The sequence below is a fragment of the Pleurodeles waltl genome, chromosome 3_1 (genome assembly GCF_031143425.1).
Source record: "Pleurodeles waltl isolate 20211129_DDA chromosome 3_1, aPleWal1.hap1.20221129, whole genome shotgun sequence".
NCBI classification, from domain to species: Eukaryota; Metazoa; Chordata; class Amphibia; order Caudata; family Salamandridae; genus Pleurodeles; species Pleurodeles waltl.
Window position 1 is genome coordinate 578014250 of NC_090440.1, and position 1153433 is coordinate 579167682.

General features: G+C 43.9%; 1 protein-coding gene across 1 annotated transcript; it reads right to left on the minus strand.

The window, feature by feature from the left end:
- Positions 1-125699: 125699 nt before the first annotated feature.
- KCNQ1 (potassium voltage-gated channel subfamily Q member 1) lies at positions 125700-869302 on the minus strand. Its single transcript, XM_069223021.1, has 16 exons — positions 867973-869302; positions 571308-571398; positions 457624-457750; positions 448234-448312; positions 446331-446427; positions 432158-432298; positions 413375-413485; positions 411097-411192; positions 391862-391984; positions 376952-377093; positions 367978-368098; positions 277805-277880; positions 259176-259270; positions 255153-255199; positions 252992-253053; positions 125700-127243 (listed from the first exon to the last, which is right to left on the minus strand). The coding sequence occupies exons 1-16, from the start codon at positions 868323-868325 to the stop codon at positions 127049-127051; spliced, it is 1956 nt and encodes a 651-aa protein (XP_069079122.1). The 5' UTR covers positions 868326-869302; the 3' UTR covers positions 125700-127048.
- Positions 869303-1153433: the final 284131 nt, after the last annotated feature.

Here is a 1153433-nt window from a genome sequence, read left to right on the forward strand (position 1 = left end):
CAAATACGTCAGAATGGTTTAGTTGCCCCTGCGCTTAACAACTGCTCCGTAGTGGTTGCTTTTTTTTCAAAATGGCCACACGTCCAGGTCACGACCTTGTGTGCTGACGTGCAGCCCAATGCTCATCCAGACCTCTGCCAACAGCAGATGCGTGCTGGATGATGCGCAGGATCATGCACCCTCACACTCCTAATACGCTGTGGAGTGCAGCAGAAACATGCCGGGTGATGCACAAGTTTACGCGAGCCCTCTTCAGCAGTGTGTAGGCACTCACGAGCACAGCTTCTTTCTTCAGTGCGCTCGTCTTCACAAGGCTTCAACCGCCACTGCTGAAATACTCTTGATCACACGCTGCAACTGGACCGCCAACCACCACAGCCAATACCTTCAACTGCCACTGCCAGAATATGGGCCCAAATATTATGATGAGCCCAAACAACAGGTGACAGCCTTACCATGACGTGAGCTGCTGAGTCTTACCAAAAATGTCAATGAAGAAGAAGAAGCGCCAAATGCCAGCCCAAACGTTCACACATATGTAATCCTTCTATCCTGCAAGGAGAAAGCAAGGTGTCAACTCCTCCTGAAAATGCAGGATAAATACGTTGGTTTCTGAGGTTGCTCACCTTGTCGCCAGGCTCAGTTCTAGAGGGAGAGCCAGCTGGGGCAGGCCCTCCCAAGATAGCTCTGTGGCCCACCTAAAGCCCATTTAAAAACAGAAAACCACAATCTGTTATTTTTCTTAATGAAAAATCACTTGGACCTCCAGGGTCTCAGTCAACAACAAATTGTGAAACTTTCACCTATAACCAATACCTTGAATTGCTTAAAGTGCTGGGGGACAGGAGTGAGGTGAGATCACGGAGAATGGCTGATAATACTGTGCACGTGTAAACAGAAAGGGTACCTAAAACATGCACACTATCTCAAGACCACAAGCTCCTTTCACACAATAATTAAGAGACAAAACAGTTGTAAGGCAGAAACAGTGTGGAGAATTTTGGAACAGCACGAAATGTAAGTGAAATGAGCATACAATTAGGGTATATATCTTATTAGTGGTTTTGTTATATTTTCTTTCTGCTTTGATTTAGTCCTAACTTATGGCCAGGGCTACTAGAACTATGTAGCTGGGTTGAATAATTTATGTGACAGAAAACCCCAAATTATTTGCCATGTTTTGTGTTAGAATTGCTTCATTATTTTTACATGTTAACACTGTCTTGGAAAGGGTTGCATTTTGTTAGCACCCATTTAACACCACAATACAGCAATAGACAACTGGAAGAAGACCCGTCAGCATTCGTGAAGGGCCTTCCCCAACCCTGCAGTACATTTCATTGTGTTTTTAGTAACTTTTGATCATTCTGAGTGAGAAATAACATTTCGTTTTGTTAGAATCTGCAAATATGCAGCAGCTGATGGATACAAATTTGACAAATCCATAACTATGCAGAATACGTTGCTGATGTAGAATCACATAATTCCAGTGGTCCTGTTAGTGACACTACATTAAGCAAAAAAACACTGATAAAGGCAATGTTTTCACACTTTCCAGGTGAAAAGGCCATACAACACAGATACACAAGCGGAAGGAGCATCGCTAGTGCCTATTATATAAAGAAAGTAAATGGCAACAATTCCAATGCAGCACTGGTAACATGTACTGTCATTGTCCTGACTACTGTCAATCTCCGATTTGCTTGCAGAGGGCAGAGCTCAATAATAGTAACAAAAGCACTTAAAGAACAGGCACCCCACTTTGGCTCACCAGTGACTGCACTTTTAGAAGGAGAGTACCTGCACATCTCAAGAAAAACGTAATACTTTTATTGGAGAGTTCCGGTACTGCTCAGAAGGAAGCAGGTATTCTGGCACGGAGTACCTGCACTTCTACGTTTCCATTTCAAGCACTGGTTGGCAATATGACAATGCGCTTTGCTAAACATCGAGTGTTTCTCTTATCCCGACACAAACCAGATCCCATTAAACGCATGTACCAAGAAGGGGTTGCAGCGCCAATGGAGGGTTATGGGTAAGAGACAGCTTCTTAAAAGTACTTGGCTTATCAGCTACAACAGACGCTTCAGTCAATCTCCGTACAACGACTAACTTTAACAATGCTCAGCCTCGTAAACAATGATTTCTGGAACCAGGGCGAAATAATCACGGGCAAGGTCAGTCTCCGAGTAGCCAAGCAGCAAAAGCTGCCTTGACAACAATAGCAATAAAAAAGAAAGGAAACAAGCGCGGGGCCGGGATGTGAACAAGGCCCGGAGCGGCGCATGGTACTGTTGCCCTGGTAACTCACCTCTCCCCTGAAGAGGGTCCACGGGGCATTGTGCACGGGACACAGGCGGTGTCATGCACCAGATGGTCGTGTGCTGTATAACAAAGTTATCTGACTGGACAGAGTGCAGGAATGCAGGCAGCGCAGGGCACCATCTGTTCTTTGAGACTAAAGGCACTTACTTACCAAGGCGCAGCGAACACAATCCAATCCATTTATGTCTGATACACTGGCCATATCGTGATTGAATTAGCCAATAGCTGCCAAATAGTCGTGAAAGGAATTCTTGAATATGCGTCTGCAATAACAATGTGTAATTCTGTCAACCGGCCATGGGACATCTATCCTTCGAGATGTTATCGGATCACACAATATACCGGCTTTTTTGTCTACGTACGGTTTGTTTGGCAACGTAATCTGAAACTTCCCGCGCCATGTGATTAAAAGGTGAATGCAAACTCCGAAAGTCTGTGCTGCCCAAAATGTCAATAAACAGGCACATGATATCCCCTTAATATGCCCAGTAGTAATGGAAAAGGAGATGACGGCAAGTTGGCTAATGGTCCCGAGTCAGCGGGCACACTTTTCTGTGACATCCTGTTTCCCGGAGACACCCAACTCTTCCTATGAAGGGACACTCCCTACTCTGTAACGGGTCACGACGGGTAGTCAAAGGTGTGTGCTCCTGTCTAACTAGCAGCCGATTATGCAAAACCCTCACGGCTAACGCCAACCACTCCACTCACCTCTCCATCAAACGCTGACACCTGTGGCCACGAAAAGCCGCGGAGAACGCTCCCCACTCAAACTTTTCTTGAAGAGCAGGCAAGGATCTGCACTGACATGACCTGATTCACAGGACACTGTTTTGATTATCTCTCTTCAGCTTGGAAAGCACTTTACCTTCTAAACGCCCCCACTCGTATGCTTATAGATTATGGCTGCTCTCTTTCAGGAATTTAAACGGGTCTGTTAGTCGGTAATTCTTTTACTACCGAGTATACAACTTCAAATTCACCAGGTCTCTATTTGTTCTTTAGAGAAAACCTAATGGTTTTAATCCAAACAAACCGTAGGTCAAGTTGCTTGTTAGACCTGACAGCCTTAGGGTGGTCTTCCCCCAACTTTTTGCCTGCCTCCCTCCATCAGACTTCATTTTTGCTGGTTTTAACACTACTATCAAGTGCTAAAGTGCATATCCTCTCTCCCCTAAACATGGTAACATTGGCTTAGCCTGCCACCTTGACCTGGAAAGATAAACCTCTTGCCAGACCTAAACCTTCCCTTTTTATGGGTGAGTGCAAAGCGCTCTGTTCATTCTGTAACCTCTCCTTGGGCTTCCAACCACGCCCAGGTCACGTCAGTCACTTACATTGGTTTGGACTTGCCTTTTAAAATCCCCTTGCTTTCATTTGTGAAAGGCATGCATACGTCATGCCTTTTCTGATGTTTACCTACACAGTACCGGTAAACTACTAAAAACATACGAGGCTCGATGTTTTCAGCCTGGGGTCCGGACTACTTTATCTGCTTATTTTCCACGCAGCGCGATCGCACTGCATTTTACATACAGGGATCGCACTGTGTTTCTTTTTCTTTACAACGCTAATAGCTCTAACTCAAGAAAATGCAAGACCTGTTGCATTGAAAATGCTAGTTAAAGATATGTCACCCCTAAGGTAGTCTATCAACAACCCAGAGGGCAGGGTGCAATGTACTTAAAAAGCAGGACATGTACTTTTAAGTTTTACATGTCCTGTTAGTGAAAAACTGCCAATGTTGTTTTTCACTACTGCAAGGCCGATCTCTCCCATGGGCTTTCATTGGGATTACCTTATCGCATCTTGTAGGTGTCATTCACAACCTGGAAGAGATAAATTTGTCGAGTTTGGTGTCACTGGACTCACAATTTAAAATCACAGCTCATGGTGAAGTTGGATTTTCAATTTGAGTTGAAAAAAGTTTTAAAAAGTTGCCATTTACTTGCTTTAGCCATATTGTGCCTTCTGTCTGTCTTTGGTCAGTCTGGGCAGGGCAGCAGCTGGGCTTTTTGTATTTCCTCTAGACAGCCACACACAAAGAGAACCAGGATGTGACTGCATGAATCTCCTTGGAGGATGGGAGGGAAGAACTGGGTCAGCCTCACACTTGCACCTGAATAGGCTTTGCCTGCACACACACAAATGGCTAATTACCCCCCTGTAGTGAATCTGGAGCCAGGGCAGGAAGGGTGAACCTAGCGCACTTCAAAGCTTTCTTTGAAGTCTCCCTCACTTCAAAGGCACAACTGGATAGAAGTCTTGGACCCATGACACCAGAACATCAGTATACTTCTGGACCTGTGAAGACTCTGTCAGGAAGAAGGACTAGTATGCTGCTTAAAAGACTTCCACTCTGCTGGATCCTTGCCTTGCTGAACTGTTGCCTTGCTGGGCTGCCCTGCTACCTCTGCTGGTCTTTTGCCTGGGTGAAAGGTCTGGACCAGCATCACATGAACCCAGAGTGACTCTAAGAGCTTGGTGGCTTGTCTCCTCTTTTCTGAAGTCTCGAGGACACAAAAGACTTCCAACAATCCTGCAACAGCCCATGGACTCTGCAAACTGTGAGTCCTGCCCTGCCAAGTGATTCCAACCCAGTCCTGGGCCCCTGGAAGTGGGGTTTCTGGCTGAACCAGCGAAGAACCATGCATCAACCTTGTTGCTCAGATTGGAACCAACACACTGCTTTCACAATCAAAGCTTCACTATCACATCACCGCTGCTACGAGGATCAGGGACACTGCATCACCATCGATGACAGCGTGCTGCTGCTGCAAGACTCAGAGCACCACATTGCAGACTGTGCAACCCATTTCCCCCTCTGCGTGGCCCAAGATCGACGCATCACCTTCATCCTCTGGATCGACATCAACGCATCGCTTCACTGCTTTTTTCAGCGGTGACCCAAAACTGCTGATCAGAATCGTCACATCTCAAAGCCCAAGGTACTTTTGCTCATCAGGTCCTACGTGGGTCTTGTAGCCGGCCTGCACTCCATCATGGTCAGCCTGAACTTTTGACTTTTCATAGTGTGACCAGATAGCCCAGGTTGGCGCTTTCTGCTTTTAAGCACTGCAGTTTCCTTTGTTGATTAAAAATTAATATCTTGACTTCTACTTATCAATTTTTTGTTGCTTTGGCCTTGCTTTGTTAATAAAAATATACTTTATTTTTCTAATCTAGTGTGGAGTGCTACTGTGGTGTCTTCATTGTTTTACTGCTTGTGTGTTGCACATTGCCTCTTAAGTTAAGTCTGACTGCTCTGTGACAAGCTACCAGAGGGTGAGCAGAGCATAATTTAGGGTGTGTTGTGAGTTACCCTGACTACGATTGCGGTTCCTAATTGGACAGGATGCATACCTCTGCCAACTAGAGACCCAATTTCTAACATTGGTGATCAGCAGTGAGGATAGGACTTGTTTTTGTGCAGTGCCATAAAGTAACTTAGTATACACTACCCATCCACATCCAAGACAATTTCAAATTTTAAATTCTTTCTGATTGGAGTTTTATTTTTTTCCCAAAATAGTGTTTCTATCTAGAGGAGCTACAGCTGCAGCTGCAAGAATGGAATTGAGCTGGCCAACCTGGAGTGTCATACTGTGGCCCAGCACAAGGACTTCTGCAAGGGAGCAAGTCTTCCTGCCAAGAGTGCCACCAGGAAGGTGGAACTGTAAAAGGTTCAGAGGTTCTGAGCAGCAATCCGTACTGCTTTGAGTGTGACCCCAGGAGAGGATGAAGAGACGGATGACCCTTTAGAGGAACCACCTGTAGCAGTGGGGGGATTAAATTACCCCATAATTGGAGCTTCCTGCAAAGGCCGGGAGTAGTGTCTCTTCCTAGGACTTCTCCTCAGAGGAAGTGATAGAGAGGAGGGAGGATAGAGAATTCAGACTGCAGATGGCAAAGTTAACAATGGAGGAGAAACTTGCTTTGGAAACATTGGCTCACGAGGGGAGCCTGAAAGAGGTGAACTGAGAGGAAGGCAAACAGAACCCAGCAATAGTGGCAGCATACATACAGTACATGATGGCGACAAGAGGGCTTGTATACCTAAGATTTGATGCCCAATTATGTGATGAGAGATGACAGTAATAAGTGGTTTTCTGTTTATGAAGTAGCACTGAGGGTTCACTGGTTTCCTGAGGAGCACTGGGGGGTGGAGGGAGAGGTCTGTGGAAACACATGCCAACACTTGGGAGGGACACACTTCTGACATTAAAGGTTGGGGATGAAATCAAATACACTTCCATGAAAACTATTTTACTTGGCAAATTTGGTCTGACCCCTGAAAACTATTGCCAGAGATTCAGGGACAGCCAAAAGCTCCCCAACCAAACCTGGGAAGATTTCACTGATTACTCCACAGGTTTCGAAAAATCTACTTTCCCACTCACTATGGCAAGTGAGATGTTATCAGGTTGAATTATTTATAGGACCTACAGGTCCATTCTGGCAAGTGAACTTGAGCTGGTAAGGAACAGGTGTTCTGTTCATTCAGAAAATGAATGAGCAATAAAGATGCCTTTAAATCTTGTTTTATCTTGACACACTTGTCAACTGTTTAAGTACAGAGGTCAAATGATAGCTTGCCTTCTTACTAAGTGCTGTTTAACTTAATCTGAAAAATTGTGTTTATGTTATTTTCTCTTATGACAGAGGATTTTGTAAAGTGATCTGTCTGACAATCACTGTGAAATAAAAGGCTGTAGGATGTCAGTTTTTTTTCTAAAGCACAACATTTAAATAGTTTGTCAATAAATAGTACAACTATTTCTAAACATATCAGTTAATTACAAATGCACTATTGTGTAATTCAGAAGTGTGATGCAAAGATTTAAATGGGAGCAAAACAAATCAGAACACTTTACTTGCCGATGTCCAATTGAAAAATATTTACAGAAACTCAATTTCCAAACATTACTGTTTGTACACTATAAAGTTTTATCAGTAAAACTGCATGTCATTTCAATGCAAATGTGCTGATTGGCAATGACAGTATGCTACCACTTCATACTTTAGTTGAGTATTCATTAAAAGTGATAGTTTTGAACCATGATTAGCAAAACATTCTTGCTCCAACCCGATGACAATGCTGTTAATGAACTGGTTAGAGAGCAGGTCCACTGGAATTATGTAGCAGGAGGGATCCAAATAATGCAGCATGGTTGAGTAAATTATGTGGCAAGAAAAGGCAAATTATGCGACATAATGGGGCACATTTTGCAATAATATCACTTCATTATTTAGTCTTTTTTTAAACTGGGCATTGGATGCACCTCAGTATCAATTCAACACCCAAATATAGCAATAAGCAACAGAAAGGTCACAAGTCCAGCTTTGCAAAGGGCCTTTTACTGCACAGAAACACGTATTGTAGCATATTTAGTAACTTTTAAACTAGAAACATTTGTTTTAAATCTGCAGATTATGTGGCAGATGATGGATTATGTGCCAAAGGCAGCAAATCTATCCTTATGCAAAAATTGCCTGTGGCCGCATAACTGCAATGGCCCTGACTAAGAGGCTAGTCAAGGGTCATGTGTATCCCATATGCAGCTAGATTTGTATTCTATATGGAGCAAACATTTAGGCCCTCATTACAACTTCGGCGGTCTTCAAAGACCTGGCAGTAGTTCTGGCTCCCTATTACGACTTTTCCGCTGGCCCAGTGGAAAAGTCACATCAACATTGCTGCCAGCTCGTAATAGAGCCAGCGGCAATGCTTATGTGCAACGGGTGCAGTAGTACCTGTCGCACATTTCACTGCTCGAAATGCAGGCAGTGAAATGTGCGATGGGGCTGTTCCTGGGGGCCCCTGCAATGCCCATGCCAAGTGCATTGGCAGTGCAGGGGCCCCCAGGGGCACCCCAAGTCCCCTTACCGCCAGCCTTTCCATGGCGGTGTCTACAGTTGGGTTGAGTTGATTCTTTAAGTCACTAGACCTGCAGGCCTGGTAACATTTTGATGATTTTTCGAGGCCTACTCCAGTAAGGCAGTGAATGGCTGGGTGAAGGGCAGCAAAGTTAATAATTATGTAGGGTTGTACAAATTAATCATGAGAGAGCATATGCTCAGGTATCTATTTTTCGGAGCTGAGCCAGCACTCACTGGACAGTAAGCTGACTGACTCCAGGAAGCTTGCTGAGGAGGTGGGCCTGTGGGCTAGCACCAGTGTCCAAATAGGTATCTCAGGGGGACACCCACATAGGTGGTCATGGTTACCAACAGAAGAATGGGGGGAAAAAATGTAAAAGTAAGGAGTTCTCAAAAGGTCCCCTAAATAATTCCCACGGGAGTAGTGGTAACCAGTCCCAGTCTGAGCCTAAAAAGAAGAGATTATTTGGCCATAAGACAGGGAGGTTTTCACCTTAATGTACTAAGTGCTACAAGTATAGGCACTCCAAGGGTGATTCCAAATGTCCCAAGAGGGCACAGCCCCCCACCGGTGGACAGGCACCAGGGTTGGTGAGTGTAGCGCTTGTGGAGGAAGTAGTCCTAGTTAGTTTTGGGAGACAGAGGTGACCCTAGTTTCCCTGGGGGATAGAGAAATAGTGCCAAAAGCCAACATGCCTTTCAATACTTCAAAGTATAGGAAGTGGGTCACCATTAATGGACAATGGGTAGAGGCTCTACGAGACACAGGAGCCAGCATGACAAATGTCAAGTGTCAGCTGGTGTATGCAGAACAGGTCCTACCAAAAGCATTCCACTGAGTCATAGTAGCAGACAACCTGTGGCTCTGGTTTCCTTTCAGTGAGGTCTCAGGTTCTCTGAAAGTTGCTGTGAGCCCTGCCTCGCCTGTTGATTGTCTGCTGACCAAAGTCCTAAAACACACTGTCTGGAAGGAGGTAGAGTTAAGGTCTCATTTAGAGATGATGGGATTGCCTGAGTAGGTCTGCATGACCACACAGTCCATGGCTACACGGGAAGGGAGTCAAGGGCATATGGAGCCTGGAACAATGGCCCAGACAGCTGCCAAGGAGGAGGACAAGGTGCACAGGATACCGGTCTCTGCAGTTCCTGCAATGGAGATTGATGGGAGTCACTGAGAAGGAGGTCCTTAAGCTGACCAGGGAGGACATGCCCGTCCTAGGTGACCTACCTGAGCTTAACAGCTTGCAGGTTAAGGGTGGACCCACCAGTGAGGAATTCTGCCAAGCACAGAAAAAGTGTACCACTCTTGAGGGCTTAAGGTGATAGGCCTGAGCCCAGGCAACAAGTGAAGCCTTTGAGGATCACCTAATGTACTGGGAAAATGATCTCCTTAATAGTGTGCCTAAGGTTCTTGGTCCTAGGGCAGCCCTTGTGCTGGTGGTCCCCAGTGTTTCAGGACTTTCCTACTGGGTTTAGCTCATGACATACACCTGGCACAACATCTAGGGCAAAACAAGACATTTGCCAGGCTTGTCTCCCACTTTTAATGACTCCAAATGAAACAGCCTCAGATGCAGTCTTCAGGTCCTGTCTCACCTGCCAGGCAAGTGGGAAATCAGGGAAAAACACAAAGCTCTCCTGATTCCACTATCAGTCATTGGCATCCCCTTTGAAAGGGTGGGCATCAACATATTGGACCTTTGGACCCCAAGACAGCCTTAGGCAACAGATTTATCCTGGCCTTGGTGGACCATGCCACCTGCATTCCAGAGGCCAATCCTCTGAGGTCAGTGATTGCAAATGTGGTGGCCATAGCTTTGATGGGGATCTTTAACCGTTTGAGGTTCCCAAAGGAGGTAGTGTATGACAGAGGCACTAACTTCATGCCGCATATATGAATTCTATATGGGTTGAGTATGGGGGGACTTATAAGTTCACCACACCCTATCACCCCTAAAGCAATGGTCTTGTGGAGAGATTCAACAAGACCTTGAAGGGCATAATTATGGGTCTACCTGAACCCATGAGACATCAGTGGGACGTCCTCTTTGTTTGCCTTCTTTTTGCCTACTGGGAGGTGCCACAGAAGGAAGTAGGGTTCAGTCCCTTGGAACACCACTTTGACCACTCTGTCAGTGGACCTCTGGGCCCTGGCAGGGAGAGGTGGGTGAAAGTTCCCAAGGAACCCCCTAGGATGTGGTCAGCTACATGCTGGCCCTCCGCAACCAGAGGTACTACTTCTGGAAAAAGCCAAAAAGTAATCTTGAGGCCAGCCAAGAGATCATGAAACTCTGGTACATCCAGAAGACCACACTGGTAGCGTTTCACCCTTGCCAGAAAGTATGGGACATGGAACTATTAGAGCCACAGGCTCTCCAGGACTGTTGGACTGGCCCATACAAGATCAAGGAGCGGAAGGGTGAGGCCACCTACCGAGCCGCTCTCTAGATCCATAGGAACAGTCTAAGGGTACTTCATGTGAACAGACTGAAGACTTAAAACGAGAGGACTGACACACACACCATCCCTCGAGCTGATGAGCTCATTGATAGGCTTGGCACTGCCAAATTCCCCAGTACCCTTGACTTAACATCAGGGTCCTGGCAGATCACCCTGACTGAGGGAGCTAAAGAGAAGTCAGCATTTTCGACCCCAGAGGGCTACTTCCAGTTTCGGGTGATGCCCTTTGGGTTGAAAAATGCCCTTGCTACCTTCCAACGGTTGAGTAACAGGGCCCTGGCTGGTAACGTAAATGACATTGCCGTCTATAGTTCCAGCTGGCAGGAACACCTGCACCACCTCCACGAGGAGCTCCAGACCTTGCAACAGGCAGGCCTGACCATCAAAGGCAGTAAGTGCCAGATTGAGCAGGATTCCATGGTACATTTGGGACACCACATAGGTGGAGGCAAGGTGCAGCCTCTCCAAGCCACAATTGAAACGATCATGGTCTAGCAGCCACCTAAAACTGATGTGAGAGCCCTTCTAGGTCTCACTGGATACTACAGAGGATTTGTTGAGGGCTATGACACCATTGTTGCCCCCTTTACTGAGCCAAATTCTAAGAAGCAGCCCAGATTGGTGATCTGGACAGAGACTTGTCAGAAAGCCTTTGACTCTCTCAAGGAAGACATGTGCACAGCACCGGTGATCAGGGCCTCAGACCTTACCATGGAATTCATCATGTAAACTCATCCTTTAAAGCATGGCATAGGTGCAGTCTTAACACAGCTAAATGAAGAGGGACTAGAACAACCAGTAGCCTTTATTAGCAGGAGGTTACTTCCACTGGAACAGAGGTAGAGTATCATTGCAAGGGAAGCGTTTGCTGTTGTCTGGGCACAGAAGAAGTTGAGACCATACCTGTTTGGGACTCATTTGCTAGTTCAGACAGACCACAGGCCCCTCAGATGGCTCAAGCAGATGAGAGGCGAAAAATTCCAAACTGTTGAGGTGGTCAATCTCCCTACAGGGAATGAACTTTACTGTGGAACACCATCAAGGTGTCAGATCATGGCAATGCTGATGGGCTCTCCAGGTTAGTCAGCCTTAGTGAAGAGAACTCCCAAGGAATTGGGTAGGTCTCCCCACTTTCAGCTGGTGGGATACATGTTAGACCTGACAGCCTTAGATTGGCCTTCTACCATCTTTTTGCCTGCCTCCTACCATTTTTCAGAGTTTGTTTTTGCTGGTTTTAGGACTCAGTGCATTTTATCACTGCTGTCCAGTCCTAAAGTGCTTATGCTCTCTCCCCTAACTATTGGCATATTTAATTTACTTATAAGTACCTAGTACAGCACACTCCAAGAGCACAGGGCCTGTAAAATAAATACTACTAGTGGGGCTACAGCACTCATTATGCCACCCAATTAAGTAGCCCTCTAACTATGTCTCAGGACTGCCATTGCAGAGCCTGTGTGTGGAGTGTACCCTGCCACAATGACCTGGCAAGATAAACCTCTTGCCAGGCCTAAACCTTCCCTTTCTATAGATATAAGCCACCCCTAAGTTAGGCCCTCAATGACCCAGAGGGCAGAGTGCAATGTGTTTAAAAGGTAGGACATGTACTTCTAAGTTTAACATGTCCTGGTAGTGAAAAACTGCCTGTAGTATCCACAACTGTATTCTCTTTTCTATTTCTATCTTGTGGAATGTTTATGTGACTATGATGTATGTAATGTTCTTGCGTAGAATCCTGGTTGCCAGGTGAAAGCAGACCGTTCCTTCTCTTCGTCTGGTAAGCAGCGATTCTCCGTGGGTCCTGATGCTTTGAAAATAAACTCTTCAAAAGAAACCATTTCCTCCTTCTTCTGCAGTCCTTTGGATTCTACATTTTGGTACCAGGAGTAGGGTAACTCTAATCTTTCTGCCTGCGGTTGTGTTCCGGGACCCACAGGATTTCTTTATTGACTGCAGGTTTGTTTTAGAGAAAAAAAAAGGGGTCTTTCCCCTTTACAACTGTGGCCCTTTTATGTTTTTCAACTTCAAGGTATTAGAGGAACCTGGCGCAGGTCTGTTTTTACCTTGTTCCAGTATTCCAGCAGACACTGCCTCAATCAACGTGTTGCCCAGGTTTTCTTCAACGGTTGTTGCCCTGCGTGCGCTGGTGCTGTGCCGCGCTCTGCTGCTTTCACGCGCACGGTAACCCTGCCACTGCTGCTGTGCGCGTTGTTTCCTCGTGCACCCTGACGCTGTCACTGCTGTCTACTGCGTGTTTATTCCGGTGCACGCTTCTCCCAATTTGCGGCTGGCAGTTATGTGATTGGATTTAAAGGGACATCACCCTTGAAATTGAACCCCTGTTTTCTTTGGCTGCATATCGTCCTTAAAGGCGCATTCTTGTATGTACGGTGACACACACACCCGTGATTGAAATCAAATGGCCATCGCCCTTAAAAGTGAATTCCTGTTATCGCCGGTTTCATATCGCCCTTACAGATGAACTTCTGTTTTCTTGTCTGTTTTGTGGAGAACAGTTAACAGCGCGGTGATGCGCACACCATTCAGGTGAACTACTGTTTGGAGCACAGTTAACAGCGCGGTGACGCGCACACCATTAATGTGAACTACTGTTTGGAGAACAATTAACAGCACAGTGACGCGCACACCATTCAACATCTCTTCTGCTTTGTGGGGCACATTTAACAGCGCAGTGATGTGCACACCTTGTGGAGAACTATTTGTTAATTATTTTTTAACAGCGGTGATGCACACACCTTACTAATTATTCATATTTTATCTGGATGAAGGTGTACATTTCTCCTGCTTCGACGTAATCTTTGCAAGTTTATTTTCTTGTATGTTGTAATTGCTTGCTCCTTTTGTGTTGCATTATTTGTTTTCGTTCTGGCTTTTGTTACGTACCTATATCATGGCTACCAATGAAAATGTGATACATCCACCACCATTTTTGCAAAAATCTGGCAAACCTGAAATCAAATGGAAGCAATGGCTACGTATTTTTTAGAACTATTTACTAGCTATTGATGCTCTCCATTACACTCCTGCCACGAAATTGGCCTTGTTATTTAGTCATTTAGGTGTTGAGGGACAAAAAGCTTTTGTCAATCTTCCTCTGTTAACTAATTCTGGTGGGGATGGTGACTGGGATGTATATTTAGAAGCCAAGGAAAGATAAAAAAAACAGTATTCTGATGAGGCCAGTGTACTCTTAGAAAGACACAGTTTTTTTAAACGGAAGCAGTTCCCTGAGGAGTCAGTCGAGGAATACACAGCTGCTTTGCGCATTTTAGCTTCATCTTGCGAATTTGAAAGTAGTGTAGACACGTATATCAGAGATCAATTCGTCTTTAATTGTTTTTCTAAACAAATGCAAGAAAGACTACTCACTTGCAGGAACCCTTCATTTTCTGAAGTCATAGACACTGCTAAAAGTATAGAAAGGTCTATAATCTCTACTCAGGCAATGAACAGTCATGAAGGTCTATCACCAGTTTCCTATATTTCTGAGAATGATTCTGTTTCTGCCATAACTATGAGGACAACTAAAAACAGAAAAAAACTGTTTAGATTTTAGCGCTGTTGGTCCAAAAATAATTTCGGTAATAGTTCCACATGAGTAGCCATTGGTAAGAAGTGCACTAGGTGTAGTAAAATGGGGCATTTTCAAGTTGTCTGTAAGTCCCATTCTGCTGGGTCAGTCAGAATACACAATGTTAATGTTCCTATTGATGATCATAATAGTGATATTCAGGAATGCACCAATAAATTTCCAAATGTGCTTCTCTCCATTCAAAATGTTCGAAAAGAAATTAAGGTTAAAGGTCCCATGTGTCAAGCTCTTATTAACGGTAAATCCATCACTGTGATGGCAGATTCAGGAGCGCCTATTACGGTTTTGACAGATAAAACGTTCTTCTCATTGTGGCATAGTTCTGTCAAATTGCAGCAACCAGACATTAACCCTAAAGCGTTTGGGGACAAGGACATTGAGTTATTAGGTTATTTTCCTGCGCATCTCAACATTCTTGGTAGGGACACCTGGACTAAGGTGTATGTTGCTGTTAATGGCAGACATTTGGTAGGTAGGATGGATTTAGCAAAATTAGGTTTACAACTAAAACCTGGTGAAGATAATACCATTGTTGTGGGAAATATGCCAGTTTTATCCTTGGATATTGAGAGTGATGTTCTACCCATATTGATTTCTAAGTTTCCTAATCTTTTTAAAGTTGAGATAGGCTCTATGAAGGGTTTTGAACATTTTATCAGGTTGAAGAAGAATGCCGTTCCTGTAAAGCATAAGGTGAGACCAGTACCTATCAGTGTAGAAATGATTTAAAAAAACTCTTGGGGGTTCTTACTAAAGAAGGAGTTATTTCCTCCACAGACTCTTCAGAATTGGTTTCACCTACTGTTTTAGCCACATCTCTGTGTTGATTTGAGATCCTTAAACAATAATATTATCATTGACTGCCATCCTTTAACACACATTCAAGAAATGTTAGCCAATATTGGAAGTGCAAAATATTTTTCCACAATCGATTTGCACTCAGCTTACCATCAAATAGCATTGAGTGTGGAATCTCAGGAACTCACCACCTTTGTAACACCTTTTGGAGCTTACAACTATCTCAGACTTCCTTTTGGGCTGGCCTCCGCTGCAAGTGTTTTTCAAAAGACTATGGATGTTCTGTTCTCTAATATGACTAATGTTCAGGCGTTCCAGGATGATATTCTTATTTTTACTGATACCAAAGAAAAACATTTTGAAATTTTGGATAAGGTATTACATATATTGGAGGGCACTGGTGTAACGATTAAGCCAGAAAAATGCAAGTTTTTAGTCCAACAATTGGATTACTTAGGGCACACCCTCTCTGCTTAATGTATTAAACCTAAATTCTGCAACTTAGAAGCAATTCTTAAGGTACCGGCTCCTGATAATAAAGATGCTCTCAGGTCCTTTTTAGGTTTATGTGAGTATTATGCCCGTTTTGTACCTGAGTATGCCACAGTGGTACAGCCATTAAGGAACTTATTGAAGAAGGGTTCTAGATTTACTTAGACCTCTGAAATTGATTCTGCATTCACCAAGCTAAAGGATCTTGTTTGTGATGCTCCTGCCGTAATCCCCTTCATTCCTGAAGGGAAATGCATCATCGCTGTTGATGCTAGTGTGATAGGCATTGGAGCAGTTTTCAAACAATTTATCAATGGCAAACTCATCACCATAGCTTTTGTTTCCAGAGCCCTGTTAGAGGCAGAAACTAACTACTGTGCCATAGAAAGGGAAGTGCTAGCTTGTGTTTGGGCCGTTCAAAAATTAAAAACATATTTATGGGGTAATTCATTTGAAATATACACTGACCACAAACCTCTTGTATTTTTATTGAGTGGTGATGGGCTAGGCAAGGCATCCACTCATCTTGTATGTTTACTTTCCAAAATGCAAGAATATGACTTCACTATTAAGTACATTCAAGGAGGGAAGAAGTTTCAGGCTGATTGTCTTTCATGTATGTCCCTACCTCTTCCAGAAAGTATCCAGGTGGAATATGAATGTGTTGTTGCTGCTATTGATGCAGTTGGTGATCTTAATGGTTCAATTTTTTAGATTGAATGGGTGAATGCTACCGCACACAATGAAATTTTAGTGAAAACTATGGATTTTTTAAAGAAAGGTTGGCCCCCAATTCGTAGCATCCCTGATGGTTTAAAACCGTTTGCCCAAATTTCGTCAGAATTATCTTGCCAAAATGATATTTGCATTCACAATGGTTGTTTTATTCCTCCCATTAGCTTAAGGGATAGAATGATAAAACTAGCTCATGAAGGCCATTTGGGCATCACTGCCACTTGCAGAAAGTTGAGGAAACATTATTGGTGGCCGTCCATGAATAAGGAGGTTGAGAATGTTATTAATTTGTGTCCCCAATGCTTAGTTTCTGACAAACATTGGAATACCGTACAGAAACCTCTTCAAAATGTGCCCTGGCCTGATCAGCCCTGGTCTAAGGTAGCATTAGATTTTGCGGGCCGTTCAATTTGCTCCCTGCAACCCAAAGATTTACAATAGTTTTGATTATTACTCAAAGTGGATATATTACTCCTTTGTGGATTCTCCTTCCACTAATTCAGTTATTTAATTTCTTTAAAAAGTTTTTGCATTGGAGGGAGCGCCAAAGGAACTTGTGACTGATAATGGCACTCATTTTGTTTCTAGAACGATGAAAGCCTTTCTCATTAATCATAACATCTCCCACATACAAGTTGCACTGTATAGTCCTTCCACGAATGGTTGCGTGGAAAGGGCAAACTGTTTTATTAAAGATGTTTGCAGTCTGCCCTTTCTTCCGGTATTGCTGTTGAGGATTTCCTTAGGACGAAGTTTGCTTGGTACCATTCTACTCCTCATTCCACTACTGGAGTTACTCCCTTTGAATTGCTGAGAGGAAGAAAATGTAGATCAAGCGTAGTACCCGGTTGGCTAGACTCTTTGCATTTTTCAAACACTAAACATAATAATTCTGCAACCTCCGTGAGGGACGTAGTGGAAAACAGACATAGGGGGTGATTCTCACCCTGGCGGGCGGCGGAGGCCACCCGCCAGAGTTCCCCCCTCCAAAATACCGCTCCGCTGTCGAAAGACCGCTGAGGGTATTTTGGCTTTTGCACTGGGCTGGCGGGCGACCGCCAAAAGGCCGCCCGCCAGCCCAGTGCAAAAGACCCTTGCCACGAGGACGCCGGCTCAGAATTGAGCCGGCGGAGTGGGAAGGTGCGACGGGTGCAGTGGCACCCGTCGCGTATTTCAGTGTCTGCAAAGCAGACACTGAAATACAAAGTGGGGCCCTCTTAAGGGGGCCCCTGCAGTGCCCATGCCATTGGCATGGGCACTGCAGGGGCCCCCAGGGGCCCCACGACAACCCATACCGCCATCCTGTTCCTGGCGGGAGAACCGCCAGGAACAGGATGGCGGTATGGGCTGTCAGAATCCCCATGGTGGCGCAGCTCGTATTCTAATGGGCAGTGGAAAACCGGTGGGAGACCGCTGGTTTTCCGCATCTGACCGCGGCCAAACCGCCGCGGTCAGAATGCCCTGCGGGGCACCGCCAGCCTGTTGGCGGTGTTCCCGCCAACCCTGCCCCCGGCGGTCCATGACCGCCGGGGTCAGAATGACCCCCATAATATTTTGATTTCTTAAAGCATGCTACGGATAGGGGATTTTGTATGGGAGATTAAGTAACCTTTTAAGGTGAAGAAAGGGGAATCTATATTTACTCGTCCTCTTAGGATTGACAAGATCACTAAAAATGCTGTCCTAGTATGTGACAAAGGTTGATGGAATAAGTCTAGACTTGTTCCCATTTCTCATGACAGGCACAGGTATATAATAGAACACATGTTGGTTCTAATGATGGTTCCATTTTATTTGAACCTCAAGAGGCCAGTATCGATAACAGTGTAATTCCTGACGCAACTTCACCTCGTGATCCTTGTAACTTGATTGTGACAGAGGGTGTTTCTTCCATCCCAGAGGTTGTTCAACGCACATGTAACATCTTATTCCAATGCAGTGAATACTCAAAATGCACCTGAAGTTATTTATAGCAAAATAATTTGTAAATTGCCTGTACGTTTCCAAGACTACGACTTAACTTGATTTGTTTTATGGGAAAGGGGTGTTGTAGTATCCACAACTGTATTCTCTTTTCTATTTCTATCTTGTGGGATTTTTTTTTTAAACATTTTATTGGGTTTTGGTACAGGTTAAAAGACAAACATTACAACATGTCGAACATCCCTCTCAAGTAGAATGACAAGATATGGTAATGTAATGTAAATGTAATGTAATTCGAAATTTATAAAGCGCGTTCCTACTCAAAGAGCATCGAAGCGCTGGGAAGAAAGCACGTAGTAAAAAATAGACAGAGGATAAGAAAAATAACAGAAATAATGAAGATAGAAAAACATCCAATAGAAGAAACAGAAACGAACTAAATCAAAGACCCTGATCTTGATGTACCAAACAATTAAAGAGGAAAGAGCCAAGTTTTCACCATTTTCCTAAATTTCATATAACCTGATTCTTGCCTAATATTCTGTGGGAGAGAGTTCCATCCTCTGGCTGCAGCTACTGTAAAAGCTTTGTCTCCCCATTTGGCTTTATGTGTGCGAGGGGCCTGAATCAAGTGAGCTTGGGAAGACCTCAAGCTTCTTTTAGGTACATGCAGGAGGAGTCTAGAAGTCAGATACCGCGGTCCTATTCCATGAACTGCCTTAAAAGTAAGACAGAGTGACTTAAACTGGATACACTGCACCACTGGTAACCAATGTAATTTCCTGAGACTCTCTCTAACTGATATACATCGTGGGAGATTAAGAACCGCTCTGACAGCGGAGTTCTGAACTAATTGGAGTCTTTTTATCAGCCCCTTATCCAGATTAAGGAACAGTGCATTACAGTAGTCTATCTTGGACCTTACCAATGCCAGGATAGCAGATACTCTCCATTCATGTAACAGATAGGGGAAGATTTTTCTGAGCATTTTAATTGGCCATAAACTGATGTTTACCACATGATTAATCTGTTTTTTAAAGGACAGATGTTCGTCGAACAAGGTGCCTAGGTTTCTAGTAACAGTAGTGGGCACAGGGCAGTTACCACATTCAGAGGGCCACCACAGTGAGTTCCATAAGTTCTTTCCAGGTCCAATACATAAAACTTCAGTTTTGGTGGCATTCATTTTTAGCCAATTGGTCTTCATCCATTTACTCACTTCCCCATACAATTACTGAACCGATCTGCAACCTCCTCCCATGGCTGATTAATAGGAATAATAAGCTGGGAGTCATCAGCATAGGAAGATGGAATGAAACCAAAAGTACGAATTAGACTAGCCAAAGGCGCTACATACACATTAATCAATGTGGGGCTGAGGGAAGATCCCTGCAGAATCCCACATGGCAGAAGATAAGGTCTACATTTGAAATCACCACAGCTAACTGTGGTCCATCTATTTGTAAGAAAAGACTTCAAAAGTTTAAGCGCCTTGTCCCTCAAACCCACATGATGCAAACGGGACATTAATAGTGTGGGAGAGATAGTGTCGAAGGCAGCGGATAAATCTAAAAGAACCAAAACGGCTCCCTTGCCTTCATCAACCATCCTTCGAATAGTATCAGAGGATGAGATTAGGGCAGTTTCAGTACTATGCCCTTTTCTGAACCGGTATTCGGAGATATCAAGAGCATCCGCTTTTGTTAAAAACTCGCTCAATTCAGAGTTAAATTTTTTTTCTAGAATCTTTGCCAAAAACGGGAGACGTGCTATTGACCGCAAATTACTCATGTCCTGATTATCCCCCTCTGTTTTTTTCTTGAGGGGTACTACTATAGTTTCTTTCCAGATAGATGGGTACTCCCCAGACATAGCTACCTTTGGTAAATGGGGACCAACATCCGTGCCATTAAATCCGGAACCAAGTGAAAAATGGAAGGAGGACAGGGATCCAGAGGGGAGCCCGATTTAATTTCAAGAATCATCTTTTTAATAGTATCCATGGAAGGGGTTGGAAATATGACATTAGTGACTGGCCATCTGCTGTAGCACTCTCTGTTATCATTTGTGGTAATGCTTCGGGAATGATCTGGGTATCAAAGTTGCTATGTATTTGCAATATCTTATTTTCAAAATGAAAAGCAACTTTGTCACAGAAACCCTGAGAGTTTTCTAGACCAGCCGGCTTCATGGGCACAGTTAGGGCCTTAATAGTCTTAAAAAGTTCCTGGGGGCATTAATAGCCTCCTTTACTTTGGTAGTATAAAATTTAGATTTGGCCATATTGGTTAATTATAGCATTTCTTGTAGGCATTAAGGTCCTCATTACAACCCTGGCGGTCAAAGACCGCCAGGGCTGTTTTACCGATTGTACCGCCAACAGGCTGGTGGTACAATCTGCCATATTACGACCGCAGCGGTAGCACCGTGGTCGCACCGCCGGGACCGGCGGTTTCCCGCCATAGTTGTCCCGGCGGTTTCCCGCCATAGTTGTCACAGCGGTTTTAATCCACCAGGGCAGTGCTGCTTGCAGCGCTGCCCAGGGGATTACGACTCCCCTTCCTGCCAGCCTGTTCATGGCACAGCAGACAGTGAAAAGCGAGACAGGTGCAGCTGCACCGGTCGCACGGCCGCAACACCGCCGGCTCCATTAGGAGCCGACTCCAATGTTACGGCCGACATCCCCCAGGGAATGTCGTAATGCGGCCGGCAGGATTGGGGCTGCATAGGCGGCCGCTCGGCGGTCAAACCTTGGCGGGCGGCAGAAGCCGCCCGCCAAGGTTGTAATAAGGGTCTATATCTTTTTGCTCAGGGTTTCTTCATCAGTGGACTCGTGAATTGACATTTTCATGTGCTACTTCCCGTATGTCTGTTAATATGGAAACAAGCGAAAAATTTCTATTGGGTAATATTGCGGCCCACAAGCTGCTATCGACTTATGAGTTTCCCTTTGAGAGGGTCGAACCTCACCCCTCCCTCCGCACCCTACCCAACTGCCGTTCGAGTGCCCGGTAAGTGCTGTGTGGTAGCTAGTATCTGTAAGAGCTTGATCTCCACTGGAATGGTCTGGAGTATGCTTCGATCATGGGTGGGAGTGATGCATTCCTGAAGGGGTGCTTTAGTAAGATGCATGTATTATGGTAACCTACTGGGGGCTGGGCGAATCCATCTAATTACTCTCAAGGATGTCGGGGTTGTTGCGTTTCTTTAAGTCTCTTTTCCCATTCATCTGTCAGTGTGCTCCGGGCTTTAGCTCCCTCTATGGGACCCTGACATCTCTGTGCTTCTCTATGTCTGATCGTCTCTTCGGCTTTAGCCCATTTGAGGACTTCCCTTGTCCATGCCTGTAATCGTGGACCTGTCTCCGCTTTCCAAGTCATTCCTACCTTTCTTTTGGCCAAGACCAGAGCCTGATCCTGGAATTGATTAGTGTATTTGTGTTTGGGCTGATGCCGATAGTCTCCCAATAGACAATGCCTGGGATTTTCTAATAACGTATGCCCGGTTACGCCAGAAAGAAGTTGTATTATGCTGTGCCAGTACGCTCGTAGTGCTGGGCAGTCCCAGAACATGTGTAGAAATTCAGCTCCCTCCTCCCGGCATCTAGGGAAGCTAGCCCGAGGCCCCAAAATGCCTCTTGATTCTGCCTGGTGTTAGATATGCCCTATGCAGGACGTATATATTAATTAACTTAAATCAGGCATTTCTAGACACTCTCGTAGTCCGGGAGAGGGTTTCCTCCCATGCTTTTTCTTCTATTGTTACTCCCAGGTCTGCTTCCCATTATAGCTTAAGATCCGTCAAGGGGCGGGTTGTAGTAGCTCCGATTTTTCTGTAGAGAGTGGCTACTGCTCTATGTGTCCCCGTAGCACTCACGAGGTACTGCACGGCCTCCGAGGTGGGCGGCACTGTATCCTCTTCTTGCCAGTGTTTCTTCAGCATGTTTATGATTGCTCCGGGCGTGCTAAGTTCTACTATTACCGAACTTTTCTTTGCAGGGTTCGCCAGCCACGCTAACAACTTATTTGCCCGATCCCCTTCTGCATGTGAGCGAGCTAAATACGCTGTGTAATCATAGCAGCGTAAACGATCGGTCGCCAACAGAGTCCTTTCCCGTGCCATAGTGAGTGACTCTCTCAAGCTTGATGTTCTGGGGCATTGTCGTTCTATCTCTCTCTGACTGCATTCAGCAACTTCAATATCCCGTAGAAGTGCTCGTCTCACTCCAGACGCTACTGATATGCACTTCCCTCTGATGTCCACTTTAAAGGCATCCCATTCTATTAATCTGGAGGAAGACGAGGTAGCAAAGTATGTGTCTAGTGTTTCATTGATAGCATGCTTAAATGCTCCGTCCTCTAGCAGGGCCGGTTGCAGTCGCCAGGTGGGTATTGGCATTTTATCTCGGGACCAGCTCAATCGGACAAGGAGTGGATTATGGTCTGAGATTGTTCAGGCCAGGTTTTCGCTCATTTGCACTGTCCTATATACTTCTAGTGAGACGAGAAAAGTATCTAGTCTGACATGTAGGTCATGCATGTGCGAGTAGAATGAGTATTCTTGATCTTGAGTATGTTGGGCCCGCCATATGTCTATCAATCCCAAGTTGTTTTGCCACATTCGGTATGCATGCGCCGTTCGAACTGCTGGGGAAGTAGGGAGGGGAGGGTGTGATCTGTCCAGTGCTATATCCACTATGCAATGAAAGTCCCCTCCCAGAATTATCGTCTCCGATAGGTGCCCCGCTAGCTTTGATGACAGGGTTGTCAAAAACTCTCCTTGATTTAAGTTGGGACCATAGAGACCACCTAATGTATTCTCTTTACCGTCTAGCTTTCCCACAATTACAGTATATCGGCCTAGTGGATCATTAATGACCTTCATGTGTTGGTAGGGAACTCCTGCTCTTACCCAAATAAGGGTCCCCCTAGCGAAGGCGGAGTATGTTGTACAAAAAACCCTGCCTCTCCAACGCTTCTGAAGAGCTTGACCCTCGGATGAATCTATTTGTGTCTCTAGGAGCAATGCAAAGTGGACACCCCTTCTATTAAGGTAAGCAAAGACTTTGTGGCGTTTAGTCATGGATCTGATTCCCCTAACATTCCATGTTAGGCATTTCAGGTCTCTTACACTACCCATCTGATTGATAGAAGATTGTATGTGAACTGTGGATTTGCATCTTACCGCAGGCACTCGGCTTAAACTGCAACATGTTTAAATAACAAAAACGCCAACTCCCCATCCCCAGAGCGAAGGACATAGGGCCAGATGTACCAAAGGATTTTACCCATTCTGTGTCTATGGGAAAAAGCTTTCGTACATATGGCCCATAGTGTCTTTGCCCAAACTGTTAATTAGAAACAAGACTTAAGTTAGTATCCTATTATCAACAATGTTGTACACAACTGTTACGAGACTGCTGAGTCTGTTAACTGGTAGCCAGGAGCTCCGCGGATCCCCCGAGCCAAACTCACCGCACCATCAATCTAAAATGCAGGGGATGTGTACAAATGATGACTCACGCGGGCTGACAATCGCGGTGCTGAGGGCGAGGCTCATCCTGCTCGCCAGGCTCTCTTAATGTGCATCTTGTTCTTCTGTTCGGGCATCTTTCATTAGTGTTTGCTGATCAGATTAACTTGTCTGCTGTACTTGGGGTGACTCTGGGCAACAATACAGTCTACTGTGTAGAAGTCGCAGTTTCGACGTCAGAGTCTGAATGTTCATCCTCTTTCTGAGTGCTCTGAAGCGAGGTGGCTTCCGATCTCCCGGTACTCCTGCCAATCATTGCTGCTGCTTCCATTGCCTGCCTCCTCTCCGTTTGAACCTTGTCTGCTGTTGGGTGGTCACTTCTGTAGGTTGCCTGCCTTCTATTCGATCAGGGGCGCCTACGCTTTGTTCCATGCTGTGTGCTGGCGTTTAATTCTGGGGTTGGTCTGGACTCTAGCCATGTCCAAGTTTCCTCCAGTGTAGAAAATAATTCTGTGCTCAATTAAGTAACTGCTCTGAGCCTGGCAGGAAATTGCATTGAGTAGGAAAGCTCCAGCTCACGCAGTTTGCGTTTTACTGCATTAAAGTTTGCACTTCTGCGTTGTACTTCCCTTGAGAAGTCTGGGAAAATGGAGATCTTGATATTTGCAACTGTTAATTCTCCTCGCTGCTGTGTCTGCCTCAAAATGTGGTCTCTATCTCTGAAATGTAGTAATTTCGCTAATACTTGTCTTGGAGGAGCCGCTGGGGGTGGTTTCCTGCCAAGGACCTTGTGAGCTCTCTCTATATCAAAGAAGTTGGACAGGCCCTCTGGAGCGACTTCAGTCCTCAGCTAGTTCTCCAAGAAGTCTATCATATTGGACCCTTCCCAGTTTTCTTGGAGACCTATAATTCTAATATTATTGCGCCTCGCCCTATTTTCAATGTCTTCCGCTCTGTCTTCCAGTGTTTTGAGGCGAGCTTCAGCATTATTTAATCTATTACTTGTTAGTGTCAACATAGGAATTGTTTTTGCAAGGTCCCTTTCGGTAGTAGCTACTCTTTCTGCCAGCCTTTTGTGATAATCCCTTAAGAGGCCCAGATAGATGCTTAACATGTCTATTTTGACTTCCAGTGCTGTTCGGGATGCCGCTATGGCTTGCAGTACATCTTGGAGTTTGTTGGGTTCTGTTATTAGTGTACCATGTGTTTTGGGGCCCATCCCCTCTGTGCGAGTTCTAGGGTGCGGGGGATCCCCTACATCACAGTCTCTTTTTCTGATGGTCTTCCCCATCTATGCGCTGCATCTGATTACCCGAATAAGTTTCATTTATTTTATTATTTTGCTGTGTTGAGAAATTCCGAGACTGGTATTGATGCCGTGTCGCTGTCACTCAGGACAACGCTGTGAGGTTGGTTTTAGTCTACAAGGTCGCTAATCTGTATGCTGGCCAGGCTAAGGAGTGCTCCCTCTCTCCACTGAGGCTACTTGTTCATAAAGTTGTCGTTTCTTCGATTCCCAGTGGTATCACAGGTTCCGCTTGCCACTCCACAGCTGCAGCTCTGTGTTTCTTGACGCTATTTGGTTATGCTGGGGTCATGCGACCTATATTTAATGCTTCTGTTGTGTTAACATCCCTTTCTTTGTATAGTAGCCTTGATTTGACATCCGCTGTGGGCACTTTTCACATTTCGAAACCGCCAAGTGGTGGACAGGGAAGCGCTTGTTTAGTCTCCTCAGCTGACCCAGGGCCAGATGTAGTATTTCGCCAGTGCGATTGGAGTCATTTACTGGGTACCTCAAGTTTTGTCACCTATCGGTGGGTGTGCGCTCAGGTGGTATTGTTAGACCGCGCGTGGGTCTCTTCATTGAGCATGGTTCGTGAACTGTGCTCTGATGCCTGCCTTGTTAGTTTTCCGTCGCAGCACCAACTTCGTCCTCGATGATTTTCAGAGCCTACCAAGCACGCCGCTTAATTTTTGTGCTGTCCTGCTTCGCCGCTGTAGCGTGGCCGCCATTTTGCGTGCGCCCCAGGTTATTCCAGTAAGGGACCATCTGTTAGTGTGACCCTGTCCTCTGTATGCACATCAGCTTCGCAATCATTCTAATTAAGCATACTCGGTGCTTCACGCAGAGTAATGTGTGAGAAGCCTCTGACAGCTATAATAGTATCATATTCTTTGTGCTTATTACTCCTCAAGGTGTCTCGATCTAGATATCTGGCAGTCCGAGTTCGTAATATCTTGTCGGTAGTCAAATTACCTGTGCTGGGCGCTCACAATCCGTTTTTTCGACCTCGCAGGGTGAGGTGGCTTATCCACTAACACCCATCGCGCCACAGCCCTAGACTTTCTTCGTCATTCCTGTTGCCCATCAGCCTCCGCCATGTCAGTGGTGCCACGCTTGCACGACGGTGCTCTCCACTTTTGTTTTATGTAGTCACCATGTGTTTGCTCTGGTAATGCTCTGCTCAGGTGCTCGCCGAGGCCAACGATCTGGGGGCTGCTCCTCTCTGAGCCGTGTAGGTGGGCTCTTCGGGTCTCACTGCCATTTCCCCGGCCCTCCTACGCGCTGGCATTCAGCCTTCACTGTTCGCACTTAGCACCCACCTCAGCGCTTGATCTGCCGCCTGGGTCTCGAGATCTGACTTCAGGTTCATGCGCGGCTCTGCTATTGTACAGCTTTTATTGCCGACGTGCTTCTCCGTTTAAGAGGTGGGTCCGCCTCGTGGAGTCGCCGTTTAGCTCCGACTCTGGCCGCCGCCGCCATTTTGTGCGCGGCTCCAGCCGCAATCAAAGTTAACTTTATGGGGCTATTATGCCACTTTTGAGAGTGCCGTCATCAGTTCCCTGGTCACGCAAGTCTGCTATCTGCTCCCCCCTTGAGATCTGTTCAGGAGGGGTTATGGTGGTGCAGGAGCAGTCGCGGGTCCCGGAGCTCCCGTATTCTGCTGCTCACACCATGCCAGTCTTGGCCATGCCATCTTGTGGAATGTTTATGTGACTATGATGTATGTAATGTTCTTGCGTAGAATCCTGGTTGCCAGGTGAAAGCAGACCGTTCCTGCTCTTCGTCTGATAAGCAGCGATTCTCCGTGGGTCCTGATGCTTTGAAAATAAACTCTTCAAAAGAAAGCATTTCCTCCTTCTTCTGCCGTCCTTTGGATTCTACACTGCCAAAGTTGTTTTTCACTACTTCAAGGCCTATCTCTCCTAAAGGCTATCATTGGGCTTACCTTATCACATCTTGTAGGTGTAATTCACAACTTGGAAGAGATACTTTTGCTGAGTCTGGTGTCACTGGACTCACAATTTAAGGTCACAACTCACGGTAAAGTTGGATTTTAAATTGCAGTTTAGAAACGTTTTAGAAAGATGGCATTTACTTGCTTTAGCCATCTTGTGCCTTCTGGATGTCTCTGGTAAGTCTGGGCAGGGTGGCAGTTGGGCTTTGTGTATTCCCTCTAGAGAGTCACACACAAAGGGAACCGGGGTGTGACTGCATGCATCTCCTGGAAGGATGGGAGGGAAGGGCTGGGTGAGCCTCACACTTGCACCTGAAGGGGCTGTGCCTGCACACACAAAGGCCTAATTACCCACTGCAGTGAGTCTGGAGCCAGGGCAGGAAGGGTGGACCTCTGTGCACTTCAAAGCTTTCTTTGAAGTATCGTCTACTTCAAAGGCACAACTGGATCGAAGTACTAGACCCATGACATCAGTACTTCAGTACACTTCTGGACCTGTGAAGACTCTGTCAGGAATAAGAAAAGCTATGCTGCTTAAAAGACTGCCAGTCTGATGGATCCTTGCCTTGCTGGACTGTTACCTTGCTGAGCTCCAAAGCTGCCTGCTATTCACCTGCCTGGGTGAGAAGGACTGAACCAGCATCAGTTGAAACCAGAATGACTCCAAGGTCTTGCTGGCTTGCCTCCTGTTTTCTGAAGTCTCAAGGACACAAAAGACTTGAAACAATCTTGCTACAGCTTGTGGACTCTGCCAATTGAGAGCCTTCCCTGCTAAGCGGTGCCAACCCAGTCCTGGGCCCTTGGAAGCGTGTTTTTCTGGCTGCTCCTGCAAAGAACTACGCATCAACCTTGTTTTCTGATTGGAACTGATGAATCGCCTTCTCTGCTAATGCTTCACTACTGCATTGCTCTGCTGCAAGGATCGAGGACACCACATTGCTATCAACAAAAGCACCCTGCTGCTGAGAGAATCGGAGCACCGCATTATTGACTGCACAACGTATAATCCCTTCTGCTTGGCCTGGAATAGACGCATTGACTTGATCTTCTGGATCGACACTGATGCATCGCTTCACTGCGTTCTTCAGCGTGGACTCAGAACCAACTCATCAACATTGTTGCGCCAATCAGAATCAACCCAGCTCAAGGACCAAGGTAGTTAAAAAAAATATATATATATTTATATTGGTTTATTATACAACAAACAAGAACATTTGCAGACGTAATGGTATTGTCACGGAGGGTGAACAGAAGTTCATCTTCTGGAACATCCCATAGACCACAGCAGAATACATACGTTTTTTGCAGGTAACAGTACAATCACATAGGTACAATAATTGAGTAAGAAATGTTACGCACAAAAACCAATATTATCCTGCCTTTATTTTGTTAGTGATCCACGCGTGCATGTTATAACTGATTGTATCATGGTTGAGCGTCCGCCAAGCCAATACCTGGGGGTGCCCCGTGAGTCAGATAAGGAAGGCTAATGCCAGTGTGAAATGTGGCAATGGGAGATGAGCATGGGGAAAAGTATCTACGGAGGGTTCCCCGTGCGGTGATTTACAGTATCATCTATGATTTAATTGGAATCCGCGCTTCTAATACATACGATATTGTGTCAGTGGTATGTAGGTGAAGAAGTGGTGTCTCTATGATTAGTAACCCCTTCATGGTGGGTGTAATTTTTAGTTTCTAACTTCGCCACAAAACATCCCAGCTTTCACTTCCTGTGCGTAGCTGACCTTTATCACATAGCGAATGTAAGACGCTAGCCTCTGCTTTCGCCCACGATAAGACTGTCCAGGACCATTTAGTAGTTTCCGGCAGGAGGGGTGCCTACCACTGCATGGCTATCTGCCTCTTTAACAAAATAAATGCTAGATCAATGAATCTGTGGAGGCATTAAAGACAAAGGTAGTTTTGCAGGCCCTACGTGGCTCTAGTAGCTGGCCTGCACTCTATCATGGTCAGCCTGAACTTTTGACTTTGGCCTGGTCTAGCGGAACCAGTTGCCCCGGTTGGCACTTCCTGCCTCTAAGCACTACTGTTTCATTTATTATTTAAAAATTCAGATCTCAACTTCTTTGTCATTTTTTCTTGTTTTGGTCATAAAAATATACTTTTTTTCTAACCTAGTGTTATGTGTTTTTGTGTTGTCTTCACTGTGTTACTGCTTATGTGTTGGTGTTGCACAAATACTTTATACATTGCCTCATACGTTAAGCCTTACTGTTCTGTGCCAAGCTACCAGAGGGTGAGCGTGGGATAATTTAAGGTGTGGTGTGATTTACCTGATTAGGATTGTTGTCCCTACCTGGACATTGTGAATACCTCTACAAACTACAGACCCAATTTCTAACACTGTCATTTTTATGTCTCAACTGGGACAGCAAATGAACTGTCTCTTGCAAGACATTTCATTTACTTACAGAGAGCTTAGAGCCCACCTATTGCTAACCCTTAGTTGACTTCATTTTCACTCTTATTTGTTTGCTTCTGCTTGATCAATGCATGCCGGCTTCTCTTCCTCTTCTTGTGTTTGGTTTGCCCCTGGAGCATGGCCCAAGTACTGCTCCTTGTCCAGTGTACTTTCAATGCTTGCGCTTTCACAGCATTTTTGTTGTTGTTGTTGAAGTACTACATAGGAGTGAATGTGCTTGCACTCTCTGTTGTGCTGCTTGCCCCTGCCGTCCTCCTCTCTCTATATGTCATGTTGGTTGGCCCCTCCCACCTTCCTCCTGTTGCCCTTCATGTAGCTTGCCCCCCTCTATATCTGTCATGTTACTTGCCTTCTCTCATCTGTGGTGTTGCTTGCTGTTCCTGCTATCTGTTGTGTTGCTTTCTCCCTCCAGCCCTCCTCCCTCTGTTCGTGTTGGCTCCACCCACCATAAGAACAAAAAAAGCAATATGACGCAGTCAGCACAGACCTTGTCATAGTGCTTTTTTTTCTAATTATAATTTTTTTTTCTGCCCTTCACCTGCCTTGGGCCCTCTTATCCAGCTTTGCTTGCCCTCTCCCATCCTGTGCTGTTGCTTGCCCCTGTTGCTTGTCCCCTGCCACCTCTTGCATTGTTGTTTGACACCCTCCCGCCTTGTCCCACACTGTTGCTTACCCCCTCCATCACTCCAGGAACAAAAAAGCATTGGCAAAGTGTAGGAGGCTGGACTGGCTTGTAGTGAGTACCAAGGGATACTTGCACCTTGCACCAGGCCCAGTTATCCCTTATTAGTGTATAGGGTGTCTAGCAGCTTAGGCTGATAGATAATGGTAGCTTAGCAGAGCAGCTTAGGCTGAACTAGGAGACGTGTGAAGCTACTACAGTACCACTTAGTGTCATATGCACAATATCATAAGAAAACACAATACACAGTTATACTAAAAATAAAGGTACTTTTTTTTTATGACAATATGCCAAAGTATCTTAGAGTGTACCCTCAGTGAGAGGATAGGAAATATACACAAGATATATATACACAATAGCAAAAATATGCAGTATAGTCTTAGAAAACAGTGCAAACAATGTATAGTTACAATAGGATGCAATGGGAACACATAGGGATAGGGGCAACACAAACCATATACTCCAAAAGTGGAATGCGAACCACAAATGGACCCCAAACCTATGTGACCTTGTAGAGGGTCGCTGGGACTATTAGAAAATAGTGAGAGTTAGAAAAATAACCCTCCCAAGACCCTGAAAAGTGAGTGCAAAGTGCACTAAAGTTCCCCCAAGGACAAAGAAGTCGTGATAGAGGAATAATGCAGGAAAGACACAAACCAACAATGCAACAACGATGGATTTCCAATCTAGGGTACCTGTGGAACAAGGGGACCAAGTCCAAAAGTCACAAGCAAGTCGGAGATGGGCATATGCCCAGGAAATGCCAGCTGTGGGTGCAAAGAAGCTTCTACTGGACAGAAGAAGCAGAGGTTTCTGCAGGAATGAAAAGGGCTAGAGACTTTCCCTTTGGTGGACGGACCCCTCTCGCCGCGGAAAGTTGTGCAGAAGTGTTTCCCCGCCGAAAGAATGCCAACAAGCCTTGCTAGCTGCAAATTGTGCGGTTAGTGTTTTTGGACGCTGCTGTAGCCCAGGAGGGACCAGGAGGTCGCAAATTGGACCAGGAGGTAGAGGGGACGTCGAGCAAGACAAGGAGCCCTCTTACCAGCAGGTAGCACCCGTAGAAGTGCCAGAAACAGGCACTACGAGGATGTGTGAAATGGTGCTTGCCTGAAGTTACACAAAGGAGTCCCACGTCGCCGGAGACCAACTTAGAAAGTCGTGCAATGCAGGTTAGAGTGCCATGGACCCAGGCTTGGCTGTGCACAAAGGATTTCCACCGGAAGTGCACAGGGGCTGGAGTAGCTGCAAAAGTCACGGTTCCCAGCAATGCAGTCTAGCGAGGTGAGGCAAGGACTTACCTACACCAAACTTGGACTGAAGAGTCACTGGACTGTGGGGGTCACTGGGACAGAGTTGCTGGATTCGAGGGACCTCGCTCGTCGTGCTGAGAGGAGACCCAAGGGACCGGTAATGCAGCTTTTTGGTGCCTGCGGTTGCAGGGGGAAGATTCCGTCGACCCACCGGAGATTTCTTCGGAGCTTCTAGTGCAGAGAGGAGGCAGACTACCCCCACAGCATGCACCACCAGGAAAACAGTCGAGAAGGCGGCAGGATCAGCGTTACAGAGTTGCAGTAGTCGTCTTTGCTACTATGTTGCAGTTTTGCAGGCTTCCAGCGCGGTCAGCAGTCGATTCCTTGGCAGAAGGTGAAGAGAGAGATGCAGAGGAACTCGGCTGAGCTCTTGCATTCGTTATCTAAAGTTTCCCCAGAGACAGAGACCCTAAATAGCCAGAAAAGAGGGTTTGGCTACTTAGGAGAGAGGATAGGCTAGCAACACCTGAAGGAGCTTATCAGAAGGAGTCTCTGACGTCACCTGGTGGCACTGGCCACTCAGAGCAGTCCAGTGTGCCATCAGCACCTCTGTTTCCAAGATGGCAGAGGTCTGGAGCACACTGGAGGAGCTCTGGACACCTCCCAGGGGAGGTGCAGGTCAGGGGAGTGGTCACTCCCCTTTCCTTTGTCCAGTTTCGCGCCAGAGCAGGGCTAAGGGGTCCCTTGAACCGGTGTAGACTGGCTTATGCAGAATTGGGCACATCTGTGCCCAAGAAAGCATTTCCAGAGGCTGGGGGAGGCTACTCCTCCCCTGCCTTCACACCATTTTCCAAAGGGAGAGGGTGTAACACCCTCTCTCAGAGGAAGTCCTTTGTTCTGCCATCCTGGGCCAGGCCTGGCTGGACCCCAGGAGGGCAGATGCCTGTCTGAGGGGTTGGCAGCAGCTGCAGTGAAACCCCAGGAAGGGCAGTTTGGCAGTACCAGGGTCTGTGCTACAGACCACTGGGATCATGGGATTGTGCCAACTATGCCAGGATGGCATAGAGGGGGCAATTCCATGATCATAGACATGTTACATGGCCATATTCGGAGTTACCATTGTGAAGCTACATATAGGTAGTGACCTATATGTAGTGCACGCGTGTAATGGTGTCCCCGCACTCACAAAGTCGGGGAATTGGCCCTGAACAATGTGGGGGCACCTTGGCTAGTGCCAGGGTGCCCTCACACTAAGTAACTTTGCACCTAACCTTTACCAGGTAAAGGTTAGACATATAGGTGACTTATAAGTTACTTAAGTGCAGTGAAAAATGGCTGTGAAATAACGTGGACGTTATTTCACTCAGGCTGCAGTGGCAGGCCTGTGTAAGAATTGTCAGAGCTCCCTATGGGTGGCAAAAGAAATGCTGCAGCCCATAGGGATCTCCTGGAACCCCAATACCCTGGGTACCTCAGTACCATATACTAGGGAAGTACAAGGGTGTTCCAGTAAGCCAATGTAAATTGGTAAAATTAGTCATTAGCCTGTTAGTGACAATTTGGAAAGAAATGAGAGAGCATAACCACTGAGGTTCTGATTAGCAGAGCCTCAGTGAGACAGTTAGTCACTACACAGGTAACACATTCAGGCACACTTATGAGCACTGGGTCCCTGGTGAACAGGGTCCCAGTGACACATACAACTAAAACAACATATATACAGTGAAAAATGGGGGTAACATGCCAGGCAAGATGGTACTTTCCTACACAACCCCCCCCAAACGAAGACTAGCCATGACCTTATGAGTCTTCATTGTCTAAGTGGAAATATCTGGAAAGTCCATCTGCATTGGAGTGGCTACTCCCAGGTCTATGTTCCACTGTATAGTCCATTCCCTGTAGGGATATGGACCACCTCAACAATTTAGGATTTTCACCTTTCGTTTGTTTTAGCCAAAGTAGAGGTTTGTGGGATGTCTGAACAATGAAGTGAGTGCCAAACAGGTATGGCCTCAACTTCTTCAGTGCCCAGACCACAGCAAAGGCCTCCCTCTCTATGGCAGACCAACGCTTTTCTCTAGGGGTCAACCTCCTACTAATAAAAGCAACAGGTTGATCCTGGCCCTCAGAATTAAGTTGTGATAGGACTGCCCCTACTCCTAATTCAGATGCATCAGTTTGGACATAGAATTTTTTAGAGTAACAAGGGCTTTTCAGGACAGGTGCAGAGCACATGGCCTGCTTCAGCTCCTCAAAAGCTTTCTGACAGTTTGCTGTCCATAATACCTTTTTAGGCATTTTCTTGGATGTGAGGTCATTAAGAGGGGCTGCAATGGAGCCATAGTTCTTAGTGAACCTCCTGTAATACCCAGTGAGGCCTAGGAAGGCTCTCACCTGAGTCTAAGTGGTAGGGGGAACCCAATCAATAATTGTTTGGATTTTCCCCTGAAGTGGTGCAATCTGTTCCCCACCAACAAGGTGTCCCAGATAAACCACCTTACCCTGCCCTATCTGGCACTTTGAAGCCTTGATAGTGAGGCCTGCCTTTTGCAGGGCCTCCAAAACTTTCCATAGGTGGACCAGGTGATCATCCCAGCTGGAGCTAAAGACAGCTATATCGTCCAAATATGCTGCACTGAAAGCCTCCAGCCCTTGCAGGACTGTGTTCACCAACCTTTGAAAAGTGGCAGGTGCATTTTTCAAACCAAAAGGCATTACAGTAAACTGGTAATGGCCTCCAATGGTTGAAAATGCAGTTTTAGGTTTAGTATCTTCTGACAATTTGATCTGCCAATACCCTGCAGTCAAATCAAAAGTGCTTAGATACTTGGCAGATGCCAGTGTATCTATGAGCTCATCTGCCCTGGGTATAGGGTGAGCATCAGTTTTGGTTACCAGGTTGAGACCTCTATAGTCTACACAAAACCGCATTTCCTTCTTTCCATCTTTGGAATGGGGTTTTGGTACAAGTACCACAGGAGAAGCCCATGGACTTTCAGAGTGCTCAACCACTCCTAGTTCTAACATTTTCTGCACCTCTTGCTTTATGCAGTCCCTGACATGGTCAGGCTGCCTATAAATCTTACTTTTGACAGGTAAACTGTCTCCAGTATCTATACTGTGCTCACACCAAGAAGTGGTACCTGGCACAGTAGAGAAGAGTTCAGAGAATTGATCTAGGAGGTTTATGCAATGGTCTTTCTGCTCAGCAGTAAGACAATCAGCCAAAACTACACCTTCCACAAGAGCATCTTGTTCTGTGGAAGAGAAGAGATCGGGTAGAGGATCACTGTCTTCTTCCTGTCCCTCATCAGTTGCCATGAGCAGGGTGAGATCAGCCCTGTCATAGTAGGGTTTCAGGCGGTTTACATGGAGTACCCTAAGGGGACTCCTTGCAGTGCCTAAGTCAACTAAATAGGTGACTTCACCCTTTTTCTCAACAATTGTGTGGGGACCACTCCATTTATCTTGGAGTGCTCTTGGGGCCACAGGCTCCAAGACCCACACTTTCTGCCCTGGTTGGTACTGAACCAAAACAGCCTTCTGATCATGCCATTGCTTCTGAAGCTCTTGGCTGGCCTGAAGGTTTTTGCTGGCCTTTTTCATGTACTCAGCCATCCTTGATCTGAGGCCAAGTACATAATCCACAATATCCTGCTAAGGAGCTTTTAAAGGTTGTTCCCAACCCTCCTTTACAAGTGTGAGTGGACCCCTAACAGGGTGTCCAAAAAGAAGTTCAAAGGGGCTGAAGCCCACTCCTTTCTGGGGTACCTCCCTGTAGGCAAAAAGGAGGCATGGTAGAAGGATATCCCATCTCCTGTGGAGTTTTTCAGGGAGACCCATAATCATGCCTTTGAGAGTTTTATTAAATCTCTCCACCAGTCCATTTGTTTGTGGATGATAGGGTGTTGTGAACTTGTAAGTTACACCACACTCCTTCCACATGGCCTTTAAGTATGCAGACATGAAATTGCTTCCCCTGTCTGATACTACTTCCTTTGGGAAGCCCACCCTGGAAAATATTCCCAGGAGGGCCTTTGCCACTGCAGGTGCTGTAGTGGTCCTTAAAGGAATAGCTTCAGGATATCTTGTGGCATGGTCCACTACCACCAAGATAAACCTATTGCCTGAAGCAGTAGGAGGGTCAAGGGGGCCAACTATGTCAACCCCTACCCTCTCAAAGGGAACCCCAACCACAGGCAGTGGGTTAAGGGGTGCCTTTGGGGTGCCACCTGTCTTGCCACTGGCTTGACAGGTTTCACAGGACTTACAACATTCTTTTGTGTCCTCAGACATCCTAGGCCAATGAAACAAGGGGACAAGCCTGTCCCAAGTTTTCATTTGTCCTAGATGCCCAGCTAGGGGAATGTCGTGGGCAAGAGTTAGGAGGAACTTTCTGTACTCCTGAGGAATCACTAATCTCCTGGCAGCTCCAGGTTTAGGATCCCTATGCTCAGTGTACAAGAGGTTGTCCTCCCAGTAAACTCTGTGAGAGTCACTGACATCCCCATTAGCCTGTTTGACAGCTTGCTGTCTTAGACCCTCTAATGTGGGACAGGTTTGCTGTGCCACACTCAGCTCCTCCCTGGCAGGCCCCCCTTCACCCAAAAGCTCAGCAGTGTCTGCTTCAAGCTCCTCTGGTGTAGGTTCTGCACAGGGAGGGAATTCTTCTTCCTCAGAAGTAGAATCCACTGTAGAGGGAGGGATAGTAGGAAGTGGTTTGCTTCGACTAGCCCTAGCTTTAGGGAGCACTTGGTCCATTGTTCCAGGAACCAAGCTTCCCTGTCCTTTTTGCTTTTTGGCCTGAGCCCTTGTCAAAGCAAAAATATGCCCTGGGATGCCCAGCATTGCTGCATGGGCCTCCAACTCCACATCTGACCAAGCTGATGTCTCCAAATCATTTCCTAGTAGACAGTCTACAGGTAAATCTGTGGCTACCACAACTTTCTTTGGACCAGTAACCCCCCCCCCAGTTGAGATTAACAACAGCCATGGGGTGGCTAAGTGTGTTGTTGTGAGCATCGGTTACTTGGTACTGGTGACCAAGTAGGTGTTGTTCAGGGTGGACCAGTTTCTCTATGACCATAGTCACACTGGCTCCAGTGTCCCTGTAGGCCTGAACCTCAACACCATTTATTAGGGGTAGCTGCTTGTACTTATCCATATTAAGGGGACAAGCAACTAAGGTGGCTAAATCAATAGCCCCCTCAGAGACTAACACAGCCTCTGTGGCCTCCCTAACTAGGCCAACCCCAACTAAGTTACCAATAGTGAGCCCAGCTACTCCCTTGGATTGGCTATTAGTAGGTTTGCTCCCACCACCACTGCTATTAGTAGGGACACTAGGGGTAGCAGTAGGGGTTGTAGTAGTAGGAGGCTTGGTGCTTTTCTTTGGACAACTGGGATCTGTTGTCCAATGGCCTTTTACTTTACATAAATAGCACCATGGTTTCTTTTCTTTGTTTTGATTAAAGGAGGATTTGGACCCACCACCCCCACCAGAGTGTTTTTGTGGGCCTGATGAAGACTCATATTTAGATTTGTCCCCACCCTTGTCAGAAGACTTACCATCCTTCTTTTTGTTGCCATCTTTGTCACCCCCCGTATGAACTTTTCTGTTCACCCTTGTTCTGACCCATTTGTCTGCCTTCTTTCCCAATTCTTGGGGAGAGGTCAGATCAGAGTCCACCAAGTACTGGTGCAACAAATCAGACACACAATTATTAAGAATTTGCTCTCTCAGGATCAAGTTATACAGGCTGTCATAATCAGTAACTTTACTGCCATGTAACCACCCCTCCAAGGCCTTCACTGAATGGTCAATGAAATCAACCCAGTCTTGTGAAGACTCCTTTTTGGTCTCTCTGAACTTTATCCTGTACTGTTCAGTGGTTAAGCCATAACCATCCAGGAGTGCATTCTTAAGAACTGTAAAATTATTGGCATCACTTTCTTTCACAGTAAGGAGCCTATCCCTACCCTTTCCACTAAATGATAGCCATAGGATAGCAGCCCACTGCCTTTGAGGGACATCCTGTACAACACAGGCCCTCTCAAGTGCAGCAAACCACTTGTTAATGTCATCCCCCTCCTTATAAGGGGGAACTATCTTGTGCAGATTCCTGGAATCATGCTCTTTTGCAGGATGACTATGGGGAATACTGCTGCTGCCACCATGGGTTTCTAAACCCAGTTTCTGTCTCTCCTTCTCTACTTCTAAAGTCTGTCTATCCAAATCCAGCTGTTGCTTATTGAGCTTCAGTCTGGTTTGTTCCACTCTCAATCTATTGAGCTCCCTTTCTAACAATCTGTCATCAGGGTGGGTGGGAGGGACATGCCTTGAAACAGAAGTATGGTGAGAATGGACAGAAGGAGACCTGTCCCTTACAGAGGACACCCTAACAGCTTGGCTGACAGAAACATAATTTCTACTGTGATGAGAATGAATGCTCTTGCTATGATGTGAGACAACACTATCTGTATGGTGTGACTCCACATCAGTACCAACTATGCTAGACTGTCTAGTAATGGGCAGGCTTGGAAGTTTCTTTCCTGAATCTTTTCCTGGGGGAGTCCCTGGATCAGATTGGGAACCATTAGCTACTTTTTCTACAGATGGGGCACTTCTAGCCTTATCCTGTTCTCTAAGCATGTTAAGTAACAGTTCCAAGGAAGGATTCTTCCCTACACTCAATCCTCTTTCTACACAGAGACTCCTTGCTCCTTTCCAGCTAAGGTGGTCATCTGCAAGTTTGGACAGATCAACATTTTGGCCTGTGCCAGACATTTTTAGAGAGAGTTAAAGTGATAGAAAAAGAGAAAAAAAGTTTTCAGAACTTTTAGAAAGACAGAAAAAAACTTTTTAAACTTTTTAGAACTTTTTAGAAAGTTAGAAGTACTTCTCAGCACTTAGAAAAGAGTGAAAAGAGGAAATGCAAATCTTTTTGGCTATGTGTATATACACTGAACTTGTTTTGTATATTTTTCTCTTATGAAAAGTACAATGACAAGAGTTGTAAGTAGTCTCAAAGCACTTATCCCACCGCTGCTACCAATGTAGGAGGCTGGACTGGCTTGTAGTGAGTACCAAGGGGTACTTGCACCTTGCACCAGGCCCAGTTATCCCTTATTAGTGTATAGGGTGTCTAGCAGCTTAGGCTGATAGATAATGGTAGCTTAGCAGAGCAGCTTAGGCTGAACTAGGAGACGTGTGAAGCTACTACAGTACCACTTAGTGTCATATGCACAATATCATAAGAAAACACAATACACAGTTATACTAAAAATAAAGGTACTTTAATTTTATGACAATATGCCAAAGTATCTTAGAGTGTACCCTCAGTGAGAGGATAGGAAATATACACAAGATATATATACACAATAGCAAAAATATGCAGTATAGTCTTAGAAAACAGTGCAAACAATGTATAGTTACAATAGGATGCAATGGGGACACATAGGGATAGGGGCAACACAAACCATATACTCCAAAAGTGGAATGCGAACCACGAATGGACCCCAAACCTATGTGACCTTGTAGAGGGTCGCTGGGACTATTAGAAAATAGTGAGAGTTAGAAAAATAACCCTCCCCAAGACCCTGAAAAGTGAGTGCAAAGTGCACTAAAGTTCCCCCAAGGACAAAGAAGTCGTGATAGAGGAATAATGCAGGAAAGACACAAACCAACAATGCAACAACGATGGATTTTCAATCTAGGGTACCTGTGGAACAAGGGGACCAAGTCCAAAAGTCACAAGCAAGTCGGAGATGGGCATATGCCCAGGAAATGCCAGCTGTGGGTGCAAAGAAGCTTCTACTGGACAGAAGAAGCAGAGGTTTCTGCAGGAACGAAAAGGGCTAGAGACTTTCCCTTTGGTGGACGGATCCCTCTCGCCGTGGAGAGTCGTGCAGAAGTGTTTTCCCGCCGAAAGAACACGAACAAGCCTTGCTAGCTGCAAATCGTGCGGTTCACGTTTTTGGACGCTGCTGTGGCCCAGGAGGGACCAGGAGGTCGCAAATTGGACCAGGAGGTAGAGGGGACATCGAGCAAGACAAGGAGCCCTCTTAGCAGCAGGTAGCACCCGGAGACGTGCCAGAAACAGGCACTACGAGGATGCATGAAATGGTGCTCACCTGAAGTTACACAAAGGAGTCCCACGTCGCTGGAGACCAACTTAGAAAGTCGTGCAATGCAGGTTAGAGTGCCGTGGACCCAGGCTTGGCTGTTCACAAAGGATTTCCGCCGGAAGTGCACAGGGGCCGGAGTAGCTGCAAAAGTCTCGGTTCCCAGCAATGCAGTCTAGCGAGGTGAGGCAAGGACTTACCTCCACCAAACTTGGACTGAAGAGTCACTGGACTGTGCAGGTCACTGGGACAGAGTTGCTGGAGTCGAGGGACCTCGCTCGTCGTCCTGAGAGGAGACCCAAGGGACCGGTAATGCAGCTTTTTGGTGCCTGCGGTTGCAGGGGGAAGATTCCGTCGACCCACAGGAGATTTCTTCAGAGCTTCTAGTGCAGAGAGGAGGCAGACTACCCCCACAGCATGCACCACCAGGAAAACAGTCGAGAAGGCGGCAGGATCAGCGTTACAGAGTTGCAGTAGTCGTCTTTGCTACTATGTTGCAGTTTTGCAGGCTTCCAGCACGGTCAGCAGTCGATTCCTTGGCAGAAGGTGAAGAGAGAGATGCAGAGGAACTCGGCTGAGCTCTTGCATTCGTTATCTAACGTTTCCCCAGAGACAGAGACCCTAAATAGCCAGAAAAGAGGGTTTGGCTACTTAGGAGAGAGGATAGGCTAGCAACACCTGAAGGAGCCTATCAGAAGGAGTCTCTGACTTCACCTGGTGGCACTGGCCACTCAGAGCAGTCCAGTGTGCCAGCAGCACCTCTGTTTCCAAGATGGCAGAGGTCTGGAGCACACTGGAGGAGCTCTGGACACCTCCCAGGGGAGGTGCAGGTCAGGGGAGTGGTCACTCCCCTTTCCTTTGTCCAGTTTCGCGCCAGAGCAGGGCTAAGGGGTCCCTTGAACCGGTGTAGACTGGCTTATGCAGAATTGGGCACATCTGTGCCCAAGAAAGCATTTCCAGAGGCTGGGGGAGGCTACTCCTCCCCTGCCTTCACACCATTTTCCAAAGGGAGAGGGTGTAACACCCTCTCTCAGAGGAAGTCCTTTGTTCTGCCATCCTGGGCCAGGCCTGGCTGGACCCCAAGAGGGCAGATGCCTGTCTGAGGGGTTGGCAGCAGCAGCAGCTGCAGTGAAACCCCAGGAAGGGCAGTTTGGCAGTACCAGGGTCTGTGCTACAGACCACTGGGATCATGGGATTGTGCCAACTATGCCAGGATGGCATAGAGGGGGCAATTCCATGATCATAGACATGTTACATGGCCATATTCGGAGTTACCATTGTGAAGCTACGTATAGGTAGTGACCTATATGTAGTGCACGCGTGTAATGGTGTCCCCGCACTCACAAAGTCCGGGGAATTGGCCCTGAACAATGTGGGGGCACCTTGGCTAGTGCCAGGGTGCCCTCACACTAAGTAACTTTGCACCTAACCTTTACCAGGTAAAGGTTAGACATATAGGTGACTTATAAGTTACTTAAGTGCAGTGAAAAATGGCTGTGAAATAACGTGGACGTTATTTCACTCAGGCTGCAGTGGCAGGCCTGTGTAAGAATTGTCAGAGCTCCCTATGGGTGGCAAAAGAAATGCTGCAGCCCATAGGGATCTCCTGGAACCCCAATACCATGGGTACCTCAGTACCATATACTAGGGAATTATAAGGGTGTTCCAGTAAGCCAATGTAAATTGGTAAAATTAGTCACTAGCCTGTTAGTGACAATTTGGAAAGAAATGAGAGAGCATAACCACTGAGGTTCTGATTAGCAGAGCCTCAGTGAGACAGTTAGTCACTACACAGGTAACACATTCAGGCACACTTATGAGCACTGGGTCCCTGGTGAACAGGGTCCCAGTGACACATACAACTAAAACAACATATATACAGTGAAAAATGGGGGTAACATGCCAGGCAAGATGGTACTTTCCTACACAAAGCCGATAGGTTTTGCCTACACAAGAGCCTTTTGGCTTTATTATTTTATTTAGCCATGTTGTACGGAAGTGCAGCTGCTGTGCAACATGGCTGAAAGAAAAAGAAATGTGCGAGGATACGTGTTATGGCAGTTTTTTGTTAATTTCAGCCATGCTGCACAGCATTAGCACTGATGCACAACATGGCTAAACAAACATTGACAAAGCCAAATAGCTCTTTCGTAGGCAAGGCCAATTGACTTTGCCAATGCTTGTTTCACTGGCCATTAAGGTCCTCATTATTAGTGTCATGTTAATCCTGATAGGGTAGTAACTTGAATATTAGTCTCCACCAGGATTACAAGATCTGCAGGAACAGCATGGTTCCAGAGTTTTTCCCCTGGACACTTTGCCAGCTGAAAGTAGGCAAAATGTCTGAATACAACCCAGACCAGTTTAGTGGTAAATCATTCCAATTGCCCTAGAATTATCAATGGCTGAGCTATCCGTAGTTCCAGGGGCTGGTGGGGGATAACTATAGATGGAAACATTGAGCAAAATTCTGAACCACCTGTAATGTGCACCACTGGAATGACTGTGCAGTGTTAAGATCAGATAACATGGCTAAATAAAATGAAAAAAGCCAAATAACTCTCATCCCTGATTCTTATTCACATGCATGTTCTCATGGAGTGCTCTGGTCCCATAGGAAGTTATATAGGGGTAACTTGCACAGGGCACTAGTTCTATAAGTCCCTTTGGCATCAGATGAGCACCTGACAAGTGAAAAGAAAACATTGTCTGCTTCCCAACTAGAAAAAGTAAGGCCTAGCCTGATTTTGCTGGATGCCAAATGAGGGCTTAAATTAGGATGCTTATCTGCCCCGGGCACTGCTCCTATAGGCAGCAGGGTCCTTTTTGGCATATAAGGTGACCACAGCATGATTTAAGTTCCTTTGAAGAGGTACACATCTTGTGCATGGTCTGGTATGAGGGCCACACTAACATGCTCACTCCAAGGAGATTCTGCATAGGCACAGTGGTTGGTGAGACTCCCTACTCATATATTGTAATGTGGTTGTCTTAGCCTTCTAACCTATGTCCCGACCTGCTACGGTCTCTGTTGTCATCTGCGAAACAGACCTTTGTGGATATTTCCCTGTAGTTGCACATTAGCAGCAACCATAATATAAAAGGGGAGGCAACTGACTTTTATACTTGGACATTCATTTACATACATGATTCAAATGGAATATCAAATGTTCCATTTTTCGGAGAATGTAGCAATGAGATGACAGTAGGGACACTTTTCTGGATGATGTGCAGAGCCATCAGGTCCGAAGGGTATTGGCCATAGAGAGACTGGGTGCTTGTTTGCATTTTTCAAAAATAAACAAATAAATAAATGATTAAATTCCTGTGTTTGCTATTGTTCTGTTATCTCCTTACCGTTCTCTTCCAGAGTGGTGTGTCAATTATATTTATTCTGGCCATCAGTAGAAAACCGTGCTGAGCAAGATTTTGGGGGCTAGGTGGGATGGGGTTGGAAGGCTCAGTTGGTGGGTGAGCTGACCAGGTGGTTGATCTGGCATTGGCTAATTGATTATAGGTATCAGTAGTAAGACTGTTGTGGGTGAATTCCCCCATGCCGTTGGGCCTCGGGTGGCACCTGCTGTTCACATTGTTTTTTATTGCCTGTCTAGTGGGCCCCAACAGCCATAAGGCAGGGGCTTCAGGTAAACTTCCCACTGCAGATAGGATGGGGTTGTGCTACAATACGACCAAATGCAGTGCATCGCAACCAGAGTACTTGTTGCATTTTGAGCATTTAAGTATGATGTCTGCTCTCCTGATAGCGGTGCTGGCTTCACAGCCCCAGCCAGCCAGATTTACTTTTCTTCGAGGCAAGGGCCCTAAATAATATGTGCTTTGTATGCTTTCTTAGGTTGAGCCTACAGGACAGCGCATACGCTGTCAGTTGCAAGACATATTGTGGACTACTAAGAACAATAAAGGGGCTTGGAGACTTCTCATTGCTTACCATTGGTACACTTTACTTGTCACTCTAATTTGCTTGCATCTTATTCGTGTCCCAGCTTGTCAGTCTTGTATTTTTCCCTCCAATGGAGCATTGCCCCCTTACAATCTATTTGATTGACTGCCTCTGTCCTTCCACTGCTTCCTATTCAAGCATTACATTTTTCTATTGTAATAAGCACTCTATAAGCGTGCATGTGTTTTCAAGCCAACAAAGGTAATAGGTCACAAAGACAAGACCTACTGGCTTTGCCAGTGCTTGTGGGTAGGGTTGTCACGCACTTTTTCAGTCCAATTATATCTTCTAATCCAATTAGCCTCTCAACTGCTTAGGCTTTCCTCCCAAACCAGTGGCGAGCCTTTTTTATGTGTGGGGGCAGTTTATGCTTTAATAACTTTTTTTCGTTCAAAAAGTACCGAAGCTAAATTTGCATTGTTTTCCCCCACCTATTTGTGATTCTAAAGGTACTCAAGGTTTGTTGATTACCCTGGGGGCAACCAAGAAACATAAGGCAAAGTTTTTGTTTGGCAACGGCAGAAAGCGATATCTAAAAAAAGTCTGTTTTTCCTTAAAAATGCCATAAACAAAATGTTTGTTGTGCTATCATAATCTGTTTCCCTGCTTTCAGAAACAGGCAGAGCTTATTCTTTCACCAGAGGTTTTGAATTTTTTTTGTTTGTTTTGATTTTGCCTACTTTTTGGGGTTTCTCCCTAATTACAGTTTGTGGTGGAAAAAGGAGTGAAACTCATGAGTGATCCCAGAACCCCATATATTTTCGAAAAGTGGACAAAATGCTGTCTTCAGCAAACAACAAAAAATAACTAACGGAGCGTTTACCTCAAAGTTTACTTGAAAAGTCTCACTGACTGCTTCAGCAACCTTCTGCCAAAATGTTCCAAGTTGAGGACATTCCACAAACATATGTAGATCATCAGCGGCCGTCAGCCCACATTTTTTACAACTAACCAGCAAGCCTTGCTCCATTTTGGAAAGTCTTGCTGGTGACCAAAAAGCTCTGTGAATTGTAAACAAGTGATTTCTCCTTAAAGCAGCGGGTTTAACTGTTTTTATATAAAAGAAACATAGACACTTGCCATAACTTTTTTAACGGTGTTCCCGGTAATCCTTCACTCCAAATTTCTTATGGGTGGGTAAATTCACCATCCGCACTTTCCGTTATCAGCCAGTACCATCAAGCCACCTCTTTCTTCAAAGGGATTGTCAAATGTACTTAATCCTCCAGATCGTTTGAACCTCCCAGCTCCTCCTTCACACTTTTCGCCCAAACTGTTATTTGGGGGTATTTAAACTTAGAAGGTTTCCCCCGTCTCCCTATTCAGATTTTCATATGACCGTATTTCCCCCTTATAACAGAAATTACTCCATTCTAAAAGACCTGCTTCCTTCAAAGCGGCTGCCAGAACGTCTTTGGTCCAGCCAGGAGAGCCTGGTGAATCCCAAACAGGAGCATTCCCGCTGTGGTATGGCAAGTTTGTGACCCCCCTCACTGCATACCAAAGTCGTGCTGCATTTTGGAGTACCTTAAATCTCACTTTTGAAAAAAAAATGGATCTCCAGATTTATGTAGATAACCCGACTGCCCTCCACCATTTATCTCTATCATTACTTTACGGTGTTTGCATGACTTACCGGCGAGTAAGAGCGATGATGCAAAATTACTTTTCTATGTTATTATTGGCCAGGAGAGAGATCTGTAAAAAGTGGATCAGTTCCTTCCCCTCTCTTTTTATAGAGTAGATGGACTCACTAGTATATCATTTAAAATTCAACACCAGAGAAGAGAACAAGAAAAATAGGTTTTGGAATCCATTGAAAAGATGGCCGAATCAATAGCGAGACAGATTTAACCCTGTACAACTTGTCTGGTCCACTGATTACACGCCCTCCCGGAAGCAATGGCATGCTCTTGCAGTATCCAGTAGAATTGGCTGAAGGTGGGAACAGAGGCAAGACAGGTGGTCCCAGGCAGACCGAGAAATTTGTGAGCAAAACCTCTTTGAAGTGACCCCCTTGGCAGTTAGTGAATGAGGACCTAAAAAAAAAATATAAAGATGTTGACTTCAGCAAGCAATCATTTGTGTATATCACTCATGGGTTTTCAAAGAAACTAATTGTTGAACCCATAGATTCAGGTGGCAATGTTTCCTTCTGTAGTTTTCACCCCAAGGGCAGATTTACACAGTTAAGTCTGTCAGACACTTCTGTTCCAGGAATACATAGGTCCTCATTACAACCCTGGCGATCAGTGATAAAGCGGTGGTAATACCGCCAACAGGCTGACGGTAAAAAAAATGGAATCATGACCATGGCGCTAACCGCCAACAAAGAGAGCCACTTTAACACTCCGACCGCCACGGCGGTAGCAACAAACACCGTGGCAGTAACCGCCAACAGACAGGCGGAAGACAATGTACTGCCCACTGTATTATGACACACCAATCCGCCAGCTTTTCCGGGGTGGTACCAACGCAATCAAAAGCACAGCAGAAACAGTACTTGGAACGGAAACCACTCACCTCTTGACACCCAACTAGGAACCAGGACGCCATGGAGCCCGAGTTACAGGTGTTACCAATGTTGGTTTAACTCCTCTTCTACCAGGAACATCAAAGACAGTGGCGATGACCATGGTGAGTACTGCACCTAGCACACAGGGGAGGGGGGAGGAATTAGAGAGTGACACACATGCAACACCCCCAACCCCAACAACACACACATAAACACATGCAGCAACATTACATTGACACCCCGTAACCCGCTGGAAGAACGCAAGGACCAAATTAAATACTTGTAATGAGTGTAATCATCGAAAATCCAGATAGACCAACATAAATTTAAAAGATCATTATATAAAAATATTCATAGTAAGTACACAAGTCCGGATACTGTTCCATTACATGTCCGTGGACCAGTGGCCCCAAAAAGGCATGGGCGAAGCCCACACATGATACGTGCCTCAAAACGGAGAGGACACTGCTGGGGCATCAGGTCGAAAAAAACACAGGCTCCTCAGGAGGAAGGGGAGGGGGAGGCACCTTAGCCAGATAATAGGACGACGCCACTGCTCCACGAGGGGGCTCTATGCCCACTGCTTTATCCTGGGGAGTGCAAAGCCACAGTCTCTCAAGTGGGCGGTTTGCCCACTGCTTTATCCTGGGGAGTGCAAACCTACAGTCTCTCAAGTGGATGCTGTTCTCCACTGGTTCTGGAGGGAGCCTGGTGCCCAGAGTGCTTCATCCTGCCAAGGACTGGGGTAGTGGATGCTGTTCTCCACTGGTTCTGGAGGGGGCCTGGTGCCCAGAGTGCTTCATCCTGCCAAGGACTGGGATAATGTTCTCCACTGGTTCTGGAGGGGGCCTGGTGCCCAGAGTGCTTCATCCTGACAAGGCCTGGGGTAGTGGATGCTGTTCTCCACTGGTTCCGGAGGGGGCCTGGTGGCCAGAGTGCTTCTTCCTGCCAAGGAATGGGGTAGTGGATGCTGTTCTCCATTGGTTCTAGAGGGGGCCTTGTGCCCATAGTGCTGCACATGAGGTGTGGCAGTTCCCATTCCCTCACCTGGGTGTCTGAGCCACAAGATTTTCTGTGAACAGGTAGCATGATACTCTATGGTGGCAGAGACACACTCCTCCCTGCGGCGACTTAGCCTGCCAACTGCTGGTACTGCCAGTGCTGGTTGTGGTACCTCATGTACTGTTTGCAGGGACTAGGACGTCTCCTGCAGCCTCGGATGACTGCCCACTGGGGTTGATGCTGATGTCGGCTGTGGTGGCACTGGCTGGGCACGTCGCGGGGCAGGTGGTGGTGTCTGCGGCGGTGCCTGCGGCGGAGATGCTGCCGGTGGTGCTGGTGTCAGCACCTGTGGAGGGAGACAGCAGGACGTCTCCTGCAGCCTTGGATGGCTGCCACTGAGGATGATGCTGGAGACTGTAGCAGAAGCAGCAGACGTGAAGGTGGCGGTGCAGGTGGCGGTGGTCACCGCCGTACAGGTTGCTGTTCTGTCTTGCAGAACGGGTGACACCAGTCCCTCACCTGGAGGCTCCGTGCCCTTAGCTGACTTCCCTTTGGCCTTGTGTCCCTTCCCCACCTTGGAAGTCGCTGCTGGGACCTTGGCACTGTCCTCTTTTGTCTTGGAGGAGGCCTTGCTGGGTGGTTGGTGCAGCTTTTCTCTATGGCATGTGGGCCCCTTCTTCACCTTGGCAGGTGGCAGAATAGGGTGATCCTTGGCCTCACTAGGTGGCACACTGGCAGCCCTGATGAGTGCCGCCCGCGATGTTGCTGGACTTGCAGGGACCACAGTGCTCGAGGATTTTGTGGCTGAGGTGCTGGGCTGGGATCTGGACATCCTGGCCCTAGGGGGAGGACGGGGGGGAGGTGTAGGGAAGAGGGCAATGTTAGCCAGGAAAAGTTTCTTTGACGCACTGGGACGGGAAGATGGAGGGGGTTTGGGAGTGGAGGAAGAGGTAGTGGTTGTAGGAGGTGTACGTCTGCTGAGTTTGGGTGAGGGTGCATGGGCTGGAGGCTGTTGTGGGGTGGATGGCCTTTGAGTGGGTGTGTGCCTACGTTTGTGTACTCTGGGAGGAGGGCTCACAGACACACTGGGAGAGGACACAGGGGACATGTGCATGGTAATGGGGGTGGTGATTGCACGTGAGCGGTGTGTGGTGATGGGCGTGCTGGTGATGGAGGTAGTGGCTGAGGATGTAGTGCATGCAGGTGTGAGTGGAGACGAGACTGAGAGGGAGGTGGAGGACGTGGAGGAGGGGGACACAGTGGAGACTGTGGATGTTGGTGTGTCTGCATGGGTATGGTACTTGTGTGAGTGCCTGTGGGATGTGTGGTGCTTATGTTTGCCTGAGCCACTTTTGTGTGTTGATGAGTGTGCATGCTGGTCTGATGGTGTGCTTGGGATAGGCTGAGGTAGAGGGGATTGGGTCTGGGTAGTAGAAGTTGGAGGTGGGAGGCTGGACACAATGACAATGGCTGCCATCAGTGCTGAGGCCAGAGCCTGAAATGCTCTCTCTTGGGTTGCCACAACAGGTGTTGCCAATGTTGGTTTAACTCCTCTTCTACCAGGAACATCAAAGACAGTGGCGATGACCATGGTGAGTACTGCACCTAGCACACAGGGGAGGGGGGAGGAAAAAGAGAGTGACACACACATGCAACACCCCCAACCCCAACAACACACACATAAACACATGCAGCAACATTACATTGACACCCCGTAACCCGCTGGAAGAACGCAAGGACCAAATTAAATACTTGTAATGAGTGTAATCATCGAAAATCCAGATAGACCAACATAAATTTAAAAGATCATTATATACAAATATTCACAGTAAGTATACAAGTCTGGATACTGTTCCATTACATGTCCGTGGACCAGTGGTCCCAAAAAGGCATGGGCGAAGCCCACACATGATACATGCCTCAAAACGGAGAGGACACTGCTGGGGCATCAGGTCGAAAAAAACACAGGCACCTCAGGAGGAAGGGGAGGGGAAGGCACCTTAGCCAGATGATAGGACGACGACACTGCTCCACGAGGGGGCTCTATGCCCACTGCTTTATCCTGGGGAGTGCAAAGCCACAGTCTCTCAAGTGGGTGGTTTGCCCACTGCTTTATCCTGGGGAGTGCAAATCCACAGTCTCTCAAGTGGATGCTGTTCTCCACTGGTTCTGGAGGGAGCCTGGTGCCCAGATGCTTCATCCTGCCAAGGACTGGGGTAGTGGATTCTGTTCTCCACTGGTTCTGGAGGGGGCCTGGTGCCCAGAGTGCTTCATCCTGCCAAGGACTGGGATAATGTTCTCCAATGGTTCTGGAGGGGGCCTGGTGCCCAGAGTGCTTCATCCTGACAAGGCCTGGGGTAGTGGATGCTGTTCTCCACTGGTTCCAGAGGGGGCCTGGTGGCCAGAGTGCTTCTTCCTGCCAAGGAATGGGGTAGTGGATGCTGTTCTCCATTGTTTCTAGAGGGGGCCTTGTGCCCACAGTGCTGCACATGAGGTGTGGCAGTTCCCATTCCCTCACCTGGGTGTCTGAGCTACAAGATTTTCTGTGAACAGGTAGCATGATACTCTATGGTGGCAGAGATACACTCCTCCCTGTGGTGACTTAGCCTGCCAACTGCTGGTACTGCCAGTGCTGGTTGTGGTGCCTCATGTACTGTTTGCAGGGTCTAGGACGTCTCCTGCAGCCTCGGATGACTGCCCACTGGGGATGATGCTGATGTTGGCTTTGGTGGCACTGGCTGGGCATATCGGGGGCAGGTGGTGGTGTCTGCGGCGGTGTCTGTGGCGGAGATGCTGCCGGTGGTGCTGGTGTCACCACCTGTGGAGGGAGACAGCGGGACGTCTCCTGCAGCCTTGGATGGCTGCCCCTGAGGATGATGCTGGAGACTGTAGCAGAGGCAGCAGACGTGAAGGTGGCGGTGCAGGTGGTCGTGGCCACCGCCGTACAGGTTGCTGTTCTGTCTTTCAGAACGGGTGACACCAGTCCCTCACCTGGAGGCTCCGTGCCCTTAGCTGACTTCCTTTTGGCCTTGTGTCCCTCCCCCACCTTGGAAGTCCCTGCTGGGACCATGGCACTGTCCTCTTTTGTCTTGGAGGAGGCCTTGCTGGGTGGTTGGTGCAGCTTTCCCCTTCTTCACCTTGGCGGGTGGCAGAATAGGGTGATCCTTGGCCTCACTAGGTGGCACACTGGCAGCCCTGATGGGTGCCGCCCGCGATGTTGCTGGACTTGCAGGGACCACAGTGCTCGAGGATTTTGTGGCTGAGGTGCTGGGCTGGGATCTGGACATCCTGGCCCTAGGGGGAGGACGGGGGGGAGGTGTAGGGAAGAGGGCAATGTTAGCCAGGAAAAGTTTATTTGACGCACCGGGACGGGAAGATGGAGGGGGTTTGGGAGTGGAGGAAGAGGTAGTGGTTGTAGGAGGTGTACGTCTGCTGAGTTTGGGTGAGGGTGCATGGGCTGGAGGCTGTTGTGGGGTGATGGCTGTTGAGTGGGTGTGTGCCTACGTTTGTGTACTTTGGGAGGAGGGCTCACAGACACACTGGGAGAGGACACAGGGGACATGTGCATGGTAATGAGGGTGGTGATTGCACGTGAGCGGTGTGTGGTGATGGGCGTGCTGGTGATGGAGGTAGTGGCTGAGGATGTAGTGCATGCAGGTGTGAGTGGAGACGAGACTGGGAGGGAGGTGGAGGACGTGGAGGAGGGGGACACAGTGGAGGCTGTGGATGTTGGTGTGTCTGCATGGGTATGGTGCTTGTGTGAGTGCCTGTGGGATGTGTGGTGCTTATGTTTGCCTGAGCCACTTTTGTGTGTTGATGAGTGTGAATGCTGGTCTGATGGTGTGCTTGGGATAGGCTGAGGTGGAGGGGATTGGGTCTGGGTAGGGGAAGTTGGAGGGGGAGGCTGGACACAATGACAGTGGCTGCCATCAGTGCTGAGGCCAGAGCCTGAAATGCTCTCTCTTGGGCTGCCACACCAGAATGAATGCCCTCCAGGTATGCATTTGTTTGCTGCAAATGCCTCTTGACAAAATGGTTGACTGCCCAACAGTGAGGGATCTCAGGAGGTCAATAGCCTCCTCACTGAGGGCAGCAGGGCTGACTGGAGTAGGGGCTGAGGTGCCTGGGGCGAAGGAGATGCCCACCCTCCTGGGTGAGCGGGCACGGGAAACATGCTGAGGGGCTGCTGGGAGGGTGGTGCTGGTAGGGGGGATGGTGGCTGTACCTGTTGTTGCGGTGGGCAGAGAGGTGCCCTCTACCGCAAGGGAGCTCCCATCAGAGAAGGAGTCGCTGTTGCTGGTGTCTCATGTCCCTGTCGTGAAGCTCCCCTCGCCTTCCGTCCCACTGCTGCCTTCAGACTCCGTACATTCACCCTCCTGGGCCATGTGGGTTGCAGCTCCCTCCTGCTCCGGTGCAAATGCTCCTCTGCCAGATGATGCTAATGCACACAAGGACAGGGTGAGAAAACAAAAAGGGTGGGAAAGACAGAGGAGACACATGGTCAATGCCAGCAACAACACCACCGTTGGCGGACACAACACACAGGGAGCAGCCATATGCACTAGGCCATGCACTAACTGTACTTGGGAAAATCACCTGCCCATGGGGGACTGTGCCTAAGCCCATTTGATGCACACCTGGAACCCACAGGAGCCTGACTAGGTGTAGATGGCCACTACCACTTTTGGGGTTGGAGTGCCACAGAGCCTGCCTAACAATGGACCTACCCTAGCAAGTTTGCCCTGGCCTAGGGGAGCCCACAGCCCACTTCCCCCACCCAGACACCTGATACAGTGCGCAGAGTCAGCTGAATGTGACGATACTCACCCCCTTGTGGCTGCTGTGATGCCCTCAAGGGCCCATCCAACTCAGGATGTGCCACTGCCAGGATCCGGTACATCAGGGGGGTCATGGTGCGACGGGCACCCCTTCCTCGTTGGGAGGCCATCCCCAGCTGGGCCTCCGCTGTCTTCTGGCTCCAGTGCCGCAGGTCCTCCCATCTTTTCCGGCAGTGGGTGCTCTGTCTATGGTAGACCCCCAGGGTCCGCACTTCCTTGGCGATGGCACGCCAAATACCCTTCTTCTGGTGGGCGCTGACCTAGAGGAAAAGTGAAGTAAGAATGGATTTTACTCCCCCTTCCGGTTCTTCTAACTCATTGCCCACAACTTCCCACCCTGGCCCAGAAACACATACACTGGCCATCCTCACATGCTGGCCTCAGCCCACCCCCTGTATCTTCCATCCACCCCACTCCATACATTCATGTCCCATCCATCATGCTCACAGTGTACTCACCTGTTTGTCTGGAGAACTGTAGAGTATAATGTACTGGGGGAGGACCCCAGCCACCAGGTTGTCCAACTCCTCCGCAGTGAAGGCAGGGGTCCTTTCCCCAGACACTGTAGCCATTGTCGCTTTCAGACTCAGGTCACAGCAGCACTTGCAGTGTAGGTCCTCTCCTGTTGAAGGTCAGGTATCAAGTGAGCGAAGAGACAGAAAATGGCGGTCATGTCCGCGGCGGTGCATACCGCCACCACTGGCTACATCGTCATTGGCTCCTGGAACCCTTAGGACCCAATGATAACCAATGTGGAAATGCGCTGCGGTGTTTGTCCGCCTACCACGACGCTGCACAATGCCAGCGCAGTTACCTCATTCCCCTTGTCCCTCTTTATAGGTCAGGCAGCCTCCATTTCAGGGGGCCACATGGCAGGGCAACTAACTGCGTCACAGCATTTTTGGGCAGGAATATGGACAGACAGCGCCACACACCGATGACATCACAATTGTTCAAAACACCCTTGTGCAAGCTTTATGGTGTCTGACCCTCTTCTCACCCTTCTCCTCCATAGGGCCCATCCGCTGGGGCAGCTGATGAGATGGCGTCATCCTCCGATATACAGACCCCTGGTGGACCTGTCGACAATGGAAGACAGACACATCATTATCACCTACAGACTTGATTGTGCCACAATCCATGAACTGTGTGCCCAGTTGGAGCCAGACCTGATGTCAGCTATCCGCCATCCCACAGGAATCCCGCCTCTAGTGCAGGTCCTGTCAGTACTCCATTTCCTGGCCAGTGGGTGCTTTCAAACAACAGTGGCCTTGGCATCAGGGATGTCACAGCTAATGTTCTCTAACGTGTTGTCCAGAGTGTTGTCTGCACTGCTAAAACACATGCACAGCTACATCGTTTTCCCACAGGTGGAGGATTTGCCCACAGTGAAAGGTGACTTCTATGCCCTGGGACATATCCACAACATCATTGGTGCCACTGATGGGACACATGTGGCATTTGTCCCACCCCGCAGGAATGAACAGGTGTACAGAAACCGCAAAAGCTACCATTCCATGAATGTGCAGATTGTGTGTTTAGCAGACCAGTACATCTCCCATGTGAAAGCCAAGTATCCTGGCTCCATGCATGACGCTTACATTTTGAGGAATAGCAGCATCTCTTATGCGACGGGGCAACTCCAGAGGCACTGTGTGTGGCTAATAGGTGAGCCCAAGGTCCCAACACAGTTTGAATAGGTGTCTGGGTATGGGAGAGTCCCTAAGGGTTGGTGTGTGTCTAACAGTTGTCCCTCGATATTTGCAGGTGAGACTGGTTACCCCAACCTGTTATGGCCACTGACCCCAGTGAAGAATCCTAGGACAAGGGCAGAGGAACGCTACAATGAGGCACATGGGTAAACTAGGAGGATAATCTGACAGGAGGCTCCCTACTACTCACCGAAGAAGGTGTGCCAGATAATCGTGGCATGCTGTATGTTGCACAACCTGGCTTTGCGACGCCAGTTGCCTTTTCTGCAGGAGGATGGGCCTGATGTTGGTCTTGTGGCAGCTGTGGAGCCTGTGGACAGTGAGGAAGAAGAGGCAGAAGAAGAAGATATAGACAACCGAAACAACATCATCATGCAATACTTCCAGTGGGACACAGGTAAGAGACTGGCACTGCTCCTCTCATATCATACTACTGTAGGACATTGCATGATTCTGCCTTTTTACCTCTGTGTATGGACCCTGACAGTTAACTTTGTCTTTCCATTTCACAGATCTGGGTACCACTTTCTGCCTTCTGCTATGTTTACTGCTGCCCAACAACTGTCGAACATTGGTATGTGAAAATGAACATTGACATTGCTATTTGTCAGAGAGGTCGCAATAACACACTTGTGAAAGTATAGGCTGACACCAGATCTTTTTGTGATTCAAGGGTGTTTATATAAGTGCTATTTAGTGGAGGAGTATGTGCAATGGGCTTGGGTGATGGTGGAGGAATGTCCATGGTGGAGTCCAGTCTATTGGTATCACAGGTGTATAGTCCAAGGGGGCTTAGGAGGTGGAGTAATGGCAGTTCAAGGTTGTCAGACTGACATAGTGGGACAGAAGGGTGACAATCAGGAGAGTCTTATTTCCTGGCAGGGGTCTTGGCAATGTTCTCTGTCTTGTGCCTGGATCTCAGGGACTGTTTGCGGGGTGGTACTCCTTCTGCAGGGGTTGGGGTGCTGGTGGCCTGTTGGTCTTGTGGCGGGACCTCCTGTCCACTAGCGCCGGCAGACGTTGAGGGCTGTTCATCGGTGTGGCTAGTGTCAGGGGCCCGGTTGTGTGCCACTGCCTCCCTCATGGTGTTGGCCATGTCTGCCAGCACCTGTGCAATGGTGACCAGGGTGGTGTTAATGGACTTCAAGTCCTCCCTGATCCCCAGCTACTGTCCCTCCTGCAGCTGCTGGGTCTCCTGCAACTTTGCCAGTACCGTGCCCATGGTCTCCTGGGAATGATGGTATACTCCCATGATGTTGGAGAGTTCCTCGTGGAGAGTGGGTTCCCTGGGCCTGTCCTCCCCCTGTTGCACAGCAGTCCTTCCAGCTTCCCTGTTATCCTGTGCCTTTGTCCCATGAACCGTGTGCCCACTGCCACTGACCCCAGGTCCCTGATTGTCTTGGGTTAGTGGGGTTGTCTCAGGTCCCTGTAGTGGTGGACACACTGCTGATTGACGTGTCCTGGGGAAAGAGGGATGGGCCCGCTGGGTGGGTGGTGTGGTGGTGTTTCTTGAGGGGGAAGGTTCAGTGGTGGTTTGTGACTGTGGCAGGGGAACCGACTGTCCCGAGGTCCCTGATGGGCCGGCTGGTCATCTTGATCCAGGCGTGCAGAGCTGCTATCGTCACTGTAGGCCTCTTCTGTGGGGGGACTGGATATGGATGGCAGCTCCTGTCCGATGACATTGAGTAGGGGTCCTGTTGAGGTGTAAATGCATAGTTATTGTATCTATGTGTGCCATTGTGTGCAATGGGTGAGTTACCCTCTACTCCTGTGCTTGCATTATTGGCTTGGCCCTTGTGTGATTGGTGATTTTGTGGCCTGGGTGAGTCTCTTGACTGGACATGCTTTGGTGATGGATGTCCATGCATTGATGTTACATGCAGGGCTTGTTATTGGGATGTGTGGGTCGTGATAGAGGGGTATCTGTGGGGTGTTGGGGTGATGGGTGTGAGGGTAGGGGTAGGGATTTGTGATGGCCTGCAGGTACGGTGTGGGGGATATAATAGTAAAGATATGATTTACCAGAGTCCAGTCCTCGGGATGCATGATTGCCAAAACTTGCTCCTCCCATGTTGTTAGTTGTGGGGGAGGAGGTGGGAGGTAGTCCTCTGTACAGCTACCTGGTGTCTGGATATCACGGAACGCACCTTCCCCCATAGGTCGTTCCACCTCTTCCTGATGTCATCCCTTGTTCTTGGGTGCTGTCCCACTGCGTTGACCCTGTCGACAATTCTCCGCCATAGCTCCATCTTCCTTGCAATGGAGGTCTGCTGCACCTGTGATCCGAATAGCTATGGCTCTACCTGGATGATTTCCTCCACCATGACCCTGAGCTCCTCCTCAGAAAACCTGGGGTGTCTTTGAGGTGCCATAATGTGCTGTGTGTTCTTTGAGGTGCATGGATGTTGTATGAGTGATGGTGTTGTGTGTCTGTGGATGCTGGTGTTTTGTTTGCTATTCTCTCTCTCTGCTTCTTCCAAAAAAGTCATTGTAAGGGGTTGTGGGTAATGTTGGTGTGTGTTTTATAGTGTTGTGGGTGTGGTGTGTGTATGTGTATCAGGTGTGTGTATTTCGAATTGTCCAATGTGGTTGTGTTGTGTAAATGTGTGTGTATTTTGAGTGAGGCAATGTGTACCGCCATTGGTTTACTGCGGTTGAATGACTGCTGTGTTGATTCGTGGGTCGTGATAGTGTGGGCGTATTCTTGTTGGTGTGACGGTGTGGGTTTTGCTATCGCCAGTTTATCACTGACCTGTGGTGTGGCGGACTTGTGTGGGTGTCTGTACTGTGGCGGATTACGAGATCTGGGTCATAATACCTGTAGCAGAATTTCCGCAGCGGCCATGGTATCTTGACGGCCGTCAGCACGGCGGTAAGCGGGATTTACCGCCAAGGTTGTAATGAGGGCCATAGTGTTTTGTTGGTTGTCCAAAAACAGACGATACCCAGAGCCAACAACTGAGCTTCAGCTTATTATATATATTTTTATTGTGTACTGCTATGCTTCCCCTTGTCTGGTAAAATCTAGCACATGAAAAATGGGTATGAAGGAAACCTATGTATTTCAAAATGTACCCAAAATACTGAGTTTAGGAATAGTGGCCATTTGTACACCTCTGAATTTGGGGTTAGAGGGCATTTTGCAAAAGGTGTTTTTCCTTCCACACTGGTTTAAGTATGGAAGCCAAAAAGGAGAGAAATTCACTTTATAATGACAAATATCCTACTAATCTGTGTTATGACGCTCCTCCCCATAAAATGGAACTCCCCTTGTATGCCTGGGCCCATCACCCATCATAGGAAAATACCCAAAACGCAACATGGAAACATCAAGATCTCACATTAAAAATGTACTCATTATGCTCAATGTGTAGCAGCAGTATATGAGCCCAAGCTCTGCCACCACCCTGGGAAGCCTACCAAACACAGACATTTCTGAAAATTAGACATTCAGGGAAGTCCAGGACGGTGTGAACTGCAGTGATGCCACTAAATGTTCTTACATAGAATGCCATAAAAAGACACAGGGACAGATTTAATGGAAAATGATGGTGGAGAGGGCTGAGACAAATTTGGCAGTGCCATGCACCATCATTTTCACAACACAGGGATGCGCCGTATTTAATTGAATACGGTGCATCCCTGTGTTTCCCCCTGCGCTAAATTTGCTACTGTGCGCAAAATGCAGCACACATAGAAAGAGCAAAAAATGAGGTGGCGTTAGATTTTGGCACTGCCTCACGTTTACAAAAACTCGTAGATCTGAGGCAGCGTCAAAATGGAATGGGTGTTGTTGTTGCACGCCCCTAGCAACACCCATTGCACTCCCCTTCCACGCAAAGTGATGTGTGTGAAGGAGCCTTCTTTACAAGGTGGTGTCCTGCCACAAAAATTGGCTTAATTCAATGTTGTAAATATGGCGCAGGGCATAGTGCCACCCGAGCATCATGAAAAGTGACTCTTTGGTGGCGCTAGGGGCTCTTGAATATGCCCCACAGTTTGGCTAAAATCACTCATTGCCTTACATTTCTGTGAAGTAAAGTTCCGTAATCTGCAGGAATCCACAGAATTTCTACTACTCAGCATTGTCACACATCACCTGATATAAAAAAGTACCCCACTTGCATGGAAAGGCCTATCGCCTGTGGTAGGAAAGGGCTCAAAACACAACATCGAAACATCAAGATTTTGCCTTGCAAATTGACCCATTATGGGGATGCGAGTAGCCACAGTGTTTGGGCCTAGGCTTGACCACTAGGAAACCTGACCAAGCTCAAAGATTTCCAAAGACTATACACCCAGAAGAGTTCAGGTTTGTGAAACATGTATGGACTCCACTATTTTATTTTTTAACCCAAAATGCCCTACAAACATCAAAAGTGTGCAAAAATCACTAGTTTTTCTTACAACTCTGTGGGAAGGTTTGGGAATCTGTTGGGATCCAAAAAAGCCCTTCCACCCAGCGTATCCACACTTCTCCCTGTGCAGTACCTGACGTATGTAGGTGGGTTCACAAAAGCAACTGGTCATAAACCTGAACCTTGTGATTCAGTGTGGTTATCACGGATGGGTACAGTTTTGGTCTGTTCATATGATGTGAATTTGGTTCACTCACAGAAGGGGGGCAACTTTACAATTGGGAGGAGTATGGGAATTCAGAGTGGTAAGATATTGGCCCTTGGCTAGAAGTGCCTGAGTTTTCTGGAACATAAAGTTTGGATAAGAGCCTTTTTTAAACCTTATTGTGATATGCATAGGGCATTCTGAGTAAGAAAAAACATTGGGATCCATGCAAGTCACAGAACCCTAGATGCCCTTGACTCGCTAGGTTGCTGGCTAACCCAGAGTCATCCAAAAAGTACAGCCATTAAGCATGGCAAGTGACAGGAAATTGGGATTTACCACTCTGTGCCGGCCCATATGTGAAGCATGCCCAAATTAACCACCTAAATGTCCTCTAGCTTGGTTGGGGTTTTGGGGTGGGGGTATGCTTGGTGGTGGGATGGGCAGCCTCCCAACCCATTCTTTAAAAAAAAAAGTATCCCTGGGATCCAGTGTGCTTTATGCTCCCCAGGGGTAGATCCTTCAATATTCCTTGTGGGTGGGGCAGAAGGACTGTTGAAGCTTTAGAGAGTGGGTTTGGGGTTATTGCCAAATGAGGGCCAGCCCCCAACACCTTTCTTTTTTCCTTCAAATGAACGTAGGTTTCTAGTGGACCTTTTGTTCCATGGAGGCAGACTAAAGGGTACCCTTCTCGTTATACTATAACTGGCTTTAAATTGAAACTTGAGTAGATCACTGCTATTGGGGAAACCATCTTTGAAAATACAAATTGAGTGATTTACTTGTCTACTGTAACTGCTAAATAGGCCCAGAGGAAGTGATTTTTATTGTGAAACATGTTTTGGCTGATTTGTACTTGGACAATACATTTATTAAGAATATATTTTTCTATTTGCCCTTCACAATTCTTTCTTTGCATGAAATGTTCATACTGTGTTCTTGTGGTGGCAGGCAAGCACATCCTGAGGAAGCATTTGTTGCTGGTCTACATAAATCTGCCACATTTGTGAGCAGATTGGTGGTAAACCTGCAAATCTGCCCTGGAATGAGAGCTGTTGGGCCATTTAGTCGTGGGCATCATGTCCAGTGCCTTGTAAGGCTGCCCACATCCCAATATTATTATTTTTCTAAAGATAATCTCTGGTTTCTAATGGCAGCAAAGCCCAAACCATCCTTTTTAATGCATATAAGTCACCTCTAGGTTAGGTCCTGGACAGCACAGAGGTCAGGGTGCAATGCATTTAAAAGGTATGGCATGTAATTGTAAATTTTGCATGTACAATTAGTGAAAAACTCTTACATTTGTTATTCACTAATGCAAGGTCTACCTATCCCATAGGATAACATGTGAGTTACCTTATTACATTTAGTGAGCTGTAATTTCCAAATGGTAACAGATAACCAGCTCATGTTTTGTGTCTTTGGAACTGTATTGAAATATCCTAACTTATGGTGAAATCGGATTTTAAATTGCAATTTCAAAAATGTCTCTTTTAGAAAGTTGTCTTTTTCCTGTCTTAGCCATTTTGTGCCTGCAGCCTGTTTTCTGGGTCACAACTGGTGTGGGTGGCAGTTGGGCTTTGTTTATTCCTCCTAGAGAGCCACATACAATAGGGAGCTTAGGTTTGCCTGAATGGGCCAATACTGGGGACCTGTTACACTTGAATAGGCTGCGTCCTGCCACCATACAAATAGCTGAATGCCCCCTGTAGTTAGTCTGGAGCCAGGGCCAGGGAGACAGAATACCACTGCACTTCAGAAGCATACCTGTAGGAGCATTTCCCTACTTTGAAAGCACAACTGGTTATAAATACTGGACTTCAAACACCAACTCTTCATGACACTTCTGGACTTGTGAATACTCTGTCAGAAAGGAGGACTGCTGTACTCCTAAAAGAAGTGCCACTCTGCTGGACTGCTGCCCTGGAAGACTGCTGTCCTGTTGTGCTGACCTGCTGCCTTCTTGTCTGGATGAGAAGGACTGGACCTGCACCCCTTGAAACTAGAAAAGCAGAGTGACTCCAAGGTCAAGTTGGATGGCTCCCTAATCTGAAACCTCAGGTACACAACAGGCTTCCAACAACCTGGCACCTGCACTCTGCAATATGTGAGCCCACCATGTGAAGTAGTGCCATCCCACTCCTGGACACTTGGAAGTGGCTTACGGTGCTTTGCCAGCCTCTCTGGTTCCAGTGGAACTGACATATCGCCACCCCATTTTTTGTTTGTTTAGGTTATTTCTGGTGTCTAGTTGGCTCTCTGCTTCCACAGGAAGGCAGATTGGTGGTTAAACCCACAACCAAGGGGGGGGAGAGGGGGTAGACTGTTGGAAAATTTAGTGGGTGGAGGTACATCCCAGGGCTTGCCACCCCCATTCTATTTGATAAAATGTTAAATATTTTTCTTGGTCTAGTGGTCTTTCTGCCTGTCTGAGGAATAGATTTGGGATAGACACCGCGCCCCCTCAAATCTCTCTCCCCAGATGCGCAAAAAGGCTGAACTACGTTTTTGGGGTGGTGGAACACTTGCTTGATCCTGGAGAGCCACTCCTAGTTTCCATTGGTTCGCTCCCTGCTTGTGGATCACCATCCTGCGGTGATACCAAAGAAAGGATCCACTAGAGAAAGGTATTGTTTGAAAGAGGATGGTGCCTCTTCTGCCATAACTTGTGAAATGGGGGGTGAGATATGTCCTCAATCATTGATCAAAGTGAAAACAGCTGATGGCTAATATCAGTTTCACTGTTGAGGTCACTGTTGTAGGAGGCTGGCCTGGCTTGTAGTGGGTACCAGAGGTACTTACACCTTGTGCCAGGTCCAGTTATCCCTTATTAGTGTAGAAGAGGTATTTCTAGCAGCTTAGGCTGATAGAAGGTAGCTATAGCAGAGCAGCTTAGGCTGAACTAGGAGACATGCAAAGCTCCTACTATACCACTGGTGTCATATGCACAATATCATAAGAAAACACAATACACAGATATACTAAAAATAAAGGTACTCTATTTTTACGACAATATGCCAAAAGTATCTCAGTGAGTACCCTCAGTATGAGGATGCCAAATATACACAAGATATATGTACACAATACCAAAATTATGCAGTAATAGCACAAGGAAGTAATGCAAGCAGTGTAAAGTTACAATAGATTGCAATAGGAGCACATAGGTATAGGGGCAACACAAACCATATACTCCAAAAGTGGAATGCGAACCACGAATGGACCCCAAACCTATGTGAGCTTGTAGAGGGTCGCTGGTACTGTAAGAAAATAGTGAGGGTTAGAAAAATAGCCCACCCCAAGACCCTGTAAGATAGGTGTAAAGTGCACCTACGACCCCCAGAGAGGACAGAAGTCGTGATAGGGGGATTCTGCAAGGAAAACCAACACCAGCAAAGCAACAACAGTGGATGTCCGGACCTGAGTACCTGTAAGAGAAGGGGACCAAGTCCAAGAGTCGCGACAGTGTCGAGAGTGGGCAGATGCCCAGGAAATGCCAGCTGAGGGTGCAAGGAAGCTGCCACCGGATGGGAGAAGCTTGGTGTTTTGCAAGAACGAAGAGGACTAGGAACTTCCCCTTTGGAGGATTGATGTCACACGTCATGGGGAAGCTTGCAGAGGTGTTCCCACGCAGAAAGACTGCAAACAAGCCTTGCTAGCTGCAAGGGTCGCAGTTAGGGTTTTTGGATGCTGCTGTGGCCAAGGAGGGACCAGGATGTCACCACTTGGATGAGGAGACAGAGGGGGCACCCAGCAAGTCAGGGAGCCCTCACAGAAGCAGGCAGCACCCGCAGAAGTACTGGATCAGGCACTTAGAAGAGGAGTGAACTGGAGTCCACACGAAGTCAGAAAAGGGAGTCCCACGACGCCGGAGGACAACTCAGAAGGTTGTGCACTGCAGGTTAGAGTGTCGGGGACCTAGGCTTGGCTGTGCACGAAGGAAATCCTGGAAGAGTGCACAGGAGCTGGAGCAGCTGCAAATCACGCGGTACCCAGCAATGCAGTCTAGCATGGGGAGGCAAGGACTTACCTCCACCAAACTTGGAATGAAGAGTTACTGGACTGTGGGAGCCACTTGGACAGAGTTGCTGAGTTCCAGGGACCACGCTCGTCGTGCCGAGAGGGGACCCAGAGGACCGGTGATGCAGTCTTTTGTTGCCTGCGGTTGCAGGGGGAAGATTCCGTCGACCCACGGGAGATTTCTTCAGAGCTCCTGGTGCAAGAAGGAGGCAGGCTACCTCCAGAGCATGCACCACCAGGAAACAGGTGAGAAAGCTGGCAGGATGAAGCGATACAAGGTTGCAGTAGTCGTCTTTGCTACTTTGTTGCGGTTTTGCAGGCGTCCTGAGCAGTTAGCGGTCGATCCTTTGGCAGAAGGTGAAGAGGGAGATGCAGAGGAACTCTGGTGAGCATTTGGTATCTGAAGAATTCCCCAAAGCAGAGACCCTAAATAGCCAGAAAAGGAGGTTTGGCTACCTAGGAAGGAGGATAGGCTAGTAAGAAAAGTAAGAGCCTATCAGAAGGAGTCTCTGACTTCACCTGATGGCACTGGCCACTCAGAGCAGTCCAGTGTGCCAGCAACACCTCTGTTTCCAAGATGGCAGAGGTCTGGGGCACACTGGAGGAGCTCTGGGCACCTCCCCTGGGAGGTGCAGGTCAGGGGAGTGGTCACTCCCCTTTCCTTTGTCCAGTTTCACGCCAGAGCAGGGCTGGGGGATCCCTAAACCGGTGTAGACTGGCTTATGCAGAGATGGGCAGCATCTGTGCCCATCAAAGCTTTTCCAGAGGCCGGGGGAGGCTAATCCTCCCCAGCCTTCACACCTATTTCCAAAGGGAGAGGGTGTTACACCCTCTCTCAGAGGAAATCCTTTGTTCTGCCTTCCTGGGCCAGGGCTGCCTGGACCCCAGGAGGGCAGAAACCTGTCTGAGGGGTTGGCAGCAGCAGCAGCTGCAGTGGAGAACCCGGAAAGGCAGTTTGGCAGTACCCGGGTTCTGTGCTAGAAACCCAGGGGATCATGGAATTGTCTCCCCAATGCCATTGACAATTCCATGATCTTAGACATGTTACATGGCCATGTTCGGAGTTATCATTGTGACGCTATACATAGGTAGTGACCTATGTATAGTGCACATGTGAAATGGTGTCCCCACACTCACAAAGTCCGGGGAATTTGCACTGAACAATGTGGGGGCACCTAGTGCCAGGGTGCCCACACACTAAGTAACTTTGCACCCCACCTTCACCAGGTGAAGGTTAGACATATAGGTGACTTATAAGTTACTTAAGTGCAGTGGTAAATGGCTGTGAAATAACGTGGACGTTATTTCACTCAGGCTGCACTGGCAGGCCTGTGTAAGAATTGTCAGATCTCTCTATGGGTGGCAAAAGAAATGCTGCAGCCCATAGGGATCTCCTGGAACCCCAATACCCTGGGTACCTCAGTACCATATACTAGGGAATTATAAGGGTGTTCCAGGATGCCAATGTGAATTGGTGAAATTGGTCACTAGCCTGTTAGTGACAATTTGGAAAGCAGAGAGAGCATAACCACTGAGGTTCTGGTTAGCAGAGCCTCAGTGAGACAGTTAGTCATCACACAGGGAACACATACAGGGCACACTTATGAGCACTGAGGCCCTGCCTGGCAGGGTCCAAGTGACACATAGACTAAAACAACATATATACAGTGAAATATGGGGGTAACATGCCAGGCAAGATGGTACTTTCCTACAACTGTGTGCAGTGTTCATCAATAATAATCAAAGAATGCCAAGGAAGGTCTTCCCTCACACTTCAAAGTTATTTAAAAAAAAAAAAAAAAAATCTTCTAGTAAGAGTACCAGACTTATTTTCTCTTTCTGTGTGGAAGACGAGATAACCATGTCCCCCGAACTGTGACAATAATTTAGTGGATGTGAGTGCCTTGTCCTTTGCATTAAAATGCTTGTGAGGAAGTGTCTTGGGATGCCAATGTGTCATGGAGAGGTTGGACGCCACTGGAGAGTTGCTGAACTTATTGTGGCTGACCCTGGTGGGGTATCCATGAGCTACCCAAGTAGTTGCACCAGCCAGCGGGGTTGAGCAACAAAGGAAGCTGGTACCCCTATAAAAACTACATTGTCATCTGTTCCTCAGAGGACGAGGAAAGCTGTACCTCCCACAAGCTCGGACCCAGGGCAGGTTTCTAGAGAGGTGTTGCACCTTGGGCAGCATCAGCTCCCCCACCCCCCACTCATGCAGCAGATGTAACTGGTACATTGCCTCCTGAACATTACCCTAGGGCATCCACCCCAATCGCGAACAGTGTGTCTTCTGTCTGTGTGTCTACAGAAACCGGGGGCCTGTCAGAAACTATCCATCCAGTTTAGTTTGACCTGGTATCAAGCTTGGCCCATGTATTGTCTTGGCTCTCCAAGCTGGAAGGTTTGTCTGAACTGGTTGGCAATGAATTGGCAAGTTTGAGCTCTAAGAATGAACACTTGACTGTAGCAGAAAGTTGGTTGCCTTGTTAGAGGTGGAAAATGGATTTCGAGGGCCATCTACTTCACACGCTGGGAGTCACGTTTTACTGTGTGGTCCACCAACTAGTCAGCCACGGATGGCCAAATGTTTGTGCTAGTAGGGTAACCGAACAGCCTCACCTGCCATCTATCACTTCCCCGATGAGCAAATGTTTGGAGGAAAGGATGTTAGGATGAAGCTAATAAAGGTGAGGAGAAGCTCCCTACAACTCAGCCAATGTATTCACTACTGTCTCTCATTGGTTAGTTAGGTCTGCGCTTGTCTGAGGCAAAGTAGGAAAAAAGTTTGGAAAGGAACTTTTTTTGATATCTGAGACTCCAACGGATTAAGAACGCAAGCAAACCAAGGAGTGCTCCCTATAAGCAGCACAAGTCCATGATGAAGAAGACACCAAATAATTGGATAAAGGATTTCACCATTTACAAATCTATTTTGCTGGAAAATTCTTTGATTTGGGACCCTAGTTGTCGTGCTACCAAATCAAAATTGTTAGTGCACAGGGATAGTTTTGAGGGAAATGTTATAAGGCATGCCACAAGGTGTTTTTTTGAAAAAAAGGAGGCTAACCCCCAATATATTCAGGAACTAAACCATGTGAATGTAAGGTTAGAGTAATGCTTAAAAAGGAAAATGGGTCTAGTAACCAGCTGCAGGCTTCTTTGGAGAAAAATGGGGCATGTTGAGCTTACAATAACAAATATTGCAATCCTCCTGCTGGGACCTGTACATTTGAGAACAATTTCTCCTTCTGTGAGCCCTTTCCTACCAGAGTTTACGTGCATTACAACATTAAGGAAATCAAAAAAGTATGGTCCTTGGGCAGCTTTGAGTAAAGGCTCTCTCATCCGAGGATATATAGGCAATGCTGTAGCTGGACCTTTAACCCGATTTCCAGCTAACTCAGCAGGTGTAACATGGCTTTTGCTTTAGCTTTAGGATCCCAGCATAGAGAGTTGTAGGGGGCACCTATGTGAAAAAACCAGCAGCCTCTCTCAGTGAATTGTGAGAAAGCAAAAAGGAAAATTGAGAAGAGAGCAGTGGATTGGAGGGTGAGTCAGAACATTTTGAGAATTTTGTTTGGTCTCCATTGTGAGCTGTGCAGAGAAGGAACTGGGTGAGTTTCACTTTATACATCATCCGTAACAAGAGAAAAATCTGCTAATGAGGTAATTGATCCTCCTTTATGTTCAGTCAAGTATGCCATCTTAGACCAGTCACTGAAAAAAGCAACCATATGAAAGTTAGAAAACATTTTAAGACACTTGCTGATACCCTTTTATGGAAGAAGATTTCGCAACTACTTTTCCAGAATCTACAATATTGGTGAGAAAGCATGATCATTTTGAGGATCTGCCAGAGCCAGTAACAAGGGAGACAAAATGTACATATTATTAGCAAAAGAGAGCTGTTTAAGATCACACAAGATGTTAGAGGGGAAGAGAGACACCCCAATAAAAAAATCCTGCAAAAGGTAACAAAGACAACCAAAGAGCAGGCATTCAAGAAGCAACTCCACATGCAGAATATCTAACATTTGGAGAATGCTAGGCTAACACGTGAGAAAAATGATAACAAACTGTTGCGTAGGCTCCCATTATTCTAATGAGACTACTGGATTTTGGGCAGCAAGATCGTCCACGGTGTGGGAGACTGAGTCTGACCCACTGTGGGTGACACCTGTCGCCCTAAATCCGGGTTTTGCGCTGGCTAACTAGCAGTGCCTCATCTCTACCAGCAGATTGGGATGATTGGGCAGCCGAGCGCATGACATATTGGGCTTCTCAGGGAAGTCGTGGTCACTCACGTCTCATCCGGTTTTCTTATTCACACTCCGGTCTCATAGATAAATGACAATAAGAAGCAGTATAAGTTTTAATGACTGGTTTAATAAAACAACTGCATTTCAGATAGCAAAGCGTGAGCTGCAATAACCAGGACGACACAACATGACAATATTAAAATGGTGACGAGAAGAGTGAAGCATAAGAATAACGCTATCATATTGTCACTAAGATAGATGGACTATTTCCTATCTAAGTCATAATCTGAGCACAGCATGTTAAGCTCTAATTCTGTCTTTCAGGTTCCCCCGGTGGACATCAACTCTCATACCTGAGTAAAGGCCTGTAGTCTGCATTAGCATCTGCAGCAAAGCAATCAGCATACAGTCGTGGTTCCCTGGCTGGAATCTCCCTCTTAACGTGTAATGGGACTAGGAAGTGTTTTTATAATAAAACAGCTGATGGTCTAAGAAAATGTCCCTATGTAAGGCTGTGTATTTTCTACGAATGATGGAGACTAAACTTCTACCACGTTCACCGGCAATGTACCGAACTGTAGCCTTGACTGAAGCACAAAGTGATCAAGAATGTCTTGTTTCAATCAATCAATCAATAATATTTATAAAGCGCGCTACTCACCCGTGAGAGTCTCAAGGAGCTAGGGGGTGGGGGTTACTGCTGCTCGAAGAGCCAGGTCTTGAGCTGCCTCCGGAAGGCGAGGTGGTCCTGGGTGGTCCTGAGGGTGGCGGGGAGGGAGTTCCATGTCTTGGCTGCCAGGTAGGAGAAGGATTTCCCACCTGCCGTGGTGCGGCGGATGCGAGGGACGGCGGCGAGTGCGAGGCTGGTGGAGCGAAGTTGACGGGTGGGCGTGTAGAAACTGAGGCGACGGTTGAGGTATTCGGGTCCCTTGTTGTGTAGGGCTTTGTGTGCGTGGGTGAGGAGCCTGAAGGCGATCCTTTTGTTGACGGGTAACCAGTGTAGGTGTCTCAGGTGGGCAGAGATGTGGCTGTGGCGGGGTATGTCGAGGATGAGGCGTGCGGAGGTGTTTTGTATTCGCTGAAGACGTTTCTGGAGTTTAGCAGTGGTGCCTTACTCAATTAGTATGAAAATAGTAGCATGAAGTAGGAAGGTTAGGGTGTTTCTGTAGTCCAGGTGGCTTGTGACGAGGACGTGGGTCACAGTTTTTCTGGTGTCGGCGGGGATCCAGCGGAAGATCTTTCAGAGCATGCAGAGAGTGAGGAAGCAGGAAGATGAGACGGCGTTGACTTGTTTGGTCATGGTGAGAAGCGGGTCCAGGATGAATCCGAGGTTGCTTGCGTGGTCTGTGGGGGTTGGTGCGGTGCCAAGGGCCGTGGGCCACCAGGAATTGTCCCAGGCGGACGGGGTGTTTCCGAGGATGAGGACTTCCATTTTGTCTGAGTTCAGCTTCAGGCGGCTGAGTTTCATCCATTCTGCGACGTCTTTCATTCCGTCCTGCAGGTTGGTCTTGGCGGTGGTAGGGTCCTTGGTGAGGGAAAGTATCAGCTGGGTGTCGTCGGCGTAGGAGATGATGTTGATGTTGTGTTTGCGTGCGATGTCGGCGAGGGGGCTCATGTAGACATTGAAGAGAGTCGGGCTGAGCGAGGAGCCCTGTGGGACGCCGCAGATGATCTCGGTGGGATCCGAGCGGAACGGCGGGAAGTAGACTCTTTGGGAGCGGTTAGAGAGAAAAGAGGCGATCCAGTCCAGGGCCTGTCCTTGGATACCGGTGGAGCGGAGGCGGGATATTAGGGTGCCGTGGCAGACAGTGTCGAAGGCAGCCGAGAGGTCGAGGAGGATGAGGGCGGCTGTTTCTCTGTTGTCCAGCCGAGTTCTGATGTCATCGGTGACTGCGATGAGGGCGGTTTCCGTGCTGTGGTTGGCTTGGAATCCAGACTGGGAGGGGTCGAGCAGGTTGTTGTCTTTGAGGAATTTGGTCAGTTGTTTGTTGACGGTCTTCTCGATGACTTTGGCCGGGAAGGGGAGGAGTGAGATGGGGCGGAAGTTCTTCAGGTCGCTGGGGTCCGCCGTAGGTTTCTTCGGGAGAGCGTTGACTTCTGCGTGTTTCCAGCTCTCGGGGAAGGCGGCAGATGCAAACGAGCTGTTGATGATGGTCTGGAGATGGGGGCGATGATGTCGTCGGCTTGGTTGAAGATGAAATGGGGGCAAGGGTTCGAGGGGGCACTGGAGTGGATGGTGTTCATGGTAGTTTTGGTCTCTTCCGTGCTGATGTCTGTCCAGGCATTGAGGGTGATGGCTGGGGCTGTGGGTTCTGTGGTGGTTGGCTGGGTCAGTGGACCGAAGCTGTTGTGTAGGTCGGTGATCTTACGATGGAAGAAGGTAGCGAGGGAGTTGCAGAGTTCCTGTGAGGGCGTGATGGAGTTGGAGCTGGCGTTGGCGTTGGGATTGGAGAGCTCTTTGACGATGTTGAAGAGTTCTTTGCTGTTGTGAGTGTTCTTGTCCAGTCTGTCTTTGAAGGATGTTCTTTTAGTAGCGCGGATCAGCTGACGGTGTTCGCGGGTGGCGATTTTGAGGGCAGACATGTTTTCTACGGTGTGGTCTTTGCGCCAGGTTTTCTCAAGGGTACGGCAGGTTTTTTTAGATTCCTTGAGGGCGTCTGTGAACTATTGAGGTTTCCTGGTGTTGGTCTGTCTTGGGAGGCGTCTGAGGGGTGCGAGGTTGTCAGCGCAGTTGGTGATCCATTGTGTGAGGCTGAGGGCTGCGTTGTTGGCGTCGGTGGTGATGGTAGGTTTGTTGTGGCTGAGAGTGGAGAGTAGCTTTTCAGTGGAGATTTTGTTCCAATGTCTGCGTGGGATGGGTTGTGTGCGAAGGTGGAGTCTTGCGTCTGAAGGTGAAGTGGACACATCTGTGGTCAGTCCAGTGTATTATGGAGGAGTGGCTGAAGGATACGTGGTTGCTGGCGGAGAAGATGGGGTCGAGCGTGTGTCCGGCGAGGTTGGCAAGCAGGGTGGTGGTGTTGGTGTCGTTGTTCTGCTCTAGGTAGAAGTTGAGGTCTCCGAGGAGGATGTAGTCCGGCGAGGCTAGGCGTGCGGTGAGATGAAGTCTGTGATGGATTCGCTGAAGAGGGCGCTTGGTCCAGGGGGTCTGTAGATGAGAGTTCCTCTGAGGGTGGTCCTGGGTTCGGTGTGGATCTGGAAGTGCATGTGTTCGGCGGCGAGGGGGGTGTCTTCGGTGGAGGTGGTGACGTTGATGGAGTTCTTGAATATGATGGTGATTCCTCCTCCGACTTGGTTGGTGCGGTCTCTTCTGGCGATCTTGTAGCCGTCGGGGATGGCTATGGCGATGTCGGGGTCGAGGAGGCATTTGAAGGATGTTCTTTTAGTAGCGCGGATCAGCTGACGGTGTTCGCGGGTGGCGATTTTGAGGGCAGACATGTTTTCTACGGTGTGGTCTTTGCGCCAGGTTTTCTCAAGGGTACGGCAGGTTTTTTTAGATTCCTTGAGGGCGTCTGTGAACTATTGAGGTTTCCTGGTGTTGGTCTGTCTTGGGAGGCGTCTGAGGGGTGCGAGGTTGTCAGCGCAGTTGGTGATCCATTGTGTGAGGCTGAGGGCTGCGTTGTTGGCGTCGGTGGTGATGGTAGGTTTGTTGTTGCTGAGAGTGGAGAGTAGCTTTTCAGTGGAGATTTTGTTCCAATGTCTGCGTGGGATGGGTTGTGTGCGAAGGTGGAATCTTGCGTCTGAAGGTGAAGTGGACACATCTGTGGTCAGTCCAGTGTATTATGGAGGAGTGGCTGAAGGATACGTGGTTGCTGGCGGAGAAGATGGGGTCGAGCGTGTGTCCGGCGAGGTTGGCAAGCAGGGTGGTGGTGTTGGTGTTGTTGTTCTGCTCTAGGTAGAAGTTGAGGTCTCCGAGGTGGATGTAGTCCGGAGAGGCTAGGCGTGCGGGGAGATGAAGTCTGTGATGGATTCGCTGAAGAGGGCGCGTGGTCCAGGGGGTCTGTAGATGAGTTCCTCTGAGGGTGGTCCTGGGTTCGGTGTGGATCTGGAAGTGCATGTGTTCGGCGGCGAGGGGGGTGTCTTCGGTGGAGGTGGTGACGTTGATGGAGTTCTTGAATATGATGGCGATTCCTCCTCCGACTTGGTTGGTGCGGTCTCTTCTGGCGATCTTGTAGCCGTCGGGGATGGCTATGGCGATGTCGGGGTCGAGGAGGCATTCATCCAGGTCTCAGTGATGAAGGCGACGTCTGGTGCAGTAGAGTCCAGGAGGTCCCATAGTTCAATGGCGTGCTTGTGGACGGAGCGTGCGTTGATGAGGATGCATTTGAGGTGGTTGTTGGCGCGTGGGCTGGTGGACGGGGTGCAGTCGCGGTGGAAGGTATGCTTGCAGGTAAGACATGCAAAGGGTCCGTGAGTGCGTTTCGGGTTGGCTTGGAAGCAGGTAGTAGAACATCCCGTGTTGAGTGCGTGGAGGGAGGCGGGGTCGTAGCGGTGCTGCGGGGTTTGGGAGTGCTGGGGGCCAGGGTTTGTGGCACTGGGCGTGGTCCAGGTGCGGACGAGCGCAGACAGGCTTGCCTTTGGCGCGCCAGCGGCGTGGCCGCGCAGCAGCCGCCATAAGAGGGAGGGGGGGAGGAGGGGTCAGCGGGAGGGGGGCGACGAATGGGAGCGGGGGCGGGGCCGCACGGGTGGTGGCGGAGGGGGGAGGGGGGTCAGAAGGAAGAGAAGAGAAAGAAGGGAAAGTGGGGAAAAAGAGGAAAAACCACAGGAGAAGGAGGCGAAAAACGAGGAGCAAGGGCAGGAGGAGAGCAGTGGAAAAGCGAAGAAGAATGGACGAGGGAGAGAGCGGAGAAGGAAGAGGAGAAATGGACAGCAGAGGAAGAGCAGAGAACGAAGAAAATGGGGTGAAGAAGAAGAGCAGAACACGAAGAAAATGGGGTGAGGAAGAAGAGCAGAACACAAGGAAAATGGGGTGAGGAAGAAGAGCAGAACACGAAGAAAATGGGGAGGAGAAAAAGAGCAGAACACAAAGGAAAGGGACTACAGCAGAAGAGGAGAACACGAAGAAAATGGGGTGAAGAAGAAGAGCAGAACACGAAGAAAATGGGGTGAGGAAGAAACACGAAGAAAATGGGGTGAGGAAGAAGAGCAGAACACGAAGGAAAGGGACTACAGCAGAAGAGGAGAACACGAAGGAAAGGGACTACAGCAGAAGAGGAGAACACAAAGAAAATGGGGTGAAGAAGAAGAGCAGAACACAAAGAAAATGGGGTGGAGAAGAAGAGCAGAACATGAAGGAAAGGGACTACAGAAGAAGAGGAGAACACGAAGGAAAATGGACACCAGAGGAAGGGCAGAAAACGAAGGAAAATGGACAGAGAGAGGACAGCAGAGGTACGAAGAAAATTTGGAAGAGAGAGAGTTCAGAAGACAGAGGTGAGTAACGAGGGGCTGGACAGGGGGGAGCGCAGGGAGTACTTACGGTTTGCTAGGAGGTGGCAGGAGCCTGGGCAGGTGGAGCTGCAGCGTCGGGGGAAGCGACCTATCCTAGGGTCAAGGGTCGCTGTCTCTGCCGCGCAGCGGCTGCCTTAAGAGGGGGGAGGGGGGCGACGAATGGGAGCGGGGGGTGGGGCTGCACGGGTGGTGGCGGCGGGAAAGCAGAGGTGGGGGGGAAGGGGGGTCAGAAGGGAAAGAAGAGAAAGAAGGGAAAGTGGGGAAAAAGAGGAAAAACCACAGGAGAAGGAGGCGAAAAACGAGGAGCAAGGGCAGGAGGAGAGCAGTGGAAAAGCGAAGAAGAATGGACGAGGGAGAGAGCGGAGAAGGAAGAGGAGAAATGGACAGCAGAGGAAGAGCAGAGAACGAAGAAAATGGGGTGAAGAAGGAGAGCAGAACACAAAGAAAATGGGGTGAGGAAGAAGAGCAGAACACAAAGAAAATGGGGTGAGGAAGAAGAGCAGAACACGAAGAAAATGGGGTGGAGAAGAAGAGCAGAACACGAAGGAAAGGGACTACAGCAGAAGAGGAGAACATGAAGAAAATGGGGTGAGGAAGAAGAGCAGAACACGAAGGAAAGGGACTACAGCAGAAGAGGAGAACACAAAGAAAATGTGGTGAAGAAGAAGAGCAGAACACAAAGAAAATGAAGTGCAGAAGAGGAGCAGAAAACAAAGAAAAGGGACTACAGCAGAAGAGGAGAACACGAAGAAAATGGGGTGAAGAAGAAGAGCAGAACACGAAGAAAATGGGGTGAGGAAGAAGAGCAGAACACGAAGAAAATGGGGTGAGGAAGAAGAGCAGAACACAAAGAAAATGGGGTGAGGAAGAAGAGCAGAACACGAAGAAAATGGGGTGGAGAAGAAGAGCAGAACACGAAGGAAAGGGACTACAGAAGAAGAGGAGAACACGAAGGAAAATGGACACCAGAGGAAGGGCAGAAAACGAAGGAAAATGGACAGAGAGAGGACAGCAGAGGTACGAAGAAAATTTGGAAGAGAGAGAGTTCAGAAGACAGAGGTCAGTAACGAGGGGCTGGACAGGGCAGAGCGCAGGGAGTACTTATGGTTTGCTAGGAGGTGGCAGGAGCCTGGGCAGGTGGAGCTGCAGCGGCGGGGGAAGCGACCTACCCTAGGGTCAAGGGTCGCTGTGTCTGCCGCGCAGCGGCTGTCATAAGAGGGAGGAGGGAGGGAGGAGGGGGGAGGAGGGGTCAGCTGGGGGCGGGAGGCGAGAGGGGGGAGAGACGAATGGGAGCAGAGGGGGCGGGGCCGCACGGGTGGTGTGGCGGGAAAGCAGAGGGGGGGGCAGAAGGGAAAGAAGGGAAAGTGGGGAAAAAGAGGAAAAACCACAGGAGAAGGAGGCGAAAAACGAGGAGCAAGGGCAGGAGGAGAGCAGTGGAAAAGCGAAGAAGAATGGATGAGGGAGAGAGCGGAGAAGGAAGAGGAGAAATGGACAGCAGAGGAAGAGCAGAGAACGCAGAAAATGGGGTGAAGAAGAAGAGCAGAACACGAAGAAAATGGGGTGAGGAAGAAGAGCAGAACATGAAGAAAATGGGGTGAGGAAGAAGAGCAGAACACAAAGAAAATGGGGTGGAGAAGAAGAGAACACAGTGCTGGGCTAAGCAAAAACAGTTAGATAGATGAAAATAAAACAAGACCGTAAAACTGGTTATTGTAAAATAACAATGCGAGGCCGATTAAAATATATCTAGGTCAAAGTGCACAGCGGCCTAGTGTGTTAAACTAACGTGCATGGAGCTATAACTAAAATGGCTACACAACAAAACATGATGTTGAATATAGCACTTCAGAACGCATTATAGCACTTCAGAACGCATTGCAATAGGGCTGAGGTTTAGTAAGATGATCACCCACAGATGCTGTTTTATATATATCAATGAAAAAAACTAAAGGTGAGTATAAATTGCGCTCCTGCCATGCATAGTTTTCTCATCAATAATTTAATTGTAAATGTTGCAGTGATAATATTAATGATGTCGTTCAAGATGTCATGAGTGATATAATATGAGGGGTAGTTAGAAGTGTGTGGTGAGTCATGAGTTATAGTTACCTTAGGGCATAAGTGATAGCTACCTGCGATAACTGGTGAATTTCTGTGTTTTTTAGAGTTTAAAACGTGATGTGGCTAGTAAACATTTCACCTAACTGTAACGTTACCTCAACCTTTTTGTTTTCAGTACATTTGTAGTTTTTTAATGTAAAGCACTATTTTATTACCTTAAAGCAAAGCCCCCTGCTTGGCCCTGCAGTCAAGACCCTGCAGGCAGCCAAACTCCATACTGTGCACGGCAACTGGCCATGTGCAGCTGGGGCTGGTGACAGGGCCTGCCACCAGGCCCTTTGGCCTACCCCCAACAGACTGCACATCCCACGCAGAGCACAGCCTTTGGCATGCACGGCATAGCATTGGCCTTCAAGCCCTAGGGACATATATATTAAGGAACCTATTGAAATAAAAAGAGGAGGGGGGCCACATGGCCCCACTCTCTGAGCCTTAAAAGGACCCGGGGACCCACCTCTCAGGGACAAATACAATTAACCAGGGGATTTGGTGTGCCTTCGTGGGATCTGGAGACACCATCTACAAGGGCCAAATTCTAAGGGGATGGAGGCATGCGGCCTCCCTCCCGAAGCCCCATTAGGCACGGGGGACTCTATCCCCGGGCCAAAATTAAATTAAAAAAGGGGAGGGTGCCATGCCCCTCCCTTCCCGAGCCTCATTAGGCCCTGGGGACCCAATCATCCTGGGCCAAATTCAATCGGTAAAGGGGAGGAGGCTGTAGGAACCCCTCCCTGAGTCTCAATAAGCCGATTGATAAATGCTCCTGCCAGATGGGAGCAAACACAAGTTTTCCTGCTCCTGAAAATGTGGGCAGGAAAACTACTGTGTTCCAGGGGATGGCTCACTGGGACTCAGTAAGTGAGCCAGCCCCAAGGGATGGGGTCCAGGGGCTCATAAAGGCTCAGGGAGGGGGGCCACAAGACCCACTTTCCCTTTAAACTTTATCCTCACTAGGCTCTGGGAGGGTGACTGTGTGCCCCCCTCTACTTAATTACTTGGCACTGGGGGGTGGGGTCCCTGGGGCCTTTTTAGGCTCAGGGAGGGGGGTCACTTGGCTCACCTCCTTTATAATACATTTCAGCCATGGTTGATGGCGTCCCCAGGCCTAGTCAGGCTTGGGAGGCCTCCTGTCCTGAAAAATAACATACCTTTGCCCCCCTGGGTCCTGGCCCACCACAGGTGGGGGGGGGGTGAGGTGGGGAGAGTTAAAAAGAAGAGAGTGGGTGCCCATGCTTTTTTTTATTTTTGCAGTGGATTATTGGATCCATCACAAATTTGTGGAAAGATTTTAAAAATAGAATTTTGGCCCCACCAGCAGGCCTAGCAGGTCAGAGTATTCCTACCCTGCCCCTATGTCTTTTCTTGTATTTTTTCTTCGGTCTCAGGACTGGGTGCTTAGTTCTAAGTTGGCTCCATGGATCCTTTGTGGCCTGATATACACAATTTGTTTTAACCTTAATTGTTCCAAAGCTACTGAACAGATTTACACTAAAACACAAAAACCACTCTTTCTGGACCAAGATCTAGCGTTCTGCCAAATTTGGTGTAAATCTGTTCAGTGGTTTGGGCTGTAACAGTGTCTAAAGTTGCTATGGAAAAATGAATAGGGAAACATGTTTTGGGACACAACGTAAGGGATCACCCCAAACCTCTACCTGTGCAAGCTAGTAAAAAAAATAGCACTTTTTTGGAAGTTTCTGAAGTATGGAAGTATAAAAATTCCTCAAAACTCTCTCTTGAAATTACGTTTCTTTATTTACAGGTGGTGAACAGAGAACCCACAACAAAGAAGCATCTGGTCAGTTCCAAGGGCTGCAAGTGAATGGCCCTTGCAGTTCCAAGAACTCACCCAAAGTTCTAAGAACCCACAATGGCAATATTATGTGATGGAATAATGGCTGCATGAACATTTCATTAACTGCATAAATACTACATCACTCCCCTCCCATATGCAGAACAAAGAAAAGAGAATGTGAAGACAAGACAATAATGGTTAAACACTATGCAAACATGAATACAATTCAAAATCCTGAAATCTAGCAGGTATGGTCTAGAATACACAGACCTCCCATTTTGATGTTTGACCCCTTCTCTAGTGGCGTCTGTAGAGGAGGATTCCATAGAAATTTACTGACAGTCCTGAGATATATAGTGGTAGAAGGTTCAATATGTGTTGTAGGGAACATCAGTGGGCAGCGTAAAGTCTCATTCATAATTTTTGCAACATGTTTTAGAATAAATGTCAGTTTGTGCTTTGGATATTGGTATCACACTGTCTCTGTTCCACCGTCCTTTACATTGCAGTAACAAAGAAGCTTTGCTTGTTTTAATCACTGACAGGTAAGTAAACATGGATTCCACCTTCAGAACTCTATTGGGTGTTTTAATTAGAACCTAATCATTTACCTGTATTTGAACATTTCATGTTTTATGCTTAGAATCAAAATATATATTATTTTTGTTTAATTTGATTAGACAATACCTGAGAGTACAACTAACAGGAGTTCCCTGGTATTTGTGGATAAATGATCCAGTGGCTTTTTTCCAACCATCTAGGTATGAGTTTTGTTCTTGCCTCCCTACCATGTAAACATTGGAACTGTGTTAGTTCAGTGGTGGAATGAGGTGTTGTGAGATATGCTCACATTTTACCACAAAAGTATTTACAACAACATTTGAAGAAAATGCTGCTTGAATGCCCTTTTTCAGAATACAATTTGCTCTTGCAACTAATCCATTTAAGCATGGGCTATATGGTGATACCTGTCTCTCTTCCGTCTTGGTGAAGTCCAGGATATCATCCTGGAAAGATTGTACTTGGGTTGCATTGCTAAAAATATTGTCCAGTAGTTTTTGGAAGACTCTTGCAGCTGAGGCAAGGCCAAAAGGTAGCCTTAGATATTTGTAAGCACCAAAAAGTGTTACAAATGTTTATCAAGGACTGAGACTTTGGACTAAGGGCAATTTGGTGATAGGCTGAGTGTAGACCAAGGATTGTGGAGCATCTCCAATATTTATCACCATCTTCTGAATGCGTGGTAAGGGATGACAGTCCACGACAATGTTTTGATTAAATGACTTAAGGTCCATACACAGCTTCAAATCACCAGACCTTTTTTGGTAGGAATGATGGTGGGAACCCATTCTGAGGAAACTGTAGCAGCAATTACCCCGTCAGAAGTGAGTTTTTGGAGTAGTTTCTTCAAGTTTTTCTCTCACACTCAAGGGTACAGGTCTCACTTTATGTACTACTGAAGTGGTGGCATCTTTCAGTTTCATGCTGTGTTGGAAACCCTTGACTGCCCCTATAGTGTTAATGAACACATTGGGAAATACCTGTACATTAACTGCTTCACATCACTGCTAGCGTTTACACTTAAAACAGGTATTTCTCCTAGTACTATCGGCACATCATGACCTGAACGTAAATAAATTCCCAATTTTGTCAAATCTCTCCATCTTACGTTGTCGCATCCTTTGACAGCAGCACATATTTTTGTATAGGTCTTCCTCCGATGCACTGAAGAGAAGATGTGAAATATCCAAGTAAGTCTACATCTTGTTCTCTATATTATTTATGATTGATGTATGCAGGAATTAATTCAGTATCTTTTGGCCACATTTTATAAGAAGTGTTGTCAGCTGGAATGGTGACTGGTGCACTTGAGTCTGTCATCACAGTTATGTTCTTACCATTGATTGTTGCCTGACAAAACGGTCCCTTAATACTCACATCCAGCAACATTCAATTATTGTTTATTTTCATTATCTATCATCAGTAATACATTAGAAAGGTTATTTATAAACTCTTTCAATTCCCCAGAATCACTAGTAACATTAACATTGTTGATTTTCAATCTGTTTAAAGGTCCTGCGGATCCTTTAATTACAGACTGAAATGACCAATCTTATGTCATTGATTGTATCTTTTCCCTAGTGCTAGACATGACATGTAATTTCCCATGTGGATTCTAGACCCACATTTATAGCAACTGATGTTGCCTTCTCTGGTTTTGTTGCTTTTACCGAAAGCATTGATTGAAACCTCTTCTGAGTCATAATTGACAGGTGATAAACCTTCTTGGCCCACACAATGATCAAGCCTATGGCTCGACATAACATGAGTGGTTAGAATAGATCTCAGAATACTCTTGGCTGTGTCTATGATCTCTGACAATGAAGGATTCCTGCATGTCAAAAGTCTTTCTTGTATTTTTTTGAGTAGCAATAAAATACAAACTGGTCTCTTTTGTAGATATCCACATTGTTCTCAAATTCACATTTAGATGGTAGGACTCTCAAAGCTGCAATGTAGTCTTCAACCATTTTGTTAGATTGTTTACATTTAAAGAAGTTAGGTCTCTCAAGAAGAAAACTTGATTCTTCTGAGTACTATCGTTGCTTGCATTCTTTTGTTTCCAAATAGACAGTCCAATTAGTATTTTCTCCTGTAGGTTCTGACACAACAGGTAGGTTTCAAAAACGCTCTGACTAGCAAAACACATTATTAACCAATAGTGCCATCTTCCTGTCAGGTGAAAAGTCAATTGCATCAATGGCGGTAATGTAATTCTCAAATATGCGCAACCACTCCTTCCATTTAATATCTGATTTACGACATCTTTGTAAAAAAGGTAGTGGCTGAACTACTCCTTCTAATGTGGCCATAATATTCTCATCTGTATACTCCAACAAAAATGTAGATAAAACAGCAAAATATTAATTAAGCCTGAGGAGGAAAGAAGCTGAAGCAATTATTTGTAAAAGCAATCGTACAAACATACGCTCAGCAATAACCACAGGTAACACATGTATTTAATCCCAAACTTTCCTGATTCAGAATGGCTACCAACGTGGTGACGATCCACATGCAGGTCACAAAAAAATTCAACAAAGCCTCCTGGCAGTTTCCCGATGCTTCACCGAGGTAACAAGGCATGTGCACTCTACGATGGATTGAGGTCTCAGCTTCCAGTGCATCACAAAGGCAGCATAGTAGGCGCGCTGTTCAAAAGATCAGGAACGAACGGTTTGCCTGCCCGTAGAACGCCGCTTTGAAGATAAACTCCCTCTTGAATCCTTGAGCCACTCCTATGGGTGCAAAAGAAGGATGCACGTGGAACTGTAGCTGGCACACCCTGAACAAAACAAAGCAGCATCACAGTCTTTAAGACTGACTATGAAGAGTTATCCGGCAGGAGGAAAGAACCAGGGTGGTGTTGATTAAGTAAGTCTCTAATTCAGTTGGCTTGTCGCTGGGTTTGCTGAAAGTGTGATAAGGGGTATCCAGAGAGGCGACAACCTCACTCCTGTTACCAGATGAAGTATGGAAGAGCGATTGTTATGAAAATTCAGCCAAGCGTGCTCTTGAAATTAAGTTTCTTTATTTCCAGTCGGTGAACAGTGAACCCACAACAAGGAAGCAACCGGTCAGTTCCAAGGGCAGCAAGCAAATGATCCTTGTAGTTCCAAGAACTCGCCCAATATTCAAAGAACCCACAATAGCACCATTCCGTGATGGAATAATGATTACATGTACATTTCATTAACCGCATAGATAGTACAGCTTTTTGGAGATTTTGGAATTGACCCAAAGTTGTTAGCAACACAGAAAAAGCATTTCCTATGGGAACATGATCCTAAACATAACTACCCAGTGATGACCATCACTACACATATATGCTCTTTGTAAATCATCCATGTTCCATGTACAGGACAAACATGGAAGGGTGGGCTCTGTTGAGCTGATAAGTTCGGTGATGTTATAAAAGAAAACACAAAGACACTACTACCACGCAACAAGAAATTCCATCTAGGGTGGCAACTGTGCCCATAAATTTCAATGATCAGACAGTAAGCTTCAAGCCTGTAACAACAAGAAACTGAACTCACAAGCAGAGGATGCTTAAGAAATACAGAGGATGTACTTAACCCTGCTCTACATTGTAGCAGCTCAGGAAACAAGTATACACGGAAAAAGAGTTCTAATAAGAAAACACGAATGCATTACTATACAGACAAATACCAGGCTGTCATCAATATGGCTGTGCATCTTAAATTTCCTAATGCGCTCATCTATAAGTAGCTAGTAGAAGAACATGAGCGAGAGAAGGCCATGCGCTTAGGAAAAGATTCCAAAGGTTAGTTTACCTCAGTAACTAAAATCTGTTTTGTCTGTGCTGAGCTCTAACAAATGTTGGGTCATCCATATTCTTGCTCCCGATAGGGTATGTTGGATGGAAAAATTATGCAAGGAGTGGCCTCTAAATCAAAAGTACAATTAGGTGTCATCCACATAGGTGTACAGTTGAAAACCATGTGAACGGACAACTGCAGCAAGTGGTCTAATTGAACAAATAAGATAGAGTGGGGTTACTCCACAGATAATCCAACTGAGCGAGGAGAAAAGTGGGTCACGTGCCACCTTCTGAGCTCTCGGAGGGAGGAGGGAGGTAAACGGCTTTCGCACAGTGCTTGCACTGCTGGCGAGGCGTGGGAAAAAAGAGTGAGGCTGACTAGGGTGACCACCTGGCATTCATGCAAGTTCTGGATAGGACTGTAAAAAAATTCAAGACAAAGGGTCAAAATTCAGGACAAAAATTCAGGACAAAGGGTCAAAATTCTGGACAAAAATTCAAGAACAAACGTCAGTTTTACAGACACACGCGAGAGGCCATGCCTCACTATGTTGTCAGTGGATTTATTTACTCTTTTTTGACATAGCACTATTTATTCACTGAGGTCTTTTTGTGATTGCCTCCTGGTATGCTACATTCAGGTGTTCCATAATGTCCTTGTTCAGTACTAAATTAATGCCCTTCAGTACTGTGGCAAGGCCATCACCCCTACCCAAATCTACTCAATCTTTCTTGAAGAGAAAGTAACAGCAAATTTTTGATTATGTTTCTGAACATTTTAAAACCCCTGGCAAACAGTTTGGGAAACAACATGGTAATTAACCTTATGCTAGTTTAAACAAATTGAACAAAAACATCTGGCGTAGCTTAACCGCCCACTGACTTTCAACCTAAAAAAAAATTAAAGAGGCAGGGCAGATGGTGTGGGCGACAGTCTCACACCTAATGTCAGGATGTGAGGTACCCACAACTTGTCTGTAGTCTTACAGCACTAAAGTGTATGTCTGGGACTCTACATTTATCTCACATGAGTCTACTCTGCACTCTATGACACTGCACCACTCTGCATTACTGCACTCTCTGCCACACCATTGTATGCCACTCTACTCCACTGCACTCTATGCTACTCTACCCCATGCCACTATGCCACAGCAGTCTGCACCAATGCACTCTAAACTGTACTGTACGCCACTGCCCTCTACTCTGCACCACTGTACTCTACACAGCTGCTCTCTGTGCCACTCTGCTCCACTCTACATCACTGCACTGACACTTTACTCTGCAACATTGCACTCTCCGCCACTGTACTGTACACCAATCTACTATGTACTACTGCATTCTAGCCACTGCACTCTATGCCACTACACTCTAATCCACTCTACTCTGCATCACTCCACTCTACGCGACTGCACTCTACAGCACTATACTCTACTCTGCACTGCACCACTCTACACTACGCCACTGCACTCTCTGCAACACAATTCTTCTCTGCACTCTATGCCACTGCACCACTCTACGCTACTGCACTCTCTGCCACTCTATTGCATGCTACTCTACTCCATTGCACTCTATGCCACTCTGCTCTGTCCCATGCCACTGCTCTCTAAACCACTGCACTCTACACCAATGCACTCTAAACAACTGCACTGTACCCTGCACTACAGGGCTCTACGCCACTGCTCCTATGCCGCTCTACTCCACTCCACACCACTATGCCACTAACCTTTAGCCATGAACAGCAGCCACTCTGGTGTATAACATGGCTAAAACACATTGGCAAAGCCAATAACTTTTGTGTAGACTAGACCTATTGGCTTTGTCAATGTTTGTTAGTACTATGAAGTACTGAGGCCCCTGAAAGAACTGTGAATGTGTAAGTCCTTATTTTAAACATGCATTCAATCCCTAGTCAGGGATAGTGTGCGTTATATAAATACAATTACATCATATGTAGGCTGCTACAAAATGTGAAATACTTTTGGTTAAATAAAAAAAAAATGCTTCTCAAATACAGATTTGAATAATATACAGTTCATACCTAGTACTAACATTTTTTATAACACTCCATTAAAACCACACACTCCACAGATCACCTTGGAAAATATCTTTGCCATCAGAAAGCTTCAAGGGACTCCTTTTGGTTAAAGTGGATGCAGGTTTTCAAGCCCCTTTACATCTGCAGATTTACTAGTTGCCCACATTTGCATTTCTTTAGGGGAAGGAGACACCCTATCAAGAAGGTCTGTTTCTGTTCTGTCTGCCCCTCCCTCTTTCTGAGCACAGGAGACTCCCTGCCTTTCACTCCAGCTGGGGAAACTAATCTGCCCATAATTTCGCCCTGCTGTCCTCTGTCCTTTTGGTGAAAAGCTAAAATTATGGACAAATGCCGTCCGTTAACCCTTCCATCACAGACAATGGACGGCAGGGCGAAATTACGGGCAGTCCGTAAAATTTACAGACGGGTGGTCACCCTAAGGCTGACACTGTCCTGTGCTCCTGTCCTCCCCCCTTCCGCTCCGAAGCCACCGACATCATCTGCGGTGTCCCCCAAGGCTCAGCCCGATGCTGTTCAACATCTACATGGCCCCCCTCACTCAAGTGGCCCGACAACACAACCTCAACATCCTCACCTATGCCGACGACACCCAGCTCATCCTCTCACTCACCAAAGACCCCCACACCGCCAAAACCAACCTCCACGAGGGAATGAAATCCATCACCGATTGGATGAGAAACAACCGTATGAAACTGAACTCAGACAAGACGGAAGTCCTCATCCTCGGACCTACCCCCTCCGTCTGGGACAACTCCTGGTGGCCCACTGCACTAGGAACCCCGCCAACACCGTCCGACCACGCTTGCATCCTGGGCTTCATCCTCGACTCCTCCCTCACCTTGTCTAAAAGGCCAACGCAGTTTCCTCCTTCTGCTACAATACACTCCGCATGCTCCGCAGAATCTACAAGTGGATCCCGACAGAAACAAGAAGAACAGTGACACAGGCCCTCGTCAGCAGCAGGCTGGACTACGGCAACGCACTCTATACAGGCATCCCAGCAAAAGACCTACTACGCCTCCAACGTATCCAATACGCCTCCGCCCGGCTGATCCTCAACGTACGCCGCCATAGCCACATCTCCCACCACATGAGAAACCTTCACTGGCTCCCTGTGGACAAAAGGATCACTTTCAAACTTCTTACCCACGCTCACAAAGCGCTCCACGACACCGGACCAGCCTACCTAAACAACAGACTCAGCTTCTACACCCCCACCCGTCAGCTCCATTCCACTAACCTCGCCCTCGCTGTCGTCCCCCGCATCCGAAGAAAGACCTCTGGCGGCAGATCCTTCTCATACCTCGCTGCCAAAACCTGGAACACCCTCCCCACCAACCTGCGACAGACTCAAGATTTACTCACCTTCAGAAGACACCTCATGACCTGGCTCTTCGACCAGTAACACCAGCTCTCCCACTCCCCCCCCCTCCAGCGCCTTGAAACCCTCACGGGTACGTAGCGCGCTTTATAAATTCAATGATTGATTGATTGATTGATTGCACCTGAGAGATCTAGTAGCACCAGGGCACTTACACTGATAGGATCATGTAGCATCGCAGTGATGGCTTCCGTCCCAGCGTGGGGACCAAAACCTGCTTTGCCATCGTCCTGCACTCGATTAAGTTCTAGGAATGAACATAACAGTCAGGACATGTAGGAATCCAACATCTTGATTACTGACAGAAGACGGAGAACTAATTACTGGTATTCAAAGGATTAATGTAATGTTTTAAGAGAGGAGGCAGTATGCAGAGCTTCAGAGAGCGCGGGATGCATAGAGAGGATGAAGTTACCAATAGGACAGTGTACAGCACAGGAAGAAATTGAACAGAATCAGATCCAGAGGTGATATGGGCTTGCGTCGATCTAATAACTGAAGCAATGTTGGCAGACTTATTAACTCAGACTCAACCCACTGTCTAGCAATTCTTTCACCAGAGGGCGAAATAGACGAGTGACAGGATTCCTTAGCGATATTGTCTCCGATTGTGAAGATGTTTGAGAGGAAGTTGGTTGGCACGTCACAAAATAATTGGGAAGTGAATTTCGAGTTAGCAGATTTACAAATGGAGGTTAATTCGTGATAACTCTAAAACGCTTGTTTTGCATATTATTACTAGCAAATAGAATGCAGGAAGACAAGCATTGACGAGCAGAGGATAGCCAATTCAGATTTAGATAAAACGTTTCTATACTCTGTAGTCTTAATTGAGGCTGCAAACATGTTCAATATGCTTGGTGTCTTGTTTTAGCTTAGACAATCATTTAACCGTGGAGGGGGTTTGTTATTTATAATACCCAGTCTGTAAGAAACTACGAATAGTAAATCTAACGTTACTGAAATATGAGCAGAAAACCCAAAGTATTCGGCTGACGGACCATCCTGATTAAATCATCTGGTCAAAGTGCACTGTAGCAAAGGCCTTTGGATCGCTGATGATAGTCTCCAGATTGTGCGTAAACTGTTTGAGCGATCCATATACAATAACCTTGAGTACTTGGCACAGTAAATTCAATTAAAATGTGGTCTGACAAGGTGAAAGGTGAAATAATAGTGAAAACAGAGCCCTTCAGTTTGTTAACCAAACGCGAGTTCCTGAGTATAATAGCTGAGACAAGGTAAATAGATGTAATAGGCTGAGAAAGGTTTGAAAACAGGGCTCACGAGCAGTGTCTTCTTGAGGATTAATTCATCCCAGAGTAATCGAGATACAACGGGTGTTGCTGAAAGAACAAATAGGCTCCCTTATATCACTCATGAAGTAGGAAGCATTACCTTTGATTGATACTCTTACATAAGAGCAAAAATACTAATTGATATATATATATATATGTATATATATATATATATTACACAGATTGCTGAGGATATATATATTACACAGATTGCTGAGGGACTCCACCAAGCCACGGCGTTCTCGGTGGACATGTAAAAGCCATTTGATAGCCTCTCCTGGACGTAGCGTTTGTAGGTCCTCCGTCGTAGGGGGTTTGGGGAGAAGCTGCTGGCCTGGATCTGTGTGTTATACACCGCATCAACGGACTTTGGTGCAGATTGAGTGGGAGTATTCTGAGCAATGATGGCTCCACAGAGGCATACACCAGGTCTGCCCATTGTTGCCTTTTTTGTTTGTATTCGCCATGGTGCCTTTGGTGTGCAGGATGCAAAACCTAGATGGGGCACGGACTGAGTGTGGCGGGTCAGGAACATATTTCTTTATCTGCAGATGACATCCTGGTTTACCTACATGATGTCACATTAGATGTAGTGCCAGTTTTGAAGCTCTTGGAGTTGTTTGGCACATTCTCTGGGCTCTGCATCAATAAACAGAAATCATGCATTTTCTCCCTGACAGACCCACGCACTGCTTTCTTCCGGGGGTTTGGGTCCTATGAGATCCTGAGTGATTTGCATACCTTTCGGTACCTGGGAGTCTATATATGTGAAGATCGTGTGGATGTAAGCAAGGGCAACCTGAGTAGAGTGATCGCCTCTCCATGTGCAAAGTTAGGCTTTTGGTGGACATTACTGCTGTCACCTATGGGTTGCATTAGATTGACAAAAATGGTGGATATGCCACGGCTCCAATATGTCTTTGCCGATGCTCTGATGCTACCCAAATTGGTATCCCGTGACATACGCGGTTGGGGTGCCAATATGATATGTGTGTCTGGCATACATCATGTGGCCCTGGATAAATTGTGTCTACCCTTAGTGGTAGGGTCCAGGGGGGCCCAGACTACAAGCCGTATTATCTAGCAGGTCAACTAAAATGGCTTATGACGTGGATCACCTCAGAGACACCTCTTGAAGTCTTTGGCCCATGGTAATGCAGGAGAAAACTCATGGTGGGGGATGTACCCCCCCCAAGACACGTGGACACGGCTTTTGCTCCACGTTGTTCAGTATTGCTGGTCTTGTTATCTACACTGATTGAGTGACGGGACAGCATACTCTGTGGATCCCTGCCTGTGGTGCCTGCCTTGGCATAGGTGGGGACGGTGGTGTGCCAGTCACACTGGCAACATGCTTCTCTTTAAAATCTGGGTCAGCTGTTTTCAGAAGGATCCTTCCTTTCTATTAGGGAGCTTCAAGACTTTTATGCTAAAGTGTTGCAGAGAGGCATAGAGTGCAGTAGAGTGTCGTAGAGTGGAAAGTTGTAGAGTGGAGTGGAAAAGAGTGGAATTTACATTATCCCGGCGGGACAGTTCCTGATGCATGTGGCATTTGGGGAACAGTGAGGGAGATGTGGGGCCACTCAGGTAGGGAGCCTGACACTGACCCTGGACTAAACACACTATTAACTTGGAGCCCTGCAAAAAATAGTATCTCCAACGTGTAGACAACACTGGGGCAGGCGGAGGGACAACATTGAAAGACTGCCAGAGGCAAAACTTACAACTCGACTTTACCGATGCAGACTGGAACAGCAACTTGAGTCGTACTCTGTAGGTCTTGTGAAATGTTTGTTTGAAGCTGCTGCAGTTCAGTTATGTCCCTCTCCCATAGCTGGCTTATGCGTGGTTGATAGAACAGGATGTTTTAAGCTGTGCCACATAGAAGTCCCAGGTGTGGTGTGGACCATGCAGACTTTTATCATATGACATGGCAGTACACAACACTGTGTACATTCTGGCCTTAAGTTTGTAACTACCTTACAAATATCACAGGGAAACAAAATACCACCCCCGAAACATGTCTGTTGGGTTTGATGCCCCTTCTCAAAATGGACAAGGCAGGGAACAAACTCAGACCTGATGTGGTGAGCGATCATGATGCACTGGTAAGCAGCCTCAGCACCTCTGGTACTGACCTGCCAGCAAGAGCTTCGTTGCTGGGCATGAGATGAGAACAATGCTCTGCAATGACTCCAGCAGCAGGCTGGATGAGGTGCGCAAGTCTCATGGTAAGATGTACTTTTGCTTGCTCCAGACTCTGACTTGCAACCACTATGAGGGCTGACTGTCCATACCATCGGGGCTCCCCGTGAGCAGACCTGCATTGGTGATGCAACCCCCAAATGCTGATGTGGTTCTTAGGCTGCAGCGCTCGCTACAGGCACACCTCCCTTTCCTGCCATGGGTGATGCTGCTCATATCGGCTGCTCTCTCCCACCCTGTCGCTGACATCGCCATGCAACTTCCCGTGCCTCACTGTCAAAATCTCATCATTATACCTCTCTTACACTAGTTGGATATTCTCCCGCCCGAATGACTATTGCAAACTGTGTTTTTTGTGACCTCACGTACTGTGTTCAAGGTCACAATTTGTATGCACCACTGGGTTATATGTTTAGTTTGTGAATGATCATAATTTCTTTCTTTCTTAGTATGTAAATCTTCAATGAAGAAAATTAAAAAGATTTTTTGTGTGTTGGGTGATATTCTTATGACCAGGACTTCTCAATGTGTAAGAGAGTGGGCCAATGGAATCTAGAAACTCAATGCAGATTTTCAAAAATAGCAACTCTGTCACTATATCTCTTGTTGGTTCAAAGTTAAAAAAAGGATGTAGTTGTGGGTTGTGCTAGATTGTATTTACGGTGTTTATATTTTGTGCATTAATAATGGCAATTAATATGACCTTCTACCATTCACTTTGCACATATAGGTTGAGTTAACAATTGTAATTAAAACTAATTTTATAAGTATTCCGTTAAGGATACTAGTCCATTCATTTGCTGAACATTCCATTGTTTAAATGTTTCATATTACTTAGAACAGTGGTTTCCTTCCTGTGGTCCGCTGACCCCAAGGGGTCATTGACTCATTCCCAGGGGGTCCGCAGGCCCTGGCCCACAGGAAGGCACTTCCTCAGCTGGGGCCTCTGGCTGAGTGTTTTTATATTTATTACTTAATTTGTGCAGCAGCTTGAAAAGCATGTCAAAGTCCCATGTACATCCAGGAGCTTACAGGAAAAATAAAAGCGTCAAGATAACTGATGATTAATGTAACTGTTGGAGAGAGATGAGTGTTTGGACTAGTGGCAGTTTTGACTCATCTAAGGTAGCACAGATGGTTAATATGCCTGTTGCAAAGAAAGTATATCATGCAAAGAACAGTCATTTATGTGCATAGCACAGTAGGTTACTGCTTATGTCACAGATTCTTTTGTTGCTGTGCAGTTACAATCGTAATATCGCACAGTGAGCTATGAACTGCAAAGAGCTGCATGTAAATTGCATGGCACAGATTAGAAAGTTATGTTTTTATTCCCTGTCATTCATTATCATTAAGCTGCTAAAAAAAGGTTTGCTTGTGTAGAAATATATTCTTATTATTAAAGTCAACGCCAACCACTGTGTTATGTTCTGAATCCTGAGTTTGCTCTTCTCCATGCTAAGCACTCTTAGAAAATGCCTACCAATATGGATAACATGTGACATGTGAATCCTTCACCTAGTAGTCCCCTGTAAAATGCTCCAACACCCTACACTGGTATGAGAGGTGCTATAAAACAAATGAATAGCATGTGACAGGCTCTGGAAAGATGAGAGGCCCTTATGGCTTTACCTTCTTTCCTCGCCGCATATTTATGTGAAAAAGCTTTGTTAGATCTCATGTAACAAAAAAATAAGAACTGAAATCGTTTGGGAAATGTAGAATCTGACCTGAGGATTCAACTTTCCTAAATAAAACCAAACATTGAAAAGTTAGTCGCCGAGTTGCAGCGCCAACCTTCCCATTAAAATGTTTCGAGTTTTGCATATTAGTCCAATATACAATAATTATATCTTTTGTAATTCGAGTACTTGTTTGGTATGTACTTGTTCATGTATTTTTCGTGAATTATGGTTTTAAAGTTTGAAATTTAAATAGTACAAATTGCTTGGGGGTCCCCGGCTTCCAGTAATGATTCAGTGGGGGTCCTCAAGAGTCAAAAGGTTAGGAACCACTGAGTTAGAATATATCCAGACAATGTCAACACGAAGGAGACTAAGGCCCATATTTATACTTTTTGACGCTAAACTGCGCTAACGCAGTTTAGCGTAAAAAAATTTAGCGCCGTCTAACGCCATTCTGAAGCGCCATGCGGGCGCCGTATTTATGGAATGGCGTTAGCCGGCGCAAGCAGACCGGCGCTGCCTGGTGTGCGTGGAAAAAAACCACGTAGACCAGGCAGCGCCGGCGTAGGGGGAAAATGGCGTTAGGGCGTCTTAAAATGGGGCAAGTCAGGTTGAGGCAAAAAAAATCGCCTCAACCCGATTTGCGCCATTATTTTCGACGCCCAGACGCCATTTAAATGACTCCTGTCTTAGTAAAGACAGGAGTCATGCCCCCTTGCCCAATGGCCATGCCCAGGGGACTTATGTCCCCTGGGCATGGTCATTGGGCATAGTGGCATGTAGGGGGGCACAAATAAGGCCCCCCTATGCCACACAAAAAAAATTAAAAAATATAAAAAATTATACTTACCTGAACTTACCTGAATGTCCCTGGGGTGGGTCCCTCCATCCTTGGGTGTCCTCCTGGGGTGGGCAGGGGTGGCAGGGGGGGTCCCTGGGGGCAGGGGAGGGCACCTGTGGGCTCATTTTGAGCCCACAGGCCCCTTAACGCCTACCCTGACCCAGGCGTTAAATAGTGGCGCAAATGCGGGGTTTTTTGACCCGCCACCTCCCGGGCGTGATTTTTGCCCGGGAGTATAAATACGACGCATTTGCGTCGCCGTCATTTTTTTAGACGGGAACGCCTTCCTTGCATCTCATTAACGCAAGGAAGGCGTTCACGCAAAAAAATGACGCTCTTTACTCATACTTTGGCGCTAGACGCGTCTAACGCCAAAGTATAAATATGGCGTTAGTTTTGCGCCGAATTTGCGTCGAAAAAAACGACGCTAATTCGGCGCAAACGGAGTATAAATATGCCCCTAAATATATATATATATTTTTTTAATGGGATAGTGCCTGTATATGTGTTAATGTAATGATATGCATTTGTCTCATAATTCTAATTTGCCTGAGAGGACATTTTTCGATCGGACCATAATGATCTGATTTTGTTGCTTATTTGGGACTTAGAATAATTCTGATTTTGCATACTCTGACTGATTGCATCTGAGAGCCTTCATGGCATTATTTCTATGCCGCTCGTTTTTAAATTTTATAATAAACTTAACTTTAACTTTATTTGAACTGTTGAACCCTGGTATTAAATGTTGAGGGAGTGTCCTAGTGTACAATTTAACCTGTTAGAAAACCGGATGAGGTAATTGAAGGGTGCTGAAAATTGGGTGTGTCCAAAAGTTTGGGGTACGGTTTTGTTCCCACAGTGTGGCTTCGACAAAATCAGCGTCTGACCAGTCCTTTAGCCATGTCTCCATAGTGGATAAAAGATCCAGATTTTTTTCAAATCTAGAATTAGTTTACAGCATTATAGGGCGTGATTGGGCCCAGAGAAAACAGTAGATAACACAGCATCCGGCCCGTTAGATGTGCTTATTGGTCAGCAGGTTGAGCGGTCATTAACTTGAAGAACAGGAAACTTAATATTCAACCAGAAGAGAGGTGAGAAAAACAATATGGTCAAGGAGAGGGGCAGCTCCGAGTTGGACGACTACCTTCGCCCTTGAATACTGTATGTAGACAGAAAAAAAGTTTTTGGCTGTAGTGGGTAAAAAAAACTAGCAGAGTTTCCGGCCTCGGTTTATGTATGGAGGAGTACTGCACACGATGTGCGAAGTTTGGCCTTTCCTTATCCAAAGGGGAGGTGGCTGTTTCGAAGTGGATTTTGTACGTCTTTAACGCATTGCTCAGTTGTATTAGATTTACCACCTTATCTATAATAAACTCTTGGGTATACCCTGCTCTAGTGTCAATACATGAAATAGGTGAGAGATTCTTAATTTTCTCACACTGCGTGCTAAACATCCAGGACATCAACCCATTGAGAAATAGGGCAAGGCTGGCTAATCAGATTTATTGATGCAAATACAACTTGAAGTATGAATTGTTTATTTAGTAACAGTTTTTATGTAGGCAGAGAACAGCCAATGCTTTAGCGCGACATAGAAGTAAGGATGAGACAAGAGGTATTATCTGCTGACCAGATAATTACAATAAAAGAGACTGGATGATTTCATTTATACAGTGACACTGTCCATAGTAGGTCTCAGGGCGCATAGAGAAAAAGACTGGAAAAGAAAGAAGGACTTCAGTTGTAGGTTTTCTTAACAGGCCTAGGAGCAACACTCCTCCCCTCGGTATTTTGGCCTGTTTGTTTTTATTATTCCAAGAGTGAATAATAACCCATTTGTGATGTGCTAAGCGTTACAGCTAAAGGTAGACATGCCCGTGGCTACACGCCAGTTACCCTGTCACCCCTCCCTTTTCCAAGTCTGCACTGCGTATTTCACATAACTGGTGTCCCACTGGAGCTCCAGTCTGCACAAGGAGTTTAGAGGGACCTGATGTAGCAAGTACCTGAGATTCTATGCATCCAATCTATGTTCTTTAGCTTTGCATTCATTGTTCACTCTGGAACCACATCTAGGCCCAGCTTCCACTTACCTGTGACTAGTCCTCGAACAGTAAAGGTCCTTTTGGACCTGGTTCCTCTGCCCCGAAGCTCCCCGCCTCCCTCCTCCTTCTCTCTCTCTCTTCTTCTGTCCACTCTTGACCAGCTCCCTTTTTGCTGTCTTTCATCTGCTCCTTGACCTCTGCCGAGCTCTTTGCACACTTCTGCACCTTCGTCTGAATCTTTCAACCGCTTGTCTTCTTGCTTTCACCTCTTGTGCCTCTGTGCTCTTTTCACTAATGTTTTCCACTCTTTCACGCACTTTATACTTGCTCTCTTTTTCACCTCCTGCGCCTCGGTGCTCTTTTTCACCCACTTTTGTCACCGTCTTCACCCGTTTTTTGCTGTCTCTCTTCTTCACTCTTTGTGCCTCTGTGCTTGTTCATTCGTTTTTCTGTTTGCTTCTTCTTTCACCCCTTATGCCTCTGTGCTATTTTTCACTTGTTTTTCTACTTGCTTACTCTTTCACTCCTTGTGCCTTTTTTGGTCTTCTCACTCATTTCTTGGGCCTCCTTCACCCCCTTTTCAGGCCTTCTGCCCCCTCTGTCATGCTTCACCCTTCCGCACATTTTCCCACCTCCTCAGCTTCTTACCTGCTTTTCCTGCAGCGTCTCATTCCTGCTTCTTCTTCCTGCAACTTTGCAGCCCTGCCCACCACCCTAACATGCTCCTATCCCCTCCTCCTCGGACCTACATAATGGTAGCTGCTGCATGACTGCACGGTAGGCATGTGGCTGGTGTGCCAAAGGCAAGCCTTTCAGTGCCCGTCCACCCCTGCAATGCACCCAGTGCCAACAAACCTGGTCTGATCACCCCGTGATAGTCTGCAGCATTCCTTTGAGTCACTCAACCCAGGACGCCCATCCCCTGATGCTGTTGTGCCACAGCCTTCACCTGCACCCACTGCCAGTTCACCTACAGCAACCTACCCTTTGAACCTCACAAGCAATGCCAACAATACCACCACCCAACACCACATGCCTCTGCAAACCCACACGCCAACACTCACACGATCACTCAGCAAACAGTTGACCGAAACCTAGGACCTGCTGAGCAGCAATGCACTGGTCTGCCTCTTCCTCACGGAAATCTGGCTCAACCTCATGTCATCATTCAACATCATCAAGGCAATCCCAGTGGGCGACAAGATCGCACAACCAGACCATCTTCACAAGCCAGGAACAGGACTTGCAGTCATCTACAAAGGCACCATCAAGTGTTCAAACAGTACTTTCTGCAACCAGAGAGCAGCACCACCCTCACCCCGCATCATCAACACCTCCATCACATTTGCCACATTCCCGGAAGACTGGGAGCATGCTGTGGTCAGTGTCCTCCTAAAGAAATCATCAACCAGCCCAAACCAAGTGAGCAACTTCCGTCTGATTTCCCTGCTCCACTGTCCAGCCAACGTGATAGAGAAGGCCGTCAACTAGCAACTCACAACTCACCTGCAACTACACCACCTGCTGGAAAACACTCAATCAGGATTCAGAAAAAAATACAGGACCGAAATTCACTGTCATGGCAGCCACTGATCACATCCGGACTATCCTAAACTCGGAAGAGATAGTCGCCCTCATCCTGCACAACCTCATTGCAGCATTCTACACAGTCTCCCACAACATACTCATCAGAAAAATCCATGATTCAACATCCCAAGTGGATCTTCTCCTTCCTCATGGGAAGAACCCAAAAAGTCAGACTGACACTTTCACATCAGAATCCAAGAACCTGATCTGCAGAGTCCCTAGGGACTCTCCATCAGCCCTACACTATTCAGTGCCTACATCACACCACTTGCCAACTCCATCCAATCCCAAGGCATCAACATCATCTCCTACACTAACACACAGCTCATCCCCTTCCAGATTGACAACACAAAAACCACCAGAACAAACTTTACCAACTTCATCACCATGGTAGCAGAATGAATAAGAACCAACTACCTGAAGCTTAACTCTGACAAGACGGAAGTATTGGTCTTTGGAGACAAGACCCTATTTGGAAGCCACATGGTGGCCAATCGAGCCAGGACCAACACCATCTGACCACGCCATAAATCTGGAGATCACCCTGGACAACAGACTCAACATGACAGCACAAGTCAATGCAGTGAATACTCCCTGCTTCCACATCGTATGCATGCTCCGAAAGATCTTCAAATGGCTGTAACAGAATACCAAACAAACCATCATGCAGGCTCTCATCAAGAGCATACTTAACTGTGTCAATGCAGTGTGCACTGCCTGCTTCCACATCATACGCAAGCTCTGAAAGATCTTCAAATGGCTGCCCAAGAATACCAAATTAACCCTCACAAAGGAACTCATCACAAGAAGCACTCCATGCAGCTTACACACAGGCACCAGACCACTCAAAACACAGCTGCAAGACTCATCTTCAAATTTCCACACAGGACCCACATCTCACCTCACTTCAGAGCTCCACTAGCCCCCCATTAACGCAGCCAGTTCAAACTCCACACGCACACACACACACACACACACACACACACAAAGCCTTGCATAACACCAGACCAGCATACCTGAACATCCAAATACACTTCCAGCAGCCAGCCAGACACCTTGGTTCAGACTCACTCTCACTTGCACACACTCGCCACTGTGAGAAAGTAGCCTCTTTCTAGCATGGTTACCCCCACATTTGTCTTGTTTGTGAGTGTGTGTCAGTGTGTTTTTGCCTGTCTCACTGGAATCCTGCTAGCCAGCACCCCAGTGCTCATAGTTTGTGGCCTAATGTATGTGTTGTCAGTAGTGCTTGACTGTTTCACTGAGGCTCTGCTAACCAGAACCTCAGTGCTTATGCTCTCTCTGCTTTTAAATTTGTCACTGTAGGCTACTGACTTAATTTACCAATTTCAATTGGCACATGGGACCCCCCTTATAAGTACCTAGGTACCCAGGACATTGGGGCTCCAGGAGATCCTTGTGGGCTGCAGTATTACTTTTGCCACGCATAAGGAGCTCAGACAAACCCTTCCACAGGCCTGCCATTGCAGCCTGCATGGAATAACGCACACGTTATTTCACAGCCATTTTCTCTGCACTTAAGTAACTTATAAGTCACCTATATGTCTAACCTCACTTGCTGAAGGTTAGGTGCAAAGTTACTAAGTGTGAAGGTGCCCTTGCACTAGCAAAGGTGCCCCCACATAGTTCAGGGCAATTTCCCAGGACTTTTTGATTACGGGGACGCCATTACACGAATGCACTACTTATAGGTCAACACCTATATGTAGCTTCACAATGGTAACTCCGAATATGGCCATGTAACATTTCTAAGATCATGGAATTGTCCCCCCATTCCAAATCTGGTATTATGGAGCCAATTCCATGCATCCTGGGGGCTCCACTACGGACCCCCAGTACTACCAAACCAGCTCTCTGAGGCTTGCACTGCAGCTACAGCTGCTGCCACCTCACAGACAGGGTTCTGCCCTCCTGGGGTGTGAGCAGCTCAGTCCCAGGAAGGCAGAACAAAGCATTTCCTCTGAGAGCAGCGTGTTACACCCTCTCCCTTTGGAAAATCGTTGTTACAAGCTGGGGAGGAGTAGCCTCTCCCAGCCTCTGGAAATGCTTTGAAGGGCACAGATGGTGCCCTCCTTGCATAAGCCAGTCAACACTAGTTCAGGGACCCCTTGTCCCCTGCTCTGGTGCGAAACTGGACAAAGGAAAGGGGAGTGACCACTCCCCTGTCCATCACCACCCTAGGGATGGTGCCCAGAGCTCCTCCAGTGTGTCCCAGACTTCAGCCATCTTGCTTTGCAAGGTGAGAGCCCCCCCTTTCTCCTCACACAGACTTGAGGACCCTAGGTCCCTCCTGGGTCCAGCCAGCGCCATTTTGATGCAAAACGCACTTTTGTCGTAACCAAGACTTGTTGGGGACTTCCAACACGAAATCACATCTGCATCCATCTTCACATCGTGTGACAGCCTTTGCATCATGCAGGAACCTGCTGGCATTTTCCTAGGGTGCATTCCTGTAGTCTTTGACTAACTGGGGACTCTTCTTCTGCAATCTCTTCTGGGTTTCTGGGTTGGCAGGGGCTCCTATCTTTCCTGGAACTTCTTTCGACTTCTGGACTTGGTCCCCTTCTTTTGCAGGTCTTCAGGTCCAGAAATCCAGCAGTTGTTGTTTACAGACTTGGTTGGTTACTGCAATTTCCCAATCACGAGGTGTAGTGTATCCTAAGGATACTTGCAGTACTTTACTCCTGCTTTTCTGGGCTCTTAAGTGGGGTAATTTACTTACCTTTACTGTATTCTTACTCTCCCAGCAATTCTGCACACACAACACTTGTCTAGGGGGTAATTCGTGGTTCGCATTCCACTTTCTTAGTATATGGTTTGTGTTGCCCCTAGACCTATTTTCTCCCATTGCAATCTATAGTATTTCCTATTGTTTGCATTGTTCTATGACTATTTACTAGTCTTATTTTGGTGTCTAGTGTATATATTGTGTATAATACTTACCTCCAGAAGGAGCATTGTTTCTAAGATATTATTGGTACCTTTATTTTTGGTAACACTGAGTATTGTCTTTACTTGTGTATAAGTACTGTGTAACTATAAGTGGTATTGCATGAGCTTTGCATGTTTCCTAGTTCAGCCTAAGCTGCTCTGCTATAGCTACCTCTATCAGCCTAAGCTGCTAGAACACTACTACTCAACTAACAAGGGATAACTGGACCTGGTGTAAGTACCCAAGGTACCCACTACAAACCAGGCCAGCCTCCTACAGCCATCATTTGAAAAAGCACTGTTAAGAGTGTACATGTTCTACTACATTGCACCAGAAACTTGAAACTAACTTCCTCAGCACATCAGAGCCTCCTCCTCCTCACTTCTTGAGCTCTGCAAGAAACTGAGGAAGTAGATATTGAAACAACCTTTTCGGGACCTCTCACCTTTACTCCTGCTCAAGCTCCTGAATACCCTAATGGGCAAATAACATAATTTGTCACAGAGTTTGGAAAGTATGGAGTGAAAACGCAAAGACTGAAACCTGGTTCCTGCAACTGTGCAGGTTCGAGGTTTTAGTTTCATGCCCCAGTGTCAGAAGCTGAAAGTAGCAAGAATCTGAATGAGACTTGCAGCAAGGTAAGTAAAAAAAGTAAAATCTTCGCTGCTTTTAAAAGTTGTGCGCTGTGCATACAGCTAAGAATGTGTGTTTGTGGGCAAGAGTGTGTCGTGTGAGAGAGCATGTATATGTGGGATGTATGTTTGTATTATTGATAGTAAGAACATCAGTAGAGGCAGACAGTGGCTAGGAATGGGTGATAGGAACAGTGAATATGAGCAAGAATGAATAATAGTGAGTTAGTGAGAGAGAATGAGAGTGAGAGTTACTATGAGGAAGAATGAGAGTGAGTGTTACTATGATGGACAATGACAGTAACTGAGTGAAAATGGCATTGAGTGATACTATGCTGTGGATGACAGTGAGTGTTACCATGAGGGAGGATGACAGTGTAATTGTGAGGAAGGATAACAGTGAGTGTGACTGTGCCGGAGGTTGACAGTGAGTGTGACTGTGAGAAAGGATGACAGTGAGTGTTACAGTGAGGCAGAATGACAGTGTGAGGAACTGTGACAGAGAATGTCAGTGAGTGCTACTGTGTGTAGAACTGAGTGAGTCACTTTCTGAACGAGTCCGAATGAATGAGTAAGAATCAGTAAGACTGATTTTGTCAGTGATTCTGAATGAGTGGTGCTGAGCAGGAATGAGTGAGAATGATTGAGACTATGTGAGTTAGTAAAATAGAATGAATCAGAGTAGGATTAATTGAGAATGAGTGAAAATTAGTCTGATTAAGTGAGACTGAGAATGAGTGAGACTGAGTTAATGAGTGAGTCTGAGTGAGTCACAGCTTGAATGATTCAGAGAATGAGTGAGACAGAGTAACTCAGAATGAGTGGGATTAAGTTAAAATGAGTGAGACTAAGGGGAATCAGAGAGATTTAGTGAAGGGTGATTAAGAGGGAGATTGAATCAGAATGAGTGGAGTTGAGTGAGAGTGAATGAGATTAAGGGAGACTGAGTTAGACTGACTGAGAGTGAGTGAGGCTAAGTAAACCAGAGTGAGAATGAGACCGAGTGAGAATGAGTGAGTCATAGTGGCACTGAGTGAGCCCATCCTTCCCCCACACCTACTGAGAAGGCAGGCTCGCTCACTGGAATTTGTGCTAAAGATAACACACTACCATTTTTAAAGGTCACCAGCCAACAATACTCATAAGCCTGAACTGTCAACTGAGGCCAAAAGCTTGTCAGGCAGATGGATCTTCAAACATTTCCTGACTTTGGAAATTGTCTTCAGTGAAGGCGGCAAGGAGGAGAGTTCCAGAAGGCGGGCCATGAGCATGAACTGATTTACCACCAAAACATACACATTCCATCAAATGTATATACAGTTAGTTTTGGACAGCTGGTCAGCTGTTTAGGAAGCAGCAAACTGGCGCGATAGAAAGTGCTTAACCCTGGACGGCTTTGTGCACAGGGCCCTGAATTCCTTTCTATATTTGGCAAGGAGCCAATAAAGAAACAGCAGTAAAGGACCAACATGATTTACTTGCTCAAGGCCAAGAAGAAGGTGAGCTACAAACTTTTGCATTCTTTGGAGTTAAGCCATAGTTATATTAGGAAGTGTTGTAGTTTAGCAGCGATTAGATTAAGCATTAGCAGAAGACATCTTGTATTTAGTTACTATTGTGAACATTTCACGGAATCCATTTTTTATTCATGGCAGCCATTTTCTCTGCCACATGCTGCCATGTGCTCACCATGTGCTCTGTCCTACCTTTCTGTTAACTATTCTTGAAAATCTGCCTAGTGACAAGTTATATTTAGCATCTCCCACTTTTGCACATGCCCAGTAAGGTCTGCAGCTGTTAGTCCTTGAAAACTGTTAGCCCCTCCTACCTGCAGACTGTGCATTTCCACATGACCTTACATCTATGCAAGTCTTGCTTCTATAATTGTACCACCTCCTTTTAGCCCCTGCGTTGGTATAAAAGGACCATGCTCTCTCAGTTCAGTGTGCTACTTCAAACATTACCGAAGGGTGCTGTTTGAACTGTAGTACCACCTCATGAGGTTTAATAAACTTTGTCTTTTATTTCAGTTTCTGTGCCAACTTCTTCCTATATGGTCTGAGGACTTTGTGCAGAGAAGGGTGAACCCCTTGCACTAGTAGGCCTTGCTGAGGCTTACTTCAACAGAAGGACCTACAAAATAGTATGAAAGTTTCTTCTGCTTGTAACAAGCTAGGTCCTGACTGTGCCATAATATGAACCTCTGTTTTGTGGGCAGCAGGGAAATTATAAGCCAAGCTTTGGCAAAGCCAGTAGATCTGGCCTTGGAAATTGGGTGCAATGGTTATTTTTTTTTCTTTATTACAAGCATATGCCATAAAAATAAAATAATTCATTTAGCTGTCTTCGTGTCAGCCATAAGCTTGCAATAAAACATTTAAATTGAAAAAATAACTAGCACACATTATTATAATAGGACAGACTATGTTGCCTATCAGACATAGAACAAGTATAGAAATCTTTTTTTAGTTTCATTGCCTATCACAGGAGAATATGATCCTTACTGGCAGAGAGAAAAGGCAGTATATGATTTGAATTTCTGTAACATGAACGCATAGTTTAACCACACAACGATGCCTATTAAAAAAACAAAAAAACATTGGTAAAGCTAATAGAACGCACCTCTATGCAAGTGCCTAGCTATTGGGTTTACTAATGCTTGCTTGTAAATCATTGTTTAAAAAAACAAAATTAAAAAAGTCAAAATACTGGAGTAAAAGTAAACATATCAAAGATTTTACGAACTGTACATTGAATTTAGTGTTTTCAATCTTTATAAATGGCCTGATTTATTTTCCAAATATTAATTCAGGAAACGTAACATAATTTGAAAAGAAAAAGGAAGTGTCCGAATTTAAAGGAAGATGCTTTCCAAGACCTAAATTACTTTCTACAGAACTCAGAACTGAAACATACGCTAGCCATTTGGTCCTCTGCAGCAGTGGCGGCCGGGCAGCTTTAGGAGGGAGGGGGCGGGCGGGGCACACACACTCATTCTTTCACACACAGACACGCACATCCATTGACAACACTCATACCATTCAAACATGCACGCACGCACCAAACATTCATTTTAAAACTTCACACACACTCATTCTTTCACACCCACATGCACGCACGCACATCCATTGACAACATTCATACCATTCAAACATGCACGCACGCCCCAAACATTCAATTTGAAACATCACACACACACACACACACACACACTTACCTTCAGCCTCCAGGTCCCAGTAGGGTTGGGACTGCTGCCTTGCAGCAGTCCCAGCCTTGTCACAGAGTGGGATGGGGTCAGTGAGAGTGCTGACCCCACCCCACTGTGACGAAGTGTCACTGATTGACACTCGCCCTGGGCACTTCAGGGCTTAAACAGAAGCGCCCAGGGAAGAGTGTCAATTGGTGATGCTTTCCTCCTCACCCAGGGGAGGGCCTCGAGGCACCCTTTGCTGGGCTGGTGAGGTCACGCCCATAGGAGCTGTGATCTCAGCCCAGCAAAGTTTAGCTCAGGCAGCCAGGAGTCTGCGAAAATCGCTCACGCATGTCTGCTTCTGGCTGCCTGACCTGTGCATGAAGAGTGTCTGTCAGGCTGACCTTTGTTCAGCCTGACAGACACTCTGCATGGGGGGGCAAAAGGTGGGGGGGCGTGGCCCCTCCGCCCTAAAGGACGGGCCACCACTGCTCTGCAGTAGCCCAGGAAGCAGAATTATGGGCCTCCAGGAGAATTGACAGTTTCACAAATGCCAACACAAATACCAGCTGAGCGAGCTAGCAGCCTGCCCCTAACCCAGGGCCATAAAAGTCTGTGTGTACAAATCCCTGTGCGTTCCTGCAATATGTGGAATGTAGATGATAAAATAAAAACACTCTTAAAGTCTAGTCTTTAGTCAGAGCCCAGCACAAATATATCTGTTGATGTGCTTTTAACAGAGAAGCTGTGAGTAGGAGGGAGAAACACTTAGAGCAATAGGGAGAGGGGTAGATTTACCACATGAGGGTAAGAGCCTAAAACATGTACAGTGCTAAATGAAAAAGAAAAAAAAAAGCAGTTCCCTAAATGTGAGCAGTGGATGTATACGTCATCCATTCAGAAGGGTGGTAAAGAGGATATGCTCCAAGAAAGGGATGTGCCCCAAAACAGAAAGGAAAGTCATTGAATAAGTAAGCAAATGGGTGCGACATGAAAGTCAACCAATGATAAGCAATGGGTGGGCTCTTAGCCAACACTTTAATTTTGGTATGGTGCACAGAAGGCTTTCACCAATAAACAGTTAAAAGACGTCTGGTAAGGAAGACCTAAAAGAATGAAGAAAGGAAAGAAGGAAGCATTGGCGAAGTAAAGAATTGACCTACTAGAGCTGAACATGTTTTAGGTGTATGTGCACACAGCATGTGGCAAAATAAATGTTGCCACTCAGTGCATGATTGCCTATTGCTGAAGTCTGCTATCCCATTGCCCCTTGCTCTATGCTATGGTGGGTGGTAGCAAAATATGAACAGTTGAACAGACTAATGGATGCAGAGGGCTGGCTGAAAGCCAGACTGAAAATCTGTAAATATATGTATTTTTTTATGTGTGATTTTATTACATTACGAGGCAGGCAGGTGAGACGAGAAAGGCGGTCTCTAGGCCAAAAATAAAAACTAGTCAAATCCTCACTGACAACATGTGGCATATCTCATCATGGAGTTTGCTTCTATATTATGGAGAACTTTATATCTGGCGATGTAAGCGTGGCTACTCTCTCATGTTGTGGTGGTGGATGTGTTAATGGAGATTTTAAGTGAAACACATTTTGTCTTATTAACAATACCTTCTTGCAGCAGAGCTACCGCTGACAATTTATTTCAATAATCTGTCTGCCTGGAAGGTATCTGTTCCCTAAATAGCACCAAATGACTAGTTACAATTGTTTGTAAGTCGGTGAAAGGTATGCCTATTAGTGTCTCTCATAAAATAGAAAACTAAAAGGGTAGTGCTTAGGATCTTTCATGTCGGAGAGCCAACATGTTTTGGCAGCTCACACTGGCCACTTAAGATCAAGCACAAACTCCAGGACTATGGTCAATGTGAAATATACCCTTGCAAACAGTTTTGTAGGCAATTTCTGTTGTGTATGTGTATCCTAGGCTCCAGACTAGTGCTTGTGAGCAATCAGGTAACAGACAACTGAAGAAATGTGTATTTGTGGGCATAGCCTGGTCCTACCTATTTGCAAGCAGATGAGATTTAATAATAACTTGTTTGTTCACAGCTCCTGCCCTCTCACATGCCTCTTACGTGCAATGATATTTGATAGGAAGTCGCTCATATATTCTGTTGCAATAGTCAGCTTTGAAGATGACCAAGGTGATGCTTAGAGACCAGAGACCAGAATGTTCAAATAATGATTCAATGAAATGGGGAATTGTGTTTCTGGTGAAATGCGTTTTCTTGTCATTTTTCACATATGGACCTATTGATATATTAGCATAAAGAACAGCATGTGCTAGGGTTGGACTTATGGAAGACAAATGGGAGAGACAATGGATTGCCTGGTCTTAATAGTGGTCACTTGGTCTTGGAAGCATTAAGGCACAGTTCTTGTACACCCAATTTAATATGTTTGAAAAGCATTCTATAACTTGCTGAAGATACCCAGTTCGGTAGGAAATTTGGTCTACTTAGATGTTGTTAGCATCATAGGATGACTAATGGTAATTATTTAACAAAAAGTTATCAAACAGTTCTGGGTAGATATTAAAGAGGGTGGGATGACCCTTGGGGATTCATTACATGGTGTTAGTGGAGGTGACAGGCAGGGGGGCATTTTTTCCTAACTGTAAGAAATTTGGTTAATTGTTGAGGGGGAGTGAAACCCTACTCAAATGGAACCACAATCCTTGTCAGGGTGAAGTCACAAGCAAATCCTAAATTAACCTGTGCTCAACCCTTGGGAAGCTCTGCACAGAACAGTCAGGCTTAACTTGGAGGCAATGCATAAAGTATTTGTGCAACACTTTAAACAGTAACGTAGTGAAAACACACCACAAAAGGATCCCACACCAGATTTAGAAAACTAGAGTAATTTCTAATATATAAAACAAGACCAAAACAACAAATACTCAATCTGTAGAATCAGAGATATGCAGGTTTAAGTACTTAAGGTGAAGTTAGTGCCAAACAGCACAAAGCGCCAACTGTGGACATCTGGTCATGCCAGACCAGGACAAAGCCACAAGTTCAAGCTAACCAGGATGGAGTGCATGCCGGCTGCAGAGAACCAGTTAGGCCCACTGAACAAAGTACCTTAAAACTTGTTTGTGGAGAGTTGAAAGGTCTTTTGCTGAGGATGTGTTGTGCAGTCGAGGAGATGAGCCGGTTCTGAGTAGCTGCTTCCAGGTCCTCAGTCATCGTGAAGGATATCTTCGATGAGGCTTGCAATGCAAAGTACAGCGTCGGGGATGAATTTCACAGTTGAGGTGATGCGTCGGTTCTGAGGAGCTGTGACTCTGCAATGTGAGAATCAATGTCGTTGTTGAGTCTGCTGTTGACAAGAAATTTGCGATGCGAGGGCCTGCATTGGGAAAGCTTCACACAGATGGCAGTTCCGGTGTGGGCTGCGAGGTCAATGTGGAGTCCTTGTATTGGGAGAACACTCATTGCAGAGGCAATGCATCGGTTCTGTTCGGGACTGCGCCATGCAGTAGAGGAGATGTGTTGGTTCTGTTGGGTCCACAGATGGACAGGCAGAGAACCCTCAGGCCCACTTCTAAGGGTCCAAGACTGCAGCAGCACCACTTAGCCAGGGTAGGACTTACAGATGGCAGATTCTAGGTGCTGAGTTCGAGGATGAAGGAGCCTTCTGTCCCTGAGGCTCTAGTCAAGAGGCCAGTCAACTAGCCCTTTGAGTCACTTTGAGGTCATGGGTTCAACAGAGGCAGGTCCAGTCCTTCTCACCCAGGAAAGAGGGCAGCAGGCAGCAAGTCAGCACAGCAGGGCAGCAGTTTCTTCGGAGCAGCAGTCCAGCAGAGTGGCAGTTCTTCCAGCAGCACAGCAATCCTTCCTGGCAGAGTATCTACAGGTTCAGAAGTGCATAGAAGAGTTGGTGTCTGAGGTCTAATAGTTATACCTGGTGCCCTCCCTCTGGCTTCTAAAGGTTTCCATTTGAAGTCCCCAGGAATCCTGCCTTCCATTTTGTGGCTCCAGACTAGCTACAAGGGGTATGCATCACTTTGTGTGGAGGCAGATAATCCTATTCAAGTGTAAGTGGGGTTGTGCCCAGCTCTGCCCTACCATCCCGTCAGTGATGCCCTATACAGGCACACCTAAGCTCTCTAGTGTGTGAGGCTGTCTAGGAGGATTTCAACAGTCAGCTACACCCAGTCATGTGACTCAGAGGCATGCTACAGGCACTAAATGGCTTTGACAGGAAAATGGCAACTCTCTAAACATGGTATTTTCAAAATTGCAACTTGAAACTGATCCCCCGCTCCCATTTGGAAATTGTAGCTTATTAATTGTAATAAGGTAACTCAAATGTTATCCTATGGGAGAGGTAGTCTTGGAAGTAGTGAAAAACTAATTGGAGTTTTTCATTATCAGGAGATGTAAAACTTAAAATTACATATCCTCCTTTTTAAATGCATTTCACCCTTCCCTAGGGTGTGACTGGTATGAACTAAAAATGAAGGTTTGGCCTTGCCAAAAGGTTTCTTTTGCCAGGTTGAAAATGGCAGTATCAAACATCAAACACACAAGCTGCAATGACAGGCCTGAGAGGTTTGGGGGAAGCCCGTCCTAAGGTTGAAAGGTCTAACACTGATAGTATTGATTAGCTAGAATAGAAGAGAACCGGTGGAGGGCTGCTTAACTGATGGCATGATGGTTGCAAGTTGATATAGAATCCTGCTGGGAGCTCTAAAAAGGATCTGATCTAAGGTCATGTGCAGATTTTCCTCAGACTGTAAAATACTCAAGTAGTTCTGTATGAGGCAATCTAAAACATGGATATTTACCACTGAGTCAAGTATTTTGGCTGTTCAGTGAACACCAGGTACTGAACTCTAGCTGTCAAGAGATTCTAGGTTCACATTAAGCTTCTTCATTAGTGAAAGTAATAACTGGCTATTTAGGTAAGTGTGTATTTGCTGCAGAATATTATTGCAGATTCCTCAGGGGGTTGTGGTGTAGTGTGTTGTGCTCTTATCAGACAGTCACTTTTCTGCAAAACAGCAAGGCACTAGGTATCCAAGGTGTCAGTGTCCAAATATTTAAGTCAACTCAATTATGAAAACAGCCTTTGGCCCGAGGTCTATTGGACAGGCCTATAATAGAGGAGGCATAAGTGAAAGTACCTTTGTAGGAAAATGCCACTGTTGGCATGGTCACCCTGACTTTTGCCTAGCGTTGATGCCAGCTTTGATTGGAAGTGTGCTGGGACCCTGCTAACCAGGCCCCAGCACCAGTGTTCTTTCCCTTAAACTGTACCTTTGTTTCCATAATTGGCACAGCCCTGGCACACAGTTAAGTCCCTTGTAAAAGGTACCCCTGGTACCAATGGACCTGTGGCCAGGGAAGGTACCTAAAGGCTGCAGTATGTATTACACCACCCTAAGGGACCCCTCATTCAGTACATGCACACTGCCAAGCAGCTTGTGTGTGCTAATGGGAAGAAAAGACAAAGTTGACATGCCACTCCCCTAATAGTGCCATGCCCACCAACCACTGCCTGTGGCATAGGTAAATCACCCCTCTAGCAGGCCATACAGCCCTAAGGCAGGGTGCACTATACCACAGGTGAGGGCATAGCTGCATGAGCACTATGCCCCTACAGTGTCTAAGCCAATTCTTAGACATTGTAAGTGCAGGGTAGCCATGTGGAGATTATGGTCTGGGAGCTTCTCATTACAAACTCCATAGAACGATAATGGCTACACTGAATACTGGGATTTTGGTATCAAAATTCTCAGCACAATAAGCCCACTCTGATGCCAGTGTGGGTTGTATTGAGAAATACACACAGAGGGCATCTTAGAGATATGTTAGCCTAACTGATAGTATAAGACTGACCAGTCTATGCCACCCTGCCACTTCCTGACGAGTTTCTGACCACATGGGGTGAGTGCCTTTGTGCACTCTGTGGTCAGAAACAAAGCCTGTCCTGGGTGGAGGTGCTTCACACCTCCCCCTGCAGGAACTGTAACACCTGGCGGTTGTAGGAAAGTACCATCTTGCCTGGCATGTTACCCCCATATTTCACTGTATATATGTTGTTTTAGTCTATGTGCCACTGGGACCCTGCCAGGCAGGGCCCCAGTGCCCATAAGTATGTGCCCTGTATGTGTTCCCTGTGTGATGCTTAACGGTCTCACTGAGGCTCTGCTAACCAGAACCTCAGTGGTTATGCTCTCTCTGCTTTCCAAATTTGTCACTGCAGGCTAGTGACTCAATTTACCAATTCACATTGGCATACTGGTACACCCATATAATTCCCTTGTATATGGTACTGAGGTACCCAGGGTATTGGGGTTCCAGGAGATCACTATGGGCTGCAGCATTTCTTTTGCCACCCATAGGGAGCTCTGACAATTCTTACACAGGCCTGCCACTGCAGCCTGAGTGAAATAACATCCACGTTATTTCACAGCCATTTACCACTGCACATAAGTAACTTATAAGTCACCTATATGTCTAACCTTCACTTAGTGAAGGTTGGGTGCCAAGTTGCTTAGTGTGTGGGCTCCCTGGCACTAGCCAAGGTGCCCCACATTGTTCAGGGCAAATTCCCCGGACTTTGTGAGTGCGGGGACACCATTACACGCGTGCACTACCTATGTATAGCGTCACAATGGTAACTCCGAACATGGTCATGTAACATGTCTAGGATCATGGAATTGTCACACCAATACCATCCTGGTATTGGGGTGACAATTCCATGATCCCATGGGTCTCTAGCACAGTACCCGGGTACTGCCAAACTGCCTTTCCAGGGTCTCCACTGCAGCTGCTGCTGCTGCTGCCAACCCCTCAGACAGGTTTCTGCCCTCCTGGGGTCCAGGCAGCCCTGGCCCAGGAAGGCAGAACAAAGGATTTCCTCTGAGAGAGGGTGTTACACCCTCTCCCTTTGGAAATAGGTGTGAAGGCTGGGGAGGAGTAGCCTCCCCCAGCCTCTGGAAATGCTTTGATGGGCACAGATGGTGCCCATCTCTGCATAAGCCAGTCTCCACCGGTTCAGGGATCACCCAGCCCTGCTTTGGTGCGAAACTGGACAAAGGAAAGGGGAGTGACCACTCCCCTGACCTGCACCTTCCAGGGGAGGTGTCCAGAGCACCTCCAGTGTGTCCCAGACCTCTGCCATCTTGGAAGCAGATGTGTTGGGGGCACACTGGACTGCTCTGATTGGCCAGTGCCAGCAGGTGACGTCAGAGGCTCCTCCTGATAGGCTCTTACCTCTCTTGGTAGCCAATCCTCCTAACCTGGTAGCCAAACCTCCTTTTCTGGCTATTTAGAGTCTCTGCTTTGGGGAAATCTTTAGATAACGAATGCAAGAACTCACCAGAGTTCCTTTGCATCTCCCTCTTCACCTTCTACCAAAGGATCGACCGCTGACTGCTCAGGACACCTGCAAAACCGCAACAAAGTAGCAAGACGACTACTAGCAACATTGTAGCACCTCATCCTGCCAGCTTTCTCGACTGTTTCCAGGTGGTGCATGCTCTGGGAGTAGCCTGCCTTCACCCTGCACCAGAAGCTCCGAAGAAATCTCCAGTGGGTCGACGGAATCTTCCCCCTGCTAATGCAGGCACCAAAAGACTGCATCACTGGTCCTCTGGGTCCCCTCTCATCCTGACGAGCATGGTCCCTGGAACTCAGAAACTCTGTCCAAGTGACTCCCACAGTCCAGTGACTCTTCAGTCCAAGTTTGGTGGAGGTGAGTCCTTGCCTCCCCACGCTAGACTGCATTGCTGGGTACCACGTGATTTGCAGCTGCTCCGGCTCCTGTGCACTCTTCCAGGATTTCCTTAATGCACAGCCAAGCCTGGATCCCCGGCACTCCTTTCTGCAGTGCACAACCTTCTGAGTTGTCCTCAGGCGTTGTGGGACTCCCTTTTGTGACTTCGCATGGACTCTGGTTCACTTTCCTTCCAAGTGCCTGTTCAGGTACTTTTGTGGGTGCTGCCTGCTTCTGTGAGGGCTCCCAGAGTTGCTGGGCACCCCCTCTGTCTCCTCCTCCAAGTGGCAACATCCTGGTCCCTCCTGGGCCACAACAGCACCCAAAAACCTCTACTGTGACCCTTGCAGCTAGCAAGGCTTGTTGGCAGTCTTTCTGCATGGGAACACATCTGCAAGCTTCATCGCGACGTGCGACATCCATCCTCCAAAGGAGAAGTTCCTAGTCCTCTTCTTTCTTGCAGAACTCCAAGCTTCTTCCATCTGGTGGCAGCTTCCTTGCACCCTCAGCTGGCATTTCCTGGGCTCCTGCCCACTCTCGACACTGTCACAACTATTGGAATTGGTCCCCTTGTCTTACAGGTACTCAGGTCCGGAAATCCACCATTGTTGCATTGCTAGTGTTTGTTCTTCCTGCAGAATCCCCTATCACGACTTCTGTGCTTTCTGGGGGTAGTAGGTGAACTTTACACCTACCTTTCACGGTCTTGGAGTGGGCTATTTTTCTAACCCTCACTGTTTTCTTACAGTCCCAGCGACCCTCTACAAGCTCACATAGGTTTGGGGTCCATTCGTGGTTCGCATTCACTTTTGGAGTGTATGGTTTGTGTTGCCCCTATACCTATGTGCTCCTATTGCAATCTATTGTAATTCTACACTGTTTGCATTACTTTTCTTGCTATTACTTACCTAATTTTGGTTTGTGTACATATATCTTGTGTATATAACTTATCCTCATACTGAGGGTACTCACTGAGATACTTTTGGCATATCTTCATAAAAATAAAGTACCTTTATTTTTAGTAACTCTGTGTATTGTGTTTTCTTATGATATTGTGCATATGACACCAGTGGTATAGTAGGAGCTTTAAATGTCTCCTAGTTCAGCCTAAGCTGCTTTGCCATAGCTACCTTCTATCAGCCTAAGCTGCTAGAAACACCTCTTCCACACTAATAAGGGATAACTGGACCTGGCACAAGGTGTAAGTACCTCTGGTACCCACTACAAGCCAGGCCAGCCTCCTACAGCGGTGAGCCTCAAAGGCTCAAGCCTGGTGTTACAGTGCACAAGGGCACTCCAGCCAGTCAATATGCCCGCCCCCTAGACAAGCCCCCACTTTTGACGTCAAGTCCAGAGGGATAATGAGAAAAACAAGGAGTCTCCCCCTCAGCCAGGACCACCCGTAAGGCGTCCAGATCTGAAGTGTCCCCCTCCTTATGAAATCCTCCATCTTGCATTGGAGGATTAGGACCAATAGGGATAGGGATGTGCCCCTCTCCCCATAGGGAGTGGGCACAAGGAGGGTGTAGTCACCCTCAGAAACAGTAGCCATTGGCTACTGCCCCCTGACCCTGAACACACCCTTAAATTTAGAATTTAGGGGCGACCCTGAACCCAGCTCTTCAGATTCCTGATGACCTCAAGAAAGAAGAAGGAATGCTGAACTGAAAAACCCACAGAGAAGAGAAGGAGACAATAACTGACTCGACCCCAGCCCAACCGGCCTGTCTCCTACTTCAAAAAGCTGCAAAAGAAGAAGCAATATTTTCTGCAGGACCAGCAACCCCTGAAAAGCCTCCGGGGACTGCCCGCATCACGAGGACCAAGAAACTCCTGTGGACAGAGGACAGAAGACAAAGAAACCATCTTTAAAGGGACTCTCATCTCACTCCAGAAGCGTGAGTCCAAAACTCCTCTGCACACGATGCCCGCGGCCCGTGTCCATAGAAACCAACTAGTCAGAGAGGATCCCCAGGCGATTCAGACTACGTATCCACCTGGGGCTGATCTCTCCAGCCCCCCCAACACCTGCAGAGGGAATCCTGAGGACCCCCCTGACTGAGACTGCCCGGGATGAAGATATCCATCGCCTGGAGAAGCACTGCACCTGCAGCCCCCCGGCCCGAGAAAAAATGACCACTGGTACAGCAACGACCAGCAGGCAGCCCTTACTCTTTCCCAGTTGGTGGCTGGCCCAAGAAGCCCCCATTGTGCCCTGCCTTCAGCGCCTAAGTGACCCCCCAGGTCCCTCCATAGAGTTCTATTGAGAACCCGACGCCCTGTTTGCACACTGCATCCGGCCGCCCCTGTGCTGCCGATGGTGTGGTTTTTGTGCCTATTTGGGGCCCCTCCATTGCTCCCTCAAACCTGCCTTGGTCTGCCCTCCACTTATTGCTTGTGTGTGTACAACAAATGCTTAACACTACCCTCTGATAAGCCTAACTGCTCGACCACACTACCTCCAATTGAGCATTAGTATTATCTATAATTGCCTCTGTCAAGCCTCTTAGGGAACTCCTGGACTCTGTGCAGACTATCTCATTTTGATATAGTATATACAGAGCCAGCATCCTACAACCTTAGTTTGTGAAATTCTCAAAAAGAGATTAATTCTGGTGGTTCTCTGCAGCATAGTCCCTTGGGAATCACCAAAGCTCTCCCTTTGTATAACCAGTGGAAAAAGGAAAAGAGTGCAGAATTAATCTAGGTTAAGGCAGTGCAATAATGCGCTCCCAAATTGAAATAGATCGGATCTGAATGCTGTGTTTATCAGCATGGAACAGCTTCTTATGCCACATTCAGGGGTGTTTTGGAAGTATATGTTTAAAGTTGAGTTCTATGGGAAAGTGAGGATGGAAGAGGTCACCAAGGCCATACTTTGCATTAGAACATTCTTATCTTCGAATTTCTGGAGGATAGAGACTCTAATAGACATTGTGGTAGACACTGTCTAGCATTTACTGACACTATACAGAAGGGGTCCAGAATATCCTCTGGCCAGGCGTGGTCAGAGGCTATAAAATAAAGGGGATGAGAACACATGTGGTTCTTCGGTCTCAACCTAACTGTCTGTGTCCGTTCTTTTGTGCCAGGCAGTGTGCAAACTAAGGCCTCATTCAGGCCTTTACACTGGCGATGAAGATCCTGTAACTGGGGCATCCTCACTCCGCCAAAGTCTGCCTGTACTGTACTGTACTGTACTGTACTGCACTGACCCAGCCTGCCTGTATTGATTGGCTGCATATCAGCTGAGATAGACGTCGTGCCCCGGCCGACACCCCCTACCTCACCTTTCGCTCCCTTTTCACTGCAACTTCACCAGCGACTGCACTCAAGGCATCCGCAGGAGCACCCAGCTGTCACCTAATCGGCCTGAGACCACACCACCACTCCGAAGCGCAGCCGCATGGCCTCTGAGGTTGCCACATGCACAGTGTTCCTGGCCCAGTTTGTTCTACATCCCCAGCCCAGGTGGGCCTAGTTCACTGCCTCACGCCTGCAAGGACCCACAGTGAGTAGCAGCTTCCTGCCCCAGCCGTCCGCAAACAACTGTAAAGGAAGAGAAACATAAGTTGACAATAACTGTGAGTGCATATAACAAAAAGAAAAAAAAAGGAAAAAATGGAAGCACAATCGCAGTGCCCCCAATACACATCATCTCCCAAGCGCCCACGAGCAACATGGAAGATGGCCACCCAGAACCTGCAACACCAGCATAGTTCCCACAACAGCACACCATAGTAGATGTGCTATCCCCATTAAGCGAACTTGCCAACCCATTGACAGCCTCCCCACCGTGGAAAACATGGGTCAGAAGACTAGAAAACAACTTCATCACTACTCATGAATACTATGGAGTTGTCAAGAAGTCTCTGCTCCTGCACTTCGGCGGCAACAAACTTTTGTAGTTGTTACTGCACCTACTCAACACCGGTGCCACTGATGACTACGACACATCAGTAAAAGCGCTTAACACTCATTTTATCCCGCAACTGAACCCAGACTTTGAGTGATTCAAGCTCCGCCAGGCACGCCAGCGAGAAGGGGAATCAATAGACCAGTTCTATGCGCAACTAAGAACTAGCCAGCACATGCACAACCGACGACCAGCCCAAGAAGATATGCGCTCAGATAATCTAAGTCATGTCTGCCATCACTAAGGGCTCCTTTTGAGATGCAGACGCCCAATTATTGATTGTCTGTAACAGGGTCACCCAGTAGTGTGATCTGAGATCAGGGAGGGCTATGCCTCTGTCCAGTGGTTTCCTCATCAGGGATGCCCATGCTATTCTTGTGGTCCTACCCCCCCTAAAGTAGGCCCTTCTTGATTGCTGCCACTGACCTGAAGAATTCCTCAGGCACTGGGAATGGAGTGTTCAGTAGTACATATAAGAACTTCAGGAGGTCAATCACCTTTTAGAGAGCTGCTCTTCCTAAGAGTAACAGGAAGAGCTACCTCCAACGGTCAGCCTTGCTTTTATGAGTCTTGTATTTTCCCCAAATTTTCCACCAGGAATATGTCTCAGTCTTTTGTTCGAAAGATACCCAGGTATTTAACCCCCTGAGTCTCCCATGTTAAGGAACAGCACTAGGCCAAGTTGACCAACGTCCCTGATAGTGGAAACACCAGTCGTTTGCTCTAATTTGTAGGAAAGTGCTCTCTTTCTTGGCATGGTTACCCTATTTTCTGCCTGTTGTCCGTGTGTTTGACTGTAACCAGGACCTCACTGATTATGCTCTCTCCCTTCTAACTTGGTAACTGTACCTTTTTCTCCCCACAATTGGCATACTGGTACACCCATGTAAGTCCATGGTATATGGTACTTAGGTACCCATGGCAGTGGGGTACCAGGGGATCTCTAAGGGCTGCAGCATTTATTCTGCCACCCATAGGGAGACCATGCAAATGGTTCTGCAGGCCTGCCATTACAGTCTGCGTGAAATAGGTGCATGCACCCATTTTTACTACAGGTCACTGCGCTAGGTCACTGTAAGTCACCCCTATGGTACGCCCTCTCAGCCCAGAGGGCAGGGTGCAGGTACCTGTGCATGAGGGCACTCCTACAGTAGCAGAGGTGGCCCACAAACTCCAGATAAACTTTTCTGGACTTTGCGAGTGCGGGGGCGCCATTTTACGTGCGTACTGGGCATAGGTCACTACCTATGTCCAGCTACGTAATGGTAACTCCGAACCTGGGCATGTTTGGTATCCAACATATCAGAATAATACTCCAATGCTGTTGAAAGTTACTCTGGAGGCTCCTTAGAGGACCCCCAGCACTGCTACCACCGGTCTTACAGGGTTTTCCGGGCATCCCAAGCTGCTGCCACCCCTCAGACAGGGTTCTGCCCACTTGCTGCTTGATCTGATCAAGCCCAGGAAGGCAGAACAAAGGATTTGATTTTGGAGAGGGAGGTAGCACCTTCTCCCTTTGGAAATAGGTGTGACTGGCTTGGGAGAGGTAGCCTCCCCAAGCCACTGGTATGTTTTGCAGGGCCCTCGGTGCATAAACCAGTCTCCACCAGTTCAGGGATCACCAGTCCCTGCTCTGGCACAAAACTGGACATTGGAAAGGGGAATGATCATTCCCCTGTCCATCACCAACTCAGGGGTGGTGCTCCGAGCTCCGCCAGAGTGTCTCTGGGTTCTGCCATCTTGTTTTCAAGGTTGGTAGGGAGCTCTGGGAGCATCCGAGTGGCCAGTCCAGGCAGGTGACATCAGAGCCCCCTCCTGCTAGGTGCTTACCTCGCTAGGTGACTAATTCCCCTTTCAGGGCTATTTAGGGTCTCTCTCTTGGGGGGCTCCTCAGATTCTGCTTGCAAGCTTCCAGCAGGACTCCTCTGCAACCTCCACTTTAACTTCTGGCCCCTGGAACTGTGACTGGACCCTCCAGGAACCAACAATGCTGCAATCAATGAAGAAGACTCTTCTGCAATTTTGTTTCCACTGCTCCTGCCAGCTTTACAACATTTCCCCGGCAGTGCATCCTCAGAAGACAGCAACTCTTCAGCCTGCACAAGAAGAAGAAGGAATCTCCCTTGGAGTGAAGGAGTCACTCCCCTGCATCCGCAGGCACCTGCTGCAACAATGATCAGCTGCGTGGATCCTGCATCACAGGTGGTGATCCGGAGTAGTCCTCTAGGTCCTCTTTGCCAGCTGTCCAACTTTGGTGGAGGTAAGTCTTTGCCGTCCCACCCAGAACAGTACCCCGAGCACCACATCTCTTGCAGCTGTCAAGGCTTGTTTGCATCTCCTCCAAGGGATCTTCAGGCGACATGTAGCTCCAGTCCCCAGCACTCCTTACTGTGATGCTTAGCCCTCTACATTGTTCACCTGCGGTGTGAGATCCCTTTCTGTACTGATGCTTGGGCTCTTCCTGCAACTTGTGTCCCCATCCCGTAGGACTGCTGTGAGTGCTGCCCTTGCTCCTGTGGACTCCCTGCGACGCTGAGGGTCCCCTGTTACTCCTTCTCCTGGCTTGAGTCCTACTGGGCCTTGCTGGTCCCCGGCAGCACAACGTTTCCGCTAATTGCGAGTTTGCCTTTGCCAAGGCTTGTTGGTGGAATTCCTGCACCAACACCTGTCTGCAATTTTAACTCCAGCATGGGACATCTTCTGCATCCATAGGGAGCTCTTCTCAGGCTCCAGGGTTGCAGTGCTGACCTCTTCTTCCTTACTGTCGACCAACTCCTGCAAGTACAACTGGGTGGGCAGTAGTTCCTACTCCTCCTGGACTCCACTGTGACTTTTGGACTTGGTCCCCTCTCTCCACAGGTCATCTTCTTCAGGAATCCACCACTGGTTTCTTGCAGTCTTGTCTGGGTGTCTTCTTTTCCTTCCTTTTGAGTGGTTTGGGGAAATTCCAGTGATTTACTCCTGCTTTCCTGGTTGCTGGGGGGTATTGTGTTACTCACCTCTGTGGTTTTCTAGTACTCCCAGCTCCCCTCTACACATTTCACTTACCTAAGTGGGGGCCCTGTTTCGCATTCTGTTTTTTTTGGTATATGGTTGAGCTCCCCCTAGGGTGACTATAGGTTATTTATATTTGCACTGTTTTCTAACCCTTTATATGCCTATTTCTGATTACTAGTATATATACTTACCTCCTATTGGAGGGTTGCCTTTCTAGTATTTTGTGATATTGTGTTCCAAAAATAAAGCACCTTTATTTTTGTACAGGTGAGTGTTTTCTTTCATGTGCGTAAGTGCTGTGTGACTACAGTGGTATTGCATGAGTTTTGTATGTCTCCTAGATAAGCCTGGGGTGCTCATCCACAGCTACCTCTAAAAAGCTTGGCTTCTAGACACTGCCTACACTTCATTAAGAGGGGATACTTGGACCTGGTATAAGGTGTAAGTACCTTAGAGGGGGCCCGTGGTATGCGTTCTTCTCATACTTGAACAAATTCCAGGGGAAAGCTGTTTGGCACCGAAGACTTTCTGCTTTTCATTTGGCCGATTGGCTTAGCCAGTTCCTTCTCGGACAGTTTTGCATTAAGGGATTTTCCCAGGTCTCCCTGTAACGTGGGCATCGACACCTCAGCTACAAAATCGATAAGGGCTTGCAGGTCGGCCCCTCCCTCTAGCCCGGTAAAAGTTCACCATATGTGCTGCAAAGGCTTGTGATATTTCCCCAGGGTCACCGCCCCGGTCTCCAATTGTCCTTGGGTTTCTGCTACCCATCTTTGGTCCTCCTCCTTTCTACCAAGCCATAACAAAAGCCAGCCTGCCTTGTTCTCAACCTCAAATAGCTTGCCTGCTTTGCACTATAAACTGCCTGTGCATCTTGGTGAAGCAGGCATCTTAGCTCCTCCCTCCCTGTTTCAATCTGGCCTGCCATGCCATGGGTGTGGTCATGTATGTAACCTGCAGCCCACTGAGCCAACGGCAACTCTAGTGTCGCCATCTCTTTGTCCCTCTCTTTTCATTTACCAGTAATGTGATGAGGCATCCTCTCAAGACAGTCTTGTATGTCTCCCATAGTGTGACCTCCGATTTTACGGTCCCTGAGTTCTCCCAAAAATATTGGGTCATGGTCTCTACCACCAGTTTTTTAGTCTATAAGACCATTAAGTCCCAAGGGTTTAACTTCCACTCCCACTCCACTAATGTCTGTCTGCAGAAGGAAGGTCAGCAGTGAAGGTTGGATATGCCCGAAGTGTGCATCTGTGAGTGACAGAAGCAGCATAATTGGTGTCTTGGGGTAAGGAAGTAGTTCAGTCTTGACATGAACTGCACCTGGTTAAAACTGTAGGTGTATTGTTGAGTCTCCTGGTGTTTCTCTCATCACAGGTCTCCTAGACCCATGGTCACCAGGAAGGTCCCTAGGCGTGGATCCATCATCTTTCTTGTGGACCTTCCTCCAATTTCGTCATTCTGTCTCTGTCACCCTGGTGGGTCAAATTAAGGTCCCCTCCCAATCAGCAAGAGCGAGTCTGGCACCGCCACCACCTACACTCCCATTTTGTTTTACCCCATTGACTGTAGGCCTTGGGGGTCAGGGGGAAGTACCAAGTGGTGAAAGTCAGGTTCAGCCCATTTCACTGACTGCTCACTGTGGCATGCCAATTCATCTTGTCCACCCATGTGTAGATAACATTCAGGGGGAGCGATTGGTGAAGCATTATGGCCACCCTTCACAACCCCTACAAGTAGCCTGCGTGTGCCAGTAGGGTTTATATGCTGTGGTGCAGTATTCTACTAAGGATTCCCACGAGATGCATCTCCTGGAGGAGGATATCATCTGGGTCCTGTCATGCAAACTACTTCCACATTATTCCTCACTTCATTTTGCATCCCAGTTAATTTATGGTCCAGGCTAACACCTTTAGGGTGAGAGCCAGTGTACTATGTGATTTGTGCCTATTGTCTGGGATGTAGGGCCTGGGCTCGTATCTGCCCATCTTCATGGTGCCTTGATTTGCTTCGAATTGTCCCCTGAAAGCCCATACCCCCCACCCAATGCTGCGGAGTCAGAACTACCTGCTCCCACAATGCCCATGTTGCCTATACCCCCCCAACACCGACAACAATGCTTGTTTGACCTACAAGTCTCTGCTCAGGAAACAGAGGCAGGACTGGCCTCTTTGTATTGTTTCCATTACTGTCTTACTGGCCCTCCATCTGTTTATTTTCGGACGCTGCTTGGCAGCCTCCCATTGGCCACCTTGAGTTATCACTGATCTCAAAAAGGATCATGTCTGATGTCAATGGAGTGGCCTCCGGTTTGTCACTCTCTTCTGAGCTTTCTCTCTCAAGCCCCCAGAGTCCCTGACATTCTGTTCTGAGTCTTTCATCAAAACCTCCCATTTGTTACTTGAGCCCCAGAATCTACATTGTTGGATGTCCGCTACTATCTGGGCCCTTTCTGACTCGTCCTGGAATCTCATCGGAGCTGCTGCTGGGCCCCTGCGTCATCTCCGTCTCAATTTCTACTTATGCCGATCTATAGGTTGCGCACCTTGGTACAGGGGGAGGAGGTAGCTCCCCCGCTCCAGGTACTCCCAAGTGTCCCCAGTTGTGTGGAAGAAACGTGTCTCCTCATCAGCACACACACACCGTTTTGCAGGGAAAAATATAGCGTATTTAAGTTTCAGTGTGCGGAGATGGTGTTTTACCTGGTGAAATGTTTCTCATTGTTTTTGGACAGCAGAGGTAGATGTTCACCATAGCATCTTCCATGCACGAGGGCCAATGGGCCCACGCCACTTGTAGGATGTGGTCCAGTTACAGAAGTTGTACAGCTGCGCCACTATCAGTCACGTCAGTGCCACAGGCGCCGGGGCCTACTGGGTAATCTATGTGCGCATTCAATCAAACATTTTTGGCTCCCTGCCTTTGAGTACCTCCTAGAGAAGCCAGTCCTCCAGAAACAATTCCATGCTAGGCCCCTCTGTCAATTCTGGGATTCCCACTATTCTTAAGGTGTTGCACAGTGAGCACCCTGCTGTGTCCTCAACCTTTTCTTGTAGTTAGGCTACTGTTTGTTGGAGGGCTCAGATCACTTAGTAGCCGTCCTTAACCTGGTGCCCAGATCTCCGAAAACTTGCTTCGTCTCACCCACTTTTTCCAACAGGTTATTGTGGTTTGTCTGTATGAGATCGAGATCTAGGGCCACTGTGTCTATCTTATTCTTCAAAGTGAGTTTTGTGTCTTTAATTGCTGCCAGAATGGTAGCTGTGTGAGTTTCCATGCCAAAGACTTCTTCCAGTAAATTCTGTGCACTACTTTCTATGGGAGGCTGTCTCTCTATATAGTGTACAAAAATGATGTGCACCATACAGAGTCCAAGCAACCCCACCTTGGATTACAGAGGTAAAAACTAGACCACTTAATGCTCTAATTTTTATGGTAGCTTGGTCGAGCAGTTAGGCCAATCTTGGAGAAGTGCTAAGCATTTGTTGCCCTCACAGTATCAAGAAAAGTGGACACACTCAAAAGAATAACAAGACCAATTTACAAAAATACTTCAGATTTTTATAAAAAAGTGTAAGACCAACAACATCAAAATCATGTGAGTACTTTTCACGTTATGATTATTCAAAGTTGGGATACAAGTTTAAAATGCATATAAAATCAGGCAATGGGTTTACAAGTGTCTCCATTTGTTTTTAGCTCGAGGTCATCAAGAGGTCCTACGACCAGCCTAAGTAGTTAAGGCAGCTCCCGGTTTTGCCAGGAACAGCTGATGAAGTCTTTGGAGCTGGTGCAGGACCACTTAGAGAAGCAATGCACAGTCAAATTACAAGGTGAGTCAGTTGGGTCCCTTTGGAGTGTAGAGGTTGCAAGGGGTTGGAGGCCCTTAGAGCACAGCTGGTTCTCCGGTGTAGGGCCCAGGGAAGCCAGGTGCAGAGCAGATATGTGAGCCAAGATGTGTGCTCAAAGGTTCCCTTGAAAGCAGGAGGCAGGTCACTTTGAGGGTGGATTATAGGTCAGCAGGGCCAATCTGGATGGTGGTTCTTATGTGTCCTGAAGTCCCTCGATAGGGGCTTGCTCTTGGTCCTTTGAGAGTTCAGAGTGGACTTTTCTTCTGGGTGTCTGATGTTGGGGGGTCCAGTACCCCTATATATTGCACAGTTCGGCACACTGGAGGTCGCAGTGCCACCAAACTTGACACACTTACAGGGTCAGGCCTCTGAATCTGTTGAGTGGAATTTGGTCCAGCTAAGATGACAGGTTCCTTGGTCAGTGTCCGGTCAGTGAATTGGACTTCACTGGTCTTTGCTTTTTTTGTTGCAGAGAGTGATGCCTTCACTCTGGAGGAAGATCTTTGGTGATTTTCAGAAGGGTGTAGGTCCTGTGGGGTTTTGTAGAGTCCGTCTGATGTCCAGGCAACCCCTTAGCGGCATTTGTCAAGTCCTGGGTGCTGCAGCCAGGGTTTGATGACTTTTTCTTTGAGCAGGAGGACTGCAGTTCTTGAGCCTTGGGTCTTCTTTGTTGCTGACCTTCTTGTGTCCTTAGAATCTGATCTGTAGGTCTAGAGGTGCCCACTAAATACTGCATTTAGTGGGCAATTTAGGGGAGTTCCTAGTAGTGACCAATGGGTCATCTACCTTAGGGTGGCTACATCCACTATGTGACCATTTCCTGTGGGCAGAGGTCACATCCCTATCTCTGACAGGCTATGTTCCTACCATGCAAGATGGACGAAAATGAAATGGAGAAGTCATCTTGCATGTAACACCTTAGGGGTGGTGCAAACTGGGAGTGGCCACTCCTCCTGTCCTTTGTGCATTTCCCCACTGTCATTCCCGTTAAAAGTGGAGGTTTGTAATGGGGGTGACCATCTGCTGCTAGCAGCAGGGCTGGGTGTCAAATTTCAAGGGCGGCAAGCCCTTTGAAGCTGGCAGGCAGGGCTGTGCACATTCCTGGGGGAGGAGGTGTAACAGCTCTGCCCAGGAAGGGCTTTGTTTTCTGAACCCAGAGAACAAAGGCTCTCCACCCAGGGTTCCAGAACCTTGACTGGTGGTGGCAGACTAGTTGTGACCGGCCAGCAACCATGCCAGGGTTAGTTAGATTTTGCAGGGGTCACCTCTAAGGTGGCCCAGGTACATTTTGCAATAAATTCAATACTGGTACCAGTTTGGATTTATTGTTCTGAATTGTTTGACAGCAACCCTTGTTTCAGAGTGGCCCATAATGTAGCTGTGAAACTCGTACAGACCAGTGTCCACCACATGCATGTAAAGTGGCTGATCTGTTCAATTACTATGTCCCATGTTAAGCAAGGACATAGTAGGGGCATACTGCTCATGCATCTTTGCCCACACATGCAGTATAGTGCACCCTGCCTTGTGGCTGAAAGGCCTGCCAGAGGGGTGACTTACTTATGCTGCATGTAGTGTGTTGTGGACAGGTCACACAGGCTGTGTGCAATGTCAGTTTTGCATTTTAGGATTGCCCCAGGACACTCAGTCTGCAATGGCAGTGCTAGGTGCACTTGGATGCATGGTCTCCGGGGGTGGCACAATATGTGCTTCTGCCCTCAGGGGCCTATCCTTAGTACCCCATGGCCTGGCTACCTAAGTACCATTTACTAGGGACTTATAGTGGCAACTAAAGGTATTGCCAATAGTGTCAATGCATCATAACAGGTTTGGGAAAGAGGTCTGGCCCATGGAATCTGGTTAGCAGGGGCCCTGGGCACTAACAACTTCGAAACTACATCAAACACCATGCAAAAAGTGGGGGGCTAACCATGTCAAAAGAGGCACTTTCCTACACTTTGTTCCAGGAGTCTCAAGGGTTTCCATCGTTGGGCCCATCTTCTGTGGTTTGGGTTGAACCATCCCTGCCTGACCCCAAGGGCGCCCCTGAACAGTCTGATTGTCAGGGTGAATTACAGCGCATTATTTGATGTCTCAGCAATTTCTGCGGCAGGGCCACCTTGCACAGCGAAAGTGTGGGCCTTCTACCCCCCCACCTGGGGCCCCTCTTCTGATCCCCCATCCGTATCAGCAACTTAATTTGTTTCCCAGGGCAAGCCCCAGCAAGGTGTCAAACCACACTCCCCGCTTACCTCAGGGCTCGCCAGCCCAGGGCTCAGTCTTCCACAGAAGCAGCTCCCTTCATCTCTGGTGTCACTAACCCTCTGAATCCTGCAACTCGCTCACTTCTGATGAGGGGATCCAGGGAGTGGAAGGACATTTCTTGCTCTCACTTGCTCACCTTCGCTCCGGCTCCCCTGCAAGACTGCAAATGTCATATACCACCCCTCAGTGCCAGGGGTATCTTGTCTCATCCTCAGCCTCCTCAGATTTTACCAGGGGCCTCATGTAAGCTGTTTTCTCTATGAGTGGCCCTGCAGTGTGTAGGTGTCTAAGAGGGCAGCTCTAGCTCCTTTTATGGCTTCCTTTAGCTCAGGCCTAGTTCGGGCCTCAAGCAGCCAAAGCCATGCTCCATCACTCGGAGTGCTGCAGCCCATAGCGATAGGCCTATAGTCTACACGCTGGCCCCCACTGCCTCTCTGATAACAACCTCTATGTGCCAGGGGTGTGTGGTGAGCAGGGGCCAGTGTATGCAGAATGTTGGGGCAAGGTCATGGACAGAGCTCCTTAAGACATGTCAGTCCCGGCAGCCACCTTGGCCACGCCTCCTTCAATTGCAGTCTTGTAAAGAAAGGTAGGTGCCTCTGGGATCCCCTCAGATACACAAACATTTAATTTGTAGAATGTTCTCCTTTTCCTCTTAGATTTCTGCCAGGTTTACTGGTGTATCAGGGACTAAGCGCTCTCTCCTATCTCATGTTCTACATACATCTTTCTAAAACATGGATAAAGGCACATAATTAGCAAACTTTGTGTTCTAAACTTTTGATTCTCACCACCCAAGTGCCACCCATATGGAATTGTGAAAATTATTGATACCCTTATACATTTCTGAAGAAATCAAACATTGTAAAAAACATTTTGGAGAAACAAAACCTTTTTGAAGATATGAACATCAAGTGTGATAGGACATAGAGTCCATAAAGCACATCCATGCTTTGGGAAGTTCCTATAACAGGTCTGCAGAAATTGATGGCTGATTGTGGAACCTTCTTTTTTAGGTTGAGCTTACCACACAGCTGACTGTCTGGTTGCGAACAATATATTGTGGGCTTTCCAAGAACATTCAGGGTCTTGGAAGCCACACATTGCTTATCATTGGTGGACTTTTTCAGTCCAATCCCAATAATGTTCCTGGAGAGTGGAAGGACCCCAGTACCTTTTGGAATGTCTATAAATTAGAGGATCTGCTAATGTCTCCCCTGAGAAAAGAACGATCCAGCAGTGCCTAGAGAAAGTGAGAAGGTAGAGGGAAGGAGGGCAGCTCCTTGAGTGAAATACTAGCTACTTAGATAGGAGTGTTGCAATATGGTTGAAACAAGCATGCTCCAAACTCACATCTCACCATGGCCTACTCAAACTTTCCTCCTTTTGGGATCAAACCACTTAGAACCGTAACTGCTAATAGATATAAGTATCTAGTCAGCAGATTTCTATAGTGCTTCATGTCACTTTTTGTCGTCTTCAGAGCACTTTATTATAATTAAAACAGACCTACTGAAATATCTTTAGGGTGAAACAAAATGGTATATCTGTGGTATTATGCATTACATAGAAAAACACATTACTAAGAAGGCTGAAGGGGATCACATTGGGAAAGAAACATTTATTATATGGAGGTGATCTTGAAGATGAGGTGTTCAAGATGAAGATTTGAAAGAAGAGAAGGGGGGCTTACAAAGCAAGTGCCATATGGTGATTGAAAAAGTGCTGGGAGTGAAGTTCAGAAGGAAAAGTATAACAAAGGTAGAGAAATGTTTTAGGATGATAGACAGACTAATTGGGGAAAGGAAAATAAGAATAGTGGTGTGATGTTTAATCATAGAGTGGTTCTGGTGACATCACAAATCACAAGACCAAAGTACAAGTCTCCTGTCAATGTCACCAGAACCCCCAGATGGCGACTTTAAACATGTTACCCATTACATAATTATTATATTGAATGCTTATTCTGTCCAGTTCTGGAAAGTGTGTTTTTCAAACTTTGTTGTAGTTAAAATCGTACAGAAAATACTGAATTATAACATATGTCTGTAGAAAATGGAGGATTAAAATATTTAAGTACATAGGGCCTCATTACAAGGCTGGCGGTCTTAAGACCACCAGCCTCGCGATGGCGGTCCGACCGCTGCAGTCAGGTAGTCCGACCTCCCCATTATGACTGTGGCGGAGCTGCCACGGTCCAACTGCCGACAGCACCAGGTTCCAGCCAGCCTGCAGCCTTGCAGTCCCGGTGGTTGTAATCCGCCAGGGCAGCACTGCCCTGGGGGTTACGAGTCCCCATCTGCCAGCCTTTTCATGGCGGTAAACGCCGCCATGAAAAGGCTGGCAGAAAGGGAGTGTTGGGGGGGCACCTGGGGGCCCCTCGCACTGCCCATGCACATGGGATGGGCAGCGCAGGGGCCACCATGCATAGCCCATCGCGCATTTCACTGCCCGATTTACTGGCAGTGAAATTCGCAACGGGTGCTGTCGCACCCGACGCACCACAACATTGCTGCCGGCTCAATTATGAGCCAGCGTCAATGTTGTGCTGAGTGTTCCTCTGGGCCAACAGAACACTCCTTTGATGGCGGGGAAAAGGCCTCCATTACTGATGGTGTTTTGCCTGCAGTGGCGTTGTTGGTCCTGTGAAAGTTGCAGATTTTTTTTTTTTTTTTTTTAGAAATTATGATTTATTTTCTTTAAACTTCAAAACAAACTCTGTCAGAGAAGGGAGAGACTGTTAAAGCTGTTATCTGCAGGGTGCAAGCTAATAATGGACACATTATAGAATTAGAATATTCAGCTTTTGTTTACCTTTTCAGGAATATACTGTTCAATAAACAGTAGACAGCCTTAAAGCTCTGCAGACCGCTTTGGAGCCTTCTAAAGGCTCCGCCATGTTCAGACACCAATTAGCTGTAGGCAAGTTATTCAGGCTGAGTGTACGACCAGATGATATCCACATTTCACAGACATTATATGAATTTCACAAAGCACAGACAAGATTTCACAGGGGCAGCATTCCCGTGAAATATGATTTTTTTTATACCACAATTTTTTTTATTTTGTGCAATAGAACTTGCCACACATGTCCCCTTTTTCATTTATATATAATATATATGTTTATATGTAGCATATGTGTGGCAGCTTTCATTGCACAAAATGCAACAGTATAACAGCAGAGGATAAATATGTATATACATGTACATACAAATTACCTACCGGCGGTCACCAGTAGGTAGTTATATTTAGGACTTGGCTTCAACAGAAAAAGCGTATTTTGTTTTGATAATAACTTTGGTGCCCTTTGACAAATCTTCCCAAAATTTTCAAAACTAGTGTGCCAGTCACTTTAGCTGATGTCTGGAAAGATTAGGGGTGATTCGTCAAGTAGGGTCTGAGAAAAAGGGTGTTTTTCCCCATATAGTTTACCATGGGGACTTTAGACACTACTAAAGCCCAAACCGCTGCATAGAATTACATCAAATTTGACAGAAAGCTAGATCTTGTTCCAGTAAAGATCTTTGTTTGTAATTTGGTGTATATATGACCAGTAGTTTTGGAGTTTGGATCCACTGCGGAGGAGCCACTGATCCGCAACCAGAGAGAAGAGTTGCAGCCACTATTTTGTGCATTGGGACACGGTTCCTGGTGCAGAGGGTGTAAAGATTAAGTAGGATACAAGTGGTCAGGATAGAGGTATCCTGACCCCAAGGGACGGATGGAGCGGTCTCTGAGAGACCGCCTCCATGGGCAATAAAAAGGCCAAAATGTTTTTTTGGAGCACACAAGGCTCCATGGATCCTCCCCAGTGTCCGGCATGGCCCCCACATGTAACCCCAATGGATCCACAAATCCAGACCCCAGTTAAAAAAATACACCCAGTCACCTACACACACACCAACCGACAGACCCACAAAACCACTACCACACTCAGACACAGACCCACCCAACCACTCACACACCCACTTACACTCACATATCCACTAATTCACCCATACAGCCACTCACACACCCACTGACAGACCCACAAAACTACTCACACACCCTCTCCCAGACCCACACAGCCATTCACACACCCACTCACAGACCCACAAACCACTACCAAACCCAGTCACACACCCACAGCCACTCTCACACACCCACTCACACCCTTACAGCCACTTTCACACCCACTCACACACCCACAATCCACTTGCGCACCCACTCACAGACCTAGACAACCACTCACACACCCACGCAACTACTCACATACCCACTCACACATCCATACAGCCACTCACACAGCCACTCACAGAACCACAGCATGGGGCTAGATGCATATGGGGTCTTGCTGCTGGACAGGCCCTGCGGCAACCACCCACTATGCACAACTGAAGGCCATGTGCTGAGGTGGTTGGATTAACACATGGTAATTAAATATCGCTTTACATTTAAAAGAAAAACAGAAATTCACGAAAACAGAAAGTTACAGGAACATTATGGTTAGGTTCAGATTTTACACACACAAAACCATAGAAATTCAGCAGTTATAGTTCTGCTTATCTCAAGAAACTAGAATTTGTGCTCTAAGGTAATTATGAGTCACGCTGTCGCCATGCACTGCTTATTAACCCACATATTACACCAGTCATGGCATCTTCAATAAACTCATTGATATAGCTGCAACATTTGCAATAAAATTATTGATAAAAAAACTGTGCATGGTGGGGGTGCGAGTTATAATTATCTTAGAGCACGAATTCTAGTTTCTTGTGAGAGCTAATATCATGTAAGCACTTTAATCACTGTACGTTCAGGAATCCTCAGGGAAACCAATAAGGAATATATAAACAAAATTATGTAAGTTTATATTAGTATACAAAAGGTCTAGTAGCTTAAATATGTACTGGAATGAGGGGACAAAAACTACATTCTAGGAACTAAAGACAATGAATTCATATCAGGAGAATGAAATGCTGTAAAGATGTATTAGGAAACAAAATTTGGACAACCCATTTTCGACTTGAAATACCACAGTGAACTTCAATAGAAAAATTCAACTTGATATTTATTCCTATAAAACATACAGAAATGCCCGTTGTCCCGTGATACAAGTATACTTCTACACTGTCAGAAGGGTTTTGTCATGACCAGGTAGAATTAATACATCTATAAGGTCACATGTTTTGTTTTACAGTAGAATGCGGAGTCAGTTAAAATCATTTGAGATCTGTAAAAATTTAAATTTAAAAGAAGCACAAAATAAAAAAATACATCTGAAACATTCCTTGTATCCTCAGTTTGATGTGCCCACACACTATATAATTTGACTTTTTCATTGTGAAAGAAATGCAAGAAATATAAAGTGGATGGTGAAGTCATCTTTGAATTGATATTGCGACTTAGTGAATATTGCACAACAGATTTGGAAGTCAACTTCTAAACTAAATCTAAATGAATAAAATTATACGCTTTTTATTTTATTTAGCACTACAGGTGTAAAAAAAAACTAGTCACCCCACTATCCCTGACAATTAATGTGGCTGGCATAAATATTATATTGAAATATTTGACATCAGCAAAGTATTATTCCATGAGAAATTTCTCTTCAAATATACCTATTGTTTTCAAAATTCCATATAACTTTGGTATACACTTGAGTTTAGTTTGCATATATTAGAGCACACAACTATTAGCAAGACACCTTGTATAAACGTTGTTCACCTTTGTTAAAAATAATTTCTTTGAGTAATTTCCAGTTTCATGTTGATAAATATAAAGATTTAGCATTGCTCCTTCTACTTGGCAAAATGTGCCTGCCCAATTGGCATACTCTGTAGTAATGAACTTGTTTTTGGCAAAACTATATGCCCCTTCAATATGTGGTTAAGTGTATGTAGCAGCTACCCAAAACACACAGATTACGTTCTGAAAAATAACGTTAACATACATTACTTCAATATTTGTGCATCTAACTTCTAAAACTAAAGTTCTGTCAGTCAGTTCCAACACAGAATACCTACATTAATCTCACATTTCAAGTATTCTTTCAAAAGAAAATCATAAATTCCTCAAATTCATGCATGTTTAGTTTCTCCATACACATACCTGCGAAACACAAAATATATTTGGTCTTTTAATGCAGATTACTTACATCACCAGCAAAACTAAGAACTTAATAGCACCCATGCCCTGAAAAGATGGAGTTAATGTCCTTCTTTGATCTCTGTTCATTTCAATCATTCAGTTAAGAATGTTTTCTTTGAGGCCCATGACATTTGAGTACAAGTCTTTTTATTCTTCCAATGTAATGCACTCTTTGGTTTTCAAAGAAACCACGTCACCCACCACAACCTTCACTTTGGTTAAATACTTCAACAGCATGTGCCCACTGCATCAAGAAACATTGTCATGTATCCGCAGGGGGGAACTCAGTTGTTCGTAGGTGGGCAGAGTGTTGTTTGGAAGGAATAATTCAGAGTTCACTGCATTGCCCCTTTGTGCTGGCCTGCCGCTCTGACCCTCTTGGTTTGCCATTAGATGGTGAAGCATGTCTGTGATGAGGTTAAGCTTCTGGTCCATTTGGGTCACCTGCAAAGATATCAACATTTGTATAATCTGATATGCTGATGGGGACAACATCAAGCCTATAACAAACTTGAAATCACCATCTAACTTTGGCGAATTTCTTCTGAAGTTTATTTCAGTCACACATTTCCATGTGACAAGTGGGAAGCCTCCAGACATAATGTGTAAACCTTGCATTTGTGGTGTCCTCTAATTATCCAAATCTCACTGTTATTTATATTACCATATTGCATGTAATGCTCCACCACATGATATTTAACAGTCAACAGCATAATCACTGAACCCTCAAAGACTAAAATAGTCCACTTTGGTAAGAGACTAGCATGGGTGAGTGTATACAAACATGTAGGTGTGAATTTGTACACACATTGTATCAGGCAAGATGGACTACCTCAGATGGTGCTCTGGGATTTAGCCCTTGTAAATTTTTAAGAATTATAAGGAATACCCCCTTACTTCTAACTTTCTCTTTCTCTTTTTTCACATAAAATGTCTGAGAATCTTCTTAGATGTCTCACACAGTAAAGCTATACATTGAGTTTGATAGAATTTAAGCTCCAACAGCAGCCTCGACTGATTCAAAAAGTTAAGACAACAGGTATATATATTAATAATAATCAGGCCATTAAAATTGATCACCATTGTTAATGAAACGATTCCAAATGACCAGTAAAAGTACATTTCTCCTTGTCTAAACTTAAATTTCTACAATTGTAACCATAAACCAAGATGTGCAATGCTTATAAAACATACTGTGACTAGACAGGCACATATATGTTTTGCAATGTATGAAACATATCATTCTAAAAACAACTAAAAGTAAATTACAGTCACTTTAGAAACCACACTCCTCAAAATAATTAACAACATCCTATATTATTGATTCATGATTATCATAGATTCTATACAATTTAATCGAAAAAAGATCATTATTAAGCACATTCATCGTATGTTATCCTCCCATTTGACAATCAGAAAACATGGTCACAGCTTTTGGTGGTTAAAGAGATGTGCTCTACCCTCATGAGGACACAAACAAAATATGTTATGTTTCTTCTGATCATGTTTAAATCAAAACAACATTCATGACAAGCTCAGGAATATCGTCTTCTCCAATTTATAATTTGAAAAATTATGCATCTCCATGCCATATACATATTTTATTTCTTTAATCTGTTAAAAATCTATCCCTATCTTGTCCTATAATGAGCATCCAACACTGGAAACTGAGCTAATGTATCTTAATCTAGCAACTCCTTATGAAATAATTTAATTATATTTACACCTCACTTGTAGACAGCTTTAAGCACAAATATATTAGCCAAGTGAGCGTAAACCTTTCTTTATATATTTCCTCCTAAGCTGTTTTCACATCCTCACTGCACTTTTTCTTGCCAGAGGCAGATGTGGATTCAGACATTATTAAAGAACACCCCACATGAGTAATGATTCCATGTGAGTTGTGAAACTCAAAATATTTTGTAAGTGTACTCCTTTTGTTCGAAACTATAGACTTGTCCATTTTAAAAATAATGCGCCAAATACTATTACCATTTTCTAGAAACAAACCCATTTTTTCCCCAAGCATCAGCTTGTATTCTCTTAAAATATACAAAGATTCTCATGTGTTTGCAAATGAACTCTTATCACAAATATATACTTGCTGTTTTCATTATACCAGTGATTAATATCATTTCCTCATAAGTCCTAATATATACTATCCACTGGCATCATATGCTTAGGTATCCTAATATTTAAATCACTGCCATCATCAGCCTCATGTATTGTATTCTATTAAATATCATGATGTTCCTTAGATACCCCAAGATAGTGAGCACAGAGATCCCTCCGGTGACAGCCAGTGTCCACTGTGTGCCCCAAGCAGTCCAACCTACATAATCAATGCTTATGACGAGCCTCACCTGCCAATCAGTGCCTCCCGTTCCCCCACCAGCAATCTCCACATAACAGACAGTGCTAATGTGTCTCGGGTACCACCCACATCGCAGTCATCGTCCAGGATATGCCTCAGATACTCCACATACAGCAATCAGTGGCTATGACAATAGCCAGTATATCAAAACACATGCTGTGCCTCAGGTAATCTCTGATGTGCCAACCAAGCTTCAATATTAATATTCTCCCAAAAATGTAAAATACAGCTGCACCTGAGTTTCTGTATAGTTTTTTGTGCTGTGCATTTCTAAGCAATTTCAAGTACAGATTGTAAGGAAAATAAAAATTCATCGCTCTCACAGCAAACAGGTCTGGCAGAAAAGATCATGGATTAATTAACAGGTCTGGCCACATGAATACTACTTTGTGTTTGTCATGCTACCAGACAGTTAAAAAGATCAGAAATACACTTTGGTGGACTGGTGCATTTTTTTTTTTTTTGGCAACATCTGACTTTTTGGGAATTTACAGAGAGATCCATAAATGTAGCAGTTTTGTATTGAGAAATGAAAAATACTTAATAATTACTTTGTATTTTGACTTTCGAGAGTTTTTTTTTTCTCTAAAGGAAAATATTTTCTAGTGGTGAAACCCCTCCCCCCCTTTCTAGATCTTGAGAGTTCCAACCCACGAAAGAACAAGCTACTTGTCTTTGGTAATGCCTTATCTGGTAGACACTATTCTGCCACAGATTTCTTACTTCAGAATGGTCCCCATGTGTCAGACTGGATCTGGACTTTTCCGAGCAATACGTCTATGCTGCAGTAGGTGGTGTCCATCGACTCTCTGTTGGCTTCATCCACGCCTTAAGTGACATGCACGGTGCCTATACTGGCGTCACCCCAACACTCTGACACAGTTACTTTTCACAACATTTCCTCACTACAAGCAAGAAGCCACAAAGTCTAATGCACAAGTGTTTAGACACAAATGACCTCATAGCGGACACCCTAATGAAGAAACCCGGTTGAAGAGCGGGAAGGATGGTTGGGTCGGTAAGGAATCTGTGACTGGAATATAGCCTCTACCAGATAAGGTGTGTGCAAAGGTAGGTAACTTGTTAATTTGATAGAGACTTCTAGCCACAGATTCCTTACCTTCAAGTAGATACCCAAGCAGTCCCTCTCCAGAGGTGGGTCTGCAAGCAGATTTGGACCAGGAAGTTCTGTAGGATCAGATGGGCAAAAAAAAATTAACTGACCAGGCAGTGATGCTTATTGAACGTATGCAGAGACGTCCATGTCAGAGTGTGACAGATGTCCAGGATAGAGACTCCGCAAGCTGATGCAGTGGTTACAGCCTTGGCTCTAATGGAGTAAGCCCGCAAGCCTGCTTCTTGACTGGTGCATAGCAGATTTTAGTGCAGAGTACAATTCATCTTGAGATGGTCTGTTTTTGCATGGCTTTCCTTTGTTTCCTTTGGCGAACTCAATGAAGAGTTGATTGTCCGCGCAGTGTTCCTTAGTACAATCACTGTAGCATGATAACATTCTTTTTGGGTCCTAGTGAAAGAGTCTCAACCTACTCTTTGGAAGGGTAATGTGGCACAAAGAAGGTCTGCAGTGTAATGGTCTGGCTGACATGGAAGGGTGTCATCACTCTTGGCAGGCAAGTAGCATGTGTTCTCAGAACCAGTTTGTCTAGAAAGAATGTGATGTATGGAATGTGCATGGATAGCACCTGCAGTTTGCTAACCCTCCTGGCCAATTTGATGGCCACTAGAAAGACAGTTTTGATGGTCTAAAGGTGTAAAGGACTGTTGTGCATTGGTTCAGAAGGGCAAGTGCATCAAGAATATCAATATCAGAGTCCCATTGGGGCATAATAAAGGGTTTTGAAGAGAACATATGATGTAGCCTTTTTAGGAAATCTGTCACAACAGGAGACGTACACAGGGACGATTGATCCAGCAACTACAAGAATGTCTATAAGGCCGAAAGATACCATTTAACTGTGCCCAAAACAAAACCTTGCTGGGATAGTAGAGAACATCAGCAAATACTCAGATAAAGGTGCAAAAAGGGGAACAACATTTCCTTAAGCACACCAAGCCACAAATTTGTCTGGCTACCAGAATGACATCACAAACTTTTATAAGGAGGTAAAAAATTGTCAAATGCTGCTGCTCAATCTCCTTGCATGAAAGCGGATCATGCACAGGTTTGGGTGCAGGACCCTACCATGTTGCTGTGGCAGTAGCACTTTCCAAAGGGCAAATTGGAGGACCAATGCTCATGCTCAGGAGTTCGGGATACCATACTCTCTGTGCCCAATTCAGTGCAACAAGAATGATTCGGGTCTGTTCGTTCCTGATCTTCCTGAGAACTCTGAGCAGGAGTGTTATTGGTGGAAAGGTGCACAGGAGGCATGAGCTCCACTCGAGATGAAAAGTGTGAGTGTCGCCTTGGAAATTCTAACATGCAGAAGTGCTCACACTGCTTGTTCTTGGTGGTGGCGAATATTCTAACCAAGGTTCTCCCTTGTCATTGAAGAGACCTTGCACCACCTCTGGATGGAGATGCCATTTGTGCTCTGCTAGACATCAATGGCTGAGTTAGTCCAATCTGAAATTCAGACAGCCTGCCAGTTGTTGAATCACCAGGAATATATCCTAACATTTCACCATATTCAGAGAGACAGGAACTTTTGACACAGGGTCCACGGCACCAGCCTGCTCTCTTTGAAGCAATACCAAATTGTGGAGGTTTTCTTTATGAACACCAGAACAAGCCTTCCCTTGATACAAGAAAGAAAGGCTTTCAATGCCAGGTGAATCACTCAGCTCCCGCTGGTTGATGTGGCGCTGAGACTACTGCATAGACCAGTGTCCTCTGACCTATCCTGCATGGTGACCCTAACCCTGGAGAGACGCATCGGTCACTACAGTCAGCTTTGAGTGGGGAAGGAAGAGGGTTCTACTACTGACCCAATAGGTGTTCGTCATTCACCACTGCAAATCTTTTGCAGTCCCCTCTAATATCTGTCCCAGGTCTGAGAGATTCCTCTGATGCTGCACCCACTGTGACTTCAGGTACCACTGCATAGCCGGCATATGCCAGCAGGCATCTTTTGCCTGCAGGATGGAGGAGGCCATGAATCCTAGCAGCCTCAGAGTCAGTCTCACAGAGATCCAGACTAGAGCCTGAAACATCGGAATCATAGCCTATATATCCTAGACTCGCCGCTAGGTGCAAAACTGCAAGAATAGCTCAGATAAAAGGCAGTGTATGAGAGGGAGTCAGGTGTGACTTCGGCATGTTGCCAGTGAACCCCAGCAAATGAAGGTGGTCTCCTGTAGTCTGGAAGAGGGAGACGACTGCCTAGGGTGAGCCTACTTTCAACTGTCAATCATCGATGTGGGGAAAACTGGAACCACTGACCTCTGCAAATGTGCTCCAACCAAAGCCATCACATTGGTCAACACCCGAGGGTCATTGGTGAGGCCTAAAAGCAGCACAGCAAATTGAAAATACTTGTCGCCCTCTGTCAACTGTAGGTAATGCCTATGGGCAGGCAGGACAGGGATATGGAAGTAGATGTCCTGCAAGGCCAGTGCGACGGTCCAGTCTCTAGGATCCAGGGCAGACAGAAATTGAGCTAACATGAGTATTTTGAATTTCTCCTTCTTCATGAAGAAGTTAAGAGGGCGCGGATCTAAAATAGGGTGTACGCCTCCGTCCATCTTTGGAACCAGAAAGTAATGGGAATATCGACCACAACCTCCTCCTGATGCCGGCACCTTCTGGATGGCTACTTCGGACGAAAGAGCCTGTCCTTCTTGATGGAGCAGGGAAAGGTGGTCCTCCATCAGCTGGTTGGGGAGGGTGACAGGGTTCCAAAAATGTGATGGAGTAACCAGCTGAAAAATATGATGTACCCACTTGTCTGATATCATTGACTGACAGCACAGCAGCTGATTTTGGATCCTTCCCTCCTCAGTGTGCCCGTGATGGTAAGAGAGAAAATGTATAAGTCAGGTATGATGATGGGGTCAGCACTACCATGGGTGAATTGGCAGCACCTGGAATGGCATTTCTGGAACGGGCTCCAGGAAAGTTGCAGTTGTGTGATCAGAGCCATTCCAGATCCAGATGTGGACCCAGGGGGCCCAACTGGTGGCAAGCAGGGGCAAGCTGGTAGAAATCCAGTGGGGCATCCACCAAACCCATAAGACTGGAAGGCACTCCAAAGGGTCAGTACACCCAAAATTCATGGAGATGGGCAGGGGTCGCTCCAGCAAACTCAGGGAGGCACAGATTGGACTCAGAAGCAGGCTCCACATGAGCGGGTCCTAGAGTGACATCTAACCTGCACCTCGTACGATGACATGGACTGGAACACCAAAACTGAAGAGCACTTGGACTTCCTGGATTTCTTTTGGGCTTACCTGCCAGCTTTGAGCATGATGACGAGCCCCTTCAATGGCTATGCAAATGGGCCTGGGACCTTCCTCATGACCAGGATCTGGAACATCATGGAGGAGACCAGCATCTGGCAACACCCCAAGCTTCAAGGTACACTCCTTGAACACCTTTGATGTCTGTGAAAGAAACTACAGGGTTTAAATCCGTCCTTTTTTAGGGGGGCATCCCTAACACACTGGTGGACAAATTCTTAAAAGGCCTCCACAAAACGTTGAACAAAGTTGTACAAAAAGTGGACAGAGGTAGCACTCTCTGGATCTGAGCTGATGTCAAGGAAAGAAAAGAATGTCAGCGCACTGGGATGTCACCCATATAGGCACTGCACACATCTCTTCTGGCACGTAGAGGTACTGTTCAAAAAGTTTCCAGATCCAGTCTGATGCCTGGGGAATATTCTAAGGTAAGGAATCTGCAGCTAGAAGTCTCTATTTGCAATTTATTCCTACCCTTGGGCAAAGTATGTCCCTGTATCGGTTAGGAATTCACCTGCTAAGATTTAATCTATTTAGACAGGCATCTGCCCTGGAGCATCCACTAGACAATGGTTTTAGGCCTGCTGATAATGAAGCCAAACTCAGAAGCTGTGCATGAGCCAAGGAGGAAGAGGAACAGCTCGTATTGATGCATAAGGTGTACTTGAAGGTCACACCCGGTGTTGTGGTGGGTAACCATGGCTTTGATGCGTTCTAGTGTTTTCTTATTTGCAGCTGCCTAGAGGGAAGGTTTGAGTACTAGTTGGAGCACCAGGCATGCAGGCCTGTGCCCAAGTCACTGAACATCACATTGACAGAAGGATGTTACACTTGGGCTTCTTCTTAGACTACCTGGTAAACATCCTGAATTGCAGAAATTGAAAAAAGGAGACATGGTTAAGCCTCATATAATAGCTATATCCAAGATTGTGGGTTGACCATAGAATGTCAACAACAGTTCCCAATCCAAAATGTTGTTCAGTTCTTCCTGTGAGATTATCTTCTGTTAGCCTTATTTTTTAAGTGCCATTTTCAATTGACGGATGCATTTCAACTAATTTGTTACCTATTTTTCATATTGTTTATTGTCCCTTGTTTCCATTATTGTCCCAGTGTTTTGCTCCTAATATTTCTATGATTATTTCTTGAGTTCTTTGCATGGAGTTTGCTTGTCAGAAGGACTTTAATGTACACTATTCAGTGCAGGGTGGCACCATTGCTACTGGCAGGAATTTCCCTTTCTTTGAGCAATCAAGAAGGCAACTAAACACAACTTCTCAATGTCCTGCCTTGACAAATGCCCCTTGTAGCAGGTTTCCGAGCTTTGCTATCTAAAGTTCTTGCATAAACTTGGAGAAATTCAGAGTTAAATGCACATGCAGCAGACACTGCAAACACAAACAAGCATTTGCAATGCAATAGGTCTCGCATTTCCTTGAGTTAGAGCTATTGGCATGGTAAATACATAACTGGACTTTTCTTGACACATACATTAGTCAGCCCTGCCACATAATTCGGTCCTCTTTGCCACATAATTCCAGTGGGCTCTGCATATAACTAAAGCACTTCCATTTACCTTCTTCCTGTATCTGCAGCAAAAATTAAAACATTGCAATTATTATTATTTTTTAAAGTTATTATTTTGGGGTTCCCCCAACCCAGTGTTTGGACTCAGAGTTGACCTAAACAGAAAGAGCGCATCATGCGGTGAGTTATGGGCAAAAATGTTTTGTAAAAGGAATGCCTGACAAAGCATTATGGGGCAAATTTCTGAGTGCAGTGAATACTGAAGTATCTTGAATGCAATGCTCAGAACATCTCCTAGACGGCAACACTATGAAAAATAACATTTGTAAGAAACATGGTCATGTAATCGTTTAGTCAGCCCCTTAACCACATGAAAACAGAATAGAAGAATGTAATGCAGAGTAGGCATATATTTAGCCTCTAGAGGGCGTAGTGCATTACACATTTTTAGGCCTAGCAGAATAATATTACAAACAAGGCCCCTAAAACTAAAACTACTCCCAGCTGTAAAACAAATGATCCAACTGAAGAGAATTTAAAAAGCACTGACTGGTGGGATGTGTTATTACTTTGGGGTCCCCCCCAACCTAGTGTGGGGACCTTGAAATGCCCTAGACAGAAAGAGTGGACTTTAATGGGTCAGAGGGGTTAGTGGAGCTGTGCTAGAACCATCTGATAGGACATAATCGATGACTTAACTCGACATACAAATCCAAATGAAAATGACATACAAATCCAAGCATTATGCTCTATGTTAGCATATAGCTCATAAGTGTGTAGAAAACTACACAGTGTGCACCATTAAATTAAACATTCCCTATCATACACAATAACCACAAGGGAGTTTGAGCATGTGCTATTTTCAAACATAAGAACAGCATTTTCATTTGTCAAGTCAAAATGGCTTCAATGCTTTGAAGAACACCTTTGCTTGTGGCTCATGCGGCCAACTGTACAACTCATCTTTTTGTGCAGTGCTCACTATCAGAATAAGCTCACCAGTACCCATCAAATTAAACTCTGACAAACATTTAAATATCTAATATAGTGGTTAATGTTTTTCAGAAATAATGTTACTGAATTTATTTGCAAAGTACTTAAATACAAAACTAACTTCTTAAGTCTGTTTCTTACAAATAGAGTTATCGTGCAGAGCTTAGTGTAGCATTAAACAGTGTATCCCTCACCAGAAACGTTTTGTCTGTATTTCAAATTAGGACCACAACATTGCAAGGGTCTAATTTTGTCTCCAGAGTAGTCTGCAAAAAGATGACACTACATCTTGTATTACGTAATTTCTGTTTGTCAACATTTCACGACTTTTTGAGGAGCACTGTACACCAGACAGCTTAAGTATTTCTGATAAATGGATTTAAAAATAAAATGAACGAACATGCATATCTCCCACAAAGTACACATACCTTTATTTAGTCTATGCTCCATACTAAAAATATCTCCTCCAGCTAAGCAAAACATCTCAGGTTCTGCTAGCTTCCATTCCACAGACGCTCCTACAGATTGTTATATGACAAGTGTTGTATGGTTGTTTTTAGCCACCGTATCACAAAAATAAAGAAAGCTGAAGCCCCTGTGGCCTGACAGCAAACCCTACATGAAACGGCCATGCTCAAACTACACATGCACAAACTCGGCGTTCATTTTTGAAACATTGTTACAATAGTAGATAAGAGAGGGCTCCCAGAGAGTCCTTAAATCAAGCTGCCCGTTAATTAACAAGAATGCTGTTTATATTTCGTAGGGCGGCGTGCCCATTCGTACTGGTAAAGGATTACTTTTTGTCATAGAAAAACTACAATGGCTTGATTCACGCCCACATCTGCCCTGCCTCGAAGGGAGGGCTCGGTTATCGTTTCAGGATGGGAAATGGTTATTCCATGGACGACTAGAAGAAATGATCTGTTCGTGAGAAAGCAAGCACTTCAGAGAACCAATCTGTCCCATGTCAGGTGCGGGAAGCTCACCAAGGCATGCATTCTGAAACAAGTTCACACTCTATGAAACTTCAAAGTGGCATGGCCACAACGAAGCGCGAAGGAGAGACAAATACCATACCAATACCATCGATTGAGTTTGCGCTGTATGAAACTTCAAACCTCCATGGCCATCATGAGCATGAGCGTGAAGGAGAGAGACACAAAAAAAAAGTAGTTTGCTCCCCTTTTTTTGTTTTACATATTGGTAATTGTGCATGATCCATGTAACAGCGTCCGTCTGCAAGGCGGTAACAAAACCGCCCTAAAGCGGGACAAACGTACAGTATTTACCAATTACAGCAAGTTATTTTTGAAAAGCAAGGCCACAAACGAGCGAAAGTGATGGGCGTGAGGTGGGCGTGGTTAATAACCCACAGAATACTTACAACAGGTCGACCTAAAAACCCCAGGCACCTAACTTTGAACTGAGCCAGAGCAGCAGCTCTTGATGTTGTGGCCCCAGGATGTTTGGTTGTATTTCCGCATTCTGGCTTTAGGTGTAGCGGAAACTGTAGTGCTACAGCACGTACATTACGAACCTCAAAAACAAAATGAATAAACAAACTCCGAATCACTGAAAACAAGTGATCAAGTGATATCACTTTCTCTTCCATACAGTGCTAAATTTAAAAAAAATATAAAAAATAAATTGAAGGTCTTGAGCATAGTAAATAACTTGCCTTTTTGTAATTACGAAACAGTTTTTAAAACCTCTGGAATAGAGTAAACTGCTAATCAATGTTTATAGTCAGCCTGTGCAAGAGAAAGCTTTTCAAGGCTAAGACTAAATGCTAGATTTCTTAGAAAGAGAACGTGGATGCAACAAATAGTAAGACAGAAGAAAACGTGTGTGTTTAGGGTGCTAGAGGTGGAGGATGTTTACCATATTTACCAAACTCGTGCATCCTACAATGGTCATTAGTGGATGTTCTACATTTGAAGAGTGCAGGGATAGTGTACAGTGCTGGAATAAAGAAAGTTATCTTAAATAGCTATGATCAATTAGAATTAGGTTGCACTACTCTTGTGATAACACCGACATTTCACGTAAAGCAGCACTGGTGAGTGTCAGAGTATGTTTCAGTCAAGAGCAAATTTGAAAATGTGAACTTGTGTAAAGTGTGATTCAAATAGAGAATTTTTTGTATAAGTAGATAAGTAGTATTCACAAAACGAAAGCTTCAACTACACGAATAAAAGGACCAGCCACATGTACCGAAAAAAAAAGTTTCAAGCTACGCTCCCAGCTGAAAGTTTCATTGATTTGTTTTGTATAGGGTTGGCCTGTGAGAGATGGACACTTTGCAGCACTAAATGATCGTATGGAAGCATTTTTAGTGATGGCAGAAGCCCCTTCCTAGGCGACTGAAGATCCTCAATGTGTGCACTCAAGGATCTCCCAATGTGGGCTCAGCTACTATCTCAGTGAAGGTCCAACTGCATTCACAGTGTTAGAGTCTTCCGAGCCCGTACACAAGGAAAGGTTGCCACTCAGAAATATGGACAGCTGTTAAAGCCAAATGACCTTGTGATCATTACACAAAATATAGGAATCAGTCAATTCTATTGTATTGTAACATTTAGACAGCACGTACTGACCCCTATGCAGGACACTGAGGTGCTTACACACATGTGGCACATTAACCATGTGCGGTGTAATTTGAAGGGTGTTGTCTTTGATTTGATGGGGGAAGTCAACCGTGGCAGACTTATTGTGTGATTTTGTATCACATTGTGGTATGATAATTGAGGGAGTGAGAGGTATAGATGCACAGTTTATGGTTAGTGGTAAACTGGGATTTCATCATCTCTGTGGCTCCTTTAATTGTATTCTTTAAATCCACAGTCCACTTTGCTGGTAATCACCAGTTCTAAGAAGAGAGTGGTGGGAAGGAGAGATGGACCAACCTCTTCAAATTAATTGCATTTTTGTTTTATCACTACAGTATATAATACCTGGCCCACAAAATTGTAACTGAGTGAGACAGTTGAGTTTCCATAAAGGACGCCACCTTTAGGAAGCATTTGGTGTACTTGTATCTGTTGGTCTTTTGCAGTTACAATATTCTGAACTATTAGACCTTTGGGTGTATTTTTATTTGCAAGTTGACACATCAAAGTGCACCAAAGACAAGGCAAGGTAATGATAGCTGCCATGCTACCTCTTTCTTTGCACCTTGATGGTAGAAATTGTCCATCTTCTTCATTGTAACAATAAAATGTGTCTTTCACTGTAGTACGTGTTTTAATGACTGTTTAATAAACTGTATATCTTTTGTCATTGTTTTGTATTTTGCAAGTATGTATAGCTTACTATCCCAGACGAGGCCCTGCAACGCTTTATACTGGGCAGCATGCTGCTTTGGAACCCAAGGTTAGTGGTTAATCTAGTGTTATTTGTTACTTTTGGTTATTGGAATTCATACTGTTAACTCAAACTATCCTATGTATTCACTACAGTTCTTTGTGGTACATTAAAGGAATAGCAGTTAGAGGTGATTATTACTGGGGTAAGGGGATATGTAATTGTATTCATCTAGAACTTACTATCCCTGAAGTGAGTTCATGTTGATTTACAGGGGCATTAATAGATGAGATACTTGACGATTATACAGTGTTAGGTTGCAGGAGGACACTTTCCATAAAGGAGAGGTTGTGATCTTTGAAATTAGAGGTTTTGAAGAAATATTTGCATGCCATATTTGTTTTTGAAACAGCATTGCAATTTGAGGATGCAAGACTGAATAGAAACATCATTAACTGCATGTGAAGGCAATGCTATATTCGGTAATTTGATAGGCATAAGAATAACATGAACAGTCTGCAACACTAGATCACTATTTCAGCAAGGAGAGCTGATCAGCTCAGGGGTTGGAAGCATAAAGTCATAACTGGATGCAGTCATTGAAAAGCGTTTCAGCAGATGCTGGAGTGGATGTCTTCTGATGGTCATTCTCAATCATGGCTCACAGTAGTAATTATAAAGCACAATGGGGTCCACTTAGGATGCTTCTTGATTGATATGGCACAAGATGGAGGGACAGAGCAGCTTCTCCAGACAATGGTAGTGTACTGTCTGAACTCCTGTGGATGGAGATTTAGACACTGAGGTAAAGGGGTTGTGTAAAAATAAATGAAGCCTTTGTTAGCAAGAGGTTGCTGATTCGATATGCTGCGGTACTGTCAGTTGTTATATGGAAAGAATAAGGTGTGGAACTGCAAAGCCTGCTTGTGCAAGGTGAAGATAACTCTTTAGGTGAGGCCCATCCTTTTGTATGTTTTCATCGGACTTTCAGTTGGGTGGATGACAAGGATGTGCTGACACCTCACACCTCTTTGAGCCTCTGTTGTGGGTGTTTCAAGAGGGAGAATACATATGATATTATCCTAGTACAGGGTAATAGTTAAATTAAAATAAATGTCAATTTTTACAAAACTGTTTTCACAAGGTTGTGTCCTATGAAAACATACAGTTTAAATCACTGTCAGTACCAAAGTGAACAGAGCGCTGTCCCACGCTCACTATTGCTCACTTCTGGAGAGGCCCCTGTGCTCAGAATACTACCCAGAACAGCAATTTCGAATACATGATGTGTGGGATAATACTGTCAACAGTATCAGCAAAAGGCAGTAAATTACATTTCTAATCCCATTTTGTAGCACAAAATCTATGTTGAACGGGTAACTATGGTGATTAAACTCGTATATTTTTCGAAGATCATGATAAAGCTCGGGCATGACTTGCTGCTTATTTAGATTTCAGAAGTAATGATCTTAAAATATTCACCACCTTACACATTTCACCCAAAGAGTCTATATCGACCTAGGCACAAGCATGAACATCACATGTGATTTCTTATTAACAAGGTAGATTTAAACGTTACAATAGATGGGATGTCGAAGAATGTTGATTTTATGTCTATTTTTATTACTTTACCAAGAAGAGCTGGTACATAAATGTACACCAATAATGCACACTATGTCAAGATGTGAATCACTCATCTCTAACCAAAGCGTCTCTCATCTAAATACAAGCTACCACACTTTAGGCTTTAGCTATTCTTCCACAAACACCAATGTCTATGGATAAAGGGTTTAAATGGCACTAATAACCTCCTCTCTGGTGGTCGGGGGCAGTCCTGGTGTCCACTGCTTCTTGGTATAAATCTGCCAATCTTGGCACCAATAGTGCCTTGAATATTTGATAAAAGTTGGCAGGGCCAGGGACCTTCCCCCTGCTAGGCTCTTAATAGCTGGAATAGATTCTTATAAGAATCTATTATGTCAAGTTGGTATACTATAGTTCTTCCCTAAATCCAAGCTAAATATATGTCTTCAAGATAGTTCTGTATGTCCAAATATGTGCCCGCCCTTCTGCGTGCATACAAAGTGTTATAGACGGTCTGAAATTCCCACATAATAGCACCAGTGAGTAATCAAGGAAGGAAAAAGTAAACACCAATCGTAATGCTAAATAAGCAGCAGCCGTCAGACATTGCCTGACATTGACCTTTGCTTTGAACTAAGTGCAAATGGGCAATTAAAAACATCTTAAGACACTTCGGGGGTTATTCTAACTTTGGAGGAGTGTTAATCCGTCCCAAAAGTGACGGTAAAGTGACGGATATACCACCAGCCGTATTACGAGTTCCATAGGATATAATGGACTCGTAATACGGCTGGTGGTAAATCCGTCACTTTTCCGTCACTTTTGGGACGGATTAACACCTCCTCCAAAGTTAGAATAACCCCCTTCATTCCTTGTTGGCTTTTCTGAACCTGTGCGAGGCAGTGGTGTGACAAAGGCCCCTGCAGCCCTCACTGTGCAGGGGTCCCCGAGCTCCAGGGCCTCCCTCCAGGTACTTTGCAGGGGTGCCCCCTCAAGTTTTGTAACGCCACTGGTGCAAGGTTATCTTAGGGCAGAGGTCTTCAAACTGGGGGGCGGCCCCCCCAGGGGGCCTCAAGTGATCCCAGGGGGGCGCCAGACTCTGGCCAAAACAAGTATTAGACAGATAACAGGTCTTTGTTTTAAGCAGAAGAATTTAACTGCATTTAAAAAAAGGTATCCGTACTTAACTGCAATGTTTAAATAGATCTAGACGCATTTAAACATTGCCATCTTTATCAAATAATTGTGAAAAATTCTGAAGGGGGGCCCAATGATTTTTATTTTTGAACCGGGGGGCACGGCATTAAAAAGTTTGGAGACCACTGTCTTAGGGGATATTGCTGCTCCTCCCACATCCCTACTTCAAGCGCCTCTGCCCCGAAACAGCACAATGCAGCTGCAGAGAAAGATGCAATGTAGGCATGAATACAGAAGCGCCACCTGCCAGGATAGCCGGCCCCATGTAATCCACGGCTCTTGTAAACTGGGAGCAGCATAGTAGGTCTTCACATTTCTAGGCCTAACTAGACGTAGAACTCTAATCTGATCCATTTACATGTGCATGACGTACGTCAAAGCCTTTGTATATCAATACTATTCCCTTGCGCACACCTGAACACAAGTGCAGCGCTGCATTTGGGGCCTGCACTTCTGCTTCATTGCACATGAGAGAGGATGTTGCCTCTTTACTCTTGAGCTCTCCTATCCCATGTCGTCTTCCCCCTGTGAGTGTGTCCTTGAGTCTGTGCATCCTTTGTGTGATCCAACTCTTCCAACTTTAGTAGAAATCGTATTTGTTGCTCTGAGGGTCTCACATGTGCAGAAAGGAGGATTCACATGTTAATAATCGATCCCGCTTTCCATGGCTTTGGGGTTTTCTTTCTATATATCAGTTATACAATTTTGTTAGTAAATGCAATCCTTCCATTTTCATTTCCTTTGTCCGAGAGTTGTCAACTGAAGTAAGTGCCTTATGTTCAACTGAAAATGACTGACTGTTAACGTTTCTTTTCTATACTGCTGCTGTATTGGTGCAAAATTATTAAAGATCTTATTTTTGGCACCACCTTGAAATGTATTTTTGTTTGGCGGCAGTTGAAGAGGTCCTGAATGAAAATTAATTTGGGCTGATATTCCTGTTTCAACTGTCAGAAGAGCAAATGATGAAAGGAGACATTGCACAAATAAATATGCCAGACAGTGAAGTGTGATGACCTCTTGTGAGATGAAACAGCAAGAATTCTGAAGGTCTTTGGAATGGACACATTAATCTGCATGAAACTTTCCAAAAAAAAGTTCAGCCACCTCATCTCCTGCATGAAAGGTTTTGCACTGATCTGTGAAGCAGGAGCCAAGAAAAATGGGGGCATAGTGCAATTCACTATGTTAATTCCCATAGGGAACTTAAGTTTTCGATATTGAAAAAATTACTGAACAGAAATAAACCAAACTTGGAAAAAGTTAGAACTTTAAGCAGAAAATGTGCTTTTTGTTATTTGGTGCAGATCTGTTAAACTGTTTCAGAAATTAGCATTTGAACAGGGGCCTGGATTAGGCAAAACGGGGTTAACACTCAGAAAAAGTTAGCTATTTCTGGACAGGTGCTTCCTGGGAATCTCAGTTACTGAACCATTCTTTTTTAAAAAAAATTTAATGATGCTTGCTCACCAAGCAGGTATTCACAATTTTACAATCCCAAAATGCGCATGCAAAATAAGATGCAGCACTGACGTTTTTTCTTTATTGAACTGTGGTAAGCAGTTCAAAAAGCGCTGTTCTGCTGTTTACACTCAAAGCAAAGTTGTATGCAGCCTGGATGTCAGTTTCAGACCACGTTTTTTAGAAGATAAACTCCACAGCAGCACGGTGAGAAAGTGAGGTTTTGGGGGTGGGAGGGCGCTAATTGGAACCTTATCTGCAGAGTCCCTCTTCTGCCTCACTGGGCGAGTCCATTATTGCTGCTGTTAGCAGTGTGGTAAGCAGGAAACACAAATGCAAGTTACCGGTTTATTTTCACAAAGATTTCACAGAAATGTTCAACATAAAACAGATTAAAAACATACATACTGCACTACTGTTTCTAAAAAAACGGCAAATATCACGGCTTCAATGCGCCACTACAGTACGTGTTGAACTGTTTTTTCATATATTTGGTTCAAAGCAGCTAAAAACATTGGCATAGCGTGATTGCTGATTGAAGCAATTTCGGTTTCATCATCTCAGAAAAAATGTGTACAGCAAGAGCTGAGACATGACCAAAAGCTGCTTTAAATGGGAAAAAATCATAAAAGAATGCATGTAAAGGTTTGGGCACAGTGTCTTGAATGAAGGAGAGTGGATCACATTACACCTAGGGCTATGAGAACTGTCATTGACTGCCCCGTAGTGGTGCTCTAGTGCCCTTTTAGTAACACTCCTCTTGCCAATGTAGTCTGTTCTCACGAGTTTCTGAACATCGAAGCACCTTTATGTCCAAGGTCTCCTAGATGAGCATTGTATAGTTAATAGAAAATGTATTTAGTAGAATAAGTATTGGAGTTCAGATTTACCTATAAACGGGGCAAGTGAGTTGAGACAACTCTAAGAGCGCAAAAGTATTGATTGCCAATCCTCCCCAAAACAATCATGGACGTACTAAATAAGGGTTGTAGAAAGAGGCATCTAACTACTAACCCAATAGCTTATTTCCTGTGTGAAATCTAGTATGTGTTCTCAAATGTGATCCACACACTGACCAGCTAGGTGTGCTCCGTGTAAGGAAATGCCTCCTTGGCATGGTTACCCCCTGACTTTTTGCCTTTGCTGATGCCAACTTATGATTTGAAAGTGTGCTGAGGCCTGCTAACCAGGCCCCAGCACCAGTGTTCTTTCCCTAACCTGTACCTTTGTTTCCACAATTGGCACACCCTGGCATCCAGGTAAGTCCCTTGTAACTGGTACCCCTGGTACCAAGGGCTCTGGTGCCAGGGAAGGTCTCTAAGGGCTGAAGCATGTCTTATGCCACCCTGGGGACCCCTCACTCAGCACAGACACACTGCTTGCCAGCTTATGTGTGCTAGTGGGGATAAAATGACTAAATCGACATGGCACTCCCCTCAGGGTGCCATGCCAACCTCACACTGCCTATAGGTATAGATAAGTCACCCCTCTAGCAGGCCTTACAGCCCTAAGGCAGGGTGCACTAGACCATAGGTGAGGGCATAAGTGCATGAGCACTATGCTCCTACAGTGTCTAAGCGAAACCTTAGACATTGTAAGTGCAGGGTAGCCATAAGAGTATATGGTCTGGGAGTCTGTCATGCACGAACTCCACAGCACCATAATGGCTACACTGAAAACTGTGAAGTTTGGTATCAAACTTCTCAGCACAATAAATGCACACTGATGCCAGTGTACATTTTATTGTAAAATACACCCCAGGGGGCATCTTAGAGATGCCCCCTGAAACCTTAACCGACTACCAGTGTGGGCTGACTAGTTTTAGCAGCCTGCCACACACCAGACATGTTGCTGGCCACATGGGGAGAGTGCCTTTGTCACTCTGTGGCTAGTAACAAAGCCTGTACTGGGTGGAGGTGCTTCTCACCTCCCCCTGCAGGAACTGTAACACCTGGCGGTGAGCCTCAAAGGCTCACCCCCTTTGTTACAGCACCCCAGGGCACTCCAGCTAGTGGAGTTGCCCGCCCCCTCCAGCCACGGCCCCACTTTTGGCGGCAAGGCCGGAGGAGATAATGAGAAAAACAAGGAGGAGTCACTGGCCAGTCAGGACAGCCCCTAAGGTGTCCTGAGCTGAGGTGCCTCTGACTTTTAGAAATCCTCCATCTTGCAGATGGAGGATTCCCCCAATAGGATTAGGGATGTGCCCCCCTCCCCTCAGGGAGGAGGCACAAAGAGGGATGTTGCCACCCTCAGGGCTAGTAGCCATTGGCTACTAACCCCCCAGAACTAAACACACCTAAATCGAGTATTTAGGGGCTCCCAGAACACAGCAAGATAGATTCTGGCAACCTAAGACGAAGAAAGACTGCTGAGCTGAAAAACCTGCATAGAAGACGGAGACACCAACTGCTTTGGCCCCAGCTCTACCGGCCTGTCTCCCCACTTCTAAAGAACTGCTCCAGCGACGCGTTCCACAGGGTCCAGCGACCTCTGAAGCCTCAGAGGACTACCCTGCATCTAAAAGGACCAAGAACTCCCGAGGACAGCGGCTAGGCTCCACAAAGACTGCAACTTTGCAACAAAGAAGCAACTTCGAAAGAACACACATTTCCCGACAGAAGCGTGAGACTTTGCACTCTGCACCCGTCGTCCCCGGCTCGACTTGTGGAGAACAAACACTACAGGGAGGACTCCCCGGCGACTGCGAGACCGTGAGTAGCCAGAGTTGACCCCTCTGAGCCCCCACAGCGACGCCTGCAGAGGGAATCCCGAGGCTCCCCCTGACCGCGACTGCCTGCTTCAAAGACCTGACGCCTGGTAAAGACACTGCACACGCAGCCCCCAGGACCTGAAGGATCCGACCTTCAGTGCAGGAGCGACCCCCAGGTGGCCCTCTCCCTTGCCCAGGTGGTGGCTACCTCGAGGAGCCCCTCCCTTGCCTGCATCGCTGAAGAGACCCCTAGGTCTCCCATTGGATTACATTGCAAACCCGACGCCTGTTTGCACACTGCACCCGGCCGCCCCCGTGCCGCTGAGGGTGTACTTTTTGTGTCCCCCCCAGTGCCCTACAAAACCCCCCTGGTCTGCCCTCCGAAGACGCGGGTACTTACCTGCTGGTAGACTGGAACCGGGGCACCCCCTTCTCCATTGAAGCCTATGCGTTTTGGGCACCACTTTGACCTCTGCACCTGACCGGCCTAGAGCTGCTGGTGTGGTAACTTTGGGGTTGCCCTGAACCCCCAACGGTGGGCTACCTTGGACCCAACTTTGAACACTGTAGGTGGTTTACTTACCTGCAAAACTAACAAACACTTACCTCCCCCAGGAACTGTTGAAACTTGCAGTGTCTAGTTTTAAAATAGCTTATTGCCATTTGTGTGAAAACTGTATATGTTATTTTGCTAATTCAAAGTTCCTAAAGTTCCTAAGTGAAATACCTTTCATTTAAAGTATTGTTTGTGAATCTTGAACCTGTGGTTCTTAAAATAAACTAAGAAAAGATATTTTTCTATATAAAAACCTATTGGCCTGGAATTGTCTTTGAGTGTGTGTTCCTCATTTATTGCCTGGATGTGTACAACAAATGCTTAACACTACCCTCTGATAAGCCTACTGCTCGACCACACTACCACAAAATAGAGCATTAGAATTATCTCTTTTTGCCACTATCTTACCTCTAAGGGGAACCCTTGGACTCTGTGCATGCTATTTCTTACTTTGAAATAGTACATACAGAGCCAACTTCCTACACTCCCATTTTGTCTGGGTTTGCAACTGGTATGTCACAAAAGATAGGAAGAGATGTACAGCAGACTACCCAACAAAACCAGAACACTTGCCATCAAATTCCCATTCTGTAAACACCATGCCCCAAGCCTATTCAAGAGCATCCCTTCATATTCTCCCAGGTTCAAACCAAGATGATCAGTAAAAGAAAAGCACATGTGCATCACCATAGATATCCCACCATGCATTGTGTCAGAGGCATCTGTTGTCTCCATAGAAATTAGAAAGTATGTATTTTAGCCAATAAGAGATTGCCTGCTACTATACGATGCGTCACAGAACCTCAGCAACATTCATAACAATGATGAGCAGGAACACCAACAAACGTCATACAAAAACAAGATGGCAGGTGCTGCTTTGCAATGCATAATGGGAATACATTTTAATTCTGCATTCCAAAGGAGTGTTCGATGGTAGAGGATTTGGTGTAAGGGCTAGAGGGGCCGACCTTGAAGCTGGGGAACCAGGTTTGAGTCTCGGTGACAGGCTCAACATCCTGTGATTCTGGGTAAATCACTTAATCTCAACGTGCCATCTGTAATGGAACTGGTGCTCATGTAAAGCACTCTGCTACAGGTCGAGTTCACACCTTGCCACACGGCAGAGGAAGAAAACGGTACCTTCCTGAAACATGTGCAGAAACCAAACAAAAAAATTGTGTGCAGAAACCAAACAAAAAAATTGTGTGCAGAAACAAGCCTAAATGCACACAAGTGAAGTGCTACAAATAATAGGGCCATAATTGGTGGGAGGGAGCAACATACGAGAAGAAGGGACATAAAGAGAAGAATGACAACTTGGCTGCCAGCCTTTTGAAAGGACACAAGAAACTAATAAAAAGCAATGGACAGGATGTAAATCCACAAACTATATACAACATGTCTCAAAGAGACAGTGCAAGCGCAGACGAGGCTCGACCTAAAAACAGTAGGGAAGCAGAAACCAGTGTTTGGAATCAAGGAAATGAGAAAGACAAAGGAAAAAAGTTAAACAGGGAGTAAGATTAAAGGCTAGCTCAGTGCTCTTCAAACTGTGGGGCACATCTCACCAGGAAGGTGAGATGAGATGTCAAAGGGGACTGAAGTTTTTTCAGCCACTTTAAAGATGTGTCTAAAATCAACTGCATTTTGCCAATGTACGTGGAAAGCAAGCTTTTCAACAGTAAAAGTGAACATCCTTCAATTATTTGCTGTATTCAATCAATTATTTTAAGAAAGTAGAATGCAACTTGAGCATCAATTTTTGCCAACATTTCTGATGAACACCCCAGGTTCCTAAGATGCTTCAGCTCCTCGATTTAGAACAAATCTTAACAGGATATATGGAATTATTGTAATAAGAACAGCATCATTTTCAGATTGTTGGACTTTATTTTCAGCATGCCTCTAAGTCTCCTCTCCACTGCTCCACCCTGCTCCTCTCGCTGGAACAGTTTAGTTTTGTTGGAGGCTGGTTATTAGTAGAAGTACACACCTACCACCAGACATAATGCCCCCAAGACAATGTTATGTCCTGTGAAGGTCTCAAAACATCAGCCCCTGGCTCAACCCCTGGTAGCTTGCAATGAGCAGGCAGGCTTAATCTAGGAGACAGGTATGTAAAGCATTTAAATACACCAATACAGTAAATAAGTAAGACACAACACACACAAAAATCTCACACCAATTTATAAACATAGTAAATATTTATATCTCTAAAATGACATGACAATAACAAAAATCCAATATAGGGAACCGGAGATATGGATTTATAAAGATTAAGTAAAAATATGTGATTTCTAGTGCTTAGAAACCAATAGTGCCAACTGGGGGCATCTGGTCGCGCTGGACCAGGACAAAGTCAAAGTTTGAGGCTAACAGCGATAGAGCCCTGCTTGGATACACTGAAGGGGAGGCGTCGGTCAAGATTTTACCTTTGCACTCCTGACGCTGTGCGGTCTCCTTATCAAGTCAATTTCAATGCAACATCATTGGATTGCTTTTCCACGAGCCCCATGTCAAATCCTGGAAGTCTGGAGCTATGGAGATTTCAGCGGGACGAACCTGAAATCCTGGCTGGGTCGCGGTTGAAGGTAGTCGGCTTGACTCACGATGGCGTGTCGGTCCACTTACAGAGCTTTTTCCAAAAGTTGCTCCAAACTTCTGGAACTTCTTCCTGAAGTTCCTCTTGAGAGTTCAACATGTCCAAAACATCAATCCAAAGGTCTAGAAACTCTGAAATGGTCCTTGGAAGTTTAGGACTAGAGTTCCTGTTAGAAATGGGGTCTTTGGTTGGCAGTCAGGTTACCCCTTGTCCAAGCAAGGACCCTCACTTTAGTCAGGGTAAGTCACACATAATCCAAATTATCCTGTGCCCGTCTGGTAGCTTGGCACTGAGCAGTCAGGCTTAACTTAGAAGGCAATGTGTAAAGTATTTGTGCAATAAATCATACAATAATACAGTATAGCACCACAAAAATACACCACACAGTGTTTAGAAAAATATATATTTATTTGATCAGATGCAGGTCAAAACAATTAAAATGCACTAAGTATATCACTATCAAGGTGATTTAAATGTCTTTAGTCTTTTAAAAACAATAAATGTCTCTTTCAAGCACAAAGTACCTGGTTCACATTCAAAATCTCCACAGACGAGGGGATGTGTGGAAAAGAAGGAGGTATGCACCAATTCTTTGGGCCGCCTACGGCGATGCGTCATTTAGTTTTCACGCAGGGACGGCTGTGCATCAACTTCTGGTGCTCGGTCGTGGATCCTCTTTGGGTTGTGGGGTTTTCAGATGCCCCGGTGACGATGTGTGGATTTCCAGCACTGACAGGACGAAGTCACAGGGGCTGCATCAATCCATTGGGCATTGAGTGGAAATTTCTACTGCATGCCAGTCGCTGCGTCGATTCCTCTCTGGAAGTCGGGCTGCGTCGTTCTGGCTCGGCTGTCCGTCGATCCAGTAGGCTGTGCGTCAAATGTCTAGTCGCTACACTGGCGTTGCGTTGATCTTCTTGTTACAAAGTCAGGCTGTGTCGTTCCAGTTTGGCGTGCAGTGAATTTTTCACCTCAGTGCAGGTTGTGCGTCGTTTCTGGCAGGCTGTGTGATGATTTTCGCCGCCCAAGGAGTCCTTCTTGTAGAGATGAAGTATTTTTGGTCGTGAGACTTCAAGGAAAAGGAGTCAAGCTCTATCCAAGCCCTTGGAGAGCACTTCTCACCACAGCTAGAGAGCAGCAAGGCAGTAGTGCAACAGTAAGGCAACAGTCCTTCACAGAAAGCAGTCAGGTGAGTCCTTTGGGCAGCCAGGCAGTTCTTTTTGGCAGGATGCAGGTTCTGGTTCTGGCTCTGTTCTCCAGGAAGTGTCTTGATGAAATAGAGTGTCTACCTCAGAGGTCTCTCCCTTGGTAGGGTCAGAGACCCTGCTTAAATACCCAAATGTGCCTTTGAAGTAGGGGAGACTTCAAAGAGTGGCTTAGAAGTGCACAAGGTCCCCTTTCAGTTCCATCCTGTCTGCCAGGCTCCCAGGAAGGGGTGTGGCACTCCTTTGTGTGAGGGCAGGCTACTGTCCTTTGACATGTAAGTGTCTAGCCCTCCACCCTCCCAGCCTAGGAAGATCCATTCAAAATGCAGATGTATGCAAGTGAGGCTGAGTATCCTGTGTTTGGGGTGCGTCTGAGTGAATGCACAAGAGAGCTGTCAACTTAACCTAGCCAGACGTAGATTGGACGGCACAGAAGGATTTAAGGGTAGAGAAATGCTCACTTTCTAAAAGTGTCATTTCTAAAATAGTGATATAAAATCCAACTTCATCATTAAGCAGGATTTTGTATCACCATTCTGGCCATACTAAATAGGACCTGGCTACTCCTTTCAGATCAGGATCTACTAGTGATTGTACGACGAAACAGCGACTTCAAAAACAACTACTGCCTTAACAACGAGGTCGGCACACCGACCTCGTTGCTACTACTAATGATTTTACCATGAATGCCTTAACAACAATATTTCGTTTGTAAAGGCATTCCTGATAAAAGCATTAGTAATAGGCACCATTCACCCTACATCCCTCACCGCACCCCCCCAACCCCACCCCAAAACCTAAAACCCCCTGACCCCCCACCCCCTCCCCAAAACCAAAAATGCCCCACCCCCCCAACCCCACCCCAAAACCTAAAACCCCCTGACCCCCCACCCCTCCCCAAAACCAAAAACACCCCACCCCCCCAACCCCACCCCAAAACCTAAAACCCCCTGACCCCACCACCCCTCCCCAAAACCAAAAACGCCCCTACCCCCCAACCCCACCCCAAAACCTAAAACCCCCTAACCCCACCCCAAAACCTAAAACCCCCTGACCCCCACCCCCTCCCCAAAACCAAAAACGCCCCCACCCCAAAACCTAAAACCCCCTGACCCCCCACCCCCTCCCCAAAACCAAAAACGCCCCACCCCCCCAACCCCACCCCAAAACCTAAAACCCCCTGACCCCCCACCCCCTCCCCAAAACCAAAAACGCCTCACCCCCCCAACCCCACCCCAAAACCTAAAACCCCCTAACCCCCACCCCCTCCCCAAAAAACCCCTGACCCCCCACCCCTCCCCAAAACCAAAAACGCCCCACCCCCCAACCCCACCCCAAAACCTAAAACGCCCCACCCCCCAACCCCACCCCAAAACCTAAAACCCCCTGACCCCCCACCCCCCTCCCCAAAACCAAAAACGCCCCACCCCCCCACCCCACCCCAAAACCTAAAACCCCCTAACCCCTCACCCCCTCCCCAAAACCAAAAACGCCCCACCCCCCCAACCCCACCCCACCCCAAAACCTAAAACCCCCTAACCCCCCACCCATTCCCCAAAACCAAAAACGCCCCACCCCCCCAACCCCACCCCAAAACCTAAAACCCCCCACCCCCTCCCCAAAACCTAAACCCACCACTTACCTTCGCCAACTCCCTTCTTTGTACCTTAACCACGCATGTTCGTTGTTCAGAACATACGTAGTTAAGGCACAAAAAAACAGAGTCGTGGTTAAAAAAAGCGTTGTTGCGCTTTCGTTAACCACGACTTTTTGAAAAAAAAAGTCGTAAAAAAGGATGTTTCCCTCTACTAGTCAAACAGTATATGAGGGTAGCCCCAATGCTATCCTATGAAAGGAGCTTGCCTCACAGCAGTTTAAAAACTAATTTAGGAGTTTTACACTACCAGGATATATAGAACACACATGTTCGTGTCTTGCCTTTTACCTACAGAGCACCATGCCCAATAGGCTACATCAGGCCTACCTTAGGGATGACATATGTAGAAAAAGGGGAGTTTACGGCTTGGCAGTTACTTTTAAATGCCAAGTTGAAGTGGCAGTGAAACTGCACACACAGGCACTGCAGAGGCAGGGCTGAGACATGCTTAGTGGGCTACTTATGTGGGTGGCACAACCAGTGCTGCAGGCCACTGGTAGCATTTAATTTACAGGCCATGGGCACATGTAGTGCACTTGACTAGGGACTTACAAGTAAATTAAATAAGCCAATTGGATATGAGCCAATATCGCCATGTTTTAAGGAGAGAGCATATGCACTTTAGCACTGATTACTAATGGTAAAGTGCGCAGAGTCCTAAAGCCAGCAAAAATGAGGTCAGAAAAAGAGAAGGAGGAAGGCAAAAAGTTTGGGGGTGACCCTCCAGAAAGGCAATTTCCAACAGTTCCCATAATGCACATGGCCAAATCCTTAAAAGTCCACTGGACGCACTCCAGGCTGGGGACTTTTGTGATAGCTGGTGTGGGCAAGCTCTATTAACCTGTTGCTTTCAGAGAGTCCACTTCTGATTCCTTTTTGAAGCAAGGCAAAGTCCTTAGAGTTGTTGTTCCAGTGTCCAACAGGCGCAGTACTTCAGTGTTCAGTCCGTGGGGTTGCCGACCGGGGTTACAGCAGGGCAGTCCTCCTCCTTTTTGGTTTCAGGCAGCAGATCTGAGTTGCAATGCAGCTCAGCCACTTTTATTCAATCATCTTGGGGGACAGGCAGAGGGGTACCCTTGTCCAATGAGCAGGAGGGTGGCACCCAAAAGCATGACAGCTTCCTCCAAAGTGTGCCATTTTCTTGTCCCATAAAGCACTGCACTTTAAAATCCAAGATGGACGATTTTCCTCCAGAGGAGCAAGACCTGGTTAAATCAACTTACTGGTGTGGCTCATTTCCATTAACACTCCCCCTCTAGACATCTGTAAATCCCTTTCCTGGGCCTATCTATCTATCTATCTGTGGGGTACAGGGTGGAAGACAGGCCTGGCTGGCATTTCTTTCTGAGCTGCTTTCTTTGAAACCCAGTTTGATTTACCCAGACCCTTTTCTGGATTGGCCTCTGCAGCTGCAGATCTCCCCCATCAGATAACCTCTGCTCAGTGCAAGCCACGTATCACCTCATCAAAGCAGCTTGGCTAATCCTGCTAAATCCTGACCAATCAAGACAGGTCACTAGCAGGATGGAATTGGGCCTACAGAGAAGAAAGTCTTATAACTTATTTTCTATATTAGTTATGATAAATTCAACAGTGACAAGTTGCTAGATTTATCATTAATCATTACCAATCTTTTGAGTCATTTTATGACACATAGGGCTCCTTCCTAGAAATGCTTATGCTTATGGGAAATATTTCCATGTTAGCCTATGGAGTTAAGTATCTACAATGAGGACAAATGAAAGGGGCCAATTTCCCTCACCAGAGTATTTAAAACATATTTTATAATGTCCCTGCTTATAGTCACATGGCACCCCACCCCTGAGGCTCTTAGGGAGACCTTAGGGCACACATATGTAAAAATAAGGGAAATTATCACTTTGGAAGTACCTTTAATTCCAAAGACGAAGTTGCACACATTTTACTTTTTAAAGACAGTCAGCAAGGCAGGACTGCTTTTAAAAATGACCGCAGGCAACACGGCAGTGCACTCTCCAGTGCAAGAAATCTACGGGGCCTCTAAAAATGCCTGTCCTATTATATAGTAGGGACTTATAGGTAGTTTAAATCCCTCTTGCCCTATTATCTACCCGGGCCCTACAGGAGTCTGTCATTGCCAATTGTGATTGTACCACTTTACCATATACATTTTATTCAGAGCACTGGCTTGGTTAGCAGAGCCCAGAACACAGTTAGTTACCACCAGCATCAGTCAGAAACATGGGCGTGAACATGCTAAAAGGATGACTTTCTCACAAGCTTGCTTTAACTGGCATGTCATTTTTATAACAGATTGAAAAGCGGTACTGAATTTACATTTCTGTGAGGAAATGCTATTAGGCCGTACTCCGATGTTTCAGTTTGCTGACAATATTAAACATGTTACATAATAACAGTGAAAAAATATTTGAATTTTATTTCATTGTGGTAGAGCCTTAATTATTTATGCAAGGAAGGGTTGGCATGAAAAAGTTCGAGGCCCCCCTAGGTTATTGGGCATTGCTTAATTTGTAAATAAATATGTGCCGGTGCCCAAATACCTCCTCTTAAATACGTGGCTGCTGCATTTAAATGCGCGAGCGCGGAATACTGAGGCAGCGTAATCCTGAGGCCATCACCGGCCTCTTCAATCCATTTAAAGCCACTCCCTCCCCTCCAGCTCACTCTGGCAGCTTTATGCTTTCTACCTTGGTGACACTTTTTTCGTTTTTCTCTTCCTTAGTCTTTCCCATGTGTGTCTTTTGCTTGCAGCAAATGCTTGAGGCAGAAGAATAAGCGCCGGCCCTCAAAAATAAGTGCTGGTGCTCAGCACCGGAAACAATAAGCACGAATTAAGCACTGTTATTAGGAGAGCAGCAACAAAAATAGTCCTGGACAAAAAGCCAATAAGTGAAATGGCAGTAAGACAGGAAGCACTTTCCAGCAGTGCAGCCTAGGACATGGTGATATGTTCATGTTGCTTCGTGCCCTGTCAACTTCAGATAGTACTGTAAGTGTCAAACAAGACCGGAAACTAAGAGAAGCATTATCATCATGTATTTAATTTAGGAGAGGGACCAGTCACACTTCCTTCTGCTCCATGGCAGGCAGTACAGCCACAAATGTCTAGAGGAACTATAGAACTGGGGCCCTGTGCAAGCCTCGGTGTGCTTTCTGTCTCTGCCTCTTGAGCAGCTCAATCTTAACCGACCAAAGTGCCACCAAATCTGTCAGACTCCAGTCAATGAGACATAAAAGGGCCATACTGAAAGGGAGCATTGACCCTGACATCCAACAGTCTACAGAAATGTTCTAAACATATGGACACACATATTGAACCTTGAGTCAGCAGCGTTATACTCTCGGAACCCAAAGGGCAAGGGAGGAAGCATTCAAAGAAATTAAACTTACAAAAGAGACAACATTAAATATAAACAGCGCATTACCAAACTTAACTCTTCCGTTTTCTAAAGCAGTTCTTTGCAATGTGCTTAAATGGTACTTAATTACCCTTTCTTTGTGGTCCTTTACCATAGAATGATTTACGAAACACAGCTTGAAAAACAAATAATCCTCTTTTCATTAACGTGACAGACATTGAAAAAAGCGGGCTTCCCTCAGTAGTTCTGTTTTAGGCAGCATGGATCAACTAAATCTTCAAAATGTAATTTAACATTACAAGACTGACTCGTTTCTTAGCACAAATACTTAAGAGATGTCATTTTCCCAAACAACCAAGCCATCCAGTAAACTATGACTAGTCTTTAATTAACTGACTCCGTGTCTGATGTGGGCTGTCAATGCTATTATGTTTCAATTAACGAAATACTGTCTGTAAGTAAGCTATACCTGGGGGAGTTTAACAATGGTCACTCAGAACAAATACACTCCTATCTGCATTCTTAATTGAGTCTGAACTCAACAGTTCCTGTTTTAATATTGCTTTTAGAATCCATGTTAAGCTGAAAGAGGAGGTAGGCCTCGCCAATACACCTTGTATCCATGTACGTGCATAATTCTGCCATCTGCAATATTACAGTTCCTCTCTGTCAAATTTACAGCCACTGTTTGTGTTTCACATTGAAAACAGTCTCTGCAGCTGGGAAATCCTAAACTAATTAAAACTAGCTAAATGTCACATATCGCCAATTCATACAACAGCAAATGTATTTACATCCATGAATAACATTATGCTTTCAATAGGCAGCTGGTGACAATACGGCACATTTAATTATTTTGTACCCCAGATACCCCACCTTCTCTGGTGGCAGGGGCGAGTACATGAACGTCAATTCACCAAAATGCCCGGGGTAGCAGAAGTGACTTCACACAACTCTTGACTTTCGAATTCACTCACATACACACATTCACACACATTTTCAGTTAAACACACACACACACCCTCAGCACGCTCACAGCATACATCAAAAGCAATGTTTCACTTACCTCAGCTGCCAAGGATAGCCATAGTCCAGTTAATTGTACTCCATTTTTATTCTACTAATAGTAAATAATTAAACATTATTTACTATTAGTGTATTAAAATGAAAGTAAACAAAGAGAAAGGAGCCCCAACGGACGTCCATAAAGAGGTCCTGCCATTGTGTTCCTGGCACTGATTTCCAAGGGTCGCACAGGGCAAGCCAGGGGTCGCAGCTGTGACCCCTGGCGACCTCTAAATGACGTCCATGGGCGAGTAGCTCGCTCTGATACTTGAAGCGCACCAGTTAGTTTGGAAAAGCAAAACGACAAGTACAAGAAGGTAAAGAAAAAGTGCATCACTAAATGGGAGACTCGGTCTTAGCTTAGCAGAACTTATGTTCCTAGGTTTCTAACGAGAACAACCAGAAAACAACTACTTACAGATTAGAAGATAAACACATAAGAACATAAGAGATAAGTATTTATTCCTCCAATTACATTCCTACCCGCCTATCCAGTCAACTGGAATTCAATCGCCAATCAGATGTGGGTAAATTACTCTGGAAAAAAATTGGGATGAAATCGTCTGGATGCCAAACAGTGCAAATAAGATACGATGGTGAATACGATGCTATACAACTTTGAATCATCTACTTTCTTTATTTTTTTATTATTTTTTGTACCATGACTTTCCCAACCAATTTTTCAATACATTCATCCCTCAATAAGCACTACGCCACACGTGACTCCGTCAGCAAGACCTGGCTTTCCAGCGCATGGCATTTTACAGTCTTTGTCGGCCAAACTTCTCAACATGGAGTGCAGAATGACTAGTCCCAGAATGCATACCACTGATGGCTAAAAGGCAAGACTGACTTGAGGCGGCTCACATTACATGAAGCTATTTCGAAGGACAGTCCTAGTTATACTTAATGCTAAATATTCCACAAAGTAATGCACGAGGTGAGCTGTGCTTTTTTGGATAAGAAGCATCGGCACCACCCAAAAACTGCATTTGCGCTAATGAGAAAGAAGGGTGGAGGGAAGGGTTTTGTTAGGCAACAAGCGCCTAGAGTATTGCCGAATGATTGCATGGCTGCCTTCTGTTTGCTAAAGTTCACTGACTGAGCGGGAGGACTTGGTGGTAGCATGTATAACACATCCAGGCAAGCTACAAGCATTAACTGGTGGGAGAGGAGTCGAGGGATGAGCAATATTTAACATAAAACGAAACAATTGGTTCAGCAAAGATCGTTAGTACTAAGGTGGAGTAGAAATCGTTTGTAATCCACCTGATGTTTTACGTGGGCAGAGGAGTCTTTGGAGAATCGGAGACAGAATGTGGTTTAGAGGAAGGGGGTTTGCCTTGCTAAAATATTTAAATTCAGTAGCTGATCTTGGCAGACTACTTCCTTAAAGTCCACTTTGAAAAGAATGTTGTAGACATTGGCCCAGTGTTTGGTTCACTTTAGTGTTGGCCGAACTTAAAACGTTTTTCTTCGCAGACTTCACAAGTGTGAAAATCGTAACTTTTACAATAGTTCGAGCTGCAGTGCAGCATATACTCGTCTTTGACAATAAAAGTAGGCTGGATCCCGAGGGTTGCTTCTAGGCACTAATACCGTAAGCGTTACCTTGTTATACCGAGAACAGCATTCACATGGGTAAAGGAAAACTTTAAGAAAATCATAACCTTCAAGAAGGTTGACAATTAGGAACTTCCAAAACTGCGGCCGAAAAACCTATAACAAATGTGAGCGGCAAACACAGTGCACTGAATGCAGCCGGGGCATGAATGTATCATTCACCTTTATCAAACACAGACTGAAACTTTAAGTGGCAAATCCAAAGAGCAACATACATGGTACAATGCAGAGTAGCAAACACATTTCGCTGTGAACTGTTTGGGGTCTGTAAAGTGGATGGTCTGACATTATACAATGTTTCCCTATACTCGGAGAAATGATTGTGCGATGAGTTTGTGTCAAAAACTGAAGAAAGTCCCGCCCTCTCTATTGTGCTACTACTTTGAAACTATTGATACTTATTTTTTGTGACTCTTAATAGTTCGTACATAACAAAACAAACAGGTTGTTTAAAGCAGAATAAACATTATAAGAGACCCACAAAAAAATCAATTAAAAAGTGATCAAGGTGTTAGTGCCAGTAACTGTTTTTAATCTTGTGTTTAGTTGGAAAGATATGGCAAAACAATGATCCTTAGATTTCTTAGAAGTGGTATGACTACCACTGGGCATCAGGCATGGCAACCATCTGCTAATCGTCTCAAAAGAATACAGCAGTGAATCTGGAACTATTTTTAGAGGGTGGCTGCTGACCCCCAGTGTTGTTACAGTTGTTGTATGTCTGCATATCGACAAAAAATATACTGTGCTACAGGACTATCATAGCAAAAATATTAACAACCAAAATATTGTGGAGATAAGTATATATTGACAAGTATAGACTTACTATCCTTAACTCAGCATCTACGTATCTTGAACTTATATCTATATTAGTAAAGTACATATATGCAGAGTTAAGAATAGTAAACCCATAATTACCAATATATCATCCTTGCCAATATTCTAGGTGCCAATATTTTTGCTATGATATTTTTATAGGACAGTATTTAAAACTCTGTTTCAGCACCATAGCATGTCCTCAAAGTCATGAAGTGATTTGTACATTTTTGATGTACAAAGCAACTGTAGAAATAGACAATTTTATTCAGTGGGAGCATGTGTATCTTTATATATTCCTAAACCAAACTAGCATTTCTTTAAAATTAATATTATATACCATACTATAGTAGGCTGCATTACCGAGAGTAAATTGTCCTTCTAAGTAGGCTCTTCGTGTTGGCAAATAAGCGGAAAGGACCCCTGGAAAGCCAGCTGAAAGACTTACTGAATTAAGAATTGTATCTTAATCACCATATTTGAAATTACAGTGTGGTGCGCACTTTTAAAAGGGTTTTAAAAAATGTCTTAAAGGTAAGTGACCTCGTATGAAACATAGTACCCAGATAAACTTACAGATATGCAAGACAGTCAGTCAGAGGAGCATTCTTGATAATACCCATATTTACTGACTGCGTGTTTACTTCATAATAGACTAAATCACCCAAGAATGTGCTTGGTAACAGCCAGAGTTACTTAGAGGTTTGCTTAAACACTGCTGCAATCAAAGTCCTATTCTAAAACCCCAGATTAATGCACAGTTGTGATAAAAAAAAAATACCAGTCCGCTATGAACTCTGATGCACATATCTCAACTCACTCACTGCCTAACTTTTCATAAAATGCAGACTCGGAGTTGCATCTGAAATACCCAAAACGTATACACTTACAGGGAACTCCTGGTAACTCACATACATACCCAGGCCTGTTTTCGTGATTATAACCACAATAACACAGAGGCCTTGGTTAGAGGTGAAACAGAACAAATAGAAAATGTATTTGAGGTTGAATTAGGGACATCTCATCTAGAGATGGATACACCACTCTTCTTAGGCTGCAGGGAATCTTAGGTGGTTCACAGATTCAGAGGAAGTGACTTTAAATTCTCAGATGTGCAGGAATAGTGTTTAGGAATAGTGAACCCTTGGTACAAAGATGTTCCAGCATAAAAGTATAACATTTGAGACAGGTGATGAGCAGATTCAGAGCAGCTGTCCTCACAAATTACACCAAGCCCCTTGCTCTTTTAGTGCTTTTGGAAGTAATGGCTGTTTCCTAAGAATGTCTCCTAGCAGAGATCTCACCAGGACTGCATCACTGCAGCTGAACATGAGCAGTCAACATGTCAATAGTAGGCTCCAAGTACTGAGAAGGACTGCACAAGACCTGGTCCTTAACAAGAGAGGTAACTCTTTCTTCTCCACCAGTCATTGAAAAGTATGAATCAAAGCCTTTCTTTAACATAACTCTTGATAATAACATTTTGCTGCTTCTTATTTCTATAAATAGAATGTGCCGCTATTACTTTAAAGGTACTCAATTGATTTTTCTCTAAAGGATGAAAGGCTGAACAGGCCTTGCTGTGATTCAAAATCATAGTATTCAGATCACAGGAGTGCCAGCAGCAAATCATTTACTTCCTTAGTCACACTGTTACTTTTTTTCTGATTAATATAAGATAATTGGCCTGAACTATCAATGGGTAAGCGCAACACATGTGGGAGTTTGAGGTCAAGTAATACTTGTGAGATTGAGGTTACTGTTCAAGACTTCATTTAAAATAGCTTTCCAATTGGTTCTCATGGTAAATATCAGCTTGAAGGCAATTATTTTGTACCACCTAAATGTGTATTGAGTTTGAAAGAAAACTTGTTTCTGACACTATGCACAGCCCAGTACACTGGTTGTTTAGACTGGGAGGGCTAGAAGGATTCTTATAACAAGCTAGTAGGAATCATATAACATTTTAAATAGTATGATAGTTCATTTGATACCTCAAAAACCTGCTGCAAAAACCCAAATAAATATTAGGGAGAAAGTACCAATAACATGCATGAAAGTGAGGTCGAATATCAAAACATTGCATGGCATATAGTGCATAAAACAAAACATATCACATGCAAATATGGATTAGACATGTCATAATACCAGAAAATATGTTGCTACAAAATGCAGTGATACCTTTTTATCTGTATAAAAATTTCCCCTGAAATGTTCAAGAAACACAATTGCCTTGTCAAAGTGGTTTAGGTCGCTGTGCATATAGTACACCAAACGTTCCTACAGAGAATACACAACTATCATTTCAATGTCACAGTTTCATTGTTCTGGTATTCCTCATGACATCAAGCCGCTGCAGCACTCCTTGCAGCTCTAGTTGCAGCACTACTCTTACTGAGTTAATAGAAAGGCGAGATATTAAGCACTTTGCTTCTGCAATTCTTGAAGATGTGGGTCGATGGTCGAAGACACAAATAATGGGCAGAAGGGGTGTGATTAATTATGTACACCCCTTGAGCATGGACACTCCCTCTATCTAGCAGAAATACACAGGCGAACAGAGCAATGGGCAATTTAGCCTGTTTTTTGGAGCCACAGCAGAAATGTATATTTTGTGCGAATGGAAGACAACAGGTATTTTCCAAGGGACTCCAAATTCCTTAGAAGTGATGATATTACCAAACATGACTTTCAGACACTTGTAGCATTAGGAAAGTTAAAATCACAAAAATAATTCAGAACCTTCTTACTAGTGAAACATAACTAGCAAAAGAAAAATTGGAGTAAGCTAATATTTCTTAACACAGAAATCATCCTATACATCCACTTCACAAACTGCATATAAGAACCCCATCAAACTGGCCCTTCCAGAATTCCACCTACCAGAATTGGATCCCATGGTGATCAGAATTGTCTATTTGGGTAATTTGTAGGATTAAATCTAAAATGATGTACAGACCTCATCAAGGATGGAGAGCCTTCTCATAACTCCATGGACAATTATGGGTTGGCCACATTTCCTTCAGATACACATGGCTGCTAAGACACCACACAACAGTTGATGTTCCTCAGCTAAGAGATGACAGGCTTTGTATGTTATGGTTCCATACTACGATGAAGTGTGCCTCATCGCTGGACTATAAGTGACTTCCAATTACAGGAGGAATACCTGAAAAGGTCAATGATTGAAAGTGAGCTGGATGTGATGTCAGTTCCAATGATGAGTAAAAGGGGAAACGAATAAAGACTTGGATCTTTGCAAACAAAAATTTTTTTGGGGAATATATAATCCTGTTACATGTGTTGTTCGTGTTCTGGTGACTGAGGTCCATTGTGAGTGCCACACCACAGTGCTTTTGTCTAGATCTCATGATAAGCCACTTTGATATGTTGTCCCAATGTGTCTTCCTTGACAGGGAGGGGGAGTGGGTTTCCATTTGGCTCTCTCCCTTAATGCGCTGCATTCCTGACAGGCTCTATTGCCCATCATGACTGAAAATGACCATACTATCTCTGGGAATCATTATCTGCTCTAAACATTAAATTAAAGATAAATTGTTTTTTAAATTTGAGTTACCATGATCGCTAGAAATAATTTTGAGACTAATAAATATTTGAGCTACGGATTTAGCCATATAAATGCTAATATGTCCAATACAAGAGTTTTATTTGTTTTTTCAAATAAGGCATCCAGACTCTTTTATATCTGAATTGACACACTATGTTGCTATGACAAACATCAAACACTCAACTTTACCATATACCTTGCTCCATCAATTGAACATACTTAAGAAGTTCTAACAACACTATGTTAGCATCGATTTCATAGCGTACTTCTACCATTTCTTCGGAAATCTGGGAACCCTTTCCAAAATGAGCAGATTAATGGTGCCACTGTGTTTTGTCAGTGAAGTGAAAATCAGGAGGCTTGATATATTGTTTTATGATGGTGTACTACGTGCAAAGGTACACACACCATAGCATCTTTCTATATAATTTGTACAACAAAGGTCAATCGTTGTAAATTATTGAGGTTGAACAACATAGGCCCTAATTATAACTTTGGCGGTAAGTACCGCCTACCGCCACGGCAACGACCGCCAAAAGACCATCGCCGCGGCTAACATCGGTCGCCATATTATGACCACAGCCAGATTTCCACCACAAGAAGGGCAGAAATCCGTCTGTGACCATGCTGGCGGATGATGTTAAAGTGTCACTGCTACCGCCAGCAGCGCCACACCAGTAGACCGCCACCAGCCATATTATGAAAAATAATACAGCCTGGCGGTGTTCTGCTGGCGGGTGCTGCTGGCGGAAGCAGCGCCCTGTCATGTCCCCTGCCGGAAGACCCCTGGATTCAGGTAAGTCGGGTTTCCGACAGGAGAGGGGGGTGTGTGGGGGGTTGGGTGTGTGCATGAACGTGTAAGTGTGTGCGTGCATGTGAATAAATGTGTAGTGTTGCTTGCGTGTGTGTGTGCATGTGTGAGAATTTGTGTAGGATTGCAAATGTGAATGCGAGGTTGTATGTGTGTACGGATGTGTGCGTTAATGCATGATGTGTGCCTGTGAGTGTGCGTGTATGGGGGGAGGATTGGAAGAGGGAGCGTGAATGGAGGGGGGTTGTCTGGGGAGTGTTGGGGGGATTGGCCATCTACCAATAACAGGGAAGGAATTCCCTGTCACTGGTAGGGCCTACCGCCATGGTTTTCGTGGCATAACGAACGCCACAAAAACCATGGCAGTAGGCAGGGTCATAATGCCGCTGGCGGGACAGTAGTGGCCGCCGGGTTGGAGATTATTATCTCCAGCCCGGCGGCTGCTACCACCATGGTGGTCGGGGTGGTACATTGGCGGGTTGGCTGTCATAATGTGGAGATATGTACTGAAAGCCTGTTGACGGTACTACCACCACATTTCCACTGACCACCGGGGTCATAATGATGCCCACAATGTTTAAGTTCTATAGATACTGAGCTGTGACATATATGTGGTATGGTTTAGCTAGCACCTTCCGATGCTTCAGAGACAAAGTTGTGTGAGGAATGGAGTAGCTATCGACTAGTTTCTCATTCATCATGTTCAGTGGGAGCAATGCATAGACTCCATGCAAGATACTTAAGCTTTGTGAAACTCTCACTGTCATATGCTTTGGAAATATTTTTCAGCAATTTTAAATGATGGTTGATGGTATTACCAAGACACCAATTAACTATCATGAAGCAGAGGAAAAAAATACTAATCTGGTGTTGCACGATGATCAGTCAAACTATATTGGTTGATATTTGCTGATAAATTATGCTATAGATGCAAGAAAATCAAGCTGATTTTGTAACCCAGTCACCATTAAAACAATTATAAGCTTATCATTCAAATAGTGTGAAACGTTAGAGGCTGACCACATCCTTTAGACATTTTTAATTTTAACTTCACAGGCTGGAAGGTCCTCACTAAAACGGCAAAAGAGTAGTGACGTAACAAAGGCCCCCCAAGGCCCCTATTGTGCGGGGGGAGTGGGAGGGCCCGAGCTCCAGGGACCCCCTTAGCCCAATACACAGTCACGGGAGACAAGCCTTTGACTGAATCCAGGGGGAAGGAACACCCTCCAGGGACTTTTCTGGGGCCCCCCTCAAGTTTTATTACGCCCCTGCAAAAGAGCAATGATGGCAGAGTTCAACATTGTATGAAACCATTTCAGAACATTATGTTAGGAGACAGATTCCCGCTCCCACAATGCGATTTGTATCCATATACCTACATGAAAAATAAAATTTGTAGTATCAAAGTTTTTTGAGTGGTCATCGAGACAGAAAAATTACTTTTGTTTTTAAAATTCATATATTTTTCCATATATCCACTAACAAACGTTTTATCGCAAGTTGCAATGTACTCTAATGTGAACGTGTGTGCTAACCTTCAATTGGCCATCTTGTTAATTGAGGTGTAAACATCCATCCTCCTGCTCTGGAGGGAGTTAGAGATTTTAATAAGAAACTTGTAAGTATAGATTTCTATTATTACCTTAATTACAGAGAGTGATAATGGTGGTCCTAGAGTAAGAAGAACGGCAATTTTTGATTTAAATGTCTTCAACAAGTTAGACAGTTAAGAAAGTCCATCATTCATCACCATCCTAATACAAATTTTGTTTAATTACTTAATACAAAAGTGTGACAAGCTTTTATTTGAGTACAAAGGACAGCATGTTGACCGAGTGGAATTACAACAAGCACTGGCAAAAACTATAGGTCTCTCCTTTGTGATCTGTTGGCTTTGCCAATGTGTGTAGCCAATGCAAAAGGAAAAGAAAGGACAAATGGAGTGATGACACAAATGCGCCCATGATTGTGTATGCATTATGACACTGCTGGTGACCATGTTATTTCATAGACATACACATGAGCCACTACTCTGCAGGCACGTAAGGAATGAGGTAGGCTCCATTTTATTTATCTTTATTTATTTACCAATCCAAGATGGTGGACACTGCTTGGATAAATTAATAAAAATAATTATAGCAACCCAGCACCACTTGGCAGCTGTCATCTATATATATATTTTACTTTAAGGACCACGCTCGGTGGCGGAGAAATGGATGAGTGGTGGGAGGAGTGGGCTGGGGAAAGCAACAGGGAGTAGTTAGGATGCAACAGACAAACTTTAGACAGTGATGGTAATAAATACATTTTAAAAAACGTGGTGGGGTGGAGGGACCAACATGAACTGTCAAAGGGGGGAAAGGTGCACATGACAAAGGGGAAAACACTCCTGCATTATCATTGACTGCTTAAAATTTTTTTCCTAAATCTAAGCAGCAGAAGGATGCAAATCATTCATTCAAATGGATGATAAATAAGATGTGATTAATGGGTGGAACAAACACAAAAAGAGGAAGGAAGAATATTGAAGAAACAGCACGCAATTTAAGGTGACAAGAAAGCCAGCGGGTATAAGCAATGGGCGGGCTCTAAGCACACAGTACGTTTTTGGTATGGTCCAAAGAAGATCTTTTGCAAACAGATACCTAAAACTTGTCTGAAGGGGAGACCTAAAAAGCACTGCAGTTGTAAAGGGTAATGCTGTTGTATGATAGCAGGAACGGCAAGGACAAACATACATCTGAATGCAGTGAGACGCATAGCACATACAAGAGACCAATTTAAAGGGCACATAGCCCTTTGCTTGAGTTATGTATACAAAATTAACATGTTTACACGTTCCACTTTATATAATGAAGTCAATAGTTGAAGTTGAATAGCATTCAAGTTTCAACACGTAGATTTTTTGAAGTTGGCAGAAAGACCAGAATCTGGATGATGCAAAGGTGATTTTGGAGTGGTCATTAGCTGTTCTTAATTTGCATTAAATTATATATTGGTATAAAGAATAAGAAGGTTATTCAGGGCATGATCCTTGAGTGGATTTGGAAACTTGCATGAAAACTTTGTACATAGCCCTTTTCTTGTGAAGAGTGAGTTGCACAATGGTGATAGTGTGAAGATTGAGTGTTTCTGGGACGAATGTATAATACTGCAGGGATGAAGTTAACAAAGGTGAGTGAAGAAGTGAATGTAACGGAACAATACAACTAATGAAATAGTCCAGTTTAAGGATAACCAATGAGTGAGTGTTGTGGTGGTGTGCAAGGCATAGGTAGATGGGGTTTGCTTATATTTGATATCTTGCTGCACTGGATGTTGTGGTGATGAGTTTAAGTGTGCGGAGGGATTGAAGGGAAGTCCAGGTTTCTTGGGGATGCAGCAGAAGTTGGTTTCATGGAAAGTAGATAGAGCTAGGAGTAGAAGTCATCACAAAACAGGATGGAAATTGTGGGACCTCTGCTTTAGGTGAGTTCAGCATGAGCGAACTTACAGGTATACAGTGAGGAAAGGCAGAAAAGCATCAGATCAGTGCTTAATTTGTGCTTGGTGCTTCCGGTGCTGAGCACCGGCACTTTTTTTTTAGGGCCGGGTCTTATTCTTCAGCCTCAAGCATTTGCTGCGAGCAAAAGACACCTATGGGAAAGACGGAGGAAGGGAAAAACGAAAAAGCGTCTCAAAGTAAAAAGCTGTCAGAGTGAGCTGAAGGGGCAGCGATTGGCTGTAAAAGGATTGAAGAGGCCCGAGATGGCTTCAGGATTATGCCACCTCAGTATTCCGTGTTCGCACACATAAATACAGCAGCCGTGTGTTTAATAGGAGGACTTTGGGCACCGGCACCTTTTTATTTACAAATTAAGCACTGCATCAGATATACATTTTGCAAAGAGAAATCTACCCCTCTAAGGCAGCTTTGCCTTTGGCTGTTATGTTGGAAACCCTCAGTGGAGCAGGCAGTGTCCTCTCAAAGTATTCCCAAATGGAAAACATTTTTTGTTAACACAGCACCTGTCCCTTTCTTAGAGATGGGCTTCCCACCCCATCCTTGAACGAAGCTGGCATTCAAGGTCCCGCACGTAGGTGGATTTGGTCCTTCCTTCCTGCTGGTCAGCCTGGCCCCCATCACCTCAGACAAAATCAACCTCACCTGCAGAGTTCCAGAAGGATCCTCACTCAGCCTTACTTTGCTCAATGCATACATGGCCCCACTTGCCAACATCAACTGTGCAACCGGAATCAACATAATATACTGATGACATCCAGCTCATATCCTTCCTCTCCGACAAGATTTAAAAAAAACACCAGGATCAATGTTTTCTCTTGCATGACCGAAGTAGCCAGATGGATGAAAAACAACTGCCTTAACCTCAACACAGACAAGGCGGGAGTAGTAATCCTTGGCAAAGACACCTCGCTCTTGGACTCCACTTTGTGGCCTGCCAAACTCTGAACCACACCTCTCCTGGCAATCCACGCAAAGTACCTCTGAATGACTGGTCAACTGAATTGAGTCTTTGTCTCCTGCTTCCACACACTCAAGAAGAATTCCAGATAACTCCCCACCAACACTTGATGAACCGTCACCAAAGTCCTCATCACCAGCAATCTGGGTTTGAGCAACACACTCTATGTGGTTCTTTATCAACAGATAAAACAACTCCAGACCATAGAAAACTCAGTGGCAAGGCTCACCCTCAACCTCCCACCCCACACTCACATCACACCACACTTCAAAGAGCTCCACTGACTCCCAATCCACAAACAAGCACTCTCCAAGTCCTCAAGCACACATACAAAACATCAAACACAGAATTGGTCCCACTAACCTGAACAACTGCATAAACTTCCACAATCCAACCAGACATGTTCACTCAGCTAGGCTCCTAGTTGAACACAACCACTGCATGCACAGAACCAGGTCTAGCAATCATGCCTTCTCCTACCTGCTTCCAAAGCCTGGAACAACATGCCCCTCCACACTGGATCCTCCTCAGTCCTTGAATTCTGCAAGAAGCTGAAAACCTGGCTCTTCAACTAGCCTTGATCCTGGCTCTGCCCATACAGCTCCTGCTTCAACTTCACTCCCAAGTGACTTGTGCACTATACTCGTACACATAAAACAACCTATCAAATGTATACTTCCCATTTGCAAAAACAAATGCAAGGGTGATGGTCTGTTGCTCTTTGTAGGCCATCACTTCATACACAGGGGTTGAATATTGTGACCGGCCTCAATAAATATTCATTAGGCAGGTCGTTTTGTGATCCTCTCTGAATGAACATTTTGGGACGTGGCTTACTAGTACATAGGTCACATCTCTAAATGACAGGCAGATCACAGAAAGTCAGTGTATAATGTGCCCTACTTTAATTGTCACCTATCTGTACATACTTTAGGGCCTTAAATGCATCCAAAATACTCCATAGCTTCATTCAGAAAAAAGGAATCGGGATCAGTCTTTAAACCACCCCCTCAGATTCCTAGGTCAAAATTACATGTCCAGTCTCATGGTGGATTGGCCATAGGTTCAACTTCAAAGTAAGGACTTTAACTTCTACTGTCTGTTCTACCCAATTTGAAATTATTTGTGAGCACCAAGGATAATATAAATGTTATGCTTTTTAAAACATTCCATGTTGCTCTGTTGTCCCTTATAATTTCTCTTGTTAGAAATGGGGTATCTAGTTGGCAGTGGTTTACACCCTGTCCAAGTAGAGATCCTCACTCTATTCAAGGTAAGAGAGTCACACAGCTAAGATAACCCCTGCTCACCTCCTTGTTAGCTTTTCCCAAGTAGTCTGGCCTATCTCAGAGGCAATGTGTGAAGTATCTGACACACACACACACACACACACTCACAGTAACATTGAAAACACTACAAAAGGACTCCATACCAGTTTAGTAAAATAGACAATATTTATTTGAGTAAAACAAGACCAAAAAAACAAAAATCCAACATACACAGGTCAAAATATCTCTTTTTAAACGTTTAAGGATGTCTTAATCCATAGGAATCAATTGATGTATCTCTTTAGCACTAAGTCCCTGAGGTGTGCCAAAAACAAAGACGATATGTGGGCCATAGGGGAGGTGAGGTACCAGAAAAGCAAAGCATTGTGTTGGTTTCTTATTAGCAGGGGAGGTGATGTGTCAATTCTTTCCTCGCAGGAAAGGTGATGCGTTGTTTTTTGGACATGCAGCCTCAGTTCCTTACTGCAGTGTGGGGTTGATGAAAACCGGTGCCCAGGGATGATGCATGAAAAATCCAGACACGTTGTGTTGATGGGACCATGGTGAAACAGGCGCTGCATCAATTCTGCAGCCATGAGACAGGTGCTGCATTGATATTTCAGCTGCAAGACAGGCGCTGTGTTGATTCTTCTGGCGCAGCGCATTGATGCATGAATTTTCTCTGTCAGATCACCAGCTTGCACTTCCAAGGGCCCAGGGACTGGTGTTGGCACCACTTGGCAAGTTAGGACTTGCAGCAGAAGAGACCAAGCCCTGGCAAATGACCCTTTGATTTCCCTTAGACTTCTTAACAGGAGGCACGCTCAGTCCAAGCCCTTGGAGAACCTTTGGAAGCAGGATGTAGAAAACCAAGTGCAGTCCTTCCAGTTCCAGGATGGAAGCAGAAAACAGCTGGCCAGCACAACAAAGCAACAGGTCGAGTGACACCCCCTTCTACAGCATCCAACTCTTTTTCCTGGCATAATGTTCTCAGTCCAGAAGGATTCTAACTTTGTAGTGTCAGAGGTCCAGTACTTATACCCATTTCTGTATTTGAAGTAGGCAAACTTCAAAGGGGAGTCTTTGTAGTGCACAAGACTCTGCCTTTCCCTGCCCTGGCCCCAGATATACTCTAGCGAGTTATAGACTGCTTTGTGTGAGAACATGCATAGCCCTTTTCAGGTGCAAGTGTCAACTCCTCCCACCACTCTAGTTCAGGAAGACCCATCAGCCTGGTGATGGGCCATCAGGATATGAAGGGCCCACCTCAGCTACCTTTGTGTGACTGTATAGAGTGAATGCACAAACAGCCCAACTGTCCTCCTGACCCAGACATGTATTCAACAGAGAAGCAGAGGCACAGAAATGGTTAAGCAAGAAAATGCCCACTTTCTAAAAGTGGTGTTCAAACTTACAATCCAAAAAACAACTTCACCAAAAGCTGCATTTTTAAATTGTGAGTTCAGACACCCCAAACTCCACATCTCTATCTGCTCCCAATGGGACACTACACTTATATGATATTTCAAGGTAATCCCCATGCTACTCTATGGGAGAGAAAGGCCTTGCAATAGTGAAACCAGAGTTTAGTATTTCACTATCAGGACATGTAAAACACACAGTATATGTACTACGTTTTAAATACACTGGACCCTAGCCACGGGACTGCCCTGTGTCTGCTTAAGGGGTTACTTGCATGTAGTAAAAGAGAACTTTTGGATCTGGCAATTGGGTGAACTTGCCAGGTCGAAATGGCAGTTTAAAACTGCACACACAAACACTGCAGTGGCAGGACTGAGGCAAGTTTACAGGGCTACTCATGTTGGTGGCACAATCAGTGCTGCAGGACCACTAGTAGCATTTGATTCACAGGGCATGGTAACACCTGGTGCACTGTACTAGGGACTTACTAGCAAATCAAATATGCCAATCGTGGATAAACCAATCACCAATACAATTTAGACAGGGAGCACTTGCACTTTATCACTGGTCAGCAGTGGTAAAGTGCCCAGAGCATCTTCTATAGAAACTTATTTTTATAACTCATGTTGAATGCACAGGGAAACGTTCCGCAAAAATAACAGGTGATGAACATAATTCTGAACAATGCCAAACATTCACCCCCAGTCACAGATCTGGGCCTAAAACCATCATGTTTTTTCTCTCCTTGCCATTCCAGTTTGGACCCAGCCATATGCTAATCAGTCTTGACCTTGCTCCCCATGAGAACAGTCCAGCCCGAACTGCCAGGCCCTCCCTATACTGGAAGACAAGCATCCTGGGACTGGTTTCAGGGTATCGCCCCTGATCAGCCAGGCTAGCTTGAATCCAGTTACATAGCAAGCATAGGACCCACGTTTTGGCATACCCTTCCCACTTAGGGTGACAAATGCTAAAAAACAAAAGATGGACAGAAGGCTGAACAATGTCAAACATTCACCCCTGTCACAGATCTGGGCCTAAATCTATCTCTTTTTGCTCACCACGCCATTCCGGTTTGGACCCAGTTGTATGCAAATCAGTCTAGACCATGCTTCTCATGGGAACGGTCCAGCCCGAATGGCCAGGCCCAAACTTCCTTGAGACTTCTTTCAGGTTATCACTCCCCATTAGCCAGGCCAGCTCAAATCAGGTGGATAGCTAGCATGGGACCCATATCTTGCCATGCTCTTCCCCATAGGGTGACAAATGCAAAAAAGAACAGATGATGGATGGAATGCCCAGATCTGTAACTGGATGTGAATGATTGACATTGTTTAGCATTCCATCCATCATCCGTCCATTTTGCATTTATCTCCCTAAGTGAGAAGGGTATGCCCAGACATGGATATGGTGTTCGCTATGCCACTGGATTTGAGCTAGCCTGGATGATAATGATACCCCAAAACCTGTCCCAGGATGTTGGTTTCCAGTCTAGGGAGCACCTGGCATGGAAGTTCGGGCTGGCCTGTTTCCATGGGAGCAGGATTAAGACTGATTTGCATATGCCTGGTTCCAAACTGGAACGGTGTGGAAAACAAAAAAATATGGATTTTGGCCCAGAGCTGTGATAGGATGTGAATGTTTGACATAGATCAACATTACGTCCATCATCTGTTCTTTTTACATTTGTCAACCTAACTGGGAAGAGTATGCCCAGACATGGATCCCTTGCTCTTTGTGCCACCGGATTGGAGATAACCTGGCTGATGAGAGGTGATACCCCAAAACCAGTCCCAGGATGCTTGTTTCGGTACAGGGAGGACCTGGCCTGGCAGTTCCCACGGGGACCAAGGTAAAGATCGACTTGCATATGGCTGGGTCCAAACTAGAATGGTAAGGCGAGGAAAAAAACGATGGATCTAAGCCCAGATCTGTGACTGGTGAATGTTTGACATTGTTCAGCATTATGTCCTTCATCTGTTCTTTTTGCATCAAGGAAACTTTCCGGGCATCCACTACTTCATTATCTCACCAGGGGTAGTAGACTCAGTATAAATTCAACTACAAAACAGTTTGAGTCTTTGTAACTCTGCAAAGCGGTTTCCCATTTACTTTCAAAGGCGGAAAAAAACCTCTTGGAAAATCATCACAAAAAAATCAGATGCGAGTGATTCGGAAAAGCACACATATTTCCATCTGCCAAGATACTTGAAAATAATAAAGAGTAACTCTCAGTGGCGCACTCAATCCCTCGCGCAGGAAGATTATAAGCAAGGTCAGCCTGACATGATGGTGATTTTTACAGGGCCCAAGTGGTTCTGCAGGCCTGCAGCAGGACAGATGCAGCGGAAGCGCCAGCCAGAGGTCAGCGAGTCCAGGCTCGTCAACACGACCACTGCTGCCCGGAAATGAACAGACCCACTCGAGGGAAAGGGTAGTATAATTTACTAAAACGAATAGCAAGTGGCAGCATCCGTTCATTTGGGCCTGTCATTTAAGACAAACCATAACACGGGTCACTATATAATCCGAAAAATATTTTTCTGCTTCTAATATTCGCATTTATACAACAAAAGGTTAATGTGGCTGGTTTTCTCACATTTCATTTTCTTTAAAAACAAAAAAAAATCTCCGAGTTTGGCATTACATTATCAACAAGCAAAACAATCAAATTATTGCAAAAAGCTGCGATTCCACACGTATGATTTAGTTATCCAGTTAAAAATACCAGATGTCTACCACAGATTAGTTTAATAAATTCATCATTCATCACTAAATGAACTGCTGAACTTAAATCTTGTTCTGTTCATTACTCCATTAAAAGCTGAGCATACATCTTGTAATAAAGATACAACTATCCAAGCCTAATGGTTTTAGGCCACCCATTAGGCTGTCATTCATAAACAAGTATAGTAGTCAACGGTACAAATATGATGGGACTATATTGTTCAAGGAATATTTCAGATAAAAGTACATCCATACATGCAAATAGACCCAATTTAGGTAGATTTTTGAAGCCAAAAATGCCTTTATTTTAGGTGTTACCCGCATAAAAGTGCTACTGTTCCAATAAAAGCCATTGGGGAAATACATTCCAGACATATTTTTAAAAATACCCAACTTTACTGATTGAAAATGTTGGCAAAGAGAGTCTGTAGGAGGCTGGACTGGCTTGTAGTGAGTACCAAGGGGTACTTGCACCTTGCACCAGGCCCAGTTATCCCTTATTAGTGTATAGGGTGTCTAGCAGCTTAGGCTGATAGATAATGGTAGCTTAGCAGAGCAGCTTAGGCTGAACTAGGAGACGTGTGAAGCTACTACAGTACCACTTAGTGTCATATGCACAATATCATAAGAAAACACAATACACAGTTATACTAAAAATAAAGGTACTTTATTTTTCTGACAATATGCCAAAGTATCTTAGAGTGTACCCTCAGTGAGAGGATAGGAAATATACACAAGATATATATACACAATAGCAAAAATATGCAGTATAGTCTTAGAAAACAGTGCAAACAATGTATAGTTACAATAGGATGCAATGGGGAAACATAGGGATAGGGGCAACACAAACCATATACTCCAAAAGTGGAATGTGAACCACGAATGGACCCCAAACCTATGTGACCTTGTAGAGGGTCGCTGGGACTATTAGAAAATAGTGAGAGTTAGAAAAATAACCCTCCCCAAGACCCTGAAAAGTGAGTGCAAAGTGCACTAAAGTTCCCCTAAGGACAAAAGAGTCGTGTTAGAGGAATAATGCAGGAAAGACACAAACCAGCAATGCAACAACTGTGGATTTCTAATCTGGGGTACCTGTGGAACAAGGGGACCAAGTCCAAAAGTCACAAGCAAGTCGGAGATGGGCAGATGCCCAGGAAATGCCAGCTGCGGGTGCAAAGAAGCTTCGACTGGACAGAAGAAGCTGAGGTTTCTGCAGGAACGAAAAGGGCTAGAGACTTCCCCTTTTGTGGACGGATCCCTCTCGCCTTGGAGAGTCGTGCAGAAGTGTTTTCCCGCCGGAAGGACGCCAACAAGCCTTGCTACACGCAAATCGTGCGTTTGGCGTTTTTGGACGCTGCTGGGGCCCAGGAGGGACCAGGAGGTCGCAAATTGGACCTGAAGAGAGAGGGGACGTCGAGCAAGACAAAGAGCCCTCACTGAAGCAGGTAGCACCCAGAGAAGTGCCAGAAACAGGCACTACGAGGATGCGTGAAACGGTGCTCGCCGAAGTTGCACAAAGGAGTCCCACGTCGCCGGAGACCAACTTAGAAAGTCGTGCAATGCAGGTTAGAGTGCCGTGGACCCAGGCTTGGCTGTGCACAAAGGATTTCCGCCGGAAGTGCACAGGGGCCGGAGTAGCTGCAAAGTCGCGGTTCCCAGCAATGCAGCCCAGCGAGGTGAGGCAAGGACTTACCTCCACCAAACTTGGGCTGAAGAGTCACTGGACTGTGGGGGTCACTTGGACAGCGTCGCTGGATTCGAGGGACCTCGCTCGTCGTGCTGAGAGGAGACCCAAGGGACCGGTAATGCAGCTTTTTGGTGCCTGCGGTTGCAGGGGGAAGATTCCGTCGACCCACGGGAGATTTCTTCGGAGCTTCTGGTGCAGAGAGGAGGCAGACTACCCCCACAGCATGCACAAGCAGGAAAACAGTCGAGAAGGCGGCAGGATCAGCGTTACAGAGTTGCAGTAGTCGTCTTTGCTACTATGTTGCAGGTTTGCAGGCTTCCAGCGCCGTCAGCGGTCAATTCCTTATCAGAAGGTGAAGAGGGAGATGCAGAGGAACTCGGCTGAGCTCATGCATTCGTTATCTAGAGTTTCCCCAGAGACAGAGACCCTAAATAGCCAGAAAAGAGGGTTTGGCTACCTAGGAGAGAGGAAAGGCTACTAACACCTGAAGGAGCCTATCAGCAGGAGTCTCTGACGTCACCTGGTGGCACTGGCCACTCAGAGCAGTCCAGTGTGCCAGCAGCACCTCTGTTTCCAAGATGGCAGAGGTCTGGAGCACACTGGAGGAGCTCTGGACACCTCCCAGGGGAGGTGCAGGTCAGGGGAGTGGTCACTCCCCTTTCCTTTGTCCAGTTTCGTGCCAGAGCAGGGGCTAAGGGGTCCCTGAACCGGTGTAGACTGGCTTATGCAGAATTGGGCACATCTGTGCCCAACAAAGCATTTCCAGAGGCTGGGGGAGGCTACTCCTCCCCTGCCTTCACACCATTTTCCAAAGGGAGAGGGTGTCACACCCTCTCTCAGAGGAAGTTCTTTGTTCTGCCATCCTGGGCCAGGCCTGGCTGGACCCCAGGAGGGCAACTGCCTGTCTGAGGGGTTGGCAGCAGCAGCAGCTGCAGTGAAACCCCAGGAAGGGCAGTCTGGCAGTACCAGGGTCTGTGCTACAGACCACTGGGATCATGGAATTGTACCAACAATGCCAGGATGGCATAGAGGGGGCAATTCCATGATCATAGACATGTTACATGGCCATATTCGGAGTTACCATGGTGAAGCTACATATAGGTAGTGACCTATATGTAGTGCACGCGTGTAATGGTGTCCCCGCACTCACAAAGTTCAGTGAATTGGCTCTGAACAATGTGGGGGCACCTTGGCTAGTGCCAGGGTGCCCTCACACTAAGTAACTTTGCACCTAACCTTTACCAGGTAAAGGTTAGACATATAGGTGACTTATAAGTTACTTAAGTGCAGTGTAAAATGGCTGTGAAATAACGTGGACGTTATTTCACTCAGGCTGCAGTGGCAGGCCTGTGTAAGAATTGTCAGAGCTCCCTATGGGTGGCAAAAGAAATGCTGCAGCCCATAGGGATCTCCTGGAACCCCAATACCCTGGGTACCTCAGTACCATATACTAGGGAATTATAAGGGTGTTCCAGTAAGCCAATGTAAATTGGTAAAATTGGTCACTAGCCTGTTAGTGACAATTTGAAAGTAATGAGAGAGCATAACCACTGAGGTTCTGGTTAGCAGAGCCTCAGTGAGACAGTTAGGCACCACACAGGGAACATATACATGCACACCTATGAGCACTGGGGCCCTGTGTGACAGGGTCCCAGTGACACATACATATAGGCCACAAACCTATGAGCACTGGGGTCCTGACCAGCAGGATCCCAGTGACACATAACAACCATACTGAAAACATAGTGTTTTCACTATGAGCACTGAGGCCTGGCTATCAGGATCCCAGTGAGACAGTGAAAACAGTGACAAACACCCTGACATACACTCACAAACAGGCCAAAAGTGGGGGTAACAAGGCTAGAAAGAGGCTACCTTCTCACAGAGTCCATGTTCAGTATTTGGCATTAATAATACACTGCAATTTTCTCACGTGAATGTATTTGTGGAACATATCAAATGTCCACATTTTAAGCAAAGACCCACTATATGCCCCCTGCTCCTAGGTATCTGTTTACACACTAAAACGATACCCAATTGTACCAATTTGGTTGTTTAACTTTTTTCTTCGTGGTGGCCACCCCTAGTAAGCATAGTCAATGTGAAGGGGTCACATTCCAGCTAGTCAGTTCCAACAGTCGTTTAAGAAGCATCACCCAAAATGCTTACATCGTAGTTCTTGTTACCTCATGTGAATATAACAGTGCTTAAGTTGTACCGGTGTTTGGCACCCACACTTATTTCTTAACACCAGCACATACATATGACAGTCCACTGAGTGGTAGTGCCACCTACTGTTAAACAGAGGACATTGGTAGAGTGTTTATTAAGCCAATATGCACTGAAAAACATAATACAAGCACATTCGGGGCATTTTTACAGCTTTGAATGACCAGCAATAGTCAACATTATCACATTTGTGCAGTTTGATGGTTTGCAATTAACTTTGGTACTGGCATACTCAGGAGGGACTGGGGATTTGGAAGCTGTAGTGTCCTCCTTGGTGCGTGGAGTTGTATACACGTCTTTGTAGTGGATTCGTTTAGATCTCATTTCTTGATATAGATTTTTTTCTCCTCAAGCCGCTTATAGGTCAACACAAGTGCATACCTTATACAATCTGGGAATTAGTCTGCCCCCGCCTCTAGTTTTAATATGTTTGATTTACTAAATATACGTTTGGTTCCCAACAGGTGATGGGCCATGTTTTGTGCACTCTTGTAGGAATCTTCACATACTTAGGTAGCTTGGTAGACAGTCCAGGCATAAAACGTTAACAATGTGCCTCTTCCTCATGTATAAACAAACTTTGGGAGTTTCTTACAAATGGTGTCCGCATAAATGTGGGTGTACTTAGGTATACTTCAGTGTTCTATAGTGGTAATACAAGTAACTACAGCTCTCACTCCTGGTGGATTACAAACATTCAACGTATGCAGATTTACAAGTGAGGGTATTTTTTTTAATCATAGCATTTATTTGAATCAGTACGTCAAGCCAATTGGATCTATCAAAGCTTTGATTTTCTTAGTCGGCATATTAAGCTCATTTGTTGAAAACTAGAAGGCCACATATTGTGATGGTGTAGAACAGTAATAATTAATAATATATTGAACATGCTTGCTTTCCTCCCCGCCTCAAAGGGTAACCTCAGAACAGTCAGAGCTATTCAGGCCTTTCCGCTTCCTACCCTGAAGGTACTGTAGTGAGGAACACAGAAGTTGCAAAAAAATCATCCATTATTTCCATAGGCATGCTCTGCATTACCAATGGCAATCTAGAAATCATATTAATTTCCAAAAGCACCATACTTGTCATTATCTATGAAAAGTTAAGCTATCCTTTACCTAAGCCCACTATGAGGAATATAATATTTATTTTGTAAACTTCAAAACTCTCATGGATGCCCTTGTATGACCTTCATGAATTGCATTGAAGAGGGTCTTTCCCGAGCTTGGACACATACCCAACCGTGGCCTCTCTCAGATTACCTGCCAATTCTTGATTGGCAAGGACTTCATTCTATAAAGCCTAGAATGTAGGTTCTACCTGTTTCACATATGCTTTGCAAAACTCTATATTCCCTCCTGGAATTTTACCAGTTCCTAGATTGTTAATCAATCTCCTAATATACCCAACAGCTATATGGTGGTTCCGGTTTTCCACTAGGTCATCCACTAGTCTGGGGAAATTAGCCTTGTCTAACAACACAAACATGTGTGTAGGGTCTTCTTAGTCTTCTTGTGTATGGAAATCTTTATAAGATTCCACATATCTATGATCAATTGCCACCTTGACAACCAGTCCATGACTTTAACCTTTGATTGCCATAATTGTCTATAATCTCTTTCTCCCCATTTGCCAGCCTTGGCAACAACTGCCCTGCTTGGTCCCCTCTCTCCTGCTGCCATACTGTTACCTATGTAGTCATGTTTGTCTAACCTATCCATTGACACAAATAGTCCTTTCTATTATTCATTCAAGAAGCTTGAAAAACATCTCTTTCAGCTATCTGTGCTTTCAGCAAATTAATTTCACTAGCCATCCTGGTTACACTATTTGTCAAAAATCATCTCACCCCATAGGTAACTCTTGTACATTTGCCACATATTGGGGGTCATTACAACATTGGTAACCGCCATGCGGGCGCACTCCCGCGGTGCCCATTTGGACATCCCCGCTGGGCCGGCGGGCCGCAACATGGGAGCCGGCTCCAAATGGAGCCGGCAGTGTTGCGGCCGTGCGACGGGTGCAGTTGCACCCGTCGCGCTTTTCACTGTCTGCATAGCAGACAGTGAAAAGCCGCATGGGGCCCTGTCAAGGGGCCCCTGCACTGCCCATGCCAGTGGCATGGGCAGTGCAGGGGCCCCCAGGGGCCCCACGACTCCCCGTCCCGCCATCCTTTTCCTGGCGGTTCAGACCGCCAGGAAAAGGCTGGTGGTCGGGGGCTCGTAATCCCCTGGGCAGCGCTGCTAGCAGCGCTGCCCTGGCGGATTACAACCGCCGGGGCCATTGTGGTGGAAAACCGCTGCGGTCGTAATATGCCAGGAAGCACTGCCAGCCTGTTGGCGGTGCTTCTGTCGAAACAGCCCTGGCGGTCTTGGACCGCCAGGGTTGTAATGACCCCCATTGTCCCTTTACGTCTTCCCAAAGCAGGATAGTTGTATAAACTGAGTCCTTATTAATAGTAAAGTACCCAGTAATTGTCCACTTGATCTTATGTCTCAATATTGCATTTAATAATGCTCTGACATGTAAGAAAGCCCTAATGTAGGCTCCATGCCAGTCCCAAGGGATCAAGATCGGCTAAAAGTCTATCAAAGCACTCCCACTCCCCAAATTCACCAGTTGCTCAGCATTTACAATTGCATCAACAATTCAGGAATTGATTTGGGAGTGGAAGAGTAAGACGAGCAACCCCTTACTGCATGGTGGAGAGTGCCACAGCTGAATCAGGCTCAATATTTTCATAACCTCTAAGAGGGTGGAACATAAAAACCGTAAGCCTATTTACGGACCTTGTGCTATATCAGCTTCTGCCCAACACACAATGAAAATCTTGCGCTAAGATTATAGAATAATCTATAAAAGTTTTCAATACATCTGCTTGGTATTCAGGCAATTTTGGGTGCAAAGGTATTCACTAAAACGATAGACCTCTGATCTAGCTTACCTGCTACCCTCACATATCTCCTGTTCGTGTTTTTTGAGCACATAAGTGACATGCAACAACATTTCAGAGCTAATCTTGAATTTGAGCCAGGTCTGATAGTAAAAATCTTCTAGTCTTTCCATTCTGAGAACAACCCGTTTAAAGTTTTGGAAAAAAAAAAGACTCAAAACCTGGTTATTCAATGAATAATTCAGGGCCAGTTCAGTAATTTTCTTGTTTCTTTGGCTATTGCGCCAAGGCATTCTTTCAGAATTTAAGTGCGCTTTAAAAATATAAGCATAACAAATAAGCAAATAAATGAATTAAATAAATAATCTATAGCAGTAACTCCCCCTTGATTCAAAGTATAAAGCCAGCGGACCAACATAATCCCCTCACTCACATTTACTGCTCAATTTTTCATGCTCTGGATGAGTATGATAAGTTTCCTGCAAAATGCAATTTTAAAATTCCTTTCACAAAGAGAGGACCATAGCCTTTTATCTATCCTTTAAAAAAAGTTCATATTCCATGATAAAGTGAGTTTGCCATGCATTCTTACAAATCCATTTATACTTCTTATACTTAGCATTCACTGTAAATCAGGGTAAAAGGAATTCCACGCCATTCAGAATCCATTTGGTAAGCCATTAGGCAGATAAGGGTTATTGGTATTTTAGAAGATGTCACCTCACTTCTGGGAAACGGGTTGCAGACGGAGATCAGCCATGGTTACACAGCAGATCTTTGAGTACTTGGTGGATAACTCCTTTCCTTGGTCAAGAAGAACTTCGGACTAGAACAAAGTAGGGCGATTTGTATCCACCTTTTATACACATTTTCTAGATAGGAGACGTGTACTCACTGTCTAAGGTTTCAAAACTAATTTGGGTTGGGTCTCTTTGAAATGTCATTTCCAGGCTACTCTGCACACACAGGCCCTCATTATGAAATTGGCAGTCTTCAGGCACGACCGCCATGCGAAATGGTGCCACCATACCACCAGTGGTGGTGGTATAGTGACCTCCTGGATTACGAGTCACAAAACACAAACCGCCTAAAAACAAACACAAAACCAACACCGCCAGACCAACCCATGGCAAAAAAGTGACTGTTCAACCGCCAGCCCGCCACGCTGACACTATTCCAACCATCATATTTAGAGGCAACCTCCAGCACAGTGGTACATGCATAGCGGTAAACCGTTGGTGGTCTGCACCATGGCGGTACAAAAAGGCACCTCCGAAAGTATCCAATACCACATTGGCCAGTTCGAATAACCCACACCAGAAACTCACACACACCACGCACACCTGCACACACCACCATATAACACACCCACCCACAATCCCTAGCGACAACTATGAGCAGCCACAGACACATTCAACAGGAAACACACCACAAACACAACCAAAACAATCACAGCACACATTGTACAAATCACCACCACAGCCCAACAGCACCCACAACCAAACACCCGCACACCACATACCCACCCTGCACTGCACCAGGCACACACACCACATACCCACTCCACAACATGTCACAGCAGAAGCACACACGGTTCACCGTCAATGAGTTGCGTGTCATGGGGGACGAGATCATCAGAGTAGAGCCACAGCTCATGGGAGTCCAGGGACAGCAAACATTGATATGCAGGAAAACTGAGTTGTGGCAGAGGGCCATCAACAGGGTCAAAACACTCGGCACCTACCCAGGCACAAGAGAGGACATCAGGAAGAGGTGGAACAACCTCAGGGGGAAGGTCTGTTCCATGGCGTCCAGGCATCACATACCCATCAACAAGACTGGCGGTGGACCCCCACCTCCTCCCCTTGAGTTGACATCCTCGGAGAAGGCCCTGGACATCATGCAACCTGAGGGCCTGACTGGCATCAGCGGAGGGCTCGACTCTGGTAAGTAAACAATACCCCCAAGCACCAATCACCCCTCCCCAGCATGCCTCCCCACCACTCTCCAACCTACTACAACCCACCCCACTGTACCCGTCCCAAACACCCCACACCCCTCCTCTGCATGCCACACCACCGCACTCCCACCATCCCTACTCACTCACTCCTAATGCATGGATGACAACCACAATGTGAAGAACCACAGCTCCCACAATCCAGCACAAACCACACAGCAACACACCACAGACCCACTGCACAGTGGAATATCTGCATGGACAGCCATACCACAGCCCACACCTACTGGCTGTCTCGACTTCATCCCAACACATGGCAATGACAGCAATGCCAACCACCATCCACAACCCCCCATGCCACAAATCCCTACACCAAATCAATATTTGCAGTGCAGCAGCTGTCATTGCCATCACTGGAGAGCAAGTCTTGCAACTGCATGCATCACAACAGGGACATATCAACTACAGTTACACAACTAATATCTACTGTTTCCATCCACAGGCACCCCTGCCACCCTGCAGAGGATGCCAGGCTCAGACAGCCCTCCCCAGGATGAAGGCCCAAGTGAATGTCTGGATGGGAACGACTTGCCTGGGCAATCTGGGGCCACTGGACAGTACACCAACAGCAGACCAACCCTGAACACACCGGACGCCTCCACCCATGTGGCAACAACACCACAGCCAGCTCCTGAACCCTAAACCTGTGCCCAAGGGACCTCACAATCAGGTGTGCCCCATAGCACAGGGGCCAGAGTCAAGAGCATACACCGCAGACAATGAAAGCCCTGCTGCTACTGGGAGTAGGCAGACTGTGCTAGGGACACAGGCACAGGGGGCCAAGGGTGGTAGGAGGGGAACCATGGTCCAAGGCTCAGGCAGCCACACCAACTGACTGCCCAGGAGGCCCTCAACCAAGTCCTGGGTGTATACCAGCAGACCCCGGACACAGGTCCCAGATCCTCCCTACCGTGCAGGAGATCAAGGGGGAATACCATTAGGAGGCCATGCAACAGTGGCAGGCCGACAATGCAACCATGGCCTCCATAGCAGGGGTGCTTAAGGACCTGACCACTATCCTGCGTGAGTCCACCACCCACCAGCAGGCCCCTTCCACCGGCCACATCCCATGAGAGCGCTCCACGTAAGCGGCAGCCAATGGTATGGAGGCCCTGCCACAGGACCCACAGGACACCAGCACCCCTACCCCTCTAGCTGAGGAACCCCCAAGCAAGTGAGGATGTCCAGATAGACATCCAGCGGGACATGATGCCAAGACCATGACTACCGCCAGGAAGTGACCCTCTCCTGAACATTCTCCCTTGTGTGTGACTGAGACACCCTGTTGACTATCCACTCTCATATCTCCATTTTCCCATGGCCAGCATAGTGGACCTGGACTACCCACAGCTGGCCTCACCACTCCGATGAGCTCAGCTGCCATGATCCCACTCATCAGCCCATTCACTTTTCCCTCCCAAATAAAAACCATTGAGCACAGTTACTGCCGCGGGAGGACAGTGACATATTTTAGAGTGGATGAGACTCAAAGGTGAGCGATTCAATGGGAATATTGATGTCTTTATAGCTGGTAATTCTGTCTTGGGTTTAAATTAACTTGGATACCCTATTTACTTATCTTTAGCGGACTGTCTACTCAATATAATAAGTCGGAAAATTTGGAAGATGCTATATGGGGTATGTAAGAATTCTGCTACACATTTTGAAGCTTATCTGTAACAGAGCAGTTATTTGTTTGTTTACTAATGTTTTGCCATCAAAGTGGGGCTTATTCTGAGTTAATGCTATATTGTAGACACTGGACTACACTTTGCTTGCGATGGGAATCGCAGAAACATTCTTTAAGTATACCGTTCGGAAGTCCCTCTAATTAGTATGGAAGGTATGCCTCATTCTCTTACAGTATTCTCTATACTTATCGTGCACGCAGGTGTCATGATTATTGTGATAGTACTGACCGCTCTAAGTTTGCCTCTTTCTGTGCTCATTCTCTGTCTTTTATTAATGGAGAGATGTTACTCTCCATGTTAACTTAGGTTGCATGATACGTTCAACTTATATTATGGTGGCCTTCTTTGTGACTTAATGCTCCTGTTATTACTATATTATTATTACTGTGTTTCACACAAAGTCACATAATTATTTTTGATAGGTTCTTTCACAGAAGTCACGGGGAGAATGATATGGTATGCTTAGTGGGTTGAGCTTGACTGTAATCTTGGTTATTATTTATATTTCTTACAGCCCTGATGAAGTCTTTGAGATTGCTTATCTCATAGGACGAAACACGTGCATTTAGAATATGTCAAGTCTGATTAAGTAACTGACTGTGAGCGCTGTTTCCTATGTTTTCTTCCTTTTCATTATGCCTACGTCTTTGTCATGAGTACGAATGGAACTGCCAATACATGTGCAACTGGCAACCCATCGCCCAGCACATGCCTGGGAGGGTGACAGAGGGGGGAGCAAAATGCAGGGAGGTCGATTGTAGAGCAGCCAGTAGCTGGAGATATGTGTCAAGGGAGACAACAGGTCAGGCAGGGACCGGAGTACACCACTACAGTGTCCTGAGAGTAGAGCAAGACAGGGACAACAATCACTGTAGGAGTCACAGATGCCAACTCAACACAAATGCACTGTAGGAACAGGCATCCAAGGCAGATATGGCCGTCAAGTCCAAAACCATATGGCAAGTACTAACACACAAAAACAACACACAGCAACCCAAAGGTCCCATCCTCGCAGCACCCATGCCAGACCTGACCCCATACCCACTGCCACCAATAACAATGTAGCACTGCCACCCAATGTTGAGTCCCAGGATAGATGCTGCACAACAGATGCAACAACCCTGTGTGGCACACACATAGCACTTGCACCGCAGCTCAGGGAACATTGTACATGCATGTTGATGGCACTATTGCACACGCACAACAGCTGACTTACTATAGGCCTGACTTTTACAATGTGGCTACCTAAGCCATGGGCAGATGTGACAACCCCCAACCCACCCAGTGTCAGAGCTGCAACCAATACCGTCAGTGGTCACAGACAACAAGTGGTAGCAAGGACAAGGCAGACAGTTGTAGAGGACACTTACCAGACATATGACACATACCTGCATCTCAGTTGAAATACTGTTGAATCAGCTCTGCCCTGGAGTCAGCTGCATCCTTATCATTCTCCTCTTCATCACTCCCCATGTCCCCTTCATCAGCCACTGGTAACAGCTACCCCCTCCTCTGCATCCAACAATGGGATGTGACACCACAGGGCCAGATTGTGCAGCATGCAGCAGTCTACAATGATCTGGCACACCTTCTGTGGGTTGTAGAGCAGGGCACCCCCAGAGATATGCAGACACTGGCCTTCAGTAGGCCATAGCACCTCTCAATGACCTGACTGGTACGACCGTGGGCCTCATTGTAATGGCCCTCTGCATCTGAGGTTGTATGCCTCATGGGTGTCAGGAGCCAGGGCAGTTTGGGATAGCTAGAGTCACTTGTGTGCACAGAGGTAAGAGGCATGTCAAGACCAGGAGCACAATAGCAAAGGGACACATGAGTGCAGAGAGCTGAGGGGCAAACATATGCAGGGGTACATACTGATGAGCCAGGCCCGGTCCCTTGTAAGTGGTGCCATCATGTGTGGGACGCTGCTGTTCCACAGGATGAAGGAATCATGCAGAGCCTGGGAACCTGGCCGTCACCTGGGAGATGTGTTGGTCCGCGAGACATACCACCAGCACATTAACCAAATGAAAGTTTTTGCGGTTCCTATAGACCTGTTCACTCGTCCTGGGTGGCACCAGGGCAATGTGGGTGCCGTCAATGGCCTCAATGACATGAGGGATGTGTTCCACTCTGTGGGAACACAGTCTTGACAGTGGGCAATTCTGCACATTGGGGGAACCGGATGTAGCAGCCCAGATGTATGAGTAGGGCACATAGTACATCACTCAGGACATTGCTAAACATGGGCTGCGACATCCCTGCTGCTAGGCCCACTGTGATCTGGATGGAGCCTGAGACAAGGTAGTGGAGGACTGACAACACCTGTACTGTGGGAGGGATGGCCTTGGGATGGCGAATGGCAGGCAACGGATCCTGCCCCAACTGGGCCACCAGTTGCATTATGGTCTCACAGTTCAGCCTAAAGGTTTGGATGGCATGACGCTCCTCCAGGGTAGCAAGGTCGACTAGGGACCTGTACACCGGTGCATTCCTCATCCTTAACCTTACATCCTACCTGGGAACAGGAGAGAGTTGGTATTATGCTGTGCACCACAGACTGTGTCGACGGTGTTTATGTGGCGACAGGTCACCAAATGTCACCCAGGATGCACTAGCATTTCACCCACAATACACATTGGACATGTAAAATGCCAACCGCCTTTCCTGCATGCATGGGACAGGTCGAAGTGCAGTCATCCTACCAGCGTAACGCGTCATGGTGGTAGGCGGTCATGACCGCCATGCAACTCACCATTGGTTAACACTGTTGCCTATGGGAGGCAGGAGCCAATGGTGATTGCCACTGGCGATGACGGTGACATCCGCGGCGGCTGTGACCGCCGTTTCGCTCACTTGACTGCTGAACCTCGTACACTGAAGACCTCAAATGCGTGTGCTGCTGAGTTCTGACTGGTAGCCAAGATGCCACATCATGCAGGAGATAGGGCCCCAGCCTTCACCCAGGAAGATTTGGAGTGGCTCATGGACGGGGTCCTGTTCCTGTATGGACAGTTGTATGGGGCACCAGGGCAGCAGGTGAGCTCAATATCATTGTTCTGTATGAGAGGGGTGCGAATTGGGGTGGGGTCTTGGTAAGTGGCAGTGTGTCTGGAGCATGGACATGGATGAGGGGCCTAAGGCTAAGTTGGGTGATGACGTGCGGATGTGGAAGTGTGATGTGTGCTGTCCACTGCTGTCCCAGTGATGCCACTCTACATGACTGTGTCCTTCTGTCTGTGTCACCCATGCAAGTCAGCGCCCATCAGAAGAAGGGGATTTGGCGTGCCATCGTCAAGCAAGTGTGGAACCTGGTGGTCCATGCCTGGTGGACACCCACTGCAGAAACAGTGGGAGGACCCGAGTCAATGGGCTGGGAAGACAGCGGAGGCCCAGCTGGGGATGTCCTCCCAACGAGGGAGGGATGCCCGCGGGACCCTGACCCCTCTAATGGCCCGCAAATTGGCAGTGGCCTACCCTGAGGTGGATGGGCGCTTGAGGGCAGCACAGCAGCCACATGGGGATAAGTACTCACTCTCACTTGCTACGTGTGTTGCCATAGTGGCTCTGGGTGGGCACCATTGGGTAGCTGTGGTGTGGGTGCTTGGTACAATGATGTCCACTATGGGTAGTCTCCATCTGGGCAGGATTGGTATCACAAGTGTAGCGGGCAGCTTCCTCCAATGTTGTAACTGTTTGGCCACCTACTGGCTAGATGTGCTTGCCAGCTCATGGCAACAGGAGGATTGGACCTGGGGTGTCAGGCCATTGTGATTAGTCCTTGCCAACCACTGTGCCAGGGGTGGATCCCGGGACCTCAATCAGCTGGCAGGCACTGCATGTGTATTGGGGTAGGGTACGCCAAGTGGTCACAGTGCTAATTGACCGTAGCCAAGTAGGCCTGCCAACCACCCATTCAGGATTCTGTTGGGTGTGCAGTCCATTGCATGCCTGCTTCAATGGCCATGGGTAGTGGGAAGGTACTGGACAGGTGTGGTGGGTATTCCAATCCTCATGTACATGTTTGCATCAGCCAGACCATCAGCGGTGTTCCTTAGTTGTACGATGTGCAGGAGTGGGCATAGCGTATCGTGGCATGGCATTAAATGCTGATGTTCTACCCTGTGTTACTGTTGTCCTGGCACTGACCGATTGCACCCTGTCTCTTGCCCTCTCCCCCTCCCTCACTGTCCTCTGTCTTTGTTTGCATCAGCGAAGGAGAGGGGGCACCAGCGAGTGGGGAAGCTGCAGCCCACAGGACCCAGGAGGCTGACACCAGCGGAGAGAGGGGACCAGTGGGACGGAGGGCGAGGGGAGTGCCACGGTGGAGACAGGATCGACCACACCATCTTCTGATTCCTCCTCCGATGGTGGCTCCCTTGCAGTGGCAGACCCATCTGGGACCATCCCAGCACCATTCTTGTCCATCACCCCCCTTAAAGGCACCGCCCTCCCTGTAGCTCCCTACCCAAATGCCCGTGCCCACTCACCCAAGAGGGTGGGGATCTCCTTCACCGAAGGCACCTCTGCCCCTGCCCCAGTCAGCCCTGCTGCCCTCAATGAGGAAACTATTGACCTCCTGAGTGCCATCTCTGTGGGGCAGACAACTATCGTGAATCCCATACAGGGACTGGCATACCAGATGCAACAGACCAAAGCGTTACTAGAAGGCGTTCACAGTGTCTTGTCTAGCCTACAGAGATAATTTCAGGCTCTGGCCTCCTCCTTGATGGCAGCCAGTGTCCCTTCTTCCGTCCCCCCTCCAGATACCTGTTCCCAGACCAACATCCCTCTCCCCTCACCCATCCAAGGCACACCTACGACAAATAAGTACCACAAATGCCACAACTGCCATACATACATACAAAAGACACATGCAGACATGACAACAGCCACACCCTGTACCGACTCCCCCACCACCTCCCCCTCACAGTCAGAACACCACTCACACCTGCAGTCAGCACCACATCAGTCACTGATCCTGCCACATGTGCCCTCACTGCCACTAAATTATCTGACTCCCATTCATGTACCCCATACACCACTGCCGCAGACACCATGACTGTCAACACACCCACATGCAGCACATCCACCCTACCTGCAGACACCACCCCAACATACACTCACATGCCCCCCCTGCCATCTCCCTGCATCTCCTCCCCACCTCCTCCCAGTACATCTAAACACCCGCACTCACCCACCCAATAGTCCCCCAGCACATGACATCCACCCACGCACCTGCACCCAAGGCACCTCCATGTACACACCTCACAACCATACCCACACCCTCCACTCCCAAACGTCCTTACCTTGACCTCCTTTGTGTCCCCAAAAAACGTTCCCTTCAAGAGTCTTCCCTGTTCCCCACCACTGTCTCAGTCCCTGTTCCCCCCAAGTGCCCTGCTACCCTTCCAAAGCCCCTGCCTTCCGCCTCCCAGTCCACCACTGCACCTCGCCATGCCTCTCCACCACCTGCCACTTCCGGTCCTTTCACTTCCACTGCTCCTCCTGCCAAACTCAAGCCTGTGCCTGCTCTCTCCACTTCCAAGTCCAAGCCCACTCCCTCCACTTCAAAGGCCAAGCCCACTCCCTCCAATTCCAAGGCCTAGCCCAACCCCCCCGGCTAAGCACCCCCTCAAAAGGCAAGCCCAAGGACCCCCTCCAAATCAACCCACAAGCACCCTCCCTCCAAGCCTAGACTAAAAGACTAAAGGACTCCTCCTCCAAGCCCAAAGCCCCCACTGTCCCCACACCCCTCACCCTTGAGGTGCCTGCATACCCTATTGATGCCCCTGCCCTGTGGAGGCCTGCGCTTTGCAGTCAGGAGTCAAGTTAGGGTGTCACCCTGTGCCCAGTGTGCTTTGGGCACCGTGGGACTTATGGACTAGCCCTTGGGCCTGTGTGTACATAGTTTTGCTCCTCATTTTACCATATTATAATATATCTGCGCCACAACACTGTTGGTGTCAATGGTACCTACCTTGTCCTGGCTTTCCTTCCACATGTATGTGTGGTGGTTGTGGGTATCCTTGGTTTGCTTTTGTCTGTCACTCACGCTCTACCTCAAGTGCCGAGAATTAAAAGCAAATAATTCACTTTTATGTCAAATGTGAAACAGTTGCTGAATTGCTCAATGCGAAACCTGAGATCAATCCCGGCTTCTCCATTTGACCAAAATGTGTGGTCAAAGGCAATTGGTTTATTTCATTTTGCCTCATTTTTCTTCATTATCACATATTAAATACATGTGTTCAAGTAGCACACTATACAAAACATTCTCTTGTATTTGATTTAATAAACTTTGGTATTCAGGGTATAATAACAGTTTAGGTCACCCACAGGATGCAACTGACAGGGCATTGTTTTTAGGGTGGGGAGAGGCACTAAGGTTTTTAAGTTCATGTTTGAAAGCTAATACTTAATCAGTGCCTCTCAGTGCAGTTGTCTAATCTGATGTTCTAAGTTGAAATACCTATGCATGTTAATGAAATACACTTTTTAAAAACATTTTAAAGATACTTTATCATATTTAATACATTTGTTGCAAGATGTCCTTAAAAATAAATTTGGTTCTAAAGATAAGTGGTTTCGGACACCTTCTTTCACTTAACATAAATAAATGCTTGCCCTCCTGATCACCATCTTTCTAAACTTTAGTGCTAGTCGAGTAAGGAGCAGCCCAGCGCGCCACATGTAAAGGAGGGCCGGAAGCGGCCCCGAGGCTGCATTTTGAGTATCCCTGGTCTACAGTGTGGTCATATGTATTGCATCAAGTTGCGAAATCTAGAAGAGATTTATGCAAAAGGCCCCACACAAAGTGAAAAGGGTACACAAAATGGACTCTCCTCGGGTCTCCTACTCATTGAAAAGACAGCAGTTAATCTACAATAATGCAACGCGAGGATTTATACTTTCAGGAGCATTTTTTAGATTTAACTAAAGGAAAAGAAACCAAAATCGTATTTTATAGTACTCACTAAATAGAGATTGATTACTAGGGAATGTACAGCTCCTCTCTCGCTAAGCGTGGCATCTTTCCGCAGAGCTGCTAAAGCATCTCTGGCTTAAAACATAACAGTAATCATTGGGCAGTGTGTGGGACACATCGAACTACACGCGTGGTGTCAGCACTGCACAGTGGTTAAACCTACTACACAGACGTCAGTCATGTGTGCAAAGCACATGGCTGGATCCTACACCCGGTTACTGCATTCCTGTTCTGCACTTAGTATAATGTTCACCATAGTTTTGTTGAAATACATCACACAAGTGCTACTTACATGAGTGTGGTTGTAATGGAAAAATAAAAACATGTTAGACCGGTTTGATGCCAAGCAGTTAATGCAATTTTTAAAGTTTACTGTTATTTATATTGAGCTGATGCTTATCACATGAAATTACTTTTCAGTTTTTCAACATTAAAACCAGATGGAAATGCACATTTGCCAGAATTAAAGCTAAGCTTCACCTAACTTTGTGCATCATGTTGCATTTGCTGCCTCTGATTTAAAATCTAGATCTTTCACTTTGTCATTAATCCTTGAGCAGTCATCTTTTTTTTTTTGTTTTAACTTTTCCGGATGACATTTGTAGTCTTGATGACTCCATTATTAAATAAGGAATATTTATCAGAGTTGCTTATGAAAGGAATTAGAAAACTAGGAAGTTGTTGTCAGAGCTCAGTGCTCGGGATTAACCTAAGATTCCTGGTCTCCGTTAAATCAAGTGGTGAAGGTTAGGTACCAAAAATCCCTTGAATACCTTTCCTGCACCCTCCTCTCCCTAAAGTTCACATCAGGAATAAGAGCTAGCATGAGGCTCTCATAAGACTGGAGTTTTAGATTGTATATTCCCTGTAAAAGATGTCCTTCCGTGAAGCCTAAATCAGTGGGCAGCACAATGACACCGTTGATGTAAAATAGATTAGGAGCTGGGCCTTAAGTATAGGTATCTGGCTGAATTCAGCACGCAAAGCTGAAACCAGAGCATTTGAGACATTTTGCTCACAGAAACGCTGAAGGGCAGATGGGAATCTACGTTTAGGTCCGGAGACATTGTGCAGTTGGTAAAGCAGGTGGAAAGCGGTCCTATTTCTCTACTACCTCTAGATCTCTGGGTGGAGTCTTGTGCTTCTGGCAGGGCCAAGTTACCTTTATTGTTGTTTAATTAAAGTGCCAACTACTGAATGCCACATCTATTTGTTTATGGAGAAGTTGTAACTGGACACTTGACATCTGAACATCATTGAGAATGGGGCTAGCACAATAAGATCCGATTAATTTTGATATGTTTTCTTGTTCAAAATAATTAGTGAATCTGCTTTAAGGGTTTAAAGATAACAATTATGGTTAAACCAAGCCACTCTCAAGTTACGAAAACGTGACATTTGGCCGAAAACTACAACATTTGAAAAACATAGACACACCTTTATTTCAGCACGCGCCATCTTTTTCACTAACATTATGCTTTTAAATAAAAATAACTTACATTCCATAACCTGTTGAGTCGTGCAAAGAAGAATTTAATTTTGCTTGGGAACTCTTGATTACTTCTGTTTTTCAATCTGCCACCAGAATGCTTCTCCTTAAATACAGATCAGCAGGAGGGGAGCACTACATATAAATCTGAGACCATATGCTTTTCCATTTACACCAAAGGTCAGAGGTCAGAACCCCAGGGTTTATAGCTCTTTAGCATTGCTGCTTTGAGCCTTTTAGGGAAGATACAGGTAAAAAGTGCTTGACATTTATGAGAAGTGTTCTATACAGAGTGCCTGTGTTTTGGGAACATATGTTTTTATGAACCAAGGCTAATTTTGAATTGTTGCCCGAGGGGGGAATTAGAAATGCAGAGTGAGCTCTGGCTAATCTAGGAAACAAACAAATAATCCAGTCAAGTTTTACTCTTTTGGAAAGAAGCCTCTACTATTCAATACATTTCGCACATGAGAGCTGCCATGCGTGCTCAAATTACAAACACTATATTTTTATTACACTTTTGTAATCCTGCAATCAGGGAGTTTTTAATTGTCACAAAAGAATGAAGTAAATGAATACATCTGTTGGTCTGATCTAAGGCACAAATGTAACATAAATAATTTAAAAGTCAAACTTCAGTCAAAGTTTCTTCATTGTGGTCTTCATAGCGGTTCAATGACTTCTGATAGCCTCGTCATAACATTATAAGACCACGCAGAAGAAATATGACTAAAAAGTCATTTTAAATAGTAAGGGCGTCTCCATTTATTGCTTAGCTCTGATAAAGCACACAGGGTATAGAGGGAAATTGATAGCGCAATCTTACTTCTGTAGGTTAGCTGTGAGCTAAATGCCGACTTGGTTAAGAAATATTTCATCAGGAGACAGGATTAGTCAAGAGACTATTTGTCGGGGTAAAAACCTTCTTGAGTTGTGGTCCGAACGCAAGAAATCATTTACAAGAAAGCCTGATAGAAACAGTTCACAGGTAGTCGATGACTCTGTCATACAGACAACAGAGTAGGTACAGCGCAGCCACCTACCTGTAAATTACAGTGGGGCTGTTTTGTGATGGAAATGTCCTGTGCATGATAAATGGGCATGTACCCCTGTCTTGAGAGCATGGCTGCATGGGAATTGTCATCCTAACTTTTATTTTAGCCTTGGCATCATGCTAATCTAGCATGTGTGTAGATGCCTAGGCCTGTTCCTGACAATGCGAGGTACAGGACTTGCCCTTTACCTGGAGGGGTGTACTAAACATGTCCTCTTGTTGGACACTGGACGTCTGTTCCCACCCTGGGTACATCATGTAAAGTCATAAGGGCAGCGTACAGTGTTTTGTGAATTTGTAGTGTGACCAGACCCTTTTTTCTGTGTTAAGGACAGAGTGATAGAGTGATATATGGTCTCTCTTGTATGACGTTCTGTGTTATGTAAAACCAAGAACTTTATGCTGACATTGTGTGTGTGGAGTGCATGTGTAGCACAGTAGTAAGACTCTTAGGCTTGTGTGAGTCTGAGTATTGGGGTCAGTGGGATCCATTTTGGATGCCCTGGGTTTGACATGGCACACGATGAAGGATGAGGGCAGCTTCCCCATGGTATTGTTTTGTCTGCATTTCTGTGGTTGGCGGGGAAGGGGTAGAGATCCATACACTGAAGTGAGGAGGATGGTGACAGGGCCTGTCTTTAGAAATTTTGGGCCAGGTGTATGGCCCTCAGTATTTGCAACTCGCAATTTGCATTTTTTGTGACTCGCAAAATGCAAGTTGCAAATACTGATGTACAACAGTGTCTGAGACACTGTTTGCGATTCCCAAATGGGTCGCAAAGGACCTGTCTCATTACTATTCATGAGGCAGGTGTCATTTTGCAACCCATTAGGAATGTCTAGCACTCACAGTAATGATGGCCTGCTGGGGTGAGCAGATCACCATGTCTGTGACTGCTTTTTAAAGCAGTTTTTAAAAAAAGGCAGCCCGTTTTCCTTAAAGGAAAACTGGATGCATTTCAAAAATAAAATGAAAAGTTTTCTTCCTGTGGGACCACTGCCTGCTCTGCAAAATTGTTGGTGCCTCCATTCACAAAGGGGAATGGGTCCCTAGGAGACTCCTTCCCCTTTGCAAATAGGTTACTGCCACCTTCAAGGAGTCAGTGAATTATGAATGTTTTGCGACTGCATTCCCAGTTGCAAAACATTCATACATACCAGTGCGACTCGCTATTAGGAAGGGATACCCTTTACGCGCCCCTTCCTTATACCAAATCGCAAAAACAAAATGCAAGTTTGTAACGTTACAGACTTGCATTTTGGCTCTGGTAAATGCATTTTACTGGGATCAAACAGCCAGCCATTTGTGACCGGTAAAATGTGTTGTACATCTGGCCCTCAGTGAAACCCTTATTAACATAAGACTGCTGATTAGGTCTTCCTGAGCACAGAAATGTTGTGAATAGATAGGGTGAAAGATGAGACAGACGTTTCTGGCGTTAAAGTTCAGGAAATTTCTAGGCAGGGCCTGCCCTTTTGTCTGTCTCTGATTACTCCATTAGGGAGGCTGATAACAGCCAGGTGCAAAGACTTCATGCTTTATTGTGCCCATTTCTTTTGGTACTCCTGATTGGAGCCAGCCCCATTCTCATCTGCCGTGAGAAACATCACTTTTTGCAAAGACTGTGGCCCTCATTACGGGTTTGGCAGTCAGTGGACCACCGCAGTGGAGTTGGCGGTCGCACCACCGCAGGCCCGGCGGTGAAGACCGCCATATCACAAGTACTGGGAAGGCACCTGCAGGACACAGCAAAGTTACTGTTCTGACCACCATTGCGGAGGGGCCGGCGTGGCTGGCGGCAGCCATCTCCAGGCGCATGGTCAGGCAGTATCCCACGACCACATTACGAGGTTGCACACCACCAGGATTTCTGGGGCACATCCACCGCCACCAAAAGTCTGGCGGAAACGAACAAAATTTAAAAGGGAACACCCACCTTCAGAAACACAGGCACGTCCGTAGGCGCCATGGCACACAAATTTCAACTCCTCCCAGTGCTCTACCTGGCCATGCAACTGCTGGACCAGCGACATCGACCAAGATACCAACCATAAGTACACCAGCCTAGCACACACTGGAGGGAACGACATTAGTACACAGACACAACACAGGAAGCCACGCCCACACACACACACACGCAAAAATCACCGTACCAACATACACACACGCACAAACGGAAACTAAGGATCAGTTGAGAACCTTGAGCTGTTCCACAGCCAGACATTTGGCTTGAGCTTGGCTGGAGCCTTCAATGGCTCACCTACCTTCATCACATAATGGCAATTAAGGGGACAAAGGCTTCAGAAGGGATATGATTTGACCCTCAAAATAACCCCACAACTCATTGTCTGCATCATGTACATGCTTTGCTGTCCCTATGCTCACCTTATATCCTCCCCGGCCCCCACCCAGCATCAGTATGACCCTCAGTCATGCCACAGGCCATACTTCTGAGGCCCTGACAAAATGTTTGCAAATATCCATGTTGTAGACCATGTCCTCTTAGCACATAAAGTGAAATGCCTAGTGTCCCATTAGATTAGCTTTTATTAAGGCTTGCATATTTGATTTGCTTACTTTATATTCAACAGTTATATTGCTGTGTTATAGCTACTCAGGTCAACAACTCAAGTCAACTCTGTCTCCTCCTCCTCCTTCTTCATCTTTTCTGTCTGGTTCATAAGATATTCAAAGGGCTATCTCAAAGCAGAAGATGCACCATCATCCAGACCCTCATCCCCAGCCGATTGGACTACTGCAACACTCTGTACGCAGGATTGCAGCTCAACTCCTCCGATGACTACAGGCCATATAGAACACCGCAGCCAGAATCATCCTGGATCTCCCTACGTGAACACACACCACCCCTTACCTCAGGGAACTCCACTGGCTTCCTGCATAGAAAAGATGCCAGTTCAAGCCCATGACCCATGCATACAAGGCCCTACACAACTGAAGACATGCCTACTTGAACCACCGTCTTTCTATCAACCCATCAAACACCTCCGTTCCACTTCCCTTTCTCTAACCCTCACCCCCTCATCTGACGTAGCAGACGCGGAGATCTCTCATTCTCCTACCTAGCAATGAAGACATGGAACGAGCTACCCTTTCATCTCTGGACCGCCCCATCTCTTCCAGAGAATTCTGAAAGTGCCTGAAGTCCTGGTTATTTGTCTAATCAACTGGATCCTGCCAGTGTCTGAATACCCTCACGTGCTACAAATCTGCTCACTGATTTATAGCTACATATTTTAATTTGAACCTAGTCCTTTTATGTTTGCCCAAGTTTGGAGTCAAGCGGTTTATAAAGACCTACGTTTCCTTAATAGGCTGATAAAACTTTCTAGAATATTATATTTTTCTTTATTTTAACTATAATTTTGCTGCTGTTAGTCGTAATTCTACATTTCTATGTGTGTTATTCTAATCTAGTCATTCCTTTGCTATGTCCGATGAAGCTGCCATCACAGCAAGTCACAATCAATAACTTATTGAGCATCACTGGCTTCTACTATGCTGTGCTCCACTAGTTTCTAACTGAGACCTATTTCATTATCTAGCCTGGACACAATATTTGGAAGGCCCTTCATGGCAAATGTCAACTCACTTTCCCGAAAGACAAACTGAGCTTCTTAATAAGATGTGCTCTAAGATGCCAAAGTTTTAGTTCAACAGTTACAAAAATGAGACACTCCAGAGACAAGCCATCATAAATACATGGTCCATCACATCAAAACAGCATTATCCCAAACATCAGACTCCCCTTACTACTCACAAATTAGGAGAGAACTCTAAATCCATCTTTGTGAAAACATTAGCTACTTCAGAACGTATAACCTGCACTCACATTCACAGCAAAAGTGGACATTCTGAGTATTTAGCACCCTATTGGAAATTTCCCCTTTACTTCGGTAGAGCTTGACACACTCTCTCCAGGATTTTTAAAACAACCTTCAAATCACATACATGTCTACGTTTCTATTGCTTTTGTACAATATTACGTGCTTTGAAATCCTATTTCTCTTCCTATGTACAATAAGCGATTGTTTCCCGAAATGCGGCTATTCTTTCAATGGTGAGGGTCTTTATTGTCTGGATAACACCCTGTCCACAAATAAGCAAAGGCTATATACTTTTGGCTACAAGACTCACAGAAAGAGAATCCCACAATGAAGCAGCATCTTCGGCTACAACAGAACAAAAGTTGAGTAAGACTCCTTTACTAAAAATACTGTGTTAGCAAAGCTGAGAGGCACATTCAAATAAGTGAGAAGGCGATGTTTGCATGGAAAGTGGTGAAGTTGGAAGACACTCATCAAAACATTTCAAAATAGATATTTTTTTTAATAAATGGCCAGCATTTTAATTGCATCTTTAAGAAAGCCTATATACTTCGTTGTTTTTACTTTCAGAACAAAAAAGTTGTAAATCTAAAAACATGGTATCATGGCAGCAAAGTAAAACAAATACGTATAAAAGGGTGATTAGGGAATACCAGTATATATTTACGATAGCCTAAGGCACCTAAACGGCACCACTTCCTAAGCTAATACAGCCATAAAACAGCAAATAAAATGTCGCTCTTGTGGACAGAGTAAATACATTCAGAGCATAAACTTGCTCCAGCTCATTAAAAGGATTCGATGTTTCCTTGCTAAACAACATTTAATACACAAATGGAATAAGCTAACCTCCCTGGAAGTGCCCATCGAAGCAGTGGAGTTCCATGAAGGACACATAAAACAGTGCTTAAAGGGGGAGGAGCTAAAGTAATCTACAGCCAGGCTGGAAACAGGAGATGGGACGCTATCAGATACTTTCATTTACAGTTTGGCTCACTCACAGTAACCACTGGCATGTGAAAAGGGGTGTTAGAGTAGCTACAGAGAGAAAGCAAGAGAGACCGTGGTGTAACTGCCAACTGCCTTTACTGGGTAGCAAGTAAGGGAGCATTAGCACCCTGAAAGTGGACTTGTAGGCACACCATCAGTCAGAGAAACAAGCTTCTTGCAATGATGTATCATCACGCCTAATAAATGCCTACTGTGGGCTTGATGAGGGTCATTCTACTAAGGGACACCAGCTGCTTGGTTTTGCAGCCTGAGGTGGCATTTGAGAGTGTTGTGTACACTAGGTAGATTGTGTCGGTGGAGCACTGCAGTGTCTGAGGGCCGAATGATCTGATTGGATGATTTAAATAGAAGATCTGTGTGGATGATTAGACTTGGTTACATACTAACTGATCCTGGATACTTGTTCTAATCTTTAACTGCTAAGCAATCTCTACCAACAGGACACCATGGTGGGTATTTGCAAGCTTAAAAAGTAAGAACATAAATAACTAGATAGAATGACAAAATTTCTGTATGTGTGAAGAAGTGTAATAAGAGTTATAAAGAGCGCCATAGAGAAGAGGCATTTAACAGCAAGTGCTAGCTAGAGAATACATAGATGGACGAGGCTAACAAGAGACTAAGGTGGTCATTCCAAGTCTGGCGGGTGGCGGTAGCCGCCCGCCAGGCGGGAACCGCCATTTGGCCGCCACGCGGCCAAAATAGCGCTGCCGGCATTCCGACCTTCCCGCTGGGCCGGCGGGAAGGAGGCCTGCAACACAGAAGCTGGCTCCGAATGGAGCCGGCAGTGTTGCAGGCATGCGACGGGTGCAGTTGCACCCGTCGTGCTTTTCACTGTCTGCTATGCAGACAGTGAAAAGCTTCATGGGGCCCTGTTAGGGGGCCCCTGCACTGCCCATGCCAGTGGCATGGGCAGTGCAGGGGCCCCCAGGGGCCCCTGGACACCCGTTACCGCCAGCCTCTTCCTGGCGGTGAAAACCGTCAGAAACAGGCTGGCGGTAAGGGGGTCAGAATCCCCATGGCAGCGCTGCTTGCAGCGCTGCCATGGCGGATTCGCCCAGCCGGGACAAAAACGGCGGAAAACCGCCGGCCCCGGTTTTCTGACCGCGGCTTTACCGCCGCGGTCAGAATGGGCTTGGAAGCACCGCCAGCCTGTTGGCGGTGCTTCCGTCATTCGCGACCCTGGCGGTCTTGGACCGCCAGGGTCAGAATGACCCCCAAAATGCCATAGGGTGAGACTTCTAAAGGCAGAGTCCTCTTAAGATTCCCCTCTCGGCTATTCAGTGAAGACTCATAGGTACAAACTTTGAGCTTTGGTAGGTGCCAAATTAGAGAAGATCCAGGCAGATTAAGAGGCAGTCCTTGAAATAGCAGTGCTTCTGGCTGTCCCCCGGGTTCAATGGAGATTTGGGTTCCAAAGGGAGATTCCATTTTGGACTGGACAGTGTACATGTTAAGCTAAGAGACCACATGAAATGAAAAAATGAAAGGTTCATAGAATGAAATTGACAAGACGATCTGACTGAAAACACCTTGCTGGAGCTGGTAACTGCATCTAGGTCGGAAAGGCTTGTATTCCACTATTCCTTTTAGAGAGGGAGTTGTTTCCCAATAGAGCTGACTGGATTCCCATGGTTGTGCAGATGTGAAGGCAATAAGTAGGAAAACAAGAATCTCACAAGGACTGTAAGTGAAAGTGACAATGAGAAGATGCAAGTAGTAACCTACAAGATGATGGAGGAAAATTAGATCCAAGCTGCCCAAATTTAATTGTAAATTATGGTATACAATCTGGAAGAGAGTTTACCAACTGTGCTCTAATTCATTGACAGCAAAGAACAGAAACTCTGAATAGTGAGCAATTCTAACAGTGATGTGTAAACACTAGCTAATAAGTTGGGAGCATGAAGGGATTCAAGCAATTGAGTCTAAAGTTGTTGAATAATTGTCAATGCATTGCACGTTAATAATAACAGTGAGGATAAACCAGGCATGCTCCAGTAATCTCAAATGTATCTCAAGACTAGGTCTGGCCTTATTCCTACAGGAGGGTATTTATTTCATGTATCCCAATTCATAATTTTCGAAACATACTATATGTTAATGAATTTTATAAATATGTAATAATGGTCACCCAGATACGTTTCTGTCTGGTATTAGACAAGGAGAAATTAATCACTCCTCGCACCAGGTTTGTGTTCATACACAATAAGCACTAAATATGACTATACATCAAACAATGGAGAAAAAAACACTTGTATGGTCAAATGAGTAAAACAACAAAGCCACCTAAAGACACTGAAAATAATGTCAGAAAGCAGACACAGCTTTTAGCACGCTTTGCTGAGTGAGGCATGTGATTTTGTTTTAAAAAGACTTATTTCCTCAATGTGTACTATACAAAATACAGAACAATGTAAATCTGGATCTTGTTGGTGTGCACGGCTGATAAGCAAAGAGATTCTGGCATTGTATAAAGTCAATACTGACAATGAACAAAGAAATCTAAATCAGACCACGTGCTCTTTAACAAAAGGGCAAAAAAGTGTCCGTGGTACAAAATCATCTATTGAAAGAGAAGATTACGTTAATTTGATAATCTCTTCTCATTTACAATCCCTTTTTGTTCACTTCAAGAAGGAATTTCACCAGTCGGTTGCCATGTCGAAAACAGCAATTGCGATGACCCCTCTTCAGGGGGCTCCTTTCATGATGCTGTCTTGTTTCTATCCCACCCACGTTTTCTCTTCTGCCCTTACTATAAAGGACATTATAGTGAACTCTTTGTTTTCTGTTATGCAAACAAACCTGTTATGATCTAAATAGTATACAAAGTGACTAGGAGTTCTGTTGTTACTCTTCTTGATTGCCAGATTTCATGCTTGGTTAGGAGGCACAAGGCTTATACAAAATCACAAACATTCTTGCGCATGCCAGGGCTAGTATGATAAAGGATCAATTTATTTTTGCCATTGGAACATAATAATTCGCAACACTGAGCAAACTGCCTGTGTTTGGAGTAAATCTGACCACACAGGAAAAAAAGTGTTCTTCCAGACCTTGAAGTAAAGAATTGGAGATCTTTTAAGTTAAGGGTCTAAAATCTTAATCATTCTTGATTAAACTAATTTTTGCTGATGCTGATGTCTTATGCATTTTTTAAAAAAACTTGCTACAATCCTAGGGTCATAATTCATGCAGGGACAACTTGCTATATGGTGCTCTCAGTCTCTCACTCCTGGCTACACATTTACAAAGTACTGTTCATTCTTTGTCCAGTTTGATGTGACTAGGCTTACATGCATGATTAGTACAGTGAACACTAACCCCCAGGTCCTTATGGACACTTTCTAGTTTACATATTTGTGAGATCACCCAACGCATTCTGGGTCTAGTAGTCTTGCCTTGCTTCCATTGAACTAACATACACACTTGAAAACCACGATTTGTAGGTGAAAGTTCAGGACTGGAGACACCTTAAGGCTTAGTTGAGTGAATGTGTTATAGCAAGACCTTTGTGTGAGGTATTGGAAGATTTGTGTATGGGGCATTTGGCTCTCATCTTGCTCCTTTCATTTTCCTTCTTTCTAATTCTTTCATACTTCCTTGCTTGCTTTCAACCAGCGTTTCTTCATCATGCTCTCACTGTTGCGCTTGCTCTTACCTTCCTTTTCCTATCAATCTCTTTACCTCTTCCTGTTCCTGTCTGCTTGCTTCCCACGTTTCTCGCCCCACATTGTTCTTTCCAGTGGATATCTTCCTTTTTTTTCCGTCCCACTCATTATCATGAGCACACAGAAGGCATAACCACAATAGCACCCCCACTATGCTCCCTCCTGTTGTTACTCTGCTTTTACAAAAGAGTGGAGGCTCACACGTGTGCAAGTTGCATAGTACTCTGTGGATGTACATAATCAACTCTGGTCAGTTTTCAGCAGCATGTAAAGTTGTCACTCTCCACAACCTATCCAGACTGCTGGAGATAATGAGAAACAGTAACAAGCTCCACAGTCTCTATATTCTATGACTCGGCAAACATTAGATTCCAATGTGTGCTTAATTTGTGCCGGTGTTTACCAATGCTCAGCTGCGGCACTTACTCCTTCACACCTGCACGTATTTATGACAGCCACCCACATGGTGGTATTGTCAATATGTTTTTAAAAGAGCATATTAGCAGAGTTTTTAGCAATCCGATATACAATTGGAAATAGTATTGATAATAACAGTATCCCTAGGCCATTTTCATAGCATTAGGTCACCTAGTATCATTTAAATTGCCACATTTGCATGAGTATGATGGCTAGTAGGTGGCACTGATACTGGTATTTGCCAGCTTTGGCAGGGGCTGCAGGGCCTGGAAGAGGTGCAAGCTGCAGTGGCATCCCAAGGAATATCTTGGCCCAGGTACTTAATTAATCTTTACTATCTATATATTTTTTATTTTTTCCAAAGTAAGCACCGATTCCAACACATCACTCCTACGTGTGGCTTAATTAATCAATTAATAGCCAACGGGACCAGGCAACATATGGCCATGGAAAGTTTGCAACGGGTTTCAGCTGGCAGAAATTCAATGCCCAATAAGAGTGTAGGTGCCATCCACTGCTACCATTTTTTCGAGTTTCCATTTTGTATAATTTGAAGTAAATAGAAGTATAAGTGAGGAATATAATGCCTGAGTCCATCTGCACAGAATAGCATTAACTAGAGCAATCTCAAAATGCTCCAGACATGATTTACAGGTAACGTGACACTAGACCACAGATGGCAATGAGATTCTCCACTTGTAAGCAGGGGGCAATGCGATTAATGTACACTGTCCTAGAAAATCTTATCAATGAGATGAAAGTAAACTCCGTTTAAAATGATGACATCTGCGCTGATCATTTGGCACCCAGTGGAGACTTACAGCGTAATATAGCTATGGTATTTAACTGGAAGTTAAAGTTCCCATATAGTGGAGAAGTAGCCATGGAGGCTGCTTTTCTGGTGAGGTATCGAGGGTGATGTACATACTGCTAGTACCCTTAAGATGGAACAGATGAGTAAACAATCAATGGAAAAAATGTACTGAACAACTCACCAATAATCAAAAGTTGATGCCTCAGGTTTTGGGCATCTTGTAGTCCATAAAAAAACACTTACTTGAAATTGAGTGATAAATGGCGACACAATTAAATAAACACATTTTAGATGAAAGAGTTCTGCTCCACAGAGTGCAACCAATGGGAGTTCACCACGCAGCTGGACTAATGCGAGTGCCCAGGCTATTGGCTTTGCGAATGTTTGTCTGTACAACAAATGTTTAAAAAACGTTTGAAAAAAAAAGTAGAGGCCATCCTGGAATGGCTTTTTTAATAAAATACCAATCTAATGCATCACAATGGTCACCAATGCATGACGAAGCGTTTTAATGTAATGATGCTTACTCATTTGTTATGACACAGTAGCTGCCATTTTGGCTTTGTTGTTTTTAAGTTTAATTTACTGTTCAAAGATAGCCGACGATCTTTCTCGATAGAGAAATTAAATTTAAAAAAACACTGTGAAGGAACACAAAAAGGAAACAAAGCAGGTCACTGGAAAAACCGTTTTTTTATTTAAAAAAAAGGCAGGGTTGGGGAGGGTGTGAGAGCAGACAAGAGGTGATGGTATGTAGGAATGAGGATGTGAGGGGAGAATGAGCCGATAGGGTTAAGGAGAAAGCAATGAAAGGCATGCTTCAACAGAGTACTAAAAAAGAAAAAGAAAGTTGGAGGGGAGGGAGAGCAATTGAGGTAATGGAGAAAGCAACATGCATAGTGGAAAGGGAGAAGCAACATGCGCAGAGAAAAGGGAGGCAAGAATGTAAAAGAAAACACAAGTGCACAAGGGAGAAAAAGACAACAAAACTCATGCATTCCCACGTGTTGCTGAAAGAAGAAGAAAAATGTACTTCTCTGATGGTAAGCAGAGGAAGTATACAACCCATACAATCAGAAACTTTGAAAGTCCACTGAAGAAGCAAGGAAAGCAAGGCAATGAGATTGACAAGAAGCCAAAGAAAGGCATTGGGTGACCCAAAGCACAGTCCAAGGATTAGTATTGCAACCAATAGGCCTTTTTCACAAAAGTCTATAGATGCACCTAAAACAAAGTAGCACATTTCCTCAGGATGGACAGCTCACCAGCCGCATAAAAAAAGCTGTTCACATTATTTTTAACTGTGTCAAATGTTCAGCTTTGAAATATCTAACTGATAAATGAAACTTTAGAAATACAGCAGAAGACAACGACCCAGAGGTGAAAAATGTTGGTCAGATTAATCGCAAGACTTTCAGAGTGGGTGGTTATGGGCTGGCATATCTAAGAGGTTGAACAACTTGGTCATATCTGGTGAAACAGGCCTTGCATTTTGTTTTAAATGCTCAAGACACATCAATGCTAAACCAACTTCTAACAACTAGATGAGGGGCGATTACAGACAACTTAGTTGTGTCAAGCGCATATAAATTGTAATTATATAAACATTAAATGGGGTTCTGAGTTCTTTAGGTTGCAATCAATTAATCAATCAGGGTATTTGTAAAGCACACTACTCACCTGTGAGGGTCTCAAGGCGCTGAGGGGAGGGGGGCTACTACTGCTTGAACAGCCATGTCTTGAGGTGTCTCCTGAAGGTAAGTATGTCCTGTGTCTGTCGCTTGTGGTTGGGAAGAGTGTTCCACTTCTTGGCGGCGAGTTGGGAGAAAGATCTGCCACTGGCGGTCTTTCTGTGGATGCGTAGGACAGTGGCGAGGGGAAGGTCGGCAGAGCGAAGCTGTCGGGTCGTGGTGTAGAATGAGAGCCGTCTGTTGAGGTATTCTGGTCCGGTTTTGTGCAGTGCCTTGTGAGCGTGGGTGAGGAGTTTGAACGTGTTTCTCTTGTTGACGGGTAGCCTGTGTAGGTCTCTCAGGTGGGCTGTGTTGTGGCAGTGGCGGGGGATGTTCAGGATGAGGCGTGCGAAGGCGTTCTGTATGCGTTGCAGTCTTTTCCGGAGCTTGGCTGTGGTTCCTGCATAGAGGGCATTGCCGTAGTCCAGTTTGCTACTTACGAGGGCCTGGGTGACCGTCCTTCTGGTTTCAGTGGGGATCTTCCGAAGCATGTGGAGGGCGTTGAAGCAGGAGGAAGAGATGGCGTTGACTTGCTGGGTCATTGATAGTGATGAGTCCAGAATGAATCCCAGGTTGCGTGCGTGGTCGGTGGGTGTCGATGCGGTTCTCAGTGTGGCAGGCTACCAGGAGTTGTCCCATGCGGAGGCGGTGGAGCTGAAGATGAGGACCTCAGTTTTGTCAGAATTTCGTTTGTGGCAGCTGTTCTTCATCCATTCGCTGATGGCCTCCATTCCTTCGTGGTGGCTAGTTTTGGCTATGGCAGGGTCCATGGTGCATGGCGTATGAGACGATGTTGAGGTTGTGAGATCGGGTGATGTTTGCGAGCAAAGTCATGTAGACGTGAAAGAGGGATGGGCTGAGGGACGATACCTGGGGTATGCTGCAGATGATTTTGGTGGCTTCAGAGCGGAATGGAGGGAGGCGGACTCTCTGAGGTCTGCTGGTGAGGAAGGAGGTGATCCGGTCCAAGGCTCTGTCGCGGATCCCTTTATCGTTGAGGCATGTGCATAGGGTGTGGTGGAAGACGGTGTCGAACGCTGCAGAGAGGTCCAGGAGGATGAGGACCACGGTTTCACCATTGTCAATTATGGTCCTGATATTGTCGGTGGCGGCGATGAGGGTGGGTTCGGTGCTGTGGTTGCTGCTGAATCTGGATTGGGATGGGTCTAGAGTGTTGGTCTCCTTGAGGAAAAGGGTCAGTTGTTTGTTGACAATTTTCATTATGACTTTTGCTGGGAAGGGGAGCAGGAAGATGGGCCGGAAGTTCTTGAGGTCCTTTGGGTCCACCTTGGTTTTTTTGAGGAGGGCGTTGATCTTGGCGTGTTTACAGCTCTCCGGGAAGGTGGCGGTCTCGAAGTAACTGTTGATAATCTTCTGGAGTTAGGGGGCGATGACGGAGCTTGCTTCGTTGAAGATTTGGTGAGGGCAGGGGGTGATGGTGAGCCAGAGTAGTTGCAGAGATAAGCATCCAATGAAATTTCATTTAGCCCATCAAAACCTGAACTTAATTTCAGCGATTATTGCTTCAGATACTGCATGTTTCGCTCAAGGGAATAAGCAGACTTAATTTCTAATTTCCAAATCGGCAGAGAAGAAATATGCCCTTAATCTCAATACAGAATGCTGTCCATCCTCTTGGCCTCCTACTTCTTAGGCTTCCTCTTTCCTCACCGAGACCTGGATGAACCCCTCCTCGGCACCCAACATCGCCATAGCCATCCCAGACGGCTACAAAATCATCAGGAAAGACCGCACCACCCGCACCAGAGGAGGCATCGCCATCGCCCACAAGAGCTCCATCCGCATCTCAACCTACACCGACAACTCACTGCCCAACGCCGAGCACCTCCACTTCTCAATCAACAGCGACCCCAAGACCACCCTCAGAGGCACCCTCATATACAGACCACCAGGACCACGCACAAAGTTCAGCGAAGACATCGCAGACTTCATCAGCCCACACGCACTCCCGTCCACCAACTACATCCTCCTAGGGGACCTCAACTTCCACCTGGAGAATCGCACCGACAACAACACCACCGCCTTATTGGACAACCTCGCCAACCTGGGACTGAAACAACTAGTCAACACCCCCACCCACTACGCCAGACACACGCTGGACCCCATCTTCTCCTCCAGCAAACACATCTCTTTCAGCCACACCACTGTACTCTCCTGGACAGACCACAGCTGTGTCCACTTCAGCTTCAAGAAAACCAACGTACACCACCACGCCCAACAACCACCAAGAAGACAGTGGAACCGAATCCCCTCGGAACAACTCACATCGACCCTCTCTCAGAACCCACCCACCAGCACTACAGACCGCAACGAAGCCGCCAACAACCTCACGAGCTGGATCTCAGACTGCGCCAACCTCCTGGCCCCCCTGAAGACCCAAGCAAACAGAAACAGCCACAAGAAAAATTCCTGGTTTACCCCCGACCTCAAGGACTCCAAAAAAGAATGCCGCACCCTCGAGAAGACTTGGCGCCTCAACCAGACCGACGAAAACATGGCTGCTCTCAAAAACGCCACCCAAAAACACCACCAACTCCTCCGCGCAGCACGAAAATCAGCCTTCCAGTACAGACTAGACAGCAACACCCACAACAGCAAGGAACTATTTGGCATCGTCAAAGAGCTCTCCAACCCCTACGCCGAAAACAACTCCATCCCTCCCTCACAGGACCTCTGCGACTCCCTCGCAGCCTTCTTCCACCACAAGATCACCGACATCTACAACAGCTTCACCACAACCAACTCGAACCCCCCACCGGAACCCGCCACCGACAACACCACCATCCACACCTGGAACCCAACCTCCACTGAGGAAACCACCCGCGTCATGAACTCCATCCACTCAGGATCACCATCCGACCCCTGTCCGCACCACATCTTCAACAAAACCGACAACATCATCGCACCCCACCTCCGAGACGTCATCAACACATCTTTTTCCATCGCCACCTTCCCGGAGAAATGGAAGCACGCTGAACTGAACGCCCTCCTAAAGAAACCAACAGCAGACCCCACCGAACTCAAAAACTTCCAGCCCATCTCGCTCCTACCGTTCCCCGCCAAAGTGATCGAGAAAATCGTCAACGCTCAACTCACCACCGCCCAGGAAACCAACGACTCACTCGACCCCTCACAGTTCGGCTTCAGAGCTAACCACAGCACCGAGACCGCCCTCATCGCAGCCACGGACGACATCAGATCCCTGACCGACAAAGGAGAAACCGTGGCCCTCATACTCCTGGACCTCTCTGCAGCATTCGACACGGTCTGCCACCGCACCCTGATACGTCGCCTAAGCAACGCCGGCATCAGAGGCAGGCCCTGGAATGGATCACCTCCTTCCTCTCCGGAAGAACTCAGAGAGTCCGCCTCCCCCCCTTCAGATCCACGGCTACGGAGATCATCTGCGGCGTCCCCCAGGGATCCTCCCTCAGCCCCACCCTCTTCAACATCTACATGACCCCCCTGGCGAACATCGCACGCAAACACGGACTCAACCTCATATCCTACGCAGACGACACCCAGCTCATCCTATCCCTCACCAACGACCCCACCTCAGCAAGAACCAGACTACACGAAGGCATGAAGGAAGTAGCGAACTGGATGACAGACAGCCGGCTTAAACTGAATACAGAGAAAACGGAGGTCCTCATCCTCGGCCCTACACCTACCGCCTGGGACGACTCCTGGTGGCCTCCCACCCTAGGCAGCACTCCCCAACCCACCGACCACGCACGCAACCTCGGTTTCATCCTGGACTCTTCCCTCTCCATGACCAGACAGGTCAACTCGGGGACCTCAGCATGCTTCAACACCCTCCGCATGCTCAGCAAGATCTTCCGCTGGATCCCCACCGACACCAGGAAGACCGTCAACCACGCCCTCGTCACCTGCCGCTTGGACTATGGGAACGCTCTGTACGCCGGCATCACCATCAAGCTGCAGAGGAAACTTCAACGAATCCAGAACGCTGCTGCACGACTTATCCTGAACATACCCCGCCACAACCACATCTCCGGACACCTGAGGAAACTCCACTGGCTCCCAGTCAACAAGAGGATAACCTTCAGACTCCTCACCCACGCACACAAAGCCCTGCACAACCGCGGACCAGAACTCATCAACCACCGCATCTCCTTCTACACTCCTCCTCGCACCCTACGCTCGACCGGACAAGCCCTGGCAGCCGTACCACGCATTCGCAAAGCCACCGCCGGAGGCAGGTCCTTCTCTTACCTAGCAGCGAAGACCTGGAACTCCCTTCCCAGCCACCTTCGCGCCATACAAGACCACCTTCACTTCAGAAGGCAGCTCAAGACCTGGCTCTTCGAGCATTGACCCCCCCACCCCCCGCAGCGCCTTGAGACCCTTACGGGTGAGTAGCGCGCTTTATAAATGCGACTGATTGATTGATTGATAGGCTCTTTAGACATTATTATGCAGTATTTCCGCTATGTCCTGCTATACGCATAACTCATCCCCTATGCTTGAGCAAGGCCGCTCTCAGATGCCATCAGCCTCAATCATTTTATCCCACTAACTGACATGCATTTTGGTGCCATTTTTTCTAAATATAGTAACCGGTCTACATTACCTTGGATAAGTAAGTGAGAGCAGACCCCTTAAGACCTGGTATCCAAAGTGTATCGGTGCATCCTACTGCAAGGGAGAGGCCCTCTTTCCCACGATGGATTAAATGTAAAGATGCGTAATGTATTCTGCGTCTTTACATTATTTCCCTTAGTTGTGGCATTTCAATTTGGGGCCAAGGATGGCACTTTTCAGAATATTAGACATAACTGTGTCTTACTACGTTCGATAAAGGCACTATCTTCAAAATAATAGTGCACAGGGATATAAAATGTAGCAATTTTAAGAACAGATTCCTCTACTCCTTTAATTTACGCCCTTCACTAGCACGCATGCAGTTCACATATTTACTCAGTTATGGTGCTCCAGGTCCAATCAAACTCCGGTTGTTCAAAAATATATGAAAGAAATCTACATGGAAGAAGACTCTTTAGTGGCTTCGAGCAAACGTGTCTTTAGATGGAGAAAACAGCTAAAGCTCGTCCAGTTCCATAAAGTGGCAGAGATGTGGGTTATTTTATGTCTAAACTATGATGCTGCCGGCACGGATTCACCGCTAAATTACTTACCACCCCATAACAAAAGACTGCATAAGACGATAATCTTGTTAGAAACTTGTCAAGCTTCTTAGTGAGAGGTGAAAGCAACAAACCTGCCAGAGGCTCCTGCTTTACACGTCCAGAGCAATCAGTTTGGGAACTGTCAGACGGGTGGCCCGTGGTCTTCTTAGGTCGAGTCTTCACGTCTGGCTGTGGCGTGGCATTGACAATGGGAACTGGGTCTTCAAAAAAAAACTCGTCCCTCACCAACGCAGCTTATTTAAACATAAATTCTATTGTGTGTGTAAAACTCTTCCTGCAGCTGAGCTTTACGTTTCTGTATGTCTTACTGAAAACTTGTAAAGGGAGAGTCAATCAGTCATTAAACCTTGATTCAGATTTGCATGAACCCATAAAAGCACAAGCCTAAAAACAAAATTTCACATTTCATCAAAACCACCTCCACATAAATACCATGATTGAATAAGATAAACTGCATATATAACATTCAAAGATATCATAGAAATCTTAAAATTATCCAAAGATCGTCTTCTGTGTTTTATTCTTGGAACATTAGCTAAACAGAAAGAACCTGTTGAAAACAGAATGATTTAAAATTCATGCATTTATCATTTACTTATTTCCATCTTTGGTGGTTTTAGGCCTGGCTTACACTCTTAATTTAAAAGGACCTGCTCATATCTCTTTCTCACGGCCAGAGATTTCCTTATAAAATTAAAAATTGCCCAATAAACATCAACAGGCTCTGCAGGTAAGTTAGGCCCTCCAAATGCGATCTGAAATGTAATTTCCGCAGTATAGGGATTAAAAAGTCATAACTTGGAGCACTGTATTTTTTATTTGTTTTTGCAGTAATGAGTCCGGTTTTCATACAGCTGCTTCATGCCTGTTAATTCAAATGATTTTTTCAAATAAGACAGCCAAGGAATCTGGTCCATCCCCTTTAAGACTAGACAATCAGAAACACAAGAATGAACCAGGGAGGCCTCAGGGTTTGACCATACCTTGACCCATAACAATGACAGGGCAAGACTTAAAGTGTCTGTCAAAAAGGGAAGGCCAAGCTCCTCATGGCATATCAAACTTGCTGTGTCATGGGGCACAATTAATAATCTCCTCAAAAAGGAGCTTTCAACTTTTTGTACGGACTCTATATTTGCATATCTCCATAGGCCTGCATCATACCATCCTGCAGAGACACATTTTGTAAAGGTGAATTATTTCTTCAACGGGCGTTTGGCCTAATTTTTGAGGAAATCTGAAGATAGCTTCTACATTACTTTTAAAATAGTGAGCACTGACAGTTAAAAGATACTGCCAAGTCAAAGAAGAACTAAAGAATGTTCCTAGATAATTAAAACGTATTTACTCCATCACACAAGTTTTAGTTTTAGTGTTTCAGGGCCCATACATCATGACAAAGAATTTAGCATAATTACTTTTAAGGTCTAGTGTGGTCATATAAAAGAGGGATTTGATGACCCCCGATACTAAGAATGTATTTCCCTAGTTTAACCAGATGTTTGGAAATGCCATTGATCTATAGCTGAAATAAAACATAGCCAAGAATACAGCCCTGATTGACTCCCTGAGTAGATTTTATTGGGGGGGGAGGGTTTCACCCTGAAGGCCAAAAAGCACTCTCACAATCAGGTCCTGATTTAAACGCATAAGTATCAATAAAAAAATCAGCCTCCACTCTCATCCCCTCCACCAAGGTCCAGAGTTTAGCATGATTTACTAGGTCAAAAGCAGTAGAGAAATCAATAAATGCATGTGGAGTGATTCCTTTTTAGCAAGGACATATTTATCGGCTATTATGTATAAATTAAGGCACTGGTCAATTATACAAACCCCCGGTCTAAAGCCAAATTGCACACTTGACAATATTTTGTGTTCCATTGCCCATTTTTCCAAGCCCTCTATCTGGCAGGACTCTTGCGAGGATCTTCATGCTTGAACTTATTAAGGAAATCGGTCTATAACATGACGGTGAATGCCTATCCTCTATTTTATTAACAGGCACAATAGTAGCCGACTTCCAAGATTCAAGAATATAGCTCCTTGCAAGGTTCCTGAAAACATAACCACAAGTCTATATTAAACTTAAAGATGTCTGCTGGCACATCATCCGGGCCGTACTCTTTCCCCGATATACAATTCTTAATTGGTGCCTTTACTTCCCTGACTTCAAAGTTAAAAAAAATCTCCTGTGATTCCAAATCTTTTCTGTACTACAGCAGTGTTTGAAGAGGTAGAAGAGGGAAAGGTAGCTTTTTGGTGGAAGATGGCCATAAAATAGGCCTTCCATTTATCTACAGGAATCTCTACTTCTATTTAGGGGAGGCAAGAATCTGAAAAATTAGGCCTATTTATTATATCCCAGTAGGGTCTATTATCATTTAATGTGGAATCTTTCTGCAAATCATCCCAAGCTAGAGCCTTAATCTCCCTTTTACTTTCCTGCAGCTTTCATCTATATGACTGTCTGGCAATTTTAATTTAAGCTAACGGGTGGGGGGAAGTTTTCAATTTTTTGTGGGTTGTTGAGCATTTGGAGTTAAAACCACCTAAAAAAAGGGTTTTCTCTTTCAGGTACGACCATAGTGAGGTTATCAGAGAAAGCTCTACATAAGCCCTCAAACCCTAGTTGTAGACCCTGGCCAGAAACAGTTTCTGCCAGACAGATGAAAACGAATTGGTTGCTCGCAGACTATCAGTCTCATAAAACGTTCAGTATGTATCTTACCCCATTTCATGTTTAAACCCTTTCTATTTGGGTGTATCTCACTACTTTTCTTTTCTACATTAATAGCCTTGAGTTGAAAATTCAATAATAGGTCCAGCGGGTTATGATCACTCAGACAATTTGGTTTGACCATAAAATCCTGAATAAGGGGTGCTAATTCGTGATGCAAAGATAAAATCAATAGTACTTCCTGCGTTAGAGCCTGTGGAAGAGGGAGTAGGTTTTTCTCATTATTTACCAAATCACTCACTGGGACCACAGCTAGTCGTAAGATGAGGCTAGTTAGGAAATTCCTGTACAAAGTATGTGAAAAATTTGTACAATTTTCCTCCTCAAGATCATTAATCCACAAACCCATTTTCCGCTTAGCTTACAAAGCTTTATGTTTTAGTCCCCTGTCCAAAGTAACATTTTGTCTTCAGGAGGAATGATGTCACAAAATCATGAAAGGGATCAAGAACCTCTGATGTCTTATCCTTAAAATTATTATTATTAAAATTGATCACCATAATCTCATAATCCATCAAACAAGACAATAAAAGTACTATAAAAAAGGGGGAAGACCACATTTTACACACTTTGGAAAAGGGAACCTGGACTGAAACCAAAAGTGCCAAGCCACCTTTGGCCATGAATGCTGGGGAAGGATGTGCTGGCTCCCAAAAAACATGGTAACTATTTAGGTAAACATTGTGCATCCATGTTTTCTGCAAACAAATAATAACTTTGTTTTTTATGAATTGCGCCAATCAGGGTTTTTTTTAATTTGGTGCACAAGAGATCAGTTTGTAGTCAACTTTTATTGAAGACTTAGAAAGGCCATTTCCTTTAGCCTCTATAGACTGAAAAAACAAGGGGTCTTTAGAACTCGAGGTGAGTCAATCTATTTGATCCAGGTGTGCAATACACTCAAATATATTTGAAGTTGACACCAGGAAGGGAGGGGGATATGATGTAGGGGGCAAATATGGGGGTGTGCTGGACAGAATGTAAAACCAACCCAAAGGCAGGGCTTCTATTCAGCTTTGAAAGTGTCTGGGGTGCTGTAGTCCAATTAAAGTTTGTTTTTGCAAAATCTTCTAAAATTTACAGGGACACAATTGGTGTAATCCAATTTTGGTACAGTACCTACTCAATCAACTCTCCGTACATGAACAATGTGGTCATATGTTATCCCCTGCCTACTTGAATTTCTATTTAACCAGTGCACGACCTTGTTCTTAAGTTGGTCATGATCTTCATTTGAACCATTTAACCATTAAAGGTGAAACACCTTTTAAAAACAATACATATGGGGTGGCTTGTGGGATAACCTCTGATATGATTGGTGACAGGCCCTAGGTACCTTAGACCTTACACTCATGCTTTGATCAGTCTGATGTACTGAAATATTTTCCACACTAGTGCGGGTATTTAGGGCTTTACGATATCTGACTGACCCCTGCTGTACCCGCTGCATTCCCCTGCCTACTGCTTTGTCTGCCAAATAGTTGAGTAGCTGGCTCATCTAGTTTGTGGGAAACCAGGGCCTTATCTCCCTCTGTTACCAGTGGGGACTGTCTACTTGTGGTAGGAGTGTTCCTTATTTCTAATGTTGTGAAAGGCAGAAAGATGTTCTTCAATCTTGCCGCACAGGTCATTATCTGGGCTAACATTTCATTCCTCAAATCTGAAGGCTTCCCTAAAGTCTTCATTTTTCCTGTCTGATGTAACTTGAGAAGAGTCAGAGGAAGGGATCTGCAGACATTTTGGGGGCGCAAGACAGTCTTTTTGCCTTGAACCCGCAACTCCATCCCTTTTTTCTTACCGTTTTTAAGTTTAGGGGGTTCCGCACAACCCAAAACACATTCAGAATGGGGTTAGGACTTCACAAGAACACTTGACTCTGCTGAAATAGCAAGGCCATCCAGCTGCTGTGACTGCAGTTGGGTCCTTCTGTCCTCAGCTGTGGCGTATTCTCTCCAGGTGTGTAACTATAAGGGCTGGGGGGAGGACAGTGAAAGTCGTCTCTCGGCCAGTTCTATTTTTTTTATTTTAAACCCCCACCACCCCACCACCCACAGAAGGAATTCATTAAGAGTAGAGCCTGTGGAGCCAATTGCAAGCACAGTTCAAACTGAAGTTCCTTTCCTTGTTCACATTTGCCCCTGAAGCCCATTAACCCGCTGGGTGCCTGGGGCAAGATGGTTGGCTCGTCCTGCAGCCGGCTCATCCTACACCCGGCCCATGGGGGAGCACTCCCCTGTGGGCCTCTCACCCACATCCCCTGGCATGGATGGAAGGAGAATTGCTTCCCCTTCCACCCCGACTCCCACCCTCCACATCACCGTGACGTCTGATGACGTCAGCACGCAATGGCGTGCTGACCTCATCAGAGGTTGCCTCCCACCGTGCTGGAAGCCAGCATAGATCGTAAAAGAAATGCCAAAGCATTTCTCTTCTGATCATGGGCTGGGGACGGGAGAAGCATCAAATGATGTCTCTCTAAGCATTTCTGCAGCCTGGTCGTGAAGCGATCAGGCTGCAGCAATGCCCACTAGACACCAGGGACATTGTTATTTTTTATATTTATACATAATTTTGGCAATGGCTGCTCCCCTGGGTGGCAAATTTTTTTTAAAGGCCTTTTCTGCCCCCCCCCGTGGGGGCAGGTCGGCCTACTGTAATTAGGGGTGGGCAGAAACCTCTACACGCTAGCGATTATTTACTATTTATTTTTCTTTTCTTTTTTACAGGAGGGAAGCAACCCTTAGGCACGGGTCGCTCCCCTGGGGGGCAAATTATTTTAAGCCATTTCTGCCCCCACTTGGGGGCAGATCGGCCTATTTTTAGTAGGCCAATCTGCACCCGGGGGGGGGGGGGACAAACCACTAGACACCAGGGATTTTTGTAATGTTTTTATTTTTTACAGATGGGGAGCGACCCCTTAGGCAAGGCCTATTTTTATTAGGCCAATCTGCCGCCTTGGGGGCAGAAACCACTTAGGCACCAGGGATTGGTGTGTGTGTGTGTGTTTTGTTTGGGGGGCAGCCCCTTGGGCAAGGGTCGCTCCCCATGGGGGCACATTACTGTTGACCATTTCTGCTAGGCCTATTTTTGTAAGGCCCATCTGCCCCCAAGGGGGGAAGAAAGCCCACCAGAGACCAGGGAAGATGCCAGGGAATTAAAAAAAAAAAAAAAATTGTGGGGTGGTGGCTACCAACTAGTATGTGCGTGGGCATGGTTATGCCCCACCCCAACTATAGAGGGTAACAGTCTTACAGGTCTCCCCCGCACACTAAAACATCTTATCCCACAGCAAGCAAGAGGACATTTGATTTTTTGGGGTTTTGGTTTTCCATTTGGGCCATGAGAACTTGTTTAATTCTCAAAATTGTCCCACTTGGAATGGTGAGGGCTGCACTTTTTGGACTTTGGGATGCTGTCATATAGAAAAATCTACAAGACCTATACACATCTGTAAACTAAACATCTGGGTGAGTCAAGGGTGGTGTGTTTCACATGCACCCGCACCATTTTCTTACCCACAATGCCCTGCAAACCTCCAACTTTGCTGGAAATCACACATTTTCCCACATTTTTGAGATGGAACCTTCCAGGAATCAGCAGGAATCCAAAAAATTCCTACCACCCAGCATTCTCGCATCTATTCTGATAAAAATTCTGCCCCACTTGTGAGCCTAAAAATGTTTTTTATCAAACTGCCCTTTTGTACCCGCTTGGTTCCCCCTCATTTTCTACATGTTTTTTGCTCTTCCCGGTTACAGGCACTTGGCCCACCTACAAAAGTGAGGTATAATTTTTACTGGGAGACTGGGGGGAACGTTGGTGGTAGGAAGTTTGTGCCGGTGTGGTGATCCCACACAGAAATGTGGAAAAATGTGATTATTTTAGCTAAATTTGAGGTTTGTTGAGGATTCTGGGTGACAAAACACTGGGGAATCCATGTAAGTCACACCTCCCTGGACTCCCTTGGGTGTCTAGTTTTCAGAAATGTTTGGGTTTGGTAGGTTTCCCTAGATGGCTGCTGAGCCCAGGACCAAAAACGCAGGTGCCCCCGCAAAAACAGGTAGTTTTGCATTTGATTATTTTGATGTGTCCACATAGTGTTTTGGAGCATTTCCTGTTGCAGGCACTAGGCCTAACCAGACAAGTAAGGTACCATTTTTTATCAGGAGACTTGGGGGAATGCTGGGTGGAAGGAAATTTGTGGCTCGTCTCAGATTCCAAAACTTTCTTTCACCAAAATGTGAGGAAAAAGTGTTATTTGTTTGCCAAATTTTGAGGTTTACAAAGGATTCTGGGATACAGAACCTGGTGAGAGCCCCACAAGTCACCCCATCTTGGATTCCCCTAGGTGTATTGTTTTAAAAAAATGCACAGGTTTGGTAGGTTTCCCTAGGTGCCGGCTGAGCTAGAGGCCAAAATCCACACTAGGCACTTTGCCATAAAAAGGTCTGTTTTCTTTGGGAAAACGTGATGTGTACATGTTGTGTTTTGGGGCATTTCCTATCACAGGCACTAGGCCTTCCCACACAAGTGAGGTACCATTTTTATCAGGAGACTTAGGGGAATGCTGGATGGAAGGAAATTTGTGGCTCCTCTCAGATTCCAGAACTTTTTGTCACTGAAATATGAGGAAAAAGTGTTTTTGTCACATTTTGAGATTTGCAAAGGATTCTGGGTAACAGAACCTGATGGGAGCCCCACAAATCACCCCATCTGGGATTCCCCTAGGTGTCTAGTTTTCAAAAACACACAGGTTTGGTAGGGTTCCCTAAGTACCGGCTGAGCTAAAGGCCAAAATCCACAGCTAGGCACTTTGCAAAAAACAGGTCTGTTTTCTTTGGGAAAATGTGATGTGTCCATGTTGTGTTTTGGGGCATTTCCTGTCGCAGGTACTAGGCCTACCCACACAAGCAAGGTACAATTTTTATCAGGAGACTTGGGGGAATGCTGGGCAGAAGGAAATTTGTGGCTCCTTTCAGATTCTAGAACTTTCTGTCACCGAAATATGAGGAAAAAATGTTTTTGTCAAATTTTGAGATTTGCAAAGGATTCTGGGTAACAGAACCTGGTGAGAGCCTCACAAATCACCCCATCTTGGATTCCCCTAGGTGTCTATTTTTCAAACACACACAGGTTTGGTAGGGTTCCCTAAGTACCGGCTGAGCTAAAGGCCAAAATCCACAGCTAAGCACTTTGCAAAAACAGGTCTGTTTTCTTTGGGAAAATGTGATGTGTCCATGTTGTGTTTTGGGGCATTTCCTGTCGAGGGTACTAGGCCTACCGACACAAGTGAGGTACCATTTTTATCGGGAGACTTGGGGGAAGCAGGACAAGTGTTATTTCCCCTTGTCTTTCTCTACATTTTGTCCTTCCAAATGTAAGACATTGTGTAAAAAATACATCTATTTGAGAAATGCCCTGTTATTCACATGATAGTATGGGGACCCCGGAATTCAGAGATGTCCAAATAACCACTGCTTCTCAACACCCTATATTGTGCCCGTTGTGGAAATATAAAGGTTTCCTTGATACCTATGTTTCACTCTTTATATTTCACCAAATGAATTGGAGTATACCCGGTACACAATGAAAACCCATTGCAAGGTGTAGCTCCTTTACTGGGTCTGGGTACCTAGAGTTCTTGATGAACCTACAAGCCCTATATATCCCCGCAGCCGGAAGAGTCCAGCAGATGTAAAAGTATATTGCTTTCTAAAATCTGACATCGCAGGAAAAAGTTACAGAGTAAAACGTGGAGAAAATGGCTGTTTTTTTACCTCAATTTTAATATTTTTTTATTTCAGCTGTTATTTACTGTAGGAAAACCTTGTAGGATCTACACAAATGACCCCTTGCTGAATTCAGATTTTTGTCTATTTTTTTTTAGAAATGTTTAGCTGTCTGGGATCCAGCACTGGTTTCACACCCATTTCTGTCACTAACTGAAAGGAGGAAAAAAAAAGAAAAAAATGGGATATGTCCCAGTAAAATGCGGAAAAATCTGTTTTTCTGATTTGTCTGTCTGTTCCTGAAAGCTGGGAAGATTATGTTTTTAGCACTGAAAACCCTTTGTTGATACCATTTTCAGGGTTAAAAAACACAAGCTCTCTTCTGCAGCTCTGTTTTCCCAATTAAAAAAAATTAAATTTTTGCAGTATTTTGGCTGATTTCTTGGTCTCCTTCAGGGGAACCCACAAAGTCTGGGTACCTCTAGAATTCCTAGGATGTTAGGGAAAAAAAGTACGCCAATTTGGCGTGGATAGCTTATGTGGACAAAAAGTTATGAGGGCCTAAGCTCGAACTGCCCCAAATAGCCAAAAAAAGGCCTGGCACCTAAGGGGGAAAAGGACTGGCGGCGAAAGGGCTAAATACCACCATAAATAAACAGAAAATAGCGCTTACTATGGTCTCTTCAAGCTTTGGTGAAGGAGGGGTGGCACAGCCAAGCCTCCAGCAGCCGTTGACGGGCACATATGCTGTCCTGCGCTGCAGTGGTATGAAGGCCCCTCCTCCTTGGATCAAAGCCTGCTGGGCGAGGTCGTTCCACCCCAGAAGGTTCGGCAAACAAAAGGCAGCAGACTGTGGAAATGCACGTCTCACAACCTGGTGGTATGAAGAAGCTCATATAGCGCGATGCCCCCTCCTCCTTGGATCAAAGCCTGCTGGGCGAGGTCGTCCCACCACAGCAAGCAAAAGGCAGCAGCGTTTGGAAAACTCAACTATATGGGAATTCTCTGTTGCGAATATGTGTAATAATTACATTCACAATGAATGGCATTTACATACGAATTGCGTTTTCCTCTCTCTTCATTTTGCAGTTTTTTTTTAGAAATACTAATGATGACAGATTGATTTAATCTGTGGTTGGTTTATTTAGTACAATTTATTTTCAGATACACTTGAACAAAAGGCACCATCTTTTTGAGTTTGCAAGGTTGAAAAACAAGATATAAATCCATTGGCTCACGTGCACAATTTGTAACCAGAAAACCGGTGGTTTAAATCCTGGCTTCCCCACTTGTCCACATTCTGTGATCAAAGTTAAATCACCTCACTGTTTCTCATTTTCCTTAAGCATCACATTCAACAGCACCTCTTCTATACGGTTTAGGAGATTATAATGTTGCTCCATGTATCACAACAATATTGGCAATATATTCGGGACCCATGACATCTCACTACCTTAAGGCAGAGTGTGGGTGTTCATGAATAGTTGTAAGTGCATGTTTAGAAACTACCACATTAAATGTCACTCAATGCGATGATAAAAACGAATGTGTTAAAGTGAAAAACTTTCAAACAATAATAACAAACACGTCATAATGTATCTCTATCACATTTTCGCATGACGTTTGTTGCACATTTGCATAGAAAATGTTTTGATGACTCGGTTCATGATTTGGCTCACGGGGCCAAACTTGATCTCCATTTTGCCTTGGTTTTTGTTAGTGGTTTACCCTCTAGTCATTGTTCATCGCTTTTTTCCCATCCAGATTCTGGCATTTCGCTCACATTTTCAAGCTATAGTTTCACAAGATGTCACTTTTTCTATGTTTGAGATGGTCACTTACACAGAGGATTTTCAAGTCTTACTGTGCCTATTTTTCTCTCTATTTAAGTTTTCCTCGTTTCTCGTACCTCTCTTCACTCACAGTTAATGTATGTGTTTGTTTGCATTGGTTCTTCCAGCACTTTGCACGCAGTGCTAACCCAATGTAGGGGGTCCAAGCGTAACTTCACCCATGACTTCCCATAGCTAATTTGATTGGCACCCATCACATTTAGTGGCCATCACTCTCACACATCGGTAGTACCTAGCATGCTCCTGTGATAGACGTTTACTGGGGGTAAAACCCACAGTCTTAATAAATGAAAGTGGGAATGCTGGAGAGGCACTTTTTTTGTTTGGGACAGCTGAGTGATTTACCCCCACATGAAAGGCTGGCATTTAGGAACCAGATGCGTGTAGTTTTGCTTTCCTGTATAACGATATTTGATTGAAAATTCGCGCTCAGCTACAGGCAATTATAGCGGCCATTCCCTTGGTGCCGGATGCAAACTGCTGCTCTACCTTTAAAACGCGTTTAAGCATTTCATGATTTGTATTAACAAAGAATATCTGACATTATCTTTGCTACTGGTGTCGAAGGACAGCCACTATAATAGTGCAACTTTGCAGATATGTCTGAACCCACAGGGGGTCTGTAACCCAAGCAGTAGCAACAGTGACTGTCAGAAGTTGAATGTCTGCTGTCTACTGTCTGGGATCAGGACATCAGAGTAAGTCTTCATGTTCCTACCTGCCCCCCTCCAAGTATAGTCTTAGTCATAATACATGACTAAAATGTACTTGGAATGGGGCAGCCTAGGAAAAGAGAAAGTGAGTAGTGAAAGAATGCTGTATATATATATTGCATAACGATAGGGGCCAATTTCAAAAGGTACACCCTGATTATGTAGGCTTTCTGCATAACCAAGCGTTCACTTCAGCCAGTTCTTAAAGTGACTGATAAAGTCCCCATTGTCCTAAAGTATTTATCAGGTTTTCTTCGTGGTGAATCCCCAAAAGTTCCAGAGAGCACCAGGGATTCTTTACAACTGCGTGCAAAACAAAAGGCTTAAATAAATGTATTTGAGTAGTGTGCTATGAAACGGAAAATTTTAGTTGACTTTTTTCTGGGTGGAAACACCCTTGGAGAAAGTTGAGCTCTCTAGCTGCACTTGTTCATTCATCAAAATGTAACCCAGCTATTGACGCCCCTCCACTTCACAATTTCACCAACTTCTATTATGTGCATGCTTTGCCTATCTTGGTACACAGGGCTTTTCCACTCCACCTCTGCAACCAAGTTTCGCCCTCTTTTCCCATGTGCACAGTTTCTGCCTGTTTGAATGGCGTCACCCAGCTCCTCTCCGTGCGTCGCGGTGTGAACGTGGGTTCTGCTGGTGTGCATGGGAACTTTTAACCCCTTGGTGTGTGCATGGCGTATCTGTATGTTTGTGCATGTGGTGAACTCTTTCTCAAGCCAAGCAAGTTTCCTTCTGTGCATTTTTGTTGTTCTGACTCTTTGAAGGCGACCTCTACCCACTGTAGTGCACACATTCTCTCTGCGTCTGTATGTATGACTCCCACGTTTGCTTCTCTGTGTGTTTGTTCCCTCCGCCTGGGGACATGGCACCCCAGTGCAGGGAGGTGATTTGGGCGTCCGTCCCCTGATTCGAGAGTAAAAACATGCACTTATTGAGGACAAATGAGCTCCTCACACACCTCCTGTACTACTGATAGCTACGCCGTTGTTGCATCCACAATTTCTCTTGGTGCGAAAGGGGGTCGAGTGAGGCACAAGAAATTGAAGAACTCTTCTCTCTGCCGTTCTGCCTAGGAGAGACTTGTCTCAAAGGCCCTACGCTTAGTAATTTGTAAAGTAATATGGATGCTGCTGGGGCTCAGAGTTTGGCTAGGAAGCTGGTGGCCGGTTCTACTGAATGTAGGCCAAATACCAAGACTGTAGTTTGGATTTCACCACAAGCGTCTCATCAATCACCAGACACTCCCTGGCCATTTATAATACTCTTTCAAGTTCCAGTTTTCCGTTTTTCACATCCTTCCGTGTTTTTCGCTTTCTTGCTCAAAATGTCATGAGAAACGCCGGTTCTCAAAAATGAGCGTGCCACGAGCCCCATCTGAAAGCACTGGCTCGGACTGGGCTATCCCCCTCTCTCTCTGGGAGTGCAGAGCGGGGACAGACGGATTAGTGAAAACAAACGAGTGGACAACGCGTTTAACGAGCACACGAGCAGTACGCGAGTGACTACAGCAGCGAACCACTGACAGAACTGGGCGGGATGCCATTAATGCTTCCAAAACACATATATAGTCTACATTTTCCAGCATGCCTGCCAAACATTTCTAATCTGTTGGCCCATTAATGGCACGATGACACATATATCTTGGAACAAAAACTCCAGCACATTTACTATAGTTGACCTAACAGAGAACCTAATTAACTTGAATCAATGTGTCATTTGCCCCACCTACCCTGGCAGTGTCCCATGAGGATTTAAACAGATTCCCGTCAGCATGGGGAATGCCATCCGCCTTCCCTTCGATATACAACACACTAAGCGATTTCGTGGTCCCAAACCCTTCAGCTCGATAAATCAGAGCATTTATGACTGAAAAGTGTCTTGTACTAAACCCATTTCGCAAATCAACAAATACTTACCACATTGCAAAATTGGTTTAGAAATGGATATGGAATCTAAATTTGGAAACAGTATGTTTCCATCTTAACTTCCAAATTACAATTTGGTATGCAATTTATCAAAGGTTTGCAACTGCAGTTCTGGCTGCAAAAACAATGTTTGAGAGTATGTAGTGGTCCAGGGGACTAATGCCAACTCAAACTTTGGAGAAAAAAATGTTTTTTATAAACACAGCCCTGTTTACTTTAAAATGAGCAGCCTTTACAAAATAAGTTTAATTTAATGAAAGTCAGTCATAGACTTGGTGATGGCTATCAATCGGAGTGAGTCACAAATTGCAAACTAACTCATGAATATTAATGACGTACGTAGGCAACTTACTCTGAATCCTTATTTTGTGAACCGACCTATTAGTAGACAGATTGGTTAGCAAAATCTGATTTCATTCACAAAAATTCAGTATGCAATTTGCAGCTACTTTTTTTGAGAAAGAAATGCTAGTACATCTGGCTAAAAGTAGAGTAACAGGTTAGACAATGAGTTATCAGATTAAGACATTCTTTAGATTGCTAGGTACCTTCTGGAAAGGTGAATGTTTACGTTTCTTCCAAATGCCAACATTCCCATTCTATGCTATACCATACTTTCAGATCACTTTAATGCCCACAGTAACACAACCTATCTCTGACAAATAGAACATACCCTTACTGGAAGGCAATTTATTTATGGACCATAACACAAAGTGGACAGAAATTAGAGGAAAAAATACACACGGGGTACTTCATGAATAGCAATCATAGCAATAAATGTAACATGGCTGCACCAGTTTCTCAATATAGCCAATATAACCAAAAGTCCATGAAATACTCCTACCTATATTTCAGCATATGATGGTAGGCTGGGAGTGATAAGCATCTTCTTGCTCTGGGGGTATGCCCTCATATTCTGCCCCCTTTGTGTGCAAGGGGGCCTTAGTGATACCTTGGATAGGAGAAGCTAAAAGTCTCCACCTCTTCTTACCTTCCCAGGACATTAGAGAAGCAAATAACATGGAAAAAGCCCAAATTCTGAATGGAGACTCCATTTTCCATTTGTACAACAAGACTACCAATCCCGTAGGCTGCCAGGCTTGTCTTCACAACAGAAAGACGCTGTAAGTGATAGAAGGATGAATGCAAGGGGAGAAATGCAGGAGTGGGGAGGATGGGGTTAAACACCCATAGAGGGTGAGGATCAGCACAACTAATGAGGGTGACTGTGCATGCCATTGTGTGGGTGAAGGTTTAGGAAATGTCCCCAAATAAACGAGACACACCAGGATAGAAAAAAAAGAAATTACCTTTGGTTTAAAAAGAACGAGAAAAAATGGGAGAAATATAACTGATTTTCCAGCAGGATCACAACACTTCAACTCAAAGTGCAGCTCATCCTTATAATTACCGCATCCAGAGTCTGATTTACAGCCAAACACTCCTCGGTGTACCTGCTTTTTAGAATGCTTCCAAAAACTGCTTCCTGGGCGACTGTGCTATTCATCTGCACGTGAGGCAACCAGGAACAGGACAGCGACTGCTGAAACCAAACCTTCATTGTCCTTGCTTTATCAGCTTGACAGCAGCCCATCAGTGTCCCTGGTGGGACGTGTAAACCTAGGCACACCTTGGTAGAGATCCCAGTAGCGAGTGACAGAAAGTAACCTCCAAGACTGCACTACAAAGAGCATTAATTTATTCCAGTTTCAAGTGAGGAGGAATTGACAGAATGCTCCTCAACGAGGTGGGATCCTCTCTCATCAATTTCTCTCTTTCAAATGTCCAGGCTATCGAAGATATATCTAACACACACTCGGCCCAGGTTGACGTAATCTGTTAAAAGGTACCAGGACATAGGGGAGGCGTGATAGGAATACAAGTCTAAATATAGACAAATTATGCCAAAACTGCACAGTTCCACCTTCATGTCCTCAAAAAATCAAATCTCTGCTGCCTGACTCCCAGCTAAGAATGGCTGCTCACACTTCAGTTAATTCTCCTCCAGACTACAGCAATGCTAATCTTGTTTATGTGCCTCAAATTGTGTTTAATCCACTTCCACAGCCCTCCTTCTCTCCCAGAATATTTGACCACATGGCCTCTAACCTATAAAACCTGCACTGGCCCCTCTTAAAGCAAGAATCAAACTCAAATTGGGCTGCTTATCCTTTAAAGCGCACCATATGAATACACAAACATACTTATCCAACTTCCTGAATATTTCAGGTGGTCACAGAGGACCTAGTAAAGTTCCTATATTTAGAACAATTTGAGCACCACTACAATCATTTTCAAACTGCAACATCCTCTTGGAATTACCTACAAGTAGCTCACCTGTTTCACCAACACCTGACATAACTATTCAATTGCTTTTTACTTTTTCAAACTGCAAAAACGTTCTTACTGTTCTCTTAATGTTTGATTGTTCATGCTTCACATATTAGATCATAACAGTGGACTGTGAAAATGAGTAATGTACCTGTAGTTGTTTGTTAAAGGATCCCCATATCCTCAACTGTGCTCAAGCACTTCATAAAACTATTAAGTACATTTTGAAAATAAATATACACAAACATGCTATTATGATACTTTGGGTCAGAAATCACAGGGGAGGTTTCCACAGGAGACTGTTGGACTGAGGAAACAGCACATTTTCGATTGTAATCTGCTGTAATCGTTTTAAAAGATACAAGTCAAACCATTTAAGGGCTATGCTGTCAATGCTCATGTATTTTGAGGCTCCTAATGAGCAAGACAGGCTCCACTGTACCAGCAGCTAAACCCAGAAGAAGTAGACATGAGGCAGCAGAATCCAGAATGAGAAGTGCATCATCAACTACCTGCAGTAAGGCAGTTTCAGTGCCATCGCCCTGTATAAGCCAATAGGTCTGTCTTCCTTTTAGAGAAAGCGTCTGGAAATAAATAGTTGGGTGCTGCCTCAGCTGTCTTAAAGTTAAAATCGCACACAGGAGCAGCATGTTGGGCTACACCAATAGGAGAGTTGGGATTAAGACCCCCTTGTTGAGCAGACTGCATTAGGAGAGGTAAACTTTACAATCAAAGAAGAATTTTATAAAAGGAGGCAGACGATAATGCTTGTGCAGCCAGAACTGAACTTAAAACTACTATGCAAGTGAAAACTGCATAGTAGATACTTTTGACAAAGGGTCAGTAATTTTGCTGCATTTTTTATAAAGCTTCTTTGTTTGCATGTTTGTCTTTATTTGAAAAAAATAAGCTGCTAATCCAACAAGTTATGACAACAAAGTAAAAAGTGCTTGCACGAGATCGATTAATAATAAGCACTATTTCTTTACCACAGGGTAAGACATCCAAAGAATACTCACTTTCTAAGCAAAAAATCCATACATCAGCATTTGAAATGTCATTGTGCTCAGCAAAGTAAAATAATCAAAGAGGATGCCCTGGTTTTCCATTGCAAACTAAATGTCGGGTAACACTTGCAGTCTACAAGACGACTACTTGAAGCCCCATCATCAGAACCAAATGACTACACATAAGGGACAATCTAACCATCTGCGAAATGCCATGGACTTTACTGGCAGCTCGCTCTAGCTATTGCAAACCATGAAAAGCACATGAAAGACGATCGCTGAAGGGGACTGACTCATTGCCAATTCTCTGTACTTTTCCTTTCTGTACGTTACTGAAAAACTGATGAGATGAGGTTTTCCAAATTGGTAAAGTTGTTTGAAGCCAGATCTAAAAAGCAGTTTTCCACTTCATTGTCACTGTATGCTCCTGGATGGGGATCTCACTGAATAAGATCGCACAGCATAAGATTTACTTGCTGGACTATGAGGGTATGGGCAGTTTGCTTTGGAATCTGAGTGTAGAACAGTGGCGGCACCTCTGTTTGGGCAGAGGAGCGTTGCCCCCCGCCAGCAGCAGCAAAACTTTTTAAATAAAACAATAATAAACTGTGTTTATCATTGTTTTTTTTAACCCCTTCGCTTCCAGGCCTTTTCCCTCTCAGGTGGCAGACCTTCTTTTGGCTATTTGGGGCAGTTCGCGCTTAGGCCCTCATACATTTTTGTCCACATAGGCTACCCACGCCAAATTTGTGTCCTTTTTTTTCCAGCATCCTAGGGATTCTAGAGGTACCCAGAGTTTGTGGGTTCCCCTGAAGGAGACTAAGAAATTAGCCAAAATACAGCAAACATTTAGTTTTTTTTTTTTTTTAAAATGGGAAAAAAAGGGCTGCAGAAGAAGGCTTGTGTTTTTTTTCCCCCTGAAAACGGCATCAACAAAGGGTTTGTGGTGCTAAAATCACCATCTTCCCAGCTTTCAGGAACAGGCAGACTTGAATCAGAAAACCCAGTTTTTCAACCCAATTTTGGCATTTTACTGGGACATACCCCATTTTTACTATTTTTTGTGCTTTCCGCCTCCTTCCAGTTAGTGACAGGAATGGGTGTGAAACCAATGCTAGATCCCAGAAAGATAAACATTTTTGAAAAGTAGACAAAATTCTGAATTGAGCAAGGGGTAATTTGTGTAGATCCTATAAGGATTTCCTACAGTAAATAACAGCTGAAATAAAACAGATATTGAAATTCAGGTGAAAAAAAGCCATTTTGTTCCACGTTTTATTCTGTAACTTATTGCTGTGATGTCAGATTTTTGAAAGCGATATACTGTTACATCTGGTGGACTCTTCTGGTTGCAGGGATATATAGGACTTGTAGGTTGATCAAGAACCCTAGGTACCCAGATCCAATAAATGAGCTGCACCTTGCAATGGGTTTTCATTCAATACGGGTACACAGCAATTAATTTGCTGAAATATAAAGAGTGAACAATAGGTATCAAGAAAACCTTTGTATTTCCAAAATGGGCACAAGATAAGGTGTTGAGAAGCAGTGGTTATTTGCATTTATTTGAATTTCGGGGTGCCCATACTAGCATGTGAATTACAGGGCATTTCTCAAATAGATGTCTTTTTTTACACACTGTCTTACATTTGGAAGGAAAAAATGTAGAGAAATACAAGGGGCAATAACACTTGTTTTGCTATTCTGTTTTCCCCAAGTCTCCCAATAAAAATGGTACCTCACTTGCGTGGGTAGGCCTAATGCTCGCGACAGGAAACGCAACATAGACAGATCACATTTTTCCATTGGAATCTGACGTGTTTTTTTGCACACTGACAGTCGGTTTGCAGTCAAGGACATCACAAGTTTCAATGTAGGGTTGGGCTGCTAGAGTTAAGTAGAAATTTGTTTCTAAGGGATTGAGTTTAAGCTGGTAGAAGGTCATCCAGTCTTGAAGTATTTGCAGTGTTTGGGCACGGCGCAGAACATCATTAGGTGAGATAAACCTATATATAACTTTTGGATCATCTGCATATTGATGATAGTGAATTCTGAGTTATTGAATAGGGCTCCAAAGGATTCAATATAAAGATTAAAAATCACATGGAACAGAATGGACCCTTGAGGGTCCTCCTTTCTCAGAGTAACTAAAGTTGTCTTGTGTGACAGAGTCTCAGTTTTGGCACTCCGATAAGCATGCAGCTCTTACATCAACTTCAGTTAGGCATGCTCCCCCAAAGAAAAATATTAATTTTCAAACTCTGCCTGAAATGTTCTCACAGCTCATTTTCTTCCTCCTACTTGCCATGAGTCAGTCACTGCTGAAAGGTCAAGTCAGATTCCATCACAAAAAAGCACATACATGATATCCATGTACGAGTCTAGTAATTACTAAGGCCCTGAAGGTCACCTCTATACTGTGGAGGAACCACGTTCCTGGGGCAGTAGGTAGATCGGATGCAAGCAGCCCCATCACTGACTCTGCGGAGCAAACGTTTTTGCGCCCACTAATGTTCCATGGTGACATCATCCTTCCCGGCAGACTTCCCCCAGATGTGCCTCTTGAGGCCCCAGCTGTCATTCAGACACTCCCAGGCCCACTTCTCCCACAGAGCACAGTTTCATGCACCAGCTCCAACTTCTCTTCAATGGCAGCCCAAGAGTCACCCTCCACCAACAGATACAGACCTCACCCATGTAGACACCACTAGCCACAATCATCACATCAATCCATAGATAGATAGTAGAAGCTTTAGCCCCACCATTTCAGTACACTAACACCTCTTGTGCAGTATAGATATTTCAAGCGTTGTGAAACTCCTCCTGTGCTTCATGATGGTCTTTCTTGGAGTGCACAGGCAGCTGGGACACTGCGGCAGGCAAAAGAAAGGAGCTCCCCAGGGGTTTGGCCAAGCTGTGCCCCAATCAGCCAGGTCTACATTAATAGCATGACTAGTGGTGTGTTGTAGTGTTTAGGATTTTCTTATAGCAGTGGTGGGTCAGAAAGGGTTTAACTAGGTTATGTTAAGTGTCTTTGTGTAGCACAATGTTTACAATTCCCATCAATGCTTGATGCTTTTGGGTGGGGTGGCTCAAGAGCTGTAGGCTGCTAGTAAAGTAGAAAGGAGTCAAAAGGAGAAGATCCAAATGAGGATAGTGCAATCTTGTGAACTTTCACCAACCCATGGGATATTATAGCATTTTCCTGTTTTGGGCTAATCATTCTATCCATGTTCTGCCTTTGACTAATGTCAGTGCCATTCAAAGGGCCCATAGGGCCCCCATGTAGCCATTGATTATCTGTGAGATATGGAGAACAAGAGGCTCCATATCATATTTTGCCAGGGGGGAATGTTTTTGCTTTATGCCACTGATCACTGGGTGACTTTTTTGAAGCCAGCTAAAGTAAAGCAAAAATGCAATGGCTAATAGCATATTGTCAACTGTGTCTTCTTGGGAGACAACTTCTGTTTATCCCAAAGGAAGAACCCAAAACTTTTGTCCAAACCTTTTTGTTTTCAAGGATTGACTATAGCAATTCTCTTCTGGGTGGACTTCGTAGAACACATCTATCTCTCCCATAACAATTCTCTTCTGAGTGGACTTCTTAGAACACATCTCTCCCCTTTGAGGGAAGTGTTTCATGTTGCTGCGCGCTTTGTCTCTGGAATGAAACAATGTGACCATATTACACCTTTGTCACTAAGTCTTCAAAGGCTACTCATTGAAACCGGAGCTTTATATAAAAGGGCTTGCATAATCCATAAGGTTCTACACGCCTCTACCCAGTCCTATCCGGAACAAAGTTAAAAGTGCCCTGACGTTTAGATCTTTAGGTAGCTCCGAAACACTACTATTAGGACCACCAGCTTTAAAAAAGGAATGCACAATGCAACAGTCCTTTTCATGCAGTGTTAGTCGAATTTAGAATTCTCTCCCTTCAGATTTATGAACCACCACCTCCCTAGGTACCTTTAAGACTGAGCTGAAATGTATTCTTTTCAAGAGACTTCTTCTCTAATCCACTTACATTTTTCATTCTGATTACTTTTTTCTCTTCATAGTCTCCCAGTCAAGTCACCTCTTTCCTGGTATTTATGTCCTTGAACTGGGCCATCCCTCCACCCTCCGTTCTCTCATTTTTATTCCTTCTTCCTCCTTTTTGTCCCGATGTTCCCTTTGAACGTTCAACTTCCCAAGGTAGGACCTTCCTCTCATTTGTTTCGTTTCCTTTCTTTACTCTGTTGCATATACTCCCCTGTTGATGGATTGTTAATTACTACGTGACCGATGTTAGTTATGATCTGCTTACTTCTGGGTTTCAGTTGTTTACTCTGTGGAATATACACCGCCAGTGTTTTGGCTGATGTCATGTATTTTGTTCCTTGTTATTATTCATACTCTCCACCTTGTTCCCCTTTGTGTGTGACTCTTCATTTTTCTATCTGGTTGTTTTCCCTGAAACTGGTTTAAGCATTTCTTGTTTTTTATGCAGTTTTAAATAGAGCGAACTTGGTCCAACGATACTACAGCTCTTTACATGTGAAAATATGTAGTTTCCACCGGTAAAGGGCTCCAAGATCGTTGGACCAAGTTCGCTCTATCTAAAACGGATAAATAATATTTGCCAGTGCGCGTTTATAATGCAGTATATGCCATCAGTGTTTACACAGCACCGCAGCTCTGCGTAGGCCACCGTGCAATAAATACCCCACCATCCGCACTCTTTGTAATAGGGACCCTGGTTCTCATGTGTATTGTATCTACAACACCCGAGACAGCTTTTCATCTTTCATGCTAGTGTTAACTTTCAAAGCTTTAAACGATGCGCTTAACAAACCAGCAAGATATCAGCACAAACACGAGGAGAGTTTAAGTTGTGTTGATTTTTTTGTTATGTACACACGGCACGAATCATCTCTATGAGAAACCCTTAGAAACCCTTCAGCACAGGCCAGGATGTGAGGGTCAAAGAAATATCAAGGTCAGGCTGAAAAAGATGTAAAAGGGCAGCCTTTGTTAGGCTGAAGTGGAGGAAGTTCATTTAAAAACAGGCAAACCTCAACACCGAGCAGAAGCACACATCAACAAAAGCTGCCCAAACCTGTGCAGTGAGAGAAAGCACAGATAAGAGATAAAAACATTTCTTCACAAGCATTATTGTGTTACATCAAGTATTATTTATGCACGCCACATCCCCCAGTGGCATTAGTGTGGACGGCAGAAATAATAGTGCAAAATATCCCATCCCGGAAACATTACTCGGTTGCATGCCCATCGCTTGGTTTACACTATAAAAGGACATATAGAAATTAAAACTTAAAATGGCCTTTTAGAGCCCAGTTCTCTCCTGCTAGGATTTTTTCCACCTCGCACATATTCTATGATGCATTCTGCTCATCGCCTGTGTAATATTGCCGGAAACTCACCTATAACACAGAGCAGGCACACTTTTAGCTCACCTCTGCTCCTCCCTATCCCCCATAAACGGTTGAAACCTGATGACGTAGTCGTTATTGTCTCCTACCCCCATTCCAGGCCCACGCCATTTGTTCATTCCTAAGAGATGTTGTATTTATTTTAGGAGATTTATTAAATTAGGACGTTATCTTGTTGCCATTACACCAATTACACAGCTTGTGACTCACGACCTGCAGAGTCTGCAGTACTTACTGAGAAATGTGCTGAAGGACAGCCTTAAAGGCCACCACGGGTCAAAGGCAGGAACACGCAGGCTTCTTAAGAGGAGAAATATTTCCCAAAGGACACACTGCCTCATGTTCAAAACTCATCACTCTTGAAACTCAACACACTTTATTAATACTTACGAAGAGGGCGAAGTCTACTTAGGAAATACATAAAGCACCCTTTATAATAAAAACAATCATATCGTTTGAAAAACAAAGAAAACATTTAAGATTTCGAAAGCACTTTGTGCATGAGTACATTTAAGACAGCGCTTAATTTACAAATTGGTAAGTGCCAGGGCCCTTGTCAGGAGACCACTGCAACTTGCACCGCCTGTTGGCCCTGCCAGTGCTGTCACTGGCAATACCAACACAACTACTAACAATCACACTCCTACAAGTACCACAATTCAGAATAATCCAGGCCCCCAAATTTATAAGAATGGCTTCGGTGTCAGGTATAATAGTCATTTTCAATATGCATTAAATTAATAAACAGCTGATGTTGTGCTCATCTCTAAACTACACAAACAGTGCCATCATGGCATACACTCTCATAAATGCTGGTGTTGGAAATGAAGTGGCAGTGCCAAGCCCCAGAAACCATTGTCTCAGGTCAAGCACTGAAGAACGGACTACATAAGAAGTACTGCACATCAGAAATCATGCCAACCTTTTGATACATCTTATATCATGTTCGAATCCCCCCAAAATCACCACCCCTCATTTTGAGAACTATCGTGCCCCATCACCAAACTCTTCAAACTACTGCTTCTCACAGGAACAGAGCCTAAATGCTGTCAAAGGCCTGTAAGTCTCTCCCTACAGAAAAGAAACCATTGAAGACCCATCTACCCGATCCATCCATTGCTCTGGTTCCCTGCATCACTATTTCTACAAATCCTAATAGCAGCATGTCAACACACATACACACTACCTCTTCTCACAGTGCAATGAACCACATCAGCTGGGGGTTCTGTTCCCTCCAAGTTGCTCAGACTGTATTCTCCCAGGTCTTCACCATGAACACCTCTGCTCTTCAGAACTATCTGTTCTCTATCATCTTCTTCCTCAACCTCTACATTTCTTTGGACACAGACTAGTGCCCCAAGTTCCTTGCTACCACTACCGTCTTCCCTTTCAGGGCCCTGCACTGAGTCTTGTCCCCTATGTCTAGATGATTTTCACCCAGACCCGATGCACCGATGCACCATCACTGTGCTAGCTAGTCCTCTCTTTGTAGGTATTCTGTAAGGCTTTGCCCACAGCCATTTCCACGTATCCCTGTACACCACGTTTCTTTGTGACGTGCCACAAAAATCATAGATTGCAACACATCCATATAGATTCTCTGCTGGCTGCTAATTGTTTCTGTTGTTTAATTATATGAATATTGAAGGTTTACATGGAAATTGTATACTGGTTTAAATCGTGGATTTAGTAAAGGGTTAGGTTGTTTGTCCATCCCCAGTACCTTGAAACTGTATTTGGTATGGCAACTGTGGTGTGCATTATAAATAATTACTAGATAGCCATTCATTTCCAAATGGTGCATTCAGACTTTGCTCGGAAAGATAGGAGGAGAACCCAGTGAAAGACACTGCTGGTGAGTCACATTTAAGACTCCTGTGTACATACAAGGGTAGAGTGACTTTTGCTTGTGCGCCAAGTTGCTGTGGTGCGTTGTGCCATATCTACGAGGATATGGCGTTACTGCTCTCTTCCCCTGTACTGGGGCACAGAGATGTTGCCTAGCACCATGCTCACACCTATGCACCATAATGAAAAGATGCGTGTGATGTCTAGCATATGTTTTGAACTTGAACAGTACCCTTTGCAGTATAAAATACTATTCTTAGTCATATTTAAAAAATGTTTATGTGTGCTTGTGAGAAATAGGGTTGTTGGTTGACTGGGGTGTGAGCCTGGTCAAACAGCAACCACAATTCAGGTCGGCGTTGCGTGGAGCCAAGTCAAAGGTGTGCAGCGCAGTCAATGCAATGCGTTGGTTCCAAGATGCAGTGAGGCTGGGGTGCAAAGCTCTGTTCCATCAATGTCAAGGATCCTACCGAAGGGATTGCAATGCGAACGCTGGTGTTGGCAATGCATGCGTAGCAAAGGTGATGAGTCAGTTCCGATGAGCCATGAAGCTGCATTGCAGAGCTTGGGTGTAGTCGTCGAGCTGCCATCAACTAGTCCTGTGAGGTCCTGCTCCAGGGAAGGGTTGCACAGTAATGGTTCTGAAGGCAATGCGCCAAACCCAAGATGTGGTGGCGATGCAAAGCTTATGTGCTGGGTCCAATCCACGATTGATTCTGCTCAAGGATGCGTCGCTCAGCTGAGGAGATGTGTTGGTTCTACTCGGGGATGTACCACACAGCAGAGAAGATGCATCAGTTCTGCTAGAAAGCAACTTAGGCCCACTTCTAAGGGTCTAGGACTGGGATGGCACAGCTTTGCATGGTATATTCACAGATGGCTCAGTCAAAGTGCAGAAGCATGGTGGTTGGAAGTCTTATGTCCCGAAGAGTGCACATCAGGATGCTAGCCAACTAGCCGTTGGACTTACTCTGGGTTCTGGGTTGGAGAGATGCAGGTCCAGTCCTTCTCACTCCCAGGTAAGAAGGCAGCAGGCAACAGGTCAGCACAGCAAAGCAGGTGTCCAGCACAGTGCAGTCCAGCAGAGTAGCAGTCCTTCAGCATCACAGCAGTCCTTCTTCCTGGCTGAGTATCCACAGGTCCAGTGGTGTAATGAAGTGCAGAGTATCCACAGGTCCAGAGGTGTAATGAAGTGGAGGTGTCTGAGGTCTAGTTCTTATACCTAGGATCCTACCAACAGGTGCCTTTGATCTGGAGAAGACTTCAAAGACATCCCTTTGAAGTGCACAGATGTCCTGCTATGGCTCCAGACTACATGGGGTAGACAGCCCTTTGTATGGGGACAGGATAAAGCCTATTCAGGTGTAAGTGAGGCTGTGTCCAGCTCCTCCTTCCCACCCTATCCAGGATGGCCCATCAATCCACCCCTAAGCTCTAATTGTGAGTGGCACTTGTAAGTGGGCTGGGGGGTGTGCAAACTTCATCGCCCAACAGCCAGTGCGACAGGAGGCTGCCCACCGACATCTCTCGCGACCGGAGGTGCTTTAAAGATACTTTGCGGTCCGCTGAACATGAGACACCTGTTACTGGGCCAGGTGGCTGCGCACTTCATCACCCAGCAGTCTGTGCGGCAGGAGGCCGCCCACTGACATCTCTTGCACCCGGAGGCGCTTTGAAGGTACTTTGTGGTCACCCTGTGAGAGATGCGTGCCTGGACAAGGCTGAGCTGCGCCTGCTCTCTTGACCCTGGGACATAATTCAGAGCAACTAGAGTTGCTCAGAGATTGGTTATTGTAAATGTAACTCTACTTTTGAAAGGTGAGCTTTTCAGTTTTTGCTCTTTCTACATTCCAGTGCTTATTGCCAAAATGGTAAAGTGCAAAGCCCAAGTTTGCTCTGCAGTATTTGCCTCTTCTCCTGCCCCGACAACCATAGATGCTTTCCTAACTCGCGCCATAGATATCATCAGCAAGGAAATTGTGTTGGCTGAACGCAGTCTCTCCTTGTCCTCGTTGCCAGCTTTGCAAGAAGCACAATCTGCTAGTTTTGTGAGCTTGGTGACAGGCTCAGGACCTTTCATTGATTCAAACGAAGGGCGTGAGTCTGCAGAACAGGACTATAACATCTCAGAGTTTAGTGCCTAGCCCCAATCCCCAGCAGGCAGCTATTCCTTTAGAGCCAGATATTACGGTGGTTACTCCTTTGGATAAGGGACCAGGGGGTAAAAGAAAGAGACCGGAGGCAGCAACCAGGTCTAAGTGGGCAAGGGTGAATATAACTCAGTCAACAAGTGAGATAATCACAACAACTCGGGGAGTGGAACATCTGGGTCATACCACAGATCCTCCGGATGATTCTTTTTTTGTCACTCTGGACTCCAGATTATAACCCATTTTGGAGCATCTAAAGGCTATAGAGCTGGAACTTAAAAAGCTCTCCCCCTTGCGGCTATAAAAGTGCTTATGTGAGGAAGCTAACTCCATGGCAGCACCCTCCTCTAAACTCACACTGGCAACGGGCCCAGCAATAGAGGATGTCGTCCGTACCCAAGTTATTCCTTCATCCACTCTAACCTGATCCCTCCCACAATGTGCATAGCAAACTGACCAGCAGGCTAATCCTGCAAGTGGAAAATCTAATCTGAAGAGGCATCCATTGATCTCAAACCTTTGCAACAATTCAAATAATTCATTATAAGGTGCCCAGGAGGATCTGTTGATCGCTGTGTAAGGGAGTCAGGCTTTGTGAGTGAGGGCTCTAGAGGTGACATTTCTCTTCCCCGTCCTTATATTCCACCAGAATGCACACAGAATATCATTGTGCTGGCCAATGTCCCCAAAGACAACCCTATGCATTTGGAGTCACGTCACTTTGAGGAATTAAGTACTGCATTGGCTGGGATCTCATAGGTGCAAGCCCTATGTTCTTTCAGAAGAAATTGTTTCCACAAGGACAGTCGCTTGGACTGGCCCATTGCCCAAACCTTTAAAAGGACACTGGGATAATTAACTTTAGAAGACCTACCTTAGTTCAGACTCTTTTGCACTCCCTTTGTTGTAATGTAAATAATCAGTAAAGTATCAAACTTTGCCTGTTGGGCTTTTTCTGTCCTTCCTCGGCTCACAGGCTCCTGGCCTCCATGGGCCACAGTTCCTAGCCTGCTGCAGAAAGGTGTAATCCAGTGTCTCATAATTTGTGTCATAATCCCCCTTTCCATTTCCAATAGGTTTGATGTCTTGTCTTTTCAGGGGCAATCAGACTGACTGACTGCCAAATAGGGGTTCGGCCCCAGAGGGAAGACTTAATTCTTCACTTCCCATGCTCTCTCCGAGTGATCCCTTGGAACAGGCTGGCACACTGGCCGTAATATTTTTGAATGTTGCTGGTCTCCGCACAAAGCAGGAGTCTGATGAGTGGCTGAATATGGTGGACCATTTCCACATCATTTGTTGCCGGGAGACATGGCTAGTGGATACTCCTCACATTAACAGCTTTGTCACTGATTATGTGCCTGCCACCCACTCTACATCAGGTTCGCCTAAGGGGGCTTGGCAGCTTTCGTGTCTCTCTCTTTGGTGGACTGTACTGCTTTTGAAATGGCTACATCTCCATTTTATCATGTGCTATTGATCACTTTACAAAGGCCTTTTGACATGGAATTGGTGAACTTTTACTATAATGTCTTTGACCACAAAGTGACCAACATTGTGGATGGATTGGAAGCATCTTTGCACAAAATCTTGAATGCTCATGTTAAGGAGGTGGTAATGGTCTGGGTGGGAGGCTTTAATATGGACGTTTGTGCTTTTGGTGAGGCCTCTATGTGGCATTTGTGATGAGTTTAATCATACTTTTACACATTTTAAGCACACATCCTATGGCGTCTCATTGAATAGGATGATCTTTACACACAATTTGATATCACTTTTAGATCACTTGCAGCCGAGTATGTCAAAAATCCCCACTTTTATGGGACCAAAATCAAACTCCTTTATTGATCATGTACTCATCTCTAGGCCATTACTATCGGCAGTAGCCCTCTGCAAAGTAAAGGCCTCATGTTTAAGTGTTCATAATCCGCTCACCATGGAACTTAAGTTAGCTCCAAGAAGGGAGACATGCATAATTCCTTTCCCCCAGATAACATACAGCAGCAACAAAGGTTTGAGCATCAAATGGGAGAAGGTCGATAAGGAAGCCTTCCATATAGACCCTGCTATTGCATAACCAATTAGACATTGACACAGTTTTACGTGAGGGTACTATTCCCTTAGATGTTATTGCTGCATTCACAAGGTTAAACACCCATATGGCTGATAAACTTACTAAAGTGGCCCAAAAAAGTGGGGTCAAACCAAGGTGGTTCAACAGTTCTTGCTGCAAAGGCCACAGGCTCTTAAAACTTCCTTTAAAAAACGCCTGCGGGACCACTCAGAAATAGCTCAGGCCAGGAAAATCTATAAAGAGGCAACCCTTAAAAGGAAGGTTGAAATTAGGGTAAAAGCCTGGAAGGATCTGAGAGCAGGCAGTGGTCTGAAAGACTCGCAAAGCTTCTGGCAGGTTGTAAATATGTATAATCCCCTGCCTGAGGCTGCACCAAACGTTGATAGCATTATCACTAGCAAAGATTGGGTGAACTATTTTTCTAATGTTTTTGGCTCTAAAGAGTGAACTCTCATCTTGGGCTCCGAAAAGGTAGTTCCTTGTGACCTACGTTCCACTCATGCACTTGCAGTGCAATTACAGTTCAAGATGTCACCTAACATGTGCTTTGGATACGATAGACCGTTTTAAGCTGTGGTCCATAATGTTGAATCTGAGGATTGACAGTGCTATTGTTTCCCGTCGTAGCGGGCTCCGGGGTCACACAACAGCTAGAGTCTGCTATAGCAATGGAGGGTATCTTCTAGAAGAGTTTCTGTCAGTTACTGGGGTCAGACAAGGCTGTGTCCTGGTCCCTATTCTATTTATAACTTATACTATCTCCTTGGGAGAACATCTGATTAGGGCTGGAACAGATATCCCAAAGGTGGATGCCAGAGAAATTCCAGTTCTGTTTTATGCAGAAGATGATGTTATCATTGTTTGGGAAGCAAACGTCCTTCAGCACCTTTAAGATGCCTTTAATAATTTTAGGGTCAGTCTAAGCCTTAGGACTAATCACGTCAAATACTTCATAATCAAATGCAGCCCAAATCTATCAAAGATCAAAAAGCCTTTACTCAGTTGTGAGGACATTCTAACCCCTCCCCCATTTTACTTATCTCTGGATCCCGTTTGATGCAGACCTCAATTGGGAAGTTTTACTTAATGTGAGAGTGATGCAGTTTCAATGGACGATAGATGCTGTTTTTAGATTCTCTAAGTGGTTGGGCCACAAGCCAGCAAGATAAATTCTCTGCATTTTTTAAAAAAGTAAATGTGTGCCGATAGCCACTTTTGGGGTGGGAGTATGGAGGGGGGGGGGGGTGAATTGTAAAGGTCCTATAAATAATTGAGAACAAGTTTTTAAAAAGATTGCTGGCAGTACCTCAGTCTACCCAGTTATTTTTTGTCATGAAGAGGTTGGGCTCCCTAATATAGAAGACTATATTAGGCTTCAGCCTTTGCTGCTGCAGCATAGGATATGGAGAATCCTTGAGGCCCAATGATACAGAACTATAATAGGGGACTGCATGACTCTTGATAAGCATCAAGCTTTCCCCTGGTTAAAGTATATCACAACTAGTTTTGAAATGCTAGGCACCCATGCTTTTATAACAATCCCAACAGTTTAGACTTCATCTCCCCTAAGCAAATCAAAGAGTTATTCTAAACAATACAACAATTTGGCACGGTCTGGTTCCACACGGGGGTGACTGCCAGCAGCCCTTATGGGCTTTTGGTGCACCCTGCATTATACATACAAATTATTGTCAATGAAAGGCATTTATTTTTATTGATAAGGTTTCACCTCAAAACAATTAATTTTTTGGTGGCCTTTCCCCAAATAGGCACTTGGTTTCCATCTCCTCCACCTTGCCACTGCGAAATGTCAACGGAACAAAGCACATTGCACTTTGTACTGTTTTGCTCTTTTTATTCTGCACAAAGAAGACAGGTCCGGCGCCCAGTATTACATGCTTTAGGATTCAAGCCATATGCTGCTGCTTTTGCTTACTTGCATCAGCTGGGTAATTAAATTATTATATATGCTGTTTTAAATTTAATAATAAATGCTATGAACGAACCCTCTGGATATTGAAGTCTTTTTTAATTTCAGTGCATCTGTACTGCATTGCTTATTTTAAATAGTTTTGTGTGTTTGTACATTTTGTGACTTTTATGGCTCAAAAGAGCTGAATGATGTATTCTGATGATGATGATGAGTAGCTGTCTAAAAAGAATACACAAAGCACAACTGACATACACCGTCATGTGACCAGAGATAGGCTGCAGGCACCAAATGGCTAATCCAAGAAAATTACAACTTTCTAAAAGTGGCATTTTCAGAATTGCAATTTAAAATCCTACTTCACCATAAGTTACGATATAAACTTGTGATTCAAGAGACACCAAATTTGAAGGAGTTATCTCTTCCCGTTTGGAAATTACACTTATAAAGTTTAAAAAGGCAATTCCAAGACTAACCGATGGAAGGGATAGGCCTTGCAATAGTGAAAAACGAATTTAATAGTTTTTCACCACCAGGACATGTAAAACGTACATGTCCTATTTTTAAAATACACTGCATCCTGCCTTTTGGGCTGTCCAAGGTTTACCCTAGGGGGTGACATATATTAAGAAGGAAGGTTTGGGCCTGGCAAAAAGGTTTATTTTGCCATGTCAAAATGGCAGTTCACAACTGCACACACAGACTCTGCAATTATGGGCCTAAAACATGTTTGAAGGGCTACTTAAGTGGGTGGCACAATCAGTGCTGTAGGCCCACTAGTAGCATTTAATGTACAAGCCCTGGTCAGAGGTGGTGCACTTTACTACATACTTATAAGTAAATGAAATATGCCAATTGGGTGTATGCCAATGTTACCATGTTTTAAGAAAAAAGCACAAGCACTTTAGCACTGATTATGATGGGTGCTGGTGGTAGGGTGCGAGGGCAAGGTGAACATGCACGTGTGTGACAGAAGAAGCACCCACATGCTGGAACACAAGGTGAAAGAGTAGGGGTCATGTGCTTACACTGAGTGCTAAAAGTCAAATGCTGTTTACACATGCATAAGATAAGTATATTTCCGGTGTCAGCAGTGGAAGGACAACTCATCCAATCAAGGAGCAGCGAAAATCAAAATGCTCCTCTGGGAGAAGCAAATACAAGAACAGAGACAAATGCCAACCATTCAGAAGTAAGGAGCTAAAAAAGACAAATGAGGAATCAAATCAAGAGCAAGGGGCAGAACCAAAGACCACTATTAAGTATATGTTAAAGTATTGGAACATTAATGTAGGTAATACGCATTTAAAACTGTCTGTAACAAAAATAGTGCACTGCATTGCTTCGACGGCGAGGTAGGTGGAGTTGCGGAGCACCCCAATGAGTCTGAAGATATTTTCAGCAACACACATCCCGGAAGATCCCAGTACCCTGCTCTCCACTAAAGAACAGGAGAGGCCTGCGTCCCGCTGATATCTGTTTCTTTGTGCGAAACTGCTTCACGTGTTGGCGCTAAAACTCTGTTTAAGCTGTAGAAGCAATCAATACAGGCAGGAGCCTAACACGCGCACGGAGGCAGCCACCCCTGCAGGGACCGTCCAATCCTTCAGCAGGGTCCCAATCACGCCAGGCTCAATGAATAACTGAGATATGGGAGGCCCGAGTGCCCCTCGCTCCAATGTGCGGGAGGTGGGCATCATTTTGCGTCACGCTACTGAATACAAGATACAATGAACGTTTTTCTCGTTACTTTTAATCAAAGTATTAAAATGATGTATTATCAGCAGATTTGCTTCTTAGCGTGAAAAGTTTAATTTAAAAGAATCGCTAACACATAAAACATACATTAACAATAAAAGAATGTGCTGTTAAGCAATTGCTTATCTAAATGTTACAGTCAACAACGTTGACATTTACAATCTTAAATGACGCATTGTCTGCCAACCGCCTCGCTTTCACTGGAATTTTGTACAACTGGCCCAAAAATATGATTCAAGGCAGCTGTTTAGAGTGTTGCATTCGACAGGAATTTAATGACCATTATAATCAACGCCTTAGTATTAAAGAAAGCACGCTTAGCAATGTTTTCTATGTTCCTATTGTATCTGACGACCGAATGTAAGCTTGACTGCCACAGAGCTGAATCTCCAGGTACCTTCCAGTGAGAGCAGTCTCTACAATGTGAGCAATAGTTGGCACAAAACTCGATCGGTGTCAGCAGTTTTTTATTCATTTTTTAACCTCCCCCAAGTGCTACATGGTCAAAAGTTATCTTGAAAAAGGCATAGTACTTTGTGGTAGAGCTGTGTGGGAAATGTTAAAGACCTATATGAGGGAGCATATCATCATTCAATCGGGTTGGCGAAGATTGACAAATGCAAGTAGACTACACTACGCCAAGACTGGAGTAGTCTACAAAGGGAGCACATCCTTACACAACTCAGGAGCACATATAAGGGACATATACTAACTAGCATGGAGGCAAACAAAATTATAAGTCAAGAGATCAAGATATTTGAGGTCGGGTACACATCAGACTGAAGAGCACAAGACGAAGAATCAGGCCTACACAAATGAGGGTGGAGACGAAAAGGCTGTGTATGATACACACCAGTTCTTGAAAGTGTTTTCTCAATACTACTCACAAGTACACTTCCACCGCAACTGTGTTTCTGATGGCAACATGAAGCACAACCTCTCAGTGTACACTATTTAATTCACAAGATGGTGGTCCAATGCAGAGTCAGGTGCACTGATGCCCAGCAGTTCCTCTATGGGTTATGAGGGCATTCCTAATGAGGTCTGCAATATATTAGCCAACATAATCACACCTTTATTTTAATTTTTAGAAGTGGTAATGGAAACTAGGAAATGACTTGATTCATAACACAGGCTACTAAGTGTCTTCCTAAAACAAAATCCTTCCCTGAATCTTATAAGACCGTCTTACCTAACTTGGACTACAAATGCATGAGAGGAATTCATGCCATGAGGTTGTTATGCACCATGCTGCACAAGAACCGACTTCACTTATCCATCTCGAGTAAACATACCACCACATGAAACAGCAATGATATTATTCTATATTAAAAAAGCATTTGATTGATTCTCAAGGCAATCCCTGCGGGGGAGATGCTTTGCATGGCTCTCCGTTCGATATTTATTTATTTCAGTTGCTCTATAATACTTTTGTCTCATTTATCCTAAATGGTTGCTACAGTCAACCAGCAATACTAAAGAAACACTCACGCCATGTAAATGGAGGCTTGCAAGAAACCTAGTGGCAAGACGTGCAGCTGTATTTTGTTTGGGTTCTTCTGTCTGCTTCAAGCTCCATTTTGATGACGTTTCCATCCATGCTCATAATGTACAGAATACTTTAGTAACCATTGATGAAGTAGCTGATGCAAATGAGTAACTATTATAGACTCAATGAAAACTAATCAAAGATAAGTTTTTCAGATGGCATGACATGCAGTCATTTGATCTTAGAGTGACTGCGTCAGCCAAACATCTTGGCATACATGTGTCAGCCAACGTTGTGGTCTTCTAAAACCAAAGGCAACTCTTTACTACTATATTGAGTGTATGAACAAATGCAGCACTCCCCTAATTTCTATGGAGGCACATAGTCATTTCATAAGTCAGTCTTCTCAAATGCCTCTACTTACTTGCAGTTCTGTCAGCATTCATAAAAAAAAACTGATATAGCGGGCATGGCCAGCCAACCAACATGGCCACATGGATAGAATCCACAAAGGCTCTGCGGCATTTACAGCCGACGTCAGAGTAATTGGCACTTTTAGCCAGCACATGACAGCAAACCGCAATGCTCCATCAGGTTAGAAGCTGGGAGCATCAGGGGGCCCACTCTACTCCCACCCAGGTGCAGAGCGAATGCACAGAGACACCAGACTCAGTCCGGACCATGCAGCAGGTGGGGTAGGCTCTGTGGAGCGCCTCACCTTACACCGCATCAGGGAGCTACAATCCAGGAACTGGGTGACAGGACTCTGCCGGTAGGCCCGCTGAGACCAGAGTGAAGCGTGGGTGGACAGAGGAGGAGACATGGGGGCAGTAATGCTCACAGCTGCTTGACTTCAAAATATTGCCTGTATACCAGAAGGGACCCACGGAGGAGTGGTTAGCGCTACCTTCAATAGTGCTCTGATGATACTTCGGCCCCTCCAGTGGAGACATGATGGGTCCAGATCACCGCACCTCAGAATACAAAAACAAATAAGCAGACAACTAGAGCTCCCTCATCAGCATTAGAATGAGTGCAGTCATCCCATGCTCACTGGGCCAGCTATCGCCAGAACCAGAGGCTCCCTAAGTTTATTCCTTAACAGACAGGTGCTATAAAGTGCTATACCTGCGAGTTAGGACCTGATTTCTGAATGGCTACTGAAGAACATTGCAGAGTGAGTAGAGCGCATTTCCTGATTATTTTGAGGCCCTTCCCCACGCTTCAAAGGCCTAGACTCCCTAAAGAAAGGACAGTTAGCAGTGTGTATGAAAGACGTATGGAGGAGCTCTGAATATTGAATGTCTCTGAGCACTATCTGGAGTCCTAGAGCTTACAACCTACCCACTCTCTATCCACATGAGACTCTGGGGACAGTGGAGAGAATTGAGATTACCAATGCAAGGCAAGGCCTCTGAAACAACATTCTGTGCCGTTCTTACCCTGGGGGCACCCTCGTTTTCACCCATAGACTGCCTTTATGCCTCCGGAAAAGGACCAATTCAACAGGATACCAAGCTACTTTACACTGGAAGAAGCCAGCAGCACCCACCCTTCTGCCCAACAGTCACAGTCACAGTATGGCACTACTGAAGGAGGATCTTCTCTACTACCTCCAGAACCTCAAAAGGGAACTCAGCAAAGAACTGAAGTCCAACCACGCTGCATCCCGTGGGGTTCTGAAGTCTGATCTCAACTCTAGATTAGCTGCACTACAACAAGATGTTGACTCTTTATGGATGCGCACCTTGGACCTAAACGCTAAGCTTCAAGGACTGAAAACCAAACTGGCCAAGTGGAAGAATCTTCATGCCTCCTCAATACCCAACTGCAAACAGTCCGGTTGAAATGCGAAGATTTTGAGAAGCGCTCCAGATGGGACAACATTATAATCTGAGACTTGGAGGAAGGGTCGGAGGAGCCTGATATAGAGGCCTTTGTAGTGGGCATGTTCTCCGAACTTCTGGGTGACCAGCACATCAAGGTTAAAGGGTGAATGCCTTGATACTACAAGCCACTCAGAAGGTGGAATCAGTCCCTTTCCAAGGTGCCACCTGCACAATCTTCCAGAAATCGCTCCTACTTTGTTAGCATGCCAAATGCAATTTAAACCTGTCACAGGCAAGCTCTGCAAGGAGCACATTTGGCACCGCTGGACCTATCCATTTGGCCTTACTGGGACATTGACTTTGCTGGGGTTTCGGCCCCTGCCATCAGGGGGATGACGAAGACCTGGAATGGTCAACTTCGAGTGAGGCAGAAAAGAGGCAATGGCAGTCATAACACTGGCAGAAGAAACCAGGGAAATGATGGACCTGGGGCAAAGTCGGTCACCTCGACAATCCACAGTGCTTCCTACCACCTCAGGGAGGCCTAACCCTGCCACATGAGTGCACCTGACTTCCTGGGCAGCCATAGCAGACTGATTCACCTGCAACTGGGGTAATTGTCAAGGATTTCTTTGGGGACCATATATACTTCTTGAAAGGAAACTGTGCTGCAAGATGGTAGGTGCTCTTCTGGGTAGCTCACTTAGTCTCCAAGACCATTTCGGATCAGTTTGCCTTGAACTTGTGACACATAAGCTAGAATGCATAAGCAGGTTGTGACCTTAATGCCCGATCTGATACATCCTGTAGTTAAAACAGTTCTCGATTGGAGAACTAGTTTCCTGAAAGTTTTCATTTTGTGGTTTTGGCTTAGGTTACATGAGTGGATTTATTTTGTCACCTTGAAAGGGGTGGGGGGGGGCGACCGGTGGGTTTACAAAACAATGGGGGCGGGAACACTTTTATGCACCAAAGTCCACCAAGGGGGGGGGGGGGAGATAAAACTCTGCACTAAGCTCAGTCTGGGGCTCATTAACAAACAGGTATACAAAAGAATACTATGGTCTAGAGTACCCTGACATGGAACATTAAGGGTCTGAATTCTCAGGCGAAACATCAAACTATGTAAATACATCCTTGACCAGAGGCATGATATAGTGGCATTACAGGAAACACATCTTTGGCGCAGTGAAGATTATAGGCTGCGCTACAAAGATTATCACTTTATCTAAAGGTCCTCCACTCTCATCAAGCACAATGGGTAGCACTATTATTCCAGTCCTCTTTGAAGTTCCAACCCCTGGGCTCTAAGATTGATAAGGAAGGAAGGGTAATCTTGGTTAAGGGTACAGTTGGTGGTAGGCTGTGTACGATAACTGCGATATATGCCCCGGATACCAATCAGGCCACCTTTATACATTCACTCATATCCCTTTTAGGGGGATTTGCAGAAGGAGTGATTATCTTGATGGGAGACTTCAATCTTACCTGGGAACCAGTGTTGGGTAGCTCCCACCTCTGTAGATCTCAGGCTGGGAGCTTTCCTAAAGCCCTGAAACAGGCAGTCCTACAGGTTGGTCTGATAGATGCCTGGAGATCCACTCACCTTACCACCAAGGATTACACATATTCTAGGCTTGACTATTCCTTTATTAGTCAATCTTTAGAACATTCAATTGTGGAGCCAAATTCCACCCCATCACTATCTCTGATCATGCTTTGGTGGAACTCATTTTGGACTAAGAGGCCCCAGTGCCCAAGTCCCGCCGGTGGTTCTTTCCGGGGTCCCTAGCTAGAGATATACTCTTTTGCGATGAACTCCGGAAAGCCATAAAAGGGTACTTACAAATGAATGACCCCAGGATACTAATCCCTCCACCACATGGGACACTTTCAAGGTGGTACTCAGGGGGAAGTGCACCTCCTTGATGTCCACCATGATGAAATGGAAAATGTAGGACTGAATAGCACTAGTGGCCGAACTCTAGGTGGCAGAAAGGGCACATAAAGAGTCTCTGAACCTGCTTCTGCAAAGGAACGTCACAGCACTACTGGGGACGCTTCAGGCAATATACACAAACTGAAGTGATGCACCCTAAGTGAACGGCATATGAACATGGGAACAAACGGGGTCGCACTTAGCACAGCAACTCAGGTCTAAATATGAGAAAAAATAAATTGGTCAGATTAAAGCAAAGACGGGAGAGATAGCCACTACAGAGGACGGTAAAGCACAGGCTTTTCAGGATTTTTATAACCATCTCTATACAGCAGAGCCAGTGGAGGAGGGAGCAAAGCAGGCTACCTCACTTGAGTGGATCTTCCTCAAGTAATGCCTGACCAAATTGAGATCCGGGATGGCCACGTCAGGGAGGATGAAGTTCAGGCAGCCATTAATGCTCCTATGCTCCATTAATCACCAGAGTCAGATGTGTTCTCAGCACAATTTTACAAGACATTTAGCTCAGATCTAATACCTCATCTGACTGCCATCTTTAAAGATATGGTGGATGCTCTCAATCATTCCAAAACCTGGTAAAGATCCTCAACTATGTGCATCATACAGGCCCATTGCTTTACTGGAGCTAGATGCCAAACTCTACACTAAGATACTAGCCACTAAATTGGATCATGACAGACCTGATACAGCCAGATCAGTCTGCCTTTATTAAATGGCAGCAAACACATGACAATTTATAGAGGGTAGTGCACCTGGTTGAAAAAGCTAATAAGAACCACATTCAGGTGGCACTCCTGGCACTAGATGCCGAAAACGTTTTCAACCAAGTGGATTGGTTTTTTCTCTTCCTCACACTTCACAGTTTTGGCTTTGAGAAGTTTATAGCCATGGTCCAGGCTGTCTATGCCAACCCATGATTAAAGTGCTGGTGAATGGGGTGGGCTCTGACTATTTCAGTCTAGTGCAAGGCACAGAACAGGGATGTCCACTGTCTCCCCTCTTATTTTCCCTCAGCATTGAACCCCTAGCAACCAGGGTGCATGCCACTAAAACCATCAAAGGCCTCCCATTTGGGTCTGTAGAGCAAAAAATATCAATGTTTGCAGATGATATCCTCCTTCCCCCTCACGTCCCCTCAACTGTCTTTAGAAGCTCTGCAAAATGAACTACAAGCATACGAGGCAGTAGCTTGATTTCATATGAATCTACATAAGCCTTTCCTGCTTAACCTGTCTCTGCCCGCAGATGATGAAATGGAGACCATAGATAACTGCATCCCTTTTCACTGGGCTATAAAAGACCTTACGTACATGAGCGTTAGGATTACCCCAGGGATGCTGATCTATATAAAGCAGATAATGCTTCGCTCCTCCAATAACTTAAGGCTGACTAGAAAAGGTGGGCTCCTACGTACTTAACATGGCTTGGTCACATTAACGCAATAAAAATGACCGTCCTGCCAAGGCTGCCATACCTTGTCCACAGACTTCCCATTGGGTTAGAAAGTGACTTTTTCCCTATCCTTCGATCCCTAGTGATCCGCTTAATCTGGAGGGACTGCAGGGCCCAACTCCCCTACAAACTACTAAGATTACCAAAGGATGCTGGTGGGCAAACCCTGATTTCCAGCTCGATTTTAGAGCAGCTCAATTGCGAGTAATATCCAAATGGTCTATACGAGAATCAGATGGCCCCATATGGACAGAGCAGTAGTGGGCTGATGTGTATGGGATATTATTTGGAAGCCCAAATCAGACTGCCCCTTAGTGTTTATCTTAGCACACCAACTGGGACAACTCTCAAGCTGTGGGAAACAGTGAACCGATCCACTGAGGGGGCTACCTTCCCCTTCCCCTTTACTCCTTTACACTTTAACCTGCCATTTCCATGCCTTAGAGTATCTGACCTATTATATGGTTGGGGTATCTTAACCTCTGAAACCCGTCAACAGGATTTGGCTCTGCCGAGCTCAGAGAGATACCATTACACACAACTGTAGTATTGGGTGCTTCATCCTGAACTGAGCTGCCATTAGAGACCTCTCCCTCATTGAAAAACTAGCAAGACAGACGGGTGGTCCTAGGGGTTGTATTTCCTTTCTAAACTCACTACTGATAACTACCACACCCACAATCAGACCTTGCCACATAGCTTTTTAGGAACATATACTAGGTGAGACGATCACCGTCGAGAAATGGTGAAAGCTGTGGAGGGATATCCCAAGGTTCAATCATTCTATGGGGATGAGTGTGTACCCTGCCAAACTAAAAAAAAAAAAAAAAATCCAAATACATCTGATCTCTGCTGGAGGGGATGTGGATTATTTGAATACTTTAAAGATATGTGGGGAACTGCCCTTTTATCTGGCTTTTTGGTCTGACATTGTAGCCCAACTTAAAGATATTTTGGGATATTCACTTCCAGCTATGCCAGGATTTGCTTTACTGGGATTGAGGGAGGTCACCCTTAAACACCACCAAACCTCTAGAAATCAATAGATTTTGTGGTTTTGCCTCGTAGCAGCAAAGATGGCCCTGGCTACCTCCTTGAGGAAGGCCAAAGCACCATTGATGCCCCCGTAACATGCACGGCTATGTGAGGCCATTATCATAGAGAGGATGGGCGATATCTTTTTAGACAAGTACAAAACTTTGAATAAATTTGGGAACCCATTTATGCAGTTCCTCTCAACAGACCTACCTCTCCTTACCTGTCTCACATGTACACCGGCGCTTCACCCCCTCCAGATTAGAGGAGCTGGTAACCTTTAGGTTTGGAACCCTTCTCTGAGCCCCCTAATGTTATTAATTGCACAACACACAAGGTGTATGGTTTCAATTATTCCACTCATGTTTTCTTGTTGGGATTATTTGGGGGGGAGTGGGGACAATTTTGGCCACTGACGACCTTGTATTCTTATGCAGAACTGATCATGTTACATCACTGAGAAACACTGTATGCATCCAGAAGCTCAGTTTATGACAGAACCTGTGTATATTATTAGCATTGCTGAGTGTATTTATGGTCTCCTCTTGAAGTACCACTGTCAAAGTAAACATTATGCCTTAAGGAAAATTCAATAAAGAAAGTTCGAGAAACAAACATGATACAGCCATCTCTGGATTTAGCTTAGGCACTGGAACAGCACTGCTATAATTTCACAGCTTCTCCTGCTCAAGGGCATTTGGACTGTTCCACAATGAAAGCTCTATTTTTGAACATTAGTGGGGAAACAACTGATGCAACCTTCCCAATGGCCTCTACAGCTGGACTCCACGATAATTTTTATTTTTTGACATAAGATTGATTGGGTTCTCTATTTCAGTTTGGGAGTCTATGATGCTTCAAACAAGTCAGATGTAGACCTATGTTAACGTTTACAAACAGTAAGCAAGTACAGGAAAATTCCAGTATCATCATCCTTTACACAACTTTGGTAATATGGGGTTATGATCAATTCCCCTCTATTTTCTAAGATGTGCACTGTACGGTATGGCACAACAACTCTATAATCAGGGTGCAGGCTTTCTTGATTGTCTAATGCTTAAATCATTTGCCTTACTCAAAGCCAACTTCGATCTCCCTAGAACTGCCTTTTTGCAGGTGAGGGACTACTTGACTAACTAGCCACAAGTTACAAACATCTTCTGGAATTTTCCATAGTTGAACCTCTTGGATAGGTGTTCCTGTTTATATAAGCCTTCTTAATGACAGGAAAAGTGACCTAAACATTAATTGAGGAAGTGGTCAGGATAGGTAGGCACAATGATTTTAGTGGCAGATTTTGCATTCTACATTGAGGAACTCTACTGTGTTGAAGATTAAGTAGGACAAAATGGACTAGGGTTTCTTGTGTTCCAGTGTGGAAGGGACCTGGCCTGGCAGTTCAGAATGGGTTATTGCTATTGGAGAAGGAGCCAGACTGATTTGCATATGGCTGGTCCCTGTTTAGAATGGCGTATACATTGTAAAATAATGATTCCGAATGTGGCTCAAGTGATCATCAATGTTCGAGATTAATTCAAGTATACTCTCATTCACTTTGGTGTTTGCTACAGTAGATGCCTTCAGTGCAGATATGTCCAGGCATGGATACAGTACTCTCTGTGCCACAAAAGTTAAGCTATCCATCACTTGTTATGCCCACAGTAGGCTGAAACCAGTATGAGGTTACCTGTGTTCTGGTCTGAAAAGGACCTGTCCTAGCAGTTTGGGATGGTCTGTTTCTACTGGAGCAGGACCAGCTCTGATTTGCAGATGGTTGTTCCTGCCTAGAACAGCATAGTGGGTGAAAAGTGATGGACTGCAAAGTGGCCCACATGATCACCAGTGGCTGAGATTAATTCCAGAATTATTTCCATTGGTTTATTCTTTTACTAGACACCGTAACTGCAATGGGTACTCTCAGATATTAGTTATTTGCCTGTTATGCCAAAGAGCTCAAGTTATAACTCACTGGTGATGCTCAAATTGGCTATTACCAGTCTTGGATTGCTTGTGCTCCCATCTGGAGGAAACCAGCCTGGCAGTCCTTTATGGACGGATTATTTCCATCATTTTGTTTTTTATCTAGGGATAAACCTACAGTGCTTCAACATCTCCATTTCTGAGTTGTGCTTTCAGAATACTCCACTAAGCCACAAGTGGAGCTTTCACAATAAAATAACCAAGTAGCAATCAATGAATTTGGCCACAAACAAAAAAATAATTTTACACACCCTCCTCATCAATCCTGAAAGTGAGTAATTGGATAAGAATATGCAACCTGTCCAGAAAATTGAATCTGCATGCCAACACATTTTTTTAACTAAGTGGACAAAAAAAGTAGTGATAAGCAAAAATGTCCCTTATTCATCCTAGCTACTCCAAGTCAGCCATTATTGCCAACTGTGGCATTGCCAAGATGGATGAGAAAACATTTGTGACATTAGTATAAAAAAATAAACATAACTTTTTATACACGACATCTAAGCAAATAAATAAAACTGAAACTACCCTTTTCAATGAACTCATATTTGATGATTTCCACCTAACCTAATTTGTGGAATCCATGGGCTTCACCGTTGGCATCACACTATGTTTAGCACCGAACAGCAGCAAATTAGGCACATTTGAAACGTTTTTCCTTTGGTGGCATGCACTTACTAGGACACCATGTGAGACCCAATCAGGTTAAAAATGCTACTTCTTCAATAGTCATTTCCCAATTTAGACATATGTCAGTCTAGCTGATGTTTCCCAGACATTAATAACCCAAATCAAGGCAGTTTTTCATGATACAGCCTGACTCACATATACAGAAACAAAATTCAACCACGTCACCAGTTTCAGTGGATCTATATTGGCTTCCAATCGAGGACAGAATAAGATATAAAATCTGCGGCCTAATGTAAGGCTGGAGATTTGGGTACACATCCTTATCTGGCAACTCTACTCAACATCTTTGAAGAACTGAGAGGATTAAGGATTAAAGATACCCTAAATCTGGAAACCATATAACTAAGAAGATCTCTGGCACTGAAACAATCATTCAGTGGTGCCACAACTCATTTATGGGACCCTCCACTCATACACAGGGCACAATCAAGACCTTATTGCTTTCAGCAACCTGTTGAAAACATACATGTTCTGACTTTATCTGAACTATGGGTGCACTTATTATCTGCATCTTGCATTACCTCTCGTACCATCCCATCAGGTGAATGTATTAATGGAACTCTTTCCATTTGAAAAATAGTCTATTATTTTACTTAAGGTGTTACTGTTATATTTAACACATACTAACGTCTTTACGTGCACCAGCACTATAGGAAAGATGGAAGATAAAAATAAAATAATATGCAATTGTAAGCACATCAAACCAGTTTCTTCATCAAATGAAAATATCTACTGTTGTTAGAATGATTTTATTGTTGAAAGAAAATTAAATATAATATAATTAATACATTACACTGCTCTTACCTTTTCCTCTACTCTGTTCAATCTGCTACCAATTGTATTATTTCCTCGGTCCTTTGGTTTTTCTGAGAAGAAAGACACATGGCAAAATGAGGATAGAAAAAAACAATTTAAGCACTCACTTATGTTAGTTCTTCAAAAAGTAAAAGTAGGACACCCAACGAGTTATGAAAGGCAATCAACATGGTTGAAAGAAGAAACCAAAGAAAGCAAATCAAGAGAAGGTCTACACCACGGGTTCTCTCTGGTGCTACAGGTAGCTCTCCGGATACTTGTGAGTAGCTCACATACATGCAGCCCTGCCAAGCAAAACAAAACAAAAAGCTTGTATGCTTGAATGAGCTACTTCCAAAACTGAAAAGGACGTATGCATAAATAGAATTTGCGTTTTTTCACGATTGATAAGCAGATATTTGGAGAAAAACATATTCAAGACTAGCAGTTTTTTAGGATTATCTCCCTAAGTATTACTTAAGTTCCTTGAAACATATTGTTCAAGTTGGTTGTTACCAAAAGATACACAACTTCCCAATTAGATGTAAGGGGAGTCACGACAAAATTTAAAAAAAGTTCTGGATAGGGTTGCTTCAGGCATCACAGCAAATGAAGCAGTAGGGCTGCTGACCAGTAGACAACCAATTAAATGCGGGTAATTCGTTAGACTTATGTGGTTGGTGGTGAAGTTCAGGGCACACACCATATGTACAACTTTCTGTTCATAGACACGGAGAGTCCATTTCTCAAAAACGTGTTGCAAATGCATGTTTGTATCTGCAAATAGCTCCATTTACGTCTGCCAGATATTTCAAGGGGAGAAAAGATAACAATCAAATTGTATATCCACGTGCATGCAACTACACACTGAGGAAACCAGCTTTAAAAATTCCCAGCATTACGCTTGGAAAGCTGTATCTGGTGCAACTTTCCAGGCATACTACTGTGAAATCTTTGTGAGTGCGCACAGTGTTTAATTCTACACCCAATCATATATATATATATATATCCACGCCAAAAACAATTCAAAATCTGGCACTCCTTGCAAAACAATGGCCTTCATTTATTTAAAAAATCCATAAAACAGAACAAACTGTTTCAACCTTCACGGTCTTCTTCCTTGGCCCTTCTTACAAGAGTTATAGTTGTATAACTCTTGTAAGAAGGGCCAAGGAAGAAGACCGTGAAGGTTGAAACGCGTTGCCCTATGTTCTGTTTTATGGATTTTTTAAATAAATGAAGGCCATTGTTTTGCAAGGAGTGCCAGATTTTGAATTGTTTTTGGCGTGGATTTAAAATGGGTCCTGTGCCCATTGACTGAGCACCAACCTCAATAGGCGAGCGCTGGAAGAAGCACAGGATTCCCTCTTTGATGATATATATATATATATATATATATATTGCAAAAATGGTAGTCGTAGGCGCATTAATATCCAGAGAGCACGTCCATCTGGACAAATAGCTAAAAAAGCTAACATGATCGCTGTAGCTGATGTACTTGAAATGTATCGCACTTTGAAAATTTTTGCTATGACTGTCTAAAATGATAGACAAAATACACTAATGACTCTAGATTTGAGATGTGTAGCAGCCAGTTGGAGACCATAAATCCTATTAAATGACCCATATAAACTCTAGAACACCCCAGGGCTTAAATTGTAAAAGAATGAGTGCCAGTGCCCAAAGCTCTATTCAGAAGCCCACCATTGGTGCTTTTAAATGTGGATCTTCGAATACCAAGGCTGTGTAGTCTTAAATCCACCTCATGCCTCTTTAATCCACTACCAGACACTCCCTAAACCTTTATCTCTCACTCTTTCTTTCCTCTTTGTTCGTTTTTCACTCTCTTGTTCTCAAAAAAGGACTGATGAGGAAAAATAAGTACTGGCTCCCAAAAATGAATGCCGTGGTCCCCACCATCACCACCAGCGCAAATAAAGCACTGGAAGACTCTAATTTCTGCTCTGTGAGATTGCGGATTGGTATAATATTCCTTACAACGCTGTTATGTTTACAGTGAAGAAACACAATTTTGAACAGCTTTGTTTAACACCAGCTGCCAGTACTATATAAGGGAGAAAGAAACCCAAGAGTGAGGTGCTTCACAAAGGTACTCATGCGTAGCTGGGTATACTGTCCAGTTGTAAGAATGGAAGACTGATTATATTACCTGAGGCAGACAGAAAGAGAGATGGTTTCCCCAGGGACTGGTCCAACCTTAAAGAAAATACACATGCTATTAAGATCTTACTGTTACCCATGTCACAGTCAAATCAGTGATACCAACATTTGTGTAAAACGAGTCCAGGTGTGAAGAGAAAAGAAAGGGCATTTCATAGTAGGATCAATGTGGATGCAAACATTGATAGTGCAAAATAGTTTCTATGTCATGCACTACCAATTTCAGCGTGGTTTAACATTACTAGCTGGGAGTTAAGGATACGCCGTTATTTTATTATGTGCCTTGGAACATTCATCAATCCACACAGTGCTCAAAGTTTTCACAAATGTGTCCCGTAGTCTTAACCCTTCGGCCAAGACAGGTTTTTCCACAAACTCCATGCATCATAACACCAGCAACATAACTCTGTGTGAGAGTCGCTCACTGCGGACATACACTGTCATCTGCAGGTCACATGTTAGTATCGCGCAAGGCCAACTCAGTCCTCCATCCTTCCGAGGCTGGTAAATTAAAATCATTAAATCGAGTGGTTAGCACTTGTTATGTACAATGTTTAGGAACAGAAGGAGTGTAGTATATAGCACTAAATAAAAATACGTTATTATTATAGTAGCCGTCATTTTGTCCGCGTCAGGAAAAGAGGGTTTTGATATGTCTATTCTCTTTACATCCGAGTGTGAACTACAGAGAATAGGCTACCTATGCACAGACAGAGCCCGTACTACAAATGTATAAAACACTCTGTTTTATACACGTAGGTAAGTAAATACACACTTTTCCCATATGCCCTATCCTTATATTTCCCTACCTGTTCTAACTAAAATAAAGTCATCTTCATTAAAATTTGAAGAACTTAGTAAAGTGAAAAAGATAATAAAGGAGCTTTTGACAGTGTATCCATACTTCAGCACAGTTCTGAGAGTTTGGAGATTTCACACAATACTTTTGTTAAAGCAACTGTGACTTCCTCTGTTCTTTGTTTTTGTTCTTAAGAGAAATAGCTTTGATGTGTCTTGATGACACTTCTTAATGTGTTTATTTAAGATATTTGCAACAAGCTGTCTCTTTTCAGAATGGGTTTCCTCAAAGAAGACAAAGTTCTAGCTGTGTACAATGCTTAGCTGAATGCTGCCTTTGTGGAGCAGTACTGGATGATTTTGTACCTACTAAAGCACAATGCCTTGTTTGCAAAGGCCCAGCAGGCACAATTTTGTTTTATTTTTTATCACAGATCATATTTACTATATCACTGATAAGGCTGCGAGATTCTCCCCAGCTCCTTCAAACAGTCCCTTTCAATGCTCACAATTAGGTAATGTGTCCACTTCAGGGGCACTCTTCCGAAATTGAGAATTATTAGCTGTGGTGCTTTGACACCATTTCTGGTTTAAGAGTTTTTTCGAAACAATTGAGTTAAGGATATACGTTCACAGCATGGATTCTTCAGGGAAGGAGTAGTGGAGAGTACACTTCCATTTTACACAGTTACCACTTTTAGACTGCTGATATTTGTAATACGGGAGTGCCATTAGCCAGTGAAGCATGTGAATTCTGAATATATTAAATTGTTTTACAGTGGAAGAGAAAATGTTTCATAGTTAGGTTGTGCCAAAATATTGAAACCATAATTGAAAGGCTTATGTGACTGTAGATAACATTTGATCACATGCCTTTTTCATTGTTCATGAGCTTTTGTATTCATTAAATATATATCTGCAATACTTTGATTTGTACATAAACAACAGCCACCACGGATAGCTTAATCAACCTGGTTTTGTTTGAGTTGTTCATAAGCGAAAGGCTTGATAGAAACCCCATATAGGAAATCCGCAGTTTTGCAATCTCATCATAAATTCACAAATATCTCAATGAAGAGATGCAGTCAGACGAGACCAAGGACGTCGTCTTAATGCCATCAGATTGCAAAACGGCTGAATGTGTACACAGATTTTTTATCAAGCCCTGAAAAAGGTATCAAGCTGAAATTTTGCCTTGATCGACACTTAGAATCAACTGAAAATGGTGGTTTGTATTTATTAACGATCAACTCAAATGAAACACTTGAGGAAACTACAAATATTGTTAATAAAAAATACACAACGTACACAAGTTATGATTTTCTAATGATTGTTTCCATTGAATTCCTTCATTGAAACCACTTTTCATGCCAATTTTTTAGGTTGAGCCCAGGAGTACTCAAGTGCTGCTCCCTTGACATGATGTAATCTACTCTGTGGGCTTTACCCACGCCCATCACTTTCATTAGTTCCTGGGCCTGCCTTTCAAAATTCCCTTGATTTCCTAGATAAAAGCTTTGTGTTTGTCCCCCCTTGCGGCTGTTTTGCTGTTACACCTTGCAGATGACCCTGTTACATGGATCATTGTACTATTGGCCATATACTTTGGTGTGGGAGCACTACTTTTTTCTTTTGTCTCTCCCCTTCATGCTCCATGGCAGCGGGAGAGCCGACATGCTTCGGCTTGTGTTGTTAGTTTCCTGCTCATGTTCTGCTCCTCGTTTCGGGGCACTGAGCTTGTGTCCACGAAACACACTCAGCTAAGACCATTTGCAACCAGAATGTAACCATGTATTTGTGTGTGTGTGTGTGTGTATAAACAAACTTTAATTCCTGATATGCTTTTGAAACCCACGCTGCTCGATGCCATGCTTCATGTTTCACATTATTTTTCTTTTTCAATTAACTTCCCCTTGGATTGAAACTCAAGTTTTATCGTTTTTTTTTTTTAACTGCTGATGCCGAGACCCAAACCCAGATTACCACTTCCAAAGTCGGCAGCTCTTGGACTAGCAGATTTGGCAGCCACTTGTTCCCCTCCTTCAGGTCATTTGGTGGGCATCTTAGAACTGTAGAGTTTCATTTTAAACACATAGTGAACTAAGCAATCAGGCCAAAATTAAACAACAGATTTCAAAGAAGCCCACGTTTTATGTTATTTTAGAAACAAGTTTTAAAGATGGAGGAGTACTCGTTTTTTTAAATAGATGTATAAATTGACTGTCATACTCTGCTTTTTCAAGTGCTTCCCATCGTGTCCCACCCCTTCAGTCCCAATTTATGGATTGTCAGAGTATTCGTTTTCCAATTCCAGCATTGTTGTTGCAAGAACTTAACCCAAATGTCACTATTTACTAAAATGTTAGCTACTTTAATGTTTCCGCAAAACGAAGATTACATACATATTACGTTTTGTAATTCCAATACAACGAACTTCAATAAATAAGGCATATTGAGTGAAACATCTTGTTTGAGAAATAAAGGAACGATTGATTAAAGTACTACAAATATGTGCTTTGCTGCAGATCTGCGTCGACTACACTCGTATGTGCATTCTAAGGTGAACGCCCTATTGGTTACTCAGGCACATGTAGGCAGAACTGCTGAGATTAGTCCTGCTTTACTACCAATAGTGCCACAAGCTCTCCTCCCCGTTGGCGTTTATCTGCCAGACAACAACTATGTCCTTGTGAGTAAACATAGATGAAGGAGAAGACTTCTGTTCTTTACCGAACACCTTCTGTTCTTTACCAAACACTGAGTACAAACAACAACACTGAGACATAGAGGAGTTTCTTCCAATTGTGGAACAGAGAGTAAATGGAAGTGCTGTAGGTATATGCAGAGGCACTGGAATTATGTGGCAGAGAGGACCAAATTATGTGGCAGGGTTGACCAATTTATGCGGTTAGAAAAGTCTAGTTCTGCATTTACAATGCTAATAGCTCTAACCCTTGCAAATGTGAGACCTATTGCATTGCAAATGCTTGTTTTTCAATACAGCTGCCACCAACAGAACTGTTTAATATACAAATGCTGTGTGCAACATCTCTGTTGACAATATAATTTCGCCATTTAACGCCCATGACGTTTTACTTGTTACTGCATTAGTGCAGCTCGTTACACAATGGAGAACAGAAATTAAGGTGCTTCAGAAATGTAACATGCTATTGCATCCCATTTTTCAAATGGGAAAAAACCTGAAGATACATACCTCCTCTGTAACTCTTTTATTCGCACCATTAGATTGAGATGTCCCTGTGAATATTGTTCTATTACATCTCGCACATCATATGGCTTTCTTGCTTGCTGCAAAACAATAAAGGATCTCCAGTCATTGAAAAAAATAGAAAACAAATATTTATAGCAGCACATACTACCTTCACTGAGCTCCTCTTACATTTCTGACCACAGCAATTAATTGGAACGTAGACAATATGAACTTTAATGAAAAATCAAACACCACTTTTTTTGATCGAGATAATAAGGTACAATAGGTACATAAAATAAAAACATATTTGATCTACTGTTTCCTTTGTCTTAAAGTATTTGTAAGCCACTTCATTTTACAGTCTGAGGCAAGCTACTGCAATTGCCATTTTTATTGTTCACATGTAAGGTATGCTTACCTCCTAAAAGTAGTTAATGAATGTGCTTTTTTCAAAGATGCATGAGCACAGTCATTCCAACCAAGTGGCCTGGTTAGGTACGGCCTGACAGCAAGTTTCCCACTGATTATGAAAAATAATTTCAAAGGAGGACAGCTGTCAACTTCGAAATCTTTTTGTGTCCCAAGGCACACAGAACACCAGCCAGAAGTCTATCACAGAAAAGGAACCAGAAAGTTCATGGTCATCCTTTAGGGTAGCATTCCAACTACCACAAACAAAGGATCAATGACCATTCTTCAACTTCTGCTTTACTGATTGAGCTTTATTACAGTTCACAACAAATTAAAGCAAAGTACAGATGCCTAAGACACACCATAAAACCCTGCTATACTGATGTTTGCTATACAGCACCAAAGATATGTAAAGAGTCAAACTGGAATCTTTATTCTTCAGGCCAACCTCAATTTTCTACAAAGCCCCAAAGTATGCACTTCTTTTAAGACTTGCCTTTTGACATTTGTAGCAGTCTGTGGGAGACCTCATGTTATCTATACAGTAAAACAGGAACACAGTACAGAGAGCAGGTGTTTGACCAGCTCCCTTCAGCCATCTCCTGTTAGAATTAGTTTTTAGTAATTGATACTGGCAAGGAATGCTGGCTGAAAAGCATAGGCATTTTGTGGAAGGCTGCACAGAGCCCAGTGCATGATGTGGCTCCTGTCTCCATCTGCTGCCAGGCATCTGCTGCTGGCACCGGGTGAGTTTTTCTTGCTTGTTTGGCAGTGCTTGTTGAATCACTAGCAGTGGCCAAACCATCACAAACTACAGGATATGCATGTGCATGCATATATTGCAGACATCTAGTGATGGATTTTAAGGAACAAGTGGCTGTCATGAATGAACAGCACGCTTGGAGACCATTTGTGGAAACCAAAGAAAAGTAAATATTGGCAAAGCCAGTAGGTCAGAGTCTGATGGGAAAGACAAGACATATCTAGTTACTGATATATAGTTGTTATGACCTACATCTTTTTTCAGTGTCTTGTGCTCTCATTCTGACATGCAAAGGGAGAGGGACAAATGGGAAACAGCAGGCTGAAAACTTAGAGAAGAAAAAAAGGTTTTCTAATGTTGACCTCTGCCCACTTACCCATTGCACAGTTAGCTCTGAACCTTACCATTGCTCTTCTTTTTCTGAAACACAGTCTAATCAAACTTTACAAAATCACTTGAAAGCCTATGCTTCTACTTCAAAAGCAATCACTGTGTAAACAGCTAGGGGACTACATAGCAAAAGGAACCATTTCCAAATGAAGCACATGTGGCAAATCTAGCAAACAAAGAACCAGGCCTTCATGCAAGTGCAACAGTGATGGTCATTAACCAACTCAATGTTTGATTACCATTTATGGGTAATCCTACAAAAGTGTCAGAACAACACTGGCAGACTCACTGAAGGACAACACAAAAGTTAATCGCATATAGCCTGTGCTGATTGGCTTAGGAACTGGCAGAAATTATTTCCCATACTTTTGCAGCAAAGCTGCTTTGTACACCCAAGTTGTTCAAGCAGGTTTGCATTTGGTTTTATACATATACCTTGTGTTTATTAGTGTTTACTTTCAAGTACTGTTATAATTCTGCTGTCTCTAGAGAGAGATTCTAGAATCCCTCTGGAAGGCAGTTTCCGGAGGACGTGTGTGCATGCAGCACTGTGCTGCTACCAATAAAGAAGATTTTATCAAATACACAGCGTTGGATTCAACAAATGGCGACAAGTTATGAAGACATATCAGCCACATTTCAGGCAGCACATGAGCTATACCACCTTAATTGGACCCAAGAGGGATTTTTTTACAAATTCCAAAAATCAATAAACTCATCTTAAAGATTATCTCAGAAGGATAATTACCACACAGCTACTGCGGTTTTTCCGACCCCCTATTGTTTTTCTGCGATTTTTTAAAACTTTACTAAAATTTCTGTCAAAGCTCAATGTTCTGGGAACTGTCTGCACGAGATACGGTGCACAAGTTCTTCTCGAAATATGTTAGCTAAATGGGCTCATGCGCACAAAGGTGTAACCATAGCAATGGATACACACTTATGTTGTGTTTACCAGTGAGGAAGAGCTGTTTCTGTTGCAATACTGACGCCAAGCTCCCGGTCATAAGTGCTGTGCATCTCCTCAGTATGTGTTTTGCATTCCGCATTATGCATTTGAAGATGCGCTTGCGCTTCAGACACCAAGCGCTGCTGTCTGTATGACGAGGGAGTAAAAACTCGAAGTGAGAACAAAGCGCTGCTGAGTGGACATTAATATGGGATCTCAAGAACATAACATATTGGAATACTTCATAAAGAACTGTGTTTTCCTAATTTAAGACATGCAGTTTGATTCTCCTTTGAAGTTACTGTAGAGTAAAGGGAGAGCTACCTATTCAATGAGTGAGGTGGTTGGAGGAGTTTATAACCCATCTCAAGGCTATAGATGGAGAAAGGATGGCAGCAGAAAGAAACAACATTTTCTTACATTGTTTAGGTTCAGAGGGAAAGGTAGTCTTCAGAATCTTACCACAAATAGAGGGGAATGGTGACAGGAATGCTTCTGATGAAGCTATATAGGGATGGAGATTCGCTTTAAGTCCACAACAAGTGTCGCACATAACAGATTTAAATTCTACTCTGCCCAAGATGAAAGTGAAACCTTTGATGATTTGCTCACTGGATTATGAGCCCTATCCACGAACTGTAATTTTGGAACCATTACTGATAAAAAGATTAGAGACCAAATTATTGTGCATGTTAAAAGCAAAAAAGTTCAAGAGCAGTTTTGGATAATGGGCGATCCAAATGTACAGATGTTATTAATACTGCTAAAGCCTTTGAAAAGTCAAAGAGATGGATGAAGTCTTTGAGCGAGGAGAACAATAGTTCTCATAAGGATGTATGCTGGTAACTCATGTGGTGGACAATATTACAAAAGGAATTTAAAAAATATTAATTGCTCTAGGCGTGAGAGCACTAACCCTGTTCTGTCATCGTTGTAATGCTGAGCAGTAGGTAAGGAGTGTAATAAATGAGAGCATATTGAACACTTTGCACACATGTGTAAGGATTTAAAGAGGGAGTAATAATACAATGCACAAGGGAAAGGTGTGGTGTGTGGGTGGAGGCAACATGGATAGTGCTATTTATTAAGAATTTTGGAGGATGTTTGGAATAGGAGGGATCAATGAGGCCATCTAAATGTGTTGTTGGCATATTGAATGTAGAACTGGAAGTAATAGCTGATTCTGGTTCACCATGGACTATTATTCCGAAAGATTATTGTGTGGAACAGTTGGGAGACAGAGTGTATTTGAACAACCTGAAGGAGTCAGATATTATTGCAGAAAAGTTTGATGTTCCAGAATCGATTTTCAGGGGTACGAGGAAGTAGAAATTAAATTCAAGGGCAGGGTAGAACAGATAAACCTATTTGTGGCTGCTAGGGGTGTCAACATGCTGGAAAGGTCAATAAAAGCTGGGAATGATTCTAAATCCAAGAAGTAAAGAACCTGTTCTGATGGCATGGATAAAGATGGAGTGAATCAACCATTCCTCAGGGTATTTGCTGAAGGTTTTGGGAAATTGAAAGGGTTAAGTCACAAAATCAGGGTGAAGGAGAGTGCCATCCCTGTTCAACAAAAGCTCAGTGGTGTGCCAGTGAATGTGAGAGAAGAGCTGAAAGATATGTTAGAGGGTCTGGTCAGAGATGGAATAATTGAAGAAGTAGAGTCTTCAGAGTGGAAGTCCCCCATTGTTCTGGCTTGCAAGGCAGACAAAAGTCTGAGGTTATGTGTGGACTTGAGAGCACTAGATGTGAATTTGGTGGTAGATTGTCATCCACTGTCAAACAGCAAGAAAGTAGTGTGTATGCTGGAAGGAGCCAGAGTATTCTCTACATTGAATCTCCCTTCAGCATACCACCAAATTGATTTAATTGAGCAGTCAAGGTATTTTACTGCATTCATTACTCCCCAAGGTTTATTCCAGTTCATAAGGATGCATTTTGGTTTAGCCTCTGTGGGACCCACATTTCAGAGGGCAACGTTTCACATTTTCAAGGACTTGGTGAAATTTGTAAAATGTTTCCAGATGACATCCTTTTTTTCTCCAGAAATGAAAAGGAACACATGGAACATGTTGTGAAAGTGTGCAGATGCTTTGAATGTCATGGTCTGACACTTAAAGGGGAGAAGTGTAAGGTTTTCTGTGACTTAGTGGAGTATATAGGGTGCACGTTGTCTGGGAATGGTGTGGTTCCAAAGAAATCCTTGGTGGATGCTATCATTAAACAGAGGCGGCCAGCTTTTATTTACAAAGGGGGGGGGCAGGAGAGTGGTACAATAGTAAGAAAAAGAAAAAAACAGCACTTACCTTAAGACGGATGTCCTCCTCTCGATGTCTCTCCTTCTCTCCTGGGTCCTACTCGCGACTGGACCCAGGAAACTGCACTAGCCAATACTGGTGCTGCTTTCATGCTGATTGACAGCATGAAAGCAGCATCAGGACTGGTGGGAGCGGTCTCTTTCAGTGCTCACCAGAGCGCTGGAGGCCTGTGCCTTCTCTAACTCATTTGTGTGAAGATAGCTGGGTTAGAAGAGTTTAAAGTATGCATTCAGGCTGGTGCCACAATATGGCCGGCCAAAGGGGCTTGCACACTTTAAACAAGTGCACAGCTCCTTGCTGCCATTCAGCAGCAATTGCCCCACCAGTTCCTGACACTCGGTTTCAGGACAGGGTGCTGAAAAATAAAATGGTAATAAACAAAGTTTACTGCAAATTTATTTTTCTGCCTGTCGCAGGTCGAACAGTATAAAGACCACTGAGACGTATTTTAGGTGACGGTAAGTGGTTTATTTTCCTTATGATAAGGGGGGGGGGGTGGTTTTGGAGTAGTATACACAAAGTCACAAGTTTTATCGTCTTTCTTAGTCACTTGTTCTTCCTTTGTATTGCTTCCCAGGTTCGTGATGGTATATCCTTGTTTCTTGTTTTACAGGTAACCCAGCTGTCGTACTCGCTCATCGGAGTCCAGGATGGTGCCGGAAATAGAAGGGAGAACGCCAAGGTAAGTATTGGGTTTCAGTAATAGGCTTTTCCTATACTCTTACTTTTGGACTGGGAGGTGGTATACACAAAAGGAGGGGTTGGTGCCAGTGGGGAAGTGGTTCAGGGACTAGTGCGCACACTTCTATTATTAGTGTAGAAATAAGTGACCCCGGTGAGTTACTTATAGTGCCCTTCCTTTTACCTCCCTCTCCAACCCTCCTTTATGACCCCTCCCCAGTCCCTTCTCCCCTATTTCCCTTCTTTCTGTCCCAAAAGGACCGTACCTTGTTAAGCCACGACCCTCCAGGGTCGTGGCTGGATTGGTAGTGTTCCTCCTGCTGGTGTCCTGCTTCCAGGTTCAGGAGCTCTTCTCTTCCCTCTCTGTCTGTCAATTCCTCGTCTGCTTCTTTCCTGGTGTCCTTCTCCTCCTCGCGCTGCTCTCTCCTTGGTCTCTCTGCGTCTTCTTTTCTCTCCTCTCGCCTTTCTTTTACCGCGTTGTTCCTCTCCCTCCACACCCCCGCGTCTCCTGTTTTCACCTTTTTAACCCGGAAAACACACGTCATTTTCCGGGCAACGGTACCTTGTCGGCCGTGTTCCGGCCGCGTCTCCCCGGCAACGGGAAGACGCGGAAATGACGTATCGGCTTCGGCCGATACGTCAGTTCCCGTGTCCGTAGCCGGGTGATCCCGGCTACACTCCCCTCCCCAGGAAAGGTCCTGGTCGAGGACCGCAGCAGCGTCTGGGAAGCGGGATAAGTAGTCAGCTGGGGCCTGTTGGCGACCGGGGATGTGACGGACCTGGAAGGAAAATGGTTGTAGTTCAAGGAACCATCGTAATATCCGAGAATTGGTATCCTTGTGGGCAGATAACCACGTGAGGGGAGCATGATCTGTAAAAAGTATGAAGGGGCGGCCGAGAAGGTAATATTGTAACGTATCCACGGCCCATTTTATGGCCAGACATTCTTTTTCAATAGTCGGATAGTGTTGCTCCCGGGGAAATAGTTTCCTGCTGATGTACACTACCGGGTGGTCTCTACCGTCCCCGTCAGGTTGGGCCAATACTCCCCCTAAACCCACATCTGAGGCATCAGTATAGAGATGGAAAGGTTTGGAGAAGTCTGGGCAACGGAGTACCGGATCTCTGGTTAGGAAGGATTTTAGTTGTTCAAAGCTGGACGTCTGTTGGGCCGAAAAGGGTGCTAGCCGATTAGGATGGGATTTAGATAGAAGGTCCGTGAGAGGGGCAGCTATGGTAGAATACTCAGGTATAAATCTTCTATAATACCCTACTAACCCTAAGAAGGAGCGTAACTCTTTCTTGGTTGTTGGTTTAGGGGCATTTAGTATGGCCTCTACTTTTTTTGTTTGGGGTTTCAGGTTCCCTTGACTAATTTTATACCCCAAGTATGATATGTCGGGAGTTCCTATGACGCATTTTTTTGGATTGGCAGTTAACCCTGCGGTGACAAGGGTGTGGAAAACTTGCTGTAAATGTTTGAGATGATCACTCCAGGTTTCACTGAAAATTACCACATCGTCTAGGTAGGCCGCTGCAAAAGATTGGAAGGGATTTAGGAGTCTATCCATTAACCTCTGGAACGTGGCTGGTGCTCCGTGTAAACCAAAGGGTAGTACAGTGAACTGATACAGACCGGACTGGGTGGCGAATGCTGTTTTTTCTTTATCTTCTGTGTCTAAGGGAATCTGCCAATACCCTTTTGTCAAATCTAAGGTGGTCATATATTTGGCTTTCCCTAGTTTCTCTAATACGTCGTCAACTCTGGGCATAGGATATGTGTCAAACAGGGAGTTTTCGTTTAGCTTCCTGAAATCAATACAGAATCTAATAGTACCGTCGGGTTTTGGTACTAAAACCACCGGGGAGCACCAGGGACTATTTGAAGGTTCAATCACCCCTTGGTCTAACATTTTCTGTATTTCAGTCTCCATAATCTGTTTCCTTGCTTCAGGAATACGATATGGTCGTAACCTCACAATCCTCCCTGGTATGGTTCTTATTTTATGAGTTATCAAGGTGGTTCTACCTGGTAATGCTGAAAAGAAATCCCGGAAATGTTCAAGTACTCTGTATACCTGTTCTTTTTCGGCTTTTGTTAAGGTTTCATTTACTGAGGGTAGATCGTCCCTGTTACTGTGTTCGGTTGGACAGAACTCAATACTTGACTTATTATTGGGACATAGAACTCCTGCCAACACGCCGGCAGTGTTCGAGGGGTCTGGGTCTTCCCATTTTTTTAGAAGATATATATGATAAATCTGTGATTTCCGGGGAGTATCTGATAACTCCACCAGGTAGGTAACTGGAGATACGGCTCTTATTATCTTATATGGGCCCTGCCATTTAGCAATTAGTTTTTGTTCTGAGGTCGGACGCATAATTAAGACCTGATCCCCTGGTTGTAAGACCCGTAACTTGCTTCCGCGGTCATAATATTGTTTTTGAGTGTTTTGAGCTTGTTCCATATTTACCTTGACCGTATCCCATAGATTTTGTAGTTGCGACCTTAAATTGTGAGCATATTCTAGAAGGGGTCTTCCCCCTTCTTCGGCCTCTTCCTCCCATGTTTCGATGGCCATGTCAAGAAGAGATCTTGGCTGTCTTCCAAACACCAGTTCAAAGGGGCTGTGTCCTGTAGAGGACTTTTCATGTGTTCGAATGGCATATAACACTAAGGGTAGTTTTTGATCCCAGTCTCTCCCTGACTCTTCCATTACTTTTTTTAGTAAGTTTTTTATTGTTTGGTTATATCTTTCGACTAATCCATCCGTCTGAGGATGATATACCGAGGTACGGATTTGGGAAATACCTAAGGTTTTACATATTTGCTTCATAAGAGTGGACATAAAAGGAGTCCCCTGGTCAGTGAGTATTTCATGTGGGAATCCTACTCGGGAAAAAACGTTAATCATGGCCTGGGCCACTGTCTTAGTTGTCATACTTTTTAAGGGAATGGCCTCGGGGTATCGGGTGGCATAGTCAACCAGTACTAGGATGTACGTATAACCTTTTGTGGATGGAATTACGGGTCCAATTAGATCCATTCCTATCCTACTGAAGGGAATGTCAATAATGGGTAGTGGTATTAGAGGAGCTTTCTTAGGTCTGCCGGGTTCAGTGAGTTGGCATCTGGGACATTGGGAACAAAACTTACGTATGTGAGCAAACACCCCCGGCCAATAGAACCGTCTAAGAAGGTATTCTTCTGTTTTTTCTCTCCCATAATGGCCTCCCCCTGGTTGACAATGTGCCATCGTTAGGACCTGATTGCGATAATGATCGGGTACGACTAATTGCTTCGTATGTTCTCCGGTATTGGTAGTGGTTACTCGATATAAGAGGCTTTTCTTAATGAGGAAGTAGGGACCTACCTCTTCGGTTTCTTCTTCTCTGGCCGACTTCCAAGCGTGAGCGAGAGAAGGATCTATTCTTTGCTGATGGGGAAAACTGACAGGGACTTCATGTGTTTCTGCAATAATGCCTGTGTCTGGTCCTGTTCTCTCCTTCCCCAAGTAAGTCAATTTTTCTATTCGTTTCTCTCTGCGTGATAACTTCCTCCGGATTGTGGGGCTTTCTATACTGCTATTGGAGAAAGGGGCTTCTCTCCACCAATCCTGTGTCAGTTTGGGTTGTCGAACATAATCCAGTATTTCTTGGAAATGTTCATAATCAGTTCCAATGATGCACTCCTCAATCAGATTGGGCATTATACCCATCGACAAGATATCTCAGTGTTTTCCCCATTCGACTGTGACGTCACGTAAAGGGTATTGTTCTTTATCTCCATGTATGCAACATATATTCACCCATTGTTCGTTTCTCTCATCTTCTACGGGGACTATATCTGTTCTCACCACCGACTGACTACATCCTGAGTCAACAAGGGCCCATATGAGTTTTCCGTTGACTGTCAAAAGCTGTTTAAATTTTGGGTTACCTTTTCCCGTACACAGTACCCTTCGCCTAGTAACTCCAATTTCCATTGGCTCACTACTATCTTGTTTCCTGGGGCACATTCGGGCGATGTGGCCCCACTCCCCACAGTTGTAACATTGGGGTCCTGCTACCGGGGGAGGGTTAGGAACTCGGTGAGGTACTGGTTCCTCCGGGAAGGGTTTAAATGCTATTTTAGGAATGGGAGGTCCTGGTTTTAGGTTGGGTCGGGTGGATATATTTCTTACATCAGTGGAGCGATGATAGGCACACGCTAAATTAATTGCCATGTCAGTAGTCACCTTTGGATGTTGACGTATCCAATGTTTAGTGGAGGTAGGCAGGGACTCTAAATACTGTTCAAGGACGATTGTTTGGATCACTTCCTCCCTACTATTTCCGGAAGACCCCAACCATTTTAAGGCCAAGTCCTTTACCCGATAATAAAAGGTTCGGGGGTCTTCATTGGGTCCCCATTTAATTTTTCTGAACTTAACCCTATAATATTCTGTGTCATGTCCCACGCGTTCCAAAATACTAGTCTTTATCTCTTGATATGGCGTGGTTCCACCCGGGTTTGCTGCTTGATATGCCGCTTGTAGAATCCCTGTAAGTAAGGGGGCGACATACTGACCCCATCTATCCTCAGGCCATTGGGCGGAGGACGCCACTCTCTCAAAATTAGTGAAAAAAGCTTCGGGGTCTTCCCCGTCTTGATACTTCTGTAACACGGAACTTGGGACATTGGGATGTACTTTACTACTAGCAATGGTCTCAGTCAATTTTTTCATGGCGGTCTCATGTACCAGTTGATTATTCGCGAGGATGGTTGCCTGACTTTTCAAAGCCGACTGCAACGCCTCCCTGTCCTCCTTGGCCTCTCGCTGGTGGGCCTCCCACACCAGTTGGAGATGCCGCTGGCCCTCGGCCAATTGCTTTATCATATCCTCTAATGAGGGTTGGTCACTCATGGTTATACTGTTCGATTACTGCGAGGGCTATACAGGTTTAGATCCCACTTCTGACACCACTGTCGCAGGTCGAACAGTATAAAGACCACTGAGACGTATTTTAGGTGACGGTAAGTGGTTTATTTTCCTTATGATAGGGGGGGGGTGGTTTTGGAGTAGTATACACAAAGTCACAAGTTTTATCGTCTTTCTTAGTCACCTGTTCTTCCTTTGTATTGCTTCCCAGGTTCGTGATGGTATATCCTTGTTTCTTGTTTTACAGGTAACCCAGCTGTCGTACTCGCTCATCGGAGTCCATGATGGTGCCGGAAATAGAAGGGAGAACGCCAAGGTAAGTATTGGGTTTCAGTAATAAGCTTTTCCTATACTCTTACTTTTGGACTGGGAGGTGGTATACACAAAAGGAGGGGTTGGTGCCAGTGGGGAAGTGGTTCAGGGACTAGTGCGCACACTTCTATTATTAGTGTAGAAATAAGTGACCCCGGTGAGTTACTTATAGTGCCCTTCCTTTTACCTCCCTCTCCAACCCTCCTTTATGACCCCTCCCCAGTCCCTTCTCCCCTATTTCCCTTCTTTCTGTCCCAAAAGGACCGTACCTTGTTAAGCCACGACCCTCCAGGGTCGTGGCTGGATTGGTAGTGTTCGTCCTGCTGGTGTCCTGCTTCCAGGTTCAGGAGCTCTTCTCTTCCCTCTCTGTCTGTCAATTCCTCGTCTGCTTCTTTCCTGGTGTCCTTCTCCTCCTCGCGCTGCTCTCTCCTTGGTCTCTCTGCGTCTTCTTTTCTCTCCTCTCGCCTTTCTTTTACCGCGTTGTTCCTCTCCCTCCACACCCCGCGTCTCCTGTTTTCACCTTTTTAACCCGGGAAACACACGTCGTTTCCCGGGCAACGGTACCTTGTCGGCCGTGTTCCGGCCGCGTCTCCCCGGCAACGGGAAGACGCGGAAATGACGTATCGGCTTTGGCCGATACGTCAGTTCCCGTGTCCGTAGCCGGGCGATCCCGGCTACAGTGCCCTGGGGCATTTTTCTTAGTGCTCTTGTGGAGGAGCTGTCCTTGTCATTAACACTCCTGCACCTGATAATATGGAGAAGTTGTCATTCGCTGGGCCGTGTAAATATTACAGCAAGTCTATACACGATTTGGCCGCCAAAATGGAACCTCTCAGGGAACTAACAAGAAACAAAACTAAATTCTTTTGGACTGAAAAACAATAAGCAGCATTTAAGCACTGTCAAACCATTTTGTTTTCAAGTTTGCATTGTAAATGTAGATGCCAGCTTTCACGATATTGTATGAGTGTTGTGTTAAGACTGGGAAAGATGAATAGTGTGTGGCATGTACATCCAGGACACTTATTAAAACAGAGAGAAGGTATGCATTCATTGTAAAGGAACTGTTGGCGTGTGTGTGGGCCATTGAACATTTCTGCAACAGTGTGTGGGGGAAACAGGTTCATTCTGAAGACTGACCATAAGCCGTCAGTGGAATTTTGTCACCAGGTAGTGGGTGGAATGCCACTGCGTGTATAGCTAGACTCATATCTAGGATACAAGAATACAGCTTCAGTGTTGAGTACATACCAGGCAAATATAATTTAATGGTGGATTGTCTGTACAGATTGCCATGCCATGACAGAAGTATTGAAGAGCAAAATTAAACTGAGAAGGTTGCAACAGTTAAAGATTTTGTGAGTGCAGAATTCACAGGTTTGTCAGAGGAGGTATGGAAAAGAGAGACAGATGAGGATGCAATGTCGCAACTGGTCAATAAGTATTTGATGGAAGGGTGGCCCAAAGAGAAATGTGTGTCTCCTGAAGTAAGACCTTTGTTCAAGGTTTCTGAGGAGTTGGAAAAGGCAAGAGATCTAATTTTCAAAGAAGGTAAGTGTGTTCCTTCATGCACCATGCAAGAGAAGATTTTGGAAATGGTGCATTGGATGGCGCACACCAAGGGATATCTTCCATGACGAGGCTCATCAGAGCTAATTTTTGGTGGCCTCGCATGGATATAATGGTAGAACGGTTGGTGAGAGAGTGTATGGTGTGTTTAAACAGTGCCAAAATACTCAAGGTGTTACCTGCTCCCTTCAAACTTGTGTTGTGTCTGAATTCATCTTGGGAGAATATGGCTTTCAATATCTCTGGTACGTATAACAGTTTGACCCGGGAAGCCAGATGGGCCTTGGTCATAATTGACTATCACTCCAAGCGGCCAGAAATCAAGTTTGCTGCACATGCCACCTCTCTGATGGTAGAGTTCTTTAGAGAAGTATTTGCTCAGGAAGGCTGCCCAGAGGTGCTGGTAACTTATAACACAGTGCAATTTAAGTCAGGTGAGATGGAACAGTTTTTGATTTAGTGTGGCATCAAGCATGTCACCACAGCATTATTGGAACCACATGAAAATGGTCAGGTTGAGCGCTTTAACCATGTTCTTAAGGATGTATTGAAGTAGCACATAATTCTGGGAGAGGGTGGAACAATTTATTAAGAGGGAGACTTTGGATGTATCACATTACTCCTCATTTGGTTACTGAAATGAGTCCTTTAGGTTTGTTGAAAAGAAGAGATTCCATATCAAAGTTGTGTATACGGTGGATAAAAGAAGATTATAAAATCTAATAGTGTGGATCTTGGTAAAATAGCTAAAAGGGTGAAGGAGAAACAGGAGAAGATGAAAATGAGATGCGATTAAAAATGGAAAGCGAAAGAGCCCACATTTGTAGTGGGAGATTGGGTAAGGATACTCAAACCAGGATTCACTGTTAAAGGAGGTTCGAAGTTTGGTCATGCTTTGAAGGTGAATAAGAACAGTCTGGTCACTCAAGATGGTAGGGTGTGGAATGTGAGTGGTCAAGGGAATGTGAGGAAGAAGTCATTATGTGATTAGAATGGGTAGTCAGCTTTAGGTTCGAGTGACTGGAGTGGAAGTGCTCCTGTTGGAATAGCTTGGGAACAAATGGCGATTCATCATCTGATGCTACAGCTGTTGGACATTCCTTTGAGAATGAATCCGAAGCATCACGGTAAAAAAGAGTTGCAGAACCAGTCATCTGCCAGCAAGGTTTGATGGCAAAGCATTAGTTGCTTTAGTTTTATGTTTGCTGGTTGGGAAGGTGTATATACATAAGCCTTGTGTGTATTAGTGTTTACTTCCAAGTACTATTAGGGTTCTGCTGTCTCCAGGGAGATATTCAGGAATCCCTCTGAAAGGCAGTTTCCAGAGGACTTGTCTGCATGCTGTCCTGTTTGCACTGTGCTGCTATCAATAAAGAAGATATTATAAAATACACAGCATTGAATTCAACAGTATGTTGTTACCTAGGGATAAGAAGCAATGGCGCTAGCATTTTAGGTAATAGAAACATATGTGACATTTAAACCGTACTTTTCAGATCCAGGTTAAAGAACTATTGGCAAAGCTACTAGGTCTTGCCTCTGTAAAATCTATTGGCATTGGCAAAAACATATTTAGCCGAGTTGAACAGCACTGCAGCTGTTGTGCATCATGACTAAAAGCAACGAAGAAGGCAGACTACTGGATGGGAGGGGAAGAAGGATGTGGCCTGGGGCACAGCTGCTGTCTTTGGAACTGGGGAACCAGGTTTGAGTCTCTGCGTCAGGTCAACATTCTTTGGTTCTGGGCAAATCACTTAATCTCCCTTTCCTTCAAAAGATAAAGAATGGGATGTTGTGGAACGGAATTGATGCTAATTTAAAGCACTAAATACAAATAAAGAACGTAAAGCTGTGGAATGTAACTGGTGTTCATGTAAAGCACTGGTACATTCGTCTTGAGTTCACGCTACAAAAAAAATGCCAGTAAAATGAGAAATTGCACCTCAATCACATGGTGGGCAGTGGATGTTCATTAATTAACATTAACCTGCAAATGAACCATATGCTGGCAAACAAACGGAGGTCACACTGCACATGTTCTATTAGAAGGCAGCAAAAAGAATGATAAGGGTGCCAACGAATAGTAAGTAGTCAGTGGGTTAAAAGCCCCTGTTTAGACTTTTTGTTTCTGCAGACACAACATATCATTGCCATAGTAACTGTGGGTAGTGGGGATCTGCAAGTGAGAGCTAAAAACGGAGAGAATTGCAGGCTTTGGCAGTGTCAAGACTCTCATGTGTAGCTTCCTGAATGTAGGAATGCACACCATGGGAGCAAAGCTAGAGCAAGAGGTCTGGCAGGAGTGTAGCTCGAAAAAGAGAAGACATGTAGTTCCTGGGTGAAGGGCTATGGATAGCCCTGTGATAGAAACAGAGAACATTGAACATGCAGTGTTTTTGGATAGGAAGCCAGCGAAGGGTGAAAAGATGAGACCTGGAATGAGACATGCAGTTTAACTTTGGATTAGTTGTAGATATCCAGGCCAACCCACAAAGAGAGAATTGGAGAAGTCTAGTCTGTAAATGATGAGACCCTGAAGCAGGTTTTTTTTTTGGTTGAGCTAGGGAGAAGGGGCTGCATTTACCTGATCACTTTCATAATCAAGAAGCAGGTGGATGTAAGTATGTTGATGTGATTTCCGAAATTTAGGTGCTGATCAAAAACAATGTCTAAACTGCAAGCGAAGGAGCAGGGATGGGTACTAAGCCAAACGAGTCTGGCCACCAATTATGCAACAAGACCAAGGAATTTCCAAAAATCATAACATCTGTCTTGCCAGTGTTGAGGCAGAGGGAGTTGGAGCCCACTTAATGAGTGGATTAGCAGAGACAACTTTTGGATTGATTTTGAAGACTAGCCAGGCCACCGTCTTGTCAGAGGACGACGTGTGTGACATCAGCACACTCAGAAAACTACAGGCCGTAAGACACTATGAGCTTGACCGTAGGATCACAGAGGTTAAATAATGTCTAGCTCAATGAGAAGTTTGTGTTCAGCCAGAAGGCTTGAATATGATCCTTACGAAAAGAAGCTAGCAAGGCATGGTCTAAGCCTTTGAGTCCGATATCCCACAAAATATGTGAACGTTTAGTGAGTGTTACTTTGTCAAAGGCTCCAGAGAGGTCGAAGCACAAAACCACTCATCCAAGCCAAGAATCATATAAATGGCATTGTTGAACTGCTTGTTGCCAAATATATGAGTCAATCAAAACAAGCTAGAAAAATAGGCGTAAAGCTGTAACAAATAAACTTTGTCACAGCATCAACTTCTAAAAAGACATTTAAAAAGACATCATGCATGAACAAATAAGTGAATGTGAAATAAAGTGAAAAGCCTCCATGCTATTCTCCTTTCCAGTGCAAGTAATAACAAATGTTAACTACAGCCCAATATATGTATAAAATTTACAAGGCCAATATTTGCTACCATGATATTGAACAATCAAATTATCCATGTTGTGGAAAAGCCTCCAACAATGAATCACTTTATGAGACACACACTTTTGAAACAATACCAAGGTCCTTATCATAAATACATAAAAGATGGAGTCACTGGTGTCTATGAAGACACCAGTGCTTACTGCTGTGCTTTCACATAACCTTTGATGTTTGTCCCATAGTCACTGACATTTCCCATCTTAGCAGAGTCCTGTGTGAGGCATGCCTCATGTATGAGCTTTTCAGAGGCACTGCCACTGCCCGCTTCAAGGTAAGTCCATTAAGAGAATAGCTATGCCGAAGACAAGCCGTCACATGACAAGTACATTGGAAATGTAACAACCGCTGGACAACCCTTTTTGAACTTTCAGATTTATCTTCCACTAGCCTAGTACCTTCAGAGGAGGGCGGGAAAGGAGAAGCAGCTTGTCTTTCTTCGAAATTGCTCTGTGGGCCTGGAGGAAAACTGCATTACATAGTAGAACTTTAGGCAGATATTTCATTTGCTTAAGGTACTTTCTACAGACGTATCATGTATGATCTGCAGACCACAGAGCTGAATCCTGGTGAGGCCAATGCAGCCTTCAGGATTACAAAAAAGTAGCAGCTCCTCATTGAGTGAACGTAACATATTCTATGAATGCGTTGAAAGTTCAGCGAGTTATTACTATGTAACAGATAACTTCATTTTTAGTTATTATTTAATGTCCATATAAATATTGAGAACACAAGACTTTCAGTTGTATTTGGGCCAATTACGTTCAGTATAAAATTTGTACATTTTAAGGGTCTTGAGACTTTTTTTTAACTTTTCATTTGCCCGACTGAAGCTCTGGTGCATTATAGTATCTTGCTAAAATATTCTCATCTCTCTTCCCCTTACTTGTTTTGAATATTTCAGTTTAATCAGTAGGAATATAATTATTTGACATGTTTGTTGTCGTATTTTCATACAACTCTTTGTTGATGGAGGCTCTTTATTATTTCTGCTGTTCAGTTCCTCTGGTCATGAATAGGGGTCTTTCTCAGATTACATGGCTTTTGTCTATCTTGAATAGAATAAATATGTAAGACAAATTGCTAATAAAAATGTTCTTATAAAAGACACTTTAAATGTTAAAAGACAAATATTGATTTCATGGGCAAACGTGCCTAGCCCATATCTGTATTCTTGGAAGGTCAAGAGTATCTCCAATTATGAGACTACATCTCCTTGGAAACCAAATTACCAAACAATGCTGTACTCCAATTGGAACTGAAATGATCACTAATGTAGAAGTAGTTGCATTCCAGCAACCTTTATTTTCTTCTGTCTTCGCTCCTTTCCCTTCTGAGAACGAGGAAGTGTGTATATATATTTTGGGTGCCTTTTGAGACAGTAAGAAAATTAATAGCTGTCAACTAAAGGATGCTACTTGGGGCTCCTTGGTCGAGCTGAAGTACATAATCTACAAACCTAAAAAAATGTAGTCAGGACATGTAATCGGTAGTGGGTATGTCTGTCAACAGACCGGATGGATTCTGATGAAACTACTGCGATCTAGGGTGGGAAAGCATGCAAGGCCAGATGCAGAAAGATGAAAGACCAACAGCTTGTGGCAGCGTGGGTATATTTTGGGCCACTTGGCTATTCAGAAGCAAATCCCGGTCACAGTATATCCATTTATGGTGGACACTCAACAAAACACGTTTGGTAGTTTAGAGAGTCAACATCTGGTGTTCCCCCGGCTCCAAAACACCATTTGAAGGCTGGGTTCAGGAACCACAAACCTAAGTACAGACCAACTCCACTTAGTCCTCCACCAGATACTACAGCACACCTGCACGTCCCAGTAGTACCTGTATGATGAAAAACTCACTTCCAGCCTCACAGGTGCAGGCATAGCACTCAGAACAATTACGATTGCGTTGATGGGAAAATCCAAATTATACCCACCCTAATTTTTACAGCTGCCTAACCAAGACCTCTCTTAAACACACTTAGGGGCTTATTTAAGGTTTGGCAGGGAGGTACTCCATCACAAACATGTTGAATGTTACATCCACCATATTACAACTACCATTGTCTATAATACACTTTGCAAGATAATGGAAGGGGCATCCACCACGTTTGTGAAAGAGTATCCTGCCTACCAAGGTCTAACAAAAGGCCCCAAGTTATTTAACACTTATAGGTGCAGCGCTAATTGAGCACTTGTATTTTTTTTAAATGCAGTCTTCTTTAAACTTAGCCAGCATTTACCACTCTTTAGAGAAGAATACGTCTCACCGGATTAACAAAAAGATCCTAAGGTGTTTTTACAATTTGAAGCTGTAGGCCAATTTACTGCTTACTACCACACTCCATTATGAAAGTAGGAGGCACCAGTTCGGCATTTTCTATTAAATTACGAATATTTGCACAAATAAATATATTCTGTTCATTTGCAGCGACATTGCAACATTATTACCCTACCCAACTACCCTGAGGAACGTATTATAGTGACTTCGATATCCCTTAGTCAAATTTAAATTCGGGTTTAGGCCCCGTTTGAAAAGTACTTACAGCACCCAGGGAACTGTTATTCTACTTATGTAGGAAAAGTACCTCAGTATTACACAAGACAATGAATTTGTAGACATTGACCATGCCTGCAAAAAAACTAATGGTACATTCAACTCGACGGGGATAGGGGCCAAGTTCAATAACATAATGTCACACTAATGTACTCTTCATGTAAGAGCATTGCCCATTAGATTTGATTTCACAGCCACTCAAACAAACTTTAAACATATCTATTCAAGTCTTGAAAGATCTGACGGCAAAGATACAGAGTGTGATTAAATATTGCTTCACTTTAAGACACAAACCTTTATTTTACCCAGGAAATACTCACCTGAAATTTCTTTTTTGCCACAAAGTACTGCATACGACGAATCACTTTAATAGCTGCACGGTGGTGTTCTTTTAACCTGGTGGACAACCGGAAGACAATTAGTGCATCCAGAAAAGACACCTTTGGCAGAAATTTGACATATATTGAATAAACCAGCAATTCCTTCCATTTGAGTAACTGGATGAGACAGCCTGGCGGTGAGAGGGAGATTTACTCGGCTCTGCAAACAGGAGTTCATTGGCGCATTTTTCAGGTTTTAAAGTGATGTGGAGGGGAGACATTGACTGCAAAAGTTTCCTCTTCGTACATTTGATTTATTGTTGTGAATTTGTATAGCCTGGACATTGCCTAAAGGTGTCCCAGTGTTTTACATGGTCGCACAATTAACAAACATGATTGAAACAATTACCATTAACAAAGACACCATAGACTGCACAATATGAAAAGGGGAAACTGCTATATTTGAGTTGTAATTGGGATAGTGAGGAATATAGTGGGGTTTAGCAAACATATATACTGTTTTCATCAAAAATAAGAATATATGTAATGGTGTACAAATTATAAAATGGGGAAGAATGGTTCAGAGATTATCCATTAGGGAAATCCCTGTTTGACATAACCCCTCTTACAAAGGAGACATCTTCAGATACGCGAGTCTTAAAACATTTTGGTTCATAAAGTTCTTACCTGGATCACTGATTGCGCCAACAGAGTTGCCCCCATGAAGCCCACCAAACTCAAGAGACCCACCAAACATACCAATTAGTACACCACGGAATCAAGAACCGCGAAACGCAACTGCAAGTGACTAGAAGGAAAATGGCACACCAGAAAGGAGCCCACAGACCGAGCTCCAGTCAAGTCGCCCCTCAAACAATACCATCAACTACTGAAAGAGATGGAGAGGAGCTCCCTAGCCAACTGCATCGATGCCAGCTGTAAAAACAGCAAAGAACTCTTCAACATCGGCAGACAATTCTCCAAGCCTTTCAGCCACCGGAAACATCATCAGCCCTTCTCAGGAACTCTGTGACACCCTGGTGGACTTCTTCCATGACAAGATCTCCACCATCTAAAAAAACTTTAAATCCCAGCTCACTGCCGGTGACACACAGACTCCTTGCTCCCACGGATACAAATCTGATGCTATTTACCACCATTTACTCACCACCTGGGACCAGCTCACCACACAAAACAACACAGTCATCATGAATTCTGTACACTCAGGGGCACCCGAGAACCCCTGCCCCAGCACATTTTTAGCCTCGTGAGCAAGATGATCACTGCCATCTTCAACTCAGCCATAACCACCATCACCGAAGTATGGATACATGCAGAAGTCAAACCCCTTCTCAGAACACTTTTCACTGACATTGTGAATTCAAGAACTACCGTTCCAAATCTCTGCTCCCCTTTCCCACCAAAGTTCTTGAAAAGGCTATCAATGGCCAGCTCACAGAACACCTGGAAAATAACAAACTTCTGGTCCCCTCCCAATCTGGATTCCACACCAAACAGCACCTAAATCGCCCTGAACGCTGCCAGTGATGCCATCAGAACCCTCCTCGACCAGGGAGAAATGGCAGCCCCGATCCTCCTCGACCCTTCAGCAACATTCAACACTGTATTCCACCAAACCCTTATCAACAGACTTCATCATATCTGAATCCAAGGAGACAGCCTCAAATGGATTTCATCCTTCCTCAAAGAAGGACAAAGAGAATCCAGATACCATCTTTCACCTGAGAACCCAACAACATAATTTGTGACATCCCTTGAGGCTCATCTCTCAGCCCTACACTGTTCAACCAATACATGACCCCTTTGTGAACAGCGTCAAAGCCCATGGAATGAACATAACTTCCTACACAAAAGATACCCAGCTCATCCTCTCACTACCAGAATACCACTCCACCTTGAAAGCCAACTTCCACAGGTACATGATGGTCATCACCAACTGGATGAAAAAAGACTGCCTAAAACTCAAGAGACAAAACGGAAGTGCTGATCTTTGGGAATAACACTTCCCTGTAAAATGACTTCAGGTGGTCTACTGAATCAGGACCAGCACCCAGTCTGACAGATCACGCTCACATTATCCTGGACAGCAAGCTCACCGTGAATAACAAGAGCAATGCAGTCTTCTGCCTGAATGCTCACTCTCCACATGCTCCATAAGATCTTCAAATGGCTCTCTGTCAACACCAGATGAACAGTCACTCAAGCCCTAGTCACCAGCTACCTGAACTACGGCAGTGCACTCTACATTGGAATCACCAAGCACTTCCTGAAGATATTACAGATCATACAGAATTCAGCGGCCAGACTCATCCTCAACATCCCCAAACAGACACAAACCACTCCCCATCTCAAGAACCTCCACTGGCTCCCCAGTCAGAAGAGATGTCTATTTAAGGTGCTGATCCACACCTACAAGACCCTTCACAATCAAGGACCAGCATACATCAACAACCACCTGATCTTCCACCAGCCCTCCAGACACCTGCGCTTCACTTCCCTCTCCCTTGCACACATACCCAGCATCCACCACAGCAACAGTGGAGGATGCTCCTTCTCCTACCTCACGTCGAAATCCTGGAATGACCTCCCCCTCCATCCACGGACCTCATCCTCTCTTCTGGAATTTAGGAAAGTACTCAATACCTGGCAGTTCAACTGAACCCCTTAGCAGCTATGTTTGCAGCACATGGATAACCTTTGTGGGTGTCTAGCCACGCTCTATAAATTCTGTTTGCCTGATAAAAGTTTGACATAAAGTTAAAAAGAGCCTATTAATCTTACTTTTGAAAACTTTATATGTTCTGATGGCAGGTGGGATGGAATTCCAGAGTTTGGGTGCACTTCGTGAGAAAGACTGAGGTGCTTTACTGACTGTGACCTCAAGTAGATTGTGACCTCATTAGAAGAGTGTTTGAGATGTATAATTACTTTTTAGTACCTGACATGATATCTTTACTGGCAAATTAGTTTGGAGTGTAAGGCTTGTGCATGATACAGGCAAATGTAAGAGCTCCTTGCATCCATGGAAGTCAATTCAAGGAGAACGAGAATATTGTGAAGCAGCTATATTTCCTGGTTCCAGAGATCAATCTAGCTTCAAAATGCAGTGCGGTTTCAGAGAAGAAAGATGTAGTCTTGGCATAACCATCAGCAGGGCATTACCATTGCCTAATCTTTTAAGGAATAGTGATAGAATGATTTTTTTAAAATCATCCCCATATAGTAAAGGGAGATCCACACAAAGTCTAATTTTGCAATTGTGCTCCTTTAGCCTAATCTTTTATCTCCGTCTGGAGGTTTCAATTCTTGTAAAGTATTGGCACACTTAATGATGAATCAGTGACTGAAGGGGCTGAGAGTGTTCAACCATGATGGTAGTGTGGTGGAGCAGTTGGCAAAAGTGATCAGCAAGAACTCTATTTTAACAGGGTTAAATTTAACATGGTGATGTGTCTTACAGGATTGTGCGGAAGAAGGTATCATCAAAGATGGGAACCTGTTAAGTACAACTGGGTGTCTTTGACGTGGAAGTGGTTCAAAATCTTTGAATATTTTAGAAGCAAACCAAGTGACCTATATGTAATTGAAGAAGGTGGAAGATCTGAAGAGCTTAGTGGTATACCAGTTGCAGTAGTAAAGGGATTTAGGGAGTTTTTATGTCTTGACAGCATTTATCGTCATCTCACTTATGAGTAACTCTTATCTTTGTCTTAGGCAGCAACCTTAAGCAATTTCAGGTCAGCCATGTTGTTGTAGAGGCGTCATGTGCTTAGCTTCTCCACTCTGAATAAGACACGATTCAGCACTTTTACATGCAGTGGGTATGACGGCGTTGTGGCAAAGGTCCATAAAAGGCAAGATCATCTGCACACATTTGTGCCCTAGAAGCAATCTGTGTCTTGCATGTCAGATTTCTCACACCATGCTTCTGAAACTGTGTCCAATACATCATCTTTCACACTCCTAAATGCCTCTCTGAGGCTCAGTTTTGCTTATCCTGGGCCTTCTCTCCTTTATCTCGAATTCCCACATCCCCTCCACCCTTTTAGCCTTAAACTTTCACTTCCTCTTCAGTCAAGTGATCTTTGACTAACACTTAGGCAGTCATTATGAGTCTGGCTGTCTCTTCACCACCCGACTCGCAGTGATGGTTTGACCGCGAACAATGAGGCGGTCCAAATGCCACATTATGACCATGGTGGTTGTGCCTCGGTTGGACTGCCAGTATCAGTTGTCCTGGCAGTCTGACAGTTGTGGCGGTCCTAATCTGCCAGGGCCGCACTGCAAGCAGCTGCCCTGCCAGCCCTGGGGATTATGAATTCGTTCTCAGTCAGCAATTTAAAAAAGGCTGGCAGAGAACAGGTGCAGGGGGGCCCAGGGGGGTCCCTGCAATGCCCATACACTTGGCATGGGCAGTGCAGGGGCACCCCTGGCCAGCACTGTCACTATGTTCACTGTCTGCTTTGCAGACAGTGAACATTGGGAGGGTGCTGGTGCACCGTGCATCCTACAGCATTGCCGCCGGCTTGTTTACGAGCCGGAGACAATGCTGTTTCCTGCTAGGCTGGCGAGCGGAAACTTCCACCCGCTGACCTAGCAGGAAACTCATAATGGGCCGAGCGGGGAGGTAGCCATTTTGGGGGCAACCTCCCCGTCGTGAGTTCGGCGGATGGGCAAAACCATCCGCCAAACTCATAATCAGGCCCTTAGTCTTTAAAACAACATGAGTTTTAAATACACAAGTTAGTCCTTGATACAAAGTCAATGTCCTTTTTAGGCCTCATCTAGATAGCACACGTGCTGTCTCTTCGAGGCATATTGTTTTATAAATGAAGGTTTGGAGCCCACCCATTAGTTACAATTGTTTGGCTTCATTGTCCCTTTCATTTTCTTGCTTCTTATTTGTCAGCTACCATGGGTTTCCTTCCTCTTTGTGTGTTTCTCCCTCCCCTGGAGCCTGGGTAGATTACTTGCGTCTTTCCACTGCTCCTTTTTTTAGGTGCTACATTTTTAACTTGTGTAATTTGTGCTTAAGCAGTCTACCAGAGTGAGTCTTTTTTTTGCTGTTTTCGTTGTATTTGTTGTGCCCCATTTGTGTTCTTCCCATCTGCCGACTCTCTGCTTGCCTCCAGCCCCTCCTTCTTGCTGTTGTCCATCTGCTTGCTTGCAGTCCCTTACGTGCACCCTTTGTTGCCATCTACTTGCCACCAGCCCCTCCTTCCAATCTTCCACTGTCCCTCCTCCCCTCAAATGTCATTAGTTTGTCCCCAGTCCTTCCTTCTCACAATCGGTTGTAATCAGCTTGCTCCAACACTCCACGGCTATTGCCTCCCACCTTTCCTCCCACAATAAACAAAAAAAGCTTTTTTCCCCCACACCCTCTACCCAGGTTGTTCCCCACATGCCCTCCCCTCCACACTCAACTGTATCAGCTTGTCCCAAGCCCTCTCTTCTCATTCTTAGTTGTTGTCACCTCCCTCCCTCCGTTGTCCTGGTTGCACTTGACTCACCACAGGTGTTACTTCCAAGCTCCCCTCCTGCAAAAAACAAACAAAAAAAAAAACACTTTTTCCCCACACCATCTGCCTGTGTTGTCCCCCACACGCCCTAACTCCCACCATGTTGTTTCACGTCCAGCCAGCAGAAAAAAAAAAATTAAAAGCTATGATGCAGCCACACTGTTGTAGAACATGGCTCAAAACATTGAAAAAGCCAATTGCTCTCTCGTAGGGGAGTGCTATTGGCTTTGACAATGCTTGTTATCATTGAATTGGAGCTCTATAGTTCGTTCCACATAGAAACAAGATCTCATAGTTCCTCCATTTAAAGGGCCTTTCTATCCTCTTCTAGGCTTTAGTAGTGTACTTCTCTGGTGGACTGGGACTAAAAACACCAAAGGCCTGATTTAGATCTCGGGGGGCGAGTTACTCCATTGTAACAGTGATGGATATCCCATTCACTGAAATATAAATTTCATTATTTCCTATGGGATTTATATTTCGGTGGATGGGATAACTGACACGGTTGTGACAGAGTAACTCGTCCAACGAAAACTAAATCAGGCCCCTAGTCAGTATATAAAATCTTTAACCAGGACAAACCTTGTTGGTGTATTTGACCCATGCTCCATTGTTGCCACGCTCAAACTGCACCTAGGCCCTAGTCAACAGTGAGTATTGACTATCATTGGCATTTTTGTCTCTACTAGACTATAAAACATTTTTAAAAATCATGCCTCCGGTTCCCCTTATTGGATTTTTATCATGTTGGTGTCATTTTGTTTATTAACATTTACACTATTTTGAGAATTCAATTTGGAATTTTTTATTGTTTTGCATTTTGACTTTATTGGTGTTGTGATACCACATAGATACTTTACACATTGCCCTAAGTTAAGCATGTCTGCTCTGTGCCATACCTAATAGGAGGTTGAGCCAAGGTTAATTTAGCAGCTAAATGGTTGTGATTACTCATTGGGCTAGGTAGTCACCCACTACAAATAATAATCTAATTTCTTAAAATATGTTACACCCATCTGAGTAATCAAGAAGGAGAGGTTAGGTCCCAATGAAAGCTACCAGCACCTTTGGAGGGCCACAATAGCACTGAAATATGTTGGCCTTTCATTTTGGATAGAATTATTACCCTAATCCAGGGTTCTGCAAAGTCGGTCCTGGAGAGCCGGGTCCATGCCAGATTTTTAATATATCCACATTTAGAAAACTGTAGATTTCTGAAACATCTTTTTTCTAAATGTGGATATGCTAAAAATCTGGCATGGACCTGGCTCTCCAGGACCGACTTTGCAGAACCCTGCTTCTTTTAACCATACTCACAAAGACCATAAAAAAATTATTTTCATCAACCAGTAGGTATTTCTAACTGGACTCCACTGTACACTTATTACAAATTATCCCCACAGACCACCTTTCTCAGGTCACCTTGACCACTCTGTGACTTTTGATTTTCCACCTCTAGAGCTCTCCTGTTTTCTAGAGTTGGTGTCTACATTGGCCGATCCTTCTACCAATGTGAGGAGGAGCCCTATGTTGAAGAATGGCTCCTTGGAGTGGATGAGGATTGTTTTATCCATTAAGGAAAATACCCCTATAGGGAACACCACTGTTACTTTTGTCCTTTTATTCCCCTACACTCTAGGTACCTTTTTGTACATCTATGTATGCATCCGTCAAACCAATTCTTCCTCATACTTTGACATGTTAAACAGATATTTGCCTAAATAAAATATTTCATTAAATTACAATCTACAGCATTTAGAGTCTCTAGTTAAACCCCCTCTTTACCCCGATCATTTCAACTTTGGATCCAAGATCTTTGCACAAATAGGTGCATGATGCAACACATGTTTTGCCACCATTCAAAGAATGTGATGGTCTTTCTGATTTACAATTTACTGTGCTAGTTGATCAAGCACCATGAACGCCAAAAAATATCAAATTTCACCTTTCTAGTTTATCACACATTTATCCCTTACTAAACAGAGAAGGGGAACCCTTAGCCTAGGAGTGACAAACTAACTAGCACTTTATGTTTAGTTTATACATCTGAAAATCTCATGCTATAATTCATTAACACTGGCAAGTACAAAGGATATACTCCCAGTCCTTTCCCCCACTTTTGCAAATGGGGCATTGAATTTCAATTAGCAGAAAAATATTTTGTATTCAGTAAGGACTCCAATACTGATGATATACAAAGACATACTAATACATCTCCGATTAGCGTAAATCACCTATTTATGCATTAATAAAGTCAAGGTATGTCACTCCCTGTAAGAACTATCCTGATAGGCACTTTCATTTGATATATTCAAAATACCTTCAAGATATGTTAACTGTCCACCAAGTATGTATTTTGTACGCTTGAAATACAGAATCCCAGATGAAGTGCAGAGGCAATCAATAACTTCATTTGCACAGGGTTTATACCTAAATGTACCCACAAATTGTGCAGCTGCAAGTATTTATAAATGTACGTCTCTGCTCAGTAACACAAACTCCTGCAAATGTCCAAAACCAACAATAATTGAGCATTGGTATTTGCCCGGAGCTATCCAGTTCAAAGCACATTTTACCAAGCATTTTCTAGTGTCAGTGGGGTATTTCCCAAATTAACTACAAGTGCTACCGTTTTTTCACAGATCTACCTAAATTTTGAATTTTAGAAACTTGGCTCTGGATGTTTGCAATTCTCTCTCAATCATTCCTACCTAGCTGTGCTATAGGCAATTGCCAAAGCTAGTTAAATTACACCTGGCAGGTACGATTTGGTAGCACCATAATAATAACCCTCAGAGTGCAAAGTTCATTTTTTCAGAGAAAATACAGTTTCTTTATGCTCATCATAGTGTTCTCACAAGTCCATTTAAATTTCAAAATCAAATAATAATGTTCTTAAACGAAAATCTAACAGGAAACAAGCACTAGACTAAAAATTATTAAAAGTGACAGAATAACAATTTTAACTAAATGAGTGTTTCCCACTAATGAGAAGTTTCAGCCACGGTCCTGTTCCTCCCTCGGCTTCAAACTGCGTCTTCAGACACAAAAGGTATATAATTCAAAATGTAAAATCTGAAGATATCAGCTGAGACCTGAATACCTAAATGTTTAACTAAGTGATGTATGCTGTTGATATTGAATGTGAGTGCTATTGAACTGCTCTCCTCAACACTACATTTCACCTCAATTTTGTTGATTCTTAGCCAAGACTTACCAAAAACATCCATATTCCCAAATTCTGAAGAAAAAAAAAAACATTGCTTTTACTCCTACTCTCAATCTGAGAGCATCTTTTTGTCAACTGACACACAGGGCAAGGGGATCAACGACATGACTATGTTGCACTGCAGGAGAAAATTAGGCAGTTAATGAAAACGTTTGCATATTCTACAACCAGCACTTGGTGGCTCCAGATGACTTCTGGAAATACTTCTGGGAACAGCAGCATTTGGAACCCACAGAAAAGGGCCTTGTTTCCTAGATTTATGCTGCGGAACAGATCATGTTGGTGGAGCTACAGGGCAAACAACGTCGAAGGCCAGTGCCATGGTATATATGTCAACTGGTTTCTGTGAATTACAGAGAAAGGTGCAGCCGATGGCGATCTCCACGGCCTCTGACTACAGACTCCGGTAACCTGTGTTATTTTTCTTATCCTGCAGGAGTATCATTTCCGCTGGCTGGCATAGGCACACTCCACAAAATCGGCTTTGATTCATCAAGAGGGCACTTAATGAATCGTCTGGGCTTTAAACACTACTTAGAAATAACTATTTCTGATTAATTACAAACTATGGGTTCATTAACAGAGATTTAAAATGTAATGGTGATAAGCATATTAAAAGGCCTCCTGACACTAACAACGAGGGTCAATGTTGGCTGCATTAGTGGTAGGGACCTGGCACCTTCAGCAGCCAATTACATGGTCACGCTCTATACACTGGAAATAGAGAAATGGTTTCAAACAAGAATTGGAAAAGCCAATAGGTTTAGCCCATGCAAGAACTACTGGCTTTGCCAATGTATTTTAGCCATGTTGTACACGAGCGCGGCTGCTGTTCAGTATGGCTTAAAGCTAGTGGCATAGAGGAGAGTGGCGTGTCAGAGTGGAATGGCGCAAAGTAGAGTGGAGTGGCAGAGAGTACCGCGTATTGGAGTGGCATAGTGTGGAGTCACGTAGAGTGCAATACATTGGAGTCGCATAGAGTAGAGTGGACTGGTGTACAGTGCACTGGCATAGAGGACTGCAGAGTATAGTGGTGTAGAGTGCAGTGACATTCAGTACAGTGGCATTGAATTCAGCAGTGTACAATACATCATAGAATGCTGTGGCATAGATTAGAGTGGTGTATAGTAGAGTGGAGTGGCATAGAACTGGGTGATGCAGAGGGTAGTGGTGCAGAGTAGAGTCGAGTGGCACAGAGTGCTGTGGCGTAGAGAGGTGCAGAGTAGAGTAACAGAGTGGTGTAGAGTATAGTGTCAGGGTGCAATGGCATAGAGTGGAGTAGCAGAGTGTAGTAGTGCAGAGTAGAGTGGCATAGAATTCAGTGGCAGAGAGTGCAGAGTAAAGCATCAGAGTGCAGTGAGGTAGAGTGGCGTTGAGAGCATTGGCATAGAGTGCAGTGACAGTGTTGTTGTGTAGAGTGCACTGATGCACAGCACAGTGGTTAAGGGTAGAATGCAGTGGCATGGCGTGGAGTGGTGTGAAGTAGAGTGGCATCAAGTGCAGTGGCATAGAGTAGATTGTTTCAGAGATGAGTGAAGTAGCAGAGTGTAGTAGTGCAGAGTAAAGTGGAGCTGCGTAAAGTGGCATAGAGTGTAATGGTGTAAAGTGGTGTAGAGTGCAGTTGCCTAGAGTGCAGTGGTTCAGAATAGATTAGAGTGCCGTACAATGGATTGGCATAGAGTGCAGAGGCACAGAGTTGAGTAATACAGAGTAAAGTGCACTGGCAAAGAGTGCAGTGGCATAGACGGGAGTTGTGCAGAGTAGATTGGTGTGGCCTAGACTGGAGCAGTGTAGAGTGCAGTGGCGAAGAGCACAGTGGTGTAGAGTGGAGTGGCAAACAGTGCATTGGCATTGAGAAGAGTGGCATAGGTTATAGTAGAGAGGAATGGAGTGCCGTAGAGTGAAGTGGTGCAGAGTGCAGTGGAGTCATGTAAATGGAGTGGTGTAGAGTAGAATGGAGTGGTGTAGAGAGGAATTTTCATGGTGTGGTAGGACACTGTCATTACAAACAACACATTTTCAATTGAAATGACCATTACATTTGCACAGACAGAGTTTTACTAATAAACCTATACAGTGCACAGACCTAAATGTGTGGAAAATTGCATCACCTAATGCAGTGGTTTCCAATCTTTTCACTCCTGTGGAACCCCACTGAATCACTATTGGAAGCCGGGGACCCCCAAGCAATTTGTACGATTTAAATTTCAAAAATTAAAACTAGTCGATGCTCGTGAGAAGGGGTGGGGTGGTGTGCACGTGGGGGGGAGGGTGTAAATTAAAATTAAATGTAAAAAAATACAAACAAAAACACTTACCGCCTCCGCCGTGCCGCTCCTCTGTCCCTCATCGCTCCAGGCTGCAGGCACAGGCTCCCAGCCTGCCCTTCAGGCAATCCTGATGCTGATTAGAGCAGCATCAGGATTGGCTGGGAAAACCCAACCAGGGTGCTCCCAGGCAGACAGGGAGCCTGTGCGCCGGGCTGGGGAAAGCCTACTGGGCTTGTGTGTTTCGCCAGTCCGAGCAAACATAGATGCACAGTGAGGGGGGAGTGCTGAGCACTCCCTCTCGCTGCTTGTCACCTCCGTGGCCCTGCCACTTTAAAAGAAAAGGATAATAAGCAAAGTTTATTATCCTTCCCTTTTAAAGGTTTTGCAGCTGCTGCTGGTGGTGGGGGGTGACACTCCTCTGCCCTAATGGAGGAGTCACCCCTGATTAAAACAGTAATTCGCAAAAAGTACAGAAACAAGTACACACCAAACAAATACTCAGATTACTAAAGATATAATTGTTTTATGTCGAAAAATATGCAAAAATCCGAAACTTTTAATGGGAAGGTTGGCACTGCATCTCAAGACTATCTTTTCAACGTTTGGTTTCATTTAGGTCAGATTCTACTTTCTCAAGCCATTTGTTTCTATTTTTTAGGTACATAAGATCTGAGAAGCTTTTTCACATATAAAGGTGGTGGGGAAAGGAAGTATAACCATAAGGGCCTCTCTTCTCTTCATAAACTCTCTGTCAAATGTCCTTATAGCATCTCTCATACCAGTGTAGGATGTTGGAGCGCTTTACAGTGGACTACAAGGTGTAGGATTCACATGTCATTTAAACTGGTAGGCATTTTCTAAGGGTGCTTGGTCTGGCGAAGCACAAACCCGGGATTCAGAACATAACACAGTGGTTAGCGTTGACTTTAACAATAAGAATGTATGACTATGCAACCACACATTTTTTACAAGCATTAGGATAATTAAAGACAAGGGTAAAAACATACCTTTCTAATTTGTGCCATGCAGGTTGCATGCAGCTCTTTTATGTCAGTTCATAGCTCACTGTGCTACATTACGATTGTAACTTATGAAAAGCACAGTAACAAAAGAATCTCTGTAACAAAAGCAGTTACCCACTGTGCCACGCACATAAAAAAATGCTGTTCTTTGCATGATATATGTTCTTTGCAGCAGGTATTTTAACCATCTGCGCTACCTTAGATGAGTCAAAACTGCCACCTGACAAAACGCACGTCTCTCCAGCAGGAACATTGATCACCAGAGTTATTTTGACGCTTTTCTTTCTGCATGAAAGTTGGTGCACGTACAAGGATATTTGAAGTGCCTTTTAACCTAACTGCTGCATAGCATAAATGAAGTAATGAATAGACAAACATGCCTTTTAACCTAACTGCTGCATAATTGAAGTAGTGAATAGACAAACATGCACGTGTTTCTGAGAGGCCCCAAATGGAGAAGTGCCTTCCTGCCGGATCAGGCCTACGGACCCCCTGGGAATGTGTCACGTCCTCTGGGGGTCCACGGACCACAGGCTGACCTAGTGGAATGATCTGTTTTGATCATGTTAAAGTATTTGTTTCAAACATACTTCAGAAATAACAAAAATGTGTTTCATTGTGTTCCTAATTCAGATTTATTCTGAAATATTTCAGGTCATTTAAATGTTGTTGTGTCCTAGAGAAAAATTATTTCCTACCCTAGTACCCAGCAAGAGTGTCACATAAATACTCTCACTTTGAAGTCGGAGAAAGAAAAGTAAACATTCACCCTCAGAAGACAGCACTTGACATTCACCTCAGTCTTTGAATGCACAGCAAATGTGATGAAATAAGAACAAGATTTACAACCCTGTTTACAGAAAGGGAGGACTCAGACGAATACTGTAAATAAGGTTTTGGCAAGGGAAGGTAAGAACCCAAGCTCAACAGCCTAAAATAAATAAAGCCAGCAAATGGAAAACCTGTTAATGCAATTTACCAACTACAAAGCCAATGCCAAGCAACAGGCAGAATGCATTCCTAGGCCACCTTTCTCAATGTCCCCAAGATGTCTTTAGCGAACCAGGCAGCTTCACTCTGGTAGGCTGTGACCTATAAAGAGCCCCATGCATGCCTTGGTGGTCATTATTCCATATATGTTATCAGTTCCCCAGGGACAGTTTTACACATTGGCATCCTTGATTTGTTGGCAGCTTCTTATTTAGTGCCTACTGTCTCCAACCCAAACCTGCAAAACATCTTTAGAGATGTTTTCTCATATATAGCATAAAAAGCTTTTGAATGTTAATGTAACCTTGCAGGGTGATTCAGAACCGCCCAGGATACCTCACTGAATTAGAGGGGATGTGTAAGTGTCTCGATGACCTTGACACAATAACCAAACCTCAATATTGTTCTCGGCTTACTTCGTGTGTTTGTCATCTACCCAAACACACAAATCAGAAGGAACAAGAATAAAGGGCTGAAATCCCAAGGAAGACTTGGCATCCAGTTTGTTCATAGGGGATGCAGGACTAGTTGCTGGTGCTTCTTAGGAGATGCGAAGAAACGTGCCGACAATCGCATCCACACCTCCTAATATCGCCTGTGTTACAAGCCAGACTGCGGTGTTTGTGGTGCCAGGTGAGGCTGGCTTTGATTGAATACTTTGGTAAAATAGTGTGACAACAAATAGCTAATTCCTGCTGCCACCGAGTGACACAAAAAATAACTAAAACGTGTGCTGTGGGCTCTTCAAACAATGGCACTGCAGCTTCACGATATAAGGACATGCAGCTGTCAGTGCACAGAGTCGAATCCTGACAGACCTACTCAGGCTGTCTTGCTTTACAGGTGGATAAACTGAGCACAAATGAGTTGGGTAACAGTAAACAGATATGTCACTAGCCAAAGAAAATCGGGGAGTCAACGTGGGCTCTATAAAAATATCTGAGATGTTATGTAAAGTCTTGTTTGAACGTATATAACAAAGTAAATGCAGCTATGTTGCAAAGCAAGTGCCAGCAGCCAGGCTATAATAGTATAGCTTGCTTATATTAAAGAAACATGACAAAAGATTACTAATTATTAAATGAGTTCCCATAGCTAATTGCTTTTCTTAAATTCGATGTGAATGCAGAATAAAACGCCAATCAAATCGATTCGAATACAAATATTTACAAAGTGGACGATGTTATTACTTGAACGCAGCATAACTAATGTAAAACTAGATAATTAGATTTCTTAAGTAAACCTTCTGGTGTGCTTTTTTAAAGCTGAGAGGCATCTCTGACATTACATTTGCAATATTACTTCCTCTTACATATCTATGCAGTTTTCAAAGTCAGCTCTCCGACTAACTCCCAGTTGGGCTTAGAACAGCAGAATTTTCTTCCCCATCTTTTTGAGAAATATACTCTCATGACCCGAGGGTCACCATCTGCGGAGCTGAGTTAGACTGGCACAATGCCCAGTATGCTCGAGGTAATGCCACCATCCCTTATTCACACTGGCAGACTCCTTCCACAGTGTTAACACACAATGGGCCAACATCTCGTGGGGCAGGAGACCCACTGGCAATACTTGGCAAGATAGGGGAACAGAAGAAATAGACACTTTAAGGTGAAAGGTCACCCGGACAAAAGAGTGCTTACCTTTCACTTGCTGAAGGCAGAGTTGCACTATTTATCATCTATGCTACAGTTTTTTAAAAGCGTTTTAATTTTAAAATGAAAAAAAACCCATAACAAGTGATCTTTCAGAGATCGCTGTTAGGGTTTCTGTGCTCGCAATCTCTAGCAACAAATAATGCATATTTAAATAAATATTTTAGGATGATACAGTAGTTTTCCATGCAGGAATAACGTTCTATTCTTTTATTTTTTTAAATCATTTTTCATCTGTCAAGTACTCAACTTTTTATTAACCTGCACAGTAGTTCTAAACGTTTGTCACGACCAAGCAACTCATGACATACCTGGAGCAGAACCAGCGACTTGACGTCTTCCAATCCGGCTTACACAGCAATCACAATACCGAAACTGCACGGATCACAGCCACCGACGACATCCGAACCATTCTCCACCAAGGAGAAACAGCAGCTTCGATCATCCTCAACCTCTTGGCAGCCTTTGACTCCACCACATTGGTATCCAAGGGGACACGCTTGTATCGATCACCTCCTTCCTCACTGGAAGAACTTAGAGGATCCACCACTCATCTTTCAACTCTAGACCCAAGGAGATCACCTGCAGCGTCCCCCAGTTCTCAACCCTCAGTCCCATGCTCTTCACAGCATATATGAACACCCTGGCCAACATAGTCGAAATCCACGGTCGCAAAACAATTCTACGCGGATGACACCCAACTCATCCTCTCACTCACCGATGACCCCTCCACCACCAGAACCAACTTCCAGAGATGCCAGACAAGTGTCGCTGACTGGATGAAGAACAACTGCCTGCAGCTGAACACAGACAAGACGGAAGTACTGATCTTTGGAAATAGCAGCAACACATGGAACGACTCCTGGTGGCCATGAGACCTAGGACGCGCACTGACTCTGTTGAACCATGCCAGAAACCTCAGAATCATCATTGACAACAAGCTCACCATCAAATCACAGATCAACACTGTCGCCTCTGCCTGCTTCCTCACTTTGTGCATGCTTCATAAGATCTTCAAGTGGCTACCCATAATCACAAGACACACTGTGACACAGGCCCTCACCACCAATCGACTGGACTACGGCAATGCCCTCTATGTAGAAATAACTGCACAACTCCTACAGAAAATGCCACAGCCAGACTCATCCTCACCCTTTCCTGCTCACTTCACACCCCACCCTCAGGCAACTCCATTGGCTCCCCGTTCAGAAGAGATACCATTTCAAGCTGCACAACCACGCACACAAGGCTCTACACAATCAAGGACCCGTGTACATTTACCACTGCCTGAACTTCCACCAACCATAGAGAAGACTACACTCTGCCTCCCATTCACTTGCCTTTACTCCCGCATCTACCGAAACAGAAGTGTATGATGCTCCTCCTATTACATCACATCAAAAATTTGGAACTTACTCCCCATGCAGGCCCGTGAGACCATCACCTCACTTCTGGAATTCTGAATGACCCTCAAGACCTAGCTGTTCAAGTAAGTCTGTTACCTGCAAACACCTGGATACCCTATGGGGTAATTAGCCGTGCTTAATAAATCCTGATTGATTGAGCTGTGTAGGATTTTGAAACCAGTCAGAGCTCATTTCATATAAGTGTATTTTCACACTTTAGTGCATGCAAGCACTCAAGTGACACATGCGAGTCCAGCATGTCCCTAAGACAGGAGGAGAAAGAGTGCATCGGCCACTGAGCTGCCAAGCCCACACCATCCCAGCTCCTTCCACTGGCTGGATGTGAGCTGGGTTGGGCTGGGTAGGTCAAGCATTCTGCAAATCAAAAGTATCACCGCTGGAAAAATGCACAATCAATGGCCAAATTCACAGAAACATATGAATTCTGGTATCATAGTTCCCTTTAGTAGGGTTGCATGAATACAGCACTGAATGGTTCAAATTTAAATATACAGTGGTGAATCCAGGTTCATCCAAAGCACACTGTATCCCTCACATTCAGTGTCTCTTGCTATTCTAGTCCATGGATTCCAACTACATTAAAGTATCAGTCGATAAGTGGAAGTTAAATGGTTGCAATACAATGCTGTAGACAAGTTCTCTGTAACAATGGTATTTATAAGCATGTGGATTTTTGTTTCCAGAATTTTCCTGAAGATTTGGAGGCGCAGCAGATAGCTGAATAATGTGGAATACAGGTGTGATGCTGTAAACATGCCTTCAGGATTGTTTGTTATTGTGCTTATCTAAGGAATGTGTATTTTACCAAACTATAGATGATTGTCCAGAAGGCCTGGAAGACATTGTCTTATCAGTGGAAAGGGCATACCTTACAACCTATTAACTGAAAACTGTGGGTTATCTAAAGTCTCTAAGAGGTTGTTCCTGTTAAAGTGGCACTTTTTTAGAGGGTGTTCAAGATTTAAAGAGAGAAGGACCCCATTAAACTCTGAGGAAGCATTTTATTTGTTAGGTGGGTGAATACCAGTACTCACCAAACATAGGTGAATTGACATATGAAATGTGCAGGAGTGTAGCTTTAGAGGGGTGTTTGGAGTGTTGAATCCCCCCACCCCAAAAAAATACATCTATGGCATGGTAGTCAGGTCTGGGGGAATCTGATGGCTGAATTTCAAAATGTGACACCAGATAACCTGGAATATGGCTTCCCTGCTTGTCCAAATTGCGTGATCCTAGGCAAACATATTGTATTACAGAGCCTCCTTTTTAGGTCTTGCGTACACAGCACATGCACTGTAATGCAATATTTGTTGTTTACTATTCAGTCAGCTTACAACCCCCACACAGCATACCATGGATGGTAATGGAGTATAGTGTTGCTCCCACTACAATAAGAACCCAGGCCACTTTTAGGGTTTACAGGACTACTGACTTGCCTCTAAGTTCCCTAATAGAATTGCCATTGGGGGGGGTGAGCCATTAATGTTTCTGAGTTCATGTTTAAAAACTATCACTTTCAATACATGTCTGCCTATGCAGTGATATCATTTGATGTACTAAGGTGAAATGCTTTCACATGTTAAAAAAATATGTTTGAATTTTGAAGAGACTGTATCATATTTTTCCTTTATGTTTTCTGCACGATATACAAGCCAAACGTTTTTATGGTTTGACTTGTGTATGGACTATTGGAGCCAAGCAAGGCACTTGGTTCAGCTCAAGCTTGCCTTGCCCCCTTAATATGCTATTGCGCACACCTCTATTTGCAACCCATAGGGTTCACATTCACTTGATAAAACTGTTTCTTAAGGGTGAGGACTGGAAACATGAAGCCCTGCCTACATGCACTGATTTGACAATCTACCATCAGGCATCTCGTAGCAGAGACTAAGAAAAGTGCTTGGAATGAAAATACATTTTAAACAGGTGATCTCACAGCATGGACTCCAGGCTGTTGAGTGACCGTATCCATGAGTTCCTACAGAGCGATACTATGCTAAGGTGGACAGCCAGGGGTGTAGCTTTGGGAGGGGGATGAGTGACTTGGGGTGTGACAACCCCCAAATGCATTTATGGCTTAGTAATTTGTCTCGGGCAGTGAGTCGGCTATGTTTGAGTCATTTATTTCTTGTTGCCACTGGCAGTAGTAGACCTGGAAATCTGCACCAGTCTCAGCCTTCCAGGCTTGCTACTGTCAATCACCCAAAAGGTGATGGAATGAATGCTTGCCAATAGTCTAAACAGTGGCAATCACTTGGAGTAGTATTCAACCCATCGATTTTCACCCACTGTACCACTCGAAACAGATGCCCACTTAAGGCATCTCATACGTCCTTCCTGCAGCCCAATGCTTTTTTAGTTGGGAAATTTGAGATTCACACCACCCAATCTCACTAACTAAACTATGCTCCAGGCAATGTGCCCAGCACGTGTTCAAAGGTTTTCTATTATCTATTGATTGCTGATAAATCAATTGGGCACAGTTGTAGCATGTTGAATGACTTCAAGTTAAGCAACCCTATTGGATACTGTCACAGTGACTGGAGGATGTCATCAATGAAGTCATTTTACATGTCATGAGGGATGCAATACGTGAGATCATAACCAGTGCATGACGGGGAGGGCAACCTATAGCTAATTCAGTAAACCACAAATGGTGAATTTTAGTGGTTTGTCCTTTTTCGACCCCTGTTACTTTTTTCAGTGAATTTCTGGGTTTTCTGATCATGTTTAAAGTTGACCACACACCCAGCTCATTTGGACAACCAGCGAAGTTGGGTGTATGGGCTGGATTTGCCTGAAGGGCTTTGCTTCTGGCTTAAAGCCCACGGATGCCCAAATCCCCATTAGGCACAGCCTTTGGCTGTGCCTAATGGAGGTTGGCCACATGGCTAGGCCCTGCACCCAATCCCCTGCTGCTCATGGCCTTCAGCTGTGCAGTCTGGCCCAACCCACTGCAGGCAGCCAAATCCCACTGCACATGAACTAACATCTGCACAGTTGTGGCTCGCACAGGATCTGGTATATCACCAGATCCTTCTAATTATGTTTAAATGTTCTTTTTGGTACCTCACTGGAGGCTTCGATTGGTAGTGGGTGCTGGCAACATGGTTCTGGGCATGACAAGATTTGACATCCAGCCAAATCTTGTGCCCACATTTCCATGTCACCCAACCTCCAGGACATGCCCTGCAGCCATCCCTCCCATGCACCTCTTCCTGCAAGTGCCCAACTCCTTGTTGCACATGGCCTTTTGTCATGCGCAGCAGGGGGTTGACCTCAGGGCCTGGCTTCTTGCCAGGCTCTGCACACAACTCTCCCATTAGCATCCAACTCCCCATTATATATGGCCTTTGTTTGTGGCAGCAGAGGTTGCCAACAGGGCATGGCCTCTGACCAGGTTGGGACCCAACCCCATACTGCACGGCCAGCTTCTGCATCCAACTGCTCACTAGCAGCCACACCAGAGCTGCACACGATCTTTGGCCGTGTGCTGCTGGGGTTGGCTGCAGGGCCTTGCCTCTGCCATCAAACTCCATGCAGGCACTCAACCTCTAGCCAGGCCCTTTGCCCATTCCCCTTACACTCCCACAGACGGGCATCCAACCTCACACTGCCGGCCAGGCCCTGTTCCTAACAACACCCAACCCAGTGCTTCACATGGCCTTTACAAGTTATAATGAGGGTTGTATTCAATGAGGCCACTGGAGAAAGACTCCAGTTAGTCTAAAGCTGCACTTGCAGGCACCTTAAACTACAAAACTACATGTGGCCCCCAAATGCACCATCGTCTTGGGACAGTCATCAGCCAACCTAGGTACAATGAGAGGTGCTTTGGCAAACATTGCCCTGATTCTTGGAGTGCTCAATGTGGCATGGTCAGAACAAGTGATTTACAGACTAATTTAACCTTTTTGCCATCATTATCAACAACATAAGTTTTAATTATAATGACTAAAAGTCCATAAAACATCACAATTACAATAATATCACTTATTAAATAAAAACAAACAATATTAAAAGCAATATATACAATATATACAAGTAACACCCTCTCAATTTTCTGCCATTTGACTACTTGGTTAATATTAGAAATAACTGCCACACGGCACATACTCATATATGGGTATATGAATTTATGATTCATCTGTGTATAAAATACCTTTAGGAGTCTTTAAATAGGTGCATATAACAGCTTTCAATTATGATCACAGGGTTATCATCTTCTCTCTTATTTTCCAGGCTAACATCAAGCAGCTAGTGAATGCATAGTTGAAAGATTCCCAAATAAATTGTTTATAGTTTCATTTATAGTTTTCACACCCAATTACCGGACACTCAGTGGAATCCATTTGCATGATAAGACTTTAGATATAGGACATAATACAGATGCTTCTCAGTTTCAACTACACTATCGCAATATACATATTTTCTAGCTTAATTTGGGATTTCTTAACAATACATTTAGATAAAGACAAGGTGATTGATCTCAGATTTATAAGTTATGTTGTAGCCAACCGGGGCTTTACTCAATAGCAATATTTTTCAAATCCCCAATCTTTTTTAAACTGGAGTATTGCAGAGTCAAAAAAGTCAGATCTAACCCAATTAACACATTTCACGAAATCCAATTCATGTAATTAATCCTGATTGAGGCTCAATATTATTTTGTGATCTTCTGCATTATATTTAAATGTCATTATGGCCCATGCTCATTTATGCCCATCTGACATGTCAGAACTATAGTAACTTCTAGGCATCGAAGAGATAGTACATATTATTTAAGGTTACTCTATAGTGCCATAATCTTCCAACAAGGTGCAAAAATTGTCTTGCTCTCAAGACTATCCAAGTCTAATTCAAAATGTACTTTGAGATGAAGAATGAAGACACCAACATAAAGTTTTCTTTGGTAGACAATTCATGTTAATTTGACTAGCCCCACAGCTCAAAGCCAAATAAAGCAGCTACTGCTTTTGCCTAATATGCTTTAATAGTTGATACACAGTTCTCTTCCCAAATTTTACACTGCATTTTTCCAGGTGTCGAATACAATTTTATAGAACCAGTGACTATTTCTCAAAGTTTAACTGCTAGCTTGCTTTTGCACAGAAGCAAAAACACAACTAGCACAACAACTATATTTTATCCATACTTGGCCATCCAGTAAAGTCATCCTATTCTTGGGATCACTTGGTTCATAAACCATACATTTTATGAGATTAACAGACACCTATGATTGTGACAAAGGGCAGAGAATTAAGTCAGCAAGTCAGGGTCCTCACAGGAGCTCTGCATTATCTACAAATACTATAACGTTTTTTGCCTCCCAATTTAGCAGCATTAGTTATAACCTACCTTAGATAATCAAGATTATGGAAATAAATATGGACATTCAAAGACTGTTGTTGAACAAATTCATAAAATCAAAAGCAAGTTGCAGCTGGAATTTTTAAGTTGAAAGACTTTAACAAACAGGTGACAGCGAATGGTACGAAGATCAAAGAGAGATGGAAAGAATACACCAAAGACCTATTCAGTAAGGATGTCTATCTGAGAGGCATTCGCTTTATACAAGGACAACAGAAACATTACAAGCCAAAGAAGATTCAGTGAAGGTGCGTACCAAAATATGGCAACAGATTTGGAAAGCAACACATTGGCCAAAAGATTGGAAAGAGATAATCTACATGCCAATACCAAAGAAAGGGGACCTCATGGACTGTACAAACTGCCAAACAATTCCCACACTTTTCCATGCCATCAAGGGAATGCTCAGGATAATTCAAGGCAGAATAACGTGTTACATGATGTACAAACTGGGTTCAGATACAGCAGAGTACTGCAAAGGAATAAGAGACCTTATTGCTGGACCCACTGGATTATTCAAATGGCAAGGAATATCAAAAGGAAATCAACATGTTCTCTTTTGACCACAGAATGGGCTTTGATTATGTCAGTCATAACAAATTGTAGAAGATCCTTAGGAAACTTGGCAACCCGTTTCATATACTCTGGACATAAAGCCACAGTAAAGACAGAATATGGGAAAACAGAATGGATCCAGATTGGTAAAGGAGTTAGACATGGCTGAATTCTTTCACTCTACCTATTCAACTGGTATGCAAAAAACAAAGAGCGAAGCTGGTCTAAGAGATGAGCATAGATTGAAAATTAGAGGGAGAAACATTAACAATCTTTGGGATGCTGGTGATGCGACTCACAGCTGAAGGCAAAGAAGAACCCTTATAAAAACTGTCAAGGGGCATAGGGAGAAAAACAGGACTATGGTAATAGGTAGAAACAAAAACACAGAGTGATCTCAGTGTGTGCAGCAAAAAAATGTTAAAATGAATGGTGAAGACCTAGATGGGTCTAGACCATTATCGGTTTCCTTCTTCTAAGATAAACCATCGATAATAGAGCTTCTAACAGTCAAGACAAACACTTAAGATTATCATTAGAGAGAGAGAGATTCAAATAAAGGCTTGGAAAAAGAGTTTCAAGTGCACTCATCCAGCTACAATAACAAAAGTCAGAATTTCACAAGTGGTGGTATTCCCACTGTATGGATGGAAGAGTTGGAGAAAGAAAGGAACGTGACAGGAAGAACATAAATGCATTTGCACTGTGCGCATGACAATTCTAATACCAGGGCAGCAGGAAAACAAATACAAGTATCCTTAATTAAATCAAGCCAGAACTTTCAAATCAAAGATGACCACATTTGAAGGTGTCATAGTTTGGCCACATAATGCATGCAAAGATCCAGTTCTCTGGAAGCAACTGCAATACTTGGAAAAAGTTTGATAGGATGACCAAGAGCATGGTGGGTGGGCTCAATCCCAACAGCAATGAATGAAGTGACTCAAATAGAAGACAAGGCATTATGGAAAAAGTATATGTGCGTGGTCACAAGGAGTCATCGTTGACATGATTTGACCACAAATGGAAAAAACATAGTCCTTACAGCTGATAAGTAAGGTAGCACATTATTTTTTCAAATATTTCTCATAAGAAAGGACACTGCTGAAAGCTTCTTTGGTCTGTGTATGCCAGTTAAGGTAACTGTTTCATAAGCTGAACATGTGTGATTAAATGCAAGGGTAATTGTTCCCATCCCTTGTTGGGTACCTGCTTTCAGATGACAATAAACAATTTTTTATCCATTCCTCTCATCTAAACAGAAGAAGCTAAATGTAATTTTCTGAGGAGTCACAGGGTGATTATTTTGTGAGGCATTACAAGAACAATTCTTATAGATTAGAACAGGCCCTACTGCTAACCAAATTTACTAGTCAAATTAGCGTGTGCCAATGTTCACAACAAATCATTATTTTCCTTGTAGAAGTAAATTAGCACTCCAGGAGTTCTTCCAGGTTTTTCTAAGAGTGATATTAGGGCCCGATTTAGCTACACCAGTTGAAATAGCATGAAATCAGAACTATATGCTGGCACAGTTGCTCAAATTGTTACATAAAGTTGTCACTGTACACCCCAGGTCACAGCTTTTTAGGTCTGACCTATGGACAGCTGCACCTGTCTGTCAGAGACCCCATGTTACTAATACAGTACAGCATACATACATGCATGCATGCAATGCAGAGAGCAAGCTATTGGTTAGTCCCTTCTGTTATTGGTTGTTAGAATATTTTTAGTAGTTGCCATTTCATGTGTGAACTGTCCTTAAGCGGTGGCATTTTGTGTACAGACTTTAAATAGTCCACTTTGGTAAAACCTCTACTGCAATGATTCCCAAACTGAGTCGGGGCCCACTAATGGGTCACCAGCCGATTTTTGGTAGGTTGTTTAAATTCTGTATTTATCTTGTCACCCTTGCTGTGCTTCAATGACAAAGAACAACAGTGAAGCTAATCATAATTTAATGTTTAACTGCTGCTTTAGGTTAGATAGAATTTACTATGTTTCCAAGCCTAATCTCAACTGTTGCAGGGGTTGTAGTTGAAAGCTGCATATTAGTGGGGCTGTCTTAAACTGAATTCTTTCAGGAAGGATATACTGGATGCAATGAAGGAGATTAATGGATTGTACCCCATTATGCCCCCATAGGACCTTGGCATGCTGCTGTTGGCACTAGATTATAAAGTTAGACTGCACCTTAATTTGACCAATGCCTAGGAGCGACTTAACTAGTCATTGCTGTTTGATGGAAGAGAAAGTAGCCCCATCAGTCACATAGTGGCATGGTGGACTTTAGAATATATGGGCTATGGAACAACTCATGGCTAGTATAAAGGGGAAGAGTTTGTGGTTTGAAGCCTCTAAAGGCCCAGATCTGATTATACAACAATAGGATAACCCATGCTTAGAAGCAATGAATTTGTTATCCTGGCCCCCTAGTGGAGGTCTTGGCCTCAGTGAAGGGGGACACCCCATAGATATTCTGTCAGGGGACAGAGCTCTCCTGCTACTAATGCTACAGCTACACCATGATGATGCTTTCATTCCTTATAGTTAGATGTCTAGAGAGGTCCATTATTTCGGGCGGGGGGGAGGGAGTTTTCAGGATGTTTTGGGGGTGGTTGTTCGTGCTATCATGGATTAGCCAGTATGAGACACTATACCACCTAAATGTGATCCTGTTGACATACCTATTCCTTGCTGTCTATGACTCCTTTAACCAAGAAAAACACCTTTGTTTAAAAACTAACATTTTCCGTGACCCTAAGAGTTTTAAGTGTGGGCCGTTTAAGAGAGGAGATTAGCGGTGAACAATAAAAGAGCATCTTCTAGAGGGTGCAACGTTATAAATATAATATGATACTGGTGGCCGACCAAAGCGATGGTACTGGGATAAATGCATACAGTAGTTTATAGTCATCAAATAATGTAACAGCAGTGTTTTTAAATGAAGAATTTATATTTTCCTTTTCACGTCACAGGTTTTACCATGTGTTTTTAATCATCTTACTTTTAAAAATACATTGTAGGTAAATCCATAATTTGTTGCACGCATGTTCCTACTTGCAACTAAAATTTAACAATGTTACTTGAAATGGATGTAGAATTAAACATTATCCGAAACAATAGATTTTCTGATTTCTTAAGCCTATTTATCCATTTCATTTATTGGATTTTAGTTTTCTTCATGTGACAAAACCTTGCCTGGTTTAGAGATACACAATTGCACCCTGATTTCACGGTGTACTAACCTACTCAGAGTTACATTCAAGTGAGTTGCATGTACGCAGGACTCTGGTTCTGGAGGCTGCTCACTATTACTACCATTATTTTCCTTCTGATGCTCAATCACCGAAGTGCCAGGGGTAGCGGAAGTGACATCATGCATCCTTTGACCCTCAATGACATCACACAGTTGAACTCTTATCCCTCACTTGGTGCCCTTAACAGCCTTATATTTGCTGCTTAGCATCTAAGACAATGGCACTGAGGGAAAACTACAGGAAGTAGAGTGCTCTCAGATCCCCTGTAACTTTCTACTGCTCCTGCTACCTTCATGGGCACTGAGATCATGGATAGCAAGGGCAGAGCCAGGATGCTAAAAGCACAAGGACGGGACAGAACCTTCAACCCCTAACTAATGTCAATGCATTTTCCAAGGTAATGCCTCTCTGTGGTCTCTAGATGAAGAATGGTCAGCAGGGCTTCGTGCCGAGGAACGCTAGGGCGTTTGCCTCACTGGAGGTGTTGTACAAACAATTTCCCAATGGTATTCTATCTATGATTTATCCAAAAAATATAAACATTCGGGGTTCTTTACTCAGTAGTATGGTGCCATCCACTCGAGTCTGGTTCACCGAAGGTATAGAGACAACCCAAATCATCTGCAGGGCCAAACTGCGGCGTTCTCGGACTTATCTTTGAATTTCAGACCATAATTTGGGACCTTTACAATACGAGCCCTTTGAACTGGAAGACTACAGAAGGGTTTTCACATTACCATATAATGGGTGGTCGATGACGTCTGCAATGACTTGAGGGTTTCACACAATTTGTAATTCCAGTTTCTTTGTGGTTTTACAAGACTGGCCATCAGTACAATAATATGTCATTGAAATGCATAAAATGTACAGAAGGAGGCGGGCCTGCGGCCATTTTATTGCAGAATGTCAAACAAAGGACCTGTGTCTCGGGCCATTCATACATTGTTGTATCGTTTTAAAAGGACAGAAGCCCACGAGGCAAAATTCGAGATAACCAGTAATTAAATGCAACATTCCTACTCGTCCCACAGTACGAAGAAAAACGCCGTCCTTTGTTTTCCACATGTAGTGGGAGAATGTATAGAACTTTTTCACTACCGATGAAGATATATTACGTTCGAATAAATGCCGTGTTCTCTGTAGCTTTGAAATCGGGACCCAACAGCAAGGCATGTGAATTTATAACTTCTGCCTAATGCGTACTCACAATATTATAATTGTTAATATATTCGATATTAAAGCAAATGTAGCCGCAAAGGCAGCTAGTGATGTCAACAGCCTTTTGCTTCTTTGCCAATGGCTCTTAGAGGGAACAAAAGAAACGACTAATCACTGTTACTGGATGGCGTAGCATCTTTTCAGAGCGTTTTAATAATTATAATCATCCAAATATCATTATCTGAGATTAATGTGAAAGAAAAAACGTTCGCTCCTTTTGGAATTAAATTGCAATCTGGTATTATCAGGCACAGAAAGCACGCGCAGACCCAAGCTCTCGCTTCTGCCGCCTTGTGCTTGAGTATTAGTGATGAGTAGTAACACTGGCACGTGGGAGCCTTCCGGGGCAGGGAGGAACGTACAGGAACGTGGTAACACATTTATGGCTCAATGCAGAGATGTATGGTTTAAAAATTTACCACAGATTCTATATTTAATTCTCTAATGTCAGAAGTTTATGCTAAGATTTAGTGTCCGAAAATAAAGTTATTAGTCTAAGTATGGCTTGCTGAGGGGCAGTGTTTCAATTGCGGTTATATCACTTGTCCCATTTTCAGCGGCTGTTTATATCAGAGTTAAGGGGATTCATTTTACCGGGTGGTAATAACTGTTTTGTTTCGCTGCAAAGACATCAACTGAAACATTTAACAATTCCTTTGCACGTTAATGTATTTGTCAATCATGCTGTCAAGCCTGTATGTTGTAGGTGTATAGGCACTTTGTGAAGGTGGGTTTGAGAACTTTCACCCTAATTGTGTAGGTGGGATGTTTCGGATTGTGTTGGTAATGGATCTATCAAGGGGGAGTGCTCCAAAGATCTGCAGGGGTCAACATGCCACTGTCCGCCTAGAGTGGGTGTCAGTGGTCGGCGGGAGCAGGAACGAGAGAATATCTGAGTGTGTGTGAGTTTTTTGTAACCAATCACTATTTGGACTGTGACTAGACCCAGTGAAATCTAGTGCCTATACTGTGTGTGATATTTAAAATACTTAATAGCGGAAGCCACTGGTTAGTTATAGTTAGGACCACAGTTCCATAGGAAAAACATTTGTATTTAATTTTTTTATCCACCTCAGCTCCTTCCTGAAACGTTTAGGGGGCAGAGAAAAAGGAGGTCCTGAAACATGTTCTACCCATTCCTTTTTCCATAAAAAAAATTAAACGCAGCTACTGTTGGGATGGAAAAGTTGTCTGCATGGTAAAAGGTGTGTACCCCTGCACTGTGTGCCCATCAGTACTGTTGTCTGGATCTCTAAATCTGATTTTGGTTGTCGTAGGCATACACAGACCATGCTTGTGCACCAATACCTAGGTCTGTCTCATGGATTGCAGTTTTGCTGGACCAGGAGGGGCACCCAAAGCACTACTCTCCTAGTGGTGGAAGACTACTGCCTTCACAAAGAGTTAAGCAGCACAAGCTCAATGATGGCAGCATACCGTGTAGTGATCACTAGGAGTGAACAGGACCTCTTTACCCTGTATCACTGGATTGAGACCTACACGCTCATTAACCTTTTTAAGTTTCTGCTAATATGTGCTTAACTCACCTTTGGCCTATCTCATGTAGATCTAGAGTACTGCGCAGAGTAGGAGCAGTGATTCTGCGCTGAGTGCATTTGTGCCTGGGAAAGGTACAGTAAAAGGATAGAGCACTGCTGTCCATGTACATAGTGCATGTTCACATATCCCTGACCAGTTCATCCATATCGCATTGGTCAGGGACTGAAGGTGGAGGTACCTACAGGTGACGTGTGGGCATTTTGTGCTTTTGGCAGTGGCAAACAGATCCACATATGGGGTGACCCAGCAGTGGAAGTACAGTTATAAGATCTGCAGGTTGTATTCCCACTCGTGGACTTGTTAATGCACCTTGCTTGGAAGGTCAGCCAAATTTATGGCCTCTCCTGGAATGTAGCCTCTCATTAAGTGAATGTGGTGATGTCTGACTTAGGGACTCAGGGTCCCAAGAGATTTTGCCACAGAGAGAGATGGGGCCAAGGAGGAGGAAGGCTCACACCGTACAGCGCTACAAAGAGCCAATACCATACCCACTGCGCACAGGCAAAGCCTGGACCAAGGGCAGGCCTATCCATACCCAACAAAGCCAAGAGAAGCCAAGAGAAGGCAGGGCAACCCCCTTTGGTTCTGGTTCTCAAGGCCACTTGTTTGTTTTTCAAATTACTGTGATTTTGTTGTCACCTGTTTCTGATAAACATCTTGTGTTTTAAAATTGGGAAAAGAAAGGAGCAACTAGTCGTTCGGGTGCTACTCTTGAGTAGAATTAATATAAACATGCAGCAGAGAATGGTATGGTCAGGAATACAGACAATTTAATAGAGGAAACTGAATATATACTGAAAACAAATGGCCCACACAAAGGGGCTACAAATGGAGGGAAAAAAATGGCTGACCTTTTTAAAAAAAGGCTAAGCCATCCAGTCAAACAGACCAAGCTGTTAATTACCATCTCAGGGGAAAAAGTATTCCCTCAACTATCGATGATTGATTATCCCCCAGCAGTACCCAATATAGTGTGCTCAAATCATTAAAATGTTGTGCAGTGTGACAGCATGCCCTCACAACCAGCCACAGCCCCCATGCATCCACCATGTTTAGAACACAAGCCTAGACCTTATGCTCCAGTAACTGATGCTGGGACACAACACTAGCCCAGGCAGTTGATTTTATAGCGACCATAAGAAGCGAGATTAGCAGATTAAAGCATGCAATCCTTAATCTAACAAACTTGCTAACTATGGTATACAGGGAACCTAGCCACATGTATAATTTAGTGGGTATCCCTAATCAGATTTGATTGCCACCAATCCAATCAATCCAATCAGTTTTTGTATAGTGCAACTATTCACTTGTGAGGGTCTCAAGGCGCTAGGGGGTCAGAGAGAGCCTCATTTGAAGAGCCACATCTTGAGGTTCTTCCTGAAGATGGAGAGCAATGGGTTTTGTCTGAGGTGCAGGGGTAGGTTGTTGCAGCTCTTTGCTGTGAGGTAGGTGAAGGACCTTCCTCCGACGGTGGTTTTCCGTATGCGTGGCATGGTGGCCAGTGCTTGCTGGGCAGAGTGGAGGCATCTGGCGGGGGCGTGGAAGGAGACGAGGTGGTTCAGGTAGGCCGGTCCGTTGTTGTGTATGGCTTTGTACATGTGGGTGAGTAGCTTGAAGGTGATTCATTTTTCTATCGGGAGCCAGTGGAGGGCCCTCAGGTGCTGGGAGATATGTTCTTGGCATGGGAGGTTGAGAACAAGTCTGGCGACGGCGTTCTGGATGAGTTGCAGCTTTTTAATGTTTCTCGTCATGGTGCTGGCGTACACAGCGTTGCAATAGTCAAGCTTGCTTGTGACTAAGGCGTGGGTGACTCTCTTGCGGCAGTCTGCTGGGATTCATTTGAAAATTTTCCGGAGATTGCAGAGGGTGTGCCAGCAGGAGGAGGTGACTGAGTTTACCTGATGGTCATAGATATGGAGGAGTCGAGGATAACGCCTAGATTGCAGGCGTGCTCAGTCGGGGAGGGTGGGGTGCTGAGAGATTTGGGCCACTAGGAGTCATCCCATGCTGAGGTGGCCTTTCCGAAGATGATGAGCTCTGTCTTGTCAGAGTTGAGCTTGAGGCAGCTTTCTCTCATCCAGGTGGTGGCAGCTTCCATTCCAGAGTGGAAATTCCTTTTGGCGTGTCTGTGTCTTTGGTGAGGAAAATTATGAGTTTTTTGTCATCAGTGTATGACATGATGTTCATTCTGTGGCTTCTGATGATGGCTGGGAGTAGGATCATGTATATGTTCAAAAGAGTTGGACTCAGAGAGGATACTTGGGGAACTCCGCAGCCGACTCCTGTGGGTTTAGATGTATAGATGTATAGGGAGAGAGCTTGACTCTCTGAGTTGTTCTGGAGAGGAAGGAGTGAATCCATTTCATGGCTGTTCTGTCGATTCCTACGTCGTGGAGTCTGGTGCATAGTGTGCTGTGGGAGACCATGTCGAAGGCTGCTGAGAGGTCGAGGAGTAGGAGTGCTGCATGTGGCCGCGGTCTAGAAGTGATTGGATGTCATTGGTGGCTGCAAGAAAAGCTGTCTTCATGCTGCGGTTGCTGCAGAACCCAGACTATTAGCCGTCCAGAGAATTGTTGACCTCAATTAAATTTTGTAGTTGTGTGTTGATGGTTTTCTCCAGTACTTTGGCTGGGTAGGGTAGCAGCAAGATGGGCTGGAAGTTCTTTAGTTCTGATGGGTCGGGCAGGGTTTCTTCAGAAGGGGGCAAACTTCGGCATGTTTCCAGAGCTCGGGGACAATGGATGTGCTGGCTCTGACGTAGATGTGGTGCGGGAAAGGGTCAGTGGGGACTCCGGAGTGGGTGCTGTTCATGATGCTTTCTGTTTCCTCCATGGTGAGCATGGACCAGCTGTGGATGGTCTGGGTGAGTTCTGGGGGGGGGGGGGAGGCTTGGTTGATTGTAGGTTCTGGTGCTGGGTTGGTTTTCTGGGAGGAAGCTGTCGTAGATGTCTTGGATCTTGCGGTGGAAGAAGGTGGCGAGTTTGTCGCAGAGGTCTTGCGACAGGGGGATGCTGGTGGCTTTGGAAGAGGGATTTGTGAACTCGTTGATGACTTCGTGTTGTGTGTGGAGGAGTTTATGAGTTCCCAGAGTGCGTTCTTTCTTGTGTTGTTGATGTGTCGGTGGTGGATGGCGGTTGTGGCTCTGAAAGAACCGAGTTCTTCGCTTGTTTGGCTATTCCTCAATTTTTTCTCTAGGTTCCCGTGGGTGCTTTGGATTCTTGGAGTTTGGTGGTGAACCAGTTGGCTTTCTTTGGTATGTGCTTGGCAGATGTCAGACGGAGGGGGGCTAGAGGATTAGTGCATTCGGTGATCCATGTGTTGACATTGCACACTGCTGTGTAGACGTCATCGGAAGGAGGCTGGAGGGATTTGGCGAAAGTTGTGATGAGTTGCTTGTTGGTTATTTTGCTCCATTTCCTGTGGTGGGTCCTGGGTGGTGCGGATGAGGCTACTGGGTGCGGTGATGTAGGCAGCGGAGATCGGCCCAGTCTGGGGTGGAGATTTTCTTGATGTTAATCCAGTTGCTTGAAGTGCACATGGGGTCCAGTGTGTGTCCTGCGATGTACTTGGGTGAGGTGATCAGCTGTCTGAGGCCTCGGGTGGTGAGGTTGTTGAATAGATTGGTGGTGTTAGGATCGTTGCTTTCCTCGAGGTGGAAATTCAGGTCACAGAGGAGGAGGTAGTTGTTGGATGCCAGGGCCTGGGGGTGGCGATGTCTACAATGTCTTTGATAAATGCTGGACGGGGCTGGGTGGTCTGCAGACCAGGGTGCTGCGGATGGAGGAGTTGTGATCGGTATGGACCAGGAAGTGAAGGTGTTCCATAGTGGTGCACGGTTCTTCTGAGTTGGCTTTGATACGTAGTGAGGACTTGTGTACAATGGTGAGTCCTCTGCCCAGGTGGGAGGGCCAGTCCCTCCTTAGGATGCTGTATCCATCCAGGATGGCGATGTACGGTCCCGCGATGGGGTTGGTCCAGGTCTTGGTAAGGAAGGCGATGTCTGGTTGGGCGGTGTTGATCAAATCCCAGAGTTTGGTGGGGAGCTTGTGGAGGGAGCGGATGTTCAGGAGGAGGCAGTTGATGGGGGTGTGGTGGGTGTTGGTATTTTCAGGAGTGGGGAGTACCTTCTGCTTCTTGTGGCCGGCCTTGAAGTTTCAGTTCCTGCACGAGAAAGGTCCATGGGTGTCCTTGGCGGATGTGGTGCAGCAGTCGCTTAGACATCCAGATTTGAAGCGGTGGAGGGTCACGGCGTCATAATGGAATGCTTGCCAGGGGTTGGCTTGAAGGAGATCCAGGGTTCCTGGCGCTGGGCGCGGTCTGGGTGCAGATGTGCTTGCCTTTGGTGCACCAGCGGCGCGGCCACGCTGCGGCCGCCACTAAGAAAGGGAGGGGGTGATGGGTCCGGTCAGCTGGGAGGTGGGAAAGGCGCTTCATGGGGGAGTGGGGCAGGACCGCTGGGGCAGGAGCAGCGCAGGAGGGAGAGGGACAGAAAAATAACAAAAAAAAATATCAAAAAGTTTTAAAAAACAAGTGCAAGAAAAAGAAAGGCAGAAGTATGAAGCAGGATTAAAGGATAGTATAAAGGAGAGATAAAGAGAGATACTTATTGATGGCCAATAGACCACTAGGGATGAGGAGCAAGCAGAAGCCAACAGGTGGAGGAGGGCCTTGAACTCGAACTGAGAGTCAAGCAGACTCAGTTCCTCCCAGGCAAGGCAGAGGCAGCAGCAGCCAGAGAAGCTGAAGGAGGGCAGCAGATGCTAACCAATGATCCTAAAAGTAGTACTTTGAGAAAGTCCAGTTCCTGAAATCAGAATGCTCCGCCCAAGCACGAAAAAAGAGCCCTTGAAGGCTGAAGAAACCCGGACTACAGTTATTTGGGATGGACGCACTATAACTTAAATGTAAGAAAGTTACCTTGGATATCCTGCAACTTTGAGGGCTCTAGCCTGTGTTCTAACACCAACCTCTATTACCATCGACCTACACCAAAAGGTAGCACTAGCCACCAGACATGTCACTCCTATGCCACATATACAAGGGAAGTCAGTGAATATGACCGAGGTCCCCAAGTTTCCCCGGGGTACTATTGAAAGTAGAATTTCCCTAAGAAATAAAGTAACCCATTGGAAATGCAATGTTCGACACTAATATTCAATAGCCGCAACAGAAGACATCCGCTCCCTGCTGGACAAGGGAGAGATATCGACACTCAGCCCGCTAGACTTCACGGCGGCCTTCGACTGGATCCAATCCTTCCTCTCTGGCAGAACTCAATGAGTGAGACTCACCCCCTTCCTCGCAGACCACACTCCTACCACCTGCGAAGTTCCCCCTGGGATCCTTCCTCAGCCCCACGCTGTAACATCTACATGGCACAGCTGGCTGCCACCGTCAGAAGCTACGGAATCAACATTGTCTCCTACGCTGACGACACCTAACTCATCCTCTCCCTATCCAACGAACCCAAGACAGCCAGACACAACTTCTGCAAAGCCATGGAAGCAGTCGCCAACTGGATGAGAAACAGCTGCCTTCAACTCAACGAGAACAAGACAGAAGTACTCATTATGGGCTCCCAACCCGATGGGTGGAACAACTCCTGGTGGCCACCCGCCATCGGAAACCCACCCACCCCCACAAACCAAGCCCGCAACCTCGGAATCATCCTGGACTCCAAACTCAACATGAACCACCAAATCAACTCAGTCACTTCCACCTGCTTTCGCACCCTACGCCTTCTATACAAGATTTTCAAATGGATCCCCCTCGAACATAGAAAGACCATCACACACGCCCTCATCACCAGCAGACTGGACTACGGCAATGCACTATCGCCCGAATCAACCAGAAACTCATACGCAAACTACAGAACATCAAGAACACTGCTGCCAGACTGGTCCTTGACCTGCCTCGACACTGCCACATCTCACAACACCTGCACACACTACACTGGCTTCCTATAGAGAAAATAATCACCTTCAAGATCCTCATAAAGGCACACAAAGCACTCCACAACACCGGACCTGCCTACCCGAACAGGTGACTCAACTTCCACGCACCCCAAAGGGCCCTATGCTCAAGCCCAGCTCTCTCTCGCCCAAGTACCCCACATCAGGAAAACCAGAACAGGGGGACGCTCCTTTTCCTACGTCACAGCCACCGCCTGGAACGCCCTTCCGCTCCACATCAGACAAATCACCCCCTCCTCAACTTCACGAAGGAGCTGAAGATATGGCTTTTTTAAGAACCACCTCACCGGTGGATGATACACTCCTCCCCAGCTCCTTGAGACCCTTGCTGGTGAGTAGCTTCGCTTTATAAACACTAATTGATTGACTGATTGATTGATAGTTATCCCAGACATTAGTTTTATAACATGTGATGTAGCAGATGAGGAACAGTGGGATTGTATAGAAATCAATTTCATCGATAATAGTCTTGTTTATAGCCTCATCATGTTAGACATCCCCCGCTCAGGGGTCTAAGATCTAATTCAAGTTTGCATTACCCAGTGCTAAACAAGAGAAATCAAGGCATTGAATCGGCCCTATCTATGAAGATCACAAAGTATGTCCACAGCCCTAACAATGCATGTAGGAGGGGATATTTCTATTGACACCCTCTGTCCCCTGCATGAGCAGGGAGGATAGATACACTTTATGCTCTAATCAATACATTGTCACATTGACCAAGAGGGTAATATATCCACCTCACAACATATACAAGGAGATCGTGCCCCCAACTAATATAACCATTGAGAATAAAACAAACAAAGAACATGAGATTGGCACCAAACAGGATAGGTGGGATTATATCAGATTTTTGAACTGGAATATTGCAAGTATCAATTGAAAGGTAGTTGATATTGATTGGGGGCAATTTATTTAGGATTTCCATCTATGTATTTTTCAAGAGAGTTGGGCGACAAAGCAAATACACAGGTTAGAGTATAACACATACAGCACTGAGGTCCAACACTCTGTGGTGGGTAGAGAGGCTAATTATCTGGCTAAAGACATCTTTAGATTGTTCTGTTAAAATAGCTGCTACAATGTGTCCAAACTTACTTGCCCTGTTTGATACCCAAAGTGTTCACAAATTTTTTTATTAATTTTTTTAAATAAGACAACTCTTCCAGAAATAAGGGAAAACAACCAAACACATGGTTAAGACACATGAATGGTTCGATGAGATTGCAGCGAGGCAAAAACTACACTTATTATGGGTATAAAAGGGAAAGCAGGGGTGGCATAATTGAATGCAGGCATAAGTGTAAACCACAATCAAATACACAAATTTATGTGGGAAAATAAAATTTAGGAAGATATATTAGAATTGGCTAAAAGGAAAGATAGCAGGGGATTATGGCATCGAGTTACCCATGGAGGGTGTAGAAACCATTCAAAACCAGAAATTCACATCCGACCCGGTTAGTGGATAGAATATTTTTCGTCCTTCTATTGTGAACGTAGAAGTGAGGGTCAGTCTGATGACACATTGCTAAAAAGATTGTAATGCAAGTGAGGTGAGCAATATAGAGAAGATCGAATTTATGATGGAAGAGACATTAAATGCAATATCTGTTTAGGAACCTGGAAAACCGCCGGGCTTAGATACAATTCCCGGTGATCTGTTCCATTCAGAGCCAACAATATGGGGACCATATATAAATAGGCTGTCCAATGCTATAGCTGCAGGAGCCCCAATCCCACTTCTTGGAAAGGAGTGGAAATTATACCAATCTTTAAGAAGGGATCTAAAAGTATAACATCTAACTATAACCCTTTAAGCCTTATTGATAACATTCAAAAAGTATACAGCAAGCAAATCCTCACTAGACTAAGTGAGTGGATAATTGAAAATAAGATGTTCAGGCATTTTCAAGCGGGGTTTAAAGCTAACCCCAGCACCCATGACCAGGTGCTACGTTTCGTAACCTTAAAATGAAAAAAAGAAGACAGAGTGTGTCACCTTATATGTTCCTTTCGTTGACCTACGAACAGCAATTGATTTAGTTCCAAGGAGGAAATTGTGGGAGGTTCTGTGCAAAGAAGGGGTCCCACCTAGCTTTTCCATTTGATCAAACAGCTCTATATAGATAGCTTTGCTAAAGTGAGATAGGGTGCTAATGAGGAGACTACGAAGCATATTCAGATTAGAAGAGGAATCTGACAGGGCTGCGTTCCGGCTCCGACCCTATTCTTGCTGTTTATCAGTGGCTGCATTACGCAATTAATGGACTGTGAAAATGAATCACCAGAAATTGCTGGGTCGAAAGTCCTATGATTATTATTTGCAGAATCTACCCTTGTTCTCCTTCTAGAAAAGTTCGATTTTTTTGTAAGAACCATGGGTGGAAATAAATGGAGCTAAAACTAAATATATGGTTTTAAATCTGGGGAAAAAGGTAAAGGGCAGTGTATTCCTAGATGGTAAAGTTCTAGAGAGGGTGTCAACATTTGATTTGGTGAGACTTGCCAACTCCCACAACTGGTAAGCCCAAATTGAGAAACGCATCCTTTTAATAAAAGATATACAGCAGCGATCACGAGATTTGCCAACTGGGATTTATCTTACCCCATATCAACAGTACTAGGGCTGTACAAGGCACAAGCGCTTGGAGCAGTTCTCTATGAAGCTGAACTGTGAGGTAATGGCAAGTTGGGTACCCTGGAGAAAGGGGAGCCTTTTTTTGTTAAAGGACTGTTGAAACTCCAAGTGCACCACAGCTACCTTTCATGTTAGACTTTAATTTGAAACCAATTACTATGATTACCAACTGAAAGCTAATCTTATATTGGATTTGCATATAGTCAACTAGAGACTTATAACCCTATAGAGAATGTCTTTGTGATTTATTAAGTAACCCCCATCACACACTATCCCTTGGTTGGACTACATAAAGACATGTCTGAGTAGGTTTGGTTTTGTGAGTATTGGTATCATCCCATCTTGCTTCCCAAAAGTGCATCCAACATTTTATCACCAAGATATTGGAATACCATGTTAAATACATGGGGCATTGATGTTCCAATGGATAGCCTGTCAGATACGTTCATATTGGTCAAATTCGATTTCCAATTTAAGAATGTATGTACGTTATTGCTCCTGCATATACTTTACCTCTTCATGGTCTAAAGAAATCACCTGAACTAAATGATGTCCAATGGGGTGCTTAAGTGAAGAAAACAAAGAGCACTTGCTATTTGTTTTGCAAAACATACAGAAGACAATGTGACTGTTGAATTGCTTCACTTTGTCATGTTTTGGGTATCAGAGAACACCATAGCTTGAAGGTATGCAAGACTGAAACAAGAAGCTGTGTTGTGTTCTCTGTTTAAAATTTTCTAGAATAAATTTGGAGCCACATAATAAAAGCACAAGGGTGATTCTGTTGGATATCTCTAGATTAAACTTAAATAGATATTACACCCTGGTTAACAATGTATTTGAAAATGAATTATCTCACTTCTTATTGATTAGCACTTTACATTTTAAGTAAGGACTGATAGACATTTACAATGTACTGTATTGCAATTGACATGGCGTTTTAAGGATAACATTGAAGGATAGTTCCCGACTTTTTTGTGCACCTTATTACACTAGATGTGTAGAACATTTTACATTATTTGTAAATGTATAATATTTTAAGATTTTTTAAATTCTAGAATTCAACCTAACACTTTAGAGCCAATTTGGATAATGTCATATTGTAAGAATATGATTTTTTAAATGCATTACAGAAGTATAATGTACTTTGAAATCAACTGATTGCTAAAGGTTTTTGCTTGGCCCAGTGAATGATATCCTAAGATATTAGCACTGAAGTCCTTTTAGGCCAGCATAGCAGATTCATTCATGAGGTTTTTGCAGACTGGTGTAAGTTCTATGCGGCATTTCTGTTGAATATAGACATCACTGTGAATCAAGAAATGTGTGATAATGTACTAATATGTTATATGTCAGTGATTTTCGTTTATGTGAACTTTTATGGCTATGATAAACCAAAATAAAGTTTATTGATTTGAAAGTGGTGCTGAATGGCCCAATACCAGATCAACCGAGTTCAACTGAGCTAGGTGACAGAGGTGTGGGTGTACCCTTCCCAGCTTCTAAATGAGTACTACCTTTCCCTGACTGGCCAATAAAAACACCTTGAGAGAAATATGAATTTCTAGAAGCTATAGGTAGTTGATGTGTTGAGTCTTGTGAGCAGTGGTCCACAGACCATGGACTGAGTCGTGATTGAGGTGAGCTCCCTACCTGGCGAGTGAGGCGTCCATGGTAATGGTAGTCTGTGGAATGAGGTAGAGGAAAGGCCTGCCCACCAACAGGTTGTTGCTGTTCAATCACTGCACAGAGTGATAGGCATTGACTGATACCAACACTAGATTGTCCATGTGACCTTCTGTATGACTCCATTGTGATGCAAGGCATTGTTGTAGCAGGCACGTGTATAACCTGGGATGGGGAACTATTGGAGTACAAGAAGCCATCATGCTAAAAATATGCATTACTGTTTTAACAGTGAGATGACTGTGGCTCAAAATAGGTAGAAGCTGACCAGAGGCTGCCATCCTTTAGGGACTTTGGTAGACTTTCCCATTTGCAAGTTTAGAACTGCTCCAAGAAAAGGGTGTAGAAGAGGTTGCAAATGAGACTTGACTGTGTTTATGGTGAAAACCAGATTGTGGAGAAGCAAAATGTTTTCTTGGGTGTGCTTCAGGCACTGTTGGTGGCTTGCTTTCTTGATCATCCAGTCATCTAGGTAGAGGAATATGTGAATTCACTTCCTTCTTAGAGGTACAGCGAGTACCACCAGGCACTTGGCGAAGACGCTTGATGCAGGGGTGACAACGAAAGGTAGCACCTTCAATTGATAATGCTGGCCTTTTACCAGTTATATTAAGTAGCACTCACAGCTGTGTGGATTGGAATGTGGGAGTAGGAGTCTTTGGCATCTAAAGCCTCTATGAAGCGGTCTTGTTGGAGGAGAGGTATGACATCCTGAAATGTGTTCTGAGAGGATGTATCTGTTGAGTGGCCTCAAATTTAGAATGGGTCTGAGTGTTCTGTCTTTCTTGGGGATGAGGAAGTATAAGGAGTAGACTCCCTTGTCTTACTGACAGCGAGACACCGGTTTGATGCCCCCCTTATGAAGAAGCGCTTGAATCTCTCCTCACAGTAGGTGAAGATGTTCCCCACTGAAGATGAGCTTGCATTGGTGGTAATATTTTCTGGTGTTGTTCAGACTTCTAGTCAGCAGCCAGGCCAAACTATATCCAGTACTGAGGTGTCTGATGTGATCTGCGCCATTGCAGAGTTCAAGTACAGGAGGCTTACCCCAATAGGTGTTAAACAGCAAAAGTATATAACCTTTAAAGTTTTCTCTGTAACCATCTCACTGAACTGTGATATGAAGCAGGCTTTTCCCCAGAATTGGAATACAAGTTGTAACTGATCACTGTAATGCTGACTCAAAGTGCTTGCTATCAGTGAGACAAAAAAACTCAGATTAGATATCCAACTTCTGGAATAAGTGCTGCTTCTCTGATGAACTAAACTATAACTGCAAATGTAAAGTAATTAAACATTTGCTAATACTTTGCAAATTCCTATCCTGACAACACAAATAAAACTTACAAAACTCCACTGATACCGTCGGTTCTATAATATATGCATAACATCTATGGTGCGTTCAGGAAAGACTTCCTATTGTTACTTCATGAAAGAATTTAAGTTCAAAAGATTGCCGCCATTCGAACAGCCTTTGGCATTACTTAGTAGCAGAACAGTTCAAGAGTACAGTCTGTAAGAAGGTTATTTTAAATGTTGTTGTCCTAAACATTTTGACTTCCAGAATACTTCAATGCATCTTAGTTGACTTCAGCATCTGTCAAAAATAATTTTCACAAACACAAAGCACGAATAAATGAGGCAAGAGTCCTGGCTGCATCAACACTGTAAGGGGATTGCCTAGCAAGGAAAACTGTGAAAATGGGTAACGTTGCATCAGTGGTTAATTTGAGCTGGTGGTTTCAAGTGCGGGGCACCAAAATTTATTTTTGAGGGCCGGTACTTATTTTGCTCCCTCAGGCATGTAGTGCGACCAAAAGGCTCATAAGGGAAAGAGGGAGGAAGAGAAAAACGAAAAAGCTTCACAAAGGGAGAAAACAGAAAGCTGAAGAGTGAGCTGAGGGGGCAGGGAGTGGCTGTCAATGAATTAAAGAGGCCCAAGATGGCTTCAGGATTAGGCTGCCCGAATATTCTGTGCTCGCACATTTATTTGCAGCAGCCGCATGTTTCAGAGGAGAACTTTGGGCACCGGCACATGTTTATTTGCAAATTAAGCACTGCGTTGCATGCACTAATCCAAGACGCCTGCCACCATCTGCAAACAACGCAAGAGTTTAGGAAAGCTGGAACTTCTACTTTACAGGCAAGAGGCTATCACACAGTGAATTCCCCACAAGCGCTTAAGCCTTCTGCCTGGAGGCATCATTGCCCATATACCACCAGTCTTTACCTAAGTGCAATAAACTCAGCAGAGGCAGAATTCGAGCACTGTGTCCCAATGCCTGTTGGATCACGAACCTCTAGTCTTGCTTCATGGTCCACCTTCTGACAATTGTAATGTAGAAGTTTAGTCCCTTTGGTTGAACTGACAAGAACCAGGATTAAAAATCTCAGAATGCATTGTTTTGTTAAATGAAAGCAGAGCCCTGGTTTACATTCCACTACAACCCTTCAGTGCTATTTAGTGAACAAGGCATTGCATGCTGGGGCTGGTACTTTCACATTTAATTTTATGACCATATGTATGAATATCACTGGGTGCTTCTAGCTAGAAAGCCAGAGTTGGCTAAATGTGTCATGTAACGTGACCATTTTTGACGACAATATATTTGTTGTATAGCAAGAGCCATTTCCTAAATTAAATAATCCCCACTTTGTTTAGAATTGTATGATTTGAGGGACCAAAGCACAAAGGGGTTTGTTAAGACAGACGTGCATTCAAGGTGCTATGCACTATTTAGGCTTGTCACATGCAAGTTTTTTTTTTTTTAGAGGACGAGACCAATGGAATAGTCCAGTGGGTTTGTAGTGTTTGCAGATCTGCTATTTGCAGGACCAAGAGTTGTCGTGGCTCACGATCCTGCTTTATGTGGACATGCGCTATGCTATCAAACACCAAGGTGGTGATAATAGTTGGACTGGCAGTTTAAAGAACCTCCATACTCTACTCATACAATTATGGTCCTTTCCATCACTTAAACACTCTTTGGATAAGGAGGATGTGCTTTAATTAATGCAAGTACTAAGCGCATAGTGAAGATTTCTCTTTTTAGGGGTCAATGCTCACTGTAAAATCAACCTGAAGAAGGGGGCGGGTGCTTTGCTACTCTGTTGCTTTGGCCGAAAAAAGTGCTCAATGTATGAACATGTACTGATGTTAAATGTCACAACATGTCAACATTTTGGAACAATTAAAAAGAAGATAGTGCAGCAAAAAAAAGAGCGCTGTATTTACCTACTGATTGCGTCGAATTTGAGCAATATTTTCATTCGCTTAAATAGGGAAAACTATGAAGTAACATTTTTGGCCAAAACCTGTGGGCCTCAATCACAGCCAAAGAGAGTTGGTACATCTGAGTTTTTATAACCAGGATAAAGTGAGTTTCTTTCAAAACAATAAATAAGACGAACACATCTTAAGGCAGCAATGAATATTACATTTACGGAGCATCTTCAGTGAGATAGTAGAGAATTGTGTTAAACCGGCCGCTCTGCATATGTCTGTTCACGCCTTTGCCATTTAAGGAACGCAGTTTCTAGTAAATAATCTTACTTTATATTTAACCAAATAAGCTCTTGTGAGCTCCAAACCAATTAACCTTCGAAGGGGAGGGTCGTGGGCCATGACCTCAAAGTGCCCTTTTTGTCAGCGATAACAGAACTCGCCTGGGTGGGGGGGAGGGGTTCACGTTGGTAATTGCTTTCACTTTCAAACCCACCCATGCAAATAATCAAATTCTGCAACCAGCACATTCTTGACGTTCCCGTCAAGTATTCTGCTCAGAAGTCAAATTGAAATACTACTTAGGGAATAGACAAATGTATGCTTATTAAAAGACCAAACGTCGGGGGTCTAGCATTCGCATGGCAACATGGGGCACTTTGGCCAATCAACAGGAGAAGAACAAAATGGCTTCCACATTAGGTTTAAAATGAAGCACCTATTTGGCAGGGATATTAAATTCTAATACTTGTCTTTTTCCAAATATCATCGAAAATGGTGACAGAGGTTAGGAAGAAAAATTGGGAGAGCAAGATAGAAGGAAGGGAGAGGTGATGTTATAATAAGTGAAAAGGAACGGAAAGTGGAAGTTGGAGAAACTGAATACAAAAAGGAGAAAAAGTAAGGGCGTAAGGTAAAGCTGGCAATATTACAATATGCTCAAGTGTACCCAAGAACAACCAATGACGGACGATAAAACCAACAGTAGACGCATTAAACATTGCTTCAGATTGATAACAAATACATAGGTGAGAGAGAACAAACTTACTGCCTAAGAGAATAAGGCGAACTGTGCTGCAGAGTAAGGCAAAAAAGTAGTACAAAAAAGTCCAACTGCTGCAGTGAATACACTCAGCTGTACCAGACATCAGGCCAAACTGCACCAGTGAGGCATCCATCCCAGCTAACCCAGTGAGTTATCTACCCTACAGCAGACAAAGAAGTCACTTTTGCCAAACGTTAATTCCATGAATGGCAATGAGATATTGCTCACTGTTTCAGCATATGTAATTTCTCTACCTAAGACGAAAGCTACTTGCCTTATAATGTCACTTTTATTGCAGAATACAACTGTCACACCACAGTGTCTCCCTTTAGACCAGAAACAGGGGCACACTAGATGCTGGACACTTACAAGGATGGCAATGACAGCCAAGAGTCATTCGCATGATAGGGTACTCTGCTGAGCACTAACTTGTCAGTATTGGGACCAACAATAAAATAATGAAACATGAATTAGTTCTGTCTGCAGATGCTTTGAGTATCTAATACAATGGTGAAATATTAGATGGTCCAGAAATGAAAACTGATTAATGCAAGCTGAGTGTTCTCTGTGGGCACTTAACATTATGAACAGACAAATATGAAGTAATTCCATTGGGGCACAAAACCTAATGCCCCCAAAAAAGACATATAAAAGTGAAGGTGAGTTACTGGCCATCAATCAGCAGCACAGTGAAGTGGCAGTGAGTGTGACAGCATCCTATAACGTTGTTGTCTCCCAACAATGTGTGGGTGAAAAATATTAAGGCCTTTGAGTCGCAGTGTGGTTCGGGAGAGGCACCACCAGCACGAAGGGAGAGGTTTTGATGCTGGTGTGCAGAGATCCTTGAAGTGGTTCCCTCTAAGAACTTCATCAAATTTGCTAAGCCATAAATGGAGAGTGTTAGAAATGGGGTCTGAAATTGGCAATGGTTTGCACCCTGTCCAAGTAAGCACCCTCGCTCTAGCCAGGGTAAGGGAGTTACAGAACTAAGATAAACCCTGCGCACCCCCTTGGTAGCTTGGCACAAGCAGTCTGACTTATTTAAGTGACAATGTGTAAAGTATTTGTACACACGGTAACAGTGAAAATGCCACAAAAGTACTCAACACCAGTTTAGGAAAATAGACAAAATTTATCTCACTAAAACAACACCAAACCAACAAAATTCCACGATGCACAAGTCAAGATATCACTTTTAAAAGTGTAAGCATGTTTAGCCCATAGAAATCAATAGATGTGTTTGTTTTAGGGCAAATTACCTTAGATGCATCAAAAATCAAAGATGAGAACAGGTGCAGGGGAGGTGAGGCACCGAAAAAGCAAGCAATGCTTCAGTGCTTTACTGCCAGGGGAGATGATGCGTCGGTTCCTTACTGTGGCAAGGAGGTGATGCATCAGTTCCTTACTGTCAGGGGACATGATGAGTCTGTTTTTGGACATGCAGCCTCGGTTCCTTACTGTAGTTCAGTGTTGAGGAGATTAGCACCCAGGGATGATGCGTCAAAAATTCAGACACACTGTACTGGTCTACAGTAGCAAAGTAGCTGAATTGGATCTCTCAAGTGATACATCTATTTACAGCAGCACTGTGAGTTGATGCATGGATTTTCTCCATAAGATCATCAGGCTTGTTCCAAGGGCCGGGGACTGGATTTGGCACAACTTGGCAGGTCAAGGACTCCCAGCAAGAGAGCCCAGGTGCTGGCAGGTGAAGTCTTTGATGGCCCTGAGACTTCTTAATAGGAGGCAAGCTCAGTTCAAGCCCTTGGAGAACCTTGGAAAGCAGGATGTAGAAAGCAAAGTCCAATCCTTTCAGGACAGAAGCAGCAAACAACAGGCCAGCACAACAAAGCACAACAAAGCAACAGGCAGAGTGGCAGACCCTCCTACAACATCCAGCTCTACTTCCTGACAGAATGTCCTCAGTCCAGAAGTGTGCTATGTCGGGTCAGAGGTCCAGTACGTACACCCATTTCTGTCTTTGAAGTAGGCAAACTTCAAAGAGAAGTCTTTGTAGGGCACAAGACCCTGCCTTTCCCTGCCCTGATCCCAGACACACTCCAGGGGGATGGAGACTGCTTTGTGTGAGGAAAGGCACAGCCCTGTTCAAGTGCAAGTGTCAGTGGAAATTGAGCTCAAGACCTGCCGAGGCGGGACTTGAACCCTGGTCCTGAGCCAGACTCTGCTTCAGGGTCTGCCGCTCTAACCATTGTGCCACACTTCTCCACAACGAATTTCATTGTTAAGTGATGAATGGTAAAGGTATATGCGTGGTAAAGGTAAGCACAGGTAAGTATTAAGTGGGTTGAATATTATATATATATATATATATATATATATATATATATATAGCGCCATTTTTAGATTTTAGAGTGGGCATGGGTTTTAGGGTGGGTATGGATTTTGGGGTGTAAGGGCACTTTTGGGTTTTGGTGTGGTAAGGTCATTTTTCGTTTTTAGGGTGGTTTTGGGGTGGTAAGGGCAATTTTAGGTTTTAGGGTGGGTATGGGTTTTGGGGTGATAAGTGCTTTTTTAGGTTTTAGGGTGGGCATGGGTTTTGGGGTGGGAAGGGTATTTTCAGGTTTTACGGTGGGTATGGGGTTTTTCGGTGGTAAGGGGTGTTTAGGTTTTAGGGTGGGTATGGGTTTTGGGGTGGTAAGGGCATTTTTAGGTTTTAGGGTGGTTATGGGTTTTGGGGTGGTAAGGGGTGTTTAGTTTTTAGGGTGGGTATGGGTTTTGTACTTACCCCGTTGTAAAGGCATGCATTGTGTGTGCATGCGTTGTTCCATCATACAACCTGTCAGCGGGAAACATCACTTACATCACGGGGAATACAACAAAATGCATTTACCACGATGCATTTACAATGCATGTGCGTTTACCACGCATGGCTTTACCGCGCATTCCTTTACCACGAATATACCTTTACCACGCATGCCTTTGCAACAAGTTTCATTGTAAAGGCATGAATAGTAAAGGTATAAGCGTGGTAAAGGTTTTAAAGGTAAGTATTCAGTGGGTTGAATTATATATATATAGCCATTTTAGATTTTAGAGTGGCCATGGGTTTTGGGGTGGTAAGGGCATTTTTAGGTTTTAGGGTGGGTACGGATTTTGGGATGGTAAGGGCACTTTTTGGGTGGGTAAGGTTTTTGGGGTGGTAAGGGCGTTTTTAGGGTGGGTTTGGGTTTTGGGGGGGTAAGTGCTCATTTAGGTTTTAGGGTGGTAAGGGTATTTTCAGGTTTTAGGGTGGGTATAGGGTTTTTGGGTGGTAAGGGGTGTTTAGGTTTTAGGGTGGGTATGGGTTTTGGGGTGGTAAGGGCATTTTTAGGTTTTAGGGTGGTTATGGATTTTGGGGTGGTAAGGGTTTTTAGGATGGGTATGGGTTTTGGGGTGGTAAGGTTTTTTCAGGTTTTAGGGTGAGTATGGGGTTTGGTGTGGTAAGGGGTGTTTAGGTTTTAGGGTGGGTATGGGTTTTGGGGTGGCAAGGGCATTTTTAGGTTTTGGGGTGGTAAGGGGTGTTTAGGTTTTAGGGTGGGTATGGTACTTTTTTAGGGTAGGAAGGGTTTTTGAGTGGAAAGGTGTGTGTGTGTGTATATATATATATTTATATACTCACACACACACACACATATATATATATATATATACACACACATATATATATATATATATATATATATATATATATATATATATATATATATATATATAATGTATGTTATACTTACCTCTAGTTTTTACCATGCATATGCCTTTACCAACTATGCCTTTACTACAAAATGTTCGTGGTAAAGACATTAGTGGTAAAAGCATATGCATAGTAAAAACATTTTGTGGTAAGTGCATGTGTGGAAATGACCATGCATTGTACTTACCGCGTTGTAAAGGCATGCATTGTAAGTGCATGCGTTGTTCCATCATACAACAGTGTCAGCTCCTCCCACCACTCTAGCTCAGGAAGACCCATCAGCCTGGTGACGGGTCATCAGGATATTCAGGGCAAACCTCAGCTCCCTTTGTGTGACTGTCTAGAGTGAATACACAAACAGTAGCCCAACTGTCATCCTGACCCAGACGTGTGTTCAGCAGACAGGAAGAGGCACAGAATGATTAAGCAAGAAAATGTCCTCTTTCTAAAAGTGGCATTTTCACACCCACAATTCAAAACCCAAATTCACCATAAGATGTATTTTTAATTTGTGAGTTCAGGGACCCTAAATTCCATATCTCTATCTGCTCCCAATGGGAAAATACACTTAAAAGGTATTTCATGGCAATCCCAATGTTACCCTATGGGAGAGATAGGCCTTGCAATAGTAAAAACTGAATTTAGCTGTATTTCACTATCAGGACATGTAGCACACCAGTACATGCCCCACTTTTTAAATACACTACGCTCTGCCCATGGGGCTGCCTCGGGCCTACTTTAGGGGTGACTTACATGTAGTAAAAGGGAAGATTTGGGCCTGAAAAGTGGGTGCCCTTACCAGGTCAAACTGGCAATTTACAACTACACACACTGACACTGCAGCAGCAGGTCTGAGACATGTTTACAGGGCTACTCATGTGGGTGGCATAATCAGTGCTGCAGGCCCACTAGTAGCATTTGATTTACAGGCCCTGGGCACACATAGAGCACTTTACTAGGGATTTATGAAATATGCCAATCATGAAGAAACCAATCACCAATACATTTTAGACAGAGTGCATATGCACTTTAGCACTGGTTAGCTGTGCTAAAGAGCCCAGAGTCCTAAAGCCAACAAAAACAGGTCAGAAAAAATAGGAGGAAGTAGGTAAAAAGCTTGTGGATAACATTGCAAAAAGGGCCAGGACCAACAGAGAGTAAAACCCTTCACTGAAGATTTGATAAGCTCTTCAAACAGATGTGCTATACAAAGGACAGAAGAGGCTGCAATAAAACATTAAGATGTGCATGTCGGGTACAGTAAAAATATAAAACAATTACAGAGAATTTACATATTTATTGTTCATACACCGGGCTAGAGGGGGCTTTGTAGGCCAATGAAATGAGCGTCACCTAATAGACGAGAAGGTGGATTGAGAATCCAGAGTGCAATGCTGAGTCAAACAAACACAGAGGATGTGTCTCAAAAATGGTCCGGAGTTTGCAACAATATAGGATGAGGCTATGGGCAATAGAAGTATATTGTGCAGGACTACAGAGAGAAAAGGAAAGGAGAAAGACAAGGGTCTAGCATTTTTTTAGGGAGTCGAAGTTATAACACAGCAGGCCCTACCGCACACTGCAAGGAGGAAGACTCTAGAAAAAATAAAGTAAGTGTTGGTTCAGGAAATTTTCTTCAACGTCCATGTGAAGGGTCTAACACAGTAACCAAATTCAATATGGCAAAAGAGCAATACAGACCATCCTCATTGATGTACAAGGGGGAGTCAGGGACCATCTAGGCTCTGTAGCATCTCTACAGAAGAAAAAAGGGCCCAGGCTGGGTGGGCTTGAAGGCCGCAGTTGATGTTTCCTGATACGATTCTACTAGAATGAAAAGGCCTGTTTACTTCTAATTGTCTTCCCCAGAACCCTCCCGTCTTCATTGCTTTAGTGTAATTTAGCATTCTGAAGGGTAGACTGTGGTATTTAAAATGGGACCCAAGGTTATGGTTAGTAGCTTAAAAAAAAAAAAAAACCTTCATACATAAAACATTACATAACTGTCCTATCCTTAAAAAAGAACACGCTGGAGAGCCCTACCTACCATTTAACAAAACCACAATGAAGGACAATAATGCACTGGTTTCTCTTGCAAGACATATGTAATTACAAAACCGACTTTGAGGGAAGTTACATGCTCTTCAAAGTACATTGTATACTATTTTCTGTCAGAGGACTTTTTAAGAGGTTGGCATTAATACATCTTGCTCAGCATTTTGTTCTAAAAAAAACATTAACGCCATTTAACATGGTGATAGGTACAGAAGAAAGGATGTAACACTTCACAGTATTTATGCGCAGATATTCCACAGTGACTTGTCACATCCACCACAAAAAGCCACATTATGTATTTGAAAATAATCCAAATGTTTAGATAGGCTTTTATTGTTAACTTTGGAAGCAAGCCCGGTTTATCACGGAATTGTTCTGCGCAAAATAATAAAACAGAAATGGAAAAATCTTAGCATTGCCAGATACGTTTTAGACTCCATCGCTCGGCATTGTGTCCAAAACAAACAAGAACAGAATTAGTGAGGGGAGGGTTGCAGGCTGCAAGAGGGCTGGCCTTATGAATCTGAGACGCCGGTGTCAGCTTTAATTAGCAAACATCAATCATGATGCGTGAGAGTGCCAAGAGTCCAAGCGGTTCAGCCTAGCGTAAGTAATTTCAGAAGGGTGACCAGGCTGCCATGGTACAACAGCTAGCAAGGACAGTGACGGCAAAAGGGGCAACAGCAGGCATCGTGGGCAGCGGGCATGTTGCAGACTACGCCATATCTCTGGGAGTCTGGGATCTGAGTATTCACACACTCTCCCGCCGCGGCACAGGTTCACACAGACATCGCCGAATGTGCGCACGCGCTCAATTTCAGAGGACTGAGTTTATTCACATTTTTGTGTCGCAACACGCTATACCCTGGTGCAGGGCCCACTTTAATAACATTACAGGCATTTACATGCTTTGAGATGTTATTTTATCGCAATACACGGTTTTAATCCATTTTGTTCAGGTTTTACTATTTTAAATACAGTTCAGCATCACTGTGGGTTACCTTCATCGTTTTTATATTTCGAATTATTTACCACATAAGGGCAAATGTATTATGAGAGTACACGACTGGTCTGATGGGCTCAAGATGACTGGCTTTGTCAATGCTTGTTTACAGCATGTTTGTGCATGTGTTTCAGAGTAGTTTGTCTAGCTGGGAAGTTTTACGAGGATTGCAGCTGGCCACCAATATTGTCCAGACTCCTGCCACACAAACCATTAAACCAAGTCGGCTCAAAAATGTCTATAAATTAAGGAATAAATGGAAACAGTATTTAGCCTCGGGTAATGGAGACAACTTATGTGGTAGCGCACAGCTGCATTTTGGTGCTGGTGGTTGTGTTGGGGGAGTAAGACATTTCACTGTGTACATACGAAGTCGATTCCTAGACGTTTGGGTCTAGTGTGAACCACGGAAACAAGTTACAGGAGGTTACAAAATATCAAGCAGATGAGGCATTATCAAAAATGTCTTTTCTCACAGTGCACCAGGATGAAATACATCAGAAGGTATTGAAGTGCAACCTCATCATATGAAACCGCCATCCTTGCATACAAAATTACAATCAAGCGAAACTCAGATACTGCTCAGCCACTGCCATCTTTCCTAACCCGCCCTCTTTACCACAATGCACGATTCCAACAATAACAGCACTGCAGGAGGTAAACCAAAAGTCTTCCACAGACATGCAACACATTATTCAACTTCTCCAAAAAGGCTAAAAAGTGCAAATTAAGTCAATGAATTCACTGGCTGCCGCTTACAATTCTGGGTGTTGTAAAGCCTCATAACACTTTTTCTACCACTACCGTCTAGTTCGCTAACTCTCAGCAGCAAAGTCTCAGTTACTATTACGAATTTTGCCCTACTGCGTTTCGATGTATTTAACCAAAGTAATTACTGCCATTGCACGCAAACACAGCTCAACCTTGTGTACATTCTAGGCAAATGTCACTCACAACCCCAAACAGTCCATATAAATGCCATAAATAACAACAAGTATTGGTAAAGCTAAAAGGTGTAACCATTGGCACCTATTGGTTTTACTAATAGCAGATTTTTTGTAGATGGTGGATATGCCTCTGTACGTTGACCATCTTGGAACAATGTTTCTTTTTTCCAGCAGCCATAGTTTTTTTTAAACCAAAGAAAACCCACACCAAGATGGCTACCGCACAAAAAAGACAGCCACCTTTGAGTTTTTTTTTTCTTTTTTTCAAATCATGGCAGTATGGCTGTAAAGTAAGTACAGATGGGTGGCCTCTTGGGGTGGTTTTAACTTCATTTAAGAATTGCCATCTGATAACATAAAGGTGGCCGGTGGTCAGAGTAGTCGGAACTTGGGGAGTGGGCAGGGGTGAGACTATTAGGAACTTGGGGAGCATACCAAGGCAGGAGGTGTTTATACTGTATATAAAGAGAGCTAGATGTTTAAAGTAGAGGGGATGCAGGGAAAGATAGAGTGAGAGAGAAAATAGTCCCGGAAGAACTGAAATCAAGGTGCCAACATCAGTGGTTTAAGGATGCAACTAATCCATTCAAAACACCATATGAGGGGAATGCTCCTTGAGTGGGACAAATACAATAACAGAGAGAAAATACATTGAATCCCGATCCAGAAAATTCAATTGAATCATGAGCAATGACGGACACAGAGCCCACTTTAATTGTGTTTTGGCTACAATAGGCCTGTGTAGGCAAGACTTAAAAATACTATCTGCAATTATCTGGATCACATTTATTTCTGCCCAGTCTTGAGCCCCATCCACATTACAGAGACTATTCTCTACAGATTCTGCTAACTAGCATTAGGGGTGATTTGACACTCTTGTACCACCGTGATGCATTTGGCAACACTGGCCACGCCAGCATAATAATAGTTCTTTTACACTGGAAGGAGCTAAATGATGTGGTGCTTGCTCAGAGAACAGATGTGAGTTAGATCAGTTTCATGATCTTCAACTACCAGACGCTCATGTAAAATTTCACTTATGTGTCATGCTCAGGCCCAGTGCCTGTGTGTGTGTGTGTTGAGTGCGTGTTGTGTGTATGGTTACTGCTAGCAGGACTCCATGTTAATCATAAATCTATGCATGCTATATAAGGCAGAGAGGATTGCTATTGGTTTTCATATGGCACAAGATGGAGGAGCTGATACAGTTTTCCCACACAGTGGAAGTGTACTGCCTGCATTCCTGAACTGGAGGACGTAGTGCCACCCACACTGGTGTGGGTGGTCTGAAACAGGGCTTCCCTTAAAAATGTAAAGGGTTGCTGAAGATTGCTATTTGGGCAATGATAGGTAATGTGGCAAATTAGCAGATTCAGTTGTTAGTAGGAAAGAAGATTCTAGGCCTGGCCCTTTTGTCTTCCCTCGAGTAGTCCATTCAGGAAGGCTGATGACAGCTAGGTGTACAGTTTCACTTTACATTCACTGTGCTTGTCTTACTTGTAACCTTTCTTGGAGCCACCATCATCACTACTTGTGAGAGCCATCACCTTACAGAAAGAATTCTCTGCACTCCAGAAGTAGGAAGAAGTTATGAAAAGGAACCCCCCCAAACCAGTTCCTGAACTGTAGACAGAGGATCCTTATTCCCTCCCTGAAAACTCTGTATAAAAGTAGGACCCAAACACTCCTACTTGGTTCCAGTTCCAGGCTGCGTCAATAACCCAGAATGGGGGTGTTTCATAAAGTAGTCAAACAGCTGCTGTGATCCAGGGCATGAATCACTGCTAGCCGGCCTCTCCGAGGTGAAGAGACATCACTTGAAACTGCACATCTTGCTTGAAAAAGCTTTGGGTCTGCCTGAGTTCTGTTAGCTTACTTGCCTGCCAGTGGGGGCCTGCAGTTTTAGGAGGGAGGGGGCGGGAATCACACTCACACTTTCACTTACCCACACACTTATACACACACACACAAACTCCCCCCCACCCTCAGCCTCGGAGGTCCCAGGAAGGTTGGGACTGCTGCCTTCCCTTAAACCTGAAGTACCCAGGTCAAAGTCAATGGGTGACGCTTTCCTCCTCACCCGGGGGAGGGCCTCGAGGCACCTTTGCTGTGCCGAGGAGGTAACGCCCATAGGAGCCGTGACCTCTTCAGCCCAGCAAAGTTCAGCTCAGGCGGCCAGGAGTTTGCTCAAATCGTGCATGTCTGCTCCTGGCTGCCTGACCTGAACATTAAGAGTGCCTGTCAGGCTGACCTTTGCTCAGCCTGACAGACACTCTTTATGAGGGACAAAAGGTGGGGGGGGGCGTGGCCCCTCCGCCCTAAAGGATGGGCCGTGCCTGTTGCCTGCCTTCTGAGAAGGAAAAAGAGATCCTGGTCCCATAGAACTTCTTGCCTAAGGAGGAGAAGCCAATCTGCTGAGTCTGAAGAGAGGGAGGGCCCTGAAGAGGCAGTTTCCACACAAAGTGTGCCAGAACTAACTTCCTGTTCATTGACAGGCTTCTTTCGTCATGAATAAGAACACCAGCTGCTGTGAACACCACAGAGGAAGGCAAAGGACCTGTGATCACTCTACCTTCACTGTACCAAAGAATGCATTTCAGAACCTGGACTGGATTGAACATATTCCCTATTGTCAGGGCAGAAGTTGTATGTCTTTTGCAAAGTTGTTGCCAACTAGCAGGGGGAGAAGGAGGGCTGGACTCCTGCTGCTTTAGTTCTAAGTCTGTCTGTTTGATGGGCCAAGCTTTGAGTAGTTGTGAAAAGCAGAACAAAGTAATCATGTTTGCCCAGCTCCTCAATTTTCCTACTAGCCAGCAACAATAAATGTATTGGTTTTACAATATTTTCCTCGTGCCACAAAGCTCCTCTTAAAACAACTTATGTCTGGCCTAACATTGCCAGATCATCTGCAAACAATAAATAACCAATATAACACATTTTTATTTCAAAAGGCTCTTCAAATATCTGCAACAAACAGCGACCATAATCAAAAGAAAGTCTGAGCCAAAAGTCATCCCTTTTTAATGCCATTCTTCATAACGTTTTATGACAATTTCCCACTATTAGGTAGTTTGACCCAAATCCAAGTATCGCCATATAACATTTTGTTGGACCTGGCCCTTTTTGCAGGGTCATCCCCAAACTTTTTGTCTTCCTCCTCCTATCTTTCTGATCTCTTTATGTTGGCTCTAGGACTCAGCACTATCACTGCTGCTAAACATATCTCCCTTCTAAACATGGTATGATTGGATTACACCTGATTGGCCTATTTAATTTACCTGTAAGTCCCTTGTACGGTGGTATCCTTCATACCCAGGGTCTGTAAATTAAATGCTACTAGTGAGCCTGCAGCACAGCTTGGACCCCCCCACCCCACAGAATTAGTCTTTCGAACCTGTCTCAGGCCTGCCACCAAAGGGTCTGTGTGCACAGTTTACTGCTGCACCGACTTAGCAAGTCAAACTACTTGCCAAGGCCTAAACTCCCTTTTTACTACATCTAAGTCACCCCTAAGGTAGGCCCTAGATAGCCCCATGGGCAGGGTCTGTGTAAGAAAAAGATAAGACATATGTTTTTATATACTACATGTCCTAGTAGTGACAAACAGCATATTTAGTTTCTCACTACTGTGAGCGCTGCTCTTCTCATAGGAGTGCATTGAAAATGCCCTGATATATGTCTAAATGGTATCTTCTGATCTATCAGAAATAGCGTGGTCATGTTTAGTATGTTTGGATTGGTAGGAGTGGATTTTTTTATTACAATTGTGGAAATGCCACTTTTAGAAATTATAATAGAAAAGCGGTATGGCCTATAAAACAGAGGCTAGGCTAACCAAACTGTACAAAAGAAACAAGAGCCAACACTGTAATTGAATTGAAAAAAATATTATTTACAATGGGAAGGCAAAACCAATTACCTCTCCCTAGAATTAATACATGACATTTATCCAGAACAATTGTAATTGAATAACATTTATCACACACAGAAGAACAAATACAAAAGCGAGCAATTACCTCATATAAAAAGGTTTTGGGCACTGCACACACATTACATACATCAACAACATATGAATCACCTATGTCTTCATCATAACTATAAATAGAATTAATCTCCTTTCCCCATCATTCACTGAACAGTGCACAGATAATTTTTTTCTTCTAGCCAATTTCTCAATGTCACATACTCTTTTCTACCAGGATAGCAAGGAGTGATGACTCAGGACCTGATTGAGATCTCGGTGGAGGGGTTAACATGTCACAACGGTAACAGATATCCTGTCCACCAAAATCTAAATACCATTGTTTTCTATGGTATTTAGATTTCAGCGGATGGGATATCCGTCACAGTTGCTATGGAGTAACTGCTCCACCAAACTTCCCCCATCATCAATCTGGTGGTTTCTTCCCAGACATCTGCGGGAAACAAAGCCCTAAGTACAAGGTAAACTATGTGGGCACAACAAACTCTTTCCTTTATCCCAGGCTGATTTTGTAGCAGTACATCAGCCAATCCCTATATTTCACATCACTCTGCCTTGTTCTTGCTCTTCTCCAGCCTGCCAATTACAGTAAGAGTACAGTGCATGGAGACCTGACCTACCAGGGTCACAAAAAAGGGTGGTTTTGTCAGATCTGGTGTTTCTTTTTTACAGCTGTCATCAGCAATGTGCCAAGTGCAAGGTTAAATGAGCAGGCACAATGAACTCAAAAAACAAATCTAAGAAATAAACATTTCAACCATCAGCATTAAAATTGGGAAAAAAAGAAAGTTGAAATCAAGTACTCTATCTCTACTCCCAGAGAGTACAAAAAGTAAGCCCCCTCACATCAGGCATCACATATCTTTCTTGCAATTAATAAAAGAGCTCAAATTCTAATTAAAGAAGTGTTTCCATTGTTGCTACTCAACAAGCGTCCTCTCCCACTAACTGAACATACCACACTTCCATTGTCTCTTTCTGTTTGAGATGTCATTCAACCACATGCAGGCACTGCATGCAGTCTTTGAAATGGTTCCTTCGTCCCTCCACCCATGATCTACTCAGCCTGTACCGAACCCTGTTGCACTTGACGCTGGATTCTGTGCACATAATTGCTCAATATAATATGCTGTGTCAGCTTTGAGGTATAACAAGAACTTGCGCTGTTTGCATTACAGATAACTCTAGAGCACACAATTTCATATAAGGATCAAAGACTCTAAAAACCTGTATTTGTTGACTAACTACTAGCATTTCAAGTTGTATGCCTTGATTAACTGAATCCTTTACAATCAGCGCAAAGCCGAAACTAAAAGTCTATAAAAATCATCTTACCCTGTTCTAACAAACACATCAGATCACACACCAAGCAAATTCATGCAGTGAACCAGCCCCACATTTTGGGATCCAACTATGTACATAAGATGACTGCAGCACTGTCCTTGACACAGGAACATAGTCTGCTTCGTCGAAGTCATCATCAATGATTCATCTTCAAAGGTAGCGCAAACATGTTTGTAGTGAAGCTGAAAAAGACACTGTACATTCTTCCTGAAGCTGATTCATGAGTATTTGTAGAAAAAAAGGTTCAACTATAACGAGGTCTCTTGGTGCTATTGACAGATAGATGGTTAATCTAACCCTACTAAACAGTACTGCTTTCTCAACCTCAAAATGATAAAAGCCTAAGAGGACCTGCTGGGATTTTAAGCTGGGACCAAACGGTCCAAAACAGATCTCTGAAGTGGATGATTTAGTCCTCAGAGCCTCCAGATCCGGTATTTGTTATACGTCTATTGAATCTTCAAAATATGTCTTCCCTGACCCAGCCCAGAACTACCACTCTGGGGGGAAAAGGTCTTTCATTGAAGATTTCTAAACAAACAGATGTTAGTACTTTAACTAAATGTCTCTCTCAACTGGTGTTAACTTCCACAAACACAAAAAAAATAGTACGGGATGAAGTTACGGTTTGTGAAGACCATTAGTACGGCACCTACACGTTAGGTCGTCCCTTTACGGAATAGGTAGTCTTACACACATAATAGTGTCATGCTTCATCATTTGACCACCTATCCTCAAACTGGTAGGATAATGCCACCAGGGCGGACTCAACCTCGTTTTCTAGGCTTCCCAGAGGGAGTACTCAAATGTTGTTAGTATTATAGTTCAGGGATCCAGTTAAGAATTCAAATTACCCACAAGATCACCAAGGTCTTTCGTACCTTTAATCGTGGTGTCTGTTGGTAAGGTTAAAAGCAAAAGATGGGGAGTGTTTGAGTACAATGACTCATACTGTCCCTTTCGTTGTTGCGGCCAACATGTTTGTACCCTCACGATGAGCTATAATTGGTCTGGGACATTCATCAGGGCCTAATATCCCTGTTCGCTGACGTTTGTGAAGAAACCTATCCGTTCCACTCTGAAGAAACAGACACGCTGACTAAAAAGGAGCGTGACCTACCTGAGAATTACTCCACTTGTACAGACACCTATATCTGAGAGAGGAACAATGGAACACACTAAATATGGTCCTTACTAGAAGTGACTATGTAGGAAACGTGCAAGGAAGGCTATATCCAAAGGTTAACTTCCACAAGCCTGGACTGCATGCATGCTCGACTCTTTCAAGTTAAATTAAATTGAGATTTGCAAATGAATATTGACACAACCAGGGCCTTTCTCTCTTTTCTTTTAAAGGTGAGCTAAGTGGTGTTATAAACAAAAGTCTTTTTTTTTTTATAACGAATTTTTATTGATTTTGCAATAACATAAAGTAATACAAAACAAACAGTACAATTATATACTAAAAATAAAGTAACAAGGCGCCAATGGGCACCAAACAGTGGTCAGCTCCAAAGCCCCAGACAGCACCTTGAGTAGATAGACGGTACATGTCAATACCAACGTGCCACTTATGTGTCTCATTTCCCTCCAAAGGAGTTGGAGGAGTGTGTGAGGGTTCTTCTTTCCACTGTGTTGGTCCGCATCCCAGGGGGTTAAAATGTAATTCCGTCCCACTTCCCCCAGATCTTGTTATACTTACTCGGACACCCTCTAACCTCATATACGAGCTTTTCACATTGGGCACACCAGTCCATTCCCCTCCTCCATTTGGTCAGGGCCGGAGCCATAGTGGCTTTCCAGTCCGCCACGATGTCTCTTTTGGCCACTAGGCATGCCACCCCCAGCCAGGTACGTTCTACTCTACGTAGTCCCGATTCTCCCATAACCCCTAATAGGGATGTCAATGGTGTCAGCGCCACGTTTACTTGCAGAATCAATGAGACCTCACGCGAGATCATCTTCCAATATGTACTGATAACCGAGCATGACCACACCATATGGAAAAAATCAGCTTTAGGGCTCATGCAACGGGGACAATCAGCCATAGGCCGGAGTCCTGCTCTGTGCAATCTGGAGGGTGCAAGGTAAGCAGTATGAAGATAATATGTCTGTACTAGTCGGAGACGTGTCGTCATAGTCAGGGAGTGGGGAGCTGCCAAAGCTTCAGTCCAGTCCTCCTCTTCAAGAGGGCCCACCCATCCCTCCCATTTCCGACGAAGTTCCTCCAAGGAGCAGGCCGTAGTAGAGATTAATGTACGATACACCTGGGAGACGCCTCCCCTGCCCAGATTCCCCATCAGAGCCCTCCTCTCCATAGGACTGCTTACGGGTATGCTATTCCCTGGCTGGACCTGCGTCAGAAGGGCATGTCGTACTTGGAGATACTTGTGGAACTGTGTCTTATTTAGTGCAAAGATTTCTTGGAGATCCTCAAAGGAGCGCATGCTCGTGCCCTCCCATACATCACCCAGAGTAGAGATGCCTATAATATCCCATTTCTGGAATCCCTCAAGACCCACAACTTCGCCCAAGCAGGTCCCCTGCCACAGTGGGGTCTGCTGAGTAAGGCGTCCCCACCATCCCGAGATCTTTTGAGCCGTCCGCCATCCCTGCAGCACCACCCCTGTAACCCCAGGAGTCTCACGAGTGATCTTACCACCATATAAGGCGTCAAAGATCTTGGGGTAGGTCAATGTCTGGAGTTCCAGACGATACGCCGGATCTGTCCAACCCCCCCCCCCAACCAGACGTTGATCACTAGTAGTTGCGTCGCCAGGTGGTAGTAATGGACATTAGACATTCCCAAGCCCCCTTCATTAACATCTCTCTGACAGGTTTTAAGCGCTAGCCGGGGACGGGTACCACTCCATAGAAATTGGCGTGCTAGCGAGTCCATGTCTCTAAACCATTTCATGGGGATAGGGTTAGGATAGTTTTGAAGGAGGTAGAGAAGTCTGGGAAGGGCCATCATCTTATAGAGTGCGATTCTTCCCAGCAAATTAAGAGGAAGGTCCTTCCAACGTTGAAGATCGTCTTTGATTCTTCTGGTTAAAGGTGTGACATTGAGCTCCCATGCTAATTCAGGGAGCATTGCGACATGCACCCCCAGGTATTTAAAGCTATTTCTTCGCACTGGAATACTTTGTTGCCAGTCTATACAATCTCTAGATTGATGGAGCGGAACCAACAGGGATTTTTGGGGGTTTAGGGCGAGACCCGATGCCTCCGAGAAGACATCCAGAATTTGCATGATACGGGGACCGCTCCTGGCCGGATTAGCTATGTATAATAGGACATCGTCCGCATAAAGTGCCACACGGTCTTCTGGACACACTGGCCAAGACCAGCCATCCATCAGAGGATCCTCTCGAAATAACTTCGCCAGGGGTTCTATTATTAATGCAAAGAGTAAGGGGGATAATGGACATCCTTGTCGGGTACCACGCCCGATCGGGAACACCCCTGAGACCACTCCGTTTACTTGGACCTGAGCCGTCGGATTAGAGTAGAGCAGTCCCACAAGACCTCGGAACTTGGGTCCAAGCCCGTTTTTTATAAGTACTTGTTCAAGAAAGGACCAATCCACTGTATCAAAGGCCTTCTCGAAATCAAGTAGGAGCAGCGCTAGAGGGGTGTGTGGCAGGATTTTACGGTGTGCTAAGGCTAAATGTAGACGCCTAATACAGTGCCTGGTGCTCCGCATAGGCATGAAGCCGCATTGGTCAGGGTGTACCAAGACGGGCATTGCCTCTTTTAATCTATTGGCGAGGATCAAGGCTAGCACCTTGATCTCAGTGTTGAGGAGGGAAATAAGCCGATAAGCCGAGCAATTTGGCGAAGGGGGCTGGGTCTTCGGGATTACTACTATTGTGGCAAGGTCAATCCCCGAGGGGAAGTGACCTTTCTGCTCGGCTTCTCTATACATCTCAAGTAAGTGTGGGGCCAGAATGTCACTACATTTCTTGTACAGTTCCGCAGGAAACCCATCTGGACCTGGTGTCTTGCTTGAAGCCAGACTGGTAATCGCACCCGTTACTTCCGCTAGGTCAAGTGCTTCGTCCAGCCTGTCCCTAGTCGCCTGAGACACTCTGGCGAGTGTTATGTCTTTCAAGAGGGGGAAGCTTTTTCAACCGTAGGCCGGGGGTGTTCTGCGTATAGGCATGCATAATAGGAAGCAAAACTCTGTGCAATCTCGATGGGTGTCTTGTGAAGGGTACCTGTGTTATCTCTAATTTCGGGAATGATTCTGTTAGCTAAGGGTCGAGTGGCCAACCAGTGTAAGAGCTTCCCATTTTTGTCCCCCCAGCCATAAATTTGGGCGGACGATGCCCTCCACATATGCTTCGCTGACTCAAGTGTTAGGTGTTTAATTTCCTCTCGGACCCTGGTGAGCTGCCTCAATGTGAAGATTTCGGATAAGACTGCTTGCTGGCATTCCAGTTTTAACGCTACCGCTTCTAACTCGGACACCCGTGACTCACGAATGCGCTCACGTGCTCGCAAGAGGCACCTAGCCTGCCCTCTCAAGGTAGCCTTGTAGGCAGCCCATAGCGTGCCTGACGACTGGACTGTTCCCACATTCAGTTCAAAGTACTGCGTGAGACGATCTCTAATCTCGAGGACACAATCTTCATCTTGCAAGAGCCAAGCATTTAGGCGCCATACCGGGCGCCTGGTGAGGTCTACTCTGCCCAGTCGGACTCGCACCGGTGCGTGATCCGACACCCCACGGGGCAGTATCTCTGCTCCCGTGACACCGGAGAAGTCCATGGCCGGCATAAATATTAGATCAATTCTAGAGTGTGTCTGATGGGCAGCAGACGTGTGCGTATATTGACGCTCCATAGGGTGCCAAGTTCTCCACACTTCACATAGGCCTAGGCTGTCTGCCCAACTCTTAAGGCCTGTGGCTCGGGCAGACCTGCCCGCTGTGACATCTCCTGACACATCTAATCTAGGGTCTAGAACCGCATTAAAGTCTCCTCCTACTATTGTGATTCCTTGGGGGAGTCCCGCCACCACCTGTCGAAGTGAACATAAGAAGGTGTCAAATCCCGCTGGGGGGGCATATACGCATACAAGATTCAATGCCACGCCACGAAGTAGTCCTGAGACTACTATGAATCTGCCTTGCGGATCGGATCTCGTAGATGTTACCACCATGGGCAGTGAGCGATGAAGCAGGATACCTACCCCTCTTGATCCCCTAGAGAAGCCTGAGTGATAGACCCTATCAAATCCCCGTCGGGCCAACATAGGGCATTTAGTTCCCATGAGGTGTGTTTCCTGCAATAGGGCTACCAATGGGGAATATCTACGGAGAGTGTTAATTACTGCAGATCTCTTGATCTTATCTAGCAGCCCGTTCACATTCCAAGAAATGATTTGTGTCAATGTGGACCAGACGTGGGTTGCGTAGGAGTCTTACAGCTTTGGATGCCAGTCAGTGGGCAAAGGAATGACCAATTAAAACTTAATAACGCAATACTCAAAATACATCTATCTAACCCTAACTTAACCTTCCTCCCCCAAAACCGCCCCCCACCCCATACTCCCACCCAGGAAGCATCTGTCGCCCTAACCGTCAACCAAAACAAGACAGCCATAAGGACTGCCATAGGAGTGGAGTGATGGACCCCTCCATTAAGACGGATCATTTACAATTATTCACTAGAAGTCAAGCCATATTTTACAGTACTTGAGGGGAGCCTGTATCCCCGCCGTAGCCCATCACAGGTTTCTTCAAGGTGGACCAGACTCTCCAAACCTCCCCATGCGCTCCATTCGGGGCCCCATGGAACACGTCAGCCAAGCGCTGGGGATTGACTCAGACGGCCCTCCTCCTCGGCCTGCGCCTGAATCTGTCCCTTCGGAGACTCAACGGGCAACCCTCCCATCTGTGGGCCAGCCTCTCCCACCGCCTCTCCGTTCACAGAAGTGTCCAAGTGTCCTCGTCTTCCTCTTCGAGACCTAGTACGTTTACGACCCCTCCAGGGCCCACCAGCGGGGGGGGACCCACCCGGAAGGGCTCCCCTCTCCGCGCCGCCGGGCCCCTCCGAGCCCCAACGCCCTCCTCAGTCAGCCAGTCCCATGCCTCTTCCGGGGAATCGAAGAAGTACACCTTGTCTGCCATAATAACTTTGAGTCTCGCAGGAAAAAGGAGCATGTACGAAAGCTGCATCGCCCTAAGTTTTTGTTTCACTTGCTCATATGAGCGGCGGCGGACCTGGACCTCCCGGGTATAGTCTGGAAATACTAAGATTTTGTAGTTGTCCCACTGAAGATTTTCAGAGCGCCTCGCCTCTTTGAGGATATTGTCACGATCTCTAAAGTTGAGGATTCGGGCAATCATCGGCCGTTTTGGGCCGCCCGGAGGGGGGCGAGGACCAAGGGCCCTGTGCGCACGTTCCACTGCAAACCAAGGTGAAAGAGATTTGTCTGGCATCCAGCTTCTGATCCATTGCTCTAAAAATTCTGTGGCTTTATCCTCTTCCGCGCCTTCCGGGAATCCTACAAAACGTAGGTTGTTTCGTCTCGATCGATTTTCCGCATCTTCTGCCCGGCTATGTAATTCTGCTGTTCGAGTTTGTAACTGGGCCACCTTGGTTCTAAGATCAGCTAGATCGTCTTCGTTGCAAGAGACTCTGCCCTCCACGCTAGTGATCCGATTTGCCGCATTTCTGAGGTCCTGCCTGATAAGGCCCATCTCCTCACGCACCTCTCCGATTTTAGTCTCTACAGCTGATTGCGAAGACTGGATTGCCAGGAGGATGGCATTCACTCCGTCTTGTGTTGGGTCCCCCGCGGTTGTCTCTCCGCCCCCTCTCGGACCTGTTGGCGTTGCAAATTGATCAATCTTTGGTTGAGAGGGTGGAGGGTATTTACTTGCTCTGTCTTTCCCCATGTTATCTCGGAGGGAGGGGATGGAGAACCCAGATCGAATTATGCAGCTCTTCCGTCCAAATTCAGCACCCTAAGCGCATCTACAAGGAAGACACAGCAGTCGGGCCCAAACAGGGTGAGCCAGCAAAGTATGTCAAGGACCTTTGAGTTTGTTGGCTTCCACTCAATCATGTGTAGCTGGATTGCCCCGTGGCCGGTTTCTTCTCCTATCAGACAGTTTTGGAAAGACGGGAAGTCGTGGGGCCCGATGACCATCCGCGAGCCCCAGCGCGTCGCAATTAAATTCCCACCTCCGAGGCTATTGGCGTGCTTTATCAAAATTGCGGCTGTGGAATAGGGGCAAGCCTTTGGGGAGTCTCTTTAAAATTAAGGATTGTGAATCGCAGGGCACAGCCTTAATGTTCAGGCCCGCTGCGCCCTACTGAGTTCCCATTACGCTGCTTACTTATGGGGAGGGAGGCCCCGATCTCTCTTCTCCCCTCCTCCTCTCCTCTCTGGCGTGAGGGGCAACTGTGCTCCCGCGCGGGCGGACCAGGGGGGCCGTGGGCGTCCACTTCACCCCGGTCGCCCAGGATCAGCGGCCGTGCCGCACAGTCACGTCCCCTTAGCCGCACAGCTCACCTCCTCCACGTCGTCCTCGCTACTCTCCCCTCGCATAGGCAGGGTATCTCAAGCCGGCCTGTGGGCTCCGGACTGCAGAATCCGGTCCAGGGGAGGACACTCCGCGCGGTCTTCTTAGCGGGCAAGCCCCTGTCCAGGGGCCCGACCACGTCGACTCGAGTCAGGCAGGGGAGCCCCTCTCCCGGGGCTCACTCTCTCCGGGCCTCTCCCCGGGCCCTCGGGTCCAGCACCTCATAGTCCGGCCCTCCGAGGACCAACGGAGAACGCCGGCTTCGTCGCTCTCCCCTCCCCGGGGGGCACCAGGTTTCAGCTCACCCCAGGCGCTCCAGCCCCGCACACGGCGCCCGCGCCGGAGGAGGCCCCGTCAGCGGGCGGGTTCCAACGCCGAGGCACATCCCGGCGCCGTCAGCCCGGCCGCCATCTTAGGAGACCCACCGACCCGGTCGCATCCAGCCTTCACAGCTCTCATGGCTCGGACTGAGCCAGCGCCAGCGCCGGAGGCCTCCCCGAGGCCCGGGAGCTCACGGGGGCGGCCAGGGCAGCATGGCAGACCTCTCAATGGCGGCTTCTGAGGGCGGATGACGGAGGGGTCCAGAGCACTCTCAGAGTGCGACCGCCATCTTGACGCCCGAAGCCATAAACAAAAGTCTTATGCTGTGTCCACGCACAACTCAGGCCTGCCTCTTGGGAAATGCCTACATTTTTTAAATTGCATGAACTTTGTGAGAGAATGCAACTTAGCTGTCCAATTCAGAACACAGAGTCTATGCCCGTTTTTTCTGACAATTGCATCTATTTTTAAAATGGAACATACATTATTAAACAGCTCTTTGTTAACAAATAAAAATGCTACTCATTAGCTTTCAGAAGTTATGTTGACCATGCAATGCGCGCTGGGCTCTCCAAAAAAAAAAAAAAATGTCTCCCCTCAGTTCAACAAATTCATGTAAATCATTTTATTAAAGAAAGTGTTAGCTAATGCCACCCTGCCTTATCCACATCAACATGTTCTTGGACAATCATACCACCAGTGCTTAATTTGAGCTATTGGTTGCCGATGGGGAGCACCAGCACTTATTTTTGTGGGCTGGCTTTATGTTTTTCTGCACCAGGCAATTACTGCGAGGAAAAGACACATCTGGGAAAGACGGAGCAAAGAAAGACAGAAAAGCGTCACAAAGGGAGAAAGTAGAAAAATGCAAGAGTGAGCTGAATGGGTAGGGAGTGGGTGTAAATGGGTTAAAGAGGCTCGAGATGGCTTTTGGATTATGCTGCCCTCAATATTTTGTGCTCTCACTTTTAAATAGAGCAGCCGTGTGTTTTGGAGGATAGCTTTGGGCACCGGCATGTTTTTATTTACAAATTAACCGCTGCATACCACAACCACATCTTTCTTCTGCAAGAGTTACCAAGACTGGTGAGGGGTTCCTGAGGCACAAACCACTAATACTTCATAACTGTGTGCCTCAAAGCCCAATAATTAATTCAGTCTAAAGCTGTTATAGAATGTAGAAAATAGAATGTTTCTCCACCCAAATTCTACAGAATGGCTCCCTTCAGATCAGAGATGGGAGAATATATTACTGAAAAACTGTCTCCTGTTGGACAAACAGACCAAAGCTAAACTGAGATCAGAATGTCCCAGATCCCCCTTTACCTTTTTCTATCACCTCTAACCCTTCCATCGACTAAAACATGTTGATCACCTTCTCAAAATTTGTCAAGGACCCTTGCAAAGGAGTGGACAAAGCTTGGTCCACGTGCCAAGACAAACTATTAGACATAGTTGGTGCCTTGACACGTATTTTCGACACTGCAGAAACAGCCAGCTTAGATAAAGCAGATATCAATGCTGAAGAACTTTCCATGTGGGTCCATAGAGCTTTTTGTCTCCTAGAGAATGCTAATTCAGCTATTACCCGGGAGCCTCACAGAGGACTCCTCCTAAAATTAGATTCCAAGTTGGCAAATCAGGCCTTCAAGGGAGGTGGGCTATTATTTGGTGACTCTTTCATCAAATAACTGGTCAAATACGTTCTAGCTTTCTCTTCTCTGGATAAAGCCCAACAATCTGTCAAAAAAGTATTTTCCAATTGGGTTTTTGCCAGGGCCGGCAGAGGCAGTTACCATTTTACCGACTGATATCCCAGAAATCAGAGGTACAAAGGTTCCTTTACAACACCTACCAAGACTTCCGTCCACAAATCTACCCCAACTCTCAAGAGGTTTCAGAGGTCGCCATCAGAGAAACTCGAGATCCTCACAACCTGCAAGTAAGCCTTCCTTATGGCCCTCCTTCTGTAGGGGGGTCGTTTACAGTTTTTTCAAACCAAATGGCAAACTATCACATCGGACCCTTGGGTATTGAACACCGTCCAAGGTTTATTTCATAGAGTTGTATGACACTCCTTACTAATCTGCTCCACCCCCTGCTCTCAAATGAAACATCTCTTCTCATCTCACAGGAAATGTCACTCCTGTTACAAAAAATGGCAATTCAACGCACTTATCCTCATCTTTCAGGTTTCTTAAGCATGCTTTTCTTGGTAAAAAAGAAAAACAAGAAATTCAGACCGGTTATAAATCTCAAACTTTTCAATCAGTTAGTCATTTAGTAACATTTCAAGAGGGAGGCTACCCTTCATTTTTGGAATTCTCTACTTCAATTTGATTGGATGGTCCTTTTCAATCTTCAAGATGCCTATCTTACTGCTCCTATTCATCACAGCCACAGGAAATTCCTACAATTTCAATGGCAGGTAAAAACATCAGTTTTCTTCCCTTCCTTTTGGCCTATCGTCTGCACCTTGGTGATTTACCAAACTCATGAGATCAGTTGTCTCCTTTCTCAGAGCCCAAGGTATAAGACTAATTATTTATCTATACGACATTCTTCTGATGTGCCAAAATCTACAAACCCTTCATTCTTACATTCATATCACTTGCTCTCTCCTTACAGATCTTGGTTTTCTAATAAACAAAGACAAGTCAGTACTGGTTCCGGCTCAAAAAATATAATTTCTTGATTTCCTCATAAACTTTTTAAACTAACTCTTCACTTACCCCAGTTCAAAGTTCATGCAATCAAATCAGAGATCCTTCACACTCTGAAGCTTCCCGTTATTTTGCACAGATCTCTTGCAAGGATTGTCAGGTTGCTTTCCTCATCTATTCAGGCCATTTTTCCAGGACCGCTTTATTGTTGAGCTCTTCAGAGACTGAAAATGTGCCATCTCCGTAAAGGACTTGCTTATTCAGACTCCTTTCCTCTACACCAAGCGTCCAAACTGGAACTCCAATGGTGGCTAGACCATTTGGATGCCTGGAATGAAGAAACTATCTTTGCTTCAGCCCCAGATCTTGTATTAGAATCCGGTGCAAGCCTGTTAGGCTGGGGCACCCGGGGTGGTCCAATATCGACTGGCAGCACATGGTCTCCTCAGGAGTCCTCATTGTACATCATTTGTTTGGAGATGCTTGCAGGCTCCTTTGTGATCAAAAGCTTCACAAAAATTTTTATTTGTTGGCAGCCCTCTACATAAATCACCTAGGGGGAACCAAATCAAAGCCCCTCGTGGATCTAGCTAAGAGCTTTGGGAGTTCTGTCTCCTTCACAAACTGTCAGTTTGCGCAGAGTATTTCCCAGACTCCCTCAATTCCATTGTAGATTGGCACTCTCGTCATCTTCACGATTACAGTGACTGGAAACTTCATCTTTTAGTCTTCAATATACTGCTGCACAAATGGGGTCCTTTTCAAATAGATCTCTTTGCATCTTGCCTCAAATGCCAACTTCCCCAATTTTTCAGTTGCCGTACAGATCCATTAGCCTTGGCAACAGACGCTTGTCTTCAAGAATGGCCCCAGTCCCTCAATTATGCATTTCGCTCTTACATAATGATCAACAGGGTTCTAGCTCACATTCGTCACCAAAAGGCTTCAGTGGTCCTAGTCGTCCCATTCTGGCAATCTCAGGTATGGTATCCTTCCCTTCTAGAATTAATGACAGACTTCCCCCTTCTCTTTCCCTTCTTTTTAGGACCTCCTTCTCAGTCCAGAGGGACGTAGACATGATCTGGTCCTCGACAACACCCTAGCTCTCACAGCCTGGAGAATTTCAGGTGATCCCAATGTGATCTAGGAATTATGCCAGAAGCTTCTGATTATATCAGTAAATCTTGGGCCCCAGGCACTACCAAGGCCTCTAAGTCTGCCTGGTCTCTTTGGGCTAGCTGGTGCTTGGGAAAATCTGTCAATCCTTTTTAAATAGGTATCTCCTTCATAGCCAACATTCTCGCATCTCAAGCAGGTAAAGGTAAGATGTATCGTACAATACACCTTTATCAAGCTGCTTTTTCCATCAACCACAAATATATCAATGGGAGATCAGCCGAAGAACATCCGCTCATATGTCACCTATTAAAGGGAGTAACATTTTCTGATACTCCTATTCCAAAATACAGTCAAGTGTGGGATGTTAACCTGGTCTTACAATTGTTTATTTCCTTGCCAGAAAATTATTTTCTTCCTCTAAAATTGCTTTTAGCCAAGTTACCAATGTTACTGCATTTATTTTTCTGTTAAACATCTATCTGATGTCAAAGCTTTAGACATCGCCTCACGTTTTTTCATTCCCACAGGTATCCTTTTCAAAATTCACAGATGTACCAAAACTAATTTAACTTCAGTGTTTAATTCTTATTTCCCATCTCAACCAGAACTTCGTGTTGGCAATTGCCTTAAGGTATATGAAGAAAAGACAGCACATTCCAGAACATCCTCCCATTCTCAACTTCTCATTTCTTTCCGAAAACCTCACAATCCACTCTTCCCCTACCCTTGCCAGTTGGGACAAATGGATCATGCCCCTTGCCGGTATTGACACCTCCATTTTCGGAGCCCACTCTTCTCATGAAGCTATGGCCTCAAAAGCCTTTTGGGCAGGTTCTCGTTTAGAGGACATTCTGAGATCTGCTGACTGGTCTAATGATCCCATATTTAGAACTTTTTATTGTAAACCTATTTTAACTGCATCTTCTCTTGTAATTAATATGCTTTAAAGAAGCATAATATGAATCTCCGGTCCTACTAGGAAAATGTAGATTTTCCTAGTAATTTATGATGGAAATTCTTATTAATTATATTAAAGACACAAAGACGAGTATAATCCATCCACATCACGATTCTAATCCTGTGCTTTCTTTTCCCTCCCTAACAGTCTCTGCTATTCCAGCTTCTATATCTATATAAAAGGATCTTATCTCCCAAGGAGACATCATTGACGCCTCTCTACAAGATAACAACTCCTTCCTGCTCCAGTGGTTGTATGGTCTCTGATCACCTTTCTGGATCTTTTTGGATGGAATTTCTTCATGACATTTTTGCATTTATATTAGCTCTTGCTACTGTTTGTTAAATTTTTCCAATGTTTACTAAACATCTCGCACAAAAAAAGAGGGTTGCTTGCAGTCAAAGTCAAGTTAGGTATAACAGCCTATGCCTTATGGTTGATTGGTCCATTATACTCTGGTTTTCTGTATTCCCATTGGCCTATGCTCCCTGATCCTGTGGGATTTGTAGTTTTGTTCATGTTTCGTGACTGCTGCTATTTATTAAAAGCAAGATAACAGCATAATACTCGCTTCCGGGTCTTTTATAAAATTAAGACTTTCCGTCATAAATTACTAGGAAAATCTACATTACTGGAAGATTGAATAACACATGCAAACCAAAATTCTGAAATTTATAACTCCATACACTATTTTTTATAGCTCGATCATGTCATGCTGACTACAGTTTGCTTTACAGCCTGCCACAATACTAGCAGTACAAAAGATCAACTTCAGAAGGGGCAGGAGATTGGAAGGTTGATAAGTGACATCTTATTGCTGATCATCAATGTATCTACTAGAAAGTTTACTGTTTGTTTGTAATAAAGCTATGAAATAAATAACTCAGTCCTGCCCTAAGAAAAAATAGAGTTTCAATGTGACCTTTATATTTTATGTCAAGACTGGAGCTTACAAAAGTATGATAGATGGAATATGTGAATAAAAGTTAGCCACTGGTAACTATTTAGGGCCACATCGCAGTCCATCATTATTTTGTACACCATGCAACCTCAGTTTGGACCCATATATATGCAAATCAGCTTACCCTGCTCCCATTGGAACAATCCAGCATTAACTGCCAAGCTAGGTCCTCCCTGAACTGGAACTCAAGCAACGCAGGGCTGGTGTTGTCTTTGCTGCATACTTTAGTAAGACCAGAGGCTAGCATTATGCACCATCTCTTTAACGAAACAGCATCTGCGGCCATGTTTTTAAGTCCACAGACTCCAAGAGAATAAAGAATGCCCATCACAACATTATGACAACCAGAAGTATTGATCCCCGTTTTGCTTCTCCGTTGTCGCCTCTTGAAACACGACATTCGCAACGTGCAAAACAAAACAGATTCCCCCCACATTAGTGCCTGTATTTCAAGCGCTTCGAATTCAGCACAGAATATTTGTATCAAGCACTGCCGACCATAAGTGTGAACAGGACTCACTTCACTTAGCAATTGTCACCGCAAGTCAATATCGCAGAACGACATATATGATACAGCCACAGTTCTCCTAACCCTCCACCCACATCAGACAGTTACACCACAGTTTGCTTGCACTGCACTTACTTTCACTGGGCCTGTCTGACCGACCTTTTTCTCTTGAACGACACTGACATTTCCCTGCGTGAACTGCAGAAAACACCCTGAGCCTGCCTGCCCATTCGTTTGTCTTTGACCTCACTTACTCAAAACCGTTTGCGATGCAAGAAGGCGCCCTGGAATTTGTTGGAGAGCAGTGAAACTTTGTTCTGCGATTTCGAAATATTGGCTGAATGCTTCCAGGGCGAGGGCGCTTGCACTGCACTTTGCCAACCGGTTTTTCGAAGTCTGCTGTGATTTTGAAGACTTGCTTATGGTACTTTGCAATTAATGTCTCTCCTTATGTAACATAAGGGTGTATTATAGACACAGTGCCATGCTGTATGTGTAGATGACAGGGAGAAAAGAGCAGCGTAAAAATCTGTATAACCAATGGTCGTAGTATCAACTATTTGTCCACTAGTCACCAGTGGGAAGAAAATAGACTGGTCTCAAGTAAGGCGCCTGGGAGCAGATAGACTGCATGGGTGGGTCAGGTAGAGCCATGGAAGTCACCCCTGGTCTCGGAGGTGGCAAAATCAGTGCCTGAAACACAGGGGCGGGTAGGTTGGGCCTCCACTTCCCTCGTTTTCTGTCAGTTTTTTATTACACAAATAGAGAATATTATTATTAACTATTGGTATAGTAAAAAAATAGTACAATTTGCTGTAACATGACAATGTATGGCATCTGAGGTAAGAATGCTTTTAATTCTATGATGGGCTTTTATGAGAGTGTGTGAATGTGTGTGCATGTGTAAGCGTGTGTGTGCGAGTCAAAGTAAAGGACAAAGGGCGTGTGATGTCATTTCTGCTATCCCTGGTATTTTTATGAATTGACGCCCATGGGTATAGCTTGGACATTTTGTTGCATGGCTCCTTCAAAGCACTATAAAGAGTGCCACCCGGTAAGGAAGATTGGTTGTGTCAGTACTTTCAGCTGCTGCGGTGCAGTATGCATCGTCCCAGCTGATGGATGACAGGAGTACTCGAACGAGGAGGCAAAGCATCCCTGAGCGGCATGAGCGTGCTCTGTTTGCGGGGGACAATCAGTCTTTTGGGAGAGTCCTGGGCGCTGTAAAGGAAGTGGGAGAGCATTTGAGGGATATACTAGGCAAACCCTCATTATTTAGGTGACAGACTTTCTGCCACTGATGTTTTTTTAGCTTACTAATTCTAAAGTATGTACCTTTCTAATGTCAGTTGAAGGTGAAATCCACTTTCTACCAATTAAATCATCATTGTGGTGTTACAGTTTGCTTATGACACAAGCTGCAACTCCCAGATGGACTACTCTGCAAAAGCTGCCGCCCCTTAGCACACGGCTTGGCATAAACTGCAATCCTAAAGCGTACTGCTCTGGGGAGTCTGTGCAGGGTTCCCCGCCTTCATGTGAGTGAATGACTGCCTCTCCGCTACAGGGATGCAGCAGGGGAGTTTGAGCAAGGTCACACCTTCATGTGAGTGAATGACTGCCCCTCCGCTACAGGGATGCAGCAGAGGAGTTTGTACAGGGTTCCCCACCTTCACTTCATTGAATGAGCGCCCCATTGTTACGGGGGTGCACATTTCAGAGAATAAGGACCAGACTAAGAATAGCATGTTTGATCTACACGCACAACAGATTACACCATAAACGATAAACGATAAAAACAGAGTTTATTAGCAGCAGCCTGGATTCCCTAATGCTAGATCTCACCCAAGAAGCGCACTCTCTTCTAGCTGACTGGACAAAGAAGTGAGCACATAGCTGGGACCCTAGAAATGAGCGTGTGGATGGTAGAACATGGACTGGGATCTAATCCAGTTTGTGCATTGAAAATAGCACAGAACTATCTGTGCATTGAAAATAGAAGAAAACTATCAGGTTAGCAACTGAGTGAAGGGTTGAGGAACCATTTCTGAATGGCTAGTAAGCAGTGTTAAAGATTCAAAGAAGCTGGAGCGCAGGCAGTGTTTGCTCAAAAATATCAGGCCAATTCAAATATTCACATTAACAATGACTAACAAAATGTCATGTCGAAGTTCTCTGTGTCTTCATTGTAATAGATTCAGAATTATTAAGGGTTAGTGGCAGAGACAGACTTGTTCTGCAACCAAGTGCACAGTGCACCCCACTTCGATAGAACCCAAGCCCCAATGTCAGTTTTTAGAAAACAAAAACCCACTTTCACACACAATCAGAAGAAAACATGTCCTCCTCAGGTAGCCATTAGAGTGTCTTTAGTCAGTTGCTGGGAGATTGACCAGTGCTCGATGCTTCTCTTCTGAACATTCCATTTGGCACACCCACTTCCTGAACATTAATCTGGACGCCAGTCGAAGTGCTTCTATGTCTTCCTTCAATCCAGGTGGTCACAAAAGATTTGAACCAATCGTAGAGAAGGTGGGCTTTAGTGTATGAATCTACACTACAACCACATACCTTAGGTAAGCTCCTGCCTACCTTGATAATGAGACGCACTTGGCTGCTGGATAATTCTCAGGAGGGTACAGCGTCACATGGCTCCCATGTCCAAAGTTGACATGCATGTTTGGATCCAGCATAAATTCAGCACTTCCTTGGTGAAAAGCAGACTCAGTGGGATCATATTACCAACCTGCCACTTTTCATTGAGCCTGTCCCTTTAAGCAATGGGCCCGGGGATGACTGAAGCATATGAATATTGCACCATCGTAAAGGTGGGCTCTCCTCCTCTTTAATCCTGCTATGGATAACCAAATGAATGTCTCTACATTTCCCAGACAGCCCTCCTAGCACAAACTCTGTATGAAGCCACAGGAAGATGTTTACATTTCAATACACTTTTTGAACAAGAGGGGTGGGATTAAATGTTGACCCCTTCCAATCCTCTTCTTCCAAGGTATATTGAAATTTGCATTTGCTCAGCGCATCTCTCAGTCCAGAGGGGAAAAACAAGAAAGTGATGAGTGAAATTCTTGAATAAAACTCGGCCACTGGTAATAATTTTTGACAGCATACCTGTCTATGGTCTATTGGCCCATTCAGACAGGGACCGACCTGCTTCAACAGGAACAGAATTACTATATCTGCCAGTCCACATCTTTCAGTCCAGGTTTTTAATTGGAAAGGCAAAACGTGAAGTCCCAGAGGGCACATTTTAGTGGCTAAAACGTCAGGACTGGCTAAAGGGATCACACATAATATATAACACTTGGCATATATATTTTACTATGGTGTACTCCCAGCAAACTCCCTTCCTATGAGTGGAACATACGAGTCAGTTTTATGATAATTTGATGATGGAACCTTTCTTGCCCTGAAAGCTATAACGCCCAAACTGCTCAATTTTATGGTATTAAACTTGCAAAATGTTATATTCTATCTTTTAACTCGGAGTATACAGTGATTCTTAGAATGGTTAACCCCTCTGAACTGCAGGATGAATAGAAATCAAATGTATATATTGAATTCGCTGACCTCTCATTTCAACTTTTCAAGGAGGACATGAGATCTTATATAATTTAGCTAAATAGTGGTTTTATCTGTGTTTCACAAGTGAATAGCTGCTCAATGGCCACGGGTGAACAGATGTTGTATTCTGTCACATACTGACCATACCTATGATGGAACAAAATAATAGGTAAGTCCCAGAATGCAAAGTGGCACTTCCTAAATACCACGAGTAACTAAAAGGGTCACATGCAGACACACAACAGGAGTATAAAACACACAGCTCTAGCGAGTAAACCATCTGCAGGTGTCCAGTTGTGCACTTAATGCCACAGCTCCCTTTATATTGAAACAGCAGGAGTGAAGCCCAGGCCAGCAAGACTGCAGTTCTCCAGTTCGATTTTCAGTAGCAACCTATAAATTCTTGCTTTTATTTTGTGCTATTTATCTTTGAATAAATACACGCTCTCCGAGAAGTCTTGTGGTCCTTGAAGTTACTACTCCTTCAATCACTCCCTTCCAAGCTGGTCCCATCCAGTCTCGAAACCACTTCCTGTGGCGCAAACTACCCGCAGCAGTCCCACACGGCAGCGTCTGTCCTCAGTGGCACGCATGCATCACGTCACAGCAGGCGGACGGCAGAGGTGGGGGCCAGCCGGGGTGTGGCGCTGTCGGCTGAGACGGAGCACCGGCCCCTCATGGCTGCCTTTGGGAATGGGATGGGCAGCTCGGTCACTTTTTGAACGCAGCCTTCTCTGAGCCCACAAACCACATTGGAAAGTCCCAGTGTACTGCCCGTCCACTCTAGCAGTTCCATCAGCATAAAATATACGATGTGACTGTGGCTTATAGAACTGTAATGTTTCACTCGCACTCACCCTGCCAAACACTGGGTTTATGTTATTATGCACCACTGACCTCATGCGTGCCGTTTGACATAACACATGTAAATCATTTTTACAAAATGTCCTGTTTGCGATCAAAACGTAACAGAGCAGGGCAGATGAACAATACTTACGTTCTAAATTATGTTTCAATTAACGTTTATTGACTGAAGATCAATACCTCCCAGCAGCAGCGACAGAGAAGTAAATGAACCCAAAAAGGACTCGCACAGATACCGAGGAGCCGACCGTCTGAGGCCTAAGGGGGACTGAGTGGCCATGCTGGGCCTTACCCTCTGGGCTGTGAGTGGCCCTGCTGGGCCTTACCCTCTGGCGAGTCTATGTTTTTATGAGACTAACCAGGATAAAGTAAAAACTGTGAACTATAAACAGTACAGTAAAACCTGTTGCCAAAATGTTGATAATCGTTTTACATGGATTTCTCTTCTGATTGCTGCTTGTTTTTAGGTTTGCATAGGTGGATTGTGTCAAACCTTGGGGTGCATTTCTATCCACATTGGAGGAACTTATTGTCATGATATGACATCGGACAAATTAAGTGGGTGTGTCATTCACAGCACGGTGCTGGGTACAATGGAGAGGCGATGCCTTGACACTTCTGGCTGTTGCATCAGTGGTGCCTGGGAATTGATTAAAACCTGTAGTCACGTGGCTATGTGCAATGTTGTACAGTTCTTGCTCCCTCAGGCATTAAATCTCAGCTTACCCCTTGGACTTTTTCGTAGCTCTGACAGGCACAACATGTTAACTAGCTTCTCACCCATAAGAAGCTGTCCCACCAGAGCTGGGCTGAGATGTAGGCACTGATGTGTGCTGACGTCCCCAGTGCTGTTCCATGCTCTACTTGTTGTTGAGCTGACGTTTTAAACGTATTTGGAAAGTAGTTTAGATCATTTGCAAGGAATCCTATTCCTGTGCATATATGGTCTACAACGTACTTGTATTCCTCCTTGTGGAAAAGCTGCACCATTAATAACCAGTTTGCATTGTTTCTTAAATGCTTGTTTGCCTGTTGCTTTCTCTTCAAAGATGGCAGCCGTTGTGCCATGGGGTTGCTCACTGTGTATGTAGGTATAGTAAAGAAGTAGACCGAAGACTTTCCTGCTCTATAATTGTTTGCTGTAGAATCCCACCTCCCGCTGATGAGCAAGTCTCAAGGAAGACCCTCAATTGCGGGTGTACCACTTGTAAGAACAGGTAGAGGCTGCAAGAGGGACAGTGCTCTTGGCATTGCACCATATAAGGAGAGGTAAAAGCACAGACAGACTTATTAGGTGTGTGGTGGACTATAACAAACTTAGATTACCCATCAAAAGTGATAGGAGACCAAAAAAGGTGCAATGTTTCTCTCAGTCATTGTCCAACCTGTCTAAATGTGTAAGGGCCCTTCTCCACTTTTAAGTACAAAAGTACCCAGTAGATTGGGCAGACCCTAGACTGACTGTGGGTCTGCTCAATGTATGAACACCCTTCTTCAATTTAAACAGTACCAAATGATTGCTATGAAACCCATCTCCTTTTCTCTGCTTACCTGACAGCCCACAAAAAGGAACCATAGCCCCCTCTACTAAAGCCAGGCAGAATAAGACATTAGACTTAATTCAACATGACGGTCTCAGCAGGTCAGCCAGTGGCTATGCTCCCCAGCACTATTGCTGTGCGTTGCCATGCAATCAAAGTGCATAGCACAACATACAGAGTACCTTTCCTGTTCATGAATATTCTTTATTCTGTTCATATTGAACCTACAATTAACACGATCCCAAATACTTTTCACTTTTACAAGGAAGAATCTCTAGTATGTGCTCCAGCACATCAAGTGACACACCTGTGGGATGGGGATGCCCCCTACATGGTAAATAGGCATGTATTTTTGTCCTGAGTGCCCAACTGCCTAGAAAACCGGAATCCTGACTTTTTGTTTGGCCCTGCAGTCAAAGGGGTGCAGGTAAGAATTTAGTGTGTGAGATTGTGAGTATGTGTGAGTGTGTGTGTGCTTGTGTGTTCATTCCTATCCCTGTCCTTTTCCCTTGTAAAGCGAGGTCCAAAACCTATATTACGACCAGTGGACACTGAACTACATCCATGCCTAGGGTGTCCCCTGCATGGTAAATAGGCTTCCTCCCCTGACCCCCTCAGTGACGCCTGATGACGTTAGCACGCAAAAGCATGCTGAACTCAACAGAGGTCACCTCCCATCGTGCTGGAAGCATGCTTCCAGCACAATTGCGGAAGAGAAATGCTCAGCATTTCTCTTCCGTTCAGGAGGAGGGGGCCAGCAGAGACATGAAAGGAAAGGAAAGGCCTTTCCTTTCATGTCTCTGCAAGCATTCCCACTAGACACCAGGGATTTTTTTTTTTTAAATGAACATAAGGGGAGCGGCCCCTTGGGCAAGGGCGGCTCCCCAGGGGGCAGATAATGTTTAGGCCATTTCTGCCCCCCCGGGGCAGATCGGCCTAATATAATTAGGCTGATCTGCCCCCAAGAGGGACAGAAAACCCCCTAGACACCAGGGATTTTTTTTTTCTTTTATGTTTAAGAAGCGACCCCTTCAGCAAGGGTCGCTCCGTGGGGGGGCCAAATTGTTTCCAGGCCATTTCTGCCCCAAACCACAAGACACCAGGGTTTTTTTTTTATCATATACTAACGTATAAGGGGAGCACTAGGGAAGATTTTTTTTTTCAAAATAAGAGGGTGGGGGTATGGCCATACCCCCACCCCAAATAAATGGGACCAAAGTTGTTCTGCCCACCAGTGGGCAGATGGGGCAATTACCCCCCGATCCACACCCTGGGGGGGGCAGAAAGTCTACTATATGGCATGGAATTAAAAAAAAAATAGTGGGGTGGTGGCCACCAACCAGTATGGGCCTGGTTATGCCCCCACCCCAACTGAAGGGGGTAACCGTCTTTCAGCTCTCCTCCCGCACACTAAAACATCTTATCCCACGGCAAGCAAGAAGACATTTGATTATTTTCGGTTTTCGTTTTACATTTGGGCCATGAGAGCTTGGTAACTCTCAAGATCGTCCCACTTGGAATGGTGAGGGATGCACTTTTTTGACTTTGGGACGCTACCATGTAGAAAAATCCACAAGACCCAGACACAGCTGAAAACTAAACATAGGGTTGATTCCAGGGTGGTGTGCTTCACATGCACCCACACCATTTTCTTACCCACAATGCCCTGCAAACCTCCAACTTTGCTGGAAATCACACATTTTTCCCACATTTCTGTGATGGAACCTTCCGGAATCTGCAAGAATCCACATAATTCCTACCACTCAACATTGTCCTATCTATACCGATAAAAATTCTGCTGCACTTGTCAGCCTAAAAATGTTTTTTTTCGAATGTGAGGAGAAAGTGTTTTTTTAGCCAAATTTGAGGTTTGCAAAGGATTCTGGGTAACAGAACCTGGTGAGAGCCCCACAAGTCACCCCATCTTGGAGTCCCCTAGCTGTCTAGTTTTCAAAAATGTGCAGGTTTGGTAGGTTTACCTAGGTGCCGGCTGAGCTAGAGGCCAAAATCTACAGCTAGGCACTTTGCAAAAAACACATCAGAGTACAATTTAAAAATGTAATGTGTCCATGTTGCGTTTCCTGCTGCGAGCAGCAGGCCTACCCACGCAAGTGAGGTACCATTTTTATCGGGAGACTTGGGGGAATACAAAATAGCAAAACAAGAGTTATTCCCCCTTGTCTTTCTCTTCATTTTTTCCTTCCAAATGTAAGACAGTGTGTAAAAAAGACGTGTAATTGAGAAATGCCATGTAATTCACATGCTAGTATGGACATCCTGGAATTCAGAGATGTGCAATAACCACTGCTTCTCAACACCTTATCTTGTGCCCATTTTGGAAATACAAAGGTTTTCTTGATACCTATTTTTCACTCTTTATATTTCAGCAAATGAATTGCTGTATACCCGGTTTAGAATGAAAACCCATTGCAAGGTGCAGCTCATTTATTGGCTCCGAGTACCTAGGGTTCTTGATGAACCTACAAGACCTATATATCCCAGCAACCAGAAGTGTCCAGCAGACATAACGGTATATTGCTTTAAAAAATCTGACATCGCAGGAAAAAGTTACAGAGTAAAACATTGAGAAAAATTGTTGTTTTTTTCAACATTATTTCAATATTTTTTTTATTTCAGCTGTTATTTTCTGTAGGAAACCCTTGTAGGATCTACACAAATGACCCCTTGCTGAATTCAGAATTTTGTCTACTTTTCAGAAATGGTTAGCTGCCTGGGATCCAGCATTGCTTTCACACCCATTTCTGTCACTAAGTGGAAGGAGGCTGAAAGCACAAAAAATAGTAAAAATGGGGGTATATCCCAGTAAAATGCCAAAATTGTGTTGAAAAATGGGGTTTTCTGATTCAAGTCTGCCTGTCACGAGCCTTGTTCTGCAGCCCTTTGTTCCCATTTTTTGAAAAAAATTAAAATGTTGCTGTATTTTGGCTAATTTCTTGGTCTCCTTCAGGGAAACCCACAAAGTCAAGGTACCTCTAGAATCCTTAGAATGTTGGAAAAAAAGGTCGCAAATTTGGTGTGGGTAGCTTATGTGTACAAAATGTTATGAGGGCCTAAGCGTGAACTGCCCCAAATAGCCAAAAAAAAGGCTTGGCAGCTGAGGGGGAAAAGGCCTGGCAGCGAAGGGGTTAAGGCAATGCAGCAAAAAAAGCATCAACAAAAAACCATACCCTGCCATACAATAAGTTAGAAACACAGAACTATTGATCCATCTACCCCCAAACGTTTATAGCATCCCCCAATTTTTTTCAATTATAGTTCAATAATTTATAACTTCAGTTATATTTGATCAAAAGCACTAGGCAAAACCGCATGGGCTTGAAGTAGTCTGTGACATTGGCTTACACCCCTCATAGTTACAGGCAGGTTTGTGCAAAAGGTGTTGCACAAAATGAGACCTTCGTTTGACACCAACAAGCAAGACTGCTAGTCATGGTAAATGATAGGAATTTGTGAGAGCTTAGGATGGGTCTATTTGAGGCCTGTGGCCTGGCTGAGGACACCAGTTCTGTCGCCAGTTAGAGGAACCATAGCTTAGCAAGCAGCAACACGCTTCTAAAGTTCTAAGTAATGGTTTCATGTTTGCATCTAGGCTCCTGCTCTGCGAGAACATATCTGTTTGCAGCTGCTTGCATAGTGTCTCCCATTTGGATGCAATAGAGTTGTCCACTTCCATAAATATGGACATTCTCTACTCTTTCACATGCAGTAGACATCTTCCATGGAATCCTCAAGTATATGTATAACATTGCTTTGACCAGCATGCACTTCTCTGGATGGAAGCCTGCCATTTCTACTAGAAATGGAAAGTATTTACTTGCAAAAGTATTGTTCAGCATTACTACAAATGCAGATAAGTGTCAAACTTCATGTTATGAAACACTTAAGAGACTACCATATTTAAACTTACAGTAGAAAGCTAAATCACCTCAAGTGAACTTGTGCTTTTCAGCAATTAGATTGTACTTTTCAGGGATTATAGAAGCCCATGTAGAAGTGGCTGATATGCATTAAAAGAGAAGGTGACTGGACTTCTCACCAAGAGCAAATAGTAACAAATAACAAGGGGTGCCACTGTTAAGCAATTTGCAAAATGAAATGTGGATCAAGTAACAATGATTAGACCTCATTAGGATTTTAAAGACTGCTAAGCAAGGTGATTTTTGGATCTTATACTATGATCCCTATCAGAAATGAACTGCAGAATTGTGATTTGAAATCAATCACATTGAGCCACGTGTAGTGGCTAAAATATAATAAGCTATCAATTCCACTTCCAATATCCAATCTCTTGGCTGTGAATGGCAATTAGCACCCCCTCCACCTTCCTTTGACTACTCTGCTTTTCGCTGCTCCCTATCCCAGAAGCATACCATCCTGGGGGCCTCCTGGAACTGGAGAAGTCCACTAGATCATGGAACAAAGAAGTTAGTGCAATGTGGTCATCATACCCCTGCAGCTCGTTGTTAATTCTTGTTGGATAGCACGTCAGGCTGCATGGATTTGGTGGGTTTTAATTGCTTTAGGTTAGATGACGATCCATTGACATTCACCACACTACCTTCACAGTGTGGTGGACTTCAACGGGTCAACGACAGTACTGGAAAAGAAAATATTTCTGGAATAAACACTAGAAATATATTATTTTCCAAAATCAAAGTCAGCATGTGAGAGAAATGCTTCCCATAAGTCCAGAGTAGGATTTTTTGTTTTGCTGTATTGCACAGCATGCTATACACACTGATGTTACACAGCAGAGCAAATGCGAAAGCAGACCACACTAATAGAGACCGCAGGGACCTACAAATGTCCTATCACACACTGTTCCTACACTTCTCCCAATAGGAATAGTACCCTACTTGTGTGAATGAGCTATCACCTGTGAAAGAAGAGGCCCTGAAAAGCCCCTAAGATACAAGGAAACATCAGGATTTTGCATATTGTCCAATTATGATGATGTGGGTAGCTGCAGTATTTAGACCAGGGCTCATTTGGTACGCAGGAAAACCTGTTAGGCCCAGACATTTCTGAAAATAAGGTGGCTAGGATAGTCTGGGAAGGTGTAGCTTGCAAGGATACTAATTTTTTTCTTTTCACTGAATGCCTTGCAAATACCAAACTTTGGGTAAATCATAGATGTTCCTTGTATTTTTGTGAAGGAAAATCCCAAAATCTATGAGGTTCCACAAAATTCCTGTCACCCAGCATTTCCACAAATCTCCCTTTAAAAATGCTACCCCAAATGTTCAGCAGATATTGTGCATGTGGTACATTACTTCTATAGGACCTCATACCAGCAATTTATCTGCTATGACCATAAATTAGATAAAGGTAAAGCAGAATTTCAAAGGAGTCAATACATTTCAAAAAGCAGATTCGTACTACACAGACCTAAAATATTAGAATTTACAAAGCTCACAAAATGTCAGTTGATGTTCTGTGGAGATGTGTAGCAGGGCCAATTATAATGCACATGCTTTCAGCCTCAAATACCATGATTATGGTTTCCACAATATTTGGTTCAAATAGATGAATCCTCAGCATGTTGAGCCTGGCAAGATTATCTAGATATTAAACAATGTTTGAAAGATAGTCTATTATAGCAGCACTTTGTAACATGGCAGGCTGTATGGGATCATTTAATAGTTAGATTATTTGCCACCCTTCACAATAGGCACTTTAATCTAAAAAAAAAAAATGATCTTGTTCCTGTAATCAAAATAACGATCTCAAGAGCAGATGCATTATCTTGCCAGGCTATATTTTACAACAGGCCAGTGTAGCCTAATGCAATGTCAGTCAAATGTAAGTTGTACCTGACTTGTGATAACTCTGTCCCAACTCAATTGGCTAATCAAAGGACCATGTCATATTGCAATCTGAAGTTTTGTGATTAGACATTGCTTCTGAATGACCGGTAGGTTTAAGTAGTGACAACCACTTAAGTATCAGGAACAGAAAATTTCATGAATATTATTGGCTGAAGAACAGCATAACTCAATGTTCTATACAGCTGTGCTATCTCTTCATGCAGCAAATTATTGTTTGACAAACCATATGTCAAAGGTGAGAAGGGAGATCAGCTAATGCGCATTGAATTATTGGCATCTCAGCTGTGACAGTGAAATAGTGTTCATACTACCTTTCATATCAGCTCCTCACACGCAACACTGTGGCTTCCCACATTGGTCCATCATATCCCATCTGTTATTCAACATCTACCTAATCCACTCACCAAACCTGACTAAATCATTCAAACTCAGCTGCTACAAACATGTATTTGACACCCATATCATTTTTTTAAATTTATATTCTGGAATACCTCTTCTAATTAATGACTGCCTTCAGGCCATAAACAGATGGATGATGAATAATAATTTAAAGCTAAATATCTGACGGAGTTTATGCCCTGTGGATAAAAATACCAGTCTACTGCTGTATGACCTAAAGAACAAGAGGCCCCTACAACAATATCAAGAAAAGTCAGAAACCTAGTGGTAACCATGCATTGAGACCTATATTTGATACCACGTGTTAAAAATAAAAAAGAGTGCCTTCTACATAATGAAAACACTGTGCTGCAGTCCCCCATACTTTGGATACCAACTGAACCTGCAAGCCATCCTCACATTCATAATCTACAAACCTGATTATTCCGACAGCCTATACCTTGGTACACCTGCATTTATCATATTTGCTGAATTTGCCTAATAATACATCATCTGATGTACAGATTTTAACAAAACAAATTTTGTTTCTAACTCAAACAGATAAAAAAATGTCAAGAAATGCTGCAACGCATACTGAAGGGCAGTGGAAGGTCATTCACAAAGGTAGACTGGTCGCCTTTAAGTTACATAGAGCTGGTATTTGGACGTGGAACTAGTACAATAGGAGTGAAACCTTTGCCCAGCAGTACTAACGTGTAAAAATCACAAAATATTGAAGTGAGACCATCACAAAATATGCTGCAGTAAGTGGCATAATTTGTGCTTTCTTGCCACACAATTTAGTCAAAATTGCTGCATAACCCCCACACACCATACAATTCCAGTGGTTCTGTCTGTACCTAGCAAGATTGTCACATGTTTCACTTTACAAAATCCTCTCAGTACTCAAAGAAAGAAAATGAAACAACATCTTCACTAAAAAGAATAGACAGTAATTTGACATATTCAAACACTTAACCTGTCTTGGAGCACACAGCGAGTGAATCAAGATAAAAACAAAACGTAAAGGCATTTGTATTGCTCAATTGCCTTCTGAACTCCCGCACCTGTTTAACGTGCCAGCCGATTCGGTCATTTTATTTGGGGTAGGGGGAACAATAAATTTGGCCTGGCCAGGCCCTCGAATAACCCCCTGTGCCTCAAAATGTCTTACATTTCTCATCCAATTCCCATTTTATTTTGGGCCACTTGCAGTCAGTGAAACGTTTACTTTGGTAATACTTCTGCCACTTTCTTATGCGAATACAGCTGCCACTCCCCTCAGCTACACTTGATGTTGAAAACTTTTGAATCAACATTTTCACACCTTTTAAGCTGATCTGTATATAGCTACTCTCTTTGCCACAGGTTGTTGTTCCACTCATTTGGACGCAGGCCGGATATTCAACCGCATACACTTCTAGTCCCGGGTACGTCTCTCTTCCACACTTAGTGGTCCTGATCCACGGAATGTCATCACCGAACCACATTCTGAGGAAGATAATGCGCCACCAACATGCACATGCAAATCTAACTCACCCCACGTTCAGCTACAGATAGTGCCCCTTCCTTTCACAAACTCACTCCTCTCTACCTCTCATCAGTCACTCTCAGTCATACTTACCCCCTCTGCTCAAAATACACCAGTACTTTTCGCTGGTCACAGTTCTAACTTCTTGCAGCACAGACTTGACCTGCACCACTAGTGAGACTTAAAGTGGCCTCTCTCCTACTGCCCCTTTTGCCAGCCTTCTGCCCAGTGTTCCATGCTCATTTCTTCATTTGGACGGGCTAAAAGCCAGTATCTTAATGTTCACGTGCACTAAGCTTTATCTTGCACAGCAGCATTTTATCCCATCGACACTTGTGATCCGATCTTTATAGAAATGTGCTGTTCCTGTCTGGAAATCCAGCAGCATTTGGTGACATCCTTAAAGCGAACAACAAACTATAACACAAATCATCATAACACAACTAATACATAACAGGGCAAAACAAAACAGTCAAAACAAAATGCAACACAATAACGCAGCAAAAAAGCACCACAGCTCCAAAAAACATCACATCACCACTACAACAAATGCAACATAAAAAAATGCACATTCTTGTCACACATTACCACCCCCAGAATTCTGCTTTCAAAAAAAGGGGGTAAAAGATGTTCGTACCAAGCACTGTCTTACTTACCACCAAGAGCGCGTAAAGCGTCATTCAAAAATGTTTTGTCTGGATGTTGCTTTCTTACTCGCATCCTCCAAGGAGAAACCGGGTGGGGTGTTTGCTACAATTCACTTTTAGTCTCACATAAACGACGAGTGGCTTGAGTAATTGATTTCACCTTCTACATTACATGGCTAACTCAAAATGCAGTGGGTATGTTGCACTTTGTCCAATACAACACTGGTTATCAGCAAGAAGCTGGTACCCATTGGCATATGCCACATTGTCTCCCAAGCACTGCATTCATTTACTGCCAGCATTTGTGGGTCTGTCTCTCAGTTCACCTCAAGCGCTTCTAAATAAAATGACGTTTGTACAGACATGTCTTGGCAACAAAAATACTAATTTCAGACGTACATTTAATTGATAGAGAGTCACAATAATTTTAAGTCATATTTACATCAATGAAACAAGGGGCGAAGCTTGAGATGAATGGCCGCCAGGGGTTAATTATAGGCCATGCATCAGAGCACAGATGTAATGAGGCCCTGCTTTCTTTTATCCGCCGATCTGTTTTCTTTTGGTGCCCCCCTCTGTAATTAACGATGAAAAGGTGAAATGGGACTTTAGGTTTAAAAATCGCTACTGCGCTTCAAAGAGGTCTAGGCTGACAGCAGTACCCCGTGAGGAAATCGGATTAACGCAGAAAAAGCAATGTCTACTAAAACTTCACGGGGACTTTTGTGAGAGGAAGGATTTTAAATTGTGAGGGTTTCCAGTGAGATTTGTTCATAAAGCACATTCCAAAGCAAGTGCCCCACGCGGAACGTTTCTGTGGTAACAGACGTCTGTGGTGAGGCTGTAAGTATAGCAGTGCAGTGGGCGGAGTCAGGACGAAATCAGAACATAAACAAGCATTTGCAATGCAATAGGTCTCTCGCGTTTGCTCCAGTTAGAGCTATTAGTGTTGTAAATTTCTAACTGGAACTTTCTTGCCACACAAACTAAAAATAAAAAGTAAAAAAGTTGATGTAAGCTAGCCGATTCAAAGCGCTGCTGTGAGTGTGAAGGATAGAGACAAAAGGAAAAATAAGTTCGCTCGCAGTCAAAGCTATCAGCAATAGTGAAATTATCCATGTAACAGGGTCGATGGGCAAGGTGGTAACAAAACCATCCCAAAGAGGGACAAATGTAAAGCAGTTACAAAAGAAAACAAAGGATTTTTGAAAGGCAAGTCCATGAACGAATGATAGTGATGGAGTGCGGTGGGTGTGGTTAAAATCCCAGATGCATACCAAGATATCAGAAAAGCAGTGCTTGCGCGCTGCTATGCCCTACCTGAAAACATGGTGTGATGGGGTGGTGCGGCAACATGCTTTTGAGACAGTACTAGACACCACACTCTAAAGCTATTTTTTCTCTTTTGCGTGTTGACATTGCTCGTTTATTTGCATAGACAAATAAAGCAATTTACATATATCCAATCTATATCAACTGACAAGTCAAGTTTTAGTGTTTCTGGTTAACAAAACATTATCACAACACTGACAAAAAAGTGTTAAAACAATGGCAAACACCTCACATCAGTGTGTTGACCTTTGAAGAGGACAGAAAATTCTAACATATGCATCGCATTAGCACTTCCTCGTTTTAAAGTATTGATATATTTTAAGGGTAAAAAAGCTGGGCCTAGAAATTTCACGACCCTGGCAAAGAACACATTAGTCTATCCTTCAAAGTAGAGTTTGAAAGCCTTATTTGCTACACGGATCCCATCATTTTGAAACAGTACCTGGGATTTAGACCAGAACATATGCACATAAAGAGGCCAAGTTAGTCACACTTAAAATAGTAACGTTTATAAGCCTTAATAATAAAAAAACCGAAACATGAGGTATTTTTGACCAGGGGAGGTGAGAAGCCAAATATTGCTGGGAAGCCAGCATGACAACATGTTCACCATACGTACGAGTTACGGTCCTTCCGTTTCAGCATATCTTGGCTGAACAAACTATTCTGGAAAGTTCCATCCAGGATTTTTTTCAAATGTAATGATGCTAGTTTTGACATCTTCCCATATCCTGTCAAGCCCAAACATTGATAAAGTTATATTAAATAAAGTAAATATGCCAGGAGTTTCCCCAGTAAGTCCCCCCGAGCTCTCCGCCCACATCAGTTCACTAAGGGACTCTTAAACGGTGGGTGAATTGGTATCAGAGCGTGGTTACTAACAGGGGAATTCTAGGAAGCAATACCATGGATAAACTGGACGAGATCCTACCCAGGAGGATGAAGGATCAACAGACTCTTTAAAAAAAAAAGAAAAAAAAAAAGCAATTGTCATTATGAGACAGGTAGAAGCTACATTTCCATATTTGCGCAGTTATACAAGTATTAGCCACACAAGGGAGAGGTTTCATTTCGAATGAAAAAAATATTTTACCTTATCTGACTGACCTGACCTATGTATTGTCCTTTTGACCTTTTATCAAGTCTTCTTTATTTTCTGAGCTTATAACCTGCAGAATTCGTAGTACTTCCTAACAAAGCACAATTCCAGCTTAGCAAAATAAACTTTGGAACATATTAGTCCAGTGTTTTACGCCTAATCCCAATGGTTAACCAGCCAGATAATGCAATGGTGTTGGATTTAGCTCACTTAGTGTGATTCACAACACTCCGGTGACAAGCAGGTGACTTTTCTGCAAGCATCTCAATGACCCCACCCTCTTTTCTACATTAGCAGGTATAGGGTACTCTAAAGTGCATGCTGAAAGTGGGGAAGCAGAGGTAAGCTGAATGTCACAGAAAGGAAGAAAAAGTGCTATCATGCTCAAAGTCTAGGCCGTATTGGAACACAGGAATGTTGGGAGCTCCATTGAAAACAATCAAGTGCTCCGGGCTTCTAATGGCTGGTAGACACCCAAAGCTCCAACCTTCCAATGTTGCTGTTCACAGCTGTTGCTGTGAATAAAGGTCCCTTCGGGCTCCATGAGGCCTTTGTTTTATTAGAACATTCTGTCCTCTAGCATGGAATGTTCTAATATCCTTATAGCCCTCTGTAGCTGGGCTATACCAGCATTAAAGTCCCAAAATCTAATGCTATAGGGACCTACGTCATTTTTAGTGTTGGCAACTGTATCTTCTTTCCTGTATATTTTGGTAGGTGAATGTTGTAACAAGAGTGAGGATCTGGTTCTCCCTCATCTGGAGTGCTTAGATGGCATAAGATACGGTAAGTATGTACACTGGTGGTGAACACAACAATATTCTAATTAGCAACACTTTAAACTATTTCTATTTAGTGATGTCTCCACTTATTTGATTGGAAGAGCAAAATGGAAACTTAAACAACTATTAAATGGCAGTTTGGGAAAACATTCAACGTCACGCCAACTTGATGGTGCTTAGGTTAAAATATATTAAATGCATAAAATTGGTACTCAATGCACTTTGTAAAATAAACTATGAGTGAAATGGAAAACTAAAGACAACATTAAAATCAGTATTCACTTTTGTGTGGATTGTTTCAATAATCACTACTGCGCCCTTGTGGTTGCTTTCTCTTAGTATCACGAGCAACATAGCTTTTCAGAATTCTGTGGTATAAATACACACTAGAAAACTAGGCTGCTCCTTCATTTAAAATTTTCTGTTAATGACTTTGAACTGTGGTGTTGTACAAACTGTGGTTTTACTAACATACCTTCTCATGTTGAGAGAGTTATATAATCACACTATATGTTTGCTAAAATGGTTTAATATAAATAGTAAATAGCCTTTTGCATTAGGCTATGAATATATTTTTATTTGGTGGGGGGCTCAAACAAATGTACACATCTAGGACAGACATTCTTCTCTTTAAAAGGCACTTCTCTGGTTCAATGATTTGCCAGCATCTCCTCCAGACTTAGGCAACTATTTTGCAACTGCTTCTCCTTACACATCCTTCTCTTCATTATCGAATGATCTACTGCCAGTACTTTGAAAATTCCAGCCACTGTCACTGCATCACCTCTCTTTCAGCATTCCGACCAATCAATGGTGATATACCATCGAGTAAAGGACAGAGAAGACATAGAAGCATTTGGAAAACCAAGGAGAAGGGCATTGCCATAAGTGATGCAGAACGAGATTAATATTTGAACCATAAACCTGCAATCTTCTACTGTCATTAGGAGTCTGATCTTCCATAAGAGGTGAAGATGGTACTGTGTTTCTGGTGCTATCAGTATCTCCGTGGGTTGTCACTACAAGAAGAGAGTGTTTGGTATTCACAAGTACCAGTAGCGGGCTTTTCCAAGCAGACAGTTGTCATATGCTGGACATTTTGGAAGTCTGAGAAAAACAATAGTTGAGAATAGAGTGGAACTCCACTCAGCTGGGCTCTTACTAGCAAGCATAGCCCGTAGCCACAAAACCACAGCCGGGGGCCATGCCTTCTTTTATCTCTCCCCCAAAGCATGTAACGACCTCGCTCACCACATTAGAGTTGCCTCTTTGCTTCTCGAGTTCCGCAAGAAGCTGAAAGCCTGGAACTTTGACTAAACCTCTCCAGGTGTCAGCATCCTGCCAGTCTGCTAAAGCGCCTGGATACCCTTATTGATGACTAGCATGCTATACAAATAGCTTTACCATAACTGTTCTTGCTATGGCTGTGAAGATTCTTCATAACAAGATGGAGAGACTCAGGAAAAGGTATATAGCAGACAGGTACAGGAGAATCAGTAGGGGAGTGGCTTCCAATCTTTTTTTCATGGAGAAGCAGCTATGAGACAATGTTGGGCGGTGTATATGCTGTTTATGTGGAAGAGTGGAGACTGCATTTACCCTGTAGATTATCGTTTTCAGGTGTTAGTGCAGCTGACTACATGCAACCTCTGAGAACTGTATGCAATACTGGAATATTGATTAGGCATATAATGCTACAAATGTTGAATTATTGAAAAAAGTGTGTTTGGGGATGTAAGAATACAAAAAAGAGGACCTAAAAGGCGATAAAGTGGCAGAGATGCTGTGTAGCATACGTCTTGATGAGATATGACAAACATGCACCTCTAACAAGTGGCTGAATTTTAATTCAAAATAACGTGGTGGATATTGCCCTCAGTGGACATGGAGAAGAAGAACAAGAATGGTTTGTTGATGTTTCATCACTGTGTCTAAATAGTCAGTAAAACGTCTTCTTCAATGTCCTGGCTATTTCGTTTATTAATTGAGTGTTTGTAATCCTTCATGTTCCATGCAAAAATAAATATATGTTCAGTTTCCTTTTCTCCAGGTGCTCTTGAGAGAAGCAGCCAATTAACCTGTGCGTGTAGACAGCAGGCAGGTTACACTTGCTCACTGTCATCATTTTATCAGTGCAGTCTATCAGAACAGTTTATATGTGGGTCATAAATCAGTGAGAGGCAGAACACACGAGTAAGACACAGGTAGGAGAGAGAACAGGTAGGTTTCAGGCTGGCTGTACTGAGCATGAGGTTGTCAGCTGTGCCCGGCCAGTGAGACCATAATAAAAAGCAGCACCTTGCTGTAAGTGTGATGTGCAATACGAAAAATTCGTAAAATGGCCACGTGCATGCTTGACTGACCCGATGTTTAGTTTCATGGGCGTTTTATGCTACTTTCTGTTGTGACAAATGTAGATTTTTAGTTTATATTTGCAGAACAATTTCTAGAGATTTTTCAAGAGATTTCACTGAGATAAGTTTCGATCGAAGGTATTGACAGGGATACTAAATCGAACCTCTGCATTGCTAATTTGGCTGTTTACAACAACCGAGATGGCATTAAATTAGGTAATAGGGTGATGAGTGCTGTTGAGTGAGTTCGACCTGGTCCTTGGTACGGTTTCATTTTAGAAATGGCTAAACTAACCGAACTGAAATGAGATAACCATCCACCGGACCAAGCAGCTTTCATTGTGTAGTTTAGGGCTAGTGTGTGTGAAAAAGGTGATGGCTAGTATGTGTGAATTATATTTTTTGTAGCAATGTGCAATATGTCCAATACATTTTCAAACAGCGCTGCAGCATGTGACTTACTGCGAAATATGGGTGATTGGCGTCAGCAGAGTTTCCCCCTCCATATCCAGCTCGTCTGCAAAACTGTTGGTTCTTATGAAGGGCGATGAGCTCACATCTAAAAATCCTGGCCTCTTTGTTACTGCGGAGAGAAGTAGATGCAGATGTGAGCTTAACACATGATGCAAAATGTCATGTCTATCAAGTAAAACAAGTGACTCTAGATGTGTGAGATTAATGTTCAAGCACGCTAAAACTGCAACGAGCCATCCCGACAATGCCGATGCACAGCATTTTTAAATGATCCGAGTCATGGCCATAATAATTTCATGGGATGAAAATCTTGACAAATCCAGAACGCATTGGATATGTCAGTGAATCATAAGGCAATCGTGACACCTAAAAAGAAGGTGGCAGCTGCATGAACATAGCTCCAATGGAGTGCTTGAAAGTACACACTGAGACTAGTAATAAAGTGTATCCCCAAAGCAGTAATCGATACATAACCGATAATCAGCCTCCATTCGAACTGCCAGGGAATGGCCATTAATGAAAGCCCTATGGCGACTCATTGCAGGCTTTCAGAAAGGTATCCAGGTATGAAGCTGGATGCAAAAACCTACAGAAAGTTAAATGAGATATACCTTTGTTAGCGCGTCAGACCTTAATAAGTAAACTTACAAGGAGAACCCAATAGGTCGCTGAACCTTTTGACTTGCTAGGAGGTTTCCGTACAAGCAGATTAATAATCAATAACAATCAGTAACATTAGTAGTCAATAAGAGTCAGTAATTGTCACCCACAGTGATCTTGCAGTCATGAATAACCACACTTTCATGTAAAAGTTAGAATGTTTATTTCCCTATATTAACAAAGATAAAGTCACGTAAATTAATCTCAAAATCAAATGGTAACCATACAGAAACAACACTGGCTGTCAAAGCCAGCAAAAGAATCGCAATCTAATCAAAGCCTGAGCTACTACAAATTCTAGAGTTATAGTGCAAATTAATAGTAAGAATAACTGCGCAAACGTTATTGGATACATTTAGATTCAGCAAAGAAAAGACATCAAATGTTATTAAATGTAACAAACTTCATCAGTGAGAACCCTAACTAACATCAGATTAGACTAGCATGTTTGGGCTTCATGCAAAGCAATTTAGTGAACTCAGATTTGGAAAAGCATCTAACTAAGGCACTTTTCAAATTAGCGGTTGGTACCTAGAAACAAAAGCAAATAGACAATAGCAAACAACATCATAGTCAATATACCTATCCTCAGTTTGGATCAGCAAGCGGTGACACACGGGACATCAGTTCGGTCAGCTAGGCATTAAGGTTCAGCAGCAAAGTTCAGAAAAGGCAAAGTTTCTTTAAACAATAAATTTAAGCACGTCTCTTCTCAAGATGGTCAAGAAAGTAATGGCGGTACGGAAAATGGGCAAATGCGCGGTCTTCCCTCTGTGCAGTCTGGCTAAGTTAGATTTCCTAAAACTACTTCACATGTTTGCATTTAGTCCAAAGAAACAAAAACTTCAAATCTACAATTCTTGAAGTACATGGTTCACATGTTGATGTTTGGCTCCTCTTGTCTCGCTCCCGTTATTTGGCTCGTCAGGTATCAATATTGTTGTAGCTTATGCTCCAGTCAGTATGGTCATTGTTCTCTCCTGAGAAAGCCAGTCTTACACACATTAAACACTGTGCATTGACAAATACATCATTCCTAGCAAGCGGTTCTCATGAGAAAAGACTCCAGCTGCAAGCATTTGGTCAGCACAGTGGAAAATCACAATTTAATTCTCTAAGCATCCATTTTAAAAGTCGAACAGGTAGGGCACTAAGGAGGACAGGTACTTAATATACCCACCCTCATGACATCCCTTTTTAATCATACCACCCCTGTGAGACATATTAAACTAGTAATATCATCTGGGAGATTTTTAATTTACCAAGACCCCACCACTCCTATCCTTTGCTAGCATCCGCATCTCTGATACCAATAGTGCTCCCACGTTTTCCGTTGGTCGCAACACGCCTCGTTCTGCAGCAGAACGTGAAGAAACCCAATGATGAAGCATGCCACCAAGGTGTAACCCTGGTGGGTGAGGGTTTTTCTAACAAAAAAACATTTTTTTCGGTGGAAGTTTTTCCCCTCTAGGTTGGGTCTCTAAATACGTTTACATTTTAAATACACAGCACCCTTCCAATGGGACTTCCTCGGGTCTACCTAGGGTTGACCTACAGGTAATAAAAGGGAAGGTTTGGGCCTGGCAAGTGGGTGCATTTGCCAGGTCGACATGCCAGTTTAGAACTGCACACACAGACACTGCAATGGCAGGCCCGAGACCTGCCTTCAGGGCTACTTATGCGGGTGTCACAGTCAGTGCTGCAGGCCCACTAGGAGAATTTGATTTACAGGCTCAGGGCACACATAGAGCACTTTCCTAGGGACTTAGAAGTAAATCGCATATGCAGACATGGAGAAACCAATCACCAATACAATTTAGCATTGGTTAGCAGTGGTACAGTCCTGAGGTCAACAAAAACAGATTAGAAAAAATAGGAAGACCGAGGCAAAAAGGCTGGGGATAACCTTGCACAAAGGGCCAGGTTCAACACATTTCAATTAAACACATGACTATTCATTTGTGTTTATCAAGAATTTATCATACTATGTAAATGTAAGCATACAGAAATCAGGAAGAAAGAGATGAAATGCAATAGGTACATGCTGCCTAAGCTGAGTAGGGATCCTTTTTCTTGATATTTTTTCCTCCTTTTCCATTTTAAGTTTATGTAGAGTGCACTGGTGGGTTTCTATATTGTCATAAGGACTCTCATACTCCGACGAGACTGATCAGTTTGGGACGGCAGCACCTTTGCATTGTTGGTGACTGAGTCACTCCCACACCAGTTGGCACCTATTGGCACAACCCTCCCAGCTCACTAGCAGCACCTCACCAAAGCACAACCAGTGATTTGTGGCACCCTTGAATGGAGCTCTGAAAATCCCTCAGGGAGAACAATGGTGAAACAAGCCTTACTCTTTTCTCTCCACATAAGAGTCTCTTACACTCACAAAGGCAGGAAAAGAGATGCAGGACAGTTTCCAATACCTTTATTGAAAAGACTGCAATCTATGATAAAATGCATGAACTGCAATGATTAGGGTAATCAGGATCGTGAAAATTAGAGATGTAAGTATGAACAACCCCAACTTATTGTCAAGACATGAGTATACAATTTCTAGCTAAAAGCCTAATATCTAGCCTCTGAACGAGAGCATGGCGATGTAAGCCAAATCTGTCCATGCAGTGTCCATGAGAAGAACACCCCACCCCCTTTACCGTGGTACAAGGTCAGGCCACCAATCCCCGATCAGGATCCATGGAGACACAAAGGCTGCGGTCTACAGAAAAAAGGCATGGAGCAATGGATGGTTATTCTGGCTGGAACCCCCTCTAATGCCCTTTGTCATACAAGTTGTTTTTATTGGGGACATGTTTATGCTCATGTACAGAAGCCTAAGTGCTGGACTGTTTACGGAGTCTTTGGGCTGGCAAAACAAAATATTATTCTGTGTGCCTTGCATTCTGTTATTCTCATACAGAGGAAAATAACATGATGTAAAGTATGTCATTCATGGCACTGATAATGAGGATTTTGCAGAATAGTAGTTGATAATGCAGTTAAAACAATGCCACTAAAAGAAGCAATATTAAAATGAATAAAAATGAATACAGAGCATAACAACTAGGTAAAATGGCACAGTTCATAAGCTTAAGCTAAGCTATCACTGTGCCCAAGTGACTAACTAAAATGGACCCATCACAATATACATCTATATATGGGTAAGTCTTCCTATTGAATATTTGCTAGTGATTTAAACTGTGATATTTGACAGAAAAGAGGTTTAACTGTAAATTATGTCTCGTAGTACACAGTGCTGAATTCATTCACATGCTATTTAGATTCCCTAAACAGTGCTGGCAAAAACAAACTCTTTCACAATGACAGTGCCGCACTTCGGCCATTAATCAGCACACCTGACAAGCTCAGCCTTGAAGACTCTTCCTTGATTCAAGCTTCTCCAAAAGAATCCTCCCTAGTGAATGAAGATAAATATTGTAAACGCTGAACCCTATCAGCTAAAAGTTCCACTGTGCCACACTGCACTTTTTTATGTAGGTCTTCTTAAACCTATTCTTAAGTGTCAATGTACTGTAAAAGAAAATCATATTTTAGAATTGATGCTTTTAATTTCCTTGCAAAGTGCTTTGCATTTCAAATGTATCTATAATAAAACACATTTAATAATTAACAGAATGGCACCCAAAATGCATCTAAACAGTACTAAATCAATGAATAAATTCAGTATTGAAAAATACATAGAGAGTAACATGTGCAATATGGTCCTAGGAATCTCTGGATTCATGTTACATCTACAAAGCACTTGGCATTCAGCCTCACGGTTTGCAAATGTCATCAGAGATCCTCACTGGCAACATAGGCCCATATTAGGTCCACATTACACAATATATATTTTTTATTTTTTTAATTATGAATTTTAACTTGTAACATCAATGTGAACCTGGCATACATATGTGTTTTAGGAATTCCAAATCACACTTACATCAATGTGGCCCTCCTGCTAAGTGGAGTGCTTCACAATAAAGTGTGCTCCATTACATGTGTTGAAGTTTTGATGTTATAAGTTACAATAAAAAGTTTATAAAATTAAAAAAAGCTTAAGAAAAATAGAGCCAATGGGAACTAAAAAGGGAAGAAAATAAAATATAACATGAATGAAGGCACAGCAAAACACAAAATCAATCAGGAGGGAAAGGTGTTATGCTAGATCACCCATCTAGGCTAACCGCATGTTGAATGTAGTGCTGTGATGGTTCAATGTTCCTCCATTGTACCCCTCTAGGATCCTTATGCTGGGCACACAGTGGCGGGAGGGAGCAGGGAGTCTCAGTGTTGTTTTGAGAACTGTTGGTGTGGTGTAATTTATTAGGAATGTAGAGGGGAAGGATGCAGAGAAAGAGATCCTTAGATCCAACTAATAAGAGTGGCAATACATATACATAAATTGACAGACCTAACCCATGATTGATTTTAGCCTTAGGTAATTGGCAAAAAGTCATGGCATTAATGGCCTTTATATCAAAAGGGCTTCTACAGGTTCTAGAAGAAACTATTGCTGGCCTAATCTTTTCATTGGAGACCCATATTCCCATTTGCAGGTTCCATCTCTCTGAAACACACTGATCACCTTTGGTGGTAACATCAAGACTGGAAAGCACTATGAGGGTAGTTGGCATACAATAAATATTTCCTCCAAAATAATACACATTAACTCTGGCTGACACCTTGCGCAGATGGGCGGCATTCACTTGGTAGAAGCAGAACAGAAGCTGTTCCCAGTGGTAACCTTGAATGTACCACTCTTGACTCTCCTATATGGGGTGATCGCAAGGCAGTCTTAGCCCTAGTGGATCACTCAACCAAACTTAGGACCCTGTGCAAGAATTATCCAAAATCTAGGACATTAAGACATTTGGCATAGAAGTTCTCTGATGACATAGTTTACCCATATTTTTCTTATGTTATAATTTGCCTCTCATGTCTGTTATGCAAGGGATATTAAGTTATTTGATTAATGATGTAATGATTCAACAGGATTTTTGTTTATTCCATCGTTAACTGGTTCACAATATAGCTTTTTTCTTTTTTTACCTTAGCTATCACTGCCCCCTTAGTGGACACAGAAAATGCATTTGACCTTGTCCAGTGGGATAATCTTTGGAAGGTCTTGTACTGATTTGGGGGGTCGGGAAAATCTGATTAGTAGTGATCAGGCCTTTAATTTGCCATCTGTTGACTAAAATAACAATTTATGAACAAATGAGTAAGCATTGATAGCCAGCTTGTGAGCCCACGCTGTTTTGCCAGCTCCGATCATATATGGTTGCCCTTAAAAGGGCTACTACATGCTGATGATCTTTTGATGCTGATTTTTCCATCTCATGCTCTCAGGTTCTGCAGATGCTCAAGATGTTTGTGATCTTCCATGGCTATAAAATCAGCAACACCAAAACTAAGATTAAGATGTTGCATGCACCACATCTTTGATCCCACCGGTCAAGTATCTGAGAGTAGTTATTCTTGACAATCTTGGCAATATATTTAATCTAAATTACATATGTAAGTAGTCAGAGCTAAAGAAACTTTTCAAACAGAAACAAATCATATAATTCTTCATATGTAACAAAATAATGATGACAAAATTATTACCCTTTGTGAAATTCAATTTTAATTTCAACATTATGTGGTTTATGTTCCGTTCAGTTTCATAAAAACCTAGAATCCTGGAAGGATACTTTTTTCTGATCAAGCAGAATATGCTGAGTCTCCAGAAAAAAGCTGTCTCACAAACTTGAAAAAATAGGCCTCTCTCTCGTCATGACTTTAGACACTACTTTTATGTTTCTATACTATCATGTTGCTATACTCCATCATATTCCATTTCTTCTTGCTTCAATAAGGCATCTATTATTCAGTTTTTTTTCTGATGCTATAATTTCATCCTGAAGTATACAAAAAAGTGACTGATAGAATGCTTGAATTATTCTTATCCACTGGTAATTACTTGTGCCACACACTAGCCCATTGTCATTTTGCACACCATACCACCTCAGTTTGGATGATATGCAAATCAGTTTAGGCCTTTCTTCAATGAGAACAGTCCAGCCCAAAATGCCAGGCCCTCCCAAAACCAGAACACAAGCAACCAAGGATCAGTTTTGCCCATGTTATGGCTCATCAGCCAGGTTTATCCTGGTTCCAGTGGCACAGTGTGTGCTGGATCCATGGCTTTGCAAGTCCGGCACACTTAAGACATCACACTGAAGTCTCCAAACAAGTGATGGATGTAACGCTTGATATAATTTCAGCCACTCGTAGTTACTTGGGTCGCATACCAGTCCATTGTTATTTTGCACACCATGTTGCCTCAATTTAGACCCAACCATATGCAAATCGGTCTTGACCCTCCTCCCATAGGAACAGTTCAGAACAAACTGCCAGGCCAAATCCTCATTGAACTGGAACACAAGCAACCCAAGACCTCTTTCCCTTTTATTACAGCTCATCAGTCAGGTATAGCTTGGTTCCAGTTGCATAGTGTGCACAGGACCCACGTCTGAGATGAGAAGGTGAAGAAGTTAGAGGAACTATATTGGCTTCTCCTATAGGTCTGCATCATCTTCAAGACAGTGAGAAACAACATTCCCTATAGATGTGGCTGAGAAACTTCTCTCCTCAGGCAAAGAGCGCCACTTCAGGAGCAAAGCTAGTGCTATACTGAAGCTGAAATACTGTATGAAGAAAACATGAAAGCCAAGCTTTCTTCATCTATGCTCTCACAATCTGGAACACCATTCCCATCAATATCTAAACTGCTCCCACGATCATGCACTTTAGAAAGACACGTCTCTCAACCACATTACCTCACCAAACAAAAAAGACCTACATCTTGCTGACCTACTTGAAATCAATCTTGAATCGCACATCAAGGCTTTCAGCCACCGTTCATAGCTATGCTGGTTCCCAAATAGATTTGTTTTTATACAAACTATGGACAAAGATGTGGAGATTTACACAACTAAATTCAATAATTCATATGCTTCAACAAAAAATACACACACAAGCACATCCAGAATAACTAATAACTGTAAACTAGGACTTACACAAACAAGGATCAATTTGAAATAGAATGTTTATAACAGGGATATTTCAATCAATTGAATAAAGTAAAAAACATACATGGCTCCATTTTGATTTACATTTCAAAAATATTCTATGAACCTGTTGCAATTACAGTTCGTGGAACGTCGACCTTCACATGTTTATCCCCCAGTGTTTAAAAACTATAAATCAGGTGGATCAATTCTAAAATAACCCGTATTACATGGGTTGCTCCTCACAAAACCTTGTCCCATGGCAACAAGCATAATGTTGCATGCAATGGTATAACGGTCTCTTCAGCAACTTAACCTGCATTTTATTCAATTTCTTGTTTGTTTAAATATGCATTTTAGAACATTTTAATCCATTGTACTTGGAAATAGTATTACATTATAGTGTAGTCCACCGGTACGAGTGCTAGGATGAAGATATAACGATGACAACATTTAGAATAATAATCAAATACTGAGGAATCAAGGTGACGCATTAGATGGCATTCAAGGCATGGAATGGCGTAGAGATTAAAACGGGCAAGCTGTCATAGAAAAGGAACAAATGAACAGGCTTTATTCGAGCTTCCATCTTTAATGGAAGATGAAATGAATGGGTAAAAAGGCACGTGCAAAAGGAGAGATAGGTAAATGTGAAAGAGAGCATGGAAAAAGTACAGATACAAAAATAAGTTGCATGTGAGGTGAGATGCCAAGAGGATGACAGTGTAGGAAAGTAAATACATTTAAAACAAAATACAGTAGTAAATGGTTGAGTGGTAGGAAAAAATAGAGCAGCCAGGTGAGAACAGAAAAGTGGAAAGACAGCATTTGATTAGAGAGAAAACAGCAGCGACAACTGATTGACGTGGAGTGATAAGGTGAAGAAAGACCAGCAATAAAATAAGCACATTTTTTTCTCAAAAGAAGATCACAAAGAGTGCGGGTAAAGATCCGTGAAAGAAAAGGATCTTAGGAGTGGAAAAAGTGATTGATATAATTCAGAATATCATTCAAAACTGAATGAGAAGAAAGCATCACATGGTGATTTAATGCAAAGAGTCTGAAAAAGTTAGGAAAGGGCAAAGGAAAGAGAAAGGAAGCAATACGAGTTATAACGCGTGCATAACCATTTCAGTTTTCATTTTAATAGTAAAGGTTTACTATTTATTTATTAATTTATTAATTTATTATCGACCTTTTGTTTCATGTGCTTTACATGCAGACCGTAATACTACATTTCTTACTTGTATTCTCATATGAATCCAGGTTATAGCTGTCATTCTTTCTGTCATCTGTAACAGAATCATAGGTAATGTTTGGAACAGGCATTTTGTCGCTCGAGCCGATACCATTGTCTTTCTCTGTCTTAAACTTCTTCTTTTTAACCTGAAATCAGCAAAATAGATTGCATGTATTAAAATGCCCAGAAAAGTAGCTTGGTTGCTCATATATACATTCAATATTCTTTTGAAATCCACAGACTCACAAGTACTATCTCATCTCATCTCTTCATATCTTTTAGCTTAAGATGTTTTTCACGCAGTTGAAAAGAACTGCATTAATAAAAATGTGAAAGTCACGCCTATGCCCCACAATGGAACGCACAATGTTGCCATTTATATTTGCTTTGTAGTTTATATAGTTATTCAATATTAAAGGTATAAAGTAGAATTTTATTCAATGACAACGCCATTTTCAAAACATCTCTTGTTGTCTTGCTGAAAGAAGGCCAAAAGCCTTAAATTGCAGTCCTGAATCTAGAGCAGCCAAACTAAGATTATTTTCTAAGCCAAGAAGGCAGGCTAAACAAAATGTAATGCATTCTAAGCTTTATTAAAAAAAAAAAGCAGGCTTGGTGAAAGACAGAAACCTTTATGTTGAACCTACAAGTAGAATTTTTTACAATCAAACAATGTAGAACCAAGTACAGATCCAAACCATCTATTATAATACAGTGATGGATGCAAAATGAGACTATGAGGGTCATTTCTACCTCGGCGGTCTTTTGACAAGACCGCCGAGGGACCGCCGTGCTGAAGACCGCCAGTGGTGGCGGTTTTCCGCTCGGCATATTATGACTGCTGGCAGCCCTCCATCCTTTTTCGGACAGAGAGCCGGCAGCAGCCATACTGGCGGGTGGCAGGGAAGTGGAGGTTGCTCCACCTCCACCGCCACGTCAACAGAACACCACCCACCGAATCACGTTCTGTGATTCGGCGTCGCGGTGTTCTGTTGACGGTGTGGTGGCGGCGGAGCAGCCCCCATGGATCCCGTCCCCTCCCAGAGGATCAACGGACCAGGTAAGTTGATTGTCCGTCAGGGGAGGGGGGTGGGGGGCTGTTGTGTGTTGTGTGCATGCATGGGGGTGTGCGTGTGTGTATGTAGAGGGGGTGTGAGTGCGTGTATGCATGCAGGGGTGTTGTGTGTTTGGAAATGAGTGTGTCTGTCTGTATGTATGTCTGTATGGATGTGTGCGTGTATGTCTGAATGTGGGTGTGTGCGTATGACTGTGTGTGTGGCTGTTGGCATGTATGTTGGTGTGTGTGCGGGTATGTGTGTTGGTGGTAATTGCGTGCGTGTCGGGTGTGAATGTGTAATGTACTGTTGCGGGTAGGGGTGGGGAGGGGGGTCCTGCCACCTTTGGGGGTGGCAGGGGTGGTGGGGGGTGTAGGGGAAGGACTCGGGGTGGGGGTGGGACTCAATAACCTGGCTGTTCAAATTAACACATCACCAGGAAGCAGCTAGCTACCCCAGCGCCTTGAGACCCTCACTGGTGATTTGCCACATTTTACAAATCCCTTGATTGATTGAATCTTTCCAGATGTAATTAGAGTAATAGCCATATTTATGCATGCATGAGTTATATGGGCTGGCGAGTTTAACTGTATCCTGGTATTAAGCCTCGCATTTAGAAAACACTAACAAACAAAATGAATGACTTGAGTTTAACGGACATTTGAGGACACAGTATCTATTAGACAAGACGAAGTCCTACTGCTCTCATGTTCATAATACCCAGTACAGACTATATTATGTGCAGGGATGCAGTGAAAACATTGAGTTTTTTAAAAACTCATGGCATCTCAATAGTCCTTGGTGAAGTTTGTGAAGTTCTGCCTGCGGAACTCCGCATAGTGCCAAAAAGAACTCTGCTGTGCTACGTGGAGTTCCGTGAGCGGTGGAGTCTGGGTAAGTTGTGGTTTTCCTACTAATTGTCAACACCAGGAGTTTCTCACACACTGTAAAATCAGTGCAAACGGCATCCCGCAGAGCACCATGGGGTGCTAACTTCTTACTGCCACTCGAGCAGATTTTCTACTCAAGCAGCAGCTTCTTCAAAACGAGAAGCAGCTTTCTCAATGTGGGAGATCACGACCTGCAGCGACTGCCCACATTCAGAAAATGTGCTCATGCTCGCCAACATTGTGATTTCGCTTGCTCACCAACTTAAAGTTAAACAAAGTTGGTGAGCTGCACAAGAGAAAAATTCTGCTCCGCGTCACTTCGTGAAGTTTTTCGGAACTCCATGTGGAGTGGGCAAAACTGCAAACTCCACCGGAGAAGTGGAATTCTTTGCCCCCTCCTACATCTTAATTAGTTTGACCGTGAACACTCTCCCTTGATCATCACACTGACACCTAGGTGGGCCAGGCTGAGCATACCATTATGGATAATGAAAGGGGAGATACTGAAAGAAAGTGTATTTTTGGGTCATATCAATGAGTACACAGCACAATTTTTCCAGAGCAACCAGAACTCCTCAGACAGCATATCTGTCGAATGGGACGCATTAGAGGACAATGTATTGCTAGGATAATTAGGATACAACAGCATGTGGAACAAATGGGAAACAGCCTTGACAACACATGCAAAGCCTTTACCATGCATCATTTACCACATATGACTTTACCACACATGGTAAGTGTAGTTAAGGTAAGTATATGTATGTCTAGTGTGCACATAAATATATACATATATATACACACACACAATCATATATATATATATATATATATATATATATATATATATATATATATATATATATAAGTATAGGTTTAGGACGTAAGTATAGGGTGAGTATAGGTTGATAAGGGTTATTTTAGTGTTTAATGGAGGATAAGATTATTGGGTTTTAATGATTTTTTAGGGTTAAGGGTTGGTAGGGGTACTGGGAAGTAAGGGTATTTTAGGGTATAGGGGAAGGTGAGGGCATAGGGTAGTAGGGACTTTTTTAGGGTTTAGGGGCTGGTAGGGGTATAGGGTAGTAAGGGTTTTTTAGGGTTTAGGGCTGGGTAAGGCTATAAGGGTATTGGATCGTAAGGGTGGTTTTAGGGTTTAGGGGTAAATAGGGGTATAGGGTGGTAAAGGTATTTTTAGGGTTTAGGGGTGGGTAGGGACATGGGTGGTAAGGGTATATTTTAGGTTTAGGGGTGGGAAGGGCTAAAGGGTGGCAAGGGTATTTTTTAGGGTTTAGAGTGGGTGGGGCATGGGTGGTAAGGGTAGTTTTAAGGTTAGGGTGGGTAAGGGTATTGGGTAGTAAGGGTGTATTAGGGGTAAAGAGGTGGGTAAGAGTATAGGGTGGTAAAGGTGTTTCTGGGTTTAAGGGTATTGGTGATAAGGATATTTTTAGGTGTGGGAAGGAGTATAGGTTGGTAAGGGTAATTGAGGGAGGCCCTGTAAAGAAATGGCTCCCTGTTGCAGTTACCCCCCACTTTGTGCCTGATACTGACTTGACTGAGAAGTGTGCTGGGACCCTGCTAACCGGGCCCCAGCACCAGTGTTCTTTCACCTAAAATGTACCATTGTCTCCACAATTGGCACAACCCTGGCACCCAGGTAAGTCCCTTGTAACTGGTACCCCTGGTACCAAGGGCCCTGATGCCAGGGAAGGTCTCTAAGGGCTGCAGCATGTCTTATGCCACCCTAGGGACCCCTCACTCAGCACAGCCACACTGCTTGCCAGCTTGTGTGTGCTGGTGGGGAGAAAATGACTAAGTCGACATGGCACTCCCCTCAGGGTGCCATGCCAACCTCACACTGCCTGTGGCATAGGTAAGTCACCCCTCTAGCAGGCCTTACAGCCCTAAGGCAGGGTGCACTATACCACAGGTGAGGGCATAGGTGCATGAGCCTACATTGTAAGTGCAGGGTAGCCATAAGAGTATATGGTCTGGGAGTCTGTCAAAAACGAACTCCACAGCTCCATAATGGCTACACTGAATACTGGGAAGTTTGGTATCAAACTTCTCAGAATAATAAACCCACACTGATGCCAGTATTGGATTTATAAAAAAATGCACACAGAGGGCATCTTAGAGATGCCCCCTGTATTTTACCCAATTGTTCAGTGCAGGACTGACTGGTCTGTGCCAGCCTGCTGCTGAGAGACAAGTTTCTGACCCCATGTGGTGAGGGCCTTTGTGCTCTCTGAGGACAGAAACAAAAGCCTGCTCTGGGTGGAGGTGCTTCACACCTCCCCCCTGCAGGAACTGTAACACCTAGCAGTGAGCCTCAAAGGCTCAGGCTTCGTGTTACAATGCCCCAGGGCACTCCAGCTAGTGGAGATGCCCGTCCCCTGGACACAGCCCCCACTTTTGGCGGCAAGTCCAGGAGAGATAATGAGAAAAACAAGGAGGAGTCACTGGCCAGTCAGGACAGCCCCTAAGGTGTCCTGAGCTGAGGTGACTCTGACTTTTAGAAATCCTCCATCTTGCAGATGGAGGATTCCCCCAATAGGATTAGGGATGTGCCCCCCTCCCCTCAGGGAGGAGGCACAAAGAGGGTGTAGCCACCCTCAAGGACAGTAGCCATTGGCTACTGCCCTCCCAGACCTAAACACACCCCTAAATTCAGTATTTAGGGGCTCCCCAGAACCTCGGAAACTAGATTCCTGCAACCTAAGAAGAAGAGGACTGCTAAGCTGAAAAACCCTGCAGAGAAGACGGAGACACCAACTGCTTTGGCCCCAGCTCTACCTGCCTGTCTCCCCACTTCTAAAGACACTGCTCCAGCGATGCTTTCCCCAGGGACCAGCGACTTCTGAAATCCTCAGAGGACTGCCCTGCTCTAGAAGGACCAAGAACTCCTGAGGACAGTGGCTCTGTTCACTCAAGACTGCAACTTTGTAACAAAGGAGCAACTTTAAAACAACTTGCGTTTCCCGCCGGAAGCGTGAGACTTGCTACTCTGCACCCGACGCCCCCAGCTCGACTTGTGGAGAACAATCACTTCAGGGAGGACTCCCCGGCGACTGCAAGACCGTGAGTAGCCAGAGTTGCCCCCCCTGAGCCCCAACAGCGACGCCTGCAGAGGGAATCCCGAGGCTCCCCCTGACCGCGACTGCCTGTTCCTCAGATCCCGACGCCTGGTAAAGACTCTGCACCCGCAGCCCCCAGGACCTGAAGGATCCGAACTCCAGTGCAGGAGTGACCCCCAGGAGGCCCTCTCCCTTGCCCAGGTGGTGGCTACCCCGAGGAGCCCCCCCCCTTGCCTGCCTGCATCGCTGAAGAGACCCCTTGGTCTCCCATTGCTTTCTATTACGAACCCGACGCTTGTTTGCACACTTCACCCGGACGCCCCCGTGCCGCTGAGGGTGTACTTTCTGTGTGGACTTGTGTCCCCCCCGGTGCCCTACAAAACCCCCCTGTTCTGCCCTCCGAAGACGCGGGTACTTACCTGCTGGCAGACTGGAACCGGGGCACCCCCTTCTCCATTGAAGCCTATGCGTTTTGGGCACCACTTTGACCTCTGCACCTGACCGGCCCTGAGCTGCTGGTGTGGTAACTTTGGGGTTGCTCTGAACCCCCAACGGCGGGCTACCTTGGACCCAAACATGAACCCCGTAGGTTGTTTACTTACCTGCAAAAACTAACAATCTCTTACTCCCCCTAGGAACTGTTGAAAATTGCACTGTGTTTAGTTTTAAAATAGCTATATGTGATTTATGTGAAAACTGTATATGCTATTTTGCTAATTCAAAGTTCCTAAAGTACCTACCTGCAATACCTTTCATTTGAAATATTACATGTAAATCTTGAGCCTGTGGTTCTTAAAATAAACCAAGAAAATATATTTTTCTATACAAAAACCTATTGGCCTGGAATTGTCTTTGAGTGTGTGTTCCTCATTTATTGCTTGTGTATGTACAACAAAAGCTTAACACTACTCCTTTGATAAGCCTACTGCTCGACCACACTACCACAAAATAGAGCATTAGTATTATCTCTTTTTGCCACTATCTTACCTCTAAGGGGAACCCTTAGACTTTGTGCATACTATTCCTTACTTTGAAATAGTGCATACAGAGCCAACTTCCTACAGGCCCCAATGAAAAAAGTACTTTATGTATAAAGGAAAGTGGAAGAGGGTTTGGAAGATCACCCATAAAAACAAAATATAGTGATAACAGTGAAAGTGATACTTCTATACGGTCTGATGCTGGAGGAGTAAAAAACTAAATTTTAAAGGAATTCGATCTGTAGGCCCAGGGGAGGCTAGCGATACAGCCAGGAAGAGGAAAAGGAAATCGCGGAGGTCACGGAGAAAAAGGTGCCTACAGAAGAGGCGGAAGAAAGGAATACACAGGAGGCTCAGTGGGAGTACATACAAGGGGTCTAACAGCATCAAAATGACAGACAACTTAGTGGTAAATCTCTCAGACATTTGTCTTACCGAGTCTGACATTGAGATATTGTTCCTAGGATTATCATTTTGCCCCACGGATCACTTTAATTATACACAAAGTAGCATTGATTATTTTTTTTTACTTTATCAGAAAATTAAAGCTGATGAAGGAGTTTGCCACTAAGCCTAACAATATACAGGAATAGAATGAGATGAGACAATCTCATTTATTAATCAGTGCTATCGAATTACTGCTTACCTTGTGTGAGTTGTATAAGAATGTGACTCCAGACCCTGATTCTTTTCTTAATTTAATTGACACAAATATTGACATTAACCTGGGTTTTCCTAGGGGCTGTAAGCCTATGTCTGTGTTACTACCACCTGTAGTTAATGATGCAATTATTGTATTTAAAAAAGGTATAATCAAAGAATTGAGTAAAAAGGTTTTGTATGCTGGGATAAACTTGAGCCCCGCTATAGAGAAGTTATCAGATAATTTCAAAATAACAAGAGGATTGTGATAAAGAAAACGGACAAGGGAGGGAACGTTGTGGTCCTTCCTTTAGATATGTATTTAAATGAAGGTCTAGGACAGTTACATGATGACACCAGTTAGAAGGTTTCTAAGAAGTGTGCTATGACACAAGCATATCAAAAACACCTTGGGAAACTAGAAGAGTGGAGGGACAAAGAGTTAATGGAATGGGAAGAATATCAATTCTTAAGGGTAGAATTTCCCAAGACACAAGCTGTGTACTTTGTACCCAAGTTACGTAAAGAATCGGAGCCTCCCCCCTTCGTTAGACTAACTGTCTCATCTAGAGGGAGTTTCTGGAAAATGCATCTCAATACGTGGATTGTTTTTTGCACCCTTTTGTGGAAACACCTCGTATATTAACGATACAAGAGACTTTCTCTGTCTCATTAATGACGTCTCTGGGAAGATGATTTGATACTCATGAGTCTTGATGTCAATAGCTTCTACAGTTGTATACCACATAACCTAGGGATTCAAGCGATCCCTGTCCTATCTAGCGCATACAAAAATGTTTTGGAAATGATCTTGGTCTTACCAACAACTTCTTCATTTTCAATAAGGTGATATATCGTCAGGCTCAGGGAACTGCAATGGGCACTTGTTTCACCCCCAGTTATGCAGGTCTTTACCTTGGCTGGTGGGAGGAACAGTTGGTCGGAAACATCAGTCATTTTAACAAGCACATGGTCCTCTTGGTCAGACATACTGACAAGATTTTTTGTATCTGTAAAGGAGATAAGGAATCTGCATAGAGAATGTGTCAATATTCGAAATTAGAATTCCTTGAATTTAAAATTCACTTGTCAAATTGATCCCAAAATGATTGCATTTCTCGATGTTAAAATTTATATTGAGAATGACAAACTGGAAAGTGTTCTATTTAGTAAGATAAATGCTGGGAATAGCGTGTTGCATGCTAGAAGAAGTCATCCATAAAACCTAATACAGAACATCCCATTTGGAGAATTATTAAGAGCCCAGTAGTATTGTAGCTGTGATATGGCCTACCTAAAAGAATCAGAAATAATGACTGGGAGGCTTTTGGAAAGGGGTTATTCTAAATCTACTACTGAAAAGGCCCTATCTAAGGTAAGCCAAGTCAAAAGAGAAGATTTGTTGATGCCAAAAAACAAATCAAAAGATGAAAGGGAAACAACTAGGTTAATTACTACTTATCACAGTAAAACTAATGATATGAGTAAGATCTTTCAAACATTCTGGCCTGTATTAATAGTCTGATGAAATGCTTGCTAAGAGCCTAGATGATTATCCAAGATTTACATTCAAGACAGAGATTCTTTAAGTCACTCTCTGATACACCTAACCTGAGATGAGTAACCCTGTTCAGAGTTTTCCCATTTGTGGGAGATGTAAGACATGTAAACACAGTGAGAACTGCAAATCAGTAAAATTTCTCACAATTTCTAAACCATATGTTATAGCGAAAAACGTATCCTGCAATTCAGATTCCTGCGTGTATATTGTTCGCTGCCCATGTAATGAATTCTATGTAGGTAGCACAATCCATGAAGCGAAAAAGAGTGATGGAACACATGAGGGTGATCTTGCATGAACATAAGGTCTACCCTGTAGCAAGGCATTTTAATATGTTTAATGAGAAAAAGTAAACTTGCTGAAATTTGTGGTACTGGACAGAATTTCAGTCAAAGAGAAAGGTGGGAACAGAATCTTGGAATTCAGAAAACTAGAATTGAGAATGATAATTGGCTTAAATACACTACATCCTATTAGGCTGAACATGGATGAGTAGTTCGCAGTTCATGCGGGGGACTGATTCAATTTGAGGTTACTGGCTAGATGACATATAATGTTATGACTGTTGAGTATGGTTTCTTGCTATTTGCAGGTGTGTTTTGTCCTGCATTGAATCCACTACCGTAGGGTTTCAATAATATGGTCACTTAAACCTGTTATTTTTCATGTGGACAGTCCTTAATGGCATATGATTCAGAAATATTAGAGGCAATTTAAATGTGGCCACTTAACTATGAAACTTTTAACTTTGTGATTAAGTATGAAACTAAACATTGCAAAATGGCGGACATGAAAACAAAGATTCTCTATACAAATGTGTTTTATAGTCTGTTTTTAGTGTTTTGTTATGCATACACAGTGATTTAAAGAATGTAATTGTGAGTTTGTGTTACCCATGAACAAGAAAACTCGGTTTTCCTAAACCTGTCGGGTTTTGGCTGCCTGGATGCAATAAAACGTCACCTTTGCAAGATGTTATGTGCCTGTTTTTCTCGTCTGGATTGTTTTGATGATGAGGGTCCAGCTGTGAGAGACTGTGTTGGGGATTTGTGGGGTCACAGCCCCACCAAGGCCTTCCGCGCTGTGGCATGGGACTCAGCGAATAACGGTACTTGGAAATACTTATACATACATATATATATATATATACATATATATATATACATATATATACACATGTATATATTGCATGCAAAAAAACAAACCAGCGCACTCCAGATTCTCCTTTACATTTTTTTGACATTTTTGCTGAAATAAACACTACTAAAGGAAAATCTGGAATGCGCCGGGGTTCTGCATTTTTTTGTGAGCAATTGTCTCAAAGGGCCTGTCTCACTATACCACCAGCAGCAGCAACTCGAGTGCACTGCTGACCCAGAGACCGCGTAAAGCGTATTATTGGGAATCCCTCTCGACCCAGGCCGCGCGATGTTGACACTGTGGCCTGTACTGCTAGAGCCTGGTTGACTCTACAGCGCTGTGATGGCGCGCATGAACCTTTTGCTCCCTCGTTACCTGTTCTGGCTGTAGCGGATGAGAGGATGTATCGTGATGCTAGGCTGCGTGCTTTCTTGCAGGGCTCTAACTTGACTGCCCTGGGTGATTGGTTTGTGGACGGGTGATTGATCTCCCCGGAGGCTGCGCTTGGGGATGAGTATGATTGCTCACTGCATAGGATGTATGTATTGCAGATCTACGCGATGCTACGTTCGTGCTTCTCTGGTCTCCCTGCGACTCCATCGGTGTGTCGGGTCCTGGAGGTGGTGTGCGGGGCGCGGTCCCCTCGCGGGCTCATTACCAGGCTCTTTAACTGTTTGATGGGCCAGCGGGGTGGTGTTGCTGGGACGGCTAAAGCCAAATGGGAGGCAGATCTTGGCGAGTCCATCTCTGAGGAAGCGTGGAAGAAATGCTGTTCGCATATGAGAGTGCTGTCCCCTAACTATAGGCTGAGGCTTATTCATTTCAAATTTCTGCAGATTGTATTACACCCCTCGGGGACTGCATGCCATGGGGCTGCGCAAGGATTCCTGTTGTGAGAGATGTCGGGACCCCGATGCTGACTTTTTGCAACTTGCATGGTATTGTGGGGACATTCACGATTACTGGGTGGAGGTAATGCACATGATTGAGGAGATGACTGGCTTGGTTTTGCCCTTCTCCCCGAAGCTGGCTCTCCTTGGACTGGTTGATGTCGTTCCGTTGGCTAATAGAAGACCTGTGGGCCTGTTGCTTTTGTTGGCTAAGCGCAGGGTGGCGATGTGCTGGGGGCGTGGAAGGTCTCTTCGTGGGTCGGAGTAGCTGCACAATGCCGCTTTCTGCCAGGAGCAACTAATGATTTTCTGGGAATTGGTCCCTGAGGGCTCCCGGCCTAGGGACATTTGGGCTCCACTGTGCTCCTTTTTGGAGTCTTCTCAGAGTGGCTGATGCTGCGATTTATTATAGATGTGCGCTGGACTGCTTCGTCTTCCAGTTCTTTTCATCTGCACCATGACTGCTCTGAGTTAATGGAAGTCTGCGCTCTCCCTCTGCTCTCTCACTTTGCCTATCGTTTTTCTTGTTCGGTTGGCTGTGCATGGCCTTTCAGCCCACTGACTGTGAACAGTTTTTATGCTGGTCTTCCGTCTCTTGCAGGCTCATGTTACTTGATATTAATGCTAATGCTATAATATGAGAAGCAATATTTGTGATGAATACTTCGTTTTGTTTTTGGAGAGTTGCAGCATTGACACTGGGGCTGTATACTGCATGAGACTTGCATTATTTTGTGCTTCTATATGTTGGGCTGTTTTGATGTATATGTTGGTATTTCTGAATAATCCAATAAATAAATATATATAAAAATTAAAAAAAAGATGGTAGAGACCAAACCATGTTGTACTCATATATGCTGTTAAAAATGTTAAATATGGATGTTGCTTAAGGCACAGACTAATGAACTCCTCAGAGTTGTTGGTACACTTATAGACCCTTATCAAAAAGGTTTTATCTCTGAGAGGAGTACAATGTTTAATATCAGAAGGTTAATACATGTTAAGAATTCACTGGTGTAGAATGATTATTCTCTGGTGTCGTTAGACTTGGAAGGCGCCTTTGAAGTGAATTGGCAGTATTTGTACTCAGTTTTGCAGTGTATGGGCTTTGGTCCGAAGTACATCAGCTAGGTGTAATTACTGTGCATGAATCCTAAGGCTAGTGTGTGCATGGGGTGTTCAACAGATTCCTGGACCTTGAAAAGGGGAACCAGACAGGAATGCTCACTGTCCCACATAGTATTTGTACTTGCAGTGGAGCCATTAGCCTACAAGATGGCGGTGGGATTTTCGAAAAGGTGATGAGATCTATGTCATCTCGCTATATGCCGATAATGCATAGGTTGATCTGAGGGAGCCTGTTGGTTCTCTGCCCAATATGTAGGTTGAAGTGGAGGGATTTAATGCGGTCTCAGGTTTATATACTAACAGAAGCAAAACCAGACAGTTCCCCCTCGGGAGACTGGGGACTATTTGTGAATGGGAAAAGGATAGGCTTATATGTTTAGGGGTCTGGCCGGTTGCAAAACATAATCTCATTGTCACCAGGATGCTGGATGGCCTAGGCCATTTTTTAGACTTCTGTATTTCATTACCCCTTTTCATAACAGGTCATATTTTCTTAGGTAAGGCGGTCTATTTGCCCTGCTGTCTACACATGCACTACAAAACACTATGGGGGTCATTACGACCCTGGCGGTCATGGACCGCCAGGGCCGGGGACCGCGGATGCACCGCCAACAGGCTGGCGGTGCATCCAGGTAAAGGTAAAGCCGCGGTCAGAAAAGGGAAACCGGCGGTTTCCCGACGGTTTTCCCCTGGCCTGAGGAATCCTCCATGGCGGCGCTGCATGCAGCGCCGCCATGGGGATTCCGACCCCCTTACCGCCAGCCTGGTTCTGGCGGTTTTGACCGCCAGAACCTGGTTGGCGGTAACGGGTGTTGTGAGGCCCCTGGGGGCCCCTGCAGTGCCCATGCCAATGGCATGGGCACTGCAGGGGCCCCCTAACAGGGCCCCACCAAGATTTTCAGTGTCTGCATAGCAGACACGGAAAATCGCGACGGGTGCAACTGCACCCGTCGCACCCTTTCCACTCCGCCGGCTCCATTCGGAGCTGGCATCCTCGTGGAAGGGGGTTTCCCGCTGGGCTGGCGGGCGGCCTTCTGGCGGTCGCCCGCCAGCCCAGCGGGAAACTCAGAATTACCGCGGCGGTCTTTTGACCGCACAGCGGTATTTCTACGGCGGTACTTTGGCGGGCGGCTTCCGCCGCCCGCCAAGGTCAGAATGAGGCCCTATGTGTCCTATCCCAGCTACCATGTTTCTTCAACTTGTTAGTTTGATGCTTACTTTGTTTTGGGCTGGAAGAATAGTAGTGTAAAATTAGATACCCTGAAGTGTCCAGGATTGGAGGGAGGCTTAGGCCTCCCAGACCTTTACCTATATTATGCTGCAGATCCAGTGGTTTCAGGGTGGCCAAACTGGTAAAAGTTGTTCTTATCATTCTCCATGCACATGCCGCTTTACCTGAGCTGCCAAGTTAACTCCCTTGCTTAGTCGGACAGATGGAGGAAATATGTAATAGAATGGGGATAAAAATATTGAAAAGATCTCCATTTGCACTGGACATGCTTGTGTGGTCCATGCAACCATTTCAAAATACTTTGAAAGATGCCCTTTCTTAGAGTGTGCAAGGTTGGCTGCAAAACGGTGGGAGATCGGTTTATAAATAATAGAGTTATATAATTCTTACAGGCACAGGAGCAGTTTGGAGTGGGGCCATGGCAATTTTTGTAGTATGCTAAGATAGCAAACACACTGCATACAATATGGAGCTCCCTCCATGAAGGGCCTCTGGAACATGCAGCTACGCAGTGGCTCTTCAATGTAGCTGGATGCAAAACATTAATAACATTTATTGCAAATACAACATTGGTAGGAGTGGTAATATGGATAGGTCACAAGTCAGGTGGGTAGAAGATTGCCCGGATAAACTTACTGTGACTGTTTGGAAAAGGCTATGTGAACAGGTTAAAAACATATCACCAATCACTAGATTCAAGTTGATACAATTTTGCACCAGCCTGGACTTGCGCTGGGTGGGCTCCACTTCTACAAAACTGCAGATAGAATGCAAAGGACACTAATAACGTGAAATAAAAGAGGGCTTCTTAGTTGTCCTAAGAAATACAAGGTACGTTCATATCTTCAACCATTTAGGGTCCACATTACAAGAGACCCACTTACAGTGGAAACTGACAAAGTTAGGAAGACAAGTTTGCACCACAGTTATGTGAACGTAGGCATGTGAAAGGTTAAAAACATTTCTATAAACAATAGATTCAAGTTGATACAGTTTAATTTTTTGCACAGGACATATTTTACACCAAGGAAACTATCGTCGATCCACCCTAATAAGGCATCTGTATATGGCTGATATGGTCAACTTGCTGCTGATATTTTTACATATGATTTTGAATTCCCCAAAGATAGAAAGCTTTTGGGGGATGTGATGCAAGTTATGGGTGACCTCATTAGCATTGAAATGGAAAAGTCAATAAAAGTGTGTTTACTTGGAATAATAAAGGAGGAACGGAGCACACTGCCTCACATCCCAGCACTTAGTTTACCCAGATGCATTATAGTAAATGCAATGCATGACAAAATTATACTTTAGTACAAATCTTTAATTTTCCCCATTGTTGGTGCAGCCAATGCTGTGTATCTCTAGACACGTGTTTCAGGATTGTTAGCCTTATTCAATATAGAGAAACACACTGTGTTAGAGGTGCTGGAAATGCTGCTCACAGTCTTCTAGGGTTTCTGTGCTACACACTGAGTACAGATGCATCGTTCAGAGCTCATCAACTCAAGGGAGCCTTATCAAACAAAGGAGGGAGGGACCACACTGCCACAAATCCCAGCACTCACTTGGAATAATACGGAGATAAAAATGAGGTAAAATGAAACTCCCAATACTGGGATTGTGGACAGTGCTTGCAAAAAGCAGGGATGACCTCTAATGCACAGGGGCAGGCTAGATGGAAGATAGGCTTGATTGAATGGGCATCGGCAGATGAGCAGCACATGAAAGCAAAACAGAAAGATGGCAAGATCACGCATGATCTTACAGAATGGAGGTAGATGGTCTCTAAAATTGTGAACGCAATGAACAATAGGCCGCCTTTAGGGGTGATTAATAGATGGAGAGGGTTTGGGTCTGCTGTCTGAGGAAGCCTTATTGAGCAAATACGTTGATATGAGATGCTGTTGACGTCTACTTATTTTCACTGTAATTTGAGATTCATTTATGACAAAACAGTCTTGGACGTGAATGTACTGTAATGCTATGTTGGGAAAAATCTGATTAAAATAATTACAAAAATACATAAATAAATGAATTAATCAGGTGAAATAAACAAGGGGGATGTTCTTCCAAGTCTAAGTGTTGCTGCTTAGTCCGAATACCTTTCATGTAGGTGAATCCATAGACTATATGAGTGGCCAAGTTACAGTCAAAGGAAGATTCAACAGGATACAGATTGAGCAGCAAAAATAGTTCAATTCCAGGAATTTATAATATGAAAAAATTACACAATGTAAAAAAAATGACACTTTGGGCCATTTAAATAATTATGGCATCTATTAGGCATGCATGAAACATAAAGCATCTCTAGCATCAGTACCATAACTGATTTTTTAGGTTTCGGACTTGGTGAGATAACTTGATAATTTCTAGACGACTTTCGGATGTATATTTTCCACGTTGCAGAATCTGGGTTTTCTGTAGCATAGCACCTCCAGGCAGTCTAAAACAAAACACATATATTGAATGAGATTTCAGCACCATGCAGTTTACAATATCCCACAATGCTTTTGTCTTGCATCTCTTTTTCACTGTGAATATCGTCCTGAAATTACTTTTTCTTTCATATCATAATAAGCAACATTTGAAGATAAAATCACAATATGAGACTATCTTCTAAAACAATCCGATCTGATATTATTTTAAAATCTACAAAAACTAACTGAAAATACTAAAATACTGTTCTTACTATATTATTTCATGCTATTCATTTTTTTACATAATGCTTTCACCAAAGGCATCAACAAAGGCATTTATTTAAACATTTATAATGTATTTAGGCGCACTTGCAGGGAGGTCGTTTTACCCACAAGATAAGGAGTAGTTCATTGCACAGGAAGTCTACATCAGAGGGCAGGATAAGATAGGGCTGTAATTACAAGCGCACAGAAGACAGAGCCCAATAGGAAATGGTGGCAAGCAAGGCCTACTTAAACATTCTGAATAACATTCCAGCACAAGCTGCAAAAAGCAATGGAGAGCGCACACATGGAAGTACAGGGTGAAATCTATCCCTCTATTGCAGGGCAGAGCAGGGCAACAGCTGCATCTTCAAATGCCACAGGTAACATTGATCAGGTAATCTTGTCACCTCTACCACTTGAGGATAGATTCAGCCCTGCAGGCAAAAGGCCTACTGGACGACAGTGCTGTACTGGGCTACAGGGCAATCAGGCAGTACTTGATGGGTTGGTCTCAAAGGTCACTGTGTGGGCCGTTTTTTTGGCTGTTTGTTGGCCTGTTTTATGGACTGGTGGGCTGGTGTTTACTGTTGACTTCCCCGATTTTAAAACAAACATTGCCTCTAGCAGACTTAAATCCATGCAGTCTTCCATACCTTGCAAAACACTTACACAATGTGTCTTTACAAGTTCAAAATTGCCCCAGTTTGCAAACATGGGACACTTTTTTAAGTTTCTAAATCACTAGTGGGGCCGCTTTTTTTGGTGCCCGTTTTTCTGTTCCAGTCAGAAACAAAGTTCATAGTAGTTCACTTGAAGAATTTTCAGCACACAAAACGGCTATGCATTCACATATAACTTAATTGTAATGAGGGGTACATGGCTGAGCAAGATGGCCGGTAGACGTATCTCCTTAGAGCTCCTGATGTGGAGACGAAATCCTGTGTAATCCTGGGTTGCTGTACCTGGTCAAGACCTTGCAATGAAGTGCTAGCTGGCCTAAAAAGACAAAGCAGCTGCCTGGGACATTTTAACTGTGTAGGATAGCTTGGTGAAGACAGATCCGGCCAGCTAAGAGGGGCTGGGGATTGGTCAGCTGGGTGTTGGCAACTGGCGTGGTGGCCCATGGCCCCCTTAGGGTGACTGGTTCTTGGGTTCCAGGGGGCCTGCCCTGAACAGATGGATAGCGTCGGGCCCTGGAGGAAGGAGGCTGGTGTGTTCCCTGACAACCAGGCGGCCTGGTGCCTCAAATCAAAATGGCAGCTGGGACCCGTGCTCAGCAGCGCTCCGGCTGAGACCAGGTCCTGCAGATGCGATAGCAGTGGACTATTGGCCTGCTTCAGTGGACACAACCAGAGTGGAGCTGGGGCCCTATTGCAGGGGTCAGGCGAGAATTGGTGAGTCCTGCTACCTGCCTCAGAGGACGCCCTGGGTGGGGTGGGGACACATGGCGTACATGTGATGTTGAGGGTCCCTTGGAAGGCGGGGGACACTTGGGGGAGAGGTGAGCCCCTGGAATGAGGTGAAGGGTGGTGGAAGTGCTGGAGTCCCGGGAGTGGCCCCTAAAACCAGCTGCAGCACTGACTGGCTCCTCCTTGCATCTCTGATGTTGTGTAATGGACTGGGAGAGGGAGCCAGCGGTACGTGGCCTGCTCTGTTGGGGGCCTTCTTCCTGCTGGTTATTGCCAGTGCAGAGAAGCTTAAGCACAGAATTCCCATAGACTGATTGGAGAATAGAGACTGCTGCAATACTAGCAACAATGGGCAAGGAGTAAGGGGCAAAAGCAGCACAATCTAACAAAATGATTCAGTACACGGTCACTCATCCTGGGACCCCACCACAAGCAGCTGTCCAGGAAAATAGAACTGTTGTACTGGAGCAAACCCTAGCCATGGCCAAAATCTTGGCCACACAGGGGTCCCAGGTAGCACTAGAGACCAAGATGGACACAACGGCCATTAAAATAAATTATCTGGACATGAACCTATGCAAAGTTGTTGACAGGGTCACGCTTGTGAAGGGTGATGTAGACAAACTGAAAAAAAGAGATCCAAACCCTCAAAGCTTCTGGCCTGAAATGGAGCGCAATGCATTCGGAAGAATGCCTCAAGGACGCTGAAGGCTGCTCCATGTGGAATAATATACAGCTAGTGGGCTTCCAGAGTAGGCAGAGTGTCCCTCAGCAGAATTGGTCCTCAAAGATTGGATAGTTAACACACTCAAGCCCAGACAGCTTGCTAAGGTTTTCAGCATAGAGCAGGCAACACAGGGCAGTCCCAAGGCCTGGGGTGCCACCCAAGGCAATAATTGCATGGCTGTTTAACTATCAAGACTGAGATATCATTCTCCAGCATGCATGCACACACCGCCCTAGAAGACTTGAGGACAAACAAATCCTTACTTTTCCAGACTACACCCCCCAGGGTGCAACACCTGTGAAAAAAACCTTTATGCTGGTTAAAAAGAAGCTGCAGGACCGTAAAAAAGTCAGCCTGATGTTTCTCGCCAAACTCTGAAATTCAGTACAATGGCATGTGCACTTCTATGACTTGCTGCGGAAAGCCACGGAGTGGCTTGACTCTCTTGACCTTGACCAGGGTTCTGAATCCTCTGTTGGGGGGCAGGGGGACACCAATAGGCACTCCCTTACCGCTCCAACAGGAACAGGTGTCACAGGCCTCGGGAGCTGCTACTGAGCACTGTATTCTAGGCTGCCTTGATGGGACACAGAGGTCTTCTACATTGGACTCCATAGACTCAAACTCCTTTTTGGAAATCCATGTGGTTCCTGACACACTGAGTGACAGCACAGATGCAAGTGAAGTATCCCTACTGTAGGCAAGAGTGACTGATTTGTATACCTAATTGATGAGGCTCACCAAGAAAATGGGAGGAGAAGCCCAGGCCCGGGAACTGGGAGGTAGCTGATCATAAACAATGCCTTCTCTTCTATCTTTATAGGTGAGCCTTCCTCCTGAAAGAATGTTATTGTATTAATGTATTATGGAAGCAAAGGTCTGTTATATATGCTTGTATAATGTTTTCATTTCTTCACAGCTGGGGGATTGCTGAGTGCCTGACCAGCTCTTGCAGCCTAGTGTGGTAACAGTACCTTGTGCTGTTAATACAACTAGCATAAAAGGAGGAGGTCCCTTCCTAAGGCCTGGTTCTCCTTTTTCCCTTGATTCTTTTAGTTCACAACAGTTGAGGGGATGGGGGGAGGAAGTGGGGTGGTGATCAGTCCTCTTTGGCTGATGGTTGCGGCAGAGAGAATTCTGTAAATTCTGCCTGTGGGTGGGACTCTGAATGGGTGGGACAAGGGTATGTTATGTAATGTTGTTCTGTTAAGTTAGGATGCTCCATCTCTGTGTCTGAAGATCTCAGGTCCAAGTCTGGAATGGGCGGCCTTTGGGTGGTGGGTCCTACTACTTGACAGCAATAGAAATGGTTGACACAGGAACTAGGTACAAGTTCCTTACTTGGAAAATATGAGGGCTCGTTAGACCAAAACAGTGCAATAGAGTACTAGCATACCTAAAAGGATATGGAGTCTCTATTGCAATGCTGCAAGAAACGCATCTCTGGAGGGGGCAGGGGGGAGTACATTGATTGCTTACAGAATAAATCGAGGGGTCAGTTTATATGCCACATCCTACTTGCAATTTGCAAGGGGGGAATATATGGGTAGTGCCTGGGGCCCCATTTTAGAAGTCCCAGGTCCAGGTAGATCCTGAGGTTAGATATGTTATTTTCACTGGCACATTGGACGCGCACAAACTCTTCTTTATTAATATATATGCTCCCAATATAGATAATGCAGATTTTTTGGGCTGCTTCTCACAGCAGCAGCACAGGGACTTATAAAGGCAGAGATTATCCTAGCTGGTGATCTTAATTATGTGGTAGATGGCAACGTAGAGAGATCTCCACCTAAGCGAAGCACTAAGCATAACATGACAGACACACTAAAACAGATGATGATGGGTATGGGACTTGTGGACATACCCACAAGTGCAAGCAGATTGGACTACTTTCCAATACAGACAGGTACTGCCCAGTGGGTGACCGACTCTGCCTACCTGGCGAGATAGCTATTGGATCATTCAACACTAATGGTCATGTACTTCTTGGCTAGGATGGTGCCACAAGTACTGCAATGAAAAATGAGAGCGGAGCCCCTCCTGGGGAAAGTGGTGGTGGCCCTGGCTCAATACTTCGAGACTACGGGGTGGAACACAGAGCAGAATGAATAAGTGGGAAGCAATGAAGGTGGTGTTGAAAGGTGTGTTTACGGCGGCTTCTGTGGACATATGTCAAACTGTGGAAAGGGACCTAACACTACATGAGAAGAAACTTCCCATGCTTGATGCTGCCTTATTGACCAACCAAGGGGTCCTGTATGACTGGGGTAGAACTAGACAGCATCTTTATACCCTGTAGGAACAACTGAAAAAGCATGTCTGACTCTCCTATAGGCATAGATTACAAATGGAGGGTGATAAAGAAGGTGATTGCTGGCTACAGTTTTCAAAAATAAGACCACTGCAGGCCAATTCTGTCCTTTATAGATAGTTTGGGTCGGACTATTTATACAAAACGAGCTATAAATGGTGTGTTTGTGGAACACCTACAGGGGGCTTAGACTCCTTCCCTGCAGTCTGATGAAGCCTCGATATCCACCTATATTGAAGCATTGCAGCTTGTCCAACTTGAGCACTTGGAACGCGCCAAGCTAGATGCCCCACTGACCAAACAGGAGATCTATTGTATGAGTGAGGAATCGTGGTGGGCCAGATGGTCAGTGTCATTTCATTATATGCTGACGACCGATGATATATCTTCGCCAGCTGGAAATATCTGTCCCAATCCTACTTAATGTCATGAGGGTTTTTAGGGAGCTAAGAGGCATCCAAGTAAATAATTTGAAGCCTGCTCTATTCCCACTTGGGCAGCCCGCAATGAACTACCGGAGATGGGCCTGCACTAGGAGATGGAGTGTTCATTAGCTTGGGCTACGTATTGCCCATGAGGCGCAACAGTGCAACTAGTTGAATCTGGGGAGGGTTACCAATATCCTCCATTCATCCATCAAACTTTGGAATACACTGAACCTCTACCTGATGGGGGAAAAAAGCACTGATCAAAATGGTGGTACTGCCCAGCTGTCTGTATGTACTTCAGGTCACCATGTATATGATTCCACACGGGGTGTTTCCTGAGCTGGACCATCTCTTGGTGGAGCTTCTATGGGATGGGAAATGGTGCAGAGAGGGGCTGTCCATGTTAAAACTGGAATGGCATAAAGGGGGAATGGAGGTCCCCGATATTGAACTCTATTACTTGGCAGCCCAGGTGCAGGACGCCATACAGTGGTTGGATGACAGTGGATATTTGGGAGAGTTCTCTTCTTGCAGGCACACACAAAGGCCACAACTCAGGGACTCTTCTGATGCAAGGAAAGAGAGACTTTGGGACCCTACCACATGTGATATGACTAGTATGTCAGCTCTGGGAAAGAGCGATTCAGGGGGTCATCAGGAGAGTGCTGTTTGCGCCAGGTTTAGACATTTGGATAGGGAGGTCATTTTCCACTGATAGCCTGCAGTATGGCAGTGGATTGTTGGCGGGACAGTGGCTGTGACCCATTTACTCTCAAGGAGTACACCAAAATACATAATGGGATATGGGAAATATCAATTAATGCACGATTTAAACTTATACAATATAACTTTACCAAAATACATACTGAGGTGTGGGGGTATCGATTAAAGCACAATTTAAACCAATAGAGTATCATTTTAAACGCCTTGCCTCTCTTTCTCCCAAACTGCTACACAAAATCTATAAAGTGTAAGACCCAGAGTGTGGGTGTGTTGTAGATGTGTGGAGGATGATTTTTTCATGTGGTGTGGGGCTGCCAATAATTGTGCATCCCTGGGAAGAGATACTGGAGCAGCTTCACAAGGTCACAGGCTGGGCCATCACACTCACAATTAAACAATACTTGCCTGGTCTGCTCACAAAAAATAAAGAACAAAACACTAAGCAGAAAATTCTTAATGCTTGCTCTGGTTCTGGCCAAAAGGCGTATTGCTATCAGATGGCTGAGCCCAACCCTCCCACGTGTTAGAGAGGTGGAGGCATGACCTACTGTAGTGGGTGGGAGCCGGGGAGATACATATTTATACAGTGAGGAGTGATGAGAAACTGGTGGACGAACTGGCTGCGTGGGGAGCCATGATACAAGCCCTGACGGACCCTACTGATGCCAGACCCCTTTGACGGGGCGGTGGGATGGTCAGAGTTCAGAAGTTAAAAGTATGAGCAGTAGGGACTGATCTTATCTGACCCTTGGAGATGCAGAGGAATATGGGAACGAGACCTGCGATATCACGACTGGACACAAATAAAGAAATCCCCTTCAGTACCATGCACTACTCTGGCAATGTGTGCTTTTTGAAACCGAAAAAAGTATGTTTGTTTTTAGCCAATGTCTTTTTTAGATTGATGAGGGCCTGATAGCTTCCTCAACAAAACTCCATTTATCATTTAATGGTGATTTACATAAAGTCAATACATAGAGCAGACAAAACCATGTCTGTTTTTTTGTATAACTAGTTTAACTTGATAACAGTAAAAAAAAAATTTAGGATTATACCATATTAAATAAGGATGGTGGCTATGCATTGAAAACATAATGTGAGCCCACGTGTGTTTATAGGCTTTACGGATCTCATGGTTGTGGGTAAACAATGAAAACTGATTGGAATGGCACGTAGAGGAAAGGACCAGTGTACCCGTTTCATAGTTATACATATGTAAGTTATGAATGCAAAAATGTCTTAAAATACTTATTTCATTTATTTTATTATTTTAGTGAGTTTTAGAATTATGAATAGGAAGGTTTGGGTTCTCTAAACGAATGACTGATTCCTGAGTTCAAGATGCTGTTGAGTTCTTAGAAATTCGCAACATTTCTTATTTCATCTACTGATTTCTAACTTTTTCACTGAGTGTAACCAGGCAGACTATGTCAAAAAGAGAAACTGGTGCAAAGGCCGTCCTACCTGGTATTGACATTTAGCAGGGAACGGTTTTCTATGAATACATTAATGTCAGTTTCTACCTGCTTCCCCACAAAATATGGATCCCACCTTCTTATTGCTGGTGCAGCCCTTGCAGGGAAATAGATAAAACAATCACCTTTCATGATAAAAGTCTATAAAAAATAATAGTCATTTTCTGAGTGCTATTTACAGAAAACTAAAATGTGGTGTTGCAGCAGTTAATTGTCTTTTGTCTTTTTTGTATTTGCCTATATCCAGGCACTGGACAAAAATAAATGAAAATTACTCATGGAGAAAAAGAAATAAATGGGACAAAGGTACCTTTTAATTAAAATGGGATCCAAGTACCTTTTAATTACAAGAAACTCCGATCAATGAAAACATATCCAAATGTAGCCAAACATCGAACTGCTTAAGAACTAGGAATGCGACAAGCTTTGGCCAAAATGATCAAATATTGAATTGAAGAAAGAATTTGAATCAAATCGATAAATTACACTCGGCACATCAGCAAACTATTCCTTGAAGCTGAGAAAGAAGACATCTGGCCCCAGTGTTTTACAGATTTAAAGTTTGACTGAAATAATTTCCATCCGCTGTTGCTGCACCTTTACTACTTCTTCTGCCAAAGAAGCAAAGAACGTGCATTGGCAAAGCAAGCAGATGCTTCTTTTAGAATTAGAGTGCCAATCTGTTGGCCTTGCCATCGTTTGCTTTAAAGTATTGTTTAAAAAACGTAAAGGAAAAAACAATTCAAAATACTGGAGGAGTAGCAAACACATATCATATGACATTTCAAAACTGTACTTTGAATTCAGTGTTTTCAATCCTTATAAATGGCATGGCGTCTTCTTATTGTTCTTCAGCTCCTTACCCGAGCTAGTTGGGTGCGGGTTGTGCACTATGGATTCCCTGGTCTCTCCTCTTGGGGGTTCTGGGTAGGATGCCTCCCTAACCGTTGCCCTCCTTGAGTCCTGGGACGTTGCTTCATTGAAGCAATTCCATTGTTTTCGATTTGTTATTGTATATGATGATGCATTATTTGTCAACTTCTTTTACATCTCTTGTGAATGTATCAAAATATGAATAAAGACATTGTAGGAAAGTAGCCTCTTTCTAGCCTTGTTACCCCCACTTTTGGCCTGTTTGTGAGTATATGTCAGGGTGGTTTCACTGTCTCACTGGGATCCTGCTAGCCAGGGCCCAGTGCTCATAGTGAAAACCCTATGTTGTCAGTGTGTTTGTTATGTGTCACTGGGATCCTGCTAGCTTGTGACCTATATGTGTTCCCTGTGTGGTGCATAACTGTCTCACTGAGGCTCTGCTAACCAGAACCTCAGTGGTTATGCTCTCTCTGCTAACAGGCTAGTGACTAAATTTTCCAATTCACATTGGCATACTGGTACACCCATATAATTCCCTTGTATATAGTACTGAGGTACCCAGGGTATTGGGGTTCCAGGAGATCCCTATGGGCTGCAGCATTTCTTTTGCCACCCATAGGGAGCTCTGACAATTCTTACACAGGCCTGCCACTGCAGCCTGCGTGAAATAACGTCCACGTTATTTCACAGCCATTTACCACTGCACTTAAGTAACTTATAGGTCACATATATGTCTAACCTTCACCTGGTGAAGGTTGGGTGCAAAGTTACTTAGTGTGTGGGCACCCTGGCACTAGCCAAGGTGTCCCCACATCATTCAGGGCAAATTCCCCGGACGTAGTGAGTGCGGGGACACCATTACACGCTTGCACTATACATAGGTCACTACCTATGTATAGCGTCACAATGGTAACTCCGAACATGGCCATGTAACATGTCTAAGATCATGGAATTGTCACTCCAATACCATTCTGGTATTGGGGTGACAATTCCATGATCCCCCGGGTCTCTAGCACAGAACCCGGGTACTCCCAAACTGCCTTTTTGGGGTCTCCACTGCAGCTGCTGCCAACCCCTCAGACAGGTTTCTGCCCCCCTGGGGTCCAGGCAGCCCTGGCCCAGGAAGGTAGAACAAAGGATTTCCTCTGAGAGGGTGTTACACCCTCTCCCTTTGGAAATAGGTGTGAAGGGCTGGGGAGAAGTAGCCTCCCCCAGCCTCTGGAAATGCTTTGATGGGCACAGATGGTGCCCATCTCTGCATAAGCCAGTCTACACCGGTTCAGGGATCCCCCAGCCCTGCTCTGGTGCGAAACTGGACAAAGGAAAGGGGAGTGACCACTCCCCTGACCAGTACCTCCCAGGGGAGGTGCCCAGAGCTCCTCCAGTGTGTCCCAGATCTCTGCCATCTTGGAAACAGAGGCGTTGGGGGCACACTGGACCGCTCTGAGTGGCCAGTGCCAGCAGGTGACGTCAGAGGCTCCTTCTGATAGGCTCTTACCTCTCTTGGCAGCCAATCCTCCTTCCTTGGTAGCCAAACCTCCTTTTCTGGCTATTTAGGGTCTCTGCTTTGGGGAATTCTTCAGATAACGAATGCAAGAGCTCACCAGAGTTCCTCTGCATCTCCCTCTTCACCTTCTACCAAAGGATCGACCGCTGACTGCTCCAGGATGCCTTCAAAACCACAACAAAGTAGCAAGACGACTACCAGCAACATTGTAGCGCCTAATCCTGCCGGCTTTCTCGACTGTTTCCAGGTGGTGCATGCTGTGGGGGTAGCCTGCCTTCACCCTGCACCAGAAGCACCGAAGAAATCTCCCGTGGGTCGACGGAATCTTCCCCCTGCTAACACAGGCACCAAAAGACTGCAACACTGGTCCTCTGGGTCCCCTCTCATCTTGACGAGCGTGGTCCCTGGAACACAGCAACTCTGTCCAAGTGACTCCCACAGTCTAGTGACTCTTCAGTCCAAGTTTGGTGGAGGTAAGTCCTTGCCTCCCCACGCTAGACTGCATTGCTGGGTACCGCGTGATTTGCAGCTGCTCCGGCTCCTGTGCACTCTTCCAGGATTTCCTTTGTGCACAGCCAAGCCTGGGTCCCCAGCACTCCGTCCTACAGTGCACAACCTTCTGAGTTGTCCTCCGGCGTTGTGGGACTCCCTTTTCTGACTTCGTGTGGACTCCGGTTCACTTTTCTTCTAAGTGCCTGTTGGGGTATTTTTGTGGGTGCTGCCTGCTTCTGTGAGGGCTCCCTGAGTTACCCCCTCTGTCTCCTCCTCCAAGAGGCGACATCCTGGTTCCTCCTGGGCCACAGCAGCACCCAAAAACCTCTACAGCGACCCTTGCAGCTAGCAAGCCTTGTTTGCGGTCTTTCTGTGTGGGAACACCCCTGCAAGCTTCATCGCGACGTGGGACATTCGTCTTCCAAAGGAGAAGTCCCTAGTCCTCTTCTTTCTTGCAGAACTCCAAGCTTCTTCCAACCTGTGGCAGCTTCCTTGCACCTTCAGCTGGCATTTCCTGGGCTCCTGCCCACTCTTGACACTGTCTCAACTATTGGACTTGGTCCCCTTGTCTTACAGGCACTCAGGTCCGGAAATCCGCTGTTGTTGCATTGCTGGTGTTTGTTCTTCCTGCAGAATCCCCCTATCGCGACTTCTGTGTTCTCTGGGGGAAGTAGGTGCACTTTACACCTACTTTTCAGGGTCTTGGGGTGGGCTATTTTTCTAACCCTCACTGTTTTCTTACAGTCCCAGCGACCCCCTACAAACTCACATAGGTTTGAGGTCCATTCGTGGTTCACATTCCACTTTTGGAGTATATGGTTTGTGTTGCCCCTATACCTATGTGCTCCTATTGCAATCTATTGTAATCCTACACTGTTTGCATTACTTTTCTTGCTATTACTTACCTAATTTTGGTTTGTGTCCTGTTACTGAGGGTACTCACTGAGATACTTTTGGCATATTGTCATAAAAATAAAGTACCTTTATTTTTAGTAACTCTGTGTATTGTGTTTTCTTATGATATTGTGCATATGATATAAGTGGTATAGTAGGAGCTTTACATGTCTCCTAGTTCAGCCTAAGCTGCTTTGCCATAGCTACCATCTATCAGCCTAAGCTGCTACAAACACCTCTTCTACACTAATAAGGGATAACTGGACCTGGCACAAGGTGCAAGTACCTCTGGTACCCACTACAAGCCAGGCCAGCCTCCTACAGACATTTTTTAAAAAGCATGTTTTATTTTTCAAATACCTTTCACTCAGGAAAAAGACAAGAATTAAAAAACAATAAGAAAGTGTCAGAATGTAAAGGGAAATGCTTGCCAAGGCCTCGTTTACTATACACCATATTAAGCCATTTCCTTTTCTGTAGTCTCCCGAGAAATAGTTTATAGACCTTAAGGAGAAGTGGCTCGTTAAGTACACTTTCTGCTTCTAGCATCTGCTACTTGAGTGAAGCAGATGGTCCTTCCCCAGTACTATAAATGTCTGTGTGTCAAGTTTGTGCTTTTATAAAAGTATGGAACGCAGGAGATAAAACAAACATTAACCTTAAAGTCTGCTTTCAGCCATATAGCCTCAAAACTATTCCTATTGCTGTGCTTTTACATAACAACCACAAAGTACCGTGCACCCATACTCCTAGATAAAAGTCCAGTTTTTTTTTATTAACGTCAATTTCAATGCCTCTATTGGGTTTTTTGGGATGCAGAAAAAAAACACTTGTGGTATTAAAAATGAGGTCAGTGAAAAAAATTGGTCTTTAACCAGGAGTAGTTTGTGGTTGTTATGTATTACTTGGGAGGTGGAATCCTGCAGTCCCGTCTTGGTTTTGAGAAAACGTCTCTTCCCCAGTCTAGAGGGTGTCTTGGCACACTCCCAGGAAATTGTATAAATAGCTGTGCTTTTACAGACAGACAAGGTGGGCGGAAGGGGTTGGCATGGAGCAACACAGGTATAAGGGGGGCAGGGGAGAAGCTACACAGGAGGAAGACCATTAGAAAACACATGCACTCTCATGAAGTGCTGAATGACAAAGAAAAAAAGTAGTTCACTAAATGTGAGCAGTGTAGGGATTCAAGTCATCAGTCAAAGCATTGCTCCAGGGAAGGGACAATCAAGACCCTATGCTTCAGTTTAGGGACAAACACAAGAAGAGGAAGGCAAGATTTCAAATACAATGCAGGCAAATGAGTGATTGTAAAGCCAACAAATACTAAGTAGTTGACAGGCTAGAAGCCTCATGGATTTAGGAAGCATCATGCTGAAACCACTATGTCACAGGCTAAAAGCATGAGAATAGAGGAGATGCAATGGTGCACAGTGGTGAGCAGTTCTGCTGCAATCTACCTCTCTTGAGAGGATCGCCCCCTTAGAGTGGTATTTCAGCTGCTTTGCAGTAGCTGGGTTAGGTACTGACACAGAGAAGCCTGTTGCCATCACTTATGACCAAAGAAACCAATAGTAGGACAACTCAAGTCTTGGTGTTTGGCCAGTGTCTAGACACATTCCAATAAGGAGAGGAAACCCTGTAAATGTGGGAGGAACATCAGATAGGTGAATACAAAAAAAAAAAGAATATACTCCCAGTTGGAGTGTGCAGGTATTAGGAGGAATAGAAACTCGCTAGTCAATGGACAAATACCTTACACAAAAGATGGAAGCACACATCAGAGGAGAGCCTACAGAAAGAGAAGAGAGAGAAGGAAGGGAGCAGAGCATGACACCCAAGGATAACCAGAGAGAGAAATGCACATTTCCTCCCTCTCCCTCCAGCCATACAAGGTGCGTTGACAGATGAATCTGACCCAAGGATACACAGGGAGACTCATGCATTTTATGCACACATCCACAGGGTGCTACCATGGTCCCATACACTGGCAAAGAATTGGGGGATTCTCACTTGCCATAACTGCACAGTCTTCCAGACTGTGGAATGCTAAGGAACTCTGAAGTAAATAGACAGGAGGGTGAGGAATATTTGCTGTCTATAGACTGTGGACTACTTACCCTAATATACGTACATCTTTTTACTTTTTTACCAGGCTTATGAAACAGACATATTAAATCATTTCTAATCAACAAGCTAATACTTAACTGCCACAATAACTCACTGAAAAAGCCCTTGAGGCTACTGTCCAAAAACAGGTTTCCATTGCCCCTCCCCCTTTTTATTTTATAGCTGTTTAGATCTAGGTGTTGAAACCCTCAAGGGTACAACACTGCACTTGAGGACTACGTTTGCTGTTGTTAAGAAGGTGCTTCAGGTTACTCAGGAAGGAGGCTTGTGGAACACAGAATGCAAGTACCACAGAAACAATGAACCATTATGGTATGACATTCAAATACTTTTATAGTGTACCAAACAAACCTGACTCTCCCTTTGGAGTTTTTAGGAGTTCAGACTCCCAAATAAAACACTGAACAAATAGCAACAAAGAAAGTACATTTCTCAGTTTCATATCCATACAGCGACAGGGAGAGGCGCACAAGAATACCCACCCCTTCCAGTTTACTGCCAGGGGTCTTTGATTGCTGCTGCACTCTTGCTCTAGCTCTCTCGGTCCCAGCATCGTATCCTGGCCAACATCACATCCCTTGGCAGTAGCTGCCACATGGCAGGACCTGCACTCACAAATTGAATGTAATTGGCAAATGGAAGCCTACAACGCAGCGGTCCCTCATGAGGAAGCAGCCACACGGTGATTGGCCACATTGCAGTTCTCACTGTCAACAGGTGTGCAGGAGCAGAGATTTTACTGATAAAATGTATGATTAGTACCGTATTTATCTTGATGAACTAATGTGTGATTTATCTAATGATTGCTAACAAAACGGGTGACATTTGTAAATGGCCCCATAATCCATTTTGTTTTCTAATTAGGCTAACTTTAGCTAACTTTGCAGTTTCTTTTCATTGCTCAATGCTTACTCAAAAGAGAATGTGTTTAATAGTTTATAGACGTGTGACTAGCTTCTCCTAATGGAGTTTGTGTTATGCCTCACAAGGTCAGATTTATTAGGTAATTGCCAGAGTTTGACTTCCTAATGTTTAGAAAATGTCACAAACGTGTGGTTTCTTCCTCGAGGATGGAAGTAGAAGCAACATAGTTAGAAGTTTCCTTCTGAACCTGAAATTCTGATGAGTTGGAACAATGGAGCCACAGAAGAGACTGAAGAGAAGAAGAAATTGTTATAATTGTGATTAGTTGATGAAGTCACCAATTAATTTTGGTTATCTAACAGTAGTTATATTGGTTGAATGTTCAACACCCCATGTCCTGACCAATTATGAGTTTTGTGAAAGTTAACAATGTTCTGTCACTTATTCTTGGATGTTAGAAAGAGAGAGAGAGAGAGAGCTATTAGCAGACTTACGAGATTTTCAAGAGACTTTCTAGTGATATTTCAGAGTTAGAGTGAATGGTGAGTTTTCTAGACATGTAGACTTGGGGGATTCATAGATCATTCCTATTGATGATGTCCCCCTGGTGAAGTGAAACCCAATGTTATTCATAGACTTAATGGGTAATGTATAAATTGTATTGTGTATTGCTATATGTGTCTTTTGTTTTACAGGTACCCACTGCAATTCATGAATTAATTGCTGCATAATAATATTGTTTTGTTATAACCCAAGTTAGTATGTTTTTCCAAATTTGTGTTTCTAAAACTTTTACATGAAGCCCAACATGTTAATGCTAATTAGTGGTTAGTGAAGGAGTTTATCATTACATGCTCATGATTCGTATTGACGTTCTTTGATCTATTGCTTAAATGTATGTTATCTTGCTGTCGCAGATTTTGGTGCTATTAAGTTGTGTTATAACTCTTTAATTCATTTGTTCACTTGCTTTGATTAAACTCAGATATATAAGGCGTTCTAATCAGCCATTAAATGATTCTTTATATGTATCATTTGTGTTTGAGAATTATTTTATTAACCTTAGCATTGCTAATATAGGGAAATACATTTTACAATTCTTCTTAATAAACTGGTGTGGACATTGTAGTGAAATCAGATTGCCAATTTCTTGTTTATTGATGTTTATTGTGATGATTATGACATGCAGTATTGACATCCTCTATAATCAATGTGAGGTCGGTTCATCGGCCTAAGGTGCGAGATCCACTATTTTGGTTCGAGATAATAGCTAGGATTTCACAGCACTTCAGCAGGTGCACAGCTTATTCAGTAAGATTCGGGGGTGACCTTTAGGTTTTCCAACAATCACACAGGCATATAAAGTTAAAATACATTATATGACAAGCAGGGAGCACGAGAAGGGCTTAAGGGGCAGTGGAAAGGAAGAGGAATGCAGATTAGTAGGGTACTAAATGAGGGAAAAAGTATTTTGTAAACTAACAAACATTTTTTAAGACTTTCAAAACAGTGTGTGTACCAGGCGCAGCCCATCTGTTAGGGTGGAGGGGCCACCCCCCCACCTTTTGCCCCTCATGAAGAGTGTCTGTCAGGCTGAACAAAGGTCAGCCTGACAGACATTCTTCATTTTCAGCTCAGACAGCCAGGAGCAGACATGCACAGACTCCTGGCTGCCTGAGCTTAACTTTGCTGCGAATTGCACAGACTCCTGGCTGCTTGAGCTTAACTTTGCTGGGCTGAGGAGGTCATGGGCGTGACCTCCTCGGCTCTTCACAGGTGCCTCGAGGCCGTCCCCTGGGTGATCAGGAAAGCGCCACCCATTGACTTCGACCTGGGCGCTTCAGGTATAAGCCCTGAAGTGCCCAGGGCGAGTGTCAATCAGTGACACTTCGTCACGGAGTGAGGTGGGGTCTTCAGTCTCACTGACCCCATTCCCACTCTGTGACAAGGCTGGGACTGCTGCCTTCCCTCATTGGCTGCCTAAGGTCAGCCAATGAGGGAAGGCAGCAGTCCCAACCCTCCTGGGACCTCCGAGGCTGAAGGTAAGTGTGTGTGTGTGTGTGTGTGTGTGTGTGTGTGTGTGTGTGTGTGTGATCTTTTAAAATTAATGTTTGGTGTGTGGGTGCATGTTTGAATGTTATGAGTGTTGTTAATGGACTGGAAGGCCCTGCACTCTCCCCCACACACAGCCTGGCTCCGCGACCTGCATAGTCGCTCGCAAGCTGAGGCGCAGACATTACGCCAACTACAATATAAGGGCCTGATACAGGGCGGTGCCGAAATCTGGGATATTTTTGTGGTAGGCATAGAAGCCAGGGATGACACATACCCTCCATAAGTTAATCAGTACCCGGGAGTTACCTCCCTGTTTAATCTCTATGTCACGCACCCCCCTGCTGCCCTTCAATTATTTAGACCTGACACCTTCATATCCTATCTCAGTGAAACAACGTAGTGCTTAAAGGTGCCTCTCCCTTGACAGCGGCCCCATGGAACCCTTATCTTGTCTCGCTCACTACACTTTGGACGCTGGACGTCCCTCCGCCCCCCCACCCCGTCAACGGCTCCACAGCTTACATACATAGTTGATGAACACCCCTTCCCCCCCGCCCTCCGACAGGTGTAGCCCATACTTAATTCCAATATCAACACGCACATTTTGGTATTCAGGTGTGACCCTAGCCCCCAGTTGCACAGTTTTAAGTTGTATTCCAGCACATCACAATGCAATTGCACCGTACTAGATTACAAATGTGTGTAGACGGATTGTAAAATTCTTAATAGTGTATTGTATTGATGTTTATGCACAAAGTTGAATAAACAGATTTTTTTTTAAATGAGTGTTGTTAATGGATGTGCATGAGTTTGTGTGTGAAAGAATGAGTGCGTGTGATCTTTTAAAATGAACGTTTGGTGCGTGCATGCATGTTTGAATGTTATGGGTGTGGTTAATGGATGTGCGTGTGTGTGTGAAAGAATGAGTGTGTGTGTGATCCTTTAAAATGAATGTTTGGTGCGTGCGTGCGTGTTTGAATGTTAGGAGTGTTAATGGATGTGCGTGCATGTGTGTGTGTGTGTGTGTGTGAAAGAATGAGTGTGTGTGTGATCTTTTAAAATGAACGTTTGGTGCATGCATGCATGTTTGAATGTTATGAGTGTTAATGGATGTGCGTGCGTATGTGTGTGAAAGAATGAGTGTGTGTGTTCTTTTAAAATTAATGTTTGGTGCGTGTGTGCATGTTTGAATGTTATGAGTGTTGTTAATGGATGTGTGTGCATGCGTGTGTGTGTGTGTGAAAGAATGAGTGTGTGTGTGCTTCCCACCCGCCCCCCTCCCTCCTAAAGCTGCCAGCCGCTACCGGTGTGTGCACTTTTTTGTCTGTGTGCATTCCTGATGAAATCGGACAGACACACCCAAACCCGACTAACAGCACTTGTACCCAACTATTTAATAGAAAAATACATTTATTAGGGGAGTGTAACATCCCAAATCCACCCCCCAACGCTACTCCCCTGTCTGTCAATCACACGGCAAATATTGACACGGGGTTCAGCCACTTACAACCCGACATGGTAGGTGTTGGGAGACAGCATCCTGCTAGCGAGTGGATTGCTACAGTTTCAGCTCTCATTTACCCAACCTAACAAAAAAGCAGAACCTATTCACGTGATGGTCCGCAAGGCCCAACCCCTGCAGATTTTACTATTTTCTACCATCACCAAGATCAGTGCAGTAGGTGCCACCTCACAGCTTCAGATCCTTAAGTTAACAGCAACATTTCTGGTACTGAAGATACAACGCCCTTCTGGGCAGGACCCAAGTAAGGTAGGATGTTTTGGAGAGGACCGTACTAAAGTTTGGCCGGATAGGTTGGGGAACAAAGAAACATTTCATGTGGGACACAAAATACACATTTCATCCATCACTCTGTACCACTGATTCAATTTTCATTAATACTTGTTGTGAACTAAAGTTCTCTTTTATACTGTTACGAGTTCTGAAGTGAATGGCACGTTTCAGTTGTAAGGAGTATAAAAAGATGACTCAATGCAGATCATTTATCACAACCAATTCAGGTGGTAAATGTATCTGACGGGTAAGCAAGGCAAGGCGGATATATGTGCTATATAGGAATTCTTCTCTACTTGAGTACATAAGAAAAAGTAGACTGAACTATGTCCCCACCAAACAGATAATTTTTATATGGTATAGATATCTCCACTCGAGAGTTAGGGTTCTGCGGTGCTCGATGTGCAGTGAGTTCCTCCATAGCACCATCCCTGGAAGGGGTAGAAATATCCAGAAGACCTCCCTTAAACTGTTGAGGCTAAGAAAGATCTGCTGGTGTATCTCACAATCACCACCAAAGATAAGAATAGCAAAACCATTATGTAATTGTTGGTAATGTATTCCCTCTCACCATTGGTTATAAAACGCTGATTTGGGATAAGCAGATCCAAACTGGGATCCGATTTGCATATGGAAGGGACTAGGCAAATATTGGCTTGCCAGCAGTAACAGGTACATAATCCTTCTCTTTACAGCAGAACCTTCCATAAAGTTGTAGAAGCACTCACCTGGTGCTAGCTACACCTCGTGCTGGGAGGGACATACTGCTCCTTTACATAGTGTTGGCCAAGGTATTTACTGATTTTGCTCTACAAAGACTGCGGCTTCGAACAATTCTATTGCATACTTGGCTAGGTCACAGTCAGTCTGTTGCAAATGCGGACTAGTACATTGCAAGGAATGTAATTTTTTTTTCCAGTTAATACGCACATTTCACTTGTCATACTGTGTTATATTTCATTACATTATGAGAAGAGAGACACTTCAGCAAGTAGCACAGGAAGTGTCCTGAATTTGGCATGCCAAGTATTCTTTGCATATTGTCTGATACCTTTTCAAAAATGAAAAAAGCCTGAGAAAGTCCTGCAAGATTCCCATAAACTAGAAAACTGCATGGGATGTAACAAACATTACTGTAAACAGAAAGATAGAACCAAGTAAATAATGGAAAAGTATTTGACTGCATACCTGAATAAGGGATGCAGCAGCAGGAATTTGGCGGTTGAAATGCTTTTGTCTTTGCTTCTGCTGTACTTTGAGGGCAAAGCCGGAGCCAAGGATTCCCTTTAAAAGAAAAAAAAACAGATAGTTTTTGAACTGATGTTTGACTACAGTTATATTGCTAAATATTATATTTGCACCATTACTACAACAAAGAAATTGGCACTAGATGTGTCCCGGGCAACAGTTAGTGCACTACCACCCCACTATTATTTCCAAGCATTCTGATTATCACCCACCACACTGCCACCACCGGAGTACCACTACTGGCCACACTACTAACTTGAAAAACCCTAGTTGCAGTACCACTCTCATGCCACTAGCCTCCACAGAGCTGCTCTAACATCCACTTTATCACACAACCACTTGAACACTCCACTGCTATTCCATATCAAAGTATATACATTTCCCTCAAAGCAAACAACCTCGCAGCACAGGGATACGTGGAAACCAGAATCTGCTACCAAACTAGCACCACAGCGCTGCGGCCCACCATCATGTCCTCTAGCATCCCACACTTTGCAGTAATACCAGATGCAACACTGCGATACCACCCCCAAAACTGAACACTCTCCCAGTGCCACAAAACAACCGTTAAATACCACACCACAGCTGTTAACCTTGGTACTACAGCTGTCAAGCACCACACCAGTCAGTCCCCCAGCAATATACTGCTGTTCGAAGCTTAACACTACACTTAAGGCTTGCACGACCCCAGCACGGCATTATCTGCACAAAGTATCATATTATCATTCCCTACCACTATACAACAACTTTCCAGCAACTCACTAGAACTGTCAGAACTGCTTTACTACAAACAGCATCACATACACACCATAAACCAAAATGCTATCAACTCACAGCAGCGCACTAGCAACACCATACTACTGAGTCTCACAATGGTATGGACACCATTATCAGTGCATTGCGATTCATAACACTACTGCTATTACTTCTGTACTGTCATCTCATACTACCACAATAACAATGTCCATTGTGCAACCATCTCCACATATTGCACATTGTACTGCACTCTTCTTAATGTCTTTACTACAACCATCACTGAATTAATGCCAGCAGTATTGCACTACCATTACTACAAACAAATGTTACTATGCTAGTCCACCTTTTCACCCTCCAGGACCTCACTGCTAGCCATGATCAACATGCCTCTCTGTTAACCTCCAGCACCCCTAGGCTATCAACTCTCAGCACCACCACCAAAAGACCCAAAACAACAGAAACACTACCGTACCACATTATGGCACTACCACCTCAAATTACATCACTGTCATCTCTATACCAAGTTCCTGTCACCCAGAAGGCCATTATAAACAAACATAAGCACTGTATAAACACCACCTACCAGCACACTGTTGCATACATACTCAAGTACCAAATCATGCCACAATCGTAACAGTTGGGCCTTACCAATGGACCACACATTCCCCGGCCACCATTATTGAATTCTAGTCACCACACCACGACCCTACCTACCTCTAGAATATCTGTAACAAAATTCAGCACTAAGCGCAACAACACTCCTCGGGACTGCATACCCACACCACAGCATCACACATGCTTAACTACACCAGAGTACCATCTTCCATCACTGCAAAGCTACTCAACCACTGCCATCCTCATCACTGCATTTCCACCCTACCTGCTATAACATCACACAGCAGTGCAACAACCTCGCACCACAATTTCACCTCTCTCCATTATGGCATTACCAGCCTTTGCCAGAAGCTACCACTCAATGCTAAACAAAAAACCTTCATCACTTTACCGCCACATCACACTATTTCCCATGAGTGACCTAGCACTACCTTCCAGTATCACTCTACCACATACAACAGCCACACGAAACACAACACTAATAAATCACAGCACTGCCACAACCACATGTTCACCGCACCATGCTGTCCCAGGCACTCCATGACCAGGATCAAACTACTTCCTGCGCCCATTCGTATCAGCTACAGTGGACTACCACCATGGTTCACATTTCTAATTATCGAAAAGAAAAATATTTGCACATGAATGTGTTTATACAAGTTTGCAGTATTGGAGGATTAGAAGACTAAAGTATACTGTAAAAATAATTGAATACATTGCCTTTCATGTAACATTTCACAAATACTAAATTAGGATAACGAGTATTGTTGAGTAAAGATTTTTCAAATCTTTCACGCATTTCCTAACAGAAGGGTGAATTAATAAAAATGATCGAAATCCGGCTTACCGCAGGAAGGGCAAAAAAAGAGATTGCAAAAACGGAAAAACAAGAAGCAATAGTCTTTCCTATCCACGTTTGCGGTACTTTGTCTCCGTATCCAATCGTAGTAACAGTTACCTACAAAAATACAGACATATTTAGTAGAAAATTCAAATACACGAATACACTGTTGCATTTGTATCACATTGATGATATCCTAAACATCAAAGCACACCCACAGAGATCTTAGGTTGCCCCGGGTCAGGTGTGAATAGTTCATCTAGTCCTGAAATTATATTTGCATTTTTGTAATTTTATACACAAAAGAAAACAATTCTTCTGGATGAATTATCATACCTAATATGGAGTAATTACTGACTGCAGCAGCCTGTAGTGCAACAGCAAATATCCGCTCTCTATATGTCTTATAAGAGATGTCATTGAGTTAATGCAGTTATACAACAGCGAATACAACAAAAACTATAGTACTTTACAGTTATAAAGAATAATTTCATATATAACAGATAATGAGAACCATATTGACCATAAAGTCAACTTAGCAATTTACAGAAATAAGACAAAATTGTCAAAGAATCGACCTTTCGATCCCCTCAACAGTGACTTCCGGGACCACCACCAAATGTGAACTAATAGGTTGCGCCTCAAAGCTGGTATAGTAGTGTGCAAATTCAACTGAAATTAATTGATTAAATCATAAATCAAAAACATAGAGTTATCAGTCTCTCTTCAGTAAGTATCATACCTTTATCCATATTATGACGATGGTTGCAGAGGTGCAGTAGCATACATGAACCACCAAGGCTCCCGTGCACTTCATTCACATGGATCTCTTGAAGTAGCAAGACCCAGCAGTATATTTCAATGGCAGATTATTCACCATGCCAACTCTTGGCAATAATTGCATCCATAACTGTTGTCTGGCTACAGAGCCTGGAGGAGAGTAGATCAACCCAAGCTAGACCATGTAGCTGGTTCTCTGTACTTTATATGGTGGTACAAAGTTGCCTTTCCACTACATTGAGAAACAACTTCACACCTGTACTGATGATGGCCCCATAAGACACAGCGGAGGACCACGAAACATCAACTCCTTATGACGGTTTCATCTTCATTCTGTAAAATGCTAAGTTAGTTTGATTTTCATTATGACACAAGTCCTATCAGTACACTTTTAGTCTATGCTCGTTTATATTGTAGGATCAGTATTGAGATTTCTATTTATAGAAATCCATGTTTCCTTCCTCACTGTTGATGGATTTCACTGTGTATATCTCTATATATCTATACATTTTGTATACGACTTTGATTGTCTTGAAATAATAAAACATCTATTTGATAGCCCATGATTTTATTCATTTTATTACAAGTTGATTAATGCATTATGAATCGATGGTTTAAATTTAGTGCCTGCAGTTGAGCTATATTTTTTGTACTGAGTAAGACCTCAGTCTCCTTTGGGAACTAAGGTAACCACATTTGAAGCCACATTTGATCTTTCATCGTTCCAAGGTCATAAAACGTCAAGCAGGATTGTCCTATGTGATAATTGCACATCTGAAAATTGTCCTTGGTGTAACATTTGTTCATAGGCCTTTGGAAGGAAAAACTTGGCAAAAATCTTGTTGGCAGAAAAGGTGGAAAGCTATGATTTACGCTCCTTAATTTGCACACTGTCTTTCCAGTGTGTAGAAATTAGAGTGATCTGTAGTGCACTGGAATTTTGCACTATTTGTCAACAACCTTAATGGGAGTTACCTGCTAAAGGTTTGTGGGCAAACAGCATAAGCTAGGCAATTTGCACTAGAACATATGCAATTTGCACTGGGCCACATGCCCTGATACTTGGGAGTTTGCAGTAAAAACGTAATTTGTAAAGGCTCTACTCATAAGATAATTGAACTGTGTCTACAGGATGGGAATGGGGCAGCATTGAATTGTTGGAGAACTGGGTGATCAAAACTAAGTTTACATGTCTCTCAGCTCATTAGCACCACAACCAAAATAATAATCTTCAAAAAGAGAGTGAGGAATAATTGCAAATGAAAAGATGAATGTTTTAATTCAGAACGAAAGTGCCAGAAAAGTAAAAATTATTGTAGAACAGGAGTGCTCGGAGAAAAGTCAGGAGGGCTGCAGTGCTTAATTTGTGCTTGTTGTTTCCGGTGCTGAGCGCCAGCACTTATTTTTGCGAGCCGGGGCTTATTCTTCTGCCTCAAGCATTTGCTGCGAGCAAAAGACACATGAGAAAGACGGAGGAAGGGAAAAAACGAAAAAGCGTCACAAAGGGAGAACGTACAAAGCTGCAAGAGTGAGCTGAAGGGGCAGGGTGAGGCCCTAGATGGCTTCAGGATTACGCCGCCTCAGTACTCTGTGTTCGCACATTTAATTGCAGCAGCCGCGTGTTTATGGGGAGGGCTTTGGGTACCCGCACCTTTTTATTTACAAACTAAGCACTGGAGGGCTGCATACATACATGATTTCCATGATAGCCACTGGCTGTGTACAAGTTCAACTTAGATTCGTTGGGCCCAATTCACAAAAGTAAATTTAGCCATAAAGTAACCCCGTTGCAGTTGCGGTCCGTTCCAAAAATGTTGTTTGTCAACGTGGCGTCCTCGGGCATACACATGAACATATCAACTGAATCACTACCAAGGCGTCTTTACAAATATATTTATATAAACGATACAGTGCTACGAGCCCTTCTCCCTTACCCACAACTGAACTGTGACTACACTACTATAGTGAGAGAAGGTCACACTGTGGGAGGTTTTCAATCACACCTTAATCATAAACTCCTGGGGTTTTATGAGGTTCAGAAAGTAAATGCTTTCTTAACCTATGAGCAGGCTCGTTTCTAGGTTTTGAATTAGGCGACCAGACTACATCTGTTTTATTCAACCACAATTTATTTTTTCCCTGTAGATCAAGCCCTGTACAGGCGGTGTGTTCAGTACCACCTACCCCCTCTCTCCGCCCACCAGCCTCAACTACAAACTGTCGAGGACTGGGTCTGGAATCCTGGGCACACTCAAGCGCTAATACAGGAACGCTGTAACAACACTCCAAAACAAGCATTTACAATGCATCGGGTCTCGCGTTTGCTCATGTTATAGCTGATCGCGTTGTAAACTCCTAACCCGACTTTTCACCTATCAGGCAAAAGTGCATTTATGTATGTAACCCGAAAAAGTGAAATCAAGTATGTAAAGCGCTCGACTTCTGCCAAGCGAGATCGGGCTCGTAAATTAGAGAAAAAAAAGTCCACTAGCCCGATGGAAAACAGCAAGCCTCGCATGTTTTCTGTACTTGGTCACTGCGCTCGAGGAGGGCTAGCCACCGGAAAAGGACTGACATATGGTGGCTTCGACTAATGAAAGCAAGCAGATTTTATTAGGGAAGCCCACCAACCAATAAAAAACACGGACATGAAGTTGACAGGGCTCCGAGCCCTTTTCTAAATACAAAAGAGTCTCCCTGCGAAATGCATGCGCGAGCGCATGCAACGCAGGCTCGACCCTAAAAATGAATACAAGTAATATTTAGAACACAACACACGGCCTTCCCTTAGCAAAAAATAAATCTACTTTCTAGTAATATAAGGGAAAAGGATGCACCTAAAACAAGAAATGCATATAACTAGAAATTAAAAAGATACATTAGTAAATAAATATATTGTGTAAGAAAACGCATCTATTCCACAAAATCACACAATAGGAATATTTAGCAGTTCATCTCCCTGATTAAAGATAATACAATAGTAAACATATATAATTGTGTCAGAAAACGTACCTATTTCATAAAATCATGGAAGTAGGAGGGTTTATCAACTCTCCTCCCTGACCTAGTTAACACTTCCTTGTTGTTGTTCATTTTGATGATTGGAGCCAGAGCAATTCTGGTATTGACATTAGGAGCATCTAGTGAGACTTTTTTTTTCAGTAACATTCTCCTGAGATTTTTTTAGACTGTCCCCTAGTAACATTCGGGCTATCCATTTGCCTCTTCACTCCCCACACCTTCATTTAACCAATCAAACTTATTACAAATATATGTACTCTTGTACAAAGTCATTTTGTAGTTGGCTTTACCCTTACATAAAGCCATTCTACTGTCATGCCAAACCTTACCATCGCTTAGTAAGGCAACATTGCATAAAATCTTATTTACTTGCAAACGTTCAGTTTTTTCCTTTCCTTACCAAATTTCCTTTGTTTTCTCTCACTAAATCACCCACAAGGAGCTCAAATCTTTTTGTTTGTAATATCTGGACTTCCACGCTGCCTTGCTCTCATTTAACTTGTTCCTTACCAACTCCACTGGTACTGTCATTTCCTTCATTTAAGTTAACCATCCCAAATGGTCTTAAAAACCACAGACCTCTTCCCCTTATGAGATGTAAAGGCACTTGCCCTGATGAACTACATTCTGTGATCCTATATCCCCACACTGTTTTCTTAATTTCTTTGTCCCAAATAAGATTGTTACTATTGGACAGCTCTATGATTCCTTTGATCATTGGATTAAAGAGTTCTAAGGAACCATTCCCTTCAGGATGATAAACAGATGTAGTTTGTGAGTAATACCTAAATTCTTTGCAAATTCATTGAACCCATGAGATACGAATTGACCATCATTGTCACTGGTAATAGTTTTGGGTAACCCTTCCCTATAAAAAAAAGTCTTGAAACAATTCTATTATCACTTTAGAATCTGCTACATCCTTAACCGTCATCTCTGGCCACTTGGAGAAGGGATCTACTACTACTGTAGCAAATTTAGTCTTTCCCTATGTATTCTGTACTGGTCCCAAAATATAAATTCCTATCTTTTCCCATGGTGTCTCTTGGGCTTCGATGGGATGTAGGAGGATGTTAAGGTTACCCGAGTTTTAGGGGCGTGGCCAAGGCGTCAAGATGGCGGTCGCACTTTAGTAGTGCTCCGGACCCCTCCGTCATCTGCCTCAAGTAGGGAAAGGTCATCCGATCTCATCGGGCTGTGATCGCTCCCTGAGGGTCCCTCTGTCTCACCCCCACGCAAGTGGAGAACTATCCGACCCTCCACAGCCCAGATATTGAACAATCTGGCCGGAATCGCCACAAACCACAGACCAAGAGAATAGGGCTGGGAGACGGGATACCCAGAGCGGGCGATCGGCGGCGGCCCGGAGCGCCTGGGTGCCTGGCGGTGGGTCCCCGGCGCTGGGGTGTGTTCCCAGTGATCTGGGGTGCAGTGCCCGGGGTCGACCATGAGGGGGCCCCGGACCGGGGATCGACGGCTGTGCGGCCCACTGTCCCCCCCTTCCCCCTATTGGCATCACTCTGCTGCCGGCAGAGACTGGGGAAAAGACTAAATACCCCCCGACCCGGGATTGGGACCAGGGCCGGTCGGCTCCCCGGCAGCGGGGAAACCCGGAACCGGGCGGAGAAGCGGCATCCAGCGGGGTGCGGTCTCCGGCCCGGGATCGTGACTGGGACCGTGTGGTGCCCCGGCGGCTTGGAGACGGCACCCGATGGTGGAACGCAGAGAGAGCGACCAAACCGGACAAGATCATTCAGCTTTGCTAAAGACCCTGAAAGGTGAGCCGCCGCTGTGGTCCGAAGCGCTGGGATAAAACAGGATTTGTTAGGAACGGCGCCCTTGCGCGAGACCGGGCCAGCGGCCTCACATATCCCCCTTGCAGTCGGGGCTCAGTGATCCATCATAAGGCCCAAGCACTGAGAAACAGGGCGGCGGTTGGACTGGAGGCCCCCCCACCCCATAAATAAAGAAAAGAGAATCCCCAGGCCACCTAAGATGAGAGGACGGCCGGGTCATCACGGAGAGTCACCTAGAAGGGCAGCATGGGATGGGAAGAAGGCCATAAAATGCTGCAAACGCGTGGAAAATAGGGCGTGGAACCAAAGCCACAAGGTGAGGAGACATCTGCACCTCTCATTCTCTCCCCCCGTTTGCTCTCTCACCGGGAGGAAGACCCAACACCAAAATCATTGCACTGCATACCCGGGGGGCAGACCCTCCTCGCCTCTTTTCCTCCTCCTGCGAATCTCTTCTCTTCTCGCTCTGGCCTCACGGTCCCCCTCAAATACAGGAGAGACTAGACCCAAGATCACTTTTGGAAATAAATCTAAATACCACAGAACTGAAAGTTGACCCGAATAACAATAAGGATAGAGAATAATCTAGACACTAAAACACTATAACTTTCTAAAGCTCTGAACCTGTCTATCTGATCCAGACTACGTAGAGGGACACAGCGGACAAGTACCGAATCCACAAGAGACTACCGCTTGGCCTTCAAATAAAACAAGACACTTCATCAAAACACATGACTGGTTAACCATTGCGGCCCCTGTGAACTCAAAGCCAACACCAAACACCATGGGCAAAGACAAATCAGCCAAACAGGCAACGGCACAAACTTGCATAGACCAGTTTACTACAGGTGCGACAGGCCCCCGGTGGGAAGACCCGACCCCAAACGAAGGCGGAGAACCACAGAAAACATCTGGCGACCTGGCGGCGATCCTTCAGGCGATCCAAGCCTCCCAAGTGGCAGTCGAATCCAAGATCGGAGAGGTTAGGGTGGATGTCGCCCTGGTCCGACAAGAGCTTTGTAACGCCACGGCCCGAATCACAGAAGCCGAATCCAGAATCTCCACAGCAGAGGATGAGATAGCTGCTATCAAAGCCCAGGTCTCATTGCTAACTATGCGCACATCGGAGCTACACAGGAGAGCCGAAGATGCCGAGAACAGATCTAGACGCAATAACGTCCGCATGGTAGGGCTCCCTGAAACCACCGCAGAATCATCCCTGGCCACCCACCTGGAGGAATGGTTCAGAACCTGGGTACCCACAGGCCACCTCACACCATGGTTCATGTTTGAAAGGGCCCACAGATCGCTGAGGGCCAGACCTCCGCCCAGGTCTCCACCCCGAGTGGTAATAATCTGCCTCTTTAATTTTAAAAACAGAGATATGGTGTTGCAAGACCTTCTCTATAATGGGACAAAAGTCCTCCTTTTCCCAGACTACACATATGAAGTCCAACAACAATGCCGATCATTCATTGAAGTAAAACAAAAACTAAGATCTATGGATATCCAATACCGCCTCCTGTTTCCAGCGAGACTCCGGGTGATCTACAATATTAAGACACACTTCTTTGAACAACCAGACACAGCCTGGACATGGTTGACAGAAGAGATCCCACTGAATATAGACAAACCAGGACGACGGCCGCCGCCCAAAACAATGCTAAAAAGGGCGACCACCCGGCCGACGCCGGCACTCGCAGCGACGAAAGGACAGACATGGATCTCGCTCGAGCTCCCCTTTGGGGACCCGCCGACCAGGACCGAGGGAATCACGGTCACCCGAAAACTCTGTAAACACTCCGGAAAACCAGAGTCTGGAGGATGCCACCCGATCACAACGGGACACACCTGAAGACACTGACTTATCCCGCAACCCGACTCTATCAACCCACAGACCGAAAATTGCTCGGGGGGGGGATGAACCGATGAATGAAATCAAGGCTTAACTTGAACACCTACTAACTAATCATTATGCACTCTTCGATGATCCGACATTATGGATGGGTCCACCACCACCATTGCCACAACCCACCAGTTGAAAACCACCTCACCAGTTGTAGAAGTGATGTGTCATATATATATGGGCGACGGATGCTTCTGGGGGGGAAATATGGGGAGGGGAGGGAGTTGGGGGGCAAAGGGGGTTCAGACCTAGTTTCCAAGGCCATTGTTCAGCCGGTTCCGCTAATGCAATGTTCATGTTTATATTTGTTAGTTAACATACAAAGCAAGGGATTTAAAAATACTGTTGACACAATTGGGCTGCAAGATCATCTAAAGGGAAATCAAGAAGTAGGCTCCCCAGAAATGCATGTCTCCATAACTAAAAACAAAGACATCCATTGTGAAACCCTACTCAAAGCCACCCATCCACCATGAGTCAGACACAGATTATTTCATGGAATGTTAACAGTCTCCTTGACAAAATCAAACGCACCGCAATATTCTCATATATATAGAGATATTGACCAGAAATACTTATGCTGCAAGAAACGCACCTGCTAGGTGATAACTGTCCCTTTCTGGCCCGCCGCGGGTTTGACAGAGCGTATCATGCAGGATTTACACGCGGATCACGAGGGGTAGCTATATTATTACGCCGCACGTTCCCCATGACACACATCCAGGTGCGGAGAGACAAACAAGGTCGAAACATAGCCCTCACCGGCAAAATTGAAGGAGCCACAATCAAAATAATCAGTGTCTACACCCCCCCGTCCTTGATCAACAAAACACTCCAAGCACTCACCACACTCCTTTCCGACCTACCCCCTGGATGTACTATACTAGGTGGCGACTTCAACGCAACCCCAGACCCAACCCTTGACATAACCGGACCAATTTCAACACACAGGTCCACGTTAGCAACAGAAATCAATGGATGGCTCTTAGCGACAGGGCTTTGTGATGCCTGGCGAATATGGCACCCTAGAAAGCGACAATTCACTCACACCTTGGCAGCTCATGGCTCCCAATCTAGAATAGACCTGGTGCTTCTCCCAAGCACTGACTGTGCAGCCCTTACACACGTGGAAATTTTAGCAAGAGGGATCTCGGATCACGCTCCACTCCGGCTCAGTCTGGGCCAACCTCAACCCCGGCTCTGCCCGATGTGGCGACTAAACGCATGGTACCTTCAAGACAAACAATATAGGGAACAAATGCAACAGGCATTAAAAGAATATTTTCACTTAAACGAAAGATCAGTGTCCTCAACAGGCACTCTATTGGCAGCGGGTAAAGAGGTACTACGAGGTGTGGCGAAAAATCTGATACGAAATCAAGAACACACCAAAATCCAACTAATCACACAACTAGAACTCCGGGCGATCGCCCTTGAAAACAAAAACACAACAAACCCAATTGTGAAGCAGAAGCGGCAACTCCTTCTAATCCGAGAGGAAATTCGAGATCGCTCCTTAGAAACTGCAAAACACATTTGGAGGGCAAACACTAGGAAGTTATACGGGTGGGGGGACAAAACCGGCAAAATGCTATACTCACTAATTTCCCATCAACATGCCTCCAGAATTGTCCCCGAAGTCTATGATAAAGTAACCACCCTGGTTACAGGACACTCCGAAATTGCAAATGCCTTCGCCAAATACTACACTGCTCTATACCAGGCATCCACACAAATAGACCTACGTCAGGCCCGTCAAACACTAGAAGGGACACCCCCTCCCACAACTGCCCACGGCAGAAATACAAATCTTGGAGGAACCCATCGGGGCAGAGGAAATTGGAGAAGCAATCTCAACACTAGGCATGGGCAAGACGCCAGGCCCTGATGGGTTCCCTGCGGAGTATTACAAGGCATACAGGGAAGACCTGACCCCACACCTGTTGCGACTCTACACGGAAGTCAGGAAAAATGGCTCCTTCCCCCAGGAGCTAGACACTGCCACGATTGTAGTGCTCCCCAAAACCCAACCCCCCTCGCCACACTGCGCAGATTATAGACCAATAAACACTGAAATTAAAATCTTTGCTTCCATCCTTGCCACTCGTCTCAAAAGGATCCTGCCGCAACTAATCCACCCAGATCAATGTGGGTTTAAGGCAACCCGTAGTACACGGCACTGCATCCGCAGAATACATGCGGCTTTGACGGAGAGACGCCGACTGCCCGGAAACCTTGCGGTCCTGCTTATCGATTTCGAAAGGCATTCGATTCAGTTGATTGGGGTTTCCTTCTCTTGGTGCTCCAACGCGCAGGTTTTGGAACACGATTCCGTCGACTGGTCCAGGCTTTATACACTAACCCTACAGCTGGGGTGCAGGTCAACGGGACGCTGTCCTCTGCATTTGACATCCGCAGGGGCACGTGGCAGGGATGCCTCTTATCCCCTCTCTTGTTTACCCTGACCAATGAGCCTTTGGCCCAGATGATCAGGACCGACGCAGTCTACCGCGGGTGGAGAGGGGGTCCCTCTCACAAGGATAGGATAGCACTGTATGTGGACGATGTCCTGCTATACATGGAAGAGCCCAATACAACCGGCACAGGAAGTCTTTGCCTTTTACGACAATATGAACAAATATTGGGACTCAAGATGAACTCTACTAAATCAATTTTGACCCCGTTGGTGAATTTACGTGATTGCTTTGAATGGCAAAACACAATACCCCTGCGCAGGCTCAGCTTCAAATATTTAGGTATCTGGGTATCCCTCCTGCCTGAAATGACATGGGCTAAATACCTATCTCCTTTACTAACACTAATCAAATTAGACTTACAGAAACTGCAAAGCCTGCCACTAAATGTGATGGGCCAAGTGGCCCTATATAAAATGACGATCCTACCAAGACTCCTATACATATTTCAGAACTTTCCCCTTCCCATCCCTCACTCCTGGTTCAAAAACCTCAAAGGTATCACAGGGAAATTTCTTTGGCGAGGCACCAGACACAGAGTAGCAATACACCACTGTCGGAAAGGAGTATATGATGGGGGCCTAGGCGCATCAGACCCCTACCTGTATTACCGGGCCACCCAATTAATTGTGATCCACGATTGGTTCACTGGGGGTGGGACGACCCAGCCTACAAAACAGAACTGACAATCCTGGGCCTCCCTTGTGTTCTTGACATGCTATACGGATCATCGCTTCCCCGGGATATGGAGGACGTAACCAGCCTTCCTGGGCTGGTGAGCAGCACTGCGGTACACCCAATGGAACGCCATTGTCACCCTTCAGACCCGGCTATGGAGAGGGAAATGGCTGAGCGCCTCAGCTGCACTAAAGGGATTTACAGAATGGGACCGAATAGGTATTTCCTTGGTGGGAGACATATGGAAAGGGAGATCCATGAAATCATTTCAGGAACTCCAGACAGATTTTCAACTAAACCCGACACAATTCTTCAGATATCTCCAACTACGACATGCCCTGAGAATACACCTACCCACCACAGGCCATATGCCGGAATTTAACCCACTCGAAACCAAACTACTCATGGGAAACCTAGAGGGGAAAGGCATCTCTTAAATTTATAAGACACTAATCAATAATATCCCAGATAAATTAGCCCAATTAGGACCAAGTGGGAATCCTGGGTGGGAGCCCTGGAAGAGACGGAGTGGAGAGAAGCCCTGATGGCACCCAAGGTACTGGCAGTGTTAACTAGATTCCGTATAATACAATTCTACCACCTATACGAAGCATACCTGACACCATCCAGACTTCACAAAATGGGAGCCCGCCCCTCTGCCAGATGCCCAAGATGCCAGAGTGACCCAGCAGATTTCTTCCATATGGTATGGACCTGCCCAATAATACAGAAATACTGGGATGGGGTATTTCAAGAAATGGAAAGAGCCCTGGGACAAGAAATACAAAAATCCGCAAAATTAACTTTATTAGGAATAATGGAAGAAATGGGTGGAACACGTGCAAAACGCACCCTAATGGCCACAGCATTACTAGTTGCCAAAAGAGACATTGCAGCCGCCTGGAGTCTCCCTGGGGGCCCATCTCTCAAGAAATGGAAGAGGGGGATGGACTGGTGTGCTAACCAGGAGAAGATAGTATTTGAATCTAGAGGATGCCCGCAAAAATTCGGAAAGATCTGGGGACGATGGCTAGAATTATTAACATAAACCAGAAAGTTCACATGGCTAGAAATATTGTATTATTGTATGATTGTAATATGGTAAGGAGACATGGAAGGCTACTACAACAATTGTCAGCCCCACAACCAATAATGCTGTCTAACATTACTATGAAAATGGAAATGATAACAACACTTTGTAAGATGCATATCTCCTTTGCTTTGTACCTTCCCTTTTTTTCCCCCTTCCCTTTGAAAATAATAAAAATTGTTTATAAAAAAAAAAATGTTACCTGAGTTTTATCTGAGTTGACACACTTTTGAGCATTCTCTCAAAACATTTTTACACTGCTCTGTCAATACCCAGCCATAAGTATGAGTGTTTCACTCTACTTTTCATTTTAACTATACTTAGGTGGCCCTCATGAAACCAAGTAATAATTGTTCACATAAATAGATTGGTTTCACTAAACGTCTGATCCTGAACACTAGATCATTTTCTCAGGAGATTTAATTCCTGACTTCCCAATAAGCATCTAAATCGCCAGCTAGTGTTCTTTTCTCTGGCCATCCGTCTTTGAGCATATTTATAGTTTTGGTGAAAGTAACATCATATTTAGTCTCACTTATCTATGCCTCATCATTCACTCCCCTTAGATTCTTTGTTCCTAATGCTGCCATCCATTCAGCAAGAGGTTCTCACACACGACAAAGGAAATCTACTTAAATATTCAGCAATCTTATTACGTGCCAAATTGCACTAATTTAGAGTCGAATTCTGCTAAGTCTACAAAGGCTCACACTTCTTCTTTTTTACTGGGTGGTGGGACTTTGTATAGCTAAAATCAGATCCTCTTTAGGTACAATGCCATTACAACTGATTTCATGACACAGATCCATGACCTTTCCTTTGCCTATTTTACATTTCTTCTGCTGTCAACCCACAGTCTTCAGAATTCTCAATACCATACTTATTGTCTTATGTTCTTCTCTGTTTACCCCATAATAAAAATATTGTCCTGGAAGCAGGCTATAGTAGACACATTAAGCAATAGTTTGTACATTAAATGCTGAAACATGAGGGCCACCAAATGTAGGAAGGTAGCCTCGTTCTAGACTTGTTATCCCCACTTTTGGCCTGTTTGTGAGTATATGTCAGGGTGTTTTTACTGTCTCACTGGGATCCTGCTAGCCAGGGCCCAGTGCTCATACGTTTGTGGCCTAAATGTGTTCCCTGTGTGGTGCCTAACTATCACTGAGGCTCTGCTAACCAGAACCTCAGTGTTTATGCTCTCTCTGCTTTTAAAATTGGCACTGCAAGCTAGTGACTAATTTTACCCGTTCTCATTGGCACACTGGAACGCCCTTATAATTCCCTTGTATATGGTACCTAGGTACCAAGGGTATTGGGGTTTCAGGAGATCCCTATGGGCTGCTGCATTCCTTTTGCCACCCATAGGGAGCTCAGACAATTCTTACACAGGACTGCCACTGCAGCCTGAGTGAAATAACGTCCACGATATTTCACAGCCATTTTACACTGCACTTAAGTAACTTATAAGTCACCTATATGTCTAACCCTCGCTTGGTGAAGGTTAGGTACAAAGTTACTTAGTGTGTGGGCACCCTGGCACTAGCCAAGGTGCCCCCACATTGTTCAGGGCAAATTCCCCGGACTCTGTGAGTGCGGGGACACCATTACACGCGTGCACTACATATAGGTCAATACCTATATGTAGCGTCACAATGGTAACTCCGAACATGGCCATGTAACATGTCTAGGATCATGGAATTGTCACCCCAATACCATCTCGGTATTGGGGGACAATTCCATGCATCCCCGGGTCTCCAGCATACAGCCCGGGTACTGCCAAACTAACTTTCCAGGGTCTCCACTGCAGCTACCGCTGCTGCCAACCCCTCAGACAGGTTTCTGCCCCCCTGGGGCCTGGGCAGCCTGGTCCCAAGAAGGCAGAACAAAGGATTTCATCTGAGAAAGGGTGTTACACCCTCTCCCTTTGGAAATAGGTGTGAAGGGCCTGGGAGGAGTAGCCTCTCCTGGCCTCTGGAAATGCTTTGAAGGGCACAGATGGTGCCTTCCTTGCTTAAGCCAGTCTACACCGGTTCAGGGATCCCCCCAGCCCTGCTCTGGCATGAAATTGGACAAAGTAAAGGGGAGTGCTCAATCCCCTGACCAGCACCTCCAAGGGGAGGTGCCCAGAGCTCCTCCAGTGTGTCCCAGACCTCTGCCATCTTGGATGCAGAGGTGTGAGGGCACAATGGACAGCTCTGAGTGGCCAGTGCCAGCAGGTGACGTCAGAGACCCCTCCTGATAGGTTCTTACCTTTCTCAGTAGCCAATCCTCCTCTGTGGGTTGTTTAGGGTCTTTCCTGTGGGAATCTCACCAGATAACGAATGCAAGAGCTCACCAGAGTACCTCTGCACTTCCCTCTTCGACTTCTGCCAGGGATCGACCGCTGACTGCTTCATGACGCTTGCATAACCACAGCAAAGTAGCAAAAAGACTACCAGCAACATTGTAGCGCCTCATCCTGACTGCTTTCTTGACTGTTTCCTGGTGGTGCATGCTCTGGATCCCCAGCACTCCGTCCTGCATTGCCCAACTCGCTGAGTTGGACTCCGACGTCGTGGGACCCTCTTTTGTTGCTGTGAGTCGACTGCCATCCTCAGATCTTCTAAGTGCCTGTTCAGGTGCTTCTGCGGGTGCTGTCTGCTTCTGCATGGGCTCTCCGTGTTGCTGAGCGCCCCCTCTGTCCCATCCTTCAAGGGGCGACCTCCTGGTCCTTCCTGGGTCCTATCAGCACCCAAAATCCTCAACCATAACTCTTGCAGCTAGCAAGGCTTGTTTGCGGTCTTTCTGTGTGGAAACAACTCTGCATCCTCCAGCACACCGTGGGACATCTTCTGACCAAAGGAGAAGTTCCTGGCCCCTTCTGTTGTTGCAGAATCTTTGGCTTCTTCCACCCGGTGGCAGCCCTTTTGCACCTTCATCTGGGGTTTGGTGGGCTCCTGCCCGCCCTGGACACTTGCATGACTCTTGGACTTGGTCCCCTTCCTTTACAGGTCCTCAGGTCCAGGAATTTGTCTTCAGTGTTTTGCAGTCAGTTGTCCTTGCAGAATCCCCTATCTCGACTTTACTGCCTTTCTGGGGTAGTAGGGTAACTTTACTCCTACATTTCAGGGTCTTGGGGTGGGGTATCTTGGACACCCTAAGTGTTTTCTAACACTCCCAGCGACCCTCTACACACTACACTAGGCCTGGGGTCCATTCGTGGTTCGCATTCTTCTTTTGGAGTATATGGTTTGTGTTGCCCCAGGCCTATTTCTCCCTATTGCAATCTATTGTGTTCTACATTGTTTGTACTACCTTTCTAACTGTTACTTACCTGATTTGGCTTTTGTGTATATATATTTGGGGTATATTACTTACCTCCTAAGGGAGTATATCCTTTGAGATACTTTTGGCACCTTTATTTTTAGTAACTCTGAGTATTGTGTTTTCTTATGATATAGTGCTATATGATATAAGTGGTATAGTAGGAGCTTTGCATGCCTCCTAGTTCAGCCTAAGCTGTTCTGCTATAGCTACCTCTATCAGCCTAAGCTGTTCTGCTATAGCTACCTCTATCAGCCTAAGCTGCTAGAACACCTCTATTCTACTAATAAGGGATAACTGGACCTGGCACAAGGTGTAAGTATCACAAGGTACCCACTATAAGCTATGCCAGCCTCCTACACCAAAGGTAAGCCAAAAGGAACTCTTCTAAACAGATAACACCCTATTGGCATTATGAAAACTGTCAGGTGTTTTCTATCTGGCTGTAATTATACTTAGTTGCAGGCTGACATTAGGGTGATTACTGAAAACTAACTCATGGCCCTTGTTAAGGACAGTAATTCATTTATGAGTGGCAGGGGAAATCAAACAACAAATATTTTCTTTTTGAGGCCCCTGAAGTCGACGCAAAGTCATATGTTGCTGCTCGTTTTCCCAGCCACCACCAGCGGGGCAACCCAGTCAGAGGTTTCTACTTCTTAAATCATGAAACTACTTTCCAGTCTATTAAATTTTGTAATTACCTCATCTCATTTGGCCATTGGAATATTGTGGATTTTATGAGCATCCAGAAGAATACCTAAGATGCCAATTTCAGCATAACCGGAATGGAATCGTGCTGTTAGGGCTTGTTGACTTGCGTCACCCTCAACTCTTCCAGTTGCACACAACAAGTTACTGGGCCCGCTTCTCCTGTACCTGTATGAGATGCCGTATCTGGGATTCAAAACCTCCAGTGACCCCAGACGGTTACGATTCCACGTGAAATGTGCTCAGTTCTGTACCTCCACAATAAGGAGGCACAACATCAAGGGTCTGATAATTTGAATCGCCCTGACCATACGTTTACTCACAAGCTAATTCCCAATGTGGTGTCTCCTCAGAAAGAGGCACTAGTCTGGTGCGTGATGACTTGAACCGCGCCAGACAATCCCGGACTCTCCCACGAAGGATGTAAATACCACACCACTCTGAAAGGCACAACATCTACCATGCAATGACTTGAGTTGCACTGGTCCCTCCAGTCACACTTAGAACATGGTTTCCATACCTATCTCGAATGAGTAAAACTGTCTAGTGTGCAATGACTTTAGACGCACCAGACTCCTCAGTCACATTTCGACCAAGTACAGCACAACTCAGGTTGCAGCCTCACCTTCAAGGGTCGCAGCCAATGGACAGGGCACCACACACAATGAGCATGCAGCCGAGGCTCACACAAGAGAAATGCAACACACTCGACAATAGTGGGCCCTGCAAAGTCCCGCACCAGGTGATCCTGTTCACACCAACAAGACGTTTCAGCGTGCAGAGGTCCCCACGATGAAGGGCCACTTACCTGAAGTGCAGGCAATCCTTGGCAAGCTCTTCAAAAGGCAATACTGGTCTCCAGACACAATAATTAGGCTACGCTTTTGCCATTGCTGCCAGATGAAGTTCAGCATACAATGCAGGAGCAGCAGAGGGCACCGATTTAAGTCCCTCTCAAGAGATCTTTGATGTCCCTGACACCTCCTCCAAGAACAGGGGGCAAGCCAACATGCCTATGAAGAGCTACCCTTTGGGATGCTACACAGCAGCAGGCAATCAGCCACAGGCCAGTCTCTAAGCAGGAAGGGAAGTGCGGATCCCCCCCATGGACAGAAATCAGATTCCTCTGGCAGTGTGCCCATGCATCAAGCAGCACTAGTCGCGCATCACTGCAAAGATGGTTCCTTTGAAGTTGGGGGTGGGTCAAAGGGTTCTCCTAGAAAGCACAAATGTCTTTCCTAAATCTCCTCCCTGTCTGCCCTGAGGGTCTGGAATGTAGATCTTTATCTTAAGTGGGGCCATGCCCTGGCTTCGAGAGGCCAAGTGTCAACTTCTCCCCCAATCTGTCTATCTAGGCCCCAAATAGAAGGGATCTGTCATTCTGCCCGAGTTTTATAGTGGTCATCTAAGGAATGAACAAATGTGCTCTAACCCTCCACCCTCCCCTGTGACCTGTAGAAAGAAGCCTAATTTACAGGCGACAAGAACCATTAGAGAACCAAAAAATTCCCACATCCTAGAAGCGGCATTTCTGGGGCATTAATGACAAAACCACCTTCACCATTCAAAGGGGTTTGTCATTTTGAGTCCAACGATACTAAACATCATGAGGCTGCTCGCTCCCCTGCAATCCACTATTACAGCCAGACTTAATAAGACTCATTTTCCCATGTTACTTTATGGGCAAAGCAGCTCTCATAGTTAGTACAAACACACATGGGTATGCAGCACTCCCAGGGGCACATATGCCCTGGTGCATACCAATGCCTACTGAGCGTGTAACACTCTTGTTAAAGCCACCACAAAGGTGCAAGTGTGTCAATACTGGCCTGTGCTATCAGGCTCAGGTTCTGTCTTAGAATACCCATGCGCTAATGTGCACACCCTGGCAAGTGATGCCAGCTCCAGTACCCATATAGGAAAACTACACTAGTGCGAGTATGCACACATGGGCAAGTGTTACTTCCGGGGGGTGGGGGGTGGAAGGATGGCACAGGAACTCTGCGCTTCCCATGAGAAAGTGCCCTGGGCTGGTAGGCCCTTCATGAGAACCAGAAAAAACATCCTAGAGAAAAACAAAAAACTTTAGGGGAACCACTACCTCTTCGTGTCAGGTCTAGCACGCTATTAACAATAACCAACTATTTGAGACAGTTCCGTCTGTATAATATTTAAATTGCATGAAGCTAAAAAAACTTTTCATGTTTTTCATTATGTCAAGTATTTTTTTTTTTTGCGCTCACAAGCAATGATCCATGCTGCTCAGTGGAAAACCTGGTAGTCCACCATATACAGCCAATTTCATTCATAATCTTCGGACACTTATGTTTTTTCAGGAACAAAGCTCCTGATGTTGTAATCCTATTCCCCCTAGTCTCTGCAAAGTGCTTTTAAAGCGTTATATAGCAGTACAAGCTCGATACAAACAATAAATAGATAACATTTTAAACAATATCAGTCTCTGTTAAATAATTCTCATTCTTACTCAACAAAATTGAATCGTAGGGGTTGATCCTATGGCTCCTTTTCACCGACAGAAAGACCAAAACTGATGCGTGTCCTGTAGCTACGCAGTATGCGTCTGTGCACATGGAGTAATTTAACATTTATTCAAAAGGTTTGTAGACCCTGCTGTCTAACAGATTATTCCAATATGACACACCTGATAAGAAAATGACGTATGGTACGTATCACACACCCTCATTCTCCACTGCATTACCCTGTGTTGAGCTCCCACCACAGGTAACATTTTAATGCGAGTGGGGCAGTCTCACGCTCGTATTTGGAGGGTTGATAAAAGAACACCTTAACTAGTGCACGAATAACATCCATTATAATACATAAAAATCCAATTTACTTATTAGTGCACACTAAAGAATGGGCCAAGAAATTACTGTCCATGCCATGTCATGCAGCTGCTTCAGCTCGCCAAGTACCAAGCTAGATTATCATGTGTGCAGATATATGTATATAATTTACAAAGTGCACAAATACCGTTATGGTATATACTGGAAAGTAAATACTTACTACTCCCCACCACAGGGCATCTGCATAACTTCCAAACTGGTTTCCTCCGTCGCTGTCCACTGCATCTTTTTCAGCAAGATACACAAAATACGAAGAAAATATTAGGCCTAAAAAGCCAATGTATAAGGTTGTTATCAGTTCCTGGATGTGGAAGAAAATAAAACATAATTGTAATCTTCCAATTGAATAGCGAAAAGCTTACAACACTTGTACATGATAATAGTACGGTGAATTAATGACTTATTTATGACACATACTGAAAAACTGAAAATAAAATACAAACACCAACACGTTTTCCTATTTTCAGCAAACTTTTCCAAATCAGAATTGTCATGTTTAGGTGAGGTTAAATTAACATTTTCAAAATATTAAAAAATTGTAGCTTATAAAGTCGCATGCATACTCCAGCAATGACTGAGTCACTTACCTTAGTTGGTAACAAAGATATGCAGTCGGTAAGTCACAATGCTAAAAGCTCACTGAGCATTGTCTAGTCAGTCTTTTGGTCAGTCGCACGGGTACATATTCTTGACAGTACAGGTGCACATTTGCAGGGGGCTAAATGCCAATTTGCAGGCGGAGCTAATGAAATACAGTTGAAAAAGCAAGTGTCTGTAAAGTTAGGGGCATAGAGTAAAAACGGTCAATCAGGTAAGTGACCTGGAAGGAATGAATTCAAAAAATGTTCATTGATAGATTATTGTGGTGGTGGTGTTCCATAAAAGTGTGCTGTGCATTAAACACATCTTGGTTGTGTGGATGGTGCATGTGAGTGCGGGAGTGAGCATTTACTTTTCAGCTTTCCGACCTATGGCACCATCAACTGCGTTTATTTAGTCATTGCATGACCACTCCACCCCTGCACACGTACCACCATAGCAGTATGTTCTTTAGGTGAACATCCTGGTTTATATGAATTGTTTACATCTTAAATAGCTTTGGTGCGGGTGTCAGCCACTGGCCGACGCCCACACCACCTTCCTGGTGCGGGTCACGACAAGTGGCCGACACCAGGCAGGTGGGTTAAAAAATATTCTGGTGCATTGCACTGCAGGATTTATTTTTTTTATTTAAAAATCCCTGGGAGACACAAAAGAAATTCCATGTCTCCCCCCGCCCCTTTGTGACGTCAGCATCCCGCGCTGACTTACACTTGTTTTTCACACTAGAGTGGGAAGCAGCAGGTAAGGCCGCTTCCTGCTCCAGTGGGGAAAACGGGCCCAATCGGGCCTCCCCACTGTTCGGGAAGGCCTTGTTTGAAAGGGGAGATTCTCCCCTTTCAACCAAGGCTTTCCTGAAATGGTTTCTTGGCCCTCGATCACAGTGCAGCTGCGATCGAGGGCCAGGATACCCCACTAAACAGCAGGGAATTCACTTTGGGGGGGCGACACCCTCTGAAAACTGGCATATTTTTTTTTTTAAAAACAAAGTTTACACCCAGGGTTTAAAAAATGAAAGTTTTTTTTTTTCTGTAAAAAAAAAAAAAAAAAACCATAAAATTGGCAGGGGGTGACCCCCTGTGGGGAATTTTTTTTTTGTAATGGTTTCCATGGGGTATGTATATATATCGATCACTTTTGTCAATGCGTATGTGGTTTCCCTCTGGGCTGCGATTGGCCTCCAGGAAAATCACACCCACATATAAAAGTGATCTCTTTACATTTTATATATATATATATAAGTTCTTTTGCAATTGCAGCTTGAGTCTTCAAAGCAATGCTTATACTTCAACTGACGCGTTTTGACAGTAGCTTTTAGGCAGCAATAAAAAAAAGTCAAGGAACTCTTGTGATTATGTTTCTGCTACAAAAGGACCTGACTTTTGTCTAGTGGCAGTTGTGATGCTATAAAGTAGCACAGAAGGTTTATATGCCTACTGCAAAGATCAAATCTGTATTTTATGTAAATAGCTGAGTGGATTAGTAAAGCCAGCCATTAACTGCACTATAATATAAATTAAATGTATGTGTGAGGGGGGCTATGGAGAGATGAATGGCACTTTTGCTAGGTGGTAATGAGGGAATCCGAGGAGAAGGTTATGGAAGTGGGAGCACCAATAATGATTGTTAGACTGTGACGATTGGTATGTGACAAGGTGAAGTAACAGTGTGTCTTTTTTGTTTTTTTGAGTGTCTTGAGAGAACGTGCTGATTGACGGAAGAAGCAAAGGTAAGGTGATTGACCTTCATTGTTGCACGCATCTCACACACACCCACCAGCAATTTTGTGACTGTCTACGTAGGCTAGTGTTTTAGAGTGACAGTTTAGCCAGTAGCAGAGATGACGTCTCGTTGGATGACTGCTGCTCAAGCCCTAACTCGGGTTATAGAGGACAGCTCTGACGTAAGATCAGACACTGAGACAGCAGATACTTAGACAGCATCTGAGGGATAGGACAATGGCGCAGACTCTGGGAGTGATTTTCTGACAACTTCTCTTCCAGTGATTCTGAGAGAGGTGATGAGGACAGTCCTGCTGTCCCTTCGCAAGCAGTGAGGACAATAGCAGGTTAGCCCAACCCAGAGAACAGGTGCATGTGGTGGCAAACACAGAGAGAGTGCTCTCTTGGGAGCTCCCCAATTTAGTTCAGCCTCAAATTCCACCACCCAAATCCGATTGTGGAGACATAAACATTATTTATCACAAAACCATCTGGTTTTGTAAGGCAGGCACCTGCGTTTTTGGTTCTGGGCTCAGTGGCCATGTAGGGAAACCTACCAAACCCAGACATTTCTGGAAACTAAACACCCGGGGAGTCCACAGAGGTGTGACTTGTGTGGATTTCCCAAAGTTTTCTTACCCTGAATACCCTGTGAAGGTGAAATGTTGAATAAAAACTATTTTTTCTTGTTTTTCTGTCACACAAACTACAGGAATATGCTGGGAATCACAAAATTCCTACCCAGTATTTCCCCACCTGTCCTGATAAAAATGCTATCCCACTTCAGTGCCTTTACCTAGTGCCTGCATCAGGAATTGGATCACCCCAGGGTCAGCAGTTGCCCTCATGTAAGGACTAACATTGACCATTGTGTGATCCATTCCTGACACGGGCACTAGGCCTACCCACACAAGTGAGGTACCATTTTTGTTGGGAGACTTGGGGGAATGCTGGGTGGAAGGAAATTTGTGGTTCCTCTCAGATTCCAGAACTTTCGGTCACCGAAATGTGAGGAAAAAGTGTTTTTAGACAGATTGTGAGGTTAGCAAAGGATTCTAGGTAACAGAACCTGGTAAGAGCCCCACAAGTCACCCATCCTGGATTCCCCTAGGAGTCTAGTTTTCAAAAATGCACAGGTTTGGTAGGTTTGCCTAGGTACCGGCTGAGCTCGAGACCAAAATCCACAGCTAGGCACTTTCCAAAAAAACACATCAGTTTTCAATGTAAAACTGTGATGTGCCCATGTTGCATTTCCTGTCATGGGCACTAGGCCTACCCACACAAGTGAGGTACTATTTTGTATCGGGAGACTTGGCGGAACACAGAATAGAAGAACAAGTGTTATTGCACCTTGTCTTTCTCTACATTTTTTCCTTCCAAATATAAGGTAGTGTGTAAAAAAGAAGCCTATTTGAGAAATGCTCTGTAATTCACATGCTAGTATGGGGACCCCAGAATTCAGAGATCTGCAAATAACCACTGTTTCAGAACACCTTATCATGTGCCCATTTTGGAAACACAAACTTTTCCTTGATACCTATTTTTGACTCTCTATATTTCACCAAATGAATTGCTGTACACCCGGTATACAATGAAAACCCACTGCATGGTGCAGCTGATTTATTGGCTCTGGGTACCTAGGGTTCTTGATGAACCTACAAGCCCTATATATCCCCACAACCAGAAGAGTACAGCAGACGTAACAATCTATTGGTTTAAAAAATCTGCCATAGATCGAAAGAGTTATAGAAGAAAACGTGGACCGAAATGGCTGTTTTTTTACCTCAATTACAATATTGTTTTTATTTCAGCTGTTATTTTCTGTATGAAAACCTTGTAGAACCTACACAAATGAACCCTTGCTGAAATCAGAATGTATCTACTTTCCGCAAATGTTTAGCTGTCCAGGATCCAGCATTGGTTTCACACCCATTTCTGTCACTAACTGGAAGGAGGCTAAAAGCACAAAAAATAGTAAAAATGGGGTATGCCCCAGTAAAAATGCCAAAATTGTGTTGAAAAATGTGGTTTTCCGATTCAAGTCTGCCTGTTCCTGAAAGCTGGGAAGGTGGTGATTTTAGCACCACAAAGCCTTTGTTGATGCCATTTTCAGGGGAAAAAACACATGCTTCTGCAGCCCTTTTTCAAATTTTTCTGAAAAAAATGAAAATTTAGCTGTATTTTGGCTAATTACTTGGTCTCCTTCAGGGAAACCCACAAACTCTAGGTACTTTTAGAATTCCTAGTATGTTGGAAAAAAGGATGCAAATTTGGCATGGTTAGCTTATGGGGCCAATAGGTTATGAAGGCCTAAGCGTGAACTACCCCAAATAGCCAAAAAAGGGCTCACCACTGGTGGAGGGGGAGGCCCAGCAGCTAAGAGGTTAAGACTATGACTAATATCCTAATTCCACAAGGAATGCCCTAAATCCACGTCTGCTTGTTTATTATTTTCCATTGGTAGAAATTTGCAAATTTCAGGTATCATAAAGGCTTTCCCCGAGTACTCCTCATTGAGAAATTGGCTGTTTGGTTGAGGACGGTGTGAGGTCTCTTCAGCCATAATCCCAGTCTGGGTGAACCACTGAAGTCAATAAATTATCCTGTGCTTAACCCTCTGGTAGCTTGGCACAAAAGCGGTCAGGTTTGACTTAGAGGCAATGTCAAAAGTATGTGTGCAGCACACAAACAATAAAACGCAAGAAAAATCCCACACCAATCTAGAAAAAGTAAATTTCAATAAATTATTTAACACAAAAATGACAAAAATCACGAGTGGACCCAGGGTTATGACTTTTTAAATGTTATACTGAGAACTAGTGTCTAAAAGATCCAAGTGCCAACCACAGACATCTAATTGTACGAAACCGGGGCAAAGTTGAAAGTAATGGCCAACTGCAATAGAGCATGGTTCGGATACACAAAGTGAATTGGGCCTGGTATCAGCCTACCTTCTAACTAAGAAGAATTTCTGCAGACAAATGTCTGACAGGATAAAGTTTAGCAATGCAAGGCAGCTGGTGGTTCCCGAGGAGGAGGAGTCATCGTAGGAAGCCACTGTTCAAAGTTGTGGTGAAGAATACTTTGTTCAGGCTTTTCAAAAATCGAAAATCATAGTGAGATGAAGTTGCAGGCTGCAGCCGATGAGATCTCCACAGGGCCAGATTACACTTTTGAGAGGAGCTGCTCATAAGAATTTGCTGCTACAGAGAAGAATGTAGCAGGTGCTGCTGTGAACTCACGTCGACTGCCAATGCCCTTGGATGGATAGACAAGTAGACTGGTCCCGGTCTCCTCTCGGTTGTCAGAGAACCTTTTAGCCAAAAATGTTCTCAATTCCAGGTTTTGGATTTTAGCTACATGGGCACCATTCACAGCTCTACTAAGGGTGCAAGACTAAAGACGCACCACTTGGAGGGTCAGGACTCACTCAGGCAGGGTGTGGGTTCAAAATGGTTGGCGGTTTTTGTGTGCCTGGGGCTCTTATCAGTAGGCTAACCAACTAGCTTTTTGAGTCACTCTCGTAGTCCTAGTTTTAAGAAGTGCAGGACACAACAGCTAAGCGTACCTCTGAGGGCTCAGGGTAGATTTCACACAGCAAAGCAGTTTTTCTTGGTGAAACAAAACAGTCTTCTGAAGTACACAGCAGGCAGTCCTCAGAGTCCTTCCACAGGTCCAGAAAGTGAGTTGGAGAGTGGGTCACAGGGTCCCATTTTTAAATCCTGCTGCTCACTTTGAAGTGGGGGAAGCTTCTGAGGTTCCCCCCAGTAGAGGTGCCTGGAAATGCATTCCTCCCTGCCCTGGTCCCAGCTTGTCCAGGGGCACAGTAAGCTAGTGTGAAGCCCTTTGCATGTAAGTTGAGCCAGTGCCTTTGTGTGCAAGTGTGGCTGGTGACAACTCTGCCTAACACCCCTCACACACACACACACACACACATCTTGGCAAAGATGGCCCATCCTGTCACAACCCCAAGACTCTCTAATGTGATGCTCTCTGGGAAGGATACTCAAAAGCCAAATGTGAACTACACTGAATCATGTGACCCAGGAAACAGGTGGCAGGCACCAAATGGTTAGGACAAGAAACTTCCAACTTTCAAAAAGTGGCATTTTTAGGATTATGAGTTAAAAATTGACTTTACTCTAAATGAGGGTTTTAAATTACAATTCCTCAGACACCAAACATGACTTTCCCTCCTGCTGTCTGTGAGAGTGTACATTTTCTAATATGTTTATTAATGATTTTATTATAACTAAATGTATGATGAATTAACGTGTAAAACGGGTGACATTTGAAAATGGTTTTCAAAGTTAATTTTCTCTTCCTAACTGAGCAAAACTCTAACTAAATGTTTTGGTTATTTTCCATAATTCAAGGCTTACATAAAAGTGCATTCTGTGATTTAATAGATGTGTCCACAGCTACCCCTTGTGGGTTGTTGAATTATGTCTTACAAGGACATGTTTTAACCGAGCATTGCATAAGTTGAATGTTCTATTGTTTGAGAATGTTACTAACAAGTTTTTTCCTCGAGGATAGAAGTGGAGTTGCAACTGTAAAAGTTTCTTCCTGAGAAGAGATGTTTGGGCGGAAATGGAACAATGGAGCTACAGACGAGACGGAAGAGGAAAAGTTACTGTTGAAGAAAATGTTCTAGTTAATGTAGTATTGTTGTATTTTAGGTTATCAGTTTAGTTGTTGATTGGCTGAAGTGTAACCACCCCGTGGACTGACCAATCATAAGCTTTTTAGAGATTAGTATAACAACCTAGGTAGGATTCTCTAGAAGGCAGATGAGTAGAGACGGGAGGAGATTGCAAATTTTAGCGGGAGAGATTGAAGCCGTTAGATTCCAGTGTTCCCGTAGCAGTGTGGGTTTAGCTGACGTTAGACCCAATTCTTCTGAAGACATATCTGATGGTGTCCTTTTGCTGAAGTAGTCTGCATGTTATGATCGAATAGGGTAATGTATGACATTGTGATGTTATATGCGTTTCTTTTGGTTTCCAGGTACCAGCTGCAACTTATAATTTGCATATTAATAATATTTTTTTATTATTAACCACAGTTGAAGAGTTTTTCTAAATTTGTGTTACTAAGTTCTTTTTACATGAAGCCCAATATTTTAATGCTAATTTGTGGTTAGTGAGGGAATTAAATTGAACTGCTCATGACTTACATTGACATCTTTTGGGTGTTGTACTAATGTATACTTTGCCATTATTATCAGTTCTGGTATTAATAATAAGTGTAATTCTCTTAGAGATTATTTGTTTGATTGTTCTAATTAAACTGAGATATATAAGATGTTGTAATCAACCACTATTAATTTTATATGCTTACCACTTGTGTTTGAGAGTTATTTTCATAACATTAGCGTTGTTAATCTAGGGAAATACATTTGATAAATCTTCTTAATAAACTGGTGTGGTTATTGACTGAGGTTTATTATCATTGATTGTGTCGATTATTGTTGATGCTTACATTACCAATTGATGACATCCCCTGAAACCTATGTTGCTTCGATCCATAGTCCTCTAGTGCACAATCCACTATTCAGTGTAAATAATAGCTAGGATTCCGTGGCGCTGCAGCATGTCCAATAAACGTTATCACTTATTAAATGCAATAAGACAGCCCTATGTTGTCCTACAGGAGAAGTAGGCCTTGCAGCAGTGAAAAACAAATTTTGGAGTTTTTCACTGCCAGGACATGTAAAGCTTAAAAGTACTTATCCAACTTTTTTAGTACATTGCAACCTATCCTATGACCTGTTAAGAGCCTACCATAGGAGTGACATACTTATTAAAAAGGGAGGTTTAGCCCTGACAAAAGTTTTATTTTGCCAGGTTGAAATTTCAGTTTAGAGCTGCGCACACAGGCTGAAATGGCAGGTCTGAGACATGTTTAAAAGGCTACTTAAGTGGGTGTCACAATTGGTGCTGCAGGCCCACTAACAGCATTTAATTTACAGACCCCAATTTACTAAGACTTTCAAGTAAATTAAATGTGCCAATTGGGTGTAAGCCAATTTCACCATGTTTAAAGGTCAGGCGTTTTAGCACTGGTTAGCAGTGATAAAATGTGAGGAGTGAACCTGAAGGGAGGCCCAACATCCTTGAAACCTGCAAGTCAGAGGTTTCCATAAGTATTCATGGAGTGGCTTTGTCAATTTCTAATTTCATCGGTTTGGGGGCAGTTCTAAACATGGAATTTTACACAGTGTGCCATTGCAAATGTTGAAATTACTTTACACTGGTGCAATTGCATTTTTTCAAATTACTTTCAGACATTTGTGAATATACACTTAGGTGTTTCCAAAAGTTCCATGGCATATTCTCTCTGCAAAGTTCACTCCCCTACAGCATGTGGGATATTTGCCCTTGCAAAATATAATCTCATATTGTGATAACATTACACATGAGTTAATTGATCTGAGAGTGCATATTTACCTTTTGTAAATCTCTTGCGCTTGGTAATAAAGCCATTTGCACATGTGAAGGCATAAATGTATTTGTTATATGGCCTAAGAGTGATAATTTGTTTTTCAGTCACTCTAATTGTAGGCCTCACATATTGTACCAGCATTCAACTCACTTCAAAGCGTCAAACACACTTTGTGCTTTGAGTAAAAGATGAGGCTGAAATTACGTTTTCCATCCTTTACCCCAGCTACAATTGCAATACAACAATTATCTTGTTCAAGTTACATCTGTGTCATTATCCACTACCAATACCATGCATTGTTTGCACTGTAATCCTTTACAAAATGAAAATTATATTTTGTTTCGACATTATAGTTTATGGATATTTTGTGACAGCTCTGTTATATTGTAATAACCACAAGTTTGCATCATTCAAATGCATGAATTTAAGATCAAGTGAATGTTGGTTTCAATATGTGGTCCCCAACAGATAAAGTCAAAGATTAATATTCATTGATCGGGTGGAAAACACTCAAAGGAGCTAGTACTTTAAGTTTTGTTTTTAATTAAAACCTTGCACTCTGTGCGTCTGTACGCATTAAATCTAAGTTAGTTTAATTAATTATTAGTATAGATTGATAGAAGTTAAAGTGTAAGTTTGTGTATTATCTCCGGGATGGTTGTGAGCTCCTGTTGTTCAGCCTTTACAATCCCTGAACATCTACGCAGGTGGGTAAGTGAATAAGCCACCTGCAGCAGGGACTAGATAAAAATGGGGAAAGGAAGTGAGAGAAAAACCCTAGAATGCATCTTACTCTAAGAATGGATTGTCAATGGCAAAGGGTTATATAGGACAACCTCTGTGTTTGGAGGAAAGGTGTGTCACTGAACCAGCAGGAGGATACAGAAAACCCCAAATAAGTAAATGGTAAAAGGCCTGCGTAAACTCATAAGCTGCCAGACCTGTTGTGCACCAGCGTGCCCCATGTGCACTGCACATGGGGCAGGCCGATGCACAAGAGGCCTCAAACAGCAGCTCTCACTCCTGACAACCCTGGCCTGAACTCAGGCCAGGGTAGTCGGCAGTGAAAGCTGCCATTTCAGTCCTTGTTTGTTCACCAGTGTGCACAAACAACGACCAAGAGAAGAGGAGAGGAGGGGACTTACCTGGGTCTCCCCAGGGGGGGGGCCTCTTCAGCAGCTGTCTCCCTCCTCTGCTTCAGTGTGCGCTGTAGACTAGTTATGGGCTGCACAGCTCCAGCACATACTGTCTGCACTTGTGCTGTGCAGCCCAACTCTGCTGCAGTGCGCACTGGGTGTGCTCCACTCCGCTGGCAGGGCTAACGGAGTTTTTTGGACAACTCAGCGCTCCAAGCAGAAAGCGGAGTTCTAAATACTCTGTTAGCTCCGCCAGCAGAGACAATGCTGTAGGCTGTTTCCCGCTAGGCCAACTCGTAATGGGCCCGGCAAGAAGGTAGCCACAGTGGCCGCAACCTACCCATCAGAATTTTGGGCAGACAGACAAAACCATCCGCGAAACTCATAATGAGGCACATAATCTTTAATGATGGCTTTCAAAGCCTTTAATGATGGCCGTGAGGTTCGGAGTGTACAGGATGTACAAGAAAGCATATAGGGGGTCATTACAACCTTGGCGGTCTTTTTACAAGACCGCCGAGGGACCGCCGTGCTGAAGACCGCCAGTGGTGGCGGTTTTCCGCTCGGCGTATTATGACTGTTGGGAGCTCTACGTCGTTTTTCCGACGGAGAGCCGCCAACAGCCATAGTGACGGGCGGCGGGGAATTGGAGGTTGCTCCACCTCCACCACCACGCCAACAGAACACCGCCCAGCGAATCACGCCCTGTGATTCTGCGCGACGGTGTTCTGTTAGCGGTGTGGTGTCGGCGGAGCTGCCCCCATGGCTCCCGTCCCCTCCCGGAGGATCGACGGAACAGGTAAGTCGATCGTCCGTCAGGGGAGGGGGGTGGGGAGGTGTTGTGTGTTGTGTGGGTGCATGGGGGGGTGTGGGTGTATGTAGAGGGGGTGTGTGAGTGCGTGTATGCTTGCGGGGGTGGTGCGTGTTTTAGGAATGAGTGTGTGTATGTCTGTAGGTATGTCTGTGTGGATGTGCGCGTGTATGTTTGAATGTGGGTGTGTGTGTCTGACTGTGTGTGTGGATGTTGGCATGTGTGTCGGTGTGTGTGCGTGTAAGTGTGTTGGTGGTGCCTGCGTGCGTGTCGGGTGTGTATGTGTAAGGTAATGTCGGGAGTCGGGGTGGGGAAGGGGGTCCTGCCACCTTTGGGGGGTGGCAGGGGTGGTTGGGGGTGTAGGGGAGGGAGTCGGGGTGGCGGAGACCCCTATCAGTGCCAGGGAATTAGTACTTACCGCCATGGATTTCATGGCGGTTCCTACCGCTGGAAATCTACGGCGGTAAGCCGGGTCAAAATACCGGCGGCGGTATTGTCACTGCCGCCGGGCTGGAGACCCAGGTCTCCAGCCAGCGGTCGTCTCCGCCCTGGCGGGTGGAACGGAGAAGCGGCGGATGACCATGGCGGTTATAATTTTAAAAAAAAAGACCGCCGCTTTAACACCGTCCGCCAGGGTTGTAATGACCCCCATAATGTTTTTTATACAAACGTGTTTTGAAGTCATTCTTTGGGAAAGAACATTTGTTTGCATTATGAATCACTTAATAAATAATACGTATATTTTTTATTTTCTATGGCCAAATTACAAAGACAACTTCTTTACTTTTATAACCAGAAACTAACATTTATTAGTGAACTTTATTTGTTTGAAAACATGCTCATGCATATAATTACTTTAAATGTGGTAAGCTGCACCTTTTGTTTTTAAATGTTTCCAGACTGAAACGAGACAAAAGGCAGTAAACTTTAAACATTTTGATAATGTATTACAATCACTATTTGCAAAACATTACTTCTCAATTTAATTCAGGTGTTTTTATACAAAATACTTAAAATGTTTGCCATTTAAATATGCAAGTCGCATGTCTCAAAAGAGACCGGGCATACACTGTTTAGGTGAGACCTAAAAAGATGGAACTGTAAACTTCGCCTAGAAGGCAGCTTTGGAGACTTGCATATTTAAATGGCAAACATTTTAAGTATTTTGTATAAAGCTGCCTTCTAGGCGAAGTTTACAGTTCCCTCTTTTTAGGTCTCACCTAAACAGTGTATTCGAGGTCTCTTTTGAGACATGCTGTATCTAATCTATGGGCTTTCATCACACCCATCGATTTTCACTGGTTACTTCATGTGCTTTTCTAAATTAATTTATTTGTATTCGTCAAACTTGTTATTTGTCCTGCCTGTGGGTGTGTTATTCAGATTCATGGCTACTGCCCCTGTTACATGTCCCCCTACTTTATTTATGGTTTGTTCGGCACACACCTTTTTCTTTGATTTTATCCCGTGCAGTTTATGCAAGCATTCACGAGATCCTCTAGGAGTTCAATGTTTTCTGTAGTACAATCACCATTTGTCAGGCATTTGTAGTTTTATTTTGTTCATATTTTGATTTGTCAAGTTTAATTTTACTTGCTCCAATCAGCATATTTTTGTTGGCATGGGAAGAGCCATCGCAAAGACTCAAACCCAATTCCCCAGACCCAAAGTCGGCATCTCAGTCCATTATGCCACATCCTCTCACACTGCTAACTTGAAAAGCAAATCTGTTTCATTGATCAAAGTACTCCCAGCACCACCCAGTCTCTGCCATTCCCTTCAGTCGCCTTTGTTTCTTCATTGCTTCAATATGTAGGTCTTGTGTGAAAAGTGCCCTGGTTTCTTTTCGACTTCTTCCCCTCCAAGGCAGTGGGTAGCAGGGAGCTAGCTCCTCTCACCGTTTGTCCCCCCTGCATGTGCTTGGCTCGCACAGGACTATTATCAGCCTGTCTGCATAGATGATGCTTCCAGGGATGGAGTCTGTATAAGTCATGCCAAGGCAGTACATAGCAGAGACACCTGTGCCAGATGGCCCCCTTTGTTTACCTGACTCTGACATATCAAGGCCTCGCCGCCTGGCGGCCCAGCATCCGACCCCCAGCGCTAAAACAAACAGCTCGCCTCTAAACAATGCCCCTGTCATCACAACCTCCAATCACCCTCTCCTATGCCTCGGCCTCAAGCCCTCTTTTTCTCTCATTCGAGTCCCCTCATTTCTCCGTATTCCAGTTACCCCCATGGACATTTTAAAACCAACTGGTAAGTGCACTTTATTTTCATTTTTGTTTGGCTTAATCTCTCTTTTCATTCATGTTTGCCTTAGTATGAAAGTCTCTGCTGGAAGAAATTAATGTGACTTTCATAACTTTTTTTAACCACCGTTTTAATTTTAAAGTGTCTTGTTAATTTTTCGCTGTGGTTTTGTGGTGATAAATGTCCGTTCAATGACACTAATACATGAGGAGGTTACTAATGTTTTTGTGGTATCCGCTGAATATTGTGGCTGTTACATTCATTAAGTGGCTTTTGGTGGGGGTGCAGAGTTTACTCTTAGCCGGGTTGCTGTCTCGCTTATTTAAGTGCCTGACATCTCTTCTTAGAACATTAAGCACCAGAATAAACATTTTAGGTCATGCATATTTCACAAGAAGCAAGTTCTGTATAGCACAGGTTCGTCTTGTTTGGTCATAAAGTGCCTCTCAAGTTCAGAGTGTGCCAATTGTCTCGTTTAAGGAGCATGCCTTATTCATTCCTGTTTTATTTTCCTTTGCATTCTGGGACTTACAGTGCTTATTTCCCATTATTAATTGCATGCCAATGGCAAAGCATAGGATAAAAACTAGACTGTATATGTCATGCATGCCTGCTATGGAACAATTTGAGAGGGATCTACAAACTGTGTCCCCCGCAAAAAAATAATTCAGGGGTTTGCTTTGTAAAGGTGTCACATTATTGCATACATCATTTTTTTTGTTCCTGGTAAGTGTTGCGAAGCGTCCTGTCCCCACTCCCCCTTAACCGGTTAAATCTGAGGTCTCCATAAATCCCAGGAAGTCTCTCTGATCAGATCTATATGAATAAATGAGGCAAGAATGCCATTTACATTGTTTAAATTGGGCGAAGACCCTGCTCTGTTCTCCACATCAGTGTAAAGTTCTGAACTGGGCCTAGGCACTTTCCCTGTACAATGTTGTTTCTTTGCACATTTCTTTATTTTCTAAAGGTAGTGCAGCTGTGGGATAACTCAGTGGATGAATGCATCTGTTGCTTAAATCTGTGTGCAACCTTCAAGACATAGCTTTGAATATGGGAGGTCGACCAAGTATTTTCACCCTTCTGGGTCAATACTATGAGGATCAGGCTCACAATTTACAGCAAGCATTGGCAAAACTGAAAGGTCTTGCATATGCATGAGCTATTGGCTTTGTCAGTGTGTTTTTATTACTTTGAAGGATGCTGACCAGTGTTTGTCCCGATGCTGTACAGTCCCACCAAAAGCAAGTGCCAAAGCTAAAAGGTCCCAGAGGCGAGACCGATTGGCCTTGCCAATGCTTGTTTCAATTATTTTTTTCTGGATTGCCAATTTTAACCCCTCCCCTAAATAGACTTTCTACATACCTGTCTGTGAATAAAAACAACCGATCCCAGCAGCCTCCATGTTCCACCCTGCCGATCAACATGCAGCATTCGGAGAATCTGCAGGAATCGGATTCCTCTGGAATGAAAAGCAAGAACAATGGATGTATGATTTATTCCACAGCACATTTCTCTATTCAGCACACAGTTAAAAAAAAACTCTGAATTGATAAAATATGCTACTGTAGATACTTATGGACAAGACTGGTTCAAATTTAAACACTCTCATCCAGAACCTCACATGAAGGAGGTAAGACTTTACTGTTTATCCTGTGTTCTTAAAAACAATTATTGTAAAACATAAAATTACATTACAAACCTTAAACAGTGAGGTTGTGCACTGAATAAACTAAAGCTTAAAGTGATGTTATAGTTAGGAATTGTAATCATATCTTATTTTAAATTAAGAAAAATGAAGAAATTCACTGAAAAAAACAAAGGTTAAAGAGACACTGCAGTTAGGTGAAAATGTCAGTTAAAACATACTGTTTGTCACAAAACCGCTGAAACTCACCAGTTAGTTATCTCAAGTAACCAATTTGTGTCCTAAAGAAACTATGACTTGCGCCCTCACCATGCACTGCTTATAACCTTACATCACTCATCACATATACTATGGCTTCATTGATAATATCATTGCAACATTTGAAAATGTCATTGACGATGACACTGTGCAAGGCGGGTGTGAGTTATTACTTTAGGGATCTAGTTGTAGCGATGGTTAAATTCAGTAGTTTTGTTTGTTTAAAACTGCATGATTTAACTGGCATTTTCACCAGACTAAAACAGCATCTCATTAACCTTTGTTTTTTCAGAATTACATATCCTAACTATAATGTCACACGAACCTTTGTTTTTTCCAGGGAATATATATATATATATATATATATATACATATATATATATTCTAATGTTAAGGAAACTTATGGTAAAGTATTAACATGCTTACATCCTAATTTAACTTTGACATAATTATGTGAACGTTGCCTTATAACTGTTCAGTTAAATGGAGGTTAAGGTTATGACCCAAAACCCAACACCTCTATCCACATACATTTAAGCTGTTTCATTTGATTAGCTTACTGTGTTTTGACTTTCTAGATTTTGGTTACATTATTATACAAACAAATAGCAAAAGCTTTAATATCTGAGACACCAGGCATTACTATGTTCAATATATCAACTAGAATTGGCACTACACCACACACAATCATACAACTTCTATGTATGAAATACATATTAGTTATTTTCAAGCCTCATTCATGCAGCGAGTACAGAGGCAGTGAATCCCACTGCAGCCAAATAATGACACCATAAAGGGCCATCTGATCCCTAGCGACTGCAGGATTTCTAACCAAAATGAGGAGCATGTGGCACATTCTCCTTGGCTGCATTACGACCCATGACATCTTTGCTGCGCCTGTACTGCAGATTACAGTACTAAGAGTTGGTGCTTTTATTTAGAATTCAGAATTTCTTAGCCATTGTTTGCAGTATTTAGAAATTTTATGCATGTAACTTAAATCTGTTTTGCCACTTTTTGTCCTTTTTGGTTTATGTTCTCAATGAATTTATTTGTGGAGATGTATAGTTATGTTGATATTTTCTTTACTTGTATCTTTCGTTCTAACAGTTACTTGGAGCAAATTTGTAGCCTACATGCTATCTTTACCTGGATAGGAATTGGCAGCTGAACAATTTCGAAGTTTAGTTTTTCACTGTAGCTAGGTATCTCATAAACCACAAATTGAAATCTACAGCTCTTGCAGTGATGCAATATAAGCCAGGCTGCTCACAATCACAGATTGTCCTGGGCGAATGTTTACATTCAGGTTCCCAATAGCATACATATAAATATATACATATTAAAAAAATATATAATTACCTGATAGCTGAAGTTGCAAAAACTTGTCCATTAGAACCAACGCAGAGGACTATCACTGATGCAACGACCACAATTAAATCTGCAACACATCAAGTGAAAAAATACTTAGTAGGTGTAATGATTGTTTGACTAGTCTGTCACTCAATCGATTAATTTAAACAAAGGCATTGGTGTAATGAGGAGACATACACCCTCTGACAGCTGACGACACTGCATGAAGGGACGTCGTACAATAGTGACCCCATTTATAGGCTGCCAAACCTTAGATGGCTTGCAGCTGCAGTGACAAAATCATACTTGTGAGAGATCGATAGTGAAAGATTTAGGGCTGGAAAGAGTCTGCATAATGTCATGGTGTAAGGTCGTAATGACTATAAGGACATTTATGTAGAGGCTTTTCCTAATACTTAGAAGTCTCTCCCTTGCGCTGATTAACTTTGAACAGTTGTGACCACTCAAGAATGCACACCTACGTCTGTTGCCTTTTTAAAACAATTGGTTGGACATACATAGCCTATTTTGGAAGGTAAGGAATGAGCGTCAATAAAAGGAACAAGCTACGGCCCAAGAGTCACTGCAAAGGTAACCTCATACTGATCTTATGACCAATGTGAAAAGATGATGGAAACACATGCATATACCCAGAAACAAAAAAGGACTGAATAGAGAATGTAATCATCCAGAGGCAAGAGAACCTGCCAAACTGATCATCACATATGAAAGTTGCATTGCTAGATAAGCACTAGCAAAGACAACAGGTCTCAGCTTTGTGACATATTGGCTTTGCCAATGCTTTTTAGCGACATTGTACATCATTCTCGATGTGGTGCAGCAGGGCTGGAGGAACAAATCCTACAAAGTGGCATAAGTTTATTATTTTTTTAAATCACAGAGTACTGTGAAAGCATTTGTTCTTTTTGTTGAAAGACTGAGGATCGAGATATATGGAGGGCATGGTGAGGGGAGCATCAAAGACGACACAGGCTGTGGCAAAAAAGCAAAAAGAACATATTATAGACTGAATGTTGAACAATGCAAACATACACCCCCAGTCACAAGGACCTGGGTTTAAGTTTGGACCCAGTCATGTGCAAATCAGTCTTGATCCTGTTCCCTATGGGAACAGTTCAGCTCGCACTACCAAGCAAGGTCCTCCCTGGACCGGAAACAAGCATCCTGCATATGGCTGGGTCCAAGCTGGGTTGGCGTGGTGGGCAGAAATATGATATATTAAACCCAGATCTTTGTGACTGGGGGTGAATGTTTGCATTATTCAGCATTCCGTCCATCGTCTGTTCTTTTTGCTTTTGTTGCCCTAAGTGGGGAGGGTATACCCAGACGTAGGTCCCATGCTCACTGAGCCACTGGATTAAAGCTAGCCTGGCTGATGAGGGGTGATATCCTGAAACCGGTCCCAAGATGCTTGCTTTTGGTACAGGGAGGACCTGGCCTGGCAGTTCTGGCTGGACTGTTCCCATGGGGAGGAGGATCAGGTCTGATTTGCATGCGGCTAGATCCAAACTGGGGTGGCATGGTGGGCAAAAAAACAAAACGATGTGTTAAACCCAGATCTTTGCGAATGAGGTGAATGTTTGAATTGTTCCGTCCATCATCTTTTTGCTTTTGTTGCCCTACGTGGTGGAAAGCATCACAAAGGATGCAGTTAGGGAAAACAACACGGAGGGCCAGGAGTGGGGGAACACTGACAGCAGGTGTGGCCAGAGGCAACAATGGAGGTCAAGGTCAGGGGAGAAACAATAGGTGAGAGAGCAAGATGGAGAAGGTGAGAAAGAAAGAAACAGGAGGGGCAGAAGTGCACATGGGTGAGCACAACTTGTAGGGGGCGAGGAAGAAACATATGGGTCACAGCAACACTGATTGCAGGCAGGGGAGAGAAGTGCGCAGCTACAAGATGCATGCACTCGCTTATGGAGTGCTTAACCCAAAAGAGAAAACAATATTGAATCCATGCTCCAAGGGAGGGACAAACACAAGAAGAGGAAGTAAGCTAACAAATGAAAAAAACAAGCCAATAAAAGTGACAATAATGCCAATCAATGGTAAGCAGTGGGCAGGCTCTAAGCCCACTTTCAGCTGACAATAGATGGTTTTATCAAGAGACAGCTAGCACTGTCTGGTAGGCAACACATACAACAATGCTTACTGAAGGTGTGGAGTAGCCCACTAATCTGCCCAATAAAAGGTTTCAGTGGAGACATGTCAAAATGCTTCTATGGTCATTTTAGCACTACTCGTGTTTTCACAGATCCCATCTAGAGTGGAGCAACCATAAAGATTTCAGTAACTGGTAACTGTCTTTTTATAGTACCTTTATACAAAACCTGTGCACAGCCATTCTCTTATAAACAAGTTGTGTGTAGAAGACTTTGATGATGATGGCTCTTATGCAGCATACTTTATGCAGCTGTGTTCCAAGATACTGTTAAGATGAGGTACAACAGAATTACAACTTCAACCTCCATCTTCTACCCAAATTAAGACTAAAATATTATCTTCTGCACATGCATGAGGTTCATGTAAAATATTGTCATTTATAATGAACGCTTGAGAGATCCATTGATATAAACAAAGGGGGAGTCTAGTCTTGAAGAAAAGGGGTATAAAGCTCAGATAACAAATTACAATCTCTCTGGGCTGAAATGATAGAGGTCACAAGAATTCCTAAGGTTTGCAAGAGTTGTGCAGAAAATGACACACAACTAAGTTGTGGACCTCTCGGGTGGGCTTATTCTGGAGCACATTATGTATAGGACATATATTAGGCTCATGTTTGAGAAACAGGTCCTTGGTCCGTTTCTTGAAGCCCCTGATGACTAGAACTCTGAGTGTATCTGTCTGGAATCCCTTTTCAATAAGGCATCTAAATGAGTCATTTCTAGCTGTGTGACCTTTAATTTGTATCCATATTAACTGAGAATGGCCAACACTAACTGTTCAAAAACCATACTCACCAAACACATTCCAACTCACTTATTCACCTAACACATGCAATTATGCTACTTCTCGGCCACTTGCATCGGCAGCCAAATACTACAAGCACTGTTCATACATTGGTACAAATGTCCGACCTGCTAGTAGACCGCAAAGGCTGCATGCTGTACAGGCTGTGGATCACTGGCACTCTCCCTTCCCTAGGGTGGAAATCACTGCTGTCATGCCCCTCCTAATTTGGCTCATGTCACTGTTGCTTTGCTGGTATTGGAGTAGGATGTTCCTGTTTTGGCACCAAAGAGGAAGTGTCTGACAGGAAGCAGTCTGTGGCAGAAATTTTAGCTATCACACTCACACTGACCATTCTTTTCACACTCACACAATCACTGTTGTCGGAAGAAGCAGTAGTACAATAAAAACAAAATCCTGCTTTAAGAGCTTGTTTTCCCTGAACAATTAAGTTTACCAAAGAGCTATTTAAATATCTTGTCACATTATCTAACCTTCAGTGCTTTAAAGGATTCCCCAATGGATGGGGCTCCCTTTATAGGGCAGAGGTCCCTGCCAGGCAAATGGAAATCTCTAAATGGGGTAGACAGTCTTAAAATCCCATTGTGGACCAGCGGACCATCTGCCACTGTCTAAATGACCATGTAAGCATGTTGCACACACCTCATGCACTGCAGCTCCAACTTACTCCATACTTCCTTATTCATCCATCTCAAAACCCCCATGCACAACCACTCAGCAAGCCACCAACTACACTTCTCAGCACCCTCCTGCACTACACTCAGCACACTTTCGAACATCTGCACATACCACTCAAATAACCTCACACATCCAAATATTACCACACAAACCCCCATCTTAGCAGGCCTTGCAAAAAGGTGAGAAAACACTATTTTCTAATATTAAGGCACACATGGCAAGCAGCCCACCACCTCGCCCTCACAGACCCACCCATACTATGAAAGAGACCTCGTCATACACCTTAACACAGTCTATATAGCACTACACATATTGTGAAATATATTACAGAAGTATGACTTTCTGGAAAAGAGTTAATAACCTTCAATAATTTGTGGTTACCTGACAATTTTCAGGCAATGGCATGGAAAGTTCTCAAGCTAAGGGGCATCCCTTTTAGGATACAGGGTCTCTCACCCACAAGGTAGCATGCTTCATCATTGGGACTTGCTCCTTGCCGGGTAGGGTTGGGGCAGTACTCAAAGGGAATCCTTTCTGGGCTTTTTTTCAGAGATCTTTTATCCCAAGTTCAAGGAGCCAGTATTGCCTAATGAACTGCCCAATTCTGAGAATTGTCTACTTTCATCCAGAGGATTGATGGTAAATAGATTGGGGCAAAAGACAACAAGTGGTGAGAATTACTTAAGGTATTCCTTGTTTAGGGATGTATTAATCATATCTGGATTCCATAGTGAGAATAAAAACAATAATAGATCCCCTGGGCATTGTTATCTTTAGAATGCAAGATCAAAGAGAGAAAGGCTAATCTGAGCCAGTAAAGGAGTAGCAGATGTTGGTATTAAACTCATATTGCAGGTACTGAAGAGTTATTTTCATCTATGTAGTCTGCAATGTGTGTTGGGTGATTATCACATAGAGGGGGACCTTCACTGATTCAAAGAGCTCAAAAGAATCTCGTTAAGCCCAACGGTATCTGTTGTTAATTTGAAAACCCATCTGTTCCTTTCCTTTTCAATGTATCTTTTCTTCACATTTAGGCTGCCTGGTAGGGATTCTAGTACAAACCACTACATTGTATTAGAGCAATGGCCTTTTTAAAGAAAATGAGTGGTCAATTTTGTTGTGGGTCTCCTAAACAGAATGGTGCTTCAATGTTCATTTATCGTGACTTTGATTTTCATAGTCCTCATTCCTGCATTTTGCAGGTCCAGGAACAAATTGTCAGATACACAGCATTCTTTATGTTACAGCTTGTATGCTTCCAAAATGTACATTTGTGCTGCAGCCCTAAGTCGATTTCATTGCAGCATATAGTGAGAGTACACACATTACAAATGCCACACTGGAAAGGACCAGAAATAGGGCAAAGGGAAAGCCCCCTGGTATTAGTTATGGATTGATTTTTGTTGTTTTGAAGTGGTCTGGTATGCACCAGGATTTCACACAGATTTTTTGTTCTCTGAAATGAAAACAGTGGTCGATTCATAGTCATTTTCCCATTATTTAGGATATGCCAACTCTGATTAATGATTCTTTTTATGCCATTCAAAATTGTAGTAAAGGTAGTGACATGTTAGGCTTTCCAGTTTTTGTCTTTCATTTGGTTAAAGAAGTATGTTTCTGTGGGTGCTTCTGCTCTCTTGTTTACCCTGGTCATTATTTTCTGGGGATATCTGTTCCCTACAAGTTGTTCAGATAAGTAACTAGCTTGTGAATCATATGCATGTATAGCACTGCAATTTCTGTGTAATCTGACAAATTATCTATGTGGTAAACTCTCGTGCAGAGCTTTCGGATGGTAGCTGTTGCACCTGAGATTACTGCAATCAGTTGGTTTATGATATGTAGTCATCTGAACAGGACTGTCCGTAACTTCTACATTCTAAATGTAGAAAAGAAGGTTTCTCTGTTGAAGATCAATACAAAGGACCGGTTCCTCAGTTTCACTTTGCAGCATTGTACATCCTCAAACAACAAATTACTCTTTGCCACTGAAGTGGGACATATGGTACTGATGGGGAGTGGGAAATGCCTTTGGCATTGTCTGGTGTGAGCAGTCCATTTAAATGCAATGGGCCTCATGAATATGCCCCTTGCATGCAAGAGGAAATGAGGATGAGCCCTTAACATGAGAAACACTTTAAAACAATGATGCTGAACAGGGGGTGTCCAGGATTGCACAGGTATAATTGGTATTACCTAGTTCAACAGAAAAATTTGGGAAAGCAGTGATGGGTGTGGGTGTGCCGTGTGTGTGAGTGTGTCTGTGTCACCACATCCTCAACAAAGCAAGCTCCGTCATCGCACCCCAACTCTGGAAGATCATCAACAGCTCCTTTGAGTCCACCACCTATCCGGGGAGCTGGAAACACCCCGAGATCAACGCCCTCCTCAAGAAACCCAAGGCAGACCCAAAGGACCTCAAGAACTTCCGGCCCACCTTCCTGCTCCCCTTCCCGGCAAAAGTCATAGAGAAGGCTGTCAACAGACAACTGACCCACTTCCTCAAGGAGAACAGCACTCTGGACCCTTCCCAATCCGGATTCCACAGCAGCCACAGCACCGCAACTGCCCTCATCTCTGCCACCGACTACATCAGAACCATATTAGACAACAGCAAAACCGCGGCCCTCATCCTCTTGGACCTCTCACCCACGTTCGACACCGTCTGCCACCACACCCTACGCACACGCCTCAGCAATGCAGGAATCCGCGACAGAGCCCTGGACTGGATAACCTCCATCTCACCAGCAGAACTCAGAGTCTGCCTCCGTCTATTCTGCTCTGAAGGCTCCAAAATCATCTGTGGCGTACCCCAGGGTTCATCCCTCAGCCTGACCCTCTTCAACATCTTGCTAATATCGCCTGATCTCAACCTCAAAATCATCTCATACGCCAACACCACCCAGCTGATCCTCTCCCTCACCAAGGACACCGCCAAGACCAACCTCCACGAAGGAATGAAGGCTATCGCTGAATGGATGAAGAACAGCTGCCTCAAACTCAATTCTGACAAGACTGAGGTCCTCATCTTCAGCTCCACCCCCCTCCGCATGGGATGACTCCTGGTGGCCTGCCACACTTGGATCCGCTCTGACTCCCACCGACCACGCTTGGATCCTTGACTCCTCACCATCCATGACCCAGCAAGTCAACGCCATCTCCTCCTCCTGCTTCAACACCCTCCGCATGCTCCAAAAGATCTACAAATGGATCCCCTTCGGAAACCAGAAGAACAGTCACCCAAGCAATCGTAAGCAGCAAACTGGACTACAGCAATGCCCTCAACGCGGGAACCACAGACAAACTCCAGAAAAGGCTGCAACGCATCCAGAACGCCTCCGCAAGCCTCATCCTGGACATCCGCCACCACATCACAGGCCACCTGAGAGACCTGCACTGGCTCCCCGTCAACAAGAGAATCACCTTCAAACTCCTCACCCACGCTCACAAGGCACTGCACAACACCGGACCAGAATACCTCAGCAGACGGCTCTCCTTCTACACCCTGACCTGACAGATCTGCTCCTCTGACCTCGCCCTTGCAACCGTCCCATGCATCTGCAGAACTACAACTGGCGGCAGATCATTCGCGCACCTCGCCGCCAAGAAGTAGAACACTCTTCCCACCCACCTGCATCAGACCAAGGACCTCCTTACATTCCGGAGACTTCTCAAGACTTGGCTGTTCGAGCAGTAGCAGCGCACCCCTCCCCGCACCTTGAGACCCTCACGGGTGAGTAGTGCGCTCTACAAATTCCTTGATTGATTGATTGATTGATTGTGTGTGTTTTTAAACTGCTCTGCAGAAGCTGAAGCCTCAATGTCATGGAAGGACATGACCACTCACATTACGCACCCTACTCTACACATGGCAACATATTGGGAATACCTTGTAGTTTTAGAGGCATATACATTACAAAACTGTATTTTCTTCCTAGCTTTCCTAAGAATGAAGGAATTGTGAGAAAGTTGAAAAATAATTTTAACTTCCCTGCCTCCACCATGAGGTTTTGCATGCATGCCACTAGGAGCTTAGGGCCTGACTTAGAACTTGGCAGAGGGATTACTTCATCAGAACGGTGACGGATATCCCCTCTGCCAAAATCTAAATCCCATTATATCCAATGGGATTTGGATTTTGGCAGACAGGATATATGTCACTGTTGTGACAGAGTAACCCCTACCCCAAATTCTAAATTAGGCTCTAAGCACTGCCCTTCATCAGCTCGCCCTGATTTTTTCATCATGTGTCCTCTGAGCAGAAAAAAGCACTGAGCAAAGATCTAAAATGACTGACCACAATCAGACAGGGCTGAGCTAAGACCCCATATCACTGGCACAAGATTTTACATCAATGATTCAGTAGAAGTACTGGCCTAAATCACAGCAATGCCTCAAGATCAGATATGGGTGGCTTAAAAGCAAACTGTTTTGAGCCATGTCCACTCATTCCTAGCCTAACTCAACACAGCACGGGCCAAGATCACACAGTGCTGAGACAATTCCACATGCCGTTGGGCCAAAATCGACCACTCACTGGCCCCAGATCATACAATATTTGATCAACATAACACAGAGAAAAGCCAAGAAGGCATACTAGTGGGTAGAAATTATCATCATGACTCTGCTGATCATTATGCGTTGTTCTAAAACCTGGAAAATGTGTTCTGAATTTCTTGAGGCATTGAGACGATTGCCCAACCTAACCTTACCCTTGCAATGGACTACATACATATTTCTGAAGGGCATGATATCATACTAGCTGTTAAGTACTATGTGTCACATGTGCAGAGGGAATCTGCACACATGGGAAATTTAAGATTACTGTCAAGGACAATATGAATACTCGATAGTATAAGTGTCTCATGTATCATGTCTCGTATTTAGCCCCAGCCCTAACCCCGCCCATAAGCCACACCCATAGCTCATTTTAATTAGTACCTGCACTTATTGTTTCCCATTTAAAGCTCTAATTATAACTGTATTGATTTAAGTATTAAATCTTGTATAGAAAGTTCTACTGAGACATCATCAGCATGTCCTTTCAGTCGATGTTGCCGAATTATGGAACACTACTGGTTTTTCACTAGTTTAAATATGAAAAAAGGACATTAAAAACTTGCATTGGTGACAGGGAACATAAAAATACACATTTTTATAGCAATAATTCAGATAAACGCTACTTTTGTCTGCAGCTGTATTTGGCAGTTTTTGTTTTATCAACCATCAAGTATCTACAGATGAGTGTGCTAAAGATAAGGTACTAATTAAGACTTTACACATGGGCGTAACTTGGTGTGTGGGGGTTGAGGTGTAACAGCCCCAATCAATGCATTTTGTGATAAACAGTTGCAAGTGCTTTCAGTCGGGTCCCGTGAAGTGCCTGTCGGATTTCACCAGAAATTGTTACACACAGACAAAACAAAATCTCTCTCTCTCTCTCGTTATTTTACAAAATAATTTGGTTTCTCTCACTTAGTACCCCACCCAATCAGCATTCCTCTCCCTTTCAGCTGCCTCTTAAGCACTTCTACGGCGCCCAGCTTGTCGTGTACACTGTATTTTATTTAACATTATGTGCCAGAGTGATTGAGAAATCTGAAGCTAACACTTCCGAACCCACCCCTATCTTACTGACCAAGCTACGCCCCTGACTTTACACATTTACTTTACATATGGAAAACACTTTACTAAACAGCAACAACCTAAATGAAGATATATACTCACCAATAATTGAAATTGGCTTTCTTGCAAATCGAAGTCTTCCCCAAAATCCAACATATTTGCTGCGACAGCCAGCTGACCACAATCGAACCACATATTCGGCTCCAAAAAATACAACTAATACAATTTCCTGTTTAAAAAAAAAAAAAAATGTAACGTTTTAATTGTTGATGTTGCATTCACAAATAACTAAAATCCACAAGTCAATAATGGAAATCTAAAACGTTTCTAAAAATGTGAAACAATTACTGGCTACTGTCGCTACAGAAGCCGTTTTGATTCAAGATACTAAACAAAAAAATGCAAAACCAGATGCTGGTTCAAAAAAGTTCTTGAAACTAACAAACAGAATAAAAAGCACGATCACTTCTCAAACATTGGATTATTTACTAAAATATGTTTTCGGTTTCTAAAAATAGTACAAATAAATGTGCCTCAATGTATGTTCCCTGTAAACCTTAGTTATCCACAAGTGATACCATATTTAGTAGTACAAGTGTCGAGCTACCTTATATGGTAATCTGGCGGTGCCAGAAAGGCTGATCTGACAGGCCATTGGGTGAGCCGTGTTCTGGATGTTGTGGTCTGTTTTATGGTCTGGAAATCCGGCATTAACTCAGTTTTTGTCATATTACCAAAAAAAATGCCTGCAACAAGCTAACATGTAAGCAGTCTCACATACCTTGTGAAACAACTACACTGTGTCTTCACAACTCAAAACTGCCCCGATTTGCAAATGTAAAACTTTTTTCATTGGCTAATGGGGTGCACTTTCATTTTGGTGATGGCCCGTTTTTGTCCCACTCCGACACTGAGTAGAACGCATTTTCACTCAAGCATCTGGGATGAGGTTGCAGATGTGCAGTTATATTAGGCACCCCAGATTATAATGCCTTAAACCTGGAATTAAGGATCCAGGGATAAAGTCAGCTACTTCGCTCAATTCAACTGAGGAAATAAAATCCCATTTTCAAGCAACTACCGAAAATAGCTTAAAATATCAGTCATATTCTGCAGGACGCATAGACTCCACTTGTAAAGCTACCTGGATATGATAAGTGAGTTCAAAAACAGAAGTCTATATCAACTTCGGCAAGTACCAACATACTAACTTTGCAGGCCTCAACTTCGGCAATTACATTGGGTTGCACATTTAACAATAGCACGATGGAGTCAGGATCCACACATCAGTGGACCACAGCCCAAAGAAAACCTAAGCAAAACAAAAAAATTAAAGATATATATATAAATGGGATAAAGTATCCCTGTCGCACATTGTAAGGATATTGCAATTTATTGGGGAGTTCCTTGATAATATTATGGAACTTCGAGGAGATTTTTAATATCCTTATGTCAATTAAATACAAGTCAGTTTAAAAAAAAAAAAAAAAAAAAAAAAAAAAAAGGGCAGGTGCAGAAAGATTCTAAATTTTCTATTATTGCCCTTTGAGTGCAAAATATAAACAAGTTGCCATAAATATCTATTTTCTGCTTGTCATTATACAGCTAGGAAAATAGAGCAGAAGAAAGAAAAACCACTTTTCGTTTTTGTTCTATAAATTGCTGCTTTGATTGCACTCTAGGACCTGACTTGCCTTCACCTTGGCTGTTGCCCCTGGCAGCAGGCATTGTGATATCAACACTCAACAGTAATAAGTTAGCACAGTTGAGTTCTGACATCAAATCTTTATAGCGAGTGTCACAATTCGCCTATTATAAACATACCAGGGACTGGTTTTTTATTCAGGGATTGCAGAATCCCATCATAGTGGTAGTTTTCTTTTGATATATGACATCTTTCTCTTTAATGCTTTCTTGATGGCAAGGAATAAATAGAGACAGCTGCAAATCTGAATATTTGAACAGGTGAAATATCAAGGCGGAGGTTGCGAGGCAACAGGTAAACGCACATTCAAGACACCCCTGTGCGTGAATCCCACACCTTTTCTGAAAATGTTGGGGGATGAGACAATTACTGCCAAACTCGTACTTCTGATCGGATTAGAAAAGAACAGTCTATTGTAATGAGGGCCAAAGTAGCTGGCTGGGCTTCAGCAAGTATCATTGCCGTAGAGTTACCGCTGTCCTTCAATACATTAAAAACGGAGGCGTGAACCCAAAATCCAGCTGATTATTAATGGCACAAACCCGTACTTTGCTTCTTTCTCACATCTTAATGCCCATGCTTCATCTTGAAATTATGAGCTATTATTTAAATCTACAGTCTTGAGCTGGGTTTTCTCTTTATAGCTCATCAGGATATCTCCACTGACACTTTCTTATTGTGTAACGCAGCTCTCTTTACACCAGAGTAAGTCAGAAAAATAATAATTCAACATTTTACCTGGTGAGAGGAAGCACAAACCATGCGGCCATCTTTGATGTGTGTTTGTGTGAGGGAGAGAGTGAAATAGTGTGAGTGAGAAACAGGAGGTGAGAGAGCATCAAAGGACAGTGTAAGGAGGATTAAAACGTGTGAGAAAGGAGGGAGCGAGAGTGTGTACGATGGTCAAGTAAGAGGGGTTTGCGAAGTAAAGGAGGGTTTGAGTGAGGAGTGAGAAGGCTCCTGTGTATGTGAGAGAAAGTGGATTGGTAAGAGGAGGATGAACAGCGTGCTCGGTTCATGCTATACAAATACATAAATATACGACATTGGGTAGAAAGGAGGATCTTACAAAGGCGTGAGGAGAAAATAAGATTATAAATATGTCAAAGGAATTTGTGAGTTAGGATGATGAGATGACGGTCACCAAGAGAGTAATGTGCATGTGTGGTGGGCTAAGAAAAGATTCATGGAGAGCAGGGTGTTAGAAGATGGCAAAGGATGAGGTATACAAATACAAGTGTGACTGAGTGAGAGAGGAGGGCACGCAAAGTATAAAAAGGGAAGTAGGAGTATGAGAAAGTGGTAGAGGAGACATATTTACAAAAATTGTGAGAAAGGTAAGAGAAAGAGGGTGAATGTAGACATAAAGATGAAACAAGAGGAAGATGAGAAGAGGTAAATTAAGGTGAAATAAATGAATATAAGAGTGACAGAGCATGAGTACTAAATAAAAAGGAAATAAAATAAAAGAGACAATGGCCATAGATGCAGATTGGAGAGGGTGAGAAATATAAAGAGGGGATTAACTACAGAGAAAGGTAACATTGATATATGAAAGGGCAATAAGTACATAAGGGCAAAGAAATGGTTTTTCAAGATGTCTCTGCTGCGCACTGGCTTTTTTTTTTTTTACAACAGCTTTCCCATCGTAAGTAAGGAAAGTCTCGCTACAAGTGGAGCAAGTATCCGAGCTTGAGATTAAAATTCACTGATAAATGTGAATGTGCACCTGTACCCCAACAAAACATTGTATGGCCAGTAAGTCGTGCTCAATTTGGAAATTTCACATCATGTTAATTTCACATCACTTTAGATTTTGCGAGATTTTATAGGTGGAAACTTTTTTCATTTTTCTGCCTGCAAGAGGTAAATAGTATATGTAGATATTAAGAAACAGACCTTGCATATGCACTTAACACTATAAGAAAAACGTATTGTAGCTAGATTACACCGAAAGGAGCAACACTGACAACTGGCTGGCATATGCTGAACCTTAGAGGCTGCAGTTTCCAATACTTATAGCGGTATGCAGCTGGAAAGGAAGGAACATAAACTACAAACCATAGACCTGAATTCTGCGCTTGGAGATTAATCAGAACCCACCTGCTAAACTGAAAAAAGGATCAATGGCCACTAAGAGCTGTATATGTAAAATGAGAAATTAAGTACCAGCTGAATCACCGCTTCAGTGTGAAGCCAGCATTGCGGAGTACAGATATCACAACCTCCCTAGTTTTAAATTAGCTTTGCAGCTGCCATTTTGAGGTTAGCAATGAAGCAAAGTAACGTTAGCGACAACCTGAGCTGATGCCATAATAATGGCGACTTTACAAGACATAATCACATTACACTTATGAAGTTGGGAAATTAAGTAGGTTAAATGAATCTGAGTGACTACACGGCACGTTTTCAAAAACTCACATTTCAGTTTAACTCAGTGCCATAGTATAATATATTTTAAAAGCTACAAGGAGCTTGACAGTGTTTTATTTCGACGTTTCAGCTGGTAGCCGAGCATCCAGTTCAAGGCTCAATACGTTGCGTCGGTCAATGGGCATATTGGCTGGTACATAATGTCGACCGTCTCGTGAGCATAAAAGATGTGTAGTCAATGGTTACCTTCATTGAAATCAGCACAGAGGAGTCTAGTGAGCATTAATTGTTCCATAGTCTTCAGCGACTGGAGGGGGAGAGAGCAGCCCTCTTACACCAAGATACATTTTTCACTTCTGATGTCTGGATAAAGACTTCATGACCTAACCAAGACCTGGAATATTCAGGACACCTCAGGGGTTAAAGTGCACAAGCTGGTATTCATGCTTATGTGGAAAACTGCCAGGTATCCATTAGCAACGAAGAAAAGCGCTCTCATCCAACAACCATGGCACTGTCATGGTCATTAAAAAAGTGTCTGTCTTCTACAAGTTTAACAAAATGTTCAAAAGAAATAAAAAAACACACATTTACCTTCCGCAGCTATGGGCTATCAACTCGCCAGAATAAAATGTACATTTGACAAATCTGATTTAAAATCCCATTCAATGTTCTATTTTACAGCGGGAAAGTACCCAAAATGTGCTGAAAAAAATGTTCTAAGTGGAAACTCCGCAGTGTATTTAAGGTGCATCCTAAATGTGAATGAGCCCTGTAAATTGTTAAGAGAAGCTCAAATAACTAGAGCAGCCATTCGGAAGGTAGCGTGGCTATTTTGAAGTTATTCTTTCCTCCAAATGGAAAAGTTTAAGTTGAAGATTTACTGCCACATTTCGATTAGGAAATTGCCAGCAATGCAGGATTCATTCATAGCCCTTGACAAATGCAAATCAAAATGCTGAGGATTTAACGTTCCCGCAGGCTACACTGCATGTGGAGCTAACACTGTCCTGGATTTATTTAAAATTAAACTACGATAAAGTGTTGTGGGTGTTCAGCATGAGCTCTTAGTGTCTTTCAAGATGATCTAAGATGTGTAGATGTTAGTATATTTATATATAGGGCTTACTACCGGTGGCGAGTGTAGTTTTACCTGAACTCATGAACACAACTGAAGCACAACGGTGGTAAAACCACAGGTACACTAAAATACAGCAATACAGTAAACTGTGATGGACTCATTTTAGGACGACTATGATTAGTAACAAATATGTGCAGCTCCGTCATGATTTTGTCTCGCAATAGTAGCACAGAAAATATCAATTAAAGCACATCACAACTCACATGGGTCATATTAGAAACACACAACTCTCTAATCATGCACACAGGTCTACCTGTAAGCTCTGCACACGTACGGTACTTGTGCTCATGCAAATTAAGATAACCCAAAAGTAAGTTCCTCAATGCTAGTTGGGAGGATCCGATGATGAAGCATGCCACACTTGCCGGTGAAGGTCAACTATACTTCATTATATTTATCTCGTAATTGATCGGTTAAAATGGGTCCCATCACAAGTCTGGCAGTCGGATGATCTGACTGCCTAAGTCGCAGCAAGGACACCCCAAGGCATATTACAATGTTCCCGCTGGGCTGACCGGCGGGAACATTGTATTACACCATTCCCGCCGGGCTGACTGGCAGGAACACCCTTAAAGGAGCCAAGGCCATTACCGTGCACACCAGCACCATCGGAATGCACACTGTCTGCATGGGCATCAGCAGTGCAGAGGCCCCCTGTGGCCCCCACACTGGCTTCCTGCCAGCCTTTCCATGGCAGGGTGACCACCATGGAAAGGCTGGCAGAAAGCTGAGTTGTAATCAGAATGGCGGCACTGAGATCAGCACCACCTTGGCTGAGTACAACTCAGAACGCCATCAACCCATCAGGAATGATGTTCCTGGTGGTGAATGTGGTCCCCTGGCAGGTCTGCCCCGCCAGGATTGTAATGTGGCAGTCGAATGCCTGGAGTGCAGTGGTCTGACCCTTAGTGTTCATTGTATTTTAATAAGTATGTTGTACTTGGTTACTGTTCATTTAGCAGTCCCATATTTTTAGGCTATGTTTATTCTGGCAGGTACTAATATGCTTTCTGAAAATATGAAAAGTTTGGAAGTGCACCCAAATGCAGTCAATGGTGACTTCATGCAGGGTGTGACTGGAGTATTTAGGAATTTTGTGGCTCTCAGCAGAATCCATAATGTTCCCTCATAGAGACATGAGGCAAATGCTGTCCAATCTTTGACATTTGCAGGTATTCTGTACAAAAAAGCGTAGCAGGAGCCATGCAATGCACACCACTGTGGACTCTGTTAGGTGTCTAGCTTTCAGAAATGTCGGGGGGTGGTAAGTGCCCCTGGGTAGCAGCTGAGCTGAGGCACAAATACCATAGATACCAACATTGTCAAAATGGGTCAGTTTTCAAGGTGTCTTCATGTTTCACTTTGAAGCATTTCATACCAGAACATGCCATTCTCAACAACATTGCTCTCCATTTTATTTAGCTTCCTAATGTGAACCAGTATGCAAGAAAAAACACATTTAAATGCTCTCTGAATCACACCATAGTATCGGCAGCCCCAAATTCAGAAGTTTATGAATGTCCACTGTTCCTAAGCTCACTATCTAGGGCACATTTAAAAAATGCATAGGTTTCCTTCATACACATTTTTCATTCATTAGATTTTACCATAGGAATTAATGCACGGTCTGTACACAATGAAAACTCAATCTCAACTCACTTATAGGCACTGGGTACTGCATGTTTTGGGACAACCAATCAACATTTTATATCCCTGCGACTAGAAGAATCTGAAGGAAGAACAGGTATAATACTTTTATAAGTCACCCTTTAGGGAAACAAATACAGGTGAAAACATGGTCACCTCTCTATTTTTCCAATTTATTTGGTTTATTTTTTGGTTCAATGATTAGTTGATCTTGGAAAACGAACACACAAATGATCATCTGCTGAATTTGGAACTTTATATACTTTTCAGAAATGCAAAGCTTTCTGGCTTAACCCATGGGGTCACACCTCTTTACACTACAACTTCGCATTGGTAGAAACCAGTAGAAATAGGAAAATGGACATAGAAAACAAAGATGATTTATTTTTACAACTCGCCCAGGTAAGAGGGTGATCCTATCACAGCAAATCATTCATTTGTGCCATTTTAAAATACACTTTCTTGGACAGTAGTCCCCCCCCCTTTTCTTTTTAAAGAAAACTAAATTGTGGTACATTTTGGCTATTTTCTTGGTTCCCTCCAGAGGAATCCACAAACCTTGTGTAACCCTTTGAAATCCTCAACATGTGGTGAGAAAAGGATGCAAATTTAGCCTGCGTCCCTTTTGTGAAAAAAAAGTTATGAAAACTTAAGAGCGCATTGCCTTAAACCTCAACAAAGGCAAAACACTCAGGGGATGTGGTTGGGGAAAGGGAGGTGGGAGGGAGGGAGGTGCGGGAAATGAAGGAGCCTCAGCGGGAAACACCCAGGAACAACGACTCCTAAACCACGAAGTCATGGAAAACGAAAGCAAAACAACGGTTTCATTTTCCACGACTTCCTGGTTTTCGTGCCTTAACCACGCATGTGTGAACCATGTATATGCGTGGTTAAGGCACAGAAGAAGGGAGTCAACGCGGTGAAGGAGGTGGTAAGTTGGGCTGGGATTGGGGCTGTTTTTTTGGGGGTGGGGTGGGGGCTTGGTGGTGATTAGGGTTTAGGGAGTAGTCAGGGTTTAGGTTTTAGGGGTGGGTTGGGGTGCTTTAGGTTTTAATGGCGGGGACTCAGGGTGATTAGGATTTAGGGGAAGGGGGGCCAGGGTTTAGGTTTTAGGGGTGGGTTTAGGGGTTGGGGTGCTTTAGGTTTTAGGGGAGGGGTTAGGGTTGTGGTAATTTTGGGGGTGGGGGTTGGGGTGGATGTGGGGGTGGGGGTGGGGGGGTTGCGGTAATTTTTAGGGATGGGGGTTAGGGGGAAAACATGCTGGAACCGTGCATGCTGATCACTAATGCCTTTACCAGGAATGCCTTTAAAACGAAAAATCGCTGTAAAGGCATTCGTGGTAAAGGCATTAGTGATACCACAAGTTTGTTGTTCTGAACTCGTCGTTGAGCCATGGGTGCTTGAAGCACTCGTGGTTTCGAGAAGTAACTAGCCTCAACAATTAAGGGATCAAAAGTATGAATGTAGAAAAAAGAAAACATGCTTCTGTCTAAACATGGTAGGCATATGCTTGCAATAACAAATAAAATTAAATATAGCAGTGGGTAGCAGTCTTGAAATTGTATTATACTTCGTAAATCTTTGTTTTAATGTTCCAGCATGACAACCACATTTATAAAAATTGGTTGGCCTTCTTGAAATGGTAAAATAATGACAGACTGGCCCATACCATTATGTGATGGCTCTCTAGTTTAGAGGCAATGTCTTTTTTTGGGCTGTAAGGCACTGCAGATGTAATGAGCTGTAAACAAGCAGCCTGTTAGCACAGTTTGGTGAGCTGCAGTAAGCTGTAAAAACTGAAAATAAAAAGCACTGGCAAAGCCAGTAGGTCATACCTATAAGAGAGCTATTGGCTTTGGCAATGTCTTTAAGCCATGTTTTACAGCAGCATGACTCCTGTTTAGCATGGCTAAATGTTAGTGGTTTGGTGTAGAGGAAAGTGGTGGAGAGAGGAGTGGCATAGAGTGGAATGGCATAGCGTAGAGTAGGATAGAGTGACAGGGTAGAGTGGAGTGACATACAGTAGAGTGGTATAGAGAAGAGTAGCGTACAATAGAGTGGCATAGACAGGAGTGGCGTAGAGTCGAGTGACGGAGTAGAAGGGCACAGAGTGCTGTAGAGTAAAATTGTGTGGAGTAAAGACACGTAGAGTGGAGTGGTGAGAGTGGAATGGCATAACGTGGCATACAGTAGATTGTCAAAGAGTGGAGTAACATCGGGTGGAATGGTGCAGAGGAGAGTGGTATAGAGTGAAGTAGTGTGGCGTGGACTAGAGTGGATTGGCAGAGTATAGTGGAGTAGAGTAGAGTAGCACAGATTAGAGTGGAGTGGCACAGAGTAGAGTGACAGAGTAGAACAGCATTGAGTGTAGTAACGTAGAGTGGAGTGGCATAGAGTGGTAGTGGCATAGAGAGGTAGTGGCATAAAGTAGAGTGGAGTAATGTAGAGTGGAGTGGCATAGAGTGGAATAGCAAAGAGCAGTACAGTTGTGGGTGCAAGTAACTAAAGCATTGCTAGAGATGTCAGGTAAGGCTGAAGCAACCGTATGCCTATTTTAAAAGTAGGAAAGCACATTGCACATCGAGGAATAATGTGGATTGGGTTGTAACCTGCAGAATTGTTAGCAGTATGCGAGTCCACTGGAATTGTGTATTTGTGCGACTGCAGCACTTTTTGCACTGTTATGGATCTGATGCCTTTCCTACATAATACACCATCTGCTGTACAACCTACAGATTAAAAAAAAAAAAATTTGTAGCCCAAATGGTTCAATAGTTACTGAAAACGAAGTGACATGTGTTTCCACGCAGTGGAACGCCCTTTGCAAAGACTGACTTCTCACCTTTCTGTTGCTTTTTCTATATTTGAGAATTGAACCAGTACTAATGAGGTGCAATCTATGCCCAGGCTTTATTAACAAGTGTAAAAATGAGAACAAAAGTAATACTATCATAAATAATGCCACATAATTTGCCTTTTCTAGCTGCATTACTTAGTAAACCCTGTCACACAATTTGGCCCTCCCATGCAGATATTGGAACTTCTCAGGGCTACAAAAAACAATGATCCAACTTACCCAGTTGCACAACATTTTTCAAATATCACAAAAGTGATAATGATTGACTCACTGTTTTTTGGTACTGACAAAGTGGAGAAGCTTATAAAATAAGGTGGCAGGGAGAAACATCTAAGAGTCCTTGAATCACAATACTTTATTAAATTCAATATAAAATGTCCGGCTGGCCTGAACAGTGATGAGGAGATAGCACTACATGTTGGTTTGGAATGAATTTATCACATGCCAGATATAGTTTAACAACTATTTTGCTTGTTTGTAGATTATTAAGTTTTGAGTGATTACTCTCTCCTCTTGTGGCATCACCACATTGTGATTATCATTTTTTGCACATTTAAAACCTTATTAGCACATTGCGTACAAATAACACCACGTCAATATTTGCACAGCATCTCAGATCAGATATGTATTCTTTATAGTAGGCATCTATACTAACTTGTCATTGACAGGTCAATAAGGCGATTTAAGTTGAAATGAGTACAAGGTAATGATTTGTTAACAAGTAATATTTGTTCAGGTCATCACTATTATACAAAGGTAAAAGTAAGAATATGGGCATTAGCCCTTTATATGATGCCATTTATCTATTTGAGCATTTGCAACCAGGGGGTTGGAGACTGGCACAGCACTATTCAGGTGCAAGCATCAGTTCCTCTCACCACTCTAGCTCAGGAAGACCCATCAGCCTAGTGATGGGCAAAAAGGATATGCAGGAACACCTCAGCTCCCTTTGTGTGACTGTTTAGAGTGAACAGACAAACAGTCCTGACCCAGACGAGTGTTCAGCAGACAGGCAGAGGCACAAAATGGTTAAGCAAGAAAATACTCACTTTCCAAAAGTGGCATTTTAAAACTTACAATTGAAAAAACAACTTCACCAAAAATGTATTTTTATATTGTGAGTTCAGAGACCACAAACCCCATATCTCTACGTGCTCCAATTGGGAAATTACACTTAAAAGATATTTCAAGGCAATCCTAATGTTACCCTACGGGAGAGCAGCCCTAGGTTTGGCTATTGTTAAGGAATAATAATGTTGCAAATCGATGTCACAATACAACTGAAAGGCTCATACAACAAGTCATTGAAGCTAATCAGAAATATGACATGAAGTCTTATAAAATAATTGGTATTGTAAGAACTCTGGTAACTGATAAAATGAAGTGATAACCATTGAGTTCAAATAGGTTATTCTCAAGCAAAAATATGGCAATGGCTTGTATGTTCAGTCCAGCTAAAAAAAAATCAAAAATTCTGCTGCAATGAAAAAAAGTTTGCTTTATGCATACAAAGGATCTATGATACAAATAATTTAATTATAATGCTGTGGGGTACTTTTGAGGCGTAAAATAATCCCTCAAGTATTTCATGGTAAGTACTTCATAGGAGATAGAATGATACACTAAACAACATGAGTTGAAACAGAAAGACTCCTGAAGGTAGAGACAAAGACTGCTTGGTGTATTGTCTTAAAGGATTAGTAGCAATAGGTCGGGCAGACCTAAAATTGGTGCAAAGCTAAACTCCATCATTAACTGAGAACCCTCCTCACTACACGGTCACCTACAGCAATTCAACCATTGCCGAAACCTCTGAGAAGCAAAGGCCTTTTCAAACTCATGAAGCACTGCATCAATCTGATGCTAGACACTCCCCACAACATCACACTTATCTGTCAAGTGCAGTGCAATCAAATAATTCTTCACTGAACAAATAGACATTAATGTACACTACATAGACAGCAACAAACAAGGGCTCCCTATTTCTTCCATCTCTCCATGCACAATACCAAACTGGACCTCTTTCCAAAAGCGTACGCACAAGGACCTTACTGACATCTTCACATATTAAAGTGAGCACATCAGTCCATCCCCATTGTGAAATTCCTCTCTGAAGCACACACATCCTCCTTTACAATGGCAATGTTTTACTTGCATGGGGAATTCTGGCTGGCAGTTCCAAATCTGGACTCCCTCACTGAAAATAAAACCCTTGACCTAACAATATTGCAAACTATTAGCCCAGCATTCACCTGGCTCTACAGGGGCCAAAATAGAAACTCACCCATTACCAACCTTGCAAAATAATGAGTAGCCTCCTAGCCTGGGATGGTAAGCAAAAAGGCAAACACAACTATTTCTCGCAGATAAGCACTTTATGAATTTTGCCGTTACGTATTTGGAGCACCCATCCAAACACTTACTAAGTAGACCACTCTATAATGGTCCACTCTATCATCCATGACCAACAAACTGAGTAGCCTCTGATAGAGCTTAAATACATTTTAGTGCTGCCTCGCATGTTGCATCGAGATGTAACAGTTTCAGTTTATGAATGTATACGAGTGGAAACACTAACTTAGCTTCACTGACACACATTTCAAATGTGCAATTGGTTGTATTTCAAAGTTGGACTTAAGTGTCTTTTGAATTAAATCATGTTAGAAGAATAAAATTGAGGTTAAAATGTAAATGGGACTCTACACTAACAATGCATATTGAAACAGTATTTAATTTCTTGTGATTAATGAAAGATTATTAAGTTTAAAAATATGTGCAAGTGAGAGAAATGCAGTAACAAGTTTTTACATTTATATGAAATATATTATTCATATCGATGAAATATTAATGATGAATTTATAAGTTTGCATATTATATCTGTTTTTGTCAACACCAGAGCAGTACGCGCTCTATTGGTGACAAAAATGCAAAAACCCAGCACTCTCAAAACAAAGTAATTTATGCATTGTGCTGATATGTTGTGGTTTAACCTTTTGCATTGCAGAGTTCAATCCTGAAAACTTATTTTTAATATGCTTACAAATACTGTTCATTTGCAATGTATTGCTGCAGGTTTTCAGAGTGTGTTAGGGTGTGGCCCCTTTCCAGGGCCTTCCAGAGACTTTCCCTGCAACATGCCTGGGCGTGGTTCTGGGCTGGGCCAAGACTCTATAAAAGAGAGACAGCCCAACTCCCAGTGCTCACTATTCAGAGGTCCCGGTGCAGAGCAGCAGCTTCTTCCTGAGCTCCTGTTCCAGCGGCCTATTTGGATTTTCCAGTCTTCTGCCCTTCATCCTTCAGTGGTGATCATTGTTCCAGGCGGTAAGACGGTGGTTGGACTGTCCCGACACCGTTATTTAGAATTTTCATATTCTTGGTTTAATTCTTAAATGAGTAACAGATTACTTGCGCGCTACCATTTCTTGACATTTAAATCGTAGTTTACAAATAGGCAAGATGCGCGATTGGTTTCATAAAGGTTTGACTTTGTTATTCATTGCGTGCTACCATTTCTTTACATTGGCATGGTGGCTTAAGAATCGGCAAGACGCGCAATTCGTTTTATGGTGTTTAAACATTGTTGTCCATTGCGCGCTACTATTTCTTGACATTTACATGATATTTTACAAATTGACAAGACGCGCAACTCGTTTCATGAGGATTTAACTGTGTTGTTCATTGCGCGCTACCATTTCTTGACATTTACATGGTGGCTTAAGAATCGGCAAAAGAAGCGCGATTCGTTTCATTGTACTTTGATCTTGTTATTTATTGTGAGCTGTTATTTCTTGACATTTACATCATATTTTACGAATCAGCAAGACGCGCGATTCGATTAATGATGATGTGACCTTGATATTCATTGCGTGTTACCATTTCTTGGTATTTTACATGGTGACACTCGAATCGGCAAGACGCATGATTCTCTCCTCGAGTTTATTTCATGTTGTTTATTGTATGCCACTATTCTAAGATATTTATTATGTAATATTCGAGTTGACAAGTTATGTGATTTGTTTCCTGAATCCATATTGTGTTATTCATGGTGCACAATCCTTTTATGGTGTTTACTATATATATATCTGCAATATGCGCAATTTGTGTTGAAACCTTTTAAGAGTACACAGAAGGCCAGAGTTTCTAGATGCAATATTGTATGGTCCTAGTATACATTCTCAAAACAGGATTTATATGACTGGTTTAAAATTTAGTCAGAACGTTTTTCTGATTCTCATGTAAAGGAAAGTACTTGAATAAGAAAGTTTTCATTTAATTCATCTTGATTCCCCTACAGGTATCCGGCCATCTTGAAACTTAATCATTTTAAACTTAACTCTTAGATTGTTCATGTTTTCAGAGTGACTAGGCTTAGAATCATAGTCTAGTATTGATTTCAGGAGATATAATTTTCATATCGTGTGTCCTAACCTTTTTCTTACTACATGTCTCCTTCCCAGATGCTCCCTTTCTAAACCCCTCTTCCCCTCTTGAACTCTCTCAGTCTCTGTGATTTATCTATCAGAGTCTTGGAGCTGTTCAGTGGTGGACGTGTTGGGAACGTGCACAGACCCCGAGGATCTGGTGACTCTGACAGAATATTGAGCCCACTAATTATTATCCTCCTGGCTGGTGTATGTTCTCAGCATGGCCACGCTAGACAAGTTAGTCAAGGCCATCAGCAAGCTCCAAGCAGAGGTGGTATCATCCAAAGAATTGACAACTAGCTTAGCAGAGAGAGTGAGTCAGTTGCAAGATAAGGTAGAGAAGAAGGAACAAAGTCCCACAGGAGTGTCTTGGCCAGGTACTTCTTCTCAGGCTTCTGGAAGTAATCCGATTTCCCTAAATGTTCCTTCTGCAATTCCTTTAGCTCCCCCAGAACGTTTCTCAGGTGAGCCTTTGAAAGCGCTATCTTTCCTGGTTCAGGTGGAACTACACTTCACCTGCAGACAAAATATTTTCCCCGATGCCCAGTCCAAAGTAGCTTTGTTGTTATCATATCTGTCTGGGGATGCAGCTACTTGGGCAATTCCTCTTGTGCGTAAAAATAGTCCCTTGTTGTACAACTGGAGACATTTTGTTCGTGAATTTGAGAGAGTTTTTGATCGTAGAACTGTAACACAGTCAGCAGATCGTGAATTATTAGATTTACGCCAAGGGAATCAAGACCTATTGTCGTATTTAGCCAACTTTAACCGGCTGGTTGCCGAGACATCCTGGCCTGAAAAAAACAAGCGGTCTTGTTTTACAAGGGACTCAAAGAGGAACTAAAAGATATCTTAGCGCAAATAGATCCACAACCTACAGACTGTCAAGAATTAATAAATCTTGTCTTGAGACTTGATCATCGTTTAGCAGAACGTAAAGGAACGCGCAAAAAGATTGAAAAATATTCATGGCGCGTTCATGATAACAGAGACTCAAGAACTCCGAAAGAAAGAATACCGGAACCGATGGAAATTGGAACAATCAGAAGACCTTTGACCAAAGATGAAAAGAACCTACGCAGAAAAAATGGGCAATGTCTTTATTGTGGGCGAGAAGGTAATTTTGCCAAAGATTGTCCAATCAAACCAAAGAACAAGCAAAGTCCAGTTCAGAAGGTCGCAGCCAATGCACCAGTCGAGTTGGAAAACTAAAATACCCAAGATGCAGAGAAGGGTTGCTCTTGGGTGTCACCGGGGACCCTTCACAATCTAGACATCTTAAACTGGAAATAAGAGTTCAGGTCAAGAAAAAGATCTATTTAAAAAAAGCTCTAGTCGATTCTGGGGCTACTGGGAACTTTGTTGATGGCCAATTGGTTCGTGCATGGGGGATCCCATGTATTGAAAAGAAGACCCCAGAAATCATCCAGGCAGTCGATGGAAAACTCTTGACTGGAGGTCCGGTAACTCTTCAGACTATCCCCTTGTCGATGATTTGTGAAGATAAGAATCAAAGAAAGAAACAAAGAGAAAATCATCCTTGACGTGATCTATGCTCCCCAATATGGGATTATCCTCGGCTTGCCATGGTTAACTCATCACAATCCGGAGATCAATTGGGCAGAACGAAAAATTGTGTTCTCATCTAAGCTATGTAACAATCAATGTCTCCAAAAGATTCAAGTACCAAAAGTTTGCAACTCTTACATAGCTACCGCCGCGGAGAAAGAAATTCAGCTGCCCAAACAGTATTCATCTTACAAAGATGTATTTGATGAGAAAGTAGCAGAGACTCTACCTCCTCATAGATCTTATGACTGTCAAATTGATCTAGCCCCAGGTGCGATACTTCCCAACTGTTGTGTATATGCCCTGTCAGAACATGAAAATCAACATTTACGAAAATACCTAGATACATTTTTGGAGAATGGCTTAATTCGCCCCTCTAAGTCTCCTGCAGCTTCACCTTTGTTTTTTTGTTCCAAAAGCTAATGGAGAACTTCGAACTTGCATCGACTATAGGGGTTTGAACAAAGTCACCATCCAGAATAAATATCCTTTGCCCCTAATTCCGGTCTCATTGGAACAAGTAAAGAAAGCAAAAATCTACACGAAGCTTGACCTTCGAGGTGCTTATCATTTGGTCAGAATGAGAGAGGGTGACGAATGGAAAACAGCGTTCAAGACAAGATATGGCCTTTTTTAATACACCGTCATGCCTTTTGGTCTGTGTAATGCTCCAGCAGCATTTCAATTTTTCTTGAATGACGTTCTTAGAGAGTACCTTGACATATTTGCCACAGTCTACATCGATAACATTTTGATCTACCCAGACAATGAAAACGAACATGTCCTACATGTCAAGAAACTTCTTGCAGCCCTTCGAAAACACCATTTATATTGTAAACTAACCAAGTGTGAGTTTCATGTTACCACAGTTGAGTTTTTAGGTATGGTGATGGCAGAAAAGAAAGTAAAAGCCGTATCGGATTGGCCCACCCCAAAGACTGTTCGTGATGTACAATGTTTCCTGGGGTTTGCAAATTTTTACCGGAGGTTCATAAATCATTTCTCCCAGACAGTGGCTCCAATCACTAAGCTACTAAGAAAGAAAGAAGAGTTTGTATGGTCCCCAGAAGCTGATCAAGCCTTCTCGACTTTGAAGGAAGCTTTCTCTACTGCCCCAGTCTTGACTCATCCTGATGCGAATCAACCTCTCATAGTGGAAGCTGATGCTTCAGATGTAGCAATAGGAGCCGTCTTATCACAACGAAATAAAGACACTGGTCAACTTCATCCTGTAGCTTATGTGTCTCGGAAGTTGAACGAAGCCGAACAGAACTAGGTCATTGCTGAAAAAGAGCTTCTGGCGATTCGTGACGCCTTTAAAGAATGGAGACATCATTTGTTGGGCACTGTCACAGTATATACTGATCATCGTAATCTTCAATTCATGAGTTCCGCCAGACTTTTGACCCCTCGGCAATTACGCTGGATGCTTTTTTTTGCCGAATTTGATTTTGTAGTAACATTCTGGCCTGGTAAAGATAATCGCAAGGCTGACGCCTTGTCCCGTCAAGAGTCTACCACGTTGCCTGCATTTCAAGCCTCCAGAGCTATCATTGCTCCTGACAAGGTTCTATGTATCATAAAAACTGAAGATTTCTTTGAAGAAATTCGCAAATCTTTCACTGTTGAAAAATGGCAAACATGGGCCCAAGCAGATCCCAAAAGGTCAATCAAGCAAGGTTTACTCTTTTATGATGCTCGTTTGTTCGTACCCACTACCAAACTTCGCAAGATAGTGTTTCATTGGTTGCATGTCATACCTACGGCAGGTCACACAGGTACTCCTAAAACTCTTGAACTGATCCAACGCTATTTTTGGTGGCCTACCCTAACAAAATATGTAAAAGCAATGGTAAACAACTGTGAAGTTTGAGCTCGCATTAAAACAAGTCATTCAAAACCAAAAGGGTTGTTACATCCACTTCCAACCCCAAGTCGTCCGTGGGAGCACATTTCTTTAGACTTTATTACCGGTCTGCCAGTAGTTCAACAGCATTCAGTAATTCTGGTGGTAGTAGATAGTCTCACAAAATATGGACATTTCATCGCCTGTAGAAAATTGCCCACTTCTAGTGAATTGGCAACTATTTTACTGAACAGAGTGGTTCGTTATCATGGACTGCCAAAGGTTATCCTCTCCGATCGGGTGTCCAATTTTCCTCCAATTTCTGGAAGACATGGTGTAAAACACTCCAAGTGACATCTACGCTATCTACTAGTCACCATCCTCAAACAGATGGTCAAACGGAGAGACTAAATCAGACTTTGAAACAATACCTACGTGCATAGGCTGAAAAGGCACTTCATTCTTGGACATCTATGCTTTGGTTAGCTGAGTTAGCTTACAATAACTCATTCCACACTTCTATTGGCGTTACACCCTTTTTTGGTTTATTTGGCTATTATCCTGACACCTTGCCCATCACAATTCCTCAATAAAGTTCTCTTACTCCAGCTGTGTCAGAAACCATTCAGCATTTACATCAAACCCAGAAACTGATTCAACAGCATTTAGAAAAAAGCCAAACAAAAATATAAAAGGCATTATGACAAGAAACATTGTGAGGGACCACAATATCAACCAGGTGACAAAGTGTGGCTTTCCACAAAACATATAGACTTCAAGAAGAAGCACATGTTTAACCCTAAATTCATAGGTCCTTATACTGTCCTTCAGCAAATAAATCCGGTGACCTATAAACTACAATTGCCCAGATCCTTACGGATTCATCCAGTGTTCCACACTTCCCTCTTGAAAAAGGCAGTCCAAAAGGTCCTCCCTCATCCAGCTCCTGTTCTAGTACAAGGGGAAGTAGAATACGAAGTCAAGAAAGTGTTGGATTCTAAACTGAGAGGGCGTAATCTATGGTACTTAATCTCATGGAAAGGTTATGGTCCTTAAAGTAACTCATGGGTTTCCGCATCTGATGTTCATGCTCCAGTACTTGTGAGACGCTTTCATCGTCTTAATCCAAGCAAACCAGGCCCTAGAGCGAGTCTGGGAGAGGGGAGTACTGTCAACACCAGAGCAGTACGCGCTCTATTGCCGACAAAAATGCAAAAACCCAGCACTCCCAAAACAAAGTAATTTATGCATTGTGCTGATATGTTGTGGTTTAACCTTTTGCATTGCAAAGTTCAATCCTGAAAACTTATTTTTAATATGCTTACAAATACTTTTCCTTTGCAATGTATTGCTGCATGTTTTCAGAGTGTGTTAGGGTGTGGCCCCTTTCCAGGGCCTTCCAGAGACTTTCCCTGCAACATGCCTGAGCGTGGTTCTGGGCTGGGCCAAGACTCTATAAAAGAGAGCCAGCCCAACTCCCAGTGCTTACTATTCAGAGGTCCTGGTGCAGAGCAGAAGCTTCTTCCTGAGCTCCTGTTCCAGCGGCCTATTTGGATTTTCCAGTCTTCTGGCCTTCATCCTTCATTGGTGATCATTGTTCCAGGCGGTAAGACGGTGGTTGGACTGTCCCGACACCGTTATTGAGAATTTTCATATTCTTGGTTTAATTCTTAAATGAGTAACAGATTACTTGCACGCTACCATTTCTTGACATTTATATGGTAGTTTACAAATAGGCAAGACGCGCAATTGGTTTCATAAAGGTTTGACTTTGTTATTCATTGCGTGCTACCATTTCTTTACATTGGCATGGTGGCTTAAGAATCGGCAAGACGCACAATTCATTTTATGGTGTTTAAACATTGTTGTCCATTGCGCGCTACTATTTCTTAACATTTACATGATGTTTTACGAATTGACAAGACGCGCAACTCGTTTCATGAGGATTTAACTGTGTTGTTCATTGCGCGCTACCATTTCTTGACATTTACATGGTGGCTTAAGAATCGGCAAAAGAAGCGTGATTCGTTTCATTGTACTTTGATCTTGTTATTTATTGTGAGCTGTTATTTTTTGACATTTACATCGTTTTTTACGAATCGGCAAGCCGCGCGATTCGATTAATGATGATTTGACCTTGATCTTCATTGCGTGTTACCATTTCTTGGTATTTTACATGGTGACACTCGAATCGGCAAGACGCATGATTCTCTCCTCGAGTTTATTTCATGTTGTTTATTGTATGACACTATTCTAAGATATTTATTATGTAATATTCGAGTTGACAAGTTATGTGATTTGTTTCCTGAATCCATATTGTGTTATTTATGGTGCACAATCCTTTTATGGTGTTTACTATATATATATATATATATATATATATATATATATCCGCAATATGCGCAATTTGGGTTGAAACATTTTAAGAGTACACAGAAGGCCAGAGTTTCTAGATGCAATGTTCGATGGTCCTTGTATACATTCTCAAAACAGAATTTATATGACTGGTTTAAAATGTAGGCAGAATGTTTTTCTGATTCTCATGTAAAGGAAAGTACTTGAATAAGAAAGTTTTCATTTAATTCCTCTTGATTCCCCTACAGGTATCCGGCCATCTTGAAACTTAATCATTTTAAACTTAACTCTTGGATTGTTCATGTTTTCAGAGTGACTAGGCTTAGAATCATAGTCTAGTATTGATTTCAGGAGATATAATTTTCATATTGTGAGTTCTAACCTTTTTCTTACTACAGGTCTCCTTCCCAGCTGTTCCCTTCCTAATCCCTTCCTAATCCCCTCTTCCCCTCTTGAACTCTCTCAGTCTCTGTGATTTATCTATCAGAGTCTTGGAGCTGTTCAGTGGTGGACGTGTTGGGAACGTGCACAGACCCCGAGGATCTGGTGACTCTGACAGTTTTACTAAAACATATTAATTAAATGCATTTCATATTATTCCTTGTTAGGCCTACATAGCTTGCATTTTGTAGTCATGTAAAAGGGTTGAATTATTTTTTCATAACATGGTCTTTTTTCAGATTTCCTTCCAACGAGAAGCAAAGTTCTTTTGTAACAGACCCATTGTTTAACATGGAAGACTTCATTCTTTTGCCCTTGAGAAAAGAACATTGCAGGAACATGAACTGAGATCACATACATTTGTTTCAAACCTGTTTGGAGTCACACAGAAGGAGATGTTCCCATGACAGACCTGGAAAGATATGTGATTGTGTCAATTTGGAGTCATTCCACTACCCCTCATTGGTTGATGCTTATTCAGCATAACACAAACTGACATCTTTGGTGAATCAAATTGATTTGTGTAATTTGAAATATCGATGGACATTTGATATGCAGTCAGTCTTGAGCAGTCCTGAGCAGACTTTTGCAGCTTGCAGCGGTTGTGCTGATGCTTGCTGATTTGGATGTTTTGCTGATGAAGATTCCCTGAATGCTGTACCCTTGGAGAGGTATCTTCCTTTTTGCCATTTGCCGTTACCATTGAAATGCCCTTTTTAGAAAAAAAAATCCTTTTGTTTTGCCCCTTCAGAAGACTCGTGTTTGGGTTTCTGATATGCTAACGCTTTCTCTTTTCATTTATCTTTTGCCTAACTTAGTCAGTATTCTGTAGTCCAAGACTATCTTTTTCCCAATTATTTTTGTACTTTTTGAGCTTTTTGTATTTTGCCTGTATGCGTTCCTCCCCACACAAATATTCCCTTGATTTGGTTAGCTGTTTGGTTGATCTGTGCCCAGCCAAATATTATTGACTCTGCTAAATTTGAATTGACTGAAGACTGCAAATTGTGAGCAGCAAATAATAACTGTCTCTCAAATATTCTTCCTGATATTATGTATTGTTTTACTTGAATGCTTACTTTTATTAACGTTAGTTTGCCTGAATTTATTCAGAGGCCTTGGGCAATTCTTGGTAAATACGTACCTTTATAATTTGGTTTTGCACACTTTCTTCATGACTTTGAGCTTGTGATAAATCTTTTAATTTGATCCCGGATAGGAGTTTTCCTCCCGTGGCCACATTGGTCAAGGTTTCTAAATGGTTTGGGGTATTGTAGAAATTTTGTTGATGGTTCACCACTCTACTTTCTGGGTCCAAAGGTCCATTGACCGCTTTGAGCATTTGGTTCCTGCGAAGGATGAAAAATGCATCCACAGATCCAGTAGCAGACTGATGATTTTGTCCCATAAGAAGGGGAACCATATTTTTGTTTAGCGTTAGTGAGTTAGCATTGATTCCATGTCATTGCCCAGTCCAAAAAATGGCCCACCCCGTAATTCCTCCCACGGTTCATTCCAGAGATTGATAAAGTTCCAGCGTTGTGCCTACAAGTGGAGGGTTGCACGAGTATAGATAGGGTTTGCACTTGTATAGATAGGGTTTGCACTTGTGATTCTTTTGACTTGAAGATTGCGGTGAAGTGTGATGTTATGAAGTGTTTTGCGGAGTCGTCGCACTGGAAGTGACTGTGGCACTTTGTGCTAAACAAAATGTCTGCAGTTGTTTTTCTTGTTGATGGGTCTGTCATTGCCTAAGATTCTGGGATAACGTACAAGTGTAGTAGACACTTGGTTAATTTATTGTCTGCAGTGAGGTGCTTGTCATGAGACGTCGTTGATGGTGCCAATAGTTTTACCTTGAGTGATTGTGAGTTATTGGTGTTTATTTAGTAAATTCTAAGTGCACATGGAGGTTTTGTATCAACTAGAGTGAGAATTGCTGGTCAAGTTTCACTCATTGTGTTATTGTGAAAGCTACAGTCCGAGCGTAACCCTTACAGCTTGAGAAGTGTTTGAATTCCTACCTGTAATGTGCAGACAGGTTGTTGGTTTTTGCTCACAATATTTGCATTAGGTGTGAGTGAGTGATTGTGTGAGAGACAATTGCAAAGCGATTGCAGCTGCTGAGAGTATTGAGTGTGACGTCATTTTGTGTCATGCTGGTACAGGTAGCTTAGTGCGAAGACTGTGCTGGTATTGGTGGATAGTATTGCATTGCTATTGGTTGAGAACAGCTTGTGAAAAGGATTGTGGGATTTAAATTTCTTCCTGATTCGATTGAAAATCATTGTAGTTAATTGAATCTGAGCAACAATTACATTTTTCAAGGCAGTAAGAAAACACTAAGAGGAAATGTGTTTATTCCCATTAGAGAGGGTGCAGAAGCCCCACCTGAAGGAACCAAAGCTTATCATGTGGCGTCATTAAAAGGGGTTTCTACATGTTTATGGTTAGAACAACGGTGCAACATGACTAAGAAAGGAGGTACTTTATCCTTTCCTTGTGATGGAGCATTTAATTTGAGAGTATTAGACAATTTGAAAAGAATAATGTATGAGTCAAAGACGCACAATTTGAAACTCTTAGTATTTGGGAACTTATTGCAAGACATGAAACGATGATGAAGTTTGATAATAGAATGCAGAAAGCAATTAAGAACATTAGTGGAAGCTAGTTGGGATGCGATACAAAAAATGTGGACAGCAGATATATTAGATGGAGTGAAAAAGTTTCCAGCTATTATAGAGGAAGGTGATGGGAATACAAAACCTAACACTCAAAAGAAATAGACAGCAAAGGCAGAGCAGACAGCAGAAGATGAGGGTAAAAGACAGTCACCTATGAGAGTGATTCGGAAGATGAGTTCATAACTCAGCCTTTGATGAATTGATGAATTGTCCCCCACCATATCATTCAGTTGAGGCAGAAATGAATAGTGAAGCAGTACAGAATGTAATCCTGAATGTGCGAACTGCTCCAGTTGCACAAATCTCGAATCAGACAGTTGCAGGTACACCTGCTAATTCAGTGATACAGTGCGTGTGGTTAATCCACCAGTTTTGACTGTTAATACAGCACAGTCAAGTTCAAGTCCAGTTGTAAATCAAGCTGTACCAAGCCCATGAATGAATCAGGTAATGCCAAGTGGTAATGTGAATCAGACAATGCAAACAATTAATGTGTCTACACCTGTGCAGAACTTTAATCGGAATCAGCCTATGCCTATGTTTACACCGATGCAGACAATGTCAAATGTTACCCCAATTCAAACAAGATAGACTTTCAGTACTTTATTACCAGGTCAAAGTAGTGGGATGTCAAATCCACAAAGTCAAACAAATTTGATGGATCCTGATGCACTAACAGTTCCTGTGACTATAGGTCCAGTTGTTCCCATGTATGCTTCAGGTAATTCTGGAATTCATGTCCATACAATGAATGTTTCAGTAGTTCCTGAAGCACCAGCTGCATCTGCTGTGCTATCACCTATTGATATGCAGAGATCAGTTCATTTCAACAATTCTGAGATGGAGAGAGTGGCTTCTTCTGGTCCACCCTTGAGTCCTAAACATATTGCAGAACTTAACCAGATGTTAAATCAAGCAGGAACAGTTCTTGATTTGAGGTTTCCACAGGGTACCCCACTTCCTTAAATGCTCACATCAGATCAGATTACAAATGTATGTGTACTACCTGGTAAGTAGAAGTACCCCAGAGAAGTAATACCAGTTTGCAATGTCTTTCAGCACAACAGTAGATGGAGTGGGTAAAAATCTGAGCCCGCAAGGTGCAAAAGGTGCCACAAATAGCAATGTTAGATCAGAAGAAACACCAGAGAGAGACAGGACAGAGAATTCAACAAATTAATTTTGCGAATGCTAGATAAGGAGCAATTGGAAACATACACAGAAGATAAATTGTGATAAAAGTGTAAGGTTGTTACTCAACAAGCAGGACAGGCTTATGAAAAGTTAGCAGAATTAGCTGAGAAATATGAAATGGATTTAGAAAAATCGAAACCCCTAAAGAGAAGTTATAGATTAGAGTTCGGCACTAAAGATTTATTACCATTAAATTGCCAGGAATGAGAATGCACATTAAGGAATTAGTTACATACATTCAGACGTTGAGAGCATTAGATAAATGGGAAGGCAGATGGGCAAAGAAAAGCGATCAGAAGAGAGCAAAGCAGAATTTGTCTCTGTCAGCGGCAAATCAGGCTGAGAACAATGTAAAGATGATGCCTATGAGACAAATACCAGGTAGAGGTTATGTGCAGGTAACCAGGAGTAGGAGTGATATACTGCCCTTGAATGGTACAAGCAGACAGAATGGGTTGTGAAACTTTCAAAGTACCTGTGGGAAGAGTTGAACACTTTGACATTGTGGTTCCAGCTGATTTGTGGACTGAGCGCAAAATAAATGTTGATTGGCCTGTTTGTGAACCTCTGAGAAATCCAGTCACATCTGCACCATCTGAAGAGGTGATGAAAAAATATTATAAGATAATAAAATTCCTGAAGAACAAAGTGTCTCCAAAAGATATTGATCAGCAGAAAATTGACAGGACATCACAGGAAACCAAAAAGTCTATTATGAGAGATTGCTGAAAGCTTTCAAACAGCAGAGAACACAGAACCGAAAGATATGGGTCTTTTTGTGTTTAGGTCTGTGCAAGGATTGAAGCCAGACATTTCTGGTGAAATGATTCAGCAGCACTTGATTTGTTGGCAGAACATTCCCATTGATGAGACCCAGCGGTATGCAAGGTACTGCAACGATGAAATTAAATTGAAGCAGAAAAAGCTGAAGAAAATGTCTATGGTGATGGAACTGAAGGCTGCACAGAAAGGAAGTCAGACCCACAGATGCACAAGTGGAATGCAAGGTGTGCAATAGCAGATTAGTAATGTGGTTCAGCCTAGAGGTAGAGGATGTAGTGTTCAGGTAGATCAGAGTGGAAATTTGTTTGACATTCAGTCATTGAAGAATCCCTGTCATGCTTGCAGACATTTTGGTTGCTGGTGACGGAATGCCCCTATAATAATGTGAATCATTTGGTACAGAATGCTGGAGTTGCTCAGACTCAAGGTAATAATCAGGTTCAAATTCACTGAGTCCAAAGACCCAGAATTTGGAATGTACAAGTGTCACCAGGACAATAGATAGAGGTACCACAAGCCCAGATGACACAGCAACATGTGATTGTTCCTCAGCAAAACATGAATCAGATGGCAAATGCAAGCATGAATCAAATGGCAAATGCAAACGTGAATCAGATAGCATCACAATTTCCTTTACTTGATCTGAGTGGTGAGGAATTTCTAGAGATATTTCACAGTGATAGTTCCGATTATGAGGATTGTATGTGAGCTACATCATTAGAGGTAGATCAGCGTGGTCCCTATGTAAAGGCCAATGGTATGGGACACGATATGCCATTCTCATTTGACACGGGAACTACACGTTACGCTGTCAGAATTACAAAAGTATCAGACTTGCCCCTACCAGGAAGGAGAATTCAGGTTATAGGAGTAGCAAATAAGCAGTTGACAAATCATGTTGCAGAACATATTCCATTAAAAATAGGTTCATTTGAATATAAACACCAATTTGTTGTTTGCGATTCAAAACCAGTAAACCTATTAGGACGTGACCTGTTGTGTAAGCTAAACTGTTCCATTAGCTGCACACCTAAAGGAATAGAAATACTAACAAATGAGGAAGAAGATGTCCCTTGTACAATTGTAGAACAGTACCCACTTGTCTCACTATACACAGTGATGACATGCAATGATTTGCCAAAAGAACTGCAGTAGGCAGTCTTTTCTGAGGTTTGAGATTTTTCAGGAAAGGATATAGGACTCATAAAAGGAGATGATCCAGGCAAAATAAAGTAAAGCCAAATGCAGTGTATCTCAGGATACCACCTTATAATATGACAACCAAGATAATTGCAGGCATAACACTCTTGACTGAGAGCTTAATTGAGCAAGGTGTTCTGAAGGACATTTTGGGAAGCCCTTGTAATTCCCTTATTTTAAGACTGCGGAAGTCCAATGGAAAATACAGCATAGTTCGGGATTTGAGAAAAGTGAACAAGATGGTCATTGCATGTTGTCCTGTGGCACCGAATCCAGCGGTGATCTGGTTTCAGATCCCATGTGAAGCAGAGTGGCTTACAGTCATTGATTTGTGCAGGGCATTCTTTTCTGTTCCCTTGTATAAAGAAAGCCAGTTCTTTTTTGCCTTTAAATTTGGCAGTCATATTTTAACATGGTGTCATACTCAACAGGGGTCTACTGAATTTCCATCACCTTTTTAACCAGATTTTGAAGAATAATTTGGAAAGCCTTAAAATGCCCTATTATTCAGTCTTAGTGTACTACATTGACAACCTGTCGGTTGCGTCAAATACTCATGAAGCGTGCAGAATAGATACCACAGCTCTTTTGAATCATTTAAAAGAAAAGGGGCATAATGTTTGCCAAGCTAAATTGCAGTACAGTAAAAAGGAACTCTGATATTTAGGTCATCACATAGAAAAAAAGTGCAAGGAAGGTGTCCCAAAAGGGAATTTCAGCATCATGTCGATGAGTCCCCCAGTTACACAGAATAAAGTCAGAATATTTCTGCAAATGGCTGGCTACTGCTGCCAATGGATTGCAATTTTTTCCCTTTTGTCCAAGCCCTTACCGAGGCTGACACAGAAGGGTGTGTCTTTGATGACAAATGCATGCGTATCTTCACCGAGCTGAGAGGAAGCCTGTGCTGAGCCCCAGCTCAGGGAATGTCCGATTACAAATATTTTTCTTTGTTTTGTTGTGAGAGGGATGGACGTGCTCTCTCTGTTTTGACACAGTTAGATGGAAATGCAAACAAGCCTGTTGTGTATTTTTCAGCTACACTTGATCCTGTAGCTACAGCGTTGCCTGGTTGTCCAAGAACAGTAGAAGCCTTAAGTCTCAGTATCGAAAAATGGGAAGGCATTGTTATAAGCCATCAGCTGAATGTTTTTATTCCCCATTCAGTGGAGATTTTATTACCCAGCACCAAGACTCAGTACCTGACCAATGCACATGTGACCCATTTGAGCAAGTTATATTGGGTTCTTCAAAAGTCAATATAAAGAGATGCAAAATATTAAATGTAGGTACTCTTTTGCCAAATCCTGTTAAATATGCAAGTGACCACAAAGATGAGGTTGAGCATGACTGTCTCGATGTGACTGAACTGTTCACCAGACCAAGGCCAGATATTCAAGATATCCCCTTGGAAGAAAATGACGATGCGATGTTAGTTGATGGCTCTTGTTTAAAAGATCAGGTTATGCAGTTTGCACAGTCCCAGGTGTGATTGAAGCCTCCTGGCTTCGAGGAGTTTTTTCTCCACAAGTAATTTAATTGACTGCTCTTACTAGTGCATGCTGTGTTTCTGAACAGCTCAAAGTGAACATTTTCACTGATAGCCAATATGGGTTTGGTGTTGTTCATGACTTTGGACAGTTGTGGTCCCAAAGGGGCCATATGACCTCTTCTGGATCACCTATCTGAAACGGTGATAAGGTTTACCAATTGCTGAAAGCATTACAGTTACCTGTGAAAACTGCAGTTGTAAACTGTGCAGCTCACCAAAAGTCAAATGATTATGTATCCTTTGGCAATACCTATGCAGATGAAGTAGAGCTGTATTATGCCCTTCATTGCACTTCCTTTAATGGGGAATGGAGCTATGGAAATGACAAGGAGACAAAATGTCTTTATGACAGCCATTGATATCTGCGGAGAAGTTAAAAGATTGCAGGAATAAGTGACAGAGGAGCAGGGTTGGGTTCGAGCAGGATGTGTCCAGGGGAATGAAGATGATGTTTGGATATCAAGTGATGGGAAATCAGTGTTGCCTAATAGACTATTATCCCCAATGTCAGGGTATTAACATGGACAGGCTCACATAGGTAGAGCAGCGATGATCAGAACATTCAGGTAAACATGGCACAACCCCAGATTTAGATTGGTTGTGGAAGCAGTGTTTCACAGATGTGTAACGTGTCAGCAGATGAATGTAGGGAAAAGTACGGCGGTCACCCTGAGTCACATAGGCAGGTCAGGAGGACCATTCAACATAATGCAGCTTGATTTAATTGAATTCGCAGTGTGCAATGGGCTGAGGTATATGTTGCTGGTGGTGTGTGTATTTTCCCACTGGGTAGAAGCTTACCCAACTCAAAAGAATGATAGCCTCACAGTTGCAAAGCTACTATTCAGAAAGTTCAAACCTCAATTATGTTTTCTGAATTCTCTGGAATCAGACCAGGGAACTCATTTCAACAGTAAGATCCTTAAATTTTTGTATAAGGCATTACAAGTTAAGCAGAGATTGCATTGCAGTTACAGACCAGAAGCTTCAGGACTGGTAGAGCAGATGAATGGAACAGTGAAGTCTCAAATGGCTAGAGTCGGTACATCTACAACACTGAAATGGCCAGATGCATTGCCTCTTGTCCTGATAAGAATTGGCAGCACACCTGACAGGAAGACAGGCTTTTCATCAAATGAGATCATTATGGGGCGCTATGAGATTGCCAGCTCTTGCGAACATTGCAGATGACTTGGTACTGGATTGTTGCAAAGGACTAGCTGATTTGGTTCGTTCTTTGTCTCACCAGGTTGGAGAAGCAACTGCAGAACTGTAACAAGAACTTTGTTATGACCTGAGTACATGGGCATTCGTGAAAAAGCATGTAAGAAAGACATGCTTGGAACCTCATTAGAAAGGGCCATACCAGGCTGTTCTAGTGACAACAACAACTGTGAAGTGTGCTGGTCTCCCGAACTGGATTTATGCAAGCCACATGAGCAAAGGTCCAAGTCCTCTTGATGAAACAGTGCCTGATCCCTAAGGGTCAGCTACAGTGACAGAAAGGTCTAGGTTAGCCAAGCTGTGGGGACTGGACACATGACTAATACAGAGCATGCACAGTCTGGTGAAATTCTGAGCAAGTCAACAGCAGTTGAAGGTACAGATGGGTCGAACCCGAGTCAGAGGACTCCTGCTATCTCAAGTCACGTTGAAGTCCCAGTCATGCCAGAGAAAAGAGTTGTATCCGGAGATCAGTGGCCTGAGAAAAGCCCAGAGCCAGTAATAAAAGTGCCTCCTACCGTTGCTGAAGTAATTGAAGGATTAGATCAAAGTGACAGTGAAACTGAGGGTCATATAACAACGAGGTCAAAGAGAAAAAGAATGCCAAGTCAAAGATAATCTGCTTCTCAATAGACTTATTTCACAACTGATGACTGGGAGAAGAAGTTTTTTGCCTTTTGTCTTAACAATTCGACTCCAGCTAAACACTTTGGAAATTAAAATGTATTTGGAACTGAACTTTGAAATCCCATTGCCGCTTGATGAACAAAGACATTATTTACTGGAAATGCTTGGGATAAAGGAGCATAATGTGGTCTGAGTCCAGACAAGCCATGAAACCTGATAGATGTAAGAGGAGTGAATGCAAGTATATGTGTGTGTGTGGGTTTAGCAAAGTGATAACGTTGATGGTTGTTGGATTGCGTTTGCATTTTAACAATGAGATTAAGAAAGTTCCAGTCACAAGTGCCCGAAATTTCAAGGATTCATTCATAGATCAAGATCCCCTGTATGAAGATGACAGACTTTTACATAGTGATAGTTTTAAGGGAGATTTGACATCAAATGTGTATTACAGGTTGTTGTATGAGTAAATTAAAACTATAGAGGTTTGTGATTTCTATGTATGCACACAAATCCCTTCATCAGTGCAGGAAGAAATAACTTATCAGAGCTTGCACTAACATATGGAATTTCTTGTATGCTGTTACTATTCTATGAGCAGGAATATTACCAATACGTTCATTCTAATCATGATTTAGTATTTTCTTTTGTGCCTAACATGAAGCACGTGAGTAGCATTGCTAGAGAGAAAAACATTGACACTGTGGGAGGATTCGTTAAAGCTACCCTGTCTTTTGGAACAGTATATGCCCACAAGAATAATTTGACTTGCATACTTAGCCCAGTAGAAAAAGAGTTTATTGGACAGTTTGAGAATAAAAGGAGGGCAATGAAAGTCAAATTGGAAAACAGAGTTGTAGTATTAGATTAGGATAGAGACCCCACACATGCCACAGTGAAACTAGTGAAGGGTTCTTAGTCTGGCAACATGTAGGGAACGTTTTGTAAACATAGACCAAAGTCAAAGACAGACATACATTTTGTAGGGACTAGTGAAAGTAGACATGTTTTTGTGTTTACAAGTACATGGACCTTTATGTTAAATAGACAGGATTCTGCCATACCAGGTGTTAATTTCATATGTGGCAAAAAGGACTATGGCAAGCTGTTGAAAGGCTGGTATGGAACTTGTGACTTCGCAGTAGTTTTTTCAGAAAATGTAATATGTGGACAACATGAATGATCCAGTCTGGGATGAGAAATCAAACTCCAGAGTTAAAAGAGAAGCAAGTGCCTCACAGACAGTGCATGATTATTTTGGTGCCATAATTCCATCAGTGGGAGTAATTTTGAATGATCTCAAGATTAGGAAGTTATCTAAAATAATAGATAAATTATCTACTTACAATGTAGGAGCTATATTGTTAATGGACACGGAGTTGGCTGCAGTGAGATCAATGGTTATGCAAAATTGTCTTGTGTTAGACATTTTGCTTGCCAAGGAGGGTAGACTCTATAAAAAGTTACATATGCAACATTGTTGCACGTCCATACCTGACAATAGTAAGGAGGTAAGAAAGTACATTGCAAACATAACCAATATGAGACCTGAAAGAACTGACAGCCACTGCTGCATGGAAAGCTATTGGGAGTGTTTTCTCAGCCATTGGTAAATGGTTTGGGAACATGGGAAAGGGAATAGTAGGAACCATCTTGAGATCGCTATTTATTGTGGTTTTGTATGTCACAGTTACACTTGGATGTTAGAAGCTATACAAGAGATTGAAGGAGAAACGAGCCAAGACTAGAGGAGAAAGAGGAGACAGAAATGGAGACTAGGAGAAGCATTTATTGTTGTAACCTCAAGAGAATGGAGAATTACAGCAGACCTTATTAGGTTGTCATTGAAATTCTGAATTGTCTCATCGAAATGAGAATTTGGCCTTTTGTGATGATGTATTTCGCCATTAAAGGAGAGACTGACAGAGCCTAAATTTTAGTGCTGCCCTTCGTGTCACAAAAGTCATCAAGATGTGACAGTTTCCTTTTATGAAAGTATGAGAGGAAAAACTAACGTAGAAAGCTGCACTGACACACATTTTAAATGTGCAATTGCTTGTATTTCAAAGTTCGACTTGGGTGCCTTTTGAATTAAATCAAGTTAGAAGGATACAATTGATATTAAAATGTAATTTAGACTCTATACTAAGAGCATATACAAACAATATTGAATTTCTTGTGATTAATGAAAGGTTAATGAGTTTAAAAATATGTGCAGGTGAGGGAAATGCACTTATTTGTAATACTTAACGAAATGCAGTAACAATGTTTTACATTTATATGAAAAGTATTCATATTGATGAAATATTAATAACAAATTTATAAGTTTGCATATTATATGTGTTTTACTAAAATGTATTAATTGAATACATTTTATATTTTTCCTAATTTTAGCATAAGTTAGGCCTGCAGAGCATGCATTTCGCAGTCATGAAAAAGGGTTGAATTATTTTTTCATAATGTGAAGTCTTTTTTCAGAATTAGTTCCCATGAGAAGCAACGTCTGTTTGTAACAGACCCATTGCTTAAACGTGGATGGATTCATTCCTTTGCCCTTGAGAAAAGAAAATTGCAAGGACATGGACTGAGACTGAATACATTTGTTTCAAACCAGCTTGGAGTCACACAGAAGTAGATGTTTCCATGTTGGACTTGGGAAGATATGTGATTGTGTCAATTTGGGGTCATTCGGTTACCCCTCATTGGATGATGCTTATTCAATGTAACATGAACTGACATCTTTGGTGAATCAAGTTGATTTGTGTAATTTGAAATATCAATGGACATTTGAACTGTAGTCAGTCTTGAGCATTCCTAAGCAGACTTTTGCAGCTTGCAGAGGTTGTCCTGATGCGTGCTGATTTGGAGGTTTTGCTGATGAAGATACCCTCAATGCTGTTCCCCTGGAGACGTATCTTCCTCTTTGCAATTTGCCCTGACCCCTGATATGCCCTTTTTAGAATTAGCAATTGTTAGACCTGGCATGCTTGGCGTGGTGTCCCCTGTCTTTTTTGTCTCTGCTTTCCTTGTTTGGACTATGTGCTGGACTCTGTTTTTGATACTCTTGGCACTTTACCACTGCTGATCATTGCTAAAGTGCAAGTGCTTCCTGGGTAAAAGTATATGAAATTGACTTTTCCATGATTGGCACATTTTATTTACTAGTAAGTCCATGGCAAAGTACACTAGAGGTGCCCAGGACCTGTAAATCAAATGCTACTATTGGGCTTGCAGCACTGGTTGTGCCACCCACATGAGTAGCCCTGTAAACATAACTTATACCTGCCTCTTCAGTATCTGCAGTTTTAACCTGCCAATTCAACCTGGCAAGTGTGCCCACTAGCCAGGCCCAAAACTTCCCTTTTTATACATGAAGAGCCCCCTTAAGGTAGGCCCTAGGTAGCACCATGGGCAGGGTGCAATGTATGTTAAAGGTTGGACTTCTACTGGTGTGTTTTACATGTCCTAACAGTGAAATACTGCCAAATTCAGTTTTCACTTTTGCAAGGCCTGTCTCTCTCACATGTTAACATGGGTGCTGCCTTTAAAAAACGTTTAAGTGCAATTTCCCTTTGGGGCAGATAGAGGTATGGAGATTGGGGTCTCTGAACTCACAATTTTAAAATACATCTTTTGATAGTCGATTTTTAAATTGTCTGTTTGAAAATGCCACTTTTAAAAAGTGGGCATTTTCTTGCTTAAACCATTCTGTGACTCTGCCTGCTTGTGTATCCCCTGTTTGGGTGAGACTGACAGTTGGGATGTTTGTGAATCCCCTCTAGACAGTGACACAAAGGGAGCTGGGGTGTAGTCTGCAATATACTGATTGGCCATCTGGGCTAGAGTGGAGGGAATAGTGGTCACTTACACCTAAATAGGCTGTGCCAGGCCTCACACAATGCAGTTTCCAACCTCCTGGTGTGTGTCTGTGGCCAGGCCTGGGCAATGCGGGATCCTGTGAACAACAGAGACTTTCCTTTGAAGTTTGTCTACTTCAAAGGCAGAAAGGTAAAAAGTAGTAGACCCAAAACCCTAGATTTTCAGATTACTTCTGGAAGCAAGAGGAACCTCTGCCAAAGAGAAGAGCTGAAGAGCTGGAGGAGTACTGCACCTTTGCCAGTGACTGTGCTTTGCAGGGTTGGCCTGCTGTTGCTGCTTCTGGCTGAAAGCAGACAAAAACTGGACTTTGTGGTAGACTTCTGCTTGTGAAGAATCTCCAAGGGCTTGGACTGAGCTTGCCTCTGCCAGCACCTGAACTATCTGCTGAGACTCCTGGTGTGCCAAGTGGTGCCTTTTCCAGTCCCTGGGCCCTTAAAAAGTGAAGATGGCAGAGCAAGGACTGAAATCACGCACAGGAAGCTGTGAGGGGAATATTTTGACACACCACCTGCAACGCGGCTGTAAAAACAACGAGCCGTCCATCTTTTGGCTGGAAAATCAATGCATCACCTGCATCACGGCTGGAGAAACGACAACACCCGCTTGTGGCTGCCGATAACGCAAACCCCACACAGCGCGGTTGTCCAACACTGTGCGGCTAGATTTCTCATGCATCATCGCTGGGCATTATAAATCACTGCAAGCCTGCATGGATCTGAGGTGCCCTGTCTGGAAATCAATGCATCGCTATCTTGTGGGGGAGAAAAACGATGTATCGCCTACCTGACTGGAGAAGAAACAATTCACGGCCTCACTTGTGATTAAGGAATCAACGTATCGCTGACTTTTCGGATGCACGCTCGCCCGTGCAGCTTTATTTTCAATGCAAACAAGGTACTTTGTGGAACAACAAAGTTTTCATTGTTTTCTATGGAGTAAGACTCTTTTTTTTGTTCATATCTTGACTTGTTTATGTTGGATTTTTGTCGTTTTGGTCCTGTTTGATTTAGATAAATATTGGCTATTTTTCTAAACTGGTGTGATGTCCATTTTGTTTTCACTGTATTACTGTGGGTGTTGGTACAAATACTTTACATGTTGCTTTTGAGATAACCCTGACTGCTTTTGCCAAGCTACCAAGGGGGGTGAGCAGGGGTTATCTTAAGTGTGTAGCTCCATTGCCCTGACTAGAGTGAGGGTCCCTGCTTGGACAGAGTGCAAACTGACTGCCAACCAGAGACCCCATTTCTAACATTGCTAATCAGCGGTGAGGACGGAACTTGTATTTTTACTTGACATACATTGATTAAGTGTGCACTACTGTTTTCAATGCAGATGATTACGAGACCACAACCTACTTGTTTTTGCTTTTTTCTCCTTTTGGATTTTCTCCTGCTTCCATATTTTTTGCGATTTTTTACTTCTCTTGGGAACACTCTAAACTACTTACCATGTACCGATCTGGGGATGCACCAGCTGTGTCTACAAAGGATGTTTTTGAGTTGGAGAAACTGGAGGAGTACACAGTGGCTCAACTGAAGCAGTTTTGTAAGGATCTTGCCTGCCTAATCAAGAGTTCCGCCAGGAAGGAGGAGCTGCAAAGGGCATTGAGGGCCTGGGTAGGAGCCAAGGAGGCTGGGGGGGGAACACAGAGGAAGAAGATGTGGGTGAGTAGGTGCAGAGTGTTCATAATGTAGAGGATGTACTTGTTCTGCCTGGGGGATGGTATCTAGGGCAGGTAGCAGCATATCATCTAAGGGTCTGACTCCTGAGGATTTGCAGGATAGACAGGCAGAGAGGGTTCACCAATTGGAGTTAGGGAACTTAAAATGGAGATGGAAGAGAGAAGGTTGGCCATAGAGGAGAAAAATATGATCTTGGCTCATGAGCTCAGTTTAAGGGAGCTGGATCAGAGGAGCCATTCTTGCAGAGTTGGTGGCAACAGTACCTCTGTGCAGCCTGAGAGGAGGGTACACATTCCTAAAGATCTGGTGAAGGATTACAAGAGGGAGGGTGACCTCTATCTGTGGTTCAAGTGGTATGAGTCTGCTCTCCACATGAAAATGGTCCCTGAATCACATTGGGGGGGGGGGCGGGTCTGTGGAAACACTTTAAGGGGGAGGGACACTCTGATATCCTTATGGGATCCTTAAGGGCTCACCTACACTATCATGAATGACGCCCTACTCACCAGATATGGTCTTACTCCTGAGTAGTAGAAGGAAAAGTGTAGGTCCTATAAGAAAAAGGATTCCCAAACTTGGTTGGACTGTGAAGACTATTTTTGCAGGTCACTGGATGGGTGGGTGAGGAGCAGTAAGGTAACAACTTATGAGGGGCTTTGCAACGTAATTGCTTGGGAGCACTTGTACAGTCTTTGTTTTCCAGAGCTGCACCAGCACCTAATTGACAACAAGCTGACTGACCCCAGAAAGCTTTTTCAGGAAACGGACCCGTGGGAAAGCACCAGGGTCCCGAAGAGGTATGCGGAGACCATGCCAAGGGTGGGCAGGGTCCCCATCAGAGGAAGTGGGGGTAAGGGTAAACAGGGGGAGTGCTCTAAAAGGCCCCAACCTAGCTCCCAGGCTAAAGAATCCCAGCTCACAGTAGAAAAGAAGCAATTGGTCTCTACAGAGAAACCTGCAGAGAGGGTCCCTGCAAGTGCTGTGCATGTGATCAGGTGGGTCACATGAGGGGAGATCCCAAATGTCCCAAGAGGACACAGGCACCCACTGGTGCTCAGCCACAGGGTATGGTCAGTGTAGCTCTTGCGGAGGAGTTGGTTCCAGGTGGGTGGGATGCAGCTGAGCGGACCCTTGTCTCACTAGGTGGACAGTGAGTTGGTCCAGAGGACCCTTGTGCCTGAGAACACTAAAAAGTACAGGCAATGGGTGACCATCAATGGACAGAGGGTGGAAGCTCTGAGACACAGGAGAAAGTGTGACTGCTATGAGAAGTCACCCGGTGTCTGAAGAGCAGGTAGTTCCCCATGCACGTCACCAAGTAGTTGTGGTAAACAACTCTGAGTGCCTGAGCAAAGTGGCACAGGTTCCTTTTGAGTGGAAGGGGTTGGTCTCAGGTGCCTTGAGGGTAGCTGTGAGTCCAACCATGCCTGTAGATTGTCTACTTGGCAATGACCTGGAGGATTACCCTTGGAAAGAGGTGGAACACAGGTCTCACTTGGAGATGGTGGGTTTCCCAGGGTGGGTATGTGTGTCCACCCGGTCAATGGCAGCCCATCAGGGTGATCAGGAGACCCTGGAGCCTAAAACAGTGGGCCAGGTGTCTGCAGAAGGAGGAAGGGCAAGAGCTGTGGGACACACGCCCCCCATGTTCCAACGGTCCGGGTGGAGGCTGAACCTGAGGGGGATGCCCCAGAGCCTACAGGGGAACAGGTGGCTGAACTGGGGGAGGGGGGTCCCTGAGCTGACTCAGTGGCAGTAGGAAGAGGTACCCGCCAGGGAAGCATTCTGTGAGGCACAGAAAACACACCTTACTCTGGAGGGTGTGTGGCAGCAGGCTGCAGACCAGGTGTCTGGCAAGGAACCTGGTTCACATTTGATTTATTGGGAGATGATCTCCAATATAGCGAGCCTAAGGTTGCTGAGCCTGGGGCAGCCTGTGTCCTAGTGGCACTCCAGTGCTTCAGAGCCTTCCTACCAGGGTTGGCTCATGATATACCTTTAGCTGGACATTTGGGGCAGGACAAGACCTTTGAGAGGTTTGTCACCCACTTTTACTGGCCTCAAATGCACAGGCACTTAGATGCACACTGTAGGTCTTGCCAAACTTGTCAGGCACGTGGCAAGATTGGGGGGGAATATAAGGCTCCCCTCCAACCTGTTCCTGTAGTCAGCATCCCCTTTGAAAGGGTTGGTATTGATACTGTGGAGCCTTTGGATCCCAAGACAACAGGTCTATCCTGGTCTTGGTGGACCATGCCACTAGGTACCCAGAGACTATTCCTCTCAAAGATCAATCACTGCCCCTGTGGTGGGACGTGCATTGATGGGGGATTTTACCCACATGGGGTTCCCCAAGGAGGAGGTATCTGATAGGGGTACCAACTTCATATCTACATATATGAAATCTCTGTGGAAGGAGTGTGGGGTAACCTACAGGTTTACCACTCCTTACCATCCCCAAGGAAGCGGTCTGGTTGAGAGATTGAAACGCACCTTGAAGGGCATGATCATAGGCCTGTCAGAGAGTGTAAGACGTCTTCTTGCCATGCTTTACATTCACCTACAGGGAAGTGCCACAAAAGGGTCTTAGATTTAGCCCTTTTGAGTTGTTGTATGGCTATCCTGTTAGGGGACCTTAGAGTCTGGTTAGGGAAGGCTTGGAGAAAGCCTCCAGTAAGCCTCCCCCCAGCCCCCAGGATGTATTCAGTTACATGCTAGCTTTTAGAAACCAGACAGCACGCTTCAGGAAGCTCACTCAAGAGAACCTAGAAGCAAGATAGGGAGGACATGGAGTGCTGGTATGACCAGAATGCCACTCTGGTTGAGTTTCAGCCTTGCCAGAAAGTGTGGGTGATGGCCCCTGTGGAGCCTTGGGCTCTCCAGGACAAGTGGACTGGGCCTTTGAGGTGGTGTAGTGCAAGAGTAATGTGACCTATCTGGTGAACTTGCAGACTCCTGGCAACTCTTTGAGGGTCCTGCAGTTGAACCCCCTCAAGCCTAACTTTCAGAGGTCTGAAGTGACAATGCTCCTAGCAACAAATTATGGGGTGGAGGGAGAGAGGGTATCCCCTTCCTGAACTCCTGTCTGCTAAGGAGAAAGATGGGTCTGTGGTGGTTGTTAACATGATGTGGACAGTCCACCTGTGAAACAAAGTTTACAGGGTGACTGACAAGGTTAGGGCCAACATTTAGGATGAGGTATCCAAAATGTTCGCTCATGGAGTTATTGAGTTCTCCAGTAGCCCTGGGGCCAATCCTGGGACCTTGGTTCCAAAAACTGCTGCTCCTGGTGCCACTGAAGAACTCAGGTTCTGTGCGGATTACTGGGGACTCAATGCAGTCATTAAGACTGACGCTCACCCCATCCCCTGAGCTGATAAGCTCATTGATTGGTTAGGGGCTGCCAAATATCTCAGCAACTTTGACTTAATGTCTGGATATTGGCAGATTGCTCTGACTGAGGGGGCCAAGTAGAGGTCTGCATTTTCTACCCCAGATGAGCACTACCAGTTTAGGGTGATGCCATCTGTAATGAAAAATGCCCCGTCACCTTCCAGAGGCTGGTTAACCAGGAGTTGGCTGGATTGGATGATTTCAGTGCAGCCTACCTGGATGACATTGCCGTGTTCAGCTCCACTTGGGAGAGACACTTGCAGCACCTCTACAAAGTGTTAGATGCCCTGCAGAAGCCAGGCCTTCCTATCAAGGCAAGTACGTGCCAAATAGGGCAGGGTTCAGTGGTGTACTTGGGTCACCAGGTGGGGAGTGGCCAGGTGGCACCCCTAAAACCCAAGATTGACACTATTCTGGCTTGGGATCCTCCAAAGAACCAGACTGAGGTGAGAGCCTTTTTAGGTCTTACAGGCTACTATAGGAGGTTTGTTAAGGGGTGTGGCACCATTGCTTCTCCCTTGACTGAGTTAACTTCCAAGAAGCATCCCAAAAAGGTGCTCTGTACCGAGGGTTACCAGACAGTTTTTAATGCCCTGAAGGCAGCCATGTGCACGGCACCCATGCTGAAGGCACCTGACTTCTCTAAAGAATTTGTAGTGCAGGCTGATGCTTCAGAGTATGGTGTAGGAGCAGTGTTGTCACAGCTAAACGAAGAGGGCCTAGACCAGCTTGTATCCTTCATTAGTAGGAGGTTACTTCCCTGGGAGGTTGAGTGCAATTGAGTGTGAAGCTTTTGCTGTGGTCTGGGAGCTGAATAAGCTAAGACCCTACTTGTTTGGGACTCACTTCCAGGTTCAGATAGACCATAGGTCCCTCAGATGGTTAATGCAGATCAGGGGTGAGACTCAAAAACTATTGAGGTGGTCTATCTCCCTAAAGGGAATGGACTTTACAGTGGAACGCTGCCCTGGAACAGAACACGCCAATGCTGATAGTCTGTCCAGATTCTCCCGCCTTAGTGATGAGAACTTCCATGAGGTTGGATAGTTCGCCCCACTTTCAGCTGGGGGGGATACATGTTAGACCTGACATCCTTGGTGTGGTCTCCCCTGTCTTCTTTGCCTCTGCTTCCCTTGTTTGAACTGTGTGCTGTACTCTGTTTTTTTTTTCTGTTTTTGATACTCTAGGCACTTTACCACTGCTGATCAGTAGTAAAGTGCAAGTGTTCCCTGGGTAAAATGCATATGAAATTGGCTTTTCCATGATTGGTACATTTGATTTACTTGTTTAAGTCCCTAGTAAAGTGCACTAGTGGTGCCCAGGGCCTGTACTACAAATGCTACTAGTGGACCTGCAGCACTGGTTGTGCCACCCACATGAGTAGCCCTGTAAACATGGCTCAGACCTGCCACTTCAGCATCTGTGTCTGCAGTTTTAACCTGCCAATTCGACCTGGCAAGTGGGCCCACTTGCCAGGCCCAAAACTTCCCTTTTTATACATGTAAAGCACCCCTAAGGTAGGCCCAAGGTAGCCCCATGGGCAGGGTGCAATGTATGTTAAAGGTGGGACATGTACTGGTGTGTTTTCCATGTCCTAACAATGAAATACTGCCAAATTCAGTTGTCGCTTTTGTAATACCTGTCTCTCTCATAGGTTAACATGGGGGCTGCCTTTAAATAACTTTTAAGTACAGTTTCCCTTTGGGGGCATATAGAGATGTGGAGTTTGGGGTCTCTGAACTCACAAAATAAAAATACATGTTTTGGTAAAGTTGATTTCTAAATAGTCTGTTTGAAAATGCCACTTTTAGAAAGTGGGCATTGTCTTGCTTAAACCATTCTGTGGCTCTGCCTGCTTGTGTATTCCCTGTTTGGGTGAGACTATCAGCTGGGCTGTTTGTAAATCCCCTCTAGACAGTGACACAAAGGGAGCTGGGGTGTACCCTGCCATATCCTGATGGGCCATCTGGGCTAGAGTGGAGGGAAGAGTGGTCACTTACACCTGAATGAGCTGAGATTGGCCTCACACAATGCAGTCTCCAATGTGTTTCTTTGGCCAGGCCTGGGCAAGGTGGGATCCTGTGAACAACAGAGACTTTCTTTTGAAGTTTGCCTACTTCAACAGCAGAAAGGGGTTTAAGTAGTGGACTCAAAACCCCAGATTTCCAGGTTACTTTTGGAATCGAGAGGAACCTCTGCCAAGGAGAAGAGCTGAAGAGCTGGAGGAGGAGTATTTCCCCTTTATCTGTGACCGTACTTTGCTGGGTTGGTATGCAGTTGTTGCTTCTGCCTGAAACTGGACTTTGTGGTATATTCCTGCTTGTGTAGAATCTCCAAGAGCTTGGTCTGAGCTCATCTCCTGTTTTGAAGTCTCAGGGCCATCAAAAACTTCCTCTACCAGCACCTGGACTCTCTGCTGAGGCTCCAGCCCTGCCAAGTGGTGCCCTATCCTATCCCTAGGACCTTGAAAGGTGAAGCTGGTAGAACAAGAACTGACATCTATGCACAGGAGGCCATGCAGAGAAACTTTGTATGCACCTCCTGCAACGTGGCTGTAAAAATGATGAGTCACTCACCTTGCTGACTTTTCTGATGCACGCTCTCCCGTGCTGCATTATTTTCGCAAACCAGGTACTTTGTGTAACAACAATGTTTCCATTGTTTTCTGTGGAGTAAGACTCTTTTTATTTTAAAAATGCATTTCTTGACTTGTGTATGTTGAATTGTTGTTGTTTTGTTCTTGTTTCATTTAGACAAATGGCTATTTTTGCACACTGGTGTGGTGTCCATTATGTAGTGTTTTCACTATATTACTGTGTGTGTTGGTACAAATACTTTACGCATTGCCTTTGAGATAAGGCTGACCACGGGGTGAGCAGGGGTTATCTTAAGTGTGTATGACTAGAGTGAGGGTCTCTGCTTGGCCAGCATGCAAATTGACTGCCAACCAGAGACCCCATTTATAACAGTAATCCCTTTTGTTTTGCCCCTTCAGAAGACTCATGTCCGAGCTTCTGCTATGCTGATGCTTTCTCTTTTCATTTATCTTTTGCCTAGCTTAGTTAGTATTCTGCAGTCCGAGATTATCTTTTTCCAAATTATTTTTGTACTTTTTGTATTTTGCCCGTATGCATTCCGCCCCACACATGTATTTCCTTGATTTAGTTAGCTGCTGGGTTGACCTGTGCCCAGCCAAAAATTATTGACTAATGATTGTAAATTATGAGCAGTGAATAATAACTGTCTCAGATATTCTTATTGATTTTATGTATTATTTTACTTGAATCCTTGGTTTTATTAATGTTAGTTCGCTTCAATGTATTCCAACTCATTGGGCAACCCTTGGTGATTATGTACCTTTATAATTTGGTTCTGCACACTCTCTTCATGACTGTGGGCTTGTCGTTGTAATAAATCTTTTATTTTATCCCTGATAGTAGTTTTCCTTCCATGGCTATATTGGTCATGGTGTCTAAATTGTTTGGGGTATTCTTGAAATTTTGTTGAAGGTTCACCACACTACTTCCTGGATCCAAAGATCCATTGACCTCGTTGAGCATTTGATTCCTGTAAAGGATGAAAAATGTGTCCACACCTCCAACTGCCTCCTGGAAGTGTTCTGTGACTTACTTAGGGGGTGTGAGACAAAACCACACCACAATACAATACAATATAATTCATCAGAAAGTTATCTCAGAAAGCAATCTCCAACCAGACAAATCAATATGAAAGATCCACATAGTTACCAATCAAATCTAGGCTATGGATGATGTCCTGTAAGCAAGGACAATGACAATTTCTCCCTCCTGATTCTCAGCAGCTTTTGATACCAACTACCATTAAATATCATTTCAGCACAGATAGGAATTACCACACCATATTAGCCAGGTTTCCACACATCCTCTCCTCTTATTGCATTGATTAGCACCAGTTCTATCCAGAAGGATACCCATAATCACAGGATATATAAATAACTTGTAACGGAACCCGAATAATGCATCCTCTCTAGCACTCGATCTTTAACTTAAACACTGAAGCCACTTTGTGTCCCACTGGTGTTACATTCATTATCCACGAGAATGCCTACTACACATAGTCAACCTGAAAATCACAAGCATGGACATCAATTGACTCAAAGACTGCCTAGTCTTGCGCCATCAAGTTCATCAAGTGAATTGAACATGAAGAAGACTGAATTCACCCTCAACAGCACCAAGCTAGATTCGTTCTGGAATCAGTTCTCTGATATAAAGCTAAATTAATTGACAGCTCAACTTGCCAATAGAGTAAATTGGTTTTGTCAACATCAACCTCGCCTTCAAGAACCACATTGGCTAGAAATCTCAGACTACCAAATTCCAGCTATCACCTGCACAGATTAAAACATACTTGCCTAAAGTACTGTTTAGAACCACCATCCAAGTCCTGTCCTCTCTCAACTTAATTGGAGCAATGTACTACTCATCGGCAGCTGAGACCCACAGCTTGGATCATTGTTTCTGCAGGCTGTTGGCCATTCAGCTGAACGTATTACAGAAATATATAACTACACGACTCCCACCTCGGACATGCACAGACTGGTGTGAGGATAAACCTTTATACTCTAGACCCAGGCTAAGGAGAAACACAGGCAAGGGCTACAGAAAAATATTCTCTCACTGTTCAGTTTGTCCTTTACTCATCCATTTCAGAAAGGAGACAAAAACAAATCTCTTCAAGGAACACCTTGTCCATCGCTGATTAAGGAATCAACTGCTGTCTTTGCATGTAAAGGGGACCCCAACATTTTGTACACAATTCTGAATTAAGAGCTACAGTTGCAGCTACTATGAAGAGTTTTTTGTTGCTCCCCAGCTTTAAATCTCATCATGCATACATTTACCCTAGCATAATAGTCGTAATGCTGCATGACAACACAGAAAAGGCAGTCTAAACTTGTAGAAATAAGGAGGTCTAGTTCAAACTACTGTGACAATGTTTTGGGGACACAAACCAGTTAAATCATGGCAAAACTACACAAGCACTGGACAGTTACCAAATCCACAATTGGTTCATAGGAGTAATCAATATCTCAGAAATATCCAAGCACCAGGTCGACCGAAAGTCTTCGGTCTGTATCAGGTACTGAACTGGACTGCTTCAATCAGGGAGTGGTGGCAATTTCAAAGTTAAATGCACGTTTTATTGCTGCAAATTGTGCATGACTGAATATTTTCAACTGACATATTACATGTCTGCTTCCTATAATAAAACAAGAGAACCTGGCTTTGATCCACAAAGCCATCTGGGGTTAAATACCCCAGGAAGGTATACAGATTTTTTGTCTCATAAAACTCGACACCTCTGGGTTTGAAAGTTGTTGAGTTCAATAACTTCCACCTATCACGAATATTGCCAATGAAAATGGGGCATACCATGCTTAGTTTGGTGCTCACTGCAGCAAAAGCTGGTATTTACGGTGTCTGTTTCCCTCCAAATTTCAGCATGGTTGACCTGACGAAATAGATCAGGTGAACCAGACTTTATTTCAACCGCGTATGCCACACAACTCGATGTTTGCTGGAGCCCTTGTTAGCAGAACGTGTGAGTACAAGCATGGACGCCTGGTTATTCAAAAATGTAAACTAATGTTGCATGAAAAAATCATGGACTGTCTGGATCGTATAGCCAAAAGTCCTGTCAGTGTGTACTTTTACTTGCAAGGTCAGCTGCCTGGCAACTTTCCAACGCCTCCTAATTTTCTCCACTCTCCCAGTCATTCATTCTCTCTTTTGCTTCCCTTCTTTGCCCCTCTTGCGAATCGCGCCCAGTGCTCTTTGTTATAGCAAATTATCTGGTAATCTCTTGGACTTTCGCATATGCCCTGCCTGCCATTTCCATCTCTCGTCAGTCTTCATCCTGCCGAGCGGTCAAACGTCTCTGTGGTTACAATCGCCTCAAATCAGATAATTTCCCGGGAGACATAAGAACTGACCAGATGTCTTTGGCCAACCATTATCAGGGAAGCCATAAGAAAATGCCCTTTGTTGCCCTGGGAAGAGGTTCGCCATCCTTCCCACACCCAGAAGCTACCACCTGTTGTTCAGCACCGCCGTGTACCCGGAGAGGCTGAACTGGCAACAGAAGCACGCGCTGCAGCTCCCACTGCTGCCGTCCTCAGCCTCGCCCTTTGCCAGCACCACCAGCCAACAGTAAGCCGTGCATGCACCAGCCGGGGGCACGCCGACTGGTTGGGCTCCTAACATATGTTCACACTTTTCCAGGCAGGTGTTTACACACCGCGTCCCACGAGCTGGATTTCAAGGTCAATCACAGCGACCAGCGTTCACCAACCCATGCGTGTACAGAATGAACAGTAATCTTTAATAATCGAAATATTGTTGCGCCCGCTCTGTCCTCTCCAAGAAAAGAACCGTGGTTAATATATAGCTATCGACCCTTTAGGACACTGAGCGGCTCCTCGTTCAGCCCTCTACCGATTACTGAGTTCCTTGAGCGCAATCAAGTTCTCCGATTTGGGCTCCAGATTTGTTGTTTGAGATACATCTACTAATTGCTAATTACAGCTTTTCAGGCTTAATTGCCAATTTGGACAGGGCTTCAGTCTGGCTTGAAGTAAACACAAAGCGACAAAGGTGGCTAAGGAGCTGACTTCACAGCGGCCCGCAGATCATGGTTTGCAAAACCAACCTTTGTTCCGCCACATAGAAAAGCAAAGGACCACGGCGGCAGCCTGCAGACTTGCGGCGCTAACGGAGGCCGTTGCCACTGAGCTGGAAAGGGAGGGCCTGCTTCACGTGCAGGCGCGGAGATTTCTGCATAGGCAATCATCTGATAATTAAGGAGGGGTGTGTAAAGGAAACACCTCTACAAATTCGTATCAGGAAGATGTCGCCAAAAAACATCTCCATAGGAGGTTTAGCTCCAAAACTTCCGCAAAAGGTTTGGGCAACATTTAGTCCAGAATAATTTGCCACATAAAGGTTTCTAAAATGCTCCCGGGCGTTAATGAGAACATGGCTACAGTGTTCAGTTTCAGATAGCATAATACGACGAAAGTAAAAAAAAAAAAGTCAATGGAGAGGAGGCAGTTGGGGCATTCACATGCTAATTTAAGAGGCTCTCACTAATCTTCTGATAAACTGTTCAGAGTGACAGCTGGCAAAAGATTATCATCTGTGCACCCAAACAATGCCACAAGTGTTCAAAAATCCGTGTGTCCACAGTTCATGCCTCGCAAGTGCAAGAAACGTAAACATTTTTAAAACGCGCTTGATTTTTTTAAACAGCGTGTTGTAGGTAGTTTTATGTAGTGGAGGAACATTAACGCCGAAGATGAACTAAACGCCACCCGAGCCCTTGAATACCAGGTTGCGCATTAGAATCGAAACGCGTTCCGAAGCCGCGGGCAAGCACGTGTTCAAAACAGAAACACACAGTTTTTAGGTTCAACATTTCTAGATACCACCCGGCGTAGTTTTATAACCCACGCGCAGTGTCAACGTCACTTTAGTAGCCAAAGATAAATGTCTTAACTGGGGAAATGGTTCTCCAGACCACGGAATAAATGCATTTTTGGGCTCGCACTCATTTATATAGAAAATGTGCGCGTGAGCAAAACGTGCTGGACGCGTGCAGTTTGCATTTTACACACATTTGCCCAGGTGCAAATTTTGCACAATGGGAGTGCGTCAGGAGGGACAGCCACAAATCTTATTTCTTAGCAGAGAGGGATGTATTAAAAAAGTCACCATGCACCAACACATAGCCGTGCTAAACTAGTGCACAGCAGCCACAGGGGATGTCACAATACAGAAAGGCGAGACATTATCCTGTTTGAAGGCCCCATGCGCCATCAGCAATAACATTGATCAATGGTGCAGCACAGATTCGCATTCCCACATTTAGTTTTAGTTTAAGGGGGAAATGTAATGGCAGGACTGCCTGGAGAGGTCACTCCTAGGGGTGATGTGTGCACAGGGTGAGAGCCTGGTGACAATACCAGTTCCTTGTCACCTTGCCACATGGTTCATGGGGGCAATACCTAACTGAGAAGCAGGTGTCAAGTGTATAGTCTCGCATTGACATTCAACCATCAAAAAGGTTCATTTTGCCCTGTTTGGGGCTCACTGAAATGATGAAGTTGACATTTTTTTCCAGAGCAATGACGCACGAGTCGTGACAAATACCAAATAATAATAGAGATATGGCCAAGGATAAAAACGGGGAAACTCACTATCTGTTACATGAAGTAGAAATGATCCATTTGCACATGTTTGCACATCTCCTGCCACTTTCTTCTTTCAAGGTTATTTTTTAAGGGATTTCAATCTAAAAATAAGGGCAAGTAGGTGCTGTAAGCGTTCATATTTTCTACACACAACAGCAATTTCAATCTTTTGTTTCCAAAGTGAAGAATAAAAACAGTTGGAGTACTTTAGATATGGTGTTGTCAGCCCAAGAAAGACGAGGCTCAAACATGTCCATCAATCACAACAACACTGTGATATGCCTGAGGCTTATCAATGTTATCCAGTTAATATACATTGAGAGCAGGAGATGTGAATTGTTGACATAGTGGTCGGTCACACACACACACACACACACACACACACTCTCTCTCTCGGTCTCTCTTTCTGTCTCTCTCTCTCTCTTACTTTGTATCTCTATGTTTTCACTTAGACACTTGTTAATCTAATATCCTATGGCATGATTAAGATCCTTGTAAACACGCAGATATGCAGTAAATTCATGAAAATATAATTCACATACAGCGGCGGTTGGTACCCTTTGAAAGTGGTGGAGCAAGTAAAGTGCCCCACCACTTCTCCCAAAAATAAAAAAACAAAAAAAAACAATCCTCCCTCCAAAACCCTAAAAGAAACCAACCCTCCCTCCAAAAGCCCAAACCATAACACTAAGTACAAAATAAACACAACCACTACACTTAAATGCATTACACAAATACATGCATTACACACACATGCACTAACTACACATTTAAAATAAAAAACAGCACTTACCATGGGCTGTGCATCCTCCTCGGTGCTCTTCTCATTTGCCGATGCAGGAAGAGCTGCTCTAACCAATCCAGATGCTGCTCTCATGCCATTGTCTAGCATGAGAGCAGCACATGGCTTGGATATAGGGGCTTGTTTTAAGACAGCTAAGTGGAGAGTTTCTTAGTACGCATGTCACTTTGGCTGCCGCAAAACAGCTGGCCAAAGTGACATGCACACTTTGGAGCATCCAGTCAAGCCAGTACTCCAGTTAGCCCAGCATAACACTGTGCTGATGTGCGCTGCACTGGTAAAAATAAAATGGCAATGAAAGCTTTTCATTGCCATTTTATTTTTGCCTTTGCAGTTTGCAGCGGGCAGGGGCGTGACACTCCCCAGCCTTTGAGAAGAAATCGCTGCTGTTCACATATCAGGCTTTTCAGGCTTAATTTTTCATTACAAGATTAAGATCATAATATTTTCCTTTCAGGATAAGTATCCATCCCCAAAGCCCAGCGACACAACAAAAAAAGACTGTAGAAATGCTTTACAAAAACCTCAAATAAAAACCTACCATTTTTTCCTTTTGGGGGTGTGGCTGGGTATATTTACAAGGCACACCTAGCCCCAGAGGGCAGCATAGTACTGTACATATCAAGAGGATACTGAGCCGACATGTGAAGATATGAAAACATTGAGGTATATATACACTGCCAAATCAAAAAAATAGATGCATACAACCACAAAAGAGATCAGAAGTACAGCAGTACTGTGGCGTGAGATAAGTGAGGGAAGCAATACAGACCACAATGTAAAAAATATTGTGAAGTGGAAGGTTTTTAAACTTTTGCTGAACTGTGCCCACGAATGGAGTAAGCCGGAGGTAAAAATGGGAGTTCCAGTGTCTCTAGCGGTGTGTTCTTTGTCAGACTTTTGGATTTACAGCCTGGCAAGAGATGTGTTCCTAGTAGCGCGTGCACCACCAAATATTCTGAGTTTAGAGGCAAAGTAGTCCGGTTTACTCTGGTAGAGTGACAAGTTGATCACATAACAGACTTCAAAGTAGACTTACAAAGGTAGGGGAGCTGCACCCCAACCTTCTTTGGGTAGTCATTTTTCAGGAAACCGCATGAAGGTCTTAGATCCATTTCAATGAAAACTATAGAAGCCTAAAGGGTTGTGTGCTGCTTCAGTCAGAGTACGGTAAATCTAGGGCCTTAATGGTAGACTGGAAGTTTGTATGAAGGACGAAAAGCTGGAGTTTGCACAGTAACTTAAGCTCGAACCACTTGGTTTGTACTTTTTTGCTTGTAAAAAAAGGGCGCCTACAGTCCAACTGATGATCTGCACGAAAGGGCACCCAGTTAGAGAATGCAAATTAATGCCAAGGCAATAAATGTAAATACCTTACATATATTCTTTGAAAGATAGAGAGGAGTCAATAAGAAAGCCCTGGTCAATGGGGCTCACTCAGTTTCCTCAGTTTGGGACAAACTCAGTTACAGACACTGTCAACATCCTTGTTTGCCTTATATTCGAGCTAAGCTTAAAGATGTTGTCAGCCAACAGCCCTTTAAGGCAGATATCAGTGTCCAACGAGTGTTCATGCTGTGTTAAAAATAGGAAAAGCCTACAAACAAGAATGCTGACGACTATCTGGAAGGACTCGCAGATGAAAAAAAAGCAGAATGGAACATTTAAGAACATTATCAGGAATTTTACAGATTGTAGGTAATGAAAAAGAACTATGAAAAGCATTAAATAGAGACTGCTGACAGTTAATCACGTACTTGCGCACCTCTCTCTACAAAACATGATTAGCTATAGCAGTGGCGGCTGGTGACATCTGAATGTGGTGGGGCGTAAAGGTTCGGGATGCGTGCCTTGTGGTGAGCAAGCGTAGTGTAAGAGCCCGGCCATCATAAGGAGGATTCGGGGGTTGCCCCTGGGAAATTTTTGAAAAAATAGTAGGAAGATGGTGCATTTTCAAGCAATTTTGGGAACGCAAGAAAGTTAGTAAAGCAATTGCGAAATTGTAGTTATGACATCATATAAAAATAATATAGCATGAGTTTCCTTACCTTAAACACTGAGGTTGCGTTGTGGTTTTGCACAAGGAGCAAACACATACCTTATACGTCAAAGGCAAGTTAATGCATACTATCCTTTGGAAGAATTAGAACCTAGTCCGCCAAGCTAATGGATTTCGGGTCTCTGCCATGATTCCCCCAGAGTAAAAAGGGTATGACCTATGTAACTTGGGACATGGCTTAAACAACTAAACTACATTTCTTTAATTCCTACAGTGTGCCACCTGACTGGTATTTTGATTTTAGTCAGAAATTTCAGTTATTGCATCCAGATTTATAACCTAGCGACTTGACACACATAATAAACACGACAGGCTTTGTCAATGGTTGTTGGCTGTTTAAGGTACATGAGAAACAATGGTTTTGTTATAAATAATATTGAAAAGGTTTCAATTCTGGAATTGTGAGCCTGTGAATTAAACATTACTGAGGCCTGTGGGAGGGGTAGTGGTCTTCAGAGTGCCGTAATCATGGCCTCTATGCTCATTCTGCACCAGACACATGCAACCCTTATCTCTTCACATCTCATCCATCTACATATGTTATCATCATCAGCAGCCTCCTTTCACTGACTCCTGAATGCACTTCCTCACATCTACTTCACTGTACAACCCGAACCAGAGAACTCACAGACTCACCCGTAAGCACTGTATTTTCATTTACTTTTGACTTCTCAGTATTTTGGCAACTATGTACCTCTTCACACAGAGTTGCACATAACTGCAATAGCAACTGGAATAAGTGACCATTGCTCGGTCTTTTCAGCAGAGAGGCCAAAGATTTGTGAGCCGAGTGTGATATAGATGTTGTGCATAGCACGTAATCAATAAAGAAAGACCAGGGCAGCAGTCCGCAGGAATTGAAATGAATCAATAAAACTAAGGAAATCAATTTAATAGAAAAAGACAATGTCATGAAGGGCAGTCTCTGAATAGCAACACTATGGGCTAGTAAGAATGGGTGAGCTCTTTTTCTCAAATAGATAAGGGATCTGAAAGTAAATTGCAATGTTCAACAGTTTTATCGCCCCCTCCCTTTACTGCCATTTCATGTGCACCTGGGCTTCCTATATTCTCCTCAGGTGTCCAATTACTAAATATATCCAAACACTAGTTCATATGGTTCACTGAGTATTTATCGTGTTCCCATCCTCATCCACAGAGAAGGCGCACTTCCAGTGATCTACGCATGCCCTACGGTAACAATTGGCAGCAAAGGTTTGTGCTTAACACCACAGCTCCCATACCCAAAGAACTGCCTCACAAATCAGAGGTCTAATTTCTCCTTTGCCTCTGATTCATATGTTTATCACTGTGGGAGAGAGTTTGAATGAATCGTTCATTCGAACAGCACTCAGCGCCTTGATAGCATTGCACAGTGTGTCAGAAAGCTGCCCCATCACACCTCCTGCAGGGCAGTGCATGGTCAAGGAATATTCACACTGCCTAGTGGCGTGTAGTAACAGCCAGACACAGGTCGCAGTTTTACATTTCCCTAAAAACACAACTGCTGATGGTAGCTGAATAAATGTAATGTCACATGGGGAGGTTCACCATTAGAAAGCATAGGTACTACAGCCATACGCCCGGTTAGTTTGTGCAACCCATAAAGTTACCTGAATAAAATACTAAACTTGACTCGCATTCATCTCTTCATTGGTGAATGAGGTAACCAATCGGAAATGTCCACAGTGGATATGCCTAAGCTCCACATTTCCACAACTCTCTCTGTGAATCTGCCGAAGGTTTTTATGAGGACAGATTTCACGTTCGTGGGCCAAAAAGACCGTGTCGGTGGTCAAAGTAATTCACAGAGACAAAATTTTGCTAAACATGAAAAAGCTATTTCAGAAGCATTTTTTGAATTGTTTAAACCAGATTTACCGTTTTTGTGTGAAATGAATAGCAGAATGTATAATAGATAATTTGTTATTGCCAGGACTGGCAACTTTGGAAAAGCGCCCCCCCCCCCCAATTTGGGGGGAGCGGGGCCCCTTAGAGGTCAGGGCTGCCGGGGGCCAGACCCTCCGCACTAGTTGTGCGTTGGGCTGGCCTGATGCTTCCGCCGCACACCTCACGAGCTGTGTGGGCGGAAGTAGCACATCGGAAGGTGCGTCGGATCAGCGTTTGCTGATCCGGACCGAACCGCCGTGCGCCAGTGGGGGGCTTTATAAGCACCACCCCCAGAAAGGCTCGGCCTTCTTCTTTTGGCGCGGCGGAGGTGCGGTCGGACGGTGGTGTTTTTGTGATTTCAGGACCTCGCTGGGATTCCAGGACCTACTTCAAAAAGAACTGTCAGCCTGGGAGCAGTCGGAGGAGTGGGGACCAGTTTGCCTGAAACGAGGACCAGGTTTTTCCCGTCCGAACCGTCGTCCCGGGAGCAGTTGGGGGAGCGGAGACCAGTTGGCCTGAAACGAGGAGCAGGTTTTGGAAGAAGAAAGGGGGTTCCTTCCAGCAATTTTTCCTGGCTGTAAAGCGCATCGTTCTTCCGGCAAATTAAAGGGGGCCGAGGTGAGTGTGCGCACGAAGGTTAGCGCTCCGTTTTCGGAGAAGTAATTGTAAGTTCTCTGTGTTCGCACATTCTACTCGCTCGGGCGTTTTTAATTAGCGCGGGTTGTTTTTCAAATATGTAGTGTATGTTTTTTCATGTAATGTAGGGCTTTACAGCTGTAGTCAGTCTGGGCCCGCCCTTCTTTCTGACTTTAATCGGCGCCTTTATTAGCATGCTGTCCTTTTGTGTACGATTTATGTCCTCCATGTAACGGAGGTCTTTAAAGTTGTGGGCAGTCTGGGCGCGCACTTCCTTCTAACTTTTTTCAGCGCTTTTAATTAGCACAGTGTTTTTTCTGTTGGGTCGTGTGTGCGCTCTACGTCCTCTTTAATCGGAGGGCTTTAAATTTGAAATAAGCAGTCGGGGTGCGCGCTTCAATGTAGTTGGCAGATTCATAAACCAAATTCGTGTGTTTACATAAAGAAAATAGTACTACTATTTAACAGTTTACAGAAAATACTTTTATTTGTCTATGTTGTGGATGTAATGCAATGCTGTCTTGACAACACAGTTTGACTCCCAAATTTTATATATCTGCGTGCTTGTTCTTGATTAATCACTGTTGATTTAATATATATAATACTTCTCGCATGTGGTGAGGTGCCACTGTCGATGTAATAGTTTGTTTGTTGTTACACTGATTAGAGAGCAGCACCCCCTTTTTAACAAAGAAGGTATCTTTTGCGCAAGGGGAATTCGTTGCAGAGAGTAATACATTTTACACAGTATAGTCTACTGAATTTGATTAGACTCTTGGCATAATGGCATGCAATCGCGTAAGGGTGAGTAAGAGGAAGGGAGGTGACCCTGAATTGGCGCAGCTTTTGAAATTGGTTTTGGCGAAAATGGGCGATGGGGACTCAGATAGTGGGGATGCAGCATCTGAGGTGGAGGACAATGGTGAGGGTCCTTCTCGCCCACGGTGAACACATGTAGTCCCGCACGCAGCTTTTACCCCGGTGAAGTGGAGACCTAAAAAAACAGGTTGCAGTAGTTCAGCAACCATAATCATCCACACCGGCCGTTACAGTTGCAGAACAGGCTCCTGTTCTTGTTTCTGCTCCATTGGTGATCAATAATGCCCTGCCATGCGCAGGGGGAGTAGATGCAGCACCTGCAGCAACGTTAGGGGTAGAATCTATGTGGCCCGACATACGGCGGTCATTAGCAAATCTGTCAGTGCATCCTGAGGGGCCACCTGTTCAATCACCCCCCTCAGACCCAGGTGCTAGCGCCAACAGTTGGCTCATCCACTGGGCAGTTGCAGATCGCACCAGCCCCCAAGTCACCTCACAAGACCCAACTGCGCAAGCTCTGATGGCAGTTTCACAGATGTTAACTAATATTAATACATCAACCGCCCCCCTCCTCCCACAACTCCTTGGTCTAACGTCTCGCTACAGAATTCAGTGTTAGAACTTAAGCGCCAGGTGGACTCACTGGCAGTGGCGCGTAGTGTTCCCACTTTACAGGTGACGGCTGTGAGCCTGAGTGTCACTCTGGCACCGGGTTCTCTGACTCAGGCTGCTCCTTCGGAAAGAGAACAGGGTAAGGTTACCGAACTGTGCAACATTTCGTCTAAAAATATCTCATCAGCTGAAGGGGCGGGGCTGGACTCGCTATTGTCAAGACCGGGTAAGATTGCTGCACATGTGGCTCCTGAAATAAAAGAAAAAAATACGGAAAGGGGAATTTTTAGATATTTTCAGCCTGATCAGGGCAAAGAGAAGGGAGGTAGAAACAAAAGAGAAAGAGACAAAGGCTTCGTCATCCACTGATAAAAAGCCTAAGGTTGAGGAGAGTATTACTAATTGGTTGTTTGGTTTTAATGTATTTATGTCAGTCATGCTTGAGAAGAAACCTGAATCAGGCATTACTGTGATCTGCTATGCAAACAAAATACTAAGAGCGCACCACATGTATGGAGGGAACTCATGGCTGGAGTACGATAGGGATTTCAGGTGGGCTAAGGTTGAGGACCCACGATTGGATGGGACCAGACTGAAGTGAATGTTTGGTTAGAATGTGTGAATAGCAAGTTACCTAATAAACAGCCCTTTTCGGTAACAATATTCGAGTGACAAAAAAGGATCATGCTGGGCGTTTAATAGAAAAGTATGCTCACGCCCCCCAGGGTCGTGCAAATTCAGGCACACCTGCTCCTTTTGCGGGCATCCCTCACACCCCGGATTCAAGTGCCTTAAGAAGTCAAGGGATAAAGTTAAGGATGGGCGTAAGCCCAGCAACTAGTTTAACTTTGCCTTCTCCCATAAATTTGGACACACTATTTCCTTGGTTACAGGTTTATCCAGTAAAAGATTCAGCAGAATTATTGGTAAAGGGTTTCTCTCAGGGTATGAGCACTAGGGAGATTGGCGGGCCCTTTCCCTTTCCCCCCTCAAAAGATTTTGTCTGTTCTCCCTTAGGGGTGGTACCCAAGAAAGAACGGGGTCAGTTCAGGTTAATTCATAACCTGTCTGCACCTCGGGTTTCATCGGTGAATGAGGCTATTGACCCGGTACTCTGCTCAGTTCGTTATGCTACTGTTGACCAGGCACTAGAGAAATTAAGGGCCTTAGGGTGCGGTGCTCTGTTAGCAAAAACTGATATTGAATCAGCTTTCAGGTTTCTCCCAGTTCACCCTGATGATTATCACCTGCTTGGATTCCAATTTAAAGGAGATTACTTCTATTATAAGTGTATGCCCATGGGCTGCAGTGTTTCCTGCAGTTTTTTTAACAGTTCAGCTCTGCATTACAGTGGATCTTTACTAGGCGCACCGACCACACGGATGTGGTTCATTACTTAGATGATTTTCTGGTTCTAGGCCCCCGCGGTCGGCGAAATGCTTATGGGCTCTTCAAGCCCTGTCAGCTATGTTCAGGGAATTCGGGGTCACCCTAGCCCCTGACAAGACTGAGGGCCCCTCCACTTGCATTACTTTTCTGGGGATTGAGATTGATTCCCTGGCTGGGGAGTGACGCCTTCCTGTAGGCAAACTTCAGGCCTTTAAATCAGAACTGTGGTGTCCCAAAATAAAGTCACTATTCACCAGCTACAGGTTCTGGTGGGTCAACTGAATTTCGCACTGAGAATTATTCCTAAGGCTCGCCCTTTCTCCGGATCCATCGCTAGGGCCATGGCGGGTTTGACCAAGAAACACCATCACACTAGGCTGTCGTGAGGGAATACTTAAAGATTTGGGATGTATTTTTCCAGGGCTTCAATGGGCCAGTTATCTGACCTCATCCCCCGGTGGCTAGCCCCACTTTAGGATTATTCACAGACACAGCAGGCAGCGTAGGTTTTGGCGCCATTCTTGGATCTTCCTGGTGCCGGGGGATTGGCCAACTGATTGGGTCAGCATGGGAGTGACCAAAAAGATAGCTTTTCTAGAACTATTCCCCATCATCGTTGCCGTCTCTGTCTGGGATCACAAATTGAAGGACAGGTCAGTGGTCTTTTGGTCAGATAACATGGCGGTAGTAGAGGCGATCAACAGACAGAAGGCTAGTTGTAGATTGGTACTCCGTCTACTTAAACACTTGGTGCTACGGTGCTTAAAGCTGAACATTACCTTTCGGGCGAAACATGTACCGGGGATGAATAACAATGCAGCTGATGCCTTATCTCGATCATTGATGCAGGATTTTCTGAGGTTCCACCCAAAGGCAACGGAGAAGATGACTGAGTTCCCAACAAAACTGTGGAAGATTGGTTTCCCGCACTCTCAGCTCTTGTAGCGACATCTTTAGCTTCCTGCATGAGGGGGACATACGAAAAAGCTTTCCTACATTACAGACTTTACTTGAAATCTATAAGTATTTCAGATTGGTTTTCTGCTGAAGCAATCTGTGCATTTTTACACCATTTAAGGAATAAAGGTAAACCAGTGTCTTGCGCCAAAGCTAACCTGTCCGCCATCCGTTTTTTCGCCAAACTCAGAAATCAGGATTCTCAGCTAAACTCTTTTGTCATTAAGCAGGCTCTGGCAGGTTGGTCTAGAACAGACGGTCCTAGGTCAGACACTAGGCGTCCCATAACACCCCCCCTTACTAGAAAAATTATTGTACGCAGTCACTGCAGTGACATCTTCGCCTTTTGAGGCTACCTTATTTGCAGCTGTTTTCTCTGTGGCTTTTTATGGGGCCTTCCGCATTGGCGAGTTAATAGGAGCCTCAAAGAGTGACCATTCAGGAGGACTACAGTGGGCCGATGTGCAACTCAGTGCAGATTCCATAACAATACAGCTGCGTAAGCCCAAAACGAACCAGTTAGGTAGGGGAGCACGTATTGGGCTCCGTTCAGCTCGTGGTTCACCTTTATGCCCAGTGGGTCACTTAGCATCTTACTTGGCGGTTCGTCCCCGTGATAGGTCCTCTGTGCTCTTCATACATGCAAATGGGGACTGCCTATCTCGCTACCAATTTGCAGAGGTGCTGAAAGTTACACTACGCGCAGCGGGAGTTGAACTGCTTGGTTACTCTCCCCATTCATTTAGGATTGGTGCAGCTACATTGGCAGCAGGTGGGGTTGCCAATGTCAGAGGTGCAAGCCATTGGGAGATAGGCTTCTAACTGTTACAAGCGGTACATTAGACCTGAGTTGGTATAATCAGGGGTCCTTTTCGTTTCGTCTACAAATTCAATACTGTTTCTCACGTAATTTTCTTTTATTGCAGTCAATGGCACCTCATGTGAGTTGGGTCCTGGGGCATTCGTTTGTTCGTCAGGCGGCCTACAGGTTGCAACAGCTCCGTAAACTGAATCCGGCAGCAAGCCAGGACGTGGCCTTCCGTTGGTGCGGGGTTGGCGGCAAAGGAATCGAGCAGCTGCAGCAGCTTGTCGCATTGGCCTGAAAATATGTGGGACTCCAGTCCCCGGACCTCATCTTTATTCATCTTGGTGGCAATGACCTGGTACGCATGGGACGGAAGGCACTCAGGGAAACTATCTCCCTGGAAATTACTAAACTAGCTAAGCAATTCCCAAACGCAGCCATCGCGTGGTCTCATATGGTGCCTCGCTGAAATTGGGGCCCAGGCATTAAAGCGCGCACAATCAACGTGTCAGTTAGGAGACTCGACGCAGAGATGGCCCAACTTTGCCCCGGTCCAGGCCGATTATGGAACATTCCTCATAAACTTTTAAAGGGTCCTGAGATGTTCCATACGGACATGGTTCACTTGTTGGACGCCGGTACAGATCAATTTATGTCTGATATGTGGTCCTTCTCTCTGAGTTTGTTTTCAGGTGGGGAGGGCGAAGGACCTTTGAGGCCCTGGTCGCCCTCCCCACCGGGAGAAGAAATACTAAAGTAACCTGAAGCGACAGAGGGGTCCCCAAGGCTGGGGCCCCGGTATAACACCAGAGATAGGATCCTGAAGTCCTGGACCAACCTGCGGATGTACACACCAGATTGGGGGTAGGGAGCCCAGATCACTGGGGTGGTCACGGGGCTCCTGCTCTTGGCCGCCTTGTTACACCCCTTGGCTGATTGTTGTTTGGAGAGGGGGCGGAACCCTGAGCATGTGGGCAAGGAACGGAGAAAGCAGGGGTACCGCCCCCCTAGGGATACAAGTGAGGTCCAGTTCACCTGTGTGGTCCAAAGGAGGTTCAGGACAGGAAGGGATCCTGTCAAAATTGATTTATGGTTACAGATAAAAGTGTACGATTTCATTACTATTATTTTAGATTTGCTGTGAAAAGTTTCTTGAAGTGATTTGTATGATAAATATGTGTGTTTTTGGTTATTATCAAAGAAAAGAAAATAAAAACTTCTTCCAACGAAATGAGGTGTCGGTCTGAGTATGACCGGTGTTGGGGTGAGGGCCTGCTGGCGGTCTTAGAGTTCTGTTGCAAGCTGTAATGGGTAATATTGGGGCCCAGATTGAAAAGTATTTGGCGTCTAATGCATCCTCATTCGGTGGGTGCGCCTGCCTTACGTGGGCTGCCTGCTGTGCTAGGAAAGTAGATCACTTGGTGCCTGCTGCTGTTTTATTCAGCATTAACGGTTGTAGAACAGGCCTTTTAACACTCCTGAAAAAGGTTAACATTCATTTTCTGCGAGTTCACTCCCCAGCTGCCTCCCTCAGCTCGTATTCTGGTCCTTAGTGAACCAATAAAATTAAATCCTTTCACAGACAACTTCCAAGCCATTAATTACATCAAGGGCTTTGGAATTATGGGATATTGAGTGGCTGAGCAATATCTTCGACTTAAATCAGGAGATTTATTTTCTGGAGCGCTGTTTCCGGCTCAGCTGTGTAACTAGAGTAACTCCTATTCGTTTTAGCGGTATTGGAGTTCTATTAAAAAAACCATTTACAAACCTCTTTCCCTTATGCAAATTAGTGACCCCAAGGCTGGCAGCAATACAACACTCTTTCTAACCTCGCAAAACACTAACACAGCACAGTAAATTGCAGGTGCCCAGGCAGGAGTGCTCCCCTGTTTGTTGTTCACAGGTGGCATTCCATTTCAACAGAGTTGTGTCCTGTAGCAACCACCCAAGGAAGCAACCCACCCAGAAATCATAATTTGTGTAGAGCCAGGTCAGTTAGGCTGTATGGCACACCAGGCAACCTTCTTCCAATGAATCCAGAGACTTTAAATATCCCAATGAGGATATCCACGATTAAACCCCACAGTAATAGATAAAACGTATTATTTAAAAGCAAGACTCCCATTAATACTGTGACATCTACCCTACAGACCTTAAGACGTCTTCTTGGTGAGAACACTGGCTGCTTGCTAGGAGTTCCTCTTAATCTCTCAGTGTCTCTTAATATGGCCATTCATCCAGAACACTCATCAATGCGATTAAACAAAAATAAAAAACAATGAAATTCGCCAGTTCTCATATTTTCCATAAAGAAGAACCAGTTTGAGCAGAGGAACATTTTAGCCAATTGACAAAACTCCTGTCAATCCTGCCACCCATGACATTTAATTTATATATGGAACTGATTAACAATCTAGTGGCCAGCCTCTATGCTGCCATCCATCCAGTAGTCGTAAATCTGACAGTTAGCTTTACTGTTAAGCAAAAATGGGTGACATCCAGGCTTCCTGAAAAGCATTTACTTGTGAGTCATGCAGCCATCTTTACATCTTTATATCTTAATCAAAGCTAAACACTCACCATCCGATCCTGAAAAGAAGGGAACCCTTGCGCTTTCCCTCCTGTGTGAAAGGAAAGGGAGTTTGTCATTTCCAGCTCGGACCTCCAGCCCCACCCCCTGCAATCCCTGAGCCAATCTAGACACTGCTCCCTTGCAGTAAACAGCATGAGAGCAGCGTGAGCATTGGCTCGGTCAGGGTTTGCCAGCGCTCCTTTGGAGACTTGGAGGCTCTGATAGCAATCCCGCCAGACTCCTATCATTAGAGATAGGCTAGGGTTGAAGTGTTCACGACAGGCTGGGCAAAGCAAGGCACCCGTCCAACTTGCCATGCGCACATACCCGTAAGGAGGCCCAGCTAAACATGGTGTCACTCAACCACTCAAGCGTCACCCCCGACCCACGTCTGATTCCGCTCGCCTCATTCACTCGCCTGAAAAACTCAAAACTTGGTCCAGATCATGCTGCTCACTGCAGTTAGTGAAAAAGGTAAGTAATTGAAAAGTAATACTTTCAAATGGGCCTGGTGGTAACAAAACAAACAAGGGGGCAATGCCCCCCACCTTTATAAAGGAACTGCCCCTGAGCTGCAGCCTTTTCAAACATCTATTCAGAGTATGTAACCCACTGTTTTACATTTGTTAAAAACGGATCTTGCTGTGGGTTATAATATGGGCATTTATAACATATGGGGCATTATTTTCGGCACTTTCCTTGCATGACCTATCTTTTTAAAAAAGTTTCAGACTAAAAAAATATACAAGCTATGGCAATATCAAGAAACTAAATGAATGATAGGTCTCACTAAAATACAGACGCTAAACCGCTTACATGCAAAGACTAATGCGCAGTCATTTTTGCTTTTTTGCTGTTCTCAGTACCTTAAAAGACAAACTGCACACTGTTTTTCTACATCATATGGTATCATGCTCCCGCTTTCTACAAATTCGCTAAACCGCAATATTTTTCGTAACTACTTTTGCTAATTGTATTAGCTAACATTTTTATATTATGTCATTTTAGAAATAACTTTTATTTTGTATTGCACCGTTAAACTCAAAATGTGTTTGGTCACGTCACCACGCAGCGATGCCATTCTTTATAAAGAAAAGATAGGATTGTTTTCCTTTATGTGTGTGTATGTACTGATAATGGATATTTGAACACTGACACAAGGGCTAAAATTTGTAACTTTGCACGTCTCATGCATATTTTTTTCTAGGCCTGGGCGAAATTTTAATCACGCCGGAGTAAATGGAGAAATTTTGGGAATTTAATATTACTCTTGTGACATGAAAGTAATGAAAATTCAGAGTAATTGCTATAAAAATGCCTACTGCATGAGCATATGAACAGAGTGAGAGAAGCTGCTGTTGTTCGTGTTCTTTTGCATATAGTGGTAGTTCCTAGATTAAAATGCATCCTCGGGTTCGGTTTGGATGCAAAGGTGCATTTTGAGCTCCACTGTGAAATTCTGCATAATCTCACAAAATTCTACTAACATTTTGCATATTACACAAATTACTCCCACCCCTAATTTTTCCTTCCCTGTGCAAAGACAAGTGAACATAATCAAGGCCAACATTTTTGTCTATATTTTCTTTTTCATTCTTGTTCAACATCATGTAAATTTAATTTATTACTTTATTGATTGCATTGATCTCCGTGTACATTTTGTGGGTACATTGTACAAAAATATCAAGGGCATAGCAAGGATTATGAATGAAAAGACATGGTTCAAGGATTCAAGAACTAAAGGTGAATAAAATGGTTAACAACGGAGGGCTTGTCTGCGAGGGCGTGAACAAGGAGACTGATAAGGCAAACCTACAAATTAGGACTTCAAAACTCATTGGACCGCTACTTAAAGTTTGTGACAAATTAGTAATAAACTAATAAGACCATCGTGTAAAAAGATCCAACCACTAACCTGTTATGCATAAAAGGCTACTTTCTTAGGACATGCTTGTAGTTATCAACATTCATTATGCACAAATAAAACAAGAGAACAATTCTCAATAATACAAAATAAATCCTGCCATTCTTCCTCCTCTAAAATCCTCAAAAATACCCCAAAACAACTTCCACTGCGCCGCAACATAATTCTTTCATTTGCAGAAATTCCCTTCTAGTACCCAATCTTTCTTTCTCTCTCTATCTCACACACCCAACAATGATCTCCAAACAAACTCCTTTTTGTATTGATTCACATTCTCAAACCTACTCTTCCCCTTTGCTGGGTCTCCTCCTACCCCTGAGGGACAGGTATGCCTGCATCAGGCCAGGATCTCCAACCCCCCCCCGCAATATACAGCTAATTTGAAGCCTACAACCTATTCTATTGTGGCTAAGCAAGAAACATGGACCTTCATAAATGAAACAAAATACGCCACAGCGACCCTAAATATGGTAGGTGAATGGGCTTAAAATTGCTATTCAAGCCCCTTGCTTCCACTTGCCCAACGATGGAGCCTGGAAGAGGCCAAAAAAACTCCCTCCGCCTATCTATATACCACTGACCTTAGAACCTACCCTTTAGTGCCAACAACCTATCCCTGTACCCCAGGCAATGTGGCCTGTGCCACCTGCACATAGTCACCCGGGGAAAGACAGTCTGTGCCCCCCGTACCTGCAAAATTGTAGTTCAGCTGATTACGTGAACATGTATTATTGAGTGCAAATTGGTTTGGCACAAATACATTTCTACCTTTCACAGTAGAATACAATTATCCCAGTCCATCACATTCCCACATGATTTGAAAAAACTGCTCCATTCTCCTAGCAAATTTTCCAAAATGTAAACCTAAACGTTAGTTTTACTTTTGAGAGTAAAAAAAACAGAGCAGAGAGCCCAAAACTATGAAAACATCCCACTTGCAGTAGGTTCCACATTAAGACAAATGGACCAACCTCATCAGTCCCAAAACGTCAATGGCATGAATAAATCAGGTGCAGTTACAAGGAGGCAAGGAAAGGAGTCTGCAAGGGAGTTGAATGGAAACATTTCCACAGGCATTGGTGATGGAAGAGAGTGGAGGAAGACAACAAACCTAAGTGTATGAAGCATAATCAGGGCCACTGTAATTATGCAGCAATAGTGAAACACATTATGTGACAGGGCGAGTAAATGATGTGCCTAGGAAAGGAAAATTATGCAACATGCTTCTTCATTTTCATGGGAATTAGCCAAATGTTGAAGCCAAAAAAAGCGTACAATGTAGGACAAATAATGGTTTATAACGGAAGAAGACAAAAGTACATATATTTTTTAACTTATAAAGCACAAAGAAATTTGACCTTGCAATACCTTTAATATGCTTGACAGATTTTACAATAACATATTTCAGGTGTCATTAAACACAATATCACTCTGCAAGCACAATCACTGTTGCAAAAACACGTACACAAAACTTCAAGAAAAATTGTTTGTACTTGGGTAATGTCACACACTAGGACAGCATTGACAGCATCTGGAACCAAACAGGACTCACTGCTCTCATAAGCAGCTGAGGTCATTTTGAAAAAGCACAACTTGCAAATCACCAGTGTGATTAGCAACTGGATTAGAGCATGTCCCCAAATTAAATGGATGCCCACTAATCACATGCTGCACACCTGGCTTCTGGCCAGATGAAAGACTATGCTAGTCATAAATCCTGCATACGTTTGGTGTCATTTTATGCAGCCAGGATTAATCAAGGTTGGGTGCCTGTTCGATTAAACTGTTACTGTAGTACAATAAAGGGGATTCCCTAGATGTCCCTGTGCTGCTTGATATGGTACACGCAAACCTCTATATTTACAGCTATGTTGAAGGAGTAGCTGCAGAACACAATTTATGTGTGAGTTTTAGGACACGCTTTTTTACCATTTCCCCTGTAAATTTGTCAGGTATGTAAGCAAATTATCCACACCCACATCATGAACGTGAAATGTGGTTGAAGGGGCAGAAATTTCTAAACATAGATTACAGAAATGGCATCCTTCAACAAAGTAGAAAAGTAGAAGGGGCCACATTCAAAGATCTTCCACCATGCACCTTCCATAAATCTGAACCAATAGAGCAGCACAGGCCAATTGAGGAACACTGGAACCCATTGTAGAAAGCTAAAAACAAATTCAGAGAACCTTAGTCATCTTCCTCTTACATATGAATACATAAGAGTTTAGACAGTGTGAATTGCGGCCCCTAAAACAATCTCGTAAAAAGGACCAACATACTCCAAGCAAAAGGAAAATGAAAATGGAGGAGAAGCTAAAACCAACCAAGTTTTTAGTCCATGGTTGGATACATTGCAAATATGTATGGGATTGCAGTTTAGCTGTCAATACTTTACACTGTACTCTGAGATACTATCATCCACAGTCCTTGCAAACTTTGGGATTCCATTGAGATTGTATACCTTTTCTTAATTAGGCATTGATAAATTGATCCTGTTGCGCTGCTCTATTTTGTCTCCTGTTGGTCCAATCCTTCTTTCCTTCAAAACATTATTGCTTCTTGTCATATTTGTTGAAGAAATCTGGACTCACGTTTGTTGTTCTAGAAATACCTGCATGTCAGGAATAGTTCCTCATTTAACACACCAAGTAGTGTATTCATTATTTACAATTGGTATATAGTACATGCAATGTCTTAGAATGCCAGTGACCGGCTTTGTAGTGTACTTCATAAATCACCACTGTCTGCAGCATAATTAATAGTCTTACAGCCTACCTTACATAGCCCCAGGTAGGTGATGTTGACATGGCATATATTCTTTTTCATGTTTTTGTTGTTTAACATATTTTTATTGAAAAATAATATGAAGTAAAAAGACATAAACCTGTTTTTAGTCCCTTCCTACCAGACAACTTTTTGTGAAAGCCTTTTGCGGACCTGACAAAAAAAAAAAACTTACAGTGGGCTTAGAGACCATGCAGTCTTACTATTGACAGGCGTTAATGTTGCTGTCTTGTGTTTTGTTTCTTATCTGATAGCTTACTTAACTTGTTTTATGTTTGTCCCACTGATGGTGCATACCTAAGTACCATTCTTCTGTTTGGATGACTTGTGTTCCTCCTCTACTGTCACATTCCTGGAACTGTGTTTTTTTAGGTCGAGACTACCTAAAAAAACTGTCTGTGTTATGTGTTATGCACAGATACAGACATTTATCATATATCAACCTTTAGTTTTTTTCAAGTGAGTGAATCCCTGGGGTCCATTGTTCACACATCGCTCCCTTGTAACCAGGATCCACTGGGGATAGTTTTGTCATAGGGTAAAGCGCCCACCCAACATGCGTGGGTGCGGCCCATTAGGAGACTGGGCCGCCAAGGCCTGATAACCCCTTCTGCACTAGTTGTGCGGTGGGCTGGCCTGCGACTTCCGCCCTCACGCCTTGCGAGGCGTGGGGGCGGAAGTCAGGAGAATGAAGTACGTAGTGGCTGCAGTAGCTGCTAGCTGGTTCCAGCTGCAGCGTACCTGTGGGGGTTTATTTAAGTGCCCCTCCAAGAAGGCTCAACCTTTTCATTTCGGTGGCACAGTGGCTTGGGCTTGCGGGCGGCGTGCAGTTGTCCCACCCACCCTCTCCTTAATTTAGGTTGTGAAGAAGGGTATAAGCGGAAAGTGAGGTATTAAAGTGACCAGAAACAACAGAGGGGTCCCCAAGGCTGGGGCCCCGGGAGAACACCAGAGATAGGATCCTGAAGTCCTGAGCCAACCTGCGGATGTACACACCAGATTAAGGAGTAAGGGAGCCCAGATCGCTGCGGGGGCCATGGGGCTCCTGCTCCTGGCTGCCCCGTTACACCCCTAGGCAGATTGGTGTTTGGAGGGGGGGCGGAACCCTGAGCGTGGGGACAAGGAACGGTGTAGTCAGGGCAACCGCCCCTCCTAGGGATACAGGTGAGGTACGGTTCACTTGTGTGGTCCAATGGTGGTTCAGGACACGAAGGGATCCTGTCAGATAAAGATTTATGGTTACTGACTTGTATCTCATGTTTTGTAAATATTACTGAAGTTTAAGTGGAGTGAATAATGATTTTGATGTGAAACGAATACCCTAAAAATGTTGTAATAAAAACTTCTTCCAACAAGTAAATCTGTCAGTCTGCGTATAGCTGGTGGGGGGGGGGGGGGTGTGAGGGCTGTCTGGCGGTTTCTGGATTCTATTTCCTATTTACCTTTCTTGTGTCTCAAGACAAACATCTGAAAGCAGTAGTACTTTGACTCCTTCTATTATTGGCTAGTTCTGCATGCCTGCAGCTTAAAGAATGCAATTTCTCTCAATGGGTCCATCGAAAGACTGACAACCATTCCTCCTGTGTGTAGACTCCCCATCTAACTATTGCATGGGAGGGTTGAACATTTGAATGCTTCCTCTGGATAAATGTTCAGTGCCTCTTAAATACAGTTGCCTCCTCCTTCTCCCACAGGCAGTCTCAAATGAAGCAGGTTGGTCGCCCACAGACAATTTTCTGTTTTCTCTGCTTTTGGCAGTACTTGCTGTAGAGCTGAAGCAGTTCTGCATTGGAATTCAAGAAATTCCTTGTCTGACTACTTAATCTTTTCAATCTCTGTCTATGTAACCCCTCTTTTTCCAACCAAAACGTTTTACAATGTACACCTTAGTTTTTGCCAGTGAGAGGCCCCATTGGCCCTATTATGTCCTACACTGTGGCAATAATTGTTTGAATGTTATGCATCTCTTGGTGGAGGCCACTAGGAGGGCAGTAAGATCAGAGAGCCCTCAACACTGAGTGTATCATCACTCGGAGATAAATTCTGTGGCAGATGTTGCTTTGCCATACTCCAACATCCATATATTCTTCTTAAAATGGTGCCCTTCATTCGGGAAAAAACATTTTAACTACCTATGTCCACTCTTTTTACCTGATATCTTCCTGCCACTTTTTAAAGGCTGCTAGATCCAACCCTTCAAAGTGTTTGCTGAATGCAAGTGCACTCGAGCGTGGGCTTTTTATTCAGCAGATTAACGTGTCTCAAGTGGGCAATGTATGATTTTCAAGCTCTAGCAATGTGTTATGGGCAACCCGTTTTAGTTCAGGCCAATACTAATTTGCAAATGTTTAGTCCCGGTCTTTAACGGCGCAGAGGACCTAACCACGCCAGCATGGAGAGTAAATACCAGTGATTGGAGCTCCACTGCTAAACAGGAACTTGCAATCATTTGTTGACCCAAGTGCTTTCGGAAGTGAGGAGTTGATCAGATATGTGCAAACAAGTCATAGTAGTACTTAGTGCACCACAAAATCTGTTCCTTGAATGATGCTGTGGCTGCTATTCAGCGAAACAGCGGTACTTAACCAGCCAGCACACACACCTGGAATACCACAGGAACCACGTGCTTTCTTGTGGCTCCCCTCACAAATGTACTTCCAAGTATGGGTTACTGTTCCACAGTGGAATCCATCTTCACTCCACCACAGAGTTCCACAATTTAAACAAGAAAGCTAATTAGATTATAAGACATTACTTTAGCAAATATCACTGATAAACCACACAAATGTGAAACCTCCTTTCTGGCATAGCGAGACCTGCAGACCACCATCTGCTGTAGAAAAACCACAAAGAAAAGGAACAGGGAGCCCTGGTGGCAGCTTCAAGTTCAGAGTGCATGCTGACTCATTGTGGAGGCTGTGACCTCATATGACTTAAAGAATGACTCGGCTGACATGCATATATTAGGGTCTGAAAGAACGCCCCATTCAGTAACGGAAATACATTTTTTTCAAGGGAAATATCAGACTCCGCAGAAAGGTAGTGGATTACTCCCTCAGCCAAACAAACACTGAAATATGCTCCTTAACAGTAAACTTGATTGACGTAGTCATAGCGCATCTTTTGTAGAAGGAAAAGCGAAACCCAGAAGATAATCTATGCAGAGCTCACAGACATCAATCAAATCACGTAGATATGTCCGCGGAGAGCCACTTGTTTTCAGTTTCTATGGTAAGCTTCAAGAATTCCTTTTGGGCGTTTTGTTAAACAAGATGTACAGGTTTTATGTGAAGAGGAGCAAGAAATGAGGCTGATCTCCATGTACGCTTCGTGTCTGACAGAATGTGAACGTCCACTCACGCTAGCGAAGGTTCTTCTTCACTCAGTATCTGAAACAAGAACTAAGAGATCAAATACGCAGCGATTGGCAGAGTCGGGGCTCAGGCAGGGGAACAGACTCCGGCCCAACTGCTACCCACAGAAGGGCGCTCTCCCCAGTCCTGCCCTCTAGGAAAGCTTTAGGCGCCTTTCTCTCGAAATAAGAGCATCATGGGAGCTTTCTTTGTTGACGGCTGATCCGTGCATAGAGGTGGTTTACTCTACATTGTTACACAATATACAAACAGATACACACAGGCTGAACTAAAATAAAGTCGTAACCAATAATTTGACCAAGAAGAAATTGTTGATAGATTGTGAAAAGTCGTCAAATTAGAATTACTCATAAATATGTTATTAATAACTCTCAAACAGATGGGAAGGTGGATTAGCGAACACATGGCGTCACGCTTGCTTCAGAAAGTTACGTCAAACTCCTGGCCAAGGAAGCACTCTTACAACCCTTCTCGACTGTAATTTTTATTAGGAGCCGTAACAGAAATTCACTTTATAATCCACGCTCTAAGTTAACTGCGGCCTGTAATTATAAGGCACCTGCACTGAGCCGACCACATCCTCCCGGCAGCTTAAGCTGTTTCAAAAGCCAGTGACAGCTGGCGGAACCAACCCCATCTCTGGCAGTCCATCATCGGCAATCAATGACAAGGGAAGCCCCAGCAGACTCGCCCCATTAAATCCCGGCTAATTCCCCCAGGGAAAACCGGGCACTGGCCGCGCCTAGGACGCCCGAAGCCCGCAGCCCACCAGCCCTTCCCCGGGCCCGCTGCATTGCTTCAGCTTCCGAGCTCGGGTTGTTGTGTTATGTCAGCTGTTGGGCCGCGCCTAAAACAATAGACTCCAGCTGCCCGGGGTCAGAGAGACAAACAAAGGCCCGACAACGTCGATAGACTCGCCTTTAGAGCTGAAATGGAGATCCACGCAGTGCACGGAACCCTAATGGCGATCTACTTAGCAGACATGTGCGCCAGGCATAAAGAAAACACCTGCCACACTCTGCCGCGCACCATACGTCACCACAGTGACGCATCACACAGCGGCTGCAAAACAACAAACATTGACGGACAGTCGCTAGTGGACCAACCACACTACAGGCTTCGGAAATGATCTTATTTATCTTGCAGAGTTTCAAAATTAAGACTCAGCATGCCAAGAGAATTTAAAAGCGTTGGCAACTTTATTGCGTTTGTCGATGCAACGACAAATCACAAACGTATGTACAAACATATGCCAACAAGGTACTCGATGTATTTTTATTGTGACATACCCGTCTATAGTTTAGAAAAGTATATACAATACACTCTTTCATACATTCCTCGTCACAAATTTACACCGACGCCTTTTATCTACAATCACTGTAACTGTTAGTCGATAAAGACTAAACAGCATCCGCATTGCGCACAGCAAAAGCCTGCGCGTGCAGCAGCTGGTAAAGATTAACAAACCAGGACCAGCCCACACCACCACTGTGGAGATAGATTTTTGGAGGAAAGAACACGGAGATTGTTTCTGAGGATCCGCAGAGCACAGATTTTCAATCAGTCATCTACTATGCATTAATGAAAGGCCCTGTTTGTTGTTCGGGAGGGATTGGCTTGCATCAGCAGCAACTGTGTGTATGTTACCCCTCACGAATGAGCGGCTCAGCGCTAATTGACAGTAATGAATCATTAAGGACAGGCCATTTTAACAGCTGTGTTACGTAATTGGCAGATTGCCTTATAGGAGAACACGAACTTCACAGTCTAAAGAAGTTGACGAGACCCACCAACCAACAACAATCTTCGCAGAACACCTTCATCACAGTCCAAATACATTCATGCTTGTCTGACGCTTGTCATGTTTCTAATATTTGCTCCACTTTTTGGCAACACACAGTTTGCTTCAATTCCCCAGGAAACACCGCGACTATGCCAATGAGGAGCCCAGAGTCTAACTGTCTTCAGTCATGAAATCAGATTAAAACCTGACCCGCTCAGGTCTCAAGGTAGAAGTGTGCAATAGACTAGACAGCGCGGTAATGATCAAGAAACGCATTTGCTTAAAAATAATGGCGCCAAAAACTCACTGTTCCACGTAGGGGAGTTTCTCTTGGGAACGTAGAGACGGTTGTATAAATCTTGCTTTAGCAAAGTACCTTATTCCATTAATTCTTCAAAAAAGGACATCAGGAAATAAAGTAAGAGTGGGCCTTTGATCACCCCTCCTCCTGGCACTGACTCATGTATTTTTCATGGTTTGCTGTTGTTTGATAGGGGGGTCAATTAAGGTAAACGCTTTTTTGTGAATGGTTACAATTTCTTGTGTGGTCTCATCTGGTTTTGGTGATAGGGTATCAGGTAGTCCTTTTAATTGACTAGAGCCAGCCTGTGCTCCATAAATCATGCGCTTGCCGACATCACAAAATTGTAATTGCTGATTTAGGGGTATTTTGTTTAGGCAGCGCATGCTCCTTTCATGCCTTGGACCAGGGGTCTCCTACCTTTTCTTTAGTACAAACTACTCATGTTAAATAAAAATCATCCTGAGCTAGCTACTATTATTAGTATTTTAGTGTTGTAATGTTCACCCATCAGACAAGATTACATTAGTGGCCACCATATTCAAGAATGTACTAGTGATCACCTCAGTAAATCAGGTAAGATTGCCAGCAGTAACTTAAACAAGCATTGGCAAAGCCAAAAGGTATTGACTATGCGAGAGCTATTGACTTTGACAAGGTGTTTTAGCCATGTTGTAGATCAGTGTGGCTGAAATTCAGCATGGTTAAAAGTGAGTGGGGTGGGAAGGGTGGGGTAGAGTGGGATAGAGTGAAATGGGGTAGAGTGGAGTGGGAGAGATTGGTGTCAAGTGCAGTGGGGTAGAATGGAGTGGGGTGAATACACTGAGGTAGATTGCAGTGGGGAAGATTGGAATAGGGGAGTTTGGTAGATTAGAGTGGTGTGGATTGAATTGGGTAGATCAGTGTGGTTTAGTGTGAGGTGGAGTGGGGTAGACTGGATTGAAGTAGATTGGAGTGGAGTGAAGTGCGGTAGATTAGAGTGGAGAGGATTTTGGATAGATTCCAGAGGATTTTGGAGAGGAGTACGGTAAATTGGAATGGAGTCTGGTAACTTGGACTGGGGTAGATAGGAGTGGAGTGGAGGGGATTGGACTCAGGTAGACTGGAGTGGATTGGATTGGGAAACATTGGAGGGGGCAAACTGGGGTAGATTGGCGTGAAGTAGATTGGTTTGTAGTGGAGTGAATTAGGGTAGATGGGAGTGGATTGGGGTAGATGGGAGTGGAATAGGGTAGAGTTGGTTAGACTGAAGTGGGGTAAGTTGAAGAGAGGTAGGTTGGAGTCAGGTGGGGTGGATTGGAGTGAAGTAGATTCAGGTAGACTGTAGCAAAGTGGAGTGGGGTACATTGGGGAACATTGGAATGGAGTGGAATGAGAGCAGTGGGGTACATTGAAGTGGGGTGTAGTGGGGTAAGTGATGTGGAGTGGAGGGTCACAGAGTGTGTTGGCATGTTGTGTCTTGGTGTGAGTGGCTTAGATTGGGGTGGCATTGAGTCTAGTGACGTGGCGGGTTGTAGAGTGACTTAGAGTGGAGGGGCATAGAGTGGAGAGCCATGTCAGAGTGGAGTGGAATGTCGTAGAATGGAGTGGCATGGCATGGACTGGACGCTCCTCTGCCCTAACAGAGAAGCTGCGCCTAATTGTCTATCTTTTTTGTAAGCTCAATGTATTTCGGGTCATAGACCCTTCATCAGGGGTCTCTACAAATGAACATAAAACAGAAATAAATGTTGCACTTAACCGTACACATTATGCACAACTTGTGCTGTCAACAACCAAAGGTGATCATGGCATTACTGAAAAAATGTGAAGGAAGTAAAAAGAAAACATGAAAATGTAAGAAAATCAAGGCTTGAACCACATAACCTCCTGCACCTGTTACGTCATAAATACTTAGCAGTAGGTTCACATGCAACCAGTTGTGAATGGCGGTGACATAACATTGTGCTGCAGCTCTAATAATACCATGCTTGGGTTCAGGAGCGCTCGTGGTAGTAGCAGGGGGGGGCGGGGCAGTGCGCAGGGTGGCGGGGTAATCAATAATAATAATCATTAAAAAAATAAAAATAACCACCAATAAGCACCCAAACTCTTGCCATGCACCACCTTAGGGCATGCATGGCAGGGGTTGGCCGCTGGGCCATTGGTTATTGGCTATATGCACCTAACCCCATGCACCAGTGAGAAGGTGTGGGAGTCTCTGTGTGAGTCTCTGAGTGGGCCTGTGAGTGGGTCCAAGAGTCTGAGAGGATCTGTGAGTGGATGCGTGAGTGTCTGACTGGGCCTGTGAGTGAGTGCATGAGTATTTGAGTAAGCCTGTGACTGGGTGTATGAGTGGCTGGCTGAGTGTATCAGTGAGTGGATGGATGAGTGTCTGAGTGGGAGAGTGAGTAGGTGCGTATGTGTCTAAGTGGGTGTGTGAGTGGCTGCATGACTGCCTGAGCGGGTCTGTGGGTTTGAGAGTGCCTGAGTGGGTGTGTGACTGAGTGGATCTTTGAGTGGGGGCATGAGTGTCTGACTGGGTCTGTGAGTGGGTGTGTGAGGGTGAGTTGGCCTGTGAGAGGGTACATGAGCCTCAGAGAGGGTCTGTGAGTGGATGAAGGTGTCTCTGAGTGGGTTTCTGACTGGGTGTGTCAGTGTCTGAGTGGGTGAGTGAGTGGATGCGTGAGTGTCTGAGAAGGTCTGTGAGTGAGTGCATTAGTACCTGTGTGGGTCTGTAAGTGACTGCATGAGCCTCTGAGTGGGTTTGTGAGTGCATCTGTGAGAGAGTGCATTAGTATCTGAGTGAATGTCTTTTGCCAATATTTGCGAATATGTTGCAACATTAGACAGGAGTTCATGCTGAGCATCGCAATGCATTCACAAATCTCATACATTGAAAAAAAAAAATGTTTTTCCATGTGTTGAATGAATAAGGTGTCACACAAACACCCCTATATGCCAACCATGGGATCAGGGTACCTCTACCTTGACCCCTTATACCACATTTGATTTTTAGTTTCAGAAGTGTCCCATTACTTAAAATGGCTGCTGCAACTTTCTGTTCAGGTTGCGTCCAGACAATCATGGCATTCCAGTTGGTGCTCGCATTTGCAATTTGTCACAAAATAGTTGGAAAGTGTTTGAGCACCTAATAAACAAACGTGTTTTTCTTTTAATATCTCAAGAAATACTGAACGGATTTACAACATATAACAAAAAGGGTGCTTTCTGGACCAAGAGCTACCTTTCTCCCCAATCTGGTGAAATTTCTTTCAGCAGTTCGGGTTGTAGTCATGTCAAAAATCTCAATGGGACTTAACATGAAAAATGCATATTTTTACCTCTCCCTTTTTTCTCTGCCCTCAATTGACGGATCACCCCGAAACTTTCCATGCACAACAAGACCCAACTTGACACTTTTGTTTGGAAAATTGCATGAAGATTTGTCAACCAGCGCCAAAGATATATAGCCAAGTCAAAAAATGCTTTTCCTACAGAAACCAGGTGCGTTCGATGAATCTCTACAAAACTTTTAAAAAAAGTGTTACTTTTTGACTAGTTTGCACATGAAAAATCTCATTTATCAGTCAAACAGAGAAAGAGAAAAAGAGAGGGCCCCAAAATGTATTTCCCCATTCATTTTTCTACAGAAACGTTAGACACAGTTACCGCCCAAACAGCTGAACCGGTTTATAAAACATTTGACAGAAAGCTAGATCTTGGTCCAGAAAGAGTGTGTTTTGTGATTTGGTGTCAATCAGTTCAGAAATGTTTGAGTAAATAATGCTCAGAAAGTTTGTATATCTAGGGAATCGGAGTCGCTGTGGCTCTGACAGCTCTTCTGATGGGATCTGATTGGTTGCACCACATCAACACGGAAGTGGATTTCTGTACTTGTTTAATCAACCCCCCTGCCCTCGGTTGTGGGCTAGGGTCTGGGAGCATGACACATAATGGATACATGCATACCATGCTTTTCTTTGGGGGGAAGGAGTGTGTGTGCCCCCCGCCCCCCAAAGTCTCTGAGAGGCCCCATGGACCACATCCCCCAGGGTTAAAGTAAAAAAAAAAAGTGAGGGAGTAGGTGTGCCGCCCCCTCCAGGAACCTAATTAGGCCCAGGGGACTTCATCTTCTGGTGCTGAGTAATAAAACTAAGGGAGGGGGCACCCGGCCCGCTCCCCAAGCCTTATATAGGCCTGTGAGACCCCAACCCTGGGACTGTGACACATTTTAAACAAGCATTTGCAATGCAGTATATCTCGCATTAGAGGCAGTTAGAGCTGTTGGCATTGTCAATGATAGTGACAACCTCGCATTTGTGACCTTATAAATAGTTAGCCATGCAGCACATTAAACCTTTATCAGAAATAAACTGTTTGTGCATTCTTTCATACACTTGGAATTCAACTTTAATGGTCTGAACAGCCCCTACAGAGCACCACAGTAAAAATAGCATTTGAAAGAAACATGGTCATGTAAACATATTTATCCCCGAGAGGGCATAATCACATAAAAAGAAAGATAAAGAACATTGCAGTGTAACCATATAATCAGCCCCTTGAGGGCATTGTGTATTTCACATTTTCAGGCCTAGCAGGCCTATTAAATATAATTTAACTGTGTAGTCAGTGGCACATTGGTGCAGTACCGCAGGTCGTTACTAGATGACCCTGTAGAGTCAACAGCAGAAGGTACAGGACCGCTGGTCATGGCTAGATGTCCCTGTAGAGTCAAAGGCAGAAAGTGCAGTACCACCGGCCGTGGCTAGATGTGCATGTGGAGCCAAAAGCACTTTCAGAAATAAACATTAGCAGAAGGTTCAATGACACTAGTCATGGCTAGATGTCCCTCTGGAGCCTACTGAGTTAGTAGTGCCTTGGGGGCCATTATAATCCTTCAGCCCTTGGATAGCATAGTGCATTGCACATATGCAGGCCAACCTCCTCTCAGCTGTCAAAACAAAAGTTCCTGCCATAAGAAAGTTTAAATATGGATTGAACGGTGGAATAGGTTATTATTTTTGGGCCCCTCTAACGTAGTGTGACCCACGAGATGGCCTGGACAGAAATAGCATATGATTCTGAATGTTTTGATGGTGGTCCCTTTGCCCTTGACCACCACAGGCTGAGTTATGGCCAAAAATGTGTAGTAAAAATAATGCTTGCAAATCATTTTCGGGTGAGTTTCCATGCATACATTAAACATTTAACAGAAATAAACTATGAATTAACAGAAGTTGCAATACCACTGGTCGTGGCTAGATGCCCGTCGAGCCAAATGACTTAATATGCCTTGGAGTAATTATCAACCTTCTGCCCTTGGAGAGCATAGCGCATTACACATTTGCAGGCTGAGCAGGGCTGACAGAATATTATTACAAACAAGGCCTTTATAACACAAACTCCTCTCAGCTGCAAAACCAAAAGTTTCAGCTATAAGAGAATTTAAATATGCACTGAATGGTGGACAAGGTTATGATTTTTGGGCCACCCTCACCTAGTGTGACCAACAAGATGGCCTGAACAGAAAGAGAACATCGTTCTGAATGTATTGATGGTGGTCTAATTGCCCTAGGACCACCACTGGCTGAGTTATGGGCAAAAGTGTGGTGTAAAAGGAATGCCTGCAAAGCATTATGGGGTGAGTTTTCCTGAGTGCAGTGAATATTGTAGTATTGGCTCTCCTGCTGTGTTGAGGACTCATTCCTGGGTCGATTTCATGCTATATAAAGCAACAAAAATGTACAAAACACATGCCGGATAAACTATTTGTAGTTACTGATTATGTAAAGTAAGGACCGAGTGATGGGCAAACACGGAAAATGAACCATGTGCGTGAACATGAGTGCTTACTGACAAACACAAGAGGCAGAAAGCAAAGAAAAATAGTCCCTCTAAACAACAGAAAACATTCCAGGTCTAATTTAACTGTACTTGGCCGGTGCTCCTCAGCCAAGGACAGGAAATGATGTATCGGCTGCCAACCCTGTTAGGAGGCAGCAAAACAAGAGTGACACTGCCTTTAACCTATTGTAAGTGGCAGGCAGCGGCAGGCAGCAGCAGGCAGGAGCAAATGCCTGTACTCCATCCAACAGGTCTTGCAGACAGTGCATGCGCGCTGTCTAAACTCAACCTAACAAGGGGGGTGTGGTGAGGCCCCCACTTTCCTGAGCCTTTTATAACCCCAGGGAACACATCCCACAGGACTGTCTCAGGGAGACAAGGGAGTTTTCCTGCCTGCACTAGCATAGGCAGGGAAACATGTTTGCTCCCATTAGCATTTTTAAATCTCCCGACAAATGGGAGCAAACACTAAACCTGCTCCCAGCTGATGAGTGCTTTAGAAATGCTCCCGCCGGAAAGGAGCAGATTTGTGATTTATTTCAAAACAGAATAACATATTGCTTTTGAAATTCTGACTTCTGCGTCATGCAGGGCGCAGTCTGGGGCCGTGGGGGCCCTAGGGCTCTCCCCTCTGCCCCAATGTTGTATTTGGTGGGTGTCCCCAGATGGGTATCGGGCCACCCATCTATTACAAAGAAAGGCCCTGGGGGATGGGGAAACCCAGGGCTGAGATGGCTGGAAAGGGGGACCGTGCACCCCTCTCCTTTTTAATAAAAAAATACGGCCCCAAGGGGTGGGATCCCAGGGGCCTTAGAAGGCTCAGGGCTGGGGCGCACACCCCAATCCCTTTTTTAATAAAATATGGCTCCAGGGGAAGGGGTCTATCGGCCGAATGAGGCTCAAGGAGGGGAGCCTGTCCCCCTTTTTAGTTGTATTTGGCTCAGAGAGATGGGATCCCCGGGGCCTTTGAAGGCTTGTGGAGGGGGGCCACATGGTCTCCCTCTCCTTTTTAATTTAATTTGGCCACAAGGGATGAGGTCCCTGGGCCTACTGAGGCTCAGGGAGGGAGACCAGATGGCCTTCTCTCCTTCCAAAGGCTGTGCGCATTATGGGGTTAGTTTCCTCTGGGTGGGTTGGCCACAGGGCTGTCTTCAACCTCCACTGCTCACAGCTAAAGCATGGCCACGCAGCGTGGGGTTGAGACCCTGCAGCCAACCTCTAGCCATGCACGGTTAAGGGCTATGCGCACTGTGTTGTTGGCTGCCTCTGGGTGGGTTGCCCATAACTTCTGGCCACAGGCCATGCACAGTGTAGAGTTGGCTGCTTGTGGAGGAGGAGGGGTTAGCTTTACGTAAAACAAATATTCCGTAATGCTAAAAACAAATCTAGAAATTCACAAAAAACTAAGGCTAAAGTAACATTACAGTTAGGAGAAATGTTCAGTAAATGTTCATGGTGGGGGGTGCGAGGTATAGTTACATTAGGGCATGAGTTGTAGTTACTTGAGATAGTTATAACTGGTGAATGTCTGCGGTTTTTAAAGTTTAAAATGGTCGGTTGTTACAAAACATTTCAACTAACTATAATGTTACTTTAACCTTTGTTTTTTCAGTATATCTATACACACATATATATGTATATATGTATATATATATATATATATATAGAGAGAGAGAGAGAGAGAGAGATACATATATATATATATCTATACCTATATGTGTCTACATACATATATATATATATAATATAATAATAATGTAGAAATTAAGTTGTATAGTTTATGTTCCCTTTTTTGTATTTTTGGGATTGCTTTATGTATTTTTATGACATGTTATGTGCAATTGGTGCTTTCTTCCAAAAGGTGGATTAAAAATCACTGTCTTTTCACCATTTTCTATGTTGTGGGATGTATCTTGTTTTTAAAGTTGGTGGTGCACACTGTTCTGTGTATTGGCTGAGAAGAAGATCTCTGAGTTCAAAATGCTTGGCCATTGAATAAAGTATTTCTGCAAACATTCTAGCCGTGGAGCGTGTGTACTTTGGTGTCCATAATTCAGGATATGGCTCTGCTTTTTTTTTTTTTTTTAACAGTTATGGCGGATTCCGGTGTCTGCGACTCGCACCGACCCAGTCATGGTGGAAGTAACCGGGAATGCCAGATTTGATGTTTGGAGATATATATTAGACTGACGCATAAATTATGCACAACAGAAGTGATAACTCTGGGTAGCCCCCAAGTTTAGGTGGAGAGCAGCTCTGCACCACAGCTACACTCTAGAATTGCTCACCTCAAATGTCTGTTTTTCTAGCAAATTTTTTAAGCATAGGATTGACTCAGTGCCATGCATGCCAAGTTAGAAAGCTTCAAAGTCGTTTGCCATTTGTACATCAAAACCTTTCAGCATAGGATCGGCTCAGTGCCATCGTTGCCAAGATGTAAAATGACAAAAGCCTTTCACCACTCTAGGCACAGCATTACAGCTTTGGACTGGTAAAATACCATCCAAGTCAACCTGGAATGAGGAAAAGCAACCCCTGACACGTGTTTCAATGACATTACATCTCTTCAGAGAGGTCTAGCTTTGTCTAGACATAAGGGAGCATCCAGTATAAGTCAAAACAGAACCCTTTCAGAGTTAGAGTGACGCATAAATTATGCAAAACAGAAGCGAGAACTCTGGGTTGTTCCCAAGGTTAGGTGGAGAGCAGCTCCAGTAAGGAGCACCCTGCAACACCAGTGACTCTAGAATTGCTCACCTAAAAATCTCTGTTTGCTATGTGCCAATCCTATGCTTAACAACTTTACTAGAAAAACAGACATTTAAGGTGAGCAAATCTAGAATGTTGCTCCTTACTGGAGCTGCTCTCCACCTAAACTTGGGAACTACCCAGAGTTCTCTCTTCTGCTTGTGTGTATATATACAGTCCCCAGTAGCTGGCTATAGTTAGGACCTAGTTTTGGGGTGATTCGTCAAGCGGGGGCTGAGAAGAATGGGGGGGGTCCCAAAACACTTTTTCTCTATACAATTTTCATAGGGATTTTCAGACATGGTTAGAGTCCGAACTGCTGGACAGAAATACACCAAATTTGTCAGAAAGCTAGTTCTTGGTCCAGAAAGGGTCCTTTTTACTGGACAAGTGCTCTGATGTGTTGTAATGTATCTGTGGGCTTTTAACCATGCCCACTGCGCAACCATCACTATCACTTGTTGATGGGCTTGCATTTCAAAACTCTTTTATCATTGGTAAATGCTTTACGTTTGTCCCTCCTTGGGGCAGTTTTGTTTCTGCCTTGGCCATTGACCCTGTTACATGGATAATAGCATGTTTGCTGATGCGTTTGTCTGAACTTCTTTTTCCCTTTGTGTCTCTCCTTCGCACTCACACTCAAGGCACTTTGAATTGGCTCACTGTTTTACTTTTCATTTTCAATTTATGTGGCAAGAAAAGTCCAGTTAGTAATTTACAATGCTAATAGCTCTAACTCGAGCCAACGCGAATCCCATTGTATTGCAAATGCTTGTTGTTCTCTAGTGTAAATCAGTTCTGTAGTTTCAGAGTTATTTAAAGTTTAAAAAATAAGATATCTATGGATGCGGATCCTCCGCAGATCTGACAGTCCCCATGCCGATATCTGATTGGCTGCGAACACTTCAACCAGGACGTGTTGGCAGCCATTTCGGGACTTGGACTCATCATTTTACACTTAGCAGCATTTGCAGTAGATGACTTCCACTTTTGTCTCAGACAAATATTTTAGAACACAAAATATGTGTTTGGTAATAGACAATAAAATGGAAAATATCTCCATCTCAAATGCTAATCTAACACCAGTTAAGTGCCCTATATTATTGCCACCACAGTGGATAACCATAAAGTGGGGATGATCACATTTACTTACAGAGAAACATGTAGTGAGTAACTGATTCCATTCCATTTCATACCTCTTTCACCAATCCAGGTTAGTTCAACTCCTTTCAAATCTAAATCATTTTCAACATCTATTTTCTTAGCATGCCATCTGGTACAAAATAATTAAACTGTGCCCAACAAACCAAACCCCAACCACCTTGCACATAGACTGGCATACAGGAATAAAGAGCACAGAGGCAAACAAATATGTAATGGGTTAAATGATTGGCCATTAGAAACTTGCATCATACCAATATCTTATTTTTTAAAGTAAGATAATTATTGTCTTAAATACAATTTGGGCTACTAATGTAGCATAATGCTATAAAAAACCAAAATGAGGTAAGAAAATACACTAGCCTGCAGCACTGATGTTTAACAAGTATTAGAAAAGCATTTGACAACACTTTTGTGGCCACATAACAATGAAAATTATTTAAAAATAAAATAAAAAAGGAAATAGAAATAATAAGTATTGTCATTTTCATGTTGATAAGTTCTGAAAAGCCTACCCAAAATTCAATAACTTGCACATTTTGAATTCACAAGAAAGACATTCTGAGAAAAAACGTTGGATACATACTGCCTAAAGAGAAGTCCATTGTTAGAAAAACTATGTCTCTATGAAGTTGCTAAGTCCTATGCATATAGAAACAATGTGACAGAAGATATCAACAATGCTAAATCATTGTAAAACTGAGTCATAACATAGAAAATAAAGAATTTAACTATTTAGCACCTCTCCAACTATATAAACCACGGCACAAAGGAAGATTTATAGGCCCCTTCAATGCTACGAAGATGCATTTAATGTCTATAGAAATTACATTGCATTGCCTGAATGCTTAATCAAGAAAAAGACAATATTAATGCAGAAACTCAGCGTCATATTCTACCTACTAATAATACATCTACTTCCAGGACTGCTGACCCACTTGGACAACCAATTATTGATGCTAAAGCTGTGGTTACCATGGATGAGGTACTAAATGCTATGGACCATGTCAATAAGGACGTACACAATTTAGATAACTTTGTATGTCAACTAAATAGGGAACAACTGGAAATTTAAAAATACATAAGCAAAATCTGTAGATCATGGACTTCAACATGAAAATTAAATATGTGAATTTACAACTTATGAACCTACATTATAATATGTAACCAGTCAAGCAGGCACGGGGAAATGCTTGATTATTTAAGATGTTACTGCTTATGTGCATAACGTTACCGGGTATAATTTATCTTGTGTAGTTACTGCTCCTACCGGCTTAGCAGTGAATAACATCAAAGGAATTAATTGACATTGTCTGCTCTTGCTACCTGTAGAGCATTATAACAAATTGAAATACTAAAATATTAAATACTGATACATGGCAAGAACTTGGTAGGATCCTTAAAAATTAAAAGTTCATGACAAATACCACCATGTTATCATCTTGAACTGTGAATGTTCTAAATGATGACATCGTAGTGTACCAGAAATTGTAGTTTTGTCAGAAAGCACATAAAAAGGAAAAGAATGATGGACTAACTTTGCGCTAGGTTTATTAATGCAACCAGACATCACTGTAGTAGTCTATAACTCACGCCTATCCAATGCAACGTTTGTACCGTTTCATATTACATCCCTTATAACATGTTAATTCATAGCATTCATAGTAACATTCAAGATATATTAAACTACATCACTTATTAGAACACTGTGCATGGTAGAGGACTGAGTTGTATTTAATTTAGTCTGGTTAGCAAGTTGACAAAACTGTGCATGGGGGTGTGCAAGTTATAGTGCATTTTGCTCAGGACATAATTTAAAACTTTAATTTATAACTATAACTTTTTAATTTCTAAGGTTTGGGTGGTTTATGTTTTTTTTTTCAATAGAAATAAAAAATGTGTTTTGCTAATTATGACTAATCTTAAGCCTTTTTTTTTTTTCATGGAACATATAGGTGTGGGTGGGTTGGGTTTTACACACAAACGCACACACACACATACACACAAACCTCTCAACTATTTTCCTTTTTACATTTAAAAAATGATTTCCTAGAATAGCTAAGCTCCTTAGAAGCCTCAGACTTCTCAGATTGCTTTTTTTTATTTTTTTTACATCGTACTGGTACCTGCTTTCCTCAACAGCGACTCTAGTCTGGGAAGAAACTCCAGAAATACCTCTTTAAAAGCAAGTTGGATATATTGGAAAGGTGCATCAACTTCTTGCTAGCCGTGTTTCCACTAGGGACTGAATCACAAGAAAGTGATGTCACCTCATTTGTACACTGATTTGCTTCACATACTGAGACATCAAACCTCAAGTTACAGAAAAAAATGTGAGTTAAGGTAATTTACGCACTTGCCACACAGAACACATGATAGTACAATACATGAACAAGAATGACATGACCAGGAAGGGCTTGACGCTATTTTAGAAGCAAAGCATAAATAGGTTGCCATAAGGTTTGAAGTGTTCCCCAAAAAAGTACTCTTTAAAATGTTTTTGAGCATGGAAAGTTTTGGGGTGATCCATCAAGCAGGGGGCGAGAAAAATGGAGGGGTAAAAAAGAAGTGCATTTCCCATGTTAATTCCCATCGACTCTTTAGACGCAGGCAGCCCGAACCTCTGGATGGAATTACACCAATTTGGCAGAAAGGTAGCCTTTTTGATCACAGATGAGTCTTTTTTTTATTTGGTGTAAGTTTGTTCAGTAATTTAGGAGAACTTAAAAGAAATCTAAATGTGTATATCGAGGGTCCCCACCTCCCCAGGATAAAAAGCATTAAAAAAATATATATACCACAGCAAATATCGCTACTATTCAAGAGTATTGCTGTGATAAAAAAAATTTAAAAAAGCAAGCATGGTCTCCCGCGCTTGGTTTTATTTGTGCCCTGGGGAGAGCCATGTCCAGGGGCATATTATTTCAAGGCAGTGGGCCATAGAGACCACCACCTCCCTGGACAAAATATAATAATTGGGGGGGGAGGGGTTCTGGGGACTGCCGCCTCCATAGGGCAAAATACTATTATAGTTATATGTGGGGGGTTCCTGGGGAACTCCCAGGGACCGCCACCACAAAGTACTCCTAGAAAAATAGGGGGGATCCTGCTGGCCCCCCGGGGGACTGCCACCTCCCCGGTGCTACTAATTAAAATTAGGAGAGGTCCGTCACAGATCTCCGGACACCACCACCTCCCCAGGGCAAATTTTAAATGATGGAGGGGCCATGCGGCCCCTCTCATGGAGCCATCGATGGTCCTCGGGACTACCAACCCCATGGGCCATCTTCTTCTACCTTCTGAGGTGTCAAAGCTCTTTGCCGAGAGCTCCCACCAAGCAAAAGCAAACATAACTCCACTTTCAGCAAGCGGGAGTCATCAGACAGCTCCTGCTTGGTGAAAGGGGAGTTTCCATCTCTTCCCTGCACACAAACATGCATGCAGGGAATGAGATGAAAACATTGCTCCCACAAGCACAGAGCTGCTATTTAAAGCCAGGCTCTGCAACCAACCCCTTTTACGTGCGGCTGAAAGGTTGGGTGGTTATAGGGGTTTGGCCGCAGGCTCTGGCCACCCTTCCCGTGCACTGCTAATTAGCCCAGATATTAAAGCACTCATGACATCTTTTATTACATCATTGAAAACATCAGTGTAATATTTGCAGAAAAAATATTGGGGAGAAAACTGTGCATGATGGAGGCGTGAGTTATAGTTATGCTAGGGCACGGGTTATAATTACTTGAAAGAACTCAAACACACACATAAAGGTATACATGCACTCAAATATACAGACACACACACACATTACACATACACAAATGCACCTGTTGTTCTCTGTGATGCTGGATCCATAGAATTAAATGACACTCATAGCTGAAATATTCATACTTTGCTGTGGGTCAGCAATACGAGATCACTGGTGGAGGTGCAGGGGGAGGGGTTTTAAAGAACAGACTCAGTTGGATGATATCAGTGAATCATACCAATGACCTAGTACCACCAAAATCCAATAATCTGGCTACTTTAAATGCAAAAATGTATAATTTGCCACTCAAGGGGTTAACAGGCCTTCTCACTTGTAATCTTTTATAAGCAGCATTAACCCTGAAGTCCACATTAGAAGGATACCTCCAATTAATAGGTATCACTATTATTAGTGCATCAGATGCAGTGGTACTGGGATTATGAGATGGGAGGAACCCACTTGAAACCCAATTAGCATTGCGTTTTACTAGGTAGCCACTTTCTATGCTTGCATTAGGCTCCATGGCATCCTGACCACGACACTGCTCCATTCCACTTTTTAGGAAACTAAAATTAGCAGAGGCCTACCTAAATACTTCTGTGCTTAAAAGCTTGGAAGCAAATGGGTTTAATGACAAACAAAATACATATATATATATATATATATATATATATATATATATATATATATATATATATATATATATATATATATATATATATATATATATATATATGAGACAAAAAAAGAAAATTCTTGAAATAACAAAAAAGGTCAGGACACTTCCAGTGAAATTGAAGCTTTTACTATCATACAGATATTCACAAATAATTCCTCCCAACGCGTTTCAGCCGTAGCCTTGTTCACAGATGGGGGATCTTAGTACATTAGCATACAAATACCTAAAATCAACAAAACTAAAGACAGACAAATGCAACATATACACTAATTTACTTTGAAAACGTAGTGGCCATATTGGACTAGTCCCTTATATATACTATAACTTTCACACTTTAATATTATTCTTTTATCTTGGTGTTACTCAACCTATATAACAGGAATCTTAGTTAAATTAATTATTTACTGCTGTCCTAGTTATTTATCATGATACTGTTGTAATCTCTTGTACTAATATATGCCATGCTACTATTCAAATCATATCCTCTATATTGCATTAAATATATATGCAGGTGCTCATAACCCCATACTCAAAAGTCAGAAAAAACCCTGTGTGAAAAAATCAATACAGATGCTATCAATAAATATACATTCATAATACCTCAAATTAATTAAAAGTAAATATTCTATTCTTGTTACCCAACTCATGCCCAGAAGAAACTGACCAAGATAACTACTCAGCTCGAATTCAACCCTCCAGATGTAAGCTTCATAAACCTAATGATGTATTTGGACTCTAAAATACGCAAGGTTTTTTTGTCTGTCAACTCCCCGTATGTTGCTCTTGACATGATCACATACCAAATACCTGAGTAATTTCTCATTTCCTTGATGTACCTCTTGAAAGTGTCTCGCTTCCAGGTAATTATAATCATTATTCCGGATGGCTCTCATATGTACAAGGACTCTTTTTTTGGCCTTATGGATCGTGCTGCCAAAATATATCTTATCACAAAGGCATCTCAGACAGTACACACAAAATTCAGTATTGCAATTAAAGTGTCCTGTAATCCGATGTTTGTTTCGTCCGTCACCCCATGTAACATCTGTACAGTTGGGGCTATATCTACATGCTTTACAGCGTTGGCAACAGTAGAATCCCTGAATAGGGACCCCAGTCTGTGTCATGTTGTCAGAACTCATTATCATGTTATGGCTCAGATCATCACGTCTAGATCTTCCTTTTCAAAATGTAATAGAAGGCAGATCCTGCACTACACTCCTCAAATGCGAGTCAGTTTGCAAGATGTGCCAACTTTTCCTCAAGATTTGTCTTAACTGGAAAGCTTGGTTTGAAAAGGTGGTAATAAATCTTATTTTTTGCTCATCATCCTTCGTTGTATTTGAGGAATACAGAAGATCTGATCTAATTTTAAGGTCCACCTTGTCAACTGCTGTCCTGATCATCCTGTCACTATAGCCTCTTTCCGAAAGTCTTTTGCACATTACACTGCATTCCTGTATGTAACTGTCATTAGTGCTGCATATTCTTTTAGCACGTAATACTCCCCATATGGGATACTCCTAATAAGATTGGATGGGTGAGCACTGCTTGCATTTAACAAGCTGTTCCCAGCTGTCGCTTTTCTATATAGTTTAGTTGGCACCCGATCATTGCCAATATTCACTTCCACATCCAAAAATTTTATTGCAGTCTTACTGTACTGTGCACTTAACTGTACGTTAAACTCATTCATGTTCAATAGCGTTACAAATTCCCTGGCTGTTGTTTCATCTCCCCTCCATATTACAAAGATGTCATTGATGTAACAAAACCACAATACCACTTTGTCCTCAAAATCTTTTAAATCTTGGGATACTTGCTCCTCCCACCAGCCCATGAATAAATTTGCATAGCTGGGCACGAAGCAAGTACCCATTGCTGTCCCTTGTAGTTGTTTGTATATTGTATTATCAAACAGAAAAAAGTTGTTTGAGAGACAATACCAAACCATATCACAAATCATCTCCGTGTGCCCCAGGTATGAAATGGATCGGGCTCTCATATAATGTCTCACGGCCTTAAGACCCAGATCATGTTGGATACAGGTGTACAAGCTGGTAACATCCATAGTTAATAATAGGAAATTATTTTCCCAATATAGACCATCCATCAATTTAAAAAGTGTGAAGTATCCTTAATGTACGAGGGCAAACATTCAACAAAAGGTCTTAAGAAATAGTCAATATATCTTGATGTATTTTCCAATAATGAGGACATCGCAGACACAATGGGTCTGCTGGGGGGGGGGTTGACATTATCCTTATGGAGCTTGGGTAATAGATACAGGACTGGTGTCTTAGGATGATCACATTTAAGAAAATGATATTCCTCCCATTCAAGTAAACCTACCTCCCTCCATTCTGTCAGCATATCATGATATCTCGCAGTGGACCTCTTTAGATCAGATTGTTCAGCTTTGATGTAGCATTCTGCTATGCTTGTCTGACTCCCTCCTTCAGGTAGTAGGTTCTATCCAGGACTACTACGTTATCACCCTTATCTGATTCACGTATCACAATATTGGGGTCCTTAGCTAGTGTGTCCAATGCTGTACGTTGACTGGGATACAGATTATCTAGTTTTGTACCTGATGAACTGAACCTGATTTTCTTCAACTGTCTAGTTACATCCCTCTCAAACACATCAATAGCATCGTTATGTATAGCTGGTAAAAAAGTAGATTTCGGTTTGAATGGGCTAGGACATGTAACTTCTACATCTACATCTAAGCCGGACACCCAAATTCATAATCGGATCATCATGTGCTTGTATGTTTTCATCCAAAATGGACAATGTATGTAACATATCAATATCAGAAATCAGTAGTCTACTTGTTTGGGCCCTCTCCACTGTCATTGGGTGTATTGTCACTTTAGTTTAAAACCATTTTTTCAGTTTGAGCTTTCTCACAAACTGAAAAAGATCAATTCTGGTCTTGACATAATCTAGACATTTAGTTGGACAGAATGATAAACCCAAAGCCAGTAAACTATTTTCTTCAGCCGTCAAGGGTCTCTTAGATAGATTGACCACAGTTCTTATGTGACTGTTCGTGCCCTTGTAATCATTCTTCCGTGTATGGATCCTTCTCTTTCTTCTTCTTGTTTTTTCGCTGCGCGGTTCCTCTTCCTCTCGAACCACGGGCTCTGCCGCATGATTGAAATGAATCCTTCTTTTGGTCTGTCCTTGCCTGGTTGAGTAGCCGAAATTGTTTTAAAAAATTGGCTCTATCAGTGCTTTTGTCAGACCCCACAGTCTTCCTAGAGTGAGAGGCAGCTGTTGTATCTGATAGATTGCTGTCAGAGACGTCACTCTCCTCCGATTCATGAATGTCAGTTCCAGTAGCGCTTTTTCCAGTATCGAATGCTGGTTCCCTGTACTCCTCAGAGTACATGTAGTCATACTTTCGATGAACGGTCAGAATTCTACCCGATTGATAGTCTTTGAAATCCCTCAGAAATGTTCTCTGTTTTTAGCTGTAATATCCTCCTCATATTTTATAAGTTTTTTGTCAAGGTTCACTTTTACTTCGTCAAAATTCACTTGTGTCACCATTGTGAGAATTTATTTCGTTATCTGATCGATTTCTTCAAGAATTCTGACCCTTTCTTTGGACGCATACTTTATTAGAAGTCTCATCATATTCATAGAACTCACTTTTACATTTTTTTAGCCAATTCTTGTAGTAAATCAGGGTCTGGATCTTCATACGATGGAATTGTGTAGATCTGTAGGCCCCTAGGAACCCGTTCGGCATCAATATACTGCTGGAGTGATTCAATTTCCCACCATTTGGACAGTTCTCTTCTCATCAATTTCTCTAATTTATCATAACAAAAGTTGTAATTTCAATGCAGAGCCTGGTGTGGTAGTCCCTTGTCGTTCTCCTGGGTCATTCTGGGTAAAAAATAATTTACTTGATTTCTCCTTCCTACGGGCTTCTGACGAGGAAGCCATATCCGTATGATTATATTCGTTAAATTAATCAGCAAACACTGGAAATGGGCAAATCACAGCATATATGCTTGATACTTGTCAATGCCCAATCCACACTGCAAGCGGCTGGTGCACACGTTTTTTTGTTTTTTGTTTTTTTGTTGTTTGTTTATTTGTATGTGGACAACAATTTTCATATGTAGATTCGACTCAAGAAATGTATACAATAGATGTCTTTCATGCTGGTAATATAAAAATCATTATATCCATGCATTGGGAGAAAATATATGTCGCCCATCCATAAAAGTATACAGATATCGGCTTGGTAATCCAATTTATGAGTTTCTTCTTCAAAAAGAGGAGCTTGAGGTATTAGACTCTATATAGGGCACGAGATGTTGTATGAAATGCTCGCGCTGATGTACTATAAAGTGGGAAAATACCGGCACTATGCAGTTATCTCCCACGCCTACTTCCATCTATTGCAGTAGGAAGAGCTGTCGATGTTTGTGACACGTGTCCATCTCGTAGTTTATAAATCAGACATGCGCGTGTAACAAGTGCAGAGTTCGTTATATTTGTATATGCGCTTCTTCGCATTCTGCATACGTTTTCAAAGTAAATCAGTGTATATGTTGCATTTGTCTGTCTTTAGTTTTGTTGATTTTAGGTATTTGTATGCTAATGTGCTAAGATCCCCCATCTGTGAACAAGGCTAGGGCTGAAATGTGTTGGGAGGAATTATTTGTGATTATCTGTATGATAGTAAAAGCTTCAATTTCACTGGAAGTGTCCTGACCTTTCTTGTTATTTCAAGAATTTTCTTTTGTTGTCTTATATATATATATATATATTATTAATAAAAAACAGGCACAAGAATCGTGACCGGTGAGGGGCAGAGTGCCATCAAAGGTGGGCAAATGTTGTGTGTAATACAGAATATTCAATTTCTAAAGGTTGCTAAATGTTATAACATACTTCCATTAGTGGTTTATATTTTAACCTCCTTACTGCTGATCTTAGTCAGAATGTTACCAGACTAGTAGATTACTGCCAAACGAGAAACAAACAAGCCTTAGCAAAGGCAAAAGTTCTGGCTTTCATAGGGTGAGACATGAAAATGCAGTAAAGTAGACGTGCTGCTTGCATACGTTTACCACATTACAGTCACACCTTTTGGCTTTTCCAATGGTTTTTGTCTTTTCAAAAGCAACCTGGATAAGACAAATATTTTAGTGGGGTTTTTAAAACCTTTTATATATTGTTCTGGAGTTTGCAAAATGTTGGGTTCCAGCTTAAAAAAAAAAAAAAAAAAAAGGTATCATAACAGTGATCAAAATTTCATTTTAAATCAATTACTTTTTGCACTCAGTTTGGTGCGCAGTTAAAAGGTGGTTATGAGCTACCGGGCGTTGCTCTCCCACATTAATCAACTTGCAGAACAACACTAAATTGATGTAAAACGTTTTCACGTTCTCTGTGTCGCAAGGAGTTATGGTGGTATCAGTGCTTAATTTGTGCTGGTTGTTTACGGTGCTGAGCACCAGCACTCATTTTTGAGGGCCGGGGCTTATTCTTCGCCCTCAAGCATTTACTGCGAGCAAAAGACACATATGGGAAAGATGGAGGAAGAGAAAACGAAAAGCGTCACAAAGGGGGAGAGCAGAAAGCTGCACGAGTGAGCTGAAGGGGCCGGGAGTGCCTTTAAATGGATTGAAGGGCCTGAGATGGCTTCAAGTTTAGGCCGCCTCAGTATTCCGTGTTCCCACATTTAATCATAGCAGCCACATGTTTAAGAGGAGGGCTTTGGGCGCCGGCACGTTTTTATTTACAAATTAAGCACTGGGTGGTATAGGATGCCCATGCTGCGCTGATACACCTGCAGCAGAAGCACTGAAGCCCCCTCTAGCTCTCCTTTCTCCTCTTCGCAGTATTCAGCTGCAGACTGTAACACTCGTTCAAGGGCTTCATCACATCTGATGTGCCAAAGAGTTAGTCTTCCCAGCATCCCTGCAGAATTCTTTGTAGCACAGATAACATGGGACCACTTTAGCCAAAACCTTCTTTTCTCCAGCTGGAATAGAAAGGAATTGCCCAGCAATGGATTACAGCCTGTTCCCTGGCTGCTCTTCCTTCTTCTGAGGCTCCTCATGGTGTGTACCCTGTCGTTCAGATGCTGTGTTTTGTTTTATGTTGTGGATAAACCCCATCAGAAAAACTGTCATGTGCTAGAAAAATGTCACAGGGTACCGCACAAGATGGTAACACATCCAAGAGGAAATACCACATGAGTGTAATAGGGGGGAGTTCCTTCACAATGCATCAATATAGTCACTTCAACAAACAGGTGTGCTCTTACTGTGAGTCACAGGCACTGTAGTGCCGAATTCTTCACTGCATTACTAGAACACCTAAAACCATTAAACGCTTAATAGAAACAACAATCTACCTTAGTTACTTGGGCCTGTCAGGAAACCTATTCCGATTCCCGGAAAACTTAGTAAAGGGACTAGCGGGGGTGATGCAGCACTTTGGCTGTCTGGGTCCCGCTGAAGGATCACAGTGCAAGGGAACACCAAATATAAACAAGCATTTTCAATGCAATGGGTCTTGCATTCGCTCCAGTTAGAGCTATTAGAGTTGAAAAGAAGAAAAAAAACGCAGCGTGATCACACTATGTAAAATGCAGCGCGATCGCGCTGAGTGAAAAATAAACAAATAAAGTAATCCGGACACCATGCTGATAACATCGAGCCTCGTATGGTTTTAGTCGTTTACTGGTGCTGTGTAGGTGGGCTAAACACAGGAAAAGGCATGACGTATGTATGCCTTTCACAAATGAAAACAAGCGGATTTTAAAAGACAAGCGCGCCAACCAATGTAAGCGACTGATGTGACATGGGCGTGGTTTGAAGCCCAAAGAGAGATTACAGAATGGGACAGAGCGCTTTGCGCTCGCCCATAATAAACGAAAGGAGTTATCTGAGTTGTCACTCATGGTGCCCTACTTAAAAAGCATAAGCCCACACCGTTTAGAATATAAAAAAACTAATTTTCAGAACAACATGCCTATATTGGTATTTTTCAGCGCCACGTTGCTCTGCAGACAGAGTACATCATGGCATTTGGCAAAACTCCACAGCACCAATCACCACCGACTTCACCACCCACGAGCCCTTCCACAGCTGTTTCTTCTCAATAAATGACCTTATTGTGCTGCTTTCGGCATCTACAGGAGTGCAATCAAGGCCCGAAAATGAATCTGTTGCGTAGCAGGTGTTTTTGTTAGATGCTGGAAAAAAAATGACAGCACGGTAAGTTACGTGCACCTCGCGCAAACAGGTGGTGCACAGCGGTAAATGGATCGGATGACAAAACACCTTCAGGCTCTGTATCCCATTCATGTGGCCTGAACAGAGTGAGAAAAAACAGAGACAGAAAAAAACTGCACCCCGGAAGTACGCACTAACAACAATAGCACGATGACAACGATATGCAGCGTTTCGCTGTATACTGTATACACTGCTTCGAAACTGTGGCTGTACACCATGGACAGTAGGGTTGCAAACCTACAGAAGGTGTTACACACGAGACATTTAGAGTATGATCAAAAATCCCAGAAACGCACTGAAAACAAAATTCAAGATTAAAGTGATGACATAGTTGGGTATGTTTAATGTCAGCTAAGATCTAATTACCACGCATAAAAAATTCCCAGAAAAATGTTAAAGTGACGTTATAGTTAGTTGATGGAATGAGATAAGAACTAACATTTAAAACAAAATGAAAAGCCACTGAAATGTTTTAATATATTTCTTTTTGTGCAGTTTGTCAAGGTAAGCCCATCAATATACGAAAAGCGAAGGTAGACATTTAGAGCAAGTGGATGTTTTATGTTTACACCTCGTTTCATATACAATGTGGCCGTGACTACTTCTGGCAAGATACATGTGGATATTTATTCTTAATCGTATATTTCCATTCTGAGCAAGCTGTCCTGAATAATGAACCGTTAACAACTAATTCAACCAAATAGTGGCATGCAGCTGTGGTATAAATCACATAGTGGGAGGGTGGAAGGCACACAGTCACCCTGCCAGAGTGGGCTTGCAGGTTAAGGGACGGCACCTACCAAGCATGGCCAGGGAGGGGGGAAACTTAGCAGGGTGGGAGCAGGGCAAAGAAAAATCATTGCTGTGAAGAGGGGGCCCAGCCATGAGGCCCTATGGCATTGCATGCCAGATTCACCGAAAACCACTGAAATTCACCAGTTGTACTTAAGTGAACTAACTGTAACATGTCCCCCCCGTCATGCACTGCTTATGACCTCACATATTACATCCGTCATAGCATGTTAAACGACATCATTGATGACATCACTGATTACATCATCCAATGACTATGACAGTGTGCAATACTTTTAGTGGACTGAAAGTAATTCAACAAGCTACCGTTTTATCCAATTTTCTATCACTAATTAAGTATTTTTGGACATAACCTTTAGCAAAATACATGACACAGCAACTCTCTGAACTAGTGGTAGTTACCCTGCTTCTACTGGTAATCATCCACCTAACAAACAAAATGTGTCCATACACTTTAATGGGGCCGCCCACTGTTTCAATCTTGAACAGTCTACAAAATAGTGGTTGTTCTCTATTTACATTAATGGGGTCACATTGTTAAATACCTCACATGAGCTGCAATTTACAGTCAAGAGGTTGCTAAATACATGCATTATGCATTGATAAGACACCTTTACCCAGGGCATATGAACAACCCACCGTAGCTTGGCAAAATACACTACATGCATTACTTTAAAGAGCAGAAACAAGCACAACCTTAGTGACATTGTTTCACTGCCAGTTACCCCATCTCTGTGTGGGTCAACCCTACCTTACACTTTATTTAACGAGGTGCAATGCCTCAGATGTGTCAGGGTTCTGCAAATAAATGCTCATACCATATACCTCTTCAGCTTAGATACAATCTGTCTACAGCAGTGTGTGACATATTTAATATGGACGTGTCCAACATCCACAGTCACAATCATTTGTGAACAGCAGCTTTTAATCTCCTCACAGATTTTTGCAAACTGCCTATTGTGTTGAAACCAAAGCCTACTTTAAAATGTTGTCCTGCAACCCGCATCACTTGAGCTCATTAGTTACCTTGTTTAAGACAAGTCCTCATTGCACCTGTAACTTTAGTACTAGGTAAACCATCCACCATGTAACTTTCACCATGGAAAACTAGACTTCACTGAAGGTCCTACAACATTTCCATTTTATACACACCATAATTTTATGCTGTATTTTAAAATAGGCGCTTTTCTATCAAAGTTGGTAAAATGTTGTGAAGATCTATTGCGTAATGAGACGAGCATGGCAGCTAAATGACATTGTTGAAGTGAACCGGGGGGGGGGGGCAAGTTATAGCTAGTTGACTAAACTAACTGATAAGAACTAGCATTTAAAAGCCACTGAAACCTTAACTCATTCCTTCCTATTAACTATAACGACACTTTTATATGTAATGAGCAACAGTTGTGGGACAGAGGATGGGATGAGGGTGTGGTTAGTACATAAAAGATACTTGTCTCAAATCAGATTTGGTGTTTGAACCACCGAACGAAGGGGTCTATCAACTTAGCTGCACTTTATGGAACTTTTTTTTTTTTTTAAAGATTCTTGCTGATTACTACAGATGAACTATTCGGGAGACGATGAATGTCTAAGTGTATAAATCAATACATCGACATTTAGATTAAATATTTCCTCTGTGTAATGCAAACTAAATGCATTAAAATTCATAACCTTCCACCCGCACCTTATAAAGTTGGTAGAATGCTCCAAGGCACGTCTCTATCGCTTCAAAGGTAGCGGAGGAAAGTGCTCTGATATCAGACACATACTTAGTGCTTTACCACAAGGCATGCTGGGAGATTCGTGCAGCTTGTTTTAGAGTAGCAATGAATGTCCCATGCTTGATGCACGCACACGCACAAGCACGCACACCCCGCATCTGTGGAACTGCTGGATCTTAACAAGTCCACTGTGGGATCGAATATATATTCATATACATATTTCTCGCACTCTTCTACATTCCCTCTTTTCATATCCACTACTACGTTCTAGAGTGTTTGGGGTTAATTGATATGAATAGTTTCTAATTTTTGAGCCTGCGATACACAAGTTAAAACCACGAAGAACTATGCCGGTCTATGAGATTTATGTTTGCAAAACTACAGCAAGGTATTTTAGTCAAATGTAATCAATTTTGAACAATTCTTTGCTTTTTTAATTGTTCACTAAAAAACAATAAATTATCGAGCGGAAAGAACCCTGCTGACTCGGGAGATTGTGGTGAAAGATTTCACCGTTTTCGGTTTTGGAAAGGACCCACTCCCAGAAAACCGTATCCGAACCGCAGTAACAGGCAAGAGAAGCTATGCCACTGCTGCCATCTAGTGCCAACATTGGATACATTCGAGGATCGAATATGCTTAATTCCTTCAATATCTTATACAAATACCAAAGAAAATGTAAACCTAAAACTTTCAGACATACCGAGATCAATCTAAAACGTTTAAAGTGTGCTTGCTACAAGTGACAGATGCGATAGTTTTGGTGTGACGTAAATTTTCGTTAGCATTCACTAGTAGTCAGCAATTAATGGAAAAAAAAAATCGCTTCAATTCTCTGTTATTTAAGCAACAGCGCCATCTAGCAGCTAAAATGCATAACATCTTAACCATTCAGCCAAGGCTTGATAGAAAACAACAAATTCGCCGCAGCTTCAGGGTGCCTGCTGTGCAATTAGTTCGGTGCTTAAAACTCTGGAAGCGATGTGCCCCTAAGCTTCCCTTTAAGGGTTGACACACAGGACTCTTGACCACTAAACTTTAGGAGGTTCTCTCACATTGTTTCCAAAATTCAGTAATTATTCACCTTTGCATTTCTCTGTTAGTAGCCATATCTGCCCGCTTGCTTGTACCAGCGGCATCGGGGCGGCATGGATCCAATAAACCAGTAGTTCCCAAACTTTTTCAATCCATGGCTTCCCTGACCTATTGGTCAATGGCCGTGGCTCCCCATTATGTTAATTTTTTTGGCTGGTTGGGGATGTAAGCCCAGCTTCTGGAGCGCTTCCATTTTTCTCCTTGAAAATAATTGAGATGACGTGGATGAAGATATTACATCAGAAATGTAATCCTATCTTATCCAAGGCTAGCAAACCCACTGTTTAAAACTTAAATAATATTGCTTTTGTTATTTTGAACTGTGTTCTAACACAGATTATAACTTCATCAAATGTGGGCATAGACTCATCTGAGAGTTAAAAACAGTCACTCTCAGTGGGGTTGCTAGCCCTGCCACAGATCAGCTCAAGGGCAGCTCTTCCACTCTAGTCTGACTTCACCGCACCATAAAGATCTGATTTCCCTCTGTGTCTGTCCTCTTGAAGTGCACGATCATGAGTGAATGTTGGAAGACAAATGCAAGAAACATGATGACCTGTGACAGGGCACCTCATTTGATACCTAGTGGATCCTCTTGAGATTCAACATGCTCTATGTGCTCCCCCATGGTGCGTAACAGCTGTGCTGGCTGACATGCTGGACATTCAATGGGGAATGCATCGCAACATATATGTGAAAGCTTATTGGCTCTCCTATACATCGATGAAGGCATAGGGGACTGATCCTGGCATGGTAATAATGGTGTTCGGGCAGTAGATCTTAGAGACCAAATTCCATGTGAAGCTGTGCAAATTTGAATATGGGTACTTCAGCCAATCAGAGGGACCTGATGGTTGTTACACGACAGCTGTTGGCGAGGGGGTTGAAGGCTTCTATAGGCCACGCACAGAGACAGATTTAAACATTGGGGGGAGGAAGGGTTGAAGTTTCTTTCTTCTCAAGTGCACTTTTTACGTGTTTTGGACACTCTGGATTGAACCCACTTGATGAATTGTGACACAATTGTACGTTCTCCTTGTTCTGAAGGCAGGGTGGAGTGATTAATTACTCTTGATAGATGTGGGCACGGCAAATGCTTCTCTGAAGAGAAAACAAATCTGTTGTTTGGTTGGAATCAGCGGACTGAGCATTCTTTATTCTCTGTACTGCCCACCTCGTCCTTCCTGACTCAAAGAAGTTATTGATCTGTTATATCCTCACTGCTATGACTTTCAGTCTATTTATGAAATCGTTAACTAAGCTGCAGTGTTCAGAAATTATAATTTTTGAAAAACAACATCCCAACAAAATCAAGGCATTCAGATTTTTTTAAAAAAAGGTCAGCACCCCTAAAACTCATGAGAACGTGAAAACTTAAACATAACTGAAACTTCGCTTATGGAGAAATATAGAGGCTAGGTTGTTATTTGGAAAGCGACCACTAGCTGGCAGTGCACACCACGAATTTAATGACAAACTACCTGTAGACTCTCAGCTGGAAATGCAATTTATTATAAAATGCAGAAGTATTCACTGGACCAGGAATTCGTGGTTCCTGTGCTTGATGCGTGGCGCCCCTGGCTAGTTTTGATGGCGCACAGGGGTGCCGCGGCGCACAGATTGGGAACCACTGCAATAAACTGATTCCCTATCGTGTACTTCATTTATCAAACAATTCCCAATGCTTTAATGCCCCCCCCACCGGACCCCTCCCCACGGGAATTGGAAGTGCTTGCCCATATCTGGGAAAATGGCCGACTGCCCAAGAACCCAATGGAAAAGGAAAGCTCTTTTTACACACCACTGGAAAGGAGAAAACTTTGGACACCCTGCACATGATATGTTGCACCGCATCTGTTTACTTCCTTCGCAAACACCTAGTCCAGTGTCATGTGCTCATTGAGTATGTGGTCACATCTGCACCATTTTCACTGCATCCACTTTCAAGCATCGCCTTTCCCAGTGCTATTATTACACGGCTATAGGTACAGTTAGTGGCCAACCAAATTTACACGGCTCAGATTCCGATGTGGTCCATGTAGGGTGACAACCTGGCAGAGAGACAAATTATGAGCAGTGACTTCAAAAAGTAATGACAAAGGGTCACAATTAAGGACAAACATTCTTAGACACCAGACATCATTAAACCTCTGGTTACATCTTATATGTGTAGGACTCAGACAGCAGCAATGACCCTCAGGTTACACGTTTCTAATAGGTGTTGGCCTCAGACAGCAGAGTTATGTTATCCCTTCATTTTAACCTTTCCTATGGGAACTACCTCTAAGGTTACAGAGATTACATGCCCAGGCCGCAGAATGCAGGGATAGACCTAAGGACACACATCTTAAAGGTGGGTGAGCAGGGTGACTGAGCATTAATGATCACCTTGCACTGATTGGTACTGGCCACGGGGGTCATTAGGAGTGGGTGGCCACTACATGGTACACTGATGCTAATTACTGTTGAGTGAGTGACCACTGGTGGTGGTTAAAGGGCTTGGGTGAGCTTGGTATAAGCTTGAAGGAAAACCTTGCAACACCTAATTCAGACCCTCTATTAAGGTTAGTAGATGACCATGTAATCAGGGGCACAATGTTCTAGCCCTTGCCTTTCCTAGTACAAATTATCAAAAAATTGGGTCAGTTGAAATGAATCAACACTACAATTCCTAGAGTGCATTAGACTGCTAAAGAATATCAAAAGGTTGAAAAACCGTGTCCATGTTGACATGTCTGGCTCGGCAATTGCCAGTGGCTGAGATTAATTCAAGCATTCTATCCATCACTTGTTGTTGGAGTTGACGCCCTGAGTGCGAAGGATATGCCCAGATCTGGGTCCCGTGTTCACTGTGCCATAAGACTCGAGCTATTCACTACTGAAGAGCCCAAGTAGGCTGAAGCCGGTCTGGGGGTGCTTCTGGAACCTTCTGGAGGGGGCCTCACCTGGCAGTTCGGGATGGACTGATCCTATGAGGAGCAGGATTGGTACTGATTTGTAAGGAGCACCTTTGTCTAGCATGCCATGGTGGGTAAAAAATTATGGACTTGTATGTAGGTGAGCAATTGCCAGTGGTTGAGATGAATTCAGTCATTCCATCCATCACCTTGTTGTTTCAGTTGATGCCCTAAGTGAGACAATATGTTCAGACAAGTAAATGTAAAGCTACTAAAGTTATAGATGCTCATGCAGATCTTCTGTGACCGCTGCACTGAAGACAGTAGTGCATGCATTCACAGTTTGAATATGCTTACAACTTTAGAAAAACAATCCTTTATGCTGCCTCAGGACTGCATAAAAGGACCCTTTACACCTTTGTTACTGCATAAACCTTTTATAGTGATGAGCAGTTTCCTACCTCTTGGTCGTCTGTGCCTAGGGACGCCAAAGGATTCTGAGTAACCAAGTAAGTAGGACTCCAACCAGTCCGGCCTTTCATTACCAACCTAATACATTATGGGAGTTGTAGTCTTGGATGTGAGCACCAGAGTCAATATCAGATAACCTAGTAGAAAGAAAGGCCGGGAGCAGAGCAAGGTGCCCTGGTGTGCATGGAGTCACCTGGTTATTTTGCTGTAAGTCTAGTCCCTGCTGTGCTGGATACAGTACTGTAAAGAAATCAACTTAAATGTTATATTCCTAGTGATGAGAATCCCTTTACAGCCTGAAGGGGTGGTGCCAGAGTCCACGAAGTGTACACAAGTCCGGTAGTCAAGGAAGTGGCGTGGGGTAACAGGTGTAGGTGACAACTCTGGGGAACTAGCCTGGGGGAGTTTAGAAACTGACCATTGGTACTCTGGGCTGGTGCAGGAATAGGAGCTCAGCCTGTATAACCCTGGGAATCATCATACTAATGGCCACGGCCCAGGTGATGCCTGGCTCTGAATCTCAAGTCCAGGACCGATTGGATCCAACTAAGTTACTTTTTCAGTGCTTTCTTTTGCTGCTGGGAAGTGTGTGAATGTGGAGGGTTGACAGGGGCCAGACATGTTTCAGTGAGCACTTTTAAAGGAGCTTCACTTCACAAGAGAGTTCCTAGTCCACTGTCTGAAATACTTGGAGCCACCAAAGCGTGGTAAAATAACTACAAAGCAGGCCCAAGCAACAGGGTCAACTAGTAGAACATGTTGTGTATGGTGAGCACTAGGATGGGCTACGAGAGACATGTAGGCCAATCCTAGGTTTGCTTACGGACTTGTGACCCCAATTTACAGCTGCCATTGGAAAATGTGGAGGACAAATACAGCCCTGCAATACTACCTGCAGACAGTGGCAGCTGCCTCCGAAATTATAGACAAACTGATTGAGAAAGAGGAAGTGCAGAAAAGGGACCGGGTCTGCAGTACTTGCTTCGATGGGACGATACTGACATTGCTGCCTTGCCTGGAGAGGACACCGGGTTCCGTAACCACATCGCACCAGGAGACGCTGTCATAGTGGGGGAGGAGCCTGATTACCCAGTGCTATTAAGCGCTGCTTCTTCACCGGGGGACGATACTGATATTACTACCTTGCCCGGAGGGGACTGCAGGTTCCATAACCACGTCGCGCCAGGAGGTGCTGTCACACCAGCATACTTGGGGAAAGACATCCAATAGGGTGCATGACACCAGCCATGTCAAAATTATCCTGTCGCAATCTAACAGGGTGTAGGGCCCCTGGGAAACAAAAAACATCAGGGAGACCCTTAGAGCTCAATAAAGAGGAGAGGCAGTACGATCTGTACCTGACGAACGTCCCAAAACTAACCCCGGGCAACAGAGAATCCCGAGACTCACTCATAAATAAAGTAATCCATTGGATTAGAAAAACAAGGGAATGTAGATCGGTGAGGAGAGAGGACATAAGGCATGCTTTGAGGATTAAAGGCACAGATTCAGGGCAGGACTGTATAGGGCTGAAGATAGGAAACCAAGACCTAGTAAACGGCCTATTACCTCTTGAGCAAAGATTTAGGCCCCAAATGGTGCCACAGATAAGGGTTCAAATTAACCCCCCCCCCCCAATGTCTACAAACTGTAGAGATAGGACTAACTGTAGAAGCCCACCCCCTCAACACCCCAACTGTGCTAATTTGGAGACCATTGGAGAAATGTCAGATGTTGGTTGACTGGAGATGCAACAGCTAGTCATGGTGGGTAACTATTTTTACCAGCAGTAGCAACTTGTTTAATCCTAAACCTGCCTGGCCCATAGTGAACAGCAAAGAGGGGGAAAACCAAAACTGTCAAGAGCTCCCTGAGGAATCCCGGGACATGGAAGAGAGGCTACATAATACCAATCCACATAAGTGGGTGGGACCTGAAATATGTGATGGTAACTCAATTAAGTTCCTTTCATGGAACATGGCGGGTCTAAGAACAAAGCTAAGCGATCCAGATGGTGCAACTTTATAGATCAGCACCACATAATATTGATGCAGGAAACTTAGGCAACACAGGCAGTGCATAGAGTCGGTACCTGACTTTCCATAGGTTAGCACTCCCTTCATCATCAGGACGCGCCTCAAGAGGCTTAGCAATTTGGTTAAAGCAGGATTTATTCCCAACTGCAAAGGTAATTCCCTGCACTAACAGGGACATATTGGCTGTAGAACTTAAGATCGAGAGCCAAAGGGGGGTCAACCACTTAGCCATAGTAAACATCTATGTTAGACCTGTCTCTCTAAGCATCCAAATCCCCATGGTGGACCATATTGCAGACATGCTGCCTGGGGGAACACAGGTAATTGTGGTTGGGGACTGTAATGCCAAAATAAGACACAATGAAGATCACCCATTATTAATACATCACTATGCAGAAACTCTGGGCAGATCAGGACTACTGCAGGTAGTGACGCGAAGAGTCATGGGGTAGAGTCCCAGTTGGAGAGTTTAATTACTAGTATGGGGCTAAGACAGGTGAATGGGAATACAAGATCAGACGCTCCGGCTGCACCCACGTTTAAAAAAAGATACCTTTTTCAGTCATCTTGATTATATTTTTTCAGACCAAATTCTCTGGCCATCATTTATCGACATGTCCGTGACCCCAAGAGCTGACAGCGATCCTCAAGCCCTTTGTGCAGTCTTTGCAGCACCTCTATTAAAAAACAATGGATCGTCTCCATGGGTAATGGGTAGTAACACCAAGGTAACCAACAATATGAAGATCCTAAGGTGAGCAGCGGTGGCAAATGATATGAAGGTCCAGACGTCAATCTTTCATAATGTTATTGAGAGCCTGTCCCCCCTGGGGTCTACTCATCCTCCACTGGCTAACTTTGTCCAGCTGCACTGCAGTTTGATGGATCGGCTGAGACCTCTTTTTATGGTGGCAGGACGTAGATGGACGGCCACTTGTAAATCATCCAGGTGGTTTTCAAAGGCCTGTCAGTTGGCAAAATCTCAGCTGTTGGGAGAGCTAGACAAGGGGAATACAGCAGAGATAAGGGTATTGAGGGGCCACAAAAAAAGTGGGAGAGTGCCCAATGGCATAGCCTAACCGATGCCCTTCGAGAGGGGGACACAAAATTATTTCAAAAGTTGGTGGCAGATAGGAAAGATTCCACCAACTCTGAGAGCGACCCAACAATCCAGCCTGAAAGATGGGTGAACCATTTTGAAGAGCTTTATACTCCTATCAACAGCCATGGGCAACTGCGTTGCCACCAATCTACTGGACAACATATTTGGCTCCTTTAGTTTTACCCTGGAGGAAACCACACATGCCCTCAAAACACTAGATAAGGGAAAGGCCCCAGGCCCAGATGGTATACTGGGCAATATGCAACAATAGTCCCAATTTATTAAAAAGGGGACAGAGACTCTCCAGGGAGTTTTAGACTGATAAGCCTAACTGACATCAGCCAAAAGGTATACTGTAAACAGGTCCGGCCAGGTTGCACTCCTGGATTGTTGACCATCAGATCCTTGTTGATTGGCAGGCTATATTTAAGAAAGGGGTTAGCACAGTTGATCAAGTGCTTAGGTTCAAATCACTATGCTGGAAGTACTTATCCTTAAAACAAGACCACCTTTATGTCACGTTCATTGATCTGAGGGCAGCATTCAATCTAGTCCCATGGGAGCTTCTTTGGAGAGTTTTAGACTCCTATGGCCTGGACAGAGACCTCCTAAGGCTAATAAGATACCTGCATGAGGACACCTATGCAAGAGTCAGGTGGACCAAGGTGGGTGACCTTACTACCCCAATTTCTATTGCAAGAGGGGTCAGACAGGGGTGTGTGTTGGCCCCTGTTTAGCCTTTACATCAATGGCACAGTGGACCAGCTAGCCCAGTGTAACCATGATGCTCCCAAGCTAGTGGGAATGTCTGTTCCCATTCTCATGTTCGCTGATGACACTGCTCATCATAAGAACCCCAAAGGGACTACAAAGCAAACTAGATTCATTTGCAGAGGTTTGTGAGAAGAGAGGGCTAGTAATCAAACCAGGGCAATCAAAGTCCATGGCTCCAAACCCACACAAATCCTTTAGTGTGAAAATGGTTATTGGGGGTGTAACTATCGAACAAGTTAGGCAATTTGATTACCTGGGCATAAGATTAACAGATAATCTATCATGGACTCCACAAACAGAGAAAAGCTTGGTCATCCTTCCGCAGCGGTTTGTGGTGAATGGAAGGAACATTAAGAACTCAATGGGATGGTCTCTTTCCCCAGCCCTAATAGTATAAGCAGCCACAGCAGTGACAGCTGCAATTTACAGTGTGGAGCTTTGGGATCATTATAATTCACAGAGGTTAACTCTAATTGACAATAACTTCCTACGCTCTCTGCTGCATCTACCCGCTAGTACGCCCTCATCTCACTTAGATTTGACTGGGCTCTTAACCAAATACATAGTGTAATTGCTTTGAAACCGCTTTTATACTGGCTGCGACTTTGGTCCTCTGAGCACTTGAGTCCCTATAGAGCAGCCATGTTAGAGCTACTATCCAGTGATAATATGGTATCAATTCAAGGATTTATGCCATAGGATCAAAATGGAGGAGATATGGAGGTGCCCACAGCGAATAACAAGAGACATGGCCCTGCATATAAAACGACTTTACTGGGAGGTGGTACTAACCCAGATATGGTGAGACCAGTCAACAGGCAGTAGAACGGAGCAATTTTTATATCATAAGTGCTTAAGGGCTCACCCAAGTTTGAACATTATTTGGACAGCATATACCCAGCCCAGGCTAAAAATGTTTTATAAAATTTAGATTAGGAATCTTGCCGCTGAACTCTGTCACCTCTAGATGGAATAAAGGTAGCTGTGCGATTAGTTCCTACCCTTTCTGTCCGACGGAACTAGAGTCCTTGGCCCATTTTGTCATTTTCTGTCCAAGGTACCTAAAGCCTAGGAGTGTGTGGATCATGCCCCTATGCAGGCTACTTGGCACCAAGAATTGTAGGAAGATGCTTCGTATACTTACAAGCGACACTAGTGAAAAGGTGGTGTTTGCAGTTGCCAGATTTCTATGATGTACTTGGATTTGTGAGATCAAATGAGGTTTTTCATCTTGTAGACCACAATTCTTGTACCACAGTCATTGGCTGAAAATTGTGTTTATAATAAGGTTTGTGCCCTACTTATTTTAATGAATAAGGGCCCTTAGACCCACAGAAATAGCATAATTATTGTGGCCGGTATGTAATATAGGGACCCTGCCTGTGATAGAATGGTTACTGCTGCCAAGGATCTAAATTTATTAAACGATTTGTCAGAATCATTCTGCTCAAGAGGCATTTTAAAATTAACTAGTGATCCCTATGAATTGTAAGCTATTTAGTTATGATTTTATGTGCTGTAAATATGCTTTGAGGACAATATGTATTTTTTGCAATTTTAATATATGTATGTTGCTTTTATGGCGCTCAGCCGAAATAAAGCTTAATTTATTATTATAGACACACTGGATCTTATAAAGAATTAATTAAGGACAACAGAGATTTGCCCAAATTAACACACAGCTCGTGTAAATAATGGATAGGTGGTCAGAGTAGACCCATGTCTGCCATTTTCTCTAGTCCCTCTCTGGGGAAGAGACAACATAAAGGTCCATACACCCCTCAATCTGCTGATTTAAAATAACAAGCACCTGGCAAAGTCAGAAAGGTCTGGGGTTGATGTCTAATGCATGCAGTGACAGCACATTAAAGCCACAAAGGAAATGAGAGGTGGGTTGTCTTGCAAGTTCCCTAATTGTGAAGTAGTTCAATGCAAGCGCTGTATGTGTACACCAAAATAGCCAATAGCATTATGTGAGAGATGAGTATGCCAATAGAGTTAGCCAACTCCAGGTTGACAAAGTCTCAAGCCAGTGGTTGTAAGATGGTGGTCAATGAAACAACTGTTTAAAAGAGGTAAATCCAAAAGTATATTTATGCATTTTGTGAGCAATAGGTCTGCTTGACAGCTGAGCTGTCAAACCCCAAACTGCACCTCGCAGAGGACCATCAGTTCTCGTTGATTGAAGGCAGATCTCACATTTTGCAGGGAAATCTAGTGAGGCTGTGGTTGGAGGCACAACATTTTATAGCCATCTTCCTTCCATCAACAACCCTATGCATAGATGGATACACATTTTAAAATATTTCTTAATTTTTCTATTAACAGTCCACAGCATGCCTACGAACACTGAAAACCTCTCTGCTGTTTTTCAGTGCACAAGTAAGTGCTGGGATGGATCACTTTTGAGTAGTTCGCAATCCGCAATCGTAATGCATATTCATAATGATATATAAATAAGTGCGTTATTTGAACAAAGAAATGTGCATTCATACAGTTGTCCCCAAACATTTGTTATGATAAATAACTGGGATCCAACAGGGATTTAGTTTTGCTGTTGCTGCAAAATGTCTCGCGAATGTGGTTGGGTCGAATACATTCCCGAATGACACTTAATTTAATTGTTTTCGTTACATATTAAACGTGTACTTACATTTGAAGTAACCTAAAATAATGCAGATAACTTCCCTTATGTATTTGTTTGGCAGCTGCCTAGGATATCACTCATTTTGATTCACTTGTCCCTCATATCTATTTCACAATCAAAAGGGGAAAGACCTTAAACAGTAAAGGAGATCTTTGCTCCCACACTTTAGTTGAGTTGGATGAAAGCGCTATTAAGTAAGCAAATAGGAATTGTTTTTACTAAGCGTTGAGTCATATTGATAAAAAGGCGACTTGAAACAATCAGTTAAATGGAAAATGATGTTTATAATAGGTATGTGCTGACTTCTGCATACAGAGGACTCAGCAACACATGATAATTTATTTTTGTACAGATCTATAAGTAACTAAACAAAGATGTCAACCATATCCTATTTATGTAGTCACAAATTATTTAGAAGCAGTATCTTTAAGGATTTCTACATAGGGTTAAACATTCAAAAGCACAACTCTGCACAACTATTTGGGTGCATCTCCTAAAATGTAGATTTCAGTTTACCACAAAACATACAATAACATTACTGGTGCTTAATTTGTGTTGGTAGTGGGCACCACAGCTCATTCTGGGGACCGAAACCTTTGTTTCATAATCAGACTTTCACCCACTGCAAAAGAGAGACAAAGAGAAAATGTAGAAACAAAGAGGAAAATATCTAAATAGTAAAATAGGGGGGTGAATTGATGAAAAAGAACTTGAGAGAGTGCAAAAGGAAATGAGATTATAGAGTGATGGAAGAAAGGGGCTTGAGGTGGACTCAAGAAAAGGTAAGCCTCGTTATTTGGAAAGCCCAACATTCAGCAGAGCCTACTACCAGCTCATTAAAAAACCCAAATAAAAATACAACTTTGAGCCCCTGCACGTAATACTTTTACAAAGAAAAGACAGGGCATTGCTGTGGGAACAAAGACACTCACACTGGTTGCTTTACTTGCTGAAGCTGCAACACGCCTCGGCTTCGTTATATTAGAAAGCTCACTTTCTCCTACTTACTTTCAGAGCTACAGTCCTAAATACCCTGCTTCACAAAAATATTATGATACTCTCTGGAAACACCTTAAAGAATGGCTTACATAATGCACTGAATTTTATGGCAAGTATCATGCTTCTCTAACCTTGCTTTACTTGAATGGCAGCAGTCAAGAAAACTACAATTTCCATGAGGCTAGACAACAAATAGCCAATGGGGAAGCAAAACATATCATAAAGAACACCAATCATAAACCAGCACATAGTATAATCATAACACTTGACTGCAACCAGTACGCTTTTCAGGCTGCTCGCAGTCAAGATAAATACTCCTTCTCATATTTTTACACATTACAGAAAATGTGCTTAATTTGTTTTGTCATAGGTATGGTCTATTATATAATTTGGTTACCGCTCTGGTTCGACACACTCTCTGTGCACGTTCCTAACATTTTGCCTTCAGCTTGCGCTCTGGCAATGGCTTTATCGGTTGCTTCTTGTTACCTCTGGTAACTCTGCAAAACAGTTAAGGCAGCCATTCCTGTTTGTCTCACAGATGCTTTTTCTCTCGCATCTCATCAGCATTGCTCGTGTTTCCCTGTTGCTGACTTCAGCCCTCCTCCACATTACATCACAGGGAGAGTGGCCTAAATCTCCACCCTCAAGCCCTTTCCCCTCAGCTTCAGGCAAGAGAGTTCACGTCTTTTTGGGCGTGTACTTCTATTTTCTCTTCCTTCTTGAGGTTTTCAACTGACTCTTAACCCTTTCCTTCCCAAAGTCCATACTTTTAAGGATTTGATTATGGCAACAGACAGCTCTCCCCTTATACAAGTCATGAATGACGAGAGTGACATTTTTAATAAAGATTTAAGTAGATTTATTCACAAATCTGTGGAACAGGCCATGGCGGTCTCTAAAGATAAAATGGCCAAACATCTGGAAACCTCTGTTAAGCGCATGATGACAAAATCTTTACTGGCCCATTCTGCGGGGAATAGCAGAAAATGGAAATTTAATGTTATGTCATCTCTCAAGTCCCAAGTTAAGGTCACCCCTTTTTGGCGCTGCATTTACTGGACAAGTTTCCTCACCCCAGATTGGGGACTTCGATCCACCCAGGCCTTCTTCTAAGAAGGGGAATTCTTCTGTTACCCACTCTAAATGCAAATCTAAGGCTAAACATTTGCAGAGAACACCTAAACAGATTGTTATTTCGCACATCCTTGATATGGATGATGACATGGGTGATATGGATGGTGCCTCTGATATTTTTGACAAAAATTATCCTTCTTTCCCTCCTCCCAAAAGACCTACGTTATCGTTTTCCAGACTTGAAGACATTCTGAGATCGGCTGATTGGCCCAATGATAATGTTTTGTAGGACATTTTATTGGAAACCAGTTCATACAGCAATTTCTGTAGTGATTAACATGCTTTAAAACAGCACAATATGAGCCTCCAGTCTTGACATAAAATGTAGATTTTCTTAGTTAACTATGACGGAAAGTATTCGTTTTATTAAAGACACGGAAGTGAGTATTATCCCTCTGCAACCCTCAGTAACTTGTTGTTGTTTGTTTACATCCCTAACAGCATCTGCAATCCAACCACCATCTTTCTCTTAGGAGTTGGACAATGTTATCAGAATCTGCTTTACTCCCGTGGATTCATCTCTGTTCCAGCATGGTTTTCTTCCAGATGTGCAGAATCCTTCTTCTACTTGGTCACGGTTTAACTTTTGTCAAGAACTTTTTTCATTGACTCTGGCAATTACTATAGTTTTATCTATTTTTTCTATGTTCTCATATATTGACTAGCTTCTCGCTCAAGAAAAGAGGGCTGCTCACAGTCAAGTGTTATGATTATACTATTTGCTGGTTTATGATTGGTGCTCTAAGCGATACACTTTGAGTTCCCATTGGCTATTTATTGTTTAGCCTCACAGGAATCATGGTTTTCTTGCCTGCTGCTACTCAATTAAAGTAAGATTAGAGAAGCATAATACTCGCCTCTGTGTCTTTAATAAAATAAAGACTTTCCATCATAGTTTACTAGGAAAATCTACATTAAACAAATATACATTTCAGATGCATGGTCAAAAACAATGAAATGGCAATCAGAGGTTGCCCAAGAGCACACACCCCAAAGGTCAACTGAATCCTAACTAGGTTTAGATTTATCAAAAATATATTACTGGCCCTTGTGACAATGCATTTTGCACGACTGCACCCAAATGTATACAATTACACATTTTTCTCCATCACAAAGTACATATATTTTTTTATAAATGTAAAAACTATATCAACACCAAAATATCAGGGAGCTCCCTTGCTATATAATCTCGCCATGCATACACATGCTATAAATATACTGCACTCTGGTTTAGATAAAACAAATGTTCCAAAACCAAAGTCAGTGTGAGCCAGCACCACAGATTTCCCAACACAAGCTCCTGCTTTAATACATGTTCTATGTCTCACTCACAACCATGAAAGGATTTTCCCTCTGTGCGGTCATGAGCAATATACAGTGGGGGCTGAGTTGTGGATTGCACAGTATGCTATGGCTAGGGAAATTCGTTTTATTAGAAACATTAATTTGATATTAGCAAAAGTAACCATATCTTTTATTTAAAACAGTATTTTTCAGGGTTTTTTTGCATTTGAAGGACATACCTATCTTAGTCCTCCATCTCACTGCAGTCAGGTAGCTCTACCCCTGGCCCCAAATAAACTCTTCATGGCCTTTGGCCTGCATACTGTGAATATTCTTTGAGGGGAGGACAGTGATGAGGCTTTGGCATCACCCTACACCCAACATTCCACATGTAAAGGCAGGCGGTGCCCATGACTCTGTTACTTGGCCAGGCACTACATGATTTGTTTGAAAAGGCAGCCTATTATAAGCTACTCCAGACCAATTATCTCACTGGTTCCGCTAAATACGGCGAAAAAACCCGCCCCAGCACCACATCAGCCAAAATAGAAAAATACATTGAGCCCTGGGGCCTGAGGTCATTCTTGATGACAGTGGAATACCTTCCCAGGCCTCTGACAAGACGGTGATTCTGCAGGCTCAGTCTTGAATCATTGTCAAGTTGCACCAGAAGTTGTTGAATGTAATGAATAGGGTCACAAATGCCAAAAGGATATCAGTAAAGGAAGTCTCAGTCAAACTGAACCAGATGAAAGTTGGCCGAATCGCAAGCACGTACAAAGTCCTATCTTAACTGGCTGAAGATGTGAGAACAAAATCCACCTCATAGGATTCCCTGAAGGAATAGAAGGCACATGTCCTACCGTTTCCTGTAGGAGTGGCCCCAGTCCTTTGTTTCCACAATGGACACGTCTCCATGCTTTGTTGTTGAGAGCACAGGACAACTTGACACAGAAACTCCACCTTTGCCCCATTAGTAAATTCTCTGAATTTTATAGATAGAGATGCTATGCTAAAAATGGCTCAGGTCAAAGGTTCAATCATGCATGAATCCATTTGCATCCTCATCTTCTTGGATAACACCAAACGTACAATTAAGAAAGATCTTATGTGTTGTAAAGCAAATGTGCCAGCCATGAAGCTTGACTACATGGTTTTCAATCCTGCAAAACTTAAAGTTGTGGTAGGGTAAAGATCCTTCTATAAATCTAGCAAGTTGCCTGACATTGGATGGCAGAGCAAAATTATCTAAACTATGGCCAAAGACTACAGGGAGACCACAGACCTGATGGGCTTAAGCCCAATAATCATCTGAAAAAGAAGAGCTGCCAGTGTCAACGTTCAAGTCTTCCAAAGCAGGGAAGAAGCCCCTGGCCCAACAGCAAAGCATCTCCTCAAGGTCTTATGGCTCTGCTGAGGAGTCAACTGGTTAAGGAGAGCCTCAAAATCAGCCACTCCTAGTGTCCTCCCCCCAGTTGAGATCCACAGTAGTTAGGGAGTGGCGTGATGACCGCCACTTGACAAAAAGCCATACAGACACCACCTCTTGCTGTTCCCAAATCTAAAAGACTGGAGAGGATGAGAACAAAAATGCAGTACTCAAGGAAGCCATCTGCTTACATGCTGGAGACACACATGCTCAGATCCACAGAGGCTTTGGGGGGCAGTTGGCCCTAGTCTACTGATGCCTTGATACTTATTTGCAGGTAGATAATATGAAGTCTAGAATTTCGGGGACACCTGTATTATGGTAATTCACTTTAGATTTCATGCAACACCACACATGACACTGCATTTTTTTTTTAATGCATTAGGGGTAGGCAGAACTTGTCGAATTTCACTCCACAGAATTCCCTGGAGTTACATGAAAACTCAGCGAGATTCCATGGAGTTCTGCAAACAGGCAGAAATTAGCATAACGTGCTGATTTTTACTACAGCAAGCTTGTATCACTCAGAAAAGTCAGTACGAACAGCCACAAGCGGCGTGCCAGAGGGCACTGCTGCTCGAGTAGATTTTCTACTTAAGCGCCAGCTTTCTAACCGTGAACAGCTGTGGTAGTTTGCTGTGACAAAATCTTATTTGGTGCCCTCTTAGCACCTGAAATTCAGGCTGGGGGACACCAGTTCTTGCTCACCAACTTACAGAATTTGGCCAGAACTCTGCATAACAAGTGTAACACAGACTGGCCAAAATTCTGCTAACTCAGCTGGGGGAGCTGAATTTATCTTCCACTCCTACAACACATCTACATTTGCATGCTAAGCTACAACACGGTAAGTTACATGTTACATTTATATTGCACTGTGAATGGGTACAATGCTTTTAAGGATTAGGGTTGGTAGTGTTAAGGGGCAGTAAGGGGTTTTAGGGCTCAGGGAAGGATAGTGCTAAAGGGTAGAGAAGAGGTTTTAGGGCACAGGATGGGTAGTGTTTAGGGGTAGTGAGGAGTTTGAAGGGCTGTGAGATATTATAAGTGTGATAAGGAGTTTTAAAGGTTTCAGGCATTTTAGTGCTAAGGGATATCAAGGGGTTTTAGGGATGGTAGTGGTAGAGGTTAGTAAGGGATCTTAGTGAAGGGTAGCGTTATTAAGTAGTAGCCTGATACTGTTTTGCAGGCCTAGAATTGCTGAGCCACCTACCTTATGATTTCAACCTCTAACAATTTATGACAGGCTGTGAGTGTGGGATTGTACTGTTCAGAGTACTGACATTGTTGTTGCTGCCGCATATAGAGTATCCAGTCCTGACAGAGACATTTTTACAAGTAATGGGCATGGAGAATGTTTGGGCTAGTTCATTAGTTAGTTCTCTTCTTGTCCTGGCATATGCATGATCACAACACCCATTGAGCACATTTCAGATGATGAACAGATCACCCAAACACTGATCACACAATCTTTGACTTCTCACTTGGAATGAAAATGATCTTCTAGACAAAATTATGTGGAGAGCAGTATAGATAACAGCCAAAAACACTCCCTGGGCATTCTCATCCTGCAGGAGATGTACATAATGAGCATTAACTGTGGATTCTTTGCATACATAACTACTTGACAGTTAGACACACATATGTCTCCAGACCTCCCTATCTCTTCCAGAGTTATGAAAGTCCCTGAACACCTGGGTATTTGGCTGCTTAACTAGACCCTACCAGTGCCTGGATACCTTAACAGGTGACAAGAAGTGCTCTACAAATCTACTGATTGATTGATTTATTAATGCACACTGGATTCAGGAGAGGCTCTCTCTAGTGTTCAAACACCATCCCGCTTTCCAAATCAAACACACACACAATGTGATTTGTTCCAATCTCTGACCACCATTATGGGACACTGCTAAGTATATTGAACATAGATGACCCCCTACCCCAGCCTTTGCCACTGGCCTTTACGGGAAAATTTGGGACTGTCCTGGCCATGGTTGCAGGCAAAGATTTCAACTGTGTCATAGACCAATCACTTGATAGTTCACATTTGCATGCACTCCTAATGGACCTACGTTTTGCTTACTTTACAAGATTCCTATGCCTGGGCAACCCTTCGCATCATTCATATCCATTAACTATTTACATAAACAAACCCTTTTCTAGGATAGACTTCATTCTGATGCCACTTCCTGACCTTTGTTTTAACATAGTCCCCCAGGAGACTGGGTATGAAACTAAGTGCTGAAGGAACAGGTTTGGAAACAATATCTAGAAATATTGGATGGTTGGTACTGTGTGAATCCAACCTACTCAACTGAATGGATCATCATCAGAAGAGAATATATAAATGTGAATTGACATTCTGTACAGATAAACATTTCATCTGAGTAGGCTGGGTTCATACAATCCCAACCTTCCTGTATTTATTTATTCATATTGTTTCCTAGACTATTCTTTCTGGAGTTCTTACAACTCAGTAACCTTAAGAGTGTCATGAACATGCACATTCTACCTGAAGGCCTATGTGACTAATCCCAATGTGTTGACTTTGAAGGACACAGAGCACAGACGGTAGGGAGACTTAGTGCATAATGGCTGACAGATACTGAAACAATTAGCACGCTAATGAGAGCGGTAAGTAACTATGTTCAATTAACATATGAATGGCTTCCTGCCTGCAGTCACTCTGGAACACTTTTAAGACAACCATCTGTGGTGACCGAATTATCAGCTTTGAGGGTCAAGAAATGGTGACACAGCTGGAGGTGCTGCATCTCATTGTTCAAAGGCAATATCATACACTACACACAGCATAACTGCTTAGGTAGATCACCAAAAACTCCTGTGGCGGACCCTTCTAAATGAAACAGAGGAGTCCTGGCTGATGACCCAGACTCACATTCACCACTGCAGAAATTAAACTAGTATTTATATATTGGCTCACTAGCCAGAACAACTCTAATTGCATCACTGGACAGACACCACGGGCCTGATTACAACCTTGGCGGATGGGATACTCTATCACAAACGTGACGGATATCCCGGACACCATTTTACAAGTTCAATAGGATATAGTGGAACTTGTAATACAGCGGATGGGATATCTGCCACGTTTGTGATGGAGTACCCCATCCGCCAAAGTCATAATCAGGCCCTAAGTGCCTGTCCAAGCCCCATCACTCATCATCAGAGGCTCCCCCAGATCTTTATTCCTAAATCCTCTATGCGGTGGGTAACCTTCCATGTATGGAAGAGTTGCACGACGTGGTTTATGACCTGTCGATGCAACACCTATCTTGTGGTGCAAAATACAGTCCACTCATTTACCACTGTACAATCAGGGTTCAGACTCCACAAGCAACAGTTCTATAAATACTTACAGCTTTGCCACACTCCCTTCCCATTTGCAAAATCGATTGACAATTCCCAAACGCAGTGCACTTGAGGTTAAACTGCTGATGGGCAGGCATGGGATATTACAGATATATCATTCACTTGTAAGCAATACCCCTGATTCTTTTTCTGCACTCATGGCCAATAGAATTATGTTGCACTGGAGACCCACCCTAGTTATGGGTCATGCTTTCTTGCAAGACAAGTTAAACAATATAGAACAATAAATTAAGGTTTTTGTCTTGCCCATCCTAATGTTTGTGTGCCTGGTTTTTGTGGTGTCCTTTGTCTTCAACAAATTGAAATAATGTAACAGTTAACTTACTGTGCTTAATTCTCATTCCCTCTTACGGACCGGATAGGGGTGGTGTAAATGTGATTATAAAAATGGATATACACTGTAATAAACAACAGTAGTTGATCTTTCAGGTCGTGAACATGGTTTCTCTTAAATACAGCTCAGAGATCTATATAATTATAATCAGAAGAGTGAAACAACTTTTGCCATTCAGTGATCCGGCATTTCAAACAGAACCAGTGCTCTCGAAACGCTTCATACAGAAAAACAGAAGAGACAGAGTTTCATAACTATAAATATATTCTTGACAAACAGGAGAACAAATCGTCTGTGTAAAGGGTGAATAGTGGCACAGTGTTCCATTTCCTCGTGTAAGGAGTAAACAAGAATATTACCACACCTGTGAAGACAACTGTTTTGACTCATCAATGGACGATTAACAAACAGATCATGGTTCAATGCAAACAAATCAATGTTTCAAGCTTCAATTAAAAAAATCAGTGGGTTTTCATCAGGATTGTAAAAAACAATTCAGCGAATCAAACTCGGTCCCAGGAACATTCCAGCAACTTCCCTAACAGATTCTGGACAATTCTGTCACCCCTAAACCTCCATTTCAATAGACAAACCGTTGTGCATGCTTTTGTATACCAGAAAATAAAGAGACAACATGAAAGATTACATCTATAGTGTATAGTGAAAATATGTATATGTGTTTAACAAATAGTGAGTACATACCATCCAGAATAACGTCCCTGTGGCCAAAGTTGAATATTGGTCTATTGTTGACAGAACACTGAATATGAGGCATATCAGCACAATTAAGAAACTGTAAAAAAATGTAAAGAAAATATTACTTAGTACTACTAGAATAAGAACAATATTTTACATAAACATGTTTTACTAGCATTATTTAGCAATACAGTCACAGATGGGTTATGTTAAATTACAAGCCAGGAAAGGGGGGAAACATTCATATTGGGAAGAGAAGAGAACGAAACCCCAAGGGCAGGGATGCCGCTTTGTAAAGGAATGGAGGAACAGCAACAGAGAAGCAACGACTGCAAAAAAACAATGTAAGACACGCAGGAGTCCGGACGCGGGTATCGAAATTACAGAGAAGGGCTGAGAGGGGCTGGTTCTTAACCGTGGTGGAAGATGCTGAGAGACCCAGTTTGCTGCCATCATTCGCAGCCCTTTTCAGGTCATCCAGATTAAAAACACTACCTTCTCTGAGGAGAACCAGCATCGAAGCAGTTGCATCTGCTATTGTCTTCAATCAAGATTTTTATTTGTGATATTACTTCACTACTACTCTTCAGTCTTCGTTGTCAACAGGAGCTGCGACAGCTGCTGAAAGGTGTCAGAAGCCCTTTCAGACCCCAGCGGGCAAGCAGGGGTTACTGAGTCCAGCCACGGAGGCTGTGGTCTCCAGCTTGGACACTGCTCCAAGTCTTCCACTCTCGCGCTCCTGCTTCTCTCCTCTGCCTGGTACTCCTCCTTTTCAGCTCCTTCTGCCTTTTCTTCTTAAGTCTCTCTGCTTGCTTTTCTTCTTATTTTTGCACTATCACTCTTGCTCAGCTTTTGGCCTCTTTGATCATCTTCAACTCACTCTCTGCATTCTTATGCAGCACTTTTGTTTTTTCTCTTACTCTTGCTCAGCTCTTTTGCTTTTTTTCCACTTTGCCTGTTTTTCCAATCACCCCTGCACACTTTCTGAGCTGTTCTGTCTCTTTTCTCTCTGCTTTTTGCCCTTCACTTTTGCCTCTTTTTGCTTCATTCTCAGCTTTTTTACCCTTTTGTGTGCTCTTTATCCCCTCTGGGGCCTTTACACCTTTTTCTTCATGTCATGTTCTCACCTGCTTTCAGGGGTGGGTGGAACTCGTGAATTTTCACTTATTTGAATTCCACGAAGGTACATAAAAACTCTGCGAGATTCCACGGAGTTCTGCCAATGGACAGAAAATATGCACGTGCACTGCAATTTAGTGCCGGTAGTATGAGCAGCTCAGAAAATCAGTGCAAACGGCGCCATGCAATACACAAGACTGCGCTGTCATTCAAGTTGATTTTGCTGCTGCTCAAGAATAAAATCAGCTTGAGCGGCAGCAAATCTCCTGGGGAAGCAGCCCCCTGACCATGACCACTCACATTAGAAAATCACACTAGGGGATGCCAAATCTTGCTTCCCAGCTCACATTTCTGGAGCCTTGCTGGAAAAACAATTCCACCACACAGCGAATCATGGAATTTGGAGAGTCACCAAATTCCTCCAATTTTTTAGGTGGAATGAAACATTCCACATCACTACTCCTTTCACCTTGCTCACTCCAGCCCTGGCCATCACCCTTTAAATTCCCCCCTCCCCAGTGTCACCTGAACGCCTCATCTCCACTCCTACTTAATGGCGACTGCTGTGCAGATCTGTAGCAGGAGCACCACTGGCATGCCTAAGATGTGCCAAAGACAAACTGATCTGCACCAATCTGCTCCTCCCTCAGAGCCAGGCCCACTACCTACCCACAGCACCCTCAGACACTACTCTGCTGCAGTAATAGCAGCCCAGCATTCCTCTCTGTGCTGCAGACTGGCCTCCCCTGACAACACTGAACGTCTATTATTCTACGTCTTCACTGGCCCACATCTTCCTCTAGCCCTCACCTCCCACTCAGCTCCTGACACACCCCACATCACTCACTCACACACCTCTCAGTCCACCCAGGCCTGGCTCCTCCTCCCACATCTGCTCTCCAGACACACTATTAAAGTCTGGGTCCTCCTGCATTACCTCTCACCAGACCCACTCTTTCTGACTAAAACCTAACTCAACGAGAACATCAGTCCCCAACACTGCCACCCAAAATCCCCCCACAGATACAAGCTTGTAAGAGGGACCAGAACCTGCCAACCTGGAGGACTAGCCATCACCTTCAAAGAAAACCTCCATTGCGCTGTTACATCTGCAGACACCAGCGACTGTCTAGAACACCTAACCTTTAAATTGTGCATCTCCAACTACTCTACCTTCAGAGCACCCTAATCTACCAACCTTCTATCCCATGATCCAACTTCAGTAACTCCATACTGGACTTCATTGTCCCCCAGTGCTTGACTCCAGCTCATTCATTTTACTCAGTAACCTCCAGTACCACCTGGAGGACCTACCCTAACATCAATAATATCCTGGATGATCTGACCACACTTGGACTCACCCAGCGAGTAAAGGACCCCACTCACATATCAGAACTTCTCTTTGACCCCATCTTCAACAAATTCAGTGAGAACATGGTGGAAAAGGCACACCCTAAACACCACACAAGCAAACTGAAACAGGATCCCAGAAGAAACATGGACCACAGAGTTTCAAGCATGCCAACCATGACACCACAATGATCAGCAACTTCAACACCTGGGTCACCACTTGCACCAACTCCCTAGTCCCACTCAATACCACCACTGCCACCAAGAACATACCACAAGAGATATGGCACATGGAAGAACTTAGAGTCACCAAATGCCACTTCAAGCAAATCCAAAATAGATGGAGACAGACCCTTGACAAAACTGACAAAGGCACCTACAAGTCAGTCCTCAGGTTCTACCAGCTGCAAATCAGATCCACAAAGCAATCAACATCAAGTGAACACATAGAAAATAACACAAAAAATGCTGAAGAAATCATCACCATCAGAAATGATTTCATCTCATCTGCTACTGCTCCACAACCGCCACCCCATCTTAAGACCTCTGTACCCAGCTCTCCCACTATTTCAGTCACATAATCAGCAACATCTACAACAATTGTGACTTTCAGCCAGACCTATCCACCATCTCAGTCCTCCGGACAAATCTCCAGACACTGGTATGACCTCCTGGCACATCACCACGGCAGTAACCATAGCGACTATGGAATCCATTCACTCCGGAGCTCTGTTTCATTCCAGCCCATACTTCATGTTCACCACAGCTTTGACCCAGATACTCGATAACTCTATAAGCACAGCCAACTTCCCAAATGCATGGAAACATGCCACCATACTGTCCCTTCTGATGAAACCCTCAGCAGACCTAAAGATGCTGAATAAATACAGACTGAGCTCTGTGCTGTCCTACCCTGCCAATGTTTTGGAGAACATCCTGAGCAAATGACAGCCAACCACCTGAACAACAACCACTGCCTCAAACCCACCCAATCTGGATTGAGGCCCAACCACAGCACTAAGCTCACCCTCACTGCAGCCACTGACGACATCCGATTGGTAATGGACAGAGGAGATTTCCCAGTTCTCATCCTACTCAACTTACCAGCTTCCTTTGACACCGCCTCCTGCCTCATTCTCTTTCAATGCCGTCATGAAGCCGGTACACCAGGATCCACCCAGTCAAGTTACCCTATCCCCTACACCTAGGACACTGCCATCATCATCTAGGGAGTACTCCAGGATAATCTTTCAGCCCATGCTATTCAAAGCCTACATGGCACCTTTCACCAACATCATTCGATCCCTGGACTGTTCACATGGGAAGCAGGGTCAAGACTGATTTGCATATGGCTGGGTTCAAACTGGAGTGGCATGGGTAGCAAAAAACGATGGATTTAGGCCCAAATCTTTTTACTGTGGTTGAATGTTTGAGGTTGTTCAGCATTCTGTTCATCAATTGTTCTTTTTGCATGTCGCCCTAAGTGGGTTAGTCATGCCCCGACATTGATCCCTTGCTCCCCATGCCACAGGAATCAAGCTAGCCTGGCTGATGAGGGGTGATATCCTGAAACTAGTCACAGTATGCTTGTTTCTGGTCCAAGGAGGACCTGGCCTAGCAGTTCGGGCTGGACTGTTCCCAGGGGGAGCAGGGTCAAGACTGATTTGCCTATGGCTGGGCCCAAACTGGAATGGCATGGGTAGCAAAAAAACAATGGATATAGGCTCAGATCTCTGTACTGGGGGTGAATGTTTGATATCGTTCAGCATTCCATCCATCAATTGCTCTTGTTATATGAATCACTATCCTTAGCATTGTTTCCAGGCTGTGGAGTAATTATTAGTTTACCTCTCTCAAAAACGCTTGGTGGAGCATGTCCTTGGACGATATTATTGTAGACTAAAGTCAAATGAAGGGATTAAAATATCTACTGATTTTGAAAAATTCAGTAAACTGATGAACCTCCCCCTGATTCTTTGGCTGAGGGAAGAATGCATACAACTTTTCTAACTTCCTCACTGCTTATGGGTGAGACAAGACTATGGTGATGTTCTTTAGTTAAGATACTAAAATCATCTTATTCTAAACAAAAGTCTATTTTTTGGATACAGATTAATGTAGTTTTTCATGCTATAAATTTGATGAAGTTTCAGGAATATTTGAGCAATTCCATAAGGCTCTTGTTCTAATTACCATTTGTCTAGACCATAGATCATTTATTTGGTTAGAAATTTGTTGGTACTTTAGTCTTCCAGGCCAGAAATCTTCTGATGTTGTTATATTCTTTGAAGGTATTTTGATACATGGCCTGATAGTTCACAATGTTTTTTTGCATTTAAAATATTAGGAACAGAAAGGCACGCTAGTTCTAGCACTCTTTTATGTATAGGAGTAGGAACGGCAAATACATGATTATAAACTATGGGCAATTGAAATATTCCTTCTGCTGTTATTCAGTTCTAGTTAATTTCCTCCTAAAGGCAGAGTCTGACTTGGTAATACCTCTTAGGTACACTTTAAAGGTTTCCGGGACACATGTCATTCATAGAGCACATACAGATTTTTAAAAAACCTATAGTAGTTCTAGAATGTTCCTATTGCTCTAGATTTGCAAACCAGGACATATCTGCCTTTCAAAAAATGTTTGATTGTGTAATCAAACTATGTTTTCAACAGGCTCCAAAGCATGGTAGAAAAATACAGTGAAATTATATATGATTTCAGCACATTTCCAAAAACAAAAATGAGTCAATTCTCACTTGATTCGTATCATTTTACTAAAATAAGTATACCAGGTGATTCTCAGATGCATATTTTTCATTCTATCTTCGAACTTAGAGTTGTGTATTAAAAATCCAAGGCCAAGTGCATATGTGAATTTGTCCCTAAAGCCCTTTTCTTACCTGATGTTTTTCCATCTATTTCATTTAGTGTAATATTTAAATCTCCACCTATATCCATACGAGATGGACATTTCTCAGCTCCATAAATAACTCTTCCAATGGAAAGGGTCATATGTTATGTGACCTTAATAATTTGCAACTGTCATTATAAACCCCACTTTCCTTAAAGAAGTTAAAAACCACATGCCCCATGTATCTCTTTGTACTGGTTCAAAGTGCTATCCACAGAATTGTGTATACCTGTTACTAGTTTTTGTACCACTGACATTGCTTTCAAATATCTTGTTTCAAAATACCCAGAGGTTTTAGGCCCTCATTACCAGTGTGGCTGTCTTACGACTGCCACACTCGTAGTGGCGGTCCGACATAACATAACAACCCTGGCAGTCCGACCACCAGCTCCGCCAGGATCTTGAATCCCAGTGGTCTGGCGGTGGCAGAGATACTAATCTGCCAGGGCAGCACTACAAGCAGCACTGCCCTACAGATTACGACCTCATTCTCTGCCAGCCTTTTCATGGTGGTAACACCACCATGAAAAGGCTGGCAGAGAACAGGTGCAGGGGGCCACAGGGGGCCCCTGCACTGCCAAAGCACTTGGCATGGGCAGTGCAGGGGCCCCCCTGTCCAGCACCGTCCCAATGTTCACTGTCTGATTATGAGCTGGAGTCAATGCTGTAGCCTGTATCTTGCTAGGTTTCCACCAGCTGACCTAACGGGAAAGTCTTCATGACTCCAGTGGGGAGGTCACAGCGTGGGCGATGGCCACCTTGCCTGGAGTTAGGCGGACAGAGTTTTCCATCCGCCAAGCTCTTAATGAGGCCCTAAGTCAAGCTCTCAGGATTTTATTCAGTTAAACACGTTTAAGAATATACGATTTTAGAGCTTAAAAAAAAGGTGTAAAATTTAACAGTTTTAGGCTAAGAATTTGAAAAAATGAACAAAAAGAAATTCTGCATTCTTGTGGGAAAATCAAAGTCTTTCCACATGATGTTCTGAAGGGTATAATGAAGGATTGTGGGAACGTGACCAATCATTAAATCAAAATGGGTCTGTTGTCTTTACTGAGATTAAGGAAACATTTAGGCTAGAATTTTGAGGGAACTTTTTTAATTTCTGCAGATCAGAAGTGGTTTTCATAGTTGTGATAAAGATAACTCCGAATTGTTTGATGCAGTATTCAGGGGTCCATCCGGCTGGGGCAATATTGGAAATTTATTTAAAACTAATAGCCAGCAGACCCATTGGTAACACAAACGCATGGGAGAAATAAAGGGAAGACGCTCACTCCAGAGCAATGGGCCGATTTAAATACATGATGCATCATTTACATATTAGTTCAAGTCTCAGCTTAATTACATATTTCTGTCCAAATAGACTACATTATACTCAAAAGATACCACGTAATAAAAGTGTAAACATAAGTAATGTATGTTCTACATGTATTCAAGCTATAGGTTCTTAGAAACAGGATATGGTACTTTGCATAGGTCCATCCCTTCTAGGCTCGGGTACACACTTTATTGGAACAGGTATTTCAAACATTCATAAACTTTGATTTATGCGTGGCCTTGGTAATGTGGTGCACAGCCTGCAGAAACAATCTATTTAATAAAATCGTGATTTATTTTTTATTCCTTCTAGCTAGGATCATCATAAGGCATACGTGGAGGAGAGCTTATCCAATTACTAATGAACAATGGCTCTCCAAAGTAAAGAAAATGTTTCATCTTCGAAGAGGTACTACACGTAGATTTCAAAAACAAGTGGGAACAATTTGAACTTTAGGTAAGAAATCAGAAATGCATATGATGTATATTAACATGACATTTATATCAGGAAAGCAATTTAGAATCCTTAAAAAGTATTGTATCCATAATTTGTTTTTCCCTACTTTGAATATCACTTAATGTTTAATAATTGTAATATTTATCTAATTGTGAACTCACGCCTGTAAAAATAAGAGGAAGTGTTTTTGAGAACTGGCCTTAACTTTGCCTCCTAATATATTCAAAAGTTCAACAAGGAATGAAAAACATGAACTTTTTTCTACAGAGTTGGCAGCTCTTTCACTCTCTTACTGGGAAAAGTAGCAGATGGTCATCATTTAAATGCCAAGATCATTCAGGCATTTTGGTCCAAAGTCGTTAATGGCAAAACAAAGCACCCCCAACAAAAGGTATAATATGCAAGTCTACTTTCTTAGAATTTAATGTAAATTAACTAATGGTTGAACTGATGGACACACACATTCATGGGGAACTCGTGAAGCTGCAGCTTTATGGCACCACTTAGTGGTGGTACCGCTTTACTGTAAAAGGCATGCTATATTGATTTTGTTGGTGTATTTATAGTGCCAGCAGGCCGAATACTGTACTGCTTCGGGTGTTAAATTACCATTTTGAGTTGTAAACAGTGTGTAGGTAGGAATGAACAGAAATGCGGTTGTAATTTTGATTCACTAATACTTCTAACAGGCTTCATATTCTTATATTTGTTACATTTCTCTATTTTTGTATCCGGCTAATGCGAGCATACATTTATTACAGCTGATGAAATTTAAGGTAGTTAAAAACCGAGAATTGTTTGTATTCTACCTTAGTGGGGTCCCAAATTATTAACAGCATGGATACACTCAGCCTGCAATACCATTTTCTAAGCAGCGTAATATTAATATATTTAACTTGAGTTTTTAAAAGTAAGACTAGATTTCATATATTTTAAGCATCAAACGTTGTGTATTATTTTGCTTCCATCTGCATTGTAAACATGCCATGTGCTAGCAAAATTTAATTTTAATAATGGAAGTTGGCTAAAGTGTTCCAACTGCTTCTTTTTGTAAAAAAAAAAAAAAGGTTCTGGAGAATATCCATGTCTGCTTTCATTTTTGTTAACAAATAAATTTAAAAAAAACAGCAGTAAAATTAATTCCCCGTTCATACATCTTTGTACCTTTTGCCTTCTATTGATATATGTATACACACACCGAGTGATGACATACTGCTGCCCTATTGCCGTAAATTACTCTGCCACTTTTATAAGGCCTCGGCAGAACTCAGGGAGTTTAATTTTGCAGAATTCTACAGAGTTACAATAAAACTCCACAGAAGTCAGTTAACTGGTGGAAATAAGCATGTTACGCTGTTCGTGCTATGATTTAATGACAGAGCTCATTCTGCTCCGAAAAATAAGCACAAATGGCACCACACGGCGTGCCAGAGTGCCTAGATGCTTACGTTGATTTTGCTGCCGCTCTAGTAGATTTTCTACTCAAGCGGTAGCTTTCTGACCGCAGATGGTTGCAACCTCCCGCAACCACCATTGTTGAAGAAATTTTGTCAGGTGCCATTCACATAGGAGAGTTATTGGCATTCTTAATTTGTTTTTAGCCATGTTGTACAGCATGGCTACTGTGTAACATGTCTTTTTTTTAAAGTGCTATATGATGTAGCTATGCACCGTGTTTCAGCGTTTTATTTGAATTTTCTTTTTTGTTAATGTTTTTTAAAACTTTCTGCCATTTTGCACAGCAGCTGCTTACACAACATGGCAGAAAGTGTAAACAAAAAAGCGGGCTTTGCCAGTGCTTGTTAGGGCTCACGTCAGAGTAAAAGTGTGAAGGTTATTGTTACTGTGTGCACTTGGAGAGTGTACAAGTGTGCACTTGGGGAGTGTAAAACCTAGCCTCATAAACAGAGCAAAACAATGGTGTTTCACCACCAAAACACAAAAAAGGGAAAAAAAAGCCCTTGGCAGGAAGAAGTAAGGTTTCTTTTTATTGTACCCGTATTTATACAAAAATTTAAATGGCAGACGATCTCTGACTTTGTCTCTGATAGGGAACCATGATAACTGCGGCTTCATACAGAAGAATGTGCACAGAATGAATTAAAAACGTGAAAATGACCCAATTGAAGGCAAATTCTTTGATGAAATGGAACGAGGGGTATTTTGTTGGCAGAGACAAAACATCTGAGTAACGTGATGGATGACACGTCACAAACAGGTTGAGTCATGGTGGGTAAATGCAGTTGCAGCCCAAAGTGGATGAAAGACGGCGCTTTGGCGCTATACAGGATTAAAAAAAATAAAATAAAAACACACACAAATAAAATGCTATGCTAGTGCTGGACTTATTTAAATGGTTGGCCGGTGTTTCGTGCATAGATAACCCAAGACTCCTGAAACATGAAAATAAATTCAGAGGGTGTTCATCTCGTCTGATATTTTTAAGAAAGTATCCAAGACACTAACAGAGATTGCATACCTAGGAAAAAACACGTCCTCGTCCAAAAAAAGAGAACCTTGTGTTCAAAGTAAAGTCTGAATATGTATGGAATGTTTAACACCATTCTGCCTTCCCCCAGCTAGGAGGGCACAAATGCCCCATCCCCTGTGGTCATTTATTGGGATAATTTCACACTGTGGGCAGAGCTTGAACACAGCCACAGCTTAGTATGTGTAAATCCAATTTCATATGCCGGTGGAACGATGTGGGATTTATTTTCAACACTGTGGAAGAAAAGAACAATAGAAATGAAGTGAGAGAAAAAAGAAAAAACCGAGCCTTTATTTAGTTCACTTACTAAAACTTGTTAGAAAATAAATGTATATTATCTTAGCTTGTACCTTTAACTTAATGAAAAAATAGTACCTCAGTCACAGCGTGAGCTGCAAAAGGGCACTAATTAAGTTGAATCTATCTGTGCTTGGTTCCTGCGCCATAGAAAGGAAAAGAATGATGCTTGGCATGAGCAAGCCAGTTAGCCAGCAGCAAAGAAGAGTGACAATGCATACGCCATCATCACATTTCTTACAACAAAGAGAATATTTCCAGTAATCTAAGGATACTAAAAACGCAACAGGCAGTACTCTATAAAAGTCCTTAATAAATAAATATATCAACTAATGCATGTGCCACACTAAAAGCAATTATACTAAAATACAAATTACTTCTTGAGTATGGAAAATATATGATCCACTGCATGTTAGATTAAACAGATTCATATCTAAGAAAATTCCTCATACTTTAGGAACCCTATGACCCTGTGGAATACTGTAGTTAACCTGCATATTTGCCCTTGATCTGTTTGTGTTTATTGAATAAATCTGAAGAGTTAGAGGCAGTTTATTCCTTCTAATTTAGAAGTACTCTTTGAATGTATGTAAGTATAGCTTGAACCTAACCAAAAGGCGGTGGAACGTTGTGGAGGGTCAAAAACAAGCATAAAGTCAACAAGTTGTAGGAGAGGAAGCTGAGTTGTGGATGGTTAATACATAGTGATGAAGTGTTCTTTACAAAAGTTTTGAGGCAGTCCTGATCGATACACGAATGTTGTCCCAGACCATGGATGCATAGATGGAAAAGGCTGTTTTTTTCTTTTTTTCACTTCTTAGTCCACAGTATCGAGAGAGAGAGAGAGAGAGAGAGAGAGAGAGAGAGTGTGTGTGTGTGTGTGTGTGTGTGTGTGTGAGTGTGTGAGAGAGAGATAGAGAGAGAGAGAGAGAGAGAGAGAGAGAGAGAGAGAGAGAGAGAGAGTGTGTGTGTGTGTGTGTGTGTGTGAGTGTGTGTGAGAGAGATAGAGAGAGAGAGAGAGAGAGAGAGAGAGAGAGAGAGAGAGAGAGAGAGAGAGAGAGAGAGCGCGCGCCACTGGAGTTCCATCAGGAAGGGGGTGAAGTGAGCACAGTTTTTCGGCCCCTGCATGAGACGGTATTGTATTGTAGTGATGTCTATTTGAAAGGCGTTTTGGTGTCATGCATGAGCAACCAGAGTGGTGCTCTTATCCTGTCTTGGGTTACAGTGACCACATACAGTGTGACGTAGCCTCTGCCCCTTCTTGCAAGAGGAATACATTCACTATCAGGACACCCTGCTTGGTTTGTATCTAACACTAACGAGATGGTGATTTTTACAAATTCAGATATTGCTTTTCTGGTAATACAGTTATTTTGGCACTTTCAATGGTTATCTTGATGCAAGTGTTCCTCAATGCATCAGGCGTGATCTAATTGCTGCCCTTTACTAAGTGATAAAGTAGATAAAAACACTTATGGTGTGTTAAGCAACATTGTAAGGGCTGTCATTGATAATATTGATACAAATATTATATTATTAAGTAGTTAACAACTCAATGAAAAGCAGACGTTTAGATTGGCCAGTTACTCTAACTGTTCAATGTTTGATTACTTTTCAGCGTTCATCCTGAAACACTTACAAGGCACTGCTCTTCTTTTGGAAGTTTGCTTTAAAATCTTTACATTAACTTCCCTATTCTTGTTTTAGGCCTTGCTATAGAGAGCTATAGCTGTCTGGCTTGGCCTGATGTCAGCACAAAACATACAACACATGCGAAACACAGCATACAGACAGGATCTTTGGTCCGCTCTCTTCAGCCATTGACTTATTGGTGTGAACCCCCTTCAGACAATGGCTCGATGGACCCTTCATTTTATTGCGGATCAGCCAAAGGCATTTCATGGATCTTCATATTTTTCATGCAACATTTTTCATTAGTGACTACCACTGAATGTAGTCTTTACAATGTCACCAACGGAAAATGTACAATTAGCCTTTATACCATTCACAGTGTCTGGCCACTCAGCTCCCACCTCTTGTCGTTGCCTTACCCAGTACCAGGGGCAGTTATTTATATATTTACGTGAGAACATATTTTCCTTGTGCTCATGATGCGAGCGCCATTTGAGGTACACTCCTGTGTTAAACACCATTTGGGCTGTACTGACATCACTGGTCAGTATGGAGGCCTCCATGGGCACAGCACTCAAGGGTTGCAGCTGTGTGCCCTGCAGCTGCCCCCTTTGTATCTCCTCAGTCAACTTCTCAGACAATACTGTACTCGGGCACTGGTGCAGGAACAAGGGCAGGTGCAGCTCCTCCAAGCTGGACACTCCAACATGTCTACCATTTGAGAACATGAGAAGTAGAACATTAATGCTCCAAAAATAAGGCAGCGTGCCTCAAGTTGAATTGTAGATTTATTTAGGTTTTAAGTACATGGCTAATTCATGTAATCCCCACCAGGACCGGTCTCAGGTGAAATACTCTACAATCCTTTCTCCCACATTATACGTTATATATTCACGGCATCGCAAAAATACTTCGATAGGTTACAGAATAGAACACCTACTCCTCCACACAGCATTGTTTCAATAATACTTAACTAGATAATTTAAAAAAAAAACTTACAAACAATAAGAGATAAGTGTATTCAGACATATACTAAAAAGTGCAACTCCGGATAAACTCAAAAACAAAGAAAGTTAACACCAACATTCCTATTTTAATGCATAGTCCCCTCAGTCTTTATAGAGGCGTCATACGTGGGCTGCTCCTATGCACAGGGAACTTCTCTAAAACAATTGTAGGACCCCTCCTCAATCCTGTCTCCCCACATTTTGTAACAATTCTCACCTTCTATTTCTTTCCATGTTCTAACAAAATTCTGTATTTCGCTGCACAGGCCTTGGTGCATGCCACTCTCATGTACCCCTTTTCACTCTAGCTCACAATCTGACAATGTGACTTACACAAAATCACCCACCTTCAGGTCTTTAGAGCTTGACTGTATACTATTCAAGTTCCCCCCCATAATTCCACTTCTACTTCTCACGCGTACTTTTTTGTAACCTTGCTTTGTCCACCCTTAACATTTTTCTCTAACTCATTCATGCTGGAACAGCCTTCGTAACACAAAAGTGACTCCTCCGCTGTAGAGTGAGGAGTTGTTCAATAGCTCCATATTATTTTCTTGATTTCTTCCTTCCAATTAAGTCTATTTTGCACCGACAATTTCACATTTTCCCCCAATAATCTTTTGAGTATTTCCAGTATACTATTTTCACGAGGATGATACATCACTGTTTAATGATACACACCACTTTGCTCTAAAAACTTCTCGTACTCCCTCAACGCAAACTTTGGACTGGTATCAGTAATCATCCCAGAACATCCTTCCCTTCTGAAAATGCAATTGCAGAACTCCATCACCACTCTAGTCTTCTCTTCAATGACTTGGCTTACCCAGGGCCACTTTGAATAGTAATCCACAAGCACCATGGCATATTTTTATTTGACCTTGTCAACTTAAATGGCACATAAACATCCATTCCCACCTTTTCCCATGCCCGTTCACGAAAATCTATGGGCACAACTGGGGTTTCCTTCACCATATGAGATTTGTCACTGCACATGCAAGCCCCTTCACAAATCTTTCTATATCACAATCCATCCCAGACCACTAAAATTCTACTTGCACCTTCCTTTTCATGAATTACATTCCATCTTAACCCTCATGTAACGCAGTAAACAACATTCTCCATAGTTCCATTTGTACCAACAACCTGTCGCCTCTCCTCAGAATGACATTAAGTATGATATCTATGGCCACACTGATTTAAAATGGGATATCTGTAATTTTGTCAAAGTCTGACGTCCAGTGCCTTTGGCCACAACTCTATTTTCTGCAACACTTGCCAATAACTGTTTCCATTTGTTAAACTTGGCATCCTTGGCATGGTTTCCCCTGACTTTTTGTCTTTTGACTTCTTTTCTACCTTCATTTTTTATGGCTTTAGTATTCAGTGCACTTTGCCACTTCTAACCAGTGCTAACATGCAGGTGCTCTGTACTGTTAATAATAAGAAATTGTCTTATCCACAATTGGCATTTTTAATTTACTTGTAAGTCCCTAGTGAAGTACACTATATATTCCCAGGGCCTGTAAATGAAATGCTTCTGGTGGGCCTGTAGCACTGATTGTGCCACCCGCTACAAAAGCCCTTTAAACTTATCCCAGGCCTGCCACTGTCAAGCCTGTGTGTGTATTTTCAATCTGCCATTTTGACCTGGTAAGTGCCCGCACTCGCCAAGTCCAATCCTTCCTTTTTAGGATGAGCATAGCAGTGCAAAAGTGTTCTTTTCTGACGTGTTGGTATGTATCTGGGCTTTTAACAACGCCCACCTCATGCCCATCACTACCACTCGTTCGTGGGCTTGCCCTTCAAAAATGGTTTGATGGCATTGGTAAATGGTTTACGTTTGTCCCTCTTCGGGGAGGTTTTGTTACTGCCTTGGCCCTCACCCCTTTACATGGCTAATTGCACGTTTGCCAATAAGTTTGACTACAAGAGAACTTCTTTTTCCTTTTGTGTGTCTCCTCACACTGATGCTTATGGCGGCCATGGCGCTGTGAATCGGCTCGCTTATGTGAAACTGTTTTACTTTTCATTTTCATGTGGCAAGAAATGTCCGGTTAGGAGTTTACAACACTAATAGCTCTAACTCGAGCAAATGCAAGACCCATTGCATTGCAAATGCTTGTTTATTACATGTAAATCACCCCTAAGGTAGGCCCTAGCTAGCCCTAAGGGCAGGGTGAAGTGTATTTAAAATGTTGGACATGTACTTTTAAGTTAAATATGTCCTAGTAGTGAAAAACTATTACATTTGTTTTTCACAACTGGAAGGCCTCTGTCTCCCATAGGTTAACATTGGAAATACCTTGTGAAAGCCTTTAAGTGTAATCTGCAATTGGGACAAGATAGAAATTTTGAGCTTTGTGTCTCTGAACTCACAATTTAAAATCACAACTTATGGTGAAGTCGGATTTTAAATTGTAGGTCTCAGAAATTCCACTTTCAGAAAGTGCCTTGTCTTGGTACAATTAATTAGTTGGTACAACCCCTGTATATGCTTGATCCTTGGAGTTATGACAATTGGGATACAATAGAGAAATCATTATGTTTAAGATTATGGACTGGTACATTGTATATGTCTTATGCACTGTTAAAGAAATAATTTTTGGATTTCTGAATCGAGTGTGGTCTGAACAAGCTTATGAAACATTTCCTTATATCAGCCGATGTTTATGATTTGATATGCAAAATGAGTTCAAACAAAGAGTAAACATTTATTAAGTACATGATTAGTAGGGATGGGTGGAGCTCACAGAGTTCTACTACACGTAATTCTGCGGAGTTGATTTACCACTCCTTGGAAATCTGTGAAGTTCCGCGAGCAGCAGAGTCCCGCCTGCCCTGGCCTGAATATGCCCTATCTCGGAAGCTCTAAGCGAAAGCTGCTGTTTTCAGACCTCTTGTCCACCAGCCTGCCCAGTGTGCAGTGCACATGGAGCAGGCTGATACACAAAAGGCCTAAAATGGCTGCTTTGGCATTCAAAGCTGCTGTTTCAGGCCTCTTTTCCACGGGCCACTATGTGTGCACTGCACAACAGGCAAGCGGGTTCACAAGAGGCATGGGCAGGCCAGTGCACAAGCTTGGAGCATGGAGTTCGACCAAAAACTCAGCTAGCCCAGCCAGCGGAGCTCACTGTGTGCACACTGCAGCCCAGTTATGGGCCAAACAGCACAAGCGCAGACAGTCTGCCCTTGCACTGTGTGGGCCATAACTGGGCTGCAGTGCGCACTCGGACCGACATCAGAGGCACGGAGCTGCCGGGGCCATCTGCGGATCCAGCCATTCAGGCATCCTCTGGCCTCACCAACATCCCGGGAGCAGGGGGCAGAGGAAGGCAGAGAGCCAGGCCGCTGGCAAGTGGCAACGGGGACCCTGGAGTCAACCTGGACCCAGGTAAGACCCTTGTTTCTCTTTCTCTTCTGTGTGCATATGGCGGGGCAGGGCTGTAGGCAGTGAAAGCTGCTGTTTCAGGCCTCTTGTGCATCGGTCTACCTAGGCCTCTTGTGCACCGGCCTGTCCCATGTGTAATGCACACAGGACAGGCCACTGCACAAGAGGCCTGAAATGGAAGCTTTCGCTGTCTATGACCCTGTCTTGAATGTGCCAGAACTCAGAAGCACTTCTTAGCGCTTCTGAGATTGCCGACATTCAAGACAGGGTGCCACTAGGGCAGGAGGCATTCCGCCACTCACCGAAGTCTACAGAATTCCACAGACTTTTAAATCAACTCCGTGGAATTCCATGGATTGGAACTCCGTGAGCTCCTCCCATCCCTAGCAAACATCACACATAGGCTCGGCTACTCCTTGTTCCACTTGGCAGTATGACCTCCACACTCCCTCACTTAGAGCCCATGCGGGTGTTCTCCTGGAATGTGAACAGGCTGCAGACCCAGGTTAAGTGCACATTGGTCCTGAAATACACATACTGATTTCTCTCTGCCACCTTGCTGTTGCAGGAGATGCATTTCTTGTGGAACACCACTAGCCGTTTCAAGGACACAACAGAGTTTTACAGTCCAGGTTTGCACGAGGATCCTATGGAGTGGCAATCCTGCTTCGCTGCTCCTTCCCTCTAACTGTAACTCAGGAAACAAGAGACCCTCAAGGCTGCTTACTCGTCCTTAATGGGACGATAGGAGGACGCACTGTTAGTCTGGTCTCTACTTATCTACCTCCTGTCGCCTTGGACATCCTCATCAGAGACCTCGCTAAAATGCTATTGGCCCTTCCTGAGGTGTTGATCGGAGGCGATTTCAATGCAGTCCAGGCTTTGGACCTGGATGCTACAGGGGTTCCATCCACTTCCTGTTGGACTGGCGCTCACTGCCTCTCGGATAAGACCTCCACTCTCGGTCTCTCTGACATGTGGAGGACATGGAGCCCTCGACGGCGTCAATATACCCACACCCCCACAGCGCATCACACCCATTCTCACATAGACCTAATATTCATGCCCGCCCCAGACTGTCGAGTGGTGTCTCAAATCTAGATCCTCCCACATGGTATATCTGATCATGCTTCTTTTCTCCTTCATCTTGGTTCCTCTACGAGTGATCCTCACCCTATGTGGGGGCTCAATGCCTGGTACCTCCAATACAAGTCTTACACACAGGCATTGGACGGACAACTCTGAAAGGCTATTTCCAAACCAATGAGGGCACGGTCTTTTCGACCGGCACGTTATGGGCAACTAGCAAAGCGACCATTAGAGGGTATGCCAAGGGATATCTAGGAGAGAAGTAATGAGCCCAATCACAACACCTCTCTCGACTGGAGGCACATGACCTTTAACTAGAAATGCAATTAGCCCTAGACCACCAAAGTAATATCTCCCAGCAACTCAGGCTTTTATGTGAAGAGTTCCGTCTTTCTTTGCTTGAAGCTGCGAAACAATTGTGGTGACAAATGTGGATGGCCAGAATTTATGGATGAGGAGGCAAGAACAGCAAATTGCCAGAGGGCGGAAGGCCAGCCAGTACAGCAAACAGAGTACCAGAGATTTTAGATGCCCAGGGACGCAGTCACTATACTCTCCAAAGTATTACATATACCTTTGCTGATTGTTACTGCCATCTATTTGCGCCGACTCCGATTGAGAAAGGTGAGCCAGGCCCTAACATCTTACAGGAAGTGCCCCTTCCAAGAATGTCCCAATCCAAAACCCAACTGTTGGACCAACCACTATCAGTTAAGGAGGTGGGGGGCAGCCATATTGGCTGCGGGGTCTGGGAAAACTCCTGGTCCTCACGGGTTTCCAACAGAATATTACTCCACATTCAGAGACACCTTGACGCCTCGGCTTCATGTTCTCTATGAAGAGGTAGCAAAGACTGGCGCTTTCCCATCCGAGATTGATATGGCCAATTGTTGTCATCCCAAAAATGTTACCCCCGTCGACCTCCTGTTCAGATTACTGTCTGATTTCTCTCATTAACAGCAAGGTCAAAATCTATGCCATGAAACTAGCCACCTGATTCAAGCAGGTGCTCCACAGCCTCATACATTCTAACCAAGGTGGCTTTATGACAAACAGAAGCACAAAGCATTGCCTCCAACATGTTCATGTCGCCCTAGCTCACCGTCAACTCCTTCACCTTGTCTTACTTTTTGTAACTTTTGAAAAGACCTTTGACACAGTGGACTGCATGTACTTTGAGAGTGTAGTGTCGAGAGCAGGTTTTGGACCTCGATTCCGAAGGCTCATCCACATGCTCTACACTAACCCCACTAGCCGAGGCTGGATCGATGGAGTCCTCTCTGATACCTTCCCCAGTAGACGGGGGACTCTGCAGGTCTGTCCCTTTATCTCCGCTCCTCTTTGTCTTGGTTATTGAGCCACTGGCTCATCTCCTCTGCGGTGATGCTCAGTTACGAGGATGGCAATGGGATGGAAAACACAAGGTACAAATTTCTCTCTATGCAGATGACGTTCTGCTTTTCTTAGCAGACCCCACAAAGACTGGCCCCCGATGTCTCCAGATCCTCTGGCTCTTAAGTGAGGCTTTGGGCCTGCACGTCAAACTGGCCAGATCGGTCTTGGTGCCTCTGGTCTCACCTCGGGCTGTGTGGTGTGGCAGAAGGGCATCCCTGTGTACCATCTCCGCTTTCGCTATCTCAGTATATGGGTAGCGCACTATACCAAACTCACCTGGCATCTCAATCTTGGATCCTTGACGTGGAAAGCCAGAGATGACTTAATTAGATGGCAGCCCCTCTAACTGAATATAATGAGCAGAATTATCCTTTATAAAAAGGTGATACTACTAAGTTTCCTTTATGTCTTTCAGAATCTTCCACTCTTTTTGCTACATCACTGGTTCCTTGTACTAGATATACTGGCCTTGATGTTACTTCGGTATAACTCTAGACTGCCAAGCTTTTACCTACTGCCAACCCGCTCCCTATGAAGGAGGACTGGGGATGACTAGCCTTTTTCTCCATTACCTCTCATCCTCCTGTGATTAATAACTGGTCTGCTGGAGGTTGATCAGATCATGCCTACCAACTGGAGCTAGAATCATTAGAGTTTTCTTGGGTCATGGTGATGCTGTAGGGGTCCTGGATCCCAACCACCATTTCAGTGGTGACCCAGGTGTTTTTTCTTGCCTGGAGGGATGCCCTCTGACATACCCATTGGGACACTAAACTCACACTCCAGACCCCCTTGTGGCACGGCACATGGCTACAAAAGGTGGCCACGCTAGAGGTCTTTGGAAGATGGGACCTCATTGTTATAACACAAATACGCGGGAGTCGCATACACTCCTTTCATGAGCTTCAAGATATCTATACACTCACTTCTTCACAATTCTACAAATACCTTCAATTGAGACACACACTTCCTGTCAATGGACTCTTTATAGGCACACTGGGCAGAGGAGGAACATCACAGATTTACCACACATTCCTCATTAATGCTCGCGATATGCTAGACCAACTCAGGATGCTCTGGGAGGGCTAGCTGGGTCCCCTGGAGGATGATGATTGGTGTGATGCTATGATGGCCCCTCAAGTCATAACCATCTCCTTCCGGTTGCACCTGATCCAGACCTACTACTTATACTGCACCGATCACACCCCGGCCAGACTGTAACAAGCAGGCTTCTTCCTTGACCCCAATTGCCCCCGCTGTTTTGATGCCCCGGCAGATTTCTACCATATTGTGTGGTTGTGTCCTATAATTCACAGATACTGGACAAACACTCACCCCCGGGGAGGGCTTGGCCTTCCAGTTCAGGCTGGACTGTTACCATGGGGAACAGGGTAAAAACTGATTTGCATATGGCTCGGTCCCAACTGGGGTGTCATGATGAGCAAACAAATAATGGATTAAACCCAGATCTGTGACTGGGGGTGAGTGTTTCAAAAGTTTCAGCATTCCATCCAGCATCCTTTTGTGTTACTAGTCACTCGAAGTGGCCAGGTTAAGCTCAGATGTGGGCCCCTCGCTCACTGTGCCACTGGATTCAAGCTAGCCTGATTGATGAGGCGTGATACCTGGAAACCAGTCACAGGATGCTTGTTTCCGGTCCAGGGAGGACCTGGCCTGGAAGTTCGGGCTGCACTTTTCCCATGGAGAACAGGGACAAGATTGATTTGCATATGGCTGGCTCCAAACAGAGTTGGCATGATGACCATAAGAATGATGGATTAAACCCAGATCTGTGACTAGGGGTGAGTGTGTGAAAAATGTCAGCATCATCCTTTTGTGTTGCTATGTTTTATCATGGGCAATTTTCTTTTTAAAATGAAAATACCCCCACCTATCACCTCTAAGTAGGTTTAAAATGCTTCTTGTAAATCCTCCCATGGCATTATATTTTCACCAGGACTTGTGAGAAATGTGGGTTGAGACAGAGGTGTAGCTACCACTGATGCAGCGGGTGCAGGGCACTGGGGCCCAGAACCTTGAGAGGCCCAATTACCCCTGAAAATTGATGTTGTTTACTACCTTCTCAGAAGTGAAATGGGCGATTTTGCTTGCTTTCACCAGGGCCCATGGGATCCTTGATACAATACTGGGTGGAGATGCAACTGATTGCAATGTTTAAGTAGCTACTTTCTACAGCAACAAATGTGTTAATTCAATCTATTCACTATACGCTATATTTAAAATATTAAAAGTAGTCACAGTCTTGTGGTTTACTAAAAATAATACACCTAAATCTAAAAAAAATAGAAAAAAAAAGTCAGTTATCTAAAATCTCCACTTCAACATGAATTAGTGACGTTGCACTGTCAAACACTTTTCCACCAACCACGATGCCTTTTAAAGAAACCAATGGATAGCATCCGATCAGCATTCAGGAAAGGAATCATTAGAAGGAGGCTTCAGCAGATACTAAACGAGTCTCTAGAAAATCGTGGCAGACCACTGAGCCGATTTTTGTTCGTAAGTCTGGGAGCATTATGACACATGAACAGAGCACGAATGACAGATGTTCTGAAGGAATGTGCTCGCATTTCACAGCACAACAAATACCCTGGAGTACTCCTCCTTCACAGATTCAGTGCACTGTGAGGAATTAGGTTATACACCTGCTTGTAAGCCTTTACACAGTTTTAGGTTACTTCTCTCACGTGTTGGCATACAGAGCTCAAAAATTGAAGCCTGTGAAGCACGCACATGATTTCATGCTTTTTTGTGTGACTTCAGAGAAGGCGCGCTGTAGTTCAACTGTACTGATACAGCGCACTGTCAATCTTTGCTAACAATGAACACTGACTGCCATGGCTGTTCTGCTGCTTCAAAAGCATTTGTTTCAAAGGACGGCAGCATCGGGCATGGGGATCTGAGAGCTGGGGGTTCATGGTATGTTTTGAGGCTCCACCAAACGGGTAAGTCAGACCTGGGGTCTCTGTGGTAAACCAGCGTCCTTGGCATGCATTCTTCACGTCACCCTCTGGTTTTGTGTTCATCTGTCTCTTTGTAGGAGAAGCATGGCTGCCCTACCTAAGTTGAAGATAGTACTGTGAAGCGCATTCTTTCTGGGTGCGCTATATGGGCCCAGAGATATGGCTCAGAATTTTGCTGGAGGTAAGGGTAGCATAGTCTGTTTAACATTTGTTGCTAACACAGTCATCTGTTGATCATGAGCAGAGAATTTTTTCATGCATGGGCAAAGTGGGCAATTGTTCAGAGCCCCCATAGTCCAAGAACCCCCCTGCTAAAGTGAGTGTGGATGGTCTTTCCACCGACAGTTAAACGTCTGCATGCTGTGTTGCCCTGTGCACAGTTGAAAGCTCAATGGCTTATTTGGACACATATTAAAATGGCTACCTTTCAAAGACATTAAAAATCTGAATGTAATAGAGTTCTATTTTTAGAAAATTGCAATAGTGCTAGATCTAAAAATACTACAACCAGTTTCAAAATGAAATAGCGTGAGCTATTTTGGTACTATTTGAATGGCTGGTAACAGGGAGTTTGAGCTTTCGGTCCTCATTTCTGAATGCTTAATTCAATTTAGTTTGATATCTCTTGAATTAGCAAAAAATATGCAATATATTCAAAAGCGTTCCAAACTGAACCCCCCCAAAATACATGTTGTCAAGGGCCCTCAAATGCTTAAGATGTCACTGATCAGGAGGTCGAATGAGACAAGCCCTTAACTGTTCTCGTGTGAAACTCGGGAAAATTAGTGGCATTAAACGTTGGTTGTGATAGCCCTTGATCAATTCCCTTTGACTCTACATATTTATAGATTTACCTTTCTAGAAGTTTGGAATGATCCCAATGGGAAAACGTGGCTGTAAATGTATAGCAGGCAGAGAGGAAGGGCAATTTTTGCTTTGGAGAGAGTATGCACATGCATAATAGTGTTTATTTCTTTCTTAGGTTTCACCTGCACAGTGCTTGTAATGTGCTTGTAAAATCTATTGTAATTTATATAAATCTTAAAATGGTCTTACATTCCATTCCCCCTTGCTTTTCATTGGGTCCTGTTGTTGCCACTTCTTTTTCCTCTGTTTCTATTGGCTGTAGCATATTGTTTCCTGTTGTTCCTCTGTGTGTTTCTCCTATCAGTGTCCCAAGGCCCACGTACTGTTTTCATTTGCTTTTGGGGAACTTTTTTTTAAACCTTTGTCTGCACAGCACTTGCCCTGTGCATATTTATGGTTCTCTACAGTTGGGCCCTGATGCTCATGTTACGCCCCCCTTTTCCCTCCTCCCACTCGCCACCAGTAGCTCAAGTACTGAGCTTAGGTCTGCCTGCACGGTGCTTGCCCTCTGCTTTTTTATGACTCTCTATGGTTTGTTGCCATCACTCTTTTGCCCCCCACCTTTTCCCTCCTCCTTCACGCCACCAGTAGCTCAAATACCGACCATATCTCAGCCCTTGTGAGACAGCCACCATCTTCAAAAGTCAGGGAGCAGGCGAGCTAAAAACAAATCATGTTTCTGACCCCTTTCCAAATATAAACTAGGTCAGAACGTTGAAATGTCAGGGAGTCTACACTGCTCTAGTTTCCATAAGCTCCCTTTTGCTTTAATGTGCACTCAACTCATAACCTGTGTCGACATTCAAATGTTTTTGTTATCTTCGGTGCACCAATGTTGTCTATACTTGCATAATTTTTTTTAAAGTTGGGAAATGTCAATTTAGGTATTATGTTTACTTCAAATGATAAACCGGGCAGTTAGAGAAGCAATTGGACTTTGGGGATGGGGCTCAGGGTTGAAAGCGAGGTGAATGGCTCTAAGGCATGTCTGTCAGGGTTGCGCGTCAACAAACTCAAGGCTTCACCATAGAAATGCCCGACACCATGTTCAATGTCATTTTTTGACTGGTTTTTATTTCTCTCTTTTCCTAATAGCCTAGCTGGATTAAAGCACTGGGACATGCTCTCTCAATTGCAGAGTTCTCACCTAATCTGATCCCCACATAATTTATCAAACAGGAGCAGACAAGATTGATGTAGGGGTTATGAGGCTTGGAACACATCACTCTCCAAGCCTCGCTTTCAGCCCTGAGCCCCACCCCCAGAGTCCAATTGCATGTCTGTCAGGGTCACGTGCCAACAAACTTTAGACTTCACCATAGCAAAGCCAAGCAGGTTTCAGCAATAAACTCCTGTATTAGGAGCCCATAATGCACAGTCAGATCCCCCATTTTTATTCAAGTTCCTTTTTCTTGCCATCCTGAGGCATACTAATCACAGTTCCACTTTGTTTAATTGCAGTAAAGAAGGAAACGTCTTTAAGAAGTCATTCTCGACCGCCTCTGTTAGAATGACGGGGCCTTCTTCAAAGACAACCAAAAGGATGCATGATACATAAGATGCAGCTTTTAGATAAAAATAAGTCAACGCTGAGAATCTGCGGCAACTGACGTGGGAGAGATGCTTCAATAAAGAGGTCGCAAAGAGGAAGAAACAAGTAGGATTAGAGAATTGTTTCGCCATTTGCAGTACACATTGGGGTCCTCCTAAAACATGCTGCACAGGGGACCAGCGTCTTAATTATTTTGCTGATGTATAGTTAAACCTCCCACTCGAACCCCTACTATGCTCCATAGTTTCACTGCCCTCAGCAATTCCACTCTCCCCTGCACCTTCCATTGCCTTCCACACCCTTGTCTCTCTCCCCTTTACCTCTCAGTTCTCTATCTCATGTTGCTCTTAGTCTCTCCTTTCTACCTCCTAGCTCTCTCCTGCATACACCGTCCCTGCTCCAGCTATCATGTGTGCATGACTTACGAAGCCTTTAACCATGTGCCTTTCTCTTGTTAAACACAGTAAATTGTATGCCTGTTATTTCCATTAGGATATTGTAATTGTAAGTCATAACACATTAACGGAGTTTCAGTAACTTATATTGCACAACTGCTCACCAAGCTACAACTTCCAACAGAAAAAAAACAGCTTATTAATCACATAGGCGAAACCGAATGCATTTACCAATGCTTGTTATAATATGTAATGTTGTGGGGCAGTACTGCGGAGTCGACATGGGGGTGTCAGTAACTGGGAAAGCTTTGTTATTAAGATGGTCATCGCGGCCCCAAGTTGAGACTAACGCATTGTGGTTTTAGCCAGGCTAAATCACGCAACAAAACAAAAAGTGAACACCTTTTCATGGCCTCCGAAGTAATTTGAGGTGCTGTTCAGTGAGCCTAAGCTAAGGCAGGTCCAGCCGCCACAGGAGGGCGCACTAACGCGCAGTTGCGGTTAGTGACTGAAAGTAGTGCCTCTTAATCTCGCACAAATTTCGACTCTACAACGGGCTCTGCAGTTCAGATCCACGGAGTTGTCACCTCCACGTTTTAAAGCGGCCTGATTTCAGCTGGTGCTAAAATGTTTTCCTGTTTTTAAGCACGTGTTCTAAGCCGCGAGTTTACAGGAGGCAGGCTAAAAGTGAATGCGGGCTGGACGCTTGTAAAAGGATGTCAGCGATACATTTTTTAGAATCGTTTTTCATTTATGTGACAAATAAAGCAAAGTGTTCTGTCTCCTGACAGGAGGGCAAGGTTAATGGTTGGACACTAATGCGCGCATTTGTGCAGTCGCGTGCGCGGTATAAATAACACACGGCACGCATGAGTTGTGCACTCGGCTGCCCGGCGTCCGAACTGCTTCCGTCCCCCAAAACCGGCCACTTTATTTCCCCGCCTCACGTCACGGGGTACAAACCATTTCCAGCCCCATTAGCAGGGGAGGTCAACATTTAACACATCCTGACACGGGGTCGTGATCCGAAACACCCCTGTCAGTAAAACACACTTGGGGAAGTCCCCCAAACATAACATTCCTCATCAACTATGAAATAACTGACAACTAGACAGAAATCCTACATACATTAAAAAAATGTCCCCTTTACTCACACACATAGTCCTTCAGCCTCTCCGGGGGTGATAGGCGGGATCGCAAATAGTATCTTCCCCTCCCTCTGCCTTGAATCACCTCCCGGCTGTCTTCCTCCACCTGCACCTCTGCAGGCTGATCCTCCTCGATCTGGGTCGGGGCCCTCATAGGTGCCACTTCTTTCTCTCTACGATCATCCCGGGTAGGTGTGGGACTATTCTTCAGCCCACTCTCATTGAAAACGTCTGATCCCTCGAAATCTTCATCTTCTCTCTCTCTGCTCTTGTCTTTTCTGTTCCTTTGACAAAATGGGTGTTCTCCGTGATAGGCCTTGAAACAGGAGATGTTCCTTGTCACCACCTCAGGTCCTCTTGTAACGGTCACGAGCGTTCCTTTTACTCGAGTGACAGTCCACAGGCCAGACTCAAAAGTCGTTTTGAACTTTCCCGCGTGACATCGATTCTTCATGAGTACTACCTCCCCTATTCTCAGCTGTCGGGTACACGCTCTCCTCTTTCTTGACATTCGAGCATTTTGGACATGTCTTCGTTTCAGTCTCGCTTCCGCTTGGCTTTTCCTGCTTTTTAATTGTCCGGGTGTCTCTACCATGTTTTCCACTTGGGGAATAGTGTCCCTTACTTGTCGGTGGATGCAAAGGTGGCTCGGGGACACACCAGTTGTACTGTGAGGGGTTAGGCGATATTCTCTCAAAAACTCAAAGATCGCACAGTCTACATTTCTCTCCCTCACTACTGCAATCCTCAGCACTTTGTTCAAAGTCCTCATAAATCTTTCGGCCTCTCCATTGGCTTGAGGCCATCGTGGAGTGATCTTTCGGTGTTGGATGCCCTGTGATTCCAGATATGCTGCAAAATCGTGGCTCGAAAAAGGAGGACCATTGTCGGTTCGTAGTTCTTGTATTATCCCATGCGTGGCCATTATTTTCTCTATGCATGGTATCACTTTCGCCGTGACCGTGGATTCTAAAATTTCGACCTCTGGATATTTTGAGAAATCATCAATCACCACTAACATATGCCTTCCATCCGGTAAACTTCCCAGGTCCGCACTTGCTCTTTGCCATGGCATTGCTGGAATGGATTCAGTGATGATAGGGGGTGGAGGATCCAGCGGCCCCACCAGTTGACATGCGTGACATCTCTGTATGGTCCTCTCCACCCAGGTGTCTAGGTCTGGGAACCATACCTTGCTTCTCAGCCGGGCTTTTGTTTTTACCATGCCCTGGTGAGCTGTGTGGGCCAAGTCTACTGTTCGTTGCCTCAGGCTGTCCGGGATAACCAGCCGATTTCCTCTTAGCAGGCAGTTTTCAGGTGAAACCGCCAGCTCGTGTCTGACTCGAAATAGTGCTTGTATACTGTGGTTGGCTTCCTCCGTTCTGAGGTGCAGATTCTGCTTCAACACATGCTATCTACCATCCCTGACGCAGGACATTGCCAATTGCAATACCTCATCTGCTTGTGTTGCCTCTTGTATTTCTTTCAGGGACATGGGCAGTGGTCGCGACCTCTCCACTACCAGCCTCACATACTCCTCCGTGCTCTCAATCTCCTCTTTTTCAAATACGGAAATCGGTCTTGCATGTCGAGACAGATAGTCTGCTGGGTTTTGTGCCCCAGGGCGGTACACCACAGCAAATTGATACCCTTGTAGTTGTAGAATCCATTTTTCAATTCTTGGGGGGGGCTGTGATGCGGTTCTGTTAAATAATGGTATCAACGGTTTGTGATCGGTGTAGACAACGAATGGGTGACCATAGATATACAGATGATAGTGGCGACAGGCCCAGTTGACTGCCAGCGCCTCCTTCTCTATGTGTGAATATCTTTGTTCCGTTTCTGTCAATGCCCGACTGGCGTATGCCACAGGGGCCCAGTCGCCTTCTTTTTTTCTTTGGGACAATACCGCTCCTAGGCCTGTTGGGCTCGCATCCACTGATAGCTCTGTTTCTTTGGCTGGGTCGAAGAAAACCAGGGTTGTTTCTGCCGATAGTGCTTTCTTGGTGTCCTGAAAAGCCTTTTCCTGCGTAGTATTCCATTCCCACGGAGTGTGGGCCTTGGTTAACTCCCTTAGGGGCGCAGTGAGGGAAGTTAGATTGGGAATGAACCTCCCGCAATAAGTTACCATTCCCAGGAAACTTCGCACACCAGTGACTGAGGTGGGTGGGGGTGCTGACTTTATGTCCGCCACTTTCTCTGGGTCAGGTCTAACTCCTTTTTCTGAGAAATGGTATCCGAAGAACGCAATGTCTTTTCTCAGAAACTCACACTTCTCCCGATGTAATGTGAGTCCATTTGTGTGTAATCGTTGGAATACTGCTCGTAACCTTTTTATGTGGGCTTCAATTGTGGGCGCATGTACTAGGATATCATCACTCACATTAATGACTCCCTCCAGGCCAGCCAGGATTCCTCTTATGGTGTCTTGGAAAACTTCGGCTGCGCTGGCAATCCCGAAGCTCAGGCGTCGGTATCGTCTTAATCCCACGTGGGTGGAAAACGTGGTGATAGCTCGAGACTCTGGAGCCAACATTATTTGGTGATATCCGGCTCTTAGATCCATTTTTGAGAACCACTTGGACCCACTGACCTCGGTCACTATGTCATCGACTGTCGGGGTGAGGTGACGCTCCCTCCTGATGGCTACATTTGGGAGGCGCATATCTACGCATATGCGTACCTCCCCTGGTTGCTTGGGTTTTCTGGTGACCACAATGGGTGACACCCATGGGGTTGGTCCGTCTACCTTCTCAATTATGTCCGCTTCTTCCAGTTTCCTCAGTTCAGCCTCCACTTGTGGACGAAGATGGAATGCAATTCGTCGATGTTTCAATGCAACTGGCTCTATGGACTTGTCAATGTGTAATTTTACTTGACGGTCTTTTAGACAGCCAATCCCTCGAAATATGTCTGCATACTCTTCCTGTAAGCTTTCTAGCTCCCCCACATGGATGCTGAACGCGAATGTTACCAGTTTCAACTCTTCGGCAGTCCGACAACTGAGCAGCATCCCTGTTCCTATCTTGGTGACATACACCTTTGATCGTACTGTTACTTCATCGTGATTGATGTCCGTCACGAAAACTCCCGCCATTGGGAGTGGTCTTTTCGATCCAAATGCAAATACCTGTACGGTAGTGCGCCGTAGAGAAGGGTGATGCGGCATTTGGTCAAAGTCAGATTGTGCCAGTATATTAATGGAAGCTCCCGTATCAATTAGGGCCGTTACTTGGTGCCCCGCCACTTTGACTTGGCACTTTGGAATCTTCTTCCGGCTTGGACACCCTGGTTCCGTTGCATGGATTATGTACACAGTTCCTTCTGGCTCATCATCATCATCATCCATGTCAGGGATTAGATCTGGTGGTTGTATCGCTTTAGCTCCTTGACTCATCCTTGGTCTCTCTCCTCTTGTTCTACTGTTTGACCGGCAAACTTTTGCGAAGTGATTAAGTTTCTGGCAGTTTGTGCATTGTTTTCCCAGTGCTGGGCACTTCCCTTGGTGTGGAAATGTTCCTCCGCACATGTAGCATGAGCGGTGTGCGCCTGTTGGTCTTGCTTTATCCTTCTTTCTTATTATATTGCCTGAAGCTATGGCATTTATCGGTTCTGTCTTGACGGCTTGTGTGAGCGCCGATTCCATGTGGGCGGCTCTTACCCTGGACAACTCTTTTGACCTGCCCATCGTCAGCATGTTGGCCATCGTCATGCCCGGGACCTGAAGGATGTGCTCTCTTAATTTTGTTGAGTGGCATCCTTGGATAAATTGTGCTCTTATCTCATCATCTGGGTCAGGCAATGTGCATGTGCTTGCCAGTTCCTTTAACCTGGCATAATACGTGTCTACTGATTCATCTGAACTTTGTCTGGCTTGTCTTAAGAGGAATCGTTCGTAGTCGGGATTTGCCATGGGTTCAAAGTATGCAGTTATCGCCCTTTTTAGCGTTCGGTATGTGAAAGGGGGCCCTTCTTCAGCCACTGTTTTGCTGATCCTGTGCAACATCGCTCCTCCCATGTGTAGTAGCATCGGTCTTTGTCTGTCCGGGTCTAGTGCGACGGCTGCAAAATAATTTTCTAGACGTTCCACCCATGACTTCCATTTTGCGGCCTGTGCTGATGGCGGTCCTTCCATAATAAAAGGCTCAATGACCGGGAAAGTGGCCATTTTTCGTTGGCCTCTGTCAAATTTTCCTATGTTTTATTACTGTCCCTCTTTGTTTCTCCTGTTTTTTTTTTTTTTTTTTTTTTTTTTTTTTTTTGTTGAGCCCAAGTTTCTGTGTCCCTTCGTGTATGGGCCTCACTCTCCCCCTCACCTCCTTTTCGTGTTCGTCTGTTAGATGGTCTCCTGGGGTCGTTCTGGGGCACCGTAAAACGTTCTCCTCGGCGCTCACGTCCTTTCAGGGATTACTCCGGTATGCCCTGAATGGAAAACATTTTCCTTCGCGTCTCCTTGCCTCAGGCGGTTTCTCTTTTTTTTTTTTTGTTGCTTGCCGAAATCCACAATTGCCGTGTTTACAACCGCCGCTCTTGCCCCCACGTGGGTTCGCCTCCGGCCTCGTCGCCAATTTGTTCTGTCTCCTGACAGGAGGGCAAGGTTAATGGTTGGGCACTAATGCGCGCATTTGTGCAGTCGCGTGCGCGGTATAAATAACACACGGCACGCATGAGTTGTGCACTCGGCTGCCCGGCGTCCGAACTGCTTCCGTCCCCCAAAACCAGCCACTTTATTTCCCCGCCTCACGTCACGGGGTACAAACCATTTCCAGCCCCATTAGCAGGGGAGGTCAACATTTAACACATCCTGACACGGGTCGTGATCCGAAACACCCCTGTCAGTAAAACACACTTGGGGAAGTCCCCCAAACATAACACAAAGGAGATTTTTTTTAACTGATTTGAACATGAAGAATGTAAAGTGCTGGCAATGAAAGGGTGGGCGCCTGAAAACGGTTCACTTCACATGGATGGCTAGCGTGAATCTAGGCTGAAAGGCCCCTGAACGGTAAAACCCAGGGTCTGCTGTTGGTCATAAGTAACACCTTCCTTAATAACAAGCATTCGCAGTGCAATGGGTCTCATGTTTGCTCGAGTTAGAGCTATTAGCCTTGTAAATTCCTAACTGGAGTTATCTTGCCACATAAATTGAACATGTAAAGTTAAACAGTTGACATAAGTGAGCCGATTCAAAGCTCCATGGCCGCCGTGAATCGTAGGGGAGACGCAAAAGGAAAAAGCAGATTGCTCGCAGTCAATCATTTCGGCAAACGTGCAATTATACATGTAGCAAGGTCGGACCCCAAGGCAGGACTGAAGTAAAGAATTTACCATTGTCATCAAAGTATTTTTGAAAGGCAAAACCACGAATTAGCGAAAGTGAAGGGCCTGAGGTGAGCTTGGTAAAAAGCCAACATAGATACCAGCACGTCTGCTATGCTCGACCTAAAAAGGGAGGCGTTTCGGGATAACAAATATCAGTGATTTTTCTAAGCTTACAGAGGTACAGTTATTCTTAATAGATCGGCAGAAAAAATGTCAGTCGTGCAGGATCTCTTTAAAGGCGCAGGCACCCTTACATTCGCCAGCCAAGTATTACTTTTACACTGAGGTTTTACGTGCACTTACAGAAAGAAACCCGCTCATATTTGGGCCATTCTGCCCCCTCTGCTGCTATCATTTTCGCCAAACAGATGCAGCAAATATCAGAATGTGTGAAAAGAAAGAGGAAGGCGGTCCAGGCATGCGATCAGTTACCAGCTATCCCCGTAAAACATCCTTTCAGCTTCTGTATAATTGAAATGTCATGTATCATTCGGCAGGCCTTCTTGGCCTGGTTCACTAGGTTACACAGTTGCTGGTAAGTAGTGTGGAGATCAGCACACGGTGGATCCAACTACACTTCATCCGGACGAGGTCGGTAGTGGGCACAGTTCAAAGTGAGTTACAGTGATATCTGATGTTTACACAGTAGCAGCAACACGGACTGCCGTCTAAAAACTGCCACATATAAAAGAGATTATCGTAACACTCTGATGGTGGCAGCAACATATCTTTTAAAGGGTGGCCCATAAGACCAGCAGGCTCCACACAGGGCACACTGGTAAGGTAACGCACACGCATGTAGGGCAGCGCAGGAGATTACCACCGGGGTTAGTGAGTAAAACTTAAATTGGATTATAGAAACATCTATTATGCACAACACTTCAAAATAACTTGCAACATGAGCTGCCATATAAAAACATTATTATCGCTTTTCACAAGGTGTCAATAAAACGCGACACGTATACAGATGTTGCACGAGGGCGCACTGGTAATGTATAGGTATGCAAGAGAGGACAGTGACTAGGCCAGTGTCAGGGGCACGAGTTGCATTGGTTTACCAATAGTGTTTATTTCATCTGATGGGCATTTAAAGTATTTGCGTTAGTTACAGAAGGAAACTAGAGTCAGTGGCAAAGTCGAACTACAAGACTGAATCAGAAGTCTGACGTCGGTGAACTGAGTATCAGTTAAACAGGCGTATATACCCAGCTATTTTAAAGTCTATAGAAAGATGAGCTAAACAGTCTTCGAGTTCTCATTCATATCACATACATTTCTTCTGCAAGGCTGAAGTAGATTAGAGCACATATTATGAGTGACATAAATTAGACCTGCAAAATAAGCGTTAGGCATGAAGGGATGTTGAGTGTTTAAATCTGACCTCCACCTCGATGTTTATTTCATCAGTGTAACATGAGTGTATAACAATTTCTATGCTAAAAGTATATCAGACTGTCTGTGGATTATTTATTATCACATGCATCATAAATCTAAGATCTCTGAAAGGATGAGCATCTGCAATAACGTTGAGAATGCCTTAAATAATTGTGTACATTGATGTAGATCTCTAATGCAGAATGTTAGGCAACAATGTCCCTTACATGGAGAATGGGCGAGAACCCCTACCCTGGATGCCCAACTATATTTGAAACAAGTAATCTGACTTATTTTCGTCCTGGTTTTACACCGATCTAGCTTGTGCACAGAGGCCCAGGCTTGTCCACGACAATGTGAAGCTCAAGACGTGTCTTGTGATGTGTATAGGCCCAGCAAGTAAGTTATCATAGAGAGAGCAGATAATGCTGTTGTCCTGGGTGTATTACAACTACTGAGCCCCTTTTTGTAATATTCTGCTGTTATGTGAAACCCCAAAATCTGCACTGACATCCTGTGTACATATCAAATGCGCATGTGTGTACAATAAGAGCGTGATACATGTATGGTAGTAGGACTCCATGCAAGTGTGAGTTTGAGTACTAAAGCCATCTTGGGTGCCCCTCGTTTGGCATGGCACATGAGGGAGGATGAAAACTGCTTCCCTAAAGAGTGGGAGTGTATTGCCTGCTTCCCTTTGGCCTGAGGGTGGGGATCTAGCCACTAAAGTGAGGAGGATGGTGACAGGGTTACCTTCGTAAATTTAATGAACACTTTGTTAGGAAGGGGTTACTGATTAGTTATCCTTGAGCACTGCCATTATGTAATGATAGTGGTAAGGGATTCATCTGCAGATTTTGTGGTTCAAGGCGAGGACATGTCTAGGCCAGACTTGTATTTTTATCTGTCCCTGATTACTGCTTCAAGAAGGCTGATGATAGCCAGCTGCACAGACTTCACATTTCATCATACCCCTGTTTTGGGTACTCGATGCTTGGAGCCCAACCCATTGCTACCTGCTGTAAGAAACATCATTTTGCACAAAGAATGCTTCTGGCGATCAGCCTGGTAATGACGTCTGAAAGGAAGCCAACTCAAATTAGTTCTGAAGAGCTTGAGTCAGTGGATCCACATCTCTCGTTTGCAAAATGTGTATAAACGTGGGATCCAAACCACTATACGTGGCTTCAGTTATAAGCTCTTCATAATCAATTAATGGAATGCACAGCAGAGTAAGAATTGCTGTGTGACCAGGGATAAGGTCTACCTGATAGCCCCTTTCCCAGTGGTCGTGGAACATCACCTGAAGCGTGTGCCTTCTGCTGGAGGAGCAGAGTGTCTGTCATGTGCCTAGAAGCGTGCCCAACTGCTGAAAGAGAAAAGGGGGTCTCTGCCTATCCCTGCTTGTTTTCAGCACAACACCCAGAAAAAAAGGTCTATTCGAAAGAGTGAATCAAGAGTAATCTATGCTGTACATGGGGCTCCCCAGTTCCTACAGAGAACTGTGCCCACAAGACTGAACACGTTTAACAACTATGGTGTCTGCCAGACAGCTGCTGCAGATCTGGTGCTGCCCCTGCCGATGAAAGAAAAAGCTGTGTTGCTTCTGAGATAGAGTAGGTCGGCTTGGATAGGCTTCAACTGTCAAAGAAACATCTTTGCTGACCATTGGTTGGGTGGGGGCACAAATCCATTGCCATAGCAAATGTCTGCATTTGGTTAGTAGAGGGTCACAAATGTTGATGAAGCCATGGTGGCTACAATGGGACCCACCATGCTGTATTAATCTTTCAGATCCTGACCAAAAGGGAGGCCACAGTGCACATCAAAGACCCAACCATCAGTGTTATGCAGTGGAATGCGATACTAGACGCCCTGAGGACACCAGACTGTTCCACCTCTGATGAAGAACCCACAGCCCCAGAACCGATCCTTGCATAACCCCCTATATCATTGTGTAAGATGTTCTACGATGTGAAAGTACTGATGTATCTATGAGAACATGTCTAATTCATTCTTCATATAATTGGTTGAATGTGCTGCGGGGGGTGGTGGGTTTTCAGTTGATCATAGAATTGTTAATTTGTATGATACAGTTCTTGACGTGTTGTCTTACAGTTATAAAGTTATAAAAGATATTAAAAAAAAAAAAAATCAAAGACCCAACCATTCCCACACAACAGCATCAGATCCAACAAGCAGGACATGCAGGCCCCCATCTGTAGTTGAAACATAGAGACTAATGTGTACCGAGGACTTGAGCATGTGGACTTGGGACTTTTCTGAACAAAGGAACTGGTTGCACATCTAAATCGGTCTGCCATGTGGCATCCAGACAGGAGTGAGACGTTAACTTTCTTCTTGCCTTCTCCTTCCCTCTTCCTTTCACCCTCTCTGTTCCTGCTCTTCTCCCCTCTTTTTCTGCCTAAATCCCCCTCACTCCTTCTCATCTTTCTCCCTCTTCTCCTTCGTCTCTCTCTCCTCGTGTCATTCACCAAAATTCCTCTCCATTTACCTTCTCTCACATTCCTCCCCTCTCCCTCAGTTCACCTTCCTTGCATTATTATCCAATATGGGGGTTTTCATAGGTGTAGTGTACCAGTGCTGGCTGCTGAGCTATAGTGTTGCTAGTCACACAGCTGTTCTAAGATGCCCAGCGTTAGTAAGCATTTTTTGGATAATTCAATGTAACATACACTATAAATCAATAACCTATTGAAGAGGAGAATCTGTAGAAACATTGAGAATGTCTAAAAGAAATGGGTATCTTTATGCAGATCTCTCATGAATGAGTCCAGTGAAATTTCATTGAAGACACATGGGTTGGCAGATACATTAAGAATGGACAGGTTTTATAAGTGATGATGCCATTGTACAGCCCTTCCACAATTTCACTCTAGTGGCAGAAAGGACTATTGCATTTCTTGTAACTTTTCGTGATAAACAGATAAGGCATGCGGTCTTTGATCAATCAACCAATCATGCCTACATCCTTTATCATTGGCTTATGACCATAATCAACGAATGCCTACTGTACATAAGCTTTCCACAACATAACCACCAGGTATGCAGTAAAAAAATCAAAAGTATGTACAAATGACAGTTAGCAAAATTATATACATTTCCACTAAGAAGGCCTCCCATTACGTGTCACCAACACACACCCTTGCTGTGGGAACTAATGTTCTTGTCAACAAGCTTTTACACAGTGTGAATGCAATCCACTCTTAAAGGCCTTTTGTTTGAACACATGCTTTCTACAATACATAAGTCAGGGGTACTGACCCTGCTACACGTTTTCATAATAAACAGATCGGAACTATGGTCTATGACATACGTTTTTGGAATCACCCAATCAGACCTATAGACTTTATCATTGTCTGGGCATCATTTTTAAGTTAGAGCTAATATACTGAGCATAATTTTTCCCAAAATGCAACCTTCAGGCATCCAGTGAAAAATCACAAATGTATACAAAATTACAATTGATGAAAAAATATACAACTGCTCCAATTAAGGCCTAACAAGGACTGGAAGGGTTCAAATATTCAACCCCACTAGACCTTTGTGGATGTGAGTAACCAGCACCAAAACCTTTGGCTAGCACAATAATCTTTGAGATTCAATGCAACTAAATACCTTTCTACAGCCTTTAAGACAGTAATACCAAGACAACCTTAAAAACCTATTTGTTTTAACATATGTTCTTGACTGTACCCATTGCCTCCATCCTAGGTTTTCATGACACAATTCCACATTTATGGGACATTTTGCCAATGAAACAATGGCCTTTACAGTTGGCTTTTCACCATAACCATCCTCGCGCTAAAGTATTGAGCATAAACTGGCACCTATCAGGCTCATACTCATACAATTACAAATGTATACAGAACTACAGGGTCCAATTCACACACTGCATTTTGTAGTATCCTCACTTACTGCAAACTCTATATACAAACCTATGGATGGAAATGTCCATCTCTATGGTGAGATCTCTGAACATATAAGTTTACTACTTAATGGGAAACACGGGAGTAACTAGGGGAAATGGTGGCAACATGGGGACTATATACTGCTAAATTGGAGGGGCTAAAAGAAGGAAAAGGAGGAGGGTAGAGAGGAGCATGCTAATACAACACTTGATCAAAAAGAATAAGACCATTGCTATTCAAAGACTACACATCTAAAGCTACCACTGCCCTAAAGAGGGCAAAATGCTAGTAAATGTACTCCAGTGCGGCCTTGAAGTATATCTAGTACCTTACAAGGCAACTCAGATACTACAGCATACTTCCATATACAACAACGGAAGCAGGGGCTTAAATTAACAGCCCATAGAAATTAAAGTTCACAATACAGTTAGTTTATAAATCGTCAGCTCATTAAAAAACTATTTAACGTTTTAAACTTTTCTCAAATATTAAAATACAATTTACATTACTGAATACATTATTTTTAATGACATCTCTAAATATTTATTAAAAATACATTTTCTAAGTAGAGTGTTTTTTTATTTTGTTAAAAATATTTAAACAAAGTCATATTATCATTATATATTTAAATTATTTAGTTACTCAGTAAACATTTATTATGAAGAGGTAGTGTGCTCTAACACTGTATATTATTAGTTCTAGGGTAAAAATTATGTATGTTACATTTACATTTCCCATTAAAATAAACACATTGTTCAAAAATTAACCGTTTTCCATATTCTTTCCAATATGGAGCTCTCAACTGAGTTGATGGAGATCTCGGTTAAGGTGGCGGAGACCCCTGCCATTGTATGAAAGGTTAAAAGTAGTAGCTTTACACTGCCTCCACCCTCTGGTCACAGGGAACGGAGGCATGCAAGTCTACACTGTGGAGTAGATTTACACTTGAAAATGATGAATAGCCAAAAGTAATGCATTTACTCCAAACTGTAAGAGTTGTAAGAGAAGAGATCTATTCATGTGTTAAATTATTTTTGTGGTTAGGTCTCAAAGCTGACAAAATAATGTACAACCTCTCCTAACATGTGTTAGTGAGGATTAGCATACCTAAAATCTAATTCCCTGATGAAATCTTCGAGATAAAAACCCATGGGAGATTCCATGAAACAAAGTGCGTATCTAGAGCCGTTAACACGGTGTAATAATAATCAGGGCCTGACTGAAAACCAAAGCAGCCCTGGCAATGTTGTCAGGCCAGCCTCTCTCCTCCCCTCTCCTACTCCTCCCCACCCCCCCTCCCGGGGTCAGAAGGTGGAGGAGGGGAGAAGGACGAAGCACTGCTGCGCTTGTTCTTTTGCTACTGGGGCAGATATTGCAGCACTGCTGAAAAACCGCCCCCCAGTAACAAAGCCGGCCCCTACCACTGAAAATTAGCCCTCACCCTTCCAGCCTATCGGAAAAATGCCCAGTGTCCGCTACGGCCAGTCTGGCCCTGATAATAATCCACCCTTGAAGGACAGTTGACTTTAACAATGAATAAATTAAGCCCATTGCCGTTGTCATAGCTTTTCACATTAAACATATGAGACCTATGTCATTGGACATAACTTCTTCGGAGGCAACCAATCAGGCCTATAGCCTCCGTCATTAGCTTGTCAACAAAACCATCTCAGACCTACTGTGTTGGGCATACACATTACCAGATTGCAACCATTAGGCATACAGTCCTAACATTACAAATAAAGCTCAGACTTTTAGGAGTAATCATTGCGTTCTACAAAAGCTAGTCAGAGTTGTGATAAACGGAAACCTTCCCTTCCCATAATGCAAATATTTTAATACAAAGAGTCCTTTTAGTGGAACTACACAACGTTTGCCCAATCGAATGATTATTTAACATGTGGAGCGAACGCCCCACTCTCAAAAATGCTTCTGGTTAAGAAACACAAAGTAAGCACCTTGTTCCCCTTTGCCAGACACACTCATCTTTATATTCAATAATTTGACCAGACATCTGTCACGAATCCAGTAATGTGCTTATTTACTACAACAGACTTGCTTTAAAAATGGAGAAGATCATCAGAACCAACATTGCTTCTGAGTGATTCCTCTTCAGATGCTCCTTGAAGTTAGCCTGATCAGAGCAGAATGCTTGCTTCATCTTTGGCTGTGTGGACCATGGTCATTATTGAGAGTTTAGCAGAACTGAACAGCCACCAAAATGTGTAGTTCTAGTGCCAATAACATCAACGCTCTCCTAATATGGTGGACCGGACAGCCACCACTTTTTGACAGATGGTCCACATCCTCCCAGCTCTAAATAGGGCCATATGTACTTTTTTCCCTAAGGCTCTCCACTCTTTGGGACATATTCAATGGCTGTCATCCTCGCCAGACTACAACCTTAGCAAATAAACTATGGCCTCTCATCACCAAATTGTGCAAAGCACTATCCTGCATTCTTTAAAATGTACATGCACCCACAACCTAAAGCAAGGATGGTCAGTAGCACTTTACAAAAACCCTAAATAACAGTAAAAACACTACATCTTTTATACAGACTGTATACTATACATAGAGGATTCCTGTAAATAGTTTATCAGGAAATTTATAACACAGCTCACGGGATAATTAATACAAACATTGCGTCAAAACCGCAAACATTTAAGTGAGCTGCTAAACGAAGGAGCATTTCAACATACATAAAAAGAGGTCGGGTTTCTTAATAAACAGAACGACTTGAAATTTGCACAAGAGTTATGAATGAGCCATTAATGAGAAACAAAGGGCATCTCATTCCCCCGAACGATGTGTGCCATGTTGTACCTCCAAGTCAGGGTTTATTTGTTTAGTCAGGAATTACCAGCATTGCAAGTTGTTTATGAGACGTTTATCTTGACATATTAGTCATCATTTTCAGACTTGCTCTTAGTGAACTCGCCTGAAGAATGTCAAATCGTCAAACAAGCCTGGTGAGAGAGCAGATTCGGTCTCTGAAATCTAAGGCCTGGTTTGACTTCTTACACTAGAAGGGAGAATGGTTTTAATAGGTACCTGACAGCATAAATCAATAGAAGTAAACACAAAATGAGCATAAACAATTTTGCTCTGCCGGTAAATCTGAAAAGGTACTAAGGTGGGAGAAGGCGTGATTCACAGATAGGAACAGCCTTTGGCAGAGAATTCTCTGTGAACCAATGATTGGCAATTTGAATGTCACATTTATAAACATTTGCTGAAATTCGTGTCATCTGAAAGGTTAGTAACGAAATATAACACATTCATGGTTTCTGACTAGTTCCATAACCCTAGCGTGACCAGCCCCAGTAGTCTTTGAGGTCCACTTATCCAACAAAATGTTGACATTATTGTGACAAAATGGTGTATGTCAGAGCACTATTTCACTAAAGGTTGCTAAAACGACAACTCTACAGAAGTTAAAACATCTAGGTATGAAATTTCTCCTGGCCTATTTTTTTAGGCCTCGCCTCTTGTGGACCATACAAAAAACGCAGAGTGGGTTTAAAGCCCACCAATTGCTTACTATTTCTCGGATTTATTGCCACTTTCATTTGCTAGCTATTTATTAAATAACTTGGCTTCCTTTTCTTTTGTTTGTCCTTTCCCTGGAGTACAGCCTTTTTGCCATCCTTTTAATTGGCTGACCGCTCACATTTAGGGAACTATTTTTTTGTATTTCTTTAAGCACTCCATGAGTGCATGTGTTTTCTTGAACTTTTTTGTGCTGTTCCCCTCAAATATCTGCTACCCTCATGCTTAATTTGTTCAATCATTTCCCAACTTGCCTTTCTCTCTTGTGCTGCCTCACCGATTCAATAAGTCCCACCACTCTTCCTTTCTTATTCTTTTTTATTCCCCCTGGCCTGAAGCTCATTCTTTGCTTCCCTGACCATCTCTGTTGCTTCCCGTTGCTCCCTCCTACTCTTCCGACACCCCTTGTGGTATTTCAAAAACATTATTTATTTTAATTTGTTTTGCAGAGTGTGGCAACGTCCATTCGCTCCTTTGCTATCCCACATGAAAAAAAACGTGCTTTCAAGCAAGCAAAAATGTAGTTTTTTTTGTTTACTGCGCCAAGTCGGATCTGAAATCTAGGACCGGTAAAAAGCAAAAAAAATGAATAAAATGACAACCGTGTCACTTAGTAAGCGTGCACATGTACAGTGGTGCATGTGCAAGTCATCATGGATGCATGCACCTATAGAATGACGTAGCTGAGCTGCTGCACAGCATCTTCAAAAGCTCTAGCCAAGCCTCTAGGTCAACAAGGCGAGACGGACTGACTTTGTCGATGCTGATTTCAAAATGCAAACAGCATATATGTAGACACTTGTTAATTATCTTTTCTATCTTGAATCTTCCAAATAGACTATCAGCATATGGTACGACCCAGAATCTACGTGGAAGGGTCAAGATGGAACTTTTAAGTAACATGAATCTCACAAACTCAGTTTGCAAGCATTGGAGCTAGACAACCCATATGTTTTCAGACAATCAAACGACCACAGATGACAGTAATGATATCACAAACTTTGTCAACCTAGATAATGACATAATACATGACCCTTGAACTAACATTCACAGAAGCAATTGCTCTTTGGCTCCACGGAAACAGGGTCAGCAAAGAACCTTTCTAACTTAGCATGAATAATTACTCAGACCCCTATGGGATTGGTTTCCGTGCACCAGTTTCCTCAAGGACAAATCAAACATGGCCCTCTCTTCGGATGAAAGGAAGAGTTCAAATTCAGTTCAACTCCAAACTTGTAGATCTGACCTCTAGTGAGAAAGGTACAGATTGAGAGGGCATGCTTGTTAGAGGAATCTTCAGATGTCAATGTTGATATGGCTGTTTCTTGTGCCTTAAGGCATCTGAAAACACAAAATGCAATGGTTTGGCAAAACCAATGTAGTGTTGACAACTGTCCTCGTGTGTCTCATTTGGAAACAACTGACCACATCTGGAGAAAAACTCTTCTTTGAAATACTGAAGACTCAGAGTTTTTGAAAGACCTCAGCATCACTCTAAACGTAACCACAAACATTTCAATGAAATTCTGTCAGTGTTTGGCAAATGTCTAATCATCAGTAGGATACTGTTGACATTTCATAATGAATGGGACGGTGAGACCAGAGACAATGTGCCGAGCCCTTTTGAACAAACTAAAGAACAAAGGGAGTTCCTCCAGTTGATCACAATATGATACTTTCAATAATTTGAAATTGTTTATTTACATATGTACATTGCCCTGTGACCTTCACTGTTCCTGAGATAACTCAAAGTAAAAGATTAGAACTTTATCTGACAAAATAGTATACAGCTGTTGTCTAATACATCAGTCAGAAAATCAGACAACCCTTAGATTAAGTTTTATAGGCAGAGATTGAAGCTTTGGATGCAAGTCCTGGGATTTGAATCAACGATCCAAAGTGATCACGGATTGTTTACTTGACTGCCAGGGCAATTGTTGGTCCAAGGAAGGCATATTGATTTATAGTTCCAAAAGGGAGTAACTTTAAAACAGATATTGAAAGTGAACACGCAAGTGCTATAGCAAACATGAGAACATACTTAGCCATCAGTGATAAGATTCCGGTCAATCTTACAAATATAGCAGTTCATCTCTTGCCCCTTTTGGCTAATCATGAAGACCCGTAGCCCTCTATAAAACAAAGGTTTCACCATTGTCAACAAAGCCAGGCGCAAACCTTGAAGACCTACTCAATTTTTCACATGTAACCGATCTATTCTTTGTTGGAGAACATTATGTAAGTATATTGTTGAATGCAATCTGAACTACAACTGGAATTTAGATCATGCTGTTGGACAAAAACATCAATCCTTAACATCACTGATGTTGCATTTTCCAACTTGGATAAGGGTGAAGGGCACCTATTCAGACCTGCAGGTGGCATTTAATCCAGCAGACCACATCACCCTCCTAGACATGCTGAAGACTCGAATGGGTATAAATGGCATGGTTCTGAAATTATTTTCCTCTTACCTGGAAAATGCTTTCCAACGAATCAAACTGAGCAGTATTCTATCTGAAAGTGCAGCCCTTTTTTATGGAGTACCACAATGCTCCAGTCTATCACCAGCTATTCTAATCAATACATGGAACCCCTGACCACACTTCTAAAAGGCACTGAGAAAATCTCTGTACCAATCATACAAAGCTACACCTAAATGACTCCTCCCCAGAAGAAATATTGCTCATCAGGAAACTAAGCCGCCTCAAAACAAAGTACCTCCAGAACAGTCTTGATCCCAGCCCAATCTTGGCTACTTTCATACAATGTAGTGTGCTGCAGACCTTTGATCGCTGACTGCACATAGACATTGGACTTCAGGTTAGACTTGTGTAAGGACTTAAGATCTTAGACAATATATCACCTATGCACTCTCCACCCTAAAATGGCTCCCCATATAAACTCACAGTATCTTCAAATTGATCTGCAGCACTCAGGAAGCCATGCACTATCACAAACTAAAGTACACGTAGCAAAAACTGACAAAAAGTGGACGAAGCTGTTAATCCGGACCCCTGACGTCATGCTTCTCTAACATGCTTTGTTCAAGAAACAAATTACCATTACACAAATATGGTCACAGAGTGCTTCAAAGATCTGAATGTCCATTCACCATGATAAAAGCAAACGCTTCTCGTGAGAAAACTGCATTTTCAAGAATGACTTCTCATATGATTAAGAAAGGTATATAAATACTACGGTTTCTGCTATGCGAGTCCTAACTTGTGTCTATGTAGATCTGAATATTTCTATTCTTTCTGCTCCACTGTTAATTAGATAATGAAACTATGATCACATATGATGATGGACCAAGGCAACTATATGTTGTTTGAATGGATATATTATATACAATAAGGCAGGTCCTTTTCTGGTTGTAAAGCTCTTTAATAACCCTTTGGGTCTGTTACATGCTATATAAAAGTACAAGATAAAAAAGTACATGATAAAAAGGTCCTATTTCTATCTGTGGATTGCCAAAATGGATCACTAATACCATTAAGACTTCCCACACCCTAATGAACTAGCACTTCAAGGGTCACTATGAATACACAAGCAGCATACTACTATTATTCTTCACTCTTAATAAAGGAGTCTATTTCTGCGGGATCTGCTTCTAGTTGAGCTAAATAACGTTGGGATATGGCACTTTAGTTGAAATGTCCTGCAGGGGGCAGTGGTGTGCAACAAAAGTAAAAACATCCTCGCTAACCTTTGCTACAATGTCATTTGCCACCATAAGGTTGGCTCGATTGCCTTTCTGATAAGGCACTGGGGCTCTTGTATAGATTATAACCAATAAGTAAACAGATTCAAAGGTATCAAGATAAGACCAGAATTTCCATATGCTAACCTGGAACTATTTACTATTTTCTCCTCTGGTATAAAAAAAAAAACTCCACTGGAGTTATGAGGTAGCCCACATGATCACCTTCTGGATGATTTGCTTCTCTTGGGCAAGGCAAGGAGCTCCTTCAGGAACTTGATGACCATTGCTACTGACGGATCTCAGAAAAACACTAATGTGAGAAGGACAGTCGACAGGAAGCAGATTGATTTCCTCTACTTTTATGCCCAGAAAACTAGTATGAACCTCTCATAGTGAGAGAAAATGTAGCTGTTGTAGGAAAGTACCATCTTGCCTGGCATGTTACCCCCATATTTCACTGTATATATGTTGTTTTAGTCTATGTGTCACTGAGGCTCTGCTAACCAGAACCTCAGTAGTTATGCTCTCTCTGCTTTCAAAATTTGTCACTAACAGGCTAATGACTAAATTTACCAATTCGCATTGGCATACTGGTACACCCATATAATTCCCTAGTATATGGTACTGAGGTACCCAGGGTATTGGGGTTCCAGGAGATCCCTATGGGCTGCAGCATTTCTTTTGCCACACATAGGGAGCTCAGACAATTCTTACACAGGCCTGCCACTGCAGCCTGCGTGAAATAACGTCCACATTTTTTCACAGCCATTTACCACTGCACTTAAGTAACTTATAAGTCACCTATATGTCTAAACTTCACCTGGTGAAGGTTGGGTGCAAAGTTACTTATTGTGTTGGCACCCTGGCACTAGCCAAGGTGCCCCCACATTGTTCAGGGCAAATTCCCCGGACTTTGTGAGTGCGGGGACACCATTACACGCGTGCACTGTACATTGGTCACTACCTATGTACAGCATCACAATGGTAACTCCGAACATGGCCATGTAACATGTCTAAGATCATGGAATTGTCAACCCCAATGCCATTTTGTCATTGGGGGGACAATTCCATGATCCACCGGGTCTCTAGCATAGTACCCGGGAACTGCCATACTGCCTTTCCGGGTTCTCCACTGCAGCTGCTGCCGACCCAATCAGACAGGTTTCTGCCCTCCTGGGGTCCAGGCAGCCCTGGCCCAGGAAGGCAGACAAAGGATTTCCTCTGAGAGAGGGTGTAACACCCTCTCCCTTTGGAAATAGGTGTCAGGGCTGGAGAGGAGTAGCCTCCCCCAGCCTCTGGAAATGCTCTGATGGGCACAGATGTTGCCCATCTCAGCATAAGCCAGTCTACACCAGTTTAGGGATCCCCCTAGGCCTGCTCTGGCATGAAACTGGACAAAGGAAAGGGGAGTGACCACTCCCCTGACATGCACCTCCCAGGGGAGGTGCCCAGAGCTCCTCCAGTGTGTCCCAGACCTCTGCTATCTTGGAAACAGAGGTGTTTGTGGCACACTGGACTGCTCTGAGTGGCCAGTGCAAGCAGGTGACGTCAGAGACTCCTTCTGATAGGCTCTTACCTCTCTTGGTAGCCAATCCTCCTTCCTTGGTAGCCAAACCTCCTTTTCTGGCTATTTAGGGTCTCTGCTTTGGGGAATATTTCAGATAACGAATGCAAGAGCTCACCAGAGGTCCTCTGCATCTCCCTCTTCACCTTCTGCCAAAGGATCGACCGCTGACTGCTCAGGACGCCTGCAAAACCGCAACAAAGTAGCAAGATGACTACTAGCAACCTTGTATCGCCTCATCCTGCCAGCTTTCTCGACTGTTTCCAGGTGGTGCATGCTCTGGGGGTAGCCTGCCTCCTCCCTGCACCAGGAGCTCTGAAGAAATCTCCTGTGAGTCAAGGGAATCGTCCCCCTGCTAACGCAGGCACCAAAAGACTGCATCACTGGTCCTCTGGGTACCCTCTCAGCACAACAAGCGTGGTCACTGGAACTCAGCAACTCTGTCCAAGTGACTCCCACAGTCCAGTGACTCTTCAGTCCAAGTTTGGTGGAGTTAAGTCCTTGCCTCCCCACGCTAGACTACATTGCTGCATACCGCATGATTTGCAGCTGCTCCGGCTCCTGTGCACTCTTCCAGGATTTCCTTCATGCACAGCCAAGCCTGAGTCCCCGACACTCTAACCTGCAGTGCACAACCTTCTGAGTTGTCCTCCGGCGTCCTGGGACTCCCTTTTGTGACTTCACATGGACTCCGGTTCACTCTTCTTCCAAGTGCCTGTTCAGGTACTTCTGCGGGTGCTGCCTGCTTCTGTGAGAGCTCCCTGAGTTGCTGGTTGCCCCCCTCAGTCTCCTCCTCCAAGTAGAGACATCCTGGTCACTCCGGGGCCACAGCAGCACCCAAAAACCTCTACCGCAACCCTTGCAGCTAGCAAGGCTTGTTTGCGGTCTTTCTGCGTGGGAACACCTCTGCAAGCTTCATCGCGACGTGGGACACTATTTTTCCAAAGGAGAAGTCCCTAGCTCTCTTCTTTCTTGCAGAACTCCAAGCTTCTTCCATCCAGTAGCAGCTTCCTTGCACCCTCTGCTGGCATTTCCTGGGCTCCTGCCCACTCTCGACACTGTCGCGACTATTGGACTTGGTCCCCTTGTCTTGCAGGTACTCAGATCCGGAAATCCACTGTTGTTGCATTGCTGGTGTTTGTTCTTCCTGCAGAATCCTCCTATTACGACTTCTGTGCTCTCTGGGGGTAGTAGGCGCACTTTACACCTACCTTTCAGGGTCTTGGGGTGGGCTATTTTTCTAACCCTCACTGTTTTCTTACAGTCCCAGTGACCCTCTACAAGCTCACATAGTTTTGGGGTCCATTCGTGGTACAAATTACACTTTTAGAGTATATGGTTTGTGTTGCCCCTATACCTATGTGCTCCTATTGCAATCTACTGTAATTCTACACTGTTTGCATTACTTTTCTTGGTATTACTTACCTAAGTTTGGTTTGTGTACATATATCTTGTGTATATAACTTATCCTCATACTGAGGGTACTCACTGAGATACTTTTGGCATATTGTCATAAAAATAAAGTACCTTTGTTTTTAGTAACTCTGTGTATTGTGTTTTCTTATGATATTGTGCATATGACACCCGTGGTATAGTAGGAGCTTTACATGTCTCCTAGTTCACCCTAAGCTGCATTGCCTAAGCTACCTTCTATCAGTCTAAGCTGCTAGAAACACCTCTTCTACACTAATAAGGAATAACTGGACCTGGCACAAGATGTAAGTACCTCTGGTACCCACTACAAGCCAGGCCAGCCTCTTACAGCTGTTCACAAAAGTGCGGCATAATTCCAACAGTACCCTCCAGTCTCGCATGAGTAAGGTGTCTCACTTTAGCTATTTAAAATGCCAATATGCATCCAAACATGTATAGACTTAAACCGATGGAGGCCTTGGTTATTCTACCACACCAGAAAATCATAAAATATATATTTTTCACTATTTTGCAAACAGGGCTAAATGACCTTCTGGTCTGTTGGTCAACAAAACGGAACTTACTTTGCCTACCATGGTAATGGTTTTGATTTAATTGTCTCTTTGGACATATCCAGAAGATGCCTCACCAGAAGGAATTGTGAGGATAGAACCTGTTTGTTTCATGCCTGCCCTGGCTCAACGTCCATTGTACAAATTACATTTTTGAGTTCCTTGAATGAACACAAAATTATTCACCCCAATATTTTGCAGCACAGCAGAAAAGCCTCTGAGTTCCATTCTGGCCTAACGATCCAATACACTTTGGCAAGGTATAAGAAGGTCTAAGCTCTAACCTGCTTGATACCCTTGTTTTCAAATGGATATGCCTGTGTCCAGTGGGCCATCTCCACTTTAGACAAATCTCCTAAATCTGGGTACTGTTTCAGCAGAATAACCTTTTATGCACTGCTCTCCTCACACTTTATTCCATTAAGCTAAATGCATGACAGTGTTTAGGTTCATGCTCGGAACACCCCACTTTCAACAGAACACAACACATTTGCCTTATTGTCTTTGTTGGATGTGGCTGTTTCTGCACGGTCACACCCACACCTTTTGCATTCACCCCTCCTATTTTGCAGAATTTGTTTTTGTTGGCTTTAGGACTATGTGCACTTTACCACTGCTAACCTGTGCTAAAGTGCTCGTGCTCTCATGGTAAAATTGGTCTACACCTAAATGGTACATTTAATTTACTTATAGTTCCTAAAAAATGGACTATTCATACCCAGGCGTAGTAACTTAAATGCTACTAGTGGGCCTGTCTCACTCATTTTGCCACCCACTAAAGTAGCCCCTAAAAACAGGCCTCAGGTCTGCCACTGCAGCCTTTAGTGTGGTGCCATTTTGACCTCACAAAACAAACATTTTGCCAGGTCTAAACCTTCCATTTTAATACTTGTAAGTCAACCCTAGGGTAGGCCCTAAAAGCTCCCAGGGCAGGGTGCATGGTATTTGAAAAGTAGCACATGTGGGTTTAAGTTTTACATGTCCTGGTAGTGAATAACTCCTACGTCTGTTTTTCACAAGTGAAAGGCCTACCTCTCCCATAGACTTGCATTGGGTTGCCTTGTTACATTTAGTAAGTACTAACATTTGATTGGGAACAGGTGGAAAAGTACTTCTTGGTCTTTTGAATTGTAATTTTAAATCATCTTTAAAGAAGAAGTTTTATTTTAAGTTGCAACTATACAAATGCCACTTTTAGAAAATTTATAAAACTATTCCTGGGAACCTGGGCTAATAAAAGCAAAAGAAAAACAATTGTTCCCTTCAGGAGAGATTTTAAGCCCAAATTTCCTTGGCAAACAATAGAATGCAATTATACTGTTAAAATAACTTTATACAGGGAATACAATGAAGTATGGCATATCATGATACAGTAGCTCCATAAACAACACAATGAAGGTGAATAGTGACATCTGTGCAAGGGTGTGCTGTACACAAAAGATATATATATATGCAACAAATATACACTTGTTTATAGGGGCTGATAAAGCCTTAAATTCTCAGCATGACTCAAAATCAGAGTACAATGTGTACATGAAAAGAGATCATATTAGACTAAATTAATATTAGAAAGGGATGGTGGGGATTCCATAATCTACAGTGTCCCAGGAAGCCCATCCCCGGAAGCTCTGGTTACCTGCCCACCATCTCTGGGGCAGGAAACTCCAACATGCTCCAGCACAGTGGAAGCAGTTGCAAACAGCTGCTCCTGCAATGGGAGCAACAAAAAGGTTGCTGGCAGGAGCCAGCACCTAGTACGCCAGCGGCTACTACCCAACATATTACACCACTCATGAAATACTCTATAACATTACTAACATTATATTCTGCAACATTTGAAGCATTTGAAATAACATTATTGATGAGAAGGCTATGCATGGCGGAGAGCGTGTTATAGTGATCTTAGGGGAGAGTTGTAATTATTAGAGATAACTATAACTGGTGAATTTCTGTGGCTTTTTTAATTTAAAATGCTGCGCATTCACTGAAACTTTCGTCTACCCATAACATCAGTTTAACCGTTGTTTTTTTAGTGTATGTATATATACATAGACAAATGTTGACAACATTTTCAAAACCAGTATGCAAGTGCTGTCTTGAAAGTTTCAGGTTGATTCATTAAGTGGGGTGTCAAGCAAAAGCAGGGGTCCCAAAACAGCTGCTCCCCATGCAATGTCTATGGGGATTTTGCAATTTTTAGACATGGCTACAGCCCAAACTACTAAATGGAATTACACCAAATACGTCGGAAAGCCAGTTCTTGGTCTAGAAAGAGCCCTTTTTTAGAATTTGCTGTAAATATCTTCAGTAGATTCAGAGTAATTAAAGAAATAATAAATTGTATACCTAGGGATGTGGGTCCTTCGTGGATCCACCTGCAGGGGATTCGCCGGTATCGGAGGGTGATCCCTGAACCTGAGGAAAAGCATGGAAGGAAAGTTGCAGCAGCCATTTTGTTTGTAGCTTGGCCCGGGGAGGGAAACAAAGTGGCAAATCATATGAGGGGTCAGGATAGAGGTATCCTGACCCCACAGGTCACATGGAGGGGTCCCTGGGGAACCCTTCATGGGCAAGAAATTGCTCTGGATATTTTGTCCCGAATCGTGAATCCACAGGTCCTTGTGGGAGATTTGCAAGTACCTGTGAGGGACCTGTGGATCTGAAGCCCAATAGGGGAAAAAACCTCACCCGCTCACACACCATACCCCCCGTTGCACACGGGAAAAGGCGGTGCAGTGTGGGGGATTGGATTCATTCTTGGGGGTTGGCCACCCCTTGCTGTGGTGGTGGTGGTAGCTGTATTAACACACAGTAATTATATATCACTTTACAGCAAAAAAAGAAAAAAAAAAAAAGACATTCACTGAAAATAAACAATGATTACAGAGATGTTAGGACTAGGTTCACGTCTTACCCACACAAAACCATACAAATTTGGCAGTTATAGTTATACTTATCTAAATAAATTATAACTCATGTTGTTAAATAACTTTAGGACATGAGTTATTGTTTCTTAACATAAGTATAACTATAAGTGCATATATAAGTATGTATGTATGTATGTATATATATATATATATATATATATATATATATACATACTGAAATAGCCAAAAGGTTAAAGGAACGTTATAGTTGGGTGAATATGTGAGTCATAACATTAACATTTTGAATAAAAAAACCAAGAAATACAGCAGATATAGTTGGATAACTATAACTTGTGCCTCTACCATGCACTGCTTATAATCTCACATATTACATCATTCATGGCAAGTTCTGTTCTATCAAATTATTTTTGACATCACTGATGACATTTCAAATGACAACACTGATTATATTACTGATGACACCATCTAATAGTGTGCTAGTTTGTTTTATAGTTCTATAGTGGTGATTAACTACCATATCACTTTTCTACCTAATATTGTACAAGCTGTGCCCAGCTAATGAGTATAAGTGTTTGCAAAATGTATCTGTTCCTATTACATCATAGGTGTGTAGAGGTATTGAACAGATTATAAATCTTTGTATTGTAGAGTAACTGTGTGCAGGTGACAGTTGACGACTTGTGTTCAGTATGTTCCACACAAGTTTTTTGGCTCTGCAGAAAAGTTTCCAAAGTTTCTACAAAATACATACTAAGTATTGTAAGCAGCCTTGAGTTAGTAGATGAAATCGTCTCAGCATGACAATTTCCACATAACATAGAAGACTGTGTGCACCAAGTACTAACCTACATACATGTGCTTGTCTTGCTTAAGGAGATTGGTTAGCTCTAAAGCTTTCACCACAGTATGAAGGCTGCAGCTAGTATGATCTTTAGAACCTTCAGACCCTGTTATTTTAAGTGAATAGCCTCAAGATTTGCATAGAGTGTACACTGTTCTTAGCAGATACTATTTAAAACTATGTGGTGAATTGCTCATGACAATGTCACCTTCTGCAAACAGTGTGGTACAGAGTAAACTCTCTCCACAGAGTAAACAATATTTACGATACCCACTATTCTACTCCGATCCACTTCATTTCTTAAGATAGGTTCAGTGACTGTGAGGGGTTTGGTAAAGACTATCCTTATTAGGGCATTAGTTATGAAACAGGATTTAAGTACCTAGAGAAACCTGGTTTTCCCTGAACAGTTGTTGTTAGATCCGACAGCCTAATGAATGTCGTCTCCCCAACGTTTTCCCTACCTCCTCCATTTTGCTGTCCTCGTTTTTGCTGGCTTTAGGACTTTGTGCACTTTACCACTGCTAACCAGTGCTAAGGTGCTTGTGTTCTCTCTCCCAAAACTTGGTAATAATGGTTTCTCCCTCATGTGCATATTTAATTTACTTATAAGTCCCTAGTACAGTGCACTACATGTACAAGGGACTGTAAATTAGATGCTACTTGTGGGCTGCAGCGCTGATTGTGCCACCCACTTAAGTACTCCCCTAACCATGACCCAGGGCTGCCATTACACTACCATGTCAACCTGGCAAAATAACCCAGTTGCCAGGTTGAAACCTTCCCTTTTTATACATGCACGGTACCCCTAAATTAGGCTCTGGACAACAGAGGGCAGGTTGCAATGTATTTAAAATGCCGGACATGCACTTTTAAGTTTTACATGCCCTGGTAGCTAAACACTCCCAATGTCATTTTTCACCACAACAAGTCCTATCTCTCCCCATAGAATAACATTGAAACTACCTTATTACATTTACAAGTGTAATTCACAGTCTGGAAGAGATAGGTTGTTTTGAGTTTGGTATCTCCAGAATCACAATATAAATTCACAACTTATGATGAGGTCGGATTTTAAATTGTAATTATGAAAATGACACTTTTGAAAAATTGGCATTTCCTTACTTTAGCCATTTGGTGCCTGTCTCTAATCACATCTGTGGTGGGGTGACAGCTGGGCTTTGTGTATTCCTCCTAGACAGCCACCCACAATAGGAACAAAGGTGTGACCTAATAGGCCATACACATTCTTATGGGCCATCCTGGGCAGGATGGGAGGGAGGAGATGGGCACAACCTCAGAATTACACCTAAATAGGCTCTGTCTTGTCCCCACACAAGGGGCTGTAAAAAAAAAAACGATAGTGAGTGTGGAGCCAGGGCAGGAAGGGCAGAACATCAGTGCACTTTAAAGACCTGTCTTTGAAGTCTCATCCACTTCAAAGGCCAAACTGGGTATACGTACTGGACCTCTGACATCACCAACTCAGTACACTTCTGGACCTGTTGATAATCTGCTAAGAAGAAGGACTGCTGTGCTGCTGCCAGTCTGCAGGACTGCTACTCTGTTGGACTCCTGACTTTGCTGTACTGCCTGCTGACCTCTTACCTGGGAGTGAAAAGGACTGGACAATTATCTCTCCAACCGAGAGTGACTCCAAAGGCCAGCTGACTGGTCTCCTGAATGAAAGGGGGGTGGTGGGTGGGTGTGTGTGTGTGTCTTACTCTGACTAGGATTGTGGTTCCTACTTGATCAGGGTGCATACCTCTGTCACCCAGAAACTTAATTTCTAACAGTTATGTACAGATTGAACATCATCTGCGGTACAGGTTATTCTTTTAACTCTGGTAGATAGCCAGCATGAACTTGGCTACCCATGATGTGTATGGGAAATGTTGCACATAACATAGGCTTGCTTCACCTCAAGGAGGTTTACATATAAAAGCAGTAATGGTGCTTCATATTACTTTAAGTTATTTTGCACTTACTGTTGTAGCTCACTTTAACACTAGTTTTTAACAGTGAATTTCTAAGCGTTTGTCTTCTTAAACAAAAATAACAACTATAATGTTACTTTAACCTTTATCTTTTTAAGTGAATTTCTATTTTTTTAACATAAAGTAATAATATATTTGCTGTACATGGCAGGAGGTTCTCATCAGGGCCGCACACAGCCTTTGCCCATACCCAGCTTGGTGTTGGCCAAAGGGTTTGGCCTGCTGCCAGCCTCTATGTCCAAACCCCTAGCAGGCTGCCAACCCCACACTGTGCAAATCCTTTGCCCTTGCATAGTAGAGGGTTGGCCTGCAACCAGGCTCGGTGTGCAAACTGCCAGCGGGTTTAGGCTGCCAACTCAACTCCATGCACAGCCTTTGGCATGTACAGTGTAGAGTCAGCCTTCAGGCCTCAATTACCCCATCTCACGAGGCCACAACATACATATTGGGGGAGGGAGGAGTGCAGTCCCCCTAAGAGTTTTAATTGGTCCCAGATACCCCATCCATGGGCCAGTCCCAATAAAAACAGGTGGGGCCATGTGGCTCCCTCCCCAAGCCTAAAAAAGGCCCAAGGGACCCCATCCTTCAGGCCAAATACAATTAAGAAGGAGGGCTTGTGCAGGTGTGCAGCATCCCTCTCTGAGTGTTGTGAGGCCCAAAAGGACCCCATCCTCTGAGGCAAAAACATATTTATTGAGGGGAAGGGAGGCATGCTGACCCCCCTTCCCGAGCCTTAATAGTCCCAGAGGACCTACTCCCCGAGGACCGAAAATGCAATAAAAAAAGGGAAGGGGATCATGCGGACTCCCTTCCTGGGCCTTATTAGGCCCCAGTGACCCATACCCCTAGAAAAGAGAAATTAATAAATGGAGGGTGCTGACCCCACCTCTTACTGAGCCTAATTAGGCCCCAGGGACCCCATCCTTTAGGGCCAAAATGTAAATGAAAGGGGAGAGAGCCATGCAGCCCCCTTCCCCAAGCCTGTTTGGGCGGTGGGGCCACCTCAGGGCCCCTATATCCCCGGGCCAGCTCGATGCATGGTGAGGGAGCCAACATTGCTCCCATTCAGAGGGAGCTGATATTTATGCTGCTTCCTCTGGGCAGAAGCATAATGTTGTTGTTATGTTTCCCTGCCCACATCAGTGCAGGCAATGGAAACAGAACACAACTCTGCTCCCAGCTGGCAGGGCATTTTTAGTAGTTCAGCTGGCTGGGAGTAGAATTTGGGTCTGATTTAGAGTTTGGCAGATTGGGTTACTCCATCACAAACGTGACAAATATCCTGTCTGCTGTATTGCGATTTCATAGTATCCTATTGAAATCGCTATACGGCGGATGGGATATCCATCACGTTTGTTTCTGAGTAACCTGTCTGCAAAACTCTAAATCAGGCCTTTGGTGTTTGCTCCTGTTTGGCGAAGATTTGAAAACGCTCCAAACAGACGGGAGCAAACACGCTTCCCTGTCTGTGGTAATGTGGACCGGGTAACTATACTGGGTCTGGGGGGGTGGGCTTCCCGTGACACTGTACGTGAGCCATCCATGGGGGATGGGGTTCCCGGGGCCATGAAAGGTTCAGAAAGGGGGCCTTTGTGGCCCCTGCTCCTCTTAGTAAATGTATTGATCCCTGGGGGATGGGGTCCCCAGGGCAGAAAACGGCTCGGGAGGGGCCGTCGCACACCCCTCTTCCTGAATGAATGTGTTGGTTCCTAGGGGATGGGGCCCTTGTGCCTTTAAAACATTTGGGCAGGGTGCCACACACCCTCCTCCCCTCAATAAATAGATTGTGCTCCAGGGGATGAGGTCCCCTGAACCCTAAATAGGCTGGAGATAGGGGGGTCCAACTGATGCCTCTTTCAGATAGATAGCAAATCAAATGGTGGCCATTTTTGTTGTCGTTATTAGGTCTTCTATCGCCATCCCTCTGAACTCCATGGGATACCAGCAAAACTTGCTAATATTTTGTTTATTTTGGCACTAGGTGGGTCCCTTTGAGCCCCCCCATCCATACCATGCCACCTTAATTTTTTTTTATACTTCAGAGCAGGGGGCTAAGTCCCAGAGTCCTGTAATGGCTGCCAACAACATTAATTTCATGTTGCTGTGAGTTCAAGGGAGTCAGACTTCCGTGTAAGTGAGATATCTTAAGGGGAAAAAGCTTCCTTGGCCAATCAGAACGCTTTATTTTGAAAACGGAACGCCTGCAAGAGTCTCATGGACCCAGTCATCCAGATATACAAATATTTTTAAACCTTAATTTCTCAAAAACTACTGAATGTATTTACACCAAATCACAAAACACACAATTTGCAGATCAAGAGCTAGCTTCCTGCAAAATTACATATAATTCTGTTCAACACTTTTTCTATAGCCCTGCCTAAAGATGTCTATGGAAAATACAGGAGGAATTTGCTTTTGGGACACCCCCTTTTTTTCTCAGCCTCCACTTGACAGAACATCCCAAAACTTTCCAGGAAGAAGCTGAATTGATTATTTTTATTTTTTTTATTTTTAAGTTTCATGAAGATTCGTCAAACCACATCATTGTTATTAGCAAACCAAAAGCTGCCATGTCTATGGAAAAGCAATCTTAGCTAGAACTATGCAGTAACGACACACACAAGATTTTGAACTTACAATGTTTTTTTTCCTCAAGATTCCGGTGGAAAACAGTGGCAGATAGGTTCATTTTGGGTGCACAAACTACTGATTGGCAAAATATCTAGTGTTTTGTTCTTGTATTAAATTGCCAAGTGTGATTGCATTTCCTATATGGATTGGTGTCAAGTTGTCTACTAAAATACGTTTTAACTAACATTATTCAGTCTCCAATGTTTTAATAGGTTGCACAATTGATGTACAGGTTAGGAGAAATGCACTGCTATAGGAATGTTGTTTGCCACACAGCAGAACTTAAGATCAGTATTAAAAAAATGTATTAAAGCACATGAATGTGGCACAGATAACTCTAAGCTGCTTGTCTGGGAAATAAGTACTGACAATTGTCTTGCAAGTTCGTGGTCTTATTGGTCAGTGTCATACACTAACTTTTTATTCAAGAACAGCTAAACAAGAAAACGCCCAGTTTATTTCACGACTAGCATTCACCTCATAGATGGAGTAAAAGGAAAGGCCTCAAGCCGAATGAATGTTCAAACGCACACAAAAAAACATAAGTGAGAGTCAATTGTGGGTATGCTACACAAGGAAGTTATTACTATTCACTCTGAACACTAAGACACATCATATCGGTCATCCACAGACCACTCCACATGATAATTACCAAAAGAACTTTCACAGATGTGGTGTAACAAAATTCCCCGCAGCCCCTGTGGTGCGGTGTGGCCTGAGCTCCAGGGGACCCCCCTCAGCACAGAACTCTGGCCTGAGGGCTCCTGAGTGAGTCCGGATGGAGGGCCCTCAGTGTAGTGTGCAAGCGGGGGGCCTTCATGCTTCATTAAGCCACTGGCTAACAGACATTTCTCCACATACAAGTGCAGCACTAACTGGCCAAAGCCTGCATACCCTTGCAAAGATCTACAAAATAATTGCAACAGTTTCCTACTTCTAGGTGACTTTAAAGTTCACACCAAATCCGTCACTCAACATGCACAACTTGATAAAACCATTAGAAAATTCTCAATATTTGTATTTGTATTTATAAAGCGCAATTCCAGCCTAAGCATCGAAGCGTTAGCAGAGAAAAAAAGGAGAGGCGCAACAATGCTGTGAGAAAGCAGGCAAGAACAGAGAGTTAGCATGGAAATAAGCAAGTTTTAACTAGCTTCCCGAAGGTTAGAAGGTTATGTTCCTTCCTAATTATCAGGGGAAGGGAATTCCAGCATTTAGCTGCAGCTACCGTGAAGGCTTTATCTCCCCATTTTACTTTGTTGGTGCAAGGGACCTGGATTCTATTGGCTCCTGATGATTGAAGAGGCCGCTTGGGTCTGTACGAGCAAAGTTTTGAAACAAGATAATTGGAGCCGATTCCATGGACCGCTTTATGAGTTAGGCATAGTGTTTTGAAAAAGATAAGCTTCGCCACTGGCAGCCAGTGAAGTAGTTTTAAACTATCACTGGAAGAGGCGGAGCGGGGGAGGTTCAGGATGGCTCTAGCAGCCATATTCTGGATCATTTGTAGCTTATTCCGAGAAAGATTGTCTATATTGAGCAATAACGCGTTGCCATAGTCCATTTTGTGCCAGGGTAACGATGATTTTCCATTCCCCTTGCAGGTACGGGAAAACTTTCTTAAACATTTTTATGGTCCAAAAGCAAGTTTTTACCATATGGTTTACATGAGATTTGAAAGAGAGGCAGTTGTCAAACATGATCCCTAAATTTCTAGTAGCTTCGGAGGGAACTGGAAGGGTTCCGCAATCAGTCAGCCACCACCGTGGGTTCCACCGTTCCCTACAAAGTCCAAAACAAAGTATTTCCGTTTTGTCGCCGTTTAGTTTGAGCCAGTTAATTTTCATCCAGCTATTGACTGCCTGCATGCAGTTATTAAAATGATCCGCTACTTCAGCCCAGTTTTTATTGGCTGGGATGATCAATTGGGTGTCGTCCTCATAGGAGGAAGGTACAAAACAAAAGATCGGATCAGGTTGGCAAGCAGGGCAACATTTAGATTGAACAGGGTGGGACTGAGTGATGAACCTTGGGGAACATCACAGGGTAGTAAGTAGGCCTAGGATCTAAAATCTCCGCAGCTGACCGTGGACAATCTATTAATCAAAAAAGACCCTAGGAGCTTGAGAGCTTGTTCTCTAATGCCTGCTTGATGCAGGCGGGCTAGCAAGATTTGCGGAGAGATGGTGTCAAAGGCCGCGGACAGATCTAACAGAACCAAGATAGCTCCTTGTCCTTTATCTACCATTCTGCAGATAGAGTCCGAGGAGGTAATAAGGGCTGACTCAGTGCTGTGTGCTTTCCTGAATCCATGTTGGGAGGCCTCAAGGCCTTCAGATTCAGATAAAAAAAATCACTAGTTCGTAATTTATATGTTTTTCTAAAACCTTAGTCAAAAATGGGAGCAAGGCAATGGGACGTAAATTAAGATCCTGGCTGTTGTCATTTTGCTTCTTTTTCATGTGGATTATACTGGCCTCTTTCCATGATGCTGGATAAACCCCAGAGGTAAAAATCTCCTGAAAAATAGGGGCTATGGCTGAGGAGACTAGGTCAGGGGCCAGATAAAGAATGGCAGGGGGCAGGGGTCCAGAGGGGAACCAGATTTCGTTTCCAAAATTAGCTTCTTAGTGCGTTTCAAGGAGGGAAGTTGAAAAGAGGATAGGGTGAGGTGGCTAGCACTGGCATCTGTGAGAGCCATAATGGGATGGCCCATTTTTTCCTCACAGGGAGTAAAATTGGCATGGATATGTAAAATTTTGTTTTCAAAGTGCATTGCTACTTTGTTACAGAATTCCTGTGAGTTCTCCAGATCAGAACGTGTTGGGGGGGCAGACAGTGCTTTGATTACTTTAAAAAGTTCTCTAGGGGCGTTAAAGGCCTCTTTGATTTTAAGGGGAAAAAATTCAGATTTGGCTTTGAAACTTGCTTCTTTATAATTTTTGAGCACAGTATTTAAGATGTATATTTCCCTAGGGGATGGATTCAGTTTCCAGCATCGCTCTTGTTGACGATACTTTCTTTGGAGAAGTTTGAGTCTTTAGTAAACCATGGTTGACTAAGCTTCTTAGTAATGCGTGAAGCATTAACCTTAGGGAGAACCAGGGAATCCATAGCAATGGCAATTCCCTGATTAAAACTCTCTAGAGGAGACAGGGACAGCTTGTTTGCCCTATTCCATCCATCTTCCAAAGCGGGCCCTAACTGTTCTTTTTTGACACATTTCCAGTGCCTGACCAGATTACTGCTGGATTTAGGTGACTGGACGGGTTGGCCAGCGATGAAATTAAAAGTAAGTAAAAAATGATCAGTCCAGCTTAACGGGGCATTCATCAGTGCCAGCTGATCCTTGGAGCGGGAAAAGACCCCGTCTAATGTAATCCACTATTAATCCTTTTTGGTTTCCAGAGAAGCGTGCTACTCATTAAAAAGTGCTTCAACACCTCATCAGGGATTGTAAGCACTATATAAACACACTTACAATATGAAAATCAACTTTCACATTTTGTTGGGCACAGGTTAGAGCTAATACTCATTTTCGATTTCATAGTCTATTTTTTATCATTTCTAGTCTTATTCCAATGATATATCTAGAAACCAAGTTCCATGCAAGTTGCTCATCACTTGCTAACCTAGGTCTCTCTGAAATACCACAGAATATTTTCCACAATCCAAACCAAAAAAAAACCTCTTGATATAATTGCTCCAGTAAATAACAGGAACCTCATTCAATGTACAAATTGAGACAACCATTGTTCACAAACCTGCTAAAATGTTCAAATCTAAGCTGTAATCTCACCTAATGATTAAAATTCACTCCAGATAACTTGTCATTTCTCTTCTCTTATACTATCTTATTCCTTCGAATTGTACATTTTGTCCAGCAGCTTCTTTGTTTCAATATTTTATGTTATGTCTTTTTTCCACTTTGATATACCCTCTTACTCTATTCTATATCCTGTTCCCATTATTCTCAACCATTTTTTACTGCACTTGCAAACTTGATTTATCTTGCATAAGTTATGCATGATAAATAAATATATATGAATGAATATTCCTTCCTGCTGCAACCAGGAAACACCCTCAACCCAACTGCACTGCCATCTCTAAAATGTCCTGAAGTGCATCAGCCATGCTGCACCATAGAAGCGAAATTTGTGAAAGAACAAAGGTAAGAAGCAGTTAAAATAGAGGCACTAGTAAGGAAGAAGCACTTGATTTGAATCTCCTGAATGAGATTTTATTGGTACATTAAAAAATGAAACGATATAGCAGGAAAACTTAGAAGGTGGCCGGCCAAACACACATGCACACTGAGGGGAGTGCACTCCCCCTCCGTCCCCGTCATGCCCCATGGCCCCCCCCCATGACAATAAGCAATAATAAATATGGTTTATTATTGTTTTATTGTTAAAGGTTTGCAGCTGCTGCTGCTGGGGGGCAGGGGGCGATGCTCCTCCACCATAGCAGAGGAGCCAAGCCTACTACAAAGGATCTATCATTAATTACAACCCTGGTGACAACTGGAAAAGAATCTATGCGTGGGAGGAAACTGAAGGGAAAATGAACTTACAGAAGAAACGAATAGGAAGATTAAAATAAAAGGATTATTATTGATTAGTAGCAAACATAACAGTGAGGAATTTCTTACTTTAAAAATTGGTGTTTGTTTTTAACATACTAGCAAACATACAGTTGTCTGTCCAGTGGAAGCTACCTGATTGTAGAGTACAAACAAGTGTTTGAATTTTCCACAGGAAAGGTGATGCATACATTGGAAAAGTGTTCCTGAGAAACTATAAGCGTCCAGGTGTTAAAAAGTGGAGAGAGGTTTCGGGTGAGGTCACTCAGCAGAGACATCAAGTGTTACTGTTGGACATAATTCTGCGCCTTCTGTGTGTTTATAATGTCATGCCAGTTTATCTCTGTGTGCTGTTATTAATTTGCAGCAGTTTTCTAATTTTCTCCCTCAGTGTATTTTGTTTAATGCAAGTCTGGATCAGCTGCATGTTTATATTTTTTAAATCCTCAGTATATTAGTGTAAGTGGGACCATCCTGATTTTACTGTTTGTGAGTATGGCCATCTATGCCATGCTGAATTTGCTGCATGTACAAATTGTTAGAATGCACAATATTTGTCTGAATGCTTTCATTTCATTTGAGTTAATGTTGAGTTTCAGAGTTGAGTACCCTAGTGGTGCATTGCAGTGTTATGTACCCTAATGATGCATTGCAGGGTCATGTACCCCAGTATTGCAAGGTTGTGTACCCAAGTGTTGCGTTGCAGTGTTATGTACCCCAGTGCTGCATTGCAGGGTTGAGTACCTTAATGTTGCATTGCAGGGTCGTGTACCCTAATGTTGCATAGCAGGGCCATGTAGCCTAGTGTTGCAGGGTCGTTTACCCTAGTGTTGTGTTGCAGGGTTGAGTGGCCTAGTGTGTATTGCAGGGTCGTGTATCCTAGTGTTGTGCTGCAGGGTTGAGTACCCAAATGTTGTACTGCAAGGTTGAGTATCTTAGCGTTGCATTGCAGGGTTGTGTACCCTAGTGTTGCATTTGTGGGTTGAGTCCCATAGTGTTGAATTGCAGGGCTGAGTACTCTAATGTTGCATTGCAGGGTCAGTACCCTAATGTTGCATTGCGTAGCTTTGTACCCTAGTGTTGCGTTGCAGGGTTAAATACCCTAGTGTTGCGCTGCAAGGTTAAGTACCCTAGTGTGCGTTGCAGGGTTCAGTGCCCTGGTGTGCGTTGCAGGGTTCAGTGCCCTGGTGTGCGTTGCAGGGTTCAGTGCCCTGGTGTGCGTTGCAGGGTTCAGTGCCCTGGTGTGCGTTGCAGGGTTCAGTGCCCTGGTGTGCGTTGCAGGGTTCAGTGCCCTGGTGTTGCATTGCAGGATTCAGTGCCCTGGTGTTGCTTTGCAGGGTTCAGTGCCCTGGTGTTGCATTGCAGGTTTGAGTATCCTAGTGTTGCGTTGTAGGATTGTGTACCCTAGTGTTGTGTTGATGTGTGGTGTTGTGTTAATGAGCAGTTGCGCCCCTTCTTAAAGTGTGTTGCAATAAGGAGTGAGTGTGGTGTTTTGTTGATAAGTATGTTGCACCTCCTTGTTACAGTGTGTGCAGAAGGGGGTGAGTGTAATTGAACTGCATTATGTGGTTATTACTGAATCTGATACTTTAGGAGTGTTTATCATTTATTTCCATCTTTAGTCCTTTTTGTTTACTGATTTGTTCAGGTTGAATTTGTGCTACCATCTATTGGTCCTTATGTGAAAGATGATGTTATTGCCATCATTGGTTTTCTCTTAGGAAAGGAGATGTGTTGTGACTTGAATTGTTGCTATAGGTTCTTACCTTAGTCACCAGTTCCCTGTTGTTCAGCCAGTTAGGTCACCCAACGTTGAAGAGTGCTTGGTTGGTGTGAATGGTTGGTTGGTGAGAGAGGGCTGAACAGCAAGGATGCTGCTCCTGGTGGGGCGTTATCTGTAACCTGTAGTTAAGCTCAATAAACCTGCATTTTATAATCTGCAAAGGATCCATCATTAAGTACAACAGATCCATAGCCCAAATCAGCAAATAGTGGGCAAGCCAGAGTGAAGGGAACCAAAAGAGAGAGCAACATGACTGGCTCACTCACTAGTCCAGTACTGTTAACCTTGCCATAGGTGATAAGTAGGTAGAAACTAGGTGAATTTCTTGTCAGGCTTCTTTTAAAAATAGATAAACACGCCTAAACTGCCTTGCCCCGAACATGATAACAGTGCCAATAAGCGATGAGGGCAAAACAGAGAATGCACTGGTGATGGCAAGGACAAGGGCACCATACGGTATCAAGAAACAGGTGATCCATGATGGATGTGACAGTCCTCATTGTGGACGTTAAAGTTGTGCAAAAGGCAAGGTCCATAAATACAACATTGACGCAGAGGAGTAGGCCCTTATAAGGCAGTATGACAGAGCATTCATAACGGGAGTGGGTAAATATGGGTGCAGAACAGAGGAACCTAGACAGGAGAACAGGGTGCCAAGTCACCGACAAGATGGAGAAATGCAAGTGTGGCACTTGGAAAAGAATCACACTGAAAAGCAGATAAAGAGGTGGAGCAGTGACGGTGGGTTCGGTGACAAAGGTAATAACAAATAGACAGTGAGAAGCCTTAGAATTGGCAGATGATGACTGAAATTCAGGCCAGATGTGGTGCGATAGAGGGACCCAAGGGAAGGAGCAAGACTTAGAGCCTTCCTACTCTAATTTGTAAGAAAAAGGAGGTAAAGTCAATGGGAGTTACAGATGTTATATTTTATGTTATATGATATTTATTCTTCTAGAGTGCAGCAAAAGCCCAAAACAAACTTCTAGTGTCTTGGAAGCACGGGTGACACAGTGAGGCGCTACGCAAACAGCCATTGAAACGTTGCTGGGAAAAATGATATTTTTTAACTTTTTGATAAAGAGCAAAAGCTTGTCAAGAAGCCCATGGCACATATTTTGGCCAGTGCATTCCAAGCTTGAATAGCTAGCATTTCATTCTGAAAACGGTGCCAGTTGTGTAGTCACCGTCTATAGAGACATTATTTTGCACCTTACAGGTGCAAAGATCTATGGTACCTACCTAGTTGGGACACACAATAATTCACACTTGTACACGTTTGGGGAACATGAACTAATGAGGTGGCTTTTTAAATTCCAAAGCACTATATTTAACAACAGTTCAAGACGGTGGAGGATGTATGCGAGGTTTGATCAGCTTTTAGAACATCCAGTATGGAAGTCTCACATCACCTTATGGAATAATCCAGACCTCCCTTGGGAGATCTCTATGGGCTTCAACCTACTGTGCATGTAAAGTGGGACGATTTACCGACAGCACTATCTGAAGGAATGCAAGTCCTTTGCTAAAAACATGAGTCTGCCCTAAAACAGAGGATTTTTTTTTAATACAGATAATATCAGAGCTTCTGGAGCACAATGAGCGGAGATTGAGTAAGGGCAGTGGTTCTCAGCAGAGTTTGTTCAGCAGCTAGAACTGGAATGCTTAGAGTTTATGTCAAAAATGTATAACTTACTTATCTCTAAACACTTAACTAGCCACAACAATATTTTGAATAAAAAGAAATACAAAGGCTGGTCTGGATACAGGTAGTACTAGCTGCAGCTCCATAAAATAATGCATGCTTTGATGATCAGCGCCAATCTGGGACATATCTAGCTTTCTTTATGCATAAGCATTTATAGGGCCTTGTCAAGTGTGCAAAAAGCATTCCGGAAGCAAGCAGACCACAACTACCACATGGGCTTCAGTCAGACAAGGGACTGCAGACATTGTTTTTGTTTCTCCCTTCCCAAATTGATTTTGGCTTAGATATCGATTTGTAGTGTTCAATCATCCTAAATTGGAAAACCTCACTTGTGGGGTCAAGATAGGACAGTGGGAAAAGCGAGGATAGGCCAATAGGCAAGCATGTCCTATTTGTGGGTTTCTTGGCATTAGAATCACCAACAGAACAAGTTGGAAAGACTCAGAATCTCCCAACAAGTAGTTCATGATGGATGGGGGTGAACTGTTTTATGATTGATATGGGTCTTGGACACAAAAGTTCAAAGATCTGGTGCATGTGGACTAGTTTTATTGACTAACTGAAAACACTGCTTATACTTGTTGCAAGGCTTTTGCTACTGTTTTGAACTAGTTGTGAGTTGCTTTCTCCTGGTACATGTCAGTTTAGGTACTCTTGCACGATTTAAAACAATATCTTAGTGCACCTTACATGGAGTGTTTGAGCTAGCAGCAATTATATTTTGAAAAGGCAGCTCGTTAGCTTTACTACTCCAGTGGGCTGTTGCAATCGCTATTAGAATGTTGCATATAATTACACCTGAATAGTTTTGAATTATCTGCACATGTTCATATGTATGAATAAGGTCTTCACCTTTTAGGGGATACATAGTAAAAATGTGATATGCTGTGTGATCTGCTCGGCTGCCTTACGCAATGAAAAAAAGAGCAATGGAGAACTAAGCTTAATAAGAAGCCTAGAAGTGAAGATAAAACGATTAAAATAAACGCTGGCATCCCATTTCCAGAAGAAACGCGGGCACCATGTTAACCAATCTATGGACTTGGTTGGAGGAGGCACCTGCTGGTGGGATTGTTTTGGCCGCAGATAGCTAGGGAGGCACTTATTGCAAGTAGTAATACCTATGTTATATGACCAAAGTGGCCCACATTCATCTGTGCTTCTTTCCTGGGAAGCATCTGCTGGCAATACCTGCGTGAGAACGTTCAAGCTGGATGACGTCACGCAGCCACTTCCTACTTGAGCTCGCGCCACGTGGAGACACCTGTGTGATGTTGCAGAAGGTATTCAATCCCTCTGCGTGCATAGCGGACTTGGACGCAACCCAACACTCTCCAGGGAGGACAACAAGGACTAATATTCAGGGACAACAGAGATAAAATAAATGTCCAATTCCTCATTAAATGTGGCAGTCCTTGGCAGGTACTCCGTGATGCACTGCTCGAAGTTGTCATCGAAATACGTTCTGACGAGACACAGGCACACTTCCACCCCAGCAGGAACGTCCCACGAACCCTTTCTTAAAAGTGCCCTAAAGAGGAGCGCCAAAAATGATGACTCCCAGACAAAAAGGAAAACACTTAGTACTAATGTGATTTGTCTGCAATAAAAAGAAGAAACACCCAAGTAGAGACACTAGAGCAGGCAGGCAGGCAAACGGGGCCCAAATGAAATATTGTTTGCGAGGTCATTTGAGTTTTGTTGGTTCTCGGAGCTTCTTTGGCATTCAGACAATTTGTAAAATTAACCACCGTAAAAGAAAAGTCCGTCAAAAAGCAAGTGTGGTAAGAACCGCTTAACTCCTGACAATACCTTTCTGCACTCATGACTGACAGCTTCATTTCACCTTTTACTGGCTTCTAAGCAAGTACCCATAATTAACATGCCCCAGGCCTCTCCACTTCTGTGCTCTGGGCGCGTGAAGCCGTGACAGTGCAAAACAAGCATTTACAATGCATCGGGTCTCGCGTTTGCTCATGTTAGAGCTGATCGCGCTGTAAACTCCTAACCCGACTTTTCACCTATCGGGCAAAAGTGCATTTATGTACATAACCCGAAAAAGTGAAATCAAGTAAGTAAAGCGCTCGACTTCTGCCAAGCGAGATCGGGCTCGTAAATTAGAGAAAAAAAAGTCCACAAGCCCGATGGAAAACAGCGAGCCTCGCATGTTTTCTGTACTTGGTCCCTGCGCTGGAGGAGGGCTAGCCACCGGAAAAGGCATGCCATATTCGTGCCTTCGACTAATGAAAGCAAGCAGATTTTATTAGGGAAGCCCACCAACCAATAACAAACACTGATGTGAAGTTGACAGGGCTCCGAGCCCTTTTATAAATACAAAAGAGTCTCCCTGCATACGCATGCGCGAGCGCATGCAACACAGGCTCGACCCTAAAAACAGCAACTGTTTATTGCCGTCAAGTGATATTCATCTAGAAAGCACTTTTAGGAGCACTCTGCTTGGCGGGAGTAGCTCCCTGGGGGTGTCTGTATGTACGTGTTGTTTGTCTTTAAGATGCTCAAACCTACCTGAGGAGCCACCGAGCAGTGCACGCCGGCAAGAGATTGGGAGCCTCGGTGTATATTAACCGTATGACCAACAGTTAATTTACAGTTCACATTTGCACTAACATTACATTTCACACATTTAGCACACCTTTATTTTGTACAAGCGGACTTCCTGATTTGCCCAGAATCGCAGGATTGTTGGTCAAGTGCCAAAACCAGGGCTTTTCCCTAAGAGCACACCTAGCAACCTGCCCATTAGACCAACCAACCTGCAACAGTCATCACTGGACTATGTAATTGGTTCTACTAAACACTCCAAGTACTCCCCTTTCACTAGCACTTATTTGGAGGCAGGGGGTCAAAGCAGCTCACTAGAGCGTCACAGTGCAGGACTGGGCTAGGGTTAACATTGCCCTTCATTTCACTAGGCGCCAGAGGAACTGGATTCACTTGGCTCAGGGTTGAAGAGCAGAGGAAATTGATCAGTTTCACTTCATGACTTGACAGGGCAAGGAAGGGAGGCAAGGAGGCGCTGCCTCGTTTGCTAAAACACTTTTATTAACTTACTGAAGATGCAAGTGGATGAAAAAGTAGATGTCCGGTAAAAAGGGATGACCAAGCACACAACGTCCTGTCACTGGCATGCTTACAGGGTCTTTTACAGATTAGCGGATGGCAGAGTCAAGTCAAAAAGGGGATGCAATGCTACTCCAGAGGCAGCTGACCAACGTGAGAAGCAGAATGGAGGGTCTTGTGAACAAAAAGTGACAGGAGTTCTAGACCAGGATGGGGAAAGGTGAATAGAAGACCTTGAAAGAAAACCACACTGACAAGTGTATAAAGAAGGGTGGAATGTCAAGGTTAGGTAGACAGCCATTGGTAATAACCAACAGACCGAAGGCAGCCTTTAATAGATGTCAGATCTTCTTTGAAAATTGAACCACATCACTTTACAAAGTGTCTCACTTTTTGAGGTGCTCTATCATGGGTGATATTATGATATTAAGAACTAAAGGACAATATGATAACACTTACCACTATCAAGAAATCTACCTAAAAACAGAATGAGATAAAAGAAATACTAATAATTGCAAAGACAGAAATGGGGACCATAATATTGAAAATCAAACAGGACAATTTCTTAAAGGAAGGATTTTAAATAGCAGAGAAAACTCATGTGTCGGGAGTTGTCTCTTCAGCATACATGCTAGCAATCAACTTGTTAAAACAAGATCATGCAAATACCAACTGTAGAATTTTGTAGAAGAATTAAAGAGTGAGTTGGCTGGCTCAAATGAAAGATTGGAAAATTATAAGCCAAGTTGTAAGAAGAAAAGTATAACTGATTTGTGCTCCCCAAAGTATTATTTTGCTTTCTTCTTAAGTAAAATTTTAAACAATGGTGCAAGCCATGGACCTCTCCCAGCTGGCTGGTGGCAAAGCTTGGCACGGTGGTCTCCCAGCCACCACACTATAACCGTACATAGAGTGATATTGTACCAAGTCTGAAGAAATTCAACCAAGTCCCTTAAAAAAAGAAGGAACTACGCAGGTTACCTCTTTTTGTCTGGTATCATCTTCAAGGCCAGCTGCATCACCCATAAGGGCAAAAGGGAGTAATACAATGACATACTAGGCCAAAATAGTAAATACTTCTGAAGAATTGCACCACACGGAGTCAGAATATCACCAGAGTGGAGGGTAATGTGGAGTAGAATTCCTAATTCAACTAGCACCTCTATCACTAATAAATATAAATTTGCAAACCTATTTTCCAAGTAGTTTTATTATTTTTGTAATAGAGTTATTTCAATTAAATAAATATGGAATTGATAACTACCTGAATAATGTTAATGTGTAGTCTGGAACTAACTTGATTTTTTGCTGAGTCAGTAGTTTCTGTTGCAGGGATACCATTTCAATGATTTAGGTGTTCTACAGCCACAAGGTTTACTCTGGTTAAGCCTGTCATGGCATTGTGACTTCTTATCTTAGTCATGTCAACTTGTATGTGCTTGGACAGCTCTCGTTAGGCTGCATCGGGAGACCATTCAGTATGGACACTATCAGTATTGTGCAGCAGTGTATTTAAAAAGTTGGACACATACTTTTAAATATAAAATGTCCAGATAGTGAAAAAACTCAAATTCATTGCAAGGTCTAGCTCGCCCTTAAGGATAGCATTGGGATTACCTTAAAACATCTTTTACCTGTAATTTCCAGCTAGGAAAAGATAGAAATATGGAGTTTGTCATTTATGGGCTCACAATTTAAAATCACAACTTATGGTGAAGTCGGACTTTAAATTGTACGTCTGAAAATACCACTTTTAGAAAGTTGGCATTTTCTTACTTTAACCATTATGTGCCTCTTACTGTCTCTGAATATATGTCTGGGGTTGTTGACAGCTGGGCTTTATGCATTTTCTCTAGACAGTCACACAAAGGGAGCATGGGTGTAACATTTGCATCCTGATGGCCCATCACCAGGCTGATGGGTCTTCATCAGATAGATGGGTGGGAGGAGCTGACACTTATCCCTGAATAGGGCTGTGCCTCTCCTCACACAAAGGGCTGCATAACCCCCGTAGAGTGACTGGTGCCAGAAATGGAAGAGCAGGGACCTTGTGATCTTCAAATGCCTCTTTGAAGTTTCCCCCACTTCACAGGCACATTTGGCTGCAAGTACTAGACCCCCAAACCCCAATAGATCAGATCTCTACCGGAACCAAGGACACTCTATCAAGAAAAAGGACTGCTGTGCTGCCAGGAGGGACTTCCACTCTGCAATTGCATTGCTGTGTTGGCCTACTGCTTGCTGTGCTGTAGGAGGGACTGCCACTTTGTTACTTGCTTTGCTGTGTTGGCTTGCTGCCTGCTGCTTCTTGCCTGCAGTGAGAAGGACTGGACTTGCTCTCTACATCCTTGCACCCAAGAAATATGTAAGGGCTTGCCTCCTGTTCTCCTGCAGTCTCAGGGGCATCAAAGACTGCCGGCAACTCTCCTGGTGCTGCTGGACTCTGTCATCTGTGAGTCCTATTGTTGCCTCAGGTGCCCCCCTCCCAGGCCTGGGCCTCAGAAGTGGGTTCTGCAGCTGATTTATGCAAAAAAACAACTCATTGCCTTGAGTGTATGATAAAAATTAACGCATCACTCCGACACCAATGCAAAGGCTCCTCGATCAGAACAGATTTGCAGGCTGTGTGGCCTGATGACGACGGTCTGCACAACTCGACGATGCATTGCCTTCACTTCGGTGGGACCCGGCAGCAATGCAGTGACCCGACTGTGTGGAAAATCCTAACGGATCATGCCCTTGACACTTTGCTCCGTTAAAGGGACTGTTTCAGTGCACCCTGCATGGGTTCTGTAGCTGGCCTACCCTGCATCATGGTTGGCTTGGATTTTGAATTTGCACTGGTCCCTCGCGACGTTAAGTAACCTTTTGACAGCTAGTGACTTCTAAGCACTGTGGTCAAATTTAATCTTCAAAAAATCATATCTCAACTGCTACTTATTGGATTTTGGTTGTGTTGGTCTTGTGTGACTCAGTTAAATATTTTCTAAACTGGAGTGGAGTCTTTTTGTAGTGACTTTCACTGTGTAACTGTAATTTAAGTGTTGCACAAATAGTTTACACATTGCCTCTTAAAGTAAGCCTGGCTTCTCTGTGCTAAGCTACCCGAAGGTAAGCACAGGTTTATTTAAGTTGTGTATCTGACTTACCCTGACTAGGACTGTGGTCTCTACTTGGATGGGGTGCATAACTCTGCCAACTAAAAACCACAATTTCTAATAGGTGTCTGGGCCAAAGCATCTTCAATTAAGGTCAACAATGTATAATAAAAAAGGGCTCAGCTGATATCTAGAACAGCAGTGGTCTTTCTTTCGCAAAACGGCAATTCTAATTCTAAGTTGATGCCAAATTTTTAGTTTGAGGCACTCATGTCAAAATTCAGGATGGGCAAAGCTCGCGAAGTTTCACTCTGCGGAATTCCGTGGAGTCATCAAAAAGCTCTGAGGAATTCTGCAGAGTTTCCCATGCAAGTAGAGTCTTGGGGTGAGAGCCCCACAGGCAGCACATTTGATGGGCTTCACTCAAATACATTTCCTGTGAGATGCATAGTAACTTTGGTGCTGATTTTAAAGAGGTGCTAGAAATGGGGAGCCGGTATTTTTACTTGGTGGATAATTCTTGACCTAAACCCCTATGGAATGCACATCATGTCAAAGTCCTTGGGGTATGTATCTTCTGGCCACCATTTGATATGTACTACTCATTTAGTAGAGGGATGAGGCCGTGTGTTATGAGAACAGGCCCATGCCTCTCTTCCTTCGTACATAGGCTGCCACTCCCGTCTATGCATGCAGTTGATACACTGCCCAGTATCTGCCGGTTGCAGCAGGCATGCAGCTTTCTGAAAAGTGGAGATGAAATACGATCTGAACCATCACCCGAGATTGCCGGAAAGACTAATATACAGGGACACTGGAATTTTGCAAATCTGTGGCCAGGGCGTTTTCGGTATAGGTATGGATTAGCCGCATTTGCCAAATAATCCATCATCTACTGCATACTCTGCAAATTGTAACCAAAAATATTTTAAGAAGCTCAAACTGATCAAATTGTGCTAAAAAGGCAACAATGTCTGGGTTTGTGTGTTAAAAATAGACAAATCACACCTCAGATGAGACACAACTTGGTTCCTGTCGTATTAAAACCTTAACTTTTCTCATTATCGTGAGAATCAGTGTCCATGTAAATCCGATGGTAGTAACCACCGGCACATGTGCTTCACTTCCCAAAGTACTCCATTATCACCTCCACTGTTAAGCAAATAGTAATCACTGTGATGTCTGCAACAGAAAAAAAACCTCAAAAATATAAGTGAACACACTAAATCAAAGTGGTAACCTGTGGTGTGAACGTTGTGCGGATTCGACGTGTCGCCATTAGCGCTACCAGTTAAGAATCACCCTAACCCATTGGTTATTTTAATTTATGCCACATATGAAAGCAGTCACAGGAATAAAGACTCCTAACAATAATAAGCATGAGCTTGCCAGTAAAATCCGTTCTGCCAACAGTAGACAGAGTTTTACTTTGCCAAACTCCATACTCCATACTCCAAGCAGAGCGTGGAGTAGCAAAAACTCAGAGAATTCTGCCAGCCGAGTGGAGTTTTCTGCCCACCCCTAGTCAGAATGCATTCTCCCATCAGGTATTTCACAGGTCCACGGCAACCTGATAAAGGGAAGCGCCCTCTCTCCAGCGTGGATTAGGTCCATACCTAATGACTTTTACCTGAAGCTCTAACCTTTGTGTTTGCTCATCCTTCACCATTTTAGTTCTTCCTTTTCTCAATCTATCTGTTTAGATCTATTCCACCATCACATATTGCACAGAAGATACTTTTCAGTAGTGATTAGAGCTTTATTAATAAACATATCCCCTAACTGCTTGGCACATTAAAAGCAAAGCAGTTGGAATGTATATGGGGTGCAAACATCACGGTAAAAAAAGACAAAAAATAAAATCTGTTCACAAACGTGTGAAAAGGAGAGGGATTTAGCTAGTCTGTGATAAATTGCCTAATCAATTCTGTAGAAAAACAGGTACAGCCAAATTAGGGAGGAGCTAAAGGAAAATCTATGTAGTAAAATCACAAGGATATGACAAAAAACACTAATGTCAAAATGTAAATGATATTCCTTGTTGATCTCTGATTGTTTAGTACCGTCAGCTAGTTTCACAGTGTCTGATATGGTCGTGGATCTTGGGTTTCTGCTAGTGACTGTTGTCCTGTACGTCCCTTTAGATGTGTCTGTTGGTGTCCATGTGCCCAAGAGTGCATGTTGGTCTCAACAGTGTCTGATGTCCATTGTCTGTCTCATCAGTTTGGAAGATTTCTGGCTCTGTATTTGAGACTCTGCTTGTCTGGTTTGTTGTTCTCTGACTCCCTTGGTTAGTCTCTAGGTATCTCATACTCTCTGGCGGTATCTGCTGCGTCTGTTAGTAACAGAGTGTCACTAATATCTGCAGGTCTCAGGTCTATGTGCGAGTCTTTTGGTGTCTGAATGTGTGTAGTCCTCTGGTTAGATCTGCTTCTTTTAAAAGATATTACAAATATTTCAGTACTTCAAGTTACAGGTATAGACTCAAAACAGGGGTAAACACGTACTGTGTCCAAAATGAGCAGCCTGTTAAAGAAAGGCTGGGAACTGGCAGAATCAGACTCCAAAACAACTGTTATTTTATGATGGAAATACATCAGACGTCAATAACCCCAAATGTGACAGGGACTACCTGATTGCCATGTCTTCCCTTTGCAAGCTGTCAGTGAAGATGGATTCAGACCAGATCAGATGTTTAGGTGCATCCATTCAGTAATTGCAATCATATGGCAAACACTCAACACACTGACGCAAACCTGGCAGCGTAATGAAGCCTGGCCCATGGCAAAGCAGTGCGTAACCATTGCGGTTTTATAGTAAATAGCCACAAACGGAGGGACCTTGCTGTGCAGCCTTTGGAGTCTGAATCTATGTTTGAGAGGTGACCCGTGGAAAGTAACAACTGCAATATTATGTTCGGCGAAAGGCCTGTGGAGTACTAAAATACTAGGTTTCTTAATCAGAATAGCATCTCAGCTACACCTTTCCTTGATGTAATATTCGTTCTTGACAAATTAACAGGTGGGAAGTGAACTGGAGGTCTGTCATAGTAAGACAATGACACTCTTCAAGGGAACAAAAGAAAAGACACAAGGCCTCTTTGTCACCAAATTAGCGTTCCCAGAGCCATAATCAAATTGACATGTGGTCATCTCAAGACGAAATTAGACGTGTTGTGAGGATCTGACGACAGCTTTCTATCGTCTGTGCTGTCCATTTTTAACTAGAGAGATAATACAAACAAAAGCATAACTAAATTAGAAGTTATGCGGACACTGGTGTTCGCCTCCTCTCAACTGTCGACACGTAAAACCTGGATGTTCCCATGAAGCTATTTGTGCTCGTGATTAGCTGCCCTTTGCCCTTTCTTAGGCCGGAACGTACCCGTCTGACACCGCCTGCTACAAAGCATGACAACAAGGCCTGTCCCTTTGTTGAAAGCGCCTACAGAGGAAGTAGGCAAGGAAATGTGTCGAAGCAGAAACTCGAACACCGTACACAAACAACAATGCAAATAAATTTACTTACAGGAAAAAGTTAATGACCAGAATGTGTGCGATGCTGATAAATGACACTAAAGTTAAAAAACAGCACAAGTTTCAAACTTCCTTCAAAGTACCTTTGCTACAGTGCAGTTTCGGCACATCAGACAACACCAGAAATTGAGCCCGAAGTTATCTGATTGCACAGTAACGGCATTAGACGCGATGACTGACGAAGTAAACGGGAAACGTTCCGTAAGAAGACATCAGTACTAGAAAGATTCCATAATGGGGCAACATTTTCCACTCTCCACCGCGCGGCCTTGTTGTTCTAGATGTCGCGCATAACTTACTATATGAATCTATCTAAGACAATTAAACCGTTGCTGCTGGTCTATGCATGAGAGTAAAACAAGACGTCTTATTCTAAAGGAGGCAAATGCGCCTGGGTACATTTTCGGGAGCCCGTAAATCTCGTTTTGCAGGCTGTCAAAGTTTCTCCATGGCTATAGTAAAATCGATCATTAAACTTTGATGAAGTTAATTGATCCAGGCGAAATGTCACTCAGATAGTAGTTTTTCTTCCTATAGGTTAAGAGAGGAGGATTTTTTTCGTAAGTTGGCCCATATGATGGCTAAGAAATCAAGAACAGAGCAGAAATACATCGATACGACCTGACTTCACATTATGCACATCATTTCATATACCAGGAGGTCCGTCCGAAGTAAACTGATAAACCTCACTCAACACTGATTTGACATGGAAATGCAAACAGAACATTTTAGCAAGTACAAGTTTCTGTGCAAATTTTGCCTGCAACATTTTAAAATGAGGTTGACTTCCATCTGGGCCTGTTGTCATATACTAGAGGCCTCTCCCCTGACATAGGAAGTCTAATGGTTGCTAAGTAGCGCTGTCGTCTCCATCCAGATTTTCAGAATATCCAAAAGGAGATTAATTTAAATAAAATTCACACATAAGGAAGAGGCTATTTACACACAGGCAAAATAGTACATAATCTGTGCTATTTTGTCAGAGGTCGGTTAACACTTCACAGTTTGTACCGTTGCAGGCTAAGTGCAGAGATCATGTACTATTTGACCAAAGGCTGGATAAATAGAGTGCAGGAAGTAATAACTTAGCCAGGCACAAATAAAAAAGGGACATCAAGCAATGGCATGGTGGTAGCCATCTTGTAATGAGGATGGAGCATGTGTGAAACATTTAAAAGTAAATTCATATACAAATGTATAAAAGTATGTGTAAAGTTAAGTGCAGTAATTAATGTAGGGCATTTAGAGATGAAAAGACAGAAGTACTTTAGAATCGAACATTTATGTTAATATAATATTAAAATAACAAATGGAGAAACTACATTTCTGTTGTAGGAACGTCAGGACGTGGCACACATTTTGTTATGCAGTTTGGGAGACTTTGTCGGACTGCAAATAATAATGAGCATGGTTTTCAAAGCATGTCACATGAATGTTTTCTTCACTGACAACAAATTGTTATTTAATGTTCACGAACTTCCTTTTGATGATTTTTGAGGGCAGTGCTCATTTTTGGTTTCTTATGTAAGGCCTTATGTCAGTTCCGGACATCTGCTTTAGGGGCTATTGTGTTTTTTCTTAGTATTTGTGACCTGGCAACCCAGCATCAGACGACAAGCAGCAGGAAACAGGGAATGCAGACAGATAGGTGGTATCTGGGCTACAGAGGGAGGGACACCTAAAGTAGGCAATTGGTGCTTGGGGCACTGGGACACATTCAGGAGGTAAAGTGAGTGACACACAGTAACGTAGCTTCTTTGAATGGGTGGGGGCGGCGAAAGCAGGAGATGGGTGAACAATGCTTCTGGGTGATTTCTGGTAGGAGGGTCAATTCACTCAGCCGAATAAACACACTTTTTTCCTTCTGCCCACCCAACAGAGCGGGTTTCAGTTATAGATGATTATTGGTCCCATGTTATGAGTGGCCCCTTGAGCCACATTGACGTTAAGGTTTCCTGGCCAATGTACCTTGGGAATGTTAGTTTTGTGTGTAACATGCTAAGCAGTGATTTAAGTGCAGAATGGCCGCTCGTTTACATACTTGGCAGCATTAGCTCACTAAAAGAAATCTGGAAGCCAAAAAAATAACAAATCTGAGTAACAAGCTCAGTGGCTGTACTGACTGAAGTCATTGTGGAAGAAACCAGGGGAAGAAATGGGTAGGACTGGTAGGAGGAAGATGATGACCAGTTAGAGGATAAGGACTAGGAGGTGCACAACCAGGAAGACGAGGATGATCAGAGCCAGGATCCGGGCTACAGTCAGGGAAACCTAATCCATGAGGGCAAGGCTGCCAAGACCAAAAGGGACCAGAAACAAACAGATGAGAAGGAACAGGTCACGTGAAGCAGGACTAGGGGTACCAGGACCAACGTGAGAATGACCAGAAAGGCCAAGAAGACATGGAATAGGGGGATCAGGATTGAGTGGGTTGAGGGCCAGAAGGAAAAGAAGGTCCTGGACCAGCAAGGCAAGGAGGGGTAGGAGAGCCTGAGTGCCCCGAGTAAGAACAGAGCAACAAGCATGACCAGGGCCAGAGGGAGCAGACCCAGGTGGACAGACCAAAGAGGACCAATACCAAAAGTATGGAAGGAAGAGGTAGGAGGATCAAGACAATAGAGATCAGATCAAGGAGGACCAAAGGAAAGGGCCAAAAGTAAATAGGCCAGGATTGGAAAGACCACCACCACCACCACCAGAAAGGGCCAGGCTTAACATGACCAGGAGGTTCTTGATCAGCAGGACCAAAATAAATATAAATGACAAGGAAGTCAAGGCCCAATGGTACCAGGACCTGAAGGTCCATGAGGGTCAGACAAAGAGGGACAGTAAACCAGGATGACAAGGACTACATGAAGCATGGTGACCTGCCACAAGGGAACTAGGTGACCAGTGCCACAGGGAAAATGAAGACCAGACCCAGGGGGACCATGAGAGAGAGGATAAGGGTCAAAAGAAGAAGAACAAAATAGACCAGGGGATCAGAAAACCTGATAAAGGAGAACCACACAAAGGAGTACCAGAACCAAGATCAGGAATACAAGGAGCAGGGAGGTCAAGAGCAAAAGTATTACAAAGAAGCAAAGGGGGGGAGGGGGTAAATAAACCGGGGAGCATGACCAGATGGTCTGAAGGGCTAGAATTAGGGAGATAAAGATAAAAAGGCCCAGGACCTGGAACCAGTGAAACAGGACACCCAGAAGACATGGGGCAGTAGTAAATGGGAATGACCAGGACCAGGAAGTACCTGGCCAGGAAGTTCCAAGGCTAGCATGAACCAGAGGTCCTGGATCAGAAAAATTGAGGAAAACTAGAATGATAGGAGGTTGACCAAGACAGGTTATTGCAGAACCAAAAAGGAGCAGGGGGGCTAGGACCAAGAAGACCAAGACCAAATTGAGGAGGACTATGAAGATGAAGACCAGGAAGGCAATGGCCAGTAGGACCAGGAAACCAGGATAAGCAGGCCATGGGCTAGGAAGACCAGGGGGCCTGGACCAAAGACACCCAGGGGACCCGAGCAAGAAGGAATAGGTGGAATAAAAGGACCATGATCAGGAGGAGTGGAAACAGGGCTAAGATGACCATGAAGATTAGGACCTAGGGGACCAGGGGTAGGATTACCAAGTAGGCAAAGCAATCACCTTGGGTAGCATGCCATAATGAGTATATTCACATGTAAGAAGCCCTATCAGAGTTTGGATAAACAAGGGGACTGAAAAATGGTGGCAAGGAGGACCAAGACAAAAATAACCAGGCTCAAAGAGGCCCAAAAAAGAAGAGTCTGGTTCAAGAGGGCTGGGAACAGTGGGTTCAGTACCATTAGGACCAATAAGACAAGGAACAGATTTAGGAGGGCAAGGACAATGCAAACCAGGAGGACTAAGACTAAGGGGCTAAGATACTAGAGGCCAGATGTAGCAAAGGAACCAGCAGAACCCTGACCTGCGGTACTAGGGCTAGAAGGTTCACAATGAGAACAAGGGCAAGGTGACCAGGGTCAAGAGGACCACAAAAGAACAGGACCAAGATGGGACAAGATTGTGGGAACCTTACACCCACCAGCACATTAGGTTTCCAATGACCATGCACAACAAGACTATGATTAAGACAGTGTTGGGCCTGGCCCTCTCTGCACGGTCATCCCCAAACATTTTTCCTTTTCCTTCCACTTTTTTGTTGACTTTGGTTTTGTTAGCCTTAGGACTCTGTGCACTTTACCACTGCTAACCAGTGCTTAAGTGCGCATGCTGTCTCTGTAAAACATGGTATGGTTGGCATATACCAGATTAGAATATTTAGTTCACTTGTAAGTCCCTTGAAGGCATACCATATACCCAAGGCCTGTAAATTAAAATGTTACCAGGGGGCCTGCAGCACTTATTGTGCCATACACTTAAGAAGCACCTTAAACATGTCCCGAGCCTGTCATTGCAGCCTGAATGCAGTATCATACTGCCATTTCGACTTGGCATTTAAACCCCCTTGCCAATCCTTAAACTCCACTCTTATTACATATAGGTCACCACTTAGGTAGGCCCTACGTAGCCCATAGGGCATTGTGCTGTGTAGTTGAAAGGGAGGACATGTAATTTTAAGTTTTACGTGTCCTGGGAGTGAACAACTCCCAAATGTATTTTTCACTACTGTGAGGCCTACCCCTTCCATAAGATAACATTGGGGATTCCTCATTACAATTGATAGGCTGGGGCACCTAATTTAGAGGCTGTAGGTATGTCAAGTTTGGTACTTATGGAATTACAATGATAAACCCTCTTTAATGGTAAATCAGGTTTTTCATTGCAATTTTGGAAAGGACACTTTTAGAAAGTTGGCTTTTCCTGCCCTTAGCCCTTTGTGACTGCAGCCTGTCTTGGATTACATGTCTGAGTGTGGCTGACATACAATGCATTGCTCTAAGACAGTCACAGAATAGAGGGATTAGGTTTGCCTTAATGAGCATTTAACTCGCTTGATGAGGGTGGGGGGGCCAGAGCTGAGCACAGCCCAACTTCCACTGATAGACTGTGCCTTGTCACCTCACAATAGGCCTAACGGTCCTGTATTAACCCTGCAGCCAGCTTAAAGCCAAGAGAGGGAAGACAGAAGTTCAAAGAACCTTTCAGGAAACTTCTCCCATCTTCTAGAAGAAGGGCACCAGGGTATACAAACAGGACCTTCAAATCCACTCTTCAGTTCACTACTGGACCTGGACTCTGAGGACTGCCACCTGCTGCTGTGACCTTCTGTGCTATCCACCAGACTGCTGCTGTAGCTAGAAGGACTGGTTTGCTGCCTGAAGTCTTAATTGAACCCTAATTGAGGCTAACCTTTCTATTGAGCTCTGCATCTTCTCCAGCACCCAGGTCTTCCATAAGTGACATCAAGGGCAAGTTTGCTGACCTCCTGTTCAGAACCACAGGAACCTAACAGGCTCCCACTGTCTTGAACCCAGACCTAGTCCCAGCATGAGTGAGCCCTGGACCCCCAAGAGGTCTCCATCCACTCCTGGACCCTTGATTGTGGTGCTAAAGGTGCCCAGATGGCCATTTCCCAAAACTTAGGACTTAAAAAAATTTGGCCAAAGAGTGCTCTGAAAACCAGCAGGAGACAGGGACCGACCAGCTCCGGGAAGCATCACTATTCGGATTAACTTTGCGGCTTCTCCTGCTGCGTTCTTCTCCGCAGCAGGAAATCTATTTCAGCAGAGGTTTGCTAAAAAGGGGTATTGGAACTTATAGAACTGTCTTTGGCTATAACCTGCTTTGTCCTGCTGAAGATTTTCACCTTCCATTTTGCAGACAAAGTCGTATGGTAAAAATCCTCACCCTGGCTTTGCTTGTCAGCCATTCTGGAGGATGTTCCATCCTCACACACTCCTGCAGCCCAGCCCCACTGAATTTCTACCTCCTCAGGCAGTTTGCTACAAAAATGTTTTTAAGTCTGAAGGTAAGCACTGACCAGGTGCAATCCACTTCTTGTATCCGAATCATGCTCCCCAGGATTGGTCTTAACTTTTGGCTTTGCCCCATTCTAGTGCGACCAGATGTCTGCAGTTGGTGCTTTTTAATTTTAGGCACTGTTTTGAACTATAAAAATTAATAACTCCCGTTCTACTGAGGAGTGTTTTGTTGTTTTGGTGTCAAATAATGTTTTAAAATTTGTTGTCGTTTTCTACATTTGTAGGGATTTTTATTCTGTTGTTTTCACTTCATTATTGTTTGTACGCTACATAAATAAATTAAACATTGCCTCCAAGTTAAGCCTGAATGCTTTTTGTGCCAAGCTACCCAGGGTTAAGCACAGGTTAATTTATAGGCCTTTTTGTGGTTCACCCTGCAAGCGATTGCGGCTGTTGCTTGACCAGGGCTCACACCCCAGTCAACCAACAACCCAATTTCTCACAGATAGCTCGTGGACCAGGTCAGGGACAACTTCTCCTACCCTGCACCAGGACCAAGATGGTAAGTGATAATGGGCACAGAACCAGAAAAGCAAGCATAGGAGGACATTAGTCAGGAAGAATCACCCAGGGAGCCAGAGCAAAAAGGATAAGCTGTAAGGAGACCAAGAAACAAAGGACCAGGGGTACTAGGAAGATAAAAGCACAGAGTATCAGGACAAGGAGGAACAGTGTGAAGAGGAATAGGAAGGTCAGCACCAGGATGACCACAGCCGGGAGTACCAGGACTCAAGGCTAGAAACTGTATGGCTAGTAGGATAAGGAACAAGGTGGGCAGGCTCAGGAGGGTCAGAACAAGGAGGACCATGGGGAGTTGGTGTAAAACCATAAGTGCAACGATCAGGAAAGCCAGGGCCAGGAGGATCAGGACCAGATCCAGTAAAACTCAGAATATTAGGAGCATGAAGATTATGGGCGGCAAGGCAGAGGACCAGAAAAAGCAAGGAAGATAAGGGGACAATTACCAAGGATACCAGGAGGATCATAGCCAGACAAGGAGGATTAGAAGGATAAGGACCAAGAGCAGGCCTAGGAGTGAAAGGGCACTATGACTTTAAGACCAGGGAAGGAGAGGCTAGGTGGACCTAGGCAAGCAGCAGGCACAGGAACTGGTGTACAAGGAACGGGATGCACAGGGTGAGGAAGATCAGAAGGACCAAGGCAAGGAGACGAGGGTCAAGTTGAATAAAAGAGGTAGGAGAAGAGGACCACAAGGGTTAGGCTTAAAAAGACCCAAAAAAGGAGGACCAGTAACAAGAGCATGAAGTCTAGTGATCACAAAAACCAGGAAGAGAACAGGGACTGTGAGGACCAAGAATAGGAAGATTAGCACTAGGTAAACCAAGAGTGAGGAATACCAGGATAACTGCAACAGGAGAATCAGATGCAGATGCCCAGGTAATCAGACAAAGCAGTGGAGTATTGCGGTGAGCTATGTCACCCATTGAAAAGCCTGGGCTAGAATCAGTATTCACTTATTCTCTAACCTTCATACAAGCAGTCCCACCTGTGGTTGTTGACAGTTTCAACCCAGTACTGGCTTGTTAAACCAAACCAGTTGGCAGCGTCTGCTCTTGGGTTCCACTGCAACACTGTTGTCTGTATGCTAGAACTTATCATTCAAGGATTGTTTTTACCAGGTACTACTCATCAGGCAGAACCTGATTTAACCCTTGTCAGAGGCACTCAAAACACCCCATTTTACTCATAATCCAAGTTCTTCATTATAAAAAGAGGGGGGTGCTCTGCAGAATGCTCGAAAAGCTGCTATGATCCTTGGGAAGGTATCTGCATGACAGCCAGTAGTGCAGCATGTTCCCTGGTGTGTGAAACCACCAAAAGGAGTAAATTCAGGAGTCGACCTCTGTTGTGAGGAGTCTCCCAGTTTCCTTTAGTGAACTGAATCAAGAAATTCACCTAAAGAGAAACATTGTTTTTTCTGGTATCCACGCCATGCGCCAAGAGTCTGGTGTGCCTCTATCTGTTGACGAACTAAAGTATACAAAAATGACAGATGGATTAATCTTGAATTAATCTCAGCCACTGGTAAATACTCAGGTAAACACTCAGGGCCACTTTCCAGTCCATCGTTATTTTGCACACCATGCCTCCTCAGTTTGGATCTAGGTATAGGAAATCTGTCTAGATCCTGCTCCAGTTCAAACCGTCCGGCCTGAACTGCTAAGCCTAGTCCTCCTTGAACTAGAACACAAGCAACCCTTGACTGGTTTCGCCCTAGGTCTGGACTAATGAGATGGACTATTCACATTGGAGCACCCACTTAGTAGCCCTTGTGGTGATTGAAACTGCCTTTGTAGTCACACATCATCGAAGTTGCTGCTGGAGAAGGAGGGTGGTGACCGGATGCACCAAGCAACACCACAAGAGCCACATATTCAGTGAGCAAGATTCTAATTAGAAGCAGGGGAGTAGCTTCTGGGGGTATGGGGAGTTTATACCCCTGTAATAAATGTATTGTAAAGTAAATAGTTGGATACAGGTGCTTTAAGTCTGGTATGGTGATGCATTTGTCATATTTCACTTGGGAATTTTACATATACACATACAAAAATACACACACTCATCTCTGTTTTAATGGTCTTAAAAATTGTTATTTTAGAAAATATTGGATTTTAGGTATTCCTCACAATCTGCACTTTTCTCCTGTTCTACTGCCCCCTTAAGTCTTCTTCCTGTCCTGCTTCTCATATAATGTGTTTTAACCAGTATGATTGTTCGAAAATCTGAGGCTTACATCTTACTGATCAAGCTGAGCACCTGGTGGGAAGACCAAGGGAATGAACAAACAGAGGTAAATCTTCTATTATGAACTGTAGCCTTTGTTTCTGTGAACCTGTGGCGGTATATACTGTTAAGCTGATCTACGTATTAGCCAGGTAATCAATGACTATGCCCAAACTTCACATGAGGAAACAGACAATTGGAAAACTCAATAAATAATTTGCATATGGCAGCTGAGTCACTAGAGAAAAACTGCACATACCACAGTTCCTAAAATCAGTCAGAAAAGTCCTCAATATTTAGTTGTATAAGTTAGTAGGGAAACCGCCACCACAGTCCCAAAAATGGAGACTACCCACCATTGTCTCCAGCCAAAATGATAATCTATAATGCTTATATACCATTCAATTTGAGAGTAAATAAGTTTAAAAAAAAGAGGAAAAAGATGAGGTCAAATCTCTTAATTAAAACAAAAAAATACAAGATAATCCATTGCTTATATATGAAGATTCCTTTGTTGTTGTACCATTGTTTGCTTCACGATCAAACAATAAATTGAGCGTAGGCTAGAGAAACTGTAATTTGTTCAGGTTACAAGCAAATTATGACTGCGAACAAACAATCAATCAAGAGTAAAGGAATTTTCAAAGAAAATCATTGGATCATCTTGCACTTTGTTTTAACCCATGTTGCTGTGGGGATATGGTCTTGACAATATTCACAGATCCATCTTCTATTTATTTATTTGTATACGAATCAAGACAAAAGTAATTTTCATATAAAATCATTGAATCATTTTTGCTTTAACCTATGTTGTTGTGGGATATTTTCTTGACAATATATATAGCATCTATTTATTTATTATATATTTCACAGACTATATTTGCTGATGCAATTGTGAGTCAAATATTGTACTTCCATGTCACATATATCATGCTTCTGCCTGAGCACTTCCTTCACTTATTCATGGCATTTTGTTCCCAACAGACTCGAATACTTATTTTTTGAAATTTCACTGCTGTATTAAAAACACTGCTTTGATTTGCATATATTCTTTGGAATTCTGCATCATTCTTCCCTACCTATGGACCACTGTAGCCAATCACTCTCCGAATGAGTACAAGTTGGGTTAGAGTCCCGTTAAACAGAAAAGGAACAAGATGAAGCACCTGCAGAGGACACACATGATTGTTCAGTTCACCAGATGGGAGGGGGAGCAGAAGGAAACAAATAGGTTGGTATAGCATTTGTAAGCTGTACAGAGGACTTTCACCTATTAATTTGGTTAAACTTGTTTTCTGATCTTGGGTGTGCAATTGTAAATTCTCATGATTATTATTATAATAACATTCCAGGTGATTCCAGAAGGTTTCTCAATACATTTTTGTTAAAGCAACAGGTAACACAAAATTGGTGTACTGATTGTAAGATTAATACATTAATGTAATTGTGTCTACAGGACACAGAATGTTACCTGTTTAAATACTGCACGCATCTCATTTACATGCAGAAAATATAAGCACTGCTGAGACTCATGTGCAGCACATCTATGTGGTTATACTTGGTGACTCTGGTTTGAGTACTGGCTGTTTGAAATCAGTGGTATACTATTTCTTAAAAACTATGAAGTGTTTAAATGGAGAATAAAAAATACCCTCAAGTATTGAACATCAACTACGTCAACAGATATGTAAAGGTAATGATTGGGGGGAATGATTGGTGGGAAGGCTTTTAAAAAAAACTATTACTTATTTGGAAATTGGATTACGTAAGATGTATCTTTGATCTGTCCCTGCCACTTCTTTTTAAAGGATTTAAACGTGAATGACTATGTCATTAACAACCACACAATTATTTATGAATATTTAAAACTTACTTTCCAACAATAGCTACAAAGACACCTGACAAAAATATTACTGACCTTTGTATAGGTATATAGATTCTTTAAAAAAAATATATATACAGTTTTTCTTACTTTTGTAATGAAATTGGAATGAAGCCTCTCACATATTGTGTTGGTGACTTGCATACAAGTCCTTATGCTATTGATTCTATTTTGATAAGATCACCCTAAATATCAGATTGCACCATGTCACTGGACTACAACTTTTCTAGTTCTGTCCTTTGCTTTTGCAAAGCATTGAGTTTGGGTAGTTTGACTTCTTTAGTTGAACTGAACAATAATTAATAATTCTATAATGCACCCATTTGGTACACAAAAAAGGTGTTCTGATTACAGGGAACCTTTTGGTAATCCTAGATCTGGCCTTGATACATTCCCATGATTTTGTAAGAGCGAGCACATGTCTGCAGAAAAGTAAACAGCTTCAACTACTCCTGAAAAGGTTATAATAATATTTTCAATAGTCACTGCTGCAGATAGGTTTAAAGGAGAAAAAGCATTTGTGGAGCAAGATACAGCTCAAAGGGTCTGTGTCTTGGCCCTTGGTATATTGGTGTGGCATTCTGTACCTTTTTTGTCAAAATAACTTGAAACTATTCGAACATTTGAGACCATTATAAATATGTGTTAGTCCCTAGGGTGGAAATTGAATGTAAGCCAGTTGTAGTAAGTGCCTTATGTCACAAAGTCACAGAGGTGTGACCGCAAAAGTGCTTATTATTCCATAAAAAAAAAGCTTTTATGAGTTGGAAAATTCTTTCTGAATGGCAAACAGGAGTGGTGGTGCAAGGGACGTCTCCTCCCATTTCTGATTCTGGTTCAGATAGGAATTTATCAATAGTTTACTACCACAATTGAGGCTGCAAACCATTTATGAGCTGCTAGACCCGATGTGCAAAGTGGAAGGGCCCCCCCTCAAGGCCCCTTTCTCTGAATTGTGTTGGCAGCTAAGGGGGAGAAAGTAGTGGTCCTTAGAAATACCGCAAGGACCACTACCAACATGGAAAAATGTTTGAAAAAATAAGGAATCACTGGTTCTTTTAAAGAACATAGGCTGCTTTTTAAAATTGAAGGTTTCCATTTTAGAATGAAGACATGGGGATGATGGTGTGTCATACCTTTCATACCACTATCCCTATGTTTACAGTCAGTCAGTATGGGTCACAGATTGCCATTTGCCTGATGAGTATTTATTAGAGAGGTCATTCTGGGCCCCCTTGGTGAATCAGTATTTTGTGAACTTATCTAATAATACATAGGTTGGTTTGCAACATAGTATCACATTTGCAAAACGATTTGTGCAAAATTATCAACCAGTTTTGTTTGTAATGGAATATTAATATATCAGGATCCTAAATTGCTTAGGGAGATAAATGTCAATTGTGTTCACTCCTTTATCAGCTCGTTTAAGCTATTTAGACAGGAGTGGGGTTAATAGTTAATAGTTAAAAAGCGACGTCACTTGGCCACCACAAGCCAGTTATCCCTGTGGTAACTTTTGTGACACCTCCTGCTTGAAACTCAAAAAGTCAGAAGGATCGTGAGGCCCACTTTCACGGTCTGTATTCATACTGAAAATCGAGATCAAGCAAGCTTTTGCCCTTCTGCTCCGTGGGAGGTTTCTGTCCTCCCTGAGCTTGCCTTAGGACACCCAGTCAAACTCCCCACCTGCCACTGTCCCCGGAGCGGGTCGCGCCCGGCAGGCGCCGGGAGCTTGGAGCCAGAAGGAAGAGCCCCACAGGGCTCACCCCCCGCCTCACCGGGTAAGTGAAAAAACGATAAGAATAGTGGTATTTCACCGGCGGCCCCAGGGCCTCCCACTTATCCTACACCTCTCATGTCTTTTCACAGTGTCTTTCCCCGCTGATCCTGCCAAGCCCGTTCCCTTGGCTGTGGTTTCGCTAGATAGTAGGTAGGGACAGTTCTATTCTTTTTGCACTGCTACTGGCCAAGCAGTGCATACTGTTTGCTATTTAGCCTGTGACCAGGTGAATAAATATGTTTCTTTTATATTTGTAAGATTCCTAGCCAAACAACCAATAATTTCTGCTATTTAGACAGTGACCAGGTAAACAAGTACATCTCTTTGCTATTTGCGAGGCCATTGGCCAAATGATACACTACGTCTGCTATTTAGACATCAGCCTGGTAAACTGTGAAATTAATTTTATATTTGCAGGGTTACCTAAATAGTACAAGATTTCTGGTATTTATCAAGCAGCTAGGTATGTAATTAAGTTTATTTGCTATTTGCATGACTGCTAACCTAATTGCATATAATATCTAAACTTTTGACAGCAGTTGGGAAAATAGTGAAGTTTCTTTGCTATTTGCTATTTGCTTGACTGATAGCCAGACAACACATAATGTCTTTCAATTAGCCACAGGTCAGGTAAACAGTAAAGTCTCTTTGCTATTTGCATGTCTGACAGCTAAAAAGTACATAATCCCTGCTAATTAGCCAGTGGCAGGGTAAGTAGCAAATAAAATTAACTATTTATCCGGCAGTCAGCTACATAGCAGTTACCTTAATCTAAATAGAACTAATATACATAATGGTTATACTGCAAACCTAGGGTGGATTCAGCATTCCTGAACTTGTTTAAAATCCCAGAACTAACACAACCTGGGCACAGAAGGTAAAACAGCACAATTAGATTAAATTATGTGTCTAAAAATAAATACATAAGAGTCTGAAGGTAAACTCGACTTAGGCTCCCATAACAAATTCGCAGCACAGCCTATAGTACATCAGCTAAGTAAGAGCACCAGCATGAAAGAAACGTACACTTATGAAAAGACTACGCACAGCATAGGTTTTGCTGCAGGTCACCGCTACAGTGTTCTTGCACCACTGAGCAGAGGGCTTTCAATTAATGTTTCAACACATTCAGAATTCCTCAGTGACCCCAACTAAGATCAGTTTCGTGGCAGTATTCAGATAGGTATGTGCATTAGAATGTCTGCATCCCTCTCAGCAGCACACAGACAAAGGTCTGCAATGTTAACCTAATTCAGATATTTTTTCTTTGCAGGGAAGCAGTTTTTATGAACAGTCACTAATTCATTCACTTGGTGTGTTCAAATGGCTCCGGACAAGTGACAGCACACTATATCGTCAGTTTATTTCGGAAGTGACTGTAACCATAAGCGGTTACTAACGGGATAAATGCAGTTGATTGATGGAGAGTAACAGGACAAGATGATTGCAGTAATATATGAAAGGTGAAATAATACTCTAAAAATGTTTTTATTTTATTGGGGAAGACCTTTCAGACACCTACTGTTCGGGGGTTTGTTCCGGAGAATACATAAACTAAGGACACCGGGACAGAAAGGACATACGTTTGAGGTGCAGGTGACTTTTATGTGTTCTATGCAGGAAGGGATAGATTTCCTAGTAATCCTTGCTTGGTGATTCCTTAACAACAAATATGAAAACATTGAGCATGGTTGCTAGTAAGTAGGCATCTTTCTGGTTGGAAATGTGTATTTCAACACACAAATGGAACAAAAACAAGTTTTTACCACCCATTCACTACATCCTCTGTAAATATGGGATGACACATAAGCAGTATATCTAATCCACACGGTAAGAAGAGCACAGTGAATCAGGTTTTGGATTGAAAAAAATATCAAGTTGCCTATCATAACCAATGAGTTAAGACATGTTGTTAGACCTGGCGTGGTCTCCCCTAACTTTTTGCCCCTGATTCCCAGGTTGTTGATGTGTGCTGGACTCTTGATTTTGCTGTTTTTGATACTCTGGGCACTTTACTACTGCTATTCAGTGCTATAGTGCAAGTGCTCCTATGTATAATGTATGTGTAATTGGCTTTCCATGATTGGTATATTTGATTTACTAGTACGTCCCTAGTAGAGGGCACTAGATGTGCCCAGAGCCTGTAAATCAAATGCTACTAGTGGGCCTGCAGCACTAGTGTAGGCCCTAGGTAGCCCCATGGGCAGGGTGCAGTGCTTATGTGTTTTACATGTCCTGACAGTGAAATACTGCCAAATTCGGTTTTCACTGTTGCAAGGCCTATCTCTCTCATAGGTTAACATGGGGTCTGCCTTTAAATGTTATTAAAGCCAGATTCCCTTTGGGAGCAGATAGACATATGGAGTTTGGTGTCTCTGAATTCACAATTTAAAAATACATCTTTTAGTGAAGTTGGTTTTAAGACTGTGTGTTTGAAAATGCCACTTTTAGAAAGTAGGCATTTACTTGCTTAAACCATCCGTAACTCTGCCTGTTTGTGGATTCCCTGTTGGGGTCAGTTTGACAGCTATGCTGTTTGCATCTCTCTCTAGATAGTGACACAAAGGGAGCTGGGGTGTAGCCTGCATATCCTGATGAGCCAGCTGTGCTGGGAGGGAGGGAAAGAGTGGTCACTTACACCTAAAAGGGCTGCACCTGCCTTCACACAATGCAGCCTCCAACCCCCTGGTGTGTGTCTGTGGCCTGGCCTTTTCACTTTGTTTCCCGCTCCTGTCCAGAGAAGCTTTCCTTTTCATTATCAGAGCATTCCTGCTCTGAGCTTAGCTGTAAACAAGTCTATAAATCAGGCTGTTATCTTGCTCACATTTGGTCTTTTTGGGCTCTCTGCAAACTCTCTCAGCTGCCTGGCTCCGGCCTTTCCTTGGCTTGGATTTTCTTTACCAAGTGTGCCTGCCTGTGTGCTGAGAGCAAGGGCAGAGGATCGATTGTAATTGCTTATAGCCTAGGCACCCAGCTCTACCAGGGCTCCGCAAATCCTTAGAGACAGTGCCCACTTCTGCTCCATTCTTTCATTCTTTCTTTGTCTTTTTTATTTGCTCTTTCCTTTGACTTGGTATGTGTCCTTTCGTTTTTTTTTTGTTTTTTTAGATCTTTCTTGTTTCCTCTCTCTTGTGTTTTTCTTATCTTTATCTGTCAATTTACGTTCAGGTATATATCCCTCTTTTTCCCATCTGTGTGTGGAAGCCACAAGTTATTTGTCGGGACCCGAAGTTTCAAAGTGGTTTTCCCATTCTGTGTCTGTGGGAAATGTGTCAGTATATACGTACCCTGGAGTCCTTTTGCTGCTTGTTTCTTTCACCATTCCTGTTTTTTCTCTAATGTTGATTTTTCTTTTTCCATTTCTCATTATTTGTTCCTCTTTATCTTTTGTTCGCTTCCTTCCTTCCCTTTTTTCTTTTGTCTCACATGTTTGCTCTATTTCTTCTCTTAGTTGTTTTCATTTTCTCGTTCTCTTTTCCTTCTTGCTTTTATTTCTTTGAGACCCCTTCTCTTTCTTTCTTTTGTCTGTTGTATTCCTTTCACTTCTCTTTTTCTGTCCCATCTGCTTTCTTTCCTGAGGCCTAGTTTTCAATGGAGCAACAGGTGCAGTGACGCCAGAGCCCAGAGACCTATGGACCTCATTCAACTCTAATTACTAATGCATTTTCCTACTGAAATTGCAGTCAACCATTTCTCTTTCTTACTCCAGGGCCCATGACACTGTTACAACACCACTTGTCCTCTCCATCTTTACTCCCGACTCCCTCTTTACTTTCACCCTCCAATCTGTCCCAAATTATATTTTTGTTATCGTGTTTGGAAAATTACACTCTAATTCCGAAAGTTGATTTCTGATAAAGGTTTATATGATAATTGTATATGTTTTGAGATAGAGCAAGATGGAAAATTGAAGTGCTTTAGTTAAATGCTGGGCCACTGGAATTATATGGCAAGAAACTATGAAATTATGGGGCAAAGTTGACCAATTTATGTGTCAAGAAAAATCCAGTTATGAATTTACAATGCCAATAGCTCTAACTCAAGAAAATGTGAGACCTATTGCATTGCAAATGCTTGTTTGTTTAGTCAAAATGCTTTTTATTACATGGAGGTGGGATGCAGGAGTTGTGGTTTGGCAGCTCGGGATGACATCCATATGTTTAATTGTCTGAAGTTGTTGTAGTAACGGGGCGAAGTTGGTAAGTCAGTAAGTCTATTTTTTTCAAAGGAGATAAGGGTAAGCCATACCCTTGTGTTTTTAGGAGACATGATTGAAGAAACAAAAAAACAGCATGATGAAAGTAGAGGAGTAATTGGTGCTGTTGGCAAGGAGGGAGCTTTGCAAAAAAATAGTTACGAGTGGAGTCTCCAAGAATATCAGAGGTGGAAACCTCCGTCGGGCAGACCTATGTACAAGATGTAGCAAGTTGTAATGTGAAAATGATGAGGTTGTGGTCACCGTTTGAGCAGTGGTCAAAAATTATGACAATGAATGTAGAAATTGGTACAGCAACGTGTGCTTTGGATACTACCGTTATTTCATCACAGTGACACGTTACACACAACGCATAGTACTTGGGGAACTAAGGTCTGGGATATTTGTTTTATTCCTAGGTATCTGTGTAGTATGCTCCTTTCCTTGTCGACTACTGGAATGGCTATGTAGGGATGCTGCTGGTCCTCAATGTTAGAGCAGTGTGTGAACCGGTGTGGCCGTAGGTGCTTCCCATACCGGCATGTATTGTGGTGGCTCCGGGTACACTTGTACCCTTGAGGTAATGCACAGCATTGCTCTACAAGGTCAGAGGCTGTAACATCAGCGAAATACGGGCAATATGTCATCTGAACAACTCCTAGCAGGCTGTGCAGACACCACCATGCCACAAGCAGTCCCACTGCACACTGAAGCCCCTCTTACACAATGAGCAGCCGTGCCCCAAGTGAACATATGTACTCACCCCGTATCACTGGTACATGAAGCAGTACTCCCCATATCTGATCACCGTCCAAGACAGCCTGGCATAGTCTGCATATTATTAGCAGCACTCCAGAATAGTTGATCAGAGCTCTGATACAAATGACCTTAAAACGTTGAAGTAAATCTCACGCGCAGGTACTAGTAATGTATGGTGGCACCAGGACAGATGGCCATCAGATTCTCACACATACGTTCTGCAGGGTTCTGCCATAAATAATTTGACAACAGTTGTAAATAATGTTATCTTCTTACAGGACATTGTTTTGTCATTGGGGCACAAAATATCAAACAATTACTATTTTGTCTCGGACACAAACATTTGTCTGTTGCATGTTCGGGTTTATTCTAGTAACACATTTTCTTTTATGCACATACAATATTTATTACAGCAGAGACATGTCGTTCCTGGTTACTGAGAAATATCACGAATAATTAATTAGCTACCTCTAGAAAAGCCTGGGCCTTTGTACCAACTCTACCTGAAAAGCTGCTCTAAAATGCACCGATATGTGCACTTTTTTGTGAATTGTTGGTGGAGGGAAAATCTCACAAACTTCTTTTGGGAGAGTTGAATACGATTGGTCATTTCATATGATGTAGGGCTGGTAAGATTTTTTTTTTTATTGCTAGGGCTGCTCCTTAATATCAAATGCGACCCTCTCCATTCCCCTCCTTTTTACGACTTAGATAAACTTTTGATAGCTGGAGCCCTTCAACCACTCATGGTTTAGTACACCACCATTCAAGTAAGTACGTTCCATAAAACTTGTCTAATGTGCTTTTCAGTGGAACGTCATCATGTTTCTCTTTCTCTTTCTTTCATTTTCTGAACACGTTAAGTCTCATCTCTGAATGTTCATGATTCTATAATATATCCTCCAGCAGGTTACAAAAGATATTTGCTTTAGAAAGAAAGATACGCTTCTTTAGTTTCATTACTTTACTTATGCGCATTGTAAAACACATTGTACTTTATTCCCTTTGATTTACTATCTACCTTCCTTCGAACAGGGCCATCCACACAGCAGAAGATTTAACGAGTAGCAAAATCTTCTCATCCAAGGAAATTGTTTCATCACAGCTCGACGGCTTTACTGCCAGTGTGACTTCTCAAAGGCCATGCAAAGGTGGACAGTAAAGCTAAAACGGAGTAAACAAAATATGCGGTTTGTATCCGCTTTTTTCAATGCATTTTTTTTTTTGCTTTTGTACAAAGGCGTTTTTGCGTTTCTTCTTCACACTAAACCTTTACCAATAAAAACAGGCATTTGCGTTGCAATAGGTCTCGCATTTACTTGAGTTGGGTCTATTGGCAATGTAAATGCATAACCTGACTATTTTGCCACTTTAATTGGTGAATCCTGCCACATATTTTGGTCAATTCTGCCACATAATTCCAGTGGCCCTGCATATAACTAAAGTGCTAGTAGGACCACTGGAATATTTTTTTAAACAAGTTCCTTAAAACACAAACTACTATCAGGTGCAAAACACATTTACTTGGCAGTTGGTACAGGCGACATTTCCCGCAGAGCAATGAATAAATTAATTGTACTCCAAGAAAGCATGCTTACTGGATCACTGTTCCTTTACTGGAGTCTGAAGAGTTGAATAAAATGCCCATGATTTTTTACACGCTTGAGGAGAGCCATCTCACCTGATATTAATGAGCCTCAGTCAGTCTTGAGCTGAAATATTAGTTCCAAAATATTGACCATTGTACAGCATAATGAACTGTAAGCTCTCCTCGAGGTTCGTTTTATAAATACATGCACACACAACTCAAGTTTCACAGACTCAAACTTGTGTAGTTCAAGTAGTCAGGTTTCTGCTTCGTATTCACAGCCTGTATCGCTCTCTAAAAATAAAACTACAAGTCTCAGAATGCAAAGCAGAAACAAACTAAATGAGTGAATCACGTTTTGGGGAAAGGTAGGGAGCTGGACAAGTCTAAGAATACTACCCCAAGGGCTGGCTTCCAACTTTATGATATTACAGGCTGAATGCCCTCTTGAATAGTAGTGTACCACAGTAAAAACATGGCAAAGCCAGGATTTCGGCACCTTACCTGACTGTTTTTATGACGGACTGCAGCTACAGCTCTTGAGCTGGGGTTGGCTGCCTGCACAGAAATTGGAAGCGGCTGCACAGTGTCCAAAAATATTTATTAAGGAGTTCAGTAAAGTTGTAATATTGCACTCAAACAAATAACTCATTATTCCTGGAGGCCCAAAAAATAAATATATTCAAAGCAGAAAATAGCTTTAAAGCCCTGTGCAGTAACACAGCTGCTGCATATAAATGTTAAAGCACTAAATACTGAGGCAACGTAATTTTAAATCCATATCGTGCCTATATATTTCATATCCAGCCACTTCCAGCCCCTTCAGCTAACTGTTACAGCAGTTTTTTCCCCATTTGTGGCGTTTTTCTGTTTAGAATGAATCTAATGTTAAAATATCAAAGTAACTCTAGTTATTTGTGTTCTTTCTGGAGAGAGAACATACTTTTGTCTAGTGGAAGCTTGGACTCTTATCGTAGCGCACAGGGTTAATATGCCTGTTGCAAAGAATGTGTGCTAGACAAATCACAAAGAGCATGTAATGTAAAAATGTCAAAATAAGTTTAGAGATTTATGTCTTTCTGGGGAGAGAACATACTTTTGTATAGTGGAAGTTTGGAGTCATCATAAGGTAATGCAGAGGGTTAATCTGCAAAGAAAGTATACTAGGCAAATCACAAAGAAAAAAATGACAAAATAATCCTGGAAATGTATGTTCTTTCGGGAAAGAGAATATATATTTGTGTACTGGAAGCCTGGAGTTATCATAAGGTAGCTTAGAGAGTTAATATGCCTGCTGCAAAGAATGTGTACTAAGCAGATCAGAGTGCATATAATGTAAAATGTCAAAATATCTCTAGCGATTACTGTTCTTTCTGGAGAGAGAATGTACTTAGGGGAGAGCCAAAAGAGATGACTCTAATTAGGTAACATAGTGAATAATGTGACCAGCAGACTTTCTGTGCTGTTTGTGCTGTGAGCACCATGGCCCCCATGAGCACAAAGGGGAGAGACAAAAGGAACAAGGACTTACACAGACGTCAGCAATCACTGAATTAACAGATTGAAATTTCAAAATGTAAGAGTGCATTTATCTCAAACATGAAGCATGGCGCTGAGCTGTGAGGAGAAAGGATTGCAGCTGGGATTAAAGTTAAAACCCTAAACCAGATGGGAGGAAGGGCTATCACATGCTCTAACAGGAGGAAGGGTGACAGTGTGATGGCCAACAAAATGTTCTCTTAGTGAAATTCCCTGGGAGGGAACTAAGCACACAGAAGAAGGGACATTTAGACAAATGCACCAATAAAAATGAAGCATTTAAGACGAGCTCAACAAAGAACAAATGGGAAAAGTCGGCGTGGCTAAAAGCCCATATTGAATGCTAAATATCTTGCAGACAGTGCTGTGCAGTGCCAAGCTGGACCTAACAAGAGAGAACAGCTACTTTTAAATGTGGTATACTAGGTAGCTTGCCATTTGCTTTAAAATATTTCCTAAAAAGCTCAAATATTGCTTTAAGAGTGAAGCAAAAAATGTAACTTAGAATAGTTGAAAATGGCACTGGATTGGAGGTGGTATGGGCCATAGTTAGGCAACAAAAAGCACACAGCGGCTCTCCCCAGAGATAACTTTAAAAACTTGTCCTCCACTACCAATAACACTGATTTATTAAAGGGAAATTTGCCAAGGAGTCTGTGACCAGGGCATCTCTCTTTGGAGCTTAGTGTCTTGTCTTATATCTGACTAGGACTGCTCACGGCTGAAGGAATTTTTACAGAGTGTAAAATTCCCACAATAACGCCATGCTTCAAGTGGGATGAAAAGGCTGGTGAGTCTCTGAAAAAGGTGTGGCCTTATCATGGTGTGCTTCCCAACTGATATTTTGATGTTTCTTTTAGGGGAAAGATCTAGAATAACGCTTGCCTGAACAACGCAGGCTTTTTTCTCTGCCTCAACCATGCATGTGCTGAACAACACACATGCATGGGTAAGGCAGAGGAAAAGGAAGATCCATCGGGAGAGGACGCAGTCAGGTAAGTGGGGCTGGGACAGGGTTGGGGGTAGTTTTTAGTGGTGGGGCCGGGGGTGAAGGGGTTGGGGTGGCTAGTTTTTTTTGTTTTTTTTTAAAGGGGCGACGGGGTTGGTACTATTTTTTTTAGCATGGTGTGGTGGGTTGGGGTAATTTTGTATTAAGGGGTTGTGGAGGTCAGGTTTTTAGGGTGAGGCGTCAGGATAATTTTGTATTTAGGGTGGGTGAGGGGTTCAGGTTTTTAGGGGTGGGGTGGGGGGTTGTGGTAATTTTGAATTCGGGGCAGGTGGGGGGTCGGATTTTTAGGGGCAAGGGTGGAGGTTGGGGTAATTTTGTAATCCGGTGCAGGTGGGGGATTAGGTTTTTAGGGGCGGGGTAATATTGTATTTAGGATGGGTGAGGGCAGGCAATTAGGGGTGGGGGAGTCGGGTTAATTTTGTATTTAGGGCGGGTGGGGGTCTGGATTTTAGGGGTGGGGTGGGGTGGGGGTTGGGGTCGTTGTGTGTTCAGGGCAGGCGGTGTTGGGTTTTTAGGGGCAGGGTGGTGGGGGTAGGGGTTATTTTGTTTTAGGGGTTGGGTAGTTTTATTTTTGGGGGTGGGGTCGGTTTTAGGGCTCAGGGTGGGTGGGGGTATCAGGTAGTTTTTGAAGGTGGGGGTCGGGGTACTTCTGTTTTTAGGGCGAGGTGGCATGCGACAACCACGCATGCCGTTTCCACACATGCCTTTACTAAGCATGTCTTTACAACGAAAAATCATTGTAAAAGCATGCATGGTAAAGGCATGCGTGGAAACAACGCGGTCGTTGTTCTGACCATGTTGTTCAGGTATGCGTGGTTGCCGGATGCGTGGTTCTATCATACAACCTTCTTTCAGTCATTGCATCAAGGTATACAATAGAACAAGTAATATTACAACTACAATAAGCCAGGACTATAGGTTTTGTCAATGGTTGTTAGTTGCATAAGATTAAGAGGTAACAACAATGGCTTTGCTGTATGTAATTTTGAAAATGCATCAGTTCAGAAATGATGAGACTGAAAATACAACGATGAGTCTCTTTGGAGGGTCATCAAAGGCAGTGAAGGTTAGTACTGCTGCAGAATTAAGATTTTTTTTCACCCTGAGGGTGGGGGAAAAAATGAAGAGCCTGAAAGGGACCGGTCTCAGCACCTGCTTTTTAGAACTGCTGGTGTTGAACAACATCATGATCCGGCCCACTTAAAGCCCTGCACCAACACAACCGGTTTGATACAATCTTAGATAAAAGTGGCATTGTAAGTGAGAACATAAAGAAGTTAAGGGTTTAATTCTTAAAGTATGTGCAACCTGCTTCCTTACCGTTTGTATTTTAGAACCTTTGATTAAAAGCTGTGAAATGTTTTTATGACTTAATTCATTTAAGTAGCAATGTTTTATAGGCTTTGGCCAGGATTATGACCGTTGCACACAAAAGGAAGATAGGCAAGAAAATTAAAACAAGAATTGACAAAGCCAATAAGTCTAGCATTGGATGTCAGCCTTTTGGTTTTGTCAATACTTTTTGTTATTTTGTGATAGCTTTCACAAAACTTTATGGGTCAGAAACTGTGATGCCCTTCTAAATCAATAACAAAAGAGTGGCTGAAAGTAAAAATTGTTTAGATCTCAATGCACACATTGGCAGAAGTCCCTTGCACTGAGGTGAACTACTTTGAGTGTGAATGTGCTCCTTATGAAAGGGAAGAATGCCATCACTTAAAGTGAACATAGTCAATGGCTAAAATGGGCTGCCCTATGCTGTAGTGGGTGGAAGAAGTAAGAAAAATGTCACTTGTACAACCAGTAGATGAGGAAGGCTGGCTGAAAGATTGATTACTAACCTATTATATATATACACTTAGAGTAAAATCACAAGATCTTGGCCGACACCAGACCTAAAAAGGGGAACAATTTAGAACAAAGGAACGAAAGAGGAATAAAGAGGGACAAGATAACAAAACAATATTTGATTGAATAGCATTATTTGATCAAATAGTTATTTCAAGATTGTCCAGACCATTCATGCATAAATTTAAGTTTGTCTGGGTAGCTCTTCTTGGTCACTGCAGATTTTACTGTGTTATAGGATGGTCAGACGTATTTCTCTTCTGTGATGCCCTTTTGTTCCTCTTTCTGAATGCTCACTAAAGTTACAATGCTGCTTGTATAGTACATTAGTTATTTTTTCATGAGAATCATGTATTGGATCAGATTCCAGTTTCAGTTAAATGTCAATACTCATCTGATAAATTCTCACTGATTCTTCATTTGCGCAACCAAAAATAATGCTCATGTACTTGATCATTTTATACTATTTTGTGTAATGCTAAGTGTTGTGGTTGATATTTTCGGGACAAAGAGCTGAACCTTATAATGTATGTTCCTCGTGTTGAATCCTGTTCTTTTCTAAACCACACGGACACGTCAAGAAGCTTCTTGAGGCAAGGAAGCATACTCCTTCTTGACTTCATCTACAATAAATTGCCATTTTTAAGCTTTTTCTTTGCTATGGCTCTTTTAAAAGTCTGCTCAATGAAATCAGCACTCAAAGCCAAAATTTGCCTTTTTTAATATGTACATCCGGCTCCAATCATTGATCCTGTTCATTGGCAAACGTGAGGTGTAGAAGAGCTCTGTTTTTGTCAGATTAATTAACTGACTGATAAAACAGTCATTCAACCAGCTTCACTTGAACTTCTATACGGATGCTGCATCTGTAAAGGATTTAAATCTTAAACGTGGTAAAGCACAAACTGCAGAATAAATGGGACATGGAAAAAATATCCTCTTGAAGAACTTTACCCCTTGAAAGGTATAAGTATTACTAACTCCCAGACACCGTTCACAGTACACAGAAAGGTAGATGGCCTAGAAGTTGGCCAGATCGCCATCCTCCCACATTATTTTATACTTTGGGAATGTCTCTTTAGCAATCCTGGTCGAACACTATAGTTAGAGGGAGTTAATACCTCCACTGAGGCTTGATGGAGAGGGTGGAAGAAAGAATAGTATGTATCATTCAGCTGACGCATGCCATCATGATGTTATTGATGAAAAAGCTAAAGTTTATTCTTATGACTCCAAGTGCTTGAGTTTTATCTCTTTCCAATTTTGTGTAGCCAACACATTGAAGACCGTGGCCAGGAGAGAGCTCTCCTCTCTGCTGGAATCCCAATGCATCATCAGTGACCTACAGTCTGATTTCTGTATGATTGCCTAGTTGCCAAGACGGTGCCTTTCCACTACCTGACATGTCTACAACATTAAACACTTCTCATCACAGCATACTTCTAAAAAGCCTGTTTGAGATCAGGTGGTTGGCAGCAAAGCCCTTGACTCCTTAAAGTCATTCCTGGAAGACAGAGTAAACCAGACCGATCTTGAAGTTTAGCACTGTCTTTTTCAAAACCTTCTGCGTCACTTGCGCAGAAGGCAGTACACCGCGACACCCAGCCAAACCCTGTCCAGCATCTACATCATCCTTGTAGGTCAAGTCATGAAACCCCACTATAAGGTACCTGCTAATGACTCACAGATATTACAGCCGTGATAGAGGAATCATGAACATACTTGCTTTTCACCACACCTGCAAATACTCTGTGTACCCACACAAACAAGTCAAGTACAGCTCTACAATGTTGTGCTTGTCTTCTCAGCAGCAACATGACACGAGGACTAAACAATGCCAGCTTTACAATCTCCCAATCAGAACACAGCTAAGACTCATCTATTTTCTGGTTCGCTGTAGTACTCACAGATGGGGATAATATCAGCGGCGGCTGCAAATGTCAAGGGGGGGGTGTGGGTGCGAGGGTGAAAACAGGGGGGGAACACTTACCGTTCTCATCATTGTTGCTGGCGCCTCTCTCCTCATCTGGTGTCCCAGTATTTACTGGGACACCAGCACAGGTTCCCCAGCAATCCTGCCACTGCTTTCATGCTAAACCTAGCATGAAAGCAGCATCAGGATTGGTGTGAACAGCTTGGAATGCCGCTCAGACACAAACCTGGGATCTGCGCAATTTCTCCAGCCTGGCTGTGTACACAGCTGGGTTGGAGAAACCTAAGTGTGCATGTATGTTTGTCCGGCCAAACACACATGTGCCCTTAGGTGCACTCTCTCCTCCTCCCCCCTCCTGTGGCCCAGTCCTGCCTCTCCCTGCACTGTTGGCTGAGATAGCAGATGAAAAATAAGATAGTAAGCTATTGTTTTATTTTTCATCTGCTGGTTCCTAGCCATGGGGCGATGCCTCTCTGCCATTGTGGAGGAGCCGCCCCTGAATAATATCATTCTTTAATTATGAATCCCACCAGGGTTGTACTGGGGCACCAATAAAAGTGGCCCTTATTAGCAAACCAGATAGCTGAAAAAGTGGCCCACATTTGTAAATCAGGAAATCTTTGAACTTGTAAAGACACATAGTATAGGTTTTTTTGCAAGCAATGGGAGAATTATGTACTTGTGTTTGCTACAGGCAAAGCTTCTGGTAATATCAGGGAAATCAACTTTAAAATCTGGCCCACCTGGCCATAAGCATACCCACACACTGTCCTGTCAGACCTTCCCCTCAGGCAGAGCATCAAACAGAGGTACAAACATGGCACAGATTTGACACATGGACACCCAGCATGTTGTATAGCCCTGTGAACACCTTCCTCCTACCTAAAGCACTTTGTAGCTACTGCAAGACAAGGGGATATATAAGAACAAGAAATCACCATTAAATAATAAAAGGTGAGTTATATCTCTCAAAAAGAAGGAGGTGGACAGGTCCTGCTAATCCACAGATCCCTCCCCTAATGATCAGGGATCATTCCATCCACAGCCCTGGCACCATTGTGGCTGTAATTCCTTTCTGGTACTTTGAGATTGATGGCCATGTAGTAAAAGATGCAACAGGACAGTCAGAACTGTGTATATTCCTGGCCCAATTCAAAATCAGAGGAGTGAGAAGGACTTAAAGTGGGTCACCCTTAATTCCCAGCTGCAATTAATTCATCACAAAAGGGGAGGCAACCACGCTGGGGTATGCATATATACTATAGTATCTCCAGGCCCGAGGGCAACCTATAACTCTGTAATCGAACACCAATCAGGGATTATTTAAGGACTCTCATCCTCAGCATGCTTCATCATTGAGTCGTCTTGGGAGCTCCTTGATTTTGTTGGGGGGATCCTAAGGTTAAACATCCTCAAGGAGTCTCTATTTTTTTTTTTTTTAATATAAAGTGGCTTCTTAGTAACATAAAAAAAGATCACAATGCTTACTGGGATATTATGACCTAAACGTCTGTAAGCCATCATGTTTCAGCCACCCCATTGCCTAAGCCTTGTGGCTTTCATCAGGGCCTTTGCCATATAATTCCTAATAGTTCTTACCCTATATCTGAGATTGCATGGGCATGTGATCATGTACACTACTTGTTTAGAGAGTTTGTGTGCTTGTTTAGTTTCCATGGCTTCACCTCTTCCAGAGTTGTTAGTTCGGTAAGGCTACACACACTACACTGGCCACGGGTATAATGTCTCACTGTTTTGGGCTAATTCCATAGGGGAGTTGCACCTACTCTTGTTACTGGACTTTGGTGCTCTCTGGTATTGACTAAGGTGTCACGAAAGCTCCCAGTAAATTGGAACAGATGCCACCCACAAAGTTAGATGCGAGGCGATTGAGGGAACATTTAGGTTTAGATACCTGGCAGTCTTCCTTGATGAAGTACGTTGGAAGGAACAGTGCTTCTTGCTGTTCTCGCGTTTCTCTCCTCATTGTCAGTAACAGGTTTTAATTCTTTCAACTTCATATTTTATAAACCCCATTGTGTGACTACATGAAATGCCTCCCTCCCCATTCTCCGGGTGCTTAAAATAATTAGAAAAAAAAATCCACTAAGATGGGCTTTGTTTACCTTTCTAGAGTATGAATAGCACGATGTGATCACACCAAGACAGTTTGAATAATTCACTTACTAAAATACATGTACTTTGCCTAAAATCATGGATGAGGACGACCGTTTTTTATCTTTTGCCACATTTTTCATTTTAATCTTACACTTTGTTGATCATGAGGCACAGCTGGTACTAGTCACGATGTAATTGTCAAAGTGTGCGGCGTTCACGTTTGACACAGGAACGGAAACAATAGTTATGTATTATGCGTAACAACCTGCCTTTCTCAATCCAAAGATAACTAAATGTAGGATATGTATTGTGGGTTTGTATATCAGAGTACCCTCAATGACTGTCTGGAATCGTATGATTGTAGATTTCCACAAAGGGTGGTGGTATAACACAGTGACCAAAAAATAGCACACAGCCTAAGAACTATTAGGAGTTTGATTCATAAGGTCCCGAAGAAAGCCAGAAGACTTATCCAATGAGGTCGCTGAAACATGTTCACCTATAAACTCCTGGCCCAACATCTGACTGCAACATAGTAGCAGATAATTGAATACCCTTGATGGCATTGCTGTGCAAAAGTACCCAGATCTCTGCTGTTGCTATAAAGACTGCGTTATGCCCCTGCCGAATATGATTTGTTCTAGGCCGAGTAACTATGCTCAGGATGCAGCATCATCGTAGCCATATTGGCTGAGAGTAAAGTGTCTATTGAAATGCTTTAAGAGATGCCATTGGGAGGGGTTCCTATAACATTCTTGAAAAATACATGGAGTTTAAAAATCATTGTCTTTAAAGAAGGAAAGAAAAAATGAGTGAGACCTTGCTCAAGTGTTTTAAGTAAACACTTCTTATAGAAACTCGCAGATCACAACTCCAAATGCAAACGTATTGGGTAAAATACGCTTTTTATAAGTGTTCAGTTGTACAGATTGCAAACACTAACAAAAGGAATGCATTTTTACACTCCCCACCACTTGGAGAATTGCAGTAAGCGTAAGTACCTAATATTATATTTTGTTGGCAATTCCTTTATATGTGGAAGTATTTGAAGATAATTTGTTTGCCGATCTGCTTGAATTTTGAGCTGTTTTCTGTAAGTATCTTAAACATTTAGCCCATAGTACATTTCAGGACCAGAGAGACACTTCGACCACAAACTTAAGAGACTTGCAGATAAAGAAGCAGTGATCATGTGTGTCATGACTGCAAAATAACTGATAATAAGATGGTTGCCAGGAAACGACACAATTTGCAAGTAAAATATGGAGATGTGGGGATAGTAGAAACTGACAGATGCTGTAAGTTGCAATCATAACATGAAGATGTGGACAAAAGACTCAGCACAGAACCAGACACCTCGAAGCAGTATATAGAAACGCACCGGTGAACGGATGCTACAGGACGCAGTAACAGAGATGCCAACCTAAGAATGTATTTTTTCACTTTTATAAGTGTAAAAGGGCGTGGTGTGCGGGGGGGAGGGGTGCTGGGGGGCTACGGCATGTGGGGCTTTGGACCCCCCTCCTCTACACTCCAATGCGGCCATAAAGAACTTATCTGGCGCTACCTCCCCTGTCCCGGGGAGGCTGTAACTGGATCCTAGCTGTGTGGAGCGCTCGTACCGGAGCTCCACTCCCCCCCCCCACTACACACACACACTTCTGTGCAAGGGTTTCCAGACCACTATGTGAGCCATAAATGCCAAGATGCCCATTTCAGGCTGGTGACTACCGATTTAAGAAGCAAGAAATGGCTTTACTTTAGGTGTGTTCTGCCTAAATTTGCTTCGGCCTCAATATGAGCTAAGTGGGTAACTTGAAAAATGTTGGCATATATGGTGATAGTGCCTCCTCCCCGTGTGGACCCTGTCCTGCAAAACGGCCTACGTGCCGGATTCCATCGTAATTGTGAATTTCTGTCATAGCATTGGTAATAACCCCCAATCACTGATTTACGGAGATTTGTTTTCAAGTAGGGGCGCCACGGACGTCATTTGGGGTCGCGACCCCTGGACTCAGAGGTGGCAAAATTAGTCAGGAAGACAAGAGGCAACTCGCCCATGTGGACGTTGTTTGAAGCTCCAGTTTCCTTGATTTCTGGCAATTTTATATTACACTTATAGTGAATAATATCATATTATATTATTCACTATTAGTGTAATAAAGAATGGAGTACAATTAGTTGGAATATACCTCTCCCTGGCACCGGAGGGAAGTAAAAAGTGGTTTTAAATGTACGTTGCGTGCATTCCTGTGGGTGAGATGGTGTTTATGTGTTCGTGCAAGCATGTGTGTGTGTGAGTGAGAGCCGATCAAATGCCGTAAAATGACACTTCCGCGACCCCTGGCATTTTGTTGAGTTGACGTTCATGACGGGCACTTTACTCAATTTACCCGTGGACAGGTTTTCCCTGGAGGAATGCAGAAAGAGAGAGTTATCCGATGTACATGTTACCCTGCCGAGTACGTTATCGAGAGTGGAGCGCAAACTCTCTTTTGTACCTGACTGAGATATTCGGTTATGAATACCTTAGACGTGGGCTCATCTTTAAATAAACAGAATACTAATGCAGGTTATTTTCTTAATACACCCACACTCCAAATTAATTCCTGCAACAGTATGCAAGCAACGAGAAAGGCGAACCGGTGACTTCCGGCTCCGCGCGCCCTTCGGTTTGGGCATCATAGGCTTCTATGTTTAAGGTGAAGTAAATAACCAAACTCTATATATGTACTCATGCCTCAGACTCGTATTCCCATCAAGCATCAAAGAAGACTTCTTGACATGTACACAGGTCATATTCCCGTCTGAAAATACCCTTAGTCACAAACTAATCATGTGAAAGTGAACATGAGGTAACACGGCCCCTCCCTCCTCGATTATGGTAAACACTAAAAAGATGCGCAGCGTTACTGTGGGGTTGAACATTTGTGGCCTTACTCGGCCTCTGTACAGCTGTGTGGCAATACCCGCGGGTCACCTTTGCTCTGCACTTTCACTAATCGGTTTCCCTTCCAAGATTATTTTTAGTGGGACATTCATCCATTACATACTCATTAAAAACAGTTCCCCATGAGCACTTTATAAATGATGCCCCCAAGTTAATATTTTTCCCACTCTGACGTCCATTAAATTGACTGTTCAAAGGATTAAAAAAATGAATGTCCAATAAATGTATTTTTTCATACATTAGTTCATTAGCAGTGCTATAACAGCAAAGTGTCCAACGCAGCCCACACAAGAGTCGGAACCACGGGACTCTTTTTCAAGGCTCGTCAATTAATTAAAGCATCAACATGTAGTCGTCATTCTTGCACACAAATGTAGGCCTATCTGGAATCTTATGTAGCGGTGCTTATTCAAAAGGTTGATGTGGACATTAGATCTTTCTCACGGTGTTCCTTTTTGGGGAATGTTCATGTGTTACCCAAGTGCTCAACCACCATAATAATGAGCTCATATTGATGGCACACCTTCCTACACTAAAGCATGCCCCGTGAACGGTTACGTTTGAATAGCCACTACTAATATTCCTACATTCTAGGATTAAGGTGTGCCGCTATTGGGTTGTACAACTAATATCCAATTAATAAATCAAGAATATTACATTTAAAGACCTACTTCTCTACCTTTGCAAGAGTCATTTGAATCACTGCAAAATAGGTCTCTTATTTTTCATATTTTGACTTAAACCTCGGTGGTAACCAGTGATTTGTGAGAGCACCAAAGTATGATACTCACCCTAATGTTGGTGCAGGATTTGATTGGGCAGAAGTTGAGCTCCTTCACTACTACTACTGCACTCCTATTGGCTCATGGAGGTTTTCCTCCTCACCTAATATGCCCCCCCACGTTAGAACGTAGTAACAGTGGTAAGCTATGGGGAAACGCTGACATATGCTCTAATAGTATTGGTTGATAAGGTTTTCTCCATCATGTAAGATGGCACTGTGATGAGACGCAACGAGATAGCAACATACAAGGGGAACATTTCTATGTTAGATCTTAGGCCAAAGTGGCTCAGTTCCCTCCAGGTCCTAAGTCACCACAAAAGGAAGGGGCTCTGGACGTGTATGCACACGCTGTCTGGTGGAAGGAGGTAATGATTTGGACGTAGATTTCAAACTAGGCTTTACTTTTGTTATAGGAATATGAATCCTAGTCAGACTGTTGCTTGGATAGCACGTGCATGTGCTGTGGTTGTTTTTTTGGTGTTCTGTCTATGTGAAAATACTGCGTGTCATCCAAGTTCAAAACTCAAGAGGGCAACTCAGTGGGTGACAGCGCCTACTTCAGATGTGTTCCACAGATACAATTATTTAGGTGAGCTCATCCCTCCATCCTTCCGGCGGCAGGATCATCCCCAAACACCAAGGCACAATTTCCTGTTTGGTTGTGCAAAATAATTATACTCAAACATGAATGACACTGCCGTCAATATTATCTTTGTAAGTTCACCTTTCAAAGTCATTCAATAGGCTTCAGCGCGTGCCATCTCTGCTAATGGTCGCTCAATTACGTGAACACCTACAGAACAACATATATGCAATGGTGTAACATACAGTGGCACATGCATTGTTTTGAAGCTCACAGGCTCCAACCCATGGGTCTCCAATTTTTACTGTAATAAGAGCTACTTATGCTCAAAGGTAATCATCCCGAGAAACTATTATTATGATTATTATTGTTGTAATGGTAATCGCATCAGACACGATTACATTAATAGCCACCTCATGCAAAAATAGCAGCAGTGATCTCATTAGTGAGTCACGGAGGGTTATTAGATGCAATGTAAAAAAGGCTTGGCCAATTTGGAGTGCCTCTATGCAGGTAATACCTAACAGACACAGCTGCAATCCCCTGGAATCAAGGTAATAATATGAGTGAATCTGTTCCGAAAACCTTTTAACAAATATCAGCATTAAATATGTTTTGAGAATTCAACAGTTTTTATCCAAATAACAGCATATGAGTTCTGAAAGTACAAACATTTCTGTCTCTTATGAACACTTTTCTTTTTTTTTTTTACACATATTAATTTAACTAAAAAAAGCTTGTAATTTAGTAGGCTGGACTGCACCCAGGAGAGCTACTTACAGGTAGATAGACAGCTACAAGTAGCTCACGAGCTACTCTTTGGAGAAACATGCTTTAATCCCATGCCTGCTTGTGCGGATTCTGCCCTTGATACTTTGTATCTGGGGTGAATGCTGTTCAATGGGGGGGAAGGTGAGGGGCTGGTTGCGGTAGCCTCCCTCAGAAGACAATTATGGTAATGAGTTATTTTGCATATAGCACACATTTCACATCTACTCTCGCAGCACTGTACATAACAAATGTCTCATTATGACAAAGCTAATAGCACTTAATTTATAGACTTCAGAACGGCGGAAGGCTGAGTCAACCTAGCTGGGATTTGCATTGGTAAACTGAAGATCACAACAGACTTTACTGCAATTCAGGAGCTGTAATATACAATGTGAATGTTATATACCACTGAAATCACTGAAATCCTTGGTGTCTTGCTCTTTCGTGTTCATTGCAGACACAATGAATAAAAGCAGAATATGTACTGTGCAATTAAACACATCAATAGGCAGTTGGTATTTGTTTGCACAAAAAGATTAGGATCAGTTTGATGTAAATAAGATTCAAAAGTGCTGTGACTCAGATTGTGTTGAAATATGTAATATGACTCAGATGGAGTTGAAATATGTAATAAAGTATAGCATTAAAAAAATAAACATATCGACATAAACATCTCGTGTCTGCAGATAGATTTTTCATCTTAGAAAAACATACCAGAATAAAAGGTCACCTGCAGTTTTTCTAGTTTGAATAAAGGGCAAGTGTAATTATACTCCATGACCTTCCTTTCACCTTGGCTGCTAGCAGCAGGTATTTTGATGTCAGAACTCAACTACAATAGCTTATTGCAGCTGAACGGCTACGTCACATCTTCGTGTCTAGATGAGTCACAAGTCGCCTATAATAAGGAAACTAGAGACGGCCTTTTGAATGCAGAGATTGAAGGTTCCTCTGTATTATAAAAATATAATGATAATGTGACGTCAGAAATATATGAATCATTCTTGGCGCAAACGTAACCTGTGCAGCAATTCATCCTTTGGCATTACTGCAACAAAATAGTGTTTAAACAATTATCCTTGAAATCTGATTATTGTGAGGAAATCCAAACTACGTCTGTGAATAAAATTTTCTATTTGTGCATCATGGACTGCAAAAATCCATGTTTGATGTAGCGCTTTATGTTGTTTGTGCATTGGCACCCCTAGACTAGGTAGTTACTTTTATGGACTCTTTCCTGTTCCATGGGTTCGGTTTCACGCCAGGGGTTTACAGACCATTGATGCCTACTTTATTAGATGGCAGCTTGTTTCACCAATGGGTGCTGCAGGTGGAGCTTGTAACGGGAGAAGATATGATTGAGTATTTGTTCTGCTCTGAAACACACATCCATTTTCAGGCCTGTGAACACAGACTCTCCCATCACCTGGAAGGGCCCATGTAGCCCTTATTGATGAGTGTAACCTGTTAAAGGCCCTGCTACCCATGCCTTTTATTAGGGTTGAGCACAAATCGCTCTGACCCTGCTGTAATCTCTCTCTGGGCTTGTAACCATGCCCATGAGTTTGGTTGGTTTGTGCGCTTGCCTTTTAAAATTCACTTGCTTTTATTAGTGGAAGACATGCATACGTCATGCCTTTTCTGGTGTTTAGTCCTCCTCAAGCGCACTGGCCAACTACTGAAAAAGTACAAGGCTCCGTGTTTTCCGGACTACTTTTTTCTATTTATTTCCTACACCGCGTAATTTCACGGGGCAGTAGTCGAGCGCTTTGCATCACATCGACCCTGTTACATGGATAATTGCATTTCTGCCGATAATACGTTTGACTGCGAGCTAACTTCTGTTTTACTTCTTATTTTCAATTTATGTGGAAAAAAATGTCCAGTTCAGAATTTACAATGCAAATAGTTCTTACTTCAGCAAACGTGAGACCCATTGCATTGCAAATGCTTGTTCTACTGGAGATTTCCCTGGGGGGCTGAGGCCAGTTTTGAAAGCCCAGGGCTGTCCCTGCTGCTTCTGTAATTTTCCCCAACTTTACAAGTGTAATTTCAGAAAGCATGGGGAGGCTCCAAGAGAGAGAGAGAGGGATAGGGAGGGCAAGGGAAAGTTGAGAGAAAGTGATCTGAGAGGGAGAAGAGCGAGAGGAAAGTAGGAGTGTGAGAGAATGGATGAAAGAGAGGGATGGCAAGAATTAGACTAAGGGAATGAAGCAGGTTTGAGCATCTTTGCAAGGGCTACTTTTGGTGCCCCAATCATGCCCAGCCAGTGCCCCCTTCTCACATAACGCAAAAAGAACAAGTGATGGGCGGAATGCTGAACAATGTCAAACATTCACCCCCAATACAGAGATCTGGGCCTAAATCCATCGTTTTTTGCTGCCCATGCTATTCCAGTTTGGTCCCAGCCATATGCAAATCAGTCTTGACCCTGTTACCCATGGGAACAGTCCAGCCCGAACTGCCAGGCCAGGTCTTCCCTGGACTGGAAACAAGCATCCTAGGACCGGTTTTGGGGTTTCACCCCTCATCAGCCAGGACAGCTTGAATCCATTGGCATGGGAAGCACGGGACCCACGTCTAGGCATACCCTTCCCATTTAGGGCGACAAACGCAAAAAGAACAATTGATGGACAGAATGCTGAACAATGCCAAACATTCACCCCAGTACAGAGATCTGGGCCTAAATCCATCGTTTTTTTTGCTGCCCATGCCATTCCAGTTTGGACCCAGCCATATGCAAATCAATCTTGACCCTGTTCCCCATGGGAACAGTCCAGCCCGAGCTGCCAGGCCAGGTCCAGGGAGAGGCCTGGCAGTTCTGGCTGGACTGTTCCCATGAGGAACAGGGTCAAGACTGATTTGCATATGGCTGGGTCTAAACTGGGGTGGCATGGTGAGCAAAAGAACGATGGATTAAACCTAGATCTGTGACATGGGGTGAATGTTTGATTGATTCCGCATTCCGTCCATCATTTGTGTTTTGCTTTGACCCTTCTCACATAACAGCAGGCGTGGGTGTAAGCCACTCTAAGGAGAACCTAAAGACAGGGGGCTGCTTGGCTTCTAGGGTAAGTCTAACAGCTGGATCCTGCCTGATCTACAGGGCAAAAATTAATTTTCTGGTAAGGCAGGCACCAAGATTCATCCTTTCGAATTTAGTACATGTATGCATTATGTGATTAGGTAACAGTAAAATATGTTAATTAGAAATGGCAGAATGGAGTCCTCTAGAAGCTGCCGGAAAGCTTTTTCTGCAGTTTCTGTCTCGGAATTTGCTGGGGGAATGATAGCAAACGCCATACACAAAACTCATTGTCAGCGTTATTAATAACAATACAGACAATCCTTCGTTTTGGAGCCACCCACACCTATTTTACATGTTCCACGCCATTTTTACACACATGCCAAAGGAAAGTAACCATCTAGCAAGTCTTTTCTATACCCTAAGATGACATCTTGCTTTGCTTCCATTTCCCCATAAATATTTTTCCAGTTCACATGAAGGAGCCCTCGAGAGGAATGGAAAGACGGGCATTGGACAACATGCCTTCATGTTAACCTCAAATGATCTGCCAGAGCCTGTGATTAAGTCAATGTCTGTGGCTGCTCCTCTACTGGAAGTTATCAAGAGTGTTTTTATGAATGACCATGGTTGACAACACTCAACAACTCATATCGTGGATGATAAAAGAGGCTGACCAGAGACTACTTAAACTGCTATTGACATGCACAGTAATATGTTATTGCAGTTGAGTAGATATATGTCATTTCTTTAAAATAGACCACGGGTTGCATTACAAGTCATCGATTATAAAGAAACTAGAGGCTGTTTTTTATACAGCGATTGCAGAATCCTATGAATTCCAATTAAAATTTCATCAGTAGCAAAACTGAAGCAGATATGGATGACCCCAAACGAACAGTACCAGTCCAAAATAATACCACCTGAAGGCAAACCGATAGGGACAATTAAATGGCAAATGTATTTATATTAAGATTTGTTTGGTAAGTTCATGTTATTCCCTAGATACTGGACATGGACAATACGAGAACCACGCTCGGGAAGATGGATCCATCAGAGCATAGATTTCTGATTCGGAACTGTGAGCAGTACATGACTTCAGGCTGCCAACTAAGCATCTCAGGCAAGGCAGCAGCCTTTTGGAGTAATGTGTTTTTTGGAGTGGTGTGTATTAAGAGTGAGCAATATTCTGAGTGCAGATTGGCTGGTGTTATATATCTGATGGCTGAGGGGAACATGCAGAAGGTTGTGTGAATACAGGGTGAGTGATGTGCCTGTGTGATCGAGGGAGAGCATTGTGCCTGAGTTCAGGGTTTCTGTGTGTATTGTGCGTGGTGTCCTTATGAGTGCAGGATAAGGGGCGTGTCCATATGCATGTTGGATGAACAGTGTACATGATTGAGTGCAGTTTGAGCAAAGTGAGTGTGAGCAGTGTGACTATAACTGCAGGGTGAGTACTGTGCCTGAATGCAGGTTTTGGAGTGTACAATTGCAGGTTTAGTTTATGTGTGGGTGCAGGTGACCTATGTGATTGTGTGAGGATGGGGTGAGGGGTATGCCTGCATGAGTGCACCGTTAAGGCGTGTGTCTTTCTAAGTGTAGAGTGAGTTGTGTCTGTGTGATTGTACAATGAGCATTGTGTCTGTGAGTGAATACCTGCACTGTGCATGCAAGGTGTGTTCATTTGACTGGAGGGTACACGGTGTGACTTTGTGAGGGCAGTGTAAGTGGTGTGACCTTGTAAAGGCAGGGTGAGTGGTGTGCCTGTACTGTGTGACTGCAAGCTGAGGGGTGTGCTGTGTGAGTGCAGGGTGCAGCACATTAATACCACACCTATTGGCATTGTCAATGCTTGTTTTGCCCCCTGGTTGATTTGGATCAATAACAAAGAATGTTTTACGGATGAATCATGTACTACAAATGAGAATACGTTACCAAAGGCATTTTACACATGTATTCAAGAGTACAGTTCCAAGAAAGCAATGAGTCAGTGAAAGTTGTAATTATATTTCGTAAAGGGACAGTCTCGCAGTATGATTTTATACAATGAGACTGACTAGCCCCAGTCAAACTCCCTAAGATGTTTAAAGGAGAATGTGGTCAAGTGGAGGAGAACTTGACCCTAAAACATTGGAGGTGGTGTGTAGTAGATGACCACCATCCTGGTTCTATTAAGGACCCTGCTCTTTGGGGTTTAAAGGAGAAACTTGTTGCAGCACCATTCAACCACCATCCACCTCACACTAAACATATATGAGATTGGCTGAGTGAGTCAGGGAGGCACATGGTCAGACCCCGTCCCTGACCCTCACACAGGGCCAGGCAAGTGAAAGGAGCCACAGTGTTTGGGAGATGGGCTCCTCCTGCAGCGTACAGAAGCAAGCAGGGTGAAGAAAACCCAGCTCTGTGGAAATGGGGATTCTTAAAGGTTTACTGTATAAAGAATCGGGATATTATTGAAGACAAGGAGGCTAGCATTATGCATTAAACCGTTTATTTACTTCTTCTGAGCAGCAAACGCTTTTAAAGTATCCAATAGAACATTAACAACATCATAATAGAAAACAGAATGTTCAACTGCATATAAACTGTGTCTCCTCCATGTTGTTCCTCTTTTGTTTTAATTCTTCTTCTCCTCCAGAATCCACTTAAGTTGAAATTATCCCTTCTTAAGACTCTGCAAAATTAATTAAATAACTCAAAATCATAAAAAACTTTCTTTCCTTACTCTTTTCCTTTTTTAAAATCATAAAATACACATAATTCACTATTCCACCACTCCTAGGGAAGGGAGGGTGGGATAATACTAGCCTCCTTGTCTTTAATAAAATCCTGATTCTTTATACAGTAAACCTTTAAGAATCGCCATTTTATGTCAAGACAAGAGGCTAGCATTATGCATGTTTAAAGTCATTCAAAACAAATTTTGAAACATGATCTATAGATTTACAATAACATTTTCTAAACGTTTCTGCTGAGGACTAATCAGCAGCCTTCATAAAATGAGTCAAACTTCCTCCCATCATACAAACTTTACTTGCCATTGCTCCTCTCACCGAATGAGCTGTGAACTTTGAAATATCCACACCAGCCTCCTTCATAGCACCTTTTACCCATCTTGCAATAGTAGCATTTGATACCCCCTTAAAAGGCTTCACATAGGAAATCAATAGTTGCTCACCCCCTGTTCCTCTTCTTTCCAACATCCTAGATTCATACTCTTTCAAAACAATGAACCACACACATCTTTGGATATTCATCAAAAAATTGATAAAGTATCGTACCAGACATCGTCTTTGTACGCTTACACACTTCAAACACCACAACAGTTGGCTGAAAAAAACTATGCAAGGCTTCACATCTGAAACCCTTCTAAAACATATTAGACAGAGTAAAGTCGCTAACTTCCAAGAAAGCTCCATTTCTTCTAAATACTTATTAGCTGGCCACCTCTGAAATAACACGAGAACCAAATTTACATTCCAAAGGACATGATATTTTGAAGTAGGTGGACATTTTAAATGAATCACTTTCATCCTCCTACATACAAAAGGGCTCTTACCAATGGATACACCCTGTTTAAGAACATGACCTGCAGCTATAGCTGATATGTAGCAATTAACAGTTCTATAAGACATACACTTATCAAACAATTCTGCTAAAAAAAATTGCTACTTGAACATCAGCGGGGATCCAAACTCCTTTGTAAGCACCAATGAGACTAAACTTTCCAAGCACTCCTATACCTCTTTTTTGTCCCTGGTGCCCAGGATTCATTCAATAAACCTGCAGCTGATTCCAAAAGATATGTGAATTGTCTTGAATGCCTGATATCCTCCATACTAGAAGGTTAAGAGAACCTGACGCTACTAAGGGATCTTATTCGCTGTCTGCACCTGACAACAGACCTTTGCAACACCTTATTAAAATCGGATGTTCCACTGCCATCTCCATCACCATTGGAAACCAGAGCCGAGTTGTCCAAAAAGGAGTTACCAAGACTAATTGACACTGCTGACGTCTTACCTGCAACAACACTCTCTGAATCATCCAGAATGGTGGAAAAGCATAACCCCTCATTCTGTTCCAATCCTGCATAAATACATCCACTACATAAGCACCTGGATCCACTCTCCAACTGACATACACTGGCTATAGAAAGGTTATTCTGGAAGCGAACAGATCTACCTCCAAAGGACCCATAATCTGATTTATTTCCTTGAAAAAAATCTTCTCTTAGTTTCCAATTGCTGAAGTCCCTCATCTGATGAGAATTCCAATCTGCTATAACATTTTGTATACCTGTCCAATACTCCGCCATTAAACTTATTTTGTGCTCCAAACAGAAACACCACAACTCTTTTGCCAATTCTGCCAAATTCCTGACACGTGCTCCTCCCAATTTGTTTATATATGTCACCGCAGTGACATTGTCCATTTTCAAAAGTACAGATCTCCCCTCCAGAACCTCACTGAAACTTAGCAAAGCAAAAATTCCTGTCTGTAATTCTAAACAATTTATGTGCTTCTCTTTCTCTAAAAATGTCCACATTCCACCTGTTTCTAATCCCAGACAATGCGCACCCCATCCAGGTTTGCTTGCATCTGTTTCTACTGTGAAATCTGGTTTTGTTCCAAAAATCGCTCTACCATTCCATGCATCCAGATTCTCTTTCCACCAAATCAACTTCTCTCGTGCCTCCTGAGATATGGACACCCAATCTCCGAATCACAAACCTTTCCTTAAACCAGACATCTTCAGATGTAGTAATGCTCTGTAATGTAACGGACCTAGAAAAATAGCCTGAATAGACAAAGAAAGTAGCCCAATCACACATGCCAAATCTCTCATAGTTGCCTGTTGCTTCTTCATCAAAGACTGAACTTCTTGGTTTATCTTCTTCACTTTCCTTACCAGTAGCTGTAACTGACATAACTCTGTATCCACTATGAAACCCAAAAATTAAATTCTCTTCATAGGAACCAACACAGATCCCTCCAGGTTTATAATGAAACCTACATTTTCCAAGAAATCCTTTACAAGACTCAAATGTTCCTTCAAGCCTCCTAAATCCTGATTTAAAATTAATATATTGTCCAAATAAATTATCATTATCACACCTCTTTCTCTGAGAAAACCAACCACTGGTCTCATTACCTTCGTGAAACACCAAGGTGCTGAGGCCAGACCAAAGGGCAAACTTTCAAACTGAAATAACTGGTTCTTCCACCTGAACGGCAAAAACCTCTGACTGAATTGCACTATTGGAATTGTAAAGTAAGCATCCTTGTGATCCAACTTTACCATCCAATCTTGCTGTTGTAAAAGATCTCGAAAAAGAAGAATTGCCTCCATTTTGAAATGATTGTAAGACACAAACTGATTCAATTTCCTCAGATTTATTACCAGTCACCAACCCTTGTCTTTCTTTTCCACTAAAAACAATGGGCTTACGAAACCTTTCTCCTGTTCCTCCATCTTCACAATCACAATCTTTGACAACATCTGAGTTATTTCCACATGAACAATCTGTTCCAACTCCCTGTGAAACGCTAATTCTCTTGGTTCTATTTCCTGAACAGGTTCTGGATTAAACTCTATTACATATCCCTGTATCGTTTGCAAACCCCACATATCCTGAGTGATTATTTCAACATTTTCTTTGAAATACTTTAATCTTCCTCCTATACTATAGGGATAGAAGTAAAAATAATCTTCATATTCACCCTCACTAAATAGAAGACCACGAGCCTCCTCAGAAGACAAATTAGCCATATTGGATCATTTAGGATTTATACGCATTAGGACTGTTTTCCTTCTCTCTGCCAGAAGTCCTGCATTTGCATTCCCAACAAAGCAAATGGCTCTCTGACACCAACCTCGTAAAAGATGCACATCCAAGTCCTTCCCCTTCAAGTACACATCCTCTACTGTGTCAAATATCCTACCAAAGGACCCAGCACATCAAGCAATTTATCTATGAACCTGTATCAAAGACTTTTTCAATCCCTTACTTGGATCTTAACCCAACTTAAGTAAATAAGTTATCATCTCTGGGTCGAAATTTGGTGTTAAACACACCTTCTCATCAATGACAGGCCTCGAATACTCTGTCCTCATTATATTTCTTTCATCTCTCTCCAGAGGCTTACGTAACCTTGCTTTGATGTAACTGGCAACATGGTCCAAAGGCCACCATTCCTTCACCTGTGGATGTTTAATATCTTTAGGCTCAAATAACTTCTCACCTAACGGATCGAATACATCCTCGCTACTCTTAGTTCTTATGTTACTATCCAACTCATCCTCAAGACCATCGTTATACTCTAGATCTAATACATATAAGTCTAAATCATTATCATTATCATATTCATCATTTAAATAATCTTTTTCAGCGTTAAGCTGACTCTTTATTGTACCGCTTAGGGTACCTCTCTTTTTCGAGCCGCTTGGGACTCCAAACTTGCCCTGCATCTCCACTAAATGTTTTCTTTTAATTAAACACTTACCCCCTGGACCTCTAAAATGGTCCTCATTCTCAGACAAAGAGAAAAATTCCTCCTCATCAATATCTTTCCTTTTTCCCCAAAACTTGCTTAACTGACTCCCGAACTACTGCTTTTAGTTCCCCAGAAACAATTTTCCTAATGAAATCCTCCTGTGTTCCTTCTTTCTCCTTGTTTATTTCAGACATCCTCTCCAAAATTACTTAAAATATATTTATTTCTTTCCAGAAATAATATAATAATGCCTGCACACCTTAAAAATATCTCTTTGCGTGTTATGTAAACCTTTCCTCTGTAACGCACCACCAATGGTGACCCATTACCTTGGAAACCCACAACTACAGCAATTCGCTTTAAACATAAGCGGAATTGCTCACAACATGCTCAAATGCCTGCCAAAACAAAAGACTAACCGTTTCCTTATTTTGTTCCAGACGCACTGATACGTCAGCGTGTCCCAGTGTGGAGGAAATGAACGTCTAAGCGTTCATTCCTCTAATCCCTCTGAACAGATGTAAGCGTCTGTTCAGAAATGCCTCAGCCATTCTAAGCATGAGCGAAGTCCACTAAGCGCGCTACAAATGACAGATAAAAAGTAAGGCTGCCATTGTTCTATTTTCAGTTAAATACACAACAAGAAACCGCACAAAACATAAAAACGAACTCATAATGAAATATGTCCTAATTAATCGACAATTAAATGTAGTAACTACCCCCTTTTATTTATTTTTTTAGATTATCCTTAAATTCTGTAAATATAGCTTACTGAACTAATTCTACCCATAAATTGGGTAAAGCACTCACAAAAAAATAATCACATATACCAACCAGTAAAAAGTCATAACTATTAGTAACATATACTTATCTGCTCAGAAGCAGCAAACAAAAGAGGAACAAAATGGAGGACACACAGTTTATATGGAATTGAACATTCTGTTTTCTAGTATGATGTTGTTAATGTTCTATTGGATACTTTAAATGGGTTTGCTGCTCAGAATAAGTAAATAAAAGGTTTAATGCATAATGCTAGCCTCCAGTCTTGACATAAAATCTGCTTCTGATCGCTGCCAGTGTTATGATAAGCATCTCCTCACATGATCAGTTTCTTTTTTTATAGACCTCAGAGTGTCAATTGCAAGGAGGAGGGCTACTCATACTACAACAGCGGATCCCATACAGTGCTTGTAATACTTCCCTACATACAGTTAAATGATGCTGGCGCTTGAAAGCATCTTCCTTTCAGATCAATGGTAAACAAAGCAGCAGCTGCCTCCGGGGTAGTTGAAAGAGGCAGGCTAAACTGGGTAATACAGTGCACCTCCATTGTTTCAATGTACACGTTTACCAGGTGATTTCCATTAGCTGAACATCAACCGTACCATGGCAATCAACACATACCAATTTAAAAAAAACATACTACATTATTTATGGCTCATCATGGGAGTCAAAATAATAAGCTGTGCATGATTAGTGGCCTGGGACTGCGTGCAGACATAAAAAAACATCGGGAACCGTGGTGTTCCAGGCAAATTATTCAAGTGTTGAAAGATTAGCCCTAATTCTATGTTCACTTACAACAGAAAGTAAAAATAATACAGCAGAAGTCAGTTTTAACATTTCTGGGTGAAAGCAGGATATTACTATCCAAGAGTCTCTAAGTCTAAGCCAAGGGCACAGACGTTGAACTTTTCCCTTTAGGAAAATACATAGCTCTTCTGGGCAGAAATTATAGTACGTAGGCGCTAGGTTGCCTAACAAAAATGGAATCTGTACTTGACGAATCCCTAAAAATAGTAATTTCTTTGGAACGTATATTACTTTTCAAAGCTCTTATGATCTCTGTTAGATCTGTCAGCTTTAGGGTGCTCTTCCTCCAAGCTTTTTTCCTTCCTTCCACACTTTTAGTGATCTCGTTTTCATTGGCCTTAGGACTCTGTGCACTTTTCCACTGCTCACCAGTGCTAAAGTGCTTGGGCTGTCACCTCCAAAAATAACAACATTGGCTTATACCCAACTTGCATACTTAATTTACTTATTAGTCCCTAGTAAAGTGTCACTACGTTTGCCAGGGGCTGTAAATTAAATGCTACTAGTGGGCCTGAAGCTCTTGCTGTGTCACTCACTTAAGTGCACTTTAAACGTCTCAGGCCTGCCTGTGCTGCCTTTGTTTGTGCAGTTTTAAACATGCCAATTCGACCTGGCAAAATAAACCTTTTGCCAGGCCTGCACCTTCCTTTTTAATACATATACGTCACCCCTAGGGTAGGCCCTGGACATCCCAGAGGGCAGGGTGCAATGTATTTGACACTGGGGCATGTACTTTTAAGTTTTAGGTGTCCTGGTAGTGAAAAACTCATGAATTCATTTTTTGCTACTGCAAGGCCTGTCTCTCCCATTGGATAATATTGTAGTTGTCTTATTAAGTTATAAGTGTAATTTTCGCAATTGGTAAAGATAAGCATTTCATGGTTGATGTCTCTGGAATTGGAATTTAAAATTCAATCTTATTGTGAAGTCGGATTTTAAATTATAATTTTAAAAATGACACTTTTAGAAAGTCTATACCAAGGGGTTGGGTCTGTCTATTCAGCAAGGTTAGACCACATACAATCCTACAAAAAACAAACAAACAAACAATAACTTACCCTGCCTGAACCAATTTCACAAACATAAAAAATTACTATCATGTGATCAAGGAATTTAATCAACATGGCCACATATTTGTTTCTATAGTTTATTCTCAGCATTTTTTCTTACATGTTTTGCATATCAAATTATATACATTGGAAAATATAATATACTTAAACAACCCACATCGTATTTCAATGTTGTATCAAAAGCATAAATTATAACGTTTCAAAAACAAACAATTTGTGTCAAATATAAAATATGCCGGTTCTCAACTTTCTGAACATTAGGAGTGTCATGTTTAGCTCAATTGTCCGTGCTCCTTAAATGAAGCATCAACAGGGGTTGCAACAACTTGTTAGTTGAACCAAAACAAGGCATCTATTTTTTTTTAACAGGTTGCCTGCACAAAAAGGAAAAACATACAACTCCCTAATGCGTGGTATAAATGTGTTTTGAGCCCAATAGTTTAGATACAATGTTGTTCTTTGCTGTCCATCCAGAACCTTAATTTCTACATCCAGGAACACAATCACTTTGCTGTTCATATTCATACTGAACTTAATGGTGGGTGATCTGTTATTTAGCTATGGGTAGAATTGATCAAACATGTTGAAGAATGGTAAGAGAATGTGGTCATGTTAATTAAATTCCTTGATCACGTAATAGTAATCTTTTTGTGTTTGTGAAATTGTTTCAGACAAGGTAAATTGTTTATTGAAGATGTTTAGAATGTTGGCATTTTCCTGCCACGTAACTAGGGTGTAGCTGACAGTTAGGCTTTGTGTATTCCTCCCAGACAGCCACACAATAGAAAGCTTAGGTGTGCCCGGATGGGCCATAACTGACAGGATGTAAGGGAGGAGCAGGGCACAGTCCCACTTGCACCTGCATAGGCTGTGTCGTGCCTCCACACACAGGGCTGCATATCCCCTGTAGTTAGTCTGGAGCCAGGACAGGGCAGGCAGGATGCCTGGGGACTTCAAAGGGAAACCTCTAGAAACTTCTCTCCCACTTCAAAGGTGCAACTGGGTGATAATACTGGACCTCAAACACAGAGGTGGCCGACAAATTAAAAGTGGTGGGGCAGGTGGACGGAGTGCAGGAGGAGCGTGGTGGGAGCGCAAGAGGGGAGCGTGAGGGATTAATAAAAAAAAAAAAAAAAAAAACACCTGGTGCTGCAGGCGGCCTTGCGCTCCTCTGCTTCCTGGTCCCAGCATCAAAGAATCCCTGTGCAATCCCTGCGCTGCTCTCATGCTATTACCTAGCAAGAAAGCAGCACAGGGGTTGGCCTGAGTGGGTTGGTTTGCTGCTTGCTCAGGCACAGGAAGTATGTACTGTTTCTCCAACCCAGCTGTCAAGTACAGCTGGGTTGAAGAAACATAACTGTGCATGTCTGTTTGGCCGGCCTAGAACGGCCACCCAAACAGACATCCATAGTTAAGAACACACTCCACTCCCCTCTCTCCTCCTCCCTCCCCCCTCCTATGACCTGGCCTCGACTCTCCCTGCACAGGCTGGCTCAGCCAGCAGCAGAAAAATAAAACGGTAGTGAAATATCGTTTTATTTTTCTGCTGCTGGCTCCGAGCCAGCAAGGTGACACTCCTCCACCATTGCGGAGGAGTCGCCACTGCTCAAACACCACTAATTCAGTATTCTTTTGGACTGTAGATACTCCGCCAGGAAAAGAACTATTGTGCTACTACAAGGACTGCCACTCTGCTTGACTGCTGCTTTAATGGAACTGCTGCCCTCTTGCCTCGTGGAGAAGGACTGCACCTGCAACTTCATCTTGAACCCAGCACCACAGAGTTACCCCAACGGCTATTCTGCTGGCTTCCTGATCTGAGCCTCAGGGACATAAAAGGCTCTTCAACCTGCTCCTGGACTCAGTGGTAGTGAGTTTCTGACCCCCAAGTGGTGCCTCTCATGTCCTGGGTCACTGTGACTCATGGGCTCTAAAATCAAGCTTTTGGTCATTTTGCAAACAGGCCTGTTCGCACCAAGACAATGCCGCTCGCACCAGAAATCAGTGCGAGTCAACGCCATCGTGTGTCTCTGCACAGGAGCACACAGTCACCAATGCAAAGCCCCAACTCGCTAGTCTGCGACGTTGGGCCTGCTCTTCGTGCCATGTCCACAACTGCCTGTGACACTTTCCTTGCTCCCCACGACCCTCTCCAACAAAAACAGTACTCTTGGCACAAAACTTAAGGTAAAGCTTCAGCAAGACTAATCTGGGATTTTATCAGACCCACGCTCCATCGCGGTCATCCTAAAGTTTTGCCTTTGACCCGGCCCAACAAGACCAAATACCCGCAGTTAGTGCTTTATGATTTTAGGTCCTATTTTTCGCTTTATTCTTTAAAACATCAGAACCCCGGTTCTGTTCATTGGAGTGTTGTTGTTTTGTTCTTGTTACATTTATTAAATTCTGATCTATTTTTCTAACCTGGTGTGGGATCATTTTTGTGTGGTATTGTAATTGTTTTGCAGTTTGAAGTGATGCACAAATACTTTAGATATTGCCTCTACGTTAAGTTGGCTGCTCTTTGTCAAGCTACCTGGGAGGTAGAGCACAGGCTAATTTGGGGTTGGCTTTTGCCTTTCACTGTCAAGGATTGTGGTTGCTGCTTGACATGGGCTCACACCCCAGTTAACCAGTAACCAAATTTCTTACAACCTCTTAACATAAAATATGCAATGAATGTGAAAAATCTATAAAAATAGTAATTTCTTAGGAGCCTATCATATTATGTTTTAAAGAACTTATGGCCTAAATCCAGCTATGAAGTTTTGGTTGTACTAGTTGCTGCTTCTGTACGCCTCAACCTTTCTTTTCCTTTAACAGCTGTACTTTCATTCCACTTTGGGTGCATTGACCATGTTTACAGATGGAAACATTTGCACGAGTGAAGCACTAAAAGGCTTTTTAAAAAATCCCAGGGTGGATAAATTTAAGACAGTGCTTAATTATACTGATCTTACAAAGCACTACAACCCAGGAAAAGGTAGGCAGCACCCACCATGTTTCCCAATTTATAACAGTAGCGGAGTGTTTCAGAGTCAATCTATGAACACAGCAAACAAGGGGCCCACGAGAAGGCCTGGTAGGCTAGGGTGTCACCTCTCCCCCTACTCTGAAAAACACACTGTAAAATATAGCAAAAAAGTAAGCACTCAAGTACGTTTCCAATGCACTTACTAAAAAGCCTAGGCTTAGAGGCAGGGTCGAAGAGGAGTTCGTGAAGAAATACAATAATTCAAGACCACTCCCAGAAGCATTCTTTCTCTGACGTTGCAAACGCACATACAGATACCAGTAGAACTCTGCACTCATGATTAAACGTAAGGAAGCAGCAGAAGACTGCTTATCCCACAGTAGAAGGAATATGTATGTTCAATGTTATGTCACAGCTTGACACTTGTCGGTCATTCCACATTAGTTGGGAGAAACAAGACCCACCATATTCTCTGTGTCAGCATAAACGGTGACCATCAGACTTTCTTGTGCAAATCATACTGCGCGTGCCACAGATGCATCTGCATCAATTACTCCCCCTGGAAGGCATGCAACTTGGACATTGGCATACTGCAGAATGCTCTCCATCTGTTACTGTAACATGAGTACCACATATTGCCCACCCATCAGTCTCTGGGCACCAGAAGGCTTGACGTCAGTTACAGTACATGAGAGGGGGGGCCCTTAGTTCAACCTGGGTTCTGCAGGATGCACACAGATTTCCACTGCGGTAGGATCTAGTGAGCAGGAAAAAAGTACATCTATAAGCACAGTCTCCTATGCAGTGTCCACTGGAAATTCACCAAAAATATCCAGCGACTGTCCGGAAGGACAACTGGAAACCCTTGAAGTGCTTAATCACAGGTTGGGTTGGAAGAAGGGTTCTACATAATGAGAAAAGCAGAATACCTCCTAAAGTGCCCACCTGGCAATATAAGTACTACATAACAACAATTAGTCTACATGAGGTTAATAAGAAAAGCACAGTGGATAACGGTTCAAATGGTAAGGCGTACCCTGACCCGCTCGTCACTAAGGAAATGGCCTGTAATGTGTCTAAAATTAATCATCAGTGGGGACCTAAACGCCAGAAGGGATTTTAAATGGGTATGTAATCTAGGGGGTGTTCCACATGTGGGGTGTCCTATAAAGGCAGAGTCTAATGCCCAGAGGTAAATATTTTAAATCAGAGGAATTGCAGGGTATGTATTCTTACGGAGCGAGTACAGCTTGCGTGACGCATAGAATAATATTAAGCCATAGACGAGTGTGTCACGCAGGGCCCAGCCCAGCTCAGCAGCCACACCCTATGTCCTAGTCACTGGTATAAAATGTGAAAAGCGTTCAGCAGTCCAAAATGTCAACTGCACAACTTGTATTCATACAAGTCTCGGTTTTACACACAAATAAGACTGGAAATGCATTGGCAAGTCTGTTTTTATGAGTTACTTGTAGAATAAACAAGAAATACAGTTAAACATCCGGAGGCTACGTTTTTCTCAGGACTGGAAACGTCTCCTGTGTAGCAAGGGACAGGTGAAAGGCGCCGTACGAAGAGCAGCGCTGAGCGCTTTCCAATATGTGCAATTAAAGAAACTGACAAGTAGATTTTACCCAATTATTGCATTCTATGGCTCCAAGAAGGACTGTTTGGAAATGTATGCGTTTGTAATCTGGCAATACAGAATTGAAATTTACATTCATTGATTTTCAGTGAAGAACATTTTGTAAGTAGGATACTTTGTAAAAAAAAAAAAAAAAAAAAAAAAAGAGTTCGGTAAATTGACATTTTAGGATAAGCAGATACATAAAAACGTGTATACTATAAACGTGTATACTATAAACACGCACACTCACACACACACATATATATATATACATATATACATACATACGTGTGAGTGTGCATGTTTATAGGACAAATAACGAGTAAGACTATACTATTGTCCTGTATTGCCATCACCAAGACAGAATGGCATGTTCCCTGGTATGTTTTTATTATTACATGTTTATTTGTTATGGGGTGCGTAGCTTAAAAACACATTTGCTAAAGTGTTGACAAAAACTTCTATTGATTGGAATTAGAATATCTAGGTTATGATTACCTTCCATGAATAAATAGCAGATAACTATTTGGATTCCTGCAGTCGACACTGGCGAGGCATGGAAAAAAGTAGTTCAGGGCCCATAATAAGGCAATAGGAGAAATGCACAACAAGCATTTTTTCAGCTCCTGTCTGAATAGTTGAAGGGGAGGGCAAAGTGAAATACCAACCTGCACTTACTCTGCGATCTAGTAACACCTTCCTAATCACAAAAAATGGAGTTCAAGAAGACAGAAATAGCAGGCACACACGTGTCTCTGGCTGTAGAGCTATAGATCTCCATACCCATAGGATGACAAGCAACACCGGCGAGCTTGACTATCAGGAAAGGGTGAAAAACCTGGCTGTTTAACTTGCATACTCAAAATAATTTTAACAGGTCTTCTGGACATAACTGATCACCCTTGAGAGAAAGACCCTCTAAACGGATATACATCTTTCTGAACCTTTTCTTCTCATGCTCATTTAACACACCCAAGCCCCCCACCACAAAACACCCACAAACACGTCTGTATACAACCACATAGAACATACGTAAAAACATCCAAACAGAAGTTAACCTTCTTCACATATGTAATCCCACAGCAACATAAAGTTCCCTCCAGCACAACCTTTCCCTACTAGTCAAACTTTACTCACACTGAAGTGCTCCCAATACAAAATTAAAAAACAAAATAACAAAAAAACACACTGGCACCCCAGGCCAACTCTCACAGCACCCTCTAATAGTTACTCTTCTGCTCACCATACATTGCTCCTCCTCATAGCAGTCACTGTTCTTCCCTGTATTCTCTCATTCACCCCTGCATCTCTTTTACTCCCCCAACAACTCTAAACCCCTCTACAATGCCTCCTCATATTCCATTTCCCCACAACTTTCATCCTTCCACTTGCTGCCCAAAATCACACGATCTCAAACCCATATACTTCACACCATCACCCCTTTCATTCTTCCTCCATCATCTCCCCTTTAGCTACCTTCCACTCCCTCACCACCCCCTTGCACACCCACTTCAGCACCTTCTCCATCAGATGGATTCTACCCTATTGACTCAGATAGTTCCCTTTCTTCTAACACATACAACATGGAAATAACAGGTCCTAGCACAGAAATACCTGCAAATCAGGCAGCTCACCTCTTATGGTCACTGATCTAGGAATGCAATCAGACAAGGCAGTTCATTGGCTCCATTTCTGCAAGATCTGTCTGCAGCATTTGCATTGGCCTCTCGGACAGTTGATCTCTAGGTCGCTTGAGGATCGGGAACGTGTGGCATCTATAGTCTCAGGTGTTTTTCCTGGACACTTCCTGTTCTATTTTTAAAAATCTTAAATCGAGGGGTGCCACAGAGCCCCTAGTTGATGCCCATTTTATTTAATCTGTAGGTACATCTGCAGACTCAGTTAAGAGGCTTCTATGGTTTTAGTTTTACCAGCTACATGGATAACACCGAGTTTTTAACGTCACTTGAGGATTACTTTCCACACTCTTAGCAGGTTCCAAAACTGCATGCTCAAGGTGGATGACTGCTAACCCATTGAAATTAAATTCTGATAAGGCTGAAGTTCTGTTGGTACCTTCACACCACTTCGCCTCTTCTCTATTGGAAGGCCAACACAACCCATCTCAGTAACTAAGCTGCAGGACTTTGCTATTTTCCTTAATTTTGAAGAGTATTTAAAGAGATCTGTAAATAATTTATTGTGCACCTGCTTCTTTTCTTGTTTAAGGGACTGTTACACAAAACTCTTTTTGTTATGTCCTCAAACCTGTACTGTGAAGGCCACTAACCACAGCAAGGTGGATTATGGAAATTCTTTGTTGTTGGGTTCCTCCAAGTGCCTGTTGAATCACCTCCAGTGGATTCAAATGTAGCTGCTAGGCAGGCATTACAGTGCATCACTGTTTCTTGGCTATCATAGTGCTTGGCAGCTTGCACTGACTACCTGTGCCCAAAAGAGTCATCTTTAAATCACTCTGTTTGTTTTCCTGAGCCATCATCAATTCAACCCCCCAGAATTACAGCAAAACGTACTTCATTGTCTGTTAAAAACCCAGAGGAAAACATCACTTCAGTAATCAGGTTGATCATACATTTTGGTGGATCCTCGGGGATTTCCATTAAAAGGGCCAAATCGGAATTATTCCCACTTACTGAGCACCGCTTCATGTCCATTAGAATAGCCCATTGTATTGGGTCTTAGTTGCCACCCCGGGAATGTTTGGCATCCAACCCACATAATATGAAATGTGATTTGATGCATACCTGCCTGACTGGTCCATACAACTGACATGGATTTGACAGAGGGTCAAAGGCAACTCTGTCACCTCAACACAACGCATTGAGACAACCCAAAATGATTTTACCACCACCAGGATAGCTAGATCTTCAACCTCCCCTTAAGAACACTACCCAGGAAAACCCGACAATTAAGGAAATACCACTCTCACCTTACTGGGTTTGCTCTATCCCTTGGACACTCCCACCGAAGAACCCTTTCTGGGCAAATCCACAGACACATACATTTGCTAGTAAAAATGCTAGGGGTCCTAGTAAAGCAGATGTGCACTATATAGAAAGCAAATAACCTTTCTTCTAAGTTGCAATCAGATGCTTGTTACTTGTAAGGAGAGATTTCCCTCTAAACGATTGTCCCGAATATAAAGCACACTAACACTTAAACTGCTAAAAATGAGCTATAGACCAATGTAAAATAAATAATGCTATTGAATTGGATCACGTTAACCCATTCCTGCTTAACAAATAATGGACTGAAAACTTGGTTAACATATGCCAATATGTCTATGTGTCAACAGATTTCAAAGCTATTTTCATGCAGCTATTCCTCTTCCTCAGTTCCAAGGACACCATCTGGGAAGCACCCAGGGTGCACGAATACAGGTAAACTTAGAAACCATGGACCTCAGCGCCAGGGAAAATAGTGCTTGGAACGGAATAAAATATTTCAAGTAACCATTCCAAGTGATACAACACAACTAATCTCACTATCCCAGGCCTTGGATGAGGTGAACAACATCTACACAAGATTTATGAGCAACATGCGCCCCTCCCTTGACCGCTGGCATAATCATGCAAACTACAGATCGGAAAGGAAGCAATGACTCCAAGCAGGAGCAAGTCCCAAGAGGACCCAAATGACTAACTACACCCTCAAAATGACTCAGGTTGAGAAGAGGGACAAAAACCAGCACCCCCACCACCTAATCTTATAGCTACTTCCACTTTAGTTTAGATCGAAGGTAGCATGATCCCCAATCACATCCCCACCACCTAACATATGAACAGGGGACACCTTACACCCTCAGGTCAGAGATGTTTTAAAGGATGGGCAAAGTGGACTAAGGCCCAGAGCCCCAACCTCTCAGGTGACCCCCTGATAGAGCCATCTCTGTTCTGCATAGAGACTTGCCCTAATGACCTTGAATAATTATTAAACTGACTGTTTAAATAACGTTTACTTGTAATTTATTTTTAATGTGGGTGTTGTATGACATTACAAACATTTTGCAGAGCAATTTTGTGTTTGTTTAATGCAACATCCATAAAAAGTTCCTTTCAGATAGAAACAGAACCTCACAGCGGGAGGTTGTCACAGATATTATATGCAATAATAGTAGTGAGCTGCTGTGCTGTTACAATATTGGAAACTTGTCACTGTCCCTGAATATCAGATGTAAACTAATTTAGAATCTGGACGAGTGTGTCGGTGTAATGTCGGAGACCTGGCCAAAAAGAGCATGAGAGAGTGGAAACTGGATCAGAAATTCAAAGTTGGTCCAAACAGGGGCCTGCAAAATATGTTTGACCCAGGGCCTCCAAAATCCTTAAGATAGCCCTGCCACAGACATAACTTTGAAAGAATTCACCGACAATCCGAAAAACACAAACTGTTAGAAAGCACTTAGGAGGCTAGTATTTGGCAAGTATGCTTTGTATCAAAACACACACAAAACAGAGCTAAAAATCGGTGATACCAAAATCTAGAGTCTTGTTTACTTTCCTTAGGACATTTCTGAAATAAGAGTAGAGCTTGGTTTGAGTAGCTCCAAATGCAATGGGAAATGGGTAGCTTGATGGCTAGCTAAATTGGTGTCTTCATTTTAGTTGTCTTGCAGATTAACTATGGATGTTGAAAAAAATACATACTGCAAGGTGGGGGGCGGACAGTCCTTTATATAGAACTGAGAACATTATGAGGGCATCTTGGTACTGATTTAAAAATTGGCTAACCAAACAAACAATACTTCAGTATTTTCCTAAAGTTCCGCTGATTGGTTGAGAGGTTAGCCTCTAAAGGAAATTTATCCCATAACAATGGTGCTGTACAGAAAAGTTCCAGTCTGAGCGAAACCAGCTTATATTTAGGGATAACTAGCCTAATGTGCTCATCGATCACACAGGCAGCTGAATCGAGCATTGCCTTTAGTAGGGTCTATGGTGCAATCAGGGAATCTGAGAAGTCTGTTGTTCCACGAAGGTTTCAGGGTACAAAGACTTGGCCTATTCCTCGCAATACGTTTGCTAAGAAGTAAGGACACATCTGGTAAAAGAGAGAAAGATGGTAACACGCACAGTCTGGCATCTCTTGTTGATGTGTTCTTTGAAGGTTAGATATTAGTCCATGTAAAATGAAGGGACTTGATCCAGTATACAATGGGTTTGATTCCACTGTGTTCCATGATGTCCACTGGCAATAATCCAGGACTAAACCCTAGGTCTATGTTGTCCCATTGGAAGGGTTTAATTTTCCCATCATCAGACTCCCTAAAACCATTTTCTCGTTGTGGTCACCTTAGTACATATACACAACTTGACAAGCAGATGGTTCCTTAGAGCTTCCCATGGGCAAAATAATTCACTATCTCCTCCAGTTCCCTAGAAACACTTAGGGGGTCATTCTGACTTTGGCGGGCAGCGGAGGCCGCCCGCCAAAGTTCCGCCGGCAGAATACCGCTGCGCGGTCAAAAGACCGCCGCGGTAATTCTGAGTTTCCCGCTGGGCTGGCGGGCGACCGCCAGAAGGCCGCCCGCCAGCCCAGCGGGAATCCCCCTTCTATGAGGATGCCGGCTCCGAATGGAGCCGGCGGAGTGGAAGGGGTGCAACGGATGCAGTTGCACCCGTCGCGATTTTCAGTGTCTGCGTGGCAGACACTGAAAATCTTGGTGGGGCCCTGTTAGGGGGCCACTGCAGTGCCCATGCCATTGGCATGGGCACTGCAGGGGCCCCCAGGGGCCCCACGACACCCGTTACCGCCAGCCAGGTTCTGGCAGTCAAAACCGCCAGAACAAGGCTGGCGGTAAGGGGATCGGAATCCCCATGGCGGCGCTGCTTGCAGCGCCGCCATGGAGGATTCCCTTGGGCAGCGGGAAACCGGCGGTACACCGCCGGTTTCCCGTATCTGACCGCGGCTGTACCGCCGCGGTCAGAATGCCATGGGAGCACCGCCATGGCGGTGCTCCCGCGGTCGTTGGACCTGGCGGTCCATGACCGCCAGGGTTAGAATGACCCCCTTAGTCTAAAACTCTACAGATATGTCATCCTTTCACTCTCACTGAATCAATGAAAGCTCTCCTCATAAGGTTTCTTCTATGGGTGACACGCCTGTGTAACTCCGTAAAATAATTGGGGCCATGATTAGAGGCAACCTACAATTATTACTAAACTTACTTCACAGGCAGAAACATTATGTAAAATGCATGTCTGCTATTGGTTCAATGATGATGCTCATCTGGGCCCGTGCAGGAAATGTATGTAATAAAAACTCCCTGCAATGAACCATTTAGATGGTTGCACTGGTGAACTATGTGGGCTAATGCAGAAAATATTAAGAGGAGCAGCACTCTACATGGCAGGTCTATGATAATTTCAAGTTGTTTCTCTTGCATATGCATTGGATTACTTAATTACACATCTGTAACATAACGTACTCTATACCATAGGTACTCTCAAACATGTTCTGAGGGGCAAAAAGGTTTGTGGGGGTGACTGAGGTCTGCACTGATGCCAGTAGAATGGTGGTTGCAGGGGCAGAGGGTGGAAGGGTTTGGCAGTGTGGTAGGGGTAGGTGGGTGTAGGGGAAGTGAAGCATGTACATCTAGTGGCTGACCTGATTTGTGCACTGTGCACCCAGAAAACCTGAGATCAATCCCAGCATCGCAGGCATAGGACAACTGATTTGCCTCTTAGATCACTATAGGCCATTTTGTCAGTGTGGGGAGCATAAATGTTTCCAAATTCATGTTTAGTAACTATCACTTAAAAAATACTTCTGAACGCACTGATATACTCCGCTTTACATAGATGAAACAGTTCTGCATGATAATTAAGTACACTTTTTGTATTCTGAAGAGTCTATCGTATTTTAAACGGTTGCTGCAAGGTGTCTTTATAAATGAAGATGTTCCTAATGTTAAGTGGTGCAGGGCACCCTAGTTACTTCCTTTCTTTATCTGCAAGTAATCTTTAAATAAATGCTTGCTCGCTTATTTTACATATTTTTAATGATAGTGCTGAGTCGAGTAAACAGCAGCGTTGATTAGGGGGTTAGGAGGGCTACATGGGGCCCTGGGCTGTACTTTGAGTATCACTGCTCTATACATTGTGGGTATATGAAAACAAGGAAGGCTGTGTGTGAACCAGCAAGTCCCTTCATCAGGTTCCCTCTTCATCTGCAAGTGGTTCTGCCAGCCAGGTTCCACCCCACCTGAAGGGATAGCCATCCCTTCATATTCATGTGGAGAGTCTACAACGTTTCGCAACAATCATGTGCCAAAACTAGCTGCTCAGTCCCCGAGCTCCGTCCTCCTTTGATCCTTTCGTTCTTCCTTTCCCCCCTTACGGGGGGATGGAGGGGGTTAGGGGAGAGTTACTATAGTACCATGGCCAGGCTTCCAATGGTCTGCCTCCCATTTCTTCGTGTTGATAGGCTCAAAATCTGGAAATCTTTATCTGTACGGTTACGAAGTAGCTAGAAAATCGGTATACCTTCTTTAAAGCCTTGTTTGTACCTTTGTACACTGCCTCCTTTCATAGAGAATAGTCTGATAAACAGCGAAACTCCTCTTCCACAAAGGTGCAAAATTGAAATACTTCGAACCTTTTAGAGCCGAACCAGTTGATCTCATTCTTCGGCGTATTGCAAAGTCAGCTTGCCAATGCTTCTTACCTGTATCCCTGCTTCTTACCTGTGCCCTCCCTGTTTTCTCTGCTACACGACATCGGGGAAAAGACAGCTAATCATAGTCCTCATTCGACTTTAACACATTTGCCCTTAAATTGGAATAGTGTTTATGGATCCGCCACCTGATGGGTTCAATGGTTTCCCTCCGCTGTCAGGAGGACACGATTGATGCTACATAATACTGTTGGTGACTTTATATCAAGGTGAAATCCTTGATGCCTTTCCTCTAAAAGATTGAGAAATTAGAAAAACCTATGAATCAAGATAATTTTGGCTTTGGGAAAAATATTCGGTAATAGATCCACAAGGTACGAAGAATTCGTCTCTCTAAAAGAATTGATCGTCTGCAAAAAAAACAAAAAAAGTAGTAATGTTCTTTAAGAATCAAAAGCATGTAATGATTCTTGAGTAACTAAATGGGCTCAATCAAGAGGCAACACAGTCTGTACCTGCTGCACTCAAGGTGTATGGTGCACTTGCTACTCCTGTGGTGTAGGGTCCTCCACCTGCTTAAGGGAGACACACTCGGCAACCACTCACCTGGTCCCCATACGCTTGCGCCAGGTCAGAACCACACTGTCTTTAAAACTGAGTGCGCCAGCGCACTGGCATTGAACAAGGGGTCTTTTTGGAGGGTGACACATTCATGTGTGAGGAGCTATGCAGTGTGGGGCAAAAGTCAGAGGCCCTTACTGCCCCATTGTGTCTACAGGCACCATTCATTGACGGTGCAGATAGCTGTGTTTTATCCTCGACGCTGCCTGGGAGGACACAAAACAGTAATATTGCCATTGTGTTATGAACCCTTGTGCCAGGAAGGGAATTGTCTGTTGTTTGAATGATAACCCACAGCAATAGTCCGGATTCAATGGGCTCCTCAGGCCTCGACGTCCCGGTGTCACTGCACCTACTGCACCAATGGAAGTTCTGCCACTGGTATGAAGCCAACATCAGCAGGTTATGTCATTTGTAATGAAATATAAATTGCGCAGTGTTTCTTGTCAGCATTTTACTTTTCTCTGTGAAGATGACTCTGCTTCCTGTCCATGCATCTCCACCCTGGTATGGCAAATGCCCAAATAATAACATCAGCCAGGGGAAAGACAGGTCTCTAAAGCAGGAACTGATTCACGCACAGCTTCTCTGGCCTGCTCAGATGAACAGTGAAAAGCAAACACGTTTCACCGAAAATAACCCTTGCTGGGCAGTCGCGCAACACAAGCTACAAGTGTGTCTCAAAATACTAAGGCAAGAAGCAGGTTGAAAGAACTTGTAGAGTGGGGTCTCAGATTTTGTTCAATGATGTTCTGTTCCAGAGAAATACGCAGTGATCCAACAACTACTGGGGGTATTGTGCAGTTCTACAGCTAACCGATAACATACAGTGTTTATAATATACCACTAAAGTAAGTAGAAAGTTTCACACATCTGTAGGCTTCTGGCAGTTCCATACGCTACCACCAAAATCAGTGCTACTGATGGGCATCAATACATTTTTTGGAAGATTACCCATGAACCTTCATGAGACTGGAACTGGTTGGACCAGTCTCCAGCAGTTAATGAGCATTAAAAGGTTTGCAATAGCAACATGACATAGAAATACACACCATAGTTGCAAATCTGTTTGTGCAACTTAGACATGCTCTGAAGGTTGAGATGGACCATGATTTCACACAGAAGTATGTGACCAGCGGGTATAGGAACAGTCAACCTGGCTCACAAATCTACAGACCTACTTAGTGGTTGGTGGAGCAGCAGTTTTGTCTTGAAGTGTGCAGCACAGTTCGCGTACCAGGAAAAGTCAGACCCCGACAAGCATTTGTATCTAATATATCCCTGAGGTTGAAATAAACCCTGGGACTGACTTCACCTCAATGAACATTCAGTCACCATCACGTAAAGGGCTTTAAAAAATAATGCGAGTGCACCCAATATTCTTCAGCGAGTCATCCAGGAGAGTATACATGTTCTGGTCGTGTGTTAGGTATAGAACTCTAGAGCAAATTTTCAGAGGCTGAGCTCATAAACACCACCAGAACTACAATCCACACCAACAAGCACTCTTCACCCACTGACTGTGACTTTGGCAGCCAGATGGAAGAGGTGGCCTCCTTCGCAACACATCACTCAATGAGTAAGATTCTCCCAACTAGTGTCTCTCTAAACTTTGAGCTCAACAATTACATTGTGGTGACAGATCTCTTGGTACTCCACGGTCCCACACGGTCATCATTTGAAGACTGCAAAGCCATCCTGGACTTTTTGCCGCACCCCACCCCACACTAACCACCAAACTTAACTACGTCAAACGAAACTTATACAACCATCCACAGCACTTAGAGCCTGATGTGCAAAACCTTTTTGGCCATCGATCACAAACCCTGTGATTCACACAATAGGGCTTTTCTTAATATACAAAAACTTTTTATGAGTCAGAAAATACTTTCCGCCTCGTAAAAGGGCTTTTACAATCCTTTCCAAATAGCAAATAGGAGGGGACGGGAAAGAGGCCAGCTGTCTCCTATTTCTGATTCGGAGCGGAATGCATCAATGTTTATGACCACTAAAGCCCCTCCTCAGCCGTCTGTTCCCCAACTATCAGTCTTTTTTATTAGCTCTCTCATTTTTGTCATTTCTTGCTGTCTCTAATTCACCCTCTTGTATTCGCCTCTATCTCAACTGTCTTTCTTACTGATCTCCTTATATCGGACGTCTTCTTCTAGCTCAACTGACTTTCTTATTTTTTCTGCCGCTTTTCACCTCTTTTACCCCTTTCCCACTTCTCTTACTCACTTGCCTGTCTCTTTCTGGCCTGTCTCAATATCACCTTCATACATCTCACATTTCCTTCTCTCCCGCGCCTGTGTTTTTTCTAACCTGTCTCTGTTGTTTTATCACTTTATCCCTCTAAACTGTATAATCTCTCTGTCTCCCATTCTGCTCTATCACTTTATCTCTGCTTTCTCAATTGTCTCCCTTCTTACAGCAGACACTCAGCTGTCCACCTTCGCACCTCTCACAGCCGCCTTGTACCTTGTCTCTTTATTACACCTCTCTGTCCAACACCTGTTTTCGTTCTCCGTGCACTTTTCTCATCATGGTCTCCATCAGCTGTCCCTAACCCGCTACCTCTTCTTTTCTCTGAAAAGCCTCTTTCTCACTTGCCTCTCACCTCTTTCACCTCTCTCTGATGTCTCTTTAATCTTTTTCTTTATTATAAACACTCACAAACACACACAGGCCTGTTTAAGTCTCTGGCTCTCTCGCCCATCTCTTTGTAATACCCTCTTCCTTGCTTTATTTTTACCCTCACGTCACCTCACTTCATGGTCTTTCCCCTCTAACCTGCACTTCTTGCTGCTCTTCTCTGGCCTGTATTTCTTGCTCCCGTCACATAGTCAGGGGCAGCAGGAGATGGCTTTCTACTGGGGTCGCGCATGATGTGCCTGAGGGACACAGAAAGTAAACAGGGCTCATTAGACCCTAGTTTAACTTCTGTTTATGACACTCTTCTTACAGTCTCTGAGGCCAGGGGTTGCAGGGACAATGCCAGGTGTCGCAGAAGGCAAGCCAGGGGTTAAAGCGGGGACCCCAAAATGACATCCATGCTCGTTTTCTGACGCATTAAAGCCAGTCTTCCATTCACAAAACCGCTCCCTGACCTCAGACATGTTCTCCTGCAGCACCGTGCCTAGGGGCCTAGACCGCTACCAATATCAACTCCCTCTGAAACACCAATGAAAACAGAAAAAGCAAAACATCTAGGGCCTTATAAAAAACACACCACATGTGCCCAAAAGTGTTTGCACTCACTTTTTGCACCCTGGGACACTTTGAACTTAGAGAAGGGGCCATATGTCATATGGATCATCTGGGGCCCATGCTGTACACACATTTCCCCAAGTTAACATTTCCTCATTTGCATGTTAGTGTGGCTCCATGGAAATGAGGGAATGCCTTTATACCTGCACCCTATTACGAACCTAGAAGTAGGGGCAAACTGGCTCGAGAAGTAGGGACAAAGTGGCTATCGGGTGGTGCACTACATTTTTATCAATTACTAAATGGCACCCAGCCAGTGCTCTCATGGGCGGGGGATACAGGGTCGCAGTGAGCTCCCATGCCATCTCCCTCAGGCAGGTGCAGTGACAGGCAGCACCCTCCCTCACAGGGGAGCGCTGATCCCTGCTCCTTTTCGAAAATCCACATCAGTCTGTGCTGCTGCCTGCAATAGCGATGATCAACGGGGAGCAAAACTCTGATGCAAACGTCCATTGCACTCCCAGGGCAATGTATTTTTTGTTAATTATACGGCCCGTATGCAAACTGGCCACCGACATCTTCACTGCAATTTAAGGTTATATCAAATTACCATACTATAGGGCCTACACGTGCTAAGCCAGGCCCTCAGGACGTTCTTTATTTAAATTATTGGCTAAGCTCTAAGAAGCTGGTTTTCCTGTTCCAACAGCTTGACGTAATTCACTAGGACACCGTTTTTCCAGCCCCCGTGCAGCAGTCCTAATGCTTCAAAGAAAATGAATCAGAAATACACACGCCCCGAACTGCTAAATCAAATAAATACCAGCACTGGGAACGCGAGATGGAGTACGGCACATATTCGCTCAGGCAACAGCCGTTAGTTAATGTTGGCCAGATTCGACTGTAGATGATTGGCTTACAGTGAAGCAATTAAAAAGGAAACCGATAATACAATCATTTGGCAGGCAGATCAGCGTTTTTCATCTGCTCTCCTAACGATGCTTAATGAAAGGTTTTCAAACAGTAAGTCAAATCAGTACTGCCGAGTATTTCAGAGAACTTGAGCTTGCCCTGCCTGATGGTCTGTGCCAAGGGAGTTCCACATGTTCCTCCCTCCTCCCCGGTGACTGCAGGAGCATGCAGTAAGTCCTGTGTCAGTCACGGAGCACAGCCTGTGGGCAGTGACTCAACCGAAAGCCATCTCAGTTAGCAGAAAGGCAAAGTTCAGCAAGATAAGGCGTCGAAAGTGAATGTGAAATCCCTGCGCTGCACACTTACTTTCCACCTTGGATAGGGGAACAAACGTGAGCAGCGCAAACAAGGAGATGAAGAAGGCGGAAGGTTCCACAGTACGCAGTGATGGGGTTTCAGTGACGTCATTCACAGCTTTCTCTAAAAATGCACATGCACAAGGTCACAGCGCGGCTCCTCAGTGGATATTATCTTCAAAAACTGCAATTCACACACACACACACATATATATATATATATATATATATATATATATGCTTAACATACATGTGCCGGTGCAAATATGAAGGATCAAAATGAATCATGCGCAATGCTCCCAGGAATACTTATTTCGTAACATTTCGTCCAATACGTTGCAGCTTGTTTATTACATATCCTATAATATTCGTTACTGGTAAACGGTATCACAGAACCTGGACATATAGAAAGTTAATGCTTTGAACTTCTGCTCATTTGTCAAGGCCTCTTTACCACTCAATGAGATTGTTTGTGGCTCAATCTTTGTGATTTCATGCTGTCTCTATGTGAAAATGCAGGTTCACCAAGGCCCGTACCACGATCTCGTCACAATGTTTGTGGTAACGAGAAAAGGGCAAAATGACTGTGTACGTGATCCGAGTCATTTTCTTTACATGAGCGCAAAGGTATAGTTAGCAACTGTTTAGGATATTTCTTCTTACTCCATCTGTACCTGTTTTACCCTAGCAACTGGACGTCCTTGCCATAGTTGGTGGTCCTAGGGTTAAGTATGTCTTCTTGGCGTTGCAAGACCATACCAATGGCAGAGTTCATAACAAACTCACATGTATGTTGCATTTATATTAGATATGCTCTATTGATTATATTTAGCACTTAATAAATATTACAAATACACATTATTTTGGTTGGTAGCTAAAAACCGATGTCTGTGCAGCACTTCTGAAAGTTCAGTCAAGAATTCGAGGCAACCTCCTTGAAGAAACTAAACTTGCCATTGTGCTCTGGTCTTATCAAGGGCAGCTTTTGTTCGATTCACTAGAAAGAAAGCGAAATGATGTGATGCAATAGAAAGGAAGCGTTTGAGAAAATAAAAACTATCTACCAGTTGTTCATCAAAAGAGAGAAAAAGCACATTTACAGAACCAGGACTAACCGCCTCAACATAAGGGTAGAGCAAATTAAAGGGCACAGCCTGGATGAAGATGATATCATGTTTGACCAAATTGCAACTGGAGACAGAGCGTACTGTACTCAAAGTGATAACTCCCTCCTTGAAGTTTCTCAGGTTGTTGCATTTACAATTTCATGAATCCCTAAGAAGGTAGAGAAATTGTGTTTGCTTAATGTTTCCTGTAATACCTTTTACCAAGCTCTGCTGGATGACGGATGCTATCTCAGCTTACCTTGGTTGCTTCATTGTGTTTCACAAACTCAGAGCTCACCCAAGTGAAAGTTACATTGCCTGGTTAGGCACAATCCCTAATGTGGTCATGCTTGCTGATAGTACATGGATAAGGTTGTTATGGCCTCCTGCATGTGTCTAACATAGCAAGATAATGTAGTCGTATGGTTGTAATGGTTACTATAACAACCTCATGCACATGCCAATGTTGGGCTCTGGATTGGGTTCTGCATTCCATGAGGATGTTTTGTTATGACATGCAGAAGGCAACTCAGTTGATCCTGTGATGACTTTTTGTAAGTCGCTTTGCTGGGCTGCTGTAATAAATGTATTTCTCACTCTGGGATTGGACTTTGTTACAGGTAGGTTGACTAGTGCCAGAAGTAGTGCGAGGGTCAATGCAAATAATATCTACCGCGCAGCCCCAGAACCTGTCACTTGCATGGAAGTTGCTCCTTCTTATGTGACATTCATTTGGTCTCGTATATTGGATTCCATGTGCTGCAGATGTAAAATAATGACTCACATTTTGATTGATTTGGAAATAAATCACATGCAACCCACCAGATTTCGGTTTACTGTAGCAATTTCGAAAAACAAGGCAGTCATTTGCGAATGACATACTGTGCTGGTCACTCTTTAGCTTGCCATAATTTTCGCCCACTTTCTGATGGCTGAAGTTAATGTATTCATTGACTTCCTGATGGCATCATGTAGAAATAACGATGAACACACAACACTATGATCCATGCACATTTTCCATACACCAGATGTTTGTGCGCTCCCAAGTAGTACGTGGGTAGGCCCTGGACTACTCAGTGTGCTTAAGTCTGCAGTTTGTTAAGTGTATTTCTGTAAGATTCTTCTGAATTTCTCATGTCAATGTCAGCATCACTTTCCTCCATCTTCTCACTACTTGGCCAATGGCATAGCATGGGCCCAAAATCAATGAAGGTAAATTACCCCCTACCGCTTGCCTTGGATTGGGATACAGTAGGCCCTTCAAGCTCCTTGGCCTCAGTATCACTAGCTCCCCTAAACTCCCTCCTCTCCTGTACCTGTTCTTATTGTGCACCATATTTTTAGTAAAGACCTGCTTATGTGTAGTTGTCTATAGCTGTGTATCTTGATTTGCACTATGTATAGAACATACAGGCATCCTGCACTTACATGCACACATAGTCCTACAAGCATAGAGACTGTGCAGACTGCTGGGTGCCATAAAGATGGCCTGGGAAGGCAAACCTTAGCCATTCATGGACTTTCTTCAGGCACGACAATACGGACCAAACATGCTTACTCACAAGCATTTTTGGGGTAAGAAATAGAGGACTAACTCCTCTCAAGAAGAGAGGTGGGGTGCAGCTTGCAGTAGTTCCTACCACAGAAGTCTTCTCCTCTAATAAGACTGCACAACCCCACCCCTCCCAAAAACATTGTAATTTGATCTTCTCCATACTGTAACCCGGCACCATATTCTCTTCCATACCTAACCCTCTTCTGTTTTCCCTCCCTATCATTAATGCTGCCCCTTCGCCTTTCCTGAACATGCCCCTAGCACCCCATGTGAACCTTCTGAATCCCGGCTCCTATCGCCCCCTTATCAGACACCACCCTCATTCTCTGTTAAAACTTAGGTTTGGGGTTCTTTCCCATAACTCACAATATGGTTGTTCCCCAGAAATAGTTTATATGCAGAGGCAAAGTGTTAATGAACAAGCTAGCGGGGAGGGAGACTAAGAAAGCAGAGCGTGGAGGAAAAACAGAGAGGGAGGGATATGCTTTTTTTTATATATATATATATATATATATATATATATATATATATATATATATATATATATATATAACTGCAAAAAGAGAATAGAGAACTCTGGGTAGTTCCTGAGTTTAGGTGGAGAGCAGCTCTAGTAAGGAGCACCCTGCAACACCAGCGACACTCTAGATTTGCTCACCTCAAATGTCTGTTTATCTAGCAAAGGTTTTAAGCATAGGATCAGCACAGTGCTATCCACGCCGAGCTAGATAGTGACAAAGTCTTTCGCCATTTGTACAGCAAAGTCTTTAAGCATAGGTTTGACACAGTGTTAACCTTGCCGAGCTGTAAAATGACAAAAGCCATTTACCACTCCAGGCACAGTATTACAGCTTTGGACTGGTAAAATACTGTCCAAGCCAACCTGGAATGAGTAAAAGCAACCCCTGACACGTGTTTCTCTCTCATTAGAGCTCGTCAGAGAGGTGTAGCTTTGTCCAGACACAAGGGAGCACCCTGTATAAGTCAAAACAAAACCGGTCATGAAAGCTAAGAATGATGGCCTTAAAGCACTCTCAAAGAGGAATAATTTTTGAGTTTTCGGCCTTCCCGAGTCCACCACCATGGAGGCCCTCCATCAAAACCTGTTCAGAGACCATTTGACTGCAATGTTTTCTGTGGAGGGCTACAGGAGGGCTCACACTTGTTTTTTTCTGTTTTGCTATTCTGCGGGGTGGAAATGTTCTTTAACAGGTTGGGATTGTTGAACTGTGGGGGGGTGGGAGTTTTCATTCTTCTGTTTCATAACAGTTTCAATGACTGTGTGCGCTGCATATTCTTAGATGGTGGCTTTGGATGGTGGCTTCACGCACCATGTCTTGCATTCACAATGACTCCCCTGTGTCCAGAGCCCTCTGTGAATCTGACCCCCTAGGTATATCGCTCACTGTGCAGCCATGTGAAACGCTATTTTCATGTCCTGGAATGTACTTGACATGAATGATTTTTGCATATATCCGGCGACACAATGTTGATATAGCCCACTCCAGGAACTCCATTTAACTGAGAGCACCGGACAGAGACTATGGGCCAGGTGGGTAGATGAGGCCTGTGTACCTACTTACTCTGCTTAAGTGAGGGCAGAGCCTATCCTCTTTTGCAAAGGGCTACAGAGGCAAAGCCTCGGGTCAGTTTATGTCTCAGAAGGCCAATAAGTAATCCTGCACCGCATACTCTTGGGCATGAAGATCACCATTGCCTGTGTATACAGTCGTAGTACTGACTTCCTAGACTTATTTGCTGCAGTTTGGGGAAAAATAATAGTTCTAGGCCACTCAACTGTGACCTGGAAGATCAGGTGTGGGGGTTAAGGCAGCTTCAATCTGGTCCTTGACTCTCACATAGACAAATCTCAGTCTACCTGGAGGCTGCATCTTCGAGCCATTGTGTACTTGCAGTCCCTCCTGGTTGACCAGGTCTCCTAATCTCTGTCAGTGTGTGGTCTCAAATACATTATTGATTGATTATCAGAGCATATGCTCTCACACACAAACTCAGAGTGTTGAGCACTGTGCCCACAAGCTGTATGATCACGCACCTGTGGCCCTGACAAACTCTGTGACTGGGGCACCGCATCATGCTGCCTTCTGAACTACATGACCCCCCCCCCCCCTTTTAAAACAGAGGTAGGGAGTGCCATAGTTAAATTTTACCAGCAGAACATGGGTTTGAGATCCGCCTCAGCTCACTCTAGCAAGCCTTCAAGTCCTACATACAGAGTGCCTTCATATCTAAGCCGTCTGGGGTCATTCAGGACTTGCATAGATGCCTGAAGGCATTGGAGACGAACTACATGAGATTGAACTTCCCACCTATCACTACGGTGAAGGCGACAGAGCGAGTAAGACTCTGGCTACCCTACTTTTGAAAAAGTGGAACATCTGCTACATCATGAAACTACTGAACCCTGCTGGGAAGAAGTGCCATACCTTGGCCTAAATCATACAAACAGTGATTCAATTCTACACCATTCTCTATGCCTCTACTGGCAAAGTACCCAGACAGGCTCACCAAATACTTTGATTCTATTCAGCTACTCTGGTTAGACAATTGCCAAAGGCAATTCACCACTGAAGATATACTTCAAGCTGTTAGCAGTATGCCTGGTGATAAGGCCCCTAGGCTAGACGGTCTGAAAGCCCAATTTTAAAAGGCATCCAGGGAGGTACCTGCCCCACTTTTATTGGCAATGTATGAGGAAGCCACGGAGACCGTCTACTTGCCCCCATCAGTCTAAGAGGCCTGAATAGTAACTATACAAAACCTAAAAACAGCCTAAGCTTTGTGGCTCTTACAGGCTGCTCTCTATGATAACCATAGACAAGAAGAATCATGGTCAATTGGTCTAAATCAGTGATATTCCCTCTGACTGGTGCCACGGTGTACTTCCCTGTGTAGTACCCTCTGGAGTGGACGGAGAGAGCAATTCGGTATCTGGGAATCTGATAAGCAGAGACATACCCCAGCTCTAGCATGAAAACGAATGCAGAGTGGTTGCATGGCTTGAGGAACTAATCCTGTTGTGGATTGGTTTTCCGCTATTTCTGGATGGGAGACTGGCCATCGCCAAAATGGTGGTACTGCCTTCACCTGTTCAATAATGTCCCTACTTCACTCACCAGAGTGCTTTTTAACAAGGTCCGCTCCCTCTTGACATATTTGGGGTGGGTTGGGCGACAGCTGCAGCTGGCCTGGGAGGCTCGGACCTTCCCTTTTGAACAGAGAAGGCTATGCACGCTCCACATGTAGAGCTGAAATAATACTGTGCACAAGTCAAATACACTTTTCACTGGTTTCAGCCCACGCTCCACCTGCTCAGTGTGGCCATAAAGGAAGAAAATGCCCGCTCGTGCCCTCTCACACCCATGATATGTTACAGACCCACCCACCTCAGAGACATGATCAACACTGTTTGCGTTACAGTCTGGGCGTGTAGCTGGCTGTACCAAAGAGCTTTGCTAGGTTGCCTCTCTTCTGCTAAACTGCTGCTTGTCCATAACCTGATGTTACCCCTGATGAAAGAGGAGAGATTGCAGTGGCAATTGGAAGCACTTAGACTGCAGCAGATGGGAAACCTGTACCCTGGGAGAGTGTTCCTTCCCTCCAACCCTGGGAGATGCCGGCCCATAACAACTGCACATTGCTAAACATCAGTGGCAGCTCCCAACTATGGAGAGTGGTGGGTTAGGCAAAGGGGCAGTGGGTGCATGCACCCACAAAATTATATGAACTAAATTCTTGCCGACAGGCATTACATTATCATATTAAAGTTAAAATGTTTAACTTTAAAACGGTAATGTGATGCATGTAGGCGATTTAGGGCATACATACACACAAAATACACTAAACAAGGAAATAAAATACTCACTTACCTTGCTGCACCTCTCTCTGGTCCGGGAGTTCTTCTCTCCTCCAGCGCGGGCCCAGCCAACTCCCCTAACCAATCCTGGTGCTGTTAACCATCATGAGAGAAGCACCAGGATTGGATGGAGTGGGCTATCTCAGCTCTCCCAAGGCTACTGGGTTCCTGTTTTTGCTCGTAACCCAGCTGTCCGATACAGCTAGGCTGAGAAGTTTAAAGTGTGCATGTTTGGCTGGACGCCGCAAGACAGCCGCCCAAAGAGATAGGAGCATTCTTAACTTATAGTGCCTAGACCACCATTACTCTCTGCTGCTGTCACTCAGCAGTGGCCTCGCCCCGTCCTGACACTCAGCTCAGAATGCAGATTTGCTGAGTTAGTGAAAAATAAAATGGTACTAAACTTTATTACCATTTTATTTTTCATATTTTGCCATTTTAATTAGTGGGGCGATGCTCTTCCGCCGTAATGGAGGAGCCAACCCTGCTAAACATTTCCTTTATTATTAATTGCTTAGCACTTGCAAGGCAGTGAACAGCATATTTCCCCAGGAGCCAGCAACACTATGGGCCTGATTACAACTTTGGAGGAGGTGTTAATCCGTCCCAAATGTGACGGATATACCACCAGCCGTATTACGAGTTCCATAGGATATAATGGACTCGTAATACGGCTGGTGGTATATCCGTCACTTTACCGTCACTTTTGGGACGGATTAACACCTCCTCCAAAGTTGTAATCAGGCCCATTATGCCTTTGATTGTGTATTTAGTTCCTCCTTCCCTAGCAAGTTAACTTTGAGATTGTAGATCACTATGCAATGTAAGGCCTATGTGTTCAAACCTAAGGTGTTGGCGAGATGGCAGGCTGACCTCAATGAGGAGCTAACTGTGGAGAGTTGGCAATAATGCTGCTCTCACCCAACTACAGACTACATTTCATGCGTGTAAAATTCCTTGATCGTGTACATTTCCCTTGGCCTACTCAGGATGGGCCTATGCACTGACTCCCAATACTTGCAATGTGGTTATATGAACACAGACTTCCTGCACTTAGCCTGGAGTTGCTTGAAGATGGCCAACTTTTGGGCAGCTGTCTTTGATTGCATTGACCAGGTAACTAGACATCTGGATCTGAGAATGCCTCTGGTGGTGCTACTGGGGCATGTCAGGAACATACGAGCTGGGACCTGTTGGCTGACAGCGATGATGCTGCTAGTAGTCCAGAGAAGGCTTCCTGTACAATGAGGACATCACACTAGTCTACGCCTAAAGGACTGGCTGGCTGATGTGACTTTCTGCCAGGAAAGTCTGGAAAATTATTGGGAACTAATGCCAGCCAAATCCCACCCCAAAGACATCAGGGGTCCTTTCAGTCACTATATGGTGACACAAAATGTATAAGAACATTGACATGAATGAAGCAGTTACATACGCTTGCTGTCAGACAATAATGGGCGGTGATCGCCACAGTGGAATATGTGACTCATCTTTTATGTATTTGTAACACTCTCAAAGCTAAGGTGCTGCTGGGCATTCTGAACTGCTGTATGTACATACTAATGTCTTAATGTAACCTACTCTATTAAGATCCTTTTACACTGGGAAATTGAACTGTTTATTCTGCCCTTTGATGTGTTTGCTCTAAAACTTTAATAAAAAGAAAGGAACTATAAATGCAGAAATTCCTCACACACTACTTAGACCAGTCAGGTCAACACAGCCCTGCACAACTCACAAGCCTTAATTATACATTGTCTGATGTGCACCAGTCACATAGCAGACCAATATGCCTGCTTGATTCAAGGTACTAGCTCAAGTCTGCAGTACAGCTGCAACTACAACTTGTTCTGAATTAAAGTCGTCCTGGTAACAAGTGACTGGCACAATTAAAAATAAGGGTTCGCTCAGAGAGATCATGCTTGGTCTGCTAACAAGTCCAACTAAGCCATTTTTGTTTTTTAACAGATTTAGGCCTTTTTCTGATATTAAATAAATAAAATGTAAAATGTGCCTTCACAGCTGGAAGGGTCGCTGCAAAACTGTCAAAGGGGAAAATGAAATGTATGCTCACTTACATGTTTTAGTAAGGAGCACAAAAATGCTGGTATTTCCTTGGCCTACCAGGGGTTTCCACAGTCAGCGTCTACAATGCATTCACAAACCTTATTTTTGTGCCCTGCACTAAGAACATAATGGAAAGTTCAAACTTGCAACATTTTAGTAATAATCAAAAACTGAATTCAGAGGCAAACTTAGGGCCTAATTTAGAGTTTGGTGGACAGATATTTCATCACAAACATGGTGGATATCCCTTCTCCTTATTACAAGTGCCATAATGCACTTGAAGTAAGGTGGATGAGATATCTGTCATGTTTGTGATGGTGTTACCCATCCACTAATTTGTAAATTGGGTCCTTGGACTTTCATTACAAGTGTCACAAATATGATTTATAGAGGCACTGTTAAGTTCTGTCTTGGGTGGAATTGGCGAAAACCGTGAATTTTGTCCAGGCATCAACTTCCTGTAGTTAGTGCAATTAGATTTTCCCTCATTCCAGAGTTCTGACCAAAAGGTATGAAGTGCTGGATCATTTTGACTCAAATGCCATTACTGAAAGGCCACTATAACAAGATAATATAGTTACAGGAGCTGACACTGCCAGGAAGCACCCAGCATTGTACTTAGCAGATATGAAATAAACAGAATAGAGATTTGAAAGCTGCACCTGGCTTCTCTTCTTTTATACCGGTGTCTAACGAAAGGCAAAGGAGGACACTGCCTTTGAAGCAGACCTTCCTTTAGACTCTCTGCCACTTCACTCCAAGGGGGAAAGTTGGAGAGCCAAAGAAAGATGAGCAGTTTGAATGAGTTTTCCTTTGATAGGCAGAAGAGAGCGCCTCGTTAGATTGGACAGGCCCAGGGGTGAGCTTAGGGAGGCCACAGCTGAGCTGATACAAGATACACTATCACTGTGTTGGAAAATCTAGGAATGGTTATTCCGGGCATAGTTTTTGTCAGAAAATGTGGAATGTACAACAAAATCTAGGAGGGAACAGTGTGGAAATTGTGCACAGATGTTTAGGGATCACCACTAAACACTGCTAGGTTACCCCTATCAATCAGGATGCCCACCACCGGGGAACCAGAATGCCAATCTGAGAAAACGGCCAGAGTACAGCTGTTCCTACATGCAGAGATTTCCTGCTTGTGCCAGCTACAAAGGGTAGACCCAGAATTCCTCACAGGACTTGCTTTGTGTTTTAGCAGCTAGATTGTTTGACAATGTGGGGCCTCAGCGACACCTCACACCAAGGCAGAGTCTCACGCTTCTTATCAACCCAGTTTCCACCAAGGCAACATATAGCTGGCCTCCAGTAAAATGCAGATATCAGCAAAAATAGCGAATGGACCCAAACCTAACGCAGTGGCAGGTTCTGCACGACATTTGCAACAATGGCCTAATGACTTTCTAAGTCTAATACTGAAGAGTCTACAAAACGCCACTTAATCAAGTTCCCAGACAGTCTCACTCTGAAACATTACAATAATTTCCGGAAATTTGCGATAATCCTGAAGGGAACACCATGCATCTCTTCTTCATTCTTAGGGATGGCTCTGGCAGCATTTTGCTGACAGAGGAGGCATTCAGAAGCGAATAACCGAAACAATATTTCTACCAGGTATTCACCAATTTCCCTGTATATCTTTTTACGATGGTGGAAATGGCTAATGGTAATTTTAGAAACCGACTGAGCCACTTTCACCATAAGTAGTGGGATGTTCTGAGTCGGGCCCTTAAACCAAATGGTCCAGGGTTGTGCTCTACGTCTTCGCCTGACGAACATACCGTGCTGCCAAGAATCAGTAACAGTGCACAAACAAGGCTGCATCCACCCGATGTCACCTGGATCTGAAAATGCTGCGACCGCACAGAATGAGTTCACAGAAACCAATACCAGGCTGTAGGAAAATATCGTGTTTCCGCAGTTAATTTTCTAACAATGTTAAAAGAATGAGCTCCAGTACGGAGTGAATACAAGAAGTGCAGTGGGTCCAAAACACGCCGACACGGGGGTACGTTACAACGCGCATGCCCATACCTACAGCGGCAGGCAACAACTCTCCTCAGCTATGGATGCGCGCACGGAATATTTTCGGCCTCTGCCGACGCGACATTTTACAATAACACTTAAGTGCGATTTTATGTGCATCAGTTAAATAACCCGTTTGGAACTCTGTCGCAGATGATTTACTGTGACATGGCACACAAGGGCAGAGTCGGTATCTCTTTTCCGCTGGCAGCTGCTCACTCCTAATAAAATGATGCTTTGCTGCACGTGACCAGCTAAACGGCACACCGGCCACATTCCTCGCAGTGAGTGAGGAGATGGAGAGGGGGGGGCTTTAAGCGGGGCCTCCAAAGGAAATTGCCTCGAACACTGCCAGCTGTTGATGTCTTGAAACAGACGGGGTATTTTTAAAAAGCACAAATCGTGTCTGCATCGCTAGTCGGCTTTCCACAACTCTGTAGATACTGGGGCCTGCTATCACAAAAGTGAGGCACGCGGCTTCATGCAGCACCCCTCTACTACTAAGCCATGAGCCCGTCAAGAGACTACGATTGCCTGAAAGGTTTTCAGGCTCCTGTGCGGGTGGGAGCCTGACCCCACCACAAGGTTTTTGTGACATTGTACGTCCATGAGCGCACAGTCTGACGAGCGCTGATAAGCCGAGCGCTTGTGTATTCTTGGCTTCTGTTTGCTCATGGCCAATACTGTTGACAGGGAACTCATTGTTGTGAAAGACACCAATAGAAGCCAAGGACATCCGGGGACATTCCAACACTTGTCATGGAGGTGGCAACTTCGCACTGAGGCCACGGGGCCGGTCCACGCATCTGAGGACAGGCTGCGGATTTACACTTCGCTAAAGCAGTACAAATGGAACACAGAACGCTCCACTGCGCGGAGAAAACACATTTAAAAAGCGAGCCTGCTCGAGTTCACTAACATCAACGGGTTCGTACACCAAGCTCAAGAGAAATACAGGCCTGGAAGGTTTAAAATAAGGAATTGTTTGGTTTACATTCCTAATTCATTGGTGTTTGCATAACCCTCGCACTTGTCCCACTCCAATTAATGTAACTTTCCATATACATTTATGAACAAATTCACATCAGCCAAGTGTGTTTGCATTCTATTGTGGGAATACTGGGCCGCAGTTTTATTACATGCATAGACTCTTGCGACACGGCTTTTGACCTCATAACTCACTTTGTTCAGTCATAAATCAAAATGACAGGTCCATAAATTATTACAATGTCATAAATCCTTTTTGAGTGCCATACATTGCTTTCGTTATGATTGGAAATCGTAATTTGGAGACAGGTTATAAATCACAGTTGACAGGTCATACATAAATCATTTCTCCAGGATATAACTTTGCTGTATGACATCATCTCTGCTATAAATCAATCAAGTCCTTGTCATTTGCTTGTCATAATTCAGACACCTATTGTTGTTGAGGCCATCCTCCGCGCTGCTTTTTGGGGTCATCCATTTTTGTTGGTTCTTTACTCTGATCGTGAGGGGGTGGTAGCCTCTTAGTGCTGTTAGGCTCAACTCGCTACCTTGTCTGTCCATTTTGTGCCCTGCCAACCGGAGGGTCTGGGCCGCGAGTGCCGTGCTTTGCTTACTTCCCCATCGGCCTACTTACCCTGCCGTAAGGCATCCCCAGGTAAGTAGCCTTTCTCCGGCACACCGCCCACCGGTGTGCCTCCTTTACGAACCAACGTGCCCCTTTTTCCGCCGTCCTCTTGTCCTCTCAGCCCTGCGACAATGCTGTTCTGGTGTGGGTGGGTGGGTGGGTGTATTTTGCGCTCCTGCGCGCTGTCCCTCGTGGCCCACAAAGTGATTTCTGCTTGACCAGCAGAATCTTTTTAGTCCACCCTCCAAACTGGGGGGCGGGGCGGTGTCTTCCCTTTTTAAGGTTTGTAAATTAGTTTGCCCTTGCTGTGCCCCCATTGGCCCGATGTCTTTGAGGGGCTCCTCCCTCTCCCTTGAGGGAAATGCCGGATGTCCATTGTTGGTTTTCCGCTGAGGCGGCTTTAAACTGTAATTTCCGGGTCCCCGGCGGCGGTTAATGCGCCGGACCCTGATGCCCCCTGCGGGGCCGGCCCTTTGCCAAAACAGTTGAGAGACTTCCAAAATTATTTTTTTTTAGGACGAAATGATTCAATGTCACCGCTTTCGAATGAAGGTGCATCACCGCAATTTGTACTATGCTGTGCACCACACTACTGAAACCCACACAGGTAGTCCTTTTACAAACTGAACCGAAGCAAAAAGATCCATTCAGCTATTGGCATGTTCCACCCACTGCCATGCAGAGTGATAGGTCGCCCTGGTCCCACCCAAAATAACATAAAAAACAAAAGCATTCGCAATGCAATGGGTCTCGTATTTGATCGAGTTAGCGCTATTAGCATTGTAAATTCCTAACAGAACTTTTCTTGCCACATAACATGAAAATGAAAAGTAAAACATTAGTTGACAAAAGCGAGCTGATTCAAAATGCCATGAGCATGAACGCAAAGGAGAGTCACAAAAGGAAAAATAAGTTTACTCGCAGTCAAACGTATCAGCAATCATGCAATTATCGATGTAACAGGGGCAGTCTGCAAAGCGGTAACAAAACCGCCCCTAAGAGGGTCAAACGAAAAGCATTTACCAATGATGATAAAGGATTTTTGCAAGGCAAGCCCACAAACAAGTGTGATGGGTGTGAGGTGGGCGGGGTTAAAAGCCCATAATACTTACCACAGGACAAAGCTCTTGCGCGCTCGACCTAATAACAGTGGCACTGTTCAGTCCAGTGAAGGTTCTGCTGCCCTTACACTTTAGCTCTCCTGCAATAATCCTAACCCTCTCCATTTCGACCCTATATTGAAGTCCAAAACACAGCCCTCAGTTCGAGATAAGCTGTCCTATCAAGCACAGAGCATACTCAGTTGGCCAAATGGGGTTCTTGAGTTCTCCCAGACACAGACACAGAGATAACATGTACAGGGGCACTCAAATTACACAAAGGGCTGTCAGCATAGATCTCTACTGTTTGCTTACAAACAGTGGCGGCTTCTCCGTTTGGGTGGAGGAGCATCGCCCCTCCCCCTCAGCAGCTGCAAAACCTTTTAAAGAAAACAATAATAAACTATGTGTTTTCCCTCACACACAAAACGGTCTTGTTACAATCTCTTCTGAATGACTGGCATTACTGCTTTTACTGCTTGATTTTGAAGCCCAACTTTTTTCTGTTGTGCAAAGCACTCCATTTGGGTGTGTGTGTTTAAGCCATTTCCCTCATGAATGTCTTTGCCCATGCACTCCGTGCTGCTCTGTTGCCACACTGTTGCTCTCTGCCCCTCCCTCTTGAGGTAGCGTGCGTGCTTCTCCCCATTGCTTACCCTACATGAGGCTCCGTGCTGCTTTCCTCCAAGCCTAAAGTTGTTTTCGCTTCTGCCCTTGCCCCATAGCCTTTGCATCTCCTCCAATCTTCCTGCCATTGTTCCTTTCACATCTCCTCTCATGTTTCTTGCGGTCCTCGGTGATTCCCTCTCATCATACCTGTGATCCTTGGTCGTCCTCCCTCCACTCTCCCTGTATTGCATCTTCCTGCCTGCCCTATAAAAACGTTTTTTCCGTGTTTTATTTTCTTTTTAGTTACTGATCCAGCATGGAGCAGTAACTGAAAAGGGGAAAAAGAACCTGGCCACATGTTTTTGTAGGTGCACAAGTGCATGGTGTGTGAGTCTATAAAACAACGTGGGCAACCAAGTTAAAAGCTTTTTTTTTTTTTTTTTAAGTTTTGCCTTTCTATGCAGCATCGAGAATGCTGTGCAGCATGTCTAAAAAAACAGTTGGAAGCCAATAGGTCACCCAAACAAGACATATTGACTTTGTCAATGTTTGTTGTCCAAAGCAGTACCATCGTACTCTTTCTGGACTTGAAGTATAACACACTTCCCTTTACTGTCAATCAGTCATGATCTCCTCTGAGGTACGTGGCCCCTCACCCCATTTTTTGGGGCTAATCAATATTTGAAAACATTGGATCTTAATCGGTAATGAAATTAAGCACACTTGAGTTAATGATTGTCTCACATTTGAGTAGCTGCTAAATATATTAAACACAACCATCTAAAAATTAAAGCTAAATCTATACTTTCAGTAAATCAGGTTATTATCCACAGAAGAAAGTTACAACAGAACAAGTGTAATTATAGAGGTCGAGGCGGGCAGATGTGCACTTAAGGATGATTTGCTGCCAAGGTTCCCATATCTATAGTATCTCTTCAGCCCTGGTCTGGTTTTGTTTTGTCACTATAATGGAATGACAACCTCAGATGCACTCTGTCTGTAAATGGAAACCTGTCATAACTTCAAAGAAGCCCTGTCACACTGTTACACGTATATAACAACCTCGTCATTGCCATCACTACTCTTAATAATTAAAAAATAAGTTCAATTACACATCAGCAGAACATATCTACATAAACTTAAGAGTGAAAGGGTAACAACTTGCAGCTAGATAGGGCTGGGCATCTACCAATGCAAGATATTTTAAAAATATATATATTTTAATGGAAATAAGGTTAAAGTGCAGTTATGGTTATGAATTGAAATTAAAAAAAACACATGGAATTTGCAAGCATGGTTAGGTCTACAATTCATAACTCGCGCAACAGCAAACCAAAACTATCATACCAAATTAAATGTTTGTGACTTCACCTTTGATGTGAGAAATTCCATTACAAAACGTTTTACATAATCTTACAGATGAGATCACATACTAAGTTACTTTTAACATTACTCTCAAAACCGAGAGAGAGGACTATGAATGTAGAATTATTTATTAGCAAGAGTATGTGTTATTTCGTTATAATGTGCTTAAGTGTTCTTATTTATTGGTGTAAATATTGTGAGGTGTGTATTGCATTTAGTGTACGAGGTATGGTTAACATGGCTGCTGTGAGATATATGAATTGCAGTCTTAACCATAACCTGCGTATTTGAGTGTTTTTCCAGTTTTAATTCATAACCTTAACTGCACTTTTTCTTTGAGTATTTTAGGGATTTTCTGAGATTTTTTTTTAAATGTATGTTTAGGTGTTTTAACCAAAAGGTAACCATAACTTCACCATAACCTTTATTTTTTTTCAATGTTTTTTGTTAATCATATGCCACATCCAATAGTTTCCTACAGTCAGGTTCAGCATCCAACCGGAGTCGAAGGCTAACCACCAGTTTACATGGCTGAAGGCTGGGCACAATGATGTTTGGTAGCTGCCTGTGGGCTTCTTTCTGACCCTATGCCCAGCCCACCATGGGCAACCTAACCCCATTGCACCATGAATAGCAGGGTTGGCCTCTGTGCCTGGTCATTGTGCAATGCCGTGCATCCAACTCAACAAGGAGGGACAACCCCCATGGATGACCACAGTGAGGGTTTGACACAAGGCCTAGGCTTTAGCCAGGCCCTGCACATAACCTCTGTGGTCTACCCCCACTGCACACCATTTACTGCCATGTGCAGAGGGCGTGGCTGCAGAACCTGTCCTATAACCTAGTCCTGCTGCTCCAGCTAGGCAGCAAACTCCAGCCGTGCATGGCTTTACCAGTTAGCAATACATAGTTGGGTTTGCATCAACACCTTGCCAAAAAAACAGGCCAGAAGCAGCCAACTCCCCTCAGCTCCGTTTGTTTTCCTTTTAGCTTTTTGGGGCTTCATGGACCATCTCCTGGGATTCTTGGACCTGCTGCAACTTCATGGCCGAGCACTATGTACTCACAGCAAACTACAACGGTCTGTGCTGGTCCTTAAGTGGCTTAGGCTCAGCAGATATGGTTCCAGGTCCACAAAATATACAAAAGAGCCAGCACTTTCCCACGAAGCTTGTTGTTGGTTCATCGTCCTTGGACATGCAGCTTGCTGTGGACTTCTTAGAGAGGCTTCCTGGACCTCAGGGTTGTGCTGGAGGTCATGAACCCAGGGGTCTGTGATACATGCAGCAAAATCAGTGATATTTAAAAAATGTTTTTCACAAGGAGAGCTCCCTTTGACCACCCCAATTTGAATAAGGAGTTTGGGGGACACTAGCCCCGCCCCTAATGGCTCCTCGTTTTTTTTTTTTTTTTTTTTTAACAGGACCTGGGGAATAAGTCCCCATGTCCTCTGATGACAACCCCAACATTTTTTCAGATGTTGTGGCCCGCCAATCAAAGTTTCAGGTCTGTGTGCCCGGGATTGAGTTCACAGTCCCAAAAGTGGTTCAAGGTAGAAATAGCTCCCTCAACCAATCAGATTTGAATTTGTTTTAATTTTGGTTCCACAGGAGGTCCATGAATCAGTGTTCACAGACCTTTGCGGATTAACAGCTCAGATATAGCTATCATTTTTTCAAAGCTAGTTTCTCGAAAACTATTAAATGTATTTACTCCAACTCAAGAAAATACACTTCCTTGTGTAAATTCTACTCATAAGGGAATTAAAATTGAAAAAGTCACTTTTTTGACCATCCCCCTCTATTTGTTTTGGCCAGCACTTGATAAATCTATACAAAGTATGCAAAGCTGAACCCAGAGTTAATGAACTTTTTTATTGGAAAGTTTCATGAAGATTTAAATGACAAAGATATTATGAAAACCACCTCTGGAATATTATTATTTAACATAAAATTACACAGCCAGCAATATATAGAATCACTGACAAAACACAGTAAAATTAAGTTATGGTTATAATTGCTCAAAACACTCTAAGAAACAGTTTACAAAAATCTGAAATTCAATTAATAAATAACAGTAAACGAACAGTTATGTTTATAAATTAAAACCAAAATGGCCCTGAAGTTTACCAGTGATCATCAGATTCACAAAGCACAACTCGCACAACAGCCAGACAAGCCATATTTCACAGGCCATATGCATTGCTGATGACATCATCCTTCACGTGACAGATCAGGTCCAATTGTCATAAATTATCTTACAGATCACAATAGATATCACATTACCATTAAAAATATAAATGAAATGACTATGAACATAATCATGTCCACTGGAATTATGCAATTGTGTGGTCAAGGAGTTTCTCACAAATATAGGTTTGTCGCATTTGCTACAAAATCCATAATCTGCAAATTTTAACCCCAAAAAATGTTTGTAGCTTAAATGGTTCAAAAATTACTAAACACACAGCGATGCATGTTGCTGCGCAGTGGAAGGCCCTTTGCAAAACTTGACTGGTCACCTTTCTGCTGTTTATTGCCATATTTGGGTGTTAAACTAGTACTAATGAGGTACAACAAATGCCCAGACAGTGTTAGCAAGTGTAAAAATGACAAATGAATGTAGTAATACTATCACAACATGTGCCACATTACATTGCATAATTTGCCTCTTCATGCTGCATAAATTACTCAACCTTGCCGATAATTTGGCCCACCCCAGCCGCATAATTCTTGTGGCCCTGAATATAATATTACTTGTTGGTCTGAGTAGGTATTGTTATTCAAAGATGTTATGCTTTAAGTGTTGGTTTTGGTATAAATATTGTGAAGTTACAAACATTGCACTTGGTGTGCAAGTTATAGTTTTTATGGATGGTGTGCTGGGTGCCTTCACATTATTATAGGTTGGCGGAACTCTCAGAGTTTCACTCGAGTGGCTGAGACTAAAACTCCACGAGATAAAGCGAAGTTCCGCCAATGAGGGGAAAATATGCAGTTTGCGTTGCAATTTAGTGATAGTAACACGAGCAACACTGAAAATCAATGCAAACAGCACAATATGTGGTGCAGGAGCACACAGCCATTCAATTTGATTTTACTACTGATTGAGTAGAATATTTATTCGAGCAGCAGCAAATCTACTCAAACGGCAGCCCTCTGGCCGCGACCATTAGCATTAGAAAATTTTGCTAGTGAACACCAAATCATGCTTGTGCTTGCCAGCTCACATTTTTTAAAACCTTGCTGGAGAAAAGTTCCACCTTGCACAACTGGCAGAAATTGGCCTGAATTCTGCATTCAAGAGTAATGAGGAATGACCAAAAGTACACGAATTTCATGGGCGAAACAAAACTTTCCATTGACCCCTACACATTATTTTAAAAAAAACAGGAAAAAAAAAGAAAAAACAAATCGAATCCAAATCTTCAGGATGAGTTTAAAGTAACAGTGTTTAAGGGTTCACTAAGGAAAGGGTTCACTAAGGAATCCACTCTTTCCTTCATTCCTCACATAAACACAAGTCAACAATGTCCACTTTCTTTCTCTCAAAATAATGAAAAATCGACTATCATCTAATAAAGGCAATTATTTATTTCACATGTGGTCTTCAGTAATGGAATAATCAATGGACCAACACAAACTTTACTCAACCCAAGTATAGCCATTTTGCACCCCACAACAAGACTCTTTTCTTTAACAAAAAGTTTTTACCACCTCACCGTATACTTCCAAGTTTACACTGGTTGCTGTTTGAAGAAAGAATAACATTTGAATGTATTAATGTATAAATAGGTTACCTACATTTAAACAAACTCCCATACCGACCCTCTCTTCTCAACAACTCGGATGAAATGAGAGGACAAGCATTGGCATAGCCAATAGGTCTTGCTTTTGGGACCTTATAAGTGTTTAGCCAGAGTTATTGGCTTTCCCAATGTCTGCACTGGGATTCTCTTGGATGGAAGGGGCAAATACCCAATACAGGCACTCCACTCATGGCAGGACGCAGGGGAAAAAGCGTTTGATTGCTTACCTTTTCTAAAAAAAAAAAACTAAAAAAACAAATGTTGAAGTGAAAAAACATTAAGAAGTCAAAAGAATTCACAAACCAAGAATCAATATTAATGGATATGCTAATTGACTAGATCCAAAAACTTCCTGCTGGACACTAGCATGAGAGTACAGTAAACAAAAAAAAGGAAAAAAAAAAAATGGACATATTAAAAATCGCCAACAGGAACCACACGTAGAGATAAGTAGAGGGAATTGGACATGAGGGGGTGGTGGGTGAGACTTCCAAAATACACAAGGATGAAAGAGAATGAAGGGGAGAATGAAAGAGAGATACACCCCACACTTGGAAAAGTGTGCGCACTTTGCCACTGTCCACACATGCTAAAAAGGAGCAATCACGATCTAGAACAACACTATTGGTTTCATTCAACTTTCATTTCCATAAGAGACATGCCATCGGCAGGACAACACTAGTAAAATGTGATTATCAGTAACATGTGTGATAAAATACATCTTATTCCCGCACACAAGATCTCTTTTGTAGAGGCAAAATCACACAATAGTGTTGTCAGGACTTCAGCAAACACTTCCCCTGGTGTTTAGACCCCTATAACTCCAATGAACAGATATTCACTGATGTACGACTCATGACCTGGTTCTTATAACACTAATTCACTTCAGATAATAATTAATATTTTATAAATGTAGAAGGTTGTTGCGGACAACTGACAAATATTCAGAAGAGGAAACCTTATCATAAATTATGCATGTGCTAGAAGATAAGGCGATGTTACATTATTTATCAAATATGTAAACAAGCTTTATATGGATTACTTAGCTGGGGCATGAGTGGGACACAAAGGTATTCAGTAGTGTGCTGTATAAAGCTGCATATGTCTTTAATGCACAAATCCTGTAGGAGATGTGCACATGAGCCTGCCAGGTCCCCTTGGACTGCAAGCTTCTTCAGCTTCTCTAGGACTCCCAGGCATTAGATGCCTGGACCAGCATGGTCTTACAGCCGCAGTTTCAAAGACATGCAATCAATCCTTCTTGCCTACTCGTCTTTGTAAAGGACGTTGTGCTGGCAAGCCAGTGATCAGCAGAGTGACTGCTGGAATGATAACTGATCTCGCCTAAAGCCATGTTTGCAAAGCATCATGCCAAGAACAAGATGCTGGGGCTGGCAGGCCTTAGTGTGGTAAAATGAAGCCAATTATCCCTTCGGCAACCGCCTGCCTCCACCTTGTTTATTGACTTAAGCCAAACCTTCTAAGTGCCGAGGGTCCTGGGCTCGTTATCTGACTTGAGAGCAGCCTCATCCACCCTCCCCACCCCCACTTGGCATAGGTGACAGACCAAGAAAATTAGCATCTGAAGAGAGAGGTCTGAGTCAGCTTTTACAAAATGTGATAGCACCCCATCTACTCCGCCTACCCCCCGAACCACACACAGACAAATACACTTGGCTGTTTCTTTTGCAGTGCTGCATTCAGAAACAAGGGGAAAACCCATGACAGAGGTTAAGACTATGCAGGAAACTTGACTGCTGCTTTTCATACTCATTTTCACACTGCAGTATTACCACGTGGCCATATGAACTCTTCAGAAGCACTACAGAGCAGGACAGCTAAATCCCCAAATGGCTGTCATGCATGTGGTGGGGGACGGCACAGGGAAAGTAAGTGAACTACTGCTTGCAATAAAATGCAAGCAGCAATGGGCATCAGGATGGCATGGGGAGATTAAGTGAACTCGAATGCAAATAGTAAAACCAGTAGGAATCAAAGAAAAAAGTGATCCCACAAAACAACAGATAAACAGCCAAAGCATAAGGATACAGTACTTGGTCGGTGCTCTACAGGAGGAAAGAAAAAGACAAAAAGGAGGGTCAAAGACGAAGGATTGACCATTAGCAAGCAAGGAATTTTAAAGGACACTGGCATAGACAAATGAAAAGCAATGGGCAGACAGAAAGGCCGCAAAGTATATGCAACAGGTCTTGAAAAAACAATAAGCAGGAAATCTCGGTCCTTAGAAATATCTAGAATAGCCCACAGCCCACACCAATTGTTTTTAGGAGCTGCAACTTTTCTTTTTTGGAACTGTTTGAAGCAGATGTAATAAACAAACCTTCTTTCATGTCATCAAGCCAACACACTAAAACACACATGTGCTGGCTATATGTGAAATAAGGACTAAGAATGTCGTAGGGTACCAGTTTTCAAACTGGAAGCAGGCCTTCATGCAGGGGCCTGAATTGATCTAAGGGGGATGGCCAGGCAGAACATCAATCTGAAAACAGTGCTGTCCACACAGAGAAGCAATAAGACACTCTGTAATGGGCAATCAGTAACATCTTTTGACACATGTGCTGGCTGGGAGTAGGTGCTCCAAATAACCCTATATCCCCATTCCTGATAAAGGTTCACACCATGAATATTATACACTTAAGGAGGCCAATATGCCCATAGAATGTTAGCAATCATATTTGATTGCATTTTTAAAAAGATAAAAATAATTTCAGGGCGGTGTAAAATTAAGAAGTTTGAAGACCACTGTCTTAAAGTGTTATTTATCAGCCCCAAGCATTTCCTATTCCAGCTTCCTGTGTTCAAATTTACATATTATACAATTGTAAAGCACTGTACTACATCTTTAATGTAGCGCTACATAAAACAACTAAAATAAACGTATGGCTAGTTGTGCCATACTCTGAAAGTGGTTGTAAATTGTTCCTGTGAAAGTCAGGAGTAAGAGCAATTGTAGGATGAGAAAGCGAAGTGAACACTGGGAGTGCAAAGGAATGCTTTCTCTACAAAGGAAATATTTGTATGGTAGATTAGAAACAAAATATTTTAATTATGCAATTACACATGATGATTTACTTAAGTGAATTTTCTGCCCTATGGGAAATCACCATGAGTAAATTTAGAGCTATAGAATTTACTATTAGATATCCAGAAGTACTCTTAAGATTCATAGTGTATCCCATAAATGTCACAATTCTACACCAGAAGCATTAGAGGTCATTCAGGCATACCTTTCAGACTTTTAAAACCTGGAACTTTTCAATTGAAAGCTGTCTTTTCTTCAAACCTCCTTAAATTAGCAACAGTTTCGCTCATAACCAGGACTTGTCCAACAGCAGCCCCGTCATCCGCCTGATGATACCCACACCAAAGCAGTTCATCACTTCCTTGCCAAATGGGCTCATAAAGTCATCACGTTCTGGTCAGGCAGCCAGTCAATTTAAAAAGCACCTGGCACCATGAGCCAAGCTTTTCCGAGCTGAAGATTTCATCAGCCGGGCATAGCCCTCGGAGGTCTTTCCCCTCATGATGATGGAGGCGAATCAGACCTCGACTTAATGGGCCTAGGGCTGACTGTCTATTAGTGACACATTGTCACAGAATGGGGTGGGGTCAGCAACTCTCATTAACCCCATCCCACTCAATGATGAGTCAGGGAAGGTCCTCATCTCATTGGCTGACCCATGACAAAGTCAGCTAATGAAAGGAGGTGGTATAATCTTCCACGCATCCCTTCCTTTTCTGAAGACTCCGGGAACCACTAAGGCCTTTCTGCTGCTCTGCTGCTCCATCCCGCCACCTGATGTCATAGTGCTATGACCTGGTAAGTGCTTCTTGAATGCTGTATGCATGTGTGTATGTCTATATTTCTGAATGAATATATATATATATATATATATATATATATATATGCACACGTGTGTTGTGAATGGGTGTGTATGTGTGCATGCTTGTGAAAGGATGGAGGTGAGTGACTGTGCATGATGATGGGTGGGTGCAAGTATGTGTACGCCTGCAAGTGCCGGTGGAAGTGAGTGAGTGTGTGTGTAACCACCCCACTTGTCAGCCATATTATGGTTAATTATTGTAACAACCTCACTTAACAAATCACTAAACACTGTTTTTCCAAGGTGGACAGCTCAGAGGAAGACTGTCCAAGAACCTTCAAGGAAAACCTAAGCAAGACAATTTGATCAAACACTTTGTAGGAAAACCCGAGCAAGTCATTTTGATCAAACACTTTGTAGTCATACATTAACATTGGATGTCTAGGTCTTTGTGGCAAGCACTTGAGAAAACATTCATGTAGGTGACGGGCAATATTTCATATTTGCTAAAATACATTTGTGAGAAGGATATGTCTGCCTGACACACATGATTATCTGTTTCATCCCACCAAAATTCTGCCAAGCCATTAGGAAAAGTGGCATTCAGCGTTTGGATGTACGGTCCTGGCGAATGCAAACCACACGTCACAGAGGTCGAGATTTACAGGGACTCTGCCACGTTCCATTGCAAATATCAAACTGCTTGATATGATAGAATTACACTGTGTACTTAACACTTTTGATAAACCAGTGGTACCAGCTCACTTAATGTATTTCAATGAAGTATTCGTTTGTTTACTACTGTAAAACAATGATGCAATAAAGATTGTGGACTGGCCCACTGCCAGTGGTTCTTGAACAGCGATTCATCATAAAAAGCCTTCTGTAAGCATTGCCCTGAAACCATGGTAGGAGTCAACGCTGTAGCTTCATGTTGTTGCAACTGTGGCCCTCATTGTGCAGGAGCTGGAGGGGCAGCTTTAGCTGCTCTATAGCAAATATTAGAAGTAGGGTTATGCACTAGATTGCATAACAAATTATATGCACCACCGCCTCTTCAAGAAGACCAGGCATGGCCAACTTAACGTGTGATGTTTCATGTGAGAACAAACCCAAAACAAGCACCTGGTAACTCCAGTGCAGGAAATGCTTTTCTGGGCCAAATCTTTTCTGTAGAATGTACAAATTGCCTTGCATGATACAGTTACCCATTGGCACCCATTGCCTCCGAAAAAGCAACCTCCTGCATTACTTCTTCCAGCCTGTAGCCTCCCTCACAGTGGGAAGTACAGACTCATCGAAGGAATGGAAACTGTAGCCCTCACGCACCTATGACAGGTATAGTGACCCAACTGTGCTAAGACAGGCTGGTCCCTAGATTAGTCCAGTATGAAAATTGAATGAATCCAGGTTTCTCAACCTTTTGCTGATTGAAAGTGAAAATGTAATGCTACGATAGTAGCAAGCATAGGGTTTGAAAGCACCACTGACTGCAACTCAAATGGCACATGTAGAAGTCACCAGGGCAATTTTGAACTCCCTGTATCATCTACAAATATAATTGTCAGTTGGCCCAAAAATGTCTGAATTGGCTGGCTTGAGTGCAATTTGTTTTGGCCTTATCTTCAACCCCTTGTGATTTTACTAAGAAAACCCTCCCAAAATAATGCACAACTACAAATAAAAATCCTACTAGTTAGAAATGTTATTCTAACAAAGCATTATGTATAAATGGCCCATGAATGATTGACTGAATGAAAGAACGAATAAGACAATTTGTAAAATGCAACTGGTAACCTAGATGCGACCCTGCTACTGGGAACTGACAAGGAACAGGCAGTCATGAAGTAGGGACCAGAGTCAAACTTCAAACAACCAGCACGTCTACGGTTTTCAAAAGAGGCTATTGTTCTTTAGAGCCTGAGAAGCAGCGGGGAAGTTGCCCCAGTAGCTGGCAGGCAGACACGTAATAACTCGCCCACCTAGACATGACCATAAACCTGGGCAGGGCCAGGAGAATATGTGTGGGGTGAACTGTTTAAAACAATGTTGGCAAAATACATGGACAGAGCCGAGGACAGCACAACGACAAATGCACAAGACAGAAAGTATAATACAGGGCGAGTGTAGCATGAAATTAAACTATTATTTAGGATACTGGATCATTAGATTAAATACCAAATTATAAAAACAAGAAGATTAAAAAGCATGTAAAGAGGAAATTGAACTACCCCTACTGACATCAGCTAACGTCAGAAGCGTGGATATGTGACCTTATTCAATCACCCTCGACTGACATTTCTACCTCGTCCTTCACAAAAGCCGCTTCCAGAAAGCACCCAATTGCCTCACCTTTAAAATGTTCCTAATGTTAGCACTCGAAGCAACAGAGCCACAATATGATAATTGTATTTGCCAAGTACCCAACAATGTAGCAAAGGAAGTGAAAACACAAGATTACAAACTGGATGTTTACTTTCCAGCTGATAACTTGGCCAGTAGGACACATCTTCTACAATATAAACTAAATGTTATCAATTCATGTAATTCTATTCCTTTGTTTATTTGGGTGTTTCGTCAAGTACATCTAGTTATCCACACACTCAGTTAAGTTAGCCAAAACAGTAAAGAGAGAGTCAAGTCAACTGTAGACTATAGTCAAGGTGACTGGAATTATGCGATTGTGCGGCTGTGACGATTTTCATATAATTATAGACTTATCACATTTGCCACTTAATCCATCATCTTCCACAAAATCTGCAGATGTTACCAAAAAACAAATGTTTCTAGCTCAAATTGTTCAAATATTACTATAAACACAGAGACATGTGTTGCTGCTGATTGGTAGGCCCATTACAAAGCAGGACTGATCACATTTCTGTTCCTTATTGCTATATTTGGGATTTACAGTGGGATTACTGAGGTGCAGCAAATACGCAGAAAGTGTTACCACGTTTAAAAATGCTGAAATAAGGGAGCAATTCTATCATATAATGTGCTGCATTATTCTGCATAATTTGCCTTTTCTTGCTGCATAATTAACTCAACCCTGGCACATAATTTGGCCCTTTCCCACCGCATAACTCCAGTCGCACTGACTATAGTATGGTCTGATGGAGGGGGAACTCCCTCATGTGATATTCTTATTTCCTGTACTTCGATTAGTCAACAGTAGTTTGGTAAGTTTCTTGAATGTGTACTTTGGTGGTTCTACCCTAAGTGTGGATGCGAGTCATTCTAGAGTCTAGATCCCTGTATTGCCATGTATAACCACCATGATTTAATCATTTGAAAGACTGTTTCTGGGTCAGATGAGAAGTGGTTCACGTTAGATATATTTGGTCATGGGACTGGTCTCCAAAATTTGTTGGTACCTGGCTCCTTTATTCCAGTATGCCTTGAGCACAAACAGAGTTTTAAATTTAATCCTAGTCTTTACCAGTAGTTATTTTTTTTTTATTTTTTTTTTTTATGAAATTTAAATCAGGGTTCAGCCACTAAAACGTCTGTGTTGTAAAACTTGGGATTTATGAACATCTTCCTGTCCTTCTCAAACGTACGTAGCAAACGAAAAAGGTTGCAATCCAAATATGGTTGTTCTAAAATTCTTAGTATTTTAAGCAAATTTATTTTTTATTCATTCCTTCCAAATAAAGTAATCAAATGTTAAATCTAACCAATCTGGCATAAAAAGAGAGCATGGCGAACTGCAATAGTATGTTTAAGACAGATGTTTAAATGTTACTGGGACAAATACACAAATTGAATATGTTTTAACTCAAGAAACTTTGGCAAAAAACTATTGATTGTAACACTTTACCGAGTTTCGCAAGATCAGGCCGAACCAGACGTTCAGTTATTCTTTAAACTACCTAAGCGTTGAGGGAGATTGCAAATTCAGCTGCCCTCCAAGTTAGGGGAAGATGTTTCTCAATAATCTCTAAGCAATGCAAGGGCAGAATTGCACTGCCGCACTTTTTGTTCTAATTAATCCTTGAAGACCCGGATGGAGAGTGGGGCAGATTTTAAATGTAAATTGTAATGCTTTCTTTAAGATGGCAAACCTCTACTGGGCAGAGAGTGTTTCACAACCCCAATGTCCAGTGGGACAGAGCAGGTTACTGCAGGGCTGAGGAGCTTTGAACAGATAAATTCTTATTTTAGGTTTATGGGCGCTCTCTTTAAAGACTGCTATCTGTTAAAGCGCATACAGGGAAGGCGTGCCACTATTTCTACAGGGCGGTAGAGGTTGCAGTCTGCCTAAAACAAAGAGATGCCTTACAAGGTTCACAGCCCTGGAGGTTGATGTCTGCTATAAAACTGCAGATGCTCTTTTTTAACAGAGATGACAAACCACAAACTAAAGTAAGATTTTTTTTTCTTTTTAAGCACCATAGCCTGCGCACTCAGCATTTTGTAAAGGAAATTAAACTGCCATATTTGGGACAGAAACCATAACCACAGCCAAGAATTCTGGTGGAATTCAGAACTCTGCATACATTTGCAAACATTAATGGTTTTTGGGCATAGGTGTGGTGAACCTGTGAATATTTGAATATGTTGAAAATGAAAGTGGACCGATCCTGTACTTTGGGCTCTCCTCCGGTTCACTGCCTGAACAAAGCAGTGATCCCATTAAGTCTACAATCACAATAGGCAGTTCAGATGTCTGCATATTGATTTTCTGCTGATCGTACACAGAGGCGCTGGATAGTCATTCAGTGTGACCAAGCCCTGATTTTCAATACAATGATTGCTTACATACTTAGTTTGAAATAAAGACTTTCCTTTAACTTTGCAAATATATACAGGAGCGTTCTAATTGATAAAATAGTTTCCTATTCGGTCTATTCACTTTAGAGATCAATATGCCTTGTTTACTTTAGTAGAAATGTAAATATGTCTCAATCACTGGCTCCTGTTCTAACATGACAGACTCACTGTTGTAGAATAATTTACGCCTTACGATAAGTAACATGTCCTGGCCCCAATGTGTTGACCACCAAGTTCTAAAAGGTAAACGGGGTGAAGTTGGCTCCTAGAGTAATAGCGTTTTACTCTGCAGCTTATGGAGTTGTGGCAACTACCGACCTCCCTAAGAGAAGCACTGCTGGCCCACTCCTCGAAAACTGTCAAGATGCAGGTGAGACTGGAGTTAATCGACCCCTATAGATGCGAAATGTGAATTACAAAATAATAAAAAAATACATCACCACCAGCACCCGAGGGTGTCCTTCTGGATCTAGTTGACGCACACCAATGTGGCATTGTGTCCGACTGCAGTACATATCCGAATATTCACATTCTTTTTCATATTCCGGGCCCCAATCTGGACAAAGGCACTGGGCCAACAATTTTGTCAATAGACCAAGGCAAGGCCTTCAATCCTCTTAACTGCAGTGATGAAAAAATTAACATTCCTGTCTCCATAATCAGATGGAGACAACTTCTGTACACTAATCCGGTGGTCAGGGTCAAGACCAAGTCACTTTTTTAGAGGAGATTCAAATCCAAAGGAGGCAAAATAAGGGGATGCCCCCTGTTGCCCTTGCTATTTACCCCAGGGCTGAAACTTTCGGCATCTCTATTTCATGCTGAGTGAAACAGTGTAAAAAAATAGTGGCAGGGGAGAGGGAGGGACAGGTCAAACAAAAGACATACGTGTGGATAACGCACTGATTCACCTGGGGAACTCAACACACGGGCTACACCATGCAAGAGAACTCTGAGGAGCTTGGGCACATAACTGGATTCCAGGTTAACTGGACGAAGTCCCGCATATTCCACATCAAACCACAAGACATGAACATGCCGCTCTAACTTTGGAGTGGACAGCGCTGATGGGAACCGTACTCTCAAATATTTTGTCATACAAATCCTCCATGAGCTGCTGGATTTCATAGAGGTCAATTAGGAAAGTAATGAGATCACTGAAAAGCAGAATAGAGTTGTGGAAGAAACTAACATTAGGCATAATGGGTAGGGTGGTCTTCTCAAAGATGGTAGTGCTTCCCAGACTACAGTGCAAAATACCCTCCAAACACCTCTGTGACTTAAACTCCTTAGTAAGCTCACTGTAGGAGGCTGGACTGGCTTGTAGTGAGTACCAAGGGGTACTTACACCTTGCACCAGGCCCAGGTATCCCTTATTAGTGTATAAGGTGTCTAGCAGCTTAGGCTGATAGATAATGGTAGCTTAGCAGAGCAGCTTAGGCTGAACTAGGAGACGAGTGAAGCTCCTACAGTACCACTAGTGTCATAAGCACAATATCATAAGAAAACACAATACACAGATATACTAAAAATAAAGGTACTTTATTTTGATGACAATATGCCAAAAGTATCTCAGTGAGTACCCTCAGTATGAGGATAGCAAATATTCACAAGATATATGTACACAATACCAAAAATATGCAGTATAGTATTAGAAAACAGTGCAAACAATGTATAGTTACAATAGGATGCAAAGGGGACACATAGGGATAGGGGCAACACAAACCATATACTCCAAAAGTGGAATTCGAACCACGAATGGACCCCAAACCTATGTGACCTTGTAGAGGGTAGCTGGGACTGTAAGAAAACAGTGAGGGTTAGAAAAATAGCCCACCCCAAGACCCTGAAAAGTGAGTGCAAAGTGCACTAAAGTTCCCCAAAGAGCACAGAAGTCGTGATAAGGGAATTCTGCAGGAAAGACACAAATCAGCAATGCAACAACGATGGATTTCCAAACGAGGGTACCTGTGGAACAAGGGGACCAAGTCCAAAAGTCACAAGCACGTCGGAGATGGGCAGATGCCCAGGAAATGCCAGCTGTGGGTGCAAAGAAGCTGCTACTGGACAGTAGAAGCTGAGAATTCTGCAGGAACGACAAGGGCTAGAAACTTCCCCTTTGGAGGATGGATGCCCCACGCCGTGGAGAGTTGTGCAGAAGTGTTTTCCTGAAGAAAGACCGCAAACAAGCCTTGCTAGCTACAAGTCGTGCGGTTAGGGTTTTTGGATGCTGCTGTGGCCCAGGAGGGACCAGGATGTCGCCAATTGCGTCAGGGGACAGAGGGGGCACCCAGCAGGATGAGGAGCCCTCTCAGAAGCAGGCAGCACCCGCAGAAGTGCCAGAACAGGCACTACGAAGAGGAGTGAAACCGTGCTCACCCGGAGTTACACAAAGGAGTCCCACATCGCCGGAGGACAACTCAGGAGGTCGTGCAATGCAGGTTAGATTGCTGTGGACCCAGGCTTGGCTGTGCACAAAGGATTTCTGCAGGAAGTGCACAGAGGCCGGAGTAGCTGCAAAAGACGCAGTTCCCAGCAATGCAGTCTGGCGTGGGGAGGCAAGGACTTACCTCCACCAAACTTGGACTGAAGAGTCACTGGACTGTGGGAGTCACTTGGATAGAGTTGCTGGATTCAAGGGACCTCGCTCGTCATGCTGAGAGGAGACCCAGGGGACCGGTGAGGCAGTTCTTTGGTGCCTGCGGTAGCAGGGGGAAGATTCCGTCGACCCACTGGAGATTTCTTCGGAGCTTCTAGTGCAGAGAGGAGGCAGACTACCCCCACAGCATGTACCACCAGGAAAACAGTCGAGAAGGCGGCAGGATTAGCGTTACAGAGTTGCAGTAGTCGTCTTCGCTACTTTGTTGCAGTTTTGCAGGCTTCCAGCACGGTCAGCAGTCGATTCCTTGGCAGAAGGTGAAGAGAGAGATGCAGAGGAACTCTGATGAGCTCTTGCATTCGTTATCTAAGGAAATCCCCAAAGCAGAGACCCTAAATAGCCAGAAAAGAGGGTTTGGCTACTTAGGAGAGAAGATAGGCTCCTTCAGGTGTTGCTAGCCTATCAGAAGGAGTCTCTGATGTCACCTGCTGGCCCTGGCCACTCGGAGCAGTCCAGTGAGCCAGCAGCACCTCGGTTTCCAAGATGGCAGAGGTCTGGAGCACACTGGAGGAGCTCTGGGCACCTCCCAGGGGAGGTGCAGGTCAGGGGAGTGGTCACTCCCCTTTCCTTTGTCCAGTTTCACGCCAGAGCAGGGCTGAGGGGTCCCTGAACCGGTGTAGACTGGCTTATGCAGAAATGGGCACCATGTGTGCCCATGAAAGCATTTCCAGAGGCTGGGGGAGGCTACTCCTCCCCTGCCTTAACACCATTTTCCAAAGGGAGAGGGTGTAACACCCTCTCTCTGAGGAATTCCTTTGTTCTGCCTTCCTGGGCCAAGCCTGGCTGGACCCCAGAAGGGCAGAAACCTGTCTGAGGGGTTGGCAGCAGCTGCAGTGAAACCCCTGAAAAGGCAGTTTGGCAGTGCCCGGGTCTGTGCTACAGACCCGTGGGATCATGGGATTGTGCCAACAATGCCAGGATGGCATAGAGGGGGCAATTCCATGATCATAGGCATGTTACATGGCCATATTCGGAGTTACCATTGTGAAGCTACACATAGGTATTGACCTATGTGTAGTGCACGCGTGTAATGGTGTCCCCGCACTCACAAAGTCCGGGGAATTTGCCCTGAACAATGTGGGGGCACCTTGGCTAGTGCCAGGGTGCCCACACACTAAGTAACTTAGCAGCCAACCTTTACCAGGTAAAGGTTAGACATATAGGTGACTTATAAGTTACTTAAGTGCAGTGTAAAATGGCTGTGAAATAACGTGGACGTTATTTCACTCAGGCTGCAGTGGCAGGCCTGTGTAAGAATTGTCAGAGCTCCCTATGGGTGGCAAAAGAAATGCTGCAGCCCATAGGGATATCCTGGAACCCCAATACCCTGGGTACCTCAGTACCATATACTAGGGAATTATAAGGGTGTTCCAATATGCCAATGTAAATTGGTAAAATTGGTCACTAGCCTGTTAGTGACAATTTGTACAGAGAGAGCATAACCACTGAGGTTCTGGTTAGCAGAGCCTCAGTAAGACAGTTAGGCATCACACAGGGAACACATACATATAGGCCACAAACTTATGAGCACTGGGGTCCTGGCTAGCAGGGTCCCAGTGACACATAACAAACATACTGAAAACATAGGGTTTTCATTATGAGCACTGGGCCCTGGCTAGCAGGATCCCAGTGAGACAGTGAAAACACCCTGACATATACTCACAAACAGGCCAAATGTGGGGGTAACAAGGCTAGAAAGAGGCTACTTTCTCACACTCACTGACATGGAAAACTGGGGAATGAGTTGCATTGTCCACCCTACAACTCCCTGCAATCAAGAGGGGACTAGGGGTCCCTAATTTAGATTACTATCATTCGGCGGCTCAGCTGCAGTATGTAGAGCGTTGGCTGGAATATGCACCTCAAGAAGAGATGAAGGGTGCATGGTCGAACAGAAGAACATAACTTGCCAGTCCTAGTAGCAGCTATGTAGTGGGGCTAGGGAGGGAGGCAGTGGGGTCACAATAATCGACAGAAATACTCACTAAATATCCTACTGAGAGTGTTACTGAGGCCAGGGGGGAGGGGAGGTCATACACCGGATCATCGATCTGGGAACAATGTTGATTGTTGACTGCAGGGGATCTCTACAAAGAAATGGACAACAGAAGATTTATGGAAACATTATGGAAACATATGGGGCCCTGCCAGACCTCTTCCTGGCACATGGAAGGCTAGTAGGAACTGTCCATAACATATGGGGTCCTTCCGCAGCCAGTGAACTTGAGGAGTCACACACTGATCACACTACTGACACTAGGCAGTAGGGGGAAAGCAGCTACCCTGCTCTACAGGGCCCTCCACGAGGATTTAGATGGAGCTATTCGTTCTTATAGTGAAAAATGTGCTCGAGATCTGGGACAAGATAGGGAATGGCTTCAACACCAAAGCACCAGGCCCTTTTCTGTAGAAGCACCTTACTGCGAGTCCAACAATTCTATTTTCTGCACAGAGTCTAACCTACTGTCAGGAGGCTGGGCCTAATTTATCACTACAAGCCCCAGATGTGGTACAGATGAGGCAGGATTCCACCACATATCCTGGTCCTGCCACAAGGTGATGCCTGACTGGGAAATGGGAACATTCTAGTTGGAGAGAATCACAGGACGCTCCAACCTATTAGGCCCCAATGTTTGTTTCCTTTGGCAGCTCCCTCACCCAAAAAGGACAACATGGGAAAGAGATTTATCAACCTAGTCCTCACACTGGCGAAAAGCTGTATAGTCGCAAATTGGGAATCCCCGGCGAGGCACCGCACACAAAAGCGAATAGGGCTGCTGAAATACTGTGCTGATACTCAGAGATCAGAAGAAGGTCTGACGTCTTTCCGGCAATCCGCGGATGCGAACACCGTTATCAGCATTAACACAACCCCGGTGGCAACAACACGAGTCTCAATTACAGAAAGCTGGGTGAGCGGAGCAGACACACGAGTCCTTCCGTTCTAAATCTGACTCTTCCAACAGAACACAAAATGTATAATGGGGGGGAGGGCTTCTATGGTATTCCTTGCACTGCATTACGGACGGTTTCTCATGCAGCCACTACTAACGTTGCTTTGCCTCCCCAATGCCACCCTCTTCCCAGGAAGGAAAGGAAACGCTCACACTTGTGCTTTAATCCTAGATTATCACCCTCCCGCCTCCTGCATCTGGTGGACTCAAGAATCAATGATTTTACGGGCATACTATATTGGGGAACGAACACGCATTTTTTTTTTTTTTTACTTATTCTGTTGATCTATATCTTTGATTGCACATGTTGCAACTAAAATTCAATAAAATATTATAAAAACATATGATCAGGAACCTGTGCCTAAAGGATAAAAGCATTGACCATTCCTATAGATCTGGGCTTTGGAACAGGAGAGTACGAGGGTATGTTTTGTAGATTTTGCTTTGCTGGAACAAGGTCAACGCAATACACTAGCTTTGGCCACAGGCCCAAGTGAGAGTGCGGAAAGTGAGTGTTAAATGTCAAAATTCACAAAACGTTAAAATGTGTTTGTTATTGAACTGCAGTCTCTCTTGCATGTTCATCTCTATACTGCTTTTTAGTCGTATTGCTGATCAGGCTTTTATGTCATAACCCAACCTTTGTTGGTTACCTCTACTCATGTGGCATACGGTCATCCCCTTCACTTATTCCTTTCTGCTCCAACCTATTTAACTGAGCACCAAGGGTTGGATGCACTGGGAGGTGAGGTTAAGGGTCATACAGGGTTAAGTCCTCAAAGGGTCTTGGGCCACAACCCTGTCCCTGTTTACGCTCTTCAACCTTTTAATTAGCGCACCTCTGCTCCATCTTCTTTTTCCTTTAACCCAAATAAACTATTTGTGCAGAAGGAATGACTGACAGCTTCTCTTTAATTAATGTGTTGGGTTATCACCTCTCCTAGGTATTCCCCCGTTTCTCTTTTATAGTTTCTAGAGCTACTATGTGTTAAAACTCCAAACTGCTATACCGTTCAAATACAGGAAAAATAGAGTTCAAATAGCAGGAATTTAAATGAGTGTAGGGTATGGTCCCCTATCCCATCTCACACACTCATATTCACCTCACCAAGTCTATGATAGTAGGTGAAACAGTGTATCACACTATTCTATATTCGATACAAACATGTACTCCACAATACAAGTATCCCTTTACCTCTGAGAACTTCCTATGCTCCGGGATAAACTCTTTATTATAGACCAATTCAAAAGTGGTAGGTATCCGCATGCATGCATGTCTGTGTCTTTTCTTAGTGTTTTCTCCTACACCCATACCTACACGCTTACGGTGACATGGCTTGTGCGGTCTCAGCCACACATGCACAACAAAATATTTCCCACATAGGTCACACGGAACTCAAACACTTTGTATCAATCTGTCCATAAACAGTGGCATCTAATGTCTACATTTTCCATCTTTCACTCCTTTCGCTTCAAATTTCAGCACAGGTGCGGTAACAAAAACAAGCATTTGCAATGCAATAGGTCTCGCATTTGGGAGAGTTAGAGCTATTGGCATTGTAAATGACAATGTCTGTTGCATATGTGTTTTGGTTTAAAGTGTAGTGGATGTACGCCAGGTGCCACTGCAACCCTCCCAGGCCTGTCGCTGCAGGGGAGAGGGCACAACAAGGCAGCCACATTGGGAGTGTTTTTGCCTCATTCCTACAGACTGCCTGTGATAATATACACAGGATTCCAAAGGGTGATGGGGAAATGCTCTGTGCCTGAAACAGCAACTGGGGGGTATTCAAGGTGGGGCCTCTTCAAACAGGAAGCAGTGCTATTCGATCGCTGTTTGAGACATTCCAGGGTGGGGAGCTTCAAAGGCCTTTTCGACTTTGAAATGTGACCCATGCCTCGCCATATGGTGGAGGAGGCCAACCCCCACAGTTACTGTCCCCACTTTTGGCAGCAGGACTGGCAGGAATATTAGGTACAGCAGGAGGAGTGCCCACTGCACGCCAGTTCCACCCCTAGGGTGGACGAGCTGAAGTGGGCACTGCTTTTTAAATTCCTCCATCTTGCACGGAAAGAATTAGGCCAATAGGGTTAGGGCTAAGCCAGTTCCCAAAGGAAGTGGTCATAGAAAGGGTGTAGTCACCGTAAAGGCGAGCAGACATTGGATACCATCTGGCACTTCCTGTAACACCCCTAAATTCAGTATTTAGGTGGGACCAATGAATCCTAGAATCAGTTTTCCTGTTGACCTAAAAAGAGCCGGACAGAACAGAAGTCACCCAGCAGAGAAGATTGAAGACAACAACTAACTTGGCCCCAGCCCTACCAGCCTGTCTGCAGCCTTCAAAGAATCTGCACAAGAAGTCTACTTGTCCCGCAGCCCAGCAACCTTCAAAGCCTTTGGAGGACTGCCTTCCATCAATAAAGAAGAGGACAATTAACCTGTCCAAAAGAAACCATCTCCAAATAAGAAGAAGTCTCCCTGAGCAACTGCAAAATTGCCACCTGGAACCACTTCTGCATCTGTAGGCCCCAGTCCCAGTCCCAGTCCAGCCTAAATCTGAGAGCTCCCCCTTACCATGACCTGCCTGGTAAGCAGTTTTCGAAACCAAGACACCCCTGCACCCAGAGACCCTGGGCCTTGGAGAGCTGAACCGAGGGTGTCCTATGGCCCCTGGAATCTCAACTTACATGTGGAGCTGTGGGTTGACCTCTCCCGGCCCCTTGGCCAGACCCTGCAGTCAGTTTCTGAAAGTCATCTCCCCTATTGAGTAATATTGAGTGCAAAACGCTGTGTTGGCACTCTGCACACGGCTGCCCCCGTGCCACTGTGAGTGTAAGTTTGGTGCTGCCTTGTGGCCCTCCCTTATACTTACCTGAACTCCAGGAGATCGACAGTTGGCCCTACATCACTTACCTGTAAACAGCACTTCAGCGGATACCCCCCGTCTCCACTGGATAGCATTGTGCACCCAATGCTGTGCGGGCACTCTGCACCTGGCCGCCCCGTGCTGCTGAGGGTTTAAGTTTGGTGCTGCCTTGTGGCACCTCCGGTGCTCACTTCAACCCCCAAGAGACCAACCTCTGACACCGTTTGTAATTACCTGGGAGCAGCGCGTCAACATCCACTCTCAGTCTCCATTGATTAATATTGGGCACAGACTCGGACTTTGACCTCTGCACCCAGCCGCCCCCATGCCACTGTGTGTGTACTCTTGGTGCTTGTATAAAAGTGTGAGCTTGTTTTCCTCCCATAGGTTAACATTGAAGCCTCTGAATATTGCACTGTGTTGATTTTTGAAACAGGAAAGTACCTTATTGCAAAGTTCTTTGGTTCGAAGCACATATAAAAGCCATGGTTATTTTTCTCAATTGGTCTTGGATTTATTCTTTGAGTGTGTATCTCATTTATTGCCTCTGTGAGTACAACAAATGCTTAACATGAGTCCTTGATAAGTCTAACTGCTTGTCCACACTACCACAAAAAGAGCACTAGACCTATCTATTTATGTCTTTGCAAACCTTTGGGGATCCAGTGGATTCTCTGCACAGTGTACTTCAGTTTAGTGCACAATTTAGAAAGCCAGCTTCCTACACTTCCCCATCAGCCAACAGAGATATGGCCGTTCTAGGCAGTCAAGAGAATAATCACCCGGGTCTAATCATGACTATTGGTGGTACAGATCCCCTTCAAGTAGTGACTTGATTCAAAGGATCACTCTTTGAATGATGGGTGGCACCACCTGTCTGTTAGGATAACCTATACACTCCGCTGTTCAGTCATAAGAACTGCTGTTTCTGCACAGAGTATACTGTGTAATACGATGCAATTTGAAAACTTTAACAGGCACAGTGGGAAAGTGCCTGCATTCATGATCCTATTTCCCAGCATAGCAAGGATTTGCAATAAAACTGTAATCACCTGAAACAACAGTTCACCCACCCTCAAGATTTTTCTGTAGAAATCTAGAAAATACAGAACAAAAAAAATAAACAGATACAGTGGTGATTACCAGTGTCGCATAGGAACATACAGCAATTCAATTTGGATAGTAGGTTGCACATCACTATATACAGAGGAACAGAGAGAACTGTCAGCACTTCAAGCAAAATAGCACTTTGCCATCTCAACTGCTCCGCAGACACTGGCCTTTATGGTAATTTAGTGATAGCACAAGGCAGTGCTCCAAGAACTCTGATGCCTGACTTAACACTACTGAAGCACCAGCCTTGCTCACACAGTACAGTAAAAGTCCTGACTGAGAGAACCTTAAACACGCCAGGAAGTGGCAGACAGAAATACAGAGAGATTACATTTCAAAGAAGAACTCAAAATCCAGCAGTGGTGTTAGACAGTAAATTAACTACAAGCCTCTGCCGAGCATGTGATGTGTCCATCATTGACCCAACCCACTGGTAAAGCTGAATGAAGTGAAAACTCAAATGAAAAATTAGTCTAACAAAGCAATTAACAGTAAAATAAAATAATAGTATTTTTTATGTTTCTTTAGATTTGTCAACACTACATGTAATTAATTTGTAAAACAATGGATATGTACATCCATTACACACTAAGGATTGTTTTGGAAACAGAGGAGGGAGAGGGGAGTACATATTTTTTTCATTTAATGCTAACAGACCTTATATGCTTTCACAGATGCATGGCAAAACATATTTGCAATACAATGCAACAGTTTTTACCATCTCTTGGCCAACAAAAATATAATACACAAGTTAAGTGATTAAACATTGGCATTAATATTTTTTTTGTTTTCTGGAAATGTAGTCAATTACATGCAACAGTAGGAACTGGTACGTAAGCAATGACACCATTTTTGGTGTGGTTCTCCATTTGTTCCAAGTCTGAGTTTGCTGGCTTTAGAACTATGTGTGGTTTACTACTGATGAACAGCAGTTAAGCACCAGTGCTTGTCCCCTACAATGTGGTATACATTTAGAGCTCCCTTTTTGGTCTACTGAACTTCCCTAGCATTCCATTATAGATAGTGCACCTACGGCATGGAAGGTTAACTGTCATATGCAGGCTCCAGCATGTGTTTACACCATACACATATATGACAACAACACATGTCTGCTAGAAGCACCACAGTGCTCTGTCTGAACTGCAGTAACACAAGGCAAGGGAAAGTGCATTAACCGTGTAGGAAAATAGGAAACATCCTTTATCACAAAACTTGAACAACGAGAAGCCTTTACAACGAAGGTCTAATAACAAAAATGGCTTTACACGAAAAACTTTTACAACGAAATTGCTTAGCACGAACGTGCATTTACAACGGATGCCTTTTATAACAAAAATCGCAGTAAATGTAAGTATATTGCAGGCAAGTAAAAAGCTTTTATATATATATATATATATATATATATATATATATACACTTATACACACACACAAACACACAATTTTTAGGTTTTAGGGTAAATATATAGGCACAAACACACTATTTTTAGGTTTTAGGGTAGATTTGAGGTTTTTGGGTGGTTAGGGAATTTTTTGGGTTCAGGGTGGGTATGATTTTTTGGGTGGTAAGGGAAATCTAAGGGAATTTTTAGGTTTAAGGGTGGGTATGGGTTTTTGGGTGGTAAGGGAATTTTTAGGGTTTAGGGCGAGTATGGGTTTTTATGTGTTAAGTGAATTCTAGGGTGGGAAGGATTTTTTTTTTTTAAGGTTTGGGGGTTGTGGGTTAAAAGATTTTATATATGTGTGTGACTGCCAGGGCCACGGTTTCAGTCTCACTGCCGACGGGCTGCTGGTTCTGCCAGGGCGGTGGGACAGCCAGGCCGGAGGACAGCACTTCCAGGCTGGCTGTCCACTGAAAGACCGCCGGTGTTATTAGCGCCTCCACGAAAGCCCTGGTAGAAAGACATACACAACATACCCCACCCTCCCCTTTCAGACGATCGACTTATACTGTCCAGTGAGGTCGTCCGCCAGGGAACAAAAACAGGCACTTCCACCACTGGCAGCACCCCGCCATAAGGACACGGCCACGCTGTATTACTGCTCATAATATGACGGGCGGAGTTCTTTTGGCATGGCAGCGATGGCTGCGGAACTGCCTCTGTGCCGGTGACCACCAGCACGACTGCTGAAGAATTTCCGTCCAAATTGTGGCGGAAATCCTTCAGTACTCTGGAGGTCTTCTGGTGCCTGTGGCTTCCGCGGTCTGTGTATAAGACCGCCAAAGTCAAAATGACCACCTAAGTATTTTACAGTTAAAAATAAACCTGTTTTATACACACAAACATATATATATATATATATATATATATATATATATATATATATATATATTTATATGTATACTACCATTTGTTTCTCCCCTCCAGGAGCCTCTCTTGCCTGAGGCTGATTGAAAATTCCAATCCAAGACAGAGAAATAAGGAGGCACCACCAGGATGAGATTCAAAATCCTTATTATTCTATTCATTAAATTTTAAAGTGCTTGGTGCTCATAAACAAGGTTAAATATATATATATATATATATACACTTGTTTGCTAAATACTTACATTTCCATGGTAAAGACTTTCATTGTAAAGGAAGAATCGTTGTAATATATTTTGTTGTAAAAGCCTTTAGTTGGAAACGCATTTTTGTTAGAACGTTTGCATAATAAAACCATTCTATGTAATGGCATTCAGGATTCCATCATACATCTGTAGGAAAATATATGCTTGTATATTAATAAGTCATCCCTAAAGTGTACCTTGTAAGCCCAAAAGGCAGGGTGCCAAATATATGAAAACGTGGCAATATCATGTTGCTGGCTCTAACAGATTTGTTGTGGCCTCTGTTCTCTGATTCTTGGCTTGTCCCATGTTCCTCCAAAACTTCACTGAAAAGATTCATAGTAAAAAACAAAAGCAGTACACAATATATTTAAAAATAGTGCTCTCACAGTGACTGAAGGTCTAAAAGTTATTTCCCTTTCAAGTTTTCCACAGGATAGCCCTAGGTGTGAATAAAATATCTGATCTTATGTATAGACTTTGGCAAATGCAAGAAAAGGCCTTCATATGTATTTCCTATTCTTTTTAAATCGGATTAATAGAGAAATCAGATTTGTTATAACCTGAGTAGAAAAGTTACTTTAGAAAAATATGCCTCAGCCAGAACTGGGTTAAAACTGGTTCTGCCAGTTATCATACTTCCAGTGCTGTAATATACATCCTTGACTAGTATATTTAATGAGCCTTACGGAGAAGACGATGCCTGTCCTTGAGCCCAGAACAGGCAGTGCTAACTGCTGACCATGTAGCAGGGCTGGCTATCAGGAAGTGGACAGGAGCAGCTGAAAGAAAAAAGGAGAGCCTTAGTTTTACTTCTTTTGACCTTGATATGCCAAGTTGGTGTGTGTGGGGGATAGACATAGCGCTGCTACCCCCAGCCCTTTGGTTGCATACTCCTGGTGTTTGATCACAATCTTATACATGCAACATAATAAAATGCCAGGACAATGTTTGTGGGTATAATATGTCGCAAGTTTATTGATTACACAGGTAGGGTTATCTTACGGGCGATCCAGGTGTCGGAGATGAGTTTATGAATATGGCCGACACCCATCCTGAGAAAGCTAGAGCTGTCCCTTGTGGTGCTCTCTGCACCTGCGTACTCCGCATCTTACAGCTCGTTCCTTTCTCGTGGTTTACCACTTTGATATTTTAGTCATGCTCCTGACAAGTCAGAGCGAGACCCCGGCCAGTCTCCACAGTTGCTCAGGATTCCAACTGCCCCCCTTTACGGGGTTGAGGAGCGCCGTCACATCATCCCGGGCCCCGCCGTAAAGGCTCCCAGTGGCCCGAGGAATAGCCTTTGCTCCAGGAATCACCATCTGGAGGCCTTTTAGTCACCCTTAAAGCTTTAGGATCGCCCTGTAACTCCGCTTTGCGACGACTTTTACGTTTCCTGTAAAGAAAGTAATGTTAAGCCTACGCTCCCTTTCTGCCCTTAAACCCTTCTATATCCCTTTGTTGTCGTGGTGGGTGGGAGGGCTTGCGCGTCGTTCAGCCAAAGAGTCCCCAGCCCAGTCCAGTTGCCCCTTAAGAGGCCTTGTGGCCTCACTCCGCCTCCATCACACCTTTGGGGGCCATAAACTCGAGGTGGCCCACCCTCCCAGTACGGAGGCCCCTCGGGCTCGTCTCTACCAGGCGGGGGAGCGACGCTAGGATGCTGTCCGCCTTAAAGACGCCCTACGTGCGTCGCGGCCATCCACATAGCGCTGCTACCCCCAGCCCTTTGGTTGCATACTCCTGGTGTTTGATCACAATCTTATACATGCAACATAATAAAATGCCAGGACAATGTTTGTGGGTATAATATGTCGCAAGTTTATTGATTACACAGGTAGGGTTATCTTACGGGCGATCCAGGTGTCGGAGATGAGTTTATGAATATGGCCGACACCCATCCTGAGAAAGCTAGAGCTGTCCCTTGTGGTGCTCTCTGCACCTGCGTACTCCGCATCTTACAGCTCGTTCCTTTCTCGTGGTTTACCACTTTGATATTTTAGTCATGCTCCTGACAAGTCAGAGCGAGACCCCGGCCAGTCTCCACAGTTGCTCAGGATTCCAACAGCCCCCCTTTACGGGGTTGAGGAGCGCCGTCACATCATCCCGGGCCCCGCCGTAAAGGCTCCCAGTGGCCCGAGGAATAGCCTTTGCTCCAGGAATCACCATCTGGAGGCCTTTTAGTCACCCTTAAAGCTTTAGGATCGCCCTGTAACTCCGCCACGCCTCGGGGATCGCATCTCGTGATACCCGAGGCCCCCCCACCTGTGCTCCTTCCTTCCCAGCTAATTGCAGCCGGCTGTCTCGAGAGCGTCTCTAATGCTCATTAGGAACATATCCGTGCCCGTGTCAGACAGGTGTACCCCGTCTGCCGCAAAGTTACTGCTCAAGCGTCTACACAGCAGGGTATGTCTAATGAACCCATACCCGTGCTGCTTCGCAAATTTCTCTAGTGACTTGTTGATTCTCCGCCTTGACATTTCAAGTGCGACCGGAGACCTGGCCCCTTGCCACACACCCCTTGGGAGAATCTCCGACCATATTACTTCCCCGCCCTCCATCAGGGCGGCCATTCTGGCCAGGCCATGCGTCATGGCCTGCAACAGCGGGCCCCTCCCCCAAGTCGTTAGGTCATTTCCGCCCAGGTGAATTACAAGAATGTCCGGTTTTGGCCCATTCTCCCCCACCAGCTGGCGAACTCTAGGTTCTAGCATGGACCAACTCATTCCCGGGGTTCCCCTCCAAGTGAATTTGGTGTTGCTGAAACTGCGCGTCCAGCCACTCTCCCTGGCCCGGTGTTCTGCTCTGGCCACCAGAGAGTGACCCATCACCCATACTGTCTTAGCCCCTAGATGGACAAGAAAGTAAACATTACCACACACTTTATTGACATCGTAGATCGCATACGTTCCGCTCACAGCGTTCACATTATATATAACTTGTTTCCAACCCTTTAGCGTTCCCCAGAGCGTATGTACAGCTTGTATCTATCGGACTGCCACCTCCCGATCCGCTTAATAGCATCCGCATGCAAACCCTCTTTGAAAGCCGTGGTGGCAGCCCCGATTCTAAAGGAGTGCGTTGACCATTTAAGCCCCTGGTACCCGGCCTTTGCGATTGCTCCCTTCAAGATCCTTCTAAATTGAAACTGAGTTAACGGCTGGCCATCCAGGTGAAGCAATAAATACCCAGGTAGCGAGGGGCGGCATGCTATGTACCTCCTGAGAAGTTCGATCGGGCAGTATCTGGTGTCCCCCAGTACCCGCAAACGAACCACTACACCTTTCCCTTTCTGGTCCGCCTTAGAGCGACGAACCTTGATTTCCGCCATGTCCAGACCCATCTTGATATCACCCAAATTCAATGCCCTGTTGGACGTGTCGCTCTTTGACCCCGCCACTAACTCTGAGGTCCTGAAGGCTCCAAAGAAGGCTAGGGAAAATGTGACCCCGAATAAGAGCTCCTCATACTGCGAGCTACAAATGGCTGTGAGTGCCCCCACCAACTTCTTGAAAAAAAGAAAAAAGGAGAGCCTTAGTTTTACTTCTTTTGACCTTGATATGCCAAGTTGGTGTGTGTGGGGGATAGACAGAGGGGAGGTTCATGTAGCTGCATTATTTTTGTAGACATGACAGAATTGACAATATGGTGCAAATACGTTTTGACACACACATGCAACGCATCCATTCAAGCCCATTACTAACAATGGCACTCATTAGACAGACTAATATCAATCATTAACTTTCTTACTCGGAAGGCGAGGGGACTTAATATTGCCTGAAAGGCCAGTCAGATATACACAATATAAATATTGGACTTTTGCAGGAAACAACCTAACCCAGAGTTTGGAAACAGGATTCAGGTCCCGGTGGAGCACTCACTGGTTCTTTGCTTCATTCTCCGACTATGCCAGAGGGGTAGCCATTATAGCTAGGAAGGATACACTTTTCATACCACATCAGGCACTCAGTGACCCAGAGGGATGTTAATTGATGGTACATGATCACTTGGAACCCTGTCTGTCATAATTGTTAATGTGTATGGACCCAATACAGATTCCCCGGCATTTCTCCATGACGTTGAGATTAGACTAGGTGACTACTTACTGGTCAGTTGCAGCCATATCATCAATGAAGGGGAACAGAAGGCATTTGCAAACAATAAAATTACCTTTTGAGTCAAAAATAAATTGTGGCTAGACATTTCTACACTTTAATCTAAGAAATGTTAGCGATAGTGGATTCTTTCAATTTTAGTAAAGGCTTGTGTAGGAGGCTGGACTGGCTTGTAGTGAGTACCTAGGGGTACTTGCACCTTGCACCAGGCCCAGTTATCCCTTATTAGTGTATAGGGTGTCTAGCAGCTTAGGCTGATAGATAATGGTAGCTTAGCAGAGCAGCTTAGGCTGAACTAGGAGACGAGTGAAGCTCCTACAGTACCACTTAGTGTCACATGCACAATATCATAAGAAAACACAATACACAGGTATACTAAAAATAAAGGTACTTTATTTTTATGACAATATGCCAAAGTATCTTAGAGTGTACCCTCAGTGAGAGGATAGGAAATATACACAAGATATATATACACAATACCAAAATATGCAGTAATAGTCTTAGAAAACAGTGCAAACAATGTATAGTTACAATAGGATGCAATGGGGACACATAGGGATAGGGGCAACACAAACCATATACTCCAAAAGTGGAATGCGAACCACGAATGGACCCCAAACCTATGTGACCTTGTAGAGGGTCGCTGGGACTATTAGAAAATAGTGAGGGTTAGAAAAATAGCCCACCCCAAGACCCTGAAAAGTGAGTGCAAAGTGCACCAAAGTTCCCCAAAGGACTAAGAAGTCGTGATAGGGGAATAAGGCAGGAAAGACACAAACCAACAATGCAACAATGCTGGATTTCCAATCTGGGGTACCTGTGGAACAAGGGGACCAAGTCCAAAAGTCACAAGCAAGTCGGAGATGGGCAGATGCCCAGGAAATGCCAGCTGCGGGTGCAAAGAAACTGCTACTGGATAGAAGAAGCTGCGGTTTCTGCAGGAACGCAAAGGGCTAGAGACTTCCTCTTTGGAGGACGGATCCCTCTCGCCTTGTAGAGTCGTGCAGAAGTGTTTTCCCGCCGAAAGAACGCCAACAAGCCTTGCTAGCTGCAAATTGTGCGGTTAGCGTTTTTGGATGCTGCTGTGGCCCAGGAGGGACCAGGAGGTCGCAAATTGGACCAGGAGGTAGAGAGGACGTCGAGCAAGACAAGGAGACCTCTTAGCAGCAGGTAGCATCCGGAGAAGTGCCAGTAACAGGCACTACGAGGATGCGTGAAACAGTGCTCACCACGTTGCCGGAGACCAACTTAGAAAGTCGTGCAATGCAGGTTAGAGTGCCGTGGACCCAGGCTTGGCTGTGCACAAAGGATTTCTGCCGGAAGTGCACAGGGGCCGGAGTAGCTGCAAAAGTCACGGTTCCCAGCAATGCAGTCTAGCGAGGTGAGGCAAGGACTTACCTCCACCAAACTTGGACTGAAGAGTCACTGGACTGTGGGAGTCACTTGGACAGAGTTGCTGGATTCAAGGGACCTCGCTCGTCGTGCTGAGAGGAGACCCAAGGGACCGGTAATGCAGCTTTTTGGTGCCTTCGGTTGCAGGGGGAAGATTCCGTCGACCCACGGGAGATTTCTTCGGAGCTTCTAGTGCAGAGAGGAGGCAGACTACCCCCACAGCATGCACCACCAGGAAAACAGTGGAGAAGGCGGCAGGATCAGCGTTACAGAGTTGCAGTAGTCGTCTTAGCTACTATGTTGCAGTTTTGCAGGCTTCCAGCGCGGTCAGCAGTCGATTCCTTGGCAGAAGGTGAAGAGAGAGATGCAGAGGAACTCGGATGAGCTCTTGCATTCGTTATCTAAAGAATCCCAAGAGACAGAGACCCTAAATAGCCAGAAAAGAGGGTTTGGCTACCTAGGAGAGAGGATAGGCTAGCAACACCTGAAGGAGCCTATCACAAGGAGTCTCTGACGTCACCTGGTGGCACTGGCCACTCAGAGCAGTCCAGTGTGCCAGCAGCACCTCTGTTTCCAAGATGGCAGAGGTCTGGAGCACACTGGAGGAGCTCTGGGCACCTCCCAGGGGAGGTACAGGTCAGGGGAGTGGTCACTCCCCTTTCCTTTGTCCAGTTTCGCGCCAGAGCAGGGCTAAGGGGTCCCCTGAACCGGTGTAGACTGGCTTATGCAGAATTGGGCACATCTGTGCCCAAGAAAGCATTTCCAGAGGCTGGGGGAGGCTACTCCTCCCCTGCCTTCACACCATTTTCCAAAGGGAGAGGGTGTAACACCCTCTCTCAGAGGAAGTCCTTTGTTCTGCCATCCTGGGCCAGGCCTGGCTGGACCCCGGGAGGGCAGATGCCTGTCTGAGGGGTTGGCAGCAGCAGCAGCTGCAGTGAAACCCCGGGAAAGGCAGTTTGGCAGTACCAGGGTCTGTGCTGCAGACCACTGGGATCATGGGATTGTGCCAACTATGCCAGGATGGTATAGAGGGGGCAATTCCATGCTCATAGACATATTACATGGCCATATTCGGAGTTACCATTGTGAAGCTACATATAGGTAGTGACCTATATGTAGTGCACGCGTGTAATGGTGTCCCCGCACTCACAAAGTCCGGGGAATTGGCCCTGAACAATGTGGGGGCACCTTGGCTAGTGCCAGGGTGCCCACACACTAAGTAACTTAGCACCCAACCTTTACTAGGTAAAGGTTAGACATATAGGTGACTTATAAGTTACTTAAGTGCAGTGAAAAATGGCTGTGAAATAACGTGGACGTTATTTCACTCAGGCTGCAGTGGCAGGCCTGTGTAAGATTTGTCAGAGCTCCCTATGGGTGGCAAAAGAAATGCTGCAGCCCATAGGGATCTCCTGGAACCCCAATACCCTGGGTACCTCAGTACCATATACTAGGGAATTATAAGGGTGTTCCAGTAAGCCAATGTAAATTGGTAAAATTGGTCACTAGCCTGTCAGTGACAATTTGAAAGAAATGAGAGAGCATAACCACTGAGGTTATGATTAGCAGAGCCTCAGTGAGACAGTTAGTCACTACACAGGTATCACATTCAGGCACACTTATGAGCACTGGGGCCCTGGAGAACAGGGTCCCAGTGACACATACAACTAAAACAACATATATACAATGAAAAATGGGGGTAACATGCCAGGCAAGATGGTACTTTCCTACAGCTTGGTAATCAAGGAGTACATGTAAAATGTTGAACAATGGCAGCAGCAGTTACAGCACAGTTTGGTCAGAACATAGCAACACTGAGAACATAATACATTCTAAGCAAATGTATTAAAGGGAGACTCACTCCCAAACCAATGAAATGCCGAGATGGCCTATTCCAGTGGTGGAGCCAGTATTCACAAGAGGAAAGGAGACATTACAATTCTGGGGGTGACATGAACAGCCTTACACAGAGGTGCAAGCCAGAAATCTGTCTCGGCTCTAAGAGCGAAAGGGCAAACCGAGCCACCCAAAAATGCACATCAGGCAGTGAAAAATATGAGAAAGGCTTTAAACTGAAAAAAATATATATTTCAACATTTTTAAGTTCGTATAATTATAATACTGAATTGAGTGGCATTTCTTTAAAGTAATATCTTTTAAACAGACATCCAAGAATATCTTCATATCCTATAAAATTTGCCACAAGTTACGCCAAAATGTCAGTTTGTCATGTTCTTTATTTATATAATCTTTATTTCTATTATATGTGAAGCAAGATTTTGTATTTACCATATATAAGTAACAATTTTGTAGAGCACACATCCTGTACTTATTTACTTCAGTGTGCTCTCAAATTAGATTATTAAAGAGAATGATCCATAGATACGTAGAGCAATGGGTCATGGATCACACAACTTGGTCATATGGAAAAGCTGGGATTTGAATCCAGAATTGCATATTACAGTGGTGTAATGGAACTGGAGGGGGGGGCCCTCCTGCAAAGAACATGAAGGGGTCCCCACTCTGGACTCAGTCAGGCCAGGTGCTGTGCAGAGGGGGGGGGGGGGCACCCTGGAGCTCGGGGCTCCCCTGCGGACCGAGGGGGCTTTGTTACCCTACTGGCATATTGTCTAGTTCAGACACTGCAGGGTTACATTCTACTCACATTTAACAACAAAGATCCATGCCTTATGTTCCGTTATTCTCTTATTGTTATTCAGTTACGGTTAGTTAATGGAGTTCAATAAATAAACTTATCATACCTTAAATAAGTCTGACACTATACACACACATATGTGTGCAGCCATAACATTTAATGCATGATTTTTAGCGCTGGGTGAAGAATTCCGCTCTGCTGGCAAAGTTTGCAGAGTTGTGCCAACCTTTTGCGCTCTGTACGGATTTCTGAAAAACTCTGTGAAGAGATGCAGACCGGAGTTTTTCTTCATGCTGCTTGCCAACATTAAGTTGGTGAGTTCAAGTGAGAGAAATCGTTAAGTTGAAGCGCAAGATTTCTGGAAGTGGACAGTCGCAGAAGGTTGCTACCACCTGCGTTGAGAAAGCTGCTGCTCGCGTTGAGGAAGCTGCCGCTCAAATAGAAAATTCACGAGTGGCAGAAAGACATTAGCACTCTCTGGCGAGTCCATCCTTCATCCATATAATTACTATCGTAATGGAAATGCGCAAAAAGACCTTGAAGCTTCACATGTTTGGGCCCTGCCCCATATACGTTAGTGGTATGCATCAGTACTTCTGCCTTTTTCCAGCTTGATGGACAGCTTCCCAAGAGGTCCGGCAAGCATTCATGGTGCAGAGTAATATGAGCACATCGCAACCAAACAAAGGAGCACTTCATTCATATTATTAAGTGGAAGTAACTTTGTTTGGTGCAGATTTAACACCTTTCAGAATCACTGTGTTCTCTAAATGAGTATTCATGATAGTCCAGTTTTTAGTAGGAAGATGCTTGAGGAACAATCACATTCCCAAAATTCCAACAGACTTGGTCACTGCAGGCATTACCTCACAGTCCTTTACGTAGTGGTAGAGTAGAATGTATAGTATAAATTTACCCAACGAGGTAGCACTTGCCAACTAGCCAGTAGAAAGTACTCCAGTTTGGTAGGCATTTTGTGAGAAACTGTGGCCTCCTCTTGGATAAATATGAAGGTGAAGATCCATTCTGACAGTAATGCTCATTTAACAGAAATCCTCCCAACTTATTAAACTTATCCAATGCAAAGCAAGGGTGTTTTCTCTAGAATTCCACATTGCAAAACGCCGGCATCCAACCCCACCGTGCACATCCAGAGGCCATGTGTGGCACAAGCTTGAGTGCCTATGGGGATTTAGTCACAGAGAAAACTGTGCATGATGAGGGTGTGAGTTAAAGTTAACTTAGAGCATGAATTATAGTGTCTATGGATAAGGATAACTATAACTGTTGATTTTTTATGGTTCTGTGCATGTAAAATCTGAACCTAATGATATAATGTACCTCCAACCTTTGTTCCTTTAGTGAATGTGTGTGTGTGTATTTATATGTATATGTATGAGTGCCAGGCATACCCGCTACATGAGTAGCAGCCGCTTTGGAGAAAACTGTGGGAAGACATTGTGTGTGTGTGTATATATATATATATATATATATATATATATATATATATATATACATACATACACACACGTATACATACATATATACATACATACATACATACATACATACATTATATAAACACACACACACACACACGTCTTCCCACAGTTTTCACCAAGGCGGCTGCTACTCGTGTAGCGGCTGTGCCCGGCACTCGTGGGGGTGAATCCCATTCAAACATATGCCAACTCTTCCAAACAAAAGATGTGCACTGGAGGGGCTTTTTGCTCACTCCTTGTTTATTGTCAAGAGGTACACTTCACTCCTTGTTTATTGTTAAGAGGAACAGACGTGTTTCTGCACTCAGCCTTTATCAATGTCAGTGCTCAAAATCTAATTTCCCCAACACCCAAGTGGTTGTGGTTAACATAAAAACAAATGACGGACAATCCTGTTACTATATAGAGTGTCTAATACTAGTGCAGGTTGAAGCGTGGTGGCCATCTAAACCTATATATCCCTTGATCAAATTTTATTCTGCCCTCTTGCTTCCTTAAAGGGAGGTACAAACTGAAAACAGGTCATATAATACATACAAAAGTTCTCATTCTAAAGGAATAAAAGTTGGCATAATAAAACTACAGCTATGCTTATCTTTTATCCGCATTTCATTTAGCCCACTTTCTTTCTCACAAGGGGGTACAATCTCAGAACAGGTTATGTAATCCGTAACATGGCTCTTACGTTCAAGGAATAAAATGTGAATAATTAGACCACTGTCACATGCATAATGTACGTTGATGGATGTTGTAGATCATTCACATTTCATCCTGATAAAGTGCAATCATACCATATTCATTCATTATGGGGTTCAATCCTGAAGCATAAGAGGTGTTCACAAATCAATTTCACTGATGAATTCCAATAAAAACCACCCTCTACCATGCAAAATTTGCCAATCTCATCCAGACCTTATAAGTATTATTCCTATTACATGGCTTTTAATATTACAAAACTAATGATGCTCCCAGTGCTAAATAATTTCTGAGAATTCACTCAGGGTAATAACCTCATAAATTCTTTCCCCGTGTTGCAGCTCAATATTTCTTGCTGAGCCTTCCCCACACCTACACCTTCTGATCATTTCCTCCACTGTTTCATACCTCCTAATTCAGCCAATTTATAGTGAGAAAATAGATCAGAGGAAGATTACAGGAATTAGAAGAAACATCAACATGAAAAAACAGAAGTGAAAATACAGAAAGTTCCACCTAGTTCCTTGAATTCTCAATTGCACCATGAATAGGGAAATTCTCAACCAGGCCTAACTACTCCTCCCATTTGGGAATAGCTTCCAATCTTTCCCGTAATCATTTTTTTTTAAAAATCCTCTTTTTCCTATTCCTTCTCTCTCCCATCTTCTGCCACTGCTCTACTGTATTCCTGTACAGTAAGCTCCCATGTTCCCCGGCTATAAGTGCATTAAAAGAAAACCCTACTAGAAATTCCTCAATCACTACACAGTCATTAGTTATTAGGTTTCTGAATCCAAAATTCCTTGTCACTCTTGAGGGCTCCTTGAACTTTTGTCTGCAGATCTATTATATATCTGGATTTCAGTTGCCTCAATCTCCAAACCATATTGCCTCCTCTTTGCTCTTTGGGTACCTGGTCAATGCAATACAAACCCAACTGGGTGAAATCATTATTTCTAAATGTCTTGCAACTAGATAAGTAAGATATTTTTTCAAAAATGCCCTCATATGCTCCAGCACTTGTTTTTTTTCACTGGATGTGTGCACTCCCTATGTATTTCTTTCCACAGGGGAAGACGATGAAATTAATTGTAAATTCTGAATTACAATAAAAATATTTCATAATCTTTCTCTTTTTTCCTACTCCAGGGATGTCACACACTTTCATTTTCTTATACTACACATGCTTTGCAATTGGTACATAGAAATAAATATGTGATGCTTGTTTTGTGTTGATCACTGCATCTAAAATGACTGTGTAGCAAGTGATCTTTCAAAGATGCCAGCCTTCTATAAGTGACCAGCAGCTGGGCCTGAGATTTTGGCTCCTATTACACCATAAGCTCGTAAAATCTGCCAATTTCTCTTAAGGATATTGGACAACTGACAGAACTTGGTGGAGTATACTGTGATCAATCTAACTTAGATTTCCTTTGCCACATCCTTTCTATCATCTCCTAATATTTGGTCCCTTTTATGTGCCTGCACCTTGTTCTTTGCACTCTGCAAAATACTCTAGGATTAATCTTGCTTTCTAAATCTGTCTAGAGTTTCCTTTTCTGCTGTCTGATAATCCTCTTCTATTGTGCAATTCTGTTTCATACGCAGTGGCTCCCCAAATGGAATGTTGTTTTCCACATTACTGAAATGATGACTCGGCTTCCTATACACCGAGGTATGTAACAGGTTATTTTTCACAAATACCCTCAGATCAAGGAAAGATACTTCTGATTGATTTATTTGGCTTGTGAAGTGCAGGTTTAGGGTGTTACAACTGAAAGCAGCATTATACTCTTCTCTTGCCTGCTGTGTCCCTTTCCACACTATAAAAAAGATCAATGAAATACGCCCATAGAGCCAAGGCTGTCCACCCATTTTTCAAACTCTTCTGCCAAGGCCACATGCTTCTTCCACCAGCCCACAAATAAATTTGCATAGCTAGGGGTGAAGCTCATGCCCATAGCAGTTCCATGCCTCTGCCTGTACAGCTGACCAGCAAATGTGAAAATATTGTTATCCAGACAGAATTCTATTTTCTGCAAGATCATGATTTTATGTTCGTAAAGTTTCAAAGATCTGCTCTTCAAAAAGAATTTCACTGCTCTCAAGCCTGAAGCATGCTCAATACTTTTGCACCGACCTGTATCATCGAGTGTGACTAACCAAAAATTCTCCTCCGACATTATTCCATCAATCAGCCTAAAAAAACCTCCATGTCCTCCACATAAGAAATTAGGTTTTTAGCAAAGGGAAATAAAAAGAAATCAACGTAAATGGACATATTTTCTAGAAGGTTGGACTTGGAAGGAATTCACAAAATGGGACGAGTAGTTAAGCGTGAGTGACAATTTGCCCATTCAGGGCACAGTTAAGAATTTGAAGAACTAGGTGGAATTTTCTGCGTTTCTACTTCTGATGTTTTTCTTGATGTTTCTTCTGATTCCTGTGATCTCCCTCCAGTCCACTATCTCACCATATGTTGGCTAAAGTAGGAGGTGTGAAACAATAGAGGAATCAATCAGACCAGTGTAGGTGCAGGAGGAGGAGCAATGAGAAATATTGAGCTGCAAAAATGGGCAGAAGTTGTGAGGTTATTACCCTGAGTGCATTTTTAAGGAATATTCTAGCCATGGGGGCCAGCATTAGTTTTGTAAAATGAACAGCAATGGGATAGGAGAAATATTTATAAGGTCTGGCTGCGATTATCAAATTGTTCATGGTAGAGGGTGGTTTTACTTGGAATTCATCCATGAATTGATTGATGAACACACCTTATGCCTCACCATTGCACCCCAGAATTAATGAATATGGTATGATTGCACTTTATCAGGATGAAATGTAAATGATATACAACATCTATCAGTGCAAAGTATGCACATGACAGTGGTCTTATTATTCCCATTTTATTCCTCGAAAATAAGAGCCATTGTATGAGTTACATAACCTGTTCTGAGATTTGAGACATCCTAGTGAGAGAAAAAGTGGGGGGAATGAAATGCAGTAAAAAGGATAAATGTGATATCCAAAATAGTGAAACAACCTTTATCATGAAGGCTAAACAATGAGAGGCCTTTACAACGAAGGCTTTAGCGAAAAAGTCTCAACAAAAAAAGACTTTTACAAGAAAAAAATTAACAAAAATGTGTGTACAACGGATGCCTTTTACAATGAAAATCGTGGTAAATATAAGTGTATTGCATATAAGTAAAAAGCTTTTAAAGCACAGCTTGTGATGTACTGAAAATCTTGTTTATTAAGGCTTCATCTTAATAATAAAGATTTTCAGCACATAAGCTGTGTCCGGACGTATCTTAGGTGTGTGGATACTGTTTTTTGTGAGATATATATATATATATATATATATATATATATATATATATATTAGGGAATATCGCACCTTTGAAGGTCGGAATATCGAAATACGAGATCGAATACCCTGCAATACGAATCATGTAGTCTATGTCCTGAAGTGTGGGTTCAATAAGTTGTATGTGGGCAGCACCATTAAAAAATTGAAAATCAGGATTTTACAACATATTCATGCCATAAAGAATGTGGATCAAAGATATCCATTGGCTGCCCACAACATCATGCCCGGTCGTTAACAAGTTTCCAGTTTTATGGGATCAAATATGTGAAGGCACACCCCTGTGGGGGAGGTAGGAAAAAAGAACTGAGAAGGGAGAAATCCCGAATGATCATAACACTGGGGACGTAGGACCTGTGGGGACATACCAGTGATGCTGAACTGCATGTCAACTTATAGAGGAATCTATCTTTGTCTATGATCAATGATGAGTGGCAGCACCCACAGGGATAGAAACCTCCCATCAGGAATTGTTAATTAACAGCAGGCTTGATCCATGATAAGTTATGCACTTCAGAGTATAGGAACTCTTTTACATAGATTTCTTAGGAATGGTTACCAAACCCCTTTATTAAAGAACTATTCTCTAATGTCCCTATGAATTAAGATAATTTTATATAAAAATGTTGTTCCTTGTTACGTTGACTTGTACTGAAAGGAAGCAGTAGCACTTTAAATTTAGTTTAAACTGGTGGGTAAAATGTAACTAACTGAAAATAATATCCTGCAAGGATATTAATTGGAAGAAGAACAAAGTGAGAGGGTGCTGGGTAGCTGAAATGATTAACATAATAATCTCTTTTTTTTTTTTCTTTTGTCCTCATAGTTTTCTACCCTGGCTAAGGGGGCCGTGGGTATATGTCGCAGGAAAGAGGCTGTCCACCCCCGGTGCCCTTCCCCGCAATGCACCCTCTGCCTGCCATTCAGGTCCAAGGCGGTGTCTCGTCATTACACTCAAACCCCACACAATTGACACAGAGCTATTGCCTTGCCCGGCAGTCTCCTGACCAAGTAAATGTTTGTGGAAGATTCTGAATCATTGGACTTGTTTCGTTTAAATTCAAACCAGGTCCATACTGTAGCCAGAAAGGTCTATCTCTTGACATATGTTTTCCCACTGTGACCAGAATTAATCTCTTTTACTAGAGGGGCCAGTACCTACTAAGCAGCACAAATTATTAATAGCCACCAGCCATCCCTGTACAGTTGGAGCCGATCAGAAGATCCAGTTTAAACAGATTTCTCATCTGGCTAAAAATATTAACACAAACAGTAGATGGTTTTGATGTCTAGTGAGACTCTTGTTCTGCATTTCCCAATCAATTAACCCAAAAATTACAGCCGAAGGCTTACTTCGAATTCTGGCCTGATTACCTCCTTAAGCACCTGATCAATGGCATCCAGGAAATTTTGAAGCTTTTGGCACTGCCAAAACATATGGAGATCATTCGCTCTCTCTTCATCGCAAAGTGGGCAATTTTTTTTTGCCCTTCCAAAGCAGTTACATCTGCATTCTTTATGTAGACCTTTTGGCAAAAAGACGTGAAGGCATCCACTATCTCGGAGTCCCCTATTCAGTGACACCCTGTTAATTCATCTCTAATAGATGCTATATGGGTCCTTGTTTGGTCTGTTTTGGTTTTCCATGCTAGAAGTCTGCTACACCCCTTCCCATATTCATAATGTGCATACCGGCTACTTTCCCATCTTTTCCCTTTTTTGATATCTAGAAAAGCCTCTAGATCAATTCTAGCCTTCTTCAGTTGGGCGTCTAAACTAACTAATTGTTGTTTGTCCAGCAAAAACGGCGCTTTACATTGTAATTCTTGTAGGGCAGATATAGCAGAGTCCATGTTTCTTATCTGTTCCTTTTCTTCTCCATGCCTACGTGCAGCCAGATTGATTAACCTCCCTCTTATATATGCCTTACATGCATCCCACACCACCTTTAAGGTAGCAGATCCAGGGTTTATGGCAAAAAACTCTTTAGCATTGCGCTTTAGACCCTCAACAATCATTGCGTCCAAAAACAAAACCCAGTTACCGTCTGTAGGAGGCTGGACTGGCTTGTAGTGGGTACCAAGGGGTACTTACACTTTGCACCAGGCTCAGGTATCCCTTATTAGTGTAGAGGGGTGTCTAGCAGCTTAGGCTGATAGAAAAGGTAGCTTAGCAGAGCAGCTTAGGCTGAACTAGGAGGCGAGTGAAGCTCCTACAGTACCACTAGTGTCATATGCACAATATCATAAGAAAAAACAATACACAGATATACTAAAAATAAAGGTACTTTATTTTTATGACAATATGCCAAAGTATCTCAGTGAGTACCCTCAGTATGAGGATAGCAAATATACACAAGATATATGTACACAATACCAAAATATGCAGTAATGGCAATAGAAAACAGTGCAAACAATGTATAGTCACAATAGAATGCAATGGGGGCACATAGGGATAGGGGCAACACAAACCATATACTCTAGAAGTGGAATGCGAACCACGAATGGACCCCAAACCTATGTGACCTTGTAGAAGGTCGCTGGGACTGTAAGAAAACAGTGAGGGTTAGAAAAATAGCCCACCCCAAGACCCTGAAAAGTGGGTGCAAAGTGCACCTAAGTTCCCCAAAGAGCACAGAGGTCGTGATAGGGGAATTCTGCCAGGAAGACAAACCCCAGCAATGCAACAACGATGGATTTCAAGACAAGAGTACCTGTGGAACATGGGGACCAAGTCCAAGAGTTACGATCAAGTCGGGAGTGGGCAGATGCCCAGGAAATGCCAGCTGTGGGTGCAAAGAAGCTGCCACCGGATGGTAGAAGCTGTGGATTCTGCAAGAACGACAAGGGCTAGAAACTTCCCCTTTGGAGGATGGATGTCCCACGTCGTGAAGAGACTTGCAAAGGTGTTTACGTGCAGAAAGACCACAAACAAGCCTTGCTAGCTGCAAGGGTCGCGGTTAGGGTTTTTGGATGCTGTTGTGGCCCAGGAGGGACCAGGATATCGGCAGTTACGCGAGGAGACAGAGGGGGCGTCCAGCAAGACAAAGAGCCCACTCAGAAGCAAGCAGCACCCGCAGAAGTGCCAGAACAGGCACTACGAAGTGGAGTGAACCAGAGCTCACCCGAAGTCACAAAGGAAGGTCCCACGACGCCGGAGGACAACTCAGGAGGTCGTGCACTGCAGGTTAGAGTGCCGGGGACCCAGGCTTGGCTGTGCACAAAGGAAATCCTGGAAGAGTGCACAGGAGCCGGAGTAGCTGCAAAACACGCGGTTCCCAGCAATGCAGTCTAGCGTGGGGAGGCAAGGACTTACCTCCACCAAACTTGGACTGAAGAGTCAATGGACTGTGGGAGTCACTTGGACAGAGTTGCTGAGTTCAAGGGACCTCGCTCGTCGTGCTGAGAGGAGACCCAGAGGACCGGTGATGCAGTTCTTTGGTGCCTGCGGTTGCAGGGGGAAGATTCCGTCGACCCACGGGAGATTTCTTCGGAGCTTCTAGTGCAGAGAGGAGGCAGCCTACCCCCACAGCATGCACCACCAGGAAATCAATCGAGAAGGCGGCCGGATCAGCGTTACAAGGTCGCAGAAGTCGTCTTTGCTACTTTGTTGCAGTTTTGCAGGCTTCCAGAGCAGTCAGCGGTCGATTCCTTGGCAGAAGGTGAAGAGAGAGATGCAGAGGAACTCTGATGAGCTCTTGCATTCGTTATCTAAAGCATTCCCCAAAGCAGAGACCCTAAATAGCCAGAAAAGGAGGTTTGGCTACTTAGGAGAGAGGATAGGCTAGCAACACTGGGAGGAGCATATCAGAAGGAGTCTCTGACGTCACCTGCTGGCACTGGCCACTCAGAGCAGTCCAGTGTGCCAGCAGCACCTCTGTTTCCAAGATGGCAGAGGTCTGGAGCACACTGGAGGAGCTCTGGGCACCTCCAAGGGGAGGTGCAGGTCAGGGGAGTGGTCACTCCCCTTTCCTTTGTCCAGTTTCGCGCCAGAGCAGGGCTGGGGGATCCCTGAACCGGTGTAGACTGGCTTATGCAGAAATGGGCACCATCTGTGCCCATGAAAGCATTTCCAGAGGCTGGGGGAGGCTACTCCTCCCCAGCCCTAACACCTTTTTCCAAAGGGAGAGGGTGTAACACCCTCTCTCTGAGGAAGTCCTTTGTTCTGCCTTCCTGGGCCAAGCCTGGCTGGACCCCAGGAGGGCAGAAACCTGTCTGAGGGGTTGTCAGCAGCAGCAGCTGCAGTGAAACCCCGGGAAAGGCAGTTTGGCAGTACCTGGGTCTGAGCTAGAGACTCGGGGGATCATGGAATTGTCTCCCCAATGCCAGAATGGCATTGGGGTGACAATTCCATGATCTTAGACATGTTACATGGCCATGTTCGGAGATACCATTGTGACGCTATACATATGTCGTGACATATGTATAGTGCACACGTGTAATGGTGTCCCTGCACTCACAAAGTCCGGGGAATTTGCCCTGAACAATGAGGGAGCACCTTGGCTAGTGCCAGGGTGCCCACACACTAAGTAACTTAGCACCCAACCTTTACCAGGTAAAGGTTAGACATATAGGTGACTTATAAGTTACTTAAGTGCAGTGTAAAATGGCTGTGAAATAACGTGGACGTTATTTCACTCAGGCTGCAGTGGCAGGCCTGTGTAAGAATTGTCAGAGCTCCCTATGGGTGGCAAAAGAAATGCTGCAGCCCATAGGGATCTCCTGGAACCCCAATACCCTGGGTACCTCAGTACCATATACTAGGGAATTATAAGGGTGTTCCAGTATGCCAATGTAAATTGGTGAAATTGGTCACTAGCCTGTTAGTGACAATTTGGAAAGAAATGAGAGAGCATAACCACTGAGGTTCTGGATAGCAGAGCCTCAGTGAGACAGTTAGTCATAACACAGGTAACACATACAGGGCACACTTATGAGCACTGGGGCCCTGGCTGGCAGGTTCCCAGTGACACATACAACTAAAACAACATATATACAGTGAAATATGGGGGTAACATGCCAGGCAAGATGGTACTTTCCTACACAACCCCCCACCCCCCAAACAAAGGACAATAAGACTAGCCATGACCTGATGAGTCTTCATTGTCTAAGTGGAAATATCTGGAGAGTCCATCTGCATTGGAGTGGGTACTCTCAGGTCTATGTTCCACTGTATAGTCCATTCCCTGTAGAGATATGGACCGCCTCAACAATTTAGGGTTTTCACCTTTCATTTGTTTTAGCCAAAGTAGAGGTTTGTGGTCTGTTTGAACAATGAAGTGAGTGCCAAACAGGTATGGCCTCAACTTCTTCAGTGCCCAGACCACAGCAAAGGCCTCCCTCTCTATGGCAGACCAACGCTTTTCTCTAGGGGCCAACCTCCTGCTGATAAAAGCAACAGGTTGATCCTGGCCCTCAGAATTAAGTTGTGATAAGACTGCCCCTACCCCTAATTCAGATGCATCAGTTTGGACAATGAATTTTTTGGAGCAATAGGGGCTTTTCAGGACAGGTGCAGAGCACATGGCCTGCTTCAGCTCCTCAAAAGCTTTCTGACAGTTTGCTGTCCATAATACCTTTTTAGGCATTTTCTTAGATGTGAGGTCATTAAGAGGGGCTGCAATGGAGCCATAGTTCTTTATGAACCTCCTGTAGTACCCAGTGAGGCCTAAAAAGGCTCTCACCTGAGTCTGAGTTGTAGGGGGAACCCAATCTATAATAGTTTGGATTTTCCCCTGAAGTGGTGCAATCTGTTCTCCACCTACCAGGTGTCCCAGATAAACCACTTTCCCCTGCCCTATCTGGCACTTTGAAGCCTTGATAGTGAGGCCTGCCTTTTGCAGGGCCTCCAAAACTTTCCATAGGTGGACCAGGTGATCATCCCAGGTGGAGCTAAAGACAGCTATATCATCTAGATATGCTGCACTAAAAGCCTCCAACCCTTGCAGGACTGTATTCACCAACCTCTGAAAAGTGGCAGGTGCATTTTTCAACCCAAAAGGCATTACTGTGAATTGGTAGTGCCCTCCAATGGTGGAAAATGCAGTTTTTGCTTTTGCATCCTCTGATAACTTGATCTGCCAATACCCTGCGGTCAAATCAAAGGTGCTTAGATACTTGGCAGATGCCAGTGTATCTATTAGCTCATCTGTCCTGGGTATAGGGTGAGCATCAGTTTTAGTTACCTGGTTGAGACCTCTGTAGTCAACACAAAATCTCATTTCCTTCTTTCCATCTTTGGAATGAGGCTTTGGTACAAGTACCACAGGAGAGGCCCATGGACTTTCAGAGTGCTCAACCACTCCCAGTTCAAGCATTTTCTGAACCTCTTGTTTTATGCAGTCTCTGACATGGTCAGGCTGCCTATAGATCTTACTTTTGACAGGCAAGCTGTCTCCAGTATCTATAGTGTGCTCACACCAAGAAGTGGTGCCTGGCACAGTAGAAAAGAGTTCAGAAAACTGACCCAGGAGATTTATGCAGTGGTCTTTCTTCTCAGCAGTAAGACAATCTGCCAAAACTACACCTTCCACTAGAGCATCTTGTTCTGTGGAAGAGAAGAGATCAGGGAGAGGGTCACTCTCTTCTTCCTGTCCTTCATCTGTTGCCATGAGCAGGGTGAGATCAGCCCTGTCATAGTAGGGTTTCAGGCGATTGACATGGAGCACCCTAAGGGGACTCCTGGCAGGGCCTAGGTCAACTAAGTAGGTGACTTCACCCTTTTTCTCAACAATAATGTGGGGTCCACTCCATTTGTCTTGGAGTGCTCTTGGGGCTACAGGCTCCAAGACCCACACTTTCTGCCCTGGTTGGTACTGAATCAGAACAGCCTTCTGGTCATGCCATTGCTTTTGGAGCTCTTGGCTGGCCTGAAGGTTTTTACTGGCCTTTTTCATGTACTCAGCCATCCTAGATCTTAGGTCAAGTACATAGTCCACTATGTCTTGCTTAGGAGCTTTTAAAGGTTGTTCCCAACCCTCCTTTACAAGTGTTAGAGGACCTCTTACAGGGTGTCCAAATGGGAGTTCAAAGGGGCTGAAGCCCACTCCTTTCTGGGGTACCTCCCTGTAAGCAAAAAGGAGGCAAGGTAACAGGACATCCCATCTCCTCCGGAGTTTTTCAGGGAGTCCCATTATCATTCCTTTGAGAGTTTTATTAAACCTCTCAACCAGTCCATTTGTTTGTGGATGATAGGGTGTGGTGAACTTGTATGTAACACCACATTCCTTCCACATGGCCTTTAAGTAAGCAGACATGAAATTGCTTCCCCTGTCTGATACCACCTCTTTTGGGAAGCCCACCCTGGAAAAGATTCCCAGGAGGGCCTTTGCCACTGCAGGAGCTGTAGTGGTCCTTAGAGGAATTGCTTCAGGATATCTGGTGGCATGGCCCACTACCACCAAGATAAACCAATTGCCTGAAGCAGTAGGAGGGTCAAGGGGGCCAACTATGTCAGCCCCTACTCTTTCAAAGGGAACCCCAACCACAGGCAGTGGAATAAGGGATGCCTTTGGAGTGCCACCTGTCTTGCCACTGGCTTGACAGGTTTCACAGGACTTACAAAATTCCTTTGTGTCCTCTGACATTCTAGGCCAATGAAACAAGGGGACAAGCCTGTCCCAAGTTTTCATTTGCCCTAAATGTCCAGCTAAGGGAATGTTGTGGGCTAGAGTTAGGAGGAACTCTCTTTATTGCTGAGGAATCACCAATCTCCTGGCAGCTCCAGGTTTTGGATCCCTTGCTTCAGTATACAAGAGGTTGTCCTCCCAGTAAACTCTGTGAGAGTCACTGACATCCCCATTTGCTTGTTTGACAGCTTGCTGTCTTAGACCCTCTAGTGTGGGACAGGTCTGCTGTGCCACACTCAGCTCCTCCCTGGCAGGCCCCCCTCCACCCAAAAGCTCAGCAGTGTCTGCTTCCAGCTAGCTCCTCTGGTGTAGGTTCTGCACAGGGTGGAAATTCTTCTTCCTCCGAAGTTGAATCCACTGTAGAGGGAGGGATAGTAGGTAGTGTTTTACCTTTAATAACCCTAGCTTTAGGGAGCACTTGGTCCATTCTTCCAGGATCCAAGTCACCCTGTCCTTTTTGATTTTTGGCCTGAGCCCTTGTCAAAGCAAAAATATGCCCTGGAATGCCCAGCGTTGCTGCATGAGCCTCCAACTCCACTTCTGCCCAAGCTGATGTCTCTAAATCGTTCCCTAGTAGACAGTCTACAGGTAAATCTGAGGCAACCACAACTTTCTTTGGACCAGTAACCGCCCCCCCAGTTGAGATTCACAACAGCCATGGGGTGGCTAAGAGTGTTGTTATGAGTATCAGTCACTTGGTACCGGTGACCAAGTAGGTGTTGTTCAGGGTGGACCAGTTTCTCTATTACCATGGTAACACTGGCACCTGTGTCCCTGTAGGCCTGAACCTCAACACCATTTATTAGGGGTAGTTGCTTGTACTTATCCATGTTAAGGGGACAAGCAACCAAGGTGGCCAAATCAATGGCCCCCTCAGAGACTAACACAGCCTCTGTGGTCTCCCTAACAAGACCAACCCCAACTAAATTACCAAAAGTGAGCCCAGCTACTCCCTTGGATTAGCTATTAGTAGGTTTGCTCCCACCACCACTGCTATTACTAGGGGCACTAGGTGTAGCAGCAGGGGTTGTAGTGGTAGGAGGCTTGGTGCTTTTCATGGGCAAGTGGGATCAGTTGTCCAATGGCCTTTTATTTTACATAAATAGCACCATGGTTTCCTTTCTTTGTTTTGATTTGAAGAGGATTTGGGCCCACCACCCCCACCAGAGTGTTTTTGTGGGCCTGATGAAGACTCATTTTTAGATTTGTCCCCACCCTTGTCAGAAAACTTACCATCCTTCTTCTTGCCATCCTTGTCACCCCCTGTATGAACTTTTCTGTTCACCCTTGTTCTGACCCATTTGCCTGCCTTCTTTCCCAATTCTTGGGAAAGGTCAGAACAGAGTCTAACAGGTACTGGTGTAACAAATCAGACACACAATTATTAAGAATATGATCTCTCAGGATTAAGTTCTACAGGCTTTCATAGTCAGAAACTTTACTGCCATGTAACCACCCCTCCAAGGCCTTCACTGAATAGTCAACAAAGTCTACCCAGTCTTGTGAAGACTCCTTTTTGGTTTCTCTGAACTTGATCCTGTACTGTTCAGTGGTTAAGCTATAACCATCAAGGAGTGCATTCTTAAGAACTGTAAAATCATTGGCATCACTTTCCTTCACAGTAAGGAGCCTATCCCTACCCTTTCCACTGAAAGATAGCCATAGGATATCAGCCCACTGCCTTTGAGGGACCCCCTTTACATTACAGGCCCTCTCAAGTGCAGCAAACCACTTGTTAATGTCATCCCCCTCCTTGTAAGGGGGAACTATCTTGTGCAGATTCCTAGAATCATGCTCTTTTACAGGATTACTATCTGTAATACTGCTTCTGCCACCATGGGGTCCAAACCCCAACCTCTGTCTTTCTTTTTCTAAGTCAAATGCTTGCCTATCTAAATCTAGCTGTTGCTTCTTGAGCTTCAGCCTGCATTCTTCCACTCTCAATCTATTGAGCTCCCTTTCTAACACTCTGTCATCAGGGCGGGTGGGTTGGGCATGCCTTGACACAGAAGAATGGTGAGAATGAACAGAGGGAGACCTGTCCCTAACAGATGGCACTGTAACAACCTGGCCTAAAGGAGCTATCTCTATACTATGATGAGAACTCACCTCAGTACCAGCCCTGCTAGATGGTCTGCTAATGGGCGGGTTGGGAAGGTTCCCTTCTAACTCTTTTACTAGGGGTGCCCCAGAATCAGAGTGGGAACCATCAGCTAATCTCTCACCAGAAGTGCCAACTAAGGTCTTATCTTGTTCAAGGAGCATATTAACTAACAGTTCTCTAGAGGGATTCTTCCCTACCCCTAAACCTCTTTCAACGCAGAGACTCCTTGCTCCCTTCAAGCTAAGGTGATCAGCAGCAAGTTTGGTCAGATCAACAGTTTGGCCTGTACCAGACATTATAGAAAAAGTTTAAGGGACAGATGAAGAAAGAAAAAGTTTTCCAAAAACTATTTAAAGAACAGAAAAAAAACTTTTAAAACTTTTTAAGAACTTTTTGAAAGTTTTAGAGGTACTTCTCAGCACTTAGCAAAGGGGTAAGAGAAGAAAAGCAAAACCTTTTGGTTAGGTGTACATACACTGAACTTGTTTTGTATATTTTTCTCTCATGAAAAGTAAAAAATGACAAAAGTGGTAAGAAGTTGCAAGTACTTATCCCACTGCTGCACAACCAATGTAGGAGGCTGGACTGGCTTGTTGTGGGTACCAAGGGGTCCTTACACTTTACACCAGGCCCAGGTATCCCTTATTAGTGTAGAGGGGTGTCTAGCAGCTTAGGCTGATAGAAAAGGTAGCTTAGCAGCGCAGCTTAGGCTGAACTAGGAGACGAGTGAAGCTCCTACAGTACCACTAGTGTCATATGCACAATATCATAAGAAAACACAATACACAGATATACTAAAAATAAAGGTACTTTATTTTTATGACAATATGCCAAAGTAGCTCAGTGAGTACCCTCAGTATGAGGATAGCAAATATACACAAGATATATGTACACAATACCAAAATATGCAGTAATAGCAATAGAAAACAGTGCAAACAATGTAAAGTCAGAATAGAATGCAATGGGGGCACATAGGGATAGGGGCAACACAAACCATATACTCCAAAAGTGGAATGCGAACCACAAATGGACCCCAAACCTATGTGACCTTGTAGAGGGTTGCTGGGACTGTAAGAAAACAGTGAGGGTTAGAAAAATAGCCCACCCCAAGGCCCTGAAAAGTGGGTGCAAAGTGCACCTAAGTTCCCCAAAGAGCACAGAGGTCGTGATAGGGGAATTCTGCCAGGAAGACAAACACCAGCAATGCAACAACAATGGATTTCCAGGCGAGAGTACCTGTGGAACAAGGGGACCACGTCCAAGAGTCAAAATCAAGTCGGGAGTGGGCAGATGCCCAGGAAATGCCAGCTGTGTGTGCAAAGAAGCTGCCACTGGATGGTAGAAGCTGTGGATTCTGCAAGAACGACAAGGGCTAGAAACTTCCCCTTTGGAGGATGGATGTCCCACGTCGTGAAGAGACTTGCAGAGCTCTTTACGTGAATAAAGACCGCAAACAAGCCTTGCTAGCTGCAAGGGTCGCGGTTTGGGTTTTTGGATGCTGCTGTGGCCCAGGAGGGACCAGGATGTCACCAATTGAATGAGGAGAGAGAGGGGGCGTCCAGCAAGACAAAGAGCACACTCAGAAGCAAGCAGCACCCACAGAAGTGCTGGAACAGGCACTACGAAGTGGAGTGAACCGGAGCTCACCCGAAGTCACAAAGGAAAGTCCCACGACACCGGAGGACAACTCAGGAGGTCGTGCACTACAGGTTAGAGTGCTGGGGACCCAGGCTTGGCTGTGCACAAAGGAAATCCTGGAAGAGTGCACAGGAGCCGGAGTAGCTGCAAAACACGCGGTTCCCAGCAATGCAGTCTAGCGTGGGGAGGCAAGGACTTACCTCCACCAAACTTGGACTGAAGAGTCACTGGACTGTGGGAGTCACTTGGACAGAGTTGCTGAGTTCAAGGGAGCTCGCTCGTCCTGCTGAGAGGAGACCCAGAGGACCGGTGATGCAGTTCTTTGGTGCCTGCGGTTGCAGGTGGAAGATTCCGTCGACCCACTGGAGATTTCTTCAGAGCTTCTAGTGCAGAGAGGAGGCAGACTACCCCCACAGCATGCACCACCAGGAAAACAGTCGAGGATGCGGCCGGATCAGCGTTACAAGGTCGCAGTAGTCGTCTTTGCTACTTTGTTGCAGTTTTACAGGCTTCCAGAGCAGTCAGCGGTCGATTCCTTGGCAGAAGGTGAAGAGAGAGATGCAGAGGAACTCTGATGAGCTCTTGCATTAGTTATTTAAAGAATTCCCCAAAGCAGAGACCCTAAATAGCCAGAAAAGGAGGTTTGGCTACTTAGGAGAGAGGATAGGCTAGCAACACCTGGAGGAGCCTATCAGAAGGAGTCTCTGATGTCACCTGCTGGCACTGGACACTCAGAGCAGTCCAGTGTGCCAGCAGCACCTCTGTTTCCAAGATGGCAGAGGTCTGGAGCACACTGGAGGAGCTCTGGGCACCTCCCAGGGGAGGTGCAGGTCAGGGGAGTGGTCACTCCCCTTTCCTTTGTCCAGTTTCGTGCCAGAGCAGGGCTGGGGGATCCCTGAACCAGTGTAGACTGGCTTATGCAGAAATGGGTACCATCTGTGCCCATGAAAGCATTTCCAGAGGCTGGGGGAGGCTACTCCTCCCCAGCCCTAACACCTTTTTCCAAAGAGAGAGGGTGTAACACCCTCTCTCTGAGGAAGTCCTTTGTTCTGCCTTCCTGGGCCAAGCCTGGCTGGACCCCAGAAGGGCAGAAACCTGTCTGAGGGGTTGGCAGCAGCAGCAGCTGCAGTGAAACCCCGGGAAAGGTAGTTTGGCAGTACATGGGTCTGAGCTAGAGACTCGGGGGATCATGGAATTGTCTCCCCAATGCCAGAATGGCATTGGGGTGACAATTCCATGATCTTAGACATGTTACATGGCCATGTTCGGAGTTACCATTGTGACGCTATACATATGTCGTGACATATGTATAGTGCACGCGTGTAATGGTGTCCCCGCACTCACAAAGTCCAGGGAATTTGCCCTGAACAATGTGGGTGCACCTTGGCTAGTGCCAGGGTGCCCACACACTAAGTAACTTAGCACCCAACCTTTACCAGGTAAAGGTTAGACATATGGGTGACTTATAAGTAACTTAAGTGCAGTGGTAAATGGCTGTGAAATAACGTGGACGTTATTTCACTCAGGCTGCAGTGGCAGGCCTGTGTAAGAATTGTCAGAGCTCCCTATGGGCGGCAAAAGAAATGCTGCAGCCCATAGGGATCTCCTGGAACCCCAATACCCTGGGTACCTCAGTACCATATACTAGGGAATTATAAGGGTGTTCCAGTATGCCAATGTAAATTGGTGAAATTGGTCACTAGCCTGTTAGTGACAATTTGGAAAGAAATGAGAGAGCATAACCACTGAGGTTCTGAATAGCAGAGCCTCAGTGAGACAGTTAGTCATAACTCAGGTAACACATACAGGGCACACTTATGAGCACTGGGGCCCTGACTAGCAGGGTCCCAGTGACACATACAACTAAAACAACATATATACAGTGAAATATGGGGGTAACATGCCAGGCAATATGGTACTTTCCTACACAGTCCACCTATGAATCATAATCATAATAATTGCTTGTGAGTGTTTACTAGGATGCTAACTTCTGGAGAAGAAACTCACATTCCTTGTCAGAAAAACCAATGTAGCTTGATGCCTTATATGTTTAATGACTTAAAGAACTAATAGGTTGAATAGTGCTATTTATCCACGAGGGAATGTGGTGAGAATCATCAACAATTGTCTTGTAGTGCATACTGTTGATGTGCACTTTAAAAAGCATTCACCACTGTATAAGTACTTGAATAGTGTTATTAATTCACTTTAAGAAAGCTTTCAGCACTTTATACGTACTGATGTGGGTTAATAATAGTGATGTTTTAGTGTATTATGTTGACCCCCAAATAAGCAGTGGCACTTTACAGATTCCTTTGATATCTTTTTGAGTAGTATTGGCACTTCATAGCCCTTAAGGGGAACTTTGAGAGTCTTGGTATTATTTATACCATTCATACAGTTAGAGGCTCAGAATATAAAGTTTAGTTGACTGTTTCACTAAGCAGTTGGGTCCTGAAGCACCATAAAAAAGCCACTGGCACTTTACATACACTTAAGGAGGATTGTTAGTTATTCGTTTTCTGTACATCATGCTCACTAGTGTTGTGTTGCAATATTAATATCTAACATGGACTTTGGATACTAATGGTGGTGTACGAATCATAGCATTGAAGAAATTAAATTAAATGAAAGGAATAGTAATTTGATGGGTAAAAAAATGAGACGTTTTTCAAAAATTGAGATTTGGGATAGGCATTGTTGAAGCCGTACATGAATTTGTATTTATGTTGTAGTATTTTAACAAGTGATTTGAGGTATTAATTTCAAATATATTTTGTTTTGCTATGGTTGTCACACAGTGAAATGTTTATACACACTTGGGGGTGAAAAATATATATTCAACAAAAAAACCTTTTGGGAAGGGGTTAGTTCTATGGTGGCGAGATCGTGGATGCATTGAGTCATGTAATATTGAGGGTTTGTGGTCTAGTTTTTCTTTGGGCCACACAAATGACGGAAGGACTATGTAGTATAATGGTGTCTGTCATGGTGTACACACAAGCCCAGTAAAAGGCATCATTCGTAATCCGAAATGCATTGGCCGTGACTAGGTTCAAGTTTGTTTAGCCTAATAGAAGAATCTAAATCATTTGGATCCACGCCATATATTGTGTTCAGGGTGGTGCAGCTGTGCAGTGGTGCAGTTGTGAAGAAACCGAATGGTGGTGAGAGATTTTTTGTTTTTAAAAGCGTTCATACATACTTGTTAAAATCCTACATTTTACATGGTAAAGGTTGTAAAGGCATATTTGTTGTAAATAGTTTTGTAGTAAAAGCCTTTCGTTGTAAAGGCATTTTTGTTATAACACGTTGTAAAGCTATTCTTTGTAATGTCATTTGTTATTCTTTCATACATCCTATGAAATGACATAATTTAGAAAAACACTGTGCATGGTAGAGGGGCAAGCTGTAGTTCACTTACTGTGGTTAGCGAGTTGACAACACTGCAAATTATAATAATTTTTGGGTGGGGTGCAAAATATAATGAATTTATAAGTAGAACTTTAGAATTTCTAATGTTTGTGTAGTTTCAGTTCAGAAATAAGAAGTTAAATATTCCTAACTATTACTAATGTTAAACCTTTGTTTCTATATTGAAAATATGTATATATAGCAATCAAACACAAACTAACACAGACAGACATAAACTTGATAGCAACCCAAAATAAGGTAGGGTTGGTCAGAGAGGGTAAAAACTATGCCCATTATTAACAGCGTTGGCTCATCTTGGGAAAACTGTGCTCATGGTAAATGGAGGGGTGAAACAGAAATGTGGAAAACTTAAAAGTATTATTCCAGTCAACTTGCCATTGGGATGTTAACACACCAGCTACAGAATGAGAATTAATATGCCAGCCAAATAATCATTAAACATGATAAGTATAACAGTAACCTATTTTTACATAGGGCTCTATGCCACACATCCCATTTTTAAAGACTGTAAATAAAATGTTTTCCTATTATCCAGTTTATGGTACTTAACATACTAACCTCAGTGGATGGAAGGTTAGGTCAGCCCTGCCATGATTCTAACTTTTAACTGACAGATCACTGTATCTTTTAGGACGAGCACTCAACTCACTGAGCCATTCTGCCAACTCGGTGAGTTAGCAAGGTGCCACCTCAGAATGAATACAAAGGATCCTATATGCTGTTGCGTCACTTGCTTTGGTGTTAGCCCTTTCACTGACATTTAGAAGTTGAAAAAATATAATGGTAAGATTTGGGTAAATCAATAACTTAGATTAGTTTACCACTATTTGCCTGAACTCTACTCTAGAGAAAGAGATTCTTGCATGATGTGGATATCCCATACGGGTCGAGGCATGAGCTGGTAGCAGAATGGTTGAAAATACAATTTACTTCGAAAATAAGGGCCCCGTTTGTTCACGAGGTCATTAAAGCGAACAAACAAATATGCATATGCTTTACCTCTCTTGACCCAAGGTGATAAAGCCAATATTTCCAATGCTCTGCACAGAAAGAGTATATCTTGGTGCATGCAGATCGTGGCTAAAGGCCCCTTGAATTCAGTATCTTAAATCTTGGCACTCGGTTTGAGGCACTAGATGTGTGATTTCCTCACGTTTATGTTTGGTGCCAATTGATGAATTTATACCCAAAAAAAATCTCAAAAGCAAAATTTGCCAATCTAAGTTTCACGCTTGAAAGTTTCGTGCAGATTATTTCAAGGGAGGACAAGCTATAATTTGGAGAAAGCAAAAGGTTGAATCTGTTGCAACTGTTCAGCCTTATAACAGCACTGCTGACAATGTGTATTTACATTCGTACAGGAATGATTCGAAGCATTGAAAAGTGACTATTGAAACTGTGATGTCGTCACTGATACAGGACTACACCACGAGAGAAAAGGGGAGTGGTAAAGCCATACCACCCCTCTGGCCGGGTCCGGTTGGACTAGGCAGTGACGAGGGAAGGGGAGGTGACAAGGGAGGTGGTGAAAGGGCGCGAAGGGAGTGGAGTGGATGTAGCCAATAAAGTAAGACGTGTCTCCTCAGCCCAGGTGTCCGGCGTTTTGATTTAGGCCCTCGCCGGACCTTACATTTGGCGACGAGAGTGGGCCTACCAATCCTGGTAGTGACGCCCAAGCAGACGCCAAGAAAGCCACATCGCCAAGGAAGAACAAACCACCTACCGAATAACGGACCGGGGGAGCGACGGGTGAGGCGCCACACCCCAGCAACGGCGCTCCCCGTCTCCAGCGGCGTGCGTGTCCCCAGGCGCGGTGGTGTCCTGGACCTGCCACAAACGGCAGAAGAAGCGGAGCACGCGGGGCACCGCTGCCCCAAAGGAAGAGGTACGCGCTCTTTCGCGCGACCGCGGACGAGTGAGCAGAGACGGCAGCAGGCGGGGCGCCGCACAGAAGGAGGAAGCGAGCGCTCCTGCGCGTTAGCGCACCTGCTGCTATTCCAGCCGCGCGGCCACAGCGCGACCGTGGCGGCAGCAAGGGAGGCGCCCGCGCCTTCCCATAACACAGAGAAAATAAAAAACGCAACAGGGAAGTCAAGGCTTCGAGCAGCACAGCAGCTGCCATAGAGTGGCAACCAACAAGAGGTGCCCACCTCACTCCTACGGAGACCCAGCTAGGGGAGTGCACCGAGGCCCCCCCTACACCTGCCAGCAGCCGGCCCAGTAGTGCTAGAAGGCAGAACCACGCAGCCAGGCATCAAAGAAAAAATACAAAAGAGTAATAAAAAGAAACTGAAGGGCAGAAGCCATACAGGGCAGGACCTTCCTGCCCCACACAAAAAAAAAAATATAACACATAAAGAGACGTGAAATAAAAGACACTACAAAGCGGCGCAGTGACAAGCCCCTGCAGAATCTTCAAACTCTAACCGCCCACCCAGACTAACACTACTCATGATGGCAGGCGTCCCTCCAATAGAACCATTCACCATCACGGGCGCACCCCCCACCCAGGCAGCGAGGTGGAAAGTGTGGGTAGAACGCCTAGAAACATACTTTGAGGCTTTAGACATCAAACCAGAAAGACGCAGACCCCTCCTCCTCCACATAGGCGGAGCGGACATCCACAAAATCTTCAAGTCAGTGACTGAAGTACAGCCGCGTACTTACGAAACGTTAAAAAGAGCAATCACAGCACATTTTGAACCTTATGCCAACTCAGACTACGAAAGGTTCTTACTACGTCAAGCACGCCAGATCACGGACGAATCTGTCGACGTCTTCTATGCAAGGCTAAAAGAGCTAGCCAGCACTTGCACTCTACCAGACGAAGAGGACGAAATCCGAGCACAGTTCATACAGGGGTGTTCCTCATCTAAACTCAGAGAACGCATCCTCCAGCAACCCAACATGCCGATGAAGGACATTCTCACACTGGGGCGCTCACAAGAGTTAGCACGAGCTAGAGCAGCGCACATGGAACAACCGCCGACAACACAACCAAAAACGGAGGCGGCTAACGCGGTAAGAACAACCACACTGCGGCCAAAAAGAGAGCCGTATAAAGGAAGACTGTGGGGCAAGCCATGCAAGTGGTGCGGTGGCCCGGCACCACACCCGACCACCTGCCCAGCTTGGGGAAAAATATGCAGTGCATGCGGGAAGCTCAATCATTTTGCAAAGGTCTGCAAATCAACACCGAAACAGGCAAACAACCCCACAAAGAAAACCGTCAAGATGGTGGAGACCCCACTAACCCAATACTCGGACAGCGACACCGACAATGACCAGCACACAGTCCACGTAATTCATGCGGTTGGTGGTCGACGTTTACCCACATGCACTGTCACAGTCAAAGGCTCCCCGACACAGGCACTGGTGGACACAGGCGCGTCCATCAACTTAATGGCCTTAGATGTGTACAACAACCTGTCGCAACCGCGACCAACACTCCGGCCCACAAACGTACAAGTGTTTGCATTTGGAAACAACCGACCGCTAGACATAGCAGGGGTTTTCACGACTGAAATTGCTCACGAGAACACGGAAAGGGCCACCAACGTGTATGTATCAAAGGACGGAACAGGATTCCTACTGAGCTGCCGCACGGCTCAAGACCTCAACCTGGTACATTTCGCTTTTGCAATCCACGTGAACACGCTCCAAGTCCTAATGCAAGATTTCAAGTCTCTATTCGAAGGCATCGGATGCCTCAAAGGGCCGCCACTACGCCTGCACATCGACGAATCGGTAGCCCCCACAGCGCTCAGACACCGTCGGATAGCGTTCCACCTCCGACCTAAAGTGGAACAGGAACTACGTCTCCTTGAGCAGGCAGGAATCATCGAAAAAGTGTCCGGCCCGACACCTTGGGTTTCCCCCATTGTAGTGGCCCGGAAACCCAAACAACCAGGGGCAGTCAGAATTTGCGTTGACATGCGCATACCAAACTTAGCAATTAAGAGAGAGCGTCACCTAACTCCCACTATAGATGACATCCTCAGTGAACTATCAGGATCGTACTGGTTCTCCAAAATGGACCTTCGGTCTGGTTACCATCAAATCATGCTGCACCCGGAGTCACGACCCATCACCACATTCTCCACCCACAATGGCCTCTGGAGATACAAGAGATTAAATTTTGGCATCTCTAGCGCAGCGGAGGTGTTCCAGCATGTCATCAAAGAGGTCCTGCAAGGACTGCCAGGAGTCCTCAACGTAAGTGATGACATCTTGGTCCACGCACCCACCGTGGAAGTACATTTGAAAAGGTTGCGGGCAGTATTTGCCAGACTTCAAAGTAAAGGGCTGACACTACATAAGGACAAATGCGAGTTCCTTAAACAAGAAATTTGTTTCTTCGGATACCGGTTTTCGAAAAACGGTGTCGGACCTGACCCCCTGAAAGTCAAAGACATCAAGGAGGCACCAGCTCCCACATCAGTATCAGGGGTAAGAAGCTTCCTAGGCATGGTCACATACTGCAGTCGATTCATGCAGAACCTGGCAGACATCACAGGACCCCTGCGGGAGCTGACACAAGCGAACCGGCAATGGAAATGGGGCGAGGAACAGGAGAATGCATTCCAAGCCACGAAAAATGCGCTATCCGCAGAAACCACGCTGGCATTTTTCGACCCACAACGGCAATCGCAGTTAGTCGTCGATGCCAGCCCCACAGGACTAGGTGCGGTGCTAGCGCAAAAGCAAGATTGCGGTGAATGGGCACCCATCGCGTTCGCCAGCCGCACGCTCACGCCAACGGAACAGCGGTACTCGCAGATCGAACGTGAAGCCATCGCTATTCACTGGGGATGCCGTCATTACCACCTTTACCTGTACGGGAAGCCATTCTCAGTAGTGACGGACCACAAACCACTACTGCCTTTGTTTAAAGGCTCATCCTCAAAACCTCCACCGAGGATAGAAAAATGGATCCTGCAACTACAGGAATACGATTTCACGATAGAGTACCAACCTGGCACAAGAAATCCAGCTGATTTCCTCTCCCGACATGCACGCGTAGCCACACCACAAGAAGCAGAAGAAGCACAAGAAACGGAGGAATACGTCAGAATGGTAGTAGAGCGCGCCAGGCCCCTACCTATACCCCTCAGCGAAGTGGTCGAAGCAACCGCCCAAGACGAGTGTCTACAGCTAGCCATTGCAGCCACTAGAACGGGGAACTGGCGAGCCTTACAACGACCCGACGCTTTCAGAACGCAAGAAGCACAAGCCCGGTTGCATGCACTATTCAATGTACGACAAGAACTTTCCACAAGCGAAGAAGGCTGTCTTCTAAGAGGTCTCCGTTTAGTCATCCCGTCCAGCCTGACAACTAGAACAGTGTCCCTGGCTCATGGGGCACACCAAGGGATCGTGAAGTCAAAAGCCCGCATCAGAGATAAAGTGTGGTTCCCAGGCCTGGACAAGATGGTGGAAGATGCAGTGAAACAGTGCCTAGTATGTCAAGCCAGCGGCAGCCCAGACCCTCCAACGCCAATCATCACTGAGGAGGGACCCACAATGCCGTGGCAACGAGTCAGTGCGGATTTCGGAAGCCTTCCAGGCGGCGCACATATGATCATTGTGATAGACGACTACTCTCGCTATCCGGAAGTCGAAATCGTACACTCCACAACTGCCCATGCAGTCATCCCCAAAATCGAGAAAATGATGGCCACTCACGGTCTGTTCGGAGAAGTGCGCACTGACAATGGACCCCCTTTTAACAGCCAGGAATGGGCAGAATTCCTAGCATCCACAAATACTAGACATCGGCGCATCACGCCGCGATGGCCACAAGCAAACGGAGAAGTGGAGAGATTTGTAAAGACAATCAACAAAGTCATCCGCATAGCGGTGGCAGAAGGAGAAAATCCGGAACGAGCCATATATGCATTCTTAAGAGAATACAGAGTCACGCCACACGCCACCACAGGAGTCGCCCCCAGCCAGCTTTGCTTCGGGAGAGTGGTGTCGGATGCCATCCCACATCATCCATCATGGGCAACAAGACCGCCACCACCAAACGTGTCAGAAACCAAGAGAGCCAGCACCAACGCAAAGGCATCCAAGAAACGGAGAGCCCGTGAAATGGCGATACGGGTCGGGGACACCGTCCTGGTAAAGGATCGCCACCCAGGAGGGAAGTTCCGCCTCCCATTCGAAGCACAACCGTGGACTGTGACAGGAGTGAAAGGTACCATGGTAACGGCTCGGCGGGGGCCAGAGACAGTAACACGCAATGCAGCACTGTTCAAACACATACCCTGTGCGATGGAAGACAAAAGACATGAGGACACCCCAGAAGAGTGGACAGATTTGGACGGAGACGCCGGAGAGTCGGTACCAGCAAATGGAGAAGAAAGAGAAGCTCCAGAACACGGCGGAACACACCCGACGGCAGAGCAAAGATCAACACAACCCAGTGGAGAAAAGACAACCGACGGAGGAACACGAGAGAGCCAGGTGTCAGACCGATCCAAGACGGGAAGGTATCTGCTGAGGCACAATCCAGGCCCGTCCCGGAGGTATGAGAACTATGCAGACGAATGACGACCCCAGGGTGCCTGCCCGGGTAGTCCAGAACTGTTTTGATAGAAAAGCCACACCGGCGAAGTAAACTGTTTTCCAATTTAGGTTTTGATGTTCATGTTAAAAGGTTCCCTTTCCCCGTTGGGGAGGGATGTGATGTCGTCACTGATACAGGACTACACCACGAGAGAAAAGGGGAGTGGTAAAGCCATACCACCCCTCTGGCCGGGTCCGGTTGGACTAGGCAGTGACGAGGGAAGGGGAGGTGACAAGGGAGGTGGTGAAAGGGCGCGAAGGGAGTGGAGTGGATGTAGCCAATAAAGTAAGACGTGTCTCCTCAGCCCAGGTGTCCGGCGTTTTGATTTAGGCCCTCGCCGGACCTTACAGAAACACAGATCTGTCATTGCAAACAATCATAGGAAAAACAAACATGAAAAGTCAATGAGGCTGGTGTTGTCTGTCAGTCTTTCGGGTTTGTTGATGTTTGTTTTGCCTTGCCTCTGTAAAACGTTACTGTTGGGTAAGCTACCAGGACTTCATCAAGCTTAAACAAGCATTTACAATGCATCGGGTCTCGCGTTTGCTCGTGTTAGAGCCGATCGCGTTGTAAACTCCTAACCCGACTTTTCACCTATCGGGCAAAAGTGCATTTATGCACGTAACCCGAAAAAGTGAAATCAAGTAGGTATAGAGCTCGACTTCTGCCAAGCGAGATCGGGCTCCTAAATTAGAGAAAAAAAAGTCCACGAGCTCGTTGGAAAACAGCAAGCCTCGCATGTTTTCTGTACTTGGTCGCTGCGCTCGAGGAGGGCTTGCCACCGGAAAAGGCATGCCATATGCGTGCCTTCGACTAATGAAAGCAAGCAGATTTAATTAGGGAAGCCCACGAACCAATAAAAAGCACTGACGTGAAGTTGACAGGGCTCCGAGCCCTTTTATAAATACAAAAGAGTCTCCCTGCTATACGCATGCGCGAGCGCATGCAAAGCAGGCTCGACCCTAAAAAGGATATTGGCCTAAAAAGCAAAAGCGATTTTGATTTTGGTTTAAAAAAGCAGATATATGCCATAGAGGTCCCCGCCACTTAAGGGAACTCATTTGAGTGTGGATATGCTGCTTGTGGGGACAATGGTGTTGTGCTTACGTGTGTGTGCGTTGGGTACTGTGGTTGGGTGTGCGTAGTGGGGTGTGTGAGGGATGTATGTGGTGTGTGTCTAGTTGTGGCAGTGTTCTTTGTGTCAGAATGCCATCACTCACCAATATTTAGCCAATAGCTGAAGTGCGCTGACAAAACATGAGAAAATGTGAGTGACTCAATAACACACCAACGAACGAAGAGGGCGTTATAAGAAGGCATATCATGCATGAATTGTATTAAAATCGAAAGGTAATGGCTAATGCCAGACCTAATAAAAAAAAAGGTTAGGTTTAATTTAAAATCACTTAAGCGCTTAACTAATATATGCTTCCCTGGACGGCGTTCTGCCGACATCGTATAAAGGGAGAGAACTAATTGTTAAGCTAAACCACACCACTTCTGACAGATAAAAGCGCTTGGGCTTTGGATCAGGACGAACTTTGCGATTACATTCCATCTTTTGTGAAAGTGTCCCCAGTTCCTGGCCGGGCACTGTGGTTTTAGCTTATCTAAATTTACTGAAAGTCACAGAAGCTATCAGTGTAATCGGGACCAAAGCCAGATTCAAAAACAAAGCAAACACTTACGTAAGCACACCAAAGAGACGTGATCTCTTAATCAAGACTCCCTAGCACCACGACCCTTTGTCCTTGCAAGCGTGCCACAGTTTCCGAGTTTAAGGATTTTCAACAACACAATACAGACCTGGTCGATGGCATTTCACACCCTGAGTTCACCACCACCGCTATTAAAGAACTCAAGGGCACAAAGGAACTGTAAAAAAAAAATGCACTAGGGCCGATTACAATAAAAAAAGAAGCAAAAGTGCAACCTAATGACTAACATAACGGAAATATGAAGAAATGTTCATCCTTCGGGAAGGAAGATCTGGGAATGGTGGTAGAGAAAGGGGACACTATGAATAACTCTGAATAGTACAAATACATTCTCAATTAATTTTGTAGACATGAGTTAATGACTTGAAGACACAGGCCTCGACCTTTTGCCAAGGCAGTGCAGCAGTGGCAAACGAAAAAAATAGAAAAAAGGCATGAATGATGCAGATGTGGCTGGTGCCCATGTGCTGAAATATGTGTGAGACCCACAGAACGAGGAGGCACCATTTTATTTTCTTTACTGATCCAAGATGGCAGAATCTACGCGGAGGGGTAATACAAAAAAATGACATCTTACTTGAACAAAAGCTATTTTTTGGAATGTTGAGTGACCTGGTAGCAAATGGCAGCTGAGTGGCCCTCTGAAAAATACAAGTATGATGATGGGTGTGTGGAAAATGACAGAGCAGGTGGCAAAAACAACTAAGAGGGTAGGAAGCAACAGCGAGTTTTTTTTTTTTTTAAATTAGAAAAGGCTTGTTGGGGGAGGCAGTAACAACACAAAGCATGTGCGGATGGGGTAGGTTTTGAGCAATAGAAGCAGCACACATGAGAAGCGGTGGGAGGAGGAAGCAACATAGCACAGTGGAATGGGTATTGGGGGGAGGCAGCACAAGATAAAAAGCAAGAAAGCATTTAGTTTTGAAGTGCTTAATGAAAAAGAAAAAAGTAATTCCTTAAATAAAGGACAAGTGTCAGACAATAAAAAATATTTTTACAGAAGTCACGCCTCAGAGAAGGGACAAACACAAGAAGAGGAAGGAAAACCGAGGAGAAAAAGCATTGTCAAAGCCAATGAGTCTTGCCTATGTGAAATTTATTGGTTTTGCTAATGCTTTTTATCTATGTTGCAAATTGCTGAAAGTAATGTAAAAAAGCTGTATGACACAGCCAGCGTTGTCTATGTTATACCACTTTTTTAATTTTCAGTTATGCTGCACTAAAGGTAATGCTGCTGTATAATACGACTATAAAAAGTGACAAAGTGAATAGATCTTGCATAGGCGAGATCTATTTGCCTTGCCAATGTTTGGTGTGGCATGCCATATGGTAAGTTATAAGTATTTATGTAGTGTTTACAACGGCTGCAGTGCTAATGTTATAGAATGGAGAATGCCCTTGCCAAGGTATTACTGTGTCTAGATTCAGAAGCATTTTAGGACCATACAAAAACTGTGAAAATGTGCCATATAAATGTGCTGAATATAACATGAGTTGTAGGTATACAGAAAAGTCAAACAGGTAACAGATTTTATTACAGTAAGGCTTTAGGCGGTGTTACTTTGGGTGCAATGGTTACAAAAGAATAAAAAAAGCACTCCTGACTGCTTCTTCAGTAGTAAAATATAGCAATAGTCGGTGCTCAGTGAGTTTCCTAGAGATTTTGGCTCCTGTGCCACTGCACCTGCTGCACTATCCAAATCATGGTCCCTAGTGCCTGAAAGATAACTGTGCTTGTGACTGCTTGTTCAGTAATAAAATATAGCAATAATTGGTGCTCACTGGGGTTACCTAGAGCTTTTGGCCCCTGTGCCACTGCACCTGTAGCACCATACAAATCGTGGCCCTAGGGCCTGCAAGGAAACTGCACGTGGGACTGCTTGTTCAGTGTCAACAGAGCAATAATTGTTGCTCAGTCAGTTTCCCAGAGAGCTTTTGGCCCCTGTGCCACTACACCAGCCACACTATCCAAACCATAGCCCCTAGTGCCTGCAAGGTAACAGCACTTGTGACCACTTGCCTAGTAGTAACATCTAGCATTACTTGGTGTTCAGTGGGTTTACTGGAACTTTTGGCTCCTATGCCACTGCAACTGAAGCGCCATCCAAATCATGGCAAGGTAAGTGCACTTGTGACTGCTTTCCTTGTGGTAACATAGAGCAATAATCAGTGTTTGATGGGTTTCCTAGAGCTTTTGGCCCCTGTGCCACTTGACCTGCTGCACCATCCAAATATGGCCCTAGTGCCTGCAAGGTAGCATGAGGAAATTGTTTACATCCAATAATGTATGTATTCTGAAAAAGGCACAGCTGCAGAGAGAATACTAATTATTTTGTAGGTAAACAAATGAAAAGAGCCTTTAAATGTATGTGTTAAATTTAGATAATTACATTTATTCAGCTCTCCAAATGATGTCATAAATAAAGCATGTGCTTTACACATCAAAGTGAAAGCAAAGCATTGTTAATTTGTGTTACAATGTGGCTGCCTCTTTTCTGTGAAAAGATCTTATCCTGAGCTTGACAGTGAATGGGACATAAACAGTGTAAGTGGCCCGAGATAAACATATGTTAAGCTGATGCTGAGACTGAAATGCTGTTTTGTACTTTGTTCCTAAAAAGGCAGTTTCTCAAATTAAATGGACGCAAAGAAGAAGAATTTTGCACACAAAAAAACGTGCAAATGTTTCCTGCAGATGAAGAAAAAGATAGCCAGAATAAAAGGTATGTCTAAAATTAAATAAAAAAAGGCGCAAACAGGCTCCAAGGAGAAAGGCTACATTCCTCTTTCCTATAAAGGCTGTCACTTTGAAGTCTGCAGAAAGCAAAACAAAATAACTAGGCTCCCATGAAAACATAGCTTGACATTTGGCCTCAGTCTTTGAATGCCCAACAAATGTGACAGATAGGAGCAAGATTTAACAGTCTGTTGAGAGAAAAGGAGTTTGTGGAAGTATTCTGTGAACATAACTTTCTCAATGGGGGGGGGGGGCGAACTGAACCAGGAGAGCCTAAAATACAGCCAGCAAATGGGAAGGAAGAAAAAATTAGTTATAAACTGCAAAGCCAATGGCTAACGAGGGGTAGAATGCATTGCTAGGTCAACTTTCTGAAAGTCCCAAGATGTCTTTATCAAACCAGATAGCTCTGTCTGGTAGGCTGGCACCGAAAAAGCAAGCAAATGAGATTGACAAGAAAGCAAAGCAATGGTAAGCAATGGGCAGGCTCAAAGCACATTGTAAGTGTTTGGCCCACAAGAGGTCTTTTGCAAAGCGAAAGCTCAAAGCTATCTGTAATCAAGACCTAAAAAATAGTGACAATTACAACTACTGATGCCATGCATGTTAATGCCTCTGCACTTTTATCAAATTCTCTGCTGCAACTTGCTTTATTTTTTTTGTTTGTTTTTTTGTTTCAGTTTGCAAAACGACTTCATGCTTGTAATGAATGTGAACCTCAAATGCTATTTGACCTGCCTTATAAATCAGCCTCATAGCTGAAATTTAGAAAGAAGAACAAGACAGAAGATGATAAACTGATGGAGGATAGGTATGAAAACAACTACTAGACCAGCTTTTTTGGAGTGTCCTTGAACTTAGCTGTCAGTTACGGGTGAAAGCCTTTCCCACAAAGTAGCACACATGCCCTGCTACTCGCCAAAAAAGTGCTTCGACGCCTCGTCAGGGGTAGTAAGCGCTATATAAATACAATTACAATTTTTCTACAAAATGTCGTCATATAATTTAATGGTCTTGTGCCGAAACCTAAATCTGAGAAGAAAATTTACATGGTTTGTGAAAAAAACATTTTTGTAAAACAAAACATCCAGATGAATCCAATGACATTTTGTTTCATTTTAATAAGAAAGGTCTTTCTTGTGCTCTTATGATTAAAAAAATGATTTCGTAATTGAATTGGATTTGTAAAGAACACATTAGCTCACCACTGCAGATTTCTGATGCATTTATAGTACAAAAACACATTTCCATAATTGTCTGCATATTGTTCAGGTATGTGCATATCCTGCTGCCACTAATGAAGTGTTTCTCTCCAGGTAGAGGCAGAGTTGCCAGTCAGGTTATGCACAATTCGAAAGAAAGTCCACTTTTGCCTTTAAGAGTATCAAGCAATGCCTTGAACATATTCGGTGGCCCATTAACTCCACAGGCTGCCAGCCACAGATAGGCATCTCTCAAACGTGTTCACTCACAATACTTGCCCTGTAGGGGTTGTCAACAGGATGTAGGTGGCTTGCTTTGAGAAGAATAACGTAACTTTGCTTAGACAGCTTCAGGGCATGCTGTACCCGTGCTAGGCCCCCTTTCTTCTTCAAAGCAGTTGTGATGATCCTTTTAGTCGCTCTCAATAATTTTGTGATTGATATGCTTGGTTAAAACCCATGAGTATGCTAGTAATCTTCACTACAGTGATACCCCTTGTTTACCCTCCACCCATCAGTATAGCAGGCATGCGGTTACCCCTTCCTGAGATTATCTTCACTGATTCTCATCTCACCAGTTAATGACACCCCTTGGCTAAAGATTCATCAGAATGACAGCCAAGTCATTCCCCCTTATCCAGTTAATCTTCACTTTACTTACACTTCGTGCCTAAAAAACAAACCCGCACGGCAGCCATAACAAGTTAAGTACTTACAAACCAGCAGGATTAAGGGGTATAACGTAGGACCTGGCACCTCCTGTGGCTAAGGTAGGAGCTCTCTCCCAGGGCTTTTGTATAGGACAGGCAGCCAGTCTAAACCAAACCTTCCAGGTTCCACACCAGGTTTTTGCAAGAGGGGCCTTCATTTTGCGTTATGCCTCTACAGGTGGGATTGGGATGAGATTGGCTCCACGTCTTGAATATCTAGCCTCTGCCATTCCTCGCCCTGCCCAAACGCTGGAGCCACTGTCATTCTTTCCTAGCCAGTTATTGATTGCTAAACATTAGAGCTCTGCCATTTTGGACGCGGGGCGTATGATACCTTCTTTACATCAGTTCCAAACAGAATAAAGAACATCACACACACTCACATATGCTTGCAAGTAGACACATACACAAGCATGCAATTTCCAGTTACCACTTCCTCCCTGTGACATAAGGCGGAGGTAGATTTAACTTCTAATTTTGGAGAACCTATTAGAGAACTGTGGGATTTTGTTTCTGAGTGACAGTAGGAACAGTATTTAGCATTAGAAAAGGGTGAATTCAATTTTAAAGTTTAGGCTCTAATACAAATAGAACAACGTCGGATACCTTAGTTACCACAATGACTACTTCAGCCCGCATGTATTTTTATAACACAATGTATACCTCTATTTAGATTTAATTACATCCTTTTCCAAAATATAAAATACTAGGTGAGCTGAGGAATTACTATAATTCTAGCTTTGAATACTTCAGGCTCCGTGTGCACATATGATTAAGATGGGAAACAGTTGTGTTGAGCTCTTGATGAGTTGGCGAACATCCCATTGAAGTCACTAGAGCACATCATTAACAGATCATGTCCTCGCCAAGGTTATCAGTTTATTCATCCAATAGTGATACAAACAGTTCCCAATTATGGCCTGCAAGCTCAACAAAGCTGTATCATTTGTATGCAGTAAGATCCGTTTAAGGATATAATAATCAAAATCACAATGCGCAAGGAATTAAGTCGGCCAAAAAGCTCTGGCTAATTACAAAATGTAGGATAAGAGCAATCCTTGTTAAATAAAAACATCACTAGTTTGATAGGCCTTCAGCTGCAACTTTGAGAAATTTCACCGATCTGCTAAAATATTAGACAATTTAGTAGATGACTACTTTCTCCTCCTATTTTGGATATGACAGAGGAACAGTTAATAAGCAGTTAAATATTTCATCCATCTACTGCTATTTATATCCAATTCCCCATTGATCCTTCTTGAAGAATTCAAGAGGAATCACATAAATTAACTGCAGCGCACCTTATTTCACCAACTCTTCTCTGACATCTTTCTACAATACACACACTCCCCAAAATTATATAACCACAGAAAACCTCTGGAACTAATTCTAACATCTAACTAGCTAGACCACGCCACACGCATCGACATCTCATAACCCTCTAAACCTTCCTTGATCTAAGAGCAGCATTCCTGAATCAGAAACCTACAGATCTCAGGATTACATGCTTTTGCAGCACACTAAATCATTCAATCAACTAAACAATGCCTGACACAGGTCGTCAGTTGACACTATCCTCATCAAAGTTTTACTTAAATTTATTCACTTCCAACATCCTGGATTTAATCTACCTTCCAACACAATAAAAACTGAGATGCAAATACTACTTAACAAATGGCATAGAAATAGTCCTATTCCAAACGTGCGGTTCCTCCTTAAGAGAGGACGAGCATTGCAACACCTGCTGGAAGAGCAGCAGGCAAAAACCAATAAAATGGCATAATAATGTTATTTTATTTTCCCATCAGCTTGTGCTGAGTACAGCACAAGAGTGAGGGCATGGGGCAGAGCTCAATCCTGCAATTGCAGGATGACTACTGCCCCTTTCAGTGCGCATGTCAAGTTGGACGGCTGTCTAGCTATGGTCCGCCGAACATGCACACTGTAGACCCAGCAATCCCAGGGCTGTCAAACCGCTGGGCAATTGCTGGCATAGACCAAAAGCCTCAAAATGAGAGCTGGATTAGCCTGCTCCCACCAATCCTGAAGCTGCTCTCATGCTGAAAGCAGCATGAGAGCAGCTACAGAAAGGGTTGGATTTGTGTTACCACCGAGAAGGAAAGAAGTTCTTCCATTCCTGCTCATGAATACCGGGGGAGAAGTGCTGCACCAGGGGGAGCCACAAATATGGTAGGTTTGGCGCCATTGAGCCGCACCATATATTTATCCAGCAGAATGCCACTGATTCCAAATCCTATGGCTTATAAACAAGCTTTGGGTACAAGCCTCTACAATACCAAATCAACTTACTTCCAAATATGATCACCTCACTCGATCCTACTCACAATGACACAAAGACACAGTCATTTACTACCCAATCAAGCTATTCAATAACGTGTACTTCACTAGTGTACTTCACTAGTGTATCAGTGAACAATCATGCATTGTACATTTCCTCAAATACCTCTGCCATTAGAAATATCCTAAAAAAACCAACTTACTGTACCACACCACTGTCCTCTTACAAGGCCATAATTCCATCCTCACTCCACTAGCCTTTCATATTTCACTACCATATGACGTTCTGAGTTCATCCCTATATTCATAACTTTCATTCCATCATGTGCCCCTTCTGGCCCCCTGGGCACACAACCATTTTCTCTACATCACCTCTAAGGCCCAACTCTGCCTAGCCTCCCTTGGTTCAATTCTGCAGTTTTTCTGCTTTTACTAATCAATATATACTCCTGATCCTGGTTCTCTTTCTGACTGGTCTCTCAGTTTCCTTTCATTTCCAAAATGCTAGAAATACTGTTATTCAATCACCTTAAACTTGATGTCTCTTCAGTCAACCTACTTAACTCTTTTCATCTGGCTGGCTGCACTACACTCTGTGAAAACCACACTCACACATGAAACACACTTCATGACCTCAGCACATCACAACTTTCCATTCCTACCCTGATTTCTCGACCCATCTGCTTCACTTGATACTGTTAACCAACTTAACCTACTTTCATTCCTCAACTCACTATACGTCAAAGGAGTATCACATAAACACCTCCTGTCTCCCTCTTTGACTGCTTTGTTCCAGTTGTGTGGGAGTCATCTTCTACAACCATCTCACTTTCTTCTGGTGTCCCTTAAGGCTTAATTTTAGTTAGTGTCAGGTGATATATACATATGTATATACACACAAATATATATATTTTTCACTAAAAACAAAGGTTACAGGGCTGGTATAATTAGATTCAGATTTTACACACACAAAACCATTGATATTCAACAGTTATAGTTATACTTATCTCAAGAAACAATGACTTGTGCCCTAAGGTAACTATCCCGCCATGCACAGTTTACTCATCAATTTCATTGTAAATGTTGCAGTTATGTTATGAATGTTGCCATAGAAGATGTCACTGCTGATGTAATATGTGGTATAAGTAGCAGTACATGGTGAAGGTGAGGGTGCTGGTTATAGTTACCTTAGGGCATGAGAAAAGCCTGAAAATTCAAACAGGATAATGCCCCTACTGAATTCCTGGAACATGAATTGTTTCGTACCGGTTGTGGTCTGCACAAAAGAAGGTGCAATATTTGTGAACTATCCATCTAAAAGACAACAACTGTGTATGTTGCACCATTTGGTAACTAAGATTAACGTTAGGACCAAAGGCAAACAAAAAAGATCTAGACATTTTCCGATTACATCTACAAGGATGTTCTGTTGAGTGACCGACCTCTGGCCGGACTGACTAGGGGTCATCCTGCAAAATCATACTTTGTTTTCAACGATGTTTGCTAAATGATGACATTTCATGCCTAAAAAACTGCTTCTGTGTTTCTGCAGGAAATTAAAAAAGAAATATGTAAGAAATATATTCCCTCTACATACATGCACATGATACTTGGGCAGGTGGTCCGAGATATTTACAGCTCAAATGTGTCTGGGATGTACAGATACCACATATGTGTAAGTTAGACATGGTTACTGGCCTTTGGTTTAGACACTTAGCTTTCTGATGACGCTCTATGTGCTATGTAGTTCTATGTAGGAGATTCGCTTTTGAAAAATACCCAAATGGATACAAACATATGAAACAATAGAATTACCCTAATAGTGGCTTCGGTTTAATAAACCCATCTAAATGTTCATATTATTCCAATAATCAACAAATACACCTGAAATCAATCAAATCAATAATCCAGCAAAATATAAGTATTACTAAGAAACATTTTACATAGTTTGTAAACACACAGTTTACTACTAGGTTAATTCCTTACAAGATAAATGCTCAAAGCAGGCTCAGTAAGATGAACATTAAAAGAAACAAGCATTGCAGTGGGTCTCCATTTGCTCGAGTTAGAGCTATTAGCATTGTAATCTCCTAACCGGATTTTCTTGCCACCTAAATTGAAAATGAAAAGTAATACAGTTTCACATAAGCAAGCCCATTCAAAGCGCCCCGGCATGAGCGTGATGGAGACACACAATAGGAAAAAGAAGTTCGCTCACAGTCAAACGCATTGGCAAAAGTGCAATTATCCATGTAACAGGGTCGATGTCCAAGGTGGTAACGAAACCGCCTAAAGGAGGGACAAATGTAAAGAATTTACCAATGATAACAAAGGGTTTTTGAAGGGCAAGCCCACGAACGAGCGATAGTGATGGCCGTGAGGTGGGGGTGGTTAAAAGCCCAAGTAGATAACAAGTCGGAAAAGCAGTGGTTGCCCGCTGCTATGCTCAACCTAAAAAACACATTAACCTGCCTACATGACTTTCTGGAACTGTCAATACTATTGTGATGTTATTATTGTATTCGTTGTACAATGAAGAAAGAGGCCATCAAACTGCAGTTGACAAAGCAGCAGTACAGCAACATTGCTGGAGTAAGGCAAATAAGTCTACCGCTTTGCCACTTCGTAGTCTGCACATATCCATTTCCCAGTGTATTTCATTCTGCATTTTATTTCCTCTGGGATGCTGTTCTTTCTTAACTATCCACTCAATATTCTTATATTCATATATTTTTTGTCCAAAATTGAAACTTTGTATCTTGTCAATCTATTCCCACTCCCAGCTTTTCTGTCCCTCTCTCGGCCACCAGCACTTGACATCGTTCTCTTTTTCTCAGTTTCTCACAGGGTTACATTAGTAGCTTCCATGGCCGTGACAATTATGGGAAGAGAAATAATAAAGACCGCAGCGGTGGGCAGAGCAAAACACTTTTGGAACACTGGGGCAGAGGCTTTACTTGAATTAAAGAATCCACATTTCAGTCTGTTATACATTGGGGAGCTTTTCATAGGTTTTGTTTATTACATTTACCGTTTATTCCTTAGCCACAATTCGAAATTCTGACCATTCTATATTTGGTCAGTTAAAAGCACGAAGGCTACTTCTTTTCGTCAACTTCATCTTTTGTCAAGTTTAGCATTCGATCTGCTTGGCTTTATCAGGCAAGGACACTCCACTTTATTTTTCACCAATTTACCATAGTCCCTTCTGGAACAGTGCTTGGGATTGAAATCTAGTCTTATATTAACATTCTGTCAGGTGCCTTCATTTATTATACAACATTTGAGTGGAGTAAATGTCCCATCAAAAGTATTTTAGATTAGTAAATTATTAGACAATTAAAAACAGTAAGTCTGAGTTGCTGGGTGCTGAAGTATAATGTACAGAGCAGGGCAGAGGATTGGAACAGACGGAGAAAGCAGCCTGCGAATCATTAGTATAGTCAATGGAACAAATGGAGTGGACAGATCATGCGTAGTCTGCTCCCTTCCCCGTCTCACCTATCTCGCCGCGCAACAGTGGTTCCCTCCACGCACCCCTCTATCCACCCTGCTGTCTTTCCTAGGCCATCGCTCTCCACACCAGATTTCTCACGGGTACTACCACTCTCCACAGCAGTGCGGAGTATTTCAGTTGTTTCCTATGACAGTGTTTCCGTGTGTGCCAATTGAGGGTGGTTTGTGCAGAAACTTGACCTCTGTGAATGTTTTGGGCTCTGGAATGCTGTGGATGTGACCCTTGAACCCAGATGTATAGTATAGTCTTCCATCCACATATGGATGCCCATTCCATGTACGTCTCCAAAGCCATTATCACCATGGTACTGGTAACACTCCTATTGCTGCATTCCTCCAGGACCATTTTTGGTTCCTGAAGAGTTTCGCTCTTACAAATGCACCTCTTGTGTTATCCAACCGCCCCTCCCTCCCCCCAATCTCTTGGCCTCTGTGGCTCCTACCTAGAGGTTGGAGATTAATGCTGGGTCATTTTAAACAGTAAAAAGAGGTTTGTGTACAACAAAAGAGAAGGAAATGAGGGACTTGCTGAGGTCTCAACTTAGAGACTCTGCAGTTATTTCTACTTAATACTATGTTGACATGAGCTTTTTGCTCTCTACTGTAGGGGCCTGCCATAGGTACCCATAAAGTATACTTTTCTTCACAATCCATTACTGGCACACTCAGAAACATTGCGACATTAGGGCAGACTAATCTTTAGTGCTGGACATGGGCTTAGGAACTGTGGGGAATACGGGGGATTTATTCCCCCAGATTTTGGAGGTGAGGGGGACACTGGGACAAGAGTGGGGAGGGGATACAGGGCCAAACGACCTTGCTGTTTAGAACTTCATTCATTCATTCTTCAGTGCATCAAAAGCATGGGAACTGAAAAGGAATGAAGTTGAAACTGGGCTGCTGATTTTTTTTGTGTAAATCAAAGCTTGCAATCCCTGTTGCTGGGACTGCTGCAGCTTCTCTGACACTGAGTATTCTCGTCTGATCTGTAAGCTGGACTCCAGTACTTCACAGGTCATTCAAAGGCCTTTCAAATGTAGAGGAGCCTTTGTTTTTATTTATTCCTTCTTGTGCCCCCTGCAGTATCGCCCTCTCTTGAGCCCATTTGCAAGGTGTCATTTAAGGACTTGGTGGGGACAGATAAATTGGGGTGAATGGCTCCATTAGCATATCTCTCCCCATTCACAAATACACTGCATTAGTACCTTGTCACACTCTAAACAACTACAAAGGAGAGGTTATGTAAGTTTTCTTTAAAATATAAATGAGCAACACAGTTACAATTTAATATTATACTGGTATCTCTATAGAGCTCTCATATTACTTGTGAGTCCCAAGCAGCTGTAACATAAATATTCAACAGAATATAAATGTCAGTCTTTTTTTTTTTCTTCATTTTCTTAGCACCTTGAAACCATTAATAACGTAAGACACTATTTAATCAGAATCTTTATTTAAAAAAGTTATATTCTGTCATCAGGTTTGATACTGATTTAATTTATTGGGCCACCCCTTCATGTCCACCCACTCTTCTCCTTCCAGGTAACTGTTGCATTTAGCAAAGTAAATTATGAGTGCTATAGGCCCTGTTGCACTGTAAAATGCACGTCCTATTTAACTTCTATGGAAAATGTTTTGAGAAGGATTGGATGAACTTACGGGCCTCTTAACTGCATGAAACACTGGTTTTACACCTCTGAAGGTTGGTACCCTTTAACTCATAACAAAATAGTCCAAACATAGGCCACGCGGCACTCGCACACTTCAATCAATATATTAGGATCAGTTGAGAGCAACCCATCATTTTCACCTCAAATGCATACAAAAGAGCAGCGAAACCACATGGTTGGACCACATATATGTGCAACCTTTGGGTGTTAAGCCTATACTAATGAGGTGAAACCTTTGCCCATACAGTATTAGGACTGTATAAATGGCAATATAATGAAGTAATACAATCACAAAAAGTGTCACATTATGCAGCACAATTTGCTTTTTATTGCTACATAATTTAGTCAATGCAGTCACATAATTTGGTCCTGCTTGATCTGTGGCCAATCCACTGTTCTGAGAGTAAACCTCAGCTGGTTAATATGGAGGTGGGTGAGCCAACAAATTAACAGGGAGAGCCAAGCCAAGCCAAGGGTCTGGCTCACATCTTAGAGCCCGTACATGAGTCAAGTCCTGAAAATATTTGGTATGTAAATCATACAGCAAACATGTCATAAAATATGATAAAGTCTCTTCAAAATTGTTTATTTCTTCAAGATGAAGCTTTGACAGTAACGGAGCATTTTAGCTCTCCACCAGGAAGTACTTGTTAAAAGTGATAGTCGTCCACCACTGGTAGTCTGAACTCACATATTTGAAGGTGCTTTCATTGGTGATAATGAAGGGAAAAAAGTTGTGTTGAAATAAAATATTTGCCTAAGATCGGAAAATTTAACTGGGCAAGTTGTGATTAATACAACTTTTCTGGCTTCACTTTGCACAAATCAGCCAGTAAATGGGTATGTATTTGTTCATCCTTATGTTAAAGCTTTATTTTGACCAATTAGTGCATTTTTCTGCATTTTTAAAAAAATATAGTGCAAGCTCAACCAAAAGGTATTGGAGTGCTCTATATGAGCACCAGTTACATTATAGAAGATCACATGCATTGTTTACTGACATGGGGAGTTTAAGTGATTGGCCCAGAATCACAGGATGTTGAGCCAAAGCAAGACTTGAACCTAGTTCCCCAGTTCCACATTCAGCAGCTCTGAATGCAATGCCGCATCCTGGTTAGAGCAAGGGGGGCAGGCAGGAGTCAATGCTCAGCTCGTTATGGGCTCGAGGTCTCTACAGGACCTCGAGCTGAGCCAGAGCCCGGCTTCGAGCTCAAGGCAGATTGAGCTTTCAGTGGCTCGCCCACCTATAATTTCCATACAACCATCCATGGTTTTTAGTGCAAAGCCTTATTTACTTTTTTAAAAAAAGTAGATAGGACTTTGTGCCAAACATTTACACCTCCTTGAGGCAGGCATAAAGAATGAGTAAAGTTTTACTATCCCTAAACTATTGAAACTTTATATATGTACAACACTTTACAGAACTCAGAGTGGTCAAAATATTAAACTAGGTTAAAGCATATTATTTGTACAGAAGGGTACCCTTACACAAAAAAAAACCTATGCCTGACATCAAACACTAGCACTAAAGTGCATGGCTGTGTGCACTGGCACAAGGCAGACAAAATGTGTGCCAGCGCAGGGACAGATAAAACTGGCGTCATATCTCTCTGACACCATGAAGCTTCAAATGATTCTATGAATTACAAGCTTGTACTGGCTCCAAAGGAGACCTTAGATTTGCTTATGAAGCAAGTATCATCCTCACTTATCTCGTTTGGCATATTTTACTATACTGAATTCTGTGCACATCTCACAAGCCAGTGCCACATTTCTCATGGTTTCAAGCACGTCACAACATATGGCAAGCATTATGTGTTTGTATGACCCATCTCTCACACACACAATGCATCTTGTGTTTGCGAACATATTACTTACACACACACAAACATACACTCTGCAGCATTTGTTTTTGAAGGCATCTCACATACTAGGCTTTATGTATCTCTTTCTTTCACATCCGATTTTTCACATTTGTAACACATCTATCTCCAATGCACACACACAGGGAGCATCTCATTTTGCTAGCATCTCATAAATAAGGCAGATTGCATGACATGTTTATCTGCATCTTCAGCTTTCAGTTTGAGACCACTCTACACTCATGGCATCCAACAAAAGTTAATTTTTTTTGTTGTGTTTTATCTTTTGTGCTGCACTGAGTGCATACAGTGCCTGAACCTTGCAGCCACAGGAAAGTAAGCAATACACTTCAGCTGTGTGTGGTTGTATCCTCATTCACCCTCCTGTGCAATGATAAAGCAAATGGCAGCAGAGTTATACGTTGAAAATATGATTGACCATGAACACACCATTGTTTAGTGGGGAGGCTAGGAATAATAATAACATTTTCCTGGTTCCACATTCCCCACAGCACTGCAGTTATGGTGAGGTAGGTCCCGAGGAAAACTCCCAGAGATTGCCCTTGTGGCCAAATGCTGCTGTTTGGAGTCGTATACAGATTTTAATGCAGTGCTTGCTACATAATACTTTTATTAAAATGGGAGAAGCTGGGATTATAAATCTTATAGTTCTTTGGCTAAAACATACACACAGGACCACATTTAATGAAGTGGTGCTATCTGCTAATGCTAGTGAATTGCCAACTGGTGGTCTGGTCAAGGATATTTTATTAGTATTGTTTCTAAGTACTTTAATTCTCTGACATGCATCTTCTAGAGGCCTGGGGTAGAAAGTGGTTATTGAGTGATGGATACTGTAAGAAATTAGGTTTTTGATTGAGTGGGGAGAAATCCCTTCTCAAGCAACAACCACAATCTTGGGCAGGGTGAACCGAAGAAGTCACTAAACTAACCTGTGCTTAACCTTGTGGAAGTTTGGCAGAAAAGCAGTCAGGCTTAACTCAGAGACACTGCGCTAAGTATTTATGCAGCACTCAAACTGTAGTAAAGTGAAAACACAACAACGCAAAACCCATACCAATGTAGAAAACAAAGTAAAATGCAATCAATAAAATGAGACAAAAGTGACAAAATCCTATCAGTAGAATTGGAGATATGCAATTATAAAAGTCTCGCTAAAAATAGCAACAAGAAGCCGAAAGCTCTAACTGTGGCTCTCTGGTTGGTAAACCGAGGCAAAGTCATACATTCAGACTGATCAAGATGAACTGTGGGATGGAAACAGGGACAAGGTTAGTCCTGCTGAAAAGGTTACCTTCTCAAAGTCAAGCGCGCAGAGTTCAAAGAATCAGGATTTCACAGGAGGGGCTCAACTAATGCCAGCCAATGGTCCAGGACCTGGGGTGGGTACCTCTTGGGGATCAGGAGCTCATTCCGACAGAGACCCCGCAGGGATCAGACGGGTCTAGGAAGGGCCAGTTGCACCAGGTCAGTTTGTCAGGTGCAATGAGGCCCCTGGAGATCATTGTGTCCCTGTAACCCATAAAAGTAGGTCAGCCACCTGACCATTAGAGCCACTCTGGTAGTCCTGGGTTCAAAGAGATGTCCTCTCTTGTTCAAGCAACAAGGCAGGACTCAAGAAGCAGGGCAGTCTCCTCAGGAACAAGGCAGGCCTCAATCAACAGGGCAGTCCCTGGAGAACAAGGCAGGCCTCAAGCAGCAGGGCAGTCCCTGGAGAACAAGGCAGGCCTCAAGCAGCAGGGCAGTCCTCTGAGAAACAAGGCAAGTCTCAAGCAGGAGGACAGTCTTCTGAAAAACAAGGCATGCCTCAAGCAGCAAGGAAGTCCCCTGGAGTACAAGGCAGTCTTTCTGTAGTTTTCCACAGTACCAGGAGTGAATTGAAGAGTTGATCTGAGGGTCCAGTATCTATAGCTCGTGCCAGACTTTGAAGTGGGAGAACTTTCTAGGCTTCCCCACATCTGGTTCTGGAATTTCCTATCTTCCCCTGTCGGACTCAAATGGATCTGGGGTGACAACAGACTGGTGTCAAGTTATTTCTGAGTGTGCTGAGGCAGCCCCTTCAAAATGTCCCTCCCATCCTGCTAACACCTAACCCCCCTTTGTCTTACTGTCTGGAGGGAATACACTAAATCCAACTGCCAACAACTGCCAACTACATCCAGTCATGTTACCCAAGACACAGGCTGCAGGCACCGAATGGTTAAGGCAAGAAAATTCCAACCTCCTAAAAGTGATATTTTCAGAATTGAGGCTTAAAATCTAACTTTAACATTAAAAACGGGTTTAAGTTAAAATTCTTTAGACACCAAACTTGACCATCCTAACTATTCCCAATTGAAGTTATCACTTATTAAAAGTAATAAGATAGACCAATGTTATCCTATTGGAGAGGCAAGCCTTGCAGAAGTGAAAAATGAGTTTAAGAGTTTTTCACTACCAGGACATGTAAAACTTAAAACCACATGGCCAGCATTTTAAATACATTCCACCCCACCCTATGGGCAGCTTAGGGCCTACCCTAGAGGTTATGAATTAAAAATGAAGGTTTAGGCCTGGCAAAAGGTTTATTTTGCCGGTTGAAATGTCAGCTTAAAACTACACATGTTGGAAAGGGCTACTTATGTGGGTGGCACAATAAGTGCTGCAGGCCCACTAGTGCCATTTAATTTACAAACCCAGAGGATATGCAGTACCACATTACAATGGACTTATAAGTAAATTAAATGTGCCAATTGGAGGTAATCCAGTTTTATCATGTGCAAAGAAGAAAGCACAAGCACTTTACCACTTGTTATCAGTGGCAAAGTGCACAGAGTCCTAATGGCCAACAAAACAGGTTAGGAAAACAGGACAGGCGAAGACAAAACGTTTCTAAGTGACCCTGCATTGAGGGCCAAGTGCATCATAAGCTCCTGAATTCCAATTCACTAAGTCTTTATCAGCTCACTCTTAAAGATTAGCAACTGTGGTTAGTTTAGTTGAGGTAATAGAGGGATGGTGACTTTCTTACAGCATGATACATCATACACTTTGAAATTCAATGACTGATTACAGCTTTATCTTTCAAAATACTGAGGGCCTATTGTAGAGAATGACATCATGGATTGAAACCTAAAAAATGGGCACAGAGACACACACAAAACACCACTGCTAGCTACCAAGAAATTGACCATTTGCTACCCTCACCTCAGTTAACTGTATTATCCCGTATGTTTAAGTACTCTTCAAGGCCAGAACTTGCAGGCATACTTTGAAAAAATGCTTCCAAGAGAAAGACCTTTTTAAACATAGGTTGAGGGCCCACAATAGGTCATCTTAGTTATTCCACTATCTTCTTTGAGGCTGAGAGAAACTTCATTGGACTCCACCAATGGAAAACTTTGTTAAAGTCAATTATGTCACAGAAAACACTGGATAATGACATATGCAACATGTATAAAGAGATTGTGGAATCATTTGACAGAGACAATAGCAAAATAATTTCTCCTCCACACTGAATGGCACAAGATAATATTTGTTTTTTCAAACATAAGTTCAGTATTTTATTATAACTGCCTGCAGCAGGAAGAATGGTTTCTGATTAATCCAGTTGCATTTTGAGGTTTACGAATGTCGACAAGAAAATGTTGTTCATTCATCCTTTTTTCCTCTCCCTCCCTTGTACCTTGGAGCTTAAAGAATCAAAGATCATGTTTTTTCACATATTTTCTAATTGTTTTCCAGAATGTAATATAGCCTTAGAGTCCGCCGTAGCGAGCTATACCGGCTATTAAAGGCCTGCTCCTGGGAGGGCCTTTAACAAGGGAGCAGGACTTTAATTGCCAGTATAGCTCAGCTGCGAAGGGCTATAAGACTATTAGAACATTCCGCCACTAGAGGGCAGAATGTTCTAATAAATAAAACAAAGTCCTCACCAATTGAAATCCCCTTGGGCTCTGTGAGGCCTTTGTTCACAGCTGCTGTTAATTAGAACATTGGAATGTTGAACTCTGGGCTTTTACCAGCCATTAGAAACCCAGAGCACTAGCAACATTCCACTCTTCTAATTAACAATAAAGCATACAGACTGTAATGACATGCCCTCCTTTCTTGCTATTGCATTTCAGAACTAGTGACTGTATACATTTATGGAAGCCTGGTGTTCTTAGACAATGGGCACCTTAATAGGGTCAATCAAAAGTCCCCAAGGCTCTCCTTGTCCCCCCCCCCCACCCCCGAAATTTAGTGTCTCCTTCAACCCTGGTGCTGGAGTCGTTTAAGTTCTTCTTGTATATTCTGCTCTATTGTCCAACAGGCAGTACCCAAAATTCCTAAGTAATCATTTGTGTCTGCGGCCCATCACAATTACTTCTAAGTGCATTAATTATCAGAATCTCTCTCCCGATATTCTGATGAGTAGCCCCAAGCCTCTGCTTCACAGGATGTAGAGTAAAACAACGCGTCTTTACAGGGTAATTTGACTTTCGAATTATAAACAAATAGTCAGGACCAGCTTTTCGAAATACTGGAGCATGAAACAGACATAACCCTTTTCAACACCCACCAAAGAATGGTTCCTAGGTGTAAATGTCACATGTCACTGGTCAAACATAACGAGGGCCCATTCATGTGATGTCACAACAAGCCCACGGCTCATCAAATATGTACTGATCCGTGACCTTTTAATACAGTAACAGACCCAGAATGTATATCCAGCAATGTTGTAAGATATTGTCTCCGATTCCGAACAAATGGCCTGTGACATTTGCCGCTCGGAAGCGAAATATAAAAAAACGTTTTAATGCTGCCACACTTCCCATCCAATAGGAGCACAACAGCAAATCTGAACCCAGCCCTCGGCACTCACTTGTTGTCACCGCGCTTCCTTAATGATAACGTTAGGCGCATGCTCTGTAGCAAACACCCTACTGCACTGCTGAACCTGGTCAGAGGACTTGCTTTCATGAAACTAAATGTTCTCCTTTGCCTGTGAGATTTCAATGTAAATATTAGCCAAATAAACATACTGAACTCTGACATCATCCACTAGCAGTTTGTCATTTTCCTCACAATAAAAGGATTTGTTGTTCAAACAGTGTCAATGATGCAGGGAAAAGCGCCACAAATCCACTTTCAAAACACGTTTAGGCGTTGACTGAAATGTACTTTACACTATGGTCTGTTTCAGTAGGTGTGATAGACATTATCAATGTTTGTGAACGACAACAGCAGTTACTGCAAACTTCGCCAGGCGACAGTGAATTTAACTTTTCAAGGCTGACAATTTTTATTTACTAAAAATAGACAAATGGCAAAAATCAAGATATTAATAACTAAACCTCAAGATTAGCAAATACATTAAAACAATTTAAAAAGGTACAAATGAGATATGTCAATATTTACAACGATTAATACAATTGGCTTATGAATAATAAATCGAATATGCAATTAGCCTGTACATAGGATAAACATTATTACATAATAATTTAACCGGATTACCCCGAAAAGAAACACAGAAGAATGAATAAAATGTAATGTAAGTATAAGAATAAGAATTGGAAAAAGATGAGAAAAAGAATAGCGAGAAAAGAGAAAACTACAAGATAAGATTAGAAGGAAAAATATATTTGTTTAGCGATTATGTTAAATTAACCAAAAATACAAAATAGACGAGTAATAAAAATGAAATATAAGAAGAATATTGGCATTAGAGGAGTTTCAAGAGAGTCAGGAATCTTTCATTTTTTACAGGATGAAGTTCCCAAACCTCCTTAAAGGTTACTCTAACTAATGAATAGAAGGTTAACATGTCAGTGTATCGGGGATGGGTCTGATGGCGAGTTTGTGCATTTGGAGGCTCCATCAAAGCATCAATCAGCATCTCTTAGATGGAAATGCTTGGATACCTCAATTTCTCCCACCAATTTTTTTCTTTCATACTAACATATGTTTACAGTGTGTTTATTTGATACATTTTAACATTCTATCACATTCAGACAGTTAAGTAAAACATATTTAAGCGACCCCATGAATAGGAGTACAAAGGAATAGGGATAGGTGCCTGCCCTTGACATTTTTGATATAAGTATTTCACAAATATGACACCATGATTGACGGTGCTGTTTGTGTCATTAGTCATTCTGATTTGAAATTCTTTGTTATTAGTGTCAAACAAGGCACATATGTAAATTAGAAAAATACGAGCATTCGCATCTGACTTGCACTTTGAAACCTGACTACAGCATTTTAAAAGCACCCTTCAGAGAAAGAACGAAGTAAAATGATTGTGTTCTATCTACAATGCACTTGAACATAATTAATTTGTGATGATTCAATGTACGTTTGAGATATAAAATATTCCTCAATGTATTGCTTTCGAGCATTTTATTGGAAAATGAATGATACACCAAACATACAATAGGAAAAGGTTAGACAGATATACTCTGCTGCGAGCAACCAAAGCCCACTCTGTACATTTTTAAGGATTGATATCAATATGCCAAGTGGAAAGCTGTGCTGTCCAGCCAGAAATAAAGGGGAAAATTAAGGCCAATTCATAGCTAGTAGAAAGGCAGTCTAGAAGGGGGATATGAATTTGCATTCAGGTTTCAATATCACAGACTTGCATAAGTCACACTAATTATTGCACTAGTGTTATAGACGTGTGTCTTTAGTGTAGCTATATGCAATAAAGGGCACATTATGAGTGGCTCATCAATAATCCACCCATCTTATGTTATGTTATGTGTCAGATGTTATGTTATCTTTTGCAGAGTGCATTGTTCACCTGTGAGGGTATCCAGACTCATAGCAGTAGGGTGGGCAAGTGATCCCTGTAAAGTTATTCGAAGAGGCAGGTGTTCAGCCACTGGTGAAACTCAAGAAGTGAGGCGGCTCTAATGTGGAGGGATGCAATGTAGGAGAATAATCAACCTCCTACTTTGTTGTTGTGAATGCAAGGGGGGTATGTGAGTGAGAGTGAGAGTGAGGCAGAGCATAGATGACTGGTTGGCTGATGAAGATGAGGTTGTTGTGGTCCGATGTTGTGAAGGGCTTTGTAAGTGTGAGAGAGTCATTTGAATTGGCTGTGTTTGTAAATGGCAAGCCAGTGGAGTGCCCGGAGGTGCAGTGTGATGTGGGTGCGGTGTGAGGTATAGGGTCTTTGTAGTTGCATGGAGATTCCAGCATAGAGTTGTGTTGCCACAGTCAAGCCTGCTTGTGATGAGTGCTTGGGTAACAGTCTGTCTAGTGTTCTGTGGCAGTCACTTAAAGATCTTACGTAGCAGGCATAGGATGCAGAAGCAAGAGGTGCTCACATCCGTGGTTTGTGCTGACATGGAGAGTTTGTCACCTATGACAAATCCTGGGTTTCTAGTATGATCAATGGGTGCTGGGCCTAGCTCTGATGGTCCCCAGGTGGCCTCCCAGGGAGAGGTCTTGTTACCAAAGATAAGAACTGCATTCTTAGAGGAATTGACCTTCAGGCAATTTCTTCTCATCCAGTCTGGTACCATGATCATGCAGATGGTGAAGTTATGAACGAATTATCATAACAGATGGTCCTTGCACAGGCGGGGCCATTACATGGAATTACGTGTTTTTGGGGAACAACATGCAGGAATCTGATTGGAACATGTTTCCATGATATATCATCCAGAGACTGCCTGCTTTCAGCAGGCAATATCTCCAGGTAGAATACCATTTATTAGTGGTGCACTGGAATGCGCATCAATTGTATAGGTGCAGTAACTCATGGGCCCACTAGAATTAAAAGGCCACTTGTCACATGTGACTAGTTGTGGGGATAAAGACAATTTGGGAGTTATTGGGATGCTAGTATTCAAGACTTTCCAATACAAACCATCAAGAGTTTGCTATCATCTGTCAATAACAGACAATAGTACTTCTGATCTCAGAAAATACAGGTTTTCAGAGGTAGAGAGCACTTCAGAGGACTGATTCCCAGCTAAGCAGGCACTCTCTTCTGTATTAAGACACTGAAGTTTAGGATAACCAGTAAATAAGCAAAAGGCTTCAAAGAAGTAATTAATAACTAAATAAATAGAAAACAAGGTCAGCTTTCTAACAAACCTGTTTGCAGTCTACTTTAAGTGCAAGAGGGTACAATATGTGCATGTCTGTGTGAACAAGAGTGTTCTAAGAAATTATAAATTCGACCAGGAGTTGTGAATTCCCTTCCATGGTTGGTATTGTGCGTATGGGTGACTCAGCTGGTTTATATTTTTGAACCACTGAAGTCTGCAGGGAAGCGCTTTGGGAACACGCATATGAAGTTGGAACTTATATTGTTGAAGCTTTTACCAGAGCAGAAGAGCTTTGGACTTAATATGGGAAAACAAATGACCATAGTAAGTGGGAGTGTCAGTATCAAAGGCGTGCGTGAGAAAATAATAAGAAATATATATATATATATATATATATATATATATATATATATATATTTTTTTTTTAGTGCAGTGACAAAGGGTATCTGGAAACGGAGCTCTTGCTCTGTTCAGGGGTGTCTGAGGCTCCTTTGATATGGTATATCTGATGTTGGTATGGTGCTGAAGGAATCCCTTTTATTGCTCCAGGTTCTTTGCAGTTTTGTGGACAGTGGTTTGTTGTCAAAGAACGAGTGGTGATAGATTTGGCAAGATATTTGGCTTGAAAGGAATGGCATTTCTCCTTGTGCTCACACAGCAATGGTGTGTCAACTGTGGAGCGGGAAGTGAAAGGACTTTTTATTGCTGGTGTGAAAATTTCACGAGAAGCATGCAGGTAGAGGTAGTAGGACTCTTAGGCAATAGTTGTTCTGTTATTGGGCAGCAGCAGTATGCTGGTCAAACTGGAGTGAGAACTCAAATGCCAAGCTCCATTTAATTATAGTTCCTGCTACATGACTTCGTGACGTGGTGCAAGTGACTGTGTGTGGGCTGTTGCTCGACATGTTTGTAGGAACAAAGCTATACCTCACTGATGAGATCTGACAAAGCTGAAACTAATTTAGAGTTACTGATGATCCTTTTTCAGAGGGGACAGCCCAGACTTCGAGTTGGACTATTCGTGCTGAAGTAGAACTAAGACTGATTTTCAGTGGTGGCTCCTCCGCTATGGTGGAGGAGCGTCACCCGCCTGTGAACAGCAGCAGCTGCAAAACGTTAACGATAGGATAGTAAACTGTGTTTATTTTCTTTTTGTTGTCAAAGGGGCAGGGCTAATGGGTATGACGGGGATGCACTGTGTACTCCCCTCAGTGCGCATGTGTGTTTGGCCGGCTGTCGTGGGCCAGCCAAACACACATGTGTACTGTGCTCTCTCCAGCCTGGCACGGTATTGCCAGGCTGAAGACATCAGACACAGGCTCCCAGTCTGTCTTCGAGAGCCTTAGCTGTCCACTCCAGCCAATCCTAACAGCGTTCTAAGCAGGTGCACAGGTAAGTTTTTATTTTTTTATTTTATTTTTTAATTTAATGATTTTTCTCACCCTGTGCGCGGCCCCGCCCCTTTAATGTGGAGCGAGAAACGACTGCTGATTTTGCACAAATACTGAAGATGAAGGAACTGAGCATGTTGGGGTGTGTGGCTTACCAAGGATGATGAGCTAACCCCCTCCTCTCCACATCAATTAATCCTGTTTATTCTCGCCTTTCACCTTATATTAACACTATAACGTGTATGCCTGTCTTGCTGCTCTGGAAAAATGCTCAGGGTCTTCAAACAATGTTTTTTGTTTACTTCATATTTCATCTGCCATTTATGAATTAAAGACCAACAATAACAACAGCTTATTTTGGGGAAAGCAGCATCCAAAGCATTTCCAAAAAAAATTTCTAGAATTTTGTACCTCCGTATAAAGTCCTAACAACCCAACCTGCATTCATTCTTCATAGCACTAAATGTACTTCTGTTGCTGTCTATTTAACCTTCCTATGATATATTCTGGGCGTGTTCCTGTGTCAGGGCACACATTTCCCTCTTCTTCCCAACTATAGAGGATTTAGTTTAGACCCTGAAACTTGACAATACATCATCTTAAATGTGATATGATCCCTCACTGCATACAGGGTAGGAGGCTAGGTATATATCACTTCTTTAACGACAAGTCTCCATGTGGACACATTCGCTAACTAAGCTTAAAACCAGACCCTCCACACAATGGGTGAATAAATGTGTTTTCCCATCCAATTTTGCCTTCAGTAGGAATGATTTCATGCTCTCCGAACAAAATTACACTCTTTTGTCTTGTGTGTCAATAGATCTCTGTAACTTTTCATGTCCACACATTTTGTGCCAAATGTACTAATTACTGGTTGCAAAAAGCTGATCATCATTTGTGATTCAACTGAGATTAAACTTTAAGAGTTAGCATTGGTCCAACACTGTTTGTTTTCATTCACGAACGGGGAGGTGAAGGGATCCCCTTGGGACCCCTTCCCTTTTGCGAAGTGCCTACCACCCCAGCTCAGGAGCCTGTAACTTCGCAATATTTTGCAACTAGATTTCAGTAGGAAAACATCACATACTGACTGTGTGTTTGGAAGTGATGCCTAGAACATGCCCCTTCCACATACTTAATCAGTATGGAGTTACAAACGTATTTTATTGACTCCTAAAATAGGTTATGCACCTGGACAGAAAGGTTTTTACGATTGCAAAGAGTGATTTGGAATGTTTGTAACCATAAAAACGCCTAGTATGTCTAGCCCATTTTTCATCTTTCACCAATTTTAAAAATCATATGCAGCACTGAAGCAATCAAATATTGCAAAGCCTGAAGTAAGTATGAAATGGCCCTATTATGTCCATAGCAAGCTTAGATAACGCTCTCCATCGTATCTCTAGTAATTGTAACAACTTGGCAGTGGTTTCTGATTGAACAGGTAACCATTGATTCAGAAGTTAAAAGGTGAGAGTTAATATGGCATCTGGCAAAAATGTCTTGCTTTGCTCATCTGTTACATCCCTGCTCCGTTAAGAGGTTATGGAATTTCTATTTTCTCAAAGGTGGTGTCACTACCAGAAAAACCTTTGTGAATGCTTGAACGCCAGTAGAAACAGAACAGGAAATCCCATGTGTCATCCCAGACAGCCACAGTGTCAAAATATGTACTTTTCAGACGTGAAATTGCAATGTATTGCAATGGAAGCAGATAGTTGGTAGCAGAATTATACACCCATTTGCCCAATGGCATGATGATGACTCATATGAGTTGATCCAAGATGTGAATGACAAAGTCTCACAAGCAATGGATGACATGGTTTCATACAAAGAAACCAATGGCTGAAGGAGACGGTCTCAAAGTCCACTCTCTGTATAGTGAGAACACTAGATCATGCAGACAGCTTAGACCACCAAAGACCTGAGAAACAGCAGACGGCTGCACTGCCAGGCCAGTATTCAGCAGACAAAAAAAGTTATGGCAACCTCATCGTCCAGCGCAGTGTCTGATAAGAAAAGTGGTGTGATCAAGCGTCAGAGCGAGATAGTGGTCTCAGACATCTCCAGAGACGCTGATTTAGAGGCAAATACCTGCATGCTTATTCCTCTATGCCATACTACATTTCTTTCTGGAGCTGATACTTTTTTTATGCCCTGAACTGTAACCTACATTATGTGTACATATTAATTTTCTGACACAACATGCCAAATATTAAACTTTGATACATAAAATCAGATTGTGACTATCCAGCACACTCTTAGCACATTCTATGGATATCTTTTTAGATTCTATCAAGCAATATTTTGACACTAAAAGTACAATTCACTCTGGAGTAGCACAATTAGAGCAGTTTTTCTGTAAAACAAACTTGACCTGGGATACACATCGTACATATGAAGCAAAGGGCAGCTTTCTAATCATAGGAACTGGGTGCTTTTGATTACATGGAAGCAGCGGTTCCTTGAGAGTCATCTGAACAAATTTAAAGAATTAGACGAGGAAAAAATGAGTAACAAAATCACAAATTAAAAAAATCAATAAAGTTAAATGACCACAAAGGCAATATAAAGCCCAAAAGAGGAGCTTTTATGAATTCAGTTTCACATTTCAAAATGAGAGTAAAAATTATGCTTGCAAGGTGCTACACAAATCGTCACAGCTTGGGCAGTTACAATAGATTCTTGTCATGGTTCCACGGCTGCACACTCTGACAGTTCTATCTGGGTGTTTCATGGTTCAGATAGGGTTACTTCTTTTGCAATTGTGAAAGTTGTGATAAGACTGTGGACAATGTATAGAATAATGGAATTACTAAACCATTGCCTGGTAATCCCTTGGTTTTCACACTGACAAAAAGGACAGAATGGTGGAGCATTGGTTTTGTGTTGGTTCAGGTTAATAAGGACTCAATAGTGAAAATAATTTCTTTTGCCTCAAGAACCTTGGAAGGTTCTGGAAACATGTTCTGCAATTGAACAGGAAGGTCTTGCAGTGTACTGGATTAGCCAGAAGTTTAAAATGTTCCACGGGGAAGACATTTTGAAATATGGTCTTATCATGAATCTGTGACTGATGTCTTTGGGGAAAAAGGAGGAGGAGAATTGTGTTAGAGTGTGTTTAGTGAATGTTGCAGATATTTCCTAAGGAGACTGGATTAAGGTAGTGAGAGAGGATACCATTTAATGTTAGGTGAGACATAGCATTGTCACCAGACGGGACAAAGCATTTCATAATGATCACAATTTGATTAAGGGGATATTAAATGATTGAAGATGAACTGAGTTTGGAAAGGAACACAGAAGTTCATTGGACAAGACTGGTTCCTCCCACATTGGTTGGCAGAAAGTTAGCATGGTGGTCATCAAGGCATGTCGAAGACCAAAGCAAGGCTCAATGTGATTATTGGTGGACTGGTAAGAACGACCACGTGGGAGGCTAGTCAAAGTTTCCATAGAGTGTAGTGCGAGTGAAAGAGACAGGAAGGGTGGGGCTCCTCCTGAGACTATGAGAAAGGTTCCCCCCAGACAGGGAAAGTAACTTGATTTAGACATGGTGGGACCGATTCAGGGTGAGAAGTTACCAGTTTATGTTTCGTGCTAGTGGATGCATTCTACTTGTGGTTTGAAATAAAACTGGTGAATAAATATTGAAACCAAGTTTATAATAGGATTTATTAATGATATTTTTAGCAGAGACAGCCCATTATCTGTTAGTCGTCTAACTGATAATAGGCTTCAATTGATTTCTTGTAACATAGAAGATTTCCTGCACAAGCGGGGAAATTTGCATAAAAGTGCTCAATATATCACAGAGAGATAAATGCTTTGGTTTAATAAAACTAATAAAGTAGTCATTCTTTTAGCCTGGTTTTCTGTGAAAGTCTGGAGAAAAGCAGGCATGAAAGGGTTGGTGGCATACAGGATGACACCACATGCTGCTATTGGGAAAGTTCATGTTGAATTGCTTAATGGGAGAAAGGCACAGTCCTCAGAGTAGTGGAAGGGAGAGAACGAAAAAATTGTGCTGTTGGATGCTGATACGGTGAGAACTTAAGAGTTCAAGATGGTGGGGAGAAAGTTCCATTGTGACTCACACAAAGCTGTACATGACCCACATGTGTTAGTGGGTGATTTGGTAGATATCAAATTTCCAAAAGTGAAAATATTATCTAAATTCCCTGCCCGCATGACAGTGGTTAAGTTTCTCAAAAGTACTTCGAAGACTGAGGATGCTAATCTTGATTTATGTATGATTTTTTTTTTATCTTCGTTGTTCTACGATATGTTGTTACGGGTAAGGTGTGTGGTATCCAGCTTGGACAGCCTCAGTGGCTTCCTGTCAAGGTTTTGCAGCTGGACAGTCTTTGAGCATTCCATCGGGGTGTTCCATGGTTCCGAAGTACTTGCTTCTTTGGAATTGTGACAGTACTGAGAAGAGTTTTGAAAAGGTATACAACAAAGGAGTTACTGAACCCTTACCTTCTTCCTCCGTATGCAACAAAAAAATAAAAAAATAAAAATTAGAGCATGATTAACTAATCAAATAAACTGAGTGTTGGTGCACCAGCGCCGTGTTCATTTGTCTCTGCATTCTCTCGGACAGTGATTAGCTGCACCGTCTATCGGCCCTGCACGCTATAATTACTCTGGCCATTCACTTTCGCGGGGATTATTTTGCCCTGACCCAACTGACACATGATGCTATGTTCAGATGATTATTTGTCCTGCTGGAGACCCCATTATAATAATTTATTGGGGTCAAAAGTTCGACTTGATGTAGATTTGGACTGCATTTTTGTGACAAAACTCTATTTTGTTTTCATATTTTTATTTAGATTTTGTCACGTGGTCACAAGAACTGCACCGTCACACATGATTTGTGTAGCATCTATGAAGTATGCATTTTATTTTCAATTTAAAAGCTGAAACTGTACGCATACACGTTATGCTTTTTGGCGCCGCATTGGCAGTGTGGCAATTTAACTTTAATTTTGTAACATATTTGTGATCTTGGTAGATTCGCTCAGCGGTCTTGCCTTTCTCTTAATTTATTCAGATTACTCCGAAGGAACCACTGCTTCCTCATTGTTAAAATACCCATAGCCAGATACCAGGTTAATGGGTGCCAGTACCTAAGTAATCTCACGTGGTATTCACTAAACTTGGTCGAGCCATAACACAAGTATCGAACAGGCAGAACTATTATTTAGGCCTCATGACTGGATCACTTTGAAATGGAAAGGAAAGCAGAAACACCAGAAACCGGAGAAGCCTATCTGCTTGTGGCCTGGTCTCAGCACGTATTAATCCCACAACAGGAACTAAGATGCAGATCTCATTGACGCAAGTGTCAGGAGACAGGATAGCGATTTTCAAAATATAAGCCACTTATAAACATTTGCTCACTGAAAGAACTCATGCTTTGTGTACCGCAGCAGTATCCTGAACTCTTGTGGTTTTGAAAAGACAAGAAATGAACACAATTAAATATGAAAAGTCTTCACCTTCTTAATGGGGCAGCCACGTGTGGTAAAATAATTGGGAATCGAAAACAGAGAAAAAACAATGGCCCATATTTATACTTTTTTTAGCCCCACATTTGCGTCCTTTTGCGGCGCAAACTTACAAAATACAATTGTGCGTCAAAAAATGACGCAAATGCGGGGCTAAAAAGTATAGATATGGGCCAATGATTTAGATAATCACAGGTGTGTATTTGGTTACATTAGTAGCGGGAGTCATGCCAACCACCTTGAACCTACAGGGCTCACCATGCCATTGTCCAATCATTCAAAATGGAGCTTACAGACAAGACCCGGGAAGGCGGAGACAGGCATTCTGTGGTCAAGTCAGGACAAGTTCAAAACACAGCTGAAATGTAATCAAATACTCTCACATTCAGATGACAGTGCAATACGACAGGATACGGTAGGAGGATAAGTGAAACTGTTAGACCTAGATACTATTCTGATTGCTGTAAATATATCTCCCAAAATACGTAGTTGACATGAAAAATGAAGAACATCTGCGTGCAATCATGAAAGGACCAAAGGTTCACTGGCATTTTAAATCGAGGAAGGAGAAGAAACTACTTGAAAACAAATGTTCAGAAATCACTACTGGCTGGCACGAAACAGAAAATGCAGACGTTAGCTTCAGTGCCTCAAGAGCCTGATTCTAAATCCAGGCTCCTCAAAGGGTTTCCTTTACAAGCCAGGTTCATGGCACGCAACGGTTTTATTCTACGCATGTCACAAAGACCTCGGAGCCTCCAACTGGCCACACAACTCCTCCTGGTAAAATCTAACTTTAAGGGTATAATATATTTTATTTATTAGCATTGTTGCCTTTGCGGTATATTGGCGAGGGCCTGTCAGCACCCGCAACAATAAAGTTTTACAAAAACATGACAAAACTAAATAAGCATTGACAAAGTTAAAAGACTAATTCCAATAACAGACCTAATGGCTTTGCCAATGCTTGTTTTTATATGTGTATAAAATAAAGACAATTACATACAAGTTGTATGCAATACATTTCTGATCTTCCTGCTTAACGTCAACCAAAGGAAGGTGCCGGTGGGAAAAATGTCATTATTAAAAGGCACGTCTCATAAATAGTCACACAGTGAGGTCTATAAATTATGCCTGATGCAGAGAACTGCATGACCACCACCCAATTTTTCAAATTTATATCATTTATGTAGGGCTCAAGACTCTGGGCAGGCTTCTGAACACAAAAAAAAACAAAAAACGACCAGGATCATTCAAATGCAGAATAGAATAGGTGAATCTTTTCTGTAGACGATTCATGAACATTCTCTGATCCTGGTTGCTTATAGACAATATGGTAAAGTATACTGTGGTAATCCAGGTATCTCAGCACTCTTTAGAATGTTTGGAGATGATGTCACATTCATCATTATTATTAGTGTTTTAATGTTTATATTGTGTAGCATTGTAGTGCAGAGAGGTCTTCCTTCAATTTTATTTACCACTTTTGAGAGGGGGGGGGGGGGCGGAGTGTTGTGGTAAACTAGGTATCTCAGCACTCTTTCGAACGTGGGGGGATTATGTCACATTCACCATTCCGGGGTAGACTGCTAATGTTTGAATATGACAGTTGTCCTGGTGCTGCATACATGAAGAGGAGAGTCAGAATAAAGTGGACTCCTGAATGTATCGACTCATGTTGTGTGTGCTGTCGTTATATACACACACATGTACTACTACACATACTACAGGCAAGGAGCTATGCGACACAATCACAGGCATGGCAAATATGGTATACCATTTGCAAGGTTATAAACAACCCACTGTGCAACTAGGAGACAGTGCAACACTGGCAAAACTGGGCGGGCATTGCATTTGGCACACTATTTAAAGAAGGGCAGCTGATTTTTGTAATTTATGTAGGAAACTGGTATCTTTGCCATCCAGATAGACTTGGGTTTCCATGGATAATTGTGATCACACGCTAACGTTTAACACACATTTTCTTCACTGGAAAAGTTACATTGACATTACCCTCTGTAGCGCTCCACTGCCTTTGACCGAGTTTGTACTATACAAATACCACATACATACACACATAAACTTACAAGTAGACTAAAGGTGATTAAAGTCAGGTGTTGCATTGAGGAGGCTTGGGACTTAAGATCAACTCTTGATCAAACAATACCCATTGGTTTGCAACCTGAGTGGATTAGGAAGATATTTGATCTATTAATTTGTTCAGCTAGCCAGGACAGCATGTGAAATATACATTGGCCTTCGAAGATGTGACCTCCAGTATGATGGGACAAGTGTTATTCAATCATGTTGCTTGAACATCTGTTAAGGTAGAGCTCATACTCGCGTGATGATCTACACTAAACTGCAGTAATGGTGGTGACAAAGCTTCTCTGGCAGCTCTAACTTCATCTGCAGAAGATGACAATGGGTAGAAACATTCTGCCTACATATGATAAAAGGTCCATGGTAAACAACAACGGAACAGGAGGATCACAGGATGGAAAAATCAGCTTCCATTACTTGTTGGTTGGCCAACACTTACTTTTGCATAAAGGGTTTATTGCTTTTATCTGGGTTGTGTCCATATAGCTTCTTAAAGTCAAAATGTAGTGCAAAGTAATGGACATAAACAAAATATGGAAACCCACCAGATAAGGCTAAGCACCTAGGATGTAGTTACCACAAGCAGAAGGGGTGATTCAGAGATTCTTGATCATCTATCATCGGTACTTTGGAAGTATGCATTTATCAACAATCATTTGCAGTTAAGGTAACTGTCTTTCTCTCTAGTGAGTTTCAAACTCCCAGATCACATCAGATAATGTGTCAGAGACTCTGGCAAAGACTGGTGGCAAAAGTAGACAATGTTAATAGAATATTGGGCACAGAGCTGCACAAGATCACACAGGGAGTAAGCAGAGGAAGGGGATCCAGTGGGAGAGCTCTGCACAAGTTAACAAAACTCAAGCTCAGAAAGAATAGACACTCAGGAGACTATTCAGCATTGAGAATAACTAACATTCAGGACATGCAAGACATCCATGTAGCACACTAACAAGATGAGACCTGTGAGGTAAAGCACTCATGAGCTCAGTAGGTTCCTCACCCATAACTGCTATAACAGATACTGACTCCAAACACCCATGTATAGATTATACATGCAAAGGTAGGGTCTGTGGAGCTGATACCTATAGTAATGTTAGAAAAGTAACAAAGACAGTACTCACAGTCAGTGGTGTAATATTAGCCACTGCACCTACCCGCAGAGGGGGTGGAGTTGGGGGGGGCTCCTTTGCACAGTACCTGGCCTAAGAGCTCCTGACTAAGTCTGAGGTGGGGACTCTTCCATGTACTTTGCAGCCCCCCCTAAAGTTTCATTACACCACTCCTCACAGTGGACAAGAAATACTACCTAGGACCTTAGCTGTGCCCACGAATCCTGCCAATCACACAAGAAAATGCAAGGCAGTAACAGCAAGGGTGGAGGACTACATTAACAACCACAATAGACAAGGGATTAGAAAGGAGGAATGCTAACAGGAAAGAAGAGAAAACAAAGCAAACACTAGGCAGAAATCAAGTACACAACCACCAGGAAATTAGAAGCTAACACTGTAGGGAAAAGAAAGTAGCAATCTAGAATTAAGGTAAAGGGAAGGAAAGGCACAGACTGTGAACAAGGTTACTACAGAAAGAGTGAATGTTTAAGGATCAAGAATGTACTAAAAGAGTGTCAGTTCAAGAATGAGGAATTATGAGAGGATGGCAGCAGATGCAACCCATGCGGCCTGTGCTAGTGAACTTACCCAGACTTCCCCTCCCTAGAAGCACATGCAGCTGGGTCACGAACCCCAAGGATGCTGAGGGAGCACTATGCGGTGTGGAGCTGGCAGCAGTGGTGGCTACTGTGCAAAGCAGTGTGGCCGAAATCTAGTTGAGTGACTGTGGCCCTTTCCTTTGGCAAGAGGGCAAGCGACTGAAGCTTGATAGAAGAGCAGTGAGTTATTTTTTCCATTAGAGGTTACACAACATAAACACTCGGATTTCAGAGGCGAGTTCGAGGAGTCGGGCAGCTCGTAACTCACCACTGGGGACACCATGACTAGAGGAGTTGGTGGGCCTTAATCAACAGAGCACGGAGTACTGTAATTTTGCCATAAATGGGATTGCAATTTGAAGACAGCTCAGGCAAGCGCTGCCATTTGTTATTGTGCCAATCAGTGAAGCAGCTCTGTGGCTATAGCTTATAGGCTGACAACCATCTAATGGGTCCAGCGGACCTTTGGTGTGAAGGTGTGAAGATGCAAAGGTGTGAGGAAGACAACTGCTTGCTTTTTCCCTGCTGCCAGATGAAGTGTCTATATCTGCAAGTCTTCTACAGCTAACAGACCGTGTATTTCCTAGGACTGGCACCCTGATACTTGGATCCGGTGAGAAGGACCAACAGGCTGCAGCATGCAAACACTTAAACGAAAATCGGCAAATCCTACTACTTCTGCTTTTAGTCAATCCATCCCAGTTCAGAAACAGAAGCATAAGGAAGGTCATGTGAAGTCAGTCACCATCCGAGTGAACTGCAATGCGCAAAAAAGGGTGGACTCTAAAGATAGAGTGTCCCTGGAGGCAAAGAAGGCTGAGGGCCCTAGTAGTCAAATAGGAAGCGAAAAGGGGTCAGAAATTTAGAGCGGGTGGAAGATTTCCAATTAATGGACTCCTCACCAGGCTTCATAAGTACAGACAATAGTAATGTGCTTGGAAATAGAATTACTGCAAACCTAATAGAAATTGCTTAAAGCCTAGCTGGACCCAAGCAATGCCCTCTGTTTTCCAAGCATGTGAAAGCTATTGCACAGGCAGATGTTCTGGTAGTCCCCCAAGCAATTGAAAGTAATAGATGACAGGTTTTATCTCCAAAAACAGGGATCCCCGATGGAAGCTGAACCCCAGATTACAAACTCTAATAATCAAATAACACAGTTAGTAACAGATCATGTAGTTATCCCAAAGTGACAGTCTGCAGTAGGAGCTGAGAGACATTGGTGGTGGATAGGAACAGTCCATTAAAAGCGTATTTGAAATAATTTTAGCTGAGCTCAAAAAGTTTAACACATCACAAGCACAGGAAATTGCAGCTCTCCATGAGCATCTGGCAAAGATCGAGGAGGGCATGGCCCAGATCCTGGGAAGACTGAAGGAGTCCAAAGCTAGAATTTCAGACCCGGAGGACAAGGTCATGTTTATACAGTAGGAAGTCAACTAGTTGGAAAAGAACAGACATCATTTTGAAGAGAAACTGCAAGATTTAGAGAACTACAATAGGTGGTCAAACCTTTGAATCGTTGGAGTACCAGAGAGGAGCGAAGGGCAACTGGTACTTGAATTGGTGGATGTCCTGTTGACGAAGGCAATGCCTGAGTTCGTGGGCAATTTGGCAGTCACTAGGGCACAGGGGGTGCCAGCTCACTGCCCTGCTAACACCCCTGCACAATCTTGGTGAACTTTGACTACTATCAGGTCAGAGACCCCATCTTATCTAAAGCCATAGAAAAGAGAACGTTTTTTTAACTTCGGAGGCGCCTCAGTTTAAAATCTTGTCAGATAGGTCCGAACTTACAGCACAAAGAAAATCTGTCAGGATGATTGACTCTTTCAAAGCAAGGGGGCTCCGGCATCTATTGTTCAGTAGGCTATGCTTAAGGTCTTGGTGAAAGGTCAATTTCGTCTTTTTTCAGACACTGGGGAGGCCTAAGAGCTTCTACAGAAATTAGTTAAGTAGGCTCCGAACGCATATATGGTTATGTACTCTCCCCTTGGGATAAGTAGATCTGTAGAATGATTAACAATGGATTTTCCTCTTGTAGGAGTGACGCCTAGTAAATGCCACAAACATACAGGGGGTGGAAGTCATGTCCTCTTGTAATAGTAGGAGTGTGTATATCTGAGCATTGGTGGAATTCCGAAATCATCAGTCTTTATCTCAGATTGGTGTGCCTCACAGGGGCTGAGGGGGGATTCTCAGGATTTTCTGGGGCCTGAGTGTGATGTGGTGCAGGGTCATGGCACTCAGGGCACTGTGGGGTGAGAGAGAAGACACTTTTCTCCCAGAGTGGTGCACAGGGTGGGTGTTAAGGGGGGGTGGTTATGGGGACTTTGCAGTGAAAAAAATGCAAGCGTTCACAACTGGCTACCTGGTGCTGGATATTGACTAATAAAAGTGGTAATGCTGTAATCAATGTAGAAAAGGCTAGTCGTGGAATGGTTTGCAATGTTTTATGAAGCAAGAGCATCTAAGCACTTTTAAACCGGGGTGGTGCAATGAAGATGTGCAAATGGGGGTTCATCTAGGGTGATTAAATATGGTGAAATCACTCAATCTAGCATTTCATTTTACTATGCATTTGAAGATTTGGTACGTTTTAGAATTGTTTTTCCCATTTTCTGAAAAATTCTGGTTATGGATGATCATATATTATCTTAAGCATGGTGCATTTTTTTCCAGTCAAGGTCAGGTGAGGGTTTCTCCAGATGTTAGGAATTGCACTTAGGCACTTTACATGTGGTGCAAACTGCCTGTTATGCTTAGGAATAAGCTTAAAGTTGTCTTCACAATGCACTTTAGCCTTTGGCAAAATAGGTAGTCCACTACTTTTAGGATGTTTTTATTCTACTGTAAGCGCGAAGATGAGCATCCTCAAGCACGCTGCACGTTTCTATCTAAGGCCGCTATGGAGCTGCTGTGAAAAGCATTGCAGCATTTTATATTTGGAATAGTGCAATAAGGTGGTAGACCAACTAAAGCAATCTCTACTTCTACACTGCCCTTTAGTCTACAGTATAGTAGACAGATAAACAATGTTTTCCCATTTCAGAAGACATGAATGTTTTGGGTCGTATTTTAGATGAAGGTACATAAAGATGGTTTGCATATTATCACAATAAATTGCAATGTCCTAAAGAAGTGTAAGGCTCAGGCAATCGAAGACTGGGTTAAAGGGCACTCACCAGATATTTTGCTTATTCATGAGACACATTTTTGGGGAAAAAAGGAAAACAAAATATAAAATGTCTAAGCAATGGGTGAGCCATCCGTGTATTTCAAGTGCAAGTGCTGCCCACAGGGGAGTGGAAATTTATATAAACAGGCCTTTCCTGTATCAAGTTACATTTTTCCAAACAGATAAAAGACGTAGGTGGGTTATTATTAGCGGTTTACTTAATAATTCCAGAGTAACTATAGCTACAATCTATGCGCAGATCTCAGATGACCCAGCCCAAATGGTAAAGCTTTACCAAGCATTGTTGGCCATCTCTGTGCAGGTGAGTTTAGGAGGGGGGGCAATTTTATTTTAAATCCAGACCTAGACACTACATCTGGGACGTGAAAGGATAATAAGCTGCAAATAGCCAGAGTTATGTCAGACTTATGGCGTGAAAAGTATTTGGGTAGGCAGGAATATTCCTTTTTTTCCAAAATACATATATCTGCCACACATCACGTGATTTAAACCTAACTAATTACGCTCACGTTCTCAATAGCTTCTCAGATCACTCTTTGGTGGTGATGGAAGTCTCAGGGATCAAGGTAGAAAGGCCAGGTAGGAGAAGGTTCTTTAAACCTTGAAGATGAAAAATAGTGTAAGGAGTTACAAAGTGAAGTAATAAACTACTTTAAGGTGAATGTAAATACGGCCAGGTAGAAAATGTCTGGGATGCGTTTAAGGCAACTATTCACTGATGCATAACTTCCAGAGGGATTATGCAGAGGAAATCCCATTAGGATGAAGGACAGGGCTAGAATTGGAGTTTCATCAGGCAAGCATGAATTATTTTTTTTCTGAAATAGAACCACTGCTAACAAACTGGTGCTTAGACAGGCAAGAATGTGCATGCAACACTATTATTATGAGCAAAGATACAATACCAATGCTGCTTATCTTCAAAAGGTTTATGAAGAAAGAGAATATGCAGTCAAACTTTTACCTTGTTAGATCTGAAAACGTCAAGCACAGAATAAGGTTACATCTCTTATCAATGAAGAACAAAAACTCATACTATAGATCCTATTCAAATTCAAGAAATATTCCTCAAACATTATGAAGCGTTATATATTGTACAACAGCAGATTGATGTTTTTCGATTTAGGGATTTTTTTAAGCCAGCTTCCCATTCCAAAGCGAAGATTAAGTCAAGTTCAAGCTTTGGTGGGTAAAATTCCTCTTGAGGAAATAGAGGAGGGTGTGAAATCATTGGCTAATAGGAAGGTCTGAGGTGAAGATGGCCTGCCAGCTGAGTTTTATAAGAAATTTGCACCTGTTTTAAATCTTGAGGTATTAAAACTTGCCAACTACATTACAGAAGGGGCAAGGTTCCGGCTTCATTTTGCACCGCAATAGTGGTCAGCTTCCTGAAAAAAGAAAAAAAATTGGAAAATGTAAATTTGTATAGACCCATTAGCCTTTTAAATGTGGAGTACAAGATCATTACAAAATTATTGGCCAATCATACGAGTAGAATTATGGGATCTATTGTTCATTCAGATCAGTGTGGTTTTGTCTCTGGCAGACAGTTTTTCTCCAATACAAACTTTTTCATCAAAACCCTAGACTATATTCTACCAAATGAGTTCCTGCTCAGGTTCTATTATTAGACACAGAAAAGGCATTTGACCTAGTGTGTTGGGAAAGCCTCTGTTATTCTTCCGGAGTTTGGACTCCCTACCAAATTTATTCAGATTATATCTCAACTACATAAAGGGACAACAGGCCAAATAATTAATAACTCTAGCAATAGTGGCTTTTGTGAGGTTAGAAGGGGAACAAGGCTGGGATGTCGCCTGTCACCTATAATTTTTGCCCTTTTTAAAGAGCCCTTTGCTACAGCTGTTCGGACTGATACAAGGATAGTGCCACCAATAAGTGGGATGACTAGCATCAAGTTATATGCTGATGGTATAGCTTTATTTTCAAAATCAGATATAGAATTGTTTTTCAAGAGTAGAAAACATTGGGGGGGTTAAGATCAAACAGTTGAAAACAGGGATTTTATTATGTATTGACACACTCTACATTTTACTTGTAGAATTTCACCCCGTAGTCAATCCGAGTCCTAAGCAATATTTAGCCGTAAATGTCATGGGGAACATTCATGATTAATATGGACTGAATTATTGCCCTTTAGTAAGTAAGATTAAGGCACTTTTTGCAAAATAGATAGCTTATCGCTCTCAATTATTGGTAGCGTTGCTTTGACTTGAATGTCAATTTTACCTTTGTGCAATTTTTGTTTACTGCTATTCCTTGTGCTCTTCAGATAAAGTTCTTCAATTAATCTATTTTATTTATTATTTGGTACTAGGTGCACTATATAGGCCTGTGAAAAATGGGGGCCTTGCCCTGCCCAATCTAAGAAATTATTATTTTGCAAATTTTTCACATGGGTCATATAGGAATTTTTGGAAACCTGATTTTTCATGAGTGAGGTTGATGATTTTCTACTCACAAGATCACCTAAAAAGGTTAGTTATAAGACTCTACAGTGGTCCTAAAACTCAAAGAACAACCGTTCAAACATTATAATATTTTTGTCATAAATAGAGTTACTTATGTGGCAGATATCTAGATTGGGGATCAACCCTTATTAGATAAGAACACCATTTCTAGATGGAAGAGTAATAGATGTCGAAAGATGTTGGACTTTCCTAATATTGATGTTTGGAAGGACTGGACGGAGGTGGAACCTTCTTTCAGGCATTTTAAATTAATGATACACTGGTCCTTCATTAGAATAAGACATTTTATTAATAATTTAGTCCCCAGTAGAATTTTGACAAGTCTATATCTGGTGAAAGATCTGACAGAAACAAGAACCCGAAGATCCATTTGTTGCTAGGTTTCTATCCTTAGACAAAAGAAGGCCAAATCAATGAGCTATACCTGAAGGCCAGGGTTAAGTGGAAGTCTAAGAAAGACCTCCAAATCTCAGCAGAGATATGGAATAAGATACACATTTTTAATTTTCTCAAATGAAAGGAGCAAATTATGCAAAATGGCTACTTTATAGAAGCCCTGTTTTTTTTGCATAAAATCAACCCCCAGATAACAGAAAATTGTTTTAGGGGTTCAATGGGGGTGTGGGGGGGGGGGGTAATTGGACCTACATTATATGGGGCTATTAAAAAAGAAACCGTTTCTGGGCAGAGATCCAGGAGCACTTCTGTCGTATATTAGGGATGGAACAATCAATAGATGCCCAGACAGCGGTTTTGAGGTATTCTGTGCACCCTTGCAGAAAAAAATATTATTTAGTTAAGTATTAATGGCTAGATCAATAGTTTCACCAAAATTGGTGCTCAGAAGTGAATCTGACATACCAACAATGGTGGTCTAAAATGGTAAATATTAATAAGCTTGGAACAGTGATATGCTTTAAGGTCAGACCTCATAAGAAATTCTAGAGTTTATGGGGGGGGGTGCTTGGATGGATAGGGTGACAGAGGCATACCTTCTATGCTTTTAGGTGCAAAAGATAATACTAATGAAGAAATGTGTGATTCTGGAAAATGTGCAATATACGATTATTTATTATTTCATTGGCTGTTTCTTTTTCTGGTTTACATAAGCTTTTTTGTGGAATTTGAATTATTGTTACCATGATGCATTGTTTTATTGATTAACTCGTTTGAAGGTTGTATGAATTCTTCCAAAATTTTTAAAAGTTTTAAGAGAAAAAAAAAGAATCAGGAATACCGGAAGCACTACAGGAAGTGCTAGTTCAAGGAACAAAAAAAATGCTATGGCTCGGGAACCTTTTGGAAACAAGCACCACCAAAAGTTCAAACTCGAGAAACGGGGGTGCGGAAGCTTATGTGTACCCTGAAAAGTTCTACAGGTACACTCCCTGGTGGGGGGGAATGAGAAAGCAGGGAGAGAATCATGGCACACAAAGCTCTAACATTTTTCTATAACATCACACTCCATATCTATTCAGAACACCACCAGGGAGTCACAGCACATACACTCCATCTGATTGAGCAGTTTATGTAAACTGTCCCTGCTGCAATCTCTCCTTTCCTTCACTGAGTAACACTAATGCACGAGAGAACTTCCAATGGGACAAATCATGCACTGTAACCAACTTCATGCCCGTCAACGCCCTCTCTTTCACACTCACCAAAAGTGAAAGGAGTGCTACAGCTCAGCTGAGATAGAGCAGCTGCCAAGAGGCCAGCATGCACCAGCCATGTGAGATCTTCACTAGAGAGGAACAGAGTAAAATCTTTTCACTTTTTCCAACACTCATGGGGAAGTGTTTATTACTCAATGAAGCGCAGACTTACAGAGGTGAGATCAGGTAGCGAAATTTAGTGAATAACAGAAAAGAAAAAAGAGCTGCAGAAACTGCTGGATGTAATCAACACATAGTATTCATGTTTTTCTATGCTTCTATTGTCACAGGAAATTCACCGAGTTCAAAGGCATTCCTTGATAAGCCAAAGTCAAGCAATTCCTTGATGTCACCTCTCGTAGACAATCAAATCGGAAAGTTTTGAAATAATGTTTCTGGTAAGTGGATAAGGATGTTTCGTAATGTTACATTGTGAAGGATTGCCACACACGCATCACTGGGATATATCTTACCAATTATTCACGCAATGGCTTCTGTGTTGGCAGGATGCATATCGGACAGTTTCCTGCCCAGTCAAAAAACGCATCGTCATTGCCCATCTGAAGTCCAGTTCCAATCAGTGAACAGGTTGGATCCCACTCGGTTACAAACTTTAACAGTTCATGAATGTGCTACCCGCTTTAGGAAGTGGTACAGAGGAAAACCCTTCCGCCAACAGAGGGCACCAATCATAGGCTACACTTCGGGCTTAACACCGTTCAAAATGGAGGCTGGAATACACATAAGGAGAAAATGGCGGCACACCAGGAGCCTCACTATCTGAATCAGTAGATATACACCTAGCTCCTGAGGTGGACAACAGGGCCACCATTAAGAGGATAGTGTCTAGGAGGCAGGGAAGCAGAAGACTGCAGCACACCACCATGCAGAGGCGTAAAAAGGACCCTGTCAAATAGTGGGGCTCTGTGTCAAAGTATGTTCCACTTTCCCTTGAACGGGCACTCGGTGGCTGTGAGTGCCTGCACAAGGGAATGCGACTGCTTTTGCTAATTTGCACTAAACCTCCGCTATGACCGTGTGCGCCAGGTTTGGGTGTGTATATCTAGACATGTACCCTGTGTATCATAACAGCGGCCACTACAAATAGCAAAAACGTTTTAGGAATTTTTGTTATAAGGATGATCCTTCCAAGTCCTAGACACATGAAGCTGGATAGAAAGGCTGTTCCAGTGAACGCATAATTTGCCTACTGAATGGGCATATACCCAGTTTGGATTTTTGTTAAATATGCAGCATCGCGTTAAACTGTGAAAGTGAACAATCAAAGCATAATGCTTAAGTAAACATTTCAGTAGCACACAAGGCAAACAGAATTGCCTCTGGGTGCTGATACGTTTTCATGTTAGTTCGTTCAAGGGCACTCATTCTGTTGACCTCGGAAGGAAAGGGCAAATCAACATCCCATCAGTCTTCCTGCAGAACTCTTCAGCAGGTGCAGTAAGCTACAGGTGGGCAACAGAAAGCCAAATGCGCATTGATTAAGCAGTGGGATGCGTCAGGATGCCATCACCTTGAAGCAAAGTATAGCAATAACGGCTCAATTAATAACTTTTTTTTTGTTGTAAATTTCAGTTTTTTTTTTTTTTAATGTACTGGGATTTCCAGAAGTACTCCTATAAAGCAATGGCTCTTGCAGCTTTCCAGGGATGCTCCAGCGTGCGTAAATGTAATGCATTGTATTTCAGTATGACACAATAGATATTTGCGCTCTTACTCATAGTTTCCGTTTCTCCATGGGGAAAATCTTTCTCATTTAGAAAGTTATTTTTTACTAATCCCCTTCAATTTGGGGTGTTTTCTGTCCCCATTTCAAACCTGGACTAATGTTTTTGCAGTCCTTGAAATGAGTACATTTCTGATCATATTCAGGGAGTGAATGTGCCTCCTAAATGATTGTAAACACCAACATACCTCCAAGTGTGTGGGTGTTCACCTAGTTAGGATGACATCCTCACACTGTAATGCCTACAACCTGCCCCTGGTATCAAACTAGTCACACATTAATTAAACCACAGTCGTTTAACTTTCTATGTGAGCAAATCCATTTAAGTGTAAATTCCCATTCTGCCAGACATTAATGTATACTCGTCAATGAAGCTGTTGTGCACTTGAATTCAAACGAGGTGTGCTTGTGAAGCGGGCACACAAGGACAGCACTGGGCACAGCGGGTGGGCAGACAGCAGTTTATTCAAAGATTCCCATGTACAGGGTGCTGGCTCCACGCATGCAGCTTTTGGAAGTCTCCAGGTGTTTGGTACACCAATTCATTCTTACAACAGGGCATTGGAAACGCGTTTCTAAGAACCAAAAATGTGGAAGACAGCCATCTCACACTGTTCCGAGTAACATGTTTTCCATACCAGACTATTCTGAAAATCCACAAATTTTGCAGATCAAATTTCAAACTAAAGGCCCAAAAACTAAAGCAGCATGCAGTGGTAAATTCAATGAAATATCTGTTTACCGAAATCAAGTATTTCAAGTGTTATTTTTCAAAACAAATTTCAGAGGACAGCAAGAAAGGGTAGTCGGGTGAGCATGGTCGAACACAGTCAAGAATGAAACGGGGGCAAATCTACATTTTGCTTAACTCTGCGGCGTTTTAGAGGTCGTGAAGAATCATTACAAACTAGACCCCTTCTGTAAGCATCAACATCCATATATGGACATTCTCCCGTTGGGGAAACACAGCTCAAGGTGGCCGGAGCACAGGATCCTCCAACTTTGTCCACTTCATACTATGCATGATTCCTTCCTTTACAGGAGAAGACTTTTACTCTAGAGCTCCCTTTTACATCTGCCCCACCACAAGGTGGTACAGCACTTAACACTACCACCTCCACCTCCCTCACAAGGGCTATCTTTTACAATACGCTGCTGCCTTATGTTACTGCAGCTTGGTTAATAAATATACAACACAGGTGCATTTTACTGCAAGTGCTTAGTATATCTGTCTAGAGACAGGTTTAGAAGTGTGTTAACAGACTTGTTGTCACTTCTACACACCCTACAGGAACATACATACACTAACGTATGCAGAAAGGGCCTTCTGGGCTACCCTCTTCAGCCATTGCCTGGTTTGGGCAACTCCCCTGGAAACTTTGCCTGGATGGGCTGTCCTTTACATTTTATATTATCCCACAGCACTTTGGCAGATGTCTACGGTTTCCAACGAGTGTGTTCACAGGTGACAATTAATACAAATAATTCCTGCTGTGTTGGCAGCTTAGCACATTACCTGCTGTCCTTTCCAAACTGGTTCAGGGATGCTTAGCTCCTCTTGCGGAGCACACAGTCACAAGCATTTCCCACCATACCTCCTACATCACATATTGCTGCTGGGCGACTAGGCTCCTTTGCCATGTGTAACACCGAGGGGTGTGCTCCTTCCAGACCTACAATCTTCCTTACATACTGCTGCCAGCCCCCTTCTCTTGTTTCCTGAGCACAGCGCCCAGTGATGAGCAATTTACAGCCCCCAATGCCTCCCTTAAGAGCTGCTCCTGGGCCAATACCTTCCTCTTGCAGAGAACTCAGTAGTGACTTCTTGCCAGCTTCTGCTGCCTCCCTGAAATGCTGCCACAGTCCTGCGCCTTTCAGCAGTCCTCCCTCACTGTTGTTGGCTCCCACCTTCAATGTTGTTGGCACGGGTGCCAGTCCCTATTAAGGGAATGCACTACATTATGTTACATCATGAGAGCAGCGTGCGTTTCCACCAAGGGCTATCCTCATTTTTGGATGACTTCCGGAATGCAACCAGTTTCTCTCATTACATCAGTGTGATGAAACAGTCTACACCGCCTTGTGGGTGTCTATCGCTCTTTGTGTTGATACCCTCTCTGTAGGAGTGTAACTTCTATATTCTCAGAAGTGTTGACTTTTAGCCTCCAGTATGGGCTACTGTATTTTATGGTTTGGGAGCAGAAGTTGAAATAAAACGGGGGTTGATGTAGGGAGTGGTTCAGGATTATGTGCAGTGGAAGAGCTTGCACTTATTTGCAATAGTGCTCATATGGCCGGGTTATTGAGAACTAATGGGTGTCCTCAGATGAGTCCTGCCTTCATTTTCTGAACTGGAGCAAGTTATGTAGAGAGCATGATAACTGGAGTGATTTTGCTCTGGACTGTGAGTGCAAATGTTGAAAGGTTTGTTCACTGGTCTTTTAGTGGGGTCACCTGCTGCATTGGCTTTAGCGAAGACCTTTAAAAAAAAAAAAAAAAAACATGTACATTAATTCGTATGATAAGGGGCATCAGTCAACCCTGTTCATCCATTGGTCTGTTGTAATGTTGTTAATGTGTTGCTTGCACTCACCATAATATACTGGAGATGACTATGAGTCAGGCTACTGCTGCCACTGGCTCCCCTCACTAGGAGCTTTCGTTTTTTTGTTTGTTTTATTTAAAAATTGTACATAGCACAAATTCGGCCCAAGAGCATTGCAGCACTCTTCATGAGCACCAGATTAGGTTATTCAAGATCAGATTCTTTTTTTTTGGCACACGGAGACTAAGTGATATGCCCAAAATCACAGGCTATTAGGCCACTAGGACTGGAACCTGGTTCCCCAGTTCCAAAGTCAGCAGCTCCGCCCATTCGCCCCATCTCCTCTCTTCTGTGAGTGGTGACAATTTATTTGTGTATTATGTTCAAAGGATCCACAAAAGTAAACCCATCAATGCAGAAGACTGTTGGGCCAATGTGCTCCTTTCTCATTCCATTAGAAGTGGAAGAGCTTGTTAAGGCTCAAGCCAAAGACCTGGCTCTGGCTCAGCTTGAAGTCCTCTTAGGCCCTCAATCCCAAAATAAACCGAGTCTTAATGGGGCTTTTCTCTGACACACATACTCTATCAACCATGCCAAGAATTAACAACAAAGCACAAACATTTGGGGCCTCATTAGGAGTCCGCCGCCCGCCAAACTCTTTGGGTCGGAAGACTGCCACTCCAGTCTTCCGCCCGCTGCCCCTATTATGAGTTTCCCACTGGGCCAGCAGAAACAACTCACCACAACATTGACGCCAGCTCGTAATCTAGTGTAAGTCTGGACACATTTTTTAAAATTTGTGGATGACCAGGTTATTTTATCCTCTTTTGCTCCATACTTTTCAAAATCGCAGGAGGTGTTGTGTTGCTCCACCAGCAGACTACCAGTAGACTTTGACCGGAGTTTAACCAAAAGTGCAACTAACCACCTAACAGATGGTGGCAACTGACTCCTTGCCGAGCTACAGGGAAATAACAAATGGTTTAATGCAGTAAAGAGCACAGCATGTATGTTTGGGAGAGGTGCAAACCGGCGTTTTCAATTAACCCTATTCAGTCTCCTATATCTGAGGTGCTTCATGTGTTCTGTGTGTATGCTATGTTGTACGCACCAGACTTAATTCACTGGGTGATAAAGTAATTGTAGCCTAGATGAGGACTCCTAACACAAAGATGAGACATAGAGACTTCTTGTCGATCTTCTAGCATATTGCTGTCAGCAGGCATCAGAGGCTCTCAGGTAGCACCACAAATATCAGTGCCTCTTCTGCCAAGTAACACCACGAGGACAGACCCTCTTGCACAGTTTCCAAAGCGAAGAGGCATTTTCTGCCTGGCCTCAGCATCTTTGCTGCTGTACAAAGGGTGTGCGCAGCTCTGGGTCCCAAAGACACATGTAATATAGGGCCCAATCTGCACCCCTCTAAAAGGAGGCCTGACAAAGCTGAAAGATGTCTGGGCTTGCTTTTGTTCCTTGGCACAGGGTATCCTGCCTATGACTTCAAGCAGGATTGCTCCCTAGTGAGGGATCAAGAAAAGTTTGCATTATATTTGTCCCCTTCTGCAGTGGCACAGTAAACAAAAAAGTATCAGCTTGGATGCAGCAAATGAAATGGTACATACAAGTAGAGAAGATTAATTTAAGCATTCTTCTACTTTCATTTTTCAGATAAAACTAAACCGTTATTCTTTGGTTTCTTGAAAATCTATATTTACTTTTGGTCCATGTTTATTATTGATAGTGTGGATCCTGGCGAGTTTGAGGGAACCTGCAAAATGGGTGAAACTAAGCACAGTTCAATGTTCAGCTCCAAATACACATATATAGCGTCTACAGGTTACAAAAGTGAAACAGATTTAAGTATGATAGATTAAAACATTCTCATGGAGAGGGGATGTTCAGTTTAGGGCATTCTTGTTCTTGAGATCAAGCTCCAGTCTAAATATCAGTGTAAATTTCTACAGCCTCTGTGTTCTGATGCCACAACAGTGAATAAAACTGAGCTATTCAAAAATTCCCTGCTCTCATGTTCAATGTTTACAAAATCTTTTGTTAGTTTAAAAAAAAAAAAATTAAAAAGGGCTTAGAACCAGCCCTTTATTTACCTGAACTTACCATTGGCTTACTCCAATGTCGCTTTGATTTATGTGCTTCAAACTGGCAGGCACATTGTCTTCACATCAATTCCTGTCGTCGTCTTCCTCTTCTTTGCTGACCTTGCCGTCAAGTTGCCTATGGACCAAGTCCTCCTTCTAGTCACTTCCTATTGAACACTGGCCAGTGTCCTTCCTCTGGCTGCGATGCTGAAGGTACTTCTTTTTTTTTCTTGCATGCCGTTTTCTTTCTTCGTTGCCATCTGTCTTTTTCGTTTCTGCATACCGTCTTCTGTTTTCACGATCTTCTTGCTTCATTCACACATGGCATCTTCCTGCTCCAGTCCCACATGCTGTCTTCTTTCTATGCTTCATTTTGCATGCCATCTTCTAGCTTCATTCCTGCATGCCGTCTCCTGTCTTCACTCCAGTCTCCTGTCTTCACTCTCATCTTCTGCCTTCTCCTGCCTTCGCTCTCATCTTCTGCCATCTCCTGTCTTCGCTCTCATCTTCTGCCGTGTTCTGCCGTCTTCTGTCATCTTCTGTCTTCTGTCTTTTCCCATCTTCTGTCTTTTACCACCTTCTGTCTTCTGCCTTCTCCCGTCTTCTGCCTTCTTTCTTCTAACCTTCATGCCAATACGTTTCACCTTTGTCTTTTTTCTAACTTAATTACAAATATCTGAAAAATGTTATAATAATATTTGTTTTATCAAATTACAAACAAATATTATACAATTTTTCTAATATTTGTAATCCAGTTACAGAGAAAAAAAGACAAAGGCCAAACCTCTAGGCTTTGCCAATGCTTGTTTACATTAGTGCTGGCAGCCCTGCTTGATTTACTGAGGTGATCACTGTTAACATGCCTGATGGGGTTGCTATTACAACACTAATAATACCAGTGTCTCAGGTTGAAATTCTTTCAACATATGTGGCTCTTATTACAGAAAAGGCGGGATAACTCCCTGATCTATACTTTGACTTATCCTTTGTTCTAGTTTCAGCCTAACCAGCAACAATGTTGTTTGGGCTCAGTTATTTGGAAAACATATAATGTCTAATGTCACACATTTTTCACTCTTAAGTATCATGCACCCTGCCGTCCGGCAGCAAGGTATGCTTAGGTTGATTCATTTAGTGTTTAGAATTGGTCTTCCTATCCATGAAAAGGTTGGTTTTAATGGGTGTAAAGAGCAAGGTTCAAGCTGATGTTTTCAGACTTCACAGAGTAGGTCTGGGCCAGGTTTTCACTGACACTGCAGTGGATGGCACAATAGGTGCTGCAATCCATAAGTGACGCTTAACGTTCAATTCCCTGGGTGTGTTTCTGCACCATATACTATGGCCTTACAGGAAAGTTAAATGTGTCAATCCAGTTTTAAGCCAATTTCGCCATGCTTTAAGACTCAGACACAACACATACATTGGAGAGTAGTGTCCCAGTGTTAGAGTTCAAAGTTATCTGCAAGTGAATCCCAACAACAACAAAAAATTGATGAACATCCAAAAAAAGAGTTGGTTTGCAACAGCATCACTATATAAATGTGTTCTAAACATAATAAAATAACGGTGTAGGTAATTAAAAAGCAAACCAGACTGCCTTCTGCAGTTTGCATGCTTCTATGCAACTATACCAAATTGAATTGTGCAAGTTAAGCAAATATTTGGTATTTACAATTTCAAGTGATCTTGTTTCCTTTCTTTCGAAACGTTTACATATTTTCCTGGATTTGAGTGCTGAAGATAATATAAATGTTTTGTTCTAATTAAAGATCTAGCCATGCAGAGCTTGTGTTTACCTTTCAGCAGAGACCTTAATAGTCCCTCGAAATAAATGAAGCTAAATGGCAATTAAAAGCAACTGAATGTTGAAAGGGATTATTTGTTCGGCCAGTTTGTGCACTAACACTTGAAATCAAAAAACACGGTTTTGCATTTTAACCTCGTCATTGTCTCCTTGCATGAATAGCGTTTCCTCCTACCCCTGCCGTCAATGAAAACGACACATTCAGAATCAGAAGGTGTAGTGCAGAGGCTAAACTTCATCCTGAAGTACACTGCTCGCCTTACTCTCTCCGTCAGCCAGCCTGTGACGTAACATTCACAAAACCAAACCTAAAAATAACTAATGTTATCAGGAATTCCCAACCGCCGAGCTCCCTCGGGCCCCCTCTCTCGCGCACATACACGCGCGCGCACAAACGCACGACACACGATCTACTTCATAGCAACATTATAAAATTGTTGAAAAAGGAGAAAAACGAAATAAGCCAAGCAATTAAAGTAGCCCGAGCCAACTATCCCAATCATTTGGACGCTAAGTGCGCCGTAAAGGAAAGAACATGGGCGCAGTAAGAGCCTAATTAGCGAAGCAGACTGAACCAGGGCAGAGGTTGACCCTGCTGCTGAAAACTGTCTCCCTGCCAATAATAGTTGGGAGCTGCTGGAGCTGTAGAGTACATGGGCACTGCCAAGATCCGTAGATACACTGGAGGCACAAGTAAAGCGCAGAGTACAGACACAATAAGCAAAAGTGATCTTACACACAGTCTGTTTTCTATGGTCATGATTGATTTTGAATGCATATGGGACGGTTTCACTCAAAGGACCTGAGGAACATTCTGCAAGGCACCGGATGCCTTCCTTGTAGCACAACACTCTCACTACCGATTATTCACAAAATAGGGTGCGGATCCCTCAGCCATGCTAGGTGGCATGGCTTATCCTTAGGTTCGCTCCTCAGCTATTGTGAATCTTGTTGCTAGGTGGCTAGAAACCACGTCGGGTGAATGGCACACCCTAGAACGCAAGCAGGCATGCATACCGCTCTTCTTTCTAAATCTCTGCCAACAGAGTGATTGACATTCTACACCTCTCAACTATTGAGCATCAATACTACAACACACAGGGAAGGAGGAGCATATCCCGGGCCCCTGCCATAAGCTTTACTATTAAGCTCAGACTTGGTGACAGCCGCAGGAGAATGTCTCCCCACCCAACTGTTGCAGCACACGGAGACAAGTGCAGATATGGGCAACGCGCTGGGCTAACCATGAACATAGCAAAGGTGCAGGACTTTCCTGTACACCCAACGCTGTGCAGGCTTTCACTTCTTATGACACATGCAGATTAGGAAATAAGAAGAAGGAATTAATTGAAGAACGCCCCATGATAGGTGTTTCTTAAAAAAATAACCTCCATTGCAAACTACCTCTTAATCCTTGAATGAGTGGGATAAAAATAAAGATAAATGTTTCCTCACCTAATAGAATTTTAAACCTAAAGATCCAATAAACAAAAAAAACCAAATCACTCATGTATCCATACCCACTTACAAAAAGCTCTTGGTGAGTCCACCAAGCAGCAAGGCTCATTGCAGGTGAGGAGTAATCCCGATGATTAAGCATGCAACTTAGTGTGGACGAGAGGTCTGCATCCTATTTTTTAAATAACAAGTCCGGACGATTTGTCCCCCAAAATGGAGCCAGCTGGGGCATTTGAGAACGTTTTCAAATCTACTGAGTGCCACAGTGTTCTTTTTTTTTCATTTGAGCCATGCTGCACCACTGTAGAAATACCTCTTAGTCCACCATATTGTTATGGAGCCGTGCATTATTGTGACCTTCCAGGATGAAATGAGGACCCACCAACAAACTGCTACATCCACAGCCTCCAAGAGACTACTGTGAAATGAGAAAGTTTTGTCACCCGTGGAATAATAGCAATATTGCCGGCCTAGCTAGCTGTTATCGTCTGTGAAATAAAATTTTTAGAATATGCCATGGATATTGTAATTTCTTAAATAACGTTTTTTAGCTCATGAGATTTATTCCAAGAGCTGAGATGCTGTGTGCGTCATGTGAGTGCAGTCAGTGAGTTAAATTCAAAACTGCGTCTAATTGCATTTGTAGAAACGTGGTCTGGGGGCGTAGCTTCAGGGGAGTTTTGGGGTGTTACCCCTATTAAACGTATTCTGTAAAAAATGGTTGAATACAGGTGCCTCGTGGTGTTCGTCAGATGTCACCTGGGATTTTTACAAACATATGCAGACAAAACTACAACACACACACTCGTCTGTTTTAAAGGTCTTAAAAACGGCTATCTTACAAAATACTGAATTTTCAGTACCCCTCACAATCCGCACTCCGCTCCCTTTCTACTGCGCCTTAAGCCTCCCTCCTGCCCCTCATATAATGTATTTTAACAAGTGTGATTGTTGGGAAATATGAGGTTCATGTCCCCACTTCTTCCCCCCACCCCTCCCCCTCCACAATCTTACAGACCAAGCTACGTCCCTGAATGTGGTGGGTGCCAGCTAGTACAACAGCCTGGTAGGCACAGGTGAGAATGACACACCTTTTGTTATGCACATTTAACGTGCAGGTATCACAGACGTCACTGGGCGCTCAAGAAACCTCCAGCGGTAGAGTCTGATCTGGGCAGGGAAGGCTGGATTACTTGGTGGATCTGGGAAGAATTCGATGGCTGGATTGCTGGAGGATTAGGGGTATTATTCAGAAATGTGTGAGAAGGAGAGTTCGCTGAGTGTCTTGAAGGAAAAGTTAAGTTTGATCGAGATAGAATTGTTGAAGGAAAAAATATAATAAATGATGACATAAAGGGCTAAAACTTGCACAAATGAGTGAGATAATTGCATCTTGCCTTCGAAACGGAAAAAAACATTACAAAACTGACACGTTGAGCAAAGGATATTTTGGTGCCATTTACTTCAAGATCTCGAACTAGATTTACAGATAAAGACAGTTACATACGTTAAAAATGTCATCAGTTTATTCAGAACGTTGTAGGATTAATTTAAATATACAGTAAAGGTTATGCATGTATGTAGTTTGAGTAGATGTATGATCAGTTTGAGCTGTCACAAGGGTTCTTCAGAGAAGTGAAACTCAGTTTTGGGAAGGGAGGTAGTTCCATTCTATTTATCGTTGCTAGAACTTCCCTCAGCATTATTGCGAAATTTCTGAAAATACTCTGATTGCTCCAGCATAATTTAAATTTTGCTCAGGCCTAATTGTTTAGTGATTTAGACTCTGTTAAAGTTATTTGCACCTGCTGAAGTGTGCCACAGAAAGCAATCGGTACGTAACAGTTTAGTGCCTTAGGTACATGCAACCTATTGCCAAACTCTGCCTGAAGATCCAGAACATCAGTGCACCCTGAATGGAAGTTTTGCTACAAAGTTCATAAATCCTTGCTAACTTTCATTGTGGACTTTTTGATCCCGTTTGGTTCCTTTGATTTCAAAGAGAATCATTCCATATTAGAATGCATAGGTTTATTTAATTGAACCTTGTACTATTTTTAAGTTTTGCCCACCAGGATCAAAGAAGTAACTGTCCAGGCTGTTAATCTAATGGTGCAGTGTCATGTATAACTCATTTGAAGCGAAATTACTGAAACTTACACTTGTTAGCATAGATAGGAGTCTTTGGCACACAACTCTTACTGCAGGAGCACAGGAACAATTAACTTGGTGAGCACAAGCTGCTACTGGTTGCTCCTGTTTCTGTTCTGTTGCATTTAGTGGTGCTATTTTGAGAGCAGAATGCATCATCGGGTCCATTTTGGACGCAAGTGTGCATTTTGCACTGACAAAATAGCACCAAAATGCTAGGTTATGCTCCCGCGTAATTCCTTGTAATCTTGCATATTTGTTCTGTCAATTCTTATAATTGAGCTAGCACTAATTATCCTACATACAGGTCACGTAGGCCTCTCCTATTCCACCTAAAAGTGCGCCCAGACTGAGGACGGGAGACCTACAGTGGGGCGTGTCTGAGGTGCCTGAACCAGTTGCCAATGACTGACTTGGATTTAATATTGTCAATGTGTATAATGTTTTTGTCAGGAAATTGATCCCTTTCCAGTCCATCTAAACTTGACTAATAAAACATTATTCAACCCATTTTCTTTTGTTGTCCAAGCAAGATTTTTCTGTAACTCAGTAAAATGCAGTAGCTGCAAATCCTCTCATACTCCATCTCCCTTGCCTGCTTTCTACTTGTGAATGTACTGGAATAAGCACTCCATTTACTCCAGCTACATTGAGATCCTGGTGTATCTGGTAACGATTTACTAAGAACACCTACATTTTACATACAAATTAGACCTAATTGTATGACAAACATGAGTCGCACTAGCTCTCTAGAGTGTGTTTATATAAGGCTTTGGGCTTATAGCTAAAACTTTGAATGGTGATGTTAGCTGCTAAAGTGTGCAAGATCGCCATATTATTTTACCAGTGGATTAACATTAGTCATGGTAACAAAAATAACAGACATGTGCTACATATGCAGTCTAACATTACAAGGCCATCCGGCCTTGCAAGGACAAAATTTGGAAGGAAGAAGAAAGCAGAATTGGTTACCTTCACTTGCCTGTCACACAAGTCTCTGACTGAGATAATGTTCTTTCGCTACAGTGCAGACACCAAAGACTACACAGAAAGTGACCCTCCTCTCTCAACAGAATCATTGGGGAGAAAATTAAAGAGACCCAAGAATGTGGGAGGGGAGACACCGAGACTAATTGATTTGAATGAGATGCTAAAGTTGGCATATGATTGCCATGGAGATAACTAATCGTTCAGCCAATGGAGAGTGGAGGGAGGAAGGGGGGCGGAGAGAGAAAAGAGAGAGAGAGAAAATGCTTTGTTGTATTCATTATTCTGATACACAATGTTTATGTGCTGATTGTACATAATAAATAACCATTTATTGCAAAATACCAATAACTGTGCATGTCTTCTGTTTCCAGATGCTAGGATAAGGGTTCATGTATACATATAACCCCCGCAGTGAGAAGTTTCTTTGTCAGGGTTCTCTGACTTCTACCAATTTAAGTCTGTTCTCCTATTTAATATGTGATATGCGATATCCCCTTGGGCCTAAGGAGATCTAACGCACACCCAACACCAAGTTGGGAGGTTCGCAAAATCCTGTGTATCCATGTAGTTTAGGCTCCTATATTATGTATCCAGACTACACTGTTACATTATTAAATACAATATCTGTTTACTAACAGCACAATGTTTTGATGCACATTACATTGACAATTAACATGCAATCATTTTGATTATTAACTTGTATATGTGGTGACATCAGTCATGATACAGACTTTCTTTCACATATAGGGATGCCGTGAAATATATCAAGTATACCACACTGGTAGGTACCGTTAACTAAGGAGACTGATTGCTACCACAGTATACAAAATAAGTCCAAAAACACATTTATTAGTTAACCAAACCACCGTACATTACTAGGCATCCTAAATGACTCACTAAAACCACTATGCATTATCAAGATTCCTCAAGGATAGAAACCTACCATTTCCAATTCACAAAATTCACCCTCTAGGACCGTATTTACAAATAGTGGAAAATTGTAGTGCAGGCGAATTAGATAAATATAGAGAAATTCAAATCTCTTCCCCTCCCCTCCCCCAATCTCAAAACAGGAAGCATAACAACCAGCCATGACTTATGGTATTATGACCCAACCCAAACACACCACACACACCCACTATGGGAATGTGATGGACCGTGTTTCAGACAGTGGGTCGTGCAACCTGTTTGTGTGATGGTGCCAGGACTTTTGAGTAACTCACCGCAGCAGTGAGATACACATACTTTGAAGTAGGTGCAGTTAGTGGGTAGTCTGTGTATGAACGCACAGGTGTTTTTTTAAATGTAAAAGGGTGAGTACCTACACTTCTCAGCACTGCTGCAATACTTTAATGGGAGACTACCAGTTCTTTTGTGGAGCAAAAAGGTACTCTAAACAGAGATTACTTACACTTTTATTTTTCCATATAAAGCACTGGTAATACCGCTTCATGGCACAATTTTGGTCAGAAGAGTGGTAAACTATGGTTGTTCTTAATAACCACTGTTACTTGGTAAATCATGTAGTTAAATCGCATGGTGGAGTCACAAGTCTGTGCGTGAAAATTGTTTGGAGCGTAACCTACCTGTTGTTGGGCACAAGTGCAGCTTATTGGGTTAATGCTTTTCTTGTTGAGATCCACATGCAAGCTGCGACAGTGGTATAAGTGGTTTGAATATGGCGGGGGTCCTTGGATGGGGGCAAAGGCATAAGAAGAATAAATAAGAACCATTTTTAAGAGACGTAAGGCCTCACATAAATTTACATCCAAACATGTATTCTTACACATGGATGTAAATGTTTAATTATTGGGAATACACAGTAGTACACCTGGAATTATCCAACAGTAAAACCATCTAAACTTATCGGGTATCCTCTGTGGATACCCGACATAGGTAAATTGAGCCATGAATGCAGGTTTACCACTGGAAATGTCTTTCTGAATTGGCCCTTGGCCTTTGAAATACATGTAGCCTAGGATTGTTCATGATTTTTTTCCAGTCCTGGTCCTTGTGGCCCTCGTTTTGGTCCTCTTGGTGGCCTACCACCTACAGACCCTCCCCCTCTTCTACTCCCTTGCTCGTACCTTCTCCTGGTCTTGTTGATTATGGTAGCACCTCTCCTCCTAGTGGCGTCCTTCCTCCTGGTTCTCCTTCTGTTCTGCCTCCTGATCTTTTCGCCTGGAGGTCTTGGTCCCCTAGCTCTTGTAGTCCTGGTCTTCCAAGTAGTCCTCAAAACACCCATTCTTCCTGCTTTCCATTTTCTAGTCTTGCTAGCTCTTATGGTCTTAGGTCTTCTTGTCCTTAATTCACTGCTGGTCTTCTTGGCAGTCTTAGTCTTCATCTACTTGTTGGCCCAAGTTCTGGTGTGCCCTCCCCCCCGGTGATTCTTATTCATCTACTTATCCTGGTCCTCCATGTTCTGGTCATTCAGGTCTTCATCCTCCTGGTGGTCGTGTCCAGATGATCCCACTCCTGCTGCTGGTGCCCCTGGCCCTAGCAGTCCTTATATTACACCTTTTGGGGATCCTTCTGGTTGCACCCCCACCCCCACACCCTCAATCTTGATCTTTCTGGTCCCCCCCTGTTCCTGGTTTTCATATTCCTATTGTTTCTGGTCCTCTTCCTGATGCTTCTGCTCCAGTTTTTCCTTGCCCCACTCCTACCCCCAGTGATCCTCTTTATTCTCTTGCTCATCCTCCTCCTGGCCTTCCAGGTGGACCTCGGCAAGGTGTCCTAATCCAGAGTATAATTCTTACTCCCTCTTCCTGGTTATTTCCTATTGCTTCTGTTCTTCCTGGTCCCGTTACTCCTTCCTGTTTCTCCTCGTCATCTTCTTAGGTTCACTAGCATATTATTGCTGGCTTACAGAGCCTCCAACTGTTTGCAATCACAATCAATGACATGACTGATCACCCACAGCTGAAATGGTAGGAGTAGTAAAAAAAAATAAAAACACTGCTGCTACAGTAAAAAAAAAATGCAGCCTGGGACAACATTAAGTACTATTTTGTTTCCCACCAGTGTGCAGGCAGGGAGTTTAAAAAAAAACAAATGGTGTGTTTACTGCAAGTGACATTCCACTTTATGCCACTTACAGCTTGGCTGTTTAATAACTCCAGTTTGTTCATTGCTTTCTGCTTATATTTTTAATAAACTTAGTGGAAGTCCCACTGACCACCTGTGTTCCACATATGTCAAAGGTTCATAACTACTAGTATACCTGCCAGTATCTGTGTCTTGTATGATAGCGTATGCCACTCCTTTCTAGCCAACAGCACAATGCTTGCTGGGATTTTTAAAGCCCTAGATATAATGTCGAAACAAACTGCACGTCCCAGAATGCAACTTTGCTGTTGCTAAAAAACTGTCATGTGATGAATTTGTCCTACACAAGAGGGTGTTTTGTCAGCTATAGCCAAACAACGCAAGTGGCACAACTTTAATTTGTATATCTTATAACCTCAGTTTATTCATCAATTCAAATTTAGTTAACAAACAGTTGACAAACATGTTTGAAGATGAATAGATAACTTTTTTAAAACTAATAAATATTCAAGACAATTCTCAAAGAGTTGTTATGTATGGTGGCAATTAGCAGTCACAGGTCACTAGAACATGCAGTTTTGCATGTACTGTCAGACAGCTCTTTTAAGGTTGAGCGTGCAAGCACTTTGACCTGTTTTAAATATTAGGGGCTTTTAACCATGCCCATGTCACGCCCTTCACTTTCACTCGTTCGTGGGCCTACCTTTCAAAAATCATGTAAATTAATAAAGGTTTAAGTTTGTCACGCCTTGAGGTTGCCCCTGTTACATGGATTATTGCATGATTGCTGATATACTTCAGCGGGAACTAACTATTTCCGGCACAGCAGGAGAGCTGATAATACAATAGTCACTGCACTCTGGAAAACCCGACCCATAACGCTTTGCAGGGCATTACTTTTACAAAACATTTTTTTACTCATAACTCAGCCTGTGGTGGTCCTAGGACAATGGGACCACATTCAAAACATTGACCACAATGTGGTCCTTCTGTCTATATCATCTCTGGGTCCCCACACTATGTTAGTGGGGGCTCCAAAATAACCCCCACCACCAGTCATTAGGTTTCTCATGGCTGGAGCCTTTGTTTCACAGATGTGAGAAGTAACTTTTTATGGGTCTTGTTTGTAATATCATTGCAATAGTCCTGCTGGCCTTGAAAGTGTATAATGTACTATGCCCTCAAAGGGGCTAAAAATATGGTTATACTGCATTACTTTAGCCAATTGTTTTTCATGTGGTTATGCTCTCTAAGGGCTGACTATATGGTTACATGACCATGTTTCTTCCAAATGCTATTTTTATTGTGGTGTCCTCTAGGGGCTGTTCTGAGTGCTCCACATACTATTATTTTCGGGGCACGAAAACCCACCCCAGAATGCTCTGCAGGGCATTACTTTTACAGAACCTTTTTTCTCATAACTTAGCCTGTGTGGTCTTAGGACAATGAGACCACCTTCAAAAATCTCTATCTAAATCATCGCTGAGTCCCCACACTATGTTAGTGGGGACCCCAAAATCAGAACCCTCCAACCATTCAGTGTCTTAAGCTTTCTCATGTCTACAACTTTTATTTTACAGCTGCAAGAAGTTTTGCTTAAAAACCTTGTTTGTAATATCATTGCAGTAGGCCTGCTGGCGCTAAAAACACTTTCTAGGGGCTAAGTATATGGTTACACTGCATTACTTTCTCCAGTTTTTTTATGGGTCTATCCCCTCTATGGGCTAACAATGGGGTTATGTGGCCATATTTCTTACAAATTATATTTTTGTTATGGTGCCCTCTAGGGGCTGTTATGAGCATTACAGTCTACTGCCAAAAGTTTATTTCTGATAAACGTTTATATGATAATTGTATATGTTTTAATAATCTCTCCTTATTACAATTATGACCATAATTCAGACCAACTTAACATTGTTAATACACTAGGACTGTTTGAACACTCTTGATATGTTTGAGTGACCCTTCTAGTTTATTTCTCCTATGTGACTGACGTGTGTTGTGGGGGAATTGTGTTAGGCAGCTAGCAACTCTGATGGTGGGGAGGTGAAAGTGGTATTCTATCGGAAAGTGGTATTCTATTGGAATTAGCACAGCAGATTTAAATTACGATGCTAAATGGCAACATTTTCATATTTGCTGCAGATAAAGGAAGAAGGTAAACGGAAGTGCTTTTGTTATATGCAGGGCCACTAGAATGATAAGGCAGGAAAAAACGAAAACATGAGGCAGGTTTGATCACTTTGTGGCAAGAAAAGTACAGTTTTGAATTTACAATGCCAATAGCTCTAACTCAAGCAAATGCTTCTTTTATATATATTTGGAACAAATAAAGGGAAATAATCAGATACAGGAATTGAAGTTGTGCCCCTCTTGTTCGGTGCTCATATAACATCAACAAGGTGGACTACTGGTGTATGGGAGCAGCACACCGTTCTAGAATTTTGAATATGACCCCTGGTCAATAGCACAGTTATGCCAATGGCTCTACCAGCATTAAAAATGCAAGGGCCAGTGTTCCACGTCAAGGTCTTCCTTGTGGTCACGCTGCACAAATTAAGATGAGTGCCAAAAAAAGGCATGCCTAGGCCAGATTCATACAATTCATGGGCTTCCTTCATAAAAGTCCCTGAAGGATCACAAACTTGAGAAGATTTTAGCTTGGGGAATGGCAGAGAGGAGGCCTGTGCTATGATACTCTTACCTTGACACTCGAAACTTGGTTTTTGAAGCGGGAAGGAATTTGCGATATGTGCTCAATGGTTTGCTGTTGACTTTCTTGTTATCAGCAGTGACTATTTCCTTTGTGTCTGAATGACACTAGCCCACATGTACATACACATGCAACATGATATTTCAAGATCTGTTTGTCCTGTATACATTGTACTGTTTATAGAGTGTTGCATCACCCCAGTATGGTGATTCACGTAGTACATTGCACTCCCCTAATTTGTTTCTGTGAGTGTTGTAGATTACTTAGAGTTTGTGAAGTTCAGATGCTACGTGAAGCCTGAAGAAGGGGGTAATAGACGTGCATCTTGGGGGATTTTATAGCGCATCAGGTCAGCCACAGGCTGGTGTGTGGGGCCTCTTCAGAAGCTCGACGGAAGAAATGTGCTCCTTTTCGAAATCTTCAAACATGTTCTGTAAAATGCAATATTAAGAAATTAGAACAAATGCCACATTCTGACCTCCAAAGTCAGTACTCCTACCCTGACAACATTTTTGGTTTTGCACTTTGACGTAGACATCTTCAAGAATTTTGAAGCTGCTGTTACATTGGAAAGAGTGTTAATGGACCTCTCTGATAACTTCTTCATTCTGGCACCTTACAATGGTTTAACTGAGTTAATCATTGGTTTATGACGATATATACATAAATACAAGCTAGAATTCACCGTACTTGTCAAAAATCAAACTTGCTTCTGTAAGCTTTTCCCTTACCTCAGCTCGCACCTTACTTTTCTTAGTTGGGTACATAACCTTGTTTGTTGGGACATCGTCAGAGCGTATTTCACTACTAAGCTATGCTTCTGTTGTTTATTTTCATCCTTGATAAGTAGCTAAGTAGGTAAGGGTGGGATATTGGAAATGTAAAAGTAGAATGCTACGTGAGGGGTATCATCACACAGATCGGAGCATGTCATTAGGCTGTATAGGATTTGATGGCAGTATGTGTGAGATTCTATGCTGTCAGATATAAGATCGCTCAGTCTTTAAGTGTGATGACCTTGTGATAACTTCAGCTGGTAAATGATGACAATTCCATTATTAATACTGCAAATGGAATGTTCCGGCTCTCACATTCTTATGTGTCATAGGGCTTAGCACTTGGTGGGTACTCCTAATTAGGGGTTAGTGCACAAATTAGCTAGTTGCGAAATCAGCTTTATTGCTTTAGGTCGCCTGCAGAGCAAACTTGAGTTATAAGAAGAACACCAAAACCTGCTAAGCAAGTAAACTAAAGAAATTAGTAATTTTAGCACTCAAACATGCTACGGGCTCAGCGGGGACTCGGGACTCTGTGTACAAGCTCCTTTGCGGCAAGGAAGGCCGCCTCTGCTCCGATTTGTGTTCAGAATTACTTAACTTCACTGCAGCAATTCTGCAGCCCGAGAAGCGCCCTGACGCCTCCCCGCGCATAGACCGGGCCTGTCAAGACTGGCCTGGGCTACCCCTCTTGGTTTCCTGCTGGGAAAACACTGTGCTGCCTACATAGATAAGGACCCTATTACACCATGGGTAAGAGGAAATCCACAGTCCCAAGTGTGCCAAATGCACTAAACAAGGAATGCTCACTAACTGTACCCTCACTAGTTTCCTGACCACTGTCCTGGGCGCTATTAATACCGAAATTGAATGTGTGAAATAGCCCCATCAAACCCTCTGTTGCCATTAGGTGTCTTTATAAAGCAGTAAATAGGGCATTACCGGAGAAGGGCCCTCTGTCCTCAGGGCTGGATAAAGGCTCACCCCTACACCAAGCACCAACAAATGATGAAGATAAAGATTACCCCTTTTTTGTTCTACCTAAACCACATGGAGAATGCATTTATGAAACTATTTAGTCCACCAATCTCGGCGCTTAAGGACACTAAAAGATATCAGGGCAACTCCCAGAATCAGCCAAGCATGTTAGAAATGTGTGCCCAAGGAATGCCCATTATTTCCCAAGCATTCGGATACGAGAAATGTCCCTCAAGGGGCAGCAAATGATCAATTATTACTGAGTAGGATGACCAACAATCCTGCACTACCCCCACAGCCAGACGTTACCTCATTGTCCTTGGACTATTTTCCAAAATGGAAACTTAATGAGGTCCTTGTCACAACACAACCCATGATTCTACAGCTACCTCCCGAGGCTACTCATTTGTGGTCATATTAAAAAAGGCACCAGTGAGCTGCCAGGTCAAACCGAAGATGAACCCCAGCTAAAAAACCATGTCACACTTCGGCTGTGTTCATCGCTAGCGAACATCATATTCCAAGGCATTATCGTGGTGCGGAGAGTCTTATGGTGAGGCAACAGCATCAAGATGGAACAAGGTGATTGTATAGTTATAAATTTCCGTGACGCACAATTGAGTGGCCACGGTTTGCATAATCTATCTAGACTGGCCCTTAAATACATCATACAAGCAGTACCTCTGGGCTATTTCAATGGCCCTTAATTTGCCACATTGTCCAACTCTGTTCCCATGAGACTACCAGTGACAAGGTCGCAGACCGCACTTTTTACCATTCCAATGCATAATTACTTCTCTGTATCAGGTGATGTTGATTGACTGGGCAAGTGCAACAGTATGTTCAAGACTGACTATGGGAAGCGGCACATTAACCCTTGCAATCCAGTGGTGCATGGATCAAAACAGAGGGCCACGGATGCAGATGATAATCTTGGGCTTAGATCCAATGTCAATGTATGTAGCACTAATGAGCTACCCGAGAATGTCTATAGCAGGGCGCAATAGGTGGACCTCAATCTCACGTCAGACACAACACATTCTCCCCCCACTTTGGCACGCAAAAAGTAATGCAGTTTTCCACCCAACAGCAATTATCACATACTTCACTAAGCCAGGGGACACGCACTGGCTCAACTACACAGGACACTAACTTCCTCGTCTGCAACACTGCCGGAATTGCAGACAAATGGAGAGACTCCACTTAGGTTAATATGATAAATGGATTATAGAATATTTGTTTGCAAGAGGCATTGTCATGTACCAATCAGCACACCAATGGGTTTTTCTAAGTGTCGAAGCCAGCTATACATACTACACATGGTCGAAAGAGTGGTGGCCTTCTCACCTTAATCAATGTCGCACTGCCATGTAAAATAGCTACAACCTTTCTAGATTCTCCCCATTTCCAGGTAATTTGTTTATCCTTTGTCTCACAAACAAATATAATTTTGATTAACTTCTATTATAACAATTTCAACTGCAGAAATCCAGCAATAGTGGGTTCACTGGACTCCAGGCTAAGCGATAAATCATGCAGTTTTCATGGGGATTTTGCCATAATATGGAGGGGAGGGGGTTTAACTGCTGACTCTGTCCCATTTCAAGCAAGATTGTGTGTGGATTATGGAACAAAGATGCAGCTGACCATTCGTGCAATTCATGCGGCGAGTCGCTAAACAAAATGCTGGTGAGACAGAATCTTATACTGAAGGTAGACCTAGCTGAGGAGGCAATTACCAGACAAGTGACATTCACTGGGAGGGGCGGGGTAGCCTGATCGATTTCATATTATTATCAGAAGAGTTGGGGGTGCAAATGTCCTATTTTACCATCCCTCACTGTGACATGAGTGATCGTAACCCCTTAGCCTTACACCTATCATTGGGGCAGCCGCCAGCACAACACACCTGCATTACCCCTCCAATTGAATACACATAAAACAGGGGTATTAGCTGTAAGTGGGTAAACATTGACACAGGGAAATGCTTGGTGGGAGACGCAGTAACAAACTCATGGTCTGTCTTGACTTTGAGGCCAAGCCACCAGGTACACTGGAAATATATACAGGTATACATGCCTTGGAACTGCCCCTTGATGCTTCCCGTAGCAAAGATAAAACAGTGGTTTGACAGTTAGTGTTCTAAGGCACAGTCTCTTAAAAATGCCCTTTAAAAGACACCTAGGGCAAGTGTGACTAGTGATGTGTCCCTGTTCTGGCAAGTGGTGAACTAATCTTATTTTGTAAGCGGACACAATACCAATAATGATGTAATTATCCAGTCTTCCATATTGCTAGCTCACATTAGTAAGGAATTTGAACCCAATTGTTTAGGGAGTGTGAACAACCACGTAGTGGACACTATTCCCACCCCATGGAAAGGTGAACAACTGACATTCTCATTAGAATAGGAGACTGTACACCACCCATTAAGATCGGGAGGGGCGTAAGACAAGGCTATGTACTCACCCGATTCTTGTTTAGCTTCTATATTAATGATCTGGATAATATCAAGATAGAGCTTTCAGAGCTATTGATATCTATCTGAAGCTGTCCTGAAGCAACGCTTAATCAAGTGATGATTATAAGCTGCTTGAAGTTGGATGAAGCATGCAACATCCAGTGGCTATAGTAGGTGAAGACCCAATTGTATTTAATCGGTCACCACAATTTTTTTGGCAACTCTCAGAACCTAGAAAGGCACCTCAAAGCTCTTGCCAAAAATGAACTACTGGCCCTTATAGCAAATAAAAAGTTGAGAAGCTAGAGTACGGAAAAAGGTTGGTGAGGGCATACGCACCACTTATGATGACCAAATGTATGGAACCATATTTACTTACCATCCCCAGATACTATTTGGTGAGATTTCATCTCAATATGGCCCACCTGTGGGTCGCATACCCATCAAAGGCTTACTGTGGCATTGATCATGCGTCCTGCCGATGTGATTCAAAATCCACTCAATCACAGTTCCACTTTGTCTTCTTCTGTGGCCTATGCAGGGCCCCTAAAAAAACGAATCTGGTCCTGCTGCTCAGAGCTCTTAACATCAGATCTTGCAGATCAGCTTTCCTCCACCTCCAAGTGCTACAGACAGAATTAGTTTATCACACACTAAATAGATTTATTGCAGCCCCTGTTAAATTACAAAAGGTGGTAGGGAAATAACAGCATTAGATCAACTGCACTTTACTCTATTGCTGCTAACCTGTGACTTCTGTTGTGTAGGGCCTTTGACATGGTTTCGGAAAAGTATGCCTTGCCTATAAATGATTGGGAATGTTGTGAACTTGAATCCAGGCTAACAACAGATGTATTTTATCTTATTGCTACTATTTTGGCACTCCGATGAGCCAGGTTCTTGGCACTATATTATATAATGTTTTACCCTCGGTCTAATGCAATGGAACCTGAATCACAGGACTGGCCAACAAATGCAGTGTAACTATCACACTTTACACCTTGCTGCTATTGCATCATTATTTTGATGTGCCAGGTTTGGAAGTGCCCTCTCAGGTCTACAAGTGCCTGTATGCTGTGGATCTGATGAATTGACAGAAATTGCAAGTTACAGAGCACAGGCCTGAAGCCGCTGCCACAGCTGCGCAGAGTGGTCGGCAATAAGTGCAACACATTTTGTGCACTTTATACTTAGCTGCTATTGCCTTGTTAGTTCAGGTCCTGGTATTGCCCTTCAAATCTGACCATGGACATGGTGAACTGTTTTCTTTCATGTAGACATCCTATATGCAATGATTTTATTGAATGTGATTTTATATAGGATACAATGTATTGTACTATGTGTTTTTATGGTTTGAAAACCGAATAAAAATGTCACTTACTTACTACTTACTCCAACAAAGAATACATGTTCTGAATGCATGTGTTTACCTTGATAGTAAAAGCTATCAATGAAGGTGTGACCTGCCCAAATCAATTCTGCTATCAACCATTTAGACGGTCCTTAAATACACTTAACTATTCTGATGGATTGAAAGGGTAGCCAATCGGATTGTTATTATTTGAGAAATCTCATTGGTCACCCTTTCACATATTAAGATTAGAATCCGGTGTTGTTCTATACTGATCAGCTGGTAGTTGCCAGTCAGAAAACCTATATTTCAACCCTCCCCGATTTGCAGGGAACAGTACTTTCACAGCAGTCGTTAGACTGGGGCAAACTTACTGCCTGCAGTTTGCTTTTTCATTTAACCCTTTCAGAGGGATGTGGAACCAATGAAAATGGCAGCACTTCATCGTATTCACATCTGTGAGCCACAACCACACAACTCCACTACAGCAGCTCAACCCTTATCTGCAGAAACCCTTACCATCTTAGAGTTTAGAACATTACCCGGCTCTGGCAAGTTACCTGTTGTGAACAGTAGTAGCCCCTCAATTCCAGATCAGAAAGACAGCAGTTTCGCCAATGCGCCTCGATCACTCACGCGGTGCAGGCTACTAATGCAAAATTCGGGTGCACATACACATTTCTAAATTAATAGTAGTAATTGCAGCAACAGATCTACTAAAATTGCCATACCTCACCGGCAGTACTCTTTGCTATTACATTACTGTAACATACTTACAGCTCTTGGAAAACACCCCTGGCAGCCCCTGCAGCAATCATGCCCCATTCCAGTACACAGACACAATAGCTCCAACAACACACCTCAAGTTTTCCTCAACTCTATCCTGTGCTGTTCCACTATTCAGTATTACATACAGCTTTTTTCCAAATTACCTCATTCATACCTCAAATCCAACCCAGTATTAAACAGATACAACCACTGTGCAGGTGCTCCACATGCATGACCTGCGCTAACCCCTGCTTTCCCGGTACTTTAATTCCCTTACAGCTGTTAAGTGTACTTAAATTTAAATTGCCACATGCAGATATTCCAGCTCAGCTAACACACAGATCTGTCAATGCTCCTCAACCCTGACTCAGAGAAACTCCTGCTCGACCTGTTTTGAAACACACAGGAAGCTAGAGTTATGCAACTCCACAGCGGCCCGCAGAAATTCTGCTCTAGTATTGGGACCTGCACACACAGCCTTGTCATTGCATATAATCGGCCATCTACAGTGCGACCTGATAATACAGCGCTCATGTTAAATCCACCAGGTAGCTCTGTCAAAGCACCTTCGCCATATCCTGTCCACACAGCTTTCCCACAGCATTTTAATTCCTGACTGCAACCCTCTAGATTTTCAGGCACTGAGCACATACCGCACCTCGGAGATCATAGTATGATCCCCGATTATAAGTGCACTTGTGTCCCTGAGCTATATACACACCACCTTAGTGCATGGAGGGACTTGCAGTCTTGATTCAGTTTAATTGATCTCATTTGTACCATCACATCTGAAAGTAATGATTTTGATGAGGAAGGTCCAGGACTGGACTTACTTGGAAAAACGATGCATCTCTATCACAGCATGCAGCACCACCGCCATTTCATTACGGATACCATACAAAGATCTGTTGCCATGCCTGAACCTTGACCTTTGGCACTCTTGGAAGACCAGAGCCGGGATCTACTTGTAGCTTTGTGAATGCATTGAAACAGGGAAGAACTTTTTAATATGCAACTCTATTACAATCCTAGACTTCAGTGACAACTGTAGTTTGTTAACTAAGAAAATTTACTTTGCCTTAGGTATGTCTGTTTAGAATATGACAACTATTTTCTGTCCATTCGACTTATTCAGGACCTGAGTACCCATGCCATAGGATCGTGTTTGACAATCAGAGGTTAAAAGGTGTAATTTTAATAACATAGCACATAGGACTCCGAAATTAACCTGGCTCATTCCAAGAATATACTAGTCCCCACCACTCCCCACATGAGGCTGAAAAAACAAAGTCACTTGAAGGTTTTGTAATTTTTTGGTTCTGGGTTTTGATGGTGCAGCTGTCAAAGAGACCTACTGTTAGTAGACTTAGATTGGACTTTTGGTATGCCCCTTTTAACCATTGGTTTTCATCAATTACCTTCTTTCAGCCACTGGATTGAGACTTCATCAATCACATTTTGGCTCGGTCTCGTGGGATGTTTATTTCGCACATAACGCTTTTGGCTATTTGTGTGTACCGTGCCTCCACTTGAGTGCTTGCATCGAAATGCATGAAGGACTACTTTACAACTTAGACCTCACTGTCAACTCCTGCTGGCGTTCTCCAGCATGTCTCCTCAACAGTTCTAATGCTGCCGGTGATTGCACATTTAACCTAGACCTATTGACTTTGCCAGTGTTTGCTTTAATTTTCCACTCAACCTTTACTGGTAAGCTGTTGTGAGCAGCACAGCAGGGCTCTATGAACTTGGAGGACTTTGGCCTGTGCTGCCCTGCCAAGTTCCTGGGAATTACAATGGTAAATTCATCAAATGTATGCAATTACTGGTGTCTGTCGCTCACATACACCAATTAATCCTTGCTTCATTGTTTTTCTCTACTTATTTGGAATATTAAATCAGACACTTCCACAGATGTGCGGGACCATCAAATAACAAATACATTGATTTTAATTATATGCTTATAAAATAAACCCAGTATTCCTAAGTAACAGTTTTAAACATGTTCAACATTTTAAAAAAGACTAAAGAACCTCACACAGATGGTGAATGATAAAAAATATTTATTGCAGTTTTCACTGTACATACATGTTTATTTACTAAAACATGTTTAAGATGTTATTTCGTCTATAATTTCAAAGGACACACAACGCATGTATATACTGTAGCCTACATCAGGTCCATATCCTAACATCAACATCCAGACGCTTGTTGTAACCTACACATAGTTACTTCAACAGATGCCATTAAATAATGTAAGTTCTATCCCAGGGTGTGCTCTGCAAATAATTGAGGTCTCTTATTTACCTTACAATCGGTTCTATAGAGCTGAAACGTGTATTTCTTGTTATAATACGCAGATGTAATTACATGATCCCTTTTGAAGTCCACAAACAAAATTTGTCTCAATAAATGTGTAACATCTTAAACATGTCGGTATTCTTATGATGTAATCTTAAATTAATACCCTTATCTGAAAGTAACTCTATCGTAATTTATAGTTTTAGAGATCCATCTGAGGGGTGTTGTGAGTAGTACCAGTTCCTGATCATCTGACTACACGCTTTATGAAGAATTCCATGTACTTCCATCTATAACCGAAGGGCCTCCACAGCCTTGTCTCTTTGCAGCAAGTTTTCTACAAAATAGTTTCTCTGCTGCATTAAATCACCTTATCAATCTTGCATAGGATCATTCTGCACCATATTAAAGTGAAAATTGAATTTTGGCTTTGTATACTACATTTAAAGCATCTACCTTTTGTTTGCTCGTGTTGTTAAATAAAGACGCATTACCATTACTGCTTTTACAGTTTTTTAATTGAACCATTCACAACAGGTTGGTATTAAACGTAAGCCAATTAACAATACGGCTTAACTTTCTCATTTGGATTTTTTTGGAAGAAAACGTCCTACTTTCTACTTTCCCAGAGTTCATAAGTAGTTTCAAATCTTATATAAATGTCTCAAACCTATTCAACTCCCTTTGGAAAGCAGAAAATGTTTTATGTCCAAACCACATCAAGTACTGCTGGTAAATAGGCTAACTACAAGGAAAAGATAACCGTGCAAAAACATAGATTCATCTTTGTGTACTTCACAGAGGGTTCCCTTGTATCTGAAAATAATTATGCGGTATAATAACCTGCACATACCGAAGGTAATGGAAAAAACGAATATAAAAAGGGCCATGTCCAGACAGAACTTTCTGGGAGAGACGAGTTCATTGACACAGAGATGTACTGGTGGCAGTGGAGCTCAGTTCTTGGGGCTGGTTTTATGCTCGAAAATTCAAAATACTGGGTGTGAGGAATGTGGACTTGTGTGACTGTTCCTCTCTGACCTGGGAAACTGATTATGAACCATGTCAAAGTACTGTGTGCATCTACTGCTGTAGGTTACAAGAGAGAAAGTAGGGCACTAATGTTCAGGCCTTAACTAGTTAGTGCTGGAACACACCTGCAAGCCCTCAATTACATTTCCTTAGCTTGCACCTGCCATGACCTCTGGGCCTCGGCACCTTTGAGTGATGTCACCTTTCATTTAAAAAAAAAAAACAAAAAAAAGAATACTAGGCGAAGGAAAGTGTAAATTTTTCTTCTGTTACTTATTGTATGGATGGTAGGCCCGTCATAATTTTATTCATATTACGCGGGAGAACCCACATTTTAGTGGTAGAAGAATTACCTAGTACGCTAGTCGACAAATGAATCAACCGCTGCTAGAGCTGAACAAAATCAAAGAATCATCAATCTTATGAAGCTTGTATTGTTGCATTTATATAGCGCTTCCTACACAGTTGTGGGGCACTGAAACGAGTTTTCCAATGGGTAGCGTGCTACACCATGGGGAGTGCAGGTTGTCGGAGTGTTGCATTTGTTGTAATCCTATGCGTATGGTGCCGTGGTGTCATGCACGAGTGACTCGAGAGGTGTTCTGGTCATGTTTTGGGGTGCAGCGCCTAGAGTATGAAAGGAGGTGGCAGGGTAAATTGTAACAGCATTCATACTGCAAGACACGCGTTATGCTTCAGGGAAGTGAAAGAGGTATGGATTAACCTAGATGAATAGCGTTCTGGCTAGTCCAGATGGGGGGGAAAAGAACAAAAGCAAAGAAGAAAAAGAAGAGGAGGGGAAAGAAGAAGGAGTGGGGAAGAAGAAAGGGAGCAGGAGGAGAAAGAAGAAGTAGGAGAAGAAAGAAGGATAAGGAGAAGATGAGAGAGAAAGTGGAGGAGTAGGAGAAAGAAGGTGGTAGTGGTATGTTAAAACTAGCACTGGCAAGGCCACTAGGTCTGGTAGCATTTTAAACCCTGGCTAAAATATTTCTAATGCAGGGAAAAAACAAAGCAAAATATGACTGCTTTCTATAGACAACGAGTCAACGAGAATTTAATGTCTGCTGACTTAGTGTACGTTCAAAATGGAAAATAGTAACCAGAGCAGAAACTGCACAGCCCTCAAAAGCCAAGATTTCTCTTACTTTCCCCGGGGAAAAGGAGGCCAATATTCTGAGCAAGGATTCATGACGCGATTACCTCTCATGCTCCCAAAGATAGATGGGCAGCACTTGGCGGAGCCCTAGTTGGGCCATGACTCAGACCCTTGCCAGACTGGCAACCTGCGCTCCTGAGGATGAGAGATGACTCTTGTTAGATCCTGCCAGAACACCACAAGAATGAATCGCCTCACCCTACGTGTCCCTTCTGAATTCATCCTCCATTCCAGACATTCCAGACCCATACCTATTCTCAGACCACCAAAGACCCTTGATTTTTCGATTCTGCATGAGGAAGCATCCTCCTGCCCTTCTAGAATTTCCTTCCAGACAACCTACACTTTCATTACTAATCAGGAATAACATTTTGTGGTTAAAAAAGCGCAGTGAAAGGAGGCTTACACTGTTTCTGCTACCACAGCGGTTCGAGGAGCAGTCTGCTCCTACACAATTTCTTCCCACATGTGGACAGGGGCTAACCAAGCGCTGCACGGGGGTGATGAGCAGACACCAAGGCGGGGAGAAGGAGCAGGGGATAATGGGCAGAGCGGAACCCGGGGAGATCTAAATGTGGAGGACGGACAAGCAGCAGTAAAGCAGAAAGGGCACACCTGAGGTGGGAAATAACACTAGTACAAGAAGGAAAGAAAGACAAATCAAAATGTAACCCCCTAGAAAATAGACTCCCAGCTGTTTTAGCAAAACAACAGCTAATCTAACCTGAGTAGCAGTGTGCGCCTACATCTCCAAAAGGGTTTGAAGTCAGAGGCACAAATACACGTTCTCTCAGTGGTTGGCCAGGAGCTAATGGAGGCCCCCAATTGTATTGAGAAGCGGAGAGCAGGGCAGGGAGGAGAAGCACGGTGTGTGATGGGGTGGAGCTTGGGGAGAGTGATAAGTGGAGCTGAACCACCAATAGCGAATTGGAAAGTGCATACCTGAGGGGGACAACAAGAAACACAGAGTCAGAAAAGGACATACATGCAAAACTGTAGCCCTAAAAATGGGTTTCCTGCAGCTTTAGCAACAGGGCACTTTTGATGTAACCTGAGAGCAGTCCACTCCCACTTTTCCAAATGTCCTCAATGGATGTTAGTCCATCCACAAGGAGTAGTAACACCGTGAGAGCACAAATAACTCTCTTAACAGTCACGGAGGCCAGTTATTTTGGCAAGCAGTGTCTAACCCTTTCTTTTTAACTAAAAGAACATGCATGGGTATTTGAGGTGTGTCAACAGCAATGACTTGATTAGCTCTGATAGGCAAAATGTTCTCCAATTGCAGAATTTTTAGGGTTTCTCTGAGCGCCAACCACAGTGCGCAAGTAATAGTGAAAACTTTTGAAATTATTAATTTCAGTCAATTGGACTGAATTTCCTACTCTCAATGTAAAAAATTATAAGTAGTACAGTGTTTAGACCTCCAAGGGGAAGAAACGTATATACCTCTGTCAATCGGGTAACAACCTTTAAAACGCAATTGTTACAATGCAATACCTTTACCATGTGCCCATTACCACACATATGCCTTTACCACCCATGCCCTAACCATGCAAGTTTTTACCACCGACATTCCTTTACTATGCATACCTTTACAACGAAAATGTAAGTTTATCGCAGGTAAATGAAACTGCTTTATATATTTGGAATTAGGGTAACAGCGGTTTAAGGGTTTAGGGATGGGTAAGGGTTTTGGATGGTAAGGGTATTTTTATGGTTGATGGGTGGATAAAGGTATTTGGGTGGCAAAGGTATTTTTATGATGGGTATGGGTATTGGGTGGTTAAGTGTCTTTTTATGGTTTAGGGTTTGTAGAGGTATTTTTAGGGTTTAGGGGTGGGTAAGGTTATTGGGCAGTAAGGGTATTTTAGGCTTCAGGTGTGAATAAGGGTATTTGGGTGCCAGGGGTTATTTTTAGGGTTTAGGTTGGGTATTTAGGTGGCAAGGGTAGTTTAGGGTTTAGGAGTGGATGAGGGTATTGGGTGGTAAGGGTATTTTTAGTGTTTAGGGTCAGTGAAGGTATTTGGGGGTTAAGGGTATTTTTAGGATTTAGGGTTTAGGAGTGGGTGAGGGTATTGGGTGGTAAGGGTATTTTTAGGGTTTAGGGTCAGTGAAGGTATTTGGGGGTTAAGGGTATTTTTAGGATTTAGGGTGGATCAGGGTATTTGGGTGGCTCCGCCATACAACCCTGTCAATCCGTCCTAGAAAAGAAGTGGACAAGGGAGTTTATGAATTACGTTAGTTTGGATAATGCGCGTATGGGATAGAGGTGAAAGAGTGACAGGAGAGAAATTTGATCACAGGCAAGATGGAGGAGGGGGTAAGGGAAGGTGCTGAGATTAGGGGGTTTTCAGCGAGTTAAGGTCCCTAGATTTCAACTAAGCAGATTGCAATAGAATGAACCAAAATCATAACATTATTGCTTCTGGTTATATAAAGTAATGGTGTTTTTATTCAGGTAGTTATTGCTTTATTTTCTAATCGTTTAAATGTGTGTGTGGGGGAGAGGGGGTGCTCCTAAAAACCTTTTTTGTGGGTGCCAAATGTCCAGTTGATGGCTTGACAGTACTACGAGAGTGATGAATTAAACACTTTCACATAGACATATCTTTGGAATATTAAACACAATATTAGAGAACAACAAGGAAAAATAGAGACTTCAAAACAAAGGTGCGTCTGAAATTCAGTTCGTGTTTTGAGCCAATCACATACCCAGCTCTGCTTGCGACTCATCAACTTAGCTGTTGTCCGCCCTGCATCAGTAGTTTAAGCTCAATGAACTGTGGGATTTCTGGGGGAAGAGATGGTTTTCGCTCTTTCTGCTATTGATATAGGCCTTATTCACAGCATTATAGATAGCACAATGTAATATAGTATGGTTGCCACTTACAGACATCTAGGCAACCGAGTCATTTTTTCTATAATTTAAGCTCAGGCAATATTACAAAAAACATAAAATAATAATGGCATCTCAGATACAGAAATGTACATTTAAAAACAATGAATCTTAAACAATAATGATACACAAATGGTTTCACATTAGTAAATAACAACATCTATGTATTTTGCAAACTTCACAATTAACTTGATCATGCAGTTTCCATATAAAAGTAAACAGCTTCAATGCAAGTTCCAATTACTGCAATGTTAACATGTTTAAACAATGCACGACTCTCCTTTCAGACAGTGTAACAGAGACACCGAATGATGAGTCCTCAAGACACATACTCGGGACATTGCTGTAAAGCTGGCTGCAGCTGTGGATTTCAAGAAGCGTAAATTCAGCTTTCCCTTGAACCAAATCTTCTCTGTCTAAATAGTGCAATATAATGCAATATTTACGCAGGCTGATTATCATTGGGTTTTTTAATTCCTTGATAAAGCTGTTATCCTGCCAACGATCCAACAGCTCTAAATTGTGTCGATGGTTAGATATAGAGTGCCTATGGTTTGGCACTCGGCCTACATTGGACTCCATGGCTATTACTCCCCATTATGAGGCGCTCATTGTATTAGGAACAAGCAGCTCCAGCTGCCTAATGCTTAGCACAATTAGCAGTGAACAACAATTCTTGATTCTGTATTCCAAATTCTAAACAAATTTGACTTTGTTTTATTTAGTAGGGCAAAGTAACTACCTAGGGGAATGCGTTGCATGATTTTCTTTGTTATGTAAGAACATGGATGGGTTATTTCATAATGTTTTTAATACCACTCACAGATTAGGCAAACAAACATAGTTCACACTGCACCAACAAAAGCTACTTCATACAATACTTCAAATAAATCATTAACTCTGTCTTGATGCTTTTTTCTCACACCCACAAGATAGTAGAATTGTGTAGCATTTTCTCTTGTTCTCGAGCAGTCACGAACAATACTTTTGTGTGGCAGTCAGGGGTCTGCGGGTGAATTCAAAACATGCTCATATATGATCTTTGCCCTGATAGAATGTTGCTGCATGGAATGAATAGGTTGAAACAGCAACAGAGCGCTTTAATCTCTACATTCTCATTTGGAGTGGGCACGGCCCCGATTAAATGGCTGATACCCCTTACACAAGTCGGACGCTCCTTAGTGATAGAGAAGCAGGGTGGTGAAAAACTCATAAAGAGCATCTTGTTCATGCTGTGCTTCTTTTAACCCAGATCTGTGACTGGGGGTGAATATTTGATTTGCTCTACATTCTGCCCATCATCTGTTATTTTTACATTTGTCACCCCAAGTGGGTAGGGTATGCCCTGACGTGGGTCCTGTGCTTGCTATGCCACCAGATTCAAGCTAGCCTGGCTGATAAAGGGTGATACCCTGAAACTGGTCCAGGGAAGACCTGGCCTGGCAGTTCGGGCTGAACTGTTCCCATGATGAGCATGGTCAAGACTGATTTGTATATGGCTGGGTCCAAATTGGAATAGCAAGCAAAAAACTGATGGATTAAACCCAGATCTGTGACTGGGGGTGAATGTTTGATTTGCTCTGCATTCGGTCCATCATCTGTTGTTTTAGCACGTTCTTCTTTTGGTGGGCATTCATTTTAAATTTCCAGAGTAGTGGCAGAAAACCAGCATATATGGCCAAATGACATAAAGTCATTAAAAGCCAATTCTAAGGCATGACTGCAAACCTGGAGAATATTTATGGTAACACTTCAACCTGATGACTGCTTATAAAAGTAGTCATGAAAATAACAAGAAAATTAATCAAGGTGGTAAGAAGCATAGAATGGGCAACATTGATCAAGTATGTAGAATATTCACATTACACTGCAAGCCAGAATTAAATCTCTCTACTAGACCTCCACTAAATTTGAATTGCAAATTGATATGTCACAAACTATTAACCAATATTTGGCTTCAACAGATAAAAGCCTGAGCAGTTTAAGCAATAGAGTGAACTCAGCTGGAGTGTTCCTATAAAGTAATACACTAGAATATGACTGTCCAACAACTTTGGGTATCTTTAGTATCCTGCCAGATATGCTATGAATGATTGCAAATTAACTGAAAAGTGGCACTGCCAAGGGTAGTTTTGTGTCTGTGGAATCTCCTCATTTGAATACTGCTGCTACCACACACATGTGCTCCAGTACTTGCAGGAGTTCCACATGGGAATATATACAAGGCTAAACCTAAAGATAAGCATGAACCCACCATGTTTAATGTAATTACTGGTGATGTTAATGAAAACGACATCAGTATACTTGAGTGTACATTTCAAATGCACAATCAAAAAAACAAAAAACACACAAAAAAAAAAAAGTCAGAACAGTCTTAATATGGTTGGCTAAAAACACTACATACAGACACTTGGGGCCTTATTATGAGTTTGGCAGACAGTTAAGGCCGACCACCAAACTTCCGACGAGGAGGTTGCCACCATAGTGGCTACCTGCCTGCCAGGCCCATTAAGAGTTTCCCACTAGGTCAGCGGGCAGAAACCTTGGTCTCCACCCATTGGCCCAGTGAGAAACAGCCTAAAGCATTGTCTCTGACTCGTAATCAAGCCGGCGGCAATGCTGTGGAATGTAGGATGCACAAGCACCCTCGCAATGCTCATTGTCTGCAAATCAAGTGCCAAGTGCCTGGGCAGTGCAGGGGCCTCCCTGGGGCCCTCTGCACCCGTTCTCTCTCAGCCTTTTTATAGCAGTGCTACTACCATGAAAAGGCTGGTGGACAACGAGGTCGTCCCCAGGGCAACGCTGCTTGCAGAGCTGCCCTGACGGATTGGGACCACCGCAAGCACCATACCGCCGGCATCTCAGATCCTGATGGTGCTGGCGGACTCACAGTGCCACGACCTCTGTGGTCAAAATATGGCACTAAGACTGCTGCATTGGTGGCATCCGACCCCCATCCGAGAGTCTGGCAGTCAAGTGACCGCTAGACTCGTGATGAGGCTCTTAGTAAGCAATTGCCTACACTTTCTTATATTCATCCAAAGAACTAGAAAAACAGATTGCTGAGGGCTCCGACAATAAAAGTAAATACCTTACGAACCAATTGGACGGACCACCATCACAGTCTATTATAATATGAGATAGAATGTTGTTGTACAAGTATTGCTATCATTATAGTACCAAAAGCCTATAGCTTACTGCACCTACCCAAATTCCATTAGTCCCCTCAAAGATGCTAAGGTCAGGGTATGAGCAAGGATCAGTGTTTAACCCCAATTTGCCTAAGCATACCACTGAAAAGAAGTGGAACCAAGATAGTGACATAGCACTCCTTCAATAAGAGTTAAAGGGCCCCTCTAGCACTCTGTAAGTAGGTGTAACACGTATGGATGCTTGTCTCCCACAAAAACGAATGCATCACGTTTTATACACGCTATGTCAGTTTCAGGAGGTATTTGTTAAAAGGCCGATAGACTCCCCTGCGCAAACTTTGCTTTCTGATCTAGCACGTGCGCTTTATAGGAGTACAATTATGAATTGATTTCCAGTGAAATTAAGGCAGGATTTCAAGATTGCTACAGGCACATGAACTATTAAAATATCTCAGTCATGAGAGCACTGAATAACTGGAATCTCAATTCTATAAATGGAGACATTCCATAGAGTTAACAATTGTCATCTGGATTTTGAATTAAATAGCTGATTACATATTTGGTAGGAGAGGTCTCTTTGCAAACTGAGAAGTTAGTAATGAGACAACAGATTCTTGAAACCCTTAGTTCTCATCAAGAACTCTAGGTACCCAAAGCCAATAGAGGAGCTGCACCTTGCAATGGGTTTTCATTGTATACCGGGTATACACAAATTCATTTGGTGGAATATAAAAAGTGAAAAATAGGTATCAAGGAAACCTTTATATTTCCAAAATGGGCACAAAGTAAGGTGTTGAGAAGTAGTGGTTATTTGCACAGCTCTGAATTCCAGGGTTCCCATACTAGCATGTGAAGTACAGGGCATTTCTCAAATAGACTTCTTTTTTACACACCTACATTCGGAAGGAAAAAATGTAGAGGAAGAAAAGAGGAAGTAACACTTGTTCTTCTATTCTGTGCTACCCCAAGACTCCAGATAAAAATGTGACCTCACTTGTGTGGGTAAGCCTAGAGCCCGCAACAGGAAACACAACATGGACACATCACATTTTTACACTGAAATACGACGTGTTTTTTGGAAAGTGCCTAGCTGTGGATTTTGGCCTCTAGCTCAGTCGGCAGCTATGGAAACCTTCCAAACCAGTGCATTTTTTAAAACAAGACACCTAGAGGAATCCAGGATGGGGTGACTTGTGGGGCTCTCACCAGGTTCTGTTTCCCAGAATCCTTTGCAAACCTCAAACTTTGACAATAAAAACACTTTTCCCTCAGATGTTGGTGTTGCAAAGTTCTGGAATCTGAGAGGAGCCACAACCTCCTATAGATGCCCGCCACCTCCTCTCTACAGTCATTCATTTGTATATTTCCATGTGCACACAAAAGGAACACCTACTGCTTTCATACGCCTATATGTTGCTTCCTTCTGTTCGTATTGCATGATTAGTTAAGCTTTTTGAATATTGTTCTATTCTTAAATTTGTTTGTATGCTCTGTATGTAGAGCTACTTTAGCTCAACAGATTTTAAGCAATTTGTGAAGAGTGTTCGGAAACTGCCTCTGTTCCATATCAGCACTTTATAACTAAATAAGAAATAAAATACAAAATAAGGATTTTAGTATGTCTGAAGAAAGCATCACATGATGTAGTCACAGAGTACAGACAGTTATCCCATGGAGTAGGTGCTCTTCAGAGTATGCATTTGCAACCCCCCATTAATGTTTTATTGCAGTATTACGTTAAAAAATGATTATGTAATCAAAAATAAACGTTGCACAAAAAGATAAAGGCTTTCTAAACCAGTACACCATGTGATAGAAAAAGCGACTGGAAACTATATAAATATAAGAAAGCAGTGCACACGTGAGCCATTCAAAGATGGTCGCCCGACAGATCTTTGGGGCAAGTACAACTCGCAAGGAGACAATGGCACAGTGAGACTGGTCATATACTTCTGTCTCGGGTAGTTTGGTCCAGAAGGAAGGGCCCCAAAATCAGTTATTACAGTCAGTCATTCATTCAGGCATGTGTTCTTCCCTGGATAGATGAGAAAATGCAACATTGAGAGTTGTTGATGCAGCAAGCGGCCTCCAAAGTGGGAACCGTGTTACATTACTATTTGTTGACATGCAGCTCATATGGTGCCATAGCATTTTCTTGTTCAGGGAACCCATTTTCTGTATGTGTTGGATTTCCATCAATTATATGTATTGTTTCTCAAGATATGGGAAGGGTCAGAAGAAACAGGGACGGAAGGGAGGGGAGAAGAAACATGATGAGGACAAGTTTAAAAAAAAAAAAAAAAAAAAAAAAAAAAAAAAAGAAGAAGCGCAGCTATGACGTGGTCAGCATTGACCGCATCATAGCCCAGAAGCAGTAGCTGAATTGAATTACAGTGCCAGCAGCAGAAGGCCAGCGGAGGGTCACTAATCAAAATGTAATTAATCTGTACTTCATCCCTGCACCAGGGCAAGCAATAGAAGTGACACATGGCAGGTGCTGCCCACCGAGAAAACAGCAAAGCAAAGCAATAATCATGGAAATGAATGGTAAGCTATGGGCAGGTTTCAAGCCCCTTTATGCCTACAAGAGTTTCGCAAGCAAGAGCGCATGGTCTTGCAGGCTCCACATAAAAAGACAGTTAAACTGGAAGTACATAGTGGTTCCTCTATCATAAAGCAAGCACAAGCACCAGCATTATCAGGACTGTTTGGAAAAGATAATCTGATGATACACGTTGGATGCAAATAATGGGAGACTGTGTTTCACTAGTAATGTCAGGAGAACAAGTGATGCTGGTGACTGGAGCTGGACGCCACAGCACTCTTCCCAATAAGTAAGGAATTCTCCTGGCAACAGCAGTGGAAGACTAAGTCTCAAGTCTCTATAAGACGTTTTCCAAGTAAATTTGCCCTGGAATGCAACCAGATTTTATAGGTTATCAAATTGCCTTATCTATAGTTAAATTATGGATAGGATAAAGTATCCACTGACGTACATTATAAGGATATTACAAGTAATGAAGCCATACCATGACAGTGTCAAGGAATGTGACAGCAGGCAGATATTCTTTATAAGGTCATGGAACTTCTAGGTGACTTGCAATACATGTTTCGTATATGGCAGAGAGTATTTTATTTCTCATAATACACTGGCACACCGTCCCCCTTCCCTCAAATTCCTGAAATCCTTTGTCTTACTCTTTCAGGAGATAGAATGGTTGCTAATATGAAATATATAAGGGAAATCTGCAGTGCAGCATTAAGTAGACCAAAATACATAAAGTACCTTGTTGCAAAGAGATATTAGAATTAGTTTAAAGTCTGATTTTAAAAAATTCAGATTTTGTAGAAATTTGTAGAGAGTTCCTATCTTTCTATAATAACCCAGACACTTCAAAAATAAACATGTTTCTATAAATATCTCATTTTGACTGATCCCTGTTCATTTCAGACAGAAATGCCAGAATAAAAAGCCAGTTCACCTTTTCGTTGTTTAAACTGCAGCTGCAATTATGCTCTGTGGCTTGCTTTTCATCCTGCCTGTTGGTACTTGGTGCAGGCATTGTGAGGGCACAACAACAGTAACAAGTTATTACAGTGGGGCAGCTGCATTATATCTTTATTACAGGTAACTGGAGACATCAAAACTCAACTGTAATATTAGGCCCTTTCATACAGGATTTGTAGGCTCCTTCCTGTGTATTATACTCTGCATACACAAATTGTGGGAAGAGGGCCTAATCTTCTTTGAGGCCACCAGGCACCTTTTGTACCTCACTAAAACTAACAAGCAAAGTCAGTCAGTGGCCTTATTATACATATGGCTGAAAACAAAGTAGTGCAACTTTGGTGGAGTAAGGCAAATGCGCACACTATCAAAAGGCCATGCTTCTCATTTCTTAATGTTGAGTTTACTATTGGTCAACGTGTATACTAATACCACCTGTGGCATTACGAAACTGATTATTCATCAGCTGTTTCATATTTTTAGATGACTTGTTTCTCAACAGAGTGATAGCTTATTTCAGCCTTGAAGAATTATTAAAATGGATGCATGATTACTAGTACATTTCCTTCCAGCTCTTAGCCAGTTCAAAGACAATGTTTTTGGAGACCAGCTTCTCAGTTCTTGCATTGCTTGAATGTATATGCTCTTAATTTGTGGCTAACATCGGGTATTCTGAATAGCTACACACAATGCACCCCTGTCCACAATGCTGCAACTCGTTTCCATCTATTGCTGTAAGATTTTCAGACAATACTAAGTAGATAAGTAATAATTGTGACCAAATAAACACAAGTATGTTTTAAATAGGGCGTCCAAAACATCGTAACTAGACACAGTGGCAAGAATTCAGTAAATAACGCAGGTCAATTAAAACGAAAGGAATCCTACAAATCTGCAATGTAGAAGGATCCCGATTACAAAGTACCTCCTACATTTCTTGAATTTTCCCAGTACAGGGTGAAAAGTATGGCACTCAATGGGTTAGTGTGATAACCTTTTTTCAACAATAATGAATGCCATGAGGGGCAGAAAAGTCAATGAGGATTTTAGGTTGTGCTAAATTGTCCAAGGATTACTTCTACTCATGGATAAGTGCACTCCTAAGAAGAAATTAGAAGTACATAACAAGTAAATGCAGAATTTGAACTTCATAAAAAGGAGTATACCAGAAGGCGGTGTGAGCTGATAAGAGTTCTGTGATAAAAAGTGGTTGTCACTTTGAGGTATGATAAGAATTTGGGACAAATGTTGTGTGTTTTTTGTGAGTGGCCCAACCATAACGTGTGCAATCGGTCAAAGGAACAACGTTCCTTCCACATGTACAACCAATGCATATTGTATGTTCATGATTATGGCAACAGTCCGCCTGAGCCAAATTTCATCAGTTTGGTTATTGAATGAACAATTGAAAAATTAGAATGGATTATAAGAGGTTACAGATCGTCAAGGGACCTGATCAAATTAACTTCTTGTCTGGTTATTTGCAGAGAAACCATTGTAACATCGCTGTGATCATTGTTCAATAACTAACTATTTGTGCTCATTCCGTGCGCTATACTCATGGAAGTTTACCAGAGTACCACAGTCCCAGGTAAAGGGCATTGGTACACAATGTGTGGAAATAAAATTGGGAAATCAAAATACTGTAACCTCCTGGTGAAAGGCAATCCGCACCAAATGCATTGTGGCAGCGGTAAACTTGAATGACAATAATATGTTATTTATTGATCACGATCAGGGCGGCGTTTGTTACATGAGAACAAGCATTTGAAAAAGAAAATAAAAATTAAGTAACAGATGTATTTTGTGGAAAACTATGAATGTAAAATAGGCATTGCTCACATGTGTGCCAGAGATACTGTACACATTTCTATGTAGCACCCTAGGTACCAAGTTGGAATCAATGACTAGTATGTCTTCCACGCGGCAGGCAAATTTAAAAACATAAGAATTATACAAGTATTTATTAACAGGACTTTTATTAACAGGACTGCACACTCTATAGGTTCAAGCAAAAATAACTCCTACCAGGACCGCTGACCCTCTATAAAGCCCAAATCCATAGAAACTACAAGGTTGGTCCAAGACCCACAAAAAAAAAAACAAAGAAAATCACAGGCTAAAACTTTAGTTGAAGTTGGATGGATACTGACAACAAGACAAAACGTTGCAAAAAAAACAGCTGGAGTAGTATGTGAACCTTAACTCCAGGCAGCATGCAATCTTTGCAGCCTCACACAATATTTCCGACATATAACAACAAATGACATCATTGATAATCATCCTTCGAAATAGACAAAACAAGAAACGCCAGCATATAAATACACTATGTACAGTAATTCAGTACTATAAGAATAGAAATTGATACCGCAGGATAACACTTCATCAGAATACCAATAGCATATGCATCGTCTCAAACATGACTTGATTAAAAAAAATACATACCCAGAACAATACAATGTTGCAAGTGTATTCTTGCCTTGCAACACCATATTAATTACTAAACCATTAAATGTCTCACCCTGAACGACACACTTACTCGTCTTTTAATGCCATGGACTTGCAACCTAACACACCTAGTGGTGGGGTAGGAGTTACTTTACGGCTTTATTTCCCGCCATTTGACTTTTGTAATATAAGTACTGATCACCTTCTGTCAAGCTTAACTAAATATAACTAATACAAATTGCTATTGCTGCCATTAGTATGATTTGCTTTTAGTTGTACTCATTAGAAATGTTTGATTAGTGACTACAATTTAGGGTTTGAAGCCATTGGTACCTTAAGATTGTTAGTGTAGAGGCCTGCCTAAAGAAAAGATGAACAGCGAGGGTTTTTGGTTGAATCTTGAAATCGGGCGACTATTCTATCACAGAATGATAGATTTCTGAATGTTACAGGCACTGGATGCAAGTGCTAAAGTATTTTCTAACTTCAGAAGTCCTGCAAACTACCCAACAATGCTACACAAGGAAAGATCAACGAGCCATTGTCAAACACAAAAAACGTAAGTGCTTCTAATGCTGCCGATTTCAGTTAGTTGGGTGCTTCTTCACACGATGAACCACACCAATCTAGCTGCCCCCCTTCCCCATATCGAGGCTTTCTCAACATTTGTAAAACAGTAAGACGAATCGCAGATTTAGCACATTGTTCTGAGGAGTAAAATAATAATTGCAATAGGTTCAGTATTGGACTGACTTGCTGCGTTATCATCAAACCTTTCTTCCACTTGACCTGTGAATTCAATATCCAGGACCCCACACAGGAAGCCGAACAAAACTTGAATTGGTATTTCCATCTTTGCCCACCACCTTTTTTTCAACAATTCAACTTCCTGATCCAATTTGGTTTCTTTGCACATTGCTACCTTGTACCAAGATAGTCATCTTAAAAATCATATCAGTGTACTCTGATGGTAACATATTACATTCATAATAATTTGACACATATTGTATTCCGATACTCCTCCGAATGGCATCCTGCAAGTGTCCCATCAGATGTGATGAAGGTTGTAGGGTGAGATGTTAAAGAATGAAGCTACACTTAATGCTAGATGAGTTCTGATCAATATTTCAAGATTACCAGGAACAGAAAACATCTAGCTCATACTTAGAAAGGCATGCCCATTTGCCCTGCTAATGCTGTGATGAACAGACGATTTATAGAGATCTATGGCGAGGCCCCACTAGATCTACCCATGACAAGTATAGTTACCCTCTCTGCAAATCTTACAGTGTCCTGCCCTAGTCACAATGCCTTTTAAAATGTATGCAGCAGCCCTACTGGACAACTCAACCTGCCAGCTCGTAAACTTGGAGGTGCTGGATTTCACATGCTATCACTTATGTCTTTGCTGCTCGTTAGTTGCGCAGTGCACCACTCAGTTCCATTTGATGGGATTTACCCAATAGTGGTTCTCGCGGGGTGATATATGCGTCGATCATTTGTCTGCTCTTTGATCTGGGTCGTTGCCTAGCTTGGTGGGTTCACCCTCAGACATGGCCATCATTTTGAATCTGAAGAACTCAGTGAAGCATTGGGTGCCTTAGAAAACACAAATACAAATCCCATGCTCCACCTATCGCAAGCAATGACAAGCCTGCGCCTCGCTGTCCAATAGCAAGCGTAGGCCGATACACTCTACATTCACATTAGAGCAGAGTATCTTGATGCCTTCTCCTGGGATAATGTCACCTGAATCTCTAAATTATTGATCCACTTCCTTTAACTCTTCCTTTGCATAATGACCCTTTCTTCAGAAATCTCATCATTCGTGCTGTGTGAATATAACGGAACGAGCGGCATGGGAGGACTACACTTTAGGATTACTGCATCAGTCTATGCCCTTCCTATACAGATCTAAATTTATTGAGCAAGCCTTTTTGAGTAAATCTGGTAAGGTAGCTCAGGTGGTCAATGCACCTGCAGCAGAGAAACATGTGGACTGTGTGGGCGCACGTTTGAATCGTCAAAACGCCTAAGGAGCGAATGTGACTGCTAGTGAGCATTTCATTAAATCTTCTGGTCAGTGTATCATATCCCAGCAGAACACTCTGCTCAGTCCATTATTGAGATCCTTGGGCAACCCACAGGTCATAAGTTCTAACCCTAGTAGAAGATTTCATTGGTTGATGTAGCTACTGCAAACATCCGCATGTACCCCGCAGGGTATCGACTGCAATCATCACAGATTTTAACTTCAACATGTGTTGGTAAAAGTTGGTATAAAGGGTTCCATTGAGTTTGGAATCATAAATCCTTACTAATAGGTGTCAAAATGTACTTTGTGCAAAATAACAGTTATTAGAGTAATACCACAGACCGGCGTAGCCACATGACGAGTCAGAGAGTAAACCACATTCTTGCCAGCACTTAAAGTAACAGCACAAAGAGTGCACCTTTATTTCCTTCGAAGGAACACAAAGTCTGGCAAGTGTGTGCGAGTGTCCAGCTGCGCTACCTTTGAATTCTAGCACCGCTGCCAGGCAGGTCATAACTCGGACATGTGAATTAGTGTTTGCCCTTGAAGTGAAACATTTCGAGCTGGGTATGCCAGCGGGATGGAAGGGCATACCTGCCACTCAACTCAGCCCCGCATACGTTGAATGTGTACAGGCACTGCTGTATGTCTCATGGAGTGAGTATGTGGGACCAGGACACGGTCGAGCTGATGAACCAGAGCCTGCAGGTCCAGTACCTGCTTCTGGCAGAAGCATAATGTTGGTAGCTGAACCTAAATCGTTCCCACTTCGTGCAAGCACTGAAGGAGGCCAATACTGCCAACGTACACCTCTGAACACCGAAGACCTGCCTCCGTCATTCCTTTATGCCAGGCTAGCTCCATTTCTTTCAACAGCTCCACTTCTTTCTAGTTTAAATATGGTGTCTTTATCTACCAATCATTACTCACTCTTTTAAAGCACAACAACTCTTAACATGCTTTATCTGGTGCTCTACTCAGAGACAGATAATTTTGCTTTTCTTCCAAGCTGTGGCCCCAAGTAGGTCATAATAGTTATGAACGTCATTTAGAAGACTAACGTATCAGATTAGACGCTAGAGACGTAAGGTCACGCTGAAAGGGGAAAGGTGATCCACTATTAATGAAAACTCCATAGCAGAGATCCTGTTTTTAGACCCACACTAGCTCCTTGTGGATATCCTGTCACGCAGAAGAGGAAGGAACTTCTCGCTGCTTTCAGGGAGATCTTAAAGCCGTCCAATTTGATACTGGAATGCACTGGCGAAATTCTATTTTAAATTGTAAGAAAGTGCAGCAAGAAAATCACAGAGGGACTGGGGTTGAGGCGAGGATCTGCTGCTAAAGACCATGCGTGACAATTATTCGTGATTTAAAAAAAAGCAGGCAGAGTATGGTACATTTAACCGGCAGCTCCTCTGCACAGGTCATCGGACACAACACCACTCGCACGCACAGACGCAGCACTTACACTGTAAAGTGGTAGACGAAGCACTTCCAGCCCGTCGGCCGCTCCAGGAAATTGTAGATGCGGCCTTGCACGTTGGTTCTGGATAGCAGGGGTCGGCGTGCGCTGTAGATGGACATTCGGGGGTCCATGCTGACGCGGGGGATGTTAGTGGTCACCAGCACCGTCTCGTCCTTTGGGTCCGGGGCGGGGGGCTGTCCGTTGCCTCCCGCCACTTTGCGAGCGGGCATGGGCTCGTAGTGGGCATTGGCTGCGTTCTCGGCCATCTCCATGGCCGACTGTTTCTTGTGGCTGCCCCGTCTGGAGGGCAGTGCCCGGGAAAGGCTCCAACGCCGCCGGTCAGGGGAGACGGACATGGGTGGAGCGGAGCCCGGGCTCCTTCCACAGGTGCTCCCGCCCTGACCTCTGGATCGGAAGGCGGTGGCGTCTGGGCTCCTCAGTGCCCGGGCTGCACAGTGCGTGCCCCAGGGTGCTCCCGCCCTGGCAGTTTGTTGCCCGTCCCTGGTAACTGCTCTCTGCCCTTCGGTGGCGGTGCTTGCTGTGCGCTCAGTGCCGAGGCAGAGTTGGAGGAGATGATACCAACCCGGATCGGGCACCCCGCAGCCCCTCACAACTTGCTTCAAACTTAGGCATGGCACAGAGGGAGTCCCGAAGGAAGAAGATTCCCGCTCCTCCTCCTGCGCACACCGGCTGGGAGGGACCTTTCCGTGTACTGCCCAATTTCAGCCGCAGGTCCCTTCTCTACCTCCCATTTAGAGACAACACCTAGGGGTTCCTCCCTCCCCTACGGAGAGTGAAACCACCACTACTCACTCACGCCACCCTCCTAAGTACCCCCTTGCTGAGAGTAAAGTGCCAGGCTGTTCACTCCCCCCCGGTGAAGCGAGTTCACACTACGTGAGATGGGACTCGTCTGCTCGGGATCCCGAGTGCGGGTCCAAGCCCTCCTCACCTCACGCTAACATCCCTGTCCCTACTGGTAACATTACACCAGCATGCCTTTCCCCCCCTTCCCTCGTGCTGTTTATATTCCCCGCCTCTCGTCAGCCTTCCTAAACTGAAACAAAGTGTCCCTGGTCGCTGCAACACTGCAGCATTTAACTGCAAGGGGAAAACTCCTCAAAGTTCCTGAAGGTAAACAAAACAGCCAATCTTCCTTTGCAGATTAACAAGGAACAACCAGACGATAGTTAGCCGCGCTTCTCCACGGTCCTAAAACCCGACTGATTCCTTCAAGTTATCCGCTCCAACCCCTCGTGTTAAGTGGCGGGCTTTAGACCCGATGCCTTGTAAAACAACGAAAGCTGCTGTTCCGCGCTGGAGCTATTCCGCGTCCCGGCACGTCAGTCACTCCTCACAGTGCACAGCTTGTGATTTGAAGCTCACAGTTGTTAGAGCGGTCCGTAGTAATAATTTACCTGCGTTCGGACGCTCTTTAGGCCGATGAATCTTTTGACTTAGTGGGAACTCTTTGTACTCTTAATCAATCAGTCTCATCAATAATCAATAACGAACATAAGCAACACCTTGAACAACATAACACTTTACAATTAATCCAGAATACATTTCGGCGAACCCTGACCTTTCAGTCAGGAATAACCACACCAGTTTATTGCAAAGTTAGTGAATTTATTTCCTATATTAACAAAGCTAGCACAATATAAATGTGTCTCAACACCAAATGATAAACATATATGAACATTAATAGCTGTCCATAACGTCGAAACAAGTGCAATCTATGAAGCATTTGAATCACAAGGCATTCGATAATGGCAATGCAAATCACTAATACGATAATCTGTAATGAACTAATGGCATACATTTAGTCAGCATAACAAGATCTCAAATTGCATCGTGCGACATATGGAATCCTCGTCTAACCTCAAATTAGCATCGGCATGTGGGACTTCATGCAAAAACAATTTAGCAACATTAATTTAGAAAACTCCTAGCTAGGGCCCTTATCAAAATCAGCAGTTGGTTACCTAAAAGAAACACAATGCAATTTTACAATTTCCTTTCATATTTACCAATTACGATCAGCATACAAGGAAGTCTTCGTCTCACAGGTACCGTTCTTCGGTCATCATGGGTACCATTTCTTGCTCAGCATGAGACGGGGCAAAGGGGCAGGGGTGAACGGGGCAATTGCCTCACGGCGGCAAGGTAAACTACTACTTCATGCAAGGGCATTTCAAAGTTAAAGTCTCTAGGGCAAGAATCATTTAAAGTCTCTTTCTCTCGATTAGAGAAAGAAATCAAAGTCTCTTTCAAAATGGCATCGCAGCAAAGTGGGCCATAATAGCTACGAAGTCAAAATGGCGGGATGTCCGATGAGAGAGTAATGCTCTAATTTCTTCTCGTACACCTGGTTTTTATAGACAACAGTTCAAGTCCTGTAGGGTCTCCATTGGAGGGTTCATAGGTTAGCTTCGAATTGACCAATCAAAAACGACAGTTCTCAAGCTTTTACTTAAGCATACATTATCCTTGGAGATGGGTACGCACGTTGCAACATTGTCTCCCAATTAGCTTACTCTCAGAGCCTCCATTGTCCGCACCTGCAAGTCGACCTTGAATTAAAGAGAAAATATGCCAGGCTGGCACTAACTTTAAGATAAGCATGTGAATAGTTTCTGTGGAAAAGTACAGCTTCAAGCAAAAATACACATTTATTAGCACAGTGGAAAAATACGAGCATCTAAACCGTGAGACCGGGCAACTAGGCCAAAGCCTCCGCTAAAATAATGCTAAGCTAAAACATTTCAAACAAGCAAATCATAGCACACGTTTATGATTATGTCGGATTAGTGCAATTCTAATTCACCACGTTATATAAAGCACGTGTATAAATGATGGCAAACTACTCTGAGGGCACATTTTGTCCCCGTACAATCTTTATTAGTTCGGTTAATGTCACACATGATTATTTCAGCACTACGTTTAAGCGTTAATAAATCAAAACCTTCATTTTCTGCTTCATCAATCCCTCCTCTGATGACTACTTGTCATCACACCAAACCACGCCCACAAATTTTATTCCATTAAAATTCTGTCAGTTCCCTTTTCCTTTTAGTACCCCTAGTTTGCGCTTTGTATTCTTTTGCCATTCTTTTCATAATTTTCTCTTCTTTTCTTCTTTTAATTCTTTCCATAATCATTATTATTCCCCTTTTTATTCCCCAAATTCCAAACACACAAATTATTACTATTAATATTCCTTCTATTATTTTCAATAATATTCCATTCCAAATTCCCCCAATCCAATGTCCCACTGAAGCAAGTCCCTTTCCAACCTTCTCCCACACTCCTGGTTCTTTCAATTCCTTCAAATCTGCACTTTCCTTTGTTAGATTAGCAAGCATAGTTTTAATCTTCACACTATTATCAGGTATATAGGTACAACAGTGACGTGCATCAATCATTTTGCAAACGCCTCCATCCTTTGCTAAAAGAATGTCTAAAGCAAGCCTATTTTGAAGAGTCATAGCTCTTTCCGCTGCAAGTTCAGCATCTATCAGGATTATAGCACCTGAAAACTTTGTCAACATGTTATCCACTATAGTAGACAACTTTCGTATCTTGATGGAATTCAGCACAACTCCCAATGAAGGAATCATGGCTCCAAATATATCACCTACCACAGCAGCTGCGGTCTCTCTTTTCTGGATACGATGAGATCCAGATGTCTTTTGAATCATCGATACGTCATCCAGTTGATAAACCTTTGGGAACACTATACCCAAATAACATCTCCCCCACCATCCCTTTGGAAGACGATAATAGGCATTATGCCCACAAATGTAATATACCCCTGGAATGACAGGGTCAAGTCCGTTCATCATGAATGTCCATTTGGCCTTAAAAATAAACGTATGTTTGCATTCACTCGCTCCTACAAAAATATTGTCATAATAAGATTCACCTCGATATATACAAAATTTCCCTACATGCCAAGCATCTAAAGCTATTTTCCCTTGTGTCTTTATAGCAGCAAAATCATAATTATCTACTGAAGTCCTCTTATGTAGCTCTTTTTCTAATTTCGCCTTCATTTGTGCCCTTCTGTCATCTGTGCGATCTAAAAAGCTTATTTCTACTGCAGAAACTGAGCAAGTAAGATTCTCCCTATGAGCATGAGCCGTTTCAAAAGGTTGCATTGGCTCGAAAAATTCCCTCATTATTTTAGCATCCCAATCTTTAGCCGTCTGGCTAAGCTGCGCTATTATAGGAACATAAGCAAAGGTAACATCATAATTCGAGTAAAAATACTGTATGTTAGTTTGACCATAAAACCTAGACATTACTATACTACATGTAATCCCGTATGTAAGAGGCATGTGGTGATAAGTCACCCCTTCCTTTACTGATGTCGGTATCTGTGTACACACATAACAATCTTTCGCATCCATAGTCTCAACATACTCTGTTAGTAAGCGATAGAAAGCGTTATACGAAAGCTCTTTCTTATCGTGCAAGAGCCTCTCATCTAATGCTAGTCTTTTCAATGGGGTTAGTTCAGTGACAGTAACAGGAGCAATAGTAGAAGCCTCGATATTCTCACTTTCACCCTTTCCATGCATTCCAATCACAATTGCCATTATTATTATTACACATGTAATTACCAAGCCTATACACACATATTTACAATATTTCTTTCTATTATTTTGCGTAGCGTACCTAGTCATGATCTGTATAGAATCAGAGAGCTAGAAGCACCTATAAATGAAACTATTTAGTAATTCAGTTACAAAGCTGAACAAGCGCAATGTTCACACCGTCTTCTTCAAAAGGCCAGTCACTTATCGGTTAGCAGCATTTGTCTCAATTCGGCAATAACTCAGTCTTTATCAGTTTAGCAAATGTCTCATCCGGTTTAACAATGTCTCAGCTGGTTGTTTCTTTCACGTTATATTGTAGCAAGCAATATCATTTACTCTTTCAATCGACAGAGTCTATGAAACTTTTCTTTTCTATTGGTATCTCTTCTTCTTCTTCGTTCTCGATGCTTAGAGATACAAACTCGTCAGTCCAATCATCATTGACTGCATATGCCCATTCAGGACCGGAATACTTCCTGTTTGGTATCCTTTTTCTTTTCAATTTTGCTTCCCTTTTCGACTCTGCTTCGCTGGTACTTTCCTCTTTGGTCAAGTCTTTTTCTTCACTTGACGATTGTTCCACGACAGTCACTTCCTTTCTTTTCTCTTTCACTTTTGGCCTTCCTCCTTCGTTCACACTTTCTTTACCCTTCTCTTTTATTGGTGAGATACTTAGTCTTCTCTTTGCACCATGTCCATTTGATGGACCTGCGATCTTTTCTGTGGAAGCTTGAACCTTTTCGTTCTTTTCTCCCTTATCCCCTTCTTCCGGGGAATCGATCACGTTCTCCTTTTCTTTTTCTGTGTCGTCTGCTTCTGGGAAAGCCCTCCTCTGATCAGGCTCTCCTGCCTCTTCACCTTTTTCGAGCCCTTCGTCACCGTTACTTTCTTCAGGCTCTTTATCACTTTCAGCTGCTTCAGGCTCCTTGTCGCCTTCAGCTGCTTCAGGCTTTTTGCTACCCTCAGCTGCTTCAGGCTCTTTGTCACCTGCAGCTTCTTCGTCGCTGTCTGAACTTTCTCCTTGGTCTCCCCCAAGTGAGTTGGTGTCTTCGTCGTCGGAGAATATCTCTTTCTCTCCTGCTTCTGCCTGTTCGCTTTCAGTTCGCTTTTGTTCTGTCTCAGCACTCGGCACTGCTTTATCAGGCACTGGTAGTTTCAGCGCTTCAACTTCCTCATCTGTGGGACACAACACCTTCTTTGTGTGACTGGCGTGAATCCAGTTGGGAACCCCCGCACACTTCACAGCGGTAGTTGTCGTCAGGATCACTTGAAAAGGGCCTTTCCAACGGGGTTCCAGACACGATTTTCTCACGTGCTTCTTTACCACAACCCAGTCACCTGCTTTCAGTGCGTGTCCTGGACCTTGGATCGGTGGCAAGGTGGTCGCTTCCACCTGGTGAGAGAAAGAGCGAACCACGTCAGCCAGTCCTTTGCAGTAGTCTAACACCATATCATCTGTAATATTCAAAAGCATGTTTGCGGGAACTGCAGGAAGTCTCATAGCCCTGCCCATGAGTATTTCATGCGGAGACAATCCAGTCTTTCTATCAGGAGTGTTTCTCATTGACATTAGTACTAAGGGCAATGCGTCAGGCCATTTCAAATTTGTCGATGCACATATTTTCGCCATTCTGGATTTCAGCGTACCATTCATCTGCTCCACCAGTCCTGAGGCTTCAGGGCGATAGCTACAGTGCAGCTTTTGCTCAATGTTCAGCGCTTCGCAAAGTAACTTTATCACCTCATTATTGAAGTGACTTCCCCTATCTGATTCTAAAGAGATCGGGAATCCGAAACGTGGTATCAACTCCCTCAACAATAGCTTGGCAACTGTAAGGCTGTCGTTTCTACGTGTGGGGTATGCCTCGATCCAGTGACTAAAAATGCACACAATCACCAACACATATTTCAGACCCCCATGCACAGGCATCTCAATGAAATCCATCTGCATTCGACTAAAAGGACCGCTTGCCCTACCAATGTGACTCGCGCTCACAACTGTTCCCTTTCCTGGGTTCATCTGCTGGCAAGTGACACATCGATGGCAAACTGCTTCTGCAGCTTGACGAAATCTGGGGTTAAACCAATCAGTTTTGAACAATCTTATCATGGCATCTCTCCCTAGGTGAGCTTGCCCATGATAGAACCGCGCAAGCTGTGATAAGAGACTATTTGGCAAAACATATTTTCCCTCATGTGAAACCCATAACTCGTCTTGTCTCTTTATACATTGCGATTTAATCCAGGAATCTCTTTCATCCTCCCTGACATTATTTTGTAATGCTTTTAGTTCATCTATTGTATCTACGACCTTCAAGGCAAATGCTTCAGCTGGTTCGAGTTCTGGCTCATTTATTGTATTCCAATCATCCCTTAGTAATATACAGTTCAAGGCACAAAATCTTGCGACTTGATCCGCATATGCATTTCCCAGGGACACATAGTCCTGTCCTTTCGTATGAGCACTACACTTTACCACTGCAACTTCAGCTGGCACTTGAATGGCATGTAACAATTCCCTTATCCTCTCCCCGTTCTTCACTGGGGATCCTGAAGAAGTCAGGAACCCTCTCTGTGACCATAGTTGTCCAAAGTCATGCACAATCCCAAACCCATATTGACTATCAGTGTAAATGGTGACTTTCATCAATGCAGATAGTTGACATGCTCTGGTAAGGGCCACAAGTTCTGCTACTTGTGCAGAATAGACTCCTTGAAGCCATCCCGCTTCCAAGACCCCTGTTACAGTACATACAGCATATCCTGCTTTCAAAATCCCCATCCCATCTCTTAGACATGAACCATCAACAAAAAGAATTTGGTCATTTTCATCAAGCTTGGTATCCTTGATGTCCGGTCGAGGTTTTGTGCAAAATTCAGTCACCTGAAGGCAGTCATGCTCGACGTCTTCAGCGTTCTCAATTTCGGCATTTTCTCCAGGAAGCAAGGTTGCTGGATTCAACGTAGTGCACCTTTTCAGCTGCACATTCGGTGAGCCCAGAATAATCGTTTCATACCTTGTGAGTCTTGCTCCAGTCATGTGTTGCGTTCGGGAGCGGGTCAAAAGTATCTCAACTGAGTGAGGGACCATGACTGTTACTGGATGTCCCATCACTATTCCTTCACTCTGAGTGAGGCTGATACCAACTGCTGCTACGGCGCGCAAGCACCCTGGGAGTGCTGCTGCAACCGGATCCAAAGTAGCTGAAAAATACGCTACTGGTCTGTTCACGCCACCATGGGCTTGGGTCAAGACAGACAAAGAACATGCATCACGTTCATGACAAAACAATGTGAAAGGCTTCGTGTAATCAGGCATACCTAAAGCTGGAGCCCTGCACATGCATTCTTTTAGTTCAACAAAAGCATCCATCTCATCTCCTTTCAGCTCAATTTCATCCAAGGCATCCTTCTGGGTCAATTTCAGTAGGGGCTTTGCTAGAGACGAGAAGTTGGGGATCCACTGGCGACAATATCCCACCATTCCCAAAAACTTCCTCACCTCCTTCCTTGTCTTTGGTGCACTCATTTGGAGTATACTTGTAATTCTTTCCTTCATTATTCTCCGTGACCCTTTCTCTATTTGGTGACCCAAGTATTTCACTTTCTTCTGACAGAACTGCAACTTGGAAGGAGACACCTTATGTCCATTCCTTCCCAAATGGTTCAACAGAGCAATGGTATCGGCTGTGCAGCCACTTTCTGTCTTTGATGCAACCAGTAAGTCATCAATGTACTGTACTAGGATTGACTCGAATGGCAGTTCTAATGCTTCCAAATCTTTCTTTAGAATCTGATTGAAGATTGACGGTGACTCAGAAAACCCTTGAGGAATTCGACACCAACTATACACTCTGTCTAGGAATTTGAAACAAAAGAGGAATTGGCTGTCCTCATGAAGAGGCACAGAAAAGAATGCTTGTGACAAATCGATGACTGAAAACCATTCAGCATCGCAAGGAATTTGAAACATTATCACAGCTGGATTCGGTACGACAGGGCAGCACTTGACTATGATGTCATTTATTTTCCTCAAATCCTGCACGAGTCGGACCTTTCCACTCGGCTTTATTAGTCCCATTATTGGTGAATTACATGGACTGCTTAACACTTCTTTCAGTACCCCCTGCTTTACAAATTCGTCAATGAGTTGAGCAACTTTCATGAGGGTATCTTGTGGCATGTGGTATTGTGGGGTCTGGGGAAAGATTGCAGTGGGCTTTACAGTCACTTTTACTGGTTCCACTCCTTTCATCAATCCCACCTCTTTCCCTGTCATGTCCCACACTTCCTTTCCGACTGTTTCCCGTAATTCAGCTGGGATATCTTCTTCAGTTATCATCGGGAAAAGACAAATCAGAGGATACTCTTCATCTACAGTTTCCACCTCATCCCCCTCTACACTGTCCTCTTCTTCCCCGTCACTGCTCGTCTGGATTGTTATTCCTTCGTTCGAACACATGATCGAACAACCCAATTTGCACAATAGGTCTCTTCCTAACAGTGCTATCGGGCTTGAGTCACATACCACAAACTGATGCACTCCTTGATAGTTACCGATGCTGACTGGTACCGGATCTGTTATTGGGTTTGTCAGATGTCTGTTTGCTACTCCCACCACTTGAACTGTCCTCCCTGAGAGTGGCAAATTAGGTACTTCACTGCTCTTAACTGTTGAACGTGTGGCTCCCGTGTCAACCAAGAATGAGACACGATGACCCATTACTTTTCCCATTACGTACGGACCCCTTTGATCAACTTCCAAGGATGCCGCAAGCACACAGTCTCCTTCTTCTCCTGAACTTTCACTCTCCCATACGTTATTTATTCCACTCTCACTGTGTAATGGGAACTGTTGTACGGTGCCATTTGTACTCATTACCTGACCCGTTACCTGCGGAGGAACCATCACTTGCTGCTGACTCATTGGTGCCAATGGTATTTGCATTTGCTGATTAGGTACCATAGGTAACTGCTGTTGCATCGGCTGCATTTGCATCATCTGCATACGAGGCATCTGCATCTGCTGCGGCTGCATAGGTTGTAATCCCTGCAATTGATTTACGGTCTGAAAATTTGGGCTTGGACCTCTCAGTTTCGGTCCCCTCATTGTCTGAAATGCATTGACATCATTGTTTTGCTGACCAACACCTACACCTGCACCTGCACCTGCACCTACACCTGCACCTACACCTGCACCTTCCTGCACCACCATCGGGCACTCGCATTTCCAATGACCGACGATTCCGCACACGTGACACGGCATCACCTTATTCATCGCCTGCACACCCGTCACAACAGTGTTCAAATCCGGACCATTATTCACAAAATCTCCTCTGCCTCTGCCTCTGGCCTGTGGCTGAAACGCCATGTTTCCCTGCAACTGCAACTGCGGTTGCGGTACCTGCTGTTGGAACCCTTGCATCCCTTGCAAACCTTGCAGACCTTGCAAACCTGTTTGAGCTGCCTTAAGCTGCATCATCATCACCTTCTCTTTCAACTTTTTCTGTTTCACTTCAATTTCATCGCTACAGTATTTCGCATAAGTCAAGACCTCGTCAATCGGTTTAGACTGCCAACAAATCAAATGCGACTTTATCATCTGACTTATTTCTGGTCTCAGCCCTTCCACAAATCTGAACACAAAATGGAGCATGTCCTTCGCCTCTATTGTTTCCGTGCCACTGTAATTCTTGAACGCCTTCAACAACCTCTCATAGTAACTATGAATCGATTCTTTAGTCTCTTGGGCAGTTCGGTCAATCTTCTGCCAATCCACGTTTTTCGCGGGTACCTTTGTCTTCAGATGCTCAATCACCTTATAGTACAAGCTCATCACCAAAGGTGATGGTGCACCTGTCTCCCTGTCCCTCTCTGGTTCACTTGTCGGCCAACCTACAGCTCTTTTGCAATCCTCCCACAAATCTGCCGGAACCACAATCTCAAAGAGAGTGTTCAGGTCTTCCCAGAGACATTTTGCAAGCTTCACAAACCTATCAGTCTGCTGATACCATTCAATCGGTTTCTCTCTTAGTTTGGGAAAATCGTCCGTAAAGGACTGAATGTCGCTTCTGTGCCATGGTACATGTACTAATTTTCCCCCTGCTGTCTCCCTCATTGGTAACATTGTTACTGTATCACTACTCTGCGGTCTTTTCTCATTGTGCTCTGTAGCACTGTCCCTCCTCTTTTCCTTCCTCTTTACCCATCTGCTTTCCCACTTATCTAAACACCTCCACACTTGTGCACTCTGCAGCAATTCTCTAAGGTGTGTCTTCATGCCTGCTGACCTCATGTGTTCAAAATCTGCGGTCCCAAAATCTAACCTGTAGCTTCTGCTCAAGTGTTTCGTCTTGTCTATGTCAACCCTGTTTCTGTCAGCTGCTTCCTGCAAGCTCTTATGTATCTTGTTCACTTCCTTCGTAATCCTGGGACATAGATACCTCAGCTCTTCTTCCGTGTAGGACTCTAACCTGTTCACACCCATAGTCCCTTCCACCAATTCTTGTGCTTCCATGTTCAACCTGACCCTATTCATATAGTCTTCTCCTTTCCCACTGGCTGAATTCTGTGTGGAATTCAGACTGTTGAACCACTGTGTCAGCTGTTGCGCATTCACCCCCATCAGGGTAGCGTTCACATCGACTGCCATCGATGGCTGCGGCAACTTTTCAGTGTTCGATGTTAGGGGTATTATCAGTGTGGGGCTCGACCTCACCAGTGTTGACTGAGCACATACAGGACTAAACTCCATCAAGGACCCAGACCCAGTTGGCTGAGCCGCTATTGGAGTTATCCCTGGAGTGTTTTCTATGCACCTTCTTTCTGTCCCATTCGGCAGCACTGATCCCTGACTGCTCGGACCCAAGTTAGGCTGACTATACAGAGGTACCGCTGGACCTACAGTAATGGGTAGTGATATCGCGTCTGGGTTCTGTCCATTCCCCATGTTCTGAGGCATGTTCATTCCCACACCATGGGTCATCATTGCCGGCATGCCTATCTGGCTCCCCGTCATTTGAGCATGTGCGTTTCCTCCCTGCATCTGCTTTTGAGGCATCAAAAACTGAGTTGATTCAGCTTGTGCCATTGTTGGGTTGTAACCATTCTGTACTCCCCTTACGGTTGGATCTAGAATCATTCCTGCACTGTTATCACTACTGTAGTACCCTGGCATCTGTGGCTGATAATTTTCTGCTGGTTTCAACACGGGCACATCTGGATATATTCTCCTAACCTGCGGTATCTGCGGGGTGAACAGCAGACTCGGGTCCTTTGATCCCGATGACGCTCCTGAACTCTGTGTTTCATTGTTCTGTACCGGTGCTGGAGGGGCAGAACTGGTACTTGGACCTTGTCCATTCTCTGCGTAAGGCAGTGGACGGTCGTTCAGCAATTGCATTATCAACTCCTCATCCTCTAACTCCTCTTCTCTTCTCAACTTTTCCTCGTCCTCTCTATCCTTGGAACACTTCCTGTCTGTCTTACAGGTAGCTTTCTTACCTGTCTCCTCTCCTTCCTTAGTAATTGCGGGAAACAATTTAATCCCCTGCAATACATCTGACCTCCACACCTTCTGTGCATTATCCCACCTAGCATCCGCTAGTGTCTTTTCTACCTTCCTCATTCTGGTCTCGAACTTCTTTTGCTGTTGCTGTCTGGCCATTAGTTCCCAAATTGCTAGAGCCTCAAACTGTGCTGGCCTTGGAGGCACCTTCATGTCATACATCGTGAATCTCAAATTCTCTAGAACCCTTATATTGAATGTCCCATGTATCGGGAACGCTACGCTCCCATGTTTCTCTGTCCACTTGTGCCATTGCTTTAGCCAAAGACACGGCGCTACCCCCTTTTCTTCCATTACAATGTAAGCTGGTGTACCCTCGGGCGGCGTCTCTTCTCCTACGCTCGCTTTAATGTAAGACTCCCCCTTCATCGCACTCCTGAATGCTTTAAAGAATTTCATTTTCTCGTCTTTTATTTCACAAAGTTTGTAATCAATATGTGACTTTTATTCCACAAAATTTGTAATCAATAGGTGACTTTAATTCCCGGAATACTCTTCACCTGCCTTTCCCCTTCCAATCGAGTGCCACGGACTGCGTCCAATCCGTGCGCGACCCTTCTCTGCAACCAACCTATCCCAGCGCGGCTCTTAGTGACGTCACACTCACACACACTGCGGCTGACAAAGCCTCGCGGCTAGTCTTCCTTCACTCACCTCCTCTCGTAACAACTTCTGCATGTATCACGAGCTACCAAAAATAAAACAGATCTGTCGATTTACTACAGGAAGGGTAACACAATCGCTTCAGGACCTTAGGGACCTTTCACTAGCCTCGGGACCTTTCACTAGCCTCTGGCCGCTATTCCGTCTTTCTCAATCACCACATTCGCAAGCAAATCTGACCCGCAGACCTACTCTCAACTTGTCAATGATCTGTTCTAGTGCACTTAGAATCTTGTCAAAGCCCGAAGTCGAAGTTTCTTTCACTCCCTAACACACGTACCGACTTGTTGACCACGCCCGATCAACCTACTAAACCGCCCAGACCACAACATGGATCAACATACTCCGGAGTCTCTTGACCTCGCAGGGCCCGTCTCAACAACAACAACCACGTGGACCTTTTTCTGCACAAAGCGCCACACGCACATGAAGTTCGACGACTTCCCTACTCTCATACTCGGAGCCGCACCTCCGCTATCTCTATGAAGTTCGACGACTTCACTACTTCTACACTCGGAGTCGCACCTCCGCTATCCTTAAAAAAGAAAATCCTCGCAACCTTTTCACACACCCTGCGGCAATAAGCTGTGCAAGCGCAAACCCTAACTTCACTCATACCATCGCTAGTACCGCCAGCGCTGATTCCACACCTCCGTTCTCTCCATTCGCAAGCTCCGAGATCCCGGGAAAGTCGCGGTGGACCTAGCCCATCATCATCTTGTCAATCCGTTTTATCCAAGAAATCTAATTCAACCTCTCGAATGGGGTCTCAAAATGCGTAACCGTTAATTCAACACCATGTACTTTAAGAGTACAAGGTCCCAAAAGACGAAACCGTCCTCTGCTACCATCTACTGTTAGAGCGGTCCGTAGTAATAATTTACCTGCGTTCGGACGCTCTTTAGGCCGATGAATCTTTTGACTTAGTGGGAACTCTTTGTACTCTTAATCAATCAGTCTCATAAAAAATCAATAATCAATAACGAACATAAGCAACACCTTGAACAACATAACACTTTACAATTAATCCAGAATACATTTCGGCGAACCCTGACCTTTCAGTCAGGAATAACCACACCAGTTTATTGCAAAGTTAGTGAATTTATTTCCTATATTAACAAAGCTAGCACAATATAAATGTGTCTCAACACCAAATGATAAACATATATGAACATTAATAGCTGTCCATAACGTCGAAACAAGTGCAATCTATGAAGCATTTGAATCACAAGGCATTCGATAATGGCAATGCAAATCACTAATACGATAATCTGTAATGAACTAATGGCATACATTTAGTCAGCATAACAAGATCTCAAATTGCATCGTGCGACATATGGAATCCTCGTCTAACCTCAAATTAGCATCGGCATGTGGGACTTCATGCAAAAACAATTTAGCAACATTAATTTAGAAAACTCCTAGCTAGGGCCCTTATCAAAATCAGCAGTTGGTTACCTAAAAGAAACACAATGCAATTTTACAATTTCCTTTCATATTTACCAATTACGATCAGCATACAAGGAAGTCTTCGTCTCACAGGTACCGTTCTTCGGTCATCATGGGTACCATTTCTTGCTCAGCATGAGACGGGGCAAAGGGGCAGGGGTGAACGGGGCAATTGCCTCACGGCGGCAAGGTAAACTACTACTTCATGCAAGGGCATTTCAAAGTTAAAGTCTCTAGGGCAAGAATCATTTAAAGTCTCTTTCGATTAGAGAAAGAAATCAAAGTCTCTTTCAAAATGGCGTCGCAGCAAAGTGGGCCATAATAGCTACGAAGTCAAAATGGCGGGATGTCCGATGAGAGAGTAATGCTCTAATTTCTTCTCGTACACCTGGGTTTTATAGACAACAGTTCAAGTCCTGTAGGGTCTCCATTGGAGGGTTCATAGGTTAGCTTCAAATTGACCAATCAAAAACGACAGTTCTCAAGCTTTTACTTAAGCATACATTATCCTTGGAGATGGGTACGCAAGTTGCAACATTGTCTCCCAATTAGCTTACTCTCAGAGCGTCCATTGTCCGCACCTGCAAGTCGACCTTGAATTAAAGAGAAAATATGCCAGGCTGGCACTAACTTTAAGATAAGCATGTGAACAGTTTCTGTGGAAAAGTACAGCTTCAAGCAAAAATACACGTTTATTAGCACAGTGGAAAAATTCGAGCATCTAAACCGTGAGACCGGGCAACTAGGCCAAAGCCTCCGCTAAAATAATGCTAAGCTAAAACATTTCAAACAAGCAAATCATAGCACACGTTTATGATTGTCGGATTAGTGCAATTCTAATTCACCACGTTATATAAAGCACGCGTATAAATGATGGCAAACTACTCTGAGGGCACATTTTGTCCCCGTACAATCTTTATTAGTTCGGTTAATGTCACACATGATTATTTCAGCACTACGTTTAAGCGTTAATAAATCAAAACCTTCATTTTCTGCTTCATCACAGTGGAAGATGCCACTACAGCAGCGCGCTCCAAGTACAGCCATCGGGTTTTACGTTTGTTTATGCGTGATACTTCAATGTTTTAAGTGTGACGTAGCCCATCATAAGTGACACTTTATTGCGAGGAGAACAAAATAGTTAACTTCCTATAATCCGTTTTATTTCTAAAGTTACTCGTTTTGTGAAATGTAATCTGCAAACCACCTTGAGACAGATGCAGTACTGTTCACCTTGGTCATTTTGCTCAGTGTTGTGATAGAGCAATAGGGGACCAGCCATTCTAATTTGAATATAAAGAGGAGAAACTAACTTGCAAGTGTCTGCGTGGATTTCACCCAGGCTTTGAATCTAGACTTCACACTCATTCGGATATGGCCTGTTTGTGCTCCATGTAAAAATCTAAGACTTTAGGTCAGGAGCCCGAGTGCCATAGCGCGGAGATAATTTGTGTAGCAAGCCACCCTTCTACAAACTGTCTAGTTCTTGGATAGTTTGTGTCATTTTTTTTTTTGCCCTCTCCCAAGTCCTGGTCATACATCTTTGGGAAGTTTTGCAGTTGTTTTCATTTCAGTTTTCTCTTTGAGTGAACATCACACTAGGCCCGATTCATTTTTACCACTGTTTCAGTTTGATGAATCAGTGAGAATGCTGAAAAGCATGTTAGTCTCTAAAATTAGGTAAACACAAAAGGCCAGCTTCTGACCTTTTTTTTAAAGGTGTGCATTGTCTCTTGTCTCACTCTGTTTCCGCCGTGCCTGCTTCCCAGAAACAACTGTGGCTAGCTGCCCACTCCAGTTTTTTTCTTTGCATTTTGGGTCTTGTGCATACAAGTCCACAAATGCAAAGAAAAAAATAGGCCTAGGCCTGGACCTGGAATAGACTGTTCCGATTGGAGCGGAAAGAAGACTGATTGACATACTATCTAATCTACGGTGGCATGCTGGGCAAAAGAGCAGTTGGTTAGAAAGCTACCCCAGTGCCAGTGGTTAGTCTTATTGTAAGCATAACTCCCATCACCTTTTGTGTGTTTGATGTAATGCTTTAACTAACCAAGGATATGCCCAAACAAGGGTCCCTTGCTCACTGCAAACTGTAATTGTATTTATATAGTGCATACTACCCCTGACGAGGCACAAAAGCGCTTTACAGTGAGTAGCTTGCTACTCCAGAAGCGAAGGTTAGAGGTTAATCCAGTGGTTATTGCGATTAGCCGTGTACTCCCAAGAAAAATGTGCATGCATTTACTTCAGTTACTTAGTGATAGATTATATTAATACCAGTTAGGTTTGATTATTAGTGAGCGCTATGTGGTTTCATGTGGATGGTTGGTGAGGTAGGTTACAGAGACAGAGTTATAAAGAGAAGAAGATGTACTCTATGAAAAGAAGTATCAGCTGTCAGGACTCGCCAGACCTGCATGTGTGTTGTGCATGGGCTTTAGTGGAGTCCTGAAGAAAGAACTACTTGAGTAGTCCTTCCTGGTGCCACCGAACACACGTGCATATAACGCAATATCATGTACTTGCTCATGAACTGGGGGTCATAACAGACGTGGTGTTTGTAAAAGTTGCATCTGAGATAAAAGCCATGCTTTTGCATGCATGTTCTTGGAGACTTTGTCTTGCCGCTTACCCTAAAAGCTAGTTCCTGTTTTGCCACTGCTCCCCACATGCATTTTTCTTGATTTGCCAGATCTCATGTTGTTCCTGTTCTCCCTGTTGGTCCTCACTCCCCACATCCAGTGTCTGGTCACTTACCTGCATATATGGAACTACCTACCTCACTTCCTAGCCTCGCTCTTGCATCCTTGTCAGTTAGAATCTTTATCCAGTCCACCTCTTGGTTTGATCCCATAATTCGCCAGCACTTACTTGAAATCATTCTCCTTCCCCAGTGTTGACTTGATTCACTCCATCTGTTAGTGAATCATTGTACACAGACTGTATTTCAAGTTCTAGCCTATTGGAGTTACTGGTTGGCATCACTCCTTGCCCTTCATCTGTGGTGGGGCTTTCGTTGCCAGCATTCTTACTCTGGATTTGGGCAGTGTCTACAAAGAAAAATGGTTAAAACAACCAAGTCATCATAAAACAGGTCAGTGCACTGAGCATGTGGCTCCAGCAAACTCTACTGCACAAACTGCGTAATATATGAGAGACTAATAATGATGGACTGATGATTTTAGTAATTTGTTCCAATACAGATCATCATATTATGCTTTCCTGGATTTTCATACTCCTTGACCCGTGTTTTACCTTGAAAATAAAAAAGAACTTCAAGTTCCTGCACACTCATGCAATGGGTGAGTGATTACTTGGGGGTTGGCAGGTAGAGCACATAAATGCACATTCATATGTTTTTGATAGATGTAATGCAATCAAGATCCTGATTATATTTTCTGTAATTTTATAAGGATCACAGTGGCAGGGAGACTGAGTCATTAGCTTGAGACACAGGATCACCAGAGGTGCCAATCAAGGAATTTTGGGCCTCATTATGAGTTTGGCGGTCCAACTGACGTACCACCAAACTCGCGGAGGTGAGGCTGCCGTCCTACCAGCAGCCTCACCCCCAGTCGTATTACAATATTTCCAACAGGCTGACCAGTGGAAAGATTGTATTACAGCGTTTCCGCTGGTCAGCTCGGCAGAAACAGTGCCACACCATTGGCCTCGGCTCCTTTATGGGAGCTGAGGGAAATGCCGTCGCACAACAGCACGATCTGCAGCACAGACATTGCACATTCTCAGAATGCTGGCCGGGGGACCCCTGCATGGGCAGTGCAGGCCCTCCTCCCGTGGCCCGAGCACTGGCTTTCCACCAGTCTTTTCATGGCAGTTAAACCACCATGGAAAGGCTGGCAGAAAGTGGTCTCTTGATCAGCACAGCGGTTGTGCCATGGGCACTGACGTGGCTGACCACGACTCCAACCGCTGCCACCCTGGAGGTCTGAGCGCCAGGGTTTTAATCTGGTGGTCGGACCTCCAGAAGTGCAGCGGTCTGACTGCCACCGCAAGTTTGGCTGTTGTAAGGCCACCAAACCTGTAATGAGGCCCTTTGTCTTCTCTTTCCCCTTATTCTCTAATTTCTTAGCCCCTGTTGCCCTTGGGCATATTCCTCAATCACCCTTTTCTTTATGGGTGTTAGGAACTGTTCCTAGGATGTATTGGGAGGACTATTTTCACTCCTGTAGATTTAGGTCTAAGGTGAATGGAGTCTTGGGATCATTCAATTGCAGACTTACAGTAAGAAGGATTAAGACTCAGAATATGCAGAGACAGAAGGCATGCAGAGGACGGACGGTAAGAAGCTGGCCACTCTGGAAAAAGAAAGTGGTGGAATCAAGAGAAGTAAGTTAAAGTAAATGTTCTGTGCCTGGTTTTAGGACTATATTGGGGGGAAGGTTTTCTGCAATATCAAGCAAAAGTAGGATGTAAGCTGAACAAAAACAACATTATACATAGTGCACCATATGTGCTACAGGCACCTTAAACATGTGATTCCGAAGTGCACTCATCATTAAAACTTAAGAGTCCTAGCCAGTTGTGTGGCAAGCCTAGGATAGCACTTTTAAACATACTCTGTAGTGTTCCATCCTTGGTACAGGGCAAGTATACTGCACAAGGGAAGCCGTTGCAAAAATAGAAAAGGTCTCATTAAATTCACCAACCTTCCTCAGAAGACAGAGGCTAACATTTGACCTCTGTCTTTGAATACACAGCAAAAGTGACAAGAGACGATCACAATTTACTGGCATGCTTATTGCTCATTCACTTCAGTTCTTAGCTCTAGCATGGTAATTTTGGGGGGGGGGTGCTTCAGCAGTCCCCACCCCCTACTTCTCCAGTTTCACATCCCTGTCATATGTGCTGGATGAGGAATTCTTAAGTTATGCTATTACTAAAGATCACTGAATAAAACAAATAAGCTCCTAGACAGCACTGTTCCTCCTAGGCTTGCAAGATTGATGAACTGGTAGTAGCAGACATAAATAAAATCACTGAAGCAGAAAGGTAGAAGTCAAGGAACTTTTTTTTTTTTAAAGAAATACAACATGTTTCCTTCTTCCTGAACTAGCTTATAATGTGTCACTGGAACCAAACTGCACCCAACTGGGGAGCCCCAATCAGGGAAAAACCAGTCTTGGTTTGTTTGTGTTCCAGTGCATAGATGATCTGGCTTGGTAATTCAGGCTTTACTGTTCCTGTTGGAGCAAGACTAACACTGATTTGCATACAGCTGGGTCTAATCTGAGATGGCATATTGGGCAACACGATGGGTTGGAATGCTACCCGAGTGATTGCCAGTGGTTAGACTTATTGGAAGCATCCTTGGGTAGACTTATTGGAAGCATCCTTGGGTAGACTTATTACAAGCATTCCTCCTATCACATTTTATGTGTTTGATACCATGTATGTAAACACAGGTAAATAGAAATTATGTTTTTATGTGATAGGAAATTAAAGGCAGAACTATTGGGTTTGCATGCCAGTGCTTGTAAGTGGTGGTATTTGTGCTGATTGTGTGGCTTTGGTAGTGGTTATGTTGGTCATAATTTTGGTAGTGATATGCGTTTGGTGGTGTTAGTGATACTGTTTTGGTACTGGCACAGGTGATCTTGGTGGTGAGTGATATATTTTGTGTGTTACTTTGGTAGTGGTTTGGTATGGTTGTGGTAGTATTGGGGATGGTATTGCTATTATGGTAGTATTGGCAGTATTGGTATGGATGACATGGTATTGGTATTGTGGTGTTTTCAACTATGGTCTTGCAAATATTTGAGTACATAACCGGCTGTTGCCATCAGTCATCTTTGTTAGACTATTAATTAAAAGCTCAGGCTTTGCTGGTGAACTGGGTTTGAATCTTAGCACATGTGTTGCATAAACTGAGTCTTTGGTTTAGCTTTACAAGGTTTACTTTTGTACCTACGTGTGACAGAGTGAACCTAGTTCAAATCATAAACGCTTGAATGTGAAAGACAGGTTTTTGTAGCTATTGCAGAACACAAGCCAACAACTAGTTGATGCGGCATCAATGTTTTTGGGTCACTAAAAGTCACTAAACAAGGATCCAGGGATGCCATAGTGATTGGAAGCAAACCTATTTCATCTTCTCAATTCCATGCACACAAACTTGCACTAAAAATAAGACACTTTAACTAAAAATCACGTTTATTTCATCTAGCAGAATATAGTTAAAACAGCACATATGCATGTTGAGAACAATGAGAATAAAATGAACATTTTACCATGATGAAAATGTAATCTAAAAAAGCTAATACCCTGAAACCTACTTCTATGCGCTACACTAGGAGAGCATTGAGTAGTATAACATGCATTTAGGCACGTAGAATTTCTTAGGGAGAATCACTACACTGTATACCTATTTACAGCAAGGCACCGTAGTTGTTAAAAATCAGAGAGACTGTGGTCCCTGCAAAAGGTAAACACACGTCGCATCTGTCGCATCAGCTCCTCTCTTCCTCGATCTAGGCTTCAAATCAGCTTTCAGTGGAAAGTGTGATATGTCAGCATCGCAAGCAGTCAAGATCTTCTATGGCAGTATCTTGCTTAATAATCTAGGGTGAAGGACCTCTCCTCACAAGCGGTCAAGTGTTGGGCTTTTTATTCTGTGTTTTATATAAGATAGTAATTTCAGACATCACCTTAGGAATTTCTAGAATAACCAATGTGCAGCAAGATGGTAGTCTAAGATGCAGTCTTATGCACAAACATGGTAAAAATGCAACAATTCGAATACACTATTTGGCTACCCTTCTTGTTTTACCTTGAAATGGGTATACCAAGGCACTTGTTACAGACTGATGTCACATTATGGGCCTTAATATGAGTTTGCCCGCCAAACTCTTTCTGCCTTCAGGCTGCATGTGCGGCCTAAACCCTGCTGGCCCTGTGGTGAACAGGGCCTTAACATTGACGCTGGCTCCTAATGGAGCTGGCCCCAATTTGACAGTACGGCGGGTGCAGCAGCACCAGTCGCGCATGCCACTGCCTGTAATTCGGGCAGTAGAATGCACAACAGGGGTGTGCTTGGGGTCCCCTGCACTCCCCATGCCAAGTGCATGCACCCCCAGGGGCACCCTGATGCCCCCATTCCGCCAGCCTTTCCATGGTGGATTACAACCACCGGGACAACCAGGCTGCAGGCTGGCGGCAGCCTAGCGGTGTCAGCGGTGGGATCATGGCAGCTTCGCCACGGTCGTAATGTGGTGATCAGACCGCCACGACCCTGGCGGTTCGACTACCACTGTGAGTCTGGCGGTCTGAAAACCGCCAGACTCATAATGAGGCCCTATGTTGTCGCGGTTCTCAACGGTCTTACCCTCGCAGCGGAGAGGCGTAGGGGAACGGTCCTTGTTCCGACGGGTTCTGCTCTGGCCGAGGTAGGGGCGACCCCTTCCGGTAGCCACGGTGCTGTTTGGTATGAGCAAACCACTACAGTCCGTGCCCTCCAGAAGGAGTCCCAGAGGAAAAACCCCAGTAGGGTAAAAAACCTCCACAGGAACTCCCTGAAACGAAAGGAGGACACCAGGGTATTAGGACCGCAGTTCAGGAAGGCAGGAAAACAAAGCAAATCAGGAACAGACAGGATTCGCAGAAGGATATCAAATAGGAGCGTGACTATCACCAAGGAGTGTTGCAACGCAATGAACAGGCAGTTGGAATCCCCTTAAATACCCCTGGACAGGAAACAGGAAACAGGAAGTAGAACACCGCCATCTTGGATTGGGGAAAAGAAAACAGTAATGAATTAGGTATGTGTGTTAGACAATGCATGCTGGGTAGAGAGGAAGTGGTAAGCATGCTGGGAAGAGAAAAAAGGCAAGTATAAAGAACCCCCAGTGTAAGGGTTCGGTTTGTCCTAGGAACATCGGTAAGTGGTGGTGGGCAGGTGAATACATGCAAGAGAAAATAAATGTTAAGCGCATAATGCGCTGTGTGCGGCCATGCCTGAAACCCCCTCGGGGTTTTAGGCTCTGCCACGTCTGCCTTTAAGGCAGAACTTGAAAAAGGGGGAGCGGCGAGCGCCGTGACCCCCAGACCGGCTCCCTGGAGCCTTTATGGCCCTCGCCGGAGCCGCGGCGACCCCCGCGACCTGGGTGTCTGCCTCGGCGTCTACCGCGGCCCGGGCGTCGGCCGCGGCAAAATTAACGTGCCGCGCTGCGGCAACCTGAGCCCGCGGCCGCAGCGAGCGCTGCGGTGTAACAGTATGCCCCCTCCCCGAGGCCCCGGGTTTGTGAGGGAAGAGCCGAAAAAAGCGGCGGATTAAAAGAGGAGCATGGACTGAAGAGGCATCCTCCCAGGAACACTCACTCAAAGGGTACCCCTTCCAATGAATAAGGTATTGGAGGCGCCCATGGAAAAATCGAGAGTCACAGACCTCCTGCACTTCGTATTCAGGCACATTGTCAACCAACAAAGGAGGGGGACAGGGCAACTGCCTATGAAAGAGATCAGGACGGTAAGGTTTCAGTTGCGAGACATGGAATACTGGGTGGATCTTCCATGTCCGAGGTAGGCGAAGACGCATGGACACTGGGTTGATCTTCTTGAGAATGAGAAAGGGACCATAAAAGCGGGGCTTGAATTTGTTTTGGGTGAGTCGGAGAGGTAGGAATCTAGAGGAGAGCCAGACCTTATCATGGACTTGATATAGAGGAGCCGCACAGTGTCTCCTATCTGCTATTGTCTTCATGCGGGACTTGGTGGACACAAGGTTAGAATGGATAATTTGCTGTATAACCCGTAGCTGTCGAACGAAAGAGGAGATGGCGGGAAGGTTGGAGTTGTCTCTCAGGGGAGTTGGGAAGGCCCTGGGATGGAAACCATAGGAGCCATAAAAAGGAGAGACTTTAGAGGCACTGTGTAGAGAGTTATTATAGGAGAATTCGGCAAGCGGTAAGTAGGGAGCCCAATTACTTTGTGTAGCGTTACAGAAGCTACGTAAGTACTGCTCGAGACCCTGATTGAGTCGTTCTGTTTGTCCATTGGTTTGAGGGTGGAACCCGGATGACAAGGCCACCTGGATCCCCAAGATCTTGCAGAATTGGTTCCAGAAACGGGAGATATATTGGGGACCTCTGTCTGATATAATAACTTGGGGTAGCCCATGTAGCCTGAAAATTTCTTGAGTAAAGACCTGACTTAACTCCTTTGCCGTGGGTAACTTTCTCAAGGCCGTGAAGTGGGCCATCTTGGTGAAAGAGTCCACAGTTACCATTATGACGTGGTTTCCCATTGAGGAAGGTAAGGTGCACATAAAATCGGTGGATATGGTAAGCCATGGGCCTGGGGGAACAGGTAATGGGCGGAGTAAGCCCACAGGTCTGGTTCGGGGTGTCTTGGCTTGAGCACATGTAGGACAGGATAACACATATGCCTCAGTGTCAGCCTTGAGAGTTGGCCACCAGAAAGAGCGAAGCAAAAGATCTTGAGTCGCTTTCACTCCTCGATGACCCGCAATAGGAGAATCATGGCACATGTGTAAGGCTTCGATTTGCACTGTTTTAGTGGGTAAAAACAGGGCCTTATCATGATAATAGTAGTCATGATCTATGTGCAGCTGTGGACGTAACCTCTTTAGTTCTGTTTCGTGTAGACGGGCATATTCAGACTTAACTTGATCTAAAAAGGTCTGTGCTACCCCTATGATTTTATTGTTGTCGAATAAGTTTTGAACCGCGGAATCACCGCACCCAGGATAACGTCGGGACAGGGCATCCGCCAGGATGTTCTGAGAACCAGGGATGTAGGTGATATAGAAATCATACTGGCTGAAGAAGAAGGCCCATCGAGCTTGCCGGTTATTTTGGCACTGGAAATTTCTTAAACACTGTAGATTTCTATGATCGGTCCGGGCTTCGAAGGGCTCCTTTGATCCCATCAAAAAGTGTCTCCATTCAGTGCACGCGACCTTTAAGGCGAGTAATTCGCGTTCTAGCACGGAATAGTTTCGCTCAGAATCAGATAGAATGTGGGATAGATAGAATACAGGGTGTTCTAGGTCATCATCGTCTTGTCTTTGTAACAAGGCAGCCCCAATGGCTCTTTCTGAGGCGTCTGTGACAACAATGAATTGTTTGCTAGTGTCTGGGTGTCGAAGAATAGGGGCTTGACTAAAGGCTTTCTTTAAGTCCTGAAAAGCTGACTCAGCGCCTGGTGTCCAACAAAAATCTTTCTTTAGGTGTTCCTTTTTGAGGGTTTGAGTAATGAAGCTGGTTCTCTGGGCAAAGTCTGCTATGAACTGCCGGTAGAAGTTGGCTAGTCCCAGAAAACATTGAGTCTCCTTGATGGAAGAAGGAGATGGCCAGTTCAATATAGCCTGTACTTTGTCTGAGTCCATGGCAATTCCGGTTTGGTCTATACAGTATCCCAAATATTTCACTTCTATCTGATCAAATTCGCATTTTTCAGGCTTACAGAACAAATGATGTTGTCGGAGTCTTTCTAAGACTTGGCGGACGTGTTTGGAATGTTCCTCTGGATGAACCGAATAAATTAGGATATCGTCAAGATACACTACCACTGTTTGTTGCAAAAGATCAGAAAAGATAGAATCCATGAATCTTTGAAAGATGGACGGGGCATTAGTGAGTCCGAAGGGCATTACTCTATATTCGTAGTGACCAAAAGGTGTTCTAAAGGCGGTCTTCCACTCATCACCTTCTCTGACTCTTAGCAGATGATAGGCTCCTCGGAGATCCAGCTTAGTGAACCTCTTGGCTCCTCTGACTGCTTCTAAGATGTCTTTGATGAGGGGTAGCGGATACCGGTCTTTGATAGTGATCCTGTTTAACCCTCTGAAGTCGATACAGGGACGCAGGTCTTTGGTTTTCTTTGGTACAAAGAAAAGAGGAGCCCCGGCGGGTGAAGAGGAGGGAGTTATTAACCCACTTTGTAGATTCTCATCTAGGTACTCCTTCAGAATTTGTTTCTCTGGTTCGGTGAGGGAGTACATCCGCCCAAAAGGAACTACAGTGTCTGGCTCTAAAGAAATGGCACAGTCGTATTCTCTGTGGGGTGGCAATTCAGGTCTTTCTGGCTTCTGGAATACATCGATATAGTCCTGATACTGTCTGGGAACTCCCTGTAGAACATTAATGGATCCTCCCACCTGGGCGGGTGCTGTTGAGAGACTTTTTGGGGACCAATAATCCCCGGCCGGATAGCAATGGTGTTGACAAAAATGGGAGGATAACGAAATGGTTTTTGTTTCCCAGTTGATGTAAGGATTGTGCTGTGTAAGCCATGGAATTCCCAGAATCATGACATGGTGTGGTGATGAGATTAAGTCAAACGAAAGAATTTCCTGATGTTTACCGAACTGTAAACAGAAAGTAGGGGTGGTGTATTGTACCGGTCCAGAGGCCAAGAGTGATCCATCAACAGTATGTACCTGTTCTGGTATTTCTTTGGGTATTTGTGTTATTTGTTGTTCTTTGGCCCAGGTTTCATCTAAATATAGGCCACTGGCTCCGCAATCCAATAAAGCCAAAGTTCTTGCTTCGCGGCCATCAGTTAAATGGAGGATAACTGGTAAGAGAAAAAGAGCAGTTCCTTCCTCTCTGGAAGAGCAAATAGAAGGTATATCACGATATCCCGTCCTCACCCTTCTTACTGGGGACGGGAGTTGGCGTTTCCCAAGGGCTTGGTTGGACGAATGGGGCAGGCGGGAATTAGGTGACCAGCTGCACCACAATATAGGCAAAGCCCCTTCCTTCGTCTATGTTCCCTTTCGCTGGCGGATAGAGGTCCGCGAGCTGTGTCAATCTGCATGGGCTCTTCCTCGGTATTCCCTTTGGATTCAGGGCGGGCTTCCTCGGAACGATGGGCGAAGGGACGAGATGGTACTGAGTGAAAAGGCAAACGACTCTTCTTTTTCTCCATTCGTCGTTCATTTAACCGATACTCTATAGTTAGTGCTTGGTCCATCAACCCTTTGAGGTTTTCTATCCTGGCAGAATGTACTAGTTCATCTTTGATGTCCTCTCTTAGACCTCTACGGAAGAGTGTCACCAAGGTACGTTCCACCCAGGTTGTTTCTGCAGCTAATTGTCTGAAACGGGTGATGTATTGTAATACATCCTGACTCCCTTGTTGGACTTCGCAAAGAGCCTCTTCTGCTGACGCCTCGAGTCCAGGGCGTTCAAACATCTGTTTAAAAGTAGTGATAAAGGAGGAATAATTAGATAGACAGGGATCGTTTCTGGTTACTAGAGGTGTGGCCCAGGCCAAGGCTGGTCCTGATAAGGCACTAATCAAATACCCCACCTTGGTCTTATCTTGTACAAATTGCGAGGGGCGAAAGGCAAAGTACACCGTTAAGGCATCCAGGAATTCTTTTAATGTGGTGGGATCCCCGGAAAATCGAGGTGTAGAGGCGGCTACTGCAGGGACATCTGTGGTCCTGGAGGCAAAGGTTTGTCGATAAACAGTATTCTCAGTACGTAATTGCTGGAGTTCTTGAGCCTGTTGTTGTATCGTCGCCAGCAGGTCCTGGTTAGTAGGTTCCGTGTTTACCACTGGGTTATCCATAGTTCCGGACTGCAACAGGAATTGTGGGCGTTGCAATCTGTCGCGGTTCTCAACGGTCTTACCCTCGCAGCGGAGAGGCGTAGGGGAACGGTCCTTGTTCCGACGGGTTCTGCTCTGGCCGAGGTAGGGGCGACCCCTTCCGGTAGCCACGGTGCTGTTTGGTATGAGCAAACCACTACAGTCCGTGCCCTCCAGAAGGAGTCCCAGAGGAAAAACCCCAGTAGGGTAAAAAACCTCCACAGGAACTCCCTGAAACGAAAGGAGGACACCAGGGTATTAGGACCGCAGTTCAGGAAGGCAGGAAAACAAAGCAAATCAGGAACAGACAGGATTCGCAGAAGGATATCAAATAGGAGCGTGACTATCACCAAGGAGTGTTGCAACGCAATGAACAGGCAGTTGGAATCCCCTTAAATACCCCTGGACAGGAAACAGGAAACAGGAAGTAGAACACCGCCATCTTGGATTGGGGAAAAGAAAACAGTAATGAATTAGGTATGTGTGTTAGACAATGCATGCTGGGTAGAGAGGAAGTGGTAAGCATGCTGGGAAGAGAAAAAAGGCAAGTATAAAGAACCCCCAGTGTAAGGGTTCGGTTTGTCCTAGGAACATCGGTAAGTGGTGGTGGGCAGGTGAATACATGCAAGAGAAAATAAATGTTAAGCGCATAATGCGCTGTGTGCGGCCATGCCTGAAACCCCCTCGGGGTTTTAGGCTCTGCCGCGTCTGCCTTTAAGACAGAACTTGAAAAAGGGGGAGCGGCGAGCGCCGTGACCCCAGACCGGCTCCCTGGAGCCTTTATGGCCCTCGCCGGAGCCGCGGCGACCCCCGCGACCTGGGTGTCTGCCTCGGCGTCTACCGCGGCCCGGGCGTCGGCCGCGGCAAAATTAACGTGCCGCGCCAACCTGAGCCCGCGGCCGCAGCGAGCGCTGCGGTGTAACATATGTATCTTATCAATGTTATTTTTGGAGTGACTTGACATTTTCGCAGGTTCTTTAAAATATAAGGAGAGACAACACCTATACAAAGCAGACATGTTTATGGTTCTGCAAAACATAGAGAAATAGAGAAAATGGATCTTTGTCCTGCTCAAAAGGGAGTCAGATTTTATGGTCCCTGAAATATGAACTTACAAAATTGGTGCTCACAGAAGCTTCTTTCCTATGTATGGTTATTATTAGTGGTGTGGTATCAATAGTGGTAGTGGTGGTGTTGTGGTATTTGTGCTTGTGGTGTTTTTGGTGGTACTATTAACGGAAACAGCTTTTACACATTTGTTTTTGCCATGCAGTCTTTACCACACATGAATTTAACATACATTTGTCTTTACCATGCATGGCTTTACCACGCATGGCTTTTCATGCGTATTGGTAAGTATAGATAAGTAATTTTAATTAGTTCAGAAAAAAACAGTTGAGTTTTATTTTAATTTAATGTGTAATTTATTATTGAATTTAATCATTAAAAGAATGTATATGTTTTAGGTACAGGATGCAGGACATAAAGGGGTAGTGGGTGTGGAAGTGTATTAATAGCCATGTTTTAACTATTAATACTTGTGTATTAATTACATAAACATTATTGATAAATTAAATAATGTATAATAAGTGTTAGGCACAGGGTGCAATGAATATAGGGGTATTGGGTGGGTATTGTATTGTTACTCAGGCACTAAATAGAAATACTCGGGTAATAATCATAAACATAACATATTATTACATTTACTGACTAACTTAAATGATGTATAATAGTTTCTGGGCATGGGATGCAAGGGTCATTGGGGTACTGGGTTGGGAAGTTTATTAGTACTCAGATAGTACCTATTAATACTCAAGTATTAATTTGTAAATTCAAAGTAATAAAAAGGTATTGATTAGATAAACTAAATACCATTGTACCATAACTTGTAGGCACAGGATGGAAGGGATATAGGGTTATTGGGTGGGTAAGTGTATTAATAATTAACTATTAGTAGCTGGGTATTAATTCATAAATTAATAATGCATAGAAGTAGAGAATATAAAACTGATAAAACATGGTACAACCAATACCAAAGTAGTGTGGGTCAACTTGCTTGCACCAGTGTAAATTAAATCCAGGTCAGTTCCTCAGCGCTCAATGCCCCAGGGATCCACTGCTTATGAATCGCAAGCACTAGACATAAAACAAAGCATTGAAGATGAGCACTCATTTATAGAGAAATGCTTTCCCAGTGGGTAGTGGTAGTCTAAATCATATAAATATACTAATACAATGACCATGATGAAGCTGATTAAATCCTTCTTTGAACAAAACACATTGGCTGAGCTGCTGTATGTTACAAAGAGAATTTAATAAAATATGACATTACAACATGGCTCCTCGCTGATATTTGGCTGTTGAATTTGATGAACTGGATAAGAAGGAATTTTCCTTATGTAAGTGGATTTTATCTCTTGATTTGGATTGCCACTACCCATTGGGGAAGCATCTCTCTGTAATCGAACGCTCCCCTCAACGCTTTGTTTAATAAAAACATGAAATGGGAATAGGTAATCCTAAAATAACAAACCATTAAAATGTATTTGGTAGAAATGGGGTCTCTAGTTGGCAGTCGGTTTACGCCCTGTCCAAGTAGGGACCCTCACTGTAGTCAGGGTAATGGACATACCCAGCTCAGAAAACCCCTGCTCACCCTCTTGGTAGCTTGGCATGATCAGTCAGGCTTATCCCAGAAGGAATGTGTAAAGCATTTGCACATAACACACAGTAATATAGTGAAGACACTACAAATGGACACCACACCAACTTTAGAAAAAATAGACAATATTTATCTGTGAAAACAAGACCAAAACCAGAAAAATCCTACATACACTAACAAAGATATGAGTTTTGCAAGACTTAACTTAAAAATACAGTTTCTTGAAGTTCAGAGCACCATCTGGGGCTCTCACGGCATCGTGAAAAACAAATCCAACAGTTCAGGTCGGCTGTGGTGCTGAGGGCCAGCTATGGTGTCGGGAAGACCCGCAAACAGTGCTTTAGAAATGCAGGGTGTTGTGATCCTCGGGATGAGATCTGGAGTGCGGCACCTCAGGCGTCAGTTCCAGAGGTCGTTGTTGGGGTCATCAGGCCCTTGAAGTCACACGCATTGCAGATCGAACTCTAGGCTTTTGACGAAGGGAGGAGTGTTGGCGTTGGTGGCATCGGGGCTGCGGTGCGAAGTGGGACGGTGTGAGGTGCGGTGCCCACAGGTCACGGTGCAGGTAGCGGCTCAGTGACGAAATTCTGTGGCGTCTGTGAGACCAGGGCTGTGGTGTGAAGCGGGACAGTGTGATGCGTGGTGTCTCCAGGTCATGTGCAGGCAACTGCATCATCGTTGCTGAAGTGCTGTTGTCGGTAGGCCCAAGGTGACTAGGCGGCATAGGCTGGGCTCCATTCAGCACCCACAAGTCACGTTGTAGAAAGGGGCATTGGTTGACAATGCTGGCGTTGGTTGACGATGTTGGAGTTGAGGGCGCTGGCGTCAGAGGACTGGGGCTGTGGTGCGGGACGGTATGGCACGTCATGTACCTCACAAGCGGTGTCCTCAGACCACGTTGCAGGCAGCGGTGTTGGTGTCAGCGTGGAGTGGTGTAATCGGGGATGCCAAAGCTGTGGTGTGAGCAAGGCTATGCGAAGTGTAGGACCTATGGGTCATGGTGCAAACAGCGGCTCTGTGACCGCATCAGGTGGTGGCGGTGGTGAGACCAGGGTTGCGTGCGAAGCGGGCGATGGCTCAGGGCTTCGCCGTCAGGTCACGGTGCAGTCATCTGCATCGTTTACGGCATTGTGGTGGTTTTTCTTCTGTTTCAGCACAAAACACACAGTTCCCAGTGCTGTAGGCAGATTAATCTGAAGACTTCCAACAGGAGGCAAGCTCTACTTCAAGAACCTGGAGAAACTTCACAAGCAGGATACACAGCAAAATCCAGTCTTTGTCCTCTTTAAGGCAGACATAGCAACTGCAGGCCAACCCAGAAAAGCACACAGCTAAGGGGAAGTGCTCTTCCTCCAGCTCTTCAGGTCTTCTCCTTGTCAGAGATTCCTCTTGATCCAGAAGTGTTTTTAAAGGCTGAGGTTTCTGGTCCACTACTTATACCAGTTCTGGCCTTTGAAGTAGGAAAACTTCAAAGGGGAGTCTCTGTTGCTCACCAGACCGTGCCTTTCCTAGGTCACAACAGCCCAACTGTCAGTCTGACCCAGACATGGATCCCACAGGCAGGCAGAGGCACAGAATGGTTAAGCAAGAACATCCCCACTCTCTAAAAGTGGCATTTTCAAACAGACAATCTAAAAACCATCTCTACCAAAAGATGTATTTTAAAATTGTGAGTTTAGAGACCCCAAACTCCAGCTCTCTATCTGCTCCTAATGGGAAATTACACTCAAGAGGAATTTAAATGTAATCCGCATGTTAACTTATTGGAGAGATAGGCCTTGCAATAGTGAAAAACGAATTTGGCAGTATTTCACTATCAGTACATGTAAAACACACCAGTACATGTAATTCCTTTTAAATACACCGCACCCTGCCCACGGGGGTACCTAAGGTCTACTTAGAGGTGCCTTACATATACCAAAAGGGAACGTTTGGGCCTGGCAAGCGGGCACACTTGCTAGGTCAAATTGGCAGTGCAAGACTGCACACACAGACACTGCAGTAGCAGGCCTGAGATATGGTTACAGAGCTACTCATGTGGGTGGCACAATCAGTGCTGCAGGCCCACTAGTAGCATTTGATTTACAGGCCCTGGGCACACACAGTTCTCTTTACTAGTGTCTTACCAGGAAATCAAATATGCCAATCATGGATAAACCAATCACCAGTACAATTTACACAGGGACCACTTGCACTTTAGCACTGATCAGTAGTGGTAAAGTGTGCAGCTACAACAAACCAGACAAAACTGTGTCCAGCATACCATAAAAACAGGAGGTCTGATGGCAAAAAGACAGGGGAAACACGCCAAAAGATTCCAGGTCTAACACATGTCCCCTCCAGCTGATGTTAGGGAGAACTACCCAATCCCTCTGGAGTTCTTCTCACGAAGGTGGAAGAATCTGGACAGATCATCAGCGTTGGTGTGTTCTGTGCCAGGGCGCTGTTCCACCGTAAAGTCCATGCTCTGTAGGGAAACTGACCACCTCAACAATTTTGAGTTCTTACCCTTCATCAGCATTAACAATCTGAGGGGCCTGTGGTCAGTCTGAACCTGGAAGTGAGACCCAAACAAGTAGGGTCTTAGCTTCTTCAGTGCCCAGACCACAGCAAAAGATTCTCTTTCAATTGTGCTCCACTTCTGTTCCCTGGATAGTAGTCTCCTGCTAAGGAAGACTGTGTGCTGGTCTAGGCCCTCATCATTTAGCTGTGAAAGTACTGCTCCCACACTATGCTCTGAAGCATCTGCCTGTGCCACAAACTCATTTGAGAAGTCAGGGGCCAACAGCACGGGTGCTGTGCACATGGCCTCCATCAGGGTGTCAAACGCAGTTTAGCACACCTCAGTCCAGATCACCTGTCTAGGCTGTTTCTTGGACGTCAGCTCTTTCAAGCCGGCAACAATGGTGCCATGCCCCTTGCCAAATCTCCTGTAGTACCTGGCGAGGCCTATGAAAGCTCTCGCCTCTGTCTGGTCTTGGGGGGTGCCCAAGCCCAAATGGCACCAATCTTGGATTGTAGGGGCATCCTGGCCACTTCCAACCTGGTATCCCAAAAACACCACTGACCCCTGCCCTATCTGGCACTTACTGGCCTTGACAGTGAGGCCTGCGACTTGCAGTGCCTTCAACACTTCACAGAGGTCGTGCAAGTGGTCCTCCCAACTGGAGCGGAAAACAGCAATATCGTCAAGGTACCAAAACCACAGGGCTGGACCAAGGGCTTTTGGAGTGCTCAATCACCCCTAAAGCCACCATCTTGGATACCTCATTATTGATGCTGGCCTTCACTCTGTCAGCTAACCTGTATACTTTGTTTTTCACAGGCAGGCTATCCCCAGTGTCGGCATCATGCATGCATAGATGGGTGACACCTGGAGTGAGGGAGAACAGAGGTGAAAATTGTCCCTGTAGCTGGCGACAGTCACTCTGCTGCTCTAGAGTCGAGAAGGGGAGAGGACCACTCCTCCTACTGACCCATCCTGCTCCCCAGCTGGCATTATGTCAGGGAGAGGATCAGCCCATCATTTGTAGCCAGAGGCATGGTTAACTCAGACCTCTCAAAGTAGGGTTTGAGGTGGATCACATGTAGGTCCCTCAAGGGGTTCCTTGAAGTCTGCAAGTCCACCAAGTAGGTGTCATCACTCTTGCACTCCTTTACCTCAAATGGCACTGTCCACTTGTCCTGTAGAGCATAAGACTCCACTGGGGCCATGACTCACACTTTCTGGCCAGGCTGAAACTCAACTAGAGTGGTATTCTGGTTGTTCCCGCATTTCATATCCTCCTGCTTGTCTCTAGAGTTTCTTCAGCAAGCTTCCTGAAGCGGGCAATCTGGTTTCTGGGGCCACCATGTAACTAAATACATCCAGAGTGGTATTCTGGTCGTACCCGCGTTTCATGTCCTCCTGGCTTGCCTCTAGATTTTCTTGCGCAAGATTCCTGAAGCGGGAAGTCTGGTTTCTGGGGTTACCATGTAACTAAATACATCCTGGGGTAACTTCCTAGGAGCTTGCGCCCAACCCTGTTTCACCAGACTTGGAGGTCCTCTGACTGGATGCCAAAACAACTCAAAGGGGGTAAAGCCTTCTGCGGTACTTCCCGGTAGGCAAAGAGAAGGCATGGCAAGCGGACATCCCACTTATGCCTCATGGAGTCTGACAGACCCCCAAACATGCCTTTCAGAGTTTGTTGAATCTCTCAACCAACCAATTACTTGGAGGGTGGTAAGGAGTAGCGAACTTGTAGTTGACACACACTCCTTCCACATGGCCTTTATGTACATGGGCATAAAGTTGGTACCCTGGTCAGATACCACCTCCTTGGGGAAACCCACATGAGTAAAGATCCCCCTCAGTGCCCGGGCCATGACGAGTGCCATCACTGTCCTCAGAGGGACAGCTTCTGGGTACCGAGTGGCATGGTCCACCAAGACCACGATGAACATGTTGCCCAGGGCTGTCTGGGGGTCCAGAGGCCCTAATATATCAATGCCCACCCGCTCAAAAGGGGTGCTAATGACAGGGGAGAGATGGAGGGGAGCTTTACATTTTCCTCCACTCTTGCCACTTCCTTAGCAAGTGTGGCAGGACCTACAAAAAGCATCAGTATTTCTTCTCATTTGGGGTCAGTAGAAGTGGGTGACAAGCCTGTCAAAGGTCTTGCCCAGCCCTAAATGTCCTGCCAGAGACCCATCATGAGCCAAACCTAGTAGGAAGGATCTTTAGCACTGGGGTACCAGCAGCACACGGGCTGCCCCAAGCTCAGCAGCCTTAGGCTCGCTATACAGAAGTCCATTGTCCCAATGGATCAGGTAAGTCTTGGACTCAGCATCAGCTGCCTGGTCTTTGGCCTGCTGTCTAAGACCCATTAGAGTAGAGCACACCTTCTGCACATAATTCCTCCCTGGTGGGACCCCTTCTTTCTGCCAATGCGGTCAGCTCCGGTAGGTCTCCCAGTTCGGCCACTTGTCTCCTGTAGGTGCCATGATGTCCCCCTCGAGGTCAGCCTCCTTCCAGACAGTGGGAACTTCAGCAGCGTGCTTCTGACGCCCCTTGCCCTTTCTCTTAGATGGCACCTGGGCCACTGTTTCAGGCTCCAGGTCCTTCTGATCACCCTGACTGGTTGCCATTGACTGATTGGTCACACACACACACTCTGGCAACCCCAACATCCCCAAGTGTGACCTGAGATCGAGCTCCTTCCAGCAGACAGTCAACAGGCATGGCGGGACCCACAGCTACCCTCAAGGAGCCAGAGACCCTCCCCTGCCCCAAAGAGAACCTGTGCCACCTTACACTGGTGCTCTGGGTTGTCCACTGCAACTACTTGGTGGAATACACCAGGGTCTATCTGCTCTTCAGACACCAGGTGACACCGCACCATGGTCACACTGACTCCAGTATCTGAGACCTTTTACTCTCTGCCCATTGATGGTCACCCACTTCCTGTGTTTTTTTTAATGCTATATGGCATTAAGTTTCTCTTTACCATCTCACAGTCCCCTACTGAGACAAGGGTCATCTCAGTTGGCTCCCCACACCCACCTGGGACCAACTCCTCCCCAAGGACTACACTGGCCAACACCTTGGTCTGCCCACCAGTCAGTGGCTGTGTCCACTTAGGACATTTGGGATCCCCCTTCATGTGACCAACCTGGTCACAAGCAAAACACTTACGGGGTCCCACCTCTGCAGGCCTTCCTGAAGAGGCCCAAGCCCATGGTTTCTTATCTCCTGAGGGGTGGGAGGGTGGTAATTCTTACCCTGGGTATTAGATTGGGGCCATTTGAAGAACTTCTTTTGTTTACCCTTGTTCCTCCCACTCTATTGCTGGGGACCCTGCCTTCCTTTGGCGGCGTCTCCCCCATACACCTTCTTGTCGACCCTGGTACTCACCCAGGGGTCCGTCTCTATACCAAGCTTCCTGATGTCGGTCAACTTACTATCAGTCAAGTGCTGGCCCAGCTCTTCAAAACACAGACTAGACAAGTGCTCTCATGCAATTAAGTTGTAAAGCCCCTGAAAATCTGATCTGTGACATTACTGCCCTTCACCCAACCATCCTGTGTCCTGCAAAAATAATCCACAAATTCTAACCAGGACTGTGAATCAGTTTACTTACTCCCACTAAACTGATCCCTGTACTTGTCTGGAGTGAGATCATACCTGGTGAGAAGGGCCTCCTTCATGCCAGAATAGGTGAGGTTGTACCCCTTACCTAAAGCTAGCAAAGTATCCCTCCCCTCCTCTGTGAAGTGGTTCCACAGTCCTGCTCCCCAATTCTTCTCAGGGACCTCATTCATGTGGATAGATGCCTCATATCCCTGAATCTACTTATAGATATTATCTCCCTTCTTGTACTCCCTTCCTACATTCTTCGGAATGTGGACTATCCTATCTGAGTGCACTGAGGTATTGCTGCCACCATCGCTGCTGGATCTATTCCTTAGATCCAGCTTCTTTACTGAGAGTTCATGATTTAAGAGCATCTTCATCTCCTCAATTTTTAGCCTTTCCAACTCTAGCTGATGTCTCCTGGCTTCTCTCCTGTCTTCCAGCTCCTCTGGAGCCAGGCCCTTTGAACCACCACTGCAGCCTGCCTCGGAGGGTACCTCCCCCCAGCAGCTCCTGCACCCCCAGCACATCTTCCCTTGGATTTGGCTCCACGTCTCCCCAGTTGGATCGTCAGAATGCCCACTGGCATTTATGGCTGCTACCCAGGCTCTCAGCGCCTTTTGCAGCTCCTCCTTCCTGGTGAGGCCTCTAACTTGGTCTTTGAGGCTTTTACAAACTGACTTCAGTTCCTTAACGTGTATAGGTTTCCAACCTTCCCCTCCTCAAAAACCAAATCCAGGGATGCAACTGATGATGCTCTTGACTGAGACATGATGCATTAGGAAGTTCATCTTGAACTCAAGATCAAAAATAGATCACAGGAAAGAACCAAAAGCAAAAAACCTGCATATGGTATGTAGTGGTATGCGATATGGTAGTAGTGTACACCAATCACTGTAGGTCAAGTGCAAATGCAAGTCCTATCCTCACCGCTGACAACCAATGTTAGAAATGGGGTCTCTAGTTGGCAGATGTTTTACACCCTGTCCAAGTAAGGACCTTCACTCTAGTCAGGGAAAGGGAGATACCCAGCTCAGATAACCCCTGCTCATCCCCTTGGTAGCTTGGCACAAGCAGTCAGACTTATCTCAGAAGCAATTTGTAACAGTAATACAGTGAAGACACTACAAAAGGACACCACACCAGTTTTAGATAAATAGCTAATACTTATCTGTGTAAAACAAGACCAAGATGACAAAAATCCGACATACAATAATAAAGATATGAATTTTGCAAGAATGAACTCAAAAATACAGTTCCTTAAGTCGATAGCTCTGTCTGGGGCTATCATGGCGTTGTGAACAACAAATCCAACCGTTCAGACCGGCCGTGGTGTTGCGGGCCAGCTACGGTGTCGGGAAGGCCTGCAAGCAGTACCCTGGAAATGCAGGGTGTCGTGATCCTCGCAATGAGATCTAGAGTACAGTGTTGCTGACGTCGCAGGCGTCGGTTCCGTAGGATGGGGAGTGGTCAGGCCCTTGAAGTCACACAAATTGCAGATTGAACTATGGGCTGATGACGAAGTCAGGAACACTGACATTAATGGCATCGGGGCAGCGGTGCAACGTGGGACGGTGCAAACTGCGGTGCCCACAGGTCACAGTGCAGGCAGCGGCTCGGTGATGGCATCCTGTGGCGTTGGTGAGACCAGGGCTGCAGTGTAAAGCGGGCAGTGTGTGGCGTCCCTAGGTCATGGTGCAGGCAGCGGCGTTGTCATTGCTAAAGCACTGTCTTCGGTACGACCAAGGCAGCGGCGTGGGGGGGGCTCCATGCGGCACCCATGGGTTACGGTGCAGAAAGGAGCATCGGTTGACGATGCTGGAGTCGACAGTGCTGGTGTCAGTGGACCGGGGCTGCGGTGCAGGACGGGACAGCGTGTCATGTACCTCAAGAGCGGTGTCCTGAGGCCATGGTGCAGGCAGCGGGGCCGGTGTCAGGGTGGATCGGCTTCATTGGGGATGCCAAGACTGGAGTGTGAGCAAGGGAATGCGGGGCTCACAGGTCACAGTGCAAGCAGGGGCTCAGTGACGTGTCAGGTGGCAGTGTCGGTGAGACCAGGGTTGTGGTGCGAAGCTGGGCACATCTCCGTGCGGCGACGTCCTGTCACAGTGCAGTTAGAGGCATTGTTGACGGCATCGTGGTGGTTTTTCTTCTGATGCAGCACAAAACACACAGTTCCCAGTGCTGTAAACCAGATGGACCGTAAGTGTTTGATATCCCTGAGACGTTCAACAGGAGGAAAGCTCTACTTCAAGCCCTTGGAGAAACTTCATAAGCAGGATACACAGCAAAGTCCAGTCTTTGTCCTCTTTAAAGCAAAAGCAACACTTGCACGCCAACACAGTAAAGCACACAGAGCAAAGGGGGAGTACTGCTTCTCCAGCTCTTCTGCTCTTCTCTTCTGGCAGAGATTCCTCTTGATCCAGAAGTGTTCTTGAAGTCTGGGGCTTTAGGTCCACTACTATAACACTTCTGGCCTTTGAAGTAGGCAAACTTCAAAGGAGAGTCTCTGTTGTATACCAGATCCTGCTTTGCCCAGGCCTGGCTCCAGACACACTCCAGGGGGCTGAAAACTGAATTGTGTGAGGACAGGCACAACCCTTTCAGGTGCAGGGCTCAGCTCCCTCCTCCCCACTGCAGCCCAGGAGACTCATTGCGATATGCAGGCTACATCCCAGTTCCCATTTTGTCACGGTCTAGAGGAAATTCACAAACAGCCTAACTGTCAGTCTGACCTAGACGTGGATTCCACGGGCAGGCAGAGGCACAGAATGGTTAAGCGAGAAAATTCCCACTCTCTAAGACCATCTAAAAACCACCTCTACCAAAAGATGTATTTTAAAATTGTATGTTGAGAGACCCCAAACTCCAGATCTCTATCTGCTCCCAATGGGAAATTACACTCAAGAGGAATTTAATTGTAATCCCAATGTTAACCTATGGGAGAGCTAGGCCCTGCAATAGTGAAAAATAAATTTGGCAGTATTTCACTATCAGGTCACGTAAAACACACCAGTACATGCCCTTCCTTTTAAATACACTGCACCGTGCCCATGGGGCTAACTAGGGCCTACTTAGGGGTGCATCATGTAGGAGGCTGGCCTGGCTTATAGTGGGTACCAATGGTACTTACACCTTGTGCCAGGTCCAGTTATCCCTTATTAGTAGAGTGTAGTAGTGCTCTAGCAGCTTAGGTTGATAGAGGTAGCTATTGCAGAGCAGCCAAGGCTGAACTAGGAGACATGCAGAGCTCATGCAATACCACTTATTTCACACAGGTACCTTAACATAAGAAAGTCAATACTCATAGTTATTAAAAATAAAGGTACTTTATTTTAGTGACAATGTGCCAAAATATCTCAGAGGATATACTCCCTTAGGAGGTAAGTAACATACACAAAAGATACACAACAAACCAAATCAGGTAAGTAAAACAGTCAGGAAGTAGTGCAAACACTGTAGAATACAATAGGATGCAATAGGCCTAGGGGCAACACAAACCATATACTAAGAAAGTGAAATGCGAACCACAAATGGACCCGTAGGCTAGTTTAGTGTGTAGAGGGTCACTGGGAGTGTAAGAAAACACTAGGGGTGTAAAAGATACCCCACCCTAAGACCCAGGAAAGTAGGAGTAAAGTACTACTATTTCCCCAGAAACACACTAAAGTTGTGATAAAGGATTTTGCATGGACCACAACAGACTGCAAAGCACTGAAGATGGATTCCTGGACCTGAAGACCTGTGGAGGAAGGGGACCAAGTCCGAGAGTCGCTCAAGTGTCCAGGGGAGCAGGAGCCCACTTAACCCCAGAAAAAGGTGCAAAATGGCTGCCTCAGGTTGGAAGAAGCTGCAGGTGTTGCAACAAGCAACAGATGTGCAGAAGATGCCCCAGGCCGTGCTGGAGGATGCAGAGTTGTTTCCTTGGCAAAATACCACAAACAAGCCTTGTTGGCAGCAAGAGTCGCAGATGGAGAATAAGGATGCTGCCCGGGCCCAGGAAGGACCAGGATTTCGTCACTTGGGAGAGAAGACAGAGGGGGCCCTCAGCAACATAGAGAGCCCATGCACAGGCAGGAAGCACCCACAGAAGTCCTTGAACCCTGGTTCAAGAAGTCTGAACATGGTGGTCATCTCAACACTGCAAAGAGAGGTCCCACAACACCGGAGATCAACTCTGGAGCTGAGCATCGCAGGATGAAGTGCTGGGGACGTAGGCTCAGCTGCGCATGCAGGATTTCTTGGAAATGTGCACAGAAGCCCTTGTAGCTGCAGATCACGTAGTGCACAGGATTACTGTCTGGAGAGGGGAGGCAAGGACTTACCTCCTCCAAATTTGGACAGTTGGATCACTGGACAGTCTGGGTCACTTGGGTCCACCACCTGTGATCCAGGGGCCACACTCGTCAGGATGAGAGGGGACCCAGAGTACCGGTAACACTGAAGTTTGGTGCTTGCTGGAGCAGGGGGAAGATTCAGTTGACCCACAGTAGATTTCTTTGTGGCTTCCAGTGCAGGGTGAAGGCAGGCAGCCCCCAGAACATGCCCCAGCAGGAAAAAGTCGAGAAAGCAGCAGGATTAGGTGCTACAATGTCACTGGTAGTCTTCAGGCTACTTTGTTGCAGTTTTGCAGGCGTCCTGGAGCAGTCAGCGGTCGATCCTTGGCAGAAGTCAAAGAGAGAAGTGCAGAGGAGTTCTGCTGGATTTTTGCAAGTCCTTATCTGAGGAAAAGCCCATTGGAGAGACCCTTAATATCCCTCAGAAGAGGATTGGCCTCCTAGTCAGGTAAGCACCTATCAGGAGGGGTCTCTGACGTCCCCTGCTGGCACTGGCCACTCAGACGCCTCCAGAGTGCCCTCAAACCTCTGGAAACAAGATGGCAGAGGTCTAGGACACACTGAAGGAGCTCTGGGCACCACCCCTGGGGTGGTGATGGACAGGGGAGAGGTCACTCCCCTTTCCTTTGTCCAGTTTTGAGACAGAGCAGGGACTGGGGTTTCCATAAACTGGTGTAGACTGGCTTATGCAAGGAGGGCACCATCTGTGCCCTTCAAAGCATTTCCAGAGGCTGGGAGAGGCTACCCCTCCCCAGCCTTTAACACCTATTTCCAAAGGGAGAGGGTGTAACACCCTCTTAAAGGAAATTCTTTGTTTTGCCTTCCTGGGACTGGGCTGCCCAGACCCCAGGAGGGCAGAACCCTGTCTGTGGGGTGGCAGCAGCGGTAGCTGCAGAGAAAACCCCAGAGAGCTGGTTTGGCAGTACTGGGGTTCCATAGTGGAGCCCCCAGGATGCATCGAATCAGCTCCCCAATACCAGATTTGGAATGGGAGGGACAATTCCATGATCTTAGACATGCAACATGGCCATATTTGGAGTTACCATTGTGAAGCTACATATAGGTATTGACCTATATGTAGTGCATGTGTGTAACGGTGTCTCCGCACTCACAAAGTCCATGGAAATGGCCCTGAGCTCTGTGAGGGCACCTTTGCTAGTGCAAGGGTGCCCTCACACTTAGTAACTTTGCACCTAACCTTCAGCAAGTGAAGGTTTGACAAATAGGTGACTTATAAGTTACTTAAGTGCAGTGAAAATGGCTGTGAAATAACATGTGTGTTATTTCACTCAGGCTGCAATGGCAGTCCTGTGTAAAGGTTTGTCTCTGCTTTCTATGGGTAGCAAAAGAAATGCTACAGCCCATAGGGATCTCCTGGAACCCCAATACCCTGGGTACCTAGGTACCATATACTAGGGAATTTTAAGGGTGTTCTAGTATGCCAATTGAAATTTGTAAAAGTGGTCACTAGCCTATAGTGACAATTTTAAAGGCAGAGAGAACATGAGCACTGAGGTTCTGATTAGCAGAGCCTCAGTGACACAGTTAGGCACCGCACGGATATACACATTCAGGCCACAAACTATGAGCACTGGGATCCTGACTAGCAGGATCCCAGTGAGACAGGCAAAAACACGCTGACATACATGTAAAATTGGGAGTAACATGACAAGAAAGATGGTACTCTCCTACACATCACATGTGCCAAAAGGGAAGGTTTGGGTACACTTGCCAGGTCAAATTGGCAGTGCAAGACTGCACACACAGACACTGCAGTAGCAGGCCTTAGATATGGCTACAGAGCTTCTCATGTGGGTGGCACAATCAGTGCTGCAGGCCTATTAGTAGCATTTGATTTACAGGCCCTGGGCACACATAATGCACTTTACTAGGGCCTTACCAGTAAATTAAATATGCCAGTCATGGATAAACCAATCACCAGTATAATTTACATAGGGAGCATTTGTACTTAAGTAATGTTTAACCCATTCTGTGCTAAAAGTGCTTACATGACTTTGAGATACATATATATACCAGAATTCACTAGGAGGCCTAGAGGGCTCGAGAGTATGGTTTCACTGGAAACTGATAGCTGAAGGTTATTGGTGAGTCCCAGTCCCGTTCTCGTTCTCCTGTCTGAGCATGGCCACGTGGAGGTTGTTTTGCATAAACGTTTTTTAGAGCCAACGATTTGCACCAGAAGGGGTGCACCTTGCAGTAACAAGCGGTTTGTTGGAGAGTAAAGAAAACTCTTGTCTTGAAATGTTATGCTACAAGTATGTTTCGCACTCAATATTTCCCATATAAACACTGAAGAACCCGTGAAGAGCCTAACTCGTGTCTGGGGTTTAAGGAAATGAAATATTTGAAAGATATTACCAGTTATCAAGATTTTCTTCATTGAAAGCACTGCATCTTTGCAAAGGTGGTCCTCTCTGACCAAAATGCACTGAGCTGCTGAGTCTGGTTTCACTTGTAGCTTATCTCTGCTTTCTAATGTGCCCCTCTAAATACCATTTTTTGAAATTCCACTGACATTTAAAGAAATGCAATTATGACTGTTGGTTTAAATGCCAGAAATAGGTTCTGTGTGACAAGGGTACATTGACCGAGGAAGCACTACTGTGCCCAGTTCGAAATATAGTGTGGCATGCTCTGGAAACCAGTGTGGAAGGGTGGAGTTCAAAACTGGCATTTATTGGCTTCCATCGGCTGTTTTTATTTATCAGCAAGGATGAAGAGGGTATGGGAAGGAAGGAGATTTGAAGGTGATGGTAAAGAGATTTAAGGGCAGAAGCTGATGGAAGTGCTTAAGTCGCTCTGCACAAGGATGGAGAGTTACGTGGAAGCATCGAGTGGTGACCTTTTTACAATGCGTCTATAATCAATAGTGAAAGCTGGTAGATAAACCATAGCAATTACCCTGAATGGTTTAAAGGCTTGAAATTAGTTTGGAAAATAATATTTTCAGGTTTCATGAAAGAAAGGTGCCTTAAACATATAAAGGTGAACAGTAAGGGAAGAATACCACCCGGAGGGAAAAATTAGATTACGTTGACCACTCAGGTGAGCTTGTAGTGTCCTCATGTGGCCAACTGCTAGCTGTAAGATACTGCTCAAGGAATACCACCCCTTCCCCCAAAATCCCATAGATAATGCACTGTCCATTGCATGCTTTAAAAGCCATAAATACATTTGGCAGTGTTAGTATAGGGAGGCTTCATGAATGGGCAAGTGCTCTGTTTCTTCTCAGTGGTTGGACGCAAGTGGATGATAACACAGAATGGGAGGAAGGGAGTGACTTTTGTAGCCCAGGCCACAGATTACTGTGATGACATGTCTAACTACGCACATAAATGCACTTGTGGGAATAGGTTTGTGACCGTGGATTCTATAAGAGCAATGATAAGTGGTGCACTTACATATATATGATATGTATGTGTAGCCCATGGACATATCAGAGCAATATTAATTGCACTGTGCACTAGGACCCCCTAAAATAAAGTGCATACGTTCAACCCACATTCAACCCACAAACAAATTAGAGTACTCCACCCCTAAAGCATTAACATTTATCTAAAAAACATCAAGAAAGGAAGACCCAGCCATTTGAATAAGTGCTGAAGTCTACCTTTTTAGGTCGAGCGTTAGCGTTCGGCCTGCTGTATACTTTTAAGTATACTATAGAGTGAGTTCCAGCGTTTTCATTTGTTAGTTGCAGTGTCCTTCAAAAATCCTTGCTTGATAGTGGTCAGTTCTGCCTCTTTGTCCTGCCTTTTTTCGCTTTGGGAGCAGCACAAAGTACTGTGTAATTACGCTATGTTCTGTTTATCTCTTCTGTAAGGGACTTTTTTGTAGCATTTGCCTGATTCACTTAAACACTGTGGGTGCTTGTTCAGTCCCTCCTCCCCACCAGCTCCCTTTGCAAACATATTAAAACAGAGGGGGGCTTTTCCAGGGCCAACTTGTTTTCTTTACAATGCTAATAGCTGTAACTCCAGCAAATGCGAGACCAATTGCATTGAAAACGCTTGTGATTTTAATCTGAGTGCGATCCTTTCTCCAGCAAATACCAGCCCATTGGTTGTTTGAAAACGGACTTCCCAGGAAGGAGTTAATCTTTTTCATTGCCTTTTTTAGGAACATTTGTTTCCCTGTCTGAAAAGAGTTTCAGCATGTTACGAGGCCACCGCTCTGATAGCCTGCCGTCACTATGGCATCCGCCTGCCTCTCGCGCTGCTCGGGCTGGCACTTTCCACTTTTGGGAAGCCTTACTTTGCCAGAATGCCTCATCCATGGCTGGTTGGCTGCTGGACAACTGCTTAGCAGAAGCTAAATTCATATAGCGTAACATATACATGTACAAAATTGAATTAGCTTCTCAAGCTCCTCCCCTCGTGACTTTACCCCCTTGTCTCTGCCAAACGCGCGCCCCGGTTTATGGGCTCCCAGAATATTTTTTTACAATATTAGCACTGCCTACATGTATTTATTCATATAACAACACTACCAAAATCAACTTTGCTAGCTGCATAGATTCAAGGCTTGTGGCATGAAGCTCCGCTGGTTACTTACTCCAGCTTGCTTGCTAAGTTAACATTGCTATATTAAGTCTGAGGTAATTCTACACAATTTTGAGGGGGCTTAGCATTATAATGCAGGGGGTGGGGGCTCTGCATGAAGAGCACAAACAGATTAGACAGTGTGCCCCTCACACACCCGCCCCACTGCCAGGAAGAGGCAGTCAAAGCATCGTCTTGACAGGCATTAAATGGAGAGCATGCTAGAAGGTCACTGGACTGAGGGGCATCCCGAGTGAGGGTGCCACTGGGCTCCTATCCACACAGCTGTGCTGCGGTCTGGCACTGTCCAAGGACAGAGCCGGCGGAGCGCGCAGACAGCAGCGCTGCCCCCAGAGCTTCTTTGTTCAATTTGAAAAGCCCCAATCAAAGGAGGGGGCAAAGGCACAGTGGAGAGCAACTGTCCTCATTTCTAACACCGTGCCTGCCATGCTCGCAGGGGTGGGGACACGGCTGGCATGTGCGCTGTTTCAGTACGTCCAGGTGGCCTTTTGTCCTGCAAGAGTCAGTCTGCATTAACTTATTGGCTCGGCCTTGCTTGGCCGCACGGCGAGAAGCAGGGGATGGAGAGGCTGTATAAAGATGTCTCACCTCTATGCAGCAGGTAATATCTCTCTCTCATTCTGTATAGCTATCTGTCCTCCTTTCTGTCCCCCTCTGTTACTCTGCCCCCACTTCTGCCTGTCTCTCTCACTGTCGCACTCTCACTCACTCTTTCACAGCCTGCCCCTCTGCCTTTCACTCTCTCTTCATCTAGCTCCCTCTCTGTTTTACATTCTCTCTCTCTCTCTCTCTCTCTCTCTCTCTCTCTCTCTCCCTCCCTCTCTCCCTCTCTCTCTCTCTCTCTCTCTGGCTCCTTCTCCCTCACTCTCTTACCCTATCTGCCTTCCTTTCTCTGTCTCACACACTGTCTGTCTCTCTCTTGCTACAGTTCTTTCTGTCTCTCCCTCTCTCTCTCTTTCAAGCTCTATGTCTGCCTCCCTCCCTCTCTCTCGTTCTTTCTCTCACACTGTCTGAATCACTCTCTTTCGTTCTTTCTCTCACTCTGTCTGCCCTCACACTGTCTACCTCCCTCTCGCTCTTGTTCTCACATTGTCTGCATCTCTCTCTCTCTCCCTTTCTCTCTCTCTCTCAAGCACTGTCTTCCTCCCTCTCTCTCGCTGTCTCTCACAATGTCTTCCTCCTTCCCTCTTTCTGTCACAATGTCTGCCTCCCTCCCTCACTTTCTGTCACACTGTCTGCCTCCCTCCCTCTCTTTCTGTCACACTGTCTGCCTCCCTCGCTCTCTCTCTTTCAAGCACTGTCTGCCTCCCTCGCCCTCTCTCTATCTTTCAAGCACTGTCTGCCTCTCTCCCTCTCGCACTCTCTCTCACACGGTCTGCCTCCCTCTCTCTCTCGCTGTCTCTTTCACTCTGCCCTTTCATCTCTCTCTTAATCTGTTTCTTCCCTTTCTCATTTACTTCTAGTCTCCTCGTTGTAGCTGGGTGGATATTCTGCCCTTTCAAGGTTCCTGGTGCTATTTTATTCCTTCTTTTGGTCTTTAAAACAGAGACAAAGGGTGAAGACAGAGAGAGAAAACCTCTTGCTGCCACCTTTCAATCTTTTTCTCTCATTTATAAGCTCTTGTATTTTTCTCTCTCACTGGCCACTTCCATCTGCCTTTCTCTTGGCCGTTCTCTGATGTAATCAATCTGTCCCAGTCTACACACATATATACTGTATATCTAGCTCGTTTTGATCCACTTTCCCATTGCAATTTTCCACTCTGCGTTTTCTTTATAATTTCTTTCCTTCTCACTATCTTCCTCTCTCTCATTGTTTCCCTCATTCATCTGCCTTAAGATAATCTCCTTGCAGAGAAAGACCAGAGCAGTGTAACAGAGAGAACATGGGAACAAAATAACTGAGACACTGTCGCCCCTCTGCCACAGACCCGATGAGTGAGCCCGAGCAAGGTCATCACTCGTAATGATCGTATGGACTTAGGGGTGGTTGGGGCAGTTGAGGACTACCAGAGCTATCAGTCTGACCAACTCAAACCCTCTCCATCCACCACAAGTTTATTGCATGTGAGTAGTGTTACATGGAATCAAACGTTTTGCCTGCAGGGTGTACAAAGATATTTGCAGCAAGTGCATTGACTTACTCAGCTATGTTACTAGGATTCAAACCTGTGACTTGCATGTTACACTCAGATCTCTGCAGCAAGTGCAGTGAACCACTGACCAATGAATGTGGTGAATTTTCCTGCGCTCTTCATGTTACACACGGACCTCTGCAGCGAGTGTGTTGACCCACTGAGCTATGTTACTACGATTTAAATCGGTAACCTGTATGTTACACTCCGATCTCTGCAGCAAGTGCATTGACAACTGAGCAATCAATGGGGTGGAATTTTACTTGTGGCCTTCAGTTTACATCGAGATATCGGCTGCAAGGCCGTTGACCCACTGAGCTATGTTACTATGATTTTTAAACCAGTGACCTGCAGGATACGCACAGATCTCTATAGCAAGTGTATTGCACCAGTGACATATGCAGTGGCTTTTAACCTGAAATCTTCAGGTTGTACACAGGTTTCTCTTTCAGGCACATTAACTTGCAGAGTCGTCTCATGGGTTAAAAAAAGAACTGGTGATGAGGGCCATCCCTTCACCTTAATGCCAAAACCATTACTGTCCTTATAACCTCAGATTCTTACCCCATGGGTCAGGTAACACGTTTATTTCTCATTCAAAACAATTTATACGCTTCATGGAATTATTTATATAACCATGCTTAGTATATTTACTTATGCATTTATGTATGCAAGGACTGAGAGCTGTGTCTATTTTCAAATTTACCCTCTAACATGATTTATGATGGCAGCTTTTAAACCAGTTTATTTTGACAAAGTTCATCAGATTTCTTCTTTATTGCAAATGCTGGACTGAACCTGTAATTTTGATTATTCAGCCATTTATAAAAAAGAAAAATAGAAAATTCAGAGAGCTCAGTGGGTTTTAATGTACTTGCTGCAGAGATTTGTGTGTTACAGGTCATGCATGGCAACAAGGCCTCTCACTCTGAAAAAGAATGCAGGTAGCAATGCGTCAACTGCATTGTCAGTGCCATAAAGCTGCAGGGCTTGAGCAGTAAGCACTACGTATAGCATCCAGCTAAATTTCTGAAACTGACTTCTGTTTAATGTTGTGTGTGTTTTTCACTCGGTAATGTCCAGTCCATTCCTAAATGTAGTCAAGGGGTTTAAACCGGGGAATCGCACTGCTAGGGCTGGCGCTTTCCACTTTTGGGAAGCTTAACTTTCCCAGAATGCCTCATCCATGACTGGTCAGATGCTGGCCAACTACTTAGCAGAAGCAAAAAAAAAATTTAAAAAAAATATATTGCTCTAACACGTTCACACTGCAGTGCTCTAAAAAATTTCCACTTTAACTGGTCTGAAGAATAGCGGGTTGAGACAAAACAGAAAACCCAGTGAGATCTTCCCTTCTCCTCATTGGAGTGTGAACCCTCTTTAGTCAGCGATCTTCTAATAGGATGACATTGGGAGGAGGGTGTTTTGCTACTGAATCTGAAAGAGTTTATACTGTAACATGTACAGCATTTGTATTGTGCATTTTTACAATTTTAACCATATGGGTGCCATAATCTGCCACTACAGTGGTCTCAGTGCTATTCCAGCAGCAGCCATGCTTTTACAGCCGTGGAAGTACCATGACAGCAGTTACAATGACATGGTTGACCAATGTATGTGGAAAAACAAGTCCAGTTCTGAATTTACAATGCCAGTAGCTCAAACTCAAGCAAATGCGAGACCTATTGCATTGCAAATGCTTGTTTAGAGTGCCACCTTATGCCATCTTAAAATTGGCACTGCAGAAATACGCGAGTGCAAAATGAAATTCACATGCGCCGTGGAGCAGCACACAGTGATCGACTGTCAACAGACAGTTAATCCATGAAAAGGACAATGGCGGACCAAATACTAGAAAAGTAAATTAATGGAAGATGAGTGTCAGGCAAATATTTAGCTTTTTTTATTGAGAAAAAAACACATCTCCTTCTGCCTGAGGTTCCTGAAAATATCACATACCATAAAAACTCATATATCAGTTACCTCTCATTAATAAATACACTAATACACTCTGACAGGTGTCATTCAATGATATTAGGAATGTACTACTTGCATGTATACCCACTAATAAAATTAGTCATTCACTGATATGAACATACACCGACCAATGAGAGATGCTGTTTACTGATAAAAACAGACTGTCTGATGAGAGATGCCCTTCGCTGACGAGAACATACACAGTCTGAAGAGAAATGCTGTTCACTGATGAGAACAGACATCATCTAATGAAAAACTCTGTTCACTGATGAGAAAATGACCATCTGAGAACAGATACCCTTCACTGTGAGAATGTACAAGTCTGATAAGAGCTGCCACTTACTGATGAAAACATACATCTCATGATAAATGCGTCTTACTGCTGAGCACATACAGTGTCAGATGAGATGCCCTTTACTGAGGAAAACATACACACTTGATGAGAAATGCCCCTAGCTGATAAAAACATACATCATGTGAAGAGACATGCCCCTGTCTGATTATAAGAGTGTTTACAATCCGAGAAGAGGTTCCCTTCAATGATGAGAACTTGTATGCTCTAATGAGAGGTGAGGTACTTGTCAGCAATGACAACATACACTCTTGAATGAGATGTGTCTCTTTCTGATTAGAACATATATACTCTTATCAGAGTTGTCCTTTACTGATAAAGCTACATTCCCTCTGACTAGTAGTATCCGGAAGTGATAACACTCGTCCCTCCTCCATGCACTACCTATACTCTTGCATATTACAGATGTTAGAACATGTGAAATCATTGCATTAATAACAACATTTATGATATTTGAAAATAAATAATTTGGCGGCACATAGTGCATGGTACAATGGCAAGTTAAAGTTAATGTAGTGTGGCAAGTGAGGTGAGAAAACTTTGAATGGAGGGGTGCTAGTTATGGATGTTAAGGTGGTGCATAAGTATACATTGAGTTATCAGTATGAAATTGAAAGTGGTGCATGAATAATAAATGTAAGATATTAGTATAGCTTTAAGATTTCTAATGTTTGTGTGCTTTAAGTTGGGTTTGTATAGCAAACATAAATAAAGGTTTCCTAACTATAACTAAACTAACCTTTTTTGTGATTTGCAATGGTTTTTCTAATGTTAGTAGCACATTTGAAATATTCATCCAAGTTTTGTTTTGTGGAGTGGATTTTTATTAAGTGGACTGCAGTACAGTATACTGAAGGATAGTGTTGTAAAGTTTACTATGGTACAGTATATTGTGGTATAGTGGAGTGGAGTAAAGTAAAATCAGGTGTATACGAGTGGTGTACACTGGAATGGTATAAAGTGGAGTGGTGTAGAGTGAATTAGGTTACAGTGCAGTGGCATATATTGGAGTAGTATAAAATGTAGTGGCATACACTACAGGGGTATGCAGTGGTATAGCATAGAGTGGAGTGTGGTAAAGTGGAGTTATGTTCTGTGAATATTGTACAGTGTATTTGCATCCACTGTACTGGTGCACAGTGGAGTGCTATAGATTGGTGTGTTGTACAGTGTAGGAGCATATATTGGACTATGCAGTAGTGAATTAGCATACAGTCAAGTGCAGCACAATGGACTCTGGTACAGTGGAGAGGCATAAGTTGGCATAGCGGGCAGTGGAGTACCATACAGTGGAGTGGGTACAGTTTAGTGGTGTACTTTGGGCTTAAGTAAAGTTGAGTGTGGTGCAGTGTAGGGTTGTAAACGAAAAATATTTAAAGTGGAGTGGTGTATATTGTAGTGCCGTACAGTGCAGTGGTGCAGAGCAGAATAGTGTACACTACAGTGGGGTACACTGCAACAGAGTACAGTGCAATGGCATATACTGGAGTAGCATAAAGTGTAGTGTTGCTACCATATAATACAATAGCATATGAATGAATGGTCTTCAGCATAATTACATTAACATTAGTGGTGTTAAATCTTCCAACGTACATTGGAGTGGCATATACTGGCATACCATACAGTGAGTAGAGTGTTGTACAATGGAATAGGGTTAATTATTACTTCAGTATAATGGAGTGCCGTAGATTGGAGTAGCATGCACTTGAATAGTGTACACTCCAGTACTGTATTATGAAGTGGGACATAGTTGAATAGAATACAGTGGAGTAGCATAAACTGGAGCTGTGCACAGTGAATAGCACAGTGTTGGGAGCAGTACAGTGTAGGGGTGTAGCGAAACTGCCATACACAAAATTGTAGTAGAATACAGTGGTAAACAGTGGTGTAGACTGGAGTGGTGTACAGTGGATTTTGGCGGAGTAGAGTGGATTAACATATAGTAGATTATCATACAATATAACTGTGATTCCTGGAGTTTCGTAAAGTGGAGTAGCATACTTTAAATAGTGTAGAGTGGAGTGCCATAAAGTGAGCTGTTATACAGTTAAGTGGCATAAAGTGTAATGTGTAAATTAAAGGAAACATAGGTCCTCATAACGTGGCTGGCGGTCTTAAGACCACCAGCCTCACGGTGGCAGTCTGGACCGCTGCTGCTGTGGCAATCCGACCACCACATTAAGACACTGGTGGTCAGACCACCAGGGTTCTGCCATCTCAGCTGGGATCGGGGATCGTGGCGGGTTGACAGCAGGTGGAGGTTGCAATCCGCCTGTCTTTTCATGACAGTTTCACCACCATGAAAAGGATGGCAGAGAACAGGTGCAGGGGGACACAGGGGGAACCCTGCACTGCCCATGCACTTAGCATGGGCAGTGCAGGGTTCCCCCTGCCCAGCACCCTCGTAATGTTCACTGTCTGCTTTGCAGACAGTTAACATTGGAAAGGTGCTGGTGCACCCTGAAGGCAACAGCATTGCCACCTGCTCAATTTCGGAGACAATGCTGCTGCCTGTTTCCCGCTAGGCTCAATTTCTGCCTATCAGCCAAGCGGGAAACTCCTAATAGATCTGGTGGGGTGGTTGCCACTATGGCGCAGCCACCCTGTCGGGAGTTTGGCGGACAGGTTATTCCATCCGTCAAACTCATGATTAGGCCCTTAGTGTTAAAAGTTAGTGTGAAAAAATGTCAATTTTATATCAGCAACATATATATTATAATATGTAAACGTACATTTTCTGGTAGTATATGTAAATAGTGTAAGTAATATTAAACTTATAAGTTATATAAAAAGTACTTATATTTGTGCTATGGTATACAGTGCTAAGGTCATGCTATACCACAGTACACAGGGCTCACAACTGGGTATGTGATTGGTTTATGGCTATGTTTGCCAAACGTAAGAATCAGCCAAGTAGTTTTTAATCACAAAATTGCATTATTGTACGGTCAGTGTTTTGCTGACATATGGCTTAGGGTGTTACATATAGTTAAATATCAAGTTTTATTGTTATTAACAACCTATTGCCACTTTATTGAAGTACTAATAAATTAACTTTTGCATTTATAAATGTGTATATATTATCAATCTATGGATTTTTTAAAAGGTTCTCCCTTAATAACTTTGGACCGTTTGCCGAATATCCACAACATTTAGCAGACTTGTTCCATTTGTTTCTTTGCAGAAGGAATTCAAGTTTTGCAGGGTTTAGTAAAGGGAGTCCAAAGAAATAAGGGGGGGAGGTCCCAAAACGTGTTTGAATAGAGTGTATATCACATGCACTGTAGGAAAGTACCATCTTGCCTGGCATGTTACCCCCATATTTCACTGTATATATGTTGTTTTAGTGTATGTGTCACTGGGACCCTGCCAGCCAGGGCCCCAGTGCTCATAAGTGTGCCCTGTATGTGTTCCCTGTGTGATGACTAACTGTCTCACTGAGGCTCTGCTAACCAGAACCTCAGTGGTTATGCTCTCTCTGCTTTCTAAATTGTCACTAACAGGCTAGTGACCAATTTCACCAATTCACATTGGCATACTGGAACACCCTTATAATTCCCTAGTATATGGTACTGAGGTACCCAGGGTATTGGGGTTCCAGGAGATCCCTATGGGCTGCAGCAATTCTTTTGCCACCCATAGGGAGCTCTGACAATTCTTACACAGGCCTGCCACTGCAGCCTGAGTGAAATAACGTCCACCTTATTTCACAGCCATTTACCACTGCACTTAAGTAACTTATAAGTCACCTATATGTCTAACCTTCACCTGGTGAAGGTTGGGTGCAAAGTTGCTTAGTGTGTGGACACCCTGGCACTAGCCAAGGTGCCCCCACATCGTTCAGGGAAAATTCCCCGAACTTTGTGAGTGCGGGGACACCATTACACGCGTGCACTATACATAGGTCATTGCCTATGTTTAGCGTCACAATGGTAACTCCGAACATGGCCATGTAACATGTCTATGATCATGGAATTGTCACCCCAATGCCATTCTGGCATTGGGGAGACAATTCCATGATCCTCCGAGTCTCTAGCACAGACCTGGGTACTGCCAAACTACCTTTCCTGGGGTTTCACTGCAGCTGCTGCTGCTGCCAACCCCTCAGACAGGTTTCTGCCCTCCTGGGGTCCAGCCAGGCCTGTCCCAGGAAGGCAGAACAAAGTACTTCCTCAGAGAGAGGGTGTTACACCCTCTCCCTTTGGAAAAAGGTGTCAGGGCTGGGGAGGAGTAGCCTCCCCCAGCCTCTGGAAATGCTTTGATGGGCACAGATGGTGCCCATCTCTGCATAAGCCAGTCTACACCGGTTCAGGGATCCCCCAGCCCTGCTCTGGCACGAAACTGGATGAAAGAAAGGGGAGTGACCACTCCCCTGACCTGCACCTCCCAGGGGAGGTGCCCAGAGCTCCTCCAGTGTGCTCCAGACCTCTGCCATCTTGGAAACAGAGGTGCTGCTGGCACACTGGACTGCTCTGAGTGGCCAGTGCCAGCAGGTGATGTCAGAGACTCCTTCTGATAGGCTCTTACCTGTGTTGCTAGCCTATCCTCATTCCTAGGTAGCCAAACCTCCTTTTCTGGCTATTTAGGGTCTCTGCTTTGGGGAATTCTTTACATAACGAATGCAAGAGCTCATCCGAGTTCCTCTGCATCTCTCTCTTCACCTTCTGCCAAAGGATCGACCGCTGACTGCTCAGGACGCCTGCAAAACCGCAACAAAGTAGCAAAGATGACTACTGCAACCTTGTATCGCTGATCCTGCCGCCTTCTCGACTGTTTCCTAGTGTTGCATGCTCTGGGGGTAGCCTGCCTCCTTTTTGCACCAGGAGCTCTGAAGAAATTTCCCGTGGGTCGACAGAATCTTCCCCCTGCAACCGCAGGCAACAAAAGACTGCATCACAGGTCTTCTGGGTCCCCTCTCAGCACGACGAGCGTGGTCCCTGTAACTCAGCAACTCTGTCCAAGTGACTCTCAAAGTCCAGTGACTCTTCAGTCCAAGTTTGGTGGAGGTAAGTCCTTGCCTCCCCACGCTAGACTGCATTGCTGGGTACCGCGTGATTTGCAGCTGCTCCTGTGCACTCTTCCAGGATTTCCTTCGTGCACAGCCAAGCCTGGGTCCCCGACACTCTAACCTGCAGTGCACATCCTCCTGAGTTGTCCTCCGGCGTCGTGGGACTCCCTTTTGTGTCTTCGGGTGAGCTCCGGTTCACTCCTCTTCCAAGTGCCTGTTCCGGTACTTCTGTGGGTGCTGCCTGCTTCTGTGAGAGCTCCCTGACTTGCTGGACGCTTCCTCTGTCTCCTCATCCAAGTGGCGACATCCTGGTCCCTCCTGGGCCACAGCAGCATCCAAAAACCCTAACCGCGACCCTTGCAGCTAGCAAGGCTTGTTTGCGGTATTTCTGCGTGGGAACACCTCTGCAAGCTTCTTCACGACGTGGGACATCCATCCTCCGAAGGGGAAGTTCCTAGTCCTCTTCGTTCTTGCAGAATCCACAGTTTCTACCATCCGGTGGCAGCTTCTTTGCACCCTCAGCTGGCATTTCCTGGGCATCTGCCCCCTCTCGACTTTGTCGCGACTCTTGGACTTGGTCCCCTTGTTCCACAGGTGCTCTCATCCGGAAATCCACTTTGGTTGTATTGCTGGTGATGGTCTTCCTTGCAGAATTCCCCTATCACGACTCCTGTGCTCTCTGGGGAATATAGGTGCACTTTACACCTACTTTTCAGGGTCTTGGGGTGGGCTATTTTTCTAACCCTCACTGTTTTCTTACAGTCCCAGCGACCCTCTACAAGTTCACATAGGTTTGGGGTCCATTCGTGGTTCGCATTCCACTTTTGGAGTATATGGTTTGTGTTGCCCCTATACCTATGTGCTCCTATTGCAATCTACTGTAACTTTACATTGCTTGCATTACTCCCTTTTGCTATTACTGCATATTTTTGGTATTTTGTACACATATCTTGTGTATATTTGGCATCCTCATACTGAGGGTACTCACTGAGATACTTTTGGCATATTGTCATAAAAATAAAGTACCTTTATTTTTAGTATATCTGTGTATTGTGTTTTCTTATGATATTGTGCATATGACACCAGTGGTATAGTAGGAGCTTTGCATGTCTCCTAGTTCAGCCTAAGCTGCTCTGCTATAGCTACCTTCTATCAGCCTAAGCTGCTAGAAACACCTCTTCTACACTAATAAGGGATAACTGGACCTGGTACAGAGTGTAAGTACCCCTTGGTACCCACTACAAGCCAGGCCAGCCTCCTACATTGGTTGTGCAGCGGTGGGATAAGTACTTGCAACTACTTACCACTGTGTCATTGTGTACTTTTCAGAAGAGAATAATATACAAAAAAAGTTCAGTGTATGTACACCTAACCAAAAAGTTTTGCTTTTCTTCTCTTACACCATCTGCTAAGTGCTGAAAAGTACTCCTAAAACTTTCAAAAGGTTTCTAAAAAGTTGAAAAAGTTTTTTCTGTTTCCTTAAAAAGTCCTGAAACTTTTTCTTTCTTTTATCTGTCCCTAAACCTTTTTCTATCATGTCTGATGTAGGAACTTCTCTTGATCTGGTCAGCTCAGCTTATGACCACCTTAACTGGAAGGGTTTAAGGAGTCTCTGCATTGATAGAGGTTTAGGGGTGGGAAAGAATCCCTCTAGAGAATTGTTATCTAACATGCTTATTGAGAATGTTAAGGCCTTAGCTGGCACATCCATTGAGAAGTTAGGAGATGGTTCACACTCTGACTCAGGGGCACCCCCAGTAAGAGTGTTAGATGGTGACCTTCCCAACCTGCCCGTTAGCAGACCACCTAGCATAGCTGGTACTAATGTGAGCTCACATCACAGTAGGGATGTTATTCCTGCAGGCCAGGTTATTAGGGTGGCAACTGTTAGGGACAGGTCTCCCTCTGTTCATTAACAGCATTCTTCTGTGTCAAAGCATACCCAACCCACCCACCCTGATGACAGAATGTTAGAAAGGGAACTCAATAGATTGAGAGTGGAAGAGTCCAGGCTGAAGCTTAAACAGCAACAGCTGGCTCTAGGCAGGGAATCTTTAGACTTAGAAAAAGAAAGACAGAGGTTGGGGTTAGGACCCCATGGTGGCAGCAGCAGTATTCCAGATAGTAATCCTGTGAAAGAGCATGATTCTAGGAATCTGCATAAGATAGTTCCCCCTTACAAGGAGGGGGATGACATTAACAAGTGGTTTGCTGCACTTGAGAGGGCCTGTGTTGAACAGGGGGTCCCTCAAAGGCAGTGGGCTGCTATCCTATGGCTATCTGTCAGTGGAAAGGGTAGGGATAGGCTCCTTACTGTGAAGGAAAGTGATGCCAATAATTTTACAGTTTTGAAGAATGCACTCTTGGATGGATTTGGCTTAGCCACTGAACAGTACAGGATTAAGTTCAGAGAAACCAGAAAAAAGTCCTCACAAGACTGGGTAGACTTTTTTGACTATTCAGTGAAGGCCTTGGAGGGGTGGTTACATGGCAGTAAAGTTTCTGACTATGAAAGCCTGTATAATCTGATCCTGAGAGAGCATATTCTGAATAACTGTGTGTCTGACTTGTTACACCAATATCTAGTGGACTCAGATCTGACCTCTCCCCAAGAATTGGGAAAGAAGGCAGACAAATGGGTCAGAACAAGAGTGAACAGAAAAGTTCAGACAGGGGGTGACAAGGTTGGCAAGCAGAAGGATGGTAAGTCTTCAGATAAGGGTGGGGACAAATCTAAAAATGAGTCTTCATCAGGCCCACAAAAACACTCTGGTGGGGGTGGTGAGTCCAAATCCTCTTCTAATCAAGTAAAGAAACCATGGTGCTATTTATGTAAAGTAAAAGGCCATTGGACAACTGATGCCAGTTGTCCAAAGAAAAGCACCAAGCCTCCCACTACCACAACCCCTACTGCTACACCTAGTGCCCCTAGTAATAGCAGTGGTGGTGGGAGCAAACCTACTAATAGCCAATCCAAGGGAGTAGCTGGGCTCACTTTTGGTAATTTAGTTGGGGTTGGTCTTGTTAGGGAGACCACAAAGGCTGTGTTAGTCTCTGAAGGTGCCATTGATTTGGCCATCTTGGTTGCTTGTCCCCTTAATATGGATAAGTACAAGCAACTTCCCCTAATAAATGGGGTTGAGGTTCAGGCCTACAGGGACACAGGTGCCAGTGTTACCATGGTAATAGAGAAACTGGTACACCCTGAACAACACCTACTTGGTCAACAGCCACCCCATGGCTGTTGTGAATCTCAATTGGGAGGGGGGTTACTGGTCCAAAGAAAGTTGTGGTTGCCACAGACTTACCTGTAGACTGTCTACCTGGGAATGATTTAGAGACATCAGCTTGGGCAGAAGTGGAGTTGGAGGCTCATGCAGCAATGCTGGGCATTCCTGGGCATATTTTTGCTTTAACCAGGGCTCAGGCCAAAAAGCAAAAAGGACAGGGTGACTTGGATCCTGGAACAATGGACCAAGTGCTCCCTAAAGCTAGGGTTAGTAAGGGTAAATCCCTACCCACTATCCCTCCCTCTACAGATGATTCAACTTCTCAGGAAGAAGAATTCCCCCCCTGTGCAGAACCTTCACCAGAGGAGCTGGAAGCAGACACTGCTGAGCTTTTGGGTTGAGGGGGGCCTGCCAGGGAGGAGCTGAGTGTGGCACAGCAAACCTGTCCCACATTAGAGGGTCTAAGACAGCAAGCTGTCAAACAGCAAAATGGGGATGTCAGTGACTCACATAGAGTTTACTGGGAGGACAACCTCTTGTATACAGAGGCAAGGGACCCAAAACCTGGAGCAGCCAGGAGATTGGTAATTCCACTGCAATAGAGAGAGTTCCTCCTAACTCTGGCACACGACATTCCCTTGGCTGGACATTTAGGGCAAATTAAAACATGGGAAAGGCTTGTCCCCATGTTTCATTGGCCTAGGATGTCAGAGGACACAAATTACTTTTGTAAGTCCTGTGTGACCTGCCAAGCCAGAGGCAAGACTGGTGCCACACCAAAGGCTCCCCTTATTCCACTGCCTGTGTTTGGGGTTCCCTTTGAAAGGGTAGGGGTTGACATAGTTGGCCCCCTTGACCCTCCTACTGCTTCAGGCAATAGGTTTATCTTGGTGGTAGTGGACCATGCCACAAGATATCCTGAAGCAATTCCTCTAAGGACCACTACAGCACCTGCAGTAGCAAAAGCCCTCCTGGGAATCTTTTCCAGGGTGGGTTTCCCAAAAGAGGTTGTATCAGACAGGGGTAGCAACTTTATGTCTGCATACTTGAAGGCTATGTGGAAGGAATGTGGTGTAACATACAAATTCACCACACCTTATCATCCACAAACAAATGGACTGGTAGAGAGGTTTAATAAAACTCTCAAAGGAATGATAATGGGACTCCCTGAAAAACTCAGGAGGAGATGGGATGTCCTGTTACCTTGCCTCCTTTTTGCTTACAGGGAGGTACCCCAGAAAGGAGTGGGCTTCAGCCCCTTTGAACTCCTATTTGGACACCCTGTAAGAGGTCCCCCTATCACTTGTGAAGGAGGGTTGGGAACAACCTTTAAAAGCTCCTAAGCAAGACATAGTGGACTATGTACTTGGCCTAAGATCCAGAATGGCTGAGTACATGAAAAAGGCCAGTAAAAACCTTCAGGCCAGCCAAGAGCTCCAAAAGCAATGGCATGACCAGAAGGCTGTTCTGATTCAGTACCAACCAGGACAGAAGGTGTGGGTTTTGGAGCCTGTGGCCCTAAGGGCACTCCAGGACAAATGGAGTGGACCCCACATCATTGTTGAAAAGAAGAGAGAAGTCACCTACTTGGTTGACTTAGGCACTGCCAGGAGTCCCCTTAGGGTGCTCCATGTCAATCGCCTAAACCCTACTATGACAGGGCTGATCTCACCCTGCTCATGGCAACAGATGAAGGACAGGAAGAATAGAATGACCCTCTCCCTGATCTCTTCTCTTCCACAGAACAAGATGCTCTAGTGGAAGGTGTAGTTTTAGCAGACTGTCTTACTGCTGAGCAGAAAGACAACTGCATAAATCTCCTGGGTCAATTTTCTGAACTCTTTTCTACTGTGCCAGGCACCACTTCTTGGTGTGAGCACACTATAGATACTGGAGACAGCATGCCTGTCAAAAGTAAGGTCTATAGGCAGTCTGACCATGTCAGAGACTGCATAAAACAAGAGGTTCAGAAAATGCTTGAACTGGGAGTGGTTGAACATTCTGAAAGCCCATGGGCCACTCCTGTGGTGCTTGTACCAAAGCCTCACTCAAAAGATGGGAAAAGAGAGATGAGGTTTTGTGTAGATTACAGAGGTCTCAACCAGGTAACTAAAACTGATGCTCACCCTATACCCAGGGCAGATGAGCTCATAGATACACTGGCATCTGCCCAGTATCTAAGCACCTTTGATCTGACTGCAGGGTATTGGCAGATCAAGTTATCAGAGGATGCTAAAGCAAAAACTGCATTTTCGACTATTGGAGGGCACTACCAATTCACAGTAATGCCCTTTGGTTTGAAAAATGCACCTGCCACTTTTCAGAGGTTGGTGAATACAGTCCTGCAAGGGTTGGAGGCTTTTAGTGCAGCATATCTAGATGATATACCTGTCTTTAGCTCCAACTGGGATGATCACCTGGTCCACCTGTGGAAAGTTTTATAGGCCCTGCAAATGGCAGGCCTCACTATCAAGGCTTCAAAGTGCCAGATAGGGCAGGGGAAAGTGGTTTATCCGGGACACCTGGTAGGTGGAGAACAGATTGCACCACTTCAAGGGAAAATCCAAACTATCATAGATTGGGTTCCCCCTACAACTCAGACCCAGGTGAGAGCCTTCTTAGGCCTCACTGGGTATTACAGGAGGTTCATTAAGAACTATGGCTCCATTGCCGCCCCACTTAATGACCTCACCTCCAAGAAAATGCCTAAAAAGGTATTGTGGACAGCTAGCTGTCAGAAAGCTTTTGAGGAGCTGAAACAGGCCATGTGCACTGCACCTGTACTAAAAAGCCCATGTTACTCCAAGAAATTCATTGTTCAAACTTATGCATCTGAATTAGGGGTAGGGGCAGTCTTATCACAACTCAATTCTGAGGGCCAGGATCAACCTGTTGCTTTTATCAGCAGAAGGTTGACCCCTAGAGAAAAGCGTTGGTCTGCCATAGAGAGGGAGGCCTTTGCTGTGATCTGGGCACTGAAGAAGTTAAGGCAATACCTGTTTGGCACTCACTTCATTGTTCAGACAGACCACAAACCTCTACTTTGGCTAAAACAAATGAAAGGTGAAAACCCTAAATTGTTGAGATGGTCCATATCTCTACAGGGAATGGACTATACAGTGGAACATAGACCTGGGAGTACACACTCAAATGCAGATGGACTCTCCAGATATTTCCACTTAGACAATGAAGCCTCATCATGTCATGGCTAGTCTTATTGTCCTTCGTTTGGGGGGGGGGGGGGTTGTGTAGGAAAGTACCATCTTGCCTGGCATGTTACCCCCATATTTCACTGTATATATGTTGTTTTAGTTGTATGTGTCACTGGGACCCTGCCATCCAGGCAGAGTGCCCTGTATGTGTTCCCTGTGTGATGACTAACTGTCTCACTGAGGCTTTGCTAACCAGAACCTCAGTGGTTATGCTCTCTCTGCTTTCTAAATTGTCACTAACAGGCTAGTGACCAATTTCACCAATTCACATTGGCATACTGGAACACCCTTATAATTCCCTAGTATATGGTACTGAGGTACCCAGGGTATTGGGGATCCAGGAGATCCCTATGGGCTGCAGCATTTCTTTTGCCACCCATAGGGAGCTATGACAATTCTTACACAGGCCTGCCACTGCAGCCTGAGTGAAATAACGTCCACGTTATTTCACAGCCATTTACCACTGCACTTAAGTAACTTATAAGTCACCTATATGTCTAACCTTCACCTGGTGAAGGTTGGGTGCAAAGTTACTTAGTGTGTGGGCACCCTGGCATTAGCCAAGGTGCCCCCACATTGTTCAGGGCAAATTTCCCAGACTTTGTGAGTGCGGGGATACCATTACACGCGTGCACTATACATAGGTCACTACCTATGTATAGCGTCACAATGGTAACTCCGAACATGGCCATGTAACATGTCTAAGATCATGGAATTGTCACCCCAATGCCATTCTGGCATTGGGGAGACAATTCCATGATCCCCTGAGTCTCTAGCACAGACCCGGGTACTGCCAAACGACCTTTCCCGAGGTTTCACTGCAGCTGCTACTGCTGCCAACCCCTCAGACAGGTTTCTCCCCTCCTGGGGTCCAGCCAGGCCTGGCCCAGGAAGGCAGAACAAAGGACTTCCTCAGAGAGAGGGTGTTACACCCTCTCCCTTTGGAAAAAGGTGTCAGGGCTGGGGAGGAGTAGCCTCCCCAAGCCTCTGGAAATGCTTTGATGGGCACAGATGGTGCCCATCTCTGCATAAGCCAATCTGCACCGGTTCAGGGATCCCTCAGCCCTGCTCTGGCGCGAAACTGGACAAAGGAAAGGGGAGTGACCACTCCCCTGACCTGCACCTCCCCTGGGAGGTGCCCAGAGCTCCTCCAGTGTGCTCCAGACCTCTGCCATCTTGGAAACAGAGGTGCTGCTGGCACACTGGACTGCTCTGAGTGGCCAGTGCCAGCAGGTGACGTCAGAGACTCCTTCTGATAGGCTCCTTCAGGTGTTGCTAGCCTATCCTCTCTCCTAAGTAGCCAGACCTCCTTTTCTGGCTATTTAGGGTCTCTGCTTTGGGGAATTCCTTAGGTAACGAATGCAAGAGCTCATCAGAGTTCCTCTGCATCTCTCTCTTCACCTTCTGCCAAAGGATCGACCGCTGACTGCTCTGGAAGCCTGCAAAACTGCAACAAAGTAGCAAAGACGACTACTGCGACCTTGTAACGCTGATCCTGCTGCCTTCTCGACTGTTTTCCTGGTGGTGCATGCTGTGGTTGTAGTCTGCCTCCTCTCTGCACTAGAAGCTCCGAAGAAATCTCCAGTGGGTCGATGGAATCTTCCCCCTGCAACCGCAGGCACCAAAGAACTGCATCACCGGTCCTCTGGGTCTCCTCTCAGCACGACAAGCGAGGTCCCTTGAACTCAGCAACTCTGTCCAAGTGACTCCCACAGTCCATTGACTCTTCAGTCCAATTTTGGTGGAGGTAAGTCCTTGCCTCCCCACTCTAGACTGCATTGCTGGGAACCGCGTGTTTTGCAGCTACTCCGGCTCCTGTGCACTCTTCCAGGATTTCCTTTGTGCACAGCCAAGCCTGGGTCTCCGGCACTCTAACCTGCAGTGCACGACCTCCTGAGTTGTCCTCCGGTATCGTGGGACTCTCTTTTGTGACTTCGGGTGAGCTCTGGTTCACTCCACTTCGTAGTGCCTGTTCCGGCACTTTTGCGGGTGCTGCTTGCTTCTGAGTGGACTCTTTGTCTTGCTGGACGCCCCCTCTGTCTCTTCACGCAATTGGCGACATCCTGGTTCCTCCTGGGCCACAGCAGCATCCAAAAACCCTAACCACAACCCTTGCAGCTAGCAAGGCTTGTTTGCGGTCTTTCTGCACGGAAACACCTCTGCACGACTCTTCACGACGTGGGACATCCATCCTCCAAAGGGGAAGTTTCTAGCCCTTGTCGTTCTTGCAGAATCCACAGCTTCTACCATCCGGTGGCAGCTTCTTTGCACCCACAGCTGGCATTTCCTGGGCATCTGCCCACTCCCGACTTAATCGTGACTTTTGGACTTGGTCCCCCTGTTCCACAGGTACTCTTGTCAGGAAATCCATCGTTGTTGCATTGCTGGTGTTGGTCTTCCTTGCAGAATTCCCCTATCACGACTTCTGTGCTCTCTGGGGAACTTAGGTGCACTTTGCACCCACTTTTCAGGGTCTTGGGGTGGGCTATTTTTCTAACCCTCACTGTTTTCTTACAGTCCCAGCGACCCTCTACAAGGTCACATAGGTTTGGGGTCCATTCGTGGTTCGCATTCCACTTCTAGAGTATATGGTTTATGTTGCCCCTCTCCCTATGTGCCCCCATTGCATTCTATTGTGACTATACATTGTTTGCACTGTTTTCTATTGCTATTACTGCATATTCTGGTATTGTGTACATATATCTGGTGTATATTTGCTATCCTCATACTGAGGGTACTCACTGAGATACTTTTGGCATATTGTCATAAAAATAAAGTACCTTTATTTTTAGTATATCTGTGTATTGTGTTTTCTTATGATATTGTGCATGTGACACTAGTGGTACTGTAGGAGCTTCACTCGTCTCCTAGTTCAGCCTAAGCTGCTCTGCTAAGCTACCATTTCTATCAGCCTAAGCTGCTAGACACCCCTCTACACTAATAAGGGATACCTGGGCCTGGTGCAAGGTGTAAGTACCCCTTGGTACTCACTGCAAGCCAGTCCAGCCTCCTACAGAAGATGACTATTTTTGTGGTCTCAACCTCCCCCTCTTATAGTCCATTTCTAGACACCAAATGTGATTAAGGATCTGAGGGCCTCATTACGAGACCATAAGGGCCGCGGTGGAAGTCAGACCACCGCCAAAGCAGCAGTCCGGCCTCCATATTACGACCTTGGCAGAGCCGCCACAGTCGGACGGCCCACACCGCCAGGTTGCCGACAGCCTGTTGGTGCCGGCGGTCTCAATCCGCCAGGGCAGCGCTGCTTTCTCTCTGACCTTATTAGCATTGTTATCAGTTTTTGTGGCTATTACTGTATCTGTTACCATGTTAAAGTTGTTGTTGTCCGATGCTCAGCACAAGGTTCTATGCTTCCTGTAAGTATCCTTTTCCATGCCTGTTTTTCTCTGTGTGGCTGCGTGCATTAGGACCTGCCTCTAGCTATAGGTATAACAGTGTCATTTACTAGTGTTGCATAAAAGCAATAAAATCTGAATCAAGGCCAGGGACACTATTTAAACTTCCAATGAAACTTAAAGTAAATGATTTGATTATCATCAATAGCTCTCTTAGACAGGGATTAAATGTGCCATTGCAGGCCAATTTTTAAACAAAGCATCGGTCTAAAGAAATGAAAATATCATCATGGAACAATCTGTATGAAAACCGTCTGTTAAAAAGCTGGAAATAAAGAATGTTTCCCATTTGCATTTGTTAAGCTGCACTACTAGAAGTGTGTCGTATCCTTCTGCTAACCCTACACATTAAATCAGTCAAAGTGGCCTTTGCCATCCTATCCAAAAGACTTAACCAAAAAACAGGCATCTCAAGTGGAGGAATAATTCCCATCAAAGCTCTAATTACATGTCTAAATGTGTACCTAACAGCCTACTCCCAAGAAAAACGGAGCCGCAAAACATCTGACCCCTCTCCTTTTTAAACCTGGCCTGACCGCTCAACTCTCTGAAAGACATACCGTTACCAATTCTCATTACTTAATTTGTAAAAGAATGAGTGATGGTGCCCTAAACTTTACTCAGAGGTCAATGGGCCGGTGCACTTAAATGTCAGTGTGCCCATTACCAAGGCTGGGCGTCTTGAACCCACGTCAAGCCTCTTTAATATAGTACCAGTGCTCCCTGAACCTTTATCTCTCTTTTGCAGGTTCCTGCTTTCTCCTTTTATGGCATTATTTCCATCCTTCTCACCCTCCATTTTACTGCTTTGTGTATTTGTTTCTCTCTCACTCTCAGTAAATTTCTGCTTTGGACAAATAAGTTCTGGTATTAAAAAATGAGGGTTGGTGGCCTCCACGTGCACAAGCTGAGCACTACCATTTTTTTTAAATATACACAGAGAGGCTGTAAACTCGTCTCATAAAGTGATACCATCAGTAATGAAGAAGCCACAGGTACTGTATATGGAGAACTCAAGGTAGGGTAATTGGATATGCACCTAAACCACCAACAAATCTCTACCGTAATAAATGTGCTGACTCAGCCTTGGCTTCCCTTACCATTCCAGAAGCCCTCTCTTCCTTTCCATGACAACCTCTCCAGAAAACCCAGCCTACCAACCACCTTCCCCTCACAAACATTTATAATTATTTTTAATAGGAAAACATTTAGCGGCAATAAATTATGAGAAAGGAACACTCAGAGAGCATCATTCAACCCATTAAATCAACTCTTACTTCATTCTATCAAAACAAAAAGCAACTTGTCAGGTTTTCATAATCTAAAGAGTTCAAATACAAGTTACTCTTTAAACTGATGTAGTGGCACCCTATAAGCTACTAAGTTGTGTTGTAACTCACACATACAGTTCAAACTATTGGTGAGTTGTATTCCCTTTTTATGGACTTATTCAGCCTTTTGTCGACCCTATTGGTCTCCAGATTCTGCAGTGCATAGTAGTTATGTTCAATCCCATAGTCCTACAAACATTTTTCTACTTCCTTAGAAAGAAATGAGGCCCATTGTCTGTCACTATCCATCAGGGAAAATACCCTCCTTGGGAAATACAATACACTTTCTAAAACCTTAATTGCACTCCTTGAACTGGCATCACCTGATGTTTAGATCGACCAGGACCAACATATCATAATCGTCCCACCATATCCACAGAGATTTCTTTCCATTGCCTTGCAGGTAGCCATCAAGAATACATTAGTGGAGTGTGTGTCTTTAAAACATTGCCACACTAGCATTGCTGAAACGCGTAGTTTGTTTGCAACAAGACCACAATAAATAATGGAATAAGCTTGACTCCCAGAGTAGTGGTGTCTCCTTTGGAATGACTGGAAAAGTTGTTGTCTAACAGTGATGATAGGAGTCATGCCTCTTTTTCCGAGCACTGGCAGCAGTTAGCTGCCCACAGGCAACAGCCACCTACTGTTTGGATTGTGAAGGCCAGCAGGTCCCCCACACTGTCGAAGTGAGGCTTGCAACCCAGTGATCAAGGACTGGAGGAGGAGAGTCGGAGGCCTCTTCTCATTTTGGCAACACCCCAGGGGTGAGTGATTTGAGTTATTCGAGGTAGTGGAGGAAGCCGGAGCAGTACGCACCCAGCAAGAGTATGTGTCTGTTAGTAATGTGCAGAGTCAAGAGCAGAGATATTATAAATTATGGATGAGGTGAATTTCAAAGACAGACAAGAAGCAGCAAATAAACTCTTCGTTGACATATGCAGCAAAAATAGTGTAGGCAGTGTCACAAGTCAGTGAGATCAGAGTCAAGCCACAATTTACAAACCAAATTAATGAGATTGGAACATTTACATCAAAATGAATTCAACAAATGGTGGGAAAATGTGTAATTAAAAAAACATTCAGGTGGTCAAAGTACCCAGGGGCCTATGAATTATTATAGCCCCCAGTTACGAAACCCCCAGTCAGCTATGTTAAGAGAATGGGCAGATCACAAAGATTCCAAGGTAATGCTATGGATTTTGATTAAGTATGTGGAGATTGATAAAGAACACCTTTTTTCAAACAAATCAAAGAATTGGAAAATGAATTGGACAGAGAAAAAAACAAGGAAACAGTATGTGAATTTAAGAAACATGTTGGAAATATTAAATATCTTAGTGGAAACGATGGAAATGAAAAAGGCTCACACGTTTTTAAGAGATCAAAGAGATTATGAGAAAGGTAAGTAAGTAATACTTTATTTGTGTCAATTAAAATTGTTACAAAATGTCATGATGTCTAAAAATACAACTGAAACAACATTGATCAACCATTTAAACAATAACATAATATAGAGTTACCTATCAGTTTAGACAAGCTCTCAGGGAATCGATGAAGAGTAAAAAGGTTTATCTGTTCAGCCTGGTCTCAATCTGTCAAGCTTGGCCTGTTATATGGGTCTTTTCCAGCAGCCAGCAAAGACCACTGAGTCGGTGGAGAACAAAGTGCTAATAAGAAGGACATAATCTGTGCTTTTAAAATGTCAAAGAGCAGTCCTGGAGCACTTTGATGATAAAGTACTACAGCACCAAAATGTGACAGATGGAGTCAGTAGTGTCAGAGAGGCCTAAAGAATGGGGCCTGTAGTTGTGACACTTTCAGACATACGAACAGGAGGTCAAAGAAAAAGTGCCAAAAGTAAGCACTTAGGATGCGTATTTGAATTTCACAAGTGAGTATCATGATACGCAGAGCCACTAAAGTGCAGTGCTAATTGTAAACTTGGTCCTGGCTCGCGTTCGATTAGGCGACATAGACCTGAGTTGATTTTATTAAGTACCAGGTCAGTCCAGTTTGAGCAGTCGGTTAAAGTGCAGAGATGTTTTTTGTCCCATCGAGTACTGATTTTTCTTTATCCACTTGTGTTCAGGCTGGTCAATTTAGCAACGGTCGAGATAACTTCAGAATTGTGGCACATCTTACCAGCTCTACTGGGGATTCCAGATTAAAAAGGAGTTCTATCACCTTGCTGCAGGTATGTACACCATATTTTAAAGAAAGAAGCTTTATAAAGTGCAGCATGCAATTAAGAAGGCCAGGCAAATGGAGATCAGATGGACCAAGGACTCCTTTTGTACGTGACATAGCCTGCATGCCTTGGTGTTTTAGTGATTTCCAGCTGCTATTTAAGTCTGTAATTGGAAGATGCATCAGCCTTGCAAATAAGATCTGCTTAAGAATTGCCTTTCTTAGATCACAGTTTAAATATGTCTGGCAGTATTTTTCTCTATATGAGTTCACTATAACCTGGATGTTGCTATTAGATGCTTCAATAAAACTGAGGTCTTCCTGCCTAGATAGTAGCCCAACTTATTTTTTAAAGGCAGTTTTTAGAAATGTTACATCATTTACTATGTTTTCCCAGTTGTCCATGTCCAGGTTTAGTTTTTCCGACCAAGAGTTATTTCCATTTATACAAATGTGCTTCAGGATTTCTTTCATTGTATTTGTAGGTGATGCATGAACTCTACCATAGTACCAGACTGTGGCTGCCCATTTCTCACAGGATAGTATGTCTGAATCGAAGTTGAGGAGTACTAAAGAGCTGTGTACATATGTAGGGATTTCAAAGATGTTCTTGTCGGTGAGGTATTGCACCCTTTTCATGGTGTCCACTAAGGCACCCAGAAAAGCTAGTTGTCTGTAGCAGATGGAAGGTGTTAGTTTTGCCCTAATTACTTTCTGGAAGGCCTCTGTGGTAGGGCTGTGAAGAGTGACGTGAAGTTTGTACAAGGCATAGGTCACTGCCTTACCCCTTTCTTCTTTCTGAGTAATGTGTAGCTTGGGCTTGTCCTTGCTCACAAACAACACCTCCAGGTAGTTGTAATTGAAAGCGGACCTTATATTCAAGTTTCCCAAAATCCACTGTAGTTTGAGTTTATTGGGATAGCAGGGATAGCGGCCTAATATGACAACCTTTGTCTTCTTGCAGTTTGTCACTAATTTATTGGTTATATTATACACTTTTAGTGCACCCAGGGCTCTCTGTGTTTCACTTTGTTGTGATCTATTAGGATCATGTCATCAGCATCACCAAGAGCAAATTTTAGGAACTAGCAGATTTGCTGACTTTAAAGACTTATCTAGGTCAGGGGAATACAGTTTAAAAAGCATTCCTTGGTTTGAGGGCTTTGGTCCGTGTGCACTTTAGCAGTTGTATGTTGGGTGAGTTTGATTCGGACCCAGGTTTGGGAATAAAACGCTATTATGGCATCCAGCAGTTTTGCGGGGATTCCCCAGTTATGTAATTTTTTCCAGAGAATGTTCCTGTCCATGCTGTCAAAAGCTGCAGAATAATCTAAAAAGCATGATAGAGGGGGTGGTTGTTGGGCTAGGTAGCCTGCTTGGCCAAATAAGCCAAGGCTATGAAGCTGCCCATAGTTGAAGCCTCTTCCCTGAAGACTGATTGACAGATGGATAGGATCCCCTTATCTCTGGCCCAGGTGTCTAAATTGTTTAGTAATAAGAAAGGTCAAATTTATACATTGGCAAAAAGGTTTGCCACATTGAGGAGACAGAGAGTTGGGCAATGTAATAGAGCCAAATAAGATGCCACTTTGAGTGAGTTAAGTACAGATGTAAGTTGGGGCACAGATCAATAAGAAGCAGAAGGTTCATCCAATGAAGACACAGTAAATTGTACGTAATTACTTGATTAATTTAATTTTTTGCATGTGGATCGATACACAAATCAAAGGCCAAGAAAGGTATTAAGAAAACAAAAAGGAAATGGAAACAAAGGAGAGAGGGTGAAGGCAGAAGGATCAAGAGATGTTAAGAGTTTGATAATTTTGCAATCAAGACTAGACCTGTATAAATTAATTAGGTAATTAAAATTAAGAAAATTGTATTAGATTAAAGGTGATATATCAGTAGGCCAAAGTAAAGGTTTGCTGGATATCCTTGAATCTAAATTAAATATATTTTATTTGGATTTAATGAGAGATTTGGTTGAATTGAAAAATGAAGACAATAGGGATATAGACAGTTTGTCTGATGAAGCATTAATACAGAGAGAGAGCATACAGAAGAATAAGGAAAGACTTAGTAATTTTAGTCCTGCTTCCATGTTTGTTCTGATAACCACCTGTGACAATATAGATATATTTTCAGGTTTAGTAATATGAAGCAAAGAATGGGATTGAAGGAGGGAACACACTTGTGAACGAAAAGTAGTTCTTATATAAAAAGACCATAAGTAAACTGAGTAACAACAAAGAGGTGGTTATCAGACAAAGGAGACAACATAGTTTTATGGCAATAAGAAATGTATTTGTCAGGAGCCTATAGCCAATTATCTGTTGCAAAATGTTACAAAGAAGTGAAAATTAACTATTAATTGAAAGCAAAACGTTTATATATTTTTGAAATGGTGGAATGGAGAGATTTGGCATTGATTCATTTTGATTAATTACATTTTTTGAAAACTTATCCTCTCAAATTACCGGTGCTATATTTGATCCCTAAAGTATACAAAAACAACAAAGTTCCCCCAGGTAGACCGATCATATTGACACAAGCAAGCCCTTTTGAAGAAACGTCCTTCAAAAATACTAATATATACATATATATGTGGACATATATATATATATATATGAAGTGGTGGTTGCCTTAATGACTTTTAAGGTATTGTTTTCATATATATATATATATATACTTTTAAGGTATTGTTTTCATATATATATATATATATATATATATATATATATGAAAACAATACCTTAAAAGTCATTAAGGCAACCACCACTCCGTGAATGTGAAAATTAGGTTTAATTCAAACGAAACAGGAACGCGTTTCGGCGTTACCGCCTTTCTCAACCTGCGGGCCGCCATTTTGGCCCCCTTTATATATCATGTGTGTTAGATTACAATTGGTTCACTTACAGCAACACAGTAAATATAGGATATGATATGTGAAAAAACGGCCTGTAAATAAAGTAAATAACAGAAAATCGTACTTAAATCCGAATTGATAAATCACGTCTATATGACATATTTGTCATCTGTTTTGAACTTAGTCAAGAAATAATTATAATTAATTCTGCCAACAATAGAGACTGATGATTAAACTGCAGTAGATTTCAGTAGATTGAAGTTTGGGCAAATTGAGAACATATGTAAAAGATCTGCTTCAGGAGATTGATGTCACCGGCAATGTGTCCCCCACAGCCCGCCCCAACTTGGCAATTTTAGCAGGCTAATATATAAATCAAAGAGTGTCTTACAATGCTGCACCTGAAGCCTGATGAGCAAAGTATAGAGTGGCTAAACTCCAAAGAGTCATAAAAACTAAGATCATTCATATCAAGCCTTAATTGCCACTTGTCATTATGCTTCTCTAAATCATCAAACTGTCCGGAGCTAACAACTGAAACTAACAAACTAATTGAACACTTCTCTGCCCCTGTCAAAACCTCCATAAGCAGGGTCTTAGAGAATCCAACTGGCCCGCACGTTTTCTTGTTTAGAAAATCACGTATCTGAAGGTACTTAAAAATCTCTTTGGTCTAAATCAAACCGACCCAGTAGATCCTCGAAAGATGTCACCAGGCCCCTTGAAAAAAAATCTCCTAGTTTTCAAAACCCCATCCTACTCCATCCAGCCAGACACCCTTCCTGAAATACATCTGGTAGAAGAGGATCTTTAATGACTGGAGTGTACCAATTAAGCCTACCAAGGCCAGCTTTTTTCAACCAGAAGGTCTAGCCCCTCAATGCAGTCTCTGGCACCTTAAATCAGACGTTTTTTGTAGTAGCTGGGCTCTACCAGCATTAGCAAGCTACCATTCAATATTGAGCCAATTGCAGCTCATAAATATTTGGTGTATGATCTAAATCAATGTCTCCTTGCCCTTTTTTCTCCCTAGCGATAAGAGGCCTCATATATCGGAGGGTGATGGCCAGCCGATATAGCCTCAAATTCGGAAGGGACCACCCACCTCTTTCCCTAGGTAAGGACAAATACTTACACTTGCCCTCCTAATCTTGCCATATGACCAGATAAATCTAGTAATCAGGGTATCCATTGCGGTGACCCATGATCTTTCAAATTCAACAGGAATAGCCAGGAATAGATAAAGAACTTTTGGTACAAATAACATTTTAACAATGTTGCACCTGTCCATTAGGGACAAATGCTAATTATTCCATATAGCGAAGTCCTGTTTTGCTTTCCCCATATTCGGTGCCAAATTTAACTTTACTATCTGATTCACTTTGGCACTAATAATTATCTGATCCACTTCAGCACTAATACAAATCCCCAGATACACCACGTGCTCTACCATCCGGGCATTTTGAGTAGAGGTGTGGCTATTTACAACCAACTGTGCTTTATACTATTCAAAGAATACCAAGAGAACTCCCCAAACATATAAGCCTTCTATTCAGTTTCTCACAATGCAACATCTAGATTAGCTATTATCACTCCCACATCATCTGCAGAAGCTAGAATTTTCGTATCCGAGCCATAGCGCCTCACTGGAAGTATGGCTGGATTAGCTTCTAGCTGACAAAGGAGAGGATCAATGTATAACACAAAACAAAATGGTGAGCAGGGGCATCAATGCCTGGTACCTCTTTCAATATGTGTGGGGCCAGACTAGCCTCCTAAAGGCAAGCAACAGGCTTATAATAAATAGCCTGCACAGCTTTAATAAACCACCCTCCTAACCCAAATGAGCCCATAAGTTTCCACAGATATTCCTAATTGACCCTGTTGAATGCCTTCTCAGCATTCAACAAGGCCAAAGCCATGGGCTCGCCTGCAATAGTGATTGCATCAAAGAGTGTTATGACCCTACAATTATGATCAGTGGTGTCTCTCCCTGGCACAAAGCTGTGCTGATTCATCAAGACCAATTTGCTGATAATAGCACTCCTCCCGGGCAATTCTAGCTGATCTCACATTACTCAAGAATCATTCCATAAATTGTTCCCTCCCTGTAAGGGAAGCGCTATAGAGTTCTTCATAATACATCTGGAAATGTTCTCTAATATCACCAGGGTCTGAGACTGAACAGCCTTGTGCATCCCTTATCTCATTAATAAGGCCAGCAGCCACCTTCTGATGGGTACAAACTGCTAAGATATGTCCTTCCCTTTCATTATATTCATAACATTCCAGTCGCCTGGAGAGAAACATCTCTGCTCCCTTTTTTGCAGAGATATCATTAATTGCAGCCTGCTGCTTGGTGACAGCGAGATCCAACCCTTCAGCTACCACTGAGAGAAGAAAAGCTTCTGTCTGACCAAGATTCTGGTGTAATTCCCTGATTAGAGATTGGGCCCATCTTTACGACCCTGGCAGTTATCAGATTGCCAGGGCTGTGGTGGAGGTCGGATCGCTGCCAAAGCAGCGGTCCGGCCTCCACATTATTACCCTGGCAGAGCCGCCATGGTCCGACCGCCAGCACCTCCAGGTTGCCACCAGTCGACAGCCTGGGGGTGCCGGTGTTCTTAATCCGCCAGGGCAGCGCTGCATACAGCGCTGCACTGGGGATTACAACTCCCCTCTCCATCGGCTTTTGCATGGCGGTTCACTGCCATGCAAAGGCTGGTGGAGACGGGGTGCCGAGGGCCCCATGTGGGCCCCTGCACTGCCCAGGCCCCGTGGGTGGCCCCGTTGTGCTTTTCACTCCCTGAATTATGGGCAGTAAAAAGTGCAACAGATGCACCTGACGCACCGCAACATTGCCGCCGGCTTGATTATGAGCCAGCGTCAATGTTGTGGTGAGTTTTCCCCTGGACCAGTGGGCGGAAAACCGGAGTGGCAGTTTTTTTACCCAAAGAGTTTGGCTGGTGGCCTCTGCCACCCGCCAAACTCTTAATAAGGGTCTGAGTCTGCTTCTGCTGCCTAAGACTAAATCTGAGGATTTCCCCATAGACACCAGCTTTCAAAGCATCCCATACAATTTCTGCAGGAGCGCTGTCCCTAGTTAATTATAAAAATCCAGTTATCCACATATTCATATGTTTGACATATGTTGGTCAAGAGACCCATCTCGAAGGACCAGCTCCTCCCACTCCTAAACCCCTCCAGGGAAAGTTCTATTACCAGAGTATTTTGGTCAGACATAAAGCATGTAAATAACTCTAAGCATGCCCCCGTTAATAGCTCTGGGGACAAGAGGAAATAATCTAAATGGGCTAAAGAACCCTGCAGGGCTTAATAGAATGTAAAACCGGGATCTGGCGCATTAAACTTAGGTCAGGAAACCACCAGTCCAATCTCCTTCTCCAAAAGACAGAGGGCCCTGAAGACCCAGGATTTGCGACCAGTATACCTGCCAAGATTAAGACCCCCAATCCCCCTTGAGGTGTTCCAGTCCCCATTAAAATTCAAATCACCATACAGTACAGGGGGAGCAGGCCAGACCAGGAGTTCCCCTGGCAAGAAATCTAACACGTCTGGCTTATCTAATACCGGACATACAGTGAACATAAGGTAAAACACCCCGTATTATAACAACATTATGTTATAGCCCATTTCCCATATTTGTCTGCCACACAACAAGTAAAATCACACACCTTGCCATGGGCGAGAATAGCAACCCCCTAGTTCAAGTGTTCTGCATGGTGCTAACCGCAACAGTCAGACCTAGAGTTTCTAGTAATTGCCTATTAGGACAATCTACACGTGTCTCCCGGAGACAGTATATATCTGCCCTCAGTGCTCTCATGTCCTTGTAAACTCTTCTAATTTTCCTGGTGTCATTCAACCTGCATATATTAATGAAAGCTATACGTAGCGTAGCCATGATCCCAGTACAATCCAATGACAGGGTAAGACCAACAATAAATTAGTTCCATGCTCGCTGGGTGTGCATGCCCTCAAAAAACCCTCCTTCTTCCAACTACATACCCACTCTACATCCCTGCTGCACTCAAAACTCTTCCCTACTTCTACAATGGTCACTAGGTCCTCTCTCCCCTCCCCAAGCATCTCTTGTATGTACATCCCCCTCTACCATTATCCCTACTCACACCAACCTCCCCTATCCAGCTCCCCCCCTCCCAACCCCTTCACCCACTCCAACTCTCTCTCCCATGTCCCCACCCCCAACCATCTGTGACAATCAGGCCCTCCACAGCCTGAAAGATGGCTCCCTTTGTGCTGCTGCAGGCTTCCCTCACCAACACCTGTGTTAAAAATATCATATAATCAAAACATTCTTATATAAGGAAGAACATATTGAAGAAGTATGGAGACATCGTTGTTTCTGCAGACATTTGATTTAACAAAAAGAATCTCATAAATTAGATACCCCCATTCACAACCTAGGTGTGTTCCATCAAGCTTTTGGCCTTGACCACCCAAACAGATAGCTGAAATACCTTAATTCATATTATGCCTACTTGAGAGCGAAGTGACACTACCCCTCCCAGACAAAGGCAGAAGCATAAACATATTGACTTAGCCCAAGCACACCAGACAGCAGCCACCAACAATCACCAAAGCCCTCTAGTTGCTCCAACAACTGTGGGGCAAAATTATTTAAATATTCTTTAGCCAAAATCTCAGATAGAAAAAACTCTAATTTTACACTTAAACACAGTTTACAGGCAGGCAGGGGTCTATAGAAAAGCTTCTGCCTCATATTCTTGAAATGGTTTAACCGATAGTCTTAGCCTCCATCTGCGTTCCACCACAGCCTAGCAGAATTCAGGGTGCACAAAAAAAGAATGACCCGCACAACATCTCTAAGCATCAGGGTGGGATTTTTCAAAAATAACTTTGTGTAAGTAAAAAGTTCCCAAAAATGGCAAGAACCACTCTTGGATGCTTCTTGTTTGTACTTTCAGTGGCACTTTGTCTTTTTTGCATTAGCGGGAACCTGTGTACACTCTGTACTTCTGATTCCCAGTCCCAAGATGTGAGCTTTAGAAAAGCATTTTTAATGAGGCCAATCATAAATGCTGGGATCTCGTTGCCTTCTGTCCCTTCCTTTATCCCAAGGAAGTGCAAGTTGTTCTGCCATTGGCGGTTCTCGAAATCTTCCACCTCCCATATGATGTCAGAAAGTTGCCCTCCCTGGCATTCAGCCGGCTCCTTCAGACCCTTAACTCCAGCTTCTATTGATGAAGCTCTTTCTTCGATCAAGTTGAGCTTTTTTTCAGTCTCTCCACAGGACTTCAACACTTTCTTCAATGCCCCCTGAAGATGCTTCGTAGCCAGCCAAGCCCTCCGACTCTCCGCCCGGGTTTCTGTCTGAGGTTCTTTTATTGTGCCATGGATAAGTCCCCATGGATAAGTCCCCAGTGGTAAATTTGGTATCAACATGACCTTTCCCTTTGGATACTGATACATTCTCAGGACCCCCCTCTTGATATTACAGTCTTTTGGCCAAGTAGTCCCACTTCAGGGCTACTACTTCCTGCAGTCCTTTATCCTTCACAACTGTTGGTGCTGATCTTACTTTCAGCCTTCTATGGTGCCTCCACTGCTTCACTGTACCCTCAGGTGAAGTAGACAAACTACTTCCACTTTCGAGAGACGGACTAGCCTCATCCTCACTTAGACTGAGGCTGCTGCCGGTGGACCCTAGGCCATCAGTGAGGAAGTAGAACTTATATCCTCCTTCTCGAGACAAATCTGAACTTTTACCACACTTCCCTGTGTCTCCATTATTTCCAGCTCCTGTGGGGCCCTTCGGCTTTGCTGATTTGTACCATTACCTGTATTCCATTCAACACTTGGGACCAGCGGATTGCCGTGGCTGTTATTTTGAATGATGTGTTTGTCTCCCCCTGACAGTAAGAAATTCTTCATCCTCTGGGGCCAGCCAGGTCGCTAGGGCAGTGAGCAGACTCAGATTTCCCAGGCTACGTCTCAGGCTAGTTTCCTTAGATGGTTCTGATTCAGCCTCAGTTGGCATCCAAATCTCTTTCATGAGCTCATTCCAGAGAACTTGAGCTCCTCCAAAGCCCCCCTCTCAACCTGGCCTTTGATGAGGTGAGTTAATTGCATACTCTCAAGGGTCCCCTGTCCGATGCCACATCCTCTCCAAATACAGAGTCCCCACTTCTCCCACGTGCTTAGGGGACCACTATTTCTTTCACATGATCTGAAGCTCCTACTTGGGTTCCCACAGGGCATGGGTCCAACACCCTCCACGTCCTTTTCTGTCACTCTGCACAAAAAGGATTATTTGATAGCTGGCTGTGGCTCCTCATGTTGGTATGTAATGCAGAGTCAAACCTTTGCGGGCCCTAGACAGCAATATCAACATGTTTATGAAGTTTAGAAGAGCTTGCTTCAGCCCGCCTACCTGCAGGGGCCCACTAGTCCACACCTGTTTTTGGCACCTTACACCAAGCATCAACCGTCCTTCAGGCGCCACGCCATCTGTCTTCTCTCTAGTGCCTCGAGCGTGTTATGGCACCATACAGCCACCTCATTGTAGTCTGTTGAAGAGCTGATAGTCATGCACTGCAGGAAAAAAAGTGTGCCCTTATGCACAACAAAACAAATGGTACCCAGGAGCTTCATCCAGCGCTGACCTCCAAGGCAGTTAATCCTCACAGACGCAGTGCCCAGGCCTCACATCTCCTGGGGCAGTCCAGAAAGAGCATCAGAACGCCTCTCCAAATCCCCCTTCCTTCAGCCACCATAGCACTGTTTCATCATGCCCCAGTATGGGGCCTGGGGGCTCGGGGAGCCGGCAAGCAAACACCACTAATTGTTCCCCATCTTACCTTGTAGATACTGTACATACATAACGTCCATGTAGGGGTTATGTATGTTATGTATGTACAGTATTTATTTTGATATGCCCATCTTGAATATTTTACCAGATGCTCATTTTAATTGTGAATTATCATTTTTGCACAAGGCACACAACCAGCGCAGACGTTCTGATAGACAGTTTGAAGCAACAATACAAAGGACGTTGTCAAATTGGACTACATTTATTTATATCTATGGGGTGCAGTTACTGAAATCTCATTTATCGTTTGGAATGGAATTTGATATATTATATGTGACCAACTAGGAGGGAGCAGTATGATGTATACCATTTTTGCCTACGCGTTTAATGAGGTCAACATGGCCGCCATGCAAACTCAGAAAATATGGGACATGGTGAGTCCTATGTTTATGTTTACTGCACTGGTGTTAAAGACCTGTTGCTAGACAAGCAGCCCACCCGTGACCAAGGCATTGTATGCCGAAACGCATTGGGTGTGCCATTCAACCGGCTACTGGCTTTCCATTTGGATGTGAAGGTGAGAGTATGTGAAATTTCACCGGGAGCCCGACCCGTAGTATGCACCGCCACCATTTGGATAATAAGATGAGGGGTCCAAGTGGTGGTGGTGGTGGGAGGGGGAACGACTGTCCCGGATTCCCTGTCTTTGCTCCTGAGTCAGGGACGTTTTTGTCCTCACAGACAGAGGCACCACTGCACTGAGATCCAACAGCACAGGTAGTTTGGTATATATATATATATATATATATATATATATATATACATATATATATATTATTCAAACAAACAACTGCTCCTCCTGGAGCCCGTACCCATGGGGGAGGGGGATGGTGCGTCTCTGCCAGCGGAGATCCTGTCAAATTATTCCAAAAACATCCCAATATGTCAATAATGACGCGCTCTCAAGCCGGTGCAAAAACAACTTTTACTATTTGTATGGCGCGTTTCGCCAGGTGACCAGGCTTGCTTATATATATATATATATATATATATATATATATGTATATATATATATATTTTTTTTATATATATATATACATTTTTTTTTTTTTCATTTTTTTTTTCACTGAAATAAACGAAGTTCAGAGGGATGTTATAATTAGATTCTGAATATACATGCACAAAACCATAGGAATTCAGCAGTTATAGTTAGTTATTTCAAGTAACTATAACTCGGGCCCTAAGGTAACTATAACTCATGCCCTTCTCATCAACAGTTTTCTTGCAAATGTTGCAGTGATAATATCAACGATGTCATAGCAGATGTTGTGAATTATGTAATATGTGGGGTAATTAGCTGTGCATGGCAAGGGCCAAACTCCACATGCATCCAGCCTCGAGCCACACACTGCCTTGGGCCATGCTTGGCAGGTGGGGCGACCGCACCTGGCCTGCGGCTAGGCCCTACGGCCATCCCTCCATGTGCTGGCACTCCCTTTCATGCTTCCAGCCCCATGCCACACCTGGCCTTTGGCAATGCATGGTAGGAGTTGGCCGCAGGGCCTGGCCTGTGACCAGGCATTGTGGCCAACCCCCCACAGGCATCCAAGCTTCGGCCATGCATGGCCTGTGGCTATGAACAGCCGGGGTTGGCCACAGGTCATGGCCTATGGCCAACCTCCGGTAGGCATCCAACCCCACACCACGCAGGGCCTTCGGCCAACGGTTGTCATTTTGAACATTTGCATACTCGGAGTAGTTAAAAGGAAATCTGAGGTGCTCTGTCCTCAACAGGACATGACAAGAAAAAAAACATTTGTCACAGTCACTACAGAAGACATTTTGATAGAGCAACAATTTATTCACCTCCATCAAGGTGGAACCGCAGAGAAAACACAGTTGCTTTCCCTTGGCCAAGAGCAAGAAGTGAGGATGATTTATACTTAACACAAGTGGAACTTCAACTGGGGCACCTGCTTTGTTTATATTTGTAAGAGCTTCCTGTTGAGGTTTAATTTCTGAGAAATGAGCATCGATGTCAGAATGCATCCTGCTTATTTAATCCCAGAAGAGGCCACAGTTTTGTGCAAAATGTCTACCCAACTGGAGTACTTTCTACTGGCTAATTCGTAAGTGCTACCTCCTTGGGTAAATGTATAGAGCATCTCCTACACTACAACTGTGTAAAGGACTATGAGGTCATGTCTCCACTGGCCATGTCTGTCTCTAATTTTGGCAATGTGACTGTTCCTCGAGCATCTTCATACAGAAATATGCAATAACATGAATCCTCATGGAGGGCCATTGAGGGGGGGTGTCTGCACGGCCCCCTCATGTGTGTTACTTAAGCCTTGGGGAGGTAGTGGTCCCCGGGGCTCTTCTGAGCCACAGGAGGGGAGGTGGGGGTCCATGCAGCCCTCTCAAATTTTTGTATTTAGCTCCTGGGAGGTGGTGATACCTAGGGCTCTAAAGAGCCAATTGAGGGGGTCAATGCAGCAGATTTCAGCACAGGGACTGTTGGATCCATGGAGGATCTGTGTTCCTAGATATCTCTATTTCTTTTTCCTTTAATATCTCAATAACTACTGAACAAATTTACACCAAATAACAAAAAGTGACCAAGAGCTAACTATCTTTGTGCCAAATCTGGTGTAAATCCGTCCAGTGGTTCGGGCTGAGGCCATGTTCAAAGTCCATATGGGAAATTGCATGGGGAAAAAGCGATTTTTGACTCCCCTTTTTCTCAGGCTCCCATCTGACGAATCCCCCAAAACTTTCAAAACAGCAGCTGAACTAAGTGTTGTACCAATTTTGAAATTTTTGTGAAGATTTGTCACAGCACCAAAGTTACTGGCAGAACGAAAAATGCTTTTCCTATGGAAACTAGGTCCTAACTATAACAACCTACTGGCGGCAGCCAATAGGAGATATATATATGAAATAATTCTTAAACAATTACTTGTGGAGGGGTCAGATTCAGTACTTCAATTCTAACTTGACCAAAGGTAGGGGAAAGGTGTTGGATTTTGGAGAGGTTGAATGAATTATTCCCACTCCAGCCTGAGAAACACTGAAGAAAGTGTTGAACTTTGCAGGGGTACTATTGTTACTACAACATATGCAACAATGGAAAAGTGCTGGACATTTGAAGGGGTTTGATTTATTATTCCCACTGGGACACAAGAAACAGTAGGCAAAGTGTTGGACTTTAGAAAGCTCAGTTTTAATATTCCCCATCCTAAATGAATACAAAATCAATTACATAAATATGGAATAAATGCACATGAAGTATGTCTTTCATAAACATATTTACAATTATTTTCAAAATTTTATAGTTTATATAAATAATTAAAATATAAAGGCCCAAAATTACCATATGAAATTATTTTTAACTCCTTGGGTGCCCTGGATGTAACATTACGTCCTAGGCAGCACCGCTCAGGTGCCAAGAACGTATCCATTACGTCCAGGTAGGGGCCCTCGGGGGGAAGCGCTAGTGCTACCCTGGGGAGCCTTGCACCCCCTCCCCTGGGCAGGGATGAAAGGGGAATTGCTTCCTCTTTTATCCCTGCCCCCCCTGACGCCACCATGGTGTCTGATGTTTTTAGGTTAGTTTCCCGGCAAGGGTCACTCCCCTGGGGGGCAAATTTGTTTTAGGCCATTACTGCCCCCCTTGGGAGCAGATCGGCCTATTTCAATTAGGCCGATCTGCCCCTAGGGAAAGGTGGAGGGGGGAGGGTCAGGAGCAGAAACTTCTAGGCACCAGGGATAATTATTATTTTTTGCTTGTTTTATTTTTTATATGTGGGGCGCGACCCCTTAGGCAAGGGTCGCTCCCCTGTGGGCCAAATTAACATTAGGCCATTTCTGTCCCCCCTTGGGAGCAGATCGGCCTATTTTTATTAGGCCAATATGCCCCCAAGGGGAGCAGAAATCACTAGACACCAGGGATTTTTTGTTTTTTGGTCAGTTTCACGTGAGGGGTGCAACCCCTTAGGCAAGGGTCGTTCAACTGGGGGGCAAATTTATTTTAGGCCATTTCGGGCTATGTTTATTAGGCTGATCTGTTCCCAAGGGCGGCAGAAACCACTAGGTACCAGGGATTTTATTTTTGCGCCAATTTCATGCAAGGGGAGTGACCCCTTATGTAAGGGTTGCACCCTTGGGAGGAGGCAAATTTATTTTAGGCCTATTTCCATTAGGCCTGTCTTCCCCCACGGGACGGGGAAGAAACCACTTAGGCACAAGGGATTGGTGTGTTTATGTGTGTGTTTTGTTTGGGGGGCAGCCCCTTGGGCAGGGGTCGCTCCACATGGGGGCACATTACTGTTGGCCAAATCTGCCCCGCCTTGGAGGCAGATCGGCCTATTTTTGGAAGGCCCATCTGCCCCTGAGGGGGGCAGAAAGCCCACCAGCGACCAGGGATGATTTTTTTTCTTAAAAAAAAGAGGGTGGGGGTATGGCCATACCCCCACCCCAAATAAATGGGGCCGAAGTTGTTCTGTCCACCGGCAGGCAGATGGGGCAATTACCCCCGATTCACTCCCTCGGGGTCAGAAATCCTACTAGATGACAGGGAATAAAAAAAAAAATTGTGGGGTGGTGGCTACCAACCAGTATGGGCATGGTTATGCCCCCACCCCAACTGAAGGGGGTAACAGTCTTTCAGCTCTCCCCCGCACACTAAAACACCGTATCCCACAGCAAGCAAGAGGACATTTGAATATTTTGGGTTTTGGTTTTACATTTGGGCCATGAGAGCTTGGTTAACTCTCAAAATCGTCCCACTTGGAATAGTGAGGGCTGCACTTTTTGGACTTTGGGACACTTCCATGTAGAAAAATCCACAAGACCTAGACATACTTGAAAACTAAACATTTGGGTGAGTCCAGGGAGTTGTGCTTCTGAGACAGTAAATTAGATTTCTGGCTTGCCTGCTGTGCAACATGGGGCCTCAGTAGTAATCAATTGCTGGAGATGCATTTTTTTCCTATCGAGCTCATACTGATGCAGCTCCCCTTTCATCTTTTCTAAGCTTCTAGATCTAAGATCTTCCAGATTATTCTCCCCTTTCAGATTTACTATGTAAATCATTGCTTTATTTCTGATTATGGTTTTAAAAGGTTGTCAGTGCATTTTCGAAGACGCAACTGAGCCCACGTAGGTGGAAATATTGTACTGTTTCTTCCTTTTAGTTTCTCTTTAAGCTTCTCATTCCACAATCACCTGCACTATGTACTGGGCCCTATCTTGGCATTACCCATTTGCTGATAGGCAAATGATCTGAAAGTTTCCAAGCAGGCTTGTATGTATTGGTAACTCAACATAGGTCTGCCGTCGACATCAGCAGATAATCCATTCTGGAGAATGATTTATGCATCCCTGAAAAGTAAGGAAACCCTTTGCTTTGTTTGTATTAGGCATGCAAATGAACACAAGTGTGTTAGCCCTTCTGGGTTGTGTGTTCTCCTAGTGTGTCTAATCATTCGTCCATCACTCCATTGAGGTCGCCCCCAGTAAGTGTCAATCCCCCAGGACCATCTGTTAGCATTGCGCCTAATTTTCCTAGGAACTCAATAGATAATGGAGGAGCAGCATACATACAAAGACAAGACAGTACATTCCCCTGTGCAATCCCCATCACCATAATATCTCCCATGGTTGCTTACCTCTGTCTTTGTTATCTTGAAGGGAAATTGCTTTTTTAAATCATAATGTTACCCCTCTTAAGCCTCTAGCAAGCCCAGAGTACTGCTCCATTCCAAATTCATAGCTAGTCAAAAACATCACATAGATCTCCGAACAAATGAGTATTCTGTAACATTAATACATCTTGTTCTTAATCTTTAGCATTTTGTAACACCACACTTCTTTTAATTTTACTCAGGAGGTGGATCTTTAAATTGACCGCTTCACACTGAGTGTTTGTCATGTGTCACTGCAGATGTTATGCCGTTTGGTCTGCCAGTTGTAGTGTTGTGAGACTAGGTGCGCTAGGACCCTTGCAGTTCTGGGCAGACCTAAAGAGGAGATTTTGTAATCTGCTGGGAGGTGTTAAGATATGGTAACAGACATGGCATAAATAGTGTTTTAGTGTGTGATCGGATGCGAGTGAATAAAAATATCTAATCAAGAACTCTGTGTGGCATGGTCTTTGCATGCTCCCGGGCTGAGGAGGACGCTACAACTGGTGATGAGTAAGGGGTTACGTGCCCCAAGGAAACAAAGCTGCTGACCCTTAGTGTGGACAACAACCCAGCAGATTGCTTGTGTGCCACGTGCCAACTCGATCTGAAATTGGTTAGAGTTGGCACTGGTGGAATCCAAATGCCACTCCAGCCTTCATACGGCAATTGAAGAGTGGAAGGCCTTGTGGAGGAGAACGCTCAATGCAAGCAAAATGCTAAAGGCAGTAACAACTAGATCCGATGCAAAAATTAACCACAGACAGTGAGCAAATGCTAGAGTTGGAGTAATTACTTACTGCTTAGAGGAGAACAATAACTTTTAACCCCTGCTCGGACCTGTTGACCCAGGCCTAAGCATGTGGCCTGTACTTACAGAGGTTGCAGGTACCCTGGAAGAGTGGTTGCTGCCACCTGAATAGCATATACTCTTAGCGACAGAAGAAAAAGGTGCAAAGTGCAATGCAACTGCGTTTCTGAAACCACCATTCAACACAACAAGAAACAGAACATTGGTCCCAAATGGACAACGTTTGATGACTTCAGAAATGCCCTAGAAGAAGTAGACAATAAGAAAATCATTAAGTACTTGAAGAATCTTGCTGGTAATGGAGTAAAAGAAATATTGAGGAAAATCTCACAGACTGGCCATATCATACCGTCCGATCAAGGAAGCTTTGAATACCAAGTTGAATCCAACTCTGAATGTCAACTATGAAAAGGTACATTGTTAATCAGGAGAGGCAGCAAGATGGTGTGATGATGGATGAGATTGTTCAAACTGCAAATTTTGTGAATTCAACAATGAAGAGGCCACGAGCCTTGGTCACCTATGGCTGGCCGTTGGACTCCTTCAGAAGACACATTGTTGAGAGAGACACTCAGTTTAGATAAAATATTACTGCCCACAAGAGCTGATGAAAGAGCAGAACAACAAGCAGTTTATTTGGAAGTGGGAACAGGAAAAAATGAATCAGTGCTAGTCATGGAAAGCAGGTACAAACATTCTGCAGATGCACATTAATCAACACCTTCAAAGAAGGGAAAAGTGTGTTTTTGATATGAGTTTTCATATCCCCACAAGAGCAAATGTCCAGCCATATGACAGACGTGCAAAGGTTGTAGAAAAGGAAAACACTTTGTGACAGGAAAAGAGAAACCAAATGTGTCACAGTGAGAAGAAAAAAATGGATGTCAGAAAGTTCCAGAAATGTACTTTCCACCCCACCTGGCCAAAAAGCAACTTCAATTACGATAAGTAGAAACCAGATGAAGTTGATCATCGTCAAGCTCGTCCTGCAAAAATGGATTGATGTCATCATCCAGTGCCAGTGAATTGCCAGTGAAGAGAACAGATGGCTGCATGCGAGACACAACAAGTGATAAAGAGAAGTCGTCAAGCAGAACAACCCATTTCATTTGGGCACTGCCCCAAGATCACAATACGGGTCAACTGTTGCCCCCTAACCTTTATCATAGACAGTGCTGCGCCAATTAACATCATGCCAGTTGAGAAGTATAACAACCTTTCTCCTGTGCCATGACTTGTCCCCTCAAATATGAAGGTATACATCTGGGCTGCTTCCAAACCATTATCAAGTCAACGGTCATTCACAGTGACCATGAAATATAAAGCAGTGTCCATGCAAGAGCCAATTCCGGTACTTCCAGGGACATCATCCAGTACATGCCTACTCAGCTTTGCCACTGCTGCTGTCGTAGGACTGGCATCTCTCAACTATACTTTGCACTTTGAGGCCCATTTTTATACTTTTTGACACAAAACTGTAAAATTTATACTTTGACGCACGGCAGCGCAAACCACTGGTGTGAGTCACTTTTTTTTTTTTACTCAAACCAATGCATCACGTCGTACAGAAAAACCACGTTAACGCGGCGAAAATGACTTTAAGCCGGTTTACGATGTCGCAAACCGGATACGTGCCTTTTTTTTGACGCAATTGCGTCAAAAAGCGGCTCAAACACAGCAAAATGTGCAAAAGAGAGCCAAAATGGATCCCGGAAGCTTTGAGAGACCCCAGGAAGTTGACAACAGACCATTTGGGCAGAACCTACACCTAGAGGATGTGACGCTGACATGTCCCTAAACTGCCCAAAACACATGTGACATGGAGGTGGGGCATAGGCCTGGGAGAATCCTAATATTAAAGACAGGAACAATGAACAGGAACTAATATCACAATGTGCAACTAATAGGAAGGCAGTCACGTCACATTACAAATGCCACAACACAGACACACTAACTGTACAATATCTTATTGCAGAGGACGACAGCTCTCCAGTGGATATACCTGTCCTGGGCTTCCCTGATGACATGGATGACGAGCTGACAAACATTAGCCAGCAGACCCTCCAAGGTGTCCTTGAAACCCTCCAGACCCCACCTTCAGTCGCAAGGAGGAGCACAGATACAGCAGCCATCACTGAGGACCCACCCACCACCCCAATTGGACGACCTGCCAGTTCCAACCCAGCTGAGGACTTTGACGACGCTGACACCAGCTTTGAGAGGACTGTAGTTGGAGTACAGCAGGAGCTGGCCAAGGAGCTGCGGGTGGGGATGGAAAATATGGCAGCCAGCCTAGAGGGTGTGCATTTGTGCATGATGTCAAATGCAGAACAGGCAGCAGCCATGCAAGGGCGAACATCAATCTTGCAAGAACTTGAAAAAAGTGTGAAGGAAATCAGCATAGCAGTAAGAGAGTTGACACAACACCTCCAACAAGAAACCTTTCAACGCGTGCACAAATGCAATATTGAACCCCTCAGGGCCGACCTGGCTGCCTACCACAGTGATGTGGCTGCTATCCTTAAGAAACAGCAGCTCCTCCTTGCTGCAGTACTGCCCTTAATAGCCCCACAGTTGGCAGCTACTGGGATTTCTGAATCCACGTCTTCAAATACTGAAGTGTCTGTTGCCCCTTCACACCCACCACCACCAAGGGCAGAGGAGACAACACACACATCAGAAGATGAAGAGGTGGAACAGATCACCTTCACCCATAAGAGTACCCGGTAGCACTAGTCCCTGCCACCTGGCTACTTATAACCAAAGTCCTGTGCATTGTTACATGCCAGTCTTGCAACAGCTGCTCACAAGCACTGTTCTCCAGCCCACTGTTTACCTTGTCACTATGCCCTGTGATTGTCTCTCACTACCTCATTGGCAATTCATGTCCCTCTGCACTGTATGACACTTCACCCCAGCATGTCCAATGACATGTCCTTTTGCACTTGTGTAGGATCACAATGGAAGGTGTCACACTAATGGACTCACAATCATGGTCTATATAAATATAGCACTACAGCACTTTAAAATAAATAGCACTTACACAACCACTTTGTCTCTGTGTAATGTGACACATCAAACGTAAGGGAAATTAGTGATGTTTGCCTCATGTCAATGCCCATAGAATGTCAATACAAATGCCTTGAAAGATTGTGGGCTCATAACTATGCACTGGGGTCTGGATTGTACCATCATCTGCCCTTCCTGAGGGTTAATTTTGAGGTAAATAGAAAATACACATTATAATACTGTGCCAGACAGAATAAGTCTTCTTCAAGGGATGTCTAAGCAGAAAACTATTGTCTTCTAATGTTTCTTCCAGACAATCTTTATGTGACATTTGATGCAAATTTCTCATCACACACACCATACAGCAGGAATGGATGTGTATGAGTGTACGTACAAACAAGTAACTTGGCTGTACAATGTAACAAATGATAGGTGTTAGTCATGTATACTATACTACATGAGATTATACCACCACTCACCTTATCAGGGTTCAAATGAACAGCAGGCTGCAGACAGACTTAACACAGTGTCCTCAATACAAAATCTGGTCTCAAAGTATGTCAGATTGAAAACATACATCCAAACCTAACAACACATTGGGATCCATAGTAACCGTGAGTGGTGGGTGCAATGGATGGCAGATGCATAGAGAAGTAGCTTTGGTGTAGCTGCCAATGTGACAGCTCAATTGGGATTTGGATGCAGGATGGAACACACATGCAAATACTAAATTGACACTGTTCACCCATGCCAAGGCCCTGATCCCCAAGCATATGACACATACTGTAAAGGAGTACCTAAATATTTATTTAACTGTAAAAAAGGATACTAAAACTAGGGAAAACACTTAACTAACCTAACCTACCCTAACTACACATTACCCACAACTGGCCCTAACTACCCTAAGCTAAACTTACTTATCACATTTAACTAAACACTCTAAACATCAACCCTTCCCCCTTATATGACGGGACACATGGAGGACAACATATACTAACCTAAACACATACTATCTTATACTAAACAAATATATATTTTTTGGGTTTGTTTTTTAATATATATATATATATTTTTTATACACAAAAACCCCAACATCATCCCCCACCCACCCACACACATAATTGTTTTTTAGAAAGATAATACCCTCCACCCCCCAACCCACTACTACTAACTAAACTAACAGCCTATTCTAACCTAACACTAAGCCCCCTAAACCCGCTAATTAAAAGAACCAGGAAAGAGAAGAGAGGGGAGGGAGTCATGGGTGAGGGTATTATAGTCACAAGTTCACCCTCTGCAGGGTCTTCTTAATGGCACGCACCCTCTTATTTACTTGCAACACCTCCTGCTGAAGCCTGTCCAGTCTGCACAACATCTGTTGCATGTCACGTTGCAGAGTACGAAAATCAGCAGTGTCAATGACTGCAGCAGGGGTGGTCTGAGTGCCAGTTGTTGTTGGTTGTCCACTTGGTATGCCATGCTTGGAGGGGGAGGTGCAGATGCTGCTGTCAGTGGTCCTGGAGCTGAGGAAGTTGAAAGTCCTGCAGTGGTTGCTGACATCCTTGGTGCCACCTGGGTCATAGTGGTGGTGCTGGCGGCTGTTGTGGACACAGAAGGGCCCCCTTGGGAAAATGCCCTCCACACCCCTGAGGCTCTTTCATGGCGATAACGCCATGCCATGTGGCGGAACCCAGACTCCACATTCAGAATGTGGTGGTAACGCATCACCAGCCACTGAAATTCACAGATCTAGCTGGCACACATGTTGGCTGCTGTTAAAAAAGATAAAGCCAAACATTAGGTACATCATTGTGTGATACAGCTACTGATGAGAATCAGGCAATACATCTAATGTAGCTGAAACAGGCCATATCACCATACAGATCAGAGATTCTCCCTGAGGAAGAACATGCCAACGCAGCCTACACATGTCCTAGCTAACAGCAGAGCAATGCTCTAAAAGATGTGTACCAACTTAAATGATCTAAGCATCATTGTTCAGCCATTAGTCGCATAACAAATGCTGAAAGTCCTCCACATGGGCCAGGGCAACTAATGACTATCTTCTGGATGACAATCAAGGGCCACAAGATCTGTGATTTGTAAATGGAATTACCAGGATGGTATGCAGTTGCCAATCAAGAGTGGGTATCCTTGGTTTGGACAAGTGATTTACAGATTTACATGTCTGTGTACTACACTTGGATCATCACACCTAGGTACAAATTTCATAACCCTAAGCCTGTGCCTCAGGGGGGGATGGACAAGCAACACATACTTTCAAACATCAAGGACACCCAGGAAGCTTTGGACAGCTGTACATGGGTTTAGTCAGTCCACCACAGGTAAGGAGGCTGTCCAACTAGGAAAGACACAAGCCTTGGACAATCCCATCCACATTTATGTTTGTAATTGCAGACAATTGTCAACATCATTTGATACCACCAATACCTCTCCTACAACAAGAAGATAGATGCAACCACACATCTGGGCAGGACCTGCATGCAGACCTATGACATTGTACTCAAGTGCCACATACACGTAGCACAACATGTGGAGCTAGATGCTGCTAGGAAGTCAGACATACAGTCAAACATGTTCATTAGTGAACAGGGAGGCTCAAGGCTGTGGGTAAGACTTTGGCATCCCAATTATGTGAGATTCAGGGTCTGACTTACTGACTAAATCATGGATATGGCCCTCTGCTAAATTTTCTTTACTATAAATTTAACAACAAATGTCACCCTATTCACATGGCCATGCCTACAGGGCTGCACTACCATCCCAAAATATGACTATACGCCACTGTTTGTCCAACTCAAATATGGGGAAAAAAGTGAAACTCCAGTCAAGTTACATATCAGATCATGTGCCAGCACTTCATACCTTGCTATGTGTCCAACACACAGGAGTCAATCACACAACAGCTGCAAACACAACACAGGACAGAAATATCAACACTTACTGGATATGTCTGGGTCCGCAAATCGAGCCACTTCGCCAATTGTGTAAGGTGCAGGTCCACCTTTAAAGCATGGAAGGGTGAAATGTGCTCAATGTCTGTGCACTGTACAACACATTCAAATAAAATAACTGGGTGTGACATTATATCAGAAAGTCCAGCCTCTCAGGCATGCTGATACTCAAACATACTTAGCACAGCAAACATGTATAGACCATGTCACTCCAGTGGGTGATACACACACATATGCACACATGCAGTGTCCTTAACTATCGTGTGGTGACAAACATGATCCATCAATTGGTTGCAGACTCATTTATGGAGTGTACTCCTTTCATCGTTTGTAGTAATGAGAGACATGCAAAGCCACATTCCTGGAGCAATACCAGTCACTCAGGTATTGTGGCTTGTGCATCAAGGGACAATCAGTTACTGTGTGATGCTCATTTGGGTTGACTGAAGGTCATGATTTATTATGCTTTCTTTGGTCCCTTACATGTAGGGTCTGTGTTGTGTGTAGGTAACATATGCTACATTAACAGTGTACCCTGAGCCACATATGCCCCCTATGACACCATAATGGCAGGGATCCTGTGCGTTACTTGGTGACAATTTGAGGCAAAACATGGATTGGCCATTTTCGACATTTAGGTACAACAAGGAAAAATATGCTGACAGTGTATATTGTGGTCATCCATGACAGAATGCATGGGCACAGGTGTAGTGACTGCACCTGAAATGTGTCACTCATTGCCCTGTGTACCCAAAATGGGTTTTGGAAATCAGTTACCCACATTCATCATCTTACACTTGCCAAGTTGGTAGATCAGCGGGTATACAGCAAACTAACACGGTTACAATATTGAAACATGGTTTAACATATGTACTACTGTGTCAATCATGATGATGTAGGTTTCAAATTGTATGTACCTTCGGGATGGCAGCAGTCACAGGAAGGCTGGATGTCTGATCTTAGCATACACCCATGTCTGTGATAGCCTCCATCCTGGGAAGTTAGTTATTGTACATATGCTGCACTAGATCAGCAGGGGTGTACCACACGTAAACTAGCAAAGTATTAGGGAACTTCATATGTATGATGCAATTGGTCAGGGGTCCCTTGCACGACATCATGCACGTACTACATTGTGACCATGCATTCCCCAACGTCAGGTATCCCATGATGACCCCATAACTTATGAGAAGTGCATGGCTATAGAGTCACACAGATAGGAAATGCATTAGCTCTGTTCCAGCTATTGTGCCCAAGACCAATTTAAAACACACAGGTACAATGAACACAGGGCCAGGGATAGTTGATGTCCCTCAATTTGTATCATTTGCTTCATGTTATATGCTACAGCTATGGAAAGAAGCACCAAATATTCAGAAATGAACCCGTGTGCATTACTTTGGCCTCCATTCCTAATTTAATTGCGGCACAACCAAGGAAAACTATCAGCCTAAGATATTACCAGAGGTTAGAAAGAAATTGGTACGTATGGGCCAGAATACAGTTCAGACACGTATTCGAAATAATTGGGGAACACATTAATTCTTTGAATTAGCTGGTGAAAAACATCTCTTTCCTGGTACACTCACAGCCCATGGATAAAACATATATTAGAGCTGCATTAGCATCATCTATTGACGTGAAGGCAGCAATAATTTACGAGCTCCAGTTGTGTTTTGTAACTGAGTGCAGCTGTTGCGTCAACAAATGACGGTAATGTGAAGCAATCATTGTATAACTCAGGGCCACTGTATGTTTAACTTGCATTCCACATGTCCAAAAACATTGCCTGCAGCATATCAACAAATCTGCTACTGTCACTACAGAGCATTTAAATGTGCACATTACTCTGAATTGTACTCACCAACAGGGCCACCAATAACAATATCTAGGTGGTCCAGCAGGTCTTGCTCTCTGGCAACAAGGTCAGCCCAGCAGTGCTTTCGTTGGTGGTTGTTGCACGGTGTGTTGTAGACGCGACGCAGATGGTACAACACCTATGACCACAGGAGCCTCCTCACCTCTGTGTGATACCCCTGTATCACCCTGCCACCTGCTTTGATCATCAAGGGGAGGAAGTGGCACACCAGCCAAATGAATCCCCACAGCTCCTCCTCACCCATTCTCCCCAAACATGGCCTACCCAACATGACAGAAATAATATGAAAATTAAAGGGCACAGAGGATAATAAAGGGAAAGAAGGGAGGAAAATGAAATAGATGTAACCCTAAAACAGCCCAACTATCCCCCAAACTAACAAGACCCACAACAGACTCCCAACAGTACAAAGACAAAATTAGACACCAAAAATGACAAATAAACACTTACAATGAACAACTGAGACAATTAAAAATAACACAGAGGACAAATTGGATGGCACACAGGAGGCAAATTCACAATTGGGACAGACAAAACTCAAAGCACAGCCACACAGTCTAGAAAAACCACAGACTGCAAAGTGAAAGTACACCCACTGTACCAATTCTGTAAACAGGATATCCTATTATATCACTTCCTGCCTCAAATGCAGTGGTTTTTATTATGATGCATCAAAATATTATGACGCTTACAGTCTGTGCGGCAATTTTGTTTTTACTCACATGCTTAAAAATTACTGCGCATCCATAGTTCCAAATATTTTGCATTGGTAACCAATTTCATGGGGTACAGTGTAGGAATTACCGCTCGGGCCAATGGATGTATCATGGCTGTGAGCGTCATTTTTCTACGCATATGCAGCGATTTTTGAAGCACAGGTGTCTTTTTTGACACATATGCATCGAAATTTATGTCTTTTACTGGGTTTGGGTCATTTCACATATTTTTATAGTACATGACAGCTGTAACTATACAGAGATAGGCTGTTTGCACCTACATTGTGCATTCCAGTGTTTGGGCACATCTGGCAGATCACACTACTGCGGACCATGAGCCTCTAGTTGTTCTACCGGATTTGCACTCTTCACTGACGCAAACCCAAACTTTTGGAATACAAATTGGTATTACCCAGTCTGAGCAGGGTGTGCGTCAATAGAGGATAGCAAGGCTATGCAACTTAATACATTAACTCATTGCCTGTGTGGCAATGTCTGTGAATTGGCTATTTCAATTTTAGTTGGCCCTTTGTGTGAACATCACAGGACGTGTTTTCATAAATGTGCTTTTATGCATGTGTTGTAAATGTGGATAACCATCAGATGCTATTCAGTGTGGAAATGAGTCATGAAATGTGTTTGTCATACACGTAGCAACAAATCCTGTGTGAACTTCCCTGACTTTTGGGACAAAAGCATCTCCCATGACAAACTATGTACAGGATAGCTAGAGAATGGGTGATAATTGCAATGTTACAAGACTAAGCCATCACATGTACTGGAATGTTGGATACCACTTCCTGGTCACTTGTTTGGATACTACCCATGAGTCAGGAGTCAGGCATTTGAAAACGCTATGTATGTACAGTGTTTGTGACACAGAGTCCCAAAACCAATCCAAAAATGTAATATCACTCCACAGTTTGAGTCATATAAATGACCTATGTTTCTCTTGTGGCATTGGAGGACCAGCAGACCAAGCAGCATGTGTTCACATATTTCCAGTGTTTAATTGCACAAAGGTGTCCAGTTCAAGTGTGTGGCCATGTGTACCCTGTGTCATTATTGGGGTCCATGTTGTAACAGTTACGTGCAGGTCTAGTCATGAGTCTGTGGAGCCATTCCCTGCATTAACAGAGTATCCTTCAAAGCAGAATTGAACGAAAGCCAAAGAGGAATTGAAAACACACATGGGGATAGTCCAACTATGGCACTGCAGAAGTTTTATGAGACTGACAACAGGGTAACCTTGGTGTGCTCACAAAGTTGATGAATCAGTAATTTTAAACCGGCAGGTTTCATCACAACATTTGTACACAGGGTGGCCTCTAAAATTCCCACTGCAACCGGGAACATCAGTGCCTCTGTGCTGATTAATCTCACAGCTATTCACCACGCAAGCCCCATCAATAGGTTGGGGCCAATGTGAATCTGTGTGTGGACCGTCAGGGCACAAACATGTTTTGTCCTTTCATGCACATTAGCAAACGTTGTTTGTTGTGCTGGAGACATGCATACAGCTGTGGTACACTGTCACTGTTTGTTACTCATGCATACATGAAACCCAGACAAGGGATGGGCCGTGATTAGGCTATTTGAAGACATGTCCCACACCATGATATGATAAGTAAACTGATTACGCTAAACAATCTATTTGAGGATTCATTGTTGACCTACCAGACACAATACCCCAGGAGAAAAGTGAGGGCATGGACAGCAACTATGAGACAAATGTAGCCACAGAGAACCTTTATGGTAACAGAAAGACAGGAACCAATCAGGCTAACAGGAGGGAGGCTCTGTCAGAAACTAACATGAACAAGGCAAATACACAGTGGAACAACACTGTGGAAAATGAAAACTGTATATGTCCTGTGGGCTGCAACGTTACACATTCACCCAAAGCCTGTGTTACACAAGTGATTTATACGCAATGCTTACCAAGGATGTACAGATATAGGAAGCTTCTAAGCCGTTCCAGGCAGCAGCAAGGGCAGTGCAGGTTCAAATGGCTGGTCTGCATGGAAGTGCTCACAGGTGTGTACAGCTTCAGTTTCTCACAAGTCCTGTAGGTGAGAATCAAGTTCAAAGGGCCAACAGTACCTTTCACATGGGAAGCAATGGACAGGTGATTACAGGTCCTACAGACTACCAGGCAGTGCATTATCTGACCTGAAGTCCATGCAGACAGATGAACAGTGACTATGGCATGCATACTAAAGAGGGAAGCACACTGGAGTCAGAATGTGAGTCTGGGTGTGTGTAGATGAAGGATTATCTGGGTACAAATAGTCAATTTCCAGAGCCCCCTAGAGAAGGGTGGGGAGAGACTGAAAACTTGGCAGTGGCAGGACCTATGACCTGGGATAGCATGCGCAGGGCATGTCTTGTGAGCAATTCTTGTCATACCTGGAGCACTTGTGCTATCCATTTGCAGCTTACATGGACTTCTTGTCACACGTACTCCTTGCAGAGATAGCTGATGTCACACTTGCTGCTGTCAAGGGTCTGGTCATACATTCCTGTTACCAATGCAATAGCACATCCACTGCCTCATGTATGAAGCAGTTTTTTACCTTATGAATGATGGTGTCTTAGTTGTGTGCCATATGCTGCAATGAACCATGTTGCCAACATGTATGTGTGCCATAGCTGTGGTCCTCTGATATTGACCTTCAAATGTGAAATTGACAGGATATATGTTATTTACATTGTGTGTGAAGTGGGGTGTACATTCATACCCTTCAAATGTGATGTGGATTTTTCAATATCCTAATATGTATATCTGCAATGCTCCATGAGGCTAAACTCTGATTATGAATCCTAGGGATAATGTGATGTATAAATAATTACCCAGACCATGATTTAGTGATTAGAATAGGTGTTTAATGAAATATGGTAAGACAGTGGTGATGGTGACTAGAGTTAAAATACGTTTTGTACAATATGTTGTCTCCGATGCAATCGTGCAGCAGTGTTTGGATGGTCCTGCTCATGTTGATGGACAACATCCTTCTCTTCCTCCTCTTCAGGCATTTGTTGGTCTGGTTCATAGAGGGGAATGTTCCTCCTTTCACAAATGTTGTGCAGGATGGCACAGGTCAATATGATCTTGCAGACCATTTCAGGTGAGTATAGGAGGCTGCCTCCTGTGATGTTGAGGCACCTGAATCTTGACTTTAGGATGGCAAAGGTCCTCTCTACTATTGTGCGTGTCCTCCGATGTGCCTCATTATAGGCACGCTCTGATGCTGTGCTTCGGTTTGCAAATGGGGTCATGATCTATGACTGGATCCCATAGCCCTGATCAGCTGAAAGAGAAAATTAGTGAAAAGTTTTGCTGGAGCTTGCACCAAGATTATCACTTTGCATGGCAGTTGTTCTCTTGTGTTGTCTGTGACTCATCTGTGTTTGTGTTATTGTGTGAAATCCTAGGCTTCTAGGATGTACCATTGACATTGGGATGTTTCATTATCTGAACTGGTGTTTGGCTGATTGACCGGATGTCAGCGGTATTTTTGTAGACTTGCAGTACATTGTGTACTTCCATGCATTATGTCATGTGAAAGAGGTGTCCATGTGTCTTAACTGGGGGTGACATGATACTTCCATACACAGAATCAATTCCACAGTGGTGGTAACACGGTTACATCTACATGGCCTGGACATCCCATCCAATTTAACATATGCAATAGAATTTGTTAAACATCAGTGAGGCCCTTTGATTTGGCTAGGTGACAATGTACAACACAACTCCATAAGTTGGCAGCACTGACGTGTTGACAATTCACAATGCACAAATATCCCATGTGTGACAAGTTCTCTGGGGACCTATTTATCTGCCCTTACCGAGTTGACTCATGTTCAAACGTGTACCTACATTACTGAACCTGGTCCAGTTCAGCTGGCTAAGTTGGTTGTGAGGTTGACGGTTTAAGTGTCAGAAGGTCCATATGCCCGTACATCTGTTGTGTATATGTGTAATTGTCTCAAACTGTATGTGTAGGAATGTGCACTTTGCAATATTCGCACATCAATATGTGTTCTTAGCACAGTCCACTTGCTTATTGGTAGTGGGCAATGTCAGACCAGGAGTGATGTGAGATGTTGGTACAGCCTCAATGATTATATGTCCCATTCATTAGAGTCATCATCATCATGTTATGTGTGTCATGGTGCTATACCTGCAGCAAAACACATTGCATACCCCCTCACACTGTACATATTGTTTGTAAGGGTGTGTGATTGAGTGTTATTGATGTGATATTGTAAGATTAATCTTCCAAGTTGTACTGGACATTAAGGCCATGTCATTGTCACTGTGTGGTTTGAAATTGTTCCCTTGTTTCTGTGGACTGGCATCTGTTGTTATTTGCATCTGTCATTTGTCCATGTGTGTGTATCCCATTGGGTGAGGATATCACACATGACTAGCAGTGTCACAACCTCAGTGTCTTCCTGGCCACGTGTCAATGTAGTGGTGTATGTGTTGTGTGCCCTACAGGGTTGCTGTGCTGTGTATATAAGTAGGTTTCTGTACTTACCAACAAGTAGGCCATTTCCATATCGTCCGTCTTGGAAGTGCTGATTGATGGTGCAGTGGCGGAAGATGAATGAATCATGTACACTCCCAGGCTACTTTGCCACGATGTTGGTGATCAAACCCAGGTGATCGAAAATGGCCTGCACATTGATGGTTTTTATGTGCTTCCTGTTGTGGTATAGATGCTTGGTTGCAGCAGGTGGCACAATCCTGACATGTGTGCAGTCAATGGCATCAAGCACGTGTGGGAAGCCGTTGATTTGGTAGAAGCCCTGTTTAGTCTCCTGCTGCTTCTGCTGTGTGTTGGGGAAGCTGATGTGATGGGGTGTGAGGGAGATGATGGCATCCAATACCTTGGGTAGGAAGGCAGAGAATGAGGGCTGTGAGATCCCGGCAACCAGGGCACCAGTGGTTTGAAACGAGCCACTTGCCAACATGTGGAGGACAGCTAGCAGCTTGGTCTCTGGTGGAATGTTATGGGGTGTTTTTATGCTGGGTCCCAACTGTGGCTCAATGTGGCGCAGCAGCTGCTGAATGGCTTGTCAGTTGAGTTTGTACCTCTAGATGATGTCTTGTTGTCTGAGTCCCAGAAGGGTTGTTCTGGTCCTGAATAGCCTCTCCTGCCTTCTGCGTTGGCTTTGGGGTTCCTGCTGGTGTTGTGGAAACTGCTACTGTTGGTCCTGTGCTCTGCATCTTTGTGCATGCTGGATGAATAGCACCTCCATCTTCTTTTTGGAGCTCTGCTGTTGCTTCTGTGTGTTTTGCTAAAGTAGTGGTTTGTTTGCCCCATTTTAACGCCTGCTCTGACCCAGGTGTTCTTTTGACGCAAATTGGGCTGTGCGTCATTTTCCGCCTCCGCCTCCCAGCCGTGTGGGATTTTTGCGCTATGGGATAAATATGGTGCACGGGTGTTTGTCATTTTTTGGACGGGAACGCCTATCTTGCATGTCATTAATGCAGGGTGGTTTTACGCATCCAGAAAATGACACACAAAGCAGAATTTTGGCATTCGCAGGGTCGGGCGTCAAAGTATAAATATGGTGTAGGGTTTGCGCCGAAATTGCCTTTCATTTACAGTAACCTTTTGAGAAAGAACTAAAATCCACTGTTGAAGCATGACATTATCAAACATTCCACTGGTTCTATGCCATGGTTTTCCCACACAGTGGTGGTGCCCAAAAAGCACAGTGGAGGTGAAGTGCACATCAGTGTTGGTATGCACCAGGCCAACAAAGCAATCAAGAGAAGGCATCGTTGTCGACACATTGCAGACATGATCATGCAGCTGAATGGCGCTAAAGTCGTTTCTCGTCTTGACCTGAACTAAGGATATCACCAACTCGGGATGGAAGAGAACTGTTGGTACATTACCACTTTTTTGATTCATGTTGGTTTATTCAGATATAAAGGTTAAGCCTTGAAGTGTCATCCGCTGCAGAAATATTTCAGGATGTCATACATTGCATAATTCAACCAGTCACAAATGCTTTCAACTACATTGAGGACATATTGGTGTTTGGAGCAAAACAGGAAGAGCACGACAATGCTCTTACACAAGTGTGCACACTACTTGCCAATGCAGATCTAACTTTAAATGCAACAAAGTGTGAGTGTCATAAAAACAAGCTTAAATTTTTTAGGCACTGTAATGCTATCTTTCTGTATTTGACCACTGACTCCTTTTTTGTGCTTAGCTTCAGATGCCGTCACAGCAGTGGTGCAGTGTTTTTCCACACCAAGCTTGTTTTCCACACAGAACTTGTTAGTGCTTTTTCTCATGAGCACAGGATTACACCGTGCAGGAACATAACATGGGGGATGTGAAAGGTAGATGTGATAAGAGAGCCTCAGCCTGCAAATGTTTTCATCAAGGAAAAGCACAGCTCCTCTGTCTCTGGAATGCACATTGGTGCAAGGCCTGTTCCTTTGCGTGTTTTCGACATTGATCAAGTACAGCCAGCACTTGAATTTCATAACCGAAGGGAAGGGGAGATTGCCAGAGTCTTCCTCTTGGGTTTGTTTAAGGTATATATGGTGGGGAAACTTGGCACTGAGGTAGAAAGAGCTTGCATGAACGTGGACGCACGATTCAGGGTCCCATGTTGGGAAGACATCCAGGGTTCCTCAGCTTGATATTGGCAATGATGAAGTATTCAACCTCCATGGTGATGCATTTTCATTCTTAATTATCTAGCTTGGCTGCATATATTCATTGTAGATGTATTGCACTTTTTCTGTCTATCATTGTTTAACTGCTATGAGTATTTTGGCATTTACACGTGTTTTACTGTATTCAAGTTAAATGCTCATATTTTCGTGTGCTTTTATTTGATATCTGGAAATTGCCTTAAATTAATTACTAAGACTGAGAGTGCTGCATTCTTTGGCTTTGTGTCCTCTTAGTTCAAGGTAAAGCAACACAGGCACATATTCTCTGATGGTGGAATGTCTCCTGACCCAGATAAAGTGCAAGCACTGCCTGTTACATGTCCCCCACAGGATGTCACCATGCTCCGATTCTTTTGAGGCATGACCAGATATTTCTCAAGGTACATTCATGACTTTGCTACAGTGCGTGCTCAATTGAGAGAGAGTTAGATGTTTATTTTCAGTGGTCTGCAGAATGTGATCATAGTTCACAAAGATAAAACGTGATTGAGAATGCAAGTTAGATCACCTATTTTGACCCCAAGTTACAGACTAAACTCACTGTAGATGTGAACCTGGTGGGGCTGGGAGAAATCCTTGCCCAACATAATGGTCATTCAAATGCTCAGATACATGTTGTGGCCTATACCAGCTGAAGTTTATTCAACACTGAATAAGCCTTCTGTCAGATGGAAAAGAAGAGTTTGGCTGTTGTCTGGGCCAGTGAACATCCGCTTTTGAGATAGTTTTTTATTTTTATTTTTATTTCGGTCCATAATTGTTTCCTTAGCTGAGTTCCTGTGTGGTGTGTGAATGTGGATGCAAAAGGAGTATGAATGCAATTTACATGTACATAGTAAGTGTCTCGTTTTATTAACAGGTTTTAGATGTTTGTACAAATAATATATGACATTAAATAATATTCATGTATAAGTAACATGTTTTAGCACATTTGTTTTTGCCCTTTCCTGGTACTTGATATTTAATTGTATACGTAAGTGAGTACAGTGTCCAAAGTGTTTTATACCTTCTCAGTAAGTCCAAGCACCACTGCAAACAACTTGAGAGAAAATGCTGCCTCGACAAAAACATCACCACAAGATCCACATACAAAGTCACCCTCAACCTCTACCACCAATAACTATGGGACACAAAGAAAAAGGTCATAACTCTCAAATTCAGAGCCAGCCCCAACAATGCCAAATAACTCTTCAGCATTGTCAAGGAGTTCTTCAACCCTGCAGCAGCCAAAGAATGACATCATCCCTACCCAAGCACTCTGCAATGACTTCCCAAACGTCTTCAGACAGAAGATTGGCAAGATCTACAATACATTTGGCCCACAGCATGCCGATATGAATGCCCAGAAGGACACCTCCTTCATCTCCAACCAGCAGCTGACACCATCACTCTGATGAATATCATCTACTCTGGAGCTCCCTCAGACCCATGCCCCTACTTCATATACAACCTTGGAAGAGCCATCATCTCTCCTACGCTCACAGCTATCATCAACACCTCCATAACCACTACCACCTTCCTGCTGTAAAAATGCAGAAGTTAACGCCTTTTGAATAAACCAACAGCAGACCCCCAACACCCTCAGTAATTATAGACCCATCTGGCTGCTGCCTTTCTAGCTAAAGTCATGGAGAAAGCCATCAGTACCCAGCCTGCGCACCATCTAGTACTCCATTAACTTCTAGACAGCTCTAATTCTGGCTTTTGTACCACCCACAGAAACAGCACTCATTATGGCTACTGATGGCATCCTCGACAAAGGAGAAATGGCCGCACTCATCCTCCTCAACAGTTTTTGATATGGTCTCCCACAACTCACTCATCAGAAAGCTTCAACACTTGGGTAACTGTGGATCTCCTCCTTTCTCATGGAAAGAACTCAATTAGTTACCACCTCGCCCCCACACCTCAGAACCCAAGAAAAGTATCAGCGGAGTACCCCAAGGATCATTGCTCAGCCCAACACTCTTTGACATCTACATGATGTCCATACCAGACATAGTCAAAGTCCACTGCATCAACATAGTATCCTATACTAATGAAATACAGCTCATCCTCTCCCTTACCGTCTCAACAAGCATCGCCAAAGTAAACTGCTCCAACTGCATGAGCAATATCTCTGCTTGGATGAAAAAACAACTACCTCTAGTTCAACAGAGACAAAACTGAAGTCTGTATCTTCAGCAACCACCAGTCCCCCTGGGACACCTCTTGATAGCCCTCCGAATTTGGACCCCTACCCACCCCTACAGACCATGCCAAGGACCTCGGGATCATCCTGGACTCCAACCTCTCCATGAGCAGACAGATCAACTTCATCTCCTCATCATGCCTCATCATGCTTCATCATACTTCCACATCCTGTGATTTCTATGCAGATTTACAAGTGGATCCCGTTTTACACCAGACGAACAGTCACTCAGCCTCTTGTCAGAAGTAGACTTGATTGTGGAAATGCCCTCTACTTCAGACTCCTAGCCCATGCTCTACACCGACTCCAAACCACCCAGAACACCGCTGCCAGACTCATCCTGAATATCCTGTGAAATAACCATATTTCTCTACACCTCAACGATCTCCACTGACTCCCAGTCCAGGAAAGATGTACTATTAACTAACACGACAACAGAAAACCTTGCTACATGGCCTCACATTCCCATTAGTGTAGAGTGTAGTAATGGTGCTCAATACATTCTGAACATGCCTGTTGTCAAACATGTATTATGGAACAAGAGACCTTGTACCAACAACTTATAGTTCAAATTAAGAATGGAGCACACCTAAACAAGTAAAAGGGATTACAATTTCTAGTTCAATACATGGAATCCGTAATTCTATTGAGAAATTTGATGAGTAGACGTACTATGATTCAGGAGAAAAGTAAACCTATGTTGTATGGCAATGGTGTATGATGTATACGAAACTGTACTGTTACAATACTTTTAATACAAAGAATACCTGTAAATTGTGCATGTGTACAGCAAAGGATTTGTGAGAAACCGACAAAACATATATATTAAAACCATGTCAAATATAAACAAAAATACCACACATTTGTCCCAAGACCTCTGACTTAATCACAGCCTCGTGTTTTTTGGCAATGTCCAGGCATCATGCTCCAATAAGTTCATCAGTAACCAAGTAATGTCCAAGTCGTTGGCTTGTTGCACTGAAAGTTCTTATCATCCAATGTAGGAGATCAATACGTAATTTAATGATCCATTTCAGACCGATGTAGAAAATTAATTTGCAGATCAATAATCCAATTCAGCCAAAAAGATGTACGTTCAGGCTACTCACCCACGTGTACAAAGCAATCCACAACACTCGTCCAGCCTACCTCAACCACCGCCTCAACTTCTACCTGCGTTCCAGGCACATGCACACCTCCCTTGCATCACAAAGGCCAGAAGCAGAGGATGCATCTTCTCATACCTTGCAGCCAAGACCTGGAATGACCTACTGCAACACATCAGAACCTTCCCCTCCCTCATGGACTTCCGAGAGAACCTCAAGACATGGCTCTTCCAGGTGAAAAAAGCATGATCTCCTCCTCCTCCCCCCTCAGGCCTGCCCTGCTCAGTGCCTGGATACCCTCACGAGTGATTTGCCATGCTCTACAAATACAATCTCACATTTACATTCACATTCAGATCTCATCCTTGTCCACTAACACTACATCACATCACCACACGTCACCTTAATTCACCCCACAATTCTCTCATGTCACACTAACTCACTTTACATCTCTTCCACATTCACATATCACAAATCACTTCCACAATCTCATATCACTAGTCACTCCACAATCGCATATCACCAATCACATCCACAGTCCCAATCACATATCACCATTCACATCTACAAGTACATATCACCAATAACATCCACAATTACATGTGACCAATCACATCCACAATCATAATCACATATCACATCCATAATCACAATCACATCCTGTTTAGTCCCCTCGGGGAAGCCCACAACACAAAACTTTTTTTTCTGTTGGAAGCATCCCCCACCCCTGTGTCTCCCACTCATATTGGTAGCCCATTTCCTGTATTTTCCAGTTTCAGATTCTTTCTTCGGTGCTTGCAACTCTCTTGACAAATTCCAAAAGTCTTGTCTCAAAAGAGGTATATCTGCCCCATCATCTCCAATTTTAATCTGAAGACCGACTGTAAAATCCTATATATTGGGCAGCATTACCAAGTGATTGTGCGTTGATGATACCAGGGTGCCCAAGCAGATTCTGAGACTTTCTGGGACACAGGAATCATCTTCGTGTATTTGACATTTTTCCTTGTTTTTGCTGTGGGTTAGAGTTATCCTTAGTCATAGATCTCTCCCGTAGCTTAACAATTGTCAGAATAGTGCTGACCATTGTTTCACACAATTTTCTTCAGAGGGTAGTTTGATTAACCTTATGTTACCTTAGCAGTTGATGTAACCCAAGCTACTGTGAGAAGTCATTTCTCTTAGGTGACGTGGTAAGGTTTTGTCACTCTGCCATCTTTTTAAATGTGTGCACAGGTCCTTGCACAGGCTCTACCTTAAAGGGCTAATATTTGTCTCAATTGGTATGTGGCAGATACTCTATGGTGATTATGAGCATGGTCTCTGCCTTTATTTCACGGTCCTTGTATGGGATTGAAACATCTAAAACCCTTACACCAAGAGTCAGTGCACTGACCCCCAGTGGCGGTTTGTTGCATCGTTGCCCATATATCACAACCCACACTGGGTGTCCTCATAATCTCAAACTGTACATCACACAGTTTTGTGGTGGAGCCATTATCATTCAAAGGCTTACTCCCTAGCTTTATTATTGGAAGCCCACTGCGTGGCGTTTATATTAGCCCCCACCACTGGAGAACACTCCATGGTCGAGGTCTCTTCGCGATCTGTTTTAGACGAAAATTAAAAAGGGAACCAGCTCACCTCCCTCTCCCTCCCTACTAGAGAATGTTATGGGGTGAGACAGATGAGTTAGTGGTGCATCCTTATTGATTTTGAGTGTGGGGCACAGTTAGAATTCAGGAAGGGGGTAGGTGAGCACAGACACTTTCTCCAGGATTCCATATATTGCACTTCAACCCTTATTCCCATGTTAACCTTATTGTTACTCTGCTTATAGCCTGTACCTCATTGGACCAACAGGCAGCATTTAAAGCCAGTAGCAGTGCTTAATTTGTGCTTGTTGTTTCCGGTGCTGAGCACCGGCACTTGTTTTTGAGGAACAGGGCTTATTCTTCTGTCTCAAGCATTTGCTGCAAGCAAAAGACACATACTGGACAGAGAGAGGAGGGGAAAAACGAAAAACCGTCTTTGACAGCGATGGCACCCTCTTTTGCCGTCCGGTCCTATCCAATGCGTTCTCTACAGTTCACTGCACTGGTCCCACGATGATGCTGGTAACGAATGTCAGAGGTCCCCGCAGTCCCTGCGACGTGGACAGGAACTAGTATCACTACACAGCCCGCACCGGCGACTGTTCATTTAAAATAAAATGATGTGCAAATTTATCACACAAACTTGGTCCGATTGGAAAATAACCCGTCAACGTACGTTGCGTTATTTCTGTTGCCATGCGCCGCTATGGCCCAATTGTTAATTTTTTTTCATTTTTGTAAACCTGCGCTTGACATAATTTCCCTCAAGAGGGCAGAACGCGTCAGGATATTCCGTCCTAGATCGGTGACAGAATGTTACCAGGAGGTATCTGCTTTCGGTTATTCGGTTTAGAGCTCTTTGCCTTTCTACGGGCTTTTCTAAATTTTTATGCCATCCTCATTGTGATTTCGTGTTGTTGCCTGTTCATACTTTCCCCACGCCTCAGCCGCCACCCTTCCAAGACCGTTGCGCCACCTTTATTATTATTACAACAACAGGTTTCACAACTGCCCGATGAACCGTTCTTCAAAAGCGATTGATTTCCCCTTGTGTTATGTACACACAATATCTGCCGCGCTTCAAGGAAGACCGAATGCCTTTAAGCCCTGGCATAAGGTAATGATGATTGTCTCTCTCCCGTGCGAAGTGTGGTTTTTTTGTTGCCCTTTTATACATGGGCGTCGATTCACAAAAATGCCAAGGGTAGCGGAAGTGACATCCAGGAAGTGGTATCATGTGACCTTTGACACTGTTACAATCTTACGAAGTGTCATCCTTAATGTTAAGAAGTCCATAATAAGTGCATGATTAATGAGATGCACATATCATTGAAGATTAGCTTTGGGGACTGTGTTTTTACCTCCAGATGTTGCAAATCCATGTGTTAGTAATTATTTAAAAAAAAAAAAAAAAAATGATTTGAACAAAAATACAAAAAATAAAACAGTACAGTAACAACAATTACTACATACTGCATTATATACCAGGGGATCGGTCATCACCTATCCTGGTGTAGTCATTACATGCCTCACACAGTCATAAGTAATTGTGGCATAAAATACGCACACTCAACCACTGTATGCCAAGATTTATAGCAGCATTGTGCTACTGTTCTCACTAGAGTGTATCTGTAAATGAAGGACTTAATACAATAAATATCATATGCAATGTGTAATCCGTGTTCTGTTCTTAAAATTTGTCAACGTTTGAAATATATCTGTCTTATAAAACAGATAATTTAGGAAACAATATTATTATATTCTGCATAAGGCTGTTCCGGATCCAATGCAACCTTCCAAAGTGCAGCCTCAGCCCCCAGTACCTAGTCGTGTTTTTAATGAGGGGTGAATTGTATCTCTTTATCTCACTTTGAAGTAGTAGCATCATTTATCGATCTTCATTGCAAATTTGAGTTACTTTTATAGTCCATTCATTTTCAAAATGATGCTGAAGTCTCATCCACTATTCAAATGTTAGCCCACGTTTTGCTTTAAAAATGTTTGGTCATCCAGCATAACCCAGTCAGTCAGAAGCACCACTGAAAGAATACAAAGGAATTATGAGCTGCTTTTTTGCTACTGGACATCGGCAAAAGATAGTGAGTGTCATAAGCATACATACTTTTCTCTCCTGCAGACTTCAGCTTCTTAGCCCTGTCAAGGCTGATTATTTGCTCTGCGAGATCACTTATAATGCTGTGGTTGTATGTGGATCTCAAACAGTATGGCCTATGGAGGTCACTTTACTACAACAGGATGCAAAGGCAGCAACATAGATTTCCTTTATATTGAACATGCATGCATGGCCCGCAGCAACGCAAGATTCGCTCCTTATGCACAACAGGTACTGCACAGGTAGCAGCATTAAGCAGCAGTGTGATCTTTCTTGACTAAAACATTAGATCTACAACACTTGGAGTAGCAGCACCCCTTCCTTTACAAACACACAACTTGCACATCAGCAGTACAAACCTTTTCGTGCACAGACTGAAAATGCACAGTATGGATAGCAGCTATGAAAATCAACCTCACAAATAGCAGATACAGCAAAGAAGTTAGTTGTGAACTCACCCCCCACACTACACTGGATGGAGCTGCATAGCAAACCCCCATCACATATTTATAGGATCTAGCAGTGAAAGTGTTATTCAAAAGTTTTGTACAGGATTGGCAGGAGCGTGCAACAACTTGAAAAGCATCAAACAGCACATCTGGTAGGTACACCCTGGGAGCGCACTGTAATTCAAGCCACAATCACAAAAGAAATGCAGCCAGGGCAATCACTATATATGTACATACTATCTGCAGGTGTGAAGTGGAGGCCTGTAACGTTGCCAATAGGCATCATGTAATGTGTCACACAATCAAGCAGGCTTTGTTGTGATTTTAACTCCTTTGCTGCCAGGCCTTTTCCCCCTCAGGGGCCAGGCCTTTCTTTTTGCAATTTGGGGAAGTTCGAGCTTAGGCCCTTATAACTTTTTGTCCACATAATCTACCCACACCACATTTGCGTCCTTTTCTCCCAACATCGTAGAGATTCTAGAGGTACCCAGAGTTTGTGGAGACCAAGAAATTAGCCAAAATACAGCTAAAATTGAGTTGTTTTTTTTTTTTTTAAAAAGGAAGAAGGGCTACAGAAGAAAGCATCTGTTTTTTCCCTGAAAATCCTGAAAATGGCATTAACAAAGGGTTTGCCGTGCTACAATTACCATCTTCCCAGCTTTCAGGAACAGGCAGACTTGAATCAGAAAACCGCATTTTTTCAACACAATTTTGGCGTTTTACAGGGACATACCCCATTTTTACTATTTTTTTTTCTGCTTTTAGCCTCTTTCCAGTTAGTGACAGAAATGGGTGTGAAACCAATGCTTGATCCCAGACAGCTAAACATTTCTGAAAAGTAGACAACATTCTGAATTCAACAAGGGGTAATATGTGTAGATCCTACAAGGTTTTCCTACAGAAAATAACAGCTGAATTAAGAAAATATTGAAATTGAAGTGAAAAAAACAGCCATTTTCCTCCTTATTTTACTCTTTAACTTTTTCCTGTGGTCAGGTTTTCAAAACCAATATACTGTTATATCTGCTGGACTCTTCTGGCTGCGAGGATATATAGGGTTTGTAGGTTCATCAAGAACCCTAGGTACCCAGAGCCAATAAATGAGATGCACCTTGCAATGGGTTTTCATTGTATACTGAGTATACAGCTATTATGTGGTAAAATATAAAGTCTCAAAAATAGGTCTCAAGGAAACCTTTGTATTTCCAAAATGGGCACAAGATGAGGTGTTGAGAAGCAGTGGTTATTTGCACATCACTGAATTCCGCGGTCCCCATGCTAGCATGTGAAGTACAGGGCATTTCTCAAACAGATGTCTTTTTTACACACTGTCTTACATTTGGAAGGGAAAAATATAAGGAAAGACAAGAGGCAATAAGACTTGTTCTTTTAGTCTGTGGTCCCCAAGTCTCTCAATAAAAATGGTACCTCACTTGTGTGGGTAGGCCTAACGCCCACAACAGGAAACGCAACATGAATGAGTCACATTTTTACATTGAAATCTGGCGTGTTTTTTGGAAAGTGCCTAGCTGTAGATTTTGGCCTCTACCTTAGCCGGGACCTAGGGAAACCTATCAAACGAGTGCATTTTTAAAAACTAGACACTTAAGAGGAATTCAGGATGGGGTGACTTGTGGGGCTCGCACCAGGTTCTATTACCCAGAATCCTTTGCAAACCTCAAAATTTGGCAAAAAAACACTTTTTCCTCACATTTCGGTAATGGAAAGTTCTGGAATCTGAGGTTGCCATAAACTTCCTTCTACCCAGCATTTCCCAAGTCTCCTGATAAAAATGGTACCTCACTTGTGTGGGTAGGCATAGTGCCTGTGACAGGAAATGCCCCAAAACACAACATGGACACATCACATTTTCCCAAGGGAAACTGTCCTGTTTTTCGCAAAGTGCCTAGCTGTGGATTTCGGCCTCTAGCTCAGCCGGCACCTAGTGGAACCTACCAAACCTGTGCATTTTTAAAAACGATACACCTATGGGATCCAGGATGGGGTGACTTGTGGGGCTCTCACCAGGTTCTATTGCCCAGAATCCTTTGCAACCATCATAATTTGGCAAAAAACAACAACTTTTCTTCATATTTCGGTGATGGAAAGTTCTGGAATCTGAGGGGAGCCACAAACTTCCTTCTACCCAGCATTTCCCCAAGCCTCCCGATAAAAATGGTACCTCACTAGTGTGGGTAGGCCTAGTGCCCGTGACAGGAAATGCCCCAAAACACAATGTGTACACATCTCATTTTCCCAAAGAAAACTGACCTGTTTTTTTGCAAAGTGCCTGGCTGTGGATTTTGGCCTCTAGCTCAGCCCGCACCTAGGGAAACCCACCAAACCTGTTCATTTTTAAAAACTAGACATCCTGGGGAATCCAGGATGGGGTGACTTGTGGGGCTCTCACCACATTCTATTACCCAGAATCTTTTGTAAACCTCAAAATTTGGAAAGAAACCCACTTTTTCCTCAGGTTTCGGTGATGGAAAGTTCTTTAATCTGAAGGGAGCCACAAACTTCCTTCTACTCAGCATTCCCCCAAGTCTCCTGATAAAAATGGTACCTCACTAATGTGGGTAGGCCTAGTGCCTGCGACAGGAAATATCCCAAAACACAACGTGGACACATCACATTTTCTCAAAGAAAACTGACCTGTTTTTTTGCAAAGTGCTTAGCTGTGGTTTTTGGCCTTTAGCTCAGCCGGCACCTAGAGAAACCTATCAAACCTGTGGATTTTTAAAAACTAGACACCTAGGGGAATCCAGGATGGGGTGATTGTTGGGCTCTCACCAGGTTCTATTTCCCAGAATCCTTTGCAAACCTCAAAATCTGGCCAAAAAAAACGAAACTCTTTTTTTCTCAAATTTAGGTGATGTAAAGTTCTGAAATCTGAGGGGAGCCACAAACTTCCTTCTACCCAGCATTTCCCCAAGTCTCTCAATAAAAATGGTACCTCACTTGTGTGGGTAGGCCTAGTGTCCACTACAGGAAATGCCCCAAAACACAACGTAGACACATCACATTTTTCGAAAGAAAACTGACCAGTTTTTTTGCAAAGTGCCTAGTTGTGGATTTTGGCCTCTAGCTCAACCGGCACTTAGGGAAACCTACCAAACCTGTGCATTTTAAAAAACTAGACAGCTAGGGAATCCAGGATGGGGTGACTTGTTGGGCTTTCACCAGGTGCTATTACCCAGAATCCTTTGTAAACCTAAAAATTTGGCAAAAAACACACTTTTTCCCTCACATTTCGGTGTTGGAAGTTCTGAAATCTTAGGGGAGCCACAAACTTCCTTCTACCCAGCATTCCCCCAAATCTCCTGATAAAAGTGGTACCTCATTTGTGTGGGTAGACCCAGTGTCCACAACAGGAAATGCCCCAAAACACAACATGGACACATCACATTTTCCCAAAGAAAAAACAGACCCGTATTTTGCAAAGTGCCTGGCTGTGGATTTTGGCCTCTAGCTCAGCCGGCTCCTGGGGAAACGTACCAAACCTGTGCATTTTTAAAAACTAGACACCTAAGGGAATCCAGGATGGGGTGACTTGTTGGGCTCTCACCAGGTTCTATTACCAAGAATCCTTTGCAAACCTCAACATTTGGCAAAAACCTTTTTCCTCACATTTCGGTGTTGGAAAGTTCGGGAATCTGAGGGGAGCAACAAACTTCTTTCTACCCAGCATTCTCCCATTTCTCCCGATAAATATATTACCTCACTTGTGTAAGTAGACCCAGTGCCAAAGTTAGGAAATGCCCCAAAACACTACGTGGACACATCAAAATGATCTATTGCAACACTACCTGTTTTTGCGGGGGGCACCTGCGTTTTTGGTCATCAGGTGCAGCAGTCATCTAGGGAAACCTGCCAAGCCCAGATATTTTTGAAAAGTAGACACCCGGAGGAGTCCAGGGAGGTGTGGCTTGCGTGGATTCCCAAACATTTTCTTACCCAGACTGTCCCTCCCCAACTCCCCAGGAAAAACAGGTAGTTTTGTAATAGATCATTTTGATGTGTCCACGTTCTTCTGTGATGTTCCAAACACTAAAATTGTGAAAGGAAATGCACTTAGGTTATTTTAAAAAGACCCTTCAGCCACCAACCAAGTTGGTGGCACGCTTCATCATCGAGGTCCCAACCAAGACACCTAGCATGTCACAGGTGGGCTTCGACGCCTGATTACAGTGGAGCAGGTTTTTCCATTTTTACCACACCTACTAGTTGGATTTGGCACAAGGGTGAGTGATAGGTCAGTAGATCAAATTTTATTAAGACATTTCACAAAAATGAAATGAACTGTTATTAACTGAAAGGACAAAAAACTGAACCAATGACTCACAGCTCATGAGCTGTAAAGCTGTGACAAGGCACCAACCGTTTCACAGTCCATTCACACATGTTTCATACATGACATGCACAAGACTATTCACGCCGCTAGCCACGGGCCCAGCACATTACAACACTAGTATCAACCGACAGCACCATTCAAGGCCCTTCACTTTCATGCTCCCACATGCCTGACACAGCAATCACACCAGCTGATGGGAGTCTGTGGCCTGGCGTTTGGCTAGCAGTGTGTTGCAGTGGCCAACAGCAAGTCACTGTTTACACCGCCAGCCAAGAGCCAATCCGCACAAACCACCATCACTTTTTATTTTTATTTTACAACAAAGAAACTATTAACTAATTATAAATTAGTACAAAACTAAAACACAAAAGCTCTAACTAAATACATGACAGTAATGCCAACCATATAACTGAACATATGAAAATATACACAGGCAGTTTATGCTCACGGTATTTACCCAAAATTATTTTTGATGTGGTACCTTCTTAAACAGCCAGCCACACACAACCCCAGCTTTGAAGGACAATCGGGGCAGTACATCTGAGTCTTCCTGCGGATACCTCTTTGGGCACAGACTCTACATTTTCTAGCGGGAAACTCTTTTTTGGGAGTGGGAGGAATCTTATTAGGAAAGTGGCAATGTTTCAATATAGCCACATCCTCCACCACTGATACTCTAGGAACACTTGCATGTTCCACCACAACAAGGATCTCTATCACTGGCTCGTGAAATTTAACAAATTTCATCCTTGACTCGGGAACAATCCATGAACGCAGTAAAAGCATTAAAAGTTGCTAAGTCAAACAAATGGATCGCCAACTTTTGATACCAAACGTAAGACCTACGAACAGCAGTGTAAGGTTCCAACCTCTGATCTACTCTATCAACACCTCCCATGTGCTTATTGAAGTCTAAAATGCATACAGGTTTGTGCACTTTAGCAACTTGACCCCAAACAGCCACAGTTGAAGTACTCTCATCATGGATGGTAGTTAGCATGTAGACATCCCTCCTGTCTTCAAATTTCAGACTTAGCAGCTCATCATTCCGCAAGGCACTGCACTGTCCCTTCTCATGTTTTTTGCACACAAGCTCCCTTGGATAGCCTTTCTGGTTAGAGAAGATTGTGCCACAAGCAACAGTGTCCACTCTGAACAATTCCTTGAACAACTGCACTCCAGTGTAGAAGTTATCTATATACAAATGGTGACCTTTGTTTAACTGTTGTCTACCACGTTCCACACACAATTTTGTCACTAACTCCAAAAGTGGATGGATAACCAGGGGGGGTCAATACTGGAATCACTACCAGTGTAGACCCGGAAATTGTAAGCATATCCTGTACTACTTTCAGACAGCATATACAACTTAATTCCATACCATGCCCTCTTGCTAGGAATGTACTGCCTAAAAACCAAACGGCCCTTGAACAGGACCAAAGACTCGTCCACATTTATTTCTTTGCCTGGATCATAGACCTCTGAAAACGTATCTACAAAGTGATCAAGGATAGGCCTAATCTTAAAATGACTGACATAATCAGGGTGATCTTGTGGCAAGGCTAAAGCATTGTCTACAAAATGCAGCATCCGAAGAAGAAGCAAATACCGATTGAGTCATGGTTGAAGGAAATATAGCCATTGCCATCAAGGGACTAGTAGACCAATAAGAAGCCAGTGACAGCTTCCTTATCAGCCCCATCGAAAAAGTCAAACCAAAGAACTTTTTCATCTCTTCCAGATTTGTGGGAATCCACTGGGTAGCTCTAGACTGTGGCCAAAGTCTGGCAGCGTTGCACCTCAAATACTGCTCCACATCAAAAATACGTTGTCCATAAACAACTCAAAGAAATTGACAGGCAAAAAGTTTTCCATATTCACTCTACACCCTGGGAGACCAGTAAAGGCAGACAACTGTGACTGCTCCATGTTTGGGGCAACCCAGAGTTCAGGTCTTCCAATGGGAAACCTTTCAGCCCCAGGCTACTGCACTGTTGGCACATCAGTGTCCTCTTCTAAAACAGGCCCTTTATCTGCATTGAGAGTCGCTTCCTCATCAGAAGATTCCTCCTGGACAGATAATTCACTGCCAGAATCTCTCTTTTCTGCTCTGCCTCAGATGCAGTCAGTCTCATAATCATGATCAGAAGACGACTCAAAAAGCATGCCAACAACCTGCTGAGCAGTCACCCTGTAGCTAGCCATGAACCTTTCAAACATCAAATATATTGCCAACAACAACCAGCACTGTCTAAAATAAGTAATACACAAAGTGTGGCTTAATCACAAAGAGCTATGTACTCAAATACTATACCACTCACTTGCCTGAAAAATTCTAGACTCACCAGCAACTACTCTGCACAGACACAGCAATCACCAGTGATATCCCACTAAAAAGAAAAAAGAAAACAAAATCAGACAAATACAAAACAAATATCATTGTGCACAAATCAAAGAACAATTTCACACACAATCCTGAATTTAGTTCACCGCTTACAAAAATGTGATTCATGCATGGCAACAATACTCCTTTGAGATCAATTGTTTCTTCTTACCTAAAACATGCAACTATGCAAACTGCAGGTCAACCGCTGCCAAAACCGCAAGGAGTCACAGCAAAGGAAGCAAAAGCTTTGAACTAGAACAAAAAGGATAAATAAACTGTTATAATCACACATGCAAATACTTCACCAGTTGACAACAGCCCACCACCAAACATTTAGACATTTTACCTGGTGTCTAGTGGTCTCTGTGACCCTTGCCCAAGGAGCCACCTCTCCACACAAAACACACACAAACAAGATCCCTGGCGCAAAGTGGTTTCTGCCCCTCTCGGGGGCAGATGGGACTAAACTGCCCAACAGTGCTTTGCCCCCTTTGAGAGGTGACCCTTGCCCAAGGGATCGCCTCCCCACACAAAAAAGACACTCAAAAACAATCCCTGGCTTCAAGTGGCTTGATCGGCTGAAAAAAAAAAATAGGCCGATCTGCCCCTAAGTGGGGTGGCGGGGAAGCAGAAATGGCATAAAATACATTGCCCCCTTTGAGGGCAACCTTTGCCCAAGGGGCTGCCCCCCCACACAAAACACAGATGAACACACACAAGATCCCTGGCTCTAGTGGTTTCTGCCCCCCTTCAGGCAGATGGGCCTAAAAAAAATAGGCCAATCTGCCCCTTGAGGGGGCAGAACTGCCCAACAGTGCTTTGCCGACTTTGGGAGCAACTCTTGTCCAAGGGGCCACCCCCACACAAAAAAACACACACACAAACAATCCCTGCCTTTTAATAGCTTCTGCCCCCCTTGGGGCTGATAGGCCTAAAAATAATAGGGCGAGAGGCCCCCAGGGGGGCAGAAACAGTGATAAACAATATGCCCCCCTAAGGGGAGCAACCCTTGCTCAAGGGGCTGCTCCCCCCACATGTAATAGACATATAAACAAATCCCTGTGTCTAGTGAGCATTCCTGCTGCCCGATTGCTTTGCGATCGGTCAGCAGGAATGCTGAAAGAGACGTTGAAGGAAAGGAAAGGCCTTTCCTTTTCCACATTGCCCCTTTCACTAACAATCCCCCCCGGCCACAGGAGAAACGTACCTGTTTCTCCATCGTTGCGCTGGAAGCAAATGGCTTCCAGCGCAATGGTGGCCTCTAATGATGGAAGGGCCTGATCATGCGCTGACGTCATTAGATGGAGATGAGGGGGTAGAAGGGGAAGCGATTCCCCTTCCATCCCTGCCCTCAGGAGGACCGGGTGCAGAACATAACGACCGGTGCTGCCCAGAACGTAACTGTTACGTCCATGGCACCCAAGGGGTTAACTTGCATGTGTACTACAAGTCCCAAATGCCAAGTGCTGTTGGATAAATAATCAGGATTTGTTGACTGTGTCACATATAGTAAGAAACCCACTTGCAGCTATGTGTGTGCACACCATGTTTGAAGTATGCCCAGCATATAGTCAGCCATAATTATCAGATCTGGCACAGGTACCTTTATACGACGTGCAGGCAGATTATGTTTTAAAACTCAGTCAATACGAGCAGCAGATCTGATAGTCTCTTTTATCTACTGATCTGCATGATCAAATCCTTGCATTATAACATTATATTTCATTTTATTTTTTTAATTTTAATGTAATGACCGAGAAATGTTGCTGGGGTCTGTGGCCCTGCAGGGTGCTGACAAATCTCAGGAGTGAAAATTAAACAAATTGTACTTCTTGGACACCTGTTGTTTGCAGGCAAGCTGTTGTGCCTCGTCCCTCCCCCTAAAAAGTAATTCACTGGAGAAAGGGTGTACCCATCCAGACCCACCTTCTTCAGCAGGCTCTGCAAGGAGCAGCATCTTACTTTGTTTTAAAAGGTGTTTGCAGGATGTAGAGAAGCAATATATTTTCCTCCAGAGTTTAGAAAGTGAACAGGGCTCACCAGGACGTGTTTTCCTTTTTTAAAAACTTTTTTTTATTAATCATGGCTCTGCGTTTTGGAATCTCTGAAGCCATCAAAGCCAGGGGTCGCAAGAGCAATGCCAAGGGTTGCATGGGGCAAGAGAGGGGTCATTACTGTGACCCCCGGCGACCCTTAAATGATGTTCATGCTTTTATATAGCAGGAACTCAACCCCATGGTATTGGGCCACTTTACATGAGCAGGAGTTACATTACAGAAGGACACGTTTGTTTTACTTTTTTTAAGGCATGGGTAGATTAAGTGATTTGCCCTGAATCACAGGATGTTGAGCCAACGCCGAGACTCAAACCTGGTTCCTCGGTTTCAAAGAGGGCAGCTCTGGACGTTGCGCTACATCCTGTCCCAAATGAGTGTGGAGCCCCTGGGACTAGTGGGAAATGTTCATCTCTAGGTGTGCCGCTCCAACAAACACTGACAATGCTTATCTGACCCGCTGCCACTGCCTGATGCCGAAGGGAGCAATTGTGGAATGCCCCTCGATTAGTGGGTGATCCGATCCATTGGCAGACCTAATAGATTTTTCGGAAGCCCCATCAGTGGAGCGGAGCTCACCCAGTGCGAACTGCAGCCCAGTATGAACTGCACAGCTCAAGCACAGACAGTTTGCTCTTGTGCTGTGCAGCCCATAACTGGGCTGAACCGAGCACCGGAGCAAAGGAGGTAGGCAGCCACTGAGGGAACTCGTCGCTGTCGGAGGATGAGGAGAGGAGGACTTCCGGGAAGACTCAGGTGAGTCCTCGTCTCTTTTGTTGTGGTTGTTTGTGCACATTGGTGCACAAGCAAGGACTGAAACTGCAGCCTTCGCTGCCTATGGACCTGGCCTGAATTCAGGCCAGGTCCGTAGGCAGTGAAAGCAGCCGTTTAAGGCCTCTTGTGCAATGGCCTGTCCCGTGTGCCCTCCACATAGGGCAGGCCACTGAACAACAGGCCTGGCAGCTTTCACTGCCTACGGCCCTGGCTTGAATTCAGGCCAGGACCATAGGTAGCAAAAGAAAGCTGCTGTTTCAGGCCTCTTGTGTATGGGCCTGCACCTTGTGCACTGCACACGGGACAGGCCGGTGCACAAGAGCCCTGAAACAGCAGCTTTCACTGCCAATGGGCCGACCTTGCTTAGTACTTCCGAGATGGGCACATTCAGAAGGATTCCGCGGGGCACGGAACTCCGGCTCCGCAGAATTCCACATAGTTCTTTTTCAACTCTGCAGAATTCCACGAAGCCAGACTCCATTCACTCCACGGAGGCCTACCCACGATCCCCAACTCAATAGGATGGCAGCTGCTGAGGCCAAGCTATAAAACAAAAGGGCCAGAAGAAAGAGTTTCGTAGCAGGGAAATTGGCAACATACCCATTGTAACAAGGTTAAAAACTACAAGAGCAGAAAATGGTGGCAATGTGTGAAAAAAAGCATAGAGTGGGGTTAAAGGTCAGGCTGATCAGACAGGAAAGAGAGAACAAGTAGTATAATGTGATACCTTTCATCAAACTCAAAAGTAGGCGTGTTTTACATAATGTGACCCGTGGTTATGCCCTGAATGGCACGCCCTGGAAGTGGCATCACTTCTGACTCATGTGACCCACCAGTGATGTCACTCATAACTCCTAACCCAAAAGTGACATCACTTCCAGCCCATGTGACCACGTTGTGATGTCGGCAGTGCACCCTATCCCGGAATTTACATCACTTCTGGCTCATGTGACCATGTAGGGGTGTCACCTATGATCCCTAACCAGGGGCCCCTCCTCCGGAAATGAAGTCACTTCACCTCTGGCTCATGTGACAAGGTAGGGATGCCACCTACCCCTAAACCAGAAGCCCCTCCTCTGAAAACGAAGTAATTGCGATGTCACTTCCAGCTCATGTGACTAGGTAGGGATGCCACCTATGACCCGTAACCCCGAAACTCCTCCTCCGGAAATTGTCCTCAAGACTTCACTTCCGGCTTATGTGACCAGGAAGTGAGATTGTAGAAAATTATTTTTTTGCTAAGGGTAGATAGATAAGGAGATCCTGAGACAGTCCCAGCCAAGGACTGTGCAATGCTGCACCCGAGAGCGAGGTGCACCATGAAGAAATATAGTTACTAAGACAAAAGTATGCCTCCTGCTAGAGGTCTGAATATTATTGATAATTATTACAGATGATTGACGCCACCATCACTAGAGGAGGAGTTGTAGCACCCTATATTTAAAGATCAAAGCCATGATATCACAGGGTTTGAGGAAGAGCTGTCAGCGGTTATCAAACCTCAGATTGCATGATGTGCAACAGCTAATATCTCCTATTAGGGCGGACCGGCGCAGCACTGTCTCAGACATTGAAAACCTATCTGAAAACAAATTTGCTGATATGGAAATTGTGGAAGAATCTATAAAGGTTCCTGACTCACCAGTGTATGAAGATAACGGGGTTTATGGATACTATGACTCTTGATGCTGCTGGAGCCCAGAGCCCATGCACCAACCTTGAAGAAGGCTAAACATCTATGGATGTACATGACTCTCTATGGAAGAACAAAGGTGCATTTGAACAAGCAGAATGCTCTGAAGTGGGTAAAATGTGTTCACTTGTGTTGTTAAACTATATGTACATACATATTTAATAGGAAACTAATAGATTGTCTTTCTTTTTTTAACTTTAAAAAGCATCTATGAAAATCGACAGTGATGAGGGTCTTCAGCCAGTAGTTACATCCATTCATTTTTTACTGCTTATGCTGTTCAAAACAGAATGAAAGTTTAACTATTCAAGGCAGAGAGATGTGTAAGAACTGTGTATATTATGATGATATTGGCGATTTTGAAAAGGCAGCTCCGGGTGTACCCCTAAATGACATTTGGGAGGTTAAGGGTTCTGCAGCCGCTGATGTAAATGCCTGTTTAAGTCAGATTTTTATACTCACTATTATGGACATAAAATCAAAGAACCTCAGCAGGATGCCCACAAATGTCTTCAAGCCTGATACATGTAGAGAACTATTCACTGTATATGTTTTTTGTTAGATCCTCACAAAGTTTACATTTTGGTAAGCCTGTTGTATAATTTGTTAGGGAAAAATGTGCATGCTGATACGATTTAAATCTTGTCAAAAACATTCAGAGAGATTAAAGCTACGTGTAACCCCGACAGAAAACTGGAGTGGATACAAGGACAATGTTCAGTTTGGTCAAAAGATTGGTTGAAAGAACTATAGAAAAACGCATTTGTTATGTTTATTTTAAAAATAAACATCTTGGAGGTTCTTGAACCCCTAAGAGGCTGTTTAAAAAAATTGCTATGGCTACATATTGCTGTTACTTTTGTTTATATACTTACCTTTTAGGCCAAATTACAGAATGCCCATCCTCAATCTGTCTGTTATATAAGGCCTGGATACATATATACAGCAGCATTGCTGTACCTGCTGTTTAAAGAAAGACAAGCAGAAGTAAAACTTTAAAGTATATGTTCCACCCGATACTCCACAGTGTAGTAGCCTCATGTGCATTGCCAATTAATGTGTAAACACATGGGCCGCTATTTACACTTTTTTAGCTCCGCATTTGTGTCATTTTTTTATGCAAAAGTGGCACAAACTTACAAAATACAATTGTATGTTGAAAGTTTGCGCCGCTTTTGTGTCAAGAAATGGCGCAAATGCGGTGCTAAAAAAGTATAAATCTGGGCCATGGTTACTTTCAACCGCTTAATATTGGCATTTATCCAAGTACTTTATGAATGGCTTGACTTTACCACCGAAAGTCAGAGTGCAAGATGGCTTAGAACATTTAATTGTGGATTATTTCAATAATAAGGGTTATGTACTTTTTGACAGAGAAATGTATGAACTAATGAATGCCGCAAGTGTACTATGAATACAAAGCTATAGGTGTGGAGAGAGGGACAGCCTGTTTTATTTCAATATTATAACCCAACAAATAGCAAAGATGGTGACATTAGGTCAACGTATCTATGAACAGCGCAGTGATAAATGCACAAGATATCCTTCTATGAATACAAACTGACAGGTATGGTGACAGGTAGTTAATATTCTGAAACAGCCCTATTATCTGCTAGTTTTAAATATTGAAAATGTAAACTGTACATTTCTAATTCTTTTTTTTTTAAATAAAATGATCTTACACAAAACAAGTGTCTTTCATTTTATGGACTGTGTCTGTGAGTGACATGCCTGATGCTCTGCAGAGGAAGTTTTATTATGTTGAAAAAGGTTTGGAAGTGCTGAAGCTTTGATAAGAAGGGGTTGAGGCTGAGAAAGAGCCTGTTGCAAGAACTTTAGTGAAGGAGTGGTTATCTGATGAAGATACATATTCTCTGCATAAATAGGTTCGTAGGTGATTTAGGATAAAGACTAATGGTTGTGGAGACCATAGATTATCAAAGGCAGCCAGATCTAATTTGCCTTTAGAAATTTGCTAAACACAGTAATGGTGCACAATAGATATTGACTGTCATAGAGGTACAATCTAAATATGTCATCACAGAGGTACTAAAAGAAGACAGGTCCATGTGTTATGGCGGCCTTTAAGGTCATATGTAGCAAAGGCCGAACACCTCAAAAACTACAAACGGTTGCTGGGAAATATTTTTTTTAATGCCTTGTAAAGATTATTAAAACAGCATGCAATTCATCATTTTACTACGCACACAGAAGTGAAAGCAGCAGTAATAGAACATTTTAATAGAACTTTCAAATCTAAAATATGGAGGTATTTCATAGCATACAACACCGTCTGCTACATGGATGTATTACAGGCATTTGCTAGTTTCCATCAGACTATTAAGACTACACCTGAGTTGGAAACACGCTAGAATACTTTAGAAGTTTGGAGCACTGTGTATAGCGATCAATTCATGGCTTGGGCAAAGAAGCCCATTCTAAAAGAAGGGGATCACGTTAGAGTGTCTAAGCTGAAAAATGTATTTACAAACAGTTATCATCAGACTTTGAGAGATGAACTATTTGTAGTGGAGAAGGTTGAGCTTAAAGAAGACGTTTATATTCATCACTTACAAGATTATGCCAGTGAAGCTGTTTCAGGGGGCCTTTACAGTGAGGAGTTACAAAACTCATGGAGAATCTGTGTAGGACCTACAGGGTTGAAAAGATGTTAAAATGCAAAGGTAAGGCTGCAAAGAAGCAAGCTTTTGTCAAATGGCGTGTGTAGCCTGAGAAATGTAACAGTTGGGTGAAAGCTAGCTCACTAAAGGACATAAGAAGTAAAGGCTCTTGATGAAATAAAAATATGAAGACCTTATCATTTTATATCACCTCACCATCAAACGCTTCACCAGACATGTTCCTCAACAAATCGGATTTCTAACTTTACTGTGAAATTGGCAAAACTGGTGGATTTAACAGGGGATTGGGAAGACGCCATCACAGAAATCCAGTACCCCGGGACCTGGAACACCTTTACTAGATCTGAGGCTAAGTTTACTATTAAGAGGCAACAAGCAGTAGAGTTACTTCATGGTGGATTTCCTTATGGATGTTACCCAAGCGTCACAGCAGTGGTCAACACCATCATCAGAGCTCTTGCTAACACTGAAACGTATTCAGATATTCAGCTGTTTTAAGATAGTGTCAAAAGAAAAGTTGTTTTAAGAATAAGAAGCATCCACCTTGATACAGAATTTCTTTGCATCTGCAGGTTAAGTAGAGTTTTAGGAACAGTACAACATGTGAAAAGTACTGCCCTGTTAGATCCATCATGTTCAGGTATTAATGGGCGTTTCTACACAGCGATATTTTAAAGCCGCATAAGGTCAGTGATAGCTATGCCCCTTATCTAAGGTGCATGCATGTCAAGGCAACAATAACTCATTTATTAATATTCAATATGTCAAGCCTGACTACGTAGCAATTTCTAAGAAAAACTTTGCACTTTGTCAGTTTTGATATTTGACCGTGAGTCGCAGGAAGTGGCCTTTAAATACGGGAAAGTGATTATGAAGCTATATTTAGGACCACAGCGTTACAGTGAATACTGAAAAGGAATCAACATGGAATATTACCATAATGAGGCTTGATATGGAGGTCCCTCTTTCATTCAAGGTGTGCCGACTATGTATGGCGGCAGACTGGAAGGCTTTTTTGAAGGTTGTTTAGAGGAGCTGTACCTTTCTTAAGAAAAGCATTTGAAATACCCAAGCCCCATGTTAAAGCTGCAGCTGCAAACATCGCTGACGATGTAGTGGGCTTAATTATATCAGCTGTTGCTGAGCTTATGAACATACAGCACCAAGAAGGAGCCAGGCTTATGTACAGGCCTAAGATTGGTACCAAAAGGAAGAGAAAAGCATCATTCTGAAAGGGTCCACCACTATCTCATAAAAAAAAGGAAACACACTTCGAAAGTCTCTCACAAAAGAAGATCTGCAAGTCGTAAGAGGTCTTCCAAGAACAGGAAAGCCACTGCATGTTTTAAATATGTTTTAAACTCAAAAAGCAATAACAATGGGCTTTGTACATTGTGCGCCTGGAGAATGTGCCAAGTCAGAGTTAGACTTCTTACCGAATTAGTATATTTTTTACCAAGTAGACATCACCCTGGGTGACCATCTTATAACGCAAAGTGATAATATGTATGCCTATAGAGCCTATATCTAGAGAATTCTCAAATATAGCAATGACGCCCTGGATACTCAAGTTTCTGTAGGGCTCTTTTACAAGTACACATTTTCTCCCTTTAAAATGCAGATCTGGATGGTGACAATGGGGGTTTTGTAAAGCGAGCCAGCTTTGCATCTAGAAGTAAGCAGTTTGACCTCTTTTGTCTTATAAATTCTAATCTCTTTTTTCAAGATAAACTACTTAGCAACGGGGTTGATCTTGAGGTAAAACATTCCTGCAACAAAGATGCATTTTGCCTCATCAGCGGAGATGCTAAACAATGTAAATTGGTGATACTTTCAGCCAGTTTATTCATAAAGAGAGTGAAGCTGTTGCCCAGCTTCTGATTGGCACATGCTCAAGCTTTGCAGCTATCAAATGTCAAGTACGCTATTGAGAGGATGGCTTTGAAGATATTATGCATACTTGCATGGACATGCTTAACTCAGCAATAAAATGTATTTTTTGGGCAACTTGTGAAGCTCATCATTATAGGCTTTTTTGATAATACTAACTTTAGTGGGGCGTATGCCGCAAATCCATTCAATTTCAAACACTGTATCACCTATGCAGCGAAGCCTTACACACCAAGCTTTGATAACAGCAACTATGTTCAAGAATATCTTGGTTTGGTTTGAAAAACTGGAAAACATTTACAGAACTCTGGTGTTGCTGTAGCCAGAGAGGGATCTGGGGCCGGAAACATTCTGTTTGCTTTTGATGTGAGTACTGATATGGAAGATAGCGATCATTATGTTCTTATAAAAAATGGCAATCTGAAATCCGAAATACCTTTTAAACAACCACTTGCAACAAACGAATATGCTGATGTTCTCTCTGTTTGACAATGTGCTTCAAATCAATCACACCAGACAGATTTTGTTTGATTATCTATAAAGAATAAGAAAACATGAACACTTCTCAGATATCTGATTTTTCGAGTAGCCATAGAAATGCTATCTATTTTTTAGTTTTTTTTCGTTTGACACCCTCCCTAAGGATATGTTGCATGAAAAGCCTCTTACTCTTATATTTAACACAGACCCCCGTATAAAGAAGGAACTCATTGGGGAGCCCTGTTTTTAGATGCAGGCAAAGTAGTTGTCTTTGATAGTTTTGCAGCTTTTCCTAAACATGGCATATACACAAAGCCTTTATTCTCCTATTTAAAAAAAGCAGCAAAAGTGTTAGAATATAATAAAATATCAGTCCAGGATACTCTGGCTCTCATGTGTGGCGAGCACTGTATCTATTCTATAAGTAAATTGTCAGAGCGTATGTCGTTTGAACATTTCTTGAAACTGTACTCAGATTACCTTTTGAACAATGACATCAAATACAATAAAACAAAGTTGTGTGGTGCAACAAAAGTATAAAAAACTGCTGACACATTCTGCCAAAAAAGTAAAAAATGTAACCTGATCTGTTATGTAATATTGTACCTGTTATTTTGTATCTTTAAAATAGAATCCCCTGTTAAAGTCTCAGTAATGACTCTCTAGCATTGTATATTTTAACAGTACATATTTTCAAACATACATATAACCTTTCTGATGTATGTGGGATATTCGTATAATGAGCTTGTTACACTTATCAAATATTAAGCCCCATAGTGATTCAAAATAAGAAAGGAAATTGTAAAAAGTTTAAAAGTGTTTATGTACAATAATTAGTTAATTATGGTACAGAAAAGAAAACAGAATTGGAAAATAAAACAAGCATATATGTATTTACACAGACTTAAATATTTTTTTTTTTTTAAAGTCTGTTACATGGGGTAAGCTCTAAACAAATATTAACCATGTGTTCAACAAGAAAGGTTTCTTCTTCTGTTCCGGACTAAGCCATCATTAGGCCCAAGTGGGGTAATCTGTTGAAAGAAAGGTGATGTGGTTGTGTATGAATGAGGCTGAAAAATAACAGGCATAGGACTCTTTGGGTTTGCAAATGGGTGATTGCCCTCATCTTTTAAAGAGTCTAAAACACCTCTGTTTGTAGCATTACCTAGATTGGAGGAAGGAATGTTGCTTTCTGCAATGGCCTGCATAAATATTTCCTAACCTCTAAGAGTTTTCCACCATGTCAGAGCCTGGGGATGTGTGATGGCATGTATTAAGTCAGTCAGTCAGTCATAAAACTTTATTCGATTCCATTGAATCATAAAAGCACAGAAAATTTGCAACATAATAGCAACAATCATGACACATAATGCAAATATTAAATTCAAAAAAGCTGAAAATGACACAGTTGTAAAAATTAACATTCTACTAAATCAATATCATCTGTCAAACTCAGGGTGGTCGTCAATGATATCTCTTCCTAATAGGGCCCCCCATATAAAGTTAATAATGGCCAGACAAATGTCCTTGGAACCAAGTGAATGCAAAAGGCTAAGGCCCCCCTGAAAAGTGCCAGGCCTAACCTGTCTTAATAATAGGAGCAACAAAGTCAACCATAAAGTGCGGTTCAAAGGGCAAAATAATATGAAATGGATAGATTTTTGTGTTGAAGCATTATCGCACAGACAAGGAAGGAGTTTATCCAACCATCCACCCGGAGTTCCAGTTTCATTAAATGTGTTTTTATGTTCCTCAATATAATCACTGACAAGATCCTTTAGGTTATTAAAATTGATTTTAATGCAAATGTTAACACTCAGTGTAATAGCTTTCACTGTCATGCACGCTACATTTTTGGATCTGCGATAGCAATAAGTCTTAGGACCAGGTGACACAAATTCTACAACATATTCACCAGGACATAACATAAAATGCTTATTAAATCTCCCAAGTAATCTCCAATTTGAGGGTCTTCATCCCCTGGTTTACTCACAAAAATCACAGGTCAGTATCATGGTACAAACATCTGTCCTGAAGTTGAACCAGTACCTTGTAAAACTCTAATCAAGCATGAGCGGTTCTAAAACAAGCTATAAAAATGTTTATATTACAAATAGTAGGGTAGTTGTTTGTATATTTCCAACACAGTGAAGCAGTTTCATCATCAATTAAGTCACAACCGGAGATCTCGTAACACAAGCCAAAAAGGTATCTAAACAGCTCTCCCTGGTCTGTGATTATTTTAGTGTTTGGCAAGTTTGTCCTCTGTGCGAATGTGCCCCATAGAGAATTGAGACAGAGTCTAGCAGGGTTTACTTCAACGTACTCTGGTCTTAGGTGAATACCTCCATGCATGAAGTAATTTTCAACATACTATTGCTTTGTGGTTTCGTTGGTATTCCAGTCTGAAATTCCTGAAGTCTCCTGTTTATCTCTGAGAAATAATGTAATATGCTCAGTAAAACCTTCAGTCATAGTCTGCTCAAAGTGCCATATTTCATGCACCCTTCCAATCTTGTAATCTTTTTCTAAGGCAGCCTGTACCTCTATGCTACTCCAAGTACCTGACCTGTGACCAAAAGGGTGTCTTGCTGGCTAGAGCGACTATGACAAGGGATAGCCTAAATATTGGCTGCAACCTCAGAGAGAACCAGTCTATCTAATTCAGTGGCTAACACCTTTGGACACTCAGCAGCTCGTAAGATATCAAACCCTAAATGTGCAGAACAAGTTAGGGACTTAGGTACTGCTCTAGGGGAAGTCAGTTGTATATTTTCAGTCTTAGCAATAACATTTGTGAAATCCCCAACTGGAAATGATTGTGCTGTTAAACTTGTAGAAGGATAATATTCATAATTGACTGCTGTAATGGAGGGGATCGCTTGCTTGCCTTTAGGTGATTCCTTTACAAGAGCGATAGTGGTTGCATAATCTTTATAGTCTGAAGTCTGAGGAAATGCTGTTGAAGGAATATGTGGGACACCGCTGGTCTTTTCTGCTTATTCCTGAACCATCGACCCTAGGGCCCTCAGCAGTGATGCCTTGTGTGGGGCTGAAATTACAGCCTCTTTCACTCAAAGGAATCATGAGGGAGTAGGTGTGTGGCTCTGTTGGAACCTCGAGCTCTGAATCAAAGGTCAGAATTGTGGGGGTGTTGGCTTCATGTTGTGGTAACTTCTATGGAGTTTGCTGTGTATTGATTAGGTCTATAATCTCTACACAGTTAGAGGTTATATCCAGAGTATCATCAGGTTCTATCTCTTTGGAACACTTTGCTTGAATACAGGGATTGATAGTGCAGTGGCGATCTGAGTATGATTTGCATGGTTGTTGTGAGCAAGAGAGGTCAATTATTTCCACAGTTTGAGAGCCTTTATGTAGTCTTTCAGATATGGGATAAATTTTTTTAATCTCACCAGTTGCAGGCTTTTTGGGTAGACACTGGATCACTGTGCCTGATCCTTTTGTTGTTTAGGAATATTCGTAAAAGTTTTAAGATGACTGCTCCTGGTTCAACAGCCCCTTCAAAAGCTACGGGTTAAGCAGCCAGAAAAAAAACATATATAGATAGGTGTAAAAAGTAGAGCGCCTCTTGTAGTTTATTATAACCACAATTTAAACTGAGCTGTTTTTAGAAAGCATAAAGGTAAACAAATGTTTCCAATTCACGGATAAGGCCTGCTTAAGAAGAAGGTAATATTTTGAAAAAGTGTTTTTTTTTTTTTTTTTTTTACAAAGCTCCCCATACCCCTCACCTTCCCCATTCCACTTCTGCCTACCCATTCCACCTCCTCACCACCCTGTCCCCTTCTCCCAATATGCACACACACACATACCTCAGACGTACATCACACACACAACATGCACAGACACACCACACACACACATCAGACACACACCTCCCACACACACACACACACACACTCAGACAGACACACACCCTAAAACACACATGTTTTAAAATGTAATTTGCCTTTTTGATGGTCCTCCTGCTTTGGCCTTTCAGTTTTCCGCTCCTTTACAATAGAAACCTCGCAATCTCTGTCTGGATTTTGGGAAATGTTCTATTCAGCGCATGATTGTTGTTTCTTTTTCAGGGTAACTATGATCGTTCAGAGCAATGTGTACTGTTACATAACCAGTAGGAATATTTATATATATAACGATAAAAAATAGGAATATATATATATATATATATATATATATATATATATATCGATTACAACGTAAGCAAAGGCAAAAAAGAAAGAAAGAAAAATCTTATCAGTAGGTACTTTTATTGGGGTGGTCAACTCTTCAATGGTATTGCAATTTTCAGACTGGTCTAGAATATCAAACAAATCAGCATCCTGAACATCAGGAATAGTATCACATGAGATGTCTGCAAAAAACAAAGACAAAGTTAATTAAATAAGCCAATTCATTTTATTATGGTTGTAAAAGTCACAATGGTATTTCATGCTAAACCATTTCTAATAGTCTAATTGGAGTGGTACGCAGTTTGGACATTTCTGACTGACAATGTAGCTGGACCTTCAAGCTCTCCTTTTTTTTTTTATAAGTGATTCATTTAGAGAGCCACAGTCACCTCAATGAAATACCTGTGTGCAAACTTTTAGAATTTGCTTTTCAATATACTTTGACAGGTCAGCGCAAACTACTTAAAAAAATTAATGTGTCTCACTGTCTACCGGCCCCTCCAGCCTTGATCTACCCAAAATGGCATCTGGCAATATGAACACATTTGGAAACTAAGCTGTAAAATGCTAAGTAGAAACAGCATCAAAATAGGTTTGTCTGCAAAAGTCCATGTGATTGCACCATGCTAGAACATTGTAACATTCTAAAAAGTTTTTTTTTACCTGCAAAACTACCTCTCACAATTACTTTGCTCCTCTCACTAACGCATTCATTGTGCACAACCCAGAAAGACACTTAAAAAATTCATAAGGCATCTTACCTGTAAAGCAACATTAGTTTAAAACTTTGCATTCGAAAGCTGATGATGTGACATGAGCTATGAGAGCCATGTAGGCTTTCAAACTAAATCATGATGTATTTGATTTGCCACAGGTGTAAAAACAGGTTTTGTTTGCATCATTAATTACCTATAAACATTGGCAAAACATGGACAAACCTGCTAGAACCCATTAAATACAACAAATTGTGCACTGCAACATCTAAAACAAAACATACATTGGCAACTCTGTTTTCCACAGTCTGAAACTAAAAGCCCACAGACCTTTTACATGTAGTATATGTTGGCATTCATATATTATTTACGAACCGCATTACCATTTCTGATCAAATTCACAAACCAAAGCCATAGCATTTCTCTTAGAATTTGTTTTTCAATATACTTTGACAGGTTGGACAAACTGGCTTTGAAATACTTTAAAAACTTAACAAGTGTGTGACTGTCTACTAGCCCCTTCAGCCTTCATCTAACCCACAGCCGTATCTGGCACTGTGAACACATTTGGAAAATTAGCTGTAAAATACTTATAACATTTCTATCATAGTTAAAAAAAAAAGCATCGAACATTGTTGTATCTGTAAACGTCCAGATGGTTGCACCATGCTAAAACAGTGTAAAAGTCTATAACTTAAAAAGTTTTATTGTAATAAGTGTAACACACCCCTTATGATTATGTTTCTCCTCTCACAAACACATATCCATAGGGTACAACCCTGGAAAACACTTTAAAAATCCTGAAGGCATGTTATGTGTAAAGCAACATTATTTTAAAACTTTGCATTTGAAAGCAGACGGTGTGAAATGGGCTGTCAGATGCCTGCAGGCTTTCAAATGAAATCTTGATGCATTTGGTTTGTTACAGTTGTAAACACAGGTTTTTCTTGCATCTTTCATTAAGTATAAACAAGGGCAATCCTGTGTGAGCCCATTAGATTAGCAAGAATTTGCTCTATGCACCTTCTAAAACATAGCATGCAGTGGCTACACTGTTTTTACACCCTAAAACTAAAAACCCAGAGACCCTTTACATGTAGTGTATATTGGTATTCATTTATTTATTTACACACCTCATTAACATTTCTGATAAAATTCACGAACAAAACCATAGCATTTTTTAAAAGGCACTTTGCCTGTTTCAGGTACTGAAATGCTACATTATGCAACATGATGCTTCATTGAAATACAGTAGGCATATAGCTAATCGCAAGACAGTTTGTCAAACCAAAAACAAAAAAATAAAAATACATAGTGAAAAATAGGTATCAAGCAAACCTTTGTATTTCCAAAATGAGCATAAGATAAGGTGTTGAGAAGCAGTGGTTATTTGCACATCTCTGAATTCCGGGGTGCCCATACTAGCATGTGAATTACAGGCCATTTCTCAAATAGTCGTCTTTTTTTACACACTTTCTTACATTTGGAAGGAAAAAATGTAGAGAAAGACAAGGGGCAATAACACTTGTTTTGCTATTCTGTGTTCCCCCAAGTCTCCCGATAAAAATGGTACCTCACTTGCGTGGGTAGGCCTAATGCTCACGACAGGAAACGCAACATGGACGCATCCCATTTTTATACTGAAATCTGACGTGTTTTTTGCAAAGTGCCTACCTGTAGATTTTGGCGTCTAGCTCAGCCGGCACCTAGGGAAACCTAGCAAACCTTGGCATTTTTGAAAACTAGACACCTAGGGGAATCCAAGATGAGGAGACCTATGGTGCTCTGACCAGGTTCTGTTACCCAGAATCATTTGCAAACCTCAATATTTGGCTAAAAAAACACATTTTCCTCACATTTCAGCAACAGAAAGTTCTGGAATCTGACAGGAGTCACAAATTTCCTTCCACCCAGCGTTCCCCCAAGTCTCCCGATAAAAATGGTACCTCACTTGCGTGGGTAGGCCTAGCGCCCACGAATGGAAATGGCCCAAAACACAACGTGGACACATCACATTTTTTCACAGAAAACAGAGGTGTTTTTTACAAAGTGCCTACCTGTGGATTTTGGCCTCTAGCTCAGCCGGCACCTAGGGAAACCTAGCAAACCAGCGCATTTTTGAAAACTAGAGACCTAGGGGAATCCAAGATGGGGTGACTTGTGGGGCTCTGACCAGGTTCTGTTACCCAGAATCCTTTGCAAACCTCAAAATGTGGCTAAAATAACACATTTTCCTCACATTTCGGTGACAGAAAGTTCTGGAATCTGAGAGGAGTCACAAGTTTCCTTCCACCCAGCGTTCCGCCAAGTCTCCTGATTAAAAAGGTACCTCACTTGCGTGGGTAGGCCTAGCGCCCACGAATGGAAATGGCCCAAAACACAACATGGACACATCACATTTTTTCACAGAAAACAGAGGTTTTTTTTTGCAAAGTGCCTACTTGTAGATTTTGGCCTCTAGCTCAGCCGGCACCTCGGGAAACCTACCAAAACTGTGCATTTTTGAAAACTAGAGACATAGGGGAATCCAAGATGGGGTGACTTGTGGGGCTCTGGCCAGGTTCTGTTACCCAGAATCCTTTGCAAACCTCAATATTTGGCTAAAAAAACACATTTTCCTCACATTTCGGTGACAGAAAGTTCTGGAATCTGAGAGGAGCCACAAATTTCCTTCCTCCCAGCATTCCCCCAAGTCTCCCGATAAAAATGGTACCTCACTTGTGTGGGTAGGCCTGGTGCCTGCAACAGGAATAGATCACACAACGGTCAATGTTGGTCCTTACATGAGGCAGCTGTTGACCCTGGGGTGATCCATTCCTGACGCAGGCACTAGGTGTAGGCACTCAAGTGGGGTAGTATTTTTATCAGGACAGGTGAGGAATCACTGGGTGGTAGGAATTTTGTGGATCCCAGCATATTCCTGTAGTTTGTGTGACAGAAATGCGAGAAAAATAGAGTTTAACATTTCAGCTTTGCAGGGTATTCTGGGATAGAAAACTTTGGGGAATCCACACAAGTCACACCTCTGTGGACTCCCCCGAATGTCTAGATTTCCAGAAATGTTTGGGTTTAGTGTGTTTCTCTATATGGCCGCCGAACCCAGGACCAAAAACACAGGTGCCTGCCTTACAAAACCAGTTTGTTTTGCGATAGATAATTTGGATGTCTCCAGAATGCGATTTGGGCGGTGGAATTTGGGGCTGAACTAAATTGGAGAGCTCCCAAGAGAGCACTCTCTCTCTCTGCTTGCCGCCACATTCACCTGCTCTCTGGTTGGGCTAACCCACTATTACCTCATTGCACAGACTGCTTGCGAAGGGACAGCAGGACTGTCCTCATCACCTCCCTCATAATTTACTGGAAGAGGAGTTATCGAACGGGACTCCTCCGACTGAAAAATCACTCCCAGAGTCTGCGCCATTGTCCTATCCCTCAGATGCTGTCTCAGTATCTGATGTCTAAGTCTCTGATCCTATGTCAGAGTGGTCCTCTATAACCCGAGTGACGGCAGCAGTCATCCATCAAGATGCCATCTCTGCTATTGGCTAAACTGTTGCTCTAAAACACTAGCCTACGTAGACAGTCACAAAATCGATGGTGTATGTGAGATACGTGCAACAGTAGAGGCCACCTTACCTGCGCTTCTTCCCTCAATCAGCACGTTCTTTCAAGACACTCAAAAAAACACCTTGTCACATACCATTCATCACAGTCTTTAGCACCTCCTGCGCCCAGTCCAACAATCATTATTGGTGCTCCCACTCCCTCCTCCTCGGATTCCCTCATTACCACCCAGCAAATGTGCCCTTCATCTCTCCATAGCCGCCCTCCACCCCGCACATACATTTCATTTGCATTATAGCGCAGGCAATGGCTGACTTTACCAATGTACTCAGCTATTTACATAAAATACAGATTTGCTCTTTGCAGTAGGCATATAAACCTTCTGCGCTTCTTTATGGCACTAAAACTGCCACTAGATAAGTCTGACCCTATTGTAGCAGAAACATAATCACAATCCTTACTTGACTTTTTTATTGCTGCCTAAAAGCTACAGTTGAAAAGCGTCAGTTGAAGTATGTGCATTGCTTTGAAGACGCAAGCTGCAACTGCAAGACAACTAGTGGCAAATCTCTCTCTCTCTCTATATATATATATATCACTTTTATATGTGGGTCTGGTTTTCCTGGGGGCCGATCGCAGCCCCCAGGCAAACCACACACGTATTGACAAAAGTGATATATATATATATATATATATAGATCTATCTCTATATATATATCTATCTACATATATATATCTATAGATAGATCTATATATATATATATACACATATATCTATATATATCTATAGATCTATCTATAGATATATCCATGTAGATAGATATATCTACATAGCTATATCTATATATATATAGATCTATATATATATGTATATATCAAAAACAAAGTTGTCCTCATGTGAAAGCGCACTCCCAACAGGTTAATTAAACGGGAAGAAAAAGCAAAGCCAGCAACTCACAGTGGATTTCTTTAAACAGTTTAATTATTCCCGTCCAGTCGGGAAAGCAGCACCACTGCACATCGTCTGTGTGACTAAAAATGGATTGTCACATAATAGCAATCAGGTTGGGCTATTCACAGCAAATCTGACAATTTTACTTTGGATTCGCCTACATAGGTTTTGCACTTGGGTTCATTATTTCGTTTGGCTCCAGCAACCCACTTGGGGCAAAATTTAAAAATTGCAGGACCACCATAACCAGCATGCACTGTACTCACTTGAGAGGCCCACTGGGGCGGACTGATAATTAAAGAGATTAATCAGGTGCCTGCAATTAGACAAGCTGAAGCCATGCCGGTCTTTTCAACAAGAAAGAAATGCCTGGAACACTTCCAGCACTGGCTGCACCTACGAGGGTGAAACACTTCTATATTTTTCTCTGCTGAAGAAAGGATTGACCTAGAAACACATGTCCAGAGATGATTTTATAACCAAAGGCCAGGAATAATGAAACTGCTTAAAGAAATTCACTGTGAGTTGCTGGCTTTGCTTTTTCTTCCCGTTTATTTAACCTGTTGGGAGTGCGCTTTCACATGAGGACAACTTTGTTTTTGATAACTAACCGGCCCGTCCAGTCGGGAAAGCAGCACCACTGCACATCGAAGCAAGTCTGTGTGACTAAAAATGGATTGTCACATAAGAGCAATCAGGTTGGGCTATTCACAGCAAATCTGACAATTTTACTTTGGATTCGCCTACATAGGTTTTGCACTTGGGTTCATTATTTCGTTTGGCTCCAGCAACCCACTTGGGGCAAAATTAAAAAATTGCAGGACCACCATAACCAGCATGCACTGTACTCACTTGAGAGGCCCCCTGGGGCGGACTGATAATTAAAGAGATTAATCAGGTGCCTGCAATTAGACAAGCTGAAGCCATGCCGGTCTTTTCAACAAGAAAGAAATGCCTGGAACACTTCGAGCACTGGCTGCACCTACGAGGGTGAAACACTTCTATATTTTTCTCTGCTGAAGAAAGGATTGACCTAGAAACATGTGTCCAGAGATGATTTTATAACCAAAGGCCTGGAATAATGAAACTGCTTAAAGAAATTCACTGTGAGTTGCTGGCTTTGCTTTTTCTTCCCGTTTATTTAACGAATAACGCCAAAATGGCCCCCAGGGAAACCCTACAACAACTAAAAAAAATATTGCCCCCACAGGGGGTCACCCTGCCCACGGGCGACCCCCTGACAATTTTGTAAAAATTTTTTTTTTTTTTTTTTACAAAAATACAATTTAGCCCCTGGGGGGGGGGGGGGGGCGCAATCGCGCCCCCTCACCCCCCAGGGGGCACCTACCTTTAAAAAAAAAAAAAAATGTATGCCCGGGGGGTGGGGGGGGGGGGGGGGGGGGTTAGCCCGTTTTCCGAGTGGGCCGACCCCCCCCAAGTGAAATCCCTGGTGTCTAGTGGTGTTTCCTGGCCCCCGATCGCAGGCCAGGAAACACTTTCAGGAAGGCCTCGTAAGAAAGGGGAGACTTTCACAGCTGCGATCGGGGGCCAGGAAACACTTTCGGGAAGGCCTCGTAAGAAAGGGGAGAGTCTCCCCTTTCTTGCGAGGCCTTCCCGAATGTGGGGAAGGCCGTTTGTGGTTGTTTTCGGCCGCTTCCTGCTCCGATGGGGAAATCCACACAAAGTGACGTCGACGTCACAAAGGGGCGGGTGGGGGGTGGGAGGAGACACGGAAGAGCTTCTTTGTCTCCCGGCGAACAAAAAATAAATAAATCCTCGGGTGCAACGCACTCGAGGATTTATTAACCCCCTCCCTGGTGTCGGCCACTGGTCGTGACCCACACCAGGGAGGTAGTGTGGGCGTCGGCCAGTGGCTGACACCTGCATCCAAGGGGTTAACTTTTGACTGTTTATGGTGGAGTTCATTTTTTAGGTCAGTGTGTTTACACTGTGCTCTGCAGGACTAAGGGCCTCATTACGAGTTTGGCAGTCCATGTCCATGGACCACCATGGCGGCATTAGTGGTCCAATCGCCATGGGGTTGTCAGTTGGACCACCATATTTCCAATCATGCATGCCTATGGCGCATAGACTGCTGCAATTACGCGTGCCCCGCCAGGAAGCATAGACTCTTGCGGTTGCGAGGCAGCACAAACAGGCCGGTGGAGCCTATGTTGCCGCCAGACACATTATGGGGTTGCACACCGCCAATGTGACTGTGGCGGTCCAACCACCACATCTCAGCAGGCAGAAACGGATCGTATAAAGTCACTCACCTGCAGGCAGCCTTACACATCCGGTGCCGCCATGGAGCCCATCACATGTTTCGTGCTGCTGATCCTCGAAGGTGCTCAAAATCCACACTGCTATGGACGCAACCACCCATAAGTACACACCTACCTGTGCCATTATGCTCAACAATAGATCATCACACCGTCATCCACATGATATGGAGGGTCACGCTATGGGTACCAAGCACACTTATCATTGTGTCCTGGGTTGGAATCATACACAAATAAGGACACATTCACAGTCACAACATGCCCCCTTTGGGCAGGTCACTCACACTGCACTGCAACACTACACAATAACAGACGTCTGGTCATCTCAGGCACAGGGACAGTGACGTGTACACAACACCAACAACACAGCAACATCACATCTACAAATACAACTCATACACTCACACTGCACACATGCCATTGACTGTAGTCACATTCAACATAAGTATGTATGGATGTGTCCTCAAACACAAACATCACTCCCATTAAACAGCCCTGCAATTGACATACACATCACTCACATTGCAACATAATGGAAGGACAATGGGATGTATAATAGTTACGAGACAATATACAAAGATCACTATGCAAACAATACCTGCAATATCACTGTGCACATGCCCCTTAAGCAACATTTGTACAGGAACTGGCCCTAGATGTATCTCAGGGACAAACAATACTAGAGCCAAATGATATGCCTATCTGCACAATGTGGAAGTACAAGTCAAAAAAGTACATACAACTCCAAATGCATGGTACATACATCTACATGAAGTAGCTGCAAGGTACACACAGCTAAATGGACACGTGCACAGTCAAATGCAAACAAAGGTAGCACAATGAACACATTACAAGTCTGCACAAACAAAACTCAAGCTGCCACATATTAGATGAATCCATAATCCATTTCAGGGGGACAAGTCTAACACCATTCATGCTCACATTGAACAACACAAGATGAAATACTTACCACATCAAACAGAATTTAATGCTATGACAACACAATTGCATTTACACCCACATATCTGTAAAGTGAACATATACCCTTGTCTTGGGGGACACCAGCACTGCTCACAAAGTCAGTTACTGCAAGCAACAGCAAATGGATAAGCAAGCAGGCTGAAACACACACAACTGTGGCCAAACAACACAAGTTTTGCAGGAACAACATAAAGATAGAAAATGGATTGCAGGACAAATGTATACCCAAATAAAATAATCTATTTGGGTTCATTGTAAAACACATTTCAGTAGTCCAAAGCTATTGGCCAGACCATATGCCACTGTCCAAGCACACCACTGTGCCTCATTTGACTCCTTTACTGCCAGGGAACCTCCACAGGAAGGGGCATCAAGTGTGCAGGTGGGCAGGCACCTCAGTAATCATCTTTGTTGGGCGGGAGTTGGGTTTGGAATGGGTGGTTTTGGGAGGGGTGGACTGCTTCTTTGAACAGGGGTGGGCTTCTTCTTGGGTGGTAGGGGGTATGGCTGCTTTCAGGGGGGCAGGTGTTACAGGGAAGGACATGGAGGTGGAAGGGATGGTTTGGGAGGTGGGTCAGGCCTCTTGGGTTTGGAACAGGGGTGGATGGAAAGGGGAAAGGGCAAGCTCAAACAAAAAATCAGACTTAGGAACACGGGGATGGTCATCAGAAGAGGGTGGGGTTTTGGAGGTCGAGGGAGTTGTTGCATGCTGTGTCTGTGGATGTCTTGGGTGTGTGCGTGTGGGAAGTATGCTTGTGTTTTTGTGGTGTCCATTGCATTTGTTAGTGTGGGTATTTGAATGTCTTGGGGGCTGGGATGAGGAGGTGCTAGGTGATGTGGGAGTAGTGGATGTGTGTGTCTGTTGGGGTGGTGTCTGTGGGAATGCTGGTAGTGGTGGATGTCTGTGTCCATTGGGAGTGGTGTCTGCAGGTGTGCTGGATGTGGTGGATGTCTGTGTGTCTGTTGGGGTGGAGTATGCGGGTGTGGTGGGTGTGTCACTGACTGTTGTGGAAGTGTCTGTGGTTATGCTTGATGTGGTGTGTGGTACTGTGGGAGTTGTGGGGGTATCTAGGGAAGTGGTGACTGATGTTGTGGGTGTCTGTTGTTTGCTTGTGTGCTGGTGTGTTTTGTGGTGCTTGTGTCTGTGTGATGCTCTTGTGTGAGATGGGTCATTGCGGGCGGATAGGTCTGTGTGCTTGGGGTAGATAGGGTAATGGGGGATTTGGATTGGGAAAAGGGAGGAGGAGGGGGGCGGAAGGTGGGAGATGACTGGCTGCTGTCAGTGTGGAGGCCAGAGCCTGAAAAGATCTCTGAAGTCGAGACTGACCTTCCAGGAATGCATTAGTCTGCTGCAGTTGGGTTGCCAATCTGTGGATGGCATTCACAATGGCTGTCTGACCCATAGAGATACTCCTCAAGATGTCAGTAGTCTCCTCACTGAGAGCAGCAGGAGTAACAGCGGCTGCGTCAGATGTGCCTGTGGCAAAGGAGACATCTACACACTTGGGTGAGCGGACATAGCCAACTGGGTGGGGAGCAACAGGCAGGGTGTGGATAGAACTACGGGTGGCAGACAAAGATGGTAGAGAGGTACGTCCCGATGGGTCTGCCTACACAAGGTATTGGCCACTGCAGGAAAAATCTGATAATGATGAAGATGATTATCCGGTCTCCCCCGTGGCACTCCCCTCGCCCTCTGGGCCACTGGGTCCCTCTATGTCAGTGTTGTCTTAACCCGAGGTCCCATGGCCAGGTGCTTCCCCACTCACCTTTGCCCTGTCTCCTTCTCTTCCCTGGGCTGTACTGAAAATACAAAGAGAAATAGGGTCATCACAGTCCATGATCACGTTTGAACAACAGCTCTGATTAGCAAACGTTACCATGATGTCAAGTAGGCCCCAGCAACAACCTCGACCTACGTGGCCCATACATATGCCATACCATATGCATGCCAACTGAACTGTCAACAGTTACCTAGAGGAAAATCAGGATCACAGACAACTACAATTGCATGGCTGAAGTTGAGCAATCACAGTAAGCATCACCCTCAATGTTTTGTCCCATGGAGCATACCTCAGTTACCTGTTGTCATACAATAGTGGGGTCAATGCCAAGCCCATTCCCACAGATCCCACACAAGGTTATGCACACATCTATTTCTCACTGTCATACAGATCCAACAATAAGAAGTGATGCCCCAAAATCCTGTCATGTTGCTGACAACAGTACAATAGCCTGGAGAAGGTGACATGGAAATACTCATGTCACACAGGAATCAGTTCCACAATGCATCCCTCACATTTGATATTTGTCCCAATGGAGTCATGGAGGGAGTACATGGATGTAGTGCTCACATAGGCTACACATTTGGCATGGAAATGGACACTGTAGACATCATGTGCAGTATGTCAGGGAGATATGTCTCTAAACTCCACAGCACAATGAATCAGCAAGCCCCAGGGTAATCACCATTAGTCTCTTGGATGTTTGAAAGTACTTGTTGAAGGCCCTTATCATGTTTCCCAGTCGGAAGCTACATCATTGTCTCCATTTTGGTCATACAAACCCAGATGTCTGTGAATGAGTGCTAATACCCAAACACAAATGATGTCAACATAACTGCATGTCACTCCATGATGCATGCCAACAGTCAGGTTATAAACCTTCTACATTTAACATGTGCTAAGCACTTTGCTACATGAATCTACATCAATGGCATAGAAATGCACATTGTGGCTAGAATCTCTAGACCTATCTGTTATATCCCTCATTGCTACTGCAGTTGTACATGCCACACGAAATGCTATGACGTGTGAGGGTATATGTCGGCCAGTGATCAATGGTGACACACTCCTGTATGTGGCACAATGTGAAATGTACCCCCATTCTAAATGTCTTATTCCACACACAGGTTGCCATGCACATATATGTGAGGGAATACAGACATCATCCCATCTACACAGGTAGACCATACATGAAACAACAGCTTACACATGTTTTGCTAAAGAGAAAGGGACACATGCTGACATGTAGGCACAAGGAATGTTGGCAAAAGTAATGACACATATATCATATCATTGGACATTCCCCACTTACCAAGGGTAGCTGCTCCCAAAGAACAATATAGGCTCTGTCACATGTATGATGGCCATCTTCACATTACATTATCTTAACCAAAAAGGAGGTTTGCCCAATTGACCCTACTAAACCTGGGTAAAAGATCAACAAAGAAAATGAAGCATGGCCAAATAGTAGGAAAGAGTCTAAAGCTCATTCAAAACCATCACTGAATCCATCAATCAGTCATTGAAAATTCAATTTAATTACATCCTAACATAATTCATATTTACTTTGCGAACTCCAAGGGACATCAAATACATTTATGACCAATACATAATCAATCTGAAAACAAATTAATACTTTACAACGGATGAAAGCAAATTAATACTTTACAACGGATTCTATAAAATAACAACCACATTTTGAAAATCATTGTATGCACAAGGTTTTTCACTCATCTCCTAAATTGTACCAGTTGTGGTCAACTTCATTACAAACGACATAGATCCACATGAAAGAGACGATTGCTGTGTCACACCTCTAATCCTCTTTGTTAACCTTAATAATACCAAGATGTCTTTCCAAAATCCTTATAGGTCAACTCTCTTTTCTTTGCAACCCCTCTACACAAACCAAGGTCGACACGTTTCAGCCCTTTCCCTTGTGGGCCTCTTCAGGACCAGTGGAGAGATAAAAACCTGTAATTTTAAACCTTGACCGGCGCCTAAACGCTGATTTTTCTTATTTTTCCTTTCATAAAAATGTAAATTGCCCAAAGCACTTCTTTCAGCTGCCGCAGTGCTTGTAATGTTACTTTGCGTATGGTGTGAGCACGTATTCCCAGTTCACATTACAGGCGGAAGTGGGGCATCAGCACCCATCATACGCTAAAGACATCTAGCCTCTGGATGGCAGATGCCAAAATACTCATTTAATCAGACACATGGCTGAGGACAGTGATGCATCACTTCCTTACCTTTGGCTTGAAACACTGAGGAGTAGTGGTCTGCAGTATAGAATGTACACTCACTACAACAACAGTACTTAATTGGTCTCTGTACACAGCCATGTATTGTCCCTGGAGAGCAAGTTGTTTGTGGATTGTACCCAGTTGTGTCTTAGGTCACTGGGCCAATAGACAAGGCACACCAGAATACAACACATGACATGTCTGCACAAGCAATCACTCATCTACCATGTTACACATGGCTCATCCCTAATCATCAGAGGGAGCTGTCAGAACCTTACACATTCACTTGCCAATGTGACAGGCAGGAATATACCTTGTACTTACCCCCTTGTGGCTGCTGTGCTGTCCTTAAACGCCCATCAAGTTCTGGGTAGGCCAGCACCAGAATACGGAACATTATGAGTGTTATGTTCCAATGGGCACCCTGCCACACTTGGAGGACATCCCCAGCTAGGCCTCTGCGATCTTCTGGGCCCAGTGTCTCAGGTCCTCCCACTTCTTCTGACAGTGGTTGCACCGCTGGCTGTGGACCAGGGTCCGCACCTTCTTGGTGATGGCTCTCCATAGTTCCTTTTTCTGATGATCATTGACCTGCATGGATGCAAAAGACAAATCAAGAGATTACAATCACACGCTTTTCACAAATGGTTGAGTCACATACATGTCAGAAACACCAAGCTAGAACTTTTCTACAGACATATGTATTTATAGACATATGTATTTATATCTGCAGACTAACCCACTACCCTGCTCATGGCCTACAATGACTAATCAAGCTTACTGACATCAGGTAGCTAATGCCCTAGCAATTAGCACTGCGATGTAAGCCACAATAAAACACTACATACCTATGTGGTTTCTGAAGGGTAAACTTCTTAGGCATGAATGGGCCAACATATTCACACTCTGTGAGAATGACTCACTGAATACAGTCCCTACAGGCAGCTGCCAGAGTACAAACTTCAACATTATATATGAGTAACAATCAAGGTGCTCACATGGTGGGTACATAAAGTGACTTATTTGTCTATGTGTGGACATGTGGAATAAAAAATGCAGACTAATGCCACTTCAGGGGTGGGTTCTGTGGTATGTACCTATACCAACAGAACACTCCTTTGGACATATGTGTCTATCCTTCAGAGATGGCACCCAACAAACAAATGCATGCATTGTACAGTTTCTGCTATGTGACCAAGCTACTGAGTCACATATCATGGCCTCAAAGGAATCAACACACTGTCTGCACTGTAGGGCTGTCAGTTATGCAAAATGCCTGTACAGGACAAATATGACCTGTGTGAAGGTGACAACAGAGCTGCGGGAATAAGGGACCTGTCATAAGTCTAAGACACACATTGACAATGATGCATAATGCACACATGGACTAGATGAATGATTTACCTCTGTGCCCATTCCTAATCTAGTCAAAGGTCTGACGATTCAGGGCAGGTTTTGCCACTAGAGCATCATATTGGCCACAGGCCAGGATCTGTTGGGGTAGAGGGAGTGGGCAGAGTGGCACAATTGCATGGCCACAGTGACTCTCCCACAGCCTAAACTAGGTCCCATACTCGGATATACATTGGCAGACCCTGGTCTCTGCAGGATGAGCAGTCAGAACCTACATGATACTCCGTTCCCATCACTTCCATGTGTGACAGTACGTCACGTGGCCATCAACAATTTAGTATGTGGTGTGTGTGGCAACCTGAAGGGCAGAGTGAGTCATAATATGCCTTGCACACAACAGTTGAGCAGGGCCACATGTGGTTTGAAAGGTCTGTGGCACTATAAATATTGCTCACATGATTCTCAAATAACTCATTCAACATGCATACACAGCTCATGCTGTCATTCACATACATGTTGTCTGACATTTACAACATTCATGAGGAAAGAGATGTCAGTGAATGGCAGTAGTCTGCATTCAATATAAGGATGATCTAGGACCCCAAAAACCTCACACAACACAATGCGACTGAACTTAACATAAGACACTGGCCACCAATACCTGCACATTGGTCATCCCATTGATGCCACACAGACTGCAAAAACAAGCGTGCAAGAAGTCTAACTGGCACACAGGAGCACATTCTAGCTGCTGACGAGGCAAGGGATGTTAAAGTACAGAGAAAAATGTGCACATGTGGTACTTACCCCCTCCTCTGGTGAGCCATAATGATGTCCAAACAGAAATAGGACCTCAGTCACATGCCTCTCCAGCTCCTCTGGAGAGAAGGCAGAGGCTCTATCACCTGCTGGACCTGGCATGATTGCTCCTAGAGATGGAACACAGGAGCTCAGGTCATGGACGTGTTGCTGGCAGCAGTGTCAGGAGTCAAGTGAGTTAATCTGCAGAACATGGTGGTCACATCTGCCATGTATGTGGTCTTCACCACCAGCAGACACTGCCATTGACCCGAATCCGCCACTAGCAACAACTTTAGACTATGGCTGCATCCAGTGCAGTTGCAACCCCCTACCACCAAGGTGACTTTTGCCGGCAATCGTGGGTGGTTCCTAATCTCCAGTGGAGTAGGTCGGGCATCTGCCATTTTGGGGGCCTGAAATGCTGCACTGGGCTTTATAAACTGCGTCACACCTGAAAAAAATGGTTTTTGGACCTCACAAACATCCTTATTGTGTCTTTTCATGTAGGTCTTATTACTCAACCACCATTGTAGTATGTTGCAGGGCGCAGATGGCATTTAACAGTGGGGCACAGACAACCACTGTCGACAGTCATTTTGCCAGTCAGGATATACGATCACATTTCGAAGGACAATTGTGTAGCACATCTTTGATTTTGGTTCAAATCCATGTTGTGGACACATTTGTAGAAAACCATGGGGGTTAAATGTGACCCTTGTGTTATGTGCAGCTGTGATGTGTACTGGGCGCCATGTCTATCCAGTCAGAAATGCTTTGTCATATGATATCATTGACATGCATCATGTATATTGCTCTGGACACAGTGACTAATGTTAGAAATCATTTCTTGCCATACATAGGTTCCCACAGAGAGGGAGGATGCAACACCCTCTTGTCTACCGTCCACTGCCAGACCTTCCAACCATGGAGCAAAGGCACATAATAATGTATTACTGCCTAGATGGGCAAACAATGGTGGACTTATGTCAAAAGTTAGAGCCAGATCTGATGCCAGCTATTGGTTATCCAACCAGCACACCACCCATTGTACAAGTCATGTCAGTATTGCACTTCCTAGCCACAGGGTCCTTCCAACAAACTGTGGCCCTATCTGCTGGTATGTCCCAACCTATGTGCAGTCTGGTGCTGAAGGATGTCCTCTAAGCAATGTTGAAACACCTTTACAGCTATATCCGGTTTCCCTGACGTGAGGACTTAGTCCATGTGAAGGCTGACTTTTATGGTTGTGCACGCATCCCACATGTGGTGGGAGCCATTGATGGCACACATGTTGGCTTGGTCCCACCACAGGCCAATGAACAGGTTTATTGCAACATAAAGTACTTTCATTTCATCAATGCACATGTTGTCTGTTTGGCAGATCTTTACATTTCACATGTGTGTGCCCGTTATCGGGGTTCAGACCATGATTCCTTCATAATGCAGAACAGCACCATACCCCAGCTGATATCACAACTGTACCCAGAGAGGGACTGGCTGGTTGGTAAGTCACATCTGTCCTGATTGTGTGTGTGCAATGTCGGGCGCTACAATCATGGAGTGAGTGACTCATTGTTGCACATATGCCCCATTCCTTTACAGGAGACTGCATATCCAAACCAACCTTGGTTGATGATGCCACTAAGGAATCCAATTGCGCCAGGGGAAGTCCACTTCAGTGAGACCCATAGAAGAATACAGCGACCAGTGGAGTGGGCTTTCTGCCTCCTGAAGGGCATATTTAGGTGTCTATACATGACTGGTGGAGCCCTTCTGTACTCACCCGGAGAAGTGTGTCAGATCACTGCTGCATACTTCACAACATTGACCTGCGGAGGAATATCCCATACATCCCAGAGGAGAGGGAGCCTGCAGTGCCACCAGGTGAGAATCCCGAAATACCAAGTGAGGATGACAGTGGTGACGAGGAAGCAGCTGACTTACGGGCAAATCTCATCAACAGCCTCTTTTCATGAGTGTAAGTATGTCATGTGATGTAATGACCGTGACTGTAGAATGACCTGTAGTTGTGAGAATAACTAGGGAGCTGATACTCTGCAATATTCAGCCAAATACTGCTTGAAGAGTTACCCTTTAACATATTCCCACCTTGATGATGTTGCATTGTTAGTGTCAGTTTCCTTGCAATGTAATTACATTTCCAGTTGCTTGCTATGTGATTTGTGTAATAGGTATGTTTTCAAGCATATACTCCGTATGTTGTCTTTTTTTACAGGTACCTTCACCATGACATCCTCATGTGGCCATTTCAGAGTTGTGACATTGGCAAGTATCTGATGCAGTTCTAACATACTAAGTGGATCTGGATTGTTCCAGGTAATGTAGGTCACAGATTTGGGGTGTATGAGACCTGTGCCAAGCCAACTTGCACAGCGTTCGAGTGAAAGGTCAGAAGGGGACATTGGCCATGTTTTGTGTGCTGTGGTGGGCCGATTGCATCATGTGTGTCATTATGTGGGAATGAAATATGTAGTCATAGATGGTGACCAAGTCATTCACCCTTCACATTGGCTAAAAACTCTTCTTGTATGATCTGTATGTAGATATAGATGTGTTTCATCATTGCAGGCCACAGGACCTGTGCTACAACACTGACATATGTTTGTGTCATACCACCAGATGCATGGTCATTGGATCATGTTAGGCCTATGATTAGGGACTGTTGTACTGCTATATGTCTGTATCTTAGATTATGCGATGTTAGATTACTTTGGTGTGGTATGTGGTAAAGCTCAAGATGCTGACATCACTCACTTTAATGTTTGTCTAGTTTACAGGACAATGCCTGCAAATCCCTTCCTTTCATGGTCTAGGGGGTGTAGCGTGGAACATGCACTTTGGCTCAGTATGAGTCACATTCTTGTGTCAAAAAGTCCAGCCATATGGACAGCCTATGTGCTGTAGACTGGAATAAGATGTTTGGTGTGACCAGACACTTGAACTAATGTGTTTGTGTTATGGGTGTAATCAAGAGAAGGGCACTGTGTACCTGTAGCATATCCCTCTTTGCACAAGTAAATTATGTCTTCATCATATGGTTCACGAGGTCTTACATCTCTAAATAGCAAAATGTTGAAATTAAGCAAGCAGACAATGAGTTTGTGATAGGGGAATTTGTTACAATGCTGATGCAGAAAATGAAATTTAGACAGAAAAGAAGAAAAAAATAAAGTGAAGGTGTCCGTCGTTTTAAATGAAATCATTGTAGTAAATGCCACACCACTGAGAGTCCAATGTCCAGAGTACTTCTCCCATTGAAATTGGTAGGTGGTTGAGGATCAGTCAACAGAGTAAATTTGTGGCACACAAAGGAGTTGCTTTAGGAAGAGGTCACTTGCTGGCAGTGGTGGGTAACTTGCCATCTGCACCGCCTGGATTCTTCACTGGATTACCCCGCTTGCGTGGGTGGGGAGGGATCTGCTGCTACAGAACCAGAGGTGTCTGGGGCTGCTACTTCCACTGGCAGGGCCTTCCTTCCAATGGCTGGCACCGATGAAGATGTGCCTGGTGTTCATGAGCCAAAGGAAGGGAAAGATTGGTTTTGAAAAGCCCTGCTCAAGGTGGCGTGAAAGTCCATCATCTCCCCTGTTAAGGAGGCCATGTCATTATTGTGGGTCTCCATCTGTTCTTACCTGTCCCTTTGCATGTCCCTCTGTAGGTGCTTGATTTCTGTAGTTCAGTCAAAACCTGGTCTATCACACCTCGAGACTCCTGCTAGACCCCCAAGATTTGACTGATGGTGTCCTGGTCAGGAGCAGCTCCCGTGGCTTCACCCCACTGGCCCACAGAATCACTCCCATGCACCCTACCCCCACCGCTCTGTGCCCTTGTCACAGGGTGGATCCAGGACCCTCAGTGTCAGAAGTGTTGCGCTAAAACTCAGAATCAAGGACTGGGGTGCGCAAGATGGTAGACACTGTGCTCGGTACACAGGTTTGGGGGCAAATGGTTGTCTGTGATGTTGAGGCAAACGGGCTGGGAAGGGTTTTTGTAGCTACAGTGAGACTCACTGTTGGTGTCTGACCAGGTAGCCCAGATGGACCAGAACCGTCCTCCATGTCAAGACATCCAGGAGTGCCTTCTTCTTCACTGAGGGTTTCATCCAGGTGGATAGTGGCAGTCTCGCCTGTGGCCTCTGTGTGTCCAGTGGGAGCTGGACTTGTTGATGTGAAAGATACAATGTTACTGGATGTATTGTGACATCTACATCCAACAATTTAGTGTTACATTAAACATATACCTTGTACAAAGTTAATTTGTAGTTAATCCTATTGTAACAAATATCCATGGTTTTGGTTGTATTGACCTGACATTTGTGAAGCATGGCAACTCCTTCTAAGTCATGTAGTTGCTGAGATGTGCCAAACATTAGCCCTTGGGGGGATTGCTTGAGAATGCTGGGAGTTGCAGTCAGGTCACTCCCTGTACTACACACACTAAACAAATATTATCCTGCCAGGTGAGTACACTTCATTTGTTAGTTACCAAACAGGAGTCTTTGGAGAAGAGGACCCTGGACTGGTGAATGAAATATCAGTGATGGACCATCCTGGCCTTAGCAGTCATGTCACTCCCTCTACTACACACACTATAAAAATGGTATCCTCCCAGCTGAGTTAATGTAAATTAAGAGTTGCCAAATAGGGGTCTTTTGATGAATGAACACTGTTCTGGTGTTTTGAGTTGCTGACAAAGTGCCTCCTGTGAATTGCAGTCAGGTTATTCCATCTAGTTTGCACACTTTTCCCATGTTAACTCCCCAGGTGAGTACACTTCATTTGTGAATTGACACACAGGGGTATGGGGCAAGTGACCACTGTGCTGGTGTTTGGAGTTACACATACAGGGTCTCTTTAGAGTTGCAGTCCCGGTACTACACACACTATACAAATATTATCCCCCAAGGTGAGTACACTTCATGTGTGAGTTACCAAAGAGGAGTCTTTGGAGAAGAGGACACTGGACTGGTAGTTGGAGTGACAGTAACAGAGCCTCCTCGGAGTTGCAGTCATGTAACCCACTGTACTAAACACACTTTATAAATGGTATCCTCCCAGGTGAGTATACTTCAATTGAGAGTTATCAAACAATGGTATTTGGACAAGAGAACACTGGGCTGGTGGTTGGTTTTACAGACACAGGGCCTTCCTGGTCCTCGTAGTCATGGAACTCCCTCTACTGCCCATATTTGACAAACACTATCCTCCCAGCTGAGTAAACATAAATTGTGAGTTGCCAAACTGAGGTCTTTAGACAAGTAAACACTGTGCTGGTGTTTGAACTTGCTAAAACATTGCCTCCTGTGAGTTGTAGTCAGGTCACTCTTTGTATTACACACATGTGACCAATGTTCTCCCTCCAGGTGAGTTCACTGCAATTGAGAATGCACTTATAGATGTATTATAGCACATGACCACTGTGCTAGTGTTTGTAGTTACAGGAATCGGGCCTCCTGGGAGTTGTAGTAATGCCAGTGCCTATACTACACACACTTGACAAATGTTATCTCCCTAGGTGTGTACCCTTAAAGTGTTACGTAACAAGCAACAGGTGAGCTATAAGAATGCATGACATAGCATTTTGGTGTCAAATGTTGTGTGGTGACTTACCAGACTCCACTCCCCCGGGTATTCCTGTCAAGCCCTCAGGATGCAGGATGGCCAAGACCTTCTCCTCCAAGGTAAAGAGTTGTAATGGGGGACTGGGAGGGCCACCACCAGTCTTCTGGGCCTGCAGCTGGCACCTGGAGACCAGGGAATAGAACTTGCCCTTGAGGTCATTCCACCTCTTTCTGATGTCCTCCTTTGTGCACAGGGTGGGGCCTACAGCATTCACTCCTGTCAACAATCCTAGCCTGCATTTCCATTTTCCTACTGAGAAGAGTGTCTTGAACTTGTGCCCCAAACAATTGTAGCTCTACGCTTATGATTTCATGCACCATGACTCATAACTCATCTTCATAAAAACAGGGATTTTTGGAACGTGACTTGGTGGAAGAAAAAAAAAAGGGTGACAGTGACTTACTAAACAGGGAAAATGCAAAAGGGTGTGAATGGACAAAAGTGTGTGCAGGGTGTTCAATGGGAATGTGAAAAAAGGGGTGCCTAATCTATGTACTCCACAAAATAAGGTGCTCTGGCTTCTGTGTTTGGCATTGTGAATACAAAGGATTGTAGTCTGTGAAGGGGTGTGTTTTATAGTGTCCTTTGCAGGTGTGTCTAGTGTGGAAATGTGTGTCAGCTGTGTTGTTTTCAAATTCATCCAATGTGCTGTTGTATATTACTTTGGTGACCGTGGACTGCCATGGTTTGGAGCGCCATTGGCTGACCACCATGGATGTTTGGCGTTGTGAATGCAAAGGATTGCGGTCTGTGAAGGGGTGTGTTTTATAGTGTCCTTTGCAGGCGTGTCCAGTGTGCCAATGTGTGTCAGCTGTGCTGTTTTGAAATTCATCCAATGTGCTGTTATGTATTATTTTGGTGACCACAGACTGCCATGGTTTAGACTGCCATTGGCTGACCACAATGGGTCCACCACTGCAACTGTGTGCTTATAATAAGGTCAGTGGTTGTTCGCTGTGCTGTCGACGCTGGATGTCGTACAGCCTATTTCCAGGCCTCCATGCCACTGGCAGTCTGCCTTTTTTGGTTGGCGGTCAGCGGTACTGCCTTTATAACTTGTAATAGAGCAGTGTGGAAGACCGCCAATAGGGCTGTTTTATTAGGACTCCCAACATGGCGCTCTGGACGTCAAACCGCCAAACTCATAATGAGGCCCTAAGTTCTCAACAGTAACACAATTACTAAAAACCCTTGCCACTCAAGTACACTTCTGGGGAGGGTCTCCTCCTGACACATCTTATCTTGAGATAATACACAGGCTTAAAAAGAGACTTATCTTGAGAAAACACTAGAGTCACTTAAATGTATAGAGTGTTTTCTTATGTGCATGTCCAAATTGTAAGTAGAAGGAGATTTCGTTTGCCACTTGTATTCTTATGTCATTAAAACAGACCCTTTTTGGTCCTATTTCCTGGGTTTATCTACACAGAAAGTAAAAGAAGGTTTTCTGTTTTATTTTGTGCTGAAACATATGTCAGTATTTTCGGCATTAAAAGGCTACAGCTTTTTTCATTTTTCTTTGCAATGAGGTCATTCAAGACAGCTCTTAAAAGTCAGAGACTTATGTGTTAAGAAAAAAGTTACATTTTTTTCATTTTTGTGAGCAATAAAGTCATCCAGGACAGCTTTTAAAAAGAGACTATTTTAGAGCTGAACCATGATTTAGAGATTTATGTGCTAAGAAAAATATTGTTTTTTTTTCATTTTTGTGAGCAATGAAGTCATCCAGGACAGCGTTTGGGCCAAAAAAAAAAAAACAGCCTCCTCCTATGCAATTTTAAAAATAGACATGAATTATAGTCCTTGCTGTTTTAAAAAAGGCCTCATTTCCTGCATGTGAAAACTTACCTTCTTTTAGATTTCTTGCAGTTTTTCAATAATAGCCCTGAGTTCATTTCGATTTCTAGCACACTTTAAAAGGTTCTCCTTCCATCTGTCTAAAAAAAGTGTTACACTTTTCTGCTTGTTTCACTGTTACAGAAAACATCATGGTTAGTATTTTTTCAAGGCACTATAAAAGAGCCTGTTTACATACGTAATGCTACATGCACAAGCAAATAAGCTAATACACATAAGCCCTCTTGGCGCGTACATGCACACACACACCTTCATATTCATATTTCTCTTTCCTTTCGAAAAGACAATTGAACTCTCATGGTTACCAGCTATGTGATGTCTGGCTCATTGCCTTGTGGTATAGATTTTGGGCCAATGTCACTTCCAGGGTCTGGGTTTCTGAGCACTCCTGAGGTTAGGGCATCACAGGTGACTTCCCTACTTAGTCACATGAGCCAGAAGTGATGTCACCTCTGTGTTAGGGGGTCACAGGTGTATCCCCACCTGGTCACATGAGCCAGAAGTGACGTTGCAATGATTTCTTTTCCACAGGAGGGGCTTCTGGGTTGGGAGTCATAGGTGACATCCTTACCTGGTCAGATGAGCTGGAAGTGACGTAATCTCTGGTTTAGGAGTCACTGCCGACATCACAACTTGGTCTCATGGCTGGAAGTGACATCACTTCCGAGTTAGGAATCACTGGTGACAGCACCGGTGGGTCACATGAGCCCGACGTGATGGCACTTCTGGGGAGGGGCTTTCAGGGTGTAATCATCTGTCACATTATGCAAACCACACCTACTTTTGAGTTTGATTAAAGGTATCCCGTTATACTACTAGAACATAAGAAAAATTGCGGAACAGGAGACCGCAGAGGATAGCAAATGCTTTCAAATTTGGATGAGGTGATATGCTGTGAGTAGTTGATTGGTTACAGCCAGATAACTGAGGAGTAGTAATATATAAAACGGTGAATAGAATGGGTATAGATATAAGAAAAAAGAAATATCTGATAGTCGTCAGCATAGAAATATAAAAAAAACAACAACAAATGGGATAACAGAAGAGAGACAGTGGTGGCCATTGAGAAAAGACGGGGGCCCAGCACTGTTTACGAGGATGAGTACCCAGACAGGTACACAAAATTAAACTGGTAAGTGAAGTATGGCAATAGTAAATAAACAGCAGCACTACAAATACCTCTACCACATAGTGTTTTGTTTCTGAACATTTTTATAAAAGAAAACATATTTAAAAAAATGCTGTTTCGGAATTACAGCCATACTTTATCAAAGAGCTCACGAAGGAAAAGAGAATATTTACAGCTTCTGTTTTTAGTTAATACTAATTCTCAATAAATAATAGGATAATCAAAATATATGTGCTGAATTTTGTAGTAGATTGGGATGATCAACCTAACTAAAGGCAGAAGAAAGACCAAGGTGGTCATTACGAGTCTGGCGGTTTGTGGACTGCGGAGGCAGTGGAGGTGGCGGTCACACCGCTGTAACCCCGATGGAGCGAACCACCATATTATGAGCATGGGGATAGAACCAACAAAACATAGCCAAATCAGCAGCCGCACCACCACTGCGGAGGGACCTCCGTGGCCGGTGGCAGGCATGTCCAGGCCAGCGGTGAGGCTGTTTCCCATGACCGTATTACGAGGCTGCACACCTCCAGGGTTTCCGGGGCAGTCTCACCGCCAGGAAAAGCCTGTCAGAAATGAAGCAGTCAAAAGGGAACACTCACCTTCAGGAGTGTTCAGGCATGTTCGCAGGCGCCATGGCACGCAAATTGCAAGTCTTCCCAATGCTCCTGCTGGCCACTGAACTCCAGGACAGGCGACAGCAACAAAGGCACCAACCATAAGTACACCCTCTTAGCACACACTGGCGGAAGGACCTTAGTACACGCATGGCAAGCCATGCCTATACACACACATGCAAGCAAACACCTGTACTAAAACACACACACACTCATACACACATACACACACTCACACATGCCAAAGAGCATATTTACCACACATACATGTGGAAGGAAATCCAGAACAAAGTTGTTACCATCGACACCAACGGTACAGTGGTGCGGATATGTTACAAATTAAAAACCATAATAAATAACTATGTACAAAGGGGTCCAAAGCCCAGTCTAGAATGCCAATAGTGCCCCTGCACACTGGGCACAGAATGAGGGCCCAACTTGACCCTTGACTGCAAACTGCTGGCCTCCACTGGGCAGGGACATCAATGGGGCATCCAGGCACCTCAGGGGCGAGGGGTGTCCGGAGGAGGATGGTTGGGTTTGGAGGGGTGGTCCTTAGGGTTGGGTTTGGAGGGGGGGGGTCCTTGGCTTGTATGGGGAGAGGTTTGGGCTTAGACTTAGATTTTTGGGGAGTGGGCTTGGGTTTGGGAGGTGTGACTGTGGAGTTGGTGGGGGTGGAAGTCTTAGGTAGGGGAGGGGCATGGGTACGACCAGGGGAGGACTGGCAGTTGGAAGCCATGGGTATGGTGAGGGTAACAGGGCACTTGGGGGGGCAAGGACTAGCTCACTGGTGGGGAACATGGAAAATTCACAAAGAAAACGTTTCTTGGGGGCACAGGAATGTCCATATCAGAAATGTAAGGGAGTGGAGGGAAAAAGAGTGGTTAAGAGGTGAGAACATGGAGGTGATTTGGGTGCAGGTGCGTGCTTGGATGCCATGTGTGTGCTGCGTGAACATTGGGTGGATGACTGTGGGCGTTTAGATGTAGTGGGAGGAGGCGGGAGGAGATGCAGGGAGATGGCAGGGGTGTGTGTGAGTGAGTGTTGTGTTGGTGTCTGCAGGTAAGGTGGGTGTGCTGCAGGTGGGGGTATTGACAGTTGTGCTGAGTGCGCATGTGGTGTACGAGGTGCATGTATGCGGGTCTGATGTTGTGGTGACATGGCAGTGAGTGTACTTGTGGCAGGATCTGGGACTGATAAGGTAGTGACTGCTGGGGTGAGTGGTGTAGTAGCTGTGAAGGAGTGGTGGTGGGGGAGTCGGTGTAGGGAGTGGATGTTTTTATGTCTGCATCTGAATGTTGTGTGTGTGCATGGCAGTGGTGGTGTTTGTGGTGCTTATGTTTGTCCTTGGGTACCATGTCTGTTGATGTGGATCAGAAAATGTGCCTTGGATGGGTGAGAGGAGAGGGGTGTGGGATTAGGAACAGGTACCTAGAGGGGGGCCGGAAGAAGAAGGGATACTGGCTGCCGTCAATGAGGAGGACAGAGCCTGAAATTATCTCTGCAGGGCAGCCAGGGCACCGTGAATGCCTTCCAGGAACACATTGGTCTGCTACATCTGTGATGCCAGTCCCTGGATGGCATTCACGATGGATGACTGTCCCACAGAGATGGCAGCAGGGCTGATTGGGGCAGGGGCAGAGGTGCCTGCAGCAAAGGAGATGCCCACCCTCCTAGGTGAGCAGGCACCGGCAACTGGTTGGGGAGCTACTGGAAGGGCAGTGCTGGAAAGGGGTGGCGGACAAAGATGTTACTGGAGTGGTCCTAGATGGGTCCACCACTGCCAAGGATCTGCCATTGGAGGAGGAATCTGAAAATGGTGTGGGCGATCCTGTCTCCCGGTGGAACTTCCCTCGCCCTCCATCCCATTGGTCCCCTCGTCTCCGCTGGATTCAGCCTCCTGGGTCCCGTGGACTGCAGCTTGCCCCCTCGCCGGTTCCCCTTTTCCTTCACCAGATAATGCTGATGCACACAAAGACAGAGGAGGAGAAGGAGGGATGGAGGGAGAGAGTGGCATGGTGCAATGGGTCAATGCCAGCACAACAGTCACACAGAGTAACAACATCATTATCTGCTGCCATGCCACGCCATACGTTCACCTATACGTGCCACAACAGTGGGACACCATGGGGTAAACTACAGCTATGCTGATGTGTACTGCTGATGGTGGTAGGATTGCACCCATGTACTTGATGTGAGTCACACTAGTCACACTTGCCCAGTACTTGGCAGCTCCACTTGACCATTTGGAGAAACAATTCCTGTACTCCTGCATCAACTGAATGTTGCATGGGTAGGTAGCATGCCCACTAAGCCACTGACAATTATAACAGTGACATCTTGCCCCGCTCTGCCTCATTACACATACAGTACATGGCAGCAGAATGAGGACTCCCTTATCTCCCCTGGCACAGTGGTCATAAATACAGATGACAATTCCCTGACACCTCAGGCATAATGATGATGTTGGCAGGAGCTGGGTTCCAAAACTTGGTTGAGGGTGAACACACAAATTACACATTGGAAGTTTGCCCTCATAAGTCACTGTCTGCATGGTATGGGCGCACATCTATGATACCAATCCTGCCAGGGTGACTGATACCCATGGTGGATAGGCATCTACCTAATACCTACGCTACAGCTTCCCACTAGTCCTCAACCCAAACCCACCTAAGCAACACATTACCGATGTGAGAGTGTGTACTTACCCCCTTGTGGCTGCTGTGCTGTCCTCAAGCCCCCATCCAATTCAGTGTAGGCCACCGCCAAAATGTGGGCCATTAGGGGGGTCATTGGTAGGATGTCCCCAGCAGGGCCTCCGCAGTCTTCCAGGCTCAGCGTCTCAGGTCCTCCCACCTCTTTCTGCAGTGGGTGCTCCACCGGGCATGGACCACCAGGGTCCGCACTTGCTTGGCAATTGCCCGCCAAATGCCCTTCTTCTGTTGTGCGCTGGCCTGCATCGGTGACACAGGCCGAAGGAGAAAGTCATGTAGAGTGGCATCACAGGGACAGCATCTATCTCATGCCCACTCTCACATGTCTTCACACCACTAACGCTCAGACTCCTCACCCATCTCCATGCATACACTCAATCTGCCACGTCCCAATGCCCTACATCCAGATACACATCACTATCGGACAGTAAGGTGACATTAGACTCATCTGCTGCTCTGGTGCCCCATACAACTGTCCATACAGGGGTAGGACCCTGTCCACAAGCTTCTCAAGTTCATCCTGGGAGAAGGCTGGGGCCCTATCACCTGCTGTATGTGGCATCTTGGCTACCAGACTCAGAACACAACAGCACATGCATTGGAGGTCATGTGTGCAGGAGTGTCAGGAGTCAAGTGAGCATTGCCACATGAAATGGCAGTCACGTCTGCCACGGACATCACTGTCACCGCTGGCAGCGATCACCATTGGCTCCAGTCTCCCATAGACAACCATTTTATCCAATGGGGAGTTGCATAGCGGTTGCGATTGCCTACCACCATGACATCTAACGCTGGCGGTATTAGGTCACTTCCATCAGTCCTGTTCCTGCAAGACAGATGTCTTCCATTTTACGTGCATTTAGTGAATAGTGGCTGAATGCTAGGTGCATCATGGGTGAAATTTTGTAACTATTGCCCCTCTTTACTGTGTCCACACAGTCAATGCAGCTTATTCTGACTTCTCCCTCTCCTATCCCCATAAACAGTACAATGTTGAGGATGGGACATGCTCCTGTGTACCGGCCCCTAGTCGACCTTGCCACCCTGGAAGAGTGACACGTCATTCAGACGTATCACCTGAACCGTCAGACCATCATGGGGCTGGTGATCCGGTTGGAGCCTGATCTGTTGCTTGCCATCCGTCATCACAATGCCATCCCTCCCACGGTACAGGTGTTGTCAGTCCTCCACTTTCTTGCCACAGGGTCATTCCAGATGACAGTGGGCTTGGAAGAAGGGCTATCACAGCCGATGTTCAGTAACGTTTTGAGGGATGTACTGTGTGCCCTGCTAAGACATCTGCCCTACTACATCAGGTTCCCCCAACATGCTGATCTAACCACTGTCAAAGGTGCCTTCTGGGTTTAATAACATGTCTCTCATGTGATAGGGGCCATAGATGGCACACACATTGCCTTGGTGCCACCCAAGAGAAATGAAGAAATGTTCAGGAACCCAAAAAATGCTTATTCAATCAATGTGCAGGGGATGTGTCTCCCTGACCAAAGTATCTCACAAGTGACAGCCAAGTTCCCTGGTTCTGTGCAGGGCTCCTAAATTCTGCGGAAGAGCAACGTCCACACATGATGCCACCACTACAGAGGGACCGGGCCTGGCTCATCTGTATGTATACATTTGTATAGTGCCCCTGTACACTAAACTCTCTTTACACCCTGCCCTATCTCCCTCCCGGTCTTGACATGGGTCCTACCTCTGTGCACACAGGTGACTCTGGCTATACCAACCTTCTCTGACTACTGACACCTGTGAGACATCTGACTACAGATTCAGAAAAACATTTCAATGAGGCCCACAGTAAGTCAAGGTGTGTGATTGAAAGAACCTTTGGGCTACTGAAGACCAGATTCCGGTGTCTACACATCTCTGGAGGTGCCCTACTCTATAAAACACTGAAAGTGTGCCAGATCGTGGTTGTCTGCTGCATGCTACACAATCTGGCCCTGATACGTCACATCCCATTGCTGGATGCAGAGGAGGTGGCAGCTGTACCAGTGGCTGATGAAGGGGAAAGGGGTGTGAAGAGAAAAAAGATGATGAGGATGCAGCTGACTCCAGAGCAGAATTGATACAACAAATACTTCCACTGAGCTACAGGTATTTGTCAGATGTACCTTATGTGACCTGTACTCATGGCTTCCTTGTGACATAGATCATCCTGGTGTCTGTTAGCACTGGTATAATTGGGTGCAGCTCTGCCTTTGGGTGGGTTTAGGGGGTTCACATTTCCCCATCAGTGGAGTTGTTACTGTGCACATTTCAGTTCAATTATCACCCTGCTGTTGTGTTGCTTCACATATCATATGTTTGTGCTTTTCCATTGTTCCCTATACTGCCACATGAAGTGCAATATGTGTGCTATACATTGTGATCTCAACAGTATTGCTACCTCTCCTAAGAGTCCACATTGGGAGGCAGTGCAACTTTACTGTTTTGGCTGTGGAACATGCCTTAAGTTTAGCCTTGTCTACTGTGTGCCCTGCTAAGACATCTGCCCTACTACATCAGGTTCCCCCAACATGCTGATCTAACCACTGTCAAAGGTGCCTTCTGGGTTTAATAACATGTCTCTCATGTGATAGGGGCCATAGATGGCACACACATTGCCTTGGTGCCACCCAAGAGAAATGAAGAAATGTTCAGGAACCCAAAAAATGCTTATTCAATCAATGTGCAGGGGATGTGTCTCCCTGACCAAAGTATCTCACAAGTGACAGCCAAGTTCCCTGGTTCTGTGCAGGGCTCCTAAATTCTGCGGAAGAGCAACGTCCACACATGATGCCACCACTACAGAGGGACCGGGCCTGGCTCATCTGTATGTATACATTTGTATAGTGCCCCTGTACACTAAACTCTCTTTACACCCTGCCCTATCTCCCTCCCGGTCTTGACATGGGTCCTACCTCTGTGCACACAGGTGACTCTGGCTATACCAACCTTCTCTGACTACTGACACCTGTGAGACATCTGACTACAGATTCAGAAAAACATTTCAATGAGGCCCACAGTAAGTCAAGGTGTGTGATTGAAAGAACCTTTGGGCTACTGAAGACCAGATTCCGGTGTCTACACATCTCTGGAGGTGCCCTACTCTATAAAACACTGAAAGTGTGCCAGATCGTGGTTGTCTGCTGCATGCTACACAATCTGGCCCTGATACGTCACATCCCATTGCTGGATGCAGAGGAGGTGGCAGCTGTACCAGTGGCTGATGAAGGGGAAAGGGGTGTGAAGAGAAAAAAGATGATGAGGATGCAGCTGACTCCAGAGCAGAATTGATACAACAAATACTTCCACTGAGCTACAGGTATTTGTCAGATGTACCTTATGTGACCTGTACTCATGGCTTCCTTGTGACATAGATCATCCTGGTGTCTGTTAGCACTGGTATAATTGGGTGCAGCTCTGCCTTTGGGTGGGTTTAGGGGGTTCACATTTCCCCATCAGTGGAGTTGTTACTGTGCACATTTCAGTTCAATTATCACCCTGCTGTTGTGTTGCTTCACATATCATATGTTTGTGCTTTTCCATTGTTCCCTATACTGCCACATGAAGTGCAATATGTGTGCTATACATTGTGATCTCAACAGTATTGCTACCTCTCCTAAGAGTCCACATTGGGAGGCAGTGCAACTTTACTGTTTTGGCTGTGGAACATGCCTTAAGTTTAGCCTTGTCTACTGTGTGCCCTGCTAAGACATCTGCCCTACTACATCAGGTTCCCCCAACATGCTGATCTAACCACTGTCAAAGGTGCCTTCTGGGTTTAATAACATGTCTCTCATGTGATAGGGGCCATAGATGGCACACACATTGCCTTGGTGCCACCCAAGAGAAATGAAGAAATGTTCAGGAACCCAAATAATGCTTATTCAATCAATGTGCAGGGGCTGTGTCTCCCTGACCAAAGTATCTCACAAGTGACAGCCAAGTTCCCTGGTTCTGTGCAGGACCCCTAAATTCTGCGGAAGAGCAACGTCCACACATGATGCCACCACTACAGAGGGACCGGGCCTGGCTCATCTGTATGTATACATTTGTACAGTGCCCCTGTACACTAAACTCTCTTTAGACCCTGCCCTATCTCCCTCTCGGTCTTGACATGGGTCCTACCTCTGTGCACACAGGTGACTCTGGCTATACCAACCTTCTCTGACTACTGACACCTGTGAGACATCTGACTACAGATTCAGAAAAACATTTCAATGAGGCCCACAGTAAGTCAAGGTGTGTGATTGAAAGAACCTTTCGGCTACTGAAGACCAGATTCCGGTGTCTACACATCTCTGGAGGTGCCCTACTCTATAAAACACTGAAAGTGTGCCAGATCGTGGTTGTCTGCTGCATGCTACACAATCAGGCCCTGATACGTCACATCCCATTGCTGGATGCAGAGGAGGTGGCAGCTGTACCAGTGGCTGATGAAGGGGAAAGGGGTGTGAAGAGAAATAAGATGATGAGGATGCAGCTGACTCCAGAGCAGAATTGATACAACAAATACTTCCACTGAGCTACAGGTATGTGTCAGATGTACCTTATGTGACCTGTACTCCTGGCTTCCTTGTGACATAGATCATCCTGGTGTCTGTTAGCACTGGTATAATTGGGTGCAGCTCTGCCTTTGGGTGGGTTTAGGGGGTTCACATTTCCCCATCAGTGGAGTTGTTACTGTGCACATTTCAGTTCAATTATCACCCTGCTGTTGTGTTGCTTCACATATCATATGTTTGTGCTTTTCCATTGTTCCCTATACTGCCACATGAAGTGCAATATGTGTGCTATACATTGTGATCTCAACAGTATTGCTACCTCTCCTAAGAGTCCACATTGGGAGGCAGTGCAACTTTACTGTTTTGGCTGTGGAACATGCCTTAAGTTTAGCCTTGTCTGCTGTGATGGAAGGATCATTGGGGATGGTTGTCCTGGAATGTGGGTATGACAGAGACATATGGCTAGAGCTAACACTTACCAACTCACCCTTGGGACTTTCTAATTGTAATGCATGTGTTGTGTGGGCATTTTTGACTCCTATAGTGATTGTTGTTCCTGTCTTGTTCTACTTGCAGGGCATTTGTGTTGTGCACTCTGGTTCCTGCATTACCTGTTGCCTCCTTTGACACGTCTCCATCCTCTGCCTACTCCACTATCATCCATGCTGCATATTGCTCCCCCTTCTGTCACTCTCACAAACTTTGGCAGGACAGTGGGTTGACAGTTAAACCTGTTATGCCACAGTAAATGGCACTTCTTACAATAAAGGACGTAGACAGTAGCTGTGCTCAATAGTGTTTATTTGTGACTGATACGTGCCAGTGGTGATGAGTGGGTTCATGGTGGGTGAACTTATTAGTGTAGTCAGGCCAGCTGTGTGTAGTCCAGGTCCAGTATAGGGGGCCATGGGAGAATGGAGAGATGACAGTGGACAGTCAACAGGTGCCTCTGTGGCACACAAGGGAGAATGTTCAGGAGAGGGTCACTTCCTGGCGGTGGTGTTGGTCTAGGTATCAGTTACTGCAGGATGTCTGGTTGGAAATCCTCACTTGCATGGGGGTCCATCAGCTACAGGGGGAAGGGTGCTGGTGGTCTGCGGGTTCTCAGGCAGGGCCTCCATTCCACTAGCTGCCGCTCTAGTGGAGGGCTCTGTTGCGATCTGGCTAGTGGAAGGGGTTTGCTGATGGGTAGAGGACTCACGCAGGATGGTGGACAGTTCCTTGAGTACCCCTGCAATGGGCGCCATGGTGACATTGAGGACCTGCCACTACTGCATGGCCGCCACATGGTGTTCCCTCTACAGCCTCTGGTTCTCCTGCACGGTCATGAGTATCTGGCCCATCGTGTCCTGGGTTTGGTGGTATGCACCCAGGACTTGGGAGAGGGCTGTCTGGGCAGTCTGTTGTGGCACCCCCGTCCTTTGGACCATGGTTCACCTCCCACTACTCCTGGCTCCTGCGCCCCTGGCACAGTGTGCCCACTCCCAGTAGCACCAGGACCTTCATTATCTTGAGCGTGTGCCCTTGACTCTGGCCCCTGTACTGTGGGGAACACTTCTGATTGACCTATCCCTGGGGCACTGGTTTGGAAACGAAAGGCTGGCTGCAGTGTAGTTGCCACATGAGAGGTGGAGTCCAGTGTGGGGCTGCTGGGTATGGACTAACTAGTTGTCTCTGATGGGCCAGGCAAGTCCTCACTGCTCAGGCATCCACTAGGGCCTTCATCCTGGGGAGGGCTTTCTGACTCTGGCATCTGCTGGCGGGTGGCAGTGGCAGCGGCAGCGGGACCTGTGGATGGAAAGGGAGTGAGTTCTATTTTGGAAATGAACTTGTTGGCCACATCGTGTGATGCGTGGTGTGGCCTTACTTGATTCTTAGTGATGGCAATGCCAGCTGCAGTAATGCAGACATTGTTTGGGGGATATGGATTGTGCCATTGTTTCCATGTGCCATTGAGGGTTGAGGATAGCGGATATCACTGCTGTCATTGCCATGTGTTGGAACGCAGTTGAGACTGCCATTTGGTGTGGCATGCGATATGGTTTTCCATGCAGGTGTTCCACTGTGAAGTGGGACTGTGATCCTCTGATGTGTAGGGAGTGTTGCATTGTGGGAGTTGTGGTGCTTGGCATTGTGCTTAGTATCCATGTATTAGGGAGTGACTGTGTGGGGATGATGGGAGTGCGGTGGTGTGGCATGCATGGGAGGGGGATGGAGTGCCTGGGGGGTGTAGAAGTGTGGGATGGGGTGGATTGGGGAGAGATGGGTGGTGGGGACACATGCTGGGCAGGAGGGAGTGACTGGGGGATGTTGTTGACCTACCAAAATCCAGCCCTCCGATGACTCCAGTCAGGCACTCAGGATGCATGATGTCCAAGAACTTCTCCTCCCAGGGTGTTAACTCAAGGGGTGGGGTGGGGGCCCAACACCCATCCTGTTCAGGGCAATCTGGTTCCTCGATGCCATGGAACACACCTTTCCCCGTAGGTCATTCCACCTCTTCCTGATGTCCTCCCTTGTGCGTGGATGTGTGCCCACTGAGTTGACCCTGTCAACGATCCTCTGCCATAACTCCGTTTTCCTGGCCAACAATGTTTGCTGAGCCTGGGCTCTGAAAAGGCGTGGCTCTACCCTGACGATTTCATCTACCATGACCCTCAACTTATTGTAAGTAAAACGTGGGTGCTTTTGACGTGCCATGTTGAGTGTGGGGGGGTGTAGTGCTTTTATGGTGGAGTGTGGGGTGATCGGTGGGGGTTTTTGGATGTGGGTACAGGTGGGTTGTGGTGTGAGTATGATGTGTGCCTAGTGCAAAACGTGCAGTTGTGTCGGGTGTGCTGAGTGTGCAGTGTCAAAGTGCCTGTGGTGTATGGGATCTATGTGAATGGGTCGTCACTACGTGTGCTGTTTGTAGGATATGCAGGGGATTGTGGGTTGTGTGGGGGTGTTTAATAGTGCTGTGAGCAGGTGTGTGTGGTTTGTGTATGTGTCTCAGGTGTTGGGTATTCAAACTGTCCAATGTGGTGTTGCCTACTATTGGTGGTACCTTTTTGAACTGCAGCAGTGCGCACCGCCAATCGTGTTCCACCGTGCATGGACCGCTGGGCAGGAAACTGACACCTGATAGGGCAGACAGAATGGTGTCAGCGTGGGGTGGCTAGTGGTCGGACAGTCATTTTTTCACCGTTGTTAGGCCTGGCGATGTTGCATTTATGGCTGTATTTAGGCGGTTTACACTTTGTGACTCATTATACAGTGATCTCTGTACCGCGAACACTGACGGTATGGTGATGATATTCTGAACGCCTGTCTTGCCCGGAAACCGCCATAGTCGTAATGAGGGCCTTAGTGTGGTGAGCGTTTAGTGTGAAGAGGAGTTTCTGTGGAAAAGATAGAAGAAGCATTAGAGGAGTCTAAAAGGACAAGGCAGAAGAATAATCAGGTGGAAATCGTCAAATAGGAAAGTGTCAAGTGTCCCTAAAAATCAAGACAGATTGCCATTCATTAATAAGGGGATAAGGAAAGCAGTTACAATGGTAACAAACCAATAGGTCTGGATTTTTATTTGTGATATTTTAAGTTTTGAGCATGAAGAATTTATGTGTTGCAATAGTATGTTTGTTACTTTTTTCCAGGAAGACTCACTAAACTGACTCAGCTTTTCATCCTCCTTAGGTTCACACCATAGTCCACAACATGACAACTATTAATTCAAGATCAGTTTACTATTCATAGTTAATTAAAATCATTGCATATACAAATGACCTTTAGAAAATTAAATCAACATCTCAAGGAAAGATAAATAATTAAATAATTAGATAACTCTCAATTATTTAATTTAACATGTGGGTTAAAATATGCACATTGGCTAAAATACATTCTAAAATATTTTGTCAAGTGGCACAACATATAACACATGCTTTGTTTTACACATCTCGTTGCTCATGTAAAGGTACTATCAGTTTCTCCACGTTGGACAGGAATTTTGCAAACCAAAAGTTTGAGACTATATCGAATGGGTAGAAACAAGCAATTATTGCATCCCTGCAGGTATGAATATTCCACCCGTCATAAAGATGTGACAAATGCAGAAAAGATGGTTAAGATCCCTTTTGCAATTGCCACATTACCTGCAGCTCACATTCTCTGATTTCTTAGGCCACAGTAGCAAATGGTCAAGTGACAACAGGTTTTCAAACTAGAAGTTTATAAACCTATTTTTTTATATAGAAAGAAAGCATATCCTGCCATCAAACATGGTTGTGGTTTTAACATTTTGTAATTATTTATAAGCACCCACTCATGTCTGCATCTGGACAGGGCGGCCTTATCTTCTCTCAGTTAGGTCCTATTAGTAACAGTATTTAGAGTCTTGTTAAACAAGGCATGAGTAGCAGGCATATCACATAAAGGTCTTATCTGAAGGGTGTCCAGGGAATTTTGCAGGTTCTTACTTGCTAGTGATTCTTCAGATTCAGTTTCTATATCAGCCCACAGGACCTGATTCAGTGATTGTTGTGTTGTAGCTCGCAATTTGTGGCAGCATTTTACAACGGCACCCCGCGTGGCTTTGCTTGCTTGGGCATTCCTAAATCCAGGTATATCTGAGCAGGAGATGCATTTTTTGGTAGTGAGAAAAGGTTCCTATATGTGTTGTAGATGATAATATCAACATTAATGCATTTTGTCTATACAGAGCTTCTGTACTGTAAATTAGAATTTGTCGCAGTTTTGTGGATATTACCTTGATAATCAAGGAGGTCATGAATATTATTTGTTTTTGGAGGAATGTTTAAAAATCTACCATTAGGGAGGCATTTGTGTTTAAGAAAAGAGCCACTTGTATCGATGATCACCATACTCCTTTACATTATCATTGATAGGGTTTATTTGTTTTAGAAGTGACCACCATTACTTTGGTTTTTGCTAAATTCCATGTCTTGTTTTTGATGAGTACTTGGCTAAGCCATGAAGTCTTTGCATACTCACTTTAGTTTGGCTTGCTAGGATAACATTGTCTGCACATAACAGGTTAGAAAGCCAACAACCACTGAGTTTCGGAGGGTAAAAGTTAATTAAATCCAGTTCCGCAGGCAAGTCGACTAGGATCAGGTTAAGGAGTTGGGGTGCAGGGGCATATCCCTGTTTCATTCCTGATTCTGTGTCAATCTTCTGGGAGACACTGGTTTCATCACCAATCTTGATTCTCACCCAAGTGTTTGTGTGCAGCATTTGGATAGCCCTGAAAAGTGGTATCGTTTCCCCACTTCTCCAGTTTCCCCATAGCGTGTTACATGAAAGGCAGCTTTAATATCTACAAAGCATAGATATTACGATGTCCACTGTTTTAGCTGCAAATCAATTATTAATGAATTTCCAAATATTTGTTGAGGTATCTGTACCATGGTGGAATCCTGTTTGTTTTATAGAAGTTATTTCATTTTCGTTTGGCATGGTTGTTAGATCTTTCAGCAGCAGGGAGGAAAGTATTCAACTTGTTGCCCAGAAGCACTATTAATTTGTAGTTGTCTTGGGTGACCTATCCCCAACTTAAAAAATTGGGTTTAAGATGGACCCACTCCTGAGTCTAAGGTTTTCTCTTGTTGTGAAGCATCATCAAAAACACATGCTAGTTTCATAGCCCAAAAAGTAGGGTTTGTTTTGTAGACAGCCTGTGGGATCCCATTTGAACCAGACACTCCATTGCAGTGTCTTTTCTTTATAACCCTCATGATTTGAGTCATTGTATATGTCATAGGATCTTTGCTAACTGACCCTAATTGTTGCAAGATTGTGTCCGCAGTAAGTGGTATCAGCTTTTCAAATTTGTGGTTTTAACTTTCTCTGGGGTTGAACTTCTTTACATCTGCCTTTGTTGGTTTTGCCGTACTTGGAGGGGGCTAAAATAAACTTCAAGCAATGATTACCAAATAGGTTTTGGAATATTTGAGTTGTTTACACAATAAGGTCACCTTTCAATACTGCTAAATGTATACTAAACGTACTTTGGGATCTGATCTCTACTTGTGTATAATAATTTTATCCAAAAGTTGCTCTTGTTTTACTTTTTTTCCTCACAGAGGATTTGTTCTATATTTAGCCCTTTGGACCTAATAGTTTTCAATAAAGTTGTGATTGGTTGGAGATTTCCATCAGAATCTCAAGGCTTGTTTTACCAGTCTTTTTTGCTGACATTCAAGTAGCTGACAACTTTTTAACTGTGTGAAGAAGCCCTATATTCCCTGAAGCTGATACAATTTGTTGGTTTTTAATTGTGAACATCAATATGAGGGTCTTTGTGAACTTTTTTCAGGACTATAATTGTGAAAGATTAGTACTTTGACTCGCCTCTATTAAAGCTTATGACGCTGGTTCAATTGACTTTATAGAAGTGTCAGTCCTTTTTTAGGATTTTAGAACACAGTATAAATAGACTCATGCTAGATGGTTGCAGGACGATGGAGATGTGGGGTGGCAAACAATTAAAAAAATTTATGGGAGGCAATCACTTTCTCTCCGTTTGTTTTACTTTGAAAGATTTCATGTAATGTAGTTGAGTAGGGAGTGTGATTTTGTCATATAGGGGGTTATTCTAACTTTGGAGGAGGTGTTAATCCGTCCCAAAAGTGACGGAAAAGTGACGGATTTACCACCAGCCGTATTACGAGTCCATTATATCATATGGAACTCGTAATACGGCTGGTGGTATATCCGTCACTTTTGGGACGGATTAACACTCCTCCAAAGTTAGAATAACCCCCAAAGTGTGTTGAGACAGAAGGGCTGTCTTTTTTTACCCATCCGTTTAGGTCCCTCAGCCCTAACATTTCAAGTTCTGTGCTCTCCCTTTATGTCCTGCCGCTTTGCAAGTCACTTCCCTTGTTCAGGGATGTTCCCTAATAAATTCCCCATTAGCCATTGCTAAGTTACCCAGTGTCAGGATTTAAGTTTTAACTGTATGATTTTTAAGTTCCATAATGGCTGAGGTCAGTTTCTCTGCAACCTTGTGTTTGCTACTTAAATCATGATTCATTTAGATGTTAAAGCAAAAGATGACTGACTTCCTGGTAACCAATTGTCAAATTGTGTAAGTGGTAAAGCTGTACTTTTTCCTTGGATGGTTGCAGCGTTGTAATTTGCAAGTCCGCCTCTGGCCGTCTGCTTGTCTTCAGTATGACGACTGGGTTGACAATTTCAATATAGCCTTGAATTGGAATAGATTTCATTGACCTGGTGTCCTGCAGCATTATCACTTGTTGCGATCCCCAAGATTTTAATAGCTCACGGTCATGCATGTTTTCATCAGACCCCTTGTATTCCATGAGCAGATGGCATGAGCCAAATGGTGTTCAGTTGGCAATGTTTCAAACTTTAGAGTTGGCAAGAAGGACTGCCAACAGTCAATACCAATATGTTAGGTTTTTTGGAGCTCATGCAGTCTATTTGTACTGGTTCGTACTGTGACTTGTTATTTTACTGATGTGCTTCCACATATTGCATTTCTCAGTATGGGGTAGACCAATTTTTCTTTTCTTTTTTGTCAAACCTTTAATTATCCACGAGTGACGTCACATCAAGCATCTTACAATACACAGTTCAAAGGACTATACATCAGTGTAGATTACAACTTAGATTCCTTAAATGTACTACATTGCATGGGAGAAGCAGTCATGTAGGGTAGTAAGAGACTGTTATTAATCTGTACCTCTATCATATGACCCCTCTGCTAAAAGGGTTGGCTTTCTAATATGGAAGATTCTGAGGTTCAGGACTTTCTGTCCACTCCATAGCACTGAAGGACAGGTGGTCTTCCCATTGGATCTCCTCTGTAACACCTTTCAGTTTTGATGTAGTTCCGAAATGGTGATCAGGTTTTCTCACACTTGTTCAATGTTTCAGCACTAGTACACCCAATTTCTTGTTCACATGAATAAAACAAACATTCGTCCACCAGACATGAAGCAGGTGGCTAATTCTTATTTCCATAAATGTGCCAGCGATAACTTAGCAGCCATCTACGAATAAGTAATGAGCTTGCCCGATGGGGTAGTGAGTGGGTATATTGCATTCTCACCAGGGGCCACAAATAAGAGGACTGAAATGTCTAGCAGGAGTTATGTTCCCGTACCATAATTACATCCACCATCTAGGTCACTTCTTCTAATTAGTTGCAAATCTTCAGGCAAGTCCACCTCATGTGTATCATGTTTCCCCTTTCCATACATCACCTCCAACACAGCTCAGAACCCCCTCCTATCGCCTTCAAGCAGGTTGGTGTGAGACACCATCTGGTGAGGATCTTATATGAATTTTCTCTGTGTTGCAGACATATAGAGGACTTTGCTGCCTTGGCCCACACATTCCTGGTTCCTCTGAGAGCTCCCATCCCAAATCTTTGCCCCAGGCCACCAAGTATGATGGAGAACGCTCCATATGTCAACCCTTGTCCCTGCTTCTAGCAGGCAGGTCGCTCCTTGCGCCCCCGCCCCGCACTGCCTCCCTCTCCGTCCGTTTTTCCTTTCTTTTTTATCCCCTGCCGCTGCGTACCCGCAGCCCCTCCTACCTCCCCCCACCTCCTTCTCCATCCATTTTCGATCTTTCTTATCCCTTGCCGCTGCATCCCCGCGGCCTTTCCATTCGCCCAGCCTTCCCTCCTCCCAGCTGCCACTCCCTCCCTCCTGCCCATTTATGGCAGTTACGGCACGGATGCGTGCAGCGGGTGTGCCAAAGGCGTGCCAAAGGCAAGCCCCTCTGCGCCCGTCTGCGCCAAGACCGCACCCAGCACCAGTCCCCCTGGCCCCCTCAGACAAATCTACTCCCTCCTCACCCTCCACTCACTCAACCCAGGCCCTCGCCCCACCTGCACCCTTTCCAGCCCCACACACACTCATGGCCCCTTCACCTGCCACACCTGTAATTTCTCCTGCTCCTCATCCCTCACACCACACACCAACCATAGCGACCCCCGACAACAAACACAACACCCCCAATGCAATACACACCTGCTCTGCCCCCACCGCCACCAACCAGCCCCGCCGCACACCACCCCACAACCAGAACACACCCCGCAACAACACCCTCATGCACCACACCAACAATACCCACCACAACCACCTCAACTGCCTGCTCCTCAACACCTGCTCCTTTCACAAACATGCAAGAGAACTCTGGGACCTCATCACATCACACTCGCCGACACCATCAGCTTGCACGCCCTCATCTCCACAGACTACATCCTCCTCGGTGATTTCAACTTTCACTTGGAGAACCTTCAAGACCACAACTCTACCTCCCTCATAGACAACCTCACCAACCTCGGACTCAAACAACTGGTCACCGCACCCACCCACTCAGCAGGACACATGCTTGACACAATCTTCACCTCAAGCCAACACATAGCCTACACCCACACCACCAAACTCCTCTGGACTGACCACCACTGCGTCCACTTCTCCTTCACCAAACCACCCACACACGCCCATCAACACACCACACCCTGCCGCATGTGGGACAAGATCCCCACAGAACGCCTGAATTCCCAACTGGCTCACAGCCTCGCCCCCACACCAACGACCCCAACACAGGAGCACACAACTTCTCTAAATGGATCACTACCTGCGCAGACACACTAGCCCCCCTCAGAAAACACATCTCCACCGCAACATCAAGAACGCCCCATGGTTCACCCCCGAACTCCAAGACTACAAGCGCAAATGCCACCAAGCGGAGAAAATATGGCGACATGTACCCTCTACAACCAACTTCTCCACCATCAAAGCCACCATTCGCACCCATCACAAACTCATTCGCACCGCCAAAAGAGATCACTACAAGACACGCCTTGACAACAACTCTCAAAACAGCAAAGAACTCTTCACCATCATTAAAGAGCTAGCCAAACCCAAAGCCAGCAACACAGACCCCACACACACAGCCCCTATGTGACGCCCTCTCCAACCACTTCCACCACAAAATCCTGGACATCCACAACAGCTTCATACCACACCCACCCACCACACACACCCCTCACTCACACAACTCAAAACCCACTCATGACCCCCCACCACACTCACCACCTGGGCCCCCACCACACACGAAGAAACTGAAAAAACTATGAACTCCATCCACTCCGGATCCCCCTCTGACCCCTATCCTCATCGCATCTACAACAAAGCCAGCCCAACCATCGCCTCCATACTCCGCGACATAATCAACTCCTCTTTCGACTCCGCCACCTACCCAGACCCCTGGAAGCACACGAAAATCACCGCTCTCCTAAAAAAAAACAGAGCCGCCCCGGAGGTCCTCTCCAACTATCGCCCCATCTCCCTCCTCCCTTTCCCCGCCAAGGTTGCAGAGAAACTAGTCAACGCCCGTCCATCCCACTTTCTAGAAGAAAACAACACTCTTGACCCCTCACAATCCGGGATCCGCAAGAACCACAGCACGTAAACCGCCCTCATCGCATGCACTGACGACATCAGGACCAAAGTCGACAAAGGCGAGACCGTGGCACTCATCCTCCTAGACCTCTCTGCAGCCTTTGACACTGTCTGCCACCACACACTCCGCACAAGCCTCCACAACATAGGAATTTGCCACAAAGCCTTAGACTGGCTCACCTCCTTCCTCACCGACCGGACCCAGAGAGTTCGCCTTCCACCTTTCCACTCCACCGCTACAAAGATCATCTGCGGAGTCCCCCCAGGGTCCTCCATCAGCCCCACACTCTTCAACATTTACATGATCCCCCTAGCCAACATCCTCCAACCACACAGAATCACTATCCTCTCCTACGCAGATGACACCCAACTTATCCTCTCCCTCACCCGCAACCCCCCACCGCCAAAACCAACCTACATGCTGCTCTCCTCGACACCGCCAACTGGATGACAACTAACCACCTCAAGCTTAACTCCAACAAAACCGAGACCATCATCTTCTGCCCCAACAAAACCATATGGGATGACTCCTGGTGGCCCACCGCCCTAGGCCCCGCACCCACCCCCACAAACCACGCACGCAACCTCGGCATCATCCTGGACCCCTCCCTCTCCATGACACAGCAAATCAATGCACTAACCTCCTCCTGCTTCCACACACTCTGCACTCTAAAAAAATCCTTCAAATGGATTCCCCCAGAGACCAGGAAGACAGTCACCCATGCACTCATCAGCAGCAGACTAGACTTCGGTAACGCCCTCTACGCCGGCACCACACTCAAACTCAAACGCAAACTCCAGAGAATCCAGAACACAGCCGCACGCCTCGTCTTTGGCCTCCCCCGCCATGAACGAATCTCACCACACCTCAAATCCCTTCACTGGCTCCCCATAGACAAGAGAATCACTTTCAAGATCCTCCTCCACGCACACAAATCCCTCCACAACACCGGCCCAACCTACCTCAACGAAAGAGTGAACTTCCACACTCCCACCCGCAACCTCCGATTAGCCAACTTCGCACTAGCTACAGTCCCCCCATCCAACGAACCACCACAGGAGGCAGGGCCTTCTTCTACCTCACCCTCACAACCTGGAACTCCCTCCCCACCAACCTCCGCAAAACCAAAGACCTCCTAGTCTTCAGAAAAAACCTCAAGACATGGCTGTTCGAACAGTAACCCCCCTCATCCCTCCCCCCCCACAACCGCCTTGAGACCCTCACGGGTGAGTAGTGCGCTCTATAATTTTTTTTGATTGATTGATTGATATGTGATTGTATTATTTCTGTTTATAGAAAGGAGGACCCACTTTCATAATCTTTTTATTAAATAGGGTCACTTGGCTTTTAATTGTATCTGTCTGCTCCTACCTAGTGCAACAATTGGGTCATCCTGTATTTATTTGAGGTGAAATTGGCCCACACGGGTATCTCTATGTAAGGCTGTCCCTTCATTGTAGAAGTCATCTAAGTACAATGGATTCCAATCATTCCATTGGGGTCATGGGACAGGAGAATGTAGTCAAAGTTTGTTTATGAGAGAGTGACTCCCAGTAGTCTAGTAAAATGCTGGTGGATTGAAGTAAAGATGTCTGTTTAAGTCTGTGTTTTTGCGCAGCAGTCACAATACATGAGGTAGGGGAATTTGAGAAGAGTAATGATCCACTTCTGAGCTGAGTTTGGTGAAGGCGGTTTGATTCCAATCCAGCGCTGGTCACAGTTTAGCCACTAGTGCATAACTGACAATGTTTGGGAGTCCCACTCCGCCATCTTCAGGTTTCCTAAAGAGCGTATGTCTTTATACTCTAGGAGATTTATTACCCCAAAGAAAAGCGAGAATGTTATTTTGGATCTGTTGAAGCACTGTTTTTGTACAACTAAGTGAGAGTGCCTGGAGGACATACAATAGCCTGGGAAGAAAAGTCATTTTTATACTGGCTACATGACCTGACCGTAAGATTTCTAGCCTCCCCCACCTATATATATATCCTTATATGACATTACAAAAGAGTGGAATATTGGCCTCATAAGTGTGTTCCATAAAGAGTAATCATCCCAGTGAAACCTGGCCAGGGACAACTGGTTTGGACTGGCTTCAGGGATCTGAAATGCCTATTGCACAGGATTTAGAGGAGGATTTAAAGTTATACACCAGATCTGGAGACCAATGCAAACAGCTCAAGTTTCCGGACCGAGACTGGGATGGGCTTTTCTGGCTTAGTTATAAAACTGTTTTCTTTTCTTATGTTCATATTACTTGCTAAATATCAGTTCCACAAATAGGTAGGGAAAATAGGGAAGATCGTAAGGGGCAACCCATATACCCTAGGTTTTGAATATTGATATCTGGGCCAAGATCATACTCACTATTTCTTTTGAGGTCCAGGTTACTAGGTTGGGTTCACTGAATTGGTTTGACAGAGATGGGATACATTCTACACACTAAATGTCACTTGCAATAATATTGCAGAACACTAATGTAGACTGAAGTAGCCTTATTATGTTTTCATGGTTTATTATATCATGCTGTCTTCTCAATAAGTAGTCAGGATTAGAAGTCTTTATTTAAAAGATTAGTGAATTCAAGACGATTGAAAGTGTGCTTAGCTTGTTTATCAAGAGAGAGCATAAACATTGCATTGTGTGGGTTTTAGTCTCTTGCCTTGCCATCTTTTTTAGGTTGTTAAGGTCTGCTAATATCATGTCTATCCCAGAAAAGACTACCGCAGCATACTTAAAAAGATTTACCTGGATGTAACATTTCCTAGTTTGACAATTAAATGCATCGACTGACGCCTGGAACTTCTTAATAGCACTATGCAAATGTCTAACTGTGGGCTGGCGGTTTCTTTAACTGTCAACATGATTGTTAAGAAGATGATACGGAGCAAAGTATAGCTCTTTATTCAGTGTCTCCTCTCTCCACTTCCATATAGCTCTCTCCAGATGCTTGAAAATAAAGTGATAATAAAAGGACTGTATTTATTTTTCCGCTTAGTTAGGGTGGGGTGGGGCCAGCATCCTCAGTGTCAGGAGGATTGAGGAGGAGTCGAATGTGCATTTCTAAGTGTGCATGTCAGTTTGTCCGGCTGTCTGAGGCCAGCCAAACTGACATGAACACTTAAAAATCTCCACCCGGTTGTGTTGCACAGCCGGGTGGAGACCAAGCACAGTCTCTCACTCCCTCCCTGAGTGGCATTTCAGCCAGCTCAGGCCAATCCCAGTGCTTCTCTCATGCTGGTTAACAGCATGAGAGAAGCATCAGGATTGGGTAAGGAGGGGAGAAAGAAGAACACCGAGGCAGCAGGTACTTTTTTCCCCCTAAATTATTGCTCCTCCCGCCCCGTACTGCCACTGCACCCTTACACCTTTCTGGCAGTAGCTGCTACAGAACAATAGAAGGTATGTTACTTTTTCATAATATAATCTTTGTGCCAGGCCGGTGGATATTTTCTTCTTCTTCTTGTGTTTGAGTCCTGCCAGTTGTGTAGGAACATGGTGTTATTATTTGTGCTGTCCAATATAGGGTTGTATTTAGATAACCTGTCTATGCTCTATTTCTGCTGTTCTCCATTACAGCTATATTATGTTTGATATCAGTAATGCACCTAGGTTCATAGAATTTGGAATCACTGTCATCTCCTCCCATAGGTTTTTTGACACATGCCCAGTACCCTACCTCCTACTTATATAGTTTGGTTCCATGTTTATAGTCATAGTATTCGTTATATTTGTTCCTCCTACATTGTATGTGGTACTCCACTCTCTCTCCTCCCCCCCATCCAACAGGGAAACAACTTGATACATGATTTTCTTCTTTTAAGACATGATAATGGTGATATTACACTAATTTGATTAGGAGTGATATTATATGCCTATGGCATATCTTGTATAGCTCTTTCTACCCGAATGTAATTGGCACAAGCTAGTTGGATGCACTTATCATTCTGTTAACCCTTTCAACCATGCCGTTGGCAGTAGGGCAGTACAAAGCAGATTTGAAATATGTGATGTCTAATTTAGTTAAGAATTCTGTCATAGGCATGAAGTAAATTGTACCCCATTGTCAGCTATGATTGTGGATGGTATGCCTTCTGTGGTAAGGTGTCTCTCAAGAAATTTATGAGGGCTTCTGTAGTGATTTGATTTACCATCTAAGTGGCTACCCAGTGAGATTGGTAGTCAACTAAAACAAATGCAAATCTCTTCATTAAATCCTTATGTTATATGGGGCCAATTATGTCTAGTGCTAGGTTTTCCCATGGTTATTACACTAATTTGGTTAGGAGTGATATGATATGCCTGCGGCATATCTTGTATAGCTCTTTCTACCTGAATGTGATTGGCACAAGCTAGTTGGATGCATTTATCATTCTGTTAACTCTTTCGACCATGTTGTTGGCCGTAGGGCTGTACAAAGCAGTTTTGTAATGCACATGCTTTTCAAAAGTTCTCTCAGGTTGTCTGTTAGGTTAGAAAAATATTTAGGGGCATATTTAAAAATAGTGGCACTGCACACAGTGTAGCACCACTTTTCCTGCACCTCTTACCGCCTCTGTACCGCCAGCTTTTGTGTACCGTATTTAAAATACGGCACACCATGGCGCAGGGTAGGAGGCAATATTGTCACTTTTTATGATGCTATTGATGTACTCTACAGGAGTAACATCAAAATGTTGGCGCTTCTCTTGCAGAGTACCTAGGGGCCCATTTTAAACAATGGTGTGCTCCCTTTTAACACCTGCTCTGAACAGGCGTTTAAAGTGCTGAAAAAAAGAAGCAAGGAAATCGGTTAGCTTTCCGTGCTCTATTTTTTCGTCCCCCCCAATGGGGGAATGCCCTCTTTGAATACATTATGCCTGGTGCAGGCATAATGTAGCGCAAAGGTTTACAAAGTGGCACAATGCAAGCATTACATCAATTTGTAAATATGGCACAGGGATTTTGGCCTCGTTGGGCCACATTAGCGTAAATAAAATGATGTCAATGTGGCACAAGGAGGCTCTAGGGGCTCTTAAATATGCCCCTTAATGTATTTAGCCATGTAGTCAGCGACCCCTAAGAAAGATTTGAGTTCATCTTTTGTTTCTGGGGCATGAGCTCTCTTTTTGGCTTCTAGTAAACATGCTTGGGGTTTAAAACCTTCTTTCGATATAGTGTGTCCTAGGTTCTCTACATCATTAACACCAATTTAGCATTTATCTTTTTTTTAAGGTTAGGCCTGCATCTCTAAGTTTGGTGAGGACCCTATGTAACAATTTGCATTGTTCCTCTACCATTTTACTATATATGAAGACATCATATTGGAAGTATAATGTTTTAGGTATATCTTCCAATATTTGGTGCACTATTTTTCGGAAAACTGCAGCTGCTGATACCAGACCAAATGGCATTCTGCAAAACATATATGCCCCAAAGGTGTGGGAAATGTCGTTAACCATCTGATTCTGAGTGCAACTCCACTTGGTGAAAGGCCATAGATAAGTCTAGGACTGTGAAACATGCAGCTTCCCCCATGGTACTTAGCATGTCATGGATGCGGGGTAAAGGGTGTCTTTTGTCCCATATATGTCATTAAGATCACATAAATCAACGCATAGCCTAATATCATCACTGTGTGTGGTTTTGTTTAGCTATCACAATTGGGGCTAGCCAGTCAGAATAGTCTATGGGATGCATGACACATACACTTTGTAACCTGGTAAGTTACTTTCTTAAGGGTTCTCACATCAAGTGTGATATTGGTCTAGTTTTGTGCACAACAGGCTTAACATTTTCTTTAAGTTGAATTTTATCCGGGAATTGTTTCAGGATTCACAGTTTTTCTGAAAATACTTCTGGGAATTCATTACATATTTGGTCACCTGTGATGGATTGGTTTACCGACAACAATTGTTCAGGATTGTTGGGATCTAATTTTATTCCTAATTCTTTTTGGTGTTTCCATACAAGAAGGTTGGATTCATCCTCTACCACATTTACTTTACCAATTGTTGACTGATGTTTTATTGTGGTATGCGTTTTCATCTTGCCTTTTAGGGAAATTGGGTCTTTAGTATAACCACAAAGTGATATGTCTGGGCTTTGGAGGATAAAATCTTTATAGTTTGCCATGGATTTAATTAAAATCTGATATGTTGATAAGATTAAATGGTGAACATGAATCTGCAAACATTTTTAAGGGTTTCTCATCTAAATAAACATTGAATTCTGGGTATCCTATTTGATTGACAGGGCTTTCATCTTTTATTTGGCGAACTATTTCCTTTACTACCTAGGCTTTTTCTAAGAGTGTATTATTTTCACTTCCATCCCTTTCTAGCTATGTCTCTGCACACTCTGGTGAAGTGGCCTTTTTTATTACATTTCCTGCACGTGGCAGACCTGGTACAGCAATTGGGGTAATTAGCCCAATGATTGCTGCTGCCTCAATGATAACTTTTAGGTTTACTATTTTCATGCCCTTGTGGTTACTCATTCTTTGTATCAATCTTCATTTTTATTTTACATATATTGTTTTTTGTTCTTCTTCTGTTATTTCTGATACTTGTTCAACTGTGGTATGGGGCTGTATTTCCTTCAAAGTCTTTTGACTTAGTAATTTCTATAGCTTTGAGTAATTTAGGTTGTTTTTGTAATAATTTTGCTTGAATTTTGGAAATGTTCATGCATCGCACTAGCTGATCTCTAACTAGAGAGTCATTTTACTCATCAAATTCACACAACTTGCTTAACCCTCGAAACACCACCACATAATTAGTTACACTTTCTTGCTTACAGTGGATATGGCTGAAAAATGTATGATGTTCAAGTACACTGTTAATTTTGTCACCAAATCGATGTTTTAATTTTTAATAAAGTAATTTTGTACTTGTCCGCTTCTTCATCACCATCATCTTATGTGATTTCCAGTTTTGGAATGTTTCAAAAATGTTCCTACCTTTTTTTTGTAATTTAAACTTTACGTGTGCATGTGACCCAAAGAAACATCCATGACATGCTATGGGTGGTAAGCATATCACCATAGAAATGCATTGAAATGCCTGGGAACACCTTGCTTACAGAGCTATGCCTGGTAGATGCTGGGAGGACACGACTGAAATGAGAGGTGCTAGGTCCAGGATTGCTTCCGCCCAGAAATCCTCGGAAGGTAGCTGAAGATAGAAGCTAGAGAGCTCCAGCTGCCGTTCACCACCAGGATGTTGTGGGAGACAAAGAGTACAGAAGCGGAAAGGCTCCTAGGCTGGAATAGGTAGCAGTCAGGAAACACCAGCTTGATTGAACAAACAAACCGCAAGTAAGGTAATAGCTGCCCAAAATCACAGAGTAATGCCGGTATTGTAGATTGGACGAGGACGACTAGTGGAGTGCCACAAGCTAGGGCTTAAACATAAAGCGGTCCACTCTGGAGTTTTAATGCAGGGAAGGGATATACGTTGAGAAGTAATGTAAAATCTCGAAGAAGAAGAAGCCGCTTACAATATCTTGTCTGAGTGAGCTCTCCCGGATAAGTAAAAGTATAGATTGAGAAAGGCAGTAGGAGGTTCACCAAAGGCTCACAAGAGGCAAGTGTGTGGGTGTCTCACAGAGAGTAGATGTGGAGGTACTCAAAGGGGAGGAGACCACCACTGCCCACTTTCAGAGACCAATCATTGCCATTGTTAAGAAGGTGACACGGAGTAAACTAGAGGTCTTTATTTAGCATCTCCACTTTCATACAGCTCACTCCAGATGCTTGACAGGTTAGAATTCCCAGATCTACAACATTCTATGGCAGGCTGCATTACTCAACAGAAATAATGTACCAACATGTGAGTATAGAAAGGAGAAATACAAGACAGGAATGGACTATGCATACAAGAGTGCTAGACAACCTATATATATATATATATATATATATATATATATATATATATATATATATATATATATATATATGATCTTTTCAGATGAAATATGCTGACAATTAATATATTAAGTTGTAAACATTATGACTGATGCTGTTATTTCTGTCAAAGTGTTTGGCCGATTTCTGCTCCTGTTCAAATAATTGTAGAAGGAACCTAGTGAAACTTGACTGATCATATTTGTCTGTACCACCTCATTTGTATACATTCAGTCCAAGTATGTATCGATTTTGCAGCATCTTCTGTCAGACTGTTCTAAGTGATCTGAGGTATTTGCAAGACTGTAGATATACTACTAAAATTGACCAGGGGCTTTGATGACGGTGCTAGCTGTTAGATTGAGGTTCGTGGAATTTTGAAGATGCCAGAGGGATTGGGTTACTCATAATACAGGTAGTGTCAGCAACTAAAGCAACTTGGCAGTGTAAGTTTAAGTTTTTTTACTTTTTTGGTTCATTAAAGGAAAATGTGGCTTCCTTTTGGAAATAATTGTAGGTGTATACGTGAGGGCTCTCGGGGCTTAGTAGGATGCAATTTACAAGACACTGGATCCTCTCCCCTGTTCACCAACATGTTATTTGGTTCAATACTTTTCTCAGTCAAGCACTTGTTTGTTGTTGCAGATTGGTGGCCATCTGTTATGCCCTACTTCTTGATGTTATTAAGTGCAAGTTCATTCATGATTAGAGAGTCCTGCATCATCTGATTTGGGGTTGAGGAGTTCCATGCATCAGGTGAGTCTGCTTATGAGGACCAGATTAAGTCATTTGATGGACTTAAGATCTCTTTACTTCATAGTGAGCAATTTTTACTGGTCTCATTGTCTGATAGGACGTTGTCAGTTACCAGAGGGGACATCGGAGGTGGTATCTTGGTGTCTTCATTTGTCTTTTTGGGTTGAAGCAGGCCGGAGTCAGTAAAATAAATTGAAGTTCAATTGGCTATTAATGTTTTTCTGGACCTTACACCCAAGAGCTAGGGTGTACCTTGCACCATCCTTTGTTGATTTTGTTTTATACATTAGTGGACTGACCACCTGTTTATTCTTTCACTTTCTCTGGTTTATCTGGGGTGGAGTCTTTGCTTTCTGTGATCAAATTTTGTTCTTCAGAGTATATTTCTTCTTAAATCGCTTTTGTAGCTTCTTTTTCCAAGTTGAAGCTTATTCCAGTGATTGTCCTCTGGCTAATTGTCTCGTTTGATGCCCCCTCTGCTGTATAATGATTGTTGTACACTAATTTCCCAGGTTACAGGAACTTTTCCTGCTGCTTTGCCAACTTGTGGTGGGTGGCTGCACTGTGGTTTTGACCAGGAAGAGCTGTGTCAGCAGAAACTCTGGGTGTATTCAGGATAGTTTCCACCAAGTATCCAAATCTGTTGCAGGCCTCTCAGGTGCTGCCTTCTCCCAGCAGCAGGCTCCTTTTCCTTCCTCCGCTGTGCTTCTCTATTTGCACTGACCTGCTCTATCTGTGTAGTAGCTTCAACAGTGGTATACAGTTACCAGGCATTAGGTGCCAATGACTGAGCAATGGGTGGACACCGAAGGGCCACAAGAGTTTGGCCACCCAACTGCATGTGGGAGCACAAGCACAACCAGGCACATCGTATCTGGGTGAGACCAGTCAAGCTGATCAGTGTGCTCCTCATTGTGCTAGTCCTGCACTGCCTGACTCCTGGTCACACGCAGGGTTTTGCACTTCTGCCTCCTGCATCTCCAAAGTTAGAAGACATGTAGGGGAGAGACAAGAATGGACGGTCTGGGACTCGACTATATTTGCTACCTGAGAGCAGTGGCCCAGAAGTGTATTAGTATTGTGGAGGAAGCAGTAATGTTCAGCGGGGACCAAGGACTGCTGTGGGCGTAAGCTGCACCGGTTCCTAGGCTGGCCACCTCAGCATATCATCTGATGCTAAAACTGCAGCCGGTGTGACTGACATGAAATCCCTCCACCCACATTCAAGGCTCCACACCCACCTCATGAATTGAGAAGAGGCATAGGCTGCAGTGGAAGTGAAGGATGGCTCCAAACCCACCCGTAAAAAGAAGAGCAGGCTGTGGTGAATGACTCGGGTAGCTGCAGAAGTTGATGTTGCTCCTGCTTTGCTCTGCTCTGCGCTGACTTCCGGATTACGGCTCCCAAAAGACCTTATACATGGCTACCACACTCATGAGGATTCCTTGCCTGCCCTTTGTTTGACTCAGTTACCCCTGTGATTATGGTCACTGACAACCATGAGAGTGGAGGAAAAGGAGTATGGCACAGAGAGACAGCCTCTTCACCACTAGTTGCTTATCTGTTTGAGCCATCTTAGGTGTCTTTATTCTTCCTCTGCTCAACTAATGTCCTGACATTAACAAGGCTGCATCATGGACGTAATTTAGCGGTCGCCAGGAGTCACTGCTGCGACCCTTAGCTTGCCCCTTGCAACCCCAGGCACTGCATTAACGAACCCTGGACTCAGAGGTGGCAAAATCAGTGCCAGAAACACAGGAGCACCTCGCCCTTATGAACATCAGTTGGGGCTCCAATCTCTTTGTATTTTGTCATTTTTTAAATTAATCTAATAGTGAATAGCACTGTATTATTCACTATTACTGTAATAAAAACACTGAGCACAATTAGCTGGAATAAAATCCTCAGTGGCAACTGAGGTGAGAAATAAAAATGCTTTTAAATGTATGTTGTGTGCATGCATGCAGGTGAGAGTGTGTGCATGTGTGATTGTGTATTAATGTGTAAGCATTTGTGGGTGAGTCAATGTTTAGTTCAAATGCGCTACCCCTGGCCTTTCGGTGAATTGACATTTATGGCTTCATCCCTGATGTGCTCATCTATGCACAGTTGGAAGAAGTATTAAGTACAGTATTAAGATATTACATTAAACAGAAATAATCTATTTAGGTTGTTGTGTGCTTTATATTAGTGCCGTGTAAGTTTTTTATTACAAAAGTGTAGTCTTGCAGTTACCATTATCGGCCTATCCGTAGCTTGTAGAGTTTTCTGCTTTTCATGTGCTTACATAGTTTTCTCTTGTGACTGTTAGCTGGTCACAATTAACTAAAGTATTTTGTGTGCGAGTGCATTGACTGCTTAGCTTTTTCTTGCAACTACTCCGCAACAATCTTTCACAAATAACTTGAAGGCATTCTGAATGCAAGCACAAATTTAGAATAGTTTTTTCTTGTGACTACTATGGAACCTATTGCGCTGATTACGCACAAGCACTTTTGGTCTGAAATATTTGTTTTCATTTTCTTATTTTCAACTAAACTTTATGTTATGAGCAGCTTATCTTCAAGTACATACCATGCTTAGCTGTTGCTTGTAAGTGACCCAAAACAAATGCTTGCAACAGTCCAGATGTTCAAACAGCAGCACTTATTGTACCCAATTTGAGGTACTGTGCATGTTTTTTGCTAGAATTACATGTACTTCACTGGAAATAATTATAAGATGTTGCATACTCATAGTATGCAAAGTGTGCATTATATGTGAATGATGAGTGTGTCTTATGCCTGTGTTGTTTCCATAAGTTACATCTGTTGGGAATGACTCCACTGTAGTGATATAAGGGTAAACGGCCGGTGACAAGTTTGAATCCAACTAGGATGCCTCATCAGTTTTTGAAGTAGATAAAATGATTAACATGGAGGAGGAGAGTGTAAGAGCATTCTTGGTAGATTAGCACAGATTAGCTCCTCTGACAGATATATAGAGCTAAGGCAAAGTCTGTTACATGCCTGGCTTACTGTGGAGTTAATGCACAAAGGAACTGTTAAATCATTGCTTAACTTGGGAAGAAGACCTACAGTAGATTTAGACTAGCAGCTGGGAAGACTTTCACAATGTGGTTGTGCCTGTATCAAGAAAAGGGCACTGTATGAAACTTGATTACATAGATAGAATAGCATTGATTACAAAGATAAAATATATGTTCCAGTTTTCAGAAATACCAATGTTCCACTTCTACGCAGAGAGTCTAAGACATGGGGATATTCTGAAGGTATATTATTTCTGTATAATGTGATGCACGATTATAGGGAGCAGGTACTCAAAGGTACTCCCAGATATCCACTATGATCCATGGACATCAGTACTCAGCACTGCAAGGAGTCAGAGTGATGGTATTTAGTGTTTGTGTTTTCTCTCTTACCCCCCTCCCCACCTTTCCCTGTGCCTACAGTTCCCCAAAATATTACTACTGTGAATGGTTGAGTGCGGAAATACTTTCCTTGGATCCAGACTACAAAGATATTGCTTCCTGAAAATTAATTTACTTAGAGCCTAGAAAATAAAACAGGTGCCTGTGAGGAATTTTGAGTATACTCTTGGAAGCTGTGTACTAAGCAACAGGATTTTCCAGGAAAAAAGTACATGTAAGGTCTTTAAGCAGCTACAAAACAAAAGTCAAGAAATACACATCAGATAAAATACTCAAGACATTTTAAATAGTTATTAATTAAAGCAACATCATAATGGCAAAGCTCAGCTAAGGCTATCAGAAAGTATACATATTTAACTAAAATGAATACTAGCCCATGAAAGACAATACAAAATTCACCTTAGGCTATCAGGAAGTGAACATAGTTAAAGAAGAAAAATGAATACTAGACCATGAAAACCAAGGAGGTTCTCAGAAGCTGATGCTATTTCATGGGTCATGGGAAAACTGGTCATAGTTGCCTCTTCTGGCCAAAAGTAAGGTAGGGAGGGTCAAAAGTAAACAGTACTACCTTTTGACTTTTGGCATTATTTAGCATTTAGTGGAGATGTTTTCCCATCCGAAATTGACAGGGTTCTGCCCTTCCAGAACAGCAGTTCACTTACCTGGTTTCTGGCAATGGAGCCTGAGATGGCTACACTGTTAGAAATGTTGAACCCGGTGGCCAATTCGTCAAGATGGGGCTTCTGGCACTTATTTGTTTTGCCTGGGATCGCCAAGCAATGTGGCAGAAGGGTTTTTCATCTTCAGAAAGAAATTCATGCACTGTGGGTTTCTCTCTGCAGAACAAAGAAGAATGCCAAACAAAGAAGAAGGCAGGGAAGGCTGAAACAATGATCATATTAGGCCCCACATTCAGTTTTGCAGAAGGTCCAGTTGTCATTCTGGAAAATAAACTTTTGCCAATGCGATCCCTCCATGCAGGCTGCTATCATTAAATCGGCCAAGAAGACTTCCATCAGGAAAAAGGAGGTGAAGGCCTCTATCAACCCAGCAGCCTAGCAGGCCATCCACCTAGAGCTTAATATGGCCTACAGATAGATTTATAATCCAAGAACCTCTAGCAGGACAAGATAGGATCTGTGGCAATATAGGCTCCACAAGGTTGCACATGTCAAACTTTCAATCCTGCTGAAGCCTTATAGTTTGATGCCAAAAGATCCAAATGGGACATACTTAAAATTAAAGCCATGAAGGCGTCTTCACCACTAGGGTCACTTTGCTGACTTTTACTGCCGTTGTGCCTCATTGTGGGAAATTAGGTCCTGAGTTAGAGTTTGGTGAATGAGGAGTAGTCGCTAAAAATAGGCAGATGTCCCTTCTGCCTTATTTAGGGTAAATGCATCGGAACGCACTCTAATTGGGGCGAACAAGACATCCACCTAATTATGGTGGATATCCTACATCCACTAAACTCTAAATCAGGGCTGGTGAAGGGCCTATTGGAAAACTCCAATCATTATCATGAAGTTCTTGCACCCCAGTGGGCACAAGAAGAGAGATCTTTGAAGTGAGAAAGAAGTAACTAAGAACTGCAGTTCAAACAATTTATCAACAGCTCATATATCTTCTACATTTCATTGGAGTCAATAACGACAGTTTGGATTGTTTTTTTAAGGATTTATTAAATTATTAGTTCATCTTATTCTTTATTAGACTATCATAATATTTCAATAATTATACAGAACAAAGCATGAAGCGTGCTCCATGCAATCTAGTCAATATTTTAAGCTAATTTCAGGTTAGCTAGAAAATCCCAGTAAAACTCATAAAGAGCTCTTTCTTCAGATGTGATAGTGTATAAAACTCTTAGAAGAACTTCCTGTAAGAGAGATTCATGAATTTCTATAGTTTTTAGCTAAAGTCAAATCAGAAACAAAATAGCTGTCAGAATAAATCTGAGACGTGACAGCAAAGAGTCTAGGTCAGAATGTGTCAGAGTGCTCACTGTCAAAGAAATGGTTTAATCTCTCCCTATCCAGTCTAGGAACACGATTTTTGTAACATTTGAAACTATAACATGTTGCAAGTCTTGGGTAGATACCTTCCAGTTCCATCCAATCAAGGGTTGATGTCTTCATGAGACCAGGACAGCTTCCATCGTCTTCGCAAGTTTCAACAATGAAGACTCTAAACACATGATACCTTTAACTATTCTGTAAATAAATTGAAACCTGTCAACTTTTTCCCAGTGCAATGAAACTATAAAGTAAACACAAGCCAAGGTAAGTACACTACATTTCAAGTGAAATTATTCTCTTTCCCATAAGCTCTTACTGAAAACGCCTATTCATAAGGAAACAACTTTTAAGATTAAGCTAACATTGCAGTAATTCTTTCACAGGTCGAATAGTTAGGAAGCTATGTTTTAACACTATCTCTATTCACATAGCTGTTACCGTAGGACATTTACGTCATGAAAAGATATACAATTATAACCATGACAGTGATCAAAACTAGAAGTGAAGAAGGGAGAGGAAAGAAAAGAAGAAAACAAATTGTAATATGCTTGTCAGAAGTTCAAACAAAGTGCAATTTCTCTATGCAGCTTTCAAATGCAAAGTCACGTCTAAAGCAGTGTTTTGAGGCCTACATAACATTTTTGTGCAGATTAATAATACTTTATATCCATAAATGTGTGTTAAGAGGGCCTTAGTTACTTTTTTAGAGTTGGAACTCTTCACTTGATCAAGAGGGCATGCTACATTCAGGAAGTGCTCCACTTGGTTAGATGACTAGTTGTGCAGTCCAGCAAGATTCTGAAACATTGACAGAGAAAGATCCAAATAAGAAAGAACCATGAAACCTTATCCACCAAGGGTGCACCTTGGTCTAGAAGCCTCAATACCTTGTGTCCAGGAGCTGGAAAATGTTGAACTCTGTCCATTACAAAAGGCATATCTTCTTTGTTGTCACTCCTACTGTCCGCAAACGTTTGCTAACAGTTGCCAGATTACCAGGGCAGAGATTGCAGTGTTATAAAGGCTTCTCAACTACACTTCTCAGCAAGGCCTCCATCCAAAGTCCAGTGCCACTGGCCTGCTGGTTCTTCTTCCAAGATATGCCCTCTCTGGACTTCAGATCACTTCTCCTGCCATAGTGAGATTGGCTTAAAGCTCTGAAAATTAAGGGGAAGGAGGATCCTTGCAGCCCTTATACATTTCAGCTAGTGGAGATAGTGCTCTTGTGTACCAAACTGTGATTTAAGGCAAACTTTAAACCAATTACTAACAGGTTCTCGAACTGTATTTCGGCTGCTGTTGCTGTACTTCTTTTGTTTTAAGGCAAAACCTATCCCACAAAGCACAATTTCAAGATGACAGAGGGGATGTGTGGGTCTATTCAGCTGCCCGAGCTCATTAAGCTGACCTCTGAGCATGCAAAACAAATACTTTTGACTAGTGCTATTTCATATCCTTAATGGTGAGTTAAGACAATTTTTAGCGCAGCCACCTTTTATCACTTTCTAATGAAAGCAGTTTTCTGGAGGTGGTAATGTTTCCCCATATTTGTTGGGGTGCTGATGTATTATGTTGTTTTTATGCCGCTGCACTTTTGTGCTGCATTTTTTTAATTTGATGTGTTGGACTGTGCTGTGGTCATCGTGTTGCATTGGGTTTTGTCTGTTTTGTTGTGCTGTGCCCTGTTTTTGATTAAATTGTTATGCTGCTATGTTATTCTGTTATATTCCATTGTTTACTTTAGTTATGTCAACAAATGCTGCCACATATGCAGCAAAAAAATCACGTGCCTTTAAATTTCAACATCATGTGATTCGGGCAAATCACTTAATTTGTGCTTAAAACAAAAAAATGAACGTGTCTTTGTGTAATGAATGGAGCAGGTGCTCATGTAAAGCGCTCCGATACCTTCAGGTCGAGTTCGCTCTATACAAAATAGAAAAAAGAAAAGTTCCAATAGTTAGTAAATATTTACCTCTGAAGTGGTACAACATGGATGTTCCAGTACTTCAACTATTTATGATACCTGTCATCCGGAAATTGTGGCAGAGTTTTTAAGTAGCGCTTGGAGTGCCCACTTTAAGTTATGTAGTACTTCATTTGTACAATGTGGGTGCGGGGCATATTATTTGCAGTAATATCATAAACATGGCATGCGGTACATACGTTTCCAATCAGCCATTTACTGAATCCACTATTTAGTTCTCGCTTCCCCTAACCTTCCCTCTATACCTTGGCTCCAACACCTGCCCAAGACGCTTGTATTCAAAACATGTACCTGGTTTCCATAGACATTTGCTTATGACCTTCCCTTGCAGAGACACGTTCCAAAAGAAGACGATTGGCTCTGGCGTTGCTAATAAGTCGCACAGCAAGCCTTGAGCTGGGAGGGATACAGCTCCTTCTGATGGAAACCACATTAACGCACTGCAGTTTCATTAGAACCCACCGCCAGGACAGTTGATAAAGATCTCAGAGGTAAGATCAGTTGTTACACGGGAGGTTCTACTGTAAGGGACAAGGATGCAAACGTTAGTATGTTAAGTACAATTGGATGCACTTAATTTGTGTTGTAATATGCTTATATGTCGTTAGTGTAGCACACAGTTGCCAATTTATGTCACTGTGCCAGCAGCATTAGCTACACCCATTGCTTTAAGGCACTTTAGCACAAACATCATCCTGGTGTATTTTTTATTTGTGACTTTTTTCCAAGTACTACTGGAGCCTTAAGTAGCGTAATTTATGCAAGGCCGCTGTGTCAGCTAAAGTCTGCCTTTGCGTGATGGAAATGCAGCTAGATTCCTATGGAGTAGTAAATTGCCGTGGCGCTAAAATTGCCAGTATTGCTGCAGGAAAGGCCTAGCTTAAAAGTTCTTATTTTCGACAATTTAAACATCTTGACTGGAATATGCGTAACCAATGGATACATTTTATGCCCAAGTTTACTAAGTGTTGTGCGTGCACTTGCCTGGCGCAAAGTACTGTGTAGATTTACTTAACATTATAAAGCCCGTGGGCACAGTGCAAAATTGCACAGCACCTTGTGGGCACTTACGAAACTCTTCCTAAATTACCTTTCCGCTTATTTAAACTTCGAATAACCTGCAGTAAGTGTAAAAAAAACATCAGGTTCCCTTGCTCCAACACTGGACTCAAAACAGGAAACAGCAGTGCCACGAGAAGAACTCTTTACAAAAGGAAGTCAATAAACTTCCATATTTATCATTTAGTACCGACTTGCTTTCCAAGCTTTGTGTGACCCACCCAGGTCCGGACTGGGAATCCAAAGCCTTGGCAAATTTTGTCAGACCAGCCTCCATAGGGTACATAGTGAGCAAGCCTGACCACTGCAGTGGGGTTTGGGGCTTCTCTTCCCCCAACAAAATTTGGAAAACAAGGCAAAACACTGGACTCTACAACACATTTTCATTACATATTCAATTTTATTAGTTTTTAAAGATTAGAAAATGATGACCTTACAAAGTACCAGGATGCACCAATTTTATTGGGACTCTTCAATGATTCCTTCACCTTCACCCTCTAACAGTACATGTCATCCCTCCATAGCCCCTCTCTCAGGTGTATTTAATTAGTTTTTTAGGGCCTCTCTTACTAGGGTGTTGGAGCACTTTCCATGACACACACACCCAGAGACAATACATCATATGTGTGTAAATCAGTCTATTGAAAATGTTACATAAGACTAGTGTTCGAAGTGGGGGTGATTGAAGGTACACAATGTGCCCATATTTTATGGTTTATGAAATACCGTACCCCTACTTTTCACAAAAAGACAGCTGTTTAGGGATGGTTCATTCCAACAGATTAAATGCATCAGCTGAATTGTCATTCAAGGAGTCTTCTGTGGATGGAAACCGAAGCTGGCAGAGAGCTGAACAAGCCTTCCTGCCAGTGAGCCTTCTTGCCTGAAAGAAATGTTCGCTACGAGTTAATGTGCAAATGTAAAGGATGCTCTGGAGCCCTTACTGGCTTTAATTGACCTGATCACTCGAAGCTTTGTGATGACAAAGATTTATTCTTTTTGAGTGGTAGTGCAAAGAGTTAACAACTGGGCTGTGTGTGTTTTTCATTGTAATTGCATTGATATTGTGCTTACTACACCTGGAGGTGTTGACGGGATAGTAATGTAAAAAATGCATTATGTACAGTCTGGTTATTACTAAAACCTATATTTTGGAAACACTATTTTATCTTAAATACTTTGCACATTGTGTAGCAGTCCATCTTATTCTGTGTGTAATACAAGTTTAAAATAATTAATTACACATTTACAGTGCTTTCTGTCACAGGCTGTGAACTCGTAGCACTAAAAATACACAAATCACTTTTCTCCACTGCACCAACCAAGACTTAATTCTGTGGCTCTCTGGTTACACATAGGCCTATGCAGTGCATTAACTAATAGATGTTTCATAATGTAATATAGTGCATTTTCCAAAGAACAACAACTTTTTAAATGTATTTTTTCATTTAAACTGCATGTTATGTTTTATGTACCTACCTGACGGGGAAAGACCAAAAATACTTGCAGAACATTTTATTTTTTTATGACCACACCTTTGACCCTACCCCCACATTCACTGCCCCTGCCCCCACTGCATGCAGTACCGCAGTTCCCATACTTTTTTTAATGCACTTTGACCACTGCATAAGCCAAAGCGTACAAGGTGTAGGATTCGCATGTCCTCCATACTGGTAGACATGTTTTTTTGAGAGTGTTTGGTCTGGGAAAGCATAAATTCAGGATTCAGAATTTAATACAGTGGTTAGGGTTGACTTTACTAATCATTTATTTCTACCAATACAAACCCTTTTCAGCAAAATTAGGATAATTGGGAAAAAACATACATTTCTAACCTGTACCATGCAGTTTGCATGCAGCTCTTTCATGGTAGTTCATAGCTCACTGTGCTAAATTATGACTGTAAGTTATGAACTGCAGAGCAACAAAAGGATCTCTATGACAAAAGTCGTATCCTATTGAGCTATGCACATAAAATACTGTTCTGTAATCTGAATAGTACACGTTCTTTGCAGCAGGCATATTACCCCTCTGTGCAACCTTAGAAGAGTCAAAACTGCCACTAGATAAAACTCGATCTCTTTCCAGCAAGAACATTAATAACAAGAGTTGTTTTCCCTGCGCCCCGAGTCTCCGTGCACAGCACTTTTCCTGCCGTCCCATCTCCCTCCCCTTCGTGATGGCAGCTGCAGCACGGTGAGAGGGTGACTCCTCTAACCTCCTTGTCAGTGTCTGTTGCCCTACCCAGTGCAGCTCCTCATGCTGCTAATGCCTCTGCTTTGGATCAACTAAGAGCCTGCCTGACTCTCAGTTCGAGGCCCATCTCCACCTACAGGCTCCTGACTGCACCTCATCCCTGGCAGCCTAGTGGCCATCTGCAAGGAAGTATCTTCAGTCTCTCTTTACTCCTGCCTTTTACTTCTGCCTTTACTTCTGTTTTTTACTTCTATTTGTCTCTTTTTAATTTTTCCCCCTCTTGTCTCTTTCTCCCTCCCATGTTTTTTCCCCATGCCGCTTCTGCCCCTGCGTCCCCCCCCCCCCACCCGGAAGCCCTTTTCCAGCCCTCCTGCCTCCCTGCTTACTGGACCCCCCTCATCTCTTCCTTTCTTAATGGTGGAAAAGGCCAGAGACACGGACCCTGGTTCTCGCCCCATCTGCCGTTTCGACACCAAGACACTAGGCACCTTCAACCCTGGAATATCATCAGCCTGCCACCAAGCCGACCCCAAGAATACCCATGGACCTTTTTCTTGCCGCGCCTCCTCCAGCATCCTCCAAGGACCACCCATGATCCTGCACCAAGCACGGCCAGCCACCTCAAGTTCATACTCCTCAACACACGCTCCCTCGTTAAGCATGTGGTGGAAGTCTGGGACCTCTTAGACTCAACAGCCCCGGACATCACTTTTTTTATGGAGCCTTGGATCACCCCCACCGCCGCCTCAGACCTAGCCACGGCCATCCCAGACAACTACAAAATCATCCACAAGGACAGAGCCAACCGGCCTGGAGGAGGCATTGCCATAATCTATAAGAACAACCTCTGCCTGACTACCACCAACAAGTCACAGTCTCAGCCAACTCACAAGCACCTATATTTCCATATCTAGACCTACCCAAACACCTCCCTATGTGGCACCCTAATCTACAGGCCACCCAGACCCGACCCCAGTTCTGCAAAGACATTGATGACTTTGTGCCCCCCCAAGTCCTCACCTCCTCCTACAACATCCTACTCGGTGACCTCAACTTCCACCTTGATACCCACAATGACCCCAACACCTCAAACCTCCTGGACAGCATCAAAACTCTTGGCTTCAAACAACTCGTCAACATCCCCACCCACAGAGCCAGACACATTCTTGACCCTGTTTTCTCAGCAGGGGACAACATCAACATCTCCCATCTCCTCCGAACACTATTGGACCGACCACAAGTGCATACACTTTACCTACACAAAGAACACCACATGCCACTACACCCCCATCCCCCGGCAGATGCTAGGGCAAAGTCGCAGAAGCACAACCACACCAACACGTTCAAAAACTCCCTCCCACCAGATGCAGTGGACACAAATGAAGCCGCAAGCAACCTACACTGCTGGCTCTCAAACTGTACTGACAATGTAGCCCCCCTAAGGAAAACAGCAGGGAATCGATAGGGCAATACACCCAAGTGGTTTACGGCAGACCTACAGGAATCCCAGCACTCCTGCAGATGACTGGAACGTAAATGGAGGATCAGCAAATCATCTGAAGACCGTAGAGCCTACAAAAATGCAGTCACAGTACACCACCAGAACATCAGAGCTGCCAAAATTTTTTGCCTTTAAAGCAGACCTCAACAGCAGCGCTCACAACAGCAAAGAGCTCTTCGCCATTGTCAAAGAGTTCACGAACCAAGGGATAGACACCTCTTCCATCTTTCCCTCCCAAGACCCCTGCAACGACCTCGCCACCTTCTTTCACCATAAGATCCAGGACATCTATAAAGGCTTGAGGAACCAAATCCCGCCAGCACCGCTCACCACCACGGACCTAGCACCTCACCAGATACTGAACTCCTTACCCCCCATCACCATAGAGGACACCCAAAAACTGATAAACTCCATCCAATCGGGAGCACCCTCAGATTCATGCCCTCATCACATCCTCAACCTGACCAGCACCACCATAGCACCGGAACTCTGCCAAACCATCAAACGATCCTTCAAGACCGCCATATTTCCCTCAGACTGGAAGTACGCCGAAATCAGCCTGCTACTCAAGAAACCCATTGCAGAGCCTAGGGTGCTGAAGAGCTACAGACCCATCTCTCTGCACCCTTTTCCAGCCAAGGTAACGGAGATATCCATCAAACGGCAACTCACCAAATTCCTCGAGACACACCATATCTTAGACCCATCCCAGTCCAGATTCAGAAGCAACCACAACAAAGAAACTTCACTCTTAGGAGCCACTGACGACATACGCATCATACTGGACTGGGGAGGCACGGCCACACTCATCCTCCTCGACCTCTATGCCGCATTTGACACCATCTCCTACTCCACCCTCTGCGACAGACTGCACAACGCTGACATCCGAGACAAAGCCCTGGATTGGATCAGGTCCTTTCTCACCAGAAGAACACAGACGGTCAGACTACTGCTGTTCACCTCAGAACCTAAAGACAGTTGCTGCGGTGTTCCTCAAGGATCTTCACTCAGCACGACGCTTTTCAACATCTACATTGCCCGCTTGCCAAGATCACCAAACAACACAAGTATAACATATTCTCCTACACCGTAACACCCAACTGATCCTCTCCCTGTGCGAGGACTTTTATTAAGCCAAGAGGAATTTCGACAATAGGATGAGAGCAGTCGCCGCCTGGATGGAGGCCAGCTGCTTCAAGCTCAACTCGGAAAAGACAGAGATCCTGATGATCGGCTCCACCCCTTCTGTCTGGAACGACTCCTGGTGGCCCACTGCTCTTAATAACACCCCCACTGACCATGCGCGGAACCTGGGCATCATCTTGGACTCCTCTCTATCGACTTGCCAAGCCAATGCCATCTCTTCGTCATGCTTCCACACCCTCCGACTCTTGCAGAAGATTTTCAAATGGATTCTCCCGAACACGAGGAAAACAGTCACCCATGCACTCATCACTAGCAAACTGGACTACGGCAACGCACTCTATGCCGGCATCCCCAAGAAACTTCAATCAAGACTACAAAGAGTCCAGAATGCAGCAGCCAGACTCATCCTGGACAACCCCCGACACAGCCGCATCTCCTCCCACCTCAGAGACCTTCACTGGCTCCCAATCAACAAACGAATCACAAATAAACTCTTGAGCCACACCTACGAGGCACTGCACAACATAGGACCAGCATACCTCAACCACCGCCTCACCTTCTATGTACCTAGCAGACATCTCTGTTCCTCCCAGCTTGCCCTTGCAGCCATCCCCAAGATCTGGAAAAATACATCAGGAAGAAGATCCTTCTCCTACCTAGCAGGCCGGACATGGAACACACTGCCTCTCAAGCTCAGGCAGACTGCATCACTGAAGCAGTTCAGGAAGGACCTCAAGACCTGGCTCTTCGACTGAGCAGCACATCCACATACAGCGCCTTGAGACCCTATGGGTGATTAGCCGCGCTCTACAAATCCTTGATTGATTGATTGAAGTACTATAAAAAGCAACAAATGTGATAGGAAACTAGGGATAATTACTTGTGGCCGTATGAAGAATGTGTGCAGTAGCCCAGAGAGATGCATACTCACCTTTTTCCAACAGGTCATGCACTAACTTTGAAAATCTATGAGTTAAGTGGTATATACTTTAAACAGAGCAATGATTCAAAAGCAGGCATACAATTATGATCTGCTCCAGTGCGCCCTGATGCACATGGGACAGAGATAGCTTGGACTTGGATGTGTTAGTTTCAATTTTGGACTTTCAAGATGTTGAAACAGAATCTTTTGGTAAATATTATTCTATCACTGTTTATTCTCCAAAAACATTTTGGAAAATGATTTTATTGTTGTTTGTTGAGTCACAAATCATGATCTATGAGTTTGAAAGAGAGTCCACCTACATGCCATCTATTAGTAAGGCAGCAATTTACAGTAAAATAGTTATTTGTAATCTCATTACTTTGCAAGGCAGTGCTCTAGTATCACCTGTTGCAATGTAAAATAATCTGTATGAGGTTTATGACAAAAATTATAAAGAAAACCATTTTTGTTAATTATCTACCTTCTCTTTAAAAAAAAAAACGCTTACCTCAATTGACTATTTTCAGTGCAAAACCTTCAATTGATAACATTTTTTATTTTCCAAATTCTAAACAGACTTTCCCTTAGGGGCAAAGGAATATTCAGCAGGTGGACATATTTTGTTTATATTGAAGGCTATGAACACTTAGTCTGCCTATCTATTTTCTGAATATCGTTCAGACATCTTATCAATGAGTGGAGACTAATGAGCTTTAAAACTAATACGTAGTAAATATCCTCCAGGGTGTGAAAATGTATGTCTCACTTCTTCCAGAGGCGATCATTGCTCCTCGGTCCTTATATATAATTTTGTTTTTATAAAAATGGCACCTAACAAGGAATTTTGCAGCTCAATTTTCTCATTAACGTGCTGAAAAAACTGTGCCACTTAAGGAGCATTCATGAAATAGTCTATTAGTTCCATGTAGTGCCAGTCAAACCTGACACTATGCAGGTTTGTTGGGGCTAAGGGGATTCCCATTCCACAAGAAAACCTTAACAAAGTTTAGTAAGATGTGGCATTTTCAACAGAAGTTCCCCAAAAAATGGCTACAAATTTATATATAACTTGGAAAAATGAAAAATATAGTTATCTGCAATTTAACATGAGAGAAAATTATTAAAAAAATTAAGGGTGAGTATGAATTTTCCCAAATATCCCAAATAGCCTATCAACCTTTTGCAAGTGAAAAGGAATTTCGAGAACCGATTTATATACTAATAGGTCAGTTCACAAAATTCCGAATCACAGCAGGTTGTAATTCGACCTACCTCATTAATTTGGCTGAGCAAGGTTAGAAATTTTGACCCTCTATGATTGGTTAGAGTCACAGATATGGTGACCTGCTTGGATCAGCAGGCCACCATATCTGTGATTGTTTTTAAATAAAGCAATATATTTTGAATGCAAAATATAAAAACGTCTTAAGGAATCTGTATTGTAAAGCAACACCCTTAACCCACCTCTTCGAAATAGAGACTCCTTAGTGTTTATTCAACCTATTTAATGATTCAGAAAACTTTTTCCAAATAGTTAAGTGAGTTTAGTAAAATACAAAAAGTGTTTTAGTGATCACAAACCCACAGTTTTATCCAATATGAGGGGTTGTGCCTGTTAAAACGTATTAAATCAGCTCTTACAGAGCACCCTTCTTCTTTTAAACACCCCCCTGCCCTTTACTTTTTTTTCAGTACTGTCCCTTCCAGTAGAGTATCAGTAAATTCTTATGACTGCTAATGTACTTGGATAGGACACTGCGAAAAAATGTAAAAGTTTAAAAAAACACAGGGTGTGGAACTAGATATCAGTACTACTACCTAGGTTATAGAAACCTTAGAGGTTGGTGATAATGTCACAATGTCATACAATCTTCATCAATTTATCCAATTAAATGCTTTCACAGGAGTCATTGTGCTCATCTCTAAATTAGACAAACAGTGCCACCATGTGGCAGGCTGTAAGTGCCGGTGTCTAGCACCGGAAATGACCAGCTCAAATTAATCAATGAACGGTAAGATGGTGGCAGTGCCATATGGGGGCCCCAGTGACTGGAGTCAAAGAAGCCTGGGAGGATTTGTCTATCCTGGAGAGCAGGCAGGTTGCTTTGATGACTGGGGGCGTTTCTAACTCCCCTGCACGGCAGCAGATTGGAACATAAGAATGTGTGCACTTTAGACCTGCAATTAAAGGCTTTCTATGTATGGGCTGATAACAAAGTAGACATATTCAGCTGAAGATTTCCTGCTTTTCCTGCCAGGAATGGGAGAAAATCTCTTTAGATTTCTGATTACAGTGAGGTGTTTGTTCCAGAGTAGTTTGTACAAGTTTGACATGATTGGTAGTAATGGTTCATGACCTTTCCCTTCTCCTACCCCAAGTTTCAATTATGGGAATGTGTCTCAAGACTTTAGAGCAGAGGTCTTCAAACTGAGGGTTGTGCCCCTGAATTGATCATGCAGGTTAGGAGTAAGGACAGGCACTAGCCAAGAGGTGCATCATCTGGAAAACAGTGTTGTGTTTTAAGTAAAAAGAAACAGAGTAGTAGTGTGCCACTCAGCAGCGGGCCAAAATAGATTGCTTTGTCACTCATGTCCTGTCTAGGCGTAGGTGTGAAGGGGAGGGGGATCCACATAATCTGGAGAGTTTCAACCCTATATTTCTGATAAAGTATACCTCTGTGGATACGTTTACAGTTAAGAGATATAAGGATGCATGTCGCATGTTAGCAATCATATGTTTGATTGCATTTTTTGAAAGGGTAACAAAGCCTAGCTGTAAAATTAGGGCCACTTTATATGTTTAGAGGTGACAATTTTAAAGAAGTGGATGTGGTGCAGCTTTAAAAGGTTCAAAGACCACTGCATTAGAGGGACACTTGTGAGTACTTTGAGTGAAAACATGGATTTTGTTTTTACTTCGTGTACTGCAGGGCTTTGTCTTCACAACTTTATTTTATTTATTTTATTTTTAAAAGTTTTCTATAGCGATGGCAAGACCGAGAGGGTATCAACTTTGAATATACTGACGTTTTTGATTTCGTGCACAGCGGGCCTGTCTTTGCTGCTACTGCAAATAAAGATTATTGAAAGATTAATGCATTTTGGAATAAATAATTGTTTCCAATGTTAACTAAGCAAAAGAAAAAGAGATGGGGCCGAAAATGTTGCTCAGAAGCATGTGGTCAGCGCTATTTAATGCCAATATGCTGAATACGAAGGCGACTAGTCTTTATTCCACCTGATGCCCATTTACTCCACCACCATTCATTCCCTGCCCCTTTGTCTAATTCTTGCAGCTTCTTTTTCATACCTACTTTCTTCATTTGCCACGTTTTTTCGTCTTTTTCACCCTACTTCTTTCCCCCTTGTGTGGTTTTCTCTCTCGGTTATAGTCTGGTGAGGACAAATACGTGCTGATTCCCAAATGTTTGAGCCACTGGGCTCACCTGCAACCACCAGCTCAAATTAGTCAGTGGTTTTATCCCCAAACTGTTCCTGAAACTTCACACAATTCAATTTTTTTTTATTTTTTAGAAAAGCTGCCTTTCATTTTGTTAAAATAGACACAAGTTCTAAAATAAGAACATATCATATTTATGGGAAAACTATTTATACTGCAGTAGTAGCTTGTTTTTTATTTTTATTTTTTAGTAAAGGCAACTTTTGTCTGCAATACTCATCTTCTCATTTTAATTAAATCCTCATATGTAGATATAACCTGATAGAACAGGGTTTTTTGAATCTCAATCTCTTAGTGAAATCATCAAATAAAATCCCCCACCGGTCGTGCGAGCCTTTGATTGTCAATGTTAAGTGTAATAAAGGAGCAAAACAGTCCCAGGGCCTCTGCTCTGATTAAAATGGTATATGCAAATTAGGCTAATTATAATTGGTTGTGTCAATCTACCTATAGGTCCCCAGTATATGGCAGGGCATGATGGTTTAGGGTGCCAGCATAAGTACTGTTAGACTTAGCATCCTTGACGTGGTCTCCCTAAATTATTGCCTCTGTTTCCCAGGTTGTTGATATGTACTGGACTCCGTTTTTGCTATTTTTGTTACTCTGGGCACTTTACCACTGTTATCCGGTGCTAAAGTGCAAGTGCTCCTATGTAAAATGTATATGTAATTGGCTTTCCATGGTTGGTATATTTGATCAACTAGTAAGTCCCTAGTACAGTGCACAAGAGGTGCCCAGGGCCTGTAAATTAAATGCTATTAGTGGGCCCTGCAGCACTGGTTGTGCCACCCACATGAGTAGCCCTGTAAACATGGCTAAGACCTGCCACTGCGGTGTCTGTGTGTGCAGTTTTAAACTGCCAATTCGACTTGACAAGTGTCCCCACTTGCCAGACCTAAACCTTCCCTTTTCATAAATGTAAGGCACCCCTAAGGTAGACTCTAGGTAGCCCCATGTATGTTTAAGGTAGGACATATACTAATGTGTTTTATATGTCCTAACAGTGAAATACTGCCAAATTCAGTCTTCACATTTGCAAGGCATATCTCTCTCAGAGGTTAAGATGGGGGCTACCTTTTAATTGATTAAAGTGTAGATTCCCTTTGGGAGCGGATAGACATGTGGATTTTGGGGTCTCTGGGCTCACAATTTAAAAATACATCTTTTAGTAAAGTTGATTTTAAGATTGTGTGTTTGAAAATGCCACTTTTAGAAAGTGAGCATTTTCTTGCTTAAACCATTTCTGTGACTCTGCCTGTTTGTGGATTCCCTGTCTGGGTCAGTTTGACAGTTGGGTTGGTTACACCTCTCACTAGACAGTGACACAAAGGGAGATGGGGTGTAGTCTGCATTTCCTGATGAGCCATTTGTGCTGGGAGGGAGGGGAGGAGTGGTCACTCACACCTGAAAGGGCTGTGCCTGTCCTCACACAATGCAGTCTCCAACCCCCTGGTGTGTGTCTGGGGCCTGTCCTGGGCAAGGCAGGATTTCACAAACAAGAGAGACGTTCCTTTGAAGTAAGCCTACTTCAAAGGACAAAATGGGTATAAGAAGGACACCCAAAACCACAGACTTTAGAACACTTCTGGAAACCAAGAGGAACCTCTGTCTGGAGAAGAGCTGAAGAGCTGAGCAAGAAGAGCTGCCCTGCCTGTGACTGTGTTTGTGGAGCTATCCTGCAGTTGCTGCTTCTGCCTGTGCTAGAGGACAAAGACTGGACTTTGTGTTGCCTTTCTTCTTGTGAAGACCTCCAAGAGCTTGATTTAGAGCTTACCTCCTGTTATTTGAAGAGTCAGGGACAGCAAAGACTTTTCTCTGCCAGCACCTGGAGTCTATGGAGAGACTCCTACTCTGCCAAGTGGTGCCCATCCAGTTCATGGGACCCTAAAAGGAGAAGCTGGCAGCCCAAGAGTAAGAAATCCACGCACAGAATGCCACACGGGGAAAAGATCGACGCAACTCCGATCTGCAGCTGAAAAATTGACGCGCCGCAGGCTTCGCGGCTGAAAATCAACGCTCACCTGCAACGCGTCCCGAAGATCGACGCCTGGGACTAAAGAAATGACGCACAGCATCGCTGACGGAGGCTGGTGAGATCGCAACCCCTGCTGGGTGGTTTTAAGATCATCGTGTGGCTGGATTTCCGACACAAACACCTATGGGCATGTAAAAAAAACGCAAGGTCTGCCCGGACCCAAGAGTGCTGACCGGATCTATGCATCGCTCTCCTGCGGAGAGAAGGAACGAAGCACGCCGACCCGACTAAAGGAGAAACAACGCAATGTCTAGCTCGTGAGTGAAATCAACACATCGCAAGCCCTTTTTGACGCACAGTTGCCTGTGCGGGGTTATTATTGACACACCCAAGGTACATTTTCACGCTAACAGCGTTAGTGTTGTGTTTAAAATTACATGAAGACTCTTTTTGCATTTTTAGTGATAACTTGACTTGTGTATTGTTGATTTTTGTTGTTTTGGTCTTGTTTTGTTTAGATAAATATTTTCTATTTTTCTAAACCTGTGTGGTGTCATTTTGTAGTGAGTTCCTTAAGTTACTGTGGGGGTTATTCTAACTTTGGAGGAGTGTTAATCCGTCCCAAAAGTGACGGTAAAGTGACGGATATACCACCAGCCGTATTACGAGTTCCATAGGATATAATGGACTCGTAATACGGCTGGTGGTAAATCCGTCACTTTTCCGTCACTTTTGGGACGGATTAACACCTCCTCCAAAGTTAGAATAACCCCCTGTGTGTGTTGGTACAAATACTTTACACCTAGCACTCTGAAGTTAAGCCTACTGCTCGTGCCAAGCTTCCAAAGGGGTAAGCAGGGGTTAGCTGAGGGTGATTCTCTTTTACCCTGACTAGAGTGAGGGTAACCTGACTACCAACCAAAGACTAGGAACAAAGAGAGGGACGGGGAGGTTAATGGTCCAGTGCACAGTCTCCCAATACAGATTCCAAAGAAATTAAAGGTACACTGTTCCAATCAATAAGAAAAAGAAGAAAGAAGGGAGACCTAATTCAACAGGAGCGAGAACCCTCAAGCATCACACTGGATTACTGGCTTCATCATTGGGAGAGCTCCTCGTTAGGCCGGTGCTGCAATGCCTAACGGGCTCCCCGAGGGGGGCTCTTAACCGTGTTGCTCTAATAGTAGCAGGTGGAATCAGATCTTACAGAAGGAATACTAAAATTAAAGTATCCGAGCAATCAAGGAGAGAGTGAGATATTAAAATTGGTTATCCATCAAATAATATTAATCATAAGTTTAATCAGTACCAATAAGATGGAGACCAAGATTAAAAATGGAAGAGGAGTCAAAAACAGTGATTGGTAATGCTCACATACTCCCAACACTTATACAAGAGGATTGAACCTACTATGGTGCCTCTAGTGATCGGGTCTACATTTTTCGCGTCTGGTCGTCCAACCGGATCCAATGACGCTTCATCAGGACCAAGAATGAATGATAACTTCTCCAAAAAAATATCTATATAAATTGCTATGGGCCCAACTAGGGAAAAAAGTACTAAAACAGTCACTTACTTTTGTGTGAGTGCTCTGTCAAAAAAGGTCGCCCAACCCCGATATCAGGATAAGGCTCCTAGGAGTAGCATGTCAGGAACTGGAACTGACATAATTGGTCAGTAGATTCATAGGCGTTTACACCTACCCGCCTGACAGCGTCCCCATAGACTATGCTTGAGGGTTCTCGCTCCTGTTGAATTAGGTCTCCCTTCTTTCTTCTTTTTCTTATTGATTGGAACAGTGTACCTTTAATTTCTTTACCAACCAAAGACCCAATTTCTAACATTGGTGATCAGTGGTTGGGATTGGACCTGTATTTGTACTTATGACAGTGATTAAGTGTACACTACTGTTTTGAGTGCAGACCACTACATGACCACATACTGCTTGTCTGGTGATTTTTTATTTTTCTCTTTTGCTTGGATTTTTCCCTGCATCCATTTTTGTGGTAATCTTTGATTGACTTCGGAACTTCATTTGGTAACTTGTTTTCTGCCTTTTGGAAATTTGCACTTTTGTTGACTTTTCATCATGTCCCAATCTGGAGATGCATCAGTTGGAGCTGCTTTTGACCTAGAGAAATTGGTAAGCTATACCAAGGCTCAGTTAAAGCAGTTCTGTGAAAGTTTTGACTGTCCCATAAAGAGCTCATCCAAGAAGGAGGAGCTGCAAAAGGCACTGAGGGCCTGGGTGACAGCCAAGAGCACTGAAGGTCACAGAGAGGAGGAGGAGGATGAGGAGGAGGAAGAGCATTCCATATACAATGGTATTGTGGGTGGGCCTGTTATGTCCAGGGAGAGGGTCTCCAGGGCAGGTAGTAGTTTTTAAGGGTATGACCCCTGAAGAATTGCAGGACAGACAGGCAGAGAGGGAGCACCAGAGGGAGTTGGAGAAAATGAGGATGGGCCCAGAGGAGAAAAAGATTTTGTTGGCTCATGAGCGTAGCTTGAGAGAGCTGGATCAGAGGAGCCAGTCTAGTAGGGATAGTGGCATCCACATCACAGTGCAGCCTTAGAGGAGGGTGCACATTCCTAAAGATCCTGTGAAGGAATATAAAAGGGATGATGACATATACTTGTTGTTTAAGGGGTATGAGTCTGCTCTCCGTATGAATCTGGTCCCTGAAGCTCTTTGGGGGGCGAGTCTGTAGAAACACTTTGAGGTAGAGGAGAGGGATACACTGACAGCCTTAGGGGATGCTCAGAATCTCACCTACACTATCATGAAGGATGCCCTACTCACAAGGTATGGTCTCAAACCTGAGCAGTATAAGGATAAGTTTAGATCCTACAAGAAGAAGGAATCCCAAACATGGTTGGAATGTGTTGATTCTTATTGCAGGTCACTGGATGGTTGGGTGAAGGGCAGTAAGGTAACTACGCATGAAGGGCTTTACAATTGGATTGCTTGGGAGCACTTGTACAGTTTAAGTTTTTCAGAGCTGCACAAGCACCTGATTGACAGCAAGCTGACTGACCCCAGGAAGCTTGCGCAGGAACCGTACCGCTGGGAGAGCACCAGGGTTCAAAAGAGTTATGGGGGAGACCACGCCAAAGGTGGGCAGGGTCCCTCTCAGAAGAAAGGGGGGGTAAGGGTAAATAGGGTGAGTTCTCTAAAGGTCCCCAACTGACTCCCAGGGTAAGGATTCCCAACCCCCCAGTGAGAAGAAGCCATGGTTCTCCATGTGGAAGCCAGTGGCAGGTGGTCCCCCACGTAAGTGCTATGCATGTGACCAGGTGTGTCATGTGAGGGGGGACCCCAAGTGCCCCAAAGGTACACCAGCACCCACTGGTGCGCCATCCCAGGGTTTGGCCAGTGTAGCTCATGGGGAGGAGTTGGTTCCAGGTGGGTGGGAGCCAGCTGAGATGACTCTTGTCTCATAAGGGGACAGTGAGATGGTCCAAAGAATCCTCGTGCCTGAGAAACCTAAGAAGTACAGGCAGTGGGTGACCAGCAATGGACAGAGGGTGGAGGCTCTGAAAGACACAGGATCCAGTGTGACTACAGTGAGGAGTCAGCTGGTGTTTGAAGAGCAGATTGATACCCGGGTACTTCACCAAGTAGTTGCAGTGGACAACTGAGAGCGCCTGTGCATAGTGGCGCAGGTTCCCTTTGAATGGGGGGGGGGATTCTCAGGTTCCTTGAAGGTAGCTGTGAGTCCAACCATGCCTGTTGATTGTTTGCTAGGCAAAGACCTGGAGGATTCCCCTTGGACGTAGGTGGAACACAGGTCTCACTTGAAGATGTTGGGTCTGCCTGTGTGGGTATGCGTATCCACCCAGACAATGGCAGCCCCTCAGGGTGGTCAAGAGCCCCTGGAGCCTGAAACAGTGGCCTAGGGGACCGCCAAGAAGAGGAAGGGCAGGGGGAGTGGGAAACCTGCCCCAGAAGTTCCCACAGTCCAAGAGGAGGCGGAGCATGAGGTTGACGCCCCGGAGCCTACAGGGGAACAGGTGACTGAACTGGGTGAGGTCCCTGAGCTGTCACAGTGGCAGCAGGAAGGGGGGCTCACCAGGGAAGCATTCTGTGCAGCATAGAGAATATGCCCTACTCTGGAGGGTTTGCAGCAGTAGGCAGCAGACCAGGCGGGTGGCAAGGAGCCAGGATCACACCTGATTTATTGGGAGGATGACCTTCTGTATAGTGAGCCTAAGGTTGCTGAGCCTGGGTCAGCCCGTGTGCTGGTGGTACCCCAGTGCTTCAGAGCCTTTCTACAGCAGTTGGCTCATGGTGTGCCTTTAGCTGGACATTTGGGGCAGGACAAGACCTTTGAGAGGCTTGTCACCCACTTTTACTGGCCCCTAATGCGCAGGCACTCAGATGCACATTGCAGGTCTTTCCAGACTTGTCGCTCAAGTTGCAAGAGTGGGGGGAAATGTAAGGCTCCCCTCCAACCTTTACCTGTTGTCAGTACTCCCTTTGAAAGGGTAGGGATTGACATTGTGGGGCCTCTGGATCCCAAGACAGCCATGGGCAACAGGTTCATCCCGGTCTTGGTGGACCATGCCACCCGGTACCCAGAAGCCATTCCTTTGAGATCAATCACTTCCCCTGTGGTGGGTCCTGCTTAGATGGAGGTTTTTACCTGCATGGGGTTCCCCAAGGAAGTGGTATCTGATAGGATTACCAACTTCATATCCATGTACATGAAATCTCTGTGGAAGGAGAGTGGGGTAACCTACAGGTTCACCACCCCTTATTGCCCCCAAAATAATGGTCTGGTTGAGAGATTCAACCACACCTTGAAAGGCATGATCATGGGCCTGTCAGAGCCTTTGAGGCAGAAGTGGGACGTCCTCTTGCCATGCCTTCTGTTTGCCTACAGGGAGATGCCTCAAAAGGGACTTGGGTTTAGTCCCTTTGAGCTCATCTATGGCCACCCTGTGAGGGGACCCTTAAGTCTGGTCAAGGAGGCTATGGAAAAAGCTCCTAGTAACCCCCCCAAGGATGTATTCATCTACATGGTGGCTTTGAGAAACCAGACTGCCCGCTTCAGGAGTCTCGCACAAGAGAACCTGGAAGCAAGCCAGGAGGACATTAAGGCCCATATTTATACTTTTTTAGCGCCGCATTTGCGCCGCTTTTTGCTGCAAAAGTGGCGCAAACTTACAAAATACAATTGTATTTTGTAAGTTTGCGCCACTTTTGCAGCAAAAAATGACGCAAATGCGGCACTAAAAAAGTATAAATATGGGCCTAAATGCTGGCATGACCAGAATGCCACTGTGGTCAAGTTTCAACCAGGTCAGAAAGTGTGGGTGATGGCACCAGTGGAGCCTAGGGTGCTCCAGGATAAGCGGACTGGGTCATTTGAGGTGGTGGAGTGCAAGAGTAAAGTCACCTACCTGGTGGACTTGCAGTCTCCAAGGAACCCTTTAAGGGTCCTGCATGTGAACCGCCTCAAGACGCACTTTGAGCACACTGAACTGTCCATGCTCCTTGCGACAGATAATGGGGTGGAGGAGGAGAGTGAGCCTCTTCCTGACCTCCTGTCTGCAGGAGAGAAAGATTGGTCTGTGGAGGGAGTGATCCTTTCCCCCTCCATGACTGAAGAGCAGCAGGGTGACTATCGCCACGTGTTGGGGCAGTTCGCCTCACTGTTTTCCCTGATCCCAAGGGTCACACACTTGCGCACACATGATGTGGACACTGGGGACAGTCCACCCATTAAACAGAAAGTTTACAGGGTGACTGACAGGGTCAGGGCTTGCATTAAGGATGAAGTATCCAAAATGTTAACCCTAGGGATTATTGAGCTCTCTAGCAGTCTTTGGGCCAGCCCAGTGGTATTGGTCTCAAAGGCTGCTGCACCTGGTGCCACTCCAGAACTCAGGTTCTGTGTAGACTACCGGGGACTCAATGCGGTCAGAAAGACTGACGCACACCCCATCCCTTGAGCTGATGAGCTCATTGACCGGTTGGGAGCTGCCAAGTACCTCAGTATGTTTGACTTAACATCTGGGCACTGGCAGATTGCCTTAACTGAGGGGGCCAAGGAGAGGTCAGCATTCTCTACCCCAGATGGACACTTTCAATTTAAAGTCATGCCATTTGGGTTGAAGAATGCCCCTGCCACCTTTCAGAGGTTGGTCAACCAGGTTTTGGCTGGGCTGGATGAGTTCAGTGCCGCCTATCTGGATGACATTGCTGTGTTTAGTTCCACATGGGAGGAACATCTGCAACACCTCTGGAGAGTGTTAAAGGCCCTGCAGAAGGCAGGCCTCACTATTAAGGCAAGCAGGTGCCAAATAGCGCAAGGTTAGGTGGTGCACTTGGGACACCAGGTGGGGAGTGGCCAGGTGGCACCCCTACAGCCTAAGATTGATACCATTCTGGATTGGGAGCCTCCCAAGTCCCAGACTGAAGTGAGAGCATTCTTAGATCTCACAGGATACTACAGGAGGTTTCTCAAGGGATATGGTACCATTGGTACCCCCTTGACTGAGTTGACTTCTAAGAAGCAACCCAGGAATGTGATCTGGACACAGGCTTGCCAGACCGCTTTTGATGCCCTGAAGGCTGCCATGTGCATAGCACCTGTGCTGAAGCACCTGACTAGTCCAAGGAGTTTGTTGTGCAAACAGACGCCTCAGAGCATGGTATTGGAGCAGTACTCTCACAGCTTAATGAAGAGGACCTAGATCAACCTGTAGCCTTCATTAGCAGGAGGTTACTTCCCAGGGAACGTAGGTGGAGTGCCATAGAACGTGAAGCGTTTGCTGTGGTCTGGGTGCTGAAGAAGCTAAGACCCTACATGTTTGGGACTCACTTCCGGGTTCAGACCGACGACAGGCCCCTCAGATGGTTAATGCAGATGAAGGATGAGAATCCAAAACTGTTGAGGTGGTCCATTTCCCTACAGGGGATAGGCTTTACGGTGGAACACCGCCCTGGTACAGAACACACCAGTGCTGATGGTCTGTCGAGGTTCTTCGGCTTTAGTGATGAGAACTCCCATGAGGTGGGTAGTTGCTCCCCACTTTCAGCTTGGGGGGGACACGTGTTAGACTTTTCATCCTTGGCGTGGTCTCCCTTAACTTTTTGCCTCTGTTTCCCAGGTTGTTAATGTGTGCTGGACTCTGATTTTGCTGTTTTTGTAATCTGGGCACTTTACCACTGCTTACCAGTGCTAAAGTGCAAGTGCTCCTTTACAAAATGTGTGTGTTATTGACTTATCCATGATTGGCATTTTTGATTTACTAGTAAGTCCCTAGTAAAGTGCACTAGAGGTGCCCAGATCCTGTAAACCAAATGCTACTAGTAGGCCTGCAGCACTGGTTGTGCCACCCACATAAGTAGTTCTGTAATCATGTCTTAGACCTGCCACTGCAGTGTCTGTGTGTGCAGTTTTAACTGTAAATTCGACTTGGCAAGTTTACCCTCTTGCCAGGCCTAAACCTTCCCTTTTCTTACATGTAAGACACCCCTAAGGTAGGCCCTAGGTAGCCCCAAGGGCAGAGTGCAGTGTGTGGTTAAGGTAGGACATATTGGCCCTCATTACAACCCTGGCGGTCGGTGATTAAGCGGTGCCAACAGGCCGGCAGTAAAAAAATGGAATCATGACCATGGCGGAAACCAGCAACACATACAGCCACTTTAGCACTCCGACCGTCACGGTGGTAGCAACAAACACCGCTGCGGTAACCACCAACAGCCAGGCAGAAGACAATGTACCGCCCACTGCATTACAACCGGCCCATCTGCCAGCTTTTCTGGGGCGGTACCAACGCCATCAAAAGTACGGCGGAAACAGAACACAGAAAGGAAATGAATCACCTCTTGACACTCAAGGAAGAACCAGGACACCATGGAGCCCGAGCTGCAGGTGTTCCCCATGCTGGTGTATCTTCTTATACACCAGGAACATGAACGCTGGCGACAACGACCACGGTGAATACTGCACCTAGCACACAGGGAAGTGGGTAAGGTAAAAGAGAGTGACACACACACGCAACACCCCCACCCTCACTCTCGACACTATACACACAAACACATGCAACAGCATTACATACAGGGAGTGCAGAATTATTAGGCAAGTTGTATTTTTGAGGATTAATTTTATTATTGAACAACAACCATGTTCTCAATGAACCCAAAAAACACATTAATATCAAAGCTGAATATTTTTGGAAGTAGTTTTTAGTTTGTTTTTAGTTTTAGCTATGTTAGGGGGATATCTGTGTGTGCAGGTGACTATTACTGTGCATAATTATTAGGCAACTTAACAACAAAAAAATATATACCCATTTCAATTATTTATTATTACCAGTGAAACCAATATAACATCTCAACATTCACAAATATACATTTCTGACATTCAAAAACAAAACAAAAACAAATCAGTGACCAATATAGCCACCTTTCTTTGCAAGGACACTCAAAAGCCTGCCATCCATGGATTCTGTCAGTGTTTTGATCTGTTCACCATCAACATTGCGTGCAGCAGCAACCACAGCCTCCCAGACACTGTTCAGAGAGGTGTACTGTTTTCCCTCCTTGTAAATCTCACATTTGATGATGGACCACAGGTTCTCAATGGGGTTCAGATCAGGTGAACAAGGAGGCCATGTCATTAGATTTCCTTCTTTTATACCCTTTCTTGCCAGCCACGCTGTGGAGTACTTGGACGCGTGTGATGGAGCATTGTCCTGCATGAGAATCATGTTTTTCTTGAAGGATGCAGACTTCTTCCTGTACCACTGCTTGAAGAAGGTGTCTTCCAGGAACTGGCAGTAGGACTGGGAGTTGAGCTTGACTCCATCCTCAACCCGAAAAGGCCCCACAAGCTCATCTTTGATGATACCAGCCCAAACCAGTACTCCACCTCCACCTTGCTGGCGTCTGAGTCGGACTGGAGCTCTCTGCCCTTTACCAATCCAGCCACGGGCCCATCCATCTGGCCCATCAAGACTCACTCTCATTTCATCAGTCCATAAAACCTTAGAAAAATCAGTCTTGAGATATTTCTTGGCCCAGTCTTGACGTTTCAGCTTGTGTGTCTTGTTCAGTGGTGGTCGTCTTTCAGCCTTTCTTACCTTGGCCATGTCTCTGAGTATTGCACACCTTGTGCTTTTGGGCACTCCAGTGATGATGCAGCTCTGAAATATGGCCAAACTGGTGGCAAGTGGCATCGTGGCAGCTGCACGCTTGACTTTTCTCAGTTCATGGGCAGTTATTTTGCGCCTTGGTTTTTCCACACGCTTCTTGCAACCCTGTTGACTATTTTGAATGAAACGCTTGATTGTTCGATGATCACGCTTCAGAAGCTTTGCAATTTTAAGAGTGCTGCATCCCTCTGCAAGATATCTCACTATTTTTGACTTTTCTGAGCCTGTCAAGTCCTTCTTTTGACCCATTTTGCCAAAGGAAAGGAAGTTGCCTAATAATTATGCACACCTGATATAGGGTGTTGATGTCATTAGACCACACCCCTTCTCATTACAGAGATGCACATCACCTAATATGCTTAATTGGTAGTAGGCTTTCGAGCCTATACAGCTTGGAGTAAGACAACATGCATAAAGAGGATGATGTGGTCAAAATACTCATTTGCCTAATAATTCTGCACTCCCTGTATACACCCTGAAACCCTCTGGAATAACGCAAGGACACAAAGAATGGAGTAAATTCAGTGTAATATTAGTAATCTTTAGAAATACGTTCATAAAGAAAAAAAAGTATGTACAATATGTACAATATATACAAAAGGTGGGACAATGCCCACAAAAAAATTGTCCGTGGCCCACTGAGCCAAAACACATAGGCCAAGGCCACACTTGACTCCTGCCTCAATACGGAGATAGCATTGCAGGGGCATCAGGTTGAAAACACACAGGCACCTCAGGGGGACGGGGAATGGGGGGCACCTTAGTGGCAAGTTGGTACAACGCCACTGCTCCTGGAGGGGGCTCTATGCCCACTGCTTGGTCCTGGGGAGTGCAAGGCCACAGTCTCTCAAGTGGGTGGTTTGCCCACTGCTTGCTCCTGGCGAGTGTAAAGCCACAGTCTCTCAAGTGGCTGGTTTTCCCTCTGCTTGGTCCTGAGGAGTGCATGGCCACAGTCTCTCAAGTGGGTGGTTTGCCCACTGCTTGCTCCTGGGGAGTGCAAAGCCACAGTCTCTCAAGTGGGTGGTTTGTCCACTGCTTGGTCCTGGGGAGTGCAAGGCCACAGTCTCTCAAGTGGGTGGTTTGCCCACTGGTTCTGGAGGGGGCCTTGTGCCCAGTGTGCTACATCCTGGCAAGGAGGGGCTGAGTGGATGGCTTCTTCCACTGGTTCTGGGGGGGGGGCTTGTGCCCAGTGTGCTTCATTCTGGCAAGGAAGGGCTGAGTGGATGCCTTCTTCCACTGGTTCTGGAGGGGGCCTTGTGCCCAGTGTGCTTCATCCTGGCAAGGAGTGGCTGAGTGGATGCCTTCTTCCACTGGTTCTGAAGGGGGCCTTGTGCCCAGTGTGCTTCATCCTGGCAAGGAGGGGCTGAGTGGATGCCTTCTTCCACTGGTTCTGGTGGGGGCTTTGTGCCCAGTGTGCTTCATCCTGGCAAGGAGGGGCTGAGTGGATGGCTTCTTCCACTGGTTCTGGAGGGGGCCTTGTACTCAGTGTGCTTCATCCTGGCAAGGAGGGGCTGAGTGGATGCCTTCTTCCACTGGTTCTGGAGGGGGTATTGTGCCCTGTGATGCAGATGTTTTAGAGTGCAAGGTCAAGGCTCTCACCTGTGTGTCACAACAACAGCTTTTGCAGGGGCCAGGACCCAGTGCAGCCCATGTAGTCACCACTACACACCGCTCTCCAGCGGTGACGGCTGCTCAGTGAATGCCATTTGCGCTGCAGGTGCCGGTGCAGGCAGTGGTGGTGGTAGCCTCCAGGCCTTCACCTGCAGCCTCGGATGGCTACCCACTGGGACTGCTGCTGCTGGCAGTGGTGCTGCTTGCGGCAGGGCAGGTAGTGGTGCTGGCCTCGGCGCAGGTGGCAGTGCTGGCAGTTGTGGTGGTAGCCTCCAGGCCTTCACCTGCAGCCTCAGACGGCTGACCACTGGGGCTGCTGCTGTTGGCAGTGGTGCTGCTGGCTGCGGGGCAGGTGGCAGTGGTGGCTGCGGTGCAGGTATCGGTGCTGGCAGTTGTGGTGGTAGCCTCCAGGCCTTCACCTGCAACCTCGGATGGCTGAAGTGCCATGGCTTGTGTTCCGTGCCCCTTCCAGCCCTTGGCAGATGGTGGTGCCTCTTTGCTTCTGCCAGCTGGAGACTTTGACATGGCCTTGCTGGCTGGTTGTGCCTCCTTCCCCTTGCTGGATGCTGTACCCTTTGTGCCCTTGCCAGGTGGCGGACCCTTCTTGGCCTTGGCAGGTGTTGGTGGCACATTGGCTAGGCTGACAGGTGCCTCCTTAGAGCCTCTCACAGCTGCAGAAACCACAGTGGCCGTGGACTGGTTGGCTGAGGTGCAGGGCTGGGTTCTGGCCACTCTGGCCTGAGATGAAGGACAGGGGGGATGGGTAGGGAATAGGTCAATGGTGGCGAGGAAAAGCTTCTTAGGGACACTGGGGCGGGAAGAGGGTGAAGGTTTGGGAGTGTAGGAAGTGGGATTGGTTGTAGAAGGTGTCAGTCTGCTGTGTTTGGGTACAGGTGCATGGGCTGGAAGTTGTTGTGAGGAAGATGTCTGTTGGGTGGGTGGGTGCGTTTGTGTACTTTGGGAGAGGACACAGGGGATGTGTGCATGGATGTGGGGGTGGTGACTGCCAGTGAGGGGCATGTAATGTTAGGCATGCTGTTGGTGGAGGTAGTGGATGAGGATGTAGTGCATGCAGGTGTGAGTGGAGATGTTACTGGGAGGGAGGTGGAAGAGGAGGAGGAGGGGGACACAGTGGAGGCAGTGGATGTTGGTGTGTCTGCATGGGGATGGTGCTTGTGTGAGTGCCTGTGAGATGAAGTGTGGTGCTTGTGTTTGCCTGAGCCACTTCTGTGTGCTGATTTGGGTGATTGCTGGTCTGAAGGTGTGCTTGGGATAGGCTGGGGTTGAGGGGATTGGGACTGGATAGAGGAAGCTGGAGGGGGGAGGATGGAGACAGGGACAATGGCTGCCATCAGTGCGGAGGCCAGAGCCTGGAATGCTCTCTGTTGGGCCGCCACGCCAGAGTGAATGCCCTCCAGGTATGCATTTGTTTGTTGCAAATGCTCTGCTACACCCTGAATGGCATTCAGTATGGTTCACTGCTCAACAGTGAGGGACCTCCGGAGGTCAATAGCCTCCTCACTGAGGGCAGCAGGGCTGACTGGGGCAGGGCCTGAGATGCCTGGGTCGAAGGAGATGCCAACCCTCCTGGGTGAGCTGGCATGGGAAACTCGCTGAGGGGCTGCTGGGAGGGCGGTGCTGGTACGGGGGGTGGTGGCTGTACCTGTTGTTGGGGTGGGCACAGAAGTGTCTGCCACCGCAAGGGAGCTTCCATCAGAGGAGGAGTCGCTGTTGGTAGTGTCCCCTCCTGTCTCCGTCATGGTGCTCCCCTCGCCCTCTGTCCCACTGGTGCCCTCACCGTTGGTGGATTCGGCCTCCAGGCCCATGAGGGATACAGGTCCCTCCATCGCTGGTGCCTCTGCTCCTCCGCCAGATGATGCTAATGCACAAAAGGACAGGGTGACAAAACAAAAAGGGGGGAGAAAGAGGATACACTTGGTTAATGCCAGCAGCAACACTACCATTGGCGTACACAACACACAGGGATCAGCCCTATGCACTAGGCCATGCACTACCAGTTACAATGCTAGTTACCAGCCCATGGGGTACAATACCTAACGCCATTAGCTGCACACCTGAAACCCACAGAACCCTGCACAGTAGTAGATGCCCACTGACACTATTGGGGTTGGAGTGCTTCAGAGCCTGCCCAACATGGGACCTACCCTGCCATCTTCTCTCTGGCCTAGGGGCACCCACAACCCACGTCTCCCACCCAGGTAAAACCTTAACGCTTGCAAAGTCATGATTCTGAATCTGTACTCACCCGCTTGTGGCTGCTGTGATGCCTTCAAGCACCCATCCAACTCCGGATAGGCCACCGCCAGGATGCAGAACATCAGTGGGGTCAGGGCACCCCATCCTCATTCGGAGGCCATCCCCAGCTGCGCCTCCGCCGTCTTCCTTGCCCAGCGGCACAGGTCCTCCCACCGTTTGCGGCAGTGGGTGCTCCGCCTGTCAAAGACCCCCAGGGTCCGCACCTCCTTGGTGATGGCACGCCAAATACCCTTTTCTGATGGGCGCTGACCTGCAGAAAAATATGCATAGAAAAGGGTATGAGTCATACCGTCCAGCCTGTTACACTCATGGCCCACATATACCTCCCATCCCCTTACGCACAGACATTGACCACCAGACATGCAGCACTCTGCCCAGGACCCCGCAATATGGGGACTGATGACTATTGCCAATACTGCAAAGTTATAACTAACACACTTTGACTAAAAAACTGCATCTGTGAAAACCCATTTTGATGTTGAAACAGATAGTTTGGGGATATATATGATTTGCCAGTGTGGTGACTGTGTCTGTACTCCTCTTATTTGGTTTATTTCAGATGTATTTGTGTGAGGTGTTGTGAGGACCATATTGGCCTTTTCTTTTTGGAATATATAAATTCTGTCCCATAATACGTGAATATCGACGCACTATGAGTATAAGTAGTTATAAGGTTGGTGGACATATTGTGTTGGATTTTTTCTTTTTTTTATTATCTGACTGAATGGAATGTATGATCCTATGATAAGAAATTATACTTTTTCCATATATTTGTAGGAAATGTTTGACTACTATGTATTTTTATATCTACAAGGAGGTACAATTAGCGACATAACTGTCTCAATATGGAATACTATCTATCCACAACATATTAATTCCACAATACTTCTAAATCAAGTTTCTCTTATGGGGTTTCACTTCTTTATATTCATCCCTTTCTTTCTTTTTATTATTTTTATTATTTGCATTCATTATTTTTTGCACTTGGATAATTGGTTAGAAGGTCTAGTTTTTATTGGATTCGACTTTCTACTTGGTGTTTGCATTGGCATGTGGCTTATTTCTTTGCACATTTCTTAATGGTCACTAATTTGATATTCGTCTCACCACATATGGTGGTAATATATTGAGAGGTTTTTAACTTGTGTAATATTGTGTAACTTGATTAATTATTGTATTTATAATATTTGTAATATTATTTTTATATGTTGTTGTTCAATCAGCCTTGAAAAAGTCCTAAACAGGACAAAACACGTGTCGGCTGAATCCTGTGAACTCATGCAAGATTGTTTACAGATGCACCTATCTCGATTTATTGTTCCAACAAGGTTGAATTGCTTATCTATATATTCCAACATAAGCTGAACTGTGGTTGTCAAGAATTACATTTTTCCAATGGATACAACTATGTATATTAAATAGATTTTCATATATTTGCCACATACTAATTGATATTTTGTTTTTGTTTTTTGTGTGAATTTTATGTGTGTATTGTAATCTCATATGTTGTCATAAGTGTGTATAGATCATTGAATCCAGTATGTTGGACAGCTAGAAATTCTGTGCATAAGTGTGCTCCACAAATTGTCCTTTCTTTTGACTTCATATTAACTGGTGTAGGATTTTTTCTATCCCAGTATACGTACTTTGGCAACAGGTACGTTTTTAGGTGTCCGAGCACCATTATTGTACGTAATAAACTGTAAGGGAAGGTGCGGCCTTGGACAAGCTACCGTTGCCGCCCTCTTTTTTTAGCCATTCCTCAGGTTTACTCAGACTATTCATACATTCTCGTTTTCACTTTGCACGTCCTAAACTTTACAATCTGAAAATAGGAGCTTTTAAAAAATATATATATTGTTTTCTCTTCTAATTGATATGATTAACATTTTAAGTGACCAGAAAGCTATTTGCATATTGATTCCATGGTTAAAATGAATAGTTTTGTTCCTATATGGTGTAAAGATTTGCTGTAAGAGTTGTTATTTGGACATTTAGGCCCTCATTCTGACCTTGGCGGGCGGCGGAGGCCGCCCGCCAACGTCCCGCCGTCAGGTTACCGTTCCGCGGTCGAAAGACCGCGGCGGTAATTCTGACTTTCCCGCTGGGCTGGCGGGCGGTCGCCTTCAGGCCGCCCGCCAGCCCAGCGGGAAAGAGGCTTCCACGATGAAGCCGGCTCGGAATCGAGCCGGCGGAGTGGAAGCTGTGCGACGGGTGCAGTTGCACCCGTCGCGTATTTCACTGTCTGCGCAGCAGACAGTGAAATACATTTAGGGGCCCTCTTACGGGGGCCCCTGCAATGCCCATGCCAGTGGCATGGGCACTGCAGGGGCCCCCAGGGGCCCCGCGACCCCCCCTACCGCCATCCGGATCCCGGCGGTCGGACCGCCGGGATCTGGATGGCGGTAGGGGGGGTCGGAATCCCCTCGGCGGCGCAGCAAGCTGCGCCGCCTTGGAGGATTCTATGGGGCGGCGGTACACTGGCGGGAGCCCGCCAGTGTTGCCGGTCCGACCGCGGCTTTACCGCCGCGGTCGGAATCTCCATTGGAGCACCGCCGGCCTGTCGGCGGTGCTCCCGCGGTCCTCCGCCCTGGCGGTCTTTGACCGCCAGGGTCAGAATGACCGCCTTAGTGCCTTATTTAAAGTTTGGCAGATGGATTCCTGGATGATGGAGGACTTTACCTCCATCTTTCTGAGGGTACTTCGCCCGTCAGATTTAGAGATGACTACCGACCCTCAGGTCATGTCTGTGTTTTGAAAGGAACCACCATTTTAATATACTAAAAGTTTGGCATATGGATGCCATTGTTTTTTAAGCCATACACGAAACTATTGGCAAATGTTGAGAAAAACAAAACAAAATGCCCTCCCCCCCCCCACACACACAAACACACACACTTTTCCTTTCCTGACAGGATTTTCCTGGCAGAGACAAAGAGGAAAATAAAACCATTACACCTTTCACCTTAAACAGGGAGGATGGTGTCATGTCCGTCCTCTAACGGCCCCCTCCTCCATTCTGTGATTGGTGAAGGTATTCCATTGATAGACTCAACAGGGGCTCCATTGACAGAATACTTAAAGTCTGTCTGTCTCTAAATGAGGCAGGCGAACTAAGGGTTTGGTGGGCAGGGTGCTCCGTTGTGTTTGGTGCTTTTGTTTTTCTTTTTGATCTTCTATTGGCTTTAGCCAGACCTTTATTGTGCATGAAATTGTACTAGCTCCAAAACTGTTTTTTATATAAATACATTTGAATATATATTTGTATCTAAAATAATCTATATCTTGTAATTACATTGTATTGTACTATTTATACAGTGCCTTATAACTTGTAATGAGGTGCTGAAGTGTGCTATCAGATAGGTAGCACGATACACTGTGGCAGGAGTTGTTTGTTACAATGTTACAATTTGTTGTGATTCTATGTTGGAACCATTTTGGTGACATTCGTAAGTGAGAGAGTTGCTCTTATCTTCTCTTGGGATCAGCACCCAGCAGTGTGATTGAGTAAGTGGTGTGAAAAGTAGGCATGCAACGAGAGGATGAAAAGGAAAAGATACAGGTGAAAGGGGCTGCAATCTCCCCAGATGGCCTGCATTATGGGAAGTCCCTTTGGAGGTTAGAAGGACTACAACATCTACGCTCTTGAACTCGGACCAGGGGGAGCCTGAAACTCAAGCGCCCAGTCCGCAATGCAGCTCAGGTGGGCCGCGCTGTCATCGTATGTGCCCGGAGGTGCATAAGGGCAGCAAGGAGACCCCCCCCCGAATGGGACGAGCCCAGGCACCTGCCTCGGTGAAGACGGGCCAAGAACGGGCCCGCCTGCACCGTTCCATGGTGGGACAAAGCTGGGCTGTTTTAAAGACCTGTCACTGCCCGAGGTCCCACAATACTGGTAAGAATTAAGAATTTGATTGATAGGGTTCACCTGCCAAGATTGTAAGATGTAAAGCTGGAAGCAGTAAACCAGCCACAGAAACAACGCATACCACCATAGATTCATTCCGTGCAGGTGCCGTGGGGATCATTTAAAAATAAATTTGACCTGGCAGAAGGGTGTTTATCTTTTGGGACGGCAGGGCGTGGTGAGGCAGTAATACAGTCATTAGATTCTGAAGACCTAATCACTGATTTGGGCTGTGTCTGTAATAAATGAAACAGAACCAGCAGGAAGGGTTGATTCTACCCCCAGGGAGGTAAATGGCCCAATGGAAGCCTCTAAGGGCCAGATGTAGCAAACTTTTGCGAGTCGCAAATGGCCTGAATCGCAATTTGCGACCCCACAAAATCGGAAATGGGATGCAAAAATCCCATTTCCGAATCTCAAAATGCGACGCGAGCCATTACCGACTTGCAAAAATAGCAACCCCATTTTGCGACCCGCAAATAGGAAGTCGCTATTTGTGAGTCGCAAACCATATGCAATAGCCACTCGCAAATTGTGACTAGTCGCAAAAAGCCCATTTTGCATTTCCAATTTACCACTAACTCAGAGCAGATGGTAACCAGAACCAAAGTATAAAAGGAGACCCAGAAGGCACCTGGGTTAATCAAGATGGCGGAGATATATGTGATAGCAAGGAGGAGGAGAGCCCACGCCGCACAGCAGATGAGGAGGAGGAGCCAGAGACAGGAGAAGATATACAGAACCAGACAGACACTTTTCCAACAAACTGAGGAGGAGATATATGATAAATACAGACTTAGCAGTGCAGCAATCCTAGATTTAATAGATCTACTCAATCCGCAGCTTCAACGCCAGACTGTGCACGGCAGCGCCATCCCCACACATGTGCAAGTGCTATGCTCACTGCACCTCTTGGCCTCGGGTAGCTATCCGGGGTTCATTGCTGTGGCAGGTGGGGTATCCCAAAGTGCACTCTCACGGTTCTTCAGAGCATACCTAGATGCCATACTCACACACATGTCCAGATACATATACCTACCCGGGAATGAGGCAGCAATCAACAGCACCAAGTTGGAATTCTACAGGATTGCCAACTTCCCCCATGTAATAGGGTGTGTAGACGGGACACATATACAAATATGCCCTCCTGCAAATCTGGAATATCTGTTCCACAACCGGAAGTGTACCCACTCACTGAACATCCAGGTGGTATGTGACGCCCATTATGTTATCACTGACATGGTTGCCAAATTGCCAGGGAGTACACATGACTCCTACATTTTCAGGCACAGTGGGATACACCAACGCCTAGAACGTGGGGAGTTTGGAGACGGATACCTCCTAGGTATAGCTGAATACACCTTGAAGACATACACACAGGTCAATGTGGAACCCATCTATGCCCAGCTAACATTGTACATTTTGTACATTTTGTGCCAAACAGGTGACAGTGCATATGCACTACGACCATGGATACTTACCCCGTACTTAACACCCAGCAATGAGACAGAGAGGCGATACAACAGTGCACATAGGAGGTCCTGAAATATTATAGAAAGGACCTTTGGACTGCTGAAGGCAAGATTCGGATGCCTCCACAGACGTGGAGGTGCCCTCCAGTATGCCCCAATAACAGCTTTTAAGATCGTTGGCGCATGCGCTATACTGCACAACATTTCCACCAGACGTGGGCTTCCCCTCACCCCAGAAGACCCAGATTCGGAGGATGACGAGCAAGAGCTACCAGATCGCCATCATGGGGATAGAAGCATTGCAAATCAAGGCAGACAGAGACGGGACCACATTTCAAACCAATACTTTGAAAGGTACGTGCAACTGTCACCACACACACGAATGTCACACACAAAGAGTCCAGGTGTGAAGTGGAACAAACAAGGACTTTAATAATGTGCACCAAAAAACTATTTACACAAGCTACAGTTCAGGGGCTGTAAAAGTCCATTAACCTCATGTGCCTCCAGTCAATGACAGTGCGTAGCTCACACCCTACGCCGTGCTCGCCCAGCATGGCTGGTTCCTGGTGCGTCTGCAGTGCCCTGCCGTGCGCTAAATCAAATCAAATCAAATCATTAACATTTATAAAGCGCGCTACTCACCCGTGCGGGTCTCAAGGCGCTAGGGGAAAGAGGGGGTTACTGCTGCTCGAAAAGCCAGATCTTTAGGAGTCTCCGGAAAGCGGAGTGGTCCTGGGTGGTCCTGAGGCTGGTGGGGAGGGAGTTCCAGGTCCTGGCCGCCAGGAAGGAGAAAGATCTCCCACCCGCCGTGGAGCGGCAGATGCGAGGGACGGAAGCGAGTGCGAGGCCAGAGGAACGGAGGAGGCGGGTGGGGACGTAGAAGCTGAGGCGTCGGTTGAGGTATTCCGGTCCCTTGTCGTGGAGGGCTTTGTGTGCGTGGGTGAGAAGTCGAAAGGTGATCCTTTTGCTGACTGGGAGCCAATGCAGGTGTCTCAGGTGTGCGGAGATGTGGCTGTTGCGGGGTACGTCGAGGATGAGGCGGGCCGAGGCGTTTTGAATGCGTTGCAGGCGATTTTGGAGTTCCAGCGTAGAGGGTGTTGCCGTAGTCCAGGCGGCTCGTGACGAGGGCGTGGGTCACAGTTTTTCTAGTGTCGGCGGGGATCCAGTGGAAGATCTTGCGGAGCATGCGGAGGGTGAGGAAGCAGGCGGAGGACACGGCGTTGACTTGCTTGGTCATGGTGAGAAGAGGGTCCAAGATGAAGCCGAGGTTGCGGGGGTGGTCTGCGGGGGCCGGTGCGGTGCCGAGGGCCGTGGGCCACCAGGAGTCGTCCCAGGCGGACGGGGTGTTGTCGAGGATGAGGACTTCAATTTTTTCAGAGTTCAGCTTTAGGTGGCTGAGCCTCATCCAATCTGCGACGTCCTTCATACCCTCTTGTAGGTTGGTCTTGGCGCTGGCGGGGTCCTTAGTGAGGGAGAGTATAAGTTGGGTGTCGTCGGCGTAGGAGATGATGATGATGATGTCGTGCTTGCGTACGATGTTGGCGAGGGGGCTCATGTAGACATTGAAGAGTGTCGGGCTGAGTGATGAGCCTTGGGGTACGCCGCAGATGATCTCGGTGGGTACTGAGCGAAACGGAGGGAGGTAAACTCTTTGGGAACAGTTTGAAAGGAAGGAGGCGATCCAGTCCAGGGCCTGGCCTTGGATCCCGGTGGAGCAGAGGCGGGTGATTAGGGTACGGTGACAGACGGTGCGCAACACCCTGATGTCTGTGGCTGAGACACTGCTAACGGTAGAGCCCTCCTCACTGTCCTGCGGCATGTCTGCCGCGCCCCTAACACCTGTCGTGCCTCCATAAGATCAACTGCGTGGCTAATACGTCCCAGCCCACGTGCCACATCGCTGGCAAAGTGGTCCATGTCCACCTGGAGGCTGACCGTGCGCCGTGACAGCCCAGTGGTGTTAACAGCCAGCCGGACAATGGAGGCAGACTTGCGGTCCAGCCGGTGGATGAGCTGCCGGTCACGGCGCCTTGCACCCTCTCTCTCTTTGACAAATTCTGACACCAGTTGTCTCATTGAGAGCGCAAGGTCACCAACATGGGTGTTTAGCTGTTGCAGCTCAGTGTGGACCAGTTGCAGCCCTGTGGTCTGGTTGCGTTCCATGCGCCGCATGGCCCCTGAAATAATTCTTATCCCTCTTGTCTGCAGGCGCTGACCATGTAGGAGTGCAGCCTCAGCGGCGGACATGGAGGCGTCCCCTGCTTCACCCTGTGGCACTGGAGGGACATTGAGACGTGGCCTGCGACGCGGTGGAGGTTCCGTGTCCTGTACACTGGCACTGTGGCTGGGACTGGGTGCTGGCTCACTCTCCAGTATGGCCACTGGTGCATCAAGAGGGGACTGTGGTTGGGTGGTGCAGGTCCCTGTGGTGGCTGGTCTTGGGTCCTGTGCTGGCTGGTGGCTGACCTGGGGCCCCTGGACGCTGTGCCTGGAGGTAGTGTTGTGTGGGAGACCTGTGGGACATAGGGAACACACTATCAGTATCTACCATCTGTTATCTGCTTCCTAATAAACTGTTGCCTATCAACTGCCTACTTGACTACATTGCCCATAATGCACTATGCAGGTGGTTGCTACTCTGAAATGGAGCTATTTTGGTTGTGCATGCTGCTGTGTACTAGGTGGGTGGGGGTATGGCAGATATGGGTGTAGATGCATGTCTCATGGTACTCACCGGTTCATGGTTCATGGTCCTGGCGCTGACGTGTCCAGCTCTTCTATCCCGGACACTGCCTCTGGCTCCAGGGTCTCCTCTACTCTTTCCTCCAAGGGTGTGGGTGGTGGTATGGTGGATGGTCCCCCTCCAGTGCCCTTCATCTCCCGGAGCCGCTCTGCCACCCTCTCCTTGGTCCGGGAGCGCAGGTCATACCACTGTTTCTTTAGTTCCTCAATACTCCGGTGGCTCACACCCATTGAGTTGACTTTGTCCTGTATGTCACTCCAAATCCGTCTTTTTTCCACCTCTGGCACACTGAGGGCTGCTCTCCCAAAAAGTTGTTCGTGGTGCTGGCAGCATTCCTCCGTCAGCACCTCCAGTTCTTTTTCAGCAAATTTCAGTTTTCTCTTCCTAGGAGTTTCTGCCATTGTAGCTGCTGCTCCTCCTGTTGGCTGTTCAGCAGTTTAAAATGGGTGTGGTCCTCCCTCCTCCCAGGTGTATTAGTAAACTTCCTGGCTGTGATTTCATCATCAAGAGCCAGGAAGTGTTTTCCAGAGTGTTCTGCTGCACCTGCATTCGATTTGCGGCACAGACGCAATTTGCGACACCCACTCGCAATTTGCGTGTTCGTTTTTAGCGCGGTCGCAAAAAGCGACCTTGCAAACAGCGGACTCGCAATCTGCGGTGCGACTTCATTTGTGAGTCGCAAAATGAAGTCGCTTTTTCTTCTTGGATACCATTTAGCGAGTCGGAAATTGCGAGTCGCAACGACTCGCAATTTCCGACTCGCTAATTTTTTCCTACCTACATCTGGCCCTAAATCCCTGGTTAACATGGTTGCCCTTTCACACCACATACTCCTGCACCCAAATGAAAGAACAGGAGCAGGAAAGCACCTATAGAAAGCTCAGACTCGTCTGACTGATTCTACAGTGAGTTTGACCCCTTGCACTCCAAACTGGATACAATTTTAGCAGCTTTCAATAATTTGCAGACCCCACTTAAGAATAAACTGAACAAATTGGAGGGAGAAGGGGGGAAAGTGATCAGTCTCTGCAGGTTACTGTCTAATCAGCTACCAATCCTTAAAAATATAGAGGGGTTTCGCAACAATAGAGGCATAATAACATGATCACCCCACCAGATGAAATTATTGTGGGGGAAGGCGTTCCGACCTATACCTTATCAGGGATGCAATCAGAATGTATTAGAGCAGACCAAGCTCAGGAAATGAGGTTGAGACAAAGACAATAGGGAACATCGCCAACCTCGGCAAACTCAGGGGTAAGTCAGATATTAGATATGAGACCCATCTGTCAATCCAAACAAAGGAATGCCACTGAGCCAAGTGCCACATTAGCACAGGGTGAATCTAGTGTAGTTTTACCACCAGCTTGCTGTCCTTATGTAGTAGTCATGGTGAATGCCCCCCTACTCCCCTTGAGACAAGAACAGCAGGAGACCCTGGAGACTCTGAAGAATAAAGTAGTCCACTGGCTGGCCGCCAAAACTGTTTTCTTCTGGAAAGTGCCTGGCAAACACTATTTACCAGGAGAGTGGCGTGGATCGGTCCAGCAAGAAAAAGTACTGAAGTAACTGTGTTATCATTAACTTTCGTAGTCCATGATTCGTAGGAGACCTGCTAGCCAGGTCAGCCTTTCGGCCATTTGAGGGAAATGCAGTGAAGCTCCTTTCCTTGTTTTTTTTAAATCGTCATCTGCAACCCCTAGGCAAACTACAATATGCTCCACCCGGAGACCGAAGTCAACCAACTTACCACAGATACATACATCCCTCTGTGTCACTAAGTAACAGATTCCAGGTCTTGGCTCCATTGTAGAAAAATTACTGACTGCCCAAGAAGGATGATGAACTATCCAGAGGGAACTCAATGGGCCCTAATTTAAATTATGTAGCTGAAACAAATGGAGTAGACAAGGCTGCCCTGAGTGCAGCTTCCAGCCAGAGTAGTCAGGCCTGTGAAACTCTAGCCATTGTCTCATTGTTGAAGGAAGATAAGGCTCAGTTGGGTATGTTACCCATAAGGAAGTATGAAGGGTATTTTAACATACCAAGTTATAGAGTCAATGCTATTCAAGATGATAGAGGGTACCCACAGAATGGAAGGGAGGAACTCAACAATGAGATTAGATTTCAATTCATTGCCAGAAGCTCAGAACATTTTCATTCCCCTCAGTCCTCCTGCTCTTTACGTTCAAGTAGCCTGGATATATACCATCCACCATTACTGCGACTCCTTTCATGGAATGCCGAAGGGCTTAGATCTAAATTGAAAAACCAAGAATGGCTGAATTTTATAGGGCTCGTGATATCTTATGCTGTCAAGAGATATGGCTATTTGATTGCCCCTCTATTAATGTATATAGGTCCTTTTTCTCCCCTGCAGTTCCCTCTAGGGGAGGGTAGAGGAAAGGGGGGACTTGTAATTTTTATTTCAACCACAATACGAAATCTCAAAATTAAGTAACCATTCTCTAATTCACATTGTCAACTTTTAAAGTTATCGTGTCCCCGGTTCTTAACACTTTGCTTATCATTTTTTATTACAATTTCTTTGAATGTCAGCCAATAGAAATTGTGAAACAGTTATAAATACTGATTGGACAAATCATGGAGAAAGATCCAAAGTTTCCTTTTATTTGGGTAGGAGATTTTTATATAACAAAATGTAGCTATAATGGGAGTAGAGTCTGTAGGATTGTAAATGGACAGGGAGATCATGTAAGTCATTTTCAGCATACGGCCTATGGGGAAGCACTAACCAGGATAATGTTGGCTAATAATGTTTTTTGCTTCCGAGGAAAGAAAGGACAATGTATCATCTAACCCAACTTTTGCAGGGAGAGGTAAAGGGAGTGAAATTGATCATATTCTTATGTCAGATTTTTTGCTGCAGTGGATAGGAAGATTGAGGTGTGTTATTCCCCGTCAAGTGATCATTGCCCTAGTTTGATTGAGTTGTCCAGTATTTTCAAGACTCCTCAAATAAAAGAGAAACGTCCATCACTATCTGTTTTTTTAAAAAGGGGTTCCGTAGAAAATAGCAGCATGTGATGGTAATAAAATATTGGGGGATCTGGTTGGAATGCATCCTAGAGAGGTGAATTCCTCTTCTTTCAGGTGTCCCCATTCCGGTCTTTGTATGCTCTAATTTTGCAAAAATTTGTATTTTTATCTCTGATTTGCTGTCGCTAAAGAATTTAAGGAGTGCGAGTCCTCCCCATGCTTAGTTTGATACTGACTGCACAAAGACCTTGAAGGCTCCAAAACAGGTTACAAAAACATTGCCTCGAGATATAACCACAGTGCAAACGGCTACAAGGAATTATAAAACATCTATCGAACTAGAACAAGTGGCCACTTTAAAAGATAATAAACTATTCTTAGAAGTCATAAATTAACCTTTGTTTTAGGAAAGACCTTCCTCAGGGATATATTGCCACATATCAGATCAGGAATGGGTTTACCATTTCTTCAAAATTTTCAATGCAGAACGGTTAGAGGAGGGACAGCCCTGTATTGACTCCCTTATTCTACCAGGGAACCTAGAAGAATTTAGCAACTCCATCACAGTAGATGAAGTTCATAAAGTTATTTTATGCTCTATGACGGGGAAAGCAACAGGCACAGACGGGGTCCCATAAGAACTTTTTAAACATCATCTTGAGTTATGGGACCCCATGTTAGCCAATATATTCAGGTCTGTGATGAGGGGGTGTTGGAATCTTGGAAACAGCTAATTGTAGTCCCAATTTACAAAAAAGGGGAAAAAATGCACCTTCAAATTATCAGCTTATTTCTTTTTAAGATTTTTCCATGGAGATGTTTGGTAGGGTTATTTTAGGGAAATTGGAAAGTTAGGCAGAAACCAGTGCCATTTTTACTGATGTTCAGTATGGGTTGCGCCCAGGTAAGGGCACAACAGAACAAGCCCCAAACCTCTCCCTGATAATAGGCAAATATGTACTTGCAAGGGGAGGTGCAATTCATATGGCTTTTATGGATCTCTCCTCTGCCTTTGATTTAGTGAACAGGGAGAAACTTTGGTAGCTTAGCAGGTGTTGATCCCCCTCTTCCGGCAGTCCTAAAACTTCTGCATTGTGAAAATTATATCAGAGTGCGGTAATCCAGGAAGGGGACTTGACTACCCCTATTGCAGAAACTCAAGAGGTAAGACAAGGATGCATTATGGCCCTGTTCTTTTTCTTGTTTTATATTAATGCACTTATAAGCACTTGCACTGTGGATCTTCCCAAAATTTGTTCTCAACTGGATCCCACTCTACTTTATGCAGACGATGCAGCGCTTTTAGTCCACACACAAAAGGCCTGCAGGCTCTCTTAGATGGGTTTCAAGCCTTTATGCAGGGCTTGAGTCAGAAAGTGAATAACGATAAATCTTATATCCTAACCTGAGGACCAAACCAATACTCATTCTACAAAGCCCAACTGTCAACTACACTCAGTCATGTGACCCAGAGACAGGCTATAGGTACCAAATGGCTATGGCAAGAAAATGGCTAGTTTCTAAAAGTGGCATTTTCAAAATTGTAATTTAAAATCTGACTTCACCATAAGTTAGGATTTTTCATTACAATTACAGAGACACAAAACATAAACTGATTACCGGTTCCAATTTGAAAATTACACTTATAAAATGTAATAAGGTAACTTGGATGTTATCCTATGAGCGAAGTAGGCCTTACAGTAGTGAAAAAGGGATTTAAGAGTTTTTTACGACCAGGGCATGTAAAACTTAAAAGTGCATGGCCTACTTTTTACTAAATACATTGCACCCTGCCACCTGGGCTGCCCAGGGCCTACCCTAGGGGTGACTTTGAAGGGTCGGGCCTGGCAAAAGACTTACTTTGTCAAGTCAAAATGGTAGTTTAAAACCACATGCACAGGCTACAATGGCAGGCTTGAGACATATTTAGATGCTACTTAAGTGGGTAGCATAATCAGTGCTGCAGGCCCACTAATAGCATCTAATTCACAGGCCCTAGACAGAGGTACTGACAGTTAACTATGGACTTACAAGTAAATTAAATATGCCATTTGGGTATAAGACAATCTAAAACGTTTTAAGGAGAGAGCACAGGCACTTCAGCACTGGTTAGCAATGGGAAAGTGTGTAGAGTCCTAAGGCTAGCAAAACAAGAGGTCTAAAGGCAAAAGTTAGAGGCAAAAACACACCAATGATGCCAGGTCTTACAAGTGTACAAACAGATAATGTGGTGAAAGGAGACTGTGGTGAATGCAGATTGCCATGCTCCCATTGTTTCGGCAAGGACAGCAGCATGGCATAGATTGGGTAGTTCACCATTGGTTTTATCTTAGCTCAGCTCTTCTCTGATCTGTGAGCCTGGTGAAATACAGCTTTTTTAATGTCTCCACAAGTTAACTTTCATACCAAACTCCTCTGCCTGTTCCTTCCTCCTCCCAGGTGTTGCATGTAAAGTGTACAGACAGCAAAGCAATCACTCAGGGCACACAGGTATTGAATGTAAAATATAGTAATACCAGAGGTTTTGTGCAGTTCACACAGGTCTTGCAGGTCGGGTGTAAAGTTAGCAGACAGCAGAGATATCACTCAGCTCTTACCCGTCTTGCGGGTGGAGTGTAAAAACAGCAGAGCAATTACACTGGTCATACATGTCCTGCGTGTGAAGCGTACTGACACCAGAGCTTTCACTCAGGTCACAGATGTCTTGTAGGTAGAGTGTAAGTACAGCATAAGGCTCATTCAGACCACACAGGTCTTGCAAGCAGAGTGTAAAGACAGAAGAGCTATTGCTCAGATCACACACTTATTGCAGGTAAAGTGCAAAGACAGCAGAGCTATCACTCAGGCCATGTAGGTTTTGCAGGCATTTGTTAAGGCAGCAGGGCTATCGTTCAGGTCCCAGAGGACTTGCAGGTAGAGTGTAAAGACAATATAACTCTAGCTCAAGCCATAGAGGTTTTGCAGGGCGGTATTAAGATTTGCAAATGTATGTGTAAGCACTGCTATTTTTCCGGTGTGAGGCACATTTATACCATCAAATGGAGCTGCATAACAAACAAACAAAAAAAATAGTCTAACTAAATAGTGAGTTTCTCAGACTTCAATGAACAATTCAATGGATTTTGCAGTTTTTACTTCCTGGAAATACTTTTAAAGTGCGTAAGACAGACGCATTAACAGAGCAGGTACGTTTTAGGGGCTTTCTTTAGTTCTAGACAACATGTGATAGGGGAACCATTAGTATATATATATATATACCTGGCCTCTATGTTTCATAGAAATCTCTAGCAATTGCTTATACTTTACTTAATAATTTTAGAGATATCCTGAGTCATATACCACTCGTTAAACCAATTAATATGGGCGTCCACGCATATTAAAAGAAGCACAGCAACTTCTTTTCTGTTGTCTTTAAAAAGGGAAGTGTAATTCCAATGTTGCTTTTTTTACTTTTATTAATGTTATGTAGGGACCCCATAAGGTTTCTTTGTTACCGAATTGTAGCATTTTACGAGATAAACCTTATAAAATAAAAAGGCTGTTCTCTCGATCCCTTTGACCATAAAGCAGATTCTACCAGAATGTGATTGCAGTGGCTAGTGAAGGTTTTGCAGTGGCTAGTGAAGGTTTTGCAATATCTTTCTTTTCAAACAAACACATTGGGAGCAAGCCATGCATGTAACTGCATATTCACTAGTGAGTCAACAAGGAAGTTTATGAGCATTGCAATTGTGAAACCGCCCCTCAACACTCAGAAGTGAAAGTAGCTTGAAAAGAACGTTAACTATTGCAAGACTGATTTCACGTTGTCCCTGCGGCACAAAATCCCCAATGTGTGACTTGCCATTTGGGTAAAGGTGGTGTTAGAGCTCATAACTCACCCATTTATGCCAATCGGGGTTTGAAGAGGGGTTTGTTCTTGAACCTCTGTTTGCTTCATTCTGCCTACTAAAAGGCGGCTTTGTGGAAGGCTAGATCCTCTCCTACAAAGTTAGGCATGCATCACTTTCGAGTGTTCTATTTTGAGTACCATACGGTAATAGTTGACTGCACTTGTTTGGCCTTACTGAGAGCACTGGAGGAATTAGGGGACTGCTATGTTTGCAATACATTAGAGATGAACATAGTTTAAAAAAATCCTTAATCTTTGGCGGGGGGGGGGGGCAAAGATCTGTAGAGGTGGCATTTCGGTAAAAAGGAAGGTGTGGTACGCATGCTTAAACTTCATAAATTATTTTGCCATCCATGCTTAAACTTCATAAATTATTTTGCCATCCAGTTTAGTGACACCTCAAATATTTCAATCCACATAAAACCAAGCACAGTCCCGTTCTTGACTTTTTCACTGTGCAGATTATAGGGAAAGCTGATTAGCATGTCTGCAAAGTCCGTCCTATAGGCGACTAAATACAAACTTAGCTGCTTTTATGGTATGGAATGGAGTCGTACCCGGAGGGCAGCCAGACGCTTAGATATAGTGCTATGTGTCTGCTACAGAAGGATCCTTGGTTTGCAGACATGTCTCTAACAGATTTAAATGAGGCTATAATTCGGTGTAGTGAGGCAGACCCTCCTACCGGATGGCCATTTTGTACACTGGAAAACAGGATTACATGGCTGTAGGAGCAGAAACCCTCAAAGCTTTGCAGAAGGAATCTTTGATGCTACGACCAAGACCAGTAGAGGCACGGACTATTCCCATTATGTACTGTATTCAATGGAAGTATGGATTACTACTGCTTCCTAAATCTGCAAGTTTGTTTTTAGAATTAATGGCTGAGAAAGAAAGGGGATTGGCGGGGAGCTGAGGTATTTAATTAGCACTATACCTTTTTCCACCCTTGTTGTACTATAGGGTTGATAGTTTACTTCTTAAACTTCAATTTTAGGCCTGTTTCTGACTGTTTTTATTGCGGTTAGATCTCGCCCACTTGACAGCACATGCGGTGCCTGATGCAAGTTTTATTATTGGCTTACAAAGAACACATAGGGATTTGGAGGCCACCCACTGCTTGTCATTCATCTGCTTTCCTGTCACTCTCCTTTGCCTGCTTCTTAATCGCATCTCAGTTCGCCATTCTTGTGCTTGTCCCTAGTATGGAGCATTGCCTCTTTACCATCACTTTTGGATTGGCTTCTTCGCTTCCAATGCTTGCTTTTCAAGCACTACTTTTTTCTTTTTGGTTAAGCATTCTAGGAGAGTGCATGTTTTTGCTCATTGCCTCCCTTAAGTACTTCTCTCCCTTGGCACTGCATATGGCTTTACGCCATCCATGTACTTCTCACTACCCACCACCTTGTTGCACTTGCCCTCATGTACCTCCCCCATTGCCTTCTTCCTTAGGTGCTTCTCCCCCACGCACTTTGTCTCCTTTTTACCCTTTTTTCTCCTCTCCAACTCTACCCTCCGTGCTGCTTCCCCTACCCGCACCCTCCTCTTCCACCCGTTGCTTCTCCTCCCCACCCTCATACTCCAACATAACCTACTCGCTCTTCCCTATGCCCTTCACTCTGCTCTCACTCATTGCTTCTCCTGACACCACCCACACCCTCAGAGTTGATTCTTCCACGGAAAAGATTGCTTCCACGGATTGCTTCAGCTGCCCCACCCCACCCAACCCCACGTTGCTTCTCCCACAACTGCTTATTTTAATTCAACAAAAAAAAGTTTACACTTTTTTATTTTTACATACAGGTACAGCTCGTGGAAAACGTGCCTACGAAATGAAACGGGCAGCTGTGTGAAAGGCTTTTTTAATTTTTGAGTCATTGTGTACAGCATCAATGATTATTTGCAAAATGGCTAAAAACCATTGTACATCCATAGGTCTCAAAGGCGAGACCTACTGATTTTCTTACCCTACTTTTAGCTATGAGATTCTACCCGTGAGTGGTAGAGTGCTCTATGAAAGTCCCAAAATAAATAGAAAAAACATAAAAACACCTCAATAACAATTGAACTCGGTCACAACTTTGGGAAGACGACGTCGATAAAGTTGCCAGTGTCATGCCCTCTTTTGCTTCTCTAGATCCCTTCTTTCGGCATTACATGCTGCCGCGAATGCTAATTTTTCAAAATTACTGATTTCTTTTGTAAATGAGCGTGTTAGACTTGTAAACAAATTCTTATAAGTCCTGGCCGAAAGAGACAAAGAGGTTGCCAGAGCAGGGGGTTAAGCAAATTTCACCCAGAGTGGCTGAATGAAAATGTGCACCGAATTCAAATAGCAGGGTGTTTTGTTTGGCCTGCTCTGGCGCTAAAGATGGCAGAGCCGGCCTTGCATATTTGCATTGCCATTTTGTACACAGTGGATCATCATGACGTGACAGTAATTCTCAGCGTCGTATGCAGAGCACGTATAGGTCTACCATTCGAAAGACTCAGGCCCCTGGGGAACGGCGGTGGCCCCAGGCTGTCTCGTGCTGCAGAATTTACTTTCTTTTGTCTTAATAGTTTGAAAGTATTTTTTTCCCGACATTGAGCTCATGTGTAGGAAGCCTGTCTCTGCCAAAGGTGCGCCCTTGTCGGGAGCACATTGGGTCCCAGACAGAGGCCTAAGGCCTGATTAGCTCTGTGCTGTTCCCGTTGACATCAAATTCTAGGACAATCTTTGGTGACCTTAATAATTACACGTTGCTCATGTCAATGACCCCATTCATGGTTTCTTTTAAGTGCACCAGTTGTATATTTCTGTCTGTGCTGTACTTGTCATTTTGCACTTAATGTTGCAAATGTAGAACTACACTACCAAAATACAGAGAAACAAAGTCAACTCATTGAATTTCTTACAGTTGACATGAGAGAAGTTGCTACCTCTGGTTTTATCTTTTCATCATATAATTTGTAACTCATAAGGCTCTTAAGTATATGCTACATACATTGACTCCCTCTTCACCCACAAGATACTACAATTGTGCAATGCATTTCTCCCTTATTAGCCGTAATTACACAACTCAATATGACATGACATTATGATTGCAGTGTTACTCAACGTCAGGAGGACGCCATGTATCCAATTCACGGATTCCTTTTACAAATAATTTTAGGCCCTTATTAGCAGTGGCCCTGTGTTTGGCTAGACATACATGGCATCTACTGAAATCTGGTACTACTGGGTTGCAATATGTTGGGTGCAATCTAAAGCACCGAATTATGAGTTTACGCCAGGAATTATGGAAATAACATGCACATTTTGGTGCTTACAGCACTCATGTATATATGCGAGTAATTACCAGTCATTTTTCGCTTAATGAATTTAGAAAAGTTTTACCTGCTGAAACATATCTAGAAAAACTGCAGGAGTGTTTTATGGGTTACCAAACTCGTTCCGGTATGTGCGGTAAAATCAGTTTCCGTTCATATTGGAATTATGTGGGCCACTGGTATAAGGACGTTAGTGTAAGAGGGAAGACTGCAGGGGCTGCACATGTTGTGAGGCAAGAAGACGCTGCCAGGTGAATTATAAGCAACTTCTGAGCTCCGCTCGGTCACTGAAAGATCATCTTCTTTAGGTTGCTGTCTCCACGCCTGGATCTGTCCGAATGTGCGGCTGGCAAGGCAAGCTTTAAGAGGGCACGTGCAGTGACCAATACTCTATCAGTAACTGACTCACTGCCAACTCAGAGAGGTATCCTTGTTTGTCAGCATTTTCTTGAATATTCTCATCAGCTGTTGCCCTTTTCCATTTTGTTCTGACCAATGTGGCATAATGTCCCAGTGAGTGTATCCCCCTCTCATTGAGGTATTCTTTGAATTCTCGATCTTGGAAAAGCAGTCTGATGTTTTTAATTTTTTTGGGATCCCATGAGCGGAGTTCATTTTTCCCCATTTTCAGAATGGCAGACCTTTGATATGGCAGTTTTCACTAATTCAGTGGCTGAGAATTATGGTTTCATATCTACTATGACGAGAACATGATGGCCATCATGGACGCTGCAGAGTTTGTGTTTACTCTACCCGTGGTTTCCCACTGGAAGGCTAAGAGATGATGGATGCCGGCCTGTTCATTGCCCTCAAGTGTGGCACATGAAAGACTGTCTTTGAGTGCTAGGAAGCCGCACTTTCTATTAGACACACCTTGGTTTTCATCGTGTCTGATGTCCAGTTTCACAGTCTATTCAATGAGCACATCAGAGAGCATCAGTGTTGTGCCTTGGAGTGCCTGTTCTTCCATGGTAATTTTGATTTCCTTGCAGACTGTGCTGCTCTTAGGCCACCTTCACTCTAAACAAATCCCACATATATACATACGTACATACATACATACTTTCATTAATTTGACCAGGGTTTCGCGTCTATTGTTGTCCAACAGAATTTTCCACAGGTGTGCTTGTGTGATGGTCTGCAGTTATAGAGCAGCAACTATTTCCGCTGCTATTTCTACCAAACTGACGTCTTTTTGTAGAATGGTTTCTAAGAGCCCACACATGCTGTCCTCTGTTTTCTGTTTCTATTTTGTTGTATGGCTTTTTGCAGGTATCTCGAGATGTAGTCAGCCACATTATCTGGTTGAGCCTTTATTTGAGCATTATCTAATGTTCTTGTGGCTGGTGTACCCGCTTTGAAATATAGGGTGGTGAACGTTTGTCTGATACTATGAAGAAATACACTGAATGCTTAAAATGAGAAGGTTTGCCAAGACTCATAACTGGAACTCATCTTATAGTACCATGACTCACTTAAGATTATTGTATCCATGGTAGCACTCATCGTGCAGTAGCCTTATAGTTGTGTGTTTTGCATGAAAGAACTACTGCTACCACAAACAACAAGTGGTGACCCAAGTGGCAAACAAAGCAAGCCCCTGCCATGCCCTGCCACACCCTCAAGCACAGAGGGCCCCTCGAACACCTCTCATTGACTGACTTGAGTGAGTGTGGGCAAAGCTACCACTACATTTCTTGTGTACCGCCTGCTGAACCTTTCAGTGATGTGGGTCCAGCGACCAGTCTCGCAATCACATGACCAGATTTAGAACCCCAGGTAAAACAAATACAAGTTTTCAACTTGAGCTATGGTAGGCAAGTCACCTACCTATTCATGTTATTTTGTATTGGATTTTGTACTTGTAGTTTATTTTCCATTATAAGTGCTGCACTACAAAAAATAGATGTGAGAAGAGTCTCTGGTAACAGACTTCCCAGGGCGCTGGGCAGTTACCATGTATCTCTTGGTAGACACCACGTGGAAAGGTTCAGCATTGTATGGGGCATCAGATTTCCTTCTTCACATGTCGGGTAATCACTAAGGGCCAGATTTATGGAAATGTGGTGCTGCGACAAAATTGGCAGCACTGCGCTGCGTCACTTTAGAAACTCAGGGATGAGCCGTATGTAAGTGAATACGGCGCACCCCTGTGTTGTCCCCTGTGCTGGCGCTAAATTTAACTGCCAGTGCCATCGCAGGCATCCTTGCACCATCATGCAGGGATGTCTGCGTTGAGGGGTGTGATTGTTTATGTGCGGGAAGTTGTCCCCTCCTGCACATAAACAATCACTAATGGCACTTTGGCACTTTTGTATGTGCTGCACAATGCAACACACACAGAAGTGCCAAAGCGTAATTTTCAAATGATTGTTTATGTGCAGGAAGGGACACCTTCTCGCACATAAACAATAATTTCTAGCATTTTGCTCTTTCTATACATGCTGCAGAATGCAGCACACATACAAAAAGCAAAAACTGAGGAGGAACAAAAGTATTCCTCCGCGTTGCGCCCTGCTAACGCCACCACTGGGGTGGCGTTAGATTTTGGCACTGCTTCAGGTTTACGAAATCTCATATATCTGAGGCAGTGTCAAAATGCAATGGGTGTTGCTGTGGCATGCCCACATCAACAACCATTGCACGCCCCTTCCACGCATAGTGCTGCATGGGAAGGGGCCGTATTTACAAGGTGACATTAAGCCACGAAAAGTGGCTTAATGCCACCTTGTAAATACGGCACAGTGGTTAGCGCCACAGGAGTGTCACGAAAAGTGATGGTCCTGTGGCGCTATGGGCCTATAACTATGCCCCTTAATCTCCTCTCTTAAAAGTCTTGTGTGTGGCCTGTTGTCCACAAAGGCTTTAACTTTCGGTTTATTAACCAAGTCCTCTGTACGAATCATGTTCTCACTTCTTTCTCTCTTGTTTGTCCATTGCAGTAAGTTGGTTGTCATTGCTCTCCCGAACATTGAAGGTCACAGGACTTTTACCTGTGGTCGAGTGAGTTGTTGAATAATAAACTCCTAGGGTTGAATTTAACACAAATTTCAGACTGAGCTTCTCAAGTGTTGCATGCTGTACTGCTTTCTTAAGCATACTAATAAAACACTCAACAAGTCCATTGGCCTGCAACCACAAAGCTGTACCCTTTTGATGCTTTATATTCAGGTGTTCCAGGATTTCTTTGAATTCTCGACTGTTAAAAGGCAGGCCATTATCAGTCTTCAAAATGGCTGGAACATCCCATGTCACAAATATGCCATCTAGTCTCTCAATGACTCATTTGTGAGTTGTGGATGAGAGATCTCTAACTAATGGAAAACATGAGTACACATCCACAATCACCATCAGGTGATGCCCATTATCGAGTGAACTGAAAAAAGTTGATGGCTATTTTCTCCTATGCATGCATAAGTAGTTCTGACACATTCAGAGTATGTTGAGTAATATTTGTGGAAAGGCAGTTGCATACATGACAGGCCTTACAATAAATAAGGAAACCAAACTCGGTTTCGGAGAGCTCTTTTTATGGACGATGTCCTTTGTGAGCCACTTCAATTATTTTCTGTTGCTGGCTCTCCGGAATCAAGAATCTCGACCCTCACAGTATAACTCTCTCTTGAGCTATGGACAGTTCATCTTTGACATTTCTGTATTTTTGATATTTACCATCATTGGTGAGAGGTCGAGTGAGTTGGTTCCATGACTGATGTGTAATTATGTCTTTTAACTTCAGCACATCACTATCATAGCTCATGGCAGTGATATTATGGGCTTATGAGATGGCAGCTGGTGTATTTGATTGTACAATTAAATTAATGTAGGCTTCAGGTCTTGGATGGAGTACCTTGGCCTTGTATAGACACTCTGGAAAAGTAGTCAGTAGGGTTTTGATCCTTCTGTGAATGATGCACAATGATATATGGTATAATTGTACTCTTGCTTTTGTAGTGCCCATCGCTCAATGCGAGGAGGCATCTTGGCTTTTGGATTGCCAAAGATAGTCAGTAAAGCTTGACGGTCAGTTACCAGGGTAAAAGGCTTTCCATACAGGAATACGTGATAATCTTCTCAAGCCCATACCATGGCAAAACTTTTTTTCTCAGGTTGTGAGCAAGCACATTTTGTTTGGGACAAACTTCCCACCAGCATATTCCACAATATGAATTTGGCTAACCTGGCGGGGCTAGCGTCAACAACAACCTCAGTACAAAGCTTCAGATTGAAGTATGCCATGTTTGATTCTCTTTAAACTTCTCTCACATTCTTGTGATCATTGAAATGAAATACTTTTCTTTGTAATGGAGCACGTACAGTGGCAAAGTCTTGTATGTATCGTGAATGGTAACTGGTCATGCCATGAAATGAGCATACCATAGAAACACCTTGTGGGAGGATCAACATTTGACAGTGCTTGTACTTTTGCAGGATTGGGTGTCATACCCCCATCAGAAAAGATGTGGCCAAAGAATTTTAGATTTGTCTTGTGGAACTCACACTTGTCTACATTAAAAGTCAAACCTTCATCAGTAAGTAAATGACATATTTGTGTGAGATCTCTACCATGCTCCTTCTGTGTAGCTCAAAAAGCTAATATGTCATCACCATAATTGAATGCATTTACAACAGGCTTAATGATACTTCGATTTACGTCTTGGAAAAGTTTGGCAGCTGATGACACACCAAAACTAAGGGGGCAGATTTAACAGCCCCTAGTGCCACCGAAGCATCACTTTTTTCTTCACACTCCGGGGCCACTAACCAGTGCTCCATATTTACAAGGAGGTGTAACGCCACTTTTTGTGGCATGGCGTTACACCTCCTTGTAATTAAGGGCCCCTCTGACGCAGTTTTCTGCATCTGAGGGGTGTGCAGTTGGTGTTGCAGTAGGTGTTCCACTGCAACACCCACTGCATTTGACTCTGCCTCAGATTTATTGCCAAACACTAATGCCACCCCAGGGGTGGCATCAGAATGGCAAAACAAGGAGGAATACTTTTATTCCTCCTCGTTTTTTTGCTTTTTGTATGCGTCCTGCATTCTGCAGGACACATAGAGGAAGCAAAATGCCATGGATGATTGTTTATGTGTAGGAAGATGTCCCTTCTTGCACGTAAACAATAATTCCAAAATAATACTTTGGTACTTCTATGTGTGCTGCATTTTGCAGCACCCATAGAAGTGCCAAATCACCATTATAGATTGTTTATATGCAGGAAGGAAAACCTTCCTGCACATAAACAATCTATCCCCTCAACACAAACACCCTTTCACTATGGTGCAAGGATGCCTGCATTGGCCCAGGCAGCTTAATTCAGCAACGGCCCAGGGGGAAATGTAGGGGTGTGGTGTAAATATGGCGCATCCCTTCATTTCAAAAGTGGCGCCGGACAGCGCTGCTATTTGATGCAGCACCGTGCTGCGCCACTTTGGCATAAATCAGAGCCTAAGTCTTTTGTGTCACAACAGACCGACGTGTAGAAAAGGTTGTGATGTACCTACAATTTTCTTTTAGTTCAACTGTTGATAACCTTTATTTAAATTAAGGTAAGGGAAGACCTTTGCACCACTTAATTCCGTTATCATGTCAGCAATGTGCGGATCCGCATCTCATTCTCGTTCAATTGCTTTGTTTGCCTGATGCAACATCCATTTATTTTCAGTGTAATCTTTGGACAGTGTTTGTATGATTTTGGTGCTTTGGCATGTCGACTTTTGTTTGACTGAAATTTTTCTCCACATGCCGCCAGTCCAACATGCACATGTTTCTCTGAGGTAAACATTGACATGCCACAAACATCTTCTTCACTTTTACTTGATATTGAGGTGGACAAACTGTTTGACAATTATTTAGATGGCGATCAACTTCAACGTTGGTTTGCCTCAACTGAAATTGCTGCTTGGCCTTGTGGGTGTGTGTTGAGCATTGCTTCTTGAATGTTCAGGCGGCCATTTTGCCTTCACGCTGGAGCACACTTACTTTTTCTTTTGCTTTACAATTCATCACAAAATGTTTCTTTTCCCCAAAGCTTTTACATATCTGTCCAATGGCAGGACATTTACCTTCGAATGGAAACAAAAATCCACATCTAAAACATAACTTCTTTTTACATGTAGACATCACTTTTTGTCCCTCAGTCTTTTGCTTTGGCTTACTTTTCACACTTATGACTTATCACTCTGGGCACCTCTGGCCTCCATTTCAGCAGATTGTCTTTCAGCATGCTCTTCAGTCTGGCAGCCATTAACACTCACTTCAGGCTAAGGGTTTTCCATAGTTAGCATTTGTTGTCTGAATGAATCTGATAAGTGTCCATCAATAACTCTAAGACGGATAGCTTCTTCATCATTAAATTCATTTAACTTACAGTATTTGATGAGTGTATGAAGCCTCTCCACAAATTAATTGATGGTTTCTCCAACATTTAGGTGGTCTTGACTGAAAATGTATCTTTTGCAATCGTTTGTTACTGGTTTGAATTTGTGATTCAACACTTCTTTAATCCAACAGTATGTGACTTCTTTGTCAGTTCTCAGCATTTTTTTATGACTTCTTTCACACCAACACCAGCAAGATTTTTCAAATACTTGATCATTTTTCTGTTATCAGTCTCTTCAAACGCATCAATGAAATCATCAAATGTCCCTATCACCAACATTTTGCGTTTTGACAATATCAATAGGTGATGGTGGTTTCAGGAAGGTGGCAGCATAGTAACTAGTTATAGGGGTGCTGACATTGAGGGTGCATCTCTTTCAGATGCTGTCTGCTGTTCACTAGGACCTGTGTCATCTGCCCCATCTCAGAAGGTCTACGATGGATCGGCCTCTGGGTCATCCTGAACATTCTTTGGGACTGTGACCTCTTTCTTCCTCTCCATCAGAGCTCTTTCACCTTTGGAGACCTCTGGAGTTGTTCTGAGCCACCACCTTGCAGCTTTGGTGGTGTGCTGCTTCAGGTATTGGCCAGCTCAGTAAGCACAGCTTTTTGGGTCTCCTCTCCTTGTGCTGGGGTTGTAAAGCTCCACTTATCAAGTCTCTGGTAAGAGTAATGACAATATGCTTCCTTCTTACTTGTTCTGTCAGCCAGCACTTCTAAATATTTTGTTAGCATATGACTACAGCAGTTTGTTAGCGCTTCTTTTTGCAGCGTTCTATGGAAACTTATGATTATCTTTGGCTGCACTTTGTAATTGCCATCTTCCATCATTACCATCTTCAGCATTAACATTCCGTAAAATGTAAACATTTTTCTTGCGTGGCAGCACGGTACCTTTATTTATAGCCTGAACAGCAGGTTATCAGTGAACAACGTAGATTCTTTACAATTATTTCTTTTTCTTCAACTGCTTCACATTGGCTGGAGCTGCACTTTGACACCACGTGCATGAAGCATTGATTCCAAACTTAAACAGCGACACATGCGACAGGCACAAGCAGTTTGCTTGGACCATGGCAAGCTGTCTGGGAGAGCACGATCATTCTTAGGGTTACTTATCTCCTATCTCGTCACCAGTTGTGGGGTCCTCCCCAGCCTCGATACCCACCAATGAATACGCCACACATAGAGCTGAATATTACACTTCTTTAGTCTTCTGTGTGTAACTGGGAACTCAATATTCTAAATCAATCTTTCATTGCTGTCCATTCTAACACTTCTATGGAGTCCACCAAAAGGGTTTTGCCATAAAACTCGAAACACACTCCAATTTCCAAAGTGTTTTGTGAATCTAATCTGGATCATTGGAGCACTGTAAACAGCAATAGGGCTACATTTGAATTAAGTGAGAAATAGGAACATCATCACAGGCATGACACAAGTAGTTGCAGTGTGAAGCACCACCAGTGAATGATGCCAGCAGCAACCTCTCAAAAACACTTTCTGCCTTGGCACTTATTTATTTACAAATTGTTTACTGTGGGTACCAGTGCAGAAAACAATAGGCACAACATTACACTGGAAGATAAAAATAAGTTTTATTTCAAGTTAGAGACTCATATTTTAAGGATACTCAAAGATTCCCCTACTCATGTGCCATGCTTTAACACTAGGTTCTACTCCACATTGGGTAGACCAAAAAGTCAATTATCTCAACAATTTCCAAATATGGGCCTTCTTGAACAAGATCATTTCAAAAGGTATTTTATTTTTTGGATGGTGTGTAAGAAATGGAATGCCCTGAAAAAAACCTTAAAAATACTAGGAGGTGAACAACAAACTTTTTTAAAAATTATAATTCCCTACAATAAGGTTAAAATACCTAAGGGGTAGATTTACTAACATTTGATGCAGCACAGTGCAGCATAACAACTTGGTGTGCTGCATGAAATGGTGAGGGCAGGAACGTGACCTAACAACTAAGATATGGCACGATACTGCTCTCTCTCTCTCTCTCTCTCTCTCTGTGCTGGAGTACTAGTAGCTGCCAAGCACTAATGCAGGCACCCTTTCACCATGGTGCAAGGATTCCTACAATGCAGGCAGTAGTGTTTTTGTGCAGGAAGGGATACCTTCTGCCACAAAAACAATCCTCTGAGGCATTTTCCTCTTTGTATGTGTGCTGCAAAATGCAGTACACAAAAAAGAGGAAACAAAAGGAGAAATAAACATATTTCTCCTTTTTACGCCTCCTCTGGAAAGGCATCGATTTTTTCACTCATTCCCATGTTTACAATTGTTACTAAATCTGGGAATGCACCAAAAACCATGGGTGCTGCATGGCACAGTAAATCTCACTTAAGCACTTGCCTTGCCCTTGGATCACTTTGCATGACACAAAGGCTATGCAAGCTCTTAGTAAATCTGGACCCAAGGGTCTCTATTGCCCTAGTCCGTGGTCAAGGTATTTCTGCCAAGGAGTCAGTGGCATTTGTCAGGACTAAAATACAGGGCTCTGCAAAGACCAATAACCCTGTAGACTAGTAGACCCATGCCTATGGAGGTGGTAAAACAAGATAACCAGAACATAGATTTTCTAAACTGAAAGGTTCATTCAAAACCTTCATATAGTATTCTTTGAGACCTGAAAAATTACATACATACATGCATTATACATAGTCTCTCTGGAGCATAAATACCTAAATTGCAATATGTACAAAAGAATAAAAGCCTTCTCCGGAGGAACAACTGTGCATGTGCACCCTGGTCACCATATAGTCTCACTGTAAACATGAAGAAAATAGGTAAAGATGAACGAGATGGAGTGTGAGGTAGGTTTACCCAATGAAGTATCTGATAAGGCTGTATGGGGGCAACCATTAGTAACTCTGTGTCAGACACTAAAGTTTAAAGAACATAAACCCAGTTATTTTTAAAGGTACCAAACATTTAGGATAAGAAAGTCCAAAGAAACCATCATATATCTGGAAGGGTCGGTCAAATGGCATGTACTTTTTGACCAGCTCATCAGCCCAACACCTAAAATTGTGTCTGAAACAACAATAGTTTGTTTACATTAACATCTAGTACAGGAACAATCATTCTTCCGAAGTTTGCGGAGTGTGTGCCTGCAGCAGGTAAACTCAGTCACCTCCTCCTGCTGGCACACACTCAGCAAACATCGGAAGATCTTCAGATGGATCCAATAGACTGTCGCAAGACAGTCACCCATGCCTTAGTCACTAACAAACTCGACTATGGCAAAGCCCTCTAATCCGGCACCTTAACTAGAAACATAAAAAAACTACAACTCATCCAGAACACCGCCGCCAGACTCATTCTGGACCTCTCCCTGAGAACTCATCTCCCAACCCTCCACTGGCCACTGGTCAAGAAGCGAATAACCTTCAAGCTACTCACCCACTTGTACAAGGCATACACAATGCAGGACCAGCCTACCTGAACGACCCCATCTCCTTCCACACCCCTGCCAGATCCCTGCGCTCCTCCCAGATGGCCCTGGCCACCATCCCTCGCATCCGCAAAACCACCGCTGGAGGACGATCCTTCATCTACATTGCAGCAAAGAGCTGGAACAACCTACCTTGCACCTCAGACAAAGCCCATCACAGACCATCTTCAGGAAGAACCTCAAGACGTGGCTCTTCGGATGAGGCCCCACCCATTCCCCCGCCTTGAGACCCTCACGGGTGAGTAGCCGCGCTTTACAAAAATTGACTGACTGACTGGGAAACTATACAATAGCCTCAGAAATGCACTGAACAAGTGAATTATGTTTATTTGATACTGATGCCCCATAGTCATACACTAAGTGTAAGATTTCCCCCCCTAATCGTGCTCCGTAATCTCATCCTCAGCCGGCGGCACTTGGGGATGACTGTTACAGCACCTGTTTTTCGCAGGCTTCACCCGCATTTCTTCTTTGTCTTTCTCAGAATGTGGTGGTGTCCTTAGGCCATTTATTCTGTAGCCTGTTGCCTTTGTACCTCACTAAGGATTGTGGGCAATTTCCATCTTGCATAATGTTTTTCAGTACTTCACATGCAGGAAGTTTTAACTAAATTGTGGGTCTCAATATCTGCCACAAGGGGTCAGAACCCCTTTCAGAGGGCCACATGACATGCAAGGGATACTGGGCCCAACTGTGGGGGTTGAGATGTTCGAATCCTAATGTTCAGGGGTCTATCTTAATAGGGACCCTGAGTAATTGTGACAAGTACCCCTTCTGCGCTTGAGCCTCAGAATAGTGTGGTCCAAGCAGTCAAAGGCTACTTCAAGGAAAGGTGTGAATACAGGAAAGTGAACACAAGCCCACAACTCAACATGCATGCAACAGCATCAGTAAACCATTGTCCAGCTAAATACTCACATTTCTGACAAACTAGAAGTATTTTACATCTACCACTATCTGCACAAAATAAAAATACGCCATCCACAAACAATTTCACAGCCCTCCCCTGAGGTCAAGGCTGTTTTTTTCCTTTGGCGGCTATCTTTCCAATTCACCGCTCACATTAGCATTTGTGGTTATTCCCCATTCACTGTTGGTAACATCCAGGGTATCCACTAATAGTTTGATTTTCCACTACAACTCTAACTCTTAATAGCGTTCCAGCTCTATTGTGTGAAATTAGCAGCAAGTTCCCACTGGGTCAAAAGGCCTGAATCCAGTCTTACATGCACCAGTAGGTGTGAAGCGTTCTGAAGTGTGATGTCTCCACAGGCACTCACAGTGACAGTAACCAAGTTCAGGTAAGCCAGCAGCACGCTGCCCAGGTGGCTGCACTCAGTTGGTGTAGAGTTTCTCACTCACGGTTGCACTCCTGAAGTGACCAGGCACTTTCTGCAGCTGCTCCTGTGGGGTAAGTATTTGGCTCCAATGAGAGTTTCCTACAGTGATCATGTCTTGAGTGCCTCGCCTGGGTGAAAGGGCACAGGTGCGCCCATGGCATTCCCACTTTTCCTGAGGGGGCAGGAACGAGTTGCAGTCCTTGGTGTTCCTGGTGACCCCCTTCAATGGACAGTCACTGCAACTCATTGTCCAAGGACTTCAGCCTGATCACCATGGTGAAGTTCTCTATGGTGGTCTCTCCTGCCATACAAGGTTGCTGCCTCACTACCAGACAGAGTGACGGCCCTGACCGCATGCCAGTCTTTTCAACAGTAGTCCCTCCTGACATACAGGGTCACAGCCATGCTACCACACAGGGCTTTGGCCCTTATTGCATGGCAGACTTTGAATGGGCAGCCCCCCGGCATACGGGGTTGCCACCACGCTACTGCACAAGGCTGAAGTCCTTACTGCATGGCAGCCCTTTCCATAGTGGGCCCTCCCTGCATATGGGGTCACCAGAAGAGGGGTGTGGAATTTTTAATTTAGCCACTGGAATTGGAGAAATTAAGTAATTATGCGTTACTCATGTAACATGGAATTACTAATAAATTCTACCACTCCACCAGCGAAATTAAAAATCAGCAGCACTGATTAAAGTTTTTTTTTTAAAAGCCACTTCGCCCACATACACTAGTCTTTAGGGCTGTTACAATGAGAGCAGTAAACATAAACAATAGGCAACACAAGAGGATGCATTAATAACCAGAGCTTTCCTTTATGCTTCTGTTCATACAGGAAAGTGCTGGTTGTAATTACTTCCTTGTGTGTTACCTATCTTTTATGTTTGCTGTTCTCATTGTAACATCCCTAAAGACTAGTGCTCGCAGGGGAAGCACCATTGTTTTTAACTTCATAATGAGGATAAAGTTATGGTGCTCAGGCAGTGATGGAGCATCAAAGCCCTGCCCATTTGCTAAGTGCTAACCCAGCCTCCCTCATAGCATCTCTGATGAAAATTATTACAAGATTAGAGATTGGCAGGATGAGACTCCTCTGTTGGAAAAGAAACAGAGGTCAATTCGATAGTCAAAATCTAACAGTAAGCAATCAGAAAACTGCCCTGAGTCTAAAACATGCAATTTTTCTAGGAGGATAAATCTTGCTTCTGCAAGGACAGGTGCCTGTGTTGAGCCTCCCTCAGCTCTGTGCAGAGCGCTGCCTGATGTGCCACCCTCCAAAATACCCAGTGCCCCCCAACTATGTCCCTTCTCCCAAGGCCATGCCGGAGGCCTCTCCTGCCGAGGCCTACTCAGCGAGAGCTTAGTATCCGCAGGTGAGGCACTGACGGAAGTGGACGTGCACTTGCTTCCCTCTTCCCCTGGCGCCCTGATCAGGCTCTTTGGCTTCAGTGGAGAGAATTCACCAGGGACAAGCCCTTGGTGTGCCTTCCACACAAGTAGCAGCATTTCAGCATTGTTGGTGAGTAGGCAGTGGTCTACAGGACCACTTGCATTCTCAAACACACAAAAATAATATTTGGCCTGTTACCTATGATGGTCTCCAATTGGAGTGAGTCGTTATTGCAATCTATCTTATGTTGTTTTATGAGCCTTGTCAGATTGCGACATACAAATATGGCCATCAAAAAAGCTGCATGCCCAGTAGAAATTAAGTCATACACAGTTGCTCTACAATAGATCAATACACCTCAAAAAAGTTATAATTACTTGACAATATTAGGCCAAAAGGAAACATACAAAATATTTTGGCAGAGGCCAGTTCCAACCAGCACAGATTTGTGGTCTGTACCATATCTTGTTCTTAATCTAGGCATGTCAGATCTCTGCATGTAGGCAAGGTACCATGTTATGAATTGTTTTAAAATCATTCTAATGTATCCAATTGATTTTGGTATTGGCAAATGAAGAATATATTTAACAAAATACACTGTTTTGTTAACTCAAAGTCCGTAACCTGGAAAGAGGAGTCCTATTAATATGGAACTATCTGATAATCAAATCCTGAACACTTCCAAATGTTAGAAAGTCTGTCACTTGGCAGTGCTCTGCAGCCTTGGCTAATTGCTCTCATAGCACACTAAATGGAGTTTGTATCCACAGATGTCCAAGTAGGGACCACAATTGTAGTCAGTAAGTCAGATACACACCCTAAATTAACCTGTACTCACCTGATGGTAGCTTAGCACAGAGCAGTAAAACTTACTTAACAGGCAATGCGTAAAGCATTTGTGCAACACTTAAATTACAGCAACACAGTGAAAACAACACAAAAGGACTCCACACCAGTTTAGAGAAATAGAGAATATTTATCTGAGTAAAACAAGACCAAATCGACAAAAATCCAAAAATAGAACTCAAAATATGAATTTTTAAAGAATAAACTGCAATGTAGTGCTTTAAAGTCAATAGTGGTAAAATGTTACTTGAGGTCGTACTAGACCAGGGTAAATCCAAAGTTCATGCTGACTGTGATGGAGAGCAAGCTGGCTACTGAACCCAAGCAGGGCCCGCTGAAACAGTAACTTGATTGGAATGGCAGTTCTGCTCAGTGCAATTGGGTAGATACGTCGTCATCAAGCCTCGCAGTTGGGTCCTGGTTCGGCATCAAATACATTTTGATGCAGGCGAAGCATCATCGTCGAGCTGTGCAGTGATGTCCTTGGTTCATCGCTGCATCATCAGTGAACCTCGCAGTCGGGTCCTGCGCCAACATCAAATCTGCACTGCATCGGTGTCGAAGGGCGCTGCAGCCGTTGCGAGCAGCACGACGGCCTTCATGCATTGGCTTTTGTTGAAAAGAAGCTCCAGATTCCTTTCTCAGGGCCCAGGACAGGATTGTCACCTCTTGCCAGGGCAGAACTCACAGTGGCAGACTCTAGCAGCTGATGCAGAGATGAGGGGAAGTCTTTGATGACCCTGAGACTTCCAAAACATGAGCAAGCCAGGAAGCCCTTGGAGTCACTTGGTTCTGCAGAGGATGCAAAGAGCAAAGTCGGGTACTTCCCACTCCCAGACAATAGGCAGCAGACCAACTCAGCAATGCAGTTCAGCAGAGTTGCAGTCCCTCGTGATAGCACAGCAGTCCTTCTTCCTGGCAGAAACCAGATCCAGAAGTGTACTGAAGTGGTGGTGTCTGAGGTCCAGTATTTATGTTTCAGTGCCCTGTTTCTGGAAGGAGAGAAAAGCTTCTAGAGGCACACCTTTGAAGTGCACAGATGCCCTGCCTCCCCTATCCAGTATTATGACCTTCAACCCTGTATTGTGCCAGGAAAAAACTGAAACTTGTGGTGTTCGAAATTCCCCCCGCCATATTACAGCACTATTTTACCTTGGCATTTAGAATGGGCCCTTAAATGACACAGTAGTCCAGTGGGAAAATGCATCTGCTGAAGGAATTCTATAGCTTAAAAAATATCATAGCATAAACATAGCATATGACGCTCAAACAATGTGAATTGCCTAGTGTCACAAAGTCAAAAGACATATAATGATGCTCATTTAGAACAAAGAGGTAAAAAGGGAAGTAAAGCCTGGGGGTGTAAATATTGTTTCTCTGTCTAGTTCTACGCCCAGGTATAGGCATAGTCATGGCAGAGAGTGAATTCATGCCCCTGTTTGCACAATTATCGCTAGTATTTAGCTGATGGTAAAGAGGCTCATGTTTAGCGTTCCATCATGTCATTTTATTCAGTGACTAATGATCATAAGCACTCTTATGCATACACCCTTGCAATTGATGATATGTGCAGAAATCGTGTTTTTAAATTCCAACATGTAGAAGATAAATCGCATTTATATGCCTATAACAATGGTCATGGCTGTTATGTTACGAAATGCAGTGCCTTTGGGGCTTCCTGGTTTGTCAAATTTAAATTGTGAATGTAAATAAGACAGATTTGAAGAAAGTAACACACCAGGTCTGATTTAGCCTTGTAATATCATTCTGTCATGGTTTGTTTTGATCGAATAAAATGTTTGCTCTAGTCACACATTAGGACTTGGAGACAATGTGCCTCTTCGCATGTCCCATGCTCGCACCATTTTTCGACACAAGTCAAGTTCAGTTTGTACACCAAGAGTGTCTCTGGGGCCAGCTTGCAAAATGGCACTCACTTAGAACGGAAAGAAAGGAAAAGCAAACGCAGTTAAAAGTAGCCTTTGATCAGAAGAACTGACGTTTGACCGTCTGGCCTTTTCTCTTACATTGAGTGTGTTTCAAAGGCTCATTTTAAATCTGAATTCATGCATTTCATCTATGGATACTGCAGCGCCTCCCACAACCCTAGTCTAGCGCCAGTGGGAGGAGACTTGAGCTTTCATTCTTGTGATCTACTTTTGTGTTTTCACCATGTCTTAACTGCAGATTATTTATTTGCTCTCAGATCTGTGGTTTCTAGGATGCAGTAACTTCGACGGTGCCTAATTTGGGTGAGGTATGGAAGGCGATCTAGTTTTTCTATGGTGGGGGTGAGTGATTCCAAGGGGAAGCTGATGCTGAGTGTAGAGGCAGTTCTAGTTGCAAGATGTGGTATTTTTATTGCACAAACCTAGAAAGAAGGCAGGGGAGCACAATGTCAAAGACAAACATAAAGTAAACAATTAATAGGAGGCATAGATGGTTCGTGGGCTATCACTATATTGTGATGTAGTGTTCCTTAAATAAATGCATCTTCAACTTGTTTCTATTGTTGACCAATGTTGGGGTAGTCTTGATGGCTACATGGATGTTGCTCCAGAACCTGGGTGGCATAGGTATAACACCTGCTGCTTTGTTTTTTTGACTTTTTACACATCTTAGTCTGTAGTCTAATGACGTCCTGGCTGGATGACCTGGCTGTGAGTGTGGCGAAAACCACCACAAACGGCAAGCTTGTCTTCACGATTAGAATGGGTGGCAGCCATGATAGCTTTGTAAATGGTGTACCGGGTTTTGAAGATGGTGTGGGGAGGTGAGGGAGCCAATGGAGTTCCATCAGGATGGGGGTGATGTAAGTGAATATATGTCTTCAGGCCCTGGAGCAGACCTGCTGCAACACGTAAGAGCCTGTTAATGGGGGCCAGTATGGTGTCCGGGAGGCCATTAGCAGGACATTACCACCCTGCAGATAAGAGAGTATGACAGCTCGAACAGTAGTTCTGAAGTCACTTTCTAAAATAATTTGTTTCACTATCTGTAGAGAGAGCTGGTACCAGACTGTCTTTGAGGGTGATATTCAGGGTGAAGCCAAGGGACTTGAATTCAGTGAAAGCTGGGGTTTGAAGTCAGTAAGGTCCATGTCATTGAGTGAGTTCTGCCTTAGTTGCATTGAGCTTTAGGTAGGTGGTAGACATCAAAGTCTGGGTGACCTGCAAGCATTGTTTGAGACTCCGATTGTCTGAAGCATGGGTGATATGCAGGCAGTGTTTGTGGCTCTGGATACCTGAAGCAAAGGAGACTTAGAAGTAGACTTTTTATTATCAGAATAGTGATGAATCTTGATGCAAATATTTGTGTCTAGAGCACCAAGTGTCTCCATGTGCAGGCTGAAGATGACAAGGGATAGTTTGGAATCACGGGGCACTTTACAGATGATATGTACCATTCTGCATCGGGATGTCCAAATGAGGATATTGTCAGAGAACATCATTTGAGAATCCAGGGTGGTTATGAGGGTGTAATGGTCAACTGTGTCGAAGACCGCAGGATATTAGGAGGAAGGGGTAATTTTCACCTTTGGTGTTTAGGTCATCCCCTGGTATAGGTGCGTTAGTGGTCTCTATGCTGCAGCATGATCTGAAGGTAGTTTTGCAGGAGATGATTAGCATTATGTGATCTTGAAGTAGAACGTAGACATCTTTTTCAATGATCTTGCAGAGGGATGGTCGTTGAGTGATGGGCCAGTAGATGGCAAGATCATCAGGATCTACTGCAGGTTTCTTTAGGAGTGGGAGGATCTGACCTATATTGAGAGCTTCTAGGAAGATGCCTTGAGTGGAAGATTGGCAATACTGTGTAGGTATGAGAGAGCATCTCCAGAGAGCTTTGATGAAGGATAAGGGTAAAACATCAGTTTCATAAAAAAGTGTATTTGAGGGATTTGAGAATGTTGGCAAGATCTGCAAGAGATAGGGTTTTGAATTGATGACCATTGTGGAGCTGTACAGGAAGGGATGGATGAAAAAGATAAAGTGAGTTTGGAGTTGTGGATATGCTGTCCAAGCCTCTGTTTTTTTCACTGAAGAAGTTGATGCACTGCTCTGTTCTGTGGAATGAGGAATAGATGGGGGTTGATGCATTGAGTGATTGCCTTAAAATTAATTCTGCTTTTGCTGGTGGCTTAATTGAGGTGCGCTAAAGACCAAGATGGCATTGTAGCCTGACCTGTCAAATGGCATGGGACTGGCAGTTGAGGATATTGCGTGGAAGCTGAAAATCCAAGATTGAAGCCTTTCACACTTGTTGCTTCAATGACTTGTTTAATATGATGAGGTCTGCTATTCCCTTAAGGTATGATATTCCCTTAAGGTATAAGGTGTGTTAAGGTATTCATGAGTCCAAAAGCTCTTTAGATCAGGTGGATCATAACTATCTCAGGGGCCAATAGGGAGAAGTGTCAGGTGAGGAACTCAATTGAGCTGAGAAAGAAGAGTTCTTTAAGTATGTGGCACAAGAAGGACTTGAGGATGATAGCAAAACCTTCTTGGCCTGTATGTGCCTTCAATATGGTGTAAGCTATCAGAATGAGGACATCAAATGTGTGCGGCTATCTTCTCCCATCATGAGTATCAGAGGCACAGGCAGGGGTGCCTCTTTATTAGCACTTGAAACTGAACCTCTATCACATCCATTACCATGAATTCCAAAAGAGACATTGATTTCCAGTGCTGGAATTGACTAATATACTCTGAATATATGATACAGTAAATATTGGAAAACATTCTGTCCTATGCATCAGCTGGAGAAAACTAGAGATGTTGCTTGTCTTACAACTTTCCCTTGAGTGGCATACATCCTCTATCTGATTCCTGGCTGTGCACAAGGAGACGGATGCAGGAATGAGGGATATGACTCATTCATAGGAAATGTTGAAGCCCAGATAGATCATTGGATTATGTTGCCACTGTCTTTTGTTGAAAGTTTTACTTTATTCAAAATGGTCATTGTTCCCAAATCTCTTTATTTAGTGCTCAGTGGCTCCATTCCACTACCAGTTCCTGCTTTGCCCAAGTGTGAATGCTGTTGGTTCATATGGTGTGAGTGGACAGAACATGCTGAATTGACTGAGGTACAATTAATCTGTAGTTTATGGCAGGAGACATGCCTATGCTGGATTTGGAATTATAGTATTACATAGTAAAGGTAAAATTTGTGACGTTTGGGGGTGTTGCGGACCGCACTTGCTAAAAGACCAACTAGGCAGCCTTAGGGTCTAACACTATTACCTATTTAATGCCTGGGTCAGAATGATCTCCCACAGTGCTCATAGAATACAGATGTGTACTAATGTCCCCATGTTTACATATGCACACAACTTTGTGAAGAAATATATTGGAACCCAACAACCTCTTTTGGCAAATGCAGTTATGTTTTGTTAAATGGTAATGTAGTATGCATTGACCTAGATTGTCAAATGGTCTCGTCACCATGCTGTGAATAACTGGGTTGTGTTCTTATCAGTATGTAAAAAATACAGTTTAAAAACAATGTGTGTACCAGTGAGATAAAGACTGCACGTGATTAATGTTAGCGTGTCCGAGATGTCTGCAGCAATCCAAATATTTGAATTGATGATGAAAGGGGTAGAGAAAGGTCAGTCAGTAGAAGGAATTGGTGTGGTGGTGAGTGGTGTGTTTATGAGCATAGATGTGCTGAGGTGCTGCATTCAGGGGTTGCATTTTGTGTGTGTGTGTCTGTGTGTATGGTGTGGAGATTATTCTTCGGGGCATATTTATGAGACCCTAGCGCCATGTCCTGTGCTGTATTAACAAGGTGGCGTTAACGCCACCTTGTAAGTACAACCGCTTCTCACACAGCCCTTTGCGTGGAAGGGGCATGCAGTGGGTGTTGCTGTGGGCTTGCCAGACATGATTGTTCATGTGCGGGAAGATGTCCATTCGTTCACATAAACAATCATTTGAAAATGACGCTTTGGAACTTCGGCATGTGCAGCACACACAGGAGTGCCAAATCACCATTACTAATTGTTTATGTGCAGGGAAGGACACCTTTCCGCACATGAACAATCACACCCCTCAACGCAGACATCCTTGCACAATGGTGCAAGGATGCCTGCGTTGGCGACAGCAGCTAAATTTAGCGCCAGCGCAGGGGACAACACAAGCGTGCACCATATTTAATTAAATACTGTGAAAATGATGGAGCGTGGTGTGGCACTGCCATCCTGGCATAATAGGGAGGCCTAGGAAAGGCGACCTTGGGCAGCTACTGTCCGATAAAGTCTGGTATTATTGCTGTGCTGAGACTAAACTCATCTCTATCAACCACAAACACTTACTCCTACATTTTAAATTCTTACATCAGGCCCATACTACACCCAAAGATTTTGTGCAAATTGATCCCACACATTCATCCCAATAACCTAGATGGCTGATTTCACACACCTAACCTGTACATGTCCCCGCATTGGGCACTACTGAACCAAAATATTCTCTCTAGTCTCTGACTTGATATGAGTCATGATTGCACCTACCTCTCTGATGGCACTTTTGGGTTACATTCAAGAAATTCCCAAGGACGTCTGCAGATTTGCCACCATAGTATTGCTACTTGGAAAACAAGGCCTGGCACTTCATTGGGGCAATTGGCAGAGCCCCACAAGCCCTGCATGGCTGAAGAGCCTAATCTATTATGACAAAGTTAGTGAGGACTACACACCTGCAGCCCTAAACTTCCAAACCCAAGGATATATGGCAACCACTACGAGATTATTTACTTACTCAGGGATCAGACACGACTGATAGAATGTCCCTTTTCTGCTTGTTTCTGTAGTTTGATTTCTGATTATACCGGCCACCAAGACGCTAGACCCTAAACATATCTTAAACTGTTGCCGCCACCATGCCTGGACCCATCTATAGTCATGCTGTGCTGATGACTTTACTGCTCTCCTAGTCACCTGAATGTTGATGTATATCATGCAGTGATATCTGTTTTTGTACTTATGGGCAATAGGTTATTGGTTGTTGTTGATCTATGAAAATCTAATAAATCCAATTTAAAAAAACAAAAAGAAAAATACTGAGTGGAATTCTTGGTTGTGGAAAAGTAAGGGCCAGGCATTGTGTTGTCCTTATTAATATTTGCATTCATTGAAATATATTGCCCGGACCCCTGACATTGATCTTGAAATTAACTACTCCAGCAGGGAAACCCATAGACAGTCTCCTCCTGAAGTGTCGTCCTGGTGCTCTTTTAAAAGAGGTGCCGAACACAGGTTCATTTGCTGTGGATTTTTTTCGATGCTTTGTCAGAGGCTAGACAATGGATTTAACACAGTGCAATTACCTTTAAGGTCATTCCATTGTGCTTTTGTCTGGCCCCTCACAGTGCTGCATTACACAAGAATTGCCCTTGTCGTTCTGTGCATTCCTCACTGCACGGAAGGAGGAATTCTTGTGTATCAGACCATTCTGCATGCATTCAGCACCAGTGTATACGGATGGCATAGCCCAAAGTTTCACATAGCTTTTCACAGATTTAAAAAAAAAATGCCCACCCCCTAGTTAACAGCACTCGAATATTCTCCCAAGAACAGAAACAGCTTTTGACAAGTCTTGAGCTTCATCTTAGGTCATCGAATTCTGAGTGTCCCATAACTGGATGTGCAAACATGCTCACTTTAACCTCGGTCTGAAGGGAGGCGGATAGTCTCTTCTTTCTATGTCGGATGCAGACCTGGCTTTGCTTCCTGTATTGTCCATTTAATATAATCCAAGTTTGAAGAAGGAAGGATTTTGACATATTGATGTCTAATTTATGCACCACACATGCCCTCCACTCAAAAATATAGAAGAAATCAGGCCTCTGTTAATGTAATATTTAGACATTGGTGCTAATGACTGTTGATGACTGGCAGACAAAGTTTACTTTTTATGCTTGTAAATTGTGTATTTGCATAAACTTAAAAAATATCATGTAATATTCTATACTATTTCTCAAAAACATTTGGATGTGACTTCTGCATACCGGCGGCTGAGTAGTGTACAGGTTTATTTCCTGAGAAGACCAGGGCTTCTCACCAGGACTTTGTCATGTGTTCAACTCTGTTCCAGTCCTACCAGTCACCCAGAAGCAATGGGCTAACTAAAGGACAAAAATGTCCTATGCTGCATAATACTTCAGCTTAAAAGTTGAAGGAGGATCATTTTGGGCACGAAACAGGTGAATTATAACTCCACATCACAGTCAAGTCTGAAGCTGCTAAGACGGTTGTCCTCGTTGATGCCACAGCGGGTGAAGGCATCTTTTCGACCTATTCTTCTCTGCCTCTTCCTGAACACTAGACATGCGGTAAAAGGGATTTTTAAAATGGATATAGAAGACAGGTACATAGAAAAGTGGCAATTCTAGTAAGTAAACATCCTTGAGTCCTTCTCTGTTCATTTAAACTGTGCAGGATACCAATTCGGGATCTTTTGCTTTTTAAGAGATTCTCCCTTGATTTCTTGAAGTGCAGGTTGGCAGTACAACATATGGGACTACCCACTTTAAGAAAACTTGACTATTGGTGTTGAGGATATTATTTTGTTGCATTCATTAAGTGTATGCATTGTGAACGCTAGAAAAGTCTTTTATCTTCCGTGAAGAGTCCTATTATTCAACCAATCAAATGTTTGCAGTTCAGTGGGATTGTACTGCACTGGCAAAGCTCTTCCCTCTTGAACTCTATCCCTCTTCACCTTGAGGGATTGAAATTTAACTCAGGAGGTCTAACCTATTTGCTGCTGTGTACTCCCAATTGGGTAAGTAAGTCGAAAACTCCCAACATGCGCACTTGATGGGCTATACACTGAGCGAAGGAAGGAGGTAAGGTGTTCACCATAGGAAGAGATCCCTCAAATTTGATCAGGAACACAAGATGTGCACTGATCAACGGATGTGAATCTATACCCCTCCAAAGATCATTACATCTTGCAAACAACAAGATATACAATGCACCATGTTCTGTTTTTTGATGTTCACAAACATCAGGTTGATTTAAAAAAAATCATTTTTTGCATTTCTTTTGTATATGTGAGTAGGACCTGGCACACCCACATTGGTGGAGATCACCCTACGGTAAACTATAGGGAAAAGTGGAAAAGCTTATAACCTTGAAAAAAATTAGTAAACATGTCTTCATATTAAATATGAATGTAAATTAATTGAATATATTTTTTCTAAATGTAAAAAAAAAAAAATGCTATACCACTAATAACTTCATCACCTGTATGAATTATGCCAATGACACTCAATTGACTGTTGCCTTGGATAGGACGGGTTTGCTGTCAATTGGGTCTTTCTATCACTGCATGATCTCTATATTGTCATGGCTGAGACTCAGTGCCTTGAAGTTTAATATCGATAAGACAAAGGACCTCTGGAATCCACACACCTCTGCGGCTAGACTTTTTTTCAGTGACAGCGGCTGATTGCTCTTCCAGTCACATTGTGAAAAATACAGCGGAACCGCCATTTCAGAAAGGTTTTGAGAACTTGGCTATATAATTTATAATTGTACTTTATAGAGTGAAGTAATGCTATGGAAGAGGGTTTGGTTAGATAGGTCCTTGCAATAGGTGGACATAGAACTTGGGGACTGGTTTTTTTTCTTTTGACTGTTTACCTGTCATTTATGGACTACCTATTTATTTTGAGTCCTGAATGGCTTTGGCCTGGGTAGTATAGTCCACTGTCTCTTAACATTAGGACACCTTCTAGGCATTTGCACACTTATAAACTCATAAAATAACATAACATAATCTGAATTAAGTGTGTTATTATTTCAAATATATTAAACTAAATTATCATTTAAAAAAAGTATCAAAACAATTCTACCTAAAGTAAAATATTTTTATTTATTTATGTATTAAAATAAAAAAAGAGTTATACATAGAATTCATTTATATTTAATTGCTGTCTAAAAACTACATCTATTTTTTAAATTCAAAATGGTATTAAAATATTTGATCATAAAGTAATATTTACTCTTCAATTAAGAGGACATTTTCTATAAAATAGTATTTTCTATTTAATTAAGTTTAGAGCTACTAACATTAAATCAGCTCTGTTATGACAGTAGTAACTTACACAAGTCATTTGACTCCACTCCATGTTTCAGGGGATGGTGACATGTACATTTATGCTCTAGAGTAACTTTAGACTTGTAAATGGTAAACAACCAAAAGTAATACATTTATGCAAAAGTGCAAGAGGAAACTTACATGTGCAACTTACAAGTGTAAGCTGCCTTTGTGAATAGTACTGACTGTGTTTGTTGGTTGTCCAAAATCATACAGTACCTAAAGACAATAACTAAGCTGTAGCTTCCATTGGTATTCCATGCATCAATCAATCTATATAAAAAGAATCTGCATAAAGGAACCAAACACATTTCTTAAATGCGACCCAGACACCGAATTTAGGCTTAGTGGTTATACGTACAAATCTCTAGGGTTACCCATACTAGCATGCGGCTCAGTGATTTTGCAACTGTCAAATCTTCCGTAGGTGTTCAATAGCTTGTGCCAGGGAGGTGGAAAGATCAGTCAAAGGATCCATTAGTGGCCCGGTAAACGGTAAGGAACCAATGATATGTTAATAATATAAGGGAGGCCAACTGCCAGTCCTCTTCCTCCCAAGAACCAAAAATATACTATAATTCAGCCCCAGAGAAAATAGAGAATAAGGGTTGGGGAAAGGGAGAAATGCTGCCATTCCCTGGATGAAATACCATGTAGGGTGGGCATAGCTCACGTAATTTTGCGAAGCCATAATTATGCAAAATTAAAGCAAAATTACTTTAGGTTACGCATAATTACACACGGAATATATCACTGCATTTAATACTATTGTCTTAGCATAAAATACACTCTGGTGTCCAAGATGAACCCAAGGATGCATTTTGCAACAAGAAAATAGTGCTTAATGCTATAAAAGAGGAACTGCAGCAGCCAGCAGAGACACATGCTCTGTTCATGTGCTCTTAGGTAGGCACTTTTTCCTTAAATTACTCCAAATTACAGGAACGGGCATAATCATCTATTTTTCAGTGATATTGTGTCACAAGATTAATATGAAATTACCAAAATTACTTTGACTACTCCCGCATAATTAAAATTGTGCACAGGCCTAAATACTATGTAGTAGAAAACCACAATTATAGATATGATTAATTATGATTTTACAAGGTGTAAACTTGTATAGAAGCATATTACCATCATCACTGTAAAGTGAGTCATATTGAACACAAGGCTACACTGTCAGGGAGGAGAAGAGGGACAGCAAAAAATAAGTCTATACCCAAGAAGCATCAGTTGAGAAAAGCAGGAAGGAATCCCCAAAACAGGAAGGAATCCCCAAGGGAAAGTCAACATAAGAAAGCGTGCGCCCTAAAGAAAGGCCAATAACAGACTAGACAAATGAGATAAACACAACAAGATGCACAGTTGCTAGGCAGATGGCTGATCTTCTAAATCTGACTCAGAAGTTGCTATAAGTCTGGGCACTCAGGAAATTGACCATCTTGTTGTGTGACAAACATCTTATTCATGCTGCCTCAGGAAAACTGAAAACCACAGACACCAGTGGCGGATGGTAATTTTAGCAGGGAGAGTACGGTGGACAAACACTCACACATACCCACTTACTCCCAGGCATTCTCACACGCACACATCCGTTCACATCACTCATAAAAGCACATGCATACATACATTCATACATGCACACACGCACCAAACATCAAAAAACAAAAAAATTACTTTTACTGCAGCCTCAGAAGTCCCAGGAGGGTTAGGACTGCTGCCTCCTATGACTGGCTGACCCTAGGTCAGCCAATGAGGGAAGGAAACAGTCCCTACCTCGTCATAGAGTGGGATGGGGTCGATGAGACTGCTGAACCAACCCCATTTTGTGTCGAAGTGTCACTGATTGACACTCATCCCCTGGCACTTTGGGATTTAAAACTGAAGCACCCAGTTCTGAGGCAATCAGTGACACTCACCCCCATCATGAGGGGGAGGACATTGAGGCACGTTTGCCGAGGTGGAGAGGTCAGACCCACAGGGCTGTGAAATCCTCAGCCCGGCAAAGTTCATCTCAGACTGTCAGGCACCTGTACATTTAATGTGTCTAGTCCTGGCTGCCTGACCTGAACAAGAAAAGTGTCTGTCAGGCTGACTTTTGTTTAGCCTGACAGACACTCTTTGTTGGGGAAAAGGGTACGTGTGTGGCTCCTCTGCCTGTAAGGATGGACCACTGCTGACAGACACCATGTTCTTATTTGATTCCTGTAACCTTTTTGAACTTGATACCAGATCTCTGTGACTTACAAGCAGTGAAATGCCAATTATAGTTGATTTGCCTGATTTTAGGTAAAGATTTGATTTTCAGTTAAGCATATCATATCTATAAGTGTATTTATTACTTGCACTTTTTAATTTAAAAAAACTCCACTGGTTGCATTTACATGAAACCAAGAGCTGTTTTCAATTTATTTTGGACAAGTCTTCCTTGTGGTCCAATTTTACACCGCCTACCCAGTGATTTTAAAAATTGATGGCCCGCATTACAAACGGCTAGTAAAAATCCTCACATTTACCATTACTGGTGTCCTGGTAATTTTGGAGGCGAAGAAATAATGGGATTATGAATTTTAGGTGATAACATGTGGTAATTGGACTTTCTGTGCTGAATTCCATATGATATTTCCTGGTATTACACACAGATTTTACCTGCTTGCAAAGGTAAACTCTCGGGTAGACTACCACTGAGCACTGGTGTTCCAGCAAAACTCATAATTTCGATAGACCTGGTAACTCCAGTTACGGGGCCATTGGAATTATTAAGCCACTCGTAATGAGAGCACATGTGAGCAAGTATTTGCATCAGAATTTGGATGGTAGGCATAACATTTCCCCCCTTTCCCATTTAACTCCCTTTAACTCACTGCCCCTAACTGCAATAAAACTTCCAGGGTCACACTTACTTGCAAATGTAGGTTTTTTGGAAGGTATAGTGCAGATTCTTCAAATAGAGGCAACAGCTTTAGCAGTGGCGGCTCCTCTCAATGACAAGTAATGGGCAGCACAGGGGAAATAATAAAAAATATATATAAAAGGTTACTTACCTGCGCTGCCAGCCACATAGGTGCTTTTCTGCTCCTCTCCCGATTCCCAACTCCCGTCAGTCCATGAGCTGGTGCACATTACACAGGCTCCCAGACGCCAATCCAGATGCTGCTTTCTAGCTGGGAATACTATTACCCAGTATGAAAGAAACACCATGATTGGTCTGAGTGGGCTGGTTTGACGCTCGCTCAGGTACAGGGAGTCTGTGCCTTTTCTCCACCCGGCTGTGTAGCACAGCTTAGTTTGGAGAAATCTAAGTGCACATGTCGATTTGACAGCCAGCCAAACCAACATGCACACTTACAGTTCCCACCACTCCTCCTCCCTGCTGCTCTCTGCCAGGATGGCCTTGCCCTAAGACTTGGCTGGCTCAGTGAAAAATAAAATGATAAAATTGTTTTATTATCATTTTATTTTTCACGTTTGGCTCTGCTGGCTCTCAACACCCTTCCACTATAATGGAGGCGCCGTCGCTGATTAATGGCAATCATGAAACTAAACATTACAATGGATTAAAGTTGCAATGATAATTAGAGTTGCTATGGTTATAACACATCTGTGTTTGTCCAATTAAAGCTACCAATAATAAATCAAGTGTATCATGGAACAAAAGCATTAGTCTTTAGAACTTTAATTAACAAATACTGCTCGGTAGTACTGACATTTGACACTCATTGTAAAACAATTAGAGACACAGAGTTTAGCATTTTAAAACATTAAGCCTATTATAAAGTAACCTAATCACAATTTATTTTTCTCCAGAGATTTGTCCTCAAGACTTGAAAGAAAAGAAGTGATATCAAGATGGACCTTGCATTAAAAATGTAGGTATCCATACAATACTGTTAACTAGCCTACACTGCTGATGCACGATAAGAAAATGAAATACAATGCACCAGCATGGTCTTGTTACAGTTTTTCACAGGCACCCTGGTCTGCTAATTGCAATTTGACCTCTGACACACGTTGAAACCTATCCATCAACACAAGGGCTGTACACCCACTAGAATACCTTTAAGGGTGTGACCCTCACCGCAGTCAACATCCAGAATTTACCACAGCTATTCTTCACTCCTGTGGCTGTCAGACTCTCAGAACAGGACTAAGACACCAGGTTGAGAAGGTTTATCTTGTTGTGTTGTTATGTTTAATGTTTATTGTTCCAGAATCATTGTTGCTGTACACAAATGAAGGAGAGCAATGAGCATATTTTCACAAATAGTTGTGCAATCATATGTGTATTTCAGCAGTACTCCAAATGTGCACCCAAACAGAAAGAGGCCACAACACCAGAGTCAAGTCTTATCTCATTTTGTTCAAGTGCTACTGCTTGAAGCGTTTTGTCCGCCATGCAGCCTTGCTTACCATACTGGGCGCCCTTTTGAAACTTCAGTTTAAAGTGCAAATGCCCTACGAAGTGCGAAACGTAGAAAACATACCACAAAGAAACATTACAATATCTTCCATCTGTATTTCTTTCACATTTCACCACCAAGCACCAATGGTAATTAACATTCCAAATGCCATTGAAAATTCCAATGAAAAAATTCCCATTATCTATAGCAGCAATTAATAGCGTTTTGTAGTCAATACCATTCATAATATAATCAAGCCCAAGTGGGCAAGTCTGTTTTCCTAAAGTACCATATATTTCAAAACTCACCTCTTTCTCTATTCTTTATATCTTTCTGTGGCTAACTGCATAGATTAAATGCATTTTGCCCACAGGGGCTATGACTCAAGGTTACCTTTCTCAAAATTAATACATTAAAGAACTACTAAAAAAGTTACTAAAAATGTACTATAATATTGTTTTCCCAGGTATATCATTGATATTCCCATGCTATAATTCTTCATAAAGTACCTATTTAAAGTGCCTAATTAAAGTGCCTATTTAAAGTGACTGGTGCAAACCAAATATATGGCGATTACAATATCATTGGCATAACCCCACAGTTGCTGTTTAGAAAAGGCATTCATAAACATGTATGTAGATCATCCTCAGTATTTAACCCATACGGTATTTTAGTATTGAGCTAAATGATGTATCTAGATTCCAGACAACATGAAATGTTCTCTTTATCTTACCCTTTCTTATCTCTGGGTACGGCATCTATAACAAAATAGGAAAGCATCCTGTCATAATTTCCATGGTATTCCTCAAAATGCCTGGCAACTGGATAATTTCGTTCCTTGTTCTTGATCGCTCTGATGTGTTGGAAGATTCTATAATGTACCTGTAGTATTGTACTACCTACATTTAATAAGTTGTAAGGACATGAACATATATATATATATATATATATATATATATATATATATATATATATATATATATAGCCTAATCTGTTTTGCAAGTGTGTTGCCCCTTGGTCTTCTTTTGCGTACTTTGTAAAGGTATCACATAACCTTTAGTGCTCATTCCACGTTGGCAAGCCAAGCATTTCCTACACTTCCTGAATCCCAGATTTTTACTCAACCATGTGATTTTCTTCACATCCTCAGGGTTACTCTTTACAAAATAGTCCCTTCTAAATGTGACTCCCAGTTTTTTTGGAGCTATTTAACTAATAACTAGAAAATTCATTATGAGATGCCAGTTTTTCTGCAGAATCTTACTGATTGCCTCTTCTTGCCTGTTAAATGTCATGATTATTCTAAAGTTATAGGCCATCTTATTCTTTTTATAATCAACGTTCCTGTAAAGTAATTGCTCCCTTGCGCCCTGTCAAGCTTTTCTCCTAGCATTTTCTATACAGTCTTTAGAGCACCCTGTCTCTGGAAATCTTTTGGAGAGCTAGTCTAAAGCTCTATCTGATTCATCTTGTTCGCCTCAGTTTCTCCTCATTCTCAGACTCTCCCCATAGGGCATAATCATTGCAAGAGTTACCAGCTATTGGTTTCCTAAATACTTTTGTTTCCAACTGCTTGTTCTTCACATAAATTGTGAGATCCAATAATTCAACCTGATGCTTACTAATTGAGCTAGTGAAACACAAATTCAAAGAATTCACATTAATTTTGTGAACTAAAGCTCTTGCACTTTCAATTGGCGCTTTTCAAGTTATAAACAGGTCATTTACATACCTGCACCATAAAATCCCATGCTCGGGCATTCTTCTGGACATTAGGTCTGAAGCACCTACACCTCCCACCAGCACATATGCAAAGTAGTATAGCTGTGGGCAAAGCAGGTGCCCATCACAGTACCCCTGATTAGCCTGCAAAGTTCCCTATTACACAAAAAGCAATTATTGTCCAAATATGTACTTATCATGTGTAGGTGCTTTTCCATAACCTCAAAGGTCTTGTATTCAGAAAATGTTGTACTGCTCTTATCCCATCTTCATGCCTTATATGAGTATACAGTGCTGCTACATTAGTCATCATTAACGTAAAGTGCTCTTACTATGGAATGTCAAAGATCTCTTTAAAAAAGTAATTTGAATCTTGAATGCATATAAGATAATAAACATTTTACAAAATCCCTTGGGTCGCTCCCCACGCCGCACGGCTCCCCCTGGGTGCCCGTGTCTCACTCCTGCTGCTGCCAAGGTTTCGCCGCCCCTGGTGACTGTTGATTGTACTGCTAATCTTTTTTTTTCTCCCAAATTGTCTTGTAACTTGTTTATATTTTGGCATTCTGCTTTTGCTTTTTGTCTCTCATTTTTGTCTCTCTTCTAGGCACTCCCTTTTGCGGCACTGCCCTCTGTGCCTTCCCACCCCCGCCGCTTCCCGCCGCTGCTCCCCTGCCCCCCCTTTTACCTTCTGTCTCCCGTGCCCACGCCCATTGGCCGCCCCGCTCCCGCCTCCCAGCTGCTCCTCCCTCCCACATCGCCTCTTATGGACGTCGCCGCGCGACAGTGAGTGCGACCTGACCTCGGATCGCTCCCCACGCCGCACTGCTCCTCCTGGGTGCCCGTGTCTCACTCCTGCTGCTGCCGAGGGTTCACCACCCCTGGTGACTGTTGGTTGTACTGCTAATCTTTTTTTTCTCCCAAATTGTCTTGTAACTTGTTGTTTATATTTTGGCATTCTGCTTTTGCTTTTTGTCTCTCATTTTTGTCTCTCTGCTAGGCGATCCCTTCTGTGCCACTGCCCTCTGTGCCCCCCACCCCCGCTTCCCGCCACTGCTCCCCTGCGGCCCCGCCCCCTTTTACCTTCTGTCTCCTGTGCCCTCGCCCATTGGCTGCCCCGTTCCCGCCTCCCAGCTGCTCCTCCCTCCCACTTCGCCTCTTATGGAGGTCACCGCGTGGCAGTGAGTGCAACCTGACCTCGGGTCGCTCCCCACACCGCACGGCTCCTCCTGGGTGCCTGGGTCTCACTCCCGCTGCTGCCGAGCGTTCGCCGCCCCTGGTGACTGTTGGTTGTACTGCTGATATTTTTTTTCTCCCAAATTGTCTTGTAACTTGTTGTTTATATTTTGGCATGCTGCTTTTGCTTTTTGTCTCTCATTTTTGTCTCACTGCTAGGCGCTCCCTTTTGCGCCACTGCCCTCTGTGCCCCCTACCCCCTGCTTCCCACCGCTGTTCCTCTGCGGCCCACCCCCTTTTACCTTCTGTCTCCCGTGACCTCGCCCATTGGCCGCCCCGCCCCCACCTGCTCCTCCCTCCCACTCGCCTCTTATGGAGGTCACCGCGCGGCAGTGAGTGCGACCTGACCTCGGGTCGCTCCCCACGCCACACGGCTCCTCCTGGGTGCCCGTGTCTCACTCCCGCTGCTGCCGAGAATTCGCCACCCCTGGTGACTGTTGGTTGTACTTCTAATCTTTTTTTTCTCCCAAATTGTCTTGTAACTTGTTGTTTTTATTTTGGCATTCTGCTTTTGCTTTTTGTCTCTCATTTTTGTCTCTCTGCTAGGCGCTCCCTTCTGCGCCACTGCCCTCTGTGCCCCTCTACCCCCCGCTTCCCACTGCTGCGCCCCTGCGGCCCGCCCCCTTTTACCTTCTGTCTCCCGTGCCCTCGCCCATTGGCCGCCCCGCTCCCACCTGCTCCTCCCTCCCACTTCGCCTCTTATGGAGGTCGCTGCGCGGCAGTGAGTGCGACCTGACCCCGGGTCGTTCCCCACGCCGCACTGCTCCTCCTGGGTGCCGTGTCTCACTCCCGCTGCTGCCGAGGGTTCGCCGCCCCTGGTGACTGTTGGTTGTACTGCTAATCTTTTTTATTTTCCCAAACTGTCTTGTAACTTGTTGTTTATATTTTGGCATTCTGCTTTTGCTTTTTGTCTCTCTGCTAGGCGCTCCCTTTTGCGCCACTGCCCTCTGTGCCCCACTCCACCCACGCTTCCTGCTGCTGCTCCCCTGCGACCCCATCCCCTTTTACCTTCTGTCTCCCATGCCCTCGCCCATTGGCCGCCCCGCTCCCGCCTCCCAGCTGCTCCTCCCTCCCACTTCACCTCTTATGGAGGTCGCCGTGCGCCGCTGGTGTGCCAAAGGCACACCAAAGGCAAGCCCGTCTGCGCCCGTCCACGCCTGGACCGCACCCAGCGCCAGGACCCCTGGACCCCGCGGCCCCGCAACGCCAGACTGCACTACGACTCCAGCACCCTCCACGCACTCAACACTGGATGAGACCACCCCTGCTACCGGGCCACCCCGAAGCGCACCCAAGGGCCCTTCACCTGCCGGAACTGCAGATTCACCAGCATCCAGCCCACCAAACCACCAACCAGAGAACCAAACCACCGCCACTGCATCCTCCTCAACACCCGTTCCGCTCGTAAGCACGCAATCGAACTCTGGGACCTCCTAGACACAACCACCCCCGACGTCGCCTTCCTGACGGAGACCTGGCTGAACGCCACCTCAACACCAGACATCGCGTTAGCCGTCCCACAGGGCTACAAGATCTCCCGCAGAGACCGCACCAACGGAGTGGGAGGGGGAATCGCCATCATCCACAAGGACACTCTCCGAGTCTCGACCAACACCGACGACACCCTCACCACTGCCGAGCACATGCACTTCCAGATCCACACCAACCCCAACAGCACCCTCAGAGGAACACTCGTCTACAGACCACCCGGACCATGACCACAGTTCAGCGACACCATCGCCAACCTCGTCAGCACCCACGCCCTCGCCTCCACGAACTACATCCTCCTCGGGGACCTGAACTTCCACCTCGAGAACAACAACGACGCCAACTCCACCGCCATTATCGACAACCTTGGACTCATACAGCCTGTGACAACACCCACCCACGCCGCTGGACACACGCTGGACCCCATCTTCTCCACAAGCCCCCACGTGTCCTTCAGCCACACCACCGAACCCCACTGGACCGACCACAGATGCGTCCACTTCACCTTCAGGAAACCCACCACACACCACCGCACCCAACAGCTACCACGCTGCTGCTGGGGCAAAGTCACCAAAGACCAACTGACTACCACCCTTGCCCTGAGACCACCCGCCGACCCCACAGACCAAGACACCGCCGTGACTAACCTCAAACAGTGGGTCAACGACTGCGCTGACACCCTTGCCCCTCTCAAGACCTCCACAACCAACCACACCCACAAGAAAGCTGCCTGGTTCACCGAAGACCTCCAGATCTCCAAGCGGACCTGTTGGAAACTGGAGAAGAAATGGCTCCACGACGAACACCAGACAGCCACACAGCCCACAAGAGTGCCACCCGCAGACACCACCAACTCATTAGGACCACCAAGAGGATCGCCTTCAAGGACCGCTTAGATAACAATGCACACAACACCAAAGAGCTCTTCAGCATCGTGAAAGAACTCTCCAACTGCAGCTCCAACACCAACGACATCCCACCATCACAAGACCTGTGCGACTCCCTGGCCACCTTCTTTCACCGCAAGATCACCGACATCCACGACAGCTTCAACTCCGACACCCCCGCACCCACCACCGAGACCACCACCCCTGCGACCACCACCTGCACCAGTCGCCTGACCGCCTGGTCCTACGTCAGCGATGAAGACACCATCAAAACCATGAACTCCATCCACTCCGGATCCCCATCCGACCCCTGCCCTCACCACGTCTTCAACAAAGCCAGCACAACCATCACACACCACCTCCGGAAAACAATCAACAGCTCCTTCGAGACAACAACCTTCCCGGAAAGCTAGAAGCACGTCGAGATCAACGACCTTCTGAAGAAGCCCAAGGCTGACCCCAAAGACCTCAAGAACGTCCGGCCCATCTCCATGCTCCTGTTCCCGGCAAAAGTGACAGAGAAGATTGTCAACAAACAGCTAACCCGCTACCTCGAAGACCACAACATCCTGGACCCTTCCCAATCCGGCTTCCGCAGCAACCACAGCACCGAGACCGCACTCATCGCCGCCACTGACGACATCAGGATCCTGATGGACAAAGGAGAAACAGCCGCCCTCATCCTCCTGGACCTATCAGCAGCCTTTGACACAGTCAGCCACCGCGCCCTATCAGCACACCTCCATGACGCCGGAATTCAAGAGAAGACCCTGGCCTGGACCACATCCTTCCTCTCCGGCAGAACCCAGAGTGTCCACCTCCCACCCTTCTGCTCAAAAACCACCGAGATCATCTGCGGCGTCCCAGAGGGATCCTCCCTCAGCCTGATGCTGTTCAATATCTACATGGCACTGCTCGCCCACGTCGCACGACAACATAACCTCAACATCATCTCCTACGCCGACGACACCCAACTAATCATATCCCTCACCGAAGACCCCCACACCGCCAAAGCCAACCTCCACAGAGGAATGAAGGCCGTAGCCGACTGGATGAAGGACAGCAGACTGAAGCTGAACTCAGACAAAACGGAGGTCCTCATTCTCGGACCCACCCCATCAGCCTGGGACGACTCTTGGTGGCCCACATCTCGAGGCACAGCTCCGAAACCCACAGACCACGCTCGCAACCTGGGGGTCATCCTCGACTCCACCCTCTCCATGACCAGGCAAGTCAACGCCGTCTCCGCGTCCTGCAGGATCTTCAAATGGATTCCCCCAACACGAGGAAAACCGTCACCCAGGCCCTCATCACCTACAGACTCGACTACGGGAACGCCCTCTACTCAGGAACAACAACCAAGCTCCTGAGACGACTACAACAAATCCAGAACGCCTTGGCACGACTAATTCTCGACGTTCCCCGATGCAGCCACATCACACCCAACCTAAGAGGCCTGCACTGGGTCCCTGTCTACAAGAGGATCATCTTCAAACTCCTCACCCACGCACACAAAGCACTACACAACACCGGACCTACATACCTCAACAACCGACTGAGCTTCCACACCCCCACCCGAAGCCTCCGCTCAGCCAACCTCGCCCTCGCCACAATTCCCCGTATCTGGAAAACCACCACCGGCGGCAGATCCTTCTCTTACCTCGCTGCCAAGACCTGGAACACTCTCCTTACCAACCTACGACAGACTCAGGACCTGCTGGCATTCAGAAGACTTCTCAAGACCTGGCTCTTCGATCAGTAGCGGCCCCCCTCGCCCAGCGCCTTGAGACCCTCACGGGTATGTAGCGCGCTTTAGAAATGCAGTGATTGATTGATTGATTGATTAAGAAAATCATCCACATATTTAGAAGTATTTTCAAACACATCCCCTATGACTGAAATAATTAGGCAGCCTTGATTCTTGAGAATTTTCAGGATAAAGTCCTCAATACCCGTAAAAACTCATATTCCTCATGATTCAATAAGACCACATCAAACCAATACGTTAGCTGTTCATTCTATTCACTCTTTATTGTTGACAGCATAGGGTGGAAATTTTCACATACCATGATGCATCATTCAGGTGTTTGTATGCTTCTATTAAGTATATTTCATTAGCCATAGGACAATTCTTTCATTTTTAAAATATCTAATAACACAGTACGTTCTTTGATTTAATTTTGACTTTAATTCATGGAATCATCTTACTTGAACATTATCATTTTGAAATCTTTTCTGCTTGTTAGCGGTGAGGGTATCCAGGCGCTGGCAGCATCCAGTTGATTAGCCTAATAATCAGGTCTTCACGGACTTTTGGAACTCTGGAAGAGATGGGGAGATCTGGAGATGAAAGGGTAGCTTTTTGCATGTTTTCGCTGCGAGGTAGGATAAGGAGCGACCTCTGCATCTGCTATGTCAGATGCAGAAGGTGCGGGTGCGGGTTAGAGAAAGGGAATCAGAGCAGGGGTGTATGGTGGGCTGATGGAAGTTCAAGGGGTGGTTCAAGTAGGTAGGTCTACACTTGTGTAGGGTCTTGTATATGTGGATCAGGAGCTTGAACTGGCATCTTTTCTGTGCAAGAGCCAGAGAACTTCCTGGAGATAAGGGGTGATGTGGGTTAATCTAGGACAATCCAGGACAAGTCTGGCTGCAGTATTCTGTATGATCGGTAGTCAGAGGTGAGCTGTGTGTGTCGTCGGCCTAGAATATGGTGTTGTGTCCATGGGTATAGATGATGCTGGCCAGAGGTGTCATGCAAATGTTAAAGAGTGAGGGGCTGAGCGAGGATGTTTGAGGTACTTCACAGTTGATTTTCTGAAAGCAAAGACAGACTTTTGCATTCTTCTGGTGATGAAACAGGCAATCTGTCTTTGAGCGGTTACATGGATGCCTATTTTGTGCAACTTTGTGATGAGTGTGTCGTGGGAAACTGTATCAAAGGCTGCTAAGAGGTGTAGGAGGATCAGAGCTGCAATCTCTCCTCAGTTGAGTAGGGCTTGGATGTTGTCAGTAGCCGCAATGAGGGCTGTCTCAGTGCTGTGGTTGCTGTGGAATTTGAATTGGGAGGAGTTGTGTAGGAGGTTCCATTCCAGATCTGGGAATAGTTGTTGGTTGATAGCTTTTTCTAATACTTTGGCTGGGAGCAGGAGCAGGGGGGTCAGTCAGTAGTTGTTAAGTTTGCAGGGGTCTGCTGATGGTTTCTTTAGTAGGGCGCTAACTTCTGTGTGTTTCCAGTCCTCGTGGAAGGTGGCCATGTCAATTGAGGTGTTGAACAAAGTGGTAAGTATGTGGCTGATTCTGGCTTCACCTAGGTTGACGATATTATGAGGGCATGGGTCGGTTGAGGCCTCTCAGTGGACCGAGTTCATAATGGAGGTGGTGTCTGTAGGAGGCTGGACTGGCTTGTAGTGAGTACCAAGGGGTACTTGCACCTTGCACCAGGCCCAGTTATCCCTTATTAGTGTATAGGGTGTCTAGCAGCTTAGGCTGATAGATAATGGTAGCTTAGCAGAGCAGCTTAGGCTGAACTAGGAGACGTGTGAAGCTACTACAGTACCACTTAGTGTCATATGCACAATATCATAAGAAAACACAATACACAGTTATACTAAAAATAAAGGTACTTTATTTTTATGACAATATGCCAAAGTATCTCAGAGTGTACCCTCAGTGAGAGGATAGGAAGTATACACAAGATATATATACACAATACCAAAAATATGCAGTATAGTCTTAGAAAACAGTGCAAACAATGTATAGTTACAATAGGATGCAATGGGGACACATAGGGATAGGGGCAACACAAACCATATACTCCAAAAGTGGAATGCGAACCACAAATGGACCCCAAACCTATGTGACCTTGTAGAGGGTCGCTGGGACTATTAGAAAATAGTGAGGGTTAGAAAAATAGCCCACCCCAAGACCCTGAAAAGTGAGTGCAAAGTGCACTAAAGTTCCCCAAAGGACAAGGAAGTCGTGATAGGGGAATAAGGCAGGAAAGACGCAAACCAACAATGCAACAATGCTGGATTTCCAATCTGGGGTACCTGTGGAACAAGGGGACCAAGTCCAAAAGTCACAAGCAAGTCGGAGATGGGCAGATGCCCAGGAAATGCCAGCTGCGGGTGCAAAGGAGCTTCTACTGGACAGAAGAAGCTGCAGTTTCTGCAGGAACACAAAGGGCTAGAGACTTCCCCTTTGGAGGACGGATCCCTCTCGCCTTGTAGAGTCGTGCAGAAGTCTTTTCCCGCCAAAAGAACACCAACAAGCTTGCTAGCTGCAAATCGTGCGGTAAGCGTTTTTGGACGCTGCTGTGGGCCAGGAAGGACCAGGAGGTCGCAAATTAGGCCAGGAGGTAGAGGGGACGTCGAGCAAGACAAGGAGCTCTCTTAGCAGCAGGTAGCACCCGGAGAAGTGCCAGAAAAAGGCTACAAGGATGCGTGAAATGGTGCTCACCCAAAGTTACACAAAGGAGTCCCACATCGCCGGAGACCAACTTAGAAAGTCGTGCAATGCAGGTTAGAGTGCCGTGGACCCAGGCTTGGCTGTGCACAAAGGATTTCTGCCGGAAGTGCACAGGAGCCGGAGTAGCTACAAAAGTCGCGGTTCCCAGCAATGCAGTCTAGCGAGGTGAGGCAAGGACTTACCTCCACCAAACTTGGACTGAAGAGTCACTGGACTGTGGGGGTCACTTGGACAGAGTTGCTGGATTCGAGGGACCTCGTTCGTCGTGCTGAGAGGAGACCCAAGGGACCGGTAATGCAGCTTTTTGGTGCCTGCGGTTGCAGGGGGACGATTCCGTCGACGCACGGGAGATTTCTTCTGAGCTTCTAGTGCAGAGAGGAGGCAGACTACCCCCACAGCATGCACCACCAGGAAAACAGTCGAGAAGGCGGCAGGATCAGCGTTACAGAGTTGCAGTAGTCGTCTTTGCTACTATGTTGCAGTTTTGCAGGCTTCCAGCGCGGTCAGCAGTCGATTCCTTGGCAGAAGGTGAAGAGAGAGATGCAGAGGAACACGGATGAGCTCTTGCATTCATTATCTAAGGAATCCCAAGAGACAGAGACCCTAAATAGCCAGAAAAGAGGGTTTGGCTACCTAGGAGAGAGGATAGGCTAGCAACACCTGAAGGAGCCTATCACAAGAAGTCTCTGACGTCACCTGGTGGCACTGGCCACTCAGAGCAGTCCAGTGTGCGAGCAGCACCTCTGTTTTCAAGATGGCAGAGGTCTGGAGCACACTGGAGGAGCTCTGGGCACCTCCCAGGGGAGGTACAGGTCAGGGGAGTGGTCACTCCCCTTTCCTTTGTCCAGTTTTGCGCCAGAGCAGGGCTAAGGGGTCCCCTGAACCGGTGTAGACTGGCTTATGCAGAATTGGGCACATCTGTGCCCAAGAAAGCATTTCCAGAGGCTGGGGGAGGCTACTCCTCCCCTGCCTTCACACCATTTTCCAAAGGGAGAGGGTGTCACACCCTCTCTCAGAGGAAGTCCTTTGTTCTGCCATCCTGGGCCAGGCCTGGCTGGACCCCAGGAGGGCAGCTGCCTGTCTGAGGGGTTGGCAGCAGCAGCAGCTGCAGTGAAACCCCGGGAAAAGCAGTTTGGCAGTACCAGGGTCTGTGCTACAGACCACTGGGATCATGGGATTGTGCCAACTATGCCAGGATGGTATAGAGGGGGCAATTCCATGATCATAGACATATTACATGGCCATATTCGGAGTTACCATTGTGAAGCTACATATAGGTAGTGACCTATATGTAGTGCACGCGTGTAATGGTGTCCCCGCACTCACAAAGTCCGGGGAATTGGCCCTGAACAATGTGGGGGCACCTTGGCTAGTGCCAGGGTGCCCTCACACTAAGTAACTTAGCACCCAACCTTTACCAGGTAAAGGTTAGACATATAGGTGACTTATAAGTTACTTAAGTGCAGTGTAAAATGGCTGTGAAATAACGTGGATGTTATTTCACTCAGGCTGCAGTGGCAGGCCTGTGTAAGAATTGTCAGAGCTCCCTATGGGTGGCAAAAGAAATGCTGCAGCCCATAGGGATCTCCTGGAACCCCAATACCCTGGGTACCTCAGTACCATATACTAGGGAATTATAAGGGTGTTCCAGTAAGCCAATGTAAATTGGTAAAATTGGTCACTAGCCTGTTAGTGACAATTTGAAAGAAATGAGAGAGCATAACCACTGAGGTTCTGATTAGCAGAGCCTCAGTGAGACAGTTAGTCACTACACAGGTAACACATTCAGGCACACTTATGAGCACTGGGGCCCTGGAGAACAGGGTCCCAGTGACACATACAACTAAAACAACATATATACAGTGAAAAATGGGGGTAGCATGCCAGGCAAGATGGTACTTTCCTACAGTGTCCTATGGGTGAGCTGGCTCCATTCAGGTAGACAAATTTCTGTGGTTGCAGAGGAGTCAGTGTGTTTGAAGGAGTCAGTGGCCTTGGGCTGGGGTGTGACGTTTCTGTATATGTTGGCGATCTTGTTGTGGAAGAAGTCTGCAATATTGTCGCAGAGTTCCTTTGATGGAGTAATATGGTTTGTTGCAGCTGAGGGGCTAGAAAATTATTTGATGATGTTGAAGAGTTCCTTGCTTTTATTAGAGCTTGATTGGATGTGTGAAGCTTAGGCCTTTTTCTTTGATTTGTTCAAATCTATGTGGTAGAGGTTGAGGCCATCTTGAATGCAATCTTGTCAGTCATGTCCTTGCTGGTGCCCCACCTCCTTTCCAGTTGTGATTATGGCTTGCTTGGTGGACCTTCTCTGGGTGTTGTTGTCAATGGGATTTGGTTGATGTAGTTGGTGAGCCAATTGTTGACGTTTCTGATGTTCTGGTCTAGGTTGTTGGAGGAGATGGGGTGGGTAGTTCAGAGGGTGTTGATCCATGTTTCCTTTGAGACTTTGCTCCAGCTGTGGTGGGGGAATTGGACAGACTAGGGGTGGAGGTCTGTGAGCTGGTGATGTTGAAATGGACGATGGAGTGGTAGGTCCAGGTGAGTTCCATGTTATGGCTGTACCTGATGGGGTGGCTGGAGGTGAAGATGGGGTCTAGTTTGTGGCCTACAGTGTGTGTAGGGTCGTGGATGAGTTGGGTGAGTCAGATGTTATTCATTCTGTCGAGGAAGTTGGTAGTGTTGATGTCATTGTGGTCATTGACATGAAAGTTGAGGTGGCTGAGGGCAATGTAGTTGTTGGAATCCATGGCGAGGGGATAATGAAGACGGCAAAAAAGTTGCAGAAGGCTGGACGTGGTCCTACAGGACAGTAGATGAGGGTGCCCCTGATGGATGTTTTACTGTCTGTTTGAGTCAGAAGTTGAGGTGTTCCATAGCTGGGGTGATGTTGTCATTTGTGGTAGTGCATTAGATGGGTTCCTTGTGTATGATTGCCATCCCTCTGCCAGGCTTGTTGATGCAGTCATGGTGGGTGATCTTCTATCTTTCAGGTATTGTGGTGATGGTGTCAGGTGCGTAAGTGAGGATGAGCCAGGTCACAATGAGGAAGACAACATGTGATTCGTTTGCATAGTGAGCATTAATTGAGAATAGTGCATGCGAGTTGGTGTTGTCCAGGTGGTGCCTGTGGTGTGTTCAGGGTGGGGCAGGTGAAGTGGCAGTGGGAGCAGGTAAAAGGTCGTACCATGAAACGTGGTTCAGCTCAGAGGTAGTATTTGTTGCAGCCTTCTGGGTCGAGTGTGTAGAGCTCGGCGATGGTGTATCTACGAGGGGCGGGAGGGCTGGTGGTAGTGGCTCTGGGCATGGTCCAGGCATGGATGGGTACAGACGGCCTTGCCTTTGGAGGGCTTTTGGAGCATCAGCAGCACAGTCATGCTGCAGCCTGCATTAAGTAGGGCCAGTGATGTGCTGGGCTTCTGCTGGTGGGAAGAATGGTGAATGAGAAAACAAGAGCGGGAAAACCCGAGCAGCAGCGATGTCATTTGGCCAATCAGCATCAGCTGGATCAGACTGGACAAGAGGAACTGGAGGCCACAGGCAAGTGGCAGGCTAGGTGCCCAAGTGCCTCCTATGTAGAACTGTCCAGTACCATTATTAATGCTTTGTTCCTTATGATATATATGTGTGTCAAAAAAGGCACAGGAATATTGAAAAGCCCAGCCAGTTATAGGGTTAAGGACCCTCTATTGTAACCTCAGCCAGAGTTTAGCTTTAATGTACTATTTAGTGTAAACCCAGGCAGTGTAAATGCTGCTTGCATGAGTTAGCACATTAAAGCCAGATCTTCTGGTTTTGCCAATGCTTGTTTGTATACCCGACTTATTTCTGTACAGAGATACCTTGTATTTATTATTTTTATAGTAAGAGGACTGGCAGAAATAACATGTCACATGCCTCAAGGGATCAACAAAGCACTTCTGTTCATGGTTCTTGCGTCAGTTCATCTGTTTAAGGTGGCTTAATTCTGAAGAGAGCGTACTGGGACAGAGAACTAAGGAGATGCAGCATCATCTTAAAGATTTTGAGGACATCAGGCAATGCATATTTTGGGGCACCGTGTAGGGAACAAGTTTGAATGTTATCACCCATCTGCTGCTAATTCAAGCCTGATTGATTTATAAAATACTAAGTTATATGTTAAACTCCAACAAGGTCACAAAAAACAGTTGATGTATATCCTGCTAGGGATCCCAAAAGTCTTAAAATTACACTGCATCAGGAGACAGACTCAAACGTAGACAAAGGAAGAAAGGGAGAGAGATTCAGATAGAGAAATAGAATAGACAGAGGCCATTTAGAGAGCAAGTTCGTTTTCCTGTGGGGCCCCCTTAAAAGGTGGGGGCCCTGGCTAATTTTCCACTTTGCCCATGTCTTAAAATGTCTCTGTGGAGATGAACACCTGCTATATTGAAAGGGAGTATAACAACTGACTTTATTCTCAAGTAAAGGTATCTGGGGGAATGACATTTAGTAGACATTCTTTGCTTCATCAAGTTGCCATAACAAATATACACAGACCTTGGTATCTCTTAGCCCATATAGAACATAAAGAAAAACCTGTGAGTAATTGACTTTAAACATTAGTCTGTGTTCAAACATGACCCTAAAATTAAAGTGTTGCTCAAGAACATACCTCTGTCTCCCACTAAGAGAGATCAGAATATTAGAGATCTACTGACTAAGGCAGATATTCTGTCAACAACCTCTCTCAAGGTGTTTCAAACAAGTGACAGGTGGCACATTTCCATGTTTACCATGTGCGAGCTGCAGCTTTGATCAAAGGCTGTTTCCCATACTGGGATAATATCCCACTTAACAGCTATGTGACATGTGAGGGTATGGCTGTTGAGTGTTGTGAAAATGCCCTGCTTTATGCAGGTGCAGGAACATTCATGGAAGCAGACGGTAGTCTCTATCTGATGGATCGTGTAGTAGACTGGGAGGCAAAAGAGTTAACAACAGATTTACAATTTAAAGTTCGTGAAGCCCGTTTGACCACACAATGAGGACCAGGAATCAATATGGACAATTTTAGTAGGTTTATTACAAATTAGTAATCATTCCAATATATGCTCATATCAAAATCAAATTGAAAAGGTACAAAATCAGCACCTGCAAGCTAAAACCCCAGAGTAAATTTCATCCGAATAGCATAAGGCATACAGAAATTACAGTCGCAGCAATACACATATTAAGAAACAAGATTTGACTTTCCTTAAAGGAATTCAGATTGCTCCTTCTAAACATGAATGGATTTAGGATCATCTAATTCAGGTTCTAACTAAAAGTTGGGAAGATGCAGACTAAAAGGCCTCAAGGGATTCGGGAATCAAGCAAAGGAGGTGTCAACATCAGAAAGATTCCAGTAGAAGTCTTAAAAAGAAGGGAATCAATGTTAGCATGGCACTACGCACTGTAAGGGCAAAGTAAGGAGTGCAAAGAGGTCTGCACCTCTCCAAGTCCAAATCAATCTGCTGTAACTCTAACAATGTGAATACTAACTTTAAGTGGTAAGTCCTGGGAGCACGCATAACTCTAAACATGTCACCAGAAGCCCAATTGTTTCTCTTTCTCACAGGGCACACCTGAAACTAGTAGAACCTCCCATTCCACAGGGCTCGAACTCCCAGGTTAACCTTGAACATCCATGGCCAGGTTAATCTTGAACATCCTCGGTCCTGATACACAATGAATAGGATGCTTCTTCTGTTCATTAAATCATCCAGTATAAAAACTCACAAAAGCTCACCTGCAAAAGAAAACATGCAGAGCATGAAAAGATTACACTTGTGTAAAATAAGGGCTTAGTTAGGCTACCTTAATAAACCTGCACTTCTGATACTCAGTCATAGGTGCAAGCATAATGTCAGAATAAATGCAAAACGTGAATAAATTAATTCATGATTGCATCTGCAATGTGTTTCAATAATAGCAGTATATCCAAATATGAGTGTAACTGTGAATAAAACTACAAATCTTCTTGTTGAAACATTAGAACATATGCTCATATAAGGCTCGAATTCCCACAGCAAATACAACTTCAAATATTCATTTTGATGCTTCACTTTACATTAATAATGTTAAAACACACAGAGCATAAGATGTCAGTTATATATGCGTATTACTTCTGTATCATATAGGTATTACTTCTGTAACATATAGGTATGAGGCCAAAAATGAGGCTGCTCCACAGGAGACAAGTATGACAAGGCAGTACTGATTCAGGATGAACTAGACGTCCTCAGTAGCCCTGCCAGGCATACCCTTTCACAATCACAGTTTTAAGCGTTAGCGGCAGTGAAATTACCACAGAGAGGGTGATAGGCAGCAAAAGCTAAACTAGAGAAAACTATACTGTAGCGCAATGACTGAGAAACATCAACCAGTTAGCATGAATTATCAACTTGAATTTTCATGTTTTTGTACCCTAGAGAATTTATTTGCTAGATGTAGTCAGGATGTCGAAGGGTGAAAAACAGACCTTTGAGGTGTGACTGCCACCCAGTGGTTTCTACTCAAACCTGGTCCAAAGACAGTTTTAGCTGTTAGCCGGTGCTCATTTCATAAGCAGCGACAAATAGTGTAAGGAAAGCGGACTTGACTTACCCCCTTCGGACATTGGTTGCTTTAGGTTAGCTCCCCCCCCCGACATTGCTTGTTTGAAGTGTGTATAGCTCTGGTGTATTTTGTGCATCCGTTTTGCATTGATGACAGACAAAGACGTTTGGTACTGGGGCAACCTACAGCACTCATAAGTACACCTGGCTCCCAGCAGTTGCAGGGCAAATGGGCCTACGGCATCTTTGATCCCTGCTTCTCACCAGGGGCATCCGCCACCCATGATTGGAGCATCCCTCACTGACCATGGTTGGCTACATTGTAATCTGGTGTTAAACTTTGCAGTGCGAAGTTCCGTTCTCTGTCCGGCAAACGTGAATGAAATGTGAGGGGAGACCCTTCATCTGGTATTGTTATGATCCGTGATATTTTGCCCATTGACCTCTGACTCTGTCATTTATTATGCATGTTTTATGATGCATCATTGAAAGTTATGTGTTGTTTTAATATACTGTTAGACTAGATTAAATATTTTTCAGTTTGACTTTATTCGTCCAAGTTATTTAAAAAGACCATGAAAGCACACATATACTAAAATACAAAAAAAGCCTGTAAAATTTAAAATTACAAATCTTCAAAAATCCAAATCCAGATCTAATAACATGTCTGTTTCTCAATTATAAAGTGCATATTTTCTTCTAATGCGTAAAGCAGTTAGCAGGTAATTTAAAATTGCTGAACAAGTTTCCTCGGACAACAGTCACTATAGGTAAATCAACCCTTCTTTATGGGATAGAGGTAGTTTGTTCAAAAAAATAGGGTGCACAAATCTCCGTCTAGGTGAGGAGAATAGGGGACAAAACAGCATAAAATGCGTGGCTGTTTGCCCTGTTACACCATCGCATGGACACGGTGGGAGAAATGCATACCACGCCTTCGCCACCGGGAAGGCAAACAGATGATGAACTAGGTTTAACCTTAAGCGGGTGAGATAAAACCTATGTTTGGGCTTCACCACCCATGTTAGGTAGGGCTCTAGCGTAGATAATGTAGGTACACGCATGTATCTTACGACCTAGGGCTTGTCTATCACGCTTGAAATCCTAAATTCTTCACTATATGACAAAAAAGAGTCAATCACCTTTACCTTACAACTTGATGTGACCAGTTCTGAATTTTCAAATAAATACCCACAACCCACTTTATAAAACGACTTATCTATATATGTAAGCCATGAATTGAAGCCCTGTTGTCCAGTTTCAGGCAGTCTGCCAGGACTTGTCTGGAAAAGGTAGCCTGCAGCGTGGTCCAGATTTATACCCAAAGGAGCAGGGGGGCCAACACAACGTGGTCTTCGATGTGGCCTTCTTCCTATTCCATATGGGTAATAAAACTAGAGATAGTCCTGGGAATGGCTAAAAACCCACAAAAAAGCTGTTTTTGATAATATAGAGATTCCTTGCCCCAGAATAGCCCCATACCCCGGTGCCATAGGTACCCATAGCTATACATTTACTCTTGTACAGCTGGACTAGGTCCCGTATGCGATTTTTGCCCTAGTTTTCGCGAAAATCTAAATATGGCTTCACCTGTTATGTCATTTATTGTGCTCCCAGGGCCACTAACATGTCCCAACTCCCCTTCAGATCGAATAAAATGCCTAAATAATTAATTGTTTGAGTTTTTACAATTTGTTTCCCCCAAGGGTAAAAACCATATTCTTGTACTTCCCAGGGGCATATGACATGACAAAGGACTTTTGATTGTTTACCTTTAACTTAAGACCAGACATGAAATTATAAAACCCATCCAACCGTTTTTGTAAGCCAACAGCTGTAAACGCCAATAAGACCGCGTCATCCGCATATAACAATACTGGGACCGGCTGACTACCAATACTAGGGACATCGTCTGTGCAGCCGATTAAAGCTTTGTCGAGAGCATTTATGTAAAATAAAAAAAGAAAAGGTGCTAAGATGCAACCTCGTCTGATGCCCCTTGCTACACTAATTGGGGCTGTACAGCGCAGGAGACGTCCATGAAGGCCAAGTGTAAATCTCCATGTTTGGCCGTCACATACTTTCCCAAAATAAGAGTAAGATTAAGAGCCTGTTCCACCGTTCCCAATCCAGGGCGAAAACCATATTGCACAGGCCTAAAAAAGCAATGTTCCTCGCCCCAAGGATTTAAGATTAATGTTTTATAAAACTATTAATTAGATGGAGTATACATTTACAATGTAGTCATTCAATGTAGTTTTCCATTAACATAATAAACAGCATTAATTATTTTATAGAGGAAGCAGTACATTTTTCAAAAGCAGTTCTTTCATTTTTCATTGCTTGTTGAGTAAATTACCTTCAGCAAACAACAGTTGATTAAGGTTCCCTGTTGCTTGCCATGTAAATGAACTTAAGCTAGTTCGTAAGCTAATTTATATAAATCCCATGGTTCATGTCAGGGAGGAAGAAGGACAAATATACAGATGCATCAAGAGAGAGAGTGATGCATAGCACACAAAATAGGAAAAATAAAAGAAGAAAATACCCTGTTATGAGAAGGACAACAGCTGGCTCCCAATAAAAAAGCAACTTCCATAGCTGCTCTCAGTGCTTAATTTGAGCCGGTGGTTTCTGGTGGGGGGCACCAGCACTTATTTTTGAGGGCCAGCACTTATTTTTCTGCATCACACAGTTACTGCGAGAAACAGACATATATGGGAAAGACGGAGGCAGAGAAAAACAAAAAAGCGTCAAATAGGAGAAAAACAGAAAGCTTCAAGAGTGAGCTAAAGGGGCAGGGAGTGGCTGTAAATGGATTGAGGAGGCCCGAAAGGCCTTTAGGATTAAGCTGCCTCAGTATTCTGTGCTCATACATTTAAATGCAGCTGCCACATATTTCGAAGGAAAGCTTTGGGCACCGGCACATTTTTATTTGCAGATCAAGCACTGGCTGCTCTTGAATGTTTCGGACGAGACAGAGGTATTGGTGCAGAGATAAGCTTTTGATAGGAGAAAAGACATTTAGTTCAAATAGTAACGTTTTGGACAATCCCAGTACAAGACTGTTAGTGTAAACTAATCTGGAATTAACAGCTATACCAAGTTTTTATTTGGTGTGGGATGAATCTTGCCAGAACGAGTTTTGTATATGTTTTATTTGTAAGAAGGTGCTCTTCTATAGTTACTTTACAGTGCAACTTGTCTACTTTACTGTCCACATCCATTAAACAACGTAGGGGGTCATTCTAAGTCTGGCGGGCGGCGGAGGCCGCCCGCCAGACTTCCCCCACCAAAATACCGCTCCGCGGTCGAAAGACTGCTGAGGGTATTTTGGGATTTGCCCTGGGCTGGCGGGCGACCGCCAAAAGGCCGTCCGCCAGCCCAGGGCAAATCACCCTTCCCACGAGGACGCCGGCTCAGAATTGAGCCGGCGGAGTGGGAAGGTGCGACGGGTGCAGTGGCACCCGTCGCGTATTTCAGTGTCTGCATAGCAGACACTGAAATACAAAGTGGGGCCCTCTTACGGGGGCCCCTGCAGTGCCCATGCCATTGCCATGGAGGATTCACATGGGCAGCGGAAAACCGGCGGGAGACCGCCGGTTTTCCGCATCTGACCGCGGCCGAACCGCCACGGTCAGAATGCCCTGCGGGGCACCGCCGGCCTGTCGGCGGTGCTCCCGCCGAGACCGCCGGGGTCAGAATCACCCCCATAATGTTCTTTAAATGATAGAATTACTGCTTTTCAATTCTCTCTTTTAAAATATATAAGACTAGGCATAATTTTAATTACTCCTCAGTAATTGAAGAAATTTGGTAATTCTGTTTTACTCTTGTGACACGTAATTACCAATTTTAACACGATGGCGTCACATCGCATAACTGATTCTCCCATTCTGGGAGAAACTGACTAAAAGAAGCGCTGAAACAAAATTTACTTTTTATTTATTTTTTTAAACTGGAAGGAGATGGTACAGAGATTTGGGGGCTGCTGCATATCTAGTAGCAACTTCCCCGTCCTGGAGACTCCTCCCTTTGCTTTGTCCAGACCTTGGTCACTTTGGATTTAGATTATGGATTATGGAGGGGAATGATCATTCTCTCTCTCTTTGTATGCAATTTCTGATGTATCCATACCATTTGAATCTTAACTTTTTGGTAAGAATAAAGTATGTGTAATAAAGCATTTTGCAAAATGTTTATTTGATGGAGGGCATGTACGAGTCCCATGTTTTGGTCCTATCTGTGTTTCTTTTTTTACTTTGTATTTTTGTTGGTGTGTGGCCAGGAGTTTAGGATGGGGTATGGAGGGCCATGTGGGATTAACTTTTTTTTAAAGGTGGAATGTTTGCACTTTTTTGATGGTGGAGGACTGGGGTTAAATATACTTTGTTCTCCATTTTCTTGTGCGTTTTACTTTACATTTGTAATGATTTGTTTATTATATTACTGTGCTATTGTTTTGCTGATTGGGGCATACTCTGCCTTGCAATAGATCTTGGGTGGATTTTCGATGCATTTTTCACGTCTGCACTGCTCTAATACATGTTTTTAAAAAAAACATTTACTGAGTTGTGGAGGGTTTTCGATTAAATGTGAAAAGTAGGTTATTTTATTTTCTGTCTGCATGGCCTTGATGCTGGGTAGTGCTCGGGTGGCTCCTGAAGTCCAGGCCCATGTAACCAGATATTTTAATTTGCTGTCAAATACCTTCTTCTTGTCCACAATTGTTGTGAGTTTTAGTATATGTGACATGGTTGAAATTGTGGTTGGGGAATTTTTAAACTTGATTTAATTTTAATTATTGGCATTGCTGGTTTCCTGTTGGTGGGCAGAGGGCAGACGCATTGGGCAAATGATATTGGTGCAGTTTGTTCCCTGCAATGCTTTAAAATATTTCCTGGGACAGGGAGGTGCTCCAGGCACCTGTCTTCTGTGTTCGTCTCTGTGCCTCCTTCTTTGCTATCTATGTGGTGACAACCATTTTGTAAAGCCACTTAGTGTGTGTGTGTGTGTGAGAGTTTGATGGCCATTTTGTCTTCGTTTTCCATGTCTCCTTTTTCAGTGACCATGTTGTGAATGAGCTAACTCTCACCACATTGATAGAAGATGTCCATGAGTTTTTGTAATTTTTTTCTTTTTTCCTGATATATTTATTTATGCTTGTGCCTGACTGTAGTACAGCGCAGTCCTCATGAGCCCTGGTAGGGCGCCATCATTTACTTAATGTATTTTGTTTTAACGTTTTTACCTGCCTCCCAGAGAATCCCGATTTTCCCTGGTGGGGCACCATGTATTTTTTAGCCATTTCTATTGTTTTGCCTGCCTCCCATTGTTTCCCTTATACTCCCCATAAGCCCTGATGGGGCACCAGCACTTATTTATTGTATTTTGTTCAGCTTCTACCTGCCTCCCATAGAGTCCCTTCAGGCCCTGATGGGACACCAGCAATTATTTAATTGATTTCTTAATTTTTTCTCTGCACCTCTTGTCTCTTGTAGGGGTCCCATGGCTCTGGAGGGACTCAAACTAAGCATTTTCTGTGTATGTGGGCCTGGGAAAAAATAGATTATGCATGGTTTCAGTACACTATTGCTAAGTATTTGGGATGATAATGATGATGACTTTACTTGTGTTACATTGGCTAGATTCTGTTTGCTCACATTTCACTGACTTTTTTATTGCTTTGCTTGCAGGTGCACAAGATATCACACATAGTATTTGTTAGAATTGGGATTTCTAGTTGTAAGTGGTTTCCACCCTGTCCGAATAGGGATCATCACTCTAGTCAGTGTAAGGGAGTCACACCCCAAGCTCACCACCTTGGTAGCTTGGCACGAGCAGTCAGGCTTATCCCAGAGGCAACATGTAAAGTATTTCTACACATACACACAGAAACACATTGAAAACACCACAAAAGTACTCCACACCAGTTTAGAAAAATAGCCAATATTTATCTGAGAAAAAGAAGATCAAAACAACAAAAATCCAACATACACAAGCAAAGATACTAATTTATTAAATATTAAATCTCAGTAAAGTGCCTAGAAGCCCAATAGCTCCAATCTGGGGCTATCACAATGTCTTAACGGAGTCATTCCCAACAGTCTGACCCCACTGGTGACGGAGTGCAGGCTGGTCATGGAGTCGCATGGACCCCAGGCACAGTACCTAGGAAAATGAGGAAACAAATACTTTGCACGGAGTCGGAGAGGTGAGGTGTCACAGTAGCCTGGGCAGTGTTGGTTCCTTACTGCTACTGGGGAGGTGAGGCGGCTGTTCCTTACTGTCAGCCAAGGGAGGTGAGGCATCAGGCCCTTACAGTTGCAGGGGAGGTGATATGGCATCTATGGCAAGTCATCGGTCCCTTACAATCCAGCATGGTCAAAGAATCCAGCAGGTCAAGACGTGAGGCGCCAACTTCACGGTATCAAAATCACACCACGGGACCACAGGGGTGTTGGGTGTCACAGACATTTGTGACATGGCACTCGGGACTCATGCTGTGGTCGATCTTCGTAAGCGCTGTTGCAGCATTAGGCCTGTGGCATCAGTCGCAGTTGTGCACTCAGCGGGAGCCACAGCTCAGGTGCAGGCAGTGGCACGGAGTCAGACAGCAGCGTCGGTTCCCAAGTCGCTCTGGAGTGGATGTACTTGGTTTCTTCTTGATTGCACCAGAACTCACTCCCAAGCGCCCAGGAACTGGATTTGGCACCACTTGGTGAGTCAGTACTCTCAGCAAGGGAGCCCGGTGCTGACATATGAAGCCTTTGATGTCCCTGAGACCCTGAGACTTCTAACAGGAGGCAAGCTCAGTCCAAGCCCTTAGAGAACCTTTGGAAGCAGGATTTAGAAAGCAAAGTCCATTCTTTCCACTCCCAGAACAGAAGTAGGAAACAGCAAGCCAGCACAACAAAGCAACAGGCAGAGTGGCAGTTCCTCCTAAAGCATCTGTCTCTTCTTCCTGGCATAATGCTCTAAGTCCAGAAGGATTCTAAATTTGTGGTCTCAAAGGTCCAGTACATATACTAATTTCTACCATTGAAGTAGACAGACTTTAAAGGAAAGTCTTTGTAGTGCACAAGACGCTGCCTTTCCTACCCTGGTTCCAGACACATTCCAGGGGGCTGGAGACTACTTTGTGTAAGGACAGGCACAACCCTATTCAGGCACAAGTGTCAGCTCCTCCCACCACTCTAGCCCAGGAAGACCCATCAGGTTATGCAGGGCACACCTGAGCTCCTTTGGTGTGACTGTCTAGAGTGAATTCACGAACAGCCCAAGTGCCATCCTGACCCAGATGTGTATTTCACAGCCAGGCAGAGGCACAAAATGGATAAACAAAAACATGCCAACTTCCTAAATGGGTCATTTTCAAGCTCACATTTTAAAAACCAACTTTACCAAAAGATGCATTTTTAAATTGAGAGTTTAGAGACCCCAAACTCCACATCTCTATCTGCTCCCAGTGGAAAATTACACTTAAAATATATTTCAAGGTAATACCCATGCTACCCTATGGGAGAGGTAGTCCTTGCAATAGTGAAAGACAAATTTTGTGGTATTTCAATGTCAGGACATGTAAAACACACCAGTACATGTCCTGCCTTTTAGATACACTGCTCCCTGTCCACGGGGCTGCCTTGGACCTACCTTAGGGATGACTTACATGTAGTAAAAGAGAAGGGTTGGGCCTGGCAAGTGGGTTTACTTGCCAAGTCGAACTGACAGTCACAACTTCACACACAGACACTGCAGCGGCAGGTCTATGACATGTTTACAGGGCTACTCATGTGGGTGGCACAAGCAGTGCTGTAGGTCCACTAGTAGCATTTGATTTACAGGCCAGGGGCATATATGGTGTACTATACTAGGGAATTACTAGTAAATCAGATATGCCAATCATGGATAAACCAATCACCAATAACATTTATACAGGGAGTACTTGCACTTCAGCACTGGTCACCATTGGTAAAGTCCCCAGATTCCTAAAGCCAGCTAATATGAAATTCAGCACAGGAACAAAAACAGGAGGTCAGAAGACAAAAAGACAGGGAAACAACGCCAAGAGCTCACAGGTCTAAAAGTATTGATACAGAGAAGACTTTGAAAAGGAATCAGCTGACAGTGACTCCTGAGTCATCCTTTGCTGAGTGCTTCTGCCTCTAGTGCCAATTGCTAGTGCTACTCATAAGAAGATGGCCCCAAAGACAGAGGTTCCTGCCAATAAATTGGCCAGTGGGGAGGAGAACAAGTCAGTTGCCACCTTTGGTATCAAGCCTCAGCCTTTTTCAGGAAAGATGACGTACCCGATGCTCTTACCTCTTAGCAGAAAGAGGCTGGGAGTATCACTTCTGCATCAATGATATCAACACAACCTAAGCCTGAGGCTATGTCTCTCAGCTCTGCAATGACTGCAGTCATGGAGAGCTATGAATCTGAAATGGAATTGTCTCAAACGCAAAAAAAATCATTACAGATAGCTCAACAACAGGAGCTGGCTGCAGTCAGCAACAGATCTGCTGGCAGTAGGAGCAGAACAAAAAGTTGAGAGTCCTGCAGAGCAAGACATTGTTGAGAAGACACCTCTTTCCCCATCAGCCTCACAGTTTCCAACAAAGAAAAAGAGTACTCCCCAATTTTCTCTAAATCTGCCTTCTGATGATCTGGACATAGATTGAACCCAGTCCAAGTCTGCAAGACAAGGGAAAAGGAGGATTCCTGAAAGTATTGCAAGTGAAGAAGGTGATGATGACAAGCCAATGATCATCAGTGTGGAGAGTGGCACAGAGGAGGCACAAATCACCTCTATTCAACCTACTCGGATGGATGTGGCTCCACCAACATCCCCAGCTCCCATATTTGCAAGACTCCAGAAACCCGCAGCCACCACACCACCATCCAACATTTGCAGCACACCCTGCAGAAAGGAAAACAAACAACACACAACCACCTAAATTTACCTCTGGTTCTTCAGGCTATGGCACAATAAGAAAACTCTCCTCCCCAGTTTGGGATTCCTTAACTCTTAGCCAGCTTAAGAATAGCATTGCAATATGCTCTGTTTGCCAAATGAAAGTTTGTTGTGGTAAACTAGGTGGGCATTACTTTGCCAAGGCCAACTGTCCCATCTGAAAAAAACAACACTCAATCATTTAGGAAGAGCACCTAAAAGCATAGCTACTGTTGCTGAGAGAGATTCAGCAGCTGAAGTAATAGAAGAAGGCGGTCAGGAAGAAGAAGAATACAATGCCAGCAGCATCACAATGAAAAGGCAAAACCAATTACCTCTCCCTAGTATTAATACATAACACTTATCCAGAATAATTTTAATTGAAAAACATTTGACACACACAGAAGAACAAATACAAAAGAGAGCAATTACTTCATATAAAATTTTTTTGCCACTGCACAAACATTAATTACATCATTACTTACAACATTTGACAATAATACAAATTCAAGAACAAACAATGAAAAAAAAAAAATCGAACAAAAATTCAGGTTCTGCACCAATTTGAAAAAGAGGGAACTCGGAGTCTAACTCATTTGAAAAATTTTAAGGCTCCTCCTTAAAGACCAAAACAGTGCAGAGGCGCTAATTGTAAGTCTTTGTGGTAGCTCAAACAGGAATGAATTCTCCCTGAAGGCCTAATCTTCTTTAATAGCGCTCACCGCTGCTCCCTATTGTCGACGCTTTGAAGACAATACTTTGAATTCTCCCTAAAGGCCTAATCTTCTTTAATAGCGCTCATCTCTGCTCCCTATTGTCGACATCAAGATTAGGCCTTCAGGGAGAATTCAAAGTATAAGGCATAAAGGGGTATAAGTATTGGACCGAAAACACCTGAAAATCAGATTACTTCTGGAACCAAGAGAAACCTCTGCCAAGGAGAAGAGCTGGAGAGCTGGAAGAGTATTACTGCCCCTTTACCTGTGACTGTGTATGCCAGGTTTGCCTGCAGTAGCTGCTTCTACCTCAGAGAGGACAAAGACTGACTTTTGTGTGACTTCCCACTAGTTAAGAATCTCCAAGGGCTTGAACTGAGCTTGCCTCCTGTTGTTGAAGTCTCAGGGACATCAAAGCCTTCTCTATGCCAGTACCTGGGCTCTCTGCTGAGACTCCTGCCCTGCCAAGTGGTGCCCTAACCTGTCTCTGGGCCCTTGTAAGGTGAAGCTGGTGGAAAAGGACCGAAATCCACGCACAGACCGCTGTGCAGGGAAATGTTTGACGCACAATCCGCAACGCGGTTAATAAACGATGCGCAGTTGGCCTCGCGGCTAAAATCAACAATCTACCTGCATTGCAGCTGGGAGAGCGACGCATCGAGGCTGGAAAAATTACATGCAACACTTGCTAGCGGTTGCTGATAACGACGCAATCCCCACTCAGCACGGTTTCCTGACACCGTGCGACCGAACGCAACATCGGTGGGCATGAAAAATCAACGCAAAGCCTGCCCGGACCCGACGTGCCCTTCTGGGAATCGACGGACTGCTCTCTTGCAGGAGGGAGAAAATTATGCACACCAACCCCACCGGAGAAGGATTGACACGCGGTCTCGCTTGCGAGTGAGAAATCTACACATCGCTGGTCTTTTCCGACGCATGCTCGCCCAGGCAGCTTTATTTTTTAGGCTAACCAGGTGTTGGGGTCTTTGGATGGCAGTCAGGTTACCCCCTGTCCAAGCAAGGATCCTCACTCTAGTCAGGGTAAGTCACACACAATCCAAATTATCCTGTGCCCACCCTCTGGTAGCTTGGCACTGAGCAGTCAGGCTTAACTTAGAAGGCAATGTGGAAAGTATTTGTGCAATAAATCATACAATAACACCATATAGCACCACAAAAATACACCACACAGTGTTTTGAAAAATATATAATATTTATCTGGTTAAATGCATGTCAAAACGATCAAAGATGCAATAAGCAAATGTAGAGATATCACTGAAAAGTGATTTAAGTGTCTTAAGTCTTTTTAAAGCAAACACAGTCTCTTTCAACCACAAAGTACCTGGTTCGCGTGAAAAATCTCCACAAAGAACCGCAGAGGAAGAGATGCGTGGAAACAAAGGGGTGTGCATCGATTTACGGGCCGCACACGGCGATGTGTCATTTAGCTTTCACGCAGGGACGGCTGTGCATCGATTTCCGTCGCTCGGTCGTGGATCCTCTGCAGGTTGTGGGGTTTTCAGATGCCCCAGGGACGGTGCATGGATTTCCTGCACTGGCAGGGTGAAGTCACAGGAGCTGCATCGATCCGTTAAGCATTACGTAGATTTTTCTCCCGCAGGGCACGTGCTGCGTCGATTCCTCTCCGGAAGTCTGGCTGCGTCCTCCCGGGTCGGCTGTGCATCGATCCGGTGGGCCTTGCATCGAATTTCCAGTCTCTATGCTGGCGCTGCGTTGATCTTCTTGTTGCGAAGTTGGGCTGCATCGTTCCAGTTCGGCGTGTGGTGAAATGTTCACCACGTGCGGGCCGTGTGTCATTTCTGGCAGGCTGTGCGTCGAATTTCGCCGCGCAAGGAGTCCTTCTTGAAGATAGGAAGTCTTTTTGGTCCTGAGACTTCAGGAAACAGGAGGCAAGCTCTACCCAAGCCCTTGGAGAGTACTTCTTCACCACAGCCAGAGAGCAGCAATGCAGCAGGGCAACAGCAAGGCAGCAGTCCTTCACAGAAAGCAGACAGGTTAGTCTTTTGAGCAGCCATGCAGGTCTTCTTGGAAGGATGCAGGTTCTGGTTCAGGTTCTCTTCTCCAGGAAAAGTCAGAGACACTGCTTAATTACCCAAATGTGCCTTTAAAGTGGGAGGTGACTTCAAAGAGTGGCTCAGAAGTGCACAAGGTCCCCTTTCAGTTCCATCCTGTCTGCCAGGGTCCCAGTAGGAGGTGTGGCAGTCGTTTGTGTGAGGGCAGGCTACTGTCCTTTGACATGTAAGTGTCAAGCCCTCCACTCTCTCAGCCCAGGAAGACCCATTGAAAATGCAAATGTATGCAAGTGAGGCTGAGTATCCTGTGTTTGGGGTGTGTCTGAGTGAATGCACAGGGCAGCTGTCAATTAAACCTAGCCAGATGTGGACTGGAAGGCACAGAAGGATTTAAGTGTAGAGAAATGCTCACTTTCTAAAAGTAGCATTTCTAATATATTTATATAAAATCCAACTTCACCAGTCAGTAGGATTTTGTATCACCATTCTGGCCATACTAAACATGACCTTCCTACTCCTTTCAGATCAGCAGCTACCACTCAAACAATGTATGAGGGCAGCCCCAATGTTAGCCTATGAAGGAAGCAGGCCTCACAGCAGTGTAAAAACGAATTCAGGAGTTTTGCACTACTAGGACATGTAAACTACACATGTACATGTCCTGCCATGTGCCTACACAGCACCCATCCATATGGGTTACCTAGGGCATACCTTAGGGGTGTCTTATGTGTCGAAAAAGGGGAGTTTTAGGCTTGGCAAGTACTTTTAAATGCCAAGTTGAATTGGCAGTGAAACTGCACACACAGGCCCTGCAATGGCAGGCCTGAGACAAGGTAAATTAAATAGCCCAGTTGGGTATGATCCAATGTTACCATGTTTTAAGGCGAGAGCATATGCACGTTAGCACTGATTACCAGTGGGAAAGTGTGCAGAGTCCTAAAGCCAGCCAAAATTAGGTCAGAAAAAGAGAAGGAGGAAGGCAAAAAGTTTGGGGATGACCCTGAAGAAAGGCAATTTCCAACACCAGGCACCTTGTGTAACAGCAGCATTCTGACTGTTTTCTAAGAATTAAGGGCCTGATTACAACTTTGGAGGAGGTGCTAATCCGTCCCAAATGTGACGGATATACCACCAGCCGTATTACGAGTTCCATAGGATATAATGGACTCGTAATACGGCTGGTGGTATATCCGTCACTTTTGGGACGGATTAACACCTTCCTCCAAAGTTGTAATCAGGCCCTAAGACTCTTATTCTTTTTTAAATTCATATCTTGACTTGTGTATGTTGGATTTTTGTCGTTCTGGTCTTTTTTGATTAGGGCCTAAAGAAATATAATTTTGACTT

Excerpts from the sequence above, each read along its gene's own strand:
- KCNQ1 (XM_069223021.1), bottom strand. The coding sequence starts at position 868,325 with ATGTCCGTCTCCCCTGACCGGCGGCGTTGGAGCCTTTCCCGGGCACTG. Across the intron at positions 413,486-432,157 it reads ATGCCCTGTGGTGGGGAGTA|GTAACTGTTACTACGATTGG; the intron begins GTAAGTATTTAC and ends GTATTTTTGTAG. Across the intron at positions 259,271-277,804 it reads TGGCAAAAAAGAAATTTCAG|CAAGCAAGAAAGCCATATGA; the intron begins GTGAGTATTTCC and ends ATTGTTTTGCAG.